The sequence below is a fragment of the Pseudorca crassidens genome, chromosome 8 (genome assembly GCF_039906515.1).
Source record: "Pseudorca crassidens isolate mPseCra1 chromosome 8, mPseCra1.hap1, whole genome shotgun sequence".
NCBI lineage: Eukaryota > Metazoa > Chordata > Mammalia > Artiodactyla > Delphinidae > Pseudorca > Pseudorca crassidens.
This window is the reverse complement of record NC_090303.1, coordinates 45800985-46954417: the sequence shown is the minus strand read 5'-3', so window position 1 is coordinate 46954417 and position 1153433 is coordinate 45800985. Positions and strand designations below refer to the sequence as shown.

The 1153433-nt window shown below is 38.5% G+C and overlaps 7 protein-coding genes, 2 long non-coding RNA genes and 2 pseudogenes across 27 annotated transcripts; 7 read left to right on the top strand and 4 right to left on the bottom strand.

Moving 5' to 3' along the window:
- The first annotated feature begins 149081 nt into the window (after nucleotides 1-149081).
- Nucleotides 149082-158079, top strand: TAC1 (tachykinin precursor 1). 10 transcript variants are annotated; one of them, XM_067746331.1, is made up of 7 exons: nucleotides 149084-149325; nucleotides 149798-149929; nucleotides 150973-151069; nucleotides 151543-151587; nucleotides 152096-152119; nucleotides 153566-153619; nucleotides 157141-157465. In XM_067746331.1, the coding sequence occupies exons 2-7, from the start codon at nucleotides 149807-149809 to the stop codon at nucleotides 157311-157313; spliced, it is 516 nt and encodes a 171-aa protein (XP_067602432.1). In that variant the 5' UTR covers nucleotides 149084-149325; nucleotides 149798-149806; the 3' UTR covers nucleotides 157314-157465. The 10 variants fall into 10 exon arrangements, with proteins under 10 accessions (XP_067602434.1, XP_067602432.1, XP_067602436.1 ...); XM_067746336.1 differs by lacking the exon at nucleotides 157141-157465 and adding an exon at nucleotides 157473-158079 and having other exon boundaries at nucleotides 149091-149325; XM_067746332.1 differs by lacking the exon at nucleotides 149084-149325 and adding an exon at nucleotides 149412-149546 and having other exon boundaries at nucleotides 157141-157466.
- A 38018-nt stretch (nucleotides 158080-196097) lies between these two features.
- LOC137229030 (uncharacterized) lies at nucleotides 196098-212833 on the top strand. Its single transcript, XR_010945506.1, has 5 exons — nucleotides 196098-196247; nucleotides 196893-196978; nucleotides 201186-201356; nucleotides 207234-207305; nucleotides 208465-212833. It is a non-coding gene; the product is annotated as an uncharacterized lncRNA (long non-coding RNA).
- ASNS (asparagine synthetase (glutamine-hydrolyzing)) lies at nucleotides 205295-224528 on the bottom strand. Of its 2 annotated transcripts, none has more exons than XM_067746327.1 (13): nucleotides 224404-224528; nucleotides 221233-221268; nucleotides 220361-220632; nucleotides 216262-216499; nucleotides 212577-212762; nucleotides 212220-212321; nucleotides 211561-211688; nucleotides 210170-210296; nucleotides 208496-208602; nucleotides 207916-208016; nucleotides 206727-206808; nucleotides 206481-206636; nucleotides 205295-205633 (listed from the first exon to the last, which is right to left on the bottom strand). In XM_067746327.1, the coding sequence occupies exons 3-13, from the start codon at nucleotides 220607-220609 to the stop codon at nucleotides 205424-205426; spliced, it is 1686 nt and encodes a 561-aa protein (XP_067602428.1). In that variant the 5' UTR covers nucleotides 220610-220632; nucleotides 221233-221268; nucleotides 224404-224528; the 3' UTR covers nucleotides 205295-205423. The 2 variants fall into 2 exon arrangements, with proteins under 2 accessions (XP_067602428.1, XP_067602429.1); XM_067746328.1 differs by having other exon boundaries at nucleotides 216457-216499; nucleotides 224404-224507.
- Nucleotides 224529-319387: 94859 nt separating this feature from the next.
- Nucleotides 319388-354961, top strand: C1GALT1 (core 1 synthase, glycoprotein-N-acetylgalactosamine 3-beta-galactosyltransferase 1). Of its 2 annotated transcripts, XM_067746326.1 has the most exons (5): nucleotides 319388-319595; nucleotides 319896-320152; nucleotides 343372-343608; nucleotides 346814-347481; nucleotides 350029-354961. In XM_067746326.1, the coding sequence occupies exons 3-5, from the start codon at nucleotides 343389-343391 to the stop codon at nucleotides 350245-350247; spliced, it is 1107 nt and encodes a 368-aa protein (XP_067602427.1). In that variant the 5' UTR covers nucleotides 319388-319595; nucleotides 319896-320152; nucleotides 343372-343388; the 3' UTR covers nucleotides 350248-354961. The 2 variants fall into 2 exon arrangements, with proteins under 2 accessions (XP_067602427.1, XP_067602426.1); XM_067746325.1 differs by lacking the exon at nucleotides 319896-320152.
- A 246500-nt stretch (nucleotides 354962-601461) lies between these two features.
- MIOS (meiosis regulator for oocyte development) lies at nucleotides 601462-642397 on the top strand. Of its 5 annotated transcripts, none has more exons than XM_067746313.1 (12): nucleotides 601463-601707; nucleotides 602714-602813; nucleotides 607931-609272; nucleotides 609602-609700; nucleotides 622333-622587; nucleotides 625306-625475; nucleotides 628159-628224; nucleotides 629789-629947; nucleotides 634154-634306; nucleotides 635958-636162; nucleotides 640878-641007; nucleotides 642163-642397. In XM_067746313.1, the coding sequence occupies exons 3-12, from the start codon at nucleotides 607979-607981 to the stop codon at nucleotides 642257-642259; spliced, it is 2628 nt and encodes an 875-aa protein (XP_067602414.1). In that variant the 5' UTR covers nucleotides 601463-601707; nucleotides 602714-602813; nucleotides 607931-607978; the 3' UTR covers nucleotides 642260-642397. The 5 variants fall into 5 exon arrangements, with proteins under 5 accessions (XP_067602418.1, XP_067602414.1, XP_067602416.1 ...); XM_067746315.1 differs by having other exon boundaries at nucleotides 607928-609272; XM_067746314.1 differs by having other exon boundaries at nucleotides 601463-601711.
- Nucleotides 642398-668805: 26408 nt separating this feature from the next.
- RPA3 (replication protein A3) lies at nucleotides 668806-672067 on the bottom strand. The gene is made up of 4 exons (XM_067746324.1): nucleotides 671829-672067; nucleotides 670693-670767; nucleotides 669760-669868; nucleotides 668806-669189 (listed from the first exon to the last, which is right to left on the bottom strand). Exons 1-4 carry the CDS (start codon nucleotides 671925-671927, stop codon nucleotides 669107-669109), a joined length of 366 nt encoding a protein of 121 aa, XP_067602425.1. The 5' UTR covers nucleotides 671928-672067; the 3' UTR covers nucleotides 668806-669106.
- Nucleotides 672068-672073: 6 nt separating this feature from the next.
- On the top strand, nucleotides 672074-919281 carry UMAD1 (UBAP1-MVB12-associated (UMA) domain containing 1). Of its 3 annotated transcripts, XM_067746323.1 has the most exons (5): nucleotides 672206-672332; nucleotides 675345-675512; nucleotides 696643-696742; nucleotides 836818-836891; nucleotides 917339-919281. In XM_067746323.1, the coding sequence occupies exons 3-5, from the start codon at nucleotides 696661-696663 to the stop codon at nucleotides 917594-917596; spliced, it is 414 nt and encodes a 137-aa protein (XP_067602424.1). In that variant the 5' UTR covers nucleotides 672206-672332; nucleotides 675345-675512; nucleotides 696643-696660; the 3' UTR covers nucleotides 917597-919281. The 3 variants fall into 3 exon arrangements, with proteins under 3 accessions (XP_067602423.1, XP_067602422.1, XP_067602424.1); XM_067746322.1 differs by lacking the exons at nucleotides 672206-672332; nucleotides 675345-675512 and adding an exon at nucleotides 672074-672192; XM_067746321.1 differs by lacking the exon at nucleotides 675345-675512 and having other exon boundaries at nucleotides 672199-672332; nucleotides 917339-919279.
- Nucleotides 754950-759062, bottom strand: LOC137229536 (5-azacytidine-induced protein 2 pseudogene; annotated as a pseudogene).
- On the top strand, nucleotides 772373-774168 carry LOC137229023 (protein transport protein Sec61 subunit alpha pseudogene; annotated as a pseudogene).
- On the bottom strand, nucleotides 877345-1033982 carry LOC137229026 (uncharacterized). The gene is made up of 3 exons (XR_010945505.1): nucleotides 1033580-1033982; nucleotides 891155-891256; nucleotides 877345-877552 (listed from the first exon to the last, which is right to left on the bottom strand). It is a non-coding gene; the product is annotated as an uncharacterized lncRNA (long non-coding RNA).
- GLCCI1 (glucocorticoid induced 1) lies at nucleotides 1033063-1153078 on the top strand. Of its 2 annotated transcripts, none has more exons than XM_067746319.1 (8): nucleotides 1033063-1033615; nucleotides 1067152-1067303; nucleotides 1095777-1095863; nucleotides 1123320-1123433; nucleotides 1128167-1128319; nucleotides 1135784-1135994; nucleotides 1148887-1149007; nucleotides 1150164-1153078. In XM_067746319.1, exons 1-8 carry the CDS (start codon nucleotides 1033174-1033176, stop codon nucleotides 1150510-1150512), a joined length of 1629 nt encoding a protein of 542 aa, XP_067602420.1. In that variant the 5' UTR covers nucleotides 1033063-1033173; the 3' UTR covers nucleotides 1150513-1153078. The 2 variants fall into 2 exon arrangements, with proteins under 2 accessions (XP_067602420.1, XP_067602419.1); XM_067746318.1 differs by having other exon boundaries at nucleotides 1123317-1123433.
- Nucleotides 1153079-1153433: the final 355 nt, after the last annotated feature.

The following is a 1153433-nucleotide window of genomic DNA, read 5'->3' as shown; positions in this document are numbered from 1 at the left end:
AAGATCATCTAGCTAGGAAGTGGTCAACGATGGATTTAAAACTTGCCAGTCCAACTCCAGAGCCTTTGCTCTACATCATTTTCTCCTCCCTCTCTTTATTGCATCCCAGATCTGTGGACCACACAGAGAGGAGAAGTGATTCAGTCCAGGGAAGTTAAGGGAAGGCTCTCAAGAGATGGGTTACAGAAAATGAGTAGGAGAGAGGAAGTTTAATCTGGAGTTGCTGTGAAGCAGTTTGGTTGGGGCAGATGAGACAAAGACCACTTAATTCAATTGGTCAGTGCCAGGATCAAGGCCTGAGGTAGGGGTTAGAAGTAGACTGGGAGAGTGGTTGGGCATGTCTGAAAAGTTAACAAAGATACATCTGGTGAAGGAAGGAACCGATCCCTGGCAGCACATGTTGGCTGTCTCTGAGCACCTTCTAGGCAATCTTCTTTGCCTTGCTCATTGCACTAGAAGGTCTGTCTGGCCAACATGGAATAAATATATCAACGACCTCCCTTGACTACTGGACAGTAGTGGAGGCTGAGCAAGAGATCAGTGGGAGGGAAGAGAGTGAGATCAAGGTATTCTTTTCCCAGCTCCCTTTCTGAAGCTTGCCTAGGTCTGCCTCTCTTCTCAAATGAAAACTGCTGCTCTTCTGCTGGCCTCCTCCACATGGCTCTTGCCTTCTAGTTCCTTCTAATTTCTTCCAGTTTCTTCAGGTCTGTGGTTGGTGGTAATTGCTCTCCTGCCCCTAGCCCAGAGTTTCTTGCCCACACTTTCAAAATAGTTCCTTTGTAAATAACTCCTCCTCTGATTTTCCTAATTTGATTGTGTCATGTGTTTACTGTTGAGATCCTAACCAACACCCAGCGCTAGGTACAAATTCTCTTCCACTCTTCCTCTCCGATTTGTCAGCAGTGGTGCCTAGAGGGGTTCTTCCAAACCCATGTGGAAACATGTCTAATGACCCCTTGTTTCTGTAGTGCTGACGACTACTCTGTCCACTGGGTTTCCATATTTCCAGAATGACAGGGCCCAGCTAAGTAGCCCTAAAGCATCTTCCTGTGCAGTCTCCTCATTCCAGCTCTGATTCCTGCTTACCTAGAAATGAACAGTAATGATAATAAACCAACTACTGTAAATTGGCAAGATTCTGCTCCCTAAGCTTAAATTCACTTTCTCTCCTCTTGACTGTTTAATGCTCTACCTTAGTCTTCTCTATCATTCATCAACTTCCTTCTGGTCCTACCTACCTATATGTTTTTGGTAAATCTTTTCCTCAAATCCTTAAAATATAGACATGTTTAGCTCATATGACTAACAATATCATTATTTTATAAAGAATCAGATTAAAATAGTGTTCAAAATCCCTAACATTCATTGAAGGTAATGTGCTGGGCATCATGATTTCATGACTTATTTCATCCTTACAGGAGACAGTGGTGTAGGTAATATCATTGTCCCTATTTACAGATGGAAGAAAGGATGCTAAGTGAGAATAGCTGATTCACATAAGAAGTAGTGGTGGAGGTGTAAGCTGGGCTATAGGTGGGCAGATTATGTATGTCTGCCTACATATCACCTTCTTCCTTGCTTTTGTTTCTTTTCTTCTTTCTCTGTCTTTTCTTCTTCTCCTTCTTCTTCCCCTTCCCCTTCTTCTTCTTCCCCTTCTTCCCCTTCTCCCTCCCCTCCCCTCTTTCTCCTTCTCCTCCTCCCATCTACCTTCTCTCTCTCCACTTTCTCATAATTAACAAACACAAACATCTTTCTGAACACTTTCCATGCCCAGGGCCATGTTCTGTTAGCTCGGGGTAGAGGAATTTCAAAGATATGACTCTTGACTTCAATGGGCTTATATTCTAGCTGGGCTGTAGATCAAGCTGTTTGCCTTTTTATTATTTATAATTCTCTTTTTAAAAAGAAGGCATAGGCAGCACATACCATGTACCCATAAAAGAGGTATAAACAGTGAACGATCCAGGAGTTCAGAAGACAGGCCTCTTGTCGGGGTGGTGAGAAAACGTTTCTTGTAGGAAGTACAATTTGAGATGAGCTTTGAAAGAGGGTAGGTTTACAGAAAGGAGATGTGATGGTGTCCTTCACAGTTAGCTATTTAGGGTCTGCATTCTTGGAGTAAAGTTTCTTGAGAAACTTTAGTAAAATTTTCAGGACTTCCTCCTTTTCCTCGTATCCTCTCAATAGGGTAAAGGGGTGGTAGGTACTGCTTATGGTTGGAGGTTGGAGATTGGGTATTTGTGGCCAGAAAAGAATTTGGTTTTAAATCTTCAGGAATCTTTGAATAAGAATAAACTCAGAGTGAAAATAAAGACTTCACCCACTACCATAGATTTTTTTTTTCTAATATGAAAAGTCCTAATAATTTAGTGTAGGCTTTAACAAATGTACAATTACTTTTCTCCTTGCATGCATAGGTTTGACACTGTCCAAATAACAACTCCTTTGCCTTTTTATCTTGTGACGTAGGGACAGAAAGAGGAGGAGCCCCAACAAAAACACTTTACCATGTGTCCTGGAGCTAACCAAATGGATTCTTTGATAACAGATATAAAAACTTCGTGTAAAATGAACTGTTAGGTAGGAAAATGAGATATCTCTATAATTGCTCTTGTATATACAAGAAAATGGCAGCCTTTAACCTTTTCTATCCTATCATACCTGATTAGAAGTTTCGATTTCAAGATGTTAATTAGAATGTGCCACACATCAGTACTTAATGGATCTGAAATCTTGGGCAAAGGTTGCTTTACTAATCATTATTTTCCTGTGCTGTTTCTAAAGCTGTTGAATTTTCCCCGTTATGCCAAATTCCCTTTGCAATTAAATAATTTAGAGAAAAAACCCTCTCAGTGAAGTCACATGGACATCCAAGTCCACATAAGACCTGATGTTTATAAAAGTGTTCTATTACTGATACGAATTTATACATTCTAAAAAACCTTTTTTTTTCATTGTTGTCTTGGTTCAACACATTGTTCTTAACATGATATTGCAATTTTAAATGTGGCTGTGTAATCCCAGGATTAATATCTCTGTCTCTCCCACTAAACTGTAAGAACTGTGAGAATAGGGCTCTACCCGGTTTGCCTGCCATTGTATCCCTAGAGATTAGCACAATACCTGACCCAAAGTATTCAACAACTATTTGTTGAGTGAATGAGAAACAACTAGAAAGATCACATACAATGAATATTAAAGATATTTAAATATTACAGAAATATAAACTAAATAACCTATAATGAGACACTGCTGTGAGGGAACAAGACACCTGGTGTTGGGTCTTGCTGGAGAGACAGAATTGTCACAGTTTGGTTGTTTAAATTGCGAATTCCAAGTAAACACAGTAATTATCTTAGAAAGAGGTTAATGGCTAAGATCCTGGTCACCAACTCCAATGTGTGGAGGTTTTCCGTCACACATCCAAGGAATTCTCCAACTCCAGCTGGGTGTCCTACAATTCAACACAATTCTGACACTATCTACCCAGAGAGAACATCAGATTACACAGGTTAAGAGCTCAGTCCCACCAGGCTGCCCTCCACTTCAGATGCCAATTGCAAGTCCAAGTTGTTACCTGTACTTCTGACCAATTGGAGGAGGTTCCCAGGACCACCCCTGCTTGGGTTTGATTAACTCACTAGAGCAGCTCACAGAACTCAGGAAATCAGTTTACTCAGTAGATTATTACCAGCTTATTACAACGGATATTAAAGGATACATACAAACAGCCAGACAAAGAGATGCATAATCTGAAGTTCCAAACAAAGGAGCTTCTATCCTGGTGGAGTTTGAGACCTGGAATGGTGGCATGGTGGCATGTGAAAGCATTCTGGTCCACTGACCTGGAGGCTCTCCCAAACTTATTCTTTTGGGTTTTTATGCAGGCTTCATTACACAGACATCATTGATTAAATCATTGGCCATTGGCAATTGATTCAACCTCTAGTCCCTCTCCCAACTCTGGAGATCAGGGGAGTGGAATTGAAAGTTCCGACCCTCTAATCACACGGTTGGTTCTTTTGGCAGTCAGACCCATCTTTAGGTGAGTTCCAAGAGTCGCCTGATTAACACAACAAAAGACCTTTGTGGTGCTTATCACTTAGGAATTACCAAGGATTTTAGGAGCTTTGTGCCAAGAAAAGTGAACAAAGACCAAATATATGTATCTTATTACAAATCCTAATACTACAATGGCGCATGGCTGCCAACAGGTAGTAACACAAATGAGAAAGAAGGTGCCGTAGAGTATCAGTATCTTCACGCAGATCAGTGCTCAGGCCAGTTGTTTAAATTCATGATCAGATTTCTTATGCATCATATTATCAGATCATTTCAGACATGTTCCAAATAAAGTTGAGAATGATGCACAATAAACAACAAAAGATAGATTTAGTGGCTCTAATGAATTCTGATGTCTACTTACTAGCTTTAGACTAATAGTTTGAGATTTCAAGTAGCAAGTGCCCTAAGGATATTTTTCTCCACTTGAATCCCTTGGTCAATAAAATAAACAAAGAACTCCTACATATAAAAAGTTTGCCTCCTTTAGTATTTCATTTTAAATGATTTCCAGGAAGTATTAAATACTGAACAATCACTTGAAACTTAGTATTTCCAATGAAATATGACATTATGGAAACCAGGAAAGCAAGAAAACATTTTGGATGATGATTCATGCCCTTAGGATTTATGCAAATATAGCATCTTTTATTACCCACCATAAGTGATAGGTGTAGCATTATTTGCTATGAAAACAGCCCAAGAGAGCTGTTATTAAGTTAGTTACAAAGTTTGTGCTCGTTATTTATGAGCATATATGGGTAAAATTGTGTTATGCATTGTTTTTTAGTCCCAAATGAGAAACTCTGTTAGGTTGCTTTGGCACATAGAACAGAGCAAAAACCAAATCAAAAACAAAGTCTGGCATTTGCTGCTCTGGGCAGAAACCAGAACTTCTGCTGGTTTTCAAAATGTAATTCTGAAAGTAAAGTAGAATAACAGAAAAGAGTATAGACAAGGTTCTAGCTGAATGGGGCCTCAGAGATGGGTCAATTCAACTCCCTTATCTTATACAGGAGGAAATTGAGGCTCTGAGAAGTCTGACCTCTTCAATTTCATACAATTTAGTTAATGTAAAAATGAAGGGAAAAGAGTTGGTCGCTATAAGTCAAATACCAACATGATAAATATTGATGAAACTAAAGCTTTCGCTCTAAAACAATATTTCAATCCTAGAAAATGGTTTACTTACTTGTAATTTTTCAAGTATATTGATATAATTTAATTTCAATACAATACAAAATTTACATGTTTTCTCATCAGTCATTAAAATAAGATTTTACCCATGCAGGTTGGTGTGGTAGACAGAATCCCTGAAATGTTTTACATCCTGAAACCAGAATCTGTGATGATGTTACCTTACGTGGTAAACGGGACTTTGTAAATCAAGGATCTTGAGATGGGGAGGTTATCCTGGGTCATTATTATCTGCGTGGGTGCAATGTAATCACAAGAAACCTTAGGAGAGGGAAGCAGGAGGGTAAAAGTCAGAAGAGAAGATATGACAATAGTAGCAGAGAAGAGAGGGAGAGGGAGAGAGATAGAGAAGAAAAGGGGAAGGGAAGGGAAGGGAAGGGAAAGGAAGGGAAGGGGATTTGAAGATGTTAAGCTTCTGGCCACAAGCCAAAGAATGAAGGTGGACTCTAGAGCCTGGAAAAAGCAAGGACACAGATTCTCCCTAGTTCCTCCAGAAAAAATGCAGCCCTGCCCGCTCACTTTGGAGCTCTATGCTGAACTTGGAAGTAGGGGTCTTTACTGAAGCTGAGTGCACCTGACATCCACCTCCTTGGACACACTTATCATCTCCTCCTGTGAGGCCCTGCTGCTCTCCAGAGCGCTCTGAAAGAGCAGGAGCTGAGGGCTGTCCCTGTGGGACTCATACAGCCCTAGCCCCGTTCCCTTCATGGTCTCAGAGAAGCTATAAACTGTTCTCTACTCTCAATGGGCCCCCTTTTCTCCCTCTTCTAACCTTTGGAGACAAAGTATGCAAATCCTTAGAGGAAGGCTTAACCTTTTCCTCTCCCTTACCTATTTATTTTAAAGAGAAGAAAATCTGTTATTAACCAGCCCAGGAGAGATTTAATTTTTAGCAATTTTTTCTCTCCATATCTAATCAATCCCTTCAACACTGATTTCTTATACTGACTGCATTGGTTATTGAGCCCAGGAACTGGGGGTGCAAGTCTATCTCACAAGGTACCCTGTCCTTTATTTCTCAGCTGCCATTACCCTTCTCTAGTCCTCAACAGTACAGCTTCCTGGACTGTTTTTTAGGGTTTTCTTGGTTTAGGTCATATCTATAATCTATCCTTTAATATGGCCAAGATGTATCTTTTAAAAACTGCACTGTCCAATACAATAGCCCCTAGCCACATACAGTTTGTAAACACACATTTAATCAAATTAAAAACTCATTTTCTCAGTCTCATTTCAAGCACTCAGTAGCCACATGTGGCTGGTGACCACCATAATGAACAGTGCAGATACACAACGACCTCCATCGTCACAGAAAGTTGTTCTGGAGAGCCCCATCCTCAAACAGAAACCTGTTTATGTCTGTGCTTCTCAGGTTAATATTTCTATTTGCCTAAAAGAAAACCTACACACTTTGTAGGTAGTATAAAGCCTTTATGCACTGGCCCTTACCTCTTTGTTTAGTGTCACTCTCCCTCAAACACACTGCTCCCTTTCTGGACACCATCCTCTTTCCCTGCTCCTGTCCTGCCACTTAGCATCCAAGTCTCAGCTCGCATTTCGTTCCCCATGAAGCCTTTGCTGAGACTAACTTTTATGTCTACTCTTCTCCTACTGGGAGTTATGCTAATTGACTTTAAATAACATTTCTACTCTGTTTGTTTGAACATTTGTCTCTCAGGGGCTCGTAAGCTCCTTGATGACAGGAATATGTCTTATTTGTGTGCATACACTTATACAGTCAAATATCATAAGATGCTGAGAAATACTATATCTCTTTATTTAGAATTCTTTTAAACAAGATTTGCTCTATCTTTGCAATTGGTAGGGTGCAACCCTTCTGACAGGCTGCCCAGTCACTTATGGAATATAAGCTTGGATTCTGAAGAAAGGGTAGACATATACATATATGTATATACGTATATGTATATATATATGTAAATTATACTGTAAATTGTAATCCTTTTCAGCAAGGTTATATTGACATAGAGTCACTGGCTAGATCACTAGGTTTCCAACTATATTGAGAGACAAGCTTGGTGCCACAAACATAACTTTATGTAGCAGTCATGCAAAGAACCTATCAGGAAACTTTTAGATAAACCAATTAATAGGGTTCAATTCTCTCATCTTTCCTCAACCAAATTGCTTCCCTATTTATAGAGAACCACTGAGTTTAACTTATTAATGCAAATATCAGCTTTGCTCACCAAGAAATCCTGGTAAAATGCCTAGCCTCCAAGGAATGACATTTTCATGACTAACTTTTATATGAAACAGGGTGCATTATACACTGGAGAAAGTGGAGAAGTTGATGCTAATTTTCTTTATATCCAAGGAATTTAACTTGAACATATCCAGAATTTAGAACTAAGTGTTGAATGCTTGAATCATGCTGAATAGCACATTTAATGCTGGATTTGCCCTTTATATTAATTTGAAATAAATGGAATTGTATAAAAATAATAGCTGCGTTTTATTAGAGGCCTCCTGTGTGTCCAGCACTCTGCTAGATGCCTCATTTACACTTCTCACGTAATCTCCACAAATCATTTTAAACATAGGTACTATTACCTCCATTTTCACATGGTAGAATTGAGGCTCAATAAAGGAAAGTAACTCACATAAGATCACACTGTTGGAAAATGACAGAGCCAGGATTTGTCTTGTCTCGACAGAGCCAGACAAGTCTGAAGCTAAAAGCCGAATTTCATCATCCACTCTGCATTTCCTCACAAGACAGTAACCTGTCTATTGTATGTTAGAATAGATGAAATTAGAAATTGATGTGCAAGATTTTTGATGATAAGAAGAGAAGAAGTTCTCTTAGAGTGAAAAAGAAAGAAATATCAGATAATAGGGAAGAATATAAGGCCCCTGTTCACACATGCTAAATTCCACGCATCCCCGGAGAGTTTGCCTTCTCTTGGCCTTTCCTCCTCAGTGTCTGAGATCCTGCAAAGAGCAGAGGAAGAAGTGAAAGCAGAAGATAAAGCTTTGAACCTTCCTCCTCCTCTGACTCCTGTGTGACTTCCTTTGAAGTCTTGAAATTTACATGGAAGGACTTAAAAAATAGAATTGTATTTCATTACAACATGCCATCCTACTGAAATATTAAAATCTCCATTCTATATATATGGAAAAAAGTCTGGAAGGATATAAACAAAAATGACAATATTAAAGAGGAGTTCAACTTTATTGTCCTTAAATTCTGTAATGAAAAATGTATTTTCATATAATAAAGGTTATTTTGTTTAAAGTAAATCAAGGATACAAATTAAAGAATTTGATTGGTTAATCCAAATTAAGCTAATGATTCCTACCTCACTGGATTCTAGGAAGGTCAAATTTCTAGGGTTTACAAGTAAGGATTTGAAGTATACTGTTTTTTGAGAGGGAGGAAAAGACCAAAGCAAGGGGAGAGAACTGAGGAAAGTTAGCAAACACTGGAGAAGAGGGAAAAGGACTGAGACCCTCGGTAGCAAAGGGACAGATAATAAACAGCGTGGAATGTTGTTTGAAGGATTAATGATGCTACGCATAAACACATAGTACAGTGCATGACATGAGTTGCTCCCTGAATGGCAGCCATTATTGAACACCACTCATGCTGTAGGCAGAGTACAGAGTGATGAGATGCAAGCACCGCTAAGCAAAAGGCCAAGCTAAGTCCAAGATCTTAGACTTCTACGCAAGCCAACCAGGCCAAGTAATGGACAGAGTCCATGAAGGTGCACAAAGCCTTGAGTGTGCAATAGTGGGACAGGGGATCCCCCACTGAGAAAGTGAAGTTCATGAGAGAAAATCTGTGTCCTGAGGGACTTGCAGGGAAATTGATGTTGGGAGCAAGGCTGACATAATGCTTGTCTCGTAAAAAACTGAACAAAACTCCTTGCATTGCCTCTTTCTAAGACCCAAAACTAAGGGAAGAATAGAACTCCAAGGGCCACTGAAGTGTCTTGAACTGCCAAACTGAGAGAATACCTTAAGCTGGTAGCCAAGAAGACCGATGTCGACCAATGAAACACCCATCCAGACAAACAGTTATGGAAGCTAACGCTGCTGGTACGGCTTCTAAAATCTAGGCCAACCCTGCCTACACTTCTGGTCCAACTCCTCCAAGACAGATGCATGGTGCCCCCATTTTTTTCAGGCAAACTAGTGGGTGTTGACATGTTTATGTTTTTCTTTCTTTCTTTTTTTTTTTTTTGCTTTGTAAGAAACCAGCATTAATGCAAACACTTTTAGATCTCCTTTGGTACAGCTTCATTTGAGTTCCCAATAACAGGGGCTGGGACCAAGGCCATTTTACAAACGAGGAAAGAAACTGAGTCCAGGAAAGCAGTTAAGTGGCAGATAAATCTGAGAGCAAGTTTCACTGTTTCTCAAGTGACGGGTCCTGCTATAAATTCTGTTTGCAAAACAGTGACTCTGGAGCCTTTGGAACCTGCTGCAAAGGCTCCGCCTCTCTCCTGGGGCTTCTTCTTGCCTCCCCCTTCCCCCAAATCACTAATATTAGTATTGGAAAAAACACAAAAATTGATTTTATTTTATTCTTTATAAATTTTTATAAATTTATTTATTAAATTTATTTATTTTTGGCTGCATTGGGTATTCGTTGCTGCCCGCGGGCTTTCTCTAGTTGTGGCGAGCAGGGGCTACTCTTTGTTGGGGTGTGTGGGCTTCTCACTGCGGTGGTTTCTCTTATTGTGGAGCATGGGCTCTAGGTGCGCAGGCTTCAGTCGTTGTGGCGCACGGACTCAGTAGTTGTGGCTCGCGGGCTCTAGAGCCCAGGCTCAGTAGTGTGGCTCATGGGCTTAGTTGCTCCGCGGCGTGTGGAATCTTCCCAGACCAGAGCTCGAACCCGTGTCCCCTGCATTGGCAGGTGGATTCTTAACCACTGTGCTACCAGGGAAGCCCCCCAAAATTGATTTTAAATTTAAACTTTTGCCAACAAAAATGACCAGGATAGGGCTTCCCTGGTGGCACGGTAGTTGGGAGTCCGCCTGCTGATGCAGGGGACGCGGGTTCGTGCCCCGGTCCGGGAGGATCCCACGTGCCGCGGAGCGGCTGGGCCCGTGAGCCATGGCCGCTGAGCCTGCACGTCCGGAGCCCGTGCTCCGCAACGGGAGAGGCCACAACAGTGAGAGGCCCGCGTACCGAAAAAAAAAAAAAATGACCAGGATAAAGGAATTACTTACTTTTAATCATCATAAAATCAACTCGCATATGTTAAGTACTTGTATACAAACCATTTTCTATCCGCTCCTTTAACAAATATTTACTGAGGTTCTCGAGGCACTATTCGGGGCTCTGGAAGGAATGCTATTGAACAAAACTGACTGGATTGCTGTTCTCCCAGAGCACTGTTTTCTACTGGGGGTGTGGATAATGGACAATGAATTAAATAAACAAGGTAAATTTAGATTCTGATAAGTAGAGTGAAGCAAATGTAGCAAATGAAATTCTAATGCTCTGCTTTAGACCGTGTAGTCAGGGAAGGCTTCTCTTAACAGGTAATAGCTGACCTGAGATCTGAATCACGCAGTGACACATCAGTTCGGAGGGGCTGCTCTATATATTCAATGCGATGGTATTTGGAGGTGGGGCTTTTGGGAGGTGGTGAGGTCATGAGGTAATTAGAGCCTTCATGAATGGGATTAATGCCCTTATAAAAGAGACCCCATGAGGATCCTCCGTCATGTGAGGACACAAGGAGGAGATGGGACTTATGAACTAGGAAGTGAGCTTTCACCAAACTCTGAATCTATCAGCACATTGATCTTGGACTTCTCCGACTCCAGAACTGTGGGAAATAAATGTGCGTTGTGTAAAAGCCATCCAGTCTGTGGTATTTTTGTTAGAGCAGCCTGAATGCGCTAAGACAGGGACCAAAGATTAAGGCAGAGGAAAGCGCTGGTGTGAAGGCCCAAAGAAGGGAACAGGTCCACGTGCTCTAGGAATGGGGGAGGGCTGATGTGAGCGAGAAAAGGTTAGAGGGGAGGCAAGGGCCACGGTGAAGAGCTTGGCATGGATTTTCAGTGCAGTAGGAATCACTGGCAGTTTCTAAGCAAGGCAGTGGCATGATTTCCCTTTCCAAATCATCACTCAGGCTGCTTAATGGTGACGAACCCCTGTAAAGGCGGCAAGAGAAGAAGCAGGGAGACATGAGAAGGTGGGCCCTGCATAGACCAGGCCAGAAGGAACAGCCTGGATTAGGGCAGTGGCAGAGAAGCTGGAGAGGAGCTGGAGGGAGAAAATGCAAGCACCGTTGGCCAAGATGCCAGAGCAGTGGGGAGATGTTGGATTGGCTGTGGAGGTGGAATTGACAGATGTAATCACAAGCTGGCTAGGGAGTGTGAAGGACAGAATGATTAAGAGGGACCTCCTGGCTTCTAGCTTGAGCAGCTTAATGGATGGGGTGCCATTTGCTAAGATGGAGAAAAGTGTGGGAGTCGGGGATCTTGGGAGGAAACAATTAATCTGCACAACAGCCCAGTGAGATAGGCGCTACTATTTCCTCCACGTTACAGATGAGAAAAGAGAGCCTTGAAGAGGTTGTTCAGAGTCCCACAGGGAGCAGCACGTGAGACGAAGCCCAGAAAGCTGGGCTCCAGAGCCTGCCCTCCCAACCACTGCTGCCTTGGCTCACCATTGCCACCCGTGTCCTACACAATCGGACAGAGACTCAGTCACAGCAGAAGAACCTGATGACTTGTACATTCCAGCAGTGAAAATTCTTGGTAAAACCTAGTTGTTCGTAAGCTTCCTAGAAATGGAAAGATGACCTGGGAATTCTAACAAAGGGCTATGAATCCTTTTCTAGTGAATAATTTTCCAGCAGTTTTGGGCCTCACCACTGGTGATATTAATGCCAGCTGCCTCCCAGCCACTCCTTCTTCTATCTGAGACAGGTAACGTCATCCAAATGTGCCGAGATTCCCGATTCTCGATCAAAGAATTCCAGGAAAATACAAGCAAAGGGGAATGAAAAATACGAAACGTCTGCTTTGTTCTTAAGTTCAAGTGCTGGTTTTCCTTAAGGACTATCTAATTTCCATGGGGGCTAATACTTTTTCCCATTGTGATTCTTGCCCTGGACCTTTCCCCTTACAGGATATTAAACATGACAACACCTGTCCTTCTGTGATAACAGGAGCTGGTGAGAGGCTCAATCATGAACGCTTTCAGGGAAAGCGGTGTTCAGGGAAAATGCTGTGCTCGGCATTGTTTAAAGGCTGCTCTGAAGATTACCGACATTCACATCGGGCAGGAAGAGATTGCTTATCCTGCTTATTAAGACCCAGTGCCTCGGCTTGCAGCTCGGAAGGGATTCTGTGTGATCTCATGTGCTGTCACTAGCAGTTACTTTCACGTGGGTGTGGAGGTGGCATTTGACATGAGAACACTGCAGAACAAGAGAAAGTTAACCGCACAATTAATAAACCGGATCACCTTTTAAAAATAGGGTCTATTTTTACATTTTTTCCTGAGTTGCAAAACGTTTCTAATTTGAGCTGTTGCTGTTTTTACTGATGAAAGACTAAAATTAAATTGCCTGCTTCTCCTGGGGATACATTCCTTGTATGCTCCTTGGTGATTTAACCTGCCTCTCGGAGTTAAGCCTATTAAGCAGGGCTACACTGAAGAGCGATGCTTAAGTGCTCTTGGTATGAAGTAAACCCTGGAGATCAGATGAAGTTAGTGGTGTTTAGCCCATTAAAGCGTCTTACTTTCAGCAAACCCTGAGAATGCTGAACTTCAGCTCTTAAACTAGTTTGTAAAGGTTTGCATTAAAAGTGGAGAGTGTGACAGAGATCTCCTGTAAATGAGCTTTCCAGGTTTTCTTTTTATACTATTCAGAGTGATGAATTCCAATCTTTTTGCCAAGAAATTAAGTCCAAATATCTGGGAGTGTTTCTGGCTCTAGAAAGATTGCTTCGCCATGCTGTCCTGGAGTTATTTGAGGAGCAAAAACGCCGAAACAGGACTCATTTGTTTGTCCTGGATTTGGTCATTTGTAGCTAAAATAATTTCTTTAATTTTCTTCCTTTATTTTTATTTTATTTTTTTGTGGTACGCCGGCCTCTCACTGCTGTGGCCTCTCCCGTTGCGGAGCACAGGCTCCGGACGCGCAGGCTCAGCAGCCATGGCTCACGGGCCCAGCCGCTATGCAGCATGTGGGATCCTCCCGGACCGGGGCACCAACCCATGTCCCCTGCATCGGCAGGCGGACTCTCAACCACTGCGCCACCAGGGAAGCCCTCTTCCTTTATTTTTCCTGTAATTTTTAGAGACTCTGGTGAAAGATAATTACATCTCTTAATTCCTTTCATTTTAAATTCATATCAAAGCCTTCAAAGAGACCAGTGTCCCTAAAGTGGGTCTTGCTAGCTGTGCAGCGTGTGGGTCTCTGATCCTGTCAGCCTGCTCTGCGCGGATGAGGCCAAGCAGGGGGAGCAGCCACGGGGAACCAACGTTGTGGCAGCTGGTGGCAACCAGGCAAGCAGCAAACCCAAGTCGCTGTGTTGCCGTGGTTTCTCTCAAGAGAAACCAGCAAGCAGCAAGTGCATGGTAACAGCTTGGTACAGAGGATAAGAAACACAAGTGACTCGAATGAGATATGCAGGCAGGGCAAGGAGGAGAAATCGCACTGAAGACTCGAGCCAGATTTTGTGACTGTGGCAGGAACAGGGCCGGGAGAGCAGAAATCTCTACAAGTGGGCCATCTGTCACGGAAATCCTTCCAACAGGGCTGCGGTGTTTATATTTTGAACACAAGATATTGCCTCTTGGCTCTCTCTCTGGAAAGTCTTTGGCATATGTCCCCACAGATACAGTGACAGAAATGTCATCAAAGAGTCTGAGCCACCGCAGCAGTGGCTTCTGGCTAAAAGGAAGAGCAACCTGAGTCCTGCCTGCAACATGGATGAGCTCACCCTGCATGGGACCAGTAGGGAAGATGATAACTGTGGGTCTGTTCAAACGTAGTGTAAGCACAGAATTTCCAGTGTTGGAAAGCAGAAGGTGAAATCTGTCATTTGAAAAGGTTAGTTTTGGGTAATAACTTTCAGAAGTCCACTTTTAACAAATCCTGAGAATGCTGAACTTCAGCTCTTAATCTAGTTTGTAAAGGTTTGCATTAAAAGTTGGCAGAGATCACCTGTAAATGAGCTTTCCAGGTTTTCTTTCTATGCTATTCAGAGTGGTGAATTCCAATCTTTCTTCCAATCTGGAAGGTGATATGTGACCTTGGCCCCTAAGTTGGGGGTGGGAGAAAATCTCTGTGACAAATCGTGTCTATTAGTGGCGCCTTATGTGAAAGCCATCAAGGTCACCTTTCCAGAATCAGATGCATTGATTGAATGCTGAAAATACCACTTTCCACCTAGAAAAGTCAAATGGAACGTAGGCTTAGGTTGAATAACAGCTGGCTTCCAAACTTCTTGTCCAACATTTTGCTGACACGAATTGTCAAATCTCTCCCAACCACCTCATTGACAGCAATTCATAGAAATAAAAATCGATACAATTTACGTAGGCCTTGATTTACCATTAACTACAAGCCACACAAAATGGTCTCAAACCAGATTTATCATAATTGTTCATTTGCAAAACTTGGCAAAAATGGGATGATAATAGTAAATTCTTTCTTTCTTTTTTTACCTGTTACGTAAACTTTCTTTTCTCATCTGTTGATCACATAGCCAAGCAATTATCTCCAAAGCACAGAGTAGTCCCAGAACAATGGGAAAGATGGCAGACTCCAAAAGGAGGGCTCCCAGTACCTCCAACCTCTGGTGACCCACTTGGCTCTGGGCTTGAACTTATGGGATGCTCTTCTTTTTAACTCTCAATCATCATGTCAACTCACAGAAAAATCTGACTTCTTGGGAAGACTCATTATCTAATTAGAACTTTCTGTGTGCTGACATCAGCACAAAGTCAGTAGTAATTGAAGCTTCATCCATTCACATATATTTATGTGACAGGCACTGTGCTAAACTTTGGGGATCCAGTGATGACAAGTACACACAGAGTCCCTGCTCTCAAGGAGTGCCAGTTTAATGAAGGATATGTATAAATGGATCATAATTATACATTGTTCTAAATACCACCTAGAGAGGTACTTCTCAATTATTCTTTTTCTCAAAAGCCTGAGAAATTTGACACATTGTTGCTAGTAAATATTTTAGAATGTACACAATGCTGGTAGGGGACAGAAAAGAACATCCAGAAAGGGTAAGCAGAGGGCGTTCTGATGGCAAAAATGGTACCTAGCACTGACTTGGATGGTCAGGAAAAGCTCTCAGAGGAAGAGATCTCTAAATAGAAACCAAAAGGAACTAGCCAGAATTGGTAATCCCAGGTATCTTTGGAAGTGTGCATGAAGGTAGAATTAAAGAAGACTAGGGCAGAAGACTTCAACTTTGTTCTCTAGTGAGAGTGAAAACAGAAGGTCCCTGGACTTGAAAACACCAGAGACATTTCACAGCAAGGATATCATAAATAAACAAAGATTAAGTGAAAGCTTCCATACTGCATATTGAGACCTTTAGTTCTCCTCCCCCACAAGACTGCCAGAATACCAACAGTCAAACATATACCTTCCAAGCAGGAGATAAGAAAAGTGAGGACACTGACCAGCCCACCAAAAATGCCTGAAGATACTGAGATGACCCTCCAGGGATGACCATGTTCCACGCAACACACCCATTGGCATGACACACCTTCGAGCAATGTGATCTAAGTCAAAAACAGGTGGCACATGCTAAAAGGACTCACTTAAGAGACCTTGATGAAGGGATTCCTTACAGATGGGTGGGAAGATTGAAGGGAACCAAAAAAGAATGGTGAGCAGCCCAGCGATCAGCATGAGTGGAAAGACCTGAGAGAGCAAGAGGAGAGAATGATATTACCAGAGTCCAGTCTGAGCTGGAACTGTGCAAGAGGGGCTGTTCCAGCCACAACGATAGAACAGTTCTCAACCAGGGACAATTTTCCCCTATGGATGTTAGCAATGTTTGGAAACATTCTTGGTTAAGACATTGGGGGAGATGGATTGCTACTGGTATCTAGAAGGTACAGGTCAGGGATGCCACCAAAAATCCTATGATGCACAGGACAAACCCCAAAACAAAGAACTATTTGGTCCCAAATATGAACAGTGTCAAGGTTAAGAAACCCTGTGATGAAGGAACACAGACAGTGAAAGAACAATGACTGAGCAGAGAGTAAGTGAGAATAGATGACCAGTCTTCTTCTCCCGATATATTTTGACCACTTGCCAGTGCCTCCATTAGTTGGAGCTGACAGGGAGCTGGGGATCCCAGATGGTGTGATCCTTGGCAGCCAGCCTCCAGGGCCTTGAAGGGTGGAGAATGGCTCTGGAGAGACACATAGAGAATAATGGCACTGCCTTTGATTAGCTTCTAAGTGTCCACACTTGAAAATGAGCAGAGTCAAGACCATAAATGAACAGAAAACAACTATCCCTGATAATTTCTGAGTGATAAGAGAATATTTTTATCCCAAGAATATGATTAAAAATGCTGAGAGAAAAAGGAAAATTCAGAGAGCAAAAAAGGAGCCTGGAAATTTAAAATGAAATAGCAAAAACGAAAACCTTTATGAGTGGTGGCATTTTGGGCCTGAAAACATGTGAAAAGATTGATTTTCATGTCTAGGTTTATGCTGAGCAAAACATACTGCATAGGGAACACACTAGGCTCAAAAGCTGGAAGGCAGAGGGGACAGGAGGACATAATCCACATTAACAAAATACTGGGCAAGACCATTGGATTAATTCAAGTCATGCAATTGGAGGACTGATTTTATCTTGTTCTTCAAATCCAGAGTGACCTCAATTCATCATTGGGTAATGTATATCCTTGTATTGTAGAGGGTTTTTTGTTTATTTATTTATTTAGCCTCTAAAGTCATATAAAAGAATACAGGAAGATTCTAAGAGCAGAAGGCTAAACTACCTATTCCTTTCAGTTCCCATATCTTTGAGAATGTCCTGACAGCTGGTATAAAAGGAAGGAAAGGATTTTCTTTGCCTGAGGACCTCATAAACTTCCTGGGAAGGACAGTGACTAGACAAGTGGAGATTCCTGACCCTCTGGACCAATATTCTCAATGACTCTGGGTGGGGTTGGGCTGGGGTGGGGGAAGACAAGACATTAGCTTCCCGAGTAGAATATATAAGGGGACAAGGTTGAGTTAAACAGCTGCATTCACTCAGATTTTCTCTTTATTGGGTCCTAAGGAACATGTCATTTTCTTAAGGAGATAGAGCTACAACAAATGCACTGATCAAGAGAATGAGACGATAAGCCACAGACTGCATAAAAATATTTGCAAAAGACATATCTGATAAAGGACTGTTAACCAAAATAGACACGAGAACTCTTAAAACTCAGCAATAAGAAAACAACCTGATTAAAAAAATGAAGTGAAGACTTTAACAGACACCTCATCAAAGAGCTGGTAAATAAGCATATGAAAAGATGCTCCACAGCGTATATCATAAGGGAATTGTAACTTAAAATAACAGTGAGATGCCACTATGTACCTGTTAGAATGGCCAAAATGCAGAACACTGACAACACCAAATGCTGGTGAGGATGTGGAGAAACAGGAACTCTCATTCATTGCTGATGGGAATGAAAATTAATACAGCCACTTTGGAAGACAGTTTGGTGATTCCTTATGAAACAAATACACTGATCCCCTCCAAAAAGCTATATCCCTTGAAGTCAACTAGAAATCTAGAATGCAGATTTGTTCCGCTGTGTGGTTCTTGAAAAGGCATATAGCATGAATTGTGGGGGACTCATTCTTCCATACTTTTAGCATGGAAATTATTAACATTGAATAAGAGGACAGCTACGACCACCAGGGTAGAAAACAGCAGAAAGAGGTTTCACAGGGGCCATCACTACCACGGGTCACCCATCATTAATGTTCACATAGGCCTAAAGGAGATAGAGCGTATATTGATGCTTCAGGTTGAAAGAAGAGGTGAGTTAGCAGGGCTGCCACACACAGTGTGCTGGTTGATCATGCCCAAAGACGTCCAGCTAAGGGAATTAGAACAGGCTTGAAATCCAGTGCAGGTCTATTCTTCATCTGCCTGGAGAAAAGGTGTCTTTTCCTAATTTTCACAAAGATCCTAAATGGGATAGAGACACTGGCAGTGTCGTGATCTTTCATGAACACCTTTCAGTCGGAGTAAGGGATCTAGAGCTGATGTTCTGATAGTTTTGCTGGTGGGGAGAGACCAAACCCGAAACCAGAGATTTGGGGTTTGATAACTGTTACTGTGACTCTAGTGTAAGCCCTGACTGAGGAGGCCTGGTGAAATGTAGGTCACATACATTAGATATTAATTTAGTTAGAAGTCTTCATTTATACTTTTACAAAAGAACTTTAATATGTACAGAACTTACCTTTTTTTTTAAAGTATAAAGTTAATTTAAGGTGACTTTGCAGATAGGAATGTACATTTTTATTTCCCATCCTTAGTTCCATCTCCCCTTTTATTTAAGAGTACCATGACATTAACTGTATGTGGGAAGTTATTTAATCTGCTTTCAAAGAGCTTTTATCACATGGTTTTGAAGTGTGGAACAGTACTCTTTATTTAAAACATTCAGGACATCGTGTAGCTCTAGAAGAGGAAAACACAGTTTTCTTTTAAAGCAGAGGTACTAAATATATCAGTTTATTTCCAACAATGTTACATGCTGCCTACTCAATTTGTTTTGCAAAACACACACACATTAAATGTTATGTGTTAGTCAGACCCCTGTTCAATATGAAAATGATTAGGGCCTAAACATTTCCTAACAGGAAGTTATAACTGAATGATATTTCCTGATTTGCTCTGTAGAACAGATAATCAAGTTCTCTTTCAAAGACTAAACCTGCAGTGAATGTTTTACTAGGGAAATAAATGAAATTGATAATATATTCCTGGTTAAAACACACACACACACATACACACACACTGTAATTACTTTCAATCTCTTTGTAAAATGTTTTTCCATTAGCAGAGATTTTCAAAATTGTTAGAAAATGCAAGAGGATGGGAGCAAGAGCACGTTAATCATAGAAATTAGAAGTGCAAGAGACCACTTGGGTTGCTCTACCGCTCTTCTCGCCGAGACGGTGCCTCATCCACGCTGCTCAGTCCAACTTAAAGGGACTGAAGTGATGGACTCCACCACTTCCCTGAAGGCAATCCTGCACTGCTTTCCTCACTGGGTTTCAGAAGACAATGCGGGCTTTAAGCAAGACTTGAAAATAATCATTTTCTAAAACTGCCAGTCTTCAAACTGTCTCTGGACTGAAAATCATTTTGATCCAATGCTTTTTTTAATGCTTCTTCTATCGCCATATCTGTCATCAGATCAAAGTGCAAGTATCTGCTTATGTCAAGCACTGCCCACAGGATAGAGCAGACCTGGGCAATCCTGTGTCAGAATTGAAGTTCTATATACTCTGCCACTGCTCTTCCCACCTCATCCCAGGAGTGTCTTTCTTCCTTTCAAAAGACAATCTACACAGCAGGCCACTCAGGCCACCCATCTCCTCTTTGCCTCACGGCCCCTCACTGCTTTGCCCTTCTGCATCTCATTGTTAAACTCCCCAGAAACCTTTCCACTGAATGCTTTGGGGACAAATTCTCAAATCCTTCCTAAAAAGTATCCTTTCTCATTAAACTGATTAACTGTTTCTCAATCTTCAGTCATTTGTTCCCATGTCCATGGTTTTTGCTATATCCACATGCCATTTGTGTTAAAATGAGACTCATTCTTAGTTAAGCTGAGGCAGAAATAGTCCCATTTTAACAAATGGAATAAAGCAATAGGGGCCACGAACTTACATCTCAAAGTAGGGTAGGTGCTGCCTAAGACATGAGAGGATATTTTGAAATTAGATCATCCATCTTTAGCTCCCACCCTATTCAAAGGTATAAATGGGTTGAACAAACTGGACAAGAGATCACTTTTCCTCCCCTTCCTTATCCTCCCTCAGAGGGGCAGGTGGAGAAAGATGGAAGATATACTATTAGAAGAAAAAACTAAGGTTTGGAATGGGTGGAGGGGCAGCTAGAAGAGAGATCTTCTGCCTGATTAAAGAAGGGACAGCTACATCTTCCTTTGTGAGGGAACTTTTGGAAAACCCTTGAAAACACATCCCAGTGAAAACACCTCTCGCTGGGAATCTGTCAAATCCCACAGGGTACAGTTGTTGGATATGACCTTTCCTTCCCATTTTTTTCCTACATTCCCCACTTCCTTCCCATAAAATCTAAGAAGAGTCGAAGGAAGCCTGCTGCAGGCTAGAAGGAGGAGAAGGAAACAAGCCAATGCTGGAGAGAGGCTAGAAAGGTCAGCCTCAGGCCCACCCTGCTGAACACTTTTCAGTCTGAAGCAGCATCAAGGTGGCAGAGGGAAAGGCATTCCCTTTGAGGCAAGTTTGGAGCTTTGGTAATTAAACTGTGTTGATCCCTTTAATTACTGACCTGATGCTGCTTTTTGGACTATAAGGGACAGACAGTCTTTGAATTATGTAACAGTATCCAGAAAAAGTTATGGATTTGCCTAAGGGCAAAAGGTTTCCAGATGAGGTATTAAAGAACTATTGGATTGGGAGCAGAAGAGAAAAAAAGTTGTTTTCTTCTTTTACTCTATGAGATATCACTCTTCCGTTTGCATTTGTGATGGCTCTCTGAGACCCTTTATAGCTTGATGTCCAGGCTATACATATGTACAGGCTCATCAAATTTCCAGTAGAGAGAAATAAGGTCAAAATGTCCCAAGGTCAAAGCCACTCAGGAGGCATAAGAACATCCTGTCCATTGGTCATATTTAAAGATTAAGAGCTCAGGGTAGAATCTCACCCATGAACATGACTTTATGTTTTTTCTTAAACCAGCTTATTTTTTAAAATCAGAGGTTCTGATTTGCATTCTGTAATAATTAGTGATATTGAGCATCTTTTCATGTGCCTGTTGGCCATCTGTATGCCTTCTTTGGAGAAATGTCTATTTAAGTCTTCTGCCCATTTTTTGATTGGGTTGTTTTTTTGTCTTTTTTTTTTTTGTTTTTTGATATTGAGTTGTACGAGCTGTTTGTATATTTTGGAAATTAAGCCCTTGTCAGTCACACCATTTGCAAATATTTTCTCCCAGTCCATAGCTTGTCTTTTTGTTTTATTTATGGTTTCCTTTGCTGTGCAAAAGCTTATCAAAACTACAATGAGGTATCACCTCATTGGTCAGAATGGTCATCATCAAAGACTCTACAAATAATAAATGCCTGAGAGGGTGTGGAGAATACACTGTTGGTGGGAATGTAAATTGGTGCAGCCACTATGGAAGAGAATACAGAGGGTCCTTAAAAAACTAAAAATAGAGCTACCATATGATCCAGCAATCCCACTCCTGGGTGTACATCCAGAAAGATGAAAACTCTAATTTGAAAAGATACATGCACCCCAGTGTTCATAGCAGCAGTATTTACAATAGCCAAGACATGGAAGAAACCTAAGTGCCCATCAACAGATGAATGGATTAAGAAAATATGGTACATATTTCAATGGAATATTCCTCAGCCATAAAAAAGAATGAAATAATGTGGCAACATGGATGGACCTAGAGATTATCATACTAAGTGAAGTAAGTCAGAGGAAGACAAATATTATATGATATCACTTATATGTGGAATCTAAAATACAGTACAAATGAACTTATTTAAAAAACAGAAACAGACTCATAGACATAGAAAACAAACTTATGGTTACCAAAGGGGAAGGGTGGGAGGGATAAATTGGGAGTATGGGATTAACAGATGCACACTACCATATACAAAATAAACAACAAGGATTTCCTGTATAGCACAGGGAACTATATTCAATGACTTGTAATAAACTATAATGGAAAAGAATAGAAAAAAAGAATATATATATATATGTATAACTGAATCACTTTGCTGTATACTTGAAACTAACATAATATTATAAATCATCTATACTTCAATAAAAAGAGGAAAAAACACAGAGAAATTATAGTTATTGATGTTTCATTGTCTTAGGGACAGAATTCTGTCTTGAAAAGTCTAATGAATAAAACAAAGATAATAGTCACATAATCACCATAGACTTTGTTCCATCTCTTGCTGTCTTTAGCTGCTTTATTGAATGAGAAGGCCAACTGGAAGAGCTTACTGCCCAAGGACTCCTTACAGAGCCAATTAAAAATATATATATATTAAAGTTAATTACTTTCAATTTTACAGCACAAACTTGGACCGTTCCAAAACATCTTCTTGTACAATAATTAATAGCTCATTAATTCCCACATCTCTCTCAGGCAGGTGTCATACCTTCACTCTGCAAATGAGGAAGAGAAGAGAAGGGATGTGCCTTGGGCAATGAGTTTAATTCTATCCAATATTTGAGGAGATGCAAAATTGCATATTCCTGGAAGGAACTAGATTGCAAGGAGAAATTCAATGTCATGGTGGGCCAACAGAGAAACACGAGGCATTAGAGCAAGAAGGGCTGGGACCACAGTCTTGGGGCTGGAGCTGCCAAGGAGCTAAGCTGAGGAGAGAAAATACAAAGCCAGAGGAGAAGTGTCTGGGAAGCAGTAGCTACAAAGATGAAGCTGGGTACCACTGTGGACTCCAAATGCAAAGTCAGAGATGGGCAAGAGGAAGGAGGTTAGTGCCAAGGAAGAGCGTGTGTAAGAGCTGGAGCATTAGTAGAGGCCTAGAAGGGGATGTGCAGCCTCAGGCTCAGTGAGAATCCTGTTGGTCCTTCCCATAGACACTGAAAGAACCTAATGAGATTGCTGGACATAGTGGTATGACCTCAGCTCTCCTTTATTTCTCATGGCTCCTTGCAGGCCATTCTGCTCTCACTTCTTAAAGTCACTGATATGGGCTGAATTCTGTCTCCCCACCCCCCAAATTCATATATGAAGGCCCTAACCCCCAGTACCTCAGAAAACATTCAAAGAAGTAAAGAATTTCTAAGAAATAAAGTTTTAACTATGCAATAGTGGAAAACTCCAATAAGATAGCAAAGGAGAACATCAGAAAAAAGTTGACATAATGCACAGAATGGGAGACTTTAACACATGTCTCAGACACTCATAAGTCAAGTAGACAAAAATTGTTAGGCATATGGAAGCACTGAATAACATAAACTTCATATTATAAATGTACATATTGAATCTAAAACTAAATGACAGTGAATAAACATAACTTTCAAGCACATGGAACATTTACAAATATTGATATCACAAAAGAACTCTTGACACATTTCAAAAGTTAATATACAGAATACTTTCCGTGACCTTAATGCAGCAAAATTAGAAACCAAAGACCTTAAAAATTACCCTTATTAAGACCCCCCCAAAAATTAAAACACCAAAAAAAAGAAAAGAAAGAAAGAAAGAAAAAAGTGAGAAGGGAAGGAAGCTTTTTACGGAGAGATTTGATATAGCTTCACTGAAGGAAATGAGAGACTACCTTGGTAATGGGAGATGCACTATGTTCATGGATGGGAAGCTTGGGTATTGTAAAGATGTTGATTCTCTTCACATCTGGAATATGTACAACTGGCTAGAGTTTGAAGTTCAGAGTATACAAAGAGCTCCTATTAACAAAAACAAAGACAGTCCGATAAAAAAAATAAGCAGAAAATATGAATAGATGAGTCAGAGAAGATAAAATGCAAATGGCCAAAAAACATCTAAAAGAAAAGCAATTTCACTAGTAATCAGAAAATTTCAACAATTGAAGATTTTTTAACCATCTTTTTAAACAACAACAACAAACATCTGACAATACCAAACATTAGAGAGGTTGTGACAAAGTGGAAACATATGTTGTTGTAGCCCCTCTCTCAGGCAATTTGTTAGGATCAATTAAACCTGAATATGTGCCTTGCTTAACCCAGCCACACAACAACAGCAACGATACTAGTGGTGATAGCTCACAAGCCTCGAGGGCCAACTCAGTGAAGATACTATTCTAAGTCCTTTTCCTGTATCAGTTCATCTGACTGCAAAAACAACCTTAGGGTGTAGGAACTATTGTTATTTTCATTTTCTGAATGGAGAGACCAAGGTGCAGATAGATGAAACCTCAGCCAAAGTCACACAGCGGACAAGTGTCAGATCAGGGCTTGATTTACGACTGGCTCCTGAGTGCTTGCTTCTATTCATGGGCTGTGCTGCCTTTCTAGAACAACGCTAGTTTGTATACACAGTTATGTGTATCAAAATATTTTGCAGCAGTGTTTCGAATGAAAAAAAAAATAAACGTCTCCCAATATGGTATTAAGTAAATGAAATAGCTCAGAATAACATTTTTCGCTGGTCATTAATGTATATTCTATGTGGCAATAATTTGAGACCCTGTGAATGTTCTCTCCCCAATAACTTTGACCCAATTGTTTTGGGAGTCATCAATGATCCTTGCCTATATCTAGTATTTTATTGTTGGATGTAAAATTGTAATATTTTAATTCTGTCCTTTCTTCTACTTTTATTAACTGGTATTCTTCTGTTAAGAAGAGTTTTCTTTCTTTTGTCTCCTGTTTGCCATAGTATTATTGTGTATATATATATATTCTTTCCCCTGAATGTAATATTATCCATTATTGTCTTCATTGTTTCTGATGCTTAGTTGTCCCTAATTCAGCCACAGCAGCTACCTTCAAGCCAGCTGCCATGTCCTTTTCACAAGACCACCTTAGACTTTCTTGCTTCCTGGCACAAACTTTTCTAAACTCATCGTGTACTTTTTCTGTCCCAGAACTAGAATCAGGAAAGCTAAAAGAACAACAACAAAAAATGAGAATTATTTTATAGAAAGAAATTTACTACAAAAGTATATACTATTTTCCCCCTTATTGTAAGCTTAAAGAAAATGGACTTGAAACTGCTTAGTCAAAATATTTTTATTGAAACACCAGTATATCTGAAATTGGTATAGATTGACTGGTATTTCTCAAACTTGAATGTGCCTCAGAGTCACCTGGAGGGCTTGTCAAAACACAGATTGCTGGGCCCCATCCCTAGGGCTTCTGATCCAATAAAGACTGGGGTGGGGCCTGAAAATTTGCATTTCTAACAAATTCTCAGGTGATGCTGACGCTGCTGGTCTGGGAACGTCACTTGGAGAACCCTATAAATGTTATCCCATAGTATTCTATCGCCTGTCCCTGGTATGTTTCTAAATGTTTAGAATGTACCTCTCCCAATGGAATTCAGTGATATACAGATTGTTAAAGCAGTCACCCCGATACATCTAGTGCCTATACATTTGTCTGGATAATTGTATACGGGTGAGAAGGGAAGCGGATTTGGGGATGGGTGGTGGATTGGGGTGAGAAGCCTGTATCTGTTCATCTGTGGGCCGTGAGGGGGAGTGCTGGTCAAGTTTGGTGCTGGTGCCCTCTGAGAGGTGTGTACTGGCTGCTTCTAGGTCAGTAAAATTTTCTTCTTTAATGGACCTTTACCATCAGCAAAATAAATGTGTTATAAATGCTTCTATATTAAAAAAAATCCCCTCTGACCCCATATCTGCTTCATTTCTCCATCCCCCTTTATAGCTAAATGGCAGGGAAGATTTGACTTTTCCCTGTTTTCTCTACCAGGAGTTCCCTCCCCTTCTCTTTTCTCTTCCCTTCCCCTCTGGGTCACTAACCACCAGCACATTGCCAAAACTATGGTCTATTTTTGGTTCTCATTTTACTCAATCTCCCAGCAGTGTTTGATGTGATTTCTGCTCTCATCTGTTTTCCTCTACGTTTGATCTCCTCCCCGTCTCTCTTCTCCTTTGCTGAACTCTTCTCATACAGTCCCAAATACCCCACTTTCAGATCTGGAATCTCTTCTCTTCTCCTTCTATATGAGCTCCCATGTGATCTTATCTGGCTTTAAATATTATTACCATACATACCATACCGGATATACCATACCGTACCATACATACCATAAAGACCGTTTGATGGTGCCTGCCCCACCCTGCCTACGCTCTGCTCTTGGCCTAATGTGCCTGATGTGTTATTTACAATCTGATATACCTAGCTTCTCTGCAGAATCCCACCTTAATTCTTGTCTAAACTTCTACAATCTGTATTCCTGTATTTACATGATTGTAAAATCCTGTATTCCTCTTTCCTGACTTCTCTGTAAAACTCAGTACCAAAATATCTTTTTACTTAATATCTCTTAATTTCCTTCCTTCACAAATGGTCCTGTGATTGAACCCTTTAATTTATCCACGTGCCTAAATGCATTTTCTATAATTATTCCCAGTGCTTCTCATTGCTTATTTTACTCTCTGAATCTTGTTGAGATAAACTGTATATAAAAGGTGATGTAATTATTTATGGCTTGAAGATAATTTTGAAATATAAACCAAATGGCAATAAAAGGAGCTTTTCAACAATAAAAAAGGTATGCATGTGTGTGAATATATATAAATATATATGTGTGTGTATATATATATACATATGTTTGAAAGCCAGAAGTTAATGAAATCTTCATTTAGAAAGATTTTTTATCATGAATTTGAGAGCTTGGATTTGATGATTTAAAATTCAATTCAGTGTGCCTCTTTAAAAAGATTCATCTTTTTACATAAAACTGTTTTTGTATATATATATATATATATATATATATATATATATATATATATATATATATATATATATATGACTAATGGATGAACATCATTGTCTATTTGAATGTTTACCAATGTGAGAGCTATTTCAGATCAGACTCATAGAAATTCCTAGGCCTCAGTTTGATTGAGGTTCTAGATAAATTTTTAAAATCGAATCCAAGTTTGTAGTGTTGACCCATAAACTAGTGCAATAACACTAGTCAAATCCACATTTGATTCCATTACTGTCTTCAGAAGTTCCTGTTTGAAACTGGTCAAGAAATATTTACCAAATAACCTATGGTCAGTGTGGAACAGCAGTGACCAAGTTTCTTGCTTATGCTGCTTTCTTACGTTAGATGCCAGGACCAATCCCTGATCTCTGAGAAATAAGGCAAGTTTAAGGCAAAGTGGGTACCAGGTGTATGGCCAGGTGGGTTCCAAGAACTGACAAGGAGAAGGCAGTGAGGTAAGGGAGAAGGAATCCAGGATTCTGCAGTAGAGGAGGCCTGGATTTCAATCTCATCTCTGTCACTGACTAGTTGGGTTATTTTGAAGACTTTATTTCACTTTGAACTTCACCTGAAAATAGGAAAACTAAGATTTATCCCTTAAGGTGCATAAAAATGTAATGAGAAATTATGTAAAAGGTAAAAAGCTATATCTATCTCTGTATCTACATCAAGCCATCCATCCATTTGCCTAACCTTCTAGAATCATCCCATTTCTACCCACTTCTAATAGTATAGGGTGAATTCTCAGGTTTTGTACACACTGAGTACATATACTATAAATATATAGGTAAACTAACAGGTAAGCAAAAACCTGCACAAGTAGTAATAGTTATTCTAATCCTTTATAGTATTTCCCATATACATTTTATCACTGCACTTTCTAAATGATCCTGTAGGGTTACAGATGGGGAAACTGAGGCTCAGAGGAATCAACTAAGTGATTAGTGTCCACACCTCATGGCAGAGCCAGGAACTGGAACACAGGTCCTCTTTCAATGCTTTGTTATTACATTTTTTGCTTAACTGCATGGATTTCACCAGTGTTTAGCTTTTCAAGGTTTTTTCCGCTTCTTATGCTAACTTTAGAAAGACCTTGTCAAATATTTCAGCACAAACATAAGACTTTCAGGGGCAGAAGGCTGGCACTGAGGCAAGATTACATGATTCTCATCAATTTATTCATAAAAAATGTAAAATAGACTCGTATCAAATGTGTAAAAGAAATAATCATTTTGCCAACACATTTAAGTTAGGTGGAAAATATATGCTTTGCTGACTGGTTGCTCAATCACATCAAATGATTACAAGATTAAAATAATAATTTGTCAAAAAAGAGTGAGAGCTTCAAACAGAAATAAATTAAATTGCTTCTCATTAAATTATATATTAATTTTGCTTCTTATTAAATTATATATTAACACAACTCTTTTTTTTTTTGTGGTACGCGGGCCTCTCACTGTTGTGGCCTCTCCCGTTGCGGAGCACAGGCTCCGGACGCGCAGGCTCAGCGGCGATGGCTCACGGGCCCAGCCGCTCCGCGGCATGTGGGATCTTCCCAGACCGGGGCACGAACCCATGTCCCCTGCATCGGCAGGCGGACTCCCAACCACTGCGCCACCAGGGAAGCCCAACACAACTCATTTTATTGAAAGAGTGAGCTGAGATTTGCTCTTTCTGTTACTATGTTTATCTGAGCTTACAGTCAGTTTAGCATGCATTTTAAATCACTGTTTTTAAATGTTTCAAATAAATCCTGTATATTGCTGGCTTCCTAGCCTGTGACTACCAAGTGAGGTTACACTTCCTTTTTATATGCAAAGTATTTTGGTGAGAACCCTCATTGTCTGCCTGGCAGAAATTAGCCTCCTTAAATGGTCATCTCAACCACTGATTTCCAGACGTTTCCAAGGGCAGTGCCCTAAAAGTCCTTCATTTTTCTTCTTCTGTGGCTTGTCCACTTGCTGCCAAGCCACCTCTTCTGGGGCAGTTGACCCCTGTGTTATCAACTCACTTCTAGGCCCATCTGTCTTCCCCTGATCACCACTGATAATTTCAATTCCCCTGCATCCCACATACAGCTGAGACTAAACCACACTGTTAATAAGAGTTTACTGAAAGCTTAGGGACCAGAGAAACACAGCTTAGACTTGCTGCAAGAAGTCTTTATTCTAAGAGACCACCAGCTTCTCTTTGCGTTTCCTGGCAGGCCTCTGTGTGGTGGGGCTGTCAGCTCGATTCTCCCCAACGGAAGTCTCCAGGCATTTCTACACCTACATATGGCAGAATAGGCCCAATGGCCTCTGACGCAGAGATAAGCAGACAGTCTTTTGGTCTTAAGGCTCAGCTTATTTCCTGTCCTAGGGTGACTGACACTGGGAATATTCATTCCCTTCAAGGGAAAATATTCCAAACCCATGGGCAAGGAACAAAGTGTCATGGCCCATAGCATATTTCCCAAGTTGTGGCTCATTCAACCTTAAATTAGAAGGGACACCAACAATCCAGTGTTGGTGGTGCTTTGTCAGCTCAGTCCCATTCCTTTTTCCCAGTGCTTCCTATGGCATAAGTTGAAGAGAAGAGAAGAATTATCTGTCTCTTCTGCTAGAGTAGAGCCTCAGCTCCCGGGAGAAAATTCTTGCATAGCAATCATTCACATCTTCCAAGGACACACAATGCATTTCAGGCTCAGGGAAATTTCTGATTCTTTTTGGCCTCATTTTACTATTAACTTCATTACTAAACAGAATTCTGAATACCAGCATCTACTTTTAGGTTAATTCCCAAGAATATTGAGTAGGTACTTCTTCATGCCTTCATGACTAAAAGGGCTTACCAATGAAGGATCTCCCCAGGGATGAATTCCAATATTTACTCTGGAATATTAAAATAGCCTGTATTCTCTTATACAGTTTTCCATCTTCAAATCTCTTAATTTTTATTTAGGTACATAGGTCGTTTCAGTCATTGTCTCAGTGCTGCTACTTTATATGGTCTGCCTAATTTATTCAATAACTATTTAAATGGAGACAGAAACCCTTCTGTGCTGTCAAGAAAAAAATTAACATAAGGCCACATGGGTCAGCCTTTTTTAAATTGAAGAATAGTTAATTTACAATGTTGTGTTAGTTTCTGGTGTATAGCAAAGTGATTCAGTTATACAGGTATATATATTCTTTTTCATATTCTTTTCCACTAGAGTTTATTACAAAATATTGAATATAGTTCCCTGTGCTACACAGTAGGACCTTGTTGTTTAGGGTCAGCATTTTAAATACAGAGAAATATCAACTATTCTTTTCATAGGTTAAAGTAGGAATGGAGAATACATAATTTTATCAGATAGAAAGAAAACAGACTCCAGGTCTATATTGCAGGGGAAGAAGAGAAGAGAAATCAATGAGAAATAAAGTGAAAATAAGGAGAAAGAAAAAGTAAAAGGTAGTGATATTATTAAATAGAGATTGAGGCATAGCGTGGGAGAAAATAATGCACATACACACACACACGCACATTAAAACACGTCATATGTCCAAGACTCCCACAGGAGTAAAATGAGATGGGGAGGAGGACACGTCAAGACCAAGAAAAACACACAGGAGCTCAAGGATGACATAATGGGGATCTTGTTTTCTAGCGTGTGTCCACTAAAGACTTAGAGTTCCTTTAAAAAAAAAAAAAACAAAAAACTATAGGCACAAATATGAACAATAAGCTGTATGAATTTAAATCACAATTGATATGATCCCAGACCCTAAACCAGTACTCATTGTATTTATAAAAAATTCTTTTAAAACTAAAATTGTATTTCTAAACCTATATTTTAGCCCTCTATCTGCCTCAGTGCAAGTTGATAAGATTTTACAATATCCTACAAGGGAAATTACTTTTTTCTCCAGAGAGATAATCTACTTATTTTGGGAAACCAAATTAGGTACTCTGCAGCCACTTTAACATTTTTAGCACAGAGGCCTGTAGCTGAACATTTTCTAAACTTCAACTTTCTCTGAGTAGTTCTGCACTTAAACCATTAAAACAAAATAGGCTTCAGAATCTGACAAAGCCAGATTGAAATCTGGCTTTCATTTGTTAGGAATGAGAACTTACATATATTTAACATAAGATTGTTTTTTCTTGTTTGTTTTGGTTTTGGTTTTTCTCTTGTTTTGTAAAGGGGAATGATGTGAAGATTAAATGAGGTAATGTATATAAAATACCTAGCCTAGCACTGGATGTGTCTTTATTAAGATCCTTTGTCCTCTGTCTCCTACATTATATGTCATTTAGTTCATGGGACCCTTTAAGAAGCACATTATCATTGAATGTTTAGCAAAGGACTCCGCATTCTATCACAGTAAGAGTAACTGACACTTGCATTTCTCTTCAGTATCTGAAAACCTGTTCTAAGTGCTCTATATATGTAGCTCATTTAATTCTCACAGCACACTGTGGGACAGGCATTATTATGATTCTTATTTTATAGACGATGAAACCCTATGGGAGAGATTAAACAACTTGCCAAGATAAAGTAAGGTAGCAAGAATGGGAAGCTAGAATTCCAACTCAGTTGTCTAGATTCAGAATCTGTGCTCTCATTTTACAAGCAAAATGCACAAGATCTAGTCCAAAGAGCTTACCATCTGCTGCTGATCTTAAGCATTCTTGAAAAATAAAACTAGAAATTCTATAGAATTCATTTTCCAATAACTTGCCTTAATTCAATACAAAGACCATTATTTGGTCTCTGCCTCTATGTGAGGATATGTCTGAAGAAATAGAGTTTTAATTATAGGAAGCCTGATATTTCACAGGGCTTACTTTTACCCTTCCAAATCTTTGGAAAAGTGTAGGAGGTTCTGTTGTGGGATAATATTACATAAACCAAAGAGTTCTTATAGGATTCTGTGCCCATAATTTTGAGCAAAAATATACATTAAAGTAGCCTAGGAAGTTAAGCAAGGCTGCAGCAAATGAGCACCAGAGAGAATTCTCATCTTCATTCCTTCATCTACTCAAAATTTTATATACCTCATTTATGCATTCGACACATATGTATTAGTTTCCTATGCTGATGCTGTGAGCCTGGGAGAGGTGTCTCTTATGATAGAACTTTCATTCTAGTTGGAAAAGACAGACAATAAGGATCTATTGTTGGGTTATATGTTGAAGTTTCCATCTTTTTTAAAAAAAAATACTGTATATTTACCCTCCTCTCCCATTTCCTCTCTCATGGTACATGAATGCTGATTTTCCTCCACACAGCCGTGACAAAGTAGAAACCAAGATGGACCCAAACCTACCAGCTAGATGAAGATCCTTAGATATTACTCCAGGAAACTAGATAATTTGAACTTGGAGAACAGAGAACAAGAAGGTTCAGTGGCTACTCAGATGAGAGAGGGTAGAGAGGACCTTGAAATGGAAACAGGAAGGAAAATCTTTGGTCATGAGACCCACATAGCATGGAAGAAAGGTCATAGAGAATATGTAAGTCCTCATAAAGTCCTCAACAACATGTACATACAGCCCTACATGCCTGGCACATAGTAGGAATGGCACACAATAGGAATGCAATAATCATTAACTAGTGTAATTGTTGTCCTCTTTATTATTCTTCTATTTTAGTTATGACCTGTCCTTTTAGTACCAGGAACCCTGATTCTCCTCCATGGCTGATTCTAGACTGCAACTACATGTCCCTAGACCTCTCCCAATTGTCTCTTCCTGTCTTGCCCACTACCCTCCTGGTAGTCACTACTCGAAGCTTCTAGGATAGCCTGCCAAGTCCTTGCCATTTTATCTCCTTTCTCGGATTCAGTAAGGACCTCAGGAATCTCCTTTATCCTGCTGTCACTAGAACTCTGGATCTCTTCTCACCATATGAATGATCTATGCTTATGTCTATACAAAAGTCAGTAGCTGCATCTTGAGTCAAGAATAAGAAGCCCCCATTTTAATATTTTGTCTACACAAATTTAAATCGACTTGTATAGATGCAAATTATATACAGTAGGGACAAAACCCACCACAAGGGTAAGGACTGCTTGATTCACAGGTCTGAGCTATATGTTATAAGTAAAACCCAGAATAAGAACTGGTGCTGTAAGCATTGCATTTATCCTTCATGGCAGCATTTGGAGTCCTCTGCTGGGTCTATGGGGAGGACCATGCAAAGCCCAGGAGAAAATGGTCTAATGCTTTTGATTATTATCTAAGTGGGTATTATGGGCTGAATTGTGTCCCCCTCTCCCAACTCATATATTGAAGCCCTAACTCCTAGCCCCTCAGAATGTGACTACACTTAGAGATAGGACCTATGAAGAGGTGATTAAGTTAACATGAGGCCATTAAAGTAGGCCCTGATCCAATCTGACTGTTGTCCCTAGAAGAAGAGAAAACTTGAATACAGAAAGACACACCACGGTTGTGCATGCACAGAGAAAAGACCATGTGTGGACACAGTAAGCAGGTGTCCATCTGCAAGCCAAGGAGGGAGGCCTCAGAAGAAATCAAACCTGCCAACACCATGATTTTGGACTTTTAGCCTCCTGTTGTTTAAGCCATCCGGTCTGTGGTATTTTGTTATGGCAGCTCTAGCAAACTAATACAGTGGGTTAGATAGTGAGTCTGATCAGTGCTGACAAAACTCATTGGTAAGAAGTGGATGTATAGAACTTTCTGGAAAAGTCACTCAGAAAGGAAGCATGGTAGAGTAATACTAAAGTAAAATTTGGCAGACCAGAACTCAAGGGACAGGTCTTCCAATTTTCAGCTGTGGGACTAAGGATAGTATATTTAACTTTCATAAACTTCACCTCTCACATCTTTAAATAGGCATCAAACTTCCCAGTGAAGTTGTGAAGATTAAGTCAAATAGGAAAGTGCCCAGAACACTGTTCTACTGTTATTAGATACTCAGTTAATAATGTCTCTTGTCTTTTCCTTAGAAGAGGCTCAGACATAGTTGGATGCTCGCTAAACAATAGCTAAGCCATGGTTGACATTGTTCACATGGATCTTATGGCTGTAACTAACTATACACTTGAAATCAGTTCACTGTTTTCTACTTCAACAGCTTGACAGCTATTGGAGTCAAAAAAGTCTTTTCCCCAAGACTTATAAAATATAAAATATTGAAAGCTGGGAAAACATGTAATGTATCAAAAATGGTTCTGGTTTCCCTAAGTCACTGGAGGGACAGATGCACATCTCTTTTTGTTTGTGCTGGGAATTCTTCCAAATTGCGGTAGCACTAAATCTCAACCACTCAGAAGCTAACACCCAGCCCCAATGCATTGTTTTCTTGAGTCAATCATACAGCTTTACACCACGAGCCAATCAACGGGCTCATCCTTATTATTTAACTTCTGTCTTGGTCCATGGTAAGCAATTTGTTATATACCAACCAAGTACTGTAGTCTCTACTTAAAGTGCAAATTCCTTTCTCTTCCAATTTATAGAAAAATTGAGAAAAATATTTAAAGCGTAATGGCTTTTTGGATTTAAACTTAATGTACTTAGGGTTTGGAGAGAGTACCTGTCAGGAAATCATTACTGTGCCGAGGTTTGACTCACACATCTATTTCAGTACTAATCGCCCATCAAGGAACAAAATAGTCATTTCCTTACAGTGCCAATCAGCCTATCCCCCAAATCCATCAATCAGGTATCATTTTCCATTTATATCTTTATATAGGATTTTCTGTCATTGTTATATGATGGAACCCCAAATTACTGTCTAAAGGTACACATTTATATGTCATTGCTTTGCATCACTTTGATCATTGATGGAAAGTTGATCTTCAAGAGAAAAGAACTTATCCACAAACATGTGAATAAATGAAAACTATTTTAATTACATATTAAAGGATATGTATTTTAAAATAAGCTTTATGTCTTAGTTTCCCAGTTTATCCCAAGCCTAGAAAAAGTTTTAATAATAACTTTAAACAAACTAATGGAAGGCAATAAGATAAGAAATATTCCTTGTTATTCCAAGTTCTAAATCATCAGAATGATGGTCATTTAAACATGTGTAATTTTGCATGTTTAAATGGCTGTGGACTTAAGAAATCTTCACAGGGTCCTTAACTGAACTTGCCAGGGAATGCGGTAATTGAGTAGCGAGGGAAAACATAGCACTCAGACTGGAACGTCATCAAAAGTAGCTCTCCCCCTCTAGGATGCAGATAAGAAACAAATGCAATATGACAGGAAGACTCGTTTAAAAGATGGCCACCAGGATGCTCACTGACTCAGAAGATTGAAATATACAGTATCCTGGAAAGACAAAATAGAGCTCTAACTGAAAGACACTTTGACTAGCTAATTAAATTATGCTTTCAAAAGTGCAAAGAACCAGTCATTCACACAACCTCAGAGCTGGGTGAGTCTCCCTTATGTGCACACTTTACAAACGAAGACTAGCACGTAAAAACCAATGAAATTTGGGTGAGGTGGTGGAAGAAGATCCAATCTTAGAGGATTGGAAATATCCTCAAATCCTAAACCCCTGCTCACCGCGTGTTCATGGTGAACACTAGTGGTGTTTGTCCACACCTCTGACAGGTGTGTATGGTTCATGTATGATGAAACCATGCATAAGTACACAGAATCCAAGCATACATGCATGGTAAAATGGACAATCCCATTCATAAGCAGGGATAATATCTTTGTGACTATAAAGCCATTCCTTTTCATTCTTCCTGTAAAGTTTTGTCCATTTGCAGCTTTATGTCTCTAAAGTTTATGTCCTCAGGACAATAGACATGGCGAGGAGAAACAGAAACAGAGAACAGATTTGCTAAATTCCTTTATAACCTCCTTTAGCATATCAAGGTCCAAGACTCAGCTTATAAAATCTATCCAGCCCAGAAGCTAGAGAAAATATCCCCCTCACTTCTAGGCCATAAAACTTGCTTCTCACTGATAAAAAGGGGATAGGACTTGGAGTGAGAGGACAAGACTACTTTTTTTTTCTATTCCTGGGAGATTGAAGGAAGTTAGAAAAAGATGAGATGAGTAGAGACGAGATGAGATTAGATACAATAAGAGAAGATAAGGAAATGACAAGATAGGGTCCTCAGAAGTGAGGAAAAACTGAGAACAGAGGGGATCTCTTGTCCTGGTTCACCCTATGGCATTTAGGAATGAGTCTGTCAACCAGGAGCAGATCACATCAAAGTAAACTAGGTGGAACAGTATCGTCTGACAGAAAAAAAGCATGCCATGACAGTTGCCTTTCCTGCCCATTCTTGGGTTGAGCGTGGTAGGGGTGGGGTGCAGAAAGTCCTGCAGCCCATAGTGGAAGTAATGGACAGTGGAGCTGAGAGCTCTGGGCCTGTGATAGAGTTCACCACAGTGAGGATGGAGCAGAATGAGGGGGAATCTCAGACACCCGTGAGAGCTGAGGTGAGGCTGCGTTGGCAAGGGAGGACCAGAGTGGCCAGCTACTGCTATGCCGGCCACAGACATCAACTGTGACAGTGAGCAGGACCAGCCCTTGCCAGGTGGACACAGGAGCCACAAGGTGCTGGAGGACACTATCCCCAAGGACACAAATTCTTTCCATCCACCAAGGGGCTGCAGTGCCACACACATTCACATTTACCCAAGTATTTGTTGGAAAGAAGCTGGAAAAGGGAACAGAGAAAACAAAAATTTAAATCATTTTTTTCTCAGTGAAACTGAGTATATCCTAAATTAATGGCTTAAGGTATTTAAGCTTACAAGACTGCATTAGTCTGCTCAGGCTACTGTAACAAAATACCACAGGTAGGGTGGCCTAAATAACAGAATTTAATTTCTCACAGTGCCAGAGGCTGGGAAGTCCAAGATCAGGGTGGTGGCCTGTTTGTTTCCTGATGAGAGCTCTCTCCCTGGCTTGCAGATGCCCACCTTCTGCCTGCGTGCTCACATGGCATACAGCCGGAGCTCTGGTGTCTCTCTGTCTTAGGAGGTCACCAATCCTATTGGATTAGGGGTCTAGCTTATGACCTCATTTAATCTTTATCACCTCCATTCAGACTCTATCTCCAGCCATTGAGGGTTAGGGCTTCAACACATGAATTTGAGGGGGAAGGGGGACACAATTCAGTCCACTGCAAGGACTAAATGTTTGTTTTCTTCCTTCTACCCAGGGGACTGAAGTTTGTGAGGAAACAATTAAGTATAGACAAAATAAGGAAGACACATCTTCTCTGTATATTTGTGTGAAAACAATTGAAGTTGTGACTGTGCTGTCTCTTTGTGAGTCTCTACCAACATACAAACACGAACATAGTATCAAAGTGACTAGCTGTTCCCTGAAAACAGGACAGGCTTTGGGTCACTGGTGTCTGGGGACAGCCTTAGACACACAGAAGTGCACTGAGTTTACTGTAGTTGATTTTTGGAATCCTCTCATGCTTTCAAAATATCAGCCCTGCCCTTCCCATGCTCCCTGTGTATGTATTATACATATCCCAATACATCTGATTGGCTGGATAATTTTTACCAAATGAGTTGCTACATTTTGAAGTGTGTTTGCAGCCCAAGAAATTAACGACTCAGGCATTTTCTGAGTTCAAGGTTAAAGAAAAACACCCAATATTACTGCGTGACACAATGTAAACACAGGCAGGAAAAAAAATAGATCTCCCTGTTTTGAACTAAATATTCATGGTCCACAGCCCAATGTCCACTCTCATGTTCCCTGTTAAAGAAATCCTTCCTTCTTCAAAACATTTTGGCAAAGCTGGTCTATAAACAAATCAATGTTCTCTGCAATGGGGATAAACAAAACCAAGGGTATTATCAACATAGCTTTGCTTTTTCCCCATGATACTGTGGGAAGATAGAAGGGAATGCTTATGGGTATCATGAGAAAGAAATCAGGAGTAAGAAATCAGATTTATTGTGGTCCCTCCAGATGGAAAATTTGGGGATTCTGTTAAAGATATAGTCTCTCTAGATTATTTGCTGTGTTAGTGAGAAATGAATTCAAAACACCATCTTCTCAATTTTAGTACTATTAAGAGTTTTTTCCTTCAAAATCATCTGAACCATCATTATGTATTTCTTAACAAAACTCCCTGAATCCCTGAAGGAAGCTCCATGTCATATGATGTGCTATAGTGAGTACCAAGACGTATGTGTTCCAGACCACCTTTCTACTACTTGTAAGTCACTTTGCTAAGCCTCCTGAATTGTAAAATACTCCATTCACCTCAACAGGTCACCGTGAGGTTCTAAATAAAACTGAGAACTCAGACACAAATGTAGACTCCAAACAGGGTATCATGCTCATAGTAGTCTTTCAAAAGATTTTCTTAAATGGAAGAACACATAGGTTGGACTGAGTATGTTTAAGCATTCTCTGTCCCTACATCAACAGTCTTGAAAAAAATCATCCCTTTTAGTACTACCTGCACTCATACACCAAAGCATAGAATAAGTCATTTCTAAGATGTGAATATGTGAGCAAATGGGGCTAGCTTGGAAGTAAGACAGAAGAAAAGGAATTATCCATTTAGAGGGAATGGCACCTTTAGGATGCTCTCATAGTCCCTGGCATGCTCTCAAGTATTCTAAGAAGGCTGACTGGAGTTAAAAGTACAATTTAATTGAGTTTGATTTGGTTCAAGTTGCCATTTTAGTAGACTTACTGCTCAACAGCTGCTCATCTAATCCAGAAAAAAAAAGCCAAAACTCATTGAAGAGCCATTTCCTTGCTTCTTTTCATTCCTGTGCTGCTAGCAATTGAATTGCATTTTCAAAATATTTCATGTGCAGGAAAATTTAGAACATTCAGTAAAGCCAGCTGTAGAAGACTAGAAGTCAGATCAAGGCTGCACCAAGGCATAAGAGATTTATTTTGATTGGAATCGTCAACCATGGCAATGGCATTTTTAAACTGATTTGTTCCTCATTGTTCCTTCTGTAAGTAAATGTGATGTTCTGAGCAAGGCTACTGAATTTCTCCTAAGATCAGTGCCACCTGGAAATACTACCCCTCTACTGATTTAGATAGGCTTCAAGTCACTGCATTTCCATAGAAGTAGGGGGTACACTGGCCTAGATAAAAATAGAATCTTGATTTCCAACTCAATTTGGCCAAAGATCACAGCAGAGAGTAAGCATGGCAGGGTTTCCTAATCTGGAGTCCCAAGGATAGGAAATATATGTATGTCAGCATTGCACAACTCCAGGGAGCATCAATCATATTCTTATATTCATATGCTATCCTTGTGCTGTCGCTATAATTGTGTATTTTTCTAGGAAGAGGGTCCATAACTTCCATCAGATTTCTAAAACTGTCCCTGACACCAAAAGTTAAGCATATTCTTCAGGTACCAAGAAACAGAATAGAAAGCATCTTGTCTTTATAACCGATTTCTATTTTTTCTGTATTATGCAAAAGAGACAATGCTGCAAAGTGGCCTCCTTGCATTTAGGTTAAAAGCTTTGATTTAGAGTTAATCAAGATTATTCAGAGGCAAATTATCCATGTCTTTATTTGTCAGTCTTCTCTGCCTATTATGTTTCTGGCTATCTTCACTAATTGATTATAAGCTTGTCCACCAGAGGATGTACAGAAGGGCAATGAGGTGAACATATCACTTATTCATTTTGCTAAAAAGCTGAAGAAAATATATTAATATAATCTATTGATTTTCAATGAGAAACTGTTCTATTATTTATTTGACAATTTCAATCCTTCTTGTTACTTACATCTCCTTTACCCCTGATAATTGGAAGTCAACCTTGCCTGACAGATAAATATTTACTACCCCACACAAGGCATGTGTTGTTTCTCCTGCTTATCCAACAACGTGCTGTTTCAAAAACTTTTTGGAAAAAGAAAACACTAGCTATCAAATATACAGAAACATTAGATGAGGTACATACAGTGAAATCGAGTACTAAAACAAATAGGGTGTGTGTGTGTGTGTGTATTTGGAGTAGGGGGGTCAGAAGACATCAAACATTCAGTCCAGAGATCAAGTGACCAGTAGTTAGTCTATAGTAACCATCTTCCTGGTGGGTATGAGTGGTCTCTTCTCCACGTTCTGATACAAAAGAGATAGAGAACTTGCTCACTTGCACCAAACAAATGGCACTGGAATCCACACGCACTGTCACTTCCTGATGAAACAGTTTAAAAGAGAATCTTGCTGCTCAGGCAGAAGGAATTCAATCACCTTGTGCAGATAATGAAAGAGTTGCACACTTTTAATCAGACATTGATCAATTACTGTAATATTCTCCCGTAGCAATAGCTGTGGGCATAAGAAGTAGGGGGAGAATGGAAGAGATTTTCAGAAGGATATAAAATAAGTCTTTGAGACTTGAAAACTCTGCAAAACAACAGCAATTGATACTTTAAAACTTGGTTTCACTTTTGCAGCCTATAATAAAGTCCACTCTTGTTGATCATTGGGTAGCCGACAGAGTATGAGAATGTGTGGATAGCTCTCCAGTGTTAATAAATGTCCTTGTTTACTGGATTTCCTGCCAGGTATCCCAACCAGTTAGTATTATCCGTGGCTCAAGCAGTAGAGTCCTAAAACTACAGGTTCCATTTTATTTTATATTCTAGATTGTGTATAATTGTCATATAATTGTGTCACTGGACTTTAGATGAAATCTACATTGCTTGTTTTGTAGAACATGCAGCACAATGTGTATGGACTTGTAATAACCATACTGGATGAAGAAAAAGTCCTGGAATGGACTTTCATATCTCAGGATTCTGAGTCTTTGCTAGCTGGTAAGACTGCTCTGCATGTCTCTGAGGACAAGCGAATCAGCTTGACTATGTTAATAATGAGATCAATTCCATTTTGCAAACATTTATAGAACTCCTACCCTCTGCACAGCACTGTACCAGGTGTTAGAAGGGCTGATAGATGCTTTACTATTCTCAAAAAGATTACTATGAGTCAAGGAACAAGAAAAAATGATGTGACTTTTCCAACCTCCCTGTGTTCAAGGATTAAAAAGTATTTTTGTATTCTGGTTCTCTTGCTTATAATCCCTAAATAGAGAAGTGTCACTAGATAAATATAGAGTATAAGAAAGAACATATCTAATGATAATACTTGGCATATTAAGCCAGTATGCTTATAAGTAGGTACCTGTGTGTACTGCTAAATACATCTATGTATTACATTATTACATAATATAAAGACTACAATTCTACTTTAATGAATAAATGATAAAATAGACTATAAGTCTAATGTAATGGATAATTAATTTAACCAATAAATAGATATGCATAGAGAAATTTTGGTTATCAGGAAATATGCCTAAAGGTTAACCATTAGGTGATAATTTTTACATTCCTTTTTATGCTTTCTATATTTCCTAAATTCTGTGCTCAGAGTATATATTTCTTTATAGCCATAAAATAAGAAAATAATAATAGTTTAAAATTTTGCTGTGTTAGACATAGAAATAGACCACTATATCTACAAACCATGGTGTTTCATCACATTTATAATCAATATTAGAAGAAAATAACTAAGTAATAAAAATATAGAGACAGGTGAAGCAACTTCTTCCACAAAATCTATTACTTTCTGACATAGCAGACAAAAACTGCTCAGGTTACAAACACAGATTGTTTTTACATAATATTTTGAGGTATCCGTTAAGCTGGCTTGTATTGCAATCCTATTTGGGAATTCAGGCAAATTAGCTAAATTATTACAATTTGTTTCATTTTCATAGAGTACTTCCTGAAATCAGTAACTGTCTTGTTCCCATAAAAGAGAGCCTTCAAAGTAGATTTGACTTTTTAAGTTCTGATCCACTCTTTATTGTCTGCACAGAAAGGGCGCTAAGGAAACCCTGTCAGCCAGGAGAGGAAGTCATCACGGATGGAGCAATGGAGGCCAGGAAGAGTTAGGCTGCCCAGAAAGAGCCATGGGGAGGGGAGGTGGCCATGGGGACTGGGTGCCTTCCCAGTTATCATTGTGCTTCTCCACTCACCTGCCTTTCACGCCTATGTTTGTATTGTTTTTGGTAAATATTTTAGAGACAATAGAAGCTGTTACATTTAAAAGACAAACTACCTAGTAGGCTGCAGTTTGAAAACAAAACAGAACTAAACAGCAATATGGTAGTTTTGCAAGAGATTGGGGAAGCATTTGGATTGATTTTAGGAAGCATAACTCTGTGTCCAAAAGACTGATTAACTACCAATCACTAGTAGTGAATTAATCTACTTTCGTCCAGTGCCTCCAAAGACCTTCTGACAGGTGAAGGATAAGGAGCTCATATCCTATTCCAGAACAGGTATCTGACAGGGCTCCTGATTATAGAAGGAAATCTTCCTTTTCAGGTTTTATTGCTGATCTTGGTATACAAAACTCATGATATTTTTGGTGACAGAACATCAAGTAAATTTCCTGGTGTCTTAGTCCATTTGGGTTGCAATAACAAAATGCCACAGAATGGGTAGCCCATAAACAACAGAAATGTATTTGTCTAGGTTCTGAAGGCTGGCAAGTCCCAGATTGTGGTCCTGCATTGTTGGTGAGGGACTGCTCCCTCACTGATGGCTGTCTTCTCACTGTAACCTCACATGGCAGAGGGGGCAAGCAAGCTCTCTGGGGTCTCTTTTATAAGGGCACTAATTCCATGCAGAGGGCTCTACCCTCATGACCTAATCATACCCTAAGATCTCACCACCTAAAACCATCACATTGGAGGTTAGGATTTCAACATATGCACTTTGAAGGGACACAGACATTCAGAGCATAGCACAGGCAAGTTAAGATGGAAAAATGACCAATGCTAACAGGATAATCTTTAGCCCCTGTTGGATAAAGCAAACAGACAAATTGCATTGGGCATGAGTGCAACATTGTGAGTGTCCTGCAGGTGGTTCCAACAGAGGAGGAGGCGTTTTGAGGTAAATGTTGAAATTACATATTTATCTAAAAGCAACTCTAAGTCCTGTTAAAACTCTCTTATCATGTTGATATACTGGATGTAACTTACTTAAAACCACTCCAGCACAGACAGCCTGATATATTTGTGAACGAGTAAATTATGTCATTGTGGGCAGTTAGTTAGCCTTTGAGGTGTTCAAATCACAAATATACACAGCAGAGGTGGTTAACAAGCCTCTGAAATGCGCTTATCAGAAGTCCTAACCCAACTACCATTAAGTTCTTCTAATCCTTCTATCTGGGTCCTCATTACCAAGTTGTAAATCAGCCTAAATGTGAGAATTAGGGTTTCAGTGGTGCAATAAACTATGTTTAAAGTATATAGGTTGATTTAAAATACTGTACTGATACTTTCACCATTGCATGAAGGTAAGCCTAAAAACTGAAGAGTCCACCAGGCTCCTACCTTAAGAATAATTCTTTAGGTCTCGAATTCCATTTGCTTCCACATCCACCCCTTAATGAAGTGTCTGTTTCCTGAGCCAATTGAAAGTTCACTTCAGCCTTCCTAAAATATCACCATTTTCCATTGGAGAGAACCTCTTAGCAACTGTTTAATGAAGTACTTAAAGGGACATGGAATAGAAATTTAGAGTTTGCAGAAAATGTTGATTTTTACTCTGGGGCCTGTTATTTGCCTCTCTGATAGTAAATGTTTGTGCTGTAACAGAATTTGGTTGAGGACTAGCCTTCATTGTTAACATGCCACCTCGTAGGAAAATTGTGGGAGGAGAGACCTATAGCATTACCTACTTCACTTAATAGAAGGTACCTACATTTATAGACAAACACAAATCGGGACAATTGTGAAGAGCTAAAAAATATATGATTTGCTTCTTTTCAAAGCACATGTTCTCATCTCAAAAATACTGGCAGAACACTATGTACCATGCTAAATTTTGGATTGTCCCCAAATTATATGATTTCCCCCTTGATGACTAATTTTGTACAAATTTCTGACAACTACCCTAATAGCAATTGCCTTACAAATTTGTAAACCCAAATTCAATGTAGCATAACAATGAATGATTAAACCAGAAATTATAGAAGAAATTAACACTGATGATGACCCAGCACCCTCAATAACAATGTTCATATTTTCTTTAAAGCAAAGAATATGAATCACCTTTTTTGAAGACTTTTTTTTTACAGGCTTCAGACGCGCAGGCTCAGCGGTCACGGCTCGCGGGCCCAGCCGCTCCGCGGCATGTGGGATCCTCCCGGACCGGGGCACGAACCCGTGTCCCCTGCATCAGCAGGTGGACTCTCAACCACTGCGCCACCAGGGAGGCCCAGCACATTTTTGGTGCCTTTTTTAGAGCTGCCCCCAGACAAATTATGGATTAAAGTTTGTTTGGGGGTGGCTTTCCAACTTCCCTTTAAGTAGCCTCTAAGGGTGAGATGACAGATGTTCTCACAATTTTGGTTGATAGAGGTCTATTAGTTGAGATACATAAACTGGTATCTGTGAAATACTATATTCACGTCAACACAAGATCCTGAGGGCTATTTCTCTTAATTCTCTGAGTAATTTAAGCGAGTTTCAAGCTTTTAGGCTTACTAACTTGAAATCGAAAGCAAAAATATCTATCCATATTGACATCAGATTTGATGGATGCATTCAACGAGCACTTAAAATACTTACTGGGTAATAACTATTTTTGAGGAATCTTGTTAAGGGCTAAAAGTATAAATGGTTGAAATCTACCAGATTTAGGATTAAACCTTAATGTAAAGTATAAGAAAAGAGAAGGATCTAATTCAAAGAAGGACAAATACAGCATCTGTCCATGAAATAACCCTATTCTGAGTGTGTATTTCTCCATTTCCCTGAACCTAACATGTAGGTCTTCACTTTGGCTGCTCAAGACAAATGCTTGTGAAGTGTTTGTTACAGTGCTTATGGTGATCTCTTCTCCCCCTTCCAGAGCTACCTAATCAGAGTTTCAGGAGTAGGGAGCAGGCTTCTATACATAAGAAAGCTCTACAAGTAATCATGGTATGTGGTGGGTGTTGAGAACCACTGGTTCAGCCAAGCAGTTGGGAAAGGAATCTTAATTTGCCTTTTCCCCCTCCCATCTTCTGAGGCTTCATCACTAAGTTCAGTGTAAGGATGGTGGAAGAGCTACTTGTCAAACCATCCTTCTCACTTGGATGATTGGGCATGTTCCCCAAATCTTAGTCTCCCTCAGATACTAATAATCATCATGGCAGTGAAGAAGAGCAGAAGACAAGAATTTGGACTACAGTACAAGCTGCCCGGAGAAATCTGATTAAAGGACAAATATGACAACCCCAGATCATAATTTGCTTTTGCTCTGTCTTAAAGTGACAATAGGATCTCCAACTAACCCATGGCAGTCACCACAGGAAGCACTGTACTTTCTGTGAAACACTATATGAAATCTACATTCAAATTCTGTAGAGCATCATTTCTTCCACAGTCTAGTCTTACCCTGGGAATTGGTTTTCCCAGTTTATACTTTTTTGAAATCCATTGATACTTTGTGTTTTATTTGTTGTTATTTTAAATTTTGAAATGGTTAAAGTATTTACTTATATTGTATTATTGGAGGGAAACACACCTGGCCTAATTCCTTATTCCCCTTACCACAAGAAATGTGGCCTCCCCTGGCCTCCCCCGCTAGCTCTTCATGGCCTTCTTTGTTTTCCATAAGATAACACTTCTGTGTTCTCAGTCCACTGGATACAGTTTAGAATTTGCCATAAGAGCATGTGATTCTGAATGCATAATACATGCTGTCTATGTTATTAGTTTTTTTACATGTTTATGCTTTGTTTTCTCAAGTAGATATTAAACTCTTTTAGTGCCAACTCATGGTTTTGCAAGTTCAACAAGAAACTGTATCTGTGTAAATTTTTACTTATCAAAAACGCTGAAATTGAATTTCCCTTGCCCATTGATACTTAATTACCATTGGTTTTGCAAGTAAATAAGGGAAAAGAAATCACTTTCTGAAATTGCTGGTTAAAAGCACAAAATATTCAGCTTTTTTCCAGGCATCAAAAGTTGCTGCATGAATCCTGTCATTTCCAAGAAGCATGTTTAAAAAAGTACAGCAGACATATTCTGTACTCATTTAAAATAAAATAAAATCTCCCAATATTGCACTATTTTTTTAGTACTTTTTCATAAGTCATAGGAAAACTCAGCTTTAGAGAGATCTCTAAAATCCCTTAGTGGGACATTCTGAAAAGTGCTTTTTCAAGAAGATGATTCCATTATGGACTTCGTGACTTAGTTCCTTGTGTGTTTAATCACAAACAATGCAAAATGAATCAAGAACTCGAGATTTATGATGCTTCTTTTTCTTGGGATTTTTCAAAGGCATATTGTCTTATGTGGAGCCTCTATCTGACAGTTTACCTTAAGAAAAATATCACATAATAGTATATGTCTGGAAAGGATTTTCTGAACTCAGTGAGTTGTTGACTCAAGCATTTTGTTTTATTTTTACCCCTAGTTCAAAGTATTCAATTATTTGTTAAGTACTCTAACCTACTGTGTTATAGACACTTATAAAATAACTTTCTATGTACTGTCATTCCAAGTACCTTAAATCTCACATAAATTAAAGTTGGTGGTGAAAAAAGAGTTGCAATAAACTACCAGTTATTTATGCAGATAGAGATAAAAATAAATCAAATGACCAAAAAGTGATTCATGAAATGATCTTGTCCTGGTGAAAAATTATTTAAATTATAAGGAACAGAACTCACCTATACTAGCCTTTGCTCCCCCCCCCCCAAAAAAAAGCAGGGGGTGGGGTGTGGGGGAGGAGATTTAATGGAAGAATTAAAAGATATCTCATAATGCCCTGTTCTGTTAGGTGTCACAATTAACAAAAACAAGCTCAGAAAATGAACAGGGGAGCTCCATTTAAGGTGCAGCATGGCCTCTCTTTGCTTATCTCATGGTATCTATCCCATTTTTCTCACTCCTCCTCTACAGACTGACTTTTTATTTTTATTTTTTTAAATTTTTTTCAGACTGACTTTTTATGTCTACTGTAGACATGTCTGCTTTAGTACTTTTCAGTTCTGCCATTTAACATAATGGATTACAACCCACATCATAAGTCTCTGAAGAGAGTATCTGTTTGGCCCCATGTGCTCCATGTGTCCTTAGGTGTTCTCAGGTCCAATGAGCAATGGCCATCGCTCAGGAAATGTCCAGGAGTTGAGCTTTCCAGCTCTGCCAGAGGCATAGGCGTAGACCTATTGCCGGAGCTGATGGAGGTCTTTGTTCAAAACCCATCAGCCCTTCCACTTTACAGGAGTGTCCTTGCTCAAAACCTGAAAACTCCCCTCCACCTTTAGCAGGAGTTAACAGTTAACGTAAATCTTTGAGTTAAAGGGTCCAGAGACAGGAAAGGAAGCTACAAGCAAAAAAAACAAAAACAAAAAAAAAAACAGATGGGGGCTTCCCTGGTGGCACAGTGGGCTTCCCTGGTGGCACAGTGGTTGAGTATCTGCCTGCCAATGCAGGGGACAGGGGTTCGAGTCCTGGTCTGGGAAGATCCCACATGCCGCGGAGCAACTGGGCCCGTGCGCCACAACTACTGAGCCTGCGCGTCTGGAGCCTGTGCTCCGCAACATGAGAGGCCACGACAGTGAAAGGCCTGCGCACCGCGATGAAGAGTGGCCCCTGCTCGCCACAACTAGAGAAAGCCCTCGCACAGAAACGAAAACCCAACACAGCCAAAAATAAATAAATAAATAAATTAAAAAAAACAAAAAACAGATGGAACCAGCTGAGACCAAGATGGCAATGAATCTGACCTCCAACAGACCCTAAGTCTTATTATATGTTAATTTTACTATATTTGCACGTTAAATAACACACCTACTGGTGGCCTTGACCAGGCATTAAGAGCCAAAAAAGTAAATGAAGGTGGGGGCTCCCCTCCCTCAAAAAAGCCCTGCCCCTTCCCTGTAGATTAGTGAATATGCCTCCCCATAACTAGCTTCACTCCTCCTCCCTTTGTCTTTACTCCTTAAAATTAAATCACTCTCACCAGGTGGGTTGATCTGTGAACTTAGTTCCTGATTCTCCATTCTTTGGCCACTAAATAAAGCTTGTGCTATGTTGATCTTATCTTCGGTTTCATTATTCGCCTACTTGGACCCAAACAGAAAAAGCACCCTCGCCCACTGAGGCAGAGAGCCTTGGCCAGGCTAGGGCCCAAGCAGGGTCCATACCACTTACTTCGGTAACAGACCCACCAAAAAGAAACATAGGCAGGACAGGCAAATTGACCAATATAAACAATTTATCAAGTGAAGATACCAGAAGGTATGGTATGGACAAGGGACAAGAGAGGAAGGTGATTACAATGTGCAAAACAGCTAAGAACAGCAATAATAAAAACAATAGTAATAAATAACAAAAGAGAATTACCTAATTAACCTCTACCATAATTATTTTAAATAAGAACAAAGCCAATTACTTCCTATGTCAATTGACTACAATTTATAATATGAAGCTAGTGAGTATATAACTGTGTTTATTTACATTTCAGCTCTGAGTTAGCATTTTGGGTGTAAGGAGAGTGATGTGTATATGGAACAATACATTAAATGGCCCCTGCTTGCAAAAAGCTTAGTTTCACTGGGGAAACAAAAGTTACCAGTGTGAAACAAGCGTAGAAAAACACAATTTATATTATCCATATTACGTATCATCCATAGTAGAGGATATAAACTGTAAGATCTACATGAGAATGAAAAGGATAATGAGACTTCCACTGAAGGAAAGCCAGATAATTCAGGCCAACACTCATTCAGATGACATCTAGAAAAGAACAAAGTTAAACAAACAAAAATTGCTGGCATCATAGAGATAAGAAGATACTGAAGAATTTCCAGGTCAAGATTCAGGAAAAGATGGAAACGCAGAGACATGAGCATTTGGAACTGTTTTCTTGTTGATTCCCAAAGAGACTGCTCAGTCACCAAGCAGCTTTTGTCATCCTTATGTGTCTTAGAGGACAGAAGATAAAACAGTGCCCACAAGTGAGGACTCTGGTACAATCCTGTACTTGGGTTAGGACTCAAAATAGCTTAACCATAGAAGTAAGGATGAAACAGAAGTAAGCTCTCCCCTGCAAGGACTATGGCCCAATGTCAAGTCATCAAGTTTGATAAAATTCTGAATTTAGATTAAAGTAATATCAGACTAGAGATTACAGGGCCACAGGTGCATGGCAGAAGTAAACAAAAATATTTTTGAGAGAAATATAACATTACCCAGGCCTCAAATTATTTCTACAAGCAATGTTTGAAATAAAGTGGCTGGAATGCAACAGAAGATAACCAGGCAATGATAATGCAACCAGTGATAACACAGAGAGACAGAAAAATATGCATATGAACAAGCAGAAATAATACAGTTAATGAGACCCATTGAAACTGGTCCATATATCTGAGCTAATAAACACACTTTAAATAGTAGACTTTAATATAACTATGTTGGTTATGTTCAATGAGATACTAACGTGAATCCAAAAAAAAAATTACATAGCGTATTTGAAAAAGAACAAAATAGAAATATTAGGGCTAAAAATTCTAGCAATTAAAATTGAGAACCCAATGAATGAGTGTAACAAAAGATTAGGCATAGCTAAAAAAAGAATCAGTTAACTGGAGAGGTAGATCAAAAGAAATTATGCAGAGAAAGAACACAAATAAGTGAAAGTAATGTACCTAAGAAGGGTAAGAGACATGAATAATATAGTAAAAAGTGCAAATGTATATTTAATTCCTTTTGCAGATGAAAAGGAGAGAACGTGGAAGAAGCAATTTTTAAAAAGATAGTAACTATGAATTTCCTAAAACCAATGAAAGACATCCACAAACTTAAGACATCCAAGTGTGAAAAATGCTACGTATGCCACACCTATACATATCATAGCAAAACTTCAGAAAACAAAATATAAAGAGAAAATCTTAAAAGCAGCCAGAGAAAAATAGATACTATTTTCAAATGAGTAACAATTAGAATAGGAGATGACTCCTTATCAGAAAAAAATATAGTGATATCTTCAATGGACTGAAAGAAAATAATTGATTTCTATTTCAGTGAAAATATCATTCAGAATTGTTCTGGAGCGATCCATAGGTCAGGACCTGCCTCACCAGTTATCCTTAAGAGAAATCTGTTCAAGAGAGAAGGCTGAAGTGTTTTATTTTGAAGCTTATGAAGCTTGTTGCTAAAATGTATCTTTCCTCACTCCATGTTTCCCACACGTCCACAAGAAACAGAAGGAATTGACCAAAGCAATCAAGACTGACTGGCATGTCTCATTCTTCCCAATACATGTACAAATGTAAATTCCTGGGAAATGGGCTCTGAGTACTAACCCCGTTTCCCTAGCCCAGCTGGCAGTAAGCCACAGTGGGAGAGCTAGCTGTCAATGAGAGTTGGGCAGGGGAATGCCTGAAAGTTTCCTGAATTCTGTATTGACAGCCCAAGTTGGTCAGGACCAACCTTACACAAAAAAGCAGGTATCTTAAAGCTCCAGAAAAAGAGTATATAGCATTGTCTTTAACAATTAAAAAGGGAAGTATAAATGATTACCTGGAAGTGTTTACCAGTTTTAGAAGAGGAAATATACATATCTACATTTAACTTTATAAAATTTTGTCTGTGAGACCACTAAAACAATATGGGTTTTTTAACCATAGTTTATGTGGCTCAAGCAGAAATATAAATTCTTCATATTGCAATATGCTTATCATAAAACAGCCCTAAAGTCCATTTGCAAAGGAATAATAGTTACAACTGGGCTTATATTACTTTCTCCTCTCAGAAATTTCACTTTTCAAAATAAAATATTATAATCATTACAGTAAAAACATAAAGAGAAAAATATAAACACTTAACTTGAACCTACAACTTTCTGATTAATCTTTCTGATTAATTTCTACAACCTCTCTGATTAATTTCTCCCATTCTAAAATTGGGTTGATGTGATCATTTTTAAAGAGACATTATGGGAAGTACTCAAAGTTAGAGGAAATATCATGATTGTTTAATAGGAGTTTATAGATGTTGAATACTCAATCATAGGTGACATAACAAGCATAACTTTTCAGAAATACTTCAAAATAATTTTGGCCTAACACATACTTTCAGATGAATTAATTCTAAAGTTTTCACATAAAGAGAAATAGAGTTGGACTAATCATATAAAAGCTGACTGCATTTTTAAATTTGTTAAACACCCCAGGTAGATAAACTTGATTGAATTCTACATAATAAGTAGAGAAAGCACCTGTTACCTAAGAAATATGCATATATAAAATCTAAGGGGATAAATTGGTTAACAGTGCACTATTTCAGTGAATGCTACATTTTTGTAAAGAATATTAGTGTTTAAATAATGATAACTGGGTATTAATTGAACTCCCGCAGGAAATATTTACTGAAATATATGTTTTCTGAAGGATAGCACAAAAATTTGGTACTTACTGAAGAGAACAAATAGAGACAATTACATTCTCAAACTATTGAATTGTATACCTCTCTTGATCATCTGACAACTTCATAATCACTTTAAGAAAACTGAATTAGACACTTTGATATAGACATAGACTTCCTTCTGCAGATCTATCAATGACAAGGACAGTGTTAGAGATTGCAGAAAAGCTCTCATCAACTAAAACGTATCACAATTTAAAATTCCAGCACTGACATATTGTAACCATGACAGCATAGAAACCCTCCTCCAATTGTACAATAAAAAGATAAGATCCTTCAGCATGATAACCATTGAAAAGATTAAATAATGAAACAGGACACATTTTTGTCACTTTGACATCTGCCTGCTGTGCAAGTACACAAAGAGAGAAAGTAGCCATCACTTTGAGTAGCTTTTCCAATCTGGAAGCTTTTAGGAAAATTACAGGGCACCAAAGAATTACAGTTCACATTAGAACTGATTGGTGTCACAGTCAAAAGAGGGAAAGATTTCTTGTCCTTTTGCAATAGGGATTTGTCTTACATGAGCAAAGATAATCACCTTCCATAGTCACAAAACTAAAGTTATAGCTAATCGGAAGAAATCATCCATTGAGGTAAAACCTTCATTGGCTCTTGATTTACTACTAAATTGATTTTGATCTTTATAAATGCCAGGCAGCTTTGACTGTATTGTCAACATCTGTACAGAAATAATGTTGCTGGACCAAGGTTTTTCCAAGGTTCTATCCTAGAAAGATGCTTGGCTCCTATTAATATTGGTAGTGGCTCTGATTCCAAATAAAGTATAATTTTTCAATATCCAGGGTAGCATCATTAGGGTAATCATATTAAACAGGACTGACTTCCCATCTTTCCCAGTCAAGGAGGAAATGTTTGACAATAGCAGCCTCTTCACTTGGAATCACTAATCACAGGCCTTGGCCCTGCTTCCTTCTGAATTTTAGCTCAGAGCTAACAGAGAACAACAAACATATAACTGTGTTATTCAGCAAAGGAAGGGGAAGAGAAAGTTATTGGGTGATTTAATGTTTTTAACAATATCTAAATCAATTGTTTACTGAGTACAAGATGTTTCAGCAGCAAAATCATTCAAAAAAGGCTTGAGGAAAACTGACAAAGCTAGATAAGGCAGATTTATACCTAATAAACATATTTAAGAAAACTGTCACCTGTTTTTTGAAATAAACAAAACTGGTGGTGAACTTAGCAAGCTAGCCAGTCTAAATTTTATGAAAATGCTAAATGATAAGTACATAAACCTACAGGGATTCATGAACCACAAAGCTGAATTCTCTATTACTCTCGGTAAAGGAAGAGAAAGAAAGAAATAGAAAAGTCAAACTCACAATTAAAACAGGCCAAAAAGCTGTACAAAATATATTTGAATGATTAAGTTAAACTTCATTCAATATTAGAAATATACTTAGCATTCTGAAGATATCCTCAAAAAGAGTAAAAATAAAATGTCTAAAACAATTCTATGTATATTGCTTGATGGAAAATGGTTAAATGATAGCAACTGAAAAATCTGTTTTCAGATTTTTAGCCTAATTCATTTTGTTTTGGTCGTTTTAATATTAGCAAGGCAAAAGTGTTGTATACAATGGGGATTACTGCACAAAGACCAGGGTGGACCTGTCTTGGCAGGAAACAGATTTTCATTAAGATGAAGCAATTCAAGAGACCTTAATAAAGGAACTATTTACAGAGTGTCGACAGAGTTTTAATGAAAACAGTAAGAGATGTTGAAGTACCCAGAGATAGCAGAGCAGGAATCTGTTACCACCCTAAGTTGGAAAGAAATAAAAGAGTAAATAATGCTGGAGTTATGGAGGAGAGATTGCCCAACAGAAGAAGTTGTAGTCTTGAGTGCCCAGAGGCACAACCAGAATGCTGAAGCAAAGCAGGGAAGAAATGGTGAAGAAATAAGACTACCTCTTCTTTCTTTCTCATTTCAATGTTATGTTAATGGCTTTCATTGGCTAAACTCAACGAGCTTATCCAGCTGACAAGGGAATCTGGCAATCAATGCTAGCCCTAAGGGTTAGACATGCAGGGCAACAAGTGAAGAACAGAATGCTAGAGAATGAGGATGAGTGAAGCAAATGTGGAATAACCAGCACACAATGTATGTCTGTTGGTTGTTAAATGGCCACATTACGAGCTGTGAAATAATGAGGAGACACTTTTTGCTGATTTGTAGTAATTTCAATAATTTCTTCCTTTCATCTTTTATGGCTGTGGTTTATTTAACTCTTCCCATCTTGTTAGATTATTTATTTCCAGTTTTTTACTGTTATAAACAATATTGCAATAAACATTCATTACTGACAGGTGATAGAGTTATAGAAAAGTTGTTTTAACTATTATATATAGGATGGATAAACAGCAAGGTCCTACTGTATATAGCACAGGGAACTATATTCAATACCCTGTGATAAGCCATATGGAAAAGAATATGAAAAAGAATGTATATATGTCTAACTGAATCACTTTGCTGTACAGTAGAAATTAACACATTGTAAATCAACTATACTTCAATAAAATTTTTTAAAAAGTTATTTTTAAAATAAATTTGATTGAGGTATAATACACTTACAATAAAAACATCACATTTGAAGTGTACAGTTTGGTGACATTTGACAACTGACACCCTTGTAAACACCATACCAATCAAGATACAGAACATTTACATTCCCCCCAAAAACGTTTCCTTGTGTCCATTTGTAGTCATTCCTCCCTCAACTATTACTCATATTTCTAATAAACTAGACTTGCCTATTCTAGAAGTTTATAAAATGGCATGTTTGCTCAAATGTCTATGAAATGCAGCCTTTTGTTGCATATACCAGTAGATTTCTCTTTTTTATTGCTGAGAAGTAGTCCATCACAGGAATAAACCATAATTTGTTCATACATTCACCTAGCAATGTCTTCAGTTTGGGGCTATCATGAATGAAGGTGTTATAAATATTTATGTTTAAAAGTATTCAGGTTAAAATATAGGCATATTTTTTTTCTCATGGATAAGTACCTATGAGAAAAAGGAGTGTATTATATGGTAAGAAAATAGTCTATAAAAATGGCCAAACTGTTTTCAAAATTGTCGTACTATTTTACACAGTCACCAGGGATGTGTGGTAGTTTCAGTTGCTTTACATCCTCACCAATACTTACTCTTCGGTATGTGGGCCTCTCACTGTTGCGGCCTCTCCCGTTGCAGAGCACAGGCTCTGGACGCACAGGCTCAGAGGCCATGGCTCATGGGCCCAGCCGCTCCGCGGCATGTGAGATCTTCCCTGACCGGGGCACGAACCCGTGTCCCCTGCATCGGCAGGCAGACTCTCAACCACTGCACCACCAGGGAAGCCCACCAAGCCCACCAATACTTACTCTTGCCAGTCTTTTCCATTTAGCTATTCTAACGAGTATATAGTGGTACCTTATTTTAATTTGCATTTCCCTAATGACTAATGATGTTGAGCATCTTTTCATGCACTTTTTGTCCATTTATATATCTTCTTTAATGAAAGGTCAGTTCACATTTTTGTCTTTTTAAAAAATATCAAGTTTATCTTCTATTATTGCAAGATTTCTTTTGTAAGATGCAAGATATATTTATGTGAGCATAAGTTTTCAATTTTGATGAAATACAGCTTAATGGTTTTTGTTTTACTTTATGGCTAGTGATTTATTTGGTACACATTGTCTTAAAACTCTTTGCCTACTTAGTGTCATGAAGATTTCATTCCATCTTTTCCTCTATATGTTTTATATTTTAGCTTTTATGCTTAGGTCTATGATCTATTTTAAATTAATTTTTGTGTGGTCTGAGGTAGAAGTTGAAGTTTTAAAAAATTTTCCATACATTTCCCATACACTGAAAACACTATCTTCCCTGTCAAATTACTTTTATGTCTTTGACAGAAATCAATGTGTGTGTGCATGTGTGTGTGTGTGTGTGTGTGTGTGTGTGTGTGTGTGTTTAGCACTATTTTCGGACTCTATTCTGTTCCATTGACTTGTATGTCTATTGTAAGATATATGATTCTACACTCTGATTATTGTACCTTTATAGTAAGTCTTAAAATCAGTCAGCATAGGGGCCTCCCTGGTGGCACAGTGGTTGAGAGTCCGCCTGCCGATGCAGGGGACACGGGTTCGTGCCCCGGTTCGGGAGAATCCCATGTGCCGCGGAGTGGCTGGGCCCGTGAGCCATGGCCGCTGGGCCTGCGTGTCTGGAACCTGTACTCCACAATGGCAGAGGCCACAACAGTGAAAGGCCCGCATCAGTCAGTGTAATTTCTCCCACTTTGTTTCCTTTTTAAAAAGTTATTTTGGCTATTCTCAGTCATTTGCATTTCTATGTAATTTTTGGTATTAGCTTGTCAATTTTTAGAAACCTCTGATGAAATTTTGATTGGGATTACACTGCATCTATAGATAAATTTGGGAAGGCTGTATACCTTAACATTACTTGCTCTTCCAATACATGAATACCATGTACCTTCCTAGTGATTTAGATCATCTTTAATTTCTTTCATCAATGTTTTGTAGTTTTCAATGTATGTGTCTTTTACAGATCTTATTAAATTTATTTTGAAATATTTTATGGTTATTTTGATACTATAATAAATTATATTGTTTTAAAATCTTCATATTCCAATTTTTGTGATATCCATATAAAAATACAGATGAAATTTTGTAAATTGAGCCTTGTATCCTGAAATTCATTTATTATTGTCACAAATTTATTTATTTATTTATTTATTTACTTATTTATTTACTTACTTACTTTTGGCTGCATTGAGCCTTTGTTGCTGTGCATGGGCTTTCTCTAGTTGCAGCGAGCAGAGGCTACTCTTCTTTGCCGTGTGTGGGCTTCAGCAGTTGTCGCTCACGGGCTCTAGAGCACAGGCTCAGTAGTTGTGGCGCACGGGCTTAGTTGCTCTGCAGCATGTGGGATCTTCCTGGACCAGGGATCAAACCTATGTCCCCTGAAATGGCAGGCAAATTCTCAACCACTGTGCCACCACGGAAGCCCACACATTTATTTATTATTCTAACAGCTTTTTAGTGTCCTCAGGATTTTCTGTTTTGCTAGTTATGCTCTCTGTGAATAAAAAGTTTTATTTCTTCCCTTCCAATTTTTATATCTTTCATTTATTTCTCTTGCCTTATTGCAGTGGCTAGAATAGGCAGTAAAATATTGAATACAAATAGTGATAAAGGGCATCCTCTCACTGTTCCTCATCTTAGGGGGAAAGAATTCAGAGTGTCACCATTAAGTATGAAGTTAGCTACAGAATTTTCATTAATACATTTTACCAACATGAGGCAGTTTCCTTTTACTCCTATTTTACTGAGAATTTTTACCATACATTGGTCTTAAATTTCGTTAAATGCTTCTTTTGCATTGATTGAGATGGTATGTTTCTCCTTTATTTTCTTAGTGTATATTAAGTGAGTTTTGACTGATGAACCAATCTTTATTTCCTGGGATAAACCTGACTTAGTCATGTGGTATTATCCTTGTTTATATATTGCTGGATTTTATTTACTACTATTGCTGAGGGTTTGGTCTATGCTTATGAAAATTATTGGTCTGTGACTTTTTCTTGTATTGCCATTGTAAGATTTTTAAGTAAATGTTAGCCAGCCTTATAAGAGTATCTGAGAAATTTTCCCTCCCACTCTATTTTCTGAAAGAATTTGTATAATATTGATATTAATTCTTCCTTGAATGTGCTTTTGATAACTTTCACCAGTGAAACCATCTGGGCATGGAGTTTTCTTCATAGGGGATTTTTTAAATTAAAATTCTATTTCCTTATTAAATATAAAGCCATTCAAAATTTCATTTTCTTCTTGAGTTCATTTAGGAAAATTTTGTTTTTCAAAAAGTTTGTCTGTTTTATCAAAGTTGTTGTATTTATTGAAATAAAAGTGGTTATAATACTTCCTTCTTATTCTCTTAAGTTCTGTATGATCTGTAGTGATCTGTATGACCATTTTTGATTTAGGTAGTTTGTGTTCTTCTCTTCATTACTGATTATTTTTGAGAGGGAGTTTACCAATCTTATTAATCTATTCAAGTAACTAACTTTTGGTTTTATAAATTTTATTTATTACCTGTTTCTATTATAAGGATTTCCGCCACCAATGAATCTTACAGTTTTAATTTATCTGAAATGAATCATTTTATTTTATTTTTTCCTTGCTATTAAAGGATATTATTAGTTACCACAGAATTCTAGGTAAACAATTTATTTTTCTTTCAACACTTTAAGGATGAACGTTTATTTTCCCTTCTCCTCCATTGTTTCTGAAAAGGAGTTGCCATAATTCTTATCCTGTTCCCGTTTATATACTATGTCTTTTTTTCTCTATATGCTTTCATGATTTTCTCTGCATCTTCAGTTTTTAGCAGTTTGACTATGACGTGCATAGGTATGGTTGTTTTCCTTATATTTATCCTGCTTTGTGTTTGGTGAGTTCCTTGGATCTATATACCAGGGTTTTTCCTCCATGAAAATTTACACAGTTTTCAGCCACTATTTTCTGAAGTTTTTTTTTTTCCTGCTCAATCTTACTCTCTTTTGATTCTGAGATTCCAGTTGCACATATCTTAGACCATATGGTATTATTCTACAAAACACTGAGTCTCTTTATTTTTCTTCCATTTTTAAATTATTCTCCCATATTCAGATTGAATAATTTCTTTTTATTTGGTGGGAGAACTGATATCTTTACAACTGAATATTTTCATCCAATAGTATGGTATCTCTCTTTATTTATTCAGACATTTGTTACACCCTTAAATATTTTTATGGGTTTTATTCTGTAAAGACCTTGATTCCTATTAGTGTATATCTTCATTGATTCACAGTAACTATATATCTCCACAATTTCACAGTATATTAATAATTTTTTTAAACACAACTATTTTTCAAGCCAGTTACTCTGTACCCTTTCCTGATAACTGGGCATTGATGTAATAAAAATTCTGTGGCAAACGATTTCATGGCAACCAAATTAAAATGCCAAAAGACAAGCAACAAACTGAGAAAAATATTTGCTGTTCTATCACAGAAAAAAATTGATATCTGTAAAATACAAAGAGTTCTTAAAAACTGAAGAAGAATAAGACAAACTGTAAATATAGGCTAGAGAAATACACAAATATTGCACAACAAAAAGAGACGCAAATAGTTTTAGCCATGAGAAGATGGCCTACTTTTTTCCATAATAAAAAATGCGAATTAGGAGAGGAGAGCAAGATGGTGGAGTAGGAGGATGTGGCACTCACATTCCCCCATGAACACATCAAAATATACATCTACATGTGGAGCAATTCTCACTGAAAACTAACTGGAGACTGGCAGAAAGACTTTTGTACAACCAAGGCTGTAAGAAAGATCCACACAGAATTGGGTAAAAAGGGAAGAGAAGTGATCAGGTCAGGACCTGATCCCCTGAGAGGGGACACAGAAGGAGGAGGGATTAGAAGGGCAGAGATCCTCCCTGGAGAGTGAGTGGCTTGAGGCACATACTGAGTGCCCCAGCCATGGGGTCTGACACTAGGAAGATGAGTCCCCTGAGCTGGTTAGAAAATCAGTGAAACTAACAGGAGGGCTGTAATAAACTGAGACTCTGCTCATGAAGAGCACACACACACTTGCTTATTCCTGGAACAAGGTAGAGAAAAACAGAATGACACAGCACAGGATTCTGGCTGGTTCCTGCAACCACCTGAAAAAAAAGACTAACAAAACAGAAATATATTAGTTCAAAGAGTTCAAAGCATTAGTAATAAGAATGTTAACTAAATTATGGGGGAAAAAAACAGATAAACACAGTGAGAATTTTAACAAGGACCTAGAATATATATAAAAAAGAATCGGTCAAAATTGAGGAATAAAATAACTGAAATGAAAAATACATTAGAAGGAATTAACAGCAGACAACATGATACAGAAGAACACTTAAGTAATCTGGAAAATAGAATAATGGAAATCACTCAATGAGAACAGCAAAAAGAAAAACAAATAAAATGAAAGTGAGAACAGTTTAAGGGACCTCTGAGACAACATTAAGCATACTGACATCTGCATTATAGGGATCACAGAAGGAGAAGAGAGGGAGAAAGGGGTTAAAAATTTACTTGATAAAATTATGGCTGAAAACCCCCCAAATTAGAAGGAAACAGATATCTAAGTACAAGAAGCACAGAGGGTCCCAAAGATGATGAACCCAAAAAGATGCATACCAAGACATATGATAATTAAAATGACAAAAGTTAAAGATAGAGTTCTAAAGGCAGCAAGAGAAAAACAAAGAGTCATATAAAAGGGAATCCCTATAAAGCCATCAGCTGATTTCTCTGCAGAAACTTTGCAGGCCAGAAAGGAGTGGCATGATATATAAAAAGACCTGAAAGAGGAAAACCTACAACTTAGGATACTCTAGCAAGATTATCATTTAGAATTGAAGGATATATAAGGAGCTTCTCAATCAAACACTAAGAGTTCATCAATACTAAACCTAACCTGAAAGAAAAGTTACAGGGTCCTCTCTAAGTGAAAAAGAAAAGGCCACAACAATAAGTATCTATAGAAAAGGAAAAAAAATCTCACTAGTAAAGTCAAACATATGTAAAAGCAAGGATCAACAACTTAGGTAATTTTTTATAAAAATCAAAAAACAAAAAAAAATATAAAAAGAAATATAACTACAATAAGCAGTTAAGGGATAAACATGAAGATGTAACATATGACATCAAAGATGAAACGTGGGGGAGGGGAGTAAAAAATGTAGATCTACAAGAATGTGTTTGAACTTAAATGACTACCAGTTTAAAACAAGTAGATATAGTGATATGTCTACAGATAGGAACCTCATGGTAACCACAAAGCAAAAACCACCGATACACAAAAGCTAGAGCAAAAGGAACACAAGCATATGAATAAATAAAATCACCAAACCACAGGGAAGAAACTAAAAGAAGAAAAGAACAGAGAAGAATGACAAAACAACCAGAAAAAAGTAATAAAATGGCAGTAATCAACAATCACTTTAAAAGTCAATGGATTAAATGCTCTAATCAAAGATATAGGGTGGGTGATTGGATAAAAAAAATAAGACCCATCTATATGCTGCTTACAAGAGACTCACTTCAGAGCTAAAGACACACACACAGACTGAGAGCAAAGGGATGGAAAAAGATGTTTCATGCAAATGGAAACAACAAGAAAGCAGGGGGAGCAATACTCATTTCATAAAAAAAAAAACTTTAAAATAAAGTCTATAACAAAGAGGGCATTATATAATGACAAAGGAGTCAGTAGAGGAAGATAAAATAACACTCGTTAACATATATACACCAAATATGGGAGCACGTAATGCAATTATGAAGGGATATAAAAAGAGAAATTGACAATAATAAAGTAATAGTATGGAATGTTAATGGTCCACTTACATCCATGGACAGATCATCCAGACAGAAAATCAGTAAGAAAACATAGTCTTAAATGACACATTAGACCAGTTGGGTTTGATAGGTATCTCCAGGACATTCCATCCAAAAATAGCAGAATAACATTCTTTTCAAGTGTACATGGAATATTCTCCAGGATAAATCACACGCCAGGCCACAAAACAATAGAACAGAAATTATATCAAACAGTATTTCCAACTATGACTGTATGAAACTAGAAATTATTTTCAGAAAGAAAAATGGGAAAAACACCAACACATGGAGACTAAACAACATGCTACTAAAAAAACAATGGATCAATGAAGAAATTTTACAAATCAGAAAATACCTTGAGACAAATGAAAATGGAAATACAACTTTCCAAAATCTAGGGCATACAACAAAAGTAGTTCTAAGAGGGAAGTTTAGAGTGATACAGACCTATATCAAGAAACAAGAAAAAATCTCAAATAAATAACCTAACGAACCATTTAAAGGAATTAGAAAATGAACAAACAAAGCCCAAAGTCAGCAAAAGGAAGGAAATAATAAAAATCAGAGAAGATATAAATAAAAGAGAGACCAAAAAACAATAGAAAAGATCAATGAAACCAAGCCTGGCTTTTAGAAGAGATAAACAAAATTGATAAAACTTTTTGCCAGGCTCATCAAGAAAAGAAGAGAAAGGACCCAAATAAACAAAATAAGAAATGAAAGTAGAGAACTAACAACCAATACCACAGAGACACAAAAAATCGTAAGAGAATACTACAAACAGTTATATGCCAACAAATTAAACAACCTAGAAGAAATAGACAAATTTCTAGAAACATACAACCTTCCAAGACTAAATTAGGAAGAAATAGACAATCTGAACAAACTGTTCACTACTAGTTAGATCTAATCTGTAATCAAAATACTACCAGCAAACAAAAGACCAGGAGTACATGGTTTCACAGAGGAATTCAACCAAACATATAAAGAAGAGCTAATATCTATCATTCTCAAACTATTCCAAAAAAATTGGCAGAGGAAATACTCCCAGATTCATTCTATGAGGCCACCATAATCTTGATATCAAAACCAAGATAAAGACACTCCAAAAAAAGAAAATTACAGGCCAGTATCTTTGATGAACATAGATGCAAAAATCCTTAACAAAATATTTGCAAGCCAAATTCAACAATACATTAAAAGGATCATACGCCATCATCAAGTAGGATTTATTTCAGGAATGCAAGGATGGTTCAATATTTGCAAATCAATCATATGTGATACACCACATTAACAAAAGGAAGAACAAATATCACATGATAATCTCAATAGATGGAGAAAAAGCATTTGACAAAATTCAACATCCATTCATGATAAACACTTTCATCAAAGTTTTTACAGAGGGAACATATCTTGACATAATAAAGGCCATTTATGACAAACCCACAGCTGACATCATACTCAAATGTGAAAATGAAAGCTTTTCCTCTAAAATGAGGAAAAAGACAGTGATACCCCCTCTCACCACTTCTATTTAACACAGTATTGGAAGTCCTAGACACAGCAATCAGACAAGGAAAAGAAATAAAAGGCATTTAAACTGGAAGGAAAAAAAAAAACTGTCACTATTTGCAGATGACATGATACTATATATATATATAGAAAAACCTAAAGTCTTCACATAAAAAATTACTGAACTAATAAATGAATTCAGTAAAATTACAGTATACAGGATTAATATACTGAAATCTGGTTTTTGTCTACAATGCTAACAATGAGCTATCAGAAAGAGAAAGCAAGGAAACAGTCTCACTTAAAACTGCCTCAGAAAGAATAAAATACCTAGCAATAAACTTAACCAAGGTGAAGACTTTTACTCTGAAAACTATAAAATACTGATGAAGGAAATTGAAGATGACACAAATAAATGGAAAGATAGCCCATGTTCATGGATTGAAAGAATTAGTATTGTTAAAATGTTCATACTCCCCAAAGCAATCTATAGATTTAATTCAATCCCTATCAAAATACCCATGGCATTTTTCAACAATTTAGAACAAACAATTTAGAACAAACAATACTAAAATTTATATAAAACCACAGAAGACCCTTAATTGCCAAAGAAATCTTGAGCAAAAAGAACAAAGCTGGAGGTATCATTCCCTCTGATTTCAAACTATACTACAAAGCTACGGTAATCAAAACAGTATGGTACTGACACAAAAACAGACACAGCTCAATGGAACCAAAGAGAGGACCTTGAAATAAACCCATGGACTTATAGTCAATTAATCTATGACCAAGGAGGCAAGAATATACAATGGAGAAAAGACAGTCACTTCAATAAGTGCTGGTGGGAAAAACTGGACAGCCACATGTAGAAGAATGAAATTAGAACATTTCCTTGCATCATATACAAATATAAACTCAAAATGGATTAAAGACCTAATGTAAGACCTGAATCCATAAAACTCCTAGATATAAGCAGAACACTCTGTGACATAAATCTTTTAGATCTGTCTACTAAGAAACAAAAGCAAAAATAAACAAATGGGACCTAATTAAACTTAAAAGCTTTTGCACAGCAAAGGAAACCATAAACAAAACAAAAAGACAACCCACTGATTGGGAGAAAATATTTGCAAATGATATGACTAATAAGGAGTTAATATCCAAAATACATTATAAACAGCTCATAAAACTCAATATAAAAAACCAAACAACCTCATTACAAATGGGCAAAAGATTTAAATGGACAGTTTTCTAAAGAAGACAAACAGATGGCTAACAGGCACATGAAAATATGTTCAACATTGCTAATTATCAGAGAAATGCAAATCAAAACCACAATGAGATATTACCTCAAAAATGTCAGAATGGCTCTCATCAAAATGTTTACAAATAGCGGGCTTCCCTGGTGGCGCAGCGGTTGAGAGTCCGCCTGCCGATGCAGGGGACACGGGTTCGTGCCCCGGTCCGGGAAGATCCCACATGCCGCGGAGCGGCTGGGCCCGTGAGCCATGGCCGATGAGCCTGTGCGTCCGGAGCCTGTGCTCCACAATGAGAGAGGCCACAACAGTGAGAGGCCCGCGTACAGCAAAAAAACAAAAAAAAAATGTTTACAAATAGCAAATGTTGGTGAGGATGTAGAGTAAAGGGAATGCTAGTACACTGTTTGTGGAAATGTAAATTGGTGAAACCACTATGGAAAACAGTATAGAGGTTTCTCAATAAAACAAAAATAGAACTACCATATGATCAAGCATTTCCACTCTTGGAAATATATCTGAAGAAAAAAAAACACTGATCTGAAAAGATACATGAACCCCAATGTTTATAGCAGCACTATTTACAATAGCCAAGATATGGAAGCAATCTAAGTGTTCATCAACAGAAGAATGAATAAAGATGTGAGATTATATATATATAATGAAATATTACTCAGTCATAAAAAAGAATGAAATTCTGCCATTTGCAACAATGTGGATGGACCTAGAGGGTATTATGCTTAGTGAAATAAGTTAGAGAAAGACAAATACTGTATGTTTTCACTTATATATGGAATCTAAAAAATAAATGAATGAATATAACAAAACAGAGACAGAGACACAGATAAAGAGAACAAACCAGTGGTAAAAGATTAAGTAAATCTAAAAGATTAATGTCAAAGAGTGTTCTGCTTATATTCTCTTCTAGGAGTTTTATGGATTCAGGTCTTACATTAGGTCTTTAATCCATTTTGAGTTTATTTTTGTATATGATGCGAGGAAATGTTTCCCCTTTTTCAGAAGGAAAAGGTAAGGGGCAAGACAGGGATATGGGATTAAGATATATAAACTGCTATGTATAAGATAAGCAACTAGGACATATTGTACAGCATAAGGAAATATAGTCAATATTTTCTAATAATATTAAATGGAGTATACTCTATAAAAATGCTGATTCACTGTGTTATACACCTTATACTAATATAATATTGTAAATCAACTAACTTCAACTTAAAAATGAAAATTAACACTACATGGGAATATCTTTTTCTTATTTAACAGTTTGATTAAAATCCAAATTTGATAAATATCTGTTAGCAATGCTGTGGAGGAAAGGTACTCTTGAATTGCCGATTGGGATTGTAAATTAATACAACTATTATAGAATAGAATTTAACTACATGTACCAAATTATATACACCTTTAGCTTCCTAAAAATACTACTTCTATGAATCTGTCTTAAAGATGCATGACAAAAGGACAAAAAGGGGTATACAAAAAATATAAAAATATATAAGGTTATCTATTCTTTGTAACAGTATTTTCAACAAAGTAAGGCTTGAAAACAATCCAGATGTCTATCCAGTGGAGCTGGCTAAATGAACTGTAGTACATGTACCCAGTACAATGCTATGGAGTTGTAAAAGGAATAGAGAATATGTCTATGTATATCCTTGGAGTAATTTCCAGAAAGTACGTCTGAGTAAAAAAGTAAAGTGGAGAAAAGTACACAGTGGTATATTGTACTACTGTTTATGAAAGAAAGGGAGAGGAACACATACATTTGCTTATACATATACTTTTAACTGAAATGTAATAAAATAAAAGTCAATAGTTATTTCTAGGAAGAGGGATGAAATATGGTAAAGAAGTTAGAGTAGAAGCTACATTTTCCTGGTAGTCAGACATTCTATCCTATGTGCAAATTCTTATTCCACCAACACTGTGGGTTCAAAAAAGAAGGGGGTATTTGAGACCCACGTCTTAAAGAAGGCAGCATAGCATAGGAGGGGAAGGTCATGTACTTTGGTCATTGATACCAGGGTTGGGATGCTGGCTTTTCCTTTATTGGCCAGTGGGACTTTAGGCAAGTTACTTAACTTCTCTGAGCTTCACATTTCTCATGTATAAAATGGAGATAAAATTAGTGCCTACCACAGAAGATTGTGCAAGGGATTAAATCAAACTGAAGCAACTTCACAAAGCAACACTTACCAATGGGAATATCAATGCCCACAGTCATCATCAGTTTGGAGGTGCGGCTAAAAATAGTTTCAAGTATGAAAAATGTGAATGATTTAATTTAAAATTTTTTGAGTAGATTTAAGATTTTCTCTGTGAAAGATGTCACTGTTGTAGTCAGTTGCTTTCTTGAGTAGAAGGGAAAGCAGTGCAGTTACAATCCTTTGGGAATGTGAGCCCATGACCAGATATATGTCATGTATATGCAAACTTAACATGCATACTCATGTTTATCAGAGAAAAAAAGTTGAGAATAGATGCTCTATAGGCTAGAATTCAATGGTAAAGAATGTGTGAATGCTGGACACTGGTTAGCAATCAGAATGGGTCTATGGATACACTGTGACTACCTCAGTATTTTAACCTAATCATGGTAGTCTCCAAAGAAAAAGGAAATTCAATGAAGAAGGAGGGAGAGACATAAAGGTGATCATAAAAACAATTAAACCATATAAAGGAACTGTTTTGTAATTAGAAAATTGGTTTTCTGTGTGACCTAAGAATTTCTCAAATTTTCTCTCCCTTCTCTCCCTCTCTGATGTTCCTTTTCCAAGAAAAGAAAAAAAATGTTAAAAGGCAGTTGAACTAGAGGTTCTTTGGAGACTTTCTCAGTTCTGACATCTTATGAGTTGATGATGCAATAACCCCAAACTTTTAAATTCCCATCTAGCACAGTCCTCGGAATGACAGAGGAACAGGCATTACTTACTGATGCAGTAATTTGCTTTCATGTGGAAGTGAGGCTGTGTGATTTGCCATCTGGGGTGAAATCCTATGGGTTTGGTTGTTATATAATCTTATCTGTGCAGAATTTTCATTTATGTTACTGACATGTGTTGTTACTTTCTCTTGGCCTTTAAATTTGAGATCATTGGGTTTTTGTTATGTTTTTCCCTAAAGAGTCAAACCAGTCAACTCTTCACAGCTTTACATACATACAAGTAAAAGGCTTAATATAAGCACTTAATATTCTTACTGAAAAAGAAATATCCAAAAAACAAACAAACAAATTAATTTCTCAGTGTGGCATTCCACATCCTCAACTATCAACTTTGTTTCAGGATAAAAGGATAGGAGACATTCAAGCATTTTTTATGTAGTTTCATTTAAAAATTTTACACTTATATTAGTCACCCAAATTTCACTTCCATTTAATACTGGTTCAGATTACGAATAAATGTGGCATTGGGTCCTCCTGAGCATTCAATGGCAAAGATATTTTTCCTTTAAAATCCAAGCTAGTGCTTCAGAAAATATATAGGCCAAAGAGCTCCAGAGGAAATCAGCTGTGTAATATTCTATATAGTTCAAACTCTCTTTAAGATTGGGTTCAATAGTCTTTATATTGATTTTTTCAAATGACTAGGATATTCTGTCCTCTACAGAGGAGACAACAATCCACTTACAATGGGAACTGGTCAAAACATAATCCACATTGGCCCAGGTGCTGCGGAGTGCCTCAAGGACCTCTGCACACAGGCTGAAGAAGTTTGACAGGCTTTCTCCACTGCTGCGGGGTGGGGGTGGGGGTCTCAATCCACACCAATCACCCCAAATTTGATGGCTCTTCATGCCTTCAATATGATTCCATTCATCTTAGAGTTTTACTTTGCAAGGAAGTCACTGGAAAGGTAGTTATATTGTAGCTTCTCCCACATCATTGTTCTTGTAACACTTCAGTTTTACAAAGTAAACCTAACCATGGTTCACATTGCCTCATTTTTAAGACCTATGATGTCACTAAAAAGGCACGGTTCATGGAGTAAGCATCTTAAATGAAATTATTTACATTTCCATTGACAAAGCAAATATTTTACTTAAGTAATCCACAAAGCACCCTTCCATTCCAGTTTAAGGTGCTATTCCATTAGTGCTTAAAATAGGAAGATTTTTGTGGGAAATTATTCTACTTTCACTGCCAACACTCTCTATACTCAATTGTATCAGCAGTCCTATTGGCAGAGGTCCCCCCCACAAATATATAACAATTTTCTTGTGATTATAAAAGTGATACATGCTTATTGTAGGATCTTTGGAAAATACAGAAAAGACAAGAGAAAATAACAAAAAGTGCTTATAATCCCTCTGCCCAGAGACCATAAAATTTGACATTTGGTGTATTTCTTACTTTAATTGCCTATCATTTTACAAGGTTTCAAATATATTCTTTAGAACAATCATGGTTTCCAAAACCTCCCTTGTCAGCTCTTGAATTTATGTCAGGAGACCAATACATTTTCCTTGGCTGAAGCAGACTCAGGAGGTGAAGTTTCAAGAATGAGAGGAGAGAGAAAATAGAGCTCAGAATCTGTTTCAGTTATGAACTTATTACAGTAAGGAATTAAATGGCCACCTTCAAAGTTATTCCCTGAAGCTTCTGCTCTCATGACCTCATTATTGCCTTAATCTGCCCTTTTATCATGAGAGTTCAACTATTAATACCATTGTCAAGTTCTTTTTAATTTTGCATTTGGCTAAAATGCCACCTCCCATTTTATTTTGTGGTACCCAGGCTAATCTCTCATTACTTTCCCTGATTCTGAGCCCTCTGGGCATCCTCTCCTAGCTACTCAAATCTCCTCCTACACTGTTGATTAGTTATGTCAGCCTTGGGCAGCCCTGGAGACAAGGAACAATATGGATTGATGCTTGTTAAAAGAGTAACTGAATACAAAATATGCTCACGAGGGAGACTAACCTCAACTATAGAAAAATCTACAGATATTTTCCAAGTGTAACTCTCACATAGTTATACACACAGCATAATATGATCTACGAGATCATGCTAAAACCACTTTAATAAACAGAATAGTGTGTGTTTGGTATAGTAACAGTTGTATATTAATAGAAGTTATATCAATTGAATCCATGTTTTATGGGATCCATGTTTTTGAGAAGAATTGAAAAACATGCTGTATAAGCAATATCATGGTAAATTTTACTATACTAAGTAAACTTGTCCTGGTTACCTTTTCTTTTTTTTTCTTTTTTTTTTTTTTTGGTACACGGGCCTGTCACTGTCGTGGCCTCTTCCTTTGCGTAGCACAGGCTCCGGACGCGCAGGCTCAGCGGCCATGGCTCACGGGCCCAGCCGCTCCGCAGCACGTGGGACCTTCCCAGACCGGGGCACGAACCCATGTCCCCTGCATCAGCAGGCGGACTCCCAACCACTGTGCCACCAGGGAAGCCCAGTTGCCTTTATTTTTAAACTTAGTGAGTTGCCCAGTGATTTGTCCATGGTAAGTTTCCCATCATTTGAGAAATTTGAGCACTGGATGAATTTTCACCTGCCAATGGGCATAGACATCAGCAATGGCCAATTGTACCATGACAAATATTCAATCGTCTGACAAAAAATAGAAAATATAAACAATGCAATAAGATGTCTTTTTTAATAAAGATTACATATTAAAATATCTTTTATTTTAAGAACTCAATTTAACAGTAGATGGTAGTAGTTATTTGATATTTTTATCTTCTAACATGAATAAATGAAAAGTTGCTAATCTTTTGTCAGTCTCTCATTTTTTTCTTTTTTCTGAAAATTTACTGATCTGTGAAATCCCCAAGTCTGGAACCACTGGACTGGCTGACTTCTATGATTTCTCTGAATTCTCAAAGTATACAATTGTATATATGTAGATATTAAATGTAATTGGGATAAAACTTTAATTTTTCTATAAAATTCAACACTATTAAAGTGGTCTTAATATCTCTTAAAAGTTGTCTCCCAAATGGCTAACAGGTACATGAAAGGTGCTCAGTGTTATTAAACATCAGTAAATGAGCAAATAAAAACCACAATGAGATATCACTCATACCTGTTGGGATGGCTTTTATAAAAATAATAAGCAATAAGTGTTGGAGAGGATGTAGGAAAAAGGGAACTTTGTACACTGTGGGTGGGAATGTAAATAGGTACAGTCATTATGGAAAACTGTATGGAGATTCCTCAAGAAGTTAAAAATAGAACTGCCATATGGTCCAACAATCCCAATCCTGGGTATACATCTGAAAGAACTGAAATCACTATCTTGAAGACAGATCTTCACTCCCATGTTCATTGCAGCTTTATTCACAATAGGCAGGATACAGGAACAACCTAAGTGTCCATCAACAGATAAATGGATAAAGAAGATGTCACACACACACACAAACACCCCACATGCACTAGATTATTCAGCCATTAGGAAGGTAATCCTGCCATTTACAACAACATGGATAAATCTGGAGGACATTATGCTAAGTGAAATAAGTCAGAGAGAGAAAAATACATACTGTATGATCTCAGTTATATGTGAAATCTTTTTTTAAAAAAATGTCCATCTCATAGAAACAGTGACTAGAATGGTAGTTACCAGGGGTTGTAGGGTAGGGGAAATGGGGAGATGCCCATCAAAGGGTACAAGCCTTCAATTATAAGATGACTAAATTCAGGGGATGTAATATATTAATACAACATGGTGACTATAGTTAATAATGCTGTATTGTACACTTGACATTTGCTAAGGGAGTAAATCTTAAGCACTTTCACCACACACATACACCAAAGACTGTGAGGTGATGGATATGTTAGCTAACCTGACTGTGGTAATCATTTCACAAAGGATTTGTAATTCAAATCATAACATTGTACACTTTAAATATATACAATTTTATTTGTAAGTTATACCCCAACCAAGCTGGAAAAAGAAAGTTGTTTGCTTTCATTGGTAGTCAAATTTTTTAGCCTGCAATCTGCTTTATCGTACTAATTCAATTAAAAGACTACTTGGATTAAAATTGGCTTTATAATTAGTTAAAAATTTTGAGACCACATCTCTGAAAAGTAATACTTCCATTTATATAGCAGACTATGAAATCTGTTTTATACATTATTTTATTTAATCTTACACTATGAGTAGAGCATTATTACATTTCAGGAATCAGAGGCTCGGAGAGGTTAAACAACTTCTGAAGTGCATTGTGGCCTCCCCCAGATGATTCTCATGGTTCCCTCACATATAAGATTGTGTTAATTTAAATATTTTTTAATCCATTCTTTTTCAATTAATTTTTACATAATGGATTCAAATTATAATATTTAATAGAGGAATTATTTCAATTTTTTATGAAATAGTCATTAAAATTGTCTTGTTTCTATTTATATATGACTTTCATTTGTTTTTGTGTACTCTTTATTTAAAATTGGGCTTTGAGAAGATAGCAGAAGAGTAAGACGCGGAGATCACGTTCCTCCCCACAGATACACCAGAAATACATCTACACGTGGAACAACTTCTACAGAGCACCTACTGAACGCTGGCAGAAGACCTCAGACCTCCCAAAAGGCAAGAAACCCCCCATGTACCTGGGTAGGGCAAAAGAAAAAATAAACAGAGACAAAAGGATAGGGACGGGACCTGCACCAGTGGGAGAGAGCTGTGAAGGAGGAAAGTTTTCCACACACTAGGAAGCCCCTTCACGGGCGGATACTGCGGGTGGCGGAGGGGGAGAGCGTCGAAGCCGTGGAGGAGAGCGCAGCAACAGGGGTGCGGAGGGCAAAGCAGGGAGATTCCCGCACAGAGGATCAGGGCCGACCAGCACTCACCAGCCCGAGAGGCTTGTCTGCTCACCCGCCGGGGCGGGTGGGGCTGGGAGTTGAGGCTCCGGCTTTGGTCGGAGCGCCGGGAGAGGACTGGGATTGGCGGCGTGAACACAGCCTGCAGGGGGTTAGTGCGCCACGGCTAGCCGGGAGGCAGTCCAGGAAAAAGTCTGGACCTGCTGAGGAGGCAAGAGACTTTTTCTTCCCTCTTTGTTTCCTGGTGCGCGAGGAGAGGGGATTAAGAGCGCTGCTTAAAGGAGCTCCGGAGACGGGCGCGAGCCACAGCTAAAAGCGTGGACCCCAGAGACGGGCATAAGACTCTAAGGCTGTTGCTGCCGCCACCAAGAAGCCTGTGCGCGAGCACAGGTCACGATCCACACCCCCCTTCCAGGGAGCCTGTGCAGCCCGCCACTGCCAGGGTCCCGGGATCCAGGGACAACTTTCCCGGGAAAACCCACAGTGTGCCTCAGGCTGGTGCAATGTCATGCTGGCCTCTGCAGCCGCAGGCTCCCCCCCACCCCCCGCCGCACTCCGTGTCCTTCCCTCCCCCCGGCCTGAGTGATCCAGAGCCACCGAATCAGCAGCTCCTTTAACCCCGCCCTGTCTAAGCAAAGAACAGACGCCCTCCGGCGACCTACATGCAGAGGTGGGGCCAAATCCAAAGCTGAGCCCTGGGAGCTGGGAGAACAAAGAGAAAGGGAAATCTCTCCCAGCAGCCTCAGGTGCAGCGGATTAAAGCTCCACAATCAACTTGATGTACCCTGCATCTGTGGAATACGTGAATAGACAACGGAATCATCCCAAATTGAGGAGGTAGACTTTGAGAGCAAGATTTATGATTTTTTCCCCTTTTCCTCTTTTTGTGAGTGTGTATGTGTATGCTTCTATGTGAGATTGTATCTGTATAGCTTTGCTTCCACCATTTGTCCTAGGGTTCTATCCGTCCATTTTTTTCTTAATAATTATTTTTTATTTTAATAACTTTTATTTTATCTTACTTGATTTTATTTTACTTTATCTTCTTTCTTTCTTTTTTTCCCTTCCTTCCCTCCCTCCTTCCTTCCTCCCTCCCTCCCTCCCACCCTCCTTTCTTTCTTTCTTTCTTTCTACTTCTACTAATGATTTCTTTCTACTTTTTCTCCCTTTTATTCTGAGCCGTATGGATGAAAGGCTCTTGGTGCTGCAGCCAGGAGTCAGTGCTGTGCCTCTGAGGTGACAGAGCCAACTTCAGGACACTGGTCCACAAGAGACCTCCAAGCTCCACATAATATCAAACGGCGAAAATCTCCCAGAGATCTCCATCTCAACACCAGCAGCCAGCTTCACTCAATGACCAGCAAGCTACAGTGCTGGAAAACCTATGCCAAACAACTAGCAAGACAGGAACACAACCCCACCCATTAGCAGAGAGGCTGCCTAATATCATAATAAGTCCACAGACACCCCAAAACACACCACCAGACATGGACCTGCCCACCAGAAAGACAAGATCCAGCCTCATCCACCAGAACACAGGCACTAGTCCCCTCCACCAGGAAGCATACACAATCCACTGAACCAACCTTAGCCACAGGGTACAGACACCAAAAACAACGGGAACTACAAACCTGCAGCCTGAGAAAAGGACACCACAAACACAGTAAGATAAGCAAAATGAGAAGACAGAAAAACACACAACAGTTGAAGGAGCAAGATAAAAACCCACCAGACCTAACAAGTGAAGAGGAAATAGGCAGTCTACCTGAAAAAGAATTCAGAATAATGATAGTAAAGATGATCCAAAATCTTGGAAATAGAATAGACAAAATGCAAGAAACAGTTAACAAGGACCTAGAAGAACTAAAGATGAAACAAGCAATGATGAACAACACAATAAACAAAATTAAAAATACTCTAGATGGGATCAATAGCAGAATAACTGAGGCATAAGAACGGATACGTGACCTGGAAGATAAAATAGTGGAAATAACTACTGCAGAGCAGAATAAAGAAAAGAGAATGGAAAGAACTGAGGACAGTCTCAGAGACCTCTGGGACAACATTAAACGCACCAACATTCGAATTATAGGGGTCCCAGAAGAAGAAGAGAAAAAGGAAGGGACTGAGAAAATATTTGAAGAGATTATACTTGAAAACTTCCCTAATATGGGAAAGGAAATAGTTAATCAAGTCCAGGAAGCACAGAGAGTCCCATACAGGATAAATCCAAGGAGAAATATGCCAAGACACATATTAATCAAACTGTTAAAAATTAAACACAAAGAAAACATATTAAAACCAGCAAGGGAAAAACAACAAATAACACACAAGGGAATCCCCATAAGGTTAACCGCTGAACTTTCAGCAGAAACTCTGCAAGCCAGAAGGGACTGGCAGGACATATTTAAAGTGATGAAGGAGAAAAACCTGCAACCAAGATTACTCTACCCAGCAAGGATCTCATTCATATTTGATGGAGAAATTAAAACCTTTACAGACAAGCAAAAGCTGAGACAGTTCAGCACCACCAAACCAGCTTTACAACAAATGCTGAAGGAACTTCTCTAGGCAAGAAACACAAGAGAAGGAAAAGACCTACAATAACGAACCCAAAACAATTTAGAAAATGGGAATAGGAACATACATATCGATAATTACCTTAAATGTAAATGGACTAAATACTCCCACCAAAAGACACAGATTAGCTGAACGGATACAAAAACAAGACCCATATATATGCTGTCTACAAGAGACCCACTTCAGACCTAGAGACACATACAGACTGAAAGTAAGGGGATGGAAAAAGATATTCCATGCAAATGGAAACCCAAAGAAAGCTGGAGTAGCAATTCTCATATCAGACAAAATAGACTTTAAAATAAAGACTATTAGAAGAGACAAAGAAGGACACTACATAATGATCTAGGGATTGATCCAAGAAGAAGAGATAACAATTGTAAATATTTATGCACGCAACATAGGAGCACCTCAATACATAAGGGAAATACTAACAGCCATAAAAGGGGAAATCAACAGTAACACATTCATAGTAGGGGACTTTAATACCCCACTTTCACCAATGGACAGATCATCCAAAATGAAAATAAATAAGGAAACACAAGCTTTAAATGCTACATTAAACAAGATGGACTTAATTGATATTTATAGGACACTCCATCCAAAAACAACAGAATACACATTTTTCTCCAGTGCTCATGGAACATTCTCCAGGATAGATCATATCTTGTGTCACAAATCAAGCCTTGGTAAATTTAACAAAATTGAAATTGTATCAACTATCTTTTCCGACCACAATGCTATGAGACTAGATATCAATTACAGGAAAAAATCTGTAAAAAATACAAACACATCGAGGCTAAACAATACACTACTTAATAACGAAGTGATCACTGAAGAAATCAAAGAGGAAGTCAAAAAATACCTAGAAACAAATGACAATGGAGACACGACGACCCACAATCTATGGGATGCAGCAAAAGCAGTTCTAAGCGGGAAGTTTATAGCAATACAATCCTACCTTAGGAAACAGGAAACATCTCGAATAAACAACCTAACCTTGCACGTAAAGCAATTAGAGAAAGAAGAACAAAAAAACCCCAAAGTTAGCAGAAGGAAAGAAATCATAAAAATCAGATCAGAAATAAATGAAAAAGAAATGAAGGAAACGATAGCAAAGATCAATAAAAGTAAAAGCTGGTTCTTTGAGATGATAAACAAAATTGATAAATCATTAGCCAGACCCATCAAGAAAGAAAGGGAGAAGACTCAAATCAATAGAATTAGAAATGAAGAAGGAGAAGTAACAACTGACACTGCAGAAATACAAAAGATCATGAGACATTACTACAAGCAACTCCATGCCAATAAAATGGACAACCTGGAAGAAATGGACAAATTCTTAGAAAGGCACAGCCTGCCAAAACTGAATCAGGAAGAAATAGAAATAGAAAATATGAACAGAAATAGAAAATATGAACAGACCAATCACAAGCACTGAAATTGAAACTGTGATTAAAAATCTTCCAACAAACAAAAGCCCAAAAGGACCAGATGGCTTCACAGGCGAATTCTATCAAACATTTAGAGAAGAGCTAACACCTATCCTTCTCAAACTCTTCCAAAATATAGCAGAGGGAGAAACACTCCCAAACTCATTCTACGAGGCCACCATCACCCTGATACCAAAACCAGACAAGGATGTCACAAAGAAAGAAAACTACAGGCCAATATCACTGATGAACATAGATGCAAAAATCCTCAACAAAATACTAGCAAACAGAATCCAACAGCACATTCAACGGATCATACACCATGATCAAGTGGGATTTATTCCAGGAATGCAAGGATTCTTCAATATACGCATATCAATCAACGTGATACACCATATTAACAAATTGAAGGAGAAAAACCATATTATCATCTCAATAGATGCAGAGAAAGCTTTTGACAAAATTCAACACCCATTTATGATAAAAACCCTGCAGAAAGTAGGCATAGAGGGAACTTTCCTCGACATAATAAAGGCCATATATAACAAACCCACAGCCAACAGCGTCCTCAATGTTGAAAAACTGAAAGCATTTCCACTAAGATCAGGAACAAGACAAGGTTGCCCACTCTCAGCACTCTTATTCAACATAGTTTTGGAAGTTTTAGCCACAGCAATCAGAGGAGAAAAGGAAATAAAAGGAATCCAAATCGGAAAAGAAGAAGTAAAGCTGTCACTATTTACAGATGACATGATACTATACATAGAGAATCCTAAAGATGCTACCAGAAAACTACTAGAGCTAATCAATGAATTTGGTAAAGTAGCAGGATACAAAAGTAATGCACAGAAATCTCTGGCATTTCTATACACTAATGATGAAAAATGTGAAAGTGAAATCAAGAAAACACTCCCATTTACCACTGCAACAAAAAGAATAAAATATCTAGGAATAATCCTACCTATGGAGACAAAAGACCTGTATGCAGAAAACTATAAGACACTGATGAAAGAAATTAAAGATGATACAAACAGATGGAGGAGAAGTATACCGTGTTCATGGATTGGAGGACTCAACATTGTGAAAATGACTCTACTACCCAAAGCAATCTACAGATTCAATGCAATCCCTATCAAACTACCAGTGAAATTTTTCACAGCACTACCACAAAAAATTTCACAATTTGTATGGAAACACAAAAGACCCCGAATAGCCATAGCAATCTTGAGAATGAAAAACAGAACTGGAGGAATCAGGGCCCCTGACTTCAGACTATACTACAAAGCTACAGTAATCAAGACAGTATGGTACTGGCACAAAAACAGAAAGATAGATCAATGGAACAGGATAGAAAGCCCAGAGATAAACCCACGCACATATGGTCACCTTATCTTTGATAAAGGAGGCAGGAATGTACAGTGGAGAAAGGACAGCCTCTTCAATAAGTGCTGGGAAAACTGGACAGGTGCTGGGAAAACTGGACAGGTACATGTAAAACTATGAGATTAGATCACTCCCTAACACCATACACAAAAATAAGCTCAAAATGGATTAAAGACCTAAATGTAAGGCCCGAAACTATCAAACTCTTAGAAGAAAACATAGGTAGGACACTCTATGACATAAATCACAGCAAGATCCTTTTTGACCCACCTCCTAGAGAAATGGAAATAAAAACAAAAATAAACAAATGGGACCTAATGAAACTTCAAAGCTTTTGCACAGCAAAGGAAAACATAAACAAGACCAAAAGATAACCCTCAGAATGGGAGAAAATATTTGCAAATGAAGCAACTGACAAAGGATTAATCTCCAAAATTTATAAGCAGCTCATGCAGCTTAATAACAAAAAAACAAACAACCTAATCCAAAAATGGGCAGAAGACCTAAATAGACATTTCTCCAAAGAAGATATACAGACTGCCAACAAACACATGAAAGAATGCTCAACATCACTAATCATTAGAGAAATGCAAATCAAAACTACAATGAGATATCATCTCACACTGGTCAGAATGGCCATCATCAAAAAATCTAGAAACAATAAATGCTGGAGAGGGTGTGGAGAAAAGGGAACCCTCTTGCACTGTTGGTGGGAATGTAAATTGATACAGCCACTGTGGAGAACAGTATGGAGGTTCCTTAAAAAACTACAAATAGAACTACCATATGACCCAGCAATCCCACTACTGGGCATATACCCTGAGAAAACCATAATTCAAAAAGGGTCATGTACCAAAATATTCATTGCAGCTCTATTTACAATAGCCCAGAGATGGAAACAACCTACGTGTGCATCATCGGATGAATGGATAAAGAAGATGTGGCACATATATACAATGGAATATTACTCAGCCATAAAAAGAAATGAAATTGGGCTATTTGTAATGAGGTGGATAGACCTAGAGTGTGTCATACAGAGTGAAGTAAATCAGAAAGAGAGAGACAAATACCGTATGCTAACACATATATATATGGAATTTGAGAATAAAAAATGTCATGAATAACCTAGAGGTAAAACAGGAATAAAGACACAGACCTACTAGAGAATGGACTTGAGGATGTGGGGAGGGGGAAGGGTAAGCTGTGACAAAGGGAGAGAGAGGCATGGACATATATACACTACCAAACTTAAGGTAGATAGCTAGTGGGAAGCAGCCACATAGCACAGGGAGATCAGCTCGGTGCTTTGTGACCGCCTGGAGGGGTGTGATAGAGAGGGTGGGAGGGAGGGAGACACAAGAGGGAAGAGATATGGGAACATATGTATTTATATAACTGATTCATTTTGTTGTAAAGCAGAAACTAACACACCATTGTAAAGCAATTATACTCTAATAAAGATGTTAAAAAAATTTTTTTAAATAAAAATTTAAAAAAGTAAAAAAAAAAGTGCTGTGTGAGCAATAAAAGGAGTGAAAAAAGACTGGGTGAAGAAAAGAGTGATGTGAGTCCAGAAAGAACAACCAAATACATGCTCTAAAGATATGAAGGGAAGAAAATGGTGGAGTTTTTAAGAAAACAGACAGACATGAGGTAACTTTGGGAAGTCCACAGATAAGGAAAGCACAGGAAATTATAGTGGAAGAAGAAAAATAACACAAAAACTAAGATTCTCCCTCTTAACTCTAGGTTGGTGAAAAGTGAGTGCCGGAAGGGAAAAAAAATGTAGGAAAAGGGAGGTTTGTTCACCATCCCAGACTAACCTGCCATGAATTCACCTTCAGTAGATGAAGTCCTGTTATCTCTCCTCAGACCTGCTACAGAGCTCACAGCGCCAAAGGACCAGTGTTATTCTCCCCATAACCCCCTCTGCAGCTTCATTCTACAAACATTAAGAGGGCTCCTCTTGAAGTTTAAACGAGAGCTTGTGATTCTGTATCCCAGTGGCAGCTTGAGAGAGAAGAGAAACCTGTTGCACCCTACAGTCTCAGGCCAGCCCTGACATACCTCAACCTCCTGGTGAGCCCCAAGAATTAGACACTGTGGAATCTTCATTACAACACAGCTCATGAGTAAATAAAATCAAGAGGGAAAAAGATAATTTGGTTAAATATGCACTAGGGATGGAAAAACAGATGGGGGCATTAATCCTACTTACAAGATTTGGCTTCAAATCAAGTCACATCATGACTAGTTAGGAGCAGCTGTTAGGCATAACCATCAAAGGTTTCACTAGAAAACTCTTCAGTTTGATAAGATGCTGAGAGAACCAAACCATGAGGGAATTTCTGTATCATCCATGCCAGTTTTTGGTAAAATTTTCACTAAAGGGAAGTCCTTTATAGGTTTCTCCATAGGCTTTAATTTTAAGTGGAAATCCAACCATTATAGTCAGCAAACATGGGTTGACCCAGTTGTCTACTTCAAAACCTTCAATGGGTTTTCTGCAGGGACTCCTTCTCGAGGGGTCTAAACTCAAAGGGCACTCTTTCAGGGCAGTTGTGTTCCACAAGAAAAGAACTATATGGCATACTCTGAATGGACAATTCTCAGCAGCATAAAATTCAGTGCTTTATAACCCTGAATTGTCATTGAAGGTGTTCTAAGCAGTGAACGGGGGCCGTTCTCCCCCATCTCCTCATACCTCCTTCAGGTAAGACATTTGACCTTTTGAAATATAACTGTTCAGTTAGGCCAGCTCTAGCCTTCCACAAGAGGTTCAGAGAGAGGAGGAGGAGATATACATGAAGGAATAGATACAAGATAATGGATCCAAGTGGGACGCAAGGCCAAGTAGCAGCAAAGAGCCAGAAAGACAATAAATTCATGTATCAAGAGTCTAGGTGAAGCTACGGGTCTAGAACAGGGCTAGCAGTCAGCAGCAGTGGAATTCACAGGCACCAAATAGCTTGGCAAAATGATGGACCAGGAGTCTGTCAGTTGGAAGAACAGGTGTAAGAAAAAGAAGTAAAACAAAATATGAAATGTATGCTTTTGGTACATTAGCCGCATAGCAGACATCTGCTCTTTTGGCTGCCCAGCACCCTTCCACGGAATTTACTCTGGAGAATCCATCCCTCTCCCATTATTAATCTTGTGATTTGGGTGGGATTAGCTTTATACCAATTTCCACAGATGAACCCAGATTGGTTTAATCCAATTATCATATCTCACCCTCCTAGTCACATTGATTGAGTTATGGACAGATTGATTTAATCCAATTATCATATCTCATCCTCCTAGTCACATTGATTGAGTTATGGATGTGTGTTTAATAAAATCAAAATCAATGAGAGTCAACCATCTATATGCTGAGGCTTCTGGGAAACAGACACAGTCTAGAAGAAACCCTCTTTTGGACCCCTGGACAACCTGGACCATGAAGTGTGAGAATGTGTTGTCTGAAGCTGTTAAGACCTTTGCTTTCCTCCCATAAAGTGAGAGCCTGGAAGAGCAAGGGGGCAATCATTTGGAGCTGATGCATGAAAACAAGACCACAGAAAGCAGAGCAGAGGGACACGGACAAAACGGATTCTTAGTGATATTATCTGAATCTCTGGTTCAAAAGTACCCAAAGCCAACATCACCTCTCAACTTTTCAGTTATGTAAGCCAGTGAATTCCCCTTCTGGCTTAAGCCAGTTTGAGTTGGGTTTTTCTGTCTTTTGTAAACGAAGCACATAACTGATATGAGAATCTGCGTATTTATTAGTGAACACTTCCTGTGTGACAGGCACTGCACTAAATGCTGTAGGTTCTGTGATAGATGAAACAGGCTTGGCTCAGGCTCTCATGGATTTATCGTGTATAGTGAAGGAGACAGTACACAAATAGGCATCTCAGTAAACATGTAAGTATAAATTGTGATAAGTCCTAGTAAAGTTAAGACCTGAGTGATATTACTAAGAATAATGGGTGGATGAGAAACAATGACTGGGAAGACAGAGAGAGGTACTGCAGCATAGTACTTCCCTTGGGTTGGCCAGGTGAAATGAGAAGAAAGAGCATCCCAGGCAGAAGGCATGTTGTCCATTTTCTCTCCTCTTACCTACCCTAACTGCTTTAGTTACAGCAACAAACTTGTCACAGGGCTAAGAGTCCAATCTAATGAACAAAAGTTACCATATCAGACTGACAAATTTTGCTATTTCCGAGTCCTAACGTTACCACCTACCAGCAGTGCCATGATTAGAACCAGTTAGGCAATATGGATACCCCAGCAACAGGTTTACTCATATTGATGACCACCACATCAGTAAAAGATCCTACAGTTTTTTTTTAATATTATTCTGTTATTTTATGTATTTTTAATTTTATATTTTTATTGAAGTATAATTGATTTACAATGTTGTGTTAGTTTCCAGTATACAGCAAAGTGATTCAGTTTTATATATATATATATATATATATATATTCTTTTCCAGAATCTTCTCCCTTATAGGTTATTACAAAATATTGAGTAGAGTTCCCTGTGCTATACAGTAGGTCCTTGTTGGTTACCTATTTTATATACAGTAGTGTGTATATGTTAATCCCAAACTCCTAATTTATCCTACAGTTTTCGAAGTTATGTCTTAGGCTCATAAGTTTGTTGTTCAATTTCTGGTTTCCTCATTTGCATATGGGTTTTCTAATTATGATATCACTAACATAAGGAGACAGTAATAACTCAGGACAGCAGAAGTAGCCTCCGAGCTGTTCGGTCTAAGCCAACTCACTGCTCCATTAGGTTGAACACCAGCTGTTGTCCTGGCTCTTCTCACTCCAGTAGTTGCCAAAACATTAATATTCTGCAGTATCTTTTCCTCATTTTAACTATTTTTTGTTCTTTTTCCCAGTTACTGAACTCCTGGAGTTCAGTAAACGTAGCCTATACTTCTCTCTTCCAATATGATAAATGACCTTCTAGTCTATACTTCTCAGCAGATAGCACATGTGAAAGCCCCGACGTAAGACAGAGTTTGACTTTCCAGGAAACAGAAAACTCAGTGTGTCCAGTGGGTGATGAGACTGGAGAGACCAGCCAGATACTGTCCAGCCTTAGAGGCCACACTCGGGATTCCGTATCGTATTCTAATGCCAGTAAGAAGCCAGTGAAGGGCGTTAAACAGAAAATGAAATGAGCAATCTTGCCTTCAAAAAAATCACTGATACAGTCTTTCTGCTAAATTGAAAACCAATCAGGGTGTTTGCTCTTGTGAGCTACTTTGAGAGATGATAAATAGATTGTACAAACTGAAGGGACACCTCTAAAGAGTTGAAAAGTGCTTTCACCTCTCTCTCTCTCTCTCTCTCTCTCTCTCTCTCTCTCTCTCCCCCTGCGATCTTGCTGTGCGGCCCCAGGTCTGCCATATAATTTCCAGGTCCTGTAAGTAATAAACCTTACCCACCCCCCACCCCCAAAAGAAAAAAACAATATGTCTTACAAGGAAAAAAATTCTTGTCTTGGAGCTTTGGGACAACATTGCCACAAAAGACTCAAATTCCAGTTGCAGTTTTACAACTGCGGGCATCAATCTTCAGTTTCCTGGTACTTGTCATGTGAGGAACGAAAATAAGTTGACAATAAGATCAAAAGTATGAATCAGAACTTGTCACACATCTCAAAGGAAATATCAGGCAGATGTCATTTTCCATAGGTAGGAATACTTCTGGACTGCAGGAAGTTAAATTTCATCCCAGCATTATTTTCTAAATGTCACGTCTCATTGTCCAGTCCATTTTATTGCTATAGGCACAAATCATTTTTAATAATGAGTAATATGCAGGGTAAAGGACAATTATAGTCCAGAGGTCTTACAAATCAACAGAATTACACAGATAAAATCCCTGAAGCAAGTCCATGAATCCATAAGTTATGAAATTCAATTTGCTTAAAATGTCACCAATTCATCATCTCCAGTTTCTGAGCTGAGTAAGAGCAGCTCTAGAACATAATTCTGATCCCAGGCACCACTTCACCCAGCATGTAATTCTGAGACCCTTTCCCCACCAGATCAGTTTTCACTGTTCTTTAAAGTCCCCCAGGTGCTGTGTAAATGCATTAGTAACAAGCCAACAACTTCCCCAACAAAGCCTTGTTTGAGGTGCAACAGACTTTGTGGCTTCAGAGTCTTAAACCAACTGTATTTGATTTCCGGGGAATAACACAGAAAGTAGCAGCCTCTGACTGAGGCACTTTTTTACTGAGTAGCAGCCCCTTTCGAAGAGTCTAATGTATCTAACCACAGCCCTTTAGCTTCGCATATTTCCATTACTGTATTTTCAAAATAACACTGTGATGACCCACAGAACATTAAAATGCCCTCTTGTGAAGCAGGTTACTGAAATCCATTACTGTAATGTGTTTTTTCCTACCGCCCTCCCCATATAGATTGCAATCCCTTGGGCCAGGATTTAAGAGTATTGTGTGCACACACAAATAATCCATTAAAAATTGTGACTTAATGAATGAATTAGTCTTCCATTTTAAAGGAAAAACATTAATGCCATTTTTTTAAAAAAAAGAAGCTAAATTTTATGTCGTACAATCATATAATTAATTGCTATACATTAGGTTTTAGAGGTGACTGTTTTCCTATTTCCTAGAACAAGGGATATCCGAAAACCTATCCAGGATGAAAGTCAATTTTTACTGTTTTTATTTTTCCACTGGTCTAAAGCCTAACAGGATGCCAAGGAGAATCTCCCAACAAGAGTCATATCAGTTCAGGGAAAACATATTTCTATTTCATGTCCTGAGAGTTATTTCCCTGGTTAAGATACACGGACCTCATTAATTACTTCACATGACGTAAATCTACAGATTACATCCTAGGATCTGTGTTTCCTAGCATGTGCCAAACATTGCTTTTATCCCACTCACATCCTGCCTTCTGCATAAGATACCAGATCACCTCTAGAGATACCAGGGTCTCTTCCAGTCACCAAGTTTTGGGGTGAATCCTTTAAAGTTCCCATGAAATTAGGATTTCTAATTTTCTCTCAAAAATACACAATAATCATAAACTTAATCATAAATCAATTTTGACTTCTAATGTTAGCCAAGAATGTTCACAAGTGTCAAAAGTGTTTGGATTCTCTTTTTATTTTAGCTTTTTAATTAAAAGACATTGTGATTCAGGATTCTGAGTCCCTTGTAGAAGAAAGAAGGGAATAGACTTGTAGAGAGGCACACGGTGGGTTTCAAAGATAATGATAAAGAAGTGCTATTTCTTAAACTGGGTACTGGATAGATGATTATTTCTTACACCATTAATCTTTATTTATAAAGATTATTTTGCATCTACTCAATATTTTATAAAACCTGTTTTGAAAACAAACTACACAGAAATAATCCGTTTCCCTGTTTCCAATTTCCACATTTAAATTATTGCCACCTAATTGAAGCAAATGAAAGGCATCTGTGAAATTTGACAAGTTTACTGATACTTTCAGGAAAACCCTATGGGGATAATTCTGCCTCTGAAAAGACTTTTATCCAAAGTTGCTTTAAGATGCTATTCTAATAATACTATGATATAATACCATCAACATTAGAAGGAAAAAAACCCAGAAAGCTTCATCCCCCCAAAAAACTTCAAAAACAAGTAGGCACCATCTACCCCACAAGTGTGTTTGTTGCACTTGTACTATTGCGAATACAGAGACAAACACAGTCTCTGTCTTTAGGGAGTTTACAGTATAACAGGGAAGGAAAACAGACATACAAACAATTGATCTAATGCAAGATAACTTTAAGTGCTGAACAGGGGTGTAAACAGCATGCTATGAAGTTGAGTTAGAGAAGTGAGCTGAGGCTACCCTTAGCAAACAGCATTTACTATGATTAATTTGCAATGGTCTACGGTCAGCCCTTCACCCTTGCAGCTCCAGAATTTGATTTTATCAATGCCCCAGAGTTGATCAGATTCAGAGATGATGACTCATACCTACCAACTCCCAAACATCTAAAGAATATAAATCAAAATGCCAATTTATAAATTTACAATAAGAATTATAACTGCTGGGAAGAGCAGATGTCCATGCTGTCTGACACACACCTCTCTCCCTCTAGACAAGTTAAATGGAAAGCCCTATAGTGAGAAAGGTGCTTGGGATACAAGAATTCATAAAAAGATCAGCTTGTGATTTGGTTATGTTTTTAAAAAGCGTCATTTTGGTAGCTTGACAGGTCCAACTGCACAAAAGGGACATACTTCAGGGAAGACCACACATTCCCAGAGTCTTAACAGGAAACCTTATCCTCTACATTGGACCAGATGAACATGGTCAAAGTCTGCCTTCCAGCTCCTTGTTTTTGTGTGTTTCTAGGGCTGACCACATGCCCTTAGGTCATGTTCTAAAGTTGTGTTCTTTCTTCGGTTACATTATAAACTTTAACCAGGTTAGAGTCAAGTCTTCCAGTGGGGGATTACTTAGCACCTTTGCATAGCTGTACACTCTTCCAAAACTTAGTTTATAAGGTAATTCTCAGACTGCTCTCTCACACGCACATGGAGAGTGGCTAGCTTTAGGGTCCATGTAGAGGTACAACAGGAGATGAGTCTGGCTATGGAAGTCTGGGGAAGACCACAAAGTTCTTTAATACCTTGAATACTGTTCTAGAGAATGGCAAGCCATTGAAGATTTTCAGGAAGAAGAGTGATCTAGTTCACTCTAGAATTCAACAGTCTTTACAAACTCCTTTGAAAAACCATCCTGTGGGGAAACTATTTTGTAATATTGTAATATTTGTAATATTTGTAATAGCTATGACATATCAGATGTACTTCATTCTAACCCTTGAACAAGAACAAGCCCAAAGGATATCATTTCTTAGAGAGGAGCTAAAACTCACAAAGAAAACACAACCAAATTATGCCAAACAGCACTTAGAAAATTAATGCATCAATTGTCTATTAGATTTTTCTCATTGTTTTGGGTTTGGTGACTAAACCTTAGTTTCTAGACCAGCGGACAAGCCACATATGTAATTTAAAATTTTCTAGTAGCCACATTAAAAAATGCAAAAATAAACTGGTGAAATTAATTTAAACTGTAAATTTTGTTTAATCCAATGTATCCAAAATATCATTTCCATGTCAAGTTTTTGAAATCCAAGTGCATTTTGTACTTACAGAACATCTCGATTCAGACCAATATATTTCAGTTGCTCAGTAGCCACATGTGGCTAGTGGCTAATATTGTATAGCATAGCCTTATACTACCTACTGTCAGCTCCAGGGTGTTCTGTATTATCAGAGAGAGCTGGCTTTCAGAGAAACCAGATTGTTCATGGCTATAGAGAATTGAAGGATTATAACATTTAATATAAATCTATTTTCTCCTGCAGGATGGTGTGTGTTTGAGTGTGTGTGCGTGCGAAAGAGAGAGAGAGCGAGCAAGAGAGAGAAAATATGAGATTATCTTTGAGCAGCTAAATGGTTCACTTGGAGGTAATTAGGAAAGCCAGATCTCTAGAAATTCTTTTTTTTCCCCCCCTTTGGAAGGGTTTTAAAAACACAAACACCAGAACTTTCTTCTTTGGGTTTCTATAACTTACTTGTGACATTCAGCTTCAAAAGGTAACCTATGCATTTTATCTATTTATTTGTTTATTTATCTATTTATTTATGTGGCTGCATCGGGTCTTAGTTGCAGCACACAGGATCTTCGTTGTGGCACACAGGCTTCTCTCTAGTTGTGGCACACGGGCTCCAGAGCACGCAGGCTCAGTAGTTGCGGCACTTGGGCTTAGTTGCCCCACAGCATGTGGGATCCTAGTTCCCTGATCGGGAATCAAACCCGTATCCCCTGCACTGGAAGGCAGATTCTTAACCACCGGACCACCAGGGAAGTCCCAATCCATGCATGTTGAATTATCCTGACATTGCTAACTGAAAAATCCCCAGTGCAAAAAAAAAAAATTCATTCTTCCATATCCTCTTGACTCCGAACCCTGAATAGAGATAAGAGAAATAATGCTTAAGTCTCATAGATTCCACCCATACTGCAGTTATTTTAGACAATCTGATTACATGTATATCTTCATATACCTTCACATAGTAGCTCCATTTCTTTTCAGCTGCAAAGAAAACTAGCATTCCAGTTAGTTCCACTCTCCTAGGAGAGAAGGGTTGGAGTGAAAGATGACTCACCTTACTGTTTCTCTAACTGGATCATCATCTGTGAGTAGATAGTCCATGCCCACCACTGAGGTCCTGCCAGCATTCATTGTTCGTGGAAAGAAGGGCCAATCCTTGGATATCACTTTGCCAGCCTTTACTGAAGAAATTTAGGTGTTAACCTAAAACAACAAAACAGCCAGTTATTGTACCAGAAAAATGGTTTTATTCTGGAGCAGCAAAGAATTGTAGTTCAGGACATGCAACTATGCTGAACCACACATGAGTCACATAAAGCAAAGAGGAAACTTTTAGAGAGAAGAAGGGGAAGTTGGGAGGGGCTGTTATAAACAAAAAATCATCTGGAGGAAACTGGAAGTTAGAAGTATAGTGGCTTCTCATTGGCTGAGTTGTGGCAGACCCTCATTGGCTGATCTGTTGCCAAGCAAGGAGAATATTTTCTTCCTTGGCTGGTGGTAGGAAAGTAGTGTCACTCCCTGCTGGAGATGCAAAGTATGTCTCTTCCTGTTGAGATGGAGTGGTAGGAGCATGACAGCTCCCTCTTCTGGCCCCTTTACCCCGCTTTAGTGAGGTTTTCTTTTATTCATTTTCACAAAGGTAACTGTTCTGAAGTCATACAGGGCATGTGATTTGGGGGAAGGGGAAGGAAGGGAGGGAAGAATAGATAATCTACCTTTTTCCCTTATTCTTTGACTCTGTAGGAGAGGGAAAATAATTTTCCTTCTACCCTTATAGGCTCTTGACTTAGACCCCCTGTAATAAAAGACAGATTAACAGGAGAAGAACAAACGGAAGTTTAATAATTTGTATATCTCCTGCATACATGGGAGATACCCAGGAAAACTGAGTAATTCTCCCAAATGGCCAAGCCATCACCTTAAATACCATCTCCAGCTAAAGACAAAATATGATATTGGGGTCAGGGAGGCCAATTACAAGTGGTTACCAGGCAAAGCATAGTAAACAGGAGTAATGCTGTTGTGCAGGTTTAAGTCATTGCCTTCTCTATTGATAAGAGTTTCTAGAGTTTTAGGGTCTTTTTTCTCTTTCTACAGAGAGGAAGTCACCCTTGCAAATGGAAGATTTCCCTTATAAATGTAAATATCCTTTTCAAAAGGGTTAATTTCTATTCTGGTTTCAGAGCTTTTCCTGTGTCTGCTGTTTCTCAAAAAATAAGAACTAAACCTCAGCCTAAGAAGAGGTATATTTTGGGGTGGCAAATTCTGCTCCCCTTCAACTCTTTGTCCCTTATTTCCCAAAACTCTCTGCCTTGATCCTTTCCCTTTCTTGCCTCCTGACCCCACTTTATGTCCTCTGGGATTCTCCCTACTGAACTATCTGTATCTCAGAGTCATCTTAAGGCTTGAAAATTTCATACCCTTTGGAGCTGTCTATGTCACTGGCTTTTCCCTTCTGGTTGGTGACCACTGCTCTTTCTCAATGTCTACTGGCTCTCCTTGGGAGGTAGAAAGTAGGAGAGAACTCTGACCTCATGGATGTGATGATGGAGAAGGGGAGGGTTCCACTCTAGACTGGAGCTAACTGTATACTAAAGGAGCATTAATGTCAACAGGATTTTACCATCATGAGGATTTGTTATTTTCCCCATATCTCTAGATCGTGCACATGAGGAACGTTTCTTCCTCTATTAACATATTTGACTCTTACAAAGTAAAACCTTGCTCTTTCCTGCCCTGAATTATACAACACATGTGTCCACTTTTCTTTTAATCCATGTTGCCAAATGACTTTTCTCTAATCACTATTTTTCTCCCCTCAGATTGGTCTGGAAAGCTTAGAGATTTTCAGCTCACTCTGCCACACTTCCCAAAACAAAACAAAACGCTTCTTTTTAATTGAGATAGTATTAGTGTAGTTTTTTTTCCTGTAATCGAAAGAGACTTGACTACAATCCTCTATATTAAAATCCACTTGTTTTTCTTCCTTCTAGGAAATATCCATTGCAATCTAATGAGTCACTTTCAAAGCCACGTGATAAAATAGTAGAAGAATAAAGTAAGACCTTTTGAAATTTTCACAAGTACAGTGCCATGGCCAAATAATGAACAGTAATAGTTGGTTTGTCCAATATTTCTGTGGAATTAATTTTTTGGATAGCTGGAAATTACCCCTAACTACTAAAACCTTGCTCTTTAAACCAAACATCTATACCAAGGTCTAATCCAGTAAGGCCCTAAAGAGCTAGAAAAGTGAGGACTTTTTTGTTTTTTGTGTGTTTTCTGGCAGCCTTGAGTCTGATTTTTTTAAGTATTCCCATTTCCTGTTCTATTATCAAGTCATCCCAACTTGTGCCTATCATCCTTTTCAACTCTCTATATATCTTGTAGCCTCTAATTTGTGCCAAGTGTGAAACCAGGCAGGACCCTGTGGGGCCTTTCCAGAGACAGATCCCCCATGTCCCCTTCCTCTTGTTTGTACAAAAGCTTTAGCCTCCTAGACCTTCCCCAAGTTCCAAAGAGCAAATTTAATCAGAGAGGTGAGAAAATGCAGAAACAAAGGAAAACAGTCAAGCAAGATGAAATAATAATAATTTAGCCATAAAGCAAAATCAAGAGCTTTTAGTTCCTCCTCAAGGGCTATAGATAATATCCTGAGCCATATCCTTGAGTTGTATTACAGATACTAAAAAACCTTTACCAGGTAGAGGAAGTTAACTGTGTGCTGATCACAAGAATGTAGACCCCAGACTGGCTGGAACCAGAAGGTTGATTATTAAGAGTCCCAAAACATCACCCTGTTACCTCACCATCAACCAATAAGAGAATTGCACATGAGCTAATCACACACCCTGTGATGCTCTCCCTCACACTGTCTTTAAAAATCCTTCCCTGAAAGCCATCGGGGAGTTCAGAACTTTTGAGCATGAGCTGCCCATCCTCCTTGCTTGGCCCCATGTTGGGGGCCTTGCAATAAACAATCTACTTTCCTTCACCACAACCCAGTGACAGTAGATTGGCTTTGCTGTGTCAGGTGAGTGGACCCAACTTTGGTTCTGTAATAGGTGGAAGAGCCTCACAACCAAATTGGTTAGAATTCTGTATAAATTAACCGAACTAGTAAATGAAATTGAGGGACTCAACCGTGAATAAGCAGCATGAGCTTAGGGAGTGGGAGATGTTTGTGGTATCAGAACTATGTGGCACCTATTTTGGCCTACAAGGATTTTTTACTTTGATTTTAATTTTTTTCTACATGGTGAATATTGCTATTGTACATAGACGGTGTTAAATAAGTGACATATTGCTATTATTATTCACCAAAACGACCTTTGTTATGTTACCTTATCTTAAGATGCTAAGTCTCTCACCCTTTGTAAACTGCCAGAAATAATTTGGGGATGTACATGGGGTTTGTATATTAATGAGAGTTAGTCATTCACATTTCTGAGTAATATATCCTAATAAGCAAAAAGGAAATTGTTAAATACAATACTCATGAAGTGGTTTGTTCCAGTTAATTTACTTTTATTTATATTATGTACTAAGCATTTTCTTACTGTGATAAATAGAGCAGACTGGGGATAGCAACCTTTAATGACCAAAGATGGTTTATTGGAAACATCTGTTTTCATGACCAGATCCATTGCCATAGATAAAAGAGGATTAGGAGGTGGGGCTGGATGTGTATCGGCATCATATCTCTGGAGGTTGTAAAGAAATGTTAAAATAATCCCCTTCCAATAGTTGACTTATTAATTACATCTTTTTTACCAGAGGAATTTGCTTACTATGAGTTTTCTTTCCTGTTATTTTTGGTCCAGGCAAATCAATGTTTTACTGTGACAGAAAACAAGCCTGTATATTCTCTAGGTACCAGAAAAGGCAGACTGAATCCTGTTGCTAGATACAAACTAAAGTTAGACAAAGTCTCCTTTTATGCACAATCTGAGAGTGAAAAGGGGCATGAGGAAGGAGGGGAAGTTAATCACACTACCAGTAAACTCTCTAACATCTACACAGTGAGCTGATAGAATCTAATTATATCAGTGTCCCCAGATTTTATCAGCTAAAAAACAAAGTTAAGAAAGATTTTAAAAATAAAAATATAGGGTTGGCCAAAAATTTCATTTGGGTCCTACAGACAATTAGATGGTACAGAAAAACCCGAACAAACTTTTTGGCCAACCCAGTAGCTTCCTTTCTAATTACAAAAGTAAAATGTGACTATTATAAAAGATTCACTGGGAGGAGCCAAGATGGCAGTGTGGGAAGACGCAGAGTTAGCCTCTCCCCACAGCTAGGGTGCCTGCCGGCCACTGGTGGGGGACTCTAACCCCCAAGGAGATGTGAGAAACCCCAGAGTGAACAGGTAGGACATAGGGGGACAAAGGAGGGAAGAGAAGTGGAGGCCAGACAAGATCGGCGCCCCTGAGGCCGGGGAGATCAGGAGAGGCAGATGGGAGGGACTCTCTGGGAAGAGGGGGAGAGGAGCGGAGGGCGATTGCACCACCCACTCGGGCCCAGAGAGCCTGCTGAGCTCCCAGGCCAATCCCCTGCCTTCCAAGCCCCCTCCAGGCTGTGTGGGTCCTTGTGGGCATAGGAGGGAGGCCAGGGAGATCAGGAGAGGCAGGTGGGAGGGGCCCTCCAGGAGGAGTGGGTGAGGAGCGGAGGGCGTTGTGCTGTCCACTTGAGCTCAGGAAGCCTGCCGGGCTCCCGGGGAGGCCTCCTGCCCTCTGAGACTAGGGGTGGGGGGCGTGCCTGGGGCCCTTATTTTCCTGGAGCCTAAGCCCCACCCCCCAACAGCCCCCAGGGCCTTTTCCAGCCCTGTGGGTCCTGAGCATTGACCCCACACACTGCCAAAACCTCACCCCTGCTTAGGCCCCGCCCTCCACAGCCAGTGCCTTCCCCCCTCCTTTTTTTTTTCCCTTTTCCCTCCTCCTCTTTCTTACTTTTGTGGTACTGATGTACCTTCCAGTTGTGGATTCAGCTATATTTTTATTTTTACATTCTTTCTAACATATCTGTTAGTTTCCCACTCTAGTTTTATTTTTTACTTTGTTATTGTTCTCTTTATTTATTTATTTATTTTTGCCACCCCACATGGCTTGCGGGATGTTGATTTGTGAGCCTGGGGTCAGGCGGAAGCTCCTGTGGTGGGAGCGCCGAGTCGAAACCACTGGATTAATAGAGAACCTCAGTCCCCAGGTAATATTCATCAGAGTGAGGTCTCACAGAGTTCCTCATCTCAGCACCAAGACCCAGCTCTGCCCAATAGCCTACAAACTCCAGTGTTGGAAGCCTCAGGTCAAACAATCAGTAAAACAGGAATACAATCCCACTCATTAAAAAAACAAAACAAAACAAAACATGAGACAGCAAAAAAATATGTCACAGATTAAGGACTAAGGTAACAACCTACAAGACCAAATAAATGAAGAGGAAATAGGCACTCTACCTGGAAAAGAATTCAGAGTAATGATAGTAAAGATGATCCAGAATCTTGGAAATACCATGGAAGCATGGGTTGAGAAAATACAGGAAATGTTTAACAAAGATCTAGGAGAACTAAAGAACAAACAAACAGAGATGAACAACAAAATAACTGAAGTGAAAAATATACTAGAAGGAATCAATAACAGAATAACAGAGGCAGAAGAACGAATAAGTGAGGTGGAAGACAAAATGGTGGAAATAACTGCCAAGGAGCAGAATAAAGAAAAAAGAAATGAAAAGAACTGAAGACAATCTCAGAGACATCTGGGACAACACTAAACACACCAACATTTGAAGTATAGGGATCCCAGAAGAAGAAGTGAAAAAGAAAGGGTCTGAGAAAATATTTGAAGAGATTATAGTGGAAAACTTCCCTAACATGGGAGAGGAAATAGTCACCCAAGTCCAAGAAGCACAGAGAGTCCCATACACGATAAACCCTAGGAAAAACACACCAAGTCACATATTAATCAAACTAACAAAAATTAAATTCAAAGAAAAAAATATTAAAAGCAGAAAGGGAAAAACAAAAAATAACATACAAAGGAATCCCCATGAGGTTATCAGCTGACTTTTCAGTGGAAACTCTCCTGGCTAGAAGAGAGTGGTAGGATATACTTAAAGTGATGAAAGAGAAAAATCTACAACTAAGATTACTCTACCTAGAAAGGATCTCATTCAAATTCGATGGAGAAGTCAAAATCTTTTCAAACAAAAGCTAAGAGAATTCAGCACCACCAAACCAGCTTTACAAAAAATGCTAAAGAAAGTTCTCTAAGTGGGAAACACAAGAGAAGAAAAATACCCACATAAACAAACCTAAAACAATTAAGAAAATGGTAATAGGAACATACATATTGATAATAACCTTGAATGTAAATGGATTAAATGCCCCAACCAAAAGACACAGACTGGCTGAATGGATACAAAAAAACCCCATATATATGCTGTCTACAAGAAACCCACTTCAGACCTAGGGACACATACAGACTGAAAGTGAAGGGATGGAAAAAGATATTCCATGCAAATGGAAATCAAAAGAAAGCTGGAGTAGCAATACTCGTATCAGATAAAACAGACTTTAAAATAAAGACTATTACAGGAGATAAGGATTGATCAAAGGATCAATCCAAGAAGAAGATATAACAATTATAAATGTTTATGCACCCAGCATAGGAGCACCTCAATATATAAGGCAAATGCTAACAACCATGAAAGGAGAAATCAACAGTAACACAATAATAGTAGGGAACTTTAACACCCCAATTTCATTAATGGACAGACCATCCTAACAGAAAATAAATAAGGAAACACAAGCTTTAAATGACACAACAGACCAGATAGATCTAATTGATATTTAAAAAACATTCCACCCAAAAGTGGCAGAATACACTTTCTTCTCAAGAGCACATGGAACATTCTCCAGGATAGATAACATCTTGGGTCACAAATCAAGCCTTGGAAAATTTCAGAAAATTGAAATTGTATCAAGACTCTTTTCCGACCACAACACTATGAGAATGGAAATCAATTATAGGAAAAAATAATATAAAACACAAATACATGGAGGCTAAACAGTGCCTACTAAATAACCAAGAGATCACTGAAGAAATCAAAGAAGAAACAAAAACATACCAAGAGACAAATGATAACGAAAACATGATGATCCAAAACCTATGGGATGCAGCAAAAGCAGTTCTAAGAGGGAAGTTTATAGCAACTCAATCTCACCTCAAGAAATCTCAAATAAACAATCAAACCCTAAACTTAAAACAACTAGAGAAAGAAGAACAAAGAAAACCCAAAGTTAGTAGAAGGAAAGGAATCATAAAGATCAGAGCAGAAATAAATGAAATTGAAACAAAGAAAACAATAGCAAAGATCAATAAAACTAAAAACTGGTTCTTTGAGAAGATAAACAAAATTGATAAATCCTTAGTCAGACTCATCAAGAAAAAAAGGGAGAAGACGCAAATCAATAGAATTAAAAATGAAAAAGGAGAAATCACAACTGACACCGCAGAAATGCAAAGGATTATAAGAGACTACTACAAATAACTATATGCCAACAAAATGGACAACCACGAAGAAATGGACAAATTCTTGGAAAGGTACAATTTTCCAAGACTTAACCAGGAAGAATTAGAAAATATAAACAGACCTATCACAAGTAATGAAATTGAAACTGTGATTAAAAATCTTCCAACAAACAAAAGTCCAGGACCAGATGGCTTCACAGGTGAATTCTATCAAACATTTAGAGAAGAGCTAACACCTATCCTTCTCAAACTCTTCCAAAAAATTCCAGAGGGAGAAACACTCCCAAATTCATTCTAGAAAGCCACAATCACTCTGATACCAAAACCAGAAAAAAATCACAAAAAAAGAAAATTATAGGTCAATATCACTCATGAACATAGATGCAAAATTCCTCAACAAAATACTAGCAAACAGAATCCAACAGCACTTTAAAAGGATGATACATCATGATCAAGTGGGATTTACCCCAGTGATGCAAGGATTCTTCAATATATGCAAATCAATCAATGTGAAACACCACATTAACAAATTAAGGAGTAAAAACCATATGATCATCTCAATAGATGCAGAAAAAACTTTTGACAAAATTCAACACCCATTTATGATAAAAACTCTCCAGAAAATGCGCACAGAGGGAACCTACCTCAACATAATAAAGGCCATATATGACAATCCCACAGCAAGCATCACACTCAATGGTGAAAAACTGAAAGCATTTCCACTAGGATCAGGAAAAAGACAAGGATGTCCACTCTTGCCACTCTTATTCAACATAGTTTGGGAAGTCCTAGCCACAGCAGTCAGAGAAGAAAAAGAAATAAAAAGAATACAAATTGGAAAAGAAGAAGTAAAACTGTCACTGTTTGCAGATGACATGATACTATACATAGAAAATCCTAAATATGCCACCAGAAAACTACTAGAACAAATCAATGAATTTGGTAAAATAGCAGGATACAAAATTAATGCACAGAAATATCTTGCATACCTATACACCAACAACAAAAAATCAGAAAGAGAAATTAAGGAAACACTCTCATTTACCATTGCAAGAAAAAGAAAAAAATACCTAAGAATAAACTTGCCTAAGGAGGCGAAAGACTTGTACTCAGAAAACTATAAAACACTTATGAAAGAAATCAAAGATGACATAAACAGATGGAGAAATATACCATGTTCTTGGGTTGGAAGAATCAATATTGTGAAAATGACTATAGTACCCAAAGCAATCTACAGATTCAATGCAATGCCTATCAAACTACCAATGGCATTCTTCACAGAATTAGAACAAAAAATGTCACAATTCATACGGAAACACAAAAGACCCAAAATAGCAAAAGCAATCTTGAGAAAGAAAAACGGAGTTGGAGGAATCAGGCTCCCAGACTTCAAACTATACCACAAAGCTACAGTAATCAAGACAGTATGGTACTGGAACAAAAACAGAAATATAGATCAATGGTAGAGGATACAATGCCCAGAGATAAACCCACACATATATGGGTACCTAATTTATGACAAAGGAGGCAAGAACACACAATGGAGAAAAGACAGCCTCTTCAATAAGTGGTGCTGGGAAAACTGGACAGCTACATGTAAAAGAATGAAATTAGAACACTACCTAACACCATACAGAAAAATAAACCCCAAATGGATTAAAGACTTAAATGTAAAACCAGACACTATAAAACTTTTAGAGGAAAACATAGGAAAAACACTCTTTGACATAAACCACAGGAAGATCTTTTTTGACCCACCTCCTAGAGTAACAGAAATAAAAACAAAAATAAACAAATGGGACCTAATTAAACTTAAAACCTTTTGCACAGCAAAGGAAACCACAAACAGGACAAAAAGACAGCCGTCAGAATGGGAGAAAATATTTGCAAATGAAAAAACAGACAAAGGATTAATCTCCAAAATATACAAACAGTTCATGGAGCTCAATATCAAAAAAACAAGCAATCCAGTTAAAAAATAGGCGGAAGATCTAAATAGACATTTTACCAAGGAAAACATACAGATGCTCAAGAGGCACATGAAAAGAAGCTCAACATCACTAATTACTAGAGAAATGCAAATCAAAGTACAATGAGCTATCACCTCACTCCAGTCAGAATGGCCATTATCAAAAATCTAGAAACAATAAATGCTGGAAAGGGTGTGGTGAAAAGGGAACCCTCCTACACTGTTGGTGGGAATGTAAATTGATACAACCATTATGGAAAACAGTATGGAGTTTCCTTAAAAATCTAAAAATAGAACTACCATATGACCCAGCAATCCCACTACTGGGCATATACCCTGAGAAAACCATAATTCAAAAAGAGACATGCACCACAATGTTCTTTGCAGCACTATTTACAATAGCCAGGACATGGAAGCAACTTAAGTGTCCATCAACAGATGAACGGATAAAGAAGATGTGACACATATATACAATGGAATATTACTCAGCCATAAAAAGAAATTAAATGGAGTTATTTGTAGTGAGGTGGATGGATCTAGAGTCTGTCATACAGAGTGAAGCAAGTCAGAAAGAGAAAAACAAATACTGTATGCTAACGCATATATATGGAATCTAAAAAACAAAACAAATGGTACTGATGAACTTAGTTTCAGGGCAGGAATAAAGAGGTAGAAATAGAAAATGGACTTGATGACATGGGGTGGAAGGGCGAAGCTGGGGCAAAGTGAGAGTAGCATCGACATATACACACTACCGAATGTAAAATAGTTGGCTGGTGGGAAGCAGCAGCATAACACAGGGAGATCAGTTCTGTGCTTTGCAATGACCTAGAGGGGTGGGATATGGAGCATGGGAGGGAGGCTCAAGAGGGAGGGGATATAGGGACATGTGTATGCATATGGCTGATTCACTGTGTTGTGCAACAGAAACTAATACAGTATTGTGAAGCAATTATACTCCAATAAAGATCTATTAAAAAATAAAGTAAATAAACAGTTTTACAGTGCTATAAAAAAAAAAGATTCACAGAAGACAAAATGGTAGAAAGAAAAGGTAAAACCACCTACCTCTCAGAGAATTAACTGCTAACCCCTAATGTTAGCTACTATTAACTGTTAACATTTAATGTAAATAGAAATAAGGCTATGTGTTTGTACACAAAACTTAGTTCATACTTTCTCATAAATGTCACTTAATTCTATAATATGGTCAACATTCCATTTCAGGAAATAAGGATTCACATCTCATGGGATTTATTGTGACTGTAGAGAAATTAAGATGGATCTCTAATCTCTTATGATTGACATCCTGGGCGTTTCCAATATTTTGTCTTATAAGTAACTCTAGAATGAACATTTTCATGCATATCTATTGATCATATCTCAAATTATTCCTTAGGGAAAATGAAAGGAGAGATATATCTAAGTGAAGATATATATACCTTTACATTTTTTCATGTTTTTACTATTTTAAAAATATATGAAACAATACATTGTTTTTGAAGTATAGAATTTGATATACACCTGTTGGACATTTGATTATACCCAATATGTCCTACAACCCATCCCATACTCCAGCTTCAATATTTAGCACTTAGTATTACAATGACAATTCTACTCCCCTCCTATCATGCTATGTGCTGACTCATGTCTTCATATTTGGTTGAAATTGGACTATATCTAACAAATTTTGTGGACTTTTCCTTAGTTTAAGCACAGATGTAGTTTTCTTGCCTTCATATACCTTTCTTTCATTCCTTTTTTGGTAAGATTAGTGTAGTACTTATGCTGTCATCCTTTTTAGAATTATTGAGCTATCTTGTCTTACTTAGTCATAAGAAATAAATGGGAATTTATAACCAGAGGAAAATTATATTGTCTGAATTTTAAAGTTAATACAACATAAGTATTGTTGCTTAACACAGAAAGGACTTAATTTTTAAATTTCATTGAAAGAAAAGTGAAAGAAGAAAATCAACTTTTCCCAAGTCAAACGAAAAGGAAAAATAACACTTTGTATTAACAGTTGGAGTCTCTCATTCTGTTGCATCCTAGCTTTTTACGTACTATAAAAAAGTGCTGGCTTAGTAATATTTTATCTCAAATATTTGTGCATTCAAGAATAATAACTATTGTGTTGATTCGTTATCTATTTTATACCACCAAGTATTCTATCCAGAAATATTGATTTACAGTTAGATGCTGCAATTGATGAACCAAATAGCAGAATATGTCAAATTGTTTTTTATGTTATTAATACAATTCAGCATTTGGTTTACTTAACTACCAACCATTAAAAAGAAGTTGATTTTCAGTTAAGATGACTAACTTGGGGTGAGGATGGAGGATGGTGTGACAGATTGTATTTTCCAAAAATGACTGCAATAATATTTCTGGTTTTTATCCAACCTTGTTACTTCCTCCTCAAGAAGTAGAGCCTATTTCTCATCACCTTGAAACTGACTGAGCCTTTGTAATTTCCTCAGAAAATAGAATGCTGTGGAAATGACTTCTAAGGCTGGGGTAGAAATTGTGATACAGCTTCTCCCGGGTTTTCTTTCTTGAGACTCTCATCCTTGGAAACTAGCCACCATGTTGTGAGGAAGCCTAAGCTACAAAAAGAAGCCATATGTAGGTGTCCTGGCTGAAGTCCCAAATTTATCTACCTAATTTATCATGTCATTTCTAGGTTTTAAAGCCCCAATTATTTTAAAGATTTTGTTTTCTTAACACAGAAAAATCAGAACTCCCTATGGGCGTTAGATCAGTAATCCAAAGTGTAAGCATTGTTATAAAATTCAAGACACCTGAATTGATTTTACAATAAGCAATATAATGATAAGGAGAAGTTTTCTGCTCAAAAAAATTCATTTTATTAGTTATTTTACATTTGGCAAAGAAAATCTATGTATGCCTCCTCTTAACTCATAACTAAAGTGTTATGGACTATTTGAAGTACATCTTGTCTTCAAGCTCTAGTGATAAAGTTAAACAAGGTAGAATATTATGACAATTTTATCTTATTTACTTATTTTCCAAAGCAAAAGTCTTTTGAGTCTAAACACTTAACTCCAGGAAGGTTTGGAAATAAATAGCTATCTTACAGCTGACATTTAAAATTACTGCCTTAAAAAAGATATTTTACAAATTCAATTGGGCAATAGCAACAAATATCAAAAGCAAATCATCACGCTTACATAGGAATGCCATTTTGCCCGGGAGTTATGGGGCACACCAGTGTGACCCGCAGCTCAGAATAAGATGACCCATATAGAGACACTATTGAGGAATCTCTCACTCTTATGGTCACAACGGCTTGGAGAGTTTTCCAAAAGCAGATCATTGTTTCCTAGTGTAGAACTCCACAAATTTATCAAATATTTGACAAGGTGCTGAAGTACATTCAAAGATGTTTCTTAACAAATTCCTACTTCTATCTGCTGGGTCTTCTGTAGCACAATTCTGGAGGTTGGATTATCTTTTACATCAGCGGTTCCCAAGCTTTTTGGCACCAGGGACTGGTTTAGTGGAAGACAATTTTTCCACAGACGGTGGGGGGAAGGTGGGGGGAGGCAGGGAGGTGTGGGGGGTAGGGGCCTAGGGGAGTCGTGGGGGGACGGTTCAGGCAGTAATGTGAGCGATGGGGAGCGGCAGATGAAGCTTTGCTCACTCACCTGCCTCCCACCTCCTTCTGTGCAGCCCAGCTCCTAACAGCAGCTGGGAGTTGCGAACCCCTGTTTTACATGATAAAAGCATTGGTTTCTTAACTTCCAAAACAGAATGTCCCCTGATCTTTTGATGTATATTATGTTACCAAAAAACTGGGGGGGGAGGAGTTGTCCCTCCCATGGGTAAACAGGTCATAAGCTGTAGACATTCATCAACTCTACTATCTTACATTTTTGGCTCCTAACCAAAATACTTGGCAAAAGAAAGTCATTTTTAGTGCTATACACTCTTTCTAAGGTATATACGTGGATTAAATCATACTGCCAATGAGGTATATAAATTGACTACTTTGAGTGAATTACAGTCTTGACTTTTGGCAAGAATACTTAGAAAATCCAGAAAAAATGTTCTCAGTAAACTTTACATAGTAACATAACCATAGTGTCATCAAGTCATGGTGTACAATTTTATGACCGGAATATAAAAGGAGGTATAGTACTTACCAATGATGATAAGTACATCCATCATTATGCCTCTCTCTAACTATAAAAATAGAGGTTAAATACTATTTTTATTAATATAATTCCTTATCAACCAGGAAATCAAAAAGTAAACAGTCCAGTTGATCACTTGAAGATGACACTTAAATAATCCTATAACCTAGTCAACCTGACACATACTACTGTAACTCAGCAATCATTAAGCTCCATGCACATGTCAGTGCACTGGAAGTGCCATGTGACAGAGACAGCTTAGGAGATAAAGGAGCCCACATTAAAAATAGAAAAGCTACATTTTCCCACTGCAAATCAGTACTCTGTACAATTATCAGTAAATAAAAATTAAAATATAAAAATAAAATTACACCCAGAGTCCAATATATAAAAAAAGATAATCTATGGCCTTTTAAAAACATTTTCCTTTCTTATTTGGAAAGTACCGTAATACCAGAAATATATACAAAAAGAAGGTCCTAGGCAAAAATATGGCCAAAAAATAATTGTTCTGTTTCAAATAATGAAACACCAGTTGTAACCAAAAAATATTTTTGTTTCAGTTCTACTTAGCCCTAACACTCAATAAATTAATTTTTTTTTAAATGCAAGCCCTTCACATCCCTGGCTCTACTTAGCCCTGTGGTCTCCAGACAACAGTCAGTAGACATTCTTCTGTTTAAAAGTCAGCTTGATATAAAGGCAGTGTAGACGGCTTTAAAGTAAGCCTCTCATCTCCATGTCACCACACCACATCAAATCTAAATCTTTTAAAACAATTTGTAAGTGATTATTTGAGTACTGCAATCTATAGATAGTTGTGTTTCTACCTTTATTTTTTCCTGATATGTTAACATGTTGTATCCTTAAACATTTATTGAAATGGGTCATTATTTGTCTGTTTTCTAGTTTACCATTTCAGTCTAGTAAAATTCTTGAGTGCATACTGTGTCAGACGTGAGGTCGGTGCTAGAATAGAAAGACAAACTAGGATGAAGACGCTTACAAGCGAGTGAGAGAAGCAGATATATACGTGGACAATTTTAATATTATGTGGGAAATGCTGTGAATAAGTTGTCCTAGTGTCTTAAAGGAATATAGAAGAGACATTTGGCCCTATTAAGAGACGACTCTCTGTATGAGATAAATATTAAATGGTATCTTGAAGGAAGAGCAGAAGTCAACCAGGAAAAAAAAGTTTCCAAGGATGTTTGAGCAGTGGGAGCTATTGCATGGAATTATAAGGATAATTATCGAAACCCGCTCTCTGCTAAACCTGGAAAGATCACTTTTAAGTAAGATGAGAAAGATATGAAGGAACAGAAGACATAAACAGACAGCATGTTCTAGCCACTTTACATACATTTTTTCTAATCCTCCCAACTACCCTGCCTGCAAGATAGGACTGTTTACCCTCATTCAAAGCTCACAGAGGCTAAGGAACTAATTCAAGGTCATTCAGCCAGACTTTGAAATGAAATCTATTGGATGGCAAAACCCCACTGGTACCTCCTCTGTGAAACAATACAGTTGTTTCACAACTGTATTCTGTAGTACTTCATTTTCCATAAACATGGGCTGGGTGTTGGGAGAGGCAGGAAAAGAGACAAGAAGCAGGTGACAGAGGGTACTATATGTTATGCTAAGGAATTTAAATTTTATTTAAAGCCATTATTTTTATTTTTTTAATGCAAGAGAGAAAAATGGTGAGATGCTTGTTTAGAAAAATCATTCTTATAGCAGTATGGAAGATTTTCATTTATGGGCAAAAGACCTGAATAGACATTTTTTCTAAAGAAGACATACAGATGGCCAACAGGCACATGAAAAGATGCTCTACATCACTAATCATCAGAGAAATGCAAAATTAAAACCCCAATGAGATATCACCTCATACCTGTCAGAATGGCTATTATCAAAAGGACCAGAAATAACAAATATAGGGGAGAATGTGGAGAAAAGGGAATCCTAGTACACTATTGGTTGGAATGTAAATCGGTGCCGCCACTATGGAAAACAGCATGGAGGTTCCTCAAAAAAATAAAAGTAGAACTATCATAGGATCCAAAAATTTCACTCCTGGGCATATATCTGAAGAAAACAAAAACACTGATTTGAATAGTTACATGAACCACAATGTTCATAGCTGTATTATTTACAATAGCCAAGATATGGAAGCAACCTGTGTCCATCAGCAGATGAATGGATAAAGAAGATGTGGTATATACATACAATTGAATATTACTCAGTCATAAGAAAGAATGAAATTTTGCCATTTCCAACAACATGCATGGACCTTCAGGGTATTATGCTTAGTGAAATAAGTCGGAGAAAGACAAGTACTGTATTTTATCACTTATATGTGGAGACTAAAAAATAAAATGAATGAATATAACAAAACAGAAACAGAGACACAGATATAGAGAACAAACTAGTGGTTACCAGTGGGGAAAGGGAAAGGGGGAGGGGAAGCTAGGAGTAGGGGATTAAAGATATAAACTACTGTGTGTAAAATAAATAAGCTACAAGGATATAACAGCACAGGGAATACAGCCAATATTTTATAATAACTTTAAATGGAGCATAATCTATAAAAATACTGAATCACTACGCTGTACACCTGAAACTACAGGTGTAATAATATAATATTGTAAATCAACTATGTTTCAATTTAAACGAAGAAATATATACTCTCTTCCCTTAAGGAGACTGCAATCTAGCTAGGCTGTTATTTATGCTCATACGTCTATAAGAATCATACGTAAGAATAACTTTTGTATAAAACTGTGAAAAAAACTATAGGAGAAGAGAAAATAATGCGATTTATAATAGTTACATGTGGTTTTATTGAGAAGGAGGGTGATTTCAGTTTGATTGGAATTTGAATTATCTAGGGAGGGAAGAGACAAGGAAAGAGACTTAAAAATCCAACATCTTTATCTTAATTTACAGTAACATTTTTTATCTAATAAGAGGATTTTATATTTACGGAAGGCTCTCACTCAGTATGACCACAGCCATAGCATTAGGATCTGTGTTTTTTCTTGCTATAATCAGGAAGAAGTGAGCCTAGATGTAGCTGAGGCAGAAAGTCAACCTGGTAGGTGAAAACAGTGAAAATTACTGCTTATGTATCTTTTAAAATATTCACTCTAAATCATTTGACATGAAGTGCTAATCATCAAACAAATTTTATAGTCACTCAATTTTTCCATGAAAACATGCAAATCAGGTTATTGCCATACAATGGAAATTTTATTCTGTAAGTACAAATTAATATGTCTATTTGAATAGACTCATTATAGAATTTGAGGGATACTGAAAAATATAATTTCTAATCTAACTACTTGCTTTTGGAACTCTCCTACTTTCATGTACCTGCTCAGGAAAACAGTGTTTTTGAAGAATTGCCTTTTAGAAACACAGAATATATGTTAGTCCATCTTGGTAATGAAGTAATGTATTCTTTCAAGGTTGGGAATTGTTCTAGTAAATGGTAGAGCATTCAAATATATGGCCATGTGTATTCTTCTCATTAGCTAAATTACTGTTTACTACAAGTAAATGTGCACATTAGAAGTAAGACCAAATAATATTAACAAGCCACATATATAAGCTGTTTAATTTTCTTATAAATGCTACCTGAATTGAAAGGTTTTCTTTTCAAGACCTGTTAGAGAACACATATAGATTAAATTCCACTACATGGCAAGGATCTTAAGGGCAAAGACTGCCTTATTTATCTTTATATTATTACTACCTGGCTTAGAGTAGGTATTCAATAAATGACAAATGAATGAAAAATTTACTAGTTTCTTGTGTCAGTTGTCTTCTGACCATTCCTTCTTGATTTCCTTTATTATATTCTCTTAGAATGCTTCTAAATTTGCCCAACACTGTTGCCAGATACGTTTATCAACTAAAGGAAAGTCCCTCCCAGTTCCAAAACTGTTTTCTTTGTAACTGTTTGTATCATAAATGATGCTGAATTGTATCGAATAATGCTTCACCTTCCACTGAGATGGCTATATGATTTCTCTATCTTAATCTGTTAATGTGGGAAATTGTATACACAAATATTCTAATATAAATCACCTTCATCTTCCTGGATCATGAGGCATTTTTTAAATACATTGCTAGTTTCTATGTGCTAATCTGTGGATTAAGACTTCTGCAATTATGTTCATTAAGTAAGACTGACCTATGATATTCTTTTCTTGTACTGTTTTTCTGTGTTTCAACACTGAGGTACTGAGGTTCTAGCCTCATAAAATTAGTTGGGAGTTACCCCACTTTTGTCATTCTTTGTATTAGTTGCAGAAGATAGGAATTACCTATTTCTTGAATCACCTGTAAGACTATCTAAACTAATTTTTCCTTTGGTGGATATATATTTTAACTCCTAATTTTATTTCCTTAATGGTTAGAGGTCTAAAATTGTGTCATTTATTTTAGTCAGTTTTGTTATGGTAGATTTTGCTGAGAAAAAGTCCATTTTGTCTAAGTTTTCAAATTTATTTACATAAAGTTTTCTATAGTATTCTTTGATTATTTTTCTGTGACTGATGTATTTGTGATTATTTGCCTTCTTTCATTTTTAATAATGTTTACTTAAATCTTCTTTATTTTGTCATTTTGCCAGTTTTGATGATTATCCTTTCAATGAATCAACTTTTGGCTATTTCTTTCTTTTTTTTTTTTTTTAACATCTTTATTGGAGTATAATTGCTTTACAATGGTGCGTTAGTTTCTGCTTTATAAAAAAGTGAATCAGTTATACATATATATATGTTCCCATATCTCTTCCCTCTTGTGTCTCCCTCCCTCCCACCCTCCCTATCCCACCCCTCCAGGCTGTCACAAAGCACCAAGCTGATCTCCCTGTGCTATGCGGCTGCTTCTCACTAGCTATCTACCTTACGTTTGATAGTGTATATATGTCCATGCCTCTCTCTCACTTTGTCACAGCTCACCCTTTCCCCTCCCCATATCCTCAAGTCCGTTCTCTAGTAGGTCTATGTCTTTATTCCTGTCTTACCCCTAGGTTCTTCATGACATTTTTTTTCTTAAATTGCATATATATGTGTTAGCATACGGTATTTGTCTTTCTCTTTCTGACTTACATCACTCTGTATGACAGACTCTAGGTCTATCCACCTCATTACAAATAGCTCAATTTCATTTCTTTTTATGGCTGAGTAATATTCCATTGTATATATGTGCCACATCTTCTTTATCCATTCATCTGTTGATGGACACTTAGGTTGCTTCCATGTCCTGGCTATTGTAAATAGAGCTGTAATGAACATTTTGGTACATGACTATTTTTGAATTATGGTTTTCTCAGGGTATATGCCCAGTAGTGGGCTTGCTGGTTCGTATGGTAGTTCTGTTTTTAGTTTTTTAAGGAACCTCCATACTGTTCTCCATAGTGGCTGTATCAATTTACATTCCCACCAACAGTGCAAGAGGGTTCCCTTTTCTCCACACCCTCTCCAGCATTTATTGTTTCTAGATTTTTTGATGATGGCCATTCTGACTGGTGTGAGATGTATTTCATTGTAGTTTTGATTTGCATTTCTCTAATGATTAATGATGTTGAGCATTCTTTCATGTGTTTGTTGGCAGTCTGTATATCTTCTTTGGAGAAATGTCTATTTAGGTCTTCTACCCATTTTTGGGTTGTTTGCTTTTTTGGTATTGAGCTGCATGAGCTGCTTGTAAATTTTGGAGATTAATCCTTTGTCAGTTGCTTCATTTGCAAATATTTTCTCCCATTCTGAGGGTTGTCTTTTGGTCTTGTTTATGGTTTCCTTTGCTGTGCAAAAGCTTTGAAGTTTCATTAGGTCCCATTTGTTTATTTTTGTTTTTATTTCCATTTCTCTAGGAGGTGGGTCAAAAAAGATCTTGCTGTGATTTATGTCATAGAGTGTTCTGCCTATGTTTTCCTCTAAGAGTTTGATAGTGTCTGGCCTTACATTTAGGTCTTTAATCCATTTTGAGCTTATTTTTGTGTATGGCGTTAGGAAGTGATCTAACTTATACTTTTACATGTACCTGTCCAGTTTTCCCAGAACCACTTATTGAAGAGTCTGTCCTTTCTCCACTGTATATTCCTGCCTCCTTTATCAAAGATAAGGTGACCATATGTGTGTGGGTTTATCTCTGGGCTCTCTATCCTGTTCCATTGATCTATCTTTCTGTTTTTGTGCTGGCTATGCTATTTCTTGACTTTTATGTTGTTCTCAATTTCCTTTTTGTTGTCATTATTTTTATTAAATCTTTATTTTTGCTTTTAATTTTTCAGATACTAATATAACTACATCAACCTTTTCTGGTTATTGTGTACCTGGCTTATCCTTTCTCATTCTTAAAAAAAATCAACTCTTCATCCTTATATTTGGGGATTTTTTTATAGTTTTTAGTTTGGTTTCTGTTTACCACGATTTTTCTTTACTTTTTTTTAACCTTTCCAAAATTCTTCTAGATTGATCAAACCTTTATCTCTCTTGTACCTCTATATACTGTTTAATATTATAGATTCTATTTTTATTTTTTAGTGATTATTCTTAGAATTTCTCATGTATAATTGCTTAGGGTCTAAATTTTATCAATAGCTTTACTCTCTTTCAAAAACATACACGGACTTTAGAGCTTTAACCTAGACTATCTCTTTGCCTATTGTATTATTATTATTCAGTGTCTAGTTCTACCCTGTTGATATTCCTATAATTAGCCATTATTACTATTGCTATTTTATTCAATCAATGTTTGTCTTACAGATATACCAATTTATTTTCTTAACATTCCTTCTTGCAATTTAATCCTTCTTTTAGGGATTTTATTTTCTTCTTCTTCTTTAGTTTTTCCTTTAGTAAAGGTATTTAATTGATAAACCCTTTCCCTCTTTGTTTTGTTTTGTCTGGAAATACACTTGTTTTGCCTATATTCTATAATATTTTAGCTGCATATAGAATTTTAGCTTTACACTTATTTTCTGATTACTATTTTTGTGATAAAACTACTACAGTCATAAAACATTAGAAACATTTCCTTTAAAATGGGGGGGAGGATACTTGCTACACAACTTCTATTTAACATTTTTCTGGTTTAGTATCATAATAAAAAGAAATAAAGATTTATGAATTGAAAAAAAGAGCCTAAATTTTATTACTCATTAATGATATAATTATTTCTGTAGAATATCCAAGAGAATTTATAGAAAAAACATGTTAGAAAAAAATTTTAAATTCTGAGCAAAACACGGACCTAAATGTAAAAACTTAAACCTTAATACTTTTAGAAGAAAACATTGGAGAATATATTAATGACTTCAGTATAGAGATCATTTTCTAGAACAAAACACAATGTGCACAAACCATATAGGGAAAGGTGGATAAATGTTTAGATTATAGTAAACTTTTAAACTTCTTTACAAGAGAAATATCATACAGCGATAGTTAAATTAAAAAGTTTAACTTCTTTACAAGAAAAATATCATAAAGTGAAAATATGAGCCACATACTAAAAGAATATTTCTATAATCTTACAATTGACAAAAATTAGAATCCACATTATATAAAGAGTATCAGCAGATGCAAACTAGTATATATAGGATGGATAAACAACAAAGTCCTACTGTTTAGCACAGGGAGCTATATCTATATCCTGTGATAAACCATAATGGAAAGGAATATGAAAAAGAATACGTGTATGTATAACTGAGTCATTTTGCTGTACACCAGAAACTAACATAACATTGTAAATCAACTATACTTCAATAAAATCATTGAGACAAAAAAAAAAAAAGAGTATCTGTGAAACAGTAAGTAAAATGCAGGCAACCCAAGAAAAAATGAGCAAAGACTATGAACCAGCAATTTATATAAGATGAAACCAAATGGCCAATAAATGTGTTGTGGTAGATTAAATAAGTGGTGACAGTTCTTCCCTCCCCTGTAGTAGTTAATAAGCCTGCATGCTGATGCCATAGTCTCACAGGGGTGGAGTATTCCCCACTTCATGGATGTAAGACTCAGCTAAGTGCCTTGCTTTGGTCAATGAGACATAAGCAGAAGTGTCACAAGCAGGGACTTGAAATGTCCATGATTAATGGGGCTTACATCCTTGTGTTCCTGCCTTTGCTGCAAGAAGAGCCTCACTAGCTAACTAGGATAAGAGACACCTAGAACAGATGTGCATCCACAGACCTGCATCCTGAAGCAGAGCTGCACCAGCTGGCCTGGAAACCCATAGAAAGAGATGATTGCCTCTAAGTTTTGGGGTGGTTGGTTACCAAATATTATTGCAGCAATAGCTAACTCTTGTACATATGAAAAGATAATTAACCTTATTATCAATAAGGGAAATGTAGATGAAGCCATGGTATTGAACCATTTCCTATCCATGAGATTGTCATTACATAACACTGCTGTACAACATTTTGGAGAGTAATCTGACAATAAAGCGCAACCCTGAAGTATTACAACTTCTAAGTATGTAGCCAAGAAATTCTTGCACTTGTGCACAGACACATAAAAAGAATGTCTATTACAGCAGTGTTTGTAAGAGCGAATTTTTACAAAATCTAAATATGTATCAACAGAAAAATGGATAAGGGCATTGTAGTATATTCACAATATGAAAAGCAGTAAAAATGAATGAACCATCACTATGCATTTCAGCATTAAAAAATCTCAAAAAAAAAAAAACCAGTGAGCAATAAAAACAAGTTTCAGAAGAGTTCATGCAATTCTACTGTATGCTGTTCTAACCCATGTAAAACAATGCCATACACTGTTCAGATATATACTATTTATGCATCTTCACATAACAATAGCAAATTTGGAAAGCAGTGTGAGAAGTACTATCAGTAAAAACTATACAGGTGATATACTGAATCTGTTTTTATTTCTTTAAAAGAAATAAAGGAAACAAACATAGGAAAATTATAAGATCTGACAAAGCTGGGTGGTAGGTACAGCTGTTAGACATGTTACTCTTTGGACTTTTCACAGTGCCTTAACATTTCATAATTTCAAAAAGAAAGAGCTTTCAATTATGAGGGAAAGACCTTTTCTGATACCAGCTCTGCCATTAACTGGCTACGTGACCCTCAGCAAAACCTGTGGGCTCTCTGGACCTTTGTTTTCTCATCTGCAAAAATAAATGTGTTGAACTAAGAGACCTTTAAGTTTCCTTGCACCATTAAAATGGCAGATGATATTAATTTTTAAACATTGAATTAACTGCCTATTTTTATCCACTACTCTGGGCAGAATTCAGAATATCCACTTATACATGCAAAACCATCAATAGAGTCCTGTGACCTCAGACAATTAGCTCAGCTCAAGGAATAAAAACTAAACTGTGATTGGAGCAGTGTCTCATTCCAAGATCATGAAAGCTCTAAAAGTATGAATGTTCTCAAAGGTCTTTGTGACTAAAAAAACTGTTTCTATTGTTCTAAAAGTTAAAGATCCACAAAACCAAAAAAAAAAAAAAAGAAAGAAAAAGTCATCATCCTTCAGGAAAGAATGAGAGCAATATCCTTATGAATGTTTTATAGAAATCTGTATAGATCCTTAACAGGACCCACCCCCACAGCCCAATTTTCTATTCTGTCTTGACACAATTGATGCACAACTGTCTTGACACAATTGATGCACAACTGTGACCATTCAAAAAACGTGACAAGCGAGGGCTGGCAAAGTACAGGACTAAATTGGTGCCATTTTTCTACTGTAGACACAAAGAAAAGTCTCACTCTTGATAAAAAGGACACATTAAATCTAAAGATTAAAATGAGTCTCCATAATAGATTCATGAATTCAGCAGCAAGAAAATATCATTCTTCTTTCTTTCTAAGTGCGGTTTGTGTTCTTAACGTCTTTGTTTCAAATTATTGGGAGAAAATATAGTTCTTTGGCTACAGAATATATTCCATCTAAATGTTTTCATATACAGCATATGAATAACAGAGCTATTTATACTATATCTCTGCTTTTCAGACCCTCTGACATACGGGACTCCTGTTCTAAAATGTATTTTACGCTCCAGGTATACTGCAAATTAACCTATGAGGCCAAGGAAACAGGGTTCTTTGGAATTAACTTCTAGTGCTTTCCTGGAGACAATAACATGCAAATACCTATCCAGGGGCACTTGATGAAAGCAGCATCACCTGCTGTGGTCATGTAATAAAATTTTTTCATGCTTAATAAATATGCTTTTAAAAGATTCCACACTTAAAACATTATTCAATGAGGGCATAATTTATGCTTATTTTGGTCATAGTGGCTGAAAATCTTGAGGATTTGATGAACAGCTCCTTCCCTGTGTGTTTAAGAGTTGAAGTCCCTCCTGCTCTAAGAGAAGATCTTATCTGTGATGTTCAACTTGGGAACTGACTTAACAGAGAAACAGCCTGTGGTGAGGACCACTGAGCTCTCTCATTCATGGTGATGCCATTCTGTTCCATTAAACATTTACTCAGTGGGCAATACAAATACACAGCATCATGCAGCACCTGACAAGAATGTGAGGGGAAAAAAACAGACAAAACAGCTGACATGCCCAACTTCTGCAACTGGGGACAGGCATTTATAATTGTCTGCCTAACATTCTGTATGTTGAAAGTAAAGCATTTATAAATCCGATCTTCACTACTTGCTAGCTCTGTGCTGACCTTGGATATTTATCTCACTTGTTTAAGCCTCAGTTTCCTCAACTGTCTCTTCAACAGTTTCCCAACCCTAAGTTCTCACTGCACAATTGCTGTTATCACTTGTTTCTACAGCTGATGATATATTTTAAATCTATCTTTATCTATTGATTTTCTTTCTATAATTGCACTCTAAAATTGACCATACCTATTATCTCCATTGGGATCCCAAAGATAACCTATACCCTCTCTCCAAGATTCTGACTCCTTTCCAGGCCAAACTCCTCATGCCTTCGCTATGCGAAGGGTCAGAGGAGAAAGTTTCCACCACCGCCATCATCATTCTGCTGTGGCTGGTCGCACAGCTGAAGGTAGAGTTTTAGAAAAGAGAAATGCCTAAGGTGGATTCAAGTTGTTCTCTGACAGTATAATACGAAGTCTGCTTTATTTCCTCTCTAGAATCCTTGGTAAATTCTTTTAAAAATTAATTTTTTTGATTAATTCTTTTTATTGGTAAAAACATACATAAAATTTACCATCTTAGTCATTTAAAAGTACACAGTTCAGTAGTGTTAGCTATATTTACATTGTTGTGAAACAGATCTCCAGAATTTTTTCATCTTGCAGAGCTAAAACTCTGTACCCATTAAAAAACAGCTCTCCTTTGCTCTCTCCTCCCAGCCCCTTTTAAGCACATTTTACTTTTATTTCTATGAATTTGACTACTTTAGACACCACATATAAGTGGAATCATAGAATCATACACTATTTGTCCTTTGGTGCCTCAATTCTCTCTCTTTCTTTAACCTGTCAAGGGCTTTAATAGCTGCTATTTTTTAAAAGAGGTATCTGATGTTATTCAGAATTGAAATAAATCAACCTGAAATACCAAGATTATCATTAATGATCATCAATTAAAATACGTAATTTGAAGTTTATCCATATGGAAAACTATACCTACACAATTTAGTGTTTTTGTTGGGTTTGATGGCACAGAAATAACCCATGTTACACATCTAAGATTAAACTGTTTCTTTGCCTTGGCAAATTCTATACTGCTGTGCTTTACTTTGTACAAGAAGCTTTGGGGGAGGGTGAGAGAAGGATATTGCTTAAACAGGAGAGTGAATAGATGAAGAGGCACCTGATATTTACATTACATAATTAAAGGAGAATTACATACCTTATACTTCTTTTCTATAGCTCCTTTCCCCATGGTACCTAATGCAATGCCTATCTTCACAAATATTTGTCAAATAAAAGGCAAAGATCATGACAGGAAGAAGAACAGAAAAATAACTGTGATGGTGGTGGCAGAAATAATGGTAGCAGAAGAGAAGAGAATGAAGCAGTAATAAATTACAGAAGGACACGTGATCAACATTTTACTATAAACCAAAGGAAAGCAGACTTCAACATACAGAAGTCCCTTACACCCTTGATTATAGCAGGGGGAGGTGTTGATTTAGCTCAAGTTATAAGGGGATCAAATATATTCTTTGTTCATCCTCTTTCTTTTCAGCAGCTCCCCTCTGCATTCAATTCAGCTCCACTCCCCTGCTGGATCTTGTACCCTGGGCAACAACACTCTGACTCCTCAGAGCTTTTTGAAGCTTTCCACCCTCTATCACATCCCTCAGCCCAGTGGAGGATGGCAGACCTTCAAACCACAGCCAGAGAAGTCACCTCTCTAATTCACAAAATTGCTCTGAATAAAGGAATGCCTTGGTGCCATATCTGTCACCAAAACATTTTATCTTTTTCTAAAAAAGCTTCACTGGTCATCTGAATAGTGTTAAAGAAGAGATGAGGTGGATGGTTATGAAAGATTGCAAAAGGTAAAGAGGCAAATCTTTCCTCCTGTTGCCACCTACCCCCCTCACCAGACATTGAACCTACACTCCCTCCAAATACTGTTATGCTTCCAAGAGAAGGTAAGATACAGCTCAACAAGAGATTTGTACTCTATTTGTTGGAAGTGTGTATAAGAAGCTCAGGAGAGAGACCAAAGTCAAAAGTATAAATCAAGGAGTCATCTACCTGGAGACTATCACTGAAGCTCTTGGAGGAGAATAGCATTCCTTTCACACAGGCATCAATAAAAGATTGATATCAGGAGCTGTGTTGGTTCATAGGGCTGAAGGTTGCACCAGTTGGTGGTTCATCGTTTTAGGTCAGTGCAAATTCTATCAAAGAAGAAAAGACATATGACTGATCCTTGCCTTAGAATGGATCATAACATATGGATAAATTTCTGCAAACAGATATACATCAGAAATGAAAGTGAAATCTTAGTGTTTAATGGACCTCTGCCTGAGAAGGCCTTTAGATTCCATGCACTCTAGGTTCTTTTAGCTTCTTGGGTTAAATAGAGTAAGTTGTTAGCTCTGCTCATACTGACACTAACTTGAGGTCCAGATTCCTGCCGTGGGTGCTGCAGTGAATCATTTTCATCCAGCCTTATTTACTTGGTAGATGGTTGACCTAGTGCCTTGTTTATACAAGGTGTGAAATGAATAATGAACCTGAAGCATTTCTGGTCTTTGCCATCATCTAACAAATTTTAAAAGTGCATTTGAATGGTAAATAAAATAGTGGCTTATCTTCATTGTTTTATTATGAAACACAGTTTTAACCTAGGTTAAGGCAATAGGGATAAAAGAATGTGTTGGAAAGAGGTCTTTTATACCAAGTACTGTCTTTTATCCTTGCCACTTGAATATTTGATAGCATGATCATAAGAAAGGTTATTAAAGTGAATAATAATAGTTCTGCTGTAGTGAGCTTTTTTAGAGAACATTCTAATTCCCTTAAACCCTCATCATAAATGTGTTTCTATGCACCAAATGTGAAACTGTATTTATACATGTGAAATATTCATCACAACAATGAGTATGTAAACATAAATATTAATGAAGAAATACAGAAACAATTTTATTGATTAAAACTTGTCTTCCCCTCCAAGGATATACTCATTAACATCATTATGCCTACTTAAATGACTATCATTACTACTGAAACCCCAAAATAGAATTTTAAATTTTGAAAATACGTCTATACCCTGACCAACTGGCCGTGGATGAAGTTACCAGCTTCTGATTTAGTATGAACATACTCGTGGGCTTGTTTTGTCATTCAATTTAGTTTTAGCTTATTTTTTTAACATTTCCCTGTTGCTTTCTGTTTTACAAAGGGAGCTGTGCTCCCAAACAGGTTTGACCCCAAAGTTACGTTGTAATTCAGTCTAAGAAAAAAACAAATGTAAATAAAACATAGGAAAAAAAATTCCAGTAAAAAAAATTGAATGGTATGAAAATGCTGTTCAATTAAATATTTGCATGAGAATGCTAAGGAGAATTTTGCATGAGAATGCTAATGAGAATTTAAATGCATTTAAATATAATGGAACCAATATAATTATTTTTTTATGACATATAACTAGGTAGAAGTTGAATAAATAAAAATAACTAGGAAACTAAGCCAAGATATAAATACTATTAAAATACTGACATTCTCACTATTGTTTATAATTGAACAACTGTATATATGTATATAATATTTATGTAATCAATTTTAAGTGAAAATTAATAAATATAAATTATAAAAACTAAACATTAGTCTTATCAACAAGCATTGTGATCTGCAGCAAGTTATTTAATTTCTGTTTTATCACCTATAAAAGGGGGATAATAAAGTCTACCTCACACAGTAGTTATAAGGATTAGAGATGATGCATGAAAGTACCTATATCACAAGATTCATAGTCATAAAAAAAAGCCAACTCTAACTAGCTTAAACAGAAAAATAATTCATTAAATGTTTTTAAGTAACTACATGAGCTACAGGAAGACCAAAACAACAAGTACTGAGGTTACATAGCCAGAACCAGGGCTGTAAGTTGGACTGTACAACAGCTGGAGACAGCATTTTGGAGGCAGTGTTGCCATTCCCACTGAGATGGATACAGGGATTTGCACTGACATCAGTATCACTGGGCACAGGATGCTGCCAATAGAACCTCTGCCTCTGCTACCTCTGGGAAGCAGGATCTATCCTTTGTCAGCCAAACCAGAATACATTTTTTTATGGCAACTTCCTCCATCAGAGTCGGCTTCAAAGACTGACATGGGTGTGTCCAACTGGAGGAGGCTGGCTCACATATTTGTACTTAGAGCTAAAATAAAGTTGGAGAAATGGGTTTCTGGTTTCCATAGTGAGAGGTCTACTCATTGGGTAGAAATTCCCCTAAATTTAAAAGAGATTAAAAACGGAGAAGCCAAAAAGGATGGAAAATATCCACTATAGTCCACTCCTTTGGCATCTCAACTTCCTCATACACCCTTCTTCCTTATACAAACTTTCAAACAAATACATCTATTATTGTACCCAGCTCTAAGTCCAGGATCTCTGGGGTAAATTTACTCCTCCTTCACTTCACAATCCCATCTTGAATAACATGAAACCTATGGATTATGAAAATCACCATCAGGGACTTCCCTGGTGGCGCAGTGGTTAAGAATCCACCTGCCAATGCAGGGGACACAGGTTCAAACCCTGGTCCGGGAAGATCCCACATGCCACGGAGCAACTAAGCCCGTGTGCCACAACTACTGAGCCTACATGCCACAACCACTGAAGCCCATGGGCCTAGAGCCCATGCTCCTCAACAAGAGGAGCCACTGCAATGAGAAGCCTGCGCACCGCAACGAAGAGTAGCCCCTGCTCACCACAACTAGAGAAAGCCCATGCACAGTGATGAAGACCCAACACAGCCAAAAATTAATTAATTAATTAATTAATTTAAAAAATCACCATCAGCATACTCTACATAAAATTATGAGACAAGGAGAGGGTAAAAAGAGGAAAACATGTATTTAATATTTAACTATATATATATACAAATATGTATTTAAGTACATATATTTGATATCAGTCCATTTTTCTCCAAGTCACAAGCTATAGTTATTTATGATATTTTTTTACAATGTATATTACATATTTTCATCCTTAAACCAGCAACACATCTGGTGGTTGTCTTCCCCTGATGAAGTGACACCAAATTTTATCCCTGAGGGATCTGAATCTATGGCAGTCTTGCCTGAATGAAGCTGTTCTCTGGTTATCCACTAACATTTACCACTGTGCGTGGAAGAACTTCAAGGCCCTTCAGAGGATCCTTGGTTACATCATGCTCTGTCCTTCCTCTCTGCCTTCATTGAATAACAGCAACCCTATTTCCCTTAGATAATCTAAACCAATTCCCCCTACTAAAATATATAGTACAGTTTTCCTGTTAGTACGCTAGCAGGAAAATCTAGGAGCTATGTTGGTTTTCTCCAGGTAAAGAAACCACACCTGGAGCAGCAGCTGCAATTGGAATCCTTGTCTGATTAAGTGTATGGTAATCTACTCACCTTCTTAAAGTCCGTCAGTCTTCTGTATAGGCCAAATAGGTGAACTGAATGGGAATGTGGCAGAATAATCGCTTGATGAGCTGCAGGTTGTTAATGAGGGCACTCATCTCTGTAATTTTTCCAGAAATGTGAAATTACTTTGGTTTACTATCATGGTATGAAGAGGCAACACTAGAGGCTTCTACTTGCTCTTTCTTACAATGATAGATATCACTCTATAAACCAATAAGGGGATAAATAAACCAATAAGGGGATTCTGCTAATTGCTGAATATGTCTATCCCAACTCTGGAATCTAAGACTGGGAAGATAACCAAGAGGTGCATTTTATAGACTCACAGGACCCACTGTGAGATGGACCTGACCTGAAAGTTCATTAATCATCTGACTTCCATAAGCCACTACTCTAACTGGTGAATCATGACAGTAGAGAAGAGCCAATAAAAAGCCTTCTAAGGATCCTGGTTTTCCCCACATGGATGTATTTCCAAAGCCTTGGTGAAAGGCATATTCCCTGCTTCAACCTGGGAGGGGAGTAGTAGCCAAGCAGTTTGTACATAGTAATTCTCCTCTCCCTAAGCTTTTGCACACTTTTCTCTGCAGTCCATCAAGTGTGTTCTGGCATCTCATCTTCATTTAATGTAAAAAATAGTCAGGTCTAGATTTCAGTCCAACAACCAAGCAAATTCTTAGAGCCACTCTCAGGTGCTTGAGTTAACACACTGATACCAGAATCTCTGGTTGACACAGTCACATCAATAAAACATAGTATTTTTTCCACCCTGGTCTAACACAGTTAGGATTTATTCCCATACATATTACCTATGTTTCTGCTAATACAAATTGACAAAGTCTTGCAATTTTTGACATTTATGGTACTTCTCTCATATCATCTCTTGAACCTGCCTCCTTGAGTATTTGAGTTCTGTTATAGGTCTAGAAACTATGAGAGACAACAAAGTTGAGTTGAGCAGGAACAACGAATGCCTGAACTTTAAAATTCAATACCTTATGAGGCTGCGAATTCAATTTGTGTTGTCATTCAGCTACCTGCAAGACCTAGACTATGAGATAAATATTTCTTTCAAGGCAATCATGAAAGCTTTCTATGTCTTTACCTAATCCTAATCCTATAAATATAAAGCCCTGGTCCCATCATTTTTTTGAAAGTTCTCCAGCATACTTAGAAGCAAGAATATCACCCACAAATCCTATTCTCTTTATTCCCACTATAATTCTCTGTTGCAGCAACTACCTTGTCATCCTAGTATTCTATCAACATTTGGCTCTAGGTGACCACTGATTGATCATTTAAGTATCTATTTGGCTACCTCATGGCATGGACTACCACGAAGTCAACAACCAGTGGAATGTTAGAGCTTGGGAGGATATCTGTGACGTGCCCCTGACTGTGATTTGTGCAGAGCTCCGTGGACGCTGCAATGTCTATGGGAACCAATGCACTGACCAAGCTGCAGCATCTCATCATCTGACAGCCTTCTAATGATAATAATTTCCACCTCATCCAAAACGTTTCTACATTATTCTCACTGGTAAAATCTAACCAGAATTTAAAAGGGATTGGTGATAGTGGCGTCACCCTGACAACAAGCAATCCAGCACAGCAAGGAAACTATCCAGTCTCAACAGTGGTGCTGGGAGAATTTATAACCTCAAGTCAAGCCTCACAGCAATCTTTTAATATAGGCTACTTGCATTGGCTAAAACTCTTCTAGTCGGAAATTTGATTTAATACGATCTTGAGGTGGTAATGTGCACAGAAATCGACAGAAGTAGACACAAATCTTCTCCAGACTCAAGCTATAATTCTTCATGACTCATCTGCCTCTTATAGCAGCCAAAACAAAGTGAGATGAAAGGAGATATTACGGGCATCACCATCCCTGTATCTTTCAAGTCTGACAACTTCTGCAATTCTCCCTAGAGATATACTACTGCCTTGGGGTTTCTATTTCTGTAGGATGGGGGAATTCTAATGATGTCCATTTGGCCGTTAATAGTCTCCTTATTCCATAGATCATGGCGCCAGTCTGAGGATTCTGCTTGTTGCTGAAAATGTAATTCAGAAGTTCCCAAACTTTCTTGGTGTACAGTATCCTTGTTGTTACAGTGATTTTTACACAGTGTCTTTAGACCAAAAGAAACACCTAACCATTCTGTTGATCAGGTAGTTACATTTAAACAACTTAATAAGTATTTATGTCCTAACAAGTTGATAGTTGTTTGAAAAAATAGTATACTTTATTGAAAGAAAAACATTTTTATGTTATTCTTGAATAGACAAAACCATTTACTAATGGGATGTGTGCACGTATACGGCACTGCACAACTTTTCAGACCTTAGGCGAGAAAATGGCGCTCTCATTTCCTGTTCCACATTAATTTCTCCCACAGTACTTGCTTTTTACCACAGCAACTGCAAAAACAATCCATCTTTGCAAAGAGTTCTATCATCAAAAAATATAGCACAAACTAATGAAACTTTGAATTACCCTGGGCTAACACTTCTCATGATGTGTAACATATGTCAAGTATCACTGTGTTTCCCTCAAAAATTTAAAATACCTGCCATACCTCTGTGACTCAGGATGCCTTGGCACACAGTTTAGGAACAATGGATATAACTAGCACATAGAATAAGCCAGTCTCAGGGGCGTAAACCTAAACCAATCTTATTTTCTCTCACTGACTCTTTGAAATGTACTGCTTGGAGAAATTTTCACCTGTTGCCCCAGAGGGTTTACTATGTTCTAAGTATGTTACAATATTAACTAATTTAATCTTCAAACCCAAAGCAGTCACCACTATTGTTATTCCCAATTTACAGATGATGAAACTGAAGCACAGAGAAGTAAGTAACTGACCCAAGATCAACACAGCTGCTAAGTGGTCAATGTGGAATTCAATCCCAGATAACCCTTTGGTTCCAAAGTCTAATACCTTTAACCACCACATCATGCTGCCCCTTTAACGTAAAGTCACCACTTCTACCCTCACTGAGCAGAGACAGCAACAACACACTGAACACTGGGTGTTACCATTGAAACCTCTGCCACCACTGCCTCAGGAAATTGCAGAGGCAGCAATACCCACAGCCATGCAAGTAGAATGGATTTTGTTTGGCACCCGTTTCTTTCATCACTTAATGCGACTGGTAGAGCCTAAGTCAATGGTCAAATCCCTGCACCCTAATGAAATGGAAGAGGGGAAAGAGATTTATATTCTACAGTGGGAGGTAGAGGCTCATCAGGATTGGAATTTGCCAAATACAAAAAGGGTGTGAACGTCCAGAAAGAAAGGCAAATGCCTTCCATAGCACATAATACTACATCTTACACAGAAGTAAAGATACAGATGAAGTATTAGCAGTAACCGTTATTGCCAGTAATTATGTTAAACAAGGAATGTGTGTTCTTATATGGTGTCTAGATCTTATTGTGATGAATCTACACGTATTTATGCTCTTAACTTCACAAAATGAGTTTTCTATCCATAACTTTCACTAACACCCAGGAATATGCGTTATATTGTTTCTTTCATTAACATTCACCAAGCCTACACAAGCTTAGACTTAAAAAAAAAAAGATATAAAAATGCATCAACCCACATGCTTTTAAAAAGAAAAAAAACGTTCCTCTCTCCTCCCCATGGTGATTCCCTCTCCTCCACACTTTTCAAAATGTTGATCCAAATATAGATTTAAATGATTTCTCAGGGCATAACATATTGCATTCTGAGATATTATCAACATGCTCATGCTCTCCTCAAACTATATTAATGGAAACTGGCCCCAAAATAAGGTTATTAGTCACAGGAGCTAATTTTAAGTTTTAAGATATCTTTATAATTGGTGACTCAAGTATTAAAGAAAAATCATAATCAGAAATAACAAAAGAACTAAAATGTTTAGGTGTGTTTATATGTAAATACATGCACACTAAGTAGAGAAAGAGAGAGACTAAAAACATGAAAATGGGAAAATGCACATTTTATTATAGAGCTTCATGAAGAACATTGCTGAATCAGACCAAAAGTTCAACCAGCTTGGTATCCTGTCTCAACTGTAGCATGACAGTTCCCTCTATGACATGGCTGACTTGCCAGGCCCACTTGAATTTCACAGACCTTACATTTAAAAGCAGGTAGAATATTATCTATAGGAAAATGTTTTCACATCTGTTCAAATACAATTAATTAATAATTATTAATTTTAAAAATCAAAATGTTATCAACTTTAAAAAAGGACTCCAAAAGTCACTGATAGCATCATGATTCTTGAGAAACACTCGAAAACCCTGAAAGGTCTTAATCACTGCTTCCCGTAAGATGGATGAGATAACAGCCTAAATAATTTAAAGAGATTATATAAAGAGGCAAGAGATACATTCATTTGCTTTTCTCCCAGGAAAAGTAACACTATACATAGCTACTTACCACTCACAGTCACATTTCTTGTACAGAAATGATGATCTGACCAGAACCAGTATGCCCCAACTATCCTATTCACATCCTTCTTCTCACTACTCTCTTCCATCTCCTTTCCCTTCTCTTCCGAGATCCATCACACATGATACCCTTGATCTACCCAGATCCTTCCTCCACAGGGCCACCCTAGATAATGACTCTTCTGCTTCCTTGCCAATTCCTCTATCAATACCCTTCCCTTCCCATCCCCACCATAAAAACTTTTCTGTCCTTAGACTGCTGTCTTAGGAATTTACTCTCTGCTCTTCTAGAACAGGTAAGTAACCAACACATTAGTGAGGGCTAAATTGTTAGTGGCAAATAATGCTCTGGTCAGTTACTCCTCCAGAAGAGCTGCATCCTAAAAGTGAATGCCTGAGTCTCCGTAAGACCTTCCCTGATTCCCCTGGCTGAACTTTATCTATTATCTCTATTATAGCACCTAAATGTGACATTTTTCCACCTTACATTACAAAGTTTACGAGCATATTCATCTCCATTCTTAATTTATAAGATACAAGCTGACACCCAGAACAGATTTTATATCCCTAAAAGATCCAGCAATGACTTCATTGACTTGTATTGACCCTATGAATAAAGCCTGATGGAGGAAGCAGGTTTTTTAGAGCGCCTCAATTCACACCACTATTCTATCCCTGCATAAAACCCACTCTGGAATTAGGCAGTGGGTGGAACTGACAGTTGGACTCCATTGCCTGTGTCTTTCCTCCACGAGCAGTATTTACATCTATAGGTGTGAAGCTTCTCTCCTCTACTCAGCAGATAGGCTAGTCAATGTTGGGCTGACATGGGGGAAACAGTGAGGAAGAGAGGATGTGTGGGAAATAGAAAGGTCCCAAAAGGGCCTACAAGAGAAGATTGCAGGGGAAAGAAGAGAGAGAAAATGGATGATATCCTACAATCTTTCTACTTCTAGGAAACTATTGAAAATGACAAAGTGGGAAAACAAGTGCTATAAAAAGTGCCAAATATTCCTTACCACTTGTTTAGCAAAACCATGTCCAAGAGGCTACTGAGTCATGGTTTCCTGGTTGTGAAAAATGATGTGATAAGAAATCACTCCCACAGAACTGGTCAGACACTTAACTTTCATAGATAAAATTCACAAGATTCTCACGGCATGACATATCGTATCATGTTAATATGCAGAAGGGGCTGCTGAAATGATAACATTTGCTGCTTAAATTTGAGAAAATCCCATTATTACAAGACATATTTCTTTCCATTTATACAAGTGCCTTTCGGGGAAATATTCACAGTCTAAAATTAAAGTTGCCGGATCAAATGACAAGATCTAGGTAGTTAATTGGACACAGATGAAGGGAGGGGATGAGAAGGAAGAAGAGGACAAGAAGAAAATTGGAGAGGAGGAGGAGAAGAGGAGAACGGAAAAAATCTAGAGTAGCTTTAAGCATCTAAAATATTTCTAGGAGCAAGAATTCTTATGTTTTAGACACATGTCTGTCATATTAATAATTATTTTGAAGTGACTTAGTTCTTTGTAAATGCTGCAAAGAATATAATCTGTACCTGTGGTGAAGGCAAACCTGCTGCTTTACAAACACTGAGAAGGTGGTCAGCTTTCCTACTTGGCTACTGGATGCATCAAAGAGATGCTGAAAAGATACCACTCTGCCCATAGAGGTCTGGCATTCCAGAAAACTTGGAAATAGGAGATTAGAAAAAAAGAAAGAAAGAAAAGAAAAGATGTTAGGAAAGCTCTGTAGTGAAAGGCAATGCATACAACATGATGCTCTAAATAAGCAATCTATCTAGAGGTCCAGGGAGAGCCAATTATCAGGGAATTTATTCATTCATCCTTTTATTCATTCATCCATTAATACATATATCCAACTAGTCACTCATTCAACATGTATTTGTTGAAAGCCCTCTACATGCCCGGTTCTGGAAATACTGTACTGAGTAAAGCAAACACAGACATGGAGTATATATTTTTCATTAGATAGTAGGGTTTTGTTTTTGCTCCAAGAGAAATTATGGAGAAAGAATATATTTTAGTCTTGTCATTAAATGGCAGAGTATAGCACACACTTGATGAACCCCTTGGAGATGTTAATTGGACTTTGTGTCACTAGGAACGGGATAAATTGATGTTGTAACAGAGTACATTGCCATTAATTATAACTGGCCTCCCTCATAAATATTTCAGAAACCATTCTTCAACTGAAAAGGAAAAAAGGAAGAGAATTTTAGAAAACAAAATTTCTTAAACTGAAAGATAGATGAAGAGGATTCATTTCCTACTCACTCTCAAGCAAATCATTCACGTGAACGTCAATGGTAACAAAGAATCACCAAACTTTGTTCTCTGTCTCTAAGGATTTTACATTTTAAATTGTTGAGTTTCAAAGTAAGTGGAAACCTGAGAAACTCTTTTGAAAGGCATAAGTAAGCAAAAACAAGACTATGCTTTACAAATCTTCATGACGCCCTTCACATACTACTTTCCAACCACACTACCTCTCAAACCAATTTTAAATCTCATACACCTCTTAATTTCTTTGAGGATTTATTGCCATAAAATTCAATGTAGGACTTCCCTGGTGGCGCAGTGGTTGAGAGTCTGCCTGCCGATGCAGGGGACACAGGTTCGTGCCCTGGTCTGGGAAGATCCCACGTGCCGCGGAGCGGCTGGGCCCGTGAGCCATGGCCGCCGAGCCTGCGCGTCCGGAGCCTGTGCTCCGCCATGGGAGAGGCCACAACAGTTAGAGGCCCGTGTACCGCAAAAAAAAAAAAAAAAAAAATCAATGTATTTAACCCTCAGATCATGTCTGTGTACTAAGTGAAGCTTAAAATCTAAGGCCAGAGAGTGCTCACTGGTCCGTCTTTAACCTAGAATTCTAGCAGTGTAAACAAATGTGGTATCTCTACAAACACCCTTCCTCCTAGGTTTAGCTATTTTCCAGTCACCTATCCAGCCTTGCTTTTCATAGCCCTAACATGGTACCTTGTCATCCCTTATAGTGGCTTCACCTTGTTCCCAGCTCTCCATCTTTTCCTGTGCTCCTCTCAGCATTTGGAGTGACCTATCCCTCCCTCTCCACACCTTTAGTTTCACAACCCATTCTTCCTACAAGGTCAAACTTAAATACTATAGCCCATGAACCAAAGGTCTGGCCTGATTTGGTTAACAATGATTCCTCCATTATGTTTGAATTCCTGTAGCATTTTTGTTTGTACTCTACACTTGGATACTTGGCCAAATATTGACAGCCTCTGCTCTTTGAAGAGGAGGAACTATTTCAATTAATTAATGAACTATAATAGCATAGAAATTCTTGACCCCATACTTACGCCTACATTTCAGAAGGAAAGTGAGTCATACTTACAGGAAACATCTGACTTTTCTCCACCCTCCTTCTTTTTAAAAATCTGACTCTAGCACACAACAGGAAATACTGAACATAAAAGGTGAAGTGTCCTCTATCCTTCCTTATTGCAAGTAATTTGTCCTTGTTCTAAGTATGATCTAACTTAATCACTGAATTATTTAAACTAAACTTGCCTATGGAAATTATGAAATAAGCAAAGTTTGCTTACAATGCAACTCACTTTTTAAAATCTAGACTCCAAGTCAATCTTTCTTACCAGGGATCTAGAAATCAGACAAGTATCTGCTGATCTAACTAATCCACTCTAGTGAATGCAGTCTTGAGCCAATGATCAGGGGAGATTCCCTTCTCTTTTCCAATTACCTTAACTAGTACTTTTTTCCCAGATAACAGTGAGTAAATGTCTAGATCTCCACTAGAATGGCATTAAGCAGAAAGAGTTTTCAATAAAATCACTCTCTTTGCTACTGAAGGCAGCATTAAGGAACAATAATAGCTGAGACTGAACACTTGCATACGTTAGCTCATTTAATCCTCTCTCAACCCTTTAATGCAGATCCTACTTTTAATGCCCAACCACCCTGGCTCCACATAGCCCCAGTCTATCCACAACACAGTAGTCAGAGTGACTTTTTAAACCCAGATTATGTCACTGCTCTGTTCAGAAACCCTCAGTGGTGCTCAGTCTCTCTGAGAGTAAAAGCCAAAGCCTTACAATGGCCTACAAGTTCCTCCAGCATCTGACCCTCCGCTGTGAAGGGTCAGTGAAGAAGCAGACTTCACTTCTACTACTCTTCCTTCCTGGCTCCACTCCAACCACCCTGGCCTCCTTGCTGTCCTTCGAACACAGCAGACACCCACCATCCTCAGGCCCTTTGCACCAGCACTTCATATGCTCCACTGGTACCTTCGCAGTGATACCACCCTTTTGAAAATTGCAACACCCATTCCTGCCCCCGCAGCATTCCCTGTTTCCTTTGCTCTATTTTTTCCCTAACAATGATCATCTTTTTAGATACTATATTATTTATTTGTTTGTGAGCTTATTCCTTTATTAGGTTTTTTAATTAAACTTTTTCTTTTGAGATAATTATAGATTCACATGTAGTTGTTAGAAATAATACAGAAATCCCATATACACTTCACACAGTTTCTCCAATGGTAACATATTACAGAAGTATAGTACAATATCACAACCAGGATATTGGCATTGATACAGTCAAGATACAGAATAGTTCCACCACCAGAAGGATCCCTCATGTTGCACTTTTATATTCACACCTTCTTCACTTCTGCCACTACTTTCTCCCTGACCCCTGGCAACCACTAATATGTTCTCTATTTGTTAGGTTTTGTTTGTTTTCTCCCCACTGTAGGATGTAAGTTCCACAAGGACCAGGGTGAATGATTGTATGGAATGTATGGAAGAAACTGAGAGGTTAAGAAATGTGTCCAAGGACACAGAGCTGATAAGAGGCTGAAGTAGGATTTAAACCATCTCTGCACAATCCAACCTCTAAGTAACACCAGAGTGACTAAGGCTGAATTCCTCAGGAGCAGATGCTGACACCAAGATTCACGTATAAGTGGATTATTAGGGAAATGTTCCCAGAAGAAAGCTATAAAGGAGCAGGGGAACAGGCAGGGAAGAGAAAGTAGTCAAGAAGGGGGAGATCTCAGGCAAAGTCCTAGAAAGTGTAGCTTCTGCCTGATCCCATAGTGGATCTCTGGAGTACAAGTCATACCTGAACTCAGAGTATTCCTAGTCAAACCCAAAGCAAGGGAGCTGGCCTTTAGCGGCCCTTCACTTGGTAGACATTGGTCAAGGGCTGGGAATGGATGAAGTGTACATTCTCAAGTACTTCCTTCCAACACTCTATGCTTAAGGGCAAAGCTGCTCCAGTATGCTGACAACAATTAGGTTAGAAGGTAGGTGTTAGAAGGGAAAGTACACCACAGGGCAAGAAGGCTGGGTAGGGATAGGGGACCACTAACTTGTCTACTAAGTGGTCCTTCAATGTCTCTCATTATGCCTAGAATCATGCCCCAACTCCATATCATGGCCTAAGACCCCACATAATCTAGCCCATGTCGACTTCAACCCACATCATGCACCCCTATTCTGCAGCTCAGTGACCACAGGGGCTTTGACCCTGCTTTCCTCTCCCAGAACACTCCTCGTCTAACTCTTTACATGACAGTCGGCTTTTGATTCTTCACAGTCCAGTTAAAATATCCTCAAAGAAACCTTCCTTAAACACTGAACCATCACTACACTTTGTATTTATAAAATGTACTTATTTTTATTTGTAAAAAGTACTTATAATCTGTAATCATTTTGTTTCATTTATTTTTGTTTGTTTTCTGTTTCCCACTAAAACACAAGCCCCATCAAGGTAAGGGCAATGTCTATTTATCCAGTTGCAATATCCCTAGTGCTTAGCACATAGGGGATCAAAATATCTCTTGAATAAAAAGAAATAATGCGAGAGAAATCACTAACCATGCAGAATCACAAATGCTTTGAGTAGATCTTTTTTTTTTTTTTTTTTTTTGATACGCGGGCCTCTCACTGCTGTGGCCTCTCCCGTTGCGGAGCACAGGCTCCGGACGCGCAGGCTCAGCGGCCATGGCTCACGGGCCCAGCCGCTCCGCGGCATGTGGGATCTTCCCGGACCGGGGCACGAACCTGTGTCCCCTGTATCGGCAGGTAGACTCTCAACCACTGCACCACCAGGGAAGCCCGATGTTTTTTTTTAACATCTTTATTGGAGTATAATTGCTTTACAATGGTGTCTTAGTTTCTGCTTTATAACAAACTGAATCAGCTATACATATACATATATCCTCATATCTCTCCCCTGTTGTGTCTCCCTCCCACCCTCCCTATCCCACCCCTCTAGGCGGACACAAAGCATGGAGCTGATTTCCCTGTGCTATGTGCTGCTTCCCACTAGGTATCTATTTTATATTTGGTAGTGTATATATGGCCATGCCACTCTCTTACTTTGTCCCAGCTTCCCCTTCCCCTTCCCCATGTCTTCAAGTCCATTCTCTACGTCTGCATCTTTATTCCTGTCCTGCCCCTAGGTTCTTCAGAACCAATTTTTAATTTTTAGAGTCCATATATATGTATTAGCATACAGTATTTGTTTTTCTCTTTCTGACTTACTTCACTGTATGACAGACTCTAGGTCCATCCACCTCACTACAAATAACTCAGTTTTGTTTCTTTTTATGGCTGATTAATATTCTGTTGTATATATGTGCTGCATCTTCTTTATCCATTCATCTGTTGATGGATACTTAGATTGCTTCCATGTCCTGGCTATTGTAAATAGAGTTGCAATAAACATTGTGGTACATGATTCTTTTTGATTTATGCTTTTCTCAGGGTACATGTCCAGGAATGGGATTGCTGGGTCGTATGTAGTTCTATTTTTAGTTTTTTAAGAAACCTCCATACTGTTCTCCATAGTGGCTGTATCAATTTACATTCCCACCAACAGTGCAAGAGGGCTCCCTTTTCTCCACACCCTCTCCAGAATTTATTGTTTGTAGATTTTTTGATGATGGCCATTCTGACTGGTGTGAGGTGATACCTCATTGTAGTTTTGATTTGCATTTCTCTAATGATTAGTGATGTTGAGCATCCTTTCATCTGTTTGTTGGCAATCTGTATATCTTCTTTGGATATACAGAAGACCCCTTGTTTGGGGTCTCCTTTTCAGAGGCTGCAGGTTCATAGTTCCCATTTTTTTTGGTGTCTGCCCCCAGTGGGTAAGGTTGGTTCAGTGGGTTGTGTAGACTTCCTGGTGGAGGGGACTTGTGCCTATGTTCTGGTGGGCAGGGCTACGTCCAGTGGTGTTCTGGTGTGTCTCTAACCTTATTATGATTTTAGGCAGCCTCTCTGCTAATGAGTGGTGTTGTGTTCGTGTCTTGCTGGTTGTTTGGCATAGGGTGTCCAGCACTGTAGCTTGCTGGTCATTGAGTGGAGCTGGGTCTTAGCATTGAGATGGAGATCTCTGGGAGAGCTTTTGCCATTTGATATTACATGGAGCCAGGAGGTCTCTGGTGGACCAGTGAACTTGGCTCTCCCACCTCAGAGGCACAAGCCTGACACCCGCCTGGAGCACCAAGACCCTGTCAGCCACATAGCTGAGGGTGAAGTGAGGGTCCCTAGCTTGAAACTCTGTCTGGGCCTGCCAGGTCTCACAGAGGTGGTGGAGCAGGCCTCTGAGGTTCCTCTCTTCTGAAGTTATATTACTCTCAGGTCATATGGGAGGTATTTGGACAAACCATGGTACTCAGTGAAAAGCAAGTATGAGGGTATGCCAGGGACCTGTGCTCATTTGTTGCTGGGTGCTGCTTAATTACCAGAGAGTTGCTGTTGAGGATTTTTATCCCTCTTTGAGTTCAGACCTGTCTGAAGCAAGGTCCTAGAGTAACACCCCACCGTGTGCGGCAGACGGCAGGCAGGACATGGCAGCCTTGAGTAAAGCTTAAAAGGTAAATTCATCCAAATAACAGACGAGGCTAGATATGCTAGTTTGGTTAGTATTGTTACATTTTACCTAGTAATTTTAGCATCAGATAAACCCAGCCTCTCTTCACCCTTAGAGAAGACATCACTATAGATACGCTAAGTAAGAGTACAGGCTACAATTAAGAGCTAACAACAGAAAGGCTTCATTAGTCCATAATTTTGCTAGATTGAATTACCCAGAGACCTCAAGCAGAGGCAGCCCAGAAGGAAGTATAGCAAACCTCTATTCTCCAGCATCCATTAACTTCCCCATCTCTCTCTTTTGTGAATTGGAAGATACCACACCAAATGGAATGTAGAAGTAGTATTTTTATCTTTTGTTGTCTCAACAGTAGGATAAAAACAACTCTCCCCCCACCACCAAATAAATAGTAATTTTCTTCTCCCTTTAAAAATTAGACTGATTTGACAAACACAAGTTTTATAACACAAACAGAAACATAGAACATGAATTTTATTTTAGGGATTGTTTAAAGTCAAAGCAGGGACTTCCCTGGTGGTGCAGTGGTTAAGAATCTACCTGCCAATGCAGGAGATAATGGATTCATCCCTGGTCTGGGAAGATCCCACGTGCCGCAGAGCAACTAAGCCCATGTGCCACAACTACTGAGCCTGTGCTCCAGAGCCCGCGAGCCACAACTACTGATGCCCGTGCCCCTAGAGCCTGTGCTCTAGGGGCCCGTAACCCCCACTTACGGCAACTAGAGAAAGCCCATGCACAGCAACAAAGACCCAATGCAGCCAAAAATAAATAAATTTATAAAAAATAAAATAAAGTCAAAAGAAACTTTCAGTTTGTTGTTTTGACTATAGAAGCTTCAAAGACTTATTAATGTGTTGTCTAATTTGCTGACAATGACAAAAGATCCCAATGTATGTAGTCTGTGAACATCTCCAGTTTTCCAATTTTAAATATTTCTGGTAAGGACTATCTTACTAATTTCTTTAGAAGAACATGTATTATCTAATAACATAACCGGTTATTGACCCTGAAGAGTCAGAAAACAAGAGTGTTCTCAAGAAAAAGAGGAAATTCTCTTCCAAGGAGAAGCCACTCAGCAGTGGACCTGAAGAGGCTGCTGCCAGCAAGAGCAGTGGCTCCAAGAAAAAAGAGAAAGCTCTGAAAGCTGTCCCAGGAAAATTAGAATGGACATTTCCCTAGTGGGGCATAACTTGCAGAAATATTGCCCAACCCATCCCCTATAGCCCAATAAAAATAAGACCAAAAAAAAAAAAAAAAGATTCTTACTTGTACTTAAATTTTAATTCTTCTCTTTTTAATCCCAATAATGGAATACATAAGCACACATCCACCAGGCTTCTGTGTGTGTGTGTATATATATAATAAAACCTAGAATAGGTTTTCCTTTTCTTCAAGCACAAGTTCAACTGGTATATCTTCTAGGTAAATCTTCCCATTCCCTCAGTTCTAAGTAATTCAGGATACCTTTCTTAAAATTCCCAAAATACTTTTCCGTCTGTCTTCAGGTACTTACCTTTTCCTGCCATCTATGTTAACAATTCTTTAAGCAGATCAGCCTCTGTCCTCTCCAGTGCCGTAGTGTGGCGTTTGGTCGCGAGCAGTACCCTGGAGCCACACTGCCGGGCCCCAGCTCCTCCCTCGCCAAATAACTCGCATCGCCTGAATGTACGACGCTTCCCATTGGTGGAATAAGGAATGTAATTTTCTTTAACTCAATCTCTATTTCAATTCCTCATTTCACCTGATGATAGAACACGCTATTTAATTGATTCCAGGTGTTCTCAATCAATTCAGGGTTAACTCCCTCCCCTATCAGGGAAAAGTGCCTCCTGGTGTTGCATCGGTGCCGGGACCTTGGGGAGGGTTGTCTGAGTTCTAACTCATCTGCATCCCACTCCTGGTGCCCGTTCTCCCTGGCCTGTGCTGAGGTGTCTGCACCCTGACTCTCAGCCACTCGTAGTCCTCATCACAACACCTCTACATATGATGGCCCTCAGGGTTGTTTGTTGCTTGTCCCTCTGCCTATCTATAGTCAGAGTGGCATTTTCTTGGTCATTTTTGTATCATAATAAAAAAATGACAAGCTTGTTCTTCCTACGCCTACTTAGAAATACACTGTCTTTCCAAATCCATAAAAAGCCGAATAACTCAATGTTCTCAATGCACTTTATACAAAAAAAAAAAGGTGTGTGAGTGGGTCTGAGAGGTATATATTAGAAAAATATTTTCCTACAACATTTCTTTTACAGTATTAACTTTTAATATTTGTTTATCAACATAATAAATGTACATGCTGGTTACAAGCAGCAGTCCTCCACCCATCCCTTTCTGCCACCAAATTCGCCTGTTCCTTCTGGACTCCTGAAATCTCTCTGAGCACTATGCTCCTGAGCTCTTTGTTTCATCAGCTCCCAACATTTCCCATTAACTTCCTGCTATGATAGATGAAGGTTTATGTCACTCTGCAATCACCCACCTGCCTCCCCTTCTGTCATTGCCCCAAATTGTATGGCTTTCTTTTTTCTTTACTGGCTAACTTGGCATTCTACCTGGATCCCTTGTTCCATCCAGTATAGACAGGAATTTTTGACTTGCCGTTTAGTATATTAAGCTATTGGCTTTCTTAGTCTTCCCTTTAGCTCTCCTTCACCCCACCTTCGCCTCTTTACTTCTGTCATCCTTACTCTTAATTTTGTACCGTCAAAATTGATAACGTGTATACCGCTTGGTAACCATCATTTAGTCTTCCGTATTCTGTCAATACACTGTTCTAGAAGTTAAAATTTTTTTAAAAGTTTACATGATTATGATTATGTATATATTTTCCAATGCAGACCAATCATTAAGATAACATTTCTTTTCTTGTTCTTTTCTTTGGTTTAGCATAGAGTTTAAAGGCCTTATTGCTTGCTCTTTTTAAGAAAAATATCTTCATTTCATGCGGGATTTTCAATGCCCCAAGATGTTTTTTCCTTTTACAGAAAAGGCTATTTAGAGGTTTATTTTGGTTTTAATAATTACTAACTTTATAAACCTTTGTCAGAGACAAAAGATCCCAATCTAAGCCCAGAAGGTTAGAATTTAATGCCGCCATTGTAACCCTTCCTCTATTTCTTCTGCCTGTCCAACTGGGAACAAATCAAGTAGGCTGCTGAGGCTTGGCTGTGAGGACAACTTGTTAGCTATGTTTCCATTAGTCATACTCCCGGGTAAGAACAAGAGTACATACTCTTGACTTTATGACTGTCAGTTGGTTTAAAACTCCAACTGTGAATTTGAAGGTGAAGAGATGTGCAATTGTTAAGAAAAAATAAACAACAACAGCAAAAAAACCTGAGGTAATCCTATAGCTACACCTACCTGCTTTCCCACGAACAGAGTCAGTACTTAATAGTAAGGAAGGCAGTAAATATAGCTCACTGTCTTAAACTGCCAAAAATTGTTTACATCTATTCACTCCAATTGTTCAGCTGAACAGCAACTGCTTAAAAGTCAGGCAAGGGCTTCCCTGGTGGCACAGTGGTTGAGAGTCCGCCTGCCGATGCAGGGGACACGGGTTCGTGCCCCGGTCCGGGAGGATCCCATGTGCCGCAGAGCGGCTGGGCCCGTGAGCCATGGCCGCTGAGCCTGCGCGTCCGGAGCCTGTGCTCCGCGATGGGAGAGGCCACAACAGTGAGAGGTCCGCACACCGCAAAAAAAAAAAAAAAAAAAAAAGTTAGGCAAGACTCACGAACTGGACTCTGCTGGCTTGCCTGCTTCACTCCACTTTCTCTGCAACCACGTCTGACAAACCCGATATAGCTGAGATTGAGAAATTCGATAAGCCAAAGTTGTTCAAGACAGAAGTGTAAGAGAAAGCTCTACCGTCTTCAAAAGAAAAGATCAAACTGGAGAAGGAAACAGGTGAATGCTAGTGAGGTGTGCCACAGATAGGCACTGTTCATTCCACAAGCATTGTCCTCTTATTTTACTTCTCTTAGCTGTTTAAGTTTGTGAGATGCAGGGGTTGGATCAGATTTAAATGACTATGTTGCTCTTTTTCACATCGAAGAATCAAGAACTACCGACAGAGAAAGCCTGTCTCTCCCAGGCAGGTCTGGCTGGCTGGCAGGGAAGAAAAAGTACTTGGATGTTGATGATGAAACTGTTGGGTTGAACCAAGGTGAATCTTCAGTGAAAATTAAGCTGGTTCAAGGTGTCTGGCAGGTTGTAAAATGCAGTTTCATCAGAGTGCCATTTTTTTGTGTGTTCTTCAGATGATTTTGGTTTTCGAATGCACCATTTTTAAAATATGCAAATAAAAAGTTTTCAAACAGGAAGAAAAATAAAGTCAAACCACCGAGCTTCACATCGTGCATCACTACTTTATGCTTCAGCACCCCTCTGAGATGAGAGCTAATGCTGATGCAGAGAGACATCATTACTGACAATGAACAGTACAGATTTTGCTGTAGTTCCAGAGTCTGGGAAGACGGTGCCTTGGAGAGCGTAAAATGATCTTAAATGCATCTACTCTGTTTCTGAGCTTAGATCAAATTAATCTCTCAAAGCCTCAGTTGCCTTGTCAATAAGACAGATAATAATGGTATTCACATTAGAGGGTTACTGCAATAATTAAATGAAATAAGGCACTTAGCACAAATCTGGCACTTGGTAAGCACTCAATAAAAAATAGCTATCATTATTCTCACTATTCTTTATAATCTTATATGGCCCAGCCTCTTTGGGCAGTTGCTACTGTTGCCTTGTGCTCGTCTTGATGAAGGATTAAACACTTTAACATATAAGACTGCCCCCACCCCCGACACACACACCAACAAAATAGGTCCAAATGCAATAATGAGAAGTGAGAATTTACTGAAGATTTTGTGTTGTTAATGGGAAGAAGATTCTTCTTGCACACACTATGGGAAAACTTCTCTATTTTCTCAAGAAATGCACCTCTTGCCAAAGGTATATACACAACACACCTGCTCCCCGTGGCAGCCCAGGAACCCAGCAGTTATCTGAAGCCTGAGCAGTATTCATCTTCAATACGTCTGGGGGCGTAGGTGGTTCATGCTGCCTCACCCATTCTTCCTCACCACCAATGTCAATGTTCCCCAAAAGTATAACAAGAATCAATTTTTGTAAATAGAGGCATATTTTAAACATTTGGAAAAGCCTGCTAACCTGGACCAATTCAACTATCACACCTCCTAGGAAATTGTCCTAAATTAAGCAGAGCCAGGCACAGGAAGAGCTGATCGGAAGTCAGGAGTCCTGAGCTCTAATCCTGGTTCAGCTGATAACTGACTATATGACCTTAGAAACATCTTTTGGGTTGTCTGTTTCATCACCTGAAAAAAGTGTTTGGCAAGATGATTGCTAGGGTATCTTTCAATTCTAAAATTCCGTTGTTACAGACCGTGTCCCCCCAAAATTCATATATTGAAATCCTAACCCAGATGTGAAATGTGCCCTATGAAAAAAGACCCCAGAAAGCTCTTCATTCATTCTACCTGTAAGGACAGAGTGAGAAGATAGTCTATGAACAAAGAAAGGGGCCCTCACCAGATATTGAATCTGCAGGCACCTTGATCTTAAACTTCCCAGGCTCCAGAACTATGAGAAACGTATTTCTGTTGTTGACAAGACACCTAGTCTGTGGTGTTCTGTTACAGCAGCTTGAACTAAAACATCCATCATGGAGCTTTCTGTAAATACAAGAATCTAAAATTAAAACAAATCTTTCATCTCACTCTCAAGGTTATCTTAAATCCCAGTTTGCTTAAAGTGAGCTGTGCCTTAATTCTGATATCTAAACTCATGAAGACTGCATTCATAAAATACAGGCCAGTGCTGCAAGCTTAGATACCTAATAAGAAAAGTAAAGATACATTGGCTACGGTTTCATTTACAGAAACTAAGTGTTGAGTAAGCTAATTTCACTTACGTATACAGAGCTAACTTCTCCCTGGAAATATTCTCCATACCAAGATATGTCTCTCAGTGAATATTGCATTTCCCCTGGAACACTCAAATTCTACATTTAGAGTAATAATGATATAACCATGATTGCAATTTACCGTCTACCAGTTCCCAGGTACTATGCTATGTGTTTTACAATGTGATTTCATGTTGTCATCACAGAAACCTTATGATATAGGAATATTAAACACAAACACACACACACACATACGGAATAAGATGTCTAAGTTATATGCTTAAGGTCAAACAGCTAGCATACGATAAAAAAACAGACGATAAACCAGGTCCATCTTACTGCGATATCTGCATTTCATTCCATTATCTATGTTCTTATAGCCTCTAAATGATTCTAAGTACGTGTAATCACCTATGAATCTCAAAGTTTTAAAACAGCTATGCACTGTATAGATTAAAGTAGCAAAATCCCATTACACTAGAATGGATGCAGTAATTGAAATTATTTTTCTTTTGTGTGCTTAGCATATTCTAAAGAAATGTTGGTAGGGACTTCCCTGGTGGCACAATGGTTAAGAATCCGCCTGCCCATGCAGGGGACACGGGTTCGAGCCCTGGTCCGGGAAGATCCCACATGCCACGGAGCAACTAAGCCCGTGCTCCACAACTACTGAGCCTGCGCTCTAGAGCCTGTGAGCCACAACTAATGAGCCCACGTGCCACAACTACTGAAGCCCATGCTCCGCAACAAGAGAAGCCACCACAATGAGAAGCCGAAGAGTAGCCCCTGCTCGCCACAACTAGAGAAAAGCCTGTGCGCAGCAACAAAGACCCAACGCAGCTAAAAATTAATTAATTATTTTTTTTAAAAAAGAAATGTTGGTAGAACAAACTTGCAGTCTGCCACTGGCACAAATTTTTAAAAAAAGAAATAACTGGACTTCCTTTCCTTTCACGAAGCTTCTTCTAACTGATAACTTACCCTAGAAAGATGATGGGGAATCCAAAATGAAGTAAATGGAAAAGGGACTGGCAATAAATTTTTAAAGGTTTCTCTGAATTCCTAGTTACTGGTAATGCTATTTGCTAATTTTGGAAGAATCAGTCCCAAATCTCTTGAATTCAGTTGGCTAAAAGAAAGGAAGATAAATCACTGGACCTCTAGTTAAGTTACTTCCTTATAATTAAAAATCCATTGACCCATAATTCTATTGATTCTTCTTGTGACTGACAGAGATGTAGAATAATAAATTATTATTTTATATTTAATTCTTAATCCAAGTAATTATATCTGTTACTGGTCATATCTGTTATGACCGATTTTTACATAGCACTAACAATGACTCATGGCCAGTACAAGACAAGCAGAGTAGAAGGCTGCTGGCCTTTTTACTTTCTGTTTATAGAGTAAGCACTGAGGATGGAATATCAGACCTCTCCATGGTTTAGGCATTAGTGGCTTCAGATTTCCCTTAAACTTCACAGATGATGACAGCCATATAGTGCTAGATATTTGCTCAGACAAGAGCTTATGATTTCTTTTAAATTCTGTTCCAGGCTATGAAAATCATTGTCAAAGTGTAGTAAAGTCTCCCAGGGTTTCTCTCAGCTTTTGAACCAGACCCAAGGTCTTGGGCAAAACTCTTTCCCACAAAAAATGTTAACCATGCCTCTCTGTCTCTCAGTTCCCCTTTTTATTGAAGTTTTCACTGGTTACTTCACCAGGATATTTTGGGATACTGTCCTTCATGTGTTCCTTACTCATCATTCCTTTCAGACAAATCTACTAAAAACAACACGGAGCTTGGATCTAAGATTTTCCCACCAATTAATTAATTAATTAGCCTTATGCATGGTTCTTAACACATCAAAACTATCACTGTAAATAAGGACATATGATTACAGAGCAATAAAACATCTCTGGAGTCTTCCTATAAAACTGTTCTGATAAAGTTTGTAATCAATGGTAAAGTTTGTTTCTTTTTCTATCTTAATGCTATGATCGAAGCTCAAGCAATACAGATGATGGAGTTTCACTACTAAGGACATATTATATTGGGTAATTTACATATACTAGGGTATCTATTTATACATGAATTTCTTAAGGTTTTAAAGATTAGATGTTTCTGTACTTTTCTTTTTTTTTTTTTTTTGCAGTATGCGGGCCTCTCACTGTTGTGGACTCTCCCATTGCGGAGCACAGGCTTCGGATGCTCAGGCTCAGCGGCCATGGCTCACGGGCCCAGCCGCTCCGCGGCACGTGGGATCTTCCCGGACCGGAGCACGAACCCGTGTCCCCTGCATCGGCAGATGGACTCTCAACCACTGCGCCACCAGGGAAGCCCCTGTACTTTTAAATAAGAAAATTATCTCTAAGCAGATATGGTTGGATCTTACCACATGGCTTTGAGTAATGATACTTCATAGTTTTCCTTTTTTTAAACAGTTTCTCTATTTTCATTTTGATGTAACTTTTTAATAAGGGAAGTGTTTCTCTGGACTTCCACGTTATTCTCCTCAGGTAAATGCATTGTCCCAACACCTCAAGACAAAATAAAGACTTAAGGACTATTGCCTGATCCCACCCATGAGAGCAGATTAAACTACAAAGAGGGCCCCATAAGGGCAGTACAGAGGAAGGGCATTCTCAGTGAAAGATAAACTAGGAAAGGGGCTGCTTAAAAGATCTCAGAATATTCACCAAGCAAAAGGGAACTTATTTTTTAAATTGGAGGTGGGACATAGGACAGGTTCACTCATTTGTTCAGATAACATTTATTACCTGCTATGATCAGGTATTATTTCAGGAACTGAGTATAAAGTGAAGAACAAAACTGACATGTTCCCTGCCCTTAAGAAATGTATATTTCAATTAAAAATATAGTCACAGGTCAACAAACAATAGTTAAACACAACTTGTGGTGAATGTAATGGAATCACAAATTTGGTACAATGATAGAAAATTTAGGAAGTAACCTGCTTAGATATGGTGATCAGGAAAGCTTTTCTGAGGTAGAGATATTTGACCTGAGAGCAGTACAATGAGAAAAGACTAGCTCTGCAAGGAGAAGGGGCATGAATATTTTAGCCTGGAGGTCAACAAACATTTTATAATGGGACAAAGAATAAATATTTCATGTTTTGGGGGCCACTTGTTCTCTGTTACAATTACTCAACACTGCTACTGGAGCATGAAAGCAGCCATTGACAATACCTAACCCAATCTGCATTGACTGCTCCAATACAACTTTATTGACAAAAGCAGGCAGTGGACCAAATTTGGCCCATAGACTAGTTTGCCAGCTCCTGCTCTAGCCAGATATAGGACCTGGGCAAAGACTATGGACTGGGACTGCTGTGTTCAAGGGACTGATAAGACACTGGTAGGCTAAAGTAGAGTAAATGAGAGGAGAGGGGCAGGAAGTGAGCATGAAGAGGTAAGCATGGGCCAGATCATGCATGGATTTGAAGGCCAGGGTTAAGGATCTTATTTAAGCCACTTTGAGTTTTAAGCAGGGTGGTAACAAGGTGCTCTTTGTGTTTTAAAAGCTCATTATAATTCCTTTGTGGAGAGCGGTTTGGAAGACAGTTGAAGTTGTTCTGGACTCACAAGGTGGCAACAAAAATGGGAAGAGGAGGACTTGCCTGGTGTGGCCATAAAAAAAAAGGTGAGGATCCTAACTGATGAATTGGATTGGGTGAGGGCGGTGGCGGCGGCGGCGGGGGTGGGGTGGGGGAGCAGAGATGAAAGAAAGGAGAAAATTAACTTTGAGGTTTCTGGCTGGAACAACTGGGTAGACCACAGGTAGTCAAGTTGGGCTAAATTAAAAATTTCAAAGAGGAAGACTACAGGACTTCCCTGGTGGTGGTTGAGAATCCTCCTGCCAATGCAGAGGACATGGGTTCGAGCGCTGGTCCGGGAGGATCCCACATGCCACGGAGCAACTAAGCCCGTGCGCCACAACTACTGAGCCTGTGCTCTAGAGCCCACGGGCCACAACTACTGAGCCCGTGTGCCACAACTACTGAAGCCCGTGCACCTACAGCTCACACTCTGCAACAAGAGAAGCCACCACAATGAGAAGCTCATGCACCACAACCAAGAGTAGCCCCTGCTCGCCACAACTAGAGAAAGCCTGCGTGTAGCAATGAAGACCCAACACAGCCAAAAATAAATTCAAAATTTTTTTAAAAAATTGAGAAACACAAAAAAGAGGAACACTAGAGGGAGAAAAGCCTAAAAAGTTAGGTTGAATGCATATTAGGGAATCTTAAGCAATGAGTTAAGGAGATTGTAATTGTCTTTGTGAAAAAGAGGAAATTACTGAAGAGTTTTGTAGAGCAAAATAATATCATCAGAGTTCTCCTATAAACTGTGTTGTGTTGGATAGATTAGAGGGCGATATGTCAGGAGTCAGGGAAAATCGTTAAGAAATTATTGAAATCATATAGAAAAGAGATAATGAAGAGTTGGCCCAGGGTTATTAGTATTGGAAATGATAAGAAATGTAAACCTAACAGGTCTTTTGGTTTTATATATATATACATATATATGTATGTCTATGTATATATACATAAAATTTGAAGCTATTTATAATAAATTAATGATATAAACTAATTTTAAACATTAAAACATAAGACGAAAGCCAAGTTTTAAAGAGAAATGTTGAGTAATTAGACTAGACTAGAAGTTAATAAAACTGAGCCCCCAAATCGAAAACTAGCTCTAAGTTCTCTGACAGCTGAGATAAATAAAACAGAAGAAAAACAAGGGGAAAGAGGTGAAAATATTGGATAAAATAACTCCTATCTGATATAAGGAGACATACCAGTTTTCCAGAGAAGATACACCAAATAATAAAAGAAATAAATCTCACAGTCTTTTACAAAAGGAACATTAAACACACAATGAACTATGCCATAAGAGCTATTTGATCAAAACATATATACTCCTCATTAGCAATTTCTTAAATCAAAAACTCTTACATTTTATATCTAAACACCCAATTAAATAGAATATGTTATACTATAGACCTGTGATAGTATTTTTACAAAAATTAGAAGCAATGAAATCCAGATGAGTTTTACAGTGACTTGATTTGATTCAAAAGTGAAGCGTAGAAAATAGGAATACATGATTAGTGCTTCCCTTAGACATCCCCCACCCAAACCCTCAGCACATAAATGACATCAACTCTACAGCAGCCCAGACAATATGGTGGTAAGAGCTAGCAGCATGGACCCTGGAACCAGATCGCCTGAGTTCAAAACCCATTTGGTAGAGACATTAATGGAAGCAGTGCAGGAGAGTGGCCATGGCTGCCAAATGGCAAGGTCTTCCCAGGACTGGGGTAATCAGGGAGGACTTTTCAGAGTTCAAAATCAATTGTCTGATACATTAACTATTAAACTACTGCCTAGGGGATGAAGGGAATAAAGTATGGCTTCACAACTGGGTTTCTCAGTTTGACATTGAAAAATGCACTTTCCTGTTTTAGGGTGCCCAGTGAATCTGAAGGTGCACATTCTCATTATCAATCTAGTTCAGAATGATTTATTTCCTGATTTTTAACACTGTTTCTATGCCGTGTCACAAACTGGCCATTTTGCTAAGACAGTTGGGTTGGCTACCCCTAATTTTCATTGAATTTTTGACCTTTAAGGATCCAGTTTAGTAAAACTGATAACTGATTAGGAGTATGTTCAGTAGACTTATTAGACTGGTTTATTATTTTAACACTGCAGAGTCATGTTGAATAAAGAGATTATCTTCAGTCTTTTGGCAAGTATATACAATGCGAATTTTTCAATTGCACCCAGAAGCAATGGAAGGAAAACACATTTGTTAAATATTTTAAAAAACTGTTATCCTTGACTATATGTAAGTAGTTCAAAAAATCACCAAACACCTAATCTTTTGATTCAAGAACAACTAGTGACTAGGAGTTTATGAGGTGAAAAACAACAGCTGTGAGCTTTGCTCTTCTTCGAGAGCAAGTTACCTTTGTTTGCTAACAGGATTTGCTGATGTTTAGACTGAACAAGAAGTTAATGTCAGTTGACTTCATCTTGCTTTACCCCTCCTGATCCTAGACTACCACCCCCCACCCCCCCACCCCCACCCCCCACCCCCCGCAACATTTGCCACCTTGGTCTGATCCTCCAGTGAATATCCATTGCATAGCCTTACCTCTCTGCCTTTGCTTAAGCTGTTCCCTCTCCCTGGAATGCCTTCTATCCTACTCCCTCCCATCTTGGGAAATCTCATCCCATGCTCCCTTAATACAATGCTCACTCTTCTGTTATAGCATCTATTACGTGTCCTGCCCCTCTGACTTTCTTGAGCTCTGCTGGAGCAAAAAGCGTGACTCATTCAGCTCTGTATTCCCAACACCATACTTGCTTAGAAAATAGCAAACATTAAATAAATGTTTATTGATTTAATTCTTTTTGTAACATGTGCAGAAGGTTGGACGGTTGAAATACTGTATCCTTTTTCTAGTAGTGTGCCACTTCTGACTTTACTATACCAGGAACTCAAATCAGTTTCTCATAAGAAGTGGCTCTCTGGACAAAGGGACAGCAACACAACAACTAAATGCTTGAAGAAGCAGCATCATGAAACATAGAAGGAAGTAATTAGATTTAGATGCAAGGGATTAGTATTACCTGATGAAACCATGATTATATTACCTGGTTTTGAGTAGAACTGCTTAAAATCCCCTCTGGTGTACCTCAGGTGCTACAGAAACTTGTAATTCTACCTTTGCCTCTGAGTGGCGTCTCTTTCCATGCAGTGGCAAATGCTCAAAAACTCAGAGCCTGGTAATAATGGAGGCTGGAAGGATTTCAAAGAGTGATTGACATGAGTGTGCTTAAAAAGTCAATAAAGCATGTTAGAATTTCCATGAGGCAACAAGAAAAAAAGAGGTGATCATAGCAGCGAGATTTCCCAGGTAAATAACATGTAAAAGGTAAGCCAGTGTGCCAGGGAAGAGAGAAGGAACTTTACCCTGCAGATAACATATTCTTCCACTGTCATATTTGCAGCTACAGCAGTGCTCCAGAGGATTTTCTAAAGTTAGGGAGTCTGGGACAACAAAACAGTAAAGAACTAATGCATCCATGTGATATAGATGATATCCAACAATTCTACAAACATTTACTAGTCAGATAACATGAACATGGTACTATTCCAGGCCTTCTACAACGCCTACAAAATAAAGTAAAAATTGTTAATTCCAGGAAGAAAATCAAAATCTACCATTAGCCACCAAACAAGAGTCACAATCTAATTAATGCACTAATCTTCAAGAACCTGTAGCCAATGAAAGAAGCAGAAAATTCTGGAGCAAAGCAGAGAGAGAGGCCCATCACTGCTTGACTCCACAGGACCCCCGTCTCCCTAACTTTGCCATCACCTTCCAAAAGATTTATTTGTGAATTGATAAAATTCTGAGAATTCTCAATGATGCTATACATGGAGAGAAGAAAACTGAGTGGGCAGATGATTATCTTCTTCCAAAACATAAAGGATACAAGTGGCTGAGAGAAACTGGTGACACCAGGGAATAGAATAGAGCTGACGCTCAGGGAAGTGGAAGGAAGCTGTCAGGCATACAGAACTCAAAGTCCAATGGGGTCGCTCGCCAGAAAGGAACAGACCCTCCAATCAGGGAATTGACATGGAACAAGACACTGCACCAAAATCTCAGGGGAAAGAGCAGAGACTAAGTATTCAGACTGTATCACACCTCATCCAAGTTCCCCCCTCCCCTGTCATTCCCTCAGGCTAAATGTGAACAGAAGGCAAAATTCCTAGTCCTCAGAGGGAAAAAAATCTCCAGTATTATAGAAATAGAGTCAAACAGTCACGCCCAGAGCCACCCAAGCAACACCTAGATGGAGAGAATGGTCCAGAAACTGTGCAAATATATTACACACTGTTTAGGATTCTCCAGAGAAACAGAACCAATAGGATGTGTATGAGTGTATGTGTGCATGTGTGTGGAGAAGGAAAGAGAGGGAGAGATTAGGTTTTTAAGGAATTAGCTCACACAGTTATGGGGGCTGGCAAATCTGAAATCCACAGGGCAGCCTGCCAGGCTGGAAATTCAGCAAGAAGTTGATGTCTTGAATCCAAAAGCAGTCTGGAGGCAGAATTCCTTCTTCCTTAGGGAACCTCAGTCTTTTTCTCTTAAAACCTTCAACTGATTGGATGAAGCCCACCCATATAATGTAGAATAATGGCTTTACCCAAAGTCTACTGATTCAAATATTAATCACATCTTTAAAAAAAAATACCTTCATGGCAACATCTAGAATGGCATTTGACCAAACTAGGCAACATAGCCTAGCCAAGATGACACATAAAATTAACCATACACACACACACACACACACACACACACACACACACAGCCACCTAGCATAATAATAGTTAAATGTTCATTGCATGTGCTAAGCACTGTTCTTTACACTTTACATGTATTTACTCATTTCACCCCCACAGCAATCTTATGAGGTAAGTACTATTTATTGTCCCATTTGATGGATTAGAAAATTGAGGCAGAGAGTACATGGCTAGCAAGTGGCTAAGCCTGTATTAAAATTGGTAGCACTTGCTCAAAACTCATGCATTTTACCACTGAACTTGAAGGAAACATAACTAAGGAAACTCCCTCAATTACTTCACACCAAGAACGTCTTAATAAGAACATAAGTTCAATAAAATAAAATTATACCAATAAAATAATAAAGCAACTAAATGAGATGAAAAAGGAAATTACTAATCTATGTGGACAAATTGGGGACTATGCAACATGATTATGGAAATAGTAAGTAATTTAGATACAGAAAGGTGAATTACTGACACAAAAGTCAATTACTACGCAAATAGGAAAAGGTAAAATAACCTAAGTGAATGTGGATGAAAAGGGCAAAGAATTAAAGCAACTTGGTAGAATATTATAGACATTAGATATACATATTACAATAGTATATATATATATATATAAATATATTAAGATCCAAAGAAAAACACCATAATATTTTTGAAGTGGAATTTCCATTTAAAAGATATATTCACAAAGACATAATACAGTAGAATTTCCCCAAAATGAAGAGAGAGAATTATCTGCAAAACAAAAACAGTCATGACACGCTAAGAAAATTAGATGTGAGATGCCCAACAAGACATATCCTAATTGAAATATTGAACATCAAGGATAAAGAAAGAATTCCTATATATTGAAGCAAAACAGCAAATCACATCCAAGCAGGGGGAAAAACTATCCCACCTCAGAATTCTCCACAACACTCAATTCTGCAAGACAATGAAGCAGTGTCCATAAAGGGCTGAGAAAAATGAAATTTAATTTTTAAATATTATAACTACTTAAGATGTCATTCAAGCATAGGAACCACTGAGAGACATTCACCAGCACAAAAGAACTCAGGGAATACAATATGTATGATTTCTTCTCGAGGAAGAAAAATTTGCTTGACGGTAACATCCACCCAAATAAAAGATGATTGAAAATAAACTTGAGAATGGCAAAGCTAGATTAGAGGGACTGGTGGTGAACACAAATCTGTTTAAATATAGAATGAATAGAAGACAACTAATGAAAGTACAGTAGCAAAAATAATTGTGAATGTTATAAACCTGAATAATGTTAAAATAATAATATAACTATAAAAATTGGGAGGTGGGGGGTAAGGAAGATGGGAGGAAGTTTGAGTGCTAATGTCCTCATCTTTCAAAACAGGAGATAAATAGATACTCTCCAAACATCTATTTTTTAAACTGTTACAAACTAGCCTCTTAATGTTTATCTCCAGATCTTGTTTTATAACATTAATGGGTTATTTTATGGAAAAAGTATCTTGTGGTAAAGAAACATTTTTCACTTTTATTTTGTTTTTCTTCTACTAAAGTCAAATAAAATATAAGCAACCATCTTTTATTAAAAATACTTCCTAGGATCTCATCCTACTTTCATAACTTTCATTTATCTGTGACTATTGCTATAGTCTTCAACATATAATATGCATAGAACTATATTCAAAATAATGTTAAGGGTGGCAATTTCTGAGTTTGTGGTAATTTTTTAAAAAATACATTATTGTATTTTTCTGCATTGCTTTATTTTTTATAAAGAGTAGGTCTTGTTTTACAAAAAGAAAAATATCAGGTGTTTTTTTTTCCCTTTAAAAATTGTAGGCAGTATATCAAGATGTTAACTGTGGTTTATTCTGGGTTATGAGAAAATGGATGACAGTATTTTTTCTTTGTGCTTTCCTGAATGTTTTTAATCTACAAACATAAAATATGATTTATTAACTATTTACTTTTTCACCATTCTACTTCTCATACATATGTATTTTACTGATATGTATATTTTCATAAATTCGATGTTTTGGGAAACAAAACAAATAAAGAATAGAAATATCCCAAATAAAAGAAATAAAGAATATAAGTAGTCCAAACCCTGCAATGTTCAAGGAGAAAGAGTGTCAGTAAGTGCATGACCTTACTAGGAGCGCTAAGTTAGCAATTGACAAATGACATGGGAAAAGTGGGAAATGTTTTCTTTGATCAATTTTTTTTCTTTTTTTTTTTTGCGGTACGCGGGCCTCTCACTGTTGTGGCCTCTCCCACTGCGGAGCACAGGCTCCGGACGCGCAGGCTCAGCGGCCATGGCTCACGGGCCCAGCCGCTCCATGGCATGTGGGATCTTCCCCGACCGGGGCACGAACCCGTGTCCCCTGCATCGGCAGGCGGATTCTCAACCACTGCGCCACCAGGGAAGCCCCTGATCAATTTTTTATCTCGTTGTTTATTACTCAATTCTATAAAACAGCCTTTGTTTTATGTACTGTGGCACATTTACAACATATAGCATCTGAACAGAGTTATACACCTGGTTACATTGAACTAGCAGGGAAGAATTTGTGAAATAGCTGTCTTTATTGTTACTTCATAAACCACATCAGCAACTAAGAAAATAAATTAGTCTAAAATGCCCCACTTTGGGTATGGAATTTTACAAGGTGGAGAGGGATATGAATACATATTTGCTTAAAATATGATAACAACAAAAATAAAATAATAATAAAAGGATAAACTAAACCTAAAAGAGATAGTTACTAGAAGGAAGAGGATAGTGGGACAGGGATTGAAAGTATACTTCTTTGAATACATTATGTTTCAAATATTTGAGTTTGGAACTATGTGTTTTATACAATTCTAAAAAAAGCAATTCCTAAAACTCAAAAGCAAAGTGAGCAAATGAACCTACGTGTATTATAGTTGATAGCATAACCATATAGAGAACTTTTAAAATGACTTTAAAACATAGTAACTGGACTGAACATACCTTGTGTGGTATATCTTAAAGATTTTTAAAAAATGCAAAAAAAAGCCCTTAGTCTGTTTCTAATAATCATATGGTTGATCATGTTGGCATTGTGCATTGGGATAAAGCAAATGAGTAACAATGTTGATGTCAGTGGGAACTGATATTCTGGCATTGAAGAGAAGATGCAAAATAGAAGAGGTTAGAGAAAGACCCTATAGGATCCTGATTTGAACAGAAAGTTGTCACGATATATTCATGATTTTAAACACACACATACACACATTTTCAGCTCTATTCATTGAAAAAGTCTTGAAACAATGAAGAACTCTGTAGTAGTGTGCACCCATAATACCCAGATTATGGCCTCTAATTATCATTCCTAATTCAAAAGAAACAAGAGCTCCTTAAATGCAAATTGCAGGTTTGAGGCAGGAAATACGCAATTTAAACCTAGAATATCTTGTCTTACCAAAAGCAAGAAAGCACTTAAAGCCTATTTAAGGCATATCAGATATCTCAGGAGTCAATTTGAAAAGTCACTTTCTGGTCACCTTTCTTCTTCTGGCCAAGAAATGGGATAATCTGAGCACCGATTAGAAGGAGGCCTGATTCTATCTTTCTTTGAAGAAATGAAATACTTCAACTGTGTTTAAATCCATGAAGTCATAATAATCCTAAATGGGGGGGCATATTTGAATGTATTAATTTACCAACTCATTTTTTAAATTGGTAAAGGGAATTAATCAAGCACTTATCCCATCTTTCCTAGGTTAGCCATGTCTTAGAGTAACTACATAGTTGTTGAGAAAAAAATTTTCTCTTTATATGGAAGGAATAGGCCAGCTAATAAATTAAAAAAATAAATGATAAAATCATAATAACACTATTTTGAAAGTACTAATAAGTTAATGGATCTAAAATGATCAGCAACAGCTGCTAACTCTCAAAAGGAGAAACAACCAGCTATCACATGCTTCCTAGCAACATATGCAAAGTAACTTTGTCAGAAAAACCAAACCACCATGTCATTAAACTTCTAGATACAACTACCAAGTAATAGGAAATATAACAGAGGAACAAGTTAAAAGAAACCACTAGGGGTAATCAGCAAACTCCAGAACATAGTACAGTCTACTGAGCAGTTTTATTCATAAAGAGAGAGAGAGAGAGAACTATAGATTAGGGAAGATTTAAGAGATATACAAACCAATTGTAATTTATGAACTTCATTACAATTCTGATTTCAACTAGTAAACTGTATGGGGGTGGGGCTTATGAAACAATGAGGAATATTTGAACACTGACTGGATATTAATGTAAGGAATTATTTTATGTTGTTTTTAGGTGGAACAACAGCATGGTTCTGTTTTTATTTTTTATCCTTCTATAAACATGCTGAAATATTTACAGTTGAAATTATGTCTGAGATTTGCTTTGAAATAATCTGAGTGGTGGGGAAATAGGAAGGGTTTGTAAGTGAAACTTGTAAATCGTTTCAAGTGGATGATTCTCTCTACTTCTGTATATGTTTATAATTTCCTATATAAAAAAGTTATAAAAACAAAGAATATAACGCCTTGCATTGTGAGGCTAGGCCTAAAGAAATGAGATAGACACATGGGAATTTCAAAAGTCAGGGTTATTTAAGAAAGAACAACAAGTATTAGAAGAAAAAATACTGGTTTATATGAATTGCAATAAATTATTTCCTTTATGCACTATACTAAGAACATCAGAATTAACTGGAAAGCATAGTACTTACTAAGGAAAGAGGAGAAAACAACTCCACCCCAGATACAACAGTCATTTAGTCTGCAGGGCAAACCATGGGCTCATGGAAAGCTGTGATATCTATACAGATGTTATTTGTCAAATAGTTTCGTATTGATAATGACTGCCCAATTAACATCTTCACTACACTTACTTTCATATACAGGAGAAATCTATGAAGGATCTTAAGAGTCCTTTAGTGACAACCAGGAAGAATCCTGTACACCTCTGGCGCGTTTCTTAGTCTTCAGTGAGAAATGGTAGGAGAGAAGCGAAAACGTACCCCTGCTCCAGCATGTAGCTAGCTAGCTTGGAACAAAAGATATCCTAGAATGGCACTGATATAAAAGTTCTACGTGCAATGCCAGGTTTAAATTCCCCTGCCTCCAAAACGTAAAATAATTCTGCTGCCATCATCTGAAATCCTATGGGACTGAAAAATCCTTTCGTATTACTGAAGAAACGCCAGTATTCTAGCTAATTTGGGAGAAAGATGTTCTGCTCGTAGAAAGATACTATTGATATATCTCAGAAACACTTGACACTCTGCAGATGGAAATAGGGGGGAAATGTCTCCCTACCCCCCCCCCATTTGAAGTTCTTCTTTCTTATCTCTTTCTGATTTTCGACAACAATATCTTAATACCCGAAGTTATTTGGCCATCCTTGGAAGTGCAACTTACCCTCTCAAGGGACTTAAAAGTTGCCTAAGTCTGAGGAATGAGTCACTTTGTTCAATTTTGATGAGTAATCTCAGGTGTCATGGAACCCCATTCTGAAGAAAAAGAGGGGAGGGGGCGTCAGATCTGCAAACGGAAGAAGACAGGCCGCTGCGGATTGGATGGCGAGATCTCGATTTTCCTATAATTGCGTCATTTCGAACCCAATTGGGTCCAGAAGTTATGCGCACCGACGGATTGCCGTCTCGGAAACTCTCAATCAGACGCAAGCGAAAGGAGAGGAGGCGGCTAATTAAATATTGAGGAGAAAGTCGCGTGGGGAGCGTGTCACGTGGGTCTCGAGGCTCAGCGAACCTGGGATAAATACCGCGCTGCAGCCAGCAGGCAAAAGCGCGAGCTGCTGCGACAGAGAGTGCCGAGCGCCCAGCGAGCGCTCCGACCCGCCGAGGAACCCCAAGGGCTGGTCAGCCGCAGTAAGTGCCTGCGCCCTGCTGGGTGGGCTTTCCGCACCGCGCACCGCTCCGAGGCGGCGTCTAGCAGGGCTGGATGGGCCGCTGCAGCGAGGGACTGCGGGGAGAGAGCTGAGGGACCGCGGGGGGACTGCGGGGAGACGGCAGGGAGACGGCGGCGAGACGGGTATCCCAAGTGCCTTGTCCCTCTTTGTCTTCCACCCGCACAGCCTCCTGGCTTGAAGGTGTGGATTGGTGGGTTGGGAGCTGGGGGAGCTGGGATCTAGGAAGAATAGGATTTGAGAAACTTGAGGGCTTGATTCTCTTTCCTAAAGGGTACCGACAGGACTTTAGCCCTTAGGCGGTTTACCTTGTTTCAATCGACCTTGAGTTCCGTTGTGGGATCGAAAATTCTGCTGCCTCAACTCTTGGATAGAAACCCCCAATACATCTATATTTTTTTCTCTCCTCTGCCTCTTCTCCTCACTCTTCCCAGAAATCCGACATGAAAATCCTCGTGCCCTTGGCAGTCTTTTTTCTCGTCTCCACTCAACTGTTGGCAGAAGAAATTGGAGCCAACGATGATCTGAATTATTGGTCTGACTGGTCCGACAGAGACCAGATCAAGGTGAGACTCGGTCCCAAGATGGCCCGCGCCGTTCTTCATGGGCTTAGGAGGTGTCACTTACCCCCCGCGATAGCATCCTAGTTACCCTAGCGGGCACCGGGACCGCAACCGGAGGCGGTGGAGGCGCGCCGGGAGGGATGTAGAGGAACGCCATCCCCTGGGTCCCACACGAGATTTTGCATCCAAGAACCAAGTTTCCTCCCGAGGGCTGCATCGTCGGGTCTCGGGAACTCTCTGGAGGAATAATACCCTCCCAGGTGATCCCGGAATCCTCACAAGACTGGAAACCTCACAAGGTTTCATCCCCTGGTAACGCGGATTTCGGAGACTCAGGTCCAGCTGCAAGGACCTGGCATTTGGAAATGCTGGGGCAGGGGCAGAGGAGTGCGCGCCCGACGCAGGCAAAAGCAGGGGCAAGTGGCGAGGTGCTGAGGGCTTGGAGGGTCGCAGGTGGGTAGGAGGCTAACTTCCTGCCATGACTTTTACTTTACGGACCTGGAGACGTAGCCGCCAAGTTTTCCTTGAGATTGCTCGCAGGCTATTCGCGCAAGGGAGCGCGCCCCGCCGGAACAGTGAAAGTCGCGCACTGTTAGTTGCTTGTAAAGGGCTGTCACCTTCCCTACCCTCCCCCCGCCATTCCCCCACACACACCTGTGCGCATTTAGGGCGGTGAGAAGCCTCCAAAGCCCGAGCTAGAGATGAACAAAGTCCGGTAGCTGAGCGGCAGATGAATGAGGGTCCCCGGGATGGGAGGAAAGAGGGGAAAGCGAGCAGGGCTTGGAGACGACGAGCCTCCAGCTAACTGGTTAGGGCTAGGCTTCGGGGAGGCGGCGGCGCCGGACATGAATTGGGCGGGGAGGAGTGGAGAGAGGCAACGCCCAGGTGTGGGGAGCACGCCTCGGAGCTGGTTCCCCAACCCTGGCTTGGCCTGTCCCCACCGCCAAGATTTGCCCCAGGCTGGAGCGCACCACCAGAATGACTCTAGTTTGCCGGCGCCTTGCACTGGTTGCCTACACGCCCCTGTCGGTGCGTCTGTCCTCTAGGAGGAGCTGCCCGAGCCCTTTGAGCATCTTCTGCAGAGAATCGCCCGCAGACCCAAGCCTCAGCAGTTCTTCGGATTAATGGGCAAACGGGACGCTGGTGAGATGGGCAGCCATCACCCTCTCTGTCTCTCTGGGCACCGCCCCCACCCCGCCACTCCCACCCCGGAATCCTAGCTCATGCTCAGAGCACGCAGTCTCTCTTGATCTATGAGCAGAGATTTCCACCCTAAAATGGGTATATCTCCCGGAGCGCGACTCTGGCCCTCACCCCGCTAACACACACATACCACGGAGGGAGGGAGAGATCGGTCCAAACCACCAAGAACAGGAACCAACCTTAAGCTAAGTGCTTCCTTGACTAAGGATCCAAACTGACAAAAGAACAGGAAGGCACGGGGCCTCCAGGGGATATCAGAATGTTCTCAGTCCATGTGGAAAACTGACTTTAGACCACTGGGGTTAGATTAGATTTAGCTGCCAGTGTCTCATGATAGAAATATTTCCTTTTCTTGAATTCTCACACCATCAGTGGAACGTGTAAACAGTTAATGTCAATTCGTCTCTTGTCAGATTCCTCAATTGAAAAACAGGTGGCCCTGTTACAGGCTCTTTATGGTAAACATTTCTATAAATCTTTATTTTACTCTTGTGAATGCACATGTATGAAAATGGAGAAGGTCTTTTGTGGGCTGAAATACAGATTCTTGGTTGACTATTGAATAAAGAGATGGGTTTGCTCTCTCTCTCTCTCTCTCTCTCTCTCTCTCTCTCTCTCTCTCTCTCGAGCATCAAAGCTGACCGGCCTTGAAGATGTATCTCTTATAAGAAAACAAGAGAGGCGGTACGGCCAGGCAGTTCAGGCCTCAGGAGTCTCACAGACCTGAGTTTGAATCTGTGGCCCACATAAATCACTTAAAAGTATTCCTTTTGTTTAAAATATTTTGTTTTTATTATTAATAATTTGGATAGCATTTATGATTCTGCGATATTCCTCAGGATAGTACATGAATGGAAAATGTTGCATTATTTTAAAAATCTATTTTATAATTCTCTTTAAAAGATATAATATAGCTCCTTTAAAACAAATCTATTGTGTTTGTTAATTTTATTTTTCTTTCTATAGGACATGGCCAGCTCTCTCATAAAAGTAAGTTCCAAATTATTTTGACATTTATCATATGCAAATGTAAATTAGATTGAATTCTACTTTACATAATAACTTATTTTCTGTTGTAATGTAGAACTTAATATTTTTAATTAACACAATTTAAGAATGGAGCAGACTCATATTACATCCAGAACATGAATGTTTAAAGCTCTGTTGTTTAAACATATCATACTTACCAAAAGCATGCATTATATTAAAAATCCTTTAACTCCCAGCTGAACTGTTGCTGAATTCCTGACCCATAGAAACTGAGATAATAAAGAAAGAAAGGAAGGAGAGGAAGGAAGGAAGGAATGAAAGAAGGGAGGGAGGGAGGAAGGAATCCTTTAACTCCTGTAAATTGTTAGTTTAAGATAAGAATTTCAATCCTAGGGGTAAAAATCCACCATACATTCCTCTCCCCTCATCCCCACCCCGTCACTTCCACTGAAAAAAACAAAAGCAAAAACAAAAATCTAAGCATTTATAGGCATCTCCTAGTTCATTTTAGTATGCTGGATTCCATGATGATGTCATTTATTAGCGTAATCCAGCAGCCAATTAAGAGGATGGAGTGAATGTCTGAGAATCCATACTAAAGGTAAATATAGATAAAGTTGTAGAAAGTACCAGGGGTCCATCTTAATCACACTCACTTATCCCAAGGTCCACTCACTTACTCCAACTTGGATTTTGATTCACTGGAAGCAGAGTAGAGGCCACACTAAGATAGCAGCCGTGTTCTTAGCTAATGTAGTATAAACCAAGAGACATCCTCCCACTAGAGTTAAAATAATAATCCTTTCCAAAGGCTTCATCTTTGAAAATAAATAAATCTTATTCATATTTACTTTCTCACGACTTGACTTTCAGGGGAATTATATATAGCAAAATTCCATGTAATGAAAATAAATGTACTTTATTAATGTCAAAACTAATGTACTTTTTCCAAAAGAAATATTTTTTAAAATCCAATAAAATAGCACTAGTGAACTTTAGAAGTTTATAATCATCAGGTATAGGAATCTGATTTAACTAAGCTTCAGTTTCCTGAGAAATACAACATATTCAGTAATATGAGGAAATAAGCTTTGATGTTTCTGTCACACAAATGTGAAATTGACTCCCTAAACATCAAAGCTAGCCCAAATAGCAATATTTAAAACATTTGTATATAAACAGATAAAATACAATATGAATAAAGTGTACTTGCTAATATTTAGATATAGAACGGAGAAAAGTGCTTTCACTGTATTATTTTTATTTAGTGTCATTTATAAGACTTACTAGGAATCTTTATTTCTTCAGGCTCACCAAAACTTGAAATAATTATATATTTATTATATAGGCATATATTTAGAAGCTTGCTTTTTCTTGGTACTAGTTATAACAGTTTATTTCCTCAGAGATATACATATTAAAATACCCCTAAATGTATTTTTCCAGGGCATAAAACAGATTCCTTTGTTGGACTAATGGGCAAAAGAGCTTTAAATTCTGGTATGTATAAAACCATGACTGCAAATAAACAGTACCTTAAATCTACTTCTATTTTCTCTAAGGCATTCTTTTCAAAGTATTAAACAGGAATAATAAAATTAAAATTAGTATTTATGTTGAAAAAATCTAATTGCAATAAATAAATCCAAGAATGGATTTATAGATGATTGAGCTAATATCACCACAATATCAATCTATCCTTCTCAAACTCCCAGTGTCTGCCGCATTTAATCATTACCTAACCTGAATCTTTGGGCTAGTCTAATACCCTTTCCCTTACATCTGTTCAATAAGCCACATTTAACCTTACTGAACTAAGGGGGATGGGGGATGGGGGAGATAAGACGGATAATTTTACTTGTTACCAAGGTAATTGGAAAATCTTACAAAAGGTTAAATCTGACAGTCTTCCAACACAAAAATAAATAAATAAATAAAAACAAATCCATTTTTACAAATCACTTGCTCTTAATGATATTATAGAAGCTCAAACTCTAAACCTCCTGGTGAATGTTTAAGACTAGGAGAGTAACATAGTCTGTTCCAATGCCTTCAAAAACGAACACAATCAAATTATCCTAGAGGGTTATAATCAGTTCTGGCTATAACCCTTAAAGAGAAGGAGTGCCACAATTCTCCTCATAACCCAGTTTAAGTCTGAACAACTCTTTCACTTGATGCAAAGCCTGCATATTTCCTTTCTTTTCTTTAATTTCTTTCTTCTATGTAAATTCCGTATGCATTTATCTGAAAACTCTAATTTCTTAACTCATTCATCACAGTATTTTTATTTATTTATTTATTTTTTTGCGGTACGCGGGCCTCTCACTGTTGTGGCCTCTCCCGTTGCGGAGCACAAGCTCCGGACGCGCAGGCTCAGCGGCCGTGGCTCACGGGCCTAGCCGCTTCATGGCATGTGGGATCTTCCCGGACCGGGGCACGAACCCGTGTCCCCTGCATCAGCAGGCGGACTCTCAACGACTGTGCCACCAGGGAAGCCCCCATAACAGTATTTTTAAGGTTAAATAACCCCTGTATCATTTTCATAGAAACTGGTATTTTGTTAAGCTCATTCAGGCCATATAGTTCGTAGTTTAATTTGAAACTATTCAAATTCTCTTTATTTTACCTTCAGTGAAATTAGAATTAAAATACTAATCATGTAATTAATTAGAAAGTAATCATCACCTGTCTTATCCATTTAGAATATTTCTGGTTTCCTGAAAATCTGTAAGTAAGATATGCTGGCTTAATTAATCTGAAAAAGTCATGCAAAAATGAGGTATCCTAGTATTTTTTTTTTAATTTCATTTTATTTTTGGCTGCATTGGGCCCTCGTTGCAGCGCGTGGGCTTTCTCTAATTGTGGTGAGGGGGGGCTACTCTTCATTGCGGTGCGCAGGCTTCTCATTGCAGTGGCTTTTCTTTTTGCGGAGCACAGGTTCTAGACGCACGGGGCTTCAGTAGTTGTGGCTTGAGGGCTCTAGAGCGCAGGCTCAGTAGTTCTGTCGACCCCTGGGCATGTGGTATCTTCGCGGAACAGGGATCGAACCTATGTCCCATGCATTGGCAGGTGGATTCTTAACCACTGAGCCACCAGGGAAGTCCAAGGTATCCTCCTATTTATATTGGTTCTCTACCTTCCAGATTTAGACACTACATTTATATTTCTTCGTCCGTAATTTGGAGGCTTCTCAAGTTTAAATTTTAAAGAAGTTACCAGTGTACCTAATGAAAAACTAAAATTGTTTTATTAGTATGTATTATCTTCCAGCTTTTGGAAATGGAATATAAGTTTAAACCACACTGGCTTTATTTGTATCAGAAGTGTACACTAGCCCTTATATACCTGTGGTTTTCTTGATAATCACACCAGTCAACAACTTTCCATTTTCAGAATTGATAAAAGGTTTCAGAACATGCTTAACTTTACAAATAATATAGATATGTGCAATTTGAACAAATTAGATGCTATTAAATGTACTTAAAATAATATAATTATAGATAATATTAAATAGAATCACTGTATGAATCAGAGTCAATTTATGACTAAATCTTTGCTCCTCCATTTTAGTTTAGAAAATATAAAAGGAAAAAATGGGCAAGCATGTAATTTATACCCAATCGGGTACCTTTTCATATAATCAGTTGAGGCAAGGTTATCATAGACACCTTCTACAGCCATCCGATCCTTACCCTGTTGGGGTCACAGACCCCTTTGACAATCTGAGTAATCTAGAAAGTGTCTTCCCAGAGAAACCCTTATCAGCTCATACACACAAACATTTACATATGGTTTTAGAGGGTTCAAGGACCAGGTAAGAAACTCTGCTTCCAATTAAGAGAACATTGTATTTCAGCTCAATCACTAATGTCTTTGGTTAGTTTACATTCGCATTCCCTTCCCTTCTCTGAGGAACAACATTATGTTACCGAAAGCTTGTCAGGAACTGAACTTGTGCTGATCACCCTCCTCCTCCTACAAACAAACCAGGGTCAGAAATGGACTGTTTCTTTCCTTCAGAACTGCCAAGATTGGGCCTCAGACTATTCCACCCCAGAAGTGTGTGCATGATTGACATAAAATATTCTCCTTATTGTTAACCTCACTTAAGGGAATCTTGGATGCTAATGAGAACCTGCTCAGTGGTAAAAGGGGAAAGTGATAACACTGGAGGCTTCACCTACCTACTCTTTCATCATATCCTTCTCACTGAGAAAATTGTTTAGAGTGGCACCTATGATTCCTACATGTCTTTCACAATTCTTTCTACTATTTCTATTTAAATTCAGTATTTTATACATGCATACTGAATTTTTAAAAGCACAGCAGTTTGACTACAATGTAAATCTAAGTGTATAAAGTATTAGATAAAATGATGAAAATATATACTTAAGTATTTTGATCACAGCAATCTGATCCTTACCCTTTTGTGGCTGCAGACCCCTTTGAAATTATATTTAATAATATAATATAATGTAATTTGGTACTTTTTTCTGTTCATATAGTCAAAGTACTTAAGTTACTTGCTAGCTATATGTTAAATACCTTTGGAAGCAGTGATTAATCTTTCACAGGCCATTAGGGTGCTAGGAGGTAAGTTAAACTATGTTGTATTTAGATGGTTCAGTTGCCCTACTTATAGACAATGAGATTGTTTTTAGTCTCAAGGACAATGTGTCATTGGGAGGAATCCACAAGATAGGAAGAGACCCTCACGCCATTAGGTACCCTTATACCAGAAATCAGCAAACTTATTCTGTAAAGAGCCAGATAGTAAACATTTTAGACTATGTGAGCCATACAGTCTCTGTAGCAACTACTCAGGTCTTCCATTTTAATGTTAAAGTAGGCATAGACAATACATAAATTAATGGGTGTGGTCATATTCCAATAAAACATTATTTACAAGAAAAGATAGTGGGCTGCATTTGGTCCATGGCCTGTAGTTGGTTGACTCTGTCCTAGAATAAAAGTCCCACATTTTGCTTTCATCCTCCTACTATTCCTGTTTACTTTAGGCATTGTCCTTTCTATAAATCACCATGGTGTCCGCCACTGCTTGAGAAAGCTGTGGAGAATCAATGTTGCAGTATACTGTGGAAATACACTTTGGGGGCACCAAGTCTATGAGGATGACCAAAATAACCAAGAATTCTGTGGACAGATCACTTCCAATCAGGATAAAGACTGAGGCCCGATTGGAAGATGTGCAAATAAGACTCTTAGAAATACTTCAATGGAGTGAAAAAAGTAATTATGAGTTTAAAATAAGTTTCTGTATGCCTTGAACTTTGTTTAACTGTGTCAGTGAATCTTCTTAACAAACCCTTTACCTTATCTTTGTTCTCAGTGGCTTATGAAAGGAGTGCAATGCAGAATTATGAAAGAAGACATAAATAAACTACCTAAAGTATTATTCATTGAGCTTCATTTGTGTCAATGGCCAAGGCAAGATAAAATGAGACATGCGCTATGAGGAATAATTATTTATTTAATAATAATTGTTGTTTTGAGTTGAAAACTCAAAAAGTATTTATTTTTCATATTGTGCCAATATGTGTTGTAAAAGCGTGTTGTAATTCTAATATGACAACTCGCTCAGAAGTAGAAGTCAGTGGTAATTTCTCAACAAAGCACAGTATTCAATGAAGTCGTAAAAGCCTATCAGAGATATAGTCTCCAAAGAAAGAAACCATTTCTCTTTGTTGGCAGCAGTCACATCAGCTACTACTAAAGAAAGGAAACTCACAGATAGGCTGTGCTTCTCCATTTGTTTTCATGGTGAAAGTGTACTAAGACTTGGTACCAAACTGTGTTTGTATCCCTGCAGCATGTTTTATGTTTTGTGACTATATAGAGATGTTTCAAAATTTTAATGTGATTCTAAGGTCTTTATTTTATTGTACAATGTGTTGTGATAGTTTACATTTTAAATAAAAGAAAAAATATCTTGAGAATTGGGTCTTATACTTTCATTAACATTTATGTCAAATCAGCAACCTTTCTTTTAGTAGATGAAATATGTTCCAAGCTGTTTTTGGCTGCTAAATACTGAAACAGAAAACTACTAAATCTCTCTTTCTTAAGGAGAATGAGCAAAATGTAATCCCAGTTTCTCTCTCACACACACTTTTGGCACAGGATCATTCATGGAGAAAACGATTACATTCTGGTCCCCAAAACAGTTAAGGCTCAATTCCGTTTATATGTGCTTATGATTTACTTTTACAAATAGGATCATCTATTTTAAAGATGCATTTCACTGGTTATTTCCTTGTTGTGCAAAACATCAGCACACTACCATTTCAGCCGTGTTTAAAGCCCAGGAATAAATGCAGCAGTGTTTGAGTCTCACTAGAATCAAGACACCAAACCAAACTCTCACAAAGGTCACTGGAGGATGATACAGAAAGATAGAGAGCTGATAATATGGCATCACCCCCATAACAAAGATAAGAGCCTCTTTCTTGCATATCTAAAGACTGCCTGTGAATTGCTAGTGCCCTTAACACTCCAGCAGAAGCACGAGTATCAGAAATACAGGGCAATCAGAGGGAAGCTCTTGTGTATTTATTTAAGGGGAAGCATTACTAAGTGTCCTTGGAATCATTTTCTGATTGCATAAGAGAGTGTGAAATATTGACAAGTGGTAAATCAACTCAGGACAAACATTGCTCAGTGAAATAAAACTCTGTGAGTTTATTCTGGACTGGTGACTGTTGTTCATCAACATTAAAACCACTTGTGGGGGGCTTCCCTGGTGGCTCAGTGGTTGAGAGTCCGCCTGCCGACTGTTCGTGCCCCGGTGCGGGAAGATCCCACATGCCGCAGAGCGGCTGGGCCCGTGAGCCATGGCCGCTGAGCCTGCGCGTCCGGAGCCTGTGCTCCACAACGGGAGAGGCCACAACAGTGAGAGGCCCGCGTACAGCAAAAAAAAATAAATAAATAACAAACACTTGTGGGACAGGAGCGCTAAAGCATATTTTAATCTTTATATATTTAAATGAATAATTTGTTCAAAAAACTCCAATGAACTAATTTTCCTTATCACACAATACATTTAAATGCTACAAATTATATTATGATAAGCCAAAAGGAGAAAATCAGAGTCATCTAGAACCCCATTCCCCAACAGTAATGTTTGATGTTCTATTTAATAATAACAATAATTGTAACATAGAATCATCATCATAATAATAGCTTCATAATATATATTTAATCACTCATTGAAGGAAGTATTATTATTATCATCATTTTACATTTGAGGATATGAAGCTCAAAGAAATGTTGGGGTCGGAGATTATAATATGAGAGGAGTCAGGATTAGAAGGGAATTATTAGGCAGAAATAACAATGAGATTGATGAAGCAAACTGGCATAGCGACAAAACTGAATACTATGACATCACTTAAAATGGCATTATGGTGTGTTTAGTGACATGAAACAACATATATGGTATGTTTTTAGGCACAAAGCAGTATTTCTGCATTGTATGTACATATATTTTTCTGCATAGATGTTTTAACAGGAAGGAACCATGTAATGGATAAGAGTGCGGGGTTCAGAGTCAAACTACTCCATCACTTAATGGCTGTGTGATGATGGGCAAGTCCCTTCACTTCTTTCTGCCTTGTTTTCATCATCAGTAAAACTGGACTAATGATGCTGTCCAGTACTATCATACACCACTCTACACAGTGGACAGTAGCCAGGTGGAGCTTAGGTGAGGGTCATGGGACATGATGCATGTCAAGCTTTGAGCACCATCTCTGACACACAGCAAGCATTCTGTGAATGTTACCTGATGCCATTGTTAGCTACTCTCCAAAATCCCCAAAGAGAAAATTAGCACTATATGATAGCCACTAAAATGGTTTTTATAGACACACTAAAGAAGTAGTAGCAGCATGGGTAGTTTCTAAATAGTTACCACACAAATTAAATCTGGGGCCGTCTCACAAATAGAGTGGCGCCTTGTGCAGTGCATCACTGCACTAGACAGTCCCCACAGCCCCATCCCTCTCTGAGATTCTATAAATCTCTGCAGCAGGATTGAACAGTGCTGGGTGAAGACCATTGTCTGCCAGGCCACACCCCTGTCTGCTCTCCCTCCAGGCCCAGAAACCTAGCAACCGCTGAGCAGGAAAGAGAGTGACTTCAACTTGAAGTTTGTACTCATGAAATATTTATTGTTACTTCCCCTCTGTGGCATACTTCCTTCAACTAAAATGAGTTTTCTTCACCTATATTCTTTCTAAAATACTTTTACTCTGTTACAAAACAGCAAAAAGCTCAATCTGTAGAGTTAAGTTACCACAATATTGCTTTGGTTTGGGGTTTGTTTTTTGATTTTGGTTTTGTTTTGGTCAGGATCCAGAGCAAAAATAAATGACACTCAGGCTGAGTCATTAGAGGAAGATTTAATAAAGGGACTAATCACAAAAGTGTGGGCAGGATGTAGAGAAGCCAGCAATGGAATGTGGTCTCCAGGCTAACATCCTTGGAGCCACTGTGTTCCCTAGGCCTGAAGGATCAAGATGAGGAAGTGAGGGTCTCTATGTGCCAAGGGCCGCCTGGCAGCTGTTGTCTTCATTAGAGGACGAACCAACACAGGATAATCAGTATGGGGGAGAGAGTGGGGAGGTCAGTGTATAAATGCCCCAACCTCAATCTCCTCCCCCTGTCTGATATGCTCTTGTTGCCTCCATTGGGTAAACCCACCTAGAAAACAAAGGGCTCAGAGCCCTGGGTGCTGTCCACACTGGAAAGCTGCACAGACAGGGCACCAAAGCTGGTGGAAAAAGCTGGTGAGCACATTGGGAGGTGGAAAAGGAAGATGCTCAATACATCAAGTATCCCATTATTTTGAATCAAAAGGAAACTCATAAGCAGAAATTCAAATAGAGAAATGTAGAGAGTAAAAATAAAAGTCCTTATCTGAACACCAATTCTACTCCCGAAGGATATAGTTTCATGTGGATCCATCCAAAGAAACAAACAAAATTAATCTTATTTCAACTTGAGCACATGCTGAAATCTCCCCTTTTAACACCAAATCATTATAAGAATTTTTAAAAGGTACATACATTTTTAAAAGAAATTAATAATTACATTGGGATTTGTGAAAAACAGAGAAAGGACTTTTGGTGGGCCAGAAATTACACAGTTTCTGGAAAAAGAAAGCACAGGGAAGCCACAGCTGTAAGCCATGGTCCTGGCAGGAAAATGTGGAGACTGCAAAGGAAGGTGCTAACCCCAGAATAGGGAATTGACCACTGCAGAACGGACTTCTCATCAGCAATACTGGGTGTCATGAGATCCAGAAACAAAATCTAAAAGTTCTTAAGGAAAATAATATTCAGCCAAATTATGAATTTGTGAAAGAAGAAAAACCACCTAAAAGCTGTTAGCTTAAGCCTTTATTAAAGCCATCACAACAGGTGAATTGCTCAAGATGGCTGTTCTGCAGGAGAGCAGATAGCCTAAAGAATTCACATGTTAGACTGATGAAGGTCAGTCAAAGTTCCACTATCTGTACAACTATTGTCAAAACAATTCTGAGAATTGTTCACAGTTCTGATTCTCGGAAGTTATAGGGAACTTAACGCTGCATTAGTCATGGGACAGGATTTAATAAGACCAACCTAACCCTCAAGACTTCACCACAGAACTGTTAGAACTAACAAATTCAGTAAAGTTGCAGAATACAAAATCAACATACAAAAATAATCTTGTATTTCTATATAATAACAACTATTCTGCTGAAAAAGAAATAAAGAAAACAATCCCATTTACAATAGCATCAAAAACAATTAAATACTTAGGAATAAATTTAACCAAGTAAGCAAAAGATCTGTACGCTGAAAATTATAAAGCACTAATGAAAAAAATTGAAGAAGACACAAATAAATGGGAAAAGAGTCTGTGCTCATGGATTGGAATAATTAATATTGTTAAAATATCCATACTACCCGAAGTGTTTTACACATTCAAGGTAATCCCTATTGAAATTCCAAGGGCACTTTTCACAGAAATAGGAAAACAATCTGAAAATGTGTATGGAACCACAAAAGACCCCAAATAGCCAAAGCAATCTGGAGAAAGAAGAACAAAGCTGGAGGCATCATACTTCCTGATTTCCAACTATATTACAAAACTGTAGTATTCAAAACAATATAATGCCAGCACAAAAACAGATACGTAGACCAATGGAACAGAATCGAGAGCCCAGAAAGAAATCCACACACATAGTCAACTAATATTTGACAAGGAAGCCAAGGATACTCAATAGGGAAAGGATAGTCTCTTCAATAAATAGTGCTGGGTAAACTGGATACTCACGGCCAAAACAATGAAATTGGACACCTATCTTACACCTCTCACAAAAAATAACTTGTAATGGATTAAAGACTTAAATGTAAGACCTCGAACCATAAAACTCCTAGAAGAAAACACAGGGAAAAATCTCCTTGGCATTGGTCTTGGCAATGATTTTTGGATATGACACCAAAAGCACAAGCAGCAAAAGCAAAAATCAACAATTGGAATTACATCAAACTTATCAACAAAATGAAAAGGCAACCTGTGAAATGGGAGAAAACATTTGCAAATTATGTATCTGATAAGGGGTTGATATCCAAAATACATAAAGAACTCATAAAACTCAATAGCAAAAAAATAAAATACAAAACAAAACAAACAAACAAACACCAAATGACACAATTTAAAAATGGGCAGAGGACCTGAATAGACATTTTTCCAAACAAAGCATACAGATGGCCAACAGGTACATGAAAAGATGCTCAACATCACTAATCATCAGTGAAATGCAAATCAAAACCGCAATGAGATATCACCTCACACCCATTAGAATGGCTGTTGTCAAAAAGACAAGAGATAACAAGTGTTGGCTAGGATGCAGAGAATAGGGAACCCTTGTACACTGTTAGTGGGAAGACAGTTGTTGGGGCAAAAATTATGGGAAGAAATTAAAAGCTAAAGAGAGAGAGAAATAAACCCCAAATTGACAACTCCCAAATAGGAGAGAATGTACCTCAATAGGGGACATTTTCAGCAGGTATTACATTCCGTCAATTCCCTAAACTTTGTATTAATCTCGATTCTTTAAAATATTTTCCAATGTAATCTTCTTCCTCAAAGCTAGTTTACATACATGTAAGAAAACTATTTTCTAAAATAAACCAATTAACATGGAGTTAATTTCTAATCTTTATTGAGTCATTATTTTACATAAAGAAATATTTAAGGAAGTTAAAAAACTTCCTCTATGGCTATTTCATATAGTGGTATTCTTTCTTAATACACATTAATGGCCTCTTCTAAATAGGTAATAAGTCTATTACATAAATACATCATTCTGCATTTGTAACCTTTTTAAAATCCTGATTCAGTTATGTTAGGCTATGAAAATGTATTCTATAATTCCACAGAAATACATTTGGATTTTTAAAAATTCCATTGTAATGGCTTCCTTGATGCCTATTTTATGCGACTCCAACCCATAATGATGGAGGTTGGGTTTCTTTTGTACCAATTCAGAAAAGTAAAAATTATGTTGCATTACTCAGGCATAATAGGTCAGAAAAATTGGTTCATTCACTCACCTATTTATTCATTCACTGTCCATTCATTCACCACTTGTCAATTGTCCTTCAGCTGTAAAACATTGTGATAAGTAAATTAGACAGTGATACTGACATCAAAGCACTCACTATCTTATGGGAGGATGAGATATGCCCAAATAATAATAATATGCCCAAATAATATGTAGTGATTGCCATAAGAGAGATACAAATAAAGTGTGATTAGCCTTGCGATGGCAGAGACCATGTCCCTCTGGCTTTCTGGTAAACCTTTATATCTAGAATAGTGCTGGCTCATAGAAGGTGCTCATACTTGCTGAATGGGGGAAAAAAGAAATGAATGAATAAAAGAGGAGGTGGTATTTAATCTAGGTTTTAGTGATGGAAGGATCTGCTTATGGGAAGATAAAGAAGGAAAGTTTCAAGAACCAAGGTCATGCTTATGAATCTTATTTTGATCACTCTAATTCTCAGTTTTTTTCCAGCTGAGCAATAAGTGCCTCAAGCCTCCCTTTGGTCCCAAGCCTCCATTTCCACACTGTCCTGTCACAACCACTTGAGAAATCATCAATGAACATAAAGGCAAATGTAGTCCCAGAAACTAGGGAAAATTTTTTGAACCATGGTCCATCCATCAGATGAATTCTTTCCTTTCCAAAGGAGTCACCTTGAGGTTTATGGACTTAGTTCCACGATGTTGACATTATTCACTATACCCTTAGAACTCTGGAAATTGCTTCCAGAATCTGTATCAGCTCTTTATAAACATCCACAATGGTTACATTTTTATTCTTTAAGAGCAGCTTTGATATTTAGGAGTCCTGATATTTTCTCCACTTAAATATTCAAGTAGGTCAGTTCAGGAACATTATTATTAAATATCTTAAAGAGATACCAAAATCACGTCCCCAGAATATTTGCTGTATGTGATGACAAACCATGTAAAGTGATAAGGAGACTAGCTTAGATGGTTACATTACCATTTTATTTAAATAAATCCTCAACTACGCACTGTAATGTAATGGCATATTTTTTTCAGCAATGGAACATTGATTTTTATTTTAATAATTTGATGTTTTAATTTTTATTTTATTAACATAAGAACACAACAAGAGATCTACCCTCTTACAATTTTTTTAAGTGTACAATACATTATTGTTAATTATAGGAATGATGATATACAGCAGATCTCTAGAGCTTATGTATCTTGCTGAAGTGAAACTTTATGCCCATTGATAAGTAACTCCCCATTTCTCCCTCCCTCCAACCCCTGGCAACCACTATTCCACTCTTTGCTTCTATGAATTTGACTACTTTAGATACCTCATAGAAGTAAAATCATGCAGTATTTGTCTTTCTTGACTGGCTTATTTCACTTAGCATAATGTCCTCAAGGTTCATCCATGTTGTCGCATACTGCAGAATTTCCTGTTTGGGGAAGGCTTAATAGTATCCCATTGTGTGTACATACCACATTTTCTTTATCCATTCATCTATCTGTGGACTTTTAAGTTGTTTCCACATCCTTAGCTATCGGGACTAGTTCTGCAATGAACATAGGAGTGCTAATCTCTTCAAGATCCTGATTTCAATTCTTTTGGATAAACACCCAGAAGCTGGGTTGCTGAATCACATGGTTACTCTCTTTTTAATTTTTTTGAGGAATCTCCATAATTTTTTGTATAGTAGCCACACTATTTTGCAAATTTTCCTACGAACTTTGTGCAAGGATTTGTAAGGGGATATTTTCTAAAATCTCAATGGAACTGTTTTTGAACCCAAGTTCATGTGCCCGATGCACAGTGAGGCCAAACGATCTGAAATGTCGAGTTTGGAGCAGAGAAAGGTTTATTGCAAAGGCCAAACAAGGAGTACAGAAGCTCAGCTCAAAAGACCCAAACTCTCCAATGGTCTTCAGAGAAGTGTTTTTAACGGCAAGTTTTGGGGAGAGGGCTGCAGGATGCATGCCTTTCTTCTAATTGGTTGGTGGTGAGGTAATAGGGTGGTGTTCCACCAGTCCTAGTCATCAGCCTTTTGGTTCCAACCAGTTTGGGGTCTATGTGTTTGTGCTCAGCCTGAAGTTAGCGTCTTCCACCTGGATGGGGGGCCTTAGTTCCTATAAATGAACTCAAAGACATATCAGATTGCTATGTATATTCCTTGAGGAGGAAATAGGACTCTGCTTTACCACTGCATTATTGTTTCTATACTGCTTTTCCTTTGTTTTGGCATTTCCACACTTCCATAATTAGTAACTGTTTGAATCTTCCCTTTGTAACTCTAGGAATATCTAGGAGGCTTTTGTACCCAGTAGGGCTCTGCAGGATTCTGCTCGGTTTCAATCCCCCCTTTTCTTTGATACTCTTCAATCTTGAGGGGGAACAGGTACAGGACAAGAAAGGGAATAAAGTTTTGGATAGAGAGGTTAATCATGAACTTCGCAGAGGATCTTAGCTTTACAAGGACTCAGTTTCAGAACTGAAAAACTAAGCATATATTGAACTTCTGAATTGCCAGAAATTCAATAAGGGCTTGAAAAAGATCAGAGTAACAAAGTGTTAGATTATCATTTAAAGAGTTATTTCATAGCAAACAAGTACAACAAGAAGACTAGAATTTTTTTTATTAATGTAAAACAAGAAGGTGCTTCTGAACTATAGAAGACAGCCTTGCAAAAACTTCAAAAGTGGATGAGCATCTCAAATATAATACCCAACTGGAACATACGCCATGGAAGAAACAAAGGAACACCCTATTTTTAAAAAGTGTAAGATGGCTCTGAACAGGATCTTATCTATGCTCTTAGATGGTTAGTTATTTTCCCTTGTATCATCATCATGATTTATTATTAATGGTGTGTCTTCAGTGTCATACATTAGTGAAGATATGCCAATGTCTTTCCCTTAACATCCAGGATAGACTACATTTTATGCATACCATCTTTCTATGTTAACTATTTATTTCTTCCATTATTCAGTAATAAATGAAGATACTCTGTCCTCTCTACAGTTGACCCAGAAAATGAAATAACCTTGGGGATCCCTTCAAATACTGGTAGTTTTTTTTTTTTTAAGACTTTCAGGAGGCTTCCCTGGTGGCACAGTAGTTAAGAATCCGCCTGTCAATGCAGGGGACACGGGTTCAAGCCCTGGGCCAAGAAGATCCCACATGTCGCGGAGCAACAAAGCCCATCTGCCACAACTACTGAGCCTACGCTCTAGAGCCCATGAGCCACAACTACTGCCTAGAGCCCGTGCTCCACAACAAGAGAAGTCACCGCAGTGAGAAGCCCATGCACCACCACGAAGAGTAGCTCCCACTCACCGCAACTAGAGAAAGCCTGCGAGCAGCAACAAAGACCCAGCACAACCAAAAATTAATTATTAATTAATTAATTAATCTTTTAAAAAGACTGTCAGAAAGTTCTATTAACCAACAATAGCATAAATAATATTAAAAAGTTCTTGTTGTTTATTTTAAAATGTGTCTCTTTTTTCTTTTCACTTTGCACCTTACATTGTCTAGGTTTTCCTCAAAATTATAGAAATGATGTATGAGAGAATGTCATGTCCTTTCACTCTCCCAAAACTTTATAAGAAATTCTTACAAGCTTGTGGACATAATTATCTTGATTTCAAGAGAAGAAACTAATGTAGAAAAATTTCTAGATGAGTGTTTGTCCAAATATTTTAGAAACTAGTGAAACATAAGGAAAATGCTCTTTCAAATAGCAAATCATTTATGTAATATATGATAAATAATTACCACTCATTTTTGTAAAAACTGTAACTAGTTTCCTGTGTGATTTATATTATAATTCATTAGGTCAACTGAAATGATATATTTCAGTGGCTCTCAAAAAAGACTGCACATGGGACCATGATGCATGATATTCACAAAAGTGTGACACAATCCCAGATGGAAGACCGCAAAACAGATAGAACATTCTGAAGATTATGAACAATTCTCAATAATGCTACCCTCAAAAGACTCATGCTCATCAAAACTACAATGAGGTATCACATCACACCAGCCAGAACGGCCATCACCAAAAATCTACAAATAATAAATGCTGGAAAGGGTGTGAAGAAAAGGGAACCCTTCCACACTGTGGGTGGGAATGTAAATTGGTGTAGCCCCTATGGAGAACGGTATGGAGGTTCCTTAAAAAACTAAAAATAGAGCTACCATATGATCCAGCAGTCCCACTCCTAGGCATATATCCAGAAACAAAAACTCTAATTCACAAAAGATATATGCACCCCTATTGGGCTGCACCACACAGGCCTACAAGGCCCAATTTCAAGACCAAAGAAAGAGCCCAGCATCAGCAACAGAGACATCAACAGTTTAATGGATGGGGGAGCTTACACGTCTGAAGCAAGGTCCTGGAGCAGCACTCCATCATGTGCAGCAGACAGCAGGCAGGATATGATGGCAGTCTCTCCCAGGGTAAAGGGCAGATTACCGGTTACAAGGGAATTCACGTCAGGTGGGTTCATTTATTACCAGCGAAACCAGTAGAGGGGCACGCCCCTCACCACCCCTTTGATAAGAACAATCACCAGCTGGGGCCTGGGGCAAGTTCATAGGAAGGTCAGTCATGTGAGTAGGGTGTAGGTGAAGCAGGCACTGGTCGGGCTGGGGATGTGCAGAGAGCAAGAGAACACCCACCTTGAGTGGCCTGACCATACAACCCCACTGTTCATAGCAGCACTATTTATAATAGCCAAGACATGGAAGCAAACTAAATGTCCATATACAGATGAATGAGTAAAGAAGATGTGGTATATATACATACAATAGACTATTACTCAGCTGTAAAGAAGAATGAAATATTGCCATTTGCAGCAACATGGACGGAGCTAGAGAATATCATACTAAGTGAAGTAAGTCAGGTAGAGAAAGACATTTATATGATACTATTTGTGGAGTCTAAAAAAATATATAAATCAACTTATTTACAGACAGAAACATACAGACATAGGAAAGAAACTTATGGTTACCAAAGGGGAAAGGGGAGGGGGGGTAAACTAGGAGTATGGGATTAATAGATACACACTACAATATATAAAACTGACAACAAAGATTTACTGTATAGCACATGGAACTATATTCAATATCTTGTAATAACCTATAATGGAAAAGAATCTGAAGCCGTACACCTAAAACTAACACAATACTGTAAATCAACTATAGTTAAATAAGAAATTTTAAAAAAATAAAAACTCATGCTCGAGAAAATATAAGGGAATACAAGTAAATCAAAATGATGCTATTTTTTACCTTAACTTTTCTCCTTTTTAAATTTCATGACCTTAGAATTTTAGCTATTATTAATAACAAATTTGTTGTGATCCACCTCATGTCTGATAGTTTATTGTAGTTGCTAACACTGCTCTCTGTCATTCATTAGTTCATTCATTCAAACACCGTTCTTTGACGGCGCATTTATTGAATGTCGGCTGGGCATCAGGCTTTGCGATGCGCACTGGCATTAGAGAGACAGATGAGGCGTCCCTGAACTCAGTTTTGTCTTTTAATCATCAGTATATTGAATGCCGGTGAATGATAGATTGCTGTTTCATGTTAGACTCCTATAACCGACAAATTATAAAATGTTCTTTAACACGAGATTCACTGCAATTTTAAAATGACTGAACATCTTCCCTATTTTATTTCATGTGCATTTACTGATCACTATCTATTTGACAGAGAGGCTGAATAGCAAATTTTAGGCTTTAAGAAGACCAATCAGAAATGGAGACATAAGTTCTGGTAAAGAAGGGCAGTTTGCAGGTATGGTATGCTCCTCCTCTCCCTGAAACCTACTGAAATTGAGGGAAGTGAAGATAGTCTATGTACAACTAAAATATTCCAACTTAGCTTCCTAACCAAGAAAAATCAAAAATGAACCCAGAAGCTCCTCAGTGAAATGAATTAAGACAAACACTGAGCCATCAAGGAAAAGAAATAAGAGCTTTGTTCAATTTTCAGGAATATGGAATAATAGAGAGCCCCAAATCATCTAGCCTCAAACCATCTTAAAATATTTTTAAAGGTAAAATATTTTTAAATATGCTTTTAAATTAATGAAAGATGCTGCAAAAAATTAAGAAAAATCATGTGAAACTGGTACTAAAGTAGGAACTGCAGCCTAGAGCCTGTGCTCCACAGCAAGAGAAGCCACCACAATGAGAAGCACGCTCACCGCAACTAGAGAAAGCCTGCGCACAGCAATGAAGACCCAACGCAGCCAAGAAACTAAATAAAATAAAATTAATTCATTAAAAAAAAATATTGTTCTGTTAATAGGAGCCCCAAATCACAGTTAGATGGGTATAAAGATATTACAATTCAGGAAATTTAGAATTTCATTCAGGAAATTTTATTCACTTATGGGAAAACTGGAATCACTAAATGCAATGAGTCATTAATATCCATTAAGTTGAAGCACAAAACTAGTTAGTTGACAGTCAGGAAGCCTGCCTTTCAGATCAATACAATGATTGTGGGCTTCCCTAGTGGCGCAGTGGTTGAGAGTCCACCTGCCAATGCAGGGGACACGGGTTCAAGCCCTGGTCCGGGAAGATCCCACATGCCATGGAGCAACTAAGCCCATGCACCACAACTACTGAGCCTGCGCTCTAGAGCCCGTGAGCCACAACTACTGAGCCCGTGTGCCACAACTACTGAGCCTGCGTGCCTAGAGCCCATGTTCCACAACAAGAGAAGCCACCACAATGAGAAGCCCACGCACCGCAACGAAGAGTAGCCCCTGCTCCCTGCAACTAGAGAAAGCCCATGTGCAGCAATGAAGACCCAACGCAGCCAAAAAATAAAATAAAACAAAAAATAAATAAATTTTAAAAAAATACAATGATCATTATTATTCTTTATCAGCCCTGAGTTGGTGGGAGCAGCCTCTCACACAGTTTTACGTCCAGAGTAGTGGCAAAAGAGTCTTCCTTACACTGAAAATAAATTGTATATTTGGTCTTCCATGAAGCAGAGACAATAAATATATCCTGAATGGATCAAAACTGACCTGTTTTTGTTTTCTTGTTTTGTGCAATTTGTCCTTGTTTGTTTTGTTTTAAATAAAATAATGTAAGGATAATTCTGCTTAAGATGATAGTCCTAAAACATGACACATTAACTTTTAAGACTTACATTAATAAATCCCTTAATAAAGGCCAAGCTTTCTGTAAGGGTTTTAATGTTTGTTCAGAATCTGAACCTGTAGGTTTCCATGTCTGCCTCAGGAGTGCAGCACAGGTGAGTAAGCCCAGAAGTAGGGATAGAAAAATAAAACCATATCTTCACCGAGCACCACAGCATTATTTCCAGCCATCGCACTTCCTCCTTTCCTTACGATACTGTGAGCAATGAATGGAATCACTCTTCTAGCAATAACTTTCATGTTATCAGTTATAGGGAGCAGTGGTCAGAAGAAAATTATACAATGTTTGAATTAGAGAAACCAGATAGCATCTTACCTAGCTGTGTTGTTTATGGCTGAGGAAGCTGATATCCAGAGAAGTCCCATGGCCCCTCAGAGGCAATGAGGCAGTAAAGAGAGGGCATTCTTCCTCTTGTTTTCTGAGATAATTATTTGGTTGTAGTGGTGAGGACATGATTTATTAGCGTTTCTTAAACGCAGACCCATTTCAAGTTGAGAATCTGCTTTAGGTCTTACTGCTATATAATGAACAACCACGAATTTAGTGGCTTAAAACAAATCCCATTAATTAGCTCACAGCTTTGTAGAAGTCCAGGCACATCGTGGAGGGGGGCTCAGCTCAGGTTCTCACAAGGCTGAAATCAAGCTCTTAGCCAGCTGCACCTCTGACGGATCTCAAGGTTTCTTCCAAGCTCGTGTTGCTGTAGCAGAGTTCAGTTCCCTGAGGCCATAGCACTGAAGTCCCTGTTTCCTTGCTGAGAGATGGTCTCAGCAACTAGAGGCTGCTCGTACTCCTTGCCATGTGGTCCACTAATGTTCAAAGCCAACAGTGGAGAATCTTTCTCAGGTTCAATCCTTCTCATGCTTCAAATTTCCCAAACTTTGAATCCTTCTCTCCAGGAAGAGCCTCATTCCTTTTCCATTCATTCCTGATCTGATTGGGTCAGGTCCAGAATAATCTCCCTTTTTAAAATCCAACTGTGCCATGTAACGTAACCCAATCATAAGAGTAATAACCCACCATATTTACAGGTCCCTCCCACACCCAAGGGTTGGAGATCATCTTAGAATTCTGCCTACCACTGAATGCATGCAATTGAGCAGTTTGTATAACACTGGCCCAGCTGCAAGCTCCACTGAGCTGAACAGAAGGTGCACCAGGATTCAGCACATTTCTGAGGGCAACGCTACTGAGATTGTGGGCATGGAGATTAATGAGCTCGGAAAGTTTTGCTCACTCACCAAATTTTAAACAACAATTTTCGAGGCTTACAGCCTTATGTAAAGAGAGGAACTCAATGTAAATAACATGAGATTATTGAGGGAAACAGGAACACTCTAAATGTCTAGTTTGAGATTATATATATCAACTATTCAAAATTATGCTCTTCCTGAGAAAGAGCCGTGTTTTGATTCTCCCCTTCATCATGAAAATAAAAGTAATTACAAATGATGGCTTGGCATATTGTAAAGACAATGCTGCATCTATGATGATCTTAAGCCTCTTTTTTGAGCTAACTCAGTAAAAGATGCATTCATTATACAGACCAAAATATATTGCATGCTGCCGGCAGCTGTCCCATCTGTCCATTTCCATGGCTATAGCTCTATTTCACATCCTCTCTATCTTTCTCCTGGACCCTGCATGAGCCCATCACCCGTGCTCCAGGGTCCATTTGGTATGCCTTGTAATTTTCTTCTAATCAGACATGATATACTGGGTGAAAGGAAACTCTGGAAATATGCTTTTAGTAATGTAATGGTGAGGTACGGGGACAGGACAGTTTTTCTATAGTCTTATGATTAGGTCTTGGCCTTTAGTGAACCTGGGCCTCTGGACTGTGAACTTCTCAAGAGTTTCTCAGTGTTTTTTTCCCCGCTTAGATAGGACAGGATGGCTAGCGTGGGCTGGAGTTGTGTATTTCCCTTCTGCCAGGTCAGTTAGGCTCTGATAATATCCCAGTAAATTAGGCTGTGGTTAATTAGTCTCACCTGAAGGGAAGCCATGTTCAAAATGGTTCCTTTCCCCCTCCTCCTACTGGAAACACCAGGGGATTTTTCTCCAATATTTGCTGTGAGAACCTGGCTGAGCTCCTAAAGGTAATTCTCATAATATTGTTGAGCCCGCCATCCCCTGCCCGCCCTCTCAAGACTGGGTGCCCCTGGAGTTTTTAACTCTGAGTTGCCTACACTGAACCTTCAGCAATTCGTCAGTTATAGTTCCTGTTTTCCTTCTCCAGTCCTGGTTCCCACTGCGGTTTTTTGGGGTTTTTTTTGTGGTACGCGGGCCTCTCACTCTTGTGGCCTCTCCCGTTGCGGAGCACAGGCTCCGGACGCGCAGGCTCAGCGGCCATGGCTCACGGGCCCAGCCGCCCCGCGACAGGTGGGATCCTCCCAGACCGGGGCACGAACCCGCGTGCTCTGCATCGGCAGGCAGACTCTCAACCACTGCGTCACCAGGGAAGCCCCCCCACTGCGGTTTTTACTCTGAGTCTCTGCTCAGGTAAGTCGTGACCCTCTATATTTACTTCTCTCTCCAGTCTTGGAGGCGGAAATTTGCCCTCTGTCCTCCCTTCTCTTGCAGATCCAAGAAAGTTGTTTATTTTTCAGCCTGTTCAGCTTTTATCTGTTAGAACAGAGTAGCGACTCCCGAGCTTCTTGTATGTTAATCTGGTAGTCAGGATGTTTTTAACTCGTGTACTTTTCCAAATCTTAATACCCAGGATGTCATTAATTTCCAACTTTAATTCCCCTCTGCAGAAAATGTAATACTATTTCCTTTTATCCCTGTGGCCAAACCATTGCTTACATTGATACTGAGGGATTTCTCTCAAAACCTATAGTAAATAACCTCGAAAAATATCTGTTCACAGCATGCAGTTAAACTGCACTTGATAAAACAAATGGATTTTGTCTGAAACATGTATTCTAGGACCGGCTTTCCATAAATTGACAAACATTAGGGTTTTGTTTTTGTTTTGTTTTTGTTTTCTACCACAGAAAGTTTAAGTTTTATTTTCATATTTCTCAATATTTAACCTGTGTTAAAGGAACATTCTCTACTAACTCTGCCTATTATACAACAGACACCTAACCATTTTTCAGTTGTCATGTACTAACTATATCATATAGGAATTATATGTGGAATATACTAATTAAAGTGATGAAATTATACACGATTATAGTAAAATTGGTAGAGCCAACACTGAGTCATTCCTCAACAGAGCTTCCAAGAAAGAAACAGTAGTTGTCTGTTGATCTCTCCCTCTGTCCCATGACACAGGCATGCAGGAGGAGACTTGTGTTCTGTCTCTTTCTAAGGGCATCTACTAAACACCTATTTATAAATATCTGTTAAACATGGTAGTCAGCATGATTCTGAGGATTGGAATGTGATAAGGAATTCACTAGCAAAAGGGGAGTAGGGACAGAGCCAATGTCAAGAGCAAAGTTGCCTTTTCTAAATACTTCAGGTATGACATATTGCACACACACACCTGCACGAAAATTCTACTTATGACATTGACACATTAGAAGTAAGTACCATTTGATTATTAAGAAATCACGATATACAGATACGTTTTTAGTTTGGATTTCTCACGCTTACTATGATCCTTCCTACAGTCTCCTCTCTTGTCCATCTACCAAAATCTGTTCTAATCAAGCATCTGGTATCAGCAATAGAGGCCTTAGTTTGAGTTTAAATCATTGTGTTATATTCTCCCAGAGCAACTTCACTTTAAACCTGAAATCGAATGGACTGTCCACTGTCATAGACATTTACAGTATCAACCAACAGATGAGGAAAGGTTTGGGGAAACATGAGAATGATCCTGAAAGCACAAAATGTAGGCAATGTATGAGACCAGCCCTTCAAAAACATGGCCTTTTGAATCCAAACTTGTTCATAAAACACAGCAAAAACTCATGTTTTTCTCAGGTTAAGATTTTCAGTGGCTCAAGTTTCCAAGCATGTTGTTTTATCTACAGGTTGTCACTTCTTCTTTGAGTCTAAAATGCCTGACTTCCCCAACCTCTTAATCTTCCATCAAAAATTGGAAACATTGCATGATATAATTAAACTATATTACGCTCAAATTCTTTCTCTAAGGCTAGTTCCTATTATTACCTGTTTACATATTTCTGTCCAAAGGAATATGTTATTGAAACAGAGGAGAGAGGTAGTACACAAACACCTAACAACTTCTAGCAACTAAATAAAGGATATATATTTAAGGTGACAGCCTGTATTTGAAATATGCTCTAAAGCACTTCTCTTAAATTATACTATGTAGGTGGGATGCTATAAAAAGAATGTTTTCCTTTTTGTACATACATTGTACAGTGTAAAATATTACATTATTTTGAATTTTTAAAAAGGATTTTTAAGGAAGAAACAATCCAAATACTAAGGATTTGTCATTTTCCTTATGTGCTATTAACTTTGTCTTTAGTTTACAAATGAGAATCTCAGAGTCTGAAACTGTTTCATTTACAAGAAATATAAGCCACTCCTCTTAAAAAAGTAAACCATCAAGGTCAATTTGGTTCACTGTGAACAGCTATACCTAAATAGTACTAAATATTAGGTTCAGTCCTGGTGCTGAAACCATGTTAGACAAATCAGTTAATAAATGCTTATTTAGCCATATCATAAGCAAGATTACCTGTTAACTTCCATGTGGGATATAAACACAAGTTCTGTGTCCCTTACAGAGTTAATACCAGAACTGAATAGACCGAGTTAAAACATATTGAAGAAGACAAAATCGGGGCTGGGGGGAGCGGTGCAGTGGCAGTTCATGGCTAATGCCAAATAAATACAGAAGAAAACATCACCATGGAAGCTTACAGGAGAAAGCTCTCATTGCACGGGTTTATTAAGCAAACTTTCTCTTCCTGTATGTGATGTTAAAGCATCTGCTTTAAGTTGAAGGATAGCAAATCGGTTACACAGATGCTACCTCTTCCCTTGCAGCAGACATAGAAATCCTCCCCCAATAGCCCGGCCAGCAGCAGCCTGCAGCAGTTGACCAGTACTGGCAACCCAGAGGACACCTGTCTGCCAGGCTGAAATAGGCTGTGGGCCCCCTGCCAGGATAAGGGCTTTATCCCCAAAATGTAGCACACAGCTTGGCACACGAAAGGTCTCTAATTAAAAGAAGCTTAGGTAATTAATTAACTTATTAAGTTACATAATTCGGTTCTTGCCTAGGTGTGAACCATTTCTTTTCTGTATTTGACTGTTCTCCAACCCAGGAGGGACAATATTGAGATATGCTCACAGGTTGGTGGCCTGTAAACAGAGTACTAAGGAGTAAAGAAGACAGCAGAACACAGGAAACTGAAAAGGCATAAAGAAGCAGGAGCCCACTGAGTGGAAGGGAAAGGTCTGAAATTAAAGAACAAAATTAATGGCATCAAGGTCAAGTTAAGCTGACCATGAACCTGAGGGAAGTCACTGTCCCACATATAGGTGCATTTTGTTAAAATTATAAAATACAACTTATTTGCAAGTGTATATAGAAAGCTTTTGTACAGTTTAAAGAGCAGTAATAAACTAAACACTCATATGCCTACTACCACATCAAGAAATAGAATATTCCCACCCCCAGAAGCCACTCCACACCCTCACTGATTGCACCCCTTCTTGCCCCTCTCAGTGGTAACTACTGCCCTGAAATTGTAATCATTCTCTAGTTATTCTCTGTCTTTACAATCTGTGTGTCCCCATGTTTGAACATTTGCAGTGGAATAATACTATGTGTCTCTTCTTCTATAACTTTCTTCTTTTGTTCAAGTTTATGCCTTTAAGATCATCCATGTCATGTATGTACTGAAGTTGATTCATTTTCACTGCAGTATAGTATTTCACTATATAATTATTCCATACTTGTTTGTCCATGTTACTTTTACGAATACTTGGGTTTTTCCAGGTTTTTTCCTATTATAAACAATGCTGGAAAAAAAATGCTGCTGTAACCATTCAGGTACCTGTCTCCTAATATACAAGTGCCAAAGTTTCCCAAGAGCATGTGCTTGGTAGCAGAATGGCTGGGTCGTATGGTATGGTCATGTTCCACTTTACTAGGTAATACGAATTGTTTTTCAAACCTGTTCAAAAGTGATTGTACCAATTTGCATTCTCCCCAGCAGCGGATGGGAGTTCCCACAGCTGGATGTTTTTGGCCTTACTTGGTATTATCAGTTTTTCTAGCTTCTGCCAATTTGATGGAATGTCCCTGCAGTATTAAATAGCATTTCCATTCTTTCTTTTGTCCATTTTTTTCTATTGGATTGTCTGCCTTTTTATTATTTATTCCCAGGAGTTCTTTATATATTCTGGTTACTAACCCCTTGTTAGTTAACCAGGGTTCTGATAATATTTTTTTCCCAGTTAGTGGTTTGTCTTGTCCCTCTCTTATTGGAATCTTTTGATATCTCTAAGTGAGAGATAATCCTGGTTAGTCAGTGGCAAGGGGAGAGGAAGGGAGAGTTCACTGGAGTTCACCCACACACACACAAAAGAAAAGAAAAAAGAAATCAAGAGAGGCTAGAATAGGAAGTCACTGAAGAGAATAGTCATTTTCTGACATAAGGGTAGAGAAAACTGAGCCAGGCAACATTTAAGTATAAGTGGAGAAGAAACAAAATTACGCCTAAGTATTTTCTTCCAAAAGCCTGATCACCATTATTTTCCTTTAAATGCAATGCTTACTAATATTTTTCAAGTTAGCTATTTTAGGATTTTTTTTTTTTAAGGAAGAAAAGCATGTTTGCCTCTACCTCAGATACTTTCTAGAAGGCACATTCAAAAATTCATGGCAGGGTTTCCCTGGTGGTGCAGTGGTTGGGAGTCCGCTTGCCGATGCTGGGGACACGGGTTCGTGCCCCGGTCCGGGAGGATCCCACATGCCGCAGAGCGGCTGGACCCGTGAGCCATGGCCGCTGAGCCTGCGCGTCCGGAGCCTGTGCTCCGCGGCGGGAGAGGCCACAACAGTGAGAGGCCCGCGTACCACAAAAAAATTTAAAAAATTAAAAAAATAAAAAATTCATGGCAGTGTATTCAATTTGCAAATTTATTTCTCTGGGAGCCGGGGAACCCCATGAAAGTGAAATCCGCATGTCTAAACATAAAATGTTTTGACAGCAAATATACTGTGATTTAAGGTTTGGGTTTTATTGTTTCATTTTTATTCCATTTATTCATGGCAAATGAGCATTAGGGTTTTTTTTTTCTTCTTCTTAATTTTCTCCTATCTCCTTTTTAGATTCTTATTACATTGCATCACTAGAGTCACAAGTTAATTCTCAAATGTTTTGAGCACCAAACAAGTCAAGTTTTCTGCTACCACTTTTAATAAAACAATAAATAAAACTGGGCACGCCCCTCAAGAAGCTTACACCCAAACAGAAGGCAGCAGACAACTGCAATACAGTAAGAGAAATCTCACATTCTGGGTGAGAACAAGATGCCATGAAAACAAATAACAGGGGCATCCAACTCAATCTAGTTCAATCTCATTACGTCATTTGGGAAATTCTCTTATAACGCTTTTTTTTTAAAAATTCATTTCTCCCCCAGAACCTCTGGCAATTACTGATCTTTTTACTGTCCCCATAGTTTCGCCTTTTCCAGAATGTCATATACTTAGAGTCATACAGTATACAGCCTTTGCGGATCGACTTCTTTCCCTTAGCAATATGCATTTAAGATTCCTCCATGTCTCTTTTGTGGCTTGATAGCCTCTTTCTTTTTATTGCCAAATAATATCTTGTTGTCTGGATGTACCAGTTTTTACCTCCATTCACCTACTGAAGGACATCTCGGTTGCTTCCAAGTTTTAGCAATTATGAATAAAGCCACTATAAGCATTTGTGTGCAGGATTTTGTATGGAATAAGTTTTTAACTCATTTGGATAAATTCTAAGGAGCACTATTGCTGGACTGAGTGGTAGGAATCTACTTACTTTTGTAAGAAACTGCCAACTCTCTTCCAAAGTAGCTGTGCTGCTTTGTATTCTCACCAGCAATGAATGAAAGTTCCTATTGCTCCACGTCCTCACCAGCGTTTCGTATTGTCAGTGGTCTGGATTTTCACCATTCCAATAGGCATGGAGTGGTGTCTCATTATTGTTTTAAGCCCCAAAGCATTTTTGTTTCAGAAATAGTAATTGCATCCTCTGACTACAAGTTTTGCCAAACTCTTCATCATACGATTTTTGAAAGAATTTTTAAAGTCTCTCATGAAATTCCAATGGAAAAGCAAAAGGCAAATAATAATAATAATAATTTTGTAAAGAAAGAAAAAACTTTTGGAGGAAAATGCTTATGTATAATGAGGTGCTGTCTTTACCTATGTTTAAATGCTGTCCTATTCAGCTTAATCTAACCTTCTGAAAAAAAATACCCCCAGTATCAATATTTATTATAAAGCTATAATATATTAATACTGTAACACTGGTATTGGGATAGACAAGCAAACAAATAGCACGGAATCTGGATGCTGGAAACATACCTACTCATATATAGAAACCAGCTGCCTTTGAAGTTTAGTGAGGAAAGGAAGGACTTTTTTTTTTTTTTTGCAGTACGCGGGCCTCTCACTGTTGTGACCTCTTCCGTTGCGGAGCACAGGCTCCGGATGCGCAGGCTCAGCGGCCATGGCTCATGGGCCCAGCCGCTCTGCGGCATGTGGGATCTTCCCAGACCGGGGCACGAACCCGTGTCCCCTGCATTGGCAGGCGGACTCTCAACCACTGTGCCACCAGGGAAGCCCAGGAAGGACTTTTTAAGAATTATGTTGGTACAATTGGACAGCCATATAAAAAATGTTAATTGGTACATATATTATACACAGCAATAAATTCCAAATGAATTGAGGACCAAATGTAACATTTGAAAGTCAAACCTTTAAAACTTTAGAATATAATTTAAAACAACATCTTGATGACCCTGAAGGAGAAAAGTATATATAACGAAGTTTTTTTTTTAAAAAGCACAATGTGAAAGGAAAGATAAATAAATTCAACTATATTAAAAATGCCTCTTTATTGACAGACATCATAAAATAAAAGGCAATCCACTGATTGCTATGCCCATTACTGATAAAGGGTTAAGGTCTAGAATAAATAAATAACTCTTACAAGTTATTAAGAACCACCTGCCAACCCTCCCAGGAATTATCTAGGAAAGTTTTAGATGCACAAATTCTATGGTCTAGAATGTCCATTCTTAGGCATTTACCCTAGAAAAACCCATGCATATCTATCATCAGAAGGATGAATAAAGAATTGTAGAATATTTATTCAACAGAATACTATATAATAGTTAAAATGGCTAAATCTCAAAACACAATGTTGAGAAAAAATTGTTGAGAATATGTTGAAAATGAAAGAAATGTTGACACAGTATATACCCTTTTATTAAACTTTTAAAATATGCAAAACAGTATCACGCATTGTACGTAAATACTTACATATGTCATAAAATAGAACAACTTAGTAGCAATGATAAACACAAAATTTAAGATGTTGATTACCTCTGGAGATGGGCCTCCACAGTATGTGTATTGTGTTATTTCTTAAGCTGAGCAATGCATACATAAGTGGTCATTAGCCTCTGAATCCCTTTTAGTATGTCTGAAATATTTCATGATTAATTTAATTAAAGGTAAAGAATTTTTTTTTAAGGGAGTACTTAAAATAGAGTGCTGTGAGCATAACAGGCCTTCTGATGAAAAGACTTCTTTAAAGACTTAGATAAGGCCCTAACTCCCTCCCAGGGCACACTCCGAACCCAGTATGGAACCTCCCCTAGTTGCGAGCATGCTCCTATCTTCCATCACAATGTTGACCCTTTGACATAGAGCCCTGCTCCTGCTTCCTCACATCTGCCCTCAGATAAACACCCCTCTCAGTGCCCCATGCCCCCTGCCCCTACTCAGCCACTCCCAGCCCATGGCATCTTCTCATCCGGCCTGGCCTCTGCCAAAAGAAGCCGCAGACAACCCCCTCTGACTATTCCCACTTTTCTCTGGTACATCTCAGACTCGTGGATGCTTCAAGAGCCATTTTTAAAAGCATTTCTGAAACGGCCAGTAACGTGGCGTTAATAAACATTCCCAGCACAGGCATTTACTGAATGTTCTCATTACTGAACCTCAGATGGTGTCTGTAGAGCAGCTTTCTTGACTACTCCCTGTTCACCTACACAGCTGGCTTTCCCATTTGATATTCTGCTTAAATATCTACAACTCTTTATTTAATAGTTAAGTGCAAAAGTGCTCCAAGTTTTATTGCCACCATTGGAACTGCTTTCCCATAGTCTCTGTGTACAACACCCAAAGCTGAAATAGCACTTGAAGTCATGCCACAATACATCATCTTTAGATGCTTTTTGCTGCAAAATGCTCCACTATTACTGCTGAAGGATGTTTTGGCTTTTGAAAAAGTATAAATTTCCCGAATATTGTGAAGGACATTTTACAGGGAAATTTTGGATCCTAGCCCAAACTAGGTGATGTTGACACACACAATGTGCACAGAGAAAGACAGTGTAACACAAAACTACAAATAATAATGATAAATTTAAATACTAAAAAAAAAATGTTCGTGGAGAAAAATAATTCAAAATGAAGTTTAACAACTGAGAGTAACTAATCAAAGTGTTGGGACCCTGAGGAGTTAATGAACAACCAGGTTTGGTGTCACCAGCCCTCCCACTCTGACCTCACACTCACTTCCCTTTTCTCATCCCCAGTAAGTCCCCATCTCTCTGTGTCCCTGTGTCCTCATTCTGCCTCCTGCTGAAATGAATTAGCACAGCTGTGCCCTCCTGGCTTAGCTCTTACTGAGCAGATCTTATTACCCCAAATTGGTCCTTCCTTCTATGCTGCCATCAAAACCTACCTGTTCTGTGTCTCAGCCACAAGGGCTCATTCGTTTTTCACAATGGAAACTTGTCTTCTCTTAAGTACTAATGGAAGGTTGTGGTTCCCCATTGTCCCTTCCATGGACATATACATGAGCTCTAATCCACATAAATGAATCCTTGATGCTGAAATTTTACATGCCATAAATGGCAGCTAGAAGAGACATTTGCGGTGCTAAAGGTGCTTTTTCGGTTTCGCTAAATCACAGCCCCTGAGTAACTCTGTCTTCCCCAAAGCTGTGTAGTGGGTTGACCTTCCAGGGGCAGGCAGAGCCCTGCTTCTTTGTCTTTTTCTGTGGTTGTCATCCCAAGAAAATCCAGACTGTGGATTGTGCCATGGTCCTAAAGGACAATATGGGACATGCAGATGGAGTTGGTGTCAACACTCTGCCTTTAACTCAGACGCAGGAGAGCCAGCTCCCAGGACAGACAGCTGCAGGCACTCGGGTGTCCTGGACTGTGACCGCCTCATCAGAGGCCATACTGCATCTCACCTCCAGGTCTGACCCTGCAGTCTACCAGCTCTGCACTTCTTGTTTGGTTTTCTCTTTGAGACTTGGTTGTCTTTGAGACACTTTGGGTCTGGTGTTCTGCTCTCCATCTCATCCACTTACCTGTATCTTGCTGCTCTGGGTGTCTATCCCACTCACATCAGCTTGTCCAGCTGATGCTTCCCACTGGCCTTCCCAAGCCCTGAAGGTAAATCTCAGCTCCCACATCAGTTCTTCTGCCTGTGTTTAGTGGTCAGGATGAGCAAAGCCAGCCCCAGACATGGTGCAGGAAATGGTTACCTGCACAGTGATTGCATGTGTGGTTAATTTGAGGGGCCATTTTACAGAAACGTGGTTAGGAGTCCAAACCCTAGAGTCAGACTACTTGGGTTCAAATCCCACATCCATTAGCTATTAGCCGTTTAACACTGGGAAACTTCCTTAACCTCTCCAAGCCTCACTTTGTGGGAATGATCATGGCACCTTACCTCATAAGTTGATAGTTAAAAGTAAGTGAGACATAAAAATCCTGAGCCTAGCATAGTAACCAGCATGTAGAGCTAGTGCTGTAGTCATTACTACAACCAGGTGTTACAGGGCCTGTGCTTCTACTGTTAGAGGTTCAGTCCTTTATCATCCTCTCCTCTGACCCATTACACTAATGCACAGTGGACTTTTGGCAACAGCCAGAGAACTTTATTCTTGACAATAAGGCAGTGAACTCAAGGAAACCTAAGGGTAGAAGTGGGAAAAAGCAAGAGGTATAGACAGAGAAAAAAGCCCTGAAGATGAACTTCACCTAATTCGCCTGGGATTGACCCTCCTGACTAGTGGGGGCCTGGGTCTGTTCCTGGGGATGAAAGGGAAGATTGTATATTGGATAGGTAGGTAATCATCATGGTACTTCTGGGTGGAACAGTTCCAGGAGTGTACGCACAGGGGCAATGAGCCAGGGTTGCCATTAAGTAAGACACAACGTGAAGGTGCCCTCTGGAGTCATGTGACAGGGTGGCCCTGAACTGACAATGTTTGCCACCCTCCTCAACATCCGTTCCACACCACTCCCCACCCCATTGTGCAAAACCCTGCTCCAGGGTGAGGAATTATTGATTGATCTAAGCCAGGGGTTCTCAATCAGGAACAATTTTGGCACCCAGGGGACACTTAGTTTTCACAACTGTGCAGTGGAAGATTGTTATTGTCACCTCATGAGCAGAGGTCAGGGATGTCGCTAAGCATCTGACAATGCACTGGACATCCCCCACAGCAAAGAATTATCCAGAACAAAGTATCAGTAGAGCCAGGATTGAGGAACTCTGGTCTAAGTCAGCCATAGCAATCATTTCTCCTTGCCAGTGGTAAGTTCAGGGGCTCAGACATTCTTTTATCAAGAATGCTTAATGCATAGGAGGTGGAAAGTGGAGAAAGGGCAGAGTTTCATGTGACAGTTGACTTGGTGAGGATCCACACTCCATAGATGGAGTGACCTTAGGATTATTAATTAGCCCCATCCCTACACCTGACTTTGGGAATGCACAGAAAACTGAAGTTCTATATCCATTTCACCTACGTCTTGAGCAGTAGGGAAAACCCTAGCTGAGATTTAAGTTACATTTCTATATATTTTAAAAGTATATTTTATTTCTAGAAAAATATATCTGTAGATAGCTCCCTATCAATTAAAAAAACAAAAAGTAACATTCCCTTTTCCTGAAGCCTATGTAGACATAATCTTGGGATATGTTTGGTTTCAGTCTCTGTCTGCTGACTTTCCTGGGACTTGCCTCTAGTCAAGACCTCATCCCTCCACCCCTCCAAGCACTGGACTAGACCACGAGCCCCTTCATGGAGATCCTCATCTTTCCTACTTTTTTATTCCCTGTACCTAGAACTTGTACGTAACGAGCATGCAATCACAATCTGTCGAATGACTGAATGGGTGAACATACAAATGAATATAATCTGAAATTTTGTTGCCGATTTATTTTGCTGTTTTTCTCCTAAGAATTACTAAGCATCTTCACCATTTTTATACATCTACTGGTACCTGATATCAAATATTACTCCAAAGTATCCATTTCATTTTGTTTCACCTGTTGTCTCATATTTCTGTTTAGCGTTATTGTCTGTCTCTTGTCCATGATAATCTTCTCAGCCTCATGAAATTCACCAAAGCCCTTGCCAGCTTTCCATCATCTTTGTGCTAAAGCCCTAGTCTCTCCCCCCAGTGCTGGGGCTGTTCCACACCATCCCAGGAAGAAGAGCCTCTCCCAGAGCCAACCCCAGCCCCAGGCAGAGCCTTTGCCTATGGTGACTCCAGACACGTCTTCCTGTCCCTGTTGGGCTGCACACTGGCTTCCCATCCACAGTCGTAACCAGGCTTGATCCCCCTGCAAATCCTAGGAATACTTCTCTCTCTGTTTTTTTTCTTGGATGATTTCCTCCAGCTTGTCTAGAAGCCCTTCATCCTCTCTAACAAAAGGAGAGAAAGGTGTTCTCTGCACATGCTATTTTTTTCCCCTATTGTGGATTCTCTTACAAACCTACAGAACAAAATGGTGCCCTGCGTCCTCTCTGCTTACTTCCTGTTAATGTCACCTTCTATCTCCTCAATATTCCATGAATAGTATTGTTTGGGGCCAGATTTACTACGTAGCCTAAAACTGAGAGCTCATTTTAAAATGGCTTAATCAGATTTGGATTAATAAATATGTATTTTATTTTAACTTTACTTGAACATACTGAGGGCTAAAAAATTTAAGCATCAAAAACATGTAAGTCGGACTTCCCTGGTGGCGCAGTGGTTAAGAATCGGCCTGCCAATGCAGGGGACATGGGTTCGATCCCTGGTCCAGGAAGATCCCACATGCCGCGGAGCAACTAAGCCCGTGTGCCACAACTACTGAGCCTGCGCTTTAGAGCCCACAAGCCATAACTACTGAGCCTACACTCTACAGCCCATGAGCCACAACTACTGAAGCCTACATGTCTAGAGCCCATGCTCCGCAACAAGAGAAGCTGCTGCAATGAGAAGCCTGCGCACCGTGACAAAGAGTAGCCCCTGCTCGCCACAACTAGAGAAAGCCCGTGCACAGCAGTGAAGACCCAACACAGCCAAAAAATAAATAAAAATCAAAAAACAAAAAACAAGTAAATGTTGAGTTTAGAGAAAGTTTAATACAGTACTTGATGTTACAAATAAGTAGAGAAAATGAGCCCAAGTTACAGAAGTCATTATTTGATGCACTCTGTACATCAGGTGTGAATGGAATTTTTAAGTGTAGGTATCTTTGTAAAAACAGTGACTTGTTCCTTATTCTCTCCTTATCTAAGGGCGGTGGGGGGACCTTGCTCTGATAGAAGCAGAGGACTCACATAGTACAATAGAGTCTGATTTCATTTTTTTAAGTATTTGCTGACAACTTTTAAGCCTCTTCCCCTTGTGCCCCACATCTGGGCAGGCTGATAAGAAACCCTGGGTGCTCTTTCCTTTGGCTGTACTGAAAAATTAAACTACACAAGCCTGCATGTGGGAGCCCTCACCCTGACCCCACTCCCTAACCTCAATAAAGACCCCAAGCCAGTCTCCTTTCTTTGCCTCTCAAGCCCTTCTCTGCCCAGAAAGCCTCATCACATAAGCGATAAACCTTCCACACCTGTGTGCCTGTGTGGCATTGATAAATGGGACACAGATGTTGTCAATATCCTTCTCTGATTTACAGAAAAAACTTTAAAAAACACATTTCATTTTACCTCTGAAATGCTTTAGGAGCAATGCATTAGATAGTATACTAAAAACACTGAAGAAATGTTTTCCCTTCTCTTCTTTCTTTATCAAGTTTTATTATTCTTATTGCCTCTGCATCTTAGAAGCCAAGAATGGAGCAGCTCTGAAAGATGGCACTCCAGGAAATTATTTCTGTCTGTGCTTTGTACTTCCACAAGCCATTTTGTATCTGATATTCATTTCCTGCTGGTGACTAAATGGATGTCTTTAATGTCTCATTACAAATGAGAGCCCAGAGGACAGGTAGGCAGAAACTTTATCACTATCACCATCAGCCAGAGGTTACTGAGTTTTATCCATCTATGATCATAACAAGAGACAGGAAACAGGGCTGGATTAATTTAGAAAGTGTTATACCCCCTTCAGAGCCAGACTTGCCTTCTGGGACAGTAACATTTATAAGAGTAGAGATAAGAGTATTTTTTTTTAATTTTTTTAATTTTTTTTTTTTTTTTTTTTGGCTGCGTTGGGTCTTCGTTGCTGCACGCGGGCTTTCTCTAGTTGTGGCGAGCGGGGGCTACTCTTCGCTGCGGTGTGCCGGCTTCTCATTGCGGTGTCTTGTCGCTGAGAAGGGGCTCTAGGTGCACGGGCTTCAGTAGTTGTGGCACGCGGGCTCAGTAGTTGCGGCTTGCAGGCTCTAGAGCTCAGGCTCAGTAGTTGTGGCACACGGGCTTAGTTGCTCCGCAGCATGTGAGATCTTCCTGGATCAGGGATCGAACCCTTGTCCCCTGAATTGGCAGGTGGATTCTTAACCACTGCACCACCAGGGAAGTCCCGAGATAAGAGTATTTGAGTAATTTTTTTAACTTACGTTAATAAGCAGTAGCTACTCTGTCTCATTCACCCAGCATTAATATACTATGTAGCTCATAGTAGGCACATAATAAATGCAAAAGAAAATGAATGAGTGCATTAGAACCATTAGGTATTTTTGCTGAGCATCAATTTATTTTATATTAATATATGCTGGTAAATTAAATATTGAGATAGCTAACTCATTCTAATTTAAAGTTTTATATGACCTGCATGATCTAAATTATACTATCTGAACAGTGCTCAGTGAGAAAAAACATAAAGAACACTTGCATACATCTCCCTGGATACCTTGGTAAGAGTGTCTCTAGGATACATTCTCAGCATTGGATGTACTTGGTCATGGGGTTTTCTTTAACTTTATTAGACATTGCCAGTTTGTTCTCCAAAATGGCCATACCAATTCAAACTTCCTCAAGCTGGGTACAAAGGGTTTTCATCAATCCATATCTTTGCTTGCACTTGGGCTTATCACGGTTTTTAAATCTTCACAGTATGATGGAGTAGTTATTGTGGTTTTTGTTTGTATGTTTCCTGATTTGTAGTGAGATGGAGCATCTTTTAATGTTTTATTGGTTACTCAGGTATACTCTTCGGATCTTCTGTAAATTATCCCATGCCTTTTTCTCCCCTTTTTTCAGTTGAGTTTATTATCTTCTTCCTATTGATTTGAAGGAGTTCTACGCTGCCAGCACAGGTGGGTGTTGGAATAGGAAGAAATAGGTTGGAGAGTCAGAGACTATCCTCCTTACAAGAGGCCTTAAGAAGCAGGCTAAGGAGTTCAGTATGGGTGGCTTTGCTGAAATGGGGGACCAAGAAGGTAAATTTCATGAAAGAGCAGGGTGAATTAAGAAGAGAGAGACTGATGAAAGTTGAGGCATCAGCCGGGAAGTTCAGGAATAAAGTCCTGATCTTCAAAAGCAGCAATGAAAATGTAGAGGAGGCATAATGGCTGACAGATACTCCAAAGTGAGGAAGTATTTATTTTGATGACCCTGGCATTAGGGGATGGAGGAGAATAAAAAAACCAAAGATGGCCTGGAAGTTTCTGATTTGGAAGACTGAACGGTAATGATGCTCTGTACAGATATGGAATAAGAAGGGGAACCACAGTGGAGGGAAGGCCGCCACTCAGTCTCTGATTAATGAGAGTAAGAAAGACACCTTGAAGGCAAAACTCTGTACATATCCTCTCTATGTGCAAAATTCTCTAATTCCTTTCTAAATATGCATTGAATTTTGGAAAAGGTAGAATTCAGGAAATTCAGACACTTTTTCACTCTTTTAAGAGGATAATTCTTGGCCCAAAAAATTAGTATTGAAATGAATTTATTAATACCACAGAGAGCCACTGGGTGGGCTGAGAGTTTAAGATCCCTATAAGGTTATTTAATCATTCTTACATTTCCTTCACATCACTGATTCAGAAAGATTTACCAGCTGTCTAAGAATCTGAACCATAGGAAATTTAATAAAATTTATTTCACTTTAAATTATGTTTATTGTGAAATGTTTTAATTACCCATGGATAAAATTCAACTGCTAATGGGAGGTTCGCAATACACAAATTTGAAAGTCAAGTGATTACCATAGTCGATGCTATTGCTTTCAGAGAAAACAGCAATGTCATTTCATCTGGAAGTCGATGCATCATATCCCAGTGTCAATATCTTCAACCAGTGATCATCCAAGCCAATTGTATGCGATTTCCCAAGAGAAATGGCTCTAAAGGTACACCTAGGTCTCTAGTTTTATAAACGCATATATCTTGTTGCCATTTGACCATTATGTAAAAGTTAACCCCTTAAAATTGAGGATGGATCTCTCTCTCTAACCCAGTAGTTTTCAATCTTGGCTGTACATTGGAGTCACATGAAGAATTAAAAAAAAAAATTATATTGATCTCTAGCACCCACCCGCTCCCTCATGCTAGTTGGTCTGGAGCGCAGTCTGAAGAACAAGTTTTAGATGCTCCCCAGGTGATTCTAATGTGCAGACACATTTGAAAATATCTGCTGTTTTCCTAATGATTCCTTGAAAGATAAGATTTCTTTATATTTTTAAACAATTTCCTGAAAGTATGAAAACCTTGTTAGAATATTACCACTGATGTAAAGAAAAAAATGCCAGAGGGAATAAAAAGCCCAATGATACAAGGATCAATAAAGGTAGTTCTTCTAGGAAATAGGAGGGCACACCAGGGAGAAAATTGTTATTTGGGGAAATTGTTTAAAGGCTTTTAGATGGACAAGGTCAGAACCAATGACTACTGTGTGTGGGAAATGTTGAGTCTAAAAAGTGTTGAAATTGTTTGTATGATAAAAAGATACCTCCCTTTGGCAGAGAAGCTATTTCCCATTGGTTCTGTAATCTGATTTGTTGGTCACCAGGTTTGGTTTTCTTAAAATAAGCATTGTGTTGATTCTTCTGGCTGCTGAAAAACGGTTGATTGGTTGGTTGGTTGGTTGGTTGGTTGATTTGGGGAGGAGCAAAAGAAGAAATTGGGAGATGGCCTTAGAATGCCCTTCTTATGATGCCGGTAGGCCAGATCCTAGAATCTGGAGAGAAATAACCAGTGAGCAGCTTCTCAGGTAAGGTTTGATTGCTGGAGCTTTGAAGCAGCAATGTCAAGTATCTTTCTTTTCCATGTTGGAATTCCCCCCTTGATTGTCTGCCTAGATCTTCTGTAATGCTTTGCTAATAATCACAACTACTAGTTGTCTATCTTGTGTTAGTGTGGTCTTAAAGAATGAAGAAGGAGAGCTGTGTTCATGTTTATAGTGAAATGGGACAACCTGCAGTAGCAAAAATGAAACACCAAGTCAGGAAAACAACTGTTGGATGACAGGTGACAAGCAGAAATCCTATAGGGACTTCATTGCAATTTTTTGCAATTACACAGGAAGAAATACTGAGATGTTTTATTTAGAGATGAAAGGAGTAAACAACTTCAGAAAGCTTAAGAGATTGAGAAATATATGCCTTCATCTAAGGCAACCTAGCTCCAGATAATTCTAAATTTATTGCATTAGAGAATTCTGGAACTGCTCAATATCCACGTTTTTCCTCCTCTTCTTGAGAACACTCCTAAACAATATTTCCTGCCCTCCTTAATATTAGGTTGGGCCATGTGATTGAGCTCCAGCTAATGGAAAGTGAGTAGAAGCAATTTAAAGCACTTCCAGGCCTGACTTCCTGAACTTCTCATGTGATCCTCCATGTTCTTTCTCTTTACTCACTAAGTAGCTGAATTCAGAGCTTCCAGCATAGAAATTTGAGAATACCCTAGAGCATGACAGAGCCACCAAATAAAGGAGGCTAGGTGCCTAAATCGTCACAGGAAAAGGTGTCCATCATACACTCTTTGGACTATGAAAAAAATCAAAACATTTATTTTGTTAAGACACAGGAATTTGGGGGTTGTATGCTAGAGCAGCTAGGACCTAGTTTTACTTAACTTGAAAACATACTAAGTGACTATGCAAATCCAAAGAATCCCATTCTGTACAGTCATCCACCAAAACAAACAAACACATCCTCAGTACATTTAAAAGAATTCAACTCATACAAAGTATGTTTTCTGACCACAATGGAATTAAATTAGGATATCAACAACAGAAAGAAATCTGGAGAATCACCAAATATTTGAAAACTAAATAACACCCATCTAAGAAACCCATGGGTCAAAGAAGAAATCAAAAGGCAAATTCAAAAGTATTTTGGGGCTTCCCTGGTGGCGCAGTGGTTAAGAATCAGCCTGCCAATGCAGGGGATACAGGTTCGAGCCCTGGTCCGGGAAGATCCCACAGGCTGCAGAGCAACTAAACCCATGCGCCACAATTTTTGAGCCTGCAACCTAGAGCAGGTGAGCCACAACTATTGAGCCTGCAACCTAGAACCGGCGAGCCACAACTACTGAAGCCCACATGCCTAGAGCCCGTGCTCCACAACAAGAGAAGCCACCGCAATGAGAAGCCCACAACAAGAGAAGCCACCTCAGTGAGAAGCCCACAACAAAGACCCAATGCAGCCAAAAATAAATTAATTGAATAAATAATTTTTTTAAAGTATTTTGAACAGAATGAAAATGAAGACATAACATTTCAAAATTTGTGTATTAATATTAAAGCAATACTTAGGGAAATTTATGGTATATTATAGTTATTTCTTTAGTAGATCTATATCCCATCCTTTCGGTTCAGTTCCTTCCTCATTATTTTCTTTCTATGTGAGATGGAAACTATGATTTCATCTTCTTTGTCTTATTACTAATTACCATAATTTACCTACTAAATAAGCATGTATTAAGAGACTACTGTTGACCTATAATACTGACTCAGAGTAGCAGTTTGATAAATATCTACTGAATAAATAATGAGGAAATTTTGTCTCATTAGTATAGAGAGAGGGAAACAAAGGAAATGAAGAGACTTGGCGGCTCCATCGTCTAGATAGCTATACTAAATCAAAACATTTCGTATTCAGGTTCATCCCACTTACAATCTTTTTTTTTTTTTTCCACTTATAATCTTGATCCTCACTTTCCTCTCTTTTAAAAGAACAAGTCATAGAATTACAAATCTAATCTGGTCACATCTAATGCACAGATCTCTGGCATCTCCAACAAGATCGTGTCCAGCCTCCTCTGAATACCTCCAGTAACCTATTCAATATACCTGTAAATTTTCTGTATTCATGATAGTACAATGCTTTGGATTTACCTTTCTAAACTGATGTGTAATTCTGATGAAAATAGGAATGTGATCATTAGCACTGAGTCTGACTTGAAGTCCTTCCAGCTCAGGTGGTCTAATTTCTAAAACGAAGAGTAGTTTATAGAAAGGCAGAGTTATCTTCATTCAATTAGTTTAGACTTAGAAGAGCAACTATGTATTCCCCCAAACTTCCATTTTCTTCCTTTTATAAGTTATTAGCAAACAACATATTTGCGTATATCGCCTTGAACATGTTTGTGTTTCTATCTTCTACACACCCTTGATACACAGGCTTCATGAATGTACACAACTGAAAGCAGCCCTTCTCTTTAAATGCCCTATATTACCCTTTCAAAGGTAAAGCAATACCCAATGACCATGAAAAAATAATTCTGATCACATTCCCACTCCTTTATCGTTTTGATGAAGATCTGCCTTTTGAGTCGAACTACACATGATTCCTATTCATTTCCCTTGACCATTTTAGTGGACTCCTTTCAGACTTCTGCAGCTACACTGTGCCTTCCTCATGACCTTAGAATTGCATATATTTTCCAAGAGCTTATGTAAGAGGATGATCGTATTTGCAGTTTTCTTTCCATTGCCTTTTGATGATTCCTTCCATTTGGACAGCATTGTCTGTATTCCAGAATTTATCTTGCCAATGTCTCCAACTCTTACTGCTATACCTTGTTCTGGAGGTAAAACTTAGATCACAAAGTTTATCATGATTTAAGTATATTTTGGAATCAAATTTTCCAAGATATATTACTTGACTTTGACCATATAATCAACTCCTGCCCTTAAACTCTTTTGTCACTATTCAGTGTTTTGCATAATCTGGTGAAGTATGTTAATTTAATGTCTTCTGTATTCCATGTCTAGTTACCTAATATTTTAAATGACATTACATTTAGCATATAAATGCAGCTCTCTTCTTCAAAGGCAGCATGTGAATCTTACTAATTTTTATTAGAACACAGTAAACTCTGCCATTAGTATAGCACTCTAGAACTCTTAGGTAAAACCAACACCTTTTATTTAGAATGACAAGTTCATAATCACTGCCATCTGCAGGCAATCCAAAAACTCTGGTTTATACCAACCTGTTTGATCAAAGGCAATTTCAAATGAACAAAATAATTGTATTTCCAGAGAACAAAACACTCACAGAGAAACCAGACTTGGTTATTTCCTGCCCTCAACGTTTGTATTGGAACAAACAGCACCCAGAGCAAACAGAAGACTAAAATTGAGCAAAAGCAGTTGCACTGGCCACCCTGAGGTCACAGTCTTTACTGGTGAATATAGAATGGAAGGCAAGATGTGAATGGGGAATAGATGTGTCCCCTAACAGAATTCTTTTGGAGCAATCACTACTCTCGGTTAACAAATCCAGTTCACTTATTTCAGCTCCCTCTGCAACTCTTTCTGAGCAAACCAGTAGTATAACTTTCTTGATAAGCCAAAACGATAACCAGTCATATGCCAGATATCTCTCTGATACCCATATTCAACTGAAGTCTGTTATCTATTATTAGAGCAGGGAATTGATGTGTTCCAATTCATTAAGTTTGCATACATAAATACAGTGTGGAGAAAATGCTACCATATGTCAACTGAAAACATGTTTTGGTATAATGTTTTCAAGTATTTTTATTACGTATTTTAAATAGTATTTTTGTTTTTAAGATGGTTGGATGATAGTCTAACTCTGTGTTTCTCAATGGAAGCTACTGTTGGCACTCAGGAGGAAAATTTCCCCATCATTCTGTGCATTGCAGGATGTTTAGCATTCCTGGATGCCCTCTGCAAAGTGTCAGTAGAATTTTCCAGTCATATGACAATCAGAAATGCTCCCACATATTTCATAATTGTCCCTAGGGCAAAAATTCTGCCCTCTTTCCCAATAAAGAATATTTTGGTAAGGTTTCTCACTAGATTTGATGGATTTAATAAGTTATTTCCCTATTGTATGGTCAATGATTCTCTAGAGAAATTCTAAACCAAAGATAAAAAGGAAAGCTGAATCTAGAGGATAATTTGTACAGAACCATAAAAATACTCATCTCTGCTTCTACCTTTCCCTAAATGCCTAATAGAGGGTCTAAAGTTAGAAACTTTAAAATGTTAAATTATATATGACCAAAATAATAATAATGAATGACAAACCAGAAACATATTTGCAGGGGTTAATAAATTTAATGTATAAAGAATCCCTACATATCTATTGGGCATTAGAAAAAAACTAATGCCCAATAGAAAAGTGGACAGAGGAAATCAGCAAGAAATTCAAAAATAAGAAAAATGGTTAATAACATAAGAAAACGTATTCAAACTCATTAATAAACCAATTAGCATAAACCACATAAATTAAAACAAAAAGAAGTATTATTTTAAAGTATTATTTATTATTATAAAGTTGAAAACTTTATATAGATGAAAATACTCAGTATTGGTGGAGGATTCAAAGGCATGAGCAAATAGAGACCAAAATTGATGTAGCCCTTATGAAGGAAATTTAGCCATAGCTATGAAAGCTTTAAAATTTTGCAATTCATTTAATCCATCAATTCAAACTTTGGGGATTTACACTAGGAATACAACTGTGGTTGTGAGCAAAGATTTGGTACAATGTTGCTCCTTGAATCATTATAGTAACAAAGTAAATACAACTTACATTTTCAAGAAGAGGAATATTCGATTAAAAACTATTGAGTATATAGAAAATAAAATATTATGAATGAAAAATAATGCCTTTGAAAAATATTTAATGGTATGGAAAATAATCTTAAGATATTATTAAGGAAAAAAATCAGGATACAAAACAATATGTATAATATACCTTTTTTGGAAAATATATATAAGTGCATGTATGTATATATGTGTATGTATAAGCATATAGAGACATATATATATTTATATGGAAACATATATTTATACAGACAGTGAAAGACGGAGAGAGAGGTGCTATGTCTCCTTTGTTGAGAGGGGTTGTCTACCTTGTTTTCCTTTGCAGGGTCAAAACCTAGCATGGTGCCTGGAATATAGAGTATGTATTGAGTCTACCAAGTCAATCGCATATATAAATGAATGATTAATAAAGGACTATGGGACTATGAAAACACTCACTAAAATGTTTATTCGTTATTGGGGCTGAGATTAATAAGTTTTTTTGTTTTTCTCTTTGCCTACCTTTTTTTCCCTGGGTTTTTGTCAATGAATAAGTACTTCTTTTATGCTTAAAAAAAAAAGTGTAAAAAGTCACAGAGTAAGACTTAATTTAGTTAGGAAGAAATTTTTAGATTTTAAAGGAAAAGATTTCTACATGTACTGTAGCAACTTTGCCTCTATTTGTCATGATCAGCTGTTTCCTAGCCATAATTTGAACTAATTTAAGTGCATACTAACCTGCTATGTTAAAAAAAAAAAAAAAAAGGGTTTCCCCACCCTCTCCGCCCCGTCTGCACCATAGACTTTGGAATTAAGACAGTAAGTTTCTGAATCATCCCACCTTGCATGGGAAGCAGGGACAGTGTAAATGGGGAGACGAACCCCTGGGAACACTTAACAGAGCAAGATTCTAGTGCCACTTGTAATTCTGAAATGGTGAAAACATTATAGATGAGGATGTTAGGCTCTTTGATTTTTATGTTTGTTTTGGTTCTTGTTTGAAGAGGTATGTATTTTATGTCAGCTAACGTCAATTTTGTAGTTATAATTTGAGGAACAGTTTAGTTGCTTTTAAAAAGTAACATTTCTTTCTCAGTTACACTCAATTCCCTTGTCTAGAAAAGGCAATGACCTACTACGGCAAAGAAGCAAGAGTGCCACCTAGTGGCATTTTTCTAAACATGCACATGGTTCTCAGGAACTGGAAGGAGCTCAAGAAAGTCAGAGAGGCAATATGGTGGAGAATGGCTCCCTGACCTAACATTCCTTACCAGTTTCAGTGCACTGAATTGCAAAGGCGCCTTCCTATCTAGGATTTTAGATTTCAGAAATTTGGCGATTTTGGTCAGCATGGGAAAGATATCCTGAATTACTAATTATCACTACCTTGTGTTATGAAATATAAGGTTCTTTGGAGATCGAACATTGATCTCTCATAGCATCATTTAGAATACAGCCAAAATCGTCTGGTTTCAGGGAGCTGTTGTCCTCTCTGCATTCACTTATTCAATCGTTTAATGAACATTTAATGGGTACCTCTAATTTCCAGGAACTTGCAGGCACCAAGAAGATAGAAATGAATAAGTTACGTTCTCCAGCTGGGGAGAAGCTCATAATCTATCATGGGCTACTGCACTGCATGATCTGTTGTTAACTTAGCACCACCACCATCCCCTTTAAGGTCTCCTCTCAGAATTCCCTTCCCTGGGATGTGGAGCTGCCTATAAGAGGAAGTTGCTGGAGATTTGGAAGGCGGAAGAGGAAGAGAAGCTGTAATCTCCACTGGCAGCTGCAGCCGGACTCATGAGCAGATGAGAGATGCACAGCAGCTCCCTGGGGAGCTCTTGGGGACCACCCGTGTGGCTGCTGCGCCCTGAGGCTGTGAGAGTGCTTCTCCGAGATCCTTAAGAGTCGCAGCAGCTTCCTGGTGAGTTGTTACTTTGGGCCAGATCTTCTTCAGTGTCAGCCTCCTTCCTTCCCCTCTGCAGCGGCTTCCCATACTTCATTACTCCCTCAGCTCTTCCTACAGTCAAGTAAGCCCCTAATTCCTGTAGCAAACCCTGTATGCCCAGAAAACATGGAGTGGCTTCTGTTTTCCTGACCAAGCCCTGAGTGATTCAGACACGTTGTGGGATAATCCTACAACATTGCCATAACATAATGCTATAGGAATATATGAAGTTTTATGAGAACTACGTAGCAGAACATCCCAGCTTTAGAAGGATCGGGGAAGGCTTCCCAGAAAAATTGGCATCTGAGGTAAGTCTTAACTGTGAAAAGAAATTAGCCAGGTACAAAGGAAAACTTAGAGACTAAAGTATTTAGGGAAGAAAAGCCAGGTTTTAAAAAGACTAGCTAACCAAAATAGAACCATGTTTAAAGGAAAAGAAAAAAAGCCTCAAGGCTACAAGTTATCAAGTTTACAATTAGTGTGTTGATGGAGAATAAAATGGTACTTTTCTCACACAATTACCATTTCTGTAAAGATACTTACAGATTTGTAGATATCAATGTGGCAAAATGTAGTAGTGTTGTTGGGTACTTTATTCACCCCATCCCCTCCCTTAACCAGATTGGCTCACTGAATTCCCCAGCTGCTGTGAAAGCTCTCCACTACAGCTCACAAGGCAGCCTTCTCCAGAGAATTGCCCTCAGCTGGTGAGTATTCCCTAGCCTGGAAGTGCCTGAAAGGTTTTGCCTTCCTCCAAGGGCATCCCTGGGCAAGGGCTGACTGATACAGGCAGGCAAAAACCTGGCCCCATGCCTAAAGGTAGGATAATTTTGTAAAGCCTTTTACTATCCCCACGGGAACAAACTAAGAATGGACGTTAGCAGAACTTCATCTTTGCTTAGCTTTTCCCACTGTCCTATCCTCTGCTTTTCTCACGTCCTGATGTGTTCTGGAACTATACACAGTTTACAATTGCTTGAGCGGGAAAGGTGAAGCATGGGTGCGGCCAAATCGTGCCAGGACTTCTTGTATGCTGTGCAAAGGGAGTTTGAACTTTATCTACTAGGACCATGGCCTTCAGATTTTTGAACGTGCACACCATCTGTAAAAAAAAAATTAGAGCATGCTGTATGTATATATTTAATTATTAATGTACTAACATGTTGTACATTTTTAAAATGGTGTACAAAAACAGAAATTTTAAAGGGAAAATTTTAAATAGAAATTCTATTTTTTTTGTACCAAATAGACCACCTTGCATCCTGCTTTAGGTGACATGTGCCACTTTGGGGGCCATGGAGGCAGGGAGGAAGGTTGGTCAGCTCTGCATTTCAGACCCATGATCCCATTAGTCTTCTCATCTCTAGGCCGATGATGTGTAGCTGTCGCTCTTGGCTAGAATAGGTCTCCAATGCCTGCTCTTGAGAAAGGAGGGAGCAGAGATTGCAGGACTACCCTATTCCCTCTTCTGATGGGCGTCTTGCCTAAGATGATGCCCACCTCCCCTGACCCCTGCCAACACACACAGTCAAGCAGCTCTTTACCAGCATTTCCAGTGATAAAACCTAAACAGTACAGACGTAGGAGATGGGGATGGAAAAATCAACCTTCCCACCCCCCACCAAAAACACACATGCAGGGGCTTCCCTGGTGGCGCAGTGGTTGAGAGTCCGCCTGCCGATGCAGGGGACACGGGTTCGTGCACCCGTCTGGCAGGATCCCACATGCCACGGAGCGGCTGGGCCCGTGAGCCATGGCCGCTGAGCCTGCACGTCCGGAGCCTGTGCTCCGCAACGGGAGAGGCCACAACAGTGAGAGGCCCGTGTACCGCAAAAAAAAAAAAAAAAAAAAAAAATAGTGGGTACTTCTCAGGGTTGTTATAGAGACCTAGCATGGGTTTTAGATCAGGGTTAGACTCACAGTGATTCACCAGTACAGGTTAGCTCGTGTTATGGGTAAAAAGTCTTTTAGCTGGATTAGAATACACTGAGATGAGGCAGGGCTCGCTAGAGTGGGTGATCATATAACTGACAGTTTGTGTAGATTTTATTGCTCAAAAGGCAAATAAAATCAGATTGGGGTTGTCCACATTCCTTCTTACCTTTGAATATGAGAGATCTTAACCTTTTAAGAACACACTCTGTACAGGTACATTTAGGAATACGGATCACAGAGGAGGAAGATAGAAGGTTCAGGAAAAAATACATCTATAGCTCATACTGGCCTGAACAAGAACCATATGCTGTTAGCAAGTTAAAACTGTTCGTTTATTACCTATCGCAAACTGTGGAGCTTCTGTGCTTGGATTTATTCTGTGAAATGAATGTGTCATTTCTCCAATTTGGCATAAAAGTTTGTCTGCATTACCACGTTTGAGAAAAATCATAAAATGTCTGAAGAGAAAATCATGTGTCTTGGCTGTCACCTTGTGGTCTTATGTATTATATTAGCCCTCAGAAATCAAATATTTTATACTGCAACAACCAATTTCTAAAATACACTAATAATTTGAGTATGACTTTTTCCCTAGCATTACTGAAAATCCTCCAAGTTGCAAAGAGGACTATAAATTAATTTTTGGCATCCGTTTACTGGCTAGCTAGGGCCTGAGATCAGGTAAGAATTCACATAAGATCTAGATCACATAAAATCTAAATTGAACTAAGTAATGTGTGCTTCTTTGTGTTCAGAACAAATTTTTTGAAAAATTTTTTTAAAAGAAATTCTCTTATGCTTAAATTAGTAGGTATGTTAAATAACTTCTGGACTATCCATTAAATGGAGTATATAATCCCATTTAAAATAGAGAATTAGAGAAAAATCTCAGAATTATATTTTTTCCATGCACATAATTATTTTCTCTACCCTAATCCTTTGAAAGGTAACACAGAGTAGGGGTTAAGTTCAAAGCCCCTAAAATTCTTGAACCTGGGATCAAATACCCCACTCTGGTTACTTATTAGCTATGTGAACTGGGGCATGTAGCCTGACACCTCTCCCCCACACTCCGCATCTATAGAATGCGGATGAGCTCAATGGTATACACCTCACAGGATTATAGCTCTGAGAGCAGTCTTAAGCATTCAGGAAGGGTGACCTTTGGTTCTGGGTAACCAAAATTAGGACGGCATGAGTTAACTTAACTTTATTGCTAGAAATCAGCCTTCCCCCGTGAAAGCGTTCCCCACTTCCACCAGCTCTCTCACTCCTGCCTCCTCCTGGCCACACAGTGATGTTGTACCTGTTGCTGATCCTTGAGGGGCAGTTTTCTGCTGGAACCTCTGGGGGAGGGCCCTCAAAATGACTGGTGAGCAGGGTGTCAGAATTGCTACCCACCAGGGTTTGCTGTATGCCTCCCATCCTTTCCTTTTCAAAGAGGAGTATGTGTTTTGTTGTTGTTATTTTATTCCTCTTCTATTGTATATTGAAAGGTAGGGAGCAGGTAAATTTTCTTATAAGTTTATGAAGAGGAGCCACCTTGTACATCAGCCCATCACCCAGAAATCCTCAACTCTGGGCATATGGCCATGACAAGATGGAATTCTTGGGTTGTCACTCTTGAAAATCACTCTTGATGATTGTATTTTGTGTGTATGAAAGATAGTGAACTATTTGGTGACTGAAGGGTGGATTTGGGGAGTCATTAGTACTGTTCTCCAAATACATATATTTCATTTCCCTTTCTGGTACATGCAACCTTGAAGTTAGGAGTGGTCAGGTGACTTGCTTTGGCCCATAAAATGTGAGGAAAAGTGATGTATCTCTGCAGGTGGAAGCTCTAAGTCACGGTACATGAGTCACCACTGTCTTTATCCCCTGCCTTGCTGGTCTTGGAAGTATGTGTCAAGATTGTGTCTCCATCAGCTGAGTCCCGGAGTGATTATAACCCCCTCAACAATGAGCAGAGCCCCCCCAGAGACCCAGATGAACATACAGTTTGAGCAAGAAATAACTTTTGTTGTGGTAATGCACTGAAAATTTGGGATTGTTTTCTCATCATCTAACCTAGCCCTTTACAGAAAATGATTAGCGTCACTGGCTCGCCTGGGAGGTAACCCATCTCTCCCTGCTTCTGCTCCCAACTCAACTCTAGAGAAGCCCCTTTCCCCCAGTTCCTAATTCACAGCTGAGACCCGGGCTGTACTTTCATGCTGGTATTGGGAAGGTAGTCTGGAAAGAACACCACAAAGACTCTAGAGCCAATCTGTCTGGCTAACTTGGGGCTCCACCACTTAGTAATTAGCTGAATGATTTGGGCAAGTGACTTAACCTGTGTAAAATAGACATAATAGTGCTTACCTGTGCCAGCTACTATGACTGTGTGAGAAACCATCTCAAAATGTAATGGTGTCCAACAACCATTTATTAGGCTCATGGATTGATGAGTCAGGAATTTGGATGGAGCATAGCAGGGATGGCTTATCTCTGCTCCCCATGAAGGGGGCCTCAGCTGGAAGGCTCAGACTAGGAGCTGGAATCATCTGGGGGTTCACTCACCCCACCCCTGGTGATTGACATTGACCGAGACCATGGCTGGGGCTGTCAGCCCTCTTACACATGGCCTCTCCGTGTGGCCCGGGCTTCCTTACGACACACATCGAGAGAGAGAAAGCAGAGGCCGATTCACCTTTTGTGACCTATCCTCAGAGGTCACTTTCTAGTAGATTCTACCAGTCAAGGCAATCATAAAATTCTTCCCAGGCTCAAGAAGAGGGGAAGCACACTGCTTCTTCAAGGGCGCAGCAAGTCTCTGGCAGTCTGTGAGACCAGAAATACTGCTGTGGCCACTTTTAGAAAATAAAATCTGCCACGCTTCCTCAGAATGAGGGTTAACTCACTAAATGAGCTAACGCAATAAAGTACTACAACAGTTGGTAGGTACGTGCTTGATGTTGTGATTTATCCACTGCACAGGCTTAGAGCCATATGGAACTGCCTCCCTGTGGCCGGCTTTCCCCCCCCATGGGGACCCACTCCAAGACTCAAGACCAAACTAAGGCAACCCCAAGGCAGGAGGAATCGAGGAGAAGGCTCTGAGGCTTCAACAAGGTGTTCACACAGTGGTCTGACACCAGCAGGCCCAAGGTTAGTTCCTTTTTCTATTTTCCTTGTAAAGGATTTAAGAAGCTTTGAGGCCTTATTTAACTAAGATCATATTCTTGCATAGGTACAGCTGTGCTTTTACAGCTAAAGATCTGCAAGAAAATGTTAAAACTATTGAAAACAGCAGTAGGATTGAGGTGTTTCTAATATTTCACTTTTTTAATGGAAATACATCTTGCTATCAAAACTATAAAGTAAGTTTTCTACAGTATTAAGGTGAAAAAAATCTTTTAAATTGAAGCATGGTTGATTTACAATATTAGTGTCAGGTGTACAGCAAAGTGATTCAATTATATATATATATATATATATGTACATTCTCATATACGTATGTTTCAGATTCTTTTCCATTATAGGTTATTACAAGATATTGAATATAGTTCCCTGTGCTATACAGTAAATCATTGTTATTTATTTTCTATATAGTGGTGTATATATGTCAATACCTAATTTATCCCTTCCCCTCCCCCTTTTTCCTTTGGTAACCCTAAGTCTGTTTTCTATGTCTGTGAGTCTTTCTGTTTTGTAAATAAGTTCATTTGTATTATTTTAAAGATTCCACATATAAGTGATATCACACAGTGTTTATCTTTCTGTTTGACTTACTTCACTCAGTATGATAATCTCTAGGTCCATCCATGTTGCTGCAAATATCACTATTGCATTAAGAAAAACAAACAAACAACTCTAAAAGGGCACATCATCCACTAAGGTGTGCGAATGAGGTTGAAAAGGCTGGACAAGATCAGCTAAGAATCTTTTAGTTTCTGCTGAAGGGATTGGATTATATGTTGGTAACAGTGCTGTGTGGATTAGAAACCACATGCCTCCTTAGCACTGAGTCATCAATATCAGAAAAGTCCAGGAAAGCAGGCTTGGCCTGTATGTAGCTGCTAAGTCATGTGCACATGTCCCAGTGGCTACAGTTTCTTTAGCTACTTTAGTTGCAGAAGAAAAGGCTCACTTTAGACCATGTGCCTAGCACATTATGTAGGTCTCACAGGCAGTTTGTCATCTAGTGAGTTGCTGCAGTCATGGTTGACCTGCAGGACTGAGTATCTCTACTGTCAAACTTTTGGGTGGTATCTAAAACCACACCAGATCACAGAGTCACTAAAGTTAAAAATCTGAAGCCCAAGCTCATACCCTCAAAAACTGGTAGTTTGTGGTTTACGGCATACCTTAATCTTGCAGTGCACCCTGGGTAATCACTATCAGCTAAGTCTCCCAAGCATTTCTGGTGTCACTTAGCTTGGCCGGGTGAGGCTGCACCATGAATGGACATGCCTGGCATCAAATCATGCCGGGTTTAAGCAATTCAAGCACTTACAAATACAAGATTATCATTAACAGTCACCCAATATTAATTAATGACATTTCCTCAGCTTTCTAGAGACTTTAAAAAATTTATTTTATTGAAGTATTTATAATATTGTGTTAATTTCTGCTGTACAGCAAAGTGATTCAGTTATACATATATATATTAATACATTATTCTTCATATCCTTTTTCATTCTGGTTTATCACAGGATATTGAAGATAATTCCCTTGTTTATCCATTCTATATAAATAGTTTGCATCTGCTAACCCCAAACTCCCAGTGCATCCCTCCCCTACCTCCTACCTCCCTCCCCCTTGGAAACCACAAGTCTGTTCTCTGTCTGTGAGTCTGTTTCTGTTTTGTAGATAAGTTCATTTGTGTCATATTTTAGATTCCACATGTAACTTGTATCATATAGTATTTGTCTTTCTGATTTCATTTAGTATAATCTCCAGGTCCATCCATGTTGCTGGAAATGGCATTATTTCATTCTTTTTTTATGACTAATGTTCCATTGTATATAAGTACCACATCTTCTTTATCCATTCCTCTGTTGATGGACATTTAGGTTGTTTTCATGTCTTGGCTATTGTGAATAGTGCTGCTTTGAACATTGGGGTGCATGTACCTTTTCAAATTAGTTTTGTCTGGGTTTATGCCCAGGAGTGGATTGCTGGGTCATATGGTAGTTCTACTTTTAGTTTTTCAAGGACCCTCCATACTGTTCTCCATAGCGGCTGCACCAATTTACATTCCCACCAACAGTGTAGGAGGGTTCCCTACTCTCCACACCCTCTCCAGAATTTGTTTGTAGACTTTTTAATGATGACCATTCTGACCAGTGTGAGGTGGTCCCTTATTGTAGTTTTTATTTGCATTTCTCTAATAACCAGCGACGACGTTGAGCACCTTTCCATGTGCCTGTTGGCCATCTCTCTGTCTTGCTTGGAGAAATGTCTATTTAGGTCTTCTGCCCATTATTCAGTTGGGTTTTTTTGTTGTTGCTGAGTTGTATGAGCTGCTTATTTTGGAAATTAAACCCTTGTCCGTCACATCATTTGCAAATATTTTCTCCCATTCTGTAGGTTGTCTGTTTCATGGTTTCCTTTGCTGTACAAAAGCCTGCGCATTTGATTAGGTCCCATTTGTTTACTTTTGCTTTTATTTCTATTGCTTTGGGAGACTGACCTAAGATAACATTGGTACGATTTATGTCAGAGAATGTTTAGACTTTTTAAAAATAAGTGAAGGCCAACAGGTAGGCTTAAACAGTCCCCAACTTCCAACTTACCAGCGAAATTCCTGGGCTACTCACTCTTCCCATGAAGCATTCTTTTATTTACCTGTGCCTCAGCAGTTTCCTCTTCAGAAATCTGTAATAACTAAATTCATCTTTAAAATATATTTCAAAATCCTGTCCCTAAATAACCAATGAGCAGTCAAATGAAATTCTACCTGTTCATTGAATGTTTCCTTGTTATAGCTTCTCTTCTTCCAACTAGTTTTGGAATGCTTTTTCCTTTTATCAGAAATGCCTGGCTCTAGAACAGGGCTTGGCAAGGTATGGCCAATGGGCCAAATCCAGCCCACTGCCTGTTTTTATAAAGTTTTAATACAACACAGCCATGCCCATAGGTTTGCATATGGCCTTGCCCATTAGTTTCCATACTGTCTGTGGCTGCTTTTGCACCATAATGGCAGAGCTGAACAGTTCCAAGAGAGGTCTGCAAAGCCGAAAATATTTACTGTCTAGCCCTGAAAAAGTTTGCTGACTCGTGCTTTACAACGATAGTTCCAGAAGAGACACTGGCGCAACAGAAAAAAATATAAATTACTATCCCTGGATGAAAAATGTTGTCTGCCGTATCAGTAAGCAAAGGATATTGCAGCCATCAAGCCATCAGCCACCTGTCACTGTGCACCCTGAGGGGATTCAGGATGGAGAAAAGTAGGATATTGGCCCTAGACAGTTAAGATGCATACCAAAGGAATGACTTCCATTAGCCCAGACTCTTGCCTCTTCCTATACAGAGAAATGCACTAAATTCATTAACCTGAGATGTTTGGTTTTAACAGTAATCTTTTGATGTTCTGGACTACCTGGTCTTTGTTGCAAAAACTATATATCCTGGCTCCTCCCTTACCTCTGCGGACCAGTCCCTCAGAACAATCTGAGAGGCTGTCTTCTGGGCTTAAGTTAAGTTTTATTTGGCAGATTTTCTGATGACTTAATTCTCAACTTTTAGGCTGTGCAGTTTTCAGTCAACATATCTTACAAAATAGAGCTGTCAAAGTCTTACAAAGGACTGACCTCTCCAGAGTGTAACTAGCCAGCTGTTAGGAATGCAGAAAGAACTAAGGGAGGAGGTCAGAGGAGGACCACACGCAGATGAGGCAAGGCCTGGAAGGAGGCCCCGCTGGCATGAGACCCCAAAGCCCTCTCCAGTAGCTCTGCCAGGAAAGGGCGTGTGAGGCTTCCCAAACATCAGACTGTTTCCCCTTTCCTAGCTCACTCTCTTATTGTGATACAGTGAAAGCTGTTCAGTTTCTAGCTACCTCTGATGAGGGGGCTATATGAATATAAATGACTAGAGCAATGTTTCAGATTTAAGACTTTTATTTTTTCACACCCAAGCAAGCCTGGGCCGTTGACCCTTCCTGCCCCCAAGCCCCCTACCCTTCACAATGAGAAGAAATGTTTGCTTTCACTCCAGGGCTCAAGGAATACCTAAGCTTTGGCAGTGGCCTTGTAATGGGTCAGAGTGCGGGCGGAAGGGTCCGTGGCGCTAGTCCACCTGGGCATCCAGTAATGAGGCAGCCAGTCGGCGCGGCCCGGGTAGTGGCGTTCAAAGATCTGACGGTAGTAATAGCCTTCTTTCGTTTTGGGAGTATTGACGGCAAATTTTTGGGCTGCGCTTGCCATCACCGCATCATCAACCTGCAAGAATAACAAGATAGAAGCGAAATGGTTTTTTAACCGGCATGGAAATACTTGTATTTAATCTGGCTTCACAAAAACAGAAAACAAAAAGAGAAAAGGCATGAATGTATATTGTGTGAGAGACTCTTTGGATCACTTAGAAAATGCTAAAATACCCTAATATACATAGCTGCAGTGACCTTTAAGGAACATTCACATGCATACTTCTTCTAAGTGGTGGCTCTAAGTGTTTGATTCATTTGTGCCTAATAACATCTGGCACCCAACAGGTGCCCAAAAATGTGTAAGATGAAAGCCAGGGGGCTTCCCTGGTGGCGCAGTGGTTAAGAATCCACCTGCCAATGCAGGGGACACGGGTTCAAGCCCTGGTCCGGGAAGATCCCACATACCGCGGAGCAACTAGGCCAGTGCACCACTACTACTGAGCCCACACTCTAGAGCCCATGTCCCACAACTACTGAGCCCGCGTGCTACAACTGAAGCCTGCACGCCTAGAGCCCGTGCCCTGCAACGAGAAGCCACCGCAATGAGAAGCCCGCGCACCACAACGAATAGCCCCCACTCGCTGCAACTAAAAAGAAAGCCCATTCTCAGCAATGAAGACCCAACGCAGCCAAAAATAAATAAAATAGATAAATTAAAAAAAAAAAGTCAGTGATGACTGGTAAGTCTCCTCTCTATTCTAGATGCCACTTTATTCTTACAGAATTCTTTAAAAGAAGTATTGTTTACAGGGCATCTCTCCTGCAGACACAAACATTTAAATTAAATACAAAATGAACAGTGATTACTCCTCTGCACCCAAATTATCCTATTCCAGAAAATACTTTTAAAGACATGATACCTGATGGTCAATGTATTCCTGTAAAATCCTAAACCAGGAATTCTTAACTGAGGTTATTCCATCACTGAAGGCTTCTTTTGGTCGCCAGAGAATCTCTTTAGGTATCAGATTGGAGTCCTCAAAGGTCTCTCTCAGAAGATGTTTTTCTATCCCGTTCTGACATGAAAACAAAAGGAGTGTCAGTGAAAGTTCTAAATATAACCAGTATCAGTGGTTTTTTGACAGTTTTTATCTTGATTCACCCACCTTGGGGGTTTTCATATTTGGTGGCAGAGACATGTAATAGGAAGAAAATCGATGATCCAGGAAGGGGACTCTCAGTTCAAGGCTTAAAAAGGAAAAGAAGAAAATCTAAATCAAAATGGATATTTAGTGCCTGTCTGTTTAGATTCAGACTTAGTTTCCTAGGAATTCACTTAGCCTCTAAGTAATGTTAACATTATAAAGTCATTTTTATAATCCTAAGTAACTGCCCTACGCTAATGCATGAATACAAAAACCTTCATTCAGAGTACACATTACATCATCTAGGGAATGAAACAAACTACTGGAGAATAATTACTTTTACTTTCCCTTCTGTAAACTATTAAATACCTCAAAAATCAGAAAAAGAATGAGTGACCTGATCATTAAGAACGTACTTTGCCTGGACTTTCCTGACTCACAGTTTTTTCTAGGTGAGACCATCTCTCATCCTATTAAAAACAGTAATGCTAATCTGCGGTTATTACCCTATCTGCTTGTCCTAACCAGAGTCCCCAGGATTCAAGAAACAGATGATGTGAACTTGGATGAAACACTGTGGAACGCTGGTTTATACTGAATGTAAGTTATTCATCAGTTAGTAGTAAAAATGTTTGTGTCAGTTCATTCCCCAACCTCATATTATTTTCTAATCTACGTGTGATTTGGTAGAAGCAACTAAAAGAGTTGATACTGGTTGTTTATCACGTACAGTTAAGAGTCTTCAATTCTCCAACATGACCAGCTTTAAAAAGTGAAAACTTTAGCCAACTTTAAGCTAATCAAATCTCTTGCATCTTCGCTTCCCTCTCCCCACACATGGTCCCCACAGCATCAAACTGGCATGGCAGGTGCTCAACGGTCACAACATGAAGGTGTATAATCTTTACTTCTCTTAAAAAAAACTAAAAAAAAAAAGTTGCAAGTGCCTTCCATCTCAGTTGCCCAGAAGTGGGCAAGATGTTGTGCTTTCAAGATGGGAACTCCATCTCAAACCGCCTATCCATGTCCTCTCACCATGACAACAGCACTCTGATTCAGCCTAATCCCTTTGCACCAACAGACAAGCTTCATTTTCTCTATAGAAGGCATACTTTGCAACATATACTAACTGGAAAGAAAGAAATCGACCACTGAGCCTTTTGTTTTTTGAGGTTATTTTTACAATCGCTTCCTAAAATACCACGTTTACCCATGGGCAGCAGTAGTTCGATCTGCTCGGAGAACATCAAACAAATACAGTTCCTTCAGAAGCCGCTCACTCTCCTCCTCGGCCTTCTCAGGGGAAGGAGCCTAGTTTGCAAACAGAGCTGAAGTTACAAATACACCCACAAGCTTTGCTTCTGGCACATGAAACAGTTTTTATATCTTACTCGTACACATAACTCCAATTCTAAAGGTGGGTAAGACAAAAAGCCCAACAGAGCTTAGGGAAGGGAGTAAATGCTTGATAAAACGTACCTTCCCTCACACCAAGACTGCTACTGCTAGAACAAATAAAATGACATGCTGTACGACAGCCATAAGACCATAGGAGACTAAGAGCAGAAACATGATTCTTAGGCTTAACGAGTTCAAAAAAAGATATTATCTGACACTATTAAGACTTCTTTCTCCCCCCCAAAATACACACACTATCAGATTTCCTGATATGCCTCACAAGATGTTCAAAGTGTTACTGTTATGCCAAAAAAGAAGATAGAAAATAGGTAAATAATAATTCATACTTTTCTTCCCCTAGGATCAATATCCCTCCATTTGAGAATGCTTACCTTGTGAAAATATATGTAACCCTGTGTAAGTTCATCTGAACCTTCTCCAGAGAAGATCACTACGCTATCCGTGTTCTTCCGAATGTACTTTGAAATTAAGTACATACCTTAAAAAAGAGACAGAAATTATTGTTAATGTCCACATAACCCTCTACCAAAAATGTCTTCTATTTGATTTCTGGAAATGACTGCAAGCTTTGCTATCACACTAGACTCTCTGTTAATATAAAGTAGTTTGCAAAAGAATGACCTTATATCTACAATATCTTTATATGGTACCTATCTTTTTATGTACGTAATCCAAAAGTCGTACTGTTGTAATGAAACACCCCAAAACCCTTCCACAATTTTATATATAGGTTTTAAAATGTTACTGCTTTCAGACCAAGAATGTCTATCTGAAGATTTTGCTAAACAATGTTAAAAATGCTAAAAAATTTTGCTGAACAGTGACTCAAATATCTTAGATGTGATAACTTTCACACCAGTATCACTATAAAAAAATTAAAAGGTAGGGCTTTGGTAGCTTAATTTTTATTCGGGGCTTTTTTTCTGATACCTACTCCCCATTCAGCATATGTCAAATACAGTTAAGAATATTGCATCATTAAAAGGTGCTGGTTGGGGCTTCCCTGGTGGTGCAGTGGTTGAGAGTCTGCCTGCCGATGCAGGGGACACGGGTTCGTGCCCCAGTCCGGGAAGATCCCACATGCTGCGGAGCGGCTGGACCCGTGAGCCATGGCCGCTGAGCCTGCGCGTCCGGAGCCTGTGCTCCGCAACGGGAGAGGCCACAATAGTGAGAGGCCCGCGGTTGGTCCCTGCTCCACATCCCTGTAAACCACTATCTGTTCTTAACTGTTTTTTCATTATCACCTCCCTAGGGATACTTTTTAGACCTTCTTCCCTAATCTCCTTCACCAACGAAATATCAGTACCAGAAATACCGTATTTCTGCTGATGTACCGTGGCCCTTTGGAAGGCCAGAAACCACTGTAATACCTAATATTTTTTTGCCCTTCAAGAACTAATTTTTGCTTCCTTGGGAGAGACAGCACCTCTGTACTATTATTGCAAAGTTAGAGCATGAGGATGCAGACCCTAAACTTTGCAACGGAGTCGTGTCAGATTCTGCATCCCTTAAGAGAGGCATATCTAAGCCAGTAGCATATTAGAGGCTCAGCAAAATTAGATCAGTCTGATTGGGAGTATGCTTCTAATCTCAGTGTGTATCCACAGGGTAAAACTCATATTTCTTGCTGCACAATATGTTATTGATTGATAAGTCGTATGATGGAATATTTACCAAAATATATCTAAAACGAGCATTCCTTACAGAAATTAGTTACAACATAGACCTGTTTCCCTATACAGCCCAAGAAACTTTTATACAGAGAAACTGGGGGAAAGGTGGTGCAAAAAATATGTATCTACTTTTTGAAGAAATATAAATAATGATACCATAAATGTGGAAGTTTAACTATATATTTATTGTACCTCTCCAAAAGAGATTTCAGGAATTCTTAAATGGCCTTGTCTTTAACAATTGCTGACACAGGAATTTTACCTCTGTTCATTCTTGAGTACTGTTTTTTAAACAACTGCTTGAAACAGGACTGTTTACTCCTTACACCTTTTCAGTATTAAAAATCTTTTTGGGATCATAAAATACCTTACCTACTGAAGCACGGACTGTCGTAATATCGTAAGTTTCCAAGGAAAATATGACTTCATCCAGGACCTGAATGCCTTCCTCAGAGTTAAAGAGGACTTCATGGTGTTCGCTGCCAATATGATTTGCCACCTGATTATACAAGAAATACCCACAGGCTTGTGTTTTAAAGGACTACTCTTGAAAATGAAGCGGGACTGTAGTTCACAACACATTATGAATTAACAAGGGTGTTAAACAAACAAGACAAACTAAGCGGAAATGATTCCGTAGGCCACCACAATAAGTGGAAATGATTCTCTAGGCCACTGCATACGAGCCCCACCTAGTCAGGCTCCCTTGCCTCCCCCGGTGTCTGCCCTCCACTGACCACCGAGAGGTAGAGCTCCCAGCCACTCTTCCCACGCCAAGACTTCACCCTAACAAGCATGCCCCCCACTCCCCCTCACACTGATTTTACCTCCTTTTGGCCCTCCTGCAATGCCTAATTTTACATCCAGGATGTTATTCCTAAATTAAATGGCCCCTCCCCTCATTCTGTTTCCTTTGGCTATTGTGGATTCATTTAGCATTGGTCAGCTTGCTTTGGGACCACCTGCTTGCTCCTTCTCAGCCATTCTATGCAAGTTTCTCCAAAGTGGGAACGAGGTCTCCCGCACACTGAATGTGTACAAGGTCCCCTCTGCCCACAGCCCTAAACACAGTACTTTATAAAAGAAAAAAAAAGAAAAGTAAAAAGAACATCTAACATTCTCTAAGTACTCATACACGCTAGGTTCTATCCTACACACTTATATTAAGTATTATGTAATTTTCACCTCAAAACTATCCCATGGTAGATACTATTACTTCCATTGCGTAAGTGAGGAATTGTGTGGTAGAAGTACGATTTGAAACCAGCAGTCAGGCTCTAACGCCTGCAGCCTGAACCACTATACCATGCCCTAACTCTCAAAAGGGCGGAATTATCATAGGGTCTTTGTGAGGACTGCATGGGTCGTGATAGATAAAAGTGCCCAGAGGGGCTTCCCTGTTGGCGCAGTGGTTGAGAGTCCACCTGCCGATGCCAGGGACACGGGTTCGTGCCCTGGTCCAGGAAGATCCCACATGCCGCGGAGCGGCTGGGCCCGTGAGCCATGGCCGCTGAGCCTGCGCGTCCGGAGCCTGTGCTCCGCAACGGGAGAGGCCACAACAGTGAGAGGCCTGCGTACCGCAAAAAAAAAAAAAGTGCCCAGAATACAGTGTACAACATAGTTGATATTCAACAGGCATTTCATTCCATTTTAATATATTTAATTCAAAACAATTATCTAAGTCAATGCAGCAGCAAAGTATAGAACCATCAATTACTAACAAGTCTGTCTTAACTACATAACAGACAAAGACAGTGTCTTACCTTTCTAGCAGCTAGTAAATCGGGACTGTCTTCCATGCCAATCGCAAATGTCTGGAGAGGATACTGTACTTTGGCCTCTTTTAGCTGCTTCAACAGGATGGCAGCAACCAAACTGGAATCCAAGCCACCTATGAGCAAGACAGGAAGTGTAGTGGTTATGGGCCTTACATAAGAGAGGGACAGATATGATTTACATTCCTATTAAGCACCAAGATTAGAGTTTTACCATTTAAAATCCCCAAGTTTTATAAATTGAAAATCAACTTGAATAAGAAAAATCTAACATTTAACCTGTGATAATGGTAACAGTATTTGAATTGGTTGAAAACCACTACACACATTCTAGGACTCGAATCAAGATGGTGGACTAGGAGGACATGGAACATTCTAAAGAATGTTTACTAGCTCATTCGTGCCAATATAATTATAGTATCACTTTGCTACATTATTTGCTACATTATTATTTGCTACAATGTACAATGTACAATTTGCTACATTATTATTAAAATATTGAAAGCAACTTACAGAAAACTTTTTCATCCTATAATGGAGGAAAGATTAAATCATATAGTATTTTATAGTCAAAACCTCCAGGATAGCTATAAATCATTTAACTTAAATATGCACTAAATACAATTAGGTTTTTAAACTGACTTCACCTGATAAAAGGCAGCCAATCCTTCTGTCCGTCATCAAACGTTTCTTAATGGCATTGTCAAAAAGGATTCGGAGGTTGTTCTTCACAGTTTCTATCTCAAAACCTATTAACACATAAAGGAAATTAAATAGCTGCAGAAAAGCCTGGGCTGAATTATTTACTGAAATGGGTACACAGTCATCTACCTCTATCATGATGGCATTTGCTCAACAGTGAAGTTGGCCAAATTGCAATGTGTCACCTCCAAATTAAAAAGGAAACAGATTTTCGAACTTACATCATTCCAGTGATGTGAGAGTACAGTTTTCCTTTTGGGGAGAGAGGTGGGGAACAGGTGGGTGGGCTTCTGCTTTCTTACCTGGGAAGAGTTTCTCCACGCTGTCATACAGGGCATGCAGAGGCTCATCTCTACAGTTATGATATTTAACCATTTCCACCGATGCTACTTTGCCATTTGGCTTTAAATCCAAAACTTCATAGTGTCCTGGGAGAAAAGGCTCCACTTTTAAAAAAGGAGTCATGGAGTGCTTCAAGTTAATGAGACCTACATATTCAAAAAGATAAATTTATTCAAATGAGGATAATACTTCACAGTAACTTTCATGATTAGTTAGTATCCTCTAACTTCCTATTTATCTTCCCTCTTTAATACAAATACGTGTCCATTACATAAGCAAAACTGAAAAAATATAATCACTCGAAACACTACCATCTACTTACTAGAAAGGTAACAGTAGTACAGAGATGCACAGCAAAATTACACTGGTTTATAGTAATTCAAGGCAATAGGAAAATCTTCAGTGTTCAATTTCTTCTCCCTAGCTGGAATTTCTGATTTTAAAAAATCTATTTTCTTCACTAAAGCAAACAAATACAAGAAAAGATACATTTATTAAGCAAAGAGAATGACTTGAAACTTAATTTCATGATATCCTGGTAGTCACTTGTCATCACTGAGGTATCTTAAGAAAATAGCTGTGGTTCCCAGTCCTTTAACAAGCAAAATGATCCACCATTACGTACTTTAAACTCAGATATTAAGAAGTCAGACATCTATCCCTTATGTAGCTATTATATACTGTATGTGAGTTAAACATTATAATTTAAATTCCCTCAATAAGTGCTCACAGGAAGTAACCAACTTGACTTCACCATGATCTGTGATTAAAAAAGAAAAATCAGGGGCTTCCCTGGTGGCGCAGTGGTTGAGAGTCCGCCTGCCGATGCAGGGGACACGGGTTCGTGCCCTGGTCCGGGAAGATCCCACATGCCGCGGAGCGGCTGGGCCCGTGAGCCATGGCCGCTGAGCCTGTGAGTCCGGAGCCTGTGCTCCGCAATGGGAGAGGCCACAACAGTGAGAGGCCGCATACCACAAAAAAAAAAAAAAGAAAAGAAAAATCAGTGGTTTATTATAAACAGTAAGCCTATCTACACAGAATACTTATTATGATTTATAATTTGAGTTTGTTGACCCAGGAATCTACTGTGTAGTGTGGAATTCAAACAGCAGACAAGCCCCAGATCCTATCACCAGCTAGCAGACCTCCAGCTAGCCACACTGCTCCCGTAGGGGGAGAAGCAGTTACAAGATTTTAAGCAGGGAGCACCATGACCAAATGAGTTTTTGATAGGCTATTCTAAAAGCACTGAGAAAGGAAAACTATTGCAGTACAGTATTCTAGATGAGATCATGTTGTTTAGAAAAGGGCAGTGTTAAGGATGTAAAAAAATTACAAGTCAAGAAATTTCAGAGGGTAAATTGGACGTGAGACCGTAATTCCATATCAAGGTTTTGGAGACACAGTGGAAGTATGGAGTCTGCTTTTCCCTTGTGTTCTCTTTGCTGGGCTTCCCTAACAGCACTTTAGGTAAATAACATATATACTTCTTTGCCATACGATCACAGTAAGTGATTTAAGGAATGAGGCAAAAAGGCAGACAGGCAGGTAGACCAGATTTTAGGATGTCATTCTATCTAGCTAGGAGATAAAAGATGAATGCCTTCCTCAACTTTGTCAAGAAATGCTAAATATGATTTATAAGTATTTTATTCCATTCTGTGGGTTGTCTTTTCACTTTCTTGATGGTGTCCTTTGAAGTACAAGAATGTTTAATTCTGATGAAATCCAATTTATTTTTTTGTTGCTTGTGCTTTCGGGGTCATATCTAAGAAATCTTTGCAAAATCCAAGGTCATGAAGATTTAGCCATATATTTTCTTCTAAGAGATTTATAGTTTCAGTGTTTACATTTAGGAGTTTGACCCACTTTAATTTTTATGTATGGTGTGAGGTAAAGGTTTAATAACTTCATTTTTTTGCATGTGTGTGTCCAGTTGTCCCAGCACCATTTGTTGAAAAGACTATTCTCCGCCCATTGAATGGTCTTGGAACCCTTGATGAAAATCTGTTGACTGCAGATGTATGGATTCACTTCTGGACTCTTAGTTCTATTCCACTGGTCTATATGTCTGTCCTGCCAGTACCACACTGTCCTGATTATCGTTATTTTGTAGTACATTTTGAAGTCAGGAAGTGAGAATCCTCCTACTTTATTCTTTCTCAAGATTGTTTTGGTTATTGTGAGTCCTTTGCCATTCCCTATGAATTTCAGAGTCAGCTTGTCAATTTTTACGAAGAAGTCACCTGGGATTCTGACAGAGGTCATGCTGAATCTGTAGATCCATTGGGGGAGTCTGTGCCAACTTAACAATGTTAAGTCTTCGATCCACGATCATTGTATGCTTTCCAATTTATTTAGATCTTCTTTCATTTCTTTCAACAATGTTTTATAGTTTTCAGCATACAGTTTTGCACTGCTTTTATTAGATTTATTCTCAAGTATTTTATTCTTTTTGATGCTATTTGTAAACACAGAGTAAACCACATGACCCAGCAAGTCCACTCCTAGGTATACACCGAAGAGAAATGAAAACACAAAAACTTGTACACAAATATGTAGAGAAGCATTATTCATAAGAGCCAATTGTCCATCAACTGACAAAAGAATTAACAGTGGATAAAAAGAATGTTTATGTAATCCATATTTGTAATGTAATCCATTACAAATATCCATGTAATGGAGTATCTTTTGGCCATAAAAAGTAAATACTGATACATGTTACAACATAGACAGACCTCGGAAACATTATGCCAAGTGATAGAAGCCAGTAACAAAAGACCACATATGATATGACTCCGTTCATATGGAATGCCCAGAATAGGGAAATCCACATAGACTGAAAGCAGATTGGCAGTTGGCTGGGACTGGGGGGAGAGGGGGTAGAGGAGGTAGTTGGGGACAGGAAGTTTAATGGCTGATGGATATGGAGTGATGGGGAGTGACAGCTCAAGAGTACAAGGTTTATTTTTATTTTTTTGGCTGCATTGCGAGACTTGTGGGATCTCAGTTCCCCTGACCAGGAATCGAACCGGGGCCCTCAGCAGTGAAAGCGCAGAGTCCTAACCACTGGACCGCCAGGGATTTCCCTATGGGGTTTATTTTTGAGGTGATAAAAAATTTCTAAAATTGACCGAAGCACTGTTTGCAGATATCTATGAACATACTAAAAACCACTGAATTGTACACTTTAAATGGAAGAATTGTATGGCATGTAAATTATACACCAATAAAGCTGTTTAAAAAATGCTAAATTAAAATGAGTCTGTGTGATAGCCATGGCACAGTACCACAGTGCAATAACTGCAGGGCCGGCCAACCCTACCATTACAATGTGACATAGGGAAACTTGAAAATACATATGGGATCAGACCAGACGCAGAGCCTATCAGCACAACAAAAATTAAATGACTTTACTACAGACTTATCCTCTAAGGTTTACAGAATTTAAGTGCTAAAAGGAGAGTCCAACTCCTTGGCTTTATAAAGAAAAGCTCAGAAAGTCGATGACTCTCATAGTCACTTGTAAAAAATCTGCGTTGCCCCATTTGTAAATATGCATTGGATTAGATTTATAAATATTATTTAAAAGAAAACACAGAATCAGGACAATAATGAAAATCTACAGTAAAATTCTATCATTACCTTTAGCTTCTGAACACACGGCCAAAAATCCATCTTCTGTCACGGCTTTAAACAAAGGTCTGACTCCATAGGTATCTCTGCCCAAGAATACTTTCTTATTGGCAGTATCCAGTAAAATAAATGCAAATACCCCATCCAACATACAAACTGTTTGCTCAATTCCTCCTTTGTCATAAAGATGAAGGATTATCTCACCATCCACTTTGGTCTGGTATTCAAATTCAAAATGGTGTTGCAGCTTAAGGAAATAGCAAAACAAAAATGTTAGAATCCTTGTGCATTCACTAATTTTTTTTTATTGCAAAGTTGCTTCAGTATTTTTGTGCTTTATAATTTCATGCACGTTAGTGATTTAAAAGAATCACGGCATTATAAAAATATAGCCTGTTTGAACTCAGAATCATACAAATTCTTTATAACATAAAGCTAAGCCCGTGAAAATTTTAGTTGCATTCTTATAACCAGAATACAGACGCAATGTACCTCTGTATTGCGTGGAGGGATGGAAATGTATATTACATACATACTGTGTATGTAATACACGTGTATTTACACAAATATGTTAAGTCAAGCAAATAGATTGCCAGGTGTCATGGACACTAAAACTGTGTCTTCTTCAACTGTGAGATTTTGGTTTGGGAATATAGTATCAGCTGAGCTTCTTCAAGTTCAGCCTCACAGACTTCCTATGAAAATAGAAAGTGAAAGGACAAACACATTTGGCACTATTCCCTGACAAATAAATGATTCCATCACAATGGTGGAGACAAATGGTCCAACACAGAGCTGCTGGTCCTGGGGAGGACTATAGCATCCCATCCTTCCACCACTGCAGAGGCATTAAAGCTACTTCTCAGTGATGGACAAAATGATGCTGGAGCTTTATTCATCCACATCCCCCAGCGGAACAGCAAAGAGACCATCATTCCCACTGCATGTAGAGAGGGTTCAATTAAGTTAGGCCCAAACTTTGTGGCTCTCCCTCACCACTGGCAAACTGTGAGGGTGAAAACTTCTTGGTATGTTCCTCTTTCTTTGTACTTACTCATATTTTTGGCTGATAATAGGAGGTTCACATAAACAAAATCAAGTTGAAATGCTGGGTATATTTGACCATTTAAAACATGTTTTTGAATTTCAAAAAGTAAGTCTCTATGTTTATATGTGTATGACCTGTAAAGAGCATGCTTCACAACCATGCTCACTCTATAGATTTGTGAACCTTTTGTCTATAAGCATGGAACTGTCCAAAAATGGGCTTCGGCCGCTTCCAGTAACTACAAAGCCACCTCCTGGTCACCTCTCCTTGCTCTGAGAGACTGTCAGCGATGATCTCTGTCACTAGGAGGCAGTGTTTGGAAGGGGTCTTCTGCTCACCCTTCTGGGCTTAAGTACCTGCAGGATAAATAAGCCCAAAGCATTCGATGATTTCAGCAAGCAACAGCTTCCAAATCTATACTCCACCACCACATCACCATCATGGCTCTTTGGCCTAAAGCTTACAGGTAACTTAACTGGTTAATGATTCACGTGTATACTTCCCACCCTCCTGAAGCCACACTTAGCTTAAAGCCCCCATATTCTGCCATCACGCAGAAATCACACTGCCATTTGACTTGCTGGCTGTAGGCCTCTGATGCCCCCTGCAGGGAGGGGGCCTCCTCTTTGCCCAACCTTCACTCGTATTCCTCCTCTCCTTGACCAGTCTCCCTCCACTCCCAACTGCTGGCTGGATTTTAGTAGTAAATTCTATTTTCACCAGAAAAGGGGGACCTTTGAAGCTTCTGTTGCAGCATTCTTTATATAAGCCTGAAATGTCAATTCTACTCTTTAGACAGATTTTAGCTGCTCACACTAGATAACCTGAATGATTGGTAGAAGCAATGGAACTTCTCTGCTTCTGAAAACACAACATATTTGGCTAATTTAGAAAAGAAATATTTTCAAAATATTTAACAAAATACACAAAAGCAGCTATGTTGTTCAAGTAAAACATGGCATTTCCTACCTAATTTAAGGTGAAAGTCAGGCTACTACTGCCATGATACAAACTTGGCATTCTCACATATATAGTACCAACTTGGCTTTATAAGGAAGTTTTAACTGCCCCCTCCTCTGTTCCCACTAGCTTGAAACTCCCTTACCTTTCCTGTTCCATTTCACCTCCAAGCACCTATAAAACTGATGTCTGATGTATAGTAGGCCCTTATTAAATATATGAAAGGAATATGCTGAATAACTATAACGACTCTTCAAATGAGAAGCCTATTCTTGAGTGTTCCTATAAGCCGACAACAAACAAAGACTACAGCTATTATTCAGAGATAAAAATGGCCAGAGGGTGACTAGAATATAAATCCCTACTCATGAATGATAGGCATATATCAAGAAGTCTCAAAAAGTACCGAGAAAAATCACAACCAAATATATGACCCTTGAATGAAATCTGGCTCAAAACCAAAAAACAGCTATAAATATATTCGTGGAACACCTGGGAAATTTTAATATGAACTGGATATTAGAGGGTATTATGGATTCTTAGGTATAATAATAGTATTGGTGTTAAGTAGAAGAATGCCCTTATTCTTAGCAGACAAATGCTTACATACTTAGGAGTAAAGTGTTATAATATCTGCAGTATACTCTAAAATGATTAAGCCCAAAATTGAATGTGTGTGTATACAGACAGATAAAGCAAAAAAGGCAAAACATTAACAATTATTCCATCCAGATGCTCAATGTTCTGTTCTTTTTTTGTAAATTTGAGATTTTCAAAATTAAAAGTTGGGGTGGAGAGTGACAAAAAGAATAACTTGCAAATTTTAAATTAAAAAATTTCTTATGAAACACCAGCCAAACAATTCCAGATTGCAAGGCTCTTAGTAAATCTGGCTTCCTCAGGTTAGAATTTCCAAACCTTCCCTACTCTCATCCTAAGAGTATGCTTTCACCAGATTAAAAAGCTGTTCCAGGGCTTCCCTGGTGGCGCAGTGGTTGAGAGTCCGCCTGCCGATGCAGGGGACACGGGTTCGTGCCCCGGTCCGGGAAGATCCCACATGCCGCGGAGCGGCTGGGCCCGTGAGCCATGGCCGCTGAGCCTGCGCATCCGGAGCCTGTGCTCCGCAACGGGAGAGGCCACAACAGTGAGAGGCCCACGTACCGCAAAAAAAAAAAAAAACTGTTCCAATTTTAGGGCTGCCGAAAGTCTTACTTCTTGCACTCCACTGCATCTGGCTACCTGTCTATCCTTTGCCTGATTAATTATGCAACAGCAACATCTTAAGGGCAGCATTAAATATAAGCTACAAATGTGATCACCCACAAACTATTAAATTCTATCCCTGCCTTAAAAATCTTCAAATCTCACTGCTCTTAGAATTATATTCTACCTCCTTACCAAGTCCTCCTTGCTCTGGTCCTCCCCAATCCCACATGGCCCTTGTTCACTTATGACCATCTCAGGGTTCTAAGCATGGCTATTCCCTCTGCACGAAAATGCCCTTCCCAGCCCTGCTAGCTAATCCTTGTCCATTCAAGTCTGAGTTGAAGTGTCAATTCCTCAAGAGGCTTTCTCTGACCACCTATACTGAAACTGGATCTCCCATATCCATGAGCTCCATATTCATTTTTTCAGAATGCCTAGTACAATGATTCTAAGAGTTAAAAACCTGAAGTGTAATCCTTTTTTTTTTTTGCGGTACGCGGGCCTCACTGTTGTGGCCTCTCCCGTCGCAGAGCACAGGCTCCGGATGCGCAGGCTCAGCAGCCATGGCTCACGGGCCCAGCCGCTCTGCGGCATGTGGGACCTTCCTGGACAGGGGCACGAACCCGTGTCCCCCGCATCGGCAGGCGGACTCCCAACCACTGCGCCACCAGGGAAGCCCTGTAATCCTTTTTATCATTTTTGTGTGTGTGTGTGACCAAGTCATTTCACCTCTTTGTGCATTGGTGCCCTGTCTCTCTATATATAATTGGAGCAAATGAGAATGAACATGGAAAGTGTTTGAAAGCAAAAAGCATTATACAAAATAAAATTATTATAACCAACTAGCTCTGAGGCTAATCACATCCAGATAGCTTCTGGTTTTATTCTGTTTACCTTCTTGTGGTTATAGATTTCACCGTTGTAACACAGCCACAAGTAAGGATATTTCTTCACTCGAATTGGCTGCATTCCAAACAGCTGGTCAACCACTGCCAACCGGTGAAATCCAAAGCAGCAGTTGGTATATCCATTGACATTCTCAAAACGAAATGCATCTGGACCTCTGTGTGCAATCTTCATAGCACTCAGACACTGAACAGAAAGGCAGTCGTCACTGCCAAAGAGGGCCCAAATACCACACATGGTGCAATGGAGCTATGGGCTCTCTCTGGAGAGAAAAACAGACAAATTAAATATTCAATATCCAATCCAATTCTGTATTCAATCTTGATTCCCCAAACTTGCATAAGCCACTTCAAAGACTGAAATATAAATTATCTTATCTACAGCAATCTTCCAGTAGGTTGGCAGGCACACAGGGACAGAGAATGATTTAATTTACTTACAAGTATTCAGGAAAGATGGATGACCTTAACATCCAGCCAGCTATAGCAGCTTAGCCCCCAGTCAAAGGCTGCATCCCTCTCACATTAGGATTTGGTCAGCTAGAGCTAGCAGTGTTCAGGCCACATTCTGTTTTGTATCCTAGGTTTACACCCAAGATACAGAGACACATGCAGGCTGGCTCCATCCTTGCCAGAGATCCCATCCCCACTCTCTCCATCCCAGAATCCCAAAAGCCCTGAAAAATCCAAGAGATGCTCCAGATTACTACAGTCGCCTCTTGTGTCTCCTTGACAATCAAATGCCGGCTTTATACCTGTACTAATAGATGTATAGTGGGTAGAAAAGATGATCATACATACTGCCTAAGCGTAACATTAAGATACACAGCTATTATAAACATTTCACTACTTCTAGCTTACCTCCAAGTGACTTATTCAAACACAATCAGAGAAGTTCTAAAAAGAAAAGAGAAAGCAGTATTATCTGATATCTTAGTTTAATAACAACAAAAAAATTTAAGTTGACAGAGATACAAAATGTTCACCATCAAAATGTCCTAAAAGACAAAAATGTTAAACATTTTTGTCTCAAAGCTACCTTGGTGAGTAAGAAAGCAAAGTAGGTGGGACATACACAGCAGTATCTCAGAAAAACAATTTGGCTATTCCCTGTAGGCCAAGAAGCAAGTAAGTTACTTCCTACAAATGTTAATTACTTTGCAATTCAAATTCAATTTTCAACTGTGAAATAAACAGCAGTTTTAGTTGAATGCTGTCAGCTCAAAACAGTTACTTTACCTAAATATCTATAACTTGCAAACTATTTTGGTATTTTTTTAAAATGGAAATTTGCAGCAAATGCCTAGATAAAAGGCATCAAGAAAAAATATAAATATTCAAGTTGCATCTATCACTTGGAACAATCCTCTGAAGACATTTCATTTGTATTTAAATGAACCAAAGCCTTATTTGGAGCTTTTATGAGACCAGATCCAATTAATGGAAAATAGTATTAACTAAAACAACTCGGAAATGAAGTATCACATGTCCTATGCAGCCCCTCCCATGCATTTGGCCGAATAGCCCATAATCAGATACAGGAACATCTCTGAGATATTGTCAGTTTGGTTCCAGACCAGTGCAATAAAGCAAGTCACATGAATTTTTTGGTTTCCCAGTGCGTATAAAAGTTATGTTTACACTATACTGTAGTCTATTAGGTGTGAAATATCATGATGTCTAGCAATGTACATACTTTAATTTAAAAATACTTTATTGCTAAAAAATGCTAACCATCATCTGAGTCTTCAGCAAGTAGTAATCTTTTTGCAGCAGAAACATCAAAGATCACTGATCACAGATTGCTAAAGTTTCAAGTTACAAAAATGTGACAGACAGGAAGTGAGCAAATGAGCAAATGCTGCTGGAAAAAGGACACGTATGCAGAGTTGTCACAAACCTTCAATTTGTTTTAAAAAAAAAAAAAAAGCAGTACCTGCAAAGCTAGGTACGCTTGGATTTACTTCGAGATTTACTGGGAAAATTCACTGAGGTTTAAGTGAGGTGACTATTAATAAGCCATCTACTTTTGACTCTAAAAAAATGGGCTGGGAAAGTGCTCTGAAATCATGTGCAGTGATTAGTCAGTCATTTACCTAAGTCTTCCTAATGCTGCTTAGTGAATCCCATTAAGCATGCTACAGAAACTCAGTAAGCACTAAATTGGAGGGGAAACAGGGGCGACAAACGATTGCAAAGCACACTTATTTCTCCAGCAGGAAAAGCAAATTAAAACTATCACCTATTATTTTTATTGGAAACAGTCTTACTTGCAAACATCCTACTTGGCAACGCTTTTTCCTACTGCTGTTACCTGTTCCCAGTAATTTTCCATATTTCCTCATAAATGTCTAGAGCAGTGCTGTCCAATTGAAATGTGAGCCACATGTGTAATGTTAAATATACTAGTAGCGCCATTAAAAAAGTAAAAAGACAAAAGCATAATAAAAAATTTTTTTAAAAAGAGAAAAAAGTGAAATTTCAAATAGATTTTAACACAATGTACTGAAAATAGTATTATGTCAAGACGTAATTAGTACAAAAATATTAACAAGATATTTTACATTGCTTTTTTCTATTAAATCATCAACACTTTAAGCACATTTCAATTCGGATTAGTCAGCACTTCACGTTCTCAATAGTCACATGTGGCTAGTGGTTACTGAATTGGACAGTGTTGTTTCAGAGCACTTAATTTCTTAAACCAATACTTAAAAACAAAGTGATATGGTGAAGTTTAAGATTTCAGCAACTAACGCCTGCACAGGTTCAAGACCTAAATTACTTTTTTTTTTTAATAGATCTTTACTGGAGTATAATTGCTTCACAATACTGTGTTAGTTTCTGTTGCACAACAAAGCGAATCAGCCACGTGCATACACATGTCCCCATATCCCCTCCCTCTTAAGCCTCCCTCCCATCCTCCCAATCCCACCCCTCTAGGTCATCGCAAAGCATCGGGCTGATTTCCCTATGCTATGCTGCTGCTTCCCACCAGCCAACTATTTTAGATTCCGTAGTGTGTATGTCGATGGTACTCTCACTTCGCCCCATCTTTGCCCTCCCATTCCATGTCCTCCAGTCCATTTTTTATGTCTACCTCTACTATTTACCATAGCCAGGACGTGGAACCAACCTAAATGTCCATCGACAGATGAATGGATAAAGATGTGGCACATAGATACAATAGAATATTACTAAGCCATAAATTACTTTTAATTAATCTTATGAGATCAATCAATGAAAAAGTTGAGTTACCAGTGCTTTTAAATTATTTATCAAGCACTCCGGGCAATAGATGGTAAAGAAATAATGTAGGCCACAGGCTGAGGAAAAACACTGTCCCTTCATTAAAATAATAACATTAATCTGAAACTAGCCCTATAAAATAGATATCCATTGAGAAAAGGCATGCCCGTTTCTTTTGCCTTTTCCCATACCGCGCCGCCTGTCGTGCCCAGATCTCTTCTGAGCAGGATTTGCTCAGCACTTGTTGAGTCTTGCAGTCTACACAGATAGGGGGAGGGGTAACTAGGTGAAGGGATGGAGGTTGCCGGAGGTGAGGGGGTATCCTCCGAGGCCTTAACAGACAGCCCTGCAGACCCTCCCTCTCGGACCAAGACCTAGGGACCGCGTCGCCCCATGACTCGCGACTGCACTCGGGCCGCGTGCATCTTCCAGCCCATCCGAGCGGGTCCCCTGAAATGCGAAAACTTCCGCAGGCTTCGACACAATATAATACAAAATAATGAAATTTAAAATGGCCAACTTAAACCGCCGCCGCCTTCTCTCCAAAGCGGCAGGGCCTTAGCTCTGCGGGTCACTAGGTTCCCCCTCCGGGACCACAGCGGAGGTCTTCCCAGGGGCGCAACAATCGGCCCCGCCCCCTTTGCTCCGCAGCAGCCGCAGACGCCGGAATCCGCGTCTGCCCTCCCGTCGGGCAGGCCAGGCTGCTGCGCATCCCCCTCCCTCTCCCGGGGCAGCCCCACGGCACGCTGGGAGAGCGCTGCGACCTCCGGCTGCCCGGCTTACCTGGGCTCCAGCGGGGTGGGCGGGCGGGCGACCGTGAAGTGAGCAGGCTGCAACTTGCGGGCTGAGGACCTCACCTCACCTCTCACTTTATAACCGTCTGGCTCCTGTAATGCTTGCAGGAGGTTTCATCACGTCTGGGAGGGCCAACCAGCGCGCAGAGGCGTGGCCCGCAGGGCGTGAAGGCGCCAGCCCGGCCAGGACTGGATGCGGAGCGAGGGAGGCGGAGGAACTGCTCTGTTTCTTGCTTCTTAAAGTGTTAGTGCACCTGCTGAGGGAGAGCCTCAGAGGCCTGGCCAGGTGCCCCATTGACACCTAGGATTACCTTACATGCTGTTCTGACAATTCATTAATCTTCCGCACTTGTTTTGTTCTTAGGGAAACCATCAGCAACTGATTGCCGTATCCCCTCTGCAGCAGATCTCCCTCATATCTTTAATTGTGACGTCTTTAGAAGTGCTTTATCCTCCTTATTACTAAGAGAGCATCTTAGCTGTGGATACGCATATATTTGCTAAATTAATAAATAGTGAGACAGATGGGAATAGCTGGATGGGTCTCCACCTTTTATTTTTAATTTATTTTTTGGGGCATGAAACTCCTACATCTTTATTTTTTTAACATTTATTGGAGTATGATTGCTTTACAATGGTGTGTTAGTTTCTGCTTTATAACAAAGTGAATCAGCTATACGTATACATATATCCCCATATCCCCTCCCTCTTGCGTCTCCCTCCCACCCCCCCATCCCTATCCCTCTAGTCCACTTTTTATTAAATGCAAATTAGATTTCATTATGTTCTTCTACCTCAGACGGAGTTAAATTTCTCCTTCCTCTGTATTTTGTGATGGATCGTCATCAGACTTCTGACGTGGTTGTATTGGCGCTCAACCAGACGGTCACCTTGTTGATTGTGTCGACCTCTTCACCTTTTGGGTCTCAGGATCGGCTCAGTGGATGCATGTACTCAGTTCAATTCGATTACTCATTACATTTGGTCGTTGACAAATTTCACTTTCAGGAAAGGACTGAGTTCCATTCCAGTCTGAATTTTATGACTACTCACATGACCATGAGCTATGTCCTATAACCTCTTTACATTTACATCTTTAAAATAAGCAAGTTAGGGACTTCCCTGGTGGCACAGTGGTTAAGAATCCGCCTGCCAATGCAGGGGACACGGGTTCGAGCCCTGGTCCGGGAAGACCCCACATGCTGCGGAGCGGCTGGGCCCGTGAGCCATGGCCACTGAGCCTGTGCGACTAGAGAGAAGCCACCACGATGAGAAGCCCACTCAGTGCAACGGAGCCTGTGCTCCGCAAAGAGAAGCCACCACAATGAGAAGCCCACTACAATGAGAAGCCCACTCAGTGCAACAAAAGAGTAGCCCCTGCTCGCCGCAATTAGAGAAAGCCCGCACGCAGCAACGAAGACCCAACACAGCCAAAAATTAATTAATTAATTAATTAATTAATTTAAAATAAATAAATAAATAAGCACGTTAGAGACTACTGGGGGTCCTTCTAGTCCTGAAATTTTAAGTACTAAAGTGATGAGAGTTCTGTAGAGCCATAGCACCCAAGGAGGGAAATTATTTTTTTTCATCCCCACAATATCAGCTATCTCATCAAAACTCAAAATAGCATTGCAATCTGGATATTTTTACATGAGGCCCAGTTAGAAGTACATTATCCATATTTACACACCTAATACTTGTGGATCCAGATGTGAAACCAGGTTTGTCTAGATCCACAGGCCATTTTCTTTTCATCACATTCTGCCTGTGAAATAGAATGACAAAAAGGTCTGTGTTGTACTGGAGACACTGACAGAAGAGAAAAGGGTTGATATAGCCTCTCTTATTTTTACAAAACATGAATGGCCTCCATTCAGGACAAAATATATTTTCTTTTCCAGATTTCATCCCCATTCATATATTGGAGAATTACCCTGAAATTAGACTTTTTTCCTATTTATTGTCTGCACTGAGAGCTTGAAAGAGGGGACTCTCCATTTTAAAGGCACTGATGAACTGGTACCAGTACTGCCCTCAAATTTATTATGCAGAACTGGGTAAGCCATGTCCCCATTAAAACATGTTTAAGGCCTAATGTTTCTTTATAAAATCTAAGTCACGTTGATACCTAAAACCAAAATATATCAGTGACCCCTAAACATTTTTACAAAGATTCCTTTTAGAATTTTTTTTAAAAAGGTTTTCTTGACCTGTCCCCACAAGAAGACAGTGTGCTTTTAGTGTCCCTTTGATAGAGAAAATATACCAAGATAAAAATAAACAAGGCCCCATGGCTTCATAACACTCTAAAATAAATTTGTATTTTATTAGTCACATCAGCACCAAAATATAGTAAAATTACATGTGCAAGACATACTGAGATCAGACTATAGTTAATGCTTGTACAGGATACAGGTTTGACATCCTCATGTAATACATTCCCAACCAGTTCTGTAATTGCCAAGAATACAAATTCCCTAAGCACAGAGCATGCAGTGGACACTGAGTAGTTGCCAGACAAGAGCAAAGATGATAGAGGACTAAGTTCTAAGGTTCTTTATTGCCCTAAAGTTTTCAGCATCAAATAGACTTTGCTATGTCCTATTCTATATACTCTCCCAAACCTGAGGACAAGCTGGGAAAGTAGGTTTTCTACCCACATTTTACAAATGTAAAACTAAGACTCAGAAATTGAGGGATTTAGCCAAATACACACTGTTTGAATGAAATCATAAAGAATTGAATCATAATAGTATAAATCCCATTTCCCTTCCCATCCTGTCTAGGTAGTGGGAGATAGATACTTGATAGACTACCTGGTGTGGTTGCTGGTACTGGGTATCCTTCCCTTGTCTCTTCAGAGCCACTTTCAGGTTTGTGCCCTGGCTTCCCGGCCCTCCTCATTCACTGGGAGTGGTCAAAGGGAGACACTTCCAGGAGCCGCAGAGGGTGGGAGGGAGAAGTCTCAGGGCATTTCTTTTCCTGGCTCACCTACCACAAAGCTCCTCTCCTGTCAGCTCTCCCTTTGTTCTTTCTTCTCTGCAGGTTCCAGGAACTGCTTCCTCCTCACCCCCTTCAGGCCTAGCCCTAAGGTGCTGAGGCTTTCCTAAACCCTGCCCACGCTTCTCTCATTAGCCCTAATTGGAGTGTGCCATCTGCTTATCTGAACCTGACCCGACACATTGGTCTAAGATATAACTGAGTTTGTAGTGGATTAAACTAGAGTGGAAAACAATTCACATCCTCTCCTAATTATCCAACACAAATGAAAACTAAATTATGTTGGCCTATTTTCCCACATCTTACCTCACCTGTCCTGAAACCGCACTCTAAAAGCCTCCTGGGAGCATTTAAAACTCTTTGAACTTAGTCCCTGAGGAATCAGAATAAAATCCTCCTCTGTCAAGTAAAACCTGTAGGCTAGTTCCCCATCCAAAAAATGTAATTGGCAACACAAGACTATATTTGTTAAGCCCTGAGAGCATTAATTAAAATCAAGTCTTTAAATTTCTTTTAAATATCAACTAAGCTGGTTTTTCTCAATTTTTTTTGTAGGTGGATCCGTTTTCTAGAATTTAAAAAATATATAGTTGTTAGACAATCACATGATGGTACCTATTCTTGGGTATTCATCGACTAAGAAAAAGTACATTATAATGAAAAGCTTCATTGATGTTAATAACACCTTAAAATAAATACTTGTTGAATTACTAAATGGTGAGTTGGAGTGGAATAAGTGAGAAGAGTACAATGTTCTCCAGTCGCTATAACAGATTTGATGAAGCTTTCTTTGTGGTCCTCAGGAAAATGAATCCTTCCTTCCTGTGGCTCCCCCTTCACTTATAGCTGATGTTCCAGCCTTTTAATATTGGTAACTGTGTTGAGGTATGAGTTTCCTACCTAGCTGTGAACTCCTAATAGTCCCATCCAAGCATGTTAACGATGCTAGGTTAGGAAACTAGAATACTGAGGTCTAGTCCCAGATACACAAATAGTTTATGTCTCTTGATCTTCTTGGGTTTCCACATCTGTAAAATAATGGGGCTGAAATAAACAAACTTTGATGTTTCTTCTAGACTTACAATTCTAACCGTTGAAACTAAGTAGATGTGAGCTATTTACAGCATTCCAATGTAGGAGTACAGATCAATGTGTTAATTTGTCATCTAAGAAACCCTTATATTTACATTGCAAATAAGATTTCCCCTCATTTAAAGCTAATTGAGAATCAGAGACAGGACAGGACTTAGGATCACACAGTCATCCAGGAGTATACCCAGGATCTGAGCCCAGATGGATCTGAACCCATTGTCCCTTCTCCACCACCCACATGGCCTCTTATCTGGGAGACTGATCTATCTAAGAGGATTGTCCTTTTTATTCCAGGGCACAACTGAGATCCAGGTTGTGCTATATTAAAATATAGCGTATTTCTAAGTATAATCTTTTTTCCAGTCTTTGCTTGCATTTTTTATTGGAAGCTAACAAAGGACCAGAGGCACTTTTAAAATTATTTTAACTGAGCTATTAAGAATGTAGAGTTCATCCTGTTCCTGTTTTGAAAAGACCCTGGTGTCAGTATCCTCATCTTCCCCCATTGCCACTTACCCATCCCCATTCTGTCACTGATACTTTACCAAAGTTTATTATGTAAAATTAATATGCCCTGTCTGCAGGGTCCACAACCAGAGAACAGCTCTAGCTGAGAATATTAGTTAAAACAAGAGTTTCACGTGAAAACTATTACTTGGTATGTAATAGTTATAAATAAGAATGTCTTTTTTAATGTCAAAAAATTGAGCAGTCTCACATGACAATAGTTGTACATCAGTCTCCCATTGATCGAGAAGAATAAGTGAGAAGCCACTTAAAACTCAGTAAAGACTTTGGAACTCATTTTGTTTTCTTCAGCATAAGAGCATCCACACATATTCTGAAATATAATTCTTCACGTGCGTTCATGATGCCTCTGATACGCAAGATGGGCAAGGACAATTATAGAGTGATATTGTAAATAGAATGGAAAGGACAATGGAGGTAACAAGGGCCACGAGAGGTTTCTAAGTGAAGTGAAATCAGATCAACTTTTTCAATAGCTGACCTTGACAGCCGTGGGGAGAGCCAACTGCAATGGGATGCCCAGCAGCAGGAGGTCAATTAGAAAGCAGAGGAGGATGTCAGCAGCGCTGGGATGCAGAGACAGATAGATGTGGAGACAGTGCGTATGAGGGTGAGGGAGAGGGAAAATCCAGAACAGTCTACACTTGGGGAATAGATTGAAGGAGAAACCATGATAGGAAATAACAGGAAATATCAGAGGAGGAGATGTTAGAATAGGGACATCTGCAGGGTAGGGAAGGGGTTGGAACGAGGGGCAACACTGTATTTACTTTAGTATCTATTAAGATAGAAATGCCTGAGCTACATCCATTAGGCAGTTGGATGGATGTACCAGTTTAAAACTAGGGAGATCTAAGTTAGAGTTTTAGAAGAAAATAAAGCATAGTAGTTACAACAGCTTTAGAATCAGATAGACAATGAGTTCAATCAAAGCTCTGTCATCTGCTAACTCCATGGGATTGGGCAAGATTCAGAGCCTTACTGAGCATAAGCCTCCCCATTTGAAAATGAGGCTGGTGATACTCAGAGGAGTTTTTGGTGTGGATGGAATGACACAAGGCAGATAAAGAGGTTAGCAAACTTCCTGGCACATAATAGTAAATTCTCAGTAAATGTTAGATGCCATTATTATTATATAGGTTATTGAACAATGAATAGAGGTAAAAACTGAAACCAAAGGATTGGAAGTGATAACTGTGGGAATACACGAGAGAGAATAATCAAAGGCAAGGTCTTGAAGATGCCAACTCTGGAAGGGAAGGCAGAGTAGGAGCAGGCAAAACAGACTGAGAAGGTGTAGAGGAAGGAGAAAGGAGGATCAGGAGAGAGCGAGCAGTGGCCTGGAAGCCGATGAGAGAGTTGCAACAAGTAGGAGGATGGATCAGAATCATCGTATTAAGCAGTTATGGAGCAGAAAATTAACCATTAGATCCCATAATGAGGATGTCATTGTTGACCTGAACAAACAGTACTTTAAAGAAAGGGTAGAGGCAGTACCCTGAGACAGCATTCAGCTTTCCTAGATGTCTGAAAACTTAATTACTAAAAATAGATATATAATTATAGAAGAATATACTCCAGCTTAAAACCAAGAAGGGGCTAATTAGTAGTATTAACACAAATGAAATGGTTCTGTCCAGGAACTTTCCCCTCAGTGTGTGATCATGCTATTATTTCTCCCATCTTAAAAACAACAACAAATCTTGACTCTATAACTCTACTTATTCCTCTGTCCACTGCTCCATCTCTTTTTAAACTTTGCAGCAAACCTCTTCCAAAGGTTGAAATTCCCCATCTCCAATTTTCTTCTACACTCACTCCAAAAGGACTTCTCTCCCACAGTCCACCAAAATTACTATTGTCAGAGTCACCAGTAACCCTCACATTGTAAAATCCAATGGTCATTTCTCAGTCTTCACCTTAGTTGATCTATTACCAACATGTAATAGTTTATCATTTTCTGCCCTTTAAGCGCTTAGCTTTCAGGATGCATATTCTCTTGATTTTCTTTTTTTTCATAGCCACTCTGTCGCCTTTGCTGGTTCCTTATCATCATCTTGATTTCTTAATACTGGAGAGCCTTACAGCTCAGTCCTTGGACTGCCTTACTATTACTATTTTTAATCTACACTCATTATTCACTCAGTAATCTAATCTAGTATCATGACTTTAAAAATATTTACATGCTGGTTCCCAAATTTATATCGTAAGCCTAGATCTTTCCAGAAATTCCAGAATACTACATCCATCTTCATTTTAGCATTTCCACTTGAAATCTTTAAAAAACTGTACATTTAAAAAATGTATATCAACTAAATCGATGTTTGCTAACCCTTTCAAGCATGTGGAGCCCTTACTAATTTAAAAATTAAACCATTCACGTGAGAGTAGTTGTAATTGGATATCCATTGATAGCAAAATTTATAATGAAAGAACTTACTATGACTTTAGTCACACTTCAAGTTTATATTTCATTAATCATTACATTCACTTGAAAAACATTTTTAAAGATGTTATCAATTACGTTATTTTTAATCTATAGACAATGAGATAGCAGCAGCCACGGTGAACTAATTCATTGCTATATAATTCCCAAACTCTCCAGGATCTATGCCCCACAAGTTGAAAAACACAACTGGGTTACCAGTTAATTCATGTGCATATCCAAATGTTTACGTCTTCAAGGCAGAGCCCACTATTTAAATTTTATATAGGTTGACACTTACCCTAGATGACTGATTCCTTGTTTCTCTTCATTTCAATACATTACTTATAGGGATTCTCTTTTCAAGCATTACAATTCAGAATGGGAAAAACAGAAATCCTCATGTTTAACCCTCTAGTCCTCAGTCTTCTCTCATAATTTCCTAAAAGTACCACCAGCATCTGTTCACATCCTAAATACAGTTCAAAGGTCAAATAGCAGAAGATAAAATTTGAGAACACCCAATACACCATTAAAATGCCATGGTTTTGCCTCGTGTTATTTTGACTAAAACTGTTATTTTGACTAAACTGCTCTCCCCAATGCCAATCACTCTTCCATCAATGCTCCATCAGTGCTACTTAATCCATCCTCTTTCAAGGACCCCATTCCTCCGGGAACCATTGGCATTCAGCCAATTTAGGGACAAAACCACTTATAGCTCCACCTGCCTTCACCTCCAAAATTTTAGAAAGAACAATCTATGCATGTTTCCACTTCACTGTTCCCTCTTTACTCCTCAAAGTGGAAGACAGTTCAAAGGGCACAGCTGGTAGAGAGGTGAGGTCTAGTCTAGGCTGGCTGGACAGCCACCCAAACACAGCCTCAGGGAATACATTATTTCTTGAAGACATCACAATTTGAAGTTTGGACCTTTACACATCCAAAACTCGTATCTTTCCAGAACTAGAGTTGATATGACCCGTAAGTAGACTCATGATGATCAAACTAATTCTGATATATAAACATGTTTTCCAATATCAATTTATAATAAGAATTCATACCTGCTTTCTGTGGACAAGAATACTTATGCCTACCAGATTTACTATTGCTTTTTGCTTTTTCCCTCAACCGACAACTGAAGTCAAATTTTTATATTCTTTTCTATCAATCCTAAGACATACTTTTTTTTTCAGTTATAACCTCTCCAAAATCAGAATGCTTCTTACAGCTGACTGTGTTTTACAGTTACTGTCAGCCAGGTGGCAGTCATGATATAGTGCATTTAAAACTTTCTGTTGATTTGGCAGTTTCTCAAAAAGTTAAACAGAGAGTTACCATTTGGCCTAGAAATTCCACTTCTAGGTATTAAACCCAAGAGAACTGAAAACATGTGTCTACACAATAACTTGTACATGAATGTTCATAGCAACATTATTCATACTAGTCAAAAAAGTGAAAATACTAATGCATAGATAAGCAAATTGTGGTATATCCATACAATGGAATATGATTCAACTAATGCATAGATAAACTAACGTATAGATAAAAAAAACTGTGGTATATCCATACAATGGAATATGATTCAGCCATAAAAAGGAATGAAGGTATAGATTCATGCAACAACATAGATGAACATTGAAAACATTATGTTAAATGAAAGAAGCCAGATATAGAAGACCATATATTATATGATCTCATTTATATGAAATGTCAAGACCAGGTAAATCCATAGAGACATAAAGAAAGCTGCCATCGTTGGGAAAAGCAGGTACTGGGAAGTGACCACTAATGGTACTGGGATTTCTTCTTGGGGTAGTGAAAATATTCTGGAATTAGATGGTGATGGAATCTCTTGCAGGTTGGCACAATGTTGTGAATATATTAAAATCCACTGAATTGTATACTTTAAAAGAGTAAATGTGACCATATGTGAATTATATCATAATAAAAGGGGGGTAAACAACAAAAAAGTCACAAAATCTATGTCAAAAATGGGAAAAAACAAAGCAAGAAAACTTCTTGGTAAGATGAAGAAAGTGCTATCACCAAAGTGTCTGGGATTCAGTGACACACAGTATGTGAGAAACACTGTTTGCCAGGCACTGGCAAGGCCACTGAATGAAATGGATATTTAAATGACCAAAGGAAAAATTTTTCTTGCATAAAGATCAAAGGAGGACCCTGAACCAAGATGTCAGAGTAGAAGGACATGCTCTCACTCCCTCTTGTGGGAACACCAGAATCACAACTAGCTGCTGGACAGTCATTGATAGGAAGACACAGGAACTCACTGAAAAAGATACCCCACATCCAAAGACAAAGGAGAAGCCACAATGAGATGGTAGGAGGGGTGCAATCACAGTAAAATCAAATCCAGTAACTGCTGGGTGGGTGACTCACAGACTGCAGAACACTTAAACCACAGAAGTCCACTCACTGGAATGAAGGTCCTGAGCCCCATGTCAGGCTTCCCAACCTGGGGGTCCTGCAAAGGGAGGAGGAATTCCTAGAGAATCAGACTTTGACGGCTAGTGGGATTTAATTGCAGGACTTTGACAGGACTGGGGGAAACAGAGACTCCAATCTTGGAGGGCACACACAAAGCAGTATGCACATTGGGACCCAGGGGAAGGAGCAGTGACCCAGAGGAGACTGAACCAGACCTACCTACTAGTGTTGGAAGGTCTCCTGCAGAGGCGGGGGGTGGCTGTGGCTCACCGTGGGGACAAGGACCCTGGCAGCAGAAGTTCCAGGAAGTACTCCTTGGCGTGAGCCCTCCCAGAGTCTGCCATTAGCCCCACCAAAGAGCCTAGGTAGGCTCCAGTATTGGGTTGCCTCAGGCCAAACAACCAACAGGGAGGGAAGCCAGCCCCACCCATCAGTAGTCAAGTAGATTAAAGTTTTACTGAGCTCTGCCCACCAGAGCAACAGTCACCTCTACCCACCACCAGTCCCTCCCATCATGAAACTTGCACAGCTTCTTAGACAGCCTCATCCACCAGAGGGCAGACAGCAGAAGCAAGAAGAACTACAATCCTGCAGCCTGTGGAACAAAAACCACATTCACAGAAAGACAGACAAGATGAAAAGGCAGAGGGCTATGTACCAGATGAAGGAACAAGATAAAACCCCAGAAAAACAAATAAATGAAGTGGAGGTAGGCAACCTTCCAGAAAAAGAATTCAGAATAATGATAGTAAACATGATCCAGGACCTCGGAAAAAGAATGGAGGCAGGGCTTTCCTGGTGCGCAGTGGTTGAGAGTCCGCCTGCCGATGCAGGAGACACAGGTTCGTGCCGCAGTCCCGGAAGGTCCCACATGCCATAGAGTGGCTGGGCCCATAAGCCATGGCCGCTGAGCCTGCATGTTCGGAGCCTGTGCTCTGCAACAGGAGAGGCCACAAAACTGAGAGGGCGGGGTACCACAAAAAAACAAAAACAACAACAACAACAAAAAGAATGGAGGCAAAGATCGCAAAGATGCAAGAAATATTTAACAAAGACCTAGAAGAGTTAAAGAACAAACAAACAGAGGTGAAGAATACAATAACTGAAATGAAAACTACACTAGAAGGAATCAATAGCAGAATAACTGAAGCAAAAGAACGGATAAGTGACCTGGAAGACAGAATGGTGGAATTCACTGCTGCAGAACAGAATAAAGAAAAAAGAATGAAAAGAAATGAAGACAGCCTAAGAGACCTCTGGGACAACGTTAAACGCAGAAACATTCGCATTATAGGGGTCCCAGAAGGAGAAGAGAGAGAAAGGACCAGAGAAAATATTTGAAGAGATTATAGTCGAAAACTTCCCTAACATGGGAAAGGAAATAGCCACCCTAGTCCAGGAAGCACAGAGAGTCCCATACAGGATAAACCCAAGGAGAAACACACCAAGACACATAGTAATCAAACTGGAAAAAATTAAAGACAAAGAAAAATTATTGAAAGCAGCAAGGGAAAAATGACAAATAATATACAAGGGAACTCCCATAAGGTTAACAGCTGATTTCTCAGCAGAAAGTCTACAAGCCAGAAAGGAGTGGCATGATATACTTAAAGTGATGAAAGGGAAGAACCTACCACCACGATTACTCTATCCATCAAGGATCTCATTCAGATTCGATGGAGAAATCAAAAGCTTTACAGACAAGCAAAAGCTGAGAATTCAGCACCACCAAACCAGCTCTACAACAAATGTTAAACAAACTTCTCTAAGTGGGAAACACAAGAGAAGAAAACGACCTACAAAAACAAACCCAAAACAATTAAGAAAATGGTCATAGGAACATACATATCGATAATTAATTTAAATGTGAATGGATTAAATGCTCCAACCAAAAGACAGAGGCTTGCTGAATGGATACAAAAACAAGACCCATATATATGCTGTCTACAGGAGACCCACTTGAGAACTAGGGACTCGTACAGACTGAAAGTGAGGGGATGGAAAAAGATATTCCATGCAAATGGAAATCAAAAGAAAACTGGACTAGCAATTCTCATATCACACAAAATAGACTTTAAAATAAAGAATGCTACAAGAGACAAGGAAGCACACTACATAATGATCAAGGGATCAATCCAAGAAGAAGATATAACAATTATAAATATATATGCATGCAACATAGGAGCACCTCAATACATAAGGCAACTGCTAATAGCTATAAAAGAGGAAATCGACAGTAACACAATAATAGTGGGGGACTTTAACACCTCAGTTACACAAATGGACAGATCATCCAAAATGAAAATAAATAAGGAAACAGAAGCTTTAACTGACACAATAGACCAGATAAATTTAATTGATATTTATAGGACATTCCATCCCAAAACAGCAGATTACACTTTCTTCTCAAATGCGCATGGAACATTCTCCAGGATAGATCACATCTTGGGTCACACATCAAGCCTCAGTAAATTTAAGAAAACTGAAATCATATCAACCATCTTTTCTGACCACAAATGATCAGAAATGAATTACAGGGAAAATAACGTAAAAAACACAAACACATGGAGGCTAAACAATACGTTACTAAATAACCAAGAGATCACTGAAGAAATCAAAGAGGAAATCAAAAAACACCTAGAGACAAATGACAATGAAAACATGATGATCCAAAACCTATGGGATGCAGCCAAAGCAGTTTTAAGAGGGAAGTTTATAGCTATACAAGCCTACCTCAAGAAACAAGAAAAATCTCAAATAAACAATCTAACCTTACACCTAAAGGAACTAGAGAAAGAAGAACAAACAAAACCCAAAGTTTGCAGAAGGAAAGAAATCATAAAGATCAGAGCAGAAATAAATGAAATAGAAACAAAGAAAACAGTAGCAAAGATCAATAAAACTAAAAGCTGGGTCTTTGAAAAGATAAACAAAATTGATAAATTATTAGCCAGACTCATCAAGAAAAAGAGGGAGAGGACTCAAATCATTAAAATTAGAAATGAAAAAGGAGAAGTTACGACAGACACTGCAGAAATACAAAGCATCCTAAGAGACTACTACAAGCAACTCTATGCCAATAAAATGGACAACCTGGAAGAAATGGACAAATTCTTAGAAAGGTATAAGCTTCCAAGACTGAACCAGGAAGAAATAGAAAATATGAACAGACCCATCACAAGTAATGATATTGAAGCTGTGAATAAAAATTTTCCAACAAAAAAAAGTCCAGGACCAGATGGCTTCACAGGTGAATTCTATCAAACATTTAGAGAAGAGCTAACACCCATCCTTCTCAAACTCTTCCAAAAAACTGCAGAGGAAGGAACACTCTGAAACTCATTCTATGAGGCCACCATCACCCTGACACCAAAGCCAAACAAAGATACTACAAAAAAAGAAAATGACACACCAATATCACTGATGAATATAGATGCAAAAATCCTCAACAAAATACTAGCAAACAGAATCCAACAACATGTTAAAAGGATCAGAAACCATGATCAAGTGGGATTTATCCCAGGGATGCAAGAATTCTTCAATATACGCAAATCAATCAATGTGATACACCGTATTAACAAATTGAAGAATAAAAACCGTATGATCATCTCAATAGATGCAGAAAAAGCTTTTGACAAAATTCAACATCCATTTATGATAAAAACTCTCCAGAAAGTGGGCATAGAGGGAACCTACCTCAACATAATAAAGGCCATATATGACAAACCCACAGCAAATATCATTCTCAATGGTGAAAAACTGAAAGCATTTCCTCTAAGATCAGGAACAAGACAAGGATATGTCCACTCTCACCACTATTATTCAACATAGTTTTGGAAGTCCTAGCCATGGCAATCAGAGAAGAAAAAGAAATAAAAGGAATACAAATTGGAAAAGAAGAAGTAAAACTGTCACCGTTTGCAGATGACATGATACTATACATAGAGTATCCTAAAGATGCCACCAGAAAACTACTAGAGCTAATCAATGAATTTGGTAAAGTTTCAGGATACAAAATTAATGCACAGAAATCTCTTGTATTCCTATAAACTAATGATGAAAATTCTGAAAGAGAAATTAAGGGAACACTCCCATTTACCACTGCAACAAAAAGACTAAAATACCTAGGGAGACAAAAGTCCTGTAGGCAGAAAACTATAAGACACTGATGAACGAAATTAAAGATGGTACCAACATACAGAGAGATATACCATGTTCTTGGACTGGAAGAATCAATATTGTGAAAATGACTATACTACCCAAAGCAATCTACAGATTCAGTGCAATCCCTATGAAATTACCAATGGCATTTTTTCCAGAACTAGAACAAAAAATCTTAAAATTTGTATGGAGACACAAAAGACCCCGAATAGCCAAAACAGTCTTGAAGGAAAAAAATGGAGCTGGAGGAATCAGACTCCCTGACTTCAGACTATACTACAAAGCTACAGTAATCAAGACAATATGGTACTTGCACAAAAACAGAAACACAGATCAATGGAACAAGATAGAAAGCCCAGAGATAAACCCACACACCTATGGTCAACTAATCTATGACAAAGGAGGCAAGGATATACAATGGAGAAAAGACAGTCTCTTCAATAAATGGTGCTGGGAAAACTGGACAGCTACATGTAAAAGAATGAAATTAGAACACTCCCTAACACCATACACAAAAATAAACTCAAAATGGATTACAGACCTAAATGTAAGACCGGACACTATAATACTCTGAGAGGAAAACACAGGAAGAACACTCTTTGACATAAATCACAGCAAGATCTTTTTTGATCCACCTCCTACAGTAATGGAAATAAAAACAAAAATAAACAAATGGGACCTAATGAAACTTCAAAGCTTTTGCACAGCAAAGGAAACCATAAACAAGATGAAAAGACAACCCTCAGAATGGGAGAAAATATTTGCAAATGAATGAACGGACAAAGGATTAATCTCCAAAATATATAAACAGCTCACGCAGCTCAATATTAAAAAAACAAACAACCCAATCCAAAAATGGGCAGAAGACCTAAATAGACATTTCTCCAAAGGAGACATACAGATGGCCAAGAAGCACATGAAAAGCTGCTCACTATCACTAATTATTAGAGAAATGAAAATCAAAACTACACTGAGGTATCACCTCACACCAGTTAGAATGGGCATTATCAGAATATCTACAAACAACAAATGCTGGAGAGGGTGTGGAGAAAAGGGAACCCTCTTGCACTGTTGGTAGCAATGTAAATTGATACAGCCACTATGTAGAACACTATGGAAGTTCCTTAAAAAACTAAAAATAGACATACCATATGATCCAGCAATCCCACTACTGGGCATATACCCAGAGAAAACCATAATTCAAAAAGATACATGCACCCCAATGTTCATTGCAGTACTATTTACAATAGCCAGGTCATGGAAACAACCTAAATGCCCATGGACAGACGAATGGATAAAGAAGTTGTGGTACATATATACAATGGAATATTACTCAGCCATAAAAAGGAACGAAATTGGGTCATTTGTTGAGACGTGGATGGATCTAGAGACTGTCATACAGAGTGAAGTAAGTCAGAAAAAGAAAAACAAATATCGTATATTAACGCATATATGTGGAACCTAGAAAAATGGTACAGATGAACTGGTTTGCAGGGCAGAAATTGAGACACTGATGTAGAGAACAAACGCATGGACACCAAGGGGGGAAGTGGTGGGGGAGTGGGGTGGTGGTGTGATGAACTGGGCGATTGGGATTGACATGTATACCCTGATATGTATAAAATGGATAACTAATGAGAACCTGCTGTATAAAAAAATAAATAAAATAAAATTTAAAAATTAAGAAAAAAAAAATGACCAAGGGCTTCAAGTTATCACAGATGGAGGTATTCATCTGCCTTCATTTCTACAGCAGGGGTCAGTGAATTATTATTAGTAGTAGTATTAGTATTTGGCCCATAAGCCAAATCTGACCCCCCTCCCCTACTTGTTTTTGTATGAAGTACAGATAAAATATTTAATTTTATATTTTTAAATGGTTATAAAATAAAAAGAAAATTAATATTTTGTTATAAATCAAAATTATATGAAATTTGTGTTCATAAATAGAGCTTTGCTGGAATACAGCCATGCCCATTTTGCAAGACAATGGTAGAGATGAGCAGTTGTGGCAGAGACCACATGGTCCACAAAGCCTAAAATATGATATGGCCTTTCACAGAAAGTTTGCCCTCCCTTAATCTAAACCACTGAGATGATAGAAGTCACTGGACAACTGATTTTGCTAATAAGGGCACTCAGGGTCCAGAAGAATGCAGCTCCTACACATCTTGCATCTTTTTCAGGCTGGTATTTCCCTGATGACTATTCCAGCTTCCTTTAAACACATTAGCCCAATCAGTTGGGCTACAGTGATATTTTCCCTTCCTGTTCAATTAAGATTTTATTGTTTCTACATTTCCTATTGATTTTAATGGTCAAGCTCTTAGAGGTCTAGGGGTACCTTCCTGCTGCCTGTGTGTATGATCTCTTCCCTTGGGACAGGGGATAGCAGACACAGTCAGTGCCCTCCCATATCTCTCAGACCTTTAGGTGGGCTCCAGATGCCTTCCAACTGCCAATATCTGCCTCTTGTTGCCTGAGGACTTTTTTCAGAAGTACAATAGGCTTCTTACCAAAACTTCCGGCAGGTGAAAAATGCAAAGGAATTAACACCCCTAGGAGTAACCCTCAACCAGTAACTCTTGAAGTTGGCAGATAAATAGCCCAGCTGTCTCATCCCTTGGGCATGTATATGCATAATTTCCAAGAAGGTCCTTGTGGGATTAAGCTCTAGTCTCCCACTATAGCAGATCACTTAATATTATGTTATAGTTGCTTTTCTTCCCCTCTTTTACTTCTCCTGTTCATATCAGTGTTTCCTGAAATTCCCAAATAACCTGATTAAACTAGAATTCTTATCTCAGCCTCTGCTTCAAGAGAATCCAAACTAAACACTGGAACTAAAATGACCCCTCCTGTAGCCCTTGAAGTCGAATCCCAAGGGGGGAAGTTGTACTTGGTATAATATACAGAATCCCAAGAAATTTCAGCTCTTTCAACAAGGGTCAAGATGAGGACTGGCTAGAAGTAAGTTTGTTCTCTTCCCAAGAGAGGTCAAGAATAAACTCTTGCACTGAGAATAAAACCAAGTTTTCCCTAGGTCTCTACTCGTTCCATCATTGGAGATGGTTGCCTGTTACCTGAAGTTCAAGTTATATTGCCTCAGTTTAGACCCATATGTTTAGCGGCCTAATGGACATCATCTGGTTGTAGCCCACACTTCACTTTTATATATGTTATATGTATGTATATATGTATATGTGTATGTACATATACAAGCACAGAGATTATATATGTATATATAAAATCTAACTCAATATTATCTATATCCTCCCCTATTCAACTCCATCCCCCAAAACAAATAAATTAATAAAAGCCTTGTCTTCTGATATTCCTTATTTCACTCATGGTCTCACCCTCCAACACAGTTTCCAAATTTAGAAATATTCTTAGCCATGCCCTCTCTGGCACGCCCCACACGTAGCTGGTCGCCAAGTCCTCCGGTGCTGGGGCCAGAGTACCTGTGCATCACTGTTGCTCCTAACATCTCCTGTCTCCTAACTGACCTCCTGCTACTAGTCTTTCCTATGCCATTTGGCTCTCTGCACTGCTGCCAAAATTATCTTTCAGAAAAAACAATCAATTGTATTCTGCCACCTTGCTCTGAAACCTCTTTGACTCCATTTTGCCTACAGAATGAATTTCAAATCTTCTTGTTATGTCCCTAAGGCCCTTACCAACTGGCCCAGCCTCCCTAGAAGTTAGCTATTTCTCACACATATATGAGTGATTATTTTTCAGATGGATACAGATGCTGTTGAGATGAAGAAAATAAAAAATTCATTTCAAAGTTTTACTGAATTCATACTAGTTTTATTCATGTATTTTTCAATCAATGGAACACAAAAATGTATAACTGTTATCATGTGGAGCTGTAATTTTCTGATGTTTAAAAAAAATTCTCATACTTGAAAAGTTGAGAGTCAACTAGATTTATGTTTTTTTAAAGTACTTTTCCAACTTTCAGCACTTATTCACGCTAAGTAACTTTTTAAAGGCAGGGGCATTCCAAGGATGTAGACTTTAAGAACAATGGTATATATGGGCTGAACAATAAATTTGGTCTTGTAACAGCATAAGCATGTATCTATATAGTGTGGGTGACAGTGGGTGGTGGAAAGGAGATTAGTCTAGGGCTTATATATCGATAAATAGGTCAGGATACTATACTTTATTTTCAATAATTCAATTAAAACAAGTCTGGCTCCTTAGGCAGACTTCAATAAGGAAACGGGAGTAAAGCTACCTGAATTATAATACAATTTAGCCTTCCATAATGTCCTGTAATAAGAAGGGAGGATGGAAACAGTTTTCCCCCTCGTGAAGCCACTAATTCTTCAGCATCACCAGGACACCATCTCGTATTGGACAGGCTCCCATTATAGAATCAGAATGTGGTGACTGGAAGAAGCAGACGCTGGATTCAAATGGATTTGGCTTCAAATCCTGGCAACACTCTTGGTAGCTCTGTGACCTTGAACAAGTCACTTCTCTGAGTCTCAACTTCTTCATCTATAACACAAATAACAGATCCGTTGTACAACATTACGACTTTAAATGAAATTAAGTTGTTCTTGTAGGTATTAATGTCTTTTTTTCTTTCCCTGTTACTAAAATTACCATGCTCCCAAATATCTCATATATGTTTAAGGCTTCAAACCCCATGTCTGGAAAGATCCTTAGAGCCTAATTAGACCACCTTACTTAGTTTTCAGATATGGAACTCAAAAGAGGTCAGGTAAGTTTCCTGTCATAATATAATGAAGTGATAATATTTGGAATAACCACAAAGGAAAATAAGGAAAAATAAAATTAAAAGATTTTGAGAGTTGCTGAAAAGGATCAAGGTCAACAGAGGTAAAACAAAAATAGCCCACACATGTGCATCAGGGAAAGGATGTTCTCCAAAAATACTTTTCAGAACCAGAAAGGAAGAAAGCAGATACCAAAGGTCTCCCTGCCTCTGCACCTACTGCTGTTGGAGATGGTTATCCAAATGTCCCTCATGTTTCTGCAGGTCTTGCAAGCAGAGGCACTGACTGCCTTTGAACCAAGCCATCTTTTCAAGAATGGCTGTATAGTGAACAGTTGAGAAATGAAGACAGTCTCCCCCTCTAGAGCAAAGGGAGGTTTTTCTTACTTCCCATTATAAAAGATTTGGGTTCTCTAAGCTCAGGGCTCTTCTCTGTAACACAACCCACTCACTGCCCATGCAGTTGTCACCTAGCCCTCTTCACTGCCCTGTAGGAATCTGGGTTTAGGAAACCAATGCAAGAAAATGCTGATGCTTGGCTACTGCTATTACTGTAATTAAATCCTTTGTCTCTGATCCAGGAGTCTCATATCTTCTGCCCACATCCATGAAATTGTCTGGCTAACTTGTTAGTTTGCAAGTAGGGGGAAATCATGTCAGACTCTCCACAGTTCTGGACATTTGCTAAGTATTATCAATGATCAAAGCTGGCTTTAAGTCCTTAAAGTAGAAACTTTAAAATAGGTTCCCCTGACCACCTCATGCAGACTACTAGCAACTAAGGCAGACCCAGAAATAGTAATAATAACCATTTATTTAGTGTATGGAAACTCTTAGTGCCCCATTAAAATCTCCTTTGGATCTCTTCTAGCAGCTCCATGATCTAATCCCCCAGCTTCAGAGGGCTTTGCTGCTAACATCAGGCACCTGTGACCTTCTCCAGAGGCTTGACCTTGGGCACCAGAGCCACCTCACCTGTGCAGAAAACAGGAAGTGGCAGGGGATTTAAATTTCTTCCAGGAAGCCTTGAAGACAATGACTGACTGAAGTAGAAGTAGGGGTGCCCTGCTTCTTTTCCTCAAAGCTGGATAAACTCTATGGGTATAATTTATGCTCCAGAAGTTCCTGTGGGGTCAGGTTGAGACTGACTGATTGTGATTTGGGCCATTTGAGGGCCCTCAGGTAGTTTAATTTCACCCTTTGCTATATTCCCAGCATTCAAATAGGCCTAGCAGAAATCCCACCTAGGAAACTGCCCAGCCCAGGAAAAACTCCAGTCTGAAAACTTGGCAGCAACAGCCCGGTTCAGGCAGCAGAAGAATGCTTTTCCTTGGCAGCCGTACTGGCATCTGGGGGAAGTCCTGAAGTGGGAAGAGCCTAGAGGGCTTCTCTAGGGAAAGTTTATACAGCTGGGAAGCAAAAGCAGGCTGCTAGTCCTCCCTGCCACCCTAAAAAGACCACTGCTGTCCATGTATGGCTGCAAATCCAGTTCATAGGGCTACCATGACACTACATCCATAATGAGTCTTGTCTCAACAGCACCCCTTGACTCCTACCTGCAGGCAGCCTAAGGATGCTGTGATGGTTAAATTTTATTTGTCAACTTGGCTAAGCCATGACAGCCAGTTTGATCAAACATTAGTCTGGAGGTTGACGTGAAGGAATTTGGTAGGTGTGATTAATTTCTACAATCAGTTGACTTTAAGTAGAGCAGATTACCCTTGACAATGTGGTTGGGCCTCATCCTATTAGATGACAGCCTGAGCAGCAAAAACAGGTTTCTGGAGAAGAATTCTTCCTCAAGACTCAAGATAGAGGTCCTACCTGAGCTTCCAGCATGTTAGTCCACCCCATTGATTTCAGACTTGTCATCCCCCACATAACTGCATGAGCCAGTTCCTTAAAATAAATCTCTTTACATATAATTACACACAATCTCCTACTGGTTCTGTTTCTCTAGAGAAACTGATACAGGTATGTTCCACCATTCCCAGTCTCAAATGCCCCAGGAAAACACGACTATGGCCTTCATTTTAGCCAGTTCTTCAGCCACATTCAACCTAACTGAACTTGAGCTAACCAGCCCCCTAGGCTTATACTTCCAGATTGCAAGTATATCCCTACGATTATCTGTCTGTCCAGTGCCCAACTGCAGTCAGGTGCTCTTTTACACACTCTTTGGACAGGTAGCTGATTACATAGCTCAGCTACCTATCCAGCCCCCATGGAACATGCCTAGAGCCAATCTCTACCTTCCTTCACACAGAACACCCTATACCCCAAAGTACACTTTTCCTCTGCCATCTCCCAGCATGCTTTTCCTCCTGGAACCACTGGCATCTCAGTGGAATGCTCTACCATCAGGGTCAACTCCTCCTCACCTGACTGTACTCACTGGAGCACAGGTCAAGGTTCACCTCCAGGCAAACTGTTTCTGCTAAAGGGAGAGGAGTCTTAACCAAGAACAGGTAAATTGCCAAGTATAACCATATCTTGTCTCGGTCATCATGTCCCCTGCTCCAGCCTCCTTAGTACCAGCCATATTTGATCTACATACACAAGCATTCTGGGCTTTGCCTCCTGTTTGGTCAGTGCTATCCATTCAGCTTTGTTCTCTCATAAGCTCTCATTTTGAGATTCTGGACTCTGGAATCAGAGATATACATTTTAGAATCCTGGCTTTATCACTTACAAGCTGGGTGACATTAAACCTCAGTTCTTCACCTGTCAGGTGGAGGCCATCTAACAACTTTCCAGGACTGCTGTGGGTTTAGAAGTAATCAGAGAATTAGTGAGATCTAGCAGAGCAACTGGCACACAGTAGGAGCTTTTAAAATGTCAGCCATTAGGGAGTTCCCTGGTAGCCTAGTGGTAAGGATTCTGGGCTTCCACTGCCATGGCCTGGGTTCAATCCCCAGTCAGGGAACTGAGATCCCACAAGCTGCATGGCATGGCCAAAAAATAATGTCAGCCATTGTTATTATCCTTGTGGGATAAAAGTTAATATTTGACATCCAGGCACCACCACAATTATTTTTGTAAAAAAAGACATCTTACATCTGGCCCAGGATAGCCTGCAAACCCTTCCAGACTGGAGAACCTAAGCAGAAGACTTCCCAACTACTCCCATAAATCTGCAACAAACTTAAGACAGGAAATATTTAAAACTACTTAAAGTTTTCATATTTTGAAATTTCAATTTTCTTAGACATTTACAGTCTTTGAGCTTCACTCTTCCATATGTGAAAGGAGCTGGTTTGTCAGCTTCCCCTAATGGTAGCTCACAAAAATAACTTTTCATGAGAAGTCTATAGAAAATTGAATTAATTCCTATGATTCTTAGCTCTAAATGCACATCATAAGTAACCTCTGTACAGCTTTGTAAAATGTTCTCACACTGGATCTCCAAGAAAGAATTCCACTTCTATGGGTCTCTGTGTGGCCTGGATGATTGCATCTTTTAAAAGCCCCCTTGCAGATTCTGATGACTTGAACACCACTTGAAGCTTGAACACCACTGACTTACTCTCTGATTTTAGATAACTCAAAACTGTACAGAGAGATGCGATGTAGAAATAGATGTGGACTTGCACCACGGGGGCTGCGGGCAGCCCTCAGCTGTTCTTAGCCTGCTCTCTCTTTCCCCCCCGCCCCCTGCCCCCAGCACCTCCGCATTCTGCTTGTCTGGATACATTAGTTCAGACTGCAAGTTACCCAACTCCTGCAGGGTTCCAGCAGGGCTTCAAAGGGGTGGAGCCCCTGCTGCACTAGGCAGATGCTACCTCAGACCAGCAGTCCAGAGGAAAAGGGGGATGGGTAGGAGGGAGCTGTGTATAGAATAGAAGCAAGGAGCAGAGAAAAGGGAGAGGGTGAGGGGTAAAGCTGTATTTATGCATCTGGCTGTCAGAAAAGAAGTGTGACCAAGTAAGAGGGGTTTCCACAGAGAATAACAAGCCCCTCCCAGCCATTCAGAGGTTGCCTGGTTTGCTGCACTGTACATAATGTTGCTTCTGCTTCTGTTTACATCTCTTTTAGAGAAAATTATTGCCTAGCATTGTTACGTTCCCCTGCATCTTATTCCTGTCCCCACTCCGTGACAGTACATTATCGGTAGGTTCTCTCTCCTCCTATTCTCATATCTGGTAGCAGGATGCAGTGGTTAGCTGGCACAGATTTGTTGCTCCATGGATTTGTGTTGCATTAATGAATGGAGAGCTGGTAGACTGCCCTCCCCACAGGAACACACACAGTGCCCCAGACTCTAGATGCCATTCTACATTGTCCCCAGGCAGAATGCATCCCTCCTTCCTCTGGGTCTGCAGCATCTGGCACTTCACTTATGGTTACTCCAGTCTAATCTGTCCTGTAGGTCTTGGGTTACGTCTGTGTCACTGCTGCCAGGCTGTGAGCACCTCAGGTAAATGGGTTGCTTTGTCCACCAACTCCCGGCACAGCACTGACATTAGGTAGGCTCTTGAATATTTTCTACCTCCAAGCCAATTTTCTATCTCCATATTATTTCACTGTCATCTGGTTTCTTCATCACTTGGAATAAAATCAATGAAGGGGAAGAAACACCGGGTAGGAACCTGGTCATACAGCTGCAGATAACCTATAAGACCTCTTGAGTTTCCATATCTGTCCACCAACTGGACTGAATCAGCTCCAAGGACACCCAGAGATTGAAGCACTAAACATATAGAAGATATCTGGAAGCATGGCACTGGGGAAAGCAAATGAACCTGTATAAATTCCCTGCAGATCAACCTTACTTCATAGAAACCTCACCATTACTTTGAAATGTGTATTTTATTCCCATTTGAAGAACAAAAAAGAGAGTCTCAGAGCTTTGATTTGTTTAAGGTCAGAGAGAATGCCTAGGATTGGAACTCAAACCTGTCTGAACCCACAGCCCACTCTCTCCACACACTGCTTCACCAGTGGGAGACTGACCACACAAGACAGGGTCTTGGGGATGGTGCTGAAGAACCATAGCTTCATTAGGATGGAAAATAGTTTTCATCCTCCCTTTTATCACAGATTGTAATATAAGACAGAGTTTTGCAATATGACATTTCTATATTACTAAATCATGTCCTTTCCCAACTCTGCCTTTATTCCCCTTTTGGAGTCATTTTAAAAAGCTAGGGGCATTTAAAATTTTTATTTGAATTATTGAGAATGAAGATAAAATCATTCCCAGCTTTTTATAGGCCTTAGGGCTTGTATTCCTACACCATCCTACCTCCACCATCCTACCTTACAATTTCCCCCTTCGGTTCCCCCAATATACATAGAAAACCAAATTTATCAGTCCAAGTACACCATTGAACTTAGAGTCCATATCCTTCTACTAACTTTGGCTAAGAAAATTTCTTGAAATAAACTCTGAAACCTGTATGACATATTTCATGAGACTCTAATCTAGTTGGTTTCCCAATATTTATAATATGAGAATACCTTTCCTACCAAATATAAAAATCCATCTCCACCTGATAATAGTTGTGCTTTTTAAAGTATCCATTGATTGAGAAAATAGTCAAAATGATAAAAAGTCAAAATGAATTCAGTCGAGTTTGGAAATGTTTATATTTTCTGCAACTATATGGCATCTATAATCCATCTGAAAAGTAATCACTTATATATGTGTGAAAAATAGCTGACTGCGAGATAGGCCAGGCCAATCATCAAGGGCCTTGGGCAGCATACCAAGGAGATTCATATTTATTTTGTAGGCAAAATGGAGTCAAAAGTTTTAAAGCAAACTGACAGGACCAGATTGATTTTTCTTTCAGAAGATAATTTTGGCAGCAGTATAGACAGCCAATTGTGAAATGGGAAGAACAGTGGCAAGAGTTCAGGAAGGAAGTGGAAAATGACATTGGAGCCACAGTGATGCAGAGATACCTCTGACCCCAACATTGGAGGACTTGGTAAGCAACCAGGTACGGGCAGTGCAGGAGATGGAGGGCCCAAGATGTCTCAAGATTCAGAAACTTTTGGAGACTGTTACCTCAAAAAGAATAAGGAACACCAGAGGAAGTGTGTACTTTTTGGATGGGGTTGGGGGTTGGAATTGGTGGAATGGTTGGTGAGATTGAATGGATTTATATGTACTAAGTTTGAAATGATAGGGTACATTCAGGTACTGTCTCTCCTGCATGCCACTGGATATTAAAGTCTGATAATGAGGAGATCTGAGCTGGATCTTTAGGCAGCAGTAAATCGTAGTTGTTATGATAATAGCTTACAAGTCAGGCAGACCTTGGTTCAAATCCACTTACTAACTGGCCTGAGCAAAATCCTGAACTTTACTGAGCCTTAGTTTCCTCACTGGGAAAATTGGGATAATTAATACCCACAACAAGGGTTTCTTACAAAAGACTGCAGGGTTTTTCAAAATTAAAGACTATATATATTAGTAACTCACATGGCATATAATAGCTGCTCGACAAATAGCAGGTGCTGTTATGTAGATTGCAAGCCACCGGAGTAAGCGGTACCATCTCCTGATATAGTGAAATTTATCTTTCTTGGAGAGCAAAAGAGAGAAAAATAAAAGGCAGGGCCCTGGGGATGCCACACTAGAGAAACAACCAAAGGAAGTGCAGGCAAAAAAAGGCTGAGAAGGGCTTCCCTGGTGGCATAGTGGTTGAGAGTCCGCCTGCTGATGCAGGGGACACGGGTTCGTGCCCCGGTCTGGGAGGATCCCACATGCCGCGGAGAGGCTGGGCCCGTGAGCCATGGCCGCTGAGCCTGCGCGTCCGGAGCCTGTACTCCGCAATGGGAGAGGCCACAACAGTGAGAGGCCCGTGTACCGCAAAAAAAAAAAAAAAAAAAAAAAGGCTGAGAAGACAAGAAGGAAATCAGGAAAAGAGGGTGACCTGGCTGTCATTGGAGGAAAGAGCTTCAACAAGCAGAAGGTGGGTCCAATTCTTGAAGCTATGGACCAATCATTAATCTTGAATTAATAAGGAAACCATAATGCCCTGAAGAGTGACGTGAGGATAATGGCAACCCACTGGGGCAGTATTCAAGCACTCCTAGAGCTATGAAAGGTGAATTATCAAAACCATTATATAATTACAAGAGAGAGAACATAATCTGGATTAAAAATGAGAGCATAATTTAAAATGAGAGCATAATCTGTATTAAAAATGAGAGCATTGACATTGCCAAAAAAATGATGCATCTATTTGACATACCTGAAGCAATTAATGTCTACTGCTAAAGTTTCCACTACAGATGCAAGAAAAAAAGTAATCCTTGTGATTTACTATGCTGTATACCTGTTACTTAATATTGTACATCAACTATACTTCAGTAAAAATAAAAAGTTTAAAAAAAGAAATAACCTTATCAAGAGTAAAGAGCCTGTTTTACTCAAAAAAAGGAATCAAAATTTCAAGTTAAAGAAAACTGTCCAAACAAAAAAATGTGCAAGTACTCGTCTATCACTCATCTAAACAATCCAATCCATTGACAACTGCTGTTAGCTCTGTTTCCAAAATCAATTCCAAATTCAACCCCTTCTGTGGTGGCTTTCTACGTTGTTAATTTAGCTAAATTGGAGCTTTATTTCCAAGAATTCCTGTGGGTTACATTTTGACATAAGAGAAATTTGCAGGATATTTCACTCTCCAAAGCAAAGCGGCAGCCATTAAAGTCTAAAGGTCAGTACAGGGTGCCCTGCGGCAGTTCACTTATGTTGTTACAGTTTGACATGTTGATTCACCTTCTGGGAGCAGGGCAGCAGCTGGGTCCGGAGCTTCTCCAGCTCCCTCCAAGTCTCCTCTTCTGTCCTTTCCACGTCCTGGATCAGGTACTGGGTGAAGGTCACCTGCGACATTAAGTTGGAGGCACTGAGAGATAGATGTAATCCCAATTTGTCCCCAGTCTCCCCTGTTTCACGTCCAGCTTTTCTTGTCAACTCCTGGAACCTACTGACTTCAGTGGCCTCAGGCCTCCACTAGCTAGAGAGGCACCAGCTTTCCAGAGACTCCTCTATCTCCTCCTACAATTGTGTAAGGTCTAAATCCTATAATAAATCCCATATTCCATATTATTCACGGTTTTTTCCTCTGATTGAACGCTGACTGATATAGAATTGAAACTAAAAGTGATTCCAGGGAACAGAAGCTTAGGGATGGTTCTCTAAATTAGCTTTGGGTTATCTGGAGCTGATTTCCTGATATAGTTAAAGAGACAAGACTAAAGGAGACAGTGGTAGTTTATGACATGCAAAAGATTTAGTTGAAGTATCACCAGGAGACATCTGTAATCAAGTGTCAACAGAAGGCAAGGATTTGAGTGAACTAACTGCTATCAAGGAAGATTTTAATGAAAATAAAAAAGTTTGGGAGTGAATGAGTGCTTCTAAGTGCACTGAAGAATGTGGGGGGGGGAAAAGAAACTGATGAGCTTAAGGATTTATAACTGTCCTGAAAGATAAGGATATCCTGGACCACAGACCAAGATTTCTGAAAACCAAACATGAATTTAATCCTTTGGGTGCCTGAATTACAACACAGGTTGAATTCTCAACTTTGCAGCGTTTCTTATGTTAAGGTTAGGACACAGATTGAGAAGGAATACGAATTAAAATTTGCGATAGGAATATGGGAGCAGATTCCCATGACGCTGGGGACCTTGAACCCCTAAATTCTACTGATCCTCAAGTCCCAGCAAGCCCCAGGAGGTAGTCTATGAAGTGTGACTCACAAGGAGGTCAATACACACCTCGAGAACTGCAATATTTTGTCAGTACACGTTGACAGAACCTCAGTAATGTGCAAGGGAATGGATCTTAAATTGTATTGGACCAGGGAAGAAGAAATATATTGTTGGACCCTCTGAAATTAGTTTCTTTAAGTGCACAAAGCAGAGATTCTGAAATCAGTGTGTTAGCTCGAGGGGCTGCAAATGACCCTAAACCTGGAGTTAAAGGTACTTTACACTAAATGAACTTGAAGTTTCATAAGCTTCTTGATATACTGATGAAGGGATCCAAAGGCTTTGGAAAAATGACATGCTTAAGTGGATTTATTATGCAATACTTGTTCAGATACCTCTATGTCTCCCAGAATGGTCCTGCAGATATACCTTCCACTAAGGCTTTGAGAAATGCATTGGGGAAGGAAGCCCAGCTTCCATAAAGAGCGTTATGGTGGCTGTTCTCTAAAGGTTAGAGATGAGAGAGGGAAATGCTGCCATCAAACTGGGGTCTCTGAATTCAATGGGGAGAATGAGATACTGGACTGGCAGGAGCCAATTGGTAGCATTTAATCACAGAAGACAAGGAAGATATGGTTACCACAATGGGCAGCAGAGCTGAAAGTCAACAGAAGAGTCTGACCCATGGAGACCTTTGACTTTCGATAGTTGATCATAATGTCCCTAGAACTGAAATAGGTGATCACCTTACTAATGTCCAATTTGATTAGTATAAGTAGTGTGGCGAAAAGAAGTCATACCTGATTCAGCAATAAAGAATTGTGGACTCTCAACCAATTGCCAGCCTTAAGCCAGTTCATGGGCCCAAAGCCCTTTGAAAGAAAGGAAGACAGGGTCTCCTCAAGGAACACTCCTACTAGGCAACGAAAAATGTACACTCTAAGTCTTCCTTCCAGCCAGAGTAGTCTTCAACTTAGGGCAATTTTACCCTCCGAAGGGTAGCTGTCAACGTCTGGAGACATTTTGGATCGTCACAACAGGGTAGAGGCTAGGGATGCTACTAAACATCTTACAATGTACAGGACAGTCCCCCAGTGACAAAGAATTATGTAGCCCAAAATGTCAAGAGTGCTAAGGTTGATAAATCCTGCTTTTCCCAAGAGACCTGTGACCACTGAGTTCCAACAAGCAGAAAGTGAGTCAACATCATCACAATTCGCAGTGATTCAGGAGGACCAGGGCTAAACATTAAGCTTGGGTTTGGCATATATGATAAATCAGTCACAGCACAGACTGAAGAGTGGTGTGTGGACAGTGCTCAGGCACCCCTAGAACTCTGAAAGTTTAATTATCCCAAACAGTACATAACTGCAAGAGGGAGAAAGCAATCTGGATTAAAAATAGAATATAATTAAACATAGTAACAAACTAAAATTTGTGCTTCAAGTAAAAATGTCAAGTGATCCTTTTTCACTTACCAAATCCAATTCATCAGCAACTGCAATCGAAAAATCAATCCTAAACCCAACTCTTCCCACTTCTGCTACCCCCTCGTTGAAGCCACATGTCTCTCCTAGAAAAGCCACTTTAACAGCCTCTTTACTTCCTCCCTTGTTCCTGGAGAATCTATTCTTGATATGCGGCTGCCAAGTGGTCCTCTTACAATGTAAATTACTCATGACACTCCTGAGCATCACAGAGAGTACAGCTGAGGATGTGAGATCATAGTGTGGGGATGAAAGTGGGAACTCTTTCCTACCTTGAAGGAAAGCCCAGAGGTATGAGTAAAGAAAACACTGACCCAGTTTTGCTCTGCTTGATGGAGCAAATATGGAAGATCTCCCTGGTTTTCCTGCATCCATTCCTGGTCTTGCCGCCCTTCCACACACACTCTCACAAATTACCCTTCAAAGCAGCAGAGTGATGTATTCAAACCATAAATCAGGTTGCTCAGCATAAAACAAACACCCACAAGGAGCCTTCTGGAACCAGCGCCTAAACCAAGTAGTCCCGAGTGGGGCCTGAGGGTCTTACAGCGTTTCATCTCTCCAGGTGATTCTAATATGTAGCCAAGGCTGAGACCCACTGGCCTACAGCTTGCTTCTCAAAAATCTAATGTGCACACAAATCACCTGAGAGGCTTGTGAACTTTACTTTCTGACCCCAGTAGGGCTGGGTGGGGCCTAAGATGCTACATTTCTAACAAGCTCCCCATGTGGTGCTGATGCTGCCTCCTGAGGACCACGCTCTGAGTAGCCAAAACCTGGGAGGGTAAATCATTGCTCCCCTTTACCCAGTTCACCCTTGCTCATAAATGCTTGAGATCATATTTTTCACTCTCTACCAGCCCTCCAGTTTCTCAGCCTCCTAGACCCACCAATAGCTCTGCAGTCAGCCAGCTCAGGACAGAATCTGTGGACAAATGAATGACAGAATGATGATGTCCACTATGGAAGACACTATATTTCTTCCCACTGTACAGTAAGGCTTCCTTCCAGGTAAAATTAAGCAAAATTCAGCCCTGCTATGTCCCATTGGAGACTGGATCTTCAAAGGGACAGGTTAAAACCTAATCACAGTACCCTCCTCTCTCTCATATGCATCTAGAGCAGTGTTTCTCAACCTTTTAATTATTATCACCTCCCTAAGGAGCATTGTTAGATTTTTTAAAAATAAATTTATTTATTTATTTTTGGCTGTGTTGGGTCTTCGTTGCTGTGCGCAGGCCTTCTCTAGTTCTGGTGAGCCGGGGCTACTCTTCTTTGCGGTGCATGGGCTTCTCATTGCGGTGGCTTCTCTTGTCGCGGAGCACAGACTCTAGGTGTACCGGCTTCAGTAGTTGTGGCTCACGGGCTCTAGAGCACAGGCTCAGTAGTTGTGGCACACGGGCTTAGTTGCTCCGCGGCATGTAGGATCTTCCCGGACCAGGGCTCGAACCCGTGTTCCCTACGTTGGCAGTCAGATTCTTAACCACTGTGCCACCAGGGAAGTCCCTAGACTTGTTTTTCTGATTGCACCGCCCCCCCCATGAAATGTTAACACCACACATACTCTCGCCCTTTGTAGGGACACAAAACATTGTTAATACCTGTGTTTTTTGCCGCCCCCTTGTGGACAATATCACCCTCAAGGAGTGCAGAATCCGAGCTCTTCCATTCACTCATTCCAACCACCCAGCTCCCAGGCCTGATGTGTAGACCACACACTTATACACTTTTCTCCAGCCTGACCCTTCCAGCCCAAGTTATACGTTAGAGAGGACACCGTTTTTAGAATCACACAAACCAAGTTAAACCCAGCCTCTGCTATTCACAAGTTTGGGGACCTCAGGCAAATCTTTCCCTTTCTTATCCTAAGCATCTCAACTGTTAAATGAAATCAAAATATTCACACTGAAAAATAGTTGTGAGGTGTGGGGGGGGGAGGGGAAGTGCCCTGTAAAACATAGATTATAATGCCCAGCACAGGGCAAGTGTTTGATAAATGGTCGTAACTGGCCATGATTTGGGGGGTGCCCTCCAGAGCTTCATACCTCAGTTGAGATCAGATCCTTAGCACCTGGCTCCAGTAGCACCTTGATGGCCTTGTACACCACGCCAAATGAAGATTAGACGTCTGTCATCAGGCCACAGGGCAGCAAGGAGAAAGACACATCTTCCCTGGAGCATCTACCTGAGAACCAGGAGATCCTAAAGCAGTCCGGGGAGTATTACTGGAGTGGGATAGGGAGCTGAGAGGGACTTACCTTGGCCTGTAGCCAAGGCCACTGCTATCGATTCATAGTCCTGACCCAGTCTCTTCACCTCAGCACTACCCTTGATTACCTCCTGGGCAAGAATAGGTCTGGGCAGCCCAGAAGTGCCACCCCACTCCTCTTCTCAAATGCCCCTGGAAACTCTGACTAGAGGCCCATTTCCAGAAACATGCCCAGCCTCCCTCACCATATGGACCCTAACCTGTCTCCAGAAATGCCCTCCCCCACCCCACCAAACAGTACTGGCCACCACTCTCCTACTTATCAAAGAGATTCTCCATCTTTGCAGACTATCCATCACCTAGACTGTAACCTTCACCGCCAGGGCATACCCCTACTTTGCAGAGTACCATTCAAACTGGGTACATTGTTCTTCTCCTGTCAAGTCCAGCCACAACCAGAAAGAGTGAATCAGCACTTTTGCCTTCTACTCTACAGACATCGTGGCTGCCATCCTCCAAAGAAAACAGCCTCCCCACTCACAAAAGTACAATTTCCTCTTCGACCAACTCTCAGGTCTCCACCCCTCCTAGACACCCTGACATAATCCAGTGCTTAGCATGGTGATTTAAAAAGTCCTAGATGAATACCTGTTGCCTGTGTCTCCACAGCGGGCATCAGAAACACCCACTCCCCAGAGTATCTGACTCTGTCACTAGGGGCGGTGTGACCTTCCTACAGGTGATGTTGCCTCCCTCAGCCTCAACTCCTGCATCTGTCACATGGCAGTAAAAGCAATACCTCTAGGGATAATTAGAGGATTAGACACCCAACAGACAGCCTGGCTCCCACTTGGGGCCTCTCTAGGAGAGACTAACCTGAAAAGATGGTCATCCTGGTGATGCTGCCTGAAGAACAGGTGGCTTCCCTGGGAGGGGAAATCGTTTCCAGTCTCCTTTTTTATTTCATGATACAAATGAGGACCAAGTTGTATCATATTACAGTACAGACTTATTACTAAAGAATTATTATGTTTTCCTGACCATAACCCCTTCCCATAGTTGATTCCACCATCAAGGCCAAAGGCTTCTTAAAGATTCTACCACCTAACAAAAATATCATATAAAATATTTAGTATTTCAACAAACAACCAAAATTTAATATTTTATAAGTAAATAATTTCTAGCCATTTCCATCATTTCAGCTTGTTTCTTGCAAAGGAGAAAGGTAACGTCTTATAATTTTCCTGTTAAATCAGCATATAAAATGAAATTTTTAATTAGAATTCTATCAAAAATGCATTTGATATTGTCATGGTTCTCAGCCCTGATGAGTCCTCAAAATCCACCTGCAGAGCATTTTAAACATAAAGTTGCCTGTTTGGGGCCACAGCAAATGTGCTGCAAAGAACATCTTATACTTATCTTTTGGTGCACATATATATCTGACTCTGTAGAGTGTATATCTGAGAATAAAATTGCTAAATCATAGGAGATGCATGTGAGCAGCTTTTGTAGATCTACCTAAGAGTTCCTAAAGAGGTTGTACAACTTAACACTCACATCAATAGTGTGTGAGAATCCTCACTGTTCTGTATTCTCACCATCACTTGGTACTCTGTCCTTTTTATTTTAGCCATTTCAGTGATTGTTTTAATTTCCATAACCTGAACCACTCATGACGTTGAGCGTGTGTTTATTGGTCATTTATATATTTTCTTTTGAGATGTGTCAAGTATTTTTTCTGAGTTGGCTTTTTACTTGTTAATACGTAATATATATATATTATATTCAGGGTACAAGTCTTTTGTTTTATGTGTATGTATTGAGAATATCTTTCTTGCCATCTCATTCTCTTTTTTGTTTTTTTTTATCTCGTTCTCTTAATGGTGACTTTTGTTGAATAGAAGTTCTTAATTTTAATAGATCTTAATTATCACTTGTTAACTGTCATCAACAGTAAAATGGATAAATAAATTGAGGTTTATTCACAGAATGAAATACTATACAGCAGTGAGAATGAATAAATCAGAACTATTTGCAACAATATGGATGAACCTCACACAACACTGAGGGAAAGAAGCTAGACACAAAAGTATATATTATTTTAGGTTTTTTTTTTTGTTAAATTCCAAAAGCAAACTAATCCATTATGTTAGGATATTGACAACTTTGGCTGGGCTGTAATAACTGGAAAGGGGTACAAATGGCTCTCTTGAGCCGCTGGTGGTAAATTGTTTCTTGATCTGAGCACTGGTTACCCAAGTTTGCTCAGTTCGTGAAAGTTCACATTATTGACATGATATGTTTACTTTGATAAAAAGTTATGAAAGTAGAGGTTCATATGCCTGAGCTCCAACTCCAGAGGGCCTGGATGTCCATGTTTCCTAGTGACTCAGATCTGCAGCCAGGGCCAAGGAACTTTAATCAATACTCTGGTCGTAAATATCTGCAGATATAAGGATTAGAAGCCCCATTTCTTGAAAAATGTCTACTTTGTTAGACACACTTAAATGGTGGGATTATAGGAACTTCCCTGGTGGTCCAGTGGGTAAGACTCCGGGCTCCCAATACAGGGGACCCAGGTTCGATCCCTGTTCGGGGAACTAGATCCCGCATGTCACAACTAAGAGTCCACATGCCGCAACTAAAGCCACAACTAAGACCCTGCAGAGCTGAAATCATTAATTAATTAATTAATATTAAAAATAAATAAATAAATCATGGCATTATAGAGTTATTTTTTCCTATTTCATTACCACCTAAATTACAACGTTGTTTTGTGCAATTGTTAAAATCCTGTGAATTACACTTCTCCATTGTCTCATTCATTTTTTAAATCGTTGTTTTGATTCTCTGGAAAGAAACATTTGCTTGTAAGTCTAGAAATGTGGTGAGAGGGAGGAGGGACAGAAGCTATGAGAAACTGAGAAGATAAACATGATCCTCATGGTGCTGGCTTTCCTCCGTCTTGCGCTACTCTGATTAGTTCCAGCCCATAGCCAAGCATCCTCAGCTGACCAGGTGTGGGGGGAGAGTGGCGATGTACACCTCTCAGAAGGCAGGGTCCAAAGTTAATGGGGTTCTGCAAATTATGGAACAGAGTGAGGTCCTGAAGAACAGGAGAGACAGAGGCAGCTGCAGTTGCCAGGCACAGGTCTCTCCTGGGCTTTCTCTCTGCCTTCTCATGCCCTGTGTCTGGCAGTTTGAAAGCAGACTAGTCATTCATCATTTTTTGCAAGGGCCTATGAAAAGGGGTATGGACTCTGATGCTGCTAGACAGATTCTAGTTTAGATCAGAGGCCGAGGACTGGGGAAGGATACACAAGAGGGGGATGACATGTTAACACTATATTTGTGAGCCTGGAAGGAAATGGATAATGGTGATACTGGCTAATGGGGTCAGTTTTGCAGAGACAAAGAGCCCCCATTCCAAGTCATTTGGTGGTTGACTGGTTTTCACACTTTAAAAAGCCTTCCTTCTTATTCCCAGGCAAAACGAATCCTTCCCTCCTCTATGCTTCTGCTGCACTTGGCGCTTGTGTATATCCCACTAACGAGCAGCATCACCTGGGAACTTTCAGATCTGCACATCCTTAGAAGCTGAACCTACTGAATTAGAAACTCTGGGTACAGGGCCCAGTGATCTGGAGTTTAATGAGCCCCCAGGTGATCCTAATGCAGGCTAGAGTGGTTCTCAAACTCTAGGAGTGCCTGTTCCTTTAGGTGAAGGGCACCTGTGCAGTACACCCTGTAGGACTTGGAAATCAATGGAATGTAGGAAGGCAGAGAAGTATTAAAAGATGAAGATGTTTCTAGTTTTGGAGACTGGATTAGGTGTACCATGAGGCCAAATAAGGAACACAAGGGGAGGAGATATTTCAGTTTGTTATTATTTGTTTGTTTTGTGGGATTCATAGAAGGTAAGGAGCAGGTGATAAGTTTGGTTTTATGCCTGTTTTCAGAGGTGCGAGCTCCATGCATGTGTGTTTCACTAAGTGGCTCGAAGTATAGATCTGGAAATGTGAGGGCTGAGCTGGGGCTATGGACAGCAGGAAGCGCTGGTTATAACAACAGCTGAGGAGCCACATGGGCCTGGTTTTAAATCCAAGCTCTCCACTTTTAATTCTTTGAGCTTGGGTAAGTTCTTACACCTTCCTGAGCCTTTGCTCCCTCATCTGACAATTAGAATAATCATACCTACCCACAGAGTTCAGGGAAGGATTGAATGAGACAACATGTTTAACTCAATTAGCAAAGTTCCTGGCTCATAGAAAAGGCTGGTGCTACTATTTTATAGATTTGTGAGACTGCAGAATATAGATGGGAAATGCAGGCAATGGAGTGGAGCTGGTCACCAGGTTGTGCAAGACAGAAATAGCAAGACTGAGCCTGGGGACGCCAACACGTGGAGGGGGCCAAGCAGGAGCAGCGAAGAGATCAACGAGAAGGCACAGGTTTAGAGGCAGGAAGAGGATGAGAAGAGAGTGGCCTGTGGGTCAACGGATGAAGGAATTAAATCAACAACTGCACACATTGCAGCAACTAGTCAGGACTGGAACTAAGAATTAGCCATTTTGTTTGACGATGAGAAAGTCAATGGTGACCTGGAAAACAGCAATGTCAACGGAAGTGTGACGGGAGAGGCAGAACCCTCCAGCCACATCGAGCAATCCTTATGCTGTAAGTGTAGTCATTAAAATGGATCCATAGTTGGAAGAGAGGAAGGGAGTGTCATCCACCTTAAAAATGCGAAGAGCCTAATTAATGGCATTAGTACACGTAAAGGAATAATTTTGCTCAGATCAAAAACCTAGGAGTCAATATTTGTTTCTTTCCTTTGCATCTCACATCTGAGTCATCAATTACTCGTATTGGACCGATCACCAAAATAAGTCTGTAATCCATCCACCTCTTTGCTCCACTGCTGCCACACCAGTCCAAGCTACCCTCATCTCGCTTCCCCAGGCAAATGCAATAGTTATAACTTCTTTCCCCTCTTGCCTCTCCAGGTGCCTCCCTACCCCTGCCCTCTTCCCAGCTGCCTCAGAGATTTTTTGACATATAAATCAATCACAGTAGTCTCTTTGTCAAACCCTCCAGAGGCTTCTCACCATACTTAGCAAATAATCAAAACAACTCACCTTGGTGGGCAAAGCCCCACTGATCTGTTTCTGCTTCCCCTCTGAGCCTATACAGTCCAATATGGTAGCCACCAGCCACATGTGGCTACTGAGCATTTGAAATGCTGGTAATAGTAAAAAAAAAAAAAAAAAAAAAAAACTTTAATATTTCTTTAACAATTTTTACACATATTTATATTCACAGAGCCAGATGTGACTAATGTGATTGAAAAACTGAATTTTAGGTTTTATTTAATTTATATTATCTTAAATTTAAATAGCCACATGTGGCCAGTGATTACCATAGTGTACAGCACAGAGGTAAAACATGTCCTTCATCGCAGTAAGTTCTACTGGACTGGGCTGCTCTGGCCTGATCCTGCTGTGTTCCCTCTTGCTTACTGGATTTCAGCATTGCCAGCTGACCTTCTGCTCCTCACTCACATTAAGCTCCTTCTCCCCTCAGGGTTGCTGCACAGATTGTTCTGTCTAGACTTTGTTGCTCGTTGATCTTCAAACGACAGCCTTGTCTCAGCTTCAACGTCACCTCCTCAGAAAGGCCTTTCCTTTCCACCCAAATGAAAGTTTCCCTATTATGTTATCTTCAAAGCATTTCTGGCTAGGTAAAGACATTTTCCCTATGGATTGTTGACTTGTTTATTGCCTGTGTCCCCTTTTAGGATGTTATTTCCCCAAGGGCAGGAACCTTGATCCTCTAGTGTAGGTGGAGGACTTAAGCTTTAAAAAATAAGAGGCAAGGTTGCTGAATGTGAGCCTGCTGGGGATAAAGGGATTTGAATCCAGGAAACCTAGTAAGGAAATGCTGAAAAGGATTTAATTACAGCTAAGGGGGCCACTGGGCATCACTGAGGATCCAGAAGGGAGTAGACGTCATCAACAGTTTGCAGTACAATCTGTAGTGTGATTTTTCTCCAATAAGAGGAAGAGCCCAGATATGCTTATCACATTTAACCTTCACAACAACCTTTGTGAGGTGTGCTGAAGTGTCCCCACTTTACAAGTTATTAAAAGCAGAGAGATTAAGGACCCTACCTAAGACCATGAAGCTAATAAGTGGAGAAGCTAGGATTTGGACCCCGGCATTCAGAACCCAGAGCCAGCGCTCTTAGCCACATCACCATATTGCCCCTCTCCTTATTAGAGCTGCGCATAGTGGGTATTTCATTAAAAATGTGATAAATGTCCATTGCAGGGCTCCATGATTTCCCATCCCTTCCGAAATGGTAAACCAGGCATAATAAACAAGATGAGACAGATAACAATACCATTTGAATAAATTTACATAAGTCAAACTTTTGCACACAAACAACACACGTAACGCAAGGATGCACACAAAAAATAGACATTAAATACTTTAGAATGGTTAAATAAAAGAAAATTAGAACAGAAATAGAGCTACAGATATAGAAAACAAACTTATGGTTACCAGAGGGTAAGAGGGGGGAGGGATAAATTGGAAGATTGGGATTGACATAAACACATTACTATATATAAAATACCAATAGATAACTAATAAGGACCTACTGTATAGCACAGGGAACTCTACTCAATAGTCTGTAATGGCCTATATGGGAAAAGAATCTGAAAAAAGCGAATATATGTATATGCATAACAGATTCACTTTGCTATACACCTGAAACTAACACAACATTGTAAATCAACTAACCTCCAATAAAAATTTTTAAAAAAGAAATTAGGGGAAAACAGGGAATAGATAAATAAAACAAGAGAAGAGCCTTGCATGGACATATAATGATAACATGCCGTGAACTAAGAAATAGAACTGGGACCTCTGCTCTGAGGCCAGGGAGACCATGGGCTGCCCTGCCCATCTCTCTAGCTGTGAGGACCAGGGTCAGAAGCTTCCCTCCTCCCCTCAGAGGTCTCCCACCATTCTAACCTCACAGAGCTTGGGGTGACATGGGGAAGGTTTCAATTCATACAGAACTGCTTATAAATATTAAAAAAATTTATTACTAGCATTTGTCACTCAAAAATATGAATGCATATCAATTTTAGGTGAGGCAAAAAATGGACCTTCAAATCAAAAGCCTATAACTAAAAATACTATATACTTTGGTGGTTGTCATCTTTAGAATAACTCAAATACACTTCCATATATTAGGAATCCACAGCACTAAAGCATGGCCCAGGGATCCAAAGTGTGTGTGTGTGTGTGTGTGCGTGTGTGTGTGTGTGTGTGTGTGTTAAAAGCACCCCCGAGATGATTTGCGTGACCAGTCTCACTTGGGAAGCATCGCACTGCCACTGAATGACTACCAGTTTCCTAGTCAGACATATAAAGGAGGGACATTCCAAGCACGGACAATGACAATGCAGCATGGAAAGTCCTGGTAAGTTCTGGAAAAAGTCATCTACTAGAGCTCTGGTTTGTGGAGATCGGTGGTAGAAGCAGATGTGATGGGGTCAGACTCCAGAGGTTCTAGGAAGCAGGGCTGAGAGCACTACACTTCACCCTGGAGACATCAGGGGCGGCACAGGTTTAAAGCAGGTGGTGGCCCGATCAGGTGTGCTGGTTGGAGGCGTGACTCTGGCAGCCAAGTCCAGTGGACTTGGGCGGAGGGACTGGCGCACGTGCTGTCAGAAGAGGGAAGGCAGCCACGTGGACTTGCTGTCTAACAGATGAGGGAGATGCAGGATAATGCTTAATTTCCTGTCCTCAGAGATCGGGTAGAAGGTGGTCCCTTTCTCCAAGTACAAACTGTACACAGATAAGGTCAGGAGGAATAGGGCTGAGCCACCCTGGGAATAAATAAACCTCTTCCTTTTTTGAGTCATGTAAACCAGAATGTGGATGTTGAAACTGTTGTGTTCATTTCATCCTGACTCTGCCCCTAGGCTGGAAGCCTGGGAGGAAGGAATAATAATTGCGGTTTATTTATTCCAAATACAAATGCTGTGTACAAGTAGCTCAGCTTGCTCAGTGTCTTGTGTTTGATAATTTAATTTAGTCTTCTGGCTCCCTGGGTCTGTCTGGTCTTGGTGTGTAATTGCTTAGCAAATCTGCCACCTCTTTAAGTCTTGAATCATCCTGGTGCGTATCACTGACCTACCAGACTATATTGTTGGTCATGCTGGTTTTGAGCATCTATATCCCTTTATGTTTTAGTACTTTCTCCCTTCTACCCAGATCATTCCCTTCTCATCTGCCTTGTTAGACTTCTTTTTTTCTCTGCCTCAGTCTTGCTGGATATTATAAAAGCAAAAGTTATCATTTCTTATATAAAGTACTACTCTAATAAGCATGTTACAGTTCAGCTCAGCATCCTCCACAGCAGTGGCTGGGGAAGTCCCGCTGGGAAGATGAGCAATAATCCAGCAAAGAGATAAGACATGGACAAGGGGGAGTCGGGAAATGAGAAAAAGGGAAGAGGCCCAAGGATTCACATGGAGACTACAAATAAATGCATTGAGGGGAGAGACAAAAGATATTTAAAAAATTGGAGATCACTATTCAAGAAAGATGTGACAGAACAGAAGATTAACCAATAATCACTGGGGGCAGAGATGTGGGTCAAGCAGATATTTTCACTCAATTCTAGTATAGTAGAAACAGGCATCACTGCTGAAAACTTGAAAAGATTTAAAAAGAAACAGCTTCTTACTGTAGCAATTCCACCTAAGTTAACCTCTGTGAAGAATTCTATCTGGTTCAGTGACACATATGAGATTCCAGAGAACTTGCTCCCTGCTCTTAAGTTTAGGGTCCCAAACTGACTGGCCTCCCCTGCTGAGAATCCTACCTCCTCCCGACAACAGCAGGACAAACCAATAGAGCATTTAATTCACATTAGAAGCAAAAAAATGCAAAGTCCAGAGGAGAGCAATGGAAGAAGGAAAATGCAGTCAATGAGGGTTGATGTCATTAGGATTAACATCAGACTCACAGAACTTTGTCCAAATCTAGCATCATTTTTTGCTACCTCTTATTTAAAAGGTTTTGATTTATGCATTCTTTCCTCATCTAGGGTATGGATTTTCACAGGCATATACTGCGTTCTATTTAATCTTTGTATCCCCAGTAATGGATGGTGTACCTAGCACAGAAAAGGCACTGAACACATATCTGATAAAGGAATGTGGTTATTTTCTTGACAAAATGATAATAATCGAAACTCTCAACTAGAAAAAAAATTCACTCTGAGAATCATCACCTTAGAGACTTAAAGAATTTGGGAGTCTGTACTCTGTGTTCCTATCCCTTTAAACAGAGTGAGCCCACCCAAGTATCCTACTACATCTGTCCTATAAGATCCAGTTGCAGAGAAAAATTATTCCAGAAAATTTCCCTGGTACACTCCCCACTTACACCAGATCCACTACTTCTGCTGCTACACCCAGCTCTCCAGACTCAGGGCTCAGTACCTCTGACATTGATAGGTGCTCTGCGCTCCTTCAGGTTTGATGACTGACAAAATTTCCTCTCTGGTTCATGAAACCTCTGCTTCCCACCTGGCTCTTGTGCCTGCTCGCCCCCCAGTGATTATGATTTTATTAGGCTCCAGAAATATCCTCAGGATAATCAAATCAACCCTCAGAGTGCTAAGTCAACTTAGCAATGAATACACCATGAATTGAATTAATAGAGACACCTGTGTTCATTTGGGTCAATGACATTGGCATGGCTGTTCACAGCAATCACCTGGGGAAATCTAAAACTCTTGACTCCTGGTTACCACCTCCATCGATTCTGATGTGATTGGTCTGTGGTGATGCCTGGGCATCAGAACTTTTTAAAATTTCCAGGTGATTCCTATGTAAAGTTTTCAAATCACTGCTTTAGGTTGAAAACCAAACTGGCACCATTTTTCCCCCAAACTGCAGAGAATAGACATTACTAAATGAAAATGAAACAACTTCTTAGCATTGTGTCCTAGTCTCTTGTCTGAGTATATAATAGCACCTATATAAGGGTTACTAGAGGAATGTAGCTTGGCTTAGGTGACATGTTAAAAACCACCCTGCAAGGAAAATGAGGTATGTTGGCTGAAACGGTTTCAGACTTGTTAGAACAAATAAATAATTCCAAAATGTTAATGCCATGAGGATTGATTCTTCTCTCTAAACTGAGAAGCAGGGGTGAATGTTCTCCCCACTTCTGATCTTAACTGAAGGCTGAAAGCTATCTGTCCCCTCAGGATGTGGGTCAGGATCTCCCACCCCACAGAATTAAGAAGGGTTGGCATTCTCTGACTGGCTCCTCCCACCTGCCCAGGACTGGCTCTTTTCAGAGATGTTATCTGGAGAGATATGGGCCTTAGCTCTTAACTGAGGGGACAAATGTCAACCTCTGGGTCTGACTCATGCCTAAGACATGCAGAGGGTGTCCTCAGAAGCATGCAGGGCTCCTTCTTCAGCTGTTCTTTAAACAGCTGACAGGGAAGCCCACCTTCCAGACACAACAGCTGAGGAAGCATTTGGACTCAGCTTCCATTCCTAAGACTCCAGAGGTAAGGGCATGGCCCAGCCCTGGGTGCTGGCATCTTCAGCCTTAACTCCTGTGTGCTGTTTGTCCCTCTCTCTAGACCAGAAGGGCCGGCTCATACTTGGTGCCAAAAGCAAAAGCTTCGATTTCTGGGAAAAAGGGGGGCAGTTTATTAAATTCAACAGAATGGTTAACAATGCTGTGAAAACTATACTACATGCAGTTTAAATAAGCTGCACGTCTATGGTCTTCTTTCATTAGGCCCATTATTCCAGTTCTCTTTGGAAGCTTCTCTGAATCTCCCACCTGGGGAGGTCTGTCTTAGGATGGAGCTGGGAGAAGAGTGGTCACTAATTGTCCACAACTCGCACCATCCCTGACATGAGATTCCAAGTGGGTTCTGCCACAGCCCAGATAGGATAGCCCCCACAGGGGGTGGCGCTGTCATTTAAGAAGACTCCTGGCTCTTATCTCTGAACACATTTGGAGAGACACTGTGATCACCTGTCTACTTGCTGGTGGGAGAGAGAGGGGAGAGGACATCCATTATTGGCTGGAGCTACAGCTTGAACAGAATCAGGGACGGGCAGAAAGAAGCAGGCATGCCGGGAAGGCCGACATATTCTCTACGGACAGAACTATGTCGTAGAGGGACGAGAGAAAGCTCACAGCGGGACTTGTGTGGACTCAGGAGAGGGTCAGCATGTGAACATCACACTCCTCCGTTATCTTGAACAATTATCTGTGGAGATAGCGATGAACTGGTCTCCTTGGCAACGGAGGCGCCTGGCTCCGCAGGGCTACCAGGCAGGCGTCTGCAAGCCTGGAAGGAGTGCATTGCTCCCGCCTCTTGTCAACACCCACACCATCCAGATACATGTCCTGCCACTCCTCTTCATCGCTGTCCGTCATCTACTGCCTTCGAATCACTCTGAATCACTGAGTGAAACCCCCTCCACTCCAAATCTTGAGAGATTTCAGCCTCTATGAAGATAGCCAGTGAGCAATTTTACTTCCCAATTCCTGATTGTCCTTTGCTGCACTGCATTTCAGTCCCCTAATCCAAGGAGCTTGTTCGGGATCTTAATATCCTGGAAGTGCCCCAACTCAGAAATTCTAAACTCCAATCATCTGTTCTCAGATCACCTCCTACACACTTTCTGCTCTACCTTCATACTCACTGCATCAGTTCACAAAAAAACCCTCTTAATTCCTCAACCCATTCTCTCCTCACAGTCTAGCAGGACCTTGTTGGCCTCATCTGCCACTACGCAGCCCAGGCCCCTTTGCTCTGAATTACTATCTCACCAGAAAAGTCAAAACCCTCAATCAACGCTACAAGCTCCCTCCTCTGATTCTAAACTCTGGCACTGCTGCTGCCATGCAGGATGGCACAACGCGACAACACAATCATTTCTAGTTTCCAACCTCAGCTGAGCCCTGAGCAGTGTTTGTCAACCTCTCTATTTGTTTTTGACCAGCTTCATCCCACCTTCTCAATGGCTCAGTTGATTGCTTCACTTCTTACTTTATCCACCAAACTGGCATCAGCAGCAGCACAGTCAACATGCTATCTCATTTCACTCGTGCACGCTACAAACTTGTTCTCCACCTCTACTCAGCTCTTGCCTTGGCGGGCAAGGTCTTCCTCCCCCCACCATCACCGAGGGCCTTGCTCCATCTCCCTCCTCCCTCTGGAAGTGGCCTCACCAATCTTTCTCTTGTTTTTCTTTACCTTCTCCATCTCCCTCTCTGCTGATCCCTCCCTGTGTCTAGAGAACTGTCGGCTTTCCTCTCAGTCCTACCCCCTGATCCAGTGTACCCCATCTGGGGTTTGGCAAGCTAGGGTCCACAGGAAGCCTATCTTTGTGAATAAAATTTGACTGGAATATAGCCATGCTTATTTGTTTATATATTGCCTACAGCTGCTTTTGTGCTGAACAGCAAGTAGTTGAGTAGTTGTGACAGAGATCACGTGGCTCACGAAGCCAAAAAGATCTGCTCTATGGCCCTTTGTAGAAAAGATTGTGGGTTCCTCCATACTCACCACCCTCTTCCTTCCCTCCTGGCCACTCCTCAATCCATGGTAACTGTGATGTTGCTTCTGTGTCTTACCACCTTCCTAATCTTCCCTTCCTCAGGTCACTGAGGTGACTCACAATTTCCTAATTCAAAGGCGGGAGGGTGGGGGGGGGGAGATTTTCTCATTCCTTAGTCACTCCTCTGCTGCACTGGACATTTGGAGATCACACCGTTCTTGAAATTCTAGGGAAAGATCCCAAATGCAAACGCCCGGAGGAGCCAGGCAGGCTGTGTCAATGAGCGAAATGGCCACGTTAAGATATGCGCGTGGGGGGACCTGGAGAGCCTGTACCCACGGCAAAAGGGGAGCCCCTGCACTGCTGTGAGGAATCTAGGCACTACATAGCCAAATATTCCAGTGCTTCACGGGAAGCTAAAAATGCAGACTTTATGAGGCATCGCTCAACTCTTAAAAGGTGGGAACTATTTAAAAAATATTACAAACCCTCAGGAGTCAAACAAAATGAAACTTTCGGCCAATTTGGCCTAATGGCTGTGGATTAGTCCCCCTGGTTCCATGACTGAACTTTCTTGCTTCCCTTGGGGAATCCTGATTTTTGCTGCTGGAGGTTCTCTTCAGCCAGCCTGCCTCTACCTTCTCAGATGTTCATCCCCAGCTCATGGGTCTTTTCTTGCTTCACAGTTTCTCAGGTGAAATCTCAAATCTATCTCTCACTCTACCCTAGGCACCTGCTTCTGACTCGCATCTCCATAAGGGAAATGAACTGCTCCACCTGGAAATCCCACAGATACTTCAAAGTCCACATCAGCCCTCCCCCATTTTCAACCCCTACCCTTTGCCAAGCCTACTCCGAAATTAAGACTCAGGTTCCCCCCAACCAAGCTGTCCTCCTCTCCATCTTTCCAATAGGATTAAGGTGCCTCTCCCTGTGTCCTCAGAATATTTTGGTAACTATACTTTGTACAAAGTATTATAATTATCTGTCTCCGTTTCTGTCTTACGCACCTAGAGAATAGCCCCTCAGTGGGCAGGGACTGTCACATTAATCTTTGTATTCCCAGCTTCTAGCAGAGTGCTGACACATAGTAGGTTCCTAATAAATGTTTGGCAAATTAATACACAAACAAAAAAAGAGAAAGATGCACTAAAAAATTAAATTGCCAAGTTTTCTATGCCTTCAGAACACTTTACTAGTGTAATTTTTATTTTATGGTGTCTTTGGTATATAGCTAGTATTACTGTTAACATGTTAGTATTGTATCAGAAAAGAATGTAATTTTCCCTTAATTGTGATTTTTAAAAGCACTTGTTTTCATGCTAAAGGAAAACTGTGTTATGTCCAGCAATAAAAACTAGTAAAATGTAATAAATTGAAGTCAACAAATAAAGTAGGATTTGCCAAATAAATACATCATAAACAAAACATAGTGAGGGCATATCTCTTCTAAAAAGTGAGATTTACTGGGAGAATTCACTACCACACATAACAGAAAAAGTAATTTCTTGATCTTAAAATCTTGTTATGTGGAATGATAGCTAACAATGAAACAAAGGTTTCTCTCAAGCAATTATAGAAGGCAGTGATTCCAGCTTTCTGGAAGGACTCGTAATGCCCTATCATGTATTTGATTTTGTGGCATACTTTTCAGAATTCTATGAGCTATATCTCTTGGGAAAGGTGGCGGGAGTGGGTCAGGGTGAAAATGTTTAATTGATATCAGTTTTATTTTCACCCATAGTTAAGTGCCTGGGACTCTCCATCATTACTACTTGCAGCTAAGACATTGAGAGAAAGTTCTCCTTTTCTACCATTAGGTGGCAGTATTGCTTTGGGACCAACAACAACGACACTTTTTTTAAAAAATAATTTCTAGACCTATGCTTGATCTTTATTTTATTCCTAAACTCTAGGCTTCAGAGTGCCCAATACAAATAACAATGGAGTAAACAAGGCACAGACATGATATTTGAAGAAAACTGAAGCGGGCTCACCAATATCACTCCATTCAGAACCTTGTCTTTGCAAGAAATGCCCACCAATTTCTCTCCCCCCCAGGAAGGCTTCTTTTCCATCAAGTAAACCTAGAGTGATGATTAAGGCAGAAAAATAGGCACCATGTTGCAAGTGGTAAATTTGCTTCTTTGAGAACCTCCAGATTGGGTTACACCCAAATCACTAATCTACTCCCCAGCCTGGCAAGAATCTACTCTGAATATGTATTCACATATGTCTCTTCTTTACATTATTGGTGGGATAGGACTGGAGAAAGGCATACAAATTTGTTGATGCTCTATTAATTTTTTAAAATGTATCCATGTATATAAGCCCATGTAACCATAATAATGTATAAGATATAGAACGCTTCCAGCACCTCAGAAGGTTTCCTATGCTCTCTTAGTTTTTAAAACCAGGAAAAGATTTCATTTCTCAAATAATATATTCAGAACAAAACAAAACAAAACAAAGAAAACTCCCAAGGCAGAATAGTTGGAGAGAGGGGTTGTCCTACTTTATACATTGATCTGGGTCTCTTTGTAGCCTTGAATAGGAACTCTGTGGTAGATGCTTTTTGGAAGGTGTATTCAATGCATGGATGGGATGGAAGATACCAAGTCACAGTTAGGATGTGGAGCAACTAGAACTCTCGTGCATCAGTGGTGGATGTGTAAAGAGATGCAGTCACTTGGGAAATCTGTTTGCAGTATCTACATAAGCACATCCTATGACCCAACAACTCTACTCCTATGTTCATATAGGAGTATGAATACATACACAGTTTCAAAATGCATATACACTTTCACCAAAAGGTGGGTACTAGAATGTGCAAAGTAGCAAATGGCCCATCAACAGTAGAATGCATGACTAAATTGTGGTATATTCACACAATGGAATACTATACAGCCACAGAATGAATCATCCACAAATACATATAACAACATGGATGAATCTCACAAACATAATATTAGGGGAAAGAAGCTAGATACAAAAGAGTACATATGTTATGATCCTCCTTTTATGAAGTTCAAAATTAATCTACGCCCTGAAGTGTGGACCATAGTTACCCTTGGATGGGAGTGGTGTTGGGAGAAAGTGTTTCTGGGTGCTGGTGACATTCTGATTCTTGGTGTCACAAGTGTGTTCAGTTTGTGAAACTTCATCACCTGTACACTTATTTTAGGAAACATATGTAAATTATACTTTAAAGTTTTTAAAAATTAAACTCTAGACAAAAGTCACTTCTACCTGGAATGACGATGTAACGGGATGAAGGAAATACCATTTCAGTAAGGCCCTCAAACACGGGTAAGCCTTCCCAGGTGGAGATGGAGAACGGGCGTTCTGTAAAAAACGGAATCCTTTAAGCAAAAGCACGGAGGTTAAAAGAGTAAGGAATGTTTGCAAAATGTCGAAACTGGCCAAAGAATAAGAGTGGTATAAGAAAGAAGCAGTATCTTAAACAGCAGATCCTACTTCTTTCTTTCTTATACCAACATGCTCGATAAGCATTGCTTGACTCTTTAAAGGACTTAAATACTGCAGGATTTTTCAGGAGTTCTCCCAAAGGCAAAATTCTTCACAAGGAATTTGACAGGTTCAAGTCGAAGAGGCTGTGCAGTCCTGTGTGTGCAAAAGAAATGTCCTTGGTTAGGTCACCTCGTGGAATGTCTCCTGGCACGCTAATGCCTTCCTGCATTGTCCTTTTTTTTTTTTCTGCATCCTATCCTTTGCCTTTAAATAAAGAAGTAGGAGAAAAGTCTCATAACTAGACTGAGGGAGTCTAAAGAATTGGGTCTTTATTTGTCGGGCAACATAGTGAGGTTTTTATTTTGTTTTTGTTTTTTAAGGGAGAAGCAAAATGATCGGATGTACACTTTGGGAAGCTCGATGTGCAGGATGTGCAGGAGGAAGGAGTAGCTGCAGACTGAGGGGGTAGCACTCAAGTGTACAAGACCCCCTGTGATCTGCCCTCTTCCCACCCACCTCTTCATTCTCATCCTTCACATAACCCCACCCTGCTACAAGCCAGTCATCCCATCACTTGCAGTGCCTCCAACCAAACCCAGCCCTCCCGGCTTTGCACACGGGGCTCCAACCCCTGGCAAGAGCCTTTCTCTGTCCCCTCTAATTAGGCTTACACTGAAAAAGAGCCATCTCTCCTCCCAGCAGCTCTCCCAGAAGTTTTGCCATAAAACAAATCAAAGTCTGCAAGTACGGAACTTGTCTTCAGGATCAAAGAATGTGTGTGTAAATCAAGTACGGAACATAAGATGCAAACAGTTTCTATTGTTAAATCATGTGCAGACGCTGAAGGAAAAAAAAAAACGATTAGTTTTTAACATTAATTTACAAACAACAAAGTTTCATTCCTGGGCCTCATCACTTTCAGTAATTTATCTGGGGTCTTGAAAACCACAGAAACTTGTAGTAACGTCCATAATGACAAACCACCAGGAATTACCCCAGAAGATAACCACAGCCCGATTTTGTTTTGGTACACAACGTGCTGTCCTTCCCCCTCACCACACTACCAAACAAAAAGATGCTTCCCTGTTACTGGCAAGAAATTAGAAATTGCGTATTGTGTCATTAGATCTATTTGTATAGGCCCAGATTGCAAAATGTTTGAAGAAAATGAATAAGGGCTAAAGAGAATCATCTGGACGTTTTCCAAGGTTCAAAAGGAAACAGGAAAACTCAAGTAATTCACATCCTTTACACCTTCTAAGCAAAGCACACCATTAAGCATTAAATGTAGTCATCCACAAGTGCAAATATTGGCCAAGGTGACACACACGGCAGGCAGTGGCAAATGAAAAGCACAAATATTTGTAGAGGGTTTTCAGTGCTAGGACCCAGCCCTGGTGAAGAAGAATGGAAGCCGGTTGACGCCTCTTGGAGAAGGTGGGGCAGCAGCATGCTGGCCACTGGCCGAGTGAGATGATTGATAAGCCCAAGGTTTCCAAATGAAGGGCAGGAAGGGAATTGCTCATCTGGAAACCCACGGGACAATGGTCTTTGCTGGAACATCAGTATTTTAAAAGTTTAAAAATACGGATGCTCAGCCCCCATCCTCAGATTTCATTGGTCTAACGAAGGTCCCCCATGTGGGGTTTTTCCAGGTGATTCTACGGTGCAGCAAAGTTTAAGAACCACTCAAAGAGCAGGAAGGCAGGGGAGCTAAAACTGTGGGGTGAGTTCAGGGTTACAATAGTCCCCTGATGAGAACTTATTCTCACCCCAGCCCACCCCTCTCCACCCCACCACACTCACCCGACAACCACCAGCTCAGTTTAATGTCTCCCAGGTCAGGCCCCTGGAAGACTCATCTACACCCTCCCTGCCCTGCAGCCCTCACCCTGGCACAGCTCTCTAAATCAATCAGCCAGTCACCAGGTTCTCTCTATTCTGCACCTTAACTCTCAAATCTGCCTTCTCCTTCCCATCTCCATAGTTGCTGCCTTATTCTGGTCATTTGTTTGCTCAACAAATAATTATTGAGTGCCCACTACTGTTTAGGTATAGGCTATGTACACTGTATTGGTGAATAAAACAGACACAGTCTTTGCCCTGTGGGGCTTACAGCCTAACGGGGGAGAAAGACTATAATCAGGTAAGTGATCAAAAAAGTTTAAGATCAGAAATGTAAGAACTGAGAAGGAAACAAGCAGCGTGCGGTGAAAGAGTAGGGGAGGTAGAAGGAATCTGATTAGACAGCGAGGGTGGGAGGAACTTCTGGAGGGTCACATAAATTCTTTCTAAACTCTCACGTAATAACCTCGGTCACATTCCCTGCCACTCCATTCCCCTGGCAACCACCAGAGTGAATTTTGTAAAAGCCCAGACACTTTAGTAGGCTTTGTAGCCTCTTCATGACCCAGCTCCCACCCACCATGCCAGGATCACATGTCCCTGAGGCTCTAACGCCCTCAGGCCACTAGAAGCTGTGGGGTCACCATGGTCTTTCCAAGCCACTGTGTACACCAATGCCCTGCCCAGAAGGCTCTTTCCATGTCCTCCATCTGGCTTGCTCCTATTTGCCTCTGAGAACACATGTTATGTCGCCTCCTATGAGAAGCCTCATTGGACCCTCCCTAGTTCGGTGGGAGGGGCTTCCATTCTTCTGGGGTTCTGGGGCACTCCATGTTTACATGAAGCGCAGCACTCTCCCCTCTGTGATGTGACTAAAGTTTTCCTGGTCTGCTCCTCCTCAGACTTGGAGCATCTTTGGGACAGAGACTATATCTTTTTCCTCTCTGTTTCCCGTGTCTGGCACAGTGCTTGGCACTTTAAGACACAGCAAATTTGAATGTACATGTGGAAGGTCCTTTGCGTGTTTTTGGCCTCTTAGCTGGTCCTGCTAGGTCTTAAAGGGATGTAGGGTGACCTACTGTCCCAGTTTGCTTATAAACACTAAAGGCAGGAGTTAAAGATATCTTCTATCTCCAAAGCCCAAGTTTTTTCCACATAATGATGTCACAATTTTCTCTACCCTGTTTTTAAAGTCACTGACACCATCTAAATTGAATAGCTGACAGATAGACGATGATGTTAGAAATTTTTGAAAAATACAGATAAACAAAAAGAAAACAGTCACTCAAATCCCATCTCCAACCACAGTTGTTGTTAACATCATGGCTGTATCCTTCCAGACATTTTCCCACACAAAGTCATCACATACAAACACGTCCAGGTGTGACCGGCATAAAGGTATGTGTGAACAGGCACTGCTCTCCCCTCTACAGTTCCAGTGCCGTGGCTGCAGTATTTCACACAAAAGAGACTACTTATTTGCTGCTCAGAGTTCAAAAACTGTGGTTCAAACACAGTTGAGGTTTTTTACACCTCACCAGTTGCTTAAATCAGAACATGTTACTTTCATTTTAGACCGTGTATTCTGGACTTTTATTATAGCCTCAATATTTTCAAACTCTCTGTGAGCTTGTCCTATCCACCCCACAATCTTTTTCAGTCTTTTTCTGAACAATTTCTATCTGGGGTCCTCAATCGTCCTGCTCCAATGTGGGCTGGGAACTCTGTAGGCTGCTGCCCAGCAATCATCCTGGGACTTTACTTCCCTGCTTCCTGTGTCCCCCACCTTCCTCTTTCTTAGATTACTCTCTCTTATTGCTAAAATCCATCCTCAAGTACTTTTTTAAGAAAAGGTATGTTGGAGAAAAAAAATTCTAATCCTTAAATATTTGAAAATGCCTTTTTCCCCCTTCAAACTCAATTGATAGTTTGGCTAAGCATAACAATAATCTGGATTTAAAATTTTCCCCAGACAACTTTGAAAGCCTTTCTCCATATTTTCCTTAGCATCTTATGATGCTGATAAGAAGTCTGATGCAGTTAATGATACTATTCTTTGTAAGTCTTCCATTTTCCCTCTCTCTCTCTCTCTCTCTCTCTCTCTTTCTCCAACACCCGCCCCACACCAGGTTTTAAGGTGTGTGTTGTGTTTCTCTGTGTAATTACTAGGTACAAGGGAATGTATATTTTACAGAGGTTGGCAAAGTAATGCTTCCCACACCCTTCAAAGATGTCCATGCTCTAATCCTAGAACCCGTGAACTCATTCTTTTAATTAATTAATTTTTTTTTTTTTTTTTTTTGCTGCTCTGCGTGGCTTGTGGGATCTTAGTTCTCCAACCAGGAATGGAACCCATGCCCCCTGCAGTGGAAGCACAGAGTCCTAACCACTTGACCACCAGGGAACTCCCTGAATTTGTTCTTTTACATAGCAAAAGGGATTTGGCAGACACGATTAAGATTATCTACCTACAGATTGGGAGAGTATCCTGGATTATCTGGGTGGGCCCAGTCTAATTACATGAGTTCTTAAAAGTGAAGAGCCTTTTTTGACTGGGTCAGAGCTGGGACAGAAGAAGGAAGAGATGTGAAGAGTGAGAGGGACTTGAGCTGTCATGGCTGATTTGAGGATGGAGGATGGGGACCATGAGCCAAAGACCACAACTGGACTCTGGATCTGCCCTCAGCTGACAGCCAGCAAGAGAGTGAAGCCCTCAGACATATCTGCAAGGAACTGAATCTGCCAGCAGCGGAGATAAACAGGAAACGGATTCTCCCTTAGAGCCTCCAGAAAGGGACACGGCCCTGATGGCACCTTGATTTTAATCCAGTGGAGCCCATACTAGACTATGACCTACAGAGTTTAAATTAATGAATTTGTGTGTGTGTGTGTGTGTGTGTGTGTGTGTGTGTGTGTGTGTTTTAAATATGTATAAAGCCACTAAAGTTTGTGGTAATTTGTTACAGCAGCAACAAAAAAACAATACATTTATATATTAAGTGCTGCCAAATTTTCCTTCCAAAGGCTGACTTTATTTATACTTATGCCAATAGTTGATGAGAAAACTCTTCTTCAAAACCTTCACCAACATAGGATATTTTCAATACCTTAATTTTTCCAAGCTGATCCTGAAAAATATTTTATTTTTATTTGTAGTCCTCTAATTTTGTAAATAAGGTTGAACATCTTTTATATATTTGTTAAAGATGTTTTGTTTTGTTTGGAATTACACTGTCCTTATTTTTAGTCACTAGATTTCTAAAGTTTCAAACTGTTATGACTATGTGTACAAAATGTATACTGTGAGGTATTTACTAGGTACTTAATGATTTGTATCTCCTTTCTGCTGTGGAAATTATGTTGCCTATTAAACTAGGTGGCAGAATCTGCCAACTGCCTAACTCAATATCAATATCCTCCTCCTTAGTAAGAGTATCCTGATCTTTCTGTGATCACATTGCTGCCCAGAATAAAGGACTACATTTCTTAGCTTTCCTTGCAGGCAGGTTTGGCAAAAGAGATGTAAGCAGAATTAGGAGAAAGCTGCTTAAAGGTAGTTAGCACCGTTTGTAACAACCACTCCCCCCACCTTTAAAAAAATTGTTTTGGTCCTTCTGGCTTACTTCTTTTTTGGCCTGGATTCAGACACAATGGCTTAAGTTGCAGCAGCCATTTTCGACTATGAGGTGGCCTTGAGAATGAGGTGGCCTGTTCTACCGTTTAGCATTTACTAGATGGTAGAACAGAAAGGTAACAGCTTAATGTTCCCAGTGACTCACTGAAGTCACCAAACCACCTCAGAGCTATCTACTTCTTTTATGTGAGTGAGAAACTTCTATCTTGTCAATCTCTGATTTTTTAGTGATTTTTCTGTTTTATGATGCAGCCAAAGCTGATCCTAATACAGAACCCCAGCAATGATCTGCTATGACTTTTATATCTTATCTTTCCTACAACTCTCTCTTTTTCCTATTTTCTAGGTGAGTTTCTTGACTTCACCTTTAAAACTTTCAAAATTTTAATTCCTGAAATTCAATTTTATTTTCCAAGAATTCTTTCTTCTTCCTAACACACAATTTCTTGTTTTATATATGCCATTGTTTTTGACATCTCAGAAGCCAGCAGTTGGAAAGTCTCTCCTATTTTAAGGTGTATGTCTGTTCCCTGAATTCTTTCTTTCCTTCTTTCCTTCCTTCCTTCCTCCGTCCCTCCCTCCTTCCCTTCCTTCTTCTTTCTTTATCTTCCTGTTAGTTTACCTTAGGTTTTTCTTTTCATGTTGGAGACTTTCATCTGATATCTATTGATCCTTGGTTGCTGTTCACATTAAGAATTAGGCAATAATGGGACAAACTAACATCACATGCCTCCTGATGAGATGCACTGAGAAAAATCCCTTCCTTCTGTGATTTGCTGCCAATAATGTACAGCCTGAATTTAATCATGAGGAAACATTAGACAAACCTGAACCAAGTGACATTCTACAAAATAATTGAAGAGTAGTCTAAAATGTGAGTACCATGAAACACAAAGGCTAAAGAATTGGTCCCCATTAAAAGATTAAAAGAGACATGGCAACTGAATGCAGCATGATCTGGAAATTTCTATTGCTGAAAAGAACAGTTTTTTTAAAATTGGAAAAATCTGAATAAGATCAACAACTGGATAATAGTATTATATCAATGTTAATTTTCTGATTTTGATCTTTTTTTGTACTTGTGTGAGAGAATGTTTTAAGGAAATACACACTGAAGTATTTAAGTATAATGGGGTATCATGTCTATAATGGGGAACCATCAAATGGTTCAGAAAAAAACAAAATGTATGTATATCTATCTACCTATTTGTCAAGAAAAGAGAGAGAAAGGAATAAACATGTTAACATACTGATATTGCAGGAACCTGGGTATACTGTATATGAGAATTCTTTCCTCCAACTTTTCTGTAAATCTAAAATTATGCCAAAATAAAAAACTTTTAAAAAAAATATGGCAATAGAAAGACTCTGGGAGCTGCATGTACATGGGCTGGTTAACGGTAGGTAGGATTTGTGCAGCCATGAAGCCAGCTGTAACTCTAGGAACCCTTAAATGCCAGAATAAGGAGTCATTACCTTGGGAATGCTTCCTAGTCATCTGCCCTAGTTTTTCCTAGGCAATTTCTTAAGATTGTTTAAACCCTCCAATTTTTGCCCTGGGGTTAATGACTGTCTACAGATCCTTTCAGTCCAATTCCTTAGTCCCATCCCCGATTGCATCTACTGTGTCAAAGTCTAGAGCTGCTCCCTGGTGTGTTCTTGGCTATGGCTTCCTCTAGTCAGCCTCAACAATCAACACTCATTCAGCTTCCAGAAATTTTACATCTTCCAGAGATTTGTTGAAATCTCTTGTCTACCAACAACCCCTCCCATTTCTTTCATTGTGTTATTTTTGTTTTCATTTTTTATATATTTTTCTTCCTAGGTATGTGCTTCATCAGCCATCTTGAACCAGAATTCTTTAGATAATTTAATGTTAATTTTAATCTGAAACTTATTACTGAAGGAACATATCCTTTTTCTATTTTTGGGGGGGTGGGGAAGCATATCTGACAAACTCCTTCAGCTTTTCAACATTTCATATTGTTATAAGCCTTCTCAGATCACTATAGATTGTGTTAAATTCTCAGCCCTTGGTATTTTTTGTCATACTATTTATTTGGTCATTTATTTTAGTTATATTATTTAATTATTTCATGTGCATTGTCTTCTGTAACTTCACCTTATGGATTCAGGTTTGCTAAGGCCAAACACAATTTATTCCTTTCTTTATACTTTATCTGAAATAAGGATATGCCCAGAAGAATAGGGCAGCCAGCATATCACATATGATATCGCCATCTCTCAGCCATGGCTGATTGGACCTGGTATGGGCTCCAGCTGGGCAGCCAATCCATTGGTTGATTCAGGTCAAGTCACACCTTCAGCTGGTGTGACTTGACTTGAGAAGATGATCTGGACCAATCAGATTCCCTCCATTGTGAATTCAAACTATAAAATACAGAGATTGTTACTAGTCAGTGGTGAGTACTGTAGTGGAGTAACAAAGCCATGACAGTTCAGTGGCTGAGGCAGCCATTTGCAAGATGATGAGTAAGCAGATGAAACTGATCTTCAGAGAGATGAAAATGGTATAGATGTGGGGAAGAAGCTGAGACTAAGTGAGAGAGACTATTTACCTCGGTTCTAAACAGCTTTCTAGTTTGTGTGAGGCCCAACTGCACAGAATTCTGTGAAATATCTGTAACATTGACATACATCTTCCTTTTTAATAACTAAGCTAGTTTGAGTGGGTATCTCTTTCTTGTAACAAAAAAAAAAAGGGTTAACTTTATTTTAATTTCCTGATTTTTGTTTTTTAAAATGTAAAGAACTCTTTATTAACAAGACTATTGTTGACTGAAAAAAAAATGCACAGCCTAAAAGTTGAGAACTATATTTTATTTGGCCGACAAAACTGAGGACTTAAGGCCAGAAGACAGCCTCTCAGATGGCTCTGAGGGACTGCTCCCAAGAGGCAGGAGTTTTGCAATAAAAATCAGGTAGTCTGAACATCAAAAGATTACTGTTAATTAAAGAAAATCAGGGACTTCCCTAGCAGTCCAGTGGTTAACACTCCGTGCTTCCACTGCAGGGGGCACAGGTTAGATCTCTGGTCAGGGGAACTAACATCCTGTATGCCGCAACCAGGTCTCTCAAGTTAATGAATTTAGTGCTTTTCTATGTATAGGAAGATGCAAGAGTCTGGGCTCACTGAAATCATTCCTTTGATGTGTCCCTTAACTACCTAGGGCCAGTATCCTGCTTTTCTCCATCCTGAATCCCCTCAGGGTACACAGTTACGGGTGGCTGTAGTGGCTGAGGGATTGTTGGCTGCAACATCCTTTGTTTATTGATATGGCAGGCAATATTTTTTATCACACAATACATAAAAATTAACATCTATCTCAATCAGTACACAAATTAAAATGTCAGAATTAGATTTTTTTTTTTTTAATCCTCTGATAGAACGTAGAGTCTTCTTCACAAATCCTTCACTGTTTTTAGACAATTTAATCTAATTCCACCACTAGAGGAAAATTTCTTCTGGGGAAACTCAGTTTTGTTGTTTCAAGAGTCAAGGAACAGGCATGAATTTCCCATTGTAAGCTCTCCTGTGAAAGTTCTTGCCAAGAACTGATTAGGGAAATGTAATGCTTTCTCTGCTCCCTTCGTTTGCCCTATCTTCATTTTACTGCAGAAGCAGCAGGAGAAAGATCCAATGCCTTCAATGTGTTTCCATACTTGCTATTGTGAAATTATATCTTATTTCAGTACTATTCTCTACATGATCGTGACCTTTGAAGCTAGAGTTTATTCTTGTTTTTATATCAAATGGATCAGATATATCATGGGTTTTGGGGAAAAAAATGTATATAGTTATAAGAATATCCAATCAGAATAAAATTATCTCACACACTTAAACAAATCCTAATTTTTGAAAGAGTTATAGAAGAATTTCATGATAGTCCTCCAAAGTGAGTTCCTGAATGTATGGACCATGGCTTTAAATTCCTTTCTACATTCCCTCCAAAAAAACAACAAAAAAAAAGAATTAGAGCTGTGTAACCTTCAGCTGTCCAGTAAATGTAGTTGAATTGAATCATTTCAATTACAAAAAGAAAGTTTTATTAAACATTTGTGCCAAGTTTCAAGATGAAAATACACTTAAAACAAAGTTAGGAAATGACACTAAAATTTTTGAGTTGCATAAGTCAGCAGTTAAGAGTAATGTTCCAAAATCAGCACTGCCCATCTCCTGTGAATAAGCAGTTTATTTTGGCAACTGCAGAAGCTTGTCTTGGGTAGATACATAATGACCCATGCCATTGCTGTTCTCTTCCAGACCAGTTAGAGAGTTATTTCTTATGCAGCTATCTAACTGATTGCTAAAGCTAAAACAAGTATGTTTCATATTATTCTCAAACAATAATTTTTTTCCACTTTAAAATAGTTTACGTCAGCTTCCCTGGTGGCGCAGTGGTTAAGAATCCGCCTGCCAATGCAGGGGACACGGGTTCGAGCCCTGGTCTGGGAAGATCCCACATGCCGCAGAGCAACTAAGCCCGTGTGCCACAACTACTGAGCCCACGCGCCTAGAGCCCGTGCTCCACAAGAAGAGAAGCCACTGCAATGAGAAGCCTGCGCACCGCAACGAAGAGTACCCCCGCTCACCGCAACCAGAGAAAGCCTGAACGCAGCAACAAAGATCCAACGCAGCCAAAATTAAAATTAAAATAAATAAAGTTATTTAAAAAAATAAAGTAAAATAGTTTATGTTCATTAAAAAAACTCTGACAAGTATGACACAGTTGGAAAAATAAATTATCCAGAGTTCCATCATCTAAACAGATCCTCTCTTTCTTTAATGTGTAATGCAAAGAATTTTATTTATTACATCTCTTCTTTTTTCTTCCAGTTTTATTGAGATATAATTGACATATAGCACTGTATAAGTTTAAGCTATACAGCTTAATGATTTGACTTACATACTTCATGAAATGATGACCATAGTAAGTTTAGTGAACATCCATCAACTCATATAGATACAAAATAAAAGAAAAAAAATCTTTTAAATTTTTCCTTGTGATGGGAACTCAGGATTTATTCTCTTAACAACGTTAGCATATAACATACAGAAGTATTAATTGTATTTATCATGTTTTACATTACCAAACAGGTCCACTCTTAAAATCTTCTTCTTGTTACTTTCTTCTGAAAAACCAAAACATATGTATTTTAATTGCTTTTTGCATAGAAAAATAAGCTAATCTGTATGAAATGGCTGAGTAATTTATGATCTAAACTATAATACACCAGTTGTCTGTGAGTTCTCCCAGATTTACTTTTGTGCCCTAGGTCAAAGTTGCCCTGCTGGAGGAAACACTTTAGCCCCCCTCCTAGTGTGTATGCTCCAGTATAGGTATGTTGAGGAAGGAGGAGGAAGCGTTCGAAAACGGTACTTCTCAAATTGGACTGTGCATAGGAACCATCTGCAGGTCTTGTTAAAATGTAAGTCAGCATTTCAAACAAGATCCCAGGTGATGCAGAAGCTGCTAACCCACGGACACACTTTTAGTAGCAAGATCCTCACATAACTGGGAACATAAGAGAACTGATGGAAGATATTTTTGCCTTCACACATCTATAGCCACCATTAAGCCATTGCCACATCCCTGACCCATTTCTGGGAAAACATGGGACTATTTCTCATACCTGGAAAGTTTCCCACAGACTGAGAGTGGAGTAAGGACTGATGCATTGCCATGCAAGTGAAAATACTGAGCAACCACAGTGAGTCTCTCCTCTGCAGGGGAAGCCTTGCAGAGTTCACAAAGTACCTGTTCATCTCTTTTCCTTTGGTAGTAATATCTATGATATCTGGGCACAGGGTCTACTAGAAAAAGGCTACACTTCCCAGCTTCCCTTAAAGCTGAATGTTACCATGTTACCAACTTCCAGCCAACGGGATCTAAACAGAAGCGTGTGTGCAAGCCATGGTTTGAGGATGGCAATTAAATCAAATTAAATTAAGATATTTTATTTGTTCTAGTTAGGATAAACTGCAGCCTAGGTGCAGTCAACTAAAATTTTAATTGAAAGTGCATACTCCAGAGGTTGTTGCTAATGTTCCAACTGAAAAACCCATATGTTATACGTGAGTACTCTGTTTCTGTCATCAACAACTGGATTGACACCAGATTCTTTGCTCATGTTCTCAGTGAATTTCAGAAACAGGGTTTTAAGTCTACTAACTAGGATATTGAATGCCAGAAAGGAACTCTCATTGGTTAACTTAAAGATATTTAAGATATAAGCTTGGTCTCTAAAATCTTTAAGAGACCCTCCCCACCCGTTGCATGAATAAAGGAATGCAGTGAGGCTTGTACCTGTAGGAATGGTGCCTAAGGCTTGATCTCTAAATAATTCTGGATCAAGACTTTGGTTTTAGGGACTTCCCTGGCGGCCCAGTGGGTAAGACTCCGAGCTCCCAATGCAGGGGGCATATGTTTGATCCCTGGTCAGGGAACTAGGATCCCGCATGCCGCAGCCAAAAAAAAAATGGTTAAGACTTTAGTTTTCGAGCTGCCTGATATCAACTACCTAGATAACAGATTCCCGCTTGTGGAATAGAAGTGAGTTCAAATTCTGGTACTACCTATGTGCCCTTATGCAGACAACTTAACCATTCTATACCTCAGCTTCCTCGTCTAAAAAATGGAGATAAAAATAATGCCTCAAAAGATTGTCATAAAGATTACACAAGATAATAAATTTAAAGAGCTTAGTATAGTGCTTGGCATGTAGTAAGCACTTAATAGCTTTTATTTATTCAACAAACAACCTGTGCTATCAGCAAAGTACTGTTTAACATTGTAGCAAATTGGAAACTGAGGTAGACTCGGTCCCTACCCTTAAGGAATTTGCAGGCTGATGGGAGAAATAAAACATGCAAAGTAGATAACTATAATAGAAATGGATGTTAAGATAACCAGAATATTCATTAAAGTAAATATTCATTAAAGATGGTTGCAAATTCTTTGTTATCCTGCTATTGAATCTAATTACCTTCTCCTTAAATCTGGGTTGGCCTTAGTAACTTGCTTAAATTACAGTGTAACATAAGTGATGTTCTAGGATTCTGCTCTGCTCTTTTAGAATGCTTGCCCTGAGGGAAGCCAGCCATCATGTAAGAAGCCCAAGTGTCTGGAATCATCATGCTGTAAGGAAGCCTAAATATCCACCTGGAGAATCCACACAGACAGAGCACTAGGCCTGGCTGTTTCAGCCATCTGTGAATAAAAAATACTGCCTGCCAATCAGTAAACAAAGGATGTTGCAGCCATTAAGCCATCACATTACAGCCACCCCCAACGATGCACCCTGAGGAAACTCAGGATAGTAAACACAGGATACTGACCCCAGATAACTGAGGTGCATATCAAAGGAATGATTTCAGTGAGCCCATCTTCCCATATATGGAAAGGCACTAAATTCATTAGCTTGAGATTTCTTTTCTAGTTTTCTTTAATTAACAGTAATTTTTTTGATGTCCTGACTACCTGGTCTTTGTTGCAAAAACTCCTATATATCCTGGCTCCCTCCTTGTCTCTTCAGAGCAGTCTCTTGGAATGATCTGAGAGTCTTGTCTCCTGGGCTTGAAGTCCTCAGAATGTCCTCTGAATAAAACATAATTCTCAACCTTTAGGTTTTTTTCAGTCAGTGAAGTTTTCTCAGTCAACACATCCCAGCCCAGGAATCAAACATGAGTAAAAAAGCTGTCCTGGCAACATCTTGGCAGCCCCAGGAAAGATAATATGGAGAAGAACCGAAAACCCAAATACCAACCAGAACTGAGTCCCCATCCCATGGCCCCGGTCAAGCCATCCAAGCCAACTAACCAGATAGGATGTTAGGTAAGTCATGTAAACTCTTTGCTACGGATGACTTATTTCTAATGGGATTACAAGAGTCATCTTTCTTACGTCTCTATGCATGCCTGAATAAAGAAACTAGTGTGTGCAGAAAAAGAGTTAGCATAGCAGGCCTGAGACTGCTGTCCTTAGAAAGGTCTGCTTGCAAGATTGACCCTTGGCTGGCATCTGGGAACTTAGCCAGTAAACAGCTCCCTACACTGATAGAAAACTTTCCCTAAGTTCTTAAGTTTCCTTAAGTTCCCTAAGGGTGGCTCACTAGGGCTAGACTGTTTGCGCACAGTATGCTTTATGCTGAACATCTGCTCTTCTTCTTGGACCCGGAATTTGGGTACGTGGTGGGCAGAGAGTGCCTGTTTGACCAACCCCCAGTGAAAACCTTGAGCACCAAGTCACTAATGAGCCGCCCCAGGAGACAACACTTTGCATGTGTGGCCACAACTCACTGCTGAAGGAAGGAAGGCAATGCACCGAGAGAGGACTCAGAAGCTAGAGCCTGGTTTCCTCCCAACTTCACCCCACACACCTTTTGCTTTTTCTGATTTTGCTTTGTATCTTTTCATGGTAATAAATCTTAGCTATGAATACACATAGATGCTGAGTTTTGTGAGACCTTTTGTCAAATCACTGGGCCTGGTGGAGTGATCTTGGGGAGCCCCGATACACAGCGTTTTAGAAATTATGAAAGAAACACTGAAGAGCTGTTCAACTTTCTCATAAAAGGAGGCATCCCTCCTAACTGTCTCACGCTCTTCCTCTCTTCTCCCTCCTTCCCAGGATATGCATATTGAACTTCCTTCCTGCCTAAGTCCACAGTGGCAGGTGGGCAGAAACACACTGCTGGAGGTGATAGTTTTAGTTTTCGGTCCTAGAAAATCTGTATAACTGCTATCTTGCATACAAATACAACAGTGGTTCACCTGCATTTTACTTTTTATCCAATTGTGTTTGCCTTGTGTGGGTGGAATATAAGAGCTTTCATCTCATTGGGCTGAAGATATCATGGAAATTTCTTTTAAAACATTTACCCAAAGACTAAACTGGTGATAAAAAGCATTTTCTTTGCAATTATAGAGCAAGACTTCATAAATTCATGGCTAGTCGTTAAAGAACTGGCATCACAACATCAGCAGGATTTATATCCACCACATAAAGTCTATGCAGCGTATCCTGCAATGCAGCATATCCGTCTCACATAGTGTAATATGCATGACTTATTTTCAGATGATTTTCCTGATAAACTTTGTGATTATATTTTGACAGGGCTGAGTATCATTTCTCTAATCGCAGAGAGTGACAAGAGCTTAGGGACTGTGACAAGCAAAGTCCTTGGATTTGGCTCTAGAAATCAACTGAGCACGGTATACTTTATTCAAATAATAAGTCAGTAAACCACTAAATATTATGTGCTAAGCTCTTTAAATTATGTTGTAGACACAGGACTGAGAGTTTGGAACCCAAGTTCTAACCCAGTTTATGTTCTAAAGCTATAATTAAATAATTGATAAATAATTCGTCTTTACTGGACCTCTATTATACCAGCTATAAAATGAGAGGTTCTAGTGAACCATTTTTTCAATCCCAAACATTCTACAGTTCAATGATAATATAAAGCCTGGGATATGTACCAAATGAGAGGGCACAAATGTATTCTGTAGAAGGTAGCAGTTCCTGGAGGCTAAAACAGGAAATTTTAATTGGCCAGAAAAGGGAGAGTCACTTCTCTTGGAGTATGGAGCTGAAGTGAAGGTATATACAGAATCCACTCTGAGGGATCTTAGGGAAATTTCAATATGAAATAACAATGATATCAATAATAGCTAACCATTTTGAGTATTTACTAAGGTGATAAGTATTATTTAATTCCCATAACAATTCTAGGTATTGTTATTATTCCCGTTTTATAAAAAAGAAAACTGAGGCACAGATTCAGATTTTTCATGAGGTCAGGTAGCAAGTGGTAGTACCCTAGATGTGAAGCAATCGAATACCCCAAAGCATAGCTTTTAATTGCTGTTATGGCAGTCACGTGTGAAAGTCAGTGATAAAACTCCCCACAGAAGCACTATAGTTTAAAGTGCAATTGACTGGAAAACCAGCATAAACAGAAAATAATAAGCCATCAGCAAGAAGAAGAATGATAATTACCTTTCCTGGAGTGCCATTTGTGTGCTATTCATTTATTGGCTCTAACCTTCATAGGTGCTTTTTGTTGTTATTTTTGTTTTAAATTTCCATTTTACAGTTAAGAAATCTGGGCTCAGTTCAACTTGTAATAGCCTGAGAGCTATTAGGTAGTAGGGTTGGGAGTCAATCTTGAGTTTGTCTAGCTTAGAAAATCCTACTTATTCCACTATGCCATGCTGGATTCTTGGCAAGGATAAAAACCTATTTGCAAATATTAAAAACAGCTGTATCCTACTGTATGCTTTTATTTATGTGAAATTCTAGAACAGGGAAAACTAGTCTACGGAGACAGAAAGCAGATCAGCGGTTGCTTAGGGAGGGGAAGTGGATGGAGATTGACTGCAGAGACCAAAAGAAATTTTTGGAATGATGGAAAGATTTTACATTTTGATTATGGTATTGATGACATTTATATTATGTTTGTTAAAACTCACTGAACATACACTTAAAATAGGTGCATTTTATTTTTTTATTTTATTTTTTTTGCAGTACGCAGGCCTCTCACTGTTGTGGCCTCTCCCATTGCGGAGCACAGGCTACGGACACAGGCTCAGCGGCCACGGCTCACGGGCCTAGCCGCTCCGCGGCACGTGGGATCTTCTCGGACCAGGGCACGAACCTGTGTCCCCTGCATCGGCAGGCGGACTCTCAACCACTGCGCCACCAGGGAAGCCCAGGTGCATTTTATTATATGCAAATTATACCTCAATAAAGTTGATTTTTTAAAAACCCAAGTGAATCCAGTAATTGGTCTTCTAGACAGAAGCTGGGGCTGCTGGCATAACCTGTCTTTTCATATGCATGGTATCACTGTGGTGAATATGAAACACTAGCTCTTAGCATCCATTCCAACCACCTTCTGTGATACCTTCTTGTATTGCAAAGACTGAAAAGCTCAAAATTACATTTCTATGACTCCTTCACAGCTAAGTTCAGATTGTGAGTTAAATATACTCAAGAGACTAGAAAGGCAGGAGTGAGACCAGAGCCACCTGCCTACTCTGATGTTTGTTGCTGCTACCAAGTAGGGTCATGCAGGAATCAGATTTTTCTGCAACAGCATCCCAATATCCAGTGTCCAGCTTCAGTAGTGTTACGAGTTAGCAGCTGCAAGGATGACAGTGTCTTCATGATCCACAGACTGAAACTATAGCAGCGTGTGCAAGAATTCAAATGGTTCCCCAACAGACTCTTAACTTCACACATTTATGACTGGGAGGGGCGATAGCTCCCCTGGCAAACCAGTTTGATGGTTATCTCCTGGTGGTTATTTCTGGAGGCTCAGTTTAGAGGCTGCTCCTCCAGCTCTCCAATGATTTTGCAAGTACCTAATTACCTATATGAAGTCCCTTTCTACTTATAATCGTGGCAATGATTTCTGTTTCCCTGAAACTATACACTGACACCACCATGACAGATGGTATGGGTTTATCCAGTCACAGTGGTAACTAAAATAATTACCAGCATTATCAGATTGACAGCAACTTTTACCAACTACTGCCTTTCTGCCAGGATGAATTCAACAAGGTACAGGTGAGGACAGCTTTATTCTTCTCCCCATTCTACTCAAACTCCATGGGTAGATCTGTCTGTTCCTCCAGAAATGAAATGAGGCCAGGTCTCCTCACTTTTTAAGCCACTCTCAGATCTTAAAGTTTATCCTCCAATTCGTTTCAGTCCCCCAAATCATCTCATTAAAATGTCCAGTCCGAGGTCGTTAGCATATAACCCAATGTTCTCATCCAATTTAAAGCTCATTCACACCCCCAGCTTGAGCTTCCTTTGGCCTCTCATTTTCAGGAAGAGAACATGGTTGGCTTCTGCTCCAGTTCTCTGTAAGATGTTTCTTCGCTTTCCTCTCCTTCCCATGTCTCCTCCCCTACTAGACTACTCAGGTTCCTCTAGGGTTGGAATGTGATCGGGAAGAGGAAAAACTAGTTTCTAAGCTGGTCCAGATATGATCTGGCATTGGAGCCCTCTGGGCATGGCAGATCCCCTGTGCTGATTCTTTCTCTGCTGGGTCACTGACATAGCTCCCTCACCCCACTGCAGCCTTCCAATGTCCAACCAGTTCCTTTTTAGGCTGCCCAGTGATGAATCCTCCTCAGTTTCTACATCCGATGGTATACTCTAACTTCGCTGAGAAGCAGCTTAGCAGAAAGCCTTCCTGGACAGTCTTTTCAAAATGACTCCCACTCAGCTCCATCCTGCCAGCCCACAGGACACATGGGAAAATTCTCCACTACATTGTTCTGCTGTTGGTGGGGAGCATCTGGGCCCCTGCAGCCACAGTCTTCCACGTTTAATTCCCAAGACACGAGTTAAACGTTAGTTCCTACTTTGCTCAAGCTCTCTGAAGCTTCCTGTCACCTTCCTTGAGGTGAGAGGGAAGCACTCCCCTCCCCTTCTACATGAGAAACAGGAGAATAGCTCCCTAAAAAACAATTTCTCTCATTTTGGCCTTATCAACTACGACTCCTTTTTCAGTAGAGATGAGTGATTGCACACGTCAGCTCGCACAGTCTCAGACTGTCTCAGCCTGTCTTGCATAGGTGGTTCAGCAACTCACTTTAGAATGTGGAGGTACTTTGCAATTGTTTTTTTTGGTTTTGGTTTTTGAAGCCATGAAATTTTGGTCTTCGTGGCCAAAATTGAAGCAGAATATTCTTTAATTAACAACAACCCTATAAGGTAATGATTAAGGCTTCCATTTTAGAGACAAAAAAAACTGAGGTTCACATGGCAGAAAATGGGATTCCAACACAAATAGGTATGACTGTAAGGACTTTGCTGTTAACCATTATGATTACATGTTTGACACTGCAAACAATGATGACTGCTATGGGTTGAATTATGTCCCCCTAAATCCATATATTGAAGTTCGAACTCCCAGTACTCAGAATGTGATGTTACCTGGAAAAAGGGTTGTTGCAGTATAATTAGTTAAGATGAAATCATATTAGACTAGGGTAGACCTCTACTCCAATTAGAGTAGGACAAGTAAAAGGGGAAAAGCTGGACACAGAAAGGCATACAGGGAGAAAGTCATGTAAAGATAGGAGTTAAGCTGCCACATGCCAAGGGACTACTAGAAGCTAGGAGAGAGGTCTAGAACAGATCCTTCCCTAGTGCCTTCAGAGGGAGCGTGGCCCTGCTGACACTTTGATCTTGGGCTGTGAGTCTCCAGGCTAGGAGACAATAAATTTCTGTTTTTCAAGCCACTCAGTTTGTGGCACTTCGTTAAAGCAGTCCTAGAAAACTAAATAAAACAGCTATGTGACAGCCATGGAAGTATGACTAAAATCCCAGTTGAAATTAGCCCTGTGTAAGAGAACACCTGAGTAGCCCAGAGAAGGAAAGGCATTGGGAGCAACAGAATGGGACCTGGTATTTGTGCTGGATGACAGAAAATTGCATTGGTCATTAGGAACCTTTGGAGAGGCTGCTAAGTAGAAAGCTTCTAAATTAATCTCACTTTCCTAACAGCAGAGAAGGACTGCTAAATTTACCTTGAAAAACTTCAAGAAAACAAACCTCCAACCAGAATTTTACATAACTGTTTCTGGGAAAGCCTAAGGAAATTTGGAAGGGGGCCAAACAGGAAGCTGTACCTGTACCTGAATGTACAGAACTAGGAATAAATGAAAGGGCAACACATTATAAGCTTATATTGAATATTTAAAGTTCTTGCTGGCTTTGAGAACAGCAGTATTGAGATACTAGAATACTTTAATAAAATTCACTTATACATACATGGGACCTTCAGACAAATAAACAATCAAAAAGATTTTCAAACTGTAATTCATGCAGAATGTGCAGACATATCTGCATATCCCAGACAAGATACACACACACACAAACACACTATCGTTTTTGAGATTTTAGGTATTGGGTTTTAATTTCCAAAAAAATATTGGCTCAAGTAGCATAGATATGCAATTAAATATTAATAAAAATATCCCAAAATCTCAGTGGCTTGTCACAATAAATGCTTATTTTTCATTCACATCACAGTCCAATGTGGATCAGCTGGCCCTCCTGAAGCTTGTAGCTATGCAATCTGGAATGCTTGGCCTCCACTGATGGGAAGGGAGGGATAGAGAAGGTACACTGACTCTTAGCTGCCTCAGTCCAGAAGAGACACACACCACTTCTGCTCATAGGTCATCGGCCAGAACAAGTCACATGGCCCAACCTAACTGCAAGTGAGCCTGGGTCATGTAGGAGAACACCTGGAACACTGGGGGAACACTCATTGTCTTTGCCATAAAACTATACAGGGAATGAGTGTATAAGTTACACTAACTCCCAAGGTGTGATGTTTGTTAGATGATAAATCCAATGAGAACCTGATCTCATTAATATTAACAAGGGGGCACTCCGATGCCTTCCTATCTATATGCAAATTATTATAGAATGGCTTGATTGCTAAAATTAGTGCTGCTCAAGGGCTCACCATCAATCTGGTAGTTCCCAGGGGAGTACCTCACATGTGACCCCTCTCCACCAAACTAAATTGCTCCATGTATAAAACTGAAAGGGAAGTAGGAGTTTTCAGGGGCAGCCTGGGAAGGGGAGAGAGCAGTGAGCATTCCAGGACTTGGAAAAAAAGGAAAAGGATTGAGGAGAGGGTCTCAACAGAGGGAGGGAGGCCCAGCCATATGGCAGCTGACAAGAGCCCTGGAGAAAAGGGTAGCTAGTGATTCATCCCCCGTGTCAGGACGATGATCGCTAATATCCAAGTTTAAATCATTCTCAACTCTTTCCTGAGCTGTAGTCCTGGCTACACCATAAATGACACTAAAAGTCTGCTATCCTAGAGAAAGGGCCAGGCCTTGGGAATTAATGAGGGTTGGAATAACTATAGAGACCTTGATCCCACATTTTCTAGAGCAAATTTACTATCTGGTCCTATACTTTACAAAAACTCACATCTCAGGCCAGGTGTCCCAATTTTTTATTCAAAAAAATATTGTCACTGGGAAAATCAGTCCTATAGGAAAAATGGAAGAGAAAAGACTTTTCTGGGTGGGAGGGAAGGCCCCATGGAGAGCAGATGACAGCACAGACTTGAAAGTAGGTCCAGGCAGCATACTTTCATAGCTTTTGCCAGCAATGTTTAACAGAGAAAAAAATCTTTCTGCATTTTCAATATATTGTATTTGCATCAGTAAATCCTAGAGGAACACCAAAGAAGCTTAAAAAAAGAAAAAAAAGAAAAAGCTACTGGGGGCAGGGAAAGGGGGGAAATATGGCAGACAAAGGCAGGGGTATTTTCACTATGTACCTTTTATATTATTCGATTTTTAAACCACGCGAATGTTATCTATTCAAGACTGTAAAAGCAATTAGGAGAAAAAAAGTCTTCCAACCACCACAGCCTTGTGTTCAAGCTGCTTTGGGAGAACAAAAGAATCGAAGCAGAACTCTTGAGTGAAGCAGTGTGGAAAGTGGACAGTAGTCACAGGAAGAATGACACTGTCAGCACAAGCAGGAAATAGGAGCAAGAAGTGACTAAGGGACTTGGGAGTTTCTGGCTCAACTCCTCATTCCCTAAAGCTCTGGAGTTATTTGTAGGGAGGAGATGTTGGGCTTTCATACAATGTGGAATGGGAGCTGGACACTTTGAAAATTTGGACCTAAGAGGAAAGGGTGGCCCTAGAAGAATGGGAGGACCTGCAGACATCCAGGTAGCAGACACCTGGATTATACCAGCATGACATTCAAGGCCCTTGACAATTTGACCTGATCCTTTCTGGGTCTCACTTCTCTCCTTTACTGGGGCACTTCTCTCATTAAGGAACAGTCCAGGCTAAATGTTGAGGACACTAGACGAATGAAAAACTAAGAAGCTCACAGTCTGGTTGATAAAAACTGACATAAACAGCAAGGTGTTACTAATGCTCTACTAGGAAAGTGTAAGTTTCCGTGAGGGCACAAGTGAGGAGTGGTCATCTGTGCCCAGGGAAAATCAGGGAATGAGGCTTCACAGTCAAGGCAGAGCTTGAGCCAAGTCCTGGGAGGTGAATGGATATACCAGGAGGTGGGGAGGCGAGGAAGGCATTCTTGGCAAAGTAATTTGTGCACAGGCTCTGAGGGATAACACAAGATGGGGTTTAAAATCTGTGCTGTGCAAGTGACTCCACATGGTAAAAAGGTAAAGGAAGGAGGTATTGAGAAATGCAGCTAGAGAAGCAAGAAGAGAGGCCCTGTGTGCCATGGACTTTATCTTAGACAGTGGGGTGTTAATAAGGGTGAGTCAGAGATCCTGCAGATATTTGCTAACACTGGCTTCAGCAGTGAAAACTGATTGGGTCTACTGGAGGGACGTGAGACTGGAAGTTGGTGAGACGAGTTAGAAGACCATTGCCAATGAGAGAAGAAAGTTGGAGAACGCCTGAAATGAGGCATTCACGTTATACCTTACCATTCTGCTGTGACTGTGCTACCTGAGAGGCCTTGAGCAAGTTACTTCACATCTCTGAAATTTTCATCTGCCAAATTACCTGCTTTACAGTTACCATGATTACTTGATTAAAGGTAGGAACTATTATTCCCCAAACACACTATAAGCCAAGGACATCAGTACTCTCACTTCTGGGGAGTCATGGTGCATTGTGGGTGTTTTAGTTACCTACTGCTGCACAGTAATGTTACCCCAAAATGTAGTGGCTTAAAACAGCAACCATGAGGGGCTTCCCTGGTGGCACAGTGGTTGAGAGTCCACCTGCCGATGCAGGGGATATGGGTTCGTGCCCCGGTCCGGGAAGATCCCACATGCTGCAGAGCGGCTGGGCCCATGAGCCATGGCCACTGAGCCTGTGCGTCCGGAGCCCGTGCTCCGCAAACAGGAGAGGCCACAACAGTGAGAGGCCCTCGTACTGCAAAAAAAAAAAAAAAAAAAAAACCAGCAACCATGAATCTGTGAGTTGTCTGGGTGGTCCTTCTGGTGGTCTCACTGGGGTTCCCTCATATGGCTGCATTCAGCTGGTGGTGAGCCTATCCTAGGAGTTCTAAGGTTGTAGCTTCATCCTCATGTCTGGGGCCTTGGCAGGATGATCAGAATGTCGGGACTTAACTATCTCCACATGGTCTCTCACTATTCCATTATCTAATCCAAGCTTTAAATGTGGTGGCTGACTTCCAAGACAGTGAAAATGAAAGCTCAAGACCTCTTAAGTTCCAGGGATTTATTGCTATGAAACAAACCATCCCAAAACAACTCAACCATTTATTTGATTTATTTGCTTGTGATTCTGCAATTTGGGCAGTTTAACTCTGCTCCACGTGGTATTGGCTGGGGCAGCTCAACAAAAGCTACAGGATTTAGGGTGCCAGGTTTCGCTCACATGACTGACACCCCAGCTGGGGTGACTGAATGGCAGGAGACTGGCTGGGTTTCTTTCTCTCCACTCCCTCTCTCATCATTCAGTAACCTAGCCTCAGCTTCTTTACATGGAGGCCAGATCCCAAGAGGGCAGAAAAGGACTCTGCAAGGCATTTTAAGGTCTAAGCCTATAAGTCATGCTGCATCATTTGCACCACATTCTATTGGTCAATGTATGTCATGGGGCTAGTCCAAACTCAAGGTAAAGGAAGTAGACACAACCTCTTGATGGGGGAGATCGGAAAAGTCAAATTGTAAAAGGGCACATGAAATGCGACGGGTTAGCTGGCTATCTGGAAATGATCTAGCCCAGTGGGAAAGCACTAGTTTGGGAGAGCTACACACTTGGTTACAGATTCTCATTCCACCACTCCTTAACCAATTTCTCTCAAATTTAGTGAACTTAGATTGACTGCCCAATATCTGGACTATCTTTCTAAGTATGGGTTATCCCCCCTTGTGAACACAGTTTTTTAGGATCCACCACTAGATGTGAACACCTGAGGAAAGATTCTGTGGTAATCGCTCTCTATACAGAATTTAATGATGCCTGGCATTAGTAACAGAGGAAAGCACTCAATAAGTATGTATGTGTGTTGAATTAATAAGTAATAATAAATAAATAATAAGCAACAATATTAGCTATTTACCACATACCAGGGACTGTTCTAAACACTCTAGGTGTATTAATGATTCATTTAAGTATTACAGCCCCATGAGGTAGGTACTATTATTCCCTACTTTCAGGTTAGGAATTTGAGGCACAAAAGGCTAAATAGTTTCCCCAAGATTATGCCGCTAGTGTGTAGTGGCCCTAGATTTGGATCCGCTTGATCTGGCTCCAGAGCCTTGCCCTGAAACACCAGGTTTTGCTGTCTTTGTGAAAATGTAAACTACTGTGAAGACAGGATTGAAAACTGAAGAAACCATGGACTTGGAAAGGGATAGTTATCCCAGACATCAATCATATAGAAGCATTATAGTATGCTGGTTAAGAGTACAGAGTCTTGAGTCAGATACATAGTGATTTAAAGTTCAGCTCCTCCCAGAACTACTCTACTGCTTCGGATGGGATGCTCTCCAAGTCTCAGCTTTCTTATCTGAAAAATAAATCTAAGAATATTACCTATCTCATAGGACTGTGGTGAGGCTCGAAAGAGATAGAGCAAGTACAGTTCTTATCTTAGTTTTCATATATAATGAAGGATCAGTGAGTATTCACCATTAATCACATAGATAAGGAAGAGGGAAATGAAACAGTAAGGCAATACTTAAAAGAAAAAAATTAGGGGAGGATGCAGGTACATTTACACTTTATAATGATAAAATTCCATCCCCCCCCCAAAGTTTTTTTTTAAACTTTTTATTGATACAAAAAACCTAAGAAGTTGAAAAAGGAAAAGCAATTAAAGCTCTTCATTAGTAAGTCAAGAGAAATTTGAGCATTAAAAATGTTACTGAGCATTATAAATGTCATTCTTTCATCAGGAATGCTGTATTGACCTTCTGGAAGAGGTAGATTATATCAAAAAAGTTTTTAAGGGGCTACTACAAGAAGAAAAAAAGGTTGGGTAAAATAGAAAAGCATTATATATCTCGAGAGTCAAGAGGGCTATTCAATGAGCAAAACACAGAAAATGATAGGTCTATAAGAAAGGAAAAGAAAGAAAACTGCAGCATGCTAAAAAGGTTAACACCCATTTTTAAATTAAGATTTAAGAACACTATAAAGAAAATCAATATGTAAACACCAAGTGATGAAATGTTTGAAACCTGTTAACACAGATTTTATTAAAAGTTCATGCTAGCTAAGTTGAATAAGCCTGTGATTGATATCTGATGAAAGAAAAGTCACAGACGTGGTCACTGGGGTTGTCTACATAATTTTTTTTTGGCACATCAATGAAGGCTTTACTAGAAAATCAGCAAAAACTTCTGTAGAAATAGAAAATGATGCATTTTAAATTTCATTGGCAAAGATGACAGCTGAGAGAATCCTCCTGGAATTCTAATTTGTCCTTCCTTCGCCCTTCCTTCTTCCCCTCCTTTAGGCAAGGGCAGGGGGAAGAAGAATCTGAATGACAGCAGTGGTGGTGCAGTGGAGGTAGCTGGGAAGCTTCTGAGGCTACTGCTTCCTTGTTTCTATCACACAGAAACACAACCAAAAAAGCGTTTGCTTTTCATGTAGAAATTAGACTTTTTTTTTTTGCTTCAATTATAGATACAAATTTAAGTAGATTATAAAACTACACAGATCTTTCATAAAAGGACTCTCATAAAAGAACTGGCTCTACAAGGCTCTACTAGACTAGAAACTCTACAAGGTACACAGTGTTCCTTTCTTACGTCACATGTTCACTGCAGTTCTGCAGATTATAAATGATCCAGCAGTATAAGCAGTTTTTAGAAAAGCAGCAGAAAACACAATATTTTAGGTATAAAAGCATAGGAGTACTTCAGAAAGAGAAGATAAAATAATATACAAGGCTACTTGACTTTTGTTGGCTAAAACAATGGGATTGATTCATTCAATCATTCCTTCAGCAAATATTTGTGAAATACATAATATGTGCCAGGCACTGTTCTAGACACTGGGGAGACAGCAATAAACAAGATAAAGTTCCTGGGACTTCCCTGGTGGTGTGGTAGATAAGACTCTGTGCTCCCAACGCAAGGGGCCCAGGTTCAATCCCTGGTCTGGGAACTAGATCCCACATGCATGCCGCAACTAAGAGTTCACATGCCACAACTACGAAGCTGGTGAGCCACAACTAAGGAGACAACGAGCCACAACTAAGAAGCCCATGAGCCTCAACTAAGGATCCCACCTGCCACAACTAAGACTAAGACCCAGTGCAACTAAATAAATAAATATTAAAAAAAAAAAAGATAAAGTTCCTGTTCTCTTGAGTCCTGCATTCTAATGGAGCAAAACAGACAACAAACAGAAGATATATAAAAAGTGTTTTGAGTTCTATAAAGAAAGAAAATTCAGCATAAGAAAGAAGGAGAGAGATTATGAATCTTTTTAGGTTTTATCCTCCCCCTTTCAAAGGTCTATCCCCAGACCAAGAACCTGGCAAACAGTAAGTACTCAATAAATCTTTGTTGAAGGAATACCAGAGCTGTCAGTGGTCCCTGGCGAGCACAAGTCTCCAGGGTGTTTGCTGGTGAGCATTCTAGAGTGTGATAGGCCACAGGGACCAGTGCAATAGAAGAACCTACAAAGGAAGCATAAAACTTCTGGGGCCCTCCTCATGTGGTTCCTGCCTGGTGAAGACATCCCTCTACCCCTAGAAGTGATCCCAGGAACACAGGGATGGGCAGGCCTCTTCATCTGGCCACCACATGGGTTGTGACAATACTCACTCACAGAAGGTGTTTTCATTATGCACTTCCTCGGTCTCAACTAATCCCCAGGATACCCTACCCCCTCTCCTTTAGGCCCTTGGGCACAAAAGATCTCCTATTTCTCTGAAAACAGAATTACACTGCCTTTGAGTAAGGGCCCAGAACTTAGAAAAGCCAGTTTATCTTCCCTGGAGGATAAAAGGGCCCAGAATTTAGAAACTTTGAAGGACAAAGACTTTCTTTTATCCACTCTCAACACTGAGTGTGTGTGCGTGTATGAATACCTATGATTCTACCTTTCCTCACCTAGTCACCTGCCCCTCCCTTCTTCAGTGGGCCACGACCTTGCTAATCCTGTTACCTGAACACTTTCGGAAATTTAAATGGTGCTGGAAATCAGTGATATAATTGAATCAGATTTTTTACACAAACAATAATAAGAGGAGATTTGATTTCTGACCAAGGGCCTAAGGAATGATCAGGAAGACCGTGCTTAATCAATTACAAATTATATAGCAATGCCATAGGAGTGTATATACCTAGATGGAGGCTTGTAGCCACAGATCTAATACATTGATTTTTTAAATTTTCATGTCAGTTGAAGGCTACAACATAAATGAGCCTTTTACTAATTGAAGAATCAATCATTTCTGTATTTAAAGATAGATACTATTATTAAAATGCTCATTGCACTAAAACATATTTTTAATTGATGGTTCTTCCGAGAAAAGTTTGGAAACAGAAGTACCACATTTATTACAAAGGGCAAAATAAGCTGACTGAATTGTTAAAAGCTGCAAAGGTGGGACTTCACTGACCAGGAAACAAGGGAATTTCCATGGTCAGGAATGGATACAACTTAATTAAAGGTAATCAAACAAGCTTATGGTTATGTTAAATAATAAATCAGAAAGTGACTCAAGGTCAAGTGCATAGAAACAAATGGTTCCAAGAAAAGTAGTTGCCTAAGGAGGAATAAAAAATGGGATAACAGGGGCTTACCTACATAATAGCAATATACATTAGCTAGAAAACTATCATCTCTGCTATTCAAATATGGCATTAAAACAAACTTGATACCACTGTTACGCATATCTCTGGAAGGAAAGGTATAAATCTAAACTCACAAATTTAAATATACACAATATAGATGGAAACTAACATTTGAGGTTTTTTTTTAATACCAGGCATATCCATTATCCTCTTTCATCCTCCTCAAAACACACTGAGATGAACATTAACTTATCCATTTTACATGTACTGAAATTGTCTCACAGGTCTTGTAATGGACCCAAGTTATAAAACTAGCAAGCAGTGGTACACGAATTTGAACCCATGTCTGCCCAATTCCAAAACCCTTATTTATTACACTCCATGACCCAGCTCTTTTATGATCCCAATTAAATAGGCCCTGGCATATGAGACTCAGGCAAGGGTTCTGGGAGCCTGGTGTGCAGTAGAAGACGACTGAACTTTGGGCTGTGGAGTCAAGAACCAAAGATATCAAATAACAACAACAATAATAATGATGATAATTTTATATCAGATACCAAGACAGAATGAAGAGCCAAGAAGACAGTGCAAAAATTTACCAAAGAGATGCCAGTGTACCAAGAGGTACTGGTCTTTTGTTGGACACTCTTCCTTTCAAAAACCCCTGGATAAAGAGGGTCTTTAACACCCAGAGGAGTGAGATGGGATAGAAGGAAAAGCCACCATCACCTGAAGGATTAGACAGTATTGAAATCCATTGTACAATAACCACAGGAAGCCAAAGGTCAGGGAGAACTGGGGTCTTTACATCTCTCGCCTGAGATAATAGTAGTAGTAGTAATAATAATACCAACAACAGTAGCAGCCACAACAGCTAACATTTGTTGAAGGCATAACTGTCAAAATGTATGTTAAGCAATTTGAATACATTACATAATTTGATTGTTATATCCCTCCAAGGTGGGTGTTTTTTTTTAATCTATTTTATATGTAGTAGTGTGTATCTATTAATTCCAAATTCCTAATTTATCCCTCCCTGCCTTTCCCCTTTGGTAACTATAAGTTTGTATTCTATGTCTACAGTGTTCTTAATATTCATTTTACAGAGAAGAAAACTGAAGCTTGTGAAGCAATTTGGTCCCAGAGCTCTTAACCACTACATTATAGATTCTTAGTCACTGCAAATAGATTTCCTATAGAAAGACCCTATCCTCCGTAGGGAAATTTCTGCTTTTAACAAAAATTTTATTCTATTTCTTGATAAATGATATCCTGGTCTTATCCTGCCAAGATTTATTAACTCTAATTTTTTTTTCACCCCAACTATTTAAAAATGCAAGAACCATTCTTAAGCTGTGGGCCATACAAAAACAGATGGTGGGCTGGAGTCTGCTAACTCCTGGTTTGGAGAAAAGATCATGATTATTATCACAAGTAATTTACACCATACTCAGTGAGTGTGTGGGGGTGTGTGTGGGTATGCCTTCCTCTCTAGTGTAAAAACACTCCTTTTGGTGCGGCTATATTAAAAACTAGTCAGATGTTCTATGATGGTACTCACCATTTTTTTAGACCCCTAGAAGTGACACTAACAGTAATACAGCTAACATTTACAAAAGGATTAATAGATGCCCATGTCTGTACTACAGTGATGTTTATGCATTATGTCATGATGTTCTCACAACAACCCTATGAGTTAGGTACTATTATCTTTTCACATTTTATGAGAAAACTGAGGCTTAGAGAGGTGAAATAACTTTCTTAAATGACTCGGTGGCTAGTGACAGAGCTGGGAATTGAATCCAAGCAGTCTATCAGAAACTTATTGCTATTAGTAAAATTTTAAGTTAATTCTATGAACTATCTGAGACTAATCCATTTGTACTAGTTCAATAACTAGATACACAATACACATTAATATTCAAACTAAATATCTTTGGCCCCTATCTCTCTATCACAAAATCAAGAAAGTTTTTATTTCCTCCCCAAGGGGTTTACTTAGGATCGGGGATATATTTGACATAACAAAATCTGAAAATCTGCTCTGTCAGCAGAAGCTCTACTAGATGTGATCTTACTTGCTTTTGCATCATATATGCAACACCTGGGTCTGCCCTCTGCTACGTAGTGCCTCCGGTTACCATGTCTCTTAGGCATTGTTATGAATGCGGCCCCCTAGCTCTGTTGGACCACGGCAATACCATATGGAGATACCAAAACTGGATGTGAGAGGAGGATGGAGAGAGAGGCCTGATCTATAAGGCCAAACATATTTACCTCCAGTTTACTTACTCATGGCTACTTTCTCCTCAGCACACAGCAGTTCTCTCCCACTCTCATTTCCTCTTTTTCCCCACCCAATGAAAACCTCATCTGATGACACTGCCTTCAGGTTTCAAGAGGTACCAAGGAGCTGTAACTAATCAGCTTGGCAAGTTTAAGATTTATATCAACAAAATATAAAGGGAGAATAAATTAGGGACAGACAAAAGTTACACTATGATGTTAAATGACGTGAAATCATGCAACGCTCAACAAAATAAAAGGTAAAGATGATGAGATTGTAAGTGAATTTTTCTATAATAAATAAATTGTTGTTGTAAATTTTTGAAGTTGATGAAAAGATGTTGTGGCCCAGTTTTCAGTAAACATTTTACTATGGGATACAGAAAACTGGACTAGTTTATTTTGGGGAAAAAAAATGAATAATGCTATTTAAAGGTTACACTTTGTCAATGAATGAGTTTTTACTTTATTTATTTATTTGGCTGTACCCGGTCTTAGTTGCAGCACAAGGGATCTTTTAGTTGTAGCATGTGGTATTTTAGTTGCAGCATGTGAACTCTCAGTGCGGCATGTGGGATCTAGATCCCTGACCAGGGATAGAACCCAGGCCCCCTACATTGGGAGCGCAGAGTCTTAGCCATTGGACCACCAGGGTGGTGCAATGAGTGGTGCAAACTCGTGCATGAGTTTTTAAAGACAACTTCACTAAGCATCAGAAAACTCTGGATCTATTTCCTGGCTCATCCATGGTCCATTTGTGCGTCTTGGGCAAATCTTTGACACAGTTTATTCATCTTGACCTAAAAAAATTTTCTCAGAACTAAGATTCTTTGACTTCATATTCCTAGCTCTCTGGTAACTAGTAATATGGATGACCCTTTCCTTTTCCCTACCAGGTATATCCTGAAATACGTAAGTTTATTCTTTAAACCATGTATCCATATATCTATCCATTTGTTAAAGTAACATTTATTGGCAAGTTATTATGTGCCTGACACTTAGCTGAAGCATCTCCTATGATCTGTTGGTTGTCTGAAGATTGTTTTCCAGGTAGATTTCTCAAGGAGCAACATTCCATGAGTTCGTGCATGTTCACAACTGCTTTGTTTTTCTGTAACTTTTATACTTAAAAGCAAGTTTGGGTATGTATAAAAATCACTGTTTGATATTTTCTTTCCTTGGTTATCTTAAATATGTTTCCCTACTGTCCTATGCTGTGGCTCAACCTGATGAATATATGATTTTATTTTTCCTTTATAAGTGACTTGCTCTTTGTGCCTGAACATCCAGAATTTTTTCTTTGTTGGCCAGTCTTACCAGAGTACGTATTGGTGTTGACAATTCTGGGTTCATTTTCCAATGGACCATGGATGGTGTGCTCTTTCAATATAGATGTTCGATTTTTTTTAATTTTAAGAAAATCTTGCATTTTGGATTTTTGTATTTGTTTTGTTCTATTGCTTTTATTTTCCTCCTCCAACATAAATTGTACTTATGTTGGATCTTCTTTTCCTGTCTTCTGTATTCTTTTTCTTTCCAATCCTTTTTCTTTCCTTTTTTCTTTCTCCTCCTTTGTCAACTTTATTTCCCAAATTCTGTTTCTGACAATGGTGGACTAGGTTGTTTCAGAACAATGTAAAGGTATTTGAAGAATCCTCACTCAGGAAGTGAGGATTTATGGGGATTTTATCCAGAAAATAAGGGAATCCCAGAGCCTGGTATGTGTCATTGCTTTCAGCCTTGAGATATTTGCCTATATGAGAACAGTAGCTGAAAAGATGAGAATTTGAGCAAAACTTCTGATAATTTCAAAGGACTGGAGGAAAATTGGAGTTCTTAGCCATGCAGGGAAGAGGAGATGTATAAATCTCAATTGGGACCAAAAAGGGACACACTTTATGAGTAAGGAAGGGTAAACTGGAAACAGACCAGCCCTCACAGTGACTTAAGCTCAGTTTTGAATCATATCCATCCCCAACTGATGTTTAGCCTTCTAAATTCTGAGTTCCCTAATTCTAATACAAGCCATTCTTTATAGTTTTTTTAAATTACTGTCTTTTTATTTTATTTATTTATTTATTCATTTTTGGCCACATTGGGTCTTCATTGCTGCACGCACAGGCTTTCTCTAGTTGCGGCGAGCGGGGGCTACTCTTCGTTGTGGTGCGCGGGCTTCTCATTGTGCTGGCTTCTCTTGCTGTGGAGCACAGGCTCTACGTACACGGGCTTCAGTAGTTGTGGCGTGTGGGCTCAGTAACTGTGGCTCGCAGGCTCTAGAGCTTACGCTCAGTAGTTCTGGCACATGGGCTTAGATGCTCCGTGGCATGTGGGATCTTCCTGGACCAGGGCTCAAACCCATGTCCCCTGCACTGGCAGGCGGATTCTTAATCACTGTGCCACCAGGGAGGTACTGTTCTTTTATAGTTTTTATTGTTTTCTTAATTTCTTTTAGATAATTCTGTTATATTATTTAGTTTTTATCTGCTTTTTGATTGTATATGGTCTGGAATGCATTATTTAGTCCATTTTTTAAAATATAATAGTATGTTTGGTTTTTGACAATATTCTTTTCTGTTGTTCACATATAAACAATTTGAGTGTACTGTGCTTTTAGAAAGTGGTTGCCTTGTAGGGGATTGAGAGGCACCATGGTACCTTTCTTATCTTTACTGCTTAGGAGCTCTCTCCTCTATTGTTATCACAAAGATAGATGATAGACAGACAGACAGACAGATACACAAATATATATTTAAACCACCACTCTGTGTAGTTATACCCATTTTCTGAGCTCTGCCTTCTCTGGAGTCCTACCTCTCCCCAAAGAGTTTGATCCTTTTCTCTCTTTGCCCTCAGAGTTCCTGTCCTGATCAATCTGAATTCTTTTCACAGTAGCATTTTCCTTAGGAAAGGAGTTTTTATTAGATATTTCTCAGTTCTTTGAGCACTTAAGTCACTGCAGTATCTTCTGATCTCTCCATAGTCCCTTAGTGTGTAGCTGTGTAACTTTTATTCCACTCACCCATAATCGGAGTCTGGAACCTTCTCCTTTTCACTGTTATTCTCACAATATTCACTTGCTGAAAATCCCATTCAAGGAGGGACTTTCTCTCTTTTAGGATTCGTTGGCAGTTGTTGTACTGCAATGTTCATAGAACCATTAAAACTTCTTCTTTCTCCTCCACTAGCTCTGCATAGCTGCTAAACCTAGGCATGTCCTGTATGGGTCCTACATCATCTGTGGTTTGGGTAAGGCAGCACCCACTGGTGTTCTGAGGTTCATGGGGGTGTTTTGGTTGGTCTTCTGGAGGATGTTGTGAGTAGAATTTTTCTTTTGCTATTCTAGTTATTTACTATGTTTTTAGGAAAAGATTGGAAAAATTCAGAAACTATACATCATGATATTGCCCTGACCTGAAGTCAAGATGGGCTTACTTATTTTTATTTTTATTTTATTGATTTATTTTATTTTGGGCTCTGTTGGGTCTTTGTTGCTGCACGCAGGTTTTCTCTAGTTGTGGCAAGCGGGGGCTACTCTTCGTTGCAGTGCATGGGTTTCTCATTGCGGTGGCTTCTCTTGTTGCAGAGCATGGGCTCTAGGCATGTGGGCTTCAGTTGTTGCAGCAAGCGGGCTCAGTAGTTGCGGCATGTGGGCTCTAGGGTGCACAGGCTTCAGTAGTTGTGGCACATAGGCTCAGTAATTGTGGCACACAGGCTTAGTTGCTCCACAGCATGTGGGATCTTTCCGGACCAGAAAGATCTTCCCATGTCCTCTGCACTGGCAGGCAGATTCTTAACCAATGCGCCACCAGGGAAGTCCCACGGATGGGCTTATTTTTAAATCAAGGAAACAGCCACTGATTCTCCATTACTCTGTTGTCTTGACTGGCTTCTAAGATTATAGTTACTTCTGATGTATTTTCTGTTCAACTTAGTTGAGTGTTTATTAGCTTTCCTAAACATTCTTTTAAAGTATAATCAGTCTCTATCTAAGAGGTGCCCACATTCTGATATTACTTTCATTTTCCTCACCAACTCTCTTCAAATTACGGTTTCCTTCATTAGCTAGCCTCAGAGTATGTACATATATGTTCTGAACAATTTCTTCAATCAATGAGATTCTTTTTCCTTTAAAATTAGACTTCATTTGAGAACTTCCTTATGCTAAAATTGCTGTATTTTCCTCCTAGGCATGTTTCAAATTGTTCTTTATATTTCAGGAGCCTCAGTTAGGATGCTTCCTTTAATATTCAAAGGACTCACTAAATTGAAAATGGTTTCCTCAACTTAATATTGCATTAACTTTGCAGTACACTCCTTCCAAATGAAAACTGGCATATTCAAGCCTGTTACCCTCACACTGCTGGAAACATATTTCTCTGATGAACAGAGGAAAATTACTACATTTCTCTGCGATTTTGTAGACTCCCTCTACTCTTCAGAACTTATTAGAATGTCCCATTCCTTTTCTCTAAAGAAATGAAATTAAATGGGGGGTGGCAGTGGGGAGAGTGGTCTCTAGTCTCCAGGAATCTACTACAGGGTTCTGTACTTGACCCTGTTCAGTTTAATTCAATCAACATTCAAGTTTCCATGAATACCTCCTATGTGCTAAGTTTTGTGTTAAGCAGAAAAGATAAATAAGAAATCATCCTCCAAGGGGGCACTGGAGTTAGATGTGGGTTAGAATCCTCAGCTATTGTTCACTAGCAGATGACCTGAATTAGCTATTTGATCTCACTGAGCTCAATTTCCCTATCTGATGAGTCTTACATGATACAGCTGTTGTGAAAATTTAACATATATATGCTTTATATATTATATAAGCACATATGTTGTATACATATATAATACATATGTACATAGTTGTATATTTGTAGACATGTAATAGACATATAATTTTTACAACAGCTGTATCATGTAGGAAATTGGTATGTATATAGTAGGCAGTACTCAATAAATGTTTCTTCCTTTTGGATAATGTTATAATATACTTGTAATTTGAAAACATTTCTTCCCCTTTCACCTCTGCAACCACAAAAAAATGGCTGTTATATACAGCCTATTGATTTTCTTAATGAAGTGAATTAAAATGGATTATGTTTTAAGATACCACTCCTATCTCAAATTGTGTGATATTTGTAAATGTATTGAGACAACAGTAGGGTTCTTGATATGAGGTCATAAACTCCTAAGGGGTTCAGGGAGTTTTTGCACCTTCTGAAATTGCATGCAAATTGGGTATATTTGTGACTTATGCATTTTTGGAGGGAGGCAATTCATTGCTATCACCAGATTTTTAATGGGACTGAGAAACAAACAAACAAAAGTCAAGAATCGTGAGGGTATTATAAAATCACAGCTGGAATTCAAAATAGATTATATACTTTTGGAAGTCACACACTGTCTACACAATTTCCTTTTTTATAATGCTTAGCACAGAGCCAGAAAGAGTTAAGAACGTAAATGTTTTTTTAAAAAATGATAGTAATAGTGACATTCCTTTCTCTACTAGGATTGGCACGTATAAAAATAAGGACTAGAAAATCAAAAGAGCCAGGCCAAATACTGAGATCAGTGAAAGACCAGAAAACAAAGAAAAAGGAGAGGAGAAAAACAAAATCCCCACCCGCCCCCCCCAACCAAACAGAGGAAGAGGAAGAGACAGAGGAGGAAAGAAATAGATTGGAAGAGAAATAGAAATGCAAAGGAGAAGAGGGAGAGAGAAAGAAAAGAAAGTGGTCTGTTCATTGGACTATGGTAGTTTGTTCCTTCCCCTCTAGCCCCCCTCCCCAATAATCTCTTCAAGACAAATGCTCCTTAGAGAAAAAGAAGTTTTACAGACTGAATGAAGGTGCATGAACTTTTAATCTTAGCTTAATTTGATCATGATGCCTTTGGCAAGTCACTGTTTTACCACCTGAATTTTATTTATCTGCAACATCTAGACCGCTAATGTTAGTAAACCAGAAGTCCCCTATCTCTGTGTGAGGTGCATTTCAAACACTCATTTTAAGGTGATCCAACTTGAAGTATGGATGCATTTTCCTAAAGAAACAATGTTAAAACAGTATCACAACAGTTCATATAAACATACTTAACATATAATGGCAGAAAAGGGAAGAGGCCTTTCAGTCAGCTGGGAGCTTGGTAAGCTGGAGCACAGTCTCTTTTCTCATTTCCTTTCTCATACTCTAGGGAGCTTTGTACTCACTCATGTTAATAAATTGTGGGATGTGTCTGTACTTCAAAGATAAAAACCAACCACACAATAAATGGCCATTTGCACATGAGAAGCAAAACTAGTTAACTTTCCTCATCTTTATTCTATCCTTCAACTCTTTCCTGCCCCACATGGGCATGCTTCTTGCCCCTAGAACCTCTCCACATTTTATACAGAGTACAAATTCTGGTCTCCTCACAGAACTAGAGTTCTGGTTCTTCTGAACTCTAGAAGTTTCTTTCTATTCTGTTTTTGTATACCATCTTCAATTTCCATCTAGATCTTTCAGGTTTCAACTATAAAGTGTTATCTTCCTACTTACCAGCCTCCACTTTCCATCCTTAACCCCTACCCCTGTCTTTTCCCCCTTGACCAAAGTCTAATGTACATGGGAATAAGGAATGAGATCTTGACTGATAATGCTCTCACAGTTGCTTAAACTCTATTTAAATTGTTTATATATTATGGCTCATTATTTTTCTTTCAATACTAATTGCTTCTTCTGATTAGTGCTGTGTTTGTATATAGAGGCAGTTCTGCCCAAACAGAAGGAAAGAATTCTGCTTTCCCTCTGTCATCTGCTAACATTGTTCTCAGGGACTGGTTTCTCTGATACAATCCCTGTAGATACTACACATTTTTGGACATGTCCTTGCTTTAGGTTTTGTCATAGGCTGGGTTCCCCAGAGAACAAATTCTGAAACAGAGATCAGAATACATACAGCTTATTAGGGAGTACTTTTGAGATCAATGACTGCGAAAGGGAAGAGAAAGAAGCAAGACTGGACGGAAGGAGAAACTGAACTATGATGTAGTCTTAACAAAGGCTTTAGTCAACCCCATGGGGAACTCTGATGGTGGAACGGCCCTAGAGAATATTACAGGTTGAGGTTGGGAGGCTGGTTTTTATACCCCTGTGCTAATTAGTCACTGGTTGTGGGTGCCCTGAAAGAAGGTGTGGTCTTGAGTTGAGGCAGGTAGCTGCACCTGAGGCAATTCCCTGAGAGGGTTGGCAGCTGAGGGTTGTCTGTTGGCAGCACTCCCGATAGCTAGGGGAATAATTCTTTTAGTCCTGAAGGGAGATCAGAGCAATGCATCACTACATCCACCTCAGGTTTGCTCCCTTTGATCACATGCACAGTATTGTTTTTATCATTTAATATGTCTGGAGTGAGTCATCATAAAATGCCCCAGAAATGCCCCCACTTGGTGAAGATTAACCTTGCCTGTCAAATTTATTGGGCACTTAGGTATTTCCTATAGACCTGAGACCCTCACTAGAAGGACCAAATGGTGTTTGGGAAGTTGGAACTTAGAGTCAGGCTGGTGTTTTTCTGTGAGCAGGACAAGAAATCACAGTAGTCAGTGAGAGAAGATGACCAGATAACTGAAAGACTGAAGCCAGGTTAGGAAGGAGTGAAGATCCGGTTGTGCCCACTCATCTGTATAAGAGGATGGTGATCCTTGCCCAAGCAGATCTGGGACTAAATAAAGCTCTTTTACAGGCTGGATTTAGCCAAAAGGCTGTAGCTTGTAGATACTTCATTTAAAAGATTAGCATTAAAAACATGCGTCAGGAATCTTGTTGGTTTCATTTGCATTCAGCAGGACAAGATTTCTATCTGTGTGACCTTGGGCAAGATTCTAAAACTCTCTATGTGTCAATATCTTCATCTATTAGATGAATGTAATAATAGTAACTGTCCTATACGGTTAGGAGTAGGTGATAGTCCAAGTTCAACACTGAGTAGATTGGCACTTATCAGGTTCAGTAAGCAATTTTTGGAATTGTTATTGTTGTTATATTTATTACCATATTGAGTTAATTGAGTATTTTCTGTCAAGCCACTCTTAGCCTAAATTTTGGAGGCAGAAGAATAAGAAAATATTTCGAGTTGTTAAAATTTTAAAACAATAATCAAGGAAAAAGTTGTATGAAGTTTCCTTGTACTATTTTTGCAACTTTTCTGTAAAGTCTGAAATTATGTCAAAATAAAAATTTAAAAAAAAAGCTTTCTGACTTATTTTGCTGGGATTACTTGGGATGGGAGCAGGCATCTAGGAAACTTGACTATTTTTACGCTGCTTAGTTTTATGTAATTAGACCCCTTTAATATATCCCTTAATTTTTGTGAAAATATCACTATTTCAGTCATGTTTTGGGGAAAAGAAAGAGTCTGTGTCCGTATTTGGGTCAGAGAGAAAAGGGGAACATCATATTCATGGGGTACAGATGAAATGCAAGCAGGGGAAATTAAAGTGAGAAATCTTCAAGAATTAGGTGAAAATACCGGAAGAAAGAGCCAGATAGGCATGTACTGCTATATTTTTTTCCTTATTCCCTTCCTGGAGATTTTTCTTTCTTGGGGAAAAATGAATGATATTTATAAGCACCTACTGTGTGCCAGGCACAGTACTAAGTGCTTTCACATATTATTTGATTTACTCATAGCAATCCTGTGGCAAAAAAAACACATTATTGCCATTCTACAGTGAGAAAAACTGAGCAGCAGAGAGAATAATTAGGTTTCCCAAGACCACATGGTAAGTGAGGGAGCCGAAGAGAGAGTGCTGCATCGTTTACGGTCAGATTGGGTTAAAGGTCCATCAGCAAGTGAATGGATACACAAATTGTGGTATATTCTTATAATGGAATACTACTCAGCAATAAAAAGAAATGAACTATTGATATATGCAATATGGCTTCATTTCAAAGTAATTATGCTGAGTGAAAAAAGCCAGATAAAAAAGAGCACACATTGTACGACTCCGTTTATGTAACTCTAGAAAATGCAAACTAATCCATAGTAACAGAAAGTAGAATAGTGGTTGCTTGGAGATGGGATGGGGTGGGGAGTGACAGGAGAAAACTTTTGGGGGCAATAGATATGTTCACTATCTCGACTGTGGTGATGGTTTCGTGGGTGTATACATCTGTCACCATACCATATTATACACACACCTTATGTATATATAGTTATTTCATGTCACTTATTCCTCAATAAAGCAGTTTTAAAAAACTGGGTTGGAATCCTTGTTATTACTACTTACAAGTGCTTAATCTCTAAGATTAGTTTCTTTATCAGTTAATAAGGTTGATAACACCTACTTCAGAGAGTTGGTATGAAGATTAAAATAAATCAGTTAGTTAACTGTTTAGTACAGTGCCTAATATAATAGCAAGTAAGTAGCACACATTATGTGACAAGTCCTAGACTCTGAGTTCTTCCTTCTTAGAGCTTTCTCTACTTTAGTTAGTAATCTTAGTCATTGTTATTTTTATTTATAGCTATAATTCAAACACATCAATCTTACTTCAAAGTCCAAGATATTTCCACTAAATCACACTAAACCATGACAAATTTTATGACCTGAGTTAAGGAATGTCATCACCCAATGGGAGTCTTCTGCATAAAAAGCTGGTTTGTTGTAAAGCCAAGTTTGTCCAAGTTGTGGCTATTGTAGTCTTCAGCTCCAGAATTTCTCTTTAGTTCCTTTTTATAATTCTCTTTATTGATATTCTAATTTTGTTCATACATCCTTTTCCTCATTTCATTTAGTTCTTTGTCCATGTTTTCCATTAGTTCTTTGAGCATATTTAACACAGTTGTTTTAAAATCTCTGTCTAGTAATTCCAATGTCTGGACTTCCTCAGAGATGGTTTCTACCAATTTATTTCATTCCTTGGAAAGAGCCATACTTTCTTGTTTCTTTGTATGCCTTGTGATTTTTTTGATGAAAACTATTTAGTTTCTATTGTAGCATGGTACCTGGAAGTCAGATTCTCTCCCTCTCACAGGGCTTGCTACTTTTTGGTTGTTGAAGGCTGTAGCAGTCAGTTTGTTCAATGTTGTTCCCAAACTACTACTGCAAAGACTGCATTCTTTGTCAATGTGGTCATTAGTCTCTGTTCCTTAGCTTGTGTTCAGCTGGTGTTTTGATAGAAATTTCTTTGAAACCTAGGAACCTACAAGTCTTGGCAAATTGGCTCTGATCTTCAACTTGCCAGGCTTGCACTGTGCCAAGAGATTAGCCTAAGGAAAAGCTTAGGGTCTTCTCAGGTGTTTTCTGAGCATGTGTCTTACCCTGGGTATGTACACGGCTTTCTAAATCCCCGCATACACATAGCTGCTTTTAAATGTCCTAATTTCCCAAAGAAACTCTCCCCAGTTTTTGCCTTAGACAGTCTACTGTATGTTTCAACCATAATCTCTGCCCCAAGTGTCTGAGGATTGTTAATTTGGCTTGAAGTATTTTCAAGCTCTTTCTCCTGAGTTCTGAATTAGGGGAGACAGAGTGGAACACCTAGCATCCGTCCTTTAGGTTGTCCCCATACTAGTCTGCTTGGGCGCTGTAACAAAATACCACAGCCTGGATAGCTTAGATAACAGAAATTCTCTCTCACAGTTCTGGAGGCTAGAAATTCAAAAATCAAGGTACCTGCCAATTTAGTTTGCCTTCTCACTGTGTCCTCACATGATGGAGAGAAATAGAGAGAGCGAGTTCTGGTGTCTCTTCTTCTTACAGGGCACTAAATCTATTGAACAAGAGTCTCACCCTTATTGCCTCATTTAACCTTTATCACCTCCTCACAGGCCCCACAGTCACAGTGAGGATTAGTGCTTCAACATACGAATTTTGGGGAACACAATTCAGTACACAGCACCCCCCAACAGATTAGAACAGATTTTACAACAATGTGTGAGCAGGGTCAGCTTTGCTCCCTCCAGAACGGAAACAGTCCCACAGTGGAAACATGGGCTGTTGCCGTTCTAAGATAGCTGCCTTTTTATGACTGCAACAGCTTTATGACCACTGCTGCTTTAAGACTGTTGCCACTTTAAGACTACTGACATTTTATAAGACTGTCCCCATGCAGGGGTAGAGGTAGTGGAAGGGCAAGTAAATCACTACAAAATCTTCCTACTTTTTTTTTCACAGCTATTTTGAATTTAATGGGCAGACTGCTTCATAAAATAAAGATAGCAGAAAATCAATTTGATTGGGAAATAGCTGGGCTGATAAACTTTGCCACATAATGTACGTTACAGATATCAAAGTTTTTTTCTATTACTTATTAATAAACCAAATTATAAAGTTTTAGGGAATTCCCTGGATGTCCAGTGGTTAGGACTCTGTGCTGTCACTGCCGAGGGCACAGGTTCAATCCCTGGTTGGGGAACTGGTCACCTCTCTGGAGGCAGCCACTCTTACCAATTTCTTATGTGGCCTTCCAAAGATGAAATCGCACACCTCAGATTGGGACTCTGAACCCAATCACACCTCAGATGGGACTCGAACCCAGTTGCACTCCAGATTGGACTTGAACCCACAATCTCCCAGCTGAAACCACACACCTGGTCTCAGGACTCAATGCAACTCGGGTTCTTTAAGTCTCAGCACAGGAGGAATTCAGCGAGAGGCAAAGGGATAAGTAAGAAGTAGATTTATTAATATAGGACACTTGTGAAGGATATAAGCAGGCAGGCAAGAAGGCTCTGCACTGAGAACAGGCAGGAAACCAGATTTCTTTAGGGAGATACACATGCCACAGACAGAGTGTGGGTCATCTCAGAAGGCGAGAGGCCCTGGGAGAAACAAACTCTACAGAGTGCGGTCGATCTCAAAAGGCGAGAGCAGCCCTTCCTACTATTTTGCAGTGCCTTGATTCAGCGCTCATTTGGTTGCTGTAAACTTTCAACTGTTTTCCAGAGTTCTCAAAAATTGATTCTGACTGTTTCTGCTTGTTTTTCCATGTTTCTGTGGGAGAACAAGAGTGGGAAGCTTCCTACTCTGCCATTTTGCTCTTTTTATTCAAAAGACTGAAGCGTTTGCGTTTTTCATAAGTTTTATGTTACTCCTCAGACCAAAGCTTTCAAAATGCTTTTTACTTCTTATAAATGAAAAAAACTATTTAGATCGCTCTTAAATGAAGTGATGAAATGTACTCTAAAGAATGCAAAAATTATCCACTCAAACTAACTTAACAATAAAAAGTGTAACTTAATATAAGAATACAGTGGAGGGATTCATGGAACTCAAGAGCAGTCGGGCCATTTGCGGGACGAGTGTCATGAAAAGTCTGTGAGAAGCTAAAAAATGATGACACTCTCCCCTTTCTTTCTCTGTTTCTGTGAGATCACCAAAGCTCAGGTCGTTTCTCTTCTCAGATAGTCTGCTTCATTTTTCTCTCTCCCTGTACAATGGGTTCCCCTTATCTTGGGTTCACATGTTTGGGTTACAAGCCCCTGTTTGGGTTACGGTTTCAGTGTTCAATAGAGAGAAACTAAGACCTCTCTTCCAATTCTAAATTCTCGGAGGAGAGAATCTGATTGATTCAGATTCCTTCAAGGATCAAACTCTATCCAATCAAGAAGGGAGAAGGGTCCTAGCATATACACATGGCTGTAAGGACCAAATCTCTAGATAGGAACTGGAGGAAAAAGGAAGAGGAAGAGGGTGCTTCTCAATGGATGATGGACAGAAACCCAACAAAATATCTACCCCAATCCATTCTTAGATTTAAAAACATTTAAATACAACTTAAAAGAAAGAAGAAAACAATCGTGCCACGTTATGCAGCTAAAACTTGTAAGTCAGCTCTTTACAATCACAGAGGTAACAAACACATTTATAAATAATTTACTGTTTACGGATTTTAAAGCATCACCTACTCCATTTACAACAAATGTTTTCTGCTTTTGTTGAGCCACCAGGGAATATAATTAAGGAATATTCTGAGTCTTATTCCAGGAAACTAGAGGAACACAGGGTAACCCCAGGGAGCCCAACCTTCTAAGTTGAGTATTTCTCTGGTTCCTCAGTGCTCACAAGGCAGTCTCTGCTTTCAAGCTAACATGTTGTGAGTCATGCTGAGTCTTCTTCCCTTGAGATTAAAAGTATTTCCCAGACTTTCCTTTTTTCTTTATCTCCCCCTCTGCTCCGTTCTCCACCTTTATCCCCTTCATGTGTCAGTCAATCCAGAAAGTAACACTAGCCTTTCCAACTGTCTCAAAATCTTGGTTGATTTTGTGAAGATGTGCAAGGAATAAAAACTGTCTGGAAAATGCTCTCTTAGGTTCCACAGAATGAAAATACTGTAACCTGGCAGGAATTTTGAATATGAGATGAGAAGCTCCGTTGAAAAGCACACTATCTCCAGAAAAGAAAGCTCTGTCTCTTTTTTTCTGAGTTTCTTCTTCCTATTCAAGTGAATAACGGTGGGAGGTAGCCAGGGTCAACTAAAACCACAAATAATCTGATATCTAGAGGAGTCAGTAGTTTCAACTGATTTAGAGTCACACCTGAATAGCAGAAAACAAGAAAGGAAATACAACAAAACTAGAAGTTTCGATAATTCATCCACTACATTATCAAGACTTGAATCTTACACTGAAGCTCTGTCTTACTCATCCTCATATGTTTACCTCTGGAGTTAGTCACACTGCCAAATTGTGCATTGTCTCTAATTGCATATTCTTTACCTCTGATGTTCCTTTATATAAAGCCTTCCCTTTCGTGCCCAAGTCTTCCTCTCTGAAAGAGAAAGACATGTATTCTACCATTTATTTTCTTGCTCTTGGGTGTAATTTTGCTCTAGAATAAATGCTTACATTCAGACCAAATTATTGGTTAAATGTATGTTTATTACTAAGTATGTTTAACTACCACTGTTACCATAAAGAGGGGCACACACCCAACCATCCATAAAGAGGGGCACACACCCAACCATAATTACAAATTAAGTCCTGAAAAGAGAAAGGAGCCAGTCATAATTATGTATTCTTTTTAAAGTACAATCATATTTCAACAGACTAATAAAATGAGCTCTGACATATAATAACTTACCATCCTTCCATACTCTTAAATCCTAACTGCTTACTGTGAATGATGCTAATATTTTACAAAGGTACACAGTAAAATCAGTTATTAGTTATCACTTCTTGAAAGAAAAATCAATGTTATACACACCTAAAATATTTAATACTCAATTGCTTAAAAATAAAAAAGGACAGGGCTTCCCTGGTGGCACAGTGGTTAAGAATCCACCTGCCAATGCAGGGGACACAGGTTCGAGCCCTGGTGTGGGAAGATCCCACATGCTGTGGAGCAACTAAGCCCATGCACCACAACTACTGAGCCTGCGTTCTAGAGCCCGCAAGCCACAACTACTGAGCCCACATGCCACAACTACTGAAGCCCACGTCCCTAGAGCCCGTGCTCCGCAACAAGAGAAGCCATTGCAATGAGAAGCCCACGCACTGCAAGGAAGAGTAGCCCCCGCTCATCGCAACTAGAGAAATCCCGCACGCAGCAATGAAGACCCAACGCAACCAAAAATAAATTAACTAATTAAAAAAAAAAAGTAGGATAGACATTACAAACCTAATGTAATTAAAAGAATGATACTGTCACATATAATCACATCGACTACCTTTTGAGGCCAGTCAGGATTATTTCCCCCACTTTATGTATAGTGAAATTGAGATTTAGAAGGCTTAGGTGACTTGTTACTCAGCTAATCACTGATAAAACTGGGAGCAGTATTCATGTCTCAAGGGTTCCATTGCTTTGTTCACTATATGTTTCTTCCAGGATTGTCAATGTTCAGATCTCAGTAAGATTCACAATTGATCTCCCTATGATCATGTCAGAAAAACCTTACGTAACACAGGTGTCAGGGATCAAAAATAATACCAGCATTGTATGTTACCCTTTAAGTGAAAAAGATATATTGATTCAACTGTTTACTCATTCAAGCAACAAATAATACCTACAAATGTGTCAGGCATTGTTCTAGGTAGGCTCTGTTAGACCCAGCTATAGTCATTACCTTTGCTGCACAACAAATTATCCCAAAACTTAGTGGCTTGAAACAACAAACATTTATTATTGTACAGTTTCTGAGGGCCTGGAATTTGGGAGTGGCTTAGTTGAGTGGTTCTGGCTCACAAACTCTCTTTGGGTACAATAAAGATACTGACAAGGGATGCAGTCATCTGAAGGCTTGACTAGGGCTGGAGGATCTGCTTCCAAATTCACTCACATGGCTGTTTCCAGGAGTCCTCAGTTCCTAACTGGCTGAAGCCTTAATTATTCATAACATGGGTCACTCTATAAGTTGCTGAGTGTCCTTATGACATAACTACCTTTCCCCAGCGAGCAATCCCAGAGAGAGAGCAAGAAGAAAGCTGGCATATGTTTTATAGTCTCCTCTAAGAAGTCACACTACAGCATTTCTATATTCTCTTCATGAGAACAAGTCACTAAGTACAGTACAAACATTAGGTGAGGGGAATTAAGCTTCACTTTTGAAAGAAGTATGAAAGAACCTGTGAACATATTTGAAAACTACTAAACCAGTAAATATAATTTAATTTATAGAATTTAATCTAATTATTACAAAAAGATTTGTTAATCTAATCGTAATATTTGGGTATTTAAAGGAAAACTAAGCTTATTAGAGAGTGTTTTTTTGCCGTTGCTTGTTTCCATTTTCTGCCCCCATTTTCATCTTACCCTGTCTATTAAAAAATTCTACATGTAGTGCTAAATAAATAATGACTTTTCCTATCTTGTTATGTCAATTAGGACTTTGATTCAGTGCTTATAACGGAAAACCCAAACAACAAGACCTTAAAGAGGAGGAATTTTCCCTCACGTAACAACAAATCCAGAAGTGGGCAGTCCAGAGCTGGGTAAGCTTACCCTCCAAAGCAATCATGAACCCAGGCCCCTCTGGCTTCCTATGCTATTATCTTGTTCTTGCGGTTGAAATAAGGCTGCTCCACCTCTAGCATCATGTCACTGTTCCAGGTAAGATAAAGGACAGGTATAGGTCCAATGGCTAACAGGAAATTTCTTCCATAAAACTTTGAGCCTCTCCTAGCAACATCTACTTTCATTTTGCTGACAGGTCACATGGCTAAACCATGGCTTATTAGAGACTGAGGAAGTAAATATTTTTAACTGGACACACTGTCACCCTGAAAAAAATTAGAGTTCTGCTAGTAAGAAAGAAAGGGTTTAATCAACTATCAGTGTCTATCACGCTGCTCCAAGGAGCCTTGACACACATTATTCTGCTCCAAGGAGCTTTGACATACATTACTGAAACGCCACACCAGACAGACAAACATACTGTCCAAGGTTTATCTGTGTTTCAAATGGGAAAATCTGGTCATTTTGAGTCTCACATATAAATTATATTCAAAGTAATCACACTTTCTTTTTTCTAGTTGATGATGAAGAAAAATTGGCTGACATGAATGTCATTTCCAGGAATTTATTCAAGGTGACAGCTGCACAGTTGTGCAAAGGTACATGCATTAAGAAGCTCATCACAGAGTTGTTTAAAATAGTAAACATTTGGAAAAAAACCAGAAATGAATCTATAGAATACTGGTTAGATAAATGATAGTACATCCACTTAATGGACATTATGCAACTTTTAAAATGCTGTTATTCATGATATATTGTTCAGTGAGAAAAGAACTGTGTACATAATGAAATCCAGTTTATCATACATTGTATTTATATATCTTTATGTATTTTTTATTCTTAGAGGTGTCTGGAGGAGTATAACATGAACTTTTAAAAATGGTTACCTCTGAATTATGGGATTTGGAAAATTTTTTTTTATTTGAATAAGTATGTATTGTTTTCATGAAAATAACAGCTATTTTCAAAAATACCCAGAAGGGTAGGAGGGGCTGATTTGATCTGGTGTTGTTCATATCAACATACCTTCTTGCCACTAAGAAAATTATCTTAGACATGCTGTATCTGAGCTTATCCTTGGAAGGATTTCTTATCTTTGCTCATTGGAAAAATATTATTCCTTGTTCATTATAAATATTAATAAAATTAAAATAAGAATCCTGAGGTATTTTGTTTCATTTTGCTTTCTAGTTGGAACACTTTGACCTCTGAAGGGTCTCTTTTCCCTGTTTCACAGTGGCTGTGGAAGGAAAGGGGGTGAGGCTGGGAAAGAAAGAAAATGACGGAGGTAAGGATCCAAGAGAGAAGTCTGGAGGTATGGGCCCAGGAAACAGCACTAACCTGGACATCAGATACTTGCACTTCTCTTCCAGAACGGGTTTCTCAGTTTATCTTTCTGACCTCAGCTTTCTCATCTGAAAAAATGAGAGGTTTGGATAAGAATCTAGATGTTTTAAAACTCTTTTGGAAGATTCTTTCGGATTTATTAATTGCATATACTGCTAAACTACACTAAACCTGAATGTAAACAAATTAAAGGGGGGTGGACAACAATAATACCTTACTAACGTTATTATTTCTCCCGGACATGTTAAGTAACTTGCCAAGGTTACACAGCTGATAGGTGGAGGAAACCAAGATTCCAGCCCAGAGGCCAAGGCACTAAAGAACTGCTGAGGAGAGCATTTAAAGGAAGCAGGGTAGCTTTCTCACCCTCAGGCTAGGCCTTGTAAACGACTGTTAACACCAATAAAGTCAAGACCTTACCCCACCTCCTGACTGCTGTGGGGTTGCCCCAATCGCTCCAGGACTCCTCGCTCTAATCCAAAAACAGTTTTCTGATACAAAGTCCCTTTGCCAACTAAAGCGGGGAGCGGGGGGGGGGGGGGGGTGAGGTTTTGCAAGGACCCGAGGAAACTCTTCTGGCCATTGCCTGACAGCAGTGAAGTAATGACAGAACCAAAGACCACGTGTGCCTTTAGGAGGCTTTGTGGTATCACTAATTGGGTTTTCAGCTCCTGCGGGTTCACATACCTGGTTATGCAACAACAGTTCGCGTACCTATCTTGCCGTATTTCCTTTCATTAAGGCCAGAGAGATACTGAGTAAAGAGAGTCGGGAGGGGGGCATAACAGGGGTAAAAAGAACTGTTTAAAAGCAGGCTAGAGGCCATAAGACTCCTGCAGGGTAAGAGCCTGTCCCTCAGACAAAGGTCTCTCAGGTATCCGCAGTCTCGGTCCCTGATGTCTCACTGCTTTTAACTCCTCTCAAGGTCCGCAAGCTAACGCAAAACCCTAGAGCAAGATCAGGAAGCCGGAGGCCGCCAGCGAGGAGCCGCAAGAGAGCTGCGACTATCGCTCAGAGACGACCCGACTTCCCAGACCCCTTCGCACAAGGGCGGGGCGTGCTCTCGACTGCCAATCCCCGCGCCCACACGTCGTCGTAGCCCCGCCCCACCCTGCCCCCTCTCGCTCCTCCCTTCCCTGGGGCTGGTGCGGCGGCGGCGACGTCAGCGCTAGGAGAGCCCTGGGTGGCGGCTGCGCTGTCCGCGGGCCGCGGCCTGGACGCGCTGCGGGGAGGGGCGGAGCGAACGGGCGGGAGCGCGCGCTGGGCCCGCCTCGGCTGCTGCCGCCGCCGCAGCAGCAACCGCTGCCGGGGAATGATCTGGGCGGCAGCGGGCGGCCCGGGCTAGCAGCCACGAGCCACTTCTGCGGCTGCCGAGAAGAGCGAGGGTCGCCGGGCTCGTGTCGTCCCCCTCTCTGCCCCCCCGGAGGGGCGAGAGGGAGCCGAGGCTGATGTCAGGTACGCCGGCGGAGGCGCCCTCAGACTGTGGGTCCAATGTCTCGGTTCCTCTCGCCCTCCCCCTCTCGGAGCGTGAGTGTGTGAGTGGGGGAGCGTGGAGGGTGGAACCCCACCCCCGGCGCCGCCAAACAGGTGTCTCGGAGTCGTCGCCGGGGCTGGGGACGTGCGGGTTCCTGAGGGAGGCGCGGGGCACTTCCTGCTCCCGGCATCTCTGCGAACTGCCATTGGGGCCGCCTGCCCACCGGGCCGCTATTTTGTTGACATGTAGCCTTCTCTGGGTCGTGGGTCCTTCCCTTTTAGCCTCTCGTGCCCCTCGCCTCCTCGCGCGTCGCCTGCCGTCGGGTCGCGACGGTGAGACACGGGCTGCGCTCCGGACCGCGCGGCTTGAGCACTTAGCGGTCGTGCCCCGCTGGGCCCTCTCCCTGCGGACCTGCGGGCGCTCAGGTGTGGACATCTTCCAGGAGAGCAGCCGGGCTGCCGCGCCGCCCCGGCGCCTAGGGAGCGGGCGCCTTCCGCAAGTGCCGGGGGACTTCCTCAGGGCTCTCTTGGACCAGCAGGTTTGTCTGTGGCCGATTTGTTTTTTTAAATTTCCCTGCCTCTAGTGAGGCAGGTGTGTTTTGGCACTAGCTGCGTGGAGGACGAGGAAAGGAGTTTTTTCCTTCCCTCCTCCCTCCCCCACCAAGTGTGATGGGATTCGTAGGTGCTGACAAATTGGCTTTACAGCTCTGAATTTGGATGTATTGTATACGCAAAAAAATGAACGAAATTTAAGGGTGGGGATTTATTCTTGCCCAGCTCTTACCCTCTCCCTTTATTATTGTTGTCAAAGGACAAAACATCACAAGCTTTGGAAAAGTTGACTAGATTTATAATCTAGTTCTCTCAATTCCTTATAGTTATTGTGGTATATCCTTTTAAAGCATTTCAGGTTGAAAATTATTATCCTAACCATGAATTGGTTTCCTTATGATTTTAAAAGTTAATTATAAAGTTAGAACTTGAATGCAATAGAGTAATTAGGCCAATGTGTAACGAACAGAAATATGTTCATTTACCAAAAACTGGGCAGTGATAGCTCTGCCTGGGTGCCAGGAAAAGGTGTCATGCATAATTTCAAGTTGTTTAATTCTGGTGTTGGTTTAGACAGTGGGAATCTGAGGTTTTAGGAGGTAAAACTAACTTTTTGCAACTTTCCACACTTTTATCAGATAAATGTCACTTGATGCTGTGTGTTCTAATTATTGTGTATAGTAATCATACTTATTTTATTTTCTGCCAGCTGTAGTGTATACTAATGTACAGTTTAATTGAGTGTAAAGTTTCAAGTTACCAAACAGTTAACTCTTTTTACCATATGTTAAGTAAAACAGTGATTTAGTAAGGAAAGTATGACTCACTTAAAATTCTTCACAGGAAAAGAGCATGATATTTTAGTACTAGTGGAGAACGATTAGATGTCTCTCTTATATTTGCTTGGAGTTTGTGTTTTTCTGATCTTTTTAGTTAGGGTTCAGCATTTTAAAAATATTTTGTGGTTACTACCCATTTAAAGATAGGTATTTTTCTTAAATATGGTTTTTTGGGGGTATAGATTATACTAGTCTATATTTCTGAGTAAATTCAGTATCCAGAAATTATTAGAATTTTATCACAAAGTCATTTAGGAGTACATATCAATTAATGATCACCTAGTCATAGAAATAGAAAAGTGTGTCATTTAGGTATATGCTATATACTATTTGTATATTGACTTGTGCTCACTAAGATAAAAATTGCATTATACAGCTTACTTTATAAACCATGGTAATTTGAAGTAGAGTTTCTGTGTGAAGAAATCATTGATTGGAATTCTTGTGACAGTGCACCTGTAAACAAACAGTAAATGGAAAATGGACAACTTGATGCTGAAATTTCATTCAGATTCACTTAAAACTTTAAGCTTCCCAGTACAACCATGTTACTTTTAGAAGATTTATTGAGATTTGAGTAAAGAGGCTAGTGTACAAACCACAGCAAGGTGGAAAGAATATGGCAAAATTCTTTTACCCAGACCTAAGTGGGGTTAAGGTCATTCTTTTAGAATAAGGGGGAAAAAATGGAGAATTGTTCCATAAAAGAGAAGTTAGCATTTTATCTTGAAGTCTAAATGTGTATCCAATGTGTATTTAAAATTTCACTTTATAACTAATTCAGATGTCCTATGGGAAAATACATGCCAAAATCTATAATATGTGAAAATAAGAAGTGTCCCTTGAAGAAAAAAATATAAAGAAGCTGTTGTATGTGAAATAGGGTAGCCCATAGGAAGGTAGGAGAAACCAAAAAGAAAATCTGAGTACATTATCTAGAACCTGTAATGTGAGCTGCCTTGCACATTGAAGGGACACATGGAGGGCAGAGAGAGGCGGTATTAAATTGGGGAGATTCTCAACAGGAAGTCTGATTAGTTCACAATGAAAGCTATATATTAAAACAAATTGGTGCAAGTTGGATAATAGGGAGACTTGAAATTATACAGCTTGGTGTAGTCATTTGCATTTTTGGTCATTGTGTTAGTTTCCTAGGGCTGCTATAACAAAATACAGCAAACTGAGTGATTTAAAACAACGGAAATTTATTGTTTCACAGTTTTGGAGGTTGGAAGTCTGAAACCAAGATGTTGACAGGGCCATGCTCTACCTTCTAGGGAAGAATCTGTTCCGTGCCTCTTAGCTTCATGTGTCACTGGCGTTCCTTGGTTTAAAGTTATATCACACCAGTCTCTGCCTCTGTTGTCACATGGCATTCTCCCTGTGTGTCTCTGTCTTAGTATGGTGTTCTCCCCTTTTTGTAAGCACTTCAGTCATATTGAATTAGGGGCCACCCTGCTGACCTAATCTTAATTTGATTACCTCTCCAAATGCCTTATTTCCAAATACGATCACATCCATAGCTCCTGGGATTAGGACTTCAACCCCAGTCTTTTTGGGAGACACAGTTTAACTCATTACAGTCATGTAATTTATCTTTTACAGTATTCAGTAAAATTTTAGCACCATATAGCAGACCAAATCAGAGGGTGCCTTGGGAACAGGGTAAATTCATTTACCTATCTCACTGCTTACCATGTGCCAGGTCATAGAGGTAAAGCAATGAATAGGTGAACAAAAATCTCTGTTCTCATGGAGCTTACATTCTAAAACATTGGTTCTCAAAATGTGGTCCCTGGAACCTCAGCATCATCTGGTAACTTGTCAGGAATGCAAATTTTCAGGCTCTATTCCCCAGACTTCTTGATTCGGAAACTCTTTTAACAAGCCTTTCAGGTGATTCTGATGTAGACTCAGGTTTGAGAACCACTGATCAAGATGGAGAAAAGAGACAATAGACGAGATGAGTAAGTAAAATATGTAATATATTAGATGTTAATAGGTGCTGTGAGTAGGAATAGGGTGGCCAGGGAAGACCCCCTGAGAAGTAAAGACCTGAAGGAGTTGGGGAGTGAGCCATGTGAGTATCTGGGTGAGTTGTGTTCCCAACAGAGAACACCAAGTGTAAGGACCCTCATGTGTTTGAAGAACAGCAAAGAGTCCAAAGTTAGAACACAGCAAGGGAACAGATAGTAACAGGTTCAGTTTTTGAAATTGCTATTTGTTCCTTTTTGACCTACAAAAACCAAATACTAGAAGGAGAGTTCAGCAAGAGAGGAGTGTGGAGGGTAGGATTGCATACTGTGTAGGGTTCATCTTAAGGTTTTGATTATGTCTCTGAGTGACATTGGGAAGACACTGGAGGGTTTTGAGCAAATGAGTGACATGATCTGATTTAACTTTTAAAAGGACTGGTAAAAATGGATTGAAGAAGCCAAGGATGAAGAAAGGGAAAAGTTGATTAGGAGGCTGTTGCAGTAGTTGGGAGAGAAAAAGTGGGAGAGTAAGAGGAAGGGGGAAAGGTGGCTTGGATTAGGGTGGTAGCAGTGGAAAGGTTAGAAGAGGTACAAAATTTAAAACACACAGGATTGTAGTGAAAAGTAAGCTTTTTTCTTCCTTCTCTAGTTACTTCAGTCACCCAGTTGCGAATGTAAGGATACACTAGTATATAATCTACGTGTATTTTATGCATTCATTTGGCAGTGTCTGAAGACATTTTGGGTCACAACTAGGGGGAGTGTTACTGGCATCTAGTGAGTAGAGGAACACAGTGAACAGGACAGCCTCCAAACAGAGAATTATCCAGCTCATGATGTCATTTATGCCATGGTTAAGAAACACTGGCTTAATGGGATTTACAGAGGTTGGGGTATGGACGGTGGAGGGAAGGGGATGTTGTATAGACAGAAAAGCAGTAAGAGTAGAGCAACTCATTGCATTGAGATATTTATTGAACTGTAAATAGTTCATAATTGCTGAAGCATAAATTATAAGGGAGGGAGAGACAGAGGGGGGCATACTGTACCTGTAAGGTAATGTAATTCTTTGAAAACAAAGTTATAGGGCTTCCCTGGTGGCGCAGTGGTTGAGAGTCCGCCTGCTGATGCAGGGGACATGGGTTCGTGCCCCGGTCTGGGAGGATCCCACATGCTGCGGAGCAACTAAGCCCGTGAGCCATGGCCGCTGAGCCTGCGCTCTGGAGCCCGCGAGTCACAGCTACGGAGCCCGCGTGCCACAACTACTGAAGCCCGCGCACCTAGAGCCCGTGCTCCACAACAGGAGAAGCCACTGCAATGAGAACCTGTGCACCACAAGGAAGAGTAGCCCCCACTCGCCGCAACCAGAGTAAGCCCGCATACAGCAACGAAGACCCAACGCAGCCAAAAATAGAAAAAATAATAAATTAAAAATAAAATTTTAAAAAAATAGTATCTCTGCATTTGAGGTTTACATTTCTGTAATATGAGTGAAATGTGAACATTCCTGACCATTTTTTTTCTTTTCCTTCAAATCCTTTTATTTTCTTTAACTGTTTTTATATTAAGTTGGCCTTTTCTCTTTTTCTTTATGATACTTTTTGTTATTTTTCGCTGTACAGATTTTTTTTTAACATTTTATACAGAAACATACCTTTGAACCAGCAATTTCACTGCCAGAAATTTATTCAATGCATAACCTCATACAGTTTTACTATAGCTATACCTTTTGAGTTTTGAAAAGATCTCAGTTCATGATGTAAAGATGTAAAAAGATGTTTTCTTCTAGTTTTTTTTTAATTTCATTTTTTAAAAATATTGAAATCTTAGAAACATTTGGAATTTTAAAGAGAAAGGTAGGGATCCAGATGGTTGCTTTTTATCTTTTTCCCAGAAGTTTATTTCAATATCACTTCTTGAATAAGCCATTTTTTTCTTGATTTGAAATGCTATGTGTATTATGTATTAAATTTCCATATGTACTTTTTTTTTTTTTTAACAGACTATTTCGATCTGATGAAGACCACCAGGGATATACATCTTTAGGCTAACAAAGTTAAGTTAATTAACTTGCTGCTGTGAGGGAGATCACACACCAGAGGAACTGCCAGAGGGGACAGGGTTATTATAGGATTCTGGAGAAGGGTGGAGTTTAGACAGAATTTAAATGAAACAATATTTGATAGGTTTAAAGTACAGCAAGACTGTGAATCGGGTTAATTAACATCAGGCCTGGGCTGAGAAGTAGACTTAAGTGTCCTGTTCCCTTGAAGACTACAAAGTTAAGATAAATGTGGAATGTTGTGTCTGGGAAACACTTATCTGAAGCTCTGGGTTGGAAATTGAAGCTGTTTCTGATTAGCGATTCATCGTACATGTCAGAGTGGGGTGTTCCAGTCTCACTGATACACTTTCAAATAATTCTAACAGCCTGGTTGTAGAGAAAAAAAAAAAAGTTTCTCAGCAATATATCTTTAGTATGAATTAATAAAAGTGTTTAAAAATTTTTTTTCCGATTCACAGGTACACTGACATGCCTGTTCAGCCTGAATATCAAATTGTTTTAATTACTATAGCACGTTTTACTCACATATTTATTTTTCCAAACAACATTTACCATAATTTTTACCACATTATTTAATTTTTAAAAATTGTATATCTTAAGTAGGTCTGCCTAGGCTTAGTCCACCCCTACACCCCTTTCAGGAATTTCCCAGGTATACGCTCATATTTATTTTTTCAAACTTTTTAGTTACATTTTACCAAGTTACTTAACTTTTAAGTATCTTATATTTTAGTTGGGATGACATTTTATATAGATAGATAGATAGATATAGATTAATTTGGAGCAAATCTACATCTTTATCATTGATTTTTTTTCCAATTTTTATATTGTAAAATACACAAAATATACCATCTTAACGATTTTTAAGTGTACAGTTCAGTGGTATTAAGTACATTTATATTGTGCAGTCATGACCACCATCTTCCTCCAGAATTCTTCTCATCTTGTAAAGCTGAAACTCTACACCCATTAAATAGTAACTCCCCATTCCCCTCTCCCCCTAGTCCCAGGAAATCATAAATCACTTTATGACTTTAGCTAAATATCTCATATAAGTGAAATTACAGTAAGTCCCCTACATACGAACCATCAAGTTTCGAACTTTCAAAGATGCAAACGTGTTTGCACTTCCAATCACATAATGTTTGTTCACATGTCTGGCGTACATTGTTACATGCATGCATCCTCTACAAGTGGTTGTACTTTTGTGTACTTTACAGTACTGTATAGAGTACCATAGTACAGTATCTTTATTTCAAGCCCAGGATGTCCAGAAGCAAGAGTAAAAGCAGTGGTGATGTAGCTGGTACTGCTAAGAAGCACCAAGCAATAATGATGGAACTTGCTGTGCAACACAAGGTGCTTACTAATGAAGACCTGATGGAATTGGAGGCCCAGAGAAAGGATGACGAGAGACAAGGGGAAGAAGTAACTGAAGAACCGAAGAGACTCACGACGCAGGAAATGGCAAGGGGATTTTCTTTATTTGAGGAGGCACTGTTAGTTTTTGAGGCACAGGACCCGAACGTAGAACGGTACACGAAGGTTGCAGCAGCTGTTCAGAATGCAGTCCAGTGCTACCGTGTCATATATGACAAGAAAAAAAGAACCACTACCCAGACATCACTGGATCCGTTTTATCAAGAGGGTAGACAGAATTGTGAATCCAGCAAGGAGCCAGAACCCGGGCCATTCGCGTCAGGCGTGAGTGAAATTGCAGCTTGCCCTCCATCTCCTGTTGCTGACGATCCTTCAGCTCTACTATCTCCCACCTCCTCTCCCTCCTCCGGTCAGTAACTCTTCTTGCTTGTTCACTCGATGCCAGCCCCTGTATGCCAGCTGTTGTACTGTACTACTGTACTTTTCAAGGTACTATACCAGAAGATTAAAAATGTTTATTTTGTGTGTGTGTTTGTTTTTTATGTATTATTTGTGTGAAAAGTATTATAAACCTATTACAGTACAGTACTATATAACCAATTGTGTTACCTAGGCTAACTTTGTTGAACTTACAAACAAATCGGACTTACGAACGAGCTCTCGGAACGGAACTCGTTCATATGTAGGGGACTTACTGTATATAGTATTTGTGTTTTTGTGACTGGCTTTTTTCACTTAGCATAATGTGCTCAAGGTTCATCCATGTTGTCGCATATGTTAAATTTTCCTTACTTTTAAAGGCTGAATAATATTCCATCTTGTATATAACACATTTTGCATATTCATCAATCGTTGATGAACACTTGGGTTGCTTCCACATTTTAGCTGTTGTGAGCAATGTTCCTATACAAATGGGTGTACAGATATCTCTTTGAGACCCTGCTTTCAATTCTTTTGGGCATCTACCCAGAAGTGGAATTGCTGGATCATGTGGTAATTCTATTTTTAATTTTTTTGTGGAACTGCCATGCTGTTTTCCACCGTTGCTGTACTATTTTACATTCCCACTAGAAGTGCACAAGTGTTTCCATTTCTCCACATCCTCACCAACACTTGTTTTCTGGGGGGTTTTTTTGTTTGTTTTGTTTTGTTTTTGCGGTACGCGGGCCTCTCACTGCTGTGGCTTCTCCTGTTGCAGAGCACAGGCTCTGGACATGCAGGCTCAGTGGCCATGGCTCACGGGCCCAGCCACTCCGTGGCATGTGGGATCTTCCTGGACCAGGGCACAAACCCATGTACCCTGCATCGGCAGGCGGACTCTCAACCACTGTGCCACCAGGGAAGCCCCTTCTGGGGTTTTTTGATAGTAGCTATCCTTAATGGATGTGAGGTGGTATCTCATTGTGGTTTTGGTTAGCATTTTCCTAATGATAAGTGATGTTGAGCATTTTTTTCATACTCAACATGTTCGTGCCTATTGGCCATGTGTATATCTTCTTTGGAGAAGTGTCTGTTCAAGTCCTTTGCCCATTTTTGGGTTGGGTTTGTGTTGTTATTGTTAAGTTTTAGGAGTTCTGTATATATTCTGGATATTAATCCCCTACTAGATGCATGGTTTGCAAATATGTTCTCCCATTCTGTGGGTTGCCTTTTTACTCTGTTGATAATGTCTTTTAATGTACAGGTTTTTAAAGTTTTATAAAGCCAAGTTTGAGTATCTTTTCTTTTGTTGCATGTGCTTTTGGTGTCATATCCAAGAAATCATTGCCAACTCCATGTTGGGAGGCTTTTGTTTTATGTTTACTTCTAAGAGTTTTATACATTTAGGTTTTAGCTTAGGTCTTTGATCCATTTTGAGTTAATTTTTGTATATGGTGTTAGGTAAGGGTCCAGCTTCATTCTTGAGCATGTGGATATCCAGTTTTCTCATTACCTTTTGTTAAAAAGACTGTCCTTTGTCCATTGAATGGGCTTGGCCCCCTTGTCAAAAATTTTTTGACCACGCATGCGAAGATTTATTTCTGTGCACTCTGTTCTATTCCATTGAGCTATATGTCAGTCTTTGTGCCAGTGTCACCCTGTTTTGATCACTGTAGCTTTTATAGTAAGTTTTGAAATTAGGAAGTGTGAGTCCTCCAGTTTTACTCTTCTTTTCTAAAATTGTTTTGGCTCCTTGAGGTACCTTGAAATCCCATATGAATTTTATGATGGATATTTCTGTTTCTTCAAAAAAAAAAAGTCATTGGATTTTGATACAAATTGCATTGAATTCGTAGATCACTTTAAGTAGTGTTGACATCTTAACAATATTAAATCTTCCAGTCCATGAACATGGGATGTCATTCTGTTTGTGTCTTCTCTAATTTCTACTGAGGATGCAAGACATATTAATGTTCTCATTGAAAAGTAACAAAAAGGTATTCTCACTTTTGATCTTCTGAATTGGAAATTGTGGGAATAGTTTTAAAAATAGAGTTATAGTTTGAGACTTAATACAACTTGGTTTTGCGGTGTTACATAATTTTTGGGAGGTTTATTTTTTCTAATCCTTACATACTTTTTCAGGATTCATAAAATTCCAAGGTCCTTTCTAGTACTGAGGTTGTGTAACTGTAATGCTAATAAAATACTTCAGGGTCATTAGGTGAAGGCTGTGTGTTAATATTTTCTATTTCTGTAGTTTTAATAAATTACTAATAGAAAATATTTTTAGTCTTTCTGTCTCTGAATTAATATGTACTTCTGTTATAATTTGTATGAGTTGAATACACATCAAAGGAAATAGTACATATAGTTCATGTTATATATCTAGTTTATGACTGGGTTATATAAGTGTATAAATGTGTCAAATGATGGGACCATATGATTTTTTATTCAGTAAATTAGGCAGTATGGATAAAGATACCTATTTGGAAAAAATAATTTCATCTGTGCTCCCCACATACATACACTTAAAACAAAACATTTGAATGCATTTTACAAGCCAGGCAATGTGTTAGTTGCTGGAGAGATAGAGATAAAAGAGTTATAGCTGTTGTTCTTGAGGAACTTATAGTCTAGGGGGAAATAGATACGTACATACCTACTATGATGAAGTGTGATAAGTACATAGTAGGAGATGTGAATGAAGGAACAAGAAAATATTTGATGGGAAAGCAGTTAATTTGATCATGGGTGATGGGGAAGACTGATTATGAAAAGTACTGAAACTAAGGTAACCATGAAAGATAATTATGCATTTATCCAGTAGACATAACTGAGGAGGGCACTCCAAGCAGAAAGAATAGAATGGCCAGAGTCATCCATATGAAAGGCCATGGCAGATTTGGAGAATGGCTCAGTATAGGCTTTATGGATAGGGAGTATCAAGAGTGTAGGAAGGTAAACTAGAGCTAGATCTTGTTTACCAAGTTAGCAGTATGGACTTGATCCTGTGGCATTGGAAAGTATTTCCTTTAAACAAGACTGCTATGTGAAGCCTTTATTAAGTTGGGAAACAGAGGTAAGAGAGTTGAGCCCAAGGGAGAATGATCAAGGAAGGAGGGAGAAAAGTGTTTACAGAGTGTAAAAGAGATGTGGAAATATAATCAGGTTTGGGGACTTGGGGCATGAATAAGGAGATGCTTTGCACTCTTATTTCAAGCCAGCTGATACTGTACCAATGTCTTGTGAAAAGCATCATGGTCAAGAGCTCAAAGGTAGGAAACTATTTTTTGTCTTCTGGGAGTTTATATTCTGTAAACAGGAGAAAATATACCAGTGACCATATCCTTAGTTCCTAGGACAGTATTTGACACATTGAAAGGTGCTCAGTCAGTATCACCTTCCAAAGATTTCGTAAAACCTCACAGTCAAGTTAAAATCAAGTTGCGTAAATCTCAAACTGTAATTCTGTTTGTTTTTTTAAAATATTCCCACCATGGGGCTTCCCTGGTGGCGCAGTGGTTGAGAGTCCGCCTGCCGATGCAGGGAACACGGGTTCGTGCCCCGGTCCGGGAAGATCCCACATGCTGCGGAGCGGCTGGGCCCGTGAGCCATGGCCGCTGAGCCTGTGCGTCCGTAGCCTGTGCTCCGCAACGGGAGAGGCCACAGCAGTGAGAGGCCCGCGTAGGGCAAAAAGAAGAATACGATGGCACGACTTTTATCTTTCAGGATATTAGTGATAGTTTTGAGGGTTTTTCTTTAAGTTTTCATCTCATTACATGGTCTCTTTAAAGTTACATTAAATTTGACTATGTTGATCTTTTTCTTTCATATTAGAGGCTTTCTTTAAAATATCTGGTGATTCTTACCTGGCTATTTATATTTTAGAGTAGATATTAAAAAATAATTGAAATCTCTGTACATGTTTTTAGGGCTTATTACCAGTAGTCCTCAGTAAGTCCTCCTTATTACAGTAGTCCTGTATGATGGTTGAACTGGAATGATTCATTGCTTAACCTTTTTGGGGGATTTCATAATGCAAAAGAAACCAATTGGTTTTTAACTTTACCTGTGCAACAATCACTGTAACAGATGATGCTAATACTCTGTCCATAGGCCTTTATCTCCTTCCTCTTCACAGGCTTTGTTGTAGGGCTGCCCTCAAACTGCCAGATACTGTTTTGCCAATGTACAGGCTCTGGAATTGTCTGGGGAATTTGTTTCCTACGGATAGCCCTTAACCAGTGATTGACTGTGTGGGTACAACTCTGAGGTGTGGCCTACACTGCCTCTAGAACTACCTTGAGGGATTAAGCTAAAATTACCCTCCATGGACTTTGCTTGGTATCTTACCCTTTCTTGACTTCTATCCTTCCCTGTCCTACTTCCCTACAAGTTTTTCCCAGAAATACTTTCTAATAAATCACATTTGCACAAATGCGTCATCTCAGAGTTTGCTTCCTGGGGACCCAACTTAAGATAACTACTAATGTTTGGGCTGCATTTCCTGTAATAATGTATTATTTGGGGGTAAGATTGGACTGAGGTTTTCTATTTTATTTTTGGTCTCTCCTTGTCAGATATCAGTATCCAACCTTTTACATAAAAGAAGAATTGGTTAAGTTCTGCTACTTAATTTTCCAGAATGATTTATGTAGTATAATAATTATGTTTTTTGAAAGACTGAAGTATTTTATCCAGGGAAAACCTGGACCTCTTTGAAGTCTGGCTGTTTGACAACATTCTTTATTTCTTCTCTGGTTTTTTGGTTCATTTAGGTTTTATATCTTGAGTCAGCTTTGATTATTTGTTTTTTTAGAGAAATGTGGTTTTCATTTAGGTTTTCATGTTTAATAGTTATTATATAAAATGCTCTCTTTTTTTTCATTTCATCTGTGAATTTGGATATAGTTTGAATCCTGATTTGCACGAACCAAATGTGAAAAGACATTTGTGAGCTAATTGAAGCAATTTGATTATAGAAGACAGTTGGGAAAATTTGATTACATACTTGAGTTGGATAAGTCCAAAGAATTATTGTTAATTTTGTTAGGCATTGATAATTTTGTTAGGCATTTGATAAGGGCATTTTGGCTTGTAAAAAAATGTCCATATTTTCGAAGAGGTGTACAGACGTACATAGAGGTGAGATGACTTGATGTCTGGGATTTGCATTAAAATACTATCATCAATTGAAGAAATGATAAAGTAATGTAGCAAATTTTAAAGTTATAATTCAGTCGTGTGATGGATATATGGGGGTTTATTGTTATACTTTTGTGTGTATTTGAAGTTTTTTTTTTAATTTTTAAATTTTATTTAATTTATTTTTTTATACAGCAGGTTCTTATTAGTCATCAGTTTTATACACATCAGTGTATACATGTCAATCCCAATCGCCAATTCAGCACACCACCATCCCCACCCCCCCCCACGGCTTTCCCCCTTGGTGTCCATACGTTTGTTCTCTACATCTGTGTCTCAACTTCTGCCCTGCAAACCGGTTCATCTGTACCATTTTTCTAGGTTCCACATACATGCATTAATATACGATATTTGTTTTTCTCTTTTCTGACTTACTTCACTGTATGACAGTCTCTAGATCCGTCCATGTCTCAACAAATGACTCAATTTCGTTCCTTTTTATTGCTGAGTAATAGTCCATTGTATATATGTACCACAACTTCTTTATCCATTCATCTGTCCGTGGGCATTTAGGTTGCTTCCATGACCTGGCTATTGTAAATAGTGCTGCAGTGAATTAAATTAAATTAAATTAAATTAAAGCTTAAATTAAGCTTAAAAAAAAACCTCTGAGTTACCCCTCTAATGAAATTAGAGTACATACTTGTTAGCACATTCTCTCCTACCCCTCCCCACTCCATTTTTATTCACATGATATGCCCTTTCTGCCTACGTGTCTTACAGTTAAATTACTATTATCACTTTATCTCATGTAGCTTTTCTTTCTAGGATAATAATATTTCTGCTTTGTTTCATCATTACCACTCCACAGTGTTATATTGGAAAGGATTACAACTTTCTATTAATGCTAACCCTTTCATTGTGTGATTTCTTCATTTGTGAATTTGGGTTTTTGTTTTTGTTTTAATTTGGATTTTACTCTCAGCTGGTAACTCTCATTACCTTTAAGTAGGTAATGTATCAAGGGTATGTGCGTACTGAGTCCTTTGCATATTTGAGAATGTCTTCCTGTTACATGGATTCTTGAATGACAGCTTGCTGAATCTTTAAGTCTATGGGAATGTTGTCCCCCTCAAAAACTTGGGTTTTTGCAGCATTTCTTTTGACATATAATAACACAGAGGAGAAAGCTGCCTAATAATTTTTCCCTTGTAGTTCTGCCTAATTTTTCCCTTTGACTTGCTTATTTTTCCCTGGATACTTATAGAGGTTTTTTTTTAAGTGAAGTTCAGGATCTCTTTTTTTTTTCCTTTTTTAATTTAACTTTTAAAATTTAATTTTATTTATTTTTTATACAGCAGGTTCTATTTTATACATATTAGTGTATATATGTCAATCCCAGTCTCCTAATTCATCCCAACAACAACAACAACCTCCCCCCACCCCAAGTTCAGGATCTCTTAACCAAGGTTTTTCTTGCTTATATGTGAGACCTTTAAATATTTTGATGCATGGCCTCCATTTCAGTGCATTTTCTTTTATATCTTTGACTTTTTTTTTCTATTTCATTTGTTCTATTCTCTTTTGAGAAATAAGTTATTTCTGTGTTGGCTCTCCATTGCCCATGTTTCATAGCTATCATTTCCTGCATAATTGCTCTAATCCCTTCAGTTTCTAAAAGACTACAAAATAGTCCTATGTAGTTTAAGATTTTCTTTCCTATGGAGTAAGTATTCAGGTCTGTGCTTTTCCCTTGTCTTTTGCATCCTATGTTTAATTTTGTTTCCCGCTACAAGGTTTTTATGTAGGTTCCATGTATTTCTGCTTGTTCATTTTGTTTGTTTTGTTTTGTTTTTTTGCGGTACGCTGTGGCCTCTCCCGCTGCGGAGCACAGGCTCCGGACGAGCAGGCCAAGCGGCCATGGCTCACGGGCCCAGCTGTTCCGCAGCACGTGGGATCCTCCTGGACTGGGGCACGAACCCGCGCCCCCTGCATCAGCAGGCGGACCCTCAACCACTGCACCACCAGGGAAGCCCACTGCTTGTTCATTTTTTTAATAGAATCAATCCTAGGTAACCTTGCTTAAAAATCGTGTAGTTGAAAATCTCTTTTATTACCTAGATAGATAGATAATTGTTTTATGCACCATTTGGATCTTCCCTTTAAATTTTGAGCTAGAGATCTATGCTGCTGCTGGCTGACAGTTTCTGTCTAGTCAGTTAGCTACCTGAGAGAGGTAAATTGGGGAGCTGGGACCTTGGACAGCTGCAAGTAGGAACTTTGATTTTTTAATGATTTTTTATTTTAAGACTCTAGGCAGTAGGGGGGCTTCACCAGGTTGGAGGCATATCATTCAAATTGGTTTGGCTGTTTTCCCATTTTGTCAGGGTGAATAGTTTACCTTGATAACAAGCTGGGTCAGAACATATTTTTCTCTGCGTAGTTACCTTTGATCTGTAGTGGCTGGACATCCTTTTACATTCCCATCAGCAATATATAGTGATCTAGTTTTTCCACATCACCAGCATTTGGTGGTATCACTGTTTTTTATTTTAGCCATCCTTATGGGTAAGTAGAGATATCTCATTGCGGTTTTAATTTGCATTTTTCCTAATGGTAGATGAAGTTGAACATTTTCTCATGTGCTTGTCATCTGTACATCCTCTTCAGTGAAATATCTGTTCATGTCTTTTGCCTATTTTCTAATTGGATTGTTTATTTTTTTCTGTTTAGTTTTGGGAGTTTTTAATATATTCTAAATACTAGTTCTTTGTTAGGTATGTGGTTTACAGATATTTTCTTCCAGTTTGTAGCTTGTCTTTTCATTCTCTCAGTAGGGTCTTTCACAGAGCAAAAGTTTTTAATTTTGATGAAGTCCAGTTTATCAGTTTTACCCTTTTATGAATTGTGCTTTTGGAGTCAGGTCTAAGAACTCTTTGCCTACCTCTCAATCTTGAAGATTTTTCTCCTTCCTTTCTCCTAAAAATTTTATAGTTGCATGTTTTACATTTAAGTCGGTGATCCATTTTGATTTAACTTTTATATAAGATGTGAGACTCGGGTCAGGGTTTATTTTTTTGCTTAGGGATGTCCAGCACCATTTATTGAAAAGTTTATCTTTCCTCCACTCAGTTGCTTTTGTACCTTTGTCAGAAATCAGTGGAGCTATTTAAGTGTTCTGTTTCTGGTTCTCTAGTCTACTCCATTGATCCATGAGTCTCTCCCTCCACCAGTACTATAGAATCTTGATTTCAGTAGCTGTATGATGTATTGAATTCAGGTTGACTGATTCCTCCTACTTTATATCCAATTGTGAGGATCAGAGAAAACATATAAAAGTTTCAAACATAATGCCTCACATGCAGTGTATTTGTAAGTATTTATAAGTTGTATCACTATATAACATTCATCCCAATTTTATAAGGAAAGTCTTTGAGGAAAAAAGTTTTTGAACATCATTTTAATGTGATTTGAAGAGAGAAATATATTTTGAATATGTAAATATAACAAATATGATAATCCAGAACAGATTACAAATTCTAGACTGACAACCCTGGCAGGATATGGTATAAAGTACTAAAATTTAAAAAACAAACAAAAAACACTAAAAGCCTAGGACTTTATTGTGAATTCCACTGACTTTCTGAAAGCCTAAAAAGCTGGAGGAAGGATTTGCTCGTGTAATAAAGGGCATTAAAGTCTTGGTGAGAGGATGTTAGTGACCAGTGAGTGACTGAAAACCAACCGTAAGAGAAGAGGAGCATTTATCTATATACAAGGATAAAAGATCAGTCTACCCTCAAAGTCTCTGGCACCAGTGTGGGAAGACGCTGAGTAATTTTTAGAGTTTTAAGAAGAAGAGAGATTGTACTAGGTCGAGTTGTGCTTCAGGTATAAAGGCAGTAGTAAACATTCTCCAGCCTGCAAGAATTTAGAATATAGCACCAATGAGCACAATTACAAAAATTACTTGCTGAAATCCAGCCAACAAAAACACGACATTAATAAAGAACTCACATTTAGAGCAGCTGTGATAAAAGAACTATTAATGAGCATAGAGTCCAATTTAAAATATATTCAAGATCAAGCAGTCATGGGAATTAGTGTAATTTACAGAACATAAACTATGTAAATTTTACAGAATAAAAGTTCACAAAAATTGATTGTTGTGGGAGTATGTATATATATGCTGATTTACACATTCTCAAAGCAAGAAATCAATAGGTACTGTCTAAATTTGAAATATGTAATAAAAAAATAAGGCCTCTGATTGCTTTATGTTTTTCATAATCCTTATCTTTAGAGGGATTGTTTAGAGGAGGGGGTTCACATTCTAAATGTTTATTAGCTGATGTTCAAAGTTAATTTAGATTCACTTAATTTTCCTTTTTCTATAAATTCAAATAAATCTAATTTACTATGTTAAATCTTTAAAGTAGCATGACTAATATAATCCCAATTCTGTAAAATGATAGCACAATGGTTAAGAATCTGAATTCTTGATTCAGATTGCTGGTGTGACCTTGGGAAGCTTACTAAGCCCTCTGAGTCTGAGTTCATCAGTAAAGTGGGATTAATAGTCCCTAGTTTATGGGTTACAAGTAATCCATGCTCTTATTAGTACAGGGCCCAAATGTTAGGTATAATTACCCTCCCTTCTATCTCTGTTATTCATAAAGATGTTATTCATATTTGTAATGATACTCACCAGATGTTAATGATAGTTGTTTCTGAGTGATGGGATTTGGGGTGGTTTCTTTCTTCTTCACATAGTTCTGTATTTGCTTGATTTTTTTTTTTTAACCAATGAATAGCACAAAGCTGTTCCTTAAAAATTAAAATATAAATTTTAGTTGTCCCAGCACTTTTGCATCTGAAATCTGTAGTTTTAAAATCTCTTCAAATGATTCTGATTATGCATCAGGTTTGGAAGACAGGTGGCATTGATAACTTCCCTGCATTCAATTCTAATTAATATATATTGAAGCCCTTGTAATGTGTGGTGTTGTTAAGCAATGTCTTCTTCCAGTCTGGTCTACTTTAGACTCTTGTGTTAAGAATCTGAAGAGGTGGGGGTGATGATTTTTGCCAAAAATCTGAGTGGGGCATTCCACTCACATGAGGTAGCTCTTTTATGCCAGGAACAAGAAAGAAAAATGGAGGTATACAGAAATTTAGTCATAAGGCAGGAGCCCTTGAAATTGGAAGGAGATGGGGTAAAAGCAACAGGGATAAGCCAGCACATGCTGACTGAGAATTCTCTGGACCGGAAGGGGTAAGAGTATGACAGGCATCGAACAGCATCACAAAATATTTTAAAGTTAACAGATTTTGTAAAATCAAGAAGTCAGTTTTCCCTCCACTTACCCCAGAACAGGTGTCTTTCTAAAAAAGTGCTACCTCAGCTAAGAAAACCCTATCCATCTACAAATAATAAAACCTCCATGCTGCAGAAGTAGGCTTGTTCTGAAGCTCAGTATCTTCTTGGAAAATGGCTGGGTAGCAGGTTAGTATTCATGGTTACTGGAGCTTGATCAGCACTTCCTTCACTTCAGATATTCACTGTGGTGATGGAATAAAAATTTTCTCAGGCCCTACAGTCCTTACTTCCTGTTCTCAGTCACAGTGCTTTCTGTCTGAGTGGTACTGAACGCCACTGTGACTATTGCTTTCCAGTACCAGGAGTGGTAGACTCTGCAGCCATGGAAATTTCAGATGGATTTGTGCCCTTCTGAGACTGTAACGTGATTATATCTGGTGTTAAGGTAAGGAAAGTCACAGCCAGTACAAAAAGAATAAAAGATCAAAACTAGTGTGTTAGAAGGCAGAGTGTCAGTGGGAGAATTACAAGACGTGGGGGATTGCTTGCATTGTGGCTCCTAGTTGACTTTTCAGTTTCTTAAGTGCCTGCTAATGTTGCCTTAATAGCTTTCCTTCGGGTTTACGGCTTCAATCTTACTCTGCCAGTCTTTCTTTAATTACCATAAGAAATTTGGTGTTGTGATGCCTTTCACTTACTTCTCTCAGCTTCATGTTTTCAATTCATGATTCTTTGAAATCACTGACCTCAGTTGTATCAAGTCTTAATAATGTACACTCCAGTTAAAGGGAGAGCTCACATAATAGCAAAAAGATAGTTAAATAGTTCTCTTTGGCTTTTTTTTTTTTTTTGCGGTACGCAGGCCTCTCACTGTTGTGGCCTCTCCCGTTGCGGAGCACAGGCTCCGGATGCGCAGGCTCAGCGGCCATGGCTCACGGGCCCAGCCACTCCGCGGCATGTGGGATCTTCCCGGACCGGGGCATGAACCCGTGTCCCCTGCATCGGCAGGCGGACTCTCAACCACTGCACCACCAGGGAAGCCCCTCTTTGGCTTTTTGAATATAATCTCAGACCAAGATTTTGGCTAGAGCAAGGTATAATGAACTGGGCTTCAAATAATCTGGAGAATTTTAGAGTTTCAGAAGAAGCACTTAAAGCAGGAAGGATATTTTTCTGGGATTGTAGATTACACCTTTTGAATTATAAGGATTTTGTTAAAGGGCAGTTTGAATGGGGAAAAGAAGACAGTGGGCGGGAGAATTTGAGGACACTGCCCCTCAGGGAAAACAGCAGAAAGACTTGGTAAACTTGTTTCTGCTTTTCCTCTGGGAAATTGAATGGGGGAGTTGAGCAGGACATATATACTCTTTGCCCATGAAGGCCTACCTTTCTAAACTTGAAGTGATAGTAAAGATAGAGCAAAAGAAGTAAACAAGTGCCTGCTGGTTTCATATTGATAATTTGCATCTCTGGTGTTGAGCAGCTTTGCTCTCCACTTCCCCTTAGGGTCATTCTTCTCAAACTGGAATTGCTATTCAGGAGAGAGGGCCTGAGATACAAGATACAGGATAAGCATGGTATATAGTTCCATGGCATGCCAAATTTACTTACAGATTTTGGAATAAATATTTTTATGTCAAATATACGTATATTAAATGTGTATTAAATGGGATAAAATAAAAGGTCATATGAAAGTATTTTTATATAAAGCTTTTATTAAAGTAAATGTTAATACAGAAAAGTGTGTAAATCATAAATGCAGAGTTTAATGAATGCCATGAAAACAACAAACCAGGTAACCACTACTCATTTGTTTTGTCTGATTTTAACATACTTTCTTTTTATAAGTGTTTGGATGACGTATCTCTTTCCATCCTTTTACTCTTAACTTTCTGAATATATTTGATGTATGTCTCTTGTAAGCAGCGTATACTTGGGTTTATTTTTTCTCTAGTCTGGCTGGTAATCTGTATCTTTTAAATCAAATTTTTAGTCTTTTTATAGTTAATGCTATTGCGGATAAATTTGTATTTAGTTAATCATATAACTTTGTTTCCTGTTTGTCCCATGTATTTTTTTATCCATTTCTCCCTTTTTTCTGCCTTGAAAATACTTGTATTATTTTATCATTTAATTTTTTCTATTAGAGTTTTACTTATATATATTTACCTTTTTAATGATTACAGCAGCGATTATAGTATACATTCCTAGTGTCTTTTTTTAATTTAATTTATTTATTTAATTTATTTTATTTTTGGCTGCGTTGGGTCTTTGCTGCTGCGCACGGGCTTTCTCTAGTTGCGGCGAGCGGGAGCTACTCTTCGTTGCGATGCGCAGGTTTCTCATTGCAGTGGCTTCTCTTGTTGTGGAGCACGGGCTCTAGGTGCACAGGTCAGTAGTTGTGGCTCACGGGCTCTCGAGCGTAGGCTCAGTAGTTGTGGCACACGGGCTTAGTTGCTCCATGGCATGTGGGATCTTCCCAGACCAGGGCTCGAACCTGTGTCCCCTGCATTGGCAGGAGGATTCTTAACCACTGTGCCACCAGGGAAGCCCTCCTAGTGTCTTAAAGTCTGATATTAGTATTTTTACACACAAAAATGATTTTAGAACACTTAAACTCTTTGTATCCTTCTCATACTTTTTGTGCCAGTTTTGTCATTTATTTTAATGATAATAGTAATAATACCTTGTGGGAACTTTTTAATGTTTTATGTAGCCTGTGTTCATTTGTATTTATTCATATACATAAGCTTTTTATAGCTCACCCTTCCTTTTTACATCTCTGAATTTTCATGGAATTCTTTTCCTTCTGCCTGAAGAATTTGTTTTAGTATTTTTTTTAATTAATTTATTTATTTGTTTATTTATTTATTTATGACTGCATTGGGTCTTCGTTGCTGTGCACGGGCTTTCTCTAGTTGCGGCGAGCAGGGGCTACTCTTCGTTGCAGTGCGTGCGCGGGCTTCTCATTGCAGTGGCTTCTCTTGTTGTGGAGCATGGGCTTTAGGTGCGCAGGTTTCAGTAGTTTTGGCACACAGGCTCAGTAGTTGTGGCTCGCAGGCTCTAGAGCACAGGCTCAGTAGTTGTGGCACACAGGCTTAAGTTGCTCTGCAACATGTGGGATCTTCCCAGACCAGGGCTCAAATCCGTGTCCCCTGCATTGGCAGGCGGATTCTTAACCACTGCAGCACCAGCGAAGTCCCTCCTTTTAGTATTTCTTTTAGAGTAGACCTGCTTATTATGAATTCATTCAGATTTTGTTTTTTGAAAAATCTTTTTCAGATTTATTTTTGAATGCAATTTTTGCTGGATATAGAATGCTTTCTTTGTCTTTGGTTTTTGGCAGTTTCACTGTAGTGTTTCTTGGTATCATTTTCTTTTCTTTCTTTTTTATTTTTAGTTTTTAAATTTTTTTGTGTTTCATAGAGCTTCCTGAATCTGATAGTTGGTAGTCTTTTGTCAGTTTTGGAAAATGTTCAGTCATTATTTCTTCAGATACTGGTTCTCCTCAATCATATGTCTCTTTTTCTTCAAAGATTCCAGTTAACACATATGTTAGACCTTTTCACTCTATTCCTTATGTTTCTTTCGCTCAATTTTTAATTTACCATCCTTATGTCTTTTTGTACTTCAGTCTGTGTAATTTCTTCTGACCTGGCTTTCAGTTTATTAATTTTCCTCTTCACCTATGTCTATTCTATACCTTATATCTTTTTTTTTTTTTTTTTTTGCGGTACGCGGGCCTCTCACCGTTGTGGCCTCTCCCGTTGCGGAGCACAGGCTCCGGACACGCAGGCTCAGCGGCCATGGCTCATGGGCCCAGCTGCTCCGCAGCATGTGGGATCCTCCCCAATCGGGGCACGAACCTGTGTCCCCCACATCGGCAGGCGGACTCTCAACCACTGTGCCACCAGGGAAACCCTATACCTTATATCTTAATCTTGTCATTGAACTTATTGACTAACTAAAGTTATTAGTAGGAAAATCTCTTATCTAAGTCTCCTGTGGGTCAGTTTCTATTTTCTACTATTTTCTCTGTTTTCAGTCAGACTTTTAATTTTGATACCTGATTATTTTTTATTGTGTTGGACATTATCACTACCAAAAAATTATAATAATAATTTGAGGTTCTCCATAATTTTATATTTATCCAGGAAACTTTATTTTTGCAGTTAGGCTAGGGGTAGATCACCCTAATCAGTCAGTGGTTAAGATGATTCCAACTTGGGCTTCAGTCCTTGTGAAGGTTGGTCTAATTTCTGCTCCTTCCTTATTCCTAGATTGTAGCCTTTGAGGGTCCAGATAAAAGCCTGGCTGTTTTCCAAGACCTCTTCTCCGAGACAGATGCTGGACTCTGTTTTTTTTCTTAGCTTCTATGCGTCAGCTCCTGTTTTCTCTGTCAGAATCAGTAGCTGTATTGAGGAATGAAGCTGTGCCAAATTTCCAGCCCACCTTTCCTGATTTCTTTCTTTTTCCAGAGCTTGTCCCCCCTCCCCTCAATTCTCACTGCCTTGATATCTTACCAGTGTCTCCAAACATATATATTTTTACATTTTGTTCAGTTTTTCTGGTTGTACTCAGCTGGATGGTTGGTTTTAAAGAACCTAGCCATTCTGGAAATATAACCACATGAAGTTGTTTTGTTGTTCCAGTGATGATCATTGGTTTGTTTATTTGTTTTTACAAAATACTTCAAAGCAGTTTTTATTTTGACGGTCATATCTCCCAAACCCCTACCTTCACTATACATGTCCATTGTCCTGTGCTGTTAGTGGTGATTGGGTAAAGAGTTTGAGAAATGCAATGGAAAGAGCACTGACTTTTTAAGCAGACAGACTTGGGTTCAAATTGTGACTTTTATTGATTTTTGTCAACGTGTGCAAGTTATCTGTTAATTTTTATAAATTTCTGTTTTCTTATCTGCAAAATGGTCATAGTGAGAATGAAAAATGAAATTAAAATTTTTTTCAAGCAAGATAAAGTATGGACTGCATCTGGCATGTGGTAGATGCTTAGCAAACGTTTAAAAAATTATCTTGGGGAGTTGGAAACTGTAGAATTAGGACTATTCTCATAAGAATTTCATAGGAATTTATAAGTTCACCATGTAGTAATTATTAGCAAACCCTTAAGAAGGGCCTGTTTCGTTGTCAGGCAGTTCAACAGGCATTTGTCGAGCAGCCACTGTCCCAGGCATCCTACTTAATCCTAGTGATATATAGATGCTGTTCGGGGTCTTGCAGTCCAGTGGGATAACAATGAAAGATGGTGAGCAGGTGGCAGCTGCATTCACCACTGCAGTGAAGCCTGGGTATTAGGGCGAGGAGTTGGCAAACTTTTCTTTTAAAGGGCTAGATGAGGCTTTGCGGGACATACTGCCATTGTTGCAGGTACTCAACTCTGCTGTTGTAGTGCAAAAGCAGCCATAGTCAACACTGGGTGTATTCAAGTAAAACTTCACTTACAAAAACAGGTGGCAGATAGGTTTGGCCCTGCGGATCCCGAAACAGTGCTGACTCTAGCCTTCTACAAGCTAAGAATTCTTCTTACATCTTTAAAAGATTGTTTTAATAAAAAGCAAGAAAAAGAATATACAAGACACTTTGTGGTCCACAAAGCCTGATGTATTTTATTTCTAATTCTTTACAGAAAATGTTTGCTGACCCCTGATGAGAGTAGGTAATGATTACTACCAAAAGAGAAAAAGGGTAAATATAAGTATTTTGATAGCAAAGAAAGAAAAAGAACGTGGGAAGCAGGCTTGGGTCCATGCAGGATCCTGGCTAGAAGAACAGGAAATTCCGTGTGTAAATACTGACATATTTGCCTGTGCCCCACCCCAGCAGTGATCCTCCTAGTTGCTACTCGTTTATTTTATTGAATTGTCCATACTGTGTGTTTTCGCAGGAAATAGAGGGACAAAAGTTAAATACTCTTAGATGTGTTCTCCTGTATGAAAGGAATTAACTTCCCAGTATAGCTAAAAGTTATCAGTCCTTACTCTTGGTATTTATATTGCTTTATAATTTATAACATCCTGCTAATTTTTTTCTTACAGAAATACATTTTCGGGAAATGGCCTCTAAATCTTGGCTGAATTTTTTAACCTTCCTTTGTGGATCAGCAATTGGATTTGTTTTATGTTCTCAGCTACTTAGTATTTTGTTGGGAGAACAGAGGGACCTCCAGCCTAATATTCTTCATAATGATCCTCATGCTAGGCATTCAGATGATAATGAACAGAATCATCTAGAAGGACAGATGAACTTTGATGCAGATGCTAGCCAACATAAAGGTATGGCTTACTTTATTAAGGAGTAAAGATAAACCATATTTTTCAATCTGTTTAAGTGTTGAGAGAATTGGAAAAAGTTATTTATATGAAATTTATTATATCACTATATCTTTTGATGAAAATGAGCTTAATTCTAGATATTAAATGACAGTTCTTGGTTTGCCTAAGGAGAAGGAAATTGCTAAAACCCAGATTTATTTAGGGTGTAAGATATTAACTTTGAATTTATTTTTAAATAGAAATAGTTCAGAAATCATAATTTGGGGAAAGGCAAGACTTTCAAGTTAGATTTGTTTCTAAAAATTTTAATTTTGTTATCATGGTTCATATCTGTGTCTGGTTTTTGCTATCATCTTGTTTTAATCTTGGTTTTTGCTTAGTCTTGTTTTCCTAGAAAAGCTCAAGAGATATATATAAATCTCAATTTATATTTTATCAGTAGCTAACGTAACTAATCTTTTCTTGTTTTGAGAGGCATAAAAAATTAGGGAAGTAGAAAACTAGGAATGTGTTATATATAATGACTTCATTTTCTCCTGGTCTTCTACCTCTATCCAAATGTTCTGAATTATGTCCTCTATGTGCCCCTTAAATGTTGGTTTTCTCCAAGTTTCTGTCCTTTGGCTCTTTCTTTGCCTGTGTGATGTCATCAATCCCCATAATTTTAGTTTCCATCTGTTCCTTGCTGGCTTTACCTTAGCCCAGTTCCAGACATTACGAGAAGACGTTCAGAATTCAAAGATCTCTGCAAATTGTGATTTATTTGACAGAAAACAGTATAGCAGCTTGAAAAACCATTGGAATTCTGGAATGCAGAGGGTCCCCCATTAAGGGTTTTTTCTCTTATCTTTTTGGCAGTAAATTGCTTCTTTCCTATCTCTCAAGCTGAGGTTGAGGGCGAGGTATCACATCCTTGTTGAGTTTTATACACTAGCAAATACATACATACTATTACAAAGTGTGTCGTGTGTGTGAATGTTTGTATGACAGTGATTCAGCTCTGAGCAGCCATGTTCTTATCACAGAGCAGTTTAATCATTGTGCATTTGATCTGTATCATTGCTCTAGGTCTTCAGTTGATCAGTTGGGGCCAGGCTTCTCTACTCCTGGTAGGCTGTACTAGATCGGCCTCACTGCAGGCACATATATTAGGATCTACTTGTCCTACTTGATGGTCCACAGAATGTGGGGTATGCTAGAGGTCTGTTTCTCTCAGATTTAACATGTGTAAATCACACTCCTTTTCCTTTATAATCCTAAAATTCGTTCTTCCTCCTATTTTTATATAGCTCATTACTTTCTGCCTAAGCCAGCCAGAAACTATGAAGTCGTGGTAGGTGCTTTCCTTTGCTTACCAACCAACCCTGTTTCTCATAAATTCTAACAGTCTGCTTCTTTACCATTTTTTAGGTTACTTCTCTCAATCTGTAGCACGCTTGCCCTAGTTCAGGCCGTATATCCATGTACCTGCTCTCAAGCAAACTTCACCGTGCCTTTTGTCCTTTCTTCTGGTGAGCTTCATTTAGAGACCTAATTTTTGCATCATCTCTTATTTTTCCTGATATTGCTTTATATCCCCTTCTTCTCTATTCTAGCCAACTTCCCATTCCACTGTTCTATAGTGTTTATAAGGCATTGCTTTATTTTACCCTCAGCACATTGAAACCTTCATACATACCTCTATTATAGCATTTCTAGTGTATGGCAAGTATTGGTTTGCATGCCAAGCTCCCATGCTAGAATGAATTCTTCTGAAGACACATGAATAAGGCATGTGTCTTATTCATCTTTTTATCTCCTGTACCAGTACATGCCTACTACAGAGTAATGAATGAATTAATAATTGAAAGAATGAGAAAGACTATCTACCAGATTCCAGCAGTAGGGAGAAGGATGTCTTGCTCTAAGTGAAACATTGGGGATTTCTGCTTCCACCACTTTCGCCACCATCCAGGATTTGGTATATCTGTACAGCTAAGAGATTGGGCTCCTCAAGTATATGAAATGTGAATGCTCTCTGACTGAAAAGAGGGTAATTTTCTCTGTTTTTGGATTGTGAATTCTTGAAATTCAGAGGGACATGAGAATATTTTCATGCCCTGCCCAATCTTTCCTTCTACTCCCTCTCCATCAGTTAACTAGAAATTTTTGCCTCCAGTTGTTAATTTTTCTCAGGGCTGAGCTTTTGTAACTCACTGGTTGACCTTAACTTTAAGGATATTTCCTCAGAATTCTGCCTAGAGCATTGCTACACAAAGTGAGGTTTTGCAGACTCATGCTGGTCCACAACTAAATAAGTATTAAAATCAGGATTAAATAGTTAGAAACTTTTATGGTAATTTGACAATAATTTTGAATAAATCTAGAAATAAAAACTTTGGGCTTGTACTTTATATTTATTTTTTTAATTTTATTTTATTAGTAATTCATTTTTAGCATATTTACAGAAGTATAGGTCTCTAACAATGAAATAAAAATTGATCCTTCACCAAGCACTGATCTGGAATATCATAGTTGGATTCTTCCTCTAGAGCAGTGTTACTCAAAAGGTAGCCTTGGCCTGACAGCCTGTGAATTGTTTGTTACCTGTCTGCATCCTAATAAGGATCTTGCACCAGGATGTAACTCAGTTAAGCTTGCTGCTGAGTTAAGTGGACGTTTTCATAGGTTGTAGTAAAACTTCCTTGATGAAAGAAGTAACATGTTGCTTTATATTCTGGCATAAGCTCCCTATTTCTTTGCCGACCAGTGCTTTGAAAAACACTGCTCTAGACAATCTTGGAAATACTACCTCTACCTGTTCTTCCATTTCTCACTGTTAGATTTGCATTTTGGAATGAGGTATGTTACTGTAAGAAGTAATCTCTGTTTTGCATTAACTCCTCTTCTTCGAACTGGGGTAGTCATGAAAGCATTTTTAAAACCACCTCAGGGTACTTGTAGAAATTCTTAACACTAGACTCTTGTGGACTCCAAAATGAACTGCTGCTTCATTAGTTTGTCTTTACTGCCCTTCAGAAGCTTATTCACAGCAGTGAGAAATTCCTGTCAATGTTCTGTTTCTTTCAGCTAAATCACTAATGGTAAAGAGGTATATGGGGGCGGGGGGGATCTTTGAAATTGTTTAAGAAAATGTCTTCTTTGGTATAATTTATTTGGATTTTACAACTATGTGAATTAACTTTAAACAATTTCTGTTTAATAGATGAGAACACTGACATCGCTGAAAACCTCTATCAGAAGGTTAAAATTCTTTGCTGGGTAATGACAGGGCCTCAAAATCTAGAGAAAAAGGCTAAACACGTCAAAGCTACATGGGCCCAGCGTTGTAATAAAGTGTTATTTATGAGTTCAGAAGAAAATAAAGACTTCCCTGCTGTGGGATTAAAAACCAGAGAAGGCAGAGACCAACTATACTGGAAAACAATTAAAGCTTTTCAGTATGTTCATGATCATTATTTAGAAGATGCTGATTGGTTTATGAAAGCAGATGATGATACATATGTTATATTAGATAACTTGAGATGGCTTCTCTCAAAATACAACCCTGAAGAACCCATTTACTTCGGGAGAAGATTTAAGCCCTATGTAAAGCAGGGCTACATGAGTGGAGGAGCAGGATATGTACTGAGCAAAGAAGCCTTGAAGAGATTTGTTGATGCATTTAAAACAGACAAATGTACGCATAGTTCCTCCATCGAAGATTTAGCACTGGGGAGATGCATGGAAATTATAAATGTAGAAGCAGGAGATTCCAGAGATACCACTGGAAAAGAAACTTTTCATCCCTTTGTACCAGAACACCATTTAATTAAGGGTTATCTGCCTAGAACCTTTTGGTACTGGAATTATAACTATTATCCTCCTGTAGAGGTAAGTTTAAAAATTTTATTACTGTATAAATACTTAGACTGACTTTTGTTTACTTAAAAAAAAACTAATAATGTGTATGTTTCTTTAGTATCAATAACTAAGAATCTACCTTAGTCTTTTTATATCGAATGGCAGTGTAACAGAGTAGATGAGAACAAAGGTGTCGGCAGTGGTAATTCAACAAATATTCATACTACTGTATGCCAGGCACTAAGAATATAGCAGTAAATATGGCCAAGTTCCAGTTCTTATGAACCTTACATTCTGGATGAAGAGACATGCAACAAACAGGCAAGACAAGTCAAGTTATAATATGATTTTAGGTAGTGGCAAGTGCCCTGAAGAACAGTAAACCCAGGTAAGAGGATGGAGAGTGACCCAGAGTGGAATGGGGTACTGTAGTTTAGGCAATTAAGGAAGACTTCTCTAAAGGGTAACTTTTGAACAGAAACCTGAATGAGGTTAGAAAGCAGGCTACGGGAAGATCTGGGTAAAGAGCCTTCACGTCTTTAGGAACAACGCATGAAAAGACTTTGAGACTTGGGCTCTTTTCTTAAAACTTTTTAACTAGTATATACATGAAAGCTGTTTTTTTTTTTTTAAAAAAAAAAGCATCTTTAAAATCTGGCTCTGTTCCTGGATTTTTTATTTCTGATGATTTTTCACTCTACTCTCGAGTTTTTGGGGTATCCATAATCATATGCAAAGGACTAGGTATTTTGTTTCTAATAATATTAGCTGTTTTTTTATAGCCTTTTATTGCTTATAAAGCTTAATAAAAACAGTATCCTGGCCATCCAGTCACAAAACAGCACAATAGAGTATAACATAATTAATGCAGTAAATCTTATCAAAAATATTATTGCAATATTTCAGAGTTATATAAAATTGCTTCCAGAAAGGATCAGTAATTTAATATTAACCGCTCTTGTCCTAGTCTTTAGTTTACTATGCACTGGCCACTATAGTATCCACTAACCATATATGACTACTGAGTGTTTGAAGTATGGCTATCAAAATTTAGATATGCTCAGGTATAAAAGTCATACTTGATTTCAAGGACTTAGCACAAATAAAAAGAATGATTTCCTCAGTAATTTAAAAAATATTGATCACCTATTGAATATTAAGAAAATAATATAGATTTATTCAGTTAAAATATATTCAAATTAATTTCACCTATTTTTACTTTTTAAGTATGGCTATTGCATTGTGTGGCTCACATATATCTACTGGACAGAGCTGGTTTGATAATCACAAGTTGACTTATCTGTTTACTTTTCATATTTGTTCCTATTATTAAATTCCCTAAAGTTGTAAAAAGTAGGCACCAGATAATTTTCCAGCATCTACTTAGTGGTCCAAGAAACCCACATATCCAGTGTTTGTTTCAAAGGAAACATCAGAGAAAATACAGTGGACAATTTCTTGATTTTTTACTGCATTGTAAGCTACATACTTCCAAACATGAATTATTAAATGTTCAATTTAATAGGTCAATATGAATCTTCTCTGGGAACTTGCCAGACTGTTTTTCTCCCTGGGCCCCTGCAAAGACGTTAGAGACTTAAGTTTTCTTGGAGTCATCTGAGTGAAACAGTCTCCAGATACCAATTCTGACCCCCAGATGACCTTGTGACTATTTAAGTCTGGGACCAGTTTTTAAAATTTGTTTTATTTTCTTGCGTTTTCATTCCTCTTTGTATGTTTGTTGTATTTTTGTTATTTTGTTTTTGTCTTGTTTTATTTAAATCTGCTCTCATGCCAACTCTATTAGAAATCTATGAGAATTAGATAAACTGAACAAAGGTTTTACTTCGACCTACTTACTGAGGGCCACCTGAACTTGATTATTCTGTCAGTAATAGCTAACATTTATTGAGCATTTACTATAGGTAAAGTGTGGTACCAAGTGTGTGACACGTTGTCTCCTTTAAGTAAGCATCTTTTGAACATAGGGAAATTGAAGCTTATAGAGATTAAGTAACTTGCCCAAGATTATATACTAGTAGGCAAAATTTAGACGCAAACCCATGTGTGACTCAGCACTTCCTCTCTTAAATACTATACTGTTTGGGTTGATTTGTCGATGAAGTATTAGGTTGCAGACACATACTGGGCAAGGCTTTGTAGTCATTGAATGTTCCAAAGGTGTCTTTCTGAGGCTGAGCCAAGCAAAACTTCATAGTAAGAAAGTTATGAAGAGAAAGCAAAACTTGGAGAAATAGAACATTATCCTTTGTATAGCTGACCCTTTTATTTGAAGAGGTCTCAAGCGTTTTCTTTTTTTGCTAATCCATAGGGCATGAGAGAATATTGTTTCAGTTAGATATACTTCAGTAACTTCATGTTTGATTTTAAATCATTGGGAACTCTGAAAACTCTTGGTTTCTTTCACAGGTCTAATAAATTTTGTGCCTCTGCTTTACTTTGCCAGCCTTAATGCTTGGATTCTGTTAAAATTAGTGTTTCCTTTATCAGTATTTGAATATTGTATGTTAACAATGTGCTATTTATTAATAATGCCTGTTTCCATTACTTTTTTAGGGTCCTGGTTGCTGTTCTGATCTTGCAGTTTCTTTTCACTATGTTGATCCTACAACTATGTATGAGTTAGAATACCTCGTTTATCATCTTCGTCCGTATGGTTATTTATACAGATATCAACCTGCCTTACCTGAGAAGATGCTAAAGGAAATAAGTCAAACATACAAAAACGAAGATACAAAAGTAAATCAGGAGCCCTTGAAAGAAAAACATAAATGAACAGAGGTAAAATGTCTAGCATTGCACTGAAGAAGAACTTCTCCATTTCTGATATAGAACACTGGAATCCCAGTGAGGAATTCTTTCTAAGTGAACATTCCATATTAGAAATTTTTCATATGAATGACTGTAAACTGAAGCTTTAAGTGAGCTGTGAAGTCTGTTGAAATGTGTTTTGATACAGTAATATATATACATATATGAAAAACTTGTGTTTTTAAAATGGTGGCCAGGCAGAGGAACAAGAAGAGATTTTGTTGCCTGTTCCTGACCACATGTATTATTTTCACTGAGAAAATTAAACAGTTAAATTTGCTAAAACTACACTGCATCATTGTTAGTAACCCACACACGATGCTACACAGATCTGCCTTAAAGAAAATTTAGAAGGAAATATTGTTGCTCAGTGTTGCTTGTAAACTCAAAACATGAGTTTATATTTGCAGTATGATATAAATGAACCAACCCCCCCACACACACACACATCCAACTTTTGTCTAATGAAAATTTTGCTGTGACTATTTATAATTGGCAGTATTTCTTCCAGAGTAAGGTAGAATAAGAATGGCACTTGACCTAAAGTGCATTAATAAAACCACATTTTGAAATTATCATGGGCCTTGACTGTATTATCTACTTGGTTCTAATTAATAGTTAATCTTTTACTGAGTCCCCGTTGTCTCTTTCCTAAACATGTTTAACCATTCTTGAATGCCATTCTCAACTATTAATATTTATTTACTGAAAGCGTTAATAGCATTCTGTAAACATGCATTTTTAAATATTTTATTCCCAAATTTGCCCATTGTTAATTATGGGTAACTAATAAATAGTAAATGTAGTGCTATTTGGGGATGCTTTTCTTATATTAGTGCCACTCTCAGGAATCACTAAGTAACATTTTTAGATGATTATTTAAAACTGTCCAACTACATAATTATAGTTCCTTTCATTCTCATCCTGCTGAGAGATGAGAACTTGTTTGTGCCTTTCATAACTTGTTTAAAGCAGAGTTTTGAGACTCATTTTCAGGCTCTGAGGTGGCTGTTAGTTACACTGGCAAAATAATTTATGAGATTTTGACCAGAGTTAATTAAAAACATTAAAAAATGCAGAGTGCTTAAACAAATTGAAATATGTCAGATATTAAAAGACCAAATACTTAGTTTACGAATAACAGCCTGAATTTTGATGCTGACTTATTTGGGATGATTGTTTTGCCAGTGGACAGTTGTAAGAGAACTCAGTCTTGATGACATCAAAAACACATTCATAAATGTTTTGTTCTAATTTTAGGTACCCTCTATTTAAAGAATTTCTGGAAGGAAAGAAAATTTAAAATTTTTGTTGTCTTTAGCAATATCATCTGAGTGTATCCTAACAGAATACTTTACAGACTTTCCGTAAGATTATCTTAAACGTTACAAATAATTTACATTTCTCTTATGTTTTATCATTATGCTAATTTTATGTGGCTGTCATGCCACTGATTCTGCTGCTTAGCTAAATAGTTTATTGTGCCAAAACATGTCAAAACCATGACCTCTTTCAGCTGTATATTTGAGAGGATGTTCATCTTAGTAGCTAATTATGGATTACTCTGTCAACATAGTGAAAACTTATACCAGTTTTTACCAATTGAATTGTTTTTTGTTATTTTCAAGGTGATATCATCTGCCAGAATTTCAAGGCGTTCATTCTATTCTTTGAACACCTCTTTACCTTGGTATGGATAGGAATTTATTTGCAGTCCGTACATGCTACTTTTCTGTACTAGAAGTATAACTGGTTTACCATAAACATCCAAAAACCTTAAAATTGATTCATAGGAAATCAACATTGTGATGAATCCTGGGGTCTGAAGTCAGACTGCCTGGATTTAAATTCTTGCTCCATCACTAGTTTTGTAGCCTTGAGCAATTAATCTCTCTGTGCCTCAATTCCCTCATCTGTAAACTAGGGACAATAATACTACCTACCTCACAGGATTTATATGAGGATTAAACGAGTGAAAATGTGTATGGCTTTTAAAAACACTGTTTGGCCCAGAGTATGGAGTGCTAAGTATAAAGTTTTCTTATTATTCTTTACCTTGGAGTGTAAATATTTGTTTTAAATGAATGAGAAATCTGCTTTAATCAAATCAGGTAATAAAGGAAATAACTCATACATTTCTTACAATAAGTAATAACTAGTTTTTATTTGATGCCTACTGTATGGCAGGTAATGTGCTTAGATACTCTGTGTTAATCCTCACAAATTGGGGGTTATTCCCATATTATAGATGAGAAAACTGAGGCTCAGAAAACTAAAGTCATTTTCCACTGTCAGAAAGCTACTAAGTAAAAGAGCTAGGATTTATACTGGAAGCCTGTGTATTCTTTGCCCCATGTTAGCCTTGAGGTTAATCATTAGCATTATTTCCATTTTTACTTAATGGCATGTGACATCTGATGCATTGGCCAGCAGTAGTCAAATTAACCAGCCAAATTATCATAGTGCTTCTTAAATTGTTATTGTTATTATACTCTTGCCTGGGAGCTTGTTAAAACGGAGATTTCAAGATTCCAGAAATTTTGATTCTATCATGGGACCCAGGAGTATGCATTCTTACCAGATACCCTGGGGCACTGGTTCTCCACCAGTGTGTGGTCCCAACCAGCAGTATCAGCATCACCTGGAAACTTGTTGGTAATGCATCCTCTCCTGGGTCTCACCCCAGGCCTACTGAATCAGGAACTCTAGGAGTAGAGGCTAGCAATTATGTTTAAACAAGCCCTCCAGGTGAGTCTTATTCAGCATTTCCCTAAAACCTGGTGATTCTGATGCCAATCATCCTTGGATACTTGCCCCATAAGTAAGGTTATCTTTCAAAAATTTAGATAAAGCATGTTTTAAATGAGTGTAGTTCAGCATCACACTATATTAAATGTAAAAGACTAAAGATAATTTAAAGGATCAGTGGATCATTCATTTTGGCAAAATTTTTCAGCTTCTTCAGAGTTACTAATATCAGGGCCCACAGTAAAATATGAAGTTTAGTAATTTCATATTGGGGCAGAAAAGTTTCAGTAAATACTAGTAAGTATATATTAATTCATTAAAAGCATACTTAAATGAATGTCATAAAAAATGTCCACAGTTGTTAGTAAAAACATTTTAAATGGAGGTAGCAAAGTACTATTTTATAATGTGCAGAATGTTTTTCTGCCAATTCATACTATCAAAATTTCATCACTTTTCAAGAATCAGTTGACTGTCCTATAGGACCTAATAAAGAAAAAAACTCTCCAAGTATTTGATAGAGCACATAAAACCAGATTTCATGATGATAATGACTTACTGTCTTTTGAATTAAGATTTTTGTCATCTGAGTAAATGATTTTAGTATGGTCTCAAAACAGGCTTTTGCTATCTTACGTTCTCCAATATATACTTGTATGTTCAAGTGGGAAGTTCATAGATGATACAAAGCAGATTTTTATCCCAGAGTTCAATTATTTGTTTTCAAATAAACTTCAGAGGAGTTTTTGTTACTGTAAGAAGATTCGAAAATAAATCACTGACCAATTTTTTTTTTAAGTATGGTAATTGGGTTTGAGCATTAAATTTACTAACTGGTTATTTTCATAATTGTTTGAGTATTAATTTTTCACTTCCTTGAGCCGTTATACTGTATTATTACCAGATTGAGTCTTGAAAAAATCCTTCATTTGATTGATTACATCAAGTCTACCCTTTTATTCATTTAAATTTTCATTTCTTTAGAATATTCTCTGACAATTTCTGCTTCTTTGTATTTATTGCCCTTTATTTCCTTGATAACTAACTTCCATTTTCTAACTACTCTTAATTCTGCCTTCGCAAGGTTAATTTGGCTGTTATTAGTGATTAGAGTTTGTATGTATCACTTACATTATTTTATACCTATTAATGTTAGGTTTCCCTATGAGGTTGGAAGTAAAAATTTGTCTAAGAATAATGCCTGCTGGCTCTCAGGATACTTGACCTACTTAAAAGTCTACAATGTTAAACTAATGCTAGATATACAATTAAATGAAGTAAAATTATTTGGATTCTATTACTTCCCAAATTCCCCTTTTCACAAACAAAAAAACCTCATTTGCCTCATCTCTCTACTTATTTATAGTAAGCCTGACAGAAGCATACTTAAGAAATCTAGGGGACAACCTGTGGTTTATTTTGTGCTAAATGTAACCTCTGTTGATTTTTAAAAGATGGCTTATGTTTATATATTGGAGTTGAAATAGAGATTTAATTCAAATTAGAATAAGAAATTTTATAAATTCTCTTTAGAGAAACCAACTCTGAAACTAGTTTCAGAGTTGAATAATGCTCTATTTCAATTCCTTTACCTCTCTAGTTTTTAGTTTATATGTGTTAAGTTTAAATAACTTTGCAGGGCCCTGCAAATTAATAATCCATATGAAGTATATTATTAGAGGGAAACTAATCTTACTGCTAAGCAGTGTGTTATATTACCCAGTGAACGTTTGTGTTTTGGAATTTAAAAATTATGTAAGGTAATAGTATCATGAATGATTTAAAAATGTCTGGTGACTTGCTTATTTTAAGTGATCACCAATAAGTCAGAAAAATGTATTTTTAAATATGTTTTTTAAAGTGCCTTTTGAACATTTTTAAACAATGGATTTAAACAACTGCATAAAATAAATTACCATGTTTAAAGCTGTTTTATCTGATTATTTTTAACTGATGTAAAAGTTGTGGGAGAAACATTGTCTCTAATGGGTAGTTTTGGGGTTGTTTACCAAAAATATTAAACTATTTTCCCATCAAAATTATTCAATTTAAATAGGCTTAAATAATTTTTACTGCAACATATATTATTTTTCTTTAAAGCAACAAAATATTCCACCTCTGATTTTGAATAATGTGCCTCAAAAAACAGAAACACCTACGCTGTAGGCCAGGTAAGTGTGTGTCTATGTATATATATTTGTATAGGTATACGTATATGTTATCGAAAGAGGAAAAGATTGCTTTTCTATTTCTTGGTATATTTTGATCTGTCATGTACACTGAGAAATTAATTTATTCAACTAATTATTTATTTAAATAATTGTGCCCAGCATCTACTAGAAATACAGTGGTGAAGAAAATATACAGGATTTCTGTTCTCCTAGAGCCTTAATTCTACAGCTAGACAATAAACAAATTAATAGATGAAGGAACAAGATATTTCAGAGAATGGTGGTAGGAAAATAAGAGTGATATGGTAGAGCAATTTTCTGGGTGGGGTGTCAGGGAAGACCTCTGAGGTAATATTTGAGCTGACCTGAATGACAAACATTTTATATGCTTCAAAAGGCATTTATTTATGTCTATGAAGTTCTTTGCTCCTACTATGTAAAAAAATAGTAATAATAATGTTTCCCACCTTTGTGTAATCATGCTTTGGGCATATGTGAAGGCTCATTGAAATGTGATCTATAGGCCAAAATCTTTGTGGTTTTAGGCATATTTCATACAAAGCTCAGGTCTATTGATATTAGATCGGCCTGGGACTTTTAGGATATGAATAAAAATTGACCTACCTCTTCCTAAGCAAATTATTACAGATGTTCATAAGGCCCCTGAGGCTAGCCTGTCTGCCTCAATTTTCAGTAACTGCTACCCAGTATGCTACTTACTAGTGCCCAAGCACATATATGTATGTACCAACATATATATATACATGCAGTGCCATTTGGATTAAGCAGCTTTAGAAAAGCTAAGGAGATAAATGCTACTTCATGTTGCTTTAGTATCAGAGTTGTACAGTTTAACATATCCAGAAAGTCCCATGTTTTCCAGTCAGTAGTGTTTAGTTGTACTGCTAGTTAATGTCAGAGAAGAGATGTATTTACCTAAATATATACAGGTTTATTACCTATTTTAAGTTTTCCGAAGGTATAATCCTGGAAAGGATACATGATTATTGTTGAATTTATTTTCTTGCTAAAGGAAAGGGCTCTACCCCAAACATATTTTATATCAGATCTAATAATGCTGACGATATAGATTGTGCAAATAGAAATTCCTTTACTGTTTAATTAAGACTGAATGAACATTTAACAACTGGAGTTAAGCCACACTGACATTCTCCAGATAAGTCTGTATTAACAAACCATGAAAGTAAACTTTGTTTTGCCATAAGTTTGATTTTTTTGCTAATTAATGTTTAGTTATTTTGCCTATAAGTTTAACTACCATAGTTCTTAAAACTATCGTTGTGTTGCATCATTTCTTCTGCCAAAAGAACCACCCATTATTTCTGCTAGTGTTTCTTATATTCTGTTTTAGATATTTATTTTTTCCAGGACTGAAAATTTGTCCAGGGCATTTACACTTTTTTTCTCCTATATATTGCCTCTGCATAGTGCAGCTGAATACACCTGTTTACTTTGCATTCATGAAATACACATTGTTTTTATTTATTTTTTATGAGATTCAGTCCTAGGATTTTAGCTATTTCAATTTTCGAATGAATGTGTAGTTGAAAGATTAACAGTAGTTCCTCATTTGTAGAACTGCTAGATAATGTGTCTACGTAGAATTAGAGTGCAGTGTCTTAGTCTTAACAACTAATCGTTTTGATTTTTGTCAGCTTCAAATCTTTTTTTATAGAACTTTAAACTGAATTGTCTTTCCTCCTATTCCTGTTAACACTGGAATCATTCTCCTGGTAGCATTTCAGTTGAATTTCACTTTCCATTATTTTTGTTGTTAGATTGTAGAGAAATGGTAATAAAATCTAGAAAGGAGTTTGAGAGAGAAGTAATGATTCAACATTTTCTTTAGTTTTATGCAAGGCTGTCTTCCTTGTATCTGTACTGTTCAGTGGGGTATATATGTGCATGTGTGTGAGAGACAGGAATAGAAAGGTATGATTATTTTAATAGTTGGATTTTTTCTTTAAAATGTTGAAACTTGCTTTTTCATGCTGTTTAGATTTACATAATAATTTTATTTGATGAGGTGAAAGTATATGCTTAGAAAAATTAGGCATGGAAATGATTGATTGTTTATAAAAATTTTTACAAACCTGCTTGCCTGGTTGAATTTTCCCTCTCTTCTTGCCTGTGAACTTCTGGCTCTTTGAACCTTCCCCTATTCTTTTCTTCTCTCATTCCATGTCTTTGCTTTTTTCCTCTTCTTCCCACTGGCAGCAATTCTTTTGTTTCTTTAGACTTTTTATTGCCCCCATTTTCTATCAGCAGGTGTGTTTTAAAGACTTTTTTAAAAAAAATCACATACCTTTTGTAAATTTCAGTTCCCTCTCACCAGCTGAAGAAACTTTCTTAGAATTGACAGAAAGGAGAAGGAAAATTTCCTAGAATTAATAGAAAGGACTCATCAAAATCCTAGAATTTTCTCTTTTCTGTGGAAATGTTTTCTTCTAGAGCCTGCCCCCCAAAAATATGGGTGCATTTTTTTAAATACTTGAAAACCAGTGAGAATATGCCTTGTTATTTTTAACCCCAAATTGATAGCATCTTGTCTGGCAGAAGTGGTTCGTGAGGTTTTGAGTGGTGCTCATTGTGGCAGAGGTAGATCTTAGGAACAGAATCGCAAGTATTTTTCTACTTTATTTGAAACAGTGAGGCAGAGGATTCTCTTCTGGTTGGCTGTTGCCTGCTTCTTTGGGCACTGTCGTCTTGGGCTGTGACTTCCTCCTACCATCGTGTTTGGCCCTGAAGAAGGAACTTGTCCTCTCCCTTATTACCACAGCAAAGCAGAGACCAGACATTCCTGAATGTTCCAGAATAACAGAAGAAAAAGTCCAGAGGATAATTTATGAGAGCTGCCCAGATCCAGTGGGACCCTCTTGCCCCTCACCAAGCTGTCTTTTCCTTGCCACCTGTTTCCAAGGCACCAGAGGTAGCTGAACCACCCCCATTAGAACATTCCAGATACTACCACATCTTTAAGAGTGTCAGCCAAATTGACAGCTACCCTGTAAAAAATGAGGAAGCTCTCCCTTCACCCCAGTCTAAAGCTCTCACGCTTCACTTCCTGCTGGAGAACTGACCCCTCCCCTGGGAAACTGACAGTGGAAACGTTCACTTTCTTCAGAGGAAATGCCATCTTCACTCAGAGGAGTTGGTCTGGATTTGTGGCCCCAATATGGAAATACCCAGTAATCTGACTTCAGTGTATTTCATGAAGCCTGTATTGTTCTTAAATAAATCACATTTGGAGCAGCAACCGCCAAACCCAGGTGAAGGCTACACCAGGCTGAATTCTGTTCCTGTTTTCATAACAGTTTCCTGTTAATGGAAACTGCATTAACGGTTTCCAACATGTCTTAGGATCCTATTTCAGCTGGGCTCACTTCACGGTAATACTAATGAGCTTTGAAACTTAACAGAAGTTACTTTATAACTTCATTTATATCATGTTCCTTTTTTAAATTTTTATTTTTTTTAATTTATTTATTTTATTTATTTTTGGCCATGTCAGGTCTTAGTTGTGGCACCTGGGCTCTTCGTTGTGGTGCACGGGCTTCTCTGTAGTTGTGGTGGTGGGTTTTCTCTCTAATTGTGGCTTGCAGGCTCTGGGGCACGTGGGCTCTGTAGTTGTGGCTCACGAGTTCCAGAGAACCTGGGCTCTGTAGGTTGCGGCACGCGGGCTCTAGTTGAGGCTCACGAGCTCAGTAGTTGCGGCACGTGGGCTTAATTGCCCCACGGCATGTGGGATCTTAGTTCCCTGACCAGGGATCGAACCCCCTTCCCCTCCATTGTAAGGCGGATTCTTTACCACTGGACCACCAGGGAAGTCGCCCATGTTCCTTTTTAAAATTAGCCACTTTCAAATATTCATCCTCAAGTGGAAGCAGAAAAAAAGAGTTGGGAAATAATAAGTGAATCACCTGTGTCTTCTTAGTGTTCCTAAATGAGACATGTGCCCTGCTATTTTCTACAATCCTTAAGTAATAATGATATTTGGTGTTATTTTCCACCTGAAACTCTCATAATTTTACCAAGTTAGACCTTCTTTTCATGTTTTATTGTCCTTACACTCTCTTAGGCTACTAAATCCTCAAACAGATTTACTAAATGGAAAACTGGTATTCAGAGGTCAAGTGAAGCAGAACTTAGTGGTGAAATTTAACCTGAAGTTTAAAAACACACCAAGATCCAGTCTTCTTTATAATATACTGACTTAGGAGGGTGGAAAAAATGAAAAACTGCTTGGTGCTCATAAATTTTAAGATCACAAATGACCTAATTTAGGGCTAATGATTACCTCATAATAATGTAAATTAGTGCTTTACTATAGAATCTTTGTATTAAGTAGTAATTGAGCCTTTTACTAATTAGTACTCCTAAACTTACAGAATATTTTCTAAATTTGCTCTTTAATAACTTTAGATCACTGCATAGATTATTTCAAACTCACTTATCAGAATCTCCTTTAAAGGGTTGTCTTTTTAACTTTTTGCATCTAAAACTTTTCATGTAGAATTACCCAAACTTCTTGCCATTACCGAAATTCCGATAAGTGAAGCAAGGGAAATAGAAGGTGTTAAAATGTGAGGCAGTGACTTAACCCAAAAGCATGGTTACTATCATCAGTGAGATTTTTTTTATGAAATTAAAGAAAGTAGATTGGTTTACTTGGACACTTTTTCTCCAGACTCCACTTTATGTGATAGGATGGTAGGATGGTTTTCTCTCTAAAAGGTGCTGTACTTTTTACTGCTAAGAATTAAAAGTTAACGTCACCCCACGGCATATCATGTTAAAATTAGGCGCTGTCATGGTTACTTCTTCTTTCTCCTCTCCACAGGTAATTCTTCCCAAGCTATTGGTTCAATCCAAGCTATTCTGTACACACAAGGTCAACAAACATTTGATTTATTTTCTTGGCATCAATATAAGTCAAAATCACACCCAGGAGACTAGGGTGTGGTAATACAGACATCAAATCTCCTAATACCCTAATTCTAAGCCCATCAGTCCACATCCTTTTTCATGTGAGAAAGAATGACAGAAACAATCTGACAATTAACAGTCCGGCTTCTAGAGGCAAGACACACTAAAATGTAAGAAAAACTGGCATAACAGGGTGACCTGCATTAGGGCTAGAGGAGTGGTCAGTGGTAAATCCAGCCCAAACCCCTTGGACTGTGACCACAGCACACAGATACATTATAATTATAAAGTTTAAGTAATGAAGTCGCAGTCTGAGATCCTTTTAGTTGAACAAATATTTATGGATGACCTACTCTCTGCAAACATCTGTGGGAAATAAAAAGATGAATGAGATATAATTCTTGCTCTCGCTGAATCCACAATGTCATCTTTCTAATTTTCAACTAAATATGTAATTCAGTTTTCCCCAATACTGTTTTTATTCTTACATCTCTTCATGTAAGATTGTCTCCTAGAAGTCATTTAATATAATGCTCATACAATTCCAACTAGTAATTTTATTTTTTGCTCTCAATTCATCTCCCCACTGTAAGATCAAGACCCGGGTGGTGAATGGATGAGTTGGTGAATAATTTCAATCTACTCTGCTCTCAAGCTGAAATCACATCAGGCATGTGGCTTTAACATACAAAATCAAAATATATTCACAATGTCTGTACCACTGAATTTTTCACCTTTTCACTGTTAGCTTTCAGAACCGTTTTTGGCAGATGAAATTGAGACTTTAAAAAGAAAAATTGAAGCTCATGATGCAATTTTAAAATTTAATAAATTTATTTTCCACTCGTGTTTTAAACTGCTAGATCATTTTCCCATTCTTCCTTGAATTAAATGCAACACACACGTGTGCCTGTACAACACATACGCACGCAGACACATCCACTTTGGAGACCTCTGGTGAACAATCTATCGTCAGGGTTAATGGGACTTGTTAGGATCTGTTGCTGGCCTCGGAGGAGCATGCAGGAAGGTGGATGGGAAGTGCCCTTGGGATTCATACCTACGGAGGTCAAGGGAACAGGTCTGTGCAGAGGGAGGTGTTGAAATGTAAAGCAGACCTAACAAAGGCCTGAGCCAGCCCCTCAGGGAAACTCTGAAACTGGGATGGCCTTTCAGTCTTGTCCTACTTGAGGCAAGACTGCCTGACCGTTATGCACCAATACAGGTACCCCCCACTTTTCAAAAGTTGCTTTCCTCCACTTTACTTTTAGGAAACACCTATATTAGTACCTGTTTTTGCTAACACAAAGAAATCCAAAGAGGATTTTCACTTTTACGAAAAAGGTGAAAAGTGAAAATAGCATTCCGCATTGGTTTTGCAGCGATGGAGCCATTATAGTGGCAGCACACACCCTGAACAGAGCAGGGAGAGTGGAACCGCCAAGCTCCTTCCCCAGGGAACGTCACTCAGCATCAAGCCACCAGAATTTTGAACTGTGTCGGTGAGCATCTGTGCTCTATTTCAGTTTATTTTGTACATCTGTTAGCAAGATGTGTCCTAAGATAATTGCCTCTTTGCTTTATGCCATTTCAGTTTATGAAAGCTTTTGTAGGAGCGCTCTGCTTTCAGATAGCTGGGACACCTGTATTTAGCAGGTCACTGGGTAAGGACTGCCCAGGGAGAAAGGCATGATCTTGGACAAGGTAGCTCTCTTCAGCTGAGGGTAATTCTTGGAACTTGGCTGAGAGCCATCAGCTGCCAGCACTCCCAGCAGCTGGGGAATAAGTGCCTCAAACATGAAGCGGAGACTGGACCACACTCCACAGTGTCCACTACAGAATCAAGGTAAAAATCTGGCCATGAAAGCTCGCCTATGGCTTCTGTCTTCAGGCCTTTATTTTTTTGTTGTTGTTTTCTTTTGGCTTTTCGAGAGTATCTAGACTTTCCCTCTTTCTCTTTGTGCTTTGATTTTTCAATACTGGAAAAGTTTCTCAATTGAAAGATTAAAAGAAAAGCTAAAACAGTACTTGCCTGACAACTCCTTAAGTTACTCTGGACAACTACCAGTTATGCTTTGCTCCAAAGAATACGTTTCTGGACCAATTTGGGCTTCCGAGAAAAGTCAAAATGAGTTTAGGAGGCAGGAACGTTGGGGGCTGCCTGTGCTGTGTGATTAGAATTGTCGTGGAGATCTCCCAGGGCCATTGGCTCTGACATCGTCTTCATTCGTAACTACCTCTGAACCCCAGTGGTGCTACCTGTCAGTGTCACTCACCTTGCCCTTGGAGTGAACTGTCTCCTTTTGTTTATCACTTTGTGTCTGATTGGAGTTCCCAGGCTTGACTGCCTGATACCTCTGATACCTCGAAGTCAGGCCAGCCTACTGTCCTCCATGTCCATGACATTTACTTCGGAATTGCATGAACACTTACCTGGAGATTGCTAAATACCAGCTGATAACACAATCGAAGAATGGATAAGAGCCAATGGGGTGAAGGGGTGCTAAGCAGGAAAGTGGATGAGCAGCTATAGTAGGCAGAATTTCTAAAATAGTCTCCTTTCCCCAAAGATACCCCATCCTAATCCCAAGAACCTGTGAATATGATGAAATATCACTTCCATGACTCTGTTGTGATAAAGCATAGTTTACTTGCTTAAAATAAGGAGATTATCCTGCATTATCCACATGGGTCCAGTGTAATCACATGAGCCTTTAGAAATGGAGAGCTTTCTCCAACCAGAGCAGAAAAGGAAGTCAGAGAGAGCTGAAGCATGGATGAACTTGACACCCCGTTGCTGCTTTGAAGGTAAAGGGGACCACGTGCAAAGAAATTTGCACGTCCTCTAGCCGCAGAGAGAACCCCAGCTGACATCCAGCAAGAAAATGGGGCCTCAGGGGACTCCGTGCATGGAGGCCACCCTAGTCTGCCTGGACATCTGACCTACAGAACTATGAGATTGCAGATGGGTGTTGTTTTAAGCTGCTAAATTTGTGGTAGTTTGTTACTGCAACAATAGAGAGCTAGTACAGTAGCCAAAATCAACAAGTTTACTCCTCACTGTTTTGGAAAGCGCTGTTTCTTTGGAGAAAACTAGAATCTGCCTCTAAAACCAGTCTGTCAGAAGGGGAGGGTAGACTGAGATCAAAACTTATTTTGCATCACTGAGCTGCAAATTTATGTACCTTTTACTCCGAACACCTATCCTATGTGACAAATGCTGTTAGTATCCTAATATCATCTCCGTAGGCTGCTAACTGGTGTTCACAGAAACTAAGTTATTGGTCCAATGAGTTGTCAATCCAAGTGCTCACCAGAATCACCTAGTGAGCTTTTAAAATATCCTGATGCTCAGGCCTGAATCATTGCGGTCCAGGCCTCTGGCACTTTTTTTTTCTAACTTAGTTCTAATCACAGGGCTTATTTGTTAATTTACTGCTTATTTTTCTTCCTGTTTTACCGAGATGTAATTGATGTACAGAACTGTATACATTTAAGGTATACAGTATAATAATTTGACTTATGTACATCATGAAATGATGACCACAATAAGTTTAGTGAACATCTATCATCTCATATAGATACAACATTAAAGAAATAGAAAAAAAATGTTTTCCTTGTGTGAAAACTCTTAGGATTTACTCTCATTTATAACATACAGCGTTGTTACCTTTATCATGTTGTACATTACATCCCCAGTACCTATTTATCTTATAACTGGAGGTTTGTACCTTTTGACTGTCTTCCTCCAAATCCCTCTCCCCCACACCTGCTACCTGATCTCTTTTTCTATGAGTTCATATGTTTTTGAACTGTTATTGACCTACAACACTCTCTTAGTTCCTGGTACACAACATAGTGATTCAGTATTTCTCTATATTTCAAAATGATCACCAGGATAAGTCTAGTTACCATTTGTCACCATGCAAATATACTACATAATTATTGACTCTGTTCCCTACACTATACATTTCATACCCTTGACTCATTTTTTTTTTGTAACTGAAAGTTTGTTAACCCCTTAATCTCCCTCACCTATTTCTCTCGTATCCCCCACTTCCTCCTTCTCTGGCAACCACCTGTTCATTCTCTATATCTATGACTCTCTTCCTATTTAGTTGGGTTTGTCTGTTTATTTCTTCAGATTCCACAGATAAGTGAAATCATACAGTATTTGTCTTTCTCTGCCTGACGTATTTCACTTGGCATAATACCATCTAGGTCTATCCATGTTGTCACAAACAGCAAGATTTCTTTTTTTTTTTTTTTTTTTTTTGGCTGAGTAGTATTCCGTTGTGCATATATATACCTCACCTTCTTTATCCATTCATCTATTGATGGGCACTTAGGTTACTTCCATACTTTGGCTATTGTAAATAATTCTGTAGTGAACATAGGGGTGCACCTCTGGCACTTTCTTTTTTTTTTTTTTTTTTGCGGTACACGGGCCTCTCACTGTTGTGGCCTCTCCCGTTGCGGAGCACAGGCTCCGGACGCGCTGGCTCAGCGGCCATGGCTCACGGGCTCAGCCGCTCCGCGGCATGTGAGATCTTCCCGGACCGGGGCACAAACCCGCGCCCCCTGCATCGGCAAGCGGACTCTCAACCACTGCGCCACCAGGGAAGCCCTCTGGCACTTTCTTAAGTTCCTTGGATGATTCTGATATAACCAGATGATGTTTGACAACCACTGGTTTAAAATGTGGTTCATGGATGCCTGTGTCAGAATCCCCTCAGGGCCAGGGCAGACACAATGGTTGTCCCATGACAGCCATCCCCTACTTCATTTACAACAGAGCCCCAGTTATGTTCAGGTAGCAATGTGCCTAGCCTTAGGGGACATTGCCACAGTCATTTCAATTTTACACTCTAGCCATGTTATCCCATTGCACTTTCTCAAATACCTTCCTGTCTCCTTGTAGCTAGAGGCAACCAGTAACACGGTTCTGGTGGAAAACATATAAGGAGACTCTGCCAGGGTGATGAGTTTCTAGGAAATTTTTTTTTTTTTTCAGGAAAACAAGGGGCACCAGGAGAGCTGTCTGGTGCCATTCTCTGAGCATGGTGGTGAGAGGATGTGTTATAGGGAACAGTGTCAGCCTCGCCATGAGTACTAACATGCTGAGAAAGTAAGATAGAAAGAAAGAGCTTGGGGCCCTGATAACCACATTGAGCTACACCAACCCTGGAACCATTATTAGGAGACTTCTTGTTATGTGAGATAATAATAAGTTCATTTGTATCTTTTTTAAAATTAGATTCCACATATGAGTTGATACCATGATATTTCTCTTTCTCTGTCTGACTTACCTCACTTAGTATGATGATCTCTAGGTCCATCTGTGTTGCTGCAAATGGTATTATTTCACTCTTCTTTATGGCTGAGTAATGTTCCATTGTATATATGTATCACATCTTCTTTATCCATTCCTCTGTCAATGGACATTTATGTTGCTTCCATGTCCTGGCTATTGTAAATAGTGCTGCAGTGAACATTGGGGTACATGTATCTTTTCAGACTATTGTTTTCTCCAGATATATGCCCAGAAGTGGGATTGCTGGGTCATATGGTAGCTCTATTTTTAGTTTTTTAAGGAACTGCCATACTGTTCTGCATAGTGGTTGTACCAATTTACATTCCCACCCACAGTGTAGGAGGGTTCCCTTTTCTTCACACCGTCTCCAGCATTTATTGTTCATACACTCGTTGATGATGGCCATTCTGACTGGTGTAAGGTGATACCTCATTGTAGTTTTGATTTACATTTCTCTCATAATTAGTGATATTGAGCATCTTTTCATGTGCTTTTCGGCCATCCATATGTCTTCGTTGGAGAAATGTCTGTTTAGATCTTCTGCCCATTTTTTGATTGGGTTGTTTGTTTTTTTTACATAGAGCCGCATGAGCTGTTTGTAGCTGTTTGTATATTTTGGAGATTAATCCTTGTCAATTCCTTCATTTGCAAATATTTTCTCCCATTCTGTGGGTTGTCTTTTCGTTTTGTTTATCGTTTCCTTTGCTGTGCAGAAGCCTTTAAGTTTAATTAGCTCCCATTTGTTTATTTTTGTTTTTATTTCTTTACTCTAGAAGATTAATCCAAAAATATATTGCTACAATTTATGTCAAAGAGTGTTCTGTCTACATTTTCCTCTAAGAGTTGTACAGTGTCCAGCCTTACATCTAGGTCTTGATCCATTTCGAGTTTATTTTTGTATATGGTGTTAGAAAATGTTCTAGTTTCATTCTTCTACCTGTAGCTGTCCAATTTTCCCAGCACCACTTATTGAAGAGACTGTTTTTTCTCCATTGTATATTCTCGCCTCCTTTGTTGTAGATTAATTGGCCATAGGTGTGTGAGTTTATTTCTGGGCTTTCTTTCCTGTTCCATTGATCTATATTTCTGTTTTTTGTGCCAGTACCATACTGTTTTGATGACTGTAGCTTTGTAGTATAGTCTGAAGTCAGGGTGTCTGATTCCTCCAGCTCTGTCCAAATCACCCTTCTTTAAAACCAATCTCCAACACATCTCCCCTATGAAGATTACATGGAACAGAGAGGTAACTATTTACCCTCAACAAATAACATTCTGCCATTTTAAAGAAAAAAAAAAATGCACGTTGAAACAGGGATTCTGGTCCACAACGGCTAATGATCGAGAGAAAAACTTCCCTAAATTTCCTTAAAATGTGGGTGAAATCAAACTTGGTCAAAAGGAGCTGCTGTCTCCCAAATGCAAATGGTCCTAGCTGTCCCCTTCCTGGATATCACTTAAGAGAGCAAGAAGACCTCTTCCCCAATTCAGACAGATGAGATCTCAAAGATCATACTCTGATGCTACAGATCACATTCAAGAGATCCCAAACCAGTCCAGTCCCTGTTCAAACTTGAGGGAGCTTGTTTGAGGATAGAAACAGACCAACAAGGAAAGAAACCTTACATAGCAAATGGAAATATGTTAAAATTGCTGTTTCCAATAGATTGTATGGGTCCAAAGAATAAAATGATCTTAAAAATAAAAAAAAATTTTTTTCAATTTTTAAAAGAAGGAAAGAAAAGCCTGTTTTTCCCAGATTCGCCAAACAGATATTTCTTTAGACAGATATACCTTTAGACAAAATTTTTGTTTATAAGCTAAAAAGCAAACAACAACAAAGGACTCAGAATTCGGTTTTCTTAACTGCTCCAACATCAAAAGAGTTAGTTGATCACCTGGGAGGGAAATAAATCTTCTGTAATGAATTGAAAACATATTTTCTTGGATGTGGGTCGGCCCCCTGCCCAATAGTAAAACTGACGTATTTTCCCTGTTGAATTATAATTGACAACTCATTTTTGGAGGAATCTGTGGGAAAATAACAATGCATTACTCTATTTCCTCACCTCTAGTGTTGTTTATTCCTTGCACTGTGTAGATGGAGACACTGAGTCTCAAGGAACCGGGGGGGTTCCTTCACTGCTTGATGGAGAGGACCCAGCCATGTGCTTCATGCTGACCTCACTGACAGCCTCTTACTCCCCGGTGCCCCTGTGGCGCTTGCAGAACACACTTCCCTCCTGCTCTGTTCTTACGATCTTTGCACGTTCTCATTCTCCATCTCCAGCTGCCCAAGTCCTCCTTGTCTCTTCAGACTCAGTTCAGATGCCTCCAGGAAGCTCCCACCAGTCCTCTCTGTCCCTTCCATGGCACTTGTTAGAACCATTTAGTGCAAGCCTCTTGTAATAAATTGATTGGCACATCTTAGAAGGCAGGGATTCAGTCTATCTTTGCATGTCCTACAATGTCCAGGACAAGGTCTTGGACCTAAGATATATAGTCAATAGATGCTGGCTGTCTGAATGGTAACCTGCCCTAAATTGGTCAGAACAGCCTTCTCCCTATAGGAAGGGGTTTCTTCCCATGGGGTAGGCAAATCTGTCTACCGGCACCTGCCTTGCCTAGTCCTGAGCAACTTCCTGACACCCCATCTGCCCCCAACCACCCAGGCCCTTGTTATTACTTACTAGTTTCCTTTTCCAAAAGATCAATGCAGTGGGGAATGGCTGAATTTGGTTTCATCCACTATTTGAGTTTTAAATTGTATTTACAACGAGTGAGGGCCTACTAGCCTAAAATTATGAGATTAAATCATTTGTTGAATGAATGAGTTTGATGGGGTTCAGGGGAGGCCACTGCAATATGTGCCACTCAGGCATGTGGATTATTTTGAGCTGAAAACAAGCAATGCCCAGAAGACTCAGGAAGAACCTTTGAAATTCCCCTTTACAGCCTAAAAGAATTTAAAATAAAAGGCCTGTTCCAGGAGATAACTATCACCATAGACAACTGTAGCAAAGTATGAACTAGGTGTGGTAGACAGGGAAGAACTTAGCAAGCCCTGTTTGATCGAAGGTCCTCTCTGTGTCCCATTGTCTTCAGATGGCTCAGCAAACATTTATTTATAAAACATTAATTCTTTTCATCTTCCTGTGAATTGCCTTACTTCCCTTCAAAGTCTCAAACCCCAGCCTCCTCCTCCAGAGTTCAGAATGGTATGTGTATATATATATACCTTAGCTTTGCTGTCTTTGAAATTCTTCATGCTTATGTGGTTTCCCTGTACATATGTAATAAATTTAATTTTCTCCTGTTAATCTGCCTTATGTCATTTTAGTTGCCAGCCAAAAGAACTGAAAGGAGAAAAAGGGCAAAATTCCCCTCCCCCACAAGTTCACTGAGTCCTGATTTCGGGCCAGCATTGCATAGAGATTGAGCCATCAGGAAGTTTAGAGAGATTAAAGGGCATACAAACAGAAGGGTAACATGAGATCTGATTCTGTATCAGATTAAAATTATCCTTTCTATGTGTGTATGCTCTTTAAATCCTAACTCTCAACAGGCCTATATCTGCTGTTGGCCTCGCCAGGAAGAAGAGCTTGAGACACACACAGAACAGGCCTACCTGGATGGCTGGAGACCTTAATAGCTAAAGCCTGAGAAATGCTGAGACCCTTTAGAGACACTGGTAGTTTTCCAAATAAGAGTTCCTGAAATTATGGTGTTAGCTTTTGATGGACAAGCGTGAAAGTTTTGTTTAAACATAAATCAACGATGTCTTGATTCAGGAAAGAAGTTTATCTATGACAAATAGCAAGTCTTCCTCAAGTGTCTGGGTGTCTACTGTTTGAGCTTTTTTGGGTGCCTGTTGTGCTTCCAGAGATATTTATGTGTTGGTAATACTCTATTGCATAAATACTTTCTGGATGAAAATATATCTCCTTAAGTACTAGATATATTAAAATATAAGCCTAACTGCTAAAGAATTTACCAATTCTAAAATATGTACGTTTCAATTCAAGGATGGCATTTTGTTTAGAAATGTGACACGAAAATCACATAACTGATGAGGTATGGTAGGCAAATATGTTGCAACATGACTTTCTTAAGTGAATTTTTTAAATGATTTTTTTTTTACTTTTTGGAAAAAACATTCTGAAGGAAAAGAGTGCAGGAAAAAATACACGTCTCCTTTATCTTGTTTTAAAAATGATGCAATAGGAAGAGGTCCAGGACAGTGAACAGTACACAAATAGTTTAAAAGGAGAATAAAACAGAATGGAGAGAAAATATTAAATGAGTTTTAGTCCATAGTTTGGAAAAGAAATGAAATGGACAGAAGCTGTAACTCAGTCTGCAGAGAAGACATTTAGGGGAAGCAAAAGTTAATAGATTCTATGTATGTCTCAATACCTAGTACCAGACGTAAGGTACCTGCCATAGATTTACTTATTTGTTACACAATCACTCTGCAAGGTAGGATAAATTGTCCCAATTTACGAATGAGGCTGAGATTAAGTAATTTTCTTGGGTGTGAATCCCAGGTCTGCGTCTTGCCAGCTGGACAATCTTTTTTTTTTTTTTTTAATTTTTTTATTTTATTTATTTTATTTTTGGCTGCATTGGGTGTTCATTGCTGTGCGTGGGCCTTCTCTAGTTGCGGCGAGCCGGGGCTACTCTTCGTTGCAGTGCACAGGCTTCTCATTGTGGTGGCTTCTCTTTGATGCAGAGCACGGGCTCTAGGCACGTGGACTTCAGTAGTTGTGGCTCACGGACTCTAGAGCGCAGTCTCAGTAGTTGTGCATGGGCTTAGTTGCTCCACGGTATGTGGGATCTTCCCAGACCAGGGCTCGAACCCCTGTCCCCTGCATTGGCAGGCATATTCTTAACTACTGCGCTACCAGGGAAGCCCTGGGCAATCTTTTTTCTTTTTTTAATAAATTTATTTATTTATTTATTTATGGCTGTGTTGGGTCTTCGTTGGGTCTTTGTTGCTGCATGTGGGCTTTCTCTAGTTGTGGCAAGCGGGGTCTACTCTTCATTGCGGTGCGCGGGCTTCTCATTGCAGTGTCTTCTCTTGTTGCGGAACATGGGCTCTAGGCACGCGGGCTTCAGTTGTTGTGGCACGCGGGCTCAGTAGTTGTGGCTCACGGGCTCTAGAGTGCAGGCTCAGTAGTTGTGGCGCACAGGCTTAGTTGCTCCATGGCATGTGGGATCTTCCCGGACCAGGGATCAAACCCATGTCCCCTGCATTGGCAGGCAGATTCTTAACCACTGTGCCACCAGGGAAGTCCCAGCTGGGCAATCTTAAACGTGAAAAATTCTGACCCACACTTTCCTTATCTATAAAATGTCATGAGTACGCATGTACGTTCCTTAGCATCGTGCCTTGGACATGTAAGAACTTAATTCTTTTACTATTATTGTCTACTTGAACCTCTCAGATCTATGCTGGAAAATGGCAGATTAGAAGGAGCCCCACTCTAGTTTCCTGTAGTCTTGCTCTCAAGATCTAACTCTAAACTAAGCCATCTCAGCCCTCATCCTACATGACTGGAGTTTTATTTCATAGGAGGGAAAATGGGTCCCAAGAATCTCATTTGCCAATAGAAGTGATTATAAATCATTAACATTTCAGTCTCTGTGAATCATGATCAGGTTACAAAGACATCTAATTATATTACAAAAAAAAAGAAAGAATAAGGCCCTCTATTTCCATTTCTTACCTATGATTCCCTGATTCTATCATTGCATGAGCCTCACATCCCTCATGCTGTCCATGGAATATCAGTTACAAAGGTTTTCAGCCTTCTGTAGAGTGGTTCGCTACATTTTTTCTCTTAGTAAACTCTATTAACATGTGACCACCCAGATAGAGGAGGAACTTTTCTGGGGTCTAGATATTTTCCAAGCTAGATTAAGGAGAAGGTTAATGAGACATCTGACAGAGACACCAATCCAAAGGGGCACCAAAACACTTCTGGAGACATAAAATTAAGAAAACTGTGCTGGCCAGAACTTGCCTCAGGGAGAATACTGTACATGTAGGAAAGTTTTTGCTAGACTCCTGAAGATGAGAGCTCAGGTCTCCAGGAGCATTTGGAGTCACACCAGATGTTCACTGAAATAACCGAGTGTAGGTTCTGTTAACTGAACACTTACGCTTTGATCCTAGGGTATAAAGGATGAGACATGAGCTGGGTCCCAACTTCTCCCTCCACTTTTTCCATGAAAAGCTGGACCTCACCTGTAAAGAAGTGTTGAGCAGATATTATATGGAGATAAACTTTAATATGGTAACCAGATACTCATAGGTCTTGTTTTATGAAATATTTCCAAATATCACCTGGGACAATGCTCATAGAACTTACACTGTATCTTTTTTTCCCCAGGTAAGGCTTTATTGGGGCACCTGCTGCAGCAGGGGGGAGTGACAACAAACAACATGTTCCCTTGCTCGCTTGCTCCCTGAGGGGGAATGAGCTTGTTCCTTATATGGCGTGAGGGTAGGGGTGTGTCCAGGGATCAGGCTAGAGGGGTGGCTTAGGTGTTTTGCCCACCCTATCTTGATGTTGCGTGGTACATTTCAATCTTCTACACCAGAGGTTCTTTACTGGAGCTCTTCCCTTTCTGGAAGAGGGAGACGTGCGTGATTTCGCCATCAAGAACACAGATTTAGCTGTCACAGTGGAATTCACTAGCCCCACATCTTGCATTGTGGGTTATTTCTTAATGTATGTGTAGATAATGACATGCTGGTGGCAAAGATGGATTTGCTTGAATAGTTAACCATTAATTAATATGTTGACTGCAGTTTATTCCATAGCAAAATTCCATATCTTTGTTAATTTTTTGTGCCACGTTATGTAGACGCAAACAGAACCAGAACTGAAAGTTTCATTCAGCTTTTCTTGGACATAGAGAGGGATGGGACTCAACAGTTGCAATGTGTTCTGTGCACCCTGTTATTTCAAACGCTGAAACTGTCTGACCATAAAATTTTTTTAACGTGAGGAGGGACACCTGGTTATCATGCATGTACAAGGGAATGATTTGATCATAGCAAAATCTTGAGGACATGTGAGTTTATGTGACTTGGGAAGCTCTGGATTCAAACATCCTAGTAAGTAGCAAATTCATAAGCCAAGGAAAAGAGATTCCTGTAATGGGTAAATTTCTATGCATTGGAAATGTTTTTTAAAAATTGTATTGAGAGGGAATGGACCAAAGAAGCTTCAACATGTTCCTTTGTGTAATGATGAGATTTGTTTCAAAATGTATGCAAAAAGCCAGGGTATCCGGGCGTAAGTTATAGAGAATGCGGAACCTATCGCTCTGAAAGGAGGTATTAGTTTGACAAGCCACGTGATAGTAATGGCTGCAGTCAGCTGTTGGTATTTTTGCAGTATGTAAGGGAGAGAGGGTAGGTGAATTCTTCTTTTGTGTACTGCTTCAGTTAACTATGAGAGGAATTGATGTCTTCAATCTCATCTAAGATTTCTTTTTGAGCCATAAGCCAACACTTCAGGGGTGTGGATCTATTTGTACTGATAGTAACCCCTGCTGTGCTTGGTAAAATGTCAAGCTTTGCTCCCTATATACAGAAAGGAATAGCTATTTGTATAATACACTATCATGCACTTAGTGCAAGAAATGTGTCTGCAAAAATGAAGAAGTCTCTGTCTTCTTTATATAGTAACAAAAACTCCACTGGGAGGTAAAAAACAAATCTTTGCTTCTCCTGTGATTTTTGTTAAGGAATTGTTAGGTGGCACACATCCATCTCCATGTAGAAGTGAGGTGAATTCCCATGGCAGCACATTTATTTTGCAACAGGGAAAATGATGAAAATGAGTAAAGTGCTTCTTTCTTTTGCCTCTCTGAGAGGGTATCCTTTACCCGTTTACCTGAGTACTCATCTAATTGAAAGTGATGGGGGTGCGTAGTCTTTGAGACTAGGATTTACAGTAAGAAGAAATACAAAAAAAAAAACCATACTATTTTGTCTTATTCCAATTCTGGCATAAGAAATAAGATTATACAGGAAAAAAATTTTAAAAGACTTCAAAGTCAGACTGTTGCCCTCTGAGAGAGGAGTTTTCAAATGGTCTCTGTCCTCTTTAACATACGGCAGCCCCAGGCTGGAGGAGCCAGCTTATGCAGTTCTCCTGTGGGCTAGAGAAGAAACCTGGGCTGCCTGTGACAGCAGAACTCTAAGACCTGCTGCCACATAGAAGAAGATGCATCACAAAATCAAAGACAACCCATCCATTTTTCTTCCCAGGGGATGGTGGAAGAGGGAAGCTGAATGGAGTAGGACTAAGAAAGCAAAGTACTAGGATGATGTATTCACACTCCCTCCCCACCCTGCCACCCGCCCCACTCCCCAGCCCAGATGAGTGAGGAAAACACACAAGTAGAGAAGGCAGAGATGTTCTTGCCCCCAACACTCCACTTGGGACTCTGGGAGGAATAACCTCACAGGCTGTTCTGCACCATCCTGGGGAGAACCCACATCACTTGGCCATGCAGGAAGTCGGGAGGAGGTTGTGGTTTCCCCAGTGGCCTTGGTTCCCATAGGTGTATCTATAGGGTCCTACAGTCCTTGAGCCTGAGGTGGAGAGCATCCCCGTGGGGGGTTGCTATAGTGGAGGTGCGGTACTCTGTAGGGCAGGTTACAGAGCAAGTCACCTGGCCAGTGACTCAGAAGTGTCTGTAGCCCCTGAGGAACCAGAATGAGGTTGAGTCAGTCAAAGAGAGACCAGATGACAGAGTGACCACAAGTCCCTTCATGAGCCTGTGTTCTGACCACATGAAGACCTAAGGACAGCTCTCGGGAACTGCTCTAATGGTTCCCAACCATCTACATTGAAGAAGAGGTCCAGAAGAATATGAAGAAAGTTCAAACTTGTGTGGAGAATGGAGGGGGAGCATGCAGATGATGCCAAGCCAGCACATATAAGGACTTTGGAGGACGTCTGCATTGTACAGAAGCCACAGAATTGAGCCACAGGTATCAGCTGGGCAAGAACCAACCAGATGAACTAGGTCCATCGCCCCAAAGACCACTGTGCCCAATATTCTTCCTGGCTATCCAGGAGTCGTGAAAACCTTGCCTGTCCCCCCATATCCACAGAAGCCATCTTGCAGTGGGGTCAGGGGGACATACCATAGAGGAGATCTGAGAGGCTGTTTTGTGTGTGTGTGTGGGTGTGTGTTTTTCCCCATAGCTGAACATTATCTAAAGGGATTGTTTCCTATATTCATTTGAACTAAGATTTCACCCAGATAGGGCTAAAAGTTAGTGATTCTTTCCCCCATGACTAGAGGTCAGGAGGGGAAGCCTACAATATTTATAATTAAAAACAAAGGAACGGGCTTCCCTGGTGGCGCAGTGGTTGAGAGTCCGCCTGCCGATGCAGGGGACGCAGGTTCGTGCCCTGGTCCAGGAAGATCCCACATGCCGCGGAGCGGCTGGGCCTGTGAGCCATGGCTGCTGAGCCTGCACGTCTGGAGCCTGGGCTCCGCAACGGGAGAGGCCACAACAGTGAGAGGCCCGCGTACCGCAAAAAAAACTACAAAGGAACATATTTCAGTTGTACTGTAAGTTAAATTTGCAACCCTGTTACTTTTTTTTTTTTTTTTTGGTCACAGCTTACCCTTCCCCCTCCCCATATCCTCAAGTCCATTCTCTAGTAGGTCTGTGTCTTTATTCCTGTCTTACCCCTAGGTGCTTCATGACATTTTTTTTTTCTTAAATTCCATATATATGTGTTAGCATACGGTATTTGTCTTTCTCTTTCTGACTTACTTCACTCTGTATGACAGACTCTAGGTCTATCCACCTCATTACAAATAGCTCAATGTCGTTTCTTTTTATGGCTGAGTAGTATTCCATTGTACCCTGTTACATTCTTTTTGAAAGCCATGAGAAACAAGTCAGTTTTTCACAAAGTAATTCTTTATTTGACAATTTAAAAAACAAAATTTATCCTTCACCTACCATATGTATCAGTTGTACTCAAACACAAAAATGAGTTCATCTAAACATTGATCTAATAAGAACATGGTGTGGCCAGAGAGAAATTATTTGCTTCTATACAGCAATTTCTAGTTGGGATAAAGTATGTTGAAGTAACTTTCCTTTTCTTAGAGAAACAGTTTTAGAAAATGAAGAAATGACCATCTCAACTGATGTGACAACTTATTTGCAACAATTGAGTGACTCTTTACATGGATATCTTCCCACTGGAGATACCATGCAGAAAAAAACAAAGAGTAAAAACCAAGGATACTGGAGCCATTTTTGGAAAAATCTCAATTGTATCAGTGAAAGTCCTCTACATACAAGATAACCTTATTGAATTATGACCCAAAGAATAGGTTTTAGCAAAAAAGGCTTGGGAATTTCTGGTGAACTTGATTAGCACACCCTACAAATGGCAAAGCCAGCAGTGGAGATTATGTGATTTTAGATTTTCTCACTTTCATACATCAAGAAAAGGTCTAGAACATGAGTATGTAAAATGTCTTTTATTTCTTGAATATCTTTGAGCAAAAACTATAGGAGAAGAAAATATTGTTTTATATGGTTATAATTTTAATGTGTTCTTATTAATTCAGAATTATGGTAAACACTGATTATATTTCATTTATAATTATAATTATCTAAAAAGTATTATTCTCTTTCAGTGGTTTGTAGTACATGGTGTAAGAACATAACTTGAGAACAAAAGGATGCCATTTGCCGTCAAGTTACGGACCAAGTTCAGTACCCAAGTTGCCAGCACAGTCTTTCAAAGATCTGGTGCTTATACTCCAATGGCAACAACTCAACGCAAAGCCCCCTGCCCCGATTTAAATATAACTAAAAACTGATGAAGGCATCTATTTGCCTTTCATTTTAAATGAGGTCTAAGAGGATTTGATAGAATATAATGTGTGTTGAGGAGCAACTCAAAAAGCTGGCATTACCTAATCACTCTTGTTGCTATAAAACAAATGTGATAACTATGTCTAAATTGTCAGAGTACATGGTGAATATAACATAAAATCTTTTCAAGTAGGCATTCTTATCATGAGCTATTGGATTTTGAAGGCTCAGCGTGTCTGTGTCCAGTGTCTTAGCTCAGCGTCATGTCACCTTCCCTCCAGTGTTTTTCCAGTTGGCACTCCCTGTCCATTCATTTGCCAAGGACAACTCCTGTACATTCTTCCGTGGCAACTGGTCTTATTTGAAAATGATGGAGCCTGCTCTCTCAGCCTCTTTCCCTCTTTACTACCTTCCTTTTTGTCCAGTTATTACATCTTCTCACTTTCCAAAGGGGCAGCAGATCCACTGTCAAAGTCTTTACCATGAGCAGATATAGGTAGTGTGGGAAAAGCATTTTATAAAAGTGTACATGGGTTAGAGTTTTGCAATTAGAAAGATTATCTGGATTCAAACTGGATTTCAGTTTTGCTGCCCCAAAACAGCTTGCTGCTCCCAAAAAAGAAGTCTGTCTCAGGCACATCCTCAGGTCCCAAGCTGTCCAGTTGGGATGTGTGAACTTGCTTCTTGGGAGGAAAGTTGCTTGGAATTCTCCCAGACCGCCCCAGCTGCTGTCGGCGGCTATGAGGTTCTTAACTTCTGACTTTACATTTTCCTCTCTGTATGTGAGTCCAGCTGCCCACTTCAGCATCTCAGCCAACCACCCCTTTCTACCCCCAGAAAGTGCTCAAAGTAGATTCAGTATTGAATATGTATACTTTCTTTTCACAATGTCATCAATAAATCAGCAAGGCATTCTAGCATGTCTACAAATGCTGCAAAGGCTGACATTTTGCCATCTCCACCCTGCCGTGCTCCTGCCAGTCTGAGACTCTACACTCAGACCTTTCTGGTTGTGACTAAGACTCTGCCTTTCTGGCCCAGGGATATATCCTTGAGCAACCTGAGCTCATGCCCCCAATCAGTAACCAAAGACTTACTTGAGTGCCACCCTGCTTGTTAGCAAGCTCACACTAATTTTACAGATGCAAAATTTTACAAATATAAAAATATCTGATTAATGTCTGCTGTTTAATGACAGACTTAGAAGAGGATATACATGAAATTATTTCTGGGTGTGTTTTGACTAACAGAAGAATTTTGGATCAGGAGCAGCTCCTGTTAGAGGTACTTAGAAAAAAGGAGAGAAAAGAGCAAAGTAATAGACATGGACAGAAGGAGGCAGAGAGAGTTGGCAGGAAATGAATAGAGATTTTTGCAGTGAAATACTGGAAAGATAAAAGAAGATAATTAAAAGTAACCTAGGGGGCTTCCCTGGTGGCGCAGTGGTTGAGCGTCCGCCTGCCAATGCAGGGGACACGGGTTCGTGCCCCAGTCCGGGGGGATCCCACATGCCGCGGAGTGGCTGGGCCCGTTGAGCCATGGCCGCTGAGCCGGCGCATCCGGAGCCTGTGCTCTGCAACGGGAGAGGCCACAACAGTGAGAGGCCCGCGTACCACAAAAAAAAAAAAGAAACCTAGGGCCTATGAGCCAAAGTCTGTGGACTGTATGAGAACAGAGAGGTACTGAAGAGCTGAGGAAATGGGAAGCAGGAGGTAGAAGTCAATAGCTCCAGAGTTACACATTCAGAAAGAGAGTTGTAGCAAACATTGCTGGTTTCCGCCTTCTTCCAAATTAACAAAGTACTCATTTGTTTAGGGCAGAAATATCATCAGTTAAAAACTCTAGTCTTCCCAGATTCTCTTTCAACCATGGGAGTGATGTGACACCAATGAGACGTAGGCAAATATCCCTACAGACTTTCATTCTCCAATAAATGTCAAAGACTCTGGAAGGAAAGAGTACTGTTGTTCTCCTTTGCCCTTCCTCTTTCCTGCCTCGTGAGTGGTCCTGACTCTGCAGTTGCAGCAGTCATCCTGCAACCACGAGGAAGAAAATCACATGACCGAGGATAGAAGGAGCTGGAAGGTGGAAAGACCATGATTCCTGATGAAAACCTGGAGCCGCTGCATTTTCGAGTATTTGAAGCAGAGCGTACTTCTAACAGACAGAGGAAGGTACCTTTGGGAAGGGACCCACCAAGATGAGAAAAAGGACTCCTTTATATTATCTTGAATATATTAATCTGTAACAAAATAAAACTAAATTAGACACCTCTTCCTGAAATAGTGTAAGAGGGAGGGACAGCCAGTTAAATTTCCAGTGAGTAAAGAATGATAAAAGGAAATTAACTACATTAGTCATATTATTCATGTAAAATGAATTGAATAATACGAATATCTTTCTATTTCAAATTCTCTTTGTTGTATTTTAGTAAACCTAAAAATATAGGGGCTTTCCTAAGTTGATGTACAGCTGATTCTGCCACGGTTTCTTATTTTTTCTGTATAAGGGTTTAAGTTCTTCCACTTCAAATAGAAATTCCTTTGGTGTTTTTAAGGAACCTAAGTCTGAATGAGGAAGAACTACTGTATGATAATCCTCTAGGACTTGGAGCCCAAGGCTATACTCATCCCAACAATCATAGTCTTATAGGCACAGGTTCTATTCTTCTTGAAGCTTTGGAGTTTGGGTGTAACCTTTCAGAAACTAAGTAAACTCCTGGGATGACAGCCCAGTTGTTCTGATCCCTGAATCATGCTGTTTCATAGACTCAATGCACCTTAGATAAACTTAGTAGTTATTTTTGATAATGCAACTAATATGAACACATTTCTAAGTGACTTCTTTAGGAAATTTGAGTATATATTTGTTACACTAGTATGTAGTGAAAAGAATCTGCCTTCTAAAATTTAGACAACAAGTTGAAAAAGTGACATTTCTGTCCTTTGAATAAAAAGCAAATGCATTTAAAGTATATACATAGTGTAAAGTGGGGAAAATAAATTTATCAGAAGGAAAAAATGATCAATTCTATTTAAACTACCTGTTTTAGAGTTATACTAGTTTCTCATTCAGAAATGTATCAGGTTAACATAAGTACATCAGAACTGCCAAAACCTTTGTTACCCAGATTGGAAGAAAAAACATGGATCAGGTGTCAATTCCACCTTAAATAAAATGGGTCGTTTCCTTCTATTTTAATAGTTGAGATTTAAGAAAGAAAATGGACCCGATGGGGATTTGATCCCATAAGCAGGAGATGAACACACTCCAAATCGTAGTGTAGTTCCAAGGAGACCTTCAGGTTTTTTATTCCAAGGATTGGCTCGATACTTCATTACACAGAAAGTGTGTTTGATCAGGTGAGACCTTCAAATCTGAGCTCCTCTGTGGTTAGGGGAATGCTAATGACTGTCTGACAGCTAATCACAGACATTGGATTTTCCCTCTAGCATCCCTGGCAGGTTTTCCTTCTATCTGGTGGCTGGTTTGGTACAGACTGGCAGCTGGTACCATGTCCACTATCTTGGGAGGATCCTGTTTCCAGTAAGCCTTCCTTTACTGTCATCTCTATATTGCATCTCTATTCCAGGTCCCTCTAGAATTTATAGCTATTTGATTTTAATTTGCATTTGTTTGCTATATTGCTTTACATGGCTCCTTTTACTATTTCATGAATCTATGTTTGATCTCCCCAGGACATCAAAGTACCTGAAGGATCTAATTCTCTTTGACACAAAAAAGCTCCCCAAAGGCCATGCCTTTGACTTAGTTTACAGTCCTCTAGGACAGTGTTTCCACCTCAAGACTTTCCTACAGACTAGTAAGTGATTTACACTATTGAATGGGAAGAAGTGAGAGCCAAGACAAGTCACAATGCCTGTCCCCAAAGAAGGGGATGGTGCTAGACGGGAACACTTTGCCTTTCAGTTGTCACCATCTCTTAGAGAGCATTACAGGGAGCTGGTTATCAACCAACATCAACCACTTACTCTTACCTTGGGGTAAAATTATCTTGCATATCTTGTATGCAAATAGTAATAATTCTCATAATGATATATGATGCCTATACAATATCCTCAGATGGTAATAACCTGGTAATGTTCCAGCTCAGGGTGCAATCCTGAACCTGTCCAGTCAGCCCATGCCCAAGTACAGGGGCTGGGGGTTTTGCTTCCACTCCCCCACCCTCCTTGGAGTGTCCAGGCCCAAGTCTCAGAGACCTGGTTATTCTGATTTTTTCAAAAAGGCAGGGGCGGGCTTCCCTGGTGGCGCAGTGGTTGAGAGTCTGCCTGCCGATGCATGGGACACGGGTTCGTGCCCCGGTCCGGGAGGATCCCACGTGCCGCGGAGCAGCTGGGCCCGTGAGCCATGGCCGCTGAGCCTGCACATCCGGAGCCTGTGCTCCGCAACAGGAGAGGCCACAACAGTGAGAGGCCCGCGTACCACACACACACAAAAAAAAGGCAGGGGCCCAGAAGAATAGTTCCAATTGTGCAGACTGATGTCTTGGGGTACGGGGGTGAGCATCACCCCCACTGAGGCCTGCAGGCATGGCACAGCCTGCTGTACATGGGAAGGAGGATAGGTATCATTGTTTCTCAGCAAGGCACATGTGGTGGGCACCAGAGTAGAGAATGTGCTGGGAGTCATCTCTTGGTTGGCTGTGATGGCCAGCAGAGGAGTGTCTGCACAAAGCAGCACTGGGAGGGGCGCATTAAGAGCCGAGGGCTTGTAGCAAAACAAGGGCAAAGCAGGTGTTATGTTGTGCCTGGACGTCCATCAAAATGGAAAGGGGGGAGTGGGCTCAGGCCTCAGGGCTTGGCTAAATCCTCAAAACTGCTCATGGTATTCCTGTTGCAGAGAATGCATAGGAGTGAACAGGGCAGAAAGTGAGACCATGAGGATGAATAAGAAGAGTGAAAACAGTGTAACTGAGCCTGTGTAAATGGGGAGTCAAGAATGCAGGGCTTGTTGTTATGTCAATGGTCCCCTGTAGGTAGAGCATGTGGTTGAGAGGTCAAGGACATGCAAACAAGTAAAATGTTGGAGACTTGAGTCAAGGGTCCTGGGATGATCAGTGCTACCAGGATGCTGGCTTTTTACTCTTTAGAATGTTTATCCCCAACCCCTATCCCAGCCCAGAAGCTGAGCTCCTTGACGTGTTCACTGCAGCTCCTGGAACAGCTGGTACGTAACAGGTATGCACTAAATATTTGTTGAATGCATGATTAATTAAACTAGCTGGTATTCCTTCTCACTCTCATTATTGGAGAGAGGAAGATTCAGCCAGCCCACAAAACCCATTCTGGATTTAGAAGCAATAGGAAGCCATGCATCCCGGTAGAAGCAGAGAAACACTCTTGTGTTTCTTCCCTTCTCTACTTTGCCCTGTCCCCAACACTACTCCCCTCCCCCACCCCCCGACCTGCAAAAGATCTGTTCTGGTCATGTTGGGTCCCAACACCAGCCCTCACCATGACTCTCTACCCCCTCTCCCCCGCAACTAACTCTGTTGTACCACATGGTGGGCCATCATCGGCTCCTCCATACAGGGAGCTTTCCTCAGCACCACTAAGATTATTGGTAACTGGGAGTGATTCTTCTCAATACATATGAAACCTAGGTAAAAAGCAGAGACATGGGCCAGAGATGGATGGGGCTTTCCTGGAGGAAGCTTTCTATCTTCATGAATTTCATCCATTATTAAACCATGAACCAGCCCTACTGATTTTAATGCCTTGGCTCGGTGCACAACTCGATTCAGCAAAGCTTCGGAACAGCACAGAGTGACTTCCTGTGGCAATACTCAGTTTGCTCCCCTGGGCAGATGTAGCCTTGACAAGTCATATGGTTATGTAGGATTCTTTATTGTACGTGTGCAGGCCCCCTTTATTCAACTCATGACTGGGACCCTTAGCTCCTGGCTCACGACCTTTTCCAAATTAAGCAGTAATAAATAAGATAACTCAATGTAGATTGCTTTATCCAAAGAAAAAGAATTAGGAAATATGGAGAATCCATAGTATATATATGCCTTTGGCTTCCCAAGGTCCCTTAGGTAATATGGAATTCTTTAAAAATGTGAAGAGATTTTGGTAACATCACAATCAAGATTCTATTAAATCAAAAATAAAAACAAACAAAAAAAAAGATTCTATTAAATCACTAGTATTCACCAGACTAAACTTTTCAAGCTATTCTGCTCTCCCCAAGCCCCAGGCCCCACCCAGACCCTAACATAGTGACATGTTCCCAGTCTTCACCAGATAAATAGTGGCCCGATGAATGAGAGTATTCATCAATCAATGTGACAGAAAGAATTTGAATAAATGGTTCCTATTTCCCTCAGCCTAATAAGAGGGAAATAGCCTAATAAACATATGTGTAAGTTTGATAGAATTTGTGAAGTCTGTTGAGTATTTGGAAATCTGTGATTTCATTTCCCAGATACTTAGAGTATATTATGGTTTAGCATGAAACTTTTGCACAGGTAGGTACTTCTGTGCATTTTCCTTATTAATCAGTTTGGTGTCCTCTCTGTGCTTTCACTGTAGTATCCATGAATCCTATTAATAAAACAAAAGATTTAAAGAAAGTGAAGGAAATAAGGCACCCCCGCGGTGAGGCTGGGGAATGTGGTGCAAATGGAGGGGAGGAGGGATTACTAGATATGACTATACATGGTTTTTTTTTTGTTGTTGTTGTTGTTTTTTGTGGTACGCGGGCCTCTCACTGTTGTGGCCTCTCCCATTGCGGAGCACAGGCTCCGGACGCGCAGGCTCAGCGGCCATGGCTCACGGGCCGAGCCGCTCCGCGGCATGTGGGATTTTCCCGGACCGGGGCACGAACCCGTGTCCCCTGCATGAGCAGGCGAACTCTCAACCACTGCGCCACCAGGGAAGCCCAACTACAAATGTTTTGGTTTGCAAGAGGGTTCTCTCACACATGAGTATCTCTCCTCCATTTGTGCCGACTTTCTGTTGGCAGAAGGTATTGAGAGCAATATGCAAATGGAAAATTCAGAAATGAATGTACCACAGCAATGAATGTTGCTTTTTCACTTTTTCAATTGAAGATAAAATCCTTTGGTGCTTCACTTGCTCCCATCCCACTTTTTCTGGAGCTGTGGTTGAGGACTTGCCCCTAATTATAAGATTTTGTCTGTTGAAGCTGCTGTTTATGCCTGAACAACTGCTCAGAATACCACTGTAATTGCACGTCTGCCTTTCTGCCTTCTTCAAAAATAGGAGCATGACTTAGATGTTTGGAAAAGGTTAAAAATAGTGCTAACTACTAAAAGGAAAAAATAAAAAGGGCTGAAAACTTGCCAGTATTATATTATAGGTCTATGTTTTAAGATTATTGCAGTAGTAATACCTTGAATTTATCAAATTCTGTAGTGTTTTAAACTTTGTCATACCTATTTCCCCCACCCCTGCCCCTCGCCCCTAGAGATATGATGTAGGCTCGATGGTTATCATTATAGCCAATTTGCAGATAAGAAAATAGAAGGGAAGTGATTTGTCTTGCTCTCTGTCTTCTCCCTGTGTCCACCATCTCTGTGGGAACTTTTCATCACCATGGATTCCATTGCCTCTTACATGTGGGTGGAAGACTGCAAATCATTATCATCAGCCCAGAACTCTCTTTAGAGCTCATGCCCCATGTATCCTCCTGGATGTTGTCCACAGATGTCTCACAAGTGTCTTGAAATGAGTATTTGAAATCTGAGCTCACCCTCTGCACTCCGATCTGGATCTTCATTTATCTGGTAAAATGGCCTAGCTACCCAGCCAGTCAGCCAAGCCAGAGTCCTGGACTTCACCTTCCGCCTCCGTGATTTCTCTTCAATATCTTCGCTATGTGTTTCCTCCCCCTCTTCCTGCCATTGCTTAGTTCAGCTCTTTGGAATCCCTTCCATGGACTACTGATATTAGATTCTGATTTCTCTTTCTGCTTCCAGCCTAGACCAATCCAGTACGTGGCTACCAGAGTGAGCTCTTTATTTATTTTAAAATTTTATTTATTTTATTTATTTTTGGCTGCATTGGGTCTTCGGTTGCTGTGCACAGGCTTTCTCTAGTTGCAGCGAGCAGGGGCTGCTCTTCGTGCGGTGTGTGGGCTTCTCATCCTGGTGGCTTCTTTTGTTGCAGAGCACGAGCTCTAGGCATGGGGGCTTCATTAGTTGTGGCATGTGGGCTCAGTAGCTGTGGCGCACGGGCTTAGTTGCTCCGCGGCACGTGAGATCTTCCCGGACCAGCGATCGAACCCATGTCCCCTGCATCGGCAGGCGGACTCCCAACCACTGCGCCACCAGGGAAGCCCCAGAGTGAGCTTTTTAAATCACACAGCTGAAGTTGTTACTCTCCTAACTAAAATGCTTAAACAGCTTTCCATGGGCTATGGAATAACATTCAAATTATTTCATGTGGCACATATGATCTGGCCCTTGCCTATCTCTCCAGCTCTATAAACTTCAAGCCTCTTCATCCACCCTAAATTCATATTTATTGTTCACTGAAAGAGCATATGTGCTTTGAGTCACATCTAATATAGTCTGAAGCGAAAAGAAACCTTTATTATTCCTTTTATATAACATTCTTGGAATGACAAAATTATACAAATGGAGAATAGGGTTAGTGCTTGCCAGGGTTAAGGAGGGGGAAGGGGAAGGAGGGAAGTGGAGGTGCCTATAAAATGACAAATGAAGGATCCTTCTCACGATGCAAACATTTTGTAACTTGACGGCATCAAGGTGGGTGTGAAACTGTGCACCTCAGATTGGGACTTGAACCCACGATCTTTTAATTAGAATCACTCACCTGGTGTTTGGACTTACTGAGACTTAGGTTCTTTGTGTCTCAGTGCAGAAGGAATTCAGTGAGAGGCAAAGTGATAGGAAAGAAGTAGATGTATTAATATAGGACACTGTAAGAGATGCAAGCAGGCAGGCGAGAGAGCTCTGCCCTGAGGATTAAGTGGGCTACAATTTTATAGTCAAGGAAAGGGGGAGGGGAAAAGACCGCCTTCTTCAAGTAGACATGAGGCTTATATCACTAGTTCCTCCTTCATATCAGGCAGGAGAGTGTCTGACCCTCTGAGGTCAAACTAGGATTATCATAGTGCTTATTCAAATCAGTAGAAGGGTGGTGACATTTTTCTTCCACCTAATGGCCTGGGGCATATCTTGTGCTTTTATTTATGGCTTTATAGTTAAGCAAGGCTGCTTCCTTCCATGATGTTGCTATTGCTTTTTTTTTGGGGGGTATGCAGCCCTCTCACTGTTGTGGCCTCTCCCGTTGCGGAGCACAGGCTCCGGACGCGCAGGCTCAGCGGCCATGGCCCACAGGCCCAGTCGTTCCGCAGCATGTGGGATCTTCCCGGACTGGGGCACGAACCCGTGTCCCCTGCATCGGCAGGCGGACTCTCAACCACTGCGCTACCAGGGAAGCCCCAATAGCTTTTTGAGTGATCGTTAACTTACAGTGGTCTCCCAAAGTTTCCTAGGTTTCCCTTTCTATCTATAGTCCCCTACTGGGACTTCTATAACTACCTGTGTAACTATCCTATGCTATCCCTATCAGATGTACTGGTTGTGATAATATAGTTTTGCAAGATGTTATCATTCGGGGAAACTGGGTACAGGGTTAATGTGATCTCTCTTGCTCTCTCTGTATTATTTCTTACAACTGCATATGAACCTACAATTGTCTCAAAATAAAAAGTTTAACGAAAAGATCACTGCCATAAATATTAAAATAAACATGTAGACTTGACTAAATTGTTCGAAGATTATTGAAGACTAAATCTCAGCACCACTGTTTATTAGCAACAACATCACTATTTGTTAGGTACTGATGAGCTGTGTAGCCTTAACTTTCTCAAGCCTCAATTTTTCTCCTGTGTGTAGTGGGGGACAATAATATTTTATAGCAAAACTTCCAAATTTTGATGTTCTGAGGCACCCTGGTATCCCAAATGCAGGGGAGAAAACTAATTTTCTTTTTATTCTTCTAGGTTCTTGGCTGACCCCCCCACCCTTTTAATAAAAGACATTAACAGAAGAAATAGATTTTTAATTGTGTAAATTAAATTAATTAGGCACTTAAGTTAATTAAATTAGTTAATTTAATTTTAATTTAAAAATTAAATTGGAAATTAATTAATATATTTAATTAATTGGTCATGGGGGCCCCACAAAGATATGAGACTCAAAAGGTAGCCAGACATTGAGGCTTATACATCCTGAGCTAAATAAAGAAAGGGAGAGGGTTCTGGGGCTTCAGTGGCAGGGAGGCAATTCACAGGAAGGTGAGAAGAGAAAATGTTAGGTAAACAAAGGTAGCCCTGCTATGCAGGTAAGTCTCTTAGGTGAAAAAGTTATTTCTGGTAATAACTCTCTTCCTGGCACAGGCTCCCTTTCTAATGTAAATTTCCCTTACAAAACAGTAACTTCTACTCTATCTTCAGAGCTCCCTTGTGTGCAGTTTCTCAAAAAAATCAGCTCAAAATAATCCTTATGCCAAGGAGGCATGTTTTGGGTGGCACATTCTGCCCTCATAACAAATGTATGACAAGGATGACAAGATCTTGGGTGTAACCTCTGGGTTGCTCTCCTTTGACTTTGGGCAGCCTCACCTGTTAACCCCTGAGGGCTGTGACAATTACCATTTAATTCACAGGAGAATTAAAAAGTATGTTACCTACTATTTTGTAAATGGATGTCTTTCTCAGAGGAAGATAATAATGTCTTATATTTATTGGGCCTTTACCATGCATCAGGCACTTTATGTACTATGGCGCCTTATCTCATCTAAACCTCACAATGATTTTGTCACAAAAAAGAAAAAGGCACAACCTAAAGTTGAGAATGATGTTTTATTTGGTGGCCTTACTGAGGACTATACCCTGGATACAGCCTCTCAGATAGCTCTTGTCAACTATAAATTGGCACTTGCCATCTACCTCTACAAGGATTAAATCATGCGCTGCTGCAGCTGCTGACTTTCAACACTCCCTGAAAGGAGCTCAGGGTGGAGAGCAGAAATGAGGCACTCTGTGCTCTGGGAAAAACTGGCAGAACAGGTCTTCTGATAGTTATTTTCAGGAGCCGATTTTATGAGCCCAATTCTTGTATCTCCTCATATCTAGAAAAGCACTAAAATCCTTCCTGGTGATGACTGCTCCTCATGACGCAGTAACCATCACGAGACTAGCAGAAACCTTCTACAAAAACTATGTGCTTGATTGCATGTACACCCCTTGCTGAAATCACATGTATACTGACCTTCCCCCCTACCTCTTTGGAGCAGTTTCTCAGAGCTATCTGAAATGCTGTCTCCCGGGCTATAGTCCTTATTTTGCCCCCAATAAAACTTAACTCACAACTCTCATGTTGTGCCTTTTTTTAAGTTGACACTGAGGAACTGTTTCAAAGAGGTAAGGTGGGAGCCATGATATCTAGGAATTTTTGCTGGAAAAAAAAAGTACAGTCGAACATCAAAGATTACTACTAATCACAAAAAAACAGACCTCTCAAGTTAATGATTTTAGTGCTTTTCTAAGTGTGGGAAGATACAAGAGTCTGGGCTCATTGAACTTATTCCTTTGACAGGCATCTTATCTATCTAGGGCCAGTATCCTGTTTTTCTCCATTCTGAATTCCCCTCAAGGCACACCATTGAGTGTGGCTGCAGTGGCTGATCGCTTGGTAGCGGGCAACATTTGTTGTTTACTGAAATGGCAGGCAACTTTTTTGTGTCCACAATTTTTTGTTTTTTTTTTGGCGGTACGCGGGCCTCTCACTGCTGTGGCCTCTCCCGTTGCGGAGCACAGGCTCCGGACGCGCAGGCTCAGTGGCCATGGCTCACGGGACCAGCCGCTCCGCGGCATGTGGGATCTTCCCAGACCGGGGCACGAACCCGTGTCCCCTGCATCGGCAGGCGGACTCTCAACCACTGCGCCACCAGGGAAGCCCTGTCCACAATTTTATGAGCTAAATAGTATTATACGGAAAGAAACAAAGCTCAGTTTATGAACTTGCTCAATATCTCACAGTCAGTGAATGGTTATTAACCCAGGGGTTTTCTTGTCAGAGCACAAGTTCCTAATATGCAGTAATCTCATCTTGCTTGAGAACCTCCACATTCTGCAAAGTCTAGGACTCTGGTGAGTGAAAAGCTGGTCTTGATACTTTGTACAGGAGAGTCTAAATGGTGTGACACCGGGTAAGTCAGAGAGACCCACAAGGGTTTCATTTGTATTGTCAAATAAATACAGTGCAAACACCTATGTGAAGTAACACTTCAGTATTAGTAACAAGTTTTTGTATGAGGTCATTTTTCATATTCTTTGGGGAAGAAACTTAAGTAACCTCGGTTCTGGGACCTCTGTAAGGAAAGCAAGCTAGTGCTTTTTGCAGCCTCACAGCAGACAGAAACAAGCGTAAGTGGAAAGATAGAACTTGGAGAGAGGAAATCTGGTGCTCTAGTGCTCCTTCACTCTTTTTTCCTAGCAGACAGAATTCGCTTTTTAAATAGAATGGAACCAGGGAGATGTGAACACTTTATAAATATTTAGTCAAAGCAGTTACCATTTCTTTCCATCCCTTTCAACAATCCTCAGTGCCTGAAAAACAGACTGGCAGTTTTTTACAAAATGACAGAGAATATTCTAGCTAAGTTAACAGACAGTCTACCGAAAGGGAGCCCTGCACAGCCTTAAAGTGATAATAGCTAAATAAAATATAATCATCAACTTAATGATGAGGACTCTCTTGAATTACCACATAACATTATGTGAACATTTTCCACAAAATTAATGGTTGCTTTGGATATAGAGTGACAAGTTAGCAGGCCTCTGATTTCCCGGTAGGTAGAAAACATATTGCCAGACAGATGTTTCACTAGCTATCAGTGGTTTGATTCTCAATAGACTAGTTCCTTTCCTTTGCAGTGAATTCAGTGCAATCCACTTTAAAACAATGAATGATTATTGAGTACCTACTATGTGCAAGGCAATCTGTTAGGCCCGAGAAGAGAAACAAAAATGTCTCAATACTTTCAACAAGACAGTAAAGAGAAATGATATGTGTGCATAGATTAAGATAATCTATGGTAGGAAAGATAAGTGAGCGAACACCTCTGGCCCAGGCGGAAAAGCTTTGCCTTACATTTGAGATGACACTAGAAGGTAGGCAAAATTCAAAAGACTTAGACAGGGGAAGGAATTTCCAAGAAAAGGAAACAGTGCCTATCAAGATACGAAGCAGGGCTTCCCTGGTGGCACAGTGGTTGAGAGTCCGCCTGCCGATGTAGGGGACACGGGTTCATGCCCCGGTCCCGGAGGATCCCACGTGCTGCGGAGCGGCTGGGCCCGTGAGCCATGGCTGCTGGGCCTGTGCGTCCGGAGCCTGTGCTCCGCGACGGGAGAGGCCACAGCAGTGAGAGGCCCTCGTACCGCTAAAAAAAAAAAAAAAAAAAAAAAAGATATGAAGCAAATAATCTTGGAGTGTTTCAGGGAAGGATGAGTATGGTTGACAGAAATTTAAGGGATCAGGGTCTAGTAGGGCTGGTCTCTCCAATACAGTAGCCATTAGCCACAGGTGGCTACTGAGCTCTTAAAATGTGTCTAGTCCGGAGACTTCCCTGGTGGTTCAGTTGATAAGATTCCATGCTCCCAACGCAGGGGGCCTGGGTTTGATCCCTGGTCGAAGAACTAGATCCTGCATGCATGCCACAACTAAGACCTGGTGCAGTCTAAATAAAAAAATAAATTTTTTAAAATGTGGCTAGACCAAACAGAAATTTGCTGTAAATGTAAAATGCACACCAGATTTTGAAAACTTAATTTTTTATAACATCTCATTAATATTTTTATATTATGTCAACTGAAAGAAAAACACACAATGTAAAAGTTGTGAGTTAAGTTTTATTCAGGGACCTTACTGAGGACTATAGTCTGGGAGACAGCATCTCAGATAGCTCCGAGGAACTGCTCTAAAGAGATAAGGGAGGAGCCAGGATATATATGAAATTTTTGCTGGGAAAATCACATAGTCAAGCATCAAGAGATTACTGATAATCACAAAGAACAGGCATCTCAAGTTATCATATTTGTGCTTTTCTATGTTTGGGAAGATGCAAGAATCTGGGGTCATTGGAAATTTTTCCTTATAATAACTTTTATTTTTAACATCTTTTTTGGAGTATAATTGCTTTACAATCGTGTGTTAGTTTCTCCTTTATAACAAAGTGAATCAGCTAAACGTATACATATATCCCCATATCTCCTCCCTCTTGCATCTCCCTCCCACCCTCCCTATCCCACCCCTCTAGGTGGACACAAAGCACCGAGCTGATCTCCCTGTGCTCTGTGGCTGCATCCCACTAGCTATCTATTTTACATTTGGTAGTGTATATATGTCCATGCCACTCTCACTCTCGTCCCAGCTTACCCTTCCCCCTCCCTGTGTCCTTAACTCCATTCTCTATGCCTGCATCTTTATTCCTGTCCTGCCCCTAGGTTCTTCAGAACCACTGTTTTTGGGGGTTTTTTAGATTCCATATATATGTGTTACCATACAGTATTTGTTTTTCTCTTTCTGACTTAACTTCACTCTGTATGACTGTCTCTAGGTCCATTCACCTCACTACAAATAACTCAATTTCATTCCTTTTTATGGCTGAGTAATATTCCATTGTATATATGTGCCACATCTTCTTTATCCATTCATCTGTCAATGGACAGTTAGGTTGTTTCCATGTCCTGGTTATTGTAAATAGTGCTGCAGTGAACACTGTGGTACATGACTCTTTGAATTATGGTTTTCTCAGGGTATATGCCCAGTAGTGGGATTGCTGGGTCATATGGTAGTTCTATTTTTAGTTTTCTAAGGAACCTCCATACTGTTCTCCATAGTGGCTGCATCAATTTACATTCCCACCAACAGTGCAAGAGGGTTCCCTTTTCTCCACACCCTCTCTAGCATTTATTGTTTGTAGATTTTTTGAAGATGGCCGTTCTGACCAGTGTGAAGTAATACCTCATTGTAGTTTTGATTTGCATTTCTCTAATGATTAGTGTTGTTGAGCATCCTTTCATGTGTTTGTTGGTAATCTGTATGTCTTCTTTGGAGAAATGTCTATTTAGGTCTTCTGACCATTTTTGGATTGGGTTGTTTGTTTTTTGATATTGAGCTGCATGAACTGCTTGTATATATTGGAGATTAATCCTTTGTTAGTTGCTTCATTTGCAAATATTTTCTTCCATTCTGAGGGTTGTCTTTTCGTCTTATTTATGGTTTGCTTTGCTGTGCAAAAGCGTTTAAGTTTCATTAGGTATGATTTGTTTATTTTTGTTTTTATTTCCCTTTCTCTTCTTTGTTCGCACAGCTCCCGGGGTTCAGTTTTGGATTTGTCCCTGCCTCTGCATGTAGGTCACCTGAGGGCGTCTGTTCTTCGCCCAGACAGGACGGGGTTAAGGTAGCAGCTGATTAGGGCCCCTGGCTCACTCAGGCCGGGGCGGGGCGGGGCGGGGGGGCGGAGGGCGGGGAGAGGGGTGCGGAATGCAGGGAAAGCCTGCGGTGGCCGAGGCCAGCATGAGGTTGCAAGAGCCTGAGGCACGCTGTGTATTATCCTGGGGAAGTTGTCCCTGGATCACGGGACCCTGGCAGTGGCGGGCTGCACAGGCTCCCGGGAGGGGAGGTATGGTTAGTGACCTGTGCTTGCACACAGGCTTCTTGGTGCCTGCAGCAACAGCCTTAGCGTTTTCATGCCCGTCTCTGAGGTCCACGCTGATAGCCATGGCTTGCGCCCATCTCTGGAGCTCATTTAGGTGGTGCTCTGAATCCCGTCTCCTTGCGCACCCACAACCAATGGTGTCTTGCCTCTTAGGCAGTTCCAGACCTTTTCCCAGACTCCCTCCCGGCTAGCTGTGGTGCACTAACCCCTTTCAGGCTTTGTTCACGCAGCCAACCCCAGCCCTCTCCCTGGGGTCTGACCTCCGAAGCCAGAGCCTCAGCTCCCAGCCCCCACCCGTCCTGGCGCGTGAGCAGACAAGCCTCTTGGTCTGGTGAGTGCTGGTCGGCACCGATCCTCTGTGCAGGAATCTCTCCGCTTTGCCCTCTGCACCCCTGTTGCTGTGCTCTCCTCCGTGGCTCTGAAGCTTCCCCCCCCCCGCCCACCCCCCCGTCTCCACTAGTGAAGGGGCTTCCTAGTGTATGGAAACTTTTTCTCCTTCACAGCTCCCTCCCCAAGGTGCAGGTACCGTCCCTATTCTTTTTTTTTAGCAGGAAATTTACTTGTTTATTATTATGGTCAGCTGTAGAGGAAAAGAAAAAGCTGAATGATGCTTTTGTCTCTGTTTTGTCTTTTTTCTTTTGCCCTACGCAGGTGTATGGGGAGTTTCCTGCCTTTTGGGAAGTCTGAGGTCTTCTTCCAGAGTTCAGTAGGTGTTCTGTAGGAGTTGTTCCACAGGTAGATGTTGTGATTTTTTTTTTTTTTTTTTTTTTTTTGCGGTACGCAGGCCTCTCACTGTTGTGGCCTCTCCCGTTGTGGAGCCCAGGCTCCAGATGCGCAGGCCCAGCGGCCATAGCTCACAGGCCTAGCCACTCCGCGGCATGTGGGATCTTCCTGGACCAGGGCACAAACCCGTGTCCCCTGCATAGGCAGGTGGACTCTCAACCACTGCACCACCAGGGAAGCCCTAGATGTATTTTTGATGTATTTGTGGGGAGGAAAGTGAGCTCCATGTCTTCCTCCTCTAACATCTTGAAGGTTGGTGTGTGGGATTATTTCTGAACTCTCTATTTTGTGTCTTTAATCTGTATGTCTATCCTTATGCCTATGCCATGCTGTTTTTTTTAAGGAATTTTTTTAAAAAATAAATTTATTTATTTATTTATTTTTGGCTGAGTTGGGTCTTTGTTGCTGCACACAGGATTTCTCTAGTTGTAGCGAGTGGGGGCTACTCTTTGTTGCGGTGTATGGGCTTCTCATTATGGTGGCTTCTCTTATTGCAGACCGTGGGGTCTAGGTGTGTGGGCTTCAGTAGCTGTGGCTCTTGGGCTCTAGAGCGCAGGCTCAGTAGTTGTGGCACACAGGTTTAGTTGCTCCGTGGCATGTGGGATCTTCCCAGAGCAGGGCTCAAACCCATGTCCCCTGCATTGGCAGGTGGACTTTTAATCACTGTGCCACAAGGGAAGCCCTGCCATGCTGTTTTGATTACTGTAGCTTTACAGTAAGTTTGAAATTTTTAAAAAATATTTTGATTAGTCTAGGTCCTTTGCATTTCTATATACATTTTAAGATTAGCTTGTCAATTTTTCAGAAAAAAAAAACAGTAACTGGGATTTTGATTGGGGTTGTTTTGAATTTATAGATCAGTTTGGGGAGAATTGCAATTTTAGTATTATGAAGTCTTATATTCCATGAACATGCTGTATCTTTTCATTTATATTGATCTTTTAAATTTTAGATCTTTTACATTTTTTCAGCAATGTTATGTTGTTTTCATTGTATAGATATTGCATTTCTTTTGTTAAATTTATTCCTAAGTATTTTATTCTTTTTGATGCTATTATGACTATATTTGTTTTCTTAATTGCATTTTCAGGTTGTTGGTTGTTCATATGTAGAAATACAATTGTGTTTTGTTTTGTTTTTTAACATCTTTATTGAAGTATAACACACAATTGATTTTTGTACACTGATTTTTTTATCCTGTGGCACTGCTAAACTCACTTATTATTTCTGATAGATTTTATAGGTTCATTGGGATTTTCTACGCATAACATTGTGTCATCTGTAACTACATACAATTGTACTTCTTTTTTTTCCAATCTGTATACTTTTACATTCCAATATATATGCTCTTACATTATTTTTCTTGCCTTGTTGCACTGGCTAGAACCTCTAGTACAATGTTGAATAGAAGTGATGTATTAGCCAAGGTTCTCCAGGGAAACAGAATGTGTGTGTGTGTGTGTGTGTGTGTGTGTGTATGTACATATGTTGACATATACAATTAACTATCACAAGTGGTTGGAGTAGATATCTTTGTCTCATTCCTGATCTTAGAGGAAAGGAATTCAGTCTTTCACATTAAGTATGATGTTAGCTGTAGGGTTTTCATAGAAGCCCTTTATCAAATTGAGGAGGTTTCCTTCTATTCCTAGTGTGTTAAAAGTTTTTAATCATAAATAAGTATTGGAATTTTTCAAATGCTTCTTCTGCTTCATTGGGATGATTTTTTTTTCATTTCTTCTGTTAATATAGTGTTACATTAATTGATTTTGAATGTTAAACCAACCTTGTATTCTCAGATACACCTCACTTGTTTATGGTGTATAATTCTTTTTATATTTTCCTGGGTTTTTGTTTATTTTGTTAGCATTTTATTAAAGATTTTTGTATCTGTGTTCATGAGCCTAGTTTTCTTTTCTTGTAGTGCCTTTATCTGGCTTTAGTATCAGGCTAATACTGACCTAGTAAAATGAATTGGGAACTAGTCCAGCCTCTTCTATTTCCTAAAAGAGTTTGTTTAATATTGGCATTATTTCTTCTTTAAATATTTGATAGAAATCACCAGTATAGCCATTTGGGCCTAGGTTTTTCTTTGTTGAAAATTTTTCCATTGCTCATTTAGTTTATTTATTTATTTATTTTTGCTCATTATAGGTCTATTCAGATTTTTTTTCTCCTTGGGTCAGATTGGTTCATTTATATCTTTCTATGAATTTGTCCATTTCATCCAAGAGATGAGATGCTGAGCAGTTTTGTCTAATAATTTGGCAGAGTCTCTTAAAGAAGAGCAGAGTCAGCCGTCTGGAGATGATTTTGTGTTGATGGTGGAGTCTAGCAATGGTGGAACATGGTGAATGGCCCCTATCTTGGTGGAATTTGAACTGCTACTTCAACGTTGTGAGGAGCTAAGGAGAGAGACAGTCATTAGGGGGCCACTCGTGTGGAGGGGTGTGTGTAGAAGCAATAACCCACATACAGCTTAAAGTGTTCTCTTTTGGACAGTAATTCCTTACTGTTGTCCTCAGTCATCAATAAATATTTTTAAACCTTCAGCTTATTTTTAGCTGTACCTTGGAGAGTTGCCAAAGGGGCAAGGAGGAAAGTGGTGAAGAAGAATAAAAAGAAGGAGAAGGAAGAGGAGAAAGAGGAGGAGAGCAAGCCACAGAAGCAGAACATCAGAACCTACAAGAAGTCAAGAGGTAACTTCTGAGTCCCAATGCAGCAGCAGCTCAGAGTACAGCAGAGGGGACAAGCAACAGCCAGAGAGAATCTGGGGACCATGTAAACATTCCTCAGTGATTTCCAGGGATTACTTTGAGGAGGTAAACTCAGGAAAAAAAAAAAAAAAAAAGGAAGAGGTTAGAGTATGTCTCAGCAACAAATAAATCCAAAACTTTCCATGGCTTAAGGCCACAAGGGTCCTTATTGACTCACGCTACATTTTCACTGTGACTCAGCAGGAGGACTCTAACTCAAGTCACCCTCCCTCTGGGATTAAGGCTGAAAGAAAAAAAAAAGGAATTCCTGGAATCTAAGAGATGAAGATCCTGTGCCTTTGAATTATAGATACTTTTTAAAAGGTGGCCTTATTTGATTGCCTCAGGCACATCAAGACTGGGGACATATTAGTTATACCTCCTTTTCCCAGTAATCATTATGTATATTCCCCAAGGCGTCAGTGGAGTCAGGGTATTAGCTGCTCCTTTCAAATGAAAAGCAATCAGATAAAATCACATCCCATAACAGTATTCTCTTTCCCAAGGTTAATAATTGCATCTTTAAGAGGACACCTGAGCTATCCAAGAGACATTGGTTATTACAAGGAAATAAATGTTTAATGAGTAGAATTTCAGACAGCAATGCAGATTGATAGAGACAAATCTTTGTTCTTTGGGGTGAAACTTTTGAATCCCTTAGATCGCACAAACAGATGATGCTATAACTTGCCTATTCATAAATAAGTCCTATCCTGAGCTAGGAATGGTAGCTAGTCAGGCAAGACAAGGAGGTAGAAGAAGTGTTTAAACCCCATTAGCTGTGCACTTAAACCATCTACTCTTGTCCAATTATTTTACTATTAAATGCCTGTGCATCCAACCAAAATGAGAGCTTCAAAGAAATTAGATTAGTAGATTAATTCACAGAACTCAGGAGTAAAGACAGGTTATTTAAAATGGGGTTTCCTTACTTTTTACCACCCTGCTTGGAGCCTAATTCATAGAGATTGACATCTAAGGCCACCTTATATGAAATCACATGCCAAGGTAACTTACTTCCTAGGAAATGTGCCCTGATGTCTCATTGTGAGAGGGCACCTTACAGGTCAGGGTGATTTGAGCACTGAGAAAACAGAGCACAAGAACAGCACGTGGTTGGAAATATTTTGGTGAATTAATTGTATAATTCTTATTCCCTCCATACTTACCCTTTTCTTATCTCCTCCACCCCCAACCCTGCTCATAACAGGATCTGTGCTCCACTGTGTCCAAAGGGGCATGGAGAAGGGTGGACAGCCGAGCTCTGTGGAAGCTTGGAGACTTCTTGGATTTGTTTTCCTAGACACTTTTATCAACTGAGGAGATTAGGGCTTGAGGGAAAGGGGTAAGGCCAGGGTGAAAGAGAGACTGAGACTCTTCCCCTTGGCTCGAGGAGAGGAGAGAGCTGTGGTCTTGGAGGAGCAGGGCCATGGACTGAGGAGATGTTAAGGGCACAGGGATGTAGCTGTTGCCAGGTCTTGATGGAAGAAGTCGTAGTCCGTGTGATTCAAGCCATAGCACCAAAAAGATTCCTGTGACCTAAAAGCAGAACAGAAGTAAAGAGAAGGTCCAGGCCTGAATTTAATGCCAGGTTAGCTTCATGGGGACACAGAATAAAAACTAAGTTAATATATTTTAAAAACAGAGATGAGATTTGTCACATACATGCCTTTGGGAACTGAGGTTGATGCCAATGTACAGGTATATTCTTCTTTAAATGCAAACTGAAAGCTTGAGGCTTTCAGAGTATAGTGAGTTTCTTACTAGAAAAAATATATATATATATTTTGCGGTACGCAGGCCTCTCACTGTTGTGGCCTCTCCTGTTGCGGAGCACAGGCTCCAGACGTGCAGCCTCAGTGGCCATGGCTCATGGGCCCAGCCGCTCCACGGCATGTGGGATCTTCCCGGACCGGGGCACGAACCCGCATCCCCTGCATCGGCAGGCGGACTCTCAACCACTGTGACACCAGGGAAGCCCCTAGAAAATATTTTTAATTGAGGCAAGGAAAGGAAGAAGGTTACAATCAGAAAATTACTTTTAAGGCTACTGACCAGTCGACTAGAAGAGCAGTTTCACTGTAAGGTTTTTCTACCTTTGGGATAGGTAGTAGCCCTGCTGCTGTGACTGGAAGGACGCACAGAGGGAGCCTTCCCTGCGAGGGCGGGGAACATATCTCCACCACCTCCTGGGTGCTAATGAGTAGTTTATGTATTCTGTTCTTAATTTTAAGCTTTTAAGACCTAAGTTTCAATAAAAATAAAATAGAAATCATTTAAAAGATCTTCGCCATAGTGGGTAGGATTTTCCCAACTTCCCGTTTCTCTGAAAGTTCCCTCGGATCAGGGTACAGAGGTAGGAAGCCTCCTGAGGAAGGGTGCAGAGGTGGACTTCCCATCCCTGAGGCTGACATGAGGGTGTAAGGGGTGAGGAAGGGGTCAGGCGTTACCTAGGCCTCCCAGAACAGTGGCTCTGTAGCCGGAGCCCCGGACAGGGGTCACCATAGGAAAATCAAATGGTCCGTCCCCTGGAGAGCTGGCTCTGGTCATCTTTGCCATCTGTGAAAACCAAGGCCAATCAGTGTTAGAGAAGGAGGTGGCAACAACCAAGAGAAAGAGGGGCAGCCTTGGCCCAAGCAGAAGCATTCCTTCTGCCTCCTCAGCAGTCATGGAGCAGAAGTCATGGAGCAGGGGTGTGTGACAGGGCAGCTCACCTCTCTCCATTCCCAGCCACCACTCAGCCTGTGCTGGACGAGGAGAGGTGGTTTGAATATGGTATTGACGTTTTGCAAATTAAGATTTCCATTGCATAGGAGACTGAAATTTTATGAATGAACATGACTAAAATAAAAGAACTGGAATGAGATTGTTTGAATGACTGAAAACTTGTGGAGTGAGGTTGAGATATTGCTAAGTTATCCTGACTATTAACAAGTATGGGTGGGGGACAAGGGAAAGAGGAGGTGACTCAAGACCATAGAGTTCAGGAAAATAATCTGGAAAAAAAAAAAATATATATATATAGAGAGAGAGAGAACTGAATCACTTTGCTGTATACCTGAAACTAACACAATATTGTAAATCAACTATACTTCAATTAAAAAAAGACAGTACAGTTCACAGCAGCTTTTGGAAAAAAAATTATATTTTGTTTATACACCAGTGAATTGTGCTTGCTTATTCAAAATGATTATGTTTAATTACTTTTTTTGTCTTTGGGCTGTTTTTCCAGTGGGCTGTTCTCTTTAACTATCGATTAATTAAGGGTTTTATATACCAAGGAAATTCACGCTTGGTCATACATTAGACAAATGTTTTTTCCAGTATGTTACCTGTGTTATAATTTTTAATGAATTTTTTCCATAATTAAATTGTCATTATTTTCCTCTGTTGATTCTGATGTTGGTATCTCGCTAAGATACATTCCTCACCGTAAAAAATAGTAAAAAAATTGTTCACTTTTTTTCTAGTGCTTTCTTTTCATGTTTATACATGCCATCTTAAGAAATGTGGACTAGCCTTTAAGAAAGAGTATCTGCTGTTGCTTTAACAACAATGAATCTTTTGTAACTTTCTCTTCTAGCACTTTTCCACTCCTGCTGGGGTGTTTTATTCACCGTCATTGAGGTCCTGACTTGCTATGGTCACTGACCTTTCTGGAACTATGACCAACAGGCTAATCGCTCTTATTTCTCACTTTGCCACATGCATACTGATTCGTACTCTACATATGTAACCTTCTTACAAATACCCTGAATCTCTGTTCAAGAAGCAGCTTGGTCAGAAAGCCCATGGCATCCTTATCCCTCCTGCTACAGAGGGTTTGATGTTAGGAATTCAGTCAGCTACTAAAATTCAAGGTCAGCAACAGCCTATGTGGATTAGAACATAACCCTTTCTCATGTTTCTTGGGCTTATACTTGAGTTATATTTTCAATGCTATTTGGAAGATAAAGCAAAACCTTTACATCTCACTTTCTAGAATTTCTATCACTTGCTAGATAGGGATTATATTGTTGAGAGTCAGCAGTGTTTATTCTAAGATGGAAGGAATTCGTATTAACATAAATAGGGTGTATTATGTCTTTCATCAGAGGATTCTTTTTAGGTTTTTGCCAACTTGATCCACCTGTCTCTTAGGATTTCTGCGTAGGCTAAAGGATAACGTACTAAAGCCCTGTATAAGCCTCCCTAAGAAAAACGTATAGCTATATTATGGTTAGTGTCTACTAAAGGTTTTTTTTTCTATTATGAATTCACTCTTTCAATCAACCAATCTTCATTGAGTGTCTATGACTTAGTTCGGGATTCTATAGCAAGTTACTATCGACTGGGTGTTGAAACAACAAACATTTATTTCTCACAGCTCTGGAGGCTAGTAGTCTGAGATCAGGGTGCCAGTGTGGTGGGGTTCTAGTGAGAAACTGCTTCTGGTTTGCAGACTGCTGTCTTCTTGTGATATCCTCGCCTGCAGAAAGAGGGTGAGAGAGCTCTCTGGGGTCCCTTTTATAAGGGCACCAATGCCATTCACGAAAGCCTCTCCCTCATGACCTAATTCCCTCTGTTGGAGAGGAAGAAATTTTCTTCTACCCTTCTAGGTTCTTCTGGCTGGTCTAAGAATTAAATGACATGAGGCAGATTAACAGGAAAAAAATCAACAAAGTTTAATGACATATATACATGGGAGAGACCCAGGAAAACTAAGGAATTTGCCAATATGGTTGAAGCCCTCACCTTAAGTACCATCTTCAGCTAAAGACAAAGAGGGTGTTGGGAGTAGTGGTTTGGGGCTTCAAAGGGGAGGAAGGCAATTCACATGGAGAGGGAAAAGCAAATGTTTGGTAAACAGGTGTTTGCTGGGCCCTGCAGAGACAATGGGACACAGAGAGGAATTTTAATAAACAGACTTTGCTAGGTTCCTCCCTGTTCACTCACCTAGTTCATACTAGAGTTATCTATGGTGATAGCTCCCTTCCTGGAACAAGTCCTCGATCTACAGGTGATAGCAGTTAGGGGGAAAGTCAAAGTTTCTTCCTGAGACTTTTGGGCTTTGATTATTTTCAGCTCGAAATAATCCACATGCCGAAGAGATATGTTAGGGTGGCAAATTTTGTCCCCCTCTACCTCTGAAAGGCCTCACTTCCTAATAGCATTACACTGGGCATTAGGGCTTTACCATATGAATTTGTTAGGGAGACACTAATATTCAGTTCATTGCAACTTGCCATATAACCAGGCACTGGGGATAAAGTAGTGCTGAACAAAACAAAATCCCTGCTTTCATGGAGTAAACATTATCATGGAGAAGACAGGTAAATAAAAAAATAAGTAAATCAATATATACCATAATATTAGGTAGTGATAAGTGCTATGAAAATAAAATAAGGCAGATTAAGAGGATGAAGAATGGTAAGATCAGCCAGCAGGAACAATCACTTGGAAGAGACAGCATTGGAGCAGAAACCTGAATCACCTGGGGAGACGAGCAATGTGGAAATCTGAGGGCAAAGAGCTCCAGGAATAGGGATCCGCAGGAGCAAAGGCTTTGTGGTAGGAATATGCTTGGTGTGTGTAAGAAACAGCAAGCAGGTCAGCATAGCTGGAGAAGCACGAGTGAGGGAAAGAATAGAGATGCAGTTAGAGAAGATAATGTATATCCAATAAGCCGTTGGCTAGCTTTGAGCAAAAGGGCATAATCTGATTTACATTTTAGAAGTCCCACTCTGGCTGCAGTGTGAAAAATCGACTATAGAAGAGAAGGAATGAAGCAAAGTGTAGGAATCTGGGTTCTTCAGAGAAACAACCAATAGAAGGAGTGAATGAATGAGTGAATTTATTTATTTGTTCGTTTGTTTGGAATTGGCTCACATGGATTTGGAAGCTGAGAAGTCCCATGATTTGCAGTAACAAGCTGGAGATCCCAAGTCTGAGTCCGAAGTCAGGAGAAGACCAGAGTCCCAGCCTGAAGACAGGCTGAGACAGCAGATTCTCTCTTGCTCGGGTGTTTTTGTTCTCTTCAGGCCTCCAATGGATTGCGTGAGGCCCACTCACAATGGGGAGGGAAATCTGCTGTGTTCAGTCTACCAACTCAAACGTTAATCTCATCCAGAACATGTTTAACCAAATATCTGGGTACCCCGTGACCTAGTCAAGTGGACACACAGAATTAATCATCACACAAGGAGAGCAGTTAAGAGACGGTTGCATATACCTGCTGAGAGATGGTATGAGAGTGGCTTGGACCAGGAATGTAGCACTGAACTTGGTGAGAGGTGGTCAGATTCCAGATGCAGTTTGAAGGTCTGGCATTGGGGTGGGAGGAGTTGAGGATGACACTGAGGCTGTGGGCATGAACATGTGAACGGTGGTGTGATTCCGCAGATGGAGAACACAGGGGAGAAATCAGATTGGGTGCCTGAATACAAAATTTGGCTTTGGACCTGTTAGTATTGAGAGACCTGTGAAACATCTAAGGGGAGAGTTCAGGCACAGATAGAAGAGACCGGAAGTTAGAGGACAGGACGTCTTTAGCATATAAAGAGTATATAAAGTCAGGGGCTGGATGAGACCTCCAGGGAGAAGGCTAGATTGAGAAGCCATCGAGGCCTGAGCACTGGGTCCGCTCAGTGTCAGAGGTCAGGAAGGGAAAGAGGACCTAGCCAAGGACACTAAGAAGAAACCGGGATATGGTTTCCTGGAAGCCAAAGGAAAAATAGGTGCTTAGTAAGGAGGGAATGATCAAGTGTTGGAAAAGCTGAAAGTGATTAAGTAAAATGAGGCCTGAGGGTCTTCCACAGGATTTGGCTTCTTCCTCTGTGTTTCATCCCATGTGATAGAATAGGATCGATCCCTGGTGGCACGGAGAACCCACCCTCCCCGTGAGGGAGACTGCTAGCTTCCTGTGGAAGGGGTTTTCTCCTTCCTTACTGACAGAACCCCAGTTTTATCCAGGGTGGTGATGTGTCTACCGCCTCTGAAGCTAGAAGTAATTATGGCACAGTTCTAGCCAATTAAGGGCAAACAGAAGGCATGGAATGGTGATTTTTAGAAAGTTCTTTAGAGTGGACTAACTTAGCTGGCTTGAGTGTCTGTTTCCCTTAGTGCATCCCTCCCTGCCTGACACACGGATATAATGGCTGGAAATCTGGGAGTCATCCTGACAACAAAAGGACAGCAGACACCCCCTAAGGAAGGTGGATAGAGAAGCCGGAAGGAGCCCGGATGGCTCGGTGACATTATGGGGCCTCCACACCAGGCTTGAACTATTTACCTCTTTCTTTCTTTTTTTTTTTTTTCTTTGCGGTACGCGGGCCTCTCACTGTTGTGGCCTCCCCCATTGTGGAGCACAGGCTCTGGATGCGCAGGCTCAGTGGCCATGGCTCACGCGCCCAGCCACTCCACGGCATGTGGGATCTTCCCGGACCGGGGCACAAACCCGCGTACCCTGCATCGGCAGGCCGACTCAACTGCTGCACCACCAGGGAAGCCCTTTATTTCTTTTTTTGTGGAAATATATATAAAATCTATATATTTTAAATTAATTAATTAAATTGTTTTCTGTTACTTGACGACTAAACCTAATCCTAAGTGATACACTAGTTGTGCAGTCTTCACCTTGGCTCTTCCTTCCAGAGCAGCCCTTATCACCGCACGCGTTGGGAATGATGTGGGGCTGGAGACAGGTTCTAGGACCACCTCTCCTAGTCCTATATAATGGTATGCCTTTGGCCAGATGACTGGAGCTATCTTCATACTTTGCTTTCTTCATCTGTAAAATGCTCCTACTCCTGTCCTTCCCTCATGACCTGATTTTTTCTTCAGTTATCAGTGAGCTGCTTTGGTTATGCTGCTCGTAGTAAATGTGAATGAAGTACATCTCTGGGACCCGGATTAGATCAAGGCTGTGGGAAAGAATTCATGGGCCCCAATAAAAATCAACTCTTACAGAGCTTTAGCTACTAAATAGAAAGCTTCTTGTCTTTTAGGGGCTTGAAAACCAAGCCCAGGAAAGCAAGAAAATCAATAGCAAAAATTTCAGGTGTAAGTGAAAACACCTGATTCATTTAACGGTCTAGATTTGCATTACCAAGTCAAAACACCTGTGTCAAAGAGCAGGGGGATTTGCGCAAGCGGCAGCACAGGTTTACAGAAGACTTTCATAATAACTGCTAGAGATGCTGGCCAAACCCCCAGTCCGCCAGGGACTGGCCAGGTTCACAGGTCGACCTCGATTCGAACTGGCTTCCTGCTCAAGGCTGCTCCTTGTTCAGGTCAGTGGGGCTGACTTGAGAACCCTAGCGGAGGAAGAGTGTGTGGGGGTTGTGTGTACGTGTGTAGGATTGCGGGCGGGGCAAAGGAGACTTGAGAAACCCGAGAGCAGAAGGGGGAATCGTGTCCCCTCTCAAAGAGAGTGATTTTCAAAATGTCGTCTACAAACACTGATAGTTAGACCTAAAATGTCAGCTGACATTGTGTCGGTTCTGAGTGGTGTCCACCGGGGTCGAGTTTTTCTCTCGTTGGAAACTCTTGAATGTAATTTGAGAGGCAGAGGAAGAAACGGCCCCGGGCTGAACTGCTAGAGTCTGCGTCGATGCTTATGTTTACATAGCTCAGGACAGATTACAGCCTCTGTCCCACTCCGGCTTCATAGTTACCCTGTGAGGCAGGTTGGGCAGGTTCAGGGCTATTATCTGATCCAACCTTGTTACTCTTAACGCTTGTGGAGGAGGAGGCCTCCCGGACAAGTCAGACGAGGCTAAGCCCTTAAAGCTGGCTGCCAGCTTGTGTGGGAGGGGAATAGTGCGGGGCCTCCGTCAGTCTCACTGGCAGCCCTGGGCTTCCTTGGGCTTCCCTTGGATTCTGTTCACCACTTGCTTCAAGCGTTTTGTTTTTAAAGATGATTTTGTACCTCATCAGGCTTGTTCACGTTGTTAGGGGTAGGAGTGGTGGCCCCTTGGGACTTTCTATATCTGGCAAAGGGGAGCCCCCTGGTTCTGCTTCAGTCCCAGGCAGGATCCTGCTCTGTGTGTTTAATAGCACGGAGCTGGGCCACCTTTTTGTGTTACCCTTACCAGAGCTGTTTACATTTGAAAAAAGGAGGACCCAGGAGGCAATGTCTTAGCTGACAGGCAAGCTTGTAATGCTAATAGAAGAATTTCACACAGGACGTCAATTACAACTAAATTAAAAAAAAAAAAAAGATGGCACCGGCAAGTAGATGGAATGGATATTTTAGGGTCAGAGACCACTTGCCAGTCCCTTCACATGGAACCTGCTCCCTATATGCTCAAAGCCTGCACCAGCTGTTGCTGCCTCTTCTGGTCCCTCAATTGGATAAGATAATAAGAAAAGGGCCTAGAGCCAGAGAGACAGAGGGATGGGCCCCGTCCCAGGGATGAAGAGTGAGGTGGTAATGCTTCAGAATGCCTTCAACAAAGCATAGCCCTGATGGTCCCTCTCCTCCCATCCTTTCCCCACCCTCGAACTGAGAATTCTTTCATCCATCCATTCAACTTAGACAAATTTATTGGAGCGCCTGTTATGCACAGGACACTGCGATACAGTGAGCAAGGCAGGCAAGGCCCGTGCCCCTAGAAGAGATAATACGAGTAAACAAACCTTGTGAGGAGGTTGGCGAAGGTAATAAAAAGGCAGTGGCGGGGGGAGGGCGACTACACAGGGAGGTCAGGGAAGGTCACGTGAGCTGAGCCCTGGGAGATGAAGCCGGGACCAGCCTTGCAAACGGCTGGAGGAAGAACCTTCGAGGTTGCGGAACAGCCAGAAAAGATCCTCTGAGATGGGAAAGAACTCTGTCTGTGGAGGGACAGAAAGGCTGCCAGTGGGCCGGAGGGCATGGGATGTGACCAGGAGGAAACGTGAACGTCTCCACTAGGCAGGCGGGAGTCGGTGCCAGCCGGGCCCTGGTATGTGGGTTGTGAGAACCCACTGAGTGATTCCTTGCAGGAGAGCGGCTGGGTAGGATTTATATGAACAAAGGCCACCGTGCCAGCCCTGGGAGAAGGCACTGTGTGCTGGAGCTGGAGGGGAGAGAGTGAAGACTGCGGGAGACGGAGGAATTCCACGCAGGCCCCGCCTTCATCCCACCCAGTTCCTCAAAGTGTCATTTTGTTACCGATTCGGTTCTGATGCTTGCTGCTTACAAAACCAAACTCATGAACGTTGGTACAAAGGAAAGTTGCCTTTAATCAGGATGCTGGCCATCTGGGGAGATGGCGGACTCGGTGTCCCTCAGAAACCACCTGCAAAGATTCTGCTCGGCCATGAAAGTTGTAAAGGGAAGGAGGGGACGCATCTCAGTTAATCACTGAGAGGTGGGGCTCAGAGTTGTCACCATCCCCCACTGCATGCAGGCACGTCGACTCCTCGTGATTTTCCTCTAGGTGCTGTCTTCTTCTTCTTTTCTTTTTAACATTTTACCTTAACTTGGAGTGCAGTTGATTAACAATGTTAAGTTAGTTTCAGGTGTACAGCAAAGTGATTCAGTTACACATGTACATGTATCTTTTTCAAATTCTTTTCCCATTTAGGCTGTTGCATAATATTGAGCAGAGTTCCCTGTGATCTACAGTAGGTCCTTGTGGGTTATCCATTTCATTTATTTATTTATTTATTATATAGTAAGCTCTAAATATGCCTTTTATTATTATTTTTTAAATTATTTATTTATATTTATTTTTGGCTGCGTTGTGTCTTTGTTGCTGCGCACGGGCTTTCTCTAGTTGCGGTGAGCGGGGGCTACTCTTCGTTGCGGTGCGCAGGCTTCTCATTGCGGTGGCTTCTCTCGTGGAGTGCAGGCTCTAGGCACGCAGACTTCAGTACTTATGGCACGCGGGCTCAGTAGTTGTGGTGCACAGGCTTTGTTGCTCTGCAGCATGGGGGATCTTTCTGGACCAGGGCTCAAACCCATGTCCCTGCATTGGCAGGGAGATTCTTAACAACTGTGCCACCAGGGAAGTCCCTGGTTATCCATTTTAAATATAGCAGTGTGTACATGTCAATCCCAAACTCCCTAACTATCCCTTCCCACCACCCTTCCCCCCATAACCATAAATTTTTTCTCTAGGTCTGTGAGTCTGTTTCTGTTTTGTAAATAAGTTCATTTGTATCATTTTTTTTTTTAAGATTCCTCATATAAGTGATACCATGTGATATTGGTCTTTCTCTGTCTGACCTACTTCACTCAGTATGACAATCTCTAGGTCCATCCATGTTGCTGCAAGTGGCATTATTTCATTCTTTTTTTTAAAAATATTTTTTCTATGTGGACCATTTTTAAAGTCTTTGTTGAATTTGTTACAGTATTGCTTCTGGTTTTATGTTTTGGTTTTTTGGCCACAAGGCATGTGGGATCTTAGCTCCCCAACCAGGGATTGAACCCTCACCCCTTGTATTGGAAGGCGAAGTCTTAACCACTGGACCACCAGGGAAGTCCCTATTTCATTCTTTTTAATGGCTGAGAAAAACATGGTCCAAAAGGGTACGTGCACCCCAGTGTTCACTGCAGCACTGTTTACAATAGCCAAGACATAGAAGCAACCTAAATGTCCATCGACAGATGAATGGACAAAGAAGGTATAGTACATATATACAATGGAATATTACTTAGCCGTTAAAAAGAATAGATGCTATCTTCTTCACACCGTTTGGTCACACAGTTTGTTCAGGAGATTACCGAAGGGGAAGGTAGGGAAGAGGTCTATCCATCTGTTAATTACCTATTCTTCATTTCTACTTCTTTGATCTACAAAAGAACCGACAAGTTAGGCAAAGTATTGTGTGATCAAGAGATTTGAAAGGTATGCTTGGGCCAGAGATGAGTAGAACATGGGGGTTTCTGGGGGTGCCTGGTTAGAAGTTAGTTACAATATAGCTCTGCTAAAGTGATGAAGAAAGGGGTTTCCTGCAGAGAGCAGTTTCCTGCAAAGAGCTGCTTACAATTTTAGTGGCTGTTGGGTCTTTTTGAACTGGTGGCATGTAGCCACATTCCTGTCATTGTTTATTGACTGCCTAGCAACAGCTGCTACCACCTGTACATTCATATTTTCCCTCCTCTTGTGACTGCCACTTGCTGTCCAGTTGCTACGAAGACTGTCTGGGGATTGGGAGTGCTGGGGATTTTGCCTCATGATTGGAGACATTTCACTTAGCCAGAATGTCCTAGAAACCAGGCCAGAGGGCATTTGAAGGTTATTACCAGTGTCACATAGAGCAGAACTTTCACTGTTAGTGCTGTTGGGCTGTCCTGTCTCTGGTTCTTTGAGTGGCTCTAACCAAGCCACCTGATGCTTTCCTGCTAACAGCCAACTCTCTGGACTCAGCAACTATCACGTTCCCCTCACTTATTCCCGTCCTGCTCTCAATCTGATCTAGTGTGATCCTAACCCTAGACTCTGTGGACCTGTCATCCTTGATAATGACCATTGTGGATGGTGTTTCCAGCTTTTGACCCTTAGCTTTTCCTAATGACCTCTGGCCAGGTTTGTCCTTCCCCATCTCCGCCACTACAGAACCTACAGGTATACCCGAGTTGCTTAACTGCCCCTTGATTCTCTTTGAGGAAGACTTGGGCACAGCCTTGAATGCATCCTCTGCTCAGTCGAGTCACCCCACCCCCAGGAATCCGACCATCACCTCTGAGGTTGCTTTTGCCTTTTCTCCCAGGAGTATGAGTATGTCCTCCTGCAAATTGGACTCACAGTTGGCCCCGATATTCCAGAGTTTCCAAGGCAGGTGTGAAAATTAGATCTAAGTTGTGACCTTCATGTCACACATATAAAAAGAATGTGTGAGGACTCGTGGCTTATGAAAGCAGCCTCATTTGTTCATAATCATTTTCTAAATACCACTAATTGCTTCATGCTTTCTTGAACTTGAACAAAAAACATTGCTCAAACAGCCACTGAAATAGATGAGTAGATAGCGCCACACATCTGAATCACCAGCACTGCTTCTGTATCTTGACTGACAAGATTTCTCTTCTCCCCCTGGCTCTCTGGACAACCTAGTCTCAGAAGTGCTGAGATGGGTACAGACTGGGCTGAGAGTTGGGTTCCTCAGCATCTGCCCTCCCTGTGGATACCATCCTGTAAACGACACTGATGAGCTTCTTCCTTGCTATCTGAAAGAGTCTAACTAGTAATATGATTACAAAGAAACAGATTTGGCAGAAGTAACCATGACTCTGTTGCTCTTTATGAGGCTAGGAAACAAGCCACCAAATGGTTGGTAGATCATTTCCATGTATATGGAGAGAGGAAGGAAATTATGACTCAGAGAGGTTAGTTCTTTCCTAAAGGATGCAAGAGGAAGCAGGGATTCCAAGCTGGTGGTGTTTTGGTTTTGCTTTTTGTTTTCTGAAAAGGATTAAAGAAGACTTAAGCTTATGCTCATATATAATTGCAGGGGATGTGAGGGAATCAATTGAAAGGCACGTGGATAAATTTTTTTTTAATCCAAATGCATCATAGAAACATAAATGTCCTTTTGCCATGAGAAGGTGGGTGTAATAAGTGTTTCAGTATATTGCCTATGTATGATGTTGAACAGACATTCTAATATGTTAGGAGTCATTTTATTCTCTTCTCGTTGGGGTCACTGAAGTAACCATGCATGGTAGAACAGTGCACAAGAGGCAGTGTGGACAGGGCACTGGGTTGAGAGTAAGGAGACCTGGATTCTGTGTCACTGTCCTTTATGTGACAAAGACCCAGGAGCTGGGCAGTGCCCTGAGCAGTGAGTTGATCAGTGCAATTAGTTCTGGACTCCCTTGAAGACCAGCCGCACTGCCAACAGAGATGAACACTGGTTATGAGTTTGACACACAGGAGACTAAACCTGGTCTGCTGTATGGTCACCCTTTTTCTCTTACGGGACATGTCTTCTCAGGGAGCATCCACCGTACCCCCAAACAAAGCAAGCTCTTGGTCCCTCATTCTGTAGCCTGGTGGAAGATACGAAATACTTGGTGGACCACCCTTGCCCGCCCTCATCAACTATATTAATACCTACTGAGACCTTTGGGCTCCCATCTGAGATGTATCAGTTTTCTTCCCTAATGTTGGAGTGCGGACCTCTAGTCAAATTCTTAAGGGGTCTGGAGTTACTGCCGAATAGAAGAAATTGCGTTGTGAAAGGTATCAGTGTGAAGAGGTATCAGTGTGAAGAGGAATCAGTGTTTTACAAATAAGAGTCAGTGGTAATGGTAAAATAATACCTACAGCATCATGTATGAAAATAGGTATTAAGCCCAATGAAACTGGATCCCTCTTAAATGATATATAGTCTGCTCCCAGAGGACTAAAAAGGGCCTATTTGGACCTGATACTGTGAAGAAGGGAGGTAGGAGTTTGATTAAGTGTAGATTTAAAATTTAAAGACACCTTTGAACAGCTCTTCAGGTTCACCTCAACCCTAAGAGGCACTCTGTGAATAGTCCACAGCAGTTTCGCAAGTTGCTACTGCTGTCTGACTCATATCTCTAATGCATTCCTATATGCCCTGTGCAGAAAAGAATAAAAGTTGAGTTTCTGTTATGGTAACTGGACTGCCCGGTTTTGACCAAACCCACATGTCTAACTCATAACTCATCCACCCTCCTGGATACATGTAACCCAGGAATTACTCAGAGCCAGGAAGGCTGGAGATGACTGTTTCTTCACTATCCGATTCTGAGGCCTTAATCAACCACAGGATGGACAGCAGCCTGAGACTGGTCCAGAACTGGAGCAGCGTTTGGGCCTGGGCCGTGTGTGAAGGGCTCCTGACAGGCTTAGTTACCCCGTTTCTAGACACCCTGAGCAACAGCCGGGGGCAGGTAAAGCAAGAGCAACACATTCCTTGGAGTTAGAAGAACTGTTTTTGAGTAGTAACATTGCTATATAACTAGCTGTAGGACTAACCAGATTAACTAGCTAAAGTAACTAGCTAAGTGACTGAGCAGATCATTCCACCTCCAGGAACTGAGTCTGGCATTTGTAAAATGAAGTCATTAGACTTGGTAATAACTAGTAAAAGATAAACTTCTGCTAAGATTTAGGATGAGAAACATGAACTTTATGTCAGTTAGGATGTAAGTCTTAAGAAGAAAAGTCTAGGTCTGGTTCATCCAGGACTCCCTAAGGTATTTCTCAAATGATTCAGTTAAGTCAACCTTGGAGTTATAAATAAAGGTTCTTAACTAGTATAGCAACCTTTTTGGATTTCCTTACTAATGGGTAATATATACACTTCATAAAAACCTCCAGTATTGTTTTTCTTTTTAAGTTAGAATAAATTTTTGGTATTGAGTGAAAAAAGTTTACCTTAGAAGAAAAGTTCATTTGGGTAGCTAGCATCCAACATTCCCTAACAATGATGGGTTTTCTGAAATGTTACTGTAATTGATTTGCTGTCAACATGTGGACTTAAATGTGCTCCTTTAGTATGTAGGCTCAATGTGGGTACAATTTTTTTTTAACTTCTTTTTCAGTTCAAACAACACCTAATTCAGTACTCTAAATATAGTCAGCATTCAATAAAAATTTAATTATTAACTGAATCAAGGCTGCCGGGGAAAAAGGGACATTGCTTCTTGTTTGGACTGCTCCTCTGATTAAATGCCACTTTAAAAATTACTTGCCAGAGCCTTTTGATAGTGGAAATATAAATATTATCTATAGAGTTAAGTTTAAAAGCATCATTATCTTAAGGTATTTAAAATTGTTTTTCTTTATCAAACAAACCAGATAAATCTCTTGCAAATATTTTTAGTAGAGCTGAACTAGGAAACTTGTCTCCTGGCTTCCATTTCTTACACCAGGTTGTTTCTCCCACAGTGATAGATATTTATTTCAATGAATTGTAACGTCCACAGTAACGAAAAAGAATGTACACGGGCTTTCAATTAGCTTTTGGCCACACTGGCCAGTGAAAGTAAATGGCCAGTCTCCTCCTGTCCCTGCTGCACGAGCCCCCATTTAAAACGCCTGGTTATATTCCGCATTGCAATGACACAAGCCCCTCTGTCAGTAAGCTAATTTTTTCTTCTTCTTTCTTTTCTTTTTTTTTGCAGTGTGGCGTGGCATGCAGGATCTTAGTTCCCTGATCAGGGATCGAACCCATGCCCCCTGCAGTGGAAGCGCAGAGTCCTAACCAGCGGACCACCAGGGAATTCCTCAGTAAGCTAATTATTTCTTTGCTACATGGGTTGGGTTGATAACGGCAGATTTCTAAATCCTCAGAACACATTTCTTTTTTCTACTAATGTCTATTCTAAGAAAAATGGTTGTTTTTCATGTTTTATTGCTGTGTTTCTGAAAATGCTCTTAGTGTCTAGGTGTCCCCAAGAAAGATGGTACTGCAGCCTCTGATGTAAGCAGTCCTTCTCTCTTCCTGCTTCTTCCACTTTACACTAGCATTTCTGTGACTTCTTCAAGCCCAAACCAGTGTAGGAGTCCAAGTTTACTGCCCAGGTTACAGTTATCGTGTTTCTTGTGCCATTAGTGGATGCCATTAGGGCAGTATTATTTGGGGGTCAGACAAAAGGGGGCCATTTTTCTTGGAAGTTGGGGAAGACTTCATCAAAGATACAATATTTAAACTAAGTCTTATAGAATATGTAGGAGTCTGCCATGCAGAAAAGAGACAGAGGACGCAGCAGGTGCGAGGACAAAAGGCTGAATACCAAAAACAAACCCAACCTGGTACATTTGGGATTATTAAGCAGAATGGGTGGAGCATAAGGTCGGGAGAGAATGATGGAACAGGATTTTTGAGGTTTAATTGTAGGACTCAGTGCCTTATGGAATGTGAAAGGAAGGTGAGATCTGAAGGTGAAGATATGTGGTGATGCTGTAAACAGAGACAGGAACAACAGGAGTAAGGCTGGGGTTCAGAGGACTTGAAATTACAACCAAAACTATGCCAGCTCATTTATGGGTTCAGTAATGTAAGGGGCGGTTAAGAGCTCCATCTTAAACCCCAGCTCCTCCCCTTAATAATAAGGGATGCTAATTTGATTAATCACGCTCAGGTCACCAAAGTGCCTACAGTTACCTCTAGACAGGGGAAATTTGTATTAAACTATTAAAATGCCAAGCACATAAGTGATTTCTAGTCTCTGGAGAGGTTCTCTATCTCTCTCACTCAGGCTGTGGAAGGGTCAGCTCATTCGTTCATTCTCCCTTCCTTCCTCCCCCACTCCAAGATACTTTTAAAAAGATTAAATAGCTTCATTGAAGTATAATTGACATACAGTAAACTAAAACTATTTAAAGTATACAGTTTGTTAAGTTTTGAAATAAGTATATACCCATTTATTTTCTGCTTTCTATTTTATTAGTTTCTACTCTGGTAATGATTATTTCTTTGACTTATTTTAGGTTTAATTTGCTCTTCCTTTCTAATTTCTTAAGTTAGATGCTTAAGTCATTGATTTGGGACTTCTATTCTAATAGTCATTTAGTGTTACAAATTTTCCCCTACATACTGCTTTAGTAGCATGCCACAAAAAAAATTTTTTAGAACAATTTATTTATTTAAAAAATTTTTTTTTTCTTTTTTAAAAAATAGATTTTTTTTTGGCTGCCTTGGGTCTTCGTTGCTGTGCGCGGGCTTTCTCTAGTTGCGGCGAGCGGAGTCTACTTTTCGTTGCGGTGTGAGGGCTTCTCATTGTGGTGGCTTCTCTTGTTACGGAGCGCAGGCTCTAGGCGCGCAGGCTTCGGTAGTTGTGGCACACGGGCTTCAGTAGTTGTGGCTCATGGGCTCTAGAGCGCAGGCTCAGTAGTTGTGGTACACGGGCTTAGTTCCTCCGCAGCATGTGGGATCTTCCCGGACCAGGGCTCAAACCCATGTCCCCTGCATTGGCAGGCGGATTCTTTTTTTTTTTTTTTTTTTTTTTGCGGTACGCGGGCCTCTCACTGTTGTGGCCTCTCCCGTTGCGGAGCGAAGGCTCCGGACGCGCAGGCTCAGCCGCCATGGCTCACGGGCCCAGCCGCTCCGTGGCATGTGGGATCTTCCCGGACCAGGGCACGAACCCGTGTCCCCTGCATCGGCAGGCGGACTCTCAACCACTGTACCACCAGGGAAGCCCCAGCATGCCACATATTTTGCTACACCGTGTATTTATTTTCGTTCAGGTCAAAATACTTTCTAATTTTCCTCTTTGATTTCTTTACTGACCTATGGATCTAGAAGTAGTTTATAGAGTTTGGACCTATTTGAGGTTTTTCCAAATATATGTTTGCTATTGGTTTATAACTTAATTTCATTGTGATAAGAACATATTTTATATGAATTAAATTCTTTTAAATTTATTGGCACTTATTTTATGGTCCAGAATGTACTTTACCAAACACTGAGTGAGTCTTGAGGTTTTCCAGTCTGGCTGGTATGACAGGCATTGACTGCTCCCGGCCCAAAGTTAGCACCTGACACTGTTACCTTTAATCTTTTCAGTTGGCTCAGTTCCTAGGTTTGGGTAGTTTCCACATGTGCATTCACTCACCAGTACCTAGCTGAATACTCAGGGGGAACCCTCCACAGACCTCCCAAGTTCGCACCCTGTGAACTTCTCTCCTGTCCAGATCTCTGTCCTCATCCTCAGAATTCTAGCCTCCTTGGTCTTTCTGAGCTCTTAGGCCTCATCCCAGGGAATCTGCCAGGTCCAGCCTTGGTTCCCTCTCTCCGCACTGCGGCCTGGAAATGCTACCAAAGCAGTAGACTGGGGCAATTGCAGGGCTCACTTCATTTTCTTTCCTGCCTATCAGGGCCCACTGTCCTTCCTTGACTGGTTTACATGTTTTGCAAAGTGTCATTTCCTAAATGTTGTCTGTTTTTAGTTGTTTCAAGAATGAGGATAAATCTGGTCCATATTACTCCATCTTAGTTGGAAGCAAAACTGTCCATCTCTCTCTTTCTTTCCTCTTCTAAGAAGCTGCAACAGTAGACATGTCAGAGCCTTTTCCGACATGGGAAAAGACCCAGCCATCTCCTACAGCCTCTCTGTTGTCTCACATGTCAGCCAGGCCAGGGGCTACAGCCTGCCATAGACAGCCAAGGCAAGCCTGAGAGTAGGGATTTGTATCGGTCAACTTTTATAGTGGTAACACACAATCCCAAATCTAAGTGGCTGGTGGCAATAAACATTGATTTCTTGCCCAGATGACTTGAGGGCTATCGATGGCTCCAGCTCTGCTGGGCTCAGCAAGCTTAGTTTGGTTCAAGTGGGCTTGCCTGGCCTCAGTTCAGCTCTATGCATCTTCTTATTCTGGGAGCAAAGGTGAAGGCATGCTAGTTTCTTGGTGAAGGTCCAGAGGAAGAGGCACAGGGCCAAAGCATGCAACCACATTTAAAGCTTCTGCTCTGTCATGGCATACCTGACATCTGTGCACATTCCATTGGCCAAAGCAAATCAGTAACCAAGCCCAGAGTCAAATGTGCAGGAAAGTACACCCTACCTACAGCAAGCATGGCAAGGATAGAGAAAGAAAGGATAATTGTAAACAGTCACGATCTTCCATAGCATTGATGACTTGCACTCTCTTGCTGCGTTTTCTCTACTACGTGCTCTACTGGCACAATGGACCTTTTTCATAGTACTGAGCACATCATATATTTCACAGATTAATTTCTGTTTGACATTTATGTGACTCTTAAGTCTGTCCTCCACTAGAAAATAAGCTTCATAAATGCAGAGACAGTGCCTGGCACGCAGTAGAGAGTAATTGTGTGAATGAATGAGCGAATCAGTGAGTGAGTGAATAAAAGAATGTCTTTCTCTGCTTACTTTCCCAAGGCACTAAGGAATGTGCTAGATGGCATTTGGTTAGAAACTATTTAGGATGAACTAGCCTAGGACCGAAAGATGCTGTGCAGTTCAGTCGTACTTGCCAGAGAGCTCAGCCCTGGCACTTGGCTCAAGTATAGAAAATGATGTGGAGATTTGCTGTCCTTTGCTGTTGTTCTCTGTACGTATTCTTGTGGATTGGGGAGCTGGGGTTTAGAGTAACTCTCAGACATTCCTGGGTTCTTGGCATAATCCTAAATGAATAACCTCCATAACTACACCCAGTTTTAATACTTGGCATACTGAGTGGCAGACAGCAGGGAAGCAGAATACCAGGTGAGAAGATCAAAGCTGAGCGAGGTTTCTGGTGGTATTTAGAACTTGACATGGCATCTCTATGAGCCACAAGGACTGAGTTAGCCTCCCACAGAGCTCTAGCACAGACTTTTGGATTATTTGTAGCAGGTATTTGGGATTAGGACTGGATTGGCTCCCCCAGATTATCCTGTTTTGAGCTGCTTTCAAGGGTGACCTCTGAAGATTCATGATATATCCTTGGACACAGTAACCTCTGGAATCCACATAGGGTATCATCGGACATAATAATCTCAGGATCTGTATAGCACATTGCTGGCCATGGTAATCTCTGGAGACTCATATAGCATATTCTTGTGTACCTCAAGTCACCATGACCACTTATTTTCAAGTTGCCTTGCTGGGGACAAACTTAGTGGTGGCTTTAATGATATTGGTAGTGATCTATTTCTTCAGCTGGGTGGTAGATACACAGGTTTTTATGTAATTTTACTTTAAAACCTACTTATATGTAATATATATTCCTTTGAATATATCAAATATTTTGCAATATAAAGAAATGAAAAAATAAGAGAAAAATACACATTAAAACTGAAGTGAGATCCCATTTTCAACCATCAGAGGATCACAAAGATCAAACAACTGATAAGACTCAATAATGGTGAGAAAGGGAAAAAGCAGGTACACTCATAAGTTGGGGGAATGTAAATTGGCACAATCTTTAAAGTAAGTCCTTTGACATGCCTATCAAAAGTACATTCTCTTTGTTCTTACAATTTTGCTTCATGAATAGATTGTATAGATATACTTACACAAACACTAATATGTACCCCCAAAACAGAAGACTAATGTGTACAGGGCTATTCAGTGAAGCTTTTCTTTGGTCATAATAAAAAAGATTGGAAACATTGAAAGGCCAAGGAAAGATGGGTTGATTAAATAAAATGAACTGCTGTGAAGCATTTTAAGTCTAAGGTAGCTCTTCATCTACTGACACAGAATGAGTTCCATAATACTAAGTGAAGAAGAAAGGAAGAGAGAGAAGGAGGGAGGAAGGAAAAAAAGGAAAGGAGGGCACAAAGAGAGAATATTTCAAAGGGAAAGGAATGATGATCTCAGAAAGTAGCAAATGGTTGAGTATAGCTGAACTGAAGAATATGTATAAGAACCTCAAGGAAGATAAATGAGAAATGTAAGCAGAGGTGAGGACCTCGAATTCTGTGCTAAAAGGTTTGCTCTGTACCTTGGAGAAGACGGAGAGCCTCTAAAGCATTTTAAGGAGGAGAATGATTGGGTCACATTTTCTGTAACTCAGCAGCACTGTGGGGATAAAGATCAGAGGTGAGGGATAAGATGGAGGTGAGGAGGCTGGTTTGGAAGCAATGAGAAACTCAGAGTGGAGAAGATCAGGGAGAAGTAAGATGGACCAGATGCACTGAGCAATTGCATATTGGGCATAAGGGAGAGGCAAGAGTCTGGGGTGTTCCTCAGAGGCCAGATGAGGTCAGCGGCTGAGTGATTGCACCATTCAGAGAAATGGAATACAGAGGGACTGCTGGTTTGTGGTGAAGGCAGAGGGTGGTACGAAGCAAATTTAATAGGCTTGGCCTTCAACTTTCAGTATGGGAAAAGCTCAAGTAACACTCTAAAATTTGAATAGGCACAATTTTAGTCAATTTTACTGTATTTGTCCATATTATTTAATAGCAAAGTATGTAATATACCACAAAGAAAGTCTACACAAATTCCAATATTTATTTCTTGGAAGACTAGAGATGAGATGATCACATAGAAACAAGGTCTGTTGGGGTTTTGTTTTTGATTTTTTTCCCATCAGGGACATGCTCTGTTTTGTTTTAAAGAGTCAAAAACAAGTCTGAGCAGTGATGTATTCATAACAGAATCAACTTGGGAAAAATCCCAAATTGCTGAAACTAGCAAAACCATAGCACTCTTCATTAAGATGCAAGAGATGGAAAACAGCCAAATGATAAATTTAAGGTAACACCAACTAATACACTAAGGAGAAAATAATTGGAGAATTCCACTAGTACTTAAAAATAATGTCAAGAAACTGTGAGTGCAGACTTTAAAGGCAAATTTGAAGGATAGTAAAAATAAAATTGAAGCTTCAGTCAATTTCAGAGAGAAATAGGGAAAGAAGTCTTTATTTTGCTATCTTTGCAATCCACAAGTCCTGATTTACTATTTAGAATTCCTACTGTGTAATTCCTATTTTTCTTTGCTTCCAAGATAGAGGGAAATTTTCCCATGTCTTCTACTGATGTGGCAGTTACCTTAGGTTTTTTTCTATTCCACAGGAACATAATACTGTTTAAAATCAGGGATGTGTTAATAGGTTTGCTACTCTCCCCTGCTCTAGGCACCAAGAACACCCATCACAAGCTAGAGGGCATGCTCAGAATTAGAGGGTAGGGTGGTAAAAAAAAGCCATGGAAATAGGAGAAGCTGCTGAAGCAGCCCAAATGAATGAGGACATATTGGCTTGTCTTAAAATAACACAACCATTCTGAAAGTTTCCACAAGGTCAGGGTAGGAGTTTATTAGGATGGAAGCCACAGGGGACATCCAGCTCAACTATAGCAGTGGGAGTTGGTGTTACCTAAACAATGGGCTGCCTCTGGAGGAGAAAATTGTCTTGTCAGAAATGCTCACCTCAAGAATGCCCAGTCAGAGTATTTGTCTAAAGGATATAAGGAATAGAGGAGACATAGTACTAGAAGAATCTAAGGATCCTTGGCAAGTCGAAGAGCCCATATTTTCTTAACCTGATTACGGCAGGGCTTAAAATTTCCTAACTTTCAGAGTTTGATGTGACTTTTAATGAATTGGCTTAAATGAATGATTTTTCAAAGATACTAATTTATGAAAATGGTAAGAAATAATGAATGCTTTTAGAAATCAAGTCAGATATATATATTTAAATCTGAAATCCCGTTCATATGTGTGAAATATGATTTGGAGCTATTCTTGTTTTAACGATCAGACACACACACATATTCTAAAGCATGTCTTATTTTAGTGAGGGGAAAAGCTCTTGGACACTTCAACAGCATTAATCCATCTTTGCACGGCTGTTCACGCAAGACACTGAATTATAGTTTAGTAGAGAAAAAGGGCATAAATCATTGAACATCTAAAATTCCAATTCAGATAGTAGACTCTCTCCTGAGACTGGCATAATTCTGATGTCCCCTTGCTGGTTCTCAGCCAGGGTAGCTCATCAGAATCACCCATGGGTGCCTAGCCTCAGCCCAGACCTACTTAGCATGCACTTCTCTGACAGTTAATGAACCTGAGCATCCCTTCAGAGGTGTATTGACCATGTCCTTTGAATTGCCAGTCCCTATCATTTTCCTGTTTTTTCCTTTTTATTCTTTTTTACTTATAGGATCTCTTGGTTTATTAGTGATGTGCAACGATTCTGTTACATGTAACATGCAAATGGCTTTCTCTCATTCTTTCGTTTACTTCTTGTTGTGTGTGGGCAAAACATTAAGACTAAAATCACCAAACCTACTTGGCGTTTTATAAATTCAGCATGCTCTTCAGACCTCCCATGAGAGCAATTCTTGCAGTCAGCAAAGCTGAGGTTTCAACTAAATGAAAACGGTAGAAATGATCGTCTAAGATATTTTAACATTTCAGTGGAAGTTTGTCATTGTTAAAATTCTTGAACGTCGTTAGTACTTAATAAAATACTAAAAATTTCTCAATGTCTTAATTTAAAATGGACACTTCTCTCGATACACATTCTTGGTTTTAGCACGTTGTGTACATAGTCTGTCCTTTTTTATTTGAAAATGGAGAAACAAAATGTATATCTCCCCCATCTCTATTGGTTTTTTAAAAATAAAAGTATAAATGATTTACAATATTGTGTTAGTTTCAGGTGTATAGTGCAGTGATTCAGTTTTGGATTTTTTTTTCAGATTATATTCCAGTATATGTTATTACAAGATATTGGGTATAATTCCCTGTGCTAAACATTAAATCCTTATTGCTTATCTATTTTATGTATAGTAATTTGTATCTGTTGCTCCCAGACTCCTAATTTGTCCCTCCCCCTCTCCCTCTCCCCTTTGGTAACCGTAAGTTTGTTTTTTACTTGAGTCTGTATATATAGATTCATTTGTATTATTTTTTTAGATTCTACATATAAGTGACATCATACAGTATTTGTCTTTCTCTGTTTGACTTATTTCACTAAGCATAATATTCTCTAGGTCCATCCATGTTGCTGCAAATGGCAATATTTCATCCTTTTTTTCTATGGCTAAGTAATATTCCTGTGTGTGTGTGTGTGTGTGTGTGTGTGTGTGTGTGTGTGTGTATCACATCTTCTTTACCCATTCAACTGTCGATGGGCACTTGGGTTATTTCCATATTAGCTTTTTAACTAGATTACAATGAAAACATAAATCATCATTCTCTTTTCCAAAATCTCATGTTGTTCATTTCAGCCTCTTTGATTCTTTATCTAGCCAGACAACACTCCTTCTGACTTTTCCCTTTGTTTTGCTAATTATGGTGGGAAAAGAGGGGAGGAGTGTCCTGAATCTCAAAGTGGATGAGAGTAATAGTTTTTAACTCATTGACATATCACTCCTCTCTTTTTCTTTTAAACTGGTGTGATTTTTTCTTAACGTTTTCTATTCCTCTCTTTCAAGGAGTTAATTATTTCTCTAATGAATTTTATAAAGTGAGTTCTAATATTTTTTAATGTATTGAGTTCTTCCTATGTGCCAGGAACTAGGGACACAGAGATAAACAAGGCATGTCTTTGCTTCTAAGTTCAGAGAACAGGCAGGCGGTACAGATGCTGTGATCAACAGAATAATGGATGCAACAGTGTCCATTCCCTAATCCCCAGAACCTTACATAGGAAAAGGGCTTTGTAGATGTGATTAAGGTTAAGGACCTTGAGATGGGGAGGGTAGTCTGGATTGTCCAGGTGGGCCTTATCAAATCACACTAGTCCTTAAAAGCAGAGACCCTTTCCCAGCTATAATCAGAGCACCAGAGAGATGGTAGCATGAGAAGAATCCAACCAGCTGTTGCTGGCTTTGAAGGTAGAGGAAGGGACCATGAACCAAAGAATGAATGTGGGTAGCCTCTAGAAGTTGGGAAAGGTAAGGAAACGGATTCTTCCCTAGATCCTCCAGAAGAAACACTGACACCTTGATTTTAGCCCAGTTCTCGAGACCTGCATCAGACTTTTGACCTCCAGAACTGATAATACATTTGTGTTTTTTAAGCTGCTGAACCTGTGGCAACTTGTTAAAGCAGCAAAACAAAAAAACTAACACAGGTGCTCTGCACTAAGTGCAAGGCAGCTTAGACTGTGATCAGGGTAGAATGGAGGCATTAGGGCAAGTGTTTTGTGTCCTCAGAGTTGAGCATGGCCCAAATGAGAGAGATGAGGAAGTACCACAAAGGAGGAGGCCTGCAAGTTGTCCTTGGAATGTTAGGATTTGGTCAGTCACATGAAGGAAGAAGAGAACATTTCAGACAAAGGGATGAACACCCAAGTCAACATTACAATATGTTTGCATATCAATTTTCTATATGGGAAAAATTGTGAAAAGCTTGAAAAACAAACATAACTACTTCTGCTCTTTGCAAAATGGCAGGCTAGATACTCTGAAGGGTCTTTCTGCTTTCCAACAACCATACGGTGACAATACAGGCTTTTCAATGCATTGCTGGACTTCCAAGAAATAAGAAAATACCCAAAGCCCTCCATCCCACAACAACAAAAAATGGAGTAGTGGCCATCTATGTAGCTCAGACCCACTTTCATGCTGAGACAACTAAAAAAGATGAAGAAAACACAGTCACCTGGAAATTACCAACATGCTGACAGGCTCATCGGAATTACCAGGCATGAAGATGGGAAGCTAGAGAGGTACACCCAGCACCCAGAGCAGGTTTTGTCCTGGGTGAGTTTCCTGCCCAAGAAAGGTGGCTGAAAGTCTGAGCAGCATAAACAAGTAAAAAAGGTGCTAGCCACACACAAAAAAAGGTGGGTAAATTTGCATTAAAATTGAGAACTTCTGTTCACTAAAAAAAGAAAAGAGTAAAGTAAAAAGGCAAACCACAAAGATATTAGCAACTCAAATAATGAGCAAAGAATTCAAATTCAGGATATATAAGGAACTCCAGAAATTCAATAAGCAAAGGCAAACAATCCAATAGGAAAATCTCCCCCAATTATAAACAGACATTTCACAGAAGCAACAGCACAGATGGTAAATAAATATGGTCAGATGCTACCAGAGAAAGGCAAATTGAAACAAGATACCATTTCACATCGATGATTAACAAAATGAAGAAGTCTGACAACTTTGTGTTAAAAAGAATGTCAAGCAATGGGAACGCTTATACAACAACTGGTGCAAATTTATAATGAACTGGTTCAAACACTTTGTGAAAAAATTTGGTATGATGTACTATTTTTGAATGTTTACATATCCTGCAACCCACCAATTCCACTTTTGGGTATATAGCCTAGAAAACCACTGGTACACGAGCACCCAAAGCCACACGTAAGAGCATTCATAGCAACGCTGATGAAAAATATTAATTAGAAACAATTTAGCATAGACAAGGTAATGGTTGAATATGTTGTGATATATTCATACCAGTATTATACAACTGTGAAAGTGAACAAGTATGAATTATATTGTAATAATATATCAAGTGAAAAAGAATTACACGTCATGAAACCAATTTTTTAAAGCTCAAAAAAACCTAAATAATAAATTATTTAGGAATATATTTAGATATGGTAAAACAGGGATTAATTATAATATTGAATGACAGTAGCAAGTTGCAGAAGACCAGAGTATGACACCATTTTTATAAAGTTCTAAAATAAGTGAGACTATGTATTATTTAGAGATACATAGAGATTTATGTGGTTTCACATGTAAAATTGCATATAAAAACCAATAACAAATTGAAATGGTAAGACCAAAATTCAAGATGGGTTATTCTGGCAGAAAGCAGGGGGTTGGGATGATGGAGGGGCTCACAGGAAGTTTCAACAGAATTGCTTATGTTTGGTTCATTTTCCGTGTGATGTGTTCACTGGTGTCCATCATGGTATCATGTTTTTAAATTTACAAGTATATTGCATATATTATTTTGTAGTATCAAATATTACATAATAAAAATTTAAACTATACAAAATTGTTTTTGCTAAGATGGCTGTTATTCCAGTTCCTCCTTCCTTGGGTGCACTTTTGTGTACCCCCAAACTCAAATGAGGGTCACAGGCCTGAAAGAAGAGGAAAGTGTGTTGTGAGATGATATATACCAATGCTGCCTGAGTTCAGCTCAGAACTAGTGATCTTCCCAAACTGGATATCATAAAATGACAGAGCAAGTTCTCTACTACTCTGTTGGGTTATATTTCAATTTGGTGGCTCATTTTTTTTTTAGTGTACACTGTATGTTTAAAACGCTCTGCTCAGGAGTTCATGTGGGCTTCAAGTGGTCCTCGGCCATCAAGTGCCTTCCCATCCCAACCCACTAAAATTCAAAGTTGCTTTTACACATTGTAAAGGAAGGGTAGAAAATGTTCCTTTGTCTAAATTACAATTTTTGTTTTAAATATATAGCTTAAACATACAATAAAGGCTTTTCTTCCAAATATGTTGGAAGAGTGGGGAATGACAATTGTTAATAAATCTGAGTTGCAATTTTAATTCAGATTAGTTTCTTAATCATTTTCAGGGCAAATGAGGCAAAAATCTAACTACCCTCACCAACCCCACTCCTATCCCACGGCCGCTCATCTCTCAGAACCACTCCATCTTGCTGGGTTTCCCTCAGGCAGGATATCTTTCTTACCTCACCACCATCTCTGCACAAACATACTCCCATCACTTCTAATGTCCATACCCAGTTCCTTCCCCACCAGCTACCTTTTGCTACAGGCAGGGCTTTTAGGGGTTTGGGGGACTGAGGCAGGTGTGAGGGATTGGGGGAACCAGGGGGAGTGGGGGTGTTCTGGGGCAGGGGTTTCATCCGACATAATACATACAAAGGAATTAATGGCAATCAGAACAACATTGCAGGTTGTGAAATAGATAGAACATGTGTGTTGAAGTTACACAGTCCTGGGTCAGACCCTCCCATCTCTTCCACTTTTTAGTTTGGTGATGTTTGAGAAGTTCCTAAACTTCTCAGAGCCTCAGTGTCTTCATCTGTAAAAATAGTTAATAATACCTACATCCTAGGGTGGTTGTAAGGATTTGACTATGTTTATAAATTGTCAGTGTTCAGTATACACTCATATATGGTGTTTTATTTGTATTGGGTGAATATTGAAATTACAGAGCTTCTTCCTAGGCTTGTAGATAGAGACATAGATTTGACTCAGTACAGGGTGATTTACTTGCTCATCCTTGAATGCAGATTTCTTCACATTCCTTTTCACTGTTGAATCTATTTCCTGAGCCTTTACAGCCACTGAACCAAAAGCGAGCACAGGAGTTGACCTGTTTGTCATAATACCATCGAACCACATATTCGCTACAGTTTCCTGGCTGTAGAGTTCCAAATATCTAGGATCTAGAGTGAGAAAAGGATAGCATGTTATTATAAGTTTTTCTTTCACTGAAAAGTAAAAGCTTTAGGAAGCTTATTCTCCATGCACACTAACACACCAACTAAAAAAGTATGGTCCTAAGTTAAGGACGGGTTCCTGAATACCTGACATATTTCCTCTACCACCTGAAACTCCACCATTAGATAGTCATTCCTTTGAAAACAAAAGTTTTTGAACTTCATGAAACCCCATTAAAATGCATATTTTCCTGACAATACTGTGAGCCTTGATTGGCTAATACTCTTGTGAGGATTAGTTGACAGGAGAGAGATAGGACTTCTTCATTTACTTTGGACTTGATTTGAAATCAAATTAGCACTTGGAATGAAGATGACTTTGGCCTTCCATACACATTCCCTCCAAGTTTGTTCATAGAAAGCACCACTATGATCACATGTGATTGTGCTTACTAAAGGAGGAAAATCCCTTTAAGTTACAAAAAAATGTAAAATAAAGGACTCTCTTCTTTTTTTAATTGAAGTATAGTTGATTTACAATATTATATTAGTTTCAGGTGTACAGCATACTGATTCAGTATTTTTGCCGATTATACTCCATTATAGGTTATTACAAGATAATGGCTGTAATTCCCTGTGCTATACAGTATACCCTTGTTGCTTATCAATTTTATACATAGTCGTTTGTATCTGTTAATCCCACACTCCTAATTTGTCCCTCCTCCCTTCCTTCTCCCCTTTGGTAACTGCAAGTTTGTTTTCTATATCTGTGACTCTGTTTCTGTTTTGCATATATCAATACATACATTTGTATTATTTTGTAGAGTCCACATATAAGTGATATCATACAGTATTTGTCTTTCTTTGAATTACTTCACTAAGCATAGTATTATCTAGGTCCATCCATGTTGCTGCAAATGGCAGAATTTTGTTCTTTTTTATGGCTGAGTAGTATCCACTGTATACATAGACCACGGCTTCTTGATCCAGTCACCTGTTGATGGCTTGCTTCTATGTCTTGGCTATTGTAAACAGTACTGCTATGAACACTGAGGTGCATGTATCTTTTCTAATTAATGTTACTATTTTTTCCAGACATATACCCAGGAGTAGAATTGCTGGGTCATATGGTAGTTCTATTTTTAGTTTTTTCAGGAACCTCTATATTGTTTTCCATAGTGGCTGCATACTGAGTTGTATGAGCTGTTTTATATTTTGGAATATTAATCTGTTGTCAGTGGCATCATTTGCAAATATTTTCTCCCATTCTGTAGGTTGTCTTTTCATTTTGTCTAAGGTTTTATTTGCAGTGTAAAAGCTTTTAAGTTTAATTAGATCCCATGTGTTTATTTTTGCTCTCATTTCTTTTGCCTTAGGAGACTGATCCAAGAAAACATTGCTACTATTTATATCAAAGAATGTTCTGCCTATGTTCTGTTCTAGGAGTTTTATGGCTTCAGGTCTTACATTTAGTTGTTTAACTATTTTGAGTTTATTTTTTTACATGGTGTGAGGAAATATTCTAATCTCATTGTTTTACATGTGGCTGTCCATTTTTCCCAGTACCACTTGTTGGAGAGACTGTCTTTTCTCCATTGTGTTTCTTGTCTTCTTTGTCATAGATTAATTGATTGTAGGTGTGTGGGTTTATTTCTGGGTGCTCTATTCTCTTCCATTGATCTATATGTCTATTTTTGTGCCAGTACCACACTGTTATGATTACTGTAGCTTTGTAGTATAGTTGAAGTCTGAGAGGGTTGTACCTCCAGCTTTGTTCTTTTTTCTCAAGATTGCTTTGGCTATTTGGGGTCTTTGTGGTTACATATGAATTTTAGGATTATTTGTTCTAGTTCTGTGAAAAATATCATGAGTATTTTGATAGGGATTGAATTAAATCTGTAGATTGCTTTGGGTACCATGGCCATTTTAACAATATTAATTCTTCCAATACAAGAACAAAAGATATCTTTCCATTTCTTTGTATCATCTTCAATTTCCTTCATCTGTGTTTTATAGTTTTCAGAGTATAGGTCTTTCACATTCTTGGTTAAGTTTATTCCTAGGTACTGTAATATTTTTGATGTGATTTTAAACAAGATTTTTTTTTTACTTTCAATTCTGATATTTCATTATTAGTGTATAGACTCACAACAGATTTCCATATATTAATCTTGTATCCTGTAACCTTGCTGGAAGTATTTATTAGTTCTAATAGTTTTTGTGTGGAGACTTTAGGGTTCTCTATATAGAGTATCGTGTCATCTGCAAATACTGACAGTTTTACTTCTTCCCTTCCAACTGGATACCCTTATTTCTTTTTCTTGCCTGATTGCTGTGGCTAGGACTTCCAATACTACGTTAAATAGAAGCAGTGAGAGTGGGCATCCTTGTTTGTTCCTGAATTTAGTGGAAAGGCTTCCATATTTTCACCATTGAGTATGTGGGTTTGTCATAAATGGCCATTTTATTCTTTGTTTTCCAGTTGTGGTTATAGTTCTTCTCTGATCATTTATTCTTATTTGTGTTTCTCCCATTGTGGTTTGATGATTTTCTTTTGTAGTATGCTTGGGTTCCTTTATCTCAACATTTCTTTTAGGGTAGGTTTAGTATTGCTTAATCTTTTAGTTTTTGCTTGTCTGAGAAATTCTTTCTCTCTCCTTCTATTCTAAATGATAATCTTGCTGGGTAGAGTATCCTAGGTTGTGGGTTTTCCCTTTCAGCAGTCTGAATACACCATGTCACTCACTTCTGGCCTGCTAACTTTCTGTAGAGAAATCAGCTGATAGCCTTATGGGGATTCCCTTATACATGACTCTCTGTTTTTTTCTCTTTCTGCCTTTAGAATTCTCTCTTTAACTTTTGCTATTTTAATTATATATCTTGGTGTGGGTCTGTTGGGGTTCATCTCATTTGGGACCCTCTATGCTTTCTGTACCGGATATCTGTTTCCTTCCTCAGATTTGGGAAGTTTTCAGCAATAATCTCATCAAATGCATTTTTGATCCCCTTCTCTCTGTCTTCTCCTTTTGATACAAATGTAGGCATGTTTGATGTTATCCCAGAGATCTTGCACTTGTTTTTGTTTGTTTGTTTTGTTTTGTTTTTTGTCATTCTATTGTTCTGATTGAGTGATTTCCATTCTTCTATCTTCCAGATCACTTATGTGTCCTTCTGTGTCATTTATTCTGCTATTCATTGCTTCTGGAGTATTCTTTATCCCAGATACTGAATTATCTATGTTTGATTGGGTTTTTCTATTTTCTAGTTCCTTATTAAAATGATCTGTGTTTAGATCATTTCTCTTCCCAATTCACTTAGCATTTTTATTACCAATGATTTGAATTCTTTATTTGGTAAGTTGCTTATTTCTGTTTCATTGTTTTTTCATGGGTTTTCTCTTTGCTCTTTCAGTTGAGAGTAGTTCCTCTGCCTTTTCATTTCACTTAAGTTTCTCTGTGTCTATGAACCTAGATGAAACAGTTAGCTATTTTGGTTTTGAAGGGGTGTTCTTATGTGGGAGTGTCCCTATGCTATGTGCATGTGCCCGCTGCCTTTGGTGGGAGAGCTGGATTTGATGTGGATGCCAGCCATGTCTTTCCTCAGGGTGAGCTGGCAGCAGTCACCTTGGTAGGGGATTGGGCTGGAGGTGGAGGAGCTACAGCTGGAGCTGTGTGTGAGGCAGGACGTCCTCTCTGCTCAGTAGTTGTCACCGCCCTTGGGTCTGCTCCCAAGTTGCTGGAGTGGAAGCCCCGAGGGTCAGGCTTGAGCTGACTCTTCTCCCTTAAAGTGTGTGTTTCTCCTTCTCTTTACTCTGGGATCTTTGCCCCAAAAGGAGGGGATTGCTGAAGCAAGTAGGGCTCATGGGCTTACAGAGTTTGGCTCAGATGTACCTCATGATCCTGTCTTTTCACTTGTTTCACTTGTGGCCACCCCAGATCTAGTGCTAGGCTGTAGCATGGAGTCAGTGGGCCCAGAATGTTCCTTTGGCTTGGGCTGGGGCATGCAGCAAGGTGGTCCTGGGCTGCTTCTGGGGTGCCACTTGAATACATGCCAACAATGGCTGCCTCAACGAAGGGCTCTCTTTATATCACAATTTTCTTTTAAAAAGATCAGATTTTTTAAAAATAAATTTATGTATTTTATTTATTTACTTTTGGCTGCTTTGGTTCTTTGTTGCTGTGTGCGGTTTTCTCTAGTTGCGGCGAGGGGGGGGCTCCTCTTCATTGCAGTGCCTGGGCTTCTCATTGCGGTGGCTTCTCTTGTTGCAGAGCATGGGCTCTAGGTGCATAGGCTTCAGTAGTTGTGGCACGTGGGCTCAGTAGTTGTGGCTCGGAGCTCTAGAGCACAGGCTCAGTAGTTGTGGCGCCTGGGCTTAGTTGCTCCACAGCATGTGGGATCTTCACGGACCAGGGCTCAAACCCATGTCCCCTGCATTGGCAGGTGGATTCTTAACCACTGCGTCACCAGGGAAGCCCAAAAGATCAGCTTTTACAGGACAGTAAAAACATGACCTTCTAATGTCAGTTTACAAATAAGTTTCAGAAACACTTCCGCTATCCAAAAAAATAAAAAATAAAGCTAATGAGAGTTACAACAATAAAGCTATTTGTTAAATCCCTTTTTATTTCATGTTTGTCCTTCGTGCCTTGATTATTATTTCTTACTGAGGAACTTATACCAAGGTGAGAACATTCTCCAAAAAGACAAAATAGATACTTGCTGCCTGACACTTGTGTTCTGTGTGACAGTTTAAATGTCATAAGCTTCATTTCTCAATAGCAAAATAAGCCCTTTCTCCATCTGCCATAGTCATTTCCTCAGATTTGGAGTATGTCTCAATTCACTTATTTGCTAAAACTGACCTCTAAATTTACCTTTTCGGCCAAATAGAAGGGAGCAAGTGGATTCTCACTACCTCCACTCTTTAAAAGCAATAACTGAATAATGTATATTGTTGTCAAGCCAATCTAAGCTGCTTTTGGGCAAGGATGTTGTCTCTCTTGCATGTTCTTCACAAATGTGTATGTAATGATTAATTTCTGTAGACATTAACTGCATAGAAAATATGCTGATGAATTGGAATCTAGATTCTAGCTTCTTTTTCTTTCTTCCAACCAGGGGTCAAAAATTCAAATGTCTACATGTGTGAAGGCTTCATGTAAGACAGTAGGGAGTGGTAAGAGCTACTGCAAACATGAGAGCAATATCCTCTCTAAAGGCTTTCAAATTTTAAAATAACAATAAACACTATAAGAGCTTTAAATTTTTTGATTGACCAAATTTGTTCCAAAAACCAGCCAGTTTTCTAATTCTATATATAATAAAATGAAAAGCGTCTTTTGTCCTCCCTGTTTAGAGTCAAAACATGTTCTCTCTGGATGAGATTTTAGAGACCATTCTTTCTGTGCCTTCTTGATATTATAGATACAACAGCTGATGGGCAGAAATCTCTTACCTTCGTGCACGAACTTTTCTCGCTCTGAGTTCAAAATGAGACTTTGAGCTCTGGTTTCCAGACCCTCTGCCTGATCCTCAGGGGACCTGAGCAATGGCCCCTGGGTGGTGGCAGCCTCAGATGATGGAGTGGCAGCAAGGCTGGCAGCCCAGGTGGGCTCTGAAGGCTCCTTCTCTTTGTCCTGGGCTCCAGAGACACTGACCTATACAAAAAATTCACAGTTTTGAATCTGGTGATATCAAGTCAAAAAAGCTACTTTACTTTGGGGAACACTTAAAGAAAAGTTTCTCCCCAGTTCTTCAATATTAATTATTTCAATAAAAGCTCACGAAACGATGCCTCTCCCCTATGTCAGGCATTCCTGAATACCTGAGTTATGGATTTTCTGACCGCCTCGTGGTCACACACATTTTTCCCAGTGCCAGGCACAAATCCTTTTGTGCTGGGCCTTTCAGAGAGATCTACCTGCAGGGTACAAAAGATGTGAGTTTGGGAGGAGTTCATCTTCATCCTTTTCTTAGTCAGTTGTATGAAGAGGGAAAATAACCACTAATTTCTTTGACCTTTTTTTTTTTTTAATGGCCTTTTCCTCTCTGTTTTCTAAAACTAGAGAACTTAAAAATATATTCCAAAATATCTACCATGAACTCCACCAATGTTGAGATTGGGAATTGAAGTGACAGAGGACAATAATACTGTTAAAATAAAAACAATAGCAATCACTTCTCATCTCATCCTATTATCTGGACCCCAGCAAATGTCAAATGCTGCAGGATGCTTAGCTTCTCAGAAGTTCTGAGAAATGTATGCTAGCTAAGGGATAAAGGATTATAATTTCAAAAGCAAGTTTTCTGAACTAAGATTTCCAAGTTTCATCTAAATTTATGATATGTAATGAAACAAGGAAGAAAATGTGTTTTGCTTAAAAACTTAAAAAAAAGTCACATCAGTTATTCTTGACTACAGTTGCCAGGAGCTAGGACAATCCTTTATGGGTCCAATTAAGTTCTTTTTCTTTATCCTTGGACCCCAGATACATGAGGTTGAATCGATAATTCATTTCAGTCCTAGCACAGTGTGGTCATTTATCCTCGCAAGGCCCTCTCTTGTTTGTTTGCTTTTGTTTATTTATTTAAATAGGCAAATCTATGAACTAGGTAAAGTCATTTTTGATGCTTCCTCACCTGTGGTTCCTGTCATCTTTTTCTTTTTTTTTTCTTTTTTTTTTTTTGCGGTACGTGGACCTCTCACTGTTGTGGCCTCTCCCATTGTGGAGCACAGGCTCCAGACACGCAAGCTCAGTGGCCATGGCTCACAGGCCCAGCCACTCCACGGCATGTGGGATCTTCCCGGACCAGGGCACGAACCCACGTCCCCTGCATCGGCAGGCAGACTCTCAACCACTGCGCCACCAGGGAAGCCCCCCTGTCATCTTACGACCAAAGCCAGCTGTCATCATTAGCTGCTCTCTGCCATCTAAACTGTTCCACTGCTTTTGATTCTGTACCCCCCCACACACACACAATGCGGAAGAACTAGCTATCTCTATTACTCATGTATGTATATTTTTACAATAATTAAATGATTATCAGAGCAAATATTTCCATTGGTACTGGTCTGGTTATCAGCCTATATAAAGGGCACTCAATTCAAATACAGTAGTGATGTTTCACTTACCCCAAACACATTTTTTGGTACAAATGGAGGTAGAACTGTGGGTCAGTTGGCATTCCTCTTTCTTTCAGAATGATCCTGTATATGCAGATGACGATTTGAATGTGAATTTTGTTATATTCATAGAACTACAGAATTTTAAGTTTAAAGGGAACATTTATCAGTACTTCATTTTCTATGGAGGAATCTGAAGCTCCAAATAATTAATAATCTAAAGCTTCCCCCCAATTATTGGTAAGTTAGTGGCAAAATTAGAAATGCCCTTTTCAGGAAAGAAATACTGTTTTGTTTTGTTTTGATTTTTTGCTTGCTCATATTTCATTTTAAGCAAAAAATAAGTTAAAAGAAAAGCTTGACTGAGGAGTAGCTTATCAAACATAAAAAAGACAATAGACGTTATGGCTACACTTGAGATATACTGTCAGGTGAGAATGTTCCTTTGAAGAACTTCACTGGGCAGCATGGTTCTCTTAAAGGAATTAACTCAGCCTCTAAATAACCATCTTGTTCAAGTCTTAAGGTCTCATAAGTCATTCTTTACCTCTTGTAAGTTTAGGAGTGTATGTTTTCTTTCTCAATCACGTCATTATTTGGGAATTTAAAAAAAATAAATTTATTTATTTATTTTAGGCTGTGTTGGGTCTTCGTTGCTGTGTGAGGGCTTTCTCTAGTTGTGGCGAGCAGGGGCTGCTCTTCGTTGCGGTGCGCGGGCTTCTCATTACGGTGGCTTCTCTTGCTGTGGAGCATGGGCTCTAGGCGCGTGGGCTTCAGTATTTGTGGCACACAGGCTCAGTATTTGTGGCACACAGGCTCTAGAGCTCAGGCTCAGTAGTTGTGGTGCATGGGCTTAATTGCTCCGTGGCATGTGGGATCTTCCTGGACCAGGGCTCGAACCCATGTCCCCTGCATTGGCAGGCGGACTCTCAACCACTGTGCCACCAGGGAAGCCCTATTTGGGAATTTTGACTACTAGAACATTACACCTCAGGTTCTAGAACAAGTGAACTATTTTTTTTTCAGCAATGAGAATAATTTTATATTTTGGCTCCATGAAATTTCAGTTTATTTAAGCAAATACACAACTATATTATGTATAGTTTACATAATACATATTTATGTTATATATTATAGTTTGCCATTTTTATAATTTTTTTTATTACAAAAGCAAACATGTTCATTGAAGGGAATTTACAAAATCTGGACAAGCAAGGAAGAAACTAGAAATCACAAGTGATTCCACTTCCCAGAAATAATTGTTGTTGATACTCAGGTTGTTTTTTCCCCAGTCTTTCTTCTATATGCATATATATATATATATTTATTTAATTAATTAATTATTATTATTGTTTTTTTGTGGTATGCGGGCCTCTCACTGTTGTGGCCTCTCCCGTTGCGGAGCACAGGCTCCGGACGCGTAGGCTCAGCGGCCATGGCTCACGGGCCCAGCCGCTCCGCGGCATGTGGGATCTTCCCGGACCGGGGCACGAACCCGTGTCCCCTGCATCGGCAGGCGGACTCTCAGCCACTGCGCCACCAGGGAAGTCCTCCTCTAGGCTTTATTATTTTATTTTATTGATTGATTTTTTTTGGCCATGCCACACAGCATGCGGAATCTTAGTTCCCGGACCAGAGATCAAACCCGCGGCCCCTGAAGTGGAAGCAGCGAGCAGTCCTAACCACTGGACTCCTGGAGAATTCTCTCCTCTAGGCTTTAATGTCATCATTTTAAAATAGGAAAAGATTAGCCCCTAACATACCTTCCAACTCTGAAAGTGGGATATAAGCCGCCCCAAACTTTACTGGCAGAATACACACCGAATTCATGATAGTGGCTGCTTCTGGAGAGAGGAGGAGGAAAGAGACTCTGAAGGAGAACAGCAAGGACTCTAGGTTTGTCTGAAGCAACAGTGATGAACAGAGGGAAACACCAGTTATGTCTGGGTGGTGGGCACTCCAGTGTTTGCTATGTGCATTCTCTGTTATTTTATTTTATTTTATTATAAATCTTAAACCTAAACACAACAGGCTGCCTATCAGCTCTGCACACTTCTACTCCCCCCACACTGGCCTGCCTTGGAGGAGATGAATGGCCCCAGCTCCGAGCAGGGCTCACACAGTAAAACACAGCAGAGGAGCCGGGCACATGAGGGGCTGGCACCTGGAGGCCAGGCTGTTCCATGCAGCTGGACAGGCAGATGTGTTATGCTCAGTCCTTTCTAGCCTTTAGAGCAGATCTTTAAGGGGAGAAAAGAGATTTCAAGCAGCATCCCAGAACGTGAGTGTATGACCTAAAGGAGGATAACTGAATAGGTGCCACACAGTTCTAGAAGGTCCTTTGGTTTCTGATTCCCGAACATTTTCCTCATAACTCATTACCCAGAACCTTGCATATATTGCAGACAAGCTCTTTAAACTTGAGCTCCCGTCTTCCCTGGATGAGTGCCGATGATCATGAGTAGTAGATCATGTGCTCAGACTTAGCTTTTCCCAGCAGTGCAGGGCCACGTTTCTCCCAGTCAGCTGTGGGGATTCTGCTCCTGCCAGCTGGGGCACTGCCAGGGCCTTCAAGGTGCCTGGCTTCGCAGGTTCTGACCTTGATTGAGGCTTCCCAGGTAATAACACTTCTTTGCCAGGTCTCTCAGCACGCACGCACTTAAAATGAATGCTCTCCATTTGCATTTAAGGTTGCTGAGGGCTGTGAGGAACACCTTGAGTTTGGGCTGCACCTCCCCTGATCGCCTGCAGCTTTCCTACAGGGAAACTGCAGGATGTTATTGTGTCTAAACCCTCTCATACATTAGCATAATGTCCTCCATTCTGGCATTGCCCACTAAAGCTTTTTGACTGTTCTAATCACATACTTTTACAAAAGGAAGAATATTCTGGTAATAATCCCTTATTTTACAAATGAGGAAATGGAAACCTTAAGAAACAGGTGATTCACCCAATGCCAGGCAGCTGTCAGATCTCATTTCTAAGATGTCATTCACTGTGAAATACACTATAAATTTTAAGTCTAAAAAAAGACCACAGCACAGTAAGCAGATGCATACCAGTCTCTGAAATAATAAAGTAGGAAAAGTATAAATTCTGGAGACAAGGAAATAAAGGATTTAGCTTCAGCATTGAGACTACAAGCCAAGTTTCCTGACTTCCAGATCTGGGATAGTCTTTCTAGATCAGTTTGCAATATGTTATTTTTTTTCTTCTCCCTAAGAGAGGAACATCTTACATTCTAAGGCTAATAAGTCAATGATTAGCAATATATGAGGCTTCCACAGACACATCACCTGGCAATACTAATAATTCATTGTTATGCAGTTTATCAAGAAGAATTTGAGGTTTTCTTGACTACCACAATGAGAAAGTATTACTTTTACTTTATAAACAAATAAATTATTGTATTGACCAATATAACTATATCTGTGTATGTGGCTTAGTCAAGGCCACTTACAAATAATTAGGTCTGATTTCAGGAAATCAACTTAATTTTCATGTCAGTGGAGAAAATAAACTAGTATTAGGCTTAGTCCCAAGTCTTTTGAAAGTTTAAAAAGTCCATGTATTTTGAAAGTATTGATTATGGACTTTGAATAGGCTACTTCATTCAATAGTGAGTATAATATGATTGAGCAACCTATAAAATTTTACTTGAATATGACATAAGGAGAAAATATAGATGTACTCAAACATTTGTGTCTTTTTCCTAATCTGTCATGGATACTCAGTACCAAGTTAAAATATAGGCCATGGTACTAAAGACAGGTTTTTAAGAAAATTCAGCCAAAATGGAATCTTATATATGATAAATAATTCAATGATGTTATTTATTTTTTTTTTTTTAAATAAGATGTTGGGGGTAGGAGTTTAGTAATTTATTTATTTATTTTTGCTGTGTTGGGTCTTCGTTTCTGTGCGAGGGCTTTCTCTAGTTGTGGCAAGTGGGGGCCACTCTTCATCGCGGTGCACGGGCCTCTCACTATCGCGGCCTCTCTTGTTGCGGAGCACAGGCTCCAGACGCGCAGGCTCAGTAGTTGTGGCACACGGGCCTAGTTGCTCCGCAGCATGTGGGATCCTCCCAGACCAGGGCTCGAACCCGTGTCCCCTGCATTAGCAGGCAGATTTTCAACCACTGCGCCACCAGGGAAGCCCTCAATGATGTTATTTTTAAAAGAGCAAAAAAATAAAATGACACTATCAGCAAGTAATGGATAAGCTGAAGAGGATATAGAAAAGAGAGATGGGATAAGAGTTTTGAGACCATATTATTAAATACTGATAAGAAATGATGAGGCCCTGATCTAGAGCAGTAGAGGTATTGATGAGGAGAAAGGAATTGAGAGCATAGATCGAGGGATGATAAGAACAGACCAAAGACCATAGTACCAACAAGTGGGGACGATACAGTGAGAAGAGAGCTACGGGTGTATCCCAGGTTTCTTGCCAGGTACGCGGCTGGTTGGAGGGACCATACCCCTAGAAGGAAATCTGGAGGAGCAGCACGGTGAACGTGTTCCATGTTGAATGCCTGCGGGGCACCCAGAAGAAGATGTGCACAGACAATCAAAATGTGAATCTGGGACCCAGGAGAAAGGTCTGGATTGGGGAGGCAGATTTGAGAGTTAGCACACGTGGCTTTGGAACTCAGAAAGAGAATATGGAATAAGAAGAGAAGCAGGCTAAGGACAAATCTCAGAAAAATTGAGTTTAATATTAAGGGGTAAACAGAGAAAGAAAAAACCCAAAAGCAATTGAGAAAGAATGCTCAGAAGAAGGACAAGGAGAGAGACGACTTGCAAAGCAGAAATAAGCAGCGGCACGGGGATACATGCAAAAGAAAGATTAGGTAAGAATATGGCAATAAAGATCTGGCAATTAAAGGGTTGTTGGTGACTTTTCCAGCTGAGCTTCAGGGGCATATTGGAGGCAGCAGCCTGACTTCAGAGGGTTTCCCAGGGGAACAGAACTGAGGAAACAGTGAGAGCCACAGGGAGATGGAGAGGAGAGTGAGGGTGCATGTGTGGTTGTGAGGGGCAGAGACAGCAGAGACTGGCCTGTGGAATAACTTTATTACATAAACATAGCGATAGGACAGTAGCAAAAGGGATATGTGAACTAAGAGAGGGTTTGGGAATTTTTGAGATGGGAGAGGCTGAAGCCTATTTCCTGACTCTACGGAAAGAGTCAGAAGTGTCGGCAGGAAAGGGTACCACAGGGAAGGAAGATCCTGGTCTTGGAAGAGGCAGAAGGGAATGGCCTCAGAACACAGTAGGGGACAAGCAGGTGTCACGTCAGAGTTGAGGACAGAGCCCATGGTCAGGTCTGAGGATGAAGGGACACATCCAATCCCATTATCAAGGCAGAACCAGCCTAAGGCTCTGGTTCTCGAAGAAATTGCCGGTGGAACCCTGGTTTCAGAAGTGGCCCTCTTTAGATGGATCTTGAGACGGAGTAAGAACACAGAAGGGTTGTGGGGCATTGAGAGTAAGAGATGGAAGAGATGGAAAAACTGAAAATGGAGATGGAGATCTTTGAGCAGCTTGTGTGATAATGAAAGGAGGGGAGAAATGAGGCCAGTGGAATGGGGACCAGGGATAGGGTCTCACTAAAAGAGAGGATGGACAAGGAGAGGGCAGGACAGCCAGCAAAGTCAGCCTGCTGTGTTAGTTTTCTGTAATTTACATCTATACAGAACATCCACTTCTTCCATAGAAATGAGGAACCGGCATGCTCGGCTTAAGGCTGGCATTGGACTATACATCAGGACCATATTAAATAGAAGGAGGGGACTCTGAGCTCCCCCTTGGCCTCCACCATGCCCCTCCACCTCATGCAGGAGCTACTCAGAGGGACTCTTGCCACACCAGCTTGGCTGTCACCTTCAGTGTGTTGCTGTGGAATCACTCCTCATAGGAATCCCACAGCCTCCTTTCTACAGAGAGAAAAAAATCTCTGCTGCCAGTTATCTAAGTTATTTGCAATCTGGGGACAATTTTTCATAATACAAAAAAGGACCTTTATGGAAAGGGTAGACAGGGCTTCTTTCTGCTCTTTCAAGAGGGAAAGAAATCTGCAATACTGTTACAAGAAACTGGCTTCAGTGAATAAACAATCTTTGCATTGACATTAATTATGAATACATTTAGAATGACAAAAGTGACTTCATATATGAAATCCATATACTTATTTGCCTAATGGGCCATTACTGGTTGTAGCCACTTGGTCTGATTAAATGATGTTTACTTGATTTAATTGCCCTCTTCCCATTTATATCTGGGAAATCTTTCCCCAACAGGCCACACCCAGAAAGAATAAAGGAACATCAAGTACCAACATTGTTAGTCCCATAAAAGATAAGGACTTTTTTATGTATACAATCTTGTTAATGATGGTATAGTTGATGCCTTTCACCGAAAGAAATCTTCAGATTTCTTTTTCTAACAGTTGGTATAGCCTTGGTTTGGTCCATAAGTATTTATTGAGCATCTACTGTGTGCAAGATGAAGCACAGTTTTAGGTCCTGAGAGACACAAAGTTTAATTAGACACAGATGTCCTCAAGGAATTTAAATCCATCAGGAAAGTTAAGGTACATACAAAAATAAGTATTAACAATGTTAAAATGTGATAAATTCCAGAAGAAAGTATAAACTATCCTGAGATGTCAGGAAAGAGGCAGAATAGAATGGATGTACACATTTAGCTTCTCAAGACTGGCCTGAAAAGGCAACAGAGCTGGGATTGCCAAAGCGTTATGAATTTAGTGGAACCTGGGAAATCCTTCTGCTTTCCATATTTCCCAGTACATCTGTTTGTTGATGTATAGTGTACATCATGTTCATTCCACAACTAGATAAAATAGTTCAAATGCAAGTCCTTCTTGACTTAAATCAACCCATTGGCTTAGATTTATCACAAAAGTGTAATAACTGATATCAGATTTTCCCCTAAAAACAGATTTTGATAGAAAGGAGAGGAAGAAGGAATACAGAGCTAGGTGTCTTAAGGAGTGATAGAAGAGACAACAGAGAGGAAATAGAGACGCAAAAGGGAAACAGGGCTTCTGAGATTGTTTATTTATTTTGCAGTGTTGCCTATGGTAGGCTTGGGAACAATCTGAGGATTGAAAGGTTTTGACAGATTCATGTTACTTTAGGTGTTTCGATACTATAATTTTACTTTTAGATAAAGGTGGGTGTGCATGCACAGATACATACATATGTTTTTGTATTTATGCATGTGTATACATTATATATACATATGACCGATCTAAAATGTGAATATAAATGCATATATGTTTGTTCAGACTAAATATCTATTAGGATCGTTCATTTTTAAAAATTCACTCTTACTTCGGTGCTTGTGCAAAGAGAGACAGGGTGAGAAGGTGTAGAGACAAGAGGGACTTTCCAAGTTCAAGTTCATTACAAGCTCCCACTATCTCAGTCAGATGGCCCCTAGGGAGATCCAACTGATACCCACCCTGCGACTCTTGGTGTTACAAATCTAAACTATTTTGGATGTCCTCTTCTTATGCCCTCCCCTCCCTAGCTACTAGAATGCTTCCTCTGTCATAACCTGTTAACATCACTTTTCTCTCAGGGCATCTAACTTCCTGCGTCATGACACCAGAGGCACAGGCTCTTGTCTCATTCTGTGCCGTTGCCTTGGATGTCCCTCAGCCACCTCCGCTTTGGTACAAAATAAGCCCATTATTTTCCTTCAGAGAACCCTACCCTGCCTCCTATATTCTCCATCTCAGTGGATAGTGTTTCAGTTCACCCCATCTCCAAGCTACAGATACAACCGTCCTCCCCAGACCCTCTCCCTAACCTCCAATCCATTCAGTCTCTAAATCCTATTCATTCTACCCCAGAAATGGCTTTCCAATCCATGTGTCCCTTTATTCCAATGGCCCCTGCCTTAGTTTAAGGCCTCATTATCTCTCACCTGGACCATTACTCCTCTTTTCCCACCTCCAGTCTCCTCTCCCCTCCTCCTTCTATTTATCGTTCATAGTGCAACCAAATGTGACCATACGACCCTTGCTTTTAAGACTCTCCTGCTTTCTCCTGGTTGCCTGGCCTATGGATGAAGTTCAAGCTCCTTAGCTTGACACATGAAGCCATTTATAATGCGTCCTCAAATTATCTGTCCAGTTTTAACTCTCGCCCTTCTGCCAGATACACCTTCGGCTCCAGTTAGATTGAGCTTGTCCTCATTTCTTAAAATGCCATTCCCTTTGGATTTCCCCTTTGCCCCCACGTGTTCCCTTTTCTTGGAAATACGCTTCCCCCTACTCTTGCCTTGAAAAACACTTACTTAGTCTTAAAACTCAGCTCAACACCACCTCCTCTGTAAAGGCTTCCGTTACTGTGCCCTGAACTTAACTGCACCGTCTCTGGAGCTTCATCCATAGCTCTGCTAAAGTTCTTAATACCTCTTGTACTTATCCGTTCACTGAGAGACCATGGACTTCTGGGCAGGAACTGTGTCCTAAGAGCCACCCTGAGCACTGCAGTAAATGATCAGTACCTGCCACTGGAATTCATTGATTATGAGGAGAGCTCCGTTTAGGTACCACTTGCTGGGTGAAACCTGAGTTTGCTCTTGTGTAGGAAGTTTTTAGAAAGGGACACGGGTTGACTAAGGGAAGAACAAAGGGGTAACTCACACAAACAGGAGGAGATGGACTGTGCACATTACTGTCTGTAATTTACTTTGAAATGCTCAGTAAAACCCAGAGTTGGCAAATCCCCGTGGGCCAAATCTGAGTCTTCACCTGTTTTGGGAAATAAGTTTTATCCAAACACAGCCATGTTTATTCATTGAAGTACTGGCTATGGCTGCTTTTGCATTTCAAAGGCAGAGTTGAGTCATGGCAACAGAGAGCAAATGGCCTGCAAAACCCAAAATCTTTACTACATGGCCCTTTACAGAAGGGGTTTGTTGACCCCGTGATATAGACCATGTGATATAAATGCGTGTGTGAATTTCAATCTACAATCCAGGGGCAGTCTGTTGCCCTAATTGGAATGTCCCATCTGGAAGTCGGTTTGTATTTAATCAAATAGAAATATATTAGAGACCTTTCTGTCCCTTTTTGAACATAATATAAAAATCTTGTGAGTCCTGTAATCTTGTCCGCATAGGAATGGCATCCTAGGCCTGACTCCTGAATGGTTCTGCATCCACCTACTGGTCTGGAGGTTTCTCAGGGCCTTAGTCCAACTATACAGTTAGCTGAATCCTGATGCTTGAATACTGTTGCGCTGGCTCAAAATGAATCTTTCATGTCTATGAAGACTTCATAAAAAGACAGCACAGGGACTTCACTGAGCGTACAAAATAGGGACACTGCTGTGTGCCTGCTTGCTAGACGATGTCCATACATGTAGTGAACCTCAGTCCACAGCTGCTTTAGTTGTAACTTCGTGGGGAAGAGACTACAACACTCACTTAGCAGTAACTATGAGAGGCTCTCCAGTTTTCACCTAAAAGAAACTAACAGTTGCTTGTGACCTGATCGGCTGAAGTCAGTTCCCAGAAGCTTGCTCTAAGGACGATCACATTTGTCTCAATACATTCAGGAGGTAGTTCTCTCACGCACAGGTGATTGGGGAGCTCTGAAACGAAGCACCCACCTTGTGCGATGTGCATGCATAGTTTCCCTCCCTGTCCCCCCTCTGGGCACAGGCAGGGGAAGCTCAATGAACAAGAGCGTGGATTGGAAGGTGGGAAAGTGCAGGCTGAGCATGTGTGCACTTGGAAGAAACTTGAGAGGGTGCAAAGTGGGGAGTGGATGCACAGACAGATGAGGGAGAATTGTGACCCCATACAGAAAGATCTGCCAATGTGGCAAGGGGGTGATTCAAATAGTATAGTATTAATCGGTTCTAATGTACACGATTACTTTTGGTGGTGGCAGGGATGTAATATAAAAATATTATTTGTAACATTTAATAAATAATGATAAAATATGGAAATATTAAAAAATCTCATATTCAAGCTCATAAGCCCCAGAGCTATTTCAGAACTAGAAATCTGGAGACAAAAGCCTGCTATTTAGAGCCAAGGACCTGAAAACATCCATACCTCAGTTGATTCTCGACGGCGTGGGGCAAGATTGTCTTTGATGTAAAACAGACTGAATACACGATTTTAGGCTCACAAATTAAGCAAGACAGTTACTTACGGACTCAGAAATTTCTTTCTGGGGTTCTGGAGCGGATTCAGTGAGTTCTTCCCCCTATATCCCAAATCCAGGTTGAAGCAGTGGTGAACCCAAAATATGAGAGGTAGGATTCAAAATCCTCACAACTTTTTTTAAACAATTTTTGCTTCAGGGTATCTATCTTTGAAAAGAGAAGTAGAAAAGGGAACAGGAGGAGCAATGAAACATTACTCAAAATCTGTTTAAAGAGACCTTTTGGGGGCTTCCCTTGTGGCGCAGTGGTTGAGAGTCCGCCTGCTGATGCAGGGGACACGGGTTCGTGCCCCGGTCCGGGAAGATCCCACATGCCGCGAGCGGCTGGGCCCGTGAGCCATGGCCGCTGAGCCTGTGCGTCCGGAGCCTGTGCTCCACAACGGGAGAGGCCCCAAGAGTGAGAGGCCCGCGTACCGCAAAAAAAAAAAAAAAAGAGAAACCTTTTGCACTCTCCTTAAAGTAAACAGACACTTCCCCATCACTTGAAGTCAACCACTAGGGGAACGAAATTTTAACGCATTTTTACCTCATCTGTAAGAGGCCATCTAAAATTATTTAATTATTTAATTTAATTTAATAATATTCGATGGCCCAAATAGGCAAAAGAATGACTTAAATGCTTGTTATCCAAAGTGTCTGTCTGTTATCTGTGAACTACTCTGTGGAAGGGGCAAGTCTAACCCATAATAAGTTTAACAGGCAATTACGTCTGGTTTTGGGAATTGCAAAAAGCCAGCCAGTCCAAAAATATATCCCTCATTGCCTAGAACAAATTAGTAACTCCTTTGATTAAGATGATAAAGTTCTTCAATGATTAAAATATAACATGTCTCTGAAATGTGTAATATTGCTGGCCGTTCTAACACATTAACAGCCCAGTGAGATTGAATAGACCAGTCGCCCAATAGGGTGTTAAGGAAATGGGAGCCCAGATTAGAAAGGTCTGGAGAAAGAGGGAAAGTGGGAAGGTTCTGAGCGTGGTCTGCTCTCCTTAGGGCCAGGCGTGCTGGTACCTGGGGTAGGCTGGGAACAGCATGAGGCCATGTCAGGCCCTGCTCCCAGATGAGTGGAGAAGGAAGGATGGGGTCAAACTGAGGCCTGCAAACACATTAAGTATAAATTTTACTTATTTCACAAGCTTTCTGGGTGTGGGCCCTGCCAAAATGTGTCATCAGTCTCCAAAGAACAGGAGTGTTTCATTGTAAAGTGACGCCGATCACTCCCAGTCACGGTGAGTCAGTGTCTTGGCATGGCTCGTCAGGAAATGTCAGTTCACGTGAAGGGTAAAGCAGCATAGGGAAAGCCATCAGATCAGCGCTGAGTGTATGAGGAATATTCAGCACGTTGTTCTTTAAGATAAACTCCTGACGTCAACTTGTTTACTCTTCATTATCTGTTTTCATAGGAACAGAGCATAGAGAATAGAAGAGAATAATCCCAGTTACCGTGTGTGTCTCTCATCTCTTTAGATTACCATCCCTGTTTTCCACTCATTCTGCGCTTCTTAGTTCATTTTGATTCTATGGTTATTTTCTGTCTTGCTGCTGGCTTGCTCCATCTCTTATCCAAGTTAGGTAACTTTTAGAACATGAACTAATCTTAGCAATGCCCCCAAATCCTGTCCTTTCTTTTTAGTCCTTCAATTGAAGCTACCCGAGTTAAACAACTCCAGGGCCAACTCAGCACTTACTACAAATGAGTAAAGACAAGGGATTGTACCCCCTGAATGAAATATTAAACGTCTTTGTCTTCCAGAGTTTCTGTGTTACAATTTAATGCCAGTATACACCTCATTGGCCTCTTGATTTTCATTTTTGGTCAGGATAATCCCGTGATGTGGTACTTGGAAGGACAGTGTGAATTCCTTTCCCCTGGAGCTGAGTCTTACCTTGAAGGGTAACAAAGTCATCAAATAGATTAAACGTGCTCACTGGCTGGGTCGGTAGCAATTAGATTCATTTCTTTGTGGAACATCTCGAAGTTGGGGTCATTTCTCTTCACCACCCCAATCACAAATATTTCCACATCGATGTCACTGGCATCCTTCACCACCTCTGTCAGATTCTTTTCATCTCGCATATCTGTCTGCTCATCAGTGATGACCAAGGCCACCTTCTTCACACCCAGCCTTGCGGCTTCGAACATGCGGTTGGCGGCATGGAGAGCTGTGGCTGTGTAGGTGCCTTCTCCCAGATACTGCATGTTGTCCACGGCCCGCTTGAGGTCGTCCTTGCTGGAGAACTGCGTCAAATGATCCACCTCCTCTACCTTATGGCCATAGTTGATTACGCCTACGTGGGCCGTGGCAAGGTCCAGCGCAACTCTGTCAGTCAGAGTCTTCACAAAGTCTTTGATAATCGGGAAGTTCTCCGGTCCCACACTTTCTGAGCTGTCAGTCACAAAGAGCAGCTCTAGCGGTGCCTCTCTGCATTTACGCCCACAACGTGAAACACGAATGTTGACATAGAAACCCAGCGGGGTTGAAAATTAAAACATCACTGATTGATATCAGATGGGTGAGGGGAGGGGGGAGAGGGGCAAGGATGAACCTAAGGCCAGACTGTAACCTTCCTTTTCTGTGACCGTGAACACAGCTGACGATTGTCTCCCTTCTGGTTTCTATACCTGCCTTTTTAAAAAAATGATATATCACAAAAAAACAAACAAACCTCCCCCACAAAAAAAACAAAATGCTGTAGAGGATAAAACAATAAACAGCTAGCCAATTTCTAAGGTTAAAAAATAAAATAGTATATATATATTTTTTGCGGTACTTGGGCCTCTCACTGCTGTGGCCTCTCCCGTTGTGGAGCACAGGCTCCGGACGCGCAGGATCAGCAGCCATGGCTCACGGGCCCAGCCGCTTCGCGGCATGTGGGATCTTCCCAGACCGGGACACGAACCCGCATCCCCTGCATCGGCAGGTGGACTTTCAACCACTGCGCCACCAGGGAAGCCCTAAAATAGTATTTTTAAAAGATTCGGCATCCCTGTGTATGCCTTCCTGATTCCATTTCCCTCCTCCATAAGAGATAACCACCATCCTAAATTTGCCCTTTATCATCTGACCATTTGTATTTAATCGGAATCTGAATGCTAATATTTCAGTCTTCAACCATATCCTTATGTGAAAATGAATACTTGCTCATTGGCGTGGCCAATGGGTAAAGTAATGGGATGAAACATTTTAATTGTGGGGGAAGGATTCAGGTCTTTAACTGGACCCAAGAGTAGCGGCCCCTAGCTACTCTGGTTTATGTCCCCAGTCACACCCTTAGTGACCACTAAAGTGGCTCTGATCTTATCAAGGAGGCCAGCAGTCCATCCATACTGTGAAACTGTTCCAGGGAAATGATCTCAGAACACTGGTCAGTAAACAACGTCTGTTTAGGGTTTATCATTCAAAGCAGTTGCCAGAGTTCCTTGGCAATAAAAATTATCAGGGTTCCACTGGTGTATTCATATCCTCATGTTGCCCAGCAGCCCTGCCACGATAAATCCTCAGGAAACTGGCTGCTAGTTTACAGCGCTTCTAGAACTCAGGAGCAGTGTCTAAATCGGCCTGTCACCATAGAGAGTCCCAGGCTGCTTCTTAAGGTCTGGAAGTCTTTTGGGGGACAAGTCAGTTCTGGGGTTCTCTGTATGGAAGGATAATGATATTCCTGCCTCTGTCCGTTTTCAACACAGAAGTTACCTTCATTATCCATTAATTGCTTGCCTTTTGGCTAGTCTTTTTGCTTTACTTCCTTGTTCTGGTAACCCTGTTTTAAGTCTATTTCGCCATAGAAGCATTTAGATAGAGTTGTGACACAAGATGACCTCTGGACTCTGTCCTTTTGCCTCTGAAGTAGCAGGCTCTCTAGACGTAGGCCTCAAAACTCAATTTAGATAGACTTTTTGCTTCAGGAAAAACACAGACATTATCCTCACCAGCTAGGCTGGATTCACACACCAGTTAGGCCCCTGTAGTCCTGCTTACTTTGTTGTTCTTTCCTTCTCAGGCTCAGGTAAATGTCACTGAATACAAATGAGCTCTGTGCTAACAAAAGGCCTGGCTGCCCACAGACCCAACTATCTTCACACTTCTTAACTACCCTGGGAACATGACTTTCTTTTCTTAAATCAGGATTCCCACATCCCCTCACACTGCTTCCTTTCAGTTTCCCACTGAAACTGAAAATGAGCTTGAAACTTTCCCATGAGCTCTACAGTATACATATTCTGGGTGAGCACATTATCTTGACAACACAGAACATAGTGGGGTTGGTACTTTAAAGTGATGGGTTTTTTTCTTGGTCATCAAATCTTACCACATATTTCAAAAATAAGCTTGGTGATTTCTTTTTTCTGGAGGAAAAGAGGAAAATGTATTAATTGTGTGACCATATTTTTTCCTATAGTCATGAAAGGTATGTCTTATTATAATCAGCATTGGGTTATTTGACTTAATCCTTCCACTCCAAATAAAATACATAGCACAGGGGCTTCCCTGGTGGCACAGTGGTTAAGAATCCGCCTGCCAATGCAGGGGACACGGGTTTGAGCTCTGGTCTGGGAAGATCCCACATGCTGTGGAGCAGCTAAGCCCGTGCTCCACAACTACTAAGCCTGCGCTCTAGAGCCCACGAGCCACAACTGCTGAGGCCATGAGCCACAACTACTGAAGCCCGCACACCTAGAGCTCATGCTCAGCAACAAGAGAAGCCACCGCAATGAGAAGCCCGCGCACCACAATGAAGAGTAGCCCCCGCTCGCCACAACTAGAGAAAGCCCACGCGCAGCAACAAAGACCAAACACAGCCAAAAATAAATAAATTGAATAAATAAATAAATAAATAAATAATACATAGCACAGAGGTTAAAAGTTGCGTATAATATATCAGAATTGAAATGTGTTTGAGCTGTGAAATGTAATAACTCAGACTTGAAGTTCAAATTGCAGCTCCAGTATTTATCAGCTGTGTGACCTTGGGCATGAAGTGTCTGTGTCTCAGGGATGTGTCTGTGTGTCTGTGCCTAACAGTGTCTGTGTCTCAGGGATGTGGTGGGATTAAATGAGGTAACACACCCACAGGGTCTGGCCCCACAAAAGATGTACTACCTACAGTCGGCCCTCCATAGCCGTGGGTTCTGCATCCATGATACGGAGGACTGACTGTACTGCGCCATTTTATATGCGGGACTTGAGCATCCACGGATTTTGGTACCTACTGGGCTGGGCGTGGTGGGCGTGTCTGGGAACCGATCCCCTGCAGATTCTGAGGACAATAATGGTGTGGGCAATGTATGCTTTCAGTTGCATGGTTTAACCCACATGTGCTGACAAACCAGGACAAGCACCAGGGCCAAAAGGGATCTCATCCAATGCTGTATTCCCTCCTTTTTTTCTGTACCAATACCCAAATTTGCAAGTCTTCTCTCCAGTTTCCTAATACCCTCACTTGGGCTCTTCCATGAAACCTCCCTGGGTTCCTGGATGCTCCTTCCAGGTCCCACTGCTCACCAGCTCCATCAGAAGGGCCTGAGATGAGCTGGGTACTAGGAATCAGTCTGCCAACATCCTGCCCTGCATGGCATGTTTACAAATGCCATGGGATGAGACTGAAGAAGTCAGGATTCTACATCTGCCAAAGACATGAAGCTGACAGGGATGATTAACTTAACAGATGAGAGAAGCAGAAGCCCAGAAAATCTCAACTGGAAAGAGCAGTGGACCTGTTCTAAGAAGATACAATGTAACAGTTGCAAAAGTAAAGTTTTAAAGGAGAAAACCTATAATGACAGAAGTGAGGTGAAGGTGACATAGACGGTAACATGGCTTAACCGAAGCAGGTACAGAGAATATTCAGGGCATTTTAATTTAATTTCTTTTTCTGTAAATTGAGTAAAAGCCAATGATTTCAAGTGGCTATACAAAAAGAACTCCCAATGTGAGATTTTAAAAATTATATGAAATGAAGGAGTCAACAGTTATCTTTTTTTTTTTAGGCTGTGTCATGCTTTCCCACATTTAGAGAGACATTTAATCTGAAACTAGAGTATGTCTGGAAAGGGGAAATGTCTATTAATATATTTATATTGTTATCTAGGAAGGGGAAATGTTATGTATTTAATATACTTGTCTTTAATTTTTTACAAGTGGAGAAAATACTTTTCACTAAGTTTTATGATTATAGTTTTTCACTTAACATTATGTAGTAATTAATTGCCCATATTATTAAGTATTCTGAAAAACTTGATTACTGAAGTCAGATGCATGGCCATTTTAAGGTTCTTGATGCAGACTGCCTTACAATCCTCCAGATAAGTGTAGTAACTGATGCCTCTAACAACAGTATATAAGAAAACCCGTTTTGTTTTGGAGACACAACACTGGTTATTATTATTATATAATCTTTGCCACTTGATAGAGCAAAATGTCTCATTGTTTTAAATTACACTTACTGTTGGGAGGCTGAATTTTATATGTATGTTTCCAAGTTGTATTCTCTTATGCACAGTCTTTGTCTTTTGTCCGTTTCTTTCTATTAGAATGTTTGTCTTTTCTTGACTTGTAAGAGCAATTTATATATCAAGGTTACATTTTAATTCTTTTCACTGTGCTTTTATGGCATAACCAGGTCTAATATGCTTTAAGTAGTCATATATATATGTATGTGTGTGTGTGTGTGTGTGTGTGTGTGTGTGTGTGTGTGTAAATCTTTTCCTTGTATTCTTTGCTTTTAAGTCACTGGAATAGTTTCACCCTTTCCATTAAAATTGCTGAATGACCACGTTGGCTACTCAGTGCCAATGATGAAGGCATCAAGTTTATACCCCTCAAAGGACTCATGTTTACATGAGTCTAGTAAGAAGGAGGCAAATAAATACTTTTGTAAGTACTATTCTATTGGCTTGGAGCTAAGGAACCACGCTGGTCTGCCGGCAATACCAGGGATGGGAGAGTGGGTGTGGGCCTGTGGTCCAGGGACGTTAGGCAGACTCTGACCGGGGTGGGGTGGGGAGAGGAGGAGAAAAAGCTTTCCAGGCAGAGGATGGAACACACAAAGTGCAGTGCACTGGAGTACTTGATTAAACTTGTGACTCAGGGAACGTGACTGAAAGAATGACAGGAAATGTGAAAGACAGATGGACTTTAGAAAGACTTTGTGTCATGCTGAAGAGTGTGGACTTATCCTGAGCACTGAGAAGAGACATGGTCCGTACCAGAGAAGAAAGGTGATTGTGGCAGCCAGTGGAGGGGTCTGAGGTTCCTGTATAGTTCAGGCAAAGAAGATAACACTAGGAAGCCGTGGTGGTATTGATGGATGGGAAGGAATGACCTGGAGGGACATTTCAAAAGGAGTTGAAGGGGGTTGGTGAGTAATTGGAAAGAAGGATGAGGGAAAGGAGTCTAGGAGGCAAATGATAACGGCACTGCTCTTTGCGATAGGGAGGGATGGAACAGGGGCAGGTTGAAGCTAATGAAGGTCACTGGTTCAGCTTGATTCTGGCTGGGTTTGAGGCACTTGTGGGACACCCAGCTGGCGATGTCCAGTAGGCAGTAGGATGTGAGGTCTGGTGCTCAGGAGAGGGGTTCAAGCTGGAGGCAGATTGAAGAAATGCCAGCGTACAGTTGGCTATTGAAACAGGGATGGCAGACGAGATTGCGTGGAGCAGAGCTTCTCTGCCTTTTTTAACCCCTGCCTACCCCCTTTTGTCAAGCATATTCTTTTCTATATTTATAACATAAAAAGATTTTTTCATTCTCCATAGAACTTTACTGTAATATTAAATTAGCCTTTTCAAACTGTACATCCCCCCGACTTTTTTTTTTTTTTTTTTTGCGGTACGTGGGCCTCTCACTGTTGTGGCCTCTCCTGTTGTGGAGCACAGGCTGAGCGGCTCCATGGCATGTGGGATCCTCCCGGACCGGGGCACGAACCCGCGTTCCCTGCATCGGCAGGCGGACTCTCAACCACTGTGCCACCAGGGAAGCCCCATCCCCCTGACTTTGATAGCTGTCCCTCCCTGAGGGTTTGAAGACTGGGAAGAAAAGACTGAGGGCAGACACTGGGAAACACTGACATTTAAGGGACACACGGAGAAACAGTCTTTCTGAAGCAATTTGGTGTGAATGATTAAAAACCTGAACTCCATCAATGGTATTTGCCTCTTAAAAGAGGGCTTTGTTAGTCTGGACTGAATCTGCCACTGAGAGTGTTTGGGAATATATTTGATCAGGGAGAGAATGGGGGTGGGGAGAGGAAAGGTGCCTTCCAAGAACAGCCTTCATGGGGGAGTAGCTGGGATTTGGCGTCAGACAAGCCAGCTTTGGCTCTAAGGGCTCTGTTACTTGTTATTGAGGTGTCTTGGGGCGTATCGTTCAAGCTTTCTGCGTGACTTGGCGTGCCCTTATCTGGAGGGAAGACACTACTACCTACCTCATGGGCTGTCATGTGGATTCATGTGGGTTCTGGGCGAGAGGGGGCCGCGGCTTATAGCCTGTCCCCTTCTCCCTGCACCCTCTCCCCACCGGCCCTGTGCTGCACCGGGCCTTAGCCAGCACTTATGCGGTGAAGCCAAGCTCTGTCAAATCCCCCCAGATGCCTGCCTCTTGGCTACCTCGTGCATACAGGCCAGTGCTGTCAGCTTCCAAACTTGGGGCCCTTTGGGGCAATTCTGAGACCCTGTGTATCCAGAGTGCAGTACAGAGGGGGGCGTTCGCTCGGGGTGGTCACTCCTCACCTGGGGGAAGGGGTGTAACTGGAGAAGGACTAGAAGTCCAGGGGTCCAGAGTGGGGGCCGTACTTTACATGGGCCCCCCCAGGCACCCTGCAGTACTGGGTCAGGATGGTATTGATATGAAGGAGGCTGTCACATATAAGAATCTCATTTAATGCTGACCTTGGCTTTCTAAATGCTACAAAAAGGGAAGAGTGAAGGAAAAGAGAATTGGCATCAAACCATACCTGATTTTGTCTGCTCTGGACCCACATATCACTTCTATCACAGCATTTATCAAACTATAGGTGAACATCCTTTGCTTGTCTTTCTCTCCCGTTAGGCTGTGATCTCCTTGAGTCCAGAGACATAGTCTCTTACTCTCAACTATCCCCCCAGTGCCTGTCTTAGATCCTGACCCAGGGTAGGTGCCCAATAAACGTTGGTGAAGTGAATGAACAACTGCATGGATGAAGGAAACCAGTTCCCCTCACCATGTTGGGACAGGAGGGAGGGTATACACCTATGGGAAACATTCCTCTGGGCACTTTACGTATACCCTCCTCTGCTACTTTAGGGAGAAATTGCTGCATGTATAGCTGCTTCATCCTCCATAGGCATCTGGGGAGGGTCTGACTTCTGGTGGGGAACAACAAAGAGAAAAAGGCAGATGGGCCATAAAACCATGCACAGTTCTGTTTGTCACACGTCCAGCTCTCGCCTTCACCCTTGAACTCCCACCCCTGGGTTTTCCTGGCACTATACATAAGGTCAACATGCCCAGACCATGACCCACCAAAGAATCAAAAAGGGAAAAAGCCTACTTAGTGCTCTGTGGTGACCTAAATGGGAAGGAAATCCAAAAAAGAGGGGATATATGTATACATATGGCTGATTCACTTCTCTGTACAGTAGAAACTAACCCAACATTGTAAAACAACTATACTCCAATTTTAAAAAAAGGGAGGGGGGAGAGAAGGTCCCTATTTCTCCTCAACTCCAGGAGATGTAGTGTCTCAAAGTTAGAAAGGAAGAAGTAGACTTTGCTATAGAAATTCTAGAACTTTCCCAATCTGTGGGACTTTCAGGGGTCAGCTTTTTATTTGTAGTGGTGCAAACAAAAGAGAACAAAAGAGAGAACAGGGAAAGTTTGTACATCATCACAAATATTTGTTGAATAGGTGAATCAGTACAGAAAAGTAATCCCAATTTTGTGATTGCTGTTGTCCTCAGAGCACTTCTTAAAGGAACTCGTTCAGGAAAAAAAGAGCCCGCGTGCTGAAATGTGAAGGATCATGTACAAGAAAAAGTCCCTTGCTCATGTGGCTTCTTTTAAACAGCTCACCTCCTTGTTAACCTTTCTACGGGGGGGTGGGCAGTTATATCTCTACCACAAGGCTGGATAAGGGCACTGGGTGTTATGTCTCCCTCACATTCGGGTTCAATTACCTCCTGCATATATGTCAGCACTAATTCTGTGTCAAAAGAAGTCACTTCTAAAGCTAAAACACAAATGCAATCATTTTGTGAGCACAAACCCCTCAATTACCCTCCAGGATTGATACTCACTGTCAGTCCTCGGTCTCCTCTTGGACCTTGTAACCCCTACTTAGTGGAAGAAGAGTAACAGTCAATGTAGGTTGGAAGCAGTTACTGTGTACAGTTACCATAAGATGTTAAAAATCACTTCTTGCCTGTTTTCCTTGGGGTCCGGTATCTCCAGTTTCCCCTTTATCCCCTTTCTTTCCCACATCGCCCCGTTCTCCATGCTCTCCCTTTATAATACAATGAAAAGATAAGCTTAGAATGTGAATATTAACGCCAAATAAGAAGAACCCTAAAGTTTTATTTCTTTGCAACTGTGGTACCTCTTGAAGACCTGTGGTTCTTGTTGATATGAATACACTATATGAAAAAAAATAGGGAGACATTTTATTTACATCCCTCCAGGTACCATAATCTAATTCATGATGAACTCGGGACCTCAAGGTGAGGAGACCATGAGATGCCCTCCAATTAGCTCACTGCCTTGAGGAACTTCAACTGTTATACAGGTTAACACCTGAGTTATCTGGTATCTTCTTCATGGTAGTTGTAAGGATTTATTCCTTATCATCTGGCTTTTGAGTTTGAAGAAAATGAGATTTCATAAAGTAAACATGTTTGTAGTTAGGAAAAGAAATACATACGCATTCACTCTGAAATGGATTTTTTTCCTCTGAGCTTTGTTAAGGAGAAGAGTGTCAAGTGCATGAGAGCTCTTCCAGAGTTCAAGTTAAGCTACTGAGATCCTAAACCTAAGCATTTCTCTTAGGTCCTGCCGGGGAGGCCATGGCCTGTCATGCCCTTTGGCCCCAGGAAGCCTTGAGGTCCTTGCTCCCCCTGCACTCAATATGTGAAAGGGATGCTCCTGTTAATTTCCCAAGATATTTCTCAGAATATACTTTCGGTCTGATATACATCTGCACTTTCAAAACTGCATTATCTAAATTTGGGAGGAAATACACATATAAGTCAGATGGGCTCAATACTTTGGTAGTAAAAATTTAACTACTTATCTGGGGTGGAAGTGAGGGAGTTGGTTTATAGCATTTGTCTGTTTCTGTGGTGTAAATACTTCCGCCTTTGCCAATTTCGAACTGTGAACTTGACATCAACCGGTTCACAAGTAACAAGCAGCTGTTACTGATATTTCAGTCATGATATTACTGGTAATTTTTATAATCTTCTTTACATTTTCTATATTTTTGATATGTTGAAAGTATGTATTATCTTAATAATGGAGTACAAGAGGATTTAACAGCATCTCTCCCCAATTAATGCCAAGGAGTGTTTATATAATTCACCGTACACTCTTTGTTCCATACCTGATCATTTGTAGCAACGTAAATCCATTTATCTAAATTCAATACCTCCTAAATTTGGAAAATAAAAATCTTTTCCTTTCAGTACTTGTTTTTAACTTTCCCCATCATATCTTAACATTATCTGCCATTCCTGTACCCCCATCTTCAAAGCCACACAGGTTTAAAAGGTGTTCATGATGTTGAACATGAAACAGGAATAATCACTAACAAGTATACAAAAGTCATAGCGCTGATGCTGCTTGGATCAGCAACCCCTACTTTAGATCATTATTAGCAATGAGTCTGTGGCGAAGGTTTGAAGGACCATGGGCTCCTGGGATTTGATTTGCTTACCTTTAGCATCTTTCTCAAAGGTATCCTGACCATGCCCACTAGAATCACTGGTACGCTCAATAAAAACCTCAGACCAACTTAATGAGAATCAAAGATGGAGGTAGGGGTATAATATGCATTTTGCCATACGCTTGCAAAGGCTGGAGATCCAAGGCTCCAGAGGCAGGATGGGCTTTAGAAGGTCACTCCTGGAAGGGGCCACAGAGGGTTGCTTGGAGACCATTGTAACTTCAAGTATCAGCATTCCTGAGCCCCTTGTTGTAGCTCATTGGCTTTCAAGCTTTTTAAAAACAGAACCGTTTCTTTTTAAAAGTGTTATAGTGAAATATTTCAGACACAAAATTTTATATGGAAAAAGACAAACACTGATATAACACCATATTAAAAACTTAAATAGTACAGATACCATTGAAATCCCCAATGTACCTAATCCCCTTCCCTGAAGGAGAGAGGAAACCTCTCTCTGAAATTGATATGCAACACTCATATCTCCGTTTTTATGCTTTAACTACACGTGTATATTCTAAAACAATGCACAATATTGTTTTTTATATTTAAACTTCAAATAATCGATACATTTATGCATCTAATTTGTATTTTAAATCTCAACACTATCTATTTGAAATTTATCTGTGTACATATATGTAGTTCTAGTTTGTTAATTTTCTCTGCTCTACAGCATTCCATTAAATAACTAGACTACATTATCCTAGTGATGGGCATTTAGATTGTTTCCAGTATTTCCCTATTACAAATAATGCTTCAGCAAATAGTCTTTTATATATCTTTGCACACATCCCTAGGAGAGAACTCTTTCATTGTAACAAATCTTATACAGTAGAGTACAAAATAAAATGAATATAAGTGGAGATTCTCTTGTTGGTAAATGAAGTGCTCAGTTCTTCCTGCATCCATCCCTATCCCCTAGCCAAGCTGGCTTGGCTAAACTCTGAGGCCCTTTTCATCTCTGTCATGTAGTATTTCTAAATGGACGGCAGGTAGCGGGGTGTAGGTTTGCCTCCTCATTTAAGCTCCAGAGGTCTCATAGCTAGTTCTTTACTGTGGTCAGATTGCAGAGAACTCATTTACTGAATGTCTTTTTCACCCTGTTAACACTTGAGCCAAACACAACGCTCTAGCATAGAGGGCTCCCAGTGAATATTTATGCAGTGATGTGCACAGATGTCTCAGGTCTATCCAAGGAGACTCCCCCCTGAAGAAGGAGTGCCCCTTAGGTGCTTAGCTGGTTAGAGGAGACAGGCCGGGATCATTGGTCTGCTCTATTCACTTTACAGAACAGTCCCCAGGAAACCTGGAGCCCCAGAAACTTGGATAGGGATTAGAGCCAGTTAAGTAAGCCCCAAACAGTAAAGCGACACTCTGATTCCAAGCTGGAGATTCAAGCAGGACAAAGCAGAGGAGAAAAATCTGTTCTGTTTCTAAAGATTGCACTGCCAACACAGGCGTAATGAAGAGGAATAGGTGGGAATATATGGGTAACACAGCCCAACCTCATTACACTTACTGGAAAACATGCTCTACCAAGAGTGATCTGCAGCCTCATCCTGAATATGAAAGATAGAAGGGTCTGTCTACATACAGACTAGCCTGTCATACAGATTAGGTAGCCAGCCCACAGAGTGCGATGAAGATTCCTGCCTGAGATGCTGCCATTCTCTGTTCTCATTCAAAAGTAAATTAAAAACAAAAATTACAAGGAAGGTATCCTCTGAAGAAAGATGTATCAGTAAATGACACTTCGGCATAAATTAGCGATCTCAGATTTTTTGTGGAGGGGAATAAGGACATCTTCATTCAACCAACCAGGTCCCTGGTTGAAAGGTGGTTTGGGGTTGTCAAGGCTATGCTTGAGAGCACGGGTACCTGAGTTGCGGGGTCAGGAGGGTTCCTAGCCAGGTGTCGGGGAGATTAGAGGTTCTTGGGAGAAATCTGTAGCTGGCTTTGTTCCAACCCCAAAGGACAGAATAGTGTGAAAAACAAAGGGGCTGGGACTATGGCGTGATGGTGAATTACCACTGGGGATTATATATTTAGAAAAAGTGGGTTCAGAAAGAACTTGATACCTTTCTGACAATTATTCAGAATAATTATTTATTTTGCAACCTTTTAGATTCCCACAGCAGCTAATCTAGAGCATGTTCAATAAATGTTTATGACTGACTAGGTGCTTTTGAGAAATGACACAATTTTCTTGTGAAGTTAAAAGCTACTGTGGCTTCATTGCCATGCCCTGGGGGGGAAAGCCTCAGAATAGCCAATTATCATGTTAGAATCAGCTCCATGTTCAGGAATTTATTTTGCATTACTTCATAATATAGACATTTTATATATAATTGTTAACATTGTACTTATTCCAGGCAGCTGGATTTCCCTATAATAAAGGCTTTTTCTTTTTTTTCTTTTTAATCACCAGTTTCCCTTCAAAATACTTGAAGGCTTCTTAAGTAGACTATCTGGCTGAAAGCCTTTAGCAAGTAAGTCCATGCCTTGGCTTGGCAGAGGTGAATACTATCCAATCAGATTTTTTTCCTTACAAGTCTCAGGAAAATGATAGGCAATGATTTCAGGATGGGTCGGAAGCCACTGCACAAAAGAACCTGTCTATCTGAAGATATATAATTAAGTCCACATTTCAAACCCAGCTTCTTAACTACTATATCTCAGTCTTAGATCTTTTCTGCTAAAGTTGTGATCATTTTAATTTTGCAGATGATTGCTTATTCTCTGGGAGAGAGAGTTCTAAGGGTAATGCACAACTACCTGAATATTTTAATAGATTTGTGTGACGTGCGTATTACCGGTACGTCAGGAAACAACAGTGTTTCTTTCCAAATGTTTTCTCAGTAAGGTGCTATAAGGAAAAAAATCAAATTCATAGATGAGCCAAAAAATATAAAATGGATGTCTGGCTTCCTCTTAGGATGTAGAAAACTAGGCTGCTTTTATTCTTAAAACCTCACCAAAGTTGCTAACTAATCTATGAAATCGCAACTTTCCTTGAATCTACCATAGAGCTGTGGTTGCAGAGCCACCAGCTTACACAAAATCTAAGGAAACACAGGCTCCTCCAAGGAGAGACAGGACATGGGCACTTACCTGCTGGCGATGACAGATGTCATACAAGCTAATAAGAAGAATTCAGCTAAAATTCTTAACAAATTGCTGAGTGTGGGCTACTTGGAGAAGACAAAACTCCTGGGAGCTCCAGGCACAAGGCAAATTCATACCCACCCACCCACTCTCTTCTGGGACCTCACCAGTGCTCAAGAGAGAGACTGGGGACAGGGCAAGTCCCGAAGTTTCCCTAGTGGGGCAGACTTAGGGGAGGGAGGCAGCAGCCTCCCAGGGGAAGGCCCGAAGCCCCCATGGGACAAAAATCAAAACAGCTAGGGGAAGTGAAGCAAACCTTTAGGGCACAGATGACAATCCATGGCAGCTGAGGGAAGGAAACAGACTAAAGCCTGCAGGAATGAATCCTGGGCCCCGACATTTAGACACTAAAGGTCCTCTCTCTATGGCCCTCAGGGCAGCGTCTTTTTTAATAACCCAAGAACTGTCAGCCATGTATGGCAAGGGTTTTCAAAACAGCTCCCATGGAAATTTCCATGAGCTGGACCAAGATGCTACTAATATTAATATTGATGACTACATTCATTTCCTATTGCCCCTATAATGAATGACCACAAATTTAGTGGCTTAAAATGACATAAATTTGTTCTCAGACAGTTCTGGAAGTTAGAAGTCCAGATCAGTTTCACTAGGCTAAAGTCGAGGTGTTGGTAAGGCTGGTTTCCCCTGGACACACTGAGGGGAGCAGCCGTTTCCCCTGATTTCCTCAGCTTCCAGGGGTCACCTGTGTTCTTTAGCTGGTGGCCCCTTCCTCCATCTTCCTCCCCTTCATCACCTCTGATTCCATCATCACATTGCCTCTTCCACAGTCTCTTCTCCCTCTGTCTCCCCCTTTATAAGGACACTCATGATTAAATGTAGGGCCTACAAATAACCCAGGATAATCTTCCCATCTCAAAATACCTAACTTAATCACATCTGCAACCTTCCTTCTGCCATGTAAGGTAATATTCACAAATTCTAAGAATTAGGACGTGAACATTTTTAGGGGCCATTATTCAGCTTACCACAGTGGCTTTTTCCATATTCGTGCAAAAAGAAAGTTAATTATTATAATTTTTTTTTGTAATTTACCTTAATGTAATTCAGTTTAAACAGTACCATGAATGTGTGTATGTGCAAGTTAATTTACACTCTAGGGGTGCTGAGTGAACACTTGAAATACTGTAATCAGTAGTCCACACTTCAAAGACAGGTGACTCGACTCTTGCTATCTGAATTGGCTCCACAAGGATGATAGAAACAATTTATCCCTGGGGGAAAAAAGGGGCGTTCAAGACGTGTGGTAGCTGGAAGTGTCGTATAGGCCCTTTCCTCTGTTGTAAGTCAGGTATAATAGCCAGGTGGGCCCACACCCCCATGAATGCTTCTGGTAGAGTACCCTAAATTCTAGAACTCATTCAGAACAGGTGCCTCTTACCCTCATCCCATAATAAAGAATCCCTGGTGGCACAGTGGTTGAGAGTCCGCCTGCCTATGCAGGGGACACGGGTTCGTGCCCCGGTCCGGGAAGATCCCACATGCCGTGGAGCGGCTGGGTCCGTGAGCCATGGCTGCTGAGCCTGCGCGTCCGGAGCCTGTGCTCCGCAATGGGAGAGGCCACAGCAGTGAGAGGCCCGCGTACCGCAAAAAAAAAAAAAAAAAAGTCCTGTCACCTGATCTGATCAAGAGGTTAGTTGGTCCCATCATAAGAACATTGTTGTCATTGCCTCAGAGGGATCATTTTAGGCAAAGTACTTGTTAAAGTACTTAAAGAGACAGAATGGAATTTGGACCCAGTTTTCAGTACGTGTTTTTGTGCCTACTTGTTAATAAGTAGCTGAACATAGGGTAGAATTCTGTCTGAAACTTGCTTTAACTGAAGCATGGCACCTAACAGGAAGTTTGTCTAGGAGAAGGCAGGTCACTCCTGCTGACTTCTAATCTTCAGAGACTACCGACAGTCACTGAAAAGAATCTGACAAATTGTGAATGTCCATAGTGGCCTAGTTCAGCTCACAACAGTCATAGCCAAATGTGCTCGATTTGGCCATATTTCCCCCCAGTCATTTTTCTTAAACTTTTAGTCCCTACTTCCACTTTTCTGTTTATAACTACCAGCAGATGATAAAGTAATGAAACAAGTAGCAACATGAATATTTGCAAATAATTTCAGCAAAAGCCAAGCCACTTCACGGGACTCTGATTGTTTCATGGACACGTGTGCTAACCGTTAGGATGTTCTATCCAACTCACAGAATTTAGTCCCGTTTTCCAGTAACAAGATGGTTCTTAGCATAAAATCTAGAATTAAATACGTTGATAGGTCACAGTGCAAAGAGCATCATAGCTTCGAGGGTTTTCATCAGCTGGATTCAGTTGCATAAATTGACTTATCCTGTCCTCCTGCCTAAATAGCCGTCCGTAAAACCTGCCACATTTCATGAATATCTTGCATGTCATTTGAATACACTTGACCACAAATGATAAATACAAAGTGACAAGGTCGGCTTTATGGCAGCTCCTCTGCTAGAGAGAGGGGACTCTGGATGCTCCCTTTGCTGGCCATCTCCATGGTGCAACCTGCTGGTTTCCCTCCTGAGTCTCTCGTGGTTGGTTTGTGTCATCGTCGGTTTGTGTTTTAGAACTCCGGTGTCTCTCACGGTGCTCTCTGTGCCCTCAAGGCAGATGTTTGCCTTGGACCCTTATTCCTGTCCACATCCATGGTGACCCTCTGGGGATAACCCCCAGTTCTCTAATCGCCAGTCTTATCCCGGTCTCTAAGCTCCAGGCGTAACATGATATCCGCTCTCTAGACCTTTCCTCCTGCTGGCCATTTCGGAACCAAAACTGTCAAATACAGAAACTCTCCTTCGCCACATCTGCCTTTCTTCCTGGCTTTCTCTCTTTCACTCACCTCTCAGTCTTCCAGGCTTGGGGTGCTTTTTCCGTTCTGACCTAATCTGTGCTCCCGGAACACGTTCATCCCATCTGTGGGCAAGTCCCAGCCCACCAAATGCATCCCAGGAGTCTTCCCTGACTCGCCCTCCCCCCAGTCAAGAGTAATTCCCCCAGATCTACCTACCCCTCGCCTGTAGCCTGTCTCAGAACAGGTTTGGATGCTCGTATCCTTTCTGCCCTGCTTATCTTAAACTCCCAAAATTGAAGCACTTCATCTTACTTATCTTCCCACCCTCTGAGGTACTAATTCCAGGGCCCTGCATATCGCCCTGAGCTAGAGACAGGCCAGCTTGTCTTGTGGAGGCGAGCCATCTCTTTGGTAGAAGTTGCCTAGAGACCATGCATCCTAATCTCTGTCTTGTTGAGCCTCACAAACCCCCATGGGTACCTCGGTAAATTTCATGATGACCATTTGGGATCCATGTGGCAAAGAGATAACAAAGTAGAGATGCATGGAAAAGTGCCAGCAGAGATTTCCTCTTGTGGGTCAACCAAAGGAGGTACTGGGTTAGCCAAAAAGCTCACTCAGGCTTTCTATAAGATGGTACCGAAAACCCGGACGAACTTTTGGGCCAACCCATTGTTTATAAGCAGGTCGACTTTATTTATATGTCCTGTGGCACTAGCCCGGGAGACAGTTGAACAAAGCAGGTGAGGAGTTTGCCACAAGTCAGAAAACCACAGCGACTCATTGAAGAAGGCTTCTGCTGACTGCACAGGCTGCTCCAGCCGGGCTGCGAGGGTGCAGGCTCAGTGGGAATGCTGGCCTGTACCACCACAGCTGCTACCACAGCAGCAGGACATGGAGCCTCCTGCTTCCGGGCCTCCTGGCCCAGTGTTCAGTCCCTGTGTTTGCTGAATGAAAGGATTCCAGGAAATGGTATATGCTTTCAAATGACTCTTCTCTTTGCCATATATCCCTTCATTAACACACAAGAATTGACCCAGAAGCAGCAGTGTGCTGATTTAATACTGAGGTAGGCTGAATAATGGCCGCCAAAGCCATGCAGGGCCTAATGCCTGAAACCTGTGAATGTTATCTTGCTTAGGGGAGAAAAGGTTTTGGCAGATGTGACTAAGTTAAGGATCTTGGGTGGGGAGATTATCTTGAACTATCTGGGTGGGTCCTAAGTGCAGTCGCACATAGTCTTACAAAAGAGAAGCAGAGAGAGACTTAGCTAGCAGAAGAGAAGAAGGTCTGGTTGATTGAAACAGCAAAACAGAGGCGGAGAGAGAAGATGTAAACCACTGGCTTTGAAGATAGAGGAAGGGGCCATAAACCAAGGAATACAAAGAATGTGGCCCCAAACTCTGGTAAAGCCAAAAGGAAATAGAATCCAGCCCCCACCCCCAGTTTCTGGACTCCCTGTCAATGCCTTGACTGTAGCCCCGTAAGATTCATTTTAGACTTCTGAGCTCCAGCACTGAAAAAGAATAAATTGGTATTGTATTAAATCACTGAATTTGTAGTAGTTTGTTACAGCAGCCATAAGAAACTATCACAGATAGGAATCTTATGGTTCCTCCCACCTTTAGCAGATCAGATCACAACACAGAACATTTTGCATTAAATTACCAAGAAATAATTTGGCTCAGAAATCATTTGTATTTCAAGTTGTCAGAAGGTGAAAATTCGAACATTGAAATGAGGAGGCTGTGAGCTGCGCCCAGGGTGGCTTTGGATTTTGCAGGCAAAGACTGTTCTCTGAGAAGTGATGCTCTTCTATGGCTTTTCTCTCTCCAGGAGAGAAAGCAGTGCTGAAAAATATTTCACACCAAAGGGAAGTCAGTGTACGACTTTGCCTTTGCAGCATAGTTGGAAATTGGCAGAAGGCTATGAGTCACTAAGGATGATGGTTCAGATTCAACAAGTCCATCCCTTCTAAACTTGCCCTGGCTCAGATGCACATCACCTGTGGACTAAACTGTTACAATAGCTTCTTAATCCATGTCTTTATTTCTGCTCCTATGCCTCTATACCAGAGATTCTCAACTGTGGGGCAGGGGGAGGAGATGCTACAGGAGACCCAGAGGATGCAATGGGAGGAGCATATTTCCAACTACACAATCCACCTCCTACCCTCACACCACTACCTAAAAAGGGAACAGTGAGAATAGTTGCTGATGGAGTGTTCTGGACATGTGAATGGTATGGAGGCAAAAGAATGAGAAGCATTGTTCCAAATTAAATAACAAATATACTAAAACATTCAACTGGCTGTGTCACACCTGTTCTTAAAACTCTTCCACGTTTTATACCCAAGAGAAAGGAAAACATAAAAATGTGCCCACGGATGTTCATAACAGAATTATTTACGATAGCCAAAAAGTGGAAACAAGACAAATGTTCAACAGAAGACAAATGGATAAACAAAATGTGGTATATCCATACAATGCAGTATTATTTGGCCATAAAAAGGAAGTTCTGATACAACATGGATGGCCCTTGAAAACATTATGCTACATGAAAGAAGCCAGCCACAAAAGACCACATGTTATGTGATTCCATTTATGTGAAATGTCTGTAATAGGCAAATCCATGGAGACAGAAAGTAGATTAGTGGTTGCCTGGGACTAGAGGTTTAGTGGGAAGGGAATGGAGAGTGACTACTATGAGGTACGGGGTTTCTTTGGTGGATGATGATAATGTCCTAAAATTAGGTTGCATTGCTAGTTACACAATTCTGTGAAAATCCTAAAAATCATTGAATTGTATACTTTAAACAAGTGACTTGCATGGCATGTGAATTATATCACCATAAAAGTGAGCTGTTAAAATAAACAAACGCTTCCAGGCCTTTCTATCATCAGAGCAGTGGTTCTCAAAGTTCGGTGTACATCAGAAATATCTGTAGAGCTGGTTAACACAAGGGCTATGGGGATCTACTCTCAGAGTTACCACTTCATTAGGTCTACGTGGGGCCTAAGAACTTGCATGTCTAGGTGATGCTGATAGAGCTGGTTGGCGGCCGTGCTTTGAGAATCACTGATTGATAGACTCCAACTGAAGTTCTTCAGCTCAGCCATGAAGGATCTTCACAGTCTGGCTTCCCCTGTTTTGTAGCCCATTTCTCTGCAGGCTTTATCTCATCTTAACCTTAACTCATATAGATCTATTTCTGGTCCCCCCATACTGTTTGGCCATATATTGGGTGTCATTTTACCCCTAGTGTCTAAACCATTGCCTGGCACAAAGCAGATATTCAGTTAATGTTTCTGGACCATTGATTGGGCCCAGATCACCCCAACACCCAAACATCTCACACAAACAGGTAACTACTTCCTCCTAAAAGCTGGTGCTACTGCCTGTCCAAATCCCCTGGGATTGGGGCCATAAAGAAAAAGGAATGGAAAAGCCAAACAGTCTTCATGAGGCATAAACCTAGAAATTCCAAAGTTATCAAAATATATAAGCCATGCTTCCTTGAACAGACAGCCAAAGGGAAGATGCTGGTTAGATTTACCTAACTTCAGTATGCACAGCCTTCAGAAACATCAAGAGGAAAATGTAGGGTGAGAGTCTTTTCTGTTAAGTGAACAGAGAAGTACAGCAGGCAGCTTTATACATAAGCAGAAGGGAGCAGTTCCAGCTGTCACAATGAATGTCTCTTAACTGTCACACTTTTAGGTGTGAAGCCTGGTAAAAAAAAATGATCTTCATACGATTCTGGGGAAAGGGAAATGCGTTTAGACTACACATTACATGTTTAATTATATCGAAAAGAATATACCAATGTGACATTAAGCCAGGCCTTCCCTTAGGCCTAAGTTATTTCCTATCAGTAGGTTTGGTGAGACCCATTAACTTGTGTGGTGCACCCAAAAAAAAAGACCCAGGGGTGGATTACACCCACACTTCATCCCGTGATCTCTAGCCACACCGCTGACCTCCAACCCACTGTAAGCAGAGTGCCTGCTATGCCAGCACCCTTCCAGATCAGGCCCCTGGCCTCCCTGACACTTAAATTGCTGCCCCTCCCACCGAGAAATTCTGGAGGTATGGTTGACACTGGCACTGAAAAGCCATCATGGACATAGATTGCTTTTAAACGCTGGTAGTTGAGATGTGTGTTACATGTTACATGCCTATCAGGATGACAGCTACTGAAAGACAGTAGCATTCTATAAGCTGGTTATTCTTTACCAGGAATAAAAAGCACAGAAAGGACTAACAGCTAATTGCCCTCTTAGAGTATTTCTTTCACCAGAGGATTCACAGTACTTGCTCATCTATGTGTCTCTTTCTGGATATCCTACGGGGATTAAAGGAGTAATATAAAGTCCTATGAATTCTTTAAACAAGAGTATTATAGGTTTATTTCACTTAGCATAATGTCCTCCAGGTTGGTCCTCGTTGTCACATATGGCAGATTTCCTTCTTTTGTGCGGGCCGTGATTAGGAATCTATTAGATGTTTATACCACATCTTCTTAATTCATTCATCCCTCAATGGGCATTTAGGTTGTTTCCATGTCTTGGCTATTGTGAGTAGTGCTGCAGTGAACATAGGAGGGCTAAGTGAAATACTAATACTAATACAATACAATACATACTAATACAATACTGCGTGATTGTACTTATATGAGATAACGAAAATAGTCAAACTCACAGAAGCAGAGTAGAATGGTAGTCGCCAGGGGCTCAGGGGAGGGGGAAATGAGGAGACAATGGGTATAAAGTCCCAGTTATGCGAGATGAATAAGTCCTAGAGATCTGTTGTAAACATCATGCCTAGAGCTAACAATACTGTGTTGTACACTTAAAAGTTTGAGTAGATCTCATGTTAAGTGTACTCACAATAAAAAAATTAAAAACTGAAATAGCTGAAAATAATGATGTGTTTTAAAAAATGGAAATGATAAATATATCCAAGTCTGTTTTTCAAGAAAATAAAGAAAATTACGTTAATTTTAAAAAGTTGAAAGAATAAAAGTACAATGGAGGCTTATGGTTAATAATTCCTATAGGCTGTCCTCAACCCCATTCATTTATATGCCCTGTTTTCCTTTCTCATTGCTTTCAACTTAGCATGGTAGTAACTATTCCTGACAATTCAGATGCAAGTTTCAGAGGGGCAGAAGTACTCATATATGGAAATTTTTCTCTTGATTTTTCCCTGTAAAACTCTTCTAGACTGTCTTCATAAGCTGCTTAATGACAACCTAAGAGTTGTCCTTGCTATACCACGGAACACACAGATGTGGGTGGCATATCTGAGGCCAAGAAACAAAATGAAATATTGTGAAAACAAAGTCACAGTCTCCTATAAAAACATATCCTTTAAGAAAATTCTGTTATTAACAAAGTTAACTCAGGCTTTAATTGCATCATGCTTGCTTCAAGGCTAAAGGAAGAAAACACTTGAGTTAACATTTAACAGTAAAAGAGACAAATATGGTATAATGAAATTATATTCACAAATTTTTATAAGCCTAGACTCGTGCTCGCAGTGAAGTTGAAAACCACATCAAGGGATTAGCAGCAGCAGAAAAATTCACAGGTCGGCAGGTTTCAGTCCAACATAAAGAAGAAAGGTCTACCAATTATAGCTATAGAAAAAGCCTTTCAAAATATAGTGAAATGGGGCTTCCCTGGTGGCACAGTGGTTGAGAGTCCGTCTGCTGATGCAGGGGACACGGGTTCGTGCCCCGGTTTGGGAAGATCCCACATGCCGCGGAGTGGCTGGGCCCGTGAGGCATGGCCGCTGAGCCTGCGTGTCTGGAGCCTGTGCTCCGCAACGGGAGAGGCCCCAGCAGTGAGAGGCCCGCGTACCGCAAAAAATAAAAAAAAATTAAAAAAGAAAAAAAAAATGTATATAGTGAAATGGAAATATTTAATACCAGTACAAGTATGGGAAAATACAAGAATGTTCTCAAGGGAAACATATAAATAAATTATGTTATGTTACACCCACGTATTGGACTATTATGTAGCTGTTAAAAATATAGTAAAACTTTATGTATTGATTTGAAGGGCCATGCTTGCTCTAGTAACTGAGATGCGGAAGCGGGTAGGGTGAGCGAGTTGGGGAAATTATGTATAGAATGATTTTTAAAGGTTGCTGTGCTGTATATGTGTGTGTTTTTGCAATCTAGTTGAAAATGTGGAAGCTACACCCCCAAACTGCAAACAGAGGCAACCTTTACAGGGTAGGACTGAAGGGGAAAGAGGGAGACTTTCACAACTTTGAGTAATTGTGAGGTCTTTGGATTTGATACAAGGATGCTTAAGTTTCATTTTAAAAGGTAACAAAGATTTTCGAATTTGTTACAAGGTCATTGGAAAACATACAAGAAAGGAAAAAAGCTGCTTCTACTCCCTAGCATGCCCAGAGTCTGGATGGCCAGATGCCCTTGAGAATGCTGTAGAACAGATTCTTGTGATGGATGGGAGGAGGACGAGGAAAAGCCCTTCTAATTCAGAAGATCAAGGGCAGTGCCTCTAACAACTACTTCCTCTTTGGCATCATGAATATTTCCTTGTTCACTAGGTCTTTCCCATCAGCATACAACATACCATAATATCTCCCACCTTTAAAAAAACTTCCTTAATCACACACTTCACTCCCTCTATCAGTCTTATTTCTATGTTTCCCTTTTCAAAAGTGTTGCCTGTATGTTCTGTCTTCACTTCCTTTCTCACCATGATCACTTTTAAAACATTTTATTTTAAAATAATTTCAAACTTACAGAAAAATTGCAATAATCATGCAAATATTTCCCATATTTTTTTCGCCCAGATTCATCAGTTGTTAAGATTTTCCCCCTGTATTTTATTCTCTCTCTCTGTATGCATGAATACGTGTGTGTGTTACACTCACAGTTCTTGTCAAGATCACCAGTGACTTCCATGTTGTCAAATCTAATGATCACTTTTCAGCTCTCATCCCATCGGCAGCACCAAAGGTAGCTGACAATGCTCTCCTTCTTGAGACACTTCACCTGGCTTCCAGGATCCACCTCCTCTTGGTTCTCTACCTACTGGCTACTACTTCGCGGTCTCCCCTGCTGAGTCCTTTTCGTTATAAAAACCTCCTTTGGCTGAAGGGCCCAGGGCCCACTTCTCTTTTCAATGTGCATTCACTCCCCACATGTACTCATCCACTCTCAAGACATTAAATATTATCTATATATTGTTGAGTCAAATGTGTATCTCCTGTATTGATCTCTCCTCCAAACTCTAGATTTCCATCCCCAAATACTTACTTAAAAGCTCTGATGGAGGTTTCGCTTTTCATGTCCAAATCAAAATTTCAGACTCTGTGAGCTATTTTTTCCATACCTATCCATCCCCATTTTCCTATAGTCTGTACCATCTCAGAAAGTGACAACTCTGTCCTTTCAGTTGTTCAGGCCCAAAATCTTAGTCATCCTTGACTCCTTTAATTTACATCCCACATCCAATCCAGAATCCAGTTTACCAATTCCAGTGGTGGAATCCCTTCCCATTTCCACCACTACCACCCGGGGCTAAACCAGCACCATCTCTTACCTGCACTTTGGCAATATCTTCCTATCCCAACTTTTAATTTGTCTTTGTACCAGCACAGTCTACTTCCCACATGCTGCCAGAACATGATTTATATCAGGTTACTCCTCTATGCAGAGCTCTCCACTGGCTTCTCATCACACCTCATGACTCACTGCATTCCAGTCATCCTGTCACTGATGTTCTTTGAGTATGCCAGGCTTGGGTTCTTATCCCAAATCCCTAAGTAAGAATGCTTAAAATTCCTTCTACCCACTGCCTGAGCTTCTATCCCATTTTTCAACATGCAGCGTGGAATGTCAAGGGCTAGGGATGCACAGTGAAGAAGGACAGAGAGCATAGCCAGGAAGGGAGTGTTTTGACAAAAGAAGCAAAAGCAGGTGGTAAAGGGATTCTCCCAGGCGGAGAAGTGTCGCCCTGTGTCTTTTGTCCCTTTAATTCATACTTTAGAATCTACTATCAATACAGCTGACAACTCTGGGAAGCTGTTTTCCACATTGGCTGCCGTTATTAGGATTGAGTTGCAGTTCATGATTTCACCAGCAAAGTAACCAGGGTTAAACTTGAGGACATTTTGCTTCTTCTTGTCAAGGCTGTTTGCAATGCCACTATCTTATGCAATGAGAAGTGGTAAATTATAAATACAGGTATTCTATGGCTCAGAAAAAATGGGCTCTCCTTGAGGTGTGAAATATGCTTCAGTCTCCCTAGTTCCCAGATCCATCTCCTATACAAATCTTTAACCCAATGCTTTCAACACAAATACATTTCGCTACTTAGATAGCATGTGAGAGAATGTATGTAGTGGATGTCTCAGACTGAAGGAAATGTGCTTTATAAAGAGGTTTATAGAATCAGACTCTGTAGACATGGAGTTTTCACTGTGGGTGAAATAACTATCAAGTCAAAATATTAAAGAAAGTCATCTTATCCTTTATAAGATAAAAAGCCCACAGACCCAATCCACTGGTCCCTATTTTCTTCTCCACTGCATGTTTTGATCTCTTTTTAAATTACACAGAGTTTCTTTTTGGTAGATGGAAAGTCTATAGAATCTAATCTCCATGCATAGGTGTTTTACTTAGCCTCACAGTCACTTCTGTCCCCTGCACTTAGGTCAGTGCCCAGCACATGGTAGATGCTGACTAATATTTATTAAGTGAATCCTCTGGAAATAGGCAAGATGATAAATGTTGAGGAAGGCTATAGACAGGACTCGTTTTTTATTAGATACCTAATATGCACCAGGCATTTGTTGGGTGCTCAGGATACCAAAAAACAAAAGACACAAGACATTCGCCATCTTACATAGCTCACAGTCTTGTGGTTAGATAAGAAAACAAGCACCTATGATAGAATATGAGAAGTGCTATCATGGGGGTTACCCAGTGGAAACACAAAGGGAACACAGAATTAAGAAGACAGGGAGGGGCTTCCCTGGTGGCGCAGTGGTTGAGAGTCCACCTGCCGATGCAGGGGACACGAGTTCGTGCCCTGGTCCGGGAAGATCCCACATGTTGTGGAGCGGCTGGGCCCGTGAGGCATGGCCGCTGAGCCTGCGCGTCCGGAGCCTGTGCTCCGCAACAGGAGAGGCCACAGGAGTGAGAGGCCCGCGTACCACAAAAAAAAAGAAGACAGGGAGGGGGAATTCCCTAATGGTCCAGTGGCTGGGACTCACGCTTCCACTGCAGGGGGCAAGAGTTCAATCCCTGGTCAGGGAACTAAGATCCCACAAGCTGCATGATGCGGCCAAAAAACAAAACAAAACAAAACAAACAAACAGGGAGGACTTCTGGAGGAAGTGCTACCTCATATGTGCCTGACATATGAGTAAGAGTGAGCCTGCTGAAGTGGGGGGTAAAAGGATCTCCCCAAGAAAAGGGAACAGTACATGCAAAAGACCTGGGGCCAGGGAACACAGATTTCGCAGAGAACTGAAAGTCTTTCGGTGTGACTAGATCTTTGGGAGCTAAGGTGTTGAGAAGACTTAAGATTGGGTGCCTGGATCATACAGTCTTGCTAATTTCTGAAGCTGATCTCTTTGAGTATGTGTTTAAAAACACTTTAGATTTATCTTCCTGTTATATAAATACATAAAGGTTTTAAAAATTATAAACTATCAATAGATTTTGGATAACATATTCACATCCACATCTTTACCATGGATGAGGGTTTAGTTTACTAAAAAGTACAATCCAGATGTTTTCTAATGGCCAATAGAAGACAGATACCTCTTTTACTGGGCTTTGGCAGGGAAGTCAGGTAACAGCAAGTGTTACTTCGGTCACATATATGTTATAAACCTCACAATTTCACCTGTAATGTCTCAGCATGTAATTATCATACACTGAAGAGAGAGAGAAAGGGAGCAGAGCTAAAGGCAAAAGAGGAGAGGAAAATTCCACCTTTGTTCTCTCCAAATGCATAATGAAAATATGTATCTAGGGTTAGGATGTTTTATTTTTGTGCCACAATCCAGATATAAAGTATAGTTCAGTATGATTCAATAACTCAAGATTCAGTTGGTAGATTTGCAGTCACATTTACATATCTGGCATCAGTTTTGTCAGAATGTTTCCTATTACACGTTTCTGTTTTCAGACACAGGCCACTAGATATAAATTCTTTCCTAGGGAATTAAATTTACATAACTAGATTATAAAACTTAGATTTTCAAACACCATTTATAATTGCCTGGATTCCTAAATAGCCTCCTTAGTCCAATCCAGGTCCTGGTCCTACTACATCTATTCTCAGCCCCGCAGTCACCATTATTCTTTCTAAAAGTCAGTCAGACCGTATCACGCTGTTGGTCAAAACCTAGCAAATAGCTCCTCACTTCATTCTGAGTAAAAGCCAAAGTCCTTCCAAGGGCCTGTGTGGCTATACTTGATCAGGCCCTCCTCCAACTTCATTGATGTTACCTCTTAGACCTCATCTCCAGACACAGAAGTCTCTTTGCTCTTCCTTAAACATGCCAGGCACCCTCCTGCTACCACAGGGCCTTTGCACAAGCTCTTCTCTCTGCCTGGGATGTGCTTCTCTCAGAAATCCACAAGGCTCCCTCCCTCACATCCTTCAGGTCTCTGCTCAAATGTTATCTTCTCCTGAGGCCATACACTTAAAACTTCATCATAGCCCTCTATCCGCCTTACCCTGCTCTCCTTTTTTGCCATAATAGTTTTCATCTTCAAACATACTGTATAACTGATTTATTATATTTATTGTCAGTAGGATGCAGTTTCCATAAATGCAGGAATCTTTGTCTCTTTCGCGCATAATACATCCCAAGCACTTAGAATAGAGCCAGCATATTTACGTATATTCAATAAACACTTACTGAATGAACTACTGAAATAAAATTTTGTACAACTAGCCAAGACTGAGTATTAGAGTCAGTATCCTTAATTTTGAGCAGGAAGAAGATCTGATTTTAAAATTTGTATGTAAACTTATTTTCCTTATTTGCAGAACAAAAATATTCTATTTTGAAGGGCATATTAGCATTACTCATTTCACAATCTTGGCAGAGTGTGTGTGCACTATTACTTAAGTATATACGTAACAAGAAGACACAGCAAACTTGTTTGCTTTACAAAATCACCACAGTAAGGTAACTTAAGAAGGAAGGACAGATTGAGGTCTGTGGAAGATTTATTTTTTTCTAAAACTGGCATAATAATAACAATGGGAACTATTGACTTAAAACCAACAGGAGCCAGTTGGAGAACTTTCAGAAGACTAGTATTCTAATAGATTAAAATTTTATTTTCTCCTTTGAAATTTAAGAGCCACTATTTAAAGGTGTAACTGCATATGCCAAAAATAAGATTTATAAAAGGTCACTGTCTCTACACCAATGAATAGGAATTGATAATGAATGCGTTAGTACTACTCTTATTTTTTTTTTATTTTTATTTTTTGCGGTATGCGGGTCCCCCACCACTGCGGCCTCTCCCGCCACAGAGCACAGGCTCTGGACCGCAGGCCCAGAGGCCATGGCCCACGGGCCCAGCCACTCCACAGCACGTGGGATCCCCCCGGACCGGGGCACAAACCCGCGTCCTCCACATTGGTAGGCGGACTCCCAACCACTGCGCCACCAGGGAAGCCCAGTACTACTCTTTAAATGTCATCTCTTCAATTATGAACTCACAGGAAAATCCGTCCATTTCTAAGGCTTATACTTCCTGGCAAAAACTACAAAGGTGTGAAAACCTAACAAATGAATAGCACTGGGTCTCTCATTTATTTCTAATTTAATTATTAACTTAAGAGGACCATGGAAAGTGTAATGATATTGCATAATAGTTGGACTGTCTGGTGACAGGCAATGATGGATTAAGTTTCTTCCCCTTAGCTCTTTAATGTGTTAATATGAGTCTTTAAAAGTAGGACCCAGATCAGATCAATCGAGAACTTACTGACCATACACTCTGGTTATCAGTGGGCAGAACTCACTGAGAATACAAAAGAACCACCAGATATAATATTCACAGTTTTACTCATATCAAACAAATACATTTACTTTTATAGCATTCATTGTGATCCTGTTGCATTGTGGTAATAGATAATTTGATCACAAAGATATACTTTCAAGAAAGCCACATCCAGCACTTCCAAGTAAACTTCTACTTATTTGGCCAACCAAATACACCAAGTATACCAGTATACTCTTACAACCTATAAGAGTAAGGTACTTCCACTATTAAGCACTAGGATTTAGAAAAGAATTTATCATTTCACAAGTTTAGAGTTCTGTTAATGATGGAATTCAAGAATGGTTTATTGAACTAAAGTATATCCAAATGAAGTATTTTGTGGGTTGACAATATGGTTACAGGTGGAACTTTACCATCATCTACTATACAACCTTCAAACATTCATTCAATTATTCATTACTTTGTTCATTAATTAAACAAATATTTAGTAAGTGATCACTATATGCCACACACTCTGCTGCATGCTAAGGAATTAGAGATGAATGAAAGAAACAAAGCCCCTGATTTTTACAGCTCTGTTTTTCTTTCTCAGGATTGCTTTGGCTATTCGGGGTCTTTTGTGTTTCCATACAAATTGTAAAATCTTTTGTTCTAATTCTGTATGTCTTCTTTGGAGAAATGTCTATTTAGGTCTTCTGTCCATTTTTTAAAAAATTTAATTTTATTTATTTATTTTTTTATACAGCAGGTTCTTATTAGTTATCTATTTTATACATATTAGTGTATATATGTCAATCCCAATCTCCCAATTCATCCCACCGCCACCACCCTCTTCCCACCCCCCCATCCCCCCAATTTCCCTCTGTCCATTTTTTGATTGGGTTATTTTTTTGATATTGAACTCCATGAACTGTTTGTATATTCTGGAGATTAATCCTTTGAATGTTGCTTCATTTGCAAATATTTTCTTCCATTCTAAGGGTTGTCTTTTCGTCTTGTTTATGGTTTCCTTTGCTGTGCAAATGCTTTTAAGTTTAAATAGGTTCCACTTGTTTATTTTTGTTTTTATTTTCATTACTCTAGGAGGTGGGTCAAAAAGATTTTGCTGTGATTTATGTCAAAGAGTGTTTTCCCTATGTTTTCCTCTAAGGGTTTTATGGTATCCAGTCTTACATTTAGGTCTTTAATCCATTTTGAGTTTATTTTTGTGTATGGTGTTAGGTAGTGTTCTAATTTCATTCTTTTACATGTAGCTGTCCAGTTTTCCCAGCACCACTTATTGAAGAGGCTGTCTTTTCTGCATTGTATAATCTTGTCTCCTTCTCATCAAAAAATCTACAAACAATAAATGCTGGAGAGGATGTGGAGAAAAGGGAACCCTCTTGCACTGTTGGTGGGAATGTAAATTGATACAGCCACTATGGAGAACAGTATGGAGGTTCCTTAAAAAGCTAAAAATAGAGCTATCACATGACCCAGGAATCCCAATACTGGGCATAGACGCTGAGAAAACCATAATTCAAAAAGAGTCATGTACCACAATGTTCATTTCAGCTATATTTACAATAGCCAGGACATGGAAGCAACCTAAATGCCCATTGACAGAGACATGGATAAAGAAGATGTGGTTCATATATACAATGGAATATTACTCAGCCATTAAAAGGATTGAAATTAGGTCATTTGTAGAGACGTGGATGGACCTATAGTCTGTCATACAGAGTGAAGTAAGTCAGAAAGAGAGGAACGAATACCGTATATTAAAGCATGTATGTGGAATCTAGAAAAGTGGTACAGATGAACCTAGTTCCAGGGCAGGAATAGAGATGTAGATGTAGAGAATGGATGTGTAGACATGGGGGGAAGAGGAGGGTGGGATGAATTGGGAGATTAGGTTTGACATAAATACACTACCATGTGTAAAATAGATAGCTAGTGGGAACCTGTGGTACAGCACAGGGAGCTCAGCTTGGTCCTCTGTGATGACCTAGATAGGTGGAATGGGGGTGGTGGGTGGGAGGGAGGTCCAAGAGGGAGGGGATATATGTATACATATAGCTGATTCACTTCATTGTACAGCAGAAACTAACACAACATTGTAAAGCAAGTATACTCCAATTAAAAAAAGAAAGAAAGAAAAAGAAATAAAGTCCCTGCTCTCAAAGAGCTTCTTTTACCAGAAGACAGATAATAAACAAGTAACCAAAGAAGCAAGTATTTTCAGATGGTAATAGTGCTATGAAAACAATAAAATGGGACAGTATTATGGAGTGATTGAGAATGGGGTAGGGATGGGATGGTGTGGTCAGACATGGTCTCACTAAGGAGATAACATCTGAGCTAAGATTTACATGAGGAGAAGAATCTAGCCATGTCAAATGCCAAGGTAGGAGAAACAACAGTTGCAGAAGCCCTGCAGAAGGAATGAACTTTGTTTTTGGAAAACAGAAAGAAAACCAGAGTGCCTTGATAGTATTGAGTGAGATAAAGGAAGATGCAAGATAAAATCAGAGAGGTAAGAAGCATCCAGATCATATTCAGCCTTTTAGAGGTTTTCTTTCCTTTCCTTCTCTTTTTTTTCTTTCTTTCCTTCTTTCAATTTTTAAAATATTATCGAAAGACTTTAGAGGCTTTTTAAGCAAGGAGGGGATATAATCTGGATTTTTTTTTCTAAAAGAATATCTATATAGAATGATTATGTGGACTTAAAAAACTCAAATAGAACGTCTAGAAATAAAATACATAATTGAAGCTAACAATTCAATGAACTGGTTAAACAACAAATTCAACACAGATGAAGAAAGATTTAGTTGACTGGAAAATAGACTGGAAAAATATCAGCCATAATGTAACTCAGAAAGCCAAGATTGAAAATATGAAAGGACTGATACGTAGGAGGCAAGAATGAAAAGGTTTAACCAGTTGCAGTTCCAGAAAGGCAGAAACAGCAGGGGATGGGAAGACTGGATCGGATTACTTCAGATTACTTAATGAAAGATAAGGCAGAGAATTTCAGAAATAATTTTAAAAATCCTAGTCCACAAAATCAGGAATTCTAACAACTCTCAAGCAAAATAAATAAAAAGAAATCTGCATCTAAATACATCATAGTGAAACTGCCCAACACCAGATAAAAAGAGAAACCCTTAAAAGCCATAGAGAGGGGCTTCCCTGGTGGCACAGTGGTTGGGAGTCCGCCTGCCGATGCAGGGGACGCGGGTTCGTGCCCTGGTCCGGAAAGATCCCACATGCCACGGAGCGGCTGGGCCCGCGAGCCATGGCCGCTGAGCCTGCGCGTCCGGAGCCTGCGCGTCCGGAGCCTGTGCTCCGCAACGGGAGAAAAGGACAAATTACCCAACGGAATAACTAAACCAACAGGTAACGTTGACGCCAAAGGATAGGAAAATCTCCTATGCACTGAGAGGAAAACTGTGTACCTAGAATTCTATACTCAGAAAAATATATTTTAAGCAGATATTAAGGAGAAATAAATATATTTAGTTTCAGGCAAACAAAAATGGAGAGAGGTTGTACTAGTAGAATTTCCCAACAAAGGAAATTCTGAAAAATCCAAGTCAGGCAGAAGGAGAATGGTTCCAGTATGAGATACAAGATGGATTAAAGAGGAAGAGACTAGAAAATATGGGGATAAATCTAAATAAACAGCAATCATATAAAAATGTCTTGAAGGATTTAAAATTAATTAGAATATAAAACCACAATAATAATAGTAAGGTAGGGGTAAATGGAATTAAAGTGTTCTAAGTTATTGTAGTAAGCAGAAAGTTGGTATGGATATTTCATAAGGCAAATGTGAATATTTTTAGGAGTAAGTATTGAAAAAAGAGGAAGAAAATGTGTAAATTCCTAACTAGTAAAGGGGAAAATGCAACAGTTAAATTAATAAATCTTTAAAACTGAAAGACAAGATTTAAAAAAAGAAACATAGAATAAGTGGGACAAATAGTTTGAAATTTGAGGGTAGAAATAATTTTAAAAGTTCACTAGTGGGACTTCCCTGGTGGTCCGATGGTAAAGAATCCGCCTTACAATGCAGGGCACGTGGGTTCAGTCCCTGGTCAGGGAACTAAGATCCCACACGCCGCGGGACAACTAAGCCTGTGCGCCACAAGTACTGAGCTTGCTTGCCTCAGCTAGGGAGGCCTCGTGCCGCAAACTACAGAGCCCATGTGCTCTGGAACCTGCACGACACAGCTGCAGAGCCCATGCTCCCTGGAGCCTACACACCACAACCAGAGAGAAGCTTACCTGCCACAACTAGAGAGAAACCAGCGTGCCGCGACTAAAGTTCCCGCATGCCTCAACGAAGATCCCACAAGCCGCAACTAAGACCTGATGCAGCCAAAAATAAATTAAATAAATAATAAATACATCTTAAAAAAAAAAGTTCACTAGTTACATTAAATGTAAATGAATTAATGCTCCTGGCAAAAGAGAAACATTGTCAGACTGGAGTTTTAAAAATCCAAATACTTGTTGTCTAAAGGAAGCATGTAACGTAAGAGGATACAAAAAGGCAGAAGTAAAAGGATGAAAGTAGAATACCAGGAAAATTTAACCAAAAGACAGTAACTACATTAATTTCAGGTAGTAGAAACTTTAAGGCCAAAAGCATTATTAACCATAGCATCCTAAAGAATTCCAATTTAGCATCTTAAAGAATTCACCATAACCAATTTCTTTATTTCAATTCACCATAACCAGTTTTCTTTATTTCCCTTTCTCCTTTTTCTTCCTAATTCCCTCTCTCTTAGAGGCAGATAATTTTGTTGCCTGTTTTTCTCTCTTTCAGTACTCTTTGCTCTTCCCTTGGTTTCCTAGGGCAGAGTGCACACCAGCTGGACCCATGATTCCCATTATGATAATGTGAGAAGCAGTTCTAAAGAATTATTGTTTGAAGACTTTTTCATAAGATGAAAGAGATTATTCTGGGGTTAGGTTGATCACCTGTCAGTTTGAGCCACCAACACCCATAGACTCCACAGTCTTTGCTTTGTTAGGGATTCTGTGAGTGATCTTGAACAGGTAACTTACCTCATTTCTCCTCACTTGTTACATTTAAAATAAGAAGTCATATCTGCAACTAGATAAGCAAAGACGCTGATAATAAAAAGCCAATAATTATAAAGTTCTTAAGATGTCTGTAAAAGCAATATAAAGTTTAGATTACAGACCAATTGGCCACTCACTGACTTGTCACAGAGGTTTGCAGTACAAAAGAGCATGTCGTTCAACCACCCAAACCGGAAAGGACTTGATAAGCCTTTGAATGTGTGACTAGTATAGTGGTTATATCAGCTTCACCCCACAGCAGCTACGCATGCCAGCATAGATCCTGCTGTAATTCCTAGCCTTATGCCTGGTGATTGATTTCAAAAGGTCACCAAGTCCAACCCCTGGCTTCAGACAGAACTGTGCTCAGTTTTTATGCTTCTTTCTTTTAAAAAAATTTTAGATTATCAAGAAAAAAGACCTCACAGTATATATCTCACCTCCCAAAGGGCCAACTTTACATCGCAAGGTGCAAATAAAAATTTTGAGTGGCATTTAAATTTGAAAGTATTAAACTGATCTTCTTCCTCTCTCTGACATCTACCTTGACTTCATTACTACCCAACACATGATTATTTCAGGGAGGCCGCCTGGAGGAGTAGCTGTGAGTAACCTTGGTTCATGACTTAACATCTCTGTGCCCTAGTTTCCTAGAACCTACCTCATAGGCTGGTGAGGCTTGCATAAGATAACACATGGAATTTAGAGAATATAACATGGCCCTAGATCTCTCCCCAGGCTCAAAGCTCTGAGCAGTAAAGATGTCTCTTACCTTGCTGAATAGAGAAGGGAAAACATATATACTAGTAACTTATTTCTAACCAAGCACTGACAAGTGGGAAAAAGATAAAATACATTTTATAAATTTTCAACAGTGAAATTCATGGGCTATCAAGATGGTAGCAGCAACTAAGGGTAATTTATCCATGTCCTTTACTCAACTTGTTTTGGTTTTTTTTTTTTTCTTCCCTCTTTGCGGTACACGGGCCTCTCTCTGTTGTGGCCTCTCCCGTTGCGGAGCACAGGCTCCGAGGCCATGGCTCACAGGCCCAGCCGCTCCGTGGCACGTGGGATCTTCCCGGACCGGGGCACAAACCCATGTCCCCTGCATCGGCAGGCGGACTCTCAACCACTGCGCCACCAGGGAAGCCCCTAAACTTGGTTTTATATGGACAATATCTGTTACCAGAAAGAAAAGAAATACATATATAGTATTTACATCTTTGTATATTAGATAGGTATGAACAGGTGGGCAGGAGGCAGGGAGGAAGGAAAGGGAAAGAAAAACAACAATCTAAAATGGCTACATGTTCACATAATTATAAATTATGTAGTAATGTAGGACGTAGTACTACATAACTCACCCAGCAAGCTGGGTCAGTCAGCCCAGCTTGCTGTCCCTGTGCAAGCTGGGCTGACTCACCCGTCATCACACCCCTGCTGATTTCCAATGCTACTGGCATCCCATGTAATCCCCTAGGACTCCAACCCTTCCCTTATTCTACCTGAGCCTAATCACTGGCTTCTCTCTCTCCTGATATGAGGTTCATTGTATCAGCTCTGCTTCCCTCCTCTGATGCCATCCCTGCCTCTCTCCAGCCTTTCGACCACAGCTCTCCTGCCAGGTTTCAGGTGCCCCTCATCCTTTGGCCCTGGCTCTGTCAAAGACAAGAATGAGCATTTCTTGTTTGTTTCCTGGTCTCACTAAACCCCAAGCCTGCTCTACTTCTTTGGCTGGTTGGTACTCAGCCTGTCTACTCAAGGCAATTTCTAAATTATCCAGTGGTACTTCTGATGCTGCTTGAAATAAGATAGCAAGACTCTGAGGGTTTTTTTTTGAAGATAGGATAAAAAGAATGATAAAGCTGAACCCAGTCCTTGTAAGCCAGATCACTGTGCCCAACAGTATCAGGAGAGTGACAGGCATTCTGGAAGCTGCCATGGAGACCAGTCTTGTTTTCTGTTTTCTTCTGCAAGCACCAGCATACTTCAGAATAACATATAGCTTTTAAATTTCCATCTTTCCTGGAGGCAGGTTAAATTTTGCATGGCAATTGCCAGCTCTTTACCAAACCCCTGGTTCCCCTTCTTTCTGGTCACACAGTTAGACTACCTTTCCATGAGACTAGTTCTAGCCACTAAAACATGGGCAGAGGTCATGTGTGTCACCTCTTGGCCAAGACTCTTAAGAAGCAGGTGTGCCTCTTCCACACTCTCCCCTTTCTGCTTGCTGGGTGTAAGTGGTAAAGGGGCCCATCCAATGGAGGAAACATAAATGGAAGTTGAGGTTCTCTGAAATTCTATGTGGAAGAAAATTGCCCACCAATTAGGAAGACTCCCATTGGCCTGCCATGTGAACAGAAACCTCTGCTGTGTTTGACCCATTATACATTTGGTGGTCTTTTTGGTACAGGTGCCAGGCCTACACTACTTAATGCAACCAATGTTTTATGTTTTAGAGCATTACATCACATGACTTCAAAATTCTGGGTCTTCATTCTGGAAAATATAAGAGGGACTTGTGGAAAGGGAAGGGAAGCAAGAAGAAATTATAATGTGAATAACTACAAACATTTACTGCATATGTAACCATGTGTCAAACCTTGTTTTAGATACATTACACATACTGTCTCATTTAATTTCATTTATTCCTCATAACAACTTTAGAAAATAGTACTATTATTATCCTCACTCTCATTATTCCTCAGATGTGGAAACTGAGGCAGAGGTGTAGTACTCAGGAAGCCATGATTCAAATCTGTTGACTCCATAGCCCAGGCTCTGGTTGAGCGTCCACTACTGTGTACTAGGCACTTTGTACAATTTTATCTTTACAACACCTTGTAAAATAGGCTTTATTATCCCCATTTTAAAGATGAGTACGTTTTAAGGTTCGACAAAGATAAATAAGGTGTCTAAGCTTACACAACTAGACAGATTCAGATTCAGGCCGAGGTCCGAGTGGCTCTCAAGCTCATTCTCTTTCCATCAGATCATTAAGATCAGAATCTAGATCGAGGGGAGAGGTCATTGGGACTAAGTTTCCCTCCATTTCTGGGCCCCAGGATTCTCAGAAGTTGATCTGTTAGCTCTGTGACCATGGAACCACTGCAGTCATCACTCTTTGTCAGCTTTGGAGACACTGGGATTTCTACCAGCACGGCTCCTGAGTAGAAATGAAGAGGGGGGTGGGGGGAGAAGCCGTTTCTGTCTGTCCTCATACTTGGCTTTTTAACCTGGATGACCCATCCTCTCTTTTCATCTCTCTTGGCCCTTCAAGGGCTAGTTGACACGTCAAGCAATCCCTCAAGACCAAGCCCCACCCCTTCTCTCTCCTGACTTAATCTGAGGATTACTGGCATATCTAGGGAAAATGGTCAGTGCTGGAGGCTCATGTGGGACAAGATGGTGGCATCATGTAACCTCCTGACCTATGCTATGAACCCAAATGGCCAAGGCCACCTTGGGACAAAAGAGCCACAGTCTTGTATTCATCCATACAATCAGTAGACATGTGTGGTTGAGAAAAAGCACTGAGGCCCCTGGAGAAGCTGGAGCTCCTCTGCAGCATGGAGCAGCTGGGCCACAGTGGGGACTGCAGAGCAATGGCAAGTCTTGTCTAAATACCTGCCCAATCATGTCACCCTGCTCTTTCAGTTGCCCTTAGGATCAAGACTACTCATTACTGTGGCCTACAGGACCCTACGGGGCTCTTGCCTACCCCTGTAACCCCATTCATTTCACCGTGCCACCCCTCCATACGCTCTGAAGCTCAAAAAGTGATTATTTTATGTCTAACCCCATGAGGACAGAATTCACATCTTTTTACTCATTGTTTTATGATGCACTTAGCCTATTTCCCTGACATAGATGGTGTTCAGTCAGTATTGGTGGTTTTGTTGGCTGGTCGGTCGGTTGGTTGGCTGAATGAATAACTGACTGAAAAGTCAAGATTCTAGCAACGAAGTTAGGTCAGTGCTAGAGCAGATCACTTCTGTGATTGCAGCCCGAGCCCTTATTTTCCCCGTGGTTGGGATGGCATAGAGAGACGGGGTACAAGTCAGGCCCTGATGTTAAAGGTTAACAACAAGGGCGTCCATCAAAGTCTCACCAACAGACGTACCAATTAAAGCAAGTTTCACTGATTCAAATGGATTTTAGAAAGGGGTGTGAAATAAATTCAACAAATGAACATAAGAAATGAAATTTCACTAAATATGTACCCTTAAAACGACTCAGGAACACCACCAATTCGATTTTTCAGTTCCCTCCCTTTTGCAGTGATGGTACAAGCCAGGGTCAGGCAAACGAGGTAGGCATCCTAAGGGAAATAATTTTGCCCTGTTGCCAACAGGATGCCAGAATGTCTAGAGAGGTTTTGTGAGGCAGCCTTGGTCAAGGCTAACTGCCAAGTAGCATCGGGCCACAGCCCTCGGTGGAGGAAAGGTTATCTCATTTCTGATAGGACTGGATACGTGGCAGTTTTCATTTTGGTTCTTTCCTTATTATGGTAGATTTCCCACCATAGTTTCACTCAGGAGGGACTTTGAACATGGCGTAACCTGGAGGGCGTAAGGAAGGGCAGAGCTGGTAAGGATAAATTAAGTGCAGCCCAAGAGGCCCCTATGTAAATAAGGAAATAGTTCCCAGATAACAAAGGGAGAAAGCTGACACAGGATTTAACGAGGGAGTGATAATGAACTCACAGCACATGGGAACTGAGCTTGGTGACCAGCCGGTGGTCAATTATGGGTTCATTGCTAAAGCAAACGCATAAATACAAAACTATCTTTTAACTGTAGAATTGAAAGATTAAGTACGAAAGATGCTGTTTACAAGGAAGCAGGTTTTTGCTGTATTTTCCTGTGCTTGTTCACTATCAGCAGTATTAACTGGCCTTTGCTTGGATCCTCAGCCTGAAAGGTGAACAACTGTTATGTTAAAGACCTGCAGTGGAAGCCCTAGACTCTGCATGATAGATTGGAAGATCTATCACAGATTCAATGGGTTTCGCTCTTGACAAAGCTCACTCTTAACACAGGTAGGTGGTTTAATTTCAACACAGCATTTTCACATTTATTATCTTCAGCTCCTACTGTCTCCTGCTTACTAAGAAATTCTGCTATCTGAAAAAGTTTATTTTGAATGCTTCCACTTTTTTAGAGCCAATATCGATTAGCCAGGAGGAAATTATTTTTGAAGCTTAACCATAGAAGTTTATTTGGGGGGAAACAAATAGAATGAGGGAGGCAGTAACAAAATAAAAAATAAATAAACCATATTAGAAGTAGAAGAGGGAATTGTTTGAAATTACACAGCAGGCTGCAGATGCCAAATTTTGTCTACTGAGACAGGGGAGACCCTGGGAGTCCCATCTTGATAGATAGGCTTGTCACGGCTGAGACAGAAATCAAGCAGAATGGGTGGTTGTGAACTCAGGTAGCACAGAGTCAGGGTTCTCACCTGGATGCTCAGGAGAATCATGTGGGGGGCTTTTAAACCCACAGAACTCAAGCTCTACCCCCAGAGATTCAGATTTCCTTCTTCTGGGGTAGGGCAGCAGCATTATTCAAAAGCTCCCCGGGTGAGTCCATTGTGAGCTAAAACTGGGAACTTGGGAAGCCCTGGGCAAAGAACGGAGGCTACAGGTGAGGAAGGTAAGGGAGACAGAGCACATGTGGTGGGGCACAGACTCTCCGTTCAGCTCAGAAACTGGCGGAACAGTAAACCACTGTAACTGTTCAGTTTTTCTCCAACCTACTTATGTAGTGATTAGCGTTTGTGAAGCTGTTGGACTTACACCATGTTTCCACTTTCGGATGATGCCTCTAAAAACTACTAAGTTTACATTAAGTCCATTTCATAATAGTTGTATTTTGTATTATCCACAACCTCTTCTCCCCAACGCCCTAGTGAATTGAGAGGCGACCCTGGCACACTCCTGTTCACTTACTTTGATTCCTTGTAATCCATAGCCGGGGGCGGGGGCGGGGGGGGCGGGGCAGGAGGGCCAGGCAAGCCTTTCTGCCCAGTATCACCCTGTTAGAAGACAGAGAGAAATCGGAGAGAAGGTTATGGAGATTTAGAAAGAAACAACAGACTACTGCTCTCAGCTACATTCTCACTTCAGTCTGATGAAGACCTACATCCACGCTGCCCATATTGATATAAAGTAGTGTTTTCACAAAAATTTTAAGCCACAGAATCCTTTGCAAAAATTTTACATGTAATCCAGCTGTAAAGAGATAAGGCAGAGCTGCTTGGCATAAGCAGAAGTGTTGGACCCGTAGCCTCGTCTGCTTGGGCTCTTCCAAGCTGCTCTACCATCAACCCCTAGAACACCAGGGGTTCGAATACCACTCATACATAATTCTATGTAGACTTCACTGTGTTGCTCCATTTCAATATGGCGTATTAATTCACAGGGGTTGCAGTTAAAGATTCAGCAGTTATTGATGTGGATCAGAGTTGAATTTTTAAGAAAAGATGTAAATGAAGCAAAATGTGCGTCATTTCCCAGTATATGTTCCTTACAGCTTAGGTTGACCCCATGTTTCTTGAGGAAAGACTTCTGTGGTCAAATAAGATTGGAAAATGTTCTACACCACGGTATGAATATATTAAAGCCTCAAGAAATCTCACAATAGAAAGATTAGTTTAACTTTGTTTATCCCAGAAGTTCCCAAATTAACATTTTGGGGAAACAAACTTTGAGAAATCCTGAGTTAATAAAAGTTACTGTATAAGTCAGTCTTTTTCTTCCAATATGGGAAAAAGCTTTATTTTTTTCTGATTGTAAGAGGAACTCATTGGAAAAAAAAAAAAAGTAGAAAAAGAAATAAAACTGACAATGAAGAAAAAAAATAGACCCATCATTGCATCACCCAGTGATAACAACTACTAACATCTTGGAGGGAATCTTTATCCATATAAAGGGATCTGTAAGGTTAAGAAATAGCCCACTGTCAAAATGGAGTTGATGGACAAAAATGGATAAACTAAGAACCTTGGTAATTCTAGGATCCTCAGTCACATCTTTGACTCATAAAGCCCTTTCCTCTCTGATAATAGGATTCTAATTCACTTCTGTGCATTTTGGATGTAAATATACGTGTTTGACATTTGAATTTGTGACGGGTGGCTCGCTGAAACCTGTTTGCCCTGTGAACATACCTGATACTTTACCTCCCTTTTTGAACAAATCAAAAGAATATTTGTTAAGCAAATGAATGAACAATTGAAACAGGGCTCCTCAACCTCAGCATAATTAACACTTTGAGCTGGATAATTCTTCATCATGGGAGGCTGTCCTGTGCATTGTAGGGTGTTGTTTAGCAGCATCCCTGGCATCTACCCACTAGATGCCAGTAGCACTCCTTCCCCAGTGTGACGTAACAACCCAAAATGACACTGCCAAATGTCCCCTGGGGTGGAGAGGGGAGGACAAAATCTCCCTCATTGAGAAACACTGGATTAAGAGAATAAAAGGATAAATAATCACCAAATTGGAGGCGACAAAAGGAAGAGAAATAGAAGTGAGAGCAAAGGGAACCAAAGGAAGTTCCTCTCACCTTCCCAGGGGACAATAAATTAGGCCCTTGCACTGGGGACAGAGTGGACTACGTGCACAGCACACAATAGATCCATCAGCTGGTGTCCTGTTAAAAGGCGACCTGAGGCACCTCTGGCCAAAGTAAACGTGCTTCTTAATGATGGCACAGGCTCTAAGGAACCTGGCAATATTTTGAGCACTTTGCAATCACTTTTTAAAAAGACATTAACTTTCTAATTTCTTTGGGGGAAGCGAATGGCTTTATAAACCTAAATGTTCTATTTTACTGAAAGTTCACATGATATGAGAAAATAAGACTCTTCATCAACAATCAAGAGAAAACTAAGTCAGCATCAGAATGAGCACTTCCTATGCATCGTCATGTGGTACCTGACCCTCACCCAGAGCACAGACCTGAGGACTCACCTTTGGCCCTTGGGTTCCTATGCCCCGAGGCCCAGGGGGGCCTGGAGGGCCTCTGACACCAGGCTCTCCCTGAAAAGACACAATGACGTTATTGATTAAAAGAAACTTTACGTTGTATAATATTTCATATAAGATTTCATATTTCATATTAAAATATTTCATATGAATTTTCATATTCAGAAATATATTTTAAAATCCCAAACCCTTGAATTTGACTAAGATGATAATCGAGCCCTTTTCTTCCATATCACTTTTCTATACTTGGTCAAGGGAGTGTTATCCCTCTTCGTTTTCATTTCTTATTGCCATTTATCAAGCCAACCGATACGGGTTCATTTCAGAGCAATAAAGTCAATTAAATTCTTGGCAACCTTAATATATACTTTTCGGAACTCCCTTCTCAGGAATTTGGAAAAGTAATTACGGCCATTGTGAAGAGAGGGAGAAAAAAGAGACAAGAATAAAAAACAAGGGTTAAAAGATATAACCCTCTCCTGAACTGGTTGCTCTCATGTCTTTATGCAACTTGGGTTGGGGATTGGCTGTAGGATACTCCTGCCCCTAGAGTGGTTATGACTGCAGGGTGGGTTCTCTAAAGGCTTTTAGATTCGCCAATGCAAGACAGTTTCATAATAGGCAACTATCACCAGAAAGTTGGTGGGGCCTGATTGGCGTGGGTCAGGCCATGTGGTTAGACCTATTTGAGATGGGAATGATAGGAAGAAGCAGAGAAATGAAAATCTCTTTATTAACCACCTTCTGTGTCCCCAACACTGTGCTCTGCGTGTTCATATATGAGACTTGATATAGTTTAGTATTCACAAGAATCCTGTATGACAATGACTAACTTACCTAACTTCTCTGAACCTCTGTAAATCATCAGATACACAGAAAATCATATCTACCTTTCATGGAGATGACAGTGGAGGCAGACAAAGAATGCCATGCTTCTGCCACCATGTCTAGCACAGTGCAGGTGCTTAGTAAGTCTTAACTCCCTACCCCACCTGGTTTTTTACAGAGGGGACGAAAGTTTGCCCAAAGCTGCACAGCTATTGAGAGGCATGGCTAGGAGGATGTGGAGAAATAGGAACCCTTGGATGTTGCTGGTACAGCCACTTGGGAAAACAGTTTAGCAGTTTCTTAAAAAGTTCAACATAATTTTACCATTTGATCAAGTAATTTCACTCCTAGGTATACACCCAAAGAAAATGAAAACATATGTCAGCACAAAGACTTATATATGAATGCTCTTCACAGAATTATTCATAATAGCACAAAACTGGGAACAACCAAAATGTCCATCAACTGCTAAATGGATAGACAAAATGTGGTATATTCAGCAATAAAAAGGAGTGAACTATAGCTACATGCTACAACATGAATGAACCTCAAAAACTATTCTTAATGAAATAAATCAAATATTTGAGACTACATATTGTTTGAGTCCATGTACATGAAATGTCCAGAAAAGGCAAATCGATAGAAAGTAAGTCAGTGGTTGCCTGGGGCCAGGAATAGGAACTAAGAAGGGGGATTAACTGTAAATGGGCACGAGGGATCTTGTTGGGGGGATGAAAATGTCCTAAAACTGATTTGTGATGATGGCTGTCCAACGTGGTAAATGTACTAAAAAAAAATCGTTGAATTCTACACTTAAAATAGATGAATTCTATGATAAGTAAAATATGCCTCAATAAAGTTATAAAGAAAAAAAAGGCCAGAATCAGCTCTTAGGCTTAGGTTCTGTTTTGTCCATGTCCTGTTAGGGGCTAAGTAGCTTATATCAATAGCTTTCAACAGTGCAAAAATCATAAATGATAAGAAATGATTAAATTGTTTATGTAGAAAAAAATCCCATCTTTTATTTAGCTTTGCTTTCTACTTCCAAACCCTAAGATACTTCTAGAGAAAACAAGGCCTTTAAAAATGGGGAAAACTTTAAACTTTATTACTCAGTTAATTATTTTAATCTCTACTTCATAATTATGTATTCCCTTTTGCTTGCAGGCCACTGTTATGATTCTGGTTTTCTCTATCCATCTCTTCCACTTAATACTTAGCTGCTTTTGAGACCACAGGTACTAATTATCTCTTTTCTTTACTTTTTTTTTTTTTTTTACATCTTTATTGGAGTATAACTGCTTTACAATTGTGTGTTAGTTTCTGCTTTATAACAAAGTGAATCAGTTATACATATACATATGACCCCATATCTCTTCCCTCTTGCATCTCCCTCCCTCCTACCCTCCCTATCCCACCCCTCTAGGTGGTCACAGAGCACTGAGTTGATCTCCCTGTGCTATGTGGCTGCTTCCCACTAGCTATCTATTGTACGTTTGGTAGTGTATATTTGTCCATGCCACTCTCTCACTTTTTCACAGCTTACCCTTCCCCCTCCCTCTGTCCTCAAGTCCATTCTCTAGTACGTCTGTGTCTTCATTCCTGTCTTACCACTAGGTTCTTCATGACATTCTTTTTTTTTTTAGATTCCATATATATGTGTTAGTATACAGTATTTGTCTTTCTCTTTCTGACTTACTTCACTCTGTATGACAGACTCTAGGTCCATCCACCTCACTACAAATAACTCAATTTCGGTTTTTTTTTTTATGGCTGAATAATATTCCATTGTATATATGTGCTACATCTTCTTTATCCATTCATCCGATGATGGACACTTAGGTTGTTTCCATCTTCTGGTTATTGTAAATAGAGCTGCAATGAATATTTTGGTACATGACTCTTTTTGAATGATGGTTTTCTCAGGGTATATGCCCAGTAGTGGGATTGCTGGGTCATATGGTAGTTCTATTTGTAGTTTTTTTTAAGGAAATTCCATACTGGAGTGTCCATAGTGGCTGTACCAATTCACATTCCCACCAGCAGTGCAAGAGTGTTCCCTTTTCTCCACACCCTCTCCAACATTTATTGTTTCTAGATTTTTTGATGATGGCCATTCTGACTGGTGTGAGATGATATCTCATTGTAGTTTTGATTTGCATTTCTCTAATGATTAATGATGTTGAGCATTCTTTCATGTGTTTGTTGGCACTCTGTATATCTTCTTTGGAGAAATGTCTATTTAGGTCTTCTGCCAATTTTTGGATTGGGTTGTTTGTTTTTTTGTTATTGAGCTGCATGAGCTGCTTGTAAATTTTGGAGATTAATCCTTTGTCAGTTGCTTCATTTGCAAATATTTTCTCCCATTCTGAGGGTTGTCTTTTGGTCTTGTTTATGGTTTTCTTTGCTGTGCAAAAACTTTGAAGTTTCATTACGTCCCATTTGTTTATTTTTGATTTTCATTTCATTTCTCTAGGAGGTGGGTCAGAAAGGATCTTGCTGTGATTTATGTCATAGAGTGTTCTGCCTATGTTTTCCTCTAAGAGATTGATAGGTTCTGGCCTTACATTTAGGTCTTTAATCCATTTTGAGCTTATTTCTGTGTATGGTGTTAGGGAGTGTTATAATCTCATACGTTTAAATGTACCTGTCCAGTTTTCCCAGCACCACTTACTGAAGAGGCTGTCCTTTCTCCACTGTACATTCCTGCCTCCTTTATCAAAGATAAGGTGACCATATGTGCATGGGTTTATCTCTGGGCTTTCTATACTGTTCCATTGATCAATCTTTCTGTTTTTGTGCCAGTACCATACTGTCTTGATTACTGTAGCTTTGTAGTATAGTCTAAAGTCAGGGAGCCTGATTCCTCCAGCTCCGTTTTTCGTTCTCAAGATTGCTTTGGCTATTCGGGGTCTTTTGTGTTTCCATACAAATTATGAAATTTTTTGTTCTAGTTCTGTGAAAAATGCCAGTGGTAGTTTGATAGGGATTGCATTGAATCTGTAGATTGCTTTGGGTAGTAGAGTCATTTTCACAATGTTGGTTCTTCCTGTCCAAGAACATGGTATGTCTCTCCATCTATTTGTATCATCTTTAATTTTTTTCATCAGTGTCTTATAATTTTCTGCATACAGGTCTTTTGTCTCCTTAGGTAGGTTTATTCCTAGATATTTTATTATTTTTGTTGCAATGGTAGATGGGAGTGTTTTCTTGATTTCACTTTCACATTTTTCGTCATTAGTGTATAGGACGCCAGAGATTTCTGTGCATTAATTTTGTATCCTGCTACTTTACCAAATTCATTGATTAGCTCTAGTAGTTCTCTGATAGCATCTTTAGGATTCTCTATGTATAGTATCAAGTCATCTGCAAACAGTGACAGCTTTACTTCTTCTTTTCCAATTTGGATTCCTCTTATTTCCTCTTCTTCTCTGATTGCTGTGGCTAAAACTTCCAAAACTATGTTGAATAAGAGTGGTGAGAGTGGGCAACCTTGTCTTGTTCCTGATCTTAGTGGAAATGCTTTCAGTTTTTCACTATTGAGGACGATGTTGGCTGTGGGTTTGTCATATATGGCCTTCATTATGTTGAGGAAATTTCCCTCTATGCCTCCTTTCTGCAGGGTTTATATCATAAATGGGTGCTGAATTTTGTTGGAAGCTTTCTCTGCATCTATTGAGATGACCATATGGTTTTTCTCCTTCAGTTTGTTAATATGTTGTATCACATTGATTGATTTGTGTATATTGAAGAATCCTTGCATTCCTGGAATAAACCCCACCTGATCATGGTGTATGATCCTCTTAATGTGCTGTTGGATTCTGTTTGCTAGTATTTTGTTGAGGAATTTTGCATCTATGTTCATCAGTGATATTGGCCTGTGGTTTTCTTTCTTTTTGACATCCTTGTCTGGTTTTGGTATCAGGGTGATTGTGGCCTCGTAGAATGAGTTTGAGAGTGTTCCTCCCTCTGCTATATTTTGGAAGAGTTTGAGAAGGATAGGTGTTAGCTCTTCTCTAAATGTTTGATAGAATTCGCCTGTGAAGCCATCTGGTCCTGGGCTTTTGTTTGTTGGAAGATTTTTTATTTTATTATTATTATTTTTTTTTGTGGTATGCGGGCCTCTCACTGTTGTGGCTTCTCCCATTGCAGAGCACAGGCGCTGGACGCGCAGGCTCAGCGGCCATGGCTCACGGGCCCAGCCACTCCGCGGCACGTGAGATCTTCCCGGACTGGGGCACGAACCTGCATCCCCTGTATCGGCAGGTGGACTCTCAACCTCTGCGCCACCAGGGAACCCTAATAGTTTTTATTTTAAAGTCTATTTTGTCTGATATGAGAATTGCTACTCCAGCTTTCTTTTGGTTCCCAGTCGCATGGAATATCTTTTTCCATCCCCTCACTTTCAGTCTGTATGTGTCTCTAGGTCTGAAGTGGGTGTCTTGTAGACAGCATATATATGGGTTTTGTTTTTGTATCCATTCAGCCAGTCTGTGTCTTTTGGTTGGAGCATTTAATCCATTTACATTTAAGGTTGTTATTGATATGTATGTTCCTATTCCCATTTTCTTAATTGTTTTGGGTTTGTATTGTAGGTCTTTTCCTTCTCTTGTGTTTCTTGCGTAGAGAAGGTCCTTTAGCATTTGTTGTAAAGCTGGTTTGGTGGTGCTGAACTCTTTCAGCATTTGCTTGTCTGTAAAGGTTTTAATTTCTCCATCAAATCTGAATGAGATCCTTGCTAGGTAGAGTAATCTTGGTTGTAGGTTTTTCTCCTTCATCACTTTAAATATGTCCTGCCACTCCCTTCTGGCTTGCAGAGTTTTTGCTGAAAGATCAGCTGTTAACCTTATGGGGATTCCCTTGTGTGTTATTTGTTGTTTTTCCCTTGCTGCTTTTAATATGTTTTCTTTGTATTTAATTTTTGACAATTTGATTAATATGTGTCTTGGCGTGTTTCTCCTTGGATTTACCCTGTATGGGACTCTCTGTGCTTCCTGGACTTGATTAACTATTTCCTTTCCCATATTAGGGAAGTTTTCAAGTATAATCTCTTCAAATATTTTCTCAGTCCCTTTCTTTTTCTCTTCTTCTTCTGGAACTCCTTTAGACAAAATTCAGCACCCATTTATGATATAAACCCTGCAGAAAGTAGGCATAGAGGGAACTTTCCTCAACATAATGAAGGCCTATAATTTGAATGTTGGTGCATTTAATGTTATCCGAGAGGTCTCTGAGACTGTCCTCAGTTCTTTTCATTCTTTTTTCTTTATTCTGCTCTGCAGTAGTTATTTCCACTATTTTATCTTCCAGGTCACTTATCCGTTCTTCTGCCTCAGTTATTCTGCTATTGATCCCTTCTAGAGTATTTTTAATTTCATTTATTGTGTTGTTCATCCTTGCTTGTTTCATCTTTAGTTCTTCTAGGTCCTTGTTAAATGTTTCTTGCATTTTGTCTATTCTATTTCCAAGATTTTGGATCATCTTTACTATCATTATTCTGAATTCTTTTTCAGGTAGACTGCCTATTTCCTCTTCATTTTTTAGGTCTGGTGGGTTTTTATCTTGCTCCTTCATCTGCTGTGTGTTTTTCTGTCATCTCATTTTGCTTATCTTACTGTGTTTGGGGTCTCCTTTCTGCAGGCTGCAGGTTCGTAGTTCCCATTGTTTTTGGTGTCTGTCCCCCATGGCTAAAGTTGGTTCAGTAGGTTGTGAAGGCTTCTTGGTGGAGGGGACTAGTGCCTGTGTTCTGGTGGAAGAGGCTGGATCTTGTCTTTCTGATGGGCACGTCCACGTCTGGTGGTGTGTTTTTTTGTTTTTTTTTTTGGTGGTGTGTTTTGGGGTGTCTGTGGACTTATTATGATTTTAGGCAGCCTCTCTGCTAATGGGTGGGGTTGTGTTCCTGTGTTGCTAGTTTTTGGCATAGGGTGTCCAGCACTGTAGCTTGCTGGTCGTTGAGTGAAGCTGGGTGCTGGTGTTGAGATGGAGATCCCTGGGAGATTTTCACCGTTTGATATTACGTGGAGCTGGGAGGTCTCTTGTGGACCAGTGTCCTGAAGTTGGCTCTCCCACCTCAGAGGCACAGCACTGACTGCTGGCTGCAGCACCAAGAACCTTTCATCCACATGGCTCAGAATAAAAGGGAGAAAAAGTAGAAAAAAGAAAAAAAGAGGATAAAAGAAAATAAAATAAAGTAAGATAAAATAAAATAAAGGTATTAAAATAAAAAATAATTATTAAGAAAAAAAATTTTTTAAGTCAAAAAAAAAAAAAGGACGGATACAACCCTAGGACAAATGGTGAAAGCAAAGCTATACAGACAAAATCTCACACAGAAGCATACACATACACACTCACAAAAAGAGGAAAATGGGGAAAAAATAATAAATCTTGCTCTCAAAGTCCACCTCCTTAATTTGGGATGATTTGTTGTCTATTCAGGTATTCCACGGATGGGGTACATCAAGTTGATTGTGGAGCTTTAATCTGCTACTTCTGAGGCTGCTGGGAGAGATTTCCCTTTCTCTTCTTTGTTCTCACAGCTCTCGGGGCTCAACTTTGCATTTGGTCCCGCCTCTGCGTGTAGGTCGCTGGAGGGTGTCTGTTCTTTGCTCAGACAGGACGGGGTTAAAGGAGCAGCTGATTCGGGGACTCTGGCTCACTCAGGCTGGGGGGAGGGAGGGGTACGGAATGTGGGGCGAGCCTTTGGTGGCAGAGGCCGGCGTGACATTGCACCAGCCTGAGGCACACCGTGCGTTCTCCAGGGGAAGTTGTCCCTGGATCCCGGGACCCTGGCAGTGGCAGGCTGCACAGGCTCCCCGGAAGGGAGTTGTGGATAGTGACCTGTGCTCACACACAGGCTTCTTGGTGGCGGCAGCAGCAACCTTAGCGTCTCATGCCCGTCTCTGGTGTCCGCGCTGTTAGCTGTGGTTCACAACCGTCTCTGGAGCTCCCTTAAACAGCGCTCTTAATCCCCTCTCCTCGCGCACCAGGAAACAAAGAGGGAAGAAAAAGTCTCTTGCCTCTTCGGCAGGTCCGGACTTTTCCCAGACTCCCTCCCGGCTAGCCGTGGTGCATTAACCCCTTTCGGCTGTGTTCACGCCGCCAGTCCTCTCCCTGCTCTCCAACCAAAGCCCGAGCCTCAGCTCCCAGCCCCACCCACCCCGCGGGTGAGCAGACAAGCCTCTCGGGCTGGTGAGTGATGGTCGGCCCCGATCCTCTGTGCGGGAATCTCTCCGCTTTGCCCTCCGCACCCCTGTGGCTGTGCTCTCCTCCGCGGCTCCGAAGTTCCCCCTCCGCCATCCGCAGTCTCTGCCCGCGAAGGGGTTTCCTAGTGTGTGGAAACCTTTCCTCCTTCACAGCTCCTTCCCACTGGTGCAGGTCCCGTCCCTATTCTTTTGTCTCTGTTTATTCTTTTTTCTTTTTCCCTACCCACGTACGTGGGGAGTTTCTTGCCTTTGGGGAGGTCTGAGGTCTTCTGCCAGCATTCAGTAGGTGTTCTGTAGGAGCTGCTCCACGTGTAGATGTGTTTCTGATGTATCTGTGGGGAGGAAGGTGATCTCCACGTCTTACTCTTCCGCCATCTTCCCCGCCATCTTCTAATTATCTCTTTAATACCTCTCTCCTTCTGACTGCCAAGTTTTAGTGACCCCAAGTTTCTCCCAGCTTAAATGATCACTCCTATCAAAGATTTCCAAGTAGAGAACATGAACTTGTCCTATATTATATACATTTCTATTATCTCTTCTTTCTTGAGTACTTCTGAGGTACCTTTAAAAGGAGTATCTATAAATTCACCAGGTGAGGGTCTCCAATTATACCTTACTGTTTCACACACTTGCTCCATTTTCTCTCTTATTCAGTTCGCCCAACCGTCACCCTTCAGGGGTGTCTGAAGGCTAAATGCAATAGAATAGCTGCCTCTGGGGACACCTTATTGGCCTCTGTATATTTGAACCTTGGCCAGTGAGCTTTAAGGGTGTGATCCATGTCAACTGTGGTACTGCAGTGTTTACTTCAAACAAGCTATCCATACTTTTCTATGTAATTTTTGACATATAACTATGTTTTACCTATCAAAGTTGTCTTTTATAATCTCTTGATCTATGTTAATGTAACCTGATATATGCTTTTATGAATCTGATAGACTTTAAACCAAGACTTAACACATTCTGCAAGTGTTAGAGTTGGTCAGTAACAGGTTTTAGGGTGGTTCCTTGGTGTTTATGGATCATACTTTTCAGTAGATGGGAATATCAAGCCCTTAATGAGCTGTGTAAGTCCACAGAGATAGTGTCCCTCCACTATGGTGGGTTCTTGAAAATGTATAGTGTCTTTTGTTCCACGGGCCATGCATCCATGCTAGACCACAACAAGGTGAATGAGCACAAGAGGACTGTGGTCAGGACTCATTTCATCCCTTGATAACTCTGGTTTTGCTACAGTGCAGCACCAATGGTACCTAAGAGGTGCATTTACTATGATATTTTTCAGATATGTAGTTTTATTGTCTGTGGATAGAGTGACATTCACAAATAAGATTTTACAATAGGTACTTGCATAGCTGGACTTCGCTTCCCATGCAGGATCCAAGGTTATTGGAGCCTGCAGAGGGAGCCCTTGCATTAGGAGATAATGAACAGACCTGAAAGCACATTCTGGAGTTGCCATTTTTAACTTTGTCCATCAATTTCATAAAACCAGAAGTCTTATAAATCCTACCCCTACCCTCTCATCTCCACTCCCTCAAAAAAAGAATAACTATTTAGATTGCCTACAGATTCTTCTTGGCCCACAAAAGGGATTCTGGATGGGAGATACTCCTTTCAATTTCATAGAAAATGGCCAAGTTTAGGACTTTCTGCAGTGCTTGCATATATGAACTTAGCAAATGATTCAGTAAAGGTTTTACCTAGACCATAACCCTGCAGTGTGGTTAGTTTCAACCTCATTAAAATCATACATAATCTTATGATGGCCCTAGTAATCACTCATTGAACATTTTACATTTTAAAAGAAAGAAAAGAAGAAAAAGAAAGCAAAGGCACTATCACATGCATTCATTTTCTCTTTGGCAGATATTTGCTTTGGTTAATATTAAAATGATTATAATTAATTTTTAATAAAAATTCATAATTAAAATTTATTTTTTATCATGTGGCAGGAGCATTTTAGCCATTATCTTATCTGAACTTCTTAACATCAACTTACTGCATAAGGAAACTGAGGCCTAAGAGGATACATGATTTGCCAAAAACCATGCAGCTGGAAGCAATTCAAATCCAGGTCTGATTCCAGAGTCCTTCTCCCAGCTTGGTGTTGGCTGGAGCTAGACGCAAGATGACAACTTCTCCCCAGACTTGTTTCCAGCTGCCATTTAATGCAAAGACCATGGCTATGTGTCTGTGAAAGTCCTTTTCCTACATTGAGTCAATCACACTCTCTGAAAAAGAAGAAAGAAAACATCCTGATTGTAAGATTCCCAAGAGGCCCACACAAGCTACACAAGTACCCAGCTGTCTAAGGCTTCCCTTTCCCTTTCCCTCTATTGCCATTCCTCAGTTTTGTGGTTTTCCCCGATGTTTCAATTGGTTTCATTCCAGATCTCCTAGCTACACAAATTCTTACTGTCTTTTTATCCATACTGCAAATATACTTCATTTGGCATAGTAATGCATACCCCGACGACGACTACTACTACTACTACTACTGCTACTACTACTACTACTACTACTACTACTTTAGCGTGTTAGAATTCATAAAAATGTTTTGTAGACATTATTCTGTTCACTTCGCAGAATAACCCTTTGATGTAGGCTTATTATCCCAAGTCACAGATGAGGAGGCTAAGTCTGAGGGAGATTAAATGACTTGCTGAGGTTACAGAGCTAATATGTGGTAAAGGTTTCAAGTGGACCAGTGATAGGGAAATAGTTTGTTATACCTTTTATGTTTTATAAGATTTAAATATAGGGCTTCCCTGGTGGTGCAGTGGTTGAGAGTACGCCTGCCGATGCAGGGGACATGGGTTCGTGCCCCGGTCCGGGAAGATCCCACATGCCGCGGAGCGGCTGGGCCCATGAGCCATGGCTGCTGAGCCTGCGCGTCCGGAGCCTGTGCTCCACAACGGGAGAGGTCACAACAGTGAGAGGGCCCGCGTAGCGCAAAAAAAAAAGATTTAAATATAATATTTGAGAAGATAGTACTCTTAGAGATAAGACAGCCCGTTAGACTTTCTCCCCCTACATATATTAATAAAGCTTTAATCACCATTTCTCCCTTTGTTTGTGCCAGTTAAGTCTCTGTCACTCTATGAGAGGGCTGTGGAAGCAGGTTACAGTTGTTCTAAAAGTGATTTCATGCTTTTCTACTTTGGGACAATAAAAAGCAAATTGAATTCACTGTGAAAAGAATTAGCCTCTCAAGGATTTTCCCCAAAAAATGTTACTCTGAAGAGTCCACTAAATGATGAAACCAAGGAATGACTGAGTTTTAAAATAAGGTAGAAGAAGTCACAGTGATGATTAGCAGTTGCTTAATGTTTCTTTCTGGCTTTTAAATAAAATTAAGGTATAACTACTAAGGCTCCAACTACCACAAATATAAGCACCACTCTGGAATGAATTATGTAACGAGTATATGTAATGGTTTGGTGACTCCTGAATACCTCACTTTTGGTTGCCAGGATGTCAATGGAAATTTTAGAGGCCTTCTTCTAAGCTTATGGACAGACAACCCAGATATTGATAATGTGTATTATTTATAGACTGGCCATTGTCATACAACTCAGTTGCTTTTCACTGACACCCTTTAAGATGAAAAGGGAGACAATAACAATTACCAGCACACTTCTCAGGGGGATGGGGAAACAAGAAGGTGCTAGAAAACAAAAACTCAAGTTGCTATAACATTTCCTTTAGTGTGCTTTCCCAGCTTTAAATTTCAAAATTTTTAAAATAATTTCAATTCTTCAAATCAATTTCTCTCCTAGAATTTTAATATTTACCCCAAAGCAACAGTATCTTAAATGATAACTTAAAAACTTGCTTTAGGATTTGGGAGGATTTGTTGTTGATTGTTTCTTCCTTTTCTCAAAATCAACTCATCAAAGATGAGCAAATGATTCTCCTGTACCAAGAATCTCACTGGAAAGGGACACTCTTTCTTATTTAGTTGAGTTAGAAACCTCAAAAATAGAAACGTTGACAGCGCCCTTAATGTCAGGGAGAAGAGAAGGCTCTCTTGTACGGATATTCAATATAATGTTCCACTGGGGGAAAGTTCCTCCAGTCTGCATGATTAAAAATAAAAATGTGTTGATGGTGATGTGGGTGTTGAATGATAAGAGGATTTAGTGTGCATCGTTAAGGCTGAAGGGAAGGTATGTATGCACTCTGGGGAAGAGAAATGCAGAGCTAGGAAAACAGCAAGGAGAGATGAAAGCAGTACTGAAAATTATAAGGTAGACTACATTCCAACTCTGATTTCAGAGATCATGCATGGAACTGAATTGGGGAGTAACTTTGAAAAGTCACCTAGTCAAGTGACCTTTTCTGGCATCTAAAGGTCAAATTGCCTGGTATTTAAACTTGATATGGCTCTGGCTTTAATTAGTCCTGTTTTCAAGCTGATTATCCTGCTTGTAGCAATTTTGCAGTCATATTATAAAAGGTGGGTTTCTTCAACTCCAATTTGGAATCATGGACCCTCAACTTTACTAGCATTGAGTCTGTATCCTAGGCCAGCCCTCCTTGTCAGACACAGTTCAAAATGGAGTTCCTTATCCAGTCTGTCTGCCTGTGGAATCCACAAATTCCTAATGCATCTCTGTGTGAATCGCTCCTCTGTTCCACAACTGCCTGTTGGTGGTGTGCACATATGTGAGCCATTGCAGAGAACAGAGGGGCGATTCAGATGCTGGGAACATTTTTAGCATAATGATACTCAGTGGAATTTCACATAGACTTCCATTTTAATTTATGAGTATGGGTCACCTTTGTCAAATAAAGCATGTATTTATAATAGTCAAACATTTAAAGCTTTTGGAAAATGTTTAACTCTTTGGGTTTTAGGTTTATGCTTCTGCTTAATGTTTACATAATTTAAGTTTTGACAATGGAAAAACTAGAATGGAAAGAGAAACAATCTAACTGTACACTAAACAGTGCCGAGGTAGTTGGAAAATGGACAGTATTGAAGACCGAGCATCTGTAGATCAGGACAAGTCATTCTACCTGCTCTGATTTATTCATGCACTTAGTTTTTCATTCATTCATCCATATTTATAGACTCCCTCTCACACTCAACACAATATAGTATCAACACTGTTTATATTGTAAAGGGGCAAGTTGTTCAATCTCTCTGGCTCTTGATTTCCTTATCTATAAAATAAGAGAGTTGTTAAAAATGCCATGAGCTTCTGGAAATATTTAGGTAACATATAATATTTAGGTAGTATACAATCATGGTAACAACAATAACAACCCAACAAGCCGTTTCTGCCCAGACTTTATTCCAACCACTTTATGGTTAAAAGGTCCCTTGAGGGCTCCAAAGCCAGCTTAAAGTTCCTCTTTGCAAGAACTGACCTAAGCTCTACTGCCGCAAAGCTTTGGGGAAGGCCTTGGCTTTCTCTGTGATGAGCTAGCACACCGATGGAGGCTGAAAGAGCTGGAAGAGGTGCCTGGCAAGATGCTCCTGCCCTTCTGGAGCTCAGGAGAGCCACTCCTTGTAGTTCTCTTCCAGGAGGCCAGGAATAAACTCTCACCCTCAGAGATGTCAGTGAATCAGCCCTGGGGTGATTCACTAGCCTAGGGGGGTGAAGCTACAGAAGCAAAGAATTATCTGGGCTTCTCAAAAGAAGATGAGGTTTATATAATGATGGTCCCCAAATCACAAAGCGTCCTTCTAGTCTTTCTGGGCCCAGTGGAGAAATGGCAGCAGTGTTAGGTAGAATCTTTGAGTTTGCCCTCCCCATCGTCGTGCAGACGATTTGGGTCTAGGGTTCAGGGAACTGGATGAGCACTTCCAACTTAGCAAAAAAACCCTGAATTGTCAGTTCCTCTTTCTGGCATGTTTCTAAAGTAGATTTTAGGGACTTCCCTGGTGGTCCAGTGGTTAAGACTCCACGCTTCCCCTGCAGGGGGCATGGGTTGCATCCCTGCTCAGGGAACTAAGATCCCGCATGCCCTGTGGTGCGGCCAAAAAACTAAAACAAACAAAAAAAAGATTTTAAAACTGTATCTACTATCTCCTTGGAAATTGTAGTTTTTACAAGAATTTTAGAAATCTCTCAGAAGCCCTTGTCAAAATTTGGATTACATTCATTCAAGGGAAGTGTATAGAGAAGTACTGTAACCACTGATGTCATCATGGAATTCTTCCACTTGGAAAAAAGCCATGGAGTGCCACAAGGGTGCAAGATGTCAGGGACTGTTTTTTATATGTTTTGAAACATAGAAGCTTTGATTCTAATGTCTGTGTCAAATGCTAAACACATGTGACCTTAACTAAATATCGCAAAACCCACCATAAATTAATCGTCAACCTTAACGGTTTCCTCATTTCAAAACACATTTGTTTTGTAAGTTAGTGCCCTAAGGCCAATATTTTAAGGTGACAACACAGAATTTAAATAAGAAACATGTCTGATATATGTCTATACAATTACACACACATGTGTGTGCATGCACCAAACCCACACATTTCCATGCACTTACAATTTCTCTGCCATTTTAAGAAAAAATGGAAGAAGGGGAATTTTGCACACATTTGAGTCCTGTGCTTTTGCTACCATTGGCAACCTTAGGTTTTTTGAGAGTCTCACCTCCACTTTACCAAACCAAAAGGACAAAGTTAAGTGGAATTAGACTTTTCCAAATATTTCCCTTTCTTTACCAGCTTCTGTGGAGCTGTGTGTGCTTGTGTGTGTGTCCAAAAGTTTTCTTCAGGAAAAAAAAAAATGAAAAAGGGTCCATAAAGTCTCTAAGCCTTCTATAAAAGAAGAGAGGTGATTTTGAAAGTTAGTAAAAGCTGGTGTTTGCTTTTGGAATTTCCTTTATTTTCAAGTTCATGATCCACAGGTTCTTTGATTCTAAGACTAGCTTGCACTCTTGACATTTCCTTCCAGGGCTAGAGAGGGCCAGGGTAATGCATTTTCCCAGCATCCACAGGAAGGGGCGACAGAGAGGAGGAGAAGGCAGCGGGATGGAGGCAGGTCCTCGCTTGTGTTCCCATCTCCCCTCAGTAGACGTGAGCTGGAGGCTACTGCTTCCACTCAGCCTCCTGTGTGAGTTAGCAGAGGGAATATGAGTTTCACTTAAGACATCTTCTGGCAACATGCTGACTGTTAACAACAATAGAAAATAGGCAGGATAAAATTTTGAAGGAACATTTTTTTTTCCTGTGATTTTTCCCCTTAAGATGTGTATGAAAAAAATACAAGGGACTTTTAGAGGGAAATGATAAACGAACTCATTTAGTAAATGTTTAGTCTGCATGTTAAATAACCTGACATGGTGCAACATGCACAAGAGTCAAATTTTTAAGTGCTTACTCTCTGTGCTTAAGTGCCCGTCTTTATTATTACCGCTAAATGTAAAGCAGTAATGCAATGGTATAATTTAATATAATACAATGTATACTTATATAAAATATTTATAATAATCTACTCCGTGGAAATGTAAATGGTTACATGCTTCCATTGGAATACAAATGCATTCCAGTATATTTAACACAGGTCTTCTTTTGAACAGGAATAAGCTTCTAGTTCCATAACTAAAGGAATGTTTAGTGTAAAAACAAAAGTTTTTACCAGTGTTTTGCTCAGCAGAAAGTAATGCGGTTTACATATTGAAGTTCCTCTTTCTATTTTTAAATTTTAACATTTTGACAGACACTTTGCCTTAAAGATAAAAGAATATTTCAATCTCCAAATTCAAATGAGGATCAGATTCTGTCCTGAGTCCGACAAGCCAGAACCTTGACAAAAGCTCCTAGGGTGTCTGTCCTCAGCACAGCCTACTCAGCACTTTTAGACACGTCTCCCTGACCTTCCTGATTACCCTGACATGCAGAGATGGGCAGGAATCAAGATCTCCTTTAGAGATGAATTGAGTGCGATGGGTCTCCAGTCTTTCATTCTACCTGGGAGAGGCCAAAAGGGTACTTGCTGCACTGTACAGAAGCAGTATCAAGGTGTCAACACTCCCAAGTGCTGGGGCAGAGGCCAAAAACTCAAGACAAAAAGTTGACATCAGGCACTTACAACCTCTTTCTCTAATGACCTGGAAGCATTTGAAAAACTAAGTGAGTAGGTATATTTCTAAGGAGAATTTCACTCTGTAGGGTAACACTGATTATTCATTTTCCATTCATTCAACATGTTATAGAGTTCCTACTGGGCAGCACATCTAGTTCTGGTACCAAGAATTCAGTACGACAAAGAGCCGGCCTGCAGGAAAATTTATACTCTTGTGAAGTATGCAGAGCAGTAGATAAGCAAGATGATTTCAGAAATGCTGCGTGCTATGGAAGAAACACACTGGGGGACGTGACAGTGATGGGGGTGGGGAGAGAGGATTGCCTTTTGTATGGCGGACAGGGAGGCAAGATTTGAGACCTGAAGAAGAAGCTCTCCTGACAAAGCCGAGGTCTGGAAGCAGGAATGAGCTGAAGGAGGGCAGGCCAGTGTGGCTAGAGGTGGGCAGCAAGGGAGCAAGGGGCGGGAGTGGCAGCCAAGTTGTGAAGGGCCCCGGAGGCCACGGAAAGTGCTTGGAGTTTGTTCTCTGTACAAAGAGAAGCCATTAGAGAGCTTTTTTGAGAAGGAGAGGGATGTGATCTGATTTATGGTTTTAAAAGATCAATTTGCCTGCTAGGTAATAGAAGGGCAGAGGTGGAAGAGGGAAGACCAGTGAAGAGGTTTGAATAGCCCAGGTGAGAGATAATGGTGGGCTGCCTGATGGAAGCAGCAGGAGAAAAGCGGCCAGAAGCAAGATATATTTTGAAGGTAGAACTGATGGGATTTACCATAGGCCTACACGGGGAGGGAAGAGAGGGAAATGAAGGACCAAGAATGACTCAGGTGTCATGGCATGAGCAAAGGGCGCTTGGTAGCACCATTTCCAGGCTTATGGAGTGAAAATCAAAGGCTTTATTTTGGATGTTAGGTTAGAGTTGTCTGTGAGAAATCTAAGAGGAGATGTATGGTAAGAAACTAGACGTGTGAAAGCAGGGCTTAGGGGAGGGAAGATAGAAACTTGGAGGCCATCAGTGTGCAGATAGTGGTTAAAGCCATGGTATTGAATGAGAGCACTTAGGCAGGGGCATGGCCAGGGAGGGGAGGGATCTAAACCAAAGGCTGTTCTTGGCACAGGAAGACAAGGCAGCAAAGGAATGTGAGGGTTGCTACCAAAAACCATAAAGTTAATCTACATGTTCAAGTGAGTACAAGGCCCAGGAAGTCCATAGATGGGGAAAAATAACTTGATCAATTCTGTAGATGCTTCTCCTCTTCTATCATGTCTGATAAAGATTTTCACCTTTACCAAACTAAAGGTACATTTTTAAAAGCTACTGCTACCTACTTTAAAGTCTTACCTTTGCTCCAGTGTTTCCTGCTCTATGTAAAACCCTTGGTCCAGGGGGTCCTGGTAATCCTCGAGGGCCCTGAGATGACATAATAAGGGAGAGAGGGAGTAACCTTGGAGCAACCTTGTTGTGTTCAGTGTTCAGGAAGGAAGGAAGGAAGGGAGGGAGGAAAGGAAGGAGGGAGAAAGAAAAAAGAAAAGAAAAGGGAGGAAGGGAGAGAGAGGGAGGAAAGGAGAGGGGGAGGGATGAAAAGAAGGGAAGGAAAGGGAAGGGAGGAAGGAGGAAAGATGGAAAAGAGGGAGAGAAGAAGGAAGGAAATAAAAGCAATGTCCACACTTACAGCCACACCAGGATAGCTGTCACCTTTGAGTCCTGGAGCGCCCACTGGTCCCCGAGGGCCTTGGGCACCCTGGGTAAATTCCAGCACCAGGAGATATCATAAGACTAAACTATGAAACACCTGGCAAAACTTAAGCACAAAACCAACTCAACATGCCAGAGGTGGATTTGATAAGTGCAGAGGAACAGTTTGAAAAATTTTAGAAGGAAATATGGCAACTCCTTATCTCCTCATAAGTCTTACCCATGGAATGAGTGTAGAAAGTATATCTGAACCATTACAAGGTCCTCTATAGGAAACACACTTCATGGGCATTAGAAAAGGGCTAGTTGCTGACATTTTAATTTTAAAAATTACCAATTTTTAATGCATCATAAATCAGGAAGTATAAAATGAGAAAATTTAGTAAGCATCATGTGAGAAGAATAGAGGGGAATATGTAGTAAAAGTTTAAGTATAAAATAAGATACTGTAGTTACCTATTATTATGTTACATCTATTATCTTCCTCAATGGCGCCCAAATTAGGGGAGGAATAAATAAGCTCAAATAAAAATTAAAAACAGATTAATTTTTAAAAAACACTTTATAAAAGAATAGGACATAGAGTTTGCGGTTCATATCCTGAGACCTAGGAAAAAGTTATAAATACTGCTTTACCGTGATGAACTTGGGCATCTAAAACTTTTAGTAGCAACTACTGACCTCCTATATAGAGGATAGGGAAGGAGAATTGTTGCCTTTTGAACATTAGAGTTCTCTGTACAAATAGAACTCGGAGAAATTTCTGGCTAAATTAAAATGGAGAAAAAGAGGAAGACTCTTACCAGAGAAGAGTTATTAATTGTAAGTCTACTACACTTATATTTAAAACATTTCTATTTATACCACATTCCGTTCTGTTGCTGTGATAACTCTTCCAACTCTTACAATAACTCTTACAACTCTCATCAATTATTTTGATAAAGAGCTGTTCATGTTTTTAAATATTTATGTTTTTCCACATTAGGAGGAAACTCTACTAATAGACCTTTGTTTTCCAAGATTGGAAGAAGTATCAGGATTCTTAATATTTGTTTTACATGCAAGCAAACACTGAAATCAAACTGCCATTATTCCAAGCCAAAGTGTTGCCCAAAATCTAACTCCCCAAAACTGCCCCTGATTCTACTCCTATGAATGAATGATAGGGAAAAAAAAATTCTTTAAGCCGCTTAAGCAATAAGAAAGTTAAATTGATTTTGAAAATCATGAATGCAATAGCTGTTATTTCCTATTAAAACAAAGAGACTGGCTTTATGTGGTTAACGTTCTTAAGAATGATCTTCAGAAAACCTGTGGCCACTTATAAACACTTAAGGTAATATTTATCATCAACAAAAACCCAAGGTGATCTCTTAAAGTTGTATGACAGAGAAAAAACAAATTATTCTGGAGAGGTGAATTTTGCTGTATTCCCCACTAAGGAACTGGTCGCTTCTCAGAAGCAATTTATTATCCTCTTCCAATTATGTTCAAGGTTAAAATGCTAAACATTTTCTATGGGACAGGTCCTAAAATAAGATGCCCATTTCTCTGCATGCTTACATAAGGAGCAGGCCAGCAACAAAACAAAGCAGTAACTGCTCCCTGGTTAAGTTGAAAGGAAAAAAATTGGTAACAAAATTCACTTTCAGTTTTCATTTCTAAGTTCCAAGCCTATAACACATTATCAGCAGCTGTTACTGTTTATCCTCTGGCACCCAGAGTGGGGGGAAAGCCATTGAAACATTCATAGTTTTTGAACATTTTTTTTCCTGGGGGTCTTTGTCCTCTCTCCTACAAAAATTTCAGTTAGCTTGTTACTTCTGATGCTAATGGGGGTGGGGAAAGGGCAGTGTTCTTGCTTAGATCTTTATTTTGGATGCCTCACAGTATTTCTGTGGATGGAATTTTGCCACTTGGTCTTTCTGCACTGGATTCAAGAAAATGTCTTGCAGAGTGATTCACAAGTGTCTCTCTCATTCAACAGAAATTAGGGTAGAAATCGTAATCAGGTGTTTTGAAATGGGCTTTCAAAACAACCTGGGAGGTCCCTGAAGTGATAGACAAAACTGAATTTAACGGGCCAAAACTTTTATCAGACATTTAACCCTCCAAGAGCTTAAAAACCAATGCATTAGGGAAGAATGGCAGAAAGAGTATCATTAGAGGCCAAGGGATTAGAAAATTGATTGAAGAGACAAATAACTTTAAATACTATCACCAACGATGCCTAATAATGATCAGTAGAAAACAGGTGGAGCTTTTAAACCCCAGCTGCACATTTAATTAGATTTTATTTCTATCGTAAAGAATAGTATAAGTAGAGAGAAGTAACTTTAAATCACGGACCTAGGAATACACAGATTCAGGAAGTTATCAAACAATATGAAAAATGTCACCCAAATGTTCTTGATTGAGGTCATATCTGTAGTTTTAGCATTAGGAAATTTGGAATTTTTTCTTGAGTCATACGTAACTTGGTTTTCCATAGAATTTTTACATATCTTGGGTTCCTATGTGCCTCAGAGTCTGGGCAGTAGGATGACCATCTTGTTCTGGTTTGCCCAGGACATTCTCTGTTTTAGCTTGAAAATGCCAGATCCCGGAAACCTCTTCTGTCTCAAATAAGCCAGAAGATTATCACTCTAGGAAGGAGGACTCTTAAAGTGATTAAGAACAGCAGAGGTCAGGATCTTACCTCAGCCTTCAAAAAGAACCACTCCAACTTATGTCAGTATATAATAGGTTTTGCATTATATTTCAAAGATGGTTCTAAGTTTTCTTTTTTGAAGTTTGAAAATCACTGACGTTAGTACTTGAACCCTTTCATCTAGAAGAGACAATCTGATAAACTAAAGCCAGCTTCAAAGCTACATAACAACATGCTACTAATTTAATAAGTGCTGATTATGGAGCCCTAAAGCCTGTTCTCATAAACAGGGATGTGCTTGTTGACATTTGGAATGTAGAATTTTGCTTGATGCTGGGTTTTATGTGAGGAGGGAAATGGTACTTTGTTGCCATGGAAAAATGTGTTGATTACTAAAAGCTGTCTTCTCCTATAATTATTTGCATTTTCATTTGAAATAACTCTGAAAGATGGACAATAAAGCAGGGAAATCTGATTCAGTAAAGTTCCCAAACATGAACTTTTTGGACAATGTTTTATAGAAGAGATACATTGGCCATTAATAGTAAATGAAGGAGGCTAGAGGCCATATAATCTCATATCAAAGATATTACAAAAAGCATTTTCAATCAACTGTTTAGTCAGCAAACATTTTACCAGAGGAGCTATCCTCCCCCACATTTATGAAAAATAAATGATCTGCTAGCTTGATTTTTTAAAAAGGGAATAGTGTATTCTTACATTTCAGTTCATCAACATAGAGACTTCAGGTAGAAAAATCACAATCATCAACTTATGATGCATTAAATCCACTTTCACTTCTCTCACATACAGGGAAAAAACAAAACAAAACGAAAGAACATGAATAAAGGATACCTTTGGTGCTCAATAGCAATTCCAGGTTCTCCTTTAAATCCAGGAAACCCAGGTCCTCCTCTATCTCCCTGTACATTTCAAATAATGTTCACAGTTTCAGGCTTTAGATTTTATGAGAAACCATAATGGCACAGAGCAAAAAAGCCATTGGCCAATTATAAAGGGCTTAATCTATTAGAATCAGATCCTGAGAGAGTACATCTTCTAATGTATTTGAGGGGAGTTTCAAATCTTAAGCAAATAAAAACTGTCAGTAAAGAGTACTAAACTGTTCAGAGAAAGGCCACTGAAATAATAGGTGGCTCTCTACACTCAAATATTTAGGCTGTGAAAACGTCCAGGAATGCTCTTACATCTGAGTGGATTTCTTTTCTGCCAGACTTTCTGATTAGCAGATTATTCTGAACCAATGCAATAAATTCTTACATGCTTTAGGGTCTAGGTATTTAAGGGAGGTAGTTCAAGGTAAAGTGACAAGTTCAAGACCAGGAGCAAGAAATCTGGTTTCAAATCTTAAATTTGCTGCTGGCCTTTCATCTGCTTAATTGTGAAATATCAGGGTTGAGCTATATGATATCTTTGGTTTCTTCCAAAACTGAAATTCTAGTTCACTGGTTTCATGAATTTTTTCCCCACTCCAACTGCCAAAGACCCAAGTAAAAGAAAAAAACTATTCCCGAGAATGCATACCTTTGGCCCGGGTGGTCCAGGAATTGATGTTCCAGGCATCCCAAAAGGGCTCATAATCCCTGGATCACCCTAAAAAAAGAGCAAACTACTCATTACATGTCAAACAAGGAAACCATATACAGGAATTATATTAAAAAATATAAAAACGTATTTCTAGCATTTTAAAGTATTGTGACCGGCTTCACAGACCAATGTGAAAATATTTGAACATCTTTGTTAAACCACTACTAAAGTTATTGATGGTTAAAATTTCACTCCCTTTAATAAATGTATTCAGTTAATTCCTGAGTAATAGGAAATTTCTCTCGTGCATCCTTTTATTAGGTAATAAAAATCATGTAATTCGTGGTGATTCACTTTTGTATTTGTATGCCAGGAAGCTCAGAGGGAAATATTTGTTCCATTATAACAAATACCTTTAGTGTAAGTTTTTGAGTACACTTGGTAGGTAAATAGTGTTCTTTCTAGTTTATAACTTTTTCCTTTGTTATTTTATTTTATGGTCCACAGTATATCAGTCTTCCATTGTGTGGTATCTCACGTCCGTAATTAAAAGTAGAGAGTTTATGGTTTAAAAAAATGAAATTTTGAACAGGAAAATTAAAACATTTCTCTCTTTTTTTTTTTCTGTCTCAGTATGAGTCTCAATAAAGACTCAGTCTGGAACAACAAGCAATGTCTCTGTCCTACCTGGTTCTAGATCAGTGATTTTCAAATTTTAGGGAACAGAGAAATCATTAGAGAAATCTGGTAAAATATAGGGTCCAGGATTTCAGCCCTGGAGATTTTATTTCAATAGGTCTAGGGGCTGGGCCCAGGAATATGAACATTTATGAGGCACCTCTGGTGATTCTGATATAAGTACCACTACTGCACTTTACAACACTGTGCAAAGCAATTGTCTTTAGTTTTTTAACTTATTTTATTGAAGGATGTTTGATTTATAATGTTGCGTTAATTTCTACTGTACAGCACCTATATAACAATCATTTAAAAATGGTTTTCACATTTTTGAATGATTGTTAAATAGGTGCCCACGTAATATCCTCAATTTTGCTTCTTGGCCCAAAAAGCCTAAAATATTTGCTCACTGTACCTTTACCAAAAAATTGGCCTCCTCCTGCCTTACAGAATTGACTATTTGGTCCTCCTGCTTCCTCCAGGAGGGACTCTATCAATCAGACGCACTGGTGATGACTCCTGCCCTGAGCCACCTCCATCTTCACAGCTGAGGCCTCCCACTGTGCTGATTCCATTATACGACCAACAGGCTGAGCACACTGGCCGCTGGGGCCAAGTGATGCCGAGGCCTGTATGTGCCAGTCCTTAATTCCAAACCTGTATGGCAATGGCACAGGACATGGCCAGGGTTCTGGCAACAGATAACCACCCTATTCAATCCCATGGCAAAGGGATAAAACATTAACCTGTTAAAATATTCACTGAAACCAGATGAAGTAAAATTATGCTTCTAGATTTAATCTCTTCTTCTCTTTTTAAGAGAAGCCAATTACTTTTAAATACAAAACTGTATACATAGAAAGTATGCAATTCTTTTAAAGACCCTTATTTAGGTGTATGTTTTGAAATATGGCAATCCTTTATCAGAAAAAACTTTCCTTCAAATTACAGAAAAATATTCACGTTGAGTCAGCGTAACTAAGACATAGAGTAATCACTGTTGTTAATACTAATCCAACACATTTCCTATATAATGGCTTTTCTCATCATGTGTTCCTTGAACTACCTGCGGCAGAAGACACTTATTTAGGAAATGCAGATTCTTGGGACCCACCCACATACTAAATCCAGATCGCTAGGCATGGCAACAAGAAATAGGGGTTTGTAACAAGCTCCCAGGCAATACTGATGACACGGAAGTTTAAGAATTACTGGTCTTTAGGGGATGCCTTTTTTTTTGTACCTGCTCTTATCTTGCTGGTACCCATTTTTTTTTAGTTGTTCTTTAATAGTCTGGTCGTTGAACAGACTCCCTGTTTCTTTCTTACAATTAGCATCTCCTAGACCCCTGAACACATCCAGATGACCTCAATATTCTCTCCTGCTTAGTCAGGACACGTATCTAATTTCTTGCTTCACAGTTTCCTTCTTCCTCAGCACCCTGTCTCGGGCAGTTTATCAGGACATATATGCCCTACCTTCCATTTCACATATTGATTTTTTCCTGTCTGAATAACTCCATGTATTGAACACTTACAATGTGCCAGGAACCATGCTGAGTTCTTTATTCACTCTTTTAGGTCTTCACAGCAACCCTGTGAAATAGACACTATTACTCTTTTCCTTCTACGATTGAAGTTGACTGGCCCCCAAAAGTTCCGGGCTGGGGCAGGATGAGAACCCCACTCTCCTGCCTTCTGAAGCACTGCTCTTCATCCTTTACTGCATTGCCACTCAGTCTGGGGCTTTGTTTGTTTGTTTGTTTTGCGGTACGTGGGCCTCTCGCTGCTGTGGCCTCTCCCGTTATGGAGCACAGGCTCCTGACGTGCAGGCCCAGCGGCCATGGCTCACGGGCCCAGCTGCTACGCAGCATGTGGGATCTTCCCGGACCGGGGCACGAACCTGTGTCTCCTGCATCGGCAGGCGGACTATCAACCACTGCACCACCAGGGAAGCCCTCAGTCTGGGACTTTTTTGTTCTTATTCCGCAAAACAAGATGATAGAGAATTGATACCTTCTATGGTCCTAACTTTATCCCAACTACTGAATATTTTGCTGTTACTAGAGAGGACTGACACACAGATTCTCTCCTAGCAGAATAAATATTTCAATGAAGATCACATGTTTTATGCAATCTCTTTATTCCATTCTATTATGGTCTGAAATAGTGTGGTTTCTAAAGCCTTTTTCATTTGGGGGCTTTTGTTTTGTATTTGTTGAGAGGAAAACAGTGGAAATCTAATATTCCATTAAAACCAGGCACAATTACAATCTCCCCAAAGCATAAATGAGAATATAAGAAACATACCTTCGGTCCTTCGGGCCCTGGAAATCCCCTCTGTCCTTGATTTCCTTTGCTCCCTTTCTTTCCTCCATCACCCTGACACAAATTATAATAAAAATATAGTTGTTCTATGAACACACCCTCCTTAATGTTATATCATGGCCAGATTCTCAATGAATACCTACTTTAAAGTGATGTTCCCCAAGCCCAGCTCAGCTGCACAGGGTTTGTCGATGTTCCTGAGCAGATTGGATGACTTCAGAATTGTTCGGTCTTCATTTATTCAGTATGATTTAGTATTTTCTAAACTCTATGTTCAGTATCTTCCTTTGGGGCCTTCGATTTGACTTTACAGTTTTTTTGCCCCCTTGGTCTATTAACAGATGATTTTCAGACAGTCAGTTTCAGAAAAGAAATGATTTGTCATGCTGTTTTTCAGCTTCTGTCCTATTTCAGTTTTAAAACCTAAAATAAGACATTTTAAAAATCCAGCCTTGTTTCTTCCTCAGTGGAGAGTCTAGTTCTTTCTCCCAAAGGAGGCCAATAATTCAACTGGTAGAAAGATGAGTGAGCATTAACCTGGTGCAGAGCTAGAAATTGCCTAGTGTTCCCCAGCAGGGTTGTGTACACAAATGCTACCCCCAAAGAATTGTATTACCTTCAGCCAGAAGCCTCAGAGAATTCTAGAACTATCCTTACACTAGGGTTCAACTGCAAGGCACCATACCTAAGTTTGTGCCTAGCTCAGCAAAAGAACTCGGGGTTTGTAGCCGAGGCCGTTCAATATAAATGACATAAATGACTATACCACAGTTTTCCAGTTTTCAAACCTAAGCATGCATCAGAATCACCTGCAGATTGCTGGGCCCACATCCAGAGTTTCTGATTTAATAGGTCTGGATTGGGGTCCAATAATTTACATTTCTGACAGCAGCATAAGGTGCTGCTGTTCCAGGGACTGCACCTTGAGAACCACTGGACTATACCAAGGTCATCGGCAATGCAGACACTTCACTAAGAAGAAAAGGTGACCTGTAGAATCCACAGGCGTGCAAAGAACTCCCTAATATGCATACTAATCGAGAGTGGTGACACAGGTAATTTAAAAAAAACCTGTTGAATGTCCAAATATTGAATATAACTTATTGTTTCATTATTAATGCCAACAGAAATGAAATCTACCCGCAACTATTTATTTTCTCCGATTAACTACCAAATTGAACTTACTGACCTAAATCATCCCAGAAGCCAACAGTAAGAATCCAACTGTTATTACAAAGTGCCAACACTGAACCATAACATACCTTGGATATGTAACATATTCCTACCACTCTTCTCCAATAGCCTTCCGTAAGCCCCGAATCACCTTAAAGCCACAAATCCAGACAGTGCATATTCTTGCTCTGCTGGTCTATTTGACACCACCCATTGCTTTCCTCTTGAAAGCCTTTCTCCTTGGTTTCTCTAACATGGTACTACTGTGCATTCTGCCTATCTTCATGCTGTTGTGAATATTCTTGCTCCAGCCACTGTAAAATGTGGGATTCAAACCTTAGCTCTCTTTCTCAGAGCTATCATTCATTCCCACAGCTTCAGTTATAACTCCAAGGGTCTGTTTTCCAGAAGTATATTCAAGAAAATGTTAGTTCTCATGAATGTTAATAGACAATCATTTCTAAAAGTATTTTTTGCATCATGTTGAAAAGGGATTCTCTGTTCATGTTTTTACTCCCTGCTTCCCACCCCACCAAAAATAGATCTCAGAGTCTGGTTAGTCAATTATTTAAAATGTTTGAAATTCTACAAATATATTTCAGTTTTTCACATTTAAGGTTAACAACTCAATTTTAGCCAATATTTTCTCAAGGCATAGACATCTAAGCTATCAATCACTATTTTAATGGAATTATAAACAGAACACTAATAAGTATATGGATTTTATTTTTACTTTACTCATATATAATTCTTCAGAATCTTTATATGGTCATTGATGACCGCACATAAGAAATGCAGGAACATCTGACACCTTAGAGGCTATAGATAATGTCACTAATGGTCTTATTGATGAATTTGGATATTCTTATCTTGACATATAAAGATGTTATTCAACTAGCACTTCTACAATGTATAAAATAAATATATTCCATGTTGTGAAAGTACCACTTAATAAGGTTATATTTCTTATTACTCTGTGAGATTATATACATATTTGAAAAAAAATGTATGGACTTTGACGTCTCGCTGATGTATCTCAAGTCTTCTTTTCCCTTACTATGTGTTTTTTAAATGTCAATTTGGCTGTTTATTAAGAAAATGTGTTGAACTCTTCCTCTAAGCTGGGACTTAATGACAGATGGTAGGAAAATGAAAATGAATAATACATACTTGCTGTCTTACAAAAGTTCAAAAGCTGGTATCCATAATTTTAAGCCAGAAGTAAACACCTTTGACATAGCAAGAATAACATCAAATTTCTCCTAAGATGGCTCCTTAGTATCAGGACCAGAACTCAGGCAGTCTGCTTCCCTTCCCCTACCACTGTCAATTCCATACCTTGAAACCAGGTTGTCCTTTTCCAGGTGGTGCTTCAGGGCCTCTTGCTTCTGGAAGCCCCGCTTCTCCCTAGAGGAAATGGCACTGATGTCTTAGCTGACCCTCCATAGACAGTATGTACACACCCACCTTGTCTCTTCTTACAGCCAGTAGTCTCTGCTGAAATCCTCCAGTACAGACCAGACCTTCACTCTAGTCTCAAAATTAAGTTGGAAGTTTACCAACTTGAATAAATTCATATCAAACTCCAGTTTAGCTCAGGGCAGCTGAAATACCACGAAAAAGTCCAATTTCCCAGCCAATTGCCAAAGCAATAAGCTCACTTTCTTTTGGCTCTTCATTCAGATTTGGTAGTTTGTTTTTTTAAAAAACAAGAAAGACCTTCAGCCTTTCCATCTGCTGTTTTCCACTACTTATATTGAAAAATGAGTATTTCAAATGTCAACTCAAAATACTTCAGGAAATCTTTATAGTAGCCTTACTTCCTGAATGCATTTACAGACTCCTTTCGGAGGGACAAAAAAAGTGTTTTTCTGTAAGTTTAAATAAAAGTGCTTTCTAGGAATCCCAAAGGGACTAGGTCACTGGAGGATACCATGGCCAAAATACCAGAGAGAAGGCAGAGGGTGTGAGATACTACTCAGGCTTTGAATTGGCGCTCTTTTATCTGAACTAAGAGAAAAAGGAAATTAAGAGTTGTGGGATTTTTTTTTTCTTGAAAAGACTAAGTTTGTCTTGAATGGTTTAATTTGAGCTTCTGCAGGGCCAAGATACAGTGTGGTTCAATAGTTTTACACCAATAATATGAAAAGCAATGTTACCTTCTTCCCTGTAGCTCCTTTTTCTCCCGGTACTCCTGGCTGTCCTGGGAGCCCGTGCATGAGTAAAGATTTTTATTTCCCAGAAGTTCATATTTATCATGGAACTCCCCTTTGAGGTACTCGAAATTGGTCACATCTTGTAATACCTGAGAAAAGCCTATGAGCAGGGAAATCTGAATAGTAATTAATAGTCATTAAACTATTTGGCCTTGGGCAAGTTCCTTAACCTCTCTGGGTCTCAGTTTTGGGTTATGTTGTTTGTTATGGGTTAAATTGTGACCAGCCCCCTCCCCCAAAAGATATGTTAAAGTCTTAACCCTTGGCACCTGTGAATGGACCTTATTTTGTAATCAAGTTAAGATGTAATCAAGTTAAGATGAGGTAACTAGGGTGGATCCTAATCCAATGTGAGTGGTGTCCTTATAAGAGGAAAACATAATGTGAAGACAGGCACATATGGAGAACCCCACGTGAAAACAGAAGCCAAGATTAGAGTGATATAGCTGCAGGCCAAGGAATTCCAAGGATTGGCCACCACCAGAGGCCGAGAGGCAAGGAAAGATTCCCTGTAGGTTTTGGAGGAAGTATGGCCCTGCAGACACCTTGATTTTTTACTTCTAGCCTCCGGAACTGTGAGACAATAAATTTCTATTATGTTAAGCCACAGTTTGTGGTAATTTGTGACAGCAATCCTGAAAAAAAACTAATATAAAAATGAAATAAAAACATTGGGACCCAAACGTTGCTTCCAAGTCTAATATTCAATAATTCTACTCACTTTCCAGTTAATTTGTGGTTGAGAACAAGTCCTTTAAAATGTTCAGAGAAAACACATGCTACTTTAAAACAGTATACAAGTGTCCTTACTGCATTTATTAAGAGCAAAATATATTGAAAATAATTGAAAGTCATTTCAGCTAAATTATAAAAACTAGTGAAGTGAACCTAAAAATAAATAGAAGGATATAATAAAGATGACAGCAGAAAATAATTAACTTGCAAGCAAAAAGCAAGAAGAGTAACAAAATTAAAAGGTAATACTTAAAAATACTAAGAAAATAAACTTCTAACAGTAATGATTAATATTAAAAAAGAAAAGTCATAAAAAACAGTATTAGGAATGAAAGGTGAATATAATTATATACATAGTAACATTTTTTTTGATCACAGAAAATTTCTGTGACAATTTCAAATATATTAGAAGCATTATAAATGGATAATATTCAAGAAAAATATAAATTACATAAATGACATAAGAAGGAATGAACAAACTAAATAAACCAACCATTAAATAAATTGAATCAGTAATTGCAAGTCTGGAACTTCCTCTCCCTCCCAGATCACAGACTTAGTTTTACAGTCAAACCTTACCAAATTTTTAAACATCTGAAGAAGAGATATTCCCTCTCTTATACAAATAGTTCTGAAAATAGAAAAAGAGGGAAGTCTACCCAATTTATTTTATGAGGCTAATAAAACTTTGATTTAAAAAGTCATACAACAAGATAAGAAAACAAAAATCACAGACCAGTCTCCCTAAGAAAAAGAATGCAACTTAAGGTTCTCGTCAAAATGGGGCAGGAGGGACTAGATTTAATTTCCCATCTGATGCAACTAAAAAAGCAGACAAAATATATGAAACAATGACTTTCAAGACATTAGACACTAAGTAATGAAGGATAATAATTCCTGAGAAAGGGGAAACAAAATAGGTGAAAATTACAATTTCCCAAGTTTACTGTTTGGGTAAAGTTCCCAGGCCATGGTGCAGGGAGAGAGAACCCAGGGAAACATCAGAAGTCTTTCTAATTTAAGGAGACAAAGGTAGGAGTCTGGGTAAGCCAAGGTATCAAAAATTCACACAATAGATTACCAGAGAGGAAGGATGCCATGGTGAGAACTATGAAGATCTGCTGTGCATCCACCTTGAGTATTTAGCTGAATACTGTTCAGCACAGAGTGAAGAAACTACCCAAGGCCAAGAAAACAACCAGTTTAAAGGATCAGAGAGAACTGACAGCAGGAGAGATACAGTGCCTGCTCCCAGTGGCAAGAAAGAAAACTTCTCAGTGCTGAGGGCATAGATTAGAGTTCTAAAAAGGGTCATGCCTCAGTAGTGGGGAAAAATTAACCCCAGACTAAATGCTGCTTTTGTCCCACCTAATAAAGCTTAACAGCAAGACCAGAATGCTCAAACTGTTTTCAAGTAGTATAGAAGCATCTAAGAACAAAGCACAAAAATATTTATACGAATACAGAAATATCTAACACCTAAAAAGGTAAAATTCACAATGTTTGGTAGCTAATCAAAAATGATCAGGGATTAAAGAAAGCTGCAAAAACTTGACACAGAAAATGACACAGGTGATAGAATTCATATATAAGAACATTAAAACAGTTACTGTACTGCATTCCGTATGTTCAGGAAACTAAAGGAAAGTTAAAACTTGTTAACAGAGATATGAAGGATATAGAAAGACATAAATTGAACTGCTAGAGTTGAAAATTGCAAAGTATGAGATAAAAATACACTGGATAGAATTAAAAGCAGATTAGACATCACAGAAGAAAAGATAAGCAATCTGAAAGATATAGCAATAATAAATGAAACACACAGAGAAAAGAGACTGAATAAGAATGAGCAGAGCATCTGTGAACTGTGAGAAAACTCCAAGCATTTAAATTTAAGTGGGAATTTCCTGGGTGAAGGCTGAGGGTGGGAAATATTTCAAGATATGCTAACCTAATATTTTCAAAATTTTATGAAATCAGTAACTCATAGATCCAAGAAGATCAATGAAACCCAAACACAAGAAATATGAAGAAAACTGAATTAAGGTGCATTATAATCAAAACCAGTGATAGAAAAATCTCAGAAGTAGCCAGAGAAAAGACATTATGTAATGAAACAAATGTATAGATCACAACAGATTTCTCATCAGAAATAGTGTGAGAAGACAGTGGACCAACGTCATGAAAGTACTGGAAAAAAAAAAAAGAAAGCCATTAATCTAGAATTCCATATTCAGTGAAAATGTAGACAGAATGCAGACTCTTTTGGAAACCAATTTGGCAGTTTCTTGAAAAGCTAAATATTTATCGTATGACCCAGCCATTTCACTCCAAGGTATTTACTCAAGAAAAATGTAAAACATATGTCTATACAAAGATGTGTACATAAATGTTCATAAGAGCTTTATCTATAATATTCAAAAGCTGGAGAAAACCAAAATTTCCATTAACAGATGAATAGATGAACAAATTGTGGTATATCCATACAATGGAATTCTATTTAGCAATAAATAATAACAAACTATTCATACATGTTAAACATAGATTTCAGGGACTTCCCTGGTAGTTAAGAATCCACCTGCCAATGCAGGGGACACGGGCTCAAGCCCTGGTCCGGGAAGATCCCACATGCCGTGGAGCAACTAAGCCCGTGCACCACAACTACTGAGCCTGCGCGCTAGAGCCCGCGAGCCGCAACTACTGAGCCCACGCACCACAACTACTGAAGCCCACTCACCTAGAGCCCATGCTCCACAACAAGAGAAGCCACTGCAGTGAGAAGCCTGCGCACGGTAATGAAGAGTAGCCCCCACTCACGGCAACTAGAGAAAGCCCGCGCGCAGCAACGAAGACCCAATGTGGCCATAAGTAAATAAATGAATTTTTTTTAAAAAAAAAAAACAACCTACAGCAAATGTCACACTTAAAATTGAAATTTTAGGAGCATTTCCTCTGAAGTCACTTCCTTTAAACGTTGCACTGGAGACCCTAGCAGTGTAAAATGATAAAAAGTGAATAAGAAAAAGAACTAAAAAGGAAGAGGCAAAACTGTTTTTATTTTCAGACAGTATGCTTATGTACACAGGGAGTAGAAAAGCAAGAACCTTTACAAACAATTAGAAATAAGAGATTTTATCAGCTGGCTGTGTACAAAAATCAATATACCAAAACAAAACAAGACAATAACAAAACAATACTTTTCCTATACACCTGTTATAGTTAATTGGAAGGTACAGAAAAAAAACAATTTACAATTGCCAAAATTTCTCCAAGGTACCTTTTTAACTAAAAAAGTAGAAGATCTTTATGGATAAAATGACAAATATTTTCCTAAAAAAAGTAGAGAGGTTTACTCTGTGGTTGGAAAGACTCAATATTTAATCCAAAGATTCAATGCAATTTCAAAAACTCCAACAGGATATTTGTCAAATTTGACAAGCCAATTCTAAAATGTATATGTTAGAATGAAGAATAACCAGGGAAGGAGATGAGAGTATTTTCTCTGTGGATGATAAAACATTATAAATCTATCATAATCAAGACAGAGAGATAATAGCACTGAGAGATATAAATAGTCAAATGGAGCAGAATAGAGAACTCAGGCACTGATCCTCACAAATATAGAAACTTGATATATGACATAGGAGGTATTACAAATCAGTGTGGCAAAGATGGGCTACTTAATAACTGATGCTGGGATATTTGGTTATCCATATGGGGAAAAATAGACTCCCTACATTGCCCTATCCACAAAAATAAATTCCAAGTGTATTAAAGACCTAAATTTTAAAAAGTAAAACACGGAATTTTTCAGAAGAAAATACGTAAGAATATATTATGACTTTGGAGTCAAGAAATGTTTTTAAATAATATTCCAAAAGCCCAAACCATAAAGGGATAGAAACACATCAAAATCTAAAACTTCTATTGTATATGCTGAAAAGTACTCTAAGTGAAAAAGACAAGCCATGGCCTCAGAGATTTGCAACCCAAATAACAAAGGACTATTATCCAGATATATAAAGAACTATTAATTAATAAGAAAGGAACACCCAACATCAAAAACAAAAAAAATCAGTATCTACAGGAATTTACAAAAGAGAAAAACCGAGGTCCATTAAGCACACAAAAACTGTTCAGTTAGTTATCAAGGAATAAAAACTGAACCAATGAAATGTATTTTTACACGCTTCATACTGGCAAGAATGTAGAGAAAAGAGCATTTTCACCTGTTGCTGGAAGGAGGGTAATCTGGTCCAAACATTTTACCCATTGTTTATTTGGGCAGGATTTTCACAGTATCAAAATTGAAAACTTGCATACTCTGTGATCTTCCAATCCTGCTAATGAGAGAAACTTGTATCCTTACAAAAGAGGAAACCCAGAGAATGTTTATGGCAGCATTGTTGGCAAATGCACAAAATGGAAAGCAATTTAAATGTCCATCAAGAGGAAAGCATAAATTTTAAATGAGGTATTCTCATACAATATAGTATCGTAAAATAATTAAACTGAATGAATGAAAGGCATATAAAAACACAAATAACTAAGGCTGAGTATAAATATATTGCAGAATGATATATTATGTAAAGTTCAAGAATACAAAAAAAGCAATATATGGCTTATGCATAAAAACATATGGGAAAATTATAAAAAAACTTCAAAAGAATGATAAACACCAAATTCATGATAATGGTTACATCTGGGGAGGGAAGGGAGGACAATAGGATTGGGGAGCACAGGCAGAGGCCTTCAGCTATATCTGTAATGCTTCTTCTTAAAAAAATTCTAGATATTTGATAAAGCTGGGTTGTGGAATACATGGGTGTTCTTTGTTATTCTCTATAGTAGTGAGTATATTTTAAGTATTTCATTTTTGAAAATGAGAGACGCTTAAGATTATATATCCATCTAGTGCAAGACTGGGATTTGAACTTAGGTAGTCTAACTGCCTAGTAGCCTTGTTGCTCTATATGGCCTCTCTGAAAGTGGCATTAGATGACGTAATATGTATATATACATATATACATACTATAGACATGTATAGACATAAATATAGTATATATATGTATATACACACATATATGTACTTAGCATATTTAGCACATTGTGTGACACATCAAAATCATTCCATAAATGGCAGCTATGATCACTATATTAGTACATTTTGTGTCTCTTGCAATTATATGTTTATATATATATATAATGTATATTTGTTTTAGACCTGTGTCTTACATATTCTTCTAATACCCAATTCTCATAAGAATCATGTCAATGACAGCAGAACAATGATGGATTTTAACGCTCAGCATGGCTTGCCAGATTCTATATGCCTGCAGGATGAGTTATAGAAATTGTGAAGGGTGAAATAAGGATTCATTTATTTATTCAACAGCCCTTATTGAATACCTATTTTGTCCCCCAAACTGAGGATTCAGTAACAAAGAAGAAAAAAAGGAAACAAAATCCCTGCCCAAGTGGGGTACCACTGTCCAATAGAATATAAAGCAAGCCATATATGTAATTATATTATTAACAGCCACATTTACAACATTAGAAGAAACAGATAAGTACAATTCTAATAATATACTTTACTTACTCTAATACAACCGAAATTTTGCCATTTCAGTATGTAATCAATATACAAATGTATTAATCATATAGTTTGCTTTTTTTTTTTTTTTGTACCAGGCTTTGTAATCCAGAGTGTATAGTACATTTACAGCACACCTCAGTTTATACCAGCCACATGTCAAGTATTCAGTAACCACTTGTGGCTAGCGGCTGCCATACTGGGCAGTGCATTTCTAAAGGGTGTAGTAAGATGAAAAGTAATTCAAAAAACATGCAAGTTGAGGTAAGTGGTAAAAAGCAAGGGAAACGAACAGTGTGCTTTTAAATAACAGTCTGGGGTAACAGTAGTGGGGTGGGCATACTTTATATTTAGGAAATGAATTTTGAGGAAGTAACTTTTGAGCTGAGATCTGAAGGATGAGAAGGAGCCAGCTACAAAACAAAAGGAGGGAAGTAAACTTTACCGAAATTCTCCTATGCTTCTGTAATATGGCAGGCAATAATGTTCTTAAAGAATCACTCTGTGCCGAAAGAGGACCTCTAATGCTAATAAACAAATAAAAATGTAAACAGTCATCACTAAAATAAACTAAGATTTTGGTTTTTCTTAAACAATACGAGTTAAGCATCAGACTCTTTTCTGATGAAATAACAGGTGATACATACATGATATGTATTGCATTTGGATATAAACGAAACTTTACATAATATTACATAAATGCTTCCAAGCAGCTTAGACAACTCACTTTGGACCTTGCACTCCAAGGCCCACTGGTCCTCTAGGATCTGTAGGTCCTATCTGGCCTACTTCTCCCTAATGAGGTAAGAGTATTTGAAGAGTATTTGAATATAGCAGCAAAATAAAAATAATATGTACCTACCTTTGATCTCCTAAGAGCAAAACATATCAGCAAAGTAAGATAAAACTGAGTTTCATATGCTCTACTCACATACATGTGTATATGTGCATGTATCTATTCTGTATCTATTCAAATATAAATATATTTCAGGCATATATATATATATATATATATATATTTGGAAAAGATAGGCAGTTATATTCCAGAGTAACTAAAATTGACACGTGAGAAGCCAAGGTTACTGCTGATCAAAAGCAGTATCATAACCAGAGAGAACAACCTGAGCTTTCACCATTGGGCTCAAATCAGAAATCTCAAGGACTTTAACTGTATTCCATTGAGCTACTTCTCACATGGGACTCTCGAAGGAATCTACTGAAAGGGAGGTACTTTCAGAGGAGTATTTATTTAACAATGATCAGTGATTCTTTGAAGCAACGTAAGGACAGCTGGTTAAATAAGTGTCTCTCCCCAAGGGATAAATAATAGTTCTAATTTAGAAGGTAATTTGCTTCCAAGTTCATAGAAAATTTTTTATTTGCCAGGTTATTTCTGACTCCATATCTTTATATTTTTATTTTTATAAATTTATTTAATTTTGGCTTCATTGGTTCTTTGTTGCTGCGCGCAGGCTTTCTCTAGTTGCGGCAAGCGGGGGCTACTCTTCGTTGCGGTGCATGGGCTTCTCATTGCGGTGGCTTTTCTTGTTGTGGAGCACGGGCTCTAGGCGTGTGGGCTTCAGTAGTTGTGGCGCGTGGGCTCTAGAGCACAGGCTCAGTAGTTGTGGCGCATGGGCTTAGTTGCTCTGCGGCATGTGGGATCTTCCCAGGCCAGGGCTCGAACCCGTGTCCCTGCATTGGCAGGCGGATTCTCAACCACTGCGCCACCAGGGAAGCCCCTGACTCCATATCTTTAACTAAACGTTTTGGTTTTGGACCTATTGTAAGGAATGAAAACTAGCCAGCCCACAGGTAACCTCTACTGATATTACTGCTTGAGTTTCTAGAATAGGGTCTCACAAGTAAAAGTAATAAAAGCAGTAAATTAAGATGGTGTAAATATAGTCCGCCACCTTGGTAGCCACCGGTTCTGTGTCTGTGGATTTGAAACTGAGTCCCCATAAAATTGAGTTCCTCTGTTGAGTTTGTGATTAACCTCTCTATCCAAAACTTTATTCCATTTCTTGTCTGCCCTTTTCCCCTTAGAATTGAGTAGTATAAAAGAAAAAGGGGATTGAAATCGAGTAGGACCCTGTGAGGCCCTCCCAGGTACAAAAGCCCCTCCATTTCCCCCATTTCTTGCTTGTAGAAAAAGGCTTTAATTTCCTGGGCCTTCCCTGAGTTCTAAGGAGCAGGCACAGGCAGTTACTAATTAGTGAAACGGGGGAATGCAAAAACAGAGGAAGAGGGCTTCCCTGGTGGCGCAGTGGTTGAGAGTCCGCCTGCCGATGCAGGGGACATGGGTTCGTGCCCCGGTCCGGGAAGATCCCACATGCTGCAGAGTGGCTGGGCCCATGAGCCATGGCTGCTGAGCCTGCGTGTCTGGAGCCTGTGCTCCGCAACGGGAGAGGCCACAACAGTGAGAGGCCCGCATACTGCAAAAAACAAACAAACTAAGTAACAAAAACAAAGGAAGAGGAGTTAAACAAAAAAAGTAATGACAATAGTTCAGTGATAAAACAGAGTACTAGTTCCTCCATAAGGGACAGACAGAACAATCTGATGAATATCCCTGAGTTGTTCTTCAGGAACTAAGATCCCCCTCCACCGCCTGCCTCTTGGCAGAAGCTTGGCATCTCTGACTCCATATTGTACCTATCTGTTCTGCTGCTTCAACCTCTGAGTCATAAGCCTCTGTTCAGCCCTGCATGTAGACATGTTAATCACTAAAGGGACTCAGGTCAAGATCTGTGCAAACAGTCCCTTACTCAAAACTTACCTCCCACGAGGAGATAAGGAAGTATGGACAAAAATAACGATTGTCTTATCAAGATTTATAGGAACATCGGGAACAGATTCAGGTCAACTGAAGTCAACTAACCGAGAACAAAATGTTTTCACAACCCTCCTCGGACCCTTGCTGGCGCCCAGATATCTGTGGTCGTCCTTCTCTCTTGATCTTAACTCCCTCCTGCTTCCCCCTTCCCTAGCATAAAAGAAACTTGAATTCTACCCCAAATTAAGATGGTTCTTTAGGACATTAGTATGCCATCTTCTTGGTTTGCTGCTTTTCCTCTCCCCAGCACTGTGTCTCTTGACTTACTGGCCTGTAGTGCAGCAAGTGGTATGAGCTTGGACTCGGCTGCAGATTCAACCAATCTTGGATGGAAAATATTCAAGGAAAAATATTCCAAAAATATCCAAAAGAAAGACCTGAATTTGCTGCATGTTGGCAAATATTTACATAGCACTTACATGGTATTTGGTATTAGCAGTTATCTAGAGATGATTTTTAAAATACAGGAGGATGTGGGTAGGTTATATGTAAATCCTACACCATATATATAAAGGACTTGAGCATCCTCAGCTTTTGGTATAGGGAAGGGGGGTGGGAGTGCTGAAATCAACCTTCCAGCAGATACTGAGGGATGAATGTAAAAGCTTCTAAGAGCATAAAGAATACATATAACATGTTCTAAACCGTTAGGAATGCTAGTACATTTTACATTAAATAGAGATCTCTCATTTTTAAGTTCATCTCCTCTGCTGCCTTCCAAATGCACTGGCCACTGACCAGAAAACAACAATCAGAATATAGATAGATTAAACTCTTCTCTCATTTAGAAAGTTACCTTGGGATCAGGTGAGCCTTGTCCTGGGGGCCCTTGTGGACCAGGTGGACCAATAGGACCTTGGATTCCCTTTAAAATGAAAATTTAAAAAATAATATTAGTGAAATTAAGAAGAAATTTAAATAAGAGTAGTTTCAAATCTTCTAAAGTAAAAGTTTAGTTCACATCCCATAATTGATTACTTATACTCAGTTAATACTTGTTGAATGGGTGGCAGAGGCTGCTAGTAGAACCATAATATGCATTCTACCATTTTTCCACAGTAAGAGAATTTTTAACTGGCCTGCATGGCTGCCTAGAATAAAGACCATATTTGCTAATCCCTGGTGCAGCCGGGTGGACTGGATGCTGGCCAATGGGATGTGAATGAAGTGATCTGGGCAATTTCTGGTTCATGCTAAAGGAAGGATATGCCTTCTCTTTCCTTGTTCCCCTCCCCCTTGCTGAAGTGAAGACATAGTTGCTATCCTGGATTATGTGGATGAGGAAAGCACCCTTGGAATGTCAGACTAACAAGAATGAAGAAGGCTGAAACTCTGAATTCCCTGACGAATGGAGCCAACACGCCAGCTTGGAGTTTTAAATAAGAGAAACAAAAAATCCATCTTATTAACCTATTTCACCTCAGTCACATGCAGGCAAACCTGTATCCTAGCTGTACCAAGCAAGATCTCTCAGGATGTGAAATTGAAAATTTGACCTAGGCTCTAAGAAGCGATAGCCTGCAAACACCAAACTGAAGAACGGTCTAATACTTGACTCTCATTCACATTGTGGGTATAAGAAGGGAGAAGAGACAGGATGTAATAAGGTCTTCTTTGGAGAAAATAGCCTCATAAAGTGTTTTCCTTGGAGAAAATGGAAGGGGTTTGGCTTGCTTCTCTCTTTCCCACATTCTAGACAGGGAACATTAATGAAACGACTTGGAGACCTTGATTTTTATTTTTGGAACACAATGGACCAGTGTCTGACTCATGCCTGAGCAAGTTAAAATGGGCTGTGACAGCCAGCAGAGGGCTGGGGTGGGATCAGCCTGTGCATCCAGAGTTTGTCGGTGCAAAGGACCCACGAGATTTTTCCTGTGGCCCAGATGTACTCTAGATGCTTGGAGTTGACCTGGAACTGCTTTGAATCCTGTCCAAGAGGACCTAGAAGAGTAATGGAACTCCAACAGAGAGAGTCAGTATAGAGTAAAGCCCCAGAAAAGCAGAGGCTGATGGGGAGAAACAGCTGGAGGGAAAGAGTCCTTCATCCATGTCCCAGGAGGGGCAGTCTCAGGGGCAGTGCAGGAGCCCCACCAGGAAGAGTGTCAGCATCAAACATCTGCCAAGACCAGAGGACCCAAAGCCATCTGACAATAGACCAGCCAAGAAAGAACTTCCATGCCTCCTGCCATGCTCCCATCCTTGATTCAGCCTGGGAGGATAAGAAGCACATTCCACCCCATGGACAACAGATTCTCCCTGCAGCTCGTACAAGATAAATGAAGATTAAAAGGAAGATTAATACATTGACTAGATAGTTTTTATTAGACAATTAAAACTGATTTGAAACTTAGAGGTGATCCTATAACTTATTATTACCTAAAAGTGATAAGGAAAGTCTGTAACCTGCTGGTAATTTTTTTCTGTGGTAAGAAAAAGAAAAAACGTTACCCACTGAAAAAAATTTAAAGTGATGATGAGAGAAAAAACTAAGATTTTGTTTTGTTTACACCCCACAGGCCATGATTGTGCAAATAATGGTTACAGATACATGATTATTTTATTACAAATGCTATCCCATTTTCTCCAGCTAGATGATACAACTGTTTGTTCATTTTTGTTGTTGAAGATGAAGCGGTCTAAACAACTTAAGGAAGCTGAGATTCAGTAGTTATATTGAACCATTATAAGAAGGAATCCTTCCTGACTTACACAACAGTCTACAAGTAGCATGCAAGACCCCCCAAAATTCAAAGGATATGTGTGCATATACGTGTGTACACAAGTATATGTGGTTATTTATATTTCGATTCATTTTTAAGAGATTTGAAGTAGTCAAGCCTCCAAATATTTAGTGAAAATCTGCAGGCCACTTGAGAAATACTGTAAACATGTTGCTGGAAACAAGTTCCCCCAGAAACAGATGAGTGGGAAAATTAATGTCTATAAGAGAAATGGGAAGATCTAATTATAACAGTAATTCAATGGGTAAACATGTTAAGTTAAGAATAAGAAGAAAAATGGGGAACTGCCTGCATAGAGGTTAAATTGAAGTCGAATTTAAATCACTTGTCTTAAAAAGGTAAACAAATTCTTTTCTTGTTCAGACAGTTTACAAATGACACATTCCATTCAATTTCCCATCCAATAGGGGCCAGCTCCATATGGTCACATATGCCCTAAAAGACTTTTCTCTTGGAAAAGAAGAGAAAACAAAAGTCAAAGAGGTCTTTTTGTTTTTCCTTTTGTTTTCTTTTCAAGCTGTAGAACAACAGGTTCCACCAAGAAACAGTATTAAAGGCATCAGGGAGTTGCAGGTGGGAGGTCCAAGATTCACAGGCCATCTGGAAAGGCTTGGCTTTCTTCGAACCTCATTTTCAGCTTCACAGTGGTGACTCAGCACCAGGAACACCACAAGGCCCAGGATGTGACAGCGCTGTCACTTCCAAGATCAGAAACTGGCTGAAACGGTTTTGCTGAAACCAGCAAAAAAACTACAAAGTCTGAGAATGCCTGGCAGCATAGTCAAACCTTTGTAGTCCAAACAAACCAGCTCTTAATTATTATCTAAATATTATATAAATATTTATCCTGGCTTCTTCTGCACCCTAATCCCCCTAATGTATTATACTAGGACCTCTACCGAGGGGAAGGAAATAGAAAAAGGAGTAATACCCAACTTGGCTGTTGCTTGGATTAACAACAATAAAAATACTGATTAATTAGAATATGATTAGAAATAAACTCAGAGTTAATGTCAACAGTGAGATTTGGAGTTATCTCCTTTTTTATCCTTCCCTTCTCTCACTACCCTAGATGAAGGAAGTACTATTTGTTTGCTAAGCAACAGAATAATTCAAACCATAATCATAAATTTTAATCAAACTGTTTTGCCACTTTCTACACAGGAGGACATTCAGCATAAATTTGGATTTGTTGGTCACTTTGATTAAATGAGATTATGTAGGTAGATAGTACTGTTATATTATCTTCACATTATTTCTTTTTTAAAATTAATTAATTAATTTACTTTTGGCTGTGTTGTGTCTTCGTTGCTGTGCGCGGGCTTTCTCTAGTTGCGGCGAGCAGGGGCTACTCTTCGTTGCAGTGCGCGGGCTTCTCATTGTCGTGGCTTCTCTTGTTGCGGAGCACGGGCTCTAGGCACACGGGCTTCAGTAGTTGTGGTTTGCGGGCTTCAGTAGTTGTGGCTCACGGGCTCTAGAGCACAGGCTCAGTAGTTGTGGCGCAACGGCTCAGTTGCTCCGCGGCATGTGGGATCTTCCCGGACCAGGGCTCAAACCCGTGTCCCTTGCATTGGCAGGCGGACTCTCAACCACTGCGCCACCAGGAAGCCCTCTTCATATTATTTCAATCTAACAAAATTGCCTTGCTTTTCCAAAAGTTGTGATCAGAAGAATTTGGAAGTCATTCCAGCCATAAATTTAGACACAGCCTCACAGATCTTTCTTTTGTTCTGACCAAGAGCGGCCAAGAGCTATTTGTAAACTCTATCCGTGGTTTGCTTCTGTTCAGGAACAATGCTCCCTCAGTAAAGTGGTTCCCTCTGATTCTGGTCCTTGTTTTAAGTTTAATAGTTTTTTAGATTGCTACGTGGCTGGGGGTGGGAAACACTAATCTACTGGCATCAGAAGAGAGTGGGATTTCATCATTCACAAAGCTTCAAGGGAAAAAACACACACAAACCAACAGGTAAATAAATTATCACTCCCAAGGGAAACTAAAAATATAAGCTAATGCTCCAAAACTCTTGTCCTGTAAATTAGGCTTTAATGTTAAAAGTCACAACATCAAGAAACATACAATTTATTTCTTAAGTCTTTAGAAGTTCTAAAAACTAAAATCTCATGAAACCATCTTATCCTTCCCTACATGCACTTTTGGATATATATTCCATTGCAATTTCACTATCAAATGTTCTTATAGCAGTTTGCAGTACTGGCCTTCAGTGAACACCAGGTTTAAGCCAGAATGTTCTGTACAAAAGGGAAAGAGAGAAAGCGTCGATTACCTGTTCCCCTTGACTCGCAATTCCGGGGATGCCCATTGGTCCTTGGGGTCCCATAGATCCCATATCCCACAGTGTAGAAAATAAGTCAGAAGTATAACAACTAACCTCATTATTTCATACTATGCTAATCTTGAATTATGCTGGATTAAAGTCTATCTTTAAACCATAAAGAAGCTCCACATGGAAACTTAGAAAACACTGTTCCTTTTAAATAGTTTGTAGTTCAAATTTGCCAAAATAGTGAAAGATGTTTTCACTATTTGGTCTAAATTGGTGACTCTTTGCCCCAGTTTACATTTATTTTTCACACAAGAACCCAGAATTCCTGAATTGTTATTATAATGACACAAACCCTTCTTGCTAGGATCATAACAGAAATATTTAGAAGTATAAAATTCATAGGGTGCAAGAAAATAAATATTTGAGAGAGAAATTAAAGAAAAATATTTTTTAAATTTCTAAATACCCTTTCCCTCCAAATCTTACTAAAATGCATTTTAAAAATTAAGAAATTATCTAAGGTAAGTGCAGCAAAATTAAAGAACCTCACCTTCTCTTTCCAGGAATAAATTTGGGAAATAAAGTGAGAGTTATCAGTAAGAAGAACAATACCATTCATCCATTCTCTGTGTGTTTCAACAAATATGTGTTGAGTGTTCATTATGTGCCAGGAACTGTTCCAAACACAGGGAAACAGCCGTGACCAAAACAGTCAAAACTCTCTTTCCTCATAGAGGTTTCATTTTTGTAGAGGAAACAGAAGATAATAAACAAGATGGATAGGAGAAATAAATGGTATGTTGAATAATGGTAAGTGCTAAGGAGAAAAATAAATGGAGGGATGGGGAGACAGCTGCAGTCTTGGAAAAGGTGACCAGGGATGGTCTCACTGATGAGAGGGAATGAGCCAGGTAGAAACTTGGAGGAAAAGCATTCCTGGCAGAGCAAACATCCAGTGCAAGGGTGATGCCTGGCAGATTCCAGAAATAGCAAGGAGGCAATGTGGCTGGAGCTAGTGAGCACGAGGGGAAGTGGTAGAGAATGGAGTCAGGGAAGTGTGGCAGTGGGCTCAGGCAGAGCAATCAGTAGGGTGTTTTAGGCCATAGTAAGAACTTTGGCTTTTCGCTGAGGGAGATGAGAAGCCACTAGAGGGTTTTGAGCAGAGGAGTGAAAGATCTGACATAGTCTTGAAAGGCTCACTCTGGAAGCAGTACTGAGAACAAACTGAAGAGATGTCCCTGTGAGAGGTGATGGGGGCCTGGACCAGGCTGTTGAGTGAAGGTGGTGGGGAGTGCTCAGATCCTAAATAGATTTTGAAAATAGAGCTAACAGGATTTGTTACAGATTGAAAGGACCCTAGGGTGTCTTTGAGGTTTGTGGAAGAATAGACTTGTCATTTATGGACAAGGAGAAGACTGAGATGAAGCAAGGTTGGGGGAGGGTATACCAGGAGCTTAGTTTTGGATATGTTAAGCCTGAGATGCCTAAAATAGACATCCAAATGGAGGTATCAAGTAGGAAAGAGGGGCCTGAGCTGGAGACATAAATTTGGGAACCCTCAGTATATAGATGGCATTTAAAGCCATGACTGGGTGAGTTTACAAGTAGATAGGGAAGAGAGAAGGTTCAAGGACTGAGCCCTTTGGAACCTCCAAGTATTAGAGGTCAGAGAGATGAAGAACAACCAGCAGTAGAGACTGATAAGGTGCAGCCAGAGAGATCAGGTGAAGAGATTGTTTCAAGGAGGTGAAGGTCCTAGCAGAGGATGCTACTGATAGGTCAAGTAAGTTGGCAACTGAGAATTGACCACTGGATTAGGCAACATGAATAAATACTCTTCTTTTAATGTCAGTTGTATTTAGACTACATCAGGGTTTACAGACTTTTTCTTAAACAGTTGGATAGGAAATATTTTATGCTTTTGGGTCATAATAAGGTCTCTTTCATAACGAATGAATGCTGTTTTGGTAGTACAAAACCAGCCATAGACAATACCCAAATGAACAGGTGTGCCTGTGTTCTAGTAACACTTTATTTACAAAAACAGGCAGCCTGCCCTGTAGTTTGCCAATGCCTGGGCTAAAATAAATATGTTTTTATAAACAAAAGCACATCGTTAGATCCTACTTTATATAATATTAAAAACCTGAACCTGTCATTAAGACATGTCCTGGCATATGCTTCTCAGTGTTTCACTTTGTGTCAATCCCTAGTCTAAATAAATATCATGGATGGAAACATGTAAAGGACTCAAGTTCTACTTCAAAGCTGGGCTATTCTGATTCAGAACTTGATTGCTTATCATGTGGCAGAGAGTGCACTAAATGCTTTTCATGCTTTATCTCATTTAATCCTCACAACCCTCTGAAAGTAAGCGTTTCCATTTTCCAGATGAGGTTAAGTAACTCCCATTCACACATCTGATGGATGGCAGAAGCAAGATTCAAGTTCACTCCCCCTAACTCCAAACCCAACTCATATCACTCTTCTGCAAATATTCAATAAAATAAGAGAGATCCTCTTTGGGGTATTATTACTTACATTTAATATCTATATTAAAGCTACTTCCTTGTGCTGCAACAATTGTGTGTATTTGAGAGTCCTTATAGAGGTGTTTATCTAGCCTCTTGAATCACAGAATATAAAAGAATAGGAAAGGAAGAAAGGAGAAGGGAAAGGGAAGACAGTATTGATTTGGTAAGGGAATAGCAGATGAAAGTCTTGCAATTACTATGTGACAATGTTCTGACATTTAATATGTTTTCTTTGCATGAGCTCCAGACGTAAAACCACGAATGCCATTTCAACAACACCTGGATAAGTTAATTTACTAAACTCATAACACAACAGTTCTCTTGTACTCAGTACTCCAAAGGAAGAAAGAGCATCTTACATATTTTTAAGGTACTTTGAAAGTGGAGTTACACCACCAGTGCTGAGCTATTTGAACCAAGAATTGTATGACATCTAAAATTTGTATAATTCACTATTTACCACTGTCTCTACTATTTAAATACAGATGCCCAGAAGAGACAGCTACCAGTAAATAGTAAATAAAAGGAATAAGTAATTCAAGTAGAAATACAACACCCAAGATAATCATCAATGTCAATAGTTATTTTAATATAATATATAATATAATGATATGCTTAGACATTGACATATAAATGACTCCAAACTGATTTGAGGTCTCTGTTTTTTGCACATTTCTTATAACTCTTCCCCTTCTGGCAGCTTTCCCTTGGCACTGGTCTTTAAGGCCTTCATAATTAACTGGATACCTGTGGTGTATGATCATCAGGTTGTACATAGTTCATAAATGTACATACATAAAGAACAATGAAAAAAATAATTGTATTGTCGTCCTTTCTATTATACACCCTTTTGCAGTACCTTGTCCCCTTCGATTGATGGGCCTTCTAATCCTTGTGGGCCAACTGGTGCTTCAGAACCTTTTTCACCCTGAAAGTATATGGAAGGGATATGAATGCACTAATAAAATTCAGGATTTTAAAACAGTTCAAGCATTCAAAGCATCTAAATTCACTGCTAACTATAAATGGGTAATTCTAACTCCAAGATTTGTAAATTGCCAAAGAAAATTAGCATTAACGTTCATAAATAGAATCTATCCAAACATAACGCATGCAGCATCACTAAAGTTGGAAAAGCACTCCATTCCTAATATAATCAGATATATCTGGATATGGGAGATCTGATCAATCACATATTATAACTAACAGAATCAGTCTTCCATTTCCTCAACATTTCTATAACTGGATCCATTACACAATGAAAATTTGTCTCTCAGTATATGAAATAATATTTGCTAAGATTGAATTATTTATTACATGTTTTATACCAGAATTTATAATCATTTATTGAAAACTTAGTTTTAGAAGAATTCATGGAAAATCTTCTTGGATATGCTTCCAGAGTCACATGACCTGTGTGAATAGCTCTGGTTGTAATGTAATATCAATGAAGTCATAACACTGTGCATTTGTATGAAAAACAAACCATATAATCAATCAGAAGTAGTACACATTTCATGAACCGAGAGCAGAATCAAAGAACATTTGCAGGAAACCTAGGAAACAGGAAAACACACCTTAATGTCCATCTATATTCATAATTTCTTCACTTAAGCCCTACGTCATTGCAAAGTAGCCCCAAGAAGAATACACAGAAACCTCCGATTTGGTCTTGCTGGTTGGGGAGTGAAGTGTTCTGACTAATGGGTTCTTCTGATTGTTACCACAGAGTATATTTGTGTCCAGTCAACCCTAAAACAACACTGAATATAATGAGTTCTTTCTTTGATGAGTCAGAGTGTGTTATTATGAAGGAGTGTATCATTATTTCATACAGTTGAAACTGTCACTAAGACATGCCCTGAAATAGGCTTCGCAGTGTTTCATTTATCCCTTTCTCACTTATTTCTTAGTTTTGAAACCTCACAGATGATAAGGAGAAATAATTCTGGCTATTTGAATTTTCAGGTTGTTTGGGCTACACATAAATCGAAATTTACTATGTGCCAAAGAAAAATTCAAGAAATTATGTATTATAAAACTTTCTGAAATGCGGTGCCAAATTGCTGGCCTCTGCCTTCTCATGATGATACTTTGGTTAGTCAAGAGCATTAGTAATGTCCCCTTCATCCGACATATTATTTCCATTTACTATAACAAATTAAAATTTGTTAGTTAACAAGGGCTTCTTTTAAAATTCAATCCAGCAGTTACAACTTCGTGTGAATTACTTGTTTTAACTAATTGATTTCCCTTTCGTTGAGATTTAGGTTTCTCATAGATAACTGAATATTGATCATGGTGGAAGAGGCTGAAAATGAGAAGCAATTTTAGAGTGTGAGGCCGTACTGAGAAGGTTGGGTCTCAGTGACTCGACTGAATGACTGAAGTGGAAGGTCTTAGACACTTAGAAAGCAGCACATGCTTCTCTGGGTAGTGTGTATGCATGCATGTGTCTCTGGGGGAAAGGTTTTAGAAAAGAAGAGAAAAGGACCCCAAAGTTTATCCTTACTTACTCTGAAATTTTGTTGATGCTGCCCAAAGTGTCTTGGAAAATCATTTCCTAGGTGGCCTGTGGCAAAGGAGCCATATATTATGGGTAAAGAGTCTAGAGCAGGGATCAGCAAAGTACAGACCATTGGCCAAATTCAGCCCACTGCACGTTTTTTGTAGGTACAGCGTTATGGGAACACAGCCAAGTTCATTTATTAATACATTGTTTAGGGCTGCTTTCATGCTGCAGCAGCAGAAGTTAAGTAGTTGCAACAGATATCGTATGGCTCACAAAGCCTAAAATATTTACTGTCTGGTCCTTTACAGAAAAAGTTTGCCAAGCCCTGGTCTAGAGGAACCTGAGCTCCAAGAATTACATATGGGAGGCAGTGGAAACATTTAAATTCTCCATTGCCAGGTAAAAGGTAGGTCTTGCATAACATTTTGCTCCTTCTGGTAATATGGTAACTCCAATTCCCTCCACCCACCCACATTTCTTTTCTTACGTTAATGGAAGTACTGTGACAAATTGTTTTATTGGACTGTTTCTTCTGTACGTTTCACAAAACAAAGCTGTGGGTAAAGCTTGGTATAGCCACGTTCAATAACTTAATTTCTGGGCATAAAGATGCTATTTATCACTGTGACTTTAATGACTACAAGCTACTTTAAGAGATTTCTCTAATTTCATATGCGGTAATTATATGAAGCAGCAGCCTTTCAGTTACTTATTTATATTTGCAAATGTCACAATAGCTTTATATTAAGGGGAAATTTACATATTACTTCGTTTACTAGGGTGAAGGTGGTCAGGAGAAGATACTTGACCTGGGATAATTGGCTAGGACACATTTTTGTAAATTTGTCATTCATGACCATGCAATACAAAGCATTTTCCCTCAGTGTAGAAGGTGTTGTTGTTACCTTTGGTCCTGGAGGTCCTTCTCCTGGTAAGCCCCTCTCTCCTGGTGCTCCCTCAGGCCCACGGGGACCCTGGTTAGGATACGAGGGGGTGAGGAACAAGAGAAAAGAGAAAAAGAGAGAAAGGGAGAGAATGGGAGGAGGGGGAAGAGAGGAGACGGGAAGATAGAAAATGGTCATATTTCAGTTCGCATGGGCATAGTCCTGTTCATGTGATTAGTGAGAATCCTTCTAGTAAACTCCATACTGATCAGTAGAATCATAGAGTTGTGAAGAATAATATTCTCATTGTATTAAATACTTGTTCCATTTGATTGGCATAAGATGTTCTATTCCGGTGTTCTCAATTGGAGGAAAATGGAAATTAAGTGATGCTTCAGAATAAGGATGAGGAAATCAATCCTATGAGGAAAGGCTAAAAATCTAGGACTGTGTGGCCTGGAGAAGGATGTGGAGTGATTAATCATTTAATTAGGTTATCAGGGGAGCCCTGTGAAGAAATCACTACACAGCTGTTTTAAAGCACTGAATTCTATTCATATGTTGTTTTAATTTCCATCCTGATAAATTTAGATTCAAACTTGAATTCTTTCAGGAACTGGTTGAATCCATTGGAGGTTTATGTGCAAGTAGGAATCGTGATAGAATCATTAAGGAGGAACAGGATTTTCCATCTCAGTGTTTAAAAGTAAGAAGCCCATGTGGCTGTTCCTCAAAAAGGCACTCAGATAGGTGAGGACTTCTCACATAAGGAAAGAAAAACAACACAGTCCCAGGCTTTGAAATGGACTGACAGGAAACATACTCATTGAAAAATAACAGCAAAAGAGTCACTTAAACCTGGAATTTTACAAGGTTATAAAGTTTTCCCCTCTTTCTTCTTGGCCAGAAGGCAAAAAAAAAAAAAGTAGAAAAGGGACTAACAACAAGAATTGTAGAAGCATGAACTGGAGCTTTTCCTCTAATGGACCTAGAAAGATAATTAGGGCTTTCTTGCCAGGGCAGTAAATCTTTGATGGAACAAGGTCTACTGAGTTGCCCAGAGTCCCAAAGCCAGCTGGCTGCAGACACTCTGAGTGATCTTGGGACTCAGTATATAGTAATCCAGCGTAATTTAAGAGGTACTTTCTACTCAAGCCTGGTAGCAGAGCTAGGATACAGCATTATGCTCATCAGTGACTGATCACAGCTACAGATTTGTGAGAGAGAAAGCTAACTGTATCCCATATTTAATTTTTTTTGCCTTTCCCTAATACTGGATATTTAAAAGAGTCTTTAGTATTTGTGCATAGCCAATTTAGTAAAGACTTTAATTGAAGGAAAAAGCTAGCATTTAATTCAATTTAAATTGCTATGCTTGTGGGAAAACTAGCTTTTAACCATCCAAGACCTTAATCAAAGCTCTAATATCCATGACAGCTTACTCTAATGTTAGAGAAATTAACAAGGGGGAAAGTAAACATGAGCGTGAAAACTAGATTGCAAACTAAACAGACAAGGCCTAGCTACTATCACACACAGGATACCAAAAATATTAACAAATTATTCTTCTTCCCCACCGATATGACAAATGAAAATAACTCAATTTACAGTGAATGCAAAGGAATCTTTTTCCAGTTCATTCAATTTTTTTTTCCCATTCGTTCAACAAATGTTTACCAAAAGCCTGGTAGATGCGAGTCACTGTGCTAGGGTCTGAAAACAGTAGGCAGCCCTGCTCCCTGTCTCATAAAGTTGACAGTCTTGCATAATAACCAAAAGCAGATTTGGGTGTCATTTGCACTGAGGTTCAAGCCCCCGCTCTGCTACATATTAGCAATGTGATCTTAAGCAAATAATTCAATCTCTCTAAAGTTCAGCATTGTCATCAGAATGGTGGTAACAATAGTACCTACCTCAACCACACGTATTAATATAAAGATTAGCTCAGAGAGATTTAAAGCTCTTACATATTAAGCACTCAATAAATATCTGCTATCACTAACAAAATTATTTCCCTTGAATCCTGCAATTGCTCAGAATGTCCTTTTATAAAGTTTTTACAAATTAGATAGTCTCAGAGTGAACGGCTTTATGTTAAGCAATATGGAGAGAGGCATGCAGCACAGAGTAAGCACAGACCCTTCCTTCGTCTCTGCATTTCTAGAATACATTAGCCAAGGTGAAAATGAAAATAATGAAGCCTTTTAGGAGTCATGTGTTCCAGGCTGCTGAGAACAGAGTTAATGCTTGTGAACAATCACTTAGGGGCATTAAAAAAAAGAGTGTAATTACTGGAAACTGTCAGAGTAATATTCTACACCATCAGTATATTCCCAAGTTTTCCAGTTAAACAGTCAAGATGAAAGATGACTGCCAACCAGAGAAGAGAAAGAGAAAGTACTTGGGTTAGATGAACTATACTGTTAATTTATTAAGACAGTACCAACAGATTTTTTTTCCAGATTATTTTTTAAAAGACAAAAATGCTCTGTAAAAAATAGTGTCCTTTTCAGAGGCCATGACATTCTTATTTGGCTTCTAATGAACACTTCTAATTTAAAAATATCTAGTGGAAGGAACTAATTATCAGCTAACAGAGTCTGATCAGAAATACTTTATATGAGACATTAACAAGATAAAATATGACTGTCCATTATCTGATTATCTTCCTTAATAATCTCAATAGTGTGGGTAATCAATAAAAGTGGTTTCAATATACGTTGCAAGCATACGCTACATATCAATATGCTCAATAATAATATAAATTAGCCTTAATATTAAAACGGTGAAATCTACTTTGCTTTTAACTTCAAAATAATTATAGTTTTGTTTCAGGGGGTATTTTTCACAGATAGTGCTCTGAGTATCCTTGCACAAAAAACAAACAGATCACCCTGAGAATCTGAATCAATTTATTATTCATGAATCAGTCATCTGTCAGACCAACACAAAACTAGTGGTAATCATATAATTAAAGAAGGTAGCTGACAGTTCAAAGTTAGGTCATGGAGCTGGAATATTAATTCAGTCGATCAGATTTATTTATCACTGTTACATAAAAAGAGTAGTTAGTGCTAAACCTGAAACCACTTGAAATGATTCAGGCAAAGAAACAAAGGTTCTGGCAGCAGAACCTTTGTCAGTCCTAAGGTAAGTCTTTATGTTACTTTGAAATAATTAAAAAGCTCTCATTGTTGATCTTTTATTACGACATTTTGGGAGAATATTTTCATGTATTACTTGAGATCCTTCCCATCTTTGTTATGATTTTAGTTCCCAATTAAATCAAAGACTTCACAGTGTCACTCTAATTTGTGTAATTGTGATTGGATAGCAAGAAAACAAACAAGAATTTCATGTTCTGGCAATATCATGAAAACTCTCCAGCTACAAACAGAAAGGCAAATAATATACATTTTTCTTTAAAATGAAGGCCCCAAAAATCAATAAATAAGGGAAATCACAGGGTTCCAAAACAAAAGGAGCACTGAACACTAGAGGTAAGCATGTAAGCTGACACTGTAACTGTTCTGGGTAAAAAGTGTGGTTGGGGCTTCCCTGGTGGCGCAGTGGTTGAGAGTCCGCCTGCCGATGCAGGGGACACAGGTTTGTGTCCCGGTCCGGGAGGATCCCACATGCCGCAGAGCGGCTGGACCCATGAGCCAGGGCCGCTGGGCCTGCGCGTCCGGAGCCTGTGCTCCGCAACGGGAGAGGCCACAACAGTGAGAGGCCCACGCATCGCAAAAAAAAAAAAAAAAGTGTGGTTGTATGGTAGGACAAAGTCTTGTAGTCTAAGAGGGAGAACCAGGAACAAAGACTTTGTCTCACTCGATGGAAAACAAGGAGAAAATTAGAACTAAGATCCCCCCCCATAAAGCTAGGACCTTCAAAGTTATATATCTTCAATGAAAGGGCAGGGTAGAAAAAAGCCATCCCATAAACACAGTGTTATGAATGACAAGAATCTTGTCTACCTTCACTTGGGCTCTAAATGGGCCCAAAAACTCTTAACCTGGTCCTGTGCTATGTATGGGTTTGTAGTTTCAAGTGACACCATGTTGGTGGTCTGGGGACACCTTAATCAAGACAATAGCATCAAGGATGTGCCTGGAGTACATAAGAGATGCAAATGCACACTTCTCTCAAGCATGCTCCACACAGAACACTTGGGTTTTCACAATTAAACCTGGCTGACAATGAGTTCAGATGTGATAGTACAAAACATACAAGAGGGCTTCCTTGGTAGCGCAGTGGTTGGGAGTCCGCCTGCCGATGCAGGGGACACGGGTTCGTGCCCCGGTCCGGGAGGATCCCACATGCTGCGGAGCAGCTGGGCCAGCTGCGCCATGGCCGCTGAGCCTGTGCTCTGCAACGGGAGAGGCCACAACAGTGAGAGGCCCGCGTACCACCAAAAAAAAAAAAAAAAAATACAAGAAAATAATTCTCGGGACTTCCCTGGTGGCGCAGTGGTAGAGAGTCCACCTGCCGATGCAGGGGACACGGGTTCGAGCCCTGGTCTGGGAGGATCCCACATGCTGCGGAGCAGCTGGGCCAGCTGCGCCATGGCCGCTGAGCCTGTGCTCTGCAACGGGAGAGGCCACAACAGTGAGAGGCCCGCGTACCACCAAAAAAAAAAAAAAAAAAATACAAGAAAATAATTCTCGGGACTTCCCTGGTGGCGCAGTGGTTGAGAGTCCACCTGCCGATGCAGGGGACACGGGTTCGAGCCCTGGTCTGGGAGGATCCCGCGTGCCGCGGAGCAGCTGGGCCCGTGGGCACAGCTGCTGAGCCTGCGCGTCTGGAGCCTGTGCTCCACAACGGGAGAAGTCGCGATGGTGAGAGGCCCGCGCACTGCGATGAGGAGTGGCCCCCGCTTGCCACGGCTGGAGAAGGCCCTCGCACAGAGACGAGGACCCAATACAGCAAAAATAAATAAATAAATAAATAAATAACTCCTACAAAAAAAAAAAAAAAAGAAAGAAAAGAAAATAATTCTCAGTGAGTAAAAGTGAGCCAATATAATGTAAACTTCCCCAAGGTTGCCAAATAATAGGATAAAATAATAGAGACCAAAAAAGGAAGTATACTTTTTAATGGTCTTAAGAAAAGCATAGAAATATAAGAAGCAAAGAGGACAGTATAGCAAAAACATATTAGTAAAAAAAAAAAAAAGACAAATTTTTAAAATTAGCTTTAAGAATTTTTAAAAATACTCATTAAGTTAAAAATACAAGGTATGATTTCAGGACATTTTATAACCAGAAAAAGATAAATTTGTGAATTATGAGTTAGATTTGAGGAAATCACCTTAAAATGCAACTAAACATCTAACAGAATTTCTGAATAAATGGAGAATGGAAAAATAAAAGATCTGAAGAGATAACAACTAAGAACTTTCAAAATTGTTGAATTCTCAGATTCATGAAACCCATGAATTTGAAGCACCCAAATATATCCATATTTATATGCATCATAGTAGATCTATGGAGACATTCAGTAAGTCCTTCAATGGTGGACAGTAATGGCAAATCCTTACTTGATTAATTGCCGGCCCCCCCTCCCCACCAATTATGGCCATCATCATGACCCTCTCTCCATTATGAAAGAGTTCCAGCTAGTCAACATATTGATACTACCAGTGTGACTGGCCCTTTCCAGAGAAAGATGACAACGGGCTTGCATGTACCTTTTGCAGGTTGGTCACTCAGCAGTGGCAGTATCCATATTAGGTTTGTTAAAAGGAAGTTTATATTGATCCTGTGTATAACCTCCATCCCAGCCACTCATTAAAACTGAGTGGATGGGACTTCCCTGGTGGTGCAGTGGTTGAGAATCCGCCTGCCAATGCAGGGGATGCAGGTTCGTGCCCCGGTCAGGTAGGATCCCACATGCCGCAGAGCGGCTGGGCCCATGAGCCATGGCCACTGAGCCTGCGCGTCTGGAACCTGTGCTCTGCAACGGGAGAGGCCCCGACAGTGAGAGGCCCACGTGGATGGTAGTAGAGCTGGGAAACTGAGTGGATGGTAGTAGAGCTGGGAAAATAGATTGATTGACATCCTGTCTACTTGTTTAGTTAGAGCCTTCTTTAAAATGGATGTGGTTTGGTGAGCATTCACCTAGGACACAAATATCTTCATACTCTGTGTTCATGAAGAGAACAGGAGTCTAATTTCCAGGTAGGCCAGCAAAACATGCTCAGTTTTGTTCTTCCTTTGTCTGTTCATATGGGGCTATAGGTGTGGCTTGTGGGAAAAGTAGCAATGGAGTAGATGCCATAGGAGTCTAAGCCAATTACTCATGAAACTATTTGTATCTTCAAGAATAATGATGAACTTCTACGACACATAGCCTAGATGGCTTCTATAACACCCAGTTCATGATGAATAATTCAACATGGACTTCCCTGGTGGCACAGTGGTTAAGAATCTGCCTGTCAGTGCAGGGGACACGGGTTCGATCCTTGGTCCCAGAAGGTCCCACATGCCGCGGAGCAACTAAGCCCATGTGCCACAACTACTGAAGCCCGCGAGCTCTAGGGCCCATGTGCCACAACTACTGAGCCCGCATGCTGCAACTACTGAAGCTCACATGCCTAGAGCCCATGCTTCGCAACAAGAGAAGCCACTGCAATGAGAAGCCCGCGCACCACAACGAAGAGTAGTCCCCGCTCGCCACAACTACAGAAAGCCAGCATACAGCAATGAAGACCAAACGCAGCCAAAAAAAAAAAAATTTGACACGTATGGTCGTGTATTGTCCCATGATTAGCCATGCAGTCTCTCCTAGGATCCAGCAGCAAGGCAGAGCTGTTTATTAAGTTTATTAAGCTAAAAGTAGGCATGTGGAAGAAAAAGAAGAGACCTTATGCTTGCTTCAAAAGTCTCAGGTTCTTTTGGACAGTTCATAAAGGCTTTGCAGTGAAACATGAAGCTCACTTTTATTCCCACTTATTCAGAACATTATGAAAAGATTTTTTCATTTCTGTCTAAAACTTCCCAAATTCTCTGCTGTACTCCCTCTATACATGGCAACCTATCTGGGCCTGTATATTTCTAGCTGATGTCATTTCGGTTTTCTAGGTTTCCAGCCTCTCCAGTGTAGAACCAGCAGTGTCTGCAGGGAGCTCTTAATCTTCTTTCTCAGTGGTTTAGTTTTTGTTTTGTTTTGTTTTGTTTTTTGCGGTATGCGGGCCTCTCACTGTTGTGGCCTCTCCCGTTGTGGAGCACAGGCTCCGGATGCGTAGGCTCAGCGGCCATGGCTCACGGGCCCAGCCGCTCCGTGGCATGTGGGATCTTCCCAGACCGGGGCACGAACCCGTGTCCCCTTCATCGGCAGGCGGACTCTCAATCAGTGGTTTAGTTTTAAGAGACCTATCCAGTTAGTGGAAACACAGTAGATAATTAGAGCAGTGTATTTTTCCTTTATATGATGTTCTCGTTTTTGAATTAGTGTATCAAGACATTGGTGAAAAGACTAGCCCTCAGATAGTATGGTACCATTTCATTCTCAGACTACAGCAAGGAAGCACATGTTTCTGTTAATATTATATGTGAGGAACTATGCAACGCAAAGCCCAGTTGGGTGACCAACTATTCACAATCGGTTGTTTTTATTTGTATCCCAGCAAGTCAGCTACTGTTCTTTCCTTGGAGAATAATGATTACTTGAAAAGTTAAAAAGCTTCTTATTCCAGAACAGTCATGTTTTATTCATTTCCTCTCCAGCTCTCTTTTGACAGATTTTTTTTTCTTTTCCAACAATAGTAGATTTCAAAGCTACATAAGGTAGAAGCTGCAAATAACACAGGTATTACCTGTCTACCATGATCAATTCTAGCTTTAGAGTATACTCACGGGTTAGGTAATGAGCAAGGTCCTTATTCTCAGTGATTTTCTCATGGTTACAGGAAAGTCAATTACAAAGTATAGACATTAGGTATGAATCTAGCTCTCCTATCTCCTAGGAAATTTTGACATATGAGAACTCCTTTCTTCTAGGACATACTGATTAATCTCACGAAAGATTACAGTAAGAGAGAGCCTGTTGTACATATCCTATAAATATAAACAGATAGATAGATATCCCTATTTCAAGTGTTATGAAAAATAACACTTGGATCTGGTCTTTATATATTTATCGTCTTTTGTTGTTTAAATAGATAAAGATGGCTTAGTTTAACCATTTATTCTAACCCAAAAGAGCACATAAGAACTATATTTGTCCTTTTAATTCCACCTAGAATTTCTTGCTACTCACTGTCTGGCCCAGCTCACCAACACCAATCGGTCCTGGAGGCCCAGTTCTTCCTTCCTGGCCTCTTTCCCCTAGGAGGAAGAAATAATTGAATGAAAGTTTGCTTTTTTAAATGAAGACTACACATAGCACAAAATACACTGGAGATTTCAACAAAGATAAATAGCAAAATTGTCAAACTTTTCAAACTCTTAAAGATTAAAAAAAAATCTAGAGGAGGAAAAATGCCTTGAATTTAAGTGAACAAATTACCCCCAAACATTCCTCATTCCTTCTTGTCTAAATGCAATTTCAGCTTTCAGAAACGATTACGTAGCAATTGACAGGTCAGACCGTGTACGACTCTTTTTGGTTACTGAAATGACCAAGTTAACAATGCCCATGCTGTTCTCTGCCCTCTCGCCACCATCCAGGGATGCGTCCCCCGCCACCGTGCCCTGTTCCATTTCACCTCGCCTTTTAGTTCTGTTTCACATTTCTTCTCCTTCAGAACCCTTCTCCAATAACTCTGCCAGTATAAACTCCACCTTCCCTGGAATCTCAGTGTGATTATTGTCTAAATGCATTCCATGGTGACACCTGATTACATTCGAAGTGCACTGTTTTGTACTCCTCTCTGGTTTAGCCCCGCGTCGAAGTCTTATTGTCCCAATGACATAGAACAGCCATTTAAAATAAGCACTTCTGCTCTAGTACATCCTGCATGATGTAGAGCACCCAAGGTTGTTGGGTGTTCTAGTCCTTTCTAGTTCCCTACAAACCTCCCGTCAACATTTACTTATTCAGTGTCATGGTTCTTCTGGTTTTTGCCCCTCTGTGCTTATTTGATGTGAGCAGGTGATAGTTGACATGTTAAGGTGTTTCACTTCCCAGTAATATTTTTGCATGCCAACATTTAAAATCCATGAAAACTCAACAGAACTAGATGTATGTTGGCAAGAGGGTGGGTATTTGGAGACAAGCAACATTTTCATTCCAACCAAATCAAAAAATACATAGAGTATTCTTGTGGTAACTGCCCCTGACCAGGGCATTGCAGTGTCCAAGCATCCAGCCTGTAAGTAACTCATACAGACAGCTTCCTTGTATCTATGAGGGTAACACTGAGCAGAGTTCAAATCACAGCTCCCCCAGCCCTACAATAAATTCAGTAGTCATCAATGGCCCGAGAGACCAGTATCTTTACCTTAATACCTGGCTGTCCAATACCAGAGGCTCCTGGAGGACCAGGGGGACGAGGTTCACCCTAGAGGAAGAAACAGTGATATGTTAGGTCAACTCCATAGTATTTGTTGAGCAGCTCTTAGACATATAGTAATGTGATAGGGGCTTTGAGGGCATCAACAAAACCTAGCACACAGTCTCCACCCTCAAGTATTTATCATCCAGTTGGACAGACAGCACAGACCCAGGATGGACTTAGCCATGACCCAGTATCTAGGGTTCATGAAAATGTCTCCATTTTAATTTTTAATATCAGAATAAAAAATAAACATGATAATAGTGTATATAATAATGAATACAGTCTGGACTACATTTTTCTTTATACCAACTCAGTTGTAAAATATAATTTTAAACATTTTTATGGAGGAAAGTACCTAGAAAGGCAAAAGTTTTTAGGATCCATGAAAGTCATAACGTGGCCCTCACTCATTTGTTCAATACATCTTTATTAAGTGCTTCTGGCAGACACATTTGTTTTCTACCCAGTGATCATCCTCTCCCTTCTTTCTTCCCTGCTGTTAGAACTCTGACCTGTTCAGGTCATTGGGCAACTATTCTTCGCCCTCAGGTGTGTAGGATGAATGATAATCCGTCTAAAACAAGGGTAGAATCTTTCCCTTTGCCACTGATTAATCTAGGTTAGTCCTTTGACTCAGTTTTGATAAATGAGATGTGGGGACCTTACTGGATGCAAAGAGAAACTTTTGCCTCTGCTTCTTTGTTCCTACTTGGAGATGTGATAGCTATCTTGTAACCACGAGGCAACAGTCTCTCAGATGAATGCCAACAGTTGAAGAGGATGATGCAGAAAAAATTTAAAAGAGCCTGGCTCCTAGACAGCCTCACTGAGCTCCTGATCCAGTCCTAGACTACCTACCTTCAAACATTCTGTTTACTCAACAAGAAGCGTTCTTATGATTTAAGCCACTATTAGTCGAGATGTTTGTTACTAGAAATCAGAAGCATTTTCAGTTAATATAGTCTATGATGTGGCAGGCCCATCATAGAATTCAGGCATTATAGAACTGAGACCATGGCACTCAAACTCCTGCATTTCACAGGTGAGGAACCTGAGTCCCAGAGGGGTTACCTGGCCTGCACAAACTCACACCTCAGATCACCCACAGGGATATGGGTCTTTAGGTCTCTCAAGCTTCTGGGCCTTTGGCATGTTGATAGAGGAAAGGAGAGTGGCTATTGATCACCATTTCTTTTTTTATAATGCTAATTTTTTCCGTTTATCAAAATAATGTATCTTCACTGTAGAAAATTTGCCATATATTGAAAAGCATACAAAGAAAATTTTACACTATGTATCTATAACAACTGTTAATTTTTGGTGTGTTTCCTTCAGTTTTTTTATTGTTATTTTTTTAGAATTCTATTGAAGTATAGTTGATTGACAATGTTGTGTTAATTTCTGCTGTACCGCAAAGTGACTCAGTTACACATATATATATTCTTTTTCATTATGGTTTATCACAGGATAGTATATAGTGAATATAGTTCCATGTGCTATACAGTAGGACTTTCTTGTTTATCCATTCTGTATATAATAGTTTATAATAGTTTGCATCCGCTAACTCCAAACTCCCAATCCATCCCTCTGCCACCCCCCTCCCCCTTGGCAACCACAAGTCTGTTCTGTACGTCTTTGAGTCTGTATCTGTTTCATAGATATGTTCATTTGTGTCATGTTTTAGATTCCACATATAAGTGATATCATATGGTATTTTTCTTTCTCTTTACATACATGCATGTACCTCTAATTTATGTTAAGAATAATTTCAAAGTATGCTTGTGTTGGAGTTAATGAATACTTGCTATTTAAAATTTCACTAAACTTACAGATTTTTCTCTACTCTTCATCCTTTTATAAGCCAACAGACAGGAAGTGGAGGCAAACCTTCTCCCAGGTTGAGGGGAACAAAGGAATTTTCACTAAGCTAAAGCCTCAGTTCTCCCCAGAGGCTTGTGATTTTGGAGGGGACTCTTAGTAACCAGAGCAAAGTTCTATTGATATGGTAGAGTCATTACTTGAAAGAAGTCTGTTGACGTTAGCCAAATGCAAAGGGGAACAGAAGAGAAAGGAGAAGGGTCATAGTTAAATCGCCTCCCTAAAAGATATGTCGAGGCTCAAGATGAATCAAACAGAGAAAACCTGTCTCAAAATCAGTTGATTGTAAGAGTTCATGATGCTTTGGCGTTTCAGTGGATTGAATTGAAAAGTACCTTCTGTTTATCCTTTTGAGTACAAGTCCATCTGGCAGATAAATCAACCTGAATTTTTCCCTTTAAAATTCAAGGTTCTAGTTATCTTTTAATATAGGTTAAATTTTCTGGAGCAGCCAAGTAATTGCCATTCTTATCTTTTACATGTTCTTGGCCATGGAATTTGTCTCTGTATAATATCAGACAAATATTCTCTCTTTGGGGAGAATATAAAATTTCTCCCCAAATTTGAAGTTGTTTTCTTAATCTCAAGTTTAAGTGCTAGAGAATATTCAGTTTCCTAAAGATTCCAAATTTTAACTTCAAAGAATCTTTCCTTATAACTTCTTGTGCTCTCCATTCAAACTGGAATCTCCTTGTCCGTTACACGGCATAAGGGTGAATGTTTCCATCACTTAGCAAAGGAACACCAAGTACTTGCTATGTGGATGGTAATAAATACAGAGAAGTTTAAAACAAAGGCCCTAAACTCAAAGGGCTAGTTCGAGAGGTAAAACACACCATTAAAATAATGATAATGATAATAATAATAATAATGGTATAAGGTTCTAAGTTCCCTATTCTCTTCATTCCCTGCCCTTTGGTATGTAGTTTGGTTCTGTAATGGATCAGAGGCTTTTAAATATATTATGAATTTGGAGGAGAATTTGAATGTTTTATAGTGGAAGCTCCGCCCTACTGTGTACTTGTCCCTATGTTTGATCTAAAACAAACAAGAGCACAGGTTGGTGAGAAAGTTTCCCAACTCTGGACAAGGCATTGATTCTGCTGTTAACTTGCCAAGAGGATAAAGAACTATATTACCCTTCAGCGCATGAGCTCCCTTTAGCCTTGGTCCCTTACCAACAGCAACTGAGAGACTTCCTAATATTGCTTTTTCAGGGGAATTACAGGGATCTGAGGTTATAGAGGGGCCACTTTCCCTTACCTGAACATAGCCCCATAGCAACATATCTTCACACTTTACCTGCTTAAATTTATTTCCCGGGAGGCTTGCATCTCAACCTAGGACCTGCAGAACAGTATTGGTCCACAATTAATGTCTATCCCTGTCACACTTCCCCTTTCCCTTTCCTACAGAGATTCCTGAGATGGTAAAGAAAGTGGTTCTGATTATAAAATACCATAGCTGGATAAGACAGAACAGGAAGAAAAGAGTCAGCACTCTACTCCAAATGATTTTCCTGGAATTCACCAAGGGAACATAGCCTTGAAAGACTCCAGGCTTGATTCCTTTTTTGCTATTATTCCTGCCCTAATCCTCACCAACAAACACACCCACAGATTGAATACCCTCAGTACTACTTATTATTTCTCTACTCCACTTTCTTTAAACATCAGGGGGATATACAAAGAGGACTGGGTTAAAGTCGATAGCGCCAGAGAAGTCTGTGTCTCTTGACCTTTGAATGAGTGTGAATGAAAGTGAACATGAGTTGTAAGCATGTGAGGGGCATCGAGGAGGTTAGGTAAACCACTTTGATCCTTCTCAGAAATTAAGGATGCCTATGCTATGGACATCAAGATGGGAGAAAGCCAATGTTTAATAAAACCTACTGTTTTCAAGCACTGCCCTGACACTTCATATAGATTATCGCATTTAATCTTCTAACAATCTTAGGAAATTGGTGTTTTTTCCTATTTTATGATATAGGAATATAATCTCCATTTTTAAATTCATTTTTCAGTATGCATGGTACCACAGGAACAAAAAAACATGGCTTTTTCATTCAGTCAGTGCATTTGAATTCTGGTTCTATAATTTACTAACAGTTTGAGCTTTTGCAAGATCCCCATATGCAAAATGAGGATCATTTTATCTACCTTGCAGCATTGTTTAGAGGATTTGAAATATTGTCTTAAAACATCTAAGTCATAACCAGTCACATGGTAGCTGTATAATATTTGTAGAGCAATTGTTATTCACCAGACTTTCATTGAGCACCAACCTGGTATCCAGTACCCCCTAACATAATTATAGACATAAATCAGGTTGCACCTGCACTTTGCAGACACTTAGAATCTGGCTGGAGAGGCAAACGAATATAAAACAAAATATAAGCATGTGAATTAGCTATAAAAAAGGTATTAACAGAGCATGTAAGACTGAGGCAGAAATGTTTAATTCTACCTTAAGGAATTGGGTAAGTTTTATATAGTAGTGGAGATATTTGCTCTGAATAAAAATGCATGAATCATATTTAATCTAGTAGGAAAGAAGGGGGACGAAGGTTCTGGAAAAGGAGAGAGTATGAGGCATAAAATGATGTGAAATGTTCTGGGGAAAGTAAGCGGCTCTGTGGGGCAAGCGGACAGGAATGAGGTGACAACAGCATCACTGTCTGGAGCTGCACTGTCCACTGGAAATATACAGTGAGCCATATTTGTCATTTTAAATTTTCTAGTAGCCACACTAAGGAAGTAATAACAGATTTTACTTAACCCAATGTACCCCAGATATTATCACTGCAACATATAAGCAATATAAAACTCTTATTAATGATTTTGTTTTTCATTATTTTTCATGTTATGCCTTTGAAATCCTACGTGTATTTAACACTTACAGCCCATTTCAACTCCGACTAGCCACTTTCAGGTGCTCAATAGCCACGTATGGCTACTATATTGGACAGTGCAGCTTTAGAGAGTGATTAAAGTGTCTGGAGGCTCGGGTCAGAACCATGGAGAGTACCAACATTTAAGTTGGGTGGGAGTGAAAGTACACAGAGATGTCTTGTGGGGATTTGGGGAAGACAGTGGCCCAGAAAAAAAAAGGAGGGCAGGGAGAGCTGACAAAGGCAGTATAAAAGAAGTCAGGAAAAAGAGAATTTCAAAAGTAACTCATCCTTTCCAAAGACAGAGTCATATTCTTTCACTCACAGACCTGATCATCTTCCAGCATTCTCTATTTCAGGGAAGGGCATCAAGATCCCTCCACATGTCAAGCCAGAACTTAGGAGTCATTCTTAACGTATCTCACTCCCTTATCCATCATATGCAGTGCGTCACCAACACCTAACAATATGCCCATAAATCTCAAATCCATCCACCTCTGTGTCCTCTACCATGTCTCTACAGTCTACCCCAAATTAATATCATCTCTTGCTCAGACTACAGCAAAGTCCTTAATACTCTACATGCATCCATTCTAGCACCTTCTAATTTATTCCCCCACCCGTCCACTGCAGCCAGAGCAATCTTCTAATTTAAATCTGAGTAAAACCCTTCAAGTCCTTTCCCTTTGCTCTTAGGGTAAAGACAGAGCTCCTTCCAAGGCTTGTGAGCCCCTGCATGGTGTGGTCCTGTGGCCTTTTCAAAACTATTTGTTATTAGTTGCCTCTTCTCTAGCCACCCTAGCACCATTGCCCTTTGTTCAGTTCCTTGTACTTGCCATGTTCCCTCGTGCCACAGGATCTTTGCATGTGCTGTTGTCTCTATCTGGGATGTGGTTACCTCTCTCTTTTCCTAGTTAATCCTTATTCATCCATCAGATATTATTTTAAACAGCATGGCTTCAGGGAAGGCCTCTCTGGTCAGGTAAAATCCCTATTCTAGAGGCACTGATAGCATCATTTTCCTCTTTTTCTGAGCATTCATTACAGTTGCAACTTTGCACTTCTGCATGTGTTAATATGTCTCCCCATAGACTGTGGGAGGATGTCATGTGATTTTGCTCAGCTCTCCATTCTCAATGTTTAGCTAATTGACATTATCTACTCAACCATCCAGGCCTCAAACATTTACTGAACAGTGACTAAGGAGCAGATATTGTGCCAGCTGCTAGAGGTGAACAAAACAGGAAACCTGGTCTAGGCAGGGGGAACTGGGGGTTTGGAATTGCTCCTCTGGCGTTCCCACTGGTTTACTTACATTTTTAACTGAGAGCGACTGTGCATACATTACATAGTGATATAAAGTACTTATCGCACAGTTTTTGCTACAAACTTATCCAGATACAATTAATCTTTTTTTTTTTCCAGTTGAAGGCCAATAGATGGCCTAAGGTTACACTGTATGGAAAGTTCAGCTAGAGAAACCCAACACTTCTTATTCCTGGCTCTAACCAAAGTCAGCATCTTTCCTTTCCCTAAAATAATAAATAATGAATGGTTGTCCAAGACTCTGAATTTTTTGAGGACAGAATTTCACCTTTTCTTGAATAATACAATTATAAATAATTTAGTCATACCTTGGGCTCTTAACATTAGATAGATGTTTTAGCAACTTCTTTTTATCGTTTCGCAGATACGTATAGCACCAACTGTAATACTTTAAGTCTTGTGACAAATGTTGCCATACTTACCCAGTGGAAGAAAATGATGAATGAGCATTTTGTAGGTGCAAAATGGTTCAAGTATGGACAAAATACATTCTTAGCTGAAACTCAATGAAGTGATTACTGTATACAAAGGCTTGGGAGAAAAGTCGAGAGAAGCCCTTTTTGTTTTTTTTTTTGGAAAGAAGGAAAAGCGGTGGGGGTGGAGGCATGAAACTAACATTTATCAAATTCTTGTTAAATCAAGCTCTATTTTTAGTTCCTAATTTCTCTTATTTCAGAGAAGTGTTATGTAATAAGAGGCATATTTTTAGAAAACATATCAGGCTAGCTTTGTTTTACATTAATGAAAAGAGGTTGTCAAAATGCTTCACTGCTTAATTATTGCTGATACATATGGCACTTACTATGTAACAGGTGTTATTCTAAGTGCTTTTCGTGTATTAACTCATGTAATCCTCAGAACAGCTCTATTTTTAACCCATTACATTAATGAGAAAACTGAGGTATGGGGGGGAAAAGTGAGTTTTCCAAATCACAGAACTAATACAATATAAGGCTGGGTTTGAACCCCAGCAGTCTGGCTTTAGAGCCAGTGCTCTAACCACTGTGCAAAACTGCCTCTTGGGACTTTTCCATTCTTAAAGTATTTCAAAAATCATTTGATTGCAGACTAAATTTATATCTTTGCTACAGGATGAAAAACACAAAAATCAGATAGTTACAATCTACCCATAGTTGAAGAATCATCATATGAAGACAAAGAATCTCTAAAATAAAAATAAGCCATATGAAAGGATATACTATTACAAGCCAACTTATATGCCCTTTCAGGCACGTAAAGTCTACCTGGGTCGGTGTTGTCACTGAATTAGTGGTAAAGTTAACATAAATAATAATTGGCAATACTGTAATCACACAATGTAACTCTGCATATAAAGCAGTTATTAAGCAACTGCACTGTTGGAACCATCATTACTTAAAATCTCCAGTTGCAATCTTTTTTTAATAACATCTACTTGGGTAAGAGAAAAGATCACTGTTCACATACTCTACCTACTTATGCTTTTCAAAGAAGAAAAACTCCATAATAACAAAGAATTGCTGGAGAATGTGATGAAAATTGTAGTGTTGTACCGGATTTTAGTAACTCAACTCCTTTTCTTGATTGCTATTAGGTTAAAGTGAATGAAATTGACAATATACAGGTAGGTTTGACTTACAAAAAGGATGATTCATTTGTTTCAATCTAATAGGAAAGTCATATTTCATTATATATAATAAAACCTAAGGAATTGTGTGTCATTTTCCTTAAAAGGAAGGACTGTTCCACGGCCCATCAAGAGAGCTTTTAAAGAAGCTAGGCTCTGGTGGACACTCTTAGGACCCCTCTAGCACCAAATGAGTGGCTGGAAACTCTTCAGGGTGAACCTTCTCCGTAAATCCGAGAAGAAGGACACCAATTTACGAGAGAAGAGAGGTTCATAACAGCATGATATGTTTCCTAAAAACCTACTCTTGGAGACTGGGGGCAGAGGAAAATGAGGAGAATTATTGTCGAAAGAGTACAAAGTTTACGTTAGAATGATGGAAAAGTTGTGAGCACAGATAGTGATGACGGATACACAGTATTGTGAGTGTATTTAATACCACTGAATTGTATGCTTAAAATGATAAATATTATGTATATTTTACCACAATTTAAAAAAAAAACCTTCTTCTTAGAATAAACTTAGTTTTCCCTGCTGCACTGTTGCTGCTGGAACTTACTTGAATTGATTAAGAGCACTGATATAAGTATTAAAGAAAAGAATTCTGACAACGCTCTGAAGACATGCGGTAACTCGTTGTGTTCCACGTTAGTGCCCCACTCAGCACCTTTGTGGGAAATGTTGGCAGCATTTTGGGTGCCTTGATCCATCGGAGTTTTCGTCTTGGCAGGCTCTGCACACGCATGCGCACATACACACACACGCAGGATGTACCCCATCTGCTGAGGACCATATGTGTCAGAGATTTGGGGAGGAAAATCATCTGTCTTGAAGCCAATGGCTGACATGCCACATGTTCTGGCAACCACGTCAAACTGTCACTATTAGTTGTCTCACGTCAAATGAGTTAATAAGCTCATTTTGTATCCTGGTGGGCAGATAGGCATGTAGGTCAAAGCCCTTTCCACAATAAGAATCTCTGGATTACTAATGATTCTTTCCCTTTAATTAGGCCCAGGACAGAAATAGCATTTAGAATTTGACATCCCCGAAGAAAAACAGCCACATAGTTTGGCAGCTTGGCTCTGATTCTGCATTAGACAGATATTTGTAATTAAAATTGTAAAGGGATTCTTCTCTTCGCACTGCTATACACTGAGCAGTCGCAACCTTGTTCAAAGGTGTTAGCCTGCCAGGAGAACCAGAAGGCCCATTATTGGGTTTGGACAACTGGAAAATCTGGCGTGTTTGAATACCCTGGACTCAAAAATACTTTTCATGAAGCCAAAAATATAGTCATTCTGTATTGAGAGCTGTGAACTTAAAAAAAGTTTTCTGTTTGATTATTCTGTACTAGGGATTGTTGATGTCTACATGTTTCACCTGATTTCCTTCCCATCAAGTTATGAGGAATTATATCCTATTAGAAATCATGATTTTTTTTTAGTGGTTGAAAGCAACATCATGATGTTAGGGGATTTTTAGGCTTTTGAGTTGTGTGAGAGCTGAAATAAAACTACACAACATTCTAGTTTGAGGAGAAAGTTTCCGCTTCTTCGTAGTTGTTCATATTTGTGGTATTTGAACTCTTTCCAAACCACAGTTGAAATATTTATGTTCAGTAGGTTGACCTACTAAAGCTGCTAAGCTAACTTTAAGTCAAATCAAGCATTGATATTCAAATAATGGCAAAACTAAAGAATGAATTTTTAAAACTACTAAATCTTCATTAATGATATATCTGTTCTAGTGAAAATAGTGACATTATAGAAAACATAAGACTCTAACTTGTATATCTGAAACTGTAAAAAAAAAAAAAAATTAAGTTCCAAGCCTCCATGCCTCTCTTAGAAGAAAACGGAATTACAAATAACGCATTAGGTTATTAAATGCACAAGACGCTTCTGATGGATTACCTCTACACTCTCCCGTTTCTATTTATTATCCAGATATCTTGGAAGAATGGTCAAAATTCCTGGCTATTGCACCCTTCTCTCTGATTCCTTCCACAATCCATTGTCACCTCCCCAATCTCTCACAGGTTTCCAAAACCTGCAAAATTGACAATCTAAGTGACTGCATAGGTCCTGCCTATTTGACCTGTCTGCAGTATGATACTGTTGACAGCTCATTCCATTTAAGACTATTTCCTCGTTCATTCAGCAAATATTTATTTGTTGCTTATCTTAAACATGTGTGAGTGTAGATATAATAATTTTTTTTCTCAGATATCATAGCAGTACTCCTGACCCATTGTCCCTAGATTCTCTGCTTTGGATTTTTCAAAAACAGTGATGGACGTGTACATATCTATCTAATTCTCTTGCCAATGGTTCATATTTGAAAGAAGACTGGCAATGTTTAAAATTATAATGCACGGAAACTAAAAGGAAACTTGATTAGTACTCTTTCAGTTACCAAAATACATACGCATTCCTAATAGCTATGTCAAAGGTTGACAGACATCCGTGTTTTAAAAACTAACCTCTTTTCATAGAGCATTTTGAAGAAAACAGGATGATGTGTAGGGATGTTTACTAGGTTGACAATTTTAATTTCAGGATCTGTACATTTAGCTCTCATTTACTTAATTTCTTTATAAGAACACCAACTACTAAAAAAAATTATCTACCATGCTTGGGAACCTCAAAAAATGGTATGGAAGTATGACAGAGCTAGGTAAGGAGGAGTAGGGTGTCCAAGGATCATGTGCAGCGCAGAGCTTTCGAGTGGACTAAGTGCTTCTTCATTTGCCCTCATTTACTTCCTTTAAAGTTTCACTTACTCACTAATACTAGGTCTGTTGTTTATTTTGGATGTGGGCTGGATGTTTGATTCACTGGAGATTATTTACCCTGACCATATCCATTTATTAAACTGGACCGGACTGGTGCTATTTCCCTATGAGTTTTCTTAACATCTCAGAAGCTAAACTGAACATAAAGTAAGAGGACTTTGAGTTTCTTATACTGAGTGTAGCATGAGAAGAAAACACTTAGGGGGGAAAAGCCCTGCAGAAAATGTATGAGCGCTCTAGAGCAGAACAATGGAAGAAGTTAGAAGAAGGGAGGCAATACGTCTATTAAGATAAATTACTATATAACATAAATATCACTGTATTTTTAAATTGTTTGAGGATTAACACGTGCTGCTTTGCCTTGGAGAAATACGTCAGGGATAATTCCTAATGCCCTTTTGGCCCTAGCACCGAAGCTCTCATGCTAGGATGCTTCAACGTGTCACAAGCTATTTCCTGCTCAGGCCACAGTGAGCAGTCCTTCCTCCTAGAGCACAAAGAGGGTCTTGGGAAGAGTAGATTTGGATGAGATTTGAGAAGAAAACACCCTTCAGAAATAACCTCAGAAGGACATCAAGAAATGGCAAAGGGCTTCCCTGGTGGCGCAGTGGTTGAGAGTCCGCCTGCCAATGCAGGGGACACGGGTTCGTGCCCCAGTCTGGGAAGATCCCACATGCCGCGGAGAGGCTGGGCCCGTGAGCCATGGCCGCTGAGCCTGCGCGTCCAGAGCCTGTGCTCCGCAACGGGAGAGACCACAAGAGTGAGAGGCCTGCGTACTGCAAAAAAAAAGAAATGGCAAAAATTACCTAATGTGGGCCTGGCACATCCAGCATTCTACTGTGTTTATTTGTTCAAAACTAATTTTGGTTACTTGTTCTCTGTGATTTGAGAGGCCTGCCAGTCTTGAGCCATTCTTTCTCGTTATTGGAGGGCCCATTCTTTGGCCAGATGGGATTGCCACCTGAACCACCACACCAGCCCTTGGAAGGTGGCGTAGGGTTCTTAGGCCCTCAGTTTTTACTGAGAAGGGGCACCGTGCTCTCTTGTTAAGGACATTGCCAGTTTGGTCCTAGGGATATGGCTTCTCAGATACTTGCGTGATTATAGTTCTAATTGATTTTAGAGACTGATGGGATGTTCTTCTTATGAATACCACTCTTGACCCTCATGTATGGGAGAGGCTGAGGTGGCTTCCTTCTGAGAAACATCTATGTTTTGTTTCTAAAGCAACAAGGTCATTTAGGACAGAATACTACTTTACATACGGATAATACTAATGACAGAAGTGATTTGTGAAATAGGGCCAGAATCACATTTTTCCTTAATTTCTCACATGCTATTTTTTCCTTTCATTCTTTGGCCACCTTTTCTGCAAACCCTTTGATGAAGAAAACCCAACCACTAGAGCAACAGAACGGGATTGTCGCTCATGAGAGAGACTATTCATAAATTCAAATTCATAGACAGGCCCTATCTAGAAACTCCCATGGAATCTTTGCAAATGTGACAAGTCCAAATTTTCTATTTTAAGGTCTCATAAGAGACAAAATATTTGAAAATGCACATTACTGGTTTCTTATTCCCATGAGATTCCTTTCCTTCTTTTCCTGCATTTTCAGATGAACATTATAACCAAGTAGAAGTGCACTCTCAACAGACTTCTGTTTCCAGCCAGAGTACACTAGAGGGGGTAGAAAGATGCAATTTCCATACTGTCAAAAGAAAGGCATTTATCTCAGGTTGACTATCTAGGAAATTCAGCAGTTTTCCTAAGAAGATAGATATAATATGGTGGTTAAGAGCAGACTGGCTGGGTTTGAATCCTGGCTCTGTCCCTTCCTAGCTGTGTAGACTTGAATCCATTGCTTAAATTCTCTGTGCCATAGTAGCCTAATCTATACCGTGGGAGTGAGAATAGATCATGCCTCAGAAGGTGGTGTTATCTTAAATGGGTATTTAGAACTGTATCTGTGCATAGTAAATATACACTAAATAAGTGCTATCTGTTATTTTAGAAGCTTCAAAATAATAATCCTCCCTGTGTCCATTGGAAAATACAGAATTACTGAATTTTAAAGGTTTTTTTTTTTGGCACGAATTGCAATAGCAATATCGTAAAACCATTTTGTAATAAAATGGTAATGGATAAAAAGAAATGTCACTATAAAACATTGTTTCCAGATTGAGCAAAAAAATAGTTTATTAAGTTTTTAAGATTTAGAAGTACATTCTGGCATGCAAGATGAAGCCATTCCCTGAAACCTGACTTTTAAGACAATACAAGAATAAATGTATAAAACCTAAGACAATTAATGAATGTGACATGCGTCTCTGGTTGACAGATCCAAAGAGGGGTAGAAATTAGTAATAGTCTCCAAGTAACAGTCAAGAGACCATTAAATCTGTGACATTAAGACAAAAATATAACTAGGAGAAAAATGAGAAGCTTACTCCCATCTCACTCCCTACCAAGAACCCCCAGTATTCTTTTTTTTTTTTTTTTTTTTTTTTTTGCGGTACGTGGGCCTCTCACTGTTGTGGCCTCTCCTGTGGCGGAGCACAGGCTCCGGACGCACAGGCTCAGCGGCCATGGCTCACGGGCCCAGCCGCTCCGCAGCATGTGGGATCTTCCCGGACTGGGGCACGAACCCGTGTCCCCTGCATCGGCAGGCGGACTGTCAACCACTGTGCCACTAGCGAAGCCCCCCAATATTCTTTAGATACTGACATCTTTTTAACTGACAACGAATTTTTTGTGTTCACCTGGCAGTGAATTTTGTGATTTTAAACCTGTGATAATTTTACGTTAAATATCTTCACCAAAATTTTTGAAAAAAAGAATTTTTTAAAAGAGAGGCCCTTGGAAAGTTGAAGTCCTCAGATACCTTTGGAAGAGTGACTCCTTTTATGATGATGATGTGAAAGTCGAGCATGAAGTGTTATGTCAGAAAATTACAGCCTCCCCCAATACACTTGACTCATTATTTATTCTAAGAATTAATGCATTCTTAGAATTAAAAGCTAAATTCTGTGGAAATAAATCCACTTTGAAAGAAAAATCTGAGTAGTAATTGTATAAGACATGAAGAGAATTGATCAAACGATGGCACGTTTTTATGAACTGACATCACCCATCTCCCGAAGCTGCATGCCCTGCTCCCAGCCCAGCACCTCCGCAGACGCCCTGATTTCCAGACTTCTCATTTTCCAAAATGAAAACTTTGGGCCAGTATGATTTCTAATATCCCTTGTAGCTCAAACAATCTATAATTCTATCACTGTTGCAAACTCCAAACCTGATCCCTGATTTTAAGCCTCTTTTTCACAAACATGTGAAAATTATCAGCTTAGGTAACCAAAGGATCCTAGAAATAAGTGTGGACTGTCAAAATATTTTCTTTTCCTTGCTGCAGGATTTTACCTACAGCCAAAGCAATTTTGCAAAAACTTCTACTCAGTATTCAGAAGAGCCAGTTCTTTCGCCCAGAGAGAATTTATCATAGTCAAGGACTGGAAAAGACAGTTTCCCCAGACAACCGTAAGCACACGCCCACTGAGAAGCTCATTCTATTTTAATTTGCCAATTAAAACTGCCCCAGGAAATCACACATTGTCATTATGTCATTAAAAATAGTATACGTGTCACTCCCTTACCTCTCTCTGGAAAAAAGAACAGTCAAGTAACCCAACTGCTCCCCACAACTTAAATTTAATAGCACCCTTAAAATATTGGCTTTATCTAGGGTCCTCTGGGGACAGTACTGTCTGCTGTTATTACTGCCACAAATTCCACAGATCTCCAGTCACTAACTCCGTTTATTAGATATTTACTATATCTGTGGAATTTACTAAGCACTGAGAAGCGTTAAAAAGGCACTAAAACGCTTGTTTTCAGCAAATTAATGGCCACTCTCACTGGAAAACGGAATCTTATAAACAGGTCTTTTAAAGATAAAGATCCCTTCTATCTCAACTTTTGGTTCCATCTGGCTCTTTTTCAATCCCTCCCTATACGTCTTGCCTGGTTACCTGTGGAATGACATTACAAGGCTGGTATTGATAGAGACTACACCCTCACAATTTAAAAAAGTTTAATTTTTGTTGGTATGACAGTTATAAATCCCCTTCTCTTATAAACTATGTATTGAGTTGACATTACCTGTGGGAAATAGAGTGATTTGAATTGTGTTGCTTATTACTACTTTTCAGTTTCTAGTGAGTCATAAAATGACTAAAAGGGCAGGAGTAAGATGGAAACACTGCAGAAATAATGGCTTATATTTAATAATGCCCCTTTGAATAAAATAATCATAATAAATGAAAAGACTATGACACTGACTTCCTGCATGTACTTAAACATGATTCTGTGTATAACACCTGCAGGTTATTATGTATTTCCAAAGATTCGTCCTCAAAGAATCCATTGACTTCTGCCTAATAAAAACGTGTATTACCATAGCTCACTAGGGGAAAGGCACTCTGCCTGTCTATAATCAACGGGTATGATTACCTTATTGTCTTGAAACCCCTTCGGGCCTGGATCCCCTGGAAGTCCAGTAATGCCCTGCTCCAAGATGAAAACCAAGAATTAGTTCTGTGTACAGAAGGCCAATCAGGAATGAATCATTCATTAGGGTCCCTAGAGATCCTGGAGTTAGAAGTCAGACTATCTAAGTCAGAGTTAAGTTGGGGTTACACACGATTGAGAAATGGAATGAGATAAAATTCCTTGTGTCAAACACACAGCTTCTAAAATAGTATCTAGACTGAGAGCAAACATTTATTAATGAGGTGTTTGTTTTTTAAACCTGCGTTTCCAACATTATTCCTGTGCTGGACCCCTTTTTGGAAAGACTAAACAGCAACTTTAAAAATATATATCTAAGGCATATATAACTGTAAGTTGGAGTTTCCAATGACCTGTGATAATCAGAGTTACTCCCCTGTCCTGACACAATTTCAGACCAGAAGAAAGGCGTTGATGGTCAACTAGATGCCATCTAGGAAATTTTGGGTAAAGGTATAATTTTCAGTAGACTATTTGAAATGCTGAAATTAGTTCTTCACACATATACACACCCTCTTCCCATTACAGCTTTAGACAAGGCAAGTCCCCAGACTGGAAAAACGGATCCAATTATTTTCTGAAATCCCTGGGATAAGTCTAAAATAAATGCTTTAAAGAATCATTCCGTGTTATTGAGCAGTTACTGCTTATCATGATGGAATAATACAGATGCTGTAATTTAGATAAAATGCATAGCTTTTCCTATTGCATTAGAGCAGCAATGCCAACATTGTTACATCCTGCTTTTGACTGCTTTGACTTTTTTTTTTTTTTTTTTTTTTTTTTGCGGTACGCGGGCCTCACACTGTTGTGGCCTCTTCCGTTGCGGAGCACAGGCTCCGGACGTGCAAGCTCAGCGGCCGTGGCACACGGGCCCAGCCGCTCCGCGGCATGTGGGATCTTCCCGGACCGGGGCACGAACCCGTGTCCCCTGCATCGGCAGGCGGACTCTCAACCACTGCGCCACCAGGGAAGCCCTAAATGCTTTGACTTTATTAATCTTCCTAAACTCTAATTTTTTAACTTTTATCCCTTCAGCTACTCACTAAGTAGACTCACCTGCCGGCACCTATCTTTGAAGGAGCCTGCGTTAGTTATTCAAAATATTAGAGCACCAGTCTCCAGACTTTGTCTCACATTGGAATCACCTGAGAATCTTGAAAAATACTGATGCCTGACTCCAATCCCTGGACATTCTGACTGAATTGGTAGAGGGTGCATGTGGGCACAGAGATTTCCAAAGCTCCCTAGGTATTCTAATACAGACTTAGATTTGGTTTTCGCCTCCTTACCTGAAGTCCTCTGGGTCCCTTTGGTCCACTTGGCACTGGGGATCCCTGTGGAATAAAATGAACGGTAAGTTGCTCTAAATATCCATTCAATTTGCAATGATTTTACGTGGAAAGAGAAGGAACTGTGTTCCCAGTAATGGCCAGTCTTCCCAGGTTATGCAAACATCAAAGCCAACAAATTCACTGTTAACAAAATGACCCTAATTAACAAGCCAACTTGTTAGTAAACTTTTCTCTAGTAAACAAACTCCATGAAAACACAATTTTAGGTTAAGTCCTTTGCCTGTATATTGACATTTTGATCAGAATTTTAAAAATTTATTTCTTAAGAATCCTTAGAAAGCAACAAACTTGGTGGAATATTGTTTCCTTTCAGCAAGGCAATGTCAGTTAAATTAACAATTTAGTGGGCTTCCCTGGTGGCGCAGTGGTTAAGAATCCTCCTGCCAGTGCAGGGGACACGGGTTCGAGCCCTGGTCCGGGAAGATCCCACGTGCCGCAGAGCAACTAAGCCCGTGTGCCATGACTACTGAGCCTACGCTCTAGAGCCCCCATGTCACAACTATAGAGCCCACGTGCCACAACTACTGAAGCCCGTGCGCCTAGAGCCCGGGCTCCGCAACAAGATAAACAACCGCAATGAGAAGCCTGCACACCACTACAAATAGTAGCCCCCGCTCGACGCAACTAGAGAAAGCCTGTGAGCAGTATCAAACACCCAGTGCAGCTAAAAATAAATTAATTAAATTAATTAAAAAAAAATTTTGTGAGTTTCCACAATGTCTAGATCACTCTCTTGCCCATCTTCAATACATAGAACTTGGCAAAACACAACTTATACTCAACACTCTTCTAAAAGAAAATATTTCAATATGTCCCATAACTAGGAAGCCCTTTAAAGTTTGTTTTTGTGACAGTATAATATTATCTAGTCTCTCTTTTCTCAGATTTCCACTTTTTTTCTGATTACCAAAATGTAACCTGTTTATAATAGACATACTTTGACAATTATAGAAAAAAGTAAATTTCTAACAGCAACAGATGTTAACATTTTAGGCATATTTTCATCCAATATTATTATTTCATCCAGTAGGTCTTTCTTTAAATAATTTGATCAAAGTGTATATCCAATTTTGTATTCTACTTATCTGGCCTTCCATTCTATCAAAAATATTTTTCCATGTCATTAAAAACTCTTAGTAAACTGAATAATATCCAAGAATATGATTCTGTCATAGCTACTCATTTCTCTAGTTTTGACACTTAAGTTGTTTCTGATGATTTCTATTGTTAACAATAGTATAGTGAATATCTTTGTGTATAAATCTTTGTTCAACTTCTGATTCATTCCTAAGGATAATTTCCTAGAAGAAGATGACTGACACAGAGACTGTAAGCACATTGAAGGCTCTCATTCACCCTCTTTTGTCTCTCACACCATATATGGAAAGAAAAAGTAAAAATTTCCTCCATAAATTTTGTTTAGATTTCCATTCTCACTACCTGAGTATAGAGAGTGCGTCTTCATCTTACAATATCTCCATCAATACTGAGTATTATATATTATCTCAATGCTTGCTAATTTGATAGGTGAAGTAATATTTTAATGTTTTAATTTTACTTACCTGATTGCTTATGTGTTTGGATAATTTTTTCATTTATTACCCATGTATATTTCCTCTTTTATGTTGCTTTGTGTTCTTTGTACGTTTTATGTGTAAACTTACATGAACTCTTCACATCAAGGGCACTATATTTCATTGACCTTAGACATGCATTTTTTCAGATTTTTACATCTCTGAAATTGGGATACATCGTACAATCAGTTGCACCTTACATTTCTAATGGGCAGTATTTTTTCTTTCTTTTTAGCACAGAAAATAATAGGGCATTTAACAATCCCTGCCATCTTAGTCAATGAACTGTGTTAAATCTTTGTCAGCCATTTTTATTTCAAATAGTGTCTCCAGTTATTTTTTGACTCATTTTTGTTCAGTGTGTCCATTCTTCTGTATTTTCAAGTCTATGTCCATCTCCCATTTTCAGTTATTCTCCAGGAAGAATCCATTCATTATCATACCTTTCATTTTGTCCAGAGATAATTACCAAGCCTACATTTTTCAGATTCATCTGACCTTTAACTCTACAGTAGTTTAAAAGCTTTCAGAAAGTCTCAGCCTATTTAAAGTGTTTAGTTACATAGGCCAGTGTCACTATTTTATCCTTTTCTTTTCACCTTCCTCCTCGTTTTCTCTCCTTGACTCTTCCCATAATTAAAAGATAGATATTGAAAGACTTTGGTATCTTGGTGGCATGCTGGTAACAGTTCTTAACTATAATGAAAACGATTTACTTTTACTCTACTTTTTTGGACCCTTTATCATGTTTCAAATATACTCTCTATGTATTTCTGGTCCATTAAGGAACTCCTTAACATTTAATATTGTCTCCAGTTTACATATTTTATTCATATTTATTTTTTAATGAAAGGTAAATAACTACCCAATTTCTGTGGCTTGCTGCATTTTCAAATCCTTATCTGTGTCTAGTTCTTCCACATTACTGAAAAGTATTTCATTAACCTATTTCATCGAGTTCTTCACTTTACTTTGGAAGGTGCTTGTTCTCAGCGTTTACATCTGGAAAACAATTCTCCTTTGACCCAACTGGAGCTTGAATTGACTTTGCTAGTTAAGTTATTCTTTTCACCATAACAATTAGTGGGCCTGGCCTCAAAGGTTAGGGTGCCACAAGGCAAAGTCTTAATGGTCTGTAAGAAAGGCCTTTGGGGGCTCCATTAAATAAAGTTAGGGATGGATTTGTTTTTTGCTTCATGTTTTACAGATGTGAAAATTGAGCCGATGACTCTAATTCCAGTAGTGAGAGCAACATTATGAATCCAGGAATTTCTTCTTAAGGAAACTCAGTCCCAAAGGGATCACAGCTGTTAGCATTTTAAAAACAAGTTCCTTACTTTGTTACCTTTTATTCCTGGTTTACTGCATTCTCCATGTTCACCCTAAAAAAATGAATACATGAAATAAGAAGACATTTGCAGTCATTCAGTGTTCGGATTCTTTTTAAAAGATTCCCAGCAGAATCTTATGACATGAGGAGTCTGATGAGTTATACACAGTTTTATCCTCAATACTGTGGGTTGTTTGGGCATTGAACTCTGAAAAATTTTACCCATGAGTCATTCTTAACACAATCAAATTAGTGATACCACCTAATGAGGTTTAACATTTTTGAGACATGGATCAAATTAGAGGAAAGAAAATAAGGTTTAATGAGCACCTACCATATTTTATGTATCCTTTGCATATGTGATTTAATTGAATCCACACTATACCCCAATGAGATTAGTTTTACAATTCCTTTTTTTCAATTTGATCCATAGATGTCTTTTCTTATTGAAGTATAGTTGACTTGCAATATCATATTAGTTTCAGGTGTACAACATAGCGATTCAATATTTTTATAGATTACACACCATCCAAAGTTACTACAAAATATTGTCTATATTCCCTGTGCTGTACATTACATCCCTGTGACTTATTTATTTTATAACTGGCAGTTTGTACCTCATAATCCCCTTCACCTTCATCTTATTTTATAAATGAGGAAACTTAAGCTCAACAAGGTAACTTTGCTCCATCCTAGAGCTAGTAAGAAGAATCAGGTCTCAGCCCAGGTCTACTCAGACTCCGTGTCCCTATTCTTTCCACAACACCACATGCTCCAGCCTGAGCACCAACTTTGATCAATTAGTAGTGTTTGCCTAGAGAACTGTGAGAGAGAGATTCTGAGAGCATGTCCTGACTTGGTGGAGAAAGGAGCCATGATGAATGATCAAGGTCTGCGGTGAGAGAGAGAGTTGGGCATGGCGACAAGCATGCTGTGTGTTTTCCATCACCACAGACTGCTGTCCTGCCTTTCCTGGAATACTAACGGAAAAACAAATTAACATTTAAATTATGCTTTCCCGTTTATTATTAATGTTATTTTACAGACATTATGTCAGTTAATCTGACATTAACTGTCTGAGGTAGATATTATTAGCCCAGTTTCACAGATTGAAAATTTGTGATTTAAAAAGGTTAAGTAACTTGCTCAGATAGAATGAGAATTGGGGCCTCTGAATACAAATCCACTATATCAGACTTCCAAGACTTCTAATAATTAGAACTAACAAGGAACAAGGTCAATTAGAAAAACAACTGAAGTTAGACTTTTCAAAGTGTATTCATACATATCTATATTTTTTCTGAGCCTCGAAGCAATTCATATTTTTAAGATAGGGCAGTTCAGTTGGGGGGGTTAAATGATTTATGTAAATGTCCATGCCGGCCAATGACTCCTAGGCTGGTGTCCTCACTACTAGTTTCTGTTTCTGCTGCTGCTTATTATCTCTGTGCTCCTCTAAAGCATGCAACTCAAAGTGCCACTACATAAGGAACTTGCACTAGAATGTTCATCACTGCCCTGCTTCCTTCATTAGGGAAGTCTTGCTATGAAAAATAAATGTCAGCTGAGCTAAGCAGTATGTTTAGTGATACAGTGGACTTATATTCTTGTGCAAGCTTCATCTCATCACAAAATAGCAACAAATAGTTCACAGATTGACTGCCAACGTGCAGACCACACTTTGCTCTGAGAAGGAATATCATAATTGTGACCACCAGTTATGGATGCAGAGTATGTGCCAAAGTCTTGACGTTATTGGTGATCACCACAACAGCCTTGCAAGGTGTATGTATCTCCATTCATACACAAGGCAAGTGAGGCTCAGGGAGTTTAAGTAGCTTCCCCATGACCACATGCTTGAGTCTGTTAGGCTCCCAAGTCCGTGTTCTCCCTCAGCCACCCAAAGCTGAACAGGGTACACTGCCATGGTCTTCAAGTTACTTTCCACTAACCTGACACTTCTGCCTAGGGCCCTGCATGGGGTATTGCTGGCACGGGGGGCAGGCAAGAGGGAGGTACAATTTTTAGATCCAGCTATGTCTCTATTCAAAAGCAATCTATTTACGGTTACCGGGGTGAAGGGTAGGGGGAAGGGATAGTCAGGGAGTTTGGGATCAACATGTACACACTGCTATATTTAAAATGGATAACCAACAAGGACCTACTGTATAGCACAGGGAACTCTGCTCAGTGTTATGTGACAGCCTGGATGGGAGGGGAGTTTGGGGGAGAATGGATACATGCATACGTATGGCTGACTCCCTTTGCTGTGCACTTGAAACTATCACAACATTGTTAATCGGCTATACTCCAATATAAAATAAAAAGTTAAAAAAAACCAAAAGCCATCTGTTCTCTCTCCACATCATATTGTGAGTCAAACTGACCCAGGAAAAACTGAGCTTTCACTTAAAACAAGTTGAACATTCATTGCTGAATGCAAATGGAAAATCGCTCTTGAAGAATCAATTAGAAAGCAATTAATTGAAGAATGTTGGATGGAAATACAATGAGTCAACCACCAAAATATAAAACAGAAAAGTACCATAAATATGCTCAAAATTCTTTGGGCTAGAGTTCACGTTCCATTTGTCCAGACAGATTTGTTAGCTATAGGGTCCTGAGGAACAGCATCGGCATGGGGGCAGATTCCCATCAATGAAAATACTGTACTCATGTTATTCGCCTCTGCAAAGGCGTTTTCTTTTTTGATGGGCTCAGTAATCCCTGTGGCATGGTCAGAGTTACAAAGTTCCCAAGAGCAAGTGCTTCAGAAAAAACTGAACAGATTAGCTCTGTTCCCAGCCTCGATTTCTGACGCTGTTTATCCTGGTGAAATTCTGGTTTGAATGTCGACGGTTCAGGGTCATTTTGCTCCGACAGCTTGTATTTTCCAAACGAGGGCCCCTCCAGTGAATCTATAATTCCCCAGAAGTTTAAGTGAATCTTTTCAAAAAAAAAAAAAAAATACACAGAGAGTTTCCTGGTGTTGATAATTAGCATACTGTATAAATCAAAATGGTGGTGGCATGGAAAATTTTCTTCAACTATATATATAGGACAGTTTTACAATCATGAAAGGTTTTTTTTGTTGTTGTTTGTTTTTTTTGTTTTTTTTTTAACATCTTTATTGGGGTATAATTGCTTTACAATGGTGTGTTAGTTTCTGCTTTATAACAAAGTGAATCAGTCATACATAAACATATGTTCCCATATGTCTTCCCTCATGAAAGTTTTTTAACTTTCCCATATTATCACTTGTTCCCTATCTCTTTATAATAGCACCTTATGTTTATAGACCAGCAAATAATTTAAAATACATTGTCACATCCATTATTCTATTTGATTCTCCAACCACCCTGTAAATTAGGGAGGCTTGTATTAATCCAGTTCTATATGGATGAAGAAACAGACACTCTAAGATATTGAGTTGTCCAGGTTCTGATGGCAAAGTACAGAATCATGGCATTTCTTACACTCTTCCCCTTTTCGACCTAACATTTCCAGTGTTTAGGGATATATTTATATGCCTGTGTGTAGGTTCACCCCTAATGTTTACAGGGCCCAGAACAAGAGTATAAGCAGAGGCCCAAATACCACCTATCTAAGTAGCTGAAAGTTCCAAATCGAGCTAATAAACTAGTCATGTTCTGGCTTCCTTTCTTGACAAATATATCTCCAAAAGGAGTAAAAAGTTAGAGAATTTTGGAATTCTTCAGAAATGCATGTGGGAGGCCCATGCCCACAGCCCACAGCCCAGTTCTCAGTTTACCTCCCACTTCCAGCTCCTCCCACAGCCAAAGGAGCTGTATGTGTCTGTGTGCCACAGACAGCACAACAAAGCCCCCTCCTGCCCCAACAAAGCTTCCATTTGGTTTCCCTCAGGCCTAGGGAGAAGATGGACATGGGAAGGAGGTTCGTGTGTGCCTTTGAAGCAGGCTTAGACCATTTTGCAGGGACTTCTAGGGGCTTGGTTACCCAAAGCATGATCCAGGAGAAGGGGACATGGGCCTCTCACTCTGCAGACACCTGGCTCCCTCATGAATGAGGAGGATGGAGGAGACCCAGAGCAGGACCCTGTAAAGTGCATGCCTCTTGCCCAGGTCTGAGGGTTGTAGGACAGAATGAATGATGAGGGCTATGTTCTGATTTCAGACAGAAAAATCTGATACTAGAGAGCATATAATAATAGTGGCTTAAACTTATGAACCACTGAACCCTCTCGAAGATTCCTGAGCCCCAGTCTAACGTGTTAATTTCTTTGGAAACAGTTTGATTTCCTAATTGGTAATTTGCAAAGAATAATAAAATAATCTACCAACTCATAACCTTTGTCAAATTTACTGCCCCTGCAAGCTCTACCCAGGTGCCTGATGGAATGAACTAAGTAATTCTTTACTGCTTAACCAGGATAGATCCTCTTTGCCCCATGAGAGGGTCTTGTGTCTACATTTCATAGGAAGTTAAGCACCAAGGCAGCAGCATAATTGTAGTATTGCTGCATCCATTTGTACATAGAAACTTTTGATCTTGATACCCGTATTGCATGACCATTAAACTGGGGTTCTCTATTAAAAGAATTCGTATTTGCAGGACTACGAGAGGCTGGATTCTCAGGAATCTTAGGCTTCCTTCCATCCTTTATAACATACACCTGTATCTTAAGTTCTATTATTATTTTATGCTAACAGTGTTGAGAATATACTTAGGAATTTGGGAATCCAGACTTACAAAAATAAAGGAAAATAACTTTTATTAAGTATATAAATACAGTTACGTTGCTGTTTTTCTTTATGAAATTCTGATCTATTTGTTGTTACCAACTTACCTTCTCACTCTTGTACCCAGGGATTCCCTAATTAAAAAAGAAAAGAGAAGTAAAATGTGATATTAGAAGGCATAGTTGGAGGAAGTAGTTGATGTTTTTCATTTATAAAGTACAACAAAACACATCTGTATAGTCTTGGAAATTAAGACCGTATAAAGGTAAGGTCTTCCACTTCTCTCTGCACTTAGGGAATGTGCGTATAGTAGGGGGAAGAAAAGAACCTATTTTTTCCTTTTATTACATTCTATTCTCAGTTCCACATTTTTTTTCAAACCCAATTTCTTACCCTTTGGTCCAAAGCTAAAGGAGAAACTATACACTGAATCTCATTGTAGAAGTGACGACCTATAATAGTGCTTTCAAAATTGTTATATTGACTTTTAAACTGTGAACTGTCACAGCTGAGGATGCTTCACAGAGACGGTTTAGAAAAATTGGCTTTGAAACTGAGCTGAGATAATGGCCTTTAAAATGTCCGTAAATATTTATATCCATTATGATCCTCCTTTCAAATTCGGTCTAGAATATAGAACATCGGGAAATGAATGGTTCCTTTGTCAACCTTAGTGAGACAGTGACCTTTAAGTTACTATATTTTATCTCAGGCTAAATAAGGGGCCAGTGCTTCTGCTTCTCTTGTATGTCACTCTTGGGAATTCTGCACAGCCTTCTCCATTGTGTCGCTGCCCATAAACCCTTTAAGTAACACAATACTGAATATTAAACAGACTGGTAAATTACCAACTTTAAGCTACAGCAAGTCTTTTTCTAATGTGATCACATGTCTTTCATACAACTAGTTTCTATGTATGAAAATAGAATTGTAAGACATCTTTTAAGTGAGCTGGAGAAACCAATGAAATAAACAAGCTGTGATTGTAGTTACTTGTGTGTCAGAGTACAAAATTTTGCTGTGTATGACTTTTTTACAAAAGGTAAAAAGGAATTCTTTAGCACTTCTCCCCAAATGTGCAATCACTGAGAAACTGAAAATAAAAGTAAAACTAGTCAAAAAAATTGTTACACTACAATTTAATCCGTGTCGGAAATACTTATTCACATAAACGGTTTTATGTTTAGTATTGTGCTTGAAATTAAAGGCCACATTAAGATAGTTAAATTGGGGTTCTTTATAAAAACAGTTCATGTCTGCAGCACTAAAAAAGACTGGACTTTCAATCTCAGGAATTTTGGGGTGCCCTCCACTGCTTATAATATACCACCATATTTAAAATTCTGTCATTATTTTATGTTAAGAGCGTTAAGACTGTATTTCGGAAGGGGCCAATACAGTTTACAAAAATAAAGGAATATTACTTTTTATAGTATACTCTTTTCCCTGTGTTTTGGTTTTTGTTTTGTTTTCCTAACTCTCTGGTCAATTTATTGTTTGGTTGATCTCCCCTTTCTTTCCTCCTTTCAGGGCACCTTACTTACTAGTTTTAAAATATTCAAATTTGAGATATTCAGCACTGTACTCATTGGTCTCTGCAAAATTTGCTTCTGACTTCCCTATTTCTATGAATGGTACCATCATATTTCAAATCATACAGAATCAAAATTTATAATCATCTTTGCTCTCAACTTGCCCCTTCCATTCTTTTAATCCAACCAGTTAAAATCCTCCAACAGCTTCCAGGGCACTTAGTTTTAGATCCACTCTCCTGACCCTGACCAACAAGGCGCTGTGTGATCTAGACCCTGCCTACCCCATAGCCTCATCTCCCTCGCCACTCTTCCTCAAACTCTGTCTCTCTTTGCATTTCCTGGGCCCACCAAGCTTGCTCCTGCCTCAGAGCTTTTGTGTTTGCTGCTCTTTCTGCCTAGAACCCCCTAGTGACCCTGTTTTATATTTTCATAAGCCTCTCACTGACTGGAGTTCTTACTCACTTGTTTGTCTGTTGGTTGAACGCTTTATGAAAACAGGGTCTCTCCACCTTGCTCACCTCTATATCCCCGGCACCTAAAAGAGGGCCCAGCGCATGGCAAGTGTTCAGTAAATCTTGCTGAACATCTGAGGTAGAGCTAGTCACCGCATCCCCTCATTTCTACGCCTTCCTGGTTCTCACAATGTTCTCTTCCTCTCTGTTTTGTCATCACTGTAGCCCAGTTCTGTCCAGTATAACGTGAGCCACCTATGTCATTTTCAATTCCTTAACAGCCACTTAAAAATTGCGAGAATGAACAGGTGAAATTAATTTTTAATAATATATTGTATTTATCACAATAGGTCCAAAAACTGTCATTTTAACATGTGATCAATATTAAAAAATTATTGATGAGATATTTTACATCTCTTTTTTTGGTACTAAGTCATAAAAATTCAGTGTGTAGTTTATTCCTCCAGCACACCTCCACCCCGGCTAGCCTCTTCCACTGCTCGGTAAGCACACGTGGCCAGCAGCTTTCACATTGGCTGGAGCAGCTCTAGCTAATGACCCTGTCACTTCTTCTACAGCCTGTAGCAACAAACCTTCTTCAAAGTGCTCTTTCCTTCTGCTTGTTCCCACTTCAGTTTTGCTTTTAGAGCCAGGCCAGATTAATCTTCCAAATCCACAGCTCTTGGGCCATACGCCTCATCTGAAATCTCAGGAGGTGCCCATCACCCTGCAAAGCCCAGCCTTCCAGCCGGCATGGACCAACCACTCTGCCAATACTCCTCCCTAGGCACCCCATCTCACCATTCCCCACGCTTTGCCCTCCCTCTGGTTGCTGCTCACAGCACTTTCCATCTAGAATGCCTGCCCCTTCCACTTTCCTGTTCTGTCTTTACCTGTCTCAGTCCTACACCCTTCAAGGGTCATTCTGTAGAATCTACCCTGATGGCTCTGGTCTCCTCTGAATGCCCATTATACTTTATGTGTGAAATTCTTACAATATTTTGACATTCCACTTCATACTGTAGCTGTTTTACCTCTCCTCTGAGATAATGAACGTTTCACAAAAATAAGTGCTTTGTCTTAATTTTATTTTCACATAACAATAGGCTTTATATATATAAAATACCTAAGAAGTCTTTCCTGAATGAGTAACACAAATTTCTGAAGGAATTTCCATTGAAATTATCAAACTTTGTATCAGGATTTTTCATGAAATTGGTTAAAAACACCAAGAGAACCATTTTTAAAACCTCTGGGTCTGAGTCCTGGGCTTTCATCCAAGGGGAAAAGCTGGGAGGAGAAATGCCACGCAGCCTCCTTTTAAGTCACTGTACATTTCTCTGCTATTTGCTATACTGCTGCAGTTCTCCAGGACAATGCAAAAGAAGAAATGTACTATAATTATTTCTCACACAATCTCTTGACATCTTCTAATTATAGGGATAATAAATCAACTAGAACAATCTCTTCTTTTGCCTGTAGAATTGGATTTACAAAAGGATAGTTGAGATTATGTAATTCTTCTGCTCCCAGAATTTTAATTTACTCTTTATTAAAAAAAAAACACAGGAAGCAAAACAAAATATTTTTCTTATTTGAGCTTTTCACAAATCTCAACTTGAGTATCAAGAAATGTTATGTGGCGGACCGCCCTGTCCCATCATCACTCCTTTTGGACAGAGTATTTTCTCCTCACATTTCCACTTCTAAGATCATAATCTGTCTGATTGCCTGTCTGAGCCATCAAGAGCACACGTGGACATAAATCATTTTTGCACTTGCATTGCAGGGGTCAAAATGATCCATTACAGAATCTTAGCGTCCTGGGATTACTTTCTTAGGAAGGCATTTCAGTTGTGTACGTACCCCTGGGCCTCTTTCTCCCGGTTCCCCTTTTGGAGCATCACCCTGTGTCAAGAAAAAAACTTAGTCAAAATTCCATGGCCCTGCAGAGCGAGTGATTGCTCAATAAAATTCACTATTAAGATTTCCCGGATTAATACGTTAAACCAATGGGGAAAATATCTTTGACCTTGACCATTGACATTTTCACCATGCAGTCTAGGGAAGAAAATAGCAGCTCAGATAGCCTTTGCCCTTTGGAGTGAAGCCAGATGTATAGGGTGCAGAATCCAGGTATATTTTCACAGCTTAGGCTGAGACTTGCATCCTAGTTTAACAACACAGCCGTTGTTCTCAAATATAGCATTGTACCCACTCGGAGCCAGCTCCTCTGGCTTTTCTCCAAGGGGCTTTGGAATGTTTTGCAAAATGTCCTTAAGAGTGATTGCTTGATTTCAGCGAGACTTAGGAAAATATATTATATGGCACAAAATTGCAAGCCAAATAAATGAAATGTGTGCAAAGACTTACAACAGGTATTTAACAAAGCAAAAAGAAGACATGATGGCATCAATTTAGACCCATACAAAGCGGGTGAGTGTAGGGGTGTGTGTGTGTGTGTGTGTGTGTGTGTGTGTGTGTGTGTGTTGTAAAACCACCCAAGGATGCTTTACATTCCCTTTCTTTGACAAGCAGACAACTGGCAAAAATACTTTGATGCACCTAACTTATTATATTATTCATTACCTCCCTAAACGTGTTCTCAGAAATGGAGTTACTGGCATTAACATTTTGAATATTTGAATGGTTCTTATAGTGCCTAATTGCTTCCAAAAGTGTTTGTGTGTCTGTGCCAAGTTACCTTTGCAATGAAGAGGAAACCAGTTTCACCACCACATTGTTATCACTAGTTATTATTGTTTTAATATTGCTGTGTTAAGTGCTATAAGAAATGTTTTTTATAATTTAAAATACAGAAAAAACCAAACTCGTGAACTAGAAAATTACTCCCCTCACTCGCAAAAAACAAGACAACACCCTTGGAGTCCAAAGTTTCTAAAATGTGAATAATTAGTAGTAAAGGGTACCTCGTTGTCTGTCTTTAAATTTCATTCATTATCCAGTGAAATTAAACATTTTTCTATTTCTTTTTTCACTGGATTTATTTCCTGTCTTGAAAATTGTTTGTGTCCTTTGACCATTTAATTATTAGTTTCTCATCTATTTTATAAAGTCTTTGTGTACTATAGCAATTAACCCAATATCCATTGTATTTTGACATAAACATTTCCCTATATGTTTTCCTCTTTATTTTAATTATTATTTTTCATTATATACGAACTTTCCTCAAATTTTCACATGGTTGCATCTGCTAATCTCTCTCCTATGATTCCTTCTGTTGCTCTTGAACTTGGAAGACCATCATCCCAACAATGATATGATTTTTTTTTAATTAATCTAGGATTTTATTGATGAGTAACAAAGAAAAGAATTGGGGAAATGCCTGAACTTGGTTTGGGAGTAAGAGACAATCTGGTGTTTTTCCTATTGTTATTGTAGGTGAGTTACCCATCAAGTGAACCCATAAAAAATACAAGTGTCAATAGCAATCTGTTCTGGAATATGTATTAGTGATTCGTGGAACATTGTAGTAATTAATTTAGGCCTCCATTATTTAAGAACAAGTTTCTCTTTATTCACCTCCCTAGGTTTCCTGAACTTATTGACTAAAATGGTCATATGTTTCTCAGAATTTGTAAATAAAAGCTTACACAAACCAGACAGATGATGTAGGAAGTAAACAGCCTGTATTCTTCGTGGGAATCATCAGATTTTTGGCATTGGCATATATTACAATCCTTTGTTTTTTAATTTTTGTTATTTAAGTAGACCTAGAAGGCGATACACTGGTTTAAGTGAAAGCTGTTTATTCATTTACCGGATTTCCTTTAGGTCCTCACTCACCTTTGATACCTGGGCTTCCATGTGTACCCTGAAGGCAAAGGGAAAAAAGATTACATGGAGCCAGGCATTCTATTAGTTTCCTACACCTTACATTAATTTCTGATCAGCTTCATTCCATAAAATTAGAGATGATTGTAAAAAACACTTTACATACCAAGCAGAGCTTCAACTCTGTTTTCCCTTACTACACACCAGGAAGACGGCACAGTCTTGAAATGGCAGATTCTCTAGATTTGCTCAAAAAAGATAATGTCTCTCTATTCCTGATGTCCAAGAGAGAATCTCAAAAGATGGAAGAAGAGAGTTCTTCAATCCTATTCTAGAAAGGCATTTTATTTTCCTATTCTCAAACCACCAAAAATCTCGCTTTTCTGTGAACTGGTTTTGGGAACACTCAATAAATGTTAAATAACATATTTCTATGGCTATCCCTATTAAAACATGGTACAGTAATCTCTTCCAACAATATTAAGGGACTGAAATAGATTAGCTCAGCAGTTGTAAGGTTTCTTTTTACTGTTTATTCTAAAACGTAATTGAATATCCCAAGCAAACCTTCCCTGGCAATCTCTTGGTGTAATAAGTATAAAGTAAGACTTTATAGGAAGGGAAAGTTAAACCTTTGCTTTGGCCAAAATTAGCTTCTACTGACTGCCACATTATCATGTAATGTATCTAACTTGTATTTTGAAGAAAAAAAAAGACAAACACTCCCTCTTTCTAATGCCTTGATTAGTAGAATGATTTGAAAAAGTATAGGCTTTGGACCCAAGACTCAAGGGAAAATGTGTTATAGTCTAAGAAATTCACTGTACACATTCCCCTCCCTGCCCCCAAATACAAGCATCAGTTCAAACACATTATCAATGAATTTTTGTGAAATATCTCCACAGGGCTTTTGACCTCTAAGGTTTGAAATCACAGAAGTAAATAAAAAACTGAAGTAGCAGCGTGCAGGCACCTGAAGGTGACTGTTAGAGAAACATTCAGCATCTCCAGTCATTGTGATGTCATTTCCAATGCCCTCCCAGTACAGACATGGCATCTACCAGATATTAGGGCAGAATATAAAGGAAGCACTCCTTTGGGGATTATCTTTTCAAGTATTGAATCATCTTAGTAAATCCTGCCATTTACCTTTGTTTGCCAAGTGGTGTCTTCCATTTCACACAATTCACTCTAATTTCCAGAGCTTCCTGACAAGCTTCCTCCCCACGAGGCATTTTGGGGTTGCACTTGGCTAAGTGTGAAGACACAGTTAATTTCTGGAGAGGTCACTTGTTTCTAGGTGGAAGTAGGATAAAGCTTTGTCTAGAGCACTGAGGATTTGTATGAGCTCTTTCTCTAAATTTTCACTTCAGTTTTGAGAAATTCTGGCTTCAATTGTTGCATCAGAAGTGATGCTGAAATATCCTTCGTGGGAAGAACGTCGTCATTTTAAACCAAATCTGCCCTCAATTCAGTTCAGTAAAATCTCAAGCTTATTTCTAAGGACAGAATGTATCCCTTCAGGAATAAAAGAAAGGAACAGCGTTTCTGTTTTTGCTGCTATTTGCACACAACTGCTTTTCAACAGCACAAAGTAGCCCAGTGTTTTCAGGGCAGAGCTATCATCGCTAGGACTTCCTGACTTGACCCTAAGTTCAAAACAGAAATATACTCACAGGAGGCCCTGGGTCGCCTGGATCCCCCTTCTCACATTCACAAATCTTGCGTTCACACTAAATCAATAATGAAGCACAATATTAACACTCAGTGAAATATAGCATTTTAAATCTCATTCAGTACACAACTAAATGGAACACTCCTTGAAGAAACTTTACCTTGCAAATATATGGAGCTTTTGCTCTCCCTATTAAATTCTTCCAGGAAATCCCTGATCTAGGAAGACCTAGCTAATAAAGTATTATTAAATGTTGCCATGGTTAAGTAAAATAGACCTCCCATTAAAAATTTATGTATAACATCATTCGCCAGTTAAAATGGAAAAATAAACATTTTCAGTGGACTTTGGGAATTTCTGCTGTTTCTCTTCTATACAATGCCTCCAGGCTCAATAATATACAAACACCAAATACTCCTTTACTCAAAAAAGGAAAAAATTTGACTTATACCATATTTTATCGATTCTAAGATGCATATTTTTCCTTATTTTCGCATCTTTGAAACCAGAATGCATATTAAATGAGTCACGCCCAACCAAGATGAAGCTGGTATTTTCTGCGCATGCACTTCATCGCTTCCAGAATGAGATGGAATAAAACTCCAGAGACACAACAAGAGCACTTGAAGAAATGCTGCATCACCAACACTTTTGGTGGCACAGGGGCTGGTATTGTGTAGAAAAGCCAATAATGACTCTGAGACAAAAAGTGATTTTAGAGGATTTCAACTTTGAATGTGAAGAAGTTTTAGAAATAACCAATTTAGTTTGCTTATATTTTCCCTTATCTATATGCACAGAAGTGATAACAGGATTTAAAAATCTATATCTAAATAGATCTAAAAGGACTCTTGCCATAGTATAAAATGAAAAATTGTAATTCATAAGAAGGTGCTGTATCATAGTTTGACAGAGGTTTTTTTTTTTTTTTTGCGGTACGCGGGCCTCTCACCGTTGTGGCCTCTCCCGTTGCGGAACACAGGCTCCTGATGTGCAGGCTCAGCGGCCATGGCCCACGGGCCCAGCCGCTCCACGGCATGTGGGATCCTCCCGGACCGGGGCACGAACCCGCATCCCCTGCATCGGCAGGCGGACTCTCAACCACTGTGCCACCAGGGAAGCCCCAGAGGGTATTTTTTAATCTGTCTTAATGGCATATAAAATAATGAAACGTAGTGCTCTACAAGCTTTGGTTGGCTCCTATTATTTTATGTGATAGTCCTAATGTTAAAGAATCAGTTTATCGAACAAAGTTCAGATGTTCCAACTCTTTGCCCAGAAACACACATGCAGTAGAGCGGTCCTCAGCAAGCTCACGGTCATCTATTGTGCTGAGTACCGTCCAGTCGATATTGGCCAGTTTCCTTTGTCACTTGGTCTGGTTACCACCAACAGGGAAGAGAATAAGCATAGTCAGCCACCAGGAAGCAGGGGCAACTCTAAGCCCTGTTCCTTAGCCAGGAACACTGCCTAACCCTGGCCAACACAAGGCACGGTTCCTAGAGTGGAGGACCCCCGTAAGTAGCAGGTATTGAGGCACAATTAGAAAAAAGGAAGTCATGTCAAAGTCAGCAAAAACTATGGTGTCTGTTTATCATTGATTTCTAAAATCACTCTCTAAAATCGCTTAAATATTTCCTACTTTTTCTAAATTTTCCAACCTGCATTGGAGAGGGTGACATAAAATAAATCAAATGGCTGCCTCAAAATAGAGTGGCTCATTTTAAAAAGAATTAAGCATTTTTATTTCGTCACACCTTATCTTCTAATGTGAGTTATAATGCTGGTTTGCTCATGTGAGCTTTTAGAGTAATTCATAGTGATCACAGCATGTGGTGCTTACCTTCTTTTCAAGTAAGATATCCTAGGAGGGAAAAAAGAATGAAACATCAACTCAATTCACGGTTCTGCTTCCAGCTTCTTATTAACCTTAATTATTCCCTATGGGATATGCCATTTCCAAAAAAAATAGCAGTTCAGCCTTTTTAACCTTGTAAAATCAATAAAGCCGCAGCCAACAGCCTAAGGAGCACTCTGAGCCGTCTACTAATAGAAGACATGAAGGGCACTAGCATTCATTAAAAGTAATTTTTTCTAGAAATTTTATCCTTTTGCATCCTATGTTTTATCTCTTGTTTATCAGCTCTGTAATCTCCATAGTTTGGCTACAAGCTTCATCAGCCAAAGTAAGAAATTTCTCACTTTTATTTACAGACTTTGGCAGAATATGTAATTGTGTATTTTCTCTTCTCTATTTTTCTATTCCTTTACAGATATGCACTTATTTTTCAGCTTTAAACCATAAATTTTAGGGTGATAATTTCATGAAATATTAATGAGCCTTACAAGTCAATATGGTCCAGCAGCTCGTTCTCTCATAAGGAAACGTGAGACGCAGTGCTGTGACTTGCCCAAGGTCACACCCTTGAGCTGAGCTGCCTAACCAAGTTCAGTGCTATTTTCTACTTAACCACATAGAAATGAAGTAGCCAGAATGTTTTTCAAAACTACTTTAAATTCATAATTTTAGAGAAATTCCCGATGTGGTTTTTGTCCAACATGTAGGTCTCACTACCCTACTCGAGCTCAGTGTGGTATTACCTGACAAGAGCACTGAAGGTCATGTCTGAAGTCAAACACTGGACAGAACTTACATTTACAGATAGAATTATTGCTTTCTTAAGGTAGAAGTTATGTGTCAAATTAATGCCTTATGACTGAATCTGAGGGGTAATTTACATGGTAAAATAGAAGATGGAAGCAAAAAGCACTAGAATATTTGTTGCAAGATGTTAAAAATAAAGCATGTAATGAAGAAGCAAAAGATAAGTCAGAGTTGTACCTTTATGGAGGACTCTGCATCCTTTTTTGTTTTGTTTTTACTCTACCTTTATTTCCAATCAAATGAATCATTTAGAGGAAAGAGATAGAAAAATGCTTTAAGTGATTCTAGGGATTTAATCAGAGAAAAATTTAGGCTGGGAATTTCATCACCCAGGGTTTTCATCCTGTTTCCACCATTATCTAGCCACCTGGCCTTAGGTACGTCTTATATCCTTCCAGGTCATTTTCCACATCTATATAAAATGAGAAAGTTTGACAACATGGTCTTGGGAGCTGTAGAACTCTGGCCACAGACCCTGTCTACCAAATTCAGTCTCACCTATGGCTTTCTTTCCCTCCATCGTCCCCTGCCCCAGTGATTTTAAATTACTAGTCAGTGTAAACCCTGGCTGAAAGCAAATGAGATACTTGTATCTTTAAGAGCTAGTAGGTCATGTGAAGAATGGGAACTCAGAAAAACTGACGATTTTAGTGTAAAATGGCTTTACCGTCTCCAGAACATTCGGCTGTGCCTAGAAAGTTGAAATGTACATGCTTTATCTCTAGGCTGCCCAGGACAAGTCCTTGCTTCCACCTGTGATCCTGACATCCCTTCCAGACATACCCTAGAGAAATTCTTGTACTTGTATATTTCAGCATTCATTGTTTTTAATAGCGAAAATTTTGAAATAAAATATCCATCAATAGTGTAATGGTTCAATAAACAAAATACTACTCAGCCGTTAAAGTCAATGCGTTGAATTTCTGTATTTTAACATAGATAACTTTCCTAAAATGTTGAGTGGAAAAGCAAGTTGCAAATGAACACATACAATGTGATCCAAATTGTGAAAATATTTAAAATATACGTCAGAAACTTGGTTTCCTCTGGGAGGGAGAGAGAGGAAAGGAATTTGAAAGGAGTTCAAAAGAGACAATAAAACAATAATTCAAGTCAAATTGTAATATTTGAAAATAACTACTAAAATAAGGAAAAATTCAAAGTTGTGTCACTTTACCACCTTTTTACAATAAGCAATATCCTTATCAATTTTAAACTGATAAATTTAACTGCTACTGTGGCTCATGTGTAATTTTACACCTTTTAAGCTTTTCATTTGAAAATTCAATTTCTGCTTTGCCATATTACCCCTTAAAAATATGCACCCCGGGCTTAAAAACCATAACAGCACAACTTACTAATTATTTTTGGAACTCATTTGATTTTGTGTTTGCTGGAATTTATATTTCTGTGGAAACAAAAATGGATTCAAAACTACGTAACAGATAAGACTGTTTGAAACAAAGAACAAAGCTCCGTTCCCTAAGGGCACTTACAGCCTATAAGCCCCAGTGATAGAAAACATGGCAAAGCAAGCTGCTTGGGAAGGAGATCCTAGACTTGGGGGGCGTTGAGGGGGAGGAACAGGACGGTTTCTTGGAATAGTTGGACTTTCTGGATAATTTTGAATAAAGAAATGCAAAGGACCAACTCATTGATGGAATGCTGTTCTATATGTCAAAGTTTATAAGGAAAAAAGGCATAAAGACTAGTGTGGGCAATCAGACAAAGGAAGCAGTGAGAAGGGACATTTAAAAAGAGTGGACAGAAGGGCCCACGTGGACAGAGCTGGAGAATTGGGAAGTAGTGAGGCCTCTCACTTAAGCAGAGAGGCAGGCTGTGTGGAGGACAGCTGGGAGAATATGGTCAAAGCCAGAGGGAAGGGCATGTTCAAGTAAGGTCTAGGTGGATACTGTAGTTTAAATCAGGGGTCCCCAACCCCCAGGTGAGGAACTGGGCCACACAGCAGGTGGTAAGGGGCAGACAAGTGAGTAAAGCTTCATCTCTATTTACAGCCGCTTCCCATCGCTCACATTACCACCTGAGCTCTTCCTCCTGTCAGCATTATGGTGAGTTGTTTAATTATTTCATTATATATTACAATGTAATAATAATAGAAATAAAGTTCACAATAAATGTAATGCGCTTGAATCATCCTGCAACCTTCCCCTGTCCTCCGCCCCAGTCCTTGGAAAAATTGTCTTTACGAAACTGGTCCCTGGTGCCAAAAATGTTGTGGACCACTGGTTTAAATGAAAAAATATAGAGAAAGGACCTCACCAGAGCAAAAGAAGGGTCATTTTACTAATGGAGTCAGAGTTTTATGGTGGCAGATATGTGAAGAAAGAAGGCTAGAATGGAATTGCCAGTTTTGCGAGTGACCGTGAGATCAAGGCTATGAGAAGGGAATGGAGAAAATGTGAGGAAGGTGTCAAAGTTATTAGCATGACAGCAAATGGGATGAGAATAAAGAACTTAGTAGGCAAGGATTACAAACTCTATGATAAAAAAAATATATTTGCAGCTTACTACGGTAGCAGAATAGCCATTCAAGTTGATCCCTTTGTATGTGAAGGAGAGGATACACTAAATGGATGTTTTGCTTAATTATCTTCAGAGAATGAGACCAATTTGCCACAACCTTTATTCCCATAAAGACTTCAAAATTTTTAATATCAAAGGTGATAAAGAAGTTTTAAAATCTCTATGTACTCTCTCTTGCTCTTTTGAAGGACCAAGTAATATATCCAGGAGATTGGTTTGAATCTGTTTCTTAGGTTTCAATACTGTTATGTAAATCATAATAAAATAGGAGCACAAGTATTTTCTTCACCTTGGAATCATCAGGTCTCTCTTGGGTAATTCAGAACTAAAATGCTTTCATGGGATTCCTATGTGATACTTCCTGCAAGAGGTGTCAAGGAATGTGTGATGGTTCCTTGATTTGTCTTGGCTCCTGCAAAATCTGTTCACTGTGGACACTCCTTTGTCCACAGTGAAATTCAACTAAAGTCTACTCTGCAGTAAACGGAATAAACTGCTGATACAAAAAACAACCCAGATGCATTTCAAAATCATTATGCTGGCAGTAAGAAGCCTGACACAAAAAGAGTGCACGTGCTGTGAGCTTGTTTACGTAAAAATCTAGAAAATACACTAATCTAGGATGACAAGTCAGATCAGTAGCGTTTAAGGGACAAGGGAAACACTATTGCAAAGAGGCATAAGGAACCTTTTAGGGATGATAGAAGTGTTCTCTTTCCTACTTGTGCTGGTTGTTTCATGGGTGTATACATCTATCAAAACTCAGGGAAACATGCACTCAAAGTAGACACAGATGTGTACTTAAATTATACTGGATTAACTTATTTTAAAAAATCAACTGCGTAATAATTACAAAATAAAAAGTTTAAAAAATTGAACTACAGATGTAATAGAAACAGATTAGATGAGGACTTTTTCCAATGGTCGGATCAAAAGTCAAGTTCTGCTTCCTAGACCATGGCAATTTGAAACATTGAAGCTTGGTATATCTTTCTTTGAAAAGCCTAGTAAGTTCTCTTCACAGAGCTTCCATCTGAACAAATAAGCTGAAATCACAAGATGCTATGGAAGAGCAGAGTCATTAGGATGCTTGGTCATTTTTTGGTTTCCCCAGAAACAAGCAGTCTTGCTTCAGGTTTACTGCCAACAGCCTGTGTTCTCAGTTGGGCAGGAGCTCTTGGCAAGGGTGTGTCTGGAGGGCGTATGAACCTCCTGAACCGACACATCTGGCCAAACAAGGAGCTGCCTGTCCTGTGTCCTCTCCAGGCAGCAACAAGTGACTCATCACAACCCCAGGGTTCTCTCCTGAACATGCTTGAAACTTCTCTTTTATTCAGGGGTGAGGACTCCTTAAACTATGGCGCAGGCAGGGCTACGCAGTTAGCCAGGCACCCAGCACATTCCCCTTTCCTGCAGAAGAGATGCTCACGTAAGCGTTCACCCCAAGTACCTGGGAGCTGAGCCTATCACCTGCGGTCTAGGCAGAACTCTCCCCATCTACCCCTAATGCCCAAGTTAAAAAAGGCTAGAAACAATAGTAACTTTGGAGAAGGGATGTTCCTTAACTCTTTCAAGGCAATTTTAATTGAGAAAACCATAAAAAATAGTTACTACTCTCCTTCTCAATATAACTTTACAGGGTTAAGCATGCAGACTCCAGGGTTTTTAGCTGGCCTCAAATTTTCAACTATAAAATGAAGATAATAATAGTACCTACATCATAAGATTGTTGTAAACATTGAATAAAATAAAATATGTAAAGTACTCAGAGCAATGCATAATACACAGAGAGCACTCAGGACATGATCACTATTATTTAGGTAAGAAAAACCCAGCATCTCATGCTGAAAACAGCTGAGAGTAACAAAATCAAAGTAATGTTGGGAAAAGAATTGAGGGAAGGGACAAAAGGAGAAAAACAGACTCTGAAATGGGGCCTGCGGTTTTTTCAACTGATAGAAAAGAGCCCATATGGAGTGCTCAGGACCTAAAGGACACATTGTCCTTGCCCTCCTCTCAAGAAACTTTTTTTAAATCAATATTCTTAAGAAAATCAATTTTGACACTTAAATCAACCACCTTATCTCCAGGAGTTTCCTCCTTGAGAAATGCTGTGAAGAGGGCTTTTGTTCTGATTGCTTTGCCTTCTGTTTTCCCTAGCAGCAAGGAAAGGCTCTCACAACCAATAAAGAAAAGCAGTGACACAGCTAATCAGATCAATCTAGTGGGACTCATTGATTTGATGGGAGAAACTGTGGGGCGACAGCAGGTTATAGCTGATTTAAAACTGGGTGACCTTGTTAACACCTAAAAAACAAGGAGATTTTTTTTTTAATGGAAGTCTGTGAACTTCACTTGAGCATAATATGGCAATAGGTGAGACAAACAGTCAAAAAATATTCCTGCACATCTGTAATGGGAAAAGAAGAACTTAGTACAAATATAGCGGACCACAAGTTGACTACAAATCGAATATAAGTCAGCAGTGTTCAATGAGCCCAGGATGTACAAACAGGAGTCTGAGGTGGATGAATGGAAATTAATTCTTCCAAAATCCTCAGCGGTAGCTGACAATAAAGTTCCAGAGAATGAGTCCGGGACTTCCCCAGATTACGTGGTATAAACTATCAAGAAAGTAGAGAGACACATGGGAGAGATTCTTCTTTTCCATTTCCAAGGTGGATTTTTTTCCCTTTCATCTTTTTGGCCCACTATCTATCCTTACAGAATTTGTAAACAAATTATCAATATTATGGTGAAAAATATATACAAAACCAACCCATTAGGTACCTACCAGGTGATCCTGAATTTTATCCACAAAGGTTGAATCATTCAACAGTAGAATGGGTTCACTGGGTGGATCCCCAGATACCAAACGAAGTTTGGTTTCATTGACTAGAGTAGAGAGTCCAATGGTGATAAATAATATTCCTGAAGTTCTGGCATCTTCAGAAATACTTTGAACATCTGGATTCTTTGGATGGTCGATGCCATCAGTCATCAGCAAAGCCACTTTCACACCATCTTTGCACCCTTCTCTCTTAAGTAGCCTCGTGACATTGGCGATGGCATAATAAGGGAAAGTACCTTGCCCAATGAAATTCATAGACTTGACCCTCTGTTTAAAAGTCTGTAGATCCTTCCAAGAAGAAAAAGGTGGATCAATTTGGACAGAGCTGCTAAACTGAAGGGCTGCCAGTTTGATGTTATATTTCAAGGAGCCAGCCGGGGTCAATTGAAAAATCTTGGCACTCAAGCTATCTACAAAATCTTTCTGTTTGTCAAAGAGAAAAATTTTAGAAATTTCAGAGCTGTCCACGATGAAGACAAGATCTATGAAGCAAGTGAGGTCTAAAATAGGACGAACAGGTTAGGCAAAATCCTTGCCCTTACTCATGAAACAACTCTGTATAAGGAAAGGCCTGAGGTGATGTGGTCGTGAATTGCTTGCTTCTGAGAGGAGAAGGAAGTGAAAAAGAGAGGCACTACTGAGACAGGGCTTACACTGTAAAGAACTAAATCTCTTTCTAAGTCTACAAATTCTTTTCCTCTTGTAAAATTGTGCAAATCAAAAGCAAACAAAATACCATATATTCCGAGCATCTTCCCAAAGTAAAACTTGCTTAAAGTGAGAGGGAAAGAAAGTACATTATAGTTTCAAAATTCAACAAACACTAGGCAAAATTGTCTAGAAGTAAATAATACTCTGCCTAATTCTCAAACTGTATCTCATATTGGTGAGGCCCCATTTTGTTTTGGTGCAGTTTTTTTTTTTTTAACTTTTTTGAAATCAAGGGAGAAAATGACTACACTTCATATTGTAGCAGTGGTAAGGGACAAAGAAACCTAACAGGGAGAACTTAAGTTTGAATCCTAGCTCTGTGACTTACTAATTAATTTGCCTGCGGCCTTGAGTGTGCCACTTCACCTCTCTGGGCCTCAGTTTCTTTATCTATGGGAGTGGCAATCTCTGTCATGCCCATTCTAACAAGGCTACTGTGAAGCTCAAATGAGATAATAAATGTACAAGTGCTCTAGAAATTCTGATGTTTTTATAAGTATGCTCTATAAGTTTGTAAGGTGCATTATTATCATATCAAAATAGAATATCACATATATACCTAAATATGTGGTTTGCTATTTGCATCAAATGCTATTTGGAAAAACTCATATTAGGGTTTTAAGAGGCTAAAACTAATAAAGACAGAACAAAACACTTTTTTACCCTGGAGACTTTTCCTTGCAAGTAAATTGGACTTTGATCCTTTCTTTCTTTGTCCATATATTGCTTGACTCATAAAAGCTGGCAAAAGCAGGAGATACAAGACAAAATGTCTGTTCCACATTATGGTAGATGGTGAAAAATCATCTGCTGTGTATCACCTTTAGTAGAAAAATCAGTTATAAATACTTTAATAAAATAGAGAGTTTGCCATTTTAAATTTCAAGCCAGTGGTATTGAAAACTGGCATGTGGCAAGAGAAAAGGGTTTTCATTCATATTTATAAAAAATTATCCACATTGAGATTTTTAAAGTTTCTAATCCAAATAGATCACAGCAACACAACCAAACTTCTATTAATGAATATTTTTATATATTCAAAGAATTACACCCACGTAGTCTGAATTTCCCATTATATTATGGGAAGCAGGAGGTACACAGCCATTTAAAAACATTTCAGTCCCACTCTATATGATGACTGTGGTTCGATCACAGGGCCTGTTTGACTTTTCCACCTTCTCCAAGGTAGTATCAGATTGCTGCAAGGGTATTTCATTCATTTTCATTGTAACTAATTCCTGACCATGCCAATATTTTTACAGGGTTGTAGAGAACCACCACCATTTCTGTCTTAATATTACATGCACAATTTCAATGAGTTCAGAGGTCAAGTCAAAAATTGAATTGCCCTTCTGTTTCCATAGAACCCCATTTTCTACGTTTACTTTGTTAACTTCAACTCCACCAGAGTTCCAAGCTGTAGTACAGCTGCATACCCAGTCAATCAAAAGAGTATGAAAACAGTGAAGTAAGTCAGAAAGAGAAAAATAAATACTGTACGCTAACACATATATATGGAATCTAAAAAACAACAAAAAACGGTCATGAAGAACCTAGGGGCAAGACGGGAATAAAGACACAGACCTACTAGACAATGGATTTGAGGACATGGGGAGCAGGAAGGGTAAGCTGGGACAAAGTGAGAGAGTGGCATGGACATATATACACTACCAAACGTAAAATAGATAGCTAGTGGGAAGCAGCCGCATAGCACAGGGAGATCAGCTTGGTGCTTTGTGACCACCTAGAGGGGTGGGATAGGGAGGGTGGGAGGGAGATGCAAGAGGGAGGAGATACAGGGATGTATATATATGTATGGCTAATTCACTTTGTTATAAAGCAGAAACTAACACACCATTGTAAAGCAATTATACTCCAATAAAGATGTTTAAAAAAATTTAAAAAATAAAACCAGGCCAAAAAATAAAAATAGATTATGAGAGCAAAACTAACAAATTTTCTGTGTTAGCTGGAAGAACTACTGCGCAGAAAGAGAACTTGAAATCAGGAAGCAATCCCCTCTGAACATCCCTGTGAAACTATTTTTCTGGGTAGATTAACAATTTAAAATCTAATCCTGTATTTAAATCTTCAGCAAACTTTAGCACTCAGTATGCCCAGCTATGTACCAAATGCCTTTTAAACCCACAGGCTTCCCTGGCAAGAGAAGACTCCTGTGTGGCTAGCTCAGTATACCCTAGAATGGAAACAAGAAAGCTTATTTTGAACCAATGTTCTGCATGGTTTGAAATGCTTGCCTGTTTAAAGTATATTGACTTCAGAAGTTCTGGAAAAGGAATAACAGTTTCCTTCTTTGGCACCTTTCCTTCATGGAATGGTAGCTGGGAAATTGTGAGCATGATTTTTCCAGACTTTGAATAGGGGGTGGAAATATATGCAAAGGCAATGAGGAATGAGATGGGTGACTGACTTCTTTCATACATGCCAGATGGAGAAGCCCCAATGAGAAGCAAAGCTGTTGGGTTGGGGATGGACCAGTAGATGGCTCCATGCCATTGTCTGCTCCTCGAATAGCATCAACTAGCAGGAATTTTATTAAGCTGACTTTGTATCACTATGGCCAAGCATCTCTGTTGGCAAGTGCCTCAAGTGTAACTGACCAAATGTCAACTGCTCTTCAGACCAGGTATGCTAAGATGTGGAGATAGCTGGGTATTAAAAAAAGAAGAAGAAGAAGAAGTGTGTTGAGGAAGTAGAACACAATGAGGATATGTCTCTCCAAGTAATCCCTTGCTAACCAAGGAGAAGAATACAGAGGGCTGTATAACTTTAACACTGAAGATTAGTATAAGGATAAGGCTATGTAGCAAAACACAGCTGCTATTGTATTTTCAGAGGGGAAAAAGGTGTAATATTATGTCCGTAGTATTACATATGCCATCTCTCTTTTTTTTGACCCCGTACGTAAGGAAGTTCTCAGAAGTTCTGGAAATAAGAGGCTGAAAATTTAATTTCATTGAGAACAAGAGAGGTTTTACAAGCTTGAAGCTTTCTCTAAAATTTTCCTTAAATATTTATATTTTCTCTTTCTGTGTTGTTTATTCTTTACTAAGAGCAGATTTTATTTTTATTTTTATTTTTTTGCGGTACGCGGGCCTCTCACTGTTGTGGCCTCTCCCGTTGCGGAGCACAGGCTCCGGACGCGCAAGCTCAGCGGCCATGGCTCACGGGCCCAGCCGCTCCGCGGCATGTGGGATCTTCCCGGACCGGGGCGCGAACCCGTGTCCCCTGCATCAGCAGGCGGACTCTCAACCACTGCGCCACCAGGGAAGCCCAGAGCAGATTTTTTATGACGAAAAATCAGGATGCTATCTGGAAATCTTTACAATTTTCCTTTCTAAGAAATATCTGAAAGTAAACAGGTCTTGCTCTATCATAGGTTTGACTGTCCAACTTTTAAAAAAATTATTCCCTTCAGTGAATAAAGAAGTCTTAACATTTTCATGAAGAATCCACCCAAAAATAAACGATTAAATCTATTTCAGCGGTCCCCAACCTTTTTGGCACCAGGGACAGGTTTCGCGGAAGACGAATTTTCCATGGGGCGGTGCGGGGGGAGGATGGTTCAGCCTATAATGTGAGAGATGGGGAGCGATGGGGGGCGGCAGATGAAGCTTCGCTCGCTTGACCGCCGCTCACCTCCTGCTGTGTGGCCCAGGGGTTGGGGACCCCTGATCTATTTATTAAGCCTTGACCAAACTCTGCTTTTAATGGGGAAAATATTTTCTATTTTTCATTTAGTTGATTTTATTTTCAGGTATTAGAAAGTGTTGTATTGTATCTTGGTGAATTCTTCCATTTCCTACTAGATGGTATTTACACTTTTCTTTTATTGGGGACAAATAATAGCATCAAATCTCAGAACTGGAAGGAAACTTAGAGACCACTTTTATTTGATTCTTCCACTTCACAGGTGATAAAATAGAGGGCAGGTGTTGAGACCCACCCAAAGATCATCCTGTGAGATAGTGAGGGAACAAAGTTTAGATCTTTGTACATCAGTGGTCATCTTTCATTATCCCTAAATATCCCAGGAGGTTTCTAGGCCTTGGTACCATCCAAGCTTGTGCCAGAGCAGGAGAAAAAAGAGCCTGTTATATGGCCAACAATATATGTTTGAAAAATAGGAATTTTCCCTTAGTAGCAAATGGCTCAAGACAAATTATCATGGGCTAAATTCCAGGACATAATGAGTCTCATCCCTCACTGTGTAAATCTTAATGCCTGGGCCATCAAAGGCAATGAACACCATTTATGAGACCCCCGAGTTGAAGAACTTTCTCCTTTAGGTTTGGGCAGGTTTGCCAGAGTAGCCTGGGATTGTTGTTACACTGATTTGAGTAAACTGTGGTTGCTGTGCATGTTATTGATACCTGATCAAAATACAGCTAGTAATATGGTTAGATATCATCATTTGGATGAATAAAAAGTTGCAGAAACTCAACATCCATTTGAGTTTTCTGGTCAGTCCATTTGGGATTTAATAAGAATATTCAACAAGGAAAGTTTTTTAAATAAATCAATCAAATTTCTGGAACTAAAGTGTTTTAAGAACATTAAGTAACTTATTATCCCACATTATGTCAACGCTTTACAACTCTGGTTCACACAACATTGTCCCCAGTTGAGGTAACAGAGTCATCATTTTTTGAGTTACATCTAAATTCCATAGTTCCTCCTATACAATTGTTTGTTTCTTCCTCTGTTCTTTTAAATTCTGTACTAAGGGTAAATTTTTCATGGACAAAGTTTACAGTAAATAGGACTTGAGATGAATTCATATTTTACTATTTTGGATGTGAAAAACATTTTAATGATATACAACTCACACAAATATAAGGTACCTAATATCATTATTCATTGTTTATATCCAGAGCCATAGATTCAGAAATACACATGTATAATTTTATTTATGTAAGTAATTTTTCTTACTTATATTTATATGTATAATATTCCATTACACTAATTAACCAAATTCAGAAATGCCAAATATCAACAGAAATTAGTGAGGACTGACCATGGGTCTTGAGGGACTACTGTTTGAAAAAAAGATATTTGGGCACCACCTTGTGGGGCTTTGTAGAAAGACACCATGAGAGAGTTTGTCTACTATCATTAACAGATTAAAATTCTTAATTCCCTATGATGCTGAATAGGTAGAACGAAAGTTGCTGTCTACAAATTCTCTGGGTAGGGAAATAAGAAGCTGAATCAAAGGGGTGAAAAAATTACTTTGATATATGAATCAAGAAACTAACATCTGATGAAATCTGAAACGTATTCATTTAAGAAATGTTAACCTTGTTCCTACTATGTGTGAGGCATACTGTGTCTTATTTGTTTTTGGGTAGAAAACAAATGACACAGTCACCTCGGCCTAGTGGAAGAGATAGGTAAGAAAAAGGCAATGACAAGTTTTACCAAAAATATTCTTAAGTAGTCAGATATCCCACTCTAGCTAGTAAGATCATGCTGAAGTGTTTGGGAGCAAGTGTACTGGTGTCTGCAACTTTGAAATGCATTGTATAAACAGAAGATGCATAGAGGGATGGGTAGATGGATGAATATTATGATATAGCAAATATGTCAAATATTATAGATCAAATGTTAATTGTGGAGTCTAGATGGTGGGTAGTGGGTTTGCTATATAATTCTGTCAACTTTTGTGTATGTTTGAAAATTTTTATAACAAAATATTAGACAAAAAAAGGCAACAGCAATACAGCACGATAATATCTATGAAAGAGACCTGCAAAGGTGGCACCCAGCCCAGACTGTGACACAGAGGTTAGAAGTGCAGGGAGCAGAGGATAAGTAGACATTTTCTTTTCTGCTGTGTTAAAGGGTTTAGACTATCTTGAAATCAATGAGGAACCAGTGAACAATGTTAAGCAGATGAATGACATGATTACATTTTCATTTTAGGAAAATCACTCTGGTGACCGTGTGAAGAATTAATCTTGCAGGGAAGCAAGCCTGGAGACTGAGAAACCTATTAGGAAACTTAGTAAACTAAGAGACAGGGCTCTTAAGCATCAACAGTAGGAATGGAAAGAAGTGAACAATTCCAAGAAATGTTTAGAAAGTAGAATCGAAGAGCTTAGTACCCAACTGACCCAGCAGAGGGAAGGAAATGAAGGAAAAGGACAGTACCCAGTAGTTTGTTGGAAAGTATTTAACAATCGACCCTGAAAATAAAAAAGTGTGCGTGTGTATATATATATATATGTACATAAGTTTATTCTAAATATTACCGATAGGAAGGGTATGTACTTACAAATACTGTAATAACCAAATACACAATATCATCTACTGGAAATTCCATATAGCAAATTGAAGCTCATAGGATGCTTCCATTGATTTTTGCCAAATTCTTGTATCCTTGGCCAACTTATGGTTGCAACTGATCAATGACTGTAGTTCCAACTTTAACAAGTACGCCCCTGCTTTCATATTTCTATGATACTTCTAGTGTATAACCTTTGGTATCTCTTTTCTCCCCTTATTTAGTCCTCTCCACAGGAGGAGGGTTTAGATTTATCCTAAATGATGGGGGTAATAGTCTAACATCCACTGGTCCATGCTTCCTGAGTGCGTAGAATTAATGTGTTCAAAGTCCTACGCATGTGTGACCTCATCTTCTACATAACTTACTATTAGAGATCTAAGGATGGGAAGTAGTGAGTAACGTCCCTTGCAGCTGGAAGGTTCTGTTTGGTGAGAAAGTCCAAAGTCTAGACATGAATGCTAGTACCAGGAAACTTAGTTGGGGTTGCAGGTCCAAGCTGCATTCAGCTTTACTAATAGTAATGCTGACGCTCTGATCTCCATGTCTCTATTGTATGTATTTCTCAATTATCAATAACTCCAAGTCCAGAGGAAGAATGTTGTGAGTAATAATCACCCTTAACTCCCATCCCCCTGTGTATATATGTGGACATAGTTAAAAGGGAGTAGATTTTATTTCATTGTTTATATACTCTCCACTCCCCAACCTCTAAAATAAACACAAAGGAAAAAATTCAGGTTAAAAGGAATAATTTTCAGAAACTAAAATTTTAAAGAGATGCTAGGGACACCAATGTTAATTTCAACTACAAGAAAAATGAATAGAGTCAATGCACTTATTAGAATGAATAAGCTTATCCACGTCTATTTATCATAAATGGATGTTGCATTTTGCCAAATGCTTTTTCTGCATCTATTGAGATCAGTATGAATTTTGTCCTTCATTTTGTTAATGTGGTGTATCACATTGATTTGTGGATGTTGAACCATCCTTGCATCCCTGGAACAAACCCTACTTGTTCATGGTGTGCGATCCTTTTAGTGTATTGTTGAATTCTAGTTTGCTAATATTTTGTTGAGGATTTTTGCGTCTGTGTTCATAAAGGATATTGGCCTGTGACTTTATTTTCTTTTGGTGTTATTGTCTGGTTTGGGTAATGCTGGCCTCATAAAATGAGTTTGGAAGTGTCCTTCCTCTTATATTTTTTAGATTCTATTCTATTTAATAGTCAGGGTAGGGCTTACTTGCATCTAATAATGTCAAGGCAACTGCTGATACATCAGCAGACTTTATAGGCTATTAAGTGGGAGTTTTACTTCCCAGACATATATAGTAAAACTACAAGAAAGAAAAAATGTTAGGCAATAACACATGCATTTAATAAACAATTTGCAGGCTTTAATATAAGAAATTATTTCTATATAAACAGGAGATGGTTTAGATCTTCAATCAGAGATGTAGAATTTACATGTATTGGGAGACAAAGTTCCTGATGATAGAATAAGATAGCAGGATAGGATAAGAAAAAAAGCTTAGAGTTTCTCACAGAATTCAGTGCCTTCCCATTTTAAGCAGTCTCTTCCAGTTAACTTCAGTCTTTGGCGCTATTCAATTTCACCCAATACACTTATTTCTGGCATACTTATGAGACAGCAAATATGACAGATATGTATTTTCTTGGCTGACATGTTAAAAAAAAACAAATAAAATTTGGAATTTTAACTTTTAAACCATTAAATAAACAATTACACAGATGCTTTTCCCTCCAGCTTAATAAAAACGAAGTTGCTTTTGGAGAGATTATTTTTAAACTCAATGTGTAAACGTCCATCATCACAATATAACAGTTTTAACAGTCTGAGCATTTGCTTAGTTAATACACCATGCGTGAATACTTCTTGGGATATACAGTATCATTTCCTTTAAGGTACCATACATGTAACATATAGCATCATACCTCATATTAGAAAAGTGTCCCTTCCTCAAGAGTCTTGCTGCCTGACAACTGTAGAATAACCATGATGCAAATGGCCTTCCTGGAGGTGCTAATGCACAAACTACAGAACCATAGGCCTCAGCCCTGTGTAATATCACAGTGTTTATGCAATTAATATTTTAGTGTACAGTTGCAAAAACTTTTGTGTATTTATCATATTTTACAATTTGTACTAATTTATTAAAGAGTTGAAATTTTAGTTGCGTAAAATGGTTCACTCATTCTGATTACAGTTGAATGTAACGAATTTATTAAAAGAGCAGGACTCCATAGGATCCATCACAAAACAACTTTATTTTTCCCCCAACTGTCCTTTCATACCTTTTTTTTTTTTTTTTTTTTTTTTTTTTTTTTTTTTACGGTACGCAGGCCTCTCACTGTTGTGGCCTCTCCCGTTGCGGAGCACAGGCTCCGGACGCGCAGGCTCAGCGGCCATGGCTCACGGGCCCAGCCGCTCCGCGGCATGTGGGATCTTCCCGGACCAGGGCACGAGCCCGTGTCCCCTGCATCGGCAGGTGGACTCTCAACCACTGCGCCACCAGGGGAGCCCCTCATACCTATTTTTGAGGGCAGGATTTCCCTTTCCCATTGGATGAAATTATAGGCAGGTGTCATGAGTCTCTGAATCAGTCTTTGATATAAAAATCACTTCTTTCACATTGAGTCATAAAACTGACGCGGGCTTCCCTGGTGGCGCAGTGGTTGAGAGTCCGCCTGCCGATGCAGGGGACACGGGCTCGTGCCCCGGTCCGGGAGGATCCCACATGCCGCGGAGCAGCTGGGCCCGTGAGCCATGGCCGCTGAGCCTGCGCGTCCAGAGCCTGTGCTCCGCAACGGGAGAGGCCACAACAGTGAGAGGACCGCGTAGAGCAAAAAAAAAAAAAAAAAAACCAAAAACCAAAGAAACAAAAAAACTGATGTTTCAATAATTAAAAAGTCTATTTCCATGTAGCAGCTAAAACTCTGAGCTTAAAGCTTCTCCTCTCCCCAGCTGGGGCTCGCTTCAGGCTGGAAGCCTGCAGTGGGAAAGGGGAAATGGTCATTTCCATTTCCCCACTTTGTGCCTCTCTGTCTTCCCCAAACTCATGAAGAGCAGTTTCTGACTCTTCAGAAAGCCTGGAAAGATCTACTTAACTGATTACTACTTTGCTTTGGTTTTGGAAGATATTCACGTGATCCCTTTCTCCACTCTCCAGCTCTCCTGCTTTCGTCAGGGATTCTGCTTCACTGAGGATCCCTTGTCAAGGTCCCTTAAACTGGCAAGGTCTCCTCTCTGGCAGCTGTCAAACACAGGCCTCCTTCACACCAGACATGAAACGCCTCCAAAGTCTGTCAGCTGAAGTCGCTTCCCTCCCACCAGAAAGCCCTCTAACTGACTGCTCTAGGCTGCCTCTCTCCCCTTGTGACCCACATCTAGTCTGCAGGGCACGCTCCTGCATCATTTATCCTGACAAACACTAGGAATGAAGGTTGTTCCCATAGACGCACCTCTCACCTCTCGACCTTCAGAGTAACTAGCTGGCCTTCTGAGTTTCCAGGCATGGCTCAGACAGCAGTGTGCCACGTTTCCTGCCTGCATCCCTGTTCCCAGTTGCACCAATCAAGCTCTCCATTGAGAACAGCACTTTTAGACCTCTCCTAGGGGATTAGGAGTGAGACTCCCTGGAAATGAATTTCTCCAAAAAAATCTCCCCCAGACTCTTCATTCCCAACCCCTTTATATCCCTCAGTGTGTTTAGGTTTTCAGGTTACAAAATTTTTCCAGTACTGCATAGGTGTTAGCACTATGCTAGCACTGCATAGGTGATATCACTTTGGAATGTGAGAATATTCATCACCTATTATTTTCCTCCAGTCTAGTGATGACAAATCCTATTTTTAACAGCCTGTTACATAAACAAATATGCTGTATGAGCATAGCTAAATCCTGAAAGTGAAGCAGAAAAATGAAAACAGTTTTGCATGGTAGAAATATCTGAATTTTAAGACATTTCCTTCAATATTGTTTTCGCAATAATATTTTTAAATTTTGAGTTGGAATGGAAGCATTCATGTGTTTCTTTAATTTTTCATCATGCATTCATTGTTTTGATTCAACAAATAATATGGGGAACAATGATAATTGTAATGTGTATCCCACTCTCAAGGAATTCACAGTAGAACCATATGAGTATATTGTAATATAATCTGCAATAACATTATTATAATATAATATGTAATTATGTGTGTGTATGTGTAAATAGGCTAAGGGTGTGAGACAGGCACAGTGACAAGTGCCAAGGAGTTCAGAAAGGTAGACATGACCTCCAGTTGTGGGAGACTTTGAGAAACTGAGGGACGTATCTTGAGAAATGGATAGAATTTAATTTTTCTAAGCCATGGAGAAGGATATTCCAGGGAAAAACGGAATAAAGGCATGTTTAGGGAAGTTGCTTTGTAAAAGTAATTGGGAATAATTCAGTAGGGCTGGAGCTAGTATGAGTTAAAAGATCAAGTTGGAAAGATATGTTGGGCCAGAATGAGAACAATCTCATGTCTATAACTTCTTTTAATATGCCAGAAGCTTTTGTGTATGTTACATAGAGAGGAATATTCACCATTTATTAACTTATTAATTTTAAAACAATATATATACCTCACTTACACAGATAATTCATGAAATATACTAATTTAATAGATTACATTTCTCCAAACTCGTAAACATCGTTGCAAACTGAGTCCCCCTTTTTAAATGTTTTTCAAGAGAAGACAAAATATACTCAACATTGCAATGACTATAAAACTGACTGATACAAAATTTACAAAAGGGCTAAAACTTAGGAAGTAAATTTGTTTCCTCATCATTTCTATCCTGATTCTGATTCTCTTTATGCTTCTGAATTCTTACCTCTTCCATTTCTTCCTGGGGTTACAATTATACTCAGCTGAGAAAGCCAGGCTTAGTTTTGCAAATAAGCGGCTGATAGTCCAAGATTTTGAACATGAGAATTAAGTCCATTACCCATTTGAAGATTTTATAGTCACACATTGCACATTACATCAGAAACAGTCCAAATTATTGGCTGAGGCCAATCAGATATGCTTTGAGTTTTTGGTGACCTGGTCTTTCCCTCAAAATGACACTGGTTCTGGGCTTCCCTGGTGGCGCAGTGGTTGAGAGTCCGCCTGCCGATGCAGGGGACACGGGATCGTGCCCCGGTCCGGGATGATCCCACATGCCGCGGAGCGGCTGGGCCCGTGAGCCATGGCCGCTGAGCCTGCGCATCCGGAGCCTGTGCTCCGCAGCGGGAGAGGCCACAACAGTGAGAGGCCCACGTACCGCAAAAAAAAAAAAAAAAAAAAAGACACCGGTTCTGAACTCATTATCTTCACAGTTACATATATGTCTAACTTGCAGTGTTGGTTCGGGAAGTCTTTTTCTCGTTTTACTACTTATACAACTGCTTTGGGCTTCATTGGGTTCAGGTAATTCTAAAATTAATTTGATCCATTGAAAATACAAATTTTCTTTCTCATCAACCACAAAGAATTAACAGTATTGACATCTTAACTCCAGGCTGAGGAGTTTGGATCTTGGTCTGTAGGAAACATGAGCCAATGAAGGGCTCTAAATAAGAGAGTCGCTTGAGATGTGCTTCAGGAAGATCAAAGGTTTAGCATAAAAGGGTAGGAACAGGGGAACCAGAGACAAGTTTGGAGACTATTGTCTGGGTGAGCAGTAATTAAGACCTAAATAAACTAGGGCAATGGCTGTGGGAGCAGAGAAATTAGCAGAATTTAGACACCTTATCTGTTTCAAAAGCCCAAATGTGATTTACTCAAATCCCACCCAATGAGTGGAAGAGACCAGGGAGAGAGATGGCTGTGGTTTCACTGGGATTTGATTGTGATGTTGATGGTTGCTACTTTAGTGCTTCAGTGCTCATTGGAAGGGATAAGCCCAGTTTCTTAGTCAGTTCGGGCTGTTGTAACAAATTGGCATAGACTGGGTCCCTTATAAACAACAGAAGATTATTTCTCACAGTTTGAATGCTGAAAGTCTGAGATGAGGTCAGCACGGTGGGGTTCTGGTGAGGGCCCTCCTCTGGGTTTCAGTGCTGACTTCTCATCGTGTCCTTACATGGCAGAAAAGGGTTGAGGGGGCTCTCTGGGGTCGCTTTTATAAGGGCAGTACTCCCACTCTTGAGGGCTTCACCCTCATGACCTAATTACCTCACAGGGGCCCCACCTTCTAAAATCATCACATGGAGGGTTAGAATTTCAATATATCAATTTGAGGGGGGGAGTACAAACATTTAATTCATAATGCCAAGATATCCACTAGTGAAACAGACACCCTGTGAAGAGGCAATCAATGAGCAAAGCAAGAAATGTTCCCATCACCCATGGTGCAGTTATCATCCTAAAACTACCCCAGTTGATAGACCCTTTGCATTGCTGCTTGAACCTTATTATCTCTGACTTAACTCTGTGGGTACAGGATTATGAAGTTGAAGTGTCTGTCTATCATTATGGAATTGAGCATCCTAATCCCTCCAACAATACTCTTTAAAATAATATTCACTGGGTTTTCTCTCATTAAAAAAGTTTTACATTTTTTATCTCAGGAAACAGAAAAGTATAATAAAGAAAATATTGATCACCTTTAAACCTATCCCACAGAGACATCTACTGTTAAAATGTTGGCACAATTCCCTCTAGTCTTTAAAAAATAAGGTTAGGATCATTATGTATATTCCATCTGGTACTACTTTATTCCTGTAACAATAAACGGTGAGTGTTTCCTCGATCTTGAAATATTTTTTTTTCCCCTGAAACAGAGGTTAGTAAACTAATACAAACTGCCACCTGTTTCTGTAAATAAATTTTCCTGGAACACAGCCATGCCCCTTTGTTTATGAACTGTCCGTGGCTGCTTTTGGACTAGAACAAAAGAATTGAGGAGTTGTGGTAGAGGCAGTATAGCCTGCAGAGCTGAACATATTTACTATCCGGTCCTTCACAAAAAAAAAGGTTGCCAACCTCTGTTTTAAAAGATAATTTTAATGGCACATAGAATTAGATCAGAGGCTGTTTTATTTGGTAGTGAATGGACCAGTAGTTAGAAGCACAAGGGTAGAGCCAGATTGTCTGGGTTCATATCCTAGCCCCACCACTTAAGAGGTATCTTAGGCAATTTATTTAACCTCTTTGTGCCTCAGTTATCTCATCTGTAAAGTGGGGAAATTATCAGCCTCATCCTTATAAGATTGTGGTGAATTCTGTGATGCACCACCCAGATGTCCCCCTTCAGTAATGAGTGACTTATTTCTTCAGCTGCTGGGAGTGTTACCAGCAGCTGGCCCATAGCTGTCAGCCTTCTTTGGGGACTGCCTTGCCGAGAAAACTGCCTCATTCAAAGTCATTCTTTTTCAAGGGACAGCTCATATCAATGACACATCCACATCAGTGAGGTAGTAATAAGGACCTGAGTCCCTTGTCCCAACTCAAGACAACTCTGAAGGGCCAGTTCAATTCCAAAGTTTCCCATGGATTGGCTGAGTCCTTTATTGGTATTGAACCATAGCTCGGCTTCTCCCTCTGCCCAATCCTACATCTTCTTCCTCTCTTTCACAAGTGTTTATCTCAAGAATACTCTCTAGTAAGTATCCTACAACCTAATCTCCATCTCGGAAGACGGCTCTTAAAGCACCCAATCTGAGACAGAGTGTTAAATGAGCCTATATTGTAAAGTATCTGGCACGTAGTACATGCTATATAATTGTTTGTTATCAAACTCATAAATAATCCACTGGGAGACAGTAGAATGGACATACAAGTTCAAGGAGAAAAAAACAATAATATAAAATTTCCTACAATTAAAGAATAGCTTATTCACTAAATTTTTAAATGAATGATAGTGAGAAATTTACACTAAGGCATTTAAATTTCATTGGATACATTTAAAGTTCGATACAACCATTTTATTTACAATGTAAACATTAAAAATGTATTAAAAATCATATCCTTGGCAACTTTGTAAATTTACTATGACAGTGTTAGATGTAATCCACCAAAATGTATGAATAAGTGCATTGTTTTACAAAATTAATTTGGGAGTGTGCTAGAATACTTCTTTTTTTTTCTCTCTCTTTTTCTGCGGCACGTGGGCCTCTCACCGTGTGGCCTCTCCCATTGGGGAGCACAGGCTCCGGACGCGCAGGCTCAGCGGCCATGGCTCACGGGCCCAGCTGCTCCGCGGCATGTGGGATCTTCCCGGACCGGGGCACAAACCCATGTCCTCTGCATCGGCAGGCGGACTCTCAACCACTGCGCCACCAGGGAAGCCCTAGAATACTTTTTAAAGACCATTATTTTAAGATATCTCAAATCTTCTCATCCTCAACCTTTGTAAAAAGATTACCTAAGCCATATCACATGTTCACAGGGCCTTAATTTCCACTTGGTGCGTAAAGAGTAAAAGTTGCTCTCAGGTACAGACTGATTTTTTTCATGTGAAAATACAGGGAGTTGGGGTTAGCCAGTCACAGACTCCATGGACTATTCCAATAGTTGCTGAATTGCTGCCGAGGGCAGCAGTAAATAAGAAGGAAATTAGCAATCTTCAACTGCTCTCCTTTATTGGTTTAAAACCACAACAGAAAATCCTATACCGGATCGCCACAACATTAATAAAGGAGCTTAAAAAGAAGAGCATCCTGTTAGGGTTACAGAAGTTTAAAAAACAAAACAAACATTAAGACTAGCAACTCCGGCAGCCATCACAAAAATGAATGTTTGATAAAGACAGCTAGTGTAACCTCAGACCAGTCTGTTAAATTCCCTGATACGCTTTAATCTTCCAACAAATACAATGTACTCTCCCACTTCGTAAATATTTTTGAATACATATTATGTAGTCGAGCGCTACAGGAAATCCAAAGTTCTATACTAAAAGTTTACTATCCACAAGGAAAATACTGTCTGCCATTTTCCGGACAGCAGGAAGGGAGAAGAATAAGTCGATGTCAGGCAGCTTCTCTTTTAAGGGACATTCTCCAGTTCTACTCACAAGGAACACGGTTTAGTGAAGAAGGAGAATCAGTTTCCAAGTAGAATGAGAAAAGTGTCACGTATTCCTATGGGGACTTTAGGGTGCAAGGAACTGAAAGCAATGTGAAAAGAGTAGACTTTCACAAAAGCTTAGATGGAAAACAAAGGGGAGAAAAAGATATTAGCTAGTGGGGAGTGTAGAGCAGAGAAAGATATTGCTTTAGGATTTATTCAACAAATTTTTGAGCATATGCTCTGTGCTATGCACTGTTTTAGGTCTTGGAGATTAAGTAGAGAATAAAGCAGACAGAGTCCCTGTCTATTAGGGAATAAGCTAAGCCACTATAACAAACAGGTCCGAACAAACAGTAATTTTTAAAAGAAGAGAGTTTATTTTCTCTTGTGTAATGGTCGAAACTTTGTGGCTGATCGAAGGGAGGAGGGAACCTCAGCTCCCCAAATTAGGCTGGGACTTAGACTAATGGAGCAGTTTTGCCTTCCTAAATACATGGCTTCCCTTTCCAGTCCATGTTTCTTTTTGCCATTTTCCAGAGAGCAAGAAGGGAGAAGAGGTAGTAGACAGCAAGCAGCTTCTCTTTTAAGGGACATGATCCAGTTCTACTCACATCTCAAAGGTCATAGTTTTTTTTTTTAACTTTTTATTTTATATTGGAGTACAATTGATTAACAATGTTGTATTAGTTTCAGGTATACAGCAAAGTGATTCAGTTATTCATATACATTTATCTATTCTTTTTCAAATTCTTTTCCCATTTAGTTTGTTACATAATATTGAGCACAGTTCTCTATGCTGTACAGTAGGTCCTAAATATAGCAGTGTGTACGTGTCAATCCCAACCTCCCTAACTATCCCTCCCCCTGGTAACCCCAAGTTCGTTCTCTAAGTCTGTGAGTCTTTTTCAATATAGCCACGCCTAGCTGAAAGGGAGGCCAAGGAATAGTCATTCCTAACTGGGTCACCGAATGCCTTGCTGACACTTGCGGGTGGAGGTTTAACAGAATGAAAACTGAGGATGTGGAGCATATATTCCAGAAGGGGATGACAACAATAGGCAAGTAAAGAGCAGTTTTAATGGAATGGTGGGCATGAAAGTCTGAGTCGACCCAATTCAGGAGAAGACAGGAGGATGTGGAATTAAAGAGAATGAGTATGGCTTTCTCCTTCAAGGAGAAAAGTGGGAGTGACTTGAATATATATTGAAGGTAAAGAACCAGTAGAAACGAGGAGGTTGAAGACACATGGAAGAGGAGAAAATTGATGGTGCTAGGTCCCAGGAGAAACAGCATATAGGGCCCCTCCTCTTTCTCTACGTCAGCTATAAGAAGGTAAAAATGGGAGTGAGTGAAGATGTGAGGGGAAGGAAAGAGAAAATAGTAGGAGACTCTGGGAATTCCTAACTAATAGTTTTAATTTCCTTTCTGAAGTAGGAAGCAAAGTCACCTCCTGAGTGTGAGATGTCTCCCTCAGCTTTGTATGGTAGGAGTGGAGAAGGAAGGGACTTGTATTGATCTGAGGTTGGGGATTTGGGGCCAGGACCAAAACTATTGAGAAGATTGGCAAGATAGTGTTTGAAGGGATGAATCCTATGGTATCTGCCCTCAGTACTCAGCACCTTCCTAAGCCTCCACTTCTCCAACAGCAGGAGTGAAAAGGAGCCTTAGACCTCCACAGGCAATACTCTCCCCAAACTCATCCTCTTACCCAAACTATCTGCCTTGAAAATCATCAGGACTAAGCTCAGTATGCTGTTTATATCTATCACAAGCTCCAAATCACCCACCTTTAACTGTGAACAGACAAGCACAGATTGCTGGACAACTGAAGAACGTTTCTATGAGATTTGTAACACCTGTGGCAGCCCCATTCACTCAATTACGGGAGCCAGAAACCTAGAATCCTCTTTCTCCCTGACTCACTTAATCAATCATCAAGCTCTGTTCATCTCAACGTCTAAATATTCCCCAGGCCACACACTTCTCTCCATCCCCACTCTCCAGACCACTGGTAGTCTGGGTTACCATCATCTCTCATTTGGATACTTACCTTATCCCATAAAAATTGATTACACCATTCTCCTGGTTGAAAACCTTCAATGACTGCACCAGTGCCTTTAGGAAAAGTCCATACAGACTCACTAACCTGATTTCCAAATGCCTTTCTAATACATCATCTCAATCTGTCTCCACTTCCTCTGTTCACTCGTCCATACTCCACTGTTTCCGCACTGCTATATGCTCTTCTTCTCTTTGGAAGAGAAGGCTCTTCTCTTCCAAATCCCTCCGACCTGTTTGCTTTCCCAGCTATCTCATCTTCATCCTTGTCTCAGCCTAGCAGTCAAGGAAGTATTCCTGACACACACACCCCAAACACTAAAGGGGCTCCCCTCCTGCCGAAGCGCTGTTTTAGCCCTAACTAGGCAGCCCTCTAATTGCCTGTTTCCTGCCAGGACCATGTCTTTTTTGCTCACTCCAGTGTCCCCAGCATTACAGCAAGTGCACAACAGGCACTCGAGACGTGTTTGTGGAATGAGTAAATGAGTGAATAAATCGTGAACCAAATACCCTGGACTTTCTACTACATAGATGGCCCACAAGTAAATTTTTTTTTTTTTTTTTTTTCGGTACGCGGGCCTCTCACTGTTGTGGCCTCTCCCGTTGCGGAGCACAGGCTCCGGACGCGCAGGCTCAGCGGCCATGGCGCACGGGCCCAGCCGCTCCGCGGCATGTGGGATCTTCCCGGACTGGGGCATGAACCCGTGTCCTCTGCATCGGCAGGCGGACTCTCAACCACTGCGCCACCAGGGAAGCCACACAAATAAATTTTTAATGGAAATTTATTTTTTAATATTTATTTATTTCGCTGTGAGGGTCTTAGTTGCTGCACAAGGCATCTTCGTTGGGGCGTGCAGGATCTTAGATGCCACACGCAGGATGTAGTTCCCTGACCGGCAATTCAACCCAGGCCCTCTACATTGGGAGCACAGAGTCTTAACCACTGGACCACCAGGGAAGTACCTGAATGGAAATTTAAACCAATTAAATGAGCTAAAGCATCCAAATCCCTTAAAATTGATAACCCAGCTCTGAGAGGAGTCCGGCTCCACGTGACCAGGATCCCGCCTGGGGACTCAGGGGGCGGGACCTGAGGAGATGGACCAGGGCGCTTCGACAGCAGGCGGGGCCTGCGGGGCCTCTGGGGCCGTGGCCCCGCCCCAGGGCGGTGCGACTCCGCGGGCGAGCGAGGGGCGGGGCTCGTAGCGGGGAACTCCCCTTCCCAGGCCCAGGCAAGTCCGTGCGTCTGCGAGGCGCGGTGGTCGGGTAGTGGACCCTGGTCCTGTGGCCCCGGTTACTGACCGCGTCGTGCGGCCGCCATCTTGCCGGCGTGTGGACCACCCCCGTCGGGAGGGGCTGCGACTAGGCCGGAAGCGGGAGTACGAGGCAGCGCTGCCTGCCAGGTCGGTGAGTGCGGGCCGGGCCGCGTCTCCGCACTCGGGACCGGGAGGCCCGAGTCGAGGGCTCGGAAGCTCCAGGACGGCCGCTAGGCGCCCGGACAAGCCCAGTTGAAAAGCCCAGGCGGGTGCGGACCCTGGGGCCTCCTTGGAGCCGAGGCGCGGGGAGTCGCGTTCAGCGCTGCGGGATAACCGCGCCGGGCGTCAGGCCGGGCCTGAGAGCTGCGAGCGGCCCGCGGGCTCGGGGACCTCCTTCGGGGTGCTGGGTCCGCGCTGCAGCCTCCACCGCTGCCGGGTTGTCTAGAACCGCGCCCTGCCCTTGGACGCGAAGCTCAGCCAGGTGTCTGGAGTGTGGGAGTCGCCCTTAGATTTCTGCATTACCCGGCAGAGTAGCCAGCCTTGCTCTAGTTGTACTCTAAATAAATACTTCTTAAAGGGCCTGTCACCCGCGTAGCTCTGTCCTCTGCATGTACGAGTAATGAAAATTCCGTAAGAGGATAAAGCTGCTCACAGGAGCCACGAGCATTCCTAAATGACTTAGCAAATGACTGCCTTTGCAGCCTTTTGTTTAACGATATTTTAAGGGAAATTTGGAGATATATAGAGCATCTCCTTGAAGATGGTGATGGTAGAAATTTCTTGAAACTGCTACTGTTGTTATTTGTCATGGTAAGACAAGTAGAAAAGACAACAACATAAAAGGATGATTGGATACCTTGTACACTTAGTATTATATAGATCTTCACTGTCCAGTAGCCACACAGGATTGAGATGTGCTGAAAGTGTAAAATACATATTGTATTTCCAAGACTTGGTACCACAAAAAAAGAGAGAAAAAGGTAAATTTCTCATTAATAATTTTACATTGATTACATGTTGAAAGGATAATATTTTTGATATTTAGGTTAAATAATATATATTGCTAAATTAGATTGATTTCTTTTTATTCTTTTCAATGTGGCCATTAGAAAATTTTAAGTTATATGGCTTACACTATGTTTCTGTTGGACAGTGCTGTTATAGATGTTCTGGTGAGGAACACAGAATCATCATCATGGCTTTCCTTTGCTCAGAAACCATTGATGGGAAGTGAGTGCTTGTTATACTTGAAGGTGAGCATCTAAATATAAGCTGTAATTATGGCAAATCATACCCCTTTTACCCCCAATTTTTCAGTGTCTCCAGCATTTGGAAACATTAATTGCCAGAGCTGTTTAAGGGAATCGTAGTGATACTGACGCATTTGTTGATGCATAGAACTCATTTAATTTGATTGTCACAATTCTGTGAGAAGGAGATAGGGTGGGTTCTATCTCCATTTTATAGTCTTGGAGTATTAAGGGGCTTGTTAGGGTCTAGCTAGTAGTGGCTGGAGGTCTTCTGACTCCAGGCTCACTTTTCTTTGCTCTCCACCATATTCCTAGTGGTGTTTGTTCAGGAGCCCTGATCCATCTATACTGTGTTGGATTGTAAAGAAATACAGTTGACTTGAGCAACACAGGTTTGAACTGCATGGGTCTACTTATATGTGGATTTTTTTCAATGGTAAATACCACAGTACTACACAATCCACAGTTGGTTGAATCTGAGGATGCAGAACCACAGATAAGGAGAAGCCACTTATACAGAGGGCCAACTATAAGTTACATGTGGACTGCGTTGGAGGGTCTGCGGCCTAACCCCTGAGTTGTTCAAGGGTCAGCTGTACGTTTCTTAAGAGGGTGCTTATAGATGTACCTCTGTATTCAGGGCCAGCTTCATGGTGTGTGAGCCGTGCAGTCACACAAGGCCCATCTTTAGAAGGCCTGGCACTTGGTTTAATGCTCTGCTGTCACAGTATTGAAATTCTTAATAAGTTTTGAAGAAGGGGGCCCTGCAAATGATGTAGCTGATCCTTTCTCTGTGCAGTAATCTAGGATGGGAGTAGGGTGGTGTTGGAAAAGAATCAAAACATCTGGTTTTCTCTTTACTCCTATGTGAATTATGCAGGGTTTACTAGCCTCTTTCTAACTCTCAAGTTCTGTGATTCTGTATGAGTTACTGTAGTCAGATTTTGTGGATGGTAATATAAATATGTGCATAATATCAGAAGAAATACGGATGATTCTTCGTTGAGAGTCTTGTAAATCAAATAGTTTTTAAAATTATAGTAACACTTTTTTTTTTTAAGATGGATTTTTCCATGTGGCACCCAGTTTTTTTTTAAACCATGGATCATTTGTGTAAAGAGTACAGTTGTAGGAAGGAAGCCTATATAAAAAGTGTGCTTATTTTAGCATTTGTCTTTCAGTGAGATAGGAAGATGGGCCAGATCTAAGGATACCTCCAGTTAAGAGGTTTCCTCTGTTTGCAAGGGCATGAGTATGAATAAAGCCTTGCTTGGCAGCATCTGTTCCTTCTTTTTGTTGTGTTAGCTACTTCCTGTTACACAAGGTGCTTCTTTTCCTTCTCATTCTTAAATTTTTAAATTCTCTTTAAGACTGGACGTAACTTCAGCACTAGAATGCAGGTTTTATTAGTGTATTAGTTCACTTGGGCTACCATAACAAAATACCATAGACTGGATGGCTTAAACGACAGAAACTTATTTTCTCACAGTTCTGGAGGCTGGAGGTCTGAGATCAGGGTGCCACTATGGTCTGGTTCTGGTGGTAGCTATCTTCCTAGCTTGCAGACAGCCTCCTTCTCACTGTGTACTCACATGGGGAGAGGGCTCTGGTATCTCTGTATTTTAAGGGCACCAGTTCTGTCAGATCAGGACTTCACCCTTATGACCTCATTTAACCTTAACCTTAATTACCTCCTTAAAGACTCTATCTCCAAGACAGTCACGTGGAGTCATGATTAACACTTCAACATACGAATTTTGGGGGGTCACAGTTCATTCCATAGCAACCGGGGACCTTATTTGTCCCTGTTTACCTCTGTGTGCCCAGCATTTAGAACAGTGTCTAGAACATAGAAGATGCCCCCAAATGCTTATAGAATAAACGAAAGTCAGTGTATGAGAGTGATCCTCTCAGGGTTGCTCACTGTGGGCCCTTATCCATTATTGGCACCAGTTATGACAGTGGGCACTTTGCTGTTGGCTTGAGCCAACCCCTACTGGAAAGGGCAGGGGGCGTAAGCATGGGGAGATTAGTGAAATTTGGAGAAAGCAGTGTGAGAGGTGTCAGAGGGAGCATTTAACAAATGCATTCATTTAACAAGTAATTACTAAGTATCTACTAAGTGCCCAGCACTGTGCTGGGTACTAGAGGTTCAAATGGAGAGCAAAAAGGATACTTCACCTGCTCTTAGGAAGTTTATAATCTAGTAGGAGAGATGGCGAGGGTGATTTATTTTTTTGTTGTTTATTTTTAAAATTTTATTTATTTTATTTTTGGCTGTGTTGGGTCTTTGTTGCCGCACACGGGCTTCCTCTAGTTGCGGTGAGCAGGGGCTACTCTTCGTTGCGGTGCGTGGGCTTCTCATTGCGGTGGCTTCTCTAGTTGCGGAGCACGGGCTCTAGGCACGCGGGCTTCAGTAGTTGTGGCTCGCAGGCTCTAGAGCATAGGCTCAGTAGTTGTGGCGCACAGGCTTAGTTGCTCCGTAGTATGTGGGATCTTCCCGGACCAGGGATCAAACCCGTGTCCCCTACATTGGCAGGCGGATTCTTATCCACTGCGCCACCAGGGAAGCCCAAGAGGGTGATTTAAAGGGAAGGAATATTCTCCATTGAGAGTATATATCTAAGTAACCTGATTTAGATTGGGGAGGGGATAGAGTGTGGTTGAAGTCAAGGTTGAGCAGGTTTTAACATGGCCGAGAAGGGAGGGAAGAAAGCTCCAACCAGAGGGAATGGCATTTGCAAAGGTGTGATGGGTGGAGGATTACATTCTAGGCAATGAAAAGGACAGTATAGCTAGAACACAGTTAGCAGGGAGGAGAACAGGGTGCATTGAGGCTGGATCATTTAGGGTTTTGTAGGTTTTGTCGAAGAATGAGAACTCTATGCTAACAGCAGTTGGAAACCATGAGAGGGTTTTAAGCAGGAGTTCGATAACCTGGATAAGTTTGTATTTTAAAAAGATCACTTTGATTTCATAAAGGCCAGAGTGGGAAGATGAATAAAAGAACTGCTGAACCAGCACCACAGGCCAGACATGTTGTCTACCTTAATTTTTTATGGAGTCAGTCTGCAGAACTGTGAGACTCTGCAGCCTGAGTGGAAGAAAGAAGACAGTTGAGCTTGTCGGGGAAGGCAAAAGTGGCAAGGAAATGAAGAAATTGAGGGTGCTAGTAAGAATATAATTGAAATGATTGATCTTGGGCTTCAGAACTATTAAGGAAGGAAATAAGGCGGTGTGAGAATTCTTAGAGGCTTTTCCCAGTCATTTAAATTTTATGAGTCTATTGAAATTCTAGACTAATAATTCCTGACTGAAACTTTTACAAGATCAAAACATATGTCTGAGCTGAATTTATTTAGAATATCTTTATTAGCAGTCTGTGCCAGGCTCTGCATCTGGTACAGGGTATAGAGAGATGAATGAACCATAACTTCACTCTTTAAGAACTGACAGCATGGATGTACAGATACCAGTTGCCATGAGGATTATGAGTATCTTTGTTCTTTTTTTTTTTTTTATAAATTTATTTTATTTATTTATTTTTGGCTGTGTTGGGTCTCCGTTGCTGGGGGCGGGCTTTCTCTAGTTGCAGCGAGCAGGGGCTACTCTCCATTGTGGTGCACGGGCTTCTCATTGCGGTGGCTTCTCTTGTTGTGGAGCACGGGCTCTAGGCACGCAGGCTTCAGTAGTTGTGGCACGTGGGCTCAGTAGTTGTGGCTCGCGGGCTCTAGAGCTCAGGCCCAGTAGTTGTGGCACACGGGCTTAGTTGCTCCGCGGCATGTGGGATCTTCCCGGACCAGGGCTCGAACCCGTGTCCCCCGAATTGGCAGGCGGATTCTTAACCACTGCGCCACCAAGGAAGCCCTCTTTGTTCATTTTTAATCCAGACTGTTACCTCTAGCCAGACTTGCTTAAAAACAGAAATTTACATTTTTGTAAGTAGCTTTTATTATTAAACTACCATTTTTAGCATAACTATTTTTAGTGCTTATGTGCTTAAACTACTACTAGCATATTAATCTTTTCAAAATTCCTGTTTCAAATACCTATTCGAAGTTTATAGAATTGAAAACTGAAAGAGCCTCTAATGCTCACTTAATTCAGTTTCCCAAAGTGCAGTGTGTCCTACTGGTCATAAACAGGATGATTTTAGGTAACACAATCAAGCATTTTTAATAGTTATATATTTATTTAAGTATGTTAGAAAAAAATATATTTAGCATATTGTACCCATGACTCATGGACCTTATGATGAAATTAAAATTGATTTTCAGATTTTAAAAATGAGTCAGTTTAAATAAAAATATTAAATAATGGCACAGGTGGTACATGAATAACTGAAATTTGGGAAACGTTAGTCTAAACCAGTTCTTACGTTGTACAGATGAGAAAATAAAAGGACCCCCAAACACAAAGGCCTTTTTGAGGTATACAGCTAGCATGTGTCAGAGCTAGGAGTTGAACTCGACTCCGCTCAATACATTCCTGCTTCTTATCGTTGAAATTTGAGGAAGAAACTAGTGGCTTTGTACTTTAAATCTGCATTGGTCATTTTGGTGGCCTCATGTGGCCATTTATATTAAAATTAATTAAAATCAAAATTTAAAATTTGCACTGCCATATTTCTCGTGCTCAGTAGCCGCATGTGGCTAGTAGCTACCATATTGGACAGTACAGACACAGAACATTTCTATCATTGCAGAAGGTTCTGTTGGATAGTGCTGCTTTAAACTTGTTGCTTAGGTATGTGATTCATAACCCTTTAAAGTTTTGTCCCCTTCAGATGGATGATACTTATTAATTTGCTCACCACACTGAAGTTATTTCAACCCTGAGGTTAAATTGAAGGTACTAGTAATAGTGCAATTAAGATAATTGATCATGGGAAATAAAGCCAGAATGGAGTTCTCAGATTCCTACCAGCTCATCTTATTGGAGGAAGTTCTTCTTTTCCCCTTTTATTAATAAATATTGTCTTGAATTCATAGCAGTAAGAAGAAATATAAATATATTGAAAAACAGAGTATCTGTGTAGAAAATTTCCTGACTTTCTGAATAGTTGATTCAGCTTAGAATTGTATATTGTTAACATTTTAAAACTTTTTATTTTTAAGCAGATTTTCATTGAATGGACCTAACTGCGCTCTTTGAGATCATCAGTAAGCATGAGTGGTACCAAACCTGATATATTGTGGGCACCACACCAGGTTGATAGATTTGTTGTATGTGACTCAGAACTTAGCCTTTATCACGTGGAATCTACTGTGAATTCAGAATTCAAAGCTGGATCTCTACGTTTATCTGAAGACTCTGCAGCTACGTTACTCTCAATAAATTCAGAAACACCCTATATGAAATGTGTTGCCTGGTATCTCAATTATGATCCTGAATGTCTCCTAGCAGTTGGACAAGCAAATGGTAGAGTTGTACTTACAAGTCTTGGTCAAGATCATAACTCAAAGTTCAAAGATTTGATAGGAAAAGAGTTTGTTCCAAAACATGCACGACAATGCAATACTCTTGCATGGAATCCATTGGATAGTAACTGGCTTGCTGCTGGTCTAGATAAACATAGAGCTGACTTTTCAGTGCTGATTTGGGACATCTGCAGCAAATACACGCCTGATATAGTTCCCATGGAGAAAGTAAGACTTTCGGCAGGTGAAACTGAAACAACATTATTAGTAACAAAACCACTTTATGAATTAGGACAGAATGATGCTTGTCTCTCTCTTTGTTGGCTTCCACGAGACCAGAAACTTCTCCTTGCTGGTATGCATCGTAACCTAGCCATTTTTGATCTTCGGAATACAAGCCAAAAGATGTTTGTGAATACAAAAGCTGTTCAGGGCGTGACAGTAGACCCATACTTCCATGATCGTGTTGCTTCCTTTTATGAAGGTCAGGTTGCAATATGGGATCTTAGGAAATTTGAGAAGCCAGTTTTGACTTTGACTGAGCAACCAAAGCCCTTAACAAAAGTAGCATGGTGTCCAACTAGGACTGGTCTGCTTGCCACTTTAACAAGGGATAGTAATATTATTAGATTATATGATATGCAGCACACACCCACTCCCATTGGAGATGAAACTGAACCCACAATAATTGAAAGAAGTGTGCAACCTTGTGACAATTACATTGCCTCCTTTGCTTGGCATCCAACAAGTCAAAATCGAATGATAGTTGTAACTCCCAATCGAACAATGTCTGACTTCACTGTTTTTGAAAGAATCTCTCTTGCCTGGAGCCCAATTACATCTTTAATGTGGGCTTGTGGTCGTCATTTATATGAATGTGCGGAAGAAGAAAATGATAATTCTTTAGAAAAAGATATAGCAACGAAGATGCGCCTTCGGGCTTTATCAAGGTACGGACTTGATACAGAACAGGTGTGGAGAAACCATATTTTAGCGGGAAATGAAGATCCACAGCTCAAGTCACTCTGGTATACTCTGCACTATATCCTTTGCATTGTGAGTTTTGTAAGATGACTTTGGTAGAAATGTTCTTGAAATTTGCTAAAAGGTCAGTCTGTAAATACCGTGCTGAATGTTTTATGTGCAAATGCAAGACTTAATACTAAAATTCCAAAGTAAAATTGTTTAAAACTGTTGAAATACTGCTTTGCAGATTGTGTAGGAGGGAGAAAAATATATCTCTACAATAGAGTAGAACCAACCACCTTCTTGCACTGATGCCTATTATGAATTGGTTCCAAATCAAAATAAATTTAGCTTTGAAATATTTTATTATGCATCATTACTAGTATTTCCTATGCATTTAAATACTTATGAAGCAGTATACAGAAGATATGGATCAGAAATCTCCAGGCAACAAAGGATCATTGGTTTATTCAGGAATTAAATCAATTGTAAAATCATCTTTGGGTAAGAAAATCCTGTTTTATTTTCTGCAATATGTTTATAATTTTTGTACTCTTATTTTCCCCCCAAATTTAGTTATCTCAGGATAGTATACATAAATATTCTTTTTTTGTTGTGTTGTTTTTGACTAGATATTTTTAGTGAATTGTTGCGTTAAATGCATAATTGTTCTTATATTTAAAATTCTTTTTGGAAGGAGTCTTGGTTCTTTGAAGTGATTGACTTTCTAAATTTATTCATTAATTTATTCACTATTAGTGGTTTTGAAGACCCACTTTGAAAGGTATTACATTAGAGGATTTATAGGATCCTGGTTGTTCGTTCAGATTTTATCACAGTATTTGCTTTTATAAAAACTAAATTAAAATTTTTCCAACTGAAGGAGACCCCTTTTTATTTTGCTGCCTAAACCCTCTCACTTAGCTACCCAGTGGTAAGTACTGTATAACTATGACATGAGGTATGGCCTTACCTGAGGTGTCTTACCTGAAATAGTCTTTATTTTTTAATTGCTGTAGTTTCAGTTTCCTTTTTTCCTTTCTTTTTTTTTAAATTAATTTTTATTGGAATATAGGTGCTTTACAATATTGTGTTACTTTCTGCTGTACAGCAAAGTGAATCAGTTATACATACACATATATCCACTCTTTTTTAGATTTCCTTCCCATTTAGGTCACCACAGAGCATTGATTAGAGTTCACTGTGGTATACAGTAGGTTCTCATTAGTTATCTGTTTTATATATAGTAGTGTATATATGTCAATCCCAACTCCCAATTCATCCACTCCCCAACCCTGCTTCCCCCATTGGTAACTATAAGCTTGTTTTCTACATCTGTGACTCTATTTCTCCTTTGCGAATAAGTTCATTTTTCTGGATTCCACGTATAAGCAGTATTATATGATATTTGTCTTTCTCTTTCTGACTTCACTCTGTATGACAATCTCTGGGTCCATCCATGTCGCTGCAAATGGCATTATTTTGTTCCTTTTTATGGCTGAGTAATATTCCATTGCATGCATATATATATATATATATATATATATATATATATATATATATATATACACACACACACACCACATCTTCTTTATCCATTCGTCTGTTGATTGACATTTAGGTTGCTTCCATGTCCTGGGTATTGTAAATAGTGCTGCAGTGAACATTGCGGTGCATGCATCCTTTCAAATTATGGTTTTCTCTGGATATATGGCCAGGAGTGGGGTTGGTGGGTCATATGGTAGCTCTATTTTTAGTTTGGTTTTTTTTGCGGTACGCGGGCCTCTCACTGATGTGGCCTCTCCCGTTGGGGAGCACAGGTTCCAGATGCGCAGGCCCAGTGGCCATGGCTCACGGGCACAGCCGCTCCGTGACATGTGGGACCCTCCCGGACCAGGGCACGAACTCGTGTCCCCTGCATCAGCAGGCGGACTCTTCAACCACTGTGCCACCAGGGAAGCCCTATTTTTAGTTTTTTAAAGAACATGCATACTGTTCTCCATAGTGGCTGTTTCAATTTACATTCTCACCAACAGTGTGGAAGGGTTCCCTTTTCTCCACACCCTCTCCATCATTTATGGTTTGTAGATTTTTGATTATAGTCATTCTGACTGGTGTGAGGTGATACCTCACTGTAGTTTTGATTTGCATTTCTCTAATAATTAGTGATGTTGAGCAACTTTTCATGTGTTTTTTGGCCATCTGTATGTGAAGTAGTCTTTGATGATTGAATGATGCGTGAATTAATGTAAGATTGAAATTAATAAACTATTTAAGAGTAAAATAAAGATGACAGAAGAGCCAAACTTACTGTTTTTTCACTGACTTCTTTAAACAGTTGTTCTTATTGTCTTTATTGGGATTGAATTGTGGGTTATATTATAGTTATCTTCCCAACCTAGGATTTGGTATCTAGTTTTTGATAGCAGTCAAATTTGGGCCCAACTCAAGCTGCTAGAAAAGCAGTTTACATTATTTAGTCAAAGAGTGGCAGTAGAAGTAATATATCTAACTTTTTTTTAATAGGACTTTCATAAATACTCTACAAAAAAATACAAAATAAAATGCTGTTTTTTAATAAGAGTACATTAAACATTTCAATTAAATGGTTATATTATTTTGATTTTTTTAAAGGACTTCTAAATTACTGTGGTTCACATTGAAGATTCAGTAGACTACTTATATCATCTATTTCATTTTGGTGTTCTCTCATTAGCTCTTGACCCAAAAAAGTAAGTTTTTATTATAAATAATAAAATGAAAGAGTTTAATTAGAGACTTCCATTTTTATTAATAAAAGTAAAAGGACAGTTATGTATTACCCCCATAAATAGTATTTACAGCTATATAGTAGGTCCGACCACATTGCATTCTCAATATTCTGCGGTTTATTTTTTCTGCTGTACCTTTTTTTTTTTTAATCCCCCCCCCACCTGCCACATGCCCCCCTTGGTGTCTATACGTTTGTTCTCTACATCTGTGTGTCTGTTTCTGCCTTGCAAACCAGTTCACCTGTACCATTTTTCTAGATTCCCCATATATGCGTTAACATGCGATATTTGTTTTTCTCTTTCTGACTTACTTCACTTGTATCACAGTCTCTATGTCCATCCACATCTCTACAAATGACCCAATTTCCTTCCTTTTTATGGCTGAGTAATATTCCATTGTATGTATGTACCACATCTTCTTTATCCATTTGTCTGTCAGTGGGCATTTAGGTTGCTTCCATGACCTGGCTATTGTAAATAGTGTTGCAATAAACACTGAGGTGCATGTGTCTTTTTGAATTATGGTTTTCTCTGGGTATATGCCCAGTAGTGGGATTGCTGGGTCATATGGTAATTCTATTTTTAGTTTTTTGAGGAACCTCCATACTGTTCTCCATAGTGGCTATATCAATTTACATTCCCACCAACAGTGCAAGAGGATTCCCTTTTCCTCACACCCTCTCCAACATTTGTTGTTTGTAGATTTTCTGATGGTGCCCATTCTAACTGGTGTGAGGTGATACCTCATTGTAGTTTTGATTTGCATTTCTCTAATAATTAGTGATGTTGAGCAGCTTTTCATGTGCCTCTTGGCCATCTCTATGTCATCTTTGGAGAAATGTCTCCTGCCCATTTAGGTCTTCTTCCCAGCTTTTGATTGGGGTGAGCTGCATGAGCTGTTTATATATTTTGGAGTTTAATCCTTTGTCCACTGATTTGTTTGCAGATATTTTCTCCCACTCTGAGGGTTGCCTTTTCATCTTGTTTATGGTTTCCTTTGCTGTGCAAAAGCTTTTAAGTTTCATTAGGTCCCATTTGTTTATTTTTGTTTTTATTTCCATTACTCTAGGAGGTGGGTCAAAAATCTTGATGTGATTTATGTCAAAGAGTGTTCTTCCTATGCTTTCCTGTAAGAGTTTTATAGTGTCTCGTCTTACATTTAGATCTTTAATCCATTTTGAGTTTATTTTTGTATATGGTGTTAGGGAGTATTCTAATTTCATTCTTTTACATATGGCTGTCCAGTTTTCCCAGCACCACTTATTGAAGAGACTGTCTTTTCTCCTTTCTTCCTTTGTCATAGATTAGTTGACCATAGATGCGTGGGTTTATGTCTGGAATTTCTATCCTGTTCCATGGATCTATGTTTCTGTTTTTGTGCTAGTACCATATTGTCTTGATTACTGTAACTTTGTAGTAGAGTCTGAAGTCAGGAAGTCTGATTCCTCAGCTATTTTTTTTTTTCTTCAAGGTTGCTTTGGCTATTCAGGCATCTTTTGTGTCTCCATACAAATTTTAAGATTTCTTGTTCTAGGTTTGTAAAAAATGCCATTGGTAATTTGATAGGGATTGCATTGAATCTGTAGATTGCTTTGGGTAGTATAGTCATTTTCACAATATCGATTCTTCCCATCCAAGAACATGGCATATGTCTCCATTTGTTTGTGTCATCTTTGATTTCTTTCATCAGTGTCTTATAGTTTTCTGACTACAGGTCTTTTACCTCCTTAGGTAGGTTTATTCCTAGGTATTTTATTCTTTTTGTTGCAATGGTGAATGGGTTTGTTTCCTTAATTTCTCTTTCTGAGTTTTTGTTGTTAGTGTATAGGAATGCAAGTGATTTCTGTGAATTAATTTTGTATCCTGCACCTTTACCAAATTCATTGATTAGCTCTAGTAGTCTTCTGGTGGCATCTTTAGGATTATCTGTGTATAGTATCATGTCATCTGGAAACAGTAACAGTTTTACTTCTTTTCCAATTTGTATTTCTTTTATTTCTTTCTCTTCTCTGATTGCCGTGGCTAGGACTTCCAAAACTGTTGAATAATAGTGGCGAGAGTGGACATCATTGTCTTGTTCCTGATCTTAGAGGAAATGCTTTCAGTTTTTCACCTTTGAGAATGATGTTTGCTGTGGGTTTGTCATATATGGCCTTAATTATGTTGAGGTAAGTTCCCTCTATGCCCACTTTCTGGAGGGTTTTTATCATAAATGAGTGTTGAATTTTGTCAAAAGGTTTTTTTGCATCTATTGAGATGATCATATGGTTTTTATTCTTCAATTTGTTAATATGGTGTATCACACTGATTGATTTGCATATATTGAAGAATTCTTGCATCCCTGGGATAAATCCCACTTGATCATGGTGTATGATCCTTTTAATGTGTTGTTGGATTCTGTTTGCTAGTATTTTCTTGAGGATTTTTGCATCTATATTCGTCAGTGATATTGGTCTGTAATTTTCTGTTTTTGTGATATCTTTGTCTGGTTTTGGTATCAGGGTGATGGTGGCCTCGTAGAATGAGTTTGGGAGTGTTCCTTCCTCTGCAATTTTTTGGAAGAGTTTGAGAAGGATGGATATTAGCTCTTCTTTAAATGTTTGATAGAATTCACCTGTGAAGCCATCTGGTCCTGGACTTCTGTTTGTTGGAAGATTTTTAATCACAGTTTCAATTTCAGTGCTTGTGATTGGTCTGTTCATATTTTCTACTTCTTCCTGGATAAGTCTTGGAAGGTTATAACTTTCTAAGAATTTGTCCATTTCTTCCAGGTTGTCCATTTTATTGGCATAGTGTTGCTTGTAGTAGTCTCTTAGGATGCTTTGTATTTCTGTGGTGTCCGTTGTAACTTCTCCTTTTTCATTTCTAATTTTATTGATTTGAGTCCTCTCCCTCTTTTTCTTGATGAGTCTGGCTAAAGGTTTATCAATTTTGTTTATCTTCTCAAAGAACCAGCTTTTAGTTTTATTGATCTTTGCTCTTGTTTTCTTTGTTTCTGTTTCATTTATTTCTGCTCTGATCGTTATGATTTCTTTCCTTCTACTAACTTTGGGTTTTGTTTGTTCTTTCTCTAGTTCTTTTAAGTGTAAGGTTGGATTGTTTATTTGAGATTTTTCTTGTTTCTTGAGGTAGGATTGTATAGCTATAAACTTCCCTCTTAGAACTGCTTTTGCTGCATCCCATAGGTTTTGGTTCATCGTGTTTTCATTGTCATTTGTCTCTAGGTATTTTCTGATTTCCTCTATGGTTTCTTCAGTGATCCCTTGGTTATTTAGTAATCTGTTGTTTAGCCTCAGTGTGTTTGTGTTTTTTATGTTTTTTCCCTTTAATTTATTTATAATCTCATAGCGTTGTAGTCAGAAAAGATGCTTGATATGATTTCAGTTTTCTTAAATTTACTGAGGCTTGCTTTGTTACCCAAGATGTGATCTGTCCTGGAGAATGTTCTGTGTGCACTTGAGAAGAAAGTGTAATCGGCTGTTTTCAGATGGAATGTCCTATAGATATCAGTTAAATCTCTCTGCTCTATTGTGTCATTTAAAGCTTGTGTTTCCTTATTAATTTTGTGTCTGGATGATCTATCAGTTGGTGTAAGTGAAGTGTTAAAGTCCCCCACTATTATTGTGTTACTGTCGATTTCTTCTTTTATAGCTGTTAACAATTGCCTTTTGTATTGAGATGCTCCTATGTTGGGTGCATATATATTTATAATTGTTATATCTTCTTGGATTGATCCCTTGATCATTATGTAGTGTCCCTACTTGCCTCTTGTAACATTCTGTATTTTAAAATCTATTTTATCTTATATGAGTATTGCTACTCCAGCTTTCTTTTGATTTCCATTTGCATGGAATATCTTTTTCCATCCCCTCACTTTCAGTCTGTATGTGTCCCTAGGTCTGAAGTGGGTCTCTTGTCGGTAGCATATAGACAGGACTTGTTTTTGTATCCATTCAGCAAGCCTGTGTCTTTTGGTTGGAGCTTTTTTTTTTTTTTTTTGGCAGTACACGGGCCTCTCACTGTTGTGGGCTCTCCTGTTGCGGAGCATAGGCTCTGGACGCGCAGGCTCAGCAGCCATGGCTCACAGGCCCAGCCGCTCCACAGCATGTGGGATCTTCCCGGACCGGAGCGCGAACCCGTGTCCCCTGCATTGGCAGGCAGACTCTCAACCACTGCGCCACCAGGGAAGCCCTAGTTGGAGCATTTAATCCTTTCATATTTAAGGTAATTTTCTATATGTGTGTTCCTATGACCATTTTCTTAATTGTTTTGGGTTTGTTTTTGTAGGTCCTTTTCTTCTCTTGTGTTTCCCTCTTAGAGAAGTTCCTTTAGCATCTACTGTAGAGCTGGTTTGGTGGTGCTGAATTCTCTTAGCTTTTGCTTATCTGTAAAGCTTTGATTTCTCTGTCGAATCTGAATGAGATCCTTGCTGGGTAGAGTAATCTTGGTTGTAGGTTCTTCCTTTTCATCACTTTAAATATATTGTGCCACTCCCTTCTGGCTCATAGAGTTTCTGCTGAGAAATCAGCTGTTAACTTTATTGGAGTCCCCTTGTATGTTATTTGTTAGTTTTCCCTTGTTGTTTTTAATAATTTTTCTTTGTCTTTAATTTTTGTTGTTTGATTACTATGGGTCTTGGAGTGTTTCTCCTTGGGTTTATCCTGCCTGTAACTCTCTGCACTTCCTGGACTTGGGTGCCTATTTCCTTTCCCATGTTCGGGAAGTTTTTGACTACAGTCTCTTCAAATATTTTCTTGGGTCCTTTCTCTCTCTTGTCTCCTTCTGGGACCCCTATAATGCAAATGTTGGTGCATTCAATGTTGTCCCAGAGGTCTCTTGGGCTGTCTTCATTTGTTTTCTTTCTTTTTTCTTTATTCTGTTCCATGGCAGTAATTTCCACCATTCTGTCTTCCAGTTCAGTTGTCTGTTCTTTTGCTTTAGTTATTCTGCTATTGTTTCCTTCTAGTGTATTTTTCATTTCAGTTATTGTATTGTTCATCTTTGTTTGTTCTTTTAAACATTTCTTGCATCTTCTCGATGTTTGTCTCCATTCTTTTTCCAAGATCCTGGGTCATCTTCACTATCATTATTCTGAATTATTTTTCTGGAAGGTTGCCTGTCTCCACTTTATTTAGTTGTTTTTCTGGGGTTTTATCTTTTTCCTTTATCTGGTACATAGTCCTCTGCCTTTTTATTTTGTCTGTCTTTCTGTGAATATGGTTTTCATTCCACAGGCTGAAGGATTGTAGTTCTTCTTGCTTCTTCTGTCTGCCCTCTGTGGATGAGGCTATCTAAGAGGCTTGTGCAAGCTTCCTGATGGGAGGGACTGATCTAGCTGTACTTTGATATATTTCAGGGAAAAGCCAATACACTACCTCTGAGGAAAAGCAAGGGGGGAAAATGGAATATCTTTATATGTTTCTGGTGCAGTAGAGACAAACTGAGTATCTTGTCTTGAGTCAAGAGTAGTCTTTACCCAAACTAAAAAAGACTACTGTTGGAAAGATTATCTCATTGATAGACTTTTGGCTTTTTGTTTGGTTTGGTTTAGATATTTTGTTTCTGCAACCCAAAAAGTAAAAAGTAGGGAAATGACTGTCAAAGTTGGCAGTCCTAAGTTCCAGTCTTTTCTCTGGCCATACTTCTTTTCTAATTGTATCTCTAATAATTCAACACATAGTAAGTCAACACATTGAGCCATCTTGCCCACCATTACCTAATGCACAAGTTTATTAGAGCTAAATTTTAACTTTGGTGACAGGTAATATACAGTGAGTGCTTACTATAAATTAGACATCATACTAGTTGCTTTCTCCATGTTACTTTAATTCTTACAACTGTAATATGAGGTAAATTTATTCATTCATTCGGCAGGTATTCATTACATGCTCACTATATGCCAAGAATTCTCCTAGGAACTGGAGACATAACTGTAAACAAGATAGCTAAGTCTCTTCACTCATGGAGACTATACAAGATAGATGTCATTTCTGCTCTTGGGGAGTTTACATTCTACAGTTGACCCTTAAACAAGGAGAGGGGGTAGTTAGGGTTACTGATCCCTTTTACCCCACTCAAAAATCTGTGTACTTGTATTTCTGCCTGAAAAACAAAGAAATTGATAAATGACTCATTCAAGGACAGGAAGCTGAAACAGTTTGGTAGAATCAGGACTCAAACCCTCGTTCTTTTGTTTCCACGTATTGTGATCTTTAATCGAACACTAACTTTTCCCCACATTTAGAGATCTATAAAATAAAAACACAGGTACTGTCTTTATTGAAAACTGTGTATAAGTGGACCCATGCAGTTCAAACCCATGTTGTTCAAGGGTCAAGTATACTTCAGAATATGGACAAGTAAATAGTTATAATATGAGGAAGAACAGACAATTAAGTATAGAAGAATTCATAATCTGGTTTTAGGAATTAGTGTTGGTTTCCTGCAAGAGGTAAAGGCAAAGACAGGGTTCAGACAGGGAGCAGCATATGCAGTGATCCCAGAGGAAAGGGAGCATAGCACATTCAGTATTGCAGGAACAGAGTGTGAGAGAGGACGCGAAGAGAGAATTGAGGCAGTGGGGTAACCAGGACTTAGAAATCATGGTGAGGGTTTAGGGAAATTTGTGTTTTAGAGCTGTCACTCTGTGTGTGGAATGGATTGGAGGGGATCAAGATTGATAGCAGGGACCTCAGAAGCCACAGTTATCAGGCAAGATATGATGGTGTTCTTACGAAGGTAAGTGGCAGAAGAGCTAGAGAAATGTGGATAGAGAGTGGGACAGAATTTAATTAATCGGATTCAGGGGATGGAGGGGAAGGAAAAATGAAAGCATGCTAAGACAACTGGGATAATACTAATAGCAGTTAATTAGATAGGAATAACATAGGTAGAATGCATTTGAAAATAAGAAAAGAGTTTATTTTGGGATAAGTTGAATATAGCTAGATAGAGATGTCCAATGGGCAGGAAATGTAGGGTGAAGAAAGAGGTCATCCATTTTAATTAATTCTTTCAAGAAATTTGACTGTATGAAGGAGGATAAAAAGATATACAGTGATAGCAGCAGGTGAATCTGGAGTCATGGGAGGGCTTTTGTGTTGTTTTTGTTTTTAACATGGAATTGATTAAAGTGTGTTTAAATGCTGATGAGAGGAAACCTTAGAAAGAGGTTGGAAGATGCAGAGTAAAGAGGCTGAAAAGCAGAATTCCTAGGAAGGGATCCAAAGCACAGGTGAAAGATTGGCTTTACACACAGGAGGATGTACACCTACTCCACAGTAGGGAGAGGGGAAAGGTATGCAGGTTGTTTAATGTTCAGTGATCAGACACTGACAGGTTTTCCACTTGATGGCTCCTACTTTCTCAACATAGTAGGTTTGCTTGTTGAGAAGAGCAGGGAGGCTGTGGAGAGGAGATACAGAGAAGAGGAGAGAGAGTTGTCTTGAGAAATGGGAGGACTGTGGGGCAATGTTGCTTTAGCAGAAGAAAGAATAAAAGACAATGGGCCAGGAGAGTTAAGAATACTGGAAAGAGAATAGTTCATTCGTTGGTCCTTGGGATCTAACTTGGTTAGGGAGGAAAATGACAGAAGACTAATAAGTAAAGATATGAGTGGTCAAGAGATTGTGAGGTTGAGATTGTGAGCTGGAAGGCTATGAGGTTGTGGTTAGAAAGTGGCTCTTTTGGAGAAGAAATAATTTGAAGTGTGTCTGTGATAGGAGTGGGTAGAATCTTGGAGGTGTAGGCCGGTGGAGATAAGGCTAGTTTTTTGGAAGGGCCAAGTGTTGAAATCGATCAGGAAGAAGAGAATGCATGCTCTGAGGGAATGCCTTGTACGTCTTGTGGAGCAGGGTCACAGTGTTGTCAATAGGTATAATTCCTTCTTTTAAGGTGGCAGAAAATTATATAATGTTGGTCAGCTTTCCATCCAACATGATGAAAATATTTTTCATACTTAAATGGTAAACTGATCTAGAAAGCATGTCTGTTAAGAAGAATTACTTTTAACGGGCAGAATTGCTGGGATTTAGGTTTTTAAGAACAAAAATGTTCTTATAAACACTGGATAAAATTACTGCTTTGTTATTATATAGATGTAAAAATGCAACAAACTTATAACTACAGGTAGCATAGTGTTTGCTTGATGTAGTATTTGAAACAAAAAAATATTTTAAATGTTTTTTAATGTTTAAGTGAACTTGTTTCACTTGTTTCCCTCACAACCATCATAAAACATTGATTTTATTATTTATATATAGAGTAGTCTCAAATTTTGGGGATACAGTCTTGTCACTTTGGTATTACATAATGTGTATAAATAGATTTAAATTAATCATATTTAAAAATTTATGCATACTAAAAATCATAATATGACTGTACTTAAAAACCCACAGTAATATCACATTGCTTATTTGATAACCTGAATTTCTTGTAGCATAGTTATTAAGCAGTGGGAAGGTCTCTGAGCAGCCAAAATAATGTGACACAGTATCCATGCACTTGCAGGATACTTTTCCACCTCCTAGCACTGAACTCTTTGGATTCATACACACTGATCTCTATTCCATGACGCAATTTCTAGAAAATAAAAACTCTAAGAGACTAGAAATTATTAAGCTGTGAGGAATTGTTTAACAAATAAATTGCTTTTTGTTCACCTGCTTAAATTTTTACCGTTAATTAAATAATATCATCAGTACTGAATCCAAAATTTATACAGGAGATAAGAAAGTAAATACCTTATAGTACATCTGCAGCTTGTTCTACATGAAATTTAATGACTACATACTATTTAAACAGTTTAAATTTGTTATTCAGAATAAAAAGTCTTCTTTAATTTTTAACGTGTTTTATTAACTTTATCATTTAATTCTAAGTTTTCTCAGAGTTCTTAAAATCTCACTTTCATAAACTATAAGTGATTTTGTCTTTACTGACTTCCCTCATGGTTGCATATAGAGCAGCACGGTTCCTCTTTTTGATGTGCAGGTATTCTCTTTATTTTTTCTTTTTTTTGTCTGCCTTGGGTCTTCGTTGCTGTGCGTGGGCTTTCTCTAGTTGCAGTGAGTGGGGCCTACTCTTTGTTGCAGTGTTCGGGTTTCTTATTGTGATGGCTTCTCTTGTTGCGGAGCACGGGCTCTAGGTATGCGGGCTTCAGTAACTGTGGCTCGTGGGGTCTAGAGCGCAGGCTCAGTAGTTGTGGCGCACGGGCTTAGTTGCTCTGTGGCATGTGGGATCTTTCCGGACCATGGAGTGAACCCGTGTCCCCTGCATTGGCAGGCAGATTCTAAACCACTGCGCCACCAGGGAAGTCCCTACAAATGTATAATCACTGTATTATATGTAACTGTATAAATGTAGGATGCTGTAAATTACAAGTGTAAATTACTACTAATAAAAGACATTTGTAATGTTGGACATTCTTGCTTCCTAATTCAGTTTATTCTGAAAATCCTTTTCGTTAAAATAAGAACAGATAATTGACAATTTTGATGGTAAAACTTTCTAGAACTTTTAAGAATTTGAGTTGCAATTAATAGAGTCCTTAAGTTTCATCTTTCTTTTACCTTAATTTGGCACCAAGTATCATCTTACGTGAAATTATCCTCCCGTTAGGATCAGCTGCCTTGATTGCAATCTAAGTAATGTTACAAGAATTATTTAAATTCCTTGTGAAAAGAAAATGAGGCCCTAAAGTCTCCTGGTTTAGTAAGGGGGGAGAACCTTCAAATAATTCCTGTTGTATTTTAGCTTAGTACTTAACATTTCAAAGTACTTTGATGTTTTTGATCTCATTTTTTTCGTATAGATGTATATATTCATACATAGAGTGGCAGAAGGGGGAGGGAGAGAGTGTGAGTATCGAATCTCAAACACTGGGGATACCTTTCAAATAAAAAAAGAAAAGATGCCAGCCCTTTTGGAGCGTATGTTCTAGTAAGAGCTTATGTTCTAGTAGGAGAAGAGATAAGACTGAAAATAAATTAAATAAAATATGGGAGCTTATGTTAGTGCTAAAGGACATAGAGGAACCAATGGTTAGTTAGATAATACAGGTGGCACCCTATTTTAGATTAGGTGGTCAGGGAGGCTGCTCTGAAGCAGTGACTCACATAGCCACCCATCAAGCATTGACTGTTAGTCCCACAGCTCTTTCTGGTAACTCGGGGAAGTTTGTACTTAGCAACATGTAAAATGTGTTTTGTTTGTGGCATGTTTTATACTTATGCTATCATGAAATTGTGGCTGAGAAGCTGAATATTTAAAATCTAATGTTGAAATAGTCCTATGTAAAACTGACTTATTTTCCAAACACATTTCAAAAACTAATAAACAATAATATAAAGATGTTTTTCTTTTTAGGAATGGTAGAAAGCAGCAGACATAATTGGAGTGGGTTGGATAAGCAAACTGATATTCAGAATTTAAATGAAGAGAGAATCTTAGCTTTACAGCTTTGTGGGTGGATAAAGAAAGGAACGGATGTCGACGTGGGGCCATTTTTGAACTCCCTTGTACAAGAAGGGGAATGGGAGAGAGCTGCCGCTGTGGCATTGTTCAACTTGGATATTCGACGAGCAATCCAGATCCTGAATGAAGGGGCATCTTCAGAAAAAGGTATTGGGTTATATAATAAGATATTTGCCGTTCATAGAATCCTTGAAAGAAAAGATGCTGATAATTGTTAAAACTCTAATCAATATTTTTGGTAAATTTTTTTGAAAGAGAAATTAGCACAGAACTGTGTCTATTAAAGTAAATGTTTAGTCCATCCCTTTTGTTTATTGAAAAAGGAAATGTCTTAATTGTCTTCTTAATATTATAAGGAATACTCAAGTGTGTTCATTTCAGTGTTCTTTCCTTGAAGATAGTTCACATACATTTAAAAAATGTATTTTCTTGGAGATTAGGACTACTTTAGTTTGCAGGCATTTTTATGGCAAACATTTGAGTGTATTTTAGTTTATGCTTTATTTTTTGTATGGTTTTTGGTTGACTTTTAGGAAACTGAATGACACTTTTAGTTAGACTAACATAGATTCTTATAAAAATCATACTTTGATATGCAAAAGTGTTTCTACTTGAGTCTGCTGATTTGAACATAGTTTCCATTTAATATTTTTTTGAAAAGAAACAAAGATATGTGATAAAGTTTTCACCCTGACATTTTGCAAGAGAAAACTCAGAGAAATAAATCTTAATCCAGGAATTCAGTTTTTTTCTTATTGGGAATATTTCACTTCAAGATGTATATATACCTATCAGTTTTTAATACACCCGGCCGAATTATTTATGAGTATTCAGAATACTTAATTTTTATTTGCTGGTCCATTTTGAAGCTACTACAGTTCTGTGGTACCATAGGAAAAACACCTGAAATTAACTGTAATATATTTACTTGCAGTCTAAAAGTTGAAAAAGCTAATGTTTTGCCCAGATTGCCCTCTTTTCCTTTAGTTTTGCTCTAGTATAAGTCTTCCCCATTTGAGAGTGCAGTAGAAGATATGTGGTGATGGAAAAAAGAATTGATATTTAAAGCCATTTCTAATTCTAATTTTACTGTGACCTTAGAGCATGATAATCCTTGTCTTGTGTACCTGGAAAATTTGGTGTTAGATTTAAACACCCATACTAACAATAGGGGAAAAGTATCTTTTCAGTGATTTGAATAACCTGGTTGAGGACTGGAGAAAAGATTTCTGTGAATCAAATATTCCTTTCCATTTGGAGATAAATTGTTCTAAGCAGGATTCAAAGAAGATATTCCTTTGTTGTTGTTTCTTAGTGTTAAAGTCAGAAAGAGTAAAACAAATACCGTATGCTAACACATATATTTGGAATCTAAAACAAAAAAAAAGGTTCTGAAGAACCTAGGGGCAGGACAGGAATAAAGATGCAGGCATAGAGAATGGAGTTAAGGACATGGGGAGGGGGAAGGGTAAGCTGGGGACGAAGTGAGAGAGTGGCATGGACATATATATACTACCAAATGTAAAATAGATAGCTAGTGGGAAGCAGCCGCATAGCACAGGGAGATCAGCTCGGTGCTTTGTGACCATCTAGAGGGTGGGATAGGGAGGGTGGCAGGGAGATGCAAGAGGGAGGAGAAATGGGGATATATGTATATGTATATGTATAGCTGATTCACTTTGTTATAAAGCAGAAACTAACACACCATTGTAAAGCAATTATAGTCCAATAAAGATGTTAAAAAAATGAAAGGAAGGGAGGGAGGGAAGGAGGGAGAGAGAGGGGGGGGGAGAGAGAGAAGGAAAGGAAAGAAGGAAAGAAAAAGAGCGGGGTGGGGGGAGAGAGAGAGAAAGAAAGAGGAAGAAAGAAGGGAAGAAAGAAAAAAGACTTTAACAGAGTAAGCACAGGAAGCAGGCACAAAATAACTTGGGGAAAATGTTTATAGAAATGAGGAACAGGCTATTAAGAACATAAAGTGGGAAATGCTGTTTTATTTGGAAAAAAAAGAGTAAATGATTAGGATCAAGAAACCTAATAAAGTTGCTATAATAAATGTAGAAAACACTTAAGAGTAAAAGCTAAAGTTGAATTTAATTTTCTCTTTTGAAGCTAAACTTAATGTTAGATGGCTAGGCAGCCGTAGGGCTGACTGCCAGGCTAGCAGCTCATCAGCAGCCGTATAAACTAAGAACAAATGTTTAAAAGACTATCGGTAACAAATGCTTTGTTGCAATTATGTCTAAATACAGTTCTGTGATCATTCTGATAGTTAATTTTTCCTGGAAAAATTAAAAGTATAATACTATAATAATAGTTAATTTGGTCCTAGAAAAATTAAAAGTATAATACTATAATAAGAATGCTGAAATATTGGCTTTCAGTACTTTGCTGATAAAACATATACATAAGCATGAGCATTATATATGTAGGAATAGGAAAACAAATGATTTTGAAAATTGTAGTCCTGAGATACAATAATATTTACTATCAACACTTTGAAACATCTCCACATAAATTAACTTGTTCATGAAGTTGGCAATGATTCTGATAGTATTGCTTCACTACTCTTCATTTAGGTCCTAAGCTAACATACTGTGTAGGAATCTGTCTGGGATGAAAACTTGAGAATTAAAAGATGTGCTTGTCCTGCACAGGATTTGCAATATGGGTAGAAGTTTTATAAAAATGGAAATTTTTGCTTGTGGTTCTTGCCAGATATTCTAGTCTGTGTCAAAACCCTTATTCTAATGGTCTTATTTTTCTGGGGGGCAAATTCACCCTCTGATCTTTATTTGTTATGGTTGAAGAACTAGGAGACATTAAGCTTTTGATTACTTTGATTAGCTGTCTCTTTTTAATATGCAGGTGATCTGAATCTTAATGTGGTAGCAATGGCTTTATCGGGTTATACAGATGAGAAGAACTCACTTTGGAGAGAAATGTGCAGCACTTTACGATTACAGTTAAACAACCCGTATCTGTGTGTCATGTTTGCATTTCTGACAAGTGAAACAGGATCTTATGATGGAGTATTGGTAAGCTAATTTCTGTTTCATGAGACTCTCCTTTTAAGATAGGAGTTTTTAATCTAATTTTGTTAAAATTTTCAAATGTCAGTTGCATAAAATAATGTCATATTTCGATGCATTTTATATTGTTTAAAATAAGGTATCTTAAACATTTGGAGTTAGCCGATAGCAAACTGAACTTGATTTTTTTTTAATGGTTTTAATGATATAATTTACGGACATTGGAGGAATAAGATTTTATCCTTTAGCTTAGGAACTGAGCTCTAGAACTCTACAACTATAGAAACATGCATATTATATTGAAATATAATCTTTTAAATGTGTGTATGATGTTTTTGTTTTTGGCTTTTTTCTTAATTAAGTAAATCAATACATGATCAGTTATGGTCAGGATAACCATGTATCTTGTCTGAGTTAGTATTTGTCATTCACAGACATGTACCAGATTGGAGGATAAATTATATGATCACACTACTTACAGTGGACTATTTTATTTTTTCACTATTTGGTCTTTTCATTGCTTTTTGTTTTTTTTTTTCCTCTCCTGCTTTAATCACTTATGAACACATCACCAAATAGGTTCTTTATCACAAAGTGCAGAAAGAAAGAAGTGAGGGTTGCTTATCAGTTTTAGTTATTGGGTTTTAAGCTTCACCTTAGTCCCACAACTTTCTTGGCATTTGTTGGGCTTCTTTCTAGCCCTGAGAAGAACCTTCTAAGGCAAAATGTATTTCTATTTTTTTTTTTTGCAATTGTAGCATTTATTGGGATGGCTAAAAAGTTTGTTCATTTTTTTCTGTAAGATGGCTCTAGTAGCACTTTTAACTTCATTCGAAACAATTTTGTTAGATTGTATTGTGACTGTAATAGGCACCTGGAACAGTTCTTAGTTCAAAAAGATAAAAAGTTTTGGGAAGATGGAATTATGAAGTTGCCTGAAAAATGGCAGAAGGTAGTAGAACAAAATAGTGAATACATTGTTCAATAAAGTTCTTGGTGAAAATGAAAAATGTGTCAACTTTTACTTAAAAACTGAGGGAACTTTTTGGCCAACCCAATATTATAAAATACACATTGATAATTGATTTAAATGTCAGTTCCAAAGAATTTATAAAAACATGTATTTTATTGAGATAAATGAATGAATATGTTAATAAATGTTGTTAGTGTCCATTTTGACAATTCTGTATGTGTTTTGTTCATTACTTTTAACGAATTACTATTGAACCTTTCTAACCACTTCAGATTAATATCCAAGAGCATGTTGGGGTTTTTTTGTTTTGTTTTTACAATTATTACTCTCTGTTGTTAAACAGAAGACTTTAAATGTTGCATCTTGAAGAAATAAAATGATACTTTTAGGAAGTGGTAGAGGACAATGAAGACTAGAAAAAGAAATGGATTGTTCAGATTTTAAATTGATAGAGAAGTATATTGTCTAAATGTTAAACTTCTGTATTTTCAATTAAGTGACCTATTAAAAATACCTTCTTTTCTTACACCTAAATAAGTAAGGGATATCATATCTTGAGTAGGAAGTTTATATTGATATTTCCAAGCTGTTTCAGAAGTGTCCCTGATTATACTTTATATGTAAATAATGATAATTATCATTGTTCTTTTTAAAAAATTATTAAGTTATAGTAATCTAGTGAAAAGTTTTGAATTGGGAAATCAGAAGGTAAAGGTCTGAGTCCTTGCTCTGCCACAGTTACCTTAGCTGGTCAGTTAACTTTTGGGGGTTTTAGTTTTTTCAGCTGTAAAATGGGACAGGGAATATTTATAACTCTTTCCAGATCAAAATTGTAATACATGCAACATAGTCTAAGAGTTAAATCTAATTTGTATGAAATATATCTCCTTTTTAGGGCAGAACCGTATTTTATAATTGAGAAAACACACTAAGGTATCAACTGAAGTGAACTTACGTTTAAAGGAGGAAAACTATATTTCATGGAAGACTTCAGTGGAAATAGGATCCTTTATCTACCCTTAAACTATTTTTTACTTATCACAAAATTAATTGTATCTTTCTACATTTATAGTAAACACTTTTCAAAATAGTATTTTACATTATTGACAAGTATACAAAAATTTAAGAATTTATCATAATGCCTCTTATTTTGCCACAAACCACCTATATAAGAGTATTTTACAATAGCCACAAAAGTGTGTCTATTTACTTATAAAGTATGTTTTAAAATTTTGTGTTTAGAAACATGTATTGATATTCTTTCTAAATCCTGAGCTGGTATATTTACTGGTCATTCATAGATTTCCTAGACTTGTTGATTAACTTAGAAGCCAAGGAAAGATTTCCTCAGTTTCACTAAAATTAATTTCTATGATGAAAGGACTACATGGCATCTTAAATTTGATAAACTGTTCACCATTGCTTCTGTTTTATGTTAAAGTTATATAAGACAGAACTGGAATTGTTTTAAACTAAATTGGTCAGTTTAAGAGGTAAATCTTTACTTTCTACGGACAATAACCTTAACACTGAGTTTCCTGAGAGTTACATTAAGAAAAACATCTTAGGTGATCAGTGCCTCTGCCAGTATATACACAGTAACCTATTAATACATTTGAAAATCAAAATATATATTAGGTATACAATACCTAGTCTGCAAAAATTTATAACTCATAGCACCCGAAAGTAACTCCTTGCTTTTTCTCTTCTTTTCAGTATGAAAACAAAGTTGCGGTACGTGACAGAGTGGCATTTGCTTGTAAATTTCTTAGTGATAGTCAGGTAAGAACTGATTTAATTCCATATTTAAAGTGATTAATATTTACTGTCGAGCTTCCCTGGCGGCGCAGTGGTTGGGAGTCCGCCTGCTGATGCAGGGGACACGGGTTCGTGCCCCGGTCCGGGAAGATCCCACATGCCACGGAGCGGCTGGGCCCATGAGCCATGGCCGCTGAGCCTGCGCATCCGGAGCCTGTGCTCCGCAACGGGAGAGGCCACAATAGTGAGAGGCCCGCGTACCGCAAAAAAATATATATATATATTTACTGTCACTGGATTAAGAAACTAATCTTTATGTATAAATATGTATCTGTGAGGTTTATATATAAATTCTTCTAAAAAGTGAGGTAATAATTTCTTATTAGATTGAGCTATTATAAACATGTATCATACCTAAGTTTACTTAAGAATGCTGATTTAACAAGGACCTACTGTATAGCACAGGGAACTATACTCAATATCTTGTAATAATTTATAAGGGAAAATAATCTGAAAAAGGATAGATATATATGTGTATAACTGAATCACTTTGCTGTACACCTGAAACTAAAAACATTGTAAACCAACTATACTTAAAAAAATGCTGACTTAATATTTTAGTTTATTTTTGCTGTGGTGAGTGAGATTAATCAGTAGATAAAGATGTTAAACTCACCTCTTAGTGATGCTATCAAAGGATTCCTTCAGTTTTTAATACAATAAACAGCTAGTAGGTGAATATGCTATGTAGATAGTGAGAGAGAAATGCACATAAGCAACTAGTAATATGTTGTGCTGAATACTACAATAATGAGAAAGTGCTGGGGAACATAAAGCCATCTTGGCTAGAGTTTGGGGTAGGATAAAGTCAGGCAAGACCTTATAAGAAATGGTTTGTTTTTGTGTTTGTTTAGGATAAGATTGTAAAGCTTTATAGATCAAAAAGCTTTATAGATCAAAATCCCAAAAGAGATTTACAAGTTCTTTTTTTAAATTTTATTGAAGTACTGTTGTTTTACAGTGTTGCATTAATTTCTGCTATACAGCAAAGTGACTCAGTTATACCTATATGTATTCCTTTTCATATTGTTTTCCATTATGGTTTATCACAGGAGGATATTGAATATAGTTTCCTGAGCTATACAGTAGGACCTTAATGTTTATCCATCCTATATATAATACAAGAAATGGTTATTGTTGGTAATCTTGAAGTTCCCTTCCAACTCAGATTCTGTGACTTTATTACTTCGTACTGTATAATAGACATCAATAACTTTGCAAAATAATAAGGACAGTTGTCTTTAAATTTAAAATAGTAAACCCTCTGTGGATCTTTTATAGAACAATTATCAAAAGATTGTAAATACCTTGCCTTTTTAAAAAAATATTTTAAATGATCATGAATGCTGTATTGTAATTTATAATAGATGCAGACTTCTTAGAGATCACATATCTAGATTTTTACACGGGCTTTTGTTTTAAACTGTTTTCCCTTAAGAGTAAAATTGTTTCAAATGTAGAATTTATGAAGCAGAAAATACAAATAGTCAAATGGATTGCTTTAGAAAAATCACTTTGAATTTTCCAGTTAAATAGGTACATCGAAAAGTTGACCAATGAAATGAAAGAGGCTGGAAATTTGGAAGGAATACTGCTTACAGGCCTTACTAAAGATGGAGTGGACTTAATGGAGAGTTATGTTGACCGAACTGGAGATGTACAAACAGCAAGTTACTGCATGTTACAGGTTAGCGCAACCTGGTGGCAGCAATATTTTAAGGAAAAAAAAAATGCTTAGCCTTCTGTATTTTCTTCCCTTACTGAGTGGATATGCCCTGTTGCTTGCTGACGATCTTTAGAAGACGTTTAGCTTTAAATCACTTGATCTACAGGACTTCTGCCTTACCTTACATCCCTAAGCCTCCTGCATTGGGTTATCTGGGTTTTCCTTTCACTTTGAGAAGTGTCAGTCTTGAATTTATGTAAAGCTCAAACGGAGCAGAGACACCTCTCTTCGTTTTCTCCAGTTGTTGACAGAACAGCACCTTCTACAAAGAGATTGCCTTTCCCAGATCTGAATTACTATACATTTTTCTTGAAATACAGAAGGCAAGTTGCACACAGCTCTCTTAATTCTCATTATTCCCTTTTATTATCTCATTTCCTCATTTATTAAATGGGCATGATTTGCTATAATTGGTCATCTATTTTCTCTCAGTTTTTACTGTCCAGTGGTTAAAAATGGATTCCTGGCAAAGATTCCCTACTACTTTGCTTTTGTTGGAAATATGGTGACATTTTAGAGCTTTTTCCTGAGATTTCCTGTGGCCCTCCAGCTAATCTTATCCTTCTTAGTGTTCTCTTTCCTGTCCTTATCCTTTTATACAATATGATAGCATGCTGCATACTGGCTAAGCAAAGTAAAATGCCCCCTTCCGCCACCCTACCTTCTTATGAACAAAAGTAGATATTGATTGGCCCACAAACCACAATGTAAACTTACCCTAAGGTAACAGGCCACTGACCATGGAAGAAAAGGTGTCCTTCTATAGCATAAAGTATCATTGTTTTCTTACTGAAATGAGTTCACATTTGTTAAACCAAGCTGTAGATGTATGGCTATGGAATGCAAATGGTCGGTAACCTCTTAACAAGGTTTATAAAATACATTTAAAATGCGGTGTGTAGGGCTTCCCTGGTGGCGCAGTGGTTGAGAGTCCGCCTGCCGATGCAGGGGACACGGGTTCGTGCCCCGGTCCGGGAAGATCCCACATGCCGCGGAGAGGCTGGGCCCGTGAGCCATGGCCGCTGGGCCTGCGCATCCGGAGCCTGTGCTCCGCAACGGGAGAGGCCACAGCGGTGAGAGGGCTGTGGCGTGTAATTGAATCCATTTCCATAAAATGGAAAATGTGGCGTGTAATTGAATCTTGCTTTAAAAAAAAATCTAGTCTGATGATCAGCTGCCTTTGAATTGAGAAGTTCCCTCCATTTATATTTATATGGTCAAGATTTAGTCTATCATCTTGCTATTAGTTTTCTATTTTGCTTTTTCTTCTTCCTTTTGTTTTTCTGTTCCTTTCTTGCCTTCTTTTGGGCTAATTGAATATTTTAGTATTTCACTTTATCTATTAGCTTTTTAGCTATACCCCTTTTCATTATCTTCTTTTGAGTAGTTGCTATAGGTCTAACAATATGCATCCTTAACTCATCAGTCAGCATTTTACCTCCTCTTACTTTACATTTCACACCTGATACATCATGCTTCCTACTTCACCTTTTCTCTTTCTTACCTCACACCTGACACTTTCCGCTTTTTGCTTCATATTTCATGTTACAACAGTGTAATTCCATTTACAAATCCCCCTCCTTTGTCCTATTGTCTTGTATTTTGCTTCTACATCCATTGTAAACTCCAACTTAGTGTTATTATTTTTGCTTTGAACAGTCAGTTGTCTTTTATGTAAATTATGTGAAGAATGAAAACATGGGCTTTTATATTTATTATTTACCATTCCTGGTACTGTTTATTCCTTACCAGAGACTCAAATTCCATCTCATGTTGTTTCCCTTTGGTCTTTCTCTTTAGCATTTCTTATAGTTCACATTTACTGGGGACAGATTCTCTCAGCCTACTTTTAATTGAAAATGTCTATTTCACTCATTTTCTTTCAGCATTTCAAAGACGTGGTTTCACAGTGTTCTGGCCTCCATTGTTTCTGATGAGAAGTCACATATTACTATCCTTGGTTTCCCTATGTAATGCTTCATTTTTCCTTGGGCTGCTTTCAAGATTTTCTTTTGAAGCGTAGTTGTGGTTCTTTTTATCCTGCTTGTGATTCACTGAGGTTCTTGGATCTGCAAGTCAGTGTTTTTCATCAGATTTGGGAAGTCTTCAAGCATTATTTCTCTAAATATTTTTTTCTGCCTCAATCTCATTCCCCTTCTTGGACTATTACTGCACGTATATTAAACCATTTGATATTATCCCACAGATATCTGAGGCTCTGTTTATTTTCCTTTCATCTTTTTTCTTCTGTTCTTCAAATTGGATAAATTCTTTTGATTTGTTAATTGGTTATTCTGTCACCTTCTATCTGATGTTAGGTTTTCCAGGGAATTCTTTAATTTCAGTTATTGTACTTTTTAGTTCCAGAGTCTCCATTTTTTTATAGTTTATATTTTTCAGCTCAGAGCCCTATCTGTTTACTAATTAAAACACTATTTTCCCCTAAGTCTGAATAATAGCTGCATTTAGATCTTTGCTTACTCTAACATAAGGGCTATTTAAGGTTTAGTTCTATTGACTGCTTTTTTCCTTTACTTTGAAACACATTTACCTGTTTCTTTATATGTCTAGTGATTTTTTTATTGAATACTGGCCATTGTTTGCAGTATATTATAGACATCTAGGTTCTTTTCCTTTTTTCTGAAGAATGTTGGTTAATGCTTTTGGAAGTTTAGTTACTTGCTGATCACTTAGGTCTTACATTTTGTTACTGTGGGAAGCCCATGGCATTTCCCAAGCTCTTCTAATTTTAATTTGGTCAGACTTAATCTCTGAACTGTTTTCTCTGTAGACTTTTTCAGACCTTGATTTTAAGTTTTATTGGGGCGGTTCTAGAGAAGACTTACCAAATATTGACCAGATTATTTCGTAGTTTATCCTCACTGCCGTGGAAGGGGAAAGAGTGGGGTATGAAGATTTCTGATTTTTCTGTGAATTTTCTTTTTAAATCAGGGATCGTATTATACTTTAGTACTTAGTTCTGCCTAGTTGGTCATAATTAGGACTGTAGTAGTTTATTTTTTAAGAAATGAAGTTGTCAACTATGAGTTTTTCACATGTTCTTTTAGCTAAATTTAACTCTAGTAATTGAAATTAATACTTAATTACTAGGTGAAAGATATGCTTCTATTTTGATGGAATGTCTAAAGGTAGATTGTCTTTATTAGCTGTTATAGGTTTCTTCCCTTTTTCCATAAGATGCATGCTAAGTTGCCTCTGACATTTTACTTTCTCTGTGGCCCCCAAACAGAACTGGAAAAACTTGGCTTTAAATTAATGGCCGTAGCATCATGGGAGGTAGAGGCTTTCTCTACTTTCTTCATCATGTGAAGATAAGGACAATATCCTCAACAGAGCTAAAAGCATTCTGCGAAAACCCAAAGCAAGCGTAGGTGAAATGTGGAATGTCACAGCTGCCAGGGAAAATACAGCTCTAGGAAAAGTCTTAGTGGCAAAAAAATTGAAGTTCTTAATGAGAAGGAATCTAAAGTAAATTTAAGGAAAAGGAATTGTTCCTTTTCACTGTGGCCTAGGGGCAAAAGAACTAAAAATTTTTGGTTCAGTGTTGGTTTTTTTCTTTCTTTCTTCTTTTTTTTTTTTTTAATTTGAAGGTGATAAATATATGTTTTAATTGAAGGTGAGGGAGAGAATAGGCAGTTTTAACTTTTAGATAAATAGGTATACAAAAATAGCATCTTAATCCACAATACATTGCTAGATATGAAGGACCAAGCTCAGTATTATTTTTAAATGTGATTGAGCAATTTTGGTGTGTATTTAGATGAGATAGTAAATATATTTTGTGAACCTAGAGGTTTTAATTGTTGCGACAAAAAACATTTGCGTCTTTTTTTATTGCATTCAACTAGGAAGGTGAATTGATTGCTCTTAGGTATTTACACCTAAATAAGAGGTAGAAAATTACATTTCCCTGGCAGGATATAATGGTATATACAGTGCATATTTATGTCGTTGGTAGAGGCCAGCTTAAAGTAAATTAATGAAGCTTCCATCAGTTATTTTATCTGTATCCTCATTAGGAGCCAGCTTTTGGCAAAAAAAGAGGCCTGTTTCTTCCCATATGACACATACTCGCGTGTTGCCTAGAATCTTCAGGCTTACCCAGGAAAATTTTAAAAACTGAAATAATTCATGTTTTCTTTTTAGGGCTCTCCCTTAGATGTTCTTAAAGATGAAAGAGTTCAGTACTGGATTGAGAATTATAGAAATTTATTAGATGCCTGGAGGTTTTGGCACAAACGAGCTGAATTTGATATTCACAGGAGTAAGTTGGATCCCAGTTCTAAGCCTTTAGCACAGGTAAGTACATTGTTTTGGAGAGAATCAAATTGTAACATGTACCTAATAGCCCAGCCAAAAAATAGAAGTGTTTACAGCATGTTATATAGGGTAAATTGAGGGTTCAATTTAATAAATTGTTATCAATATACTCATTCTTTTGCTCATGTTGAGTTCCCATGTCTTTATCTATCCCAGAGTGCACTTTGTCCTTAATCTTCCTGTTTTTTCGATCGTGCCACTTCCTAACAATCATCTCAGTGACTTGGGCTTTAGTCTGACACAGAGCAAACCACAGCAGGTCTAGAGCATCTTAGGCAAACCTAAATCAGTCCTAGGGTTGTCCAAGGATTTCTAATACATTCCAAGATCTTTCAGAATCTAAACTGGTGTATGTTCTTACACATTCCACTTACATATTGACACTTTCTTCACTGTTATATGTAATAAGGCAGGAGTTGTTTCTTTAACAGTATATATATATATATATATATAGATATATATGTATGTATATATGTCTAATTAGACATAGAAATTTATTTTTCTCTAAGCAGTAGTTTAAAAAAACATGAGATCAGCACTGTATATAAAATAAACCACAAGGATTTACTGTATAGCATAGGGAATATATTTGCTGTTTTGTTATAATCTATAATGGAAAAGAATCTGAAAAAGTATATATATAACTGAATAACTTTGCTGTACACCTAAAACTAACACAGTATTGTAAGTCAACTATACTTCAATTAAAAAAAAGCAACGTGGGCTTCCCTGGTGGCACAGTTGTTGAGAGTCCGCCTGCTGATGCAGGGTACACGGGTTCGTGCCCTGATCCGGGAAGATCCCACATGCCACGGAGCGGCTGGGCCTGTGAGCCATGGTCGCTGAGCCTGTGCGTCCGGAGCCTGTGCTCCGCAATGAGAGAGGCCACAGCAGTGAGAGGCCCGCGTACCGCAAAAAAAAAAAAAAAGCAATGTGAGATCAATTATTACATAAAGCACTTGACGTGAAATCACTGTGTCTGAGTTCAGACGTTAAATATCAGGTATATGCTCCATGTGAGCACTGGATGGTGCTATTTTCTTATTTTAGAAATTTGAGAAATTACTGTTTGTATTAAAACAACCTGAGTATTAATCAAATAGCAGTACATGATAATATTTGTTACTAATCTATATCATAAGTGTTCAAGAGTCTAGGAGTTTAATATAAAGGCGTAATGAACAGTTTATATTGCTATTATTCTAAAATTTTAGCTATTATAGGATCCTTAACTCCTTTTTATCTTAGGAAATGAGAGTTTTATTTACAAGAAAATTTTGTTTAGGAGATAATATCATTGAACTTGGTATCAAAAGTCATAATGGGATATTTTGTAATGTCCCAGGGTGAACTCTAAAATCCTTGTTATTTTTTTCTGTAGATCACAGTGATGTTAGGAAGAATATAACTAAACAAAGGTAACAGAGAAGAAGTATTCAAATAATATAACTGCTAAGTGGAAGTCTTAAATGAGAGCTCATCAACTTAGCAGATAAATTATTCTATAATACACAATAAAATTTAAAAATTATTTAAAAGTAATTTGTTAAGATCAGACTTTGATTATTTTATATTTATTTTATTCATAAAGTTTGCATTATATTTAATTCTCCTTTCATTTGTTTTATAGGTGTTTGTGAGTTGCAATTTTTGTGGAAAGTCTATCTCCTACAGCTGCTCAACTGTGCCCCATCAGGGCAGAGGTTTTAGTCAGTATGGTGTCAGTGGCTCACCAACAAAATCTAAAGTCACAAGTTGCCCTGGCTGTCGAAAACCCCTTCCTCGATGTGCACTTTGCCTCATCAATATGGGAACACCTGTTTCTAGTTGTCCTGGTATGACATAATTCTACAGTATACTTTTTGGAGCTGAAATTGTTTCTACATAATTGATTTAATGTTGTAAATAAAAGACATACCCGCTTGAGTTTATATTATTTCTAAGAGCAAGCCACTTTGCTGGCTTGAAGGTTTTTGTGTTCTCTATGAAATCTGTACATTAAAAGTAAAATCTATATCCATGATATCTCAGGTAAGCTCACAGATGCTTGCCAATTTAACATTCGTGAGAAGAGCTTAAATATTAAATAATCTTATAACATTTTCTTACCACTTTTTCTAAGAGGAGCTCCCTTAAATTTTATGTTTAAAAGTCACTGTGGCCCCATCTAGTAACAAATACTTTGTGTGCATAAAGAATTTTTGATAGTCTCAAAGCACTTTGACATTTTCTCTTATTTCATGTTCAAAATCTACCTGTGAAAATATGTAGAGAATGTATTAACCTAGAAGTCAGATCCCTTCTAAGTTTTGGTGTTGGCTTCTGCTATATTTGTCAGCTACCTAGTAAATATATATACTTTTTTAATGGTTAGAAATATTAACATTGTTTACTGCTTAAAGTAAACATATAGAGAAAATTTTTGAGAACAGTAGATAATTGAATATAATGTACCTAGTGGCTAGAAACATTTCAGCTATTTATATAACTTGAAAATGATGCTATAGCAAAAAATTTAATGAAAAACATTTGAATATCTGGCATACTGGTAAATGAATAAGGAATAAAGAACTGAGTATGGTATTAGAATGCCTGTTGTAGTTCTGGCTCTGTGACATTTAGTCGGTGACCTTGAGAGTCACTTTAACACTCTTACATATGAGGTGTTGGACTGGGAGATCCCTTCTAGTTGTGAAATTCTGGAATTCTGTTCTGTAGCTGGTTCTTGTAAATAGTCTGTTTTATTGTTACATTAACATCTGTGAAAGAGATTTGCTAGTATCATTAAGTTATTTTTCAACATAGTGCCTTTTTTTTAACAAATGCAATATGTGATGTTTTCAAATGCACGTTAGTTTTTTTTTTTTTTTTTTTGCACATGTTAGTTTTGACTTAAGCTTTAATCAAGGCTTTTCATTTTTAACATTGCATGTTGATCACTTTTTTTACGTCCTTGATACAAATAAATAGAAAATAACAATTGGGAATAAAAATCTACTACAATGAAAGAACAAGGAGGCAAAATATAGCGTAAATAAGTTCTATGTGAACTGAGATACATAGAAATAGTTCAACTTAATATGTCTTTTGGACCATAAGCCTCAGGAAGCTGTAATGGCTAGAGTGCTGTTTCTTTTTGCTAGATACTAGCTTTTCAGTTTTTTCTATTTTTGAAATAGGTAAGAAAAGATAAAAGCAATTTTCTGGAATTTGAAGAAAATTGAATCATAAAACATTTTAAGTTCTCTGTTACAGAGACTGTTAATTTAACGAATATTCAACACCCAGGTTTATCAAGTCTTAACATTTTCTCATATTTGCTTCAAAAATTTTTTTCTAAATTTGCTTCAGAAATAATTTCTTTATATAGATTTGAGTACATGTTTAATGCACTAAGTTAAGGCTGATGTGCTAGGATGACTCAAAGATCCTCGTGGAGCTTATGGTATATAATGAGCATGGATAGCTAATGTAAAATAAGAAATTATATGTTCTAGAAAATAAATAGTAGTCCAGAATCTTTTATCTGTCATTTCAAAATCTCTAAAGATCTGAAAAGCCAAAAAAAATTTTTTTAATGAATTTACAATAATCTCATTTGGCAAAAGAAAAAAATCTGTTCAGAATTGACGTGAAGTTATTAAAGTTTTTATTTCTCTTGTTTATTTGTGAACATTCATATGTTTCACTGCAGAAATGCTAATGTGTTTAATTACAAGATGGTACCTCAGACTTTTCCTGGAGGTGTTATATAATATTTGCTCATTATTTTCCTAACATCCCCAAAGATTCCAAATTCTGAAATGCATTTAGCTCTCTGAGGTGAATAAGGGATATTATATAAAGAAAATGTTAGGAATTTTGAAAGAGGGTAACATTGCTTCTATCTGAAGCATGTCTGAAAAACCTCAAAAAGAAGATGCCATTTAAGTTGGTCCTCTAAAGTCTGATAGATTTAAATACGTGAAGATTTTAGGGAAGCCTATCCAGGTTGTAGGCAAAGAGTACAAAGCATGAACTAAGGTAAAGAGATTAGTGAAGTTGATAAGTACAGAGAGTGTATGGGAACTACCAAGTGCATCAGTGTGACAGAGCCTAGGAAACAGTGTAAGAAAATTAGGGGAGCCTGAATCTGATCTTTAAAGGCATTACTGAGCTGAGTTAATTACAAAGTAATAAGCATTTTCTTTTTTTATTCTGTAAAATCAGAAAAATCTGAGTTCCAGAATAAAATAGGACCTGATAGAAATCAAATGTTGGCTCATGGCAGTTTAAAGATTTAGGTATACAAACCTCTGTGTTGCTTTGCCTGCAATTAGAGATGGCATCCATCCATCATGCTTTGTGATCCAAATGGCCAGAATTTCCATAAGCTTATTTAACTGAGGGTTACAAATTTTTACAGTCACTTGTGCTTTGAGGATTGGAACTCTACTGAAACTGTCTCACTGAGTTTATAGTTGTAATGTTTATGTTATAAACAGTAATATTTAGCATTAAAAATTATAAACGTTATTCAACAGTGTTTGTTTCGTAGCTGTTTTTCTAAGTGCTAGAAATGTTACAGTGAACAAAACAGATAAAAATCGCTGTCCTTATAGAGCTTAACTTCTAGGTATGATACATTTTTAAAAGTTAGATTATATATTCGTTTCTTTCTTACTCTTCTTTTTTTTATTATTATTGTTGTTGTTAGTGCCTAAGTGAAACTTTAGTTACCCTCAACTATTCTATAGCACTTTTCATAATTCACTATAAATCTTTTAAATTTAAAAGCTATTTGATCTTAAAATGCCTTCTCACATGGCAGTGAGGTAGAGCTGTTATTTTCAGCTTCATCAGAAACATAAGGATTAATTTGTTCTGGACTCAGTCTGTTTTCTCTTTGTATTCGAAGTTACAAAAACAAAGTGAAAATCACTAATGAGAACTATACACAAAGGTATAAAATACCTTATATTTAAAAGGTCTGTATTTCCTTTTTCTCTTCTCTCTTTTTCTCTCTTTCATTATTAATTGTCTTTATGAAACTTTTAGGAAGAATTTCAGTGTGTGTACCTCTTAAATTCTTGAACCACCTTCACATCCTTTCATCTCCATACCATTAGCAAAAAGAGATGGGTATTTTAAATAATTGTTTACAAGACAATTGTGGTCATTACAGTGTGACCAGCAATGGCCCAGGTGAAATTTTGAACATAGCATTATGTCTTAATAGGTACACAGTTGCTTAATTAAACTTAATATTTTTACTTACTCATTTTTCTATTCTTGTCTCTAATTATATATGATCTTAAAATAATTTGATTTGCTGTTTTAGAACAAAATAAAACATATTAAGGTGGCCAAAATTAATAGAATGAGCATTTTTCAAGCACTAAAAGTTATGTAAATTTGTGTGTAGTTGTACATGTGTAAATGTACATGTGTAGTAACACATTTTTCTTCAAGTTTTTGTGAATAACAGATGTATAGTAATGTACTATACATGTACATCATGTACAATGATAAATCAATCATCAGTGAGTCTTTTACTCTGCTTTAAGATAGCATTGTCTATACTAGTGCCTTGGATTGTTTCTCCCTACTTCATACCACCTCTTTGGGCTCTTCCCAAAGGTCATTACTGTCCTAAATTGTGTGTTAGTTTAGTCTCTTGCTTGTCTGTATAGTTTTTTTTACACGTTTACTGTCGTCTGTGTTTTAAATTCTATGTAAATGAGTCATACACATATGTCCTTCAACAAGCCTTTTTTGCTCAACATTGGAGTTGGGGTTTTTTCTTCTTTTTTTTAGTTTCAATTATGCTGATTAATGTAGTGGTCATTTATTCCTTTTTTTAATTACTGCTTTGTATTCCATTTATGACTACACAAATTTTTCTATTCTACTATTGATGGACACTTGGTTTCCAGATTTTTACTGTTATGAACAGTGCTGCTATGAACATTCCTACATATGTCTCCTTTTACCATACACAGAAGTTTCTCCAGTGCATTTTCCTAGAAGTAGAATTGCTAAATCATACTATTTGGTAATGTTTTACTTAGGATTTTATGTCTGTTCAGGAGGAAAATTGGCCTATAATCTTTCTCATATTGGCTTTGTCTGATTTTGTTAGCAAAGCTGTACCCACCTCATGAAGTGCATTGGGAAATTGCCCCTATTTTCCTATTCTTTGGAAAAGTTTGTGTAGATGAAAATTCCCTGTTCTTTCAGTGTTTGGTAGAACTCACCTGTAAACTGGACTTGGTATTTTCTTTATGGGAAGTTTTTTAAACTACTGATTGTTTCTCTAAAATTGTTCATTCAGATTGCTTCTAAGTGGGTTTGATAATTTCTATTTTTCCATTTATTATTGACTATTAAAAATATAAGGAAACTGGTTATTTGGTATATTTTTCAATCTAAACTAGATTCTAGCATTAAAATTGCTGTTTCAGTATGATATGTGATTTGTATTTTGACATAATATTAGAAATACCTTTTAAGAAACTTTGAATAAAGTATTATGATATAGTTAATGAAGATCACTGTCTTTAACCCATAGGAGGCTCCAAATCAGATGAAAAAGTAGACTTGAGCAAAGACAAAAAATTAGCTCAGTTTAACAACTGGTTTACATGGTGTCACAATTGCAGACACGGTGGGCATGCTGGACACATGCTTAGTTGGTTCAGGTAATCAGCACATTCCTTCTTCTTTTAATTAATTAATTCTTTTAGCTGCATTGGGTCTCGTTGCTGTGCGCGGGCTTTCTCTAGTTGCAGCGAGCGGGAGCTACTCTTTGTTGCAGTGCAGGGGCTTCTCATTGCGGTGGCTTCTCTTGTTGCGGTGCGCAGGCTCTAGGGCGTGAAGGCTTCAGTAGTTGTGGCACGTGGGCTCAGTAGTTGTGGCTCGCGAGCTCAAGAGCGCAGGCTCAGTAGTTGTGGCGCACGGCTTAGTTGCTCCGCGGCATGTGGGATCTTCCCGGATCAGGGCTCAAACCTGTGTCCCCTGCATTGGCAGGTGGATTCTTAACCCCTGCGCCACCAGGGAGGTCCCCATTCTTTCTTTAATAGGCTTGGAGTTAGAGGAGATAAAGCAAATGACCTTTTAAATAGTTCAGATTTATACAGCCAAAGGATGAATTTCTTTTATACTGTCACTTAAGTTAACAAAGGTGGTGTGAACATTTCTATCACTAGCCTATGTAATCTTAAACTATAAAATTAATACTTGTGTAAGAAATTGTTTAAATATTATGTATGGGTTAAATATTTGAAAAGCATTATTTAACTTTACTTGAGGAAAGGATATATTTGCAGTTTTTTATGACTGACCGAATATCCTATCATATATAATATATAGTATGTAACTGGATTCAATGATAGAATACATGTCAAACTCCTATATTAGTTATCTCATAAATAAGTTTGTTATGTAGTAAGTATGCACTTCATACAGTGGAGACTCAAGACCATATTTAACTTTTACTTTGAGTAGTATCAGTGGCCCTGTACTCTTCAGTGCTATAACTTTTACACCCAGTTTGTCACATTGGTTTTAATTTAAACTCTGAGCACATCCCTGTCACATTCATAACTGTAAATGAGATAGCTTATTATATATTTAGAAAGTAATGCTGTTCATTTTTCAGTAACTTGCTCCCCATCTTCAGGCTAGCACTCATTTCTAGTTTAATGCTTTTAATGCTTTTTGTCTTTGGGTTTTAATTCCTGTAATTTTCAAATGACATTTGAAAAATTGCATTATAGATATCGATAGGTATATAGATAAATGTATGTATGTATGTGTAATTTAGATGTTTAACTGTGACTTGACCTATTTTTCAGGGATCATGCCGAGTGTCCTGTGTCTGCATGCACGTGTAAATGTATGCAGTTGGATACAACAGGGAATCTGGTACCTGCAGAGACTGTCCAGCCATAAAATGTTATCCCCTAAAGAGGAACCTTCAAGTGTGGAGCTTTCTGATAGATGTCCTTCATAGCTCAGAAACATACCTCAGAACAAGTCACTCATGACTTTCCTGTAATGGGAAAATAAATCATTCTATCAAATCACCAATTTGATGTTTGAGTGATTTTGATGTACTTCACAGAGACAAATGCTGCTGAAATGAACAGAGTGTGGGCATGAATTCTGTTCAGTAGGTTGGAAAAGTTCATTTTGGAAAGAACTTTTTAGGGTTTTGTTGAAATTATGAACACTGTGCAAACAGAGTTTCTGGAGTGACCAAGAACAGACCTTGGAACCATACTTTTTATGTTGCAATTGGTTATCTTTCAGTAAAATCTGTACACTTTTAAAATAGAATAATATGCCCAATTCAGTGATTCAGACCGTAGTTTAAGCTTACTCATGCTTAGATTCCTTCCAGATTAAATTTAAATTGTGGATTTTTACTTTTAGAATTAGAAAGCCCCCTACCCTACACTGGAGAATTATTTATCAAGGTATGATTGATATATATTTTTTTAAGGAGTCTCTTCTCTCATACACTTTCATTTTAAGATAAGAAATCTTTTGGCACAGACATTTATTGTCTTCCAAAAAAAAGTCAAAATTAAGAATGTATCTTACAACTTTTTCTCTTCTGAGGAGAAAAATATGCACCATTTCAAGGAAACGTATAAAATTTTCCTTTTCAATCTTTTGCTTTCCAATGTCCTTATTTGTCTTCAAAGATTTCTGTCCTTGTTAATTTATCATCTTATGCTCATCATCTGGAAGCATTTGGCTGAATACAAAGTGTATACAAGTCTATATGTGACCAACCATTCAGCATAATCTACGTCACTATGTCCTACTGTCGGATTTCCTCTTGCAGAATATCCTGTTTTTTCTAAGGTAGACTTTGAGATGTTGGGGAAACCAGAGTCACTTTGGAGATAATTTCACCTTTAATGTAAGTTTCTTAAAGTAAGTATATTTGGGCCAATTTAGGGACTTTATTTTCAAATTTTATTTTTTCCCTTTTCACAGCTAGATAGTTGGAAGAGAAATACAAAGGATTTGTAGCATCATCTGACATATGCAGAGGACTGAACTGAATTTCATAGTTGAAGTTGTACTTATAGAAAAATAAAAAGCCTAAAAATTATCTTACAGATTTTGAAGAAAGAAATATCTTAAACAAGAATTTTAGAAGCTTTCACGTTAGCAGTTTTACCTGGTGAAACTAAGATCTGTTAGATTAATTTGAGGTATGACTTAAATCCTGAACAAAGGTGGATTAAATTTATTTTTTACTTTGAGATCTATTACAAAAGTCTCTTTTCTAGGAAAACATTGCATATCTACTCTAAACATCTCATCTAGATGACAATCTTTTGTTTAAAAGAAAGAACTGGGAATAGTTACAATCTTTTTTTTTTTTTTTTAAACAAAGATTGTTATTAAGGGGACTTTTTCCAGTCTTCTAAGTAAATCTTACTGATTTCATTTTACTAAAACATAACCTTTACCTTTAAAGTTGCTTCAGTTGAAGTGTTTCTTTCAAATTTGCTCTGTCCAAAATATGAAAAGTCAGCTTTAGTGTCAAACTGTTATATACATTTTCATTTCTCCTTAGCTAAAGTAAGGTAAATTTTTGAATTGATGTTTAGAATAGGGTTATATCTAAAATACTTACAATTTTTGGAAGTACAATATAAGACATAAGCATAAAGTCTATTATATAATCTGCTTGTAATCACAGGATGACATTTTTAAGAATAACTTTATGCCTGTGTCAGCCTTCTAATATTTTCTGTGAAACCCAAATATTCATATAAGATGTCTATTATGCTTGTTTTGCATTTTATTGTATGTGGAACATGAAAATAGACTAATTTTTTCATTTTTATTACTTGGTCACTAATATTTGGGTTTATAAACTCAACGAGATATTTTACCTAAACATGTTCAATAGAAGTGTTTAATAAAAATGTTTTATTATTTTTTTAAATTGAATAAAAATGGATTGAAGTCAACATGTCTAATCTAGAAATTATCTATGACCACTCTGCAAATAATCCAATAAAATAATAAAATAGTAGTTATTTTGATGGCAAATTTGATTCTTAGTCTTAGAAGTAACTTTTTTGTAGACTCTGTTTTTCAGCTTTCCAGAATGGTTATTATTCATTAAAATGGTATATTTAAAAAGTATCTTTCCATTGTCAGTGCTACACCCAGTAAGTATTAGAGTGAGAAACAAATAGTCCTGCATTTAATTGCATGGCTGGATGTAATTTCAGTCACTTATTTGACTGCAGATATTCAAAGTATGGGTTTTGAAATTTAAATTATAATCCTAGTCCCAGTATCTTGGCCAATTGGCTTGACCTTTTTGAGCTTCAATTTCCTAATATGTTAAAAGGTATAGAAATTCCTACCTCATAGGGTGATTGGGCGTGTTAGGTGATGAAATAAACATGAAGTGTTATATCCGTCGCATAATGCTCTGTAAAAGGTAGTGCTTAACAGTCATTGTTACCTAATGTTTATTGGTTACTCATGTGTCAGCACTTTTTAATTGAATATGGTATAATTTAAACAAAGTATGTACATTTGTCTCAGTAGTGAAAATTTCCCAAATCTGGATAAATTATGGCATTTTCTTTTGAGATAGAACTTAGCTACTTTTGTTTATCCTGTATTTAGAATATTACTTTCTGCTGTATGAAGAAGTCCTCTGAACAACCACCTAGGATTTTAATGTGATACAAGAGTGAACCCAGGGATGAAAATTAAAATTTTGGTAAATCTGGACAGTTGACCAGTAACCATTGAAAACTTGAACTTTTCATATCTATATTCAACTCTTAAGTCCTGGCCTTCATAGGAGAAAATATCCAGTATTTTCCCAGTAAAATCCTTCCTTTTCTGCCATTCTGTTACACTTGATGTTCATTTAAGTAAAAATGTTGGGGGGATGGTGATAATAAAAAAGGAAGTACACTGTGAGGTTTGTTCTCGTTCGGGATAGCTGTAGTTAAGACAAGTGGGCACTAAGTAGTTGTACACGTCTAACATCTGCTCAGAGGTGTCAGAGAGAGGGGAGAGGCATTTTAGGTGTTAGTTCAACATCCTTGTATAGAGGGCCTGTGACCCCCATGGCCATGGCAGAGATGGGGCTAGCTGGACAACTGCTCATCTAGCCACTACTCTCCCATTACATCATCTGCCTATTCTTCCCTCCTCGAAAATTTTGTAGGTTTCTTTACTGATTATAGAAAGCACTTTATGAAAATATTAATCTTTATAAAGTATTAATTTTTTACTAGAGTATATAGACAGAAGGAAAGTTCCCGAAATGTTTTTAAAAGATAGTGTAATCCAGGTATCAGATTAACATAGATTGCCAAAACAAAGAACTGATTTCATTTAGGAATATTCATGATAAATTCATAAGTAAAGTCAATATCTAATCCAACAGTATATTACTGAGAACAGTAGTTACTGTTGGTGCTTATTATTTGCCAGGTACCATGCACATTATCCTGTTTAATCCTCACTGTAGCCCTGTGAGGCAGATACACTATTACTGCTCCCATTCTATACATGCTGCAATTAAGGCATAGGGACATTAGGTCACTTGTCCTAGGCTATACAGCTAATAAATAGCAGAGCCAACTTAGACTCCAGTAGTCTGACTTCCCAATCTGTACTTTTAATTACTGTTTTATACTTCCACATCCTACTTTATGGACTGTGTATAGGAGAATAATTCACTATGACAATTGAGGGTTTATTATATTTAGTATTAATACACCAAAAGAGAAAAAAACATGTCAGTGGCTCTTTGAATGTAAAAAGCAGTTGATAAAATCCAAAAATTGATTCCTGATTTGTTCTTTAGATTTAGTTTTTATCATGAAAAGGAAATGTTTTTCCTTCATTTTTTTCCCCTTCTATTTTACTGTCTGTCTCAAACAGCCAGCATCAACGCAGTGGGGAAATAATAGGAATAAAACAAGGATCAAGTGGTTACCATTGGTTCTGCACGTAGCAGTGCAGAAGAGGAAAGTGGAGGGAGGCACACCCTTGCTTCTCTTCCAAGTCTTTAAAGTTTGGTATGGCAAAAATACCATGAAGAGTTAAAAGGCAAGCAAACTGGTAAGCTACAACATGCATACAAATTTAATACCCTTAATTCACAAAGAACGTTCTGAAACCCATAAGGAAAAGACACAACCAATGGATAATATTGATCAAGGACTTGTACAGCCAAAATAAAATGGCCAACAAACATAAATAAATGTTAAATTGGTAATAAAGTAATGCTGATTAAAATGACAGCAGGATACTGTTCACTTGCCTGTGTAAATTAAAAGGAATAATATGTATTTTCATGGATATGGGAAAGGAACATTCTCAAATAACAACTTGTGAGAGTGTTATTAGTACAAGTGTTCCTGAGGACAGTGAGTAATATGTATCAAAAGCCTTAAAAAGCTTCATACCCTTTGACATAGTATATTGGAAATATTTTCTGAGGGATTAATTGGATAAGTACACAAAGGTGTATGTTTCTATGAAATGGTTATCACAGTATTTTTTATAATAACTTGGAAGCCTAAATGTTCAATAATAAGAGTAAAGAAATTGTCACATACATACAATGGAATACTAACTATTCAAATAGTATGGGTATTTTTATTGACAAAGGATGATTCATGATATATTTATAAATGGAGGGAAAGGCAAGTTATAGGATAGTATATATAGAATATATTTGTATGGAACACTATTGGAGAATATAAAATTTTAACAGTGGCCATCTTTCAAGAATAGAATTTTTTTTAATTTATTTATTTATTTATGGCTGTGTTGGGTCTTCGTTTCTGTGCGAGGGCTTTCTCTAGTTGCGGCAAGTGGGGGCCACTCTTAATCGCGGTGCGCGGGCCTCTCACTATCACGGCCTCTCTTGTTGCGGAGCACAGGCTCCAGACGCGCAGGCTCAGTAATTGTGGCTCACGGGCCTAGTTGCTCCACGGCATGTAGGATCTTCCCAGACCAGGGCTCGAACCCGTGTCCCCTGCATTGGCAGGCAGATTCTCAACCACTGTGCCACCAGGGAAGCCCAAGAATAGAATTTTAAGTGGCATTTTTCTTATCTGCATCTTCTAGTTTTTCTACAATAATGATGAATGTATAAATAAATGAATATGCATATCACACACACGTTAGTGGCTTTTATAAAAGTTACCCATGACCTGTTATCTTGTTCTTACCATAATGAACAATCAAATAATTATGAGGTGAAGAAACTTGCTATAAGGTATTATGAAAATTATTACTGAGATTTAATTATTTGGAAAGCATTTTTCTAGATTTCATATTCTACAGTAATATATAAGAATAATAAACAGATGTGGTTCTTTCTCTTAATTGTCTCTTTTGTCATATTTGGAAACAGTGCATTTTGTTCTCCATTTAACACATTGGGAAATGGATCTATAAAATAGTTCTGATATTCCTGAGGTAGTATTACATAATTAATGACTTTGTTTCAATCTTCTCTCTCCTAGATGTTCCTCAGGATATTTTCTGACTCCTCTGTTTTGGCTCTGCGCCTGTGGCAGGACACCTGTCCTCTGTGTTCAGAATTTAGTTAATTATTGTCCAATGCAGTGTAGAGTGCATTTTACTCAACTCATTTCCAATAATTTAACAAGCTACTTATGTTTAAGTGATGAATTCTGAACATGCCTGCATGTCCATGCTTCCATCAAAGAACCAAGCATTAGCGTGCCTACATGCGCCAGACATTTAAGGTTATGATTTCAAAGGATTGATGGCACCATCTTTACCTTGGAGGAGCTGTAATATCTAATGGAAGAGGTAGACATGAGCATTGTTTTCAGATTCAAATTCACTCATTAATATTTATAATTGCTGGAAAGAGTATCATTATAGCATCTTGTCTCTTTCTGCAGCCAAAAAAAAGTCAGTTTATTTTATTTAATTTTCTAATTTTGGACTTTCAAAAATTATTTTCTAATTAGAAATAATTTGAGGAAGTAGAGGTTGCCCATTACATTTTTCAGAAGTGTAATTTTCTAACAACATTGTAAAGCAACTGTACTCCAATAAAAATTAATTAAAAAAATGTAATTTTCTTACTGATCTACTGTTAATAATACAATGTTTTGAAAGGCTTTGCTAAGAAGGTAACTTTAGGATTAAAGGATAATTTATGTAATGTCAGAAATAGCAGCAATAATAGTAATTCAGTGCATACAATCCTTTCACCATTCAGTTTATGAAAAGCATGTTGCCTTAATTTCATAACTGGAAATTAAGATATAGGAATCTAATTAGTTGGGCTCTTAAAATATAAAGACGAGTAGTCTGGAAGAGCATTTGAAGGGATTAATGTATCATAAACTTCAAACAGGCATTTTCGTAAGAAATCATGCAAATGATTTGATCTTACATCTTTTAACTTAAAGAATATTAACTCCACTTATATGTATACATACGTATGTACATGGGGAGGGAGGGCGAGCCAGGGTGTGGGGGACGTGTATGCAAGAAAGCCTGGAGTTTGAAAGAGCAAATGTCAAAATTCATGTTTGTCCACATTTTATTATATTGCAGCCATATACTTTGCTGGTGACAGTTCAAGAAGTTGCCACTGCCAGACATGTGGTAGGTAAAACGAAATATCCTTTTTAGCATCCAGTAATCTGATAGCTGATTATAGTAAAAATTTGAATGGCACAAAGTTCCTGTGCTACATATATCAGTTATGTCAAAGAAAAAGTACTTTCCCCAGTAATTTGGAAATTTGTATTATTCATTAAGCAGGTATACTTAATATTTGTACAACTATGTGTGTGTGGCTTTATGGCACATAAATGTTCTCCAAATAGATGAAGATGTATAATTTATGGAGCAAAATACTCAGCAGCTTGATAAATGTAGGGAAGTTAATACGTTTTCTCATCTTAAATCTGACTTCCTTCCATTCCTCAAAAATAGAATGTAGGATCAGTTGTGACTCTTAGGACGAATGCACCAGTTTTTAAAGATAGATTTCTGAAATACATTAAATTCTTTCTGGAAAAGTGAGTGTAACTCTAAGTGAATGGTAAGATACGGCTGGCTTCCAGAAGAGAATACTCCTCCAGTCCAGGAACATTATTTTCCACTGGAAGCATTAAACAAATTGGAGGGCTTCCCTGGTGGCGCAGTGGTTGGGAGTCCGCCTGCCGATGCGGGGGATGTGGGTTCGCGGCCCAGTCCGGGAGGATCCCGCGTGCCGCGGAGCGGCTGGGCCCGTGGGCCATGGCCGCTGGGCCTGCGCGTCCAGAGCCTGTGCTCCGTGACGGGAGAGGCCACAACGGTGAGAGGCCCACGTACCGCAAAGAAAAAAAAAAAAAAATTGGAGATAAGCTGGGGCAGATTCTCAAGGTCATTTCTTTTGGTAACATTGTTCACCTAATTTGGTGAACAAAAATTTTTTTAAGTATTTCATTAAATTCCGTTATCTCTACAGAAAATGTATGAATTATAGAATATATCTGTTCCTTCTAGGGATCTGAGAAATTAAAAATGTATATTGTCCTCGCTGCTGATAAAACATATCCTATGGGGGGAAAATGAACCAAAAAGTTACTCAGTACCTTTCCTGGTTTGCCTCTTTTGCTTCTCAGTTCTTTAAGAGTTCACTCCCAATATGTGGAATTCTACTGATTTCTAAATAACTTCAAATATCTTATGTTAAGTTTTGAGGAATATATATTTTCTCAAGCACAGACATCTGAGCAGAATGAGAATGGATTCTCATAGAACAAAATTGCCAAGCGTACGTGACGGAACTGTAGGGAAAAAGAGCATAATTGTAATTTTCAGAGAAGCTTAAAAATAGCTCTACCGTTATTATGCACGAGGGCTGACAATTGATATTTCTCATTTTGACAGCATTCACCTACAGTACCCCATCAGCAACTGAACACTTTCATCTCTGGGATAAATGATTAATGAGTTGTCTATCATTTCCACTCCTTTTGTACCAAGTGGTAGAGGCTTCAGTTGATCATATTGCAGCCATCAGCATCATTACTGAAATTGATTCTGCCATGGGAGGGTTATGCTAGGACAATAGATTAGCATTTAAATAAACGAACTAATTTATGGCATTAAAAATTACATAAAATAATCCCTCTGAGTCACTCTGTCGCACCTGGTAAGGTTGTTTTGTTTTGTTTTTGCTGATTAGCTACCATCATAAAACCTTAGGTTGAGGAAAGAAGGATGGAAGGCATAGAAGTTGAGTTGTTCTTGTTTTGAGTACAACCCTCTAAGATTTCCAGACTTCCCACTCTCTTTATTAATCACTGTCATGTATATGAAATACACTTATGAAATTACACAACTTGCATGCAATGATGAACAGTAAACTTGCAAAATCATTGCCTTTAGAGAAAAAGTAAAGGGGTAAACACATTTTTGAAAGGCCAGAATTAGTCCAGAAAGGAAAGTAGTTGGAGGATTGAGATTGACAAATGATACTCAGATACAGTGAAATGAAACTTTTCTAATTTTTCAGCAAGCAGATGTGAGAATGAGGAGATAAGAACATCACAATTTAGATGTCTTGGTGATGTGGGCTGCATTTCTAAAACAGATGGTGGAGAATGAGGGTCTGCATAGGCCTAGAAAAAAGTGATAGATTGTAGTTTTGGTAAAGTGTTATACTCAAGGAAAATAACTGGAACTTAGAACTTCTATTTTAGCATCTCTTTCTGCTCCTGGGATAACTGCCTGAGAGTTGTCAATATTACTGAACTTAAACTTCCCCTCAGTTACTTTTGTGTTCCAGCATATGACTCTTTTGTCCATTCCTCTTATATTTTCCCATTTTTTCCTCTCTGCTCTCTTCTGAATTTCATGAGACCAACTGTTTAATCTACTTCTGAATTAAGACAACTACCTGAAATTATATTGGTCAAAGTGCATGTGCATTTTCTTCAGAGCTGAGACTGGTTGTACAGTGAAATGGAGCCATCATAGGTTTTTCTCAATCCAGCTGCTTCTGCCCTATATTGATTAAGATTCTTTCCAGATTCTAGTAGTGAGGCTGTGGGTGATGGCATTGTTAGTTTTCATCTTTTTTCTGGTATGTGTATATTTTAAGAAGCTAGAAGAGGCGGCTTTGAGTACTGCTAAGTAGAGGACATGTTTACCCAACAGTGATATAAATAACTGAGACTTGTATTCTGGAAAGTGGGCAGAATATGATTTCAGTAAGAGGGAACATTGTTGTGATATGGGAAAAACCAAACCAGACCAAACCAAACAAAACATGGGAATGCGAATTCTACAAGTGGCCCAGTAACAAACTTCCTTTATATGTTAAAATTCCCCAGTGACAAATGACTCTTTTCAGTCACAGTGAGATGAACAGGTTAGGCTAAGATGTGCTCGATCTGGAGATGAGCGAGTGACTATGCCCTTCTTTACCCTCGACACAAGTCGCTAATCAATTACGCTCTTTTTCTCAGAACCTTTTTCCGCATTGTATTGGAGGCAGCAACTACCAGCTAGTCAGCATTCACCTGTTTGCCATTTTTAGCCCTAAAATTTGGTATGCCCTGACCATTTTTTACTAAAATGCGTGGGGATTAAAACTCTAACAATTCATGATTTTAAGTATTTCATGAGTCATTTTTGTCTGTATACTGAGTCTGTCTAAGTAGAAATTACCTATTTCCAAGTTGTAATATATGGTATATATAATTGTAGTATATTGTTACAATTATATATATAATACATAAATATAATACATTGTATATAAATAATATTGTATAAATGTTGTACAGTGTTTGTTATACAATATTATTTTGCGATGTATATTGTAATATGTTGTAATATATTCAAGCCTTATTTGAATAAAACTCTTATTTGCATGCCCACATGCTTATGAATGGAAATTAACAAATTTGTTTCCTAGTAACAGCAGTTTCCGTAGCCAATAAACACTTAAATATTTCTCATCAGTGCTCTAGAAGTTCTTTACTAAATAAAGCAATCTTTTTAATTTTCATCAAATAGTTTTTCTGTTTTAGCATACATCCTTTATTGAAATCTTAAAGTCTGTAATCTTCATTATATAACGTTCAGGCTATATAAGTGAGGTAACCACTTTCCTCTCTGCTGGAAGGGGGAGTGTTTTCCTGTGCCACCGTGTAATTTGCTTTGTAACAATTATTGCTATTTGTAACCAGATCTTGTGATCACAAGACACACACATGTAGCTGAATTTAGAATCTGTTGAGAACACAGAAGGCAGCATGACTGTTTCTAAATGTCATTGATTTAATGATTTTAACTCAAAAAAAATTTTAAGTTCAAATGCATCAATCCAAATAATTCATTTCTGAAATTTTTGTTATATAAATCCCTCAGTGTTCTGTTGCTGCAAATGGCTCTCTTTATGCATTACTTTATTTTCCCAAATCTCTGCAGTTTCCTAACCTCATTTCCAGTGAGACAGTTTATCAGACTACTTATCTCTAGATTCTATTTTAAAAATGATAGAAGCCAAATGTCATGGATTCCAGACTTTGTAGGGAGTCATACCTAGAAGCATATTGTAGGGGGTCATACCTGGAAGCATATTGTGCTTATAATCCTTTCTATCCCTTTGATTAAGGAAGCATAGATGTATACGTAACTGGTGTCTTTTACCAATTATTGTAGATGAAATTTACAAATTTTTATTTGCCCCCTGCCCTTTTTTTAGGCCTATTTTTTCTTTAAATAAGTACTGAAAGAATCAACCTCAAATCACAGATTAAACAAAGAAGTATTATTTTTGTTTAAGTTACCTTAGGTATAGTGGGGTTTTTTTTAACATCTTTATTGGAGTATAATTGATTTACAATGATGTTTTAGTTTCTGCTTTATAACAAAGTGAATCAACTATACAAATATTCCCATATCTCCTCCCTCTTGCGTCTCCCTCCCACCCTCCCTCTCCCACCCCTCTAGGTGGTCACAAAGCACCGAGCTGATCTCCCTGTGCTATGCGGCTGCTCCCCGCTAGCTATCTGTTTTACATTTGGTAGTGTATATATGTCCATGCCACTCTCTCACTTTGTCACAGCTCACCCTTCCCCCTCCCCATGTCCTCAAGTCCATTCTCTGTGTCTGCATCTTTATTCCTGTCCTGCCTCTACGTTCTTCAGAACGTTTTTTTTTTTTTTTTAGATTTCATATATATTTGTTAGCATATGATATTTGTTTCTCTCTTTCTGACTTACTTCACTCTGTATGACAGACTCTAGGTCCATCCATCTCACTACAAATAACTCAACTGCATTTCTTTTAATGGCTGAGTAATATTCCATTGTATATATGTGCCACATCTTCTTTATCCATTCATCTGTTGATGGACACTTAGGTTGCTTCCATATCTTGGCTATTGTAAATAGAGCTGCAGTGAACATTGTGGTACATGTCTGTTTTGGAATTATGGTTTTCTCAGGGTATATGCCCAGTAGTGGGATTGCTGGGTCATATGGTAGTTCTATTTTTAGTTTTTAAAGGAACCTCCATACTGTTCTGCATAGTGGTTCTATCAATTTACATAGCCACCAACAGTGCAAGAGGGTTCCCTTTGCTCCAACCCTCTCCAGCAATTAATGTTTGTAGATTTTTTTGATGATGGCCATTGTGACTGGTGTGAGGTGATACCTCATTTTAGTTTTGTTTGCATTTCTCTAATGATTAGTGATGTTGAGCATTCTTTCGTGTGTTTATTGGCAATCTGTATGTCTTCTTTGGAGAAATGTCTATTTAGATCTTCCACCCATTTTTGGATTGGATTGTTTGTTTTTTTGCTATTGAGCAGCATGAGCTGCTTGTAAATTTTGGAGATTAATCCTTTTAATTGCTTTGACAGTTAAATCCTTTAATTGTCAGTTGCTTTATTTGAAAATACTTTTTCCCATTCTGAGGGTTCTCTTTTCATCTTATTTATGGTTTCCTTTGCTGTGCAAAAGCTTTTAAGTTTCATTAGGTCCCATTTGTTTATTTTTGTTTTTATTTCCATTTCTCTAGGAGGTGGGTCAAAAAGGATCTTGCTGTGATTTATGTCATAGAGTGTTATGCCTTTGTTTTCCTCTAAGAGTTTTATAGTGTCTGGCCTTACATTTAGATCTTTGATCCATTTTGAGTTTATTTTTGTGTATGGTGTTAGGGAGGGTTCTAATTTCATTCTTTTACATGTAGCAGTCCAGTTTTCCCAGCACCAGTTTTTCAATAGGCTGTCTTTTCTCCACTGTATATTTTTGCCTCCTTTATCAAAGATAAGGTGACCGTATGTGCGTGGGTTTATCTTTGGGCTTTCTATCCTTTTCCATTGATCTATATTTCTGTTTTTGTGCCAGTACCATACTGTCTTGATTACTGTCACTTTGTAGTAGTCTGAAGTCAGGGAGCCTGATTCCTCCAGGTCTGTTTTTCTTTCTCAAGATTGCTTTGGCAATTCGGGGTCTTTTGTGTTTCCATACAAACTGTGAAATTTTTTGTTCTAGTTCTGTGAAAAATGCCATTGGTAGTTTGATAGGGATTGCACTGAATCTGTAGATTGCTTTGGGTAGTATAGTCATTTTCACAACGTTGATTCTTCCAATCCAAGAACATGGTATATCTCTCCATCTGTTTGTATCATCTTTAATTTCTTTCATCACTGTCTTCTAGTTTTCTGCATACAGGTCTTTTGTCTCCTTAGGTAGGTTTATTCCTAGGTATTTTATTCTTTTTGTTGCAATGGTAAATGGGAGTGTTTCCTTAATTTCCCTTTCAGGTTTTTCTACATTAGTGTATAGGAATGCAAGAGATTTCTGTGCATTAATTTTGTATCCTGCTACTTTACCAAATTCATTGATTAGCTCTAGTAGTTTTCTAGTGTCATCTTTAGGATTCTCTATGTATAGTATCATGTCATCTGCAAACAGTGACTGCTTTACTTCTTCTTTTCTGATTTGGTTTCCTTTTATTTCTTTTTCATCTCTGTTTGCTGTGGCTAAAACTTCCAAAACTATGTTGAATAAGAGTGGTGAGAGTGGGCAACCTTGTCTTGTTCCTGATCTTAGTGGAAATGGTTTCAGTTTTTCACCATTGGGAACGATATTGGCTGTGGGTTTGTCATATATGGCCTTCATTATGTTGAGGTAAGTTCCCTCTATGCCTACTTTCTGGAGGGGTTTTATCATGAATGGGTGTTGAAAGATTTTTCTGCATCTATTGAGATGATTATATGGTTTTTCTCCTTCAGTTTGTAAATATGGTTTATCACATTGATTGATTTGCATATATTGAAGAATCCTTGCATTCCTGGGATACACCCCACTTGATCCTGGTGTATGATCCTTTTAATGTGCTGTTGGATTCTGTTTGCTAGTATTTTGTTGAGGATTATTGCATCTATGTTCATCAGTGATATTGGCCTGTAGTTTTCTTTCTTTGTGACATCTTTGGTTTTGGTAGCAGGGTGTTGGCCTCGTTAAATGAGTTTGGGAGTGTTCCTCCCTCTGCTATATTTTGGAAGAGTTTGGGAAGGATAGGTGTTAACTCCTCTATAAATGTTTGATAGAATTTGCCTGTGAAGCCATATGGTCCTGGACTTTTGTTTGTTGGAATGTTTTTAATCACATTTTCAATTTCAGTGATTGTGACTGGTCTGTTCATATTTTCTATTTCTTCCTGGTTCAGTCTCGGAAGGTTGTGCATTTCTAAGAATTTGTCCATTTCTTCCAGGTTGTCCATTTTATTGGCATGTAGTTGCTTGTAGTAATCTCTCATGATCCTTTGTATTTCTGCAGTGTCAGTTGTTACTTGTCCTTTTTCATTTCTAATTCTATTGATTTGAATCTTCTCCTTTTTTCTTCATGCGTCTGGCTGTAGGTTTATCAATTTAGCTGGTACTAAAAGTACCAGCTTTTAGTTTTATTGATCTTTGCTATTGTTTCCTTCATTTCTTTTTCATTCATTTCTGATCTGATCTTTATGATTTCTTTTCTTCTGCTAATTTTTTTGGTTTTTTTGTTCTTCTTTCTCTGATTGTTTTAGGTGTAAGGTTAGGTTGTTTATTTGAGATGTTTCTTGTTTCTTGAGGTAGGATTGTATTGCTATAAACTTCCCTCTTAGAACTGCTTTTGCTGCATCCCATAGGTTTTGAATCATTGTGTTTTCATTGTAATTTGTCTCTAGGTATTCTTTTATTTCCTCTTTGATTTCTTCAGTGATCACTTCGTTATTAAGTAGTGTATTGTTTAGCCTCCATGTGTTTGTAGTTATTACAGATTTTTTTCCTGTAATTGATATCTAGTCTCATGGCATTGTGGTCGGAAAAGATACTTGATACGATTTCAATTTTCTTAAATTTACCAAGGCTTGATTTATGGCTCAAGATATGATCTATCCTGGAGAACGTTCCATGAGCACTTGAGAAGAAAGTGTATTCTGTTGTTTTTGGATGGAATGTCCTATAAATATCAATTAAGTCCATCTTGTTTAATGTATCATTTAAAGCTTGTGTTTCCTTATTTATTTTCATTTTGGATGATCTGTTCATTGGTGAAAAAAGGGGTATTGAAATCCCCTACTATGATTATGCTACTGTCGATTTCCCCTTTATGGCTGTTAGTATTTGCCTTATGTATTGAGGTGTTCCTATGTTGGGTGCCTAAATTTTTACAATTGTTATATCTTCTTCTTGGATCGATCCCTTGATCATTATGTAGTGTCCTTCTTGTCTCTTGTAATAGTCTTTATTTTAAAGTCTATTTTGTCTGATATGAGAATTGCTACTCCAGCTTTCTTTGGATTTCCATGTGCATGGATTATCTTTTTCCATCCCCTCACTTTCATTCTGTATGTGTCCCTAGGACTGAAGTGGGTCTCCTGTAGACAACATATATACAGGTCTTGTTTTTGTATCTATTCATCTAGTCTATGTCTTTTGGTTGAGCATTCAATCCATTTACATTTAAGGTTGTTATCGATATGTATGTTCCTATTACCATTTTCTTAATCGTTTTGGGTTTTTTATTGTAGGTCTTTTCCTTCACTTGTGTTTCCTGCCTAGAGAAGTTCCTTTAACATTTGTTGTAAAGCTGGTTTAGTGGTGCTGAATTTTGTTAGCTTTTGCTTGTCTGTAAAGGTTTTAATTTCCGTGTCGAATCTGAATGAGATCCTTGCTGGGTAGAGTAATCTTGGTTGTAGGTTTTTCCCTTTCATCCCTTTAAATATGTCCTGCCACTCCCTTCTGGCTTGCAGAGTTTCTGCTGAAAGATCAGCTGTTAACCTTATGGGGATTCCCTTGTGTGTTATTTGTTGTTTTTCCCTTGCTGTTTTTAATATTTTTTCTTTGTATTTAATTTTTGATAGTTTGTTTAATATGTGTCTTGGCATGTTTCTCCTTGGATTTATCCTGTATGGGACTCTCTGTACTTCCTGGACTTGATTGACTATTTCCTTTCCCATATTAGGGAAGTTTTCAACTATAATCTCTTCAAATATTTTCTCAGTCCCTTTCTTTTTCTCATCTTCTTCTGGGATCCCTATAATTCGAATGTTGGTGTGTTTATGTTGTCCCAGAGGTCCCTGTGACTGTCATCAACTGTTTTCATTCTCTTTTCTTTATTCTGCTCTGCAGTAGTTATTTCCACTATTTTGTCTTCCAGGTCACTTATCCGTTCTTCTGCCTCATTTATTTTGCTATTGATTCCTTCTGGAGAATTTTGAATTACATTTATTGTGTTGTTCATCACTGTTTGTTTGCTCTGTAGTTCTTCTAGGTCCTTGTTAATCGTTTCTTGTATTTTCTGCATTCTATTTCCAAGATTTTGCATCATCTTTACTATCATTACTCTGAATTCTTTTTCAGGTAGACTGCCTATTTCCTCCTCATTTGTTTGGTCTGGTGGGTTTTTACCTTCCTCCTTCATCTGCTGTATGTTTCTCTGTCTTCTCATTTTGCTTAACTTACTGTGTTTAGGATCTCCTTTTTGCAGGGTGCAGGTTCGTAGTTCCCTTTGTTTTTGGTGTCTGCCCCCAGTGGGTAAGGTTGGTTCAGTGGGTTGTGTAGGCTTCCTGGTGGAGGGGACTGGTGCCTGTGTTCTGGTGGATGAGGCTGGATCTTGTCTTTCTGGTGCGCCAGACCGTGTCCGGTGATTTGTTTTGGGGTGTCTGTGACCTTATTTTGATTTTAGGCAGCCTCTCTGCTAATGGGTGGGGTTGTGTTCCTGTCTTGCTAATTATTTGCATAGGGTGTCCAGCACTGTAGCTTGCTGGTCCTTGAGTGGAGTGGGTCTTAGCGTTGAGATAGAGATCTCTGGGAGAGCTTTCATTGTTTGATATTACGTGGAGCTGGGAGGTCTCTGGTGGACCAATGTCCTGAACTCGGCTCTCCCATCTCAGAGGCACAGGCCTGACACCTGGCCGGAGCACCAAGACCCTAAGACCCTGTCGTCCACACGGCTCAGAAGAAAAGGGAGAAAAAAAGAAAGAAGGAAAGAATGAATAAAATAAAATAAAGTTATTAAAACGTTTAAAAAAGGAATTATTAAAAATAAAAAAATAAAATGTAATAAAAAAGAAAGAAAGAAGAGAGCAACCAAACCAAAAAACAAATCCACCAATGGTAACAAGTGCAAAAAACTATACTAAAAAACAAACAAACATGCAAACAAAAAAACGGACAGACAGATCCCTAGGACAAATGGTAAAAGCAAAGCTATACAGACAAAATCACACAAAGAAGCACACACATACCCAGTCACAAAAAGAGAAAAAGGGAAAAAAATATGTATAAAAAAAAAGGAGGAAGAGAGCAACCAAATCAGTAAACAAATCTACCAATGATAATAAACTCTAAATACTAAATTAAGATAAACTTAAAACCAGAAACAAATTAGATGCAGAAAGCAAACCCCAGGTCTACAGCTGCTCCCAAAGTCCACTGCCTCAATTTTGGGATGATTCGTTGTTTATTCAGGTATTCCACAGATGCAGGGTTCATCAAGTTGATTGTGGAGATTTAATCCACTGCTCCTGAGGCTTCTGGGAGAGATTTCCCTTTCTCTTCTTTGTTCGCACAGCTCCTGGGGTTCAGCTTTGGTTTTGGCCCCGCCTCTGGGTGTAGGTTGCCTGAGGGCGTCTGTTGTTCGCTCAGACAGGATGGGGTTAAAGGAGCAGCTGATTCGGGGGCTGTGTCTCACTCAAGCCGGGGGAGGGAGGGGTACGGAGTGTGGGGCGAGCCTGCGGCCGCAGAGGCCAGCATGATGTTGCACCAGCCTGAGGCATGCCGTGTGTTCTCCCGGGGAAGTTGTCCCTGGATCCCGGGACCCTGGCAGTGGCGGGCTGCACAGGCTCCTGGGAGGGGAGGTGTGGTTAGTGACCTGTGCTTGCACACAGGCTTCCTGGTGGCTGCAGCAGCAGCCTTAGCGTCTCATGCCCATCTCTGGGGTCAGCGCTGATAGCCGTGGCTTGCGCCCGTCTCTGGAGCTCATTTACACGGTGCTCTTAATCCCCTCTCCTCGCGTGCTCGCAACCAATGGTCTCTTGCCTCTTAGGCAGTTCCAGACCTTTTCCTGGACTCCCTCCTGGCTAGCTGTGGCACACTAGCCCTCTTCAGGCTGTGTTCACGCAGCCAACCCCAGTCCTCTACCTGGGATCTGACCTCCGAAGCCCAAGCCCCAGCTCCCAGCCCCCGCCCGCCCCGGTGGATGAGCATACAAGCCTCTCGGGCTGGTGAGTGCTGGTCGGCAGCGATCTTCAGTGCGGGAATCTCTCCGCTTTGCCCTCTGCACCCCTGTTGCTGTGCTCTCCTCCGTGGCTCCGAAGCTTCCTCCCTGCCCACCCCCCTGTCTCCACCAGTGAAGGTGCTTCCTAGTGTGTGGAAACTTTTCCTTCTTCGCAGCTCCCTCCCAGAGGTGCAGGTCCCGTCTGTATTCTTTTGTCTCTGTTTTTCCTTTTTTCTTTTGCCCTACCCAGGTACGTGGAGAGTTCCTTGCCTTTGGGGAAGTCTGAGGTCTTCTAGCAGCGTTCAGTAGTTGTTCTTTATGAATTGTTCCACATATAGATGTATTTCTGATGTATTTGTGGGGAGAAAGGTGATATCCCCGTCTTACTCCTCTGCCATCTTGAAGATCTCTCTAGGTATAGTTTTTGAGTTCATATGTACTGGTAATGTATTTTCCCTGAATTGCCTAAAATATGTTCTTAATTTTGTACCTCAGATAGGTTTAAGTTATAAAATAAGGAAGAAAAGCAACATAGAACATATATTATTCATCTTGAAATGACATTTTAAAGTTTTCCTTAGGAAGGGTTAAAGCAGGATATTAATGCCAGTTTTAGCAGATTAATATTCTGGTGACAAATGATAGTAAATCAATTGAGTGTCCCATTCTACTTCCACTGGTAGCTCAAGTTTACATTTGGGAAAGTCACATTGTATGAATTTATGATGAGAAAACAGGGAAGGGATAGAAGGCTTTGCAGCTGTCTTAAATTCTTTTTTTTTTTGGAAACAAGTGGGGTAGAAATATATACATATCATATCTCATACTGAGTTGTTTTCATGACTTAATCATACTGCTGAGAGTGAAGGAAATTGCCCAGTGGGTTAATTCCTCTAGGTCACTGAGTTCTAAAAGTAAAAAAGTCTACAAATTCCCCTGCTTTGGAGGCAGTGGATTCTAATTTCTAGCTCCTCCCTTGATCCATAATATGTTCATCTGGAAGACATTTAGTCATTTCTGAGGAGATTCCAAAATGAGGCAGCTCTTGGTCCACTGTTCGCCTCTCATGAAAGGTCAAATACATGACCAATTAAGGCATAACATTTCTGAGCAATATGAAAAAAATAATTGACTCACTAGGACCCTGATTACTTAAAAGAAAAGATGAATCTCTGTAAATAAATGTATTTTCTCATCAGGTCTAATGTTTTCATAACACTTAAAGCTCCTCAAAAGCTAAAGAAAAATATTAAAATGTTTAAGTGAAATGTGATACTGTTTCTGGTTTTCTATAGAGTTATGCTAAATTTTTTTAATGCAGTTTGGCTTTAAATGATCATTGTATATTAAGTGAAGTTGAATTAATGAAAATAAATGTTAAGACCTAAATAATATTCATTTCGAAAATGAATATCTAAGGTAAAAATAATATTAAGTTATCTAGCTTTTTAATTAGCTATTATTCAATAGAAGAATTTCTCCTTGCTGATTATCTCTCAAGATTCAGGGTGACAAGATACCAAGATCTTTCAGTGAAACCATTTTTTAAACCTATTATTACTAAATAAACTTTATTACTTCAGTATAACATTTTATGATGAGAGATTCTTCTTACCAGCCAGAATAGTTGCCTGATTTTCCTTGGTAATATTTCAAACTTCTGTGAAAACTTAATAGTCTTTTTTTGAAAAAGGGGGCTAATTAAGTCACAGTGTCATCTATGGCATTGCCCAAAACTGTTACACAGCTTATATATTTTCCTTTCTTCCAACTTACAGTGCTCAGTGTTTTTTTGAGAATTGGCTCTAAGTTTTCTCAATTTTGCATCTTAAATACTGCATTATGTAGAGTCCACAGAGGTTGTTGTTCTTTACTTCCCCACCTACAGAAATAATCAGGTTGAAAAAAATGTTTTTCATATGTGAAAGCACTATAGTTCAGTCCAAATCTTAAAGACAACAAAATTCTAAAGAACATAGTGTCCTGCCTCTGACATTTTGTAATATGTAAAGAAGAAACAATGGCATGCTAATGACAAATTTAATCCTTGCCCCCAAGATGAGTGTATTACCCTATAAATTGTCCATAGCCTACACCTCTGGTCTTAATTAGCCATCTTAAAACCCTATGCCCTGTACCCTGAGAAAACCATAATTCACAAAGAGTCATGTACCACAATGTTCATTGCAGCACTATTTACAATAGCCAGGACATGGAAGCAACCTAAGTGTCCATCGACAGATGAATGGATAAAGAAGATGTGGCACATATATACAATGGAATATTACTCAGCCATAAAAAGGAAAGAAATTGAGTTATTTGTAGTGAGGTGGTTGGACCTAGAGTTTCATATAGAGTGAAGTAAGTCAGAAAGAGAGAAACAAATATCATATGCTAACACATATATATGGAATCTACCAAAAAAAAAAAAAAGGTTCTGAAGAACCTAGGGACAGGAAAGGAATAAAGACCCAGACGTACAGAGTGGACTTGAGGACACAGGGAGGGGGAAGGGTAAGCTGAGACGACGTGAGAGAGTGGCATTTACATATATACACTACCAAATGTAAAACAGATAGCTAGTGGGAAGCAGCCACATAGCACAGGGAGATCAGCTGGTGCTTTGTGACCACCTAGAGGGGTGGGATTAGGAGGGTGGGAGGGAGACGCAAGAGGGAGGGGATATGGGGATATATGTATACGTATAGCTGATTCACTTTGTTATACAGCAGCAACTAACACAGCAATGTAAAGCAATTATACTCCAATAAAGATGTTAAAAAACAAAACAAAACCCTATGCTCTAGGTCAACTGAGGTCATAAAGAACATAAGAGGCTTACCTCAAACCAATATCACAATTAGGAAGTAACTTGAAACCTATGCTTTATTAATACTCTAGATTTAGCATCATCTTTTTAGGAATGATAACCTGTGGTACTAGGATTATTAGTTTTCTTTCAGCAACTGATCAGAATCGAACTCCAAGTGAATTAAGTAAGGGAGGAAACCAAATTGGAATTTCACTAAATAGAACCTACAGAATTTGGTTGTTCTTAATCATGATGGATTTCTTTGAAACCTTAGACCAGTTAAAATTAAATAGTTCTGAGTTGAGACATCTTTGGCAATTATGCTAAACTGCCATAGATTGAAATTTCAGAGGTTAGGGACTTTGTTATATGTATTTCTAGCAATTAGCCCAGGACTTGACACAAAATATTTGTTGAGTGTCTTAATGCACATTAAGTTAATACCTTAAAAGACAACCTCAAAATGCTATAAATTTAGTAATACTAGTTTATCACTCAAAGTGATACCCCATGAAGAGATGTTTTCAGAGTTGGTTTTAATTTTGTCTTTATCAGATGAAAATAAAAACAATCATTTGAAAAACATCTGTAAAATTATGACTGAAGGCAACCACTTTGTAGCTCCTCATCCCTCACATTAGATTCTGTGTGATATTCCTTTTAGAATTTAATATTAGGGAAAAGTTTGATTGTCGTGATAAATTTAAGGTTATTAAAATTCTATGGCCTATATTATTCCTTCCTTTTCCTAGCTTCCCAGGCACACCTGGAGTTAAATTTAAAGCCTAAGTTTATTTCCTCTTGAGTGTTTTTGTAGTTGTTATCTCCTTTTTCGATATGTTTTCCCTTTTTATTTTTGTAGCCTAGTCCTTTTTAGAAATGTGTGATACATATGTTAGTAATGCCAGTGTTTTATCCTCAGTCGTCATCTTCCGTTCTTTGAGCCTTCAGCATCATTGATTGGTCTTTGAAACTCTCTTTCCTTGCCTTTCATGATATTCTTTCAGTGAATGAATATTTATTGAGTGCTTACTGGGTGTTGGGCACCACTGGGGTCCTTCTCCTGACTCAGTCACTCTCCCACTGCTGTTCCATAAGTGCACAGTTCCCCCCTAGGTTCTGTGGTTTTCTTCCTCTGGATGCTGCTCCCTGATTTAGGAACACAATCCCTAACTTGAAACTCTTGGAGCCGTATGTACTTCAGAATTCAGAATTCTTTGATGTTAGAAAAGTCAGAGGGTATATTTACCATATGTTATGAAACACCCTTCCCAGAGGGGCAGCACCCTCTACTCAAACATGGTAATATTTCTTCAGTGAAGCATATGAGTATTTACTGGAAGTAGAATAAAGACTATAAGTAGCCTCACTACAATTCTTATCAGGTTTTGTTGCCAAATGCATTTTGCCCCAAATTTAGGAAAAATGGGTTTCAAACCATTAGAGATTTCTAAGTGGTAGATATCTTAAAGTCTACTCTAAATATTAGGCAGGTTGTCTCTCAAATCTCTGTCTGGTCCTACATTTCCAATATCTTCTGGACATCTTTACTCAAGGGCCTATTAACTACTTAAATTTGTATTGAAGTGAAATTATTGCTTTCTCACCTGTTGATCTCATCCTTGGTTCTTACCCTGTGTAAGTCCTAGCATCATCACTGAGTCCTATGGAATCCATTATCCTATGGAATCCATTATAATATATTCTCAACTCCTGGCCTCCTATTCTTTGTCGCTTCACCAAATTATGGTTCAGGCCTTCATAACCTCTTCTCTCAGCTTTGTGGCTTCTCAAACCAGGATGGATGAACTAATTTATTCATACACTATGTTAGGCATTGGGAAATACAAATAAGACAGGTTTTTAAGCTACAGTTTCTTCATCTATAAGGGCCTCTTCTTAGTGGGGAAGACTAATTAGAAGACTGGTTAAATAAATTAGGAAACACTTGGCACAGTGGATATTTTTCAGCCATTAAAAAGCATGAGATAGGGCTTCCCTGGCGGCGCAGTGGTTGAGAGTCTGCCTGCCGATGCAGGGGATGCGGGTTCGTGCCCCGGTCCGGGAAGATCCCACATGCCGCGGAGCGGCTAGGCCCGTGAGCCATGGCTGCTGAGCCTGCGCGCCCAGAGCCTGTGCTCCGCAACGGGAGAGGCCACAACAGTGAGAGGCCCATGTACCGCAAAAAAAAAAAAAAAAAAAAAAAGCATGAGATAGCTCAGTATGTTAATTGCCAAGACTTATTAAACAAAAAATGCATGTTGCAGGGCAGTATATTGAGGTCCTACAGACAGTTTATGTAGAGAAAGTTCTGGAAAGCAATCCACCAATCCATAGCAGTGTCTTTGGGGAGACAGTAGGAAATTTACTTTCTGATTTTTGTAGTGTTATAAAAATATATAATCTATATATATTTTTTAATCCCCAAAAAAGCTATGAGCAAGTTAAGTGTGATGAGAGGAATATAACATAAAGCAACTAACTCTGCTTGCCCAAGTTAGGGAAAGCTTAGAGAATGTTTTCCTTTGGGCATAGAGACAGACATTCCAGTCAGAGCAGAGAGCAAGTTCAAGAGCATCCGGATCTTAAAGGGTCTAGTGTGTTGTGGCAACAGTAGATCAGCGCTGGAGGGTTGCTTCCAGGGGAGAGTAGGATTTGGGACTGAGGTGAGACATGGTCAGATTGCAGAGGGTCTGAACTGCTAATTAGAAATGTGGACTTGACCTAGTCACTGGGGAGCCTCTGGCGGGTGTTGATTTTGTTTTCAATGCTTTTTTTTATTTTGGAGTAATTTTAGATTTATAGGGAAGTTGCAAAGATAGAGTTCTTCCCCTCACCCAGTTTGTCTCCTTTTATGTTACCTTACATTATCCTGGTACATTTGTCCAAACTAAGAAACCAACGTTGGTACGTTAGTTAAGCTCCAGAGTTTATTCAGATTTTACCTGTTTTCCATTAATGTCCTGTTTGTGTTCCAGGAGCCAGTCCATGATCCCACATCACATTTAGTTGTCATGTCTCCTTAGTCTTCTGTGCTCTGTGAGATTCTGTCTTTCCTCATTACCTTGACAGTTTTGAGGGGTACTGATCAGTTTGTAGAATGCCCTTCAATTTGGGTATGTCTGATATTTTCTCATGCTTAGATTGGCATTATGCATGTATGAAAAAATAGCACAAAGGTGAAGCGCCTTTCTTATCCCATCAGAGGGCACACGATTTATCCACATGTCATCATTGGTGGTGTTAGCCTTGTTCACTTCATTAAGGTCATATTGGCCAGGTTTCTCCACTGTAAGCTTTCCAGGAAGTTTTCCCCTATTCACACTTCTCTGGTTTTTAAACTTTGTAGTATCGATTGTAGTACAATCGATGTTTAACGCAACTCTATTGGCCGGGTGATCGGAAGAGGCTGGAAGCAGTAAGTCCAGTAATATATTTAGGGCTGTTGGAATAGCTCAAGTGAGAGATGACAATTGTCTGAACTTGTAGTGGCAGTGGCAGTGAAAAGGTGAAAAAGTGAAACTTGTGGCCAATTCAAGCTTTTCTGGCCAACAGAGTGGCTTATGGTAACTTTAAAAGAAACAAATCAAAATCACTTCACACCCATTAGTATAGCTATAATAAAAAAGTCAGATAATAAGTGTTGAGGATGTGGAGACATTAGAATCCTCAAACACTGCTGCTGGGAATGTAAAATGGTATAGCCACTCTGGAATACCGTCTGGTAGTTCCTCAAAAGTTAAACATATTTACCATTTGATACAGCAGTTCCTCTCCTAGGTATATACCCAAGAGAAAGAAAAAATATGTACACACAAAAACTTACACATGAATGTTCATAGTTCATTATACCTAAATGGTGGAAACCATCCAAATGTAAAGCAACTGATGAATGGATAAACAAAATGTGGTATATCCGTACAGTGGAATACTTTTGGCCATAAAAAGGGATGAAGCACTGATATATGCTATAACACAGATGAACCTTGAAAACATTATGCTAAATCAGTCAGTCACAAATGGCCATATGTGATTCCATTTATATGAAATATCCAGAACAGGTAACTCTATAGACAGAAAGTAGATTAGTTGCTTCTTAGGGCCAGGGAGCGGGTAGTGGTGGTGTAGGGACTGGGCCATGACAGGTAAATGGTACAGTTCTTTTTGGGGTGATGAAAATGTTCTAACATTGATTGTGGTGATGGGTGTACAACTCTGTGTACTAAAAGCCACAGAATTGTACACTTGAAATAGGTGAATTATATATGTGAAATATCTTTAAAAAATTATTACTAAAAAGTCAGGGAACACAAGGCAGGGGGGCTGCATCTATTCAAACTACACTCATTCAAGCTAAAGCGCTGGTGGGACATGCAAGTGCAGATGTTGAACAGCTCAGAGGTGAGGCTGGGGCTAGAGAAATGGCACCATAAATCATTACTGTAAAGGATTCACTTGTCAGAAAGCAAGGTACCCTAGTCATTTAGTCCACTTTACTGAACATAGTAGTTCAAGGGAAGGTTTCAAACAGGACACCTTTAACATTTAATAGCACTGAGTTTTCCGAGGTTAACACAATTGAGGACTGACCCCTTCTCTAGCACTGGAGATAACACTGTGTTATTGAGATTAGCTGATGTCCCTCCTACACCTAAATTTCAATTACGATTGTCTTTACTTCCTGTAATAAAATGCTTTACCATGAGTAGCTCTGTTGCTTAAGTAATTTGTAGAATATTTTGCGATGAAAGTTGAAATTGAAGATGGTACCAATTTAAAATAAATATTTCTGGTATAATTTACAACCTAAATGGATTTAGAATTAGTTTATTTCCTCACTGAAGAAAATGGGTCAGGCCATAAAACTTGTGGCCACATAGGACACCAGTTACTCTGTATTACTGTCCTACCCTTGTGACACCCGTGCCTGCTCACTCCCAATGGTACTTGGTGGTATGAAGTACAAGTCAGTAGGAATTCATATTAAGGATAATGACAGTTGAAAAGAATTAAAAAAAAAATTAAATGATTCCACCAACTGTTTTCATGATCAGGTATCCCTTTTTTGGCCTAGTGAATGCTCAGTTTTAAAATCCAGAGAAAGAGATGCTATGATGGTTACTTTTATGTGTCAGTATGACTGAGCTAAGGGATACCCAGATAGCTGGTAAAACATTATTCTGGGTGTATCTGTGAGCGTGTTTCTGGAACAGATTAGCATCTGAATCAGTAGGCTGAGTAAAGATGGCCCTTGCCAAAGTACGTGGGCATCATTCAATTGGTTGAGAGTCCAAATAGAACAAAATGGCAGAGGAAGGGCAAATTTGCTCTCTCCTTGAGCTGGAATGTCCATCTTCTCCTGCCTGCAGACACTGGAGCTCCAGGTTCTCGGGCCTTCAGACTCTGGGACTTACACCAGTGTCCTTCCAGTTCTCAGGTCTTCAGACTGCGAGTTACACCATCATCTTCCCTTATTTTCAGGCCTTCGTACTCGCACTGTATTATACCACCAGCTTTCATGGTTCTCCAGTTTGCAGATGGCAGATCCTGGGACTTCTCAGCCTCTATAACCATGTAAGCCAATCTGCATAACAATTTATATATATATATATATATATATATATATCCATATATATCCTATTGGTTCTGATTCTCTAGAGAGCACTGACTAATGTAGGTACTCACAAATTACGTAAGATGTTGGATTCTATTTGCTGTTTTAATAAAATCATTTTTTCAGAGTGTCAAGGAAGTAATTAACATGGTGTAATTCATGAGGTAGCAAGTAAATTCTTAACACAATTGGCCCAGGGTTTCATTTGGTAAGTCTAAGTCCTGACCTTACAGCTATGAAATTCCAAGTTTGTGCCTGAATAGATGACTAGAAGAATAAGAATGATATGACCAACGATATGTATCATTTAAACTTTTATTAATGAAACAGAAAACTAAACTCAGCCAGCTGCTTTTTTCTTGCATCCAATCTGACCATATGCCAGAGAAATGATTCTTTATGAGGACTTAGGTGAGAACTGTCAATAAACCAGTTCTGTTGAAAATGCCATACTGGACTATCTAATAACGTTAGGTAAATGAAATTAAAAAGAGAACAAATAGCAGTATTAAAAATCACAGGAGTCTCTCCTTTAAATAGCAGGGGCCTCCTTTAATAATCTTCAATGTAGCTCATTGGCAATCATAAAAAATTCATCAAGTTCAAGCATACTGCAAAACCCCCAAAGGAAAAAACTGAGGGAACTCATGGGTAATTTTCACAGCTTCGTTGTAAAGTCCAAGATCTGAAAGAAACAGTTCAGCAAACATTTAATCTACAGTGGAAAGCTGTAACATCAATTACTATCTAAAGAGTTATACCTATTTCTCTTTTCTCTCCCTTTTAGAGGTCAACTTGTTTTCACAATCCATTTCCTAAAACTGAGATATAGATCATCATATTTATTTAACTATGGCTCCAAAAAATAAAAGACATGGAGTATAGGAGACCACCCATTTTGACATCCATTGTACAGGCACAGTTCTTGCCTGGTTGTGTTTTAGGTGCTATGCATTATTTGATGCCTTTAATCTATATATTAAAATCAAACAAAACTATTAACATTATTTTTGTTTACCCCATTTAAAAAATTTTTCTTTCCACAAATATTAATTAATTAATCTTTGTTGAGTTTCCTACATACACAAGCACTGTTTAGAAGCAGGCCAAAATGTCCTACCATTTTCCTTTTGGATCAGGAAATTCTATAGAAATTGAAAACGTAGCAGGACTGAAACTCAAGACCAAGATATAGCAAGTTAAAAATAAAATTGTTTTCCACCTAATTCCATGAATTACAGAACGTTTTATTTACCAAAAGGATGATTATCTTCTTTAAACTGCACATAAGATGCACACATAATGGTTGCCTTGGCCGTTACTCTTCCAACTACTTCCACGATTCCAGAGATTTCTTCATCAAGCTAACACAAAGAACAAAATGTCAACTTGGTGTTATCACATTTTCAGTTGATAATTAACTTGGAAAATTGTTCTACAGTTTACTAATCTTATCTTTCATTTCATGTAGCAAAATCATTTTAAAATTTATCAATGCAAGAATGGAATTATAACTTGTTAAAAAACGTTTGAGTACTTATTACTGTTAGCATGTCACTAGTCCTGTTACCTTTAGCAGTGGCTTCGGGTCCAAAGATACAGTTAAATGTTTAAGTTGAAGACAAAATCACTTAAAGATACTGAGAATGTCCAGCATTTCCACAAGGAGTAATTTGTTTAAAAGGACCCATTGAAAGGAACTTTCTATTAACTACATTTGTACAGTGTGTTCTGCATCCAATAACCAAACAGCATACAGATCTGTCTTCATAAAAGACCAAGAAAATATTTTTAAGTAAAATAAACATAAAGTGTAAAAACAAATAAGTGACAACTGAAAATAAATGTAAACAAAAGTAGAAAACCGAATTTTAAAAATGTAAAACTCTTGAGGGAGGAAAAAGTGATTTAAACGGAAGATTTTTCTTATGTAATTTTCATAAGGAATGAGAATTGTCACCCAGCATTTAAGGGGTGTATTAAAAAAATAACAGAGCCAAAAAAATCATTGGTTAGAAATGTAAAGGGAAATATAATGTAAGAAGAGGACAAATATTTGATTTTAGAGAGGGAAGTTTGATAAGCTGGTCCTTCATACATCCACTCCAAGAATCAGAAACATGAGCAACAAACCAAAACAAGATGAAGAATTAATGATAATATACATAGGATTAATACTTAAACATACAGGCTCCATCAACTCAATAGTTCCATTTTTTCCTTCTCCATCTGAAAGAATAAACATTTTCCCAGTGGGATGAATCTGAAAAATAAAAATATTAAAAGTTTGACAAAAGATGAGCAGATTGACCCAAACTTACTTAATCGATGCACACAAAGCAATTGTTTTTGAACAGTTTAACTGGTTCACATTATCGTGTGTTACCATACATACCTGATCAAACGATGCTCAGTTAAATCTGTATTTCAGATAAACAACAAACATTTTCCATACAAATGTGTCCTGTATTTTTATTTGCTAAATCTGGCAACCCTATGCTAAGAACAATTAAAGAGTCCATATTATCTAAAACAGATGATATGTTTTTAAAAATTAGGCATGAGGAAGTAAAGAGAGAACTGGTTGTCAGAAAACCTAGGTTCTAGTCCTGTAAGCGGCAGAGTGCAGTCAGATCTGGTTTGTATGACAGCTTTGCTACTTACTGAGGCCTTGAACCATACACTACTCCTAACCAATTTCCCTATCTGTGAAGTCCGAATACACCGATTTCAAGAAGATATGTGACTGAAATAAACTAGTAAGCCTTTATACAAAAGTTTTCTAGGTTCCCTGGTCCCGACACTTTGGGCCTGCTTCTCACCAGCAGGATGAAGGGCTGCACTCTAATAATGGGGTAACGTAACAGACTGGTATTGGATCCGTGAAGTACAGTCAAAGAATGTTTTATAGAAGAGAGACTTCAACGAGAAAACGAAGTCTGAGAAAAGAGGAAACTGCATAAAAGAAGGAAACAAGAAAACTGGACTAGTTGTCAAATCTGGGTAACTAAAAAACCAGGAAGTAGATGGAGTTATGTCTATAATTTCCTTTAAGTAAATACAAACGAGGGTGGGACGCTAGAATTTAGAAAGGAGCGCGTTCGAAAACGTCGCGATTCCGCGTCCTAAAAGAAGCGCCAAAATTGGGCTGCAATGGTTAAAAAGTGTGCAAAAAGTTCCCTTGTGAGAAATAAAGCAATGGGGAGCGCAGTGATGCTATAAGGCTGTCCCTCCTCCTTCACCCTCCGTTACATACCCTGAGGCCGCCACCCTGACTGTCACGGGCCCCTCCCCCAAGAAGCCCAGGGTGGTGAGTGTGCGCACCTTCTCCAGCCTCCCTACGAAGCAAACGGGCTGGTCTATGAACTGAGCTAGCATGCTGGCGTTGATGCGCGCCTTCGGCGACTCCATCACGTCCACCATGATTGCAACGCAATGCCAGCAGCCGGCAGGAAACTAGCGGACAACTGAGACTGTGCGCCCCACGGACGTCTACGGGGCGGATTCCTCCGAAACCAATCGGCGGAGGCCAGCACTCTCGCTCCACCAATCAAACGCACGGAAATCTCGACAGCAATCGCGCAGTACCCCGAAAGCGAAGAAAAAGGCAAGGACCCGTCCGGAAGTGGGGAATAGGCTGCTTAGTGACGCGCGGCGTCCCGGAAGTTACCTGAGTCTTCCGTGAAGCGTACGTGGAGGCGGGGCTTGGATGGGGCGGGGCTGAGGCTCCCTTCTGAAGTATCGGTCTTCCCCGCCGCGACTTAACCCCGGAAGCAGGGTGGCGGGCTCCTGTGCTGGTGCGGCGGGGGACTGCGGCGCGAGCTTCAGGTACCTCTTCTCGCGGGAGTCGCCCCAGCCTTTCTGTTGCGGAAGAGAGAGGCGGGAGTGGGTACCTGTTCCCCCGTGGCACTCTCGGTGCTGCGCCACCAGCTGTTAGCATTTCCCCGCCTCCCCTCTTCCACTTCTGCTTGGGAAGCGCGGGGTTCTTGCTGAATGAAACCTAGGGAGCGGGTCTCTTTTTGACCCCCGCCCTTCTGGAAACGAGAAGTGGGGTCGCCAGTGATTTTCATCGCCTTTGTGAAGCTCCTGCTGCTCGGTGGCAGAGGGTCGCTGATTTACCGCCCCAGCTGCGTTACTTTCCTTCGTCAGTTTCCCCACCTGTGAAAGGAGGGGCCTGACCCCATTACCTCTATGACCCTTTTTAGCCCCGACATTCTGGCCACACTGTGGAGGTGCGGGTTTTCTCACCTCACTGTTAGCAACGAATTGAAGCATTTGGGAGGGGGTGAGGGAAGGACCACTGGGCTAGGAGAGGAGACGAATTTAAATGGCTGTTAGATTCTGAGCAGGTGCGTTTCTTCCTGAGACATGATTTACCTAACCGCAGAATGAGGAGGTTAGATAACTCAATGGCAAGGTCCCAGCTGACTGAGTTTTGTGCATATGATTTACGGACTCTTTCTTCTTAACTCCCCAGGAATCTTTTTCCCTATTGCTTTCCACACCTCAGGACTCTGGAGGGGAGATGAGGAGGCGTGGAGGATAACGCGTTTGAAGGAGATTTGAGGGGATTCTTGAATCTGTTGCTGGCTCATGTGGCTGTTGATTTGGGGGGCTTTATCTTCCGGGATTTGATACCTGCCTTGCCAGCGATATTCCCGAATGAGTGCTCATTAAAAAAACCTGCCAACGGTGCTCCGGAAATTGGAAAAAGAAAAATCGGGGGGGGGGGGTTATTATTAGTTTTTGGAAACCGAGTCCATCAGTTTGCCTAAAGCCAATTCAGGTGCCTATCTAGAGTCTCCAGTTTAGTCCCGCAGTTGCCTTAAGCTAAGAAGTTCCTGTTTGAGACGTCACGCGGCAATTTAAGATGGAAATCTGATGTGCCGTGATTAAATGATAGTTTGCATCTCTCCGTGTTTATTTAGCACTTAGCATCTATGTAAATATATTTGCCTTTTAATGTTGCTGTCACTGAAACATCTGAAGGATTTCGTTAGCAGATGCAGGGTGCATGTCAGTTGGTGCATAAAAAAGTGGTTGTCGGTGCAAGTGAGCAGAGCCTCTTTTATATTCCGTGCAGAGCCTTAACATCTTCTGCACTTCAGGGTTTGGAAACCAAGTTGATTGCATTATATAGGGTAGAGTACACATGAATATCTTTAATAGCAACTGTTTTTTAAAGAGCAGCCCTTAAAGCACCAGACGCTAATAGCACTGTTTTATGACAGTTAAAAAACCACTTTTGCCTACAAGAGCATCTTTTTTCTAAACAGGGAGATGAGCAAGAAGATAATTTAAAATAGCTTCTTGGATATTTTTTCAGTCACGTGAAATTTATTACGTGATATCTAATGCACAGAGAAGAGTATATATAGCTGATAGGTATAGTTTCCAGAGAAATGAAATGAGCCCATGTGGGCCTCTCATTTAGAGTAAGAAATGGAACTTCACCATTAGGGGTGGGCATCCTCAGTTAAGTCCTCCTCTCTACCAGCCAGAAAGAAACACTCTCTTGAACTTTGTGTTAAGCACCCTAAGCTTTTCTGTATAGTTTTATCACGCGTGTAGCCGTTCGTAAATGGTGTGGTACCGATTTATCCTCCTGTCAGGAGTGTAGGAGAATTCCAGTTGATCCACATCACCTCATAGACCAGGGTAGGTGGTAGAACATCAGCCATGTAGTCCCCATTCCAAGCAGCAAAGAAGTGGGCAGACAAAAGGGTCTACCTTCATGGGACTCAGCTCCCGGAAGTCCTTTACACCTTGGAGTTCTCCTTATTAGGTTAAGAACTTTCCCTTCTATTCCTAGTTTGATAAAAGTTTTAACTGAGTGTTTATGGAGTTTGATCAAATGCATTTTTTTTGCCTTGAGATGATTGAGAGGAATATATTTTTCAGTGGTGAATAACACATTCCTGGAAGAAACACAGCTTGGTTATGATATCTTTTATTCCGTATTCCTGGATTTGATTTGCTATTGTTTTGTTTAGGATTTTTGCATTCATGTTCATGAGTGAGACTGGCCTGTAGTTTTTCTTGTTTGTATATAATCTTTGTCAGATTTTGGTATTATTAGCATTAGAGTAGTCTCATGAAATCAGTTATGGAGTGCTTTCTCTATTCTCTAGATTTTGTGTAAACTTGGAGATACCTGTTCATTGACTGTTAGGTAGAACTCACCTGTAAAACGTTCTGGGTTTGGTATAGTAACCTGTACCTTCTGCTTTAAGCATACCCCACAAGTTTTTCATAAGTAGGTGTTCATCATCATTAAGTTTTAAATATTTTCTAGTTTACAGCATATTTCTTCTTTGATTCAAGGGTTATTTTTGTTTCCAAATATATAGGTTTTATTTATTAAAGTTGTTTTGCTGTTAATTTCTAGTGTAATTACATTATCATCAAATGGTATGGTCTGTCTGATACTAACTCTGAAAGTATGAGACTTGCTTTAAGACATCAAGTTTTTGCAAATGTTTCATGTATTCTTCGGAAAAAAAATTGTGTTTTCCAGTTATTGGATCAAACTTGTTAATTGCAGTATTCAGCTGTTTCTATTTTCTTACCTTTTGTCTGATTAATGTCTCAATTATAGAGATAATTACAAATGGTAGCATTGGCAGTTTCTCCTTGAACTTCTGATGACTTGTGCTATATTTTTTTGAAGATTTGGTTTTCACTACATACAAGATGAAGATTATGAAATAAAATGGTGCGATGAAGTAGTGACTATCTCAAATCATGCTTTTTGCCTTAAAGTTAATTTTGTTGCTACTACTGTAGACACATCGGCTTTCTTTTTGTTAGAATTTGTTTGCTGTCTCTTTTTCCTTCCAGTACTTCACCTAAGGGAGGCAAGACTCATGAGCTTGGATGTTCATTTCCTCATCTCTTTGGTGGCTTATCAGAGAGCTGACCTGGCAGGTCTCAGCTCAAAGGAGGAGCAGACTGATACCAGCCTGTGGGCTCCAGCAGCTCCTTCCCAGCAAGGCGCTTCTTTAAGCAGTAAGCTTCTATTATGACAGAATTGCCCAAATGTGTGGAGGCTGGATTCTTATTATTTGTTTTAATTGAAGTATAATTAATTTACAATATTGTGTTAGTTACAGGTGTACAAAGTGACTGAGTTTTATGTTCCTTTCAGAATCTTTTCCATTGTAGGTTATTATAAGATACTGAATATCGTTCCTTGTGCTATACAGTAAATCTCTGTGGCTTACCTATTTTATGTGTAGTAGTTCCTATCTGTTAATTCCGTACTTCTAATTTATCCCTCCCTGCTTCCCTCTCCCCTTTGATAACCATAAATTTGTCTTCTGTGTCTGAGTCTGTTTCTGTTTTGTATATAGATTAATTTTTTTATTTTTTAGATTCCACATATAAGTGATGTCATATAGTATTTGTCTCTCTCTGTCTGACTTACTTAGTATAATATTCTTTAGGTCCATCCATGTTGCTGGAAATAGCAGTATTTCATTCTTTTTTATGGCTGAGTAATCGTCTACTCTGTGTGTGTGTGTGTGTGTGTGTATACATATACTACCTCTTTTTTCTTTTTTTAAAAATTTACTTATTTTTTGGCTGTGTTGGGTCTTCGTTGCTGCTCGTGGGCTTCTCCTTAGTTGCGGCGAGCAGGGGCACTGGCTTCTCATTGCGGTGGCTTCTCTTGTTGAGGAGCACGGGCTCTAGGTGTGCAGGTTTCAGTAGTTGTAGCATGTGGGCTCAGTAATTATGGCTCGCGAGCTCTAGAGCCCAGACTCAGTAGTTGTGGAGCACGGGCTTAGCTGCTCCGCGGCATGTGGGATCTTCCAGGATCAGGGCTCAAACCCGTGTCCCCTGCATTGGCAGGCGGATTCTTAAAGACTGTGCCACCAGGGAAACCCCATACCACCTCTTTTTAAGCCAGTCATCTGTTGATGGGCATTTGGGTTGTTTCTATGTCTTCGCTATTGTAAATAGTGTTGCTATGAACATTGGGGTGCATGTATCTTTTCTAATTAGAGTTTTCATCTTTTCTGGATATATGCTCAGGAGTGGGATTGCTGGATCATATGGTAGTCTAATTTAGTATTTTAAGGAACCTCTGTACTGTTTTTCATAGTGGCTGCACCAATTTACATTCCCACCAACAGTGTAGGAGGGTTCCCTTTTCTCCACACCCTCCACAGCATTTATTATTTGTAGACTTTTTGATGATGGCCATTCTGACAGGTGTGAGGTGATACCTCATTGTGGTTTTGAATTTCATTTCCCTAATAATTAGCTATTTTGAGCATCTTTTCACGTGCCTGTTTGCCATCTGTATGTCTTCTTTAGAAAAATATCTATTTAGGTCTTCTGCCAATTTATTGATTGGGATGTTTGTTTTTTCAGTGTTGAGTTATATGAGCTGTTTGTATATTTTGGATATTAACCCCTTGTCAGTCACATCATTTGCAAATATCTTCTCCCATTCCATAGGTTATATTTTTGTTTTGTTTATGGTTTCCTTTGCTATGCCAAAGCTTTTAAGTTTGATTAGGTTCCCCTTTGTTTATTTTTGCTTTTATTTCTTTTGCCTTGGGAGACTGATCTACAAAAGTACTGCTACATTTTATATGAGAGAATGTTTTGCCTATGTTCTCTTCTAGGAGTTTTATGGTGCCATGTCTTATATTAAGGTCTTTAAAACATTTTGAGTTTATTTTTGTATGTGGTGTGAGGGAGTGTTCTGATTTCATTGACTTACTTGTAGCTGTTCAGCTTTCCCAACACCACTTGTTGAAGAGAATTTCTTTTCTTCATTGTATATTCTTGCCTCCTTTGTTGAAGATTAATTGCCTGTAGGTGTGTGGGTTTATTTCTGGGCTCTCTATTCTCTTCCATTGATCTTTATGTCTGTTTTTGTGCTAGTACCACACCATTTTGATTACAATAGCTTTGCAGTATAATGTGAAGTCTGGAATGGTTATGTGGAAGCTGGATTCTTTTTTTCTGGGAACACTAGTGTGTGGTGGGTCATGAGTGCTTTGCCACTTCTGTGCTTGTTATGTTATCGCCAGTACACCTTATTTGATATTTATACTGTGTGACCCTTGTGGTATTTGTGTCTGCGTTGGCCTGATAACTTTCAACTTTTCTGGGTCCTTATGTTTTAGGTGTTTCTCTTGTGTAAATGGTGCCTATAGCTAGAGGTTTAGTTTTTCTATCTTTCGTCCATTTACATTGATTGTGGCTCCTGATATTTTTGGATTCATTTTAACAGTCATTTTGTGCTTCCTGTGTGTTCTGCTTTTTTTTTTTGTTGTTTATTTTTTTCTCCTCTCTTGCCTTCTTTTGAATTGACTTTTTATTTTTTTCCGGTAATTCCACTTTATTCCTCTGTATTAGTTTGAATGTTACATATTCTTTAATAAAATATTTTGTGGTCACGCTTTAACAAACACATTAAAGTCTAAAGTTACTTTACTCTGTGTCAAGACAAGAACCTACAACTCCACTGACCTTTTTCCAATTGTATGCTGTTGTCTAGAGTTTTAGTTCTATCTTGATTCCTTTTAACTCCACAAATTAGGCATTATTATTATCTTATACAGTTAATATTTGCTTAGAATTATTCATATATGTATCATTTTCTTCACTTACTATTTATTTATTTATTTTTTACTTACTATTTATTTTTACATCTCAACTTTTTTTCTGTTGTTTCCTCCCCCCTTTTTTTTTTTTTGAGGTACCTTCTTCGGAAATTCTTTCAGTGAGAATTGTTGGCAGTACATTCCATCAGTTTGTGTTTTTCTGAATATGGTTATTTCATTCTTGTTTTCAAAAGATAGGTTTATTATCTATCTACATAGAATTCTAAATGGACAATTAATTTCTCTCAAGACTACTCTGATATGATTTTACTCTTATAATATTTGCTTTTCTTTTAAATTGTGATTTTGTTCTTTCATGTCTCTATCTGCTTGATCTTCAGTTTGTTTTTGGTATTCTGCAGTTTTACGGTATAATGTATCCTGATGAGGAGTTCTTTTATTTAGTTTTCTGCTGAATATGTTGTGCTTTGTGAATCCGATGATCTTGTCTTTATCAGCACTTGGACATTTTCAACCATTATCTCTTTGAATATTGCTTCTCTCCTATTCTCTAACTCCTTCTGAAACTCTGATTAGAAGTAGGAAGGACCTCATGTGCTCTTGATCTCTGTTTTAGAATTCAGTGGTTTTGATTCTTTGTGCTGAATTCTGGATAATTTTTTCTAATTTTCCAGTTTACTAATTCTTTATGCAGTTGTGAGTCATTTGCTTTAATTTCAATACTAGTTTTTATTTGTTTCTAGAAGTTCTGTTTAGTTCTTTTTACAAATCTTAGTAGTTTTTACTGATACTCTTTTGTCATAGTCTTAGGTCTCCCTTTATTTCTCCATATATTACAGAATATAAAGTAAGTCTGTTTATGGTCTAGTTTTGATACCCACAGTCTTGATGGGTCTGATTCTGTAGAGTTTTTTGATTCTGTTGACTCTTGCTTACTGTGGCTTATTTCTTTATTTGTACAGTATTTTTTGATTATGAATTCATGTTTCTTGGAACTTTTTTGATTTTTTTGAGGTTTAGTTTGAGGGTATTTTACTCCAGAGAAGATCTTTGTTTCCTTCTTCCAAAGATGTTTAGCCACAGACTTTGTCCTTGTTCCCTGTGGGACATGGATAATTAAAACTCAGGCTTTTAGTCATTAGAAATCAAAAGTGGCCACAGGGAAAATGTTAACTCTAGTATTTGCATATACCTTTGTGGATTTATAGATTCTTTTCTGGCTTCTATAGATTTTCTTTATTCTTTTATTGGGTTAGCCATACATTAAAAATACATATTTATATTTAAGACATTACCACAAGTACTCTTTTAGATAGCCAATGTGGGGATTCTGTTAGTTGTTGAGGATAACAAGGTCTTGGTGAAGGTATAGTAGGGAACTGGGGAGTGGCGAGAATTAAGGATGAAGCTAAGTAGAGACCAGAATTTGGAATGTCTTCCTTATATGCCATGCCAAGGAGTTGAGCTTAATAGTGATGCTGGAGGAGAGCGCTGGAAAGGGAGTGATCAATTTGACATTTTAGGTTGAGTATTCTGGTTTCATGATGATGAATGTCTAGGAATATCCTGATCAAGGTGCTTTTGGTACAAGTAACATGACCTTTTTAAACAAGCTTTAACTTTTTTTTTTGATTGATTGATTGTGGTAAAATGTACATAAAAATTGCCATCTTAACCATTTTTAATTGGATGGCTCAGTGGCATTAGGTGCATTCACATTATTGTACAACCATTGCTGTCATCCATCTCCCAAACTTTGTCATCATCCCATACTAAAACTCTCTGCCCATTATACAGTCTATGAATTTGACTACTCTAGGTACCTCATATAAGTAGAATCATACAATATTTGTCCTTTTCTGTCTGGCTTATTTCACTTATCATAATGTCTTCAAGGTTCTTCTATGTTGTAGCATGTATCAGAGTTTCATTCCTTTTAATGCTGAATAATAGTCCATTGTATGTAGTAAATACCATATTTTGTTTATCCACTCGTTATTTTGGGTACATTTGGATTGTCTCCACCTTCTAGCCAGTTTACTTTTAGGTCAAAAGGAAACTGATTAGAACTATTTTGGGTTAGCTTGACTAGCCTAAGGTTTATTAGCCTTATAAGGCACTGAAGCCATGAAGAGGAAAGCTTTCAGAATCCAGACTGTCTTCTGTCTCTTTTTTTTTTTTATTATTTTATTTATTTATTTATTTATTTTTTTAACATCTTTATTGGAGTATAATTGCTTTACAATGGTATGTTAGTTTCAGCTTCACAACAAAATGAATCAGTTATATATATACATATATTCCCATATCTCTTCCCGCTTGCGTCTCCCTCCCTCCCACCCTCCCTATCCCACCCCTCCAGGCGGTCACAAAGCACCGAGCTGATCTCTCTGTCTCTTTTGAGACCACTTTCTCTTCAGCCGAGCAATTGTTGCTTCACTGTTTACATAGATCTGCATGGTTACCCCAAACTTTGTGAACGGCTCTTGGGAGAATCTAATTTGCCAGCTCTAGTCACTTGGCCATACATCTTCCAAACAACTATGGTGTAGAAGGGGACTTGGGGAGGATTGGGTACAAAGATGTTGGGAACATAGCGGGGTCCACTATGTTGGAGAGACACCCAAGGGGCTTGCAGTAATCAAACTGGAGATGTTGGTGAGCTGAACCCAAGTAGGGGCAGTAGGAATAGAGAGAAACCAAAAGTTTCATGAGATATCATGGGGTTGCAGGACTTAGTGGGTGGGGGAGAGTGGATGAAAGGGAGAGGGTGAAATTAAGGTAACACTTACGGTTCTGTCTCTAGCAGCTGTTTGGACCACCATGCTTTTTTCTGAGATAGAGAGTAGAGTAGGACATGTGTGCTGGGAAGATGACTCAGCCTTGGACACTGAAGCACTACAGCACAGGGTGAAGGATATAGACCTAGATTAAATCTTGATACTTAGGTGACTTTTGGAAAAATTATCCTGTCAGAGCTTCAGTTTCTGTATAAACATGGGAGATAATAAAGCTTCATGGGGTTATTTTAAGCATTAAATAAGATTTGCATATGTAAATCCCTGAGCACAGTGCCTGGTTACACTAAGTACTTAAATAATAAATTGTAAGTTATAACTGTTAGTAGCGTGAGCAAATTGTCCTAAAGTATCTGCTGGACATCTTAGTGATGATGAACGATGTTAGTAAAGGTGGAAGAAAACCCCAGGGTGCTTCCCCAGAAGGAAGGAAGTGTGTGGGCTTGTCTGAGAGTGAGAATCCTGAAGCATCTGGGTGATGGTATGTTTTGCCCAGCTCTGCTCAGCAGCCTGGATGGAAGAGACTGTGTCCTCTTACAACCATTTGAGTGTTACCAAGATGTTGTCTATACTGTTCAACAGTTTCTTGTGGAAAATTATCGTCAGGGAGATATTTTTCCTCTTGATCTTTCAGTCTGTATTTTCCATTCCTTATGTTTATTCATTGAAGCAGAGACTGGGGGAGCGGGCTACTTTCGTCTTCCTCACTGAACTTTCTATTGCAGGCAGCTTCTTGTGTCTGTGTCTAGTCCTGGAAGACAGGTGGTTGCACACGTTCCTTGGCTTGTTCAGTTCACAGTGGCTAACAGAAACTCATCATGTGTGGGTCTGCCAGGCCGAGATTGAGTCTTCCGTGGCTCAGACCATTGAGATCTCTGAATGAATTAGAGAATTAGGAGCAGTTTGTAATTCTTCAAACATGAAAGTAGATATCTTTTCCTGTGTTCTGCTCATGGAGCTTTTTCTGTCTGGGACCCTGTTTTACAAAGTCTTCCTTGGGCAGTTATAAACCATTTCCCTCCTTATTTTTCCCTGTTGCTTGCCAAGGCCAAAACTATCATATTTGAATGGAAGTAGAAGATCTCCCAGGAGAAGGGGAGGGTCAAGGGAGGGAATCCAATTTTGCCAGACTTTAGAAAGAATTCCCATGCAGTGGGATGTCTGGTAGCCTATTTTTTTCTTGTAGATACAGCTGTGTTTTAGAATTAAGTTCAGGCAATGGGGATGGATGAAATACTTTCTCCATCTTCGTGGTTCACTCTCTGTTGTAATAGTTTGCTTGTCTATTTGCTTATTCATTCATTCATCCTTGGATAGGATTTCAGAAGATGTAGCATGTGGCAGAGAGCACAGTAATGAACTCTTGGTCAGTTGTGCTTCTTGGTCAATCCCCACTGATTGTGGAGTTCATGGACATTTGACTCAGACTTTGGCATATGGTTGATAGTTATTGCCAATTTTTTTCATGTTTCTTTATGTGCATTTTGATGAAAAATTGGGAGGAGGTGAAACAGTCAGCTTTCTTATTTACTCAGGAGTCTGAAGCAAGTCTTCAGACAGGTAACAATATTTGAGTAGACTGTTAACAACTTGCTAGCCGCTTGCTTGGCCCGTGCTGTTTTTACACAGGACTCGGCACCATGCTTTGTGCCCACTGGCCTTGTGAGAGGTGGTAGAGAGGCAGGCCAAAAGGCAGCAAATAGATTAGATAGTTCCTTGAATTTGGAGAAACTGCCTTGTTTGATGTTGTTCTCTAGGGCCTAGAACTGTGCCTGGCTAGTATTTGGCCTTCAAAACATGTTGGTTGAATGAATTAAAAAGTGAGCAAATGAACAAACGACTGAATTTTAGAAGTTTGTTTTTATTTAGGAAGGAAATACTTTTGATGATGCAGTTAGTTTGTACTGGAAGTCGAATGATGTAGATTTTTAATGGGCAATTGAGGAGTGAGTTTTTTTGGAAGATGTATGTAATGGTTCCTGTTGTGTGTTAGATGTATTTCAGTGAGCAAATAGAGATATTTAAAGACCCACACTGAATAATGCTTTATTTTATTTTTTTAAATTCTCCGTTTCTCTGTGCTATAGAGAGTTGTAAAGAGGGGTGATCTCACAATTGGTCTACTTCGTTCTTCCTTACGACTTTATTAAATAAATCACCTATTTAAGTAAATCACCTAAGGTATTTGTTTCATGTGAAGAGATGCTTTTGTTAGAGTTGTCTGGGGTCTTTTTCAGGGTGTGTTTTCATTTTAGATTTACAACATTGAACACAGTGGTTAGAAACTAGTATTTTATTGGTAGGTATCAGTGTTATTTAAGCCAAAATCAAATTTTTTTGTGTGACAGTTACGTAGAATTATACTTGTAACTTTTCTAAAACATAAAAATATCTAATTGTGTCATTAATTTAGAGGAGTCGGGATAACACTAAAGCCTTTAAATTACATTCTTCGTCAATGAATGAGACCAAAATGGTATAACTTATAAGCGTGGTTTGTTATAAGCTCTCAAAGGCAGCAACTTTATCTTCTAAGCTTATATCTCTTCACACTATTTAACATCCTTCTTTAGAAAAAAAAGAATGTTTTTTGCACGTCCTGCATTAAAAAGAGGGAAGTTTTTGTTTGTTTTAATAAAACCTCTTGAAATTAAGATGGCTTCTGACTAGAATGCATCACATACTAGGTGATTGCACCTATCTACAGAGGAGTAGTTTACAACAAAGAATTATCTGGTCCAAAATGCTAAGAGTGAAGAGGTTGAGAAACTCTGGTCTAATGTAATAGGTGATTTCCTCTCCCCTAAATTAGTAGAATCAGTGGAGACTTTTTTATGCTATCCTATTTTTCATTTTATGAGTAAGAGACAGTATTGGAAAAAGCAGTCAGTCTTTATCATTGCCAGGCTACCATTCTTGATTCTGAAAATAATAGGGTAGTTAATTAAAAGGAAAACAAAACCCCCAAATCCAACAACAGCAGCAAAACTACACAAAACTTCCCATGATTCTGATAGAGACTTTGAGGGGTGATAATTTACAGAGAAATGGAGGGGAGAGTAAAATTGTCTGGGGTCTCTTTTACCTTAGTGAGACTGTCAATTTTCAGTGATGAAAAAGGGATCTGAGAAGAAAGAAGGTTCTGTTCTAAAATTTTCTTGGGCCAACTTGTGACTTTTCAAAATAACTTTATCATGTGCTTGAAAAATTATTCTGCTAGAGAAAATTAGTAATTCCAGATCATGTAATGCTTCCATGATAGCAGGATTTTATTATTATGGTGACAACTAAGATTGCAAACGGTTCCTGGTTGTAGGTATCTTGCATGGGAATGAGGAGTAGCTGGCTGTTGAGATTATCAAATGCAACCCGGTGTTGCTGTCCATGGCAAATAAAGCCAAGTGTTAAAAGTCATCAAGTTGAGGCGATAAACTACAACCCCCTCCCCCCATTGCCTTCAGTACTCTTTTAACCTAGGATTTCCTGTATTATATTTAAGGATTTCATGTTTGAATCCTACGTGTCCCATTTCTGAAAAGCTTTTCCTGCCTTTAATTTAATATAAACTAAAATAAGAAAAGGATTTAAACTGTAAGAATAGAAAAAAAAAAAAGTAAAAAACTATAAATTCAAGGAAAAAAATCCCAGCTTCACCCCTGTTGAAATCTATACTGTGAAGTTCTTCAGAGCTCCTCTGCACTCTTCTAGAACCCTCCCTTGCCTATGCTTTATAATCATCAATTTGTAGCTTGAGGTCTTCCGACTTTCTAAGTATTTTAGATGTTCTGTTTTGGCTGAAAATAATACATGTTTAATGTCTCAGTTTGCTAAAAGCAACTATATAGTCATATAGGGAAGTGAGTTTTATTAAATCATGTACCTTCAATTTTTAACGCCTGTTATATGTGTTCACGATACCACTTTCCAGTTAGGTGACAAGTGAAAAGGTTAGGAGTGATAACTTAGAAGACAGACTCTCTTAAAAATGAGATTGTCACCATTGCTTTGTATTCATCTGGGTTTGTTGTAAAAGCTGCACTAGTGTTCTGAGGGCATCTCTGAGCTACCCCAGATCAGTGGAAATGAAATGGAAATATGAGTTCAAGGAGAAAATAGAACAATGTCAAATTTCCTGCTGTTAGAAAAGAAGGAACTTGCTTATATATTTTAAAATGGCTAATGGTGGATATTAAAATGCTGTGGTGTTTAGATTACATGAGATAAATTTAAAAGAATGATACAGTTGTTTTATTTCAACATATAAATATAATATGCTAGAAACTACATTCTCTATAATTTTCAGTGTAAAGGTTTAGATGTCAACTTAAAATGTACAAGAGAGCACATGATCTTACAAAATTCTTTTAGGGAGTGTGTGAGCACCAAAGTAGGATTAGTGTCTTTGAAACTTTTTTGTCTCCAACCTAAACATGAAATGTGACATTTCATGTCAGGACCTAGTACATGCACCCACAAGCCAAAGTTCATAAACATTACTTACCACATGTGACACTCTCTGATAAACTTTTTGCTTCTCCTTTCTTTTTTCTCTTCCTCTTTTTTCCCCCCCCCTATTTCATTCTATTCAAAGATCTGGTCATGATTCACTAAATTGAGTTTATTTCCAGTAAAGGGTTGAGACCTACAGTTTGGAAAACAGCTGTAGATCCAAGATTCAGTTTGTTTTTATTTTCTTTCCTGAGTGGTTTTTTTTTTTTTGGCGAGGGTGGGTAGGATTCTGAGCAAAAATCAGACAGACGGAAATAAAATTTCTATTAATGCATTAATTCATTGGCCTTCAAACTGTTCTGGGAGCTCATCTGCGACATCAGTTGAAATGTCTTTCCTGGCTCCCCTCTTGCTTATCCTCTTAGATGCCTGTACCTCTCACCCATGACACCAATATCACAAACTTTCAAAGATAAAAAACCCAGATGAATGGAAAAACAGAGGGAGAATATTTTGGTAATCCTAATTGGTACTCTGAAGGTAATGGATACACTTTAAAAGAGGACAAAATCATCTCCTTCATACAAATAAAAATCTGTCAGAGACTTATTAATTCATCAGTTAAGGAAGAAATTAGTAGTATATTACAACTGGTTCAAAAGAAAACTCAAAGTATCACCACACAATACAGTCAAATAAGGGAATGTTGAATTTATTAATTATTGCAAAACTGGTCACTGTCCCTAGGGTAGCGTTATTGCATCCTGTGGATAGGGATTATTTGTATGCCTATCAATTTTCTGCAAGTTATCAACTGTCTCTACAGAGTTGTAACATAACCGAGTCAGATAAACAGAGGTGGAGATAACCAGGACAGACGTGCTAGCCGTAATAGCCACTAAATTCCGAAGTCTTTTACAGTTTTTCCTTATTCTGATTAGATTTAGGCTATTAAACTAGGTCTAAAACTTTGACACCTGAAGGCCAAATCCAGTTTGAAGAGGATTTATTCAGTCTGCAGAGTATTTTAAAAACTTTTTGAATTTGTTGCTATCATTTAAATACTAGGTTTTTACATAATAGTTGGATTTCTAGTTTGTCTTGAAGAATCAGACTTGGTGACACTGGGCCCACATCCCTTCATGGAACAGTGGTTGGAGCTGCCAAAGGTACTTAAAAAAAATTTTTTTTTAAATCTTTATTTTTGTAGAGTTACCATCTGATCCAGCAATCTCAGCCCTGAGCATATATCCAGAAAAGGTGAAAACTCTAATTAAAAAAGATACATGTACCCCAATGTTCATAGCAGCACAATTTATAATAGCCAAGACATGGAAGCAACCTAAGTGAATGGATAAAGAAGTTGTGGTACAATGGAGTATTACTCAGCCATAAAAAAGAATAAAATAATGCCATTTGCAGCAACATGGATGGACTTGGAGATTATCATGCTAAAAGAAGTAAGTCAGAAAGAGAAAGCCAAATATCATATAATATTACTTACTTGTGAAATCTAAAAAAATGATACATATGAACTTATTTACCAAACAGAAACAGACTCACAGACACAGAAAACAGTCATGGTTACCGAAGGGGGTAGGGGAGGGATAAATTAGGAGTTTGGGATTAACAGATACACACTACTATATGTAAAATAGATGGCAATAAGGACCTACTGTCTAGCACAGGGAACTATGTTCAATAGTGGAAAAGATTCTGAAAGTAATATATATATAAACTGAATCACTTTGCTATACACCTGAAAGTAACACAGCACACAGGAACATACAGTTTTCTTTATTGTAAATCAAGTATACGTCATTAAAAATTTTTTAAATATTTTTTATTGTAAAACAATATATGATATTTGATTTAGAAAAAAGCAAATACTACAAAAGAAACATAAATTAAATATAAACTAGTCATGCTTCCTGGTAAGAACAACTATTAGGTTTGGTGTATATTTCTCCATATTTTTTTCCTAAGAATGTACAAAACTTATTTGCACATAGAAAATAGAAATTACCTTTATAATTAGAAAGCCTGCTAGTTTCATTTTGAAAAAGCAAATAAGTTGGAAAAAGTACTAGAAAGGATGAAATAGTATAAAACACATACTTCAGCTAAAATGTTCTCCAAGAGGCCTGGGTGACAGTGAGAGCAGGAGTTCTGAGTCCAAGGCCCATGGTCCCACACACAGGCATCAAAGGGAGGGACCTTCAGACAGAGGCAGCCTTACATCTTCAATTTACATTCCCCAGAGGTTCCTAGATGCGTTGGGACCATCTTGGGTGGTGGCCAGGAGTCAGTGGGAAGATGCCCTAACCGTAGCCTCAGCCTTGTCCTAATTTTTTTAGTGATGGTTATTTTTTTTTTTTTTACTTTGGCCATAACAGCAAATGCAAATCTGATTCCAGGCTTTCCCAGCTCAAAACCTTTCAAAGCTCTTTCACTGGTTCCTCAGAAGCCTTGTTTTGGTGAAGGGCTCCTCCTCGTGGCTCGCTGGGCATCTCCCCCCTCCCTAGAGGTGCCATCTTTAGACCAAGCCTGCACTTTCCTTCACTCCTGTCTCAGACTCGGCTGGTTTCACTCTTAGTTATCTGCCTGGCATTTGAATTTACCCCCCTGGATTATACTGAAGAGGTGTTTCTGCAGTTTTGAAATGTGAAACAATATAGTCGAGTTAACATTTTAGTCCTGGTATGACAGCCAAGTATGTTTTTGAAAAATTTGAAGAAATGGGGGTATACACATCCGTTTGGTGATAATTAAAGGGGTGTATTTTCATATTATAATTTGAGATGTTAGAGATCAGGATCTCAGTCCCTGAACTTCTATATTTTCAGTTTGAAATACCACTGATGTTTATAATTTCAGCTACCACTTACATGCTAACAGCTCCCAAATTCCAACTTATTCCTTTCATTGGAGCACTAGGTCCTATTTTTCCAACTGCATTTCACATATTTCCATTTGGACCAGTCATTGTTTCCCTACATGTAAACTTGTCTGAAGTGGAGTTAATTTTTTTCTTCTCTTAAATTTCCTTTTCCGACTTTCCTTTTCTTATTCTTAATATCACTTTCTTTACTCCCTCAGGCTTGAAACTTCAGTCGTCTTTTAGTAATTCCTTTCCATCAGTATTTTGTAGAGTTGGAAGTCACTAGGTCCTGTTTCACATTTCTGTACACCCCTTCTTTTTCATTCAAACTTCTCCCACCATAGTCCAGTCCCTTTTGCTACAACGTTCTAACTTCATGGCTCCACTCTCTCAATCAGTCTCTCCAGCATTTTATTTTATTTTATTTTATTTTATTTTATTTTATTGAAATATAGTTGGTTTACAGTGTCATGTTAGTTTGAGGTATACAGCATGGTGATTCAATTATACATATATATATACATATATAATGTATATATATTTTTTCTTTTTGATATTTTTCTCTATTATAGGTTATTACAAGATATTGAGTATAGTTCCCTGTGCTATACAGTAGGTCCTTGTTGGTTATCTATTTTATATACAGTAGGGTATATATGTTAATCTCAAACTCCTAATTTATCCCTTCCCTCCTTTCCCCCTTGGTAACCATAAGTTTGTTTCCTATGTCTGTGGGTCTCTTTCTGTTTTGTATATATGTTCATTTTTATCATTTTTTTTCTGGATTCCACATGTAAGCAATATCATATGATATTTGTCTTTCTCTCTCTGGCTTAATTCACTTAGTATGATAATCACTCGGTCCAACCACGTTGTCTAACCTATTGTCTTAAATTTAATCTTTCTGAAACACTACTTTCCTGAAGATCCTAGACTAGAAAATAATATTAAATGAATCCCGGTAAGCCACTCTGGATATTCTAACATTTTCTTGACTTAGTAGCCCTTTTAATAATTTGTCTCTTCTTTTGTATTCTTCATTTCTGTTGCTTACCTCCACGCTTCTAGTGAGGTTACTCTCTCTGCTGTCTCCTAAACACTCTCTGTTCATTGTTCCTGGTGATCCTTCTTATAGGAGAGGCCTTCCTTCTCTTCTTGGTTTATATCTGTGCCCATCAGATGAAGTTAAACTCAAGGCTACCTGTTTGTGAAGTGTAACAGGGCTCTTCTCATTCTCATTGAGCCTTCTGGAATGTTTTGTACCGTTTAATGCTGTTTTGGGTAATATAATCTTGTCTTTCAAGATTAAAACTATCAAAAGTATGGGACCATTGTCTTTTTTGGTATCTCTCGGAAGAAATTAGGAAACTTGTTACCTAAATTTGTATTCCTTTTGTCTAACCATGCAATTCACAACCCACCACACAGAAGAAGAGGAGGATTAAACATGGTTCAGGATTTTAGTTTTTCAGCACTATGGAATTTACATATTTATTGAATTTTGACACAATGTGAAGAAAAAATGTGTGTATGTATATTTTTTCTTATATAGTTAAGTGGCTGCTGTTTATCAGTCCCACATATACATTTCAGTCTATTTGACATATTTATATTGTCAAATAGTCTGTTGAAATTGAAAGAAGGTGATCAAATTGAGAACACCAGGTTACCTTAATCCTTTTGTCATGGGTAATATCACTTAAAAGGTAAGTCTTAGAATAATAGGAAAAAATAAATATATCACTTGTGCTGCCCTCCTTCAGAGCAGTAGGATCTGTGCTGTGTAGCGATCAGGGTCGCTTTCTGTATGCAGTCTGCGTGCCATTAAAAGTGAAGACACTGTCCTTTTATTTTTCAGTTTTGTGTGAATGCATAGAGAAAGAAGTATCTTGCTTTGTATACAAGACTGCATTTGTAACACACACAAAGTCATTTAAGAGACTTGAGACAATTTTACAAATAATTGTGAACTACAACATTTATATAACATCTAGAATATCATGCTAATAATGAATTTTTAAAATAGCTTTATTGGGGTATTATCAACATATGGTGAATTGTACATGTTGAAAGTGTACAATTCGATGAGTTTTGACATGTTTATATACCCTGAAACCATCACTGCAATCAAGATCATGAATATATTTATCACCCTCAAAAGTTTGCTTGTGATCCTTGGTAATTCCTCCCTCCCTGAACCTCCCATTCCCCAGGCAACCACTGATCTGCTTTCTGTCACTATACATTAGTTTGCATTTCCTAGAAGTGTTTTGTGGTCTGGCTTCTTTCACTTAGCTTGATTTTTTTGAGATTCATGCATGTCATAGCATATCTTAGGCCTTCATGCCTTATTTCTGAATAGTATTATGGATATGCTACAGTTTGTTTATCCTTTTTATCTGTTGTTGGACATTTGGATTTTTTCCAGTTTGGGGCTATTACCAAAAAAGCTGTATAACGTTTGTGTACAAGTGTGGACATATGCTTTCATTTCTCTTAGGTAAATACTTAGAAGGAGGAGGTCTGGGTCATATGGTAGGTGTATGTTTACATTTTTAAGAAACTGCCACAGTACTATATTATTACACCTACCACAGTGTATAAGAGTTCCAGTTGCTCCACATTTTTGTCAACAGTTGGCATGGCAAGCCTTTTAAATTGTTAATATTTTAATAGGTATATAGTGTTATCTCATTGAGATTTTAATTTGCATTTGCCTATTGACTAATGTTGAACATCCTTTCATGTGGCTCTTTGCCATTCACATATCTTTTTTTTTTTGCTTTGGCTGCACTGGGTCTTTGTTGCTGCGTGCGGGCTTTCTCTAGTTGTGGCAAGTGGGGGCTACTCTTCGTTGCGGTGCGCGGGCTTCTCATTGTGGTGGCTTCTCTTGTTGCAGAACACAGGCTCTAGGTGCATGCGCTCAGTAGGTGCAGCACGTGGGCTCTAGAGCATGTGGGCTCAGTAGTTGTGGCTCGCAGCCTCTAGAGCATGGGCTCAGTAGTTGTGGTGCACAGGCTTAGTTGCCCCGCAGCATGTGGGATCCTCCTGGACCAGGGATCGAACCCATGTCCCCTGCATTGGCAGGTGGACTCTTAATCACTGGATCACCAGGGGAGACCCACATATCTTCTTTAGGAAAATGTCTGTTAATAGCTTTTGTCCAGTTTGTATTGGTTTGTTTTCTCATGATTGAATTTTAAGAATTCTTTATATGTTCTAGACACATGTCCTGTATCAGATTTGTGATTTGCATGGATTTTCTCCCAATCTGTGTCTTGGGCAGTGAACTCTTCATCCCCCATCCATGTAGAAGCAGTTCCAGGATTCCCATGTTTGGGGATTAGGAGGCATTCTGGGTTGGGTCCCAGCTTAGCCAGGCAAGAGTGTTGTTGCTGGCTGATAATGGATTTTTAAGAATAAATTTTGATATTTCACCCACTTATAAAATATAAAATTTGCTTACTGTAGACAGTTTTTAACATACTGAAATCGTACCTAAGGAAATGAGGCTGGAACATGCTTGATAACTCCAGGCAGAAGAAGGCCACTGTCAAGGGCATGTAAGTCAGAAGCACGAGTGCTCATGTCTTCCCATATACTCAGCTGGGGGCAGCAGGACTGTTCCAGGCCTCCTCCACTTTTGGGATGGAGCTCCTAAATTCCTCTTAGGTTTACTCAGGATTGCCTCCAAAATGGGGTAGTTTCAGGTTGCTGTTTGTTCCCGTAAATATAAGTTGAGTGCTACATTTGCAGTGCCTGGTCAGTATCTGGCCTAAGCACTTAATAAATACTCATAAAATATAAATATAAAGTAAGTGAAAGTCTGGAACGTGGATATTGTGGAATTAGCAAATATCTTCAGAACACAGAGCTGAGCAAGGCTTGGGAAAGTAGGGATTTAGAAAGACAGAAATGGAATTAATGAAATGTATTTCACTAATATTAGGAAATATTAAAGTCCAACACAAATGTCTTGTTAAGGGCTCCTTGTCTTTGGTGCTTTGTTGATGTAAAGCATTCAGTTTTGGTACCAAAAAGACTTGGTTTAAAATTCTAGCTCGGCTGTTTACTAGCCATACACATTTGCATCAATACTTAACCGACTTTACTTCAATTCTTTCACTTACACGTTGTGAATAGTTATGTGTACCTGGCGGGATGATTGTAAGATTATAGGAGATAGAGTCTATAAGGCATTTAGGTACAGTGCGTGACACATTGTAGGAGCTCAGCAAATGTTAGTGGGGTTTTAGTTACCCCCGTTCTCTTTCCCAGTTCTAGTCTTAGGTGGGGAAAGGAAATCTGGCTGCTGGAGTGGTGACCTAACCATGCAGCTTTCTTGCTGTGGGAGGATCTTAGAATGGTATTGCCAGTCCCACTGGGATAAATTTTTATACCACCTTATGTGTGTTTTCAATGGTACAAAAAATATCATGGTATAAAGATAATTTGATTACAGATTTTAGTGTCTCAGGACATAGTCTTTTCATGCATGGAGTGATTACTGTAAAGCTATATGTATGGTTAGACTTACTTAGGTACCTAATGGAATGAATCATGAATGTCAGCAGCAGTATAGATGGTGCAAGGGAATCCCAAGACTTGTAAAATTGGCACAGCGTTCCCATGGAAACACATCTGAGGTGACTATTGTAGAGGAAGGAGTTAAGGCAATGGTCAGGTTGGCAGAATAACAGGTGCGAGGGTGACTGGTAGTTTCATAACCATTTTAGAGCAGTTACCAATGGATGTTTGTAGCAAACTAGTCTGCTGCCATTCTGAGTTCCTTTATACTGTCTCTACTACCTTTTTCCTATTCCTGACCTGTTTCTTCCGTGCGTGGATGTTTCTTGACTCTTGGAACCTAAGTTCTCTCTCCTTCTCGGATATGTTTGGAATTTTATAATGTTCTAAAGGACAAACTGTAATATTATGCATTGCCACATAAGTCATACTGTTGGTAACCTGCTGCAGCCTATTTAAGACTGTATATTCTTTAAGTTTGATTTTTTTTAGGTCATGAAAAACTTAAATGCTTCACTTAATTATTTGAATCATAAGTTCTCTACAAAATACTTGCATTCAAAAGGGATTCTGGCACTACAGCTGAGTTTGGTCTGGCATTTATAACAGCGTATCTAAACGTTGGGGGCCTGAGAATGACATCAGAACCGCTTTTGTGATTTCTGTTTGTTCCATTTCTGTCTTGTGGCCAGACATGAAAAGGTATTGGAAATTTGAGTCCTTCTATTAAAGGCTTTTCTTTTATATGTTAGAAAGGAGCCACTTTTTAAAGGGCCTCTCTCTGTGGCCACAAAGCTCCTTGTTCTAGCACTCTAATGGCATGTGACACAGTGAACCAAGCAAGCAACATGGCCACACCTACCTCCAAGGAGGGTAGAAAACTGCAGTTCTTACATGTCTCCTGATATAAGGTGGAGAGCCAGTGAATGGCCTAATGATTCCGTGATCACCATATACTCAGTTCTCTCTCCCTGCGGTAGACAGAGTGACTCACCCCTCCCCAACGGCAGTAACCCAAATGGCCGCATTCAGTCATAGCATCATGCTCTAAGTTCAGTATTTCTTCATCAGGTCCAGATGTGGCACCTCTTGTTGTAGAGACTTCATGAACTAAAAAGACCAGCAGTCTGTCCCTTCTGTCCCCTCTGGTAACTGGGAAAAATAACTGCCCAAACCACTGTCATCCAGAAAGGGGAGGAATGGGAGATACACAGCAGTCACCGAGTGGTAGCAATTCTGGAATCTCACTGAGCAGGCATTTTGGGGGATCCTCGCCTTGGATTGGAGAATGTTCATTAATTATGCCCAGATTCTGCTTCTCAGGAGAGCCCCGCCCCCAGTCCCGTGTTCTCCAGGCACTCCACCCAAAGTGTCTTCCTTTTCCAGTAACTTCCTTGGCTACCACTGAAGTAGGCATTGGAGAATAGACCCTCCTTGGGGGCTGAGCAGTTTTCTCTGGCAGCTTCCTGTCTGCAGCATTGTTGTAAACTTCCAATAGTCAAAGTCCTCCTTTAATTCAGACTTGTAGCTGTTTTGCCAGCACAACTCTCCAAAAATTTTGTTGGCTTCTTATCTATTTGATTATAATCAGCTTCATGTATCTGTAGCCAGACCTACAATTTTTGCTAGCTGTAACTCTTAGATTTGCTACATTTCTCATCTCTTTCACCCTTAAATGTGCCCCCCCTTTATTTATTTGAAGGTATCTTTTCTCTACAAGGCTTCAGTTGGACACTGATCCCCTTCGTCTCTTTTTCCTGACCCATTGTAGCCTAAGAATTTACTGAGTGCCACATTCATCCAGGCTGAGGCTTTAGTATCAGGTGTGATGGCTATATCCTTGATTTGATCCTTACCCAGATTGAATTTTAATCATCTGTTGTTCCTTCAAAGGCTTTCTCTGTTTTAGTTTTAACTGTTTGGGGTTGAGAAGTTAGTTGCTTCTTCCAGTCTTTTAAGTCTTTGAGTTTGAACTTTATTGTCTTACATTCCTGCTTATAAACCAACCAGTTCTTTTCTGATCTCATTTCTTTCTTGCATGGGTTTCTCTTTATCTTAGTTATTTTTTTCATCTCATTCCTTGTCTTTTCATCTTTTCCTTTTGCTTTTCCATCTAACCTTGTTTTTTTGGTTTTTTTGGTTTTTGTTTTTGTTTTTACCAGTTTCATACAGGTCATGTCTCCTTGTACTCTCTTGAGGCTGCCAGACTATTTCCAGACTTTTCTTTTGGCTCCATCACTATATCCAGTAAGCTCAGCCTTTGAGGATTTCAGAGGTGATTCCTTTTCCTTTACTGAAATATTTTCTTTTTCACATGGCTTGTGTTTTTCTTCTCCATTTTTTTTTCTTTTAAAAAGTAAAACCTGCTAGATGTGTTTTCTGTCAACAAATTGGCTCTTTTACCATCCACTCCGATCTACAACTCAGGGCAGGTTGACCTACACAAATCCTGGTGCAATTCTCAGTTTCTAGAAGCATCTTGCTCAGATAAAATCTTTACTTATCCTCCCTGCTTGATTTTCTGGTGGGTGGAATATATGAAACTGAAATGTGGGGCACTTGTTGCCACCAGGAACTTTTCTTTGCTGTCTCTCTCTTTTTTTTTTTTTTTGCGGTACGCGGGTCTCTCACCGTTGTGGCCCCTCCCGTTGCGGAGCACAGGCTCCGGACGTGCAGGCTCAGCAGCCATGGCTCACGGGCCCAGCCGCTCCGCGGCATGTGGGATCTTCCCGGACCGGGGCACGAACCTGTGTCCCCTGCATCGGGACTCTCAACCACTGCGCCACCAGGGAAGCCCTCTTTGCTGTCTCTTATATTGCTTTGCTTACAGCAACTCAGAACGTGACATGTCCTCCCAAGTTTCCTTCAACTTCCTTCCCAGTTGTTTTCTAAGAGTTGTTGCCCTGCCTGAGTGTACAAAGCTGAATGTACAAAGGTGGGAGGACACAGAGGAGAGAGAGAGAGAGAGAGTGTGTGTGTGTGTGTGTGTGTGTGTGTGTGTGTGTGTGTGTATGTGTGTGTTGGGGGTAGTGCACAATAATCTCACCAACACAGATATTTGCACTGATGGGAATTTACATTTGGCTACAATTTTACAATGAATACAGTCCTTGAGTGTCTGAATCAGATAACCAGCTCTAGAGGGTGTTTGTAGTGCCTTCTTTTCTTTTTTCAGGTGGCCTTAATTTCATGAGGCTTAAGGTAGTTATGGCATGACAAGAAACCTGGACAGGGTTTGGTTTTTTCCCCCCTTTCCTCGGTCCAGTGTCCAATTTATGGCTAGTGAGATCCTTCAAGATTCTGGTGTTATCTGTTGACTTCAGTTTTACTTGTAGAGATTTCTTGGGTTATTTCCTGCATGTTCAGAAATTGAGAGGATGAACACAGTATTTCAAACTGGAAGTCCATGCTCCTTAATTTCTGGTTTTGTCTTCTGACACCTAGAGAGGGCTTGTGTTCTTAAGTTTGGGAATAGAATTCCTAAAAGTAATTATTGTGATATCTTTATATTTGGCTTTTAAAATTTATTTGGCTGCATTGAGTCTCAGTTGCAGCAACGTGAGATCTTTCAATGCAGCGAGGGCTCTTTGTTCTCTCCAGTTGTGACGCGCAGGCTCCAGAGCACATGGGCTCAGTAGTTGCAGCACTCAGGCTCTCTAGCTGTTGGTGCACAGACTCTAGAGCATGTGAGCTCAGTAGTTGTGGTGTACAGGCTTAATTGCCCTGCAGCATGTGGGATCTTAGTTCCCTGACTAGGGATCGAACCCATGTCCCCTGCATTGGAGGGCAGATTCTTAACCACTGGACCACCAGGGAAGTCCCTGTATGTGGCTTTTTACTAAGAAGGGTAAGAGTTTTATGGTTTCATCTGAATTTGTTATTATATAGTGTTTCTATTTCAGGTAACAGAGGAAGCAGCAATGTTTCACTTCTTCAGAAAGCCTCCGGAATCTAAAAAGCCCTTGGTACCAGAGAGAGAAGCAGATGGATTTGTCCTTTTAGGTGAGTCTTTTTAGGAAACAATATCATAATTAGATGAATTATTTTTCCTTTAAAAGATTACTTGAAAAGTATATGATTGATTTTTAAACATTTTCCTATTAATTCCAGAGTTAGTTTATGTATATGAAATCTATAAAAATATAGGTCATCAATCACTTAAAATATTGTCATCAAGTCAGACTCTTCTTATACAGTACGTTGGTTTGGACGTGTCCTTCAAATTCAGTTTGTAAAATCATCCTATTTTTTCTATCCAATAAGCTAGTCAACCTTTTTAATTATGAAAAAGCAGAAGTCTTGATGAATCCTTGATAAATTCAATTTCTGTTTTATAAATAGCACCAAGCCTTGCTTCTTAAATTAGCATCAAAAATTAAATCAGGCATCCAATAAATAGTTGCTGAATGAGGTACATTTATTTCTTTTATTGAAGTATAGTTGATTTACAGTATTGTAATAACTTGCAGGTGTACAGCATGGTGATTCAATATTTTTGTAGCCTATACTCCATTCAAAGTTATTACAAGATAATGGCTATAATTCCCTGTGCTGTACAGTATGTCCTTATTGCTTATCTTTTTTATATATAGTAGTTTGTATCTCTTAATCCCATACCCCTAATTTGCCTCTGCCCTTCTCTCTCATTTTTGGTAACCACTAGTTTGTTTTCAGTATCTGTGAGTCTGTTTCTGTTCTGCATATACATTCATTTGTATTACTTTTTAGATTCCACATGTAAGTGATGTACAGTATTTGTTTTTCTCTGTCTGCCTTATTTCACTGAGCATAATATTTACTCTCCAGGTCCATACATGTTGCAAATAGCAGAATTTCATTCTTTTGTATGGCTGAGTAATAGTCCTTTGTGTGTGTGTGTGTGTGTGTGTGTGTGTGTGTGTGTATGTATATATATATATGTGTGTGTATATATATACTTCATGTTCTTAGTCCAGTCGTCTGTTAATGGGCACTTGGGTTGTTTCTGTGTCTTGGCTATTTAAATAGTGCTGCTATGAGCTTTGGGGTGCATGTATCTTTTTGAATTAGTGTTTTCATTTTTTTCTGTATATATAACCAGGAGTGGGATTGCTGGATCATATGATAGTTCTATTTTTAGTTTTTGGGGGAACCTCCATACTGTTTTCCATAGTGGCTACACCAATTTACATTCCCAGCAACAGTGTTGAAGTACACTTTTAAATCTAAACATGTTAAATAGTGTCTCCTAAATGTTAAGACTAGTTTATCTTCTATTATAAAATTAATACCTGCTAGTTATTAAAATTTTAGTGGGGCTTCCCTGGTGGCGCAGTGGTTGAGAGTCCGCCTGCCGATGCAGGGGACACGGGTTCGTGCCCCGGTCCGGGAGGATCCCACACGCCACGGAGCGGCTGGGCCCGTGAGTCATGGCCGCTGAGCCTGCGCGTCCGGAGCCTGTGCTCCGCAACGGGAGAGGCCACAACAGTGAGAGGCCCGCGTACCACACACACACAGAAAAAGATTTTAGTGGCTTTAAAAAATATTTCTTTCAACCAAATACTATGCTCTTCCCAAGGGGAATTCTGAAAAATAACATTTCCTTCATGTCATTGTGTCTTTCCCCCAAGGAAGAGATTTGCAGTCTTTAGATAGTTCTTCCCAGCAGTTCTCTACCAACAGGGTGGTGAGGAGGAACCAAAGCCCAGTGTCCCCTTGTGAAACGCATCCTCTTCTACTCCGGATTTCCTCCTGCCAACTTCAGCTCCTTCTCTGAGAGGATTTGCATGAACTCATAGAGTGTTTGCTTCTGGCGATGCTTCTCAGGTGTCTCCCTTTCCAGATTCTGGTTTCCTATCTCTTCTGTCTTTATCTTGGCCCAGTCATCCCAGAGTCCCTTGGCATTGGCAGATGGTCTGCGTGTCTTGAGGAGTAGAAGATGGCTCCTTGGGTTTACGGGTAATCCTGAACCTTCAGCTTAGGCCCTCTCGGCCTCTGACCCCACACATTCAGAAGGGTGGGTGGGTGGGTCTCTGCCTCTTGAGCCCTTCCCTTTAGGATCTGGTCTCTCACAGTAAGGATGCAAGGATTTTACTGCTCTGGCCCTCTTCTGTTTCTTGGCCTTAATCTCTGGGAGACCGGAAGAGAGTTTTTCTCATGGCTGAATGTTACCGTAGAATATCCCATCTTTTCCACAGTCAAATTCTGGCAGGCCTGTGTGTTTTTCTGTGTCTGCTTCCTGTGGCCTGGGACAGGGGCAGTAACTAGAGTGGTCAGAGTTATTTTCTCTCTGACCAGATCCCCTACGTCTGAGGTAAAGTAGTGGGGCATAGTCGGACCAGGGTTGGTGGTTTTTCTGGGGAGCCTCCTGACTGGGATAAAGTGGGGTGCCATGGGCACAACTGCTTCTCTGGCCCTTCTTACAGTGTCAGGAAATTGTGCCTTGCCTTCTAAGTCAGCACTGGCTCTGTCAACCCCAACTTCTGTTTCAAACGCTGCCAGCGTTGCTTCCCTTTTACCTGCTAAATTAGCCCCACTAACAGAAAAACTTCAGGGATGCCTCTAGTCTCCTGTATAATTTCTGCCTCTTCAGGAGTTTCACAATAAATTCTTTCAGAAATTTGCTTCAGCAAAGCCTGGTTTTCCAAACTCTTTTCTGTATTCTTCATTTTAGAACACCTCTGTAATCTCAACACATATGCAGAGAACTGTGCTCTTTTCTGTTGTTTCATGATTAGAAATCCACCTTATTCTCTTTGTTATCAAATAGGCATTCAAAGGCTGTGAGTCTAGTGCACTGACAGTCTGAGAGCACATACAGCTTCTACAGCTGGGCTTCGTGAACTCTCGATACGTCTTCTTCACCTCTCTGGCTCTGTGGCCTGCCACTTTGCAGCATTACAGAGACAACTTTTAACCACAACTGAAAAAACCCCTGGTGCTGCTCTCTCTAAAATCTCCTTCAATGTCTGGTAGCTTGTAACATGAAGATGTTTCACTGCCTGTCTTATAACTAGCCCAACAGGGGCCCCGTTTCCATGGTATTCTGCCTTAGCCTGTGAAGCTTCTGTTACGGACCTTTCCTTCCTAGGAAAGACTCGTTTAAGAAGTGGTCTTTAACTGAGCCTCAGAAGACAGAAATGTCCAAATTTGCTAATGCTTGAGGGAATTTCTAGCAATTAATTACTCTCATATGCTTTCATGTCCCAGCTGCTCCATCTGATATATCTAAGCTATAATGGTGCATTTTCCCAAAAGCTGACATGCTGTATTTTGAGGGAGTTTTCCTAGGGCCATCTTCGACTAAGCGGGATTGGTATTGACTCCTGTACCGTAGTCTTGTGGTTGGGAAATCATGGTGAGGCATCACTTACCTCCCAGTCCCAGGATTGTGATTTAATTTCAGGTGCCGCTGGTAGAACACCCTCATTCAGATGATCCAAGCAAGAGCAGACTCCCAAATGTTGGCTGAAGTCTTCTGGTCCTTCAGCTGCCATGTCTGCTGATGCTTGTCTCTGGTTAGCGTTATTTTTTCCCAGGTGCAAAGCTCCACTGCGCTCTACCATTTCCCATAAAAAATCCTTGTGTACCTACTGTTCTGTGATCTTAGTTACTCTCTTGAAGTTTTGATGCTGTCAGTCAGCATCATGTCTGGGTTCTCACTTCCTCTGTTCTTCTTTTTTCATCAGTAACACCATCTCCCTTTTTTCTCAGGAGCACCACAGAGACTCTACAGTGAGTTGCAGGTAGAATGCTGACTCGAGCCAGACCCCTTGGGTTTCTATCCTGGCTCTACAATTTACTGGAGTTTCCCTTGTAAGGGAGGCAAAACTTTACCTCTTGCCTCTTAGGGTCTCTGGCTGGGCCTGAGAATTAAATAGACATAGGACAGATGAACAGAAGAAAAGCATAAGGATTTTTACATGTACATGGGGACCCCACAGGAGAATGAAGACCTAAAGAGGTGGCCAAACCTAGGTTCTCATATACCAGGTTGAGCAAAGAGGCAGTTGTGGAAAAGTAACTAAAATATGTGGGGATACTAAAGGAAGATGAGGGTTATTTTAACAGGCTCTGATTTTGTGGAGTTCTCTTGCCCCTGACTCTCCATCTCTGGTGGTAAGAAAGTTTCTTTCTTCCTGGCATTTTCCATAGGTTTCTTTTCTTTTCTTTTTTTTTATCTCCTGCTTTCAGGAAGAAAATGGGAGGTCAGAGTACCCTTCCTGCATCTGCTATTTTTCAAGTGCCTTTGGCTCAAAATAATTCTTATGCCAAAGTGGCATTTTGGGTTGGTATATCTGATACCCTTCATCATTTGGGGAAGTTACGAAACCTCCTGGGTGTCATTTAACTTATCTAGAAAATGAGCATGATAACAGTACCAACCCAATAGGGTTACTGAGGTGATTAAATGAGTTAATGTGTGTAATGTGCTAAGAACAACCATATGAGTGAAGTGGTGGTGTTATCTCCACATACAGGGGAGGACTAAAAAGCTAGAGCTAGTTCCTCTAGCTTACATAGAGCAGATCTGGAGTGAGCCCAGGCATTCTGACTTCAGAGCCTGTCCTCTTAACCACTAAGCTATCCATCGTTTTTTTTTTTTTAATAAATTTATTTATTTTTTGTCTGCATTCGGTCTTTGTTGCTGCGGGTGGACTTTCTCTAGTTGCAGCGAGTGGGGACTACTCTTCATTGCGGTGCGCGGGCTTCTCATTGCGGTGGCTTCTCTTGTTGCGGAGCACGGGGCTCTAAGCGCACGGTCTTCAGTAGTTGTGGCGCGCGGGCTCAGTAGTTGTGGCTCGCGGGTTCTAGAGCACAGACTCAGTAGTCATGCGCACAGATTCAGTAGTCATGCGCACAGGCTTAGTTGCTTCACGACCTGTGGGATCTTCCTGGGCCAGGGCTCAAACCTGTGTTCCCTGCATTGGCAGGCGGATTCTTAACCACTGTGCCACCAGGAAAGCCCTCCATCACTTAAAAAAAAAAAGGTCATATTATCATTTTAAAATTTAAGACGTTAGTGACATTTTAAGCTCTTTTAAAAAAATCTAAATTGTGTTCATTAATTTTTAAAAGACAAAGTGCTGTGCTTTTTTGTTTATTTTTTTTTTAATAAAAGAGGGTTGGTTGTATTATTATTCATAAAGTTTGGCTTTAATTTTGGCTGCCCCAAACTTTTCACTATTTAATATTTTAAGTATTTAAAACTATTGCATAAAACTCTAATCTCCTTAATGAAGTTGAGGTTGGAAGATGGTATGTAGTCAGCCCTCTATATCAACAGATGCTGCATCTGTGGATTCAACGAACTGCAGATTGAAAATATTGAAAGAAAAAAACCCCAGAATGTTCCACAAAAAGCAAAACTTGAATTTGCTATATGCCTAGCAACTATTTACATAGCATTTACATTGTATTAGGTATGATAAGTAATCTAGAGATGACTTAAAGTATACAGGAGGATATGCATAGGTTACATGCACATATATGCCGTTTTATAAAAGGGACTTGAGCTGCTGCAGATTTTAGTATAGGGGTACTACAGAAACCTAAGGACAACTATACATTGTTTAATTAGTAAAATATCCTTCAGCAGTTAAGGCCTTAACTGAATTGACTGATAAAAGTCAGGATAAATTATTAGGAATATAGTTAATTATCTTAAAAAACATGATGGCAACCTCTTTTTTTTTTAGAAACTGATTTGTTCTCAGTTGCTTTTTTTATCATATGGTTCTATATTGACATATATAGTATCTGCTTAGTCTCAGAGCATACTGTGTAAAATATTTTGAAAAGTACCAAGTAGGTCAAATGGTAGATATGAAATACTTTTATTAACATGACCCCATACTTTGACACGTGTGTTTTGGTTATTGTGTATCCACATAGCTTTCTTTGTTCTTATGTACAATAGATACATTGCAGGAAAATAAGTGTATATAAGTGTTTTTGTGTGTTTATTAACTTCTAAATGATACAACTAAGTAAAGACTTAGATTATATTTATACCAAAACTTCTTATCAATATGGATTCTATAGAATTTGTTAGATTATCATCTTACTTGGCCTTTATAATGTATTTCTAAAAAGGTTAAATTATGTTGTTAAAAGTATAAATCATTTTTCCCACCTTGAGCATACCTCTTCCCCTAGGCAAGCCTTCCTGCTTAACACAAATAAGTTTTAGATCACAGTTATTAGATGGCATTGCTGAGTTGCTGAAGTCAACACCCCATGACTTGAAATTGAGGGTCCAGGCAGAGCCTGGACACTTTTATTGATAATAGGAATATCTGGGCTGCTTGTACACATTTAGCTCACTTATGGACAGAAAGCTTTTTCCCTGTAAAGGTTTGCAAAGCTTTTAGCCTTTGTAAAATGTCGAACATGCTGAATAATAATAAGGAAAAAAAAAAAGCCTTGTAGAAAAACATCCTTTCCCTGGTAACTAGTTTCTAGTCTCATAAGAAGGTACTATTCTTTCATTCAGTAATGAAGTTGTAGTAATCCTCTAGGGTACTCGTTTTACACAAAAACAAATTGCAGTTTTCATTTGCATCACTGGGTGGCGATTTTTCTTAGTCTTACACTACTGTTTAAAACCCCAGAAAGGCTGGTACTATTTGTAATTACCAGGGTTTTCTTCTGTTATGACATGTTTAATTGTACTTTTAAGACATTATCTTTAGGTTGATTACAAATTTCCTACTGTAGTATGCAACCTCATAGTTATTTTAAATTAGGAAAAAGGGTATCTGTTGCCTAGATGTTGGCATATAACTTTCCAAAACTAAGAGAAAGGCATGAATTAGCTTATTATATTACAGCAAAAAAAAAAAAGAAAGAAAGAAGGAAAAAAAGGAAAAATAACAGCGACAGGAAAAACCCATGGAAAATAAAATGAAAAAGAATAATTTGGATTACTGTTGTGTGTTCACTAACATTGGTGACCAGATATTGAATATAACTCTGGAGCACGCAGAATGAAATTGGACAAACACTATTATATAGATTAAAGGAATGGGGTTATAGTACAGCTGAAATTTATTGTGTTTTTCAGAATATGCATGTGCTTCTTAAAGTAGGGCATAAGAACTTCTAGTTTCCATTAAGCTAATTATTTTGTAAAACTGATTGACTTTAGAATCAGAATTTAGTAATTCACTGTGGCTTGGATTTCATCTTTTAAGTATTGATATTGAAATATGTACTTTAGTCTCACCTTCTGTTTTCCAGTTTAAATGATAAATGAGATTTTGGGAAATAGTCGGTTATTTTTAAGATTGTCTCCTACTGAATTCCTCATCGTGGGTATCAGTCAAACCATGTATACACACTAAAGTTAAACTATCACATTTTTAAATGGAACTTTTTAGATAATCTCTTCATCTCTGTACTCTTTCCTTTATTTAAAAGTGGAAATCTAGCTGTGTATAATAAAAATTTACATAAGGGACAGTAAGTCACTTTGATTCTGTCTAGGACTGAAGGCTTTAATTAAAACAACAATGACAAAAAGTAAACAGATTTTCACCATGTGCTTTCTATTTTTACTCCCCATTCTTACAACAGAAGTATAATGAATCTTTAAAAAAATGGTGTTTATGGATTAAAAAAGCAACTGACCCTATTAATAACTCTTTACCCCCATGTATTGTGATATCCAGAAAAACTCAAATCGCAGTGAATTTACTTGGCAATCTTTGTGTTTTTACCCTTGACCTTTCAGTTCTAAAGGAGGTGTGCCAGGATTTTTCAACTAACTTCATCATGCAGCTGTTTATTTTCCCAATAAGAAATGTGAAGTCATGTGTCTAATGGGTAGAATTGACAGAATTTTCACATTCGTTGATTCCTAATTCTGGTTCACCTGTTAATCTAGCAGCATTCAGAGGTGAAACCATTAAGGCCTGGCTGTTCTGTGTGGGGTGTACCACCCTGCCTTGTCTCTTTAAGGGTGCAGGGTGAGAGGGAGCTGCATGGGGCAGGGGAGAGGTGTCCACTGTGCTGAGAAGCAGAACTGAGCCCTCTGTTGCACACAATTAGTTGTGAGGAAGTCACTCATGCTTTATTGGGGCTCAATGGACTCAGCCGACGCAAATGTAAATTAGGGATCTGTCTCTCTAACTCAGAGGATCTAACCTTCTTGTGATTTAGGGGGCACTTTGAAAATATGCTGGTGCTGGGGCCTCATCCCTACATTCTGATTAGACAGGCCTGGGGTTTGGCCCAGACACTGGTATTTTTTTTCCAGAGTTCCCCAGATAGTTCTTGTGTACATGCAGGGCTGAGAACCACTGCAGTTCACGCTCTATAATTTAGTAATTGTATACCATCAAATAATGTGTTAAGACACTTAGAAAAAGACCTCACAAAAATACAAAGTTACCGTTTCTCTTCCACTGCAGTTGAGCCATAAACAAATAAAAAAGCAAATAAAACCACAAAATTTCTAGGTTGAACATACTTCCTTTCAAACATTAAATAAAGAGCAGAAAGCTTCGGAATTCTAAGGAATGAAATCTTGTTTCGTAAAGTAATATATTTGGAAACTTAAAAAAATTTTTGTAATCAATGAAGCAGTTGAGAAGCATTTTGTTAATTATATAAATATGAATTCTGAGTGGCTTATGACTCTTTTTGTCTTTAGCCATAAGGCATCTAGAGTGACTTGAGGTAAAATTATTTGACAGATTAATACCTGTAAACTCTTCAGAGCAATTCTGAGGTATGTTTTCTTTGAACTAAGACCATCAGGCAGTCAGATTTTTAGTACACCTCTTTGGCAGTAGTTGACTGGTTTACTGTGGTACTGTTTCCTAGAAGGCACCTCTTCAGTAAAATACCAGTAGGGAAAAATTTTAAGTGTGCACACCATATTCCATAAATGGGTTTCCTATAGTATTTACTCAGAGGCTTTCGTAATGTCATATCTTCCACATCTGAGGCTATTTAGCTGAAAAATTGTGATGAATAGCTTTTATATTTTGACTTACAGTCTCTTCTTATTTCATTCTGTTGAGGAAATAAATAATGAGGATGAGACTCTAAGTAGAATGTACAGTAGGAGCTTTGCAATTTCTACTAGTATTTCAGATAGAATTGGAAGACCTAAATATTGTCTTCCTACTAATCTTAATCATACTACAATATTCTTTTATATATAAGTGGTTGTCTTATTCGGTATCTGTTTTTTTTTCCCCATTGAATGCAACCAAAACATATTATGAAGGGAAGAGTTCTTATTTAGGTCACACAGTAATCTTTCCAAATGTGGATTTCTGAAAATGTGTCTTCTTCTTTCATTATATCATGATAGAATTATGGTGTTACCTCATAATAGCAAACTAATCCTTTAGTAAACTAATCCAGAAGTAAAACATCTTAAACTAGTGTAAGATGGTCTTATTGTGGTAATCATCAACATTCTTGAGCACTTTCTCTGTCTCGGGCACTCTGCTCCTTGTATAAATGCTGCAGAATTCTGGGCCTGGCCCATACCTAGTAAAGCAGAATCTTTGAAACTATAGCCTAAGAATCAGCATTTTTAAAAAAAGCAATGCAGGTGATTTTTATGCATGCTGATATTTGAGAATTGTTGGAATAATTCTCTTATAAGGTGTGGTAGGGGAACAAAGCATTTTCAGGCAGTGGGACAGACTGTGTAAAGTATGTAGATTCAGAGGAATCTGGGACATATTCAGGGGCAGTAAAAAGTTCTTCAGGAGAGAGAGGATATGTCAGGGCCACTGATGAGGAACGAGTCTAGAACGGTGATTTTCAGTGGGCCTGTGTGCCATTCCGAGATATTAGAATTTTATCCTATTGGCAGTAATGACCTATCAGATATCTGACCATTTCAAAACAGTGAAGTAGTGTTTTGGTTTTTATTTTATTGGAAATTTATTAATTGAAAAAAATGGAGATAATTTAACAGTTTCATCCAGTTGAGAATTATTTGTTAATGAAAACAGTGATCATATCCTGAATGTATCACTGAAAAGGTGTGCCTGTATATTCATACTTGATGGACAGGATATGACAGAAACAACACACAGTTGAACTGTATGGGGCCATCGTGCTGCAAGTCATTTTGTCAGACACCTCAAGTTTCACCTTTTCTACCTTTTAGTTTCAACATGATATAGGGACAGAAACTCCTAGTTGTCCTTCAATATCTGTTTATCTTTCTTTCTTAGTTAATAGCATTTTTATCTTGCCATGTGGCCGTTTCGCAGTTAGACGTGGAATTTTGATGAAGTTTCTGGCCAGTGTGATATAAGAAGAAACGTTGTATTGCAGGTTTTAGGGAACCTTTTAAAAACACAGCTGGTATGTACCTTCCATCTCTCCACTGCCGCTAACTTTGCTCACCCTGGAGTGTGGACGTGATGATTTGGTAGAGGACTAGCCACCATCTTGGACCATGAGGACTAGACTGCATTGTGAGGGTAACTGAAGAATAAGCTGGGAAGAGCCTGGGTCCTTAAAGACTGTGGAGTTGCCACAACAGCCCTGTGATGTGATAACTCCCTTATGTGAGACAGGAGCAAACTTCTGCTCTGTGGGAGCCACTGCTCTACTGATATTTTGTCATTTGCGGATGAACCAAACCCTAACTAATGTACGTGCTGAACTGGAAATCATAATATTTGGATTCTAAGTTCCATCATTTTCTTGCTGTGATCAAGCAGGCTACTTACCATTTCAGCCTCATTTTCCTTACATATAAAAAGTTAATAGCATTATGGATTCCTCATTACATTTTAAAGAAGAAGAATGAGAGGGAACTTTACACAGACTTCTTCATAGACAGAAGTGAGTACTAAGAAGTTTTAATTCACTTGCTAATTCTGATCAGCTCAGTGAAATGCCTGGGCGAATGATTCTGAGCCAGCCTCTAGGTTTAGCTGGAGAGAATGTTGTGATCCTTAATATATGTTGTGGGCAAGGGAACGGTAAGTTCCCTACGAGTGCCTAGGTCTTTCCTCCACTCCCACTGGAAGGCCACTGCGTGCTTCTGCAATGAGTGCACCACAAAGTTCATTCATATCCACTAAAAGCTGAAATGTCTGAAGTGTGCATTAACTAGTGGAACGTTATTAAAGAATTGAGAATTGCTGCTACACTCTAGTTATCAGTTAAGTTAGAAACTGATTCATTCCCTACAATTGGTATTTCCATCAAAAATGGCATATACGTTTATGGCTATACATGTGTGTGTATGTATGTGTGTGTGTGATATTTTTAATGAAATGTATTAAGTATACTGTACTGAAGCCTTACGTCATAGTATTAATGACTTAAAGCTGTCATTGTTCTGAGATTTTTCAGTATTCTAAGTCAAATAGCTCAGCTCTAAACTTAGGGAATGACTTATTTTTATTTCTGGCATCTATTATTTCCTGATGCACAAGCTGAAAATATGCTTGGCAGCACCAAAGGAAAACTGTAACCCTTAAAATAGTTTGTTGATGGGTTGCTTACTTAAAGGAATTGATAACTGTGAAAACCAGTGATCGTCCCAATTGCTATCACTATGTTAAGGGGTTCTTAGCCATGATGAGTTTGAGAGCCTGAGTGGAGTGATCTGTAAGCCTCCCGAAATTATAGACAAAATATTGTATTTGCATTTTTGGGTGAGAAGGGTCTCTGAATTTCATCAGATTCTCAAAGATCTGTGACCCTAAAAAGGTTAAATAACCACTTTTCTAGATGTTGCTATGTATACTGATGTTTACTAGCCACTTGGGCTATGGGATTGTAGGGTATTTTTAACTTAATGCCAGAGATAGCATAGTCATTGTCAGAGGCAGGTTACACACCATTGGCCACTTTTACTAGTTTGGCTTCAGAAAATAGGATGACTTCTGAGCAGCTAAATAAAAATTAGGGAATAATTACCACTAGGTAAGATACACAGCAGATGAGTGATGTCTGTAAGGAGGTTACAATCTACATCACAAGAGATACAAAAATAGAAGTGAAGTAACAGTACAAAACAATAACATCAAACACTTAAGATATTTGATAGAATGACTTGTACCGTGATGGTCCCAGACAGTTCATTAGTTTGACATTGTCAAACTAATGTCTTAACGGTATCAACCTGGTGTGAGTATACTTGCATACTTTTCCAGTGATGCATTCAGGACATGGTGCTGCAGTTAGTTTTTTCATTTAAAAAACTGAAAAATAGGCAGATGATAATGGATATGTATAGATCCCAGACTGTGTTTGGGGCACCTTTTTACTTGTTATATTAAACATGTGATCAGTAATTAGTAATGATGGTTTGCTCTTGGTTTGCCTCTGCATGGACCTGTCAGTGTTCTAACCAGGATATTTTGCTGCTCCCAGGCCCAGGGCCCAGTGTGTCCTTTGTGCAGAGCGTCCGGCCTGCTTCATTTTGTCCACACCCTCCTGCAGTCAGATCCCACATGAAATTTTGTCTTTCGCTGTCTACAGTTTCTACATAGCTCTGTCTTTGATCTCATAGTGTACATTTTCTCCTATTATTTATTTGCTGCTTAATTACATAGTACATTGTAGCAGCTGCTAGATTATCATTTCATAATGTTATTTAAACTTTTTTTAAAATGTTTTGCCACTTGGATGGTAACCTTACAGATCACTCGTCTGCTGTGTATCTTACATAATAACCAGCACAAGGACTTCCATAAAGTATATCCTCCATCCACTGATTGTTAAAAGGTTTTGGAATGACTTCTAAATCATTTACTACTTGGTTAGAAAACTTGGTAATGTCTCCTGTAAGGTGTTTTTCCAGTGAAATATATCTGTGTTTAACTTATGTCACCCATCACCTGGACAAATTACACAAATTTTAGTTATTGTATTAATGCAAAGTGAATTAAGCATTAGGAGCAGATTTGCCTACCCCAAATCCATTCCCCCTCCTTCCACACTTCAAAGTATTCACCTTCTGCTGCATGATCACATGATTCAAGAGATGCTGGCTTTCCTCCTAGCCGTGGGAGGGCAGTTCTGATTTGTCTCAACCAGTCAGGGTGGCCCAGTCCACCTTGCCAGCAGTTGGTTTCAGAATGGGCACCTGTGACAATTCTGACTAACGGACATGAAGGGCTCATAGGCAGATACTGCAGAGACAGCCACCCCTTCCCTGGTAGCTGTTTTATCTGGATGAAATGCCTGATGAGGTTACATCCATTGTTGCTATCTTTGCTGAGGGGAGGTAACCTAAGACAGAGGGAACATGTTGAAGATGGCAGAATAAAATGAGGAAGCAGCGTGGTCCATGATGACACTGCTGAACTGATAAATTTACTAGCCTGGGAACTGTTGACCTCTGGGCTTCTTGTTAGGTGAGATAATAAGTTCCTTGGTTAAAGTTTAAGCCACTTTTAGATAGACTTCTGTTACTTGCAGCTGAAAATGTCTGGACTGTTGTTTGACAAGGGTGCTTGTAATGCTACATCCTCCTGGATATCTTTTTTGGTAGGGCCCCTCTTAGTGTTTATTGTCCAGACTTCATTATATATATATATATCTCAATCAGGTTCTTCAGTTGATGTATATATAGGCAAAGTTTATATTTATGTCTTACAAAACTCACTGTTTTTAACAAAACAGTGTGTGAAAATAATCTTGAGCAACATTTCAAATGAAATGACTAGATTGCCAGAGTCATATGTAAACATTTCGAAAGGCCCGCCTAGTGGCAGCAGAAGGATGTGCATCTTGGATATTGCTGGTGCCAAGGGAGGCCAGGCTTCCGCTACAAAGCAACTGGTGAACAACTGTAATAATTGTTTGGTGATCAGGAAAGGAGTTTAACATAGTAACATCATTATTTGCTGCTTATATCAATACATAGGCATTTTATTGTGTTTTAGTTATACTTTAAGAAATTGGTTGGTAGGTTTAGATTGATGTATCACACGTTGTAATTTGTCCTATCTGAAGTAATGAGGAATAGGCTCCCTGGCACATTTTCCTACATATCCAGTTGTCAGGAATGGGTTACGGACATTACGTAGGCAGTTCCTTTCTAATATGAACCAGGTATCTTATTGTCAGCAGTCCTTCTAATGAGAATATGGTCTTAAACTTATTGTAATATTGACTTATAGAAACTCACCTATATGACTCATATATCTTCATGTGTTACAGATTTAGAAATGTACCATTTTCAAAAATGCTGGAGGCAATAAGTGAAACCATAATCCTTTTTTTAAACATGGAAAATTGGGAGAAAAATTAAAATGTCTCTTTCCTTTTATCATCCCAAATAGTTCTAAAGTCATTTTTTAAAGTTTAAAACCAATACCTATTATATTTTTACTTGAATTGCACATTAATTATACTCAATACATCAGTTTTTAAACCAGAGTTTTTAAAGGCAATGATAAAAATTTCATTCATCTTATTTTTAAATGTTTACATTTTAAAATTATAAATTGCACTACGATTTATAATTTACAACATTCTGCTATTAAAGTGTGGGAGTGAGGCAGCATATAATTTTTTGGGCTGGAAGGAGATCTTAGGGATAATTTTAAATAGCCTCATATGTAAATATTTATAATTGAAAGTTGTATATTCAGAATACCTTGAAGTATGTATATTCTTTTGCTTAAGGAAAGAAAGGAAGGTAAATAGAGTATAGAATCTGCCTTATATAAAATACCAAATTATGATATGAACCAATTATGGTAAAAGCATTCCCTTCACAGTGAGATATAAATGCCTTTCTAGCCTGTGGGCATCTTTTTATTACTAAAGTTGGGTTAAATTTACCACCATAAAAATTCAATTATGATTTCTACCTGTTATGAAAATATGCTAATGCATCCAAATATATTTTAGTATTCTCAGTTCAGATATACTAAAACGTTTTCCATTCCCTAAAGGAGTGCAGCTCCTTTTAGGTCTCCAAGGTTACAGGACCTTGAAGCATGTGGGAGCTCAGCGTGGTACAAACCTGTATTTCTCAAGTTGTGTTCCTCGTGAACCTTCCTGGAACTGGGCAGAGGTCTTACACCGCCAAAACTGGATAATGGTGGCCTTTTCACAGTTATTCAGAAAAAAGAAGCTGATGGAATTTTAGGTTTTTCATTCTGAAATGTTTCTTAAATTGGGGAAAGAGCCAACATTAAATTTAAAAGCAGGTATTAGGCAGAAAACTTGTATGAATAAGGAGCAAAGGGGTTATTTAAGGAATAACTCGCCAACATAACTCAACAATCATATTTACTTCTATAGCTGTTTTGTTCTTTGAACATCTGTAGTCATAGTCATGGTTTTATATTCTTTTTTATAGCCTAAAATAAAATAAATTGAACATTAATGGCAATTTAAACTTAGAATAACTAAGCATAAAATATTGTTTAAAATTATAGTTTGTGTGGTAGAATTTGAAATACCAGTGTTTCATCATGTTCTGCAAAGAGCATTTTGACTACCAGCACTTCATGACCTTCACTGTGAGAAGAGATTACATTTTGAAGGAGAACATAACTCTGATGCTGATTTTCTTTCTCAGCTTATGCAGTTCAAATCGCTTTACTAGGGCACAGATTCTTCATGTGGTGAATGAGAGAGTCAATTAGATTTTTATCTCTAAAGTTTTGGTTTGTTTTTAATAGCTTAACATTTTAGTGATACCTTTTGGGTTCTATGTATTTAAGGAGACTGACACATCCCTCAATTTATTCTAATCTCTGTTGGAATAAATTGATAGTACTGAAGTGCTTTCTGATACATTGAGTTATTTTTCAGGAGGGCAAGAAATTGGTCCACCAGCTGCCAACCAAAAGTCAGTCTGAAGATTTTTTTTAGTTGAAATTTTATGTGGCTAATAGCCCCAATTTAGCCCTGAGTAATCTTTTATTAAAATAGTCCTGAAAACAGAAGGAAAAATTTATAACCATACGAAAATGTAAGGGTGACAGACAGCTTAATGCCAGAATCTGGGATGCAGTGAGACTGAGAAAAAACTAGCTAATCTTCTGCACATGGTACAGTATGTTGAGACCTACATCTTAAGAACATAGAACTTGGCAGTTATCCCACTCTATCCCTAGGATTCTGTTCTGTGAAGGAAGCCGAGGACTTTGTTCCTTATTTCTGCACTTCCCTCACACATATCACTATCTTTCTTCATTCCGGCAAACAGCTGGTCAGCAAGCAGAGGCGGCCCTGTGGTGATGGAGGGCAACTGGGGGGTATAGTTTCCACTAGTAAAACAATGTAGGCAGGAATCGAGATGAAATTGGTGCTGGTAGAAGTGATGTTGAAAATCTTATTTTTTATAAGGACCAAGAGGTAGCAATAGGAGGAAAAATACATTCCAAGAGAGAAGAGTTACACTGGGTGAAAGCCTAGGAAAAACATGCAAATCTATTGAGTGCTGTGTGCACCAGCCTGCCTCCAGCTGGTGGGAATTTATATTTGCACAATCTTTCTGGAAGACAGATGGGCAATATGTATCAGAAGCTTTAAAGAAGTAGATCCCCTTTGCCTTAGAAATTCCACTTTTAGTAATTTATCATCAAAATGTAAACAAATGCAGTTTATAAGGTGGCATGTTTAGCATAAACCTTTTTGTTATATATATATTTTATAGGCTTAAAAAACCTTTGAAAGGAAAATCATTTATTTACCTATGGACCTTATGATTACAGGTGATTTAATTTTTTCTTCCTTTTGACTACTTATATTTGCCTAATTTGATTACTTACATTTATTGCAATTAATATATATTACTTGTATAACCCCAAAGTCAAAAAAGAGCCTCAAAGATGTATGTCCCTGAATTCTTGATTGTCTCATGAAAACAAGTTCTCTGAAAAGCAGAAGTGCATTTTACTCTTACTACTGAAATTTCATTGTGCTTCTTGTTTCCAATTCACCAAACACTGATCAAGTAAATATAAATACTGTTAGTTTCTCCTAAAATATTTATATTAATAATTATAAATATTATTTTAGTAGATTTAAGGCCAGAGTATAGTATCAGCTTCAACTTTTCATTCATTTTGCAGTAACTTAATACTTTATAGCATTTCTTAGAGGAAAAAATGTATTGGGAAAAGGCGTTCACCAACTTATTTCAGTTTCTCTCTCCTGTTTTCCTGGATGTTGATAATTATTTTATTCCCTAAATACCTTTATGAAACCAGAATTTCCAGTGTATCAGGAGGCATCCTTTAAACATTAAGGTCAATTTTAAGATGAAATTTCACTGTATTTTAAAAATCACTTATGGAAACCATGTAGTTTTTAGTGGATTGCACAAACTTGTACCCTGTTTAATTTTGTATAGTCTATTCCTTGGCAAATTTTTTTACATTGAAGTATAGTTGATTTACAATGCTGTGTAATTTCTGCTGTACAGCAAAGTGATTCAGTTATACACATATATATTCCTTTTTAAAATATTCTTTTCCGTTATGGTTTATCACAGGATACTGAATATAGTTCCCTGTGCTATACAGTAGGACCTTGTTGTTTATCCATTCTATAAGTAATATTTTGCATCTACTAACCCCAAACTCCTACTCCATCCCTCCCCCAGCCCCCTTCCCCCTGGCAACACGAGTCTGTTCTCTTATGTCCATGAGTCTGTTTCTGTTTCGTAGATAGGTTCATTTGTATCATATTTTAAATTCCACATATGTGATATCATATGATGTTTGCTTTCTCTGTCTGGCTTACTTCACTTATGATAATCTCTAGTTGCATCCATCTTACTGCAAATGACATTATTTCATTCCTTTTTATGGCTGAGTAATAATCCATTGTATATAAGTATCACAGCTTTTTTTGTTTTTTAACATCTATATTGGAGTATAATTGCTTTAAAATGGTGTGTTAGTTTCTGCTTTATAACAAAGTGAATCACTTATACATATACATATATCCCCATATCTCTTCCCTCTTGTGTCTCCCTCCCTCCCACCCTCCCTATCCCACACCTCTAGGTGGCCACAAAGTACCGAATTTATCTCCCTGTGCTATGTGGCTGCTTCCCACTAGCTATCTATTTTACATTTGATAGTGTATATATGTCCATGCCACTTTCTCACTTTGTCCCAGCTCACCCTTCCCCTTCCCCGTATCCTCACGGCCATTCTCTAGTAGGTCTGCGTCTTTATTCCTGTCTTGCCCCTAGGTTCTTCATGAGTTTTTTTTTTTTTTTTTTAGATTCCATATATATGTGTTAGCACACAGTATTTGTTTTTCTCTTTCTGACTTACTTCACTCTGTATGACACTCTCTAGGTCCTTCCACCTCACTACAAATAACTCAGTTTCATTCCTTTTTATTGCTGAGTAATATTCCATTGTATATATGTGCCACATCTTCTTTATCCATTCATCTGTTGATGGACACTTAGGTTGCTTCCATGTCCTGGCTATTGTAAATGGAGCTGCAATGAAAATTTTGGTACATGACTCTTTTTGAATTATGATTTTCTCAGGGTATATGCCTAGTAGTGAGATTGCTGGGTCGTATGGTAGTTCTATTTTTAGTTTTCAAAGGAACCTCCATACCATTCTCCATAGTGGCTGTATTAATTTACATTCCCACCAACAGTGCAAGAGGGGTCCCTTTTCTCCACACCCTCTCCAGCATTTATTGTTTGTAGATTTTTTGATGATGGCCATTCTGACTGGTGTGAGGTGATACCTCATTGTAGTTTTGATTTGCATTTCTCTAATGATTAGTGATGTTGAGCATCCTTTCATGTGTTTGTTGGCAATCTGTATATCTTCTTTGGAAAAATGTCTATTTAGGTCTTCTGCCCATTTTTGCATTGGGTTGTTTGGTTTTTTGATATTGAGCAGCATGAGCTGCTTGTAAATTTTGGAGATTAATCCTTTGTCAGTTGCTTCATTTGCAAATATTTTCTCCCATTCTGAGGGTTGTCTTTTCGTCTTGTTTATGGTTTCCTTTGCTGTGCAAAAGCTTTGAAGTTTCATTAGGTCCCATTTGTTTACTTTTGTTTTTATTTCTGTTTCTCTAGGAGGTGGGTCAAAAAGGATCTTGCTGTGATTTATGTCATAGAGTGTTCTGCCTATATTTTCCTCTAAGAGTTTGATAGAGTCTGACCTTACATTTAGGTCTTTAATCCATATTGAGTTTATTTTTGTGTATGGTGTTAGGGAGTGTTCTAATTTCATTCTTTTACATGTAGCAGTCTAGTTTTCCCAGCACCACTTTTTCAATAGGCTGTCTTTTCTCCACTGTATATTTTTGCCTCCTTTATCAACGATAAGGTGACCATATGTGCGTGGGTTTATCTCTGGGCTTTCTGTCCTGTTCCATTGATCTACATTTCTGTTTTTGTGCCAGTACCATACTGTCTTGATTACTGTAGCTTTGTAGTATAGTGTGAAGTCAGGGAGCCTTATTCCTCCAGCTCTGTTTTTCGTTCTCAAGATTGCTTTGGCTATTCGGGGTCTTTTGTGTTTCCATACAAATTGTGAAATTTTTTGTTCTAGTTCTGTGAAAAATGCCAGTGGTAGTTTGATAGGGATTGCATTGAACCTGTAGATTGCTTTGGGTAGTATAGTCATTTTCACAATGTTGATTCTTCAAATCCAAGAACATGGTATATCTCTCCATCTATTTGTATAATCTTTAATTTCTTTCATCAGTGTCTTAAATTATCTGCATACAGGTCTTTAGTCTCCTTAGGTAGGTTTATTCCTAGATATTTTATTCTTTTTGTTGCCATGGTAAACGGGAGTGTTTTCTTAATATCTCTTTCAGATTATTCATCATTAATGTATAGGAATGCAAGAGATTTCTGTGCATTAATTTTATATCCTGCTACTTTACCAAATTCATTAATTAGCTCTAGTACTTTTCTGGTAGCATCTTTAGGATTCTCTATGTATAGTATCATGTCATCTGCAAACAGTGACAGCTTTACTTCTTCTTTTCCGATTGGATTCATTTTTTTTTCCTTTTCTTCTCTGATTGCTGTGCCTAAAACTTCCAAAACTATGTTGAATAATAGTGGTGAGGGTGGTCAACCTTGTCTTGTTCCTGATCTTAGTGGAAACGGTTTCAGTTTTTCACCGTTGAGAACAATGTTTGCTGTGGGTTTGTCATATATGGCCTTTATTATGTTGAGGAAAGTTCCCTCTATGCCTACTTTCTGGAGGGTTTTTATCATAAATGGGTGTTGAATTTTGTCGAAAGCTTTCTCTGCATCTATTGTGATGATCATATGGTTTTTCTCCTTCAGTTTGTTAGTATGGTGTATCACATTGATTGATTTGCATATACTGAAGAATCCTTGCATTCCTGGGATAAACCCCACTTCATCCTGGTGTGTGATCGTTTTAATGTGCTGTTGGATTCTGTTTGCTAGTATTTTGTTGAGGACTTTTGCATCTATGTTCATCAGTGACATTGGCCTGTAGTTTTCTTTCTTTGTGACATCTTCATCTGGTTTTGGTATCAGGGTGATGGTGGCCTCGTAGAATGAGTTTGGGAGTGTTCCTCCCTCTGCTATATTTTGGAAGAGTTTGAGAAGGATAGGTGTTAGCTCTTCTCTAAATGTTTGACAGAATTCGCCTCTGAAGCCATCTGGTCCTGGGCTTTTTTTTTGTTGGAAGATTTTTTTTTTTTTTTTTTTTTTTTTGCAGTACATGGGCCTCTCACTGTTGTGGCCTCTCCCGTTGTGGAGCACAGGCTCCGGATGCGCAGGCTCAGCGGCCATGGCTCACGGGCCCAGCCGCTCCGCGGCATGTGGGATCTTCCCGGACCGGGTCACGAACCCGCACCCCCTGCATCGGCAGGCATACTCTCAACCACTGCGCCACCAGGGAAGCCCCTGTTGGAAGATTTTTAATCACAGTTTAAATTTCGGTGATTGTGACTGGTCTGTTCATATTTTCTATTTCTTCCTGGTTCAGTCTTGGCAGGTTGTGCATTTCTAAGAATTTGTCCATTTCTTCCAGGTTGTCCATTTTATTGGCATATAGTTGCTTGTAGTAATCTCTTATGATCCTTTGTATTTCTGCAGTGTCAGTTTTCACTTGTCCTTTTTCATTTCTAATTCTATTGGTTTGAGTCTTCTCCCTTTTTTTCTTGATGAGTCTGGCTAATGGTTTATCAACTTTGTTTATCTTTTCAAAGAACCAGCTTTTAGTTTTATTGATCTTTGCTATCGTTCCTTCATTTCTCTTTCATTTATTTCTGATCTGATGTTTATGATTTCTTTCCTTCTGCTAACTTTGGGGTTTTTTTTTTTTTTGTTCTTCTTTCTCTAATTGCTTTAGATGTAAGGTTAGGTTGTTTATTTGAGATGTTTCTTGTTTCTTGAGGTAGGATTATATTGCTATAAACTTCCCTCTTAGAACTGCTCTTGCTGCATCTCTTAGGTTTTGGGTCATCGTGTTTTCATTGTCATTTGTTTCTAGGTGTTTTTAGATTTCCTCTTTGATTTCTTCAGTGATCACTTGGTTATTAAGTAGTGTATTGTTTAGCCTCCACGTGTTTGCAGTTTTTACAGATTTTTTTTCCTGTGATTGATATCTAGTCTCATGGTGTTGTGGTCAGAAAAGATACTTGATATGATTTCAGTTTTCTTAAATTTACCCAAGGCTTGAATGTGACCCAAGATATGACCTATCCTGGAGAATGTTCCATGAGAACTTGAGAAGAAAGTGTATTCTGTTGTTCTTGGATGGAATGTCCTATAAATATCACTCAAGTCCATCTTGTTTAATGTATCATTTAAAGCGTGTGTTTCCTTATTTTTTCTCATTTTTGATGATCTGTCCATTGGTGAAAGTGGGGTGTTATAGTCCCCTAGTATGATTGTGTTACTGTCATTTTCCCCTTTTATGGCTGTTAGTATTTGCCTTATGTATTGAGGTGCTCCTATGTTGGGTGCATAAATATTTACAATTGTTATATCATCTTTGATTGATCATTATGTAGTGCCCTTCTTTGTCTCTTGTAATAGTCTTTGTTTTAAAGTCTGTTTTGTCTGATATGAGAATTGCTACTTCAGCTTTCTTTTGAATTCCATTTGCATGGAATATCTTTTTCCATCCCCTCACTTTCAGTCTGTATGTGTCCCTAGGTCTGAAGTGGGTGTCCTGTAGACAGCATATATATGGGTCTTGTTTTTTTATCCATTCAGCCAGTCTGTGTCTTTTGGTTGGAGCATTTAATCCATTTACATTTAAGGTAATTATTGATATGTATGTCCCTATTACCATTTTCCTAATTGTTTTGCGTTTGTTATTGTAGGTCTTTTCCTTCACTTGTGTTTCCTGCCTTGAGAAGTTCCTTTAGCATTTTTTGTATAGCTGGTTTGGTGGTGCTGTATTCTCTTAGCTTTTGCTTGTCTGTAAAGGTTTTAATTTGTCCATCAAAGCTGAATGAGATCCTTGGTGGGTAGAGTAATCTTGGTTGTAGGTTTTTCCCCTTCATCACTTTAAATATGTCCTGTCACTCCCTTCTGGCTTGCAGAGTTTCTGCTGAAAGATCAGCTGTTAACCTTATGGGGATTCCCTTGTATGTTATTTGTTGTTTTTTCTTGCTGCTTTTAATATTCTTTCTTTGTAATTAATTTTTGATAGTTTGATTAATATGTGTCTTGGCGTGTTTCTCCTTGAATTTATCCTGTATGGGACACTCTGTGCTTCCTGGACTTGATTAACTATTTCCTTTCCCATATTAGGGAAGTTTTCAACTATAGTCTCTTCAAATATTTTCTCAGTCCCTTTTTTTTTCTTTTTTTCTTCTGGGGCCTGTATAATTCGAATGTTGGTGCATTTAATGTTGTTCCAGAGGTCTCTGAGACTGTCTTCAATTCTTTTCATTCTCTTTTCTTTATTCTGTTCTGCAGTAGTTATTTCCACTATTTTATCTTCCAGGTCACTTATCCGTTTTTCTGCCTCAGTTATTCTCCTACTGATCCCTTCTAGAGAATTTTTAATTTCATTTATTGTGTTGTTCATCAGTGTTTGCTCGTTAGTTCTTGTAGGTCCTTGTTAAACATTTCTTGTATTTTCTCCTTTCTTTTTCCAAGTTTTTGGATCATCTTTACTATCATTATTCTGAATTCTTTTTCAGGTAGACTGCCTATTTCCTCTTCATTTGTTAGGTCTGGTGGGTTTTTACCTTCCTCCTTCATCTGCTGTTCGTTTCTCTGTCTTCTCATTTTGCTTAAATTACTGTGTTTGGGGTCTCCTTATCGCAGGCTACAGGTTCGTCGTTACCATTGTTTTTGGTGTCTGCCCCCAGTGGCTAAGGTTGTTTCGGTGGGTTGCACAGGCTTCCTGGTGGAGGGGACCAGTGCCTGTGTTCTGGTCGATTAGGCTGGATCTTGTCTTTCTGGTGGGCAGGTCCACGTCTGGTGGTGTGTTTTGGGGTGTCTGTTGACTTATTATGATTTTAGGCAGCCTCTCTGCTAATGGGTGTGGTTATGTTCCTGTCTTGCTAGTTGTTTGGCATAGGGTGTCCAGCATTGTAGTTTACTGGTCGTTGAGTGGAGCTGGGTCTTGGTGTTGAGATGGAGATCTCTGGGAGATTTTTGCTGGTTTATATTACGTGGAGCTGGGAGGTCTCTTGTGGACCAATGTCCTGCACTTGGCCATCCCGCCTCAGAGGCACAGCCCTGATGTCTTGGTGGAGCACCAATAGCCTGTCATCCACACGGCTCAGAATAAAAGGGAGAAAAAAAGAAAAAAGAAAGAAGATAAAATAAAGTAAAATAAACTTATTGAAATAAAAAATAATTATTAAAAAAATTTTTAAGTAATGAAAAAAAAGAAAGAAAGAAGAGAGCAACCAAACCAAAAAACAAATCCACCAGTGATAACAAGCGCTAAAAACTATACTAAAAAAACCAAAAACAAACAAAAAAAAACGGACAGACAGCACCCTATGACAAATGGTAAAAGCAAAGCTATACAGACAAAATCACACACAGAAGCATACACATACACATTCTAAAAAGAGAAAAAGGGGAAAAAAAAATATATATATCGTTGCTTTCGAAGGTCACCTCTTTAATTTGGGATGATTTGTTGTCTATTCAGGTATTCCACAGATGCAGGGCCCATCAAGTTGATTGTGGAGATATAATCCGCTGCTTCTGACGCTGCTGGGAGAGATTTCCCTTTCTCTTCTTTGTTCGCACAGCTCCTGAAGTTCAGCTTTGGATTTGGACCCGCCTCTGCGTGTAGGTCGCCTCAGGGCCTCTGTTTCCGCTCAGATAGGACGGGGTTAAAGGAGCAGCTGCTTCGGAGGCTCTGCCTCTCTCAGGCCGGGAGGGAGGGAGGGAGGGGTACGGATGCGGGGCGAGCCTGCAGCGGCAGAGGCCGGCGTGACGTTGCACTAGCCTGAGGCGCGCCGTGCGTTCTCCCGGGGAAGTTGTCCCTGGATCACAGGACCCTGGCAGTGGCGGGCTCCACAGGCTCCCCGGAAGGGAGTTGTGGATAGTGACCTGTGCTCGCACACAGGCTTCTTGTTGGCGGCAGCAGCAGCCTTAGCGTCTCATGCCCTTCCCTGGGGTCCACACTGATAGCTGTGGCTCGCGCCTATCTCTGGAGCTCCTTTAAGCGGCGCTCTTAATCCCCTCTCCTCGGGCACCAGGAAACAGAGAGGCAAGAAAATGTCTCTTGCCTCTTCGGCAGTTCCACACCTTTCCCCGGACTCCCACCCAGCTAGCTGTGGCGCACTAGCCCCTTCAGGCTGTGTTCACGCAGCCATCCCCAGTCCTCTCCCTGGGCTCCGACCAAAGCCTGAGCCTCAGTTCCCAGACCCCGCCCGCCCCGCGGGTGAGCAGACAAGCCTCTCGGGCTGGTGAGTGCCGGTCGGCACCGATCCTCTGTGCGGGAGTCTCTCCACTTTGCCCTCCGCACCCCTGTTGCTGTGCTCTCCTCCGCGGCGCCAAAGCTCCCCCCTTCCGCCACCCGCAGTCTCCGCGTGAGAAGGGGCTTCCTAGTGTGTAGAAACCTTTCCTCCTTCACAGCTCCTTCCCACTGGTGCAGGTCCCATCCCTATTCTTTTGTCTCAGTTTTTTCTTTTGGCCTACCCAATACGTGGGGAGTTTCTTGCCTTTGGGGAGGTCTGAGGTCTTCTGCCAGCGTTCAGTAGGTGTTCTGTAGGAGTTGTACTACGTGTACATGTATTTCTGATGTATCTGTGGGGAGGAAGGTGATCTCCACGTCTTACTCTTCCGCCATCTTGAAGCTCCTCTCCACATCTTCTTTATCCATTCATCTCTCGATGGACATTCAGGTTGCTTCCATGTCTTGGCTCTTGTACATAGTGTTGCTATGAACATTGGGGTGCATGTGTCTTTCTGAATTAGAGTTTTGTCTGATTATATGCCCAGGAGTGGGATTGCTGGATCATATGGTAATTCTATTTTTAGTTTTCTGTACTTCTCGGAAACTTTAATAATATTAATGTGAAGTTTTATATTCCTCTTCAAAAATTATTTTGCCCGATGTATCTCTGAAATTTGAAGTAAAACTCTAGTCATACTGTGAATATATATAATAATTTTTCCTTTACAGTGGGTTGTTGTATTGATTGTTTAGTTAATAAAGTTAAAATCACATGTTATTTTTACATGGCCATTGTCAAAAGCGTCTTTCTCTCTGAGGAATAAGATCTCGTTTTTTAAATTGTCTTTATTGTTAGGCGATTAGAAATGTCTGTTAATGATTTGTTGGCTGAAAGCAACTGGATTTTTATTTCAATTGAGTCATTAGGCAGTTGTAGCAAATGTACAAGAAACTTTCATTAAAAAAAATCTTTTTGATTTTTTTCCATACCTATAGAGGAGCACTATTAAGTAGTTGGAAGTTTATCTCTGAGTCATAGTTGAACATTCTGAAGAAGGATTTACGCATATTTTCCAAGTAGAGAAATCCCCATTGGTCCCCACCTGGTAAGCATACAATAGTCTGTTTACTTGCCTTCAACATTTTCTTCTCCACAGTTTATCTCAGGCAGAATTTTCAAGCCTCACCAACTTTAGGATTGGATTTATAACAAAGAATGGTTATGTTCTATTAGATAAGAAAGGATGTGGAGGGAGAAAAAAATCTGCTCACTTTTGCCCCTTTATCTTTTTCTAGACCTAGTAAATGGATTTTTACTGATTCTGTCCATTTAATTTTGGTTACATGCTTCTCAACCATGCTCCTTCCTTTTTACTTTTAGGCATAGAACTTCCTAAATGTTTAGTCTCAGAGCAAGAACACTCAGGCTTTTCATGTTCTTTGGCATTAGTGGCTGTACCATTGAATTTCTGGCAGTGGAATTTTTACAGACAGAACCTGACCCCTTGCTCCATGGCCCTGAATAAAGAAGCCTTGCTTCTGGGCATGTGCCTCTCAGCAAGGACCTTCCACTCTCCTTCTAAGTAGACCCAGCATCTTTTATATCTGTGTATGTTTGGAATTATCAGTCAAGGATCCTTTAGGTTCTTTATTTTTTCCACATCTGTCTTCTCACATCATAAATGTTGTCTCTAAATTAAGTAGCATTATTCACTTTACATTTTATGTACTCATAGTTGGATTTAGTAAGGCAAGAGTATGAAGGAGTGAGATAGGTCATCAACCTTTAGGTATATAAGGTTCTTTTAAACCATGCTGTATCTCCATGTGCTTCTGATAGAACTGTTACCACTATGATTTGTTTTTCTGCTTGAGCTTTTATGAAATTCACTCTGTTCGAGTCAGAATTGATAAGAATAATTAGGTAGGTTAAGAAACAACAAAAACCTTCGGAGGTCTGATTTGTGAGGTTTCACAATAAAGGTAATTTGGAAAAACAACATGGAATCTTTTTAGATGTGTCTTAATATAAAATTTTAATTTTCTAGGCTAAAAAACTTCCTAGAAGACTTGAGTTTAGCTACTAGAAATGGCCATGAGGCCTGATTTGGGAATAGCATAACTTGTGGCATGAATTTGCAAGTAAAATTATGGAAATTCAGATCCCATTTGATCATGGGGAAGCGTATTTTTCCCTAGCTATTAACCAATGTCAACTGGTTGAAATTTATCGATCTCAAGGCTCTTCCTCATTTGTTGCCAGTAACTCTGCCTCATACAGAACAAGTGACTCACAAGCTCAAACTAAATAAAACACTCTGTAAAGATTTTCTGCCTCTAGATCTGCTCAAAGTCGTCTTTGAATAGTGGGCACTGATCCTTGCCAGCTGGTTTACCCTTAATAACTCCATGGCTAGGGCCCTGTCAGCCCAGACTCAGATGTAGACGCTCCCACTTTTTTCTTTTTTAAAGACTGCCCTTTTCAGACATTCCATCTGAAATCTGTTAAGAACAACGTAAGACTCATCACAGATTTATTGATTTTTCCTGGACATTTGACTATGGGAAATGGAACCATCTATGACCTAAGCTTTGCAAGCTCAGTAAACACCCTCTCCCTATTCTGAGTTCTATAGAACTTCAGTCTTAGTTACGTGTTCCAAGCAGAGTCGGTAAGAATGGTCTGTGGTAGATCAGATAGTTTTCAGCAAGGATAAATCAGATTGTTTTGCTTTTCTTCTTATTTTTAAAAATTCTTCTTTTTTTCACCCATTAAAATCCTGATGAACACATAGCTTTTCTAAATGAACTGTGTACCTAACCCTTTGTTGGACTATGGCGAGATTAACATCTACAACAATGCTGATTGTGTAGAGTTTTTTTTTTAAATATGCATTTATTTATTTGGTTGTGCTGGGCAGGCTCCATAGCTGTGGCTCACTGGCTCCTTAGTTGAGGCACGTGGGCTCCTTAGTTGCAGCAGGTGGGCTTCTCAGTTGCGGCTCAAGGGCTCCTTAGCTGTGGCAGTGGGCTCCTTAGTTGTGGCAGGCAGGCTCCTCAGTTGTGGCATGTGCACTCTTAGTTGCAGCATGCATGTGGGATCTAGTTCCCTGACCAGGGATCAAACCCGGGCCCCCTGTGTTGGGAGCACAGAGTCTTAACCACTGCACCATCAGGGAAGTCCCTTTTTTTTTTTTGGACAGGTCCCTCACTGTATAGTACTTATGCTTTCTAATTTTTATCCAATAGAACTGCTTAATATTTATTGCTTTAACATTAAGTTGCAATATTTCACTTGTTTATCTCTAAAAGACATATGAAGCAAATAACTTATCCATTTCATCTTGAGGGGTTTCCTTAAAGTTATCTGCTTAAAACAGATATTTTATGGGTACCTTTTAGAGATTAAAAAAAAATTTTTTTTTAGACATTAATGGAGAATGCGACTTGAAAAACTATTGTGGCGTCTCTCTGTGGCAGTTCTACTCATACTTTTTTTCCGAAGTACCCCAATGATGAAGGGGCATGAATATGTGCCCCCCCTAAAGCCTATGGGGTGGGTACTTGGCTTTAAGGAATTTTTGTCCGTCGGAGCTGGTGTTATCTCAAACTCATGTGTATTTTGCGCTCAGTGCATAATATAGCTGTAATTATTTTAACAAAATGCTTTGAAATTTTGTAGCCTCAAACAGTGAATTAGATGTTAGGAGATTTGCTATGTTTCTCCTTTGTCATCATGTGTCTTCTCACTTGCCACAAATACTCCTGGGGACACTCATCTCCCAGTTTGAGAAGTATAAATCAGAGTTCCTTGGTTTCTTGAATGACTCAAATTAATGAGACCAGAAGTTTCGGAGGAAAATTTTGGTATTCCTTCAGGCCATGTCATAAGGGGCTGTTAAATGGCCTTTTCTTTGGGGAGTTGCTTGGAGAGGATTCCTTATCAGTCTGACCCTCTGCTCATTTGACTGTCAGAGCATATAATTCTTTTAATTAGAAGTAGAGAATTTCTGCACTACAGATTCTAGCCAGAAAGTGTGTTATCTGGATCTTTTTGTTGTCGAGTTCTTATCAAATTTCGGTAACAAGCAATATTAATAGTGGACTGCCTGAAAGATAAATAATTTTTCCATTACTCAAAATAAGTCATACCCTTTTTTTGGATATGAACTATATGAGAATCTGGTGAAAAATGCCCATGTACCCATGGACCCAATATTTCATGTATAGTTTCTGGAGAGCCATAGAGTCCTTATAAACCATTCATAGATTTCTAGTAAGTTAATCATTTATTCAATAAATATTTACTGAGTGCCTACTCAAATACTTATTGAATGCCCATGGGCTAGACACCATGCTGGTAGGCACGAAGAATAAACAGATATCTCCATTTCTGAAGGGATTTTATTTATTATGAGTTAACATATGCTTTATCAGGTCTTTTTTTGGTGAAGTTAATGACTTAAAGATACAGATAGGTCAAATTTATTTCTGTGAGAAGGTTGCAACAATTCTCATTTTTTAAGTAACTGCAGAGACTTACTTCTTTAGTGTATTTTTATAAGTATTATGTGAGTGCATTTCCCCCTCCATCTCTGCCATCAATTTCAACCCAATTCGTAGAAGTTTTGATTAAGTGAGAAATGGCTGTAAGTCGACTTTCAATGTGTTTAAAACTTAGCCTTTTCCTTTGAAGTCACTTTGTGAACCAGACCCACCTGACTTAAAAAGCGTTTGAGATTGAATCATTGCAGACTTTATTCTGTCTAAATATTTTTCCTTTTTTGTGGTGTATCATATAACTGGAGATCCTGTTTGGGCAGTTCAGTCCACTCTTTTGACTATCAAGTAGCCAAGTTTTACTGGGTGATCACTGCAACTTTAGCTTCTCAAGTTCTTTTTTGCAGTGACCTCTTTCACCCTTCCTTCTCCAGCCCTCTATTATTACCTCCCCTCTTCCTTACTGGACATTTAATGATAGGGGAATGGGAATCTTGTCTTAAAATCAACTCATCTCAAAGTGATTTGGAGCCACAAAGTAGACCTTGATTTTTCCTGCAGCAAAGGAATGCTGAGTTCTGTGCATATCGGTTCCCCCAACCCTGAGGGGCACTGACTCCATTGATTACGAGAACATCAGACTTTTCTTAGAATGGTTTTGTGTTTTTCCTTCTTATCAGACTGATTTTTTTAAAGGTAATAGAATGAGTCTTTAGGTCTCTTTTGATTCTTTTTCCAACTGATGATTTAAAAGTTAAATCTGTTTATGCTTTAACCATTCTTAAAATTGGGCCTCAAGTTAAAATGTTAGCTTCCTTAGTTCCTTAGAATTTTATAAGAATTTATGAATTAGTGGGACAGATCTGTTTTATTTTTACTTCCATAAAAAGGGGAAAATCATTAAACTGTTTAAAAATAGTGGCACCAGACTGAACTAAACAGGAGCACTGGAAAGTTTCACTTTAGAAACTGTGAATCCCTAGGGTGGTCCGTGGATGTGATGTTCCCATCTGTAAGGTCATCTTGGAAATAGATTCAGCTCTAAGTTTAGGACCAGAAAGACAACTTCCTTCCTCCAGGCTTTTCGCATTTAGCCCCAAAGCTATATTGAGTGAGGGTAGATATATTTTTCAATTCTACCATTGCTGGGGAACCATAGCTGTGAGTCTCTATGACCTTAGTGCTCATATAATGCCTTACAAATATTAGGTGTTCAGTAAATATTTGCATTGAGTGAAGGAGAGTGGATGAATTTGCATGGTAAAACCTCTAAACTGAGCTTCGAGTTATAAATAAAATGATTTACATAAGTGGAAATCAGTCTTTTGTTTACTTCTAGTCAGATTACATCTAGAAAACTATATTTAAAGATAGGGAAAGTCCTAAATAATAGTAAAGTATTTTCTTCTCATGAAGTGGTATTTTACCCCCTTATAAACCATTTAAATATTTAGAGATGCTCACTCAATTAAGTAACTCATTCCTTGGTGGGGGGCAAACCTCCAAACCCAAAAATTTATAGTAAGAAAAAAATTATATAATTCACACTTTGATCTCTGCAGAGATTTGGTTAGTATTTCACTTGTGTATCAGGCATTTAATAAGCATGTTCTGTATTCTCATAGAGAAAAATGTATGAGGTAGAATGGAACCTATCTTAACTTTTTAATATATATATATACAGCTTTAAAGGAATGAACCATATAGGTTCCTCCCTAACTATGGGGCTCAGGGCCCTGAAGCTTGTAAAGGTGAAGTTGTGGCCAATAACTTAAAACCTTAAGGGGAAACTAAGGTTGGGGGCCTGAAGTTGGAGGTGTATCTGTGACAGTTTTTGCATTTGCTAAATGAAAAGAGTAAAGCACGATAACTACAACCTCCATGACATTTTATGCATTTTAAATTAGGGATACTGGAAACTGTGTGGCTCGATTTCGTTTACCATCCCTTGTTTGCTGAGGACTTCGCCAGATCTCTCACTCTATCCCATCCTTGTGCATTTGTGTTGGTTTGTTGAAGATAAAAATATTTATAAAAGAAGCAGTTTTCCGAGCCTCCCCTCCGTTTAAAAGTTCTTGTCTTTCTGCTTTTCCAATTCAGAGTTGACCTTTGTGTTCTGCCTTCCAGGTCCTGCCTGGTCATGGTCTTAGAGACGTGTGATTAGGAGGCTGATTAGGATGATTAATGGGGACCCGTGTCAGTGTTTACCTGTGCTTACCTACCAATCTGCCTATCAGCCCCTGTTTATTGTATCCGGGATTTTGCAGTTGTTGGTCTTCCCAGGATTATTTCACCACAGACCCTTTTACCCACATGTCTGATCCCTTGCTCTCTGAGGATACCTGGGTGTACTTCCTTTCTGCCATCTCCCTTTATCTTTTCTCAGATTTCACTGTAACCATTTCTGCTATTTTTTGCTATAAGCTGTACTTCCCTTTTCTATTTTTGACCTCTTTTATCTTCTTTTATGAATTTTTCCAACAAGGGAAGGTCATGATTTGTAAAATGTAGGACTGAAATTCACACTGAAATTCAGGCAGAAAAGGTATACAGTAGTATATTTATATATAGTTGAATTTTATGGAAGGGATCTCAAGGTAGAGATTGATTAATATAGAGGTGTCTAGTCATCTTCTTCCATTATTTTTATGATTGAAAGCTATATTTTATAGGATAAATTATTCATAGCCTGGCTTTCAAAATACGGCATTTGATAATATCAGTATAGTAATAGAAGGCTGTTTCACATTTTAAAACTATAAATTTCTATTAACTAGCACTTTCACAAGTTGGTAATATAATTCATATTCTTCTTCAGGGCCTGGCATTCCTATGCTTCCCAAACTGATTTTCAAAGAAAGATAGAAATAGTTCAGTACAGTTTTAATGTTATATATTTTAATAGAGTTTATTTTTAAAATATGATATTTTATTTATGAAGTAAGATAGAATTCTGGTCCAGGTTTCAGCCACACTCAAATGGCTTTTATGTAAAACTCGGGTATTCTTTTTCTCTAATACTTGAAATGGCTATTCTCATTTAAATTCCTATTCCCTGTATTTTTCCTGATGCTTTTTAACATTTTTTTTTCATGTCCACATAAACAGCCCTCAAGGATGAAAATAAAAGACAAATGTTTCTTAATGTATTAAACGAATACTTTTAAATAATTTTAAGTGATTTTTAAAAAATTGAATCTTATTTTTCCACTGATCTCTATTGTAATCTCTGAAATGCGTTCCCGTGAGTAAAATTTGATTCATAGTAAAGTTGCTAGACTATCCAACTTATCTGACTATGAGTACCTTTTTTTCTTTCTTGTAAAAAACGCTGCGGTACAGCCAACTAGTTTGTGTGTTGATGAAGAGTTGCTATGCCCACCTGTACAACTTCACTGTCCTAGCTGCAGGGGAAAAGCACTTGATTTTTACTTACATCATTCTTCAGTCCTGTTGCAATATATATTTATTATGTGTTCTTTGAAGCCATAAGACCAGCCACAGCAGAATTTCAGGAGAATGCCATCAGCCAGGCTTCTAGTAGCATTATACTGAATTTACTGCCTGCTTTTAAAATTCTTGCTTGCCAAACTTTCACTGAATGACTCTTCATATAATTGAGTACAGCTGTAGTTTATTTGCCAAAAATAATTACTATTGCCCACTAAAATGGTGATGAAAATCCACTCCATGTTTATAACCGTTTTTGCTGAAATTTTGAAAATGTGCTTAAAATGAGGCTTCTGCAATAAGAATCATGTCAGTTCCTCAAATTAACTGAACTTGTATGTTCTTGCTTAAGGTTGCTGTTTAAGTGGTCCTTTATCAAAATTTAGACTAATAAGTTGTCACTCCAATTTATTTTACCTTTAGAATTTTTGACTTTTTAATGTGAAGCACCATTAGTACTCTAATTTTTCATTTAATAAATAAAAAGAAAAATAACCTTTGTCCATTGTATGGATGTAACAACACACATGGCAAGAAAGATCCCATTAATTTAAAAAACATCTTTTCCTACCTGTATTGAATTCTAGAGGTCCTGATTTGGGTATAACCCACCTCAAGATATAGGTACCTACAACCCAAAGGATGCCAACAATTTGTCCATTAGTTCAGAGGCTGAGATTGAGGCCCTAAAAAGTTTTTTCACTTCTAGTTGTTTCTTTGGTCAGTAAGGTGTTTTAATTATGAAACAGACATACCTTAGAGCAGCAGTTCTCAAAGAGATACTTTCATGGGATCCATGAAGTGTTCCCTTTTCCAACTATATATGTGTGGCCTTGCATTTTCTTTAATATACTTCATTGAAACAACATGTCATAACAGCCTGAATGCAGAAACAGATAGGAGAACCCAGCTGCCCACTCTTAAGCCAAAAATTAAAGGATATGTGCAAAAATAAGAGATAATGCCTCTCTTTTCACTACATTTTCGTGTTTTTAATATAGCTATTTTTCATTAAAGCATGCTATTTATGTTAACACGTAAAACGTAATTTTCAGTGAATTAATAAATTAAAAATGTCTCAGTTTTGATTTCTAATATGATAAAATCTCAAGAGATGTAAGTGACATAAATAAACGCTCTTTGAGGTCCTCAATTGTTAAGAGTATAAAGAGGTCTTGGGGTCACAGAGTTTAAGAATTGCTGCCTTAGAGAATTGCTGCTGTACCAAAATATGTCTAACTTACAGTTTTTAATCACAAAAGAGTCATGAATTGAAAAGAAAATGATGATTTATTTTATTTGGATAGACATGAAAAAGGCAGGGAAGATGGGACAGATCCTAAACAGTACTGTTTTATGAATGGAAAGAGATTCTGGATTAACTCAGCATGTAGGTACATGTGCAGGAGAGGAATGTGACACCCCAGGAACCAGGGTACTACTTGACATCCATAACACAAGACTGCTGACATTCTTTCTTACATGTTTATCGTTCTCAATTGAAGGGAGCACCTTCTCTCACATGTTGTAAACCAGTTTTTGTTTTTTAAAACTTTTTATGCAACAGTGAGAAGAGATCTCAACTTAGATCAGCTCTTACCGAACTTCATAGAATAGGAAATGAGCATATGAACTTCTAAGATGATTGTAATGAAGTTTGCATAAGTGATGCATTACAGTTTAGTTTTTGTCATTATTAAGATAGTGTTTTGGAAAAATAACTGGTTTATAAAAAGTAGAATCTTCAGTTTTTAATCATAATAAACACTTAAATAATCAGAGTGTTTTGAAGCATGTACTCCAATGAATGAAATGAATGAAAAGTCATTTTAAATGGTCTAAGAAGGTATTCACTCAAGTCTTGGTGTAAGCATAATAAAATAACTAGGTAGGATTAAGTAAATATAATTGAATTGGGTCACATGCACTGTGCAACCTAAACCCAGTGTTCCTATTCAGTGTTATCACAAAATGCTTAATACATATTTTATATAATCATCTGGCTCTAAGTACTATACTTATCTAATCCATTATTTTGATAATTGAATATTTCTATTATAAGGCAAAGAATTACAATTCAGGCTGAAATTGTTCAACTTATTTAAAAACAGAAAAGTGTATGTGATCTGTAACCTCTTATTAGAAATCTTTATTAGAAATCTTTGTTGCTATTTTTGCATGGAGAAAAATGTGGATGAAGTCACTATTCCCTAGAATAAGCTATGAAAGTCACCATCCAAAGTTATCATGCAGTCTGGTTGTTGAAAATAAATGAGATAATGCTCAGTAGTATTTGTGTATGTTGGGTGATTTGGGGAAGAGAGAGTAGAGGTTAGTGAAAATACGTGAAATCCATGTTGAATCAAAACAAAATGGGTTATCATCTTTTGAGAAGAAAAAAATGAAAAACATCTAGAAAATTAATTCTTGGTGTAGGGTTGAGGAAAGACTAGAAGAGGTGGAGACAGTGAGTGTTACCACATGAGTCTGGGTTTGCTGGTCTGAGGCTGTATGATTGGAGGAGGGAGGGACAAGTTCAGGAAATAGCAGCAGTGATTCTAATAAGAAAACTTGAAACATATAACGACGCTAACAACATATGTAATATTTTTGGTCTTTTTAAGCTCTTTCCAAAGCTTCATTTAAATTATGCCTAAAAGCATTACGTACTGTTAATTTTGAGAACTGGGGAAAATTAGGTACACTATTATTTAGGTAATCCATTCAAGGAAACACACTGGTAAGTAATAAAAATATCAATTAAAAAATAAATAAATTATTTATTTTTGGCTGTGTTGGGTCTTCGTTGCTGCATGCGGGCTTTCTCTAGTTGTGGTGAGCGGGGGCTGCTCTTCGTTGCCGTGTGTGGGCTTCTCATTGTAGTGGCTTCTCTTGTTGCGGAGCACGGGCTCTATGCACATGGGCTTCAGTAGTTGTGGCACACAGGCTCAGTAGCTGTGGGTCACCGGCTCTAGAGCGCAGGCTCAGTGGTTGTGGTGCACGGGCTTAGCTGCTCCGCGGCACGTGGGATCTTCCCGGACCAGGGCTTGAACCCATGTCCTCTGCATTGGCAGATGGATTCTTAACCACTGCGCCACCGGGGAAGCCCAAATATCAATGTTGATAGCTAAGATTAACTTATTTAATCCTCATAGCAGCTCCAAGAACTTAGCACTGTTATCCCCAACTCACAGATGGGGAAACTTAATTGTGAGAGAAGCTGAATAACTTGTCCAAGATTGCACAGTTAATAAGTGCCAGAGCTGGGATTTTAAACTAGATCGAGTCTGTGCTTTTAACCAGTATGTTCTACATTCTATCTGTTGTTTCTGTTATTTTTGGATAGACCATCTTGACTTAACTTAGATTTTAAAAATAATCCACTATAGTACAGACATTTGCAGTGGTGCCTAAGATCCTCACAGTGGCCCAGGGAGGTGATGGAGAATCTTTCTTAGCACCAGGTTTATGTTTTGTTCCCTTCTTCTTTCTTTCTTTTTTAAAAGATTTATTTATTAATTTAATTTATTTTTGGCTGTATCAGGTCTTAGTTGTGCCACACGGGATCTTTCTTTGTGGTGCGCGGGCTTTTCTCTAGTTGTGGCGTGGAGGTTTTCTCTTCTCTAGTTGTGGTGCACAGGCTCCAGGGCGCATGGGCTCTGTAGTTGTGGCGGGCGGGCTGCAGGGCGCATGGGCTCTTGTAGTTTGCAGCACGCAGGCTCTCTCATTGCAGTGTGCAAGCTCAGTAGTTGTGGCACGTGAGCTTACTTACCCCATGGCATGTGAGATTTTCGTTCCCTGACCAGGAATCGAACCAGCGTCCCCTGTATTATAAGGCGGATTCTTTACCACTGGACCACCAGGAAGTCCCCCCTTCTTATTTCTGAAGTTAAAACATCTTCAATCAGTCCCTAGAAGCAGCAACATGACTGTGACAGGGCCCTCATTAATTAATGTTGAGGAGTTGTTTTCTCATTATAAACACAGATAATTGTGCTAACATTATTTGGATAATAGAATTACTATTTGTGTACATGTTTGAGGAGTTAGGATAAATAGGCAAGAATCAGTTTCTGTGGTTGTGAATACTGGTATCTGCAGCAAAAACTGTATCTGTTATGGTAGTAAGCTTGTTGACCTGCCTACAATATTAATATGGAATGAATTTTATCATCACTTTATTGTAACTTAGAAGTCTTAAGAAAATATTCTTATGGGTATCAAATTAAATTTGTAGCTATGGCACTCTTACTTGCCTTGAATGGCTTCCTTGGAAGCTAGAAGCCTTGTGTTTCATTTCGAGCACCATCATCAATGTTACCTTCAGTAAATCATTTAAACATGTTTAAACGTATGTTCCATTTGGCAGTGAGCATGCCATATGCTCTCATGTTGCCTCAGTGCAATTTTGCAAAAGCGAAATTGATTTTAAAATACGAATATGTAAAGTGATTCCATTACTTATTAAGTAGTGTGCATTGTATGCTTCATAAATCTAACAAATAATTTAAAAGTAGATATTTTAGAACTTAAAAAAAGACCTCTTTAATTTTGTATGATCCAGAATCCAGCTTAATTTTGCCTTCTAACTATTCTTAGTGTTAATATTTAGTGCTTTTTAAAAATCAGCCAAGATATCTTTGGACATTTAAATTCTTTTTCTGTTCAGAAATGTCATTAACTTGACATGTAAAGATGCTTTCTAAGGAAACTTGGTTTGCCCAGCCAGATCTTTTAATGTAGTTATTTTGTGATGTGAACTGTAAAACCCAAACATTGAGGCTGCCTTCCACAATGCCTTGTTGCCCAGACAGTGATGTCATGTTGTAAGCATGTTTAGTTTGCAAAGGTCCTGCTTTTGATCCTTTAGTTGTCACTTTTTTTATGCAGCTCCTCCTGAATTACAAAGGTGCTGAAAGTAATTTGCTTCATTAAGGTCTGTTGCTGACACTGTTGTATTTCATTCGTCATTCTTCTCTTAGCCTCCTTCATTAAGACCTTATTCAAATTTGGATCATGGTTCTACTGAGACATCCATGCCATTATCATCTAAATAGCAATTACATATTCCAAAACAACAGCTTCTCCTTAACTGTCTGTAACTTAACATTTTACGTACATTCAAGTGGGAATTAAGAATAAAATGAATCTTTTCTTTGTGATTTACAACCCTCCCTTTCATTCTTGATTTACTAGTTAATGTCGAATAAGCTACCTGTAAACGAAGGAAGACAAAATTATTGATTGTTCAGCTTTAGTTTTGTAGAGGTATATATATTATGAGTTGTTTCTGTATTAAACAGTTACCCAAGTGACAGCGACCGTGATTTAATCACCCATATATTTGTTAGAGAGCATTTACCATTTTGGATATAATGGGACCAGGTTTAACACTTTATTAAGAAGTTAATAGTATCTTTTACAAAAGCAGCAATGCTTTATAACTTGAAACATTTAAAGGGAACCTTTTAAAATGAGTCAATATATTTGTCCTTTGTTCGGATAGAATTCAAAAATAGAAGGAAATTTTGCTAATAAAATAATAATGTACTTTTCTAACTACTCTTTTTGCCATCTTAAAATTTTATTTTATAATCAGTACATACTAAGCTGATTTGACTGAAATGAGCAACTGTAGTAACCAGAGACAAGTGTTTCAACAGATACTGTGGACATAAATATTAGGACTTTTTTTTTGCCAATAATATGTGGTTTAAGGGAACGATAGTACAAAGTATCAAATATACATGTGTATTTATATTGTGTATATACAGATATAGGCAGTTATATTGTATGGATCTCTTTTAAGAATTTCTTAACCAACAAAGAGTGTCCGTGTGTGTGTGTGTGTGTGTGTGTGTGTGTGTGTGTGTGTGTAGGAAGGAAAGAGTGAGAGGGAAAAGGAGGGGTTAGAGAGAGGAGGATAAAGGGAGTCCTAACCATCAAAAATGCTAATTAACTATTTAATACCCAGTCTTTTGGTGCCTTGCATAATAATTTCTTACATATTTTCAAATTTTTTGTCACCCTTAAGGAATTTTATTTCCTCTTTGTCTAAAATGAACTTCCATCTCCTTGTTTTTCTATCCATATTCTCAAACTTATCAGAATTATATACATGTGAATAGTTATATAATGCACATACAATGTAGATGTGAGATTCTAGATCAATTTTTTTAGGGGTGAACATTAGAAAGTTGTTCAGTTGTGGGTCCTCACCAGTGAGAGTCAGGAAGACTCAGCCTTTGTTAGCTTACCATCTTTTGTGAAGATGAGTCCTGAGGCTAAGCTGGACAGGTCAGATGTTGGTGTTCCTTTTGAGGAGCGGCAGCCCAGGAGGGCAGAATACTGTGAAACAAAGCAGAAGAAACTAGAGAGAAGGTGAACCATTCACTGGGAGACTTGGCGTTGAAAGTCAGGCACTGAGCCTACAAGGACAAACAAGGTTTGTGGGATGAGTAGGGTTTGCTCAGAAATCATCTGTTCCAAACAAGGGTCTGTTTGATGTGTCCTTCTATTACATTTTGTAGTGTTGTTTTGTGACCAGCTGGGGATAAGGTCATTAAAATGACATGTCTTACCCGATGTTGTTTTTAGCCCTTGCTTATGCTACTGTCTTAGTCCCTTTGGGCTGCTGTAACAAAAATACCATAAACTAGGTGGTCTCTTTTGAATAATTTTTGTACAAAGTGTTAGACTTAGGTCAAGGTTCTTTTTTTCTTTTTTCTGCCTATAAGTTTCCAATAACAATATTGCTTTTAATGATAAAATAAAACATAAGAAACACCCCCAAATGTTCATCATTAGAACAGATATATAAACCGTGGTATATTTATAAAATGGAATGCCAAATAAAAATGAAGAACTAAAGAGTACAAGTAGCAATATCCCAGATATTGATATGTTGAATGAGAAAGGCAAATCATTGAAGAATATTGTCTAAACATTGTGATTGTCATTCCATTTATATATGGTTCTAAAGCATGTAAAACTAAAATGAATATGGTAACACTTTAAAAAGAGAGTGGGTAACATGGAATTTAGAGAGAGGAATATACCTTTGAGGTGGGAGTAAGGAAGTGTGAGATCGGGGGACTTCAAGGTTAACATAAATTCTATTTCTTAGATTGAGTGGTTGGGTACATGCGTGTTCACTACTTTGTCCTCCTGAAAATGTTTTCTTTTCAAAGATTGCATTTTCTCTTTTGTTGCTAGTATAAAAACATGTAGTTGATTTTTGTAGCAACCATCTTTATAAGGTTTTTGTTTCTAATAATTCACCTTTAGGTTCTTAGGTTGGTTGCTTACTTTCGGCGCATCAATTTTTAAACTTCTTAATATTCTAATATACTTATAAAAATCTCTGTATTTCCCGTTAATTGCTAATTAGCAGCTTCCAATTTTTAGTTTGCATTACTTCCATTAGTTTGTGGTGTTACAGTTTTCAATTTTTAATCCTTCTTGGCTGAGTGATTTAAAAATATTTAAGATGTCCAAGTATACAAGATGTTTTGTTTTGGTTATCTTTTTGGTGAAGATTTTTAATTTAATGCACTGTGGTCAGAGAATGTGGCACAAATGATAATCTTTATGTATGCTGAGATGTGATTCACAGCCTAGTACATACGTTTATAGAATGTTTGGGGCTGAGGGATAATTTTTAAGTTTTGTGAAGATAAATTCTTTTGGTAGATTTCTATATTCCACTTACCTTCATAGTACTTTAGAGGATGGACAGCTTGGTAGGAAAATCTGCTTTTACAAAAGCTATGTTTTCAACATCTCAAACTTTGTAAATTCTGGCCATGTTTGTTGTCTTATATACTTCCGTCTCAAGATCAGTATTATTTTTTTAAAACAAGGACAGTAATTCTGTATTGTTGTTTCAATTTTTGTTGTCTTCTGTTGATATATATATGACGGATCTCAAATATTTGTTTTTGTGTGAAAAACTATTTTATTTTTACGAATCCTATTAATTTTGATGTTTTGATTTTTATTTCTTTCGTGCACTTGATCATTACCTTCCTGTATTTATCTAATTGGTTTCTCGGTGACACCATTGCTGGTTGTTCACCATGTAGCTAAATAACAGGTTTACCCAGAATTAGCGGTGAATGCATGTTGCATATAACATATAGGACAAAAGGTAGTAGGTCAAAAAAATGTAAAATTGATGTAAAATTTTTCATATTAGGACAGAATAAGAGATGACTTAGTAATATTTGAGTTAAATTGGAAACATTAACATTTACTAGTTTTCTTAGATGTTAATAGTTGGTGATAAAGGAGAATCATGTTTAAATTAAGTATGGGAAATGCTTGGCTTAAAATGGTTGAAAACATTTCATAAGAAACTTTTAGTCTTTAATATATTACTGTGTCTAGAAAATATCTAACTTCGGTTCATTCAGCATTTTCCAGACTGGCTTAAAACTCCTTTTTTCATGGAGGATCTTACAAAACTGAGTATTTTACTGAACTTAACATTTATTAAAATACTACCTAGAATAACTTTTGGAAAGTTATCAGTAATCATTTAAAATTTTGGAAAATCCTGGAAATAGAAGTTATACGATCTTTAATGAAAAAGTTTTACATCATTAGAATTAATTAATATGTGTTAGTAAGAATGTCTAATATTTTCTAGTGCTTTAAAGATTTCAGAGCACAGTGACATATTTGGTATCATTCTGTCTTTGAAACAGCCCTGTACTCTTGTGGGCTGGCCACTTGAGTCCTTCTGGAATTATTAAAGCCTCAAGTTAAGCATGTCTGTTCAGTAAATGCTGCTAGATATTCCATTCAGCGATTCTTAACTTTGTTGCTTAAATTCTTTCCATCTTCATTGTTGATTAATTGAAGTAATAAATTAGATAAAACCTTTTGTTGTTGTTGTTAAAGAAAAAATAGTAATCCAATTAAAATTGAGACTTTTTTTTACCAGTTCATGTTAGCATTTCCAGGTTCTCCTATGCTACTTACAGCTTTGTGGGTGGTCAAAATTAGCTATTTTAGTTTAACTGATAGAATTCAGATTGTCAGATTTAATTATTAATGAAAATACAATAGTATCTGTATCCACATGGAAGAAATTGCATTCATATCTTATTTGAAAAATGAGTTATGTTTCACTATGTACAAGTTATACTTAAAATTTCTGTTCTTGACTTTTATTATTTAATTATACACAGACAGTCCCCAACTTAGGATTTTCCACTTTACGGTGGTATGAAAGTGATAGGCATTCAGTAGAAACTGTACTTCGAATTTTGAATTTTGATCTTTTCCTGGGCTAAGAATTGCAGCATGATACTCTCTCATGGTACTGGGCAGCAGCAGCAGCAGTGAGCTGCAGCTCCCAGTCAGCCACGTGATCATGAGGGTAAACAACCACTTACAACCATCCTGCGCTCATGCAACCAGTCTGTTTTCTACTTTCAGTATAGTATTTAATAAATTATATGAGAAATTCAATACTTTATTATAAAATAGGCTTTGTTAGATGATTTTGCCCAACTGTGGGCTAATGTAACTATTCTGAGCATGTTTAAGGTAGGCCAGGCTAAGCTATGATGTTCACTAGGTTAGATGTATTAAATGCATTTTTGACTTAAAGATATTCTTAATTTACCATCAGTTTGTTGGGCTATAACCCTGTCATAAGTCAAAGAAGATCTGTATTCACCAAATTTCTTTGGAAACCTTTATTTAAAAATATAATGATACAAGTATATCTTTGAAATAAGAATTGGAAATATAGGATTAGTCTTTGACAAAGATTTGTAAATTCAAAATTTATTTTTCTTTAATTTCCTCCAAACACCTTTACTTCCTTTTCAGTGCCTCTTTTATCCATTCCTACGGAAAAGAAGGGTCCCATTTTTTTCTCAAAGAAAAGTATATAGCAAAAGTCTTAACGGACCTTCACTTAAATGAGTTGGCAGATTGACCAATATTCTCCAACTTTTCTATAAAGCATTGAATATTGGCAGCTGATAGGCTATTCTCTAGTGAGCCGACATGCTTCTCCTTCTCCAGCAGAGTGGTGTCCTGTCGAGTTGTCACCCTCTTTGCTCCTCAACATGTGTGCTTGTTATTGTAATTGCACAATTTAATTTAAAAATATATGAGTATAAAAAAGGAGTATTTCTACAAAAACACAGTTAAATGTTTTGAAAATAGTCCATATAGTTTAATTGCTAAAATAGAAAAAAGGAGCTGTCAACTTAGGTGTGGCTGAGATAATTTAAAGAATCTAGGAATCTACGTCAGACTGATAGCAAATGTCTCTATGTTCTCATCTGCTTAAAAATAATTGGATATTGTGTATAATGAATTGTATGTTGGGCTTTCTAAGGAAGGCTCAGAACTCTAATCTGGCGGCTCTAGTGCAAATAAAGGCCTTGACCCCAAATCTTCCCCATGTGGGAAGGTTACATCAAGTAACAGATGGGTGAAAGTGGAGGAAAAGTCAGATGTTGGGGTATTGGGCACTTGCAAGGAGAAATTTTCTTCTGATCAACCTGTTGTTCAAAAATTTACAAATGATTTTCCTTTTTATTGATAATGCCAATTTTATTGCAGGTTTGTCATACCATGTAGTTGAAACAGTTCTTCAAAATGATGACATAAAAAAGCAGAGCATGTGGCAATAGAGTAAAAAAATTCAAAGAGGAAATTACAGTTACCTTAGGCAGTAATACAACTAGAACTAACAAACTAAAGTTTTTTATAGGCAAATTCACAAATCCTAGAACTTTAGAAAAATATACATCATATGATTTTTTTTTTAGTTTTTCAGCCAGATGGACTCTAAATTATTTATAGGATTTTCCCCATTAATATGTACCTTCAGCATAGAAACACTTGTAAATAAACTTACTGAAATGAACAACGTGCTCCCTGTACATTGTTTCTTCACATCCCTGTCCTGAGGAAGACCTTAGAGAAAGTGACCTAAGCCATAGTTTTGCCATGGAATGTAATGTCCTTGCTCCGACCTTTGAATCAGATTTTGGATTGTTTAAAGAGCAGATATGGAAAAAGAGTTTTAAGTTTGTATTTGGGGAAAACAGTGTAAGACAGAACTAATAGTTATATAAAATAGATGACATCAAACATTTTAGAAATAGTATAGTGGTAGAGAGCAAAATTTCCACGTAAGCGTTTCCAGAACCTTGGTGAAAACTGTAATCTAATAATATCCTGAATTACAAGGGGATTCTGAAGGACATGGTTTGTTGTTGTTGTGTATATGTTTTTAATTATCTCAAATTGACTTTTGTCAATTGGTAGGACACTAATGTATGGTACACCAATAGTCACAGGGGTTTTTTTAGATAAAACTATGGATTATGCAGAAACCATACAGGTTGTGACAGAAAAGGATGGATTCAACATGAGGAGGAGGAGGAGATAAGAGCAATCCAGAGCCAAAAATTACTCATGTCATAGTTACAAATGCCCTAGAAATAGTTCTATGTTGTATTGAATAAGTCTGAATCACCATTCAGAAATACTAATAGATGGGAAGTACCAGTGCCAGGAAAATTTGTATTTCTTCTAAACAATGTCAAATTATTCACTTTATTATCAATAAATGGACATTATTTATTTTGAAATGTATTGTCTAAAGTGTGTGTTTTGTAATGATTTCCTGTTTATCTGGATTTTTATTAAATGAAGAAATGGTTCCAATCACACTGGATAAGATAATCTCTACTATATTTAATTCATCTATTTTTTCCCACTCTAGGCCACACATAGTATGATGTGTTTGTAAAATAGCTTGTGTTTTGAACAAATAAAATAAATGTTAAATAATATTTGTAAATTAATTTGTAACTGTATGGATCAGGAACTGTGGTCTGGATGGGAGAGTGAGTTTAAAATTTTGACCTCAAGATTTGGTTAAATTTCACCACTTCTGTGTATGCTTAAGTTTATAACTGGCCATAAATAATTGTTAGATTAACATTCTGTCATTCATGTGAAAGTCTGTTTAGGAAAGTTGCATTAATTAAGCTTGTTGTTTAATGGTTTAATTTTAGAATATTAAGCAGAGTAACTGAAAGTACTGTAGATTCTATTTATCATGGTTGTGTAGCTTTTAGACTTTGGGGAAATCCAGTTTTTAGAATTAACACAGTGATTCATTATGTCAACAGTGCGTTGATTAACATTTTGTAGCAAAACATTTATTAATAACTTCATATTTTTGTATAAGTTATAAATTTTTGATCAAATAATAAAGTAAAACTGGCATCATTCATTTGGGGAGAGGAAACATTGCAGAACTTGAGTGATTTTTCCAAATAATGTGTCCCCTGTAACTTGAATGTGTTATCTTTATCCCTAATGGTATTTTGAAATACATTGATGTGAATTTCTTACACTTTATTTTAATCATAAAACTGTTTTAATATTTTAATTTTTTATAATGTCATATGTGGTATGGTACCACATATGTGGTTTGTTTATTCTTGTTTACCACTTTATCACAACACTAGTGTGGAATGAATGAATGAATGATTAAGAAACAAGAAAGTAGAAATGTATAGTCTAAAATTTAAAATGTATACCTTCAAAATCATACTTTTAAGTTATCTTGATAAAAAACTATATTCATCCAGCAAATAGAAACATATGCCTAAGAAATTAAGAGTATTTGGAAACTGGTGTTTTATTCCTCATCGTTATTGTTCACATCCAAAAATATCCTCTTGGAGCCTCTTGTCTGATTATCTTCTGTGGATCTGATGATTCTAGTATTTTCTTTTGTTTTAAAAGTTCCGATTTACCTCATTTCTTTGTATAGATATTATTCTTTATTTTTTAAATTTTAAAGTGAAGTATAGTTGATTTACAGTGCTGTGTTAGTTTCAGGTGTACAGCAAAGTGATTCAGTTATACATACATTTATTAATATATGTATATATGTATATATATACACAAACATATGTGTGTGTGTATTTGTGTGTGTATATATACTTTTTCAGATTCTTTTCCCACATAGGATATTACAAAATACTGAGTATAGTTCCTTGTGCTATAGAGTAGGTCCTTGTTGTTTATCTATTTTATATATAGTAGTGTGTACATGTTACTCCCAAATTTCTAATTTATCTATGTTGTGTGTACAGATATTATTCTTGACACAAGGCATTTATTAGATATGGACAATAGCAGGCAGCAAAGAGACCTGCCCGAAATGGGCAGAAACCTGTTCTTCTCTTTCTTTCATTCTAACTCTCAGAATAAGCTTTATTTAGCCTGTAGGTTAATTTTAAAAGAAACCTCTTTAAATTATGACTCAATAGGTTGATGAAGCTGGGAAGTCTGTGTTTTTCCCGAAACCTATAGGGTGCTTTTGATTATCAGTCAAGTTTACAAATCACTGATTACGATTAACTTCCTTACGATTTGCTAGTATGTTTAATTCCAAGCAGAGAGAAAATGGAAAAAAAAAATTAAGGTCAAAAAGTGTCTTTGGAGATGACATAACTTTTATTTTACTAAAACAAATGTTTTTTACGATCAGTTTTCCCTGCCTTTTTGTTAACAAGATTCAGTGATGGCTTAGAGAGCTAAAAACACCTTTGGGATGGATTCAGAAGATCCAAAAGATACGGTGATGAAATGTGATTAGCAAGCTGTAGGGGAGGGTCACAAATGTGTGATGTTGAAGTCTCTTCAGTTTGAAACCAATTTCAGAGTCTTGAACTCGATCCAGTAGATAGTATGTATGCTACAAATGGAAAGATTAAACTGGAGCAATATAATTAGGGTAAGCCATTGCATCTGCACTTGTATCGCAGCAACTGAATTTGAAACCAGCTGCAAAATGGTGACTAATCTCTCTGGCAAGCCCACATGAGAGTGTAGTACAATAAGCCAGCTTCAGCCTCACAAGTACATGTGCCTTCAATGCGCCTCTGAGCAGGTGATGGTGATGATGCAATCTGATTATACTTTTGAATGTATTCTAACCACAGTCAACAGTTGAGTCTCACAAGGGATTTCACAAAAGACTTCAAACCAACTCTAGATTTTTTTTCAGATAGTTTCAAGGCCATAGGAACTAATATATATATATATATATTTACTTTAGTGACTGTAGTACATTATAGTACCTTATAATCTTAAAGTTGAGAGGTTTTAGTTGATTTTTACATGTGAAATAAAGAGAAAAATAATGTGGAAAGAAGAAGGTACTTGAACTTGGAGCTCTTATTCAGAATTGTTCATGACGGCTTATACTGATCAATTAAAATCATTAAGCTGTCCAGACTGCTTAATTCTGTGCAAAAAGGAGATGGTGAAATCGGTGAGCTAGGAAGTGCTTCAGTGCTGCACTAACCTTTCCATATTCAGAGATGCACCTCCGTAGCTTTATAGCCTGCCCTGATGAGGTGATTTTTAATAGTGTCTTGCATACTAAAGGTATTTAATAAATATTCAGTTTGACTTGGACTCAAGCCTTTGTTTTTCATCTTTGAAGGGAATGGTAGTTTCTTCCTCCAGTGTGCCACAGAGGGACATGGTGAGGATGAATAGAGAGCCATCTGTTCGAGAATGTATGTCATCTTTGGAAAAAACGGCTGCAGGACCTAAAAAATAGTCACAAGTATTATTTCAAACGAGTAATTCAAAAGTGGCATGGTTAGAAATTGCTTGTTAATCTTAAATTTAAATATAAAAATATGATATAGTTTGCAATAAAGGACATGAACTCCACAAGACCATTAAAATAGAACTTGCAAGTTGTACACCCCTAAGAATAAAGGGGGAAAGGGAGTGTAAAAACCCTACCTGGTGGTCCTGAAGCTTAGTGTTCATCAGATTCGCTTTGAATGCTTGTCACAAGTGCATATGTCTGGGCCTCATCCCCATCAATTCTGATTTTGTTGGAGTGGGTCCTAGACACCTGGGATTTTATTCATCTCCCTCCCTAACCCTCCCACCCAGTGATTTGTGTGTGTGTGTGTTTTGTGTGTCACTCCCACCCAGTGATTTTGACACACACTAACATTTGAGACACACTGCCCCACACTACTGTAGTTATAGTATACACCACTAAGTATAAGTAGACCACTATAGTCTAGACTACTAAAGCTTAGTAATTTGCAAACAAAAGAAAACTTTTCACTGACATCAGGAGAAACAAGTTTTTCTCATGGTAATTTAAAAAAGGCTTTTTGTAAAAACATAATGATTATTGTGTTCAATAGTGATTTTGTAAAAGAAGCTAATATTTTTCATGTTTTTATTTAAACTTTTAATATACATAAAGGGCATTTTATTGAAGGACTAAAAGCCTTCAGTGAAGTGAATTGAGTGGATTGGGTGCAGGTATGCTGCCTTCTAGTAATTTCAATTTATAGAAAAGTAGCATTTAAGCTTTCTGGAGGAACGAGCTGACTTGTGTCCCCACAAAAGGTAGTTTAAGACCTAACCTCCAGTACCTCTAAATGTAACCTTATGGAAATAGAGTCTTCACAGATGTAATCAAGTTAAGATGAGCTCATACTCATTATAGTGAGCCTTCCTCCAATGACTGATGTCCTTAAAAAAAGAGAGAAATTTGGACACAGAGACACGTACAGAGAGGTGAAGGTCGTGTGATGAGGAAGGCGGAGATTGGAGTGATGCAGGAACCCTAGGGAATTGCCAGCAACCAACAGAAGCTGGGGAGAGGGGGAAGGGTCCTTCCCTAGAGACTTCAGAGAGAGCACGCCCCTGCTGACGCTTGATTTCAGGCTTTTAACCTCCAGAATTGTGAGAGAATAAATTTCTGTTATTTTAATCCACTAAGTTTGTGGTACTTTTTCTTATGGCAGCCCTAGGAAACTAATATAGCATGTGAAATGGCTCTTCTCTTACTTGGATTTTTGACCAAAACTAGATAGAAGAAAAATGTGAAAGTTTCTTTTCTCACATATTCTATGTGTATATAGGTGTTCATGTGCTTTGGACCTGCCACTGTGGCAAGTTGGAATTCTGTTTGCAATGTCAAGGAGACAGTCTAGTACTGTTACCAAACGAAAACCACTCTACTTCTGCATGATTATGAGCCATAGGGGTTCCTGCCATTAGAACCCAGTTTTTCTTAAAAAGATGCTCATGTATTTGAATATAAGTACTAAATGGTGATGTCAGAGTCTTATCCCAGTGGATAAGGAAGAGACTTATTCTTAGCCGGAACTGGTCTCCCTGGAATGAAAATTCCCCTTCACCTCAGGGAAGCTCTGTACCGTCAGTGAATCAACCTTTTGTGCTGCTTCTTCCTCCTCTCTCTGATCCTCTGTGACTGCCTACGAGGATTTTGGCTACTATCCTCCCCATGATTTTATGGAACTTTCCATTCCAAATCTGTTCTCTTCTGTTGATCCAGTTTCCAGCTCTCTTGGTGCCTTTTATTCTATTGTAAAATTCAAGGTGAAGAGTACCAGCTTGAAGCTACTCAAACTGATACATGTTCAGATACGTGTGCACATCTAAAGTTGCTTTTTTGAGGAATAATTTGGCCTGAACTGAAGGTATCCTAAGGCCAGCTCTACCTGGAGATAGAATACCTCTACCTAAGAAAATCTTGGCTCTGGTACTTCTCTGGTGGGGGACAGTAGGCAAGTCATTTAATCTCTTTGAGTGTCAGTCTCCTCATTTATAAAATTGAGGTGATAAAACCTATCTTTGAGGTTGATGCATGGATTAAGTGAGTAGCCATATCTGGCATATATGAAGCCATTGAGAAATAGTATCTCTGGCTGCTATAAGAATAGTATCAAGATTACATCAGCCTTTTCGCTATGTTCATTTATATATCTATTCATGTATTTATTCACTTATTTATTCATTTGACAACGTTTATAGTGGGCTTGCCATATGCAAGTCACTTTGCTAGGCATTGGGAATAAATGGTGATTATGATAGATGACAGTCTGTGCCCTCACGGAAATGAGAGTCCAGTTGGAGAGACAAACATTAAAGATATGATCACCTGAATAAGTGTAAAACTACAGTGTTGATAAGTGCTATGAGAACAGATGACCAAGTGAGGAAGTTTGAGGAAGTCTTCCCTAAGTAACACTTGAGAGTGAAAACATGTGTAAGAGTTAACTGAATAGAGAGGGAATGGAGAGGAGAGGGTTCCAGACAGGGAATAGGAAATCAAAATGTCCCTTTGGTGGGAGGGCACATACAGCACTTTCGGTGAATTGGAAGGAGGCCCTTAGGCTGATGCGCAGAGAGCCAGGAGGGGCTGTGGAACTTGATGAGGCTGGAGGGTTAGGCAGACCCAGATCATGCTAGATCTTGTGGGCCCTGATAATATCTTTATCTTAAGAGCAGTGGAAGCCATTGATGAAAATTAAGCATGGGTGAGGGTGACGTGAACAAATACAGGTATGAAAAGATGCTCCTCTATTTTCTTCCATTAATTGAAAGGATTCAGCCCTCTCAGATGGATGCTGCTCATTCTAAGTGTGTGTGTTTAGGACTTGGTTTCTGTGATCAGGGTTGTTCTGCTGCTGCCACTTCAGTCCATTTTTCTTCTACCGCATTAATAAGGACACCATGCTCTAAGCTCCATACCACCTGCCATCCTCTACTTGCTCCAGATTTAAAGGGCCCTTGGACTTGGCTTTTTCCCCTTCCCAGCTCCTATAGTCAGCCTAGGTATCTCTAACATTCATGATAATGCCCCAGCTAACACTCTCGCCTCAATCCCTTGTTCTCCAAAGACTTTCTATGCCACTGACATTTTCCTTCTCTGTTCCGGCAGTTCTCCGATGTGGCCTTGGTCTCGAATATATGCTCACTCAGAATGATGCCTCCTCTGAAGTCTTAAATCTTAAACCCAGGGATCCTATTCTCTGATGTCATGTCCCTCTTTCATGCCACTATTCCTGCTTGTTCATCTAACTCATTGAAAATTTTATTTCAGTGACTTCCTGACTTCTTGTCTAGCCTGAAGTCTGCAGTCTTTCACTGCAGTGTTGTAAGATCAGGTCTCTCAATTTTCTGATCCCTGCCAGTTTTCAACTCTGGATAAAGCCAACCCTTCCCTTTATCTGCTCCTGCCCCCAGGCTACTAAGCATTCCTGAAGAAAACCATCACTGTGCACATGGGCACTGTAATGCATTGCTGCTTCCTAGTTATCTGAGCTGTCAACTCTCTTTTCTGGTCCTTTCTCATCAGCATTGTCTTAACAGAGTGGATGTCAACTTTGAACATTGGAATCTCCTGGAGGTGTTCTTAAGCATGCCAGTGCCTTGGTTCCACCACTAAATATTCTGATGTAATTGTTCTAGAGTACATTTTGCATGGTGAGACACTCCCCACGTGATTCCAGTGTTCGGCCAAGGTTGAGAACCACTGTGCTACTGGACCCGCAGAGGCTGACGGACTTGTTCACATCTTCTTGGGCTTTCTTCTGGTACTCGTGCTAAGCAGATTATCTTGTCTCGTCAAACTCCTTTTCCTTTCTCTACCTTTAGACCTACTTATTTTTAATGGCATCCATACTTGCCTAGTTCATTCCTATTTTAGAGAAAAAAATTGCCTACATCCCCATATTTGACCTCTTCAAAGGCGCACTGGGTGTCAGTCTCTCTCTCCTCCTCCCCTCCTGATCTGAGCCAAGTGACCTGTTATGAATGATTGAGCTTAAAAAGTAAGCATGTGCTATCAGCTTATGAAGCATGAATTTTCTGTTGAAAAAAAAAAAGAACTTGGGGAAAAAGCAATCAACCTGAGTTTAAGCAATATTAAGCAGAAAAATGAAAGATGATGATTTTCAGAGCAAATAATATTCGATGGAATATAGTGAGAAGTGATACCTGAAAGATGGTTGGGACCAGAGAGGGGCAGCAGCTGGAGTGGGAGGTGGAGCTTTGCATATTTTACTAAAATTGTTGAACTTCGATTTTCAAATACTTTGAAAGTATTTTCTGTCTGAGTGCAAGGAGCAAAAGGATCAAAACTATGCTTTAAGGACAGAATTATGGTCACAGTATGGGACATGGTCTGTAGAGAAACTATGTTCGAGACACAGAGGACATTTGGGAGCCGTTTGCAATGGTCTAGTCAAGAAGTGGTGAAGTCCCGGACGAGCATAGTGAAGATGAAAGGAGAAAAAAACTGCTTCTAGAGATATTTTTAGGAGTAGAATCAAGACGATCATGTCATTTTACATTTTAGAGTGTTATGTCAAGACTTGTAGGTATTTAATTTGCTATTAGTAATTAACCCCAAAGATTCTGCTAAATTGCCTATTATTTATAGCTACCTACCTTAGTTCATTCAAGTGCTACAACAAAATTACTATAACCTGAGTGGCTTATAGCAACTGGCCCAATAAAAGACTTTACAGAACAAAGTTTTTTTTAAAGAATACATATCTCTTCTATGGAATGGGATGTTAGACCAAGTTTAAAATATACTATTTGATTAAGTGATTCAGAATATTTTTAATAGTCTATTAAAATGTATGAAAGAAACCTTAAGTAGAAAAATATCATAATCAGGAGAGGTGTGGTGGAAGGGTTTGGACTGTGGATACAAACTGGATTTGAAGCTTAGCTCCTACCCAAACTGAACTGGTGACCTTAGGCAAGTTGCTTAATATTGCTAAACTTCATTTTCCTTATTGATAAAATAGAGAAAGTTAGGGCTTCCCTGGTGACGCAGTGGTTGAGAGTCCGCCTGCCGATGCAGGGGACACGAGTTCGTGCCCCGGTCTGGGAAGATCCCACATGCCGCGGAGCTGCTGGGCCCGTGAGCCATGGCCGCTGAGCCTGCGCATCTGGAGCCTGTGCTCCGCAACGGGAGAGGCCACAACAGTGAGAGGCCCACATACCGCTAAAAAAAAAAAAAAAAAAAAAAAAAGAGAAAGTTAGAAGAGCCACCTGATAGGACTGTGAGGAATATCTGAGATAAATATCAGCTATTATTATTTTGTATTATGTAGTCAATTTTAGATAAGTATTTTTATAGCTTCTGCTTGGATTACTTGCTCTAGCCGTTGGGAGTCAGTAAAATATTCTTGTCATTTAGTAAGCAAATGCAATGAGTAGTTGATGTCCCTTTTAAGAAAGTATTTAGTGAACTGATATGTTTGACTCTTGGTTAATGTGAAAATGTAGATTCTCCCATGAAGTTCTAGTTGAGTATTTTTTCCTGAAAATCGCTTATTGTCCTTAACTGCTATAATCAATAAATTCTGTGAAAAGAAAGAAATAGGCAGAATAGTAAAGTGAAAATAGAAACAATTATTGTTTTTTCAGTTCTTCTATTTTTCAGACCTTCTATTTTCAACCCTTCCATGAATTCATCTGGGTAGCAGTTTCCTTTTTGATGATTACGTGTCCAAATTATCTTTTGCTGTGTAACAAACTACCATAAACTTAGTGGCATAAAACAGTGATTTGTTATCTCTCATAGTTGTTATGTCTCATAGTTCTGCGGGTTGTCTGGGCTTAGCTGGGCAGTGCTTGGTTGAGCTTTTTCATGTGGTTGTAATCAGGTGTTGGCTGGGGTTGCTGTCATCACAAAGCTCGACTGGGCTTGATGTCCAGAGTGGCTTACTCTCATGGGGGCTGGTTGATTCTGGCTCAAGCTAACGCTGTGAAAAAGAGAACCTGTATGTAGCTTCTCTGCATTGCTTGGGTTTCTTATAAAATGGTGTCTGGGTTCTAAGAGTTAGCATTCAGAGAGGTAGGAGGTGAAGCTACCAGGCCAGTTAAGAGCTACACTTAGAACTGGTATAGTATCACTCTTACCATGTTTCGTTGGTTAAAGTAGACTCAGGGTGATCTCAGATTCAAGAGTATGGCTAAGTAAATGCTAGTTCTTAATGGGGAAACATGGCTAAAAAGAACATGTGACAGGAGATTTGGTGGCCAACTCTGGAAAATAAAATTTGTCACAAGCAATAGGTACAGGAAAGGTAGAGAAGAAGGGGATTGCAGAAGCTACCAATATTCTCATAACATTAAAAATTAATAAACTTTCATTTTGGAATAATTTTAGACTTACAGAGAAGTTGCGTAAATGCTACAGAGTGTTTCTTTATATCCTTCATCTGCACCTAACATAGCTGTGGGAGATTTGTCAGAACTGTGAAATTAACATTGGTATAATACTATTAACTAAACCACAGACTTTATCTGGATTTTACCAGTTTTTCTACCAGTTTTTCTAATGTCCTTTTTTTGTCCCTGGATCAAATCCAGGTTACTGCATTGTATCTAGTCATGTTCTGTTTTAACATGTTAATCAACCTCTCTCTTGCACTGATTTTTCTCCTTTCACAACCCATTAGGAAATGGTTTGCTTATAAAAATACATTTTTATAAATAGTACAATTTTACAAACATGGCCTAAGTCAACTGGAGAATCAGTGATCTCTAAAATATATTTTAGCCTTTTAGGATGCTGTAAAACATTTTCTAATGAGTTGCTATTAGTCTTCTAACATGGGAAAAATAATAAAAATTTCTAATAGAAATGTATAACATCATGGCCATTTTGGGTGTTTTTAAAATTCCATGTTAACGCTAAACCTTAATCTTTGTTGTATTTGTGACAGAAAAAAAATAAAAATGACTTAAATCAGTGTGAATAAGACTTTAACATTGCAGTTTAAATTTATAGACTTCAACATAACCACCCTTTTTTGGTGATCAACATTCAGTCTGATTTTCCACCTCATTGAAAACATTCTCCAGCTGCTGCTGAGTGATTTCATAAATTGCATTCATGATCCTGGCTTGAAGTTCCTTTAAAGAATGTGGTCTGGATGAATACACAGCAGTTTTAACACAGTCCCATAAAATATAATTCAGTGGGATAGGTCAAGTTTAAAGCTGCACAAGGATTTCATAAACACCCTGAGTAGATGGGCACTAAAACTCTGAATGTGTTATATGGAAAAACTTTATAAAGGATGGCAGTGTTCCAAATGTAGATTAAGTTGGTCATCTATGAAACAATTCCTACTACTGATGGTTCTTAATAGTACCACCTGCTAGTTCTTTCATATTAAATTGTGTGAAATAACACATTCTGTAAACTGATGAACTACTTATTTATTTAATAAATCCATCAATGAAAGAAACCTCTGTCATTAGAAATGGAGTTATTTATTAGACCCAAAAGGTCTTAAGCCAGAAATGTCAGGCATTTTTGTGCACAAAGAGTGTTGCAATCTGGCATTGTTTTTTAAAACAGCAGCAAGTAGCACACCATACCCAGTTGGTATGTTTGTCCCTTATCTGGCAGGAAACTCCAGAGTCTCCGGGTAATCAGCTCAATGCCAAGTTAAACCTCGGAAGGACATCAGTGGTCTTGGTGTATAGTTCTGAAGAAACTACTAGGCTATAAGTATGCACTGAAGGCTGACATTTTGAGTGCTTCACTGATGCATTTCCTTTGTTGATTTTATTTATTGGTTTAGTGAGAATATCTTTCACCCAGCCATGACAATTGTTATTCTGCAAAACAAAGCAAACCAATATAAACTTCATATTCCTAAATTAGAATTGTGGTCCCCTTGTTAGTAATAGCCATTGCTCATGTTTTGAAATTAATGTGACCACATGAAATAGATGCTACACAGAAAACTTAGCAATATGTGATAATTATGCATACACAGGCTGGTATGTCATCAGCCACTGTGTAGAATTAATCCCAGGGCAGTTTTTACTGCTAGACATTCATGTCAATTGAAGTTAGGTATTCTGCTAAAATACTTTAATAATTTTCAGCTCTGTCACTGAAGCTTTCTTTAAATGTTTATAAAAACATGTGAATTGTTTATACTTATGTATTTTATATGCTTAATATACTTCATTTGTATTAGTAGCTTGGAAATGTCTTCTTTTTTTTAATTCCTCTTTTTTTTATTGTGGTAAAATATACATAAATCATATTTATTTTAACCATTTATAGATATGCAGTTCAGTGGCATTAAATACAGTCACAGTGTTGTGTAACCATCACCACTGTCTATAACCAAAACTTTTTCATCATCCTCAACAAAAACTCTTTAACCATCAAACAGTAACAACCCCATTTTCCCTCCCACCAGCCCTTAGTAACCTCTATTCTGTTTTGTGTCTCTATGAATTTGCCTATTCTAGGTACCTCATGTAAGTGGAATCTACAATATTTATCCTTCTATGTCTGGCTTATTTCACTAAACCTAGTGTTTTCAAGGTTCATCCATGTTATAGCATGTAACAAAATGCCATTCCTCTTTTGGCTTACTAAATCCCACTGTGTGTATATACCATATTTTGTTATTGATCGGTTGATTGACACTTGGGTTGTTTCCACCTTGTAGCTATTGTGAATCATGCTGCTATGATCATTGGTGTACGAATATTTGTTCAAATCCCTGCTTTCAGTTCTTTTAGATGTGCAGTGTAGGTAGTAGCAGAGTTGTTGGATCATACGGTAGCTCTACGTTTAACCTTTGAGAAACTGCCAAACAGTTTTCTACAGTGTCGTCTTGTTTTTAAACAATTATCACAAATTTTAAGCATATACAAAAGTATAAAAATACTGTAAGTGTTCCTTGCATACCCATGAACTCATCCAGCTTTAATATTTACCAACTGATGACTGTCATGTTTTATCTATACCCCTACCTGTTTCACCCCATTCCATATTATCTTTTTTTCTTTTTACATCTTTATTGGAGTATAATTGCTTTACATTGAATCCAGATACAGCAGACCAAGACAGACTTCCCACTTATTGATAAAATTAGAGATTTCTGTCATACATAATATGAATATCTCTCTTTAGAGAAGAAAATATGAGTGTAATTTCTGGTTCTTTTAGATAATTCTGAACTTTTAATTTCCTTGCATTTTCAAAGGATTGTAATTGCCTTTTTCTTCTCCTCTTCTTTTTTTTTTTTGTTATAGTTAAGAATTAGCAGTATATGCTTTAATTCCAAAGTATAGGGTTATTCTTCCCTACCTTTTAAAAAAACTTTTGATCCACGTTATTATTAGCAAAGTTATTATAATGTTACTGTAGAACTATAGGCTTAACTTAGAGCATTCTATTTGAGATACTGTCCTGGTTCTGTAATCCTAGGGAAACCGTCGTTAGCTCATGGAGTCTCAGAGCTGAGTCCGAAGGTGGTGGGATTTGGGGAATGCGGTGTCAAAGTAAGCCATTAGATTTCCCCTAGTGTGGATGTGACTCTCCTCTCAGTTCCCAGAAATTCTCTGGTTTCTGTATCTCGGGGGGTTGTAGCCTTTGTCATTGTTAAGATTTCTTATTTTAACTTAAGGTCTTTAGATTTGAACCCTTAAGAAGTTCATGAATATAGGAAGATTATGTTTTTAAAATTATCTTCCCTATTTAATTAAGCTATATTTTGGTGCTTTTACTTTCCAGAGTTAAATCTCTCTCCTAATTGGCTTTCACCTAAGTAAATTCAGAAGATTTGTCATTCTTCATTCTATGGAAAAGTATAAAAATGTTACTGTTCATTTGAAGTTTCATCATAGATATTCAAGAGCATGAGGCATATGGTTAGAATGAAGCCCTTTACCACACCATGCTGAAACCAAATGCCTAGCCTAAAAAGCTTTTATAATCTTTGTTGTTCTTCCATTCTCCCCCTTAAAAATGCAAGAGTTACCTATCATCTCCATTAATTTGCACTGCTACCTTATGTTTCTTTTGGTCATTGAAGCAAAATATGCCAATTAACTTTATTTTTTCATCCAAAAAGCAGTGGTTTTAATCCCAAATGCATTAACTAAAAATGCTTTCCAATCTCCCACAATGTTCAGGGAATAGCTAAGACCTAAGACTCTGATATCAAAAAGCATTTTAATTCAGTTTGAATTGTATTATATAGTAAATATAAGATTATGAAGTGTTTTACTTATATTCATAAAAGTATGTTTAACGAGTATGTTGTGAATAGGGTGGTGTTATTTTTGTAGTTTCTTTCATGGAACACTTAGGTTTCATAAAACCAGTGATGTAAAAAAATTTCCAGGAACACATCAAATAAATTACTGTTTAATAGACAATGATTTGTCCGTGAAGAGTGATTATACCTTAAATGAATATTGTTGCAAGGTCAGTCAAAGAGGAAAGTTGATATTGGTTGATTGATAGCATACCACTCTTGAAAGCACAGATATTATAGCTGGAAAAATCCTGTAACGGTATCACATTTGAAGGAAAGATAGTATAATATAAAGGTAATTTTTAAAGGGACAATATATTGGTACATATTGTACCTTAATATATATAATAAAAATATATATTCTATACTAAAGACTAAAGATTTCAGCAAATTTTTAATCTAAGTCCACTTTTATAGTTTGTTATACACATTTCTTGGAGAACAAGTAGGGAAAAATCTCGTATCCTCGTCTCCAGATATGAATCTCTTCAGAATTAATTCTTACAAAGGCAGCTTTGGTTATGTTGACCCAAAAGTTTTATTCCTAATCTCCCCAAAAACTACCTGACTCAATTTAGGAGCTCTTGGGAACACCCATAGATTTGTTGCCATAGGAGTCATGTTCCTGAAAGTTTGTGCTGTCATTAGGAACGGTTCTCTCATTATCTGTCTGTGACTGGAGAATTGCTTTGTCTGATAAAATCTTTATATCTCCTGGTAAAGGGGAAGCTATGATCCTTATAACAAAGTGCTTTGCATTTAGTGAGAGAAGATTGTCTTTTGAGCATTGCGTCAAATGGACTTTGTGCCGTCCTTCCCAGTGACTTCAATGCCTTCTCTTGGAATGAAGGCTTTCCTGATTGCACTTGGAGTTTTCAGTGTTCTTAGTAGTTCAGGCTGCACTTAAGTCCTGATATAAGTTAGCCATCTCTCTCCTCAGTTCCCAGATGAATGCTACTTAACTATGACCTGAGATATTTGGTCTTTGAAGATGTCAGCTGGTCAGATCCTCTTCCTGAGACTGATCGCTTTGGATTTTTTGTAGCTCAGTTTTAAGATTGCTACATTTCTTCCTCCTAAGTTCCAGCTCTTGTGCGAAACCATGGATCTACAGATTATAGCTCCATTTTTCTACCTGCCAGTTTAATGAAGGTGGATTTAAATGCTTCTTCACCTGCTGAGTTTCTAGATGTCCTTAGATGGAGCAGTTCTGCTTATTTAGATGGCATCTGCTCACTCAATACTTTCAAACATCTAGTTGTCTTTATTTTATTCCAATGTGCTTTTCAAATTATCTTACTGATGTGCATGATAGCTCTTGTTTACTTGTTTTCACTTCACAGAACATGTTATTCGTCATCTCATCTGGTTCCTATCAATGTTTCTTCCAAAAAGTATTCTTTTTTATTTTAAAGTTCTCTCTTTGAATCCAAAAATTCTTTTCTTAACGTCTTCGTATAGAGTGACAGGGCAAAATAGGAAGCAACAGACTCATTCCTCAGTGTGTTAAGGTGGGAGCCACTGTGTCTCTGAGCTTTTCCACAATGCAGAAGACAGATGCCATCCTCTGCCAACGCGTCCAGGACTGTTGGAGCCTGGCTTCCAATGGCCGCTCACAGAGCCGGTCACTTTCCATTCCCCAGTGGTAGGAAACAAGCTGAAAACAACTGGGGTGGCTGGAGGTCATCGGGACTCTGGTTTCCCCACAGACCCTACTGCTTGTCCAGCCACGGTAGCTGCCTCACTCCATGAGGGTGTTCCTTTCCTTGGATTGGGTCACATCCCTGCCCCCCAGCTTTTCTAAAGCTACATTTTGAGAATCCTGTCACTTTTGGAGAAAAAGGAGTTAAGATTACTATATGTATATATAATTTTTATATGTTAATTTTGGGGGAACCCCATTGTCTATGAGTCAGACATCCGGAGTTGAATCTCAGCTCTGCTACTTGCCCGCTGGGACTGTGGTGAGTTAATTAACCTCTCTGGGCTTCATTTACCTCAGCTGTGAAAGGATGATGATGACGTGGTGTCAGTAGGGCTGTTGAAATGTTTAGATCCAATAACTTATGTAAACTACTCAGCCCAGCACTGGGCACAGAATGGGTGCTCACTCAATAGCAGTTTCTCCTTCTCTCCAGCAGAATGCCAAGGTTTCTGCCCAAGCCCACTACGAGTTCTTAAATCTGGGCTTTGTTTTGTTTTGTCCGTCATTTAATCTCCAGAGCAAATAACGTTTAGTCATGTTGTACGATCAGAAGCCTGGAGCAAACAAACTACTACCACAGTATAGATTTACAGATAAATCAGTAAGAAATACTCAGTGTTATTTGATTCATTTCACCTATGACAGTTTTATTTATTTATTTTTGATGACACACCAATGGTCATACTATTATTTTAATGTATACATTCAGATATGTAAAGTTTTAATTACCCTTATATTTTCATCTATCAGAAAGTAATTATTTTTGCTTTGTTGACTTATAAGTTTTTGCTGAATTGGTCTCTCTAAAGCTTGTCATATTGTCTCTTTGTATATAGTAACTTAAGAAAGAGTACAGAATGTGGGCAGGTAGCATAATTTTATAGTAGCCACATTTTAAGATAAAATGTAGAAACACCCTAATAATAAGGTTGGTACATTTGCTTCTTTTTAACTAATCCTGAATATTTTCTTTTTCTTGAAATGAGGTCTGTGTTTTTGGCTTTGCCTCTCATCTCTTTTGCGTGCACTCAATAAACGTCTGTAGGTTTAACTTACAGAACTCATCTTGGGGTTTAATCGAGGTTTTCCTTACTGAATGGTGTGTCGTGCTTGGTAGGGGCCTAGTCTGAGTAATCCTTTTGGCTAATTGGACCAAATAATTTCCTGCAAGTTATCTGTGGTGAATTACAGTAGGAGAGCCCAGTGAAAACTGTCCACCCTAGTGACCAGGAGCTAGACCTCAGAGCTTATTAGACCTGAATCCAGCTCTGGTTCACATGACATTAATTAGTTGTTGGTCTAGGCAAGTCAATTACTATCTTTGTGCCTCAGTTTTCCTATCTGTAAAGTGGAATAATAATGCCTAATTTATCAGATTGTTGTAAAGATTAAATGAGACAGTATATGTCAAAAACTTAGCCCAACACTTACATATACTGAGTCTTTAAGAAACCATAGCCATTATTATGTGATGGAAAATCCAGTGTTAACAAAACTTCATCTTATTGGTCACCTTAAAGCAACAACATAACCCAGTTTTTCATGTTTTCAATTGACCTAATAGATTCTAAAGCCAGACTAATACAAAAATGTCTTTTTGATACATATAGGTTTATAGTTATTTGGATTGATAAAAGGGTCTGTAGAATGTTAAATAGTAGTTAGCTGTTGAAATAATTAATCCAGTTTCTTAAAGATGTTTAATATAGGACCAAAGCCTAGTATAGGCATTGGAAGAATTTAGTATACTTTTTGAAATTTTTCCAGTATTGGATCTGACTCACTGACTTGAAACAAACAAAACAGAAGCTTGTTCTCCCTGTGCCCTTAGTGCCAAGAAGTAAATCATTGCTATATTCATCAAGTCATAAAGCTTAAATCGTCTCTGAGTTGGACACCTCAGGGTAGTATTTGATGCTAACTACTGATTCAACCAGGGCCTGGTGATATTTAATGGACTGTTGTTCAAGGTCAATTGACACTAGGTGCTGCATCAATATTAAAGTATTGCACAACAATATGGATGTATAAAAACTTCCATTAAGCAATGAATACAAATGAACTTTTTTTGTCCTTGTAACCAAATATGCTGTGGTTTACGGTTATGTAACCACATGCTCTGCATCAAGAAAATTTCCTTGCTTTAGCTTCACCAATAATTTGCCCTTTTTCTGAGCTACTCTTAGGGCTGTGGCTCCTTAGTCACAAAGCACACAGGCATTTCTTTATGTGTTTTTCCTGCTTTCCTATTTTCTGCAGGCCAGAACCCCTGGCTCTTATCCACTCTGGGGTGGTGCTAATGCTCAAAAATGGCACTGTCTTTGCACTTGATGGTAAAGTGCCAGCATTTCTTGTACACCTGCTGTGTGCAGTTGCCTTGACATGACTCCACTTGGAATTAGATGGTAGCTGCCAAAGGTCAAGCCATTGGCTTCAAGGCCAACATTCCCAGGTGAGATAGAGAACAGGGAAAGGAAATAAAAAGGAGGAGACAGGGTGTAGGGAATGAAATCTTGTTGTTTGAATTCCTGAAAGAACTGGCAGAAATTTTAGGGAAAAGGGTAAGAAATTATTTTTACTTCTCAGCACCAGTATTCAGGTACAATATCTGAACAAATTATAAACTTTTAAAATAAATAAAATATTGCTTAACTGTTACATAAGTATTCCTTAAGTAGCTTGGATTAATGCATTTTTAAAGTAGAAAGTTAGCATAGTTTGTTACAATATCAGAGTTTTAATTTGACACACCACAGGTGAGACCCTATAAATACTTAGTAATGAACTGCTGTCGCATCAGACATTTAAGGTTTAATCACGTAGTCAATTTATATCTCACCGTCATTACCTTGCCTGGTCCCTGTGACATTCACCATATTGTCAGTAAGCTGCTGTAACCTCAAGTGAGATTTGGCATTTTTCCCCATTCCTAACACCTGCCCTTTCATGTAGTGCTCCAAAATATGAGATAGTTCTTTGTAGCACACATCAGTAGCTCAACAAGTGTTTCTTTGAAGCAACTGATTATTTACTCTTGTGCCATATGGTTTGACCTCGGCACATTTGCTGTCTAAAAACAGTCAGAAGTATTTTCAAAACTTAGATTCCTCAAGATCAGTTTTGTCAAGGAAGCTGACTGGTGTTCCTAATAACAGCAAGTCAAGCAGTACCTTTAGAAAATCGGAATATTTACATTAGGATCAAAAGCTAGTTTTTCTTAAAATTTATATGTAAAAAAGAAAAACTGTGAGGCAGTACTAATCAAGGTATTTCATGATCTTCAGAGAAACCGTAGGATTTTAAAATTGCCACTTTGGATTGATGATGAATTCATGAAGAATAGAAGAAATGACCCAGCTTGCCAGTGGTTGGTTGGAGAAACTTAAAAAGATGTTCAGATTCTACATATATGTCTATACACAGGGGAGCCCAGAAGGTTAGCCAGGACTTGCCCAAAGAGAAATCTGAGTAAACTTGATAGTTCCTGTGTCAATGAGGAAAATAGAAAGACAGCTTAAATAAGTCAAGACTGTTTAGCATCTAATTATTATGCAGTGAACCCCCTTCTTTCCCTTGATTGTTAAAAATTCTTGAAACCCTGGAATTGCTCCTACGTTCAAGGCATGAGGCAGATTTGAAATTCTGCTAACACTTTCATTCGAGAACTGGCCAGTAGCAACTTTTTAATAGGAAGCAAAGAATTCTGGTGTTTGGTCCAGACCTCTATTTTTTGCATTCACCTCAAAGGAAGGTTTGTGAGAATTTATGACTATTGTTTGTAATAACAACCTTTAAAAGTCAGCTATTCTCTATCCCCACCCAAATATATTTGCAAGATTACTTTTAAGTCCATACAATCTATAGAAATCACCCAAATTCTCCTTCAAACTATTAAAATTTAGTTTTACACTGATTCTTACAAGATTGATGTTTTCTCTCCACAGCTTAGAATAATATTTTATTTGTCTTAAATTATTTCAAAATTTAAGTTGGTATTGCCTTTGTTGTAGAAATCTTAAATTCTAGAATTTTGAAATTTGGCAAACAAGTTCGAGTAGGATATACCTTTCATAACAGTTCATAACACTATGCAGTCTTATAATCTGCCTTTTACATTGCCTTTTCCATCCTGAAGTGTCATAACACTTTTTACAGTTTACTACATGTAGCAGTCAACAGATTCCTTAATCATTTTAGTATCTTTGAACTTTATCCAGCATCCATTTATGTCTTGACACGTAGCTACCAGAATTAAAGACTGTTTGAGAGCAGAAATTAAAGTCTTCCTCAGCTAATGTTGAAATCAGGAATTCATTGTTTCTCCAAATCCTTTAAACCCTGACTTTTAGTTATGAATTTTTTTTTTTTTTTTGCACTCCACTCATTTGATGGAAACATTAATTAAGGTAATAGCATGGCAGCATTTCCCAGTGCCACTGTGAGTCCCTGAGTAGCGGTGCACATTACGTTAACTTCTTCAGATTATAAAGCCCCTATTTTGCACCGTGAAGCGGTAATTTCAGGGAATAGCGCTTAATGAAGTTCCCCCAGGTGTTGAACTTACTAGAGGAACTTTGAATTCCTCTTTTAAGTGCAAGGAAAAATAAAGTAGGAGGTTTGGTTTGTTTTCGTTTTTGTTTTTAACAGATTTTTAATGCAACGAATTAAAACAATTAGAACTATACTTCAATTTAAAAATAAATTAAAAACACATTAGAATGACAGTTCTGGTCCTATCTGCCTATTGAGCCAACATTAACTTGAATAAACATGAAAACATTGGCTTGCTAAAAAGTAATTTTGGATTTTTCAGTTAACTGCCATTGATGTGATAAGGACTGAGCAAAACATGCATATCTCTTCTGAAAGTGGGACTACTAACTATAAGACATTAAATCAACTTACTAAAAATTTAACACCTTTCTAAAGTGACAAAATTATTTTTTACTCCTAAATAAAATACTTTCTTTTTTATTGTAATACAATTAACCACTTTATAATTACAGTTTTATTGAAGAAATCCTTCTTACCACCTTCCTCTTAAAACTTACTATAGTGATAAAATGCTGCTGTTAAACCACTGTGGACGTGCTCCAAATGACATGGTGCCTGCTCAGATGTCCATACGTTTGTTCTTTACACCTGTGTCTCAATTTCTGCTCTGCAAACTGGTTCATACGTACCATTTTTCTAGGTTCCACATATATGCGTTAATTTACGATATTTTGTTTTTCTCTTTATGACTTACTTCACTCTGTATGACAGTCACTAGATCCATCCACGTCTCTACAAATGACCCAATTTCGTTCCTTTTTCTGGCTGAGTAATATTCCATTGTATATATGTACCACATCTTCTTCCATTTGTCTGTCAATGAGCATTTAGGTTGCTTCCATGACCTGGCTATCGTAAATAGTGCTGCAATGAACATTGGGGTGCATGTGCTTTTTCAATTATAGTTTTCTCTGGGTATATGCCCAGTAGTAGGATTGCTGGGTCATATTGGTAGTTCTAGTTTTAGTTTTCTAAGGAACCTTACTGTTCTCCATAGTGCCTGTATCAATTTACATTTCCACCAACAGTGCAAGATGGTTGCCTTTTCTCCATACCCTCTTCAGCATTTGTTGTTTGTAAATTTTCTGATGATGCCCATTCTAACTATGTGAGGTGATACCTCACTGTAGTTTTGATTTGCATTTCTCTAATGATTAGTGATGTTGAGCAGCTTTTCATGTGCCTCTTGGGCATCTGTATGTCTTCTTTGGAGAAATGTCTATTTAGGTCTGCCCATTTTTGTATTGGGTTTTTTGTTTTTTTAATATTGAGCTGCATGAGCTGTTTATATATTTTGGAGATTAATCCTTTGTCCGTTGATTTGTTTGCAAATATTTTCTCCCATTCTGAGGGTTGTCTTTTGGTCTTATTTGTAGTTTCCTTTGTCATGCAAAAACTTTTAAGTTTCACTAGGTCCCATTCATTTATTTTTGTTTTTATTTCCATTACTTTAGGAGGTAGATCAAAAAAGATCTTGCTGTGATTTATGTCAAAGAGTGTTCTTCCTATGTTTTCCTCTAAGAGTTTTATAGTGTCCAGTCTTACATTTAGGTCTCTAATCCATTTTGAGTTTATCTTTGTGTACGGTGTTAGGGAGTGATCTAATTTCATTCTTTTACATGTAGCTGTCCAGTTTTACCAACACCACTTATTGAAGAGACTGTCTTTTCTCCATTGTATATCCTTGCCTCCTTTGTCATAGATTAGTTGACCATAAGTGTGTGGGTTTATTACTGGGCTTTCTATCCTGTTCCATTGATCTATATTTCCGTTTTTGTGCCAGTACCATATTGTCTTGATTACTGTAGGTTTTGTAGTATAGTCTGAAGTCTGGGAGTCTGATTCCTCCAGCTCCGTTTTCTTCCCTCAAGACCTGACTATTCGGGGCCTTTTGTGTCTCCATACAAATTTTAAGATTTTTTGTTTTAGTTCTGTAAAAAATGCCATTGGTAGTTGGATAGGGATTGCATTGAATCTGTAGATTGCTTTGGGTAGTATAGTCATTTTCACAATATTGATTCTTCCAATCCAAGAACATGGTATATATCTCTCCATCTGTTTGTATCATCTTAAATTTCTTTCATCAGTGTCATAGTTTTCTGCATACAGGTCTTTTGTCTCCCAGGTAGGTTTATTCCTTGGTATTTTATTCTTTTTGTTGCAATGGTAAATGAGAATGTTTCCTTAATTTCTCTTTCAGATTTTTCATCATTAGTGTATAGGAGTGCAAGAGATTTCTGTGCATTAATTTTGTATCCTGCAACTTTACCAGATTCATTGATTAGCTCTAGTAGTTTTCTGGTGGCAACTTTAGGATTCTCTATGTATAGTGTCATGTCATCTGCAAACAGTGACAGTTTTACTTCTTCTTTTCCAATTTGTATTCCTTTTATTTCTTTTTCTTCTCTGATTGCCGTGGCTAGGACTTCCAACACTATGTTGAATAATACTGGTGAGAGTGGACAGCCTTGTCTTGTTCCTGATGTTAGAGGAAATGCTTTCAGTTTTTCACCATTGAGAATGATGTTTGCTGTGGATTTGTTGTACATAGCCTTTATTATGTTGAGGTAGGTTCCCTCTGTGCCCATTTACTGGAGAGTTTTTATCATAAATGGATGTTGAATTTTGTCAAAAGCTTTTTCTGCATCTATTGAGATGATCATATGGTTTTCATTCTTCAATTTGTTAATACGGTGTATCACATTCTTTGATTTGCATATATTGAAGAATCCTTGCATCCTTGGAATAAATCCCAGTTGATCATGGCGTATGATCCTTTTAGTGTGTTGTTGGATTCTGTTTGCTAGTATTTTGCTGAGGATTTTTGCATCTCTATTCATAAGTGATATTTTTCTATGATTTTCTTCTTTGGAGTATCTTTGTCTGGTTTTGGTGTCAGGGTGATGGTGGCCTCATAGAATGAGCTTGGGAGTATTCCTTCCTCTGCAATTTTTTGGAAGACTTTGAGAAGGATGGGTGTTAGCTCTTCTCTGTATGTTTGATAGAAGTCACCTGTGAAGGCATCTGACCCTGGACTTTTGTTTGTTGGAAGATTTTTAATCACAGTTTCAATTTCATTACTTGTGATTGGTCTGTTCATATTTTCTATTTCTTCCTGGATCAGTCTTGGAAGGTTATACCTTTCTCAGAATTTGTCCATTTCTTCCCGGTTGTCCATTTTATTGGCATAGTGTTGCTTGTAGTAGTCTCTTAGGATGCTTTGTATTTCTGCGGTGTGTGTTGTAACTACTCCTTTTTCATTTCTACTTTTATTGATTTGAGTCCTCTCCCTCTTTTTCTTGATGAGTCTGGCTAATGGTTTATCAATTTTGTTTATCTTCTCAAAGAACCAGCTTTTAGTTTTATTGATCTTTGCTATTGTTTTCTTTGTTCCTATTTCATTTATTTCTGCTCTGATCGTTATTTCTTTCTTTCTTTCTACTAACTTTGGGTTTTGTTTATTCTTCTGTCTCTAGTTCCTTTAGGTGTAAGGTTAGATTGTTAATTTGAGATGTTTTTTGTTTGCTGAGGTAGGATTGTATTACTATAAACTTCCTTCTTAGAACTGCTTTTGCTGCATCCCATAGGTTTTGGATCGTCGTGTTTTCATTGTAATTTGTCGCTAGGTATTTTTTGATTTCCTCTTTGATTTCTTCAGTGATCTCTTGGTTATTTAATAATGTATTGTTTAGCCTCCATGTGTTTGTGTTTTTTACTTTTTTTTTCCCTGTAATTGATTTCTAATCTCATAGCGTTGTGGTTAGAAAAGATGCTTGATATGATGTCAGTCTCCTTAAATTTACTGAGCCTTGATTTGTGACCCAGTATGTGACCTATCCTGGAGAATATTCCATGTGCACTCGAGAAGAAAGTGTAATCTGCTGTTTTTGGATGGAATGTCCTATAAGTATCAATTAAATCTATCTGGTGTATTGTGTCATTTAAAGCTTGTGTTTCCTTATTCATTTTCTGTTCGGATGATCTGTCCATTGGTGTAGGTGAGGTGTTAAAGTCCCCCATTATTATTGTGTTACTGTTGATTTCTTCTTTTATAGCTATTAGTAGTTGCGTTTTGTATTGAGGTGCTCCTATGGTGGGTGCATATATATTTATAATTGTTATATCTTCTTCTTGGATTGATCCCTTGATCATTGTGTAGTGTCCTTCCTTGTCTCTTGTAACAGGCTTTATTTTAAAGTCTATTTTATCTGATATGAGTATTGCTACCCCATCTTTCTTTTGATTTCCATTTGCATGGAATATCTTTTTCCATCCCCTCACTTTCAGTCTGTATGTGTCCCTAGGTCTGTAGTGGGTCTCTTGTAGGCAGCATATATATGGGTCTTGTTTTTGTATCCATTCAGCGAGCCTGTATCTTTTGGTTGGAGCATTTAATCCATTGACATTTAAGGTACTTATCAATATGTATGTTCCTATTACCATTTTTGTAATTGGTTTGGGTTTGTTTTTATAGGTCCTTTTCTTCTCTTGTGTTTCCCACTTAGAGAAGTTCCTTTAGCCTTTGTTGTAGAGCTGGTTTGGTGGTGCTGAATTCTCTTAGCTTTTGCTTTTCTGTAAAGCTTTTGATTTCTCCAGGGAATTGAATGTGATCCTTGCCGGGTAGATAATCTTGGTTGTAGGATCTTCCCTTTCATCAGTTTAAATATGTCCTGCCACTCGCTTCTGGCTTGTGGAGTTTCTGCTGAGAAATCAGCTGTTACCCTTATGGGGTTCCCTTGTATGTTATTTGTCGTTTTTCCCTTGCTGCTTTCAATAATTTTTGTCTTCAGTTTTTGCCAATTTGATTACTTTGTGTCTCGGTGTGTTTCTCCTTGGGTTTATCCTGTATGAGACTCTCTGCGCTTCCTGGACTTGGGTTGCTATTTCCTTTCCCATGTTAGGGAAGTTTTCAAGTATAATCTCTTCAGATATTTTCTCGGGTCCTTTCTCTCTCTCTACTCCTTCTAGGACCCCTATAATGTGAATGTTGTTGCGTTTAATGTTGTGCCAGAGGTCCTTAGGCTGTCTTCATTTCTTTTCATTCTTTTTCTTTATTTTGTTGTGCAGCAGGGAATTCCACCATTCTGTCTTCCAGGTCACTTATCCGTTCTTCTGCCTCAGTTATTGTGCCATTGACTTCTTCTGGTGTATTCTTCATTTCAGTTATTGTATTGTTCATCTGTGTTTGTTTGTTCTTTAATTCTTCTAGATCTTTGTTAAACATTTCTGGCATCTTCTCATTCTTTGCCTCCATTCTTTTTTTTTAACATCTTTATTAGAGTATAATTGCCTTACAATGGTGTGTTAGTTTCTGCTTTATAACAAAGTGAATCAGTTATACGTATGCATATGTCCCCATATCTCTTCCCTCTTGCGTCTCCCTCCCTCCCACCCTCCCTAACCCATCCCTCTAGGTGGTCACAAAGCACTGAGCTGATCTCCCTGTGCTATGCGGCTGCTTCCCACTAGGTATCTATTTTACGCTTAGTAGTGTATATGTGTCCATGCCACTCTCTCACTTTGTCCCAGCTTACCCTTCCCCCTCCCTGTATCCTCAAGTCCATTCTCTAGTAGGTCTGCGTATTTATTCCCGTCTGGCCCCTAGGTTCTTCATGACCCTTTTTTTGGGTTTTTTAAGATTCCATATATATGTGTTAGCATACGGTATTTGTTTTTCTCTTTCTGACTTATTTCACTCTGTATGACAGTCTCTAGGTCCATCCACGTCACTACAAATAACTCAGTTTCATTCCTTTTTATTGCTGAGTAATACTCCATTGTATATATGTGCCACATCTTCTATATCCATTCATCTGTTGATGGACACTTAGGTTGCTTCCATGTCCTGGCTATTGTAAATAGAGATGCACTGAACATTTTGGTACATGACTGTTTTTGAATTATGGTTTTGTCAGGGTATATGCCCAGTAGTGGAATTGCTGGATCTTATGGTAATTCTATTTTTAGTTTTTTTTTTTAACATCTTTATTGGGGTATAATTGCTTTACAATGGTGTGTTAGTTTCTGCTTTATAACAAAGTGAATCAGTCATACATAAACATATCTTCCCGTATGTCTTCCCTGTTGCGTCTCCCTCCCTCCCACCCTCCCCATCCCACCCCTCCAGGCTGTCACAAAGCACCGAGCCAATATCCCTGTGCCATGCGGCTGCTTCCCACTAGCTATCTACCTTACTGCGTTTGTTAGAGTGTATATGCCCATGACTCTCTCTCGCCCTGTCACAGCTCACCCTTCCCCCTCCCCATAACCTCAAGTCCGTTCTCTAAGAGGTCTGCGTCTTTATTCCTGCTTTACCCCTAGGTTCTTCATGACATTTTTTTCTTAAATTCCATATATATGTGTTAGCATACGGTATTTGTCTTTTTCTTTCTGACTTACTTCACTCTGTATGACAGGCTCTAGGTCTATCCACCTCATTACAAATAGCTCAATTTCGTTTCTTTTTATGGCTGAGTAATATTCCATTGTATATATGTGCCACATCTTCTTTATCCATTCATCCGATGACGGGCACTTAGGTTGTTTCCATCTCTGGGCTATTGTAAATAGAGCTGCAATGAACATTTTGGTACATGACTCTTTTTGAAGTTTGGTTTTCTCAGGGTATATGCCCAGTAGTGGGATTGCTGGGTCATATGGTAGTTCTATTTGTAGTTTTTTAAGGAACCTCCATACTGTTCTCCATAGTGGCTGAACCAATTCACATTCCCACCAGCAGTGCAAGAGTGTTCCCTTTTCTCCACACCCTCTCCAGCATTTATTGTTTCTAGATTTTTTGATGATGGCCATTCTGACTGGTGTGAGATGATATCTCATTGTAGTTTTGATTTGCATTTCTCTAATGATTAATGATGTTGAGCATTCTTTCATGTGTTTGTTGGCAGTCTGTATATCTTCTTTGGAGAAATGTCTATTTAGGTCTTCTGCCCATTTTTGGATTGGGTTGTTTGTTTTCTTGTTATTGAGCTGCATGAGCTGCTTGTAAATTTTGGAGATTAATCCTTTGTCGGTTGCTTCATTTGCAAATATTTTCTCCCATTCTGAGGGTTGTCTTTTGGTCTTGTTTATGGTTTCCTTTGCTGTGCAAAAGCTTTGAAGTTTCATTAGGTCCCATTTGTTTATTTTTGTTTTTATTTCCATTTCTCTAGGAGGTGGGTCAGAAAGGATCTTGCTTTGATTTATGTCATAGAGTGTTCTGCCTATGTTTTCCTCTAAGAGTTTGATAGTTTCTGGCCTTACATTTAGGTCTTTAATCCATTTTGAGCTTATTTTTGTGTATGGTGTTAGGGAGTGATCTAATCTCATTCTTTTACATGTAGCTGTCCAGTTTTCCCAGCACCACTTTTTCAATAGGCTGTCTTGTCTACACTATATATTCTTGCCTCCTTTATCAAAGCTAAGGTGACCATATGTGCGTGGGCTTATCTCTGGGCTTTCTATCCTGTTCCATTGATCTATATTTCTTTTTTTTTTGCCAGTACCATACTATCTTGATTACTGTAGCTTTGTAGTATAGTCTGAAGTCAGGGAACCTTTTTCCTCCAGCTCCGTTTTTCTTTCTCAAGATTGCTTTGGCTATTCGGGGTCTTTTGTGTTTGCATACTAATTGTGAAATTTTTTGTTCTATCTCTGTGAAAAATGCCACTGGTAGTTTGATAGGGATTGCATTGAATCTTTAGATTGTTTTGGGTAGTATAGTCATTTTCACAGTGTTGATTCTTCCAATCCAAGGGCATGGTATATCTCTCCCCATCTATTTGTATCATCTTTAATTTCTTTCATGAGTTTCTTATAATGTTCTGCATACAGGTCTTTTTTTCCTTAGGTAGGTTTATTCCTAGATATTTTATTCTTTTTGTTGCAATGGTAAATGGGAGTGTTTTCTTAATTTCACGTTCAGATTTTTCATCATTAGTGTATAGGGATGCAAGAGATTTCTGTGCATTAATTTTGTATCCTGCTACTTTACCGAATTCATTGATTAGCTCTAGAAGTTTTCTGGTGGCATCTTTAGGATTGTCTACACATAGTATCATGTAATCTGCAAACAGTGACAGTTTTACTTGTTTTTTGATTTGGATTCCTTTTATTTCTTTTTCTTCTCTTATTGCTTTGGCTAAAACTTCCAAAACTATGTTGTATAATGGTGGTTAGAGTGGGCAACCTTGTCTTGTTCCTGATCTTAGCGGAAATGGTTTCAATTTTTCACCATTGAGGACAATGTTGGCTGTGGGTTTGTCATATATGACCTTTATTATGTTGAGGAAAGTTCCCTTTATGCCCACTTTCTTGAGGCTTTTTATCATTAATGGGTGTTGAATTTTGTCAAAAGCTTTCTTTGCATCTATTGAGATGATCATATGGCTTTTGTCCTTCAGTTTGTTAATATGGTGTATCACATTGTTTGATTTGCGTATATTGAAGAATCCTTGCATTCTTGGGATAAACCCCACTTGATCATGGTGTATGATCCTTTTAATGTGCTGTTGGATTCTGTTTGTTAGTATTTTGTTGAGGATTTTTGCATCTATGTTCATCAGTGATATTGACCTCTAGTTTTCTTTCTTTGTGACATCTTCCTCTGGTTTTGGTATCAGGGTGATGGTGGCCTCGTAGAATGAGTTTCGGAGTGTTCCTCCCTCTGCTATATTTTGGGGGAGTTTGAGAAGGATAAGTGATACCTCTTCTCTCAATGGTTGATAGAATTCGCCTGTGAAGCCATCTGACCCTGGGCTTTTGTTTGTTGGAAGATTTTTAATCACAGTTTCAATTTCAGTGCTTGTGATTGGTCTGTTCATATTTCCTGTTTTCTTCCTGATTCAGTCTTGGCAGGTTGTGCATTTCTAAGAATTTGTCCATTTCTTCCAAGTTGTCCATTTTATTGGCATATAGTTGCTTGTAGTAATCTCTCATGATCCTTTGTATTTCTGCAGTGTCGGTTGTTACTTCTCCTTTTTCATTTCTAATTCTATTGATTTGGGTTCTCCCTTTTTTTCTTGATGAGTCTGGCTAACGGTTTATCAATTTTGTTTATCTTCTCAAAGAACCAGCTTTTAATTTTATTGATCGTTGCTATCGTTTCCTTCATTATTTTCTTTGCCTCCATTCTTTTTCCGAGGTCCTGGATCATCTTCCCTAACATTATTCTGAATTGTTTTTCTGGAAGGTTGCCTATCTCCACTTCATTTAGTTGTTCTTCTGGGGATTTATCTTGTTTCTTCATCTGGTACAAAGCCCTCTGCCTTTTCATCTTGTCTGTCTTTCTGTGAATGGGGTTTTTGTTCCACAGGCTGCAAGATTGTAGTTCTTCTTGCTTCTGCTGTCTGCCCTCTGGTTAATAAGGCTATTTACGAGGCTTGTGCAAGTTCCCTGATGGGAGGGACTGGTGGTGGGTAGAGCTGGCTGTTGCTTTGCTGGGCAGAGCTGAATAAAACTTTAATCCACTTGTCTGGTGATTGGTGGGGCTGAGTTCCCTCCCTGATGGTTGTTTGGCCTGAGGTGACCCAACACTGGAGCCTATCCAGGCTCCTTGGTGGGGCTAATGGCTGACTCTGGCAGGGCCCACGCCAAGCACTACTTCCCAGAACTTCTGCTGCCAGTGTCCTTGTCCACACGGTGAGCCACAGCCACCCCAACCTCTGTAGGAGACCCTCCAACACTAGCAGGTAGGTCTAGTTCAGTCTTCTATGGGGTCAGTGCTCCTTCCCCTGGGTCCTGATGCGCACACTACTTTGTGTGTGCCCTCCGAGAGTGGAGTCTCTGATTCCCGCAGTCCTGTCAAAGTCCTGCAATCAAATCCTGCTAACCTTCAAAGTCTGATTCTCTAGGAATTCCTCCTACCATTGCCAGACCCCCAGATTGGGAAGCCTGGGGCTCAGAACCTTCACTGCAGTGGGTGGACTTCTGTGGTATAAGTGTTCTCCAGTTTGTGAGTCACCCATCCAGCAGTTATGAGATTTGATTTTATTTTGATTGCACCCCTCCTACCGTCTCATTGTGGCTTTTCCTTTGTATTTGGATGTGGGGTATCTTTTTTGGTGAATTACAGTAGCTTCCTGTCGATGATTGTTCAGCAGTTAGTTGTGATTCCGGTGCTCTCACAAGAGGGAGTGAGAGTATGTCCTTCTACTCTGCCATCTTGAGCCAATCTCCTGAACTCTTTACCCTTTAATCATATGTTTTCATGTCTGGAAAGCAACTTACAATGGTTGCTTTCAGGAACAACGTGTTGGTGGAGAAGGAAACTTTTTACTAATTGATTAATTCAGCAAATATTTATAAAGCACCCATTATGTGCCAGACACTATGTAAAATGTTGGCTATGCAGAGGTGACCAAGATGGACATGGTCCCTGTCTTCATGAATTTAACAACGTAGTGGAGGAGCCAGGCATTTAATATGCACATATGCATACACACACATATGTATTTACTTACAAATTGTAATGAGTGATATGAAAGAAAAGGATGCTATGAGAGAGAATTCACAAGGGGGAACTAATTTAGGGTAGGAGGTGGCTCAGGAAGTGATATTTGTGCTGAAACTTGAACGATGAATCAGAGTTAGCTGGGCAAGAAGTGGAGGAAAGCGTTCCAGGTAGAGGAAACAGCATGTGCAAAAGCCCTGAGGCAGTAAGGATTCTGGCTTACTGGAAGAACTGAAAGAAGACCAGTATCACTGAAGTACAGAGGGGAGCAAAAACCTGGGATGAAATTGGATAGGAACAGGCAGGTCAGAATATACAAGGTTTGGCAGTTTGAATTTTGACCTGAAGTGCAAGGGGAAATTATTGAAGGAGTTTTAATCAGAGAAATGATAGTATCTGTTTTTTGTTTGTTTGTCTTAATTTAAAGACCTCACTGGTCTTTAAATTAAAGAGGAGAATCTGTAGGATATGGCCTAGAGCAATAATAAATAGTCCAGGCAAGAGGTAGTGGTCACTTGGACTAGAGTAGTGACAGTAGAAATGGAGAGAAGTGGGCACATTTAGAATGTATTTGGGGATATGGTGGTGGATTATATATGGGGGCAAGGAGGTTCCCTAGAATTAAATAAGTGTCTGATGGCATGAGCCATAGGGTGGAGGATATAGAAGTCTAGAGAAGGAACAGGTTTGGGGGGAACATCAAGAGTTCAGTTTTTAGACAAAGTAACTTTTATGTAATAATGGAGGTTTTTTGTAGAGGTTTGGGCTTACAGTATAAATCTGGGGATTATCAGGGTGCAGATGGTATTTACATCTTTGTGAATGAATGTGATCACCTAGGGAGGGAATGTTGAGAAAGAGAGCCCAGGACCTGGCCCTAGGGAGCTCTAAAACCTAGACCTTGAGTAGAATAGGAGACGTTCACAGATGGACTGAGAAAGAACAGCCAGAGAGTCAAGAGGAAAATACTGAGGAGAAAGGGTGTTGGGAAAGCTAAGAGAAAAGTGTTTCAGTAAGAATTAGACCCATTCTTGTGTAGTTGGAGTAAGCTTACATTACCTTTATAATTATATATGTATGTACATCTATATTTTTTTCCATAAAAAATGCCTTTTTAATGTATTGGTGGGGCTGGCCGGAGCGTGTCAGGAGCAGGTACCGAGGCCCAAGCTGCGGGACCCTAGCGAAGGACGTGCCGAGGTCACTGGGCCCCACCGGGTGGCCCTAGCTGCCGCCATGGGCATCACATTTTTAGAAGTTATCAAACCTTTCTGTGCAGTTCTACCAGAAATTCAGAAACCTGAAAGGCAAATCCAGTTTAGAGAGAGAAGGTACTATGGACTGCTATAACTCTTTTCATCTTCTTAGTATGTTGTCAGATACCACTATTTGGAATCATGTCATCAGATTCTGCAGATCCTTTCTACTGGATGAGAGTTATTTTTGCATTCAACAGAGGAACTTTAATGGAATTGGGTATCTCCCCAGTTGTAACATCTGGTTTGATTATGCAGTTGTTAGCTGAAGCCAAAATCATTGAAGTTGGAGATATACCCAAAGACAGAGCCCTATTCAGTGGAGCCCCAAAACTATCTGGTATGATCATTACGATTGGGCAAGCCATTGTGTATGTCATGACGGACCTGTACGGGGATACCGCTGAAATGGGTGCTGGAATCTGTCTCCTTATCATCATTCACTTGTTTGTTGCTGGTTTGATTGTGCTGCTGTTAGATGAGCTGCTACAGAAGGGTTATGACTTGGGGTCTGGGATTTCCCTCTTTATTGCCACCAACATCTGTGAAACCATTGTCTGGAAGGCCTTTAGTCCCACTACCATTAACAGTGGCAGAGGTACTGAGTTTGAGGGTGCAGTCATAGCTGTCTTTTATTTACTGGCCACCAGGACAGACACAGGTCAAGCTCTAATGGAGGCTTTCAGTCATCAGAATTTACCCAATCTCATGAACCTCATTGCTACAGTTTTTGTGTTTGCTGTTATATATTTTCAGGGATTTCGTGTGGATCTGCCCATTAAGTCGGCCCAGTACTGAGGGCAGTACAGCAGCTACCCCAAGCTCTTCTACACCTCCAACATCCCCATCATCCAAACTGTATGTTATTTCCCAGATGCTGTCAGTTTGATTTTTAGTAAATTTACCAGGCAACTTTTTAGTAAATTTACCAGGACCATGGACTAATGTCAGTTGGGAAGGATCTGCTTGTTCTTACCCAGTGGGGGGCCTTTGTTACTACCTTTCTCCTCCTGAGTCCATGGGCGCCATATTTGAGGATCCTGTCCATGTGGTTGTTTATAGCATCTTCATGTTGGGATCATGTGCATTCTTTTCTAAGATGTGGATAGTGGTGTCTGGTTCCTCAGCCAAAGATGTAGCTGAACAGCTTAAAGAACAGCAAATCGTAATGAGAGGCCACAGGGATACCTCTATGGTTCATGAGCTTAATAGGTGCATCCCCATAGCAGCTGCGTTCGGCAACTTGTGCCTCGGCGCCCTGTCCGTGTTGGCTGACTTCCTCGGGGCCATCGGCTCGGGCACTGGAATTCTGCTTGCAGTCACTATTATTTATCAGTATTTTGAAGTATTTGTTAAAGAACAGGCTGAAGTTGGCGGGATGGGTGCTTTGTTTTTCTAAATGTTCCAGTATTTCTTTTTGTGTGTGTGAAAGGGAAAATATTTTGACACACTGTTTTTGTCAGATAATGCCGGCTCCCCTTTTCTCCTCTCACAGTTTGTTTTCAAGTGCTGACCGTCTCATTCCTGAAATGGGCACGGAGCTAAGCCTGTGTTCAGCATTACTACCAGCTGCCTTAACACTGAAGTTTACATTATTCATTAAAAAACCTACATGCAGTGTTGCCTGTGATGCTGGAAAGCAATGTACCTGCCTTGCCATGTTCAGTTGTGACGGTGAGATGGTGACGTGGATCAGTTTTGCACACAACATTCAAGACACTCAATATTCCTCCCACTTGTTTAAAAATAAATGTAATTCAGATTGCCAAAAAAAAAGAGAAATGTATTGGTATCCAAAAAAGAAACCTCACTATAACTTATAAATGAAATTAACCAGTGAGATGACCTTGGAGGAGCTCTCTTTTGGAGTAATTTTTTTAAATGTACACCTATAAAAGACATGTTCAAATACATGTACAAGATACATACAGAGTGGGAAATATACAACATGCAGAATCCAAGTAGAAATTGTTTTTATAAAATTAGCATCCTGTTGTCCATGTATTATTACATGCCTCTGCTGGTTGGATTAATAGGACTTTAAGAAATATAAATGTTAAGGTTGAGTTTAATTTAGTTTTGATTTCTTGTTTGTTCTGATGTGTCAAACTTGGAAAAGTAGGGATTGCTCTGCCTAAGTGTGATTTCCCCTTCGTAGCTGGGTAATATAGCTTTACCAGTCAGACTTCAGGAATATGTCTGGTATTCCCCGAGCCTTTTTACAGTTGCAACAGCTGATGCTACTGAATTATTTTAGCAAATGATAGAATGTTTACTTGTAGAAGAAAGAATGGTGTAATGGAAAGAACATGGACTTGGATTCAATTCTAGTTCGAATTCTTACTCCTGCACATTTGCACAGCCTACTTAATCTCTTCATCCTTAGTTTTCTCATGTATGAAGTGGCTATAAATAATGAATACCTACTGCACAAAATTTTTGCGAGGACTAAATGAAATCAAGTATGTAAAATGCAGAAGAAAATGTCTTTCACAAAGTGTGCACTTAATAAATGTATTGGGTTTTTTTTGTTAAGTTTATAAAAAATATGGTTTCTGGAGTCTCCTGGCCCTTGCATCCAATGTGCATCAGTCATTATTTTTCTCATCTAAAAAGATTAACATTTATTTTTCATCACAGAAAATGAGATTTTCACCATGTATAATATTATTTATGTTTATAAATATAAAAAAATTTAAAAATCAAGGCATAACTCATATCAGTATTTGTTACTCTGTTTCTCAAGATGCCTTTTCTAAGTGACAACTTCTTAGAGGATTAATTCTTTTAATTAATGAGCCTAACATTTAGAACCAAAATTTTTAGGTAAAGTGATTTTCAGGATTGTCAAGTGAAAAGAATGTAAGTATGAGTAATCACAGATTTGAAATTCTGTATTCATTTATCTGAAATAAGCTTGATTGACGACAGTTACTATTGTTTGATGCTTTAATTTTTTTCATCTCCGATATTGATGTTTTATTTCATATAAAACGGCACTATGGTAGAACATTTGCTCTTCTTTCTGTCGTAATAGATTTGCTTTAAACTAAACCCATCAAAGTGCTATACATTCAAATGCAATCATGTTTAAGTAATAATTCTCAGTGTATTTGAAAAGACTTGCACAGAAATATTTATTGTAAAGCACATGGCTTTTACAGTGCGTGCACTAGGCTGTTTTTGCTTGGTCTGTATTTATGTCTGTGTATCTACATTCCTGTTGAAATATGAAAGAGGTGCTGTATATTTAAGTATTCAGTTTAGTCACATCAATGTGCATTTCTGTTTAAGTATCTGTGTAGAATTGGATTAGAAGCAACACAATCAGATTTGGCTGGTGAGCCAAAAAGAAATGTATATAAATTCACTTTTTTACAAATAAGTTGCTCTAAAATCAAAGTAGGAGAATAAATGTAGTGTGAAATGTTACGCAAAATACAGGCACAGCATAATTAGCAAAGGTTTGTAGAAATGCTATTTGTTAAAACCTGAAGTGTAACAGTCAGTTTCCTCATTACAGGAAATAGCAAAGCAGTTAACAAACATCATCTGTCAAAAACAGTGTTAAGGCAGGTTAAGAACCACAAATATACGAAGTTTATAAGTTGTAAAACTGAAATGGGAATGCATTTGATTTTAATATCTTTTACAAATTTTTTAAATGTTATACTGATTGATTTATTCAATAAAATTTCCAAAATCATGTTAATACTTCCTTTATCTATGGTCTGATAAAATATTTTAGATGTGGGATTTTCCTACTTTGGACAAAGTGCTTCTACTGAAGGAAGAATCTACTCATAATTAAAACTGGGGAAAGTAAGTTATTTTTTTCCATTCTGTACTTTCTTAAAATTATTGTGGTAAAATATATATAACATAAAAGTTTCCATTTTAACCATCTTAAATGTACAATTTAGTGGTATTAATTACATTTACAATGTTGTGAAACCATCACCACTGTCTATTTCCAAAACTCTTTCATCACCCTAAACAGAAACTATATTTTTAATAAAGTCTTTATTCAGATATAATTCATATACTATAACATTAACTTACTTAAAGTGTACAATTCAATGGCTTTTAACATATTCACAGAGTAGAGCACTCGTTGTGTAGTTTTGCAGGCAACTGTAGAACCTTTTCATCACTTCAGAAAGAAACTCTGTACCCAGTAGCAGTTACTTTTCATTTTCCCCAAACTTTCTGACTCTATAGATTTCCATTTTCTGGACATTTCACATAGTGAAATCATACAATATATTTGATCTTTTCTGGCTTATTTTACTTCTTTTGTGGCTGGGTCCTTTACTTCTTTTACTTTTCAACGTTCATCCACGTTGGAACATGTATTATTATTCCATTCTTTTTTATTGCCGAATAATATTCCATTGTATGGCTATACCATATTTTGTTTATTCATTCATCAGTTAATAGACATTCAGATTATATCTACTTTTTGGCTAATATTAATAATGCTGCTGTGAATATTTGTGTACAGGTTTTTGAGTATATATGTTTTCATTTCTCTTGGGTATATACCAAGGAGTGGAATTGCTGAGTCATATGGTAACTCTATGTTTAATCATTTGAAAAACTCCAGACTGTTTTGCAAAGGGACTGGCCCATTTTACAGTCCTAAGTGCAGTGTGTGCAAGTTCCAATTTCTCAATATCCTGGCCAATACTAATTGTTACTGTCTGTCTGTTTTTTCTTGTTTAATTAATTTTTATTGGAGTATACTTGCTTTACAGTGTTGTGTTAGTTTCTGCTGTACAGCAAAGTGAATCAGCTATACATATGCATATATCCCCTCTTTTTTGGATTTCCTTCCCGTTTAGGTCACCACAGAGCATCGAGTAGGGTTCCCTGTACTATACAGTAGGTTCTCAGTAGTTATCTATTTTATACATAATAGTGTATATATGTCAATCCCAATCTCCCAATTCATCCTGTCCCCCCTTCTCCCCCCGTCATCCATACATCCGTTCTCTATGTCTGTGTCTCTATTTCTGCTTTGCAAATAAGTTCATCTGTATCATTTTTCTAGATTCTACATATAAGCAATGTATACGATATTTGTTTCTCTCTTTCTGACTTACTTCACTCTGTATGACAGCCTTTAGGTCCATCCGCATCTCTACAAATGACCCAATTTTGTTCCTTTATATGGCTGAGTAATATTCTATTGTATATATGTACCACATCTTCTTTATGCATTCTTCTGTTGATGGACATTTAGGTTGCTTCCACGCCCTGGCGATTGTAAATAGTGCTGCAGTGAACATTGGGGTGCATGTATCTTTTTGAATTATGGTTTTCTCCGGGTATATGCCCAGGAGTGGAATTGCTGGATCATATGGTAGTTTTGTTTTTAGTTTAGTTTTTTTTTTTTTTTTTTTTTTGTGGTACACGGGCCTCTCACTGTTGTGGCCTCTCCCGTTGCGGAGCACAGGCTCCGGACGCGCAGGCTCAGCGGCCATGGCTCACGGGCCCAGCCGCTCTGTGGCATGTGGGATCTTCCCAGACTGGGGCACGAACCCGTGTCCCCTGCACCGGCAGGCGGACTCTCAACCACTGCGCCACCAGGGAAGCCCATTTTTAGTTTTTTAAGGAGCCTCCATACTGTTCTCCATAGTGGTTGTATCAATTTACATTCCCACCAACAGTTGTAGGAGTGTTCCCTTTTCTCCACACCCTCTCCAGCATTTATTGTTCATAGATTTTTTGATGGTGACCATTCTGACTGGTGTGAGGTGATACCTCACTGTAATTTTGTTTTGCATTTCTCTAATAATTAGTGATGTTGAGTATCTTTTCATGTGTTTGTTGGCCATCTGTATGTCTTCTTTGGAGAAATGTTTATTTAGGTCTTCTGCCCATTTTTGGATTGGGTTGTTTGTTTCTTTTTTGATATTGAGCTGCATGAGCTGCTTGTATATTTTGGAGATTAATCCCTTGTCAGTTGCTTCATTTGCAAATATTTTCTCCCATTCTGAGGGTTGTCTTTTCATCTTGTTTATTGTTTCCTTTGCTGTGCAAAAGCTTTTAAGTTTAATTAGGTCCCATTTGTTTATTTTTGTTTTTATTTTCATTACTCTAGGAGGTGGGTCAAAAAAGATCTTGCCTGTCTGTCTTTTTGATTGTAGTCATCCTAGTGGATATGGTGTAGTATCTTTTTTTTTTTTTTTTTTTTTTGCGGTACGCGGGCCTCTCACTGCTGTGGCCTCTCCCGTCGCAGAGCACAGGCTCCGGACGCGCAGGCTCAGCGGCCATAGCTCATGGGCCCAGCCGCTCCGCGGCATGTGGGATCCTCCCGGACCGGGGCACGAACCCATGTCCCCTGCATCGGCAGGCGGACTCTCAACCACTGCGCCACCAGGGAAGCCCTGGTGTAGTATCTTATTATGGCTTTGATTTGCATTTACCTGATGGCTAATGATTTGAGCATTTTTTCATGTGCTTTTTGGCCATTTGTATATTTTCATTGGACCGATGATTATTCAGATTTTTTCCTTATTTTTAACTTGGGTATTTATGTTTTTATTATTGAGTTATAAGAGTTCTTTATATATTCTAGATAAAAGTCTATCAGATATATGATTTGCAATTATTTTTTCCCATTCTGTAGGTTGTCTTATAAATCTTTCTTTTTGAGATTCTACTGCTTCTTCTTTCTGATTTCTAATTACATTGTGATGTTATTTTGAGAAATTCTGTTCTCCTTATGGGATGCACAGTGACAAACTGAGAAAGGTTATACTTTTCTTACTCTGTGCCAAGAAAGTTCACTTTCTAATCCTGCACTCTGTGCTGTAGCATTCAGGAAGCATTTATTTTGATCCCTGCTTATGTGCTGTACACTGGAACCAACCTCTGGGGGTATAAGGTGGAACTCATTCTTGGTAAGCCTACAGTCTGGTGGACAGGTCAGAAAAAGTTACGTTGTCAGGAAAAGCACTGTATCTTTACAAAGCAAGGAGAGTTTATTTTATTAGATTTATGATGTAAACTTACAAGTAGTGGAAGGAGACTTGAAAATCACTGAGTCTGTTTTACTTAATGATGTGTAAAACTAGTCTAGTGCAGTGATTTCCAACAAACGGTCTGTTTCCCCACATTTTCCACTGCCCCTCATCAGAGCTCCTGCTCAGTCTCTCTGAGCCCTGGAAGCTGATCATGCGGGCACATTATTTTTGTCATTTCCCAGGCTGTTATTCTCTCCTCTTACTCAAGTCTTATCTAGAATCCAAGGCCTGCCTTAAGGCCCCTCATGAATGGTACGTTTATGATAACTGATGATCATTTCTTTCTCTGATTAGTATAGTACTTTCGAACTTTGTGTCTTAACTAATAGTCTCATGTTTGAATGCTTAGTTGCCCTCATAGCTTAATTGTACCATAGAGTTCAGACCATTTATTTCTTTGGGACACTACTCATGGAACCGGTTGGAATAAACATGATAAAAGCAAGAGTTTCTGTTCTAACTTGGTAAAATCATTTGGAAAAGTGATGGAGGGAAACATTCTCTGGGCAAAATCAGATAGCAATGAGTTAGCATATGCATTAGTTGACATAGTTAATTAAACAAGCTGTTATGTTGAGTTGAAGGCAAGGAAAATATACAGTCAGTTATATTTGAGGCTATTTAGCATGTTTCTTTTTTCTACCCCCAGATTTTTCATGGGATATGCAGTTTTAGTAGGTTAACTTGGAGCTCTCATATGTTCAAAGTTTTCCATTTCGCACATGTTGTCTAAATATGTGCACATAGTTTTTGCTTTTGCTACCAGCCTAATAAAAGCCTCTTGTGAATGCTTATCACCTTGTAAAGTAGTTACCAGAGCTACAGTAAAATTTGCCTGCAAGTGAAAAGGCTTTGACTTCCCTAGAGGGAGAATAAAAAACATATGAGACAAATAGCAGCAACTGAAATTATCTGGTGTAGAAAGTGGCAGAATGCCAACCAAATGCTCGGTCCCTAAAATGTTTAAAATTTTTATCTCAGCTCACTAAAAAGACCACCTTGTTTAAAGAACTTCAAACACAAACTTGGAAATGTCTCATTATTTTGGTACAAGTTACACAAACAATCCCCTTTTTTTTATTGCTATCTTCAGGGATTAAGGTCCTGTAGATTTAAAAGAATTTTTTTAAGATGTTTATATCCCTTCTTAAAAATGGAGTGTTTGTATATGTGTGTTGTGTGTGCGTAAATTGTTACTGAAAGTTATTGCCATGTTTTTGATACTTCATATATCTAATTAGAAATGGTGTTGATTGTTCAGTAGGCAAAGTGGCCTTCAAGTGCATGGTGAGAAATAGTAATGAGATGCCTTCACTAGCCCGTAGGCCATGAGGACTCTTCCTAAATAATAGAGATGCAAGGGGTTGATAAATCCTACTATTGTCTTGGAGTTGCCTTGGGAGGGTATTATGTACTGATGTTTTGATGTCTGTCCTAGGGCAGAGGACAACTCTAGCCTTGCTTTGCTCAGAAGTATTGAGATTTGTTTTGAAGTTATCATTTAGAAAAGTCACTCACCCTTTTTCCTTTATAACTCTTAAAATTCTTAGAAAAGTCCTAGTCCTAGAAAGCCCAGTTATTGTTTAATACATTTTATTTAATTAATAATCACTCTTATTTTTTCTACAATTATTAATACTGTTCCATTTGTTGAATACTTTGTCTTATAGAGCATTTCATACATGCTACTTTATTTGATCCTTTCAGAAATCCCTAGAACAAGGCAGAGCAAATGCCTTTTTCCTGGTTTATGGATGAGGAAAACTGAGGCTCAAAAATATCCAGTGACTTGGAAAGGTCACCAGGTAGTAGTAGATCATGGGGTTTTTTCCACGGCTCTACAGTGTTCCTCAGAAAGCTTCAAATCTTGGGTTATTGTGATACTTAGCAATTATGAAATATATTTTTGCTCAGAAATAAAAAAATTCTTTTAACCAATTGAAACTGCCAGAAAGGCTGCCAGGGTAGTAACTCAAAACAGAGTGGAGACCGAAGGTTTTGGTCCTTTCATGTGAAGCGCTGAGCCCACTAGGTCAGGGTTTTGAGAAATGGGAAATCTTCATTGTTGCCTCCTGAATTTCTCTCTGAAACTGTTTCTCTCTATAACTGAAAATTCGGCTGTCATTATTTTCAGCTTAACAGGTAATTTTCCTTGAAGGAAAAGGAAAGTTTGCTGTGTTCTTGGAAGAAAGTACAGAAATTAAATCTGAATCATTAAATTATTAGAGAATGTGCTGTTTCTGGGCCCAAAAATAGGAAAACAAAGTATAATCATCTAATAAGTCATTATATGTTTTATTGTATGCATTATGTTTTATTTTATATATAAAATTAAATATTTTATTTATGTTTTATTATATACTTGTTTATGTCATAAGGTGAAACCAAAGTCTGTTCCATGGATTAGAACATAATATAAATTCAGTACCTATTTGTAAAATACAGATTTATAGAAATATTATGGAACTAATGATGACATTTTGATATTGCTGCTGCTACAGAACTAGATGACCAGTCCCAGAATTGCAATATGAATTCATCACTCAATCTCGTTAGAGCTGCTGTAAATTTTTTTAAAGGGAGCAGGTGAGATAGGACTTATCTTTGCCTTGGATTTATATTTATAGCAAAGTAATCAGCATTGTGCTGTGGCGGTATATTAATAATACGATCATAATGCTGATGCACCTATTTACCAAAGTTTGTGAAATATATTTTACCTTTTCATAGCTGTTCAAATGCTATATATCATGTTGCTCTTCTGAAAATGGTAGTACATTTTAATATATGTTTAAGTTTTAAAAATTATTTTTAAAATTAAAAATTTAGGGAGAAGAATTATAATATTTATTAGTACAATAATACTTTGGGATTTAGCTCTGTCAGCCTAGAACCAGGCATGGCCATCAATGAATCTGACATCCAACTTCCTACACTCCAGATACCCCTTTGCATCCCATTTTATCGCTGTGCTAGAGACGTCCCATCATACGAGATTTTCCTCCATCCTTGGCTCCTCTTAAGTCAGTGTGATTACATTAATTTCTATATTTGCTTTTTTTTATTTGTTTTTCAAAAATTTCCCTTGCTAGCGCTTCTGAAAGTTCTAGCCTATAGCCTTTCCATTCTTGGTGTTGGTATTTTATAATAGATTTGAAGAAAAATTGTGTGGGATTCCAAGGAAAATATCTATCAATTACCTTTTTTTTGAAGTTAAAGTGAATGCTGTAACAATTCCACAATAAATACAGTGAGATTTAATGTGTTAAATGAATTTAAATTGTTTTGACAATTTTTCTTGAAGGACTCTTTTCTGAGTTTTTATAATCTCACTTAAGTAAGAATATAAGGTGGTTTAATTACTTTCTAGCAGCACACACTCTAACAGCCAACATTCCAGGTTAAAGCTATGTGTCTTCTTTGGGTTTGAACTGTTTCCATTTAATCCAAGGGAAAATATTTGAGGGACATTAGTTGATGTATTTTCCAGAAATGGAAGTCGGTAAGTATTTTTTTCATAGCTTATAGAATATTTAGCAATTCGAGCCTTTAATATTTAATTTTGTAACATTCTCAGTACTGGCAGCAAAGGCTTCCTCCAGAAATAGTGAGAAATTATGTGAATTCCCTTCTTGGTATGTTTAGGAGGGCAAGTCATAAATCTTTAGCCTCATATTTTTCTAAAATAAAACCAGGCGTATATCTGCTCTGATCTAATATGCAGATGTAATGAAAATATTCACAGAGTAGTATATGTTAAGATTTTGAAAGTTCTCACAAAAGGTGGCATAAACTGAAACTGTTATTATGCAGAAATCTAAGCTGTAATTATTCTTTTCTGTGATAGTTTATCTAAGTTCTGTAAAAACTTTAATAACGTTAAGTACTAATGAAAGGACCTTGTGTGTCACATTTGCATTCATAAATATCCATGAAGGATCTCTTTCACCAATGTTATTCAATCTTAGTCCAGGACAAGGTCAGACATTGATTATGTTTGACAGTTTTAACAAAAGTGAATAGGGAAGATAGATTTTCTTAATTATATTCCTAGAATGGTGAGGGGCAGCGATCTTTAATATGTAGTATAATATAGAAAGAGGAATGTTAATGGAGTAGAATAATGGTCAATTACAACAATAATAATAACTACTATTTAATGAGCATCTGCTAGATGCTGGGCCACATAATAGCTCTTTATGTGTGTTTTATATAATGGGATTTTAGAAAATATCTTAAGAAGTTCAGACAGCGTTATACCCATTTGCCCAAATACGGAAAATGAAGTTCCAAGAAATTAAATGATGTGCCTAAAGCTTCCCAGCTAGAGTCCATTTCACATACATCAGACTCTACTAGCCCAAGCTGCTTGTCAATGTTTGATTACCTGTGATCAGAGATAAAGGATTGATAATGTTGTTTATTTGGCTCAGAATTGTGTTTGTGCTTTTAAATTTGAATTAACTGTCTTTGGCAGTTTGGAATTTACAACATGATGGGAGATAGTAAAACACTCAAATTAGTGTGCATATCTTGATTTTAGCTTCTCCGATCACTCTCATTTCATATTACATGTGATTCATATTTTTCTTATATTTAACAAACACATATGCAGCCCGAGTGTGTACCAGGCGCTGCTCTCAGTATTTATGAACACGAATTCATTTAATGCTCACAGCATCTCTATGGGGTATTATTTTATCCCTGTTTTACCGATGAGATAACTGAGGCACAGAGAAGTTCAGTGTCTTGCTCAAAACCACGGGTAGAAAGTGGCTGAGCTGGGATTTGAACCAGTCAGTTTGGCTCTTAAGAGTTCGTGTTCTTAACTATGTGTATTTTTCAGATTTGACAGAATTTGGTGAAAGCCATAACTAAAACCTATTGCTGGACTTCCAAGAGTTAGAGGGTAAATGGAGATACTAAATAGTGTCAATAAAATATTTAAGAAGTAATGACCCCCGATAAGAGCTTGGGATTCTCTGTTAAAAATAAAAGATGAATTGTAAAGAGAAACTGAAAACAGCTTTAATTGTGGAAGAAGCCAGTTTTGACTGCTACTTTATAGATTGTTCAATGTTGTGCAGGCTTCCTTTTTGTGTACATAGCTGAGCAGTGTGAATATAATGTCCTCATTACTGTTTCCTATGTTGTACCACTAGTTACATTACTTCCACTAATGAAATATGGAGCTCTGTGATGACTATTGCCCGCCCCAACTATATGTGTCTTGGCTTTAGCCCATATAAATGAGTTTTTAAAAAATGGATCTATGGGGCAACTGAGACTTTCAGAGTTGTTACATTAAGATAGGGCTAACAACGTTTCCCGAGCTTTAGCGAGAGAGAGGCTGGATGCATCAATCAAAACAATGGATTGCTGAAACTGAAACTGAAGAAGTTTCTGAAAAACAAGTCAGAAATTTTTGGTTAACATTTCAACTTGTATGAACCTCAACTTCGGCAAAAACTGAGATGAAGCAATTTTAGCTGTGTCAAGTAGGAAGGAAGGTTAGAGTTTGCTGCTCTAAGACCTCCTGGAAGTGTACTTCAGCCTGAAATTGAATATTCACTGTGGAGGTGGAGGGACAGGTGGGGAGAAACGCCCAACTCCTTAAGCTAAGGAAGGACCTTTGGCTTAAACTGGGTCTTCTGACTCCTCTGTTTACCTGTAATCAGAGGCAAGTTTACCAGAAGCTGATTGACTGGGATTTAGGTTTCAGGGCCCCTTCCTTGCACAGGCCCCCCTCCAAGGCCCTGGGAAGATCTCTAGCTGTGTATTCACAGGGCCATATGGTCTTGCAAAATTTGAAGAATTTTAAGATATTTAAAACACAATTAGTTAAGACTGCTGTCCCTTTTCTGCCCTGACCCTCCTTCCATCACATTTCTTCACATCTTAGATTGCTCTGGAGTGATCACAGGCATTTTTTTTGGATCTGGCTTAAAGGGAAGTTGAGCTGGGAATATACGACTTTAACTGCAGTTTAAAAGATGTTTCAGGAGTGTTTCAATAAGACAACTGAGAAATTACAGATTCCCAATTCAAACATATATGAAGGGTTACTTCTTTTTTTTTTTTTTTTTACCACTACCTTTATTTATTAAAGAACTGAGAAAATTCAGATAATGGAACATAAAACTAAAGCAATAAAAATGGTGAAATAAATAGAAACTATTCTGATGACCAAAAGTATATTGTAAAAAAAAATTCAGATTATCCCCAAAGCAGTAATTCATTTGAGAAGAAGAAATTCCAAATAGAATAAATAGGCTTGATGATTGTTTGAAGATCTAGTTAACAAAGAGGGATGAATGGTAGGAATACATCGGGAAAAGAGTTATGTTTCTTGCTGATTTGTCCACAATATGGAGAAAGTTAACAAAAAACTTCATAATATGTGTCTGCAATCAGCTTTATAGTTAATGAGTGCCTGCAATTTGAAGAATACTTGGGATTAGTTGCCACGGAAGAAACTGAAACACCCTGATGTTTTGCAGCTCACATATGAAAGTAACTTTATAGAAGTTTTCCCAAATTTGACGATGATCCTAAAAATTGACTTGAGTTGTGAAGTTAAAGGAACCTTTCCTAGACATATATTTCTAAACAACTATGTTCCTGTACCACAATTAGAAGAAACATTAAATTATTCTTTAATTTTATATGTGGAAAATTATATTATAATATTGTCATTTGTCAAAATGTGGATAGCCAAAAATTTTAGGGAAAAAAAGGTATTATAGACGTTTGCCAGATGATTAATTAATAAAAATAGGATGATATTTTTCTGGGTTTTGTGATGTTTGTGGTATTTTCAGGTGTTTAAAATTTGTAAATTTTTATCACTTCTAAATGCATTTTCACTTTCTTATATAATTTTGTATTCGTCAAAAGGGCTTTAAAAATTGATAAGCTTCAGATCTCTTACAACTTGCATCTGCCCCTGCCTTTTTAATTTGAAAAAAAAAAATGTTTATTTTGTGGCAGAAGGCATAAAGTTGAGAAGTACAAGGCCCATCCCTTGCCCTCAGTTCTAAGCCCCAGAAACAGGTTTAACCTTTCCTATATGTTTTCTACAGTTGTTAGATCTGCTTTGTCCAATAACATAGACTCTAGCCACATGTGGCTATGGAACCCTTGAAATGTGGCTAAGTACTGAATTTTTAACTTCATTTAAATTTTGTTTAATTCCATTTAATTTCAGTGAATTTAAGTTTGAAATGAATACCCAAAATATTTATTAGAAAAGTTTTAAATATGTTCAGAACAATTTGGGTATGAAAATAATTTGGCTTTAAATTTTGAGAAATCTGGTGCATGTGTATGCTTGTTTCCACAAAGAGGATCATACTCTGCGTATACTGTTCTGCATCTTAGCTTTTAACTATATGTTTTGCACATCTTTCCTTAGCAACTTACAAATTTATCTCATTCATTTATTAGCAGCATAATATTCTATTCTATTTGTACAACTTTTTTTCACACAGTTGCTGGAGTGATTTTTTTTTCTTTTAGTATAAGTGAGATTGGGTCATTCCTGTGTTCAAAACCCTCCACTGGCTTTAAATCTATCTCAAAATAAAATCGCTTATCTTTAGTCTGTGCCTAAGGCCTAATTTGACCTATTCCCTCACAGCTTTTCTGCTCACTTCCAGGTAGGATAAGCATCTATGCATCGGTAAAGTGGGGATTAAACACAGGTACTTCTTTCTTTTAAAAACCTCTGTCAGAAATATCACTAGTAAAGTGAAATCTCTCCACTTACAAAATTGAGTTTCTCACTTATCTGACCACCACCAACTCCTTTTAAAGCAAAGAAGTCCTGTTTTCCTTCACCAGTAGTGCTCACTAAAGTAAAAGAAACCTTGTTAACCAAAGTAAAAAAATGTTGTAGGCTCCCTCTAATCAAGAGCACATTTAAAGGAGGAAACGGTGGGATGGCAGATAGCTGACGTACACTGTGTCTTAAGAATTTGGTGCTTCTTTATTGCTAGATTAAATTTCAGAATTTGGAGTCTAAATTTTCCCTTTCACATCTGGTGGCACTTTTTTTTAATCAGTGTGCAAAAAGGAGAAAAATCTGTCTGCCTCGTCTCATGCCTGTCACTACAGTCCAGCCTATGCCAGCCTTAAGGAAAAGCCTTTTGCATTGGCAAGGAGACTCCAAAATGGTTTCCAAGCATATGAAAAGTAAAGGAAGAGTTTTACAGAAAAATATAAGAATTTTTTTAAACTGGAATGGTATAAAGTAAAAAAACAATTTAATTAAACAATGAAATGTGAAAACTTGCTGGCCCAGTGTGTACATAATGTTAGTGTTCCAGTGCTGCTAGTGTAAGGCAGACTCCTGTGATCTATTTAAGCATGTAAATATTTGGAGGATTTGTGATTATTGACAGCTAAAGGGATTATAGTGCATGGTATGGTGATAGTTGTAAACACATGGACTGGCACACATTTATCACTGATAAATGTGTTTTGTGGACAAAATGAATAGACAAGGTTACCATGTTGCTTTCAGTAAGTAGTGTTTGTTAGGGCATTGTGCCCTGGGAGCATGGGGCTAGAGAAATCCGGGGTGAATTAAACAAAAAGAAAGGAATATGAAGTGATGGCAGAGAAGCAGTAAACTCTAAAACTGAGGATACCCTGAAGTAGGACCCTAAAGGGCAAAGACGATTATTGAGAAACGAAAAGATAGCCTTTTGTGCCTGAGACTAGGCAAGTGACGACCCCAGTTTCGCATTGTCAAAACTTTTTAGAGTAAGGCTTGAATGAAATCAGGAATGAGGACAGGTGGTGGATTGCCTTCTCAGAGAAGTTGAAAATTGAAGTGGAAGTGTATCTGAATTGAGTGTCACTTGAGACTGTTTATGAAGAAAGTGACAGAAAATCGGACTATTCCTGGCTTATAAATAAAATGGGCATTAATGGGCTCTTCTACGCAGACAGTGCATGAGTCAGGCCGACTTTAGGCGTGCCCTGATTCAGGTTCTAAAGAAGGCCCAGAATCTTTGGCTTTACATTTCCCCCCTGTGTGTAGGCCTGGTCTTCAGACTAGCTGCCCCCCTCTGGTGGCAGGATGGCCACAGCAGCCCCAGGCCTGTTCTTTGATGTATGTGTTGGTCACCATTGTCTCCACACTGGGGGTTGCCTTTCCCACTCTTCAGGGTGTCTTTTAATAAGCAGGTTTTTAATTTTAATGTTGAATTGATCAATCTTTTCCCCTTTCGGTTAGTACTTTATGGGTCTGTACAGGTAATCTTTGCCTACCTCAAGTTCAAGACAATATTCCCTTATGTTATCTTTTAGTCAGTACTGTTTTACCAATCATGTATAGAGTAATAGTCTGCTCAGAATTTCTTTAAAGTTTCTGAATCATTCTAGTCTGTGACCAGGGTTGAGGATCGCTGGCCTAGATGGTGCTGAGAGTCTTCCCGAGATTCCTGGATGTTGCCACAGCGTGGGGCACCTGCTCACCCCAGAAGAGATGAGCAGTTTGGTAGAAGACCTGTGTTGATCTATTTTGTGGCAAACTAATATGCATAAAAGCTTTTTTTATTTTTGCCTGGTACATAGTATGTGCTCACTAAATCGTGGTTATTCCCTTGGTTCTGCCTCCATCACCATTCCAGAGGCTGCAGCAGGATCTGTGTTGTGTTTCATCATATCTCCTCATGGTCCCTCACAGTGGGGGGATTGGGGAGGCGCACCCTAAAAGTTGAGGGAAGGATCTGGAGTGTGATTTATTTAAAATTTTCTAAAAATGTGTTTACTTAGTTGGATTTTTTTGTTTTTGTTATGTTATTTTGAGAACCAGAGACTTCTTTGCTTCCTTGCTCTCACATAGCCTATGCCAATGGTCTTGAACCCCTCAACATCTGCCTAGTCTTTATGTATCTGCGTTTATGCTGAATTTTGGTAGTGCATATCTCAAAAGACAAAGTGTAAGAGATGTTTTTAATGCTTATCTTGAAATTTTATTATATAATAATTAAGTTTCACGAAAGTTATGAAGTATAATATAATCATGCATGTGTCTAACACTAGCTTTAGAAATGACACACTACAGAGGGGTACCATAGAAGCTGCCTGTGTACCCCTTCAGCCCCCATAGAAGTAGCCACTCATTCCCAAGTCATTTTCTTATACTTTTACCACATATGGTATATAATTCCAAACTATATATAGTATTGTTTTGCTTGTTTTAAAAGTTTATATAAGTACTGTTATTTTCTTTGTCTTCTGCTGCAATTTGCTTTTTCTAGTCAGTGCTGCATTTGTCAGATTCATCTGTGTTGATATTTGTAGTTGATATTTATCTGGTCCATTTGTTTTAACTACTGTATAGTATTTCTTTGCATGAAGATACCATAATTTATTTACCCCTTCTCCTGGTAGCAGGCATTTATACCCTGTCTCATAGACAATGCTGCCATCAACAGTTCTGTACACGTTTTGCTTCACAGAACTTTGTACCTTTAGTTTAGTTTTGTTTGTTTTTATACAGGAGAGGAATTGTTTTTTTCAGTCTAGTCACATTTTGTGGGCCTCAGTTTTTTCATTATAGTGGTAGTAAGATTGAACTACAGACAGTCCCTGACTTACGATGGTTCAAATTAAAGATATTTCAACTTTACAATGGCATAATATGCATTCCGTAGAAACTGTACTTTGAATATTGGATTTTGATCTTTTTCTGGTCTAGCAATATGCAGTATGATCACACAATCATGAGGGTAAACAACTGATATGCTGACAACCATTCTGTACCCCTATAACCATTCTGTTTTTCACTTTCAGTATAGTCTTCAATAAATTGCATAAGATATTCCACAGTTTATTATCAAATAGGATTTGTGTTAAATAATTTTACCCAACTGTAAGCTAATATAAGTGTTCTGAGCACATTTAAGGCAGGCTGGGCTAAGCTATGATGTTTGGTAGGTTAGGTGTATTAAATGCATTTATGACTTATGATAGTTTCTACTTAACCCCATTGTAAGTCGAGGAAGATCTATCTCTCTTTTATATCTTTTCTAGTTCAAAATTGCATTTTTATATAGGTTATTTAACTAGGTAGTGTGAATTACTGGATTTTGTTATTAGTATAATTTCACAGTCCCATTAGTGTATCTCTTCAAGTCATTCTGTAGGATGTGGATTTTACTTTTGCAAGGGAAGGTTCCATTTTGAACGTTTTTGAGGACAAAAATATTTGCACTAACCATATGACCCAGCAGTCCCGCTACTGGGCATCTACCCAGGGAAAACCATAATTCAAAAAGACACATGCACCCCAATGTTCATTGCAGCACTATTTACAATAGCCAGGTCAGGGATGCAACCTAAATGCCCATCGACAGACGAATGGGTAAAGAAGATGTGGTACATAGATACAGTGGAATATTAGTCATAAAAAGGAATGAAATTGGGTCATTTTAGAGACGTGGATGGACCTAGAGACTGTCATTCAGAGTGAAGTAAGCCAGAAAGAGAAAAACAAATATCGTATATTAACGCATATATGTGGAATCTAGAAAAATGGTACAGATGAACCGGTTTGCAAGGCAGAAATAGAGACACAGGTGTAGGGAACAAACGTATGGACACCAAGTGGGAAAAGTGGGGTGTGTGTGTGTGTGTGATGAATTGGGAGATGGGGATTGACATGTATGCACTGATGTGTATAAAATGGATGATTAATAAGAACCTGCTGTATAAAAAAAAATTAAATTAAAAAAATATATATGCAGTATTAGAAATGTTCATTAACTATAACGGCATAAGACACTAAATGTGTTTCCCCTTGATTTTGTTTCTCTTTCCTGGAATTTATAGTAACTACAAGTGCTACTAATTAGAATAAACACAATTATATACTGATACATACGTGAAGTAGGCTGTCTACTTATGCTGGATCAGCTTCGTCTGGCATCAGTCTGGACACAGAACTCTGTCCCTCTACTTTATTCTACAAGAGTTCCAGTCGCATTGAGCATTTTGTGTCTGTTCTCTTTAAATTTGATTGAAATTTATAGGGTCCTAGCATTCTGTTGCTGCCTTTGCCTTTCTCTCTCTTTTGCTTCTTACATATTAAATGAAAACCTAATGTAAGAATGAATAGGAAAAGTACTGTAATGAAGAAGAACGTAGTAGAGAATCTGAAGCAGTGAGAGATTAAACCTGACTGAAAGACCTGGAAGGGATTCTTAGAAGAAGGGGAATTCAAGCTGGGCCTCAAAGGGTGAAGACCTTAAAGGTCTGTGACAAGGAGGAGGAATGGGGAGCCTCTGAACTAGGCCATCTCTTTGCCGATTACCAACACCAGAGCAGCCTCTAATATCACCACACAGAACAGAAGAAGCACTTAGCTCTGCCCAAATTTCTGGCCTACAAGTATGTGAGGTGTAAAAAAAAATAGTTTTTTTTTGGAGTAATTTGTTATGCACCAAGAGATAACAGAAACTCAAGCAAAGCCAAGGAGGGGAATGATTTTTTTTTTTTTTTTGATGCTTGCTAAAGACAATACTTAATCATCTAAAACCTCTCTCCCCAAAATACAATACTTAGTGTAATTTAGAACTTCTAGCAGGAAGACTGAGTTTGGAGAGAATTCCAGGCAGAGGAAATGACCTGAACAAAGATAGCAAGGCAAGGAAGGACAGGATATATGTAAAGCAGACAGTAATTAGATGTGACCGGGAGTAGGATACCTCTTGGGGAGTAGGGTAAGACTAGACTAGAAAGGAAGGTTAGGACATGGTTACCAAGGGCCTTGAATGTGAGGTTGAAGAGACTGTATGACATAGAGCCCCTGAAGACATTTTGGAAAGAGAAGTACTAGTGGGACTCTTTAGGAAATCCTTTCCAATATTTTTGTAATGGACTCAAATGTGGAGAAATTAGGGGATCCATTTGGAAGCTATTGCAAGATGTTACGTGAGTCTGATTTGTGAAGACTGGAAAATAGATGGAAAACGTTTTGGGCTGGGCCACCATTAACCCACTCAGTGCATTCTGGGAATTAAAAGAGTGGCCCGTCTTCAAGACCTTTTACTTCCAACTGTTAGAAAATTGTTGTAATATATTTATTTAGTTAGAATAAGACACTTGACTGACGTCTACTGGGAATTTGTTTTAAGTCTACACATCCATGATGTGAATGCTCCTCCCCCCAGATGTGACACTTTTGTGCAGTACACAACTTGTACAACTATACCTGTGACCATAATCATGTGGGTATGAGTGATAGGACTTGGTAACTGATTGTATTATTTCTCAGAGGGAAAAGGAAGAAACTTCAAGTCTGGCTGGCAGGGAAGTTGCTAATAACCTTAATAGAACTGGAACCTATTCTTAGCAAGTGTGTCCACAAAACAAAATTATTCTAAACATGAATAATTTAAGACATTAATAATTTTGTTCATTGATCCCAGTAGTTTGCATTTACTCAATAAGAATTTTTTTATCTTCTAGAGTTTCAGCTTTCCAAGCCTTTGTGACATCTGAGAATGTTGACCAATCCCTCTTCCCTTTTGGGTTCCATAAGCCCTTCTCTCCTATATCTTTTCCTTCTTCCCCGAGCATTGCTTTTTCTCAATCTCCTTTGAAGGCCCCCTTTTCTCAGGTTTTCATTCTTGTGCCTTTGCATACAGTGGGTGCACAATAAGTATTTGTTGAATTGAATCACATTGCCTTTGAAAGATCAGGTTCAGGTTGACCAGGAGACTGACTCATAGGCGCCAGGGACTAAGGGTGTGCCGGAATTCAGAAAGTAGAAACCTATCCTAAATACAGTTCCTTGTTTTAGGATCTGTTTTCCACACAATGGGTCACTCTTTATTGGGGAATTCCTGTACTGTTGATCTGTTCATCATTGTTTAGCAGTGGCATACCAGGAGAACAAATTATTTACACTGGCAGTGTCAATAAGGGTGTGTCTAACTCAGAAAATATTTTCAAATAAAATAATGAAGCTTCCCCAGCTTTTAGCTTGGGAAGAATGAAACGTTACTGAAAAAAAAAATCTCAACTCATATTCAAGTACGTAAGAGGTAAATAAGACGACATTTAAATATTTTCATTTGCAATTACTTGCTAACATTCTTACCACCACTGCCATCCCCTCCCACCACCCATTCACCTAGGTTTCTTTTGCTTTCATTTTTCATGGGGCTTGTGTATCAAGGCAAACCCAAGAACTCTGCTCTTCTGATACAACTTCACAAACATTTATTGTGTGGCTGCTTTGTGCAAAGTGCTATGGGAGACCTCATGAAAGATACAGAGGTTTCAGATTGCTTCTGCCCTGCAGGAGAGCCTGGCTTAATGGGAGAAGTAGACACATATGCAACTGCTCCAGGGCAGGTGATGACAAGGGTCATAATATAGTGCAGACAGAGCCAGGATTCCCTGTGTAAACATCACTCTAAGACTGAGCCACATACATGGACTTGCCATATTTCTTTTCTAAATTGCACGTTTGACTCTTTACCTTCCTGGGTTGGATTAGAAAGTGTTTTCTTCGAAGATTCTTGAGTCAGAAATGCACTATGATAATTAAGATTTAACAGAATTTAACTAAAAATGCATAGAGTAACATTAATTTTGCCAGACTTTTTAAATGTGTTTAAGTCGGCACTGTTAAAAGAAACTAGAGAAAACTAGAGTGATACTAAGTAAACAAGGATATAAAACAGGAGTTTTATGTTTACGTAAGCCCAGTATTTAGGAAATAAATATCCTGAAATTCCTTAGCCAAGTTATATTTTAAAATATGTTTTGAGCACAAGAAAAAAGTTATTAACAGCATAGTAGGAGAGAATAAATATAACTCTCATAAATATAATGAGGTAGTATTTAAAATATTGAATGGATCATTGCTATTTAATTAAGGTGCCTTTTATTTAATTAAAACCAATGACATTTTTATGGTTATTGAAGAACCAAAGACATTTGAATTTTTTTTGAATTTTTAAAATTTAAATGCGTTTAAGATTTGAAATTTAAACAAAAAATGCTTGTTTCTTTTTAAATAATCATTGCCTCTCTATTAACTCAATCTCAAAAAAATGGATGGGTGAAATTAAACCACATATATACATAATGTACAAAAATAAATGATACTAAAAATCATTTTAACTTTTGTTTTAAGCTAGTTGTAAAATTAAGTGATATGATTTGTATAGTAAGTAAACAATTCAGGTTTACTGATTCAATAACATGATGACTTGCAACTTTTACTTAAATTCATTCTTCTTACTAAGATGAAATGCAGCTTCTTCATAGAGGCATATTACCTAGTTTTCCTTTGCATTTTCATTAAAAATATAAAATCAGAAATGAATAGCATGTCAACCAATTTTACAGATGATAGTAAATTGGGAAGCATCTCAAATAGTAAAGTAAGAGAAGTATCACAAAAATACCTAAAAAGGTTTAGAACTATCACAGGAAATAGTGAGATTCAGCCTAAGAAAATGCAAGCTAATGCATGTAAGAGCAAATAATCTGAAATAGATATTCAATGGGAGAAAATGCTTAGTAATGCTGAAAGGCAGCCGAGGTGGTATCAGACAGCAAAGTAGGTATGAGATTGCAATGGGATGTGGCAGGTACAAAGAGCTATTGCCATTTGGAGTCATCTTGCAAACTCATTACAATGAAGAAAGGAAGCAGGAAGCTCCTACAAACGACAGTATTAAGAACATATTTGTCAGACTTCCCTGGCGGTCCAGTGGTTAAGACTCCTCACTTCCAATGCAGTGGGTGCAGGTTCAATCCCTGGTCGGGGAGCAAAGATCCCACATGCCATGTGGCATGGCAAAAAAAACAAAAAACAAAAAAAAATATTTGTCTTATACCAACCCAAGAGCATCCAAACAAGTAGCTGCCAATATTTTGAATAATTTGGAAAATAGAAATTATAGTGCTTAGAATAGGGAAGAATTGGCTTAATAAATAAGATTTTAAAAATAAAATTCCTTCTCTGTGGTTAAGTAATAAAACAGTATGAAGTTATATGATGGATATAAGCAACTTACTGGAAGACAGATTTGTTCAGATTAGACTGAGACCATGGATTCTGGGAATAATGTGAACACTTTTATAGGCAATTCTCAACATCTAGGCCAATTGTGCAGATTGCAAAAGAGCATCTTAAGACAATGATGGGAGCTGGATCACTCGAGGTGAGTTTGGAGTTCATGAAGGACTCCACTAAGTAACAGTGCCAGAATTGATTGGAAACAGTGTGTTTTAACAGTGAGGTCATATTTCTATTGTTGTCTCTACTGGTCAGATTATTCTGCCTCATTGTTTGTGGTTCAGTGTTTATACTCTAGGACCACTCATATGTCTTCGCCAGGGTACTGTCTCCTTTCTCTTAGCACCTTTTTTGATCTTGGCTTTTAGAATTTCTTTGACTGGGTACCTTTTATGTCTGCCACTGGCCTTCTGTTTCTTTTGAAAGCACTTCCTTCCCTGTGTATACCTGCTATCCTGTTTTAGCACTGATCATATTTGTATTTCAGTTGCCACTATCTACTACTGATGGCAGCTCTTTGCTCTGACTCTATCATTAATAAGGACACATCAAATCAAATGTTATCTTGGCTTCTCATACTCAAAATTATTGAAGCCCTGTTCCTAGCCACCTCTTCCCAAATCCAGCAAATATACAGCTTTCCACATAGGCTGGTAAGGACAGCATCTCACTGATCAAAAAGCCTGAACTCTTTCTAACCCTCTCTCATATCCTATCTTCTCACCACTTTACTCTTTATGTATCTGTTCCTTTTCCTTCAATAACCAAATTCTTACTCTGGTTTTGAGATCTTTCTCTCAAAAGATTCCTTTTGTTTGTAGCATAATATTCCAGTGTTTAATAATAATGATATTTAATAAAATTATACCATTGTCTCCAAAACTGTTGGTGACTTATAAAAAATTTCTAATTTAAATTAAATTTCTATATTTTGCTACTTATGTAAAATCATAGGAAAAGGAAATTAAGCAAATTTTTAAAATTTTGTAGCTTAATGTTGAAGCTCTAAAAGTTGCCTTTCAAAATGGAAAATTGTTAGGTCATTGAATTTGTTAACTTTCATCAAACTGTCAGTCATGTCTTGAGTTCCATCTCTGTGTCAGGGATTGAGCTAGGCCTGCACTGAGGATTATAAAGTGACATGTGGTCTTTGGCCTTAAAAGGCTCACATTCTTGTTATGGGCAATAATTTTGGTTGGTTGACTGAGAAACCATTCATATGTTTAATAAATATTTATGGAGCTCTGGCCCTCTGCAAGGCCCTATGCTAGGGTTTGAGGCTACAGTATGGGAAGCAGGACATGTAAGATCCCTGCCCACGTGGGTTTCAGTGGGCAGGGGCACTTAACCTAATAGGTGAGTGTGGAGGAACTATAGAAGGATAGGAGTCAGGGGTGACAATGGGGAAGAGTACTGGAGAGCAGAGGGGGCTTACAGAACTGAAAGAGGGTTGATGTGAATTTACTGTAGATGCAGTTGGGGACTGGTGAGTTTGACTGATAAAGAGAGAAGAGAAGAGGGCTGGTAGCTAGAGGAACACCTGAGATTCTTACAGGCTTACCCAATAAGCACAAGCTGTAGCTTTAGAAATAAAATGGCCTATCCAAAATTTTAGAAATAATTATCTTCCCCCTATTTAGTATCTTTGGGATATTTTTCTGAATACTTATTAAATTCTTAGCTAAGGGCTTCCCTGGTGGCGCAGTGGTTGAGAGTCCGCCTGCCGATGCAGGGGACACGGGTTCGTGCCCCTGTCCGGGAAGATCCCACATGCCACGGAGCGGCTGGGCCCGTGAGCCATGGCCGCTGGGCCTGCACGTCCGGAGCCTGTGCTCCGCAGCGGGAGAGGCCACAGTAGTGAGAGGCCCGCCTACCGCAAAAAAACACATACACACAAAAATAAAAATTAAAAAAAAAATTCTTAGCTAAGAAAGTAGTATGTGTTGCGTGTGTGTGTGTGTGTGTGTGTGTGTGTGTGTGTGTGTGTAAGTGGTAGAATGGTTCTCCTTAGTTACAAGTGATTTTAATAATGGAATAATAATTTTAATCAGAATTAGCCTTCTGATCATTTGTTTGGGATAGAATCTTACGTTAGAATCCAAATATGGGGGACTTCCCTGGTGGCGCAGTGGTTAAGAATCCGCCTGCCAATGCAGGCGACACAGGTTTGAGCCCTGGTCTGGGAAGATCCCACATGCCGCAGAGCAACTAGGCCTGTGTGCCACAACTACCAAGCCTGCACTCTAGAGCCCATGAGCCACAACTACTGAAGCCTGCTTGCCTAGAGCCCCTGCTCCACAATAAGAGAAGCCAACACAATGAGAAGCCCGCGCACTGCAACGAGAGTAACCCCCGCTCACCGCAACTAGAGAAGGCCTGCACGCAGCAACAAAGACCCAATGCAGCCAAAAATAAGTAATAAATAAATAAATTTATTTAAAAAAAAAGAATCCAAGTATGCCAGAACCCAAATGTAGCAGTTTCCTCATTTTAATAAAATTGTGGTTACAGATTACAGCTCATCAGATTATAATAGTGCAACCTTGCCAGTAAGCAGCAAAATTTACTTGTCTGTTTCTTCTTCCAGGGTACCTATGTAGTTAAATTCAATCAATTTTTAAAAATATTTTTTTTTTACTACAAGTTATTGCTTATCACAGGCAAACCCAATGACATACTTATATCTGCAGGACAACAATTTATATTAGGAAGTAAAACTTTTACTATTTAACATTAGAGTTCATCTGATTAATAAACTGATATTGCCTCAGGTCTCAAACTTTGTCGTGAATAAAATAGGTCCTCATGCTGTTTAAAAACAGTGCACCAGCTGCAAGTCCAGAAAACACTTGCTGTTGCTCACATAATAAAAGAACCCCCAAAGCCTTATAATTTATAGATTCATAACCACTTCTTGTTGAATTTATTCCTCTAAATGGTGCAGGTGCTGCTTTGGTTTAAAACATACAACCCTCGTTAGGCAATCTGCAAGTACTCCAAGGTGCTTAATTTCTTCCCTTCTTATATTGTGAGCTGGTTGAACTCAGCACTTCATTTAAAGCTCAAAGGTGTGATTGTTTTAAAACTTACCTAATATTCCTTTTTTTTAATCATTTAAATATAGATGTAATTTCCTACAAATGTGTAATTGATCATTTAAGATTTGGACAGTTCATTTTTATTTTTTATTGAAGTATAGTTGATTTACAATGTTGTGTTAATTTCTGCTGCATAGCAAAGTGATTAAGTTGTACATATATATATATATATATATATACACATATACATTCTTTTTTTATATTCTTTTCCATTATGGTTTATCATAGGATGTTGAATATAGTTCCCTGTGCTATACAGTAGGACCTTGTTGTTTATCCATTCTGTATATGAAAGCTTACATCTGCTAACCCCAACTTCCCACTCCATCCCTCCTCAGCTCCCTCCCCCTTGGCAACCACAAGTCTGTTCTCTATGTCTGTGAGTGTGTTTCTGTTTTGTAGATGGGTTCTTTTGTGTCATATTTTAGATTCCATATATAAGTGATATCGTATGGTATTTGTCTTTGTCTTTCTGGCTTACTTCACTTAGTGTGATAATCTCTAGTTGCATCCATGTTACTGCAAATGGCATTATTTCATTCTTTTTTATGGCTGAGTAGTATTCCATTGCATATCTGTACCACATCTTCTTTATCCTTTCATCTGTCAATGGACACTTAGGTTGTTTCCATGTCTTGGCCATTGTGAATAGTGCTGCTGTGAACATAGGGGTGCGTGTATCTTTTTGAATTAGAGTTTTGTCTGCATATATGCTCGGGAGTGGTATTGCTGGACCATATGGCAATTCTATTTTTAGTTTTCTGAGGAACCTCCATACAGTTTTCCATAGTGGCTGTACAACTTGTATACATTCTCACCAACAGTGTAGGAGGGTTCCCTTTTCTCCACATCCTCTGCAGCAGTTGTTATTTGTAGAGTTTTTAATAATGGCTATTTTTGGATAGTTCATTTCTAACCATATTGTTCATTTATTCAAACATGTAATGATCCTGTCAGTTCCAACACAGGTCTAGATGCAGGTGATATATTGGTGAATATTGATACTAGCCTCCTGGAAACTTAGAGTCTAGTGTGAAATTTATTTTCTGGTGGATTCTGTAAGGATTCTTGCCTATTCTCCTTTCACAGAACCTCTGGTGTGATGGAATCTAGGCAGCTGTTTCAAGTTCTGTCTTTTAAAATCCTTCCATCTTAAAAAGTTGGCATAAATGTGTTGCTTCAGAAGTGGCTGCTGCTATTAATTGTGAATAGTGAACATTCCAAGAAGTTAAACTTTCAATCAATAGTAAGATTAAACAGTTCGTATTGCTAAGCACGTTTATTTTAGGTTTCAACTCTGGAGTATTAGTGGCTGGAATTATTTCATTAATAAAGCAGCGTTTTCACACAGTTTAGTAAGAGGATAAAGAGTTTTCCAGGAGATCATCAGTGTTAGGCTAATATGAGTTCTACAGTATACTATTATTATACCTCTGTATGACAGATGCAGAAGCTCAGACTGAAGTAACTTGCCCAAGGTTACAAAGCTAGCTAGAGGCAAGGCCAAGATGAGATCCCAGGCTGTCTGGCTCTCAGACTCTTATGTTCTGCTGCTTCTCGTACTTAAGATATGCTTTCGTATGACCCTTCTTGCTTTTTTTTTTTTTTTTTTTGCGGTACGCGGGCCTCTCACTGCTGTGGCCCCTCCCGTTGCGGAGCACAGGCTCCGGACGTGCAGGCTCAGCGGCCATGGCTCATGGGCCTAGCCGCTCCGCGGCATGTGGGGTCTTCCCGGACCGGGGCACGAACCCGTGTCACCTGCATTGGCAGGCGGACTCTCAACCACTGCGCCACCAGGGAAGCCCCCTTCTTGCTTTTTTTGTGTTCTAGTGATTTGCTCTCTCTCAGATATGTGAATATTAGTTTGGATAGTACATACATTGTATGCTGAATATGAAAATGAACATTTTTAATTATGTTTTTTTTCCCTGATTCATAACTATCCTATATTTAAAAGCTTTTTTTTTTGGTTGTATGTCCAGCATTACTTACAATGTGACCTGGAAGTTCATTTGCTTTTGTTCTTAATTATGTTTGCTTGTTTATTTGTTTATTAATTTATATATTTGTTTCCTTATACCTAGTACCCTGAAAGATTTATCAAATTTAAAAAGAAAATTTTGTCAAATTCATTGTGTACAAAATTATATTTTTCTGTACCTCTGGAAAACAATGGAAACACAAAAGCAGGCTTCGTTTTCCCGTAAAGAGAAAGAGCCCAAGTTTGGAGAGGGATTTCCTCTTTTCTCACTGCAGTATTTCGAGTTGCTTCTCCCCCTTTGGGTTTTGGCTGGAACAGGTATTTCTGCCATTCTAACTCCACACCCTGTTCCCTCCCACATCTGTGCTGCTTGCTTCCTGGACTACCCTCTCCTGCTTCTCATCCTCCTAGGTCCGCTGATGGCAGCTTCCCTGACAAGGCTGTGCTCAGCTCCCGGTCTGCAGGAGCTGTCTTCTTCAGTGTTGCCTTCATTTTCTTAGCTCATTTGTTTATTGTTTATTAAATAGAACAACGGGGTTTTGTTTGTTTTTTCTTGTTTCTTTCACTGCTAACTCCTCAGCACCATTGTGCCCGGTGTATATTTGGTGTTTGATAGTCGTTGAATGAATGCATACCTCTATTATAGCACTCACTGATTTGTATTTAATAGTTTTATACATTTTTCTCCTTCCCCAGACTGTAAGCTTCACATTTTATTTGTCTTTGTATTTTCCCCCGTGTTTATAATCTGTTAGGTAGTCAGTAAATGTTCATCGAATTAATGAATGAGTGACTAATTAATGCCTTTACATCTCTGTGGTACTGGATGGAGATGATTAAAAGGAGGGGGCAAGAATGGGTACTGGCTGAAAGGACCAGTGTATTATGAATTTTTGAACTCTGAATCAGGAAAGGAGGAGCAGAAACACCAAGAACAGATGTCCCCTTTCATTCATCTGTCCAGAAGTTTAGTTTTTTCGTGTCTGTAATTTGCACATTTGGGCATACCAGTCAAAATGAGTCCCAGATACTCATTTGTCTTTCAGGGTAAAATGGTAAGGAAAATAGTCCTAGATATAGGAACCTCAGTGAAAACTACATAAAGTTGCTTCTGACAATGAGGGAGACTTAAGTGACATTAACTTCCACAAAAATCTCAAAAAACAAGTGCCCTCCATTGTCTATATTTTTAAGACCTAGAGAACTTTAAGTATTGTATTTTAAGGTTTAAATTCAATGAGTTATGGAAACATGGACCTTGGGAATAATATCCAATAACAGAGGAGGTAGAATAAGAGGAACCTGTGAAGGAAACTGAGAACAAATGGCCAGAAAGAAAGAAATCAAGTAAGTGGTGTGTTTCCGTGTGTGTGTGTATGTGTGTGTGTAATTCTTGTCAGTTTTGTTTTTGTTTTTAAAGCTCCAAGAGGACAAGTATAATTGTATTACTAGCTTCTAGCAAAACCTGGCAAAATTGTGTAGACTACTGAGTCTCATACAATACATGCCATTATTGACAGGGCGCATTGAAAACAGTCATCACTTGGTGGCAACTTCATTTGCCAGACATCACATATTGCTAGGGATTTGGAAGGAATGGACTTGTAAAGCAGACACTTTGGAAAGACAAAGTGTCTATAGGAGACATGTGGAAAGGTTGGGTGACTGGTATGTTAGGGGACGCGATCATTGCAGCAGCACGGGGTGTTACTTTCAATAGAAGCCGTTTGTCAGTGTAGGTGATATTGATTGCTGTCTTGTGTTAGAGAGAAATCATTGATAACTTCATGCAAACAGTTTTGCCACCAAAGTAGAGGATAACAAATCTGAACACTTTCTTGTTTTATCTCTATAATGTTTGATCGTGTTTAAGTTCCATTGCAACACACTAGTCATGAGTCAGAATTAAAAGCTGTCTGAACTAGATTATACACTTAGGTTTCCACGGAAAATCTTGTTGGGAGCAGGGGTAGAAACTTACAGCAATCAAAGAATTTGTCCAAAGCCACTAATGACTTAGCTTGGCCTCACATTAGCCATGGCCCCCTTAGGGTCTCCATGGGGGTGGGGAGGAGGTGGACAGTCCCCAGGAGCTGTGCAAGATGGCTCGTTGGAGGTGTGCAAAGACAGTTTTAGAATTTCTGTTTATGAATTGTGTTTATCCCAGCCTTAAACAACTGTCTATGTTTTGAATGTGCATTAGATATCAGTACAGTGCTCTGTGTTTGTAAATAAGTAAATTATATTTGTGTATAAATGCAGAGAGGCATGCACAAACATTTTTTAATTGATTAAGTGCTTGAGAATACACTTTGGAGACCTCAAGCTTAAATCATAAGTACTGTTTGGGCGTTGTGAGTAAACTGGGAACATTGAGAGGTTTCTTAATAAAATTCTGTCAAGGATTTTAGCTGTTATCGGATTCCCATTGTTTGAGCTGCATATGCAGACGTGTGACCGGACCTTCCTTCCACAGTGTGGATTTTAAGTGAACACATTAAAACTCAAGTTCAAAAACATTTGTTGCACGTTCTGTGAACACACTGCCGTTTTCTCAGGAGTTGCCTGATGCCCCTCCGCATACGGTATGTTCTTTACAGTCGTCCTTTAGTCACAGGCAGTTTAAGCTGTTAAATAGTATCTTGCTTTAAAAGGTAGGCTGATGGTGTGTCTATCTTCTGGTACATCTGGTAAGTTAATCTATACAGTCTCCATAAGTATCCTGCAGGGACCTGTTTTTACATGCATACAGGGACGTTTATGTAGAAATCAAAGGCCATGAATCAGAAAAACACAACTCTTGTTTCCAGTGTAGTGGAGGCTTAAAAAAATTGGCTTTGAAAAATTGAAAGTAGTGTGGTTTGTTTTTATTGTGGAACCGATCAGGAAGAACAATTTACAGTCATTGCCATTCTTCACAGCTGAATGGAGTAGAGGTGCCTGCCTCGTGAAATGGAGCAGCTGCACCCGTTTTCTCTGGGCTCACAAAAACATTTGCTTTTTAATCGAGAACTTTGGATGGTGGGGTACAGTTTGTTTTCATGATGCAAGTGGTCAGTTGTGCCTTACCAGACAGCTGTAGTGTAATTAAGAAAAATTGTGTGAAAGTGGATTAAATATAACAGAAGAAGCCTTTTTTTAAAAAAGGGGGGGTTTTCACCTTAAATATATTCATTTTTTCTTTAATGCTTAAAAGCAGAAATGTCTCTATACTGCTCTGGAAGATTTTGCTATTTCACAATATCATTTAGCTCTAGGAAATATAAGATGCTGTACTTCTGCATAATTGTTTGTTTTTGTAACAAATGCAAACTAAAAAGTATGGGTTTTAAGATGATTTAGCTTATGAAAGACCTGCTTTCAAAATAATGTTTAATAAGGGATTGCACAGTTGTATTTATGTTAACTTTAATGCATTAAAAAGCTGGTGACCTACTTTTGTAGCAAAAAAAATTTGAGGCTGCTTTTTAGACTCATTTTGTATACAAGATGCAACGTTAGGAGAATTATCTGTTTTTTAAGACCAGAAACTACGAGAGGTGAAAATCACATTTTTCTTGATAAATTTTTTAATTAGTCATTATAATAATGAAATAATCTGACGACATGTTGACTTGTAGTTAAATGTGGAACATTAGGCTGTCATTTGGCTTTGAAAAGCATATACTTATTTTATGCAGCAGACTTTGAAATAAGAATAGAAATGCCTTAATTTGCATCACAGTCTACAGTAGGAAAATAACTGTTACAAGGTCAGAGGGAGCTGAATTTTTAAAAAAACCATTGTGTTCACAAATAACCAAGATTTGTACTAGACACTCATCCATTGTAAGTTTTCATACTGATTGCCCAACACACTAAAGCAAAATTTTCACCGTAGGTCAAACAAAGGTGCCAGGTTCAGGTTTGCTCTAAGTGTTTATCCTATATTGATGATTTTCTAGTGGAGACTCTTGGGCTTTATTTCCTTTAGAGGAATTTTTGAAAGCTGGGTGAAGGGAGAAGGCTGGCAGGGAGTTACAGCCCTAAAGCTCTCGCTATTTCCATTTTTGCAGCCCTCACCTTGGGAGTTAATTTGGGGGGAGGACTCTACACTGGGTGTTTTCAAGAGGAAAACCAACTGTCATTTCCCCCACTCTCTGGTGGCTGCTCTCTCCTGATTCTTTGTGTCTTTCCTCACCAGAGGCCCTAAGAAAGCACTGAGAACCATGTCTGAGCTCTTTCTAAATATTGGCAAAGCATGGCTGCAGCTGGTGAGTTGGTTCTTCTGTTTGCAAACTGACCCCTCGTGTGCACCAAACTCCTCTCCAGACTCCTGCCTCTATAGACTGTGAGCACAGCTGAGTTCAGGAAGGTGAATGGAGGAGGGCTGGGGTGCGGTGGAAAGGTAGAATAGCACTTAAGGGACAGACTGAGGCCAGGTTTTAAGGTAGGAATGGTGATGAAGAGCACTGGAGAAAGAGAGCAGCCTGACGCAGCGAGGAAATTACTGGAAATTCTAATTACTGGAATTAGATAAAAAGATCTGAATTAAAGTTCCAGCTAGCCAAACATTTTGAGAAAGTCGTTCTCTCACCTTCTGTTTCTTCATGTATAAAGTGGAACTGGGACACCTGTTCTACATACCAAACAGGGTGTGAGTCTTAGAAAAAAGAGAGAGAACGTGAGAGTTGTGAATCCTATGTGTAGCTGTGGGACCACCCAACCCATTTGTGTCTTTTTTTTTTTTTTGGAACTCTTGGCAGCCAAGGAAAGGGAATGCAGCAAATATTAAATCTTACAAACATTGGTTCTTTCTCTATGAGTGCTCTCAGAGCTCCTTGATAATCCCATTATTTCTCTCTTTTTGATTCCCAACCTACCAGTCCCCCCACAGACAGTTTCAAACCCTTTCACCTTCTCAAGCCCCAGCCCCTCCTTTCTCAGTCTCAGTAGAGAAACTCCTCTGCTACTTTGTCAGAAAGGTTGAGCGAGGCCCTTGAGCTTCCTTGGCCACCATCTCAAAATGTCTCTGTCTTTATCCATTTCCATCTCACTTTCTAGCTCCTCCTTGCAACAGATAAACTGTGCTCTTGACATTCTCATCCTCCTTCAATTCAAACCTTGCTTCATCAGTTATTTCATATCTTTCTTTTGTTCTTTTCATCTCTTTCTACCTGGTCTTTCTCCATGGTCAGGAAACTCTTTGAGTTCAGTGTCGTGTGTGTGTGTGTGTGTGTGTGTGTGTGTGTGTGTGTGTGTGTGTGTAGTTTTTTTTTTTTCATTTTTATTGCTGAAATATTCAAGAGTGATTTGAGCCCTTTCTTTCTTCACCATCCATGCTTCCTTTTGATCCATTTCAACGTGGCTTCTGTCTGTTTCATTGTATTGAAACTCCTGTCTCGAAGGCCACCACTGATCTCATCGTCAAATCCAGTGACCATCCAGTTTGTTTTTATCGGTCTCTGTGCCAAGTTCCATGCAGATTTTGACAGCCTTAACTTTCCTTTAATTGCAACCCTCTTCCTCTTTGGCCCCGTATATCAGTACCTTGCTTATTCTCTTCCAACTCTGTCACTGACTGCTTTTCTTTTCGCTTCAGCCCCTAAGAGTAGATATTCCCTAGGATTCTGTACAAGCCTCACAATATACAAAAATTAATTCAAATTGGGTAATAGACCTAAATATAAGATCCAAATCTATAAACCTGATAAATGAAAATATAGGGGAAAAATCTTTGTGACCCTGGATGATGATTCTTAGGTATAAAAAGCATGCTCCATAAAAGAAAAAAATGAAAAATTATAATTCATCAAAATTATACGTTCTGCTTTTAGAAAGATATTGTTAAGATTAGGAAAGCCTCAGATTAGGAGAAGATATTTACAAAACTTATCTGACAAAGAACTTGTATCTAAAATATAAAGAACTCTCAAAGTTTAATAATATTTAAGAAACAGCCTCATTTTAAACAATGGGCAACAGATTTGAATAGACACTTCATCACAGATGATATATGGATGACAAGTAACCACATGAAAAGATGCTCAACATCATCAGTTATTAGGGAAATGGAGAATAAAACCACAACGAGCCACTACTATATCCATTAGAATGCCTAAAATTTTAACACCAAAGCTGGCAAGGATGTGGAAGAATTGGAACTTGCATATATTGCTGATGAGAATGTGAAATGATGCAGCCATTTTGGCAATTTTTTAAAAAGTTAAACATGTATCGACTATATGACCCAGTCATTCGACTCCTAGGTATTTACCCAAGAGAAATGAAAGAACACGCTGTATGTTTCTGTTTATATAAAAAAATCTAGAAACTACAAACCTATGGTGATGGAAAGCAAAGTAGTTGTCTGGGAATGGGAGTGTGGTGTAGGAGGAATGGATTACAAAGGAGCACGAGGAAACTTTTTGTGGTGATGGATATGTTTATTATGTTGATTGTGATGGTGCTTTCACAAATGTATATGTATGTCAGAAAAGATCAAATCTGACACTTGAAAATGTGTTTGTAATACATTAATTATACCACAATAAAACTATGAAAAATTTAATAGAACCACATACTAAAAAGGATGAATATTACAGCATGTAAATTATCCCCCAATATCCCGGACTTTAACAAAAAAGCATATGGGAAAATAAAATATGAGGATTAAAGTTGCAAAATATTATTAAAAGCAAATCTCGAAAGGTTACATATTTTATGATTCCATATATATAATATTCTCAAATGACAGACTTACAGAGATGGAAAATAGATTAATGGTTGCCAGGGGTTAGGATTGGAAACCATGGGGGAAACTAGATGAAGGATACACAGGAATTTTCAGTACTGTTTTTGCAACTATATAATATGTAACTAATGAATGTATAATTATCTGAAAATTAAAAGTGTCTTTATTAAAACAACCTTTTGGATATTATTGTGTTCTCTAATGTGAAACAAAAATAGCATGCCAAACAATCATCAGTTTTTTAGATCTTAAATCAGTAATAACATTACTATGTAAACACTAGAAACTATGCTTTTATGGAAATGATGGCAACCTAACATTGCATTGTTGCAGATAGAAGACATAGCAAGAATCATTTTACAATTTCTGGTTCTCCATCTAAATATTCAATACCTTAATTTTTTTCTCAGACATTCTTATATTTCTCTGAGTAGATAATAGATACAGATATTTCAAACATACATAAAAAGGGATACATTGAAAAGTCTTCCTCCAACATCTGTCCTCCATCCACATACTTCATGCTCCCCGCAAATTAAACAACTACCATTAATTTCTTGCATATTCTTCCAGAGTTTCTTTATGTCTATATAAGCAAATGCAAATATATGCTTTTTTAATCTTTCTTTCTGCTTTTACACAAAAGGAAGTTTACTGAATATTTTGCACATTACATTTTTTTAACATCTTTATTGGAGTATAATTGCTTTACAATGGTGTGTTAGTTTCTGCTGTGTAACAAAGTGAATCAGCTATACATATACATATATCCCCATATTCCCTCCCTCTGGCACCTCCCTCTGACCCTCCCTATCCCACCCCTCTAAGTGGACACAAAGCACCAAGCTGATCTCCCTATGCTATGTGTCTGCTTCCCACTAGCTATCTATTTTACATTTGGTAGTGTATATATGTCCATGCCACTCTCTCACTTCATCCCAGCTTACCCTTCCCCCTCCCTGTGTCCTCGAGTCCATTCTCTACATCTGTGTCTTTATTCCTGTCCTGCCCCTAGGTTCTTCAGAACCAATTTTTTTTTTTTTTTAGATTCCAAATATATGTGTTAGCATACGGCATTTGTTTTTCTTTCTCACTTACTTCACTCTGTATGACAGTCTCTACGGCCGTCCACCTCACTAAAAATAACTCAATTTCGTTTCATTTTATGGCTGAGTAATGTTCCCTTGTATATATGTGCCACATCTTCTTCATCCATTCATCTGTTGATGGACACTTAGGTTGCTTCCATGTCCTGGCTATTGTAAATAGAGCTGTAATGAACATTGTGGTACATGACTCTTTTTGAATTGTATCAGAGTATACGCCCAGTAGTGGGATTGCTGGGTCGTATGGTAGTTCTATTTTTATTTTTTAAAGAACCTCCATACTGTTCTCCATAGTGGCTATATCAATTTACCACCAACAGTGAAAGAGAGTTCCGTTTTCTCCACACCCTCTCCAGAATTTTTTGTTTGTAGATTTTTTGATGATGGCCATTCTGACTGGTGTGAGATGATGTCTCATTGTAGTTTTGATTTGCATTTCTCTAATGATTAATGATGTTGAGCATTCTTTCATGTGTTTGTTGGCAATCTGTATATCTTCTTTGCAGAAATGTCTATTTAGGTCTTCTGCCCATTTTGGGATTAGGTTGTTTGTTTTTTTGATACTGAGCTGCATGAGCTGCTTGTAAATTTTGGAGATTAATCCTTTGTTAGTTGCTTCGTTTGCAAGTATTTTCTCCCATTTTGAGGGTTGTCTTTTCCTCTTCTTTATGGTTTCCTTTGCTGTGCAAAAGCTTTGAAGTTTCATTAGGTCCCATTTGTTTATTTTTGTTTTTATTTTGATTTCTCTAGGAAACGTGTCAAAAAGGATCTTGCTGTGATTTATGTCATAGAGTGTTCTGCCTATGTTTTCCTCTAAGAGTTTTACAGTGTCTGGCCTTACATTTAGGTCTTTAATCCATTTTAAGTTTATTTTTGTGTATGGTGTTAGGGAGTGTTCTAATTTCATTCTTTTACACGTAGCTGTCCAGTTTTCCCAGCACCACTTATTGAAGAGGCTGTCTTTTCTCCACTGTATATTATTGCCTCCTTTATCAAAGATAAGGAGACCATAAGTGCGTGGATTTATCTCTGGGCTGTCTGTCCTGTTCCATTGATCTATATTTCTGTTTTAGTGCCAATACCATACTGTCTTGATTACCGTAGCTTTGTAATATAGCCTGAAGTCAGGGAGCCTGATTCCTCCAGCTCCATTTCTCTTTCTTAAGATTGCTTTGGCTATTTGAGGTCTTTTGTGTTTCCATACAAATTGTGAAATTTTTTATTCTAGTTCTGTGAAAAATGCCATTGGTAGTTTGATAAGGATTGCATTGAATCTGTAGATTGCTTTGGGTAGTAGAGTCATTTTCACAATGTTGATTCTTCCAATCCAAGAACATGGTATATCTCTTCTTTTGTTTGTATCATCTTTAATTTCTTTCCTCAGTGTCTTATAGTTTTCTGTATACAGGTCTTTTGTCTTCTTAGGTAGGTTTATTCTTAGTATTTTCTTCTTTTTGTTGCAATGGTAAATGGGAGTGTTTCCTTAAATTCTCTTTCAGATTTTTCATCATTAGTGTACAGGAATGCAAGTGATTTCTGTACATTAATTTTGTATCCTGCTACTTTACCAAATTCATTGATAAACTCTAGTAGTTTTCTGTAGCATCTTTAGGATTGTCTACACATAGTATCATGTCGTCTGCAAACAGTGACAGTTTTACTTCTTCTTTTCTGATTTGGATTGCTTTTATTTCTTTTTCTTCTGTGATTGCTGTGGCTAAAACTTCCAAAACTATGTTGAATAATTGTGGTGAGAGTGGGCAGCCTTGTCTTGTTCCTGATCTTAGTGGAAATGGTTTCAGTTTTTCACCATTGAGAACGATGTTTGCTGTGGGTTTGTCATATATGGCCTTTATTATGTTGAGGAAAGTTCCCTCTATGCCTACTTTCTGGACGGTTTTTATCATAAATGGGTATTGAATTTTGTCGAAAGCTTTCTCTGCATCTATTGAGATGATCATATGGTTTTTGTCCTTCAGTTTGTTAATATGGTGTATCACATTGATTTGCGTTTATTGAAGAATCCTTGCATTCCTGGGGTAAACCCCACTAGATCATGGTGTATGATCCTTTTCATGTGCTGTTGGTTTCTGTTTGCTAGTGCTTTGTTGAGAGTTTTTGCACCTATGTTCATCAGTGTTATTGGCCTGCAGTTTTCTTTTTTTGTGACATCTTTGTCTGGTTTTGGTGTCAGGGTGATGGTGGCCTCCTAGAATGAGTTTGGGAGTGTTCCTCCCTCTGCTATATTTTGGAAGAGTTTGAGAAGGTTGGGTGTTAGCTCTTCTCTAAATGTTTGATAGAATCTGCCTGTGAAGCCGTCTGGTCCTGGGCTTTTGCTTGTTGGAAGATTTTTAATCACAGTCTCAATTTCAGTGCTTGTGATTGGTCTGTTTATATTTTCTGTTTCTTCCTGGTTCAGTCTCAGAAGGTTGTACTTTTCTAAGCATTTGTCCATTTCTTCCAGGTTGTCCATCTTATTGGCATAGAGTTGCTTGTAGTAATCTCTCATGATCGTTTGTATTTCTGCAGGGTCAGTTTTTCCTTCTTCATTTTCATTTCTAATTCTATTGATTTGAGTCTTCTCCCTTTTTTTCTTGATGAGTCTGGCTAATGGTTTATCAATTTTGTTTATCTTCTCAAAGAACCAGCTTTTAGTTTTATTGATCTTTGCTATCATTTGTTTCATTTTTTCTTCATTTATTTCTGATCTAATCTTTATGATTTCTTTTCTTCTTCTAACTCTGGGATTTCTTTTGTTCTTCTTTCCCTAATTGCTTTAGGTGTAAGATTAGGTTGTTTATTTGAGATGTTTCTTGTTTCTTGAGGTAGGATTGTATTGCTATAAACTTCCCTCTTATAACTGCTTTTGCTCCATCCCATAGGTTTTGGGTCGTCATGTTTTCACTCTCATTTGTTTCTAAGTATTTTGTGATTGCCTTTTGATTTCCTCAGTGATCTCTTGGTTATCTACTAGTGTATTGTTTAGCCCTCATGTGTTTGTATTTTTTACAGATTTTTTTCCTGTAATTGATATCTAGTCTCATAGCATTGTGGTCAGAAAAGATACTTGATATGATTTCCATTTTCTTAAATTTACCAAGAATTGTGACCCAAGATATGATCTGTCCTGGAGAATGTTCCATGAGCACTTGAGAAGAAAGTGTATTGTTGTTTTTGGATGGAATGTCCTATAAAAATCAATTAAGTCCATCTTTTTTAATGTGTCTTTAAAGCTTCTGTTTCCTTATTTATTTTCATTTTGGACGATCTGTCCATTGGTGAAAGTGGGGTGTTAAAGTCCCCTACTATGATTGTGTTACTGTTGATTTCCCCTTTTATGGCTGTTAGCATTTGCCTTATATATTGAGGTGCTCCTATGTTGGGTGCGTAAGTATTTAAAATTGTTATATCTTCTTGTTGGATTGATCCCTTGATCATTATGTAGTGTCCTTCTTTTTGTCTTGTAGTAGTCTTTATTTTAAAGTCTATTTTGTCTGATATGAGAATTGCTACTCCAGCTTTCTTTTCATTTCCATTTGCGTGGACTATCTTTTTCCATCCCCTCACTTTCAGTCTGTATGTGTCCCTAGGTCTGAAGTGTTTGTCTTGTAGACAGCGTATATACGGGTCTTGCTTTTGTATCCATTCAGCCAGTCTGTGTCTTTTGGTTGGAGCATTTAATCCATTTACATTTAAGGTTGTTATTGATATGTATGTTCCTATTCCCATTTTCTTAATTGTTTTTGGTTTGTTACTATAGGTCTTTTCCTTCTCTTCTGTTTCCTGCCTAGAGAAGTTCCTTTCACATTTGTTGTAAAGCTGGTTTTGTGGTGCTGAATTCTCTTAGCTTTTGCTTGTCTGTAAAGGTTTTAATTTCTCCATCGAATCTGAATGAGATCCTTGCTGGGTAAAGTAATCTTGGTTGTAGGTTTTTCCCCTTCATCACTTTCAATATGTCCTGCCACTCCCTTCTGGCTTGCAGAGATTCTGCTGAAAGATCAGCTGTTAACCTTATGGGGATTCCCTGGTATATTATTTGTTACTTTTTCCCTTGCTGCTTTTAATATTTTTTCTTTGTATTTAATTTTTGATAGTTTGATTAATATGTGTCTTGGCATACTTCTCCTTGGATTTATCCTGTATGGGACTCTCTGTGCTTCCTGAACTTGATTCACTCTTTCCTTTCCCACATTAGGGAAGTTTTCAACTATAATCTCTTCAAATATTGTCTCAGTCCCTTTCTTTTTCTCCTCTTCTGGGACTCCTATAATTCGAATGTTGGTGCCTTTAATGTTGTCCCATATGTCCCTGCGACTGTCCTCAATTCTTTTCATTCTTTTTTCTTTATTCTCTGTGGTAATTATTTCCACTATTTTTTCTTCCAGGAGACTTATCTGTTCTTCTGCCTCAGTTATTCTGCTATTGATTCCTTCTAGAGAATGTTTAATATCATTTATTGTGTTGTTCATCACTGTCTGTTTGCTCTTTAGGTCTTCTAGGTCCTTGTTAATCGTTTCTTGTATTTTCTGCATTCTATTTCCAAGATTTTTGATCATCTTTACTATCATTACTCTGAATTCTTTTTCAGGTAGACTGCCTATTTCCTCTTCATTTGTTTGGTCTGGTGGGTTTTTACCTTGCCCCTTCATCTGCTGTGTATTTCTATGTCTTCTCTGTCTCATTTTGCTTAACTTACTGTGTTTGGGGTCTCCTTTTCACACAGTGCAGGTTCGTAGTATCCGTTGTTTTTGGTGTCTGCCCCCAGTGGGTAAGGTTTGTTCAGTGGGTTGTGTAGGCTTCCTGGTGGAGGGGACTGGTGCCTGTGTTCTGGTGGATGAGGCTGGATCTTGTCTTTCTGGTGGGCAGGACCACATCCGGTGGTGTGTTTTTGGGTGTCTGTTTAATTATTATGATTTTAGGCAGTCTCTCTGCTAATGGGTGGGGTTGTGTTCCTGTCTTGGTAGTTGTTTTTCATAGGATGTGCAGCGTTGAGATGGAGGTCTCTGGGAGAGCTTTCACCATTTTATATTACATGGGGCCCGCCGGTCTTTGGTGGACCAATGTCCTGATATCGGCTGTCCCACCTCCGAGGCTCAGGTCTGACACCCAGGAAGGAAGGAAGGAAATAAAATAAAGTAAAATAAATAAAGTTATTAAAATAAAAATTTAAAAATATTAAAAGTTTAAAAGTAAGGTAATAATAAAAAGGAAAGAAAGAGAGAAAAGAGCAACCAAATCAAAAAACAAATCCACCAATGATAATAAGCTTAAACGCTATACTAAAAACAAAAACAAAACGGACAGACAGAACCCTAGGACAAATGGTAAAAGCAAAGCTATACAGACAAAATCACACAAAGAAGCACACGCATTCACACTCACAAAAAGAGAAAAAGGAAAAAATAGATATTTAAAAAAAAGAAGAGAGCAACCAAATCAATAAACAAATCTACCAATGATAATAAGCTCTAAATCTTAAACAAAGTTAAACATAAAACCAGAAACAAATTAGATGCAGAAGGCAAACCCCAAGTCTACAGTTGCTCCAAAAGTCTACTGCCTCAATTTTGGGATGATTCATTGTCTATTCAGGTATTCCACAAATGCAGGGTACATCATGTTGATTGTGGGGTTTTAATCCACTGCTCCTGAAGCTGCTGGGAGAAATTTCCCTTTCTCTTCTTTGTTCGCACTGTTTCTGGGGTTCAGCTTTGGATTTGGACCCGCCTCTGCATGTAGGTCACCTGGGGCTGTCTGTTCCCTGCCCAGACAGGATGGGGTTGAAGTAGCAGCTGATTAAGGGGCTCTGGCTCGCTCAGGCTGGGGGGAGGTATCGGTATGGAACGTGGGGCGAGCCTGTGGGATCAGAGGCCAGCATGAGGTTGCAACAGCCTGAGGCCCACCATGTGTTGTCCCTGGATCATGGGACACTGGCAGTGGTGAGCTGCACAGGCTCCCAGGGGGGTAGATGTGGACAGTGACCTGTGCTCGCACACAGGCTTCTTGGTGGCTGCAGCAGCAGCCTTAGCATTCATGCCCGTCTCTGGTGTCCACGCTGATAGCCTTGGCTTGCGCTCGTCTCTGGAGCTCGTTTAGGTGGTGCTCTGAATCCCCTCTCCTCACACACCCCGAAACAATGGTCTGTTGCCTGTTAGGCAGTTTTGGACTTTTTCCCAGACTCCCTCGTGGCTAGCTGTGGCACACTAGCCCCCTTCATGCTGTGTTCACGCAGCCAACCCCAGTCCTCTCTTGGGGTCTGACCTCTGAATTCTGAGCCTTAGCTCCCAGCCCCCACACGCCCCGGTGGGTGAGCAGACAAGCCTCTTGGGCTGGTGAGTGCTGATCAGCACTGATCCTCCGTGTGGGAATCTCTCCGCTTTGCCCTCTGTACCTCTGTGGCTGAGCTCTCCTCCATGGCTCCAAAGCTTCCACCACACCCTCCCCCCATCTCCACCAGTGAAGGGGGCTTCCTAGTGTGTGGAAACCTTTCCTGCTTCACAGCTCCCTCCCAGAGGTGCAGGTCCCGTCCCTATTCTTTTGTCTCTGTTGTTCCTTTTTTCTTTTGCCCTACCCTGGTACATGGGGAGTTTCTTGCCTTTTGGGAGGTCTGAAGTCTTCTGCCAGCATTCAGTAGGTGTTCTGTAGCCGTTGTTCCACACGTAGATGTATTTCTGATGTATTTGTGGGGAGGAAGGTGATCTCCGCATCTTACTGTTCCGCCATATTGAAACTCCCCCCACACCATACATTTTTTGCTTAACCATGTATTTTAGGAAAGTTTCCAGTTGGTTCATAGCTTCTTAGTTATTTTTCTTTTGACAGTCTTACTATATTCCATTGTATGACCATGCTGTACTTTATGTCCTGGTCCCCTACCTGTTGACATTTAGATTATTTCCAGACTTCTGCTTTCATAAACAATACTACAGTTAATATCATTAAACATGTGTCATTTACCTCTTGAACAAATATATGTGAATATATGAAATTGCCAGTATTTATTTCTTAATCTAGAAAAAATTTTGTGTGGTTCAACCTAAAATCTGCATAATACATTTTCAGATGGTTAATTATTTGAGACCAAGTGTTTAGTGTCTTTTTGATTTTCTGATCAACTACCAGAGAACATGATTATTTGGATGCTTAAAAAAAGGAGTGGAGGGGCTTCCCTGGTGGCGCAGTGGTTGAGAGTCCGCCTGCCGATGCAGGGGACACGGGTTCGTGCCCCGGTCCGGGAAGATCCCACATGCCGCGGAGCGGCTGGGCCCATGAGCCATGGCCGCTGAGCCTGCGCGTCCAGAGCCTGTGCTCCGCAACAGGAGAGGCCACAAAAGTGAGAGCCCCGTGTAACGCAAAAAAAAAAAAAGAAAAAGGAGTGGAGAACCTTCATTTAAATGTTGTTCAATATAGCTAAGGGGAAAATTTCTCAAAGTCATTCACAGTAACTTCATTACGTAACATGTCTAACTCTAACCCTGGTCCAGCTCTGTCAGGCTTTCTTGCCTCTGAATGAAAGCCTTTGCTCTCTCCTTATTAACAGGCCTAAGAATGGATTTCTGAGACCCTTTATCTTTCCCAAGGTGATCTTGAAAAAAAAATCTTTTCATCTGCTCTCAGTGTTATCCTCCATTGGTCTTCGCAGTTATTGCAGGCTTAATTACATAAGTCATTTGTTCTTATGTAATACATCATGTTCTCTGAAAAAAGCTGACTTTTGGTACATGTGGCAAATAGACGAAGTATGTTCTTCTACACAGTGAGCCAACTAGTTGGAGTCTTGGATTCTCTAACACCAATTGTGTGTGTTTGTGTATGAGAGGGAGTTAGTAAATTTAACAATTGGTTACTATAGGTGCAGGTGAATAATCAAGGATGTTCATTGTACTATTCTTTCACATTTTCTATAGATTTAATATTTTTCACAATAAAAAATTGAGAGAGGGCTTCCCTGGTGGCGCAGTGGTTGAGAGTCCACCTGCCGATGCAGGGGACACGGGTTTGTGCCCCGGTCTGGGAAGATCCCACATGCCGCGGAACGGCTGGGCCCGTGAGCCATGGCCGCTGAGCCTGCGTGTCCGGAGCCTATGCTCCGCAACGGGAGAGGCTACAACAGTGAGAGGCCCGAGTACTGCAAAAAAAAAAAAAAAGTTGAGAGAAAGCATATTCTTTGCTAAGATTGTTTACTGTGAATTAGGAGCTGCTGCTTCATTACCTATCATGTTCTGTTATTGTTTTGCTATTTCTAGATCTGCAGACATCTTAGAAACTCTTCCCCAGACTTAAAAAAAATAAGTGATGATAGAAATTTATAGTTTTTGAGGGGGTTTCCTCTGTGCCACATGTTGGGCTCAGCATTTTATGTGGATGATCTCATTTAAGCCTCTTATCAACCTGTTACTATGTTTTTCATTTTTCTTATCAGACCACTCAGGCACAGTGAGGTTTAATAACTTGCTTCAAGTCACACAGGTGTAATGTAGAAATGCCCCTTGCCACCGGACTGGCTATCATTATACTTGACCTGGTCTTTATTTTGACCCGAAGTATTTTGAAGTAAGAGATAGGTTATCCTCTGGCTAAAACTCTTAACAACAGTTGACTGATCCAGATAATATCATAATCTGAAGGCCTCATGAAAGACTACAAATGGATAAACATGGAGAGTGAAATTGACAAGTTTTTTGACATATTAATTAGCAAAGCTCTAAGCAAAAGAATAGCTTTGTATATATATAGTAGTCAGAACCTTCCTGCTCCCTTTCTGAGTTTGCTTCTTTTGTATATGCATACCAGCCTGCTAAGAGGCATTATTGCCCTTTTTCTATATATTTTCTGTGCTTTTCCCTCCATTGACTCTTTCCATCAGAGCTTAAACAGGTTCAGGCTTTTCCTGTCTTAGAACCATTCCCCTTTACTCCACATACACTCTAGCCACCACCATATCTTCAAACCAAGTTTCCTAAGAAATGACTCTTCGATAAGATACTATAGGGGGCTTTCCCTGTCTCTTATTAGCTCCTCTAATCCTTCCCAACCCCCCAACTTATACCTACCAGGTTTCCTTCTAGCAGTTTTTCTTTTCTATTCTTTTGTTCACAAAACTGAGACTATATTTTATGTAGTTTTGTAGCCTGATTTTTTTCTACTTTAATGGACTTTTTTCATGTCATTAATTTTGAAGAGCTTCTTATTGATGAATAACTTACATACAGAAACATATACAAATGACGAGTTCATTGACTTTTCATAAAATGTCATTAGCATCCGTATCAAGAAATAGAAATGACAGAATTCTAGAATCTCCCCCCAACCAACCCCTTTCAGTCACTTCACCCAACTCCCCAAATTATCCTGACTTCTAACCACATAGACTGTTTTGTGTGTATGAAATGTATGTAAATGAATCATATAGTGCGTAAGTTCTTGATACATATTGCCAAATAGCTTTCAAGAAATGTTTTACTGGTTTCCTTTCCTACTAGCACAGTATTTGACACATAGGTATTCAATAAAATTTTGTCGACATGAACTGAATGTACTAAATTCTTTTATATCCTAGGGTCTGTTTCTGAGGGTTTTTTTGTCATTGATCTATCTTCTTTACAGTTCATTATTGTTTTTTTGGTTTTTTTGCGGTACGCGGGCCTCTCACTGCTGTGGCCTCTCCCGTTGCAGAGCACAGGCTCTGGACACGCAGGCTTAGCGGCCATGGCTCACGGGCCCAGCCGCTCCGCGGCATGTGGGATCCTCCCAGACCAGGGCATGAACCCGTGTCGCCTGCATTGGCAGGCGGACTCTCAACCACTGTGCACCAGGGAAGCCCTCATTATTGTTTTAATTAATTTAGAGTTTTAAAAATTTAAGTGTGTAGGGCACAAATTTCCCCATATCCTTATTTTTTTTCAAAAAATTATCTTGCTTGATTGTTCTTGCTTCTTAAATTTTTACTAGTAAAATTTTAAAATACATTGCCGAATTCAGTAGGGATTTTATTGGAATTACCTCACTGATATTTCTATACACTTATCTGGGAAGAATTGACACATTTATGTGTATATAATACTACCTAGGAATGATTCTCCATTTATTCAAGTATTTTTATTAAATGTCACTCAGTAAAGTTTATAGGTTTATTCACACAGGACCTCTTTTTTTAAAAAAAGAAAAGTTACTTTCAAATATTTTACATTTTGTGGCCTTTTGGAATTGGGTAATTTCTTTCCATTATATTTTATAACTAGTTATTTGAAAGCTATTGAGTTTATATATTCATTTTGTATTCTTCTTCCTTTCTGAGCTGTTATTAATGCTAACAGTTTTTGTTTGGGTTTTGGACCATAAATGCTTTGGGAATTGGGGCCATTTAATTTCTGAATTCAGAAAGGGAGAAATTTATACCTGGAATAAAGGAATAGAAAAACAGTAACCTGGAAAACTATTTTTAAATTAGAATTGTAGAATTCTGATCATTTGCAAAACTCCATTTTTTTCATGCATCTTTGTCAAATTCAAACCATTTTCTCTAGCTTATATTTTTGAATGAAGAAGAAAATTACAGAGTTAAACATAAAACTAATGGAGAAAATTTTAAATGTGAAAATAATCTCTCATTACATTAGGCAAATTACTCATACAATGAAAACCACATCATTTACCGTTTTTGTTACTCTAAATTTATTTCCATTCTCTCATTTTTAAAGTTTCCCTTTTCTTATCTGTTCTCTCTTCTGCTTCTGTTTTTTTATAGGAATACAGTAGTTTGAGAAGAAATTTTTTTAATACTAATGGAAAATAAACTTCAGAATAAATGAGAAAAAAGGAAAATTTTCAGGGTTTTTTTCAGATTTTTTTACTCCCTGTATTCTCATGTACCTTTCTGTTCTGGATAATTCTCATGATTCTCTATCTCCATATACCATTTATCTATCTGAAACCTTTACACATGTGTACATGTGGGACACACTTGTTTGTGACACAGATTGTCTTATATATATATATCACTTCCTTCTCAGAGGTAAGACAGTATGTCTAAGTCATGTATATACAAGCTCTTGCACCTATAATAAAAATAAAAATTTCTCAGTTAAATAGTTCACTTTTAATTTTTTAAACTTTTAAAGTTATTTTTTTTTCTTTTTTATTCGTTTTAAACTGTAGGGTTTTTGTTTAATCTTAAGAATAGTTTTAAGTACCTAGAAACTTGAGTCTCAAATGTAATCAGAAAATAATACATTAATCCTAGTTAATCCACATTATTGACTTTCTGTGTCTACATCAGCAACAATAGCAGAATGTCTGGTGTATAATCTCTTGCATGGACACACACTCAGTGGCCAAACCTGATCTAGAAATGAACTGTCCTCTTTTGAGATGGTAGTTTTGCTATCTTAGAGTCTCATTTAATCCTTGTAAGAGACAAGCTGGTTGTACTATCTTGTCTTATTTGTAAAATGAAACTAGGTCGTGTCACTTATAGATTGTTGTAACGTGCTCTAAGTGGTCTGTAAGCCAAGGCTGGTGTTATCAAAATACACGTTTCCTTTGTCAAAATAAAAAGAATTCACTCTCTCTGTATGACAGTAGAATTGGAGTATGAGAATGTAAGAATCCCTATCGTTTGTAGAATAGAAATTATCTTTTTAAAAAGGTGGATTCTGTAGGGGGTGTTTCTGTGGGTGTTTGTTAAGCTTTGGGGCTGGAAGGTGAGCATGAGAGTGGACAGTAAAGGCATCATGTTCCATGTCTCACTTATAAAATGGGTTTGAAAGTAGGGATGGAGGATAGTAGCCAAGATGAGCTCAAATGTTGCTTCTGTGTCTTAACTACCAAATTTTAGTTTGAAAGATGAACTCTTGTAAATTGTTGAAGGAAAGTGATATGCTTTCATTAGAGAGGTGTAAAACTGGTTCTAAGTCCTTAAGAGAAAATAGAAATAAAACATCAGAACCAGAAACAATTGCATCAATTGCCTACTTAAAAAACCAAAAACAAAACTGCTTCAACAGGGACCCTGTGGTATTCACTTTGTTTTGCACAATGTTATAAAGCGGTCAGTACTTCTGGTTAAGCGAAATGAAACCAGAAATAGACATTGCACTCTGTCTACTCTCATTTAGTACATTCACAGAAAGGAGGCTAAGTAAAGAAGAAATTTAAGATGATAAATGGATCGTGTTTGCCTATGAGAGTGTGCCATTCTGAAGGTGGATATTGTTCAAGGAGAGAATTCACAATTAACTGTTTCCTTTTACAATTCTGTGAGAAGGGATGTGGGTCTTGAACCCAGACAGAGTTTAGTTTGAATACTGGCTCTACCACTTAGGCATTTTATGATGCTAGGAACTTTAAAATCTCTTTTTCATTATTTTCTTCACCTGTTAAATAAGCAAAATTATTTCTTCTTCATGAAGTTGTTGCGAAGATTTTGTCTCTCCATTCAAGCTGTCACAATTTCCTTGAAGAATAGAAAAATCATATTTGCTTAAAATCTTTTAAGGAAAAGTGCTATATAAGAAAATAAACACAACTAGCCTGGTTGCACACTATTGTATTATCTGAATGTATTTTTAAATTTGTCTCTGCCCCTCCTTCTTAGAAAGATTCCTTAATTATCTGAATTGTGTTAGAGTTTTTGTTACACGTGAAACATCCCTGGGTAACTACGCATACTACATTCACTCACTTATGAGTGAAAATGGTAAAAAGGTGAAAAGGGTAAAGGATTAGTTCTGTTTTAGTTGATGGGTTAAAGGAGCCATTGATATCTCTTCCACTGTCTCTGTCTTTATCCTTATATCATGTCTATGTATTCTAACCTTCCTAACTATTCCTCTCATTTATTTTCCGTTTATTTTGAAATAATTTCAAACTTGTAGAAAATTTGCAAAAATGGTACAAAGAGTTTATTGTTTTACCACTTGAACGTAAATTAATAATATGATATGTCATTATTTCCAAATACTTGAGTGTGTATTTCCCCAAAGCAGGGATACCTCCTGCGTCAGTTATCAACATTAGGAAATTAACCATCAAAGCTGTAGATGCTCATTTATCATTTATTTGTGGATATTTTAATGGATTATAATCTGTTATTATCATTATCTATTATGCTGCTTAAAATGGACTAGTTTGGGCCAGCAGAAGCCCCTCCAAATCATCGCCCTCCTTCTTCAAGTGCTTCATGGCACAGTGAGATGACCCAGGCCCATCTTCACTAGCCTACACAAGGCCACTGCTGCCTCAGCCTCCCCGCTCTCCTCACTAGCTCTTCGTCTTCCTGCCCCTTCTTACCTTGCTGGGACTCAATTATTTAGGAAGAGAAAGAAAAGGAAGAAAGACCCAGATAGCTAGCTAGCTAGACTGACGGAAAAAAAATGTTCTGCCCATAGAAATTGGGAAATAAAAAGACAAGCTTAGGGCTTCCCTGGTGGCACAGTGGTTGAGAGTCCGCCTGCTAATGCAGGGGACACGGGTTCGTGCCCTGGTCCGAGAAGATCCCACATGCTGCAGAGCGGCTGGGCCCGTGAGCCATGGCCGCTGAGCCTGCACGTCCGGAGCCTGTGCTCTGCAACGGGAAGAGGCCACAACAGTGAGAGGCCCGCATACCGTAAAAAAAAGACAAGCTTAATCTTGTAGGGAAACAGTTCGGATAACCAGGAATGACAGCTAAGCTGCAAATAATTTATTTATTTTGATTTTGGAACGTGTCTTTGTTTAGGATACTGTAACAAAATATCAGAGACTAGGTAGCTTATAAATAACAAATTTATTTTTCACGGTTCTGGAGGCTGGGAAGTCCAAGATCACATCACCAGCATTGTTGCTTTCTGGTGAGGGTCCTCTTCCTGGTTCAGAGCCGAGGCCTTTTTGCCGTGTCCTTACATGGTGAAAAGAGCTAGGGATCTCTGTGGGGGCTCTTTCATTCCTGAAGTTTCCACCCTTGTGACTTAAGCACCTCCCAAAGGCCTCACCTCCTAATACCATCATCTTTGGGGTTTTGGATGTCAACGTATGAATTTTGAGGGGAAACATTCAGACCACAGTATCATGTTTTTGTCTTCTACTGATATTTGAATATGGATGGGTCCATTTACGGTTTTGAGAACTCAGGGCCTGAATCTAAGTTCTCCAGCTATTTATCCCACTACTATATACTGTCTCCCAGTCTGGGAAACAACTTCTTAAGCACACTATTTGCTGTAATCTTAAGATCAGGCTTAACAAAAAACTATATTCTTTTCATGCTTTTCTTCGCAACTTCTTTTGCAAAGAGATGGGTAGGTAGATGCATGGTCTACAGATCAGCTGGCACCATACAGAGAAGTAAGCATTTAGTATTTTCCCCTTCAAGAAGCCGGGTGGGGAGAGCTACGTTTTGCTTTTTCCTTAGATTGAGATGCTCTGTCTGTTGCTCCTGTGCTCTGGTTTCGGGGGCCTTGCACTTACTAGGGTTGGTGTGCTTTTTTATAGGGTGAAGAGAGGGAGTATGATAGCTGCAGGAGGGAGGTTTGCTCCATTAAGTCTGGAGGTGGTCAAAGTGGCGAGTGGGAGGAGGGGATAAATTTGACATGTTGATTTGAATGAAGCAACTACTCTTAAGACAGCTTCACAAAACAGAGCTGCTTGGTTAATAGTGTGTCTTTTCTTTTCTTTTTTTAACATTAAATATAGTTTAATCTTAAGATCTTTCATTTCAGTCAAAAATCCATAAACGTAGAGTTTGAACTGTACGACAGAGGAGACAATAAAACTTGTTCTCAAATACATGCCAATACATTTTCTTGAAACAAAACCTCAGCAAACGAGAATTTCCATACTGTGCATGGGAATAACTAAAACCTGTATTAGATGTGGTTTCCAATAACAATATGAAAATTGGAATTATCAATTCAGAGAGCAGTGAAGTTTGAAATTTAAAAAAGTAGACTAGATATTAGGTAGGGGATAAAGGGTAAAGGAAGACAAAAATGTTTAATACTATTCAGTATCTCCCCTCTGTACACAATGTTGCATATATACAACTACTCCATTTTAATTTTACTGATTTTATATAACAGTGAAATCCCCTGAAGCAAGCTAGGGTTTACAGATGGTGTCCAACTTGGGGGGAAAAAAAGTAGAAACACACTTGATTAACAGTTTTCACCCACACATTTTAGACAGACTTTTTTTTTCTTTTTTTGCCAAGATTTTCATAGTAAATTCATAAATATAGGAAATACTTTCACTCCTTCAGTGTTAAAATAGAAAACCAAACAGTGCCAACAGTAGTGGCTTAATTACTGGCATACAAGAAAAACACAACACCAATGGGTTTTCTTCACTGTGCATTTTAAATAATATGTGCATGTTTCATTTTTACAGTTATAAATTTTCTAGTCTGTTATAGACAACAGCACTTAATATTCTTGATCCATTGAGATGTTGCTTTCAATTTGGAATATTGTTGTATACATGTATATAAAAAATAAACCAATGTATGAGTCATCTCACAGATGTTTAAGATCAATAAAAGCTTATTTTTGAACATGCAGTTAGAAGAGAGGGAAGCAAGCCAACCTCTCTACATTGTGTTGTTGCTGTCTTGTTTTTGCAGTGGTATCAATAGTGGTTTTTGGAGGGAACCCTGTGCCTTCAACCTATCTAAGACCAGATACCACCATCAACAAGAGGGGAAGAGGAGATGGGAAAAGGGAGGTGGGCAGGTGTTAAATGTCATATTTTAAAAGTGTACATTTTATGTTCTTTCTAGGTACAGGATAAAAACAGATCAATGAGGAAAAAATTTATAATTAGGAAAAAACTGGAATCAAATCAAGACATAATAGCCGAATTAAGTTCTTTTAATAGATTGCATATGTCTATTCTATCATAGTTCTTTAAGCCTTAAAAAAATGTTATTGAAGATTGGAATTTTTTTTTACATGTTGCAATTAGGCACGTGTCCGGATGAATTCTAACTTCACTGAGGCAGCCCTTAGAAGACTACTGAATTTATTTGAAATCACTGTCATGAAGATATAAGTATATAATAGGGATTTTGTAAACAAATTCTAATTTCAAGAATATCTAATTCATGAAACTCAGCAATACTATAGAATTTTGTGGTAATAAATTAGAAATTTAAGTTTTAAGCACATAAACATAATACAGTTTTCATAACTTAAAAGTGACAAATGGTTTTATTGTTTAACCAGGCTTGAAATTAATGATTTCTTCTTTACAAACTGAACTGCAGATTTTTTGAACATGAAAACTATTTTTAGAGGAATTTTTAAAATATCACAAATATGTTAGTACATATTTCTAATGCAGTACTATGTTTTTTAAAGAAGGCATTTTAAAATTTGCCAAATACGCATCAGTAGTAACCTTTAAAATACAGCATTAAATACAATAAGATACATAAAAATACTTTATCAGAATTCCTTTGGAACCTTAGCCACCTCTTATATTTCATGCAGTTTTCTCGAACTCACTGTAACTACATAGAACCTGGTAAAATCTCTTCTCTGCAGAAATCCTGTCCAAACTTTACAATAGAGCTGTGATTATTGATGTCTCCGTAAGCCTTTTTGTTCAGCCTCTACCTTTCACTGAATTCTAAGTGCTATTAATAAACTTATTTCCTTTTACCAATCATAGTGCATCCTCTTTAGCTTCCTTTATTTATCCCATAGTTTCATCAGAAACTTATATTTCTGAAACCGTGTGCCACCCTTCTCATGACAAGGCCACATTTGCTGTAATGTGTCCGTCAAACAGTAGCTATTTCATAAGGGCCTACCATGTACATACTGGGTGCCAGCCACTGTACTAGGTGCTGGGGATATTGTAGCAAATAAACACGTCAGGTGGAGCTGACAGTCTAGTGGAAACAACAACTGTTAAACAAGTAAGTGCAAATAATTAAATGACTGAGAATGTGGGGAGTGCTTTGGAGAATGAGAATAAATGGGAGCATGTGAAGGGGGCATGGGTTCTACAGGGTCGTGAGGTAGTGAGATGTGAAGGTAGAGTACATATCAGCTGGTTGAGGTCTAGGTTGAGGAATATTGCAGGCAAAGAGTGATCCTTGCTCTTCCCATCATCACTTTTCACCTTGTCCTCAAGTAAATTCTCATACTTTTTAGCCATGCCATCTGCTCGTTCTCACCAGGGCACTCCTTTCTTCTTAATGAGTTTCTGCCCTTACACCTTTCTGATTTTGTGCTGTCAGCCTATTTTGGAGCTCCTGACGTCAGTGTCCCCTCGTTGTTAGATTAGGATCTACCAGTGTTGGGCTCTCAAAGTCTGATTTGTCCACTGACTCCTACCCTCTTACTCTCTTCTTTTCCTTCTCTTAACTTCTCGGGTTTGGTGGGATTCCTGTGGGAAGAAAATTCAAGCCAGCAGCGGGGACCTTAGAATTTATTTGTTGATAATGATCTCGTCCACCCAAAGCCTGGATTTCATTGTCAGCCATCTCCCCGCCCCATCCTAGTGACATCAAGGCTTAAGGGGCTTGAAAAATATCTCTTCCTAAGAGGAAATTTAGGTGTTTTGCGTTAGATGTTTAAAAGATAGTCATATTAGCTCTGAAGTTTTGTATGACCTATAATTGTGCTTCATCTGTTTATCTGGTACTTTATATTTTAGATTTCTTGATTCAAGTTATTCAAAAATTTCAATTTTTATGACCAGCAGTTGAGATTTTTTTTAAAAAGTATAGCATGTTGATATTCAGTATTGTTACCACTGAGTTGTTACCTTGTTACCTGGTAATGTATATACAAATAAGTTTGCAGATACACATCGACAGAAACAACTAGTATTGTACTAGTACAGGGTGGCCAAAGTGTGTTCAAACTGTTTCTTGTAGCCAGGCCCTTTATTGAGCCATAACGAATTCTGTAGCAGAAAGAAAGAAAACACACATTTTGCTTCACTTGGTTTTTCTTTAAATATATATATACATATATATGTATTTAAATAACAACATAAATATGGAATAAATACTAATTATAACATCTGTATGTAAACACTTAATTAGAACAAAACTAAAATAAATTGTAAAATATAGTATTGACCAGCAGTAGACTTACCTTTAACTTCTACCATTTTATTGCTCTAAATAGAGAATAGCACATCTTATCTTTAAAATGTTTATATTTAATTATGGTAAAATACACATAAGTTTTACCATCTTAACCATTTTCAAATGTACAGTTCAGTTTTGTTAAGTACCTTCACAATGTTGTAAGTCAGTTTCTAGAACTCTGATATTGCAAAACTCAAACTCTCTACCTACCTATTAAACAACAGCTCTCCACTTCCTTTTCCCTCCAGCCCCTGGCAACCACCATTCTACTTTCTGTCTCTATGAATTTGACTATTTTAGGCATTCATGTAAAAGTAATCATACAGTATGTATCTTTTTGTGACTGATATTCTACTTGACACAGTTCCTTCAAGGTTTATCCATGTTGTAGCATTATGTCAGAATTTCCTTCCTTGAAAGGCTGAATAATGCTCCATTGTATGTATTCATATACCACATTTTGTTTATCCACTCATCTGTTGATGGACACTTGGGTTGCTTCCGCATTTTGACTCTTGTGAAAGATGCCGCTATGAACGTGGTGTGCAAATATTTCAAGACCCTGCTTTCAGTTCTTTTGGGAACGTATTGGGCCCCAACTTTAGCACAGAGATATGTACGTACTCTCTAAGTATTTAAACAATGTGAGAGGGAAGGAGAAAAGGAGGGAGGGGACAGTCATTCCCAAAATTAGGCAGATGATAATCTGTCAGCCATGTAAGCTTATCTCAGTCAGCTTATCTCAGTGTTTCTCAAAGAATTGTTTGTGAATCAACTACATTAGAATCTCCTGGAATGCTTACTAAAAATTTAGATTTTTAGGCCCTTCACTAAACTTCGCAAGTCTGAATCTTCTGTGAGAATCAGGAATTTGCACCTCAGGTGATTTTTACACATACTGAAATGTGAGGTGCAGTGCCCCACTGGCAAGGAGATGTCTCATAATTTACTTGTTGATGCATATGAAGGCCCTGCTCTCTGCTACTTTCAGCCCCTGCTTTCCCTTAAGGCACATTCATCCCAGGCTAGCCCATGATCCACTTTCTTTTCCATTCTGTCTGTATATTATAGCCCAACTAAAAGTTCCATAAATATAACAAAGGATGGCCAGCCCTGAGTTTGCAATCCTCAGCTTTGACCTGGGCCCAGTCAGGGACCTTCCTCCTCAAGAGGCTAATTGGTGATTCACTGTTGCTCTTTACCTGCTTATAGTTAGTAGACCAGTGAACAGATTAGGACTTTCTCCCTCAGACCTTGTGGTGTTTAGTTTTACCTGAGTTCTTAAAGGGACCAAATCTCTTGTCTTACATAAGCATTTTAAGTATGACATATTGTGACGCTCAGGACAGTAATGTCACACACTTATACTGTATAACTAAATGAGAAGTGTGACGTCTTCAGTAAAGCCAACCAGCCTCTTCTGCATTTTGAAAGCAAACTCTTTGTCTTCATCTAGTCATCACATCGTGCCACCTCATCACATCCACCATGTGTGGCTTTGCTTCTAGTTGTGATTTGCAAGTGATTCATTTTTTTAATATCAACTTTTCTTCAAGTAATATTGGTATTTTTAGAAATATTCTCTTCAAACTTTTGTGTGATACAAGAGCATGTTTATATATTTGACTTCCATTAAAAGTAATGATACCGACTGATACATACTTTATTTTTAATGAAGGGACCTGGAGGGAAGAAAAGCCCTAATACGAAGCTTGTTTTTGTTATAGCTGGCCACTTTTTCCACAGTGTGCTTCATTCAGATTTCTATTCCTTAGTTGAATTGGTACTCCCATAATTTTCAGTTTGGGGCTAATTTTTACAACCAGTCTTTGTGATTTCCATTTTCTTGGCTGAAATGCCCTCTAGAGTGTAAATGCTGTGAGGGCAGGAATGGTATTGCTATAGTTCACATGGTGCCCAGCATGATAATATGGCACATAAATAGGTATTTAACAAATATTTGTTGAATGAATGAAACAACGTGAAGCTGATTGTAATGTTTCATATACTGGTTTTATTGTTTCTGCTAGAAATTTTCTTTGCAGTTTTCTGTTACACTACAACTCTTTGATCAATGTAAGAACTCAGTTTCAAGAGATTGACAGCTTACCTACCTAATATCTCTGATTAGACCAACTGATGCTATAGGTTGAAACACACATTTGCTCTCATGGGGTCACTTATTTTTCTGTGTGGAAAACTGACTGAGCAGAACTCCTGACACCAACAAGTAATTTTACAGGTTTATTCTGTTGGTTGGAAAGGAGACCGGACACTCCTGAGTGTGAGTGACTTGATGCCAGTGATCTCCAGCCTAGTTTGCATTATTGGTGATGGATCAATGCCATCATCTTCACCTACAACAGGCAGAACATTTGAGTCTTTGTTTCAGGATACCAGATAAACTGGTAGAGTGAGCCTTTTTTTTTTTTTTTTTTCTATTTACAGATTTATGTTTCAAACCATACACACTGAAAATCCTTTTTGTGTCAGTCCTGTTTGTTTGCAACAGGGCCTATAGAACCTGTCAGTGGACTGCTCAGAGCCGCCCTTTGTGTAGAGCTTTCTTTCAGCATCATTTTGGGATTCAGGGTCAGGAATGATCAGCCCAACGTACTCTTGCAGTATGTAAATTTACTCTGATTTAAGAAAGCTATTAACAAAAAACCTTTGAATGCATATTTGTACAGCGTGATACAATATTGTACAAATGTACAAGTACAAAGTTAATTTGGCCTTTTGAGTTTCTAGTCTTCCAGCCTAAAAGACAGCTTAACTGTTTAACATAGTGTTAAATACTTAATTGATGTTTTTGGATTGCTTAAAATCTTCCAGAAAAATTTTTACTCATAGCTACAAAATGACAAGACTCAGAACTAAAGAAATCTGTGGAATCCTAGGACAAGTTAATTAAGAGCAGGCCAGGAGGACTGATCAGTGCGTCTGACTTCTGTTGGATTTGCTGGTATTCTTACTTCTGTGAGTCAGTGCCTTTAAGTGTCCAGTGTGACCCTAAGCTTTCAATGCAGTAAGCAAAGTTTTAGCTGTATGATTTTTAATAGCAGTCATAATGTTGAAATCTAACATGATGCCTAAAAGTTGTATATTAATACGTGTTAAAATTAAAATCCACACTGATATCTTATAAAATACCTTGCCTGTTTTACCGAACCCTTAATTTTAATATTTCTTCATGTTTTAACAACCATTTATAATCCTTTTTATAAGCCCTTAGTGAGTGTGTGTGTAGAATTATCTTCCTCATTGTCCCTCTCCCACATACAGTTGAATCAACAGATGTTTACTTGAGTATTCACTTCATTATCAGAATGATGCCAGTGTGTTAGTTGTAAGCATCCTTAACGAATTTGGGTGTAATAATTTTGGTATGCTAATTTAATATGTTCTTGGTGCCATTTTAATTTGTTTTTCTTTCATTCCTAGTTAGCTTGAACCTTTTCCTCCATTAGTTTGCTGACTGCACTCCTCCCTCTATGGCTGAGGTGTTCCTATTCTTGGCTTATTTTCTTGTGGGGTCACAGTTGTCTTCAGAATCCTGGCCTGACTGCAGCAGGCTCCTGGGCAGGGCATGTCTTCAGCAATTAGTACTTTGGCTTTCTCTTTATCCCTCCTTTCGTCATTATAGTGGAAAACAGGGAGCAAGTGCACAGTATTAGAAAAAGTGGAAGGGAAAATGCAACTGAACTGGAGGAGACTTAAATGTAAAGCGTGTGAAACTGAGTTGGATAACTTCACTCAAGTTTTGATAAGTAATGGGAAGCTGCATGGTATTATGTGATGATTTGGCATTGTCGGCAGACTTGGATTCCAGCACCAGGTCTGCCATTCTTAAAAGGATATAACAAAGCCTACCTCACAACACTGCCACGGGCACTAAATGAGATAGCGGGAGAGGACTTCTTTCACCTCTGCTATGCTGAAGATCATGGCAACCGCTACTCACAAGGGCAGAGCAGCAATTGACACCAACACCTGACAAAATGTTTATCTTGCCCCGGCTTCTCTCCCTTCTTCTCTGAAATTAGTGTTTAACATGTTTTCTCATTTAATCTGTATAATAGCTTTATTATGTATCATGATTCCCATTTTTCAGATGAGGAAATTGAGGGTCTGAGAAGTTAAGTAACTTGCACAAGGTCATGGATTTGGTAAAGGATTTGGGTTTTGTTCTTTCATTTCCAAAGCCATTCTCTTGCCGCAGTGCCAGGCCGCCTTGGATAATGAGTGTGTGACTGAAGAATGAAAAGGAGTTAATGGAGGGGCCATTCCACTGTTCTTTCCACTACTTCACTTGGTGAATGACTAATAAGCAAACACTCCCAGAGGGTATTTGCATTTTAAAAGAGGAGCTCATTAACCCTAATGAATCTCTAATTGGTAGAATTTGTGGGGGAGATATTTCTAAGCACTGGGGCTTTCTCCTGCCTTCAAGGTGTCTGGCTATCCTTTTCTCCTCTGTAGATTATCAGCTATTCTGGAATCAGAATCATGTAATAGAATGCAGTCCATTCTGCAAGTCTGCCCCAAATGCAATTAAATGAATTAACAGGGAGTTGTGAAAAGAATCATCTAAAGGAAAATAAGTGTGAGTTAACATTGTATAAAATGAATGTTCAAGAGCTAAATAACACATTTGGCAATGTTGAGGGTCTTCTTAAAAGTCTGGTAAAAATAATATATTTCATATTCAGTTTTAACTTCAGCAATGTTCTATCAGCATTTCCCATAGTGTGTCACTCTGCAAGATGTTTAATAGGTATCCAATGAATAAAGTGGCTTTATAGTCAAAAACATTGGGAAATCATTTTTTTACTTTCTTTACTGAAGAGTTTCTCAGAGCCTTTAATATGTTACAGTGCATTGGAAATCGTTGTAAGGGAATGCATTCTGTAGCTTTTTCTCATACTTTTGACCACAGAAATATTTTTTCCATGCAAACCCCTTGAAACTAGTGTTTTGTAGACTGCATTCTCAGATATGAAGTTCTAGATAATTCCTCTCCAATAAAAGAAAGAAAACAGATTTCTGTATTCACAGCTTTTCGTATGTAGGCAGGCTCCAATTCTGTCCATACCAGCCCATTCCCAGTCTTGTTGGACTCTAGGGCGTTCCAATAATAACACCCTTCTTACCCAGATAAGATCTGGCCAATTTAGTAAAAAAAAAAAAACAAAACCAAAAAACAGATGGAGACCAAATTCTCATCTTTATTGCCTATAAAGCTAGTGTTGAAGAATGTGGCTTCCATCAAGGAGCAGATGGGTTTCCTAATCTGAACCCCAGAATTAGATTGAACTCCATCCTGTTACAGGATCTTCTGGGCTGGGGCAGGCTTCCCCAAGTGGGAGGAGGCCCCTGTGGAGGGTCAGAGCAGACAGAGCCCAGTTCTCTCTGGTCCTCCCCACGAGAAGGGGGAGGGCAGAACCATGTGCAGCTGAGTCTTTCCAGATCACCAACCCGGGGATTGGAGAGTGGACGGAGGCTGGGGTGAATGTTACTAGAGTTTCCTCCACATTGAAGGAGGCCTAAGGAATGAAGGTGCTCCCTTACTCACCCACCACCCCTCCCCAAAACAAATCTCCTGCGGTGGTCCAAACAGGCATTCAGGTTCCCCCTCCCATCACTGAGGGTTTCTGCTCTTTTCACTTTCCCTTGTACCTAGTGCTCGCTCTTCATCACTTTTCTCCTCTCCCTCGACCAAATTCACCAGTAGAATGGGATCATGATGATATGCTAATGATGTCCCTTTCTCATTTCCTTATGTAACATAATTCAGCTTTTTATCCTAGAAAAGGTGGAGTATATATATATTCTCTAAAACAGGGATCTGGAAACTACAGCCTGACTCAACTTGTTTTTGTAAACAAAATTTTATTGGAACACAGCCACATGCATTGGTTTGTATATTATCTATGGCTGCTCCTGGCTACAATGATAGAGTCAAGAAGTTGTAACAGAGACAATATGGCCCACAAATCCTAAAATGTTTACTATGTAGCCCCACTAATCTAAAATACAGATGAATTTCACTTCAGTCCTTTAAATTCTAAAAGAGCTTCATTAGTATGCATATACGGCCTTTCTCGTTTACTCACTCTAAATAAAAACTACACATTAAACCAAGAAAATTGCATAGCTATAGTTTAAGAGGGATTTTGCCTCTTATAAAACTGTTTCCAGCCTTTCAAACTTATGGGAAAGTATCAAGGGGACCGTGTGTGTGCCTTGAAGGACCAGAAGGAAGGACAGAGGCTTGTTCTGATCAGGAGTATTTGGCATTATCAGCGGAAAGGGAAGAGACCAGATAACCCATGGAGCCTGTGGAAGAAAAATGGAGTAGAGAGAAGTGTTAGGGGGGCCCGTGGGGTTGGACCAGGTTTCGGAGCCCTGGGCTCTTCTTCGCACTGATCCCCAGTTTAGGAGCTCGATTCTCCCCACCTCAGCCACCATCCGTTGGAACCTTCCACCGGACCACACAGTCCCCCCAGATATGTCAGGAGACTGGGCTCTGCTCCCACTATGGCTGACTTCTACCTGGGAGACTTTAGGTGAGTTCCTGAGTACCTCTGCCGTCAGTAAACTGTGGAAGGAGGGAAATGGGGAGGATGTCTTGCTGCGCCGTAGTGAGAATCAATTGTGGTGTTATAAACAAGACATTATGAAATGTAAATACTGTGAACATTTTTATTGTTTCTTTTCATTTTCTTATCGAAGTATAGTTGATTTACAATATGCCAATCTCTGCTCAATCTCTGCTCAACTCAGTTATACACATATAGACATTCTTTTTTTGTATTCTTTTCCATTATAGTTTGTCCCAGGAGATTGGATATAGTTCCCTATGCTATGCAGTAGAATCTTGTTGTTTCTCCATTCTACATGTAATAGTTTGCATCTATTTTGTTGTTTTTGTCCTTCCTTTTAAACAGCTGACTTGCAAATGAAATTTTTGAATCTATACAGCACATAAGTTAGAATTAACTGATGTCTGAAAACTAAAGTACCTTATTTCACGTTCATCACATGCATCTTTATTGTTGAAGTATCTAACTTTCATGTGGGTTATAACAAGTTAGAGAAAATAATTGAATTTTTACCATGATCAAATAATTCTTCAGTGGGAGGAAAGAACTTCAAAAGTTATATTTCACTGTGACCTGTTCTTTTCTGTTTGTTGTTTGTGTAGTTTTCAGTTTGTGCCTTTGTTTATAGAGAATCATCTCGCAGATGGCATTTCTCCTTGTAATCAGTTATTGTCCTGAGTCATCGCCAGATATGGCATTCCAGGAAGTAGTGATTGTACAGTTGCTTCCAGGCAGATGTGTTGTGTGATGTCAAGAGCACTGGCTGATAACCTTTCTGGTTATTCAGGCAGTAGGGAGAAATGGAGAAAGTGTGGTACAGATACACACCTTGGAATTAGAAACTGGCAAAGGAAGCACAGACTTTGTGCTGAATGATTTCAGCCAAATAGTGTTTGTATGGCTAGGGGATGGCCCAATAATCATTTTAAAAGGTGAAAAAATATCTTTCTTGAGTAAATGACCTTTCATATTGGATGTCACATACTTCCGTATCAACCTCAGGCATGTGAGTTATTAAACACACCTGACCTCAATATACAGAGACTTGCATTACCTTGTCTGCTCATGCTGTTGTGGTCTCAGTGGTCTCATTGCCTTTACCCAAGCAAACTAAACAACTTGTGCATTGGTTTTGCCATCTGTGAACTGGGGGTTGATTAGCTTATCCCTAACTTTCAGAGACAAGGGGGATTTCTGAAAATAAGATTCTTCCTGATGTGCAAATAAATGGTCAGTTTAAACAATAAGTTTAAAAAATCAAAATTGTTGTTTGACATCCTGGGTCATGAATGTAAGTTGACATAATTTTTCACTTAACAACTATTACCTCTATTATCCTATAGATGTAATTTAAAAGTTCCTGGGCTTCCCTGGTGGCTCAGTGGTTGAGAGTCCGCCTGCCGATGCTAGGGGACACGGGTTCGTGCCCCGGTCCGGGAAGATCCCACATGCCGCGGAGCGGCTTTGCCTGTGAGCCAGGGCCGCTGAGCCTGTGCGTCCGGAGCCTGTGCTCCGCAGCGGGAGAGGCCACAACAGTGAGAGGCCCGAGTACAGCAAAAAAAAAAGAAAAGTTCCTAATGCTTTTGTTTCAGTATGATTCTTTTAAAAAATCATTAACTGTTTTTTGTAGGTTTGTTTTTTTGCGGTACGCGGGCCTCTCACTGTTGTGGCCTCTCCCGCTGCGGAGCACAGCCTCCGGACACGCAGGCCCAGTGGCCATGGCTCACGGGCCCAGCCGCTCCGCGGCATGTGGGATCCTCCCGGACCGGGGCACGAACCCGTGTCCCCTGCATCGGCAGGCAGACTCTCAAGCACTGCGCCACCAGGGAAGCCCCATTAACTGTTTTTAAAATCTAACAAGTTATGCTCCAAGTACAGATCACTAATAACAATACATCATAATGGTATTTAATAAATTTGCCTTTTAAGTTTCACAAATGTGTTTTAGAGGAAAAACACTAACCGTATGCTCAAATAAAACTTTTATTACATACCATTTAGTATTATCACAGTTTTATAGACTAGAAACTATAAATAGAAGTTCACTAATTTACTCAGCTTTTATGGAACACCTACTATGTGCTGGGTTCTGCCCACTAGTAATAATGCTGTACTTAGCTGAGAACACAACTTGTAGGCTGGAATATGCATGATATGCTTGGGTTTTAAACATTTGGGGGATTTCCTTTACCTTTAAGTAAATAAACTACCAACTTAATTCTTGCTTTATGGTTTTAGAATTTAACAGAATTTTATTTAATTCTTTAAAATTTTCACAGGCCCCTTTCTTGACTACAGCCTGGTAAACTAAACTTTCGTGTTTCACTGTGGAAAAGTTAAGCCCAGCCCAGACTTTCATACTTTGTTACCTCCAGTGAAGACTGTGACTTTCCCTATGTTAACAAATTCCTAACCTTTAGTGTCAGCCAAGTCATTATATATGAATTTTGTAATCTTCCCTGTTGTAGGCATTCCTGAGCTGGCTTAATTTTATGGGAAGAGCAGTTTACAGATTACTAAATTAACCTCTCATTATGCTTTTAAGAAGTACGCTGGGGCTTCCCTGGTGGCGCAGTGGTTGAGAGTCCGCCTGCTGATGCAGGGGACACGGGTTCGTGCCCCGGTCCGGGAGGATCCCACATGCCGCAGAGCGGCTGGGCCCGTGAGCCATGGCCGCTGAGCCTGCGCATCCGGAGCCTGTGCTCCGCAACGGGAGAGGCCACAACAGTGGGAGGCCTGCGTACCGCAAAAAAAAAAAAAAAAAAAAAAAAAAAAAAGAAGTACGCTGATTGTTTCTTTACCTACCATATGTTAATCACAGATTATTAGTTAATAAATTATAATAGGACAGTAATACATTAAATTATGCCTGTACTTACCTAACTATATTTCTGTCTGTCCTATGTCCTTAGAGGCAGCCTAGTCACCAACTTTGATTAGTAATATAACCCTCCCAGGCACCACCTTTAGGAATCAAACTGTTAACTGAATGCTAATTTATGAATTTGTTCATTGTTCTTTCCTGCTGTAAAAATTGACATATGGTTAATTACTACAAGCAAACATATATAGCTACTCTGAGGCAAATCCACAGAGACACAAGTAAACACTTATAAAGAGTAAACCTTATTAAAAAACAAATTTGAAGGACAGTTATTCATATTATAAAGGCTTTTTTTTTTAAGACTTTTTTTTTTTTGCGGTACGCGGGCCTCTCACTGTTGTGGCCTCTCCCGTTGCGGAGCACAGGCTCCGGACGTGCAGGCTCAGCGGCCATGGCTCACGGGCCCAGCCGCTCCGCGGCATGTGGGATCTTCCCGGACCGGGGCACGAACCCATGTCCCCTGCATCAGCAGGCGGACTCTCAACCACTGTGCCACCAGGGAAGCCCCAAGACTTTTAATGTTTGAAAATAATTTGCTTTATCTTCAAATTATAAGTTTTCCTAGTTTATTTGAAGTATGACTTGATTTCCAAAATATAAATTCACTTGATTTTTCCAGAGTAAACCTATATAAAGCAGGATACATTTCTGGTTTAGATTGTATACCTATGTATTTACGGATGATTCTGTGACCTTTATAAAATTACTGTTCTTAAATATTAACTTGTTTACTTTGTAACAAAGGAAGTAGTAATTGCTTCCACAGTGTGAAACATGCGAAAGATATTTCAAATAAATAGTAGACAGTTTGGCCACAGTGGTATGGTAAAGTTTTATTTTTTTCTTTTGTTTCATAGGAGATACACCTCATGAGCAAAGAGTGGCAGCAAGAGGCAAAACTTCAGACATCGAAGGCAATGAGACTTTGGAGGTAAGTGAAACTCAATGAGTCCTTTTGGGGTAAAACCGAATAAGTCAATGTGATTATGTACACCGCTGAGGATAAATAGTAACTTCCACTCTTGCTATGCAAATAGGTGCCTAGGTATCAGGAGAACAGGTGATCTGCTGAAAATCAGGGTATGGCAGGCAGGAGTGACTTCCTAAATGCTAAGCTTTTCCCAGTGCTGCTAATGGAAACTCTGTTGGAAATAGAGGAATAGAACACTGAAGTTAAAACATTTGAATTATTTTTACTTGAGAGATTATTTTCTATTACATTTGAATAAATAGGTAATATATGAACCTATAGAGAAAGGTTTGAAAATAACTTATTCAGAACTGTCCTACATTAGCATTTCCACCATCAAAGTACACTCCTTGACATTGTTTGGTAAAAAGACTAAGGCTTTTGTTCTTTTCCACCTGAGAAAATTATTTGTTCTTTGTGGGTATGTGAACGTGTAGTTCACATACTTTCATATTCTGTGTAGAAACATACTAACCTTATTTAATCACTGAAATAGTCATTTTTAAGACTTTGGGGGAATGTTAACTATTAGAGTGGAAGAGATATCCTTGGATTTTGAAACCTTCTATGTGGTGACACACCTCTACTTATATTCTACATGTAGAACGTGAGGGTATTGCATACCACTGGCGTGACATCAGGGAACCTGACCTGTTTGATTCATCACCGTATCCGCAAAGCCTAGCACAGAACAGGAAGTCAAAAATATTTGTTAAATGAATGAATGAATACAATCATGAGTTATAAATAGAGAGTAATAGTCATCTTAAGAAGAGAGATTTTTTTTTTTTTTCGGTACGCGGGCCTCTCACTGCTGTGGCCTCTCCCGTTGCGGAGCACAGGCTCCGGACGTGCAGGCTCAGCGGCCATGGCTCACGGGCCCAGCTGCTCCGTAGCATGTGGGATCCTCCCGGACCGGGGCACGAACCCATATCCCCTGCATCGGCAGGCGGACTCTCAACCGCTGCGCCACCAGGGAAGCCCAGAAGAGAGATTTTTTTGTGTTTATATTTTCCACAGTGAGTAAATATTTTATAATCAAGAGAAAAACATTTAAAGAAGTTACATGGGAAGTAAATTGATGTAGAAGAAGAAAAGAGCCATCTTTCCCATAAAACTGTGCATTGTTGTTTTTTTATTAATGCATGCAACAAATATTTATTAAGCACTGACTGTATTCAATGCACGGTGCAAGGGGCTGAGTATATAGTACTGAGAAAAAAGATACAAGGACAAAGAAAAATTTCCTGTCTATATGTTGAAGCATCTTGATCTCTTTTATGTATTCAGATATTTATTGAGTACTGAACATAAGTAGCATCTTTGATAGGAAATAAAGGTTGATATATTTGAGCTTTAGGAAAGAACCACCAAGATGTTTTAGAAATCATCCGTGATTACTTGAATTTAACTGCTTAGTTATGTATGTGATTCAGTGGAAATGTCTGCGGAACTCAATTATTTTTCAAAGTCGATTTATTGATAGGAAGAATTCCAAGATTAATTTTGAAGGAAAGAAACTTTTGAGAATAGATCCTCAGAGATTTGAAACTAGCTCATTATTGTGCTACTTCCTAGTCTCTCCACTATACAGTCAATTCTTAACCATTAAGACTGGATTTTTATACTCATGGTATAACAGATAAAAGTGCCTTCTCTCTGAATAGTTGCTGGGGATTGGGAAGACACCGTTTGCTCTCAAAGAGCTTACTGATGTAGCAGAAATGAAATAGGGAGACTCCAAATGAGATGACAGGGTTAGGTCAGTACAAGAGGGTAATACTAAAATACTTTTAGAGGCTAGTGTGATTCACCACAGAAAAGCCAACTAATCACTTATCCCCACCTTAAGTGTCCAAAATGGAATTTATTATTCCTTGCTTTAAAAATCTAAAACCACAAACATTGCTTCATGTTTCCTACCCCTCCCCGCCCCATAATCTACCTTGACGGGTCAAGATGAGTCTTATCTAGTCTCATGGTTTTAAAATCTTTGAAGAGTCTGATGACTTCCAAAGTATATCTCCACATAGACCTCACCCCAGAGCTGTAGACTGTATCCAGCTGTCTACCTGCCATTTCACTTACAAGTTTCTAAACAGTTCAGCCTTTACTTGAGCAAAGAAGAACTATTGATTTCTGACCCCACCACCCTGAAGCTTCTCTCTGCTCAAGTTTTCACCATCACTGTTTAATAACACCACGCTTTATATACTGGTTTAGAATCACACCCCCTGAGGTACCCCTGGTTCCTTTCTTTCCCTCACAGTCTACATGCAGTTCCACCCGTAAGTCCTATCACCTCTCCTTCTCTATATCCAGACTCTAACCCCGTCTCAACATGGGCACTGCTAGGAATTTAAGCCACCACTTTCGCCCAGACTCTCTGCCTCCATTCTTCCCCCTTAAGTCCGTTCTCTTCACAGCCCGCAGAAATTGAATCAGGTCACATCACTCCTTGGCTTCAAACATGCTGGCTGCCCACTGTAACTGGAATCACTGCTAAGCTCTTTACAGTGGGCTACAAGGTGCTCCATGTGCTCTCAGACTTCATTTCTCTTCATACCCCAAACCCCATCCCTGTCCACCAGCTGCCTTTCTGTCCCTTGATCATGTTAAGCTCTTTCCTAGCTCAGCCTTTTCGTTTGCTACCCCTTCTTTACTGGAGCCTCACTTGCCTGCCCCCTTATCATTAAGGTCTTAGTTCAAGTGTCAGTCTTCGTGAGGACCTCAGCTAAAGTGTCTCTTCCCCCAGTCACTCTCACGTAACCCTGTTTTATTTTCTCCATCACGGTTATCACTATTTCAGATTATCCACTTGTTTACTGTCTGCCTCTCCTGACTACAGTGAAAATAGACTGTGGGTCTAGAATAATGTCTGGAACATAGAAGGTGCTCAATAAACAGCTGTTAACTGATAATCTAGATTTCATTGAATGTCATCATCTGTCTTGGCAAATTAAAGGCCTAAAAATGTCATTTGACTCATTCTTCTCAGCCCCCCTTTATCAAATCTGTCATCAAGTCCTGTTGATTCTTGATGTTGATGTTCTTCTTGATTCAAATATCTTCCAAATCTGATTCCTCATACTCCATCCTCATCTGTCCACTTGACTGTTATTAGACAAGCAGCTTCTTTCCCAAATCCCTTTCTGAAAAAGAACAGCAGGGTTTTTTGTTGTTGTTGTTTTGTTTTTAGTTCAGGCCCCCAAATGCCTTGAAATCTACAGAATAAAGCTTAAACCCAAAGCCCTGTTCATGTGTCACCTTCGTTGTGAACTCTTTTCCCTGCTTTCCCAGCCAGAGATAACCCCAGAGTCCTTTTACTACTTGTGTTGTCTTTTATGACTTCACTATAGTGTGAGTTCCTGGAAGGTGGAGACTCCACCTTCTTTACCTTTACAGCCTCTGCACAGACATATATGATGTGACATAGGTGCCCAGTCAATGATTTCTAGATGGATACATGAATAATAAGTGGTCTTCTGCAAATGCTGTCTTATGAGTAAATCTCTTCATTTAGTTCTGTTTTCCATCTTACATTATCAACACACAGTTATTTTTTTCTCACTGTGAAAAAAAATGTTTTTCTTATATTTCTTAGAGTTACCCATAAAAAAAAATCTGTTAATTTAGATTATTTTTGACACTCAGTACATTAGCAAGGCAAAGTATAATGATTTCAGTTGATTTTTTGAAAGACATGCATCGATTAAAACGTTGTAACTATTGTACCTAATAGGAAAGTCTCATTATTTTCATTTTTAATGGCTATATATTGAAATATTATTTATAACGAAAACATATTTGGTCAGTTAGTGTGGGTTCCATAGAGCTTCAAAATAACACTCTTAATTACCAAAACATAAGTTGTTTTTCTAGAGACCCTTTGGAGAAGGTAGATTTTAGTATCCCCAAAAAGTTTTTTTGGTGAATTCAGATAAACATGTAGATTGCCTACTATTTTCGAGGAATTGTTGGACATGGGGCAGAGAGGATATGAAGATATGTAAGACTCCGTGATTCTAACTTATAGAAGCTGACATTCTCAATCTATTCATGAAAATTAGAAAATTCCACACGTCCTTATAATATAAAGTGGAATAAATAAGTTTCTTAAATTCCATAACTACAAAGATAACTGAGACTTTAGTGGAGGAAGAAATATCATTAGGGAGAATCAAGCAAGGCTTCATGTATTAGGTGAGCTTTGAACCATGAAAAATTTTTTTTTACTATTTATACAATTAATTTTATATGATTAATATAAATTCCTGTGAAATGAAATCCCTCATTAAAAACATTTTAGACATACAGAAGCAAATCATGGTATGAAACTACTTTCCCCACATGGATCTCAATGACAGGTAATAAAATATTTTAAAAAATGAATGGAACCTGGCCTGTGCTATACTGTAGTTTTAATGGCGGTTAAAATATTTTGTTATAGATAGCTAGTGGGAAGCAGCCTCATAGCACAGGGAGATCAGCTCGGTGTTTTGTGACCACCTAGAGGGGTGGAATAGGGAGGGTGGGAGGGAGATGCAAGAGGGAGGAGATATGGGGCTATATGTATACGTGTAGCTGATTCACTTCGTTATACAGCAGAAACTAACACACCATTGTGTTGATTATTATTTATACTCCAATAAACTTGTTAAAAATGTATATATATTTTTTGTTAAGTAGTCTACGATGTTTTCCCTTATACTTTATAGCCCAAGTATACTTCAAAACTGTGTTGCCTCTCCAAGCACAGCTGTCTCACAGACATCATGGAAATTCTAACATCTAGATGAAATATAATTTGAAAAAAAGGAGATCTGGTTTGGGCATCAAATAAGTTAAATTTTACAAAGTTGGAGTATAACTTATTCTAATACACAAAAGACTCTATGAAAAGCAGCATATTTTTTGTATAAGTAATTAGTGGGACTTTCTACTTCAAGAAACAGAAAATAATATAGCATTCATTCCAGGAAATCATAACTTAAGTACATTTTTGTCTTCTTTAATCCCCCTCTCTAAATATTTCAGGGTTTCTATTAATGATGACTTTAATTATTTACTACTGTTTGTACCTTAGCTTTCCCTGTATATGATCCTAAAGTATCATTACCTAAAATAGGGTAACTTAAGGAAACAATGAACTATTTAGTCATCAAATGTGGTTTCTCCCAGGTTGTGCTTTCGTCTCATGTTTTAATTGCCATTGGTAACTCTTAACAGAATTCACCATGTTTTTGTTGTGTAGTGTATAAAGCTCCTGTAAACCGTGTTTGGGCTTATTAAAGTCATTAGACTCTAGTACTTGGGGAAAAAGTGATAATTTGGAACTAATTATCCAATTGTAAGTTTATCTTCCTTCTTTTCCTTCTTTTTTTCTTGTTGCCTTTCTGGGTAAATTTTGGTAGTGAGTTGTAATGACATTACAACTACTTATTGCTCTCTGCTACTGTAGGAGCCTGGTTATTTACAGCTCATGGGGATAAACCCGCAGATTAATGGGGGACCTTGTTTTGAATTTTTGTCATTATGATTCATTTCTTCAGGGAATTAACATTACAAGTAAGTAAGTAAGTAGTCATTCTTTTCTAATCTTCAATCGTGGAAAGTGTTTTATATTGTGAAAACTGGAACCATATTAGCTACTAATTTACTAGTGGACCTATTGCTTTTTGGTCTGTAGGTGTACTTTGAGAGCTATGAATATGGAAATATCAGTTTTTTAATATAATTATATCCAATTTTGGTGACTGTTAATTTTAACCAGTTTTAGCAGATACTTTTGGATTGTTAGTTGAACTTAAATTTCTTTTATTTGTACTACAAAAAGTATTTTTAAATTTGCATTTTTGTTAGCCTCTTTATTTTATTGAAATATATTTGACATACAATATTATATTAGTTTCATGTATACAACATAGTGATTCAACATTTGTATGCATTGCAAAATGATCACCACAATAAGTCTAGTTAACCATCTGTCACTATACAAAGTTAATACAGTATTATTGACTGTATTCCCCATGCTGTACATTACATTCTCATGACTTATAACTGGAAGTTTGTGTAACTGAAATTTACATTTATTTTTGGTCTCAAAGATATAGGAATATGTTTATTTAGTTAGTTCACTAGCCTAAAGATAACAAAATACAAAAACAAGCCAATAAAAAACTCCCCACAAAACCACAATTCCATTTGTATATTTGTTTTGAATGACAACTAATCCACATATGCATATGGAGACGTATAAAATAATAACTAACAGATGGTATAGCTGCAAAGTAGGATTTATAAAGATTATTATCAGCTGGTGGTATTGAGATACTGTGGTTACACTGACAGAAGACACAAAAATTACTTATAATAATAAACTGTGACACTAATAATCTCCCAACTTCTGTTAACCAAAGTAGCTTATTGCGTATTTAATATAAAATTTTTAATGAAGATCTAAAATAATCTTACAGCCAATTTGTACTAGGAAATTTAATAGCAGTTGCAAAACAGTAAGGTAGTAGCAACAACAACAAAGTGTTTGCTAAGATTATTAAATGCATAATATTAGAATCCCTGGGAAGTACAGTAAAGATATGGGGGACTTTGTTTATTCATGTCATTTGAAGCACACATCTCAATCTAGTACACAGTATTTGTAATTTCTTATTTGCATATTTGTAAATTGTTGAGTTACATGTGAAATTCATAGTTGAGTAATTTAGGGAACAAAAATTGATTTTTTGAGAAAGATATAGAATGAATACAAAGTATAGAATGAATACTTCCTTTATGTCTTTTAACAAAGCTATAGGAGCCTTCAGACTCGGTAGGGATGAATTTCCTTGTTCTTTTCTTTTATATAGTCATTAAAATGAATGAGAATATCCTTGAACTTTATAAATTCCATATGATGTAGACTTTGGTTACCACTCCTTAAAAGGGGGTATAAGATTATCCTATTAAAGACCTACTTGTGTGTAGAAAAGAATTGAGGTTGGGTGGTATAGGAAAAAAAGAGACTCGAGTGATTCTCAAGAATAGTTTCAAGAATAGCAAACATTCATCCACTGGGTGTTAGGATTTCGGTTTTAAGAATTTTTTAGTATAATTATGGTATATAAGTTTATAAATTTAAAGTATGAGTGATCTCGGGTGGCCTCAGCCTGTGGCAGCTTGAAGCAGGATTTCAGTTTCCAGCCAGAGATTGAGGTTGGGCAGCGGCAGTGAGAGCGCTGAATCCTAGCCACCAGACCACCAGGGACTAGTGGCCAGTGACAAGGCCCTGGCCCGTCAGCTGTGTAGAAGCGACTTTCCACATAGAGACGGAAAGTAGTGAAGCAAGTAAAGTGTTTATTAGGAGGAAAAAGAGTACAGTACGTGTGGATAGACACACGGGTGGGCTCAGAGAGAGAGTCGCGCCCTCATGGTAGTTTGAATCACATTTATGGGGCATTTCTTCCGGGTTTCCTTTGACCAGTCATCTTGCTTTGCCTGGTTCTGAGTCTGTATTTGTTATATCTCAGGGTCCTTCCCTGTGTGCGTGCACATCTCTTAGCCAAGAAGGATTCTAGTGAAGAGGCCTATGGTTAGTTGACATCACTTACTATGGGATGGTGCCCCCTCCCTTTTTGACCTCCAAGGGGCCTTTCTGCACATGTGTAGTCGGGGAGGTCTCCTTGACTTCAAGAATGAGGAATATTTGGCCTTTTATCTGGGCAGGGCCCAGCCTCCTCCATCATCCTGCTTTTATGGAGTTTCTGCTATTATGGAGTTTCTGTCCACAGGGGAGAAACTGTTCAGCCTGGGACCCATCTATCTCCTGCCTCATGGCGGGTGTAAAGATGATTATGAAACTGTTAATTCTCACAAGATATTCATAGTCCAAATACAGGTATAATGGGAATTGCTATTGAAGGCAGTTTAAATTGGTACAACCATTTTTGGTAAGCATTTTTGCAAGTATCAAGAACCATAAAGACATTAATATACTTTGACAGTAATTCCACTTTTAGGATTCTATTCTGAGAAAATAATCTTTTAAATCCACAAGAAGTTGTATGTACAGAAAGATGGCAATCCACTTAATGGAATATTTTTTAGTTTTCATAAGTGAAATTTATGATTAGTTTTCAATAAAGACTCTTGGTTTCATAATTTCAGTTAGAAGATTTGAGGTACAAAATTATATTTACAGTATGATTATTGCTATATAAAAACTGTGCAGAAGGGCTTCCCTGGTGGCGCAGTGGTTGAGAGTCCGCCTGCCGATGCAGGGGACACGGGTTCATGCCCCGGTCCGGGAAGATCCCACATGCCGCGGAGCGGCTGGGCCCGTGAGCCATGGCCGCTGAGCCTGCGCGTCCGGAGCCTGTGCTCCGCAACGGGAGAGGTCACAACAGTGAGAGGCCCGCGTATGGGGAAAAAAAAAAAAAAAAACTGTGCAGAAAAAGATGATGTAATACATAAAAACATTAAGAGTAGTTGCCTTTGGAATGATAGATAAATAGGTTAAATCATACTGTCCAGTGTTCGGATTTTCCTATTTGTCTATAATGAGTATATCTTATATTTTAAATGATAGTAAGTCTGATGGTGAGGATATTGCTTATTAACAGAAGAACTATTTTGGATGGCAGTAAAAATGATGGAACAGTCTACTGAGGATGATCTTTAGGAGATATGTAGGTACTTACCTGCCTTGGATTATTTAAGTTTAAGATCTCTTAATTAGTTGATCCCAGAGCATCACATCTGATCATGGTTTGTCGAAACATCTGTCCTCTCACCTAGGGGACTTTCCAGCAGGGAGAAGAGTGAGGTGACTTGGAGTTTATTCTTCACATATCATTAGAAATCGCGTGGCCCAGACTGTTCTCATTGATCTACCTGTCAGTGTCATAGTATCAGTTATAAAGTCATATTCCCCCTCCCCCCAAAAGGTTGTGGGTTACTGGTTTGAACATGTATTTGTCTACAAATCTTGCTTTTGCCTCTATATCTATGATTCTGAGACTCTTAGTTTGAAGATATTAATTTCTCCCTTTATAACAGTTAGTTTATGAGAATATAATTTTATCCAAGATGAGTGCAAGGATTTCTGTTTTTTGTTTTTCCTAATACAGAACCATTTCAAATTTGTGATTTACTGGGAAATGAAGCACAGTTGGATTATTGCACTGTTTATATCATTTAAATGGTAAATTTAATTCTTTGATGTGTTTATCCTGCTATGCAGGATACCTTTTGGGAAAAAGATTTTGTAGAGTGCATCTCTCCAATCTTTATTTTCACTTGAATTACTGGACCATATAATATAGTAGAAAGTACATTTTTGCTGGATTCCTCTGCTCACCAAGTGTTTGATCTAGGACAAGTTGCTAAGCTTCTCTTCAACTTCAATTCTTAGTCAGTGAAGTAGGGGGATTAGATGCAGTGTCTGAGATCTTTTCCTCCCCAGAAGTCCTGGCCATTTACCTCTTTGGAAAGTGAATTGGAATTTTGCCACCAAACGCCAACCTTTATACTGCTGCTTTGATTGGGGGATGGAGGGGGGGGTGGAGGGGGAGAATCTAATGCATAATGAAGATTTTAGATATTGATTAATCAGGCTTTCATGCTTGTTAGGAAGGAATTGTGCAAAAGTCCTTGCAGGTAACTTGTCAGACTGTGAAAACCACTTTCAAGGTCCTTGCTCTTGCTTACAAAGTCTGTTTGGGGAAATGATAAATTTGACCACTGGTAAAGAACAATTGAAATGCTTTATTATTTCTTTAAATCTATAAACTTTTTACTTTTGTATTTGACAATCAGATTACTGTGGGTTGTTGATAGCTCAAAACATTGGCAAGATGAATTAACTTGAGGCATGCTTATCAGTATTTGTAAAGATCTTTTCCATAACTTCAAATTTGTATATTTTTGTTACCACTGTGTCTTTGTCCTAGATTCAGTTTTGCTGGAAAAAATTAGAATTGAGAGGTCATAATTCTGGTATTTTCTGGTTTCCATTGGGGTTAACTAGCACACGGAAACATAATGTTTATTCATCCTAGCCAGAAAAGGCCAAACTATGTGAGGTGTATGAGAGCTGCCCCTGTTTCCATCCAAAATGCACATATGGTGTGGGTAAGCCAGCAATGTGAGTTTTATGCAATGTTTCTGCTCATGTACACAGTCTGTTGCTCAGCACCAATTATTCCTTGCCAGAAACCTGCTAACCTGCTGCTTTTGTAGCTCTGCTTGATGAAGCTAGGTAGCTTAAAGTGACCACAGTGATATTTATTTAACTTCCGCAATCTTCCTTTGTTAAAGTTATGTGACTTTAATCACCTGCCTCATCTTTAATCACCTGCCTCATCAATTCAATGAATTGAATGCCTCAATTCATTGCAATTGATTGCAATTGGAATCAAAGAATGGGAACCTGTAATTGCATTGCATGGAGCTACATTAGATCCAATATGTGTGTTTATTGTATGTGTTTAGAAGGAGGAAATAAATGTGGAAATGCTAGCTTTTTGCTTAGCAAATTTAGTTTTCTATCGCCAATTTAGAAGTTATCTTAAAAACCATAGAGAATGTTATTCTGTTTATCTGTTGGTAGTAATTTTATTGTCATTTTTCCAGTTTTCACTTTTGTAGTTTTAAAAACCACAGAATCAGCAGGGTAAGAGGTCCATGTTGGGAGAACAACTGTTCCCTATTTCCCACAGCCATCTTTTTTCTAATCTCCTGTTTTTTAATTAGTATCAAATGGTCCTTATTTTTTCCTCCTTTGGTTCATGTTACAGTCGTAACTTCTTGTGACTTTATAGAGAGTTTAAGTTAAAGCACAATGATATTTATGTTGTCTTCACACACAACTAGAGACTCTTTTGAAGGATAAATATCATCTGACTCCTTATGCAGTGGAAAAACTGGCATGCAGGTATGTACTTGGCCTAATTGGCGTTTTCTGAATATTCCACTTTGTACCTTACTGAGGATTCCTGTGAATATGCTTACGAGAGTGCATCAATATGAATACATAGAAAAAAATTACACCTTAGTTAAGCTCAGCTAAATTTACATAGATTTTACATTTCTTTCCAGACCTAACAGGCCCCATGTCTTACTATACGTCAGTTTTGTTTTTTTTTTTCAGTGAACTCCTGTGTTCATCCTACACTGTTCATAATTGATATTAATTTCTACCTGTTCAAGGACTGTTTAATGTCCATTTTTGGAATGTCATATTCTTAGGTACATGCCTTTCAACTTATTGCCTTTTAAATTAGTTAAGAAATCATTATGGGTGTGAATTCATAAATTTTCTCTAACATTAGTTATATAATAGGAAGTGTGTGTAGTAGAACCTCCTAATGTAAAATCAAAAAGCCATAATTTTTTAAAGTAATGCAGCCTACCTTTTCTCTGCCTTTTAATGCCGATTTCTCCTTGGAGAAGGAGGAAAGATTGGCACATAAGTGCTACACCTAAGAGCAGCACAGTGCCAGTGGACTGAAGTACCATTTACATAATAAAAAGCCCCTGAAAACTTTCTCAGAACTTCTGAACTGAAAAGAGTCAGGAAACTGTTGCATAATCCTACTTCTTAAGTTGGTTTCGGTTGGAGAATAATTTAAAGAAAATGCTGTCTCTTTGTTCGTGTAGATATTCCGGGATTTATTACTAGATCAAGCCGGCCCATTGGAGAGCCGTATATTCCTATCTCATTGCCTCAGTTCTGCACAGATTGCCTTCCCTGAACTGTTTTTCAGCTTGATTGAATAACTCTGTGAGAAACTGTTGTGTGGAATACACTGTGACATTTGCTATTGAGGAATTGCTGAGACGTTGTCTGCTCTGTTAGTTTCTCCTGTGTGAAGTCCCACTTAGGTCTTCTGATTTCTTATTGCTTTTATGCTAACAGAAAATATTTTGTTTCTCCTGAGGTGGTAGTATTCTCTTTTTCTCATGGCCATTGTGAATTTTGTACCTAGTCATTTTTTTCCATTTTCCTTTGTCAAGAGGATGCTCAGACCTAAATTTACAGCTCAATTTTAGTAACTGTTTAGGACCCTATAGGATACATGTCTGCTTACTTTATTTTCCTCTTATTTCATACTCCTATTTTATATTTTTCCTAGTTATAATTTTTAAATTATTGTGAATCTTCTTGTTGGCTGCTTCAGATTCATTGTGAAGAAGAAAGAGTTAAAATATGCATTTATATGTATATTTATGTAATATATATAGAACAAGTCTGTATTTAAAGTGCTTTTTAATAGGTTATAAGAGATGTACACAACTCCCAATTTTGTCTCTCACTCCTCTTTTAAAAAATTACGTGTGACAAGATCATGAGTTTTTTTTACTGTGAGAATGTGTGTGACATTGAACACCTTTACTTACTCTCTCTCCGATGCCTCAGGCTCACACGCTGATTTCCAGTTTAACATGATTTCTTCAGGGTCCTTGTTGACTGGTGGCCCCAGGTAAAAGGAGCCTCCTTTCCAGATTGTCAGCCCTGCCTAGCTGCTTTCAGGCAGCGTGTACCTCAGGCCTAGGCAGCTCTCACCCTTGCCACATCAACCACTTCATGGTCTCCTGCTACACACTTTTTTCATGCTCTACACATACATTTTAAGATGGTTTCCCAGTTGAATTTTAGGTATCAGTACGTACGACCTAGGAAAAGTGAGTACTTCATTTAGAGAGACATTGTCTTGGGAGTCATGGTTCCTCACAGTAGTGAGTTCACAGAACCCCTGCAGTAGCATGGATAGCTGCCAGGATGTGAACTTCATCATCAAATAGACATGGAGCTCCGATCTTGGCTCGCCTTGTATCACTAAGGTACCTTTGATAAAGTACTTGGCCTCTCAGACCTTCGTGTCCCTTTGCTATAAAATGAGAATGACACTACTTACTTTGAAGGGTTACTATAAGAATTAAATGAGTCAGTAGATAACATAGAGAATGGACTTGAGGACACGGGGAGGGGGAAGGGTAAGCTGGGACGAAGTGAGAGAGTGGCATGGACATATATACACTACCAAATGTAAAGTAGATAGCTAGTGGGAAGCAACCACATAGCACAGGGAGATCAGCTCAGTGCTTTGTGACCACCTAGAGAGGTGGGATAGAGAAGGTGGGAGGGAGACACAAGAGGAAGGAGATATGGGGACATATGTATATGTATAGCTGATTCACTTTGTTATACAGCAGAAACTAACACACCATTGTAAAGCAATTATACTCCAATAAAGATGTTTAAAAAAAATGAGTCAGTAGGTAATATTTATTTCTATGTCTACATACACAGTATCTCACATACTGCACACTCAATAAGAGTTTCTTTTTAAATTGGAAGGAAATTATGGTTGATGCCTTGATACTCATGCCAAAATAGGATTGAAGGAAATCCCTAAATTTAGGAAATTCCTCAATCAGTTCGGAATTGGGCTCAGAAGAGAGTTACAGAGACCTGAAAGGCAGTGGCTTAAATTTAGGCCTTTATTTTTCCTATGTGACAAGAAGTCTGGTGGAAGGTGGTGGAAGCATTTTTCAGGAGCTCAAGTATGTCAAGGCTCATATTTTATGAGTCTTGATCTTTTCCTCATAGTTGCAGGATAGCTACTGCAATTCCAGCCATCATACTGACTTTCCAGGAAGTTGGAAAAAGGAAGCTAGTTGAGGGAGAATAAAAATACCTATGTCCAGAAACTTTCCAAATAATCTCTAACAAGAGTTTTTCTGACTCTACTGTGTCACACACTAGGCTACCCCTAGTGGCAAGGGACCCTAGGAAATGGTTTTTTTGCTTAGTATTTTACCACCTTCAGCAAAATCAGGGTGCAGTAATAAGGAAGAAAGGGATGATGAATATTGGATAGACTGTAAGCAGTCTGTGATATAGATACCATCCTGTTTTAATTTTAGAAGCTTCATTTTTGCCAACAGTAGACATGGGGAAGTAGAGAGAAACACCCATTGGTGATAACTGGATTCTGTTTGGAAGCAGAAAGGCTTTGAGTAGTCAAAAGGGGATGGGAAATAAAGGAGGATATTTACTTTTTATTTTTTGAATCTACGATAAGTTAGGCATGGTGCTAGTAGGAAATTTACATGTATTATCTCATTAACTTTTACCAATGAGATAGGCTATATTATCCAGATATCTTATAGAAGAGGCAGCCAAGGCCCAAGAACATCAGTTTCCCAAGGTCATATAACGAGTAACAGTAATGGAGCTGGATTTCGGACTTGTACCTGACTGACCACTGCTTTGCGCTGTATTGCTTTCCTGCATAACTCGGCAGAAACCTGCACGTTGCTTTTATTTTCCGTAGTGCCTTGTGCTACTGGGGCCCATAATAACTATAGTTCGATTAATTATTTGTGTACAGAATTAAAATGGGCGCCATCTACAGGATTGCTGCCGTGGTTGCTGAAGGTTGTGTAGACCAGGCAGGGAGGCACAGGCGGTGGTGCTTCCTTCTTGTCATCACGCAGGGGTGGTGGTGGCCGCCTCTGTATTTCTGTAGCGCCTAAGGACATTCTTTAGGACAAAGAGAATGAGGCAGATCAGCAGTGACCAGTCTCAGGGAGCCAAAATCCAAAACTGAAAGCTGATAGAATGCTTGGCGTGGAGACGGGTGTCTTCTCAAGTCGGAAGCCAGCGAATTACTCTTGACTTCTTCCTCTCCCCCAAGCTTAACCCAGTTGATCAGCAAGTCACTTCGTTTCTAGCTCACTTATCTCTCCTGTCCTCTCCCTCTCCACTCCACCTGCAGTGGGTCAGGCCTTACTATCTCTCACGTGGACCATTGCAAAGACTTTCTGAAATAGCCTCCTCATCCCTAGTCTTACTTTCATTCAGTCCATTCGCCACAGATCTGACCATTGTGGTCAAATAAGGCATCAAATAGTTGCCTTATTTGATGACATAGGGGGCTCTTAGCTTCTTCTAGGATAAAATCCAGTAACTTTTGTCTGGGGTGCATGTCCCTTCATGATCTGGCCCTGCCCAGTGTATAAACATCCAGGTCTGTCCTGTGTCGTTTTACAGCGTTTCTTACCATGCCGTGAGCATATTCCTTTCTCCTGGAGTTTATGCGTGCAATTTTCCTTTTTTCCTCGAGTGCTTTCTCTACGCCTCACCCCTCACGAACACTTTGTGTAGTTCCGATCCTCCTTCAAACTCCTGCTCAAATATCTTTCACCTCGGGCGCCGTCTTTGTCTCCCTCAGGCAGCATAAAGTCCTCTCTTCTGCTCTCTCTGCACACTTAAACACCTGTGTTCTGGCTCCTTGTATGGTGACCAGGTGCATCATGAACTGGGGATCCTGGCTGCTTCAGCATTGTGTTCTCTGTGCCTAGCACCATGCATGGCATGTGTCAGGCACTCAATAAATGCTTAATATTAGTTGCATGCAGGAATGAACATTTAGATTAGACCAAAGACAGAATAACTTGTTCAGCTCATTACCGTAGTACTGAAACACTCGTAACGTTGGCCAAATTCCTTACTTTTTCAATGCTGGATTAATGGGAGTATATTTGTAAAGTTACTCCATCTTTCCAAATTGAATTATTTACATCAGATTCTGCCATAGTTTCTGTTAGTTTTTCAGGTTATCTTTAATCATTCCCATTAGGCAGGCTCAGTGATCATTGGGATTCCCAAATCCTAAAGAGGCTCTTAGTTCTATTATGTATTATGCCTTTCCTCAAAACTCTGTTGTGTTTTGGACATTTCTCCTTTGTATTGACTGTTTTGGCATCCATTCCTGACTGAAGACACATTTTAAATGGTATTTTAAAAAGTGATTTTAAGTGTTTTTTCTCTTATTTTTAAGTAGTGATTCCTAAGTGTTTTTGGTATGTGTTTTGCCTTCCTTAGCTATTGAAAATAGTACAAGACTTTCTTGCACAAGAATTAAGAAGTTGGCAAAATAAGTAAATGATAAGCATCTGAAACTTTTCTTTAGACCATGGGTATTATTGCTACTCCTTAAAATTTTAATTCCCAATTTTTAGTGTATCAAATACTGTTTACATTCAACAGTTGCTTGTAGTGTGCTATATCTGACAAGTTACAGGTAATAACTGGAAGAATGTAAGATTGTTGAAAGCTGCGATCTTCTCTGTCTCATTTATTGCTGAAACTCTAATGCCTAAAAACAGTACTTACATATGGTAAGTGTCAAATAAATAGTTGTTGAAGGAAGGAAAGAAGGAAGCAATGGCAGTTGAATTTCAGTTAACCAGTGCCTGGGTAGCCTTCACCAGGGTGAACTTTCAAGTCCAAAGTCAACAAAAGAGAATTTTAGCACTTGTACACGAGACCTACAGAGACCCTCAGAAATCACACTTGTGCAAAAAGGGCCACTGAATCAGAACAGAAGGAGTGCACCATTGTTAGCTGGATAATCTCCATGAGTTTTACTTTTTTTTTAAACCTCCACTTCATGCCTATTGACATTGAGAACCGAAATCAGATTCTGTACTTTCAACTTCAGTAGTTGTAGTTTTGCTCTGAAAGAAAAATGGATTCAGATTCTGGTGTAACATTATTTAGTCACTAAAAGATCTGATGAGTAACTTTGCATTTTTATCATTGCCTATCTAAAACCTGCTTAGCCTGGTTAATAGATAATTCCCTAGTTTCTTATCCAAGTCAATTTTGAACTATCAGACCATTTTATTTATTTCAGTATTTCTTTTTTCATCTTTATTGAAGTATAATTGCTTTACAATGGTGTGTTAGTTTCTGCTTTATAACAAAGTGAATCAGTTATACATATACATATGTTCCCATATCTCTTCCCTCTTGCGTCTCCCTCCCTCCCACCCTCCCTATCCCACCCCTCCAGGTGGTAACAAAGCACCGAGCTGATCTCCCTGTGCTATGCGGCTGCTTCCCACTAGCTATCTACTTTACGTTTGGTAGTGTATATATGTCCATGCCTCTCTCCCGCTTTGTCACATCTTACTCTTCCCCCTCCCCATATCCTCAAGTCCATTCTCTAGTAGATCTGTGTCTTTATTCCTGTCTTACCCCTAGGTTCTTCATGACATTTTTTTTTTCTTAAATTCCATATATATGTGTTATCATATGGTATTTGTCTTTCCCTTTCTGACTTACTTCACTCTGTATGACAGACTCTAGGTCTATCCACCTCATTACAAATAGATCAATTTCGTTTCTTTTTATGGCTGAGTAATATTCCATTGTATATATGTGCCACATCTTCTTTATCCATTCATCCGATGATGGACACTTAGGCTGTTTCCATGTCCTGGCTATTGTAAATAGAGCTGCAGTGAACATTTTGGTACATGACTCTTTTTGAATTATGGTTTTCTCAGGGTATATGCCCAGTAGTGGGATTGCTGGGTCATATGGTAGTTCTATTTGTAGTTTTTTAAGTAACCTCCATACTGTTCTCCACAGTGGCTGTATCAATTTACATTCCCACCAACAGTGCAAGAGGGGTCCCTTTTCTCCACACCCTCTCCAGCATTTATTGTTTTTAGATTTTTTGATGATGGCCATTCTGACCGGTGTGAGATGATATCTCATTGTAGTTTTGATTTGCATTTCTCTAATGATTAGTGATGTTGAGCATTCTTTCATGTGTTTGTTGGCAGTCTGTATATCTTCTTTGGAGAAATGTCTATTTAGGTCTTCTGCCCATTTTTGGATTGGGTTGTTTGTTTTTTTGTTATTGAGCTGCATGAGCTGCTTATAAATTTTGGAGATTAATCCTTTGTCAGTTGCTTCATTTGCAAGTATTTTCTCCCATTCTGAGGGTTGTCTTTTCGTCTTGTTTATGGTTTCCTTTGCTGTGCAAAAGCTTTGAAGTTTCATTAGGTCCCATTTGTTTATTTTTGTTTTTATTTCCATTTCTCTAGGAGGTGGGTCAAAAAGGATCTTGCTGTGATTTATGTCCTAGAGTATTCTGCCTATGTTTTCCTCTAAGAGTTTGATTGTTTCTGGCCTTACATTTAGGTCTTTAATCCATTTTGAGCTTATTTTTGTGTATAGTGTTTTTGTGTTTTGTGTAGGGACTGATCTAATCTCATACTTTTACATGTACCTGTCCAGTTTTCCCAGCACCACTTATTGAAGAGGCTGTCCTTTCTCCACTGTACATTCCTGCCTCCTTTATCAACGATAAGGTGACCATATGTGCGTGGGTTTATCTCTGGCCTTTCTATCCTGTTCCATTGATCTATATTTCTGTGTTTGTGCCGGTACCATACTGTTTTGATTACTGTAGCCTTGTAGTATAGTCTGAAGTCAGGGAGCCTGATTCCTCCAGCTCCGTTTTTCATTCTCAAGATTGCTTTGGCTATTCGGGATCTTTTGTGTGTCCATATAAACTGTGAAATTTTTTGTTCTAGTTCTGTGAAAAATGCCAGTGGTAGTTTGATAGGGATTGCATTGAATCTGTAGATTGCTTTGGGTAGTAGAGTCATTTTCGCAATGTTGATTCTTCCTATCCAAGAACATGGTATATCTCTCCATCTATTTGTATCATCTTTAATTTTTTTCATCAGTGTCTTATAATTTTCTGCATACAGGTCTTTTGTCTCCTTAGGTAGGTTTATTCCTAGATATTTTATTCTTTTTGTTGCAATGGTAAATGGGAGTGTTTTCTTGATTTCACTTTCAGGTTTTTCATGATTAGTGTATAGGAATGCCAGAGATTTCTGTGCATTAATTTTGTATCCTGCTACTTTACTAAATTCATTGATTAGCTCTAGTAGTTTGCTGATAGTAGCATCTTTAGGATTCTCTATGTATAGTATCATGTCATCTGCAGACAGTGACAACTTTACTTCTTCTTTTCCAATTTGGATTCCTTTTATTTCCTTTCCTTCTCTGATTGCTGTGGCTAAAACTTCCAAAACTATGGTGAATAAGAGTGGTGAGAGTGGGCAACCTTGTCTTGTTCCTGATCTTAGTGGAAATGCTTTCAGTTTTTCACCACTGAGGATGATGTTGGCTGTGAGTTTGTCATATATGGCCTTTATTATGTTGAGGAAAGTTCCCTCTATGCCTGCCTTGTGCAGGGTTTTTATCATAAATGGGTGTTGAATTTTGTCAAAAGCTTTCTCTGCATCTATTGAGATGACCATATGGTTTTTCTCCTTCAGTTTCTTAATATGGTGTGTTACATTGATTGATTTGCGTATATTGAAGAACCCTTGCATTCCTGGGATAAACCCCACTTGATCGTGGTGTATGATCCTCTTAATGTCCTGTTGGATTCTGTTTGCTAGTATTTTGTTGAGGATTTTTGCATCTATGTTCATCAGTGATATTGGCCTGTAGTTTTCTTTCTTTGTGACATCCTTGTCTGGTTTTGGTATCACGGTGATGGTGGCCTCATAGAATGAGTTTGGGGGTGTTCCTCCCTCTGCTATATTTTGGGAGAGTTTGAGAAGGATAGATGATAGCTCTTCTCTCAATGGTTGATAGAATTCGCCTCTGAAGCCATCTGGTCCTGGGCTTTTGTTTGTTGGAAGATTTTTAATCACAGTTTCAACTTCAGTGCTTGTGATTGGTCTGTTCATATTTTCTATTTCTTCCTGATTCAGTCTTGGAAGATTGTGCATTTCTAAGAATTTGTCCATTTCTTCCAGGTTGTCCATTTTATTGGCATAGAGTTGCTTGTAGTAGTCTCTCATGCTCTTTTATATTTCTGTAGTGTCAGTTGTTACTTCTCCTTTTTCATTTTTAATTCTGTTGATTTGAGTCTTCTCCCTTTTTTTCTTGATGAGTTTGGCTGATGGTTTATCAATTTTGTTTCTCTTCTCAAAGAACCAGCTTTTAGTTTTATTGATCTTTGCTGTCGTTTCCTTCATTTCTTTTTCATTTCTGATCTGATTTTTATGATTTCTTTCCTTCTGCTAACTTTGGGGGTTTTTTGTTCTTCTTTCTCTAATTGCTTTAGGTGCAAGTTTAGGATGTTTTTTCAAGATGTTACCTGTTTCTTAAGGTAGGATTGTATTGCTATAAACTTCCCTCTTAGAACTGCTTTTGCTGCATCCCATAGGTTTTGGGTTGTCGTGTCTCCATTTTCATTTGTTTCTAGGTAGTTTTTGATTTCCTCTTTGATTTCTTCAGTGATCACTTCGTTATTAAGTAGTGTATTTTTTAGCCTCCATGTGTTTGTATTTTTTATAGATCTTTTCCTGTAATTGATATCTATTCTCATAGCATTGTGGTTGGAAAAGATACTTGATACAATTTCAATTTTCTTAAATTTACCAAGGCTTGATTTGTGACCCAAGGTATGATCTATCCTGGAGAATGTTCCATGAGCACTTGAGAAAAATGTGTATTCTGTTGTTCTTGGATGGAATGTCCTATAAACATCAATTAAGTCCATCTTGTTTAATGTCTCATTTAAAGCTGTGTTTCCTTATTTATTTTCATTTTGGATGATCTGTCCATTGGTGAAAGTGGGGTGTTAAAGTCCCCTACTATGAATGTGTTACTGTCGATTTCCCCTTTTATGGCTGTTAGTATTTGCCTTATGTATTGAGGTGCCCCTATGTTGGGTGCATAAATATTTACAATTGTTATATCTTCTTCTTGGATCGATCCCTTGATCATTATGTAGTGTCCTTCTTTGTCTCTTATAATAGTCTTTATTTTAAAGTCTATTTTGTCTGATATGAGAATTGCTACTCCAGCTTTCTTATGGTTTCCATTTGCATGGAGTATCTTTTCCATCCCCTCATTTTCAGTCTGTATGTGTCTCTAGGTCTGAAGTGGGTCTCTTGTAGACAGCATATATATGGGTGTTGTTTTTGTATCCTTTCAGCCAGTCTGTGTCTTTTGGTGGGAGCATTTAGTCCATTTACATTTAAGGTAATTATTGATATGTGTGTTCCTATTCCCATTTTCTTAATTGTTTGGGGTTTGTTATTGTAGGTGTTTTCCTTCTTTTGTGTTTCTTGCCTAGAGAAGGTCCTTTAGCATTTGTTGTAAAGCTGGTTTGGTGGTGCTGAACTCTCTCAGCTTTAGCTAGTCTGTAAAGGTTTTAATTTCTCAATCAAATCTGAATGAGATCCTTGCTGGGTACAGTAATCTTGGTTGTAGGTTTTTCTCCTTCATCACTTTAAATATGTCCTGCTAGTCCCTTCTGGCTTGTGGAGTTTCTGCTGAAAGATCAGCTGTTAACCTTATGGGGATTCCCTTGTGTGTTATTTGTTGTTTTTCCCTTGCTGTTTTTAATATGTTTTCTTTGTATTTAATTTTTGACAGTTTTATTAGTATGTGTCTTGGCGTGTTTCTCCTTGGATTTACCCTGTATGGGACTCTCTGTGCTTCCTGGACTTGATTAACTATTTCCTTTCCAATATTATGGAAGTTTTCAACTATAATCTCTTCAAATATTTTCTCAGTCCCTTTCTTTTTCTCTTCTTCTTCTGGAACCCCTATGATTCAACTGTTGGTGCCTTTAATGTCCCAGAGGTCTCTGAGACTGTCCTCAGTTCTTTTCATTTTTTTTTTTTATTCTGCTCTGCAATAGTTATTTCCACTATTTTATCTTCCAGGTCACTTACCCGTTCTTCTGCCTCAGTTATTCTCCTATTGATCCCTTCTAGAGTATTTGTAATTTCATTTATTGTGTTGTTCGTCATTGTTTGTTTCAGTTTTTCTAGGTCCTTGTTAAATGTTTCTTGCATTTTCTTTATTCTATTTACAAGATTTTGGATCATCTTTATTAGCATTACTCTGAATTCATTTTCAGGTAGACTGCCTATTTCCTCTTCATTTGTTAGGTCTGGTGGGTTCTTATCTTGCTCCTTCATCTGCTGTGTGTTTTTCTGTCTTCTCATTTTGCTTATCTTACTGTGTTTGGGGTCTCCTTTTTGCAGGCTGCAGGTTCGTAGTTCCCGTTGTTTTTGGTGTCTGTCTCCAGTGGCTAAAGTTGCTTCAGAGGGTTGTGTAGGCTTCCTGGTGGAGGGGACTAGTGCCTGTGTTCTGGTGGATGAGGCTGGATCTTGTCTTTCTGGTGGGCACATCCACGTCTGGTGGTGTGTTTTGGGGTGTCTGTGGCCTTATTATGATTTTAGGCAGCCTCTCTGCTGATGGGTGGGGTTGTGTTCCTGTGTTGCTAGTTGTTTGGCATAGGGTGTCCAGCACTGTAGCTTGCTGGTCGTTGAGTGAAGCTGGGTGCTGGTGTTGAGATGGAGATCCCTGGGAGATTTTCGCCATTTGATATTATGTGGAGCTGGGAGGTCTCTGGTGGACCAGTGTCCTGAAGTTGGCTCTCCCAACTCAGAGGCACAGCACTGACTCCTGGCTGCAGCACCAAGAGCATTTCATCCACACAGCTCAGAATAAAAGGGAGAAAAAGTAGAAAGAAAGAAAAAAAGAGGATAAAATAAAATAAAATAAAGGTATTAAAATAAAAAATAATTAGTAAGAAAAAAAATTTTTTAAGTAAAAGAAAAAAACAATGGACAGATAGAACCCTAGGACAAATGGTGAAAGCAAAGCTATACAGGCAAAATCTCACACAGAAGCGTACACATACACGCTCACCAAAAGAGGAAAAGGGGAAAAAATAATAAAGCTTGCTCTCAAAGTCCACCTCCTCAATTTGGGATGATTCGTTGTCTATTCAGGTATTCCACAGATGCTAGGTACATCAAGTTGATTGTGGAGATTTAATCCGCTGGTCCTGAGGCTGCTGGGAGAGATTTCCCTTTCTCTTCTTTGTTTGACCAGTTCCCGGGGCTCAGCCTTGGATTTGGCCCCGCCTCTGCGTGTAGGTCGCTGGAGGGCGTCTGTTCTTCGCTCAGACAGGACGGGGTTAAAGGAGCAGCTGCTTCGGGGACTCTGGCTCACTCAGGCCCCGGGGAGGGATGGTTGAGGATGCGGGGCGAGCCTGCGGCGGCAGAGGCCGGCATGACGGTGCACCAGCCTGAGGCGTGCCGTGCGTTCTCCAGGGGAAGTTGTCCCTGGATCCTGGGACCCTGGCAGTGGCGGGCTGCACAGGCTCCCCGGAGGGGAGGTGCAGATAGTGACCTGTGCTTGCACACAGGCTTCTGCTGCCGCCACAGAGTGGCGGCAGCAGCAGCCTTAGCGTCTTATGCCCGTCTCTGGAGTCCGCGCTGTTAGCAGCGGCTCCCGCCCGTCTCTGGAGCTCCTTTAAGCAGCGCTCTTAATCCCGTCTCCTCGCGCACCAGGAAACAGAGGGAAGAAAAAGTCTCTTGTCTCTTCGGCAGGTCCAGACTTTTCTCCGGACTCCCTCCCGGCTAGCCGTGGTGCACTAACCCCCTGCAGGCCGTGTTCACACCGCCCACCCCAGTCCTCTCCCTGCGCTCCGACCGAAGCCCGTGCCTCAGCTCCCAGCCCCGCCCGCCTCGGCGGGTGAGTAGACAAGCCTCTCGGGCTGGTGAGTGCCGGTCGGCACCCATCCTCTGTGCGGGAATCTCTCTGCTTTGCTCTCTGCACCCCTTTGCTGTGCTCTCCTCCGCGGCTCCGAAGCTTCCCCCCTCCTCCACCCGCAGTATCTATTTCAGTATTTCTTAAACAGTTATTTGGGGCAAGGCTCTGTTAAACATTGTTCTCCGTGTCTAAAAATGTTGGGGTTATTGCTCTGTGGAAGATATGTGGTGAAAAAAAATTGTTTTATTGATACATTTAAAAGTTCATCATTGCAAGATCACGTAAGACAGTTGGCCATAATTGAACTCCAGGATTGGAGGCTATAACCATGTCTCAGAGGCAGTCCGTCCCTCAAGCAAAATTCAGGGCATTCACGCAGCCATCCATCAGTTAACCAAATGAATCAGTTTACCATGCTACTGCTTTCCTCAATCGAGTTAAGTGTTAAGGAGTTTTACTAATAAAGAAAGGTGGAGCTACAGGAGAGTGTGAGATCTGAGGATATGAGAATTATAGGCTAAATTATAAATTATGGATAAAAGCAGAATATGAGAATGCTTAGTTTTTCTGACATATTTAAACCTATTACTTCACCTCATTTTATAAGTGACTAAGAGGAATGTTCTGTTTCTATCTCAAGATCTTTTTAGGTGTTGATTATAAAATGTATAATTCCACTAACTTTTTGGTTTCTAATATATTGCCTGAAATTGTCAGTCAAGTCAAAACCCAAACTTGAAATAAAAATTTTCTAACAATAAATGTGAAAGAAGAAAAATATAAACTGGCATTCATTTTTGAAAGAAATGTTAAATATTTTACATTTTGAATATTCAGATTTGCGGACTAAATACTGGCACCTCTCCGTCACTTATTTTTCTACTAACGATCATCCCTGCCTCAGCTCTTGAAAATGGCTTGTTGAGTTTCGGTTTTGCATGCAAGCCCTTACGCGGTCCTTTGCAGTTTCATAAGGGCCGAAGAGCTTGTTAGCCTGGAATTTAGTATATTTTGGTACTCATTTGTTTTTAGTTATTCTTTTCTTGATTTTTTGGAACTCTTTTCATGAGGAAACTCCATGATTCTTACCAATTAGTCATAAACCAGTTCGGATTTAGGAATTACATAATTTACTACTTTGGAACACTATTTTGTTCAAGTGGCAAATAGTAAAGATGGGAAAATTTCACTGAATATTGGGTGATACGGCTGATAATTAGATCCTCAGAGAAAAACGCAGACTCCTGAAATTTGTGGCAGGATCAGAAATGTGGCCAGGGAAAGCAAGTAGTTTAATAGATAAATACTTGTTATTAATGAAAATTAAGCATGACCTCGTAGAATTCAACCCCTGTTTCTAGTGGTATAGCTTTTTTGTTTTTACTGTGTTCATTAACACAGAGAATAAGTAACCTCACTGGTGGCTTCAGATTTGACTCACAGGAAAACATTAGGTAGTAATTAAGAGCAAGGCCTTTTTTTTTTTTTCCTCCAAGCTGTGAAGTTTTAACTGCACTGCCTAATGTGGTCGCTACTTGCCACATGTAGCTGTTGAGCACTTGAAATGTGACCAGTAGTCCGAATTCAGATGTGCTATATGTGTAAAATACATACTGGGTTTCAAAGACTTGGTATGAAAGAAAGATTGTAAAATATTTCAGTGATATTTTATGTGGATTACATGTTGCCACGATAATATTCTGGATATACTGAGTTAGAAAACAAAAGTATTAAAATGAATTTCACCTGTTTCTTTTAACTTACTGTGGCTATGAGAAAATTTTAAATTACAAATGTGGTTTGCCTTATAGTTTTACTGGACAATGCCAATCTAATAGGTTAAAAAAGCCTTAACGTGTATAGTAAACAGCAGTTATTTGCATGTTTGCTTCAGCTTTTAATTTCTTGAATGGTCAATCCTTTTGGGAGCCTCGGCAGCCCAGTCATTCTTTTGCTTTCTTCGAGGGCTGCATGTTGAAGCAGCTGTTCTTTGCAATTGCCAACCCTGATTCAGTTGGCTGATAGCAATTGGTAGATAGTTCTGGAAGGAATAAGTGCTGCTTTGTGCCCAAATGAATGAACTGCACCTACCGTTTCTCTGCTTTCCACCTCTTCCCCTGACGGCTTTTACATGGTTGTTAATAATTGGTTGATATTTATAGTAACATTAATCTAAAGTCAGGCAGGTTTTCAAAGACCCACTTCATATACCACCATATACCATAATTTATGGTATGTCATAAATTATCACAGCTTATCATCTTATTTACAAACCTTGAATAATATTGTCACTTATTCTATTACCGTATATTATTATTGATAATAAATATCCATCGCTACAAATGAATTTTTGATATTGCACTTTTGTAAGAAACCAGTTGAAGCAGAACCTACATGTTGCAGGAGCTGGGAAGCAAGCATTTATGAGTAATCAGCCTCCCTTTCCTCGGTGGAAAAAAAAATCATATAAAATCTTTATGTACTTTATTTTAAATTCTATAATTTATGAACTGTTTGGTAATAATCTAAAGGGTTTTGGAGCACTGAGATTAGTAGAATGAGGCCACATTATGTTAGGCAGCAAGAGGCAGTTGGAAAGACGTTGATAATAATAAAACCTGTAAAGGTCATTCTGTGAAAATAAATGTAATACTTGAATTACTCTGTCAACTACTTTCTCTAAAAAAGTAATAAGTTAATCTTGTTCCCGAAAAACCTCTGAGACTGGTAGTTTTCTTTTTAATTCCTTTCATTTTAGGCAATCTTTTGTATATCATGCAAAAGGCCATACAATTAGCATGAAATGAGAGAGCGCTTTTTAAATTTGATGAATAAGGGCTCTTTTTTCTCCAGCTGTTATGTATGCAAGGTGAAGGTCTGTATCTTACCAGCAGACAGACTATTTGCTATCTACCCTATAAGTAGCTCCCAGTTTTTATATCTGTTCCTTAATGAGGAAAGAGTTCTGGCAGTAGTAAAAGTGAGCTTAAAGTGCATAAAAATTTGCCACAATGCTTTAGTGTAATGTTGCAAGATTCCCAGTTTGGACATTTGGGCTTCTCCACCTTGCCCTGGATTCCAGATATGGCCCTGTCACTCTTTTCCTGGTAGTCAATTGAGGACATATTAGTAAGACCTCCAGGAACGTGAAAAACTTTTTGGGTGGTGGGTCTCTTTTCTGTCATTTATCATGGAAGTATGCTTTGTTTAAAAATTTTTTTCTAAATGTTATCTCTTTCAAAGAGTTTTTATGCCTCTGTATTCTTGTGGGTTGTTTGCTTTTTAGAAATACTTGTCTTTGAAGTTGTAATACTTGTAATATGTCAATGAACATTATTTCTTCTCTCTTTAAAAATGGTAACATACCGCTTCATTAGTTAGGAGTGCTCCCCCTTTGCTGCTTTCAACAGCACGGTTTTTAGAAGGTGAGATTTCCAACATTGTTGGTAAGGTTTTTGGAAGTTAGTGGCCATTTATGCTCACATTTTTATATTGTCGTGCTTCAGAATTCCCTTATATGTAGCTAAAACATTTCTTATTGCATAAAAGAAACCAGAATGCCACAAACAAGATGTACAGGTCATTAATTGAGCCAACTTTTCCCCCTTAAAATACTACCATAACTAGAACTGCCAGATTTAACAAATAAAAATACTGGATGCCCAGTTAACTTTGAATTTCAGATAAACAACAGATAATTTTTAGTATAAGTTTGTCCCATGCAATATTCTCATCATCATTAGACTTAAAAAGTCACCCATATTCACTTTGGCATCCATAAGCATAACTCAGCTCTCTTATTAACTCAGAGACCTCCTGAGTTGAGTAAGTTCCATGCTTGGCCCTTTTGCTGTTTGCTGGTCATCCTATTCTAACCCAGCCCTTAGAGGTATCATAATATAGCTATAGTTCTTTGAAACTCAAAAGTGCTTCAAGTATGTTTTCTCATTTATCCATATATTTTGGGGGAGACAGGAAGGGGTCTATTCTCATCTCTTCTTTTCATTTTCAAAAAGAAGAAAACATTCTCTTATAAAGTGGTGATACTGATTCTGAAAGCTAAGAGGACACCTACAGCAGAATTTGGATTCTCCTTCTAAGCTGCCTCTATTTTGGGTTCATTTAGTATGAAATCTCTAGCAGTATAATTACAGAAAAAGAAAAAAAACTTCAAAAGAGTGAATTCAGAGAGAAAATGCATCTCCTGTATGCTTTTTTTTTTTTTTTTTTTGCGGTACGCGGTCCTCTCACTGTTGTGGCCTCTCCCGTTGTGGAGCACAGGCTCCGGACGTGCAGGCTCAGTGGCCGTGGCTCACGGGCCCAGCCGCTCCGCGGCATGTGAGATCTTCCCGGACCGGGGCACGAACCCGTGTCCCCTGCATCGGCAGGCGGAATCTCAACCACTGCGCCACCAGGGAAGCCCTCCTGTATGCTTTATAAATGTGGTGGGCAGATGGGTGAAAAGTGACTCTTCCAAAATGAACACTGCAGTCCAGGTGAAAGATGTTACCTTCCTTCTCCCTGCACCTCACCCTCCTCCACGCAGCAGAACCAGAGACAAACCCTTACCATGCCTGACCTCGTCCGTTGTCATCTGCATTATTATAAAGGTTTCCTAGGTGATATTCTTCCCTCCAGCCTTGCTCTCTTCTAAATCGACAGCTAGCAGTGATTTTTCTAAAATATAAATCTTATCATACCGCTGGCTCAGCTCCAGTGACTAACATCAGATAAGGTCCACACTGATTAGTGTGGCATTCAATGCCCTTTCTGACCTGGGCTCTACTTACTTCCCCTTCTTTTACTTCTACCTCAGCAGTTGATGCTACAGCAGTAACAAATACTGGTAGTCCTCGAATTTAGCATGCTAATTCATATCTCCAGCTTTGTGTGCACTCTTCCTTCTAACTAGAATGCCTATCCCCTTTTATCTCCCTAGCAGAGTCCCATTCATCCTTGAAAGCCCTGCATAGATATCATTTGCTCTGGGAGGCTTTCCCTAACCACTCTTCACTATTCTCAAAGTGAATTCTATTCTCCTACTTCAGCTCTTGTATACACTTGTGGTGTCACATACATCCCAGAGTGCTGTAATAGTTTATTTACATGTCTGTCTCCTGTAGAGGTTTGCAAGTTTTTTGAAGATAAGACATGATCATCATCGTCGTCATCATCATCATCTCCAAATCTCTAGTTTCTAGCACAGAGCCTAGAAAATAGCCAGCACTGGAGAGGTGTTTGTGTGCCTGAATGGATCAACTGTCCACTTGGTAAAGACTTTAGGTAAATCCAATCCTGTTGAACTGGTCCTGTGCTTTAGCTGCTCACTACCACAGTTTTGTCCTTTCTTTCACATCACTTGGTGAATAGAAAAGTGATTTTTAATTTTCAAATGAATAGCTAATCTACCAATGCTGTTTATTAGCTAACTATGGAATTTTCTTGTAGAGTAAATAAAGTACTCCTATAGAGAGGGGAGGTTATGGGCAGCCTTATGTAATAAACATAAGTTTGCCTTTGGCACCCTTTCCCTTCAGGTTCTGTATCTCTCCTTTCATTTTTTTGTACCTTCTACCACTAAGGCTGACCATCTGTCTCTTTGGGGTGGGAATGCAGTCAGGGGATGGGGATGGGGTTCAGGGGCCAGGAGAGGGAAGAAGAGATTCTTACTGTAGTAGCCTGACATTACTCCTTTCTTGACTAGTCTTCCTTTAGGAAAACTTACCTGTCCTGTGTTCCATCCCCTCAGGACCTACCCAATCACGGAAGTTAATAAATTAATTCAAAATGAGATATTCAGTTACATTGATAGCTTAAAGTGTAACTCTTCTCAGACAGTATTTACATTTTAACAGATGCTTTCAACTCCTGTCTCCAAAGAATGAATAATACTGGCATGATATACTTTATTGATAGTGTATATAATACCAAGGAAAAGGTGTTTTTGAGAAAGCAGGAGAACTTTTAATCACCCGTCAGATAGTATAGCCTAGGTGCTGCCTGTGATGTGTCTGCACCTGGATGAATCAGGAATTGCATTTGATTGCCAGTAATGGACACTCAAATTAATGGTTTAAACAAATCAGGGGTTTTTTGCTTCATCTGAAAATGTGCTAAGTTAGGCAATTGAGAGCCAATATAATGACTCCATGATACCATCAATATCCTAGACTCTTTATCTTTCTACTCCACCACCTTTAGTATGTGGCTTCCATATACTAGGTTGCCTCTTGATTACAATATGGCCACTGCATCTCCAACCACAGAAAGAGGGGATTGAAGCAAAAGTAAGCCCCCTTTAAATGGCTTTTCCAAAAGCCCCATCCAACAGCATCTCATTGGCTACCTCTACCAGCAGGAATGGCTGGGAAATGTTGGTAGCTAGGCACATTGCCATGATTTATATCTATAACTAAGGAAGAAGGGGAAAAGCCCACTGGTATGTAACTAGTAATCTTACACCAATCCAAATGAGGGCAAATAATCTGTTAGTTTTTGCCTTTATGGGATCATTCAAATAAATACTTAGGACTAAAAATTAGTTTATTTTAGTTAACATTATAATTATGATAGAATTTCCTTTGAAGTGCACTTATTTAAATGAAATATAAATATAAGGAATTATAAAACTATTCAGGAAATATTTATTAGCATGCCCACTGTTTGCATAGTGCTATGCTCAGTGCCACAGAGATGAATGAATTCTTTTTGCCCTCAAGTGTTTTATCAGTCTAATAGTCCAGGACACAGACACATGAAAATTTAAATTATGGTGTATTATAGCATATGATTATGTGTTAATCATATGGTAAAAATGAAATAATATAATATAGCCTAAATTTTATAGAAGAAGTCCAGATTTCAGAGAGTCATCACCATGGCTGCAGTGGCCAAGGAGGACCTTCTGCAAAAGGTGGGAGATGAATAGATGGTGACAGACAAACAAAATGGCGGAGGTAGCCCCCCACCTTCGACTTGTACCACCTGTTGTTTTTAGGATATTTATATTAAGGTATTTTATATACTTACTTATATGCTTTAAATACTTTTAGTATTTTAAAATATTATTCATATTTTAAAAATTGACCCAAGTTTTAACTCGATATGTATATTTAAAGAGAAAATTTCACGCCAGTACTGTAAATGTAAAACCAACTTTCCTTGCCAGCTAAAATATGACTTAAGAAAATGATGATATTAAAATTTTTAAATACATAATGAAGTAGAAGTAATGGTAAAATCCAAATCAGACTGAGTTTTTTAGAGGGGAAATGCAATGTTCTGTGATCAGTCAGTAGTGAAGGGATATTTGGCTCAATGGCTTGGTGTTTCAGACGAAGATGAGATTCTACATCCAATAAGACAATTAGTTCTTCGTTGCTAAATCTGGTTCTTAGTGTTACTGTTAACCAGCAGCAAAAATTTCAATTCACATGTATATAAAGTCGGAAATACATAAATAAATGTAACACCGTGTCTCATGGGTTGTCTGTAGAATTAGTTTTTAACCAAAATGATGTAGATGACTTTCGTGGTAAGCATTTGCTTCAGGAAGTTGTGAGGCCATTTTCAGAGCTGTCCTCTTCTTTTGAATGTGTCAGGTTATTGAATAATGTTCTGAAAGTGTGAAAGTGGTAGAATAAGAGTTTCTTTGCCATTCACCACTACCATCTTCCTGGGAAAATACTTTTGAGAACCTTTTATCAAGTTCAAAATATTTTTACTGACTTCTTCATTTGAGATTTCAACCCAGTGTTTTAAGAAGCAGAGTGGTTTTTGATAGTTGCTGGTTGGTTAAATGGATAAATGAGGTTGGAAGACTGCTTCCCAGAGCTCTGGTGTTCTGGATTTACATTTAGTAGTAATAATAAAAAATATTATTTATTGCTCTTCTTCTATGCTTAGGTACTGTACTGATTGCAGTGTATGTATATATCATTTAATTCTTCCCATTTTTACAGTTGAGAAAACTGATGCTTAGGAAAGTGAAATGTCTTGCCCAGGTCACTTAGCTAACATGTGGCCCAAACTTGAGTTCAGATTGACTCAATCCAAATACCTAACTGCCAAGTCACTGTCACTGAGTCATAGTCGGGGGCCACAGCTCTGGCTCAGGCTTTCCAGAGCCCCTCGTTCTGAGCTCACTGCAGCTAGGTCACTCCCCAGGGCCCCTACCCCCGCCAACCTCTGTGTGTACACGTATATGCTCGTACGTGTAGGAGCTGAGGGGCTGCCCCTAAAGGCTTTGATCCAGAGAAGAAAGGAGATAGCCCCTGACCTACCCAGTCCTCCACTCTGCCTACCTTCTTACCCATGAAGCCCTCCTGAACCCCAGCCTCCCAGGGCCCCTCCTCCTCAGCACTTGCACAACCAGTGGTACAAACCCTCATTCCTCAGGAATCACTGACCAGGAGATCAGAGGGAATTAGGACTAGAAGTCCATCAGCCCAGATCATCTAGGCCTTTGAATGTCAAATCTGAAACGTTGACCTCTATTTTGTATGTGACTAGGATGTCATTGACAATAAGGTTATCTTTAAATTAGAGTAGATAAAAATCAGTGGTTTCCCTTCAAACACAAAGATGGAACACTATTATAAGGGGTAGAATTTCTAACTCTATAACATTGACCATATAGTCATGTCATTTCCTTAGGGAAACGTTAAGTGTGTTGCAATATCTCTCAAATATTTTCTTGTTTTTTCTATCTATGGCAATTCTTAGCACTATTGCTATTGAGGATTTGTTTTTGGATTTAGCAGCTAGCAATTTTTCATAACAAATGTGGTGATAAGGGTAAATTATTTAGGAAATGGATTTTTCCTGGTGACATGTTTAAACTGTCATTTAATGAACAGCAGCCGTCACTAACACACCTGCATTTAACAGGCAGTCTAATACTAACAGCAATAAGTCTCTACATGTTTGGGGAACAGGTGATTTCTATTTGACTTTAATTTTTATTTAATTCTTAAATTTATTCATTTAACCAGTAAGTTTTAAGCATCTGCTTTGATCAGAGTTTTGCATTATCCCTGGCAATGTGGGAGGGAGATACAAAGACACTTAGTGGGTACAAATCCTTTGAATCTCTGGGGAAAAAAAATTAAAGCTCATTTTCCTTCTTATAAATGTAAATGAGCAGAAAAAGGAAAATGCAGAAACATGAGCTAGAAACATAACCATGGTGCTTTAGGTCTCATATCTGAAGTCTGGCTGAAAAATAGCACATTTCTTTTTTATTTTAAAAAAAGATAACATTTCATGTTCTAACTTTAAAAAGCAATGTTTTATACTTTTCATTGGTTAAAAATATGATACAGATATTTAGTGTTGAAAATATGATATGTATGAAAAATATTTATGATATATTAATTCAGCTGACACTAGTCCTAGTACGACATTAGAGCAAACATGCAGTATCAGCCTGGATGTCCTTGGTCAGGTAGGATTTAGGGGTTCGAGTCATGTGCAATGCATCCTTTTCCTCACATTTAATTATTCACTAGGTTCTGTCAGAGACTCTAGTTTGTCCTCTCCTTTACCTCTGCCAGGACCAGAGATCAGACCCTCATCATCCCTCATCCAGTGTATTAGCCTCCTGACAGATCTTTGACTCCTGATTTTCGCCTTTCTGATCTGTTCTTTACATGGTGTCAGAGCTTTATACTTTAAAAGAGAAAAGAAAGAAAGAAAGAAAAACTTGTATTCCCATCTTCCCCTCCCCTGCCATATTATTTATAAAAATAATTATAAATTATGTCAATCCTTAAAATGTATGTTTTGTTGTTAAACGTGAATCCTCATATCACTCATTCTTAAAGAAGATATTAAGCTGACCCAAATACTAATGATAAACATTTATAAGGAAATTTATTTGTACTAAATTAGATACTCTGGGCTGGTGTTAATTAGATGCTTCTGACTAGTGATTTGATGTAAATTCACAACAGTTAGAATTAAGGTAACATTAATTTTACTTGGTTTTTAGCCCCTTACCTCATGTCTTTATGTCCAGCATGTCCTCATCTCACAGCTGCTATAGCCAGAACTTTCTAAGTACCCATCCCTTGCAGAAACTTATTCCTCTTACATATTTTTGAAAGTACCGTTTATTAGGGATGCATCACATGATTTTCTGGACTTTTTTTCATTATCTGAAATATTTGATCATAAAACCAAAAGGAACAAAAAACTTCTACTTGTTGGCTCCATTCTGAATGCTATTTTCCTTTGAATAAGAGAAGTCAAAGTAGTGTCTAAATCACAGACCAGTTTTCACTATTCTTAAATGTGATTACTTACTTTTGCATTGGTTTCAGGCTCATTTTTGCTGATTATGGGAACCAGACTGCCATCGACCCTCCCTGGTAACCAGGGCCAGTGTTCAGAGCCAGGGGCTGGGAACTCCAATTCCCTTTGTGGCTTTTTGACAATTACCTAACTTTCCTGTATTTCCTCATTGACACCGTTGGGATAATTGCTTTTCATACCTCATAGTAGTATTGTGAGATTAATTAATGTTTGTAAAGTGTTTTCAGGATCAAGATGAAAGGTATTAATTTGTAAGCATGTGGTATTATTATAATTATTAGTAGTAATAGGGATGGCTGTTTAATGCAAATTTTCATCTAAGTGTAGTGTCATATTTTCAAAGGACAGTCTCTTCCTTTGTGGCCAGATGTGGATACAATTAACCCTTCACCCTTTATTTTGAAGATACAATTAGCCAATTGTGTGTGCAATTAGACGTGTATGCAGTTTTTGCCAGAAGAACTAATTACAGCCTTGGTAAAAGTCCTTTTGGAAACGCTGGCCCTTTGAATCTTGACTGTCCCTATCTGTGTAATAAGCAATTTGTGCTAAGCATATTTTGGGGCTATGAAGGCTCCTGAATATTGAAGAATTGTTTTTGCCATTACTGGAGAAAGATTTTACTTTCTTGAAGCCATAGCTTTGTCTTTTGCCATCAAGCCTAAAAAGCCTTTCACATAGTTCGGGTTTCAAAGGTTTTATTGATTTTTCTTAGTCTTGACATTCAGCTGAAAGATTTTCCACAGACTGCATTTTGTGAAACAGGTTTTTCTTTGGTAACTTTTTTTTCCCTTGAAAACTCTATTTCCTTTCTGTCTTTAATCCAAACAGCTCATCTCATATTCCCCTTACTCACCGAAGAGCGAGTCAGGAACAGATTAGCACTGATCCTCTCTTCCCAGATATGGCCTCGTGACATCATTTTTCAGGGGACTTTTAATCAGTATAATGTAAATTCTATTTATAAGGGAGAGTAGAAAGACTACTGAAGAGACCAGGAAGATACTGTTTTATCTGTTTGTCTCCACTGACATCCTGTAATTAAGTGAGAGGGGAATGTTCATGGCTTTTAATGATACATTTAAAAACAGCCTCTTTTGAAATGTCGACTCTTTAACACTTCTTGTCACTGATAATCCTTGAACCTGACTTTGTGTAAGGCAGGATCCTACCACCATGGGAGATTCAGAGATGAGCAAAGCACACTTGCCACCTTCTAGGAGCTTAGAATAAAGTATTGAAGATAAGAAAGGTGCTCAGGTCTGCAGACTGCCATCAGCACTGTACAAACAAAGTTCTGGGGGCGGGGCTCCGGGGAGGTAGTGATCACACTGATCAGGCCAGGGGAGTCCACAGAAGCTTCTTAGGAGCTGCATTTGGACTAGGACCTGAAGGATAGGTCAACTTTTGATAGACTAGAGGAAACGTTTTTGTGTAAGCAGAAGTACCAAGCTGCTAAAAAGGAGGCAGGTTCAGGGAGCAGTGATTGGATCTGCTAGGGCTGTAGTGACCTTGTAAAGGAAATGGCAGGAGATAAGACTGGAGAGACAGCCTGGGGTCACATTGTGGAGGGCCCTGAAAGGTAGGTAGAAAAATGTATACTTAATTCAGCTGTCAACATGAAGCCACTATATGGTTTTGATAGAGTGAAATAACCAGAGCCATACTTTAAAATGAAGCTGGCCCGGGGCTTCCCTGGTGGCGCAGTGGTTGAGAGTCCGCCTGCCGATGCCGGGGACACGGGTTCGTGCCCCGGTCCGGGAAGATCCCACATGCTGCGGAGCGGCTGGGCCCGTGAGCCATGGCCGCTGAGCCTGCGCGTCCGGAGCCTGTGCTCCGCAACAGGAGAGGCCACAATAGCGAGAGGCCCGCGTACCGCAAAAAAAAAAAAAAAAAAAAAAAAATGAAGCTGGCCCCAGCATGCCAGGTGAAGTGCAGCCAGGACAGACTAGAGAAGAGGAGATGCATTCAGGGAGCGTGCCAAAATTAAGACCAGAGCCATCTCTGGAGGGTTGGCACTGGGAGTAAAAAAGAGAGTTATTATCTCCAGGAGGTATGAGTTAGTATTTCTTGATCTTGGCAACTGTCCTGACATAGAGTCAAAGCACAGGAAGGAGCTGGGTCAAGATGACTGGGAAGAAAGAGGGAAGTAGCTTTCATTGAAATAGTGATGTCAGGAGCGGGGGCAGTTTTAAGAGAACTCACTCTTGGGAATTACCACATGATGTCATGTTTATACAAATAGACAAAGATAGCAGGACAGAAGAAGATTAATTCTAGATAGCCAGTGTAATGTTTCCAGTAAGCCTAGTGGAAAAGAATTATATTTTATCTCAACAACAACAAAATCAACTTGTATTGCTGAGGCATCCTATTAACATGGCAAATGAGAGAATATAAACAGAAAGCTTGAAGACATTAAACAAGTACATTTCTTGGAGCCTATTAACCTTTATCCTATGAAAAACTAATTGGCAAGCTATACATATATGATAAATGTCCAAAATATAGCTCTGTGTGTATGCCTAAAGAATATATTTAGTCACTGAAAAGCAGCTAGAACATTGGTTTTTCAAGTTTCTATTTGAAACACTTGGAATGAAGAAGCCAGAGCAAAATAGTATTCTCATATCTAATCTTAGGAGAGTCTGTTCTCTATCTCATTCTGTCCAGCACTGGTTTCCAAGGAGGTTCTGTGGATAATATATCATGCTATCAGGTTCAAGAATGTGGAGATCTACCCGAGTATCCCTAACATCCCTAGATAACCTGATACAATTCTGTCATCCATAAATTTCCTATCCTTTTTCCAGCCTTTTAACATTTTCAGGTTTCACCATGTCATTGAACAATAAATCTCATAATTCAGGAAACTATTACCAACTATCTTTTAAAAAGTCTTCTCAACCTTCATTTGTAAAATGAAAAGTCTGTAATGCATATGGTAGATGCTCTATTTATTTTTGGCCACGTTGGGTGTTTGTTGCTGCGCCCAGGCTTTCTCTAGTTGCGGTGAGCAGGGGCTACTCTTCGTTGCGGTGTGCGGGCTTCTCATTGCAGTAGCTTCTCTTGTTGCGGAGCACGGGCTCTAGGCACACGGGCTTCAGTAGTTGTGGTGCACGGACTCAGCAGTTGTGGCTCGCAGGCTCTAGAGTACAGGCTCAGTAGTTGTGGCGCACAGGCTTACTTGATCCGCGGCATGTGGGATCTTCCCGGACCAGGGATCGAACCCGTGTCCCCTGCATTGGCAGGCGGATTCTTAACCACTGCGCCACCAGGGAAATCCCTATGCACATAATTTTGGTTGCCGTTTTCCTCTAGTAATGAGGCATTGTGGAAAGACTGTGAGCTTTGGGATAATATCTAGTTACCTGTTCTGTAAAATGCAAATAATGAAACTTCATCCTTCCAGTTGTTTAGGCTGACTTTGGAGTTATGCTGACTCCTTTTATCTCTCATACCTACATCCAATCCACTAGCAAATTCTGTTGAGTCTACCTTCAGTTACATCCAGAATCCATCACTTCTTGCCCCCTTCAGTCCCACCTCTGTCCAAGCAACCATCATCTCCTACCTGGATTACTAGAGTAGCTTCTTTTTATGTTTGTTTTTATGTAATAATACTGGTAATTTTATTAATATAATCATTTCCATCAACATGCTAGCAGTGCATATGACAGAGCTGGACTTCTAGCGCAGAGTGTGAGTTCAGGCTGTGCTATGATTTCATATCCTGTGGTTTTGGCATATAGTAGCTTCTTAATTCTCTCTTCCATCCTTGGTGCTCTATTCTCAACTATGCAAAGGACATAGTGATTCTTTTCAAACATAAGGCAGATCACTTTCAATTACAAGCCAGAGTCTTTGGCCATAACCTCAAGGCCCCACACCATCTGGTCTCCCAATAGCCCCTCTCGCATTACCAATTTCCTTGTTCACGCTGCTCCAGCCTCACTGCCTCCCAGCTGTTCTGCCCCTGTCTCAGTGCCTTTGCATTGGCTGTCCTGGCCTGCAACACACTTCCCTCATCTCCTATCATTGTTTGTTCCATTATCATCTTCTCAGGAAAGCCTTTCCTGACTTACTTTATTTAAAATATAATTCCCCAATTCTCTCCATCCCTCCTTTCTGCTTTATTTTTCTTCATATTACCTATCACCATCTATTACTAGACAATACATTTCACATGATTTTATTATATGTCCCTCCCAGTGCGTATATCAATGCCTGGCATAGTGGAGGTGCTCAGGAAATATTTCCTAAATGAATGAAAACAGCCATACTTTTAGGCACTGATTATTATATGCAGTTATACATCAGAACAACACATATTTGCTCAATAAATGTTACCTTCATTCTTTCCCTTTCATTTTTCAAGGCATAGCATATGGAGTTGCACACAGCATTCTGAAATCAAGTTTAACATAGTTTTTATGCAGAAAAGTCATCATTACTTAACATGTGACTATAGAACTGTACTGCACTAGTGTTTTCAGAAAGCATTCTTCCATTTTTCTGTCCACTCATTTAGGCTTATGAGATCTTCCTGCAATGTATTTATCTGTTTGAGATTGTATTACTTAGAAGGTATTAGTTAATACATTTACAAAAATGTTAGACCAGTTGTAGCAACAGTTTGCAGACACTTAGACTTAATTTTTTTTTCCATCTAGAAAATGTCTATTCCAAATTTTTATTTCAATTCCATGAATTATTTTTCTAACACCTTTTGGGGGAGAAAAGCTTGTCAAAAACATTTTTTCTGATGGAATCTCCAAGTAATTTAGTAATGATTATTTTCTGATTTAAACAATATATGTATACTTAGAAAATACTGTTTTGGGTACAAAGTTATTTCTATGCATATAAAATACACACATATACATTCAAGGGGGTAAATTATTCAGATATGCTACATTCTTATTTATGTTTTATCTACCTAATCTATCAAAGACTATTAGAAGTGTATTAGTGACTACTAGTCACTCATCATCATTGTAATTCTATCATTTTCTGTCTGTATCTCTATGTTTTTGTTTTGTTTTGTCTATGTTAATCCTCTAATTTGATGTAACAAGATTTGGGACCTTTAAAGTTTATTATGGATTTTGTCTTTCATCAACAACAAAAATATATTTTATATATATATATATTATTGAATGAAAGATTCTTTAAATTCTATAGTGCTTTACAATTTTTAAAAGTTTCACACACATGATATCATATAATCCCATAATAACCCCTTTCCCCCTACCCTATATTTCTTCTACATATTTTAAAAGTGTTTTGCTCTCACTTTTTACATGAAATTTTAATTGTAACCTCTATTTTCTTTTTGTTTGCCATTTAATTTTTAATCTTTCTTGTGATTTCTAGTCATTTACTCATTCACTGATTGATACAACACATATTTATTGAGCTCCCTGACAATACAGGCATGAGCACGACAGCCATGGTCCTTTCTTATGTAGCTTATATTCTAGTGCAGAGAATTGGGCAATAAACAAAATAATTCTAATAGTATTGTAAGTGCTATGAAGAAAATAAAATAGAATTATGTGCTAGCATGACAGGCAGCATGATAAGGTAAAAGTCTTATCTTTTATCCTTTTACTCCTTCTTATCTTTTAGTTAACAGAGGGGAATATTTTTGTCCTTCAATAAAGGGATTTAAAACACATTTATCAAAATAGCTGATATGTGTGATCTTACATCAGTTTTCTTATTTTAGGTTTTCTGGAGTCTCTTGCTTCCTTTTAGTTTTTGTTCTCTTCATTCCTATGGATAATATCTTTTTGGTTTTTTCTCCAATGATATGGAAGATGTTATTGTTCTTTTTTATGTAAGTGGTTATTTTATAGTCGCTAAAAACATTCTATAGTCTAAATTTTGCCTGTCAAATCCAAGAATTGTATCCTTTCCCCCTTTGTAACATGTAAAATGTAATCTTCCACACTCCTTCTTACTTATAGTCTTTATCAATATAATCTTAAAAGTTAGTTAGATTTTATCGGGCTTCCCTGGTGGCGCAGTGGTTGAGAATCTGCCTGCCGATGCAGGGGACACAGGTTCGTGCACCGGTCCGGGAAGGTCCCACATGCCGCGGAGTGGCTGGGCCCGTGAGCCATGGCCGCTGAGCCTGCGCGTCTAGAGCCTGTGCTCCGCAACGAGAGAGGCCACAACAGTGAGAGGCCCGTGTACCGCAAAAAAAAAAAAAAAAAAAAGTTAGGTTTTATTAATTATATTAAATAACTGTTCTTAATCTGGTTTTATATCTATAGCAATTACAGTGATTTATCTCCATATTTAACTGCTTTTCATGCTTATTATCAGTCTTTATACAATAATTTTATCTTCCTGAATTTCTTAATTATGATGTTAAACATCTCTAGATTACTTTAAGAATGGCGTGAATATAGGTTTAAGCTCTTGCATATTTAACACTGGTTTTCTGTTGTTTTTACATATGAACAGTAATTTTACTGGCTATAAAATTCTTATGTCACAATTTTTGTTTTGCTCAAAACTACATATCACCCCACTGTCTTCTGAGTAGGTAACTTGTTTTTTCTGTTTCATTCTTTAGTTTATTTTCCTTTGAAATTTAAAAATTTATCATACATAGCATAGTATGTGGGTCTCAAGACTCATTCTTTTTCAAAGTTAGTAGTAGTTTAGATCTCAGTTCTCTTCCCTCTGTACTCTATTGTCATTTGTTCTCTTTTAAAATTTTGCCATTACATTTTTCAGTTACTTGATAATACCTTTTAAAGGGTCAAAGAAACCTGAAGTCAAAAACTTACCTTAAATTTTCCTGGGTTGGTAGTGTCCTCAGGCTCAGGCAGAAGCAAACATAAATCCTTTCTAGGGAATCCCTTTTCGTCAAGCCTAGAAGATTCTTATAGATACAATTCCAAGGAATATTAGTTCTTCAGTCAGAAATCATAAAATACAGAAGGAAACAAGGCTGGATGAGTGAGAGTTAACAAAAAATAGAAGAATCAGATCTACAGAGGTCTCAGATATCGGTATATCCCATACAATACAAAATAATTATGTTTACTGTATTTAAAAAATAAGCAGGCTTGAAAATATAAGAATCAAGAGACTTTTTAAAAAGATCTAGCATATTTGGAAAAGAACACAATGAGACATTAGGAATTAAAAATAGTCATTCAATGCACAGGTTGACATTTAGCATATTAGACACAAATGAAGAGATTTTTATGGGTTAAAAGATCTAAAGGAGTTACTCAAAATGTAACACAGAGATACAGAAATGCAAATTGTAGCATGGAGGATGCTAATATTATATATATTATAATAAAATAATAGCTATTAGTATAATAACTAATATTATAATATAATGACATGTGGAGGTCTAACATGCATCTTAACTGGAATTCCAGAAGCAGAGGGGTCAAAATCAGAGAATGGGGCAAAGACAGTATTTGAAAAGATAGGAGCTAATAACTCTCCAAAACTGGTGAAAGACATCAATCTTCAGATTTAGGAAGCCCCCCAAAATTCCAAAAAGAATGAATAGAAATCCACATTAGACATATCATAGCCAATGTACACAACACCAAAGACAACTAAGATATCTTGAAAGATTGCCTCAAAGGAAAGTAGACTTAAAGCTGACTTGTCAATAACAACAGTGGAGCCAGAAGGCAGTGAAATAATATCTTCAAAGTGGTGAGAAAATATAATCGTCAATCTAGAATTCCATATTCAGCAAAATTTTAAGAATAAGGGTAAATAAAATTATTTTCAGATATATAGAACCTGGAAGAATATACACCAAGAGACCCTCTCTAAAAGAAATTCAAAATGATATACTCAGGCAGAAAGAAAATGATCCCAGATGGAAGACCTGAGCTTCAAAAAAGATTGATGAACTAAGAAAGTGGTTCATATGAGAATAAATATAAGCTAAGGTTGATTTATAAAACAAAAATAGTAATGGCTTATAGCAAATAACTTAGGAAGGAAGTAGCTGAAATTAAAGCATTCTAAGGTCCTTGTTTTATGTAGGAAGATGGTAAAATCACTGGCATTTATTCTCTATTAAGTGCATGTTAACATTTCTAGGGTAATCACTAAAAAGAAATAGCATAATTTCTAAATATAGTGGAGATTTTAAAAGGAATAAAGACATTCAGTCAACCCAAAAGAAAGGAAAAAAATAGAAAAAGAAAGAGAAGCACACATAAGATGGCAGAATAATTGCAGATATATCAGTCAGTCACTATAATATGTGTAAACTAACAGAATCCTCCTGTTAAATATTAGATTGATTGGAAAGATAAACTAGCTTAAAAGAACTCTAAAAACAGTATTGTGATTTATATGAAACCCGTGTAGATTCTAAGGGTAGAGAAAGGTTTCAAGAAAAAAGATGACATAACTACAAATATAGTCAGAATAAACATTAAGGCAAAAGGTATTACCAAAGATAGAGGGTCACTAGGTCATGGTAAAAGGTTCATTTCACAAGGAAAATATGACCGTTGTAAAGTTGCATGCCCTTAACAACATAGATTAAAATTATGTAAAGTAAAAATGGGAAAGGAACACAAGCACAAGAATAAAAAGAAAAATCTGTCACTGGAGTTGAAGATTGCAATATACTTCTCTTAGTAATTGTTTTATCAAATAGCCCAGGGATCAGCAAACTTCTTCTTAAAAAGTACCATATAGTAAATATTTTAAGGTTTGCAGGGCACATATTGTCTCTGTCATATATTTCTCTTTGCATTATTCTTAGTTCACTGGGCTGTACAACAATAGGCTGTGGGTCAGATTTGGCTGGTGGGCTACAGTGTGCTGACCTTGAAATAGACAGTAACAGTCAAGAAGAGGGTAAATGATTTGAGCAACAGAATTAACAAGGTTGATATTGACCACAAAGATGTATATAATAAACATTCTTCTCAAGGATGCATGGAACATTCATGAATATACTTTTAGAAATAATTTGGCCTTTCTTCATAAATTGAGCATGTGATTCCTTCATGACCTAGCAATTCCACTCCTAGGCATATATCCTAATGCACTAGTGGACATGTAGAAGAATGATCACAGTAGCACTATTCATGATAGTAGGAACAGGAAACAATACAAAGATCCATCATCCACAGAGTGAATAAATAAATAGTGCCTATTCATAAATGGAATACTGAAAGGAAGGGAAAATGGATTTAAAAGTTCTTCACGTGGCAATATGGATGAATCTTAACATGGTATTAAGGGTATAAAGCAAGCCACAGAAGAATAAATACAACTATACGAAATTCAAAACATGCCAAGCTATACAGTATATTGCTTAGAGCTATAAATATTTGTGATACAACTATACAGAAAAGCAAATCAAGGCTATACACAAATTCAGACTATCGTTATATAGAAAACCCTAAAGATGCTACCAAAAACTGTTAGAACTAATAAATGAATTCAGTAGAATTGCTGGATACAAAATCAACCAGACAATGGAATATTACTCAGCCATAAAAAGCAATGAAACAATGCCATTTGCAGCAACATGGATGGACCTAGAGATTATCATACTAAGTGAAGGAAGACAAAGAAAGACAAATATATTACATTGCTTATATGTGGAATCTAAAAATTGATACAGATGAACTTATTTAGGGGCTTCCCTGGTGGTCCAGTGGTGAAGAATCTGCCTTACAGTGCAGGGGACGTGGGTTAGATCCCTGGTCAGGGAACTAAGATCCCACATGCCACGGGGCAACTAAGCCCGTGCACCACAACTACTGATCTCGCGCGCCTCAACTAGAGAGCCTGCGTGCCACAAACTACAGAGCCCACACACTCTGGAACCTGCACGCCACAACTACAGAGGCCACACGCTCTGGAACCCACGTGCCACAACTACAGAGTCCATGTGCTCTGGAACCTGTGCACCACAACTAGAGAAGAGAAAACCCACATGCCACAACTAGAGAGAACCCCGCGCACCACAACCAAGAGCCTACGTGCCGCAACGAAAGATCTGGCATGCCTCAATGAAGATCCTGTGTGCCGCAACTAAGACCCGACGCAGCCAAAAATAAATTAAATAAATAAATAAATAATCTTTAAAAAGAATGAACTTATTTATAAAACAGAAATAGACTCACAGACATAGAAAACAAACTTATGGTTACCAAAGGGAAAAGGAGGGGAGGGATAAATTAGGAGTTTGGGATTAAAATAGTGTGTACACTATTATATATAAAATAGATAACCAAGAAGGACCTGTATAGCACATGGAACTATACTCAATGTGTATAATAACCTATAATAGAAAAGAATCTGAAAAAGGATAGATACATATGTATAACTGAATCACTTTGCTGTACACCTGAAACTAACACAACATTGTAAATCAACTATATTTCAATAAAATTAAAACAAAAAATCAGTTGCACTTCTATACACAACAATAAACTATCTGAAAAAAGAAAATTTAAAAATCCCATTTACAGTAGCATCAAACAATAACATACTTAGGAGTAAATTTAACCAAGGAGGTAGAGGATCTGTACACTGAAAACTATAGGACATTGATGAAAGAAAGAAGACACAAATTAATGGAAAGATATCCCCTGTTCATGATTAGAAGACTTAACATTGTTAAGATGTCCATACTACCCAAAGCTATCTATAGGTTCAGTACAATCCCTATCAAAATTCCAAAGGAATTTTTCACAGAAATGGAAAAAACAATCTTAAAATTCATTTGGAACCACAAAAGACCTCATATAGCCAAAGCAATCTTGAGAAAGAAGAATAAAGCTGGAAGTACCAAACTTCCTGATTTCAAACTATGTTATGAAGCTATGGTAGTCAAAGTGTGGTACTGGCATTAAAAACTGACACATAGTCCAATGGAACAGAATCAAGAACTCAGAAATAAACCCAGGCTCATATGGTCAACTAGTATTTGACAGGGAAGCCAAGAAAATGCGATAGGGAAAAGATAGTCTCTTCAATAAATGGTTCTGGGAAAACTGGATATTCACATGCAGAGAATGAAATTGGACCCTTATCTTACACTGCTTACAAAAATTAAGTAAAAATAGATTAAAGACTTAAATGTAAAACCTGAAACCATAGAACTCCTAAAGGAAAACATAAGCAGTAAGCTCCTTGACATTGGTCTTGGCGATGTTTTGAATATGATGCCAAAAGCAAAAATAAACAAGTGGGACTACACCAGACTAAAAAGCTTTTGCACAGCAAAGGAAGCCATCAACAAAATGAGAAGGTAACCTACAGAGTGGGAGAAAGTATTTGCAAACCATATATCTGATAAGTGGTTAACATCCAAAATATATAAAGAACTCATACAACTCAATAGCACAAAATCAAACAATAGATTAAAAAATGGGCAGAGGACCTGAATAGACATTTTGTCAAAGAAGGCATACAAGTAGCCAACAGGCACGTGGAAGGGTGATCACTAATCATCAGGGAAATGCAGATCAAAACCACAATGAGATATCACCTCATACCTTTAGAATAGCTGTCATCAGAAAGACAAGATATAACAAGTGTTGGTGAGGATGTGGAAAGAAGGGAACCCACTGTTGGTAGGAATGTAAATTGGTGCAGCTGTTATGGAAAACAATATGGAGGTTTCTTAAAAAATTAGAACTAGGGCTTCCTTGGTGGCACAGTAGTTAAGAATATGCCTGCCAATGCAGGAGACATGGATTCGATCCCTGGTCCGGGAAGATCCCACATGCCGCGGAGCAACGAAGCCCGTGTGCCACAACTACTAAACCTGCGCTCTAGAGCCTGCGAGCCACAACTACTGAGCCTGTGTGCCACAACTACTGAAGCCCATGCGCCTAGAGCCCGTGCTCTGCAACAAGAGGAGCCACAACAATGAGAAGCCCGCGCACCGCAACGAAGAGTAGCCCTGACTCGCCGCAACTAAAAAGAAAACCCGCTCTCAGCAATGAAGACCCAATGCAGCCATAAATAAATAAATAAACATATACATATATATATATATATATATATATATATTAGAACTACCACGTGATCCAGCAATCCCACTTCCGGGTATATACCTGAAGGAAGTGAGATCACTATTGAAGACATACTTGCACCCCTATGTTCACTGTAGCATTGTTTACAATAGCCAAGATATGGAAACAACCCAAGTGTCTATTGACGGAGGAATAAAGAAAATATGATTTTTATAAATATAAATACACACACACAGTTGATTCTTGAACAGCATGGGGTTTAGGGAAGCTGACCCACTGCACAGTCAAAAATCTGCCTGTAACCTGTAGCTGGCCTTCAGTGTATGTGGGTCCTCAGTATTCATGATTCAACCAACCTTGGATCTTGTAGTACTGCAGTATTTACTATTGAAAAAACTCTGTGTATTAATGGACGCATGCAGTTCAAACCCATGTTGCTCAAGCGTCAACTGTGTGTATGATGGAATATTAGTCATAAAAAAGAAGGCAATCCTGCCATTTGCAACAACATGGCTGAAACTTGAGGACATTATAGTAAGTGAAATAAGTCAGAAACATACTGTATGATCTCTCATATATGTGGAATCTAAAAAAACTGAACTGAAACAGAGTAGATTGGTGGTTGCCAGGGGGTGGCAGAAGTAGGGAGATGTTGGCCAGAGGTACAGACTTCCAGTTAGAAGATGAATAAGTTTTGGGGCTCTAACCTGTAGTATGGTGACTAACGTTAATAATATTGTATTGTATACTTGAACGTTACTAAGAGAGTAGATCTTAAATGTTGTCAACACATACACACAGAAACACAGTAACAATGTGAGGTGATTAAGGTGTAAGTGACCTTATTCTAGTAATCATTTCACAATATATATTTATACCAAATCATCACATTGTATACCTTAAACTTATATAATGTTTTATGTCAATTATATTTCAATATAGCTGGAAAAATAGGAACAGCATTTACTTCCTAGTGAGGGAAGGAAGGGAATTGGGGGGGGCGGCGGGCGGGCAAGAGGGATGCAGAGTAAACTTCAGAGTTCCTAGTAATGTTCTGTTCCTTAAACTGAGGGGTAAAATAGAGGTGTTTGCTGTATTTTATCCTTGTGCTTTACACATATTTTTAATATATTATCTCCTCATTGTTTGAGACATGAAATAAAATACACAGTAGGGATGGAGTAAGGAAGTGTGGAAACAACAAGGATGGAGACTTTTTCCAGGCATTTTACCACACAGAAGAACAGAGCAATAGAACAGTAGGAGGAGAGAGATACGAATAAAAACTTTTTTTAAAAAAAGTAGATGTTATACCATATTGGATACTAATAGGAGTGGTAAAGAGGTAAAAGTCATAATGAGGACAAAGAAGGGGTAATTTCAAGAACAAAGTTCTTAAGAAGTGAGTGATGCAGTGTACAAACGAATGGTTTGGTCTTAGGGACAGTTCATCCCATTTAATGCGGGGTGGGGGAAATTACATGGTGCAGTTGCAAGTAGGTTGGTAGATTTATTGGTGGGAAGGGAAGATGATCTCTAGAGATTTTTGGCCATAAATTTAAAATGAAACTAGTCAGCATGATCCTGTGCTTTCCTCCAACCCACATCCAGCTACTCAAGTGCATGCAGGTTTGCAGTTGGCATAAAATTGGGTTTAACTGGGCTTGAGGTTTTTCTAGATAAAAACTAGGTAGGAACAAACAAGGCAATGGAAGGTGTGTACAATGAAATAATTACAGTGACGAAACAGAATCCATGCTGGATAAAGAAGCAAAAGATACAATGATATCATGGACAATGAAAAAGTGGCTTGGCTATCTTTGTGGGTCACTGAATTGCCAGGGTACAGCTTCTAGAGTGTGTGAAGTAGATTGTTAGGAGGTGGTAGTGAACGTGTGTGATGCATGAAATAGAGTTTTGGAATTAGAATTTTTATTATTAATCTCAAGGTCTAAGATGACCATGGAAGTACACGGCTGCTGTGGTTGAACAAAAAGGATTTTAGAGGTCATGGAACTGAAAGGATGGAGTATTGAATGGGTTGTGTATTCATGGTTTTCAATCCTGGCTGCACGTAATCGGAGGAGCTTTCAAAGACTATCGATCAATGCCCAGGCCCTTCCCCAGACCAGTTAAATCAGGATCTCTATGTGTAGTTTCCGGGGAACTGCTATTTCTTAAGAACTCCCCATGTGATTACAATGTGCATTCAGGGTTGAGAACCACGAGTCTACATGAATGTTGGCATCGCCAAGAAAGATCATAAGAGAAATGGTAGAGAAAAGTGTGGTTAGCTGGGGGAGTACAGGAGGAAGGAAGGATGATTCAGAGGATCAGTCTCCTTGAAAGGCACTTAGCTCAAGTCATTTCTTATAGTGTGTGCACTCAATAAACGGTTTCTACTATTATTTTTGTTGTTATTATTATTATCATTATTATTGACAGTAGCAACAGCAGTAGTATTATCCAGGGAGAAGAGTCCAGATCTTTTATTAAATTCTCAAAGGGTCTTTACAAAAGGTTAAAAATCACTAGTTTTAGATGATCATCAAGAAGGGTTCCTAATAGAGTTTGGGGAAAAAAACCCCTAGGAGCTGGCAGTATTCTTAATTGACCTTCCAGAGTAATACTAAAGCAAGAAGGAGCTCCATCCCATCATTGCCTGACTTGGCAGTCCGCAGGCATCAGAAGCCAGCTGGTCGGGAGTTGGATGCAACTCCCTGCCCTGGGAGCCAAATAATTGCCTAATAGACCTTATTTTCTCTCGTCAAACCTAAAGGCTAAGACAAGCTGATGAGTGTTGCCCCACTAATAGGAACCTAAAAGCCTGAGTTGTGTTTCAGCATTCCTGTCGCAGAGTTGGGAGTGAGGAGAGGAGACAGACATTAAACATACAACACTAGTATTTTATGTTTTCAAATTGCTTTACGTGCATCTCTTACAGTCTTGCCCCTTCCTCCACAAAGGGAGAGTGTTATCAGTCAGGGTGAGCAGTACTATTTAAAGCTAATGTAGGGACTTCCCTGGCGATCCAGTGGTTAGGACTTCACCTTCCAGTGCAGGGGGTGAGGGTTCAGTCCCTGGTCAGGGAGCTAAGATCCCACATGCCTCGCAGCCAAAAAACTAAAACATAACACAGAAGCAGTATTGTAACAAATTCAAGAATGACTTTAAAAAAAATGGTCCACATCAGAAAAATCTTTAAAAATAAATAAATAAAGCTAATGTGTACTTGTAAGTACTTAGTGACTCCTCAAGATGTAGTCTCACTAAAGAATGCAAAGAATACTAGGTACAAACTAACAGTGTAACATAAATAATCTTATTTCTGTGTTATTGCACACAAAAGCATGTTTTCATGTAGATTCACTGGCTCACCAGGAAAGCTGGCAGGCAAGCACCTTAGAAAAGATAATGTCAAGGAAAGAATTGGGAAACATTCCCAACTGGAACATTCCAGGTTAGTTCTATTCTAGTTTGAAGAAGAATAAGATACATCTGTCCCTTTATATCCAACCAGATTTTAGTTTGCTATAAAGAGACATAACCTCCTATGTTTTATTCCCAATCCTCTCTGTCCTCCATGATAGTTCTTATCAGCTTGTGTTACAAGTAAATAAAAGAGCTAATCTAAAAACCTATCACCTGATAGAGGAAGACATACAGTTTTCTCCATGGCCGTCTATAAAGCAAAAGTAGTGATGACAAGGCTGGATAATGATCCTTTCCAGTAAAGAATGTCATTCCTGTACAGCGTCTCTGTTGGGTATGTTAGGTAAGCAAAGACAGTAGAATCACCAAAGTTTGTTTTATAAATCAGTCATCTTTTAAGTACTTCAGCTGTGTTTCTGTCCTTATTTCACACCTGAAATTGCCAACTTTTCATTGACTAATTGTGTGACACTGACCTAGCTCTGTGAGCTCCAGTCCTCACTCTGTAAAATGAGGGTAACTCTCTCTCTCTCTGGCTTCTTCACAGGGTTGCTATTAAAAGCAAATGAGGTTATGGATGTGGAATACTTTATAAATTAGAAATTGCTACATGTAATGGTTTTTGTCTTCATTATCATTCAGGTTCTGTACTTCTAGTCTAAAAGATGGACCTTAATTTATTTTGATAAGCATGACCAAGACCTAGACAGGTTTAAAACATGATATGGCATTACCAATATGGGCATAAGAATAGGACATTTAAAAGTTTTTATTGTGAGCCATCAAAAATTTAGAATGCTTTATTAAGGTCTAAAAGAAAAATAGTATTGTTTTCTGATAACCTGTGGGCATTTTTCTGATGGTGCTCAGTAAAATATAGCAAAGCAAATCAAGTTGCCTTTTGACTTTTTGGACTGCTATTATGTGAATATTTTATTGAGAAGAAAGTTCACTATCTGAAGAAAGCTATTATTACCCTACGGAAAAAAAATACAAAGAGTACATCTCTCATTCAATACATATTCTTCAGAAATCTTGGTCACTGGAAGTCCATTGTTGTGTCTTTTAGCCTCCTTGAGAAATTCTTTTTTTCCCCCATTCAACAAATATTTCCTAAGCACCTGTTCTTTGCCAGGCGTGGTTCTCAGGGTTGGAGATAGAATACAATTATGAACAAGATAGACACGGTCCGTTTCTTCCCAGAGCTCTCAGTCTCTGAGGTATAAAGGCAGTTCCAAAACCCTATTGCAGTCTGTTCCGTGACAGTGAAAGGTGGGGACACCCACATCTGTGCCAAGTGGAGAATCTCACCATTTCTCACATATGACTATGTTTAAGATGGCCCATCCCATACTGCCAGCCCTTCAAACAGCAGTCTGGATGCACACATTTCAAAACCTATTTAGTGAACCTACTTTGCAGCAACTAAATAAAGTCTCCTTGCCACTTTAAGAAAAACACAAGATGCCATATTAAGGCCCCTGCTTTTAAGGTTGAGCACTTGACTGCAAAATTTGTAAAAGGTCAGTTGCTTCAGCATGTAGGTATCCTTGTCAGGGCCCACACTTGTCTATTCTTGGCCCGATCAATTGCTTAGTGGGTGCTTCTAGAACTAAAATGATTGCTTAAAATCTGGCAGATTCTTCTGTGAGGAATGGTAAACCTTATTTTAAAATGAAAGATTCTCAGAACTTAGAGTACTTTTCTACTGATTCCTTCTAGAGCTTTATGTACATCTGTACACCCCTGTTTCATTCAACCAGTCTCTGCATGGATTGGCAATTAAGAGTCCTATTCTTGTTCTTACACTTAGAGAATAAATGAAAGGAGAGCAAGTAAACTGCCTATAGTTGTGATATTTAATATAACCTAACGTTTTATTGTGCCATATATTTCAGTTGAGTTTAAACCTGTTCACGAACATGGGACTAGTAGGCTGGAGATAACCTTAAGAGCGTATAGAAAGGAAGGAAGATTTATTACAACTTGGTTGCTGTATTTTCTGCAGTAAGGATTTCTTACCACCTCGTGATTCTCAGATAAAATCTTTTCCATCTAGGAAAAATAGTTCCAGCTTTGGGGCCAGACTGACCTAGGTTACAATCCCACTTCCACAATTTACTGAATTGACATTACTTGAACAGCTAACATGCTCCAGGCTCAGTAATGTAAATTCTGTAATCCCCCCAAACCATTCCTACCTCCAATCTCAAAAATTAGCAGGGCATCTCTCCCTCCCTCACACATAATATTTTATAAGTTTAACATAGAGCTTTGCTAACAAGAATAAACTGAGATACTAATTCTTGGTTTATGACAAAAGCATCCTTTCCTGCTTGCCCGTGGGAGGGAGTAAACGCTTTCATGTAATGACACGAATCCTTATCCTAAATTCATAGCCTCCATCCACTTGACTGAATAAAAATGTGTGGCTGGGGACTTCCCTGTTGGCACACTGGGTAAGAATCAGCCTGCCGGTGCAGGGGACACGGGTTCAAGCCCTGGTGCGGGAAGATCCCACATGCCATGGAGCAACTAAGCCCGTGCGCCACAACTACTGAGCTTGCGCTCTAGAGCCCGTGCGCCACAACTACTGAAGCCCGCGTGCCTAGAGCCCATGCTCTGCAACAAGAGAAGCCACCGCAATGAGAAGCCCGTGCACCGCAACAAAGAGTAGCCCCCGCTTGCCACAACTAGAGAAAAGCCCTCACACAGCAATGAAGACCCAACGCAGCCAAAAATTTAAAAAAAAAATAAATCTTTAAAAATAACCCACGTGGCTGAAGTTGCTTTGGTGACCACTCTGGTTCCTTGTCCTCCTTCCTCTTAACAAGAGGCTGGTGTAGCCTCCCCACACATTCATTATGTGGTCACCTGCAGATACGATTCCTGCAGAATCTTCATGTGAATCTCAAGGTGTGGGAACCGGTTGATGAGAGGGCACAAATTATGCGCCATGCAGATTTTTGCCTTCAGTAAGCTCCATGCCACAGTCCTACCATTTCTCCTGTCAAGGTGCAGCTCAAGGTTTAAATTTCACTCGTCATTTAGGACCTGATTCTTTTCAAGTGGTTTGCCTAACTATGCTTCTATCAGTAACTTTTAATGTGTCTTGTTAATACCTCTTCTTAGAGGAGCCTAGGGGCATTTTACAATACTGACTTCTGGTGGTAATTCCTTCCCCGATTTCACTCTGCCACAGCTATCATTAATTGATGCTCAGGTCAGAATGACAGCTTTTCTTTTGGTGTGACTCCACCTAGCAAGTGACTGTCTGAATTTTTTTTTTCTTTTTATATTTTTCCTATTTTAGTTCAGGCTGTAAGTTCCCAGTAAAGTTAGAGTATACGAATGCAAGGCTAAATCATAAGTAGGTAAAATTTTTCTCAGGCATCTACCCTCCACAGATTTCTGGTCCCTACTCCCCCAAAGTCATGTAAGATGCTAGTGATCCAACTAATATGAAAAACTCAAAACTCACATCCACATCAAGTACTAAGGACCCTTTAATTTGCTACTTACAGCCCATATGCTTCTAAAAAGATTTTCAATTTGCACTACATAATGCTTAATTTGTCAATTTGTTATCTTTCTACGATTTATATTGTAAAACATTGAGAAGCACAGATAATTTCTGTGTACTACAAAGGAATGCCCATCATAGGTAGATTTTCAGGCTTCTGCAGTTGAGGACCTTTACAGTGCTGCTGTTAAACCACACTGTGTGGATAGCTAATTTCATTAAGCCTAATTTCTGCTGGTGTGCCTTACTTTTAATAGTGAAATACTCCTGAAACATTTTACGTAAATTATTGGAGAATGGACTTCTGCAACTGCCTCTACACACGTGGCTGTTGGGCACATGAAATATGGATTGTGTTGAATCTGAATTGTATGCTGTTAAGTGTAACATACATACTGGATTTCACAGACATAGTCTGAAAAAAGGAATCGAAATTTTCTCATTAATTTTTTATATTGTTTTTCGAACTGACATTTTAGATATATTGGGTTAAGTAAAATATATTGTTAAAAATTAATTGTACCTGTTTCCTTTTTTACCGGGGCAAGCGGAAATTTTTAAATTACATGTAATGGCTCTCATTAATTTCTATTTAATAGGACTGATCTAAAAAGATCCTCTAATCCAACCCCTTCATTTTAGAGATAAGAAAATCAAATAGAATTCATAGAAATTAAGTGACTTGCTTTTTTTAAGTCACAAAGCATCTTATTATAGTAGTAAGTAGTAAAGCGACCAGTGCCCTTCTCAGTGAGACCAGCTTTTTGTGACTCTTATACTCTTTTATAGGAGGAAGTGTCTATCCTTAGAAGTCTTCACTGAACCCTTTAGTTAGAGCAAAGATTTTTTTTCTATAGTGCAAGTAAAAAATCCTTTTGTTTTATGAATTTGAAATTTCAGTTATTAGCTTTCCTTAAGATGGAGGTAGTTTTCCCTATGAAAAACTTGCAAACAGAACACTTAGGGCAGTGGAAAATATTTTTTTAAAAGATCCAGTAAATACCATACTAGAATTTTCCATCTCATTTGTACTTTTGTAATACAGATATGTCATAAATTTCAATTTCTTATTGGGTAAGCTGTAGTCATACTATCATGTTAGCATATTACTAGGAAATGATACTAGTAAGAAGTGAGGCCTCCAGGCTATATATTTCCTTGGTAAATTGCTAGGCAACTAGTTATTTTCTCTTGCTAAGCTTTACAACTCTCTATGTTAGTATTGTGAGAACAGCCTATATTTGAGCTAAAGAATCGCTCACGTGTAGAAAAGTCATCCAGAGTTCAGTTTTAAGAGCGGTATAGAGTGGTGTTCTGTGGTGTATGAACTATGACCTTGGACCAATTATTTAATGTCTCTGTGCCTCACTCACCTTGTCTCTAAATTAGGGATAATACTACTCATGTATAGGGTGGTTGTGCGGGTTTGAATGACACATATGTAAAATATATATGTATGGCATAATATTCCATAATATCTCATATTATCAATTTTACCTTAGTACAAAGAGAAGATAAAAGAGCAAGTGTTTGTTCTTACCTTTAAAATATTTTTAGCCTCTTCCTCCTCTTTCCCAGAAATCTTCCACCATTGAAGTAAGAGTTCTCGGTCAAATCTGCTTATTAAGGACATCTTCTTTTCCTTAGAAATATATAAGTTTTTAATTGTTATCAGAGAGATATCACAATCCTTACAACACTTATAGACAGAGATACTCTCATTACAAATACAATAGGCATGAAGTATCACATTTATGATATAAAATGTAAACAGATGAGACTTTATTAAAAAGCTCATCTAAATAGTAGTATTTTTTCCATTTGCACCAAAATAATAAAATACCTAGGAATAAATTTAACAAAGGAAGTAGAAGACCTATACACTGAAAACTGTAAGACACTGATGAATGAAATTGAAGAAGACACAAATGAATGGAAAGATATTCTGTGCACATGGATTGGAAGAATTAACTTTGTTAAAATGTCCAAAGCAATCTATGGATTCACAGCAATCCTGTTCAAAATTCCAATGGCATTTTTCACAGAAATAGAAAAAAACAATCCTAAAATCTGTATGGAATCACAAAAGACCCTGGGTAATCAAGGCATTCTTGAGAAAGAAGAATAAAGTTGGAGGCATCACGCTCCCTGATTTCCAACTTTTACAAATCTATAGTAATCAAGATAGTATGGTATTGGCATAAAAACAGACATGTAGACCAATGGAATAGAATAGAAAGCTCGGAAATAAACCCACATGGTCAGTTAACTTATGAGAAAGGAGGCAAGAATATACAATGGGATGACAATCTTTTCAGCAAATGGTGTTGGGAAAACTGGACAGCCACATGCAAAAGAATGAAGCTGGAACACTATCTTACACCATACATAAAAATTAGGTCAAGATGGATTAAAGACTTGAACCTCAGACCTGAAACCATAAAACTCCTAGAAGAAAACATAGGTGGTACGCTCCTGGACATGGGTCTTGGTGATGATTTTTTTGGATTTGACACCAAGAGCAAAGGCAACAGAAGCAAAAATAAACATGTGGGACCAAACTAAAATGCTCCTACACAGCAAAGGAAACCACCAACAAAATTAAACCATCAACAAACCATCAACAAAAGTAACCTACACTGTGGGAGAAAATATTTGCAAACTGTATATCTGATAAGGGGTTAATATCCAAAATATATAAAGAACTCATAGAACTCAATAACACAAAAACAATGTGATTAAAAAATGGGCAGAAATCACAATAGACATTTTTTCAAAGAAGACATACAGATGGCCAACAGTTATATGAAAATATGCTTAACATCACTAATCATCAGGGAAATGCAAATCAAAACTACAATGAGATATCACCCAAAACCTGAAGAATGCCTATTTTCAAAAAGACAAGAGAGAACAAGTGTTGGTGAGGATGTGGAGAAAAGGAAACCCATGTGCACTGTCGGTGGGAATGTAAGTTGGTGCAGCCACTACTGAAAACAGAATGGCGGTTCCTTAAAAATAGAACTACCCTATTATCCAGCAATCCCACTTCTGGGTATTTATCTAAAGGAAATGAAAGCACTAGCTCAAAAGGTTATATGTACCCCCATGTTTATTGTGGGATTATTTATAGTCGCCAAGAAAGGGAAGCAACAACCTAAGTGTCCATCAATGGATGAATGGATAAAAAAAAGTGAGACATATATATGTATTTTATATATATGTGTGTATTTATATATATATAAAAATATTATATATAATGTTATATATATGAATATTTCAGTCATAAAAAAGGAGGAAATTTTGCCATTTGTGACAACATGGATGGACCTTGAGGGTGTTATGCTAAGGGAAATAAGTCAGGCAGAGAAAGACAAATACCATATGATTTCACTTATATGTGGAATCTAAAAAAACAGACAGACAAACAAACAAAAAAAACATATTGGTGGTTGCCAGAGGTGGAGGTTGCTGGGAGTATGGTCAAAAGATGCAAACTTCATGTTATAAAATAAATAAGTCCTGGGGATGTAATGTACAGCCTGGTGACTATAGTTAACAATACTCTATTGTATATTTGAAACTTGCCAAGAGAGTAGATCTTATCCCAGGAAAAAAATTATTTTTGCAACTGTGTGATAATGGTATGGACTTATTGCGGTGATCTTTTTGCAATATATACAAATAATTCTTTTGTTGTATACCTGAAACTAATATAATATTATATGTTCATTATATCTCAACTTTTTAAAACTGCACTAGACATGCCAATATCCTTCTTATCTTACTGGTCACTACTTATTTGTCTACTGGCCTATTCTCAAAAGAAAAAACAAAACAAAACAAAAAAACAAGCTCATTCAAATAGTAGGGTTCTTTTAAATTAGCTTTTCAAAATCATGGTAAAATTTTGATAATCTTTGGTTATGCTTTGGTAACTATACCAGATACCATCATAACACTGAATTAGATTTTAAAATTTGATATGTATTGAGAGTTAGAATATTGCAACAAATAATTTTCAATAATAATTGTTCCCAAATTTCAAATATTTTAACATTTAAGAATAGCAATTGAGTCACGTAAGTTTAAAGGTTTTTCACTTTAAAATACTTCATCATAGGTGTAGTCAGCATTCATTATCTTACTCCTCTTTGTGCCCATTACCCATCCCATTTCTTTTCATTGCCTGCTGTTCCATTCTTGCAACCAACACTTCCCGTAGTTGGTTTTCTTGTGTTTTGCCCAATTTCCCCTCTGTACTATTGCGTTGGCCAAAAAGTTGTTCGGGTTTTTCCATAAGATGTTACGGAAAACCCCAAACGAACTTTTTGGCCAACCCAATATCCTCACCAGAGCAGCACCATGGCTGTTTATTCCCCACTCTGTCTGTTGCCCAGCATTGTGCCAGACATACTATAGGGACCCAAATATTTTTTAAATAGATGAATGCAGTTGATCTTCTGATTCCTAAATCATTTCTTTTCCTCTGTATTATACTGCCTTTGTCATTTTTATAATTAGAATGCACATTTTTTAACTCCAGAAATGAAGGTCCTTATTTATACCCATGTGGCCAAATTTCTTAAAGCCGTTTGGTTTCTACATTAGATGTCTTAAGCTGAGTGCAGTTTAGGGAATCCTTTCTAATTACAGGAAGGTACTTCTTTCCTTCAATGCTGTGATCTGACCTGTGACAAATCTGTACTATACACTATGTAACTGGCTAACAAGTCAATTGCAAACCAACTGAATGTACAAATCTTAGTACTGTTGCTGAAATCTCTTCTCAGTAGTTACCATGATCTCCAAGTTTGTTTCAAAATTTGCAAGCATCAAGTGTCAATAAAATCTGAAGATGAAACACTAATGAATGTTGAATTCTCATGCTTTAGGTGTACTTCCTTTTTAGATTTTTTTGTTCTCTGCTATTTTTACAGTACTGTTTCATTTAAATTTCCTACATGCTAACTTCGTTTGTGCAATTGTAATAAAATTGCAGTATATACATGTTTAAATAAATAAATAATAAATTTTTTTAAAAGCCATTTGGTTTTCTTACATGTAGTTTCAGAATTCTTAAAATGTTTTTAGTTGGTAATCATCTTTTGATGTATTTGAGCCAATATGAATTAAGCCAATGAGGAATTTTTTAACTTATTACTAAATGAGGAAGAGAATTCTGGAAAGTTTCAGGCACCACTGGAAGCTCTTTAGAACCAATAATATATTATCTGGTACATAACTTTTAATGATTATTTTTAACATTTGTTAATATTATTATTAATTGACACCTCTTTCAGCTTGACAAGTCTCTGTTATTTATGGAGTTATATATATGGAGTCACTATTCCTCCACAGTGACTTTAACTGAATTTAACAGAATCTGTTATGCTACTAAATGTATCAAAGTACACCTTATGGTCAGTCTGTTTTTCAGTTTGCCATCTCAAGATAAAGTGACATATTACTTTTGCAAAAAGAGAATATATTTTGGCAATTGTTAATTCATTCCCGTGAATTTGGTCATTGGGTTGAATGTGTGGTTTCACTCCAGGAAGTCTCTAGTTCCTGCATCAGCAGTTGGTCTAGTATCTAAAATGTTCACAGGTTAGTTAAAATTATACTCAGTACCAAATATAGTACTTCCATCAAGGAAGGCAAAGTCAAGTGACATTTCTGATGGTCTCAAAAATGACCATAGAGGATATGCTGAATAAAGGTTACTATTACTGAAATGCTTGCTAGAAGGTATTTCTCTGAGCATTGTTACAGGAAGGGAAAGGGAGAAATTGGTGAAATCTTGGCTGGAATGCTGCCTTGTTTCTACCACTTGGGTTTGGCAGCCAGGAAATCATTATAAAAATTGTTACTGGCCTTAAAAGACTAAAAATAGAACTACCATACGACCCAGCAATCCCACTACTGGGCATATACCCTGAGAAAACCATAATTCAAAAAGAGTCATGTACCAAAATGTTCATTGCAGCTCTATTTACAATAACCAGGACATGGAAGCAACCTAAGTGTCCATCAACAGATGAATGGATAAAGAAGATGTGGCACATATATACAATGGAATATTACTCAGCCATAAAAAGAAACAAAATTGAGTTATTTGTAGTGAGGTGGATGGACCTAGAGTCTGTCATACAGAGTGAAGTAAGTCAGAAAGAGAAAAACAAATACTGTATGCTAACACATATATATGGAATCTAAAAAAACAAAGACAAAAAAATGGTCAGAAGAACGTAGGGGCAAGATGGGAATAAAGATGCAGACCTACTAGAGAATGGACTTGAGGATATGGGGAGGGGGAAGGGTAAGCTGGGACAAAGTGAGAGAGTGTCAATGGACATATATACACTACCAAACGTAGGGTGCATAGCTAGTGGGAAGCAGCCGCATGGCACAGGGAGATCAGCTAGGTGGTTTGTGACCACTTAGAGGGGCGGGATAGGGAGGGTGAGAGGGAGGGAGATGCAAGAGGGAAGAGATATGGGAACATATGTATAACTGATTCACTTTGTTATAAAGCAGAAACTAACACACCATTGTAAAGCAATTATACTCCAATACAGATGTTAAAAAAAAGGGACATATGTATATGTATAGCTGATTCACTTTGTTATAAAGCAGAAACTAACACACCATTGTAAAAGAATTAAACTCCAATAAAGATGTTAAAAAAATTGTTATTGGCTCTTTTATTATCCAGTCATCAAACTTAATGAAAAAGATAACTAGAAAGTAAAGACTGCTTTTAAAATTACTAGGTCAATTATCTGTATTTCTGAAGGAAAGGTTTTTAAAAAGCTGTATGTACCCTGGCAAGTCTGTCATATCTGCCAGCCCTATTTATATTACTTTCTCAATTTGCAAGGATAATCAAATAATTTCTCTTGTTCTTTGAAAAACTCCGTATGCCAGATTCTTACAGTGATATTAGTCTACCTGTTACTCAAGTTATGATTAGATTTTATATTACTTGGATTTCTTAACGTATTTCCCTTATGTTGATATTTAGGATAATACTGAATGTGGCAGGTAGACTTAACTTATATTTTCAAATTTCATTACAGTTGGCAAGGAAATAATAACTAACATTTACTGAGTCCTTACTTACTGTGTTCCAGGAACCATATTAAGGAGCTTTATTGGTGTTACTCATTTCTCACAGCATCTCACTAAGTAGGCTCACTTATTTCCATTTTACAGATGAGGAAACTGAGACATATGAAGATTAAGTAACCAAGGTGCAGAAACATACAGCAACTTTTCCAAGATCACATAGCTGGGGAGCCCTTATCCAGTATGTTTATATTGTCTTTTCTACAGTTCAACACAGTTCACTGCAAAAGCATTTGTGGCAGTATGCACATAGGAGTTCATCCAGAATAAAATTAAGGAGTGTAGCCAAGGGGAAGACCAGGAGCCAGGGATTATGGTCCCAGTGGATTGTGGGAGGTCTTCTGAAGGAAGGGTGGAAGATAACACCAGTCCCTTACTCAGCCCAGAAACGCTCATTCATTCAGCAGTATTTATTGAGTGTCTACTGTGTGCCAGGTATTCTGCTACGTACTACATATACAATTGACTGCACAGGGGCTCTGACTCACAGGGTTTGCATTTTAGTAGGAGATAAAAACTAATCTAAAATAAAATAGGCAAATAGGGCTTCCCTGGTCGCGCAGTGGTTGAGAGTCCGCCTGCCGATGCAGGGGACGCGGGTTCGTGCCCCTGTCCGGGAAGATCCCACATGCCGCGGAGCGGCTGGGCCCGTGAGCCATGGCCGCTGAGCCTGCACGTCCGGAGCCTGTGCTCCGCAACGGGAGAGGCCACAACAGTGAGAGGCCCGTGTACCGCAATAAATAAATAAATAAAATATGCAAATATATAAAATTACATCAGGTCATTGGAAGTATAGTGAAGGAAATAACCCGTGCGATGAGATAGAGAACAGCTAGAGGTACTTGGGAGGATCTACTTTAAGATGAGGTGGACAGAGCAGGTCTCTCTGAGGAAATAGTATTTAAGATGAGACTTAAAGCATTAAATTGAAGCAAAGAGTGTTAGAACTGGGGAGCAAAGGCAAATTAAAATGATACCTTTTCTCATTCAGATTGGGAAAAATTAAAAAACCTGAAAATCACCAAGATTTGGTGGTGGTGTATGAAAAAGAAAATGCTCACAGCCAGTATAAGTCTAGACAACTACTCTAGAGAGCAATTTGGCAAAATCTCTCAAATGTGAAAACAATTTTGTATATATACCCTAGACCAGTTATTCTTAAAAGAAGTCTAATAACAATGTACCTCCTTATACTAAGATGTCATAAAAATTTTCTATCATAAGTTTAACAGTTGCAAAGGATGGGATTTCCCACATATTGTAAATATTGACATTTAAACATAAAACTATTTTATCACTCCTTCATGTATGTCCAATGAAATTGAAGTCCCATAGCAATTTGCCACATGACATTATCCATCTAAAAACTACATGCACAGGCTCTTCAACAATCAGAAATTTTACATCATTCCTTTTCCTACTTGAACTCAGATTTCTATCCACTGAGTTTAATCCTTTATCTTGAAGGTCTTTTATTGATTACTATACCGTATTTCTTAGCAACAAAAAATATTGGTATAAATTAAATATATATATATGTGTATGTATATATATATATCTACTATGACCATAGGCCAAGTGTTAGAAAGTTTCTTCTGAATTATTATTTTAATTATTGGTAATATGTAATCAATCAAAACAATATAAATATATTACATATTTTTATAATTACTAAACTTGAAAGGTAAATTTTTATAGAAGGGTATCTCTTAATAGAAGAGCTTAATTTTTTTCTTCCATAAGTTCAATAAGTTCATGTATCGAAGGATGATTATTACTACAATGAAGCTAACAGTAAAATGAAGAGAAGGAATTGGGCCATGGTAATTAATGTAGAGGAATAACTTATAAAGATGTTAGTGTTTTTTAAGTGCATTAGATATAGTAGAATCTCCAATATTCCTTTTTCAAGTTTATCTAAATATTATATACTGCTTAGATGAAATTTTAAAATGAGTATAGCTTTATGATTTTCAAAAATATGTTGGCAAAAGAATGAAAATGTTTCCTATATGAGTCTGATTGAGGGTTCAAGAAAATAAAAAACACTCACTATGACCAATATGTATTCCTTTTACTTGAAGATGTAGCTTTGATCTATTGGAAGTAAAGGTGAAATTTTCACCATTAATCTATTCTGTCTCAATAGATTTGCCTCTTCTGAATATTTCATATAAGTAGAATTATATGTGGTCTTTTGTGACACTTCTTTCACTTAGCATAGTGTTTTCAAGGGTAATCCATTTGAAACATGTACCAGTATTTCATTTCTTTTTACTCCTTTAATTGTTGAATAATATTCCATTATGTGGATATACCACATTTTGTTTATCTATTCATCAGTTGGATTGTTTCCACCTTTTGGCTATTATGAATATGCTATTATAAAAATATACAAGTATTTTTTTGAATACCTGTTTTTAATTTTCTTGAGTGTATATCTAGGAGTAGAATTGCCGGGACTATGATAATTCTCTGTTTAAACGTTTGAGAAACTGCCAAGCAGTTTTCCAAAGTATCTGCATCATTTTATATTCCAACCAGCATGTGTGATAGTTCCAGTTTCTCCACATCCTAGCCAGCAGTTGTTATTATCTGACTTTTTGATTATAGCCATCCTAATGGGTGTGAAGTGTTTCACTGTAGGTATCTTGAGGGTTTTGTGGGGGGGGTTTTGGCATTTCCTTCACAGCTAATAATGTCAAGCATCTTTTCACGTGCTTATTGGCCATTTATCTGCTTTGAAGAAATGTCTATTCAGATCCTTTTTCTGTTCTTCAAATAGGTTATCTTTTTTAATTATTGAGTTATAAGAGTTTTTTATATATTCTAGATGCATATCCCTTATCAGATATATGATTTGCAAATATTTTCTCCCCTTCTACAGGTTGCCTTTTCACTTTCTTGATAGTGTCCTTTGAAGCACAGAAGTTTACAGTTTTGATGAGGTCTAATTTATCTATTTTTTCTTTTGTTGCTTGTGCTTTGGTGTCATATTTAAGAATCCATTGCCAAATTTGAGGCCATGCAGATTTGCCCCTATTTTTTCTTCTAAGCGTTTTATAGTTTAGCTCTTATAGGACTTTGATTCATTTTGACTTCATTTTTGTATGTGGTGTGTTATAAGGGTCCAATTTGCCTTTATATGTGACTGTGCATCCCAGCATCATCTGTTGAAAAGACTGTTCTTTCCCCATTGAATGATGTTGACACTGTTGTCAAAAATCAGTTGACCAATGACACACAGGTTTATTTCTGGACTTTTTGTTCCATTAATATACATGTGTATCCTTATGCAGGTACCACATTGTCTTGATTACTGTTGCTTTGTAGTGAGTTTTGAGATCAGAAAGTATGGCTCCTCCCACATTGTTCTCTTTTTCAAGATTGTTCTGGCAATTCTGGATACCTGGTTTTTCCATATGAATTTTAGGATCAGCTTGTCAACTTCAACAAAGAAATCAGCTGGGATTCTAATAGGGATAGCATTGATTCCACAGATGACTACAACTGATTTTTGTATATTCATCTTGCATTTTGCAACCTTGCTAAACTTATTAGTTCTAATAGTATTTCGGTGGGTTTCCTAGATTTTCTTATAAATAAGGTCCTGTTATGTGTGCAGAGAGATAATTTTACTTCTTTTCTAATCTGGATGCTATCTATTATTTGTTTTGTTATTGTTGTTTATTGATAGCCTAACTGCCCTGACTAGAACATTTAGTAATATTTTGAATAGAAGTGGTAAGAGTGGACATCCTTGTCTTGTTCAAAATCCTAGGGGGAAAGCATCTAGTTTTTCACCGTAAAGTATGATATTAGCTTGACTTTTCCGTAAATGTCCTTTATCAGGTTGAGGAAGTTCCCTTCAGTTCCTAATTTGTTGAGTGTTTTTATCATGAAGGGGTATTAGATTTTTTTCACATTTTTTTCCTGAGCCTATTGAGATGATATTGGTTTTTATTTTTTATTTTATTGATGTGATGTATGACATTAATTGATTTTCCCTAAGCTCATGTAAATCATACTAAGAGACAGTACAAACCTCATGCAACAAAAAGCATACACTTTATGTATATTGTCTGTCCCGGTCTCTTTTCAAAAACAGATTAACTTTTTTGGGTTGCAGAAAAGAAAACTGAAGGAGTAGCATAAATTGGGTAAATTTTTGTGCAAGTGAAAATATTCTTTGTTTTCTTCTCAGTGATTAGCTACTCAGTAATTTGAAATTGTTTTTAAAACTTGTGATTTGCTTTACTTTTTCTAGTTGATGATCCAGATCTTTTCAAGCAATCACCATGAAATTTCTATTTTGAACTACAACACTTTAATCAATTTTTGTTTAGGTTTTAGTTCAAAGCAATTGAATAAATAGGAAGTAAAAATGCACTCGTGGGCCTTTTTAAAATCAACTGTGCACTTTGAGCATGAAAGCACCACTTTTATTTGTGCTACTTTGGGCATAAATAGTGATGATGTACTTCCCTTTTTTTCTGCATTTAAGGGTCCACCCAGAAGTCTGCAACTATATTGAGTCCCGGAAATGTTCTCATTCTCTTCTCTTGCCTGTGATATAATCTCTTAGCATAGTTGGTTCAAGAATAATGTTAAGTAGACCCAGATCATGTGTTTGGGCCCGTTAAAGGCAACGTATCTTCTCTGTTTCCTGAGAACAAATTGCAACCCAGGTTCCAGCCACCTGGCACCTTTTTGCTGTTGCTCACCAAGTGCCATGAGCTGGGAAATGTGGGCAATTGAATGCAGTCAGTCCCTGTCACTGGAAAACTGACCACAGAGGGTGTGCTTCAGGAAGAGTCATCTTCATTGAACAAAGGACAGTATGTGGTTACTTTAGGTTCTTAAATTTAACTGGAATATATTTGGTTAAGGTAAAAATGTTATTTTAAAAATATGTTACTGAGGCTTCACAACGGTGCTTTTAGGGATTAAAATAGTCTGAACAGTCTGTAATTTCAGGGTTTCTAAGATCCACATAGAATTAGCGTATCCAGCTAGATATAAAAATGAGACATAATACAACACCCAATGTTTTTCCTTTCTTTTTTTTAATTGGTATCTTACCATCCCATGTGCTCTTGTTTTTGTTTTGAAAGAAAAAGAAAGTATGATTATTAGAACAGTATCCTACAACCCTTTCTGAAGGAGAAGATACTTTTTTGGTCTTTAGAAGCAATTACACCACATTTTAAAAGGCACAAAGTGATGTTTCCTTAGACTGTGTTGTACTTGTGAGGCAGAATAGAATAACAGCTAAAAGTCTAATTCTGGAGTTAGACTAAATTCTCTGCGTTTCAGTATTTCCCATCTCTTAAATGGAAAAATTAAATGAGATAACACAGGTAAAAAACTTAGAATAGTGACTGGCAAATAAGTGCTCATTAAATGTGAACTACCTGTGGTAGTAGACATAAGTACACTATTAGAACATTAGGACTGAACCAAAATGAAGTTAATATAATTAATCACTAGTAACTAATATAGTTTACTTATTAGTATATATCAGAGTTCATAATCTAAACCCTTATTTCCATCCTCATGGGTAGCCATAAATTATCTACTTTCTTCAGAGAATTCCCATCATCAACTCACCTGCAAAAAAGGCCTAGGAGGGGAAAACAGAGCTCTGTTGGATTCTGAGTGTAGAATCTGTACATTTAAGAACACTTTTGGAAATTACAGGTGTTCATTTTTAGGCCACTTTGGCAGTTGAAGCCATAGGAATTATTTCTAGAAAGCTAAAGGAAAATCTGTACTGTGTTCTGAAAATTGACTACCTAGAAACTTTGGTGAAATACTAGATCTTTGGAAACTAGTGCTCAGATTACCAAGAACCACCATGCAAATAGCTGGGTCCTAGATTTACATGGTGCTACTTCTTCCTCCCACCCTCCATGAGGCCTCTCTGCTCCCTGGGTTGGCAATCGTGACAACTAAGTTGATCCATGGTAAAGTCTCCTGGTGGCCAAAAAGGAGCTGTGTGACGCTCTTCCTATCACATCCCATCTTCCATTTCTGTCACTTAGCAGATGGACTGTACTCTCACTTTCACTGCTGATAACCAGTCATTCTTACTTCCAATGAATTGCTTTCTTTCATGCACATACATCTTTCTTATACCCCTTCTATCAGATTTTGCCACTTAACTTTGGGAAAATTCTACCATATTACCTTACTATTTATGGGAGTAAAACAAAAAAACCTTAATGAACACAGCTCTCCAGATTTCCTAGAGATACTTCTAATTAAAATACCCCACAAGAAACCTACACCAGCAATCTTGACAGTGCTCTGAAGTACCTTTCAGATTCTCTACCAACGTTCAGCTCGTACAACTTAATTTGCCTTTTTTCAAGTACTGACATTCAAGATAATTTTAATATGTTTTATCTTATTTATTTATTCTAATTATAATATGAATACTATAATAATAATTTTCCTACATCTGTTTATTGAAGATACATAGGATTTCATCTCTGTTGTGGACTCATTGGCCTGAGAAAATATAGTCAGAGTTCTTAATAATATAATGGTGAATTATTAAAAGATTAGTACCTGCCTGTATTTTTCGTATTTGACTCCTAAATGCTTGTTTCTTATTATCAAGAGCAGAATGAAGTTTCTGTTTGGGCTGATAAAAAAGTTCTAGAGATGGATAATGGTGTTAATTGTGCAACGTTGTGAATGTATTTAGTGCCACTGAATTATACACTTAAAAATGGTTAGGATGATAAATTTTATGTTGTGTATATTTTACCACAATAAAAAATACTATCCTGAGTTAGCCATGAAATGAAATAATAGCATTCTATTTGGGGCTCTGAGTGTGCACCAAGCAGTGACTTAGCCTCCTGCCACTCCTAAGAGCCCCTTCATTCTCACACTGGGGTGGAGAAAACACAGCTGTGTTTACTTTTCCAGCCCCATCTTCTATTTTGAAATATAACCTTTTTGCAAATGAGAGCCAAAGTCAAGTGACACAGCTTTCTGCTCACCTCTTCAGTTTTCCAAACACTGTTTTTCTAGTGGAGTTCTGGGTTAGGTACAGCACACCTAGGTAACACTATCACTCAAATGCCCTCTGAGTGGAATTTAATTAGCCTACCTTCATAATTTCTGTACTTAACTTGGTATGATGCATTTCTCTTTCACTTGCATCTGTATGTGAAAACGTACAATTGTGTATTCACCAACCATAGTATTTTCAAGTGTGTGGACCATTCCACACATCAAATTCAATTTACAAAGAAACTAAGGCTTTTCTTAACTAGTATTTTTCTATTTCTTAAAAGAATTATTTGTTTCCTGCGATTAGAAAGATGTTTATATGCAGTGTGAGCATGAGATCCTACTGATAATTGTCTTTGAATTCTGGCTATGAACATGACAATTTGAAGTGCATACTAAAAATTATGTTTTTACATAATAATGATAAAACAATGACAAAATATAAATTTTGCAGTTAAAAGAGCAGCAAAACAGATTAGCTTTCTGTCTTCAAACAGCAACCTTAACATGAATTGATTAAATTCTAAATGTTCTTAAAAATGTATATTATCCTTAGGTTATACATTTATTAAATGTTCATTTCATCAAAGCACATGCCAAAAAAGCCAGCATATAGCTATTACTTAATATTTTTAGATTTACTTTCTTTTTGTATTTCCTACTAGTATCCTATGGTATTATTTCCATTCAATCAATATTATATAAGTATAAAACATTTGTTTTTATATCTAATTATAAACATCTAATGATATACATTTAAACATCTAGTTATATAAAAACAAATATATAGATTTATATTCTCTTACCAGCTTTAAAAATAGAAAAGTATTCCATTTTCTTTCTGCTTATATATGCAGACAGTTAAAGTACTTTATTGTTTTACAAAATGAAAATCATTACAATGAAATTAATATTCAGTGTGCTGAGGAAATGTGCAAGATCACTTTTCATTGTTTTCCTTTGAAATTACCTAGAAAAAATATGATCTTGTTGCATTGCATTCTGAAGAAGTTGAATAGATATTTGAAATAAATAAAACTATGTAAATGGGAAGTTAAGTAGGTTCCAGTGTGACTAATAAGCAATATCAAAATTCTTCAAAACTGTGGTGTGCATAACAAGCTTGAAGAATTTGTGTACAAAAGCCTAAGCCATTGTGTAACCTTGGCGGTGATCAGATGCTGCAGTTTTCTAAGCTATTACATTTTTTATCCAGCTTGATAGATTTAACCTAGTAATAAGATGCTTAGCTGAACCGTTACTTTAAACGCTGTTTCTAGAGTGGCACAGTCTGTATTTTTGGAACTTCATCCTCTACTCCAGAAAACACTTGTCCATAGAGAAATTGTTAAATTTAAGTTCTTTAAAAACTAAAACAACCAGACAGGTAAACTTTAAAATTATTTCTCTTGATGATGACCTTTATATTGGAGTGGGAACATCAGATTCTAAGTCAGGAGACCCTGAGTACAAGTCTTTGTCAGTTCGTAGTGGTGTGACCTTAGATAATCACTAAACTCTGAGCCTCGGAAGATAAGAATAGAAACAATAGCTTCCCAATCAGATTTAGTGGGTTGTGAGGCTCAAGTGAAATAACGTATGTGAGACAACTTCAAAAACCATGTAAAGCACTAAGCAAATATTAATTGCCATTTTTCCAAGGTTCTGATTAGAACTTTTCTGATCTCATAGATTTAACTGAATTATGAAACTGATAAAATCATACCAATAAGTTGTTTCATAGAGCATTATAGGGCACATAAGTTTTAAAAACCATTACTTTGTTATATTTTAACATCTTTTTTTTTTTTTTTTTTTTGCGGTACGCGGGCCTCTCACTGTTGTGGCCTCTCCCGCTGCGGAGCACAGGCTCCGGACGCGCAGGCTCAGCGGCCATGGCTCACGGGCTCAGTCACTCTGCGGCATGTGGGATATTCCCGGACCGGGGCACGAACCCGTGTCCCCTGCATCGGCAGGCGGACTCCCAACCACTGCACCACCAGGGAAGCCCTACTTTGTTATGTTTTAAATTTCCAGATCATCTCATATCTGCATGACTTTGTTTTTGCTGGTTTGTTTCTATTTTTCGGTGTGTTTAAGATGCCTCTCTTTTTTACTGTACATGGAGTTGCTTTGGGAAGTAGAAATCGGTGGGGTCCTAACATCCTAATACAGGGCACTGCTTTTCCTCACCTGCATCCTGAGCCAATGGAGAAATAAGACCAAAGAGCCCGCAAACAGAGAAACAAGAGGGCGCTCACCCTTTTGACTGATAGAGCCTAGGTTGGAGGAGGCAGCTTAGTGTAACAGCTAAAATGGACTTCCAGGGTCCCAATAACCCACGTCTAGACTGTGGGGAAGGTTTAAGCCAGCACAGCACACACTCTTACCCAGGTTACTTGTCTCCCCTAGTCCAAGTAGAGAGAGAAGGAGAAAGAGACTTTCCCCAGGCCTCAGGATCTTGGGTGGTTCAATTTCCCCCATCTAGAAACATGGATCCTTGGCTATCTTCCACCAACCAGGTAACTCATTCTACCTCCTTGGGGAGGAGTAGGGGGTGGGCAGAAGGCCAGGGTGCTTAAAGAAAAATCCGTCTTTATGGAAACCAAAGAAGAAAGAGGCTTTTCTCTTTAACAGAGGTGAACAGAAACTAAATAAATGGCATTTACCTCCCCATCCCCTCTCCTACCCACCTCTTCAGCTGTCATCTCTCAGGCTTTCCTCCCCTTACACTGCTTACCTAGTCCTGCTGCCCTGTTGCTGGCCCTATACCCCATACCCCTGCCCCCAAGCACAGGCTCCCCTGCAGCTCCGTCAGACTGTACCACATAGTTGTGGAGAAATACTGGCTCCTAAGCAAGGCAGGTTGAAGCTATAGACTGATTGCATTCCCCCCAAATTCTCATGTTGAAACTAATCTCCAGTGTGAGAGTATTTGGAGGCCGGGCCTTTGGGAGGTGATTAGGTCATGAGGGTGAAAGACCTCAGAGATGAGATAAGGGCCCTTATAAAAGAGGCCCGAGGGAGCTCCTTGGACCCTTCTGCCATTTGATGTTACAGCAAAAAGAGGGCAGTCTGTGAGCCAGAAAGCAGGCCTTACCACACACTGAATCTGTCAGCACCTTCATCTTGGACTCCTCAGCCTCCAGAACCATGAGAAATAAACTTCTGTTGTTTATAAGCTACCTAGTCTAAGCAGCCTGAACAGACTAAGACAGTTGATTAAGGGGAACTTGGAGTAGCTAAGGTTAGCTTCTGTCCTCCTCTCAGTGAAAGAAAGGTAGGTCTCTGGTAAAAATATTTCCCAAACAGTTTCATCTCTATTGTGGCAGGACCACATTGAGCTTCCTTTGGAAGACGTATTTGTGAAATGGTTCATTTGGCAAGTCAAGAACAACCCATCTCTTTCTTCAAGAAATAGATGTAGCTGGGGTCTCCCACTAGTTTTAAGTTCTGTCTGACATGTATCACATGTCAGTGATATTGTGGAAAAGAGGTGGTAAAGTCTTATTAGGAGCAAACAAACAAATGCAGAAATCCAGGATTAACATAATATGAAGAAATTTAAATTATTTAGCCATTCACTAAACATGTATTGATCACCTATCATGAGCCAGGCCTTGCTCTGATTGCTAGGGAAATGGAGAGGAAATCTATTGTCGCTGGCTTTGAGCTGCCCATAGTTTTATGATGGTGACAGAGAATTCGATTCCACTATGATATATACTGTGAGAGAGGTATGCGCAGACTGTTAAGGGAACACATGGACAGGGACATGGCCCAGGTTTGAGGAGTTAGTTGGGGAAATCTTTCTGAAAGAGTCCTGAAGTGCATCCTATAGGCAAGATGAAGGGAGTAGCAAAAGAGAGAAAGATGTCCTAATTTAGGCAAAAGTAATTGAAAATAAGACAAGGCTCGGAGCTAAAAAGAGAGCCTGGCGTGTTTGGATAACAGCAATCATTTAAATGGAGTAAAGAGTTTAGAGAACGGTAATAAAAGAAACGGGAGGGATGAGCAAGGCCAGATCATACCTTATATGCTATGATAAGGAGTTTGTGCTTTTCTCCGAAGACATTGAGGAGTTTTAAGCAAGGAACAGCGTGGGTTTTAGACATCACCAGTGATAGGGAGAATGTAGTATAGGGGGCAGCTCTGGTAACACTCACAGCAGGAGGCCCTGGTGGCCTGGACTAAGAGAGTGACAGTGGACCTAAAGAGAAATGGATGGACTTGGGGAGACATTAAAAACATCAAAGTCAGTAGGACTCTGTCATTTACTGCATAGAGGAAGTGAGAGGGAAAGAGAAGTCGAAGATAATTCAGGTTTCTGTGTTGGGCAACTGTGTTAGTACTCTTCACCAATACAGAAAATATTTATTAGGAGAGCATTAGGTTTGGGGTGGACTTAGGGAAAAGATGAGAGCAAGGTTTAGAACACACTGAGTTAAGATCCCTGTTGAATATCTGAAAGAAAATGTATAATAGAGTTTGAACATATGGGTTAGGAGCTCTAGATAGAAAGCTGGGTTCGAGACTGGGGTGTGTGTGTGTGTGTGTGTGTGTGTGTACACAAATGTATCAACATACTTATGTACTTTGGGTGGAGGAGTAGGGCAGTAGGCACCTTGGATATGGATAAGCTCATGCAGGGAAGTGTGTTGAGACTAAGAATAAAGGAACAGAAATGAGGCCCTGGAAAATACCATTTCAGAAATAGGCAAAAAAACAGAAGGAAAAACTAACAAGAAATAAAAACTCAAAGAGTCACCTGTTTTAAGTACAACGAAGAGGTCCTGTAAGTTTAGCACTTCACGTCATCTTCTGAGTTCAGCAAAAGAGTGATTATGAGTAACCTTGGAGAAATCAGTGGCAGTGGAGGGGCAGAGATAGAGGCAGATGGCAGTGGGTGAGGAATGAAGCAGATAGCCAGTGTCAGCAATGGTCTCAGCCGGGCTGAGAAACAAAGTAGAAAGATAGTGTGGGAGGGGAGTTCAGTGGGTGAGATGTCAATGGGCCATATAGACTTGAGGAGAATTTTCTGTAAATGGTGAACTGATTATATGAAAGATGAGCAATTAGAGGAGCTTCTGACTGATGAAGCCATGTCCTTGAAGAGTGGGGACAAGATGAACGTGGAGCACCGGGGAAGGGTTCGCTTTGGGGAGGAGGAGGGCAACTTGCCCTCTGTGGCAGGAGGGAAGCACAGATGGGTTCAAATGTAGATAAGTCTTTTGGATACAGCAGGTAGAGGAGATCCTCAGCCGATGGTTCCTATTTTCTCTATTAAGTAGGAGGCTAACCACCTGCTGACAGCAAGGAGGAAGGTGATGATGTCGGGCGAGAGAAGAGAAGGGGTGAAATCCGTGCTGTAAAGAACGAATGGGCGAGGCTTACTGGGAAAATAGGAGATGTCTGGACAGCTTAAGGTTAAAGATCACGAGTTTTTATAAACTTTTTAAATGTTTTTTTAACAAATCACTGCAACAGCCCTTTGTATTTTCAAAACCAGTATGAAACAGGATCCCACATTGAACACACTGTTTCTTCCAGGTTCATTTCCTAAAATGCTCTTCTTTCCTCTTCCCACTGCTCCCCCACTCCAGTTGGCTAGTACAGAAGATTTTCTGGCTTTAGTGAAGCCACTTTTCCAAGAATACATGGAACAGATTACAGAAGCAAGTGACAGCCGGCTTGCTTCTCGTTCTTCACGTACAGTCAGCTGGAGTTCTGAAAAGAGGAAGTCAGGAGAACTTTTTTTCTTTTTTAAAGAAAGATGGGAGCATCAGGAAGCTTGAGCAGGTGGAAACACTGAGGAAAAAAGAAAGAAGAGAAAAGGGAAGCAAATAAGGAAACAAAAGAAATGAAAACTGAAATGATGTCATAAATCAGAAAGAAAAGGGAGCAAAGAAAATACCTGCTTTCTAACCTAGCCTCTTAGTTTGCTACCAAAATATGCAGTATCCTTGAACTAGGAGCCCAAGTCACATGGAACACAGACGTTTTGAGTGATTTCAGCTCTCTTCTGCCTAATTTATCTGTATCAGCGGTAAAGTATTCTGGGCTTTTGTTTGTTTCTTTGGACCAACCCCTTAATTTAAAAATCAAGTCTAGGGTATCTGAGGAACAAGGAGACCAGATTCAGTGTCATTCGGAATATTTAATGGGTGCTTGTCATGTGCAGGTATGACTGTTCTGGGTAGTGGGGATTGGCAGAAAACAGGAAATAGTCTCTTCCTCTGCAATATAATTTCTCCCAATTGAAAGGAGACTATTGCTTAGGACTTACGTAGGTGGAAGAGCCCAATCCTCTGGCTTTTATCAGCTAGCCGGACATTTATTGGCAAGTAACTTCTTAGAAGAAGTAAGAAGCTTGAGTACTGCCTTAACTGTGCCATTACTTGTATCACCTTTTCCTAACCTCTTGTCCCCTGATGCTTCTGACTCAGATTTGCCCCCTACCCCACCCCCATCGAGACGCTGATGTAATGCAAGCAGATAGCAGCTGAAGCCAAAATAGAATGGATAGTTATCTGAGGAGATAAAGTGACGGTGTTCCCTGTTCAGGCTATTGTTCAAGGGAACGTGTCTTTTATTTATAGACGTAGAATTTAAAGGCATAGACGGCCAGAGCTGGATATTACCTCTTCTTACTATAACTCGTTTCCTAGAAGTATGCTTGATATAGCTACCTTCTTTGCATGTAAATTGAATGTGATAAATGGGTGTTTTGTACTTGGTTTCATGTTCTTTTAATAGGTTCTGTTACTGTTGGGGTTAAGGCTGGTTTCTAAATTTCAATGCTTCAGTATTTTGCTTTTATAGGACACTATTTTATCTCTACTTATCTGAGACACGGGTTGCAGAAAAAGGCAGGAGGTTTTAAAAGATGCCAAATATAGGTGATGTTCATATTAATAAACTATTCATACTTTAGTCTGGTAAGGCTAAGTAGATGAAGTCTCCAAATTGTTAGCGCGTTTGCAAAGTTGGCTCCTCTTAATAGATTTCATGGCGGTTAGTGGAGCCTCTGTGCCAGGAAAAATGTAGTAGTCTGTTCTTAAACCTCCATTTCCTTGCTTCCAAACACCCAAGAGTGAGGTTCACAAGGATGCCACGAACCTTCTGTTGCTCTGGGAAAGTGACTTCATCTTTCTAAGACTTTACGAAAAAGTGTGATGTGCCTTGTACTCTTGGAGTGTGTTTTTTCCTAAGCTCTAAGAAGATTTTACAGATTGAACCTCATGAATTTTTACAGCCCTTCTGCAAGAAAGGGAAGAATAGTGCCTATAAACCACTTTGAATTATTCGAAACAAAGATAATAGAATGTAAGGAACCTGAGATAAACCTGGCCAGCCCTTTTTTTTTTTTTTTTTTCGGTATGCAGGCTCAGCGGCCATGGCTCACGGGCCCAGCCGCTCCGCGGCATGTGGGATCTTCCCGGAACAGGGCACGAACCCGCGCCCCCTGCATCGGCAGGCGGACTCTCAACCCCTGCGCCACCACGGAAGCTCTGGCCAGCCCATTTTTAACAGGTTAACTGATGAACAAGAAACAATTTTTATGAAAACAGCTGATTAATTGTAAACTTTGTTTGTTGTCATGATACAGATAAGGAAATGTATTTTCTCCCTGACATGAAAAAAGATTCTGACATGGTATACTCATGTTCACCCGTGTAAAGGCAAACGTTCATTTGAAAAAGAAGTATTAAAGCTAGATTATATGAAGGAACTTACATTCAAGAATATTATCATAGCAGCATTTCTGTGAACAGGATTAATCACAAAAGTAACAAGTATGCTTTATGAACATAATATTTGAAGTATTATTTTTAAATTTGGCTATTAACCATAAGGTTAATTGATTCTTTTCTTCCTGCTCCATTGTGGTTAACATACTCATTCTTCCCTTTAAAGACCCATTGTATTATGCAAATGAAAAAAATTGAAAGACTTTGTGTCTAAGAGAGAAGGCTGCTTTTTGCAGGGGGACTCATGCACCTGTCTCAGCCTTCATCCCCCCACCTCTGCTGCCATTGGCTGCCAAGCTAGGGACTCAGTGATCAGGGTTAGTGGGTGTAGGGTCCTTGAATTTTGACTCCCATTTTCTTTGTGACTTACTCTTATTTTGTCTTATAATTTCTCCCCTTCCAACTCTCAGCATGCCAACAGCAGCTGCATCATGGCACTCACCCTTGCTGCCAAGAGGGCAGGCAGCCTCCTTGGAGACTGGAACGTGGCACTCTAGCCAACGGTTAAGAAATAGATATGGGAGTAAGACATATAGCACCGCTGATACTCAGAGCCTTCTAGGAGGCATTTAGTGGAACACTGTGTCCACAGTGTTTTTTAACTTAATTTAAATTTTGGAAAATTTTATTATGGAAAGTCTTCAAACATATACCAAGGTAGAAAGAATACTGTAGTACACGCCCACATACCTTCCTATCTCTCCCTTTCATCCATGATCAACTCATAGACAATCTTGTTTCACTGTCCATGGTGTTTTCCCCATGGTTTATCCAGGCTACTGGTAGATTCATTTCCAGGGATAAATATCTCTTAAGTTATATAGTTCCTTTTCCATCCTTCCTCAGTCTAATATCTATCACCTTAATGATTTTCTCTATCCTTGCTTCCTAAAGGTAAAAGCTAGTAGAGTCGTTTTTTCCTTCTAAATTAAGCCAAGATGCTGTTAGTAACTGTCATATTTTCCAGTACTGTCCCCTAAATTTTCGAGGCTTTGTTCATCCAGTCAGCCAGTCTACCCAAAACATGGCTGAAAGGTACAAGACCTTAGAACACAGAACTTTCAAGATCACTGAGTTTGATTCTCAGTTTTACCACAGACTAGCTAGCTGTGTAACCTGAGACAACTTCCTTAACCTTTCTGTGCCTCAATGTTCTCGTTTTTAACATGAGACTAGTAATAGGACACGCCCTACAGTGCTGTTGCAAGACTTAAATGAGTTCATATACTTAGACCGCTTAGATGGAGCCTGGCACAAAGTGTTCAATGTACGCTAGTTGCTGTCACCATCACCACCATCATCATCATTTTTTGCCCCTCACCACTCATTTTACAGAATAGAGAACTGAGGCCCAGGTGGATGAAGCAGCCCCCTTCTGCTTATGGCATATGGCAGTTTTATCAGGAGACCTTGAACAAGAAACCACATGGCTCACTTCCTTTATTATACTAGATATAGTCTTGTCCTCAAGGAATTATGCTCTGACAGACAAGAATGATTTGTAAAGGAAAGGGAAGAGCATTAATAAAAGCATGAACAAAGGAATAACCATTGCTGCCAGAGAGGTAAACCTTAGAAGTTGTATGTTTAGAAAGCAGAGTGCTCCGGGTTAACATACCTCCTTTTTAGTGGAGAAGGTGAGATTTTAAGAATGCTTTTGTTTAAGAAAGGAGATGATTTGGCTAATGAAACTGGAGAACATTCTGTACTCAAGGGAGAAAGAGAAGAAAGTTCAGGTATGGAATGTGATCAACAGATCTAGGGAACATTTGCCCATGAGATTAAGAGAGAAGACAAGATATAAGAGGAGAGGGGAAGGTAAGATTGCTTGAACCATCTGTGAATGTCAAAAAAACCCAAAAGAAATGGATGGATCCTAGACTTTATTTAAAGCCAAGAGGGGTCTGACATTACTAAAGTTTTTATTTATCACTGACTTTTAACATGTGCTAAGCATTATTCTACTTACTCATAAATTACTTACTACTTATATTACTTCATATAATTCTCATAACAATTCTATGAAATAGGTACTACTACTGATTTCCTAATACAGCTAAGGAAACAGACGCAGAGAAGTTGAATAACTTGTCCAAGGCCATTTGCTTATTAGTAGGCAGGATCTGTACCCAAGTAGTCTAGCTCTATGCTCTGTGTTTTTAAACACTCTGCCATGCTGGCCCATGGTAACCAAAGCCTGGTGCATCTGTAATCTTCAGGAAACCAGTGTATAGTGATGCCCTTTAAAGAAGCTGGAATTGTGGCATCATTACTCACTGATACCTGTGCTCTCGGCTGACCCAGGGACACTTACTATTTAAATCCCAGTCAGGTTTCAGGAAGCAGATTCTATCCATTCATTGCCTACATGGACCTGTCTGAAAAGCTTTGTCATCACCGGGTGAGGTTACATTTGTTCTAGTTGCCATCCTAAGAAAGTATTCTGGTATTTTATTTTCACATGAAGCGGTAAAACAACTCTTGATAGGGATGTGTTTGGTAACTTCATTCATCCAGAGTCATCTTACTACACAGGTATTTCTTGAGAGCCTCTGTTCTAGGTGTTGGGGGATGACTGTGAAGAGAGCAGTTCCTTCTCTACAGAATCTCTGTGTTTTCCTTTCTTAGGAGCTTCTTCTCTTTAGCATATAAACAGACATTGTTTCTCCCAACTTAAAAAAGAAAAAGAAAAATCAAGAGACAGCTCTCATGACCCCACTTCCCTTTCCAGCTACTGGCCATCTCTTTTCCCGTTTACAGCATAACGTCTGGAAAACAGTCTGTTCTCGTATTTGTCTTCACTTTCTCTCCTCCCGTCCTCTTTTAAACACACACCAAGCCGACTTTCTCCACCAGATTGCACTAGCTCCAGACTTGAGTTACATCCCTCTGCCTACTAACAGCTCCACGTAGACGTCCGCTAGGCACGGGGAACATCCAAAACTGAACTCTTGACCTTCCTGTCCAAGCCCCATCCCTGTGAATGGAGAACCCATCCTTATTGCTCAGGCCAAAAACTTTGGCCTCATACTTGACTCCACTCTTGTTCTCACACCCCACCATCTATTCCATCAGCACACCCTATTGACTTTAACCTTTAAGTCTATCTAAAACCCAACCGCTCTCTCTTACCTTTACTATCACATCGCTAATCCACATCACCATCATCTCTCTTTCCCAGCTGGTCTTCCTACTTCCTTCCCTGGCCCTGTTACCCCTCACTGCCTGCTGGCAACATGGCAACCAAACAATTCTTTTAAGCCATCAGTCAGAATGTATCTCCTCTGCAAAAATATGTTGTTCAAAAATTTTTAATCCCACATGCAACAACATGGATGAATCTCATACATATAATGTTGAGTGAAAAAAGCTGCAAAAAAATGTATGATTACCTTCATTTAAAATATAAAAATAGGTGACTCAATCTATGTTGTTAGAAGTCAGAATGGTGATCTAGGGGTCAGGGAGTTGACTGTGACTGAAAGAGAGCACCACTCTCTTTCTATGACCCTATAGAAATAGGGTCATTTCTATTTCCTGATCTGGGTAGCGGTTGCTCATAGGTGTTTCGCTGGTTAAAACTTAGCCAGCTAGGGCTTCCCTGGTGGCGCAGTGGTTGAGAGTCCGCCTGCCAATGCAGGGGACGTGGGTTCGTGCCCCGGTCCAGGAAGATCGCACGTGCCGCGGAGTGGCTGGGCCCGTGAGCCATGGCCGCTGAGCCTGCGCGTCCGGAGCCTGTGCTCCGCAACGGGAGAGGCCACAACAGTGAGAGGCCCGCGTACCGCAAAAAAAACAAAACAAAAAACTTAGCCAGGTATACACTTATGATGTACCCCATTTCTGTTTGTATTTTGCACTTCCATAAAAAGTTTTACAAAATTGTTATTTCTTACACAGAAAATCATTCTCCTCTAGACTTAGAGACAGGAATTTATCCGCATTTATAGCCATTATAATATAAGCCCTATTCAGGCAAAAGTCTTGTCTGCTTTCATTTATTCAACAAATATTTACTGAACGCTAGACACTCATCCTGGCATTTGGGATATAGCAGTGAACATGAGAGACAAAAACCCCTTAAGCTTCTGAGGGATGATAATCAGAATAAATTAGATACCATTATAACCAGGTGCCAAGGACTATGGAGAGGACAGAAGCAGGAGAGGCAGGCAGGGAATGCTGGAGTGGACGAGGTGAGGTGGCAGGAAACAGTCTAATGAAACAGTCAGGAAAGGCCTCACTGAGAAGGTGACATTTGGGCCACCACTGGAAAGGAGGGGAGGGAAAGAGCCCTGTGTTTATGTGGGAGAAGAACCTCTTGGGCGGAGGATCTGGAAAACAAAGGCCGGAGGCAGAAGCAGGCAGACTGCACGAGCCACGGCAAGGAGACAGTGGAACTAGAGGGGCCTGAGCAAGGTCAGACCAGCTGGGCTAAGGTCAGAGAAGTAGCCGAGGCCAGATCACAGTGGGCCTTGTAAAGGCTCGGGAGTTTGATTCTGCATGAGACTGGGGGGCGGGGGGGAGTAAATTTTTGCCTGACCTGGTTTGAGTTAGGTTTCAGCTGCTTGTAGTGGCAGGTTGTTCGTTCTCATTGCTGTAAATATACTTCTGTTTATTATCCATTCTACTATTGATGAATGGATACCAGCTCACTCTACCAGCTCAGGGCTTGCATTGAGTGCTACTATGAACACCCTAGTGCTGCATGTCTTTTGGTAAACTCCTGTACGCAAGACATACCAACTTTAAAGAAATTGAATTAAAAGATGTATCAATTCTTCTTATTTTAATAACTTACATAACATAGGATTTTACTTCCAGCGAAAGGCAGGTTATCAACCACTACGTACCGTACACATTAGAGGTAAATTCCCAAGTATGTATTAGGGTAAAGCAGTAACGTATGCAAGACAGAGAATACAAAGATAGGTAAAATAGATTATTTGCCCTCAAGGACCCTAGATTCTAGTTGGGGATAAGACATAAGCACGTGAAACAGCAACTAGCAAGGACATGTAAAGGAAATGCCAAATAATATCCTGGGCAGTTTGCCCCATAGTCATTCTCAAGTGAGCAAGGTCACTTTGAACTATGTTGATATAAGATTTCAGAGGGAAGCTGGGGATTCTGTGGGGCCTAAAAGCTGACATCAGATTTGGAAAAGCAGAGAAAGACTTCGTGGACATTATCTGGGCTAGCGAAATAGCAAGAGGGCCCATTTGTATTGGAGGGGCCCGTAGGTGGTCCATCTGAATAAGAGTAGGGCTTAGGATTCATTTTAAAACCGAGTAGAGGACTCCCCTGGTGGCGCACTGGTTAAGAATCCACCTGCCAATGCAGGGGACATGGGTTCAAGCCCTGGTCCGGGAAGATCCCACATGCCACGGAGCAACTAAGCCCGTGCGCCACAACTCCTGAGCCTGTGCTCTAGAGCCGGCGAGCCACAACTACTGAGCCCACACGCCTAGAGCCCACGCTCCACAACAAGAGAAGCCACCGCAATGAGAAGCCCGTGCACCCCAACGAAGAGTAGCCCCCGCTCGCTGCAACTAGAGAAAGCCCGCTCACAGCAACAAAGACCCAACACAGCCAAAAATAAATTAATTAATTTAAAAAATAAATAAATAAAACCTAGTAGAGATATAGATGGATTTATTTCTCAAGTAAGTAAATAGATCCGTTCTAATCTGGGAATGTTTATATATTCCACATTTCTCAATCACTTTGATATATTAATGCCACATTTTGATATATTAATGCCATATAACCTCAAAGTCCATAAGGTCTAAATGACTTAAATATATATGTATTTTTAGATTGGCAAAGAAAACTCATCCAGTGTGACTGTAGCAGGCCCCGAGATGGAAAATAAGGCAGGCCAGACTCTGGAAAACAGCTCATTAATGGCCGAGCTTCTGAGCGACGTACCCTTCACCTTGGCCCCGCATGTGCTGGCCGTGCAGGGCACCATCAGTGACCTTCCCGACCACTTACTCTCCTATGATGTCAGCGAAAACTTATCAAGGTTTTGGTATGATTTCACTCTTGAAAACTCAGTGCTCTATGGTTCGTAATCTTTATGTCTGTTTGTACCTTAACAGCTTTAAGACAAACGTTTGCCTGTTTTATTTAACCTGTGTGATGTTTTTTGACATTTCCCTGTTTAAAGGCCCTCAGAAAAGCAAGGATCATAAAGCAAATAATATTACATTCATTGCTCTATTTTTTTAGAATAAAGCATATTTGTATAAAAAGTAAACTTAAGATCTACTACTTCCTTTTCCCCCTAATAATAAATACAAATATTAATTTATCAAGGTTTTATGAAAGGAGTAGATTCCGTCAACCGGTCTCTCAAAATACAACACCTCATATTTATCTTAGAAAAACTGTGAAAAAGAACTGAGGCATTTTTCTTAGTTACCACAAGAAACTGAAGTCTCCACTTAGAGGGAGTGTGATTTCTCTTCTCTGGTTTGGAAGAAACTTACTTAATGTTATCCCCTTTCTCCTTCCACTGTGTTTATTAATGAATTCAGAAAAAAAGAAAAAAAGTTGGCAGTTAGCTTAATTTCTTCAGTCTTGATTTAGACATTGATGTGGAAATTTACAACTTTTCCTAGAAAGCAATGGTAGTTTGCTGGTGTAAGAATGCTGTAAGAAGAATGCTCTGGATACTGTTTCTTTTGAGTGACAGATTTTGGTTTCCTTAATCCCGTGGCAGTCTGTTCCACCTTGATGGAGTCCTGAGTTCCTGCCTTTGGTTTTTGCTACTTCACGGTTTGCTCTCTCACCAGCTTTCCAAAGAACGTTCCCTGCTTCTGCCTCAGTTGGCATTTGTTCTCCTTACCACCTATGTTCCTGGTTTATGAAGAGATCCATATTTCCTTTCAACCTCTCTACCTCCCAAAGAAAAGCATCTCATAATGATATGTATTATTGCTGATAAAGCCCTTATTTAGAAATTCGTTGGCCAAAATACAGATGGAAATGTTTTACTGCTACAAAAACTGCAACTGACTCATTTCCATTTAGAGTGTAGGCAAAACACCTAAACAGGACTTTTAGTTCGTGAATATCTGTTACTTATTCCAGAAAACTGCCATTGGTCCATAAACTGTAAAGGGAAGAGGTAAATTGTGATAGAGCATTTTCTATGCCATGGAAAATTTAAATCACATTTGTTCTGATTAGTGGCAATACAGTTTATTGATTCTGTGCCAAATCTTAACTATATGTTTCACAAAGGTAGAGTGCCATAGCAAAACTAAATACTGTGCATAAAGGTACGTGAATTATTCAAGTTTTAATGTATCATGCATGTTGGTTTAATATACGTGGCATGGTCTTGATAAAATGTTATATTATTTATAATGTAAATGTACATTTCTATTGCCAGAAATATGCTTCACTTACAAATAATGCTACCATATGAGGTGAATGATTAAATTAGAGCTTCACGTAGTTTTCATAAAACATCAGTCTAAGAAATCTAACTTATTACTAAGACAAATGTGACCATTTTATAGCAGTTTTTGTGAAAACATATCTTTTTTTCAATATCCGTGTTAATGTACAGCCAATGTTAAAGCCAAATGTAAGCATGTTATCAATTTGTCTATGTGTTAAATTTTGTCCACTTATACATTTCATTTATATGTATGTCTACCATGTTATAAATATGCTTATAAGTATTTTCATTTGTCTATAAAAGATATTTAAATAAACATGAATTTTAAAAAACTGATATTTTTATTATTTTCAGATCAGAAAAATGGTTTTCTTTGCATTATTCATATCTGAGTGCAAGTTATTGATTCTTTGAAAGGCCAAGATTTAAGTACATAGTTTTTGTAGTCCAGAGAAAATTATGAAATTTCCTCTTATATGTAAGTTTTAAGGAATAACATTGAAAATGGTAAGATCACTAGTCCTGGATTAATAAGACTAGAGATTTGGGAGAAATCACATGAACATCTTAAGGTAGATCCCCATCATCACAAGATTTAGTAAAGGCCAGTGTTAATGACCTATTTTTAACAAAAAACATTGTAAAAATGTCCATTTTAATTTTCTTACTCTATATAAATCAATGTTACTTTTTGAAAACTGGAAAAACATTACTAATCAACTAGCCAACTCCATTTTACCGAAGAGAAACCTGAAGCCTAGAAAGGTTAAATGATTTAAGTCACCTAGTTAGTGATAAATATTTCCTTTAGTAGTGTTAATAATTATAATATGAATTATAACAAAGCTTGTATGCTCTGGTGCATTTGAGGCAGCCACAGTTTGTAATGGCTCCCTCACTTAGAAGCTGTGTGATTTGGAGTTAGTCCCTTGATTTCTTGTGTCCTTAGTTCCTTCTCCAATTAAATAGTAATTGTATGCCTCTTGCAGGGTTGTGTTAGGTTTTAGATGGTGTCTGTCAAATGCCTGGCAGCATAAAGCTTGAACACACCATAGGTGTTCTGCGAAAGGGAGCTCTTATAATTCTCATTACTAACCACACATACAACAGTCTAATGAAATGCAAAATACATACTAACTGAACTGCTTAACGAGTAATATAAAAATATATAGCTACCTACATTTATCTTGTAGATCCCTCCTGCCCCATTATTTTTTTCTATACTAAATACCTCACTAAGAAAAATATTGCTAAAATATGTTGGTTGACTCTTCTGCGATTCCTTAGTTAAGAATTCCATAGGGAACACTTTTTTCCCTCTCCTTATCAAGCATCATGGTCCTTTTCCTCAATACAAGTTATCGTTGTAAAGTACTGTAGGTATAGAATGTACAAGCAATTTTACTGAATCTTATTTTTAACCCTAAAACACATTCAGGAAGTTTCATGTTTTTTTTCTTTTTTTTTTCCAGCTTTCTTTAACTACATTTGCATTCTTTCCTAAAAACAGAATTAGAGAGGAGATTCTGACCAATCTATTAATCTGTTGAATTAAACTTTGATTAACTGAACTTTTAAAATTGTACCATTACATATTAACAAGAGCACATTTCTTGTTAACAATTCTGGAAACCCAAATAGCTTTTTTTAAGTAAACATTCATTGACACCAACACTTTTTTTCTCTTTCTCAAAGTAAAATGATAAATTGAAAACAGTATAAATTGAAAACTGTAATTCAAAAAGATACCTGTACCCCAATGTTCATAGCAGCACTATTTACATTAGCCAATACATGGGAGCAACCTAAATGTCTATCAACAGATGAATGGATAAGGACGTTGTGGTATATATATATATGTATATATATATATATATATACACACACACATACACACACACACACACACACACACACACTAGAATATTACTCAGCCATAAAGATGAAATAATGCCAGTTGCAGCAATATGGATGGACCTAGAGATTCTCTATCTTACTTTACTTAGTATGATAAAGCCAATATCATACGATATCACTTATATGTGGAATCTAAAAAAATGATACAAATGAACTGACTTACAAAACAGAAATAGATTCACAGACATAGAAAACAAACTTATGGTTTACCAAAGGGGATAGCGGGGGTGGGGGGAGATAAATTAGGATTTGGGGATTAACAAGTACATACTATATATAAAATAGGTAAACAACAAGGACCTATTGTATAGCACAGGGAACTATACTCAATATCTGGTAATAACCTGTAATGTAATAGAATCTGAAAAAAAGTTTATGTGTATGTATAATGGAATCACTGCTGTATACCTGAAATTAATAAAACATTGTAAATTACTTCTATTAAAATATACTTTATTGGCGTGAGCCCTCCTGGAGGCCACCATTTTCTTACAAAGACATGGCCCCACCCCACAGCCTGTAGGCTCCAGTGCTGGGAAACCTCAAGCCAAACCAACAGGGCAGGAACACTGTCCCACCCATCTGCAGACAGGCTGCTTAAAGTCTTCCTGAGCCCACAGCCCTCTAAACACACCCCTTAGCTTGGCCCTGCCCACCAGAGGGAAAAGACCCAGCTCCACCCACCATGGGCAGGAACCAGTCCCTCTCACCAGGAAGCCTGCACAAGCCTCTTAGACAGCCAGGGCGCAGAGAGGAGAAGCAAGAAGAACTACAACTCTGCAGCCTGTGGAATAGAAACCACAGTCACAGAAAGTTAGACAAAATGACATGGCAGAGGATTATGTCCCAGATGAAGGAACAAGATAAAACCCCAGAAGAACAACTAAGTGAAGTGGAGATAGGCAATCTACCTGAAAAAGAATTCAGAGTAATGATAATAAAAATGATCCAAGATCTTGGGAAAAAAATGGAGGCACGGATCAAGAAGATTAAAGAAATGTTTAACAAAGACCTGGAAGAATTAAAGAACGAACCACCAGAGGTGAACAATACAATAACTGAAATGAAAAATACACTAGAAGGAATCAATAGCAGAATAACTGAGGCAGAAGAATGGATAAGTGAGCTGGAAGACAGAATGGTGGAAATCACTGTTGCAGAACAGAACAAAGAAAAAACAATGAAAAATGAGGACAGTCTAAGACACCTCTGGGACAACATTAAATGCACCAACATTGGCATTATAGCAGTCCCAGAAGGAGAAGAGAGAGAGAAGGGACCTGAGAAAATATTTGAAGAGATAATAGCTGAAAAATTCCCTAACATGGGAAAGGAAACAGTCACCCAAGTCCAGAAGCACAGAGAGTCCCAGGCAGGATAAATCCAAGAAGGAACATGCCAAGAAACATAGTAATCAAATTGACAAAAATTAAAGACAAAGAGAAAAATCTTAAAAGCAGCAAGGAAGAAGCAACAAATAACATACAAGAGAATCCCCATAAGGTTATCAGCTGATTTCTTGGCAGAAACTCTGCAGACCAGAAGGGAGTGGCGTGACATTTAAAGCGATGAAAGGGAAGAACCTACAACCATGAATACTCTGCCCAGCAAGGCTCTCATTCAGATTTGATGGAGAAATCAAAAGCTTTACAGACAAGCAAAAGCTAAGAGAATTCAGCACCACCAGACCAGCTTTGCAACATAAGCTAAAGGAACTTCTCTAGGCGGAAAAGAAAAGGCCACAACTACAAACAAGAAAATTACGACTGGGAAAGCTCTCCAGTAAAGGCAAACATAAGTAAAGGTAGGAAATCATCCATACACAAATATGATATCAAAACCAGCAATTGTGAGAAGAGGAGAGCACAAATGCAGGATGTTGGAAATGCATTTGAAATTAAAAGACCAGCAACTTAAAACAATCTTGTCTGTATATAGACTGCTATATCAAAGCCTCATGGTAACCACAAACCAAAAATCTGCAATAGATATGCACACAAAAAAAGAAAAAGGAATCCAAACACAGCACTGAAGTTACTCATCGAATCACGAGAGAACAAAACAGGAAGGGAAGAAAACACCTATAAAAACAAATCCAAAACAATTAACCAAATGGCAATAAGAACATACATATCGATAATTACCTTAAACGTAAACAGAATAAATGCTCCAACCAGTGGTACATATACACAATGGAATATTACTCAGCCATAAAAAAGAACAAAATAATGCCATTTGCAGCAACATGGATGGACCTAGAGATGGTCATACTGAGTGAAGTAAGTCAGCGAAGGACAAATATCATATAATATTGCTTATATGTGGAATCTAAAAAAATGGTACAAATGCACTTATTTACAAAACAGAAAGAGAGTTACAGATGTAGAAAACAATCTTATGGTTACCGGGGGGAAGTGGGGGAGGGATAAATTGGAGATTGGGATCAACATATATACACTATTATATATAAAATAGATAACTAATAAGGACCTACTGTATAGCAGAGGGAACTCTACTCAGTAATGACCTATATGGGAAAAGAATCCAAAAAGGGTTGATACATGTATATGTATATGTATATCTGATACACTTTGCTGTACAGCAAAAAGTAACAAAACACTGGAAATCAACTATACGCCAATAAAAAATTTTTTAAGTAAAGTTATTTTCCTTAATACTTAAAAAACATTTAAAAATAAATGCTCCAACCAAAAGACATAGGCTGGCTGAATGGATAAAAAAACAAGACCTGTATATATGCTGTCTAGAAGAGACCCACTTCAGATCTAGGGACACATACAGACTGAAAGTGAGGGAATGGAAAAAGGTATTCCATGCAAATGAAAACCAAAAGAAAGCTGGAGTACCAATACTCATATCAGACAAAATAGACTTTAAAATAAAGACTAATATAAGAGACAAAGAAGGACACTACATAATGATCGAGGGATCAATCCAAGAAGAAGGTGTAACAGTTGTTAATATATATGCACCCAACATTGGAACACCTCAATATATAAGGCAAACACTAACAGCCATAAAAGGAGAAATCGACAGTAACACAATAATATGCAGTGGGGGACTTTAACACCCCATTTTCATCAATGGACAGATCATCCAGACAGAAAATCAGTAAGGAAACACAGGCCTTAAATGACACATTGGACCAGATGCACTTAACTGATATTTACAGAGCATTCCATCCAAAAGCAGCAGAATACATATTCTTCTCAAGTGCACATGGAATATTCTCCAGGACTGATCACATGCTAAGCCATAAAGCGAGCCTTGGTACATTTAAGAAAACTGAAATCAGATCAAGCATCTTTTCTGACCACAATGATATGAGATTAGAAATCAACTACAAGAAAAAAAGACTGTAAAAAACACAAACACGTGGAGGCTAAACAATATGCTACTAAACAACCAATGGATTATTAAAGATATCAAAGAGGAAATCAAAAAATACCTAGAGACAAATGAAAATGAAAGGATGAATCCAAAACCTATGGGACACAGCAAAATAAGTTCTAAGAAGTTTATAGCAATGTAATTGTACCTCAGGAAACACAAAAAATCACAAATAAATAACCAAACCTTACACTTAAAGCAACTACAGAAAGAAGAACAAACAAAACCCAAAGTTAGTAGAAGGAAAGAAATCACAAAAATCAGAGCAGAAATAAGTGAAATAGAGACAAAGGAAACAATAGCTAAGATCAATAAAACTAAAAGCTGGTTCTTTGAGAAGATAAACAAAATTGATAAACACTTAGCCAGACTCATCAAGAAAAAGAGGAAGAGGACTCAAATCAATAAAAGCAGAAATGAAAAAGGAGAAGTTACAGCGGACACCACAGAAATACAAATGATCATAAGAGACTACTACAAGCAACTATATGCCAATAAAATGGAAAACCTAGAAGAAATGGACAAATTCTTAGAAAGATACAATCTCCCAAGACTGAACCAGGAAGAAACAGAAAATATGAACAGACCAATCAAAAGTACTGAATTTGAAACTGTGCTTAAAAAACTCCCAACAAGGGGCTTCCCTGGTGGCTCAGTGGTTGGGGGTCTGCCTGCCGGTGCAGGGGACACGGGTTCGTGCCCCGGTCTGGGAGGATCCCGCGTGCCGCGGAGCGGCTGGGCCCACGGGCCATGGCCGCTGAGCCTGCGCATCCGGAGCCTGTGCTCCGCAACGGGAGAGGCCACGGCAGTGAGAGGCCTGCGTACTGCAAAAAAAAAAAAAAAAAACTCCCAACAAGTACTTCCCTGGTGGTGCAGTAGTTAAGAATCCACCTGCCAGTGCAGAGGACATGGGTTCGATCCCTGGTCTGGGAAGATCCCACATGCCACAGAATAGCTAAGCCCATGTGCCATAACTACTAAGCCTGCACTCTAGAGCCCATGAGCCACAACTACTGAGCCCATGTGCTACAACTAAAGCCCACATGCCTAGAGCCCATGCTCCACGCCAAGAGAAGCCACCACAAGGAGAAGCCCACACACCGCAATGAAGAGTATTCCCCGCTCACCACAACTAAAGAAAGCCCATGTGCAGCAACAAAGACCAAATGTAGCCAGAAAAACTCCCAACAAACAAAAGTCCAGAACCAGGTAGGTTCACAGGCAAATTCCATCAAACATTTAAAGAAGAGTTAATACCTATCATTCTGAAACTATTCCAGAAACTCGCAGAGGAAGGAACACTCCCAAACTCATTCTATGAGGCCACTGTCACCCTGATACCAAAACCAAAGATATCACAAAAAAGAAAATTACAGGCCATTAGACACAAAAATCCTTAACAAAATACTAGCAAACTGAATCCAGCAATACATTAAAAGGATCATACACCATGATCAAATGGGATTTATCCCAGGGATGCAAGGATTTCAATATCTGCAAATCAATCAGTGTGATAAACCCCATCAACAAATTGAAGAATAAAAACCATATGATCATCTCAATAGATGCAGAAAAAGCTTTTGACAAAATTCAACACACATTTATGGTAAAAACTTTCCAGAAAGTGGGCATAGAGGGAACATATGTCAACATAATAAAGGCCAAATATGACAAACCTACAGCTCAATGGTAAAAAAGCTGAAAGCATTTCCTCTAAGATCAGGAACAAGACAAGGATATCCACTCTCGACACTTCTATTTAACATAGTTTGGAAGTCCTAGCCTTGGCAATCAGAGAAGAAAAAGAAGTAAAAGGAATCCAAATTGGAAAAGGATGTAAAACTGTCACTGTTTGCAGATGACATGATACTATACATAGAGAATCCTAAAGATGCTGCCAGAAAACTATTAGAGCTCATCAATGAATTCGGTAAAGTTGCAGGATACAAAATTAATACACAGAAATCTGTTGTATTTCTATACACTAACAATGAAAAATCAGAAAGAGAAATTAAAGAAACAATCCCATTTACCAGTGCATCAAAAAGAATAAAATACCTAGGAATAAACCTACCTAAGGAGACAAAAGTCCTGTACTTCAAAAACTGTAAGCCCCTGATGAAAGAAATCAAAGATGACACAGAAAGATGGAAAGATATACCATGTTCTTGGATTGGAAGAATCAATATTGTCAAAATGACTGTGCTGCCCAAGGCAATCTACAGATTCAGTGCAATCCCTATCAAATTACCAATGGCATTTTTCACAGAACCAGAACAAAAAATCTTAAAATTTGTATGAAGACACAAAAGACCCCCAATAGCCAAAGCAATCTTGAGAAAGAAAAACGGAGCTGGAGGAATCAGGCTTCCTGACTTCAGACTATACTACAAATCTACAATCATCATAACAGTATAGTAATGGCAGAAAAACAGAAATATAGATCAACGGAACAGGATAGAAAGCCCTGAAATAAACTCATGCACCTCTGGTCAATTAATCTACGACAAAGGAGGCAAGACTATACAATAGAGAAAAGACAAGTCTCTTCAATAAATGGTGCTGGGGAAACTGGGCAGCTACATGTAAAAGAATGAAACTAGAACATTCTTTAACACCATATGCAGACATAAAGACCTAAATGGATTAAAGATATGTGGCTCAATATCCAAAAAACAAACAACCTAATCAAAAAATGGGCAGAAGACCTAAAAAGACATACAGATGGCCAAGAGGCACATGAAAAGATGCTCAACATCACTAATTATTAGAGAAACGCCAATCAAAACAACGAAGAGATATCACCTCACACCAGTCAGAATTGCCATCATCAAAAAGCCTACAAACAGTAAATGCTGGTGAGGAAAAAAAAAAAAAAAAAAAAAAACAGTAAATGCTGGTGAGGGTGTGGAGAATAGGGAACCCTCCTACACTGTTGGTGGGAATGTAAATTGGTACAGCCACTATGGAGAACAGTATGGAGGTTCCTTAAAAAAACTAAAAATTGAGCTACCATATGATCCAGCAATCCCACTCCTGGGCATATATCCAGAGAAAAACCTGATTCGAAAGGATACATGCACCCCAATGTTCACTGCAGTGCTGCCTACAATAGCCAAGACATGGAAGCAACCTAAATGTCCATTGACAGATGAATGAATAAAGAAGATGTGGTACATATATACAATGGAATATTACTCAGCCATTAAAAAGAATGAAATAATGCCATTTGCAGCAATATGGATGGATCTAGAGATTCTCATACTAAGTGAAGTAAGTCAGCCAGATAAAGGCAAATATCATATGATATCGCTTATATGCAGAATCTAAAAAAATGATACAAGTGAACTTAGTTACAAAACAGAAAGAGACTCACAGACTTAGTGATTGAATTTATGGTTACCAGCAGGGAAGGTTGAGGGGGGTAACAGATTGGGAGTTTGGGATTAACATGTACACACTGCTATATTTAAAATAGATAACCAACAAAGACCTGCTGTATAGCACAGGGAACTATGCTCAATATTCTGTAATAACCTAAATGGGAAAAGAATTTGAAAAAGAATAGATACATGTATAACTGAATCACTTTGCTGTATACCTGAAACTCACACAACACTGTTAATCAACTATACTCCAATATAAAATAAAAATTTTTTAAATGATTAAACAATACTATATTGCAAAAAAATGCTAACCGTCAAAACAAAACAAAAAAACACTCCCTTATAACATCTTATAACAGCAACTATTTGGCTGACGCAATTTAAGTCTTGCAAACACAGGAGAAAAAAAAAAAGGAAGAAAGAAAACAGTATGTAGAAAGAAATATTCTCTAAAATTCCCAGAGACCTGATTTATTATCATTCTAAAGGACAGAATGGAGTAGCAATGAAATAATCTCATCCATGTTCTAAAACAGTCGTGTAGGGACCCTACCCCTTTACCTCTCATGATAACAACAGACCAATAAATGAACACTGTAATCTAACAAAGAGTATGTTACCTTCAGAGGTTAATACATTGTCTTATTAATAACGTCATTAATAACATTCACATGCAATATAAGTATACTGGATACGTGGTTAAAGGATGTTACACCTTTTAACCTGTTGAGAAATACGGGTTTGTGGATATTATCTTTTGAGCATTAGTGTCATATTACTAAGGGCATGACCTAAATATTATTGGGAAATCTAAAATTTTCACAATAAGTTTCATGTCATTTACACTACATTGGCCTGAAAGACAGAGAATCCTTATGCGTCAGGAAAATGACTCTTTATGCCAGATAGCTTGGTAGATAGGTGGGGTGAAAAAGAGAAAAAGACGGATGCATAGGAACTCTGCTACAGTCAATACAGCAATATGTTGATCACCTTTTTTTTTTTTAATTTAAGAAATGTTTTATTTTAGAATAGTTACAGATTTATTAAAAAGTTACAAAAATAGTGCAGAGCTCCTGTGTACCTCTCACCCAGGTTTCACTGTTTTGAACATCTTACATTACTACGATACATTTGCTACAACTAAGTAATTGAGACATTACTATTAACTAAAGTCCACACTCTATTTGGATTTCTGTTTTCTTCTAATGTCTTTTTGCCCTTCCAGCATCCCATCCAGCATAACACTTTACATTTAGTCATGTCTCCTTAGCCTCCTTTTGGCTGTGACAATTTCTCAGATATTTCTTGTTTACGACAGCCATGACAGTTTTGTGGAGTACCGGTCAAGTGTTTTGTAGAATGTCCCTCAACTGGGGTTTAACCTAATATTTTCAAATGCTGAGACTACGGTTATAGGTTTTGGGAGGAAGACTGCAAAGGTAAAGTGCCCTTCAATGAGATCATATCATATCAAGGATACATGCTCTCAACATGACATATTGATGTTAACCATTATCACCTGGCCAAGGTCGTGTTCGCCAGGTTTCTCCACTGTAAAGTACCTCTCTCCCCATCCTTTTCAAACTCTACTCTTTGGAATTAAATTGCAAGGCATAGCCAACACTCAAGGGATAGGAAATTAAGCTTCACCTTCTTGAGGGGTGAATAGCCACATAAATTATTTGGAATTCTTCCCTATGAGAGATATGCCTCTTCTATCTACCTATCTATCTATTTCTTTCTTTCTCAATCACTTACTTTTTCATATTGGAACTCATGAATATTCAATCCCTTTTCCCCCCCAAATATAAATCAGTGGTGGCCAAGATACATATTTACATTTTTATAAAAGTCAATAAAGATAAGTTGGAACATTTTATGTGGTGCAGATGAATACTATTTGACATTGGATATGATAATATATTCTATAATTTCCCCAGAATCATCTTCCTATAAATATCAGATGTGTTTTTCCTTAACTGGCCATGACTGTAACTGTGTCCACAATAGACCTTCCCTGCAAGGCTACAAGTGTTGCATTGTGAGTGGAGCCCTCTTAGATACTTGGCCTTTTCCCATCTCATTCCCATGATGATTGCATCGTACACATAATGCCGTTCTTCAGCAAGTGGTGTGGAGGCAAGGTTATAGTGTAACCATGTTCCTCTTTAAAGAAACAAGAGGATTCATGATACAAAGAGCTCTTCTCTACAATACATAGACTTTTTTTTTTTTACTAATAGCAAAGACAAAGTTGTAGCTCCTTAAGTTTCTAAAGAAAGAAATGGTTCGTTTTCAACATTTGAGAAGTAATTTTAAGAAGCAGTATAAGGAAACTCAGTCTTTTATCAGAGGGGGGAGGTGCCCAAGAAACTCTTATTTTTACTTCTGATTAACCAAAACACTATGTGCTAAAACATAAAGTTGATCTCATCCAATTTCTGTGACAAAAAATACCAATCAAAGCAAAAAGCATCTTATTTGTCCTTGGAAGAAACCTGAATATAGTTCTTTGTCAAGAATTTGCCCGGTCCCAATTTTCACCCCTACAAAGGAAATAAATTCCTTACAATCAAAGGTAAGGCAAAGGATAATTGCATCCAGAACAACCCATCAGTATGCTAACTGAACCAGGCTCACAGACAGCTTGTTAGTTACTACCCAGGCCAGAGAGGGAGTCAGACAATAGACCATTTCAGAGGTCAGTTAAGGAGACGGCCTCCCACTTAGGAGTGCTGCCAGGGACATACAATCCAGTGTCTGACATCTGGGTTCTGCAGCTGCCAAGTCTGCCCCTTGTGTGGCCACAGGTGCTGGCTATAACTCTGAGACACATGGAAGAAGGAACAGTTTCATCGTGCATGTGTGTGTTTATGTGTATGGTTTTTTCTTTTAATTTTGTTTCCCAAAAGGTACATAATTTATTTTGTTTCGCAATTAATGTATTTCTGCCTTATGACAAGGAACATTTGGGAGGCTATCAAAGAAGAAGCTTTTGTTCAAGAACAAGGGCAAAACAAAGCCGAGTTCTTACACCTACAGGGTACACTGTACACTCATATGCTGTGTGTGGCATTGTTAGCTTAGTCGTTTGAATAGGCCTTCTCAGGACCAGAAAGACAGAAATGGATGCGGAAAAGCAAACAGGCAGTTGGGCTAAGACAAAGCCTAAATACTTATTTTCCTCCTATAGTCTCCCCTGCCATCCTTGTTTTGGATCTTCACGAGAATGTGTGTTTATCAATGTGTATTTCTGAGCCTGGAACAGACTGTATCCCGTTTTCTATCTCACACCATACCAGCTATACCCATCATTTAACACAGCTTAAAGCAGTAACACTAAGCTCTCCTCTTCCCCTTTCAGGAGACTTGGCTCCTGTTTCTGAGGCAAATCTAGAAGTTGCTATCTCAGATAGGTATTTGAGGTTCCTAACCCTAAAGTTATGGGCAGTAGTAGAAATGGGTTGATTAAGAGAAGGGCACTAAACTGGTAAGAGCAATGAAGAGCTAATAGTCAATAGCATTTATATCTATATTTCCACAAACATACACGTTCTCCTTGTTTTGCCTGCTTCATAGCCTGTAATTAGAAACTGAATTTAATGGAGGAGGAATGAATCTTCAGATTTCATCTTACTGAATCTTTTCTAAAGAGAAATACCTGAATGCTTAGGCCAGTGGTTCTCCATCTTTTAAAGCCAATGTGCCCTACAATGTCTTTTACACAGGATCCTCTCTATATTCCAACAGCCAAGAAGAATTGTGACAGGTTTTACTGTGTATTTTCTATTCCAAAGACAGTAGATGAATTGAATAAGCTTTTTCTAAGCACAGCCACCACCACATTTTCCTTAAGAACCTGTGCTCTCTTATTGATGTTCTGTCAGACTATGCTTAGCGCATAATAAATCCTCCATCAGGATTCGTTGAATGGTTGAGTGAACCAATGAAATAAATCATGAAATTATCTATACAGGAGACTTCCCAAAAGCAACGGAATAGAATTGCAAAACGTTTGTCGTTTTTCAGGCCCCAGTAAGTTCCCCAAGGTATCATGCTATGTTTCCACAGCCGAAAGTAATGCTTAGTTTACCAAGCTTCTACAAATTGTGCCTTTGTCTGTTTCGGGTGTTCTCCATGTTTTTCAGGTTGTGTTTTCCTCTGCCCATAATGACTATGTATGTCCTCATGATGAGTAAGAACTGATGCTAGACAACACAGTGTATTTTGGTGCTGTGGATTAACTCATTTGAGGTTTTATCCAGCAGCCTACTTTCCCTTGTACGTTTTTGGTTGTGTTTATGTATATTCCTGTCCCAGAGTTTATTAATCCTATCTGACCTGTTCTTGAAAATGTTTTCCTTTTCACGTGGTTTCCTTTGAGCACATTTGGGTTTAAATGAACTTGCTTTAGAAACAAAATGTTTTTCTAGGAGCAGTACTGCACCTTTATGTCAGTACTCTTCTGTACCTGTCTCACATCTTCTACTCAACCACCTCTCTTCCCTTATATAGACATGTTTAGATCTCTCTACCCCAACTCCAGCTATAAACTTTTTTCCTTCTCTTTAGTGTCAAGCTTCTCAGGAGAGTGGTTTGTATGTGTGTCTCCACTTCCTTTCTATTCACTCATCAACTTTCTGTAATCTGATTTCCCATCCCTGCTTAGAACCTCCACGGAGCTGGTTCCTATGAGAGTCACCTCCAAGCTGCCAAATGCCTTATCTCTATTTCTTCAAGGCAGTTATCACTGTTGATTAAGTCTACTCTCCTGAAATTGTCTTTACCCTTGATTGCTTTTCTGCTTTTCCTTCCATCTCTGAGACCATTCCATCTTGGACCATTAGGGACTTCTTTTCCTCACTCCAGCATTCCATCTTTGGCCTTTCTCTTCCCTTTCTGACTTCTCCCTGCACAATCATATTCAGGCCTCTCTGCCAGTGTTGACACCCAAATTGATCTCTAGCCCAGAACTCTCTTAACTTCCATATCCATAGCCATAATTTGCTATCAGACATCTCTCTTGACTCTTACTCTCAGCTTGTACAGCAGACCATGGTAGCTGTTGTTTCTGTTTGTTCCACACTCTTTCTCACATACCCACGCCCCCTTCTGCTTCCCTTTTCTTTGGGGAATTCCTTCTTCACTCCATGTGGTCCTGATGGGAAGTAACTATGTGTCAGGCAGACACATAGCCTGACCTGGTCCAGTCAGCATCCCTCCATGAACTGATACTAGATGTAAGGAGAAAGCAGCACCTCTTTTGCTGGCATGCTGCTGACAGCCATCCTTCCCTCCAAGTTTCAAGGTCCTGACCATATCATTTGAGGTCCTGGATTACTCAAGCAGGAAATCTAGGAATCTATCCATTCTTCCTTCCTACACCCCTCCAAACTAAATCGATGATAAACTTTCGTTAATTATATATCTTAAAGACTTGTCTCTCAAACGGGTACTCTCTTCTCCATACCTACTGCCCCTGGGTCCAGGCTAGTGTCATTTCTCCTAACTGATCTCCCTGTACCCAGTTTAGCCCTCTCCCATTCATCCTCTACACTAAAGCCAAAAGGAACTTATTGAAAAACAGATTAAATCCCTCAATAGCTTTCTGGTATCTTCCAGAGAATTGAAGCAACTTAAGGCAAATAGGGGCGCCCACCTGCCTCTCTAACCTCACCTCGTGCTCTTCCTACCCAGTCCTCTGCATTCTTGCCCTAGTGAGCAATGCCCTACACTCCTGAACATGCCCTGCCTTCTCTCACCATCCTCACATTCTCTTCTCTTTGCCTGTACTGCCCTGACCTTCCTTCTTCTTATTGTTTTTTTTTGTTTTGTTGTTGTTTATTTGTTTTCCAGTCATAAAATACTTATTAAGGGATACTCTGGAATATAGTGAATATACATTTAGGATCACAATATGAAGCAATTTCAGTGCTCTCAAAAGTCAGCCCAGCCCTCAATGCTCTGCAGGTGTAAAGACCACTAGTGAGACTCACTAAAAGCAGTTCATCACAGAAGAGGCTTTTTGTGAATATTCACAACTAGAGCTTCTGTTAAATGCAAAACCACATCACATTACACTTATGCAGCAACAATGTACTAACATTGTTTTCATTAGTCACTAGTCATCAACGTGCATAAAATACCAGCACAATAGAGCTCACAAAATGGGCTAAAAAAATGAATGTGTCCTTGCAAAACACACACTGTAACGGAAGAAGAGACATTTTTTTAAAAAACATCTTTATAATTGCTTTACAATGGTGTGTTAGTTTCTGCTGTATAACAAAGTGAATCAGCTATATGTATACATATATCCCCATATACCCTCCCTCTTGCGTCTCCCTCCCATGAGACATGTTTTAAAAGTATTATGCGCCCTACAGAAACTGCATTCATTCCAATGATCTCAAGTGACCCAACCTGCGGTAAATTCTTTTACAAGGTTTCAACCAGGCAGCACCTCCTCTGGGAAGCCTTTTCTTATTCCTCCTAAGCTGGACTGGATGTCCTTCCATGGTCCCGTACTAACCTGTGTGCTCTTCTTTCAAGGTTCTTGACCCACAGGTATTGTAATTGTTCACTTGTCTACTGCATAGCTCTGTGAATGGATCCTAACATATATATACTTCCATGGTTAACATGATGCCTGACATATAGTGTGTGCTCAGTACAAGATGGTCAAATGGGCACATGATGGAATCACCACTGATTCAAGGAAAATGTATGAAGTTATTATTCATCTATATTAAAATCACCATTGATTCAAGGAAATGTATGAGGTTATTATTCATCTATATTTGCCTTTGAGTCTCTGTCGGAAGCCTTTCACAACATTTTAGATGCTTTGTACTAGAATATACTACATTTCCTTAATGCTGCCAAATTTATCTTGAATCCTAAATAATTAAGCTCTTAAATTTTCTGAAAGTAGAAATATACTTTTGGTTTGGTTAGCTGTATTAGTACTATTATAATATAACCTTTTAGACAGTGTTGATTAAGTCTTTAGATTAAATCTGGGGGGTTTAAGTGACTATGCATCCATCTATCATAACGTGGGTTTTGTTTTTTGGTTTTCCTTAATGTACACAGAGCAGAAACTTTCTTCTGCCTTCTATTAAATCAACACTGATTAATACTAATTAAATTACATGGCTCTTTTTAAATTATAGATTTGTGTAGATTTTAATATACACCATAAAAATTAAATGCCTGCTTTTTTAATGGGCTGTGGCATTTGTTTTTATGTAACCTAATCTTACTGAAGGTTTTGGAAATATTAACCCTTTTGGTAACAGTCCACATTCATGAAGGACAAGCTCATTTTACTTTTTTTTTTATTTTACTTTTGAGGAAAAACAAATAATTACCTAAGACAACCATCATGTTGATTTTTCATGCAATCAAAACATTCTAAAATATTCTTTAACTGGTCTATTTCTTTTGTAGCCAGTTTACTGCATGAATTCAACTTTTTAATCTCTGTAATGGATTATAATGATTTTGTACAATATTAGTCAATCACATTTCTAACCACTGTGGTCACCACATAAATTATTACAACCTCTAAATTCATCATTTTCATGGATATTTCCTTCTCCCTAGATGTAAAGATGAAGATATACATCGTTTTCAACAGATGGAGAAAATAATAGTAGCCAATCTCTTAAAACTTTCATTTAGTCTATAAAAAGCAAAAGGCAAAAAAACACTATTATGTTGGTTAACAAAATTCTGCATTTCTGTTGTCTAAATATCAGCTTGCAAATACTTTATAACATCAAGAAGTAATAAAATTTTTCATTAGACACCTTTTCAGCAAAAACAGTCTCCCAAAATAAATTTGAAAGGAAGTTCTTAATCTTTATTACCTTCCTATTCTTGATTAAAACATGGTGTTAAATGCATATCAAGGGTCAACAGTTTCTTTTCTTTTCCTAATTGAAAAACTGTCTCCTGAAACTATCTCTACTCATCTTAGGTTTACCACCCTAGAAACGTTATTTTATTTTTTTATTATTATTATTTTTTTTACTTTTAAAAGAAAGCTATATTTGATTAGGGGGAGAAAAAGGAAGAAAACATTAACATTAGCCACTGTGGGATCCATTTTCTCTACTTGCTCTGTTTAGTAAACAGTCCAAGTAATGCCTTCCAAGGATGATTGATTTATTTATTATTATTATTTTTTAACATCTTTATTGGAGTATAATTGCTTTACAATGGTGTTTTAGTTTCTGCTTTATAACAAAGTGAATCACTTATACATATACATATGTTCCCATATCTCTTCCCTCTTGCGTCTCCCTCCCTCCCACCCTCCCTCTCCCACCCCTCTACGTGGTTACAAAGCACTGAGCTGATCTCCCTGTGCTATGCGGCTGCTTCCCACTAGCTATCTATTATACGTTTGAGGGCTTCCCTGGTGGCGCAGTGGTTGAGAGTCCGCCTGCTGATGCAGGGGACACGGGTTCGTGCCCCAGTCTGGGAAGATCCCACATGCCGCGGAGCAGCTGGACCCGTGAGCCATGGCCACTGAGCCTGCGCGTCCGGAGCCTGTGCTCCGCAACGGGAGAGGCCACGACAGTGAGAGGCCCACGTACCGCAAAAAAAAAAAAAAAAAAAAATTATATGTTTGGTATTGTATATATGTCCATGCCACTCTCTCGCTTTGTCACAGCTTACCCTTCCCCCTCCCCATATCCTCAAGTCCATTCTCTAGTAGGTCTGTGTCTTTATTCCTGTCCTGCCACTATGTTCTTAAAAACCTTTTTTTTGTTGTTTAGATTCCATATATATGTGCTAGCATACGGTATTTGTTTTTCTCTTTCTGACTTACTTCACTCGGTATGACAGACTCTAGGTCCATCCACCTCACTACAAATAACTCAATTTCATTTCTTTTTATGGCTGAGTAATATTCCATTGTATACATGTGCCACATCTTCTTTATCCATTCATCTGTCAATGGACAATTAGGTTGTTTCCATGTCCTGGCTATTGTAAATAGAGCTACAGTGAACTTTGTGGTACATGACTCTTTTTGAATTATGGTTTTCTCAGGGCATATGCCCAGTAGTGGGATTGCTGGGTCATATGGTAGTTCTATTTTTACTTTTGTAGGGAACATCCATACTGTTCTCCATAGTGGCTGTATCAATTTACATTCCCACCAACAGTGCAAAAGGGTTACCTTTTCTCCACACCCTCTCCAGCATTTATTGTTTGTAGATTTTTTGATGATGGCCATTCTGACTGGTGTGAGGTGATACCTCACTGTACTTTTGATTTGCATTTCTCTAATGATTAGTGATGTTGAGTATCCTTTCATGTGTTTGTTGGCAATCTGTATATCTTCTTTGGAGAAATGTCTGTTTAGGTCTTCTGCCCATTTTTGGATTGGGTTCTTTTTTTGGGGGGGGTTCTTTGTTTTTTTGATATTGAGATGCATGAGCTGCTTGTAAATTTTGGACATTAATCCTTTGTAAATTGCTTAATTTGCAAATATTTTCTCCCACTCTGAGGGTTGTCTTTTCGTCTTGTTTATGGTTTCCATTGTTGTGCAAAAGTTTTTAAGTTTCATTAGGTCCCATTTGTTTATTTTTGTTTTTATTTCTATTTCTCTAGGAGGGGGGTCAAAAAGGATCTTGCTGTGATTCATGTCATAGAGTGTTCTGCTTATATTTTCCTCTAAGAGTTTTATAGTGTCTGGCCTTACATTTAGGTCTTTAATTCATTTTGAGTTTATTTTCACCATTATTATTCAACATAGTTTTGGAAGTTTTAGCCACAGCAATCAGAAAAGAAAAAGAAATAAAAGGAATCCAAATCAGAAAAGAAGTAAAGCTGTCACTGTTTGCAGATGACATGATAATATACATAGAGAATCCTAAAGATGTGACCAGAAAACTACTAGAGCTAATCAATGAATTTGGTAAAGTTGCAGGATACAAAATTAATGCACAGAAATCTCTTGCATTCCTGTACACTAACAACGAAAGACCAGAAAGAGAAATTAAGGAAACAATCCCATTTACCATTGCAACAAAAAGAATAAAATACCTAGGAATAAACTTACCTAAGCAGACAAAAGTCCTGTACTTAGAAAACTATAAGACACTGATGAAAGAAACCAAAGATGACACAAACAGATGGAGACATATACCATGTTCTTGGATTGGAAGAATCAATATTGTGAAAATGACTATACTATCCAAAGCAATTTACAGATTCAATGCAATCCCTATCAAACTACCAATGGCATTGTTCACAGAACTAGAACAAAAAATTTCACAATTTGTATAGAAACATAAAAGACCCCGAATAGCCAAAGCAATCTTGACAAAGAAAAATGGAGCTGGAGCAATCAGGCTCCCTGACTTCAGAGTATACTACAAAGCTACAGTAATCAAGACAGTATGGTACTGGCACAAAAACAGAAATATAGATCAATTGAACAGGAAAGAAAGCCCAGAGATAAACCCATGCACATATGGTCACCTTATTTTTGATAAAGGAGGCAAGAATATACAATAAAGAAAAGACAGCCTCTTCAATAAGTGGTGCTGGGAAAACTGGACAGCTACATGTAAAAGAATGAAATTAGAACACTCCCTAACACCATACACCCTAGTAATTTTAAGTGACTCTAAGTGTCTATGCTTGGCAATATTCACCTATCAGAGAGTGACTGTAGGATTAAAACCCTCATTACGCAAAGCACTTGTCTCCTGGGTGTAGTTTATTTCCACTCAGGCTTTTCTAGTGTTCATGGAGATACACTGGAGGCACTATTTCATTTTTCATGTAGATTGTGATAAAAGCCTCATTTCCCAGGGCCATCTATCACTACCCTACAGGTTGGAGACCACTGGGCTTGCCACCTTTGTTGTGCCAGAGGCCAGCAGATGCCATATCCTTCGGCCCGGGCCTGCTTTGTTACACTTGTTATGTACGAAATGCCAGAAATGTACCCAGCATTTGACAAAACATAAAACACAAGAGGTTCTATTGTTACCACTTTTCATTCCAGAGTATAAAATAGCTGGTAGCCATCACAGTATCAGCTGGAGCACCAGTGACAGATTAGATCATTAGGAAATGCCAGGTAAGTGAGCCAATTTAAATGAAAATCATGTAAAGATGTGACTGGGAGGGTGTGTGGTAGTTATTCAAAGGAGCCCGAGAAAATTTGTTGGGAGCTAGTTTATTTTTTTGAAACATTAATATTTTTCCCCTTGCCTAGAGTGTGTGAGATGAACTACAACAAGATATGAAAAAAGTGGGCAAGGGAGGGACTAGTGAAACAGAATGAGAATCTCCAGCATGAAGAATATGAATGAAATGAAGAAATGAAGCCATATTATCTTGTGACTGACCTGAAAATAATGAGCTACTTAGTGCCTGTCTCTTTCTGGGCACCACTCTCCCATTAAACCTTATTTCCCGTGGTGGTACAGTCAGGCCAACCTCTTTACTGCCTAGTCAGCCCATCACCTCCTTTCTAGTGCTCTGTCATTCCTCTATTGGTGGTATTTCCTTTCTTTCCTGCATGCCAACCACTACTCAGCGCAGTTCAGTTTCTAGCTCCCTCATGATTGTTCTCTAAGCGTGGAGTTCATGTACCATCTCAGAACCCCATGGCATTCTTATTTCCTCACTATTTCTTCCACTTGCTTTCTGAAGATATTGTGTGGGTGGATTTTGACTAAATAAATTGTAAGATACACCAGGGCAAGCTGATAATTATCTTATGTTATAAAACATGTTGCACATAGCAAATGCTCCTTGAATACCTCACTTCCAAACATTCCAGGAGTTGATCTTAAATGTTGACCATCCACACTCATCTACAAGGTCTTCTATGCCAAAGTAAGATCTGCTATCACCACTGACATCAGATTTACTCATTTCCTCCTCCACACTTTTTTCCTACTCCTTGTTTTAATGTGCTCGTCAGTATAAGCCCCCTCCCTACACCAGATCCTCTCCCCAAAAATTTATCTCTCGCCAGCTAAAAAGTTGGCCTGCTGTGCACACGCCTCTACTCTCTACCTATCCCTGTTACTTGAAGGTAGAAGTTTTTCTCACTTAGGCAATGGCATTCTTCCTGGCACCAGTCATGATAGTCACTATACCGAGCTTTTATTTTGTACCTTGAGACATTAGCTGTAAAGGATGAAAGTCAACAATATTTATGAATCTGTTTAAAAAGTACTTAGCATGATGAGGACTTCATAAGGCAGGTGCCTGGTTCATTGATAACTCTGGAGAAATAACACAGTCCTAGAGACATTTTTGAAGCTCATGACTGAGTGTAGAACTATTCCATAATCACTAGAAATGTTTATTAAGCACCTCCTTTTCTTCTTTGTCTTTTTTAACAAATCAATTATGTGTCACTTCAGCTTAGGTTTGAAGCATAGGATTTCTCCCATAGGAGATGCTCAATAAATTCTGAATGAATAGATGTATGGAAGGATGAATGGATAAATGAAATTGGGTTGTTGTCCATCACACCCACACATGATCATGAGGGTATCATGATCACAGATCCATGAGAGTATGGTCACAGATCCATGAGAGTATCATTTGCTTTGAACTGTACAGTAGGTTCTGATCACAGTTTTATGCCAGTGCACATACATACTAGTACATTCCCCCTTGGAACAAAAGACAGTTGACAGGGTGGATGTGACAGGTTGGTATTTAGTGATAGCAGTAATAATTTTAGCTTACATTTGCTAAGTTCTTCTTAGGTACCAAGCACTGTTCTAAGTGCTTTAGGTATATTATTTCATTTAATCTTTTAAAACCCTGTCATTGCCAAAAGGTGGAAACAACCCAAGTTCCCATCAACAGGTAAATGGATAAACAAAATGAGGAATACATTGGAATATCATTCAGCCATGAAAAGGAATGAAGTTCTGATATGTCCTACAACATGGATGAACCTTGTAAACATTATACTAAGTGAAATAAGCCTTGTGTATCAATATTGTATTATTACACTTATATGAACTGTCTAGAATAGACAAATTCATAAAAATAATAAGTGGATTAGAGGTTAGCAGGAATTTCAGGTTGGGGAGAAGGTGGATGACAGTTATTACTTAATGGGCACACAGGTTTTGTTCGGGGTGTTGAAAAAAATTGTAAATAGATAGTGGTGATGGTTGTACAACATTGCAAATGTATTGTAATTGATGCCACTGAATTGTACATTTAAAATGGTTAAAATGGCATATTTTATTATATATTTTACCTCAATAAAAATTAGTGAAAAAACCTATTATTATCCTAATTATAAATTTGAGTATATCGGGAATGTTTAAACAAATAGGAGTTATATATTCTAACATAACAAGAAGTACAGGAGGGTGATATGGCATTGGCTCATGGCCTCAACAACATCTAGGTCATCCTCCGAATCTCTTGCCTTTCCCTAATGATAGTAAGAAGATGGCTGCAACTCTATATATTACTTCCACGTTTGAGGTAGAAAGCAGCTAAGAAGGGGATGACACCAGTCTCATCTGTTTCTTGTCTCAGGAAAAAAACTACACTTTCCTTATGCTTCTAATAGATTTCCACTTATCTCTTACTGGGCAGAACTGTGCCTCCGGGCTATCCCTAGCTGCAAGGCAAGGGAGGCTGGCAAAAGAAGTATTTAGTGTTTCCAACCTCTTCAGTGGAGTCAACAAAGAGATGGATTGGAAATGTCTGTTAAGGAATGAACACCATCTGGCACAATGACAAAAATGAGTAGCAGAGAAGTTAAATCAAAGTTTCTCAACCTGGCAGTTGCCATTTTGGACTGGATAGTTAATTCCCTGTGTGAGGGGCTGACCTGTGCATTGGGGGATGTGTAGCAGCATCCCTGGCCTCTACCCATTAGGTAACAGTAGTCTCCCATCCCCCAGTTTTTGGGGGTTTTTTGGTTTTTTTTTTTTTTTCTTGCGTTATGCGGGCCTCTCACTGTTGTGGCCTCTCCCACTGCGGAGCACAGGCTCCGGACGCGCAGGCTCAGCGGCCACGGCTCACGGGCCTAGCCGCTCCGCGGCATGTAGGATCTTCCCGAACCGGGGCATGAAACCGTGTCCCCTGCATCGGCAGGCGGACTCTCAACCACTGCGCCACCAGGGAAACCCCATCGCCTAGTTTTGATAATCAAAACTGTCTCCAGACATTGCCAAATGTCTTGGGGGAAGAGTGCACAAAGTTGCCCCCAGTTGAGGACCACTAGTTTAGATGATGGGCCAAAGTCTCATTGCTGAGAAGTGGTAGAGCTGAGGTTTGAACCCGAACATCTGACTTTACAGCCTTTCTTCTTCTGAGCAGCCTATGCAGTTGAACAAATGGCCTTGTAGTTAACAGGAGCTATGGATCAACTGGACTAACTTGCTATACGCTGAGTTAATGGACACCCATGAAATGCTATGCTGACCATCCATACGCTTTTCCTGAGCGCTTGTTATTTAGCCATAACCCCTTACAGTTTAGAAGTAATAGCAGATATAGGATGTAGGAGAAGGGATCAAGCAGCTTTATAACCCAAACATGTCAACAGGGCAACTTATTTCTTGGGAAAGCAAATATGTCTTAGATATTAAATGGTCTGTGGCCCTCCTTACCCAACAGATCTTATCCCAGTATTTCATTTCTGTATAAGGGAGCATTTAAATTATTTTTTTTCTCTCTGAAGGAGCAAAATTTTTTTTAAAAAGGTTGAGAAACATTGTAATAGCCTAAGCAACTAGGTGGAACAAGGAATATTTTTCAGAAAAGGTGAGAAATACTATTACCTAAAATAAGATAATGTGGGATCTCTAGATTGTGAATGGTGAGTTAATTTTAGGCATCCTGCTGGGTGTTTTCATTAGATGCATCTCTTTGACTATTGTTGCAGTCACTAGTCATCCTAGTTAATTCACTTTCATGTCTCTCTATTCATGAATGTAATACCTTTTTATGTTTGTCTCTTTTTCGTCACACTAGTTTCACTGGAATACACCTTTCAAACAAGTAAATCCCCCCCCTTTTCTTCATGTCTGCATTATTCAAAGAGGCATCTCTCTAATGTTTTCTTTAAGAAATAAGGTCTAGAAATACACCCACAGTATTAAAATGTGTCTGGATCACAGCAGCTGATTACTCACATCATAGAATAATAAGTAAAGATAGTGAGGCAAACAAGTTTATGAGCCATGAAATTCAGTAGGTCTAAGTTTGATTCCTTGACTTTGGACAAGTTATATGACCATTTTCTTATAAAATGGGCATAATGTTTACTTCACAGTGTTGAGGTAAGAATTAAAGGAGATATTATATGTCAAATGCTTAGCAGAGAACCTAGCCAGTAGTTAAGTGGCAAATATGTGGCAACTACTGGCAATAATGTCTGTAAATAATATTTAGTAAAGCAATTTTTTTCTGATAGAAAAAAATAGACTGTAGTATGAGAATGGACTGGCTCAAATCAAAGTGATCTAAAAGGTTCCTCTTCACTCAGTGGTTGCCTCAGGACTGTATGCCAGGATTGACTCTACCTGTTCTGAATCTAACCATGGTTCCTGCCAAGCACAAAAACAAGATACCTAATGTCCACGTAGAAAAGAGGCAACACTGGACCCTATCTCCCTTGTACCCCTCCCTAGAGCTGATGCTGTCCACCACTTTTGGCAAGTCACTTAACATCTATCAGCATCCTCCTTTAACAAATTAGGAGGATGGTACCTGCCTTTCTCTCCTCATGAGATTGTTTGTGGAGAGCAAATGAACTCATTCATGTATATCTATTCTGTTTAAGGCAGAAAAAGGCACAGTCCCTACTCACACAGTTTACATTCGATCCACTGGCCAGAGGATCTTTCTTATTTATTTAAAACCCTTTGCTTAGTGCTTAACACATAGTAAACTATCAAAAAAATGACAATTGTTTATTTGTTGTTTTGTTACTCTCCAAAACATTATCAATTTAAAATACACCTTAGCAATGTCATGCTGACTGATGGCCTGAGGGAAGTGGGTGCCCATTGTTGTCTGGGTGTCTGAAGTAGGTGGTTTGTATGAAGAACTAGCTATGCTCCTGGGTACACAATTCAGTTGCCTATTGATTTTGTATAATAAAGTGTTCAGAGAATAGATGTCTTTTATAACAGATCACTTTAGCAGTCACTTTTATACTGACCATACTCGTTTAAAATCACTATAACAACTACAAACCACTTTATTTACTAGAAAGGCACATATTCTAGACTAAATTTTGGCTTAGGGAACTGCTATTAATTCCAACACATGAAGAGTCACAGAATAATCTTACAAAATGTTCATGCCTAAGCATTGGATTTATCTTCTTTGACACTGTACCAGTCCTTATAGGATTTCTTCTGGCTTAGAGGTCACTGGTACAAATCCTCCCACCATTTGACTTGAAATTGTTGCTGGTCCCAACTCTGGGACTTGGAAATCTTATTGCCTTTTAGCCATCATCTCAAAAAACATAACTGAGTAGGTATATTCATCTATTCTGAAACATTTTCCTTCAAATCAACCTAATTCACCTCTTCTCTCATCTCCTTGTAGTATTAATTTTATCACATATCAGCTTTTTTTTTTTTTTTTAACTGCAGAAATGGAATTGGCTGACTATAAAGTTGAAAGCACAAACGTCATGAAATGCTAGGTGAAAGCTCTCCCAACAACAGTAAATCCTCCTGATGGCCCTTTCTGCATCCTCCAGTACTCATTTAATAGCCCAACTCATCATCTTCCATCCTTTATAGGAAAACATTAATTTTTGGCTTCCTAGCTTTTGCATAATTGTGTTCAACCATTTCTTTAACTTTGGAATTTCTGGTTCATTTTTTTTCTTTCTACCTTATCTCCTTTCTTCTAAGGTGCAGTGGGGTTGGAGATGATCTATATTGAAGAAGACAAATATACAGCCCCAAAGAGGAATTTCATAAAATTTGAGGTAGGTTTCCTTAGACCCAGATGAAACTCTTTGTCTAGATTTATCTATCCATCCCTTTTTGGTTTCCTGGATATGGTAAGGAATTCTAACATCTCAGCCTTTGGAATGGAGTAGAATGAATAGAGATGCTCAGGAAATATCTCTTAATGTAATAATAAATGCTCCTTTAACTATTTACTTTATTTGCATAACTTATATCATTTGACACACCATGCAGTTTGAGTTCGGCCTGGTGGATGCCAGTGCCTTGGTGCTGGGTGGTATCATTCTGGTTAGGACTTCCTACAGCATGGTATCAACCTAGCCAAAGAACAATTATTATTTTCTCCTATAAAATAAAACTTTATTGTATCACATAAATACAAATATAAAGGAACATTCTGTTTAATTAAAAGCCACACAATAAAACCTACACTCTACATTTTAAACATACTTTTTATAAAAGTCGTATATAGTGCTAGGACTAAAGAAATACATGTATCCAGGTACAAATAAGTACCTCACTAACATTTAGCTATTTTCAGTCACTATAATCTAAACTCACTGTTTCTCTGGGCTTATGTAGATCCCAATTTCAAGAGAGAGCCTTCCAGGGCTTCTCCATCTGAACCTCTTTGAGGAAGTTTCTAGAAAGTCTTACATTTCTCTCTAGTAACAATGATATTTTCCTGCTGGTTCTCAGTTTAAAAGAGGGGAGAAGCTTATTTGCCATTCCAAGAATAAAGATCCATTTGACTTCCTAGGTTGCTACTTTCTCATCTAACATAAAACATATGGAAGGTCCAAAAACAGCTACTACCACTAAACTTAATCAAAAGGAATCCACTGCCACTTCTCAAATCCCCACAACTTCCCTGTATCTCCGTTGGCCTCAGTCCATAAACACATGAATGGATAAAGAAGATGTGGTACATATATACAATGGAATATTACTCAGCCATTAAAAAGAATGAAAGAGAGACAGCCTCATCTACTAGAGGGCAGACATCAGAAGCCAGAAGAACTAAAATCCTGCAGCCTGTGGAACAAAAACCACATTCACAGAAAGATAGACAAGACGAAAAGGCAGAGGGCTATGTACCAGATGAAGGAACAAGATAAAACCCCAGGAAAACAACTAAATGCAACGGAGATAGGAAACCTTCCAAAAACAGAATTCAGAATAATGAAATGAATAGTGAAGATGAGCCAGGATATCAGAAAAAGAATGGAGGCAAAGAACGAGAAGATGCAAGAAATGTTTAACAAAGACCTAGAAGAATTAAAGAATAAACAAAAAGAGATGAACAATAACTGAAATGAAAAATACACTAGAAGGAATCAATAGCAGAATAACTGAGGCAGAAGAATGGATAACTGACCTGGAAGACAGAATGGTGGAATTCACTGATGCAAAACAAAACAAAGAAAAAAAATGAAAAGAAATGAAGACAGCCTAAGGACCTCTGGGACAACATTAAGTGCAACATTTGCATTATAGGTGTCCCAGAAGGAGAAGAGAGAAAGGACCTGAAAAAGATTTGAAGAGATTATAGTCGAAAATTTCCCTAACATGGGAAAGGAAATAGCCACCGAAGTCCAGGAAGTGCAGAGAGTCCCATTCAGGATAAGATCAAGGAGAAACATGCCGAGACACAAAGTAATCAAATTGGCAAAAATTAACGACACAGAAAATTATTGAAAGCAGCAAGGGAAAAATGACAAATAATATACAAGGGAACCCCCATAAGGTTAACAGCTGATTTCTCAGCAGAAACTCCGCAAGCCAGAAGGGAGTGGCATGACATATTTAAAGTGATGAGAGGGAAGAAACTACAAACAAGATTACTCTACACATCAAGGATCTCATTCAGATTAGATGGAGAATTCAAAAACTTTACAGACAAGCAAAAGCTAAAAGAATTCAGCACCACCAAACAAGCTCTACAACAAAGGCTAAAGGAACTTCTCTAAGTGGGAAACACAAGAGAAGAAAAGGACCTACAAAAACAAACCCCAAACAATTAAGAAAATGGTCATAGGAACATACATATCGATAATTACCTTAACGTGAATGGATTAAATGCTCCAACCAAAAGACACAGGCTTGCCGAATGGATACAAAAACAAAACCCATCTATATGCTGTCTACAAGAGACCCACTTCAGACCTAGGGACACATACAGACTGAAAGTGAGGGGATGGAAAAAGATATTCCATGACAATGGAAATCAAAAGAAGGCTGGAGTAGCAATACTCATATCAGATAAAATAGACTTTAAAATAAAGAATGTTACAAGAGACAAGGAAGGACAGTACATAATGATCAAGGGATCAATCCAAGAAGAAGATATAACAATTATAAATATATATACACCCAACATAGGAGCACCTCAATACATAAGGCAACTGCTAACAGCTATAAAAGAGGAAATCGGCAGCAACACAATAATAATGGGGGACTTTAACACCTCACTTACACCAATGGACAGATCATCCAAAATGAAAATAAATAAGGAAACAGAAGCTTTAAATGACACAATAGACCAGATAGATTTAATTGATATTTATGGGACATTCCATCCCAAAATAGCAGATTACACTGTGTTTACACAGATTACACAGCATTTTCTTAAGTGCACATGGAACATTCTCCAGGATACATCACATCTTGGGTCACAAATCAAGCCTCAGTAAATTTAAGAAAACTGAATTCATATCAAGCATCTTTGCTGACCACAATGCTATAAGGTTAGAAATCAATTACAGGGCAAAAAGTAAAAAACACAAACACGTGGAAGCTAAACAATATGTTACTAAATAACCAAGAGATCACTGAAGAAATCAGAAGAAATCAAAAAATACCTAGAGACAAATGACAATGAAAACATGACTATCCAAAACCTATGGGATGCAGCAAAAACAGTTCTAAGAGGGAAGTTTATAGAAATAAAATCCTACCTCAAGAAACAACAAACATCTCAAATTAACAATCTAACCTTGCACCTAAAGGAACTAGAGGAAGAAAAACCAACAAAACCCAAAGTTAGTAGAAGGAAAGAAACATAACAATCAGAGCAGAAATAAATGAAACAGAAATAAAGAAAACAATAGCTAAGATCAACAAAACTAAAAGCTGGTTCTTTGAGAAGATAAACAAAATTGATAAACCTTTAGCCAGACTCATCAAGAAAACAAAGGAGCGGGTTCAAATCAATAAAATTAGAAATAAAAAAAGAGAAGTTACAACAGACAGCGCAGAAATACAAAGCATCCTAAGAAACTACTACAAGCAACTCTATGCCAATAAAATGGACAACCTGGAAGAAATGGACAAATTCTTAGAAAGGTATTACCTTCCAAGACTGAACCAGGAAGAAATAGAAAATATGAACAGACCTATCTCAAGTAATGAAAGTGAATCTGTGATTAAAAATCTTCCAACAAACAAAATCCAGGACCAGATGGCTTCACAGGTGAATTCTATCAAACATTTAGAGAAGAGCTTATACCCACACTTCTCAAACTCTTCCAAAAAATTGCAGAGGAAGGAACACTCCCAAACTCATTCTATGAGGCCACCATCACCCCGATACCAAAACCAGACAAAGATACTACAAAAAAAGAAAATTACAGACCAATATCACTGATGAATATAGAAGCAAAAATACTCAACAAAATACTAGCAAACACAATCCAACAACACATTAAAAGGATCATACACCACTATCAAATGGGATTTATTGCAGGGATGCAAGGATTCTTAATTATACGTAAATCAATCAATGTGATACACCATATTAACAAATTGAAGAATAAAAACCATATGGTCATCTGTGACAAAAATTCAACACTCATTTGTGATAAAAACTTTCCAGAAAGTGGGCATAGAATGAACCTTCCTCAACATAATAAAGGCCATATATGACAAACCCACACACAACATCATTCTCAATGGTGAAAAACTGAGAACATTTCCTCTAAGATCAGGAACAAGACAAGGATGTCCATGCTCACCTCTATTATTTAACATAGTTTTGGAAGTCCTAGCCACAGCAATCAGAGAAAAAAAAGAAGTAAAAGGAATACAAATTGGAAAAGAAGAAGTAAAACTGTCACTTATTGCAGATGACATAATACTATATACAGAGAATCCTAAAGAAGGCACCAGAAAACTACTAGAGCTAATAAATGAATTTGGTAAAGTTGCAGGATACAAAATTAATGCACAGAAATCTCTTGCATTCCTACACACTAATGATTTAAATTCTGAAAGAGAAATTAAGGAAACACTCCCATTTACCATTGCAACAAAAAGAATAAAATACCTAGGAATAAATCTATGTAGGGAGACAAAATAACTCTATGTAGAAAACTACAAGACACTGATGAAAGAAATTAAAGATGAGGCAAACAGAGGGAGAGATATACCATGCTCTTGGATTGGAAGAACGAATATTGTGAAAATGACTATACTACCCAAAGCAATCTACAGATTCAATGCAATCTCTATCAAATTACCAATGGCATTTTTTTTAGAACTAGAACAAAAAATCTTAAAATTTTTATGGAGACCAAAAACACCCCAAATAGCCAAAGCAGTCGAGGGAAAAAAGTGTAGCTGGCGAAATCAGAGTCCCTGACTTCAGACTACACTACAAAGCTACAGTAATCAAGACAATATGGTACTGGCACAAAACCAGAAATACAGATCAATGGAACAGGATAGAAAGCTCAGAGATAAACTCACATACCTATGGTCAACTAATCTATGACAAAGGAGACAGGGATATACAATGGAGAAAAGACAGTCTCTTCAATAAGTGGTGCTGGGAAAACTGGACAGCTACATGTAGAAAAGAATGAAATTAGAAGACTCCCTAATACCATGCACAAAAATAAACTCAAAATGGATTAGAGAACTAAATGTAAGACCAGACACCATAAAACTCTCAGAGGAAAACATAGGCAGAACACTCTATGACATAAGTCACAGCAAGATCTATTTGATACACCTCCTAGAGTAATAGAAATAAAAACAAAATAAACAAATGGGACCTAATGAAACTTACTTTTGCAAAGCAAAGGAAACACCAACAAGATGAAAAGAGAACCCTCAAAATGGGAAAAAATATTTGCAAACGAATCATGAGACAAAGGATTAATCTCCAAAATATATAAAGAGCTCATGCAGCTCAATATTCAAAAAACAAACAACCCAATCCAAAAATAGGCAGAAGAGCTAAATAGACATTTTTCCAAAGAAGACATACAGATGGCCAAGAAGCACATGAAAAGCTGCTCACCATCACTAATTATTAGAGAAATGCAAATCAAAACTACAATGAGGGAGAGGGGCTTCAAGATGGTGGAAGAGTAAGACGTGGAGATCACCTTCCTCCCCACAAATACATCAGAAATACATCTACATGTGGAACAACTCCTACAGAACACCTACTGAACGCTGGCAGAAGACCTCAGACCTCCCCAAAGGCAAGAAACTCGCCACGTACCTGGGTAGGGCAAAAGGAAAAAGAAAAAACAGAGACAAAAGAATAAGGACGGGACCTGCACCAGTGGGAGGGAGCTGTGAAGGAGGAAAGGTTTCTACACACTAGGAAGCCCCTTCACGGGCAGAGACTGCGGGTGGCGGAGGGGGGAGCTTCGGAGCCACAGAGGAGAGTGCAGCCACAGAGGTGCAGAGGGCAAAGCGGAGAGATTCCCGCACAGAGGATCGGTGCCGACCAGCACTCACCAGCCTGAGAAGCTTGTCTGCTCAGCCGCCAGGGAGTGCGGGGTTGGGAGCTGAGGATCTGGCTCCAGAGCTTAGATCCCAGAGAGAGGACTGGGGTTGGCTGTGGGAACACAGCCTGAAGGGGGCTAGTGCGCCACAGCTAGCCGGGAGGGAGTCCGGGAAAAAGTCTGGAGCTACCGAAGAGGCAAGAGACTTTCTCTTGCCTCTCTGTTTCCTGGTGCGCAAGGAGAGGGGATTAAGAGCACCGCTTAACGGAGCTCCAGAGACGGGCGCGAGCCGAGGCTATCAGTGCGGACTCCAGAGACGGGCATGAGACGCTAAGGCTGCTGCTGCCGCCACCAAGAAGCCTGTGTGCAAGCACAGGTCACTCTCCACACCTTCACTCCTGGGAGCCTGTGCAGCCCACCACTGCCAAGGTCCCGTGATCCAGGAACAACTTGCCCTGGGAGAACACGCAGCACGCCTCAGGCTGGTGCAACATCATGCTGGCGTCCGTTGCCACAGGCTCACCCCGCATTCCGTACCCCTCCCTCCCCCCGGCCTGAGTGAGCCAGAGCCCCCGAATCAGCTGCTCCTTTAACCCCATCCTGTCTGAGCACAGAACAGATGCCCACAGGCGACCTACATGCAGAGGAGGGTCCAAATCCAAAGCTGAACCCCAGGAGCTGTGGAAACAAAGAAGACAAAGGGAAAGCTCTCCCAGCAGCCACAAGAGCAGCGGATTAAATCTCCACAATCAACTTGATGTACCCTGCATCTGTAGAATACCTGAATAGACAACGAATCATCCCAAATTGAGGAGGTGCACTTTGGGAGCAAAGTCCCTTTTCTCTTTTTGTGAGTGTGTATGTGTATGTGATTTTGTCTGTAGCTTTGCTTTTACCATTTGTCCTAGGGTTCTGTCTACGCGTTTTTGTTTTTAGTATAGTTTTTAGCACTTGTTATCATTGGTGGATTTGTTTTTTGGTTGGTTGCTCTCATCTCTTTCTTTTTTTTATTATTTAAAAAAACTTTTTTATTAATTTTTTTTATTTTAATAACTTTTTAATTTAATTTTATTTGATCTTCTTCTTTCTTTCTTTCTTTCTTTATTTATTTATTTTCTCCTGTTTATTCTGAGCTGTGTGAATGACAGTCTCTTGGTGCTCCAGCCAGATGTCAGGGCTTTGCCTTTGAGATGGGAGAGCCAAGTTCAGGACACTGGTCCACAAGAGACCTCCCAGCTCCATGTAATATAAAATGGTGAAAATCTCCCAGAGATCTCCATCTCAACACCAAGACCCAGTTCCACTCAATGACCAGCAAGCTACAGTGCTGGACACCCTATGCCAAACAACTAGCAAGACAGGAACACAACCCCATCCATTAGCAGAGAGGCTGCGTAAAATCATAATAAGGCCACAGACATCCCAAAACACACCACCAGACGTGGACATGCCAACCAGAAAGACAAGATCTAGCCTCATCCAACAGAACATAAGCACCAGTCTCCTCCACCAGGAAGCCTACACAACCCACTGAACCAACCTTAGCCACTGGGGGCAGACACCAAAAACAAAGGGAACTACAAACCTGCAGCCTGCAAAAAGGAGACCCCAAACACAGTCAGTTAAGCAAAATGAGAAGACAGAGAAACACACAGCAGATGAAGGAGCAAGGTAAAAACACACCAGACCTAACAAATGAAGAGGAAATGGGCAGTCTACCTGAAAAAGAAATCAGAGTAATGATAGTAAAGATGATCCAAAATCTTGGCAATAGAATGGAGAAAATACAAGAAACATTTAACAAGGACCTAGAAGAGCTAAAGAGCAAACAAACAATGATGAACAACACAATAAATGAAATTAAAAATTCTCCAGAAGGAATCAATAGCAGAATAACTGAGGCAGAAGAACGGATAAGTGACCTGGAAGATAAAATAGTGGAAATAACTCCTGCAGAGCAGAATAAAAAAAAAAGAATGAAAAGAATTGAGGACAGTCTCAGAGACTCTGGGACAACATTAACTGCACCAACATTCAAATTATAGTGGTCCCAGAAGAAATGAAAAAGAAAGGGACTAAGAAAATATTTGAAAAGATTATAGTTGAAAACTTCCCTAATATGGGAAAGGAAATAGTTAATCAAGTCCAGTAAGCACAGAGAGTCCCATACAGGATAAATCCAAGGAGAAACATGCCAAGACACATATTAAATAAAGTCTCAAAAATTAAATAACAAACAAAAAATATTAAAACCAGCAAGGGAAAAACAACAAATAACACACAAGGGAATCCCCATAAGGATAACAGCTGATCTTTCTGCAGAAACTCTGCAAGCCAGAAGGGAGTGGCAGGACATGTATAAAGTTATGAAGGAGAAAAACCTACAACCAAGATTACTATACCCAGCAAGGATCTTATTCCTCTTTGACGGAGAAATTAAAACCTTTACAGACAAGCAAAAGCTAAGAGAATTCAGCACCACCACACCAGCTTTACAACAAATGCTAAAGCAACTTCTCTATGCCGGAAACACAAGAGAAGGAAAACACCTACAATAACAAATCCAAAACAATTAATAAAATGGTATCAGGAACATACATATTGATAATTACATTAAAGGTAAATAGATTAAATGCTCCAACCAAAAGACATAAACTGGCTGAATGGATACAAAAACAAGACCCGTATATATGCTGTCTACAAGTGACCCAAATCAGACCTAGGGACACATACAGACTGAAAGTGAGGGGATGGAAAAAGACATTCCATGCCAATGGAAAACAAAAGAAAGCTGGATAAGCAATACTCATATCAGATAAAATAGACTTTAAAATAAAGAATGTTACAAGAGACAAGGAGTTCTAAGAGGGAAGTTTAGAGCAATACAATCCTACCTTAAGAAACAAGAAACATCTCAAATAAACAACCTAACCTTACATCTAAAGCAATTAGAGAAAGAAGAAAAAAAAAAACCCAAGGTTAACAGAAGGAAAGAAATCATAAAGATCAGAGCAGAAATAAATGAAATAGAAACAAAGAAAACAATAGCAAAGATCAATAAAACTAAAAGCTGCTTCTCTGAGAAGATAAACAAAATTGATAAACCATTAGCCAGACTCATCAAGAAAAAAAGGGAGAAGACTCAAATCAGTAGAATTAGAAAGGAAAAAGAAGCAACAACTTACACTGCAGAAATACAAAGGATCCTGAGAGATTACTATAAACAACTCTATGCCAATAAAGTGGACAACCTGGAAGAAATGGACACATTCTTAGAAATGCACAACCTTCCGAGACTGAACCAGGAAGAAATAGAAAATATGAACAGACCAATCAGAAGCACTGAAATTGAAACTGTGATTAAAAATCTTCCAACAAACAAAAGCCCAGGACCAGATGGCTTCACAGGCGAATTCTATGAAATATTTAGAGAAGGGCTTCCCTGGTGGTGCAGTGGTTGAGAGTCCGCCTGCTGATGCAGGGGACATGGGTTCGTGCCCCGTTCGGGGAAGATCCCACATGCCGCGGAGCAGCTAGGCCCATGAGCCATGGCCGCTAAGCCCGCGCATCTGGATACTGTGCTCCGCAATGGGAGAGGCCACAGCAGTGAGAGGTCTGCGTACCACAAAAAAAAAAAAAAAAAAAAAAATTTAGAGAAGAGCTAACACCTATCCTTCTCAAACTCTTCTAAAATATAGCAGAGGGAAGAACACTCCCAAAATCATTCTACGAGGCCACAATCACCCTGATACCAAAACCAGACAAAGATGTCACAAAGAAAGAAAACTACAGGCCAATATCACTGATGAACATAGATGCAAAAATCCTCAAAAAATACTAGCAAACAGAATCCAACAGCACATTAAAAGGATCATACACCATGATCAAGTGGGGTTTATCCCAGGAAATCAAGGATTCTTCAGTATATGCAAATCAGTCAATGTGATACACCATATTAACAAATTGAAGGAGAAAAAACATATGATCATCTCAATAGATGCAGAAAAAGCTTTCGAAAAAATTCAACACATATTTATGATAAAAACCCTCCAGAAAGCAGGCATAGAGGGAACTTTCCTCAACATAATAAAGGCCATATATGACAAACCCACAGCTAACATTGTCCTCTATGGTGAAAAACTGAAAACATTTCCACTAAGATCAGGAACATGACAAGGTTGCCCACTCTCACCACAATTATTCAACACAGTTTTGGAAGTTTTAGACACAGCAATCAGAGAAGATAAAGAAATAAAAGCAATCCAAATCAGAAAAAAGAAGTAAAGCTGTCACTGTTTGCAGATGACATGATACTATACATATAGAATCCTGAAGATGCCAACAGAAAACTATTAGAGCTAATAAATGAATTTGGTAAAGTAGCAGGATACAAAATTAATGCACAGAAATCTCTTGAATTCTTATACAATAACAATGAAAGACCAGAAAGAGAAATTAAGGAAACAATGCCATTTACCACTGAAACAAAAAGAATAAAATACCTAGGAATAAGCCTACCTAAGGAGGTAAAAGATTGGTACTCCGAAAGCTATAAGACACTGATGAAAGAAGTCAAAGATGACACAAACAGATAGAGAGATATACCATGTTCTTGGATTGGAAGAATCAATATTATGAAAATGACTATAGTACCGAAAGCAATCTACAGATTCAATGCAATCCTTATCAAACTACCAGTGGCATTTTTCACAGAACTAGAAGAAACAATTTCACAATTTGTATAGAAACATAAAAGACCCCAAATAACCAAAGCAATCATGACAAAGAAAAATGGATTTGGAGAAATCAGCTCCCTGACTTCAGACTATATTACAAAGTGACAGTAATCAAGACAGTATGGTACTGGCACAAAAACAGAAATATAGATCAATGGAACAGGATAGAAAGCCCAGAGATAAACCCACGCACATATGGTCACCTTATTTTTGATAAAGGAGGCAAGAATATACAATAAAGAAAAGACAGTCTCTTCAATAAGTGGTGCTGGGAAAATTGGACAACTACATGTAAAATAATGAAATTAGAACACTCCCTAACAGCATACACCAAAGTAAACTCAAAATGGATTAAAGACTTAAATGTAAGGCCAGACACTATCAAACTCTTAGAGGAAAACATAGGCAGAACACTCTATGACATGAATCAAAGCAAGATCCTTTTTGACCCACCTCCTAGAGAAATGGAAATAAAAACAAAAATAAACAAATGGGACCTAATGAAACTTCAAAGCTTTTGCACAGCAAAGGAAACCATAAACAAGATGAAAAGACAATGCTCAGAATGGGAGAAAATACTTGCAAATGAAGCAACTGACAAAGGATTAATCTCCAAAATTTACAAGCAGCTCATGCATCTCAATATCAAAAAAACAAACAACCCAATCCAAAATGGGCAGAAGACCTAAACAGACATTTCTCCAAAGAAGATATACAGATTGCCAACAAATACATGAAAGGATACTCAACATCAATAATCATTAGAGAAATGCAAATCAAAACTACAGTGAGGTATCACCTCACACAAGTCAGAATGGCCATCATCAAAAAATCTACAAACAATAAATGCTGAAGAGGGTGTGGAGAAAAGGGAATCTCTTGCACTGTTGGTGGGAATGTAAATTGATACAGCCACTGTGGAGAACAGTATGGAGGTTCCCTACAAAAGTAAAAATAGAGCTACCATACGACCGAGCAATCCCACTACAGGGCATATGCCCTGAGAAAACCATAATTCAAAAAGAGGCATGTACCACATAGTTCACTGTAGCTCTATTTACAATAGCCAGGACATAGAAACAACCTAAGTGTCCATCGACAGATGAATGGATAAAGAAGATGTGGCACATGTATACAATGGAATATTACTCAGCCATAAAAAGAAACGAAATTGAGTTATTTGTAGTGAGGTGGATGGACCTAGAGTCTGTCACACCGAGGGAAGTAAGTCAGAAAGAAAAAAACAAATACCATATGCTAACAGATATATATGGAATCTAAAAAAGAAAAAAATGGTTTTTAAGAACCTAGGGGCAGGACAGGAATATACACGCAGGCATAGAGAATGGACTTGAGGACACAGGGAGGGGGAAGGGTAAGCTGGGACGAAGTGAGAGAGTGGCATGGACATATATATACTACCAAATGTAAAATAAATAGCTAGTGGGGAACAGCCACATAGCACATGGAGATCAGCTCGGTGCTTTGTGACCACCTAGAGGGGTGGGATAGGGAGGGTGGGAGGGAGACACAAGAGGGAGGAGATATGGGGATGTATGTATATGTATAGCTGATTCACTTTTGTTATACAGCAGAAACTAACACACCATTGTAAAGCAATTATATTCCAATAAAGATGTTTAAAAAAAAATGAGTCAGTAGGTAATACTTTTTTCTATGTCTACATACACAGTATCTCACATACTGGACACTCAATAAGAGTTTCTTTTTAAATTGGAAGGAAATTATGGTTGATGGCTTGATACTCATGCCAAAATAGGATTGAAGCAAATCCCTAAATTTAGGAAATTCCTCAATCAGTTCGGAATTGGGCTCAGAAGAGAGTTACAGAGACCTGAAAGGCAGTAGATTAAGTTTAGGTCTGTATTTTTCCCATTTGATATGAAGTCTAGTGGAAGGTGGTGGAAGCATTTTTCAGGAGCTCAAGTATGTCAAGGCTCATATTATGAGTCTTGATCTTTTCCTCATAGTTGCAGGATAGCTACTGCAATTCCAGCCATCATACCGACTTTCCAGGAAGTTGGAAAAAGGAAGCTAGTTGAGGGAGAATAAAAATACCTATGTCCAGAAACTTTCCAAATAATCTCTAACAAGAGTTTTACTGACTCTACTGTGTCACACACTAGGCTACCCTTAGTGGCAAGGGACCCTAGGAAATGGTTTTTTTGCTTAGTATTTTACCACCTTCAGCAAAATCAGTAATAAGGAAGAAAGGGATGATGAATATTGGATAGCCTGTAAGCAGTCTGTGATATAGATACCATCCTGTGTTAATTTTAGAAGCTTCATTTTTGCCAACAGTAGACATGGGGAAGTAGAGAGACACCCATTGGTGATAACTGGATTCTGTTTGGAAGCAGAAACGTTTTGAGTAGTCAAAAGGGGATGGGAAATAAAGAAGGATATTTACTTATTATTTCTTGAATCTATGAAAAGTTAGGCATGGTGCTAGTAGGAAATTTACATGTATTATCTCATTAATTTTTACCAATGAGATAGGCTATATTATCCAGATATCTTATAGAAGAGGCAGCCAAGGCCCAAGAACATCAGTTTCCCAAGGTCATATAACGAGTAACAGTAATGGAGCTGGATTTCGGACTTGCACCTGACTGACCACTGCTTTGCGCTGTATTGCTTTCCTGCATAACTCGGCAGAAACCTGCACGTTGCTTTTATTTTCCGTAGTGCCTTGTGCTCCTGGGGCCCATAATAACTATAGTTCGATTAATTATTTGTGTACAGAATTAAAATGGGCGCCACCTACAGGATTGCTGCCGTGGTTGCTGAAGGTTGTGTAGACCAGGCAGGGAAGCACAGGCGGTGGTGCTTCCTTCTTGTCATCACGCAGAGGTGGTGGTGGCCGCCTCTGTATTTCTGTAGCGCCTAAGGACATTCTTTAGGACAAAGAAAATGAGGCAGATCAGCAGTGACCAGTCTCAGGGAGCCAAAATCCAAAACTGAAAGCTGATAGAATGCTTGGCGTGAAGCTGGGTATCTTCTCAAGTCGGAAGCCAGGGAATTACTCTTGGTGCTTTGTGACCACCTAGAGGGGTGGGATAGGGAGGATGGGAGGGAGACGCAAGAGGGAGGAGATATGGGGCTATATGTATATGTATATCTGATTCACTTTGTTATAAAGCAGAAACTAACACACCATTGTAAAGCAATTATACTCCAATAAAGATGTTAAAAAGAAATTAAAAAACTATAATGAGGGCTTCCCTGGTGGCGCAGTGGTTGAGAGTCCGCCTGCCGATGCAGGGGACACGGGCTCGTGACCCGGTCCGGGACGATCCCACATGCCACGGAGCGGCTGGGCCCGTGAGCCATGGCCGCTGAGCCTGTGCGTCCGGAGCCCGCAACGGGAGAGGCCACAGCAGTGAGAGGCCCGCGTACCGCAAAAAAAATAAATAAAAACCCCAAAAAACAAACTATAATGAGGCATCACCTCACACCAGTTAGAATGGGCATCATCAGAAAATCTACAAACAACAAATGCTGGAGACGATGTGGAGAAAAGGGAACCCTCTTGCACTGTCTGTGGGAATGTAAATTGATACAGCCACTATGGAGAAAAGTATGGAGGTTCCCTAAAAAACTAAAAATGGAATTACCATATGACCCAGCAATCCCACTACTGGGCATATACCCAGAGAAAACCATAATTGAAAAAGACACATGCACCCCAATATTCATTGCAGCACTATTTACGATAGCCAGGTCATGGAAGCAACCTAAATGCACATTGACAGATGAATGGATAAAGCAGAAGTGGTACATATATACAATGGAATATTACTCAGCCATAAAAAGGAAAGAAATTGGGTCATTTGTAGAGACATGGATGGATCTAGAGACTGTCATACAGAGGGAAGTAAGTCAGAAAGAGAGAAACAAATATTGTATATAAATGCATATATGTGGAACCTAGAAAAATGGTACAGATGAACCGGTTTGCAGGGCAGAAACAGCGACACATATGTAGAGAACAAACGTATGGACACCAAGGGGGGAAAGTGGTGGGCGGCGGCGGTGGTGGTGGTGTGATGAACTGGAAGATTGGGATTGACATATATACATTAACATGTATAAAATGGATAACTAATAAGAACCTGCTGTATAAAGAAATAATTAAAATAAAATTCAAAAAAAATAAAAACCCTAAAAATAGAAAAAAAAAAGAATGAAATAATGCCATTTGTAGCAATATGGATGGACATGGAGATTATCAGACTAAGTGAAGTAAGTCAGAGAAACACTAATTTCACAGGACATTTCTTATATGCGGAATCTGAAAAAAATGATACAAATGAACTTATTTACAAAACAGAAACATAGTCACAGACTTAGAGAAGGAATTTATGGTTACCATGGGGGAAAAGTAGAGGGGGGAGGATAGATTGGGAGTTTGGGATTGACATGTACACACTGCCATATTTAAAATAGATAACCAACAAGGACCTATTGTATAGCACAGGGAACTCTGCTCAGTACTCTGTAACCTAAATAACCTAAATGAGAAAAGAACTTGAAAAAGAATAGATACATATATATGTATAACTGAATCACTTTGCTATACATCTGAAACTAACACAACATTGTTAATCAACTATACTTCAATTTAAAATAAAAATTAAGAAAATAAAGTTGACGTATTAGATTTTTTCACCCTTTACTGTCATGCTTATAGTGCATTTTATCTACCAGAATTAGTTAATAACTTATTAAACATAGCTCCTTGTAAGGATATTAAAAACCAGCCTACTTAGCCCTTCCTAAGGAAGTGACAGCAAAATTCCCCCAAATATTGCCTGCTTGGAAAGCCATCTAAAGTTTAGTGCTGAGGAAGTGACACTGAATGTTTGGCAACTTGGAATGGGTTCTTCCAGAGAGGCTGCCCATGTGCACAGTTGGCAGAGTGGACCTGGCTGGCATCAGAAGCTCCTCCAGCCACTCGGAATTGGAGGCCTTGATGGGATGGGAGAGTGGTAAGAAGAGGAAGCGGAAGCTGGGGTTGATTTCATGCTCCTCTGATTTGCCTCTTGTCCTCTAGGCCAGCCCAGAGATGCTCTGGTAGGAGTGGGAGCAGCTGGAGAGATTAAGAAAGGCTTTCTGTCCCTCCATTCACTCACAGACCAGATTTGGGGTGACAGATGTAAAATACACAGGACTTCAGGCAGGTCCAGAATGATCTTAATATTCTGAAGCTTATTCTCGATTAGCAAGGTTTTAATTGTTTGGAAGTAGGTGGATTTTCATTTTTGGATGTTTTGAGGAGAGCTTCACCCCCTCATCCCATAAAACACTTAAATTTGATTTTAATACATAACAGTAAACGTTTCTGTTTCATTTTTCCCCTCTGAAGAATGATCATCACTAAGAATATCTACAACAGAATCACAGGAAATAACAAAATTTCTCAAAATCTATTTTTATGTGCTGTTAGAAATAATCATGTGACTTTTTTTTCTTTACTCAATCATTCTGGGGGGAAAAAAGGGTGGCCAAGGATCATGTGGAAAACTTCAGCATTAAAAATAATATCCTAAGTAATCCAAAGGGAAATTAATTTCACTTTGAAGGTGTTCACTCGCACAAACACTAAAATAATGAGTAAACTGGCTCTCCTGAGAAAATGCCAACTGTCGCCTGCTTCCCACTGGGCTCCAGGGGTAACCAGACTCTCTCACTACCCTAACTTCTGACTCTGTGTCAAGAGACTTAACAAGGACATCTCTTCAGGCAATCAGAAACAATCTATTGTGTTATGAGACACCAACTTCTCCCACTGTTAAGTCAGAATGGCTGATTTCCTTAACAAGTGAAACTATCATTGCTATTAAAAATAATAGTAATACAAGGCAACTTAGAAGGCAAAGGATGTTTAAGTTGATGGTATCTCATTTTACAGCCCTCCAGGCACAGTGAATCTGCTGGAGTACCCATTCACACCCAGATACAGAGACCAGTCCCCTGGGGTGCCGGGGGTACGGCTTTGTTGACATTTCAGGTAAAAATAAATCAGCAATTTCACACTTAAACTTTCTAGCAGATTTGAAAGTGTGTGACATGTAGATAATTTAAATGTATCTTCCATAATGTTCCATGCTCTTATATAAAAGGTAGAAGTTGAAGAGAAGAAATTAAGGTCCTGAGAAATCCACTAAATTAATAATCGTTTACAGAAAAATTAGCAGTGGTGCTGTAAAGAGAGTAAATCCTAAGAGCTCTCATTACAAGGAAAAATATTTTTTTCTATTCTTTAATTTTGTCTCTATATCGGATGATGGATGCTCACTACACTTATTGTGTTCATCATTTCATGATGTATGTGTAAGTCAATTCATTATGTGTACACCTTATACAGTGCTGTAGGTCAATTATATCACAATAAAACTGGAAGAAAAAAAATTAGAAGTTGACTCTGAGGATGCCAGTTACAGACTTGGCTTGTTGAAACCACCTTTTTCTGTGTCCGCTTCCCTCCAAATTGACTTATCTTAGTGTCTCCCACCATTTAAGGGGTGATACAGGCTCTGCCACTCCAAGCTCCATACCTCAACTCTCATCCATTAAATTCATAAATATCTTCATCTGTTAGTATTTTTCAAGAGTAGTAGCAGATGTGGACCATGCTGTGAACAATTTTAGCAATACGGACTTTAAAAGGTTCACAGTTCCCCCAAAAGAAAATACCTCAGCCCAACTACATTCAAACTAGTGTCACATTTGACTAAAACAATACCTGCTTTTGATAAGTAGAGCTACATGCCAGAGGTTTTGGGGGTGGAGGGGATGGAGAATTAAAACCTGAATGGGAAAGTCAAAGGAGGAAAAAACTTGTGGGTACATTATCTTCCCTTGCAGTGTTAACATGGAAATAAAAATTAAAGACACTTAAATGCCCCAGGAGGAAAAAAAATCTATGCAAACTTTTGAAAAGGGATATATAATAATTTATATGGCTAAGTCATCTAAAAAAAAACTTAAAGAAACATCTCTCTACCCCCAATCCTCAAAATATCTAAAATGAAGTTTAAGACATTAACCCAATTATTTTAACTTTAAAAATGCTTCTCCTAAACAAAATTAATAAAATAGAAACTATCAGATGGAATTTAAGAAATCCCAAGGTCACTCCTAGCAGCTGTTCATAACTTTGTTGGAATGCTGGTATATCAGAGGGTGCATTTCTAATCCTTTCTCCTCAGGTTCTCTGATACAGTCTGCCCTAAATTGAAATGAGTCCTTCACTGATTGCCTCCAGCTTTCCCCCTTGCTCTCTCTGGGCTATATTATTAATTTTGTGCTATGCTAGCGACTGTTTATGTTGACAGATTTCCTGAAGATTGTTGATGAGCCCACAAGGAATCCCACGTTTTTTCTTCATTGGTGTATTCATATAATTTATAATTTCAACCCATGAGTTAACTCAATGGAGAGATTGTTTAAAACACTACTTGAGACATAGCATAAAATGGATTAACATAGCTAATCCAGTTCATTATCATCTTTACCAGGAATTGTTTGCTTTTATGTATAAGTAAAAACAAATGTTCTAGTGTACAATTATTTTGAGCTTAAAGACCATGCTGGGACTTCCCTGGTGGCACAGTGGTTAAGAATCCACCTGCCAATGCAGGGGACATGGGTTTGAGCCCTGGTCTGGGAAGATCCCACATGCCATGTAGCAACTAAGCCTGTGCGCCACAACTACTGAGCCTGGGCTTTAGAGCCTGTGAGCCACAACCACTGAGCCCACGTGCCACAACTACTGAAGCCTGTGCGCCTAGAGCCTGTGCTCCACAACAAGAGAAGCCACCACAATGAGAAGCCCACGCACTGCAACAAAGAGTAGCCTCCGCTCGCTGCAACTAGAGAAAGCCTGTGTGCAGCAACGAAGACCCAATGCAGCCAAAAATAAACAAATAAATTAATTAATTAAAAAAAAAAGACCATGCTTACTAGAGAGAGACAAGACTGGGATTCTATAGTTCCCTACTGGGCCCCCAAGGTGTTTTCTGTATAGTCATGCCTGTCTATATATTAAATTGTATTTATAATAGTTTCTATATAGACTTGGATTGATTTATGTGTATATGTATATAAAGTTGAAGACAGAAATAAATAATTAACCAAAATATAATTCAAAAAGGAAAAAGGACTGGAAATTATGAGAATAATTTAAAATATTGAGGATAAAATGAGAAAGTCTAACATACGTCAAATGAGAGCCATAAAAAGAGAGAATAAAGCTAATCAAGGAGTGATAATAGCTGAGAAGTTTCCAGAAATTCTGAAAGCTATTTGTTTACAATTTTGGAAAGCATAATGTTCCCAAGCCAGGTAAATGACAAAAAAATCAATGCCTAGATGTTACCTAATAGTGACTCTGTAGAACAACAAAGACAAAAGTTTTTAAAGCACCCAGAGAAATGATTATTACATACACAGCAGACTGTTCCACTGTAATAACAGAAAACAGAAGGCAATGGAATAGTATATTCAGTGTTGAGAGGAAATAGCTATTAACTATCAAACCTCAGAGTGAAATAAAGACAGTTATAGATGGCCAAAAAGCACATGAAAAGCTGCTCAACATCACTAATTATTAGAGAAATGCAAATCAAAACTACAATGAGGTATCACCTCACACCAGTCAGAATGACCATCATCAAGAAATCTACAAACAATAAATGCTGGAGAGGATGTAGAGAAAAGGTAACCCTTCTACACTGTTGGTGGGAATGTAAACTGGTACAGCCACTATGGAGAACAGTATGGAGGTTCCTTAAAAAAACTAAAAATAGAGCTACCGTGTGATCCAGCAATCCCACTCCTGGGCATATACCCGGAGAAAACCATAATGCAAAAAGATACATGCACACAAATGTTCATTGCAGCACCATTTACAATAGCCAGGACATAGAAGCAACCTAAATGTCCATCAACAGAAGAATGGATAAAGAAGATGTTGTACATATATACAATGGAATATTAGTCAGCCATAAAAAGAATGAAATAATGCCAATTGCAGCAACATGGATGGACCTAGAGATTGTCATAGTGAGTGAAGTAAATCAGAAAGAGAAAGACAAATATTATATGATATTGCTTACATGTGGAATCTAAAAAAATGGTACAAATGAACTTATTTACAAAACAAAAATAGAGTCACAGATGTAGAAAACAATCTTATGGTTACCAGGGGAAAATGGGGGGAGGGATAAATTGAGAGATTGAGATTGACATATACATACTACTATATATAAAATAGATAAAGAATAAGGACCCCCTGTATAGCACTGGGAACTCTACTCAAAACTCCTTAATAACCTATATGGAAAAATAATCTAAAAAAGAGTCGATATATTTATAACTGATTCACTTCGCCATACAGCAGAAATGAACACAACATTGTAAATCAACTATACTCCAATAAAAATTTAAAAATTAAAAACAAATTTAAAAAGACATTTATAGTTAAACAAAACTGAGAGTTTATCAATAGGCTCACACTAAAGCAACTTTGAATCTAAAGTTCATTTCTTAGAAAGACAATATTCTCTGATGAGAATTCAATTTATATAGAAGTCAAGAGCAAAGAGATATTTTTTTAAAGTTCTCATAACTTTTGAAATAAAATATTCATTTATCAATTAAGAAATCATTATGAAGTTTTTAAATACTTGAAGCTAAATAATGAAAATATAGCATGTCAATACTAATACTTTTGAGTGATATCTGTCATCCATAATGCTTACATTAAAAAGTTTGAAAATGAACTAAGCACCCATCTTAAGTATTTAGAAAGGAAAAAGGAAATAAACTCAAAGAAAAGAAACAATTAAAATAAGAGTAGGATTCCATGAAAAAAAAGTACAATAGAAACATCAAAAAAGTTAGCTTTTTGAGAAGACTAATGAAATAGACAAAGCTTTGGCAAGACTGATTGAGAAAAAAGAGAGTACAAATAATATAAGAACTAAACAGGGAATGGAAATACAGATACAGCACAGATTAAGAAGAAAATACCATGAGCAAATTTATGCCAATGAATTTGAATACTTAGACAAAAATGAAATACTTCTTAGAAAAATATACCTTATCAAGACTGACTTAAGAATTACAAAACTTGAATAGTCCTAAAACTATTAAAGCAACTGAATCAATAATTTAAAATATTCTTACAAGGAAAGACCAGGCCCATGAAATTTTACAGGTGAAATCACTAAACATTCAACAGCTAATTTATATCTTTTATGGACTTATGCAGCAAATAGAAAAATAAGAACTACTCTATAAATCATTCTGCATAACCTGGGCACCAAAAATAGACAAGTACAGTTTGAGAATAGAAATTATAGATCAATCTCACTCAAGAAGCTAAACAAAATATTAGCAAATCCACTAGGGCTAAAAAAAATAATAAAAAATAATGACTTAGTTGGGTTTATCCCAGGAATGCTAGTGTAGTTTAACATTAGAAAATCTAGAATTGTGATATACTGTAATAGATTAAGTGGAAAAACCCACATAAAATCTCAATAGAAACAGAAAAAGCACTGGATAAAGTTAAGCTTTGAGTCAACATAAAAAGTTGTAGGAAACTGAGTGGAGGAGAATTTTCTTTATATGAATGAATGTATCTACCAAAGCCTTAGTAAACATCATTCTTAATGATGAAAAGTTAGAAGCATCCCATTTGAAAGCAGAAACAGGACGTTTGCCCACTGTCATGTTTTGATCATCACTAAAGCTGGAGGCTGTAGCCAGACAATAAGATAAGTAAATAAAGACTTAAAGACTAGAAAGAAACAAACCCAACATTAGTGGTAGATACTATGATCATACATATAGAAAACCACAATCTAAAAACAATGTATTAGTAATAACAGCAGAGCTTAGCAGTTTTACTCTCCTATTGTATACAGCTCTAAGACCAATATACAAAATTTCACTGCCTTTCCGAACAACAGCCATAAACATTTTAAAATGTAATAATTAAAACATACAATTTATAATTGCAACAAAAACATAAGGTATCTGGGAATAAATCTAATGTATTTGGAAGAGCAAACGGCTAAAAACACCTGAATATCCTAAAAAATGGAATGTGACAATGTGTACCAGGTTTGAAGATCTTTTAATTTTTTAAATAATTTCATTTATTTTTTGATACAGCATGTCCTTATAAGTCATCAGTTTTATACATGTCAATCCCAATCGCCCAATTCATCACACCACCACCCCCACCTCCCCACTGCTTTCCCCCCTTGATGTCCATACGTTCATTCTCTACATCTGTGTCTCAATTTCTGCCCTGCAAACCAGTTCATCTGTACCATTTTTCTACGTTCCACATATATGTGCTAGCATACAATATTTGTTTTCCTCTTTCTGACTTACTTCACTCTGTATGACAGTCTCTAGATCCATCCACATCTCTACAAATGACCCAATTTAGTTCCATTTTATGGCTGAGTAATATTCCATTGTATATATGTACCACATCTTCCTTATTCATTCGTCTGTCGATGGCCATGTAGGTTGCTTCCATGACCTGGCTATTGTAAATAATACTGCAATGAACATTGGGGTGCATGTGTCTTTTTGAATTACGGTTTTCTCTGGATATATGCCCAGTAGTGGGATTCCTGGATCATATGGTAATTCAATTTTTAGTTTTTTAAGGAACCTCCATACTGTTCTCCATAGTGGCTGTACCAATTTACATTCTCACCAACAGTGCAAGAGGGTTCCCTTTTCTCCACACCCTCTCCAGCATTTGTTGTTTGTAGATTTTCTGATGATGCCCATTCTAACTGGTGTGAGGTGATACCTCATTGTAGTTTTGATTTGCATTTCTCTAATAATTAGTGATGTTGAGCAGCTTTTCATGTGCTTTTTGGCCATCTGTATGTCTTCTTTGGAGAAAAGTCTATTTAGCTCTTCTGTCCATTTTTGGATTGGGTTGTTTGTTTTTTTAATGTTGAGCTGCATGAACTGTTTATATATTTTGGAGATTAATTCTTTGTCCGTGATTCGATTGCAAATATGTTTTCCCATTCTGAGGGTTGTCTTTTCGTCTTCTTTATGGTTTCCTTTGCTGTGCAAAAGCTTTGAAGTTTCATTAGGTCCCATTTGTTTATTTTTGTTTTTATTTCCGTTACTCTAGGAGGTGGATCAAAAAGGATCTTGCTGTGATTTATGTCATAGAGTGTTCTGCCTACGTTTCCCTCTAAGAGTTTTATAGTGCCCGGTCTTACATTTAGGTCTTTAATCCATTTTGAGTTTATTGTTGTGTATGGTGTTAGAGAGTGTTCTAATTCCATTCTTTTACATGTAGCTGTCCAGTTTTCCCAGCACCACTTATTGAAGAGACTGCCTTTTCTCCATTGCATATCCTTGCTTCCTTTGTCATAGATTAGTTGACCATAGGTGTGTGGGTTTCTCTCTGGGCTTTCTATCTGTTCCATTGATCTATGTTTCTGCTTTTGTGCCAGTACCATATTGTCTTGATTACTGTAGCTTTGTAGTATAGTCTGCAGTCAGGAAGTCTGATTCCTCCAGCTCCGATTTTTTCCCTCAAGACTGCTTTGGCTATTGGGGGTCTTTTGTGTCTCCAAACAAATTTTAAGATTTTTTGCTCTAGTTCCGTAAAAAATGCCATTGGTAATTTATTAGGGATTGCATTGAATCTGTAGATCGTTTTGGGTACTACAGTCATTTTCACAATGTTGATTCTTCCAATCCAAGAACATGGTATATCTCTCCATCTGTTGGTATCATCTTTAATTTCTTTCATCAGTGTCTTATAGTTTTCTGCATACAGGTCCTTTGTCTCCCTAGGTAGGCTTATTCCAAGATATTTTATTCTTTTTGTTGCAATGGTAAATGGGAGTGTTTCCTTAATTTCTCTTTCAGAATTTAAATCATTAGTGTGTAGGAATGCAAGAGATTTCTGTGCATTAATTTTGTATCCTGCAACTTTACGAAATTCATTGATTAGCTCTAGTAGTTTTCTGGTGGCATTTTTAGGATTCTCTGTGTATAGTACCATGTCATCTGCAAACAGTGACAGTTTTACTTCTTCATTTCCAATTTGTATTCCTCTTATTCTTTTTCTTCTGATTGCGGTAGCTAGGACTTTCAAAACTATGTTGAATAATAGTGGCGGGAGTGGACATCCTTGTCTCCTTCCTGATCTTAGAGGAAATGCTTTCAGTTTTTCACCATTGAGAATGATGTTTGCTGTGGGTTTGTCATATATGGCCTTTATTATGTTGAGGTAGGTTCCCTCTATGCCCACTTTCTGGAGAGTTTTTATCATAAATGGCTGTTGAATTTTGTCAAAAGCTTTTTCTGCATCTATTGAGATGATCATATGTTTTTTAATCTTCAATTTGTTAATATGGTTTATCACATTGATTGATTTACGTATATTGAAGAATCCTTGCATCTCTGGGATAAAACCCACTTGATCCCGGTGTATGATCCTTTTAATGTGTTGTTGGATTGTGTTTGCTAGTATTGTGTTGAGGATATTTGCATCTATATTCATCAGTGATATTGGTCTGTAATTTTCTTTTTCTGTAGTACCTTTGTCCGGTTTTGGTATCAGGGTAATGGTGGCCTCATAGAATGAGTTTGGGAGTGTTCCTTCCTCTGCAATTTTTTGGAAGAGTTTGAGAAGGATAGGTGTTAGCTATTCTCTGTTTGATAGAATTCACCTGTGAAGCCATCTGGTCCTGGACCTTGGTTTGTTGGAAGATTTTTAATCATAGTTTCAATTTCATTACTTGTGATTGGTCTGTTCATATTTTCTATTTCTTCCTGGTTCAGTCGAAGGTTATATGTTTCTAGGAATTTTTCCATTTCTTCCAGGTTGTCCATTTTACTGGCATAGCGTTGCTTGTAGTAGTCTCTTAGGATGCTTTGTATTTCTGCAGTGTCTGTTGTAACTTTTCCTGTTTCATTTCTAATTTGATTGATTTGAGTCCTCTCCCTCTTTTTCTTGATGAGTCTGGCTAACGGTTTATCAATTTTGTCTATCTTCTCAAAGAACCAGCTTTCCAGCTTTTAGTTTTATTGATCCTTGCTATTGTTTTCTTTGTTACTATTTCATTTATTTCTGCTCTGATCTTTATGATTTCTTTCCTTCTGCTAACTTTGGGTTTTTTTGTTCTTCCTTCTCTAGTTCTTTTAGGTGTAAGGTTAGATTGTTTACTTGAGATTTTTCTTGTTTCTTGAGGTAGGCTTGTACAGCTATAAACTTCCCTCTTAGAACTGCTTTTGCTGCATCCCATAGGTTTTGGATTGTCGTGTTTTCATTGCCATTTGTCTCTAGGCAATTTTTGATTTCCTCTCCGATTTCTTCAGTGATCTCTTGTTATTTAGTAACATATTGTTTAGCCTCCACGTGTTTGTGTTTTTTACGTTTTTTCCCTGTAATTCATTTCTAATCTCATAGCATTGTGGTCACAAAAGATGCTTGATATGATTTCAATTTTCTTAAATTTCCTGTGGCTTGATTTGTGACCCAAGATGTGATTTATCCTGGAGAATGTTCCGTGCACACTTGAGAAGAAAGTGTAATCTGCTCTTTCTGGATGGAATGTCCTATAAATATCAATTAAATCTATCTGGTCTATTGTGTCATTTAAAGCTTCTGTTTCCTTATTTATTTTCGTTTGGATGATCTGTCCATTGGTGTAAGTGAGGTGTTAACGTCCCCCACTATTATTGTGTTACTGTCGATTTCCTCTTTTATAGTTGTTAGCAGTTGCCTTATGTATTGAGGTGCTCCTATGTTAGGTGCATATATATTTATAATTGTTATATCTTCTTCTTGGATCGATCCCTTGATCATTATGTACTGTCCTTCCTTGTCTCTTGTAACATTCTTTATTTTAAAGTCTACTTTATCTGATATGAGTATTGCTACTCCAGCCTTCTTTTGATTTCCATTGTTATGGAATAACTTTTTCCATCCCCTCACTTTCAGTCTGTATGTATCCCTACGTCTGAAGTGGGTCTCTTGTAGACAGCATATAGATAGGTCTTGTTTTTGTATCCATTCAGCAAGCCTGTGTCTTTTGATTGGAGCACTTAATCCATCCACGTTTAAGGTAATTATCGATATGTATGTTCCTATGACCATTTTCTTAATTGTTTGGGGTTTGTTTTTGTAGGTCCTTTTCTTCTCTTGTGTTTCCCACTTAGAGAAGTTCCTTTTGCATTGTTGTAGAGCTGGTTTGGTGGTGCTGAATTCTCTTAGCTTTTGCTTGTCTGTAAAGCTTTTGAATTCTCCATTGAATCTGAATGAGATCCTTGATGTGTAGAGTAATCTTGGTTGTAGGTTCTTCCCTTTCATCAATTTAAGTATATCATGTCACTCCCTTCTGGCTTGTAGAGTTTCTCCTGATAAATCAGCTGTTAACCTTATGGAAGTTCCCTTGTATGGTATTTGTCTTTTTTCCCTTGCTGCTTTCAATAATTTTTCTTTGTGTTTAATTTTTGTCAGTTTGTTTATTATGTGTCTTGGCGTGTTTCTCCTTGGGTTTATCCTGTATGGGTCTCTCTGCGCTTTCTGGTCTTGGGTGGCTATTTCCTTTCCCATGTTAGGGAAATTTTCGACTATAATCACTTCAAATATTTTCTCGGGTCCTTTCTCTCTTCTCCTTCTGGGACCCCTATAATGTGATTGTTGTTGTGTTTAATGTTGTCCCAGAATTCTGTTAGGCTGTCTTCATTTCTTTTCATTATTTTTTCTTTATTTTGTTCCGCAGCAGTGAATTCCACCATTCTGTCTTCCAGGTCACTTAGCCGTTCTTCTGCCTCAGTTATTCTGCTATTGATTCCTTCTAGTGTAGTCTTTATTTCAGTTATTGTATTGTTCGTCTCTGTTTGTTTGTTCTTTAATTCTTCTAGGTCTTTGTTGAACATTTCTTGCATCTTCTCAATCTTTGCCTCCATTTTTTTTTCTGATGTCCTGGATCATCTTCACTCTCATTATTCTGAATTCTTTTTCTGGAAGGTTGCCTCTCTCCACTTCATTTAGTTGTTTTCCTGGGGTTTTATCTTGTTCCTTCATCCGGTACATAGCCCTCTGCCTTTTCATCTTGTCTATCTTTCTGTGAATGCGGTTTTTGTTCCACAGGCTGCAGGATTGTAGTTTTTCTTGCTTCTGCTGTCTGCCCTCTGGTGGATGAGGGTATCTAAGAGGCTTGTGCAAGTTCCCTGATGGGAGGGACTGGTGGTGGGTAGAGGTGACTGTTGTTCGGGTGGCACAGTTCAGTAAAACTTTAATCCACTTGATTGCTGATGGGTGGGGCTGGGTTCCCTCCCTGTTGGTTGTTTGGCCTGAAGCAACCCAACACTGGAGCCTACCTGGGCTCTTTGGTGGGGCTAACTGGGGACTCTGGGAGGTCTCACGCCAAGGAGTACTTCCCAGAACTTCTGCTGCCAGTGTCCTTGTCCCCATGGTGAGCCACAGCCACCGCCCGCCTCTGCTGGAGAGCCTCCAACACTAGCAGGTATGTCTGGTTCAGTCTCCCCTGGGGTCACTGCTCCTTCCCCTGGGTCCTGATATGCACACTACTTTGTGTGTGCCCTCCAAGAGTGGAGTCTCTGTTTCCCCCAGTTCTGTTGAAGTCCTGCAATCAAATATCGCTAACTTTCAAAGCCTGATTCTCCAGGAATTCCTCTTCCCGTTGCCGGACCCCCAGGTTGGGAAACCTGACATGGGTCTCAGAACCTTCACTGCAGTGGGTGTACTTCTGTGGTTTAAGTGTTCTCCAGTCCGTGAGTCACCCATTTAGCAGTTGTGGGATTTGCTTTTACTGTGATTGCGCCCCTCCTACCATCTCATTGTGGCTTCTCCTTTTTCTTTGGATGTGGGGTATTTTTTTTGGTGAGTTCCAGTGTCTTCCTGTCGATGACTGTCCAGCAGCTAGTTGTGATTCTGGTGTTCTAGCAAGAGGGAGTGAGAACACATCCTTCTACTCCGCCATCTTGGTTCCTAACCCTGAAGATCTTCTATAAAGCTGTAATAATTAAGACTGTGATTTTGGCAGAGAGTTAGAACGATTGACAAGTGGAGAGTGACAGAATGAAACAGAGAATATACCCAAGCATATATGAAAACTTTATATGTAATAGAGGTGGTATCACAGATCATTGGTGGTGAGACAATTAGTGTATGGAGAAACAGGGGAAGAAGGGGTTGGGAATGACTGCTAACAGGTCTAAAGTTTCTGGGGGAAGTGATTAGAGTACTCTAAAATTAGAAGATGGTGATGGTCATACAAGTCTGTAAATACACTGACAGCTACCAAATTATATAGTTTTTTTTCTTTCTTTGGCCGTGTCACGTGGTTTGGGGAATTTTAGTTCCCCAACAGGGATGGAATCTGCACCCCCTGCAGTGGAAGTGCAGAGTCCTAACCACTGGACTGCCAGGAATTCCCGAACTATATACTTTAAATGGGTGAACATTATGGTATATAAATTCAGTATCAATAATGTTATTAAAAGTGAGTGTTCTATAGTAATACAAAGCGATGAATCTTTAAAACTATTAAGTTAAATTTTAAAAGTCAAAATGAAATCATATTTTATGGATATATACATACATGATAAAACTATTTGGAATATTGCAAAGGCAGGATAAACATACAGGAGAGCTGCTCCCTCAGGGGGAAGAGAAGTAAATGGAACAGAGGAGGAACCCATAGGCAGATGCAATGTATGGTATTGGTGATTCTTTCAGTTCTTGAGTTGAGTGATTATTTAAAAGTTTTCATTTTGATTATTTATAATTTACATATTTTATATTTAATCTCTTGAATATATCAAATATTATGTCAAAATATAATATTTGAAACCTTTAAAATGATAATAATATAGGTATACCAACAAAAAGTAAGTCAGGAATAAAGGAGGAAATCAGATTAACCCCAGGCTTCCCCACCCCACCCTGAAAACTAAAGACATTGCACCAATGTCTACAAAGTTCTGATGAAAAGAATGCATGACCTGAAAGTTCTAAACCCAATCAAGTTACCTCTTAGGATAAATGCAACAGATAGATAGTAAGCATGAAAGAATGCAAAGAAATCAAAATCCATGAGCTTTTCTTGGAATAAAAATTAAATTAATTAAAAACTACTGTATGACAAACTCAAGGTAACCAAGTAGATCAGTCAAAGATAAAGAGTGCAGAAATGGAGAAGCCAAGGCAAGAAACAGTCTGGTGGTGAGCACCAAATCATTTAAAATATCAATACAATCAAGAGTAAACAACTGTTTAAATGATGGTTTCAGAACAGGATATAAATGTTAAAACCCAAGCACTGTACAGAATAGTAAAACTAACCAAAAATAGGGTTAGAAGGAGAGAGGTGAAAGAAGGTGTCTGTTACCTCAAATATCATAAGAAAGTCAATAGAGACTATGCAAAATTGAAGCATAATTTTAAAAATATGTTGACTCTACCTCAGTGTTTGTCACTGGAGGAACTAGTGAATTTGAGGACGGGCATGTCTTTGATATTATGAAGGTCCTGTGCATTGTTAAGATATTTGGCATCTCTAGAGCCCAGGCACTAAATGCCAGGATCCCTTCAGTTATTGTGACCACTAAAAACATGTCCACTCATTTCTAAAACATTCTAAGGACTTGGCACTGCCTTAGATTGAGAAACACTGCTCTAACCTCAAAGTTTTTCAAGTATTTTTTTTCTTAAATTTAGAGCAATGTTAGAGAATTAAAATCTCTTTATTTAAAATCACAGAAGGGATCATTTACCTGAAAATCATTCAATTTCATATTGGTGTCCCTTTCTTCTATTGAATTAAAATAAAAGTAAATTTAATACAGAATAAGCCTTCTTATCAAATACAAACATTTGTAAGTTAAAAAAATATTTGTTGAAACATGGAATCTGAAAAAATAAACATACCTACTTTGCATATTTCATTTTTTATTGTGATAAAATATAGATAACATAAAATTTATTGTATTAGCCATTTTTAAGTGTATAGCTCTATGACACTAGTTGTAGAACACACATTGTTGTACAATTATCACCACTTTTCATCTTTGGAAATTTTTCATCTTCCCCAAATGCATATTTTATTTTAACATAATCCAAATATATAGTTATTTGCCAATCTTTTGATTTGGGGCCAAGATCTTTCCTTTGAGAGCAGCCCCCTGATCGGAATTCCCCCTGGCCATCTATTTTGCATGAACTATGCCAATAATGCACTCTCCAGGATTTTCAGTTTCGACTCCTTTAAAATGAAACAAGAACTGAAAGACATTTGGGAGAAAATCTGAGTGCAGCATCCTCCTAGATCCCCCTAGATCCCCCTCTACCTCCCAATATTTTACCATTGTCATGCTCACACCTAATTTGAAGGCAAATTTTGAATAACCTTACATTTATCTAGTCTTCCTAACACTCAACCTGTTCTTTTTGAAACACTGATTTATTCTTTTTGCATTGGTATTTTATCAGTTTTCATAAAATTTAATTATGTTATATGATTTTAAATGTTTGGGTTCAAACACAGTTGACTCTTAGAAAGTATCCAGCTGAACTGATGGGGACAGAAGAGTAGGGGCATCTAGAGAGCTGTCTGCTTACTGTGAGCATTTTAAGTAAAGGGTATCACTTAAGAAATGACCTAGCAAGTTGGATTAAAAGTTAATAAATTTAAAATAATTTTTAATAATAAAAATTAATAAATTACAAATAGTAATGTACACCTGTGATGGTTAATTTGTGTGTCAACTTGACTGGGCCACAGGGTGCCCAGACTTTTGATCAAACATACTCTGGGTATGTCTGTGAAGGTGTTTCTGCATGAAATTAACATTTGAATGGGTAGACTGAGTAAAGCAGATTGCCCTTCCTAATGTGGGTGGGCCTCATCCAATCAATTGAAGACATGAATAGAACAAAAAGGCTGATGAAAGAAGAATTCCCCTTGCTTGACTGATTTGAGCTGGGACATTGGGTTTTTTTCAGTCTTTGGACTTGAACTGAAACATCAGGTCTTCCTGGGGCTCCAGGTTACTGGCTTTCAGAATGACACTATACATTGGTTACCCTGAGTCTCTAGCTTTCTAACTGCAGATCTTGGGACTTCTTAGCCTCCAAAATCACATGAGCCAATTCATATAAGTAAATACATAAATAAATAAACAATAAATAAATAAATTTATTTATTTATTATACAATATACACACACATCCTGTTGGTTCTGCTTCTCTGGAGAATCCTGACTAATACAATATCTGACAAGTAAATGCAATGTGAATCTTGGAACAGCAAGAAGACATTAGTGGAAAAACTGGTAAAATTCAAGCAAAGTCTTGATTTTAGATAATAGTAATATATCAATGTTGGTTTTAAATATGTTAGATGTACCATGGTAATATAAGATGTTCATAGTAGAGGAAGCTGGGTAATACTCTGTACTATCCTTGCAACATTTCTGTGAATCTAAAATTTACCAAAATAAAAACTTTGTTTTAAAAAATAGCACATACCATATGATCCCTTTGTCTGAAACCACCTCTAATTATCTATCCTTCTCTTTGTATTTATGCATTCTGTTCACCAAACATTAGTAATCTTTACTTTGGGAAATTATTTACCTCTTCCTTTGTATCTTTCTGTATTGCTTGAATTTTTTAAAATAAGAATAGACATACGTATTATTTCTATAAAGCAGTAAAGTCATTCTTTAGAACATTTGAGTCTGTTTGACAGGGGGACTTTTAGAAATCATCCAAACTCTAAAAGCACTATGATGTTTGATTTGGTGTTAGTTTGTAATAACATGGTTTCATCTGTAACACTCTCCTTGTGGACCCAAAGGTGACTTTAAGATGAGGCTCTAAGATGATTAATACTATGTCACAGAACTAGAAGAGTGACCAGGTAATGTTAGTATAAGATCATGATGTTTCTGACATACACAGCTTACTGGTCTACATCTCTGTGTTACTTTTGCTTTTTGTCAATTGTAAGCATCATAAGGGAAGGGAAGGCTTTTGGTTGCAGTTCTGCAATTCTGTTCAGTGGAACAGTGAGGGGACAAAGAACTGTTAGGGATCTGTATCTCCAAGTCACAGAACTTGCCATTGAGTAATTGGAGGGATTAAAAGGACAGATTCCTCAATGTTCTAATACAAATAAAATTGTTTAATGCTCACTCTCTTTATCCTCTTATTTCTCCTCTCTTATCTTTGTTCTCTTCATCCTGTCTCTACTCTCTCTCCTGCCATCCAGTTTCTCCCTTTGACTTTGATAATTAGTTACTTGTAAATTCTTAAGGGAGCCATTTCTTGTCATTTTTCACTCCAAGACTGTGAAACACTTGGAAGTATTTCTGGATATGGCTCACATGGCAAGGAGATCTTCAAAGATACTTTAGGATCTTTAAAAATACCTCCAAGACTTCCTTTGCAGACAGGAAGAGTAGCCTCTTCATTCCCATGTCCCCATCACCTAGCATAGTCCTCACCCATCAGTCATGGTGAGGATTGCTAAATGGGCAACTTTGAGACTGGAAGTGATGGTGATAACTCTGAGCTTAGTCACAGCTGCAAACAGAACCTCTGGGGTTTTCTAGTTCTCACTCATCCAAGTACTATCTCTCTCTTCTTCTCTATTGTTTCTTCTCTATTGTTCCTTTCTCGGCCCCTTTTCTTCTTGTAATTTATGGCTAGAGCCTTATTGCCTTTATTCTGCACCCGCTGAATGTGCCTCTACTCTACAGTCATTCTGCTGTTTGCATGAGGTCAGGTCTTCCCTTTAATTTGTGTTTCTAGAAAGTGATCATCTATATTGGTGGTTCTTAAACTTGATAGGGCATCAGAATCACCTGGAGGACTTGTTAAAATACAGACTGCTGGGTCCCAGCCTCAGAGTTTCTCATTCAGTACGTCTGGGGTAGGGCTGGAGGATTTGTATTTCTAACAAGTTCCTAGTGATGCTGATGCTGACACTGTTGCTGCTGGTCCAGCAACCACACTTAGAGAATCACTGATCTATATGCTACAGAAGTACTAGCCAGTTAGTTGTCTAATCTCCTCTGCCAGGGAGAAAAAAGAAATAGAGGTTTCATTGTCTAGAACTTAACCGTGAAATAAAAATAACAGGAAGAATATGCATGTTTTGTTTTCAACCCAAAGTATAAAGGTTTTTTTCCCTTATAATCATCATTCTTTAATTCAAACCATTCCATAGGCCATAAGGAAAGTTAAAACTGCTCACAGAGAAAAGACTATTGATATTTCTTGTCAGAGTATATAAAAAGGTTAATTGTGATGTGCACATCTTTAAAGATCTCCTTGCCGTGAGCCTTCCCCAGAAATACTTGCCACAGAACTGAAATAGAAATGATTATATGAGTAAATTATCACCCACACTCCTTGCATGCATCATTTCATACTGCAAGCCTTTTCCCTTTTCAAGGAATAATGGTTTTACATTTTACTTTGTGATGGCACTCTAATTGCTAAATATAATAGGGGCATTATGCTACAAAGTTCAAAGATTCCAAGTGAAAAGATAAGTCAAATATAGTCATCTCATCCAGCCAATGATTCTTAAAGTGTGCTCCTCTTTTCTCCCAGCCGTCCCTGAATTCTGATCTCTCACAGGATGATTGAAACCAAATACCATGGCAGTAAAAAGCTTAAAAGGAATGCTAGAATTCAACTAGTCCAAGCATCTGCAACTCTTAACTCACTGGCCAAATCTGGCCCGCCATTTTTGTAAATAAACTTTTATTGGAAAACAGGCATGCCTGTTTGTTTACATATTTGGACGACTGCTTCCACACTACAATGCCGGAGTTAAGTAGTTGCAACACAGACCATGTGATTCAAAGCCAAAAATATTTACTATTTCACTCTTGACCAGAAAGATTGGCTGACCCCTGCTCTAGTCCAACCTACTCATTTGGCAGGTGAGATAACTTATCCTGAGCGAGAAAGAGGTAGCTCAGTGTTATACATTCAAACAGACACAGGATTGCAGAATGCCAGGCATCGTCCTCAGCAGCTCCCATAAAAGCTTTGGTCCCCAGAAAGTCAAACCCATCCTTTATGTATTAGTAGAGAAGGGGACATTGGGGTAACTTTGTGTCTCATTACAATTTTCAAAGAGCCCTCCATAGGACAAACCCCAAAAGAAGAGTGTGACAGACGTGTGCTTTGATGTTAGTCCAAAATGTATAATGGCATCGCTTTTCTTCACATGTGCACAAAACACATTAACTGCCTAACATTTACGGCCTATTTCAATAATTAAAATGTCCTTTTCATTGATGAGAGAATTGTTAGGATCATCTTGCCTTTCAGAAAATATACTAACATTCTGTCATGTAATATTCTCCACAGTATCTAGAGCTTTCAGGAGACTGTGCCTGATGGTGCGAATTCTTATTTCCTCAAGGTATTAGATTCACAAATTGACAAAACCGTATGGGTGAGTGTGTGTGTGTGTGTGTGTGTATGTGTGTTTACAGAAGTTTTTTTATGTGGTTTATACATCTGTGTCTAAAATAAAATGATACGATGATGCTAGGTGTCAGTGGTCCCCTGATCTCTCTTATTTGTATGTTAAGCAAATATGTCTATTCTGTAAATGAAGCCAAATTGTATGGTTTCAGGCAAATGCACAGAGTTGTACAATGAATTTAAGAGGAGTGTTTTCCCCAAAAGAACCATTATTTTATTTGTTCATGCATCAGTGCTTTATTGGGTATCTCCTCTGTGCCAGGAACTCACTGTGCTGAGACTGATTCACAAAGAGAGTAAGACGATCTCACTGTCTGGTGGGGGAGGCTGTCATCTAAAGACATGTAGTACAATATCCCTGTAAGTTCTGCCGTGGAGAGAGCACTGGAAGAGACATTTGAGCAGAGCCCTGAAAGGTAAATAGGGGCTTGCCAGGCAGCTATGCTCATTCCAGGGAAATGAAAACACAATTTTAGTGTGACCTCTCTTGGGAGCCTTTCTTGACTCCTCAGTCTTATTTAGACATCCCTCTTTTGTGTTCCAGTAGCATACATCTATCATAGGACTTTCCTCTCTGCCTGGCCTTCAGTAGGTATTCATTAAATGAATGCATGGTGAGTGAATGAATGGATGAGTGAGTGAGGGAGTTAATGAACATACAAGAGGCAGAGGTGTGAACCACTATGGCCTGTTCAGGGAACTGCTTATATGGCTAGAAGACAGGGCATGGGGAGGAGGGGACAGGCCCACTGGGAGAAAAGACTAGAAAGGTAGATGAGGGTAAGAATATGGTGGACCTGTATACCGCCCTAGGAACTTGTACTGTATTATTTCAGCAATTCCTTGTTGGTCTCTACTATGTGCCAATCCTGTGTTAGACTCTGGAGGTACAAGATCTGGTCCCTGCCCTTATGGAGCCTATTGTTTCACTGAAGCATATTAACCATGGATCCACATGGGCTTTGCATACAGACTGCCTGGGTTCCAGTTTTAATTTACCCTTCACTAGCTATGTGGTCTTCAATTTCTCAGCACTTCAGCTTCTTTATCTATAAAATTAGAGTAATAATAGAACCTACCTCATAGTTGTTGTAATGATTAAAATGAGATAGTGTATATAAAAATGTCTCACACATAGGAAGTACTTAATAAATATTAGGCACTCTTACTGGGAAAACAGACATTGCACATAGAATCTTAAGTGTGTTGGAACCATAATTCGAAAAGATACATGCACCCCGTTGTTCACTGCAGCAATATTTACAATAGCCAAGACATGAAAGCAATGTAAATGTCCATCAACAGAGGAATGGATGAAGAAGATGTGGTACATATATGCAACGGACTATTACTCAGACATAAAAAATAGAATGAAATAATGCCATTTGCAGCAACATGGATGGACCTAGAGATTATCATACTAAGTGAAGTAAGTCAGACAGAGAAAGACAAACACCATATGATATCACTCATATGTAGAATCTAACATCCTATGGAAAAACCCAAACGAACTTTTTGGCCAACCCAGTTAAAAAATTATATAAATGACCTTATTTACAAAACAGAAGCAGACTCACAGATTTCGAAAACAAACTTATGGTTACCAAAGGGGAAACGTGGAGTGGGGGATGGATAAATTAGGAGCTTGGGATTAACATACACACACTACTGTATATAAAATAGATAACCAACAAGGACCTACTGTATAGCACAGGGAACTCTACTCAATACTCTGTAAAAGAATCTGAAAAAGAATGAATATATGTGTATGTATAACTGAGTCACTATGCTGTACAACTGAAACTGACACAGCATTGTAAGTCAACTATATGCCAAAATAAAATTTTTGGCGTATAGTAAAATTTAAAAAAATAAATAAATAAAGTGTGTTGGAGAGCTGCAAAAGGTGAGGCGCAGACTGTAATGAGAGTGTGACTGTAGTGGATGGTGACAGGCACAGGATCAGCTGACACAATCTGGAGATTCAAGGGAGGCCTTCCTAGGGGAAGAGTGGGTGGAACGATGTTCTAAAATAAGGAACACCTTGTGAAAAGGGGAGAATTGTTGTGAGAGTGAATTACGATGAACACCAGTCTGGCTACAGTTTATGTATTGAGAGGAGTGGGGAGAGAAGAGTGACTGGAATTGAAGCTGGAGAGGTGGGCAGAGGCCAGCTCATGGAGCGTCTTATGAGTCATGGTAAGATTTCGGTCTTCATCCCAAGTTAGTGGCAACCACTGAAAGGATTAAGCATGAGAGTAGAAAAACCAGAATTGTGTTTTTAAAAGATGGAGAGAAGTGGGCATATTCAAGAGAATAAAGGAATTGAATTAATTGGTGATTGACTGGATATAAGATGTGAGGGAAAGAAAGGGATAAAACGTCTCCCAGACTTCTGGATTGAGCTGTTGAAGGGACAATGTACCATTTACTCAGCTAGGAACATGAAAGGAAGAGCAGATTTTCAAGGTCAAAGATGACAGCAGTTGAAGTTGAGGTGCCAGCATGGATGGTGATGGAGTTCAGAATATAAGTGAACAGAGGAAACTGGGTAAAATGAGATTGCCAAGGAAAGTATATTAAGTGAGAAGACAACCAAGATAGAACTCTGGGGATAGAAGAGGAATCTGGAGGAGACTGAGCAGAAGTGATCAAAGATGTCAGTTAAAAACTAGGAGATTTGGTATCACAGAAACCAAGGGAAGAGAAAGGAGGATATGGTCAACATTATCGAATGCTGTGTCACTTTTTAATAAGGACTGAAGATGGTCCACCTGATTTGGCAATTAGGGTATTTCTGAACCCTAGGGTCAGAAATTTGGCAATTAGGGTCACTTAAAATTCTAGATCCTGGACACACTGATTTCTGGAGATCCCGCCTCATATTATAGCAAACATTAAAATGTGCCAAACTCCACATTAAATTTATCTCATAAAAGACATGAGATTAAAATTTTTCCCTTTGAGATTAGTACTAATTTAAAAAAATTTGTAGTTTCCTTTTTGTATTTAAGCCAATCAATTTTTCTGTAGATCACAAATATTTTACAGGTTCTTGAAAACCCAGAGGAGGTAGACCGTTACCAATGACTACCACATTCAGAGAAGGCTACGCTGGGTTATGGAGTGAGTGAGTGAGTGAAGTGAGGACAGTAATAATGGACTTCTTTTTCACAAGCATAACTAGAAAATAAAGGAAAGGGAGGGCGGGAGGCAAACAAGGGCATGAAGTCCAGGGAGGGTATGATTTATTTAAGATTAGAGCTTTTCTGCTCAACATCACTAATTATCAGAGAAATGCAAATCAAAACTACAATGAGGTATCACCTCACACCAGTCAGAATGGCCATCATCAAAAAGTCTACAAATAATCAATGCTGGAGAGAGCATGGAGAAAAGGGAACCCTCCTACACTGTTGGTGGGAATGTAGATTGGTACAGCCACTATGGAGAACAGTATGGAGGTTCCTTAAAAAACTAAAAATAGAACTACCGTACGATCCAGTAATCCCACTCCTGGCATATATCCGCAGAAAACCATGATTTGAAAAGATATGTGCACCCCAATGTTCGCTGCAGCACTATTTACAATAGCCAGGACATGGAAGCCTCCATCGACAGATGAATGGATAAAGAAGATGTGGTACATATATACAATCAAATATTACTCAGCCATAAAAAAGAACAAAATAATGCCATTTGCAGCAACATAGATGGACCTAGAGATTATCATACTAAGTGAAGTCAAAGACAAAGACAAATATCATATGATATCACTCATATGTGGAATCTAATTTTAAAAAATGATACAAATGATCTTATTTACAAGACAGAAACAGACTCACTGATTTTGAAAACAAACTTATGGTTACCAAAGGGGAAATGCAGGACGGGGAGGGATAAATTAGGAGTTTAGGATTAACATACACACACTACTATATATAAAATGGATGACCAACAAGGACCTACTGTATAGCACAAGGAACTCTATTCAATATTCTGTAGTAACCTACATGGGTAAAGAATCTGAAAACGAATGAATATATGTATGTGTATAACTGAGTCACCTTGCTGTACACCAGAAACTAACACAACACTGAAAATCAACTATACGCCAATAAAAATTTTTTTAAAAGATTAGAGCTTTTCACAGAGTTTGAAAAAAAAAAAGTAGCCAAAAAAAAAAAAAACATTGATGATGCAGGAGAGACTATGAGTATTTGATCAAAATGCTAGTTGGGGAGACAGCAGATAGGAAGTGATCCAGAACATAAGTAGATTCACCTTCTTGAAAGTCCCTCTTTCTCTGAGTCTAGATGGAAGGAAAGGAGGACAAGTGGATAGACAGATATTCACAGCCTATAGCTATTATTGATAATATTAAAATCAAGACTATCAAGTACCTCTAATACCTCCAGTCAGCGTTGCTCTTCTTAAGATCAGAGAAGACAAGAGTGGCACTGAGGTTACAGCAGTTGGCAACTCTGCATTTCATAAATAATCCCAAAGTACTCTGTGGTGTAGACTGCTGTGTAGATGCCTGTTGGGGTTTGGCTCTGGTTCTTTTATAATCCAAGAAGAGGCAAGTACGGTCTGGGAGTAAAATGCCCACCCACTTGTGTCAAGCAAATTGATTTGTCAAAGATACCATCTGATATATTAGTTGATATACACAGAGAAAGCAAGAGGTATATGGAAAGTGCATTAACTCTTTGGGACCACTAGGGCAACAATAGTAAGTCATTGCTACAGTACTAAATGGTTCCCCGAATGGCCTCAAAGAGTAAATGCACCCCCCAAAGAGTCTCAGATGGTCCCAGGTGGTCATTTGCCCTCAGAGACTCAGAGTGATTACAAGTACTTTTCAAGAGCTGGGTCAGCTCCACTTTACAGATAAGGAAACAAGTTTATTCTAGGCCACTTGGCCAGTTATGGCAGAGCTTAGATAAGATATTAGCCAGCTAAAGTGGTTAACTAATAATTAGCATTGCTTTCCAGTGATCATCTTAGTAAATGTTTGTCGTTCAAAATGTAATTGTTCACAGTGAAATATTCCATATTTTTTCCCCATGGAGTACACAAATGGTTCCAGTAAGATGAAATTGAACGGTCTTTCGCAAGAACCTTATTTTAGTTGTGGGGTTTTGTTAGATGGTTGTCAGTTGTAGAAATTTGAATGAAAGCTCAAGTTAATAAAGGAGGTAGGAAGTAAGAGATGTTGAGGGTAGGACCCAAGTTTTGAGAGTGTGTTTATCAGGCTTATGCATGGACTAAATTGGATCATCTTTAAAAGTGTCACTCAATGACCCATGAGTGTTTCAGAGCTGAAAGGAGCTTTGAGATCCTCGACTCAAGGGTGCTTTTATACAAATGGACAAATTAGCCCCAGAGTGGGCCTTTAGCCTTAAGCTAACAAAATGAGACAGCCCATTTACCTGTAGGCAACAAGGAAGAAGGGCTTCCCAGGACTGCAAGTCTAGAGGCCACTTCCAGAGAGGTGGAGAAAGACAGCATTGTACATGGTCACTATTATAACTCAGGTTTATCATAAAAAAGGCTACCAATTTTTTGCAAAATATACATTTGGTTACTAGGCCTTCTCCCCCTTCAAAGGAAATGACAATGTAAGTAGACAAAAAGAGCAAGAAAAATTGGTTTCCAAATGATAAGCATGTAAAATTTAAGTCAAGGATGTTCCATCCCAGGGCTTACCCACCTCTTCACCTCAAAGTTTACTGGAATGGCCAAGGGCTTCTGGAATTTTGTGACCAGATGCCGAGTTGTGAATTTTCTAGAAAGAGAAAAATGAAGGCTGCAACAATAAACTGTGCTCTGTGAACACAATTGAATCTTGATTATTCTTGATGATGCTTCTTAGTATAATATTATGAATGTGTTATTCTAAAGCTTACATAGAAGAGCAGTGCTGTGTGTAATTTTTGCCTAAAATGGTAGTTTTTTGGTCAGTGGACCAAGAATGAGGACAGCTCAGGGTTCTGGGATTGCATGGAATGGGACGTTGGTTTTGTTTTGTCTTGTCTTTGGTGATTAGATTTAGGACGTAAGTGCCAAAATAACGCATTTTAATCAACAAGAGGACTTCCCTGTTGATGTCTTGGCTGAGTTCAGTGAGTTGTACAAACACAGAAAAAGCAGACTTGAGTATAGGAAGAAGGGTGTCTCAAAAAGGAAATTCAACTTTATTGCCTAAATAAGAGATGCATGTGATTATTAACCAAAATAAATATAAGGGTCAAATAATTACAATTGCATTCATCTCTTTGGGGATTTAGGACTTCTCTAATATCTATAAATTAAGAAGAGCTATTAGTGAATTCATAATTTAAGAATAATCCCTTGCACTATGTATGCCACGTGTTCCACATTACAGAGTGCTTTCATCTATTATGACTTTGTTTGATGTTCACAACAAATCCGACATGGGCAGGGCAAGTGTTATTACCCCCATTTAACAGATGAGCAAGTTAAAGCTGCAGATGGTCCAGAGCTCTTTCCATAGACAACACTGTCTCTAAGGTCCTGTTAGCAGTCCCTTTCTGATGAATAATAACTTCTTTGCTCAAGTAAGGGCTGAGCCTCCGAGCACGACTGTCATTTAATATACATGTTGACCAAAGATGTGTCCACTCTGCCCTGGAAACATAAGCAGTGTGCCACCAATATGTCTTTATGAAATTCAAGCAGGCTACCTTTTTCTAGCAATAAAGATTGAAATATAGCAGCACTATTCACACAATAGCAAGACATGGAAACAACCTAAATGTCCATCAACAGATGAATGGATAAAGAAGATGTGGTGTATGTATACAATGGAATACTACTCAGCCATAAAAAATAATGAAATAATGCCATGTGCCGCAACATGGATGGATCTAGAGATTATCATACTAAGTGAAGTAAGTCAGACAGAGAAAGACCAATACCACGTGATATCACTTATATATGGAATCTAAAATATCACACAAATGAACTTATCTATGAAACAGACACATAGACATGGAGAACAGACTTATGGTTGCCCAGGGGGAAGAAATGGAGGAGGGATGGACTGGGAGTCTGGAATTAGCAGATGCAAACTATTATATATGGAATGGATAAACAACAAGGTCCTACTGTATAGCACACGGAACTATATTCGTTATCCTGTGATAAAACATAATGGAAAAGAATACGAAAAAGAATGTATATATATGTATAACTGAATCACTTTACTGTACAGCAGAAATTAACACACTGTAAATCAACTATGCTTGAATAAATAAATTTTTTTTAAATGGAAAAAAAGATTGAAACAAATTAAGGAGAGTGCAAATGAAACGTATGTTTTCAGTTGATGGTAGGAATGTAAAGAGGAGCCTAATTAATGAATTTGTTCATGGCTCTTCCCACTTTGCTGGATGCCCAGTTATCAGTGCCAATGAGGTTTGGACTTTGGCCATAACATTTAGCTGTTTCTCCAAAAGCCATTTTCATTCATACTCCAGTTAAGGTTACCTAAGTTGCACAGTGCACTTTTGCAAGCTTGGTGGAAGTTCTGAATGCCCCCAGACCAGTGTTCCCTAAAAATCTCTAAGATATTCTTTGCATGCCAGCTGTTGTGCTCCTTTGATCCCTCAATTTGCATATGGTACATTACTCTACAAGAGAGTTTTCTTTCTGTTTCACCAAATGCAGGTGCACAATCATTCCATGAGATCTCTCATAATTGGGCATGTAAATTACTCCCCCAGGTTGAAGGTCTAAAAAAATTAGTTTCTCATGAAGACAATGAAAAACTGCAATATTTGTAATTTATATATTTTTTTCAATCGTCTTCTGCCCATAGCAACCTCACAAATGGCACCAGTCATTGTGGGAAGGGTTTTTTAGCTGGTGTAAGTTTGTAGAAAATTTTTTTTCCCAAACCATAAATAAGTGATGAAATATATTGGGTCATTTTGCTTTCTGAAAAAGCCCACCAAATTTTTTTGTTTTTATGTTTACTTTTAAAATCTTCCCAGATACTTAAGAATTCTTGAACTCTGTATCTTCTCAAGTATTACTTTTTTCTTCTGCAGCCATTTTCTATAAAAATGTACTTGTCTCTCACCAAGAATACCAAACTGAAAAAATCAGGTGGAAAAAGTTTTTTTTCAATTCTCAGTTACATTTATGTGCACAGATGCTAACTGGAGTATAATAAAGGGATTATGAACCATTAGACATTGTGGAAAATCTGGGCTTATTAAAATATCGAGTGTCTTTAGCCTTAATTCTATAACCAAAAGTCAAAAGGATATATGAAAGATCAAATAATTATCCTATTGCAAATCAGATCCCAGCAATTACAGTTTATCCTATAACTCTTTGTAAAGTGTCAAAAATTATATCACATCTCACATAAAGTGTATGATTTTTCATGCAAACTGAGAATTTCATTAATAATTCAGATTTTACTCATTAATAATTCAGATTTTAAGATGATTTTGAATGTATTGATTGTCAAAATAAAATGAATTTTTATTGATATGAATTGTTGCTTTACTCTAAATTTGCAAAGTCATTAAACAAACACATAAAGAAGGAACACAAACATTTTCTCCAAATGACTTCTTTCATTCTTAAGCTTTGTTCAAAGCTTGGGCTGATACCATGAAAGACAAAAAAAAAAAAAAATTCTTCTCTTCTTTTTCTTTAACTTAGTTTCCAAGCCAAATTTTACAATCACATTTAGGTCACTGAACTTCGATTGTTTATATTTTATAGAAAGGAAAAAGAGTATTAGACTTGGTGTCCTTTATACGCCAAATAAGGCATAGTAGAGCCTTAAATTGTTTGCAGTAATAATCAGATCAGAAGGAAATGCATGCTTTTATATTATACAGTATTCTGTTTGCTAAACTCAGACTGCCAGCCTCTTGCCACCCCACCTCAGCTAACCTAGTGGGTCCCTTCTCTGGATGTCACATAGGAAGCCTGTGCTGATAGAGTGGGGGAACCTGAGACAGGTGAACTCAGACACCAACTTCAGGCTCAGAAAGATTCGAGAGAGTTCTGGGTCCAATAGGCTTTGGGGAAAAAAATAATTTTGTGCCATTAACATTAACATGTGCCATTAACATGGGCAGTTTGTCCAAATTGGTTCATCTTATATATGCCTCTGGTCAGCTGTCTTTACTTTCCATTGATCATCAGGCCATTGGGAGAAATAAAAGGATTTTTGCAAAGTATTTGTCCTTCCAGGAGACTGCATTCTGGGTATGAAAATATATCACCCCAATACCCTTTCCTGAGAGCCTGCCAGTCATCTTATCTTCCCTCACTCATCCTTGCCTGGAGCTCAAGTCCCAGGCTCCTTTTACTGTGGGATTGTTTCTTATCCACTTTAGATTGTGCCAACTTGCTTTCTTCAGCACGTTGTTGGTGCTAAATAAATGGTGTCATTTGTAGTAATAATGGTGATGATAATGAATTTTAAAACACCTAACTAATCCCAGTGAACTCTCTGTGATGTTAAGGCTGTAGAACACATGGTTGACTAACAGTGATAATGACTGAAAACGAGGTGATAAATTACTATGCAGATTGCTGATGGCCTATAATTGTCTCAAAAGGAGGACATTTTATAATAGCCCAATCCTATTTAAACAAATATATGTATAGCGTTGTAGACATATAGGATTGCATCTGTACAATTTTTACAGTAACCTGCTCCATAAAATACAGGGACACCAAACAATGTGGACACTCTTAAGGTCAAAGGCCATGAGAGGTAAGAATTAGGCTTGTGTTTGTCCTTTCTTGAATGTTGCATTGTTCCTCGATCTGTAAGTATAACTTTAGAGACTCCACCAATATAAACACAAAACTACCTAGTTATGAGCCTGTGTTTACACAGTCCGGATCAAAAACATAGACATTCATTCGGGTTCATTTGCACTTGCTGTCAAAAATGTCCTAATTCTTCTTTTGAAAAGTAGTGATAATTCATATTTTGATGCCATTCACTCTGCAGGTTAATTTAAATTTACAAATTTTATAAAAGGCCTTGTGTGTGTGTGTGTGTGTGTGTGTGTGTGTATTTTCCCCATGTTGCCCTACTTTTTTCTTTTGAGAAGCATTGTTCTTTTCTAAGGAACTGATTGTGTGGTAAACCGTCGGATCATTGCAGGGAGCACAGATGAAAAGCCTGTTATTCCAAAGGATTAAATTACAATTCTTAGTGAACCATTGCCAAGCTATTTTTTCAAACGCAGAGAGGACTGGAAATAGGAAATGTTATGCCTTGAAAAGGGGTGGGTACTGTTGAGTGGTTGAGAAAGAATAACCATCCTAGTAAGTGTTATTAAATTCTCTTCAAGTAAAATCATGAAGCAAATAAAAGATGATAAAAATCTGTAAAACATCCAAATGATCAGGAATAATAACTGAGTTTGTAAGCAGTAATGATATCATGGGATGGATTTTCATTGAATTATAAAGATGGACAAGGAAAATAATCTAATAGATGTAGCATATGTACATGAATATACAAAAACGATTAAGATCCAAACCTCACTTCAAGGCTCAAGAAATATGGGGGCAGAGGACCTAATATTTGCAAATCACTGATAGCTTGCATATGAGCTCTCTTGGGAAGGATTATAAAATGTAGTGGGGAAACAAAATGAAAGGGAGTCTCTACCAAGGTTACTTGGAGCAGGATAAGTGAGCCTTACCCAAATGTCTGACCTGCTAAAACCAAGAGGAGAAATCAGTTCTCTTTTGAGACTCCAAACACTAGGGAAGTATCATATAACCTGGGAGGGAATGGGATAAATAAATTTGGGAAAGCAAACACCATAGAGAAAAGATGTTTTGAAATTCAATTCCGAAATATGCTAATGGATTTGGAGGGAGATAAAGGATTTAGGTGGCCAATGGCATAGAGAGCCTGAAAGAGAAAAGAAACTGACAATTTAGACAACGGGGACTCTACAGGATGCCACTGTGGTTTCTGCTAGTTTATCACTATACAAATCAGGAACAAACTCCACATGAAATGCTGTAAAAAAAGAAAGAAAAAAGTTCAAAAATATGCACTGACGGTTTCCCATATTTCGGGCACATATCAAGTATGATGGCAGGTGTTTGGGATGAAAAGATGGGTGAGATACAATCTGCTCATTAAGAGTTCACTGTATATTGGAGAAAAGAGAGACACAAACAGATAATCCCAGTAAAAGAAAATGGAGCAAATGCTACAAGCATATGTAGTACAAAGGAAGCTGAAGAGGTACAATTTGCTTGGCCTGGAGAAATCAAGAAATGCTTTGGAAAGGGGATAATGTTTGGATTGGAACTTGAAGGATTGAATAAGAGTTCTCCGGGCACAAAGAAAACAGGTGCAAAGAATAAGGTGCATACAGTGTAACGAGTTCAGGGCGTGTGAGGTTGGAGAATGGTGGAGTCAGTCTGTGAAGGGCCTGCTGTACCATGCTGAGGGGTCTGGCCTTAACCAGGTAAGAGACAGAGAGCATTACTAGCTTTGAAACAGGGGAATAACCAGATCTAATGTGTGTCTCAGAATGGAAGCTCTGGCTGTGAGGGGTAAGGTAAGGCTCAAGTCTTGTGGTCATTGCAACAGAAGAGCAGGGAGATGAGAGAATGGATTCCATAGAATCTTTGGAGATGATATGAATAGACTTTCATGAGCTATTAAATGTTAGGGATGAGGAAGAAGGAAAGTTGAAGGGGCCCCGCCCCAGCTCCTAAAATGGTAATGCCATTAACTGAGATAGAGAATACTGAAAAAGGAATACACCATTTACGCCTGTAGCAGGGTGACATGTGCCGGCAGGGGAGGCTGACAAATCTTTTGTTCAAATCCTCTTTGGGGCTTCCCAGGCGGCGCAGTGGTTGAAAGTCCGCCTGCCGATGCAGGGGACACGGGTTCGTGCCCCGGTCCGGGAGGATCCCAAGTGCCGCGGAGCGGCTGCGCCCGTGAGCCATGGCCGCTGAGCCTGCGCGTCTGGAGCCTGTGCTCCACACAACGGGAGAGGCCACAACAGTGAGAGGCCCGAGTACCGCAAAAAAAAAAAAAAAAAAAAAAAAAAAAAAAAAAAAAAATCCTCCTTGTATAGTGGAGGAGTCTCCAACTCAGAAAGGATTAGCCAAAAGAGTGTCCTCACTCTGCCTCACCCTACTATGTCCTTGAGGAGACTCAAGGGGTCAGAAAACATTTCATTGGGATTTTACTTAATTTTTTTTTTTTTTTTTTTTTTTTTTCTGTACGCGGGCCTCTCACTGCTGTGGCCTCTCCTGTTGCGGAGCACAGACTCCGGACGCGCAGACTCAGCGGCTATGGCTCATGGGCCCAGCCGCTCCGCGGCACGAACCCGTGTCCCCTGCATCGGCAGGCAGACTCTCAACCACTGCGTCACCAGGGAAGCCCTTACTTAATTTTTAACTACTACAAAACTATATATTTTTTTTAAAAAGTTATATTCAAGTGTGTCACCTACAAAATGTTACTCCAGTAGAGGCCAACAACATGCTTACTGGCCTCGCCAGGTTAACTCTCTTGGTGCAGCCCTCAGGACAAATGAAGCTCCCTCTTGTTACTTAGAAATGGAATGGTATCCTTAGATCACAAGGCAACTTGTTTAAAAACTCTATTTTTACCATTTCCAACAGTTTATCATTGTAATCAAGTAAAATCTTGATAATACGCAAGAAGAAATCACAGAAATAAATTGGTTGCTGAAGCTCACGTAAGATAATTGTCATTAATCACCTAATTTTAATTTTTGGCATTCATCAAAACAGGCTTGTTTTTTCATTGAATTTGAATAAATATGATAAATCTGAACTAATGCAATGTTTACTAAAAATATTCTTCCTGTCTGTCTTATATATTTGTGATTCTTCATAAGATTCCTTCTGAAAAGAGGGCTCTATTCCTAAAAAAAGTCTTTTAAAAAACTGAATGTAAAGTGTTATACTACTTCTTTTTCTACTGACTTTTGTTTCTGAGATTGTTAAACAAGTCTTCAATTTACTGGACTCATTTAAGATTCTAAAACCATCTTTTCTCTCTTCTCACACACATCCATATTTTTCTCCCTGCTCCCCACTTCTCCCTCTGAGCTTGGTGTTTGTGTAAGACAATAACAGGAACAATCTGATTTGGCAGGATAATAATCAACCAAAATGTGTCTCTTCTGTTTTTCATTTTGCTTGATTACAACATCAAAATGCTAGAATGGGTGAACTATTTTGAAGTCTGGGCTTTGAAAACACCTGTTTAGTGATGTGGATGTGTGCATTTTCCTATTGAACAACGATAGCAGCTTACTCTGTCATTTTCACACTTTTTTTTTTGCGGTACGCGGGCCTCTCACTGTTGTGGCCTCTCCCGTTGCGGAGCACAGGCTCCGGACGCGCAGGCTCACGGGCCCAGCCGCTCTGCGGCATGTGGGATCTTCCCGGACCAGGACACGAAGCCGGGTCCCCTGCATCGGCAGGTGGACTCTCAACCACTGCGCCACCAGGGAAGCCCCATTTTCACACTTTGATTACAAAAACAGTAGTCTGGACATATCCTGGCAAAATATATTCGGAGGTTATGGTAGCAGTTGAAATTCTCATGGAAGAATAAAAATGTACATTAGGACAATTTACACTTATTTTATTTGTGTATGCAATCTTATATAAGCAACGATCAACTCCTCCGTCCCAAGTAACTTTTTAATGTATTATGTGAACTTCATCAGCAGCTTCTTGATTGGGTCTCAAGCACTAATCAGGCCCCTCACAAGTACACTGGATACTTAGACATCTTGCCTCCATCATGAAGAGTAAGTAGGATCATAATGACTAATCACATTAGCATGATTTAAAAATGCAGAGCGTGAATAGTTTTTTCCCCCAAGATTTGTAGTAAAAACATACGCACAGTAAGACTGCAATGATTCATTACACCATTGGCTTGTTTATATTATAACAAATTTATATGCCCAGAAGAAAGAAACCATAAAACCACCATTAACAAGCAGAGGAAAGAGATTGTTTTTTTAACTGAATTCAGGACGAACATATAAAAAAAATATTTCAAAGAAGGGAAACTGCTATCTTGTTATGTCCTCTAAGACATTACAAAACCCAGTCTCACTAAAGATCTTTTTAGTAACCTATATTTTGTACTTCCCACTAAGGACCACTTTCTGCCCATAAAGCCAAACAGTGAGTTCCAGGTGAAGTCACTGCAAATCACAGAAGCATGTCACTAAGGGAAAATTCATTCCCATGAATTTTCATGGGAAAATTCCCATGTTTCCCATGAAAGCAAAAACCCTTACCTTCGGGAGAAGATATCCCATTTACAGATAGTATATTGCCACCCAAATGGATGTAAATTCACTGACTCCCTCTCAGGACTTGGGGTGTCTGCTTTAGGGCTGAATTGGTCTGCTAAATATTAGCTAGGTACCGAGCAAGGTGCCTCAGATGCAACTATGAAAAATGACAAACGGTTCTTGCCTTCTACAAGCTTATCATCTAGTGAGGAAAGCACTAGATACTAATTATAGTATCAAGAGTTATGTCCTGGAGGGTGTAATGACCGTGTTGATACCTGGAAGGTAAGCAGGAGTTCAGGGGAAAGGACATAATGATGCAAAGTATTCCAGGCAAAGTATTCCATTACATGGAATGTTTAAGGAACTAAGAATAGTTTGTGATCAAATGATTATTGAATATTTGTTGAGTGCATACAGCTAAACCATAGATTACAAGGGAGAAAGTGGTGAAAAACAAAGCTAAAAGGAATTCAGGGGGCCAGATTTATCAACTTAAATATTCAGGGGCAAGGGGCCTATCAGGGCAAAAGATAGACATGGTATCTGCCCTCAGGGAGCTAATAGTTTACTAGGAGAAAAAGATTTAAAAAAAATCACACTAATATCAAATTGTGATCAATATAATGAAGAAAACAAATGGGTGTGAGGAGAGAGTAACAGGAAGAACCTACTTAAGATGGGCTCAGAGGAGACAGACATCTCTGAGGAGGTGAGATTTGAAGGATGAAAAAGGGTCAGATCATGAAGGGCCTGGTGAACCTTATTAGTGAGTTGGGGGTTTTGTTTTTTTTTGAATTTTGGTTTTTTTTTATACGGCAGGTTCTTATTAATTATCTATTTTATCCCTGTTAGTGTATATATGTCAATCCCAGTCTCCCAATTCATCCCACCACCTCCTCCCACTTCCCCCCCTGGGTGTCCATACGTTTGTTCTCTACCTCTGTGTCTATTTTTGCCTTGCAAACTGGTTCATCTGTACCATTTTTCTAGGTTCCACATATATGCGTTAATATACGATATTTGCTTTTCTCTTTCTGACCTACTTCACTCTGTATGACAGTCTCTAGGTCCATCCACATCTCTACAAATGACCCAGTTTCATTCCTTTTTATGGCTGAGTAATATTCCATTGTATATATGTACCACATCTGCTTTATCCATTCATCTGTTGATGGGCATTTAGGTTGCTTCCATGACCTGGCTATTGTAAATAGTGCTGCAATGAACATTGGGGTGCATGTGTCTTTTTGAATTATGGTTTTCTCTGGGTATATGCCCAGAAGTGGGATTGCTGGGCCATATGGTAGTTCTACTTTTAGTTTTTTAAGGAACTCCATACTGTTCTCCATAGTGGTTGTACCAATTTACATTCCCACCAACAGTGCTAGAGGGTTCCCTTTTCTCCACACCCTCTCCAGCATTTGTTGTTTGTAGATTTTCTGATGATGCCCTTTCTGACCGGTGTGAAGTAATAGCTCATTGTAGTTTTGATTTGCATTTCTCTAATAACTAGTGATGTTGAACAGCTTTTCACGTGCCTCTTGGCCATCTGCATGTCTTCTTTGGAGAGATGTTTATTTAGGTCTGGGAGTTGGGGTTTTATCTTGTTGGTTATCCATGTTTAAAGGTTTTAAGTAGAGGAGAGATGCAATCAACTTGTATTTCAGACAAGTCATTCTGGCTGCTATGCAGTCTGGATACAAACAAGGCATAAGGAAGAGGTAGGGAGATCAGCTGGATGGCTTTTCCAGTGAACTGGGTGAGAAAGAGTTTCCTAGTGCCTGAATATTTTATTAACAGTGCTATTAGGTAGAGGTAATATTAAAATATTTAACAATCAGTTTGGCATGAGCATTAACTCATCGGGATGGATGGTAGCTTCAGCACTGAGCAGGGTCTGCAGACATCTCTCTGCTGGGCCAGGCTGGATAGACAGGTGGAACCCAGAGGTGAGGCCAACACAACTGGGGTTTAGACTAGCAGCTCTTTGCAACCGGTATGGAAGTATTGCAATATTTGAGCAACAGATGCAACTGTAGTAGCCTGGAAATTCGGTATAGAGAGCCAGGGAAAGATTCAGGAGATGGTTAGGAAAGAGAAGGCTTACATTTGGGTAATGCATGAGACGAGCAAAAGGGACGGGTTAGTGATTAGGCTCCGGGTTCTGCTTGGGCAACCAGGAAAACTCATTTATTTATTCAATCATACTTATTCAGCACTTTATGTTTAAGACACCTGAGAGATTTGAAATGTCAAGAGGGCCGTTGGATATGTGATGCAGGAATGCCGGAAAGATCTGGGCTGCAGAAATAAACATGGGAGTTTTCAGTACATCATTTGAAGCTAAAGAGTGGATGAGGTCTCCAAAGGAGAGACAATAGAGCCCAGGATGGAGGCCTGAGCAACTCTGCCATTTAGAGTTTGTCAAGAGGAAAGGAGCCTTTGATGGCAGAAAGAGTGGCTACTATTGTACAAGGAAAACTAATCCTGTGAGGTTTCGGAAGCTAAGAGCGGAGAGTGTTTCCAGGAGGAGGGAGTGGCTGGCTGTGTTCTAAGCTGTGGAGAGAGTGAGTAAGAAAGAGAGGACTGGAGACTCTCAGGGATTTAGCAACACAGAGATTGTTGGTGACCTTGGTAAGAGCGATTTCAGTGGGCGGTGAGCGCAGAGGTCAGATTGTCTAGCACTGGAGGTGAATGAGAGGTGGGGAGGTAGGGATGGTGTGTACAAGACAACTTCTTGCAGTGATGTGGGACTTTGTTTCTCTTTTTGTTTGTTTGTTTTTTAAAGGGAAGAGGCTTAAGCAAGTTTAATTGCTAGTAGGAGAAGCAGTAAGGTATTTTAATAGATTCCAGGGGTCAGCAAACTAGGGTTACTGCCTATTTTTGTAAATAAAATTGTACTGGAACCCAGCCACTCCCATGCATTTATGCATTATCTATGACTGTTTTTATGCTGTAACAACTTACTTAGTTTAGTAGTTGTGAAAGACACCCTATGACACAAAACCAAAAATATCTACTCTCTGACCCCCTTACAGAAAAAGTTTGTTAGCCCCTAGATTAAACTAAAGTATTACATGCCCTTTTAGTTTCCACAGGAATGCAAATAAATACATACCATATATAAATACATACATAATGACATAAACTAACAATTTCCCAAGTCAAAAGTGCTATGGAAATTCTCCCTCATTAGTTTACCAATTTATCGATTAAAAAAAAAGACAAAAAGACACAGCTACTGCTCTTCTGCGCATACTATATATCTGTTGTTGACAATATAAAATAAACACATTTAATTCACTACAGCACACCTAGTACCTGGCGCTGAGCCTGACATGTGATAGGTGCCCAATAAACACTGGTTGAAGCAAAGAAGAGAAGGAACCAGGTGCTGTACTAGGGAATTGCCTGGGGCAAGGGGTAGAGGAGCCTTTTAGATTTGGGTAAATAGCAGAGGATTCTGAACTTAGAACCATCCCAGTGAGGTTTGTGGTGGGCTGGAATAGATCACATTCCTCTAGAATTAATCTGGAAAGTGAGGGGGAAATGGCTTGGGGGATCTGGCTGAAGCTGAAGAGTATCCTTGCTGTGAAAACAGAATCACAAAGTGGCAGTTTGTAGTTTGGCAGCAGGAAAGGGCAGTCTGCACAGTTCTTTATTTGTTGTGATGAAACAGAAAGTAGAGATGAGCTGAATTTATGTACAGTTCAAGCCAACTTATTCCTCAGGAGCATGTGTTGCTCTGTTAAAAAGTAGGTTAAAGTAACAAGTAACAAGTCAAAAAATGAAAATTTCCAAAACCATTTTGTTTAACTGAAAACAAGCATATATCAGTTGACCAATCTTTTGACATAGGAGCAAGGCTTTGGAGCACAGGGCATCACTCTTGAATAAAGAACATCCATAACATTAACTGAGATTTAAAGTATGGGTGTCTTTAAAGGAGAATGAAAACTTATAGATAAAGGGGAAGCAATCTGAGTGCAGAATTCTTCTAGAGTTTTTCCCACAATCTTTTGCAGCTATATCACTCACACTTTATGAAGCTTTTGACTTGTTCATAGAAACAACTCTTTTCTTTGTCTTCGTATTTCATCTATTTATGTAATATTTAATGAAATCACATCATTAAAATAACAAAACGCAACTGTCATAAACAGACATAGGAAACAACTGCTTCTCAGGGAGGATACAATTCATATCAGAAGGTAACCTACTCACTTTGTTCTGTGGTGGGAACGCTGGGGTACAAAGGGAATAGGCAGTGATTCTGGTGACTCCAGGAAAGGGAGGCAAGTTAAGTGTTTCTCAGGACTTCCCTGGTGGTGCAGTTAAGAATCCGTCTACCAACGCAAGGGACACGGGTTTGAGCCCTAGTCTGGGAAGATCCCACATGCTGCAGAGCAACTGAGCCCATGTGCCACAACTACTGAGCCTGCGCTCTAGAGCCCGCGAGCCACAACTACTGAGCCTGTGTGCCACAACTACTGAAGCCCGCATGGCTAAAGCCTGGGCTCCACAACAACAGAAGCCACCACAATGAGAAGCTCGTGCACCCCAACGAACAGTAGCCCCCGCTCTCCACAGCTAGAGAAAGCCCACACGTAGCAACGAAGACTCCACACAGCCAAAAATAAATAAATTAATTTATTAAAAAAAAAAGACTGTTTCTCTGTGAGTGTGGTACAAGCATGTTACAGGGTCCCAGCTGGTGCTCCTTGAGTCACTGACAAGCTGCCAGCATAGCTGGGTCCCCTGAATATTGACTTGGGGCAGCTGTCCCAAGTCATCACACTCTAGGGACTATGCAGTATTGTGCACTGGAAAGCATGCATTAAACACTTGCTTTAGCTTCTTCTGGAATGTAGTATGTGGAATAATAGATGACTCCTCTTAACAATGCAACTACCAGAGAATTACAACTGATGAGAGACCAGCCTTATATATCCCATAGCAGATTTAGCTTTGCAAGGCACATTTAACGTTCTCAAACTGCTGAATCTAGAGAGAGACAGTAAAATCTCTGTAAGCATATTCTGGCAACAAGTCACCTGGTAACTAACAACACCCAAAATAACAGGCAAAGATCACTGAACAATATAAAAGTTGAGAATCAAAGCGGTGGTTAATATATTACCATGAACTGAGACTGGGGAGCCCACGTTTTGCGGCAAAGGCCCAGCCAACTTTCTAATTTATTTTATGCTAAAATTGGGTTGATAAAAAATGATCCTATTCTCTGCTGTCAATACTTTGGAAAAATTTTCCAATAGTTTGGAAATGAGGGAAATAAGATTTCCCTGTGAGAGTTAACTGTAAAACCGAGAATGTCATTGATTACATATAGATATGCAGTCTCTCAAGAGATCGAGTATTTCCAGTATGAAACCATTTCATATTTTCTGTATCAAGGCCTTAATTAATGGTAGAACTTGAAGGGGCCTAAAAGGTTCAAATGTTAGGACTCAGAAAGGTTACATGGTATGTTCAAGGTCCTAAGGTCAATTATGAGTTAATCCAGCCTATGACCTAGGTCTCCCAGGTCCTAGTCTAATGTTTTTCTTATTATAACACCCACCTTCTAGTTGGAATTTTCTGATTAGCTGGGGTCACTGTATCCTTAGAGATACGGTTACTATAGCTGAGGAACAAATTACCCTACAACTCAATGACGTAAAACAACTGTTTATAATGCTTATTAGGTCTGTGGGTCACAATTCCGACAGGGGCTGTGGAGATGACTTGGGGCTAAGATCCCCTGAAGACTCACTCACTCACTCACTCACATGTCTGCTGACTGATGGTGGCTATCGCCGGGACCTCAACACCTACAAGTAGCCTCTCTATGTAGTCTGAGCCTCCTCACAACATGGTGACTGGCTTCCAAGGGTGGGCATCACAAGACAGTCAGGCAGAGGCTATATTGCCATTTATGACCCAGCTGGGAAGTCATGCAACATGACATCCACCCCATCCTCTTTTTATTGGGGCAGTCATAAAGTTCTACCCCAGTTCAAGGGGAAGAGAATAGACTTCACCTCTTGATGGGAAGTGGCAAGGTCCTGGAACAGCATGTGGGGTCAGAAATATTGCTGTGGCCACTTTTGGAAATTACAATCTGCCACAACTAGAATTAAATGCCTTCTTTACAAGAAAACGTTAGAGGGAGAAAAGAGGCAGCAGAAGAACAACTAACAGATCACACCTGAAGTCTGGGTATGCCTGCTTCCATTTCTCTCCCTCTGGGGAACTTTTCAATCTGTGCTTATTGCAAATTGAATGGGAATAAAGCATGTGAACTCAACATGACTGAAGCTTTTATTTCATTTAACTGTCTAGTTTGGTGTGTTGGAAAGTATGTTTCCAGCTTTTATGCTAGGGATAGGATGTATCCTTCACAATGAGGAAAAGGGGAAAAACTATTTTAATTGAAGAACTTATTTTTTAAAATAGATCATGTACTAGACTATAAAGAAAACATCAACAAACCTCCTAAAGCACAAAGTGCACAGACATTCTCTGACCACAGAACAATAAAACTATAAATTAGGAACATTTAAACAAAAATTTCCCACCCACTTGGAAATTCAAAAATATCCTTCTCTATATCTCTTGGGCATAAAAGGAGAAATATGATTGCAATTATAGAATATTTAGAAAATAAAAATAATGAAAACACTACAAATCAAAACTCATGGGATACGGCTAAAGCTATATTTTAAGAGGCACATAAATCAGTAAGGAATGAATAATGACAATGCCAGCAGCAGCAGCAACGGCTAACACTTTCTATTCTGGGAGCTTTATATGTATCGACTCATTTAATCCTCACAGCAACCTACAGGTAGATACTATTATTTTCATTCTCATTTTACAGAGGAACAAATTGCGACACAGAAGGGATGAGTGATTTGAGCGAGATCAGGCAACTAGCCCCTGTCATTCCAGGCACTGGGGTTACACAGTGACCTAGAAGGCAAAGTCCATGCTCTCCTACAGCTGTGAGCTCCTCATTATGGCTGGGCAAGTGTGGGAGCGCCAGCTTCTCACGAGGCCTTCATGGATGCCTTCCTGGCTGGGAGGGGCAGAAGTGCCTCATTACCTCTGGGTGGTGGCAAAAGCCCTGAAGCTCCCCTAGGCCTTCTCTGGCAGTATCCCATCTGGGATGGGGAGAGAGGCCTTGTTACTGCCAGTGGGGGTGGAAGTCCAGGCTCCCCGTGTGGTTTCCACTGGTACTGTGGAGAGGGGAGGGAGGAGAGTGTGTATCATTCATGCCTCGTGGGGATGAAAATCCCAGCTCCCTATGTATCCTTCCCTGCCACCACCTTGGCAGGTGTGTTGGGGTGCCTTGGTACAGCCTAGCAGAAGGCTGAAGTCTAGTCTCCCCTCTAGGACTTGGCTGGCATGGGTGGGAGTGGGGCCACAGTTTTTTTTGTTTTTTTTTTCTGTGGCTTTTGGCTGGAGTAGAGCTGCCTAGATCATTCTAAAAGTTTTCTATTTCACTAGGCTGACCCATTCCTGGTTCTCTGGCTAAGCAGAGCAGGCTTTGGTTGAAGGTTTTTTTTTTTTTTTGTCTGTTGGCATTTGCAGGTTGCTAGCTTCTTCAGCTCCAAGTCTGGGATATATGAGGTAAACAAACAAACAATGTAGGAACTAACCATGTGTCATTCCTCAGGTCTCAAAGTCCCTAGCTGATCTGCCTTCCTCTCTCTACCTTTCAGCCTTCTTATGTTTCTTTTATATGTAATGTCCAAGGGTTTTAGTTTCACTTAGCTGGAGGAATATGGGAAAGTACATCAACTTCATCTTCCCAGAAGTTGTCTCTTATGTTAAGAAAAAAAAATCTGACAGGATGTGTTCATTTTCAGAGCAGGAGGGGCGTCAGAATGACAGAGAACCATTGGCAGTAAGGGGTGGAGGGGAGAAAAAGGGGGTGGGATCCTGTGCACAAGTGGACAGGATGGTCCTAGGTATGAACATTAGTTCATCTGAAGTCACAAGAGGAAAAGATGAGAATCTATTAAAAATGCAGGGAGTTTGGTGGTGAGTGGATGAGGACGCTCTTCAGTGTTAGAGTCCATTGTCTCAATGGAATAAGGGAAGCCATCAACTGAGAAAGGGGGCCGGGGTCAGGGAAGGCGGGGGATTTGCAGAGAGAAGCTGCTTTGAAAGGTGGTGGAGAGGACTGACTAGAGAAATACAGAAGGATTTCTCTACATCCTGAAGCCACCTAAATTTAGAAGGAAACTAGTTAGCCTAGTTGCCTGTTTTCCTCCAGAACTAGGTACAGAGTAGGCAGACAAGTGTGGGTTTAATCAATAACTGTGCCATATCAGATGAGAGCAGGAGAAAGAAAGAAAGAAAAAGACGTGTGTATAAGGGAGTGGTTATGATGATGAAACACAAAGTCAGTACCATAGCATGGCACAACTACAGAAGGCACTATTTTTATTGTATTTTGCAACACAGAGACCCAGCATAGACTCTAATATGGATGAGGAAGAACCTGAGTAAATGGACAGTGAATATTTGGGGGTGATTGAATTGGGAGTCCTAATAGGGTTGGAGAATTGTTAAGGTGGGACTGGTAAATTAGAGGCACCCAAAGATAGGAGATGATGGCCATAGAGAAGATATTTGAAATTGAGATTTAGGAGGTGAAATAGATATTGGAAATGAGAAGATCTAGGATATAAGAAGGTGTAGCTGAAGTGAGGTGGGGGATGCTTAGCAAACTACATGCCCTTAACAAACTTCCCATTGAGAATAACTAAAAACAATGAATAAAATATAGAAATATATATTTTTTAAATGCATCAGTGACCTGCTAATAAACTAAGGCCAAAATGAATTCAAAACAAGGCCCAAGTGAGATGACCCAGGCACTGATAATGGCCTTTGCACTGAGGACTTTTTTCTTTTTTTTTTTTTGCAGTACGCGGGCCTCTCCGGTTGCGGAGCACAGGCTCTGGATGCACAGGCTCAGCGGCCATGGCTCACGAGCCTAGCCGCTCCGCGGCATGTGGGATCTTCCCGGACCAGGGCACGAACCCGTGTCCCCTGCATCGGCAGGCGGACTCTCAACCACTGCACCACCAGGGAAGCCCTGCACTGAGGACTTTTGACAAATCAGGGGATCTTGAGATCCAGTGTTCACAGCCTTGTGAAATATGGATGATAGTTGACAAAGCCTAGGTCCAGCCCAAAGAGGGCAGTATAAAAGACAATCCTACATACAGCTCGAAAGGGTACACTAGAAATAAGTTTGCCCCCATTGCAGACAACAAGGACATTTGCTTATGTTAAAATTTGGCACTGGTAAAGGAGAAGAAAAATCTTTCCTGAAAGTTTCTAAGTACAAGCTAGCCCTCATGTGTGAGTTTTATTGCCAGAGTTGCACTACCTGGGTGGTCTGGAAAACCTTCAAGCTGAGAATTTAGTTTAAAGTGGCCCTCCTTCGGTAGTACCCATGAGCATCTGGCAGAAACACATGCAAATCCTTTTAAAATGAACTCCCTTCTATCTAGGCTTCAAATAATTCCCATAGAAATATGAATTCACAATTAAAAAAGAAAAGCCTCATGAGCGAGACCCAACAAAATAACAAGCAACTCACACCACCCACAAAAAGTCACGTGTTGGAAATATCAGATAGTATAAAATTTCTATACAATTTATAATGATTAGAGAGCAGAAACTAGGGAGCCATCTGCAGGAGATAAGATTTTTACACAGAAAATACAAAAGTATCTATACATAAAAATAGAATTAAGGTTTTTTTAGTAAAATTGATACTTATATGGTCAATATTTTAAAAATGCATTTCTATATACCAGCAACAAAAAATTAGAACATGTAATAAAAAGACAGATGCCATTTACAGTAGCATCAAAAATATTAATTACCTAGGAAGAGATTTAACAAAATATGAGTAAGACCTGTATACAGAAAATCATAAAATGACTGAGAGAAATCAAAGGAAATTTAAATAAATGGAAAGAGATACTATGTTTATGGATAGGAAGATTCAATATTATAAAGTTGTCACTGCTTTTCAAATTGATCCATAGATTTATTTTATTACATTTAAAATCCCAACAAAGTATTTATTTTGACTGGTGGGCATTGAGGAATGGATAGTGGAACTTGGCAAGTTGATTCTCAAGTGTATCAGAGCAGACACTGAAAATCAGTTGAGAAAGTATGAGCTTTAAATAACTGATGCTGAGACAACTGGTTATTCATATAGAAAAAAATGTATCTGAACCCCTACCTCACACCACATGCCAAAAATCAATTCTAGGTATCTAAAAGACTCAAAATTAGGTAGAGTTTTTAAACTTTTTGAAAGTAATAAAAGAAAATGTCCTTTTCAATTAAAGGACGAGAAGAATCTCTGAAGCTAGACAAAAAGCACAGAAAATAAAGGAAATTATTATTAAAGTCAACTACATTAAAATTAAGAACTTCTGTTCATCAAGATATACCATAACAGAAATGAAAAGATGAGCCACACACTGGGAGAGGGTATTTGCTATACCCATATGACAAAGGGTTAGTATCCAGACCATATAAAAACTATAAGCCATTCAGAAAACTACAACTTAATTTATTTTAAATGGGAAAAAGATGTGAATGGGCTTATCACTGAAGAGAGAACACAAATGGTAAAATAACATATGAAAATATGTTCAACTTCATTTGTAATCAGGGAAATGCAAATTAAAACCACAGTGGCATATTATTTCAATTTCATCAGCTTGACAAAAAATTTTTGAATGTGGAATACCAAGAATTGGAGATGTGGAATCACTGAATTCTTATACGGTGTTTGTGGGAGAGTAAATTTATTTCAACCATTTTGGAAGATAATTTGCATTATCTATTAGGTTGACGGTATGCATGCCTTTTGACTCAGCAATTCTACTGTCTGATGTTTGGCCTAGAGAAACTCTTGTACACATGTAGTGGGAGATAGGTACAAGATGTTCATAGTAGCATATTTGTAAGGGCAAAAACTAGAAATAACCAAAATATTCACCAACAGTAGAATGGAGTAAAATTCTGGTATATTCAAATAATTGAATACTATACAGATATAAACATGAATAAACTGTAGTTATTTGCAACAACATGGATGCACCTCAGGAACATGTTATTAAGTGGAAAAAGTACATCCCAGAAAGACCCATATGGAAAATTCCAATTATATGAAGTTCAAAAGCATGCAAAAATCATATATACATACATATATATGTATATATACATACACACATATATATATATAGAATGATTAGGAAGGATGGGATTGGAGAGGGACACATAGGGGCTTAAATGTTCTATGTCTTAAATGGGACAGTAGATGCACAAGTGATCATGTCATTGTTACTTTTTTTTAATCCTTAAACATTTATTTTATAAATATTATTTTGTATATATCCAATACTTAATAAAATGTCAAGGCTCTTTGGAATTGAGGAGGTAAAAAGAACTTTATCACAGAATGATTTCATGCTGGAAAGTTAGAAACAACAACAAAGGTCCCCAATAAAGGTCTGGTTAAATAAATTAAGGTACATCTGTATGAAGTGAATACAGCAATGAAGTGAATACATTGACATGAGATGTTCCTTGTATAGTAGATGAAAGAAGTTACAGAACAATATGATATCTCATTTACATAAGAATTATAAAAATACACATACATAAGAATATAAAAAGTGTTTAGTGAGTACACCAAAAAGTTAACTGTATTGGAACCTGGGTGTTGACTATTAGAATTATATTTAGGGTTTTTTTTCTTGATTTCTTCTCATTTTTTTCTACCAGAAACATATATTATTCCTATACCAAAAAAAGTCAGAGAAAGAGTAGCAAAGAATATCTAAGAAACATCAGAAAGAAGAATGTAAATATAAAATATTTGGAAATGACCTTCACAAAATATATTAACATATTATTTGAAGAAAATGGTTACACTTTTCTTAGAGTTAAAAATGAGATTTGAAGATAAATGGATTTATCTATCTATCAAGTTTCTGGCTAAAAGGCAATATAATAAAGATTTAACTTATTCCCAAGTTAATTTACAGGATTAAAATAATCCCAAAAATCACAATGAAGTTTTTTTTTTTTTTTTTTTTTTTTTTGGTACGCGGGCCTCTCACTGTTGTGGCCTCTCCCGTTGTGGAGCACAGGCTCCGGACGCGCAGGCTCAGCGGCCATGGCTCACGGGCCCAGCCGCTCCGCGGCATGTGGGATCTTCCCGGACCGGGGCACGAACCCGCGTCCCCTGCATCGGCAGGCGGACTCCCAACCACTGCGCCACCAGGGAAACCCACAATGAAGTTTTTTTAATTGATAAAATGGCTCTAAAGTTTATCTGGAGATGCAAGAGGGAAGGGATATGGGGACATATGTATATGTATAACTGATTCACTTTGTTATAAAGCAGAAACTAACACATCATTGTAAAGCAATTATACTCCAATAAAGATGTTAAAAAAATAAAGTTTATCTGGAAGAATAAATGGGGCTATTGATAACAGAATTCTGAAAATTAAAATTAAGAGGTTAGACTTGCTCTAATGGATACATTTTAAAATGAATGATAAAGCGACAACCATTGAACCACTATGATACAGTCAAATAGAAAGCTCTTAAACATCTAGTAGAAAGTGCTCAAACATCTCTTTATATTTTTAGAAACAGTGAATGTTGGAGGAAATAATGGTAATAGAGAAAGTATAAAATAAATAATGTTGGAATAATGGCTAAGGAAGGGTAGTTAATTTTTTACCTTAAAATACGTTCTAAACAAATTTTTACTGTATTTACCTAAAATAAATTATAGATAAGTTAATGTAAAAAAATTTAGATCATTATTCAGAGGGAGCACAGAAAATATGTAACAGATTCACGATGGTATAAGTCACTAAATCCAATGACTTTGCAGGACCAACTGATAATCTTGACTACCAACACTCTTTTTCTTCCCTTTGCTTCCTTTGACTTCTATGACACACACTGCCCTGATTTTTCACGTCACTTTGGTTGCTACTTCTCCAATTCCTTTGCAAGATTATCCTCCTCTGAAAGCCATTATATGTTTGAGTTCCTCAGGGCCCATTCCTTCTCTACACTGTCTCCCAAGATATTCACATTTATACCCACGGCTCCAATTACCACCTCTACTCAGGTGACTCAAATTTAACTCTCCCCCAGGCATTTCTTACCTATCAGTATAAGTCAGAATCCCTGAAAGAGACAGGTGGCACACTCAAATGTACCATAATTAAGGAGACTGTAGTCAAGAGATCATTTGCAAAGGGTTTGGGGAAAACAACAGAGGACAGTAGTCCAGCATCTCAGGGAGCTTTTACTGCCTAGGCTTAAAGGAGGAGGTTAGGGACTTCCCTGGTGGCTCAGTGGTTAAGAATCCACCTGCCAGTGCAGGGGTTCAAGCCCTGGTCCTGAAAGATCCCACATGCCACAGAGCAACTGAGCCCATGTGCCACAACTACTGAGCCTGCGCTCTAGAGTCCGCAAACCACAACTACTGAAGCCCATGTGCTGCAACTACTGAAGCCCGCGCACCTAGAGCCCGTGCTCCGCAACAAGAGAAGCCACCGAAATGAGAAGCCCGCTCACTGCAACGAAGAGTAGCTCCCACTTGCCGCGACTAGAGAAAGCCCGGGCGCAGCAAAGATCCAACGCAGACAAAAATTAATTAATTAATTAAAAAGAAAAAGGAGGAGGTGGAAATGATTACTGGATTAGACAGAGAAAAAAAGAGGAAGAGGTGGGAGGAAGAAGAGCAGGAGGCAGAGGAGGAGGGTTTGAAGGAGGCAGGGTGGAAAGAGGAGGAGGTGGGGAAGAGGAAGAGATGATGCAGGATGTATATCATATAGAGTAAATACTCAGCCTTCACGCTTCTTCCTTCATGTCCCTCCTATGGGCTGAACGCAACTAGAAGGCAGAGCACACGGGAGCACGTGCTGGGGATACGTGGAATCTTGACATCCCACACAGGTCAATGTCTCTGGACAGGGATCAGCATAGAGATGGGTGGAGAGGGGCTCTAGATGGGGAGGCAGAAGATATCTACCTAACAGACACCTCCTACCAGGCTTCTTCTCTAGGACATCCCAGGGATATTTAAAACTCAGCAGGTCCAAGATTAAACTCATGAACTGCCCACTCCACAACCTCTCAAGAACAAAACTAACGAAAAACAAACTGGTCCTCTTTCAGTGTTTTCTGTGTCATCAAATGGTATCAAGGTCAGGTCTGTCTTCCCATAACCGTGCACGAATGGATTGGAGTGGGGCAAGAGTAGGTGCAAATAGATCATTGAGGACGTTGTTCCACTAGTCCAGACAGAAATGATGATAGAATGGGCTGAGGAAATGTTGGTAATGATGAACAGAAGTGGATGGATTGAAGTGGATAGATTGAAGAGATATTTAGAAAGCAAAATTGTTAGGACTTATTATTAGATTGGATGTTTGGAGGTAAAAGTAATGTGGTTGTCAAAGATGACACCTTCAGTGATTTCCCATAGATCTTAGGAAGGGGACACAACTCCTTAACATGGACTTATTGGCCCTGCATGGTCAGCATCCCCCACTTCCCACCCTTCAACCTTCCACCTTCACTTATACCAGGCCCCTCTGAGGATGTGGACTACGTTCTACATTCTTTCAGTCCTTCCTGTTGCCTATGCTTGCCCCTGGGCAGGACCTTTGCACCTGCTATTTCCACTGCCTGTAATGCTCTTAGCCAACTACCTAATTCCTCTTTATCATTCTTAGCTCAGTCACCACTTCCCCAGGAAAGCTTCCCCTGACTTCCCTAACTAGACCTAACCCTCCTATGAAAGCTCTCCTATACTGTGTCCTTCCCTCTGTAGTCTCTATCCTTTAGTAGCTTACACACACTTGTGTGGCTTTTCAGTTAATGTCTAACATATTCTCAATCCCCCACCAGGATATGAACTCCACGAGGACAGGGACTGTGTCTTTCTTGTCTCACAATAGTCTTATTGCCTCTCGTAGTGCCTGGCACCTTGTAGTACACACACACACACACACACACACACACACACACACACACACACACACACACATACACACACTCTTTAATGAATGAATGAATAAAAGTAAAAGCAATGGAATATATCATGCAGAAAAACACTGATGGATTTAATAGACTTAAATTATTATCTTCTCCATATTAAACAAGAGTAAAGAGTAAATGATAAGTGATAAACTTAGAGATATATTCATAATATAAAGACAAGAAGACTATATCTCAGTAGAGTTCTTGCCACATCAACAATACAAATACTAATAACGCCCAACAGGAATTGACAAAAACAAAACAAACAAAAAATCCCCATAGAACAGAAAGAGTTATGACAACTTTTCACTGTAAAAATTGAAACTCCAAATAAAACTGGCCTAAACAATAAGGAAACCCACTGTATCACATAAGCAGAAGGACGGGATGGCTTCCCTCAGGATCATGAGACGGTACCCAACGATCACCGGGGACAGCATGCTTTCTTGTTCACATTCATCAGAGTAGAAATGCAGTCTCTGCTGGCAATACAATACAAATCCGGGGCTTCCCTAGTGGTGCAGTGGTTAAGAATCTGCCTGCCATTGCAGGGGACACGGGTTCGAGCCCTGGTCTGGGAAGAACCCACATGCCGTGGAGCAACTAAGCCTGTGCACCACAACTACTGAGCCTGTGCTCCAGAGCCTGCGAGCCACAACTACTGAAGCCCATGCGCCTAGAGCCCTGTGCTCCACAACAAGAGAAGCCAACGCAATGAGAAGCCCGTGCACCACAACGAAGAGTAGCCCCCGCTCACCACAGCTAGAGAAAACCCGTGTGCAGCAACAAAGACCCAACGCAGCCAAAAATAAAATAAATAAAAATAAATAAATTTATCAAAAAAAAAATACAAGTTCTTCTCTTTAGCTTCCCTGAGTCACTTTAGGACCAAGCTGGGTCAATTCTGCTGTCAGAGGATGCCATGTTCTGATTTTGAACCATTCACCAGCAAGAGAGATTGGATTATCATGTTTGGTTTGTGTTAATCTAGACCCATTCCTGGCACTAGGGTCAATTCCAGAAACTACACTGTTGTTGAGGAATCAAATACAAGGTCCACTAATATTGGCCACAATCATGGGGGGGAATGGTCAGCCTTAGGAGTGAGGCAGATGCAAGAAAACAAACATGACAGTGAGGTATCATTGTTCAACTTGCAATTTTAAAGTTTGTTTGCATTAAAAAAATTATTCATTGAAAACGGATTATAAATTGATTTAATCCTTCTGGAGAGCAATTTAGCAAAATACAAAAAAAACCTTGGAAACATTTATGACAAATTTTGGAAAGTATACGTGTGTGTAGAAATGAGAAAGCACAAAAATGTTCTTGTGGTTGTTACTGGCTGGCAATTTTATGGGTGACTTTTATTTTCTTTTAAATGTTTTCCAAATATTCTTTAGCCTAATTTTGTTTATTTAAACACAAAGGACACGAAGGAACCTCTTATTTCAGAACGTGGACCACTTTCAGTCAGGAATATCCTCTGGAAACTTAAGCAGTAGGCAAAGTAGTTGCAGGGTTTCATTGCTCCCTTAAGGTAATGAAGAGAAAATAGCAAACGATGTGAATCAGAGATTCTGAGTTATGGAATTCTCTGCTTCTAAAGTTCTAGTTTGGCCCAATTGGTCTGTAATCCAGGGGAAAATAAGAAACAAGGCATAAAACACTGCAGAAAGATATGTAGTTACAACAGAACATTTAGCATAAAGCTTGTTCTTCTAAAATTCAACCTCTAATTCAACTCCATAGGCTCTTGCTATAGGCCTTAGTGAGTAAACAGCTGAAGCTACATGACCAGACTTAGCTTGATCTACTGTCACTTTTGTTGAAGAGAAAAGGTTGGACAGTTTTAAAAACTTGAGCATAGGAAAATATCTGAACTCACTTTTAAAGTTCAGAGTCAGAACGTCCGGGATAAAGGAACGTGTGTTAGTGAACTGGGATTTCCAACAGATCTTTAACCGTGAGGATCAGTGACGATGTTCTTTCTCCAGATTTAATTTGATAATTTCCCCCATTCTTCTCAGACCACTCTTGGTTCTCTTTCTGCCTTTATAGTCACCCTTCTGAGTAACCTTGGGCAAGTCATTTAACCTCTGCTGTAGCCTTTCTGAGAGAGCCTTCCATCGTGGATTTCCCTCTGTCTAAACATCTCTAAAGCTTCCTTGGAGTGAAAGATCAGGAAAATCTATGAATTTAGGATAGCCCTTAGGCTAATGAGGGAGTACTGCGTTTTTACACAGTCCTCCTTTGAAGGGCTTAAAAACAGATCTTTCACCTAGATAAGAAGGGAATATGCCAGCATCAGATTCTACCCCATCAGTCTCCCAGCAGTTACAGCAAGCCAACAGCTCAGCCTGTGCCTAAATTGGCCATGAATAGACAAGTAAGGACAGCAGAGAGGCAGGAAATGGGGTTAGGTTGATTTCCATCTATTAGCAGCAGCTTAAACTGGTATGCTGGGCAGCTCTGTCTCCCATTGGCTACAGCTGCTGAGAGCAGCAGGATGAGGGTTGACCTATATCTGTCGGGTGTAAATCAAACCCTGAATTTGTTTGTAGCAAACTTCAGTGTTCCAGAACGCCAAGTTTAACTTACGCCCAACCACATACAATATTTTTATCAGGAACCGTGATATTCTCCACCTGCGAGGAACTTACATCTGTGGGTTTCCCCCCTCCTAGATTTTTTTTTGCTTTCTTTCTCACTGCCTCTCCCTCCTGTCACCCTGTGACCATTTTTGTCCCCCTGCATCTGTGTTATCTTCTGGCTGGGAGGGGTTGTGATGGTCACAGCTGTGCTCCTTCTAGCAATCACGGTCACACCGGCCCTTCTCTGCCTGCCCCAGTTTCCATCTGACCAAGTTGTGCCCATCCCTTGCACTTGCAGTTGTTACCCAGGTTGGCACTGCCTCATGACCGCGTGTGCCCTTCTGGGCCAGCGCGAGTTTCAGAATGTGTCAGTTGCTAATACAACTGCAGCTGTAGAAAGACAAATATGTTCAAAACGTGAGTTCTAAACTTCCTACACAGAAACTGTTTCTTAATAGTTTTTGAAGACCAAATAATCTTTTTTTTTTTTAAGATAGCGTTTAAGTATTCAGACGTTTATTTTCCTAGATTAGATAATAAACTACTTGAACTTTCATGTAGGCAGATAACCATCCAAATGTGGCAAAGCTCCTTTCCTTCATCTTGGGTCTCAATCAGTACATGGATGTTGTTTTGTTTGCCTCAATCAGTATGTGTATGTATTTATGTACACTGACATCACAATGTGAAACTTAACCTACTCAGTTCTGCCGTCACACTAAAGCAGCAGTACACTTAGGTTTCTATTTATAATGCAGAAACTGCTCTTCATGACCTATTATCATTTCTTCACTGGGGCCCTGTAGTAACAGAAAAGAAGCCCAGATGATGGAAAATTATTCTAGCAACTCAGGTCCCCATGCACACAAGCCACACTGCAGTAATTTGAGATGGAAAAGACCTATTAGGTCATCCCACTGATTCTCTGAGGGCATGTGGTGGTTTTTTCCCTCTCCAATACGCTGATCTACATTTTAGTGCCTTTTCCAATTGCAAATGGCACAAGTGACGGGGCCTCCATCCCTCCTGAGGGACAGGGCAGCACAGTCTATAATAGATCTCTCCATTAGGGCATGAGACTTGTTCAGCCGCCTAAATTATCTTTGTTTTGACTTTCATTTCCATCACTACTCCTGCCGTCCCCTTGGACCACACTAAATAATTTCTCCCTGTCCCCGCTATTTACACCCTTCAAGTCCTTGTGGCTGATGAGCCAGTCCCTGTTAGTTAGAACCAGTGGTCATGCTGGGAGACTTGTCTCTTTCATCTTCCCTCTGAAGGCAGTCCCTTCAGGCTGATAAATCAGATTTGTTGCTCTTCGATGAACGCCCATCCGTTTCTCAATAATTTGCCTCATTTCTTTGTCACTCAGGCTGTTCAGGAAAATCCCCTTTGTTTGTCTCCGTTGTTGCAAAATAAGATGATGGTGGTAGAATCTCTGCTTACAGCAAACAGAGCACATCTCTTCAGCCACCAGGCATCTTCCTGCCCCCAGGACACTGGCGTCATCTAGTCCGTTATCCTTAACTCTCTTACTTGGAGTGTGGAGCTACTGTGTTAACAGGACTTAGGTGTGTTTGTAGAGACAGGAAGAGTTGATCTGTATTTCACCTGACCAGCTTTCCTTGTTGTATATTTAGTTAATGCCGATTAGCTGTTTAAATCATAATTTGCTGCCCATCTCAATTCCCCGTTGGAAAAGCTTCCTTGAACTTCCTCAAGAGAATGCTAACCTTTCCATTAATACTCCCACGTTTCCTGATATTAAAGTGGACATCACTCACCATATCAGACATCTTTGCCAAAAGGGGAATTCTGTTGCTATGAGAGGGGCAGGATGGCCCCTTTACCTTGAATGAGCTGAATGTCCCCGCAAACCAGGAAATTTGGGGAGTGGCTTTTGCAGTGCCAGCATCAATAGTGTTCAACCTGTCCCTTCTCTAACTCCCCAGGTAATGGCTCCCCTGAGTGCTAAAGCACCCCATTTAATAAGGTCTCTCCTAATGTGCTCAATGCTCATATTTATGCAATAATAATAACCAACATAGTGCTTTACGAACTGTTTTCATCTAATTACATCATCCTACTTAACAGTCACAGCCACCCTGTGAGAAAGGAACTATCTTCTTTATTTTACTGGGGAGGAAACTGAGGCTTAGGGATGTTCCATTGCCCAATTTCACAAAAATATTCAGTTAATTATCCTTTCCATTCCCTTTTTGTTCTCCTTCTGAAATCATTGGAAAAAATGCTCCGTGAACAATATGTGAAGAGGCACTAACTGTATACAGGTTCCTAAAGTCACTGGGATGCTGGCCATTGCATAATATTTTTCTGTACTCTTAGTTGGCAAAAATAGAGTGAATAGACATCATCCACAGTTCAGTATGAGTCCTATGGTTTATCAGTAGGATAACTCAGTTGTTATTCGATGACAGAAAGAGTATATTAAAATTTATAAGACATAGCTTGCTATCTCTTTCTAAACAATAATGTAATGTTATTAGGCATGAGCTAAAAGTGAGCTTATCTCCTCAAATACCAGTTCAGACCCTGAGGGTATCTGTTTTTCCTGCAAAGCTGATAAAATTATATACACCTAAGATAAAAGAAGAAAGAACTATATATGTCAATACATGTTAATAACATGATTTGAAGAAACAAAGGACCTGAATAATACTGACTTTTTTGAGTAATTTAAAAAGCAGAAATATAATTTTCTACCAAATACATGGTCAAGGAAGCACAATATCCTAATATTGTGCTAACAGCTAAGCAAAGGATGATGTTTATTGCATCACTTATTTTCAAGTAGTGCTTAGCAATATTTTTAATTTGGCACAAATGTGATTACAGTAGGAGAAAGACCTGTACTGAAGGGTTTTTACGCTTTAAGGGATTGAGGCAACATCCAAATAAAAGTCTCATCAGAGCCAGCATTTTGAACAAAATCCAGATCAAGAAATGTATGCTGTTAAGTGAACTGCTCCTTGCTGTGTCCTGGCCAAAGAAAGCAAATTGCATGTGTACACATAAACTATCAATGCACAGAAACATGCAGAAGTCTCCATCTCTGTCAAGATGGAAGGCAGAATTCTTTTTTCTCCATCTCTATTAAGACAGAAGGCAGAATTATTCCTTCTGCATCAGCTTGAGAGCCCTCACTCTCAAGTGTAACTAACTTTAAAGTGTACTTTAAAGTTACTTTAAAGTGGCTGGACTGGATGGTGCCTATAACTTTCTTGCAACAAATTTTTAAGCAAACGCAACCTTGAAGATGCACCCTTGAAGATTCCAGCTGTATTTCATCGTACTCAGGGTTTAATCGTAAAAAAGAAAACTCTTATTGCTTATTTTTAATTACTGCAAATTCAAACACATGTTTACTACGGTGAAGTTTAAAAATACAATGAGAAAAAAGAAACCGATAGTTTTTATTTAGAAGTAACCAATTTTGACACACCCTCCTACTGCCTTATCTACATAGCTATATATATGTATATATTCATCTTTTTTTAAATAATAAGTTGTTGCTTTTAATAGTCAATAATACTGACTTCTTTGTTCCTTTAACCTAAGATCTCTGAAGCCCTTATGCAAGAACTGATGCTGTTTTGAGCTGATCTAAAAAGGGTGAAAAAATGCTGTAATTAAAAGTTTTTAAAAACATTTACTTTATACGACTCATGAGATTTGAATCTTTTAAAAGTAAAAGACACCTTCTACAGCCAAACCTTGGATAAATACCTAGAAAATACATTACACCTACTACCTACATTACACCTACCTACCTACTATCCCGCTATTAGTCTATATGAACCTTTTCCGTGGATTCTAGTGTACCAGGGATTGACAACACAATGCAAAGGGACTGACATTGACTAGACCCAGCTTTGGGAGCTTAGGGAAAGGGGAAGGAGTTTGATGCCAGACCTAAATCACTGATGTCAACATTAGGCTCATTTTCTTTGCCCACCTACCTCCCCCTGACCATGCATGTCATCTCTGCTCCCAAGAACAGATTTTCTCAGGACCTTTTTTTTTTTTTTTTTTTTTAGGAATTTTCTAGCTTATTCTTAAGATAACTCTCAAATACTAAAACGTCTATGAAGTCCCTAGATAGGAGTTTTGCTTTTTACGCTGTACTGAATATTGTATTTCATCAAATCTAAGACACTATCTATTGTTAAGTTGTATCATTATTTTAAAACGATACTAAGAAAAAAGATGCTGCCAAATAAACTATCATATACCATTAATTTCAAATTTGATCCAATTTCAGAGATGTTAAAATGTGAAAAAGTATCTTAAAAATGAACTTTGGCATTTATTTAAACCTACACATTGCATAAAGAATATTCAGTCACATACCATGAACAGATTTTTAGCACCTACTACATATTAGGTTATGTATAGAGAAGTTAAAATTAGAATAGATATCTTTGACATTTAACTTGTTTATTTTTTTGGATTGAAATCAAAGCAAAATGTTCATATTTTAACATTTATGTTTCTATAGAGAATACTCATTTTCTAGACCGAACTTTATGGTCTCAGAGTGGAAGCAGAGGCCATCCATGTGGTCTTGAGTCTCTTTATCTCTTTGTAATGTATCCTCAGAGACAACAGAATTTTAAGTTAGACCCCTTTTTACTTCAAGAAGCATGTCTGGGTTCTTTCATCTTCAAGATTTCAGTTAGTCACTTAGTTTTTTAAAATTCGTCAGGCTTGGAAAATACAGATTTATTCCCATCTGTGTTTATCATATCTTCTGCTTGGCCAGTTTAATCACCAGATTTTATAGTTAAAGACAGTGAAACTTAGGCCACTTAACTGATTTGTCCCTCAGCATTCAGGTGGGTTCTTTCTTGTCTAAGGAAGTCTGTCCAACACAAAGTACAGTCTCGTTCAAGGCTCTTTTAATCTTACAGATCCAAATATGTTCTTTCAGTTGCCTAAGATATCTATTCTCTTCTACACCTTCTAAAATCAAAGTCCATATTTCCATCTTCTTTTAAATTGTTCTGCCCCATATTGGCAGCCGCTTTCTAGTATCCAAATCTGGAACAATGTAGTTTCCCCTTGCAGAGAGAAAGAAGCAGTCCCTATTTATGCACAAAAGTAATTTGCTACCTGGAATGTAAATGTAGAGCCACTAGCCAGTCAAATATGAATTCGTTCTGAGTGGGAGACAGTGAGGGAACTGTCTTACAAGTTTGTATCAGTGCCCAGCCTTTCCTCTTTGAGTTTTACCTTGTCTGCTCCTTTTCTTGCTTTAAAATGATTATCTTTCAAGCACAAGAGAGAAATAGAAATATTAAAAATATTTAAAACATGAAATTTTGATGAAGTTTAAAAAAAAAAAGCATATTCAAGGAATTATAGAAACCTGTGATCTTTGGTGGAATTAGTTTACCTAGCTGTGTACTGAAAGGTAATGGTCTTTTGAGCCCCCTCTCTCACTATCCTGCCCCCTGGGGCCACAGATAAACCTGTTAGCTAGAAAACAAGCTGGTTGAGGCTGAGCAAAGATTTCTGTATATCACCCAGGGCAAACTTTTTTCTGAAAAGGTGGAAAAAGCCTCAATAGCTATGAGGAAGGTGGATTCCAGAAGGCATTAATTAGCAATGGTCCTGAAGGGAATCCTGCAAGGGAATTCGGAGAAGATGGTCAGAGAATGAGGGCTGAGATAGGAAGGGGCAGGATTGATATGTGAGTCATAATCCTTAATTGCGTTTTGGAAATGGCTGCATTTGGCAAAAGACATCCTTATTCTTCAACGAACAGAAACATTTGCCTCCAAGTCATCTGGATTTTTTGCTCCCCTAAATAAATACTTCTGGATTCAATCAGAGTGGGAGACAAACAAATTTAGTTGTTTAAAATCCCACTCATATTTCTGAGCCGTTTTCTTATCAATTATAATTGTAGTATCTTTCACTTAGTAAGTAACTGAGGTTCTAATTCTTGGTCTTGAAATGTGATACCAGACCCAAGCCATATTCTTTGAAATCACTGGGTTAATGTGTCTTCATCTAGAAATGTGACTCCTACTAAAACGATTTCCCTTAAAAACTGTGGGACATTTAACCATTCCAATTTTATCTAACACAGATGATTAAAACACATTTAAGCAAGTGTGTGTGTGTCTGCTACAGACTGAATGTTTGCGTCTTGGCAAAATTCACATGTTGAAATCCTAACCCCCAATGTGATAGTATTAGGGGATAGGACCTTTGGGAGGTGATTAGGTCATGAGGGTGAAGCTCTCAATAACGGCCCTAGTGCCCTTATAAAAGGGACCCCAGGGAGATTTCTGGGCCCTTTCACACTGCGAGGAAACAGTGAGAAGACAGCTCTCTACAAACCAGGAAGCAGGGCCTCACCAAGACACCAAATCTGCAGGCACCTTGATCTTGGACTTCCCTGCCTCCAGAACTGTGAGAAATAAATGTTTGTTTTTTTAAGCCACCCAGTCTATGGTATTTTTGTTACAGCAGCCTGAACTAAGATAGTTTCCAAATGGACGATGATATTTTCAAAAAAGAATTTTAGATGACTTTTTGTTTGTATTATATAATAAAGGATGTTTCTAAATCCAAAGCTGTTTTTAATCACAAATAGAAATTGTAAATGCAGATTCAAATAACAGTGTAGTTATAAAGTGCTAACATTTTCTTTATATTTCAGTCATTTTTGGTAATATAAACATAAGCAGAATGATTAAGGAAAAATGAAATTATCTCATGGCTTCATTTCCTGTTTTCATTACTCATTAAAACTTTGATAAGTGTGGTGAATGAAATGTACTACTCAATTACAATGTGCCAGAGGTTCCTTTGGACACAAACTACATTAATTTTAAGGTTATTTTTATTCTTATTTTTTATTTTTATTTTTTTGCGGTACGCGGGCCTCTCACTGTTGTGGCCTCTCCTGTTGTGGAGCACACGCTCCGGGCGCGCAGGCTCAGCGGCCATGGCTCACGGGCCTAGCTGCTCCGCGGCATGTGGGATATTCCCGGACCGGGGCACGAACCCGTGTCCCCTGCATCGGCTTATATGCATATGCTTATATGCATATGCTTAGCTGTGTGTTTTCTGTGTGCCTTTTGATTAGAGGATTTTAGGCAGGGAACTAAACTCTGGTAGTCCTATATAATAATTTTAGCATAATAAGAAATTAATTGCAGGGCCAATTTTATTTTCAGTAATGGGTACACAGACAGTTTGCTGCCACCAATGGGCTTGATGCTATTTAATAAATTTCCCTTATCCTATATATAATTGCATTAATATATTGTTATTTTATTTCTAAGTTTTAAAACGTTTGCAGAAAATTGTGTTTGCGGGTGTGTGTGCACAGGCACATGTGTGGTGTGTAAAGCATTCTTTCTAGTAATATGTGTAAGACCTATTTTTTTCTACATTTAGAAAAATGTAGAGAAGCCCAGATATGAAAATAAAAGCCATTGGTTATGCCAGTGCCCACAGGAACCACTGTTAATATTTTGATATATATTCTCCCAGTTGCTTTTATCCATGCATATGTAAAGATATATTTAAATTCAATTGGAAACATACTTTATAGCTTGGTATGGTTTTTCTGACTTTTTAAAATTCTTTTGATAATAGTATATCAAAACATATTCTTATAATCATTAAAATTTCCTCTACATAATTCTAACGTAGAATTCCATTGCATGGTTATACTCTAATTATTGGAGCAATTCCTTGTTGTTGGACATGTAAGTAGGTGGAAAAACTTTAAATATAAATTCCTAAAGTCTTACTCATGTTATAGGTTTTAGATCTTTAATGATTAAAAAATTATAATAATGTGCTCAATAAAAGCCTTGGACTAAATCTCTATTGATCTGAATTTTAATCTAAAATTACAGAGTTAAAGGCAACCTCAGAGGAATTTAGTCCATTTTCCTATTTCTAGATAGGAATATATCACTGTCCCAGATATATCTTTCTAGAAACTATCTTGAATTTAATGAGGGAAGAAGATCCATAACCTTACACACTGTAGTATTACACAGACTTGGTGTCAGGAGTACAAGCTTTGAAGGTACGTAGACCCTAGGACCAATTACCAGATAAAGGCCTCTGATCTTTGAGTTTATTACTCTGTCTTATTCTCGGTTTCTATGAGGATTCCACTGCAGGGTTTCTGGAAGATTCCATGAGATGATGTACATAGAGTGCCCTGCACAGTGTAGATGCTGAACATATGCTAGTTCTTTTTACTTACCCTGTTTTTCTCAAATCTGTAAGATTTCCTTGCATTCTTTCTACAATTAAAAAAAGAAAATGCACATTCCATATTTATGGCACTAAATAAACCTGAAGATCACTATTAAGTCCTCTGAACTAGTTTGACTTTTTCTAGAGTCTACTTTCATAATTCTTTAAACATTCAGACCCTCCTAAATTGTGGGACATCAAGTTATACAGGATATATTACCATTGGTCTCGCCAGTGATACAGATGGTGAGAAATTCCACCATACTTTATATATTATCTCACTGCCACTATAGCAAGAACTTGCTGAATTCTTTAGAGATGATGATGTTATTAACTCAGGTTCCATTTATAGGCCAGCATGACAAGGACAACGGCTTTCCTGTGTTGTATTTATTTCTTGATACTGATTCTTCCTCTTGCTTAGAAGCAGTTCCTTCATTGTTTCAAGTTAGTTTCATTAATTTGGATCCGTTTTCCAATGTCAGACTATTTGCTTTTAATTATATGGTCTTGTCATCTGCATGTGTACTTTATTCTTAAGTTACTGATTACATTTAGAGGCAAAAGAGTTAATACACACCCTCACAGATCAACAAGAAACCATTACACATCTATGCAGTAGTGACATAGAAATAAAGGCTACCTCTTTTGTAAGCAGTTTTCTTTTAATGTGAGTTCAGTAGCACTGAAACTTTCTTCAGCCTTACATATTTGAGTAGATTTTAGTATGTCATCTGTGTGGATTATGAGTTTGTAGGCTTTGGCTCTGAAAGCTGTAATTACCAATGTTTGAAAGACATCTGTGAGGGTGAGGATATGGAGAAGATAAGCCAAAAGCAAGATATATAATTACCACACCCTGTCTTCCTGTTGGGAACTCTGGATGTTTAAAGCAATTAGGACATTTTAGACAGGTCCTTCTCCTATCGGAGTGCAACATCAGGTTGCTCTGAATATAAGTAATCAATCTCTCAGGCAGGAAGTGTCCTCTCTCACATACACTATCAGCTCATAGGTCCTTCAAAGACCAGGGTGGAAAAGATCCATACTTCTCTATTACTGAGTGAACATATCCCTGACTCTCCTGCTATAAAGGCAATTTTTATAGAGAGGGAAAAACAATGGGCCTGGAGTCAGGAGAGCTGATTCCCAGCTCTGAATCTCTCATGTGCTGTGACCCTGGCCAAGGCTTCAAGCCTCAATTTTCCCATCTGTAAAATGGAAATAGTATAACTACTTCACAGAATTATTACAAGCCAAAAGGTCATATTTATGAAAGTGCTTTAAAAATACTATGAAATTTCTATACAATTCAGGATATAGAAGATAAAAAATCATGTAGACTCGCACCATTTCTTTGGAATGTTGAATATTTGTTTCTGTTTTCATCTATGGTTAAATACTGAACATATATGCTTTCAATATTTATGAATGCATTGAATGCATAGCTCCACTATGAGTAGCTATGACTTGGAAATATTGAGAGAAATGACAAGATTCCTTGTTATTGATAATTAACAAAGGAACCATTTCTTTCAAAGGTAAGGGTAGGTTAAACCTGACTCACAGTACTTTGCTCTGCCTGATTTCCTTAGATTTTCTTTAAGGAAAACTGCTTAAAAGTTTTCTAAGAATAAGTGAGGCAAGATTGGCCCTTGAGTAAGGAGAGTGGGCAGCTAAAGCCTAAAGCTTCTTTCTCAATAACAAGTTTAAGTGCCTTGTTTATTTTCATGTGATTAAATGACACTTGTATAAATACCTTACTGAGTAATGGTGCCGTGGCAAAACTGAAGTTTATTTAAGACACTGCTCCACCCAAGGTGAGCAATTAAAGCAGGTATGTAAACTAAGTCACCTTCGGCTTCTCTACTCAACCCGATGAGTAAGTAGTACTAGAAAGGAAAAATGGTGTGGGGTATATGGCACGGCTGGAGGTGGGAAGAAATAGGAAGGCAGAAGAAGCCTCCCTGAAAGAATGAAGGAAGTGTGAAGGGTGTTAGGGAAACTGTAACAATTGAAAATTGATTCCGACTATTGATATCAGTCTATCAAGTTAATGCAAATTAAGGTGGCATGAGATTTCTTTAAAAAAAGAAAAAAGCCTTTTCCCCATACAGTGTAATAATAATCACCTTATTTTAAATGTAGCCAAGAAGGGCTGTGTTTGCTCATGTGATCGGGTTTCCATACTTCCCACACCTGGGGAAGTATCAGCTAATATTGATTTAGCACTAATTTATACCTGATGGTCATGACCAACTAGAATAGAGGAAAACTGGTACAAATTAGTGAGGCCCTGTGGTCCCAGTAAGTGGTCTGGGGCCCAACTGTTGTATATCAGTACAAATAACTCTTTCTGGGAGGGAATGGAAAAAATATTTTAAATGGATCTGAATCTACTCTCAGCAGCTCTAGCGCTATTGGGCTAAAGATCTCCTTTAAGAATGTTAGGAATGGGTAAGATCAAGTTACATTCTTAGATTTTTATTATGTTTAGCTTATTAATTTGGGAGGTAAGCAAACTAAAAGCAGAACAGGCTTTAAAACATCTGACTTGTTATTATATTATGAATAATAACTGTTAGCTGGTCCATTCCATTTACCTTTTCCTTAATGAAATTCTCTATAAAGAAATATCCATAAACTAGTCTTACATTTTAAATATCGCTGCAGATTATTTGGAACCACAGAATTAGATACCAATCCACTGAAAACTGTTTTCTTTGGGTAATTTCCACGAATTGACGTCAGTTATCAACATCTCTTTGTATTTGGCTAAACACTGAGAAATATTTGGGGTCTGCAATTAAATTTAGTGCACTTTTATTCATTTCTATTCCACTGTTTCCCAAATGTGCCAAATCATAAACATCACCTGGGGAACTTGTTAAAAATTATACAATCCTACCCCTCCTGCTCCCAGACCTGCTGAATTAGACTCTCTAGGGAATGAGGCTGAAATCTGTATTTTTAGAAGGGCCCCAGGAATGCCTGATGAGATATATGTTTGGAAAACAATTCTATGTCCTTGTTGTATTCCTCATGATGTCAGAGCTCTTCAAACCCCAATATTGCCTTCTGACTACCCCTCTCCTCAGTGATTGCAGGCTTTTTTTCTGTTCCACCCCACCTAAGAAATAAGGCACATTCCCACCAACCACTGTGGCCCTCAGCAGCAGTGAGTCTCTGCGGCAGTTGCAGTGGAGAGCAGCTACCATTTTGGGTAGGGAGGTAATGGAATAAAGGGATGGAGGTGTGGTCTGGAAAAGTCTTTCCAGAGATTCCCCTTGACAACCAGTTGTAGATGACATTGCTACCTCTTCAAATGGCCGTGCTCAACTTCCTTTGCTCTACATAAATTTTTTCTTTACCTTCACTCTCTTAACGTCCCTTCTTCCTGTAAATGGAGGGGGAAACATTGTCCCATTTTGTCAAACTTGTGCTCTTGATCAAATCCTCTATTGCCTCATGGAAACTAAATCTATTAATCCTCCTCAGTCCAACCTCATTTTTTTCTCTTTTGGCTTCTATTGGCATATCAGTAGATGCTTCTTCCCTATTCTTTTCAACCTAAAGCAACATATACTTTCTTGGACTCTGATGAACTCCAAGATCCCATTTTACTTCATGCCTATGTTTACTATCAAATTTTTCAAAAAGAGAATTCTACATTACTTGCATTCATCTTCCCACCCTTCTCATCAACCCAACTGTACCCTGGCTTCCACAGAGCCACATTTTATGGACACTATTGGTGTGAAGATTTCCAGTGATGAGATCCAATGACTTTGCTTAGCCCTTAACCTTCTTCCCCATCTAACAGCTTTTGACATTGCTAATCACCCCAGCCTTTTGAAAACTTTATCAATTAGTGATCATTTAACTATAAGAATAGGAACCTATTCAAATGATTGAAACAGCAAGGGGGAGGGTAATATAAGACCAAAGAAACTCTCTCACAGAAAGTATAATAGGGCTGCACAAGGATTAGCATCAGGAACTAGGAAGCTATCAGTAACCAATAAAGTTTTAACAAATAATTCTCGGGCACCTGCTATATTCCAGGCACTCCTAGGTGTTCAGTGACCAAGTAGTAGACAGAAGAGACAAGGTCCCTGCCTTGAGAGACTTTATAATCTAGTGGGGAAGGCTTACATAAACAGGTAATCAAATGTGTATTTACACCGTATAATGAGCACTACAGATGAAACAAACTGACCTAATGATACATTATTATAGGCTATTAGTGATAGGCAAGGACTCAGAAAGGATACTCTGAAGACATGGCATTTAAACTGAGATCTGAAGAATGTGAGGGAGCCACTCAGGGCAACTGAGGAGTGGGGCTGTGGAAGGAGTGTTTTAGGCTGAGGATACACCTGTGTGCAGGCCCTGCAGTGGTGTTTCGGGGGAAGTGAAAGGAGGCCACTGTGGCTGGAACTTAAAGGGTGAGGGGGAGAATAGAGGGAGGTGAGGTTGGAGAAGGAGGCAGAAGCCAGAGCAGGCCAGGCCTTTTAAGTATTTAAAGGAATTTGGATCTCATTGCAAACTAATTGGAAGCCATTGAACTGATTTAAGCAGGAAACAACAAGGTCCAATGTATTTCCAGGCTTACCCTGACTGATGAGCAGAAAATAGATTAAAGGAGGCAAGAGTAGAAGGTAGAAGACCAGTTGGCAGCTATAGCAATAGCTCAGGTAAGAGATGTTGACAGTTTGGTTTAATGTAGTAGCAGAGGAGATGGAGAGAAGTGGATGGACTACACATCTATTCATGAGGAGCAAATAAGAGGACCAGCTGATAGGTTAGAGTTGGGGAGGGAAGGAGAGTGAAAAATCAAGAATACTGCCTGGGTTGTCTTGTTTACAATAACTGGGTGAATGGTGATACCATTTACTGAAGTGGGAAAAAGTAAAGATAGAATTTCTTTTTAATAGTGAGGGGAGGAAAGCAGGTTTATAGAAATTGAGAGTTTAGTTCTATTTCAGATACATTAATTTCAGATATTCACAGAGACTTGACATGTCATACAGACAAATGAATATCTGAGTACAGATTTTGGAGGAAACGTCTAGGCTAAAGAGATTAATTTGGGAATTTGTTACCATTTTTAGTATTTAAAGCTATGGCAATGACTGAGATTACCAAGAAGGTGTGCTCACAGAGAAGAAAGCAGAGAATACAGCCCAGGTTTTAGAGGGCACTAGAGGAGGAAAAACCCCTGAAGGTCACTGAACAGCTGTAGTTAGAGAATTAGGAGACAGACCAGCCAATAGAAAAGATTTTGTTTTCAAGAAGTTGAGCCTGACTGTGTTGAAAACTGCTAAAAGTTGGAGTAGGATGAGGTCCAAGGAACATCCATTGGGTCCAGGAATATGGAGGCTGTTGACAACATTGATTAGCAGTTTTCATTGGCATGGTGGGGGTGGAAGTCAGATTCGAGTAGATTGAATAGGAAATCAGAGTTAACCTGCAGACATCTCTCTCAAGAAGGTTTGTTGTGAAGGGATCAGAGAATTAGTACTACAGATGGAAAGGGATAGCATAAGAATCTTTGTTTTTTCTAAATGTTAGGATGGAGCATGTTTATACTTATTGGGGATAACCAAGAATTTGATGATGAACAAGAGGAAGGGAATAACTGAAGAAATGAAACCCCTAAGAAGAGGGGAAGGAATTTAAATCATAAGTAGAGGAGTGGCTTTTGATAGGAGAGGAAGAAAGAAAGGAGAGATGGGTCCAAATGCCAGAAGATTTGTAGATTTGATGGTAGGAATATACTGGAGTTGCATCAGGGGTAGGCAGGTGTGGGGATGGTTTTAGAAGATTGAGGAAAAGGGATAAGACAGAAAATAGTCGTCATGGGAAAATAAACATACTCTCAGTTTCTCTCTCTCTCTCTCTCTCTCTCTCTCTCTCAGGTCATCTGTTCTCATTTTGATTTTCTGCAAGTCACTTCATTCATTTCTTTCAGAAGGCAGGTTTCCTCCACTTTTCTGTTTCTGTGACAGAAGATGGCCACCCCATGCACAGGTTTCTGTGATCATCCAGTTCATGCCCTTAATAGAATACCATTGTATTTCTTAATTCCAAATTCCCGGGGGGAGAAAACCTGATTGGTGCAGCTTTGGTCAGTTATCGAACTCAGGTCAAACCAACCATGGTCAGAAGAACAAGGTCAAATTGTACAAACATAGCTGTCAGGCCCAAACCCTCCATGTGTTGGAGGAGGATTAGTTCTTAGAGAAGGGGACGTGAGCTCCCAGATACCCCCACAGACATCCACCAAACATCCTCTGAGACACCAAATTCTTTGATTAAGAAGTGCTTCCCTTCTGCCTTCTTTCCTAGTTTTGTTCTCTTTGGATTGTTTATTTGCTTACTTTTCCTCCTCCACTAATGTATAATTTCTCAAAATTTTGTCCTTGATCCTCTTTTTCTTTATTTCTGTACTTTTCTCCCTCACCAACTTCATTTGTGCCCATGGCTTCAACTATCATATGTACATGGATAACCCTCCAAACCATACCTATGCTCTTCCCAGCTATCATTTAAAAACTGCTCTTAAAAACTCCAAACGAGTTTTTTTTCTCTTTTTTCCCTTTGTATCAAAATGAGATGATGAATGTTAACTCAACTAGTTACAGTAAACATTTCATAATATGGGCAAGTCAAGTCTTTATGCTGTACACCTTAAATTTATACAGTGCTATATGTCAATTATATCCCAATAAAACAAAGGAAAAAACTGTCTCCACTTGAATATCCTCTGATTCTCTTATTTATAGATGAGCTCATTATCTTCTCCCAAACCTACTCCTTCTCTTGGTTCCCTATTCCTGTTAAAGCCACCACTATCCTCTTAGGCATCCAAGCCTGAAGCTTCAGAGTTGTCTGATGTCCTACTTTCAAGGTCCATCAGCTAAGAAGGAGTATCACCTACATCTTTTCCTCCCCTCCATGTCCCCTATCATTCCCCTAACTCTCATTACCTAAACTCCCATGGACTATTCTCAAAGTCTACTAAATCATCTTCCAGTTTACAGTCTCCATCCAGGTTGTAAACTATTCTTGCATTAATATTCAAAAAGCCCAGCTCCATTCATATTCTCCCCACCCACTCAAGAATCTTCAACAGCTCCTCCCTGCATACTCAATAAAGGGCAAGACTTGCCTGGCAACCTCCATGACATGTCATCAACAGACCAAGACTTATCTTCCATTAACCATCAGTCGAGGCAGACTGCTCGATCATCTCCTAACACATCCTGTGTATCCCTAGTGACAAGATTTCCTCATACTCTTCTTTTCTGAAGCCTTTCCTCAGAAGTGACCTTTCCCTCCCATTGCTTCCATTTGCTTTATTTGCATCTCTCTTATGGAAGACCTGTGTTTAGACATGGTTTCTACCTTTATCTGTAGAAATTACCTTTTTACCTCTGAGAGACTACAATTTACCAAAGTGTGAAAACAAGGATCCCTTACAGAGTATACAAGAGTGTTGCACTTTGAAGGCATTTAATAAGTGACTTGATGAGGAGTTACTAAGGCCTGATGCTAGTATTATTGCTATTAAATCCTCATGTAGGCTTATTAAACATATTAATATGAAACTTTTCAATAAGATGCTTGGTAGGACACTGGAAACCTTTTCAATAGGATGCTTGGTAGGACACTGTGCTATAAAAAGTTTAAAATAATTTTAATAACTTCTCTAGTCAAGCGCTGCTGATGAGTTGATTGCACCTTAACAACAGTCACTCAACACACTTATGTGGTAAAAAGTAAAATTCAGTCACAGAGGAGGAAATTAATCGACACATTTTAATCACTCTAAACTCTCATTTAAAAAAAATAGTATTATGATAATCAAGCACAGTCTCTTCATAGGACCACTACTGCTCTCATGTACTGTTGACACTATGTTTGGAACTAAAACAAATGAAATGTTGCAGCAAAGAGAGAATATTTGCAGTTTTCTGGTCCCCAAATCTTTATTTAGCCTCTGAATGTGTTGGCTTTGTACAATATAGTCTTTTAGTTAAATGATAAAACTCTACTTATGTATCAGCTTAGGGGATGTGCCCTGGCATCATAGTTGGCGATAGGAATTGCTGTGGAGATGGAAGCTGAAAAATTAGTGGTCCTCATCACTATTTTCTATCCAGGTAGGAATAACTGCATACTTACTCTTTTGATATTTATCAGTTAAAAAACAAGATATCCCCTCTTTCTCTTGCTTCTTCTGAACTTCTTTTAAAAACAAAGCATAGGGCACAGTGGATATCTGGTGGCACAGTGGATAAGAATCTGCCTGTCAATGCAGGGGACACAGGTTCGATTCCTGGCCTGGGAAGATAAGATCCCACATGCTGTGGAGCAACTAAGCCCGTGCAACACAACTACTGAGCCTGCGCTCTAGTGCCTGTGTTCCACAACTACTGAGCCCATGCGCCGCAACTACTGAAGCCCACACGCCTAGAGCCTGTGCTTCTCAACAAGAGAAGCCACCACAAGGAGAAGCCCATGCACTGCAATGAGGAGTAGCCCCTGCTCGCCACAACTAGAGAAAGCCTGTGCACAGCAACGAAGACCCAGCACAGCCAAAAATAAATAAAATTAAATCTTTTAAAAAAAAAAGCATAGGGAAAAGCTCCTTGACATTAGTCTTATCAAGGATTTTATGGTTATGACACCCAAAGCATCACAACAAAAGCAAAAATCAACAAGTGAAACTACATCGAACTAAAAAGCCTTCTGCACAGCAAAAGAAACAATCAACAAAAATGAAAAGACAACCTACAGAATGGGAGAAATATTTGCAAACAACATATTTGATAAGGGGTTCATATCCAAAATGTATAAGCAACTCATGCAATAGCAAGAAAAACCAAACAATTGAATTAAAAATGGGCAAAGGATCTGAGTAGACATTTTTTCCAAAGAAGATATTCAAATGGTCAACAGGTATAAGAAAAGGTGCTCAACATCACTAATCATCAGAGAAATACAAATTAAAACCGAAATGAGATACCTCCTCACACTTGTTAGAATGGCTATTATCAAAAAGTTAAGCAATAATAAGTACTGGTAAGGATATAGTGACATGGGAACCCTTGTGCACTGTTGATGGGATTGTAAACTGGTGCAGCCACTATGTAGAACATTATGGAGGTTCCTCAAAAACTTAAAAATAGAACTACCATATGATCCAGCAATCCCACTTCTGGGTATATATCTGAAGGAAATGAAATCAATATCTCAAAGAGATATGTGCATTCCCATGTTCATTGCAGCACTATGTACAACAGCCAAGATATGAAAAAAACGCAAGTGTCCACTGATGGATGAATGGAAAAAAACTGTGGTATATATATATATATATATATATATATATATACACACACACACACAATGGAATATTATTCAGCCATAAAAAGAATGAAATCCTCCCATTTGTGATGACATGGATGAACCTTGAGAGCATTATGATACGTGAAGTAAGTCAGATGGAGAAAGACAAATACTATATGATCTCACTTACATGTGGAATCTAAAAAAATCCAAACTCATATAAACAGAGAATAGGGGCAGGGGCTAGGGAGTGGAGGAAATGGGTGAGGGTGGTCAACGGTACAAACTTCAAGTTATAAGATGAAGAAGTTCCGGGGATATAATGTACAGCATGGTGAGTATAGTTAACACTACTATATTGTATATTTAAAAGTTACTAAGAGAATAGATTTTAAAAGTTCTCATCATAGAAAAAGGTTTATAACTATGTGAGGTGATGGATGTGTTAAGTAACCTTATCATATTAATCATTTTGCACTAAATACCCATATCAAATCATTACATTACAAACCTTAAACTTACACAATCTTTTATGTCAATTGTATCTCAATAAAGATGGGGGGAAAAGAAACAAAGTAAAATATTTATTATTTACATGAAATGTTCCTTTTTTTTTCCTACTTAATTAAATATATATATTTTTTTCAGTTTCCTTACACAGGCCTCTTGAGAATTGCTCCTAACGGAGAGATAGAACTAACTACATATCAGCAGATGTCACTCTCTTCAACTGTCCTTCTCTGTCAGTTTCAGTTGGTTATTTTTTTTTTCCTGCAAATTTCAACTGCCTCTTCTCCATTACCAATTTCAGTTTCCGTTTTCAACATCTGATGAGCCTCCAAGAGCCACTAGGACTAGCATTTTTCACTTTGCCTGTATAAGGATCATAATACAAGATACGCTTTCCTTTTGAATGCTGGCCCCAGTGCGAATATCTGTATAGTTTACAAAAGCCACACGGAACATTTTTCTACTCCGTGGCTATGTCTTTGCAACAGTGATATACTTCTTATTATCAATTTTTTTTTGTCTGATGAAAGGCACAGTTTAGTTCACGGGACAAGCACTGGTTAAAATTTGCTACTCTTTTCAACAACATTGAGCAAATATTGTCTACCAGGTACCAAGCACTATTGTGGAGATTCAGCAGTAATAAAACAGATAAAAAGCCTTGCCTTCATGGCTCTTACATTCTACATGGACAGAACAAAAAATAATTACAATATACAGTAGGTGGGTGGTGATGGGTGCTCTGGGGAAAAAAAGTAAGAGAGTAGGGAACATCTAGGGGGTGCTTGCAATTTTAAAAAAGAGTTTCCAGAAAAGCTTTCATTGAGAAGGTGATGACATCTGAGTGAAGACCTGGAGGAAATGAGTGAGCAAGCCATGTGGGTAACTGGGGTAGGAACTGCTCAGGCAGAGGGAACACCTAGTGTAAAGGTGCACGTAGCCTGTCACAAGCAGTAAGGAGTTTTACTGTAAGCATCTGCCAGGGACAAAAATTCAGGCAAGGCTCTTTTTGTTGCTGCTATAAAGAATCCACCTACAAGAGAGTTTAATCAGCTTAAGATGAACATCAGTGCAGATCTGTTTAGTGTTCTCTCTCAGCCGTGACCTCATTTCTGCTACTGACAGCCTGGACTGCCCCTTAGATGTGGTTGGGGCTTGGATGCATAGCCTGGCAAACCTGGATGAAACTAGAAGAGGGAGGTTTTGGTAGCTCTGTAGGCCCATTAGTTATCTCATTCTCTCTTCAGATGGGGCTACATATTAATCAGATATAGCCAATGACTCCAAGTTTTAATGTAACCTAAAGTATAGTCTATTACCATATATGAACCAAGAAGTAAGTGTAATAGTTCTACTTCAGATTAGCTAACGGTAGAATCTTGTTCCACAAACAGCCAAGACATGGGTTACTGAGAACAAAGGTATTTCCCACGCCACCAAATTGCGCTTTCAATGTTGTCTTCTTTTAGGTAGGTCAACATAGTAAAGAGGTCATTACCAACATTAGCATATATAGAATTTCCAGGGATTGTTACACTTATATTCAACAAATAGAGATAATCTGCATGGGGCCTAACCATCCCATAGCTAGCACAGTCGGGTAACAATGCTCTTCTCACCCAGCAATCCACACTTCCTTCTAAGGGGTTCCCAATTTACTGAGGAGTATGTTTTCCTAAAGCTTCTTTTCATACCCTTGGAGCCCACTCCCAAACTCACTAAGAATAAAATACTGTTAAGAACTCAACAAATGGACATTTGAAAGCCGATACTGGGTTTAGTTTATTTTAGCCCACCTTTGATTTGTTTGGAGACTGAATTCCTTACACATAAAGATCAGTATTTATTTCATGAGAACAGAGGTTTAAGAGGCAACCAAGATATATTTAGTAAAGAGAAGGTGATTGAACATCCAAATAGGTCATGGTGACTTACCAGCAACTGAACATAGTATTTTAAGATCATACTAGTTCTCTGTGTGCGTCATTTAGATGTGTTTTGGTTGTCTGATTTAAGTTGGCGTTGGCAGTTTTCAACAAACACAGAAAGACTTTAACATATGGCTAGGTAGGTTGTTTTAGATCCAAATCAGGTATTGATCATTAGGACTGTGGCTTGGTATAAATTTAGAATTACTGTAATCTAAAGTGTTGGGGTTGTTACATACTTATATTTAGGAGTGGCCAGAGATAACATTTCTATTATGAAACCATGCTGTAATCAAATCGACAACTTGGAAATTTACCAGCATTTTTAAAAACTTCACATATTTTAATCCGTCAATTTTTGTTCTTGATGTTCTGAAAAAGTCATCAGAAAGAAGCCATTTATCATTCTTTTTCCCCATGAAGGAAGGCACTTTCCTAATGAATGAGGAAATCGTTCATTTTAGATGGAAAAAATAATACAATAGGTCAATTATACTAAATTTAAAAGAGAAAAGTTTTTACTACATTTATATTTAATATGTTATTCTGGAAAGCAAATACATGTGAACACAATGGGGATAATAGTAGTATCTACCTTGTGGATTATAGGATTGAAGGAATTAACACGTAAAACATTCTTAGAACAGTGGCTGACACATGAAATGCTCAGTAAATGTTAGCTGTTATTCTACCATGTGATAAAGTGAGGAACTGTCACTAGTCTTCATGGGTGCAATTCTTGCATTTTACAGAAAAAGTGGGTTTCATCCACTTTTTACAGAACCTAGTATGCTTTCTGTTCTGAGGGCACAATGAAGCTGAGAGGGATGGCTCCTCTAAGTGAAACTGACCCCTGCATTTAGTGCCTGAAATCAGAGGAAGCCTGTCAGTGTGGGCAGACACCAAGAGTAGACCAATTTGATCTCCCACTTCTTTTTTATCTCATGGAAACGAATGGAGGGTATCTGATGTGGACCCTTCAATCAATTGTTCCTGCTTAACGTTTAAAACCTTGGCTTACTGTGGGGTAAACTTAGGTTCCTGACAGTCATCCAAAATCTTAGTTTCTCTTCAGTTCCACTGCAGAATAAAAACTAAATTTACCCCAGTGGATTGTTACATCGAGTCTGGTACGATTTCTCCCAAGAGGCCACCTGCTTCTGGGAAAAGACAACAGGGTGTGCCCTCTATTACACCTCCATTTAACTGATGGTGTAATGATGTACAATTCCTTGTTGACCCCTGCAATTCAGAGTTATTGTCTTGGAACATATGATTTGATTATCTCTTTTCACTCCATAGGATAACTGTAAAAGTATCCACTCAGTGTTCAATCCAACCCCCAGACATTGCTTCTGATGGCCTTAAATTTTTTTGATTAGTCTACTCGCCACAAAAACTCAGATTACTAAAATTAGTGGGGAAGGGATGGATTCTTCTAAAACATCCCACCACCAGAACAGGTGTACTTGCAAAGTAAAGTTTGCCTGACGCATCCTCTGTCTCAAGTTGTACAAACGGCCCTGGAGGGTGGAGCCCTCACAACCTGCTTCCCTGGGCGTGCGCGTCTGTGGGTGTCGGGGCACGCGCAGGACACACATGGACCCACTCTCCCAGGGCAGCCCAATCAAAGTCCCCCTCTCACCTCAAAGGCTGTCAACTCTCACGCCCCTCCTTGAGCGCACAGCCCCTTTCTCCCTCTTCGCTCCTTCATATCCCGCCTCCAAAGTAGGATGCCTATTCTCATTGGCAGGTGCTCCTCTCACTCCTACCCTGAAACCAATCACTCGCGTACTGGTGGAGAACGACGGAGCCAATGGGAATGCTCGTTGCGGCAGCTGCCGGCCCGGAGCGCCGGGAGGCAGTGCAGGGGGCGGGGTACGGGTTGAGGGGTTAGGTGCCTTATGGAGTGAGAAGCGGGCAGAAGAGGCGGCGGCGGCGTTTGCGGTGGCGCGGCTTTGCGTTCATCCAGGCACCTCGAGGCCCTTTACCCTTACCAGGTCCCCAGAAGCAGGGGTCCCGGCCCTTCCTGCAGCTGCCGGCCTCTCCTGCGCGTGCAGCCCCGCGGATCTGCGTGATCCCGGCGGCTGCCCCTTTCCCCTGTCAGCGCGATGCCCGGGGCGGCGGCGGCGGCGGCTCCGGGCTCCTCGCGGCCCCGGCCGTGACCGCCACACCGAGCCCGGTCGGGCGGTTGGGGCCGTTGGACGTTTGTTTTCGCAGCCTTCCCCTCCCCCCTCGCTGAGGCGGCGGGGGTGCGCGTTGCGAAGGGGGAGCCGAGAGACTCCTCCCCCTCCACGATACCCCCGCCCCTCCCCCTTACACACTCGCACGCACTATCGCGCCGGCTCCCACACGCTCGCGCGCCTCCCGCTCCGCGCCTCGGTGTTGGCCGGCATCGTCCAGGGCCCGCGGAGCCACCATGTCCACTGCCTCCTCCTCTTCCAGTTCCTCTCAGACTCCTCATCCCCCGCCGCAGAGGATGCGGCGCAGCGCCGCGGGTTCCCCGCCCGCCACCCCCGCCGCCGGGAGCGGGAACGGTGCGGGCGGCGGCGGCGTGAGCTGCGCCCCGGTTGCGGGAGCCGGCCGGCTGCTGCAGCCCATTCGCGCCACGGTGCCCTACCAGCTCCTGCGGGGCAGCCAGCACAGTCCCACGCGCCCGCCCGCTGCCGCTGCCTCGCTGGGCAGCCTCCCGGGGCCCGGCGCGGCCCGCGGCCCCAGCCCGCCCAGCCCGACGCCGCCGCCGACCTCAGCCCCGACCGAGCAGGCGCCGCGGGCCAAGGGCCGCCCGAGACGGTCCCCAGAGAGCCACCGGAGGAGCAACTCACCTGAGCGACGGAGCCCCGGCTCGCCCGTGTGCAGAGGTAGCGAGCCCAACCTTTCTGTCCTCCCGGGCTGCGTCTCCCCGACGGTGCCCTCCGTGGAAACTTCAGCCTCTCCGGGCTTCTCTTTGCTAGTGCATTATCGAAGGTGTGAAAGCGGCTTTGGGAACCTCACCCCCCTGCGGTCGCTGCGGGGCTTGGATGAGCAAACTGCGGAGCAACTTTTATTTGACCCTCCTGCCGCCCCTCAGCTTTATCTTCTATCACTCGCCTGTATCGAAAGGTTTTTCAGTTTAAGAGCTGATTAGCTCACTCATGTGTTTGCTGTTTGTAGTGGGGGAAGGAGGAGCTGGGCGAAACACTTAAAAAAACACGCACACAAACTCTCCGGCAGCAGATAAGGTGGTGGTTGTAATCTCTACAGCCTCTTTGTGCTTTCCTACAAAGTTCCTATAATGTGTCTGTGCCTACCGGGATAATTTTTTTTTTCTTTTTTGGGGGTGGGGAGGTGGAGGCACCAGTTATGATGTAAGGATATCCTGTTGGGTGTGTAGAGGGGACAGTTTTGGATGTGCAATTGAAGTGTATAGTGTTTGGTTTGGCTTTTTTTTTTGTGGGGGGGGCTCCCTCTTTTCTCTACTTTATATAGTCATATGCATCAGGGCGGTACTGCACTGGAAACAGTTTATGCCCAACTCAAGACTTTCATGGTAAATTTCTAAGGACCTATTTGTGGAGTGTGCTCACTTTTTTCCTTCTATTTTTAAGTACACTTAACAGTTCAGTTGAGCTGTTAAAGGATCTCAAGTTTCGTTTTTCTTAGGTGTCAAAGGTAATGGTGAACTGGTGGATGCTGTCGGCTTCCCTTAATGTTTTGTGTTTTGGGGCGGTTTGGTTTATGTTTAGGGACACGGTGAATGATCTAGTTTAGTTCTGGGGGAAAGGAAGTTTAGCCAAAACAAGGATGTAAAACTCATAAGGGAGGGAGGAGTAGCTCATGTTATTAGATACCACGCTAGGGCTACAGATGCTGCTGCTGCATTGTGGAGAGAACGGATCATACCGAGGGGAAAAATCTCTGCTTGGAAGGGAATCACTGTGGAGCCTGTGCAGTGTTTATGTGGTATGTGTAATTTTTTTAATGGAGTTTTCTTGATGAAGGTCTTAGACTTGGAGAAAGTGATTGTGTTAAGATAGATTGCAGTTTTGGTGTTTTGTTTTAATATTTCTGACCTGTAATTAGCATGTTGCTGAGGCCCTTGTTTTCAGACCACTTGATGGTGAGGCAGGGTAGGATGTAGTGCAGTGGTATGTGTACAGGAGCACCGAGAAATACATCCTGTAATCAGTATGCACCAGAAGGAATTTGCTCCCCCACTCCTCCCCCAGGTCAAGCCAGCTACAGAAACTGACATCCTCCAGCAAATCCTGAATGAATGAATGAAAACAACGTGATCGCCCTAATAATGACCACAACTGAACACACATCTTTGGCTGTATTTTATAGAAAAGGCCACCATTTTCTAACAGATTAATGCCATATGCAACTCCTTTGCACATTTTCTAGAACTGTATGAAATGAGAGGTAACAGAATGAAAAGAAGGCAGCAGTTACATAAATTTTTGAGTGATTTAGTTTCAACAGTACATAGATTGAGTTTTGGGATTTTCTTTTAGGGACTAATGTAAGAGCCATAAAATAAGCACTGCAGAAAGACTGTGTTCAGAGGGTTTTGTGGGCATAGTGAGTAGTTTCAGCAATTGCTGCAACAATATATTGGTCATCTAGTACCTCCTCCCCTTTTGTTGATAAACACATCTTACAACAGATCATAGTACAACTTGTTTTTCTGCATCCTTCAAAAGTCTTAATTGCTTAGGAATTACAAGGTCCATCATCAAGTAGTTTTAATGAAATTTGTGACCAGGCTTAAACTGTCCTCTTTGTTGTATGTAGTATGTCACATCTGAGTTTAATGCAATTTTAACGCAATCATGATGAAAACACTTCTCTGACTCTGGTTGTTCAGGAGACAGATTTGCATCAGAGAGCTTGTATTGGGAACAGAAGAGGCCTTTCTGCTGTTTTTAACACCAGGTGGTTTTGTCAGTTTCTTACACTGAAATGATTTTGAATGTAGGTTCTTCTGCCCCCAGTTCCCTGATGATAATACCTTTCTGTTACTTCTCCACATCCCGCCTTGCTCCTCTCTACCTAAGTTAAAACTATACAACTAATCTGTTCTTTTTACTTATCTATTTAAAATTCATGCTATGAACAGTTGAACAATTTTTCAAACAATTATCTACTCAGTTTCTTTTGAATTCTGCAAGGTTCTGACTTCAGTGGATTGTAGCCTCCACAGGTCAAGGCTCCTGCCGCTGCTGCTGCTGCAGACACTGACATCACTATACTGCATGAATGAAAAACAACAACGTGCTCCATTTCTTGCTCTCCACCTCCTTCCTTTTCTGCACACTCCGTGTGTGTGTGTGTGTGTGTGTGTGTGTGTGTGTATGTATGTGTGTGTATGTTTAAGATGGTATTACGCTGTATTTGAAAGTACATTTAAAACTGTTAAATTAGGTAGGTGGTAGCTCAGGGATATGTGTTTAGTATAGAAGCATATTGCTTACAAGAAGCTTCAAGTGCTATGAGCATTTGGACTAGAGGTGACATAACAGCATTCAGTATTTTTTTATCTGGACTGGTGGTTATGGAAGAAAATACAGAAGATGTAAACAATTTTCTTTGTAATTGTTTTACCAAGAAGAAGTTATGAGACAACATAATTTCTTAACATGTTAGATCATTATCTCCCTCTGAAACATTCTTAATATGCACATTTTTAGGGTTAAGTCTAGAATAATAAAGAAATGATACTCAGATTATTTCACAAGGCTGAGGAAAAGCTGAATTATGTAAATAGGCACAATTTTAATATATTTATAAAATCTAGCAAGAAGATGGTAATTTTCTCTATTTTTGTAGCACAGTTTTAGATAATTTCAGTGGGTATCATAATAGAAGATATATAAATCTCCAGACACCTTGCTCTGTATAGCGGACATGGAGTTTTAAAAATTGAAATTATATTGTTTATGCATATGATCATATTTTTGTTTGCATTTTTAAAATTTTCTTTTGTATTTTTAAAACTTCAAAGTTTGTTATTTATATTCATTTCTTCTGCCTTTAGCAAAATGTCACCCTCCTCCTTGTTTAGTTCTGAAGGGTCTTGAAGTGGTGAATGACAAGCTACTGAATGCATCCTCAGGCTCCCTGTGATGTGTTTGTAATAGATGTAAAATCATAAAGTATTATGCAAATAGTTATTTTTTTGTAATGGTAATACATAAGTCTACCTTTGAGATAAACAGAACAACCCAAATGAGAATATAGCAGGATGTTAGTGTTAAAATTAATGATCTTTAAGCTAAAATCATAAGTAACAATGAAAATATAATAAAGTTGCTTCTTTCTGAAAACTTCATAAAGCAAAATCTATGAATTCAAAAACAGAACAGATACAATTTTATTGTGCAAGACAGTAAATAGCAATTGCAGGTCTTTTTGTGTTTTTTTGTAAGGATTGAGCACTGAGATGAAATATAAATTCTAAAAGATATAAAAACAGTTGCGTTAGAGCACTCGATGTAGAATACCGCTTATTTTTAAGTGTACCAAACCTAATAACAAAAACATGGAAGAGCTTGTAATTTATATAGTTCCTGCTGTGGAAAATAGCATGTGTTGATTCCTGATTTAACATGCCTAATATCATTAACTCTAGAGTGAAATTTGGTAAGAATTTTTCATGAGTACCTTGAGAGCCTTATTTTATACATTGAGAAGTTATGATTATATTTTAAAAGAAAATACAAAGCCAGCTAGCATATAATGCTGAATGACTGCCTGCATTGTGTGTGCATGTATGTGTGTGTGTCTGTGTTTTGATCAATTAATTTGCTTTCAGTTTTTTATTTTTCATTAAATTTTCCCTCTTGAGTCATTTTTACTGCTATGCTCAGTTTGTGGACTTCCAACATTTTTAATTACTTTTTTCTCTCTCTTTTTAAAGATACTCAGACATTCTCTTATAAAGTTACTTCTCAGGCCGATATTGTTGAAAATTAAGGTCCTCCGTTTGTCCCCCCCACTTTTAAAAATAGTTTTCCTTGGGTGCTTAGAGTTAACTTGCTTCAAAGCTTTCTTATACTAGACTGAAAACAGTTAAAGCTTTGACTGTTTTTCCTAAAGAGACAGGTTTCAGATACTGATTTTTGGTAAAGGTTTTCAGCCTTTGAGAACTACACTGAGTATCAGCAGCGTTCATTAATTTTTCCCATTAATTATGGTACGTAAAATTTCTACATCAGTGGGTTAATAGCAAAATAGATAAGTGAATTTATAGAAGTTTTTTTATTCTTAAACTGTTTTATGTTCAAAGATTATATTCCTTTCGAATAACTATTATTCTAAGCATATTGAATATTGTATACCTAGGGTGTATAAAAGCACCTTGGACAGTTTAGCTGTATGTAAAGTCGTGTATATATATTGAACTAAAAATTCTTTCATTATTTACAGTACTTTTTACAGAAGGACATTTCATTCACTGCAACGTATGTTGCTTCAAGGATTTAATGCAAATTAGGATTTATACATTGGGGAAGTGTTGAAGGGTAATGGTATCCTTGTGATTTTTATTTGTGATAATGTGGACTAAATGTGAATAAGAAAACAAAGGAGTAATTGGGCTCCATGGCAATGAATAACAATGGAAATAAACGGCAGTGTTCAACAAATGGCGAGTAGGAGAGGATTTTTCTTAAATCTGAAATTTAAAACATTGCTAAAAGCCTGTTTTATCAAAGCTTCCACATACAGCTAATAATCTGCCAAGAAGTATATACTAATGACTTTGTTATTCTTAATTTTAGTTTAGTCTTTTCTCCAGAGTTTAAATCCCCAGACACCACCACGATAGGCTTTTTCACAGCACCTGTCCTGGGTCTGTGCCTGGCACTGTTGTCTTTTGTCTTCAATATATAATTTTGTTCTCTCATTAAATGTCAAAGAAACCAAATCACTGATGCTGTTTCTGTCCTATATTCTATTTATTTTAACAAGAGGTTGAGCTTATCTGATGATGGTCTCTAACTGGGTTTGCCAAAAGTTAAGTGGAGGAAAGAGAGAACACTACTCACCTATTGATGTGAAAAACCTGAGTGAGAAACTGATGGAAGAGCCAGAAGCCAGTCTCTTTCCCTTTCTACCCCTCATCTGAACCCCTGGAACTGACCATGACTCTATGGATCATCCAGTTGATTCTAGAAGGATAATACTTGTGCTTATTCTGCAAAACAAATTATAATGGATTTATAGTAATTCTAAAGAAAACAGGATTATACTTAATTATGAACAAACTGTGGAAAAATACTTTTCTAGTATTTCATTTTTGTAGGAACAAACATGGCAGATACCTTTAAGCAGTGTTGTTTACCTCAGGTGAATGTTATTGTGGCAGCTTGCAGGACGAGGCAAGTTCATGAATAACTCAATAACCTCCCCAATATTATGTTGTATCTCTAATTGTTGTAGGTACAAAGGAAGAAAACATGTGAGTGCTTTACTATATATAAGGCAATATATTCTTTCATTCAGCAAGAAAGTGGATTTGAAATCATATCTTCCGATTCCAGATACAGTGTTCATTCCACAGGATTATCCTATTTCTCCTAATTAAAAAGAGACTGATATTGGTCATCAGCTGTGATTTCTGAGCTATAAGAATTACTAAAGAAGAGGTTTTCTATTGGTTCCACAGCACTATTACACTGTGCTGGGGTGTGCTTTGACATTTTCAGAATGTCTAAAAATGTGTCGAGAGAGAGAGGGAGAGAGACAGAGAGGAGGGTATGAGCAACAGTGTGTGTGAGAGAAATCCTGGTTCCTGAGGGGTCAAGGATACGGACTTGGTTGTATCTGGCCCTGTGTAATTCTAGAATCTGTGCTGTTCTTGAATCGTATTATAGTGAGAAGTATTTTTCTCCATGATTATTAAAAGTTAGTTATACATGGTGGTAAACTGGTAGATGTTTCAGGAATTACTTAGCGGAGATTCTGGTCTCAAGAGATTGTCCTGGCAACTGGTACTAGGTTAATTTAGCCCCACCAGGAGCTAATAGTTATCACTGTAATTTGTGGGTTTGAACTCTGTATATTTGTAACTTAATGCAATGCAACTATGGTGAACCTTAATAATGGCTCACCAAAAATAAGGATGAGTTAAAGAAACTAGTGAGATCCATTATTGTGTGGGAAGGTTGATGTCCAGAATTGTCTTCCACGTTATTAGAATTCAGAAATCCATTAAACTTCTGGATGTTTCATAACAAGAAGGCAAAAACTGCTAAAACTTGCTGCCTAGTGTCTAAAGATAAAATACCTATCAACTACTGACAGTAATATCCCCTTATTTAGCCAGTATGGCCTCAGGGTGAACTTCTGTTAATAGTCCATATAGCTAACCTTAACTTTTATATTACTAAAATATTAATTATTTAGTGAAACATTTTCTAAAATTATTATACAATTGTTTTCTTGAGCAGAACAAACAAGACATGAATGAACTCTTTGTGGCTTAATTAGCTTTATTAATACCTATGATATACCTAATAAAATAATTGCTGTTGATACTACTGAATATAAGATTGAATGAGCACTGACTGACAACTAGAGTTGCCCTATAACTGGTTCTATAAATTTGCTTTGGGGATTGTCTTATTTCTGGAAAAGGTGGAATGAAGCAGTGTGTGGCTACATTTATTCCTTAATGGAATAACCTGGCTTTTTTCTCTAGAATTAATTATCAAGTTAAAGACCAAAGAAATGATTTTCCAAATGGTTCCATAAAAGAGGCTTAGAAACAGAAAGGTATACTGAAAAATATTGGATTTGGAGTCAAGAGACTTGGGTTATATTTTCCACTTCTAACATTTGACTTATAGTAAGTTCTTAACTGTTTGCATCTTATTTTCTCTATCTTTAAAATGATATAGGTGGGTTTTTTAAGAGTTTGGTTGTGTAGGGAAAAGATTCCGCTATGGAAAGGAAAAGTAAGTTTATTAAAGGAAAAGTAAGTTTATTATTTACTGAGGTATAACTGACAAAAGTTGTATATATTTTAAGGTATACAGTGTGATGATTTGGTACACATTTACAATGTGAGATGATTAGCACAATCAAGATAATTAACATATCCACCACCTCACATAGATGCCTTTTTTTTTGGATATGTGATGAGAACACTTAAGATCTATTCTTAGCAAATTCCAAGTATATAATACAGTATTATCGACTGTAGTCACCATCTGTACATTAGATTCCCAGAACTTACTCATAACTGAAAGTTTGTACCCTTTGACCTCCCCACTTTTCCCACTTGCCAGTCCCTGGCAACCATCATTCTACCCTCTGCTTCTATGAATTAGACTTTTTTAGATTCTGCACGTAAGTGAGGTCATATTTGTTTTTGTTTTTCCCTGTGTATTTGTTTTTCTGTCTGGCTTATTTCACTCAGCAAAATGTTCTCCAGGTTTATCTATGTTGTTGTGAATGGCAGGATTTCCTTCTTTAAAAGACTGTATAAGATTCCATTGTATATATATACCACATTTTCTTTATCCATTCCTCTGTGAGTGGACACATAGATTCTCCACATCTTAGCTATCGTGGATAATGCTGCAAAGAACATGGGAGGGCAGATATCTTTTCAAGATACTGATTTTACTTCCTGTGGGTATATACTCAGAAGTGAGATTGCTGGATCATATGATAGGTCTATTTTTAAGTTTTTGAGGAACCTCTATACTGTTTTCCATTCCCACCAATTTATATTCCCACCAGTGTTATACAAGGGTTCTCTTTTCTCCACATCCTCACCAACACTTCTTATTTTCTTGTCTTTTTGACAATAGCCATTCTAACAAGTGTGAGGTGGTATCTCATTGTGGTTTTAATTTGCATTTCACTGGTGATTAGTGATGTTGAGCACTTTTTCGTGTACCCTCATTAGCTATTTATATGTCATCTTTGGAAAATGTCTATTCAGATCCTTTGCCTATTTCTTAATAAGGTTATTTGTATTTTTTGCTATTGAGTTATATGAATTCCATATATATTTTGGACATAGCAAATGTATATATCCAAAAAACCATACACTTATCACATGTATGGTTTGCAGATATTTTCTCCCATTCCATAACTTGCCTTTTTATTTTGTTGATTGTTTCCTTTGCTGTGCAGAAGATTTTTTAGTTGCTTGTTTATTTTTGCTTTTGTTGCTTGTGCTTTTGGTATCATATCCAAAATATCATTGCCAAGACTGATGTCAAGGAGCTTTTTCCCTATGTTTTCTTCTAGGAGTTTTATAGTTCCAGGTCTTAAATTTAAGTCTTTAATCCATTTCAAATTAACTTTGTGCATGATGTAAGATAAGGGTCCAGTTTCATTCTTTTGCATGTGGATATCCAGTTTTCCCAGCACCATGTATAGAAGAGACTGTCCTTTTCCCATTGTATATTCTTGGCACCCTTGTCAAAGATTAGTTGACCGTATATGCATGGATTTATTTCTGGGTCCTCTGTTCCATTGGTCTGTGTGTCTGTTTCTATTGCCAGTACCATATTGTTTCTATAGCATTGTGTAGACTAGATGATTCTTAGTAAAATCAGTTATTTACAGAGCTTTTATGTCAGCAACTAGTCTTCACTGGGACTCAATATAAAACACTTTTATAATTTCTCTTTCTCTCTTGAGAAGTTAAGTAATCTGCCCAAGATCAGGTGGCATGCACAGAAGGCCCAAAGGGCCATGTAACTCTCTAAGTCCCGACTTCAGGGTCAGGTGAAAGTTGCTTTTGGAACCCAATTAATTATGGGGCAGGAAAGCATGCACAATGGGTTATCCCATTGCTTATACAGTTAAATCACAGAAAGGCCAAAAATAGCTTTGGTGGGGTGTGAAGAGAAAGCTAAATGGCAGTAAACTCTAGGGTCCACAGAACTTAAAATAGCTGCAAGTATTCCCAGTGATTCAGGCCTCAGATATGTATATAAATATGTCATAGCACTTCAAAACCTTATTATGTCATTAGTAAGCTTCCACTTGGTCCTTAAAGTACTTACCACTTTGTTAAGACACAATTTAGATTTAATTTTTAAAATTGCCTTTCACATGAAATCTTAAAATCTGTGTAGAATGAGTCTTGCATTTTCCTATTTGATAACATAAGCTTTACATTTATAATAAAGCATCATAAGGCTCCATTCAACCATAACATTGTGATTCTTAACTTTTACCATTCTTTGATAATTTAGCAGCATTCAAAATAGTATCTTTTTATATTTCACTCTCATGGCAAAGCAGCAAGGTGCAGTATCTTCTCAGTTTATGCCTCTTGGGCTCTTTTCCATTTTCTAGGTTTGCTGATGTGATGTATAATAGAAAAGATATTTCAATCTCCATTTTAATCATTTCTTTCAGGATGTTGTGGCGTTTTTCAGTGTCACTTGTGCTTACTCTAAGCCCTCTTTGATAGTCAGTGTGGAACATGAATCCTTTCATAAGTAACATTAGAAATGGTATTTTTATTGTTATTGTTATGATACTGAAAGTGTTATATAAAGTCTATGTGATGAAGTTTCTCATGACTTTTCTTGTGTAATTATTTACTTTTCTAGTTAAATACATCAGTTTATAAGTTGGATTAACGAAGTAATATTTGTATCTTAGAAAATAACAAAAACTAGTAGAGCTCAGTTGCTCAGTTACCTTAAAGAACTTTGCTATACTTATGTAAACCTGTGAAATGATCTTCCCACGAATGTGTAAAAGGATCATAGTAAAATACAGATTTGTTTATATATTAGCTGGTAGTCTATAAACAAATTATGATATTTTTGAGTGTTCTGTGACAGTGTCATTTTCTTTCTTCCAAAGTGTTTTGGAGGTTCTCTGGTGCATCTCCCTGAAAAGAATCAACTGTCCTTTTCCTGCTTAAAGTCAGGTTATTTCATTTAAGTGTCTAATACTTACTAAACAGGGATTAGCAAACATTGCTAAATGCAGTTTCATTAGCATTGTAAATTAGGGAGTTAGACTATGCTCAGAAATCAGTTTTTGGAAAAAAGCTACAACATTCTGCAATATTTTGCCAGATAGCTTTAAAAAACTTATTTTAAAATTCTGTTCTTTCTTTACATATTTAAGTGGCCTGTTATTGAAAAATACCTGGTCAGTTGATTGCATTTGCCCACTCTTTGTCTTTTTGGTTAACACATGGCCAAAGATGAGTGTAGCTTTAATGTAATTTCAGTGATAACTGTTCATTCAAGAAATTTTTGTTTTCAGGTATTGTAGTTGTTGGCAGTATGTTGATGAGTAAAACTAATGCATTTTCTCCCTGTTTTACACAATAAATATTTATTGAGTCCCCGCTATGTCTGAGGAGCTCTGTTTAACCCTCACAGAATACGTATTCTAGGTGCTATTGGGGTGCTCACATTCATTTTTCTCAACAAGGTCAAGTCATTTAAAATCTGCCAAGAATTTGACCCACTATCTTCTCCGAGGTTTGGACTTCGTATGGGAATTATTATGTTCTGTGCTTATCTTTCAAGATTAGGTTGCACTTCTTGGTATTCTTTTTTGAATACCAAATACTTGTTTATATGTGTTTTTCCCTTATTAGATGAAGCTTAGGAGAGCATTATCTTGTGGCTTCTATATTATATCTAGGTCTAAGCTATATTGCTGCCTGGACATATTATAATATTCTGCTAAAGTCTGGCCTAGCATGGTGGGATTAACATGAAATCAGCTTCTGAAGCTGTTATATTTGGAGAAATTCAAAAAACCGTCATGCCAAAAATTTGGTGGGCATTTTCAATGAAAAATCTAAATGTTTTTAGATCTATCATAAAGATCATGATTATACTAAGCAAGCAATGAGAATATAAATTACATATTAATTTGTTCTTTATTGCAATGTAAAAATTTTTAAGTGTAGAGCAGATTTTGGGGTGTTTGTTTGCTTTAGAGAATATCTAATTTACGTGCAAGTAAAATTATTCAATTTAGCGAAGTGTTATTTACACAAACTTTTTAGGAAGTCAGTTACACAAGATTGAGGTTCATCTGAGGTTGTAAAAATATATTACTGAATAGTGTAATTTCTCATTGCTACATAAAATGTTCTACTGACATTTAGCAGGATTAACTAATATCCTAAGAAGTTGTTATAAATGAACATGAATAGATCTTTTCCATTTCCTTTCTAGTCTGAGTTTTAAAATTCTAAGAAATTTTGTATTCAATTAACCCCTAAAAGGGAAAGAATTCATATGTACTAATGATTTTATTTCTCACATTTCTCTGTGGAAAGGTATGCTTTTAAATTAGATAAATATTCCAAGTTTTCTTCTGGATTATTTTGTCCTTATAAAAAAAAAGTTATTACTTGAGTTATAATTTCCTACCAAACTGTTCCTAACCAGCTTAATGGAGGAAATATTTCTTCCTTCATGAAAAACTTTCACCAAACCTGCTACTGTTATCAGTGTCAGGAGGACAAGGCAATAAGTAAGCATAATTAGACTAGAAATATGATTAGTACTGTGGATTATGATATTTATAATTGTATAATCCTACAGTCTGATTTTAACTTAAAGTTTCTGTATATACTTAAGGACGAAGAAATTAATTGGTCACCCATATACACACTACTGTATATAAAATAGATGACTAATAAAGACCTACTGTATAGCACAGTGAACTCTACTCAATACTCTGTAATGGCCTATATGGGAAAAGAATCTAAAAAAGAGTAGATATATGTATATGTGTAACAGATTCAATTTGCTGTACACCTGAAACTAACACAACACTGTAAATAAACTCTACCCCAATAAAAATTTAAAAGTAAATAAGTTTACATTCACAGGAAGTTGCAAAGACAATACAGAGAGCTCCCACGTATCCTTCACCCACTTTTCCTTTAATGGTTATATTTTACAAAATTATAGTATGACATCAAATCAGGATTTTTATATGGGGGGGGTGTGTGTGTGTGTATGTATGTGTGTGCGTGTGTGATTTTATCACGTGTAGATCTGTGTAACCACCAGTATAATCAAGATACAGACCTGTTCTATCACAGATGTCAGATGCCACTCAGATCCCCCTCGTGCTGCCCGTTGTAGTCATACCACTCCCTCCCCCTACCACCCTGACCCCTGGCAATCACTGATCTGTTCTCCATCTCTATAATTTTGTCATTTTGAGAATGTTAGGTAGAAGGAATCATACACTATGTGACCTTTTGAGCTTGCCTCTTTTCCACTCAACATAATGCCCTTGAGATCTATCACAGTAGTTCAGAGTATCAGTAGTCTGTTTCCCTTTATTGCTGAGCAATATTCCACAGTATGGATGTACCACAGTTTCCTTACCCATCACTTATTGGAGGACATTTTGGTTAAGGTTGGGTCTATTACAAATAAAAATGTTAAAAAAATTTGTGTACAGATAAAAAAAATTGGTCACCTAATTTGATTATACCTAAGGGCTACACAATATCTGTGTGCGTGTGTGTGTGGTGTGTATGTATGTGTATAAAAGAGAGAATGCTGTAAAGTTCGCGTTCCTTTCTCAACAATCACTGGATAATCACTGGCTCCTGATACTTTCTTCATATAGAGTAGAAATTCATGGTCATCTTTTCATAATGCTATAGGTAATTTTAATATACGAAGTGGTAGTGACTTAGGGACTTTACTTATCTCATGTAAGATAAAACCAATGGACATCTAACTAGATGAGAATTCTGAACATCTTCTTTGTGGTTATGGGGAAATTTGCTATTTATAATACAATTATATTTCCTTCTGGAGGCATGTCTTTTTTTTTTTTTTTTTTTGTGGTACGCGGGCCTCTCACTGCCGCAGCCTCTCCCGTTGCGGTGCACAGGCTCTGGATGCGCAGGCTCTGCGGCCATGGCTCACGGACCCAGCCGCCCCGCGGCATGTGGGATCTTCCCGGACCAGGGCACAAACCCGTGTCCCCTGCATCAGCAGGCGTACTCTCAACCACTGCACCACCAGGGAAGCCCTGGAGGCATGTCTTAAATGCTGAATTCTTTGAAGTATTTACTTAAGGATTATTTGGTAAAAAGTTGTTGGATGGGTTTGGAGAAACAAATTAATCAGTTTACATATAAATTACCTTTTCTGAATCATCTAAGGTAATTTAGAATGACAATCCAGTTATCTACAGTTTAATTTTCTTAGTAAGTGTATGATCATTTTCTCTGCTGGAGTTGGCTTTGTGATTTTTGAGCAGAATATTATGTTGGTATTTAAATTCAAAGTTGAAAGAAGTGTTGAAACCTGTCGTTATTGCATTTCTACTGACTGGAGTGGGTATTCTTCTAGGTGGTAACTGTATATAGCAAATTAAAACAGACATAATGCTTACATCCTGCAAGTTTACATATCCACATATTTAAAAATATCATTATAATTGTCTTTGGATGTTTTGCTTATGCTCTTTACCTTCTTGCTGATCTCGTTACCATCTGTATAAGAAGTTTTAATTTAAAGTATATTCCACCTATGTTTCACATAGAATATATCATATTCCCTTAGGTAACATGCTTTGAAAAAGTGGTCTAGTGTATTTTTCTATGCTACTAGCAGAAAATCAATAATTTATTAATAAGACTTTCAGACCCAGAGCATCATTGGGTTGGGTTCTTAACTTCCTTGCAGCATAATTATTAACTTTCCCTCCTCCCTCATTTCTCTCATCCTACTGATCACTATATCTTATCCCATCTCCTTAGAATTATGTCCTGAATCTGGTAGCTTCTTTCCATCCCCTCACGGCTCCGTTATTACTTATTGCTTGATTTGTTAGAACTGCTGCCTCTTAAGTGGTTCCCCCGCCATTAGTCACTGCTCTCTAATTTACCCATTGCACAGTCTTTCTTTATAAACATAGTCTTTCTTTAAAAAAAAAAAAATTCTGAAGTTCATAATCCTTTCTGTGACATAAAAGACTCATCTCAGCATCCTCGATTGTGTACATCAAGTTCTTTGTAAACTGAACTCACTTTGTATTGAAAATGCTATTATCTTTCAATAGCTCCATACTTGTTCCTTGTCAGGCAAAGATCCCGTGTCAGTGTAAGGTAATCTACTGATTACTGTAAATTAGATTAAGTTAGATCACTCTATTTATGGTGACAATTGTAATAATTTAGCAAGACTTACTCTAAAATTTGGCTCAAACTATCTCCGAGGTAATTCAGACAAAGGGAGTTAAGCCCTTCTATAGTAGAGACTTCTAATTATTCACCAAACCTTGTTTTGTCTCCCTCTTGGCCCACATCAAGACTCTTTTTCCTACCCCTCCTTGCAATTAGATAAGGCTTGGTGATATACAACATTTTCATCTGTGTTCAATAAAAAAGCACTAGTTTGATCCTCGTCATTCATTCTCTTCCCTCATCTGCCAGCTGGAAGCAGAGAATCTAGCAGAGGACTCCAACCAAGGCCCTGGGGGAATGGTGGAGCCATAAGATGAAGGAAGTCTGAATCCCTGAATGATCATATAGAAGGCCATCTGTCAGCCAGGAAGATACACATTGGGTTTTTATTGTGATAAGCCACGAATTTTAAAAAATTGTAGCTGTTAGCATTAGCAACTTTACTGCACCTCACAGTTTAAAGAAAGGTGGTCTGCCAGCTGCTACTACTGGAGCCACTTTGAAAATTCACCTTGGGAGTCTCACTCTTACCTCGTGTGATCCATCACATAGGCAAGTGTGGTCCATTGTTATCAGTGCTTCTGTCAATATGCGAGAGATACTTCATCAAGTTCGATTGTGTGATCTTGGTGGAATATATTTAGTTTTATATAATTTGCTATTTACTTTCATTAACTGAAGATGCTATAACTACTCTTTGATTAATAATTTAAGAGACTATTTTCAAAACAATTCGGAGACATTTTAAGAATTGATAGCCATGTGGAAATAAATCCATGGTCTCCCAGAGTGCCTGGCAGGACACGAAGTTTAGTGATCTTATTAAGTGGTCTTGTTATATAAATATGTTGTTTTTCTTGGATATGCACTATATGAAGAGTTATTTATTATATGAACCTATATTAATGACCTGTTTGTGAAATACCTAAGCATGGAAATCATAGCCTTTTATGTAAATGTGGAAAATGGGATGATAGAGATCTGAATTCAAGTTATTTTTGTCACTCTCTTGCACTTCATTCACAATGATTTTAGATGAGCCTCACATACAGAATATTAAAAAGAAATGTGGAGCCATTCTATTTGAGGCTCTTCCAGAAAGGCTCCTTTGCTAATGAGTTCCATAATATATGCCAGGTGATTTCTAGTTTTTGAGTATTAATTTCATTAAAAGTAAGGAAAGGATGGATAACTGATATCCACAGGTTCAACAAAACTTGAGTAGTTGTGCTAGCTGTTAGAGAAACAAACAGAAAAAGACAAGAGCTTTACTTTTAGGAAGGAGCCCACCCTCTGGTAGATAAGTCTTAGATTTATCATTTAAGTATAAACTAAATAGATTAGTGAATCATATTAGGTTTCACTTTCTTATTTCATTCTTAAATGAAAGTAAAATAGTTAAAATATGGGGGGGGGAAGAGACAAATAAATGAGTGATTTGACATATCCATGAAAAAGAAGTTAACTGTATTATTCATAATGTTTGAATATACATTGTTCGTACTTGTCCTGTCTCAAACACTACATAGAAAGGATTTAAAAAATTCTGGTCAGAGGTGAAGAAGGAAAGAATGGAGAAAAAAGGCAGACAAAAATGCAGTTGACCCACCTCTTTTCTGTACTGTGGTTTTGTTTTCTTCCCATGTTGAGAAGAGTCTTTTCAGTACATCTGGAAGTGTTGTTCAGGTTTTTATTACAAATGCCCTAGCTATTGTAGGTATTGTTAATGATTCAAGCTATATCCAAAAGTGTAGTCTGATATTTGTTCACTCATTTCTTGGGTTCTTGAATTGAACAATGTTCTTTCATCATTTAAGGGAAAAAATTAACTTAGATGCTAATAACAAACTCTGGAACTTTGTGACTTCAGTCCATTTGTAGCTCCTGGGCAATGCCATTTTGATTGAAGTACAGTTCAATCAGTAATATCAATAGACCATTTTTGACTAAGATTATAATGGCCAGTTCTAAGCCTGTTCTGGAGGAATAAAATATGATGCTCTTCTAAAATATTTTATGACACTTTTCCCCTACACTTAGTCATGCCACTAGTAGTTTTATTTTATTTTTTCTGAAGTTGCTCCCAGTCCTTGGCAGTGTTTCCTGGCAACCTTTTATGCACAATGTTTGTAGAATTGTTGAGGTGGAAGGTGTCCTGTGTATGCGAACACGGAACTGGTTTTTACCATGTTCTGTTTTACTCCATGGCCTCTACAAAGGTATCATTTGTATAAGACCTTTTCCTTCAGGATGTTTCCTGCAGCTTTGGGCCATATCCAGCTTTAATGAAGCATCCAATTTTAGATAAATTACTGCTTCACAGCTACATATTTGATTCTTTGATGTCAATATTTATGAAAGTAAATGCTAGAATAAACATCTGTGTTTTCTTATTTCTGAAGCCTTCATTCTGTTGAGCCTATTGATTTTGGGTTTATTCTACAGAAGCGTAGTTATATATTTCCCAGTCAACAACATATTCACCATTGCTGGATTTGGGGACACGATGTGGGGGAAAATGCAGCTAGTCAGCTAGGTTTAATTAACTAGATTCTTTTGCATGAAGCAAATCTGTGGTATCCAGATGTATTTTCAGTTCAGAGTACTGTTTATCATTTGCCTACCATCAGTAAATTAGCTTGACTAGCAGTCATATCTTATTGAGGTTAAGCAGTTACTCTTTTCCTAAGCCTTTCTCCTTAATCTTTTCTACTTAACCATGGAGTTAACTGTTTACCTTATTATTATGCTATTATGAGCTAATCTGTAGGTTTTATTACCTAAACAAAATGTTTATAACTTAGACTTAAATGCTTGCATCTTATTTTCATTATAAATTGTATGTTGTTAAAATGTATTTGGATTTAGAATTCTACAAATTTTCAGTATAGATTTAAGAAGAGATATTTACTTGTCTAGGAGACTGTTGTGCTTTCTCTGCCATATTAAGTCAGTATTCTTTATTCAAATAAGAGATGAGAAAGCTGATAATTTTCAGATTCTTTTTCAGGATCAGAGGAACTATAGTCATCATACAGACTTCATCATAAAGATCTTGTATTACATGGTAAAATTTGGTTTTGTCCTTTTGTAATAGTGGTAAGACCCTGATTCCATAACATTAATAGTCAATCAGTTCTTTCTTGGTCTTGAAAATTATTTTAGGACTTTTTGTTCTTTATTGACCTGTTCCATAGATACTGGGATGATGTGGACAGAGGCTGCTTACTTTTGTTCCTTCAAAAAGCAGATCCTTATAGATTTAGCTCCTTGCAAGGTGAAGGTCCTCTTCAAGGCTTCTTTCCATCTTGTTTTTTTCCAAATGACTCTCTCTTCAAGCCCCTCAGCCCATTATTCTACCTTATCCCATGGTAAACTCCACCTTTCCCCATAAGAGGAATTCCCGTTCCTTGATCCATTCCTGGTTCTTGCTGCAGGCTTCTGTAGGATTGACTTTCAAACCTTACTCTGTAATTGCCAGCTCTAGAGGAAGGGGATGGGCAAAAATTCTATTAATGGAGTCACTATGGATGCTCCATTTCAATTAGTTTCTCCACTAGGTTGGGCAGGAGCTAATTTCTCTACTAGGTTACGTCTCTAAGACTAACATTAATTTTTCTCAGAGTCAACACAATAAAATATTGGAGGAATATTAAAATGTTTAAAAATATATGTATATATATCTGGTTCTATAAGCAATTTAATAACTACATTTGGTTATCAGATATTCTGGAAATTCTTAGTCTTACAGATGTGCTGAGAGAATAACTATATGAATTTACAATCCTTCTCTGGTCATTTCTTTCATGTAATGATGGAAGACTTACCTTAGAGATATTGAGCATTCTGCTACTCTGTTCTCCTTTGAAAGTTACTACCTGAATGGCTCACACATTCCAGGAGCCCTTATGTTAATTCCTTTCCAAGCTGTTGGTTGTTTGAAGCTATTCTCTGGTAGATTCTTCAGGACAGACTTATGGCAACAATATTCCTTGAGTTCTCATGTATTATGTAGCAAGAATATACAAGACTATAAGAAGTTTTAATCTATGGGTTTTTATACTTGAAGGTCACTTTAGCATCATTAAAATGTGTTTGATTTGGGCTGTATCAGCTGTATCATTTTCTCAGATACATGTATAGTCTTTCAATATGTAGTTTGAAGTTATCTTTTATTCCTGGAGAGTTTTATTATAATTTTTATCATTTTTTGCTTTGTTGCTTTGGTCTTCTTCAGGGACTCCTACTAAACATATGTTGGACAGTCTTGCTTAAGTTACATATTAATTATTGTCTCTTAAGATCTTTTTATCTCTTCTTTTAATTCTAAAATTTGTCTTATGTTCCATTTTCTACTTTTGGAAAGGCATTAACCCACTGTGCTTCTTGTTAACTTAGTCTTCATTCCTGAAATAAGTTTTTCTTTTATTTCTAAATCTTTCCTGAGTTTGATCACCTCTCTTTTCATATCTTCCTTGCTCTCAAACACATCATTTTTAGTTTTTCTAATTCTGAGGTTTTTCATTGCTTCTGTCATTTAAAGAAGATTTTTAGCTTGTTTTGAACTGTTAGATCACAGTTTTCCCTACTTTAAAAATCAAGGAGTTTGATCAGTAATATTGGTTGTCATACTGTGGTAAAGATATAGCCCATTCTATAGCCTTTATTATAGTCTTTTTTGTTAGTTTTTTTTTTTTAATTGGGATATAATAGTGGATCTGTCTCATTTGGTTAAAAATTTTCTAAGTTCTACCATTGCTTTAACTGGAAGTTAAGTACTTTGAAACAAAATTTTGTTAAACATTTTGTCTTCTGGTTAAGGAATATTTGCTTTCCTTTCACTTACTATATTAATATCCATTTTTGGTCATCTTATTTTCATTGTTTTATAGTTGCTAATACTTTGTGATTATTTCTTTAACATTTGAGACCATTAGTTATATAAGATTTTAGATGTTTGGAAGCTCTATTAATCGAATTCATTGGAAGTTCATAAAGTTTATAGAATGTTCTTCTACTAATTATGACTTTGCCAGGGTTCCTTAAAGAAATACCATTTTCCACCAGAAAAAATTGAACTTAAAAATCTTTAGCATCTCAGCTGCCATATATGTAATTTCTTTATAGATATATTCCAGATGTCAGAACTCCATCTTAATTTGTTGTGTATTCTTCCAGTGCTTGTCACCAGCCTTCATGGCCATCTTGGTGAAGTTTTCTTTTACAATCTTGATACAAGAAGATACTCTCTTGGGTTTTCTTTGAAAACAGGCTGAAGGCCTTCCTCCAAATGTCATATCTCAATTTATGTATCATTTGACACAAATTTGAGTGAGCTATAACCTAGAGAAGAATCATTCCTAAATGGCTGCTTGACTACATTTTTTTGTTTGTTTTTCTTGACAGACCTCAGGTTACAGGCTGTGTCAGGCCTCATTTGGTGAGAAGCATGTTTGTTTCTCTTGTCAGCTTCTTGACTGGTTCCTTTCCAGATTTCTGCAGGGCAGCCATATGGTCATTTCGGCATGTTTTCTAGATTGCTTCTATGGCAGGATTCCAGGTCTTGATTAGTGTTTCAGAATCTACTCACACTGAGAGGGCTTTAGTTTTTGCCCTTTAGTTTTATTTCAGATAGCATATTCAGATCTGGTGTCCTTCCTGTCTCATCTGAAGTTCATTTGATTTTGATGATTTTATTTTATGTGGCCCATGTATTTGGCTAACTTTTTATCTTCTTATATTTTAAGCAAGGAAGGCCCGTAAAGGCCGTTGGTGAGGTGCCTAGACTGTGCTGATTTTGGAAAACTGAATCTAACAATAATTCGATTAGATGATCAGTGTTAATGTGCATTAGATTGGCTAGAGAGGTATACCAGTCTCCTCCTTTCTACTTTTTTTATTCTTAGTTACACAGTTCTTTAAATTTGTTTTTTTCTTGGTGGTGGGGGGAAGGATTTATTTTGAAAATTTCTCTCTGTAACCGTGAGGCAAGGAGAAAATTACTCATAATGTTGGTAGTGATGTTTAAGAAAAAATTGTTCATGACACTCGATAAAGATTAGTAAAGCAGACTTTATTCAGGGAGACTATCACGATAGTTGTAGGGACCACTGTAATGTGATTTTGCAGTGGGGGAGAAAGATTGGGCTCAAACTTGGAATACAACTAGGAAAACTGGGGATGTATAGCCAAGTAGAAGGGTGGGGTAAGTAGATAAAAAATTACTGAGAGGAAAGAAACATCAAAATAAGGGGGATTCTGGCTAAACAGACCTAAATAGGATTGTTAATGAAGGCAGACCAGGTGGTCAGATATTACATGGGGGATGGTGGAGGTGAGAAACCTAATCAGATATCCAGCGTGATCAATATTGAGGGTGGGGGATTCTGGTTAAACTGACATAGTAGGATTCTTGCTAAAATTGGACAATACAGAGATGAACACAGAAGCCCAAAATTTAGGGCCTAATTGGAAAGAGTTCAGAGGAGCCTGGCTAAAGTTTGGTCAAGGAGAGACTCTTCAACAGTGATAATAAATTTAAAACTATAACTTTCAAGGAAGTAGCTCTCAATACAGAAATACTGAAGCAAATTTCTATTAAGAAAACAGACCTTTAGGAGCTTCCCTGGTGGCACAGTGGTTGAGAGTCCGCCTGCCAATGCAAGGGACACGGGTTCGAGCCCTGGCCTGGGAAGATCCCACATGCTGCGGAGCAACTAAGCCCGTGCGCCACAACTACTGAGCCTGCACTCTAGAGCCCGCGAGCCACAACTACTGAGCCCACGTACCACAACTACTGAAGCCTGCGTGCCTGGAGCCTGTGCTCCTCAACAAGAGAAGACACTGCAGTGAGAAGCCTGTGCACTGCAATGAAGAGTAGCCCCTGCTCACCGCAACCAGAGAAAGCCCGCACACAGCAACAAAGACCCAACGCAGCCAAAATAAAAATTAAAAATAGATTTATAAAAAACAAAACAAAACAGACCTTTAGTTAAGTTCATGCTTAACCTCAGTGAACCAATAGCAAGATATTCTCTACCCGTATTTACTTTTGGCTATTTTTGATCACTAAATTAGGAACTATATCATTTCAGGGTTTTTTGAAGTTGAAGAAAAGCAACTTAATGTCTTATATTCAGTCTCTGCTCCATGAATTTGTTATTTTGATTTCAGTGATAAGGATTGAAATTATAATATGAAGGAGCAAATTCAGACATCATGAAACACTTATTTTCTCTTAAAAGATAAAGGTTTTAAATAAAAAGGCTATAAAATACTGTAATATTTGGAGACTCAGGCTTAAATTCTTTAATCAAATTAATTATTAAAATCTAAATTTTACTTTGCTTATATATTTTATTTTTCTTTGGCACTTTGATTTTATAAAAAGGAACCTACTTAATGTAGTTTTTCAGAATTTCTTGTATTTTTTTAGGAAGCAAATTTTATTGTAGTTAACTTTTGTGTGCAAAATGCCCTGTTTGGGTGGGAGGGAATCTTTCCAAAGAAGCTGTATTGAACTTTTTGTCTGTTATCTCATCTTTCTAAGAAAGCATTCCTAAGCATTCTGTCTAGAGTGCTTTGTATTTAGGTTTGAAGGTTCTTATTGTCATGGCTGGCACTCAGTTTAGAAAGTGACCTTTTTGAAGGAGATGACTAGAAGTTTAAATTTACTAGATTCTAGAAGGTTAGCTGCTAAGTGCAGATTTCGAAGAATTGTTTGACTTTTTTGCAGCAGGATATTTTCTTGGATTTATATTCAAACTTTCAGTGCCTCTAAATGGAGTAGATTATAATCAACAAAATGATTTTATTTTTGAGCACCTGCAACTCTAAAGGATCTAGTCCCAATCGTTTAGACATAGGTTCTTAAGATTTTAGTACCATTAAGTTCACTTGAGATACATATTTAAAATGTTTGGTCCCACTAGCAGAGAGTCTCACATTGTTGATGAGAAATTGGGCCCAGTATTGAGCATATTTAACAAATGTCTAACACTTTGAGAAACATTGCTTTAGGACCTCAGTGGTTCCCAAGGCTGATGATGCATCTGAATCAATTTGGTCTGGTTTAAAAAATATGTTGAGGGCTTCCCTGGTGGCGCAGTGGTTTTATTTAGTGTTAGTGATCACCTGGTTTCACTACATATGAAATTACTATTTTCCTGATGCCTGTTTAGCTTAAGTAATGATGGTAAGTATTTATTTAATTGATTTTCTTTCATACTTTAGAATATTGATTTTAGCAATTTTATTGCTACTATTTTTTATTAAATTTTATTGTTTTTTAAGCTCTTGTAAATTCAAAGACTGTTTGAGGATACTAATTTATGTTTCTAATTGATAAGGTATCCTCTTATTTTATCTACTTGAACTGAGGTAATTTTGTAATAATTAGTAGAGAAATACTGTGATCAGTTAAAAACTAAATATATATTCTAATCACAACTATAATCATGAAATAAGAAACAATTTATTGTGTTGAATATATAGTGTAGACCGCCCTTATCCACAGGGAATATCTTTCAAGACCTCCAGTTGAATGCCTAAACCTGCATATAGTATTATACCCTGAATATCCTATGTTTTTCTTATACATACATACTTATGATAAAGTTTATTTTATAAATTAGGCACATTAAGAGATTAACACCAATTAATAATAAAAGTTATAAGTATATGCTGTAATAAAAGTTATGTGAACATGGTCTCTTTGAAAGTATCTTATACAAATATAATGCCTTTTCCATTTTAACTAAGTACCTATCACACACTGTGGCCCTAACTTTTGCAGTTTTGAGGTGCAACAGCAAAGCAAGCCAAATTTCTTTTTCCTTCTTCACAATTTCACAGATAAAAGATTTGTTCTTACCATAGATCTTAGCAACCAGAGCATTTAATTTTTTTCTTCCTTTATTAAGTTGAGAACTTTGACATTTTCACTTCAAGGGAACGCTTTACAGCTTCGCTTTGGCATATCCAGATTGCCAGCATCACTAGTCTGGTGCTTTGGGCCATTATTAAGTAAAATAGTTGTTATTTACACACAAACACTATGGTACCAAGACAGTCAATTTAATAACTGAGACAGCTAGTTAGGTGACTTAACAGGTGGGATATGCTGGACAAAGGGATGATTCACGTCCCGGGCTGGATGGAGCAGGATGGTTCTCATCACACTACTCAGAATGGTGCACAATTTTAAACATCATTGTTATTATTATTATTATTATTATTATTATTTTTGGCGGTACGCAGGCCTCTCACTGGCCTCTCCCGTTGCGGAGCGCAGGCTCCGGACGCGCAGTCTCAGCGGCCATGGCTCACGGGCCCAGCCGCTCCGCGGCATGTGGGATCTTCCCGGACCAGGGCACGAACCCGTGTCCCCTGCATCGGCAGGCGGACTCTCAACCACTGCGCCACCAGGGAAGCCCTAAACTTATTATTTTTTAACATCTTTATTGCAGTATAAATGCTTTACAATGTTGTGGTAGTTTCTGCTGTACCACAAACTGAATCAGCTATATGTATACATATATCCCCATATCCCCTCCCTCATGAGCCACCCTCCCTATCCCATCCCTCTAGGTGGTCACAAAGCACTGAGCTGATCTCCCTATGCTATGTAGCAGCTTCCCACTAGCTATCCATTTTACATTTGATAGTGTATATACGTCAGTGCTACTCTCACTTCATCCCAGCTTCCCCTTCCCCCGCATGCCCTCAAGTCTGTTCTCTATGTCTGCGTCTTTATTCCTGCCCTGCCACTAGGTTCATCAGTACCGCTTTTATAAATTCCATACATATACGTTAGCATGTGGTATTTGCTTTTCTCTTTCTGACTGACTTCACTCTGTATGACAGATTCTAGGTCCGTCCACCTCACTACAAATAACTCAATTTTGTTCCTTTTTATGGCTGAGTAATATTCTGTTATATATATGTGCCATATCTTCTTTATCCAGTCATCTGTTGATGGACATTTAGGTTGCTTCCATGTCCTGGCTATTGTAAATAGTGCTGCAGTGAACACTGTGGTACATGACTCTTTTTGAATTATGGTTTTCTCAGGGCATATGCCCAGTAGTGGGATTGCTGGGTCATATGGTAGTTCTATTTTTAGTTTTTTAAGGAACCTCCATACTGTTCTCCATAGTGGCTGTATCAATTTACATTCCCACCAACAGTGCAGGAGGGTTCCCTTTTCTCCACACCCTCTCCAGCATTTATTGTTTGTAGCTTTTTGATGGCCATTCTGACTGGTGTGAGGTGATACCTCACTGTGGTTTTGATTTGCATTTCTCTAATGATTAGTGATGTTGAGCATCTTTTCATGCATTTGTTGGCCATCTGTATGTCTTCTTCGGAGAAATGTCTGTTTAGGTCTTCTGCCCATTTCTGGACTGGTTTGTTTGTTTTTATGATACCGAGCTGCATGAGCTGCTTGTATGTTTTGGAGATTAATTCTTTGTCAGTTGCTTCATTTGCAAATATTTTCTCCCATTCTGAGTGTTGTCTTTTGGTCTTGCTTATGGTTTCCTTTGCTGTGCAAAAGCTTTTAAGTTTCATTAGGTCCCACTTGTTTATTTTTGTTTTTGTTTCCCTTACTCTAGGAGGTGGGTCAAAAAGGATCTTCCTATGATTTATATCACAGAGTGTTCTGCCTATGTTTCCCTCTAAGAGTTTTATACTGTCTGGTTTTACATTTAGGTCTTTAATCCATTTTGAGTTTACTTTTGTGTATGGTGTTAGGTTGTGTTCTAATTTCATCTACATGTAGCTGTCCAGTTTTCCCAGCACCACTTATTGAAGAGGCTGTCTTTTTTCCATTTTATATTCTTGCCTCCTTTGTCAAAGACAAGGTGACCATATGTGCGTGGGTTTATCTCTGGGCTTTTTATCTTGTTCCACTGATCTATATTACTGTTTTTGTGCCAGTACCATACTGTCTTGATTATTGTAGCTTTGTAGTATAGTCTGAAATCAGGAAGCCTGATTCCTCCAGCTTCATTTTTCTTTCTCAAGATTGCTTTGGCTATTCGGGGTCTTTTGCATTTCCATACAAATTGTAAAATTTCTTGATCCAGTTCTGTGAAAAATGCCACTGGTAATTTGATAGGGATTGCACTGAACCTGTATATTGCTTTGGGCAGTACAGTCATTTTCACAATATTGATTCTTCCAATCTAGTAGAATGGTATATCTCTCCATCTGTTTATGTTATCTTTGATTTCTTTCATCAGTGTTTTATAGTTTTCTGAGTATAGGTCTTTTGCCTCCTTACGTAGGTTTATTCCTAGGTATTTTATTCTTTTTGTTGAACTGGTCAGTGGGATTGTTTCCTTAATTTCTCTTTCTGATTTTTCATTGTTAGTGTATAGGAATGCAAGAGATTTCTGTGCATTGATTTTGTATTCTGCAGCCTTACCAAATTCATTGATTAGTTCTAGTAGCTTCCTGGTGGCATCTTTAGGGTTTTCTACGTATAGTATCATGTCATCTGCAAACAGTGACAGTTTTACTTCTTCTTTTCCAATTTGTATTCCTTTTATTTCTTTATCTTCTCTGATTGCCATGGCTAGGACTTCCAAAACTATGTTGAGTTAGAGTGGCGAGAGTGGACATCCATGTCTTGTTCCTAATGTTAGAGGAAATGCTTTCAGTTTTTCACCACTGAGAATGATGTTTGCTGTGGGTTTGTCATATATGGCCTTTATTATGTTAAGGTAGGTTCCCTTTATGCCCACTTTCTGGAGAGTTTTTATCATAACTGGGTGTTGAATTTTGTCAAAAGATTCTTCCGCATCTATTGAGATGATCATATGCTTTTTATTCTTCAATTTGTTAATACAGTGTATCACATTGATTTGCATATATTGAAGAATCCTTGCATCCCTGGGATAAATCCCACTTTATCATAGTGTATGATCCTTTTAATGTGTTGTTGGATTGTGTTTGCTAGTATTTTGTTGAGGATTTTTGCGTCTATGTTCATCAGTGGTATTGGTCTATAATTTTCTTTTTTTGTGATATCTTTTTCTGGTTTTGGTATCAGGGTGATGGTGGCCTCATAGAATGAGTTTGGGAGTGTTCCTTCCTCTACAGTTTTTTGGAAGAGTTTGAGGAGGAGAGGTGTTAACTCTTCTCTAAATGTTTGATAGAATTCACCTGTGAAGCCATCTGGTCCTCGATTTTTGTTTGTTGGAAGATTTTTAATTACAGTTTCCCTTGCTGCTTTTAATATCTTTTCTTTGTATTTAATTTTTGATAGTTTGATTAATATGTGTCTCGGCATGTTTCTCTTTGGGTTTATCCTGTATGGGACTCTCTGCGCTTCCTGGACTTGGGTGGCTATTTCCTTTCCCATGTTAGGGAAGTTTTCGACTATAATCTCTTCAAATATTTTCTCAAACCCTTTCTTTTTCTCTTCTTCTCCTGGGACCCCTATAATTCGAATATTGGTGCGTTTAATATTGTCCCAGGGGTCTCTGAGACTGTCCTCATTCTTTTTTCTTTTTCTGCTCCCTGGCAGTTATTGCCACCATTTTATCTTCCAGCTCACTTATCCATTCTTCTGCCTTAGTTGTTCTGCTATTGATTTCTTCTAGAGTATTTTTAATTTCAGTCATTGTATTATTCATCACTGTTTGTTTGCTCTTTAGTTCTTCTAGATCCTTGTTAAATGTTTCTTTTATTTTCTCCATTTTGTTTCCAACATTTTGGATCATCTTTACTATCATTACTCTGAATTCTTTTTCAGGTAGGTTGCCTATTTCATCTTCATTTATTTGGTCTTGTAGGTTTTTACCTTGCTTCTTCATTTGTAACATATTTTTTAGTCATTTCATTTTTTTTTTTTTTGATGGGTGGGGCTGTATTCCTGTCTTACTGATTGTTTGGCCTGAGGCATCCAGCACTGGAGTTTGCAGGCAGTTGGATAAAGCTGGGTCTTGGTGCTGAGATGAGGACCTCTGGGAGGCCTCACTCTGATTAATATTCCCTGGGGTCTGAGGTTCTCTGTTAGTCCACCGGTTTAGACTCAGAGCTGCCACCACCGGAGCTCGGGCCCAACCTGTGGCCTGGGAACCAGATCCCGTAAGGCTGTGGCGTGGCCAAAAAAAAAAAAAAAAAAGAAGAAGAAAAGGAGCAATACAATAACAAAGAATAAAAAACAAAATAAAATTAGAAAGATAAAAAATATATTAGGAAAAATAATATAATTGAAACAACTTCAACAAGGTAAAATAAAACTGTAACAGAAAAAAGAAAAAGAAAAAAGAGGGGTGGGGGAACAAGCCAAAAGGAGAAGAACAATAACAAAGTATAAAGAATAAAATAAAATTAGAAAAATAAAAGATTTATTAGAAAAAATAAACATATAAATGAATGAAGAACAATTAATCAACAAGGTAAAACAGAACCCCAATCTAAACAAGGAAAAAAGGAAAAACAAAAGCCTTGGCTATGTGGGGCAGAGTTTAGGCAGGGGTGGAACTTAGGCAGGGGCAGGGGTTACGGTGGGGCGGGACCTAGGCTGGTGGGGGGCGACTTGTTTGAGCATGGGGTAGGGCCTAGTCTCAGGACCCATGCAGCCAGAAAAGGCCTTGGGGGTGGGGCCTGGGCAGGCGATGTTCAAGCATCGGTCAGGGCCTCTACTTAGGACCTACAGAAGGGGAGAAGCAGCACCTCCAAAGGAGGGCCTTCAGAGTGTGGAGTTCCGGAGTTTGGAGGCAAGGCCGTGGGTGAGGGTGTGTGGGTGTGGTTTAGGTCCAGCTCATTGGAGGGGTTCTCTGAGTGTAGAGGTAGGGCCCTGGGTGGGGGTGTAGGGGCTGGGTTTGGGCTCTGCACAGTAGGAGGGAGGCTCTGAGGGCAGAGAATTAGGCCCGGGAGCCCAACAGGCTCTCTGGTGCCTAAGTGGACAGGGAAAGCACTGGCCGCGTTCCCTTCCATTCCTCCACGACCCCACTCCCCATCTCCCCCGGGGTCTCCCCAGTCCCCACTGGACCCCTAACCATGGGTGTGTCCCGCTGGGTGTAGGAACTCCTCCCCTCCCCCAGCCACCCCTCAGGGGTTCCAGTCCCATAGGTCTGGCCTTTACTTTTGCTCCCCCTTCCCTCCCTCCCACTCCCTCAGGACCCATGCAGCTGGAGGGGGCCTTCGTGGGCAGAGGATCAGGACCGGGATCTCAGCAGGCTCCCAGGGGCCCAAGTGGGCAAGGGAGACCTGGCCACGCTCCCTTTTGATCCTCTGCCCTCCCAATGGTCCCCCAATTTCCCCCTTTGGGGGTGGGATCCCTTCCCCTCCCCCAGCTACCCCTCAGGGGCGCCAGTCCCATCCCACCTCGACTTCTTCTCCCCCTCTCACTCTCCCCATGCCCCACGTCCTACCCAGTTGCTGGGGGTTTCTCCCATCCCCTTAGGTGTCTGTGGTCCCTCACCAGTGCCTGGTAGGTGCCCTAGTTGTGCAGAGATGTGAATTCCATGTCCTCCTAGTCTGCCATCTTGACTCTGCCCCCCAATCTTAAACTTATGAATTATTTCTGGAATTTTCCATTTAATATTTTCAGACCATGGTTGACTGTGGAAAGTGAAACTGAGGATAAGAGGGGACTACTATAATGAAAAACCAGTGTTGATTTTTATTGTTGCACTAAATTGTAAAACCTGAATTGGTAGGTGATAATACCGCAAATTAAATATATAAAAATTTGGGAGAATCAAGGCTTAGATGTTGAGGCAGTTAAAATCTAACTCATTGCCATGACAGTTTGGATAATAGCAATAACTCATCTTGTTAAAATAGAATCGCACTGCTTATGATGAATCTGTTGGTAAATAAGGCCCTACTGATATTTGGTTAAGTGGGGTTATTATGGCTAATCATATCTTGGAAGAGTACTATCCTTGCCAATTTTTAAACTTATTTTGAATTTTTACCCTTCAAATAATTGACGTGGAAATTACTAACAACTACATATCTTTGAAATTTTCCTTGTATGAGCAATGGTGAGAATCTTTTAAAGCATATGTTTGAAATATAACCTTTCAAGTATATTTACTTCATATACTATAATTTTTTAAAACATCATGACTGATAGAGTGAATTTTATAACAGGATATCGATACCATGTTGTCCTACCTTATTCTATTTAAGGCAGACCGTTTTTGTTTTTTGGTATTGGTAATGTGTGATGCTTGTTTACACATTCTTAACACAATTAAGCAATAGCGTTAAATCACAGAGCTAACTGGCCAATCTGTAGATTGAATTTAGCACCCAATTCATATTTTTCCCTTTTATTACATTATGATTATGGTAACCGCATGGAGATATAAATTTCAGGAAGTTTCCAGTTCAAAAACCTATATAACACATTTATACAACATTTAAAAGTACAAAAGCTCTTTTTGGTTAAGGGAGAATACAAGAAAACTCATGAATTTAATGACACCAGAAGTGCCGGTCCACGCTGTCCCAGAAAAAGGTTACCAAATCTGTTTCTTGGCTCTCTCATTGGTGAGAATGCCCCCCTCTGATACTCAGCACAAGGTGAGTGTTTCTACACCAAACGTTGGAGCCTAGGTTTTCAGAGTCCAAGTTGATGGCCGCCACTGGTCCTTGGGACTTGGGAGCACCCAATTTAAAGTCCCTTATCCCAGTGGTCTTCACACTGAATTAAGGCCACCCATTTATGAGATACAGGAAGAAAATGTAACTTCCATTTTTTTCATACATATTTTTATTTTTTATATCATATGTAAATTTCTACTTAGGTTTACACTATTTATAACATATTAGTAATATAATATATACCTCATTTATAAATAAATAACTGCACATATTGCTGCATCCTTAGATATTTACTATTAGGAGTACTCAGTCAAAATAACTTGAAGACCACAGTTCTGACAGTAGCTAATCAGAGAGAATGGACACTAAGGGGAGAAATAGGATCCTTTGAAAGTGATAGACAAAGGTCCAGTGATTAACAATATAATAAAAAAGTATAGACTAGAATATTATATGTATCAAGGGATTTGTTTATAGATTCTTTATATACTTATTACAAAACATAAAAATGATCTCTATTGTTCACCAAGTTAACAGGGGTTTTAATAACTATAAGTAGACTACATACAACTTTCATAATAGTTGGAGCAGTTTAAAGTTCAGGCACAAGTTTTTCGCATATAGTGGCTTTTCATTTTCTGGTTGTGGCTATCCTTTAGGCCTTTTTTATTGCTATAAATGTTCTTTTTCAAGGGATAAACTGTTTTTGTCTTTTTTTTCTTGGTGGAGGGAATGTAAAGTAACTTTAAGAAGTTTTAAACAAATTATTATAAATCAGATTATGAGAGAGACATGTTAATTTTCCGTGTTTCGTAAAGTTGCTAAAATTTGTGCATATTGCTTTTATAGCCAGAAAAAATATTTAAAAGAATTAATAGAAGTAATTCCTAGTAATAGAACTAAAAACAATCTGCATATCTTCTGAATTACCTATGGTAGGGGAAAAGGTAAGGAGAAAAAGAAGTAGACAGTAAAACATAGAAAACAAGTAGCAAGGAAGAATTATAAGAGGAAGAAAAAAGTTATGTGACAGGTTTAATCAAGTTTGTTATAACAAATATAAGTGGGATGAACATACCTTTTATAAGGAGAAGACATACCCTAAAGTTTTTTCAAAAAGCCTAATTGCATACAGTATACAAGAGTCACACCGAAACAGCATGATTGAAAGAAATTGAAAATAAAAGAATAGGCAAACCAGACACATTATAATAGAAAGAAAGCATAAACGGGTGATAATGTTCAATTTGACAGAGCTTAAAAGTAATAAATAGAACAGACTACAATGGTGAAGCATATAAGCCATAATGATGATGTCATGAATCAATATGTAACCAAATTATACAGAACTAAATTTCTATAAACTTTTTTTGTTTGTTTCTTGTTTTTGGCCACACGGCGCAGCTTGCGGGATCTTAGTTCCCCGATGACCAGGGATTGAACCCATGCCCCCTGTAGTGGAAGTGCAGAGTCCTAACCACTGGACTGCCAGGGAATTCCCCAGAACTAAATTTAAATGATAAAAATTGCAAGAGATAAAGAAAATTGTTATATTTCAAGAGTAGTTTAGAAATTTTAGAGTAGTTCTCTAAGTCTGTGACAGATAAAGCTAATAATTTTATTATTACTATATTCTATATTTTTATTTCAGCTGATGTACAAGAAAAATAACTGTATTCTGAAAACAGAAAATATATGTTCTCCATGACTCCTGAAATATTTATAAAAATTGACCATGATTTTTGGTCACAAATAAAATTTCAGGTGATTCCAAAGAGTAGAAATAGACTGTCCTGACTCTCTGCCTATGGCAAAATAAAATTAGAGCTAAGTAATAAAGATAGGGAGGAGGGCTTCCCTGGTGGCGCAGTGGTTGAGAGTCCGCCTGCCGATGCAGGGGACACGGGTTCGTGTCCCGGTCTGGGAAGATCCCACATGCCGCGGAGCGGCTGGGCCGTGAGCCATGGCCGCTGAGCCTGCGCGTCCGGAGCATGTGCTCCGCAACGGGAGAGGCCACAACAGTGAGAGGCCCGCGTACCGCCAAAAAAAAAAAAAAAGGGAGGAAATTTTGTAATTTTCAGATATTCTCTAACACTCTTGGGTCAAAGAAGAAATCAGAACTGCAGTTGTAAGATAAAATTGGCCCTCCAGCCCTCTATGTCCAAGGATGTGGAACCTGGAGAGGTGGATGGCCAAATGTAAGGGACTTGAGCTTCCTCAGATTCTGGTATCCGTGAGGGTCCTAGAACCAGTCCCCCATAGAAATGAGGATGAGTGTATGTAAATAATATGATAGTTCACAGTATGCTGCATTTTCTTTTGTTTTCCAATTTAAAAAACCCAATTTTGTATTTTGGTTTCAGAAGGATAGTTAAAGGACAGTATTCAATAACAAATGTTTCTTAGCCCTCTGTAATGTGCAAGACATTTTGTTTGATGTGAGATATAACTCTGAGTAAGACTGATCCTTGGTGCTTGTAATCCACTGGATTTTATTATTCAATGCACATTAGTAGTAACTTATTTGAGATGCATATATGAAAAATCCTTTATAGTTTCTTTGTAAAGAAACTATAGGGTTCAGTATGATCATTTTAATTCTCAGCAGAGGTACCGATGGTACCTATATGGAGAGGAGAAGTAGATTATTATAGTAGATTGATTGAACTGTGTAGAATATCTGGAGATCTTGGTTCCTTTTTACCTCTATCACCTGTTAGCAGTTCTATTTCATTGGACGATTTAATTTTATCCCTCTGGGCTTCAAATTCTTCATCCATAAATGAGGAAGCTGAATTAAAATGTAAGATTCTTTATACATGTTATTTTTGTGTAGCTGTGAATAAATTTATTCATAAGTATTGAGCATCAACTTCTTTTCAATCTGTAGGGACCAAACTTATGCTCTAGTTGGGGAAGAAAGACAAATTTAGGGCTCCATGCAAGCAGAGAGTGCGTATATCTTTAAAAAGGACAGAGATGGAGAAAAGAAGGGCATTGGGAAAGGTTTCACAGAGGCAGTGTGACACCTGAGCTGATCTTTAAGATAAGTTTTTGTCAAGTGAACAGGGAAGGAGAACATTTTAGGTGCAGGAGATAATAGAAAGTATAGAGGCAGAGAAGTGAGTGTTTTACATTTGGGAAATTGCAGTTAGTTTGTATGGCATTTAGTAGTTAACATGGGTTTATGGAGGAGTAGCAAGACATCAAGTATTGATGTATATGGGAGCTGAATTGTGAAAAATAATGGGCTTTAAGTTAAAGACAGTGAATAACCATGGAAATTTTTTTAAGCAGTGGAGGGAGGTGGTACTGTAAGATTTAGTTAGGGTGGATGCAGAGATAGCATTTAGGAAACTGGCAGTTGAGACATGATGAAGTCTTCATTAAAGTAATGGCAGTGGAGATGATATACAGGTTTTAGAATAGGTCTCTAAAATGGATGGGCTTTGTAGGGTGTGACAGCCCTGGAAGTGTATGCAAAATTTAATATGTGAATGTATTTTCCTTTGGGAGAGGGTCTATAAATTTCATCACATCACGCAGGAGGGCTATTAGGGTAAATATATATTGTAGGGAAAATTGACAGAGTGATATTTTACAAACTATGAAGGTTAAATAATTTTAAGTTTTACTTTATTCATTAGTGACTAATCTTTTTTCACTTTTTTATAGTGGACAGGCCAAAATCTCATCAAGTTCGAACCTCTGGTACAATAAGGCGAACCTCTTCTTTGGATACGATAACAGGACCTTATCTCACAGGACAGTGGCCACGAGATCCTCATGTTCATTACCCTTCATGCATGAAAGATAAAGCTACTCAGGTAAAATAAGCAAATCAAAATCAGTTTTATTATCCTACAGTTCTATTTTGATCACAGTAAAGAAAATTAATTTAATCAAATTTTCCCAGTTATTAAATATATTCAACCAAAGAAGAAAGCCATTTCTTTCTTTTTTTTTTTTTTTGCGGTACGCGGGCCTCTCATTGCTGTGGCCTCTCCCGCTGCGGAGCACAGGCTCCGGACGCGCAGGATCAGTAGCCGTGGCTCGCGGGCCCAGCCGCTCTGTGGCATGTGGGATCCTCCGGGAGCAGGACACGAATCCGTGTCCCCTGCATCGGCAGGCGGACTCTCAACCACTGCGCCACCAGGGAAGCCCGAAAGCCATTTCTTTTAATAAACTTTAGACTAAGTATTTTTATCATCTTGGTTTTGAAAGTTTTAAAATTATTTAATATTTAATAAATAGCACATCAGTCTACATTGTGTGGTTTTTGAGCCTTATAGTTTTAGGAATTATTTTCCTACAGAAATTAATGACTAGTAACTGTATTAGAAAATACAGGCATAACTCGTTTTACTGTGCTTTTGCTTTACTATGCTTCTCAGATATTGTGTTTTTTTTACAAATTGAAGGTTTTTGGCAATCTTGCATGGAGCAAGTCTATCCGCGTCTTTCTTCCAACAGCATTTGCTCACTTTATGTCTCTCTGTCACATTCTGGCAATTCTTTAAATATTTCAAACTTTTTCATTATTATTATATTTGTTATGGTGATCCGTCATCAGTGATCTTTGTTGTTACTATTGTAAAAAGATTATGACTTGCTGAAGGCTCAGATGATGATTAGCATTTTTTAGCAATAAAGTATTTTTAATTAAGGTATGTATATTTTTTTTAGGATGTAATGCCATTGAACACTATAATAGAATACAGTAATAGTATAAACATAAATTTTATATGCACTGGGAAACCAAAAATTTGTGTGACTCTTTATTGCGATATTTGCTTTATTGTGGTGGTTTGGAACTGAACCTGCAGTATCTCCAAGGTATGCTGGTATAAGTAATTTTTGAAGAAAAGCTTGCACAGTTCCTGGAAATAATTTATAAAGTATTAACACATGGCTAAGGAAATATATGTTAAAGGATTTTTTTTCTGTTTAAAGCCAAAACTGAAATTCTTGAGAGAGAAATAGAAAATTTCCTGTTTGTCACACCTTCTCTATTTGTGGATCAGAGCTTTTGACTTGAAAAGTTTTCCTTCCATGTCAGAAAAAGATCTGAAAGCATCTTAATTTATAATTTCTGAATTCTTGACCATATCTTTATAGCAGTAGTTGATTAGCATTATGAACAATACTAAAAGTATAAGAGATGGTTATTGGCCTTAAAGAACTTACAGCATAGTTAGGAAGATAAGATGTAAATGTAAGAAAATTGGTAATAGAAGATAGAGTATTATTAGGTGTTAGATGAATGGAGCATTTAAATGTAAGGGAATTCAATGGAATGGGAACATTTTTGGCTTTGTGGGTTAGGGAAATAGAAGGATTAGAGTTTCATGTCTGAAGAATGAGGAAAAGGGGAGAAAATTTTGGACATGATCTATGAGAATCTTCTCCAGTTTTGTAATTTTCTCAGGCAAGCTTGAAACCATAAAATTAGCTTCTTTATCATGAATCCTATCAATTTTGTCTGTTTAATATTTTATGTCACCCACTCCCAGTCTTTTGCTTTCCATTCTTTGTGAGGGAAAGGAGCAGTTTGATATGGTAGGCAGTGGGATTCTCAAGTAGAAAGAACTAGCAAAACTTAGAGATGTGGGCCTGCACACTTAGAAATTGTCACAGATAATTCAAAACTATCTTTCTGGAGGAGTTGGACTCACAAGTGTGACAGAGTGTAGGTACAGAGTATAAAGAAAGAAGGTCAAGAGATCAAGGACTTAGTTTTTAGAAATGCACACAAGGGAAGGATAAAAAATTAATGTATTCACCTGGTAGCAACAAGAAGAGAAAGGAGTTTAATATTTACTGACTGTTGTACCATGTACTTTGTGTTTTTATATCCTGTGTTTCATTTAATTCTCACAAGAACATTATAAAATTACACGATGGAGAAGCAGAAGCTCAGGGAAGTTAAGTGACTTAGTATCATAAACCTAGGAATTGTTGGAGCCAGGTTTCTAATACAGGTTAATTTGTCAGCCAGTCTGAACTTCAATTTTATGGTGCTTTTAGGATAAATGGAATAGTGTGTGTGCATGTGTGTGTATCACCTAGTAGAGTAATTGACACCATTCTTAAAAATGGTAGCTATTCTTTTTAGGTTAAAAAGAAACCCTACCTTTTATTGAATATATGCTTTATGCTGACACTCTCCAAAAATATTATCTTATTCATTCTTCACCAAAACTCTAACAAGAGGAGACAGAAAAAGAGCAAAAGCTAAGAGAAGAAATAGTCGAGCCTTAGAAACCAAAGGAAAAGTTGTTTTAAGAAAGGAAAAATTATTAACAGTATCAGGTGCTACCGAGAGGTCATGGAAAATAGGGACTAGATTTAGAGATTAGGGGCATATTGTCTTGGAGAGTGAAATATTGATAATATGTTAGAGAAGGAAGCTCAGATATTTGGGAGTTAAGAAGAGAGTGATATCGTGATAGAAGATAAGGGCGCTGGGTAGGTTTCTTAACCACATCTGTTTCTTTATCTGCACAATGGGATTAATGAAACCTAACTCATGATAATGTTGTATGACTAAATAGGGTAATATTTGAAAGTGAATATGGCAATACACATGTTAGGTTATTAGTAGTAGATACAGACAGGCCCATTTGTAACATCTGCAGGATCTGGAGCAAATATAAATGTAGACCTACATACCATATACATACTAAGTTAAATTAACAAACTGTTACATAAAATTCCCCCAAAAGCCTGAAGTCCAGGGTAGGGGCTTCTCTTGCCTGGGTCTGCTTGTAGATCGTCTATTTGAGAAACCTGACATTGATAGGAAGGCCAAATATAGGCCTCATTTTACATATGATATACTGAGGCTTAGAGAAGTTTAACTTGTACATAGTTATATAGCTAAATAAATATGAAGAGATCTGAATCCACATTTGGCTGATTCCAAAGGTTTTGTGTTTTCTCCAGTTCCTCACTGCCTCTCATCGTAATCACTAAAGTGTATAGCACTTGACCTAATGCTTGCCTTACAAGCCTAAGAAATGGTCTTGCCCCGAAGCATTATTAGTTTAATTGAAGGTATAAGATATGAACATATGTAATGGTTGTTATTGTCACGTCCTCCTTGATTAATTCTTTAATTGCCATACCTCCTTGATTAATTCTTTAACTCTTGGGGAAGGAAGTAGATATTTTTATTTATTCAGTGGAAATTAGTAAACAGAAAGTGATACAGTCATTGTGCTACAGATATTAAATACCTAGGCTGTCTGGCTTTAGTGGAGGCAATCTCTAGTATTTTATACCTTTCATATTTCCATATTTCAGCTACCTTTATTATTGAGGGTTAGAAATAAAATTCTTTTTGTTTAATGTATTTATACATTGGGCCTTTTTAAAAGAAGTAGCATAGTGTTGTGGGAAAGACTATGGACTTTAGAGACAGATCTTGTGTTCAAATCAAAGCCCAATGTGAGGGAACTTCCTGGGACAATGGAATTGTATATCTTGATAGAGATTTTGGTTACATGGGTGGATGTATTTATTAGAACTTACACAAGTATACACTTGTGCATTCTAATATATAACTTCTAAAATATAGAATATAAATATTGAAATCTAATTAAGATGTTTAGAGGTGAAGGATACTGCTGTCTGCAACTTACTTTGAAATTAATAAAAAATAAGATCAATAGATGATAGATAGATGAATATATATGTGATGAAGCCAATGTAGCAAAATGTTAAATATAGATTCTAAATGTTGGCTTTCCGAGTATGCACTGAGAAGTTTTTTCAACTCTTCTATCTGTTTGAAATTTTAAAATAAAATGTTGGGGGGAAAATCATGGCCCATTGAATTAACTGCAATGTGTCTCACACTTCAGTTTCCTTTTTTACAAATTGCAGTTAATAATACCCAGGTTGCACATACACATATTTATTCTGAGGACTAAAAGAGACAGCTTCACATTTTTGAGGGCAATGGGGAGATGGATAATTGCCAGTTTATTAGACTAATCTGTGTAGCTTAATAGAAAACTAAAAACCATTTGTAGAATTTGATGTTATTTTATTACATTAACCCTGCTGATACAACCTTTTTAAACAAGTTTATTACTGACACTTAAAATTGAACTTGTAGTTAAGGTTACTATAATCAGACAGTAGCATTTCCTCAGTTTTCACCCCACAGTCCAAAGTATAAATCTTCATCTATGGACAGATATGAAATCTACATGTGAATGTGTTTTTAAATGATAAAGTAACATATACTCTTTGTAAACTGGTCAAACAATAAAAGTAATATAGAGTAATAATCAGAGGTGTTTCCTCTGACTTTGCAGGTATAGTAATGATTAGAGCTGTTAACAAATATTCTCATCCTCTCTCCTTGACATATGATAAGATTATACTTCTCTGCCCACTTGAAGTTAAGTGTGGCCATGAGACTTGCTTTGGGAAGAAGCTTTAAAGAGCTGGTGCACCAAAACTAGACAAGTAACACCACAAGAGAGAAAATTACAGGCCAGTATCCCTGATGAACATCAGTGTAAAAATCCTCAGTATAATATTAGCAAATCAAATTCAACAATACATTAAAAGGATCATACACCATGATCAAGTGGGATTTATTCCAGGGATGCAAGGATGGTCCAACATCTGCAAATCAGTCATTATGGTACACTACATTAACAAAATGAAGGATAAAAATTATACAATCATCTCAATAGATGCAGAAAAAGCATTTGACAAAATTCAACATCTCTCAACAAAGTGTGTATAAAGAGAACATACCTCAACATAATATAGGCCATATATGATAAGACCACAGCTAACATCATACTCAGTGATGAAAAATTGAAAGCTTTTCCTCTAAGATCAGGAACAAGACAGGGATGCTGAGTCTCGCCACTTTTATTTGACATAGTATTGGAAGTCTCACCCAGAGCAATTAGGGAAGAAAAATAAAGGCTTCCAAATTGGAAAGGAAGAATTAAAACTGTCACTATTTGCAAATGATAATATACTATATACAGAAAACCCTAAAGACTCCACCAGAAAACTGTTAGAATTAATAAATGAATTTGGTAAATTTGCAGGATACAAAATCAAGATATAGAAATCTGTTGCATTTCTATACACTAATATCAAACTATTAGAGAAATTAAGAAAACAATTCATTTACAGTTGCATCAAAAATAATAAAATATCTAGGAATAAATTTAACCAAGAAGGTGAAAGACCTGTATGCTGAAAACTATAAGACATTGGTGAAATAAATTAAAGAAACAAATAAGTGGAAAGATATTTCATGCTCATGGATTGGAAGTATTAATATTGTTAAAATGTCCATACTATTCAAAGCAATCTACAGATTCAGTGCAGTCCCTATCAAAATTCCAATGGCATTTTCACAGAATTCACACAATTCTGAAATTTGTATGGAACCACAGAAGACCCATAGCCAAAGCAATCTTGAGAAAGAACAAAGCTGGAGGCATCTTACTCCCTGATCTGAAATTATGTTACAAAGCTGTAGTAATCAAAACCATATAGGCGTAAAAGCAGACACATAGATCAATGGAACAGAATAGACAGCCAAGAAATAAACCCACGTATATATGGTCAATTAATTTATGACAAAGAAGCCAAGAATATACAATGGGAAAAGGATAGTCTCTTCAGTAAACAGTGTTGGGAAAACTGGACAACCACATGCAAAAGAATGAAACTGAGCCACTGTCTTACACCATACACAAAAATTAACTCAAAACGGATTAAGGATGTTCAACATATGCAAATCATTGTGATAACACCACAGCAACAAGAGAGAAGACAGAAATCATGTTCATCTCAATGGGTGCCGAAAAAGCATTTGATAAAATTCAACATTCATTCATGGTAAAAAAAAAAAAAACTCACCAAAGAGGGTATAGGGGGAATATATCTCAACATAATAAAAGCTATTTATGACAAACCCACAGCCAATAAAATACTCAACAGTGAAAAGCTGAAAGCCTTCCCTCTAAAATCTGGTACGAGACAAGGATGCCCACTGCCACCACTTCTATCCAATGCAGTATTGGAAGTCCTGGCCACACCAGTCAGACAAGAAAAAGAAATAAAAGGTATCCAAATTGGAAGGGAAGAGGTAAAATTGTCATTATATGCAAATGACATGATACTTTATGTAGAAAACCCTAAAGACTCCACACAAAAACTATTAGAACTGATAAACCAAATAAGCAGGGTAGCAGGGTACAAGATTAACATACAAAAATCCGTTGCATTCCTTTACATTAACAGTGAAATATCAGAATGGGAAAGTAAGAAAAATCCCATTTAAGATCGCGTCCAAAAAAGAAAAAAAATACCTAGGAATAAACCTGACCAAGGAGGTGAAAGACTTATGTGCTGAGAACTATAAAACATTGATTAAGGAAACCGAAGGTGATCCAAAGAAATGGAAAGGTATCCCAGGCTCTTGGATTGGAAGAATTAATATCATTAAAATGTCCATACTACCCAGAGCAATCTACAGATTTAATGTGATCCCTGTCATATTACCCATGACATTTTTCACAGAATTATAACAAATAATACTAAAATTTATATGGAACCACAAAGGACCCAGAACTGCAAAAGCAATCCTGAGGAAAAAGAACAAAGGTGTAGGCATAACCCTCCCAGACTTCACACAATACTGCAGTGCTACAGTAATCAAAAAAGTTTGGTACTGGCACACAAACAGGCATATGAATCAGTAGAGAGCAGAATAGAGAGCCCAGAAATAAACCCACACACCTACGGTCAATTATATCTTTGACAAAGGCGGCAAGAATATACAATGGAGAAAAGACAGTCTCTTCAGCAAGTAGTGTTGGGAAACTTGGACAGCCACATGTAAATCAATGAAGTTAGAACACTCCCTCACACCATACACAGAAATAAATTTGAAATGGCTTAAAGACTTAAATATAAGATGTGACACCATAAAACTCCTAAAAGAGAATATAGGCAAAACATTCTCTGACATAAATCATACCAATGTTTTCTTAGGTCAGTCTCTCTCAAGGCAAAAGAAATAAAAGCAAAAATAAACAAATGGGACCTAATGAAACTTAAAAGCTTTGCACAGCAAAAGAAACAATAAAGAAAATGAAAAAAAACAACCTATGGAATGGGAGAAAATATTTGCAAATGATGTGACCAACAGAGGCTTAATTTCCAAAATATACAGACACTCATACAACTCAATAACAAAAACCAAACAACCCAATCAAAAAATGGGCAGAAGACCTAAACAGACATTTCTCCAAAGAAGACATACAGATGGCCAACAGGCACATGAAAAGATGCTCAACATGCCTAATTATTAGAGAAATGCAAATCAAAATTATGATGAGGTATCACCTCACACCAGTCAGAATGGCCATCATCAAAAAGTCTACAAATAATAAATGCTGGAGAGGGTGTGAAGAAAAGGGAACCCTCCCACACTGATGGTGGGAATGTAAATTGGTACAGCCATTATGGAGAATAGTATGGAGGTTCCTTAAAAAACTAAAAATAGAGCTACCATATGATACAGCAATCCCACTCCTGGGTATATATACAGAAAAGACAAAAACTCTAATTTGAAAAGGTACATGTATCCCAATGTTCATAGCAGCACTATTTACAATAATCAAGACATGGAAGCAACCTAAGTGTACATCAACAGATGAATGGACGAAGAAGATGTGGTATATATTATATAATGGAATATTACTTAGCCATAAGGAAGAATGAAATATTGCCATTTGCAGCAACATGGATATACGTAGAAATGATCATACTAAGTAAAGTAAGCCTGACAGTGAAAGACAAATATTATGATATCACTTATGTGGCATCTAAAAAATGATACAAATGAACTTATTTACAAAACAGAAATGATCAAAGACACTGAAAGCAAACTTATGATTACAAAAGAGGAAAGGGGGGAGGGATAAATTGGGAGTTTGGGATTAGCAGATACAAACTACTATATCTATATCTATATATCTATATATATATATATATATATATATATAAAATAGATAAACAACAAAGTCTTACTGTATAGCACAGGGCACTATATTCAATCTTGTAATAACCTATAATGGAAAAGAATCTGAAAAAGAATGTATATATATGTATTTATGAATCACTTTGCTGTACACCTGAAAATAATGCAATATTATAAATCAACTATACTTCTGTTTTAAAAAAACAATGTAAGACCCATTTTTCAAAAGCATGGCTTGGCGTTTTTTCCCTCTATATATTAGATTCAACATCAACGAACTAGTTCAAGAAAATAAAGGAACCAATAATTGGTGATACTCCAAAAAGGCAAAAAAAAAAAAAAAAAGACTTGAATGTAAGATCTGAAGCCATTGAAATCCTAAAAGAAAACATAGGCGGTAAGACTCCTTGACATGAGTCTGGGTGATGATTTTTTGGTTTGAACCTTAAAGCAAAGACAACAGAAAAAATAAACAGGTGGAACTACATCAAACTAAAAAGCTTCTGCACATGAAAGGAAACCATTGACAAAATGCAAGGCAACCTACTAAATGTGAAAAAAATACTTGCAGATTATATATCCTATAAGAGGTTTATATACAAGATACATAAAGAACTCATAGAACTCAACAGCAAAAAAAAAAAAAAAAAATCTAATTAAAAAGCAGGCAGAGGATCTGAATAGACATTCTTCCAAAGATGTACAGATGGCTAACAGACACATGAAAATGTGTTCAACATCACCAATCATCAGGGAAATGCAAATCAAAACCACAATGAGCTATCACCTCATACCTGTAGAAAGGCTATTATCAAAAGCTCAAGAGGTAAAACGTATTGGTGAGGATATGCACTGTTTGTGGGAATGTAAATTGGTGCAGCTACTACAGAAAACAGTATGGCGGTTCCTCAAAAAGTTAAAAATAGAACTACCATATGATTTAGCAGTTCCCCTTCTGAGCATCTATCCAAAAGAAATGAAAACAGTAGCTCAAAAAGATATACATACCCTCATGTTCCTTGTGGAATTTAAAATAACCAAGATAGGGGTACAACCTAAGTGTCCACTGATGCATGAATGGATAAAAAAATGAATAGATAAAAAATATTATTCAACCATAAAAAAGGAGGAAATCTTGCCATCTGTGACAACATGGATGGACCTTGAGGGTATTATGCTAAGTGAAATGTCAGATTAAAAATATGGTATTATACATGTGGAATCTAAAACAAAACAACAAACGCACCGTCTCATAGATGCAGAGAACAGATTGGTGGTTTCTAGGGATGGAGGGGGGTTGAGAGTAGTTGAAATGGGTGAGGGGAGTCAAAAAGTACAAACTTCCAGTACTAAAGTCATGGGGATGTAATGTACAGCATGGCACCTATACTTGATAATGTTGTATTGCATATTCGAAAGTTGCTAAGAAAGAAACTCTTAAAAGTTCTCATCACAAGGAAAAAACTTTCTGTAAGTATGTCTGGTGACAGATGTTCACTAGACTTACTGTGGTGATCATTTAGCAGTATATACAAATAGTGAATTATGTTGTACACCCAAAACTAATATAATGTTGTATGTCAGTTATACCTCAATTTAAAAAAAGGTAGTGTGTTCACTCTGACAATGGTAGCATCAAGCATACGTGCATATTTTACCAATTGTTTTTCTTTTTCTTTTAAATGAAGAGTGATTCATTATGTTTGAAATGCCATTTGATCTTTGAAATGAAGGTTGTTTTGACTCATAACCTATAATTTGGTGAATTTTTTAATAGATTACTTAATAATTGGTCATAATTACATTTCTGGAATGAATACTATTCATTTATGGAGTTCTTTTTTAAAATATACAGTGGCCGTTGAAGTGTTTAAAATTTATTATATTTGTTTCAATATTCAGAAATGAGGTCTGAAATTTTTTCTTTCTCATAATGTAATCCTTAGATTTCTGTGTTATATTGCTTCATAAAAAGATTTTGCAAGATTTCCTTCCTCTGCTCTGGCATGGTGTAAATATCATCTCTATTATCTGTTACTTCGGTCTGAAAGAATTTTCCCTATGAAGCTGACTAGTATGACTTTGGATTATAGCTCTTTAGTAAATCTGTTTATTCCATGGCTCTTGGTCTTTTTTGATTTCTACTTCTTTTGTTTAGTTTTTTGTTTCCTAGAATATAATCCACTTCATCCAAATTTTCAAGTGTATTTTCATAGAGTTTCACAAAGTACTCTTCTATAATTCTTTTAATCTTTTGTATATCTGCAGTTGTTTTTCTATTCTCGTTTTTATTTATTTATTTTAGGCTATGTTGGGTCTTCGTTGCTGCACACGGGTTTTCTCTAGTTGTGGCGAGTGGGGGCTACTCTTCGTTGCGGTTCTCATTGTGGTGGCTTCTCTTGTTGTGGAGCACGGGCTCTAGGCATGCAGGCTTCATTAGTTGTGGCACACAGGCTTAGTAGTTGTGGCTCACGGGCTCTAGAGCGCAGGCTCAGTAGTTGTGGCACACAGGCTTAGCTGTTCCATGGCATGTGGGATCTTCCCAGACCAGTGCTTGAACCTATGTCCCCTGCATTGGCAGGAGGATTCTTAACCACTGTGCCACCAGGGAAGCCCTCTATTCTTATTTTTAATATTGTATATTTGTGTTTGAGTGATTAAATTTATTAGGTTATATACTATATTAAAATTTTTTAAGGTGTTGAATTAATTTTACTGTGTTTTTTTTTTCCTAGTTCATTTCCCTTTGACTTTGCTCTGTCTTTGCCTTTCTTCTGCCTTCCTGGCATGTGTATTGTTCTTCTTCTGGATTCTGAAGATGAATGCTTAATTTTGTATTTGTGATATTTACTGTTTAGTAAGTGTTTTATGCCAAGATTTATCTTCTGAGCTCAGCTTTGGCTAGTATATGTTTCCATTATTTGTATTTTCAAGATATTCAATTTCAGTTTTGATATCCTGTTTAGCATATGAGAGTATTCTGTTTTGTTTTTAACTTCTAAATGGTTAAAGTTTCTTTTCCTAGTAAAACTTTAATTTCTACTTTTATTGCATTATAGCATAGATTAATAGGTTTTTGGAAACTTCATTGAAGTTTTCGTTGTAGCCTTTGATTTGTTTTCTTAATTCTCTGTATTTGAAAATGAGGTACAGTCTTTACTTTCAGATAAAGAATACATTACGTATTAATTCAGCCTTATTCACTATATTATTCAGTTTCCATATAGGTCACTTTATTTATGTCTGTCTGTTCTATCATGAGCTCGATGTTCTTGAGTTAAAACTTCTGTTGATTTCTGTTTCCAGTGGTCGTTTGCCTTACATTTTGATGATAATACAAATGTTTTAAAGATGTATGTTCATTATGTCTTTCTTTTTTTTTTTTTTTTTTGGGTACGCAGCCCTCTCACTGTTGTGGCCTCTCCCGTTGCGGAGCACAGGCTCCGGACACGCAGGCTCAGTGGCCATGGCCCACGGGCCCAGCCGCTCCGCGGCATGTGGGATCTTCCCAGACCAGGGCACAAACCCGTGTCCCCTGCATCGGCAGGTGGACTCTCAACCACTGCACCACCAGGGAAGCCCCATTATGTCTTTCTAATGGTTGATATTGTTTATTGTTACAGAATGCTTAATGTCTTGATTAATATTATTTTCCCTGAACCGAACCTTTTCATGATATAAATATTGTAAACTCTCTTTTCTTTTCATTGGCCAAGAGCTCTGGTTTTGAATCAGATGGCTTGGTTTTGAATCTTGGCTCCAGCATTTTTTAGCTTTGTAATTTTGAGCAAACTACCTCTTTGCCTCAGTTTCCTCATTTGTTAATGGGATATTATACCTCATAGGATTGTTGTAAGGGTTAAATTGAGGTAATGCATTTGAAATGCTAAGAATAATGACTGAAACATTGTCAATAAGTAATTACTATTAATTATTTACATTTACTAGCAGAGGGTTAAAGATAGGTGGACATCTGGGTATTGGCCATGGCACTCTTAATTCACAGCTGAGAAGGGGAACTTCAAATAGAAATTTCTTTCTTCCCACCTGTTTCCCATGGTTTTTACTTCTTAGTGTTTTTGTCTTTCTGTTCTGATAAATCTTGCTTATTGCTGGAAATAATTAGCTTTGAGCCATTTATATGTATTTTTGAGTCATCTACCATACTTCTCCATGTTAGGGAAAAATGACATGGTAAACCTGACAGTTTTTTAAAAATGTCTGATGGCCAGTTGAGGTGAGAGTAGCTTTTACTCTATATGAGTCCTTCCACTTTGACTGCTTGTCTATCCCCCTCATTCATCGTCTCCGAAAAGTTGGTATCAGAGAAAGATTTCAGAACTTTTCATTTACCTCTTTTATTTTTTGAAGGGTAAGAAATGGAATGGTAAGATTTTTAAATGAAATTCTGTACACTTCTGCTTTCTTTTCTCCAGATGATATTCTTCTTTGATATTTTATTGTTTTTAATTAATTTTCAAATTTTACAGAATGAAACATTTAAACATGCCAAAAAGTACATAAAGTAACCTTTTAGTTTTCTTCATTTCATTAAGTTTGAGTGTATGGAGTTTTGTGATCCTATCTCTATGCCAGCATTTTTCCCTAGAAATCTTTTTTATATTTAAGAAACAGATCTGGTATAAGTACTTAGCGTTTGACTTTAGCCAACATTCGATAAAATTAACAACTCCAAACTAAAATATATAAATTCTTTGCTATTTAAATACTCTATTCTTTTCTTCCCTTCATGAAAGGAGCTTGGTTGGGGAGGACTTTCATCAAAGGAGTAAATGGTATATCTCAAATTAGTAATAGGTATAAGAAAGAACTTTCAGTTTTACCACTCTGATCAGAAACTCATTTCCTGACCAAAAGTCATTCTTGATACAGCTGTTTGGGTTTCCTGTGCCCTTGTTGAAGAGCTTGCTGTTAAAGTTTAAGAAGTGGTAGTTGCTGGAACAATTTTGGACGGTGGTGGGAAGCTTTTCTTGAAATGAAAGCAAGTCTAAAGATTTGGCCATCTTGGCCTCCTAGATTGCATTCCAGGGACCTAAATTGTTATTTTTATGGAGCTGGTCTCCAACTGGCTCTTGAGTAAGTTTATAAAGATTCTATCTTGTACAGGATCGCCTTTACTTTTTTTTTTCCAGCCATTAGCTAATTAAAAGACAGGACTGTATAATTCTAGAGTTGAACAATCCACATGATAGTAGTCACGTTCCTAGTTCAGGGAGTAATATTTTTGGTTGCCAGAGGAATATACTCAGCTGTACTGATGAAAAATTTAAATCCATAGCTAAAATATTTACTGTTTTACTCATCAGTTTCAAATACTGTCTTTAAAACTAGCAGAAACTCAAAATTCTACGTATTAATTTTTAATAGTTAATGTATTGATTTAAATCAAAAGTAGAAGGTAAATAGCAAAGAGCCTTCCCCATACTCCTGTTGCCCATATACCCAGTTTTCTTCCCATTACCAGAAATATTTTACAGGTAACAAAAACAGCCTGTTTTCCTTTATCTCCTCCCTCACCTTTACCCCTAAACTAGCTCTAGGTAAAGTTGTGAAATAGGTTGTATTTATTTGGAACAACCCTCTCACACTATCTTCTTGAACTTTGTTGTCTGGTACATTGGTTCTCAACCTTTTATATCTTAAAATCCATCAATTTTCTATCAAAAATCCTGTGATAATAATAAACAGCATTTATTTAGAAAGACATTTATTAGAGACATTAAGCTTTAAGAGTCAGAATCAGATCATAGTTAAGGATGGGTGCAGTATGAGAAAGCGGTATGCCTTTCAAGTTGTCAGTAACTTGGTATAAATTTTTTAATAAATGATTGGCATAGAATACATCATATTGGTAGGAAACATTAGTATAAACCAAGTGAAAACAGCTTTTTTGTGCTGTTGACATTCTTAAAGCTTTTGGGAGATAACACTAGTACCTAGTAAAATGAGGATCACATAGTAAGCTTCTAGCACAGTAAATAGGACATAGTAGATGTTGAAAAATGTTACCTGCTTTGTATTGGAGTCTATAGTATTTTACTGTCAGCAGGCTTAAATATAATAATACTGAATTGAGTGGACAGTATTACTGGTATCAATAATTGATTATGCAATTATGAACATTAAATCTGGATTGGTAAGAAATGGCATAGAAATGATGCAACTAACTCCAGGGCATGAGAGGGCTCTGAAACACGGTTAAACAATTTCTGGTGGGTCAGGGTTCATTCAGTCAGAAGTAGCTATTGTTTTCCACTGTACATTCTTACAAGTAAGAAATGGTACTTTAGATTTATAGGTCCATGTATGGGACAGTGGACTTATATTGCTACAGAAACTCCCACTCCCTTTCTCATTACTTAGGTATCCCATTGATGATATTTATGCTATCATCAGTTGAACACTACTGGTTTTTATGACTTCGGAATGGTATGGAAACATTTTTGGTAGATATCTAGTAGTCACCTATGTTGCTGATTTTCTGTCAGGTGTGAGAGATTAAAGAAACATTAAAAGCTATTAAGAAGCAATAAAAAGTAATTTATTGGATAATACTGAGGCAGCTATAATCCAGTGCAATTGTTAAATGTATTTTTTTTAAGTGTTTGGAAATATCACTTTTGAAAAAGTAAAATTGCTCTCATTTTTTTTTACTAGTGGAATCAGTTTTCTGAAACACAGTCACCAAAGCAAATTGTAATTTTAAAAATTATAGCACAAAATAATGAATATGTTTTAATGCGCTCTAAAAACTGAAAATTAGATCTCATCATTTGGTTTTAAATTTATCCACAATAATAGTGAGAGAACTTGTCAGAATGGGTATTATTAAGTGTAAATACTGAATAATAAATTGAAATATTGTTTATACTTTTAATTCCTCATAGTACCATCTCCTTTTGGTTAAAGCAGAAACTGTCAAGAGTCAATTTAATAACTGTTTCTGTAAGAAGCCAGAGAATAGTATTTCTGATATACAGTTTATTTTATGTTACATTAGTTCCTTTGTTAAATGTTCTCAAAATGACTTGAGAAACCTGACTAGGTAGATTATTAATGTACAGTGCCTCCTACTCTTTTCTGTTATATTACTCGACTAGTGCTGCTGTGTGATTTGAAACTTGGCAAGAAAAGCATGACAGAAAATACCAATTATTTTTAGAAAATACAAACAATGCTTGGGACTTTCAGGTTCAGCAATACATGGCTTTTTTTAAATTGAAAAATGAGATTGATTTGTAATTTCCTCTTTGACATAAATATTTTTAATAACAGTTTTATTGAGATATAACTTATATAGCATACAGTTCATCTATTTAGAGTGTAGAATTCATGGTTCTTAATATAATTGTGCAACCAATGCCATAATCAATTTTAGAATATTTCTGTTTTTACGAAAAGAAACCATTAGCAGTCACTCACTATTTCCCCCCAGTCTTCTTTTCCTCAGCCATAGGCACCCAGTCAGTAGTCTACTGTCTGCCGCTCTACATTTGCATTTTCTGAACATTTCATATCAATGGACTCATACAATTTGTAGCCTTTGGTTTCTGCCTTTTTCATTTAGTATAGTATTTTTAAGTTTCATCCATGTGGTAGCATGGTATCAGTACTTCATTCCTTTGTAATGCCAAATAATATTTCATGGTATGGACATACTACAGTTTATTTGTACATTCATGAGTTGGTGAATTTCTATGAACCTTTGCACACAAGTTTTTGTGTTTACATATGTTTTCATTTCTCTAGGAATTGCTGGATCATATGGTAGCTCTCTGTTTAACTTTTTCAGGAAAACATTTTTATAGATATTTTTTCCTCCATAGAATTAAAGTACAACATGAAAGATATATCCAAACTGAATTATAATTTCCTGTCAATATTCTCATCAATAACTTTCCACTAATATTTCTAGGTGTTGGATATTTCAGTTACCTTCAGTTTTCAGTTACTCTAAACATTTAAATATTTCAGCTTTTCTAAAGTCTCCAATTCCATTCCCATAGCCAGTGATAAACTACATACAGGCATTTGCAGTTGTGAGAGAACCCCAACCCCTAGTCAAAGGAAACACTGACTAGGGAAAAATATTTTATGTGATGTATACTAACATCTTAACTTACATGTAACCTGTCTTCCAAGATAGATTTGAGGTTTGCATCTAAAGTTAGAATTTTTGTAATTCTATGTTGGGCTTTCTCAGAGTAGATATACATCCCCACTTACTGATTCTATTACATAGCTATCTTTCTCATTTTTTTAAAATCCTGCTTCTAAATTTGAAACAGGAGTCACTGCAGAAGATTTGGAAAATACCAAAAATCTCAAAATAAGTTGCTTATAATTCTAATATCCAGACAGCCATTTTTAACATTTTGATGCATATCCTCTTATATTTTGATTATTTGCATTTAAAAAATAAAAATTTAAAAACTACAGACCATTTTAAAAAGAGTTCAGATGATACTGCAGGTAGTAAATATGATTTTATTATTTATTTTGTATGATTTTAATAAATCATAACATTTACTCATGCCATTAAGTATTCCTAAACATGACTTTAAGTCTTTTTTTAAATCTTGATTTTTCTCAGCTGGAAAAAAAAAAAGGATTTACTGTAGAATTATCTAGAATTCTTACCACCATTTATATTTTGAAGTATCTCTTTAAAGTATTTTTCTCTTTGTGTGTACTTACTTACTAAAGTGGGATTACAGTCCATGTAGTGTGGTTTTTTGTATTATAAGAATGTGCCACAACTTTTCTGTTCTCTATTGATAGACATTTATTTCCAGTGCTTCTCTTGGTGTACATCTTAGGTTAATTCTTAGAAATAGATTTACTATGAATATTCTTAAGATTTGGGGCACATTTATGATTGCTTTTTCTCAAATTAACATTTCTTATAGAGTAAGGCAAATACTTTTATCATGTCTAGCACAGATTCAATAGTTGATTTCTGTGGTATTTCTTATTTTTAAAAATTGCAATCCAGAGATTTACCACCAACACCCTCCCTCCCCCTCACCTTGAGATCTGGAAACAGAAATATAGCTTCTTAACTCTTCTGAATAAGCTCCCTCATTAATAATCTAGAAAATCACAAACCATTACTTCATAGACTTCCATTCAGTTGTGTGTTGAACACTTTTGAGGCCCAAATAGACATGGATTTTATAAATTTTACTTAAATATTCAGGCATATCTTAGTCCTTGCTGGAGACTACTGTTTAATGTTCCTTGGTAAAGAGAAACCTCTCTCTAGCAATATAACTTTCTACGTGGCTCCAAACAACATTTACATTAGTTTATGTTAATTTCCAAAGATGTAATTATATGAAAATTGATATTATACTTGTAAATGGTTATTAGCCTATAAGAAAAATGAGTGAGTATATGGTCAGCTTCTTAGAACACAGATTGCTGGGCTTTATCTAAGAATTCCAGATTTGGTAATTCTGCTATTGAGCCTGAGAATTTGCATTTCTAACTTGTTCTCAGATGATGCTGATGCTGCTCCTCCAGGGACTGCACTTTGAAAGTGATCTAACAAAATGAGCACATAAGTTAGTATATAGCTGGAGCATGATGAAAAACTTTGAGTGTGTAACTGCTATCACTGAATTCCTAAAGCTTTTTTCAGCGGAACTCTTCCTTTTCTTTACTCCTTGTTAACTAGTGAAGAGGCTATTTATATCTGGTTATAAAACTATATATACTTATATACTGTTACCAGAAAAGCAAAGCATAATATTAGAATCACAGGGAGTTCCCTGGCAGTCCAGTGGTTAAGACTTTGCCTTACAATGCAGGGGGTGTTGGTTTGATCCCTGGTCGGGGAGCTAAGATCCCACATGCCTCAGGGCCAAAAAACCAAAACATAAAACAGGAGCAATACTGTAACAAATTCAATAAAGACTTTAAAAAAAAAATGGTCCACATCAAAGTCTTAAAAAAAAAAAAGAATCCCAGTTTTTTGTGCTCCTTTTTAATCAGGATAGTCTTTTCAAGACGATCTTTTAAGTTAAAAGTTTTTAAAAAGTTAAAAAAAATTTATTAGTCAAAAGAAAATCAAATTTCTAAAAGACATAGTTGTAAACTCTAAAAGACATAGTTGTAAACTCTAAAAGACATAGTTGTAAACAGTGAAGGGTTTGTCATTATCTATTTTTAAAACGTTTCTGTAACTTAAAATCAGACTCTAATCTTAATTATTAATTTAATGATCATTGATTTTTCAAGTAATTCTGTTTCATTTCTTGCCAGCTTTATCAGTACCTTAATATTAAGGATCATCTATGTAAGTACAGTAAAATAATTAGCAGTCAGTAATCATATTTCCGTAATAGATTATAAACTATAATAAATTTCAAGGCTAAGGGTGAACCATACAAAAAACAGATTTTAAAGCTTACATAGGATTTAAGTAAGTTTTATAAAAGATTAAGAGAATTTTGTGACGTGATTAGTTTTTTTGTTTTGTGGGTTTTTTTGGAACTGACTCTAGGCTCTTGCATGTTGAAAAAGAATATTTTCTTGCTGGGGGTTAGTTTGACCTGTTCTGAAATTGATAAAACAGGAAAGCATATTTGCCCTTGCTAGTCTGTGAATAAAGATATAAATAACAAAAGCACCCATTGTTCAGATCTGATAAAGGATGTAAAATATGTAAACAAAATATGCAAACAACTCTTAAAATTCAACTATAAGAAAACAAACAACCTGATTAAAAAATGGGCCAAAGACTTCCTAACAGGCACCTCACTAAAGACGATATACGCATAGCAAACAAGCATATGAAAAGATATTCCACGTTATATGTCATCAGGGAAATGCCAGTTAAAACGAGATACCTCTATACATCTGTTAGAATGGCCAAAATCCAGTACACTGGCAATACCAGATGCTGACCAGAATGCAGAGCAACAGGAACTGTTGTATGTTGCTGGTGGGAATAGGAAGTGGTACTGCCACTTTGGAAGATGGTTTGGCAGTTTCTTACAAAACTAAACATACTCTTACCTTACAGTCCAGCATTCATGTTCCTTGGTACTTACCCAAAGGAGTTGAAAACTTATGTTCACACAAAACCCTGCATACAAATATGTATAGCAGCTTTATTCATAATTGCCAAACTTGCAAGCAAGCAAGATGTCCTTCAATAGGTGAATGGATGAATAAAGTGTGGTACATCCAGACAGCAGTATATTATTCAGCACTAAGAAGACATGGAGGGACCTTAAATATATATTACTAAGTGAAAGAAGGGACTCTGAAAAGGCAACCTACTGTATGGTTCCAACTACCTGACATTCTGGAAAAGGCAAAACTATGGAAAGAGTAAAAAGATCAGTGCTTGTCAGGGGTTTGGAGATGGTGAGGAATGAATAAGCAGAGCACAGACAATTTTTATGTCAGTGAAAATACTATGTATGGTACACAATATGCACAACACCAAGAGTGAACCCTAATGTAAACTATGGACTCCGGTGATAATGATGTGTAGTGTAGGTTCATCAGTTGTAACAAACGTACCACTCTGGTGGGGGATGGCTGTGCATGTGTCGGGGTGAGGGGTATATGGGAAATCTCTGTAATGTCCTCTCAGTTTGGCTATGAACCAAAAACTGCTCTATTTAAAAATAGTCGTAAAAACAAGTGTGTAGTCCTGTGCAGTAGGACTGTTTTCTGTTTATATCACTCAGAGAAGAAGCATTCGTCACCCAGGAAACCAGAGCTAGGAGGATGGGCCTGGGGGTTGGAGAAGAAGCTTCATGGGCTGGACTTTGGATGATTCTGAGAGGTGAAAATTAAAAAATGGCTTCTTCCACCTGTAGGTATCATTTTCATATAGAGGGGACTTTTTTTAGCCAAACACCTTTTTGTCAGCAGTCTTAGAGATAGACTTTGGTTCTGCATTACTCAAGTGTATGAAAGGTTCATTTTCTATTCCCTGGTAGTTTAAATGGAGGCAGCTAAAAAGGGAGAATCCCGCTAAGTATGGTGGCCGAAGAGTAAGATATTTTATATAATACCAATTACTGAAGATTATACTTCTTTCCAAGCTGTCTGTGGAGGATGTTAATACACATAAAATGAGTGTTCTGGGGTCATATCAGTAAGAAAAAGTAAAGCAGGTTTTTAAAAAAGTATCTATGTATTTGTATATTTGAGTTTTGAAATGCTAATTGCATTGTACATTGAGTAAAGGAGTACAGAATGTAATATTTTCCAAATTTATTTGACCATGGAATTCTTTTTCATATATTTTTTACTAATACCCAGGAACAGTGTTATAAGTAGCACCACTCATAAAATTCTGCTCTAGATTAATGGACGGAATAACAGGCCAGTTGGAAGGAATCACTTGCTGATATGAAAGCAAAGAACTTTTGCTACTTTGTGGTGGTGTTTTCCTAATTTAAATGGTAAAACATTTCTCAAATACTCAGATTTAACAAACTGGATACAAATTAATTCATCCTCTATGACTTCACAAGCTTGAGCATTAAATAGATTTGAAGACCAAGTAGCCATCTTTGGTATTGCTTTGACTAAAATAATTTGTTTAAAATCAATGATTAGATCAACCTCTTAGATAGCCTCATCCACCAGAGGGCAGACAGCAGAAGCAATAAGAACTACAATCCTGCAGCCTGTGGAACAAAAACCACATTCACAGCAAGATAGACAAGATGAAAAGGCAGAGGGCTATGTACCAGATGAGGGAACAAGATAAAACCCCAGGAAAACAACAAAATGAAGTGGAGATAGGCAACCTTCCAGAAAAAGAATTCAGAATAATGGTAGTGAAGATGATCCAGGACCTCGGAAACACAATGGAGGCAAAAATCCAGAAGATGCAAGAAATGTTTAACAAAGACCTAGGAGAATTAAAGAACAAACAAACAGATGAACAATACAATAACTGAAATGAAAACTACACTAGAAGGAGTCAATAGCAGAATAACTGAGGCAGAAGAATGGATAAGTGACCTGGAATACAGAATGGTGGAACTCACTACTGCGGAACAGAATAAGAAAAAAGAATGAAAAGATAAGAAAAAAGAATGAAAAGAAATGAAGGCAACCAAGAGAGCTCTGGGACAACATTAAATACAACAACATTTGCATTATATGGGTCCCAGAAGGAGAAGAGAGAGAGAAAGGACCAGAGAAAATATTTGAAGGCATTATAGTCGAAAATATCCCTAACATGGGAAAGGAAATAGCCACCCAAGGCCAGGAAGCGCAGAGAGTCCCATACAGGATAAACACAAGGAGAAACATGCACACACACATAGTAATCAAATGCACAAAAATTAAAGACAAACAAAAATTATTGAAAGCAGCAAGGGAAAAATGACAATTAATATACAAGGGAACTCCCATAAGGTTAACAGCTGATTTCTAAGCAGAAACTCTACAAACCAGAAGGGAGTGGCATGATATATTTAAAGTGATGACAGGGAAGAACCTACAACCAAGATTACTCTGACCAGCAAGGATCTCATTCAGATTCGATGGAGATATCAAAAGCTTTACAGACAAGCAAAAGGAAAGAGAATTCAGCACCACCAAACCAGCTCTACAACAAATGCTAAAGAAACTTCTCTAAGTGGGAAACACAAGAGAAGAAAAGGATCTACAAAAACAAACCCAAAACAATTAAGAAAATGGTCATAGGAACATACATATTGATAATTACCTTAAACGTGAATGGATTAAATGCTCCAACCAAAACACACAGGCTTGCTGAATGGATACAAAAAGAAGACCCATCTATATGCTGTCTACAAGAGACCCACTTCAGACCTACGGAAACACACAGACTGAAAGTGAGGGGATGGAAAAAGATATTCCATGCAAATGGAAATCAAAAGAAACGTGGAGTAGCTATACTCCTATCAGATAAAATAGACTTTAAAATAAAGAATGTTACAAGAGACAAGGAAAGACACTACATAATGATAAAGGGATCAATCCAAAAGGCGATATAACAATTATAAATATATATGCACCCAGTACAGAAGCACCTCAATACATAAGGCAACTGCTAACAGCTATAAAAGAGGAAATCGACAGTATCATAATAATAGTGGGGCACTTTTAACACTTCACTTACACAAATGGACAGATCATCCAAAATGAAGCTAAATAAGGAAACAGAAGCTTTAAACGACACAGTAGACCAGATAGATTTAATTGATATTTATAGGACATTCCATCCAAAAACAGCAGATTACACTTTCCTCTCAAGTGTGCACGGAACATTCTCCAGGATAGATCACATCTTGGGTCACAAATCAAGCCTCAGTAAATTTAAGAAAACTGAAATCATATCAAGCATCTTTTCTGACCACAACGCTATGAGATTAGAAATCAATTACAGGGAAAAAAAATACGTAAAAAAGACAAACACATGGAGGCTAAACAATACTTTATTAAATAACCAGAGATCAATGAAGAAATCAAGGAGGAAATCAAAAAATACCTAGAGACAAATGACAATGAAAACACGATGATCCAAAATTTATGGGATGCAGCAAACGCAGTTCTAAGAGGGAAGTTTATAGCTATACAAGCCTACCTCAAGAAACAAGAAAAATCTCAAGTAAACAATCTAACCTTACACCTAAAGGAACTAGAGAAAGGAGAACAAACAAAACCCAAAGTTAGCAGAAGGAAAGAAATCATAAACATCAGAGCAGAAATAAATGAAATAGAAACAAAGAAAAGAATAGCAAAGATCAATAAAACTAAAAGCTGGTTCTTTGAGAAGATAAACAAAATTGATAAACCATTAGCCAGAATCATCAAGAAAAAGAGGGAGAGGACTCAAATCAATAAAATTAGAAATGAAAAAGGAGACGTTACAACAGACACCACAGAAATACAAAGCATCCTAAGAGACTACTACAAGCAACTCTATGCCAATAAAATGGACAACCTGGAAGAAATGGACAAATTTTTAGAAAGATATAACCTTCCAAGACTGAACCAGGAAGAAACAGAAAATATGAACAGGCTAATAACAAGTAATGAGATTGAAACTGTGATTAAAACTCTTCCAACAAACAAAAGTCCAGGACCAGATGGCTTCACAGGTGAATTCTATCTAACATTTAGAGAAGAGCTAACACCCATCCTTCTCAAACTCTTCCAAAAAATTGCAGAGGAAGGAACACTCCCAAACTCATTCTGTGAGGCCACCATCACCCTGACACCAAAACCGGACAAAGATACTACAAAAAAAGAAAATTACAGACCAATATCACTGATGAATATAGATGCAAAAATACTCAACAAAATACTAGGAAACAGAATCCAACAACATATTAAAAGGATCATACACCATGATCAAGTGGGAGTTATTCCAGGGATGCAAGGTTTCTTCAATATACACAAATCAATGTGATACACCATATTAACAAATTGAAGAATAAAAACCATATGATCATCTCAATAGATGCAGAAAAAGCCTTTGACAAAATTCAACACCCATTTATGATAAAAACTCTCCAGAAAGTGGGCATAGAGGGAACCTACCTCAACATAATAAAGGCCATGTATGACAAACCCACAGCAAACATCATTCTCAATGGTGAAAAACTGAAAGCATTTCCTCTAAGATCAGGAATGAGACAAGGATGTCCACTCTCACCACTGGTATTCAACATAGTTTTGGAAGTCCTAGCCACGGCAATCAGAGAAGAAAAAGAAATAAAAGGAATACAAATTGGAAAAGAAGAAGTAAAACTGTCACTGTTTGTAGATGACATGATACTATACACAGAGAATCCTAAAAATGCCACCTGGAAACTGCTAGAGCTAATCAATGAATTTGATGAAGTTGCAGGATACAAAATTAATGCACAGAAATCTTTTGCATTCCTATACACTAATGATGAAAAATCTGAAAGAGAAATTATTGAAACACTCCCATTTACCACTGCAACAAAAAGAATAAAATACCTAGGAATAAACCTACCTAAAGAAACAAAAGACCTTATGCAGAAAATTATAAGACACTGATGAAAAATTAAAGATGATACCAACAGATGGAGAGATATACCATGTTCTTGGATTGGAAGAATCAATATTGTGAATATGACTATACTACCCAAAGCAATCTACAGATTCAATGCAATCCCTATCAAATTACCAATGGCATTTTTTACAGAACTAGAACAAATCATCTTAAAATTTGTATGGAGACACAAAAGACCCCAAACAGCCAAAGCAGTCTTGAGGGAAAAAAACGGAGCTGGAGGAATCAGACTTCCTGACTTCAGAGTATACTACAAAGCTACAGTAATCAAGACAATATGGTACTGGCACAAAAATAGAAACATAGATCAATGGAACAAGATAGAAAGCCCAGAGATAAACCCACGCACCTATGGTCAACTAATCTATGACAAAGGAGGCAAAGATATACAATGGAGAAAAGACAGTCTCTTCAATAAGTGGTGCTGGGAAAACTGGACAGCTACATGTAAAAGAATGAAATTAGAACACTCCCTAACACCATACACAAAAAGAAACTCAAAATGGATTAAAGACCTAAATGTAAGGCCAGACACTATAAAACTCTTAGAGGAAAACATAGGAAGAACACTCTTTGACATAAATCACAGCAAGATCTTTTTTGATCCATCTCCTAGAGTAATGGAAATAAAAACAAAAATAAGCAAATGGGACCTAATGAAACTCCAAAGCTTTTGCACAGCAATGGAAACCATAAACAAGACGAAAAGACAACCTTCAGAATGGGAGAAAATATTCACAAATGAATCAGTGGACCAAGGATTAATCTCCAAAACATATAAACAGCTCATGCAGCTCAATATTAAAGAAACAAACAACCCAATCCAAAAATGGGCAGAAGACCTATATAGACATTTCTCCAAAGAAGACATACAGATGGCCAAGAAGCACATGAAAAGCTGCTCAACACACTAATTATTAGAGACATACAAATCAAAACTACAATGAGGTATCACTTCACACCAGTTAGAATGGGCATCATCAGAAAATCTACAAACAAGAAGTGCTGGATAGGGTGTGGAGAAAAGGGGACCCTCTTGCACTGTTGGTGGGAATGTAAATTGATACAGCCACTATGGAGAAAAGTATGGAGGTTCCTTAAAAAACCAAAAATAGAATTACTATATGATCCAGCAATCCCACTACTGGGCGTATACCCAGAGAAAACCATAATTCAAAAAGACACATGCACCCCAATGTTCATTGCAGCATTATTTACAATAGCCAGGTCATGGAAGCAACCTAAATGCCCATCGACAGACGAATGGATAAAGAAGTTGTGGCACATATATACAATGGAATTTTACTCAGCCATAAAAAAGAACGTAATTGAGTCATTTGTAGAGATGTGGATGGATCTAGAGACTGTCATACAGAGTGAAGTCAGAAAGAGAAAAACAAATACCGTATATTAATGCAGTATGTGTGTTATATATATTATTATTATATAATATATATTATATATATAAATATATCATTAATATAATACATTAATAATATATTATTATTATGAATACATTATTAATTATGATAATATTAATATTATTAATTAATAATAGCATGTAATTATAATATTGATATTATTTATATAATTTTAATATTATTAATATATTAATAATATTATTAATTATATATATTATATATATAACAATATTAACGCATGTTTGTAGAAAATTGGTACAGATGAACCGGTTTGCAGGGCAGAAGTTGAGACACAGATGTAGAGAACAAACGTATGGACACCAAGGGGGGAAAACCACAGTGGAGTGGGGATGGTGGTGTGCTGAATTGGGCGATTAGGATTGACATGTATACATTGATGTGTATAAAATTGATGACTAATAAAAATAAATAAAATAAAATTAATGATTAAATGTATAAAACACTGCTCTCAATAGAACTTTATGCAGTGGTGGAAATGTGCTGTATCTGTGCTGTTCTATATGGCAGCCGGTAGCCTCTAGCCACATGTGGTTATTGAGTATTTGAAACGTGCTAATGAGATTAAAGAACCGAAGTTTTTGTTTTATTTTCATTAATTTAAATTTAAATTATTACATGTGCCTAGTAGCTTTTGTTTTGGACAATGCAGTCTTTAGAATATAATAGTATATATGTGCAATTAAAATGAAAATTTTCTTTGGGGAGTATTTTTTGGAAAAGTTGAAACTATGATGAATATGCCTAAACAATTTATATACATGTAATTTTATAGCCACATGACTGAAAGGATTTTTCCAGTGGTTTTGTACTTTAAAAAAAAACTATATATTTTACTAGATAGATTTCAGGAACATAAATATTCTTTTGTAGTTAGTGTTTATGTATTTCTTTTGTATAACCAATACTACATTCTGAAATAATCAAATAGGTTTTCACATTCAATTTTAAAAAAAGAATGACAATAGGAAGAAAGAAGATACTCTGAGATGAGAGACCTCAGATTTAGTTTCATTTGCCATTGGTGTGCTTGGCAGTATTAAGGCATTTGCAGAATTTTTGTGGCTACTGATTTAACTCTAAGTTGGAGATACAGTTTATGTAAATTTCCTTTGAAAAAGTTAGAGCCATACAAAATGAAAATAGTGTTATAAATGTTTTTGTTAATTATGGAACATGCCAGAAATTTTATTCATTTTCTGTGAATATGCTTTTGAGTTTTAAACATTGTGATCCTTAATCATTTGATTTTTGATGAGAGCAATGCCTCTGCTTGGTAGAAAGGTAAAAGTATTAAGGGATATAAATTCTCGAAATAAAAGTTTGACTAAAACAAAGTCATAATTGAATAATCTTAGCATAAATTATTAAAGATATGACTACTTGGGGGATTATTTTCAGAGTAGTTTTTCTTATCTGGGACTGAGATTAGGAAAATTTAATAACTAATTATTTGCAAGCAGTTTAATATATTAATACCTCTTATCTTTGCCATTACCAAGTGAATAAAATATTTTACTCAGTATTATGACTAAATAGTTTCACTTTAGTATTTGAACTGTTTAAGCAGTTTATTTGTATTTTTATTCAACTAGCATTCAATTGTTACTGGTTTTATTTTGCAGCATCATTACTTTTAAGAGGTGGTAATTATTTAAAACTTTGTCCACAAGCATTTTGAATTGTATAGAACTGATGGCTTCTTCATAAGTTGTGTATTATGTAAAGTCACAGGTGCAGCCTCAATATGAATGATGAACTTTTCTGTATGTAATAAAAAATAATTTTTGAAGCAATATATATTTATATTGGGTTGGCCAAAAAGTTCGTTAGGGTTTTTTCCCTAAGATGTTACAGAAAAACCCCAGTGAACTTTTGGCTTACCCAATATTTATATATGATAATCATTACCCTATATCTGTCTTAAAATAGTGGTTTTAACTTTCCCTAAGTTGCATTACACTAAGAGTCTTCTCATATATTAAGGATGGTAGTTTAATATTTAAAAATTTTTAATACAAGTACTAAATGATTTTACTATTTGGCATTTAGTGTTTTGTGTTATGTTTGGATGTAGTGTCTGTTATAGGTTAAATCGCTGAAAATGAAGTTTTAGGTAAAAGCAATTCTGTTTTCTGCCATGTAGCTGAGGTTTTCTTTAAGATGCATTGTTTTAAATTATAGTCAGTTTAGCTTAATCTTGTTTATTTTTATAATAACTTTTTCTATTTTTATAGTAACTTTATATTTTTATATAAAGATGCTTGATGTTTTTCAAAAAAGGATACTATTATTAACACACTCTTTCCTGAGTATAGAAAGAATATAGTACATTCAACCCTTTACCTAACTAAATATTGACATGTAGGTCATCTGTAACCCCACTGCTTCTAAGCATGTTCTGTTAATCTTACTTCTCTTTAGTAAACATAACATTTCATAATTAGTTTGCCTATTCTCTTTAAAAACACCAATATACATATTTCACAGTTCTCTTTGAATTTGATAAATTTAATGTTGATGTAAAAAACCAAATGTTTTGAGTAACATTACTCAGAAACATCTTAGATTGATCATATCTAATTCAGAATAATAAACATTTCACAGGGTCATGAAAGTCTTAGCTTTTAAGGCATCCTAGTATTCAGTATAACCCTTTAATTGGTATGTGCTAAGATTTTGAAATATGTTTGATTTGCTGTGAGATTAAGGATAGAGGCAAAATTCTTTATTTTTTATTTTACTTATTTTTTTAAAGACACCTAGCTGTTGGGTAGAAGAAGGCACAGAAAAGAGATCACATCAGCGTTCTGCATCATGGGGAAGTGCTGATCAACTAAAAGAGGTAAGTCACTTCTGTTTTCAGTCTGTGTGCTGCTTTGGTCCTAGCAAATTATCTTAACTATTTCCTGAATATAATGATACTTCCTATATTTGTGATAAACTTACCTCTCTCAGAGTTTTAAGGGTTGCCTTCCACATTTTGGTGAACAATTCTGAATTTACATTATTTGTGCCCTTCATATTCTTTATAAATATTTCTTATGTACCCACTCAGCTTTTGCCTTTCCAGAATGAAGTCTGATTTTATGTAATTTTGTCTTGTTTATTTGTTATATTTTGTTCCCACTTCAGCTTTCTTACTCTTGAGTTACCGCAACTAGAACTATAGATCACAATTTTTACAAAGGTAGGATAGTGTTTTCTGTTTCTTATAATTTTTTAATGATATCCAGCATATTGTTGCCCTTTGAGACCCGATAGTATAGTGGAATCCATGTCTTTGAGAAACAGTTATTATAACCCATTCCCTTATGAATAACCCAAATTATGATAACTTTATGTATTAATATATTTTTTGATTATTTTCCTGTAGTGTTATCTTTTATCCATCTAAATTCTTATTTATTTGCTTTTATAAAATTACAGAAACTTAGAGTTGGAAGGTCATCTAGTCCATCTCCTATATAAACACTCCTTCTTAGAAAACATTCATCTAGTCTATTACAGTCATTCTCAGTGAGAAAAGCTTATCACTTTGCAAGAAAACCAAACCAGTTCTGTTTGTTGCCCCTTAAGTTGTTAGTTTATTTTGTACTATATTGAACTCAAAATTATACCCCTAAGTTTTGACTCTGCCCTCTGTATCAATATTGAATAAGTCTAATTTAAATATTTGAAAGGTTTGCAATATGTCATTTTCCTCCAGAGTAAACATTGACATTTCTCTCAAATATATTTCATATGCCATAGTATCCATACCTCTTAGTATCATTTGCATATCCTATAGGTTATCAGTATTTCTCATATACTGTGGTGTCTGGACTGAATAGATATAGTAGTCTATTAGCATGATTTTGCCTGTGATTGTATTACATTTTTAGGAACTTCTTTATATTATTGATGTACAGAAATCCTCAACTCCTATCTATGCACACAAACACATATGCGCAAAATCAGTTTTTCCCAACAGCAACAAAAAACAAAGGAAGCTGAGTCTAATATATCTAGTCTAAAATAGGTACATATCTATGCACAGAATATTGAGTAATATTGAATAAAAAGTAAATTTGCTCTTTTATCTTAGAGGTAAATACAATCTCAAAGTTATAGCCAAGATTAGGTATAGTTGACTTTGGACTACAGCAATACATGATATACACTATTAAAAAAGGAATGGCTGACATGACTGAGTGAGAGATTTAATTACTTCCCTCACAAAGCAATCATAAAGCTGGACAAAACTGTCAAAACAAATTCATCACTCTGGAAATCAACCAAATAAATTGAGAAACTTTATTCATGAAAAGTACTGAACTCAGGGTAAGAATCTTAGCTGCAAACAAATAGGACCAATGGCTCTGCTAGTCTGAGATTGTGGTCTAATTTGTGACAAGCAACAGACTCATGGAGTAGCAGGATTTTATAGAGAGTTCTAGGAGGTAAGACAATCTTGGGGGCTTGGTAAGTTCACCACATATCACAGGTTGATTGGAGGCTGTAGACAGGCACAGCAGAATATCAAGTGGGCCCAATCACCCACGTATCACTGGTTAGTGGAGCCTAAGAATATCTGGAAAGGAGATCAAACAGGCCTAGTGGTAGTAAAATCTGAGGCCAACTTTTAAAAGGCCCAAACTTTGAATGCACTCCTCATTTCACACACAAATCCTCATTCAAATATACACACATCCTGAGAGTGGAAGCCTTACTGGATTGAGATGTTTGAGTAAAATCTCTGAATAGTTTTTGGCTAAACACTAAGGTGACACTGGAGACCAGCTTAAAAAGGTCTTAAAAAGCCAGTCATAGAAAGAAAAATGAGGGGGGAAAAATGGAGTAGAGATATCAGCAACCACACATGGTGGGGAAAACAGACTTTCAGTCCATCAGCCACCCTCAGAGAAAATCAGAATCTAGAGTTGCTCCAATATATTATCTAAAATGTCCAACATTCAACAGAAAATTTAGAGATATGCAAAGAAACAAGAAAGAATGACCCATAGTTAAGGAAAAAAAAACAGTCAATAGAAACTGTATCTAAGTGTCTCCATATGTTGGATTTAGCAGACTAAAACATCAAAGCAGCTATTATAAGTATGTTCAAAGAACTAAAGAAAACCATGTTTAAAGCATCAAAGGGAAGTAGGACCACAGTGACGCAATGAATAAAGAACTTCCACATAGATGTAATTATTATAAAAAATATACAAACAGAAACTGTAGCATTAAAAAGTATAGTAATTAAAAAAAATTCACTAGATTAGTTTGATAGAAGATTTAAGATGGCAGAAGGATCAGTGAATTTGAATATAGGTCAGGAGAATTTATATACTCTGAAAGAACAGAGGGAAAAAGATTGAAGAAAAGTCAAGCCTCAGAGGCCTGTGGGGAAACATTAAGTTCATACATATACACATAATGGGAGACTGAGGGGAGGAGAGGGGAGTTAAAAAATATTTGAAGAGATAATGGCAGAAAACTTTCCAGATCTGATGAAACACAATCTATATAGATTCAAGAAGCTCAACAAACCCCAAGTAGGAAAACACGCAGAGCTGCACATAGACACATCATAGTTAAACTGTTGAAAGCTAAAGGAAAGAGAAAATCTTGAAGCTGGAAGAAGAAAATGACTCATTACACATAGGGGACCAATAATACATTTAACAACTGGTATTTTTCATCAGAAACAGTGGAAACCATAAAGCATGACATATTCAAAGTGCTAAAAGAAAAATATCAACCAAGGATTCTATATTCAGAAAACCCAGCCTTTTAAAATAAAGGTGAAATAAAGTATTCCTGGATAAACAAAGATTGAGAGACTTTCCTGCTACTAGACTGTCTTACAAGAAATACTGAAGGTATTGACTCCAGTTTAATTCAAATCAATAGGAAGAATTGAAGAGTGTTGGCAAATATGTGGGTAAATATAAAACAGTCTATAGATAGATTTTTCTCATTTTTCTAAGATTATATAAAACAATAATTATAACACTGTTGTTGGGTTTATAACATATACATTTAATATATATGACAATAATAACACAGAAGAAAACAAGGGAAAAGACATATTTTGGAATATAGTTTCTCTTTTACTGGAATTAAATATTATTTTGAAGTAGATTATAATAAATTAGAATTCATGTTATAATCCCTACAGCAGTTGCTAACAAAATAACTCTATAAGAATAGAAAATAAAAAGTATCAGAAATGGATTAAAAAGATACAATAAAAAATATTTATCACAAAAGAAAGCAGTGTAGGAAGAAGACAGAAATAAAAAAGATGTGACAAATAGAAAAATAGCAAAATGGCAGGAATAAATCTATTTAATTACATTAAATGTGAATGGAGTGAACATTATATTCAAAAGGCAAAGATTGTCAAACTGGATAAAAAAGCAACACTCAGCTATACGTTGTCTGTAAGAAACACATGTTAGATTCCAAGACACAAATAGGTTGAAAGTAAAAAGATGGGGAAAGATACACAATGAAGACAGTAATAAGGAAACATCAAGACAAAACAGACTTTAAGACAAGAAGTATTACTGAAGACAAATAGAGACATTTCATAATGATTAAAGGTCAGTACATTCAGGAAGATATAGCAGTCAAAAATTGTATGTACATCTAACAACAGTCTCAAAATGCATGAAGCAAAACTGTGGAAGGAGAAATTCAGTTTCTCTAATTGGGGATTTCAATACCTTACTCTCAATACTTTCAAGAACTACTAAGTAGGTAGAAATCAGCAAGGAGATAGAGGAGTTCAACAGTATCATCAGTCCGTTTGACCTAACTGACATACATAGAAAACTCTACCCATTGACTGCAGAATACATATTCTTTTCAAACACGTGTGAAACATTTTCTGGGTAAGACTATATACTGGGCCATAAAACAACTCTCAGTAGGTTACACAGGACTGAAGTCATATAACAGAAAGAAATCTTTAACAAACCCAAATATTTGTCAATTAAAGAACACTTACCTAGTACCACAGGGAAATTTTAAATATTTAAATAAATGAAAGCAAAAAGACAACTTAGAATTTATGTGTACAGGTAAAGCAATGCTTCAAGGAAAACTTATACCTTAAGTGCATATATAAGAAAAAGAGAAAATTCTCAAATCATTACTTTAAGCTTCCATCTTAAGAAACCAGACAAAGAAGAGCAAAGCAGAGCAAAAGCAAGCAGAGGAAGGAAATCATAAAGAATATAGCAAAAACCAATGAAACAGAAAAATACTGGAAAAAAGCCAATAAAACTAAAAGTTGGTTCTTTGAGAAGATCAACAAGGTGGACAAACCTTTAGCTAGACTGACCAAGAAAAAAAAACACACAAATTACTAAAATCAGCAGTGAAAGGGGTGACATTACTACCAACCTTACATAACTTAAAAGTATTATAATGGAATATTATAATCAAATTTATGTCAATATCAATTTAGAAAATAAGCCAAGATGGATAAAATTCCAGCAAGACACAAATTACTAGAAATAAATTACCAAGACTGATTTAAGAACAAATAGAAAATATGAGCAGACTTGTAACAAGTAAATAAATTGAATGAGGAATTTAAAATCTTCCCACAAAGAAAATCCCAGGATTGGATTTGGTGAATTCTATCAAATATTCAGAGAAGAAACAATGTTAATCATTCACAAACTCTTTCAGAAAATAAAAGAGAAGGGAGCACTTACCAATTCATTTTATAAGTCCAGAGTTATCTGATTTCAAAGGCAGGCAAAGACATTAACATTTCAGATCAATATCTCTCTTGAACGTAGATGCAAAAATCCTTAACAAAATATTAGCAAACCAAATTCAGCAATTTATATAAAGGATTATACACCAAAAGCAAATGCGACTTGTTCCAGAAATGCAAAGTTCTTTTAAGATCCAAAATTCAATTAATGTAATAAACACTACTATATTAATAAAATAAAGAAACAAAACTGCATAATTATCTCAGTAGAGTCACAGAAAGCTTTTGCCAAAGTGCAGCATCCATTCATGATAAAAATCTCTAAACAAACCAGGAATAAAAAAGAATTTTCTCTGCCTGTTAAAGAGCATTTATGAAAAACGTACAGAGAATATCATATTCAATGGTGAAAGCAAGAATGCTTTCCTCTAAGATAAGAAATAAGATAGTGATGTCCACTGTCACCTTGTCACCACTTCTATTCACTTGCGCAGGAGGTTCTAGTCAGGCAAGAAAAATGAATAAAAGACATCCAGATTGTTAAGGAAGTGGTAAAACTGCCTTCATTCACAGATACATGATCCTATATGTAGAAATTATAGGGAACATATAAATATATTACTAGAACTAATACAAGTTTAACAAGGTTGCAGAAAAAAAGATCAACATACAGAAATCAAGTGTTTGGTTGTTTGGCCTGAGGCGACCCACCACTGGAGCTTACAGGCACTTTGGTGGGGTGAATGGTGGACTCTGGGGGGGTTCACACCAAGGAGTACTCCCCAGAACTTCTGCTGCCAGTGTCCTTGTCCCTGCGGTGAGCCACAGCCGCCCCCTGCCTCTGCAGCCGACCTTCCAACGCTAGCAGGAGAATCAAATGTGCTGTCACAGTTGTGAAAACTGATTAAAGGTAGAGTCTATGCGACCAGAGGGCAGACAGCAGAAGCAAAAAGAACTACAATCCTGCAGCCTGTGGAACAAAAACCACATTCACAGAAAGATCGACAAAAGGAAAAGGCAGAGTACTATGTACCAGATGAAGGAACAAGATAAAACACCAGAAAACCAACTAAATGCAGTGGAGATAGGCAACCTTCTAGAAAAAGGATTCAGAATGATGATAGCGACGATGATACAGGACCTCGGAAAAACATTGAAGGCAAAGATCAAGAAGATGCAAGAAATGTTTAACAAAGATCTAGAAGAATTAAAGAACAAACAAACAGAGATGAACAATAGAATAACTGAAATGAAAAATACACTAGAAGGAATCAATAGCAGAATAACTCAGGGAGAAGAACAGATAACTGACCTGGAAGACAGAATGGTGAAAATCACTTCCGTGTAACAGAATAAAGAAAAAAAAATGAAAAGAAATGAAGACAGCCTAAGAGACCTCTGGGACAACATTAAACGCAACAACATTCTCATTATAGGGGCCCCAGAAGGAGAAGAGAGAAAGAGCCTGAGAAAATATTTGAGAGATTATAGTCAAAAACGTCCCTAACAGGGGAAAGGAAATAGCCACCCAGGTTCAGGAAGCACAGAGACTCCCAGGCAAGATAAACCCAAGGAGAAACATGCCGACACACATAGTAATCAAATTGACAAAAATTAAAGACAACCAAAAACTATTAAAAGCAACAAGGGAAAAACAACAAATAACATACAAGGGAACTCCCGTAAGGTTAACAGCTGATTTCTCAGCAGAAACTCCACAAGCCAGAAGGGACTGGAATGATATATTTAAAGTGGTGAAAGGGAAGAATCTACAAACAAGATTACTCTACCCAGCAAGGATCTCATTCAAATTCCATGGAGAAATCAAAAGCTTCACAGACAAGCAGAAGCTAAGAGAATTCAGCACCACCAAACCAGCTGTACAACAAATGCTAAAGGAACTTCTCTTAGTGGGAAACACAAGAGAAGAAAAGGACCTACAAAAATAAACCCAAAATAATTAAGAAAAAGGTAACAGGAACATATATATCAATAATTGCCTTAAATGTGAATGGATTAAATGCGCCAACCAAAAGACACAGGCTCGCTGAATGAATACAAAAACAAGACCCATATATATCCCATCTACAAGGGACCCAGACCTAGGGACACATACAGACTCAAAGTGAGGGGATAGAAAAAGATATTCCATGCAAATGGAAATCATACTTCAGACCTAGGGACACATACAGACTCAAAGTGAGGGGATAGAAAAAGATATTCCATGCAAATGGAAATCAAAGCTGGAATAGCAATACTCATATCAGATAAAATAGACTTTAAAATAAAGAATGTTACAAGAGACAAAGAAGGATACTACATAATGATCAAGGGATCAATCCAAGAAGAAGATAAAACAATTATAAATATATATGCACCCAACATAGGAGCACCTCAATACATAAGGCAACTGCTAACAGCTAGAAAAGAGGAAATCGACAGTAACACAATGGACAGATCATCCAAAATGAAAATAAATAAGGAAACAGAAGCTTTAAATGACACAATAGACCAGATAGATTTAATTGATATTTATAGGACATTCCATCCAAAAACAGCAGATTACACTTTCCTCTCAAGTGTGCATGGAACATTCTCCAGGATACATCACATCTTGGGTCACAAATCAAGCCTCAGTAAATTTAAGAAAATTGAAATCATTATCAACCATATTTTCTGACCACAACACTCTGAGATCAGAAATGAATTACAGGGAAAAAAACGTAAAAAACACAAACACATGGAGGCTAAACAATACGTTACTAAATAACCAAGAGGTCACTGAAGAAATCAAAGAGGAAATCAAAAAATACCTAGAGACAAATGACAATGAAAACACGACGATCCAAAACCTATGGGATGCAGCAAAAGCAGTTCTAAGAGGGAAGTTCATAGCTATACAAGCCTACCTAAAGAAACAAGAAAAATCTCTAGTAAATAATCTCACCTCGCACCTAAAGGAACTAGAGAAAGAAGAACAAACAAAACCCAAAGTTAGCAGAAGGAAAGAAATCATAAAGATCAGAGTAGGAATAAACAGAAAAGAATAGCAAAGATCAATAAAACTAAAAGCTGGTTCTTTGAGAAGATAAACAAAATTGATAAACCATTAGCCAGAATCATCACGAAAAAGATGGAGAGGACTCAAATCAATAAAATTAGAAATGAAAAAGAAGTTACAACAGACACTGCAGAAATACAAATACAAAGCATCCTAAGAGACTACTACAAGCAACTCTATGCCAATAAAATGGACAACCTGGAAGAAATGGACAAATTTTTAGAAAGGTATAACCTTCCAAGACTGAACCCGGAAGAAACAAAATATCAACAGGCTAATAACAAGCAATGAGATTGAAACTGTGATTAAAAATCTTCCAACAAACAAAAGTCCAGGACCAGATGGCTTCACAGGTGAATTCTATCAAACATTTAGAGAAGAGCTAACATCCGTCCTTCTCAAACTCTTCCAAAAAATTGCAGAGAAAGGAACACTCCCAAACTCATTCTATGAGGCCACCATCACCCTGATACCAAAACCAGACAAAGATACTACAAGAAAAGAAAATTACACACCAATATCACTGATGAATATAGATGGAAAGATTCTTAACAAAATACTAGGAAACAGAATCCAACAACATATTAAAAGGATCATACACCATGATCAAGTGGGAGTTATCCCAGGGATGCAAGGATTCTTCAATATATGCAAATCAATCAATGTGATACACCACATTAACAAACTGAAGAATAAAAGCCATATGATCATCTCAATAGATGCAGAAAAAGCTTTTGACAAATTCAACACCCATTTATGATAAAAACTCTCCAGAAAGTGGCCATAGAGGGAACTACCTCAACATAATAAGGGCCATATACAACAAACCCACAGCAAACATCATTCTCAATGATGAAAAACTGAAAGCATTTCCTCTAAGATCAGGAACAAGACAAGGATGTCCACTCTCGACACTATTATTCAACATAGTTTTGGAAGTCCTATCCATGGCAATCAGGGAAGAAAAAGAAATAAAAGGAATAGAAATTGGAAAAGAAGAAGTTAAACTGTCACTGTTTGCAGATGACATGACACTATACATAGAGAATCCTAAAGATGCCACCAGAAAACTACTAAAGCTAATCAATGAATTTAGTAAAGTTGCAGGTTACAAAATTAATGCACAGAAATCTCTTGCATTCCTATACACTAACAATGAAAGATCAGAAGGAGAAATTAGGGAAACAGTCCCATTCACTATTGCAGCAAAAAGAATAAAACACCTAGGAATAAACCTGCCTAAGGAGGTAAAAGGCCTGTACTCAGAAAACTATAAGACACTGATGAAAGAAATCAAAGGTGACACAAATGGAGAGATATACCATGTTCTTGGATTGGAAGAATCAATATTGTGAAAATGACTATACTACACAAAGCAATCTACAGATTCAGTGCATTACCTATCAAATTGCCAATGGCATTTTTTACAGAAGTAGAAGAAAAAATCTTCAAATTTGTATGGAGACACAAAAGATCCCGAATAACCAAAGCAATCTTGAGGGGGAAAAAACGGAACTGGAGGAATCATGCTCCCTGACTTCAAACTATACTAGAATGCTACAGTAATCAGGATACTATGGTACTGGCACAAAAACAGAAATATAGATCAATGGAATAGGATTAGAAGCCCAGAGATAAACCCATGCACATATGGTTACCTTATCTTTGACAAAGGAGGCAAGAATATACAATGGAGAAAAGACAGGCTCTTCAATAAGTGGTGCTAGGAAAACTGGGCAGCTACGTGTAAAAGAATGAAATTAGAACACCCTCTAACACCATACACAAAAATAAACTCAAGGGCTTCCCTGGTGGTGCAGCGGTTAAGCATCTGCCTGCCAATGCAGGGGACACGGGTTCAAGCCCTGGTCCAGGAAGATCCCACATGCCATGGAGCAGCTAAGCCAGTGTGCCACAACTACTGAGCCTGCGCTTTAGAGCCCGCGAGCCACAACTACTGAAGGCCGCGTGCCTAGAGCCTATGCTCTGCAACAAGAGAAGCCACCGCAATGAGAAGCAGGTGCAATACAATGAAGAGTAGCCCCACTCCCTGCAACTAGAGAAAGCCCGCACACAGCAGCGAAGGCCCAATGCAGCCAAAAATAAATAAATAAAATAAAATAATAAACTAAAAAAACCTGCAAAACTCAAAATGGATTAAAGACCTAAATGTAAGACCAGACACTATATAAAACTCTTGGAGGAAAACATAGGAAGAACACTCTTTGACATAAATCACAGCAGGATCTTTTTTGACCCACCTCATAGAGTAATGGAAATAAAAACAGAAATAAACAAATGGGACCTAATGAAACTTAAAGCTTTTGCACAGCAAAGGAAACTATAAACAAGATGAAAAGACAACCCTCACAATGGGAGAAAATACTTGCAAAGGAATCACCGGACAAAGGATTAATCTCCACAATATATAAACAGCTCGTGCAGCTCAATATTAATAAACAGCGCAATTAAAAAATAGGTAGAAGACCTAAATAAACATTTCTCCAAAGAAGACATACAGATGGCCAAGAAGCACATGAAAAGCTGCTCAACATCACTAATTATTAGAGAAATGCAAATCAAAACTACAATGAAGGTATCACCTCACACTGTTTAGAATGGACATCATCAAGAAATCTACAAACAATAAGTGCTGGAGAGGGTGTGGAGAAAGGGAACCCTCTTGCACTGTTCTTTTTTTTTTTTTCAAACACAGACTTTTTAAAATTTATATTTTTTACAGCAGGTTCTTATTAGTTATCCATTTTATACATATTAGTGTATATATGTCAATCTCAATTGCCCAATTCATCACACCACCACCACCACTGCCCCCCGCCACTTTCCCCCCTTGGTGTCCATACGTTTTTTTGTTCTTTCTCTGATTGCTTTAGGTGTAAGGTTAGGTTGTTTATTTGAGATTTTTCTTGATTCTTGAGGTGGGATTGTATTTTTGATTTCCTCTTTGATTTCTTCAGTGATCTCTTGGTTATTTAGTAATGTATTGTTTAGCCTCCATGTGTTCGTGTTTTTTACATTTTTTCCCCTGTAATTCATTTCTAATCTCATAGCGTTGTGGTCAGCAAAGATGCTGGATATGATTTCAATTTTCTTAAATTTACTGTGGCTTGCACTGTGACCCAAGATGTGATCTATGCTGGAGAATTTTCCATGTGCACTTGAGAAGAAAGTGTAATCTGCTGTTTTCGGATGGAATGTCCTATAAGTATGAATTACATCTATCTGGTCTGTTGTGTCATTTAAAGCTTGTGTTTCCTTGTTAATTTTCTGTCTGGATGATCTGTCCACTGGTGTAAGTGAGGTGTCAAAGTCCCCCACTATTATTGTGTTACTGTCGATTTCCTCTTTTATAGCTGTTAGCCTTTGCCTTATGTATTGAGGTGCACCTATGTTGGTTGCATATATATTTATAATTATTATATCTTCTTCTTGGATTGATCCCTTGATCATTATGTAGTGTCCTTCCTTGCCTCTTGTTACATTTTTTCTTTTAAAGTCTATTTTATCTGATATGAGTATTGCTACTCCAGGTTTCTTTTGATTTCCATTTGCATGGAATATCTTTTTCCATCCCCTCACTTTCAGTCTGTATGTGTCCCTAGGTCTGAAGTGGGTCTATTGTAGATCGCATATATATGGGTCTTGTTTTTGTGTCCATTCAGTGAGCCTGTGTCTTTTGGTTGGAGCATTTAATCCATTCACGTTTAAGGTAATTATTGATATGTATGTTCCTATTACCATTTTCTTAATTGTTATGGGTTTGTTTTTGTAGGTCCTTTTCTTCTGTTATGTTTCTCACTTAGAGAAGTTCCTATAGCCTTTGTTGTAGAGCTGGTTTGGTGGTGCTGAATTCTCTTAGCTTCTGCTTGTCTGTGAAGCTTTTGATTTCTCCATGGAATTTGAATGAGATCCTTGCTGGGTAGAATAATCTTGGTTGTAGGTTCTTTCTTTTCATCACTTTAAATATATCATGCCACTCCCTTATGGCTTGTAGAGTTTCTGCTGAGAAATCAGTGGTTAATGTTATGGGAGCTCCCTTGTATGTTATTTCTCATTTTTCCCTTGTTGCTTTCAGTAATTTTTCTTTGTCTTTAATTGTTATCAATTTGATTACTATGTGTCTTGGTGTGTTTCTCCTTGGGTTTATCCTGCCTGGGACTCTCTGCGCTTTCTGGACTTGGGTGGCTATTTCCTTTCCCATGTTAGGAAAGTTTTCAACTATAATCTCTTCAGATATTTTCTCTGGTCCTTCCTCTCTCTCTTTGCCTTCTGGGACCCCTATAATGCGAATGTTGTTGTGTTTAATGTTGTCCCAGAGGTCTCTTAGGCTGTCTTCATTTCATTCTTTTTTCTTTATTCTGTTCTGCAGCAGTGAATTCCACCATTCTGTCTTCCAGGTCACTTATCCGTTCTGCTGCCTCAGTTTTTCTGCTCTTGATTCCTTGTAGTGTATTTTCATTTCAGTTATTGTATTGTTCAGCTCTGTTTGTTTTTTCTTTAATTCTTGTAGGTGTTTGTTGTTTAATTCTTCTAGGTCTGTGTTAAACATGTCTTGCATCGTCTTGATCTTTGCCTCCATTCTTTTTCCAAGGTCCTGGATCACCTTCACTATCATTATTCTGAATTCTTTTTCTGGAAGGTTGCCTATCTCCACTTTATTTAGTTGTTTTTCTGGGGTATTTTCTTGTTCCTTTATCTGGTACATAGCTCTCTGCCTTTTCATCTTGTCTTTCTGTGAATGTGGTTTTTGTTCCACAGGCTGCGGACTGTAGTTCTTCTTGCTTCTGCTGTCTGCCCTCTGGTGGATGAGGCTATCTACGAGGCTTGTGCAAGTTTCCTGATGGGAAGGTTGGATACAGCTCGGTGTTGCTCTGGTGGGCAGAGCTCAGTAAAACTTTAATCCACTTGTCTGATGATTGGTGGGGCTGGGTTCCTTACCTGTTGGTTGTTTGGCCTGAGGCGACCCAACAGTGGAGCCTACCTGGCTCTTTGGTTGGGCTAATGGTGGACTCTGGGAGGGCTCACGCCAAGGAATACTTCCCAGAACTTCTGCTGTCAGTGTCCGTGTCCCCACAGTGAGCTACAGCCACCCCCCGCCTCTGCAGGAGACCCTCCAACACTAGCAGGTAGGTCTGATTCAGTCTCCTGTGGGATCACTGCTCCTTCCCCTGGGTCCCGACGCGCACACTACTTTGTGTGTGCCCTCCAAGAGTGGAGTCTCTGTTTCCCCCAGTCCTGTTGAAGTCCTGCAGTCAAATCCCGCTAGCCTTCAAAGTGTGATTCTCTAGGAATTCCTCCTCCTTTGCCAGACCCCCAGGTTGGGAAGCCTGAAATGAGGCTCAGAACCTTCACTCCAGTGGGTGGACTTCTGTGGTATAAGTGTTTTCCAGTTTGTGAGTCAGCCACCCAGCAATTATGGGAATTGATTTTATTGTGACCCCTCCTACCATCTCATTGTGGTTTCTTGTTTGTATTTGGATGTGGGGTATCTTTTTTGCTGAGTTCCAGTGTCTTCCTGTCAATGATTGTTCAGCAGTTACTTGCGATTCCGGTGCTCTCACGAGAGGGAGTGAGCGCACGTCCTTCTACTCCACTATCTTCTCCTCTTGCACTGTTGGTGGGAATGTAAATTGATACAGCCACTATGGAGAACAGTATGGAGGTTCCTTAAAAAACTAAAAATAGAATTACTATATGACCCAGCAATCCCACTCCTGGGCATATACCCAGAGAAAACCATAATTCAAAAAGACACATGCACCCCAATGTTCATTGCAGCACTGTTTACAATAGCTAGGTCATGGAAGGAACCTAAATGCCCATCGACAGATGAATTGATAAAGCAGAGGTGGTACATATATACAATGGAATATTACTCAGCCATAAAAAGGAACGAAATTGGGTCATTTGTAGAGATGGGGATGGACCGAGAGACTGTCATACAGAGTGAAGTAAGTCAGAAGAACCAGTATTGTATATTAATACATATATGTGGAATCTATAAATATGGTACAGATGAACTGGTGTGCAAGGCCCAAATAGAGACACAAATGTAGAGAACAAACATATGGACACCAAGGGGGGTAAGCGGGGAAGGCCTGGTGGTGGGATGAATTGGGAGATTGGGATTGATATATATACACTAATATGTGTAAAATAGATAATAAAAAAAGAAAGGAATCAAGCGCTTGTCTAGATATTAGATATGAACAATCCCCTAAATCAGAAAACAATTACAGTTGCATCAAAAATATTATAATATTTAGGAATAAATTAAGCAACAGCAGTTCAAGATTTATACACTGAAAACAAAACACTGCTGGACAAAATTTTAAAAGATTTAAATAAATGGATAGACAGTTTGTTCATGGATTGGAAGACTCAGTATTATTATTAAAATGGTAATTCTCCCCAAATTGATTCAGTATAATCCCTGTTTTCTTCCCAGCGTTTTTGTTTTTGGTAAAAATTGACAAGCTAATACTAAAATTTATGTGGAAATGTAAAGGGCCTAGATTGGCCGAAAGTAATTTTGAAAAGAAGGAAAACTTTGGAGGACTTGCGTGGTACAATTTCAATACTTTCTTATAAATCTATATTAATAAATTTGGCAAAATATTAGCATAAAGAAGAAATATAGATAAATGATTCAAAATTGTGAATCAATGAATAAACCCTTATATTTTATGGTCAGTTAATGTTCGACAAAGCTGCCAACGCAATTCAGTTGAAAAGGACAGCGTTTCTGGTAACTGGTACTGGAATAATTATATATTCATATATAGGAAAAATAGTTAGGTCCTTGACGCTCACTGTAGAGATAAATGAACTCAAAATGAATCATAGTCCTAAATATAAGCTCTAAAATTTTAGATCTTCTAGAAGACCTTGGATTAGGCAAAGCAGTTTTAGATACAACACCAGGAGTAAGGCCATAAAAGAAAAAAAACTGAACTTCATTTAAATGAACGTTTACACTACATGACTAAAGGAATGATAAGACAAGCCCTAGACAGAAATATTAGCAAATCATATCTGATATAGGACTTATATCTGGAATGTATAAAGAACTCTTAAAAATCAGTAAGACAATGCACTTAAAAGGGGAAGACTTTGATAGAAGTATTTCATCAAAGATGTATGGATGGAAAATGACCACATGAAAAGGTGTTCAACCTCATTAGGCAAATGCAGATTTAAACCATGAGATACAACTACACACCTACTACAATGACTGTAATTTAAATGACAGAAAATGCTGAGTGTTAGCAAGAATGAAGAGCATCTGGAACCCTCAGACATTGTTGGGAATATAAAATGATACAGCCAACTTTGGAAAACAGTTTAACAGTTTCTTTAAAAGTTAATCAGAAACTTTGCATATAACCTAGAAATTCTATTCCTAGGACTCTGTATAAGAAAAATGAAAACACATGTTTACATTGAAACATTTACACAAACATTTATAGCAGAATTATTCATAATAGCTAAAAACTAAAAAATATTGAAATATCCACCGTTTGGTAAATGGATAAACAAAATGTCATGTGTTCATGCAATAGCATACTGTTCAGCAATGAAAAGGAACACTGTACTGAATACTGATACATGCTACAGTGGGAATGAACTTCAAAAACATTTTACTAAGTCAAGGGTCAGCAAATTTTTTTCTCTAAAAAGCCAGATAGTAAATACTTTATGGTTTGTGGGCCACAGAGCCTCTGTTGCAACTACTCAACTCCACTATTGTAGTGTGAAAGCAACCATAGACAATATGGAGTGGACATGGTTATGTTCCAATAAATTTTATTTACAAAAACATGTGGCCTGCTAGATTTGGCTTGCAGACTGTAGCTTGCCAATTCCTGCTAAGTGAAAGAAGCCAGATGAATAAGATTACATATTGTATGGTTTCATTTATATTGAAATGCCAGAAAAGGCAAATCTATAGAGGGAAAAAAAGCCCATTAGTGGTTGCATGTGGCTGGAATGGGGTGGGGGTAGGGGTGATTGGCTACAAATAGACTCAAAGCAAATTTTGGGGGTGATGAAAAAATCCTAAAACTGAATTTTGATTATTTTGTACAACACTACAAAGTGATTACAACTTATTGAATTTTACCCTTACAATGGATGAAGTTAAGGGAATGTAAATTACATTTCAATAAAGATGAAAAAAAAGGAATAAACATAAAAGACTAGTAGGTTTTCCATGTTATGTCCATGGTAGATATTAAATTTTAAATGATATATAACTGAGGCTGGAAAAATGAGTACATGGGTAAAGACTAAAAGTAAAAATAAGAATAGTTATAAAAGATGACAGAATTGGAATCTGAGGAAATTATGAAAGCCAAAACTATTATTGAAATAGTAATTTCTTTTCAGTTATATGCTACTAAAGTTCAGTGTTTTTTTTTAACAAACAACTTTTGACCTGCTTCCTTGTCTCGGCATCAAATTCAGCTGTATCACGTCCATTCTTCCTGAGTCACATACATGCTGTCCCCCTCAGAGAGTTTGCATCTGGATTTCTGATTTAAATGTCAGTGAGAGCACCTGAATAGTCTGCTTCCACTTTGTTCCAAGCTTTTAAGACTACAGTGTGAAAATTTTTCAAAGAAATACATAAGTAAATATATTTTAGCTACATTTAAGACAAGGAAAACCCCTGCAGACCATGAATAGAAGGGAAATCCTTAGTGATGAGTGGATGTTGATGTTATCTGACTCACAGAAATCTGGATCGTGTTGGCCAGGTTTCTGTGAGTTAAGCCAAATTTAAGAGACTACACATTTTAAGAGAGTCAAATATATCTTGCAAATGGGAGATTGGAACTGGGCTGTCTGCATAAAGCAGGGAACTGGGACCATGTTTCCAGGCAGTAAAACTAGACCTGTAAAAACTCCACCTGACACTGTTGGTGTTCTTGTGGGTCAGACAAGCCTCTATACAAAAATGGAAATAGTAACCAAATATGTTGTGTGTGGATGTGGTGTCTGGAATAGAGCTCTACCCATGTGGGAGCAAAGCCCCAATCTTCCTGATTTAAGACTTTTGCTCTGAAGCTATGCAACTCTGAAGCACTAGTCTGAGGAACCATGAAACAATATGGCAGTAAAGAGTTCACAAAATATAAAACTCCCACATACAGAGAACTTCCAAGTAAGTATTTTAGGGTATGTCAGGAAATCTATTGCCATAAGAGACAGCAGATACATTAAATAGAGTCATAACTGAGAAAATAAGAATAAGAACACAATCCCAAAAAAGAATTTAGAAATAAGAATGTTTAAGAATTTCAAGTGAAACAGTAGCTCACAATGAGAACAGAAGTAAATAAGAACAGGCAGAAAGAGAAAGGATCCTTTATAAGTCTTAAATATAATAAAAGTTGGTGAAATTAAACTCTTTGATGGCTTAAATTGACACAGCAGAAGAGAGAATTAGTGAATCAAAAGTCTCAACTGAGAAAGTCTGGATGAACAAATCATCTAGAATATAGAATAAAAAGATAGAGGTTGACAGAATGGCCAGCATTAAAAAGTCTACAAACAATAAATGCTGGAGAGGGTGTGGAGAAAAGGGAACCCTCCTGCACTGTTGGTGGGATAGTAAATTGGTGCAGCCACTATGGAAAACAGTATGGAGGTTCCTTAAAAACTAAAAATAGAATTACCATATGATCCAGTAATCCCACTCCTGGGCATATATCCAGAGAAAACTAATGCGAAAAGATACACGCACCCCAGTGTTCATGGCAGCACTATTTACGATAGCCAAAACATGGAAGCAACCTAAATGTCCATCGATAGATTAGTGGATAAAGATGTTGTATACATATATACAATGGAATACTACTCAATCATAAAAAAGAATGAAACAATGCCATTTACAGCAACATGGATGGACCTAGGGATATCATACTAAGTGAAGTAAGTCAGACAAAGACAAATATCATATGATATCACTTATATGTGGCATCTAAAATATGATACAGATGAACTTATTTACAAAACAGAAACAGACTCACAGACATAGAAAACAAACTTATGGTTACCAAAGGGGAAAGAGAGCAGGGGAAGATAAACTAGGTGTTTGGGCTTAGCAGTTACAAACTATTATATATAAAGTAGATAAGCAACAAGGACCTACTGTATAGCACAGGGAACTATATTCGATATCCTGTAATAAACCATAATGGAAAAGAATATACAGATATATAACTGAATCACTTTGCTGTATACCAGAAACTAACACATTATAAATCAACTGTACTTCAATTTAAAAAATTAAAAATAATTTTTTAAAAGATAGAGGTTGAAAATATGAAAGAGGAGTTAAGAAACAGGAAAATAGACTGAGTAAGGAGTTCCAGAAGGTAAGAATAGTAGGCATCAGGGAAGAGATACTTCTTAAAGGTTGAAAATATGCTAGATTTGGAGAGTGATGTGTCTTCATATTGAAAAAGCCCATCAATTCCACGAAGGATTTTAAACAGGACAAAGAAAAAATTTCCACCCTAGGTAAACTGAGTTGTAGGTCAAGGACACACACACACACACACACACAGACACACACACACACACACACACACACACACACACACACACTTACTCATTCTTGCAATTAGAAAAAAGATTACCTACAAAAAAATGGGAAACCGATTATCAACACATTTGTCAGAAACTAACTGATACCAGTGTACAGTGAGGTTATGGGTTGTGTCCATGTTAAGGAAATGAATTCAAGTGAGACATCATTTTCTTTTATGAAAAGATTACTTTTCCTCCTTTGAATTATGTTTACTGGAGGGATGTTAACCCAACCTTTATTTAGATTTTACAAACCAAACAAATGTTTAAGTGTACTTTTCCATTGGTTAGATATGTGGTTCCCTGTTTACATAACACAATTTAAAATTAATTTATAAAGCATATCTACAGTTTAAGAAGTCTGCTAAGCAAATGATAAGGATTTAATTAGTACTTATCACTTTTTTATTGTTGATGGTGCTTTTATTTTTAATTTTTATTGGAGTATACTTGATTTTACAATGTTGTGTTAGTTTCTGCTGCACAGCAAAGTGAATTAGTTATACATATGCATATATTCACTCTTTTTCAGATTGTTTTCCCATAAGTCATTACAGAGTATTTATCTATTTTATATAGTATAGTGTATATGTCAATCTCAATCTCCCAATTTATCTCTCCCTCCACCCTTCCCCCCTGCCACTGCTTTCTCCCCTGGTAACCGTAAGTTTGTTTTCTACATCTGACTCTATTTCTGTTTTTATAGTACTTGATTTGTATACATTTAATAGAGGTAAAAGAGAAGACAGGTACATTTTAAATATATATTTTAGGATACATTGTCAGCCTGTAGTGGCACTGCATTTGTTCATGGAATAGCAGCAAAGCATAAGACTATATGCTCAATATTGTGTAAAAGCATCTAGAATTTCAAAAGAAAGAGTAGATACAATCTACTTTTTAAAGAGCTTAATTACATATTAGGAAAATCAACTAAGACTTTAAGGGATAATCACAAAAGGACTTTATATTAACTCCCACTATCCTTATTCATTGAGAGAAGTTCATCTCTTGTGTATGGTGCAAAACCAGAAGCTCTTACACACCTATGATTCCTTCAAGTGAACCTGCTTTCCAGTCTCTCGTAACAGTTAAAGCTTCCTACTTATTTCATGGTTGCAGCTACTCCTCTTCTAGCTAGGGCCTACTGCAGGTGAATGACTTCATGGGTGAAGGGATCCCGGAGGCTCCTTTTGTCTTTCTTGCTTACCTCTTTCCTAACTCCACAGCTACGATTTCTGACCCCTCTGGAGTTGGAGCTTGGGGGAGAGAGGGAGAGGTAAGGGGAATAGAAATGTTCCTACTTGACTGGTACTGTTATCAGATACCTGTCAATTAGCTGGGCTTGACAGATTTTTAAAACTGACCTTCTTTTGTAGAGTAATTTCATGGGTTCTTTGGACATCCCTTGTTGCTGCACATCTCTTATCTACACTTCTATCTTACTCTCTCCTTAGCCTCTAGAATTCTAGAAATAACATTCAGTTTCTCAGCTGCTGAGCTCAGTTTACCCTTTTAGGTGGTCCTCTTAAGTAGGACCTAAGACAACCCTCCTATGACTCTCACTTTCAAATTTCCCGAATGGTTACTGGGAAGCTTGCACATTAAAAAAATCTGGTTAATTATCTGGGAATTTAGGCTGATTCTAAAGCAAGAGTAAATCTCCATCATCCTAGCTCAACGTTTTCAGTATCTGGGGTGGAGTCAGATTCCAGTCCATCAGGTCTTCTTATCTGTGAGGAACAGTCAGTCCTTCCAAGTTGTTCCATTAAAACTCCTTTCTCTTCATTTGAGGCAAAAGAGGAAGTATACCCTCCACATCTTGGATTTGATTTTTTCCTACTTATAACCTAATAAGTTAGCTTTTTACTATTTCATGGATGCTGGCAGAAGTCATGAGGCTCGTGGTTTAGAAACAATGGACTTTATTATTCACTGCACAGCAGGTATCAAGACTATCGAGTTTGCATTAGTTCCCCTGAACCCCAAGTCCAGCGGGGGTGATGGGGAGGGCCTAAATGGATGCCTACACATATAGTAAGTAGATCACATTATAGGAGAGAAACAGAACTTGGAGAATCCACTGTTTTCATAGTAAGCAGTTAAGTATAAACTACTCTTTATCCCAGAGGGTGATGTTCCCAGAGAGAATATAAGTGATATTACTGTATTGTTGTTTTGACTTTATACTATTTCTGATTTTGATAAAGATAAGTTGCAAAAGGTGAGTTTACTATTCTTAAGTCCTTCAGTGGATAAAAGGAAGAATCATGGATTGCTTCTTTATCTCACCAATAAGCCCTCTTCTTATTAGTGGGATAGTTTTTCTCTAAGTGAAATGATTAGGGAAGTTTCTTGCTTCTGATCAAATAGTGATTAAAAAATATTGTTGTGGTCTTCCTTTTTTAAGAAAAATAAAAGTTTCCTTATAGTTTTAGTAAAAGTATACATTCTGCCCTAATGAAAAAAAATTGTTTTATCATACTATACTAGGGGAAAATTGCAATAATATTTTCTCTGGACCTAAAAAACAACAGTCTGAAGAATTTTTATTTAATTATGTGGTAAAGTCTTTTAAAAATACAAATATTTATCCAATAACTTCTGAGTCCATATTAAACTGAATTGTAAAGATGTTTTATAATATTTTCATTGTTTAAAACTGGATCCAATATGAACAATATTTAAGGTTATTAAACTGCTTATCAAAAAAGAAATATATCATTAATTTAGTATGTAATCAGTTAATTGCTTCATCAAATTTATGTTCACCTTTATTGCAGTTTCACATCTTGCAATATCTACAGCATTAAGAAAGGAAGTTACTTGGCGAAGTGGTTGAGATTATGAGCCAATACATAGTGACTGGTAGTTATTTGCGAACATTAACACAGTATTATTTTCAGCAGCCCTGTAGGTAATAGAAAGGGGTTACGAACTAAAGGCTAAAGGACTGGACCTGCCATTTATTAGCTGTGTTACCTTGGGAAAGGTACTTTATTTTTCAAAGTGTTTCCTCATCTGTAAAACAGTTACAATATATCTGTGGAATCTAGTGGGTTTATGGACCAAGTGTTCTTTAAATGTTAGTCTGATATTGTTGTCATCATTCCTCTGTTGACAAATATGCCTTATTGGTAAATACATGTCTATATTAAAAACTATTTTATGTGTATAACAATTGTCCCAAAGCTAGCTATATTTGTGGGAATGGATCTGTGTAAATCTCTCTCTTTGTTACTGGGGGTGGGGGCTTGTGTGAGTCTGCATGTGGGCAAGCATGTCTGTCCGTGGGCATGTGTAAAGGTGATGTGCATGCAGGTGACAACTCCCCGTGCATGTGTATGTGCTTACATATCTGTGTTCTTTATATATGCACGTTTGTGCATACATATGCCTATGTTTGTGCATTTGGATATCAGAGGGCCGAATAAACAGCATTTATTTCATTAGGGTTTCATTAGAAAAACAGGAAAACAACATGAATTATTCATATTTATATTAAACAAAAAGAAGTTTTAAATTTTTATTTTTAGTATTAGAGTAGGTAATGTGTTGCATTTTAAATTCCTTTGAACACTGTCAAAGGATATAATATGTAAAATTTGTTTTTAGACTGCAGAACCTTTCTTTTGAGACATTGATCTTTACAAGCACTAAAGTTTGTCACATATTCTCTTTTTTTCATATAAAAGAGAAATAACAGCTTGAGATTCATAACCTCTGAAACTAGATTTTCAGAAAAATTTGTTGGGTTAATATCTTTAGTAATTGTTTGGGGGCCTTTTTTCTTAACAGTTCAACTACTGTCATTTGTGTATTATTCCCATTTGTATGTCTGTCTTCACTTTTTGTAAGATTTCTTTATCTCCTTATGAGTTATTAACTTGATCCTTTAGGCAATACAGAATAGTGATTAAGAGAGCAGACTCTGGAATTCCACTTCCTAAGTTCATATACATGTTTCACCACTTAACTGTGTGGCTTTCAACAAGCTAACCTTCCTACCTCTCAGTTTCCTCACCTATAAAGTGGGGATAATAATAGTACCTATCTCATATGTTTTTATTGAGAAATGAATGAGAGAATTCATATAAATGCATGTGACAAAGTGCCATTCCTGGCGTTAATCAAGCTCTCTTCTCACTTTTTATTTTCCTCTTTCAAAAGCCCCAGGATTCTGCTTCCCTTCCTACTGCAGCCACTTAGTCTGTTTAAGATGTCTCAGTTCCTTGGCCTACTATAGAATTCATTCTGAGAAATATTACCCTCCCTCCCTTTCACTACCTGAGGCAAAAGTACTCAACCAGTCTTTTGAGGCTCAGAGTTTAGTTTTTTTCTGTTTTTATTTTTATTATTATTTTAAATTAATTATTTATTTATTTTTGGCTGCGTTGGGTCTTTGTTGCTGCGCGTGGGCTTTCTCTAGTTGTGACGAGCAGCGGCTACTGTTCGTTGCGGTGCGCGGGCTTCTCATTGCGGTGGCTTCTCATTGTGAAGCATGGGCTCTAGGCGCGGGCTTCAGCAGTTGCGGCACACGGGCTTCAGTAGTTGTGGTTCGTGGGCTCTAGAGCACAGGCTTAGTACTTGTGGTGCACGGGCTTAGTTGCTCCACAGCATGTGGGGTCTTCCTGGACCAGGGCTCGAACCCATGTCCCCTGCATTGGCAGGCAGATTCTTAACCACTGGCCTACCAGGGAAGCCCTTTTTTCCTGTTTTTAAATGTTAACAATAGTGGGGGAAACTAACAGGACAAAAATAGCAAATAAACAAGGGTGATGTTATCACGTTTCCAAAAGTTTACAGTGAAATGTGTTCCTAGTTCTTAGCTTTTCAGTGGGGCCAGTCTCTGATTTTTCTTCATCTAATTCCACAAATATTTTAGTCATTGCTTTGTATTTGTGCTAATTCTTCTCTCTACAATATTATTTCTTCTTTATGACCCAGGCTTACTTAGTCCCTAACTTTTTCAAACTTTGGAGCTCACGTGCCTAGGACCCCTTTCATGTTTAGAGAATGCTCCTATCTCCTTCCCTCTTAATTTTTTTTCTTTAAGCTTCATTGAGATATAATTGACATATAGCATCATATAAGTTTAAGGTATATACAACATAATGATTTGATATATGTATATATTGCAAAGTTATTACCACGAGAAGGTTAGTTAACACATCCATCACCTCAACATTTTTATAATTTTTGTGTATGTGGAGAACTTTTAAGATCTATTTTCATAGCAACTGTCAAATATACTATAGAGTATTATTATCTAGAGTCACTATGCTTTACATTACATCCCCAGAACTTACTCATCTTATAACCAGACGCTTGTACCCTTTTAACCACTCTCACCCATTTTCTGCCCCCCACCAGACCCTGTTCTCTGGTTCTGTGAGTTGGTTTTGGTTTTATTTTTTCAGATTCCATGTATGAGTGAGATCATACAGTATTTGCCTTTCTTTGTCTGACTTATTTCACTTAGTATAATACCCTCAAAGTCCATTCTTAATTTTTTCCTTAAGGCCACAGCATTGCTAATGGATATTTAGAAACACAAGTAAGATTCATCTATAGTTTAAGAAATCCAGTCAGTATAACTTTGGGTTCCCTTTGTAAAGGAAGGTTGTATGGGCATTTCATTGTAGTAACTAGGGTGGGTAGGCCCACCGAAGTGAGGACCAAGAGCTTTGTGTGATGCATTGGAACATGGGATTGATTAGAGAGGTTGTCTTAGGCAGAGGTTTGGAACTACGGATGAGATGGGAGGGGTGTGTGAGTGTAGGGTGGAAATTACAACTCCCTCTGCCCCTTCCTCCCAGAGATGCCTTTGTGTGTCTACTGTCTACTGGTACTGAACTTAGGGAGAAGAGATGGCTTCGGAAGCCCTATATCTTATTTTCATTTTACATGGTTCTTGAGTAACAGTTGTAATGTTTTGAGTATATATATTAAGATGGGCTTCCTTTTTACTCTGATCTCTTCTAAGTTGTAAACAAAAGCAGAACTATGTTATAATCCAAAGATAAACAGTATTAGGGCTTCCCTGGTGGCGCAGTGGTTGAGAGTCCGCCTGCCGATGCAGGGGACACGGGTTCATGCCCCGGTCTGGGAAGATCCGACATGCCGCGGAGCGGCTGGACCCGTGAGCCATGGCCGCTGAGCCTGCGCGTCGGGAGCCTGTGCTCCGCAACGGGAGAGGCCACAACAGTGCGAGGCCTGCGTACCGCAAAAAAAAAAAAAAAAAAAAAAAAAAAAGATAAACAGTATTGTGTGGAAACTATAAGGTTGCATAGTTTAAGCTGATATTCCAAGCAAAGTAAGGTGTGTACCATTATGTATGCTTTTTGTTTTCAGGGGTTTGGTAAAGCTATTTAGAACAAAAACTTTTTCGGCTTAATATGATATCTCAAAGGCCTTTAAAAAGAGTGATTAGGATTGATCAATTTTCAGATTATTTTTGTTTGTTTATTTTTAAAGATTATTTTTAAAAATTAAAAAGTACAAATTGCTTTGATTAATCTGTAAGCATTATGGGCTCTTCTCTACAAGCTCTTGCCAGTTTTGAAAAACCACTGAAACATCATTAATATTCAGAAAACACTTAATTTTATACCCCTATCCTAATTAAATAACTTGTACAATTTGAAATTCTATTTATTTTTATCATAGAGTATAATCTCTCTTGATTTATAATGATTACCTACTAATTTTGATTCCTTTTCTCATGAAAATTAATGTTCTCTAGAAGAAAACGATGTCATTTCAACAGAGAGCAAGGAACACAAATATTAACATAGATAATCTTATTTATATATCTTTGCAAGGAAATTGTATGCGATGTCCATAAGCTACAAAGAGTTTCAAAAAATTAGAGGATCTTATTTTAAATAAAGGGTATAGATTACTCTTTTAGGTGCTTTATTTTCTTCCATGCTGCTTCTCTTCTGTTTGTAAGTTTCTCCAGCAACCTATATACATTTCCCCTTGACCATTAACAGGCTTTAATAGCAACTATTTTGCTTTTCATTGCCATGGTTATTCCAAGTAAGCATTTTGCTAAACATCTCTTTGAGGAAATCAATATATTTTACACACTTTACTTTGTATTTGCACTTTGCCTAGTAGGTAACATAAAACTGACCTCACTGTATGTGTTCAAGGAGTAACTATTAATTGATTAATGTCATCTTTTCTACAAGGAAAGTAATACCAATATTAAGTAACTTCCCCCAAATTGCTAATGATTCCCTTTGAAAATGCTCAGGTATATTTTACTTCAGGTCTAGCACAGTTTAAGAAGATCATATAGCACCTAAAATATGTTAATAGTTTAATGAATTCCAAGCCATATGGTAGAAATGACTTTTCTCTTAAGCCTTAAGTCTGGGAGTTTTACAGTTCCATTTAGGAGAATACACTCCTAAGTTATATTTGTTTTGAAAAAAGTTGTGTCACTGTAGCCAAGTATCTGTCAATGGAGAAGTGGATAAAGATGTGGTACATACATTCATCAATGAGAAAGAAGGAAATCCTGCCATTTGTAAACAACATTGATGAACCTTGAGGGCATTATGCTAAGTGAAATAAGTCAGACAAAGAAAGACAAATACTGTATGGTATTACTTGTTTGTGGGATCTAAGAAAAACTAAACTCATAGAAACTGAGCGTAGAGTGGTGGTTGCTAGACTGGAGGGTAAAGGGGAGTGGTCAAAGGGTACATACTTCCAATTGTAAGATGAGTAAGTTCAGGGGATCTAATGTACAGAATTTTGATTATAGTTAATAATACTGTATTATACATACTTGAAAGTTGCTAAGAGAGTAAATCTCAAATGTTCTCACCCCCAAAGAGAAATGGTAATTATGTAATGGGATGGAGGTATTAACTTATGCTACAGTGGTGTCATTTTGCAATATATAATAGCATCAAATCAACATGTTGTACAGGGACTTACCCGGTAGTGCAGTGGTTAAGAATCCGCCTGCCAGTGCAGGGGACACAGGTTCAATCCCTGGTCTGTGAAGATCCCACATGCAGCAGAGCAACTAAGCCCATGCGCCACAACTACTGAGCCTGCGCTCTAGAGCCCGTGAGCCACAACTACTGAAGCCTGTGCACCCTAGAGCCCATGCACGGCAACAAGGGAAGACACTGCAATGAAAGCCTGCGCACACTGCAATGAAGAGTAGCCCCCGCTCGCTGCAGCTAGAGAAAGCCCATCTGCAGCAATGAAGACCCAGTGCAGCCAAAAATAAATAAATAAATTTATTTTTTAAAAAAATTGTACACCTTAAACTTACACAATGTTATATGTCATTTATGTTTCAGTAAAGCTGGAAAATAAAGATTTTGTGACTAAGAGTAATATAATAGTAAGATATTAAATACTAACAAGTAACTAATGCTAAATGCCATACGATTTACACCATGGGATTTACAATTTTAAAGTGTTTAGTAATTGGTCTACCAGATCCATTTTGTTTATATAAAATGGGAACTTAAAAACTTAATGAGGTCCCTATATTAAGAGATTGGGTTTGACTTTAATCAATAGGCATGTGAAATACTAGTTTTTCATCTTAGAAAAAGTGTTTAAAGGGGAAGATGTTTCTGGTGTTACAAAGGTAAAATATGAAATAATCTGGGGAAATTTAGTCTATGTATTTACCAACAATATTTAAATCGTATAAGTGAAGAATTTGTAGCATATATTTATTTCTTATTTTCAATAGTTTTAATTATTAAAACTTGGAGAATAAATCACTGTAGTGAAATAGTCTCTTCTTGAAATCTTTGATAAAAATTTTATTTTTTAACATCTAAAATTAAAGAAATAAATACTTAAAGCTTGGTATTCACTTCTGTTCTCTTCTTGCTTCTCATCCCTTCTCCCCAAAGCAGATTGCCAAACTGAGGCAGCAACTACAACGTAGTAAGCAGAGCAGTCGGCACAGTAAAGAGAAGGATCGTCAGTCACCTCTCCATGGCAACCATATAGCAATCAATCACACTCAGGTAGGCTAACTTCTTGTCCAGATTGGAATAATTCCTTTTAAAGGGTTCGTTATAAAGGAGAACCCATCATTTTAGGATTAAAAAAAAATTAATGTAAATCTCTAGCTCTGTTACATTACAATGTTTGTTTTAAGAAGTTTTTGTTTTAGCCATATGTGTAATCTTTTAATAACAGACATAACAGAGTGTAGTGGTCACCAGGATGACTGTTACTGGCCTGGGCTGATATCCTAGCTCATTCACTTACTAAGCAACTCTGGGCATTATCTTATTTAATCTTCCTAATAGTACCTTAACCCATCTCTCTCTGTGTCTCTTGATATATTTTACCCCTATCTGACTTAGGAAGAAATTGAGAATTCGTTTTTTTGTCCTCCCACCCCCACCCCAAACATGTACTCACATCCCCATGGAACAAACTTCGGGTAATGCTATTCTAGGCCAAATTTACTTACAAATATTAATGTAAATTTTAGTAAATAAAATATAGTCAGTATAGCAGGAGAAACCCAAGTAGTATATCAAAAAAATCTAATTAGGGGTTGTTTCACAAATGTAAGGATAATTCAACATTAGGAAATGTATTAGGTTAGTTCATTGCATCAGAAAGTCAAAGTAGATGCTGAATAACATAATAACACTTGATAAAAACTCAGTATCCATATGTGATAAAAACTTATCCTAAAATAGGACACTTCCTAATGGGACTAACTGCAAATGTAGTTAGATCCTAACAATAAAATACTGGAAGTATTTCTGTTAAAATAAAAGTGAAGTCATAGATGTCTGTAATTATTGATGTTATTTGCTAGTAGTTTAGAGGTTCTAGACAGAGCAGTAAGAAATGTTATCACTGTGCATACGATATTGTTGTATATTTAGAAGATCAAAGTGAATTTACTAAACTATTAAAAAACTAATGATAGGATGGCTAAAATGGAAGATATTGACAATACCAAGTGTTGATAAGGATGTGAGGCAACAAGAACAGCCACACATTGCTGGTGGCAACACAAAATGGTACAGCTACTTTGGAAAGAAGTTTGGCATTTTCTTAAGAAATTAAACATACACTGACCATATAGCCCAGGAATTCCACTCTTTGGTATCTGTCCACAAGAAATAAAAACATATGTCCAGACAGAGACTTGTATATCATTGTTCATGGCAGCAGTATCTATAAGAGTCAAAAAATGGAAGCCAACAAATATCCATGAACTGGTGAATGGATAAACAGCCCTTCATACATCCATATAGTATAATACTATTCAGCAGTAAAAAGGAAGGAACTACTGGTACTTACAACAACATGGATGAATCTCAAAAACATCATGGCAAGTGAAAGAAGTCAGAAGTAAAAGGCTACATACTGTATGATTCATTACATTAAATCCTCAAAAAAGCAAAATGATGCAAAGTATTAGGGGTGGGAATTGACTGTAGAAAAGCCCTAGAGAAATTTTTTGGATGATAGAAGTTTCTAAAATGTGATTATACTGATAACTGGATGACTATATATTTACAAAGCTCAATGAGCTACATACTTAAAATGGGAGGATTTTATTGTATGTCAGTTATACCTCATCAAAGCTGTAAAACAAACATGTAGTTGGCAAGCAAGCCTCAGACATTTCAAGAGAAAATTCACATATGCCTTACTTTTTCTTCTTAATCTGGAAGAATTAATATATTATTCTTATTTTGTTTATTTCAAACACCTTTTCTGTAAGAGCCCAATGCATTTATAGTATATCTATTGACATATTGATTTAACAGAAAAAATTTATACACTTATTCCCAATTTACATTGAATTTTTTGGCATTGTAGTTATGTTTAAAAATAATTATCTTTTGGGCTTCCCTGGTGGCGCAGTGGTTGAGAGTCTGCCTGCCGATGCAGGGGACACGGGTTCATGCCCCAGTCCGGGAAGATCCCACATGCTGCGGAGCGGCTGGGCCCGTGAGCCACGGCCGCTGAGCCTGCGCGTCCGAAGCCTATGCTCCGCAACGGGAGATGCCACAACAGTGAGAGGCCCGCGTACCGCAAAAAAAAAAAAAAAAATTATTATTGTTATTATCTTTTGCTATACCTACTGGAATAGTTGTAGATGAACTATGAAGTCTAGAATGTGCTTTAATATACTCAAAGAACAAAAACAAGTGGATGTTTAGATGAAATAAAGTTAGAAAATGTTGATAAGTTTTGGAACTGGATGACGTGCACCTGAGTGTTCATTATACTATTCTGTTTAATTATATTTATGATTATAATTTTTTACAATAAAAAGGAGAAAAACTGAGAACTTAATGATCAGATAAAATGTAAACATATAAAAATCAGTTGTTTTCTCCTATACTAGTAAAGGTAAACTACTGTTTCCCTCTGCTTATAACATTCCTGACACCAAATGTGTGAGATTTTTTTCCCATACCAACCAATTCTCCGACTCGCCAGACACCAACCAAGTGTCCTCCAATTCAGTTATACCACTAACTACGTGGAGTTAGCACAGACCTCACAGGTGAAGGACTCCGCCCCACAAAACTGCCCCTCTTCAGATGCCAGTTGAAAGGTCCAGATTGTCATTGTACTTTTGACCTACTGGCTATAAAGAAGGGATTCCCACAGTCCCTTCTTCAGGTTCAGTCACTCGTTGTAACTGCTCAAAGAACTCAGGGAAACACATTTCCTTGTTTATTACAAAGGATATAATAAAGGATACATACAGATGAACAGCAGGATGAAGAGGTGCACAGGGCAACGTCTGTAAGTAAGTCACGTGCAAGAGCTTCTGCTCGCATGGAGTTGGGGTGTGCCACCCTTCTGGTATATGGATGTGTGTTCACCAACCTGGAAGCTCTCTGAACCCGTAGTGTAGGGATGTTTTGGGAGGCTTCATCACATAGGCATGATTAATTATTAACTCAGTCTCCAGCCCCTCTCCTCACCAGAGGATGAGGGGGATGGGGGTTGGACTGGAAGTTCCAAGGTTCTAATCATGGCTTCTTTCTAGTGACCAGCCCCCCCATTTGGAACCTATTCAGGAACCCACCAAGAGTCACCTCATTAGAACAAAAAACTCTTGGTCCCATCTCCCAGGCAATTCCAAGGGATTTAGGAGCTATGTGTCAGGACTGGTGTCAGAAACCAAATATTGGAACAAAAGATGCTCCTAGTGCCCCTGTCCCTCAGGATATTATAAGATTTTAGGAACTCTGTCAGGAACCAGGGGTAGAAACCAAGTACATATTTCTTATTATGTTACAACTAGCAATAACATGTTAGTATATATATAATAAAAAATATAAAATGCCTAGGCTTAAAAGAAATATGCAAACTATAAGACTTTATTGAGGATATGAAATATAAAATAGAGACAAATGGGAAGTCATTCATGCATGGGAAGACTCAATATTTTTCAAATAGTAATTTGCCCAAAATTAACATACAAATTGAGTTCCAATGGAAATGTAAAAGGAATTGTTTTATTACTTTAAAAGTTATTTTCAAAGGTAATATGGAAAAGTAATGCCAGTTAAAAAGAAAATTTGAAAAGGCTTTCCCTATAGGATACCAAAATGCAAAATGTAACTGCTATAAAGTTATAGCAGTTAAAGTGGAGCTCTGTATAGGGATTATCAAGTAACAACTCAAGGAAATCAAATACAGAATCCATAAAGAAATGTTGGGGCAGTTTGATTACTATGTGGGAAAAAATACTATTTCATAACATACACAAAAATAAATCACGGTAGGTTAAATATTTAAATATGAAAAACCATAAAAGTACTGAAAGATATTTCATACTAAAGTAAACAGTAAGTGTATGACAAAGAGTTACAACTTTAATATGAAAAAAGCTCATGCATTAATAATGAGACAAAGGACATTCGTGGGCAGCAGTTTACAGATGGCAGGAGCACCGCACTGAGTATGGGAAATATATTATTCATTTAATCAATGACTAGCTGTCTACCTCATTATGAATCATATATATCAACTTTAATCATTCAGAATAAGGTAGAGATCATATACTGTTCTTTTTTACCTTGTTCATCTTTATTTTTCTTATTTCCTTTCTGTTCTTAAAGTTCCTTGAGCATCAAAAGGCTTGTCTTACACTTTGTGGTACCTCTGGCAGGACAGCTATGAGAGGTGGTTAATTTTTGACAACTCCTCCAAAGGACTTTTGAAAGCAACCTTATAGTTGTTAAGTGAGTGTTACTGAACTTAACATGATATTGTTGCCAAACTACTTAGTAATCCAAAAGCCTTTCTTAAATGGTTGATAAAATGGAAATGAAAAATACTAGAAGGTAATCGTCACAGTGCAGGGAACAAATCTTTTGAACACATACACAGGCACAGAGCAGAGCTGAAGTGTCACGTGATACACTTAACTTACATGATTTCAACTATGCTTTTCCAGTAAAAACAAAAAAGAAAAAAAATTAAACAGCGCAGAGGACACTCGATTTCTGCCATTCTACTGGAAAAGTGTGTACAGTTTACAATCGTACCTTTATACTTACATAAAGGATTACTTTGACTCTGTAATTTTTACCTTACTTTGGAACCGAAACTGCTGTATGTGTATCTGAATTTATATTGTATTTGAAATTTCAAAATAACTCTGCTCCTTGAGTTTCTCTTTTAAGATTTACCATGCTCTTTAGTTCTTGATTTCTTTGGCCACAAATAATTTGATAACACCTTATCTTCTGTTTTGTAGGCTACTGGATCAAGATCAGTCCCTATGCCACTATCAAATGTATCAGTGCCAAAATCATCTGTTTCACGTGTCCCCTGCAATGTAGAAGGAATAAGTCCCGAATTAGAAAAGGTATTCATTAAAGAAAATAACGGGAAAGAGGAAGTGTCCAAGGTAAGGTTACATGGGATGTTTGAGTCACTTTTTTCTTTAATATTGTGGACTGTATGTATGTATGTATGTATCAGTACTTCATTCCTTTTTATTGCCAAATAATATTCAATCATACAGATTTTATTATCCAGTCATTAACTGATAAACATTTCCATTGTTTCTACTTTTTGGCTATTATGAGTAATTCTGCTGTGAAGTTTATATACAAGTTTTTGTGTGAACATGATGTTTTCATTTCTGTTGAGTATATACCCATGAGTGGAACTGCTTGTATGGTAACTCTGTTTAACCTTTTGAGAAACTGCCGGACTACTTTCCAAAGTGGCTGCACTGTACCATGTTACATCTCCCCACTGGCTGTGTATGAAGCTTCCAATTTCTCCATCTTCAGCAACACTTGTAATTATGTGTCTTTTTTATTGTAGCCATTCTAGTGGATGTGAAGTGGTATCTCATCATGGTGTTGACCATTTGTATGTCTTCTTTGGAAAACTGTCTATTTAGATGCTTTGCCCATTTCAAAATTAGGTTGTCTTTTTACTACTGATTGGTAAAGGTCTTTATAAAGTTCTTACCTTCTAGATAAAAATACCTTATTAGATATATGATTTGAAAATATCTCCCATTCTGTGGGTTGTCTTTTCACTTTTCATTTTCTTTTGGGTCATATCTAAAAGATTGCCTAATCTAAGGTCACAGTGATTTATTCTTGTGTTTTCTTCTAAGAGTTTTATGGTTTTAGCTTTCTCTTATATTTAGGTCTCTGATCCATTTGAATTAATCAAAAATACTTTATAAATTACCTCTGTCCCAGAAAAGAAATCTGGACACTCCTGCATATGAACTTATATTTGACCGCATTTTAAAGATATACTCAACAAAAGAAAACATCAAGTAGCATTTGGCTTAATTATCTATCTGATGGTTTTTTAGAACTAAAATATGATTTAATTTATGTCAAATGTGTATCTAATTCCTTCAGATAATGTGTAGATTTTAAAACTGATTTAGAGTTCATCTCAAAATTCACACAGTTCAATTTTATATTTATAAAATTGAAAAAGAAACTTTTTCCAACTCTGAATATTGCTTAGCAGATATAAGCATTAATCACAGTTTATTGTATATGCTTCCAAATATGTGTATGTATGCTAATATATACTGAATCACTATATGAAGGTACCATAATTTAAAAGTCCCCTACTGATGGGCATTTAGATTGTTTTCAGTTTTTGTCATCATAAGCAGTGCTTTAGAAAACATAGTGTACTCTTGGCAGACAATTCCCTGGCTGTGAAACTGCTGGGTCAAAGCATTTGCACGTTTTAAATTTTGATGAATATTGCTAAAATTACCATCCCAAAAGGTTGTGCCATTTTACTCTTCCTAGAGTTAAATTTTTATGTTATATTCATTAGGCCAAAAAGGAACCCTTTGGAAATTGTGATGTCTCTTAGCTTAGCTGTGTATACCATTAAAATGTTTCCTTTATACATTAAGTAACATTTAAGAACAGTAATGTAAGGAAGTAAAATTGGTCTAATTTTTTGAGGATGAGATAATCAGACACATATTTGCTAATTCTTTAAGAACTGCTAAGCAAAAATATACTAGAAGATGAAACTTAGTAACATAGTTCTGCTTGAACACACTTTCTTCTCACGTGCACACAGAACATTCTCCAGGATAGATCACGTCTTGGGTCACAAGCCTCAGAAAATTTAAGAAAATTGAAATCATATCAAGCATCTTTTCTGACTACAACACTATGAGACTGGAAATCAGTTACAGGAAAAAAACTGTAAAAAACACAAATACATGGAGGCTAAACAGTACGCTACTAAATAACCAAGAGATCACTGAAGAAATCTAAGAAGAAATTTAAAAATACATAGAAACAAATGACAACAAAAACACAGTGATCCAAAATCACGGGATGCAACAAAAGCACTTCTAAGAGGCAAGTTTATAGCAATTCAGTCTCACTTCAAGAACCAAGAAAAATCTCAAATAAACAATCTAACCTTACACCTAAAGCAACTAGAGAAACAAGAACAAAGAAAACCCAGAGTCAGTAGAAGGAAAGAAATCACAAAGATCAGAGAAGAAATAAATGAAATAGAAATGAAGAAAATAATAGCAAAGATCAATGAAACTAAAAGTTGGTTCTTTGAGAAGATAACCAAAATTGATAAACCTTTAGGCAAGACTCATCAAGAAAAAAAGGGAGAGGATGCAGATCAATAAAAATAGAAATGAAAAAGGAGAAATCACAACTGACACTGCAGAAATACAAAGGATTATAAGAGACTACTACAAACAATTATATGCCAATAAAATGGACAAGCTGGAAGAAATGGACAATTCTTGGAAAGGTACAATTTTCCAAGACTGAACCAGGAAGAATTAGAAAATATAAACAGGTAATGAAATTGAAACTGTAATTAAAAATCTTCCAACAAACAAAAGTCCAGGACCAGATGGCTTCTTAGGCAAATTCTATAAAGCATTTAGAGAAGAGCTAACGCTGATCCTTCTCAAACTCTTCCAAAAATTGCAGAGGGCGGAACACTCCCAAATTCATTCTACAAAACCACCATCACCCTGATACCAAAACCAGACAAAGATGTCACAAAGAAAGAAAGATGTCACAAAGAAAGAAAACTGCAGGCCAATATCACTGATGAACATAGATGCAAAAATCCTCAAAAACATACTAGCAAACAGAATCCAAGAGCACATTAAAAGGATCATACACCATGATCAAGTGGGATTTATCCCAGGAATGCAAGGATTCTTCAGTATATGCAAATCAATCAGTGTGATACACCATATTAATAAATCGAAGGAGAAAAACCATATGGTCATCTCAGTAGACTCAGAAAAAACTTTTGACAAAAGTCAACACCATTTACGATAAAAACTCTCCAGAAAATGGGCATAGAGGGAACCTACCTCAACATAATAAAGGCCATATATGATAAACCCACAGCAAGCATCATACTCAATGGTAAAAAACTGAAAGCATTTCCACTAAGATCAGGAACAAGACAAGGATGTCCACTCTTATTCAACATAGTTTTGAAGTCCTAGCCACGACAATCAGAGAAGAAAAATAAAAGGAATACAGATTGGAAAAGAAGAAGTCAAACTGTCACTGTTTGCAGATGATATGATACTATACATAGAAAATCCTAAAGATGCCACCAGAAAACTACTAGAGCTAATCAATGAATTTGGTAAAGTTGCAGGATACAAAATTAATGCACAGAAATCTCTTGCATTCCTATACACTAACAAGGAAAAATCAGAAAGAGAAATTAAGGAAACAATCCCATTTACCATCGCAACAAAAAGAACAAAATACCTAGGAATAAACCTACCTAAGGAGGCAGAAAACTTGTACTCAGAAAACTATAAAACACTGATGAAAGAAATTAAAGATGACATAAACAGATGGAGAAATGTACCATGTCCTTGGATTGGAAGAATCAATATTGTGAAATGACTATACTACCCAAAGCAATCTACAGATTCAGTGCAATCCCTATCAAACTACCAATGGCATTCTTCACAGAATTAGAACAAAAAATTTTACAATTTGTGTGGAAACACAAAAGACCCCGAATAGCCAAAGCAATCTTGAGAAGGAAAAATGGAGCTGGAGGAATCCCTGACTTCAAACTCTACTACAAAGCTACAGTAATCAAGACAGTATGGTACTGGCACAAAAACAGAAATGTAGATCAATGGTGCAGGATAGAAAGCCCAGAGATAAGCCCACACACATATGGTCACCTAATTTATGACAAAGGAGGCAAGAACATACAATGGAGAAAAGACAGCCTCTTCAATAAGTGGTGATGAGAAAACTGGACAGCTACATGTAAAAGAATGAAATTAGAACACTCCCTAACACCATACACAAAAATAAACTCCAAAAGGATTAAAGACCTAAATGTAGGACCAGACACTATAAAACTCTTAGAGGAAAACATAGGAAAAACACATCTTTTTTGACCCACCTCCTAGAGTAATGAAAATAAAACCAAAAATAAACAAATGGGACCTAATGAAACTTAAAAGCTTTTGCACAGCAAAGGAAACCATAAACAAGAGAAAGAAACAGCTCTCAGAATGGGAGAAAATATTTGCAAATGAAGCAACGGTCAAAGGATTAATCTCTAAAATATACAAACAGCTCATGGAGCTCAATATCGAAAAAACAAACAACCCAATTAAAAAATGGGCAGAAGACCTAAATGGTCATTTCACCAAAGAAGACATACAGATGGCTAAGAAGCATGTGAAAAGATGCTCAGCATCACTAATTATTAGAGAAATGCAAATCAAAACTACAGTGAGGTATCATCTCACACTGGTCAGAATGGCCATCAAAAAATCTACGAACAGTAAATGCTGGAGAGGGTGTGGAGAAAAGGAAACCCTCCTACACTGTTGGTGGGAATGTATATTGATACAGCCACTAGGGAGAACAGTATGGAGGTTCCTTAAAAAACTAAAAACAGAACTACCATATGACCCAGCACTCCCACTACTGGGAATATACCCTGAGAAAACCATAATTCAAAAGGACACATGTACCCCCATGTTCATTGCAGCACTATTTACAATAGCCAGGACATGGAAACAACCTAAACGTCCAATGATAGATGAATGGATAAAGATGTGGTACATATATACAATGGAATATTACTCAGCCATAAAAAGGAATGAAATTGGGTCATTTGCAGAGATGTGGATGGACCTAGAGTCTGTCATACAGAGTGAAGTAAGCCAGAAAGAGAAAAACAAATATGGTATTTTAAGACATATCTGTGCAATCTAGAAAAATGTTACAGATGAACCTATTTGTAGGGTAGGAATAGAGACACCGATATAGAGAATGGACATGTGAACACGGGGGGAAGGGGAAGGTGGGACAAATTGGGAGATTAGGTTTGACAATAAATACACTACCATGTGTAAAATAGATAGCTAGTGGGAACCTGCTGTATAGCACAGGGAGCTCAGCTCGGTGCTCTGTGATGACCTAGATGGATGGGATGGGGCGGGGGGCGGGGGCGGCGGGAGGGAGGTCCAAGAGGTAGGAGATACAGGTATACATATAGCTGATTCACTTCATTGTAGAGCAGAAACACAACACTGTAAAGCAATTTTACTCCAATTAAAAAAAATAACATAGTTCTGCTTTTAAGTAAATCATATTCTAATTTCACAGTAGCCACTTCAGAATTACTCTGGGGTAACCTACACAGTTATAACTAAAATATTAATTTTAAGAATTTTTAGATTTATGATTAAGTGTGCCTCAAAGTTTTAATAAATCAAAATGTCACCATCAGTGAACCTGTCAGTAGCTTCTAAGCCTTTATATTTCCCATCATTATTTTGTGTAAATGTATAAACTTCTAAAATCTGTTTTGTTATTCTAATTCTTCTGAACCCCCTCCCCAAGAAAACAGAAGTTGGTTAAGGAAATTGTTATATATTATCCAGTTAAAGATTCAGAAATGGGAATACAAAGTGATTGTATCAAATAGGACATGAATAAAAGATAACTCAAATTCTTAAACTTTTTTAGTTACAAATTGATACATTATTCTTTTACTAATTACCAATATTGATATTTTATTAAAGCAGCATTTTCCTTGACTTAAATATCTAAGTTTTAAGAAAGACCTGTGTCATTTAACCCTCATATATATTCCAAAATGATCTTTCTTTATGGGTTGTTCTGAAAACCTCACACACCTATCACATAATTTTGTCCAAAAAAACCCCCAAAAACCTGCACCAATGATTTATTCTTAGAATTGTTCATTCTAAAATTTAGTGCAGTGTTGTAATTAAAATCTAAATTTAGTTAAGTAAAAGAAAAATTTTAAATAATAAATAATTTTCTTAGCGTTTGACCAAGTAACTTAATATTTCTTTGGGAATATTTCTTTCCTAAATTGGAAAATTTTACTTATTTTGTTTGTTGACAAAATTAACTAATATTCCATAATTGAATATTCTCTTTACAGTAGCATGGTCATTGTCAGGTTGTGAAAATGGTATAGTTTTGGTTTAGCAACTCTGCATAGACAGATGAAGTTTTTATTTTAGGTTTTGACCTTCACTTAATTTGTTGTAGAAAAACATTGATATATTTTGAGTCTTGCCTAATTTTATCTTACTTCATTTTCCCTCTGACAGTGTTTCTAAAATCTCTGAAATGACAAAGCTCAGAGTAATAGCAGTAAACAGTGAAAATAAGTTGTAAATATACTAAGAATATATTGGTTCTTTTTTCCTAGCATTTCAATCTTGTCTATGTAATGACAAAAATACTGTAAATATACAGAATTATATTTGTTGACCTCACTTAGTTAGCAAGATATATCTTTACAGCAGAAGCAGAGTAGAAAGAGTCCACTGCAGCTGAAGCTCTGATGCCATTTAATTGACCATGTCACCAGGAGCTCTAAACTTTTAAGTTCTGGGGGTTTCCCTGGTGGTGCAGTGGTTAAGAATCCGCCTGCCAATGCAGGGGACACGGGTTCGAGCCCTGGTCTGGGAAGATCCCACACGCTGCGGATCAACTAAGCCCGTGCGCCACAACTACTGAGTCTGCGCTCTAGAGCCTGTGCTCTGCAACAAGAGAAGCCACTGCAACCCAGAGTAGCCCTCGCTCGCCGCAACTAGAGAAAGCCCGCGCTCAGCAAAGACGACCCAACGCTGCCAAAAATAAATAAATTTATTTAAAAAATAAAATAAACTATAGGTTCTTTATTGGTAAAAACATTGTGCTAATGAGGGCTAGGGTCTTCTCGGGTCAAAAATATATGATTCATATATGATTCTATAATTATAATTTCATTTCTATTTTTTATTTTTGCCACTCAGAACAATGCATTAGAACTAAGCAAAATTCATTAGTAGTCCTACTCAGTTGGATACCAAATTAGAAGAAATGTTCTGAGTTATCTTAATATCCTCCCTTGAGTACTAATAGAATAAACCTTTTATTATAAATTTGGGGTAAACTGCAAAATCTGTTCCTGGCTTGTAAAAAAATAATAAGAAGAAGAATGAACAAATGGAAATCCATACCTGTGAATATGAGATTTCTCTTTTTTTATCATCAAGTCAAAGTGACTTCTTGAGCGGTTTGACTAATTCTTAAAGCAAATGTTTATTGAATGTCTGCTGTGTGCCAGACACAGTGCTAGGGATACAGTGTTAAAAGAAGCCCCTGTCCTTGAAGAGTATTACTGGGAGTGCTGACCTAAAGTGACTGGCAGAAATTAAGACACAAGATTGGTATCTTTATTCTCTGAAGAATCAACTGTGGTGGCGATAATACTGCAAAATGAAATCAAAAGAAACATCAGTGCTTTCTATATGGATGGAGTATATGAACTGTCACTGACGGTGTGATGGTTGTTGCTCTTCCAGCCTTTGGATATCCCGGATGGTCGGAGAGCCCCCCTCCCTGCTCACTACCGGAGCAGCAGCACTCGCAGCATCGACACGCAGACCCCCTCTGTGCAGGAGCGCAGCAGTAGTTGCAGCAGTCACTCCCCCTGTGTTTCCCCCTTCTGTCCCCCGGAATCCCAGGACGGTAGCCCTTGCTCAACAGAAGATTTACTCTATGATCGTGATAAAGGTGAGAATGAAATCATCCATTTAGAGGGTTTGTTATAAGGCCTTGGTCATTCTACTTTCTTTGTCTTAGACCATTACATCACCTTTTTTGTTTCATTGAATGGTGGGATTGTAAAGGATTGGTTGATCTAGGTTGGTTTGTTCATTGGTTTCATGTACCCCCTTCTTTGTGACTTTCGCAAACATCTTCCATAAATGTGTCAGAGGAGCACAGCGCATGGTTATAACAGCTAATGAAAGCTATAAAATGAATGTGTACAGCTTCACATCATATAACACACAGTTTTTTCCTTGGTATTGTCCAGAGTTAAGGATGGTTATGGTAAAGTTTATGTTCCTCGTGCCTGAGGTTAGATTTCGTATTCAGATTAATTTGGGAGGAAATAATTTCTAAAAAAATCTGTTGGAAGAATGAGTGTATTTTTAACCAAGTGGGATAAAGTTTAAAAAGTACCTGTAGCACATCAGGGAATATATTATGGTATGTAGATGAGTTATTAACTAACACCAATAAGAGTGCAAAACCCGTGGGGTTTCTTATTGCCTGTCAAGCCCTGTCTGCCCATGTCCTCCTGTCTTCGTGTCAGGCACTTGGCTACCACTGTTCACTCTCTTCTTTCAGTTTCTAGCCCCGTCAGACTCAGACATCGAAGGTACTGAAGACTGCCCAGCTTCCACCTTCCTAGCTACTTACAAAGAAACACTGAACTTCCTTTGTAACACATTTATTGCTTTTCACCACAAGAAGATCATAGGCAACACAAATTTTAAAACATGAAAAAATTAAAGTTTATAGAATCTTACAGGATTTTTTTATGGGCCTTGTCCTGACTTGACCCCCAACCCCCTCAATTTGTTTTATTTTGAGGTATTAATACATTTAAAGTGCCCAAATATTAAGTGCTAAGCCCCCTGAATTTTTACACACGTATGCACTCATGAAACCACTACCTGGATCAAGATACAGAACATTTTTCGCCTCCCAGAAGGATCCCTAGCCCCCTTCACAGAGAGTATCCTTCTCCTCTCCACTTAGAAGTAACCACTGTTGACTTCCATCATCATAGTCTAATTTTTTCCTGTTACTGGATTTCATAGAAATGGATTGATGCAGTGTGTATGCTTTTGGTCTGGCTTCTTTCAGTCATCATTACGCCTGACTCTCTGCTGAGATGTTAGATGGAAGCTACTTTGGACTTTGTCCTCTTTGTGGGTGGATCTCAACAGTTCTCCCCTTTTCACCTTTTCCTTATTGGAAGCCTTGTGAACTCTCTTCCTCCATTAAGGATGTACTGAAAGCAGTACCTTAGTTAGGCATATCTCTCTGCTTCAAGTGGAATGTCGCTATTGTAGAATGCAGACTAGGAAACTTTCATTTTACTGAGGCATCCTACAGCAGTCACTTCCTCGCATTTTTAGTATGGATGTTTCATAGTAAAACAAACAAGAAAACACCTTGCTTCTAGTAGGAGTATTTGTTTTGAAGGTAAATGGAAATGTTAAATAATCATCAATAATCATAAGTTATTGTAGGCTGCAGAGGTGGTATATGGTGAAACAGATCTTGTAAAACCCGTATTTTTTTATTATACCACTAGAAAAGATAAGTGCAGACCACTTTTGCTACTTATTAGCACTTACAGTTGGGTTAAAATTAAAAATAACAGTGATAATAAGGCTAGGCAGTTAATTCAGAAGTTTTGTTTTCTTCTAAGTTTAACACTGTGGATAGTTGAGAGAGGCTGAACCAAAAGGGAGATGTATTAGGAAGTTGATAGATGAATTCCATTTTGGTTAGCTGGTTGTGAGATTGTCTTCTTGGCCTCTGCGGGACTATATTCTTTGAGGCAATCTCACAACCAGTTAGAACCACATTATCCATTCATCTGTCCATGGATACTTAGGTTGTTCCCATGTTTTGGCTATTGTGAATAATACTGCAGTGAACATGGGAGTGCAGGTATCTCTTCGAGATAGTACAATATTCTGAATTCTGGCTGTTTCTTAGAGAGAAGTTAGACTTTTTCTAAGACTGCTTTTGGTTGTATATTTTTCTCTATGCCCTTCTATTCTTTTATACCAGATATCTGCCTGCATGACACAAGTGTCTTATCTTTCTTCTGTTCCTCTTGTTTGTTTAATGTAAAATGAGAACGTTGGTCCACATCATCTCTAAGGCCAACAGTTTTTCCCCTAATAGTTAAAACAAATTTTGTTCTTAGTAAAACAAGGTGATAATACTTGTTTTCACACCTCATACCATTATTGAAGTTAAATGAGATATTGGAACAGAGTGCTTAGCACAACTCTTGGTATGTAGTAAACACTCAATAAATGGTGTTGGGTGTGACTAATAGTGATTTTTAAAAAATTTCCTTAGAAACTAAGAAGACTACAGAATCATTTAAGACTGTTTTCTACAAAACTACCTCAGTTTGGGAATTAAGACCTCATGACATAAGTTTCTTAATATATCTACACTATTATACAAGTATGTTCAGAAAACTAAAGGTACAAAGGAGAGGGAGTTGTCAGTTTTGCAATTTCTGAAACTTACATATTTAAATCATTCAAACTATAGAATAATCTCTGACTCATTACTTCAGAATGGACAGTCCAAATTTTTTTAAGATACTAATTCTAGCTTACAATTTGCATTTTTCCACAGTGAAGCTTAAATTGGTCTTTTATTTCTTTACATTTATTTCCAGTAAAGAGAAAAAAAAGCAAGCTATAGATTTCTAATAGGTGTGCATCATTAACTCTGAAAACAGAATTGATACTGTAATTTTGTAGTCAACTAGAATTGATTTGGAGTACCTACCTATTCTGTAGTTGCTGTTGTAGACTAGCTAGTTTAGACATCTTTAGGTGCCTGGATTGGCATGCACAGGTGGGGGGAGGGAAAGACATTGTGAGTATATAGCTCTAATGAGAGATGTGCTAGTTAGCTGATTATTTTTCTAGTACTCATCTGTTATTCCTATCCTTTTCCTGACTTTATTATTTCTGCTTATTCCTAACATCTGTTTTTCTCCATGACACATATATAATTTGAGACCTATAAAAATAATTTTAGTTGATTAGCATAGTGGTCCTTTGGCTGTTTCAGTTGCAATGCCAGGACAAAAACACTCTCATTATTGAGAAAAGTCCAGCCTTTAAGAGACTGTCTTCAGGTTTTAGTTTTTTGGGTTTGGTGGTTTTCTGACAGATTTTTCCAGTGACCTAAAGACTGAAGGCAGCCTGGTAACGTGTAAAGTTGCTAGGCTTACTAACCTAATAACAGCCACAGTTCCTACATTACGATCTGTGTGGAGAATTCAGGGATCCAGAATAAGAGCTCTTATTATCTTGACATCTTCAGAATATATCCTAAGAGTTAGCCTAAATTCTTCTACATTATCATGCCCAAAATGCAAGGGAGAAAAACAGTCATTTATATAATGTAAATGGCAGTGTCAAATATTAGTTGTTTTAGCAGCTCTGCCAGCTTTCCTTAATAAGGTAGCAAGCCACAAAATCTTGACTTCAGTCTGCCACTTATAGTTGATCTTTGGCACAATTCACTTAGGCAGGTTGTTATAAAATTCTGCAGTTTTGCAAGATATTGTGGAAACGTTGATTATTCTAACCATGACGTCAACTGAACCATTCTAGTCAGGTCAACTACCAAGAGTTGTATTCCAAGAGTCCATAAATTGATTACTTGGAACTTAAACTATGTGTTCCCACAGGAAAAATGTATATCATGTAGATGGAGTTTCCAGGTCAGAATGCATATAAGCCTATTTAACTCATACTATGATTTAACTTATAAATATTATTATTTCTAAACTTTGGGTATTAGGACTGAGCAGCCCATAGTTGCAGAAAAGAAAAAAAAGTATTATCTTTTCAGGTTCTAGGGCTGACGCCAGGCAGACTTTTAAAAGAGACTCTTTTTGATATCTTATTCCTTTCTGTATACATTTTAAACCCGATTTGTGTTCATCTTTAGGGCTCTATTTCTTAACATTGTTTGACCTTTGCCCTTACCATACTTTAACTCTCCACCTTCTAGATATCCTAATCAGCCAAGATTGTGTGGTACTTTTCTTTTTGTGGTTTATATTGTGAAAATAGATACGTTGGATATACTTCTTTTAGCTACCACACCTTGCAAACTGCTGCTTTTGAGCCTGAATCTGTTTCTCAATCAAAAGATTCTCCCCACATAATTCTAGGATGCTTATTATCCTAGAAGAACCTCTTGCTGGTAAAACTACAAAGAGTGTAGAAATCTTATTCCAACAAAGGAGTTATTCCATAGGTTAAAAAGTGAACTTTTCTAGAATTACATCCCTAAGGTCATCTTCCCTGTTTTGCTTTTTCACGAGTACATCTAAAATTACATATACTCCCATTATCTGATGCGTATAAGAAGCATCCAGTAAATGCCTTTTCCCCCTCTTTTGGAAAATGTCTACAATTTTACTAATAGCAGTTGCTGTGTTAGCTCTCTATGGATGAGTTACTATTCTTAATTCAAAATTATTAGTAAGTATACAACTCAGTTCTAGCAGTTACAACTCAGAGTCTAAAACAAAAGCAAACCAAAATTTATTAATATGTCTGCATATATAATTTCACTTAATCTTCTATTATCTATTTACTAGACTATAAGCTCCATAAAGAGCAGGTAACTTTATTTTGCTCATTACTTTATCCTCAGCAACTAGAGTGGCGCCTAGCATTAGCATGGAGTAGTGCTTAGTCGAGATTTTTTGAGTATTCCTTCTTCATGGTATGTCCATTTTTTTAAGAATATATTTTTATAGCTTTGTTGAAAACATTAGCGTCTTTTTCCTTAAGTGGTTAACTTATATATGTTAGGCTTTTGAATGTTCAGGAAGAGTATGATAATCCTCCCCGCTACCACCAACCAAAAAAAGATAATAAACAGTCACCACTCTAAGATTATGCTAACTTAGTGATCATAGGCCTTTGGTGAGAAAGAAGCCATAAAGTTCAAATTTCCTGTTGAAATTAGGGGAAGGGAAGTAACTTTGCTAAAATCCATCTCATCTTCTACTCTGATCATGACTGGGGAAAAAATAGGGTATGGGCTAGAGGAAAGGGGATCTGTTGAATTTTTTTCTCCCTGTTATCTTTTATGTTCCTCTGAGAAGAAATATGGACACTGAAGCCACTCCTTGTTGCACTGTGTCTCCTTGTGAGACTAACAGAAGGCAGACCCAATGAAGCTTTTGCCTAAACTCTAAGACTCTACTGAGGAGAAGCATGGAATGTTAGATTGGAACTTGATCGTCTAGTCTAATGAGGACGATAGAGTTGAGATGGATCAAAACAGTGAGGCAGATAGCATGATGGTAACAAACTCTGACTCTGGTGCAGCCAGGTTGAACTCTGCTCTGCCACTTACTAATTATGTGTCCTTGGGCAAGTTACTCAACCTCTCTGTATCTGTTTTCTCACCTATAAATTAAGGAAAATGATGGCACCTGCCTCATAGGATTGTTATGATGATTAAATTTGCCCAGGTGACTTTACCTTTGTTATCCCCTGTAATATTATCACAATCCGATGAGGAGGGACATTGTCATTATTTTAAGAATGGGGAGCCTAAGGCTTAGAGAAATGAAGTTAACTTTCCTAAATCTTTTGAAGTCCAGATGCCAACAAAGATCTTCTGTAGGAACCTCACACTACTACTTGCTGCCTTCGCAGGAGGAATAGCCATTACACAGTCATTCAGCTATGAAAGAGCCTGGTGTGTGGAGAACAGTTAAAAAAAAAAAAAAATAGTGTGGCTAGAGCATAGGGGTAAATGGTAAGGAGTAGAAAGCAGTGAGAATGGAGAGGTAGGTAGAAAGGCCACTATTTCATAAGGGCCTTGTAGCCTTGCTGAAAGAAATGAAGAACCAAGCAAAGATCTTTTGTCAGCTAAAGCAGGGGTCCCCAACCCCCGGGCTGTGGACCCGTAGGGGTCTGCAGCCTGTTAGGAACCCGGTGGCACAGCCGGCAGTGAGCAGCAGGCGAGTGAACTGACAAAGCTTCATCTGCCGCTCCCCGTCACTCACATTGCCACCTGAGGCACCACACCCCTCACCACCCCACCCCCGTCTGTGGAAAAACTGTCTTCCATGAAACCGGCCCCTGGTGCCAAAAAGATTGGGGACTGCTGAGCTGAAGGACATGACCAGCTTTAAGGATAAAGCTACAGAAGTGGAGAGAGACAGCAAGAGGGGAAGATAAGATGCTATTTTAATAGCCTAGTCCCGTCTCCAAACTTGAGTTATTACATACTTTTTTCAGCAATTTTTAATTTGTACCCGTAATATAAATTTATATATTTCTAAGTTATGTAAGTACATAATTCAATCCATATATAAAATATTTGCTGGTAAAGCTTAGTTTCTTATTTTTAGAGATAAAAAGTAAATATGTATAAATGTTCTTTTTTCTTCCTGCATATCAGCAGATTGTTTAGTGCACCTTAATTGGGAGACCACAGGTGTAGGGCAAAGGAATTGGAGGAAATAGACTGAAGAAGAATCAGCAGCATTTGGTGGTTGATTAGATGTACAAGGTGAGGGATTAGAAAAATGAGGATAAAGGCAAAGTTCTAACAAAGTTCTGACTTGGGACATAAGAAAACGATTACCACTATTAATAAGGCAGTGAATGTCAGAGCAGGAACAGGCTTTAAGATGACCATTATATAAGTTTAAGATTATATTTGGTTATCTGCCGAAAAGATGTTATAATACCATTTCTCTTTAGCAAGAATTGGGGGGAAAAAAAAAGAGAGAAATACTGAGTTTTACCTGATACATAGCATTTTGTTTTGTCTTCTGTTTTGTACATAATTAAGTGCTCAGTAAATATATATAAGTGTACATTTAAAATTATATTGAAATTTTATTAGAAGTTTTCATTTTTTCCCCCGTAGGATACTTTAGGAGCACTTTAATATGAACAGTGTGTTTCAGTGTTTTGAAAACTGATGTCCCTAGAAATTTTTTCATTTAAAAACCTCAAGAATATAAAAAAACTAAGATCGCATCAGACTGATTTTGATTTTGCTGAGAACCTTAATTACATTACTTTTCAAGATATAAAATATTCTGGGTAATCTGAAATTTATTTTCAGTTTAGTTTTACCATTATGATTTATAAGAGACAAGATTTTAGTCTATAAATTGGTTTGCAGACTGTCTTCAACAGAGTGATTTGCTTTCATTTTTTAACTCACGTCGGATAGTCAGATTCAGGGTGATTTGTTCGCGTTCATGTAAGATTCCGAGTGAGTAGTTAGCATATCAACGATGCCAAGTCAGATTTGGAGACAATAATAAGCAATGTTGTTCTGCATATCAGGATTATGTTTGCAGAAGAAGCATTGTACTTATTGTAAGTACACAAAAACAAAGGCACAACTATGATTTGTTTGCTTATTTTGTAAATTAGTACCAATTCAGTGAATATGGAATAAATGATTAAAATATAAAACACCTTCCACATATGACAAATATTTAATTAATGGGCCTAACTTACATTTGGAATGTAATGGGCCTAACTTACATTTGGAATGTAAGTCCCATTAATTCAAAACAGTCTTATTTGAGACAAAGTTCAAAAATATAAGTAACAAGGATTATGTTACATTTTCTCTCCTTACCCTTTGCTGAATGCTGATGTAAGGGAGATCTTAGCTATAGCTGATGTGTTGTTTTATTAAAATTTTGTAACCTCATAAAAGGTTGACTTTGAAATTGTAGAGAAACGTTAGAGACTATTTGTAAAAGTCAAATGTTCTCCTTACTCTTCCACAGTTTTTTTTTTTTTTTTTTCACTGAAAATGCAGGTTTTCAATACAATCAGTAATGCCAACTGGTTCCAAAAGTTTGTTGTCAAGAAACACTATACAGTTGTTTCTCCTGATTTCATTAGACCATCAAATTACACTACAGCTGATAATTTCATTTCCTGATGCAAAAAAAGTAATTTTTTAAATTGAAGCATAGTTACTGTACACTATTATATAAGTTACAGGAGTACAATACAGTGATTCACAATTATTAAACGTTATACTCCATTTATAGTTATTATAAAATATTGACTATATTCCCCCTGTTGTACAGTATATCCTTGTAGCTTATTTTATATCTAATAGTACCTCCTATTTCCCTACCTCTGTATTGCCCCTACCCACTTCCCTCTCCACTGGTAACCACTAGTTTGTTCTCTATACCTGTGAATCTGCTTTTTTGTTATATTCAGTAGTTTGTTGTATTTTTTTTAATTCCACATGTAAGTGATATCCTACAGTATTTGTCTTTCTCTGTCTGACTTATTTCACTTAGCATAATGCCCTCCTAGTCCATCCATGTTGCTGCAAATAGCAAAATTTTGTTCTTTTTTATGGCTGAGTAGTATTCCATTGTGTATACATACCACATTTTCTGGAAAAGAAGTAATTTTAATACTAGAATAGCAATTCTGTTTAGATCCTATTTAGTTCATCATATTTATAATCTTATTCTAAATTGGCTAACTTTGTCACTACGTTTAGTGTTGGTTGAACTCTATGCTCGTTTTCTCAGCCTGTTATTCTAGCTTTGAAAGATAGAATAATAATTACATTCTACTGGCTCTTGCTACACATGTAATAAATATTCTCTACGTAGAGGAGTCTATAGAATCTGTATACTTTAGGCATTAGTTTTAAAATTTCGGAACGGTAGATCTCCATATGCTAAAGGATGCCATCATGAACTGGCAGAGTTCCTACTAGGCAGTCATAAACCAGAGAATCTGGTACTCCAAATGTTACTCGGCTTCCCTGCCAGACACAAAATCTTACCTTTATATACCTTAATAAAGTTAGTGTGCAGACCTATTAAAAATGACATTTCTGTTACTCTCTTTTACCAAGAAAGTAGAATAAGCACTTAATTTCTGAATGGTTCACCTTTGTTAATTTGTGAATTAGGAATGATGTGTTCTTTCTACTATTGTAGCAGTATTTATTGAGAGCTTATTCTGTTTCAGGTACACATTTTTCACAGCCATCATATCAGTAGTTATTCCCATTTTATAGATCAAAACACAAGGGGATCACACTTTTCCTAGGCCGTGCAGTTAGGTCTAGACAGAAGTCAGATGGCTTGACTCCATACCAGTGTTTTAATGTTTTCATGATTGGTTATCAAATTTGGCTGTACTTCAAAAGCATTTGAGAGCTTTACCAAAAAAAAAAAACAGCCAGCACATGCCTGGGAATGGGCCCCAGACTAATTAAATCAGAACCTCTTGAGGGGTGAGGTTTCAACATTGGCATTTAATAGTATTGTTAAAACATCTTTGATGAGTCTAATGTGAAACCAGGGTTAAGAACCACCACCCTGTAATTATATTGCTTATTTTAGAATTAATTTTACTTAATTTGATAAAGTAACCTGATAGTAGGAGATACAGCACGTATAAAGACTTAGGGCTAGAAAAGAACCGTGGCAGAGATTTTACATACCTTCCTACATAAATGAAGCAACTTAATATATATGGTTTTTTATACTAGAATTATTGGCCATACAACTTAATATACCAGAAGTAATGGAGGCCATTTATAAGGAGAAATTCAGAAAACTCTAAAACTATAAAAGTACACATAGTTTAATGAATCTTGTTTCTATATGGAGTTTCAGACTTCAGTAGTATCTCTAACTTTTCCAAGCTTTAGTTCATTATGATGTGTTTTAAAATGTTTGTCAAACTCCTTATATTTTAATCGTAAATATGGTACACATGCATAATTATAATCTTTTATAATAAAATAGTCAAAAAAATGTTTCCATACTCTTAATTTTGAGATCTGGGTGATTCTGTTATAAATATAGATGAAACTATTATGAATGCAGACAGATATGTAAATAATTATATTCATCACATCTAATTTCATTGGTTATGAGGTTATAAGAACATAAAGTAACATTTAACTTAATCTCAATTACGTGTCTAGTTATTATCCTATTGTGGGATAAGAGAATGAGAAAATGTATCATGCTTGTGAACAGGAGGGATTAAATTAAGATTACCATGAGACTTCATCCTGAATCTCCTGAGCAAGCATGCTTACCTCACATTTATAATGTTCTCTTAATGAAATGTGGTTATTAAACTCAACACAGAGTTCTAAATGCAGGAGTTAGACAACCAAGCTTGGAATGGGTAGAATAGTTTGCTCGTGGGAGTTGTTTTTAAAGCATGCCATTTGTAAAGCAAAAAAAAATATTTTGGTACACTGTTCCTTTTTTGTATGTTAGAACTTTTTGTAAAAATCACAGAATTTCAGAGTTAGGAATGGAAATTCCTTTAGTTATATAGAAACTTAGAGAGGCAGCTGTGTTGAAGGTTATACAACTATATACAGCTAGTGACAGAACTAAAACCCCAGAAAGTTGTCTCCATTCCCCGTTCCTCTTTGCACTCTATCAGATTGCATATTTACCTGAGGAGAAAACCCCAGATTTAAGAAATCTATTTACGGCTCCAAATTTCTTTCTTTCAAGCTTTGTCTTTCCAGACCACCAAACATTAAATGTAATATATATATACAAACACACACACACACACACACACACACACACACACACACACACACACACATATATGTATATATATATTCTCAACAAACAGTTTTTATTGAAAAGTCAAGGCAGTATAATAGCACTGAATACTATCTTTCTGGGATAGCAATATATTGTGTTTGTTTGTTTAAACATTTGTCACCCTCCTCCCTGCCCCCAATAAAAGAATGTTTAAGTGGGTAAAACTCTGTAAAAATATAAGCCTCGGAAATTAGAAAAATTTCAAGGAGAAAAACCATTTAATATTTAATTCATTGTAGATTGTTTATAGGAAGACAGTTAGTTTTGCTGATTATCCAACTCACATCTAGCTTTCAATTCTGGGAAGGTCCCTTGAAACCATCAGTAATGTTATGAGAGAAATCATGTGGTAGGTCTGATGATGTAATAAGAAATAGAACACAGGAGACTGTAAGAGTGGCCAAGATGACTTTTCTTACATGACAATAGGGTGGATTCTTAACTACTGACCTGGTCACACCCCTGCTGATGGCAGAAAAGGCTTGTTAAAGGCATCAAGCCCGTGGCTTTAGGCCCATCCTGCGTGCAGCAGGGCTGTGTCCTCTCCATGGAGGCACTACACAACCATAGCTACTTTTTCATGTATCCTTGGCATGGCTGGTCGTTGCTTGGATAATAAAGCAAAGTCAACCTGTATTTTTGGTATTATACCGAGTTCAAGACCTCATTCCCACCAGTTTTTGATTGAAGACCAGTCGTTTTGGTTTAGCCTAGCTCAAATAGCAGCGAAGTCGGACTCTAGTCAGGTTAATGATGTTTTGCATCTACCGAAGAGAAAAAATAATATTCCTTCTCCTCCCTCCCATTTGTTTAAGCAATATAGGATAAATGTTGAGTCTAAGAAAATCCTCAAGTCTGAAAAAACCCAACGTAACTCTAAGACTTAATTCCTTCCCAGAGACTATGCATAATCTCTATGGACATGTGTAACAGTAGTGATGGAGAAACTATGAGGTTTTCTAGGTTTCCCAATAATGTGGCCTTGTTATTTTGCAGGCAATGATTTCCCAGCCAGAGATATAGCCATATTCAAATATAAGCACACATCTGCATGCCCAACACTTACACAGATGCTCTTTGAGTCATTCACCAAGTACACTCTAAGTGTGCCTCAAGGGTCTACTTTCTAAGCGTGTATTATACTTCATTAATGATGATTAAAAAAACCCTCCCTGTTACTCAGATTCTGAATGTTGGACCATGTACTGTATCCTAAACTGAAGCAACTTATCAAAATTGTGACACCTGAAATTTATGGTACTAATGCCATCTTTCAAAATACATACGAAAATACTACATCTCAATAGGTGATGTGCTTAGTATTTTAGCATGGGGGATTGGTTTGCATTAAGTCAGAATTTGTTTAAATAGGACTATTGTATTTATAAAGGTATGTTACTGACTTTACAACTTGGCATCTTAAAAAGATAATGACATATTTTGGTGGATATGAATTTCCAAAATCCTTTGCCAGGTAGGAAAGGGAGAAACTGCATATAGGTTTTATGGCTTTTCATGAATAGGCCATTTCTTTTTGGTCAAAAATACGAAGAAAACATGTTAGATAGAGATGCTTTTAGATTCCTCGTGCTTCCAGCAGCGAAAATACAAATAGTGCTCAAAAAATTCTTCTATATAGACATTTTAAAGGCAAAATTCTGAACATTACCTTTTTCATTGTGGGCCAAGGGAAAGTATATTGTGTTATAAGCCTGTTTTATCCCTGCATACATGTTATTCACAGTGTTTAGTAAAACTAACGTTTCTGCTAAGAACTTTTGTAATGAAGATTATTCCACATATTAAAATTTTCAATTAAATTGGTTGAACAGTGAGAAAATATAGAGAATGCTGTATTTAATCTCTTAAAATTCTGCATGGCTATACATATTACCCCATTTATTTACCTTTTTGAAATATATAATGATGTATTTATTTTCAGGATTACAGCTCTACTTTACTCAAAATGCAGTTGTCTGGACCAAAATATCTGCTTTTTATGTTCTGTGGTATGGCAGATTACTATTGCATTGAAGCTTTTATTCATAAGATATGTACTACACAAGGATGTTAGAAACAGCTTTGCAATAAACGAAGCTCTGTGGTGGAAGCCAAGGGGCAGTAGTGGATAAACTGTGCAAAAGGCTGCTTGTTTGGAAATCAAATTTAATTTAAAAGAGCTTTCAATCACTAGTTAATATAACTGCTTTAAATTTACAGACAGTGGGAGTAGCTCACCGTTACCCAAGTATGCTTCATCTCCCAAACCAAACAACAGCTACATGTTCAAACGGGAGCCCCCAGAGGGATGTGAGCGAGTGAAGGTCTTTGAGGAAATGGCGTAAGTAATGTCTTTTCTGTCAGCTGGGATCTGCAAAGCTGTAAAGCTTTTTACTGAGACCAGTTGATTACAGATTAATCAACTACTCCATCCAGCTGATAATGTGTTCCAAAAGCAAATCATGAAAAGAGAGTTGAATAGGCAAAAGAGATCTTATTGAAGGAGAATTAGAGTCTGTGTGCTGGAAATATGCTAATACAAAGAAACTGGAAATTCATCCTTACTACCTAAAAGATTTATTTTTAATCATTAAGAATTTTCCTTTCAAAAGTTCTATTAATTTAGATGGCTAAAAAGAAAAAGACATTTAGCAGCAAAGTGAATATCCATGTGTGGCTAGCCTTAACGATAGTGATACCACAAGCCAGAGGGAACTCACTAACTCGTCTCCTTCCCTGTAGACACATCTAGCATGTGTATTCATTGAATTTAGACTTTCTGTTCACAGATTTTTTTTTTCTTTTTGAAAGTTCGGTACGTATAAAATAGAAATTAAAGGGAAAAGAGGTTCATGCTGTAAATACCTGGCAGAATAACTCAAAAAAAGAGCGTGTGGCTCTTGGACTCACTCATCCCTTTGTCCCAGTGCAGGTGCCCTAGTGGAGGCTGCTGTACTCTTGTAACGTAGAAGGGGACAGAGACGGGTCCTGCAGGAGTTGATGGCTTAGTTCCCGGGGAAGGGGAGGAGAGGAAGGGCTTGTGGACGCTGTTCTGTTGGGCTGACTCATCAAGAAACTACTGAAACTACTTTTCCTGATCTGTGTTAGTAGAAGTATGTATAGAGATACAGAAAAAGGAGGAAATGCTTAAAACCAAATATATGATTGGGTAATCCCTCTCCCAATGTACTTAACAGAAAAGGTCATTTTAACATCGCATAATCCATGTTTCTAAATGAATGAAAGCAAACTAATCTCTGAAAAATTCTGTGTGCCCAGAGTCCTTTTGAAAATCCTTCTGTTTTAAATGTCACCTCAGTGCTGTGTACATCAGTAGTATGCCAGCTGACTTGTGCTATGGAAGATGTTTACCCCTCTGTGTACACTTAATTCATTCCCTGCCATCCACATTTTAGCTGTTTTAGAGAACTCCAATTAATTCAGAAAGTGCCTAACTTTTTAGTGATTGTAAACCTAATTTTGTTTTATGGTTTTAGGTCTCGCCAGCCTATCGCAGCCCCTCTCTTTTCATGTCCTGACAAAAACAAGGTTAATTTCATCCCAACCGGATCAGCTTTCTGTCCTGTAAAACTTCTAGGCCCTCTCCTACCTGCCTCTGACCTGATGCTCAAGAACTCTCCTAACTCTGGCCAGAGCTCAGCTCTGGCCACCCTGACCGTGGAGCAGCTTTCCTCCCGGGTTTCCTTTACGTCTCTTTCTGATGACACCAGCGTGACGGGCTCCACAGAGGCCTCTGTCCAACAGCCATCCCAGCAGCCGCAGCAGCTCCTGCAGGAACTGCAGGGTGAGGAGCACATCTCCGCTCAGAACTACGTGATCATCTAAAGCAGAGGGGGAGCTGGCCTCTACCCTGTGCTCCCTGGATTAGGAACTAGATCTCAGACATCTATCTGCATGGAGTGACAAACTTCCTGACACCACCACCAACAGAATACTTATCAGCATCATAAAGTATCTCTTAACACTGATCTTGGCAGGGACGGAACTCCTATTCAGCAGTTTTTGTGGAAAGCAGTAATGCTTGCAAAAATGTGTGTATCATTCAGCATTTTAAGTGGAGACTATGCATTTCATAGTATGTTTGACAGATTAGTACTGTGTCCTGTGTTTTGTTCCAAACTCTTCAGTATAAATAAGCTCTATATCAGAAAGTTGCCTGTCTAAATAGAAAATGTCTTGCTGTGTTTTGTCCTATGGAAAAATACTGTACTTCAGAATTATGTTTACAATTGATCCAGGTGTTTGTTTCTAACTTCTGTAATACATACAATGCAAAAAAATAAATAAATAAATGGCCACAACAGTTGCACAGTGCCCACCCTATGGCCTAGCTTCAGGTACTTCAGTTGAAGTCTAAACTCAGGTAACTTGGAATGTATATCATATTGGGATATTAACTATTTCACAGCTAAAAAGCTAAAGAGGGAACATCACTCTTTTGCCTTTTCTTATTTTATGCATTTCCCTTTCCTCATTACATTCCACGTTCTTAGAATAAGAAGTGCATTCAACCCTAGGAGAACAGAAATCCTGGACATGGGTGAACATGAGGAGAACCAGCAAATCTGTGGTGTCTGACATCACTTTTGTCATGTGGTTACACGTAAAACAACTGTTGCATTCACTGTTTCAACATGTGTAAATGTGGCTTTTTTTTTTTTTTTACAAGTTCAGGTGTTGCTCGGTTAATGACTGATACAATGTTGCAAATAAAATGTCCAGTACTAGGCTGTACAAAAACATTCCACCTTGTGTGTGTGGAATTTAAAGACAAGAATGTCTAGGTCTAATTTCAGGACCAGTGCAGTTTCACAGGAGGATGGCTGAGGTTTTTTGTTTATATTGGCCATCAGGGTCATGAAATGCTACTGTTCTATCAAAAGGCATATTAATGTTTAGTTTCTCTTTTGGAAATTGTTTAATTTGCAGGTTAAGAAATGACACACTTTTGGTTATTGTTTCCCTCAAGCAGTTCAGGTGCATGAGTTGCATTCACACAGAGAGAGCATATGTGAGTCTCAGAATTCAACATAAGTAAGCAGGTTATGTGGTGACTTACAAATGCAGTAGTTTGAAGCTGTCTCTACTCAAGCCTCTCATAATAATACCATTAACAGTTCTGTTCACATTTTGGATGCACGAAGTAGAGCATAAACCCAAGTAAAGAGCCCTGAACTTGCAGACTCAACCTAACTTCTCTAAGTGTGAAGAGAGCCCTAGATATCCCTGATTGGTCAGTGGAAGAGCCCAACTTCAGACATTGTTTTCTGCAGCACAAAGAGAGTATTCAAAAGCAAAGGGAAGTTTCTTTATTTTTATTCCATTGCTTTCAGTTCAATAAAACTGTTTCATCTGCACCTGAAGTGTATGGCACAGTTTTCTTAAGAATTAGGGGAACAAGGTGCTTACAGTTACAGGAACGTTTCAGTTCCTTTCAGTCATTCCTGGGTTTTTCTTCGTTTTATTTTCTAAGGAGGTTAAAGAAGGAAGAGTTGATAAAGAAGAAAGCAACACCATTGATTTTCTTTTTTTTAAAACAAATGATATATATATGTGTGTATATGTTTGTGTGTGTATGTGTTCTGTGTATTATTTTGTCATGATCCCAATTATCTTCTTTCCACCAAAGTTTGCAGTAATATTCTCTCCTGAAGGTGCATTCTGGCTCCTTTAAATTAGTCAGTGTTATATTGTAGGAGACTGTCATGGGAAAGGACTCAGTTTACTTTCGCCATTTTCACAGGGGAACGTTTTAAAACAATCTATTCAGCAGAAGAAACCTTTAACCCTAATAATCTCAGGCCTTGATGAAAATACTATATTTTGTAGATTATGGTTAAAGGGAGAAAATATTAGTTCTGTAAGATAAATATGAGCTCCATTAACTTCTGATATCTGGTTTAGCATTACATAATGTGTTGATCTTATGCTCTGCTTTTGTCCAAATAAGATGCAATAGTATCAATATTAGTTTCTGAACGATGGACTGAATATGCTTTTTTTGGTAATGAAATCTGATGTACGATATTTATAGTGACATGTGCTTTTATTTTCTCATGAGAAAACTAAATATTAATTGTGTTGTACATTTGTTCTTAGCATATATTAAAGTTTTGAACCAAATGTGTTAAAGCTTATGCTTTGCCATGTAAATTTCCCAGAAGTTGTTGAGCTCAAATGTATCCTACATCCAGCTGTAGAAATTTGTCAGAAATTGTTTAAATTTTGTATATAGTTGTACTGTTTAATTCTAGCCACTGCGCTGAACAGTATTCGAGTTACCATACAATATGGCTTTACACAAGGAAATGTGTGGCTTTTGTTTTGTATTTTTTCAGTATAGAAGTTCCTGTGTCTTCTTATTTAAATAAAGTTATTAGTAAAACTGGAATAGTTCGCGTATGTTTTTGGAAAGACTGAGCTTTTTAGCATCTTACCTGACAGGGATGAATTCAGCTCAGGGAAGTGGCAGTATTCAGTACTCACTCAGTTCCTGACCTGCATCTCTGGGTTGCAGGTAGTCTGACTGGATCAGATTTCCACAGCCTGGTTTCCTCTTGACATTTAATGTACACACTTTCCATCACAAGGTAAGAAGCTAGATGTCTGAAGTTCCAAGTCTTTGTACTGCTCCCAGCTATGAGCACCTTAAAAAGAGAAAACATTGTCCCCATGTTGTTATTTTATGACTAGGAATTATTTATGAAAACAAGTTGTTGAAGTTCAGTGAAATCACCACAAGGGAA

Bases quoted from the DNA above. Each gene is read 5' to 3' on its own strand.
- TAC1 (XM_067746332.1), top strand. From the start codon at position 149,807: ATGAAAATCCTCGTGCCCTTGGCAGTCTTTTTTCTCGTCTCCACTCAA. The intron at 151,070-151,542 runs GTGAGATGGGCA...GTCTCTTGTCAG, and splicing joins AATGGGCAAACGGGACGCTG to ATTCCTCAATTGAAAAACAG. The intron at 153,620-157,140 runs GTATGTATAAAA...TGTTTACTTTAG, and splicing joins CAAAAGAGCTTTAAATTCTG to GCATTGTCCTTTCTATAAAT.
- MIOS (XM_067746317.1), top strand. From the start codon at position 607,979: ATGAGTGGTACCAAACCTGATATATTGTGGGCACCACACCAGGTTGAT. The intron at 609,701-622,332 runs GTAAGAAAATCC...TTTTCTTTTTAG, and splicing joins AATTGTAAAATCATCTTTGG to GAATGGTAGAAAGCAGCAGA. The intron at 625,476-628,158 runs GTAAGCTAATTT...TCTTCTTTTCAG, and splicing joins GATCTTATGATGGAGTATTG to TATGAAAACAAAGTTGCGGT.
- UMAD1 (XM_067746322.1), top strand. From the start codon at position 696,661: ATGTTTCACTTCTTCAGAAAGCCTCCGGAATCTAAAAAGCCCTTGGTA. The intron at 696,743-836,817 runs GTGAGTCTTTTT...TTTGTTTCATAG, and splicing joins AGATGGATTTGTCCTTTTAG to GAGATACACCTCATGAGCAA. The intron at 836,892-917,338 runs GTAAGTGAAACT...ATGTATTTTTAG, and splicing joins AAGGCAATGAGACTTTGGAG to ATTGGCAAAGAAAACTCATC.
- ASNS (XM_067746327.1), bottom strand. From the start codon at position 220,609: ATGTGTGGTATTTGGGCCCTCTTTGGCAGTGACGACTGCCTTTCTGTT. The intron at 212,322-212,576 runs GTAAGAAAGCAG...ATGTGTTAATAG, and splicing joins CGTGGAGAAACTCTTCCCAG to GTTTTGAGATAGAAACTGTG. The intron at 210,297-211,560 runs GTAAGACACTGT...TTGTATAATCAG, and splicing joins ATTTACTAGCTGCTAGAAAG to GTGGCAAATCATATTGGCAG.
- RPA3 (XM_067746324.1), bottom strand. From the start codon at position 671,927: ATGGTGGACGTGATGGAGTCGCCGAAGGCGCGCATCAACGCCAGCATG. The intron at 669,869-670,692 runs GTATGTTTAAGT...TCTTTGTGTTAG, and splicing joins CTATTGAGTTGATGGAGCCT to CTTGATGAAGAAATCTCTGG. The intron at 669,190-669,759 runs GTAAATAAAACG...TGTTTCTTTCAG, and splicing joins AGAAGATAATCATCCTTTTG to ATCTTGGACTTTACAACGAA.
- C1GALT1 (XM_067746325.1), top strand. The intron at 343,609-346,813 runs GTATGGCTTACT...TCTGTTTAATAG, and splicing joins AGATGCTAGCCAACATAAAG to ATGAGAACACTGACATCGCT. The intron at 347,482-350,028 runs GTAAGTTTAAAA...TTACTTTTTTAG, and splicing joins ACTATTATCCTCCTGTAGAG to GGTCCTGGTTGCTGTTCTGA.
- GLCCI1 (XM_067746318.1), top strand. From the start codon at position 1,033,174: ATGTCCACTGCCTCCTCCTCTTCCAGTTCCTCTCAGACTCCTCATCCC. The intron at 1,067,304-1,095,776 runs GTAAAATAAGCA...ATTTTTTTAAAG, and splicing joins TGAAAGATAAAGCTACTCAG to ACACCTAGCTGTTGGGTAGA. The intron at 1,149,008-1,150,163 runs GTAAGTAATGTC...TTATGGTTTTAG, and splicing joins AAGGTCTTTGAGGAAATGGC to GTCTCGCCAGCCTATCGCAG.